The following is a 1,153,433-nucleotide window of genomic DNA, read 5'->3' as shown; positions in this document are numbered from 1 at the left end:
GCTGAGGTCATGGGGTCAACCAACAGATTCAGTATGTAGAGTAAATTGAGTGATTGCCAGCTTCTCCAGGAGTTTTCCCAGGAAAGGGGTGATTGATATTGGGCAATAGTTTGCCGGAATGGACAGGTCAGCAGAGGATTTTTTGAGCAGAGGGTACACAAGGGAGTGCTTGACAGCAGAGGAGAAAACTCCAGTGGTGTAAGAGAGGTTGGAGAAGTCGGCCAAGGCTGGAGCGAGAGTGTCAATATTGTCTTTCTTGGTTTTGGAGGGGCAGGGGTCCACCTGTTTGGAGGAGGCTTTCATAGACCGGACTAGGTTAGAGACATCATTGGGTGTGACAGTGGAGAGGGAGGAGAGAAGAGGGGGAGGGGAGAGACAGCCAAGGGGGGCCCAAGAGATGTTGGTGCAGGGGGGGCATTAGAGAGAAAGGACAGGATGTCCTTTGTTGTGGTGGTGAATTGTGCGGCCAGGGCTAAGCAAAGGGCATGGGTAGGCACAGTAGAGGATGCGGCTGCTGTAAGGTTGGCCAGTTCCTTGCAGACTTTGAAGAGTTCGGCCATGTTGTTAGATGCCGCAGAGATGCAGGCTTGAAAGTAGACTCTTTTCCTGGAGCGGATGCAGAGTCTATATTGCCTTTGAAGAAGGCGGCAGGCCAGTTTGTCCGAGGGTGCATCTGAAGATCCCCATTTCCGTTCTGCTGCTCTAGACTTGCGTTTAAGGGCAGCCAGATTGAGGTTGTACAAAGAGTTGCACTTTTTGGCAGGATCCAGTCGGACCCTCATGATGGGGGCAAGAATGTTGGAGTTGGAACGATGAAAGTTGGAGAGGGCTGTGTCAAGGTGGGACTCAGCCGCAGGAGTAGAAGGAGGGGAGTATGTGGAGGCAAAGGCAGCCACTGACACTCTTTTCATGGATCGGATCACCTTGAAGGCAGGAGATGCTGTAGGGTGTGCCATTGCTAAAGGAGAAGTGAGAAGAGAGAAGAGAATGATCAGTCCATGAGAGTGAGGTAGTGAGAGGAATAGAGGGTGGGATGTCTGTGGAGATGAAAGCATCCAAGATGTGGGCAGCAGTGTGCGTTGGGCCAGAGGATAGAATGGAAAGAGAAAGGTTGTGAAAAAGTCCTGAGGAGTCTGGAGAGTCGAGATGGATGTAAAGATCCCACAGCAGGAGGAGTTGGAAAGAAGAGGAGAGGAGAGAAGAGGCCAGGTCAGACCATTCTGAGAAGAAGAGGGTGGACTGGCCCTGTGGCCGATAGAAGGTGGCCAGAGTAAGAGAGGTAAAAGGGGAGGGAGAAAGCCTATAGACTAGGCTTTCAAAGGGGGAATAGACCTGCATGGGAATAATGGAAACAGGCATCCACAAAGGAAAGATCAGGGCTACTCTACCTCCTGGCCCGTTGGGTCTGGGCATGGAGAGGATCTTGTAGCCTTCAGGGAGCAGTGTGTCCTTAAACCATGTCTCAGTAAGAGCAAGAATATCAAGGTCCAAGAGTTCAAGGAGGTGGCAGATGTCAGAAGAGTGCTTGACTGCAGAACGAGAGTTTAGTGCGGCAACATGGAGCAGGTTGCCACTTTTGAAAGACTTACGGGGGTGCAGGGGACAGAGGTCCCCCCTGTAAGCAGTAAGAGTGCATGAGAGATAGAAGTAGGAGGAGGCACAGAAGGCAAGGATGTCAAGGGAGTCAGTGAGGAGGATGCGGGCAAAGGAGCCAGGAAAAAGGAAGATGCCAAGGGAGCCAGTGTGGGAGGAGAAGTAGGAGGCAAGAGGGCTCTAGATGTGGGGGCAGTGGTTGGCCAGGGTAGCAAGGTGGAAGAGGCTGACGAGGTAGTCAGTGTAGTGGGAGTAGGCAAGGGAGCCTGTATATTTGAAAGTGACAGGGGGTAGTTGTGAGGGAGGTGGTGAGGTTAGTAGGGGGCAAGGAAGCCAAGGTGGACATAGATGACAAGGAAGCCATGGCGGAAGTATAGGCAGGTGGCAAGGGAGCCCGTGAAGAGGAAAGAGGAAAATTGATAAGGCTAGGAAGGAGCCTCTCAAAAAGTAAGAGGTTGGGTTGAAGCCCTTGTACTGGTATGGTACCGTTGCCGTAGACATTTAGGATGGCCCTGGAGGTGGAAGAGGAGCAAGCGGGTGCCACCATTTATGTCTGAGGGATAGTAAGGAGAGATCAAAACAGCCATATGGGGAGTGCATAGGTCGGGAGAAGGAACGACAAAGAGGATGTCGGTGAGAACTGATGTAGGTGTCAGCAATGGGAAGGCCTGGATTAGAAGCAAGTATGTACTTCTTGAGTTTCTTCCTGACAGATTTAGTGAGAGCTGAAGGATAGGAGATGGAGAAACAGTTAGAGTAGATGGGGAAGATAGAAATTGCCATAGTGAGGGGCACAGGATGTGGTGCACTTAACCAGGCAGAGCAAATGAGGTACGTGAGAAGAGGTAGGGAAGAAGTGAGCAAGCGCACAGGAAGACACAGACTTAGGATAGGGAGGAGACAATGGGAGACAATGGGAGATGACGTGATAGTAGACCAGAGAACAGAGAGGGTAGATTTGTCAACACATTTTCATGAAAAGCAGTATGTTAGCACAGCTAAAAACGATTTTAAACAGCAGCAAGACAATCAGGATGTGCACAGAGCTACATTCATTTTTAAACAGAAGCAAGACAATCAGGATGTGCACACAGCTAAATTAGATTTTAAACAACAGCAAGACAATCAGGATGTGCACACAGCAAAAATCGATTTTTAACAGCAGCAAGACAAACAAGATGTGCACGCAGGTAAATTCGATTTTAAAACAGAAGCAAAAAAATCAGGAGGTGCACACAGCTAAATTCACTTTTAAACAGCAGCAAGACAATCAGGATGTGCACGCAGCTAAATTTGATTTTAAAACAGCAGCAAGATAATCAGGATGTGAACGCAACTAAATTCAATTTTAAACAGCAGCAAGACAATCAGGATGTGCACACAGCGAACAAGGATTTTAAACAGCAGCAAAACAATCCGGATGTGCTCACAGCTAAATTCGGTTTAAACAGCAGCAAGACAATCAGGATGTTCACCCAGCAAAAAATGATTTTAAACAGCAGCAATACAATCAAGATGTGCACACAGCAAAAAACGATTTTAAACAGCAGCAAGACAATCAGAATGTGCACACAGCTAAATTCGATTTTAAACAGCAGCCAGACAATCAGGCTGTGAACACAGAAAAATTCGATTTTAAAACAGCAGAAAGACAATCAGGATGTGCACACAGCTAAATTCAATTTTAAACAGTGGCAAGACAATCAGGATGTGCACACAGCAAAACATTATTTTTATTTTAAACAACAGCCAGACAATCAGGATTTGCACACAGCTAAATTTGATTTTAAACCGGAGCAAGACATTGAGTATGTGCACACAGCAAAATTCGATTTTAAAACAGCAGAAAGACAATCAGGATTGCACATAGCTAAATTCGATTTTAAACAGCAGCAAGACAATCAGGATGTACACACAGCAAAACATTATTTTAAACAACAGCCAGACAATCAGGATGTGCACACAGCTAAGTTCGATTTTAAACAGGAGCAAGGCACTGAGTATGTGCACACAGCAAAATTTGATTTTAAAACAGCAGAAAGACAATCAGAATGTGCACACAGCAAACAAAGATTTTAAACAAACAACAGCAAGACAATCAGGATGTGCACACAGTTAAATTAGATTTTAAACAACAGCAAGACAATCAGGATGTGCACACAGTTAAATTAGATTTTAAACAACAGCAAGACAATCAGGATGTGCACGCAGCTAAATTTGATTTTAAAACAGCAGCAAGACAAAAAGGATGTGACCGCAACTAAATTAGATTTTAAACAGCAGCAAGCCAATCAGGATGTGCACACAGCAAACATTATTTTAATCAACAGGAAGACAAACATGCCCACACAGCTAAACGTGGTTTTAAAACAGCAGCAAGACAATCAGGATGTGCACACAGCAAACAACGATTTTAAACAACAGCAAGAAAACCAGGATGTCCACACAGCTAAATTTGATTTTAAAACAGCAGCAAGACAATCAGAATGTGCACACAGCTAAATTAGATTTTAAACAACAGCAAGACAATCAGGATGTGCACACAGAAAACAATTATTTTAAAGAGCAGCAAAACAATCAGGATGTGCACACAGCAAAAACGATTTTAAACAGCAGCAAGACCATCAGAATGTGCACACAGCTAAATTCGATTTTAAACAGCGGCAAGACAATCAGGATGTGCACACAGCAAAACATTATTTTAAACAACAGCCAGATAATCAGGATGTGCACACAGCTAAATTCGATTTTAAACAGGAGCAAGACATTGAGTATGTGCACACAGCAAAATTCGATTTTAAAACAGCAGAAAGACAATCAGGATGTGCACACAGCAAACAACGATTTTAAACAACAGCAAGACAACCAGGATGTCCACACAGCTAAACTTGATTTTAAAACAGCAGCAAGACAATCAGTATGTGCACACAGCTACATTAAATTTTAAACAGAAGCAAGGCAATCAGGATGTGCACACAGCTAAATTAGATTTTAAACAACATCAAGACAATCAGGATGTGCACGCAGCTAAATTTGATTTTAAAACAGCAGCAAGAAAACTAGGATGTGCACGCAGCTAAATTCACTTTTAAACAGCAGCAAGACAATCAGGATGTGCACACGGCAAACAACTATTTTAAACAGCAGCAAGACAATCAGGATGTGCACACAGAAAACAATTATTTTAAAGAGCAGCAAAACAATCAGGATGTGCACACAGCAAAAACGATTTTAAACAGCAGCAAGACAATCAGGATGTGCACACAGCAAAAACCGATTTTAAAACAGCAGCAAGACAATCAGGATGTGCACACAGCTAAATTCAATTTTAAACAGGAGCAAGACATTGAGTATGTGCCCACAGCAAAATTCGATTTTAAAACAGAAGAAAGACAATCAGGATGTGCACACAGCTAAATTCGATTTTAAACAGCGGCAAGACAATCAGGATGTGTACACAGCAAAACATTATTTTAGACAACAGCCAGACAATCAGGATGTGCACACAGCAAACAACGATTTTAAACAACAGCAAGAAAACCAGGATGTCCACACAGCTAAATTTGATTTTAAAACAGCAGCTAGACAATCAGAATGTGCACACAGCTACATTCAATTTTAAACAGAAGCAAGACAATCAGGATGTGCACACAGCTAAATTAGATTTTAAACAACAGCAAGACAATCGGGATGTGCACACAGAAAACAATTATTTTAAAGAGCAGCAAAACAATCAGGATGTGCACACAGCAAAAACGATTTTAAACAGCAGCAAGACCATCAGAATGTGCACACAGCTAAATTCAATTTTAAACAGCGGCAAGACAATCAGGATGTGCACACAGCAAAACATTATTTTAAACAACAGCCAGACAATCAGGATGTGCACACAGCAAAATTCGATTTTAAAACAGCAGAAAGACAATCAGGATGTGCACACAGCAAACAACGATTTTAAACAACAGCAAGACAACCAGGATGTCCACACAGCTAAACTTGATTTTAAAACAGCAGCAAGACAATCAGTATGTGCACACAGCTACATTAAATTTTAAACAGAAGCAAGACAATCAGGATGTGCACACAGCTAAATTAGATTTTAAACAACATCAAGACAATCAGGATGTGCACGCAGCTAAATTTGATTTTAAAACAGCAGCAAGAAAACTAGGATGTGCACGCAGCTAAATTCACTTTTAAACAGCAGCAAGACAATCAGGATGTGCACACGGCAAAAAACTATTTTAAACAGCAGCAAGACAATCAGGATGTGCACACAGAAAACAATTATTTTAAAGAGCAGCAAAACAATCAGGATGTGCACACAGCAAAAACGATTTTAAACAGCAGCAAGACAATCAGGATGTGCACACAGCAAAAACCGATTTTAAAACAGCAGCAAGACAATCAGGCTGTGCACACAGCTAAATTCAATTTTAAACAGGAGCAAGACATTGAGTATGTGCCCACAGCAAAATTTGATTTTAAAACAGCAGCTAGACAATCAGAATGTGCACACAGCTACATTCAATTTTAAACAGAAGCAAGACAATCAGGATGTGCACACAGCTAAATTAGATTTTAAACAACAGCAAGACAATCGGGATGTGCACACAGAAAACAATTATTTTAAAGAGCAGCAAAACAATCAGGATGTGCACACAGCAAAAACGATTTTAAACAGCAGCAAGACCATCAGAATGTGCACACAGCTAAATTCAATTTTAAACAGCGGCAAGACAATCAGGATGTGCACACAGCAAAACATTATTTTAAACAACAGCCAGACAATCAGGATGTGCACACAGCTAAATTCGATTTTAAACAGGAGCAAGACATTGAGTATGTGCACACAGCAAAATTCGATTTTAAAACAGCAGAAAGACAATCAGGATGTGCACACAGCAAACAACGATTTTAAACAACAGCAAGACAACCAGGATGTCCACACAGCTAAACTTGATTTTAAAACAGCAGCAAGGCAATCAGTATGTGCACACAGCTACATTAAATTTTAAACAGAAGCAAGACAATCAGGATGTGCACACAGCTAAATTAGATTTTAAACAACATCAAGACAATCAGGATGTGCACGCAGCTAAATTCACTTTTAAACAGCAGCAAGACAATCAGGATGTGCACACGGCAAAAAACTATTTTAAACAGCAGCAAGACAATCAGGATGTGCACACAGAAAACAATTATTTTAAAGAGCAGCAAGACAATCAGGATGTGCACACAGCAAAAACCGATTTTAAAACAGCAGCAAGACAATCAGGCTGTGCACACAGCTAAATTCAATTTTAAACAGGAGCAAGACATTGAGTATGTGCCCACAGCAAAATTCGATTTTAAAACAGAAGAAAGACAATCAGGATGTGCACGCAGCTAAATTCGATTTTAAACAGCGGCAAGACAATCAGGATGTGCACACAGAAAAACATTATTTTAGACAACAGCCAGACAATCAGGATGTGCACACAGCAAACAACGATTTTAAACAACAGCAAGAAAACCAGGATGTCCACACAGCTAAATTTAATTTTAAAACAGCAGCAAGACAATCAGAATGTGCACACAGCTACATTCAATTTTAAACAGAAGCAAGACAATCAGGATGTGCACACAGCTAAATTAGATTTTAAACAACAGCAAGACAATCGGGATGTGCACACAGAAAACAATTATTTTAAAGAGCAGCAAAACAATCAGGATGTGCACACAGCAAAAACGATTTTAAACAGCAGCAAGACCATCAGAATGTGCACACAGCTAAATTCAATTTTAAACAGCGGCAAGACAATCAGGATGTGCACACAGCAAAACATTATTTTAATCAACAGCCAGACAATCAGGATGTGTACACAGCTAAATTCGATTTTAAACAGGAGCAAGACATTGAGTATGTGCACACAGCAAAATTCGATTTTAAAACAGCAGAAAGACAATCAGGATGTGCACACAGCAAACAACGATTTTAAACAACAGCAAGACAAACAGGATGTCCACACAGCTAAACTTGATTTTAAAACAGCAGCAAGACAATCAGTATGTGCACACAGCTACATTAAATTTTAAACAGAAGCAAGACAATCAGGATGTGCACACAGCTAAATTAGATTTTAAACAACATCAAGACAATCAGGATGTGCACGCAGCTAAATTCACTTTTAAACAGCAGCAAGACAATCAGGATGTGCACACGGCAAAACACTATTTTAAACAGCAGCAAGACAATCAGGATGTGCACACAGAAAACAATTATTTTAAAGACCAGCAAAACAATCAGGATGTGCACACAGCAAAAACGATTTTAAACAGCAGCAAGACAATCAGGATGTGCACACAGCAAAAACCGATTTTAAAACAGCAGCAAGACAATCAGGCTGTGCACACAGCTAAATTCAATTTTAAACAGGAGCAAGACATTGAGTATGTGCCCACAGCAAAATTCGATTTTAAAACAGAAGAAAGACAATCAGGATGTGCACACAGCTAAATTCGATTTTAAACAGCGGCAAGACAATCAGGATGTGCACACAGCAAAACATTAATTTAAACAACAGCCAGACAATCAGGATGTGCACACAGCAAACAACGATTTTAAACAACAGCAAGAAAACCAGGATGTCCACACAGCTAAATTTGATTTTAAAACAGCAGCAAGACAATCAGAATGTGCACACAGCTACATTCAATTTTAAACAGAAGCAAGACAATCAGGATGTGCACACAGCTAAATTAGATTTTAAACAACAGCAAGACAATCGGGATGTGCACACAGAAAACAATTATTTTAAAGAGCAGCAAAACAATCAGGATGTGCACACAGCAAAAACGATTTTAAACAGCAGCAAGACCATCAGAATGTGCACACAGCTAAATTCAATTTTAAACAGCGGCAAGACAATCAGGATGTGCACACAGCAAAACATTATTTTAAACAACAGCCAGACAATCAGGATGTGCACACAGCTAAATTCGATTTTAAACAGGAGCAAGACATTGAGTATGTGCACACAGCAAAATTCGATTTTAAAACAGCAGAAAGACAATCAGGATGTGCACATAGCAAACAACGATTTTATACAACAGCAAGACAGCCAGGATGTGCACGCAGCTAAATTTGATTTTAAAACAGCAGCAAGAAAACTAGGATGTGCACGCAGCTAAATTCACTTTTAAACAGCAGCAAGACAATCAGGATGTGCACACGGCAAAAAACTATTTTAAACAGCAGCAAGACAATCAGGATGTGCACGCAGCTAAATTTGATTTTAGAACAGCAGCAAGACAATCAGGATGTGACCGCAACTAAATTCGATTTTAAACAGCAGCAAGACAATCAGGGTGTGCGCACAGCGAACAACGATTTTAAACAGCAGCAAAACAATCCGGATGTGCAGACAGCTAAATTCAATTTTAAAACAGCAGAAAGACAATCAGGATGTGCACACAGAAAAACATTATTTTAAACAACAGCAAGACACACATGTCCACACAGCTAAACATGATTTTAAAACAGCAGCAAGACAATCAGGATGTGCACACAGCTAAATTCGATTTTAAACAGCAGCCAGACAATCAGGATGTTCACACAGCAAAACATTATTTTAAACAGCAGCAAGACAACTAGGATGTGCACACAGCTAAATTCGATTTTAAACAGCAGCCAGACAATCAGGAGGTGTACACAGCTAAATTTGATTTTAAACAGCAGCAAGACATTGAGGATGTGCACACAGCTAAATTCGATTTTAAACAGCAGCAAGACAATCAGGATGTGCACACAGCTAAAAACGATTTTAAACGTCAGCCAGACAATCAGGATGTGCACATAGCAAAATATTATTTTAAACAACAGCAAGGCAATCAGGATGTGCACGCAGCTAAATTTGATTTTGATAAAAAGCAGCAAGACAATCAGGGTGTGCACGCAACTAAATTCGATAAAAAAAAGCAGCAAGACAATCAGGATGAGCACACAGCGAACAGCGATTTTAAACAGCAGCAAGACAATAAGGATGTTCACACAGCAAAACATGATTTTAAACAGCAGCAAGACAACCAGGATGTTCACACAGCAAAAATATGATTTTAAACAGCAGCAAGATAATCAGGATGTGCACACAGCTAAATACGATTTTAAACAGCAGCAAGACAATCAGGATATGCACACAGCTAAAAACAATTTTAAACAGCAGCAAGACAACCAGGATGTGCACGCAGCTAAATTCGATAAAAAAATACAGCAAGACAATCAGGATGTGCACACAGCGAACAGCGATTTTAAATGTCAGCAAGATAATCAGGATGTGTACGCAGCAAAAAATGGTTTTAAACAGCAGCAAGACAATCAGGATGTGTACACAGCTAAATTCGATTTTAAACAGCAGCCAGACAATCAGAATGTGCACACAGCTAAATTCGATTTTAAACAGCAGCCAGACAATCAGGATGTGCACACAGCTAAAAACTAGTTTAAACAGCAGCAAGACAATCAGGATGTGCACGCAGCTAAATTTGATTTTAGAACAGCAGCAAGACAATCAGGATATGACCGCAACTAAATTCGATTTTAAACAGCAGCAAGACAATCAGGGTGTGCACACAGCGGACAACGATTTTAAACAGCAGCAAAACAATCTGGATGTGCAGACAGCTAAATTCGATTTTAAACAGCAGCAAAACAATCAGGATGTTCACACAGCAAAATTCAATTTCAAAACAGCAGAAAGACAATCAGGATGTGCACACAGCTAAATTAGATTTTAAACAGCAGCAAGACAATCAGATGTGCACACAGAAAAACATTATTTTAAACAACAGCAAGACAAACATGTCCACACAGCTAAACACGATTTTAAAACAGCAGCAAGACAATCAGTATGTGCACACAGCTACATTAAATTTTAAACAGAAGCAAGACAATCAGGATGTGCACACAGCTACATTAAATTTTAAACAGAAGCAAGACAATCAGGATGTGCACACAGCTAAATTAGATTTTAAACAACATCAAGACAATCAGGATGTGCACACAGCAAAACATTATTTTAAACAACAGCCAGACAAACATGTCCACACAGCTAAACACGATTTTAAAACAGCAGCAAGACAATCAGGATGTGCACACCGCAAACAACGATTTTAAACAACAGCAAGACAATCAGGATGTGCACACAGCAAAAAATGATTTTAAACAACAGCAAGACTACCAGGATGTCCACACAGCTAAACTTGATTTTAAAACAGAAGCAAGGCAACCAGGATGTGCACACAGCTAAATTAGATTTTAAACAACAGCAAGACAATCAGGATGTGCACAAAGCAAAAATGATTTTAAACAGCAGCAAGACCATCAGAATGTGCACACAGCTAAACTCTAAACGTGATTTTAAAACAGCAGCAAGACAATCAGGATGTGCACACAGCAAAAAACTATTTTAAACAACAGCAAGACAACCAGGATGTCCACACTGCGATACTTGATTTTAAAACAGCATCAAGACAACCAGGATGATATATTCTATTAAACAAATTCAGCTAAATTCGATTTTAAAAAAATGCAGCAAGACAATCAGGATGTGCAGACAGCTACCTTTGATTTTAAAACAGCAGCAAGACAACCAGGATGTGCACACATCTACATTTGATTTTAAAAGAGCAGCAAGAAAATAAGGATATGCACGCAGCTAAATTCACTTTTAAACAGCAGCAAGACAATTAGGATATGCACATGGCAAAAAACAATTTTAAACAGCAGCAAGACAATCAGGATGTGCACGCTGCTAAATTTGGTTTTAAAACAGCAGCAAGACAATCAGGATGTGAACGCAGCGAAATTCGTTTTTGAACAGCAGCAAGACAATCAGGATGTGCACACAGCAAACAACGATGTTAAACAGCAGCAAGACAATCCAGATGTGCACACAACAAAATTTGATTTTAAACATCAGCAATACAATCAGGATATGCGCACAGCAAAAAACGATTTTTAATAGCAATCGGGATGTGCACACAGCTAAATTCGATTTTAAACAGTGGCAAGACAATCAGGATGTGCACACAGCAAAACATTATTTTAAACAACAGCAAGACAAACAGGATATCCACACAGCTAAATGTGATTTTAAAACAGCAGCAAGACAATCAGGATGTGCACACAGCAGAAACAATTTTAAACAACAGCAAGACAATCAGGGTGTGCACACAGCAAAACATGATTTTAAACAACAGCAAGACAACCAGGATGTGCATGCAGCTAAATTCGATTTTAAAAAAGCAGCAAGACAATCAGGATGTGCACCCAGCGAACAGCGATTTTAAACAGCAGCAAGACAATCAGGATGTGCACACAGCAAAAAACAATTTTAAACGGCAGCCGACAACCAGGATGTGCACACAGCAAAACATTATTTTAAACAACAGCAAGACAACCTGGATGTCCACACAGCTAATCTTGATTTTAAAACAGTAGCAAGACAATCCGGATGTGCACACGGCTACATTCGATTAAAAAAAGCAGCAAGACAATCAGGATGTGCACACAGGAAACAGCGATTTTAAACAGCAGCAAGACAATCTGGATGTGCACAGAGCTAAATTCGATTTTAAACAGCAGCAAGACAATAAGGATGTTCACACAGCTAAATTCGATTTTAAACAGCAGCCAGACAATCAGGATGTTCACACAGCAAAACATTATTTTAAACAGCAGCAAGACAACTAGGATGTGCACACAGCTAAATTCGATTTTAAACAGCAGCCAGACAATCAGGATGTGTACACAGGTAAATTTGATTTTAAACAGCAGCAAGACATTGAGGATGTGCACACAGCTAAATTCTATTTTAAACAGCAGCAAGACAATCAGGATGTGCACACAGCTAAAAACGATTTTAAACGTCAGCCAGACAATCAGGATGTGCACACAGCAAAACATTATTTGAAAAAACAGCCAGACAATCAGGATGTGCACGCAGCTAAATTTGATTTTGATAAAAAGCAGCAAGACAATCAGGGTGTGCACGCAACTAAATTTGATTAAAAAAAGCAGCAAGACAATCAGGATGAGCACACAGCAAAACATGATTTTAAACAGCAGCAAGATAATCAGGATGTGCACGCTGCTAAATACGATTTTAAACAGCAGCAAGACAATCAGGATGTGCACGCAGCTAAATTCGATAAAAAAATACAGCAAGACAATCAGGATGTGCACACAGCGAACAGCGATTTTAAACGTCAGCAAGATAATCAGGATGTGTACACAGCAACAAATGGTTTTAAACAGCAGCAAGACAATCAGGATGTGCACACAGCTAAATTTAAACAGCAGCCAGACAATCAGGATGTGCACACAGCTAAAAATGATTTTAAACGGCAGCCAGACAATCAGGAGGTGCACACAGCAAAACATTATTTTAAACAACAGCAAGGCAACCAGGATGTCCACACAGCTAAACTTGATTTTGATAAAAAGCAGCAAGACAATCAGGGTGTGCACGCAATTAAATTCGATTAAAAAAAGCAGCAAGACAATCAGGATGTGCACGCAGCTAAATTTGATTTTGATAAAAAGCAGCAAGACAATCAGGGTGTGCACGCAATTAAATTCGATTAAAAAAAGCAGCAAGACAATCAGGATGAGCACACAGCGAACAGCGATTTTAAACAGCAGCAAGACAATAAGGATGTTCACACAGCAAAACATGATTTTAAACAGCAGCAAGACAACCAGGATGTGAACGCAGCTAAATTCGATAAAAAAATACAGCAAGACAATCAGGATGTGCACACAGCGAACAGCGATTTTAAACGTCAGCAAGATAATCAGGATGTGTACACAGCAAAAAATGGTTTTAAACAGCAGCAAGAGAATCAGGATGTGCACACAGCTAAATTCGATTTTAAACAGCAGCCAGACAATCTTGATGTGCACACAGCTAAAAATGATTTTAAACGGCAGCCAGACAATCAGGAGGTGCACACAGCAAAACATTATTTTAAACAACAGCAAGGCAACCAGGATGTCCACACAGCTAAACTTGATTATAAAACAGCAGCAAGACAATCAGGATGTGCACACACCAAAAAATGATTTTAAACAGCAGCAAGACAACCAGGATGTGCACGCTGCTAAATTCGATAAAAAAAAAAGCAAGACAATCAGAATGTGCACACAGCTACATTTGATTTTAAAACAGCAGCAAGACAACCAAGATGTGCACGTATCTAAATTTGATTTGAAAAAAGCAGCAAGACAATCAGGATGTGCACACAGAAAAAAATTATTTTAAACAGTAGCAAGACAATCAAGATATGCACACAACAAAATTCGATTTTTAAACAGCAGCAAGAAAATCAGTTTGTGCACACAGCTAAATTCGATTTTCTTTCAAAGTCAAACAGGTATAGCAGCACAACAGTACAGTACAGTACAGGGGTTATAGGTAGTGGAGGTGAAAGTCCAGGAAGGAAGTGGATGTCAAGGTTTGGTGATTAGAAACAAAAGAGAGAACAGACAGTGCCTTCTGAAGATAGTTTATAGAGATTGTCAGGAGAGGCACACAGTCCAGAGGATGATGCAGGGAGCAAAGAAATAGGCCACTGACTGATGGTGACTGAGGGTGCGATCACATAGCCCAAGAGTGCCTGGATAAGTAGCCCAAGAGCGCCAGGATAAGTAGATCAGCATCCAGGTACATAATGAGGGTTGGCAAAGTATTGGGGCCCACAACGCCCAGCTAGGACCAGACAGGAGCCTTAGGAGTGGAGCCTTGGGAGGCGGGCCGGCATACGTCTGCCAGCTAGTCATGATTTGCCATTTCAGGAAAGCAAGGCCTAATCGGTGAGAGTCCTTCTCAGGACCCAGGCACTCCATTGCCTACTGGAACACGGCGGCCATGATGGAAGGGGACAAATAAAGCAGCTCACAGTGTAGGTAAGATCACTGTGCACCCAAAAATATGGTGCACATGTTTCTTTCATAAATACATATTTTTGATTTTCTTTTCTTGTTTCAAATTAATTTAACATATTAAGGGTTAAGGAGGTGCATCTGCGCCGCTTGCTCTGGAAGATAATGAGCCCATAAAAGCCCCAACGGCTTACCTTCTTTTACTTGACTGCTGGGGATGAGCTCCTTGCCTCTTGGAAGCAGGAGAGGCCCGTGCTGGTCGGATGCCTTGTAACCAACATGAGGTTTGGTTGCTCCGTGTATCATGGGTCTTCATATTGTGGATTCATTAGAAGGGTGTTTTGGCAATCATGGCAAAGGCTGAAAATGCCTGTCAGCAGGCAGGGAACATGTTTCGCAAGTTTTTCAACGAGGTGGCTGCGGTCAGTTTGCAGATGGCTCAAGTTTTTGAGGGTGAAGGGAAGATATGATCCCTGGTAAACAGGAGAGCTCATTGTTGTAAGGGATAGGCATCTTATGAGCTCTCAGGGGTATTTGGAACAGGTGGCTTCTCTTAGGACACTTCCCGAGGTTAGCAGTAATACATTTCAGAAGAGCGATTGTGTTGTCGGAGGGTGGGCAGAACTCATGTGAATAGGAAAGGTCAATAGTCATAGAAATTGGACACCAGACAGGTTTGGGCAATGCGATTAGCAAACACAAATAGGTCAAAAGGGAATTTACGTGTCTTTCTCTCATCTTCATGTGCTTAGGTATTTTTAGGTCAGTGTGCGTCATTAATAGGAATTCTGTTGTTGAGTAACAAAGAGGCAAGGCTGACACCAAACATGGAGAGGTTTTGGGAAGGGGTGTGTTGAAAATGTAAACCTTGTAATAATATGTTGTTCGAGGACTGTATTATCATGTCTGTGTCCCATGAACTGTGTGGGTTTCAGATTTCTCTGTGCAGGGCAACCAATAATGTTTGGGGGGATGCCTTTGTGACAGTATCTGGGGGAGTGTATTAACTGTTGCAAACTGTATATAATATGTGCTCTTTGTGTGGTTCTGGGAGACCAGGGTTAGTGTGATTGTAGTAATGTGGAACTTTTTAGTGGATATCAGCCAAACGACCCACGCGACCAGATTGATTTGATGAGGTTTTGTAAAACCTAATGTCGTATTGGTGTGAGGAACTACAGAGACATTGAGTTCCTCTACTCCGTTGAAGAACTTGATTTGAAATGAGTTACTCACACACCTCTTATTGTGCCATACTTATTTAGTTGACACACAGTTCATGTTGTTTCAAAGTAAGTAAAAAATAATTCTCTGATATAATAGTAGGTGTTCATTTGTGATTGTGGCCCCTTGTGATAACATGTGTTTCGACACCTCTGTGTCCTTTTCAAATCAGGGAAAGTCTGTAAATTTGTTAAACATAATAAATGCAAAGCAAAAAAGTGTGCCATTAAATGCACATTTCAGATGCTAGAAGCGTGAGAATAATGCATGCGCATACCGTTTTAATTAAACCATTCACTGCACGCCACGAGCGCAATGCAATATAGGTACATTAACTCATAGAATTTTGACCTTTCGGATGTCAGGCATAGGCGTATAATATTTACACAGCACTAATTTTCCAAATCAGTATGGAGCATTCAGTACTGAGAACTAGCAGATTATAACATCTGGGGAGAAAGATGTATGTTAGATCATTAAGTACCAGCATATGCATGGCTATTAACTAACTCAATCAAAAAAGGGTTACTGATTATGCATTATGACTATTCATATATAGGAGGGATTTAATCCCAGGACAACCGACGAAAAACACAGTGAAATGCTAAGCTGCAAAGCTAATTTAGGACTTTGAAAAGACGGTAAGACACCATTGTCATCATGGCAAGACTAAATGTATGGATGTTCCAGAAAGGCAGGCCAGACTTATATATGGAGAAATATGCACAAATTACTTTTTGGTTGAAATATAAGATATGTTTATCAATAACTTCAATGTATAGTTGAAAATACTGGCTTTTACATTTTGGTAGCCAGTTCACCTAGGATGACATAATACCTTACTACCCCAGCCAGTTAAAACAACTTATGCTCAGTACACAGGACTTTTTGAATCTTAAAAAGAAACTAAAATTGGAAACTAAAATGTTTTGTCCTTTTTACCCCTTTTCACCCTTTATCTTCCTGTCTCCCACCCCCTTTTCGCACAACCTTTTCTTAACCTCCCCGATCCCCTCTCCCTCAATCTCTGTCACAAACATGATTCCTCATTTGGATATGTATGCATTTATTACTGTAATGTCCAATTGCAAATGATTTGGTATGTGTTCTTGAAACATGTCGGTATATGTTTGCTTTCCTTGAATCCATACCACACTGTTATGGCACACTTTTTTCCTTTGCGTTTATTATGTTTAACCAATTTACAGACTTGCCCTGATTTGAAAACGACACAGAGGTGTCAAAACACGCGTTATCACAAAGGGCCACAATCACAAATAAACACCTACCACCTACTATTACATCAGAGAATGATTTTTTACTTATTTTGAAACAACATGAACTTAGTGTCAACTAAATAAGTATGGCGCAGTAAGCGGTGTGTGAGTAACTCATTTCAAATCAGGGTTAGTGTGACTGTTAGATGTCATCTATGCCCCCTCTCGGCCGTGTATACAATAAAACAGCTTTATGGACAAAAGGTTCACCTATTAATTCTAGAAGTGGTCCTAATTTGGGTAAAGGGGTGGAGCTAAATGTCCACGCCTACAATTTGACGAGCCAAGTAGGAGTCTTAGGCTCTAAGAAAATATTGGGAGTCTCCTGTGCATCCAGCTTGACTGTGTTCCTTCTCTAGAGGGACTGGCTTGTGTACGAAAAATAAGTAGTTTGTAGGCACCAAGAGATCTGTCTGGTCCCCGAGGTGGAAGTTCCTCAGCCCAGCTGTGAAGAAGAACTCATTGGGGGAGCACCAGTTCCGAGCGTTTTGAGGATTTGACGTCCACGTAAGTGCATCTTTGTCAGGTAATCCAAGTGGGGTGCAATAGGAGGAAAAGGAAGCAGGTTTTTTTTTAGGTAGGGCATGAAATGTGTTTGTGGGATTAGAAGGGACTAAGCCGGTTGAAGAGTGACTGTGTTTAGGAAGAGTATGAATCATTTTATGTTGTTACATTTCTATTATTATCTAGTGTGCTATTTTAGAGGTGTAGTCCTTCGGCGCAGTGTGTTACTAGTGGGGATAGTCTCGATACCCTTCAGGTTGCTTGTCTGGTTGGCTGGAGCCCTCACTTTAGAGTGAGGTGGCATCTTATGGTAAGATCACCGGTAGATACCTTTCGGAGGCATATCTTGGTAAGTCCTTATTTGTGCTAATTGCGCGGGCGGAACCCGCACCTCAAGTTTCTTGGTTAGTCTAATGTAGTGTAGGTCTCCTCTGATAGTTTCGGGGAAGAATGGTGTGTAGTAGAAAGGGCCATACTAGTGAAAAGAGGAAGAGATACAGCGGTGTTTTAGTGGAAAACATTGCACTCCTTCTATGCTCGAGTGAAGGTGAAACCTCAAAGTATTGGAAAGGATTTGGGCCGGCTTGTTTAGATAAGATGTTGCATTTTGTGCGCAGTTGACAAATAATAGTTATTGAAGTGGTTTTGATAAAGAAGTGAGTATGGAAAGTGAATGTGGAGAAAAATCTTTTAGGGGATAGGAAAGGTATTTTTGGGTAGGAATTTTTGTATTGACGAGTTGAGGTATTCTTTAATATTGGGATATTGGGATTTTGTCGAAACATGGAAACTCCATTGAATCATATATGTCAAGAGCTCCCCAGACATAAAATAAACATTTTGAAATATCATCAGAAATGGTTGAGGAAAACGAAGGGCAATATGTCTAAACCGCGGTCTATTGAGGGGTCCTATGATAAGGATATATAGGACAATCTGCACACTTTATTAGGGAGCAAACACTAGGGGTCGAAATTGAACAATACACTGAATATCTTGGAGCTATGGAGGTAATATGAGAGTGGTGGGAAGGCCCAGAAGGTCATGGCTAAGGAGGTAGAGACTAGGATGGGAGGTGTAGGATTTGTTTCTGCACTACCCCATATGTGTGCTATCCTTTGTCACTAGGGTATACAAATTCAGAGTTTGAACCTCCATATTCTCCAGTGACTACTATGGTGGTTACGAGACCTTCAACGGTAACACCTCCGTCGGCACCAATTTCCGAGAGACAGGAGTATTAGGGAAACAGAAGGGTAATGCCTTCTTTAGTAAAGGTTGTTGGTGGGCCTCGAATGGAAGAGGAAAGAAGAAAAGTCTATCTTAAGGATAAATCAGCGTTAACCTTGGGACTAGAAGAGCCAGTCTGAGAGAGGGTTGTAAGGAGTAGAAGTGAAGGAGAGTAAGCGAGGGGAGGATTGCCCCAGTTGCAGGATAGAGTATAGATTACAGAGTAGTGGAAAGACAAGAACGACAGAATCAGGAAGAAGGGGCAAGGTTAGTAGAGAGCGAAGTACAACAGGATAGAAGTAAAAAACAGGAAGACGAGAACAGGGGAACACAGGAGGCGGAGGAAGGAAGATGGAGACATGGTCAGATTCTATTACCACTCGATAAATAGATAGATAAATCTGTCATAAACAGAGTAAGTGTGGACTTGGAAAAAGAAAGCACTGCTATCGATGTGGAATTAGAATGAAGGGGAAGAGAGGCGGCTTGCTACGGCAGCCCTGAGGGTGTGGACATCCCCACAAAAGGATCCGGGGATGTGATAGAAGGGACAGAAGAAGAAGAGGAGGATGACTGGGAGACAGACAACGAGCAAGGAGGACAGGAAGCTACTAATGTGCACACAGCTACATTAAATTTTAAACAGAAGCAAGACAATCAGGATGTGCACACAGCTAAATTAGATTTTAAACAACATCAAGACAATCAGGATGTGCACGCAGCTAAATTTGATTTTAAAACAGCAGCAAGAAAACTAGGATGTGCACGCAGCTAAATTCACTTTTAAACAGCAGCAAGACAATCAGGATGTGCACACGGCAAAAAACTATTTTAAACAGCAGCAAGACAATCAGGATGTGACCGCAACTAAATTCGATTTTAAACAGCAGCAAGACAATCAGGGTGTGCACACAGCGAACAACGATTTTAAACAGCAGCAAAACAATCCGGATGTGCAGACAGCTAAATTCGATTTTAAACAGCAGCAAGACAATCAGGATGTGCACGCAGCTAAATTTGATTTTAGAACAGCAGCAAGACAATCAGGATGTGACCGCAACTAAATTCGATTTTAAACAGCAGCAAGACAATCAGGGTGTGCACACAGCGAACAACGATTTTAAACAGCAGCAAAACAATCTGGATGTGCAGACAGCTAAATTCGATTTTAAACAGCAGCAAGACAATCAGGGTGTGCACACAGCGAACAACGATTTTAAACAGCAGCAAAACAATCCGGATGTGCAGACAGCTAAATTCAATTTTAAACAGCAGCAAAACAATTAGGATGTTCACACAGCAAAATTCAATTTTAAAACAGCAGAAAGACAATCAGATGTGCACACAGAAAAACATTATTTTAAACAACAGCAAGACAAACATGTCCACACAGCTAAACATGATTTTAAAACAGCAGCAAGACAATCAGGATGTCCACACAGCAAACAACAATTTTAAACAACAGCAAGACAATAAGGATGTTCACACAGCTAAATTCGATTTTAAACAGCAGCCAGACAATCAGGATGTTCACACAGCAAAACATTATTTTAAACAGCAGCAAGACAACTAGGATGTGCACACAGCTAAATTCGATTTTAAACAGCAGCCAGACAATCAGGATGTGTACACAGCTAAATTTGATTTTAAACAGCAGCAAGACATTGAGGATGTGCACACAGCTAAATTCGATTTTAAACAGCAGCAAGACAATCAGGATGTGCACACAGCTAAAAACGATTTCAAACGTCAGCCAGACAATCAGGATGTGCACACAGCAAAACATTATTTTAAACAACAGCAAGGAAATCAGGATGTGCACGCAGCTAAATTTGATTTTGATAAAAAGCAGCAAGACAATCAGGGTGTGCACGCAACTAAATTCGATTAAAAAAAGCAGCAAGACAATCAGGATTAGCACACAGCGAACAGCGATTTTAAACAGCAGCAAGACAATAAGGATGTTCACACAGCAAAACATGATTTTAAACAGCAGCAAGACAACCAGGATGTTCACACAGCAAAAACATGATTTTAAACAGCAGCAAGATAATCAGGATGTGCACACAGCTAAATTCTATTTTAAACAGCAGCAAGACTATCAGGATGTTCACACAGCTAAAAATAATTTTAAACAGCAGCAAGACAATCAGGATGTGCACACAGCGAACAGCGATTTTAAACGTCAGCAAGATAATCAGGATGTGTACACAGCAAAAAATGGTTTTAAACAGCAGCAAGACAATCCGGATGTGCACACAGCTAAATTCGATTTTAAACAGCAGCCAGACAATCAGGATGTGCACACAGCTAAATTCGATTTTAAACAGCAGCCAGACAATCAGGATGTGCACACAGCTAAAAACTATTTTAAACAGCAGCAAGACAATCCGGATGTTCACGCAACTAAATTCGATTCTAAACAGCAGCAAGACAATCAGGGTGTGCATACAGCGAACAACGATTTTAAACAGCAGCAAAACAAGCCGGATGTGCAGACAGCTAAATTCGATTTTAAACAGCAGCAAAACAATCAGGATGTTCACACAGCAAAATTCAATTTTAAAACAGCAGAAAGACAATCAGGATGTGCACACAGCTAAATTAGATTTTAAACAGCAGCAAGACAATCAGATGTGCACACAGAAAAACATTATTTTAAACAACAGCAAGACAAACATGTCCACACAGCTAAACATGATTTTAAAACAGCAGCAAGACAATCAGGATGTGCACACAGCAAAAAACGATTTTAAACAACAGCAAGACTACCAGGATGTACACACAGCTAAACTTGATTTTAAAACAGCAGCAAGACAATCACGATGTGCACACAGCTACATTCAAATTTAAACAGAAGCAAGGCAACCAAGCTGTGCACACAGCTAAATTAGATTTTAAACAACAGCAAGACAATCAGGATGTGCACACAGAAAAAATTGATTTTAAAGAGCAGCAAGACAATCAGGATGTGCACACAGCTAAATTCGATTTTAAACAGCAGCCAGACAATCAGGATGTGCACACAGCTAAATTCGATTTTAAACAGCAGCCAGACAATCAGGATGTGCACACAGCTAAAAACTATTTTAAACAGCAGCAAGACAATCAGGATGTTCACGCAACTAAATTCGATTCTAAACAGCAGCAAGACAATCAGGGTGTGCATACAGCGAACAACGATTTTAAACAGCAGCAAAACAAGCCGGATGTGCAGACAGCTAAATTCGATTTTAAACAGCAGCAAAACAATCAGGATGTTCACACAGCAAAATTCAATTTTAAAACAGCAGAAAGACAATCAGGATGTGCACACAGCTAAATTAGATTTTAAACAGCAGCAAGACAATCAGATGTGCACACAGAAAAACATTATTTTAAACAACAGCAAGACAAACATGTCCACACAGCTAAACATGATTTTAAAACAGCAGCAAGACAATCAGGATGTGCACACAGCAAAAAACGATTTTAAACAACAGCAAGACTACCAGGATGTACACACAGCTAAACTTGATTTTAAAACAGCAGCAAGACAATCACGATGTGCACACAGCTACATTCAAATTTAAACAGAAGCAAGGCAACCAAGCTGTGCACACAGCTAAATTAGATTTTAAACAACAGCAAGACAATCAGGATGTGCACACAGAAAAAATTGATTTTAAAGAGCAGCAAGACAATCAGGATGTGCACAAAGCAAAAACGATTTTAAACAGCAGCAAGACCATCAGAATGTGCACACAGCTAAACTCTAAACGTGATTTTAAAACAGCAGCAAGACAATCAGGATGTGCACACAGCAAAAAACTATTTTAAACAACAGCAAGACAACCAGGATGTCCACACTGCGAAACTTGATTTTAAAACAGCATCAAGACAACCAGGATGATAAATTCTATTAAAAAAATTCAGCTAAATTCGATTTAAAAAAAATGCAGCAAGACAATCAGGATGTGCAGACAGCTACCTTTGATTTTGAAACAGCAGCAAGACAACCAGGATGTGCACACATCTACATTTGATTTTAAAAGAGCAGCAAGAAAATAAGGATGTGTACGCAGCTAAATTTGATTTTAGAACAGCAGCAAGACAATCAGGATGTGACCGCAACTAAATTCGATTTTAAACAGCAGCAAAACAATCCGGATGTGCAGACAGCTAAATTCGATTTTAAACAGCAGCAAGACAATCAGGATGTGCACGCAGCTAAATTTGATTTTAGAACAGCAGCAAGACAATCAGGATGTGACCGCAACTAAATTCGATTTTAAACAGCAGCAAGACAATCAGGATATGCACACGGCAAAAAACAATTTTAAACAGCAGCAAGACAATCCAGATGTGCACACAGCAAAATTCGATTTTAAACAGCAGCAAGACAATCCAGATGTGCACACAACAAAATTTGATTTTAAACAGCAGCAATACAATCAGGATATGCGCACAGCAAAAAAGGATTTTAAACAACAATCGGGATGTGCACACAGCTAAATTCGATTTTAAACAGTGGCAAGACAATCAGGATGTGCACACAGCAGAAACAATTTTAAACAACAGCAAGACAATCAGGGTGTGCACACAGCTAAAATTGATTTTAAAACAGCAGCAAGACAACCAGGATGTGCAGACAGCTAAATTTGATTTTTTAAAAAGCAGCAAGACAATCAGGATGTGCACACAGCTACATTCAAATTTAAACAGAAGCAAGGCAACCAGGATTTGCACAAAGCAAAAACGATTTTAAACAGCAGCAAGACAATCAGGATGTGCACACAGCAAAAAACTATTTTAAACAACAGCAAGACAACCAGGATGTCCACACTGCGAAACTTGATTTTAAAACAGCATCAAGACAACCAGGATGATAAATTCTATTAAAGAAATTCAGCTAAATTTGATTTTTTAAAAAGCAGCAAGACAATCAGGATGTGCACCCAGCGAACGGCGATTTTAAACAGCAGCAAGACAACCAGGATGTGCACACAGCAAAACATTATTTTAAACAACAGCAAGACAACCTGGATGTCCACCCAGCTAATCTTGATTTTAAAACAGTAGCAAGACAATCCGGATGTGCACACGGCTACATTTGATTAAAAAAAGCAGCAAGACAATCAGGATGTGCACACAGGAAACAGCGATTTTAAACAGCAGCAAGACAATCTGGATGTGCACAGAGCTAAATTCGATTTTAAACAGCAGCAAGACAATAAGGATGTTCACACAGCTAAATTCGATTTTAAACAGCAGCCAGACAATCAGGATGTGTACACAGCTAAATTTGATTTTAAACAGCAGCAAGACATTGAGGATGTGCACACAGCTAAATTCGATTTTACACAGCAGCAAGACAATCAGGATGTGTACACAGCTAAAACGATTTTAAACGTCAGCCAGACAATCAGGATGTGCACACAGCAAAACATTATTTTAAACAACAGCAAGGCAATCAGGATGTGCACGCAGCTAAATTTGATATTGATAAAAAGCAGCAAGACAATCAGGGTGTGCACGCAACTAAATTCGATTAAAAAAAGCAGCAAGACAATCAGGATGAGCACACAGCGAACAGCGATTTTAAACAGCAGCAAGACAATAAGGATGTTCACACAGCGAAAACATGATTTTAAACAGCAGCAAGACAATCAGGATGTGCACACAGCTAAATACGATTTTAAACAGCAGCAAGACAATCAGGATGTGCACACAGCTAAAAACAATTTTAAACAGCAGCAAGACAACCAGGATGTGCATGCAGCTAAAAACAATTTTAAACAGCAGCAAGACAACCAGGATGTGCACGCAGCTAAATTTGATAAAAAAATACAGCAAGACAATCAGGATGTGCACACAGCAAACAGCGATTTTAAACGTCAGCAAGATAATCAGGATGTGTACACAGCAAAACATGGTTTTAAACAGCAGCAAGACAATCAGGATGTGCACACAGCTAAATTCGATTTTAAACAGCAGCCAGACAATCAGGATGTGCACACAGCTAAAAATGATTTTAAACGGCAGCCAGACAATCAGGAGGTGCACACAGCAAAACATTATTTTAAACAACAGCAAGGCAACCAGGATGTCCACACAGCTAAACTTGATTTTAAAAAAGCAGCAAGACAATCAGGATGTGCACACACCAAAAAATGATTTTAAACATCAGCAAGACAACCAGGATGTGCACGCTGCTAAATTCGATAAAAAAAAGCAAGACAATCAGGATGTGCACACAGCTACATTTGATTTTAAAACAGCAGCAAGACAACCAAGATGTGCACGCATCTAAATTTGATTTGAAAAAAGCATCAAGACAATCAGGATGTGCACACAGAAAAAAATTATTTTAAACAATAGCAAGACAATCAAGATATGCACACAACAAAATTCGATTTTTAAACAGCAGCAAGAAAATCAGGTTGTGCACACAGCTAAATTCGATATTTTTTCAAAGTCAAACAGGTATAGCAGCACAACAGTACAGAACAGTACAGGGGTTATAGGTAGTGGAGGTGAAAGTCCAGGAAGGAAGTGGATGTCGAGGTTTGGTGATTAGAAACAAAAGAGAGAACAGACAGTGCCTTCTGAAGATAGTTTATAGAGATTGTCAGGAGAGGCACCACAAAGTCCAGAGGATGATGCAGGGAGCAAAGAAATAGGCCACTGACTGATGGTGACTGAGGGTGCGATCACACAGCCCAAGAGCGCCTGGATAAGTAGCCCAAGAGCGCCTGGATAAGTAGATCAGCATCCAGGTACATAATGAGGGTTGGCAAAGTATTGGGGCCCACAACGCCGAGCCAGGACCGGACAGGAGCCTTAGGAGTGGAGCCTTGGGAGGCGGGCTGGCATACGTCTGCCGGCTAGTCATAATTTGCCATTTCAGGAAAGCAAGGCCTAATCGGTGAGAGTCCTTCTCAGGACCCAGGCACTCCAGTGCCTACTGGAACACGGCGGCCATGATGGAAGGGGACAAATAAAGCAGCTCACAGTGTAGGTAAGATCACTGTGCACCCAAAAATATGGTGCACAGGTTTCTTTCATAAATACATATTTTTGATTTTCTTTTCTTGTTTCAAATTAATTTAACATATTAAGGGTTAAAGAGGTGCATCTGCGCCGCTTGGTCTGGAAGATAATGAGCCCATAAAAGCCCCAACGGCTTACCTTCTTTTACTTGACTGCTGGGGATGAGCTCCCTGCTTCTTGGAAGCAGGAGAGGCCCGTGCTGGTCGGATGCCTTGTAACCAACATGAGGGTTGGTTGCTCCGTGTATCATTGGTCTTCATATTGTGGATTCATTAGAAGGGTGTTTTGGCAATCATGGCAAAGGCTGAAAATGCCTGTCAGCAGGCAGGGAACATGTTTCGCAAGTTTTTCAACGAGGTGGCTGCGGTCAGTTTGCAGATGGCTCAAGTTTTTGAGGGTGAAGGGAAGATATGATCCCTGGTAAGCAGGAGAGCTCATTGTTGTAAGGGATAGGCATCTTATGAGCTCTCAGGGGTATTTGGAACAGGTGGCTTCTCTTAGGACACTTCCCGAGGTTAGCAGTAATACATTTCAGAAGAGCGATTGTGTTGTCGGAGGGTGGGCAGAACTCATGTGAATAGGAAAGGTCAATAGTCATAGAAATTGGACACCAGACAGGTTTGGGCAATGCGATTAGCAAACACAAATAGGTCAAAAGGGAATTTACGTGTCTTTCTCTCATCTTCATGTGCTTAGGTATTTTTAGGGTAGGTCAGTGTGCGTCATTAATAGGAATTCTGTTGTTGAGTAACAAAGAGGCAAGGCTGACACCAAACATGGAGAGGTTTTGGGAAGGGGTGTGTTGAAAATGTAAACCTTGTAATGATATGTTGTTCGGGGACTGTATTATCATGTCTGTGTCCCATGAACTGTGTGGGTTTCAGATTTCTCTGTACAGGGCAACCAATAATGTTTGGGGGGATGCCTTTGTGACAGTATCTGGGGGAGTGTATTAACTGTTGCAAACTGTATATAAAATGTGCTCTTTGTGTGGTTCTGGGAGACCAGGGTTAGTGTGATTGTAGTAATGTGGAACTTTTTAGTGGATATCAGCCAAACGACCCACGCGACCAGATTGATTTGATGAGGTTTTGTAAAACCTAATGTCGTATTGGTGTGAGGAACTACAGAGACATTGAGTTCCTCTACTCCGTTGAAGAACTTGATTTGAAATGAGTTACTCACACACCTCTTATTGTGCCATACTTATTTAGTTGACACACAGTTCATGTTGTTTCAAAGTAAGTAAAAAATAATTCTCTGATATAATAGTAGGTGTTCATTTGTGATTGTGGCCCCTTGTGATAACATGTGTTTCGACACCTCTGTGTCCTTTTCAAATCAGGGAAAGTCTGTAAATTTGTTAAACATAATAAATGCAAAGCAAAAAAGTGTGCCATTAAATGCACATTTCAGATGCTAGAAGCGTGAGAATAATGCATGCGCATACCGTTTTAATTAAACCATTCACTGCACGCCACGAGCGCAATGCAATATAGGTACATTAACTCATAGAATTTTGACCTTTCGGATGTCAGGCATAGGCGTATAATATTTACACAGCGCTAATTTTCCAAATCAGTATGGAGCATTCAGTACTGAGCAGATTATAACATCTGGGGAGAAAGATGTATGTTAGATCATTAAGTACCAGCATATGCATGGCTATTAACTAACTCAATCAAAAAAGGGTTACTGATTATGCATTATGACTATTCATATATAGGGGGGATTTAATCCCAGGACAACCGACGAAAAACACAGTGAAATGCTAAGCTGCAAAGCTAATTTAGGACTTTGAAAAGACGGTAAGACACCATTGTCATCATGGCAAGACTAAATGTATGGATGTTCCAGAAAGGCAGGCCAGACTTATATATGGAGAAATATGCACAAATTACTTTTTGGTTGAAATATAAGATATGTTTATCAATAACTTCAATGTATAGTTGAAAATACTGGCTTTTACATTTTGGTAGCCAGTTCACCTAGGATGACATAATACCTTACTACCCCAGCCAGTTAAAACAACTTATGCTCAGTACACAGGACTTTTTGAATCTTAAAAAGAAGCTAAAATTGGAAACTAAAATGTTTTGTCCTTTTTACCCCTTTTCACCCTTTATCTTCCTGTCTCCCACCCCCTTTTCGCACAACCTTTTCTTAACTTCCCCGATCCCCTCTCCCTCAATCTCTGTCACAAACATGATTCCTCATTTGGATATGTATGCATTTATTACTGTAATGTACAATTGCAAATGATTTGGTATGTGTTCTTGAAACATGTCCGTATATGTTTGCTTTCCTTGAATCCATACCACACTGTTATGGCACACTTTTTTCCTTTGCATTTATTATGTTTAACCAATTTACAGACTTGCCCTGATTTGAAAACGACACAGAGGTGTCAAAACACGCGTTATCACAAAGGGCCACAATCACAAATAAACACCTACCACCTACTATTACATCAGAGAATGATTTTTTACTTATTTTGAAACAACATGAACTTAGTGTCAACTAAATAAGTATGGCGCAGTAAGCGGTGTGTGAGTAACTCATTTCAAATCAGGGTTAGTGTGACTGTTAGATGTCATCTATGCCCCCTCTCGGCCGTGTATACAATAAAACAGCTTTATGGACAAAAGGTTCACCTATTAATTCTAGAAGTGGTCCTAATTTGGGTAAAGGGGTGGAGCTAAATGTCCACGCCTACAATTTGACGAGCCAAGTAGGAGTCTTAGGCTCTAAGAAAATATTAGGAGTCTCCTGTGCATCCAGCTTGACTGTGTTCCTTCTCTAGAGGGACTGGCTTGTGTGCGAAAAATAAGTAGTTTGTAGGCACCAAGAGATCTGTCTGGTCCCCGCGGTGGAAGTTCCACAGCCCAGCTGTGAAGAAGAACTCATTGGGGGAGCACCAGTTCCGAGCGCTTTGAGGATTTGACGTCCATGTAAGTGCATCTTTGTCAGGTAATCCAAGTGGGGTGCAATAGGAGGAAAAGGAAGCAGGTTTTTTTTAGGTAGGGCATGAAATGTGTTTGTGGGATTAGAAGGGACTAAGCCGGTTGAAGAGTGAATGTGTTTAGGAAGAGTATGAATCATTTTATGTTGTTACATTTCTATTATTATCTAGTGTGCTATTTTAGAGGTGTAGTCCTTCGGCGCAGTGTGTTACTAGTGGGGATAGTCTCAATACCCTTCAGGTTGCTTGTCTGGTTGGCTGGAGCCCTCACTTTAGAGTGAGGTGGCATCTTATGGTAAGATCACCGGTAGATACCTTTCGGAGGCATATCTTGGTAAGTCCTTATTTGTGCTAATTGCGCTGGCGGAACCCGCACCTCGAGTTTCTTGGTTAGTCTAATGTAGTGTAGGTCTCCTCTGATAGTTTCGGGGAAGAATGGTGTGTAGTAGAAAGGGCCATACTAGTGAAAAGAGGAAGAGATACAGCAGTGTTTTAGTGGAAAACATTGCACTCCTTCTATGCTCGAGTGAAGGTGAAACCTCAAAGTATTGGAAAGGATTTGGGCCGGCTTGTTTTGATAAGATGTTGCATTTTGTGCGCAGTTGACAAATAATAGTTATTGAAGTGGTTTTGATAAAGAAGTGAGTATGGAAAGTGAATTTGGAGAAAAATCTTTTAGGGATAGGAAAGGTATTTTTGGGTAGGAATTTTTGTATTGACGAGTTGAGCTATTCTTTAATATTGGGATATTGGGATTTTGTCGAAACATGGAAACTCCATTGAATCATATATGTCAAGAGCTCCCCAGACATAAAATAAACATTTTGAAATATCATCAGAAATGGTTGAGGAAAACGAAGGGCAATATATCTAAACCGCGGTCTATTGAGGGGTCCTATGATAAGGATATATAGGACAATCTGCACACTTTATTAGGGAGCAAACACTAGGGGTCGAAATTGAACAATAGACTGAATATCATGGAGCTATGGAGTTAATATGAGAGGGGTGGGAAGGCCCAGAAGGTCATGGCTATGGAGGAAGAGACGAGGATGGGAGGTGTAGGATTTGTTTCTGCACTACCCCATATGTGTGCTATCCTTTGTCTCTAGGGTATACAAATTCAGAGTTTGAACCTCCATATTCTCCAGTGACTACTATGGTGGTTACGAGACCTTCAACGGTAACACCTCCGTCGGCACCAATTTCCGAGAGACAGGAGTATTAGGGAAACAGAAGGGTAATGCCTTCTTTAGTAAAGGTTGTTGGTGGGCCTCGAATGGAAGAGGAAAGAAGAAAAGTCTATCTTAAGGATAAATCAGCATTAACCTTGGGACTAGAAGAGCCAGTGTGAGAGAGGGTTGTAAGGAGTAGAAGTGAAGGAGAGTAAGCGAGGGGAGAATTGCCCCAGTTGCAGGATAGAGTATAGATTACAGAGTAGTGGAAAGACAAGAACGACAGAATCGGGAAGAAGGGGCAAGGCTAGTAGAGAGCAAAGTACAACAGGATAGAAGTAAAAAACAGGAAGACGAGAACAGGGGAACACAGGAGGCGAAGGAAGGAAGATGGAGACATGGTCAGATTCTATTACCACTCGATAAATAGATAGATAAATCTGTCATAAACAGAGTAAGTGTGGACTTGGAAAAAGAAAGCACTGCTATCGATGTGGAATTAGAATGAAGGGGAAGAGAGGCGGCTTGCTACGGCAGCCCTGAGGGTGTGGTCATCCCCACAAAAGGATCCGGGGATGTGATAGAAGGGACAGAAGAAGAAGAGGAGGATGACTGGGAGACAGACAACGAGCAAGGAGGACAGGAAGCTGCGTCCTCCCACTCTAGCAAGGACTCTGCAAAGTACGCCATGGGGTCTTCGAAAGTGGCATGGAACCCACATGGCTGTAGGGCGAGGGTTAGGAAAGATAGGGGAAGCCCTAGTAAAGGCAGAAGTGACTCAATAACTTAATGATGACGATTCTTTCGCTTACAGCAGGGACGGGGAAGTGGATTTATGCTCTAGGAAAACAAACTGTTGGTGTCATGTTGGCAATTGGGGACATGAAAAACCTTTTCACTGCCTTGATGGGGGAATTGGCAGACGAGTTGTGGAAGAAAGCAGAATATCCGGGAATTCAATTAGACATGAACACCCATGATGGAGCGGCTTTCAATAATTACAGGACACAAGTTTGGGGAGCACTGAGGATAATGTATCCTGATACGCCTGACATAATTTCAATTTTGGCAAAAACAATGAAGTTAGATGAGGGTCCCATTGCCCACACAGTTGATTCAGGAGATGAGGAGGGCAGAGACGGGAGAAGCATGGGACAAAAATGTGGCACATTTTTTATATATGTTGAAAAAGTGACTTCCTAAAGAAGTACAGTATGACCTAGACAAGGTCATAGGGATAGAGGCGAAGTGTTGACAGGAGATACAGGCACACACTGTGAATTTTTGTAAGAGGTAAAAGGAAAAGGAAAAGGAGAGTACAGACCAGGCACAAAAGGCTGAAGCCAAGCTGGTCCAGAAAAAATGAACAAAGATTTGTTTAGAGGGAGCAATGATAACGAGCCCCATAGAGGGACAGCAGGGACAAATAGACTCTGGAATGGGACAAGCATGGACGGATGGGTATGTACCTAGACCATGATTGATGAGAGGATTTCCACTGGGTAGGGGAGGATTTCTGCCAGGCGTCAGGTCATTAAGCGTGTTTGGAGGAATGGGAGCCTTATTCAATGTGCCTATGCAAGGGGGTATGGAGAAATGTATGGAGTGCAGTGTTGGGTGTGTGAAAGAGTGGGGCATGCGTTGCAGGATTGTCAGTTGACTACAGTATTTTAATGCAGGTCACCTCCAGCTGAATACCTAAATATCACCCTATCCCACCTTACTGACAAGGGAGCCAGTGAGCAGGGTGCAGGCAAGGGAGCCATGAAAGTGGAAGATGGTAATGGAGCCAGTCTGGTCGGGGACATAGGAGGCAAGAGGGCTCTAGATGCAGCAGCAGTTGGTGGACAGGACAGCAGGGTGGAAGAGGCTGACGAGGTTGTCAGTGTAGTGACAGTAAGCAAGGGAGCCTGTATAGTTGAAAGTGACATGGGGGTAGTTGTGAGGGAGGTGGTGAGGCTATTATGGGGCAAGGTAGCCAAGGTGGGCATAGATGGCAAGGGAGCTTGGATGGCCATATAGGCAGATGGCAAGGGAGCCCATGAACAGGAAAGTTGATAAGGCGAGGAAGGAGCCTCTCAAAAAGTAAGAGGTTGGGTTGAGGCTCTTGTACTAGGATGGGACCGTTTCGGTAGACATTTATGATGGCCATGGAGGTGGAAGAGGAGGCACGAAGGCCACCAAGAGGGTTCCACCATTTGTGTGTCAGGAAGAGTAAGGAGAGAACAAGGCGGCCATATGGGGAGTCCATAGGTCGTGAGAAGGAACGACAAAGAGGATATCAGTGAGAGTCTCTCTGGCGGAATCACTGACATAGGTGTCAGTGATGGGGAGGCCTGGATTGGAGGCAAGTATGTTCTTCTTGAGTTTCTTCCTGCCAGAGGTAGTGAAAGCAGAAGGATAGGAGATGGAGAAACAGTTAGAGTAGATGGGGAAGATAGAAAGTGCCATAGTGAGGGGCACAGGGTGTGGTGCACTTAACCAGGCAGAGAAAATCAGGTACGTGAGAGGAGGTAGGCAAGAAGGGAGCAAGCGCACAGGGAGAAACAGACAGGATAGGGAGGAGACAATGGTAGATGACTAGGGTATAGGAACAGAAAGCAGACCAGACAGAGAAAAGATGGGGTAGACTTGTCAACACATTCTCATGAAAAGTAGGATGTTACCAAAGCTAAAAACTATTTTAAACAGCAGCAAGACAATCCGGATGTTCACACAGCTAAATTTGATTTTAAACCACAGCATAACAATCAGGATGTGCACACAGCAAAAAACGATTTTAAACAACAGCAAGACAATCGGGATGTGTACATAGCAAAATTCAATTTTAAACAGCAGCAAGACAATCAGGATGTGCACACAGCTACAAAATATTTTAAACAGCAGCAAGACAATCAGGATGTGCTCACAGCTAAATTCGATTTTAAACAGCAGCAAGACAATCAGGATGTTCACACAGCAAAAAAATATTTTAAACAACAGCAAGTCAATCAGGCTGTGCACACAGCAAAAAATTATTTGAAACAGCAGAAAGACAACAAGGAGGTGCACACAGCTAAATTCGATTTTGAAAAAAGCAGCAAGACAATCAGGATGTTAGCACAGCTAAATTCGATTTTAAAACAACAGCAAGACAATCAGAATGTGCACACAGCTAAATTTGATTTTAAACAGCAGCAAGACAATCAGCATGTTCACACAGCAAAAAACGATTTTAAACAACAGCAAGTCAATCAAGATGTGCACACAGCAAAAGACGAGTTCAAATAGCAGAAAGACAACCAGGATGTGAACACAGCTAAATTCGATTTGAAAAAAGCAGCAAGACAATCAGGATGTTAGCACAGCTAAATTCAATTTTAAACAACAGCAAGACAATCAAGATGTGCACACAGCAAAAAACGATTTTAAACAGCAGGAAGACAATCAGGATGTGCACACAGCTAAAACGATTTTAAAGAACAGCAAGACAATAAGGATGTGCACGCAGCAAACAATGATTTTAAACAGCAGCAAGACAACCAGGATGTGCACACAGATACATTCGATTTATAATAGCAGCAAGACAATCAGGATGTACAAACAGCAAAAATGACTTTAGACAGCAGCAAGACAATCAGGATGTGCTCACAGCTAAATTTGATTTTAAACAGAAGACAATCAGGATGTTCACACAACTAAATTTGGTTTTCGTTCAAGGTCAAACAGGTATGAGGCGCACAACAGGACAGGGGTGTAGGCAGTGGAGGTGAAAGTACAGGAAGGAAGTGGATGTTAAGATTTGGTGATTAGAAACAAAAGAGAGAACAGACAGTGCCTTCTGAAGATAGTTTATAGAGATTGTCAGGAGAGGCACAAAGTCCAGAGGATTATGCAGGGAGAAAAGAAATAGGTCACACTTACGTGATGGCTGAGGGTGGGATCACATAGCCCAAGAGCGCCTGGACAAGAAGATCAGTGTCCAGTTGCATAATGAGGTTGGCAAAGTATTGGGGCCCACAACGCCCAGCCAGGACCGGACAGGAGCCTTACGAGTGGGGCCTTGGGAGGCGGGCTGGCATTCGCCTGCCGGCTAGTTCTGATTGGCCATTTCAGGAAAGCAAGGCCCAATCAGTGAGAGTCCTTCTCAGGGCCAAGGTACTCTAGTGCCTACTGGAACAAGGTGACCATGATGGAAGGGGCAAAGAAAGCAGCCCACAGTGTAGTCAAGATCATCTGGCACCCAAAAACGCAATGCACATGTTTCTTTCCAAAATAAATATTTTCGTTTTTCTTTTCTCAAATTAATTTAACATGTGGAGGGTGGAAAGAGGAAGGAGGTGCATCTGCACCGCTGGCTCTGGGAAGATAATGAGCCCAAAAAAGTCCCACAGGTTTACCTTCTTTTTCTTGCCTGCTGGTGTCGAGCCCCCTGCCTCGTGGACGGGAGACGAGTGATTGCGAGAGACGCGGGGCACACAAGACTTTGTAGGAGGGATTTAAATCGTGATGTACGTAGCACAATAACAAGACTGAAGATTACGTATGACGCACAAGGTCATTGCCCTGATTTGAAAAAGGCAAAGTTTATGCCGAAACACATGTTATCACAAAGAGCCACCCAAAACATAATATTCGAATAAAAACTAAGCAAGTTTTCAGCATTACTCAGTACTAAGGATCTTTATTTTTGGCGCATGGATATGTGTGAGGACAACTCAATTTCATGTTTGGAGGAAGCCTTTGTAACGGTATCTGAGGGAGTGCATTAACTGTTGCAAACTGTATATAATATGTGTTCTTTGTGTGGTTCAGGGAGACCAGGGTTAGTGTGACTGTTAGATGTCCTCTAAGCCCCCTCCCGGCCGTTTATACAATAAACCTGCTTTATGGACAAAAAGCACACTAACTAATTCTAGAGATGGGCCTAAGTTGGGTAAAAGGGCGGAGATAAACATCCACATCTACAATTTGATGAGCAAGGTAGAAGCCTCAGGCTTTCGGAAATTTATGGGGGTTTCCTGTTCGTCCAGCTTGACTGTAGTCCTTCTCTGCAGGGACTGGCTTGTGCACGAAAAATAAGTTGTTTGCAGGTACCAAGAGACCTGTCTGGTCCCCGAGGTGGGAGTTCTGCAGCCCAGCTGTGAAGCAAAACCAATTGGGGGAGCACCAGCTCAGAGCACTTCGAGGTTTTGATGTCCACATAAGTGCATCTTTGTCAGGTAAACCAAGTGGGGTGTAATAAGAGAAAAAGGGAAAAGGTTTTTTTAGTTAGGGCAAGAAATGTGTTTGTGGGATTTGAAGGGTCTAAGCAGGTTGAAGAGTGAATGTGTTTTGTAAGTGTATGAATCCTTTAATGTTGTTAAATTTATATTATCTAGTTTGTTATTTTAGAGGTGTAGTCCTTCAGCGCAGTGTGTTTATTGTGGATATAGGGCCTCATTTCGACCCTGGCGTTAACCAATGGCGCTATTAGCGTCATGGTTAACGCCGGTAACTAACCGAATCCGCCATGGTGAACTGGGGAATTACCGCCCCATTCCAGGGTTGGCGGGCGGTAATTCCCCATTTACCATTGGCCCTTCCCCATTCCCATTTTTGCCCCATAGGGCTCATTGGGAATGGGGAAGGTGGTAATTACGGTACCGCAAATTGCGGTACCATAATTACCTTCAAGGTCCCTTTGCGGGTCCCTACCTTACCGGCTGGTACAGACCAGCCGTTAAGGTTGGGAGCCGCAAAGGGACCTCATAGTAAGGCGTTAAGGGGTTTACGGAGCCACAACCTTTTACGTCGCCATTAACCCCTTACCGCCTGGCTCGTAATGAGGCCCATAGTCTCGATACCATTCAGGTTGCTTGTCTGGTTGGCTGGAGCCCTCACTTTAGAGTGAAGTGGCATCTTATGGTAAGACCAACTGTGGATACCTTTTGGAGGCATATTTTGGTAAGGCCTTACTTGTACTAATTACGTGGGCGGACCCAGCACCTCGAGTTTCTTGTTTAGTCTAACGTAGTGTGGGTCTCCTTTGGTAGTTTCGTGGAAGAAGGCTCGGTAATAGAAAGGGCCATACTAGTGAAAAGAGAAAGAGATACATCTTTCTTGTAGTGGAAAACATTGCTCTCCTTCTATGCTCGAGTGAAGGTGAAATCTCAAAGGAATGGAAAGGATTTGGGCGGGCGTATTTTGATAAGATGTTGTATTTTGAGCGCTGTTGACGAATACATAGTTATTGAAGCGGTTATGATAAAGAAGTGAGTACGGAGCGTGAGTCTGGGGAACATCTTTTATGGGACAGAAAGGGAATTTTTGGGTAGTCATTTATGTATTGACGGGTTGGGGCTTTCGTTAATAATATCAGGATTTGGAGGATTTATGTTGAAACATGGAAACTCCATTGAATCATTTATATCAAGTGCTCCCTGGACATAAAATAAATATTTGGAAATATCATTGGGAATGGTTGAGGGGAAACAAAGGGCAAGATGTCTAAACCGTGGCCTAGTGAGGGGTCCTATGATAAGGATATATAGAAAAATCTGCGTACTTAGGGACCAAACATAAGGTGTTGAAATTGGACAATAGACTGAATATCTTGAAGCTATGGAGGTTATATGAGAGGGGTGGGAAGGACCAGAAGGTTATGGCTATGGAAGAAGGGACGAGGAAGGAAGGTATAGGAATTATTTCTGCACCACCGCATATGGGTGCTTTCCATTGTCACCCACACAAGGGGAAACAAATCTAGAGTTTGAACCTCCATATTCTCCAGTGACTACTCTGGTGGTTACGAGACGGTCATGGGTAACACCTTCGTTGGCACCAATTTTTGAGAGACAGCAGTATGAGGGACGCAGAAGCGTAATGTCTTCTTTAGTAAAGGTTGCTGGTAGGCCCTGAATGGAAGTGGAAAGAAGAAAAGTCTATCTTAAGGATAAATCAGCGTTAACCTTGGGACTAGAAGAGACATTGTGAGAGGGTTGTAAGGAGTAGGCGTGAAGGAGAGTCAGCGAGGGGAGAATTGTCCCCCGGTTCCAGCATAGAGGATAGATTATGGAGAGTAGTGGAAAGGCACGAATGACAGAATTGGGTAGAAGAGGCAAGGTTAGTAGAGAGCGAAGTGGCATGGGTACAACCGGATAGAAGTAAAAAGCAGGAAGACGAGAAGAGGGAAACACAGGAGGCAAAGGAAGGAAGATGGACACATGGTCAGATTCTAGTATGGCTAGATAAATCTGTCATAAAGAGAGTAAGTGTGGACATGGAAAAAGAAAGCACTGCTATAGATGTAGAATTAGAACAAAGGGGGAGAGAGGCAGATTGCTACAGCAGCCCTGAGGGTGTGGTCATCCCCAGAAAGGATCAGGGGATGTGATAGAAGGGACAGAGGAGGAAGAGGGGGATGACTGGGAGACAGACAACGAGCATGGAGTACAGGAAGCTATGCCTCCCGCTCTAGTAAGGACTCTGTAAAGTACGCCAAAGGATCTTCAAATGCGCTGTGGAGCCCGCATGGCTGTAGGGAGAGGGTGAGGACAGATAGGGGAAGCCCTAGTAAAGGCAGAAGTGACTCAATACTCACTACTCCAGAGGGTCAGGGGAGGGTGTATTCTGTCCCGTGGTCACACATGGGGCCTCATTGCGAGTCCGGCCGTAGCTGTGCTAGAACCAGCAGGCTGCCGCCGGACCCATAATACCATTCCGCCTCCATGATTGCCGGAATCAATGGGGTATTACAAATCCGGTGACCCGGTAATTCCGGAGGCGGAATTCTGTAAATCTCCATTCCCATGGAGTCCTATAGGACTCCATGGGGATGGGGACCATGGAAACTATGGTTTCGTCTATGACAGAGCCGGTGTTTCCATGTCCCCCTGCAGGCGGTGGTGTTAATCTTGCCAGGTCAGACCGGGCGGGAGTGACACCTCCTGCCTGCAGGACTCTGAATCAGCCGGTCCAGAAAGAACGGTGGCAGCGGTTTCACCACCACTGTTCTTTCCGGACCGGCAGGGATGTAATGAGGCCCATGGACCGGAATAACTTAATGACAATGCTTCCTTCACTCACTGCAGGGGCAGGCAAGTGGATTTATGCTTTAGAAAAACAAACTGTCTGTGTCATGTTGGCAATTGGGGACATGAAAAACCTTTTCACTGGCTTGATGGTGGAACAGGCAGACGAGTTGTGGAAGAAAGCGGGATATCTGGGAATTCAATTAGACACTAACACCCACGATGGAGCAGCTTTCAATAATTATAGTGCACAAGTTTGGGGAGCACTGAGGATAATGTATCCTGATACGCCAGACATAAATTCCATTTTGGCAAAAACAATGAAGTTAGATGAGGATCCCACCGCCCACATTCAGTTGATTCAGGAGATGTGGAGGGCAGAGGCGGGAGAAGCATGGAACAAAAATGTGGCAATTTTTATCATATGTTGAAAATGGGACTTCCTAAAGAAGTACAGTATGACTTAGACAAGGTCGATAGGGATAGAGGCAAAGAGTTGACAGGAGAAACAAGAGCACATTGTGCATTTTTGTAAGAGGTGACAGGAAAAGGAAAAGAAGTGTACGGACTAGGCACAAAAGGCTGAGGCCAAGCAGGTCCTGAAAAAACTAGAGAAGATTTGTTTAGAGTGGGCAATGATAACCAGCCCCATAGAGGGACAGCAGGGGCATTTGGGACAACAAGGACAAATAGTCTCTGGAATGGGACAAGCATGGATGGACCAGTATGTACCTGGACCATGATCAACAATAGGATTTCCATGGGGTAGGGGAGGATTTCTGTGAGGCGTCAGGTTATTCAGCGAGTTTGGAGGAATGGGGCTCCGGTTCAATGGGCCTATGGGAGAGGAGTATGGAGGGGGCTATGGAGGAATGTATGGAGTGCAGTGTTGGGTTTGTGGAAAAATGCAGTATGTGTCGCGGGATTGTCAAAGTCGACCACAGTATTTTAACGCAGGTCCCCTCCAGATGAATACCCAAATATCACCCTATGCCCCGAACTCTGTGCCACTGCAGCAAGTCTAGGTTGTTCAGAATATGGGTGCTGGAATGACACAGACTCATGCACCGATCATGACAGCCCAGGCGCCAGTACAGGCTTGGGAGAAGAATCCTCTACCGAATGGGACAGTTACCCATTATACTGGAGCAAGTGTAGTCAGAGGAGATCCTTTTTCGAACCATGGTGCTCAAATGTATCAGGAATAGGCCAGCCCACAGGAATCTCTGACCTGTCCAATTCTATTGGTTATTACAGATCCGGAAGGGGATCCCCAGATAGGTGTAAAGGTAGGCAAGCAGCCATTCTCTTTCATGGTCGACACAGGTGCCACAAAATCCTGTATTAAAGAAGGTGGATTTTCCCTGTCAAGCAAAACAATGGACACACAGGGATTTTCTGGGACTGTTTTATCAGTTCCATACACTGAAGATTTGCGTATCAAGGTAGGTAATCAAACTTTGTAATCTGCTCCCTTGTTATACTGCATAGATACTCTGGGAAACCTTTTGGGAAGGGTACTCCTGAGCAAGCTTAATATGTTGATCATTTTTTCAAAGGACGACATAGTGTTCTCAACTCCAGGAGTGGACCCATTAAGAGAAGCAGCACTTTTCCCCACGTATTGCAGCAACAGTGCAATTAGGGGGGTGCCAATATATTCTGCATTATTCCTGCATGGAGTAATGTGAGAAACCGGATGGTACTCTCCCAAGTAAACACAGAGAATCCCTTATTCACTTGGCCAGGGAAGGTTTGGGGTTCTCAGATCCCAACTCTGGGGGTGGACAACCGAGGAAGGATCACCTGTGTAGTGGAGCCCGGGGTTGTGCTCACAGGAATACCCCAGGTGAGATTCAGCATTATGCTGAGGAAGAAGATGAGGAGGACGAAGTCCCTGGGATTTTGTAAGCTGTATCACATCTAACTCCCTTCCACCCAATGAATCTCCCATGCATAAATCCAATGACCCCTCCATATATGGTGAATCCCCATAGAACCCAAACCCTGTTGCACTCGGAAACTACATCTCCCAGAATCCCTGTTTTCTCGTGTCCTAGCTGAATACTTCCATTCATTCTTCTCCACATCCCTCTGATTGTTATTTCACAACCTCCCAGTCTACTTTGATAAAACACCACTGTTCCCCCTGTTCATTTCACAAACTCTACCAATCTCACCCTTCTGAGTTTACCAGACCCCCTAGGGCAAGGGATATAATTTCTTATGACAACATTTCCCCATCCTGCTTAGCAGGATACGTAAAAACTCTACCCCCCCCCTCTTTCCGACACAAACACTTTCTAACATCATGAATAAAAATGGACTAACACCAAAGCTGTGTACCTGACATGTCCCGATCACAAGGGTCAGGCAGAGTCAGGCAATTGATAATAACCACACACACCTGATGGCCCTTCTCCTTCCCCACATGGATAATAGGTGGAGCACGAGAGCACACTACGAGTAAGGCAGACGGCACAAAGGGTCAGGTATTCCAGGACAGCAGTTCAAGAGGAGGAGAAAGGTGGCTAGAACCAAAAGGACAACACGGAAAGATATGCCCTTGCCCTTTTCAACCCAGACCCAGAAAGCTTCTCTGAAAGGAATCATAAAACCAGGAATAACAGCCAACGTGTGGTGTAGCAGATGTCAATGGTGCAGGGAGCCCTCCTACACTGCTAACAGTGATATCATCCTTGACTCCAGAGACAAGAAACGCCAAACAGTTCATCACAGCCGGTGAGTCGGAGGGAAAACTGATAGTAAAGCAAACTAGGTTGAGGGAAGGTTGCAAATGGCAACATAAGGTGAATTAAAGAACAAAAACAGAGTCTATTACAGAACTGTTAAAAACACAGGGAAAGACCAGCTGCAGAGTGGTCTGGTGCCACGTGGGTGTACAATTGAAAGACTCTGCTTGGTCCCCTTTTGCTAAAACTACAAATACCAGAGGGCCCTAGGAGAGCCTGTCATAAGAGGTCAAAGTGGTCATACAAGGGTCAAGAAAAAAACACCTTGTAAATTCGAAAGTCTTTGACCCCAACCAAAAGGAAAGTGTTATGCTCACCTGGTATCCACGGGGGCGTCACACGATACTGGATGGAGGTCTAAGCGCTATCCCGGGCCCCTCTCTGCTTGGTTATGTGCCAGACATTGGGTAGCGCCTATAACAGGAGAATGGAGGGTTAAGATACTGGTTCTGTGATGGGTAGACTCCCACCTCCCTCTGGTCCAAATCCCCTCCCTTGGGGTTATTGTGCGTTGAACTCTCCGTAGTGCGTCTCTGTGCACGGGTGTGTGGTTGGTGCGGGCGTTCCGTGGACCTAGTTGCTTCACTGGTCCGTGTACCCTTATGTCGGGTCCAGACCAGCTGTGACTCCGACTCTGCTTGCTGTCTTCCAGGTGAGTTATAATGTCTTTTCTGTCTTTATTCTGTCGCTTTCTTTCCCTCTTTTTTCTCTGTCTTCTCGGCGTCTTGCTCGACTACGCTGTTCCCTAACAATGTCTCTTTTTGTTTTCACAGGGATGGTTGCGATCTCAGAGTTGCCATGCTGATTACGAAGACCACGGTGAGTTATTGATGCGCGGAGCGCTGCACTGTTTATTGGTGTTAATTGCTAACCTGTGTTCTCTTCCCTTTATACAGGTTGAGGTGATGTTCTGGAGTGATGAGCGATCGAAGCGCTGCTTGCCCAGGTAAGTGCTTTGTTAATGCTGACCTTGTTCCTTCTCCCTTGCAGGTTGCGGTGAAACCCGGAGATGGGCGAGGTAAGAGAAGCGCAGGGTGCTGCCAGGACTCGCTGCTTGCCCAGGTGAGAATTGTTATTAATGCTGTCCTTGTTTCTTTACCTTTGCAGGTTGTGGCGAACAAAAAAAGGGAGGTGGTACTGGTTCATGAATACTGCATATTTTCTTGGGTCCTCTGTAAAATGTTCCAGTGGAGCCAAAGGAACTGCCCCAGGGAGGACCACCTGCACTGGATTGACGGATGCGGCTGGAACCGACTGAATACTTCCTTGCAACGGAGCCTGCCCAGCCTGTGTTTGGGGCAATTGTCCGGCTATTTCTTGGATGCGGTCCTTGGTGACAATCAACTCCCTCCTAAGGGCGTTGGTTTCTTGCCGGGCGGAGTGCACCTCGGCCCGTAATTCACCCAGTAACTGGGCTAGTTGGTCAATCTCTGATGTTTCCATGATGCCCAGGTGGATGTTTTAATTGAGGTTTTTTTGTGTTCTGTTATGCTCCCCTGGTATACACGGGGGCGCCACATGATACTGGATGGAGGTCTAAGCGCTATACCGAAACCCTCTCTGCTTGGTTATGTGCCAGACGTTGGGTAGCACTTATAACAGGAGAATGGGGGGTTAAGATACTGGTTCTGTAATGGGTGGACTCCCACCTCCCTCTGGTCCAAATCCCCTCCCTTGGGGTTATTGCTCACCTTAGGTTTATGTGCGTTGAACTCTCTGTCCTGCATCTCTGTGCAGGAGCGTGTGGCTGGTGCGGGCGTTCTGTGGACCTAGTTGCTTCACTGGTCCGTGTGCCCTTATGTCGAGTCCAGACCGGCTGTGACTCCTACTCTGCTTGCTGTCTTCCTCTTCCAGGTGAGTTATAACGTCTTTTCCGTCTTTATCCTGTCTCTTTCTTTCCCTCCATTTTCTCTGTCTTCTCAGCGTCATGCTCCACTACGCTGTTCCCTAACAATGGCTGTTTTTGTTTTCACAGGGATGGTTGCAATCTCGGAGTTGCCGCGCCGATGGCGAAGACAACAGTGAGATATTGATGCGCGGAGGGCTGTGCTATTTATTGGTGTTAATTGCTAACCTGTGTTCTCGTCTCTTTGTACAGGTTGCGGTGATGTTCTGGAGTGATGAGCGATCGAAGCGCTGCTTGCCTAGGTAAGTGCTTTGTTAATGCTGACCTTGTTCCTTCTCTCTTGCAGGTTGCGGTGAAACCCAGAGATGGGCGATGTAAGAGAAGCGCAGGGTGCTGCCAGGACTCGCTGCTTGCCCAGGTGAGAATTGCTAATAATGCAGAAAGCCTGGCTGGGGGCTTTAAAAGAAAGCCTGACTGGCGGCTTTAAGGAAAAGCCTGATTGGGGGCTAAAATCCAGACTTGAGTAAAGTAAATAAAACCTAAGGCAAGTGTGAACACGGCTGAGGGATTCCTGCGAAATAGGGTGGTTAGTAACAGGCAGAGAACATTGAAGTATGTGAAGCCTGAATGGGGGCTGAGACACCGACTTAAGTAGGAAAAGAACCTAAGGGGTGTAGCGAATAAAGGCAAGTGTGAACCCAACAGAGGGATGCCAAAAGAAAGCTAGGGGGAAGGAACCCCGCTTTTCTAATGAGATGAGAAGATCATGAACTGTGTTACAATGACAAGCAAGATCCCGAGCGAGGGATCTTTACAGTGAAATGATGGTCTGAGCCCAACCGAGGGAGGCCATCGTAACCACGAGGAAAGCTAAGGGAAGTAAATCCTACACTGTGATAATGCAAAGTGAACTGTGTGGCTGGCAAGTGTGAACCCGGCTGAGGGATGCCGACAAAACGGGGTGACACACAACAACCCCAGAAGCATTGTGTTGACAAGAGTGAACCCAGCTGAGGGATGTCGACAGTGAAAGATTATTTTAAAAGACATTGCAACTCCTGAATACTACAGGTGAAATTATTAGGAGTAAAGAAGCCGTAGTGAACCCGACGGAGGGAGCCTAACATGTATCCTGGTTGAGGGGGATCCTGGGGTGAAGAGTCATCAACCATCATAAAAGATTATGAAGAGGAACTTTTTGTTTTGGTATTTTGATACATCAGGTTCTCGGGGCAAGAGACTGTGTAAAGAGACTTGACCACCAAAGATCCTGATATCGCTGAGAAGAACAGTAGCCTTGTGCTAGAAAAGCCCAGTTGTGTGCTGTGCTCAAGAGGCCTGCCTTGTCCCGAGCTAAAAACGTGGGGAAGGGAGATCTCACTATACCATCCTCACTTATCATTTTTGTGAACACTTCTTTCTTTTCTTGTGAACACTATCCCACACTATTTTTGTAATTGAGCTTTAAGGACTGGCAATAGTTTTTTTTTTAGTATAGGCCCTTTTTATTTGACGCAACACCACTAGGACTGCCTTATTATTATTTGATGGTCGAAGCTTGCTCCCATCTTAGATTTTGGTTTAGATTAGGTGTTTTTCTCACCCATATATACAGTTTAATAAACACCATTGAACTGTGATTACTTTCGTCTGTCTTTACTGTTGCCACCATGAGTTCCTTACGGTAATGACACTGTTAAGTTGGGTACCTGGAAAAAGAGATCGGACATGGCAGATACACCTAGAATTTTTGTTCTGGCCTGCCGTGTCACAGGAAATAGGGCCAGAGACTATCGTTACCATTCTTCTAGAAGCCGTGGTTGTGAAGAAGCACAGGGTGGTTCTTTCAGGCACCGGTGAGGAAGGCGGTGAATGGCTCACAGTGTTGTGTATTGATCCAACCTCATCATTGAGAGACGTGTCCAATGAGCAATTGTTCGAAGCTGCGGAATACGCAGAACAAATGGTCTTTGAGATTGGGATGTCTTGGTGGTGCAAAGGGAGGTACCACGGACTATGCTCATTGTGAGAAAAATATCGCCATATTGGAAGGAGGATTTGGATATTGACCAGCAATCCCTATGATGTGGGGTTATTGAAAAGTGCAGGGGCAGTGCAAATAAAATTAAAACCAGGAGCAATTTTACCAAGGGTTAGGCAATACCCCATGTCTAAAGAGGCAGATGAAGGGATTTCTTAGACCATTATGGCGTTGTTGAAGAAAGGCATTATACAACCTTCTGTGTCCCTATGTAGCATGGCCATTTACCGTGTGAAGAAGGCAAAGGGGTCTAGTTGGATGATGGTTCAGGATTTGCGGCCTCCGAACAACATTGTTGAAGCAGAATTTTCAGTGGTACCAAATACTGCTACCATTCGCTGTAACGTCCCTGGTGGGTTGACCCACTTCACAGTTATTGATTTGAAAAATGCCCTTTTCTCAGTTCCTTTGCCCCCCGATTCCCAGTACCTCACAGCATTTACGTATTGTGGACAGAGATTTGACCACACAAGGTTACTGCGGGGGTACTGTGAATCTCCAACTGTTTTTAACAGAGTCATTCAGATGGATTTGGGGAACTTACAAATGTCCAGCACTGACGATTTAGAGGAACAGTGTCAAGGAGACTCAGTCAGGCTCCTCCCCCTGCTTGCAGAGAAGGGGGACAAAGTGGACAAAGAAAGACTGCAATATTGTCAAACAGAAGTAGTGTATTTGGGACAGTTAGTATCATCTGCAGGGAGAAGGGTAATGCCTGAGAGAACCACCACAGTTCAGAACACGCTTCAACCAACTACAGTAAAACAGATGCAACCATTTTTTGGGGATCTGTAACTATTGTAGGTTTCGTCTTTTTGACTATTCTAGTTACACGAGGACCCTGCTGCAAGCTCTCAAGGAAGCACAGAAAGAGAGGAGTCCAATCCAGTCGTCAGATGAAATCAGAACTTGTTTTCGGGAGCTGAAGACTGCGATCAGTAATGCTCCAGTTTTGGTGACGCCGGATTACCAAAAGCCATTTTATTCTTTTTCTGCATACATATGGGAAGGTAACGACAGTTGTCCTAACACAGAAAACATTGTTGGGTCACAAACCCGTGGCCTATTATATTGGGTTGTTAGACTCAGTTATACAGGGTCAGTTTCCGTGTGAGCAATCTCTTGCGGCAGCAGCCTTTGCAATCCAAAAGTCTTTGAACATCATTCTGGGCTGCCTGTTGACACTGTCCATGGAGCATGCAGTTTTTGCAATTTTGGAGAAATCGAAAACAACTTTGAATACTCAGGGAGTTGGAGGGTACGAGGGTATTTTGTCAAATGCTTCCGTATGACCACTGAGGTGTCATGTAGTAAGCCCAGGGACTTTTTTGGCTGACCCAGAGCAGCCTGGCGATGATGTTCATGATTGTGTGACCTATGAGGGAGATGAGGGAAAAAATACAAGTGTTAAAGAATATGCTTTAGAGTCAGGAGGAACACCAATTGATCAGGACACTGATGAGAGACATACAGGAGCAACAGTAGTAAGTCTTGTGGGTGGTGAGTACCGGGTGGATTTGGAGAAGTGATTTCCATCACATTACTCTGCACAAACAGCCAAAATGGTGGCGCGTATTGTGGTGCTAGAAATGAGTAAGGGGAAGGCAGTCACTATCTACTCTGACTCTGCATATGTTACCACAACAATACATTCTGGGTTATCTAGATGGCAGAGAAGAGGGTTTTGAAGATCTGATGGGGTGCCTGTCCAGCATGCTGCACTGCTGTCATGATTAATCAACACATTAACATTGCCTGTGGAGGTAGGGGTTGTTAAATGCACTGCACTGCGCATACTAGAAAACCTGCCTTGTAGCACTTGGTAACGATGCTGCGGACCGATCGGCAAAGGCTGCAACTTATTTGTGCCTCCCAAATATCCCAAACATTGAAATTATGTCCCAACAGGCATTGCCTTCCATTGGCATTGTTTTGTTTGTGAAATAAGCCTGGAAAGGATCACCACCTTAGTCCCCATGAGGTGGTGACGGGTCGTAGAATACTTATACCTCTCTCACCCGCTCACATAGGTACTGATGCACATAAATCAGCAAAATTTATGGGAAATTTATTTGGGCTCTATCTTAAGGCTTTAACCAAGAGTGTTAGAATTGTGTCCTCACAGGTTACTGCATCTCATCAGCAAAACAAGATTGAAGGCGGCGTGGGACCAAATAAGCATCAGGAGGATGTCTCGGGAGGATAGCTCAGCGGCAACATGCTCGCCTTGGAAGCAAGATGACACGGACCAACACGGTTTCGATCCCTGAGTCCATGCTTAGACACCTCTGGGTATTAAGCGCGTTATAAATAACCTATCATATCATATCATATCATATCATATCATATCATATCATAGCATCTGTTGTTACTCCCTGGGGAGAGGGTCTTCGTTCACTTTTTTTTCTGTCGCTGGAATGACCATCAATTCCACAGACCCCATAGGGTCATCTTCTCTACTTCTATGGCTGTGAAAGTGGAGGGCATTAAAGCGTGGGTGCATCTCCACGATTTACGGAGGGACCCCCACTGACACCTGAAGAACAGCAGTCTACTAATAATTAAAGTTAAGTGTAATCTAAGGAATCACAGTTTGTTCCAGCTGACAAGGGGGAGCAGAGCATACGAAATCTGAGAATTCTTTTAAAAGATTGTCTCAAAATTTAGAATTGTTTTAGTTGGAGAATTGTTTTCAAAAAAATGGTCTGAAAATGTATAATTGTTTTAGTAGGAATTGGTTGTATAAGGATTATTTAGGACTTTTTTGTTTTTCATGACAAACCGGACAAATGAAATTGACAATGTTTTCAGCAATTTATAGAGTTCTTTTATTTTTTATTTTTGGGTCATATGTGTTGCACAAGAAATGTGAACGGGGGAGGAAATATTGGGTTATTTGGGGGTGTCTAGTCAAATGGCCGAAAATAAAAGATCGAATGACCATTTGATCGACAGTCAAATGGTCGGAAAAAAATAGGTCGAATTTTTTATTTATTTATTTATATATATTTTTTTTTGTTTTGGTTGGTTAAAAAATCTTTTAATAAAGAAAACAGGGGAGTGGGGGGAACACCCCATAAAAAAAGAATCGACCCTTTTTTTTCGACCATTTGACTGTCGATCAAATGGCATTCGATCCTTTGGTTTTCGACCAAATGACTGGTAACCTTATTTGGGTACAATGACACACTATCAGAAACTCAGCAAAGTTTCGTAATTGATTTTGCATCTGATAATTCTGATGGGACTTCAGAAATTGTAAATGACGCACACAGTTTTGCAGCTGATAACGTTTGGTACCAGCACATGAAGAGAGTGGGAAGAGAGAGAGTAACTGAATCATGTTACATTTGCTCCCTTATTCCCCATGCCTTTGGTGTCCCTTGATTATTTATTCCTAATGAAGTAGAAGTGGCAGGTGCACGTTGTCTAGTGCACCTAGCCCTATGCAGGGTTCGAGGGCAGTTTCAGGGGCAATCTGTAACAGCTTCTGTACTTCCGATTGATGAAGAATGTTCTATTTCAAATGGGGAAGATCACAAAGATGCTCGTTGTACACAAAGAGTCCAGCTTAACCTTGCAGGTCTCATTATTGTGAACAACAAATGGGAGTAAAGGGTAATGATTTGCAAGGCTGGAGGGATGGTGGGATTCTCTGAAGAAGGGATGGCACAAACTAATTTGGCATGTGGAAAAATGTGGAGAAAATATGTGAATTTTTGTTGACATGGCTCAAGGAGCCTGAGAAACCTGTTAAAATCTGGTTACTTACATGTTCTTTCTGTGTTTTAAGGGTGATGGCACGGTGCCTGTGGGCACAAATCAAAACTGCAGCACTACCCTGCATAGTCCTGATTTGGTTGAAGGTATGGCGGCGATTCTCGATTTATTCTGGTCATGTGGGCCCTTTTTGTACAAACAATAAACTCCGGCCTGGAACGGTGTATGCAGCGTTACCACTTTGTACATGCCCGTCCACGTGGTTCTGCAGAGCCACCTGACACTGACTTTTGTGCCCCCTTTGTCCCCTGTACCCCTTGCATCCCTTGTGTCATCGGACATGGACAATCTGCAGACTTTGCGGGTCTCTTTAGAAACTGACTTTCTGAGGAGATTGAAAAAATCCAACTATCTGTCAGCAGCATATTTTGAGGCTCTAAGGAACATTCCTGATCGTTTTCAACAGTTTAGCCATACTGAAACTTTTTTCTCCTCTCAATTGGCCCCAGGCATGCGATCCTCTGTTAATGCAAAAGGGCTTCAAAGAACCCATTATCAGTAACTATTATTTGTCAATTCCTCTGTGTTAGCGTTCAATGCCATCAAAGAAGAACTTAGAGCTTTGCATCTTGTAGCCCTGCACAATCGCTATATTTTGGACCTCCTAACAACTATGGAGGGTGGGGTGTGCCATACATTGGGCACAACTTGCTGCACATATGTGCTTCCTAATGACTTGGATAAGGGAACTTTGGTTTAAACAATTACTGAACTGCAAAATATGAAGGGAGTCATGGGGAGAGAGGCAGGAATTACTGATGATACTTTTTTGGACACTCTTTTCTTGTGGATGCCATTGTGGATGAACATAATTTTAAAAGTACTTTCACCTGTTTTCACCTGTTTTGATTTTTTCTCTAGTACTCTTTTGTTCTTGTCAGTTATGGCTTCGATGGTGCCTAGGAGTACTGTCATGTTTCTTGTAACCCTGCCTAAGGATAGGTATAGGACCAATTCTCTTCACATGGGCACTCAAACCGATTTTGGAATGATTGAAGGGGGTTTCTGCCCTTCCCCAAGGTTGGAGTGAATGTGTAGAACAATGGGTAGATTGCAGAACTAATGATGAGTCAAATTGGGGTTGTCTAGCGGAGGATTATGAGAAAAACGGTTGTGAAGAATTGTTCCAAGATAGTGAGATTGATTAATTGGAAATTAGTTTGCTACTTAATGTATTAAATAAAGGGGGAAATGTTGGGAAATTGGAAAAGTTCAAATGTCACGTGCCAGACCACTGACTGGGTGTGGACACATCATCATCGTCATTTCTGTCACTTTCGCAAATTGCTACAAAAATTACAATATTCATAATAAATGGGTTACATTTGACTACTCTGTGTTATTTTGTGTAGAGGCGATACATTTGTAGATTAGCATGCGCACAGAAACCTAACGATGAAACGTTGTCACACAGAGGGTCCCTCCCCACTCAGGTGAAGTAGGTGATCAATATGTACACGTGGAGTTTAGGTGTATGAATGGAGGTCACGAGAGGAGCTCACAATAGGTATAAAAATGCACACATAATGGTATACATGCATGGGAAGTATTTTTCTAATTTAGTAAAATATATGAAATATATGAGGTGTGGTTGCTCGGTGTATCATGGGTCTTTGTATTGTGGATGGATTAATTAAAAGGGTGTTTTCGCAATCATGGCAAGGCTGAAAAGGCCTGTCAGCTGTCAGGGAACAGGTTTTGTAAGTTGGTCAACGGGGAGGCTGCAGTCATTCTGCAGATGGCTCAAGTGCTGGAGGGCGAAGGGAAGATATATGATATCTGGTAAACAGGAGAGCTGATTGTTGTAAGGGATAGGCATCTTGTGAACTCGCAGGGGTATTTGGAACAGGTGATTTCTCCCAGGACATGTGCAGAGATAACTCATAATACATTTCAGGAGAGCGATTGTGTTGTTATATAGTGGGCGGAACTCATGTGAATAGGAAAGGTCAGTAGTCATAAAAATCAGCACTGGACAGCTTTGGGCAATGCGATTAGCAAACACGAATAAGTCAAATGGGAATCTACATGTCTTTCTCTCGTCTTCATGTACTTAAGCATTTTTAGGGTAGGTCTGTGTGCATCATTAATAGGAATTCTGTTGTTCAGTAACGTTTTTAGGGGATTCTGTTATAATGTCTGTGTCCAATGAACTGTGTTGGTTTTGCATTTGTCTGTAGAGGGCAACCAATCATGTTTGGGGGATGCCTTTGTAATGCTATCTGGGGGAGTGTATTAACTGTTGTAAACTGTATATAATATGTGTTCTTTATGTGGTTCAGGGAGACCAGGGTTAGTGTGACTGTTAGATGTCATCTAAGCCCCCTCCCAGCCATTTGTACAATAAACTTGCTTTATGGACAAAAGGCACACTTACTAATTCTAGAGCTGGGCCTAATTTTGGTAAAGGGGCGGAGCTAAAGGTCCACGCCTACACCTTGCATTTTCTCACTTCAATTAATTCAGAATAGTTGGTCTTGGTGGTGAATTCTTCTCCTAAATATTTATAACTATGGACAGGCTCTACTGTATTTCCATCTATGACCAAGGTAGGGATGGACACTCGTTTACTTGAAAAATGCATTACGTTGGTTTTTGCAAAATTCAAGATGAGGTCATGATCCATAGCATATTTTTGAAGCACTTCCATAGCTCTTTTATGGCCAGAAAAAGTGTGATTTGATATTATGAGATCGTCTGAGTAAGAGAGGCAGGAAACTACAGTTTCCATAATCTTTCCATAATCTTAGGCAGGCAGGTGTGCACCGATTCTAGTGCTTTGAGTAATTCTGATAAATATGTATTAAATAACAATGGGACAAGTGAGCACCCTTGTTTTACCCCTCGATTTGTTCTCACCGGCGCAGATACCAAGCCCCTATTGTCCAGCGTAATTTGCACTGTAGTATTCTCATGTAAGCCCATAGTAGCCAGCGGAAAATCCTTTGGGCAGCCCAACTGATTCATTTTGGCCCAGAGCTTACCCCTGTTAACAGTATCAAAAGCAGCCCGGAAGTCTATCATGGCCACATAGAGGCCTAGTTGGTCTCTACTCTGAGCCGCTTTGGTAAGTGCATCAAATAGCCAGTGACAGTGGGCAGTGCCTGAACCAGCACGGAAACCCATTTGAAAATTACTCAATATACTGTTTGAATCTGCCCATTTTGTTAATCTATCCAATATTAAAGATGCAACATTTTTTCCGTTTGTTTCTAGCATAGCTAACAACCTACAAATCTCTGGTCATGTTCTAGGTCCCTTCTTATGGACTGGTACACGATGGAACCACGCCACGACGTGGGAATCCGCCCTTCATGGCTGTAGAGGAGGTCTCAAATAAAGTCTGCACTCCAACCGCCCATTTCGAAGTACCAGGAACGTTCACAGCGAAATGTGTGACGTATGATGAGCAAATAAACCAGCAGAGAGCCACAGTGAGGCTCTGTCCAGTACCTATCAGAAGAACAGCATCTATTGAAGTACCAGTACCAAGTAAACCATGGACAGTAAGGTATCCATTGAGGAAACCCTATCAACAAATGAAACAAAATGAAGATCGTTTAAGTACAGTCCCTGAAGAGACGAAAAAGGTCTTAATGGAAGACGAATGGTGACGTCACGAGAACCCGGGCTGACTCACATATAGAAGAAATGATGACCAGAGAATGACGCAAAGAGACGAAACACCATGAACAAGGATATCGTGAACTTAAAGTATAAGAGTGATGTCAAATGTAAAAAGCTTAAGCTGTAAGCATGGAAAAGATATTTGACCAGTTTACACTCTTACATATGCTTGGAACCGCAAGAAAGCTAAGAAAATCGTGCTGCTTGCTATGCTTAGTAGTAAGATAGCGCTGCATGCGCCACTATACATAATCTACCTCAAAAAGAAGCAGGTTATATAAGTGTATTTTCACTTTGCACAAGAAGCAGAATCAACTCAAGGTTACTAAAGGCTACAGGAGAAAAAGCTTCATATTTAGCAAAAACGAGAAGAGACGGCTTAAATGAAACTCCGCAGAGGCAACTCGTGCCAGGAGAGCCAAGGTCATACCAATAGAAGAACCGAACAGTAGCTACATTTAATTGAAACTAAGAACAGAATATCCTGCCTCTAAAAGGTTGAGATAAGAAGATGAAGGCAGGTGGTTGGTGAAACGAGAATCAAGTACACAAATTGATGGAAAAGAGGCAATTTCACTGTGTCCGAATCACATGACCAGCCGAGCAAAAAGAAGCGAAGGCTCACACCTACGCATGGCACCATGCCAGGCGAAGATATCAGAACTTTTCCAGACAGAAGATGCAGTCTCGAGACCAGCCACAGTGAAATAATTGACACATGGCTACTAAAGTGATGATTGATTGTAACAATAATTGGAGGAAGGTCGGGTAACTAAGGGGCACCCCGCACCTGGCCGACCATTCTCCGTGCTGCTAAGCAAAGTGGAAAAGTATGCATGGGATTGGTGCCAACCCAATCACAATGGACCAAATAATCTAGGGTCCTATAGTTAGTAGAACCAATGGGACGTCGTACTTTTGGGGACGTCTGCAGTAATAATTTTTGAAGGAAGGGCTTAGAACCCCAGCTGACAGTATTTACCCAATCCCCTCACTCCGCTACCATATACAGATATAGTACCTATATTAAAGTTACCTTTCCCGAACCAATAGAATTGCATGTCAACTTTTGAGTGTTACACGTCAATGATGACGAGTTTTCAGTATAAATGCTATGATTTTTGTGAAGATCGTTGGAGTTGAAGCGAGAAGGAAGATCGCGCCATTTCTGATATTCATAACTCCCTGTTTTTTGTACTTGTCAATAAACAGACTCCCTTTGCCAAACCGTTGAGTTGTCCTTATTGAATGGTGTTGAAGTATAAATCTGCACCCCCATCCTTCTCAGGGGTGCTGCTATCTTGTCTTAAAGTGCTTCTGAGCAAACCCCGACTCTATGGGCTGGTTGGGGGTCTCGGAGCACATGGCATACCTTACAAAATAGGCAGCATAGGACTTTGTCCCAGAATGTCATGTTATTTTTTGTGATGACATTGGGGAGTCCATTAGGGCCTGGAGCTCTAGAATCCTTTAGGCTGCCTATTTTCAACATAATTTCTTCAAGTGAAAAACTCAGAACACATTTTTCTCCTGGCCATGGGGAATTGTCATTGGAACTAGCGGGGTCGTCATAGAAAATGTTACTAATCTCTGTCAGCCATTCTTGTTCCCCAATTGTGCAATATGGGCTTAGAATTAAACGTGCTCAGCAGTTTCTAGAGCTTACGTGACCCCCTGGTGCCCCAAATAGAAACTAGGTATTGCCATTGTTCGTTTCTACCAGACAATACCCAGTCCTTTACCCATCTTCAATATCCGGTTTTAGCCACACGGGAAGCACCACTAGCCTCTGAGGGAGTAATATTTCTTTGATCTCTCTTAGTTCTCGCCTCAGGGACCTTTTCGATTCACAAATGGCTTTATCATAGCAGTATTTCTTGTTATTAGTAGTAAGCAAGGTGTCATTACCTTTTTGTACCACCAACATTGAGGATACATGTTGGGATTTAAATGCACTCTAGTTCCTGTTTGGGCTAAGTGGTGTGGTCATTTCCTAATAATAATAATTCCAACAGAAAGCAGGTAGAGTTGTTGTTTTGGGTTCCAAATTCCATGATTAGGTGGAGTAGTCCTCATTACGAGTTGGGCGGTATTCCGGAGGTAAATCTGCTGGAATACTGCCCACTGGAATTACCATTACTGCCATTTAGTCTGGCTGATTTACCGCCAGATTACAAGTGGTGGTGGCAGTGTTAGTCCCCATTAATTTGAAGTCCATAGGACTCCCTTGGGAATTTTGGCGGAATTACTGCAGCAGTAATTCCGCCAAATTTGCAAATTTTCTTGGTGGAAAGTGGGAGGATTTACCTCCAGCATCATGCAGGAGGTAAATCCCCCACTCCAGGGCCATACTCGTAGTATGGCGGAGCGGGAAAAGTGGTCGTAATTCCATTACCAACAGCTTTTTGTACCGTTTTTTGTCCCGCACCGCCATACTCGTAATGAGCCCCAGGGCCACATTACGAGGTTGGCGGTAACCCCATAACACTGTTTCTACCGCTTGACTTCCCAGTGCCACCAGACATTACAAGTTCTGGCAGCCCGGGAAGAAAGCTGGCAGAAAATGTTAGTCCCCATTCCTGTGGAGTACCAGAATGTTGCTAACGGTGACAATAGGTCATGTCCACTCTGCTTTCTGGGGCCATTGCACCCGGCAGGTCAGACCTTCCGGGTGCAGAGGCCCCAGAAAGCAGAGTTACGGGCCTCATTACGACCCTGGCGGTAAGGGGTTTACGCCAGCGTTAGCTGCGCCGACCCCTTACCGCCAATTACGAGGTCCCTTAGCGCCATGGCGCTTTTAACACCTGCTTTTAGCAGGTGTTAAAATCCATGGCGCTAAGGGACCATGGAGTTAATTACGCCACCGTAATTTACGGTGGCGTAATTAACGCCTTCCCCACTCCCATTATGCCCTATGGGGCAAAAATGGGAATGGGGAAGGGTAAATGGGGATTGGGGACTTACCGCCCCGCCAAGGTCGGAATGGGGCGGTAAGTCCGCCAACCACCATGGCGTAAACGTAGTTTACGCCATGGTGGTAAAGTCACGGCCCAGGCGGTAACTTACCGCCTGGGTCGTAATGAGGCCCGTAGTCTGCCGGTCCGCAAAGGGTGCCGGTACGTTGCTACCGGCACCCTTATTTCCGTACCGACAGACTTGTAATGAGGCCCAAAGACTCTTTTCTAAGTAGAGGAGTTGATTAATAGCATGCATGCTGTTCCCTCCCAGACTTGATTTGTTCTACAGTCGATGTCTGTCCTCTGATTGTTTTGTTTGCACTCTGAGGACTGCAGGTGTGTAGCATGTTACAAATAATAAAGTAAAGAAGAAATCTCAAAACAATAGTAATATTGACCATTTATATATTGGATACCACAGCCTGAATCGCCTGGCTCACTCAAGGAACCGCCACATTTGGTGAACTTTCTTGTGCAAGTGACTTTGCACTGCAGAAGATCGGCCTAATCCACACGAAAAGCAGGATGCAAACAGTACTTTTGCAGTGCAAAGTTACTCTGCTCCACTCTGTGAATTAGGCCCGGTGCAAAGTGTATTTTTACAGTGCAAAGTTACTCTGCTCCACTCTGTGAATTAGGCCCGGTGCAAAGTGTATTTTTACAGTGCAAAGTTACTCTGCTCCACTCTGTGAATTAGGCCCGGTGCAAAGTGTATTTTTACAGTGCAAAGTTACTCTGCTCCACTCTGTGAATTAGGCCCGGTGCAAAGTGTATTTTTACAGTGCAAAGTTACTCTGCTCCACTCTGTGAATTAGGCCCGGTGCAAAGTGTATTTTTACAGTGCAAAGTTACTATGCTCCACTCTGTGAATTAGGCCCGGTGCAAAGTGTATTTTTACAGTGCAAAGTTACTATGCTCCACTCTGTGAATTAGGCCTGGTGCAAAGTCTATTTTTGCAGTGCAAAGTCACTTTGCTCCGTGCTAAAGGTTCTGTGGATTAGGCCCAGAGTGCTTTATCCCACCATCCTCTCTGGGTCCCTTCTTTATATATTAAACATCACATTTGAGTCATGATGCTCTCCATGCAAATACATTGACACCCTGATTCATGGAATTATTTGTGCCTAAAACGCACATTTGCACGCTTTTCTTCCCGAAAATCCCCATACCTCAAACAGGGATTTTCGGGCAGAAAGGCGCGCAAATGTGCATTTTAGGCGCAAATAATTCCATGAATCAGGCTGTAAATAAATTATCTCTTTCAAAGGATACTGGCACATGAATTAGAATTGGATGTTAGAGGCATGATATAAATCACCAATAATAAAAATAATAAATGTATCCGTATTTGCAAATTCGCACATACTGTACTCTTTGATGTCTATGTCCCCGTTAATTTAGTTTGTACCCCCGAGCGTTAGGTCACGCCAGGACATATTTGCTTTTTACATTTAAACTTACATCCACACCCTCCTGTGCACAATGCGAAACCACCCACGCGAATGGACACATGGGACATTAATAATTTTGGGTAAAACTAACATCAAACACCTGCGGAAGACCTGTTCCTCCAAATCATAGAGCAGACATGGAAATCTCGGGGCTGAAAATTGGCATTTTAGTTCTGAAAACCACCATTATTCCCCATCTATGTGACTAAAAGTTAGCTGGTTGCAGTTTTTAAATTTCAACTAGTCCTGATGTAGCTGAGCAATGTATTTCGCTTTATATGTATGGTCCCCCTCCACCACTGTGGGTCTGGGTGTGAGCGGGTTCCCCGCAAACCTGATGACTACAGCTACCAGAAGTCCTTGCAGCAGAGTCAACACTGATTGACAACCCCTGCACTGGCTGTGAGCTGCAAGCAAAGACTGCCTCCCTGACGATGTAAAGAGCACAGAAACCGGTAGAAGGAGAACATCAGTGGCTGAGTAGGCTAACTGTGCAGGGAAGCAGAGTGTGCCCCTTCCTTTCTATACTGTTAATATATATTTATAAATAGGAAAGTCCATTTGAGCCTAGCCACATATTCCACAAAGCCACCTAGTAGCCATTGCTGGAAGTTCACATCCAGTTCTGAGCCATAACATCAAGGCATTGCCTCAGGCCCAGTTGCTAGACAATCCTGGCTACGCCTCTGTTAGTAGCAGCTGTGGTGCCTGTCTATTTTGGCATGAAGCAAACAGAGGGGGCCCAGATCCATGTGTTGAAGAAACTTGCAGTTGAGTGAGCCATCACTCTTGAATGATGAAATGGTTTCGACTGTTTTTTCCCGCCAAAGGGATACCGAACGGATCAAATCGCACTTGCTCTACATGTTTCTACTTACTTACCCATTATTTTGAATCAATGCAAGAAAAGGGAGCTCTCAAACGTCTTGATTACGAGTTTAGCGGTACTATCTAGTTTAATACCAGCTAGCACATTTACTATTACCGCATGAGGCTAAAATCTGGTAACCAGAAAGCGTCCACATTATTCCACAGACTCTTCAGCCATTCCCCATTTTGGAGTCCCATAGCACTCCGTGAGCATCAAAAATTGCTGCATGCGGTAATTACAGCACGTGGTAATACTTTTGTATGGCAGTAATTACCGGCACACAAAAGCAGGTGCAAACATGAATTGCAGGACCGGAACTCGAATTAAACGGAGTGGTAAAGCACTCAGTATTCTAAAATACCAGGAGACTGATTTACAGAGCATTTTTCGATGCAGTTTTAAAACACTTCTGTGAGTCAGGCTTTAGATGTTTAATCACTACAAGCAAACTTATAATCAGTTTATTAATTAATTTCAGCTAAGGCAATACTGGCATAATGTTACTCCACTTTTGCACTGTGAGAGGCAGGACTTTGTTTAAGGCAATATCTGTTTCCTTTGTGCCATGCATACAGACATTAGAATGTTTTCTTCATTCCCCAGTTAAAAAGTCTTTGGGCCTCATTCCGAGTACGGCGCTAACCAATGGCGCTATTTACGCCTTGGTTGACGCCGTACCGGGAACGGCAGCGCCTTGGTGGATGGCGGAATCACCGGCCCATTCCAAGGTTGGCGGGGCGGTAATTCCCCATTCACCAAGGCTCTTCCCCATTCCCAAATGAGCCCCCATACGGCTCAATGGGAATGGGGAAGATGCAAATAACGGTGACGGTTCATCACGGTCACCGTTATTGGCTTGGAGGCCCATTTGCGCCCTCGACTTTAACACCTGCTCAAAGCAGGCGTTAAGGGCGAGGGCGCAGAGGGAACTCGGAGTATGGCGGTAAGGGAATACCGCCACCGGTCTTGTTACCGGTGGCCGCTATCCCTTACCGCCATACTCGGAATGAGGCCCTTTGTTTATGTGGTTTATGGCAAAACATGCATGCCCCATTCTGCATTACACAAGCAGCAAAAATGGGTGCTGAGTGCATTTGCTCAATTTTTCACGTCGGTCCCAGACAGCACCAGCATAAAGCAGGAGGGCTCCATGGGGATCCATTGTACATACTGGGGGTAATTCCGAGGTTGGAGGTAAGGGATAAACGATGCCGGTAAAGGATTACCGGCATCGCTTACCGCTCCGGGCTATTCCGACCAGCCAAACCGCTATTAACGGCACCGTAAATAACAATGCCTCTAAGAGCGGCATGGGTGCGGGAACGCGGGCCATCATACTGGCAATAGCGGCATGCCGTAAAGTGGAGGATATCAAAAGTGAAGCGGACATGCAAATACCGGCATCATGAAGGCGCTAAAAGTGGATTCCGGCATGCTGTAAATACCGGCATCTCTCACCAAACGTAAAATGCCATGTGCAGTGTTCCCACCTGCCACAGGTGCACACCATCAGCGCAGGTAGAGGCAAAGAAGTCTGGGCCTGAAAAAAAGGAGCACATCCACACAACACACCTCTTTCCACACCAAGATCAATCCAATAGTAGTATCAACAGTGCAGCTGGAGGACATGCATACATTGCAACACCTGCAACAATACCAACACCAACAGCAGGCACCACAGAGGAGACGCAGCAGGAGAAGGAGAGTGAGACAGTCCCAGCATGCCCCACCAGTGCAGCCAGCGTAACCACGCATGCAACCCCCAATCCCAAACATCAGAGCCAGTCCCTCCAACCCAACCCCGGAGCACAACCACACCCTGTACCGTCTGAACCGGGACACCATCAACACCATCATGGACATTATACACGATTGTCAGCCTCATAGAAATACGCACCGCCATCCCCCCTCTACTGAAGGTAGTGTCGGTGCTCCACTACCTTTCCACAGCCACCTACCAGCACACAGTGGGGCACATGCATGGCATATCACCACCCTTATTCACTCGCATCCTGAAGCAAGTGCTGGATGCCCTCCTCAAGCACACAACGGAATACATATCCCCAGCACAGACTCCGCAGGAGATTCTTGAAACAAAAGGTGGCCTCCATGCCATGGAGATGGTTTATCACAATCGCAAGCAATACCACTCCAAACAGGTGCAGATGGAAAACAAAAAGATGTGGATTATCGCATTCGAGGTCTGTGCGCTAGTATTCACTGTTTGTGTTGATACTAGAGAAATTGAAGTGTGAGCTGCACTACCACCTGCGCCAGCCAGTCCACCCTGGCTGGTACCAGAAAATATGTACAAGAAGGGAGTTGAGGTGGAGATGCGCTAAACACCATATGAATAAGGAGCACTAATTATAAAATTGATGCTTTAATTGTTGCAGAAACAGCCGACACGTGTTTCGACACGCAGGTCGTTTTCAAGGCTGAGTAGTCACATGCAACATTTGATTTATCATATTATTCATGACAGAAAAGAGGATACAAAAGATTGTAACAATCACATTGAATTTGAAAAAAGTAAATACAGACCATATCACATAAAGTTAAAAAATAGTAGTGACATATAGCAAAAAAATAGTGACATATAGCAAATATCATAATATTATATGAATAAGAATCATTGGCATACCGTAAACCATGGTTGGAGGGTGGAGTAAACAGAAGCAAACGGTAGTTGAAAATAATGAAACAAAAACAGAAAATATACAGTAAGAAACATGCTTAAACATTTGAGGAATACATCCTTCCTTAAATGGAAGAACAAAAGAAACACATAAAAAAGGGGATTTCCTTAACCTATGCGCTACAATACCGGAGCCCCCAATCAAGCATGGTGTGCACACATCACCCATGCAAATAATGAAATTGTGAACTAATCGGCACCAAAAGTTAAAGGACACACGTTGAGTAGAAACCAATAGCTAATGCAAAAGATACAAGATCAAAGTAATAAATTGAGCTTACCACAAGAACACAGAGTATATCGGAGAAATCAATAAATGGGAAATCCCTGTGTAGAACAAGCATCAATGTCAGATGGACAACTCGAAACAAAGGATTACTGATAATTGTAAGAAAATACAAGATATAGCCCAAAATATTCGAGTCTAGTGATGGCCGTAACCAATATATAACCTGAAAACCAATCAATAGAATATCTAAGTACTTCAGCCAGATAGTATGGAATCAAATCACTGACTATTCAGCAGCAAAAGGTCAAACTCACTCGTTGGATCGAGCAGTCACAGTTATAGAGGAATTCCCCAGAGCAGTCATCTGTCATCTGCAAGCAGGATCATCACACATTGTTGTGCCCGATATCCCGGATCAACCACAGGAATGCTGCATGTCACCATGTCAAAAATCAGCGCAGAATGCCTAGCATTGCAGAGCCTACTGCCAACGCTCCCCATCAGGAAATTGTTACGCTCACCTGGTATCCACAGGGATGCCACCCAGCTGGGTTACTCGCTGGTATGCTTCTCAGCTGTGCCCTGATGTGGTCTGCGTGGAAGGTTCTGCCTGAAAATACAGGAGGACTGTGTTCAAGACTGACCGACTGGGGTAAGTATCCTCCCTCCACCCCCGTATGCTTTCAGTCCCTCTGGCGCCCTCTCCTCACCCTGTGATAGAATTAGGCGTGCTCTCCGTCCTGCCTTCTTTGCAGGGGCGCGTTGTCTTTCATGGGCAAGTGCGGTCCAGTTACTTCACTGATGCTGGCCCGTTTGATATTGTTCAGGTAGGTCTTATTGCTGTTCTTTAGTTTTGTTGCTATCCTGCATGCCTTTCTTTGTTTAAAATGTCTCTTTTTTCTCCCTTAGGTATGCAGAGCTTCAGCGCGACAAACTGGCTTGGTTGAGCCCCGCTGGTAAATGATGGCGCATTAAGAGCGCTATGATGCAGTATGTAAGCGCTATGCGCAGCGCTGCAAAGTCTTGCCTTTGCTAACCTGAGTTTTCCTTCCTTGCAGGTCACGGTGTTCTTCAGCGCGAGTGGATTGTCCGGAGTGGTGCCAGCCAAGAGGCAACCAGCCAGGTAAGCCTTTTGAGCAGTTTGTAATTTGTAAATGTCTCTATCTTCCTCTATCAGGTCGTTCTGTCCGGGAGGCGTGCAGATTGGAGGAAGCTGTTCTCAGTAGCTGCGAGTGTTTAAAGATGAAGACTGCAGGTAAGATGCTGCTGCTAATGATGTTCCTTTTGTCTCCTTGCAGGTTCTGCTTCTCCAAGGTTCGAGGGAATAGCTGGACACAGTGAGCGTCACGTTGCAAGCTGCAAAGTAACACGAAGCATGTTCTGCTGTCAGGGTGTGGTTTATATAGCCCAGGTAAAGTAGTACCAGGGAAAGTAGCTCCAGGCCTGCCACACCCAAAACACTAAACCGCATAGCTTGGTTCTTAGGAACCAAACTATGTGGATGCCTCCATGTTGGCTGACAATACAATAAAGTAGTTCCCAAGCACATTGTTGTTCATGGTGTATGAGCCTGGTGCCATAGGCGCCAGGACTGGCCCCATGAGGGCTTTTGAAGAGGATGCCAGGCTCTAGAGGCCCGAGTACTGACTCCACCTTGCCAATGGGTTTGCCAGAGGGGGTTTTGGGCAAGGGTCGTGACAGCACTCCCCGCTAAGGCCCTTCCCATGGTGTTCCTTCTGTCTGGCCCAGGTTTGGTTGGGAAGTTCCGATGGAATTTCCTGATTAGACGTGATACGTGGATATTCTCACTGGGCTCCCAGGATCTATCTTGTGGTCCAAATCCTTTCCAATCGACGAGATAATATAGCTTGGTCCTAGAGTATTTAGAGTCCAAGATATCTTTGACTTCGAATTCTGGTTCTCCGTCAACAAGTATGGGTTTAGGTGGTGTCCCAATCCGTGTGCCGGGTTGCATTGGTTTCAGGAGGGACACATGGAATACTGGGTGGATGTGTAGATTAGGTGGTAAATCCAGTTTCACGGCTACTGGGTTGATAATTTCCTTAATGGTATAGGGTCCTAAGAATCTGGGATGAAAGGTCCGGGTTCCCTTGATGGGTACGAATTTAGCGGCTAACCAAACTTTGTCTCCTACTTGATAATCAGGCGCCTTTTTCTGGTGTTGGTCGGCAAATCTCTTTTGTTTTTCTATGGCATGAATAAGGTGTTCCTTTGCCCTTTTGAAAGCCTGAGTAATTGTTGTGTGTAGAGTCTTTACCGCTGGCATTTCCAAGCTGGCTGGAAGGTCTAGTTCAGAGGTACGTGGATGTCTGCCATGAAGGTTATAGAAGGGTGTTTGTCCCGTGCTTGAATGCAAAGAATTGTTATATGCATATTCAGCTATCCATAATAGGTCTTTCCAATTCCTTTGTTCGTGGTGCAGCATGCACCATAAATACTGCTCGAGTGTCTGATTCGTTCTCTCGGTTTGGCCGTCCGTTTGGGGATGGTGACTGATAGATAGCCAAAAGTCGATCTGCGCCATTGCACAGCATTTTTTCCAGCAGTTTGAAACAAACTGGCTGCCTCGATCAGAGACCAGAACCGAAGGGAAGCCATGTAGCTTAACCACGCCCTCCAGGAACACTTTTGCCAAAGTGGCTGTGTCTGGGAGGCCTTTGAGAGGAATAAAATGGGCCATCTTCGAGAATAAGTGCACAACTACAAGGATGGTGTTGAACCCTTGGCTTGGAGGTAGATCAGTAATGAAGTCAAGGGAAAGAGTGTACCATGGAGCTGGAGGAATGTCCAATGGTTGCAGGAGACCAGATGGTTTTTGTTTCTGTGATTTATTTTGTGCACAGACACCGCAGGACTGAATATACTGAATGATGTCCTTACGTCAGGTAGGCCACCAAAAGTTCTCTTTCACCTTAGCTAGGGTTTTGGCGATCCCAGGGTGCCCTTCGATCAGTGAATCATGATAGTTTGAAATAATATGCTGTTGTAATTCCTTCTTGGGTACTAAAAAAGGGTAGGTGGTCTTTGATGGTATATTGTTCTCCTTGAGTTTGCCATGCGAGGTAGGCATCAGGATTCATTGTCCGTTGGATTTCTTTTCGTAGTTTTGCTTGTGTTAAGGCTGTAGTGATACCCAAGAGTTTGTCTTCAGGTATAATAGGTACTGGGTCTGGAGTTGTACATACTATTTCATCTATGCCCATGCGAGATAAGGCATCAGCCTTTCCGTTTCTGACTCCTGGTGGAAATGTGATTACATAATCATATTTGGTGAAGAAAAGGGCCCACCGTAATTGGCGCGAGGATTGGGCCTTGGCTGATTTGAGATATTGCAGGTTTCGGTGGTCTGTGATGACTGTAATGGTGTGTCTCGCCCCCAGAAGGTAGTGCCTCCAGGCTTTAAAGGCGGATTTGATAGCCAGGAGTTCCTTGTCCGTGATGGCATAATCAATCTCTGGAGGTGAGAACTTTTTTGACCAGAAGGCCACAGGATGTGGCTGGCAGGTATCCGGGTCTCTCTGTGAAAGGACAGCCCCCATTGCGAGACTGGACGCATTAGTTAAACAACATAAGGGAGGTCTGGATAGGATGTCGCAGGATTGGAGCAGACGTAAACCTTTGTTTAAGTTCTTGAAAGGCTTCTTCTGCTTCTTCGGTCCAAGCAAACTTTTTATTGTTTTTTTCATAATAGTACTGTGATTGGGTGCACAACCTGAGACAAGTCTGGGATGAACCGGCGGTAGAAGTTTGCAAAGCCCAGCATGCTTTGTACCCCTTTCAGAGACGTTGGTGAAGGCCATTTCAGAATGGCATCTACCTTGTGCACGTCCATTCTGATGCCTCCTGGAGTAAGGATAAAACCAAGAAATTCTACTTCGGTGACGTGAAAAAAGTATTTTTCAAGCTTTGCAAACGAGCGATGTGGACGGAGCTTGGTGAGGACTGAACGAACGTGCCTGACATGATCTTGTTCCGAGGCTGAGTACACTAAGATGTCGTCTATGTACACTAAAGCGCACACATCAATTAACTCCCTTAAGACGTCATTCATGAAATATTGAAATGCAGCAGGAGCGTTGCATAACCCGAAGGGCATGACTTGATATTCAAACAAGCCGTTCTTGGTACGGAAGGTGGTTTTCCATTCATCTCCTTTTCTGACTCGGACCAGGTGGTACGCTCCTCTAAGGTCCAATTTGGTATAAATCTGGGCATCTTTAACTTGGTCTAACATCTCAGGGATCAGTGCCAAGGGGTAGCGGTTCTTCACTGTGCTCTGGTTCAATGCGCGGCAGTCAATACAAGTTCTCAAGTCTCCTTCCTTTTTTGGTACGAAGAACAAAGGACTGGCTGCGGGGGACTTCGAAGGACGGATAAATCCGTTTGCAAGGTACTGGTCTAAATAGGATTTCAAATGAAGGTTTTCTGGTTCTGTGAGAGCGTAGATCCTGCCGCAAGGGATTTGTGCACCAGGAACAGGGTCGATCTGACAGTCATAGGGCCTGTGCGGCGGCAATGTATTGGCTTGGTCCTTTCGGAAAACATCCTGGAAATCATGGTATTCACTTGGCAAGGTATTAGTTGCTCCCAGGGTTGATACTGTCGCTCCGGGAGTCATGTGGATACAGATGTCAGGTTTCTCCTCTTGGTAATAGCAGGCAGGGGAGTAGTCACTGGGGAAGGTTAATTTTCGTGCCCGCCACTCTATCAAAGGGTTGTGAGCAACCAACCATGGCATCCCTAGTATTAGCCTGAACTGAGATGCCTTGATGAGATCGAATGAAATAGACTCCCGATTTCCGTCCTGACACAGCAAGGTTACCCTGGCTGTGCACTGGGTTACTGGTCCGGAAACGATTTCTGTCCCATCCACGGTGGTTACCTTGTCCATAGTTGGCTTAGAACACAAAGGAAGCCCCATCTCTGCTGCCAGTTCTTGATCAATATAATTTCCAACTGCTCCGCTATCGATGTATGCTTCAACGGCATGCATTCTTGACGACTGTTGGTGGTTAATTAAGATCACTGGTATTGCAAAGTGCGAGGTCAGCAACTCTTTCTTCTCACTCGACAAACTGACCTCTACGTTTTTCGAGCTTGGTAGTTTCCCGATTCCTTAGCTTCATCCTTCTCTGTGGCCCCGACTGTTCTTCTTGGGGGTTTTACTGGACAGTCCTTCAGGAAATGTCCTGGTTTCCCACAATACAAACAAAGCTGTTGTTGTCTTCTTTTGTCCTGCTCTTGTTTTGTTAATGGAGGCCGTATCCCTCCAATCTGCATGGGTTCTACAGCATTTTCAGGTACACGGGTTGCGTTTTCCCTTGGTCGAACATACACGGTCCGAGGGTCCGTCTTAGACCGGTCTGCCTTTCGGTCTTGCAACCGGTGGTCTAGCTGCACGACCAGATTTATGAATTCTGCACAGTCTCCGGGTGGATCAACCACCTGGGCTAAGACATCCTTTAATTCGCCTCGTAAGCCTCGATGGAATAACGTGGTTCTGTTGTTTTCTAGCCACCTAGCTTCGGAAACCAGTCTGTTGAAGGTAGCAATGTACGTTAACAAGTCCTGATTCCCCTGTCGGAGGGACAAGAGTTCATTGTCTACTGCTTGTTCCTGGGTATGGCGAGCAAAACATTTTTCCATTTTTCTCTTGAACCCCCCAAAGTCATGTAATAGAGGATCGTCATGGGTTACCAACGGCACTGACCAATCTGCTGCACTACCACTCAGGTATGATAAGACAAAAGCTACCCGAGCTTGGTCATTTGGAAATGCTCCAGGCCTACAAAGAAAATGAAGGCGGCACTGATTGATGAATGCAGCATACTTCCGTGGGTCGCCTGAGAACCTTTCTGGTGCTGCCAGGGGCACTGTTCCAGGTAACGTGATCTGTACTGGAGTGGGTGTTATGGCGGGGTTTTGCATCGTTGGATTGCTTCCAGGTAGAGGCGTCTGTCCTGCCTATGATTGCAAGTATTGCCTGCTAATCTCTTCAGTGCGTTCTTTGGTCACTATTAGGTCTCTCCGGAGGGCATTAGTGTCTTGTCGGGCAGAATGAACCTCAGCACAACGCTCTCCTAGTAATTGGGCCAATTGGTCCATTTCTGATGTCTCCATGCTGCCCAGGTGGATTTGTTATGGTAGGCTTTGTGTTCTGTTACGCTCACCTGGTATCCACAGGGACGCCACCCAGCTGGGTTACTCGCTGGTATGCTTCTCAGCTTTGCCCTGATGTGGTCTGCGGGGAAGGTTCTGCCTGAAAATACAGGAGGACTGTGTTCAAGACTGACCGACTGGGGTAAGTATCCTCCCTCCACCCCCGTATGCTTTCAGTCCCTCTTACGCCCTCTCCTCACCCTGTGATAGAATTAGGAGTGCTCTCCGTCCTGCCTTCTTCGCAGAGGCGCGTTGTCTTTCATGAGCGCGTACGGTCCAGTTACTTCACTGACGCTGGCCTGTTTGATATTGTTCAGGTAAGTCTTATTGCTGTTCTTTAGTTTTGTTGCTATCCTGCATGCCTTTCTTTGTTTAAAATGTCTCTTTTTCTCCCTTAGGTATGCAGAGCTTCAGCGCGGCGAACGGGCTTGGTTGAGCCCCGCTGGTAAATGATGGCGCATTAAGAGCGCTATGATACGGTATGTAAGCGCTATGCACAGCGCTGCGAAGTCTTGCCTTTGCTAACCTGTGTTTTCCTTCCTTGTAGGTCGCGGTGTTCTTCAGCGCCAGTGGAATGTCCAGAGTGGTGCCAGCCGAGAGGCGACCAGCCAGGTAAGCCTTTTTAGCAGTTCGTAATTTGTAAATGTCTCTATCTTCCTCTTTCAGGTCGTTCTGTCCGGGAGGCGTGCAGATTCGAGGAAGCTGTTTTCAGTACCTGCGTGTGTTTTATGTTCTGTTTGTCTCCTTGCAGGTTCTGCTTCTCCGAGTTTGGAGGGAATAGTTGGACACGGTGAGCGTCACGTTGCAAGCTGCTGCAAAGTAACACGAAGCATGTTCTGCTGTCAGGGTGTGGTTTATATAGCCCAGGTAAAGTAGTACCAGGGAAAGTATTTCCAGGCCTGCCACACCCAAAACACTAGACCGCATAGCTTGGTTCTTAGGAACCAAACTATGTGGATGCCTCCATGTTGGCTGACAATACAATAAAGTAGTTCCCAAGCACATTGTTGTTCATGGTGTATGAGCCTGGCACCATAGGCACCAGGACTGGCCCCATGAGGGCTTTTGAAGAGGATGCCAGGCTCTAGAGGCCCGAGTCCTGACTCCACCTGGCCAATGGGTTTGCCATAGGGGGTTTTGGGCGAGGGTCGTGACAGAAATCCTACAGAACACAACACATCACTAAAATGATCTAAACACAGCTGTATGCGTGCACAATGCATGAGCTACAAGATGGCAGAGCACACCGTGTATCATCTTGAAGATGCAACCCACACCATTATCCCATGGCACAGGACACATTGAGGGCCTAAAAATGGCGTGCATACAACCAGGGACCTGTGCATGTGACCAACGATAATCTGCCGGCATGTGTGACTAGTACAGCTGTCCATCATCAATCGACTGACATATAGCTTGTTATGCCTCCCATGCAGGTGACAGTGCCTATCCCTTGATGCCGTGACTCATCACCCCTGTCCGAAACACACAGAACAGGCATGAGGAGGAAGGACTACAATCGATCCTACACCCGTACCCGTGTGATCATTGAGCAGACCTTTGGCCTGTTGAAGGCATGGTTTCACTGCCTTAGCCCCTCAGGTGGGCCACTCCTCTACAGGCATGAGAAGGTGGCCAAGATCATCATGGCATGTGTCATGCTGCATGTGTATCCAACGCAACGTGCCCCTGCCCCCTGACATTGAACTGAAACCACCTGGTGATGATCAACACGATGAAGATGAAGTGGCTGCACATCATTGTGGTGCCGATGCACAGGAGGGACGTGCTGTGCGTCAGTCAGTGATTGCACAATATTACTGACACACATGCCTGCAGAGGGTGACATGATATTTTGACACTACTGGGTGGGTACATGCACACTATGCACTGTATATGAATAAATGACACATGCGCAATGATGAATGTCCACTCAGGTCTTGCTTTTGACACAACCGGTGTATTAAATTTAACAATGAAAACGAGTGCAATAACCCTCCACTACCCTCACTCCCTGACCCTCCCCCCACAACTCCCCCACAAAACCTCACCCCTGCCCCCACAACTCCCCCACACACCCTTGCCCCCCTCCCACTCACCCCACAACTCCCCCACACAACCTCACCCCTCTCCTCCTCCCCCAAATCCCCCACACACCCTCACCCTCCTCCCCCCACAACTCCCCCACACATGTTCCATCAAGTCTCTAATGCCTACATCAGGCTGCCCAGACTATTGATTAGCACTCCCAGGACCTGATGGCGGCATGTCTGGTTGGCGCATGGTTGGCGCATGGTGCGTGATGACCTGCGGAGCAGGCTCGTCTGGGTAGAGCTAGACGAGGATGGTGTGCCCGCCTGCTCGAATTGGGTTGCCGGACGCCTTGACTCCATGGCATCGGCTATGCGGCTTAGTACCTGGCGCAGGGCGGATACCTCCTCGCAGAGGTGGCTAGTGTTCTCCGCAAATATTTTGCCCATGGAGGTGGTGTTGTCCGAGATGGTCCTGCCTAGAGAGGCGATGTTCTCCCGCCACTCCTGCCTAGCCTGTGCGTTGTCCTCAACGAACTGCCGCACAATGGCAGTCAGCTGCTCAGCACACTGCGGCCCTGCGGATGCACCTGTGGAGGTCGACGGTTCCTGGGTGTCTTGCTCGGTCTCACTACTCGCCACTATCGGACTAAAGGGCCCTTCAATTAGCTCCCACCTAGACTGCTCCGGGGTGGTGGCATGGTCTGTCTCAAGGGATGAGATTTGGGGGGATGCCTGTGGACTGGGTGTGCAGGACAGTTCTGAGGAATCGTCCTCAATGGGCACCCATACATCATCCCGTGCCGCCTCCACAGCCTGGGGTGCTGTGGCTGCCATCTCCCAAGCCAAACTTGACTCCTCCGAGTGTGGTGCCTCGGCTGATTCTTCTGGCTGACCAATGGGTGTTTGCGATTCCGCCTCTACGGCCCTTTGCAGTACCGGTGCACTGGCAACCTGGGGTGTCTTCACGTGCATGGCGGCCCTTGGATTGGCCCTTCGAGATGGACGGCCGGTTGGCCTCATCCCGGGACCTCTTCCGGGGTGTGGTTTTCGCAGGGGTTGGTTCCTGGGCATCGCTGTCATGGTCAGAGCCTGTGGGGGTCGAAGAGAGGGACGGCATGAGTGATGTTTTGATAGGCATCATACATACATTTGTACAATTGATCATCCACACAATCCAGGGTAATAGGCATTTGAGTTTGGATGATCACATTGTTTGATACATGGGTGGGTTATGCACGCAAACTTCGGGGTCACTCATGTTGGCCAAGACCTTTGCTATGTGACATGCATATTTGTTGGGGCCTGCACGCTGTGTGACTTATGGCATTTATATTTTGTGTGGTATGTGTCAGGTACGGCATTCCCTTGCTGCAGGCATCTGCATGTATCTGTGATGTGTCCGGCTACTTTGCTGGGAGTGTGTGTGTGTGTTGGGCCATGGCTTGCCTCTTTGGACGGACATATTTGTTGACTTTCATCAGACTCTGCATTACAGTGTTTTCCGATGTTGTGGCGCCACACTCCATGTCACCGACACCTTCGATCCCCTCCATGCCAATCATGCTGGCGCAGATGTCCTCCCATGGACAGCTGGATGGGGGAGCTGGCACCTCCGCCTGTTGCCATTGCCTGGATCCTGTTGACAGAGAGTATGTTCCTTACTTTGAGCCGCAAGTCGTCCCAGCGCTTCCGGGAGTCTTTTGTGGTGCCTGGGGTGTTTCGGACTGCACTCACTTTCTGCGCCACAAGTGCCCAGATCTCTTTTTTCTTTAGGATGGCCTCCCTCTTCATGCTGTTGGCGAAAACAATCTCAGCATGTTCCTGCAGTGTCCCGGCTAGCATCTCCGACTCGTCCTCGTTGAAGCACTCCTTGCGCTGGCGGACAGATCCCTTCTTAAGGGCCTTGGGCATTGTGGTGTGTTGGATGATGGTTTTCAAACAAACACCAGACTCCCACAGGTCCTGTGTGCTGAAGATGGCAATGGATTGTGTTCTTAAAGATGGCCGCCGTGCTCCTTCCTGTTCCTGTGCGATGACGCTACTTCCGGTTCCGCTTATTTACGGTGACCGCTATTAGCGGTCACAGCTAATGCCGCATTGGTTCATGCCGGTAGTGCTATCTGCGCTATGCATGATGACGCTAAGGTCATTTTTCGTGCCTTTAACGGCATGGCAGTAATGCTCTTACCAGCATGGCGCAAAGCTTGTGCCTGCGAAGTCGTAATAGCCCTCTATTAGCGGGCTATTGACTACACGGACACGCTATTTGCGCCATGCCGATAAGGGCAGTTACTTACCTCCAACCTCGGAATGACCCCCACTGTCTGCATGCTCGCATCCCCACATGCAAGCATGCCGGGCAGGGTTTACGTGTAACTATGACGCTACTTGGCATGGGAGGATGTCAAGCAGCGCTCACAATTCAAAGTAAACGCTGCCTGGCATGCCATCGTGCCAAGAAGCGTTTACTCACTTTGCCCTGCACTTTTGCAATCCACTGTTGTGCAAATGATAAAAATTTGGTGACGTGGAGCCTCCTAAGTGTATGTCAACACGTAAAGGTTCCCTACCAACAAATTACTCATTTGAATAAAAATAGCACCACAGTGGCTTTGTTGCTATTGGGCCTCATCATGAGCTCGGTAGTGCAGTAAAACTCTGGTGAAATTCTGTTGTCGCCAAATCTTTTGGCGTCAATTGAATGACTGCCATTTTTACCGCACTGACAAATTCTGGAGGTAAAACCTTCGCCGTAATGCCAAAAAGCAGTGGAATTACGGCAGACACAATTAATGCTCCAAGTAATCCCGCAGTTATCCCCACAGCTTCCTACGACCTACAGAAATGGGGACATGTAACCTGTTGCATGTCACCTCTCCTGGGAGCATGGTAGCTCCCAGGTTGTTGTAATGGATCACGTGGCAGTAGCCTTGTGACCAACTCAATAAAAGACACAAGCTGCTCCCGGCTCGTCAGTCCCACAAGGAGCTGACTCCGGTGTCTTCATTGTTGCACCATGCTGGTTCTGCACCGCGTGCGTCAGGCCCAATGGAGGGGCCTCGCATCGGGACGGTGCCCCTGCTGGGCAACGCCGTCCCACCTTCAGGTATCGGTAGTGTGAGCACGGCTGCATTGGCTACCCCGGCCTGGGTGCACCCAGAGCCGGGGCTGTCGTGTACTGGATGACCCCAGCCACGTGGGTTGCTCCGGTGCTCCGGAGTGAGTGAGGTGATCCCCATCCCCACTCTATTGTCTGCTGCATAACTGCAGCACAGAGGATCAGCGTCGGGTGCTCCCGGCACTCACAGTGGCCCGCCCGGTGATCTGGACCGGGCCCCATAACAATAGCGACGAGGATGATGAGCCCCCGGTCCCCCAGTGTGCAAAGTTCGCTATTGGCCGCACGAAAATGGAAGCGGCGCCGCGTGAAGAGGGGCTCCTGCCCCCCCTGCCACCAAGAGAGGAGCTGTCTGCCCCTCCCCACCCCGTATAGAGGAGGCCGCATGCATGTGGGAGGCTGCATCGGCGCGTGAGCTGCTGCCCCCTCCCCCACCGTGGAGGCAGCCTCGGCTGCAACGCTGGCAGTGGCGGTGCTGGGCCACCCCACCCCATGAGGAGGACCATTGCCCCGTTGCTCCTGCAGCATGGATACCCTGAGCGGCTGTCTGCCGTGTGAAGGAGGGGTGGAGGGGTAGGTCTGGGGTAACACTGGCGTCCTTTGACAGTCTGCACTGCCACCACTGAAGGGCTAGGCCGATGTGGCCCCTGGTTCCCCCAGGTGCAGCTTTACCGGCCCGGGGACTCTGAACTGTCTAGCAGAGAGATCACGAACAGTGAAACTGGCATCCTGCGGACCTGCGAGTGATGAGTGGACCCGGAATCATGAGTATTAAGGCTGGGAGCCCGTAGATCGGAGCGGGCTCAGCCAGAGTACTGTGTGTAAATGTGTTCCTATAGTGATGGGGTCCCAAGGGGGGTCGACGGGGGACCGTGGTGGTACAAGATCCGCCCACCCAGAATAATAAAGGGTGTGCCTGTATATGGAGTTTCAATGGGTCACCAGTAGCCCACCAACCCTGTACGTCGCCCTGATGTAGCTGGGGCCCTTGAGTGGGTGACTAGAAGTTGGAGGTATAGTCCCAGTAGTTTTGTATATAGTGTGGGGTGATGTTGATTTTGTTTGTTGTTATGAAAAAGGAGGAGTATTGCATGTCACCCCTCCTGGGAGCATGGTAGCTCCCAGGATGTTGTAAAGGATCACGTGGCAGTAGCCACGTGACCAACTCAATAAAAGACACAAGCCGCTCCCGGCTCGTCAGTCCCAAAAGGAGCTGACTCCGGTGTCTTCATTGTTGCACCATGCTGGTTCTGCACCGCGTGCGTCAGGCCCAATGGAGGGGCCTCGCATCGGGACGGTGCCCCTGCTGGGCAACGCCGTCCCACCTTCAGGTATCGGTAGTGTGAGCACGGCTGCATGGGCTACCCCGGCCTGGGTGCACCCAGAGCCGGGGCTGTCGTGTACTGGATGACCCCAGCCACATGGGTTGCTCCGGTGCTCCGGAGTGAGTGGGGTGATCCCCATCCCCACTCCGTTGTCTGCTGCATAACTGCAGCACAGAGGATCAGCGTCGGGTGCTCCCGGCACTCACAGTGGCCCGCCCAGTGATCTGGACGGGGTCCCATAACAATAGCGACGAGGATGATGAGCCCCCGTGCCCCCAGTGTGCAAAGTTCGCTATCGGCCGCACGAAAATGGAAGCGGCGCCGCGTGAAGAGGGGCTGCTGCCCCCCCTGCCACCAAGAGAGGAGCTGTCTGCCCCTCCCCACCCCCGTATAGAGGAGGCCGCATGCATGTGGGAGGCTGCATCGGCGCGTGAGCTGCTGCCCCCTCCCCCACCGTGGAGGCAGCCTCGGCTGCAACGCTAGCAGTGGCGGTGCTGGGCCACCCCACCCTGTGAGGAGGACCATTGCCCCGTGGCTCCTGCAGCATGGATACCCTGAGCGGCTGTCTGCCGTGTGAAGGAGGGGTGGAGGGGTAGGTCTGGGGTAACACTGGCGTCCTTTGACAGTCTGTACCGCCACCACTGAAGGGCTAGGCCGATGTGGCCCCTGGTTCCCCCAGGTGCAGCTTTACCGGCCCGGGGACTCCGAACTGTCTGGCAGAGAGATCACGAACAGTGAAACTGGCATCCTGCGGACCTGCGAGTGATGAGTGGACCCGGAATCATGAGTATTAAGGCTGGGAGCCCGCAGATCGGAGCGGGCTCAGCCAGAGTACTGTGTGTAAATGTGTTCCTGTAGTGATGGGGTCCAAAGAGGGGTCGACGGGGGACCGTGGTGGTACAAGATCCGCCCACCCAGAATAATAAAGGGTGTGCCTTTATATGGAGTTTCAATGGGTCACCAGTAGCCCACCAACCCTGTACGTCACCCTGATGTAGCCGGGGCCCTTGAGTGGGTGACTAGAAGTTGGAGGTATAGTCCCAGTAGTTTTGTATATAGTGTGGGGTGATGTTGATTTTGTTTGTTGTTATGAAAAAGGAGGAGTGTTGCATGTCACCCCTCCTGGGAGCATGGTAGCTCCCAGGATGTTGTAATGCATTACATGGCAGTAGCCACGTGACCAACTTAATAAAAGACACGAGCCGCTTCCGGCCGTCAGTCCCACAAGGAGCTGACTCCGGTGTCTTCATTGTTGCACCATGCTGGTGCTGCACCGTGTGCGTCAGGCCCAATGGAGGGGCCTCGCACCGGGACGTTGCTCCTGCTGGGCAACGCCTGTCGGCCGTGTGAGCATGGCTGCATGGGCTACCCCGGCCTGGGTGCCTCCAGAGCCGGGGCTGTCGTGTGCTGGGTGGCTCCAGCCACGTGGGTTTCTCCGGTGCGAGTGGGGTGATCCCCACTCGTTGTCTGCTGCGTGACCGCAGCACAGAGGATCAGTGTTGGGTGCTTCCGGCACTCACATGGGCCCGCCCGGTGATCTGGATGGGGCCCCATAACATAACCCAGCTTTACTGCCCCACATAACCCAGCAGTCCTCCCGCTTGATTGAGTGGCGGTCTTGCCACACATTCTGTGGAAATACCGTGTAATTACCACCAAGCCCGTAACGAGGCCCGTTGTGTATAACACGTACCCTACCAGTGCCTTCCGCGGCCCACCCCCGCCCCCTGTCCCTGTGCAGGCCGCATTGTGGGAACCACTCCGCCCGGCGCTCGAGTGCTGCCGTCTCGCCCAGAAGAATGCGGCCCAGCTCAACAAAGCTCCTGTGTGGGCCGGCATGAAGGGCCGGGCTGCTGGGAGCTGCGCCGGCTCCTTGGTGTGTCCAAGCGAGTGATTGAAAGCAGGTTAATCCCAGGACTGGGGACGTGAATGGAAAGGAATGCGCTCCGTAAATTGCTCACCGAGCACGATAAATGGGCTTCTCACGCCCAGGCTCCAGGGGCCTGCAGCCGCCGTCAGCATGTGTGCAATCGAAGCATTTCGGGCAAATAGAAAGTACACACTTTTTGACGCAATTCAGAACTACTTTGAAAAACGTCCAGTCTTTCGAACTGTGAGCTACCGTGGATGTTTGCTCAATTCCTGAGCATTGCTATTCGGTTTGCTCTTGTATGGAAATGACAGCTTAATGGCCATTTTAAAAACGTCTGATTTAAAGGACCTGCCTGCGAGAACATGTGCTTTACATCAATGAAAAAAGTATTGTTGTCAAACACGATATGCAAATGGCCTGTTATGATATAGCTTGTTTGATCAATTTCTTATTAAGCCTTCCATTTTGAGATGATATCAGAGGATTATGTCAGTAATGTGATTTGCCAAGGATCACACAGTGCTGCCAAGTGAGGAAGTCAGGATTAAAGAGCCCATCTATCCAGGATCCACAGCCAATGACCCTCCTTACATTGACATGCTCCGTGTATTTCTCTTTTTCCATTTTTATTTGTAAAGATGAATAATATCCAATATCCGGCGCCTCCATTGCCACGAAGGTCTGGAACTGTTATCTCTGCAGATGTTTTTGACTCCAACTCCCATCGGACCTAGCCAACATAGCCAATGGTGAGGGATCATGGGAGTCATAGTCCAAAATGTCTGTAAAGCCACAGGTTGCAGACCCAGGGACTACGAGCACGTGAACAGAAATTAGCACAATAAGGAACAGAGGAATGAGCACTGATTGCAGTTTCTGAAATTTTTATGAAAAATATTGGCTTTTGCAGCAATTTTCAATATGGAAGAAATTAAATCGAGGAATCCAGGGAGGTTCTCTTCACCAAATAGAAAGTCCAGAATCTTAGACAATAAGAGCCTCATTCGGAGACTACATAGATGGATCATGGATTCACTTCATGCGTGTGGTGGACACCCCAGGAACCCGGGATCCAGTGAGTCAGGGGAGAATTCCAGGTGGCGCACATTGCACCCACGCGCCCCTCCCTCTGTTAGCTTGGGGAATTACCCAGCCGGCTTGGATACCCCACTAGAGGCCCCGTAATCAGGCAGTGAATTTGTCACATATCCCCCCCTCTTCGGTCCTACCCTCCTGTGGATCCGCTATTGGGTAACAACTCCGGTCGTCCAGCTTTGTCTGAAATCGTGATCTCTATGTACAACCGAAAAGAAAGCGGGCTGGGGGCAAGGAACCACTCTGAGGATAGGGTCTGTGTTCCTGAAAAGCCACGTGAAAGGGGCACGATTTATCTATTGTAGGCCTGTAAGATCTTACTTTTTGGCTTTGATGTATTTCTTTTTTTTTATTCATGCTGCCCTCCTGGATTCCTTAAAAACATGTTTTAATCATTGTATTTATACATTTCAAAACAAGAACAGAAAATAATTAATTGATCCAAGCATTCGATACAATCAAAAATAAAACATTGCAATAAAAACACTCAATACCATCCACAGAATATACTTAATATATCAGTTAATTACCTAGTATAATATATGGAATATAACATATCTTAATCCTATTCAAAACACACTTGTCCCTGTTTTCAACCCGACACAAAAGACAAGACAACAAGACCACACACAAAATAAGAGAGGAAGTAAAGAAACAGAAAGAAAAGGAGACAGCATGACATCACACACAAGAGTACATATATTTGCACAATGCATAGACAGACCCAGCTAATACATTGGTTCCTTTCACCAGCTGAAACCATATATGATACGATATGGCATTTATAACGCGCCTATACACAAGGATTTCAAGGCGCAACCACGTCTCATGGTGTGCAGTAATAAAATTGCTGCAAAAATGTCGCCTGAGCAAAAAATTGCAGCAAAAATGCAGTGGTTTGACCCGGTAAAGGTGTACCCCATTATACCATTTAAGAGATGCGGGGGTTGCAGGAGTGTCGCCCGCTCCCCTTAAATGGTATAATGGGTCTGGGGGTTGCGGGGGTGTACCCTGCAACCTTTACATGGATTGCGGTGGCAAAACCACAGCTTTTTCTGCCGCAATTTGTTGTGTAAACAGCCATTTTTGCCTGGATTTTAACACATGGAACCCTTCTCACATGCCATATAGACTATTAAAAGGTGTCCATAGTTCTAAATATCTTTCTTCTCAATTCCGCCTTTGAAATAAGACCTTCTCAAAGTCTGACAATATCTCGGAACATCATACACCCAACTCTCCACCCGTGGCTTCTTTCTCGTCTTCCACAACTTCAAAATCTGTTTTGTTGCTAGTACTTTGTCACTCTGCCCCTACTTCCTAACAATACCTCACCTTCCCTTAACTTTCCCCAAGACTCAACAATGAAAGGGTCCATAGGCATATGTTGATACCATACGCGGCCATGATGCAAATATTGCACATCCATTTGGTTCATCCACTATTGGCTTAGGCAACATGAGCAACCTTTGCAATAGTAGAGATTCAAGGTCCCTAATTCTACCTATTTCTACATTTTTCAGACCAAACATATGTTGTAAATCCTCAAAGGCTATCATTCGCCCATCTCTAAGCATATCTCCTACTTCCAAAATGCCTTTCGAGTTCCAACTCTGCCATTCTAATGTTCTATTGGCTATTTGAATTTCAGGATTATGCCAAAGAGAAGACTAATAATGCAGATACACATCTTCACCAAAGCTAGAAAACCATAAGGCAAGCACTTCTCTGCTCACATTGGAAGTGGGCGATTTTGCGATTAGCATTTGGCATTGTTCCCATTGAGTATATATTGCTCAGTTTGAATGGGTGAAGTCTATCCCTTTCAATTGTCAACCACATCGGTTTGTGGTTACCTCCAGATGACAAAAAATATTTGCTGCTTTCTTTAGTATGAATCCTCTATGATACTTTTCAAGATCTGGGTAACCAAAACCCCCCTCTTGCACACTACGTAGCATTATGAATTTAGGAATTTTCCCCTTTTTCTTCTTGCCTGTAAGGAAGGCATGGTATCAACAGTAAGACAGACACAAGTGACCACAGATCAAGGGTGGTTATTGAACTTCAAAAAGGGTTTGAAAAAACGCCTATCTAATCCTAAATCTACAAATGGGAGCAAGCTACGACCATCAAATAATAAAAACGCAGTCCTTGTAGTGTCTTGTCAAAAAGAAAGGTTATATATTAATAAGACCTATTGCCAATCCCTACCTCTAAATACAAATAGTGTGGGAAATAATGTTACGAAAAAGAAATAAATGTTCACAAAATTATATGTCAGCATGTTCAGGCCATTGGACAAGGCGTTACTGTCATGCCACAAGGCGGGTGGCGCTTGTGGAGCCGCTGGCGGAGCGGGAGATGATCGTCTTCCCGTCGCGCTGTGACTGTCTACCCGTCATGATCTTTCTATCACTGGTCTAGTTGGTGCACGTAGGTGCGGCACGGAATATTTACTCCACTTCTTCCGCGTTGCGGATGCGTTGCGGATGCGTTGCAACGCTTCCGGTTACTCCGCTTGTTGCTATCGCTTCCTGTGTTTCCTATCCAGCCCGCCGACTTTGTTTTCAGTGCCTTTTCTCTTGTTCCTGCTTTGTTCGGTTCATCTACACTTGTTTTCCTTTATTGACCTTTCTTCCTTTCCTTTCTTCTTGCCTTACCTCTCTTCCTGTCTTTTCTCCCTGTCCTCTTCCTTTTTCGGCCTTCGCTCACGTTAGAATCTTCTTTCTACTTCTCGTGGGTTTTCTTTTCTCTGTTACTGCTCACACGTGTACCAGATCCCGGCCTGCCTATTGGATTGCATTAATCTGCACATTCTACTTGCTGGTTGCCTGCTACCCCGTGTACTGGGTCTAAGTTGCCTCTCTGACTTCACCCCTCCAGGATCTTAACCGCCATCTCTCCTTGGATTGATTTCTCCTTGCCCTGCATTTGTCACAAGAGTGTTCCGCCTGCGCATCTCTCCAGCTGACACCAAGGTCTCGCAGAGTTTTTTGTGCCTTTGGGCTTTTTCCCCTCTCGGCGCTCCCGGGGGGGGCCTTGGTCACCTCATCTGGTGGCACGGCGGCTCCCTTCCGTGGGCGTCCTTATCTCCACAAAAAAAGGAGAGTACCAGAAGAAAGGAGAGAAGGGTTCCAGGAAAGAGGACGATGGTGAGGAGCTAGGGGAGGGAGGAGATTCGGAGTCCACTTTGTCCGACGAGGATATCACTGATTCAGGTGACAGTTACACTTGAGCTTATCACAGTCTCTGTCTGCTCCAGCACGAGGATACAGTTCAATCATTAGCATCAGGGCCTTCTGTGCCCAAATCTCTTTTCCTTTCAAAGTCTCTTCATTCAGAGGGTCTGATGCGATAAACAAACAAAACGTTATTTTCTTCCTTTACCAGATTATCACAAGTACTCAAGTTCCTAGGCGATTCGCTATTCACCTCGGATCCCCCTCAGCCGGTCTCAGATCCATTCATCACAATGTTCGTACATTTTTTATGCATCTAATTCCTCATAAGGTATTCTTTCTCGGGTGACTCATGGTTCACCCCGGATTCCTCTCAGTCGGGCTCAGATCCCGGATCCCCCTCAGTCAGGCTCAGATCTTGGATTCCCCCTCGGTCGGGCTCACATTTTTTTTAACACAATGTTCATAACTTTACACAAACTTGCTTTAACCAATAGGAATTTATCTGATCTCCAACTGCCGGGCTCAGACCAACTTTCTATACGATTTCATCAACTATCGAAGACTTATGAATGTGCACATGGTTTTTGCTTGACCTGTTGCAGGACCACTTCGATTTCACAATTCTTTATCACTCTTAACATTTGCCACCTTTCAGCTGGATACCTAACAGAGACATTCAAATGAGCACCCACGTGGTACCGGACCGCTCTGTTTACGATATCAATCATTCATCCGCTGATTAATTATGCTTGCGTCGCTTGCCACATATGCTTCATACACTGCTCTCTTCAGTTTTCATTATACAATGTTGCCAATTGAAATGTTGGCTTCAACACAGACCGGTCTGGTATCAGTCTCCTGTAAGGAACTTTTGGTGGCAACAGTAAAGACAGACACAAGTGTTCACAATTTAAAGGTGTTTATTAAACTGTATAGGTAGGTTGGAAAAATGCCTAATCTAAACCTAAATCTAAGATGGGAGCAAGCGATGACCATCAAATAATATTAAGGCAGACCAAGTGGCGTCTTGTCAAATAAAAGGGCCTATATTAAAAAAAAACAATTGCCAATTCTTACAACTAAAAACAAAAAGAGTGTGGGATAGTGTTCACAAGAAAGAAAGAAGTGTCACAAATGATAAGTCAGGTTGTTATAGCCAGGGGGCTCCCTTTCCAATGTTCCTGAGCGTAGTACACTCTCGAGCTTTCCCTGCACGAGGCTACAGTTCCGTTCTCAGGTATCAGGATCTTTGGTGGTTAAGTTTTTTTTCCACAAAAAGTCTCTTGCCTCCGAGAATCTGATGGGTTCAACATAACAAAACAAAAATGTCCTTTCTGTAAGTACAGTGGGTGGTGGCTTTTCACCCCTGGATCCTCCTCTTCTGGACTCAGATCCCTCTCAAATAGCAGCCTCCCTCTGTCGGGTTCACTATGGCTTTTACTCACAAGATTTCTCTTTTTGCATTCACAAATCTTAATGCCTTTTTAAACAATCCAGTGTGGACATCCCCCCGTCGGGTTCACTCTTGTCAACACAATGTTCATTGGGGCATCATGCTTCGCCCCGTTCTGTCGGCATTCCTCAGTCGGGTTCACACTTGCCAAACACACAGTTCCTTCTCCTTTTCTCACTATGCAGGGTTTGTCTCCCTTAGCTTCCCAATTACGAGTCGGTCAAAGACTTTCGACTGTACAGGGGGTTTCACTAGACACCTGTATGACGACTTTGACCTTTTCCTAGAGTCTTCTGCTATTGGTAGTTTCAACAATAGATGAATCAATCAGAGTCTATCGAGTGAGCACCCACGTGGTGCCGGACCCGTGTGCAGATGGTTTTCCCCTTAATTTTCCATTTGCACCTTTCGTTCAACAAAGTTCGGTTTCTTATCGGTCCTCCCTTCAACTCATTGTGATGAACCCCTTGGCTTTTCTTATCTCTGGAGTCAAGGATGGTACACAGTAGCAAGCGTCTCTCCCTGCCCTGATTTTGAGTGTAGGCTCTGTGTACCATTGACATCTGCTGCAAACCACACTGGCTATTGTTCGCGGTCTTATGATTCCTTTCATGGAGGCTTCTTGGGTCTGGGTCGAAAAGGGCAAGGTCACTTCTCTCCTTGTCGCCCCTTCAGTTCTCGATGCTTTTCTCCTCCTCTTGAACCCTGGGATAGCTGTCTCTTTGTGCGGTTTGCCTTGCTCATAGTGTGCTCTCGTGCTCCACCTTTTATCCCTGTGGAGAAGGGAAAGGGCTGTCAGGTGTGTGTGTGGTTCTGGTCAATTGCCTGACTTTGCCTGACCCTTGTATTGGGACATGCCAGGTAAATGGCTCTATTATTAGTCTGTTGTCTTTCGTGGTGTACGAAAGTGTTTGTGTCAGACAAGGGGGGGTAGAGTGTCTGAGTATCCTATGTTATAGGATGGGGAAAAGGTGTTATAAGAAGGGGGATACTGCGTCTCAACCATCAGTGTCCCACCTACACTCCCTGAGGACCCCTCATCCAGGTGATCCTCCTGCACTGGTCCACCCCCAGGAACTGGATCCAATAACAATGGCCATGTCCTGGCCACCTGGATGACAGATCCCAGTGGACTAGTCTGGGAGACACCTTCAGGTTTCCCACATACCCTTCCGCCAAATGCGATGTAGCCACATATGTTTCACAGGGGAACCGGGAAAGAAAATCTACATTTCCCTGGTCTTTTCCTTTTCGGTGTGCCACAGTGAAACAATAGTGTTGTAGGTCTAGAAACCATTGCATGACATGAGGGTTGGAGGCTTTGCGGTAGCTAATCCAAACTAGGAGTGAGTGATCTGTAATGAGTGTGAACTTTCATTCTAATAGATAGTATCTAAGATGTATAATGGCCCACTTGATGGCCAGGGCCTTAGTTCCAACAAGGAGTAATTTATTTCATGTGGGAAAAGCTTGCGACTATTAAATAATTTGGGGTGTTTCAATCCATCACAAACCTGGGACAGGACGGCTCCTAACACTGTAAGAGAGGCATCTTTCTGTAAAACAAACTCCTTAGAGAAGTCGACTACCTTCAGGATTGGGTTCTGGCAGAGTCTGTTTCAAGGTGTTATAGCATATCTCATCGTCGTCATTCCAAAACAGTTTCTGGGGTTCGGCATTCTTAAATTTATCTGTGAGCCGGGCTGTTTTGTCGGAAAAGTTGGGAATAAATCTATGGTAATATCCTATTAACCCAAGAAAAGCTTTAAGATCTCTTTTGGTCTTGGGGGGGTAGGTGTATGTGAGAGGGCTTTTACCTTCTCATGTCGGGGCTGTACATTCCCATTACCTACAAAGAAGCCAAGGTATTTTATGGATGACTCGTCCAATCTGCACTTAGCTGGATTAGCAGTTAGGCCAGCGTTTCTGAGGACTTTCATGGTGGTATAAAAATGGAAGAGATGATCATCCCAAGTCTTACTATAAATGACGATATTGTCAATATAAGCTCCACAGAAATCGGAATCAGGTTGTAGAATTTGATCCATGAGGCGTTGGAAAGTGGCGCTCTGGGAGACACAGGGTTTTATCTTTTGGCTCTGCGTGCCTGTAATGTTATTGTCGTCACGCAAATGGGAGGTACGGGTTATTGGGTTCTTGTCCCCAGTTACTCTCACTTTCTCCCACCTCTGTTGGTACTCCTTACTTGTAGGCGGATGCGTCCGCGGTGGTCCGTCCTCTCCCTCTTCAAACGGTGTCCTGCAGGCTCCTGAATCTGAAGCTCTGTCGCCACAGTGTCTGCGTCTCTTGTCGGGCATACGGGCCCTTCAGCCAGTGCCGGATATCTTCGATGCAGGGCTCGCAGAGTCTTTCTCCCGGGTTCCTTTCCTTCAGGTACGCGTGCCCTCCTCTTGGGCTCCTCTTCCTCGGGGCTCGCGGGTCTTCTTCCTGGTCTCTTCTGCTGGGCTCCTCTGTGCCAGGGCTTACGGGTCCTTCTCCTGGCCTGCCCTCCGTTCCACCTTTCCTGCAGGGTGTGCGAGCCCTCTGTTCTTGCAGGGCACACGGGCACACCACCACTGCTGGGCACACAGGCCACTGTTATTGCCGGGCACACAGGCCTACCGACACTGCTGGGCACACGGGCCCTTCCGCACTGTGGGCACATGGGCCCCGGGATGCTGCTGGGCACACAGGCCCTCCTCCTCTGCTGCTGGGGGCACGGACCCCTCCTCACTGCGGGCACACGGGCCCTCGGTTGCTGCTGGGCACACGGGCCCATCGTTACTGCTGGGCACTCGGGCCCTCTGCTGGGCTCACAGGCCCTCCTTCGTTGCTGGGCACACGGGCCCCACTGCACTGTGGGCGCACATGCCCTCGGATACTGCTGGGCACGTCCAGGGCTGCTGCGTGTCGCTCCACCAGGCGCGCTGCTCCTCTGCAGTCGCCTTTGGGTCTGCTCCACCTTTCCCTTCCGTCTGTAGGGCTCCCAGCATCCGTTCCCCTCTGCTGGGCAGACGGTCCGGCGGCAACCTCTCTTCATGCTGCTGGACTCGTCGCCGCGGGCCCCCTCTGCTGCGGTCGCATGACTGCGTCACTCCTTTGGGGCAAACGTTACCTGATTCTTCATGTTCCTGCTGGGCTTCTTGAGATCGTGGCCCTCCTTTGCTCTGCAGGGTCCAATGACCCTCCTCTGCCGCAGGCAGCCTTGCCTGCTCCTTGTGGCGGCTTCTGCTGGGCACACAGCCCGTCCTGCTGGGTGTCCCTCACCCTTCCATGTCGGCTGCCATACGACGTGGGGCCTCATCTACCTCGTCGCCAGTTGTTAGCCCCCTTCATGGGGCCACTTCCCGCATACCAAATGATTACACAGGAGCCATTGTGCACTCCAACCTTCCCTTTATTCCTCCGTATCCTTACTGCCCTTTTCCCTTCCCTTGCTCCTCCCCTTCTCCCGCTTCCCGCTCCCTCCCCTAGTCTTCAGTTTCCCTCTTAAAGGGGCTCTGTCCTTTTTCCACTTACAACACTGAGACCCTCGCTTTGCTCGGGCCTAGCTTGGCTCAGGCTGGCTGGCTGTAGCCGCCCATACCCCTCCACCCTCCCCTCTTCCTGAAGGTGAAAGCCATATTCATGAAGCAAGTGCTGGCATTTTGGAGTGGTCAGTGGTCCTATAGATACTCACCCCGCAAGTTGCGCTGGAGATTTCTGAGTTCACACAGGAATTTGCAAAGGACCCCAAATGTCTGAGCTGGAACAGTGTGTTCTCATGCACTGTTCGTTATGTTTCTATTACCGTTCAGAGTCCTGATCTCTTAAAGGGACAATGTTGCTAACATGGTGCTTCATGAAAATGAGGGAATGCTTGATACTAGGGTCCCAGAGCTTTTGGAAATGAACAGGTGGCTTAAGTCAGGGTGCTCTGTAATGTTTCCTTAACGGGTCATCGTAATTGTGGGTGTCTCTGTGAATGTCTCCTGCCCCATTACGGGTGAGAGTGACCAGGCAATTTTCCCCACTCCACCCCTGGCCTATCATCCCCAGGCTTGCTTCCTTGGTTGCCCCGTTGGAAGTCCCCAGAATCAGGCAGGGAATTTGGCACAGGAGGTTTGAAGTCTTTTTCTGGATATAAAAATGCACAAAAAGCACATAACCAATAAAGTATTTTTTAGTGCTCCATGCGCGGCAGTGCTTGCACAGTGCATGCGCTTGGACCAATGCAGCTGTGAAAGCTGCCAGCATTCATGCATGTCTTCTGCCTGGGGTGCTAGGAGAGTGCTGCCAGCACACAGTATGCTAGCCTGTGTGGCTGCATTGGCAAAAGCGCATGCGCAGTACCAAGCTTCCATAATCCACCGCCGTCCCTGCTGTTGCTCTTTAATGCTTAATAGAACAGGGTTTTGACCCCAGCAGACGGGCCCCCACACCCTTCAACATTACCAAATATAAGCCCACAGTGTTGCCCCTCGGAGACAGACTCCCAGTTTCAGAAGAGCTATTTTTCATGCTAATCCTTTGTTATTCATTGCACGCACTTACTGGGAACTGGACTATCCCCTTGAGTATAAACCCTTCCCTAAATCCACAAGCCCATTCCATTTCAGGTCATAAATCTGAAACATCCCTTTTTTGAACCAGCTTTCCGTGCATGGACAGCCCTTTTCCATAATAAAATAAAGAATTATGACACAATAAATGTAAGCCTATCAGGGTCAAGGTGACTGCAACTTTTGAAGTTTTCAGCCAATTTCTAATTAGTGTCAGAGTAGTTTATGGCGCTTTGAGCCTGGAAATACAACGTCTTGTTTGTCTTATTGTTTTCGTCCCATTTCTACAAGAGCAGAAGGTGTCTCGTCCGCTAGTCCCCGGGATCTGTCATCCAGGTGGCCAGGACATGGCCATCGCTTTTTGATCAAGTTCCTGGGGGTGGACCAGTGCAGGAGAATCACCTGGGTGAGAGGTTTTCGGGGAGTGGGAGTGGGACACTGCATGGGGAGACACGGTATCCCCTTCTGTAACACCTTTACCCCATCCTACCAGGTAGGATATTTTGGAACTCTAATCCCTCCTTTACAACACAAACACTTTCTCATGGACAGCCCGCTATGAGAGAAAACAAACTAACACCCGAGCAGTATACCTGACGTGTCCCAATACAATGGTCAGGTGAGGTCATCACACACACACCTGACTTCCATTACACTTCCCCACCTGGATAAAAGCCGGAGCACGAGAGCACACTCTAAGCGATGCAAAGCACACGAGGAAACAGCAGTTTCGAGACGGCAGCTGAACAAGAGAGGAAAGCTGGTGAAATCAAAGGGGATCGCTTGGAGGGAAAGTCCCTTGACCTTTTTCGAGAAGGAACTGTTACTTTCAGAGATCTCGAGAATAGAAAGTGTAAGACCAGAAAACCAAGCTGAAGAACCGACATTGTGTGTCGGAAATACCCGGGGCCCTCCTGTGTCAATAATCAAGGCGGGGAGAATCACCAGATGCCATGAAACCGTCCTTGGCTCCAAGAACAAAGTAGCATCGGTGAAGTCAACACATCCGGTGAGTTGGGGAGACTGGTACAAGACCGGTCTGTGTTGAAGCCAAGGTTGCAAGCAGCAACATTGTATGGTGAGCGGGTGTGAGAGACTCAAGTGAAGCTGAACTAATGATGAGTGATTGAACTTTAAAGCAAGCTGCAATACCTTTGACAGAGTGGTCCGGCACCGTGTGGGTGCTCAATGGAAGGTCTCTGTAAGGTATCCAGCTGAGAAGTGACAAAGGCAGGTAAAGTTGGTGTGTGTGTGTGTATGTGTGTGTGTGTGTGTGTGTGTTTGTGTGTTTGAGTTCGTTTGTTATGCAGTCCTTTTCTAGGGCTGGGAGTCTAAAATGTTTCTCCTGTTTTTTATGTGGTGAGGGTATTTCTCCCCTTTACTTCAATGGGGGTATAGCTTGTATGATACATTCTTTCTGTGGGGTTATAGATGTAGGGAAACGCAGTGTGGGAAAGCAGAGGAGTCCTCTGAGTGTGTCTGGTTGTTGCTCAAGAGAGAGCTGTTCTTCTATTCATCACCCTGGGTGTTAATCGGAAGAGAGGGGAGAGTCACCCATAATTGTTCTCTTCAGGCTGGGGAATATATTTGTGAGGGCTGATAAGGGTTTGTCCATGGTCTTCCTGCACTTAAATCAGTAATTGTGTTTCCCAGATATGTTCTGAGTTTTTCCTCTCTGAGGGAGAATTCTGGAAGATGTAGTCCTTGTTTGTTTGTTCCTTCCAAATGCCCTGGAAACCTGTTCTTGGTATACATTTATAAGGGTCCTTTCTGGCATGGAGGATCTTGTGAGATGGCTGTCGGGCCCTTATGACATTTATTGGGAAGTCACTGTCTCACATTAAATGCAGAGAGGTTGAATTAGTCGGCGAACTCAGGGTAAAACCTGATGAATATCCATAACTACATCCAAGACAGAAACATTTACGATGTGTTCCTGTGCAAGTATTATGAGGGAATGGATTCTTAGGATTCAGAAAAAATATATTCTGTAAATATTGTTTTATCCTCTATAGTTGATTTTATCGCATATCCTACCTACTCTCAACCCTGTTGTCCTGTTAGGTAGACTTTAATCTTCATTTGGCCTCTTTGCTCATTGCCACTACTTTCCTCTCTATTCTTGATTCTCATTTTCTCCTACCCCTTTCTACTCCCCCATCACATATTTCTGGCTCCTCCTTGGATTTTATCTTTATCTCAACTTTTACTGCCTCTCCTGTTCTAGCTCTTCCTGTCTACCTTTCTGATCATTACATACTTTCCACGTCATTGCTTCCACTTATTTCTGGTCATTCAGCTTCTCCCTCTCTTGGTCCCTTTCTCTCCCGTCGCGATCTACACAACTTTAATTCTTCAATATTTAACACTACATCTACTTCGGCACTTTCTACTCCTCTTTCCTTTTCAGCTCTTAATGCCATTGAGGCAGCATCTCTCATGTCCTCATCCCTCATCACTTCTCTTAATCGACTCTACCCTCTCTCTCCCTTCAGTCCCACTCGTAAACCCTCCCAACCTTGGACTTCTCCCCACCTACGTACTATGCACCGTTTTCTTTGTCATCTTGAAAGGCGTTGGCTGAAGACCAAGTCCACACCTGATCGTTCCTCCTATTTCTCTAACCATATTTTTTATGATACTTGTCTTCGCTCTGCTAAACGTCTTAATTTTTGGGATCTACTACAAACTCAGACTACTCACACTTCTTTTCTTCAAATGTTACTTCTCTTCGTCATGACATTGAAGCATCTAACCCACCCCAACGGTCCCCCACTACTCCTGCTCTTATTCCTCATGCCACCATCAGTCACTTTACTCCTGTTTCTAACTCTGATGTTTTTCTCTTACTTGCTATAGCTCATCTCACTGCCTCCCCTACCGACCGTATTTCTTCTACATAAATCCCTATGGTCTGCCCTTTTCTTGTACCTTATCTTGTCTCCTTATTCAATATCTGTCGCTCTATCTGTACTTTTCCCACATCATTTAAGCACACTTCCATTATTCCAATTTTGAAGAAACCCACTGCCGATCCTTTGCTTGTTTCAAGTTTCCGCCCTATCTCTTTATTGCCCTATCTCTCCAAACTTCTAGAAAGGCTCGTCTATTCTCAGATCTCCACCTTTGTTTCTGACTCTTCTATTCTCCCAAAATATCAGTCTGGTTTCTGTCCTTTTTATTCCACTGAAACTGTTGTCCTTCCGGTGTTGAACGCTCTCCTCTCGCCGCGATGCTCTAAACACTCATCCTTTCTTATTCTTCTAGATCTTTTGGTGGCATTCGACATGGTTGATCCCTCTTTACTCTTAGCTTCACTTTCATCTTTTGGTCTCTCAGGTCCTGTTCTGTTTTGGTTTCACTCAGGGGCGTTGTTAGGGGGGGGCTGAGGTGGCTATAGCCCCGGGTCTTTTGCTTGTAGCCCCGGATAGAAGCTCAGGGGCTACAACCCAAAGGATATAGCTAGCCCTGAATCCTGAAGACCTAGCAACACCCATGGTTTCACTCTTATCTCTCTAATAGAACATTCTCGGTCTCTTGGGCGCGCAAGTCTTCTGAATCATTCTCGCTTGCCCACGGTGCGCCCCAAGGATCAGTTCTGGGCCCTTTTCTATTCTCGCTCTACACGTCTCATCCTATTTCTTTCCTTCTCCTCTTTCTCTCCTGAAATTCACCTTCATCTTTCTGCTTGCCTGGTCGCAATCAAATCCTGGATGCCCTTCCATTATCTCTCTCTCAATGCTGCAAAGACAGAGGTACTGTTTTTTCCTACCAACAATCTTTCTCCTCATTTTACACCTTCTTTTATATATTTTCCACCAGCCAAGCTTCCAATTTCACCTACAGCTCATAATCTTGGTCTCTACTTTATACTAATCTCTCGTTTTCTCACCACATTTCATTAACTGCCCGTTCTTGTCATTTTCACCACTATAATATCTGTAAGGCTCGTCTTACTTTTCAGGCATCTAAACTTCTAATGTCTTCTTTAATTTGTTCTCGACTTTTCTATGGCTCCTCTGCCCTATTTGGCCTCCCGAACTCTCATCTTGCCCCACTTAAATCAGTTTTCAACTCTTCTATTCGTCTTTTGTGTCTTCTCTCATCACAGGATTCTATTAATGCATCTCTTGCAACACTTGGTTGGTTATCTTTTCATTCACAAATTATATTTACTTTTGTTTGTCTTGTATTTAAATCTCTCCATGGTCTTGATCCAAGCTATCTTGCTGCACTAATATCTTTTTATATCCCTGCACGCTCCCTTTGATCTTCTTCTCACTTTTTACTTTTGACTCTTCGTCCCCCCCGTTTGCACAGTCTCTTTTCGCTCCTTTGAGCTTCTTGCTCCTCTTCACTGGAATATTCGTCCGCTTTCTCTTTGCGCCATCTCTACTTATTCTTTGTTTTTCGTAGTTCTCAGAAATCCCATCTACTTCAAAAACTTTTGAGTGATTGTTTTCTGGATTTTATTGTTTATACATTTACTTTACAACCGTTTATATCCTGTGTACAGAGCTTTGGTTTAAGGGGCTGAATAAAATATAAATAAAATACAAATACAAATACAAATTTGAAATGTTATATATCATAATGTATTTTTGAAAGTAACAGACCAATCCTACTATAGCTTCAGACGCAAAACCCGCGACTGGCTACGATCTAACGACCACTACGACTAACCCACTGACACTAGCCTCTGAACCTTCTCCTCCACTTGATTGTACTTCTGTACCTGACTTCTGACTGTACTTAATTTATGTATGTTTGTACCCTACCCTGCCTTTCTCTACCATGTATCTAAGCTGTAGGTATCCTTTATATTCTGTTGCGCCCAGTGACCTAAGGGTTCGGTGCGCCCTACAAATTAATAAACAAACAAACAAACAATATTTAAATGACCAGTGTACTGGGGCTCCCTTGTCTAGACCGTAATAGTATCTACCACACTGTTAGAGGTAAAATACTCACATGGGACTGCTACTGCCTCAAGATTTATGTCTGGTCCTCAGTTGATGATGGTAATTGATCAATTAGCGTCAACCTGGGGTAGGGGACTTTGTTGCATGTGCTATGGGAAAACATGTTCTGTTGCATGCTGGGCAACAGGAAGCGAGGACAAGAATGTACCATCATAGTGTAGGTGATCTATGATTCCACTGCCCTTCGTTGCTCAAAGAGTTGGATAGTCATTCGTCACTTTTGTGGGAGACCCCAACAAAGAACAGGCCAACATGCTAGTATTTATCTTTAATGTTTATTTCAGAATTAATATATATCAAAAACGTGCAATGATAATTAAAGAATACAATCAATAGTTTTAATACATGACAATTGGACACACAGATAATTTATTTCGGTTTGTACAATACATTGCTAAACATATCACAGACTTGGGGACGCAGGTGGTTGTTGTTTTCTGTTGCTTAGTCCAGGCTCAGCTGCGTCATAACTTGGATTTGTTATCATTTACTTTCCTGCTATGACCATTCAACTCAATTATTGGGGTTTCACAGGCCCTGTGGTTGCTGCTGTGTCTCTACCTGGTGCTGCATCTTTCCTCCCTCACTGAATGTGTCAGATGTCTTATGCAGGGGTGATCAACTGGATCCTTGTCCGCTTTGATTTGGTTCCAGTCCACACAAGATCTGCACCAGGTCCTGTAGCTTTAGGCCTGCGCCGTATTATGGAGGATGTCCTCTCCATTCCAAAACATTCCTCGATGATGATGTAGTGCTGCGGGATAGGGTGCAGGGCTCTTGTGGACAGCATGAACTTTCCGGTTTTAGTTACACACTGTTTGATTCATGGGGAGCACGGTGCTGATCTGGGGAGAATGCTGCAGTTCGCCACTTGATGTGTCCTCCTGCCACAGACCCACAGGTGTTGGGCTTTCTATGGACCCAACAGATTACTTGCATCAGCACTCTGCTGCTGTGCCCTAGCCAAGGAGGTGGACAACAGAGGTATGCTCAATGTTATCGATGCTCGATGTTGTCGAGTCCTGAGAACTGCTTTTCGCCACCTCGGTCCCTTTGTTTTGGGCAGTTGGGCGTTGCAACATTATCTGCACTTGCGCTCTTCCTACCCTTCAGCAGGCCTTCCGTGCTGCTCCTCTCCGACTTCTCCTTTTGAGGAGATCGAAGAGCAAAGTGAGAGTAGAAGAAGGAGGAGGAGATGTTCTGACGGAAGCAACGCTGTTGGAGGAAAGGTTTTCTAATGGTATTTATCTGGAGCAGGCCAAGGGCTTTCAGCAGGGCGCGTCTGACAGAAGGTTAGCCTCATTGGTGACTTCATTTAGTCCTCGTCATGCTGAGTTTTGTTTTCGTAATGTTTCTTGGCTCTTTAGCTAGGATAGAATCCAGTGGGTCGGAAAGTGACAGGAAAAGGTCTTGCAAATTCTGTGCCACACTCAAATCGCTACGTCTGAGGAATTCCACAAATGTACAATGTCTGAAGCAGTCTTCCCACCTCTCCAACTCACTAAGACGCAAACATAGTTCAGTTCTTAGGCAACAATCTTTTTCGACAACTGAAGCAAGCCCACCACTCCTTGTCACCTGCATAGCCACACACCTAGTTCTGACCTGCCAAAGCTCTCACTCTGCGCCATTTTGTTTCGACCCACCATTTTGTACACACTGTTTACATTAGGGATTTTTTTCATCTAACCCTACTAGTATCCTCGCTTGACACCCACTCGCCTCACACTCATTTAACACACACAGCTCTCTCTGCAGCTGCACTTCTATGACATGTATTAGAGCCTGGACCACATGTGCCTTGATGCACTCCTCTCAGAGGCAATGCCCTAACTGTGATGTTGTTTTCATGCTATCTTCTTTTGCTAGGTTATGTCATGTCATGCTTACGGGCTAAGCTATTTTGGTAATGGTCTGAAATGACAATTTCAATTGCACGGGGCCCCATTCAAGGAAGCTTAACAACCCAACCCCAAACAAACCTTGCACAATTATTCCAGGTCCCATTCGTGGTCACGGGTAACCTCACTCTAATGGTCTGGTACATGACAATCTCACTCCCTCCTTCTGGGATGAGAAACAAGCTCTGATGTAACAATATATTTCCTTTGTTTAAATTAGACACCAAAAAAAGGTAGCTGGCTTCCCATTCTTAATACAAGGAAAATACACCTGTAACATTATTGCCAAGAGTTATCAGAATACATCAAAATCTCAAATTTGATATATTCTGTCTAAATCTGTCTCTGAAAAATTGCATTGCAACCCCATTTGCAATACCTAGTTGACACAAAAACCCACCTTTCTATAAGTGAGTTGACGTTTATTCAGAATAAGGCTGCCTAACACTACAGGTAAAACAAAATCACAGCACTATTTCAATGTAGATGTCTTTTGAACATTTTTTGGAAAAGGAAAGGTACATCACGTTTGAAATGTCGCGACTGCAACAAAATAGTGAAGGAATCAACAAGTCGTTGACCTACAGGTTTCAGGCATTCACGTAACGCAATTTGGCCTCATTTCGAGTGTGTCGGTCCAGAAACAAGGGTGCCAGTAAGCTTACCGGACTGCAACACTACGAGTCTGCCTGCCAGGGCCATCGCGCCCGCCAGGTCTGACCTGCCGGACGCAGCAGCCCTAGTAGGCAGACTTTTCACGGACGCACTGGCAACGTTAGCAACGGTGCCGGTGCTGCCGTCTCCCCACTCCCAGAGAGTCCTATGCAACTCTATGGGAAAGGGGAGTTACAAAATCCGGTGTGCTGACTTCCTGGATTCGGTGTTACAGGGTTACAGTCAACCTCGGCCCAATACCTTGGGCCTCATTACGAGTTTGTGAGTGCAGGTGAACATGGTGTTAATCTAGCAGTTATTCTGGTACTGCCACTTCACCTCCTACTTTTCAGAGGTGAAGTGTTGGATATACCTCCAGCATACAGCTAGAGGCAAATCCTCCTCTTTACCTCCGCAAATAATCACAGATGTACAGCAGCAGAATTACCCAGGGCATTAATTCCGTTCCATTAAGCAGAGACCTGCTCCATATTACATTCTTACAGCGATGCACTACCTTTACATTTTCTTTGAGGGTATTAACATACTTACTTTCAAACTCCTTCAAGTGGACACCAGGCTGCAGGATTCTTCACAGGATGGTCACTCTATTGGCTCCCTCTGGCAAATCTCTCCACCCTGCCTGGAGATAGCTCCTTTCTGTCATTCGATTGCCACATGGCATCCATGATATACTTCCTGGAGCGCTGTCTTTCTGCTCTTGGTGTTGCACAAATCTCTCTCTTCTCTGCATAGAGTTGGGACTTTTAGAAGGAGGAAGCCCTCCCCGTCTTTGGTTATTTATGATGCAATTACTTTCTATTAGTTCTCTATATTGATTGTATGTTCAGACTGCGTGACTGTGCCACAGAATGTTCCCTTCTATGCATGATTGGGTAGGAGCATGAGAATCGTTTGAGGGTGGGAGGATTCCTGAAATTTCTGCCTCCCATATTCTGAAGAAGAGATGGGGGGGTCATTATAAGTCTGCCGGTAGGTAACCTGCCGGTAATTCCAGCGGGATACCAGCAAACTGACCTACCTTTTCCACTGCCTGATATCCCAGTATTATTACCGGGATATTACATGCGACGGAAAGGGCGGCAAATCGAGGGGATTGCATGCATTACCGGCACTGGTAATACATGCATTCTTTTACCAGTTGGGGCCTGATTTACCTCCAGCTCTTGGTGGGGGGGGGGGTAAACCATTTACCCTCACCGGCAAACCTCTAATTTAGCAGTGTGGTAAAAGTTACGGTACCGGGTTTACCATCACTTTTACCGGCACTTTTACTGCACTGCCAAAACCCCAATAAATGTGTTCCCTTTCATCCCTCCTCTCAGCAAAATAACATTCCAAAGAGAGTAATTATGAATGTGTTCATATATAGCATTTATAACAGATCCACCTCCTTTACAAGAACAGCATCAGACTTTTCAGAGTGAGGTGTTTCCCCAGATGTGCCTTAGATTTGACTAGGATAAGCATCAGGAAAAGTTCTCAATGCTAAAATATGGATGCACCACTGAAAAAAACATACTTTGAAGATACGTTTTATACATTCCTTATTAATAAAATTCCCTTTTAACCCTACATTGTAGATGTCTCAGAGCCTCAGAGTAGGCGAAGAGCATTCATTTGATGTTCTCACAAGTAAATAAGACGCACTTTACATTGTTGCTACCTTGGAATAATGGCAGGATACATATTTGAGATTCTTGTCACTGGAGATGACACGTTTGAGTTTTCGGTATTTTGTAATGATATCTGATTTACTGTCTGGTTTCTGAGAGATTGTACAGCTTGCCTTTCGCACCTGCGCATACAGCTAATCTTCTTAGTAGAGACATTGAATCAGACTTCCCTGACCTTTTCCAAGATAGTGGTGTGTGCCTGGTTAAAATAGCAGCATCCATTCCGTTCAGCAGAATATCTTCTTTTAAAAGGCTGTGTTGCCATTTCCAAGGATCATGCACCAAGGCTTCACGCAGAATTCCCTTTTGAGCAATCGGATTGCTCTGTCCAATATCGGTAAGTACATATTCCGAATGAAGGCTTTCTCCTACTGCCTCGGTCACCCGGGGGGGGCTTTGCTTTCTGATTCTGCCTCAGTAGGGATTAAGTCTCTGTGCATTCACCAGTCCACGTTCCATGTGCACAGCTCTCAGCTGCATGAGGTTTCATGCTGAGGGACATCAACAGTCTATCCATTAACGTTTTCGTCCCTACTTCCTTTGCATGCTGTGGTCTCAGGCTTCTACCCGGGGTCATCGAGGCGCACGACCATCGTGCCCTCTACATCTATGAGGTTAACCTCCCCAACCCTTGGGCTGTACATGGTGTTGTATGATTGTGCTACTTTTTACCATAACGAACACAATTGCTTTGGCCTGTACGACCGTGGCTGCAAGGGCCAGGCCTCCCCCTTTGTGCCTTGCCGTGAGCTCTTACTCCCACAATCTTACACCCTATCACTTAGATAACTGCCTGCCATACTCGAGCCTTCACTTGCCTCCGACAACCTCTGCAGCACCCGTCCTGCCCATAAATCGGGTCTACACCATGTATCGGCTTGCTTTGGGCCCCTGATGCACAGTGCCTCATCTGCTGCCCCCCTCTCGCTGCCTCCTCCTGCCTGCGTCTCAAACCTTTGCCATTGCAGGCTGGTAGCCTCTCCTCTGTCTGGACAATCTTCTACCTCCAGGGCCCTCTGCCCCTGCCACCGGATCCTCTAACTCTCGGCATTTGCTGCCCATCAACTAGCCATTGGACTTGATTCCTGCTCCGAGATACTTCCCACTGGCGTGTCTTCTCCCCAATCACTCCCATGTTTTATGCCTCATTTGTCTGCTCTCGTAAACACCAAATTGATGCTCTGTATGCTTTGACTGTTTGCTGCTTGAAACTTAAATCCTGCTGTGCTTTAAACCTGTGGATTGATTGGTTTGTGCTGCGTCTTGGTGCATTGCAGGAAAATTGAATCTAGATGTGCCTTTAAACCGGCACCTTGACTGTTTTGTGCTGCATTTTAGTGCTTGCTTGAACATTTTATCTAGATGTGCCTTAGACCTGTGGACTGTTTGTTTTCTGCCGCATTTTAGCACTCACCAAGTCTGGGTACTCAAAATGCTTCTACCCTACACATATCTTGTTTAAAGCGCCTCCTGCTTCTGTGCCTGTCTGCAAGGCCACCTAGTGAGTTCATTTGTGCACTGTGTAGCTCCTCCTTTTGTCTCTCTCACTCCCCCAATCACTCACATGGCCCTCTCTATCTCCCCTACCTATTCTAACTGCTCATTTATCACCTATCCTACCTCTCTCATGAAGTTTGGAAGAAATAATCTTAAAAGAGACCTCCTTGCATATAATCCAGGCCTACCTATTGCAGACACCTACATCAGTGCTACTTTCAAGCAGACTATTACCGACATCCTCTTTTCTGTTCCCTCCCCTGACCTATTGACCCCTCACCTGGTCTCAACTCTCGCCCCGTTCTCCTCCTCACCCATTAATGGTGGCACTAGATGGGAAGTACTCTTGGCATACTTCTCATCCTCTAAGAGCATCATTAATGTATATCACAATGGAAATATCATGGCCCAAGGGTCGCAACCTACTCTTCTCCTGCTTGACCGGTGCCTGCCATCTCTCATTAACTTTCTCCTTTCTCCTGCTGCTCCTCCTTCCTGCTCTACTCCAACCTCTCCACCACCACCAGGGGAGTACCATGACCCTTTACCCTCCCCGGAAAACTTTCGAAAGTGGGAATCAGCTTCACTTAGCTACCCTGAACACTCGTTCTGCTGTCAAACATTACTCAGACATCTGCCTCCTTCTTGAAGACTTTGAACTCAACATCCTCACCCTTACCGAGACATGTTTCAATGCCAGCTCTGTCACTGCTCTTGACACTCTCCTCCCCGAGGGCTAAAAACTCCTCTCCAAGCCCAGATCCAACCGCAATGGAGGTGGAATGGCCCTGATCTTCCCTGAGTGGGTCCTTGCTTCTATCATACCTACTCAATCCGACTCCTCTTTCGAATGCCTTGCCTGCAGGCTCAGGGTCTCTCCTACTATCTCACTCACCTTTGCTACCATCTACAGGCCCCCCGGCTCTATCTTCCCTTCTTCTCTAAATGGGCAGACCTCACCTCCTACCTCTTGACCTCTTGCTCCAAACCCCTCCTCCTTGGGGACTTCAATATCCACCTTGACTCTCCTGACTCAGCCACCTTACTGTTCCGTGACCTCCGTGACTCTCTCTCTCTCTCCCTATCCTTCCTTGCGGTCCGTCCCACTCAGCCGGAGTGGGACGGACCGCAAGGTCCGACTCACGCCGGGTACTAATAAGGGAAATGAGAAGTCATCCTTTGCTGAAGTGAGATAGTCCAAGACTCAAATCTCGTAGCTAAACCCAGCCAAGTCAGTATATTTGGTTTGTGGTTTGCAGACAATGTTTCTGTCGTGTTGACAAATGGAATGAGCAACGAGCCAGTGTGCATGACATGCTCAGAAGGATTGTATGCTTCTAGTATTAAGCATTATTTGCGGCAGGAACCCACCCTTGTGTTATGTGCTTGGACACCAGGTAGCCCATGCCCAGCATTTTGGCTTTGCCCCAGTGTGAGCGACCCCCTAACCCCTCGATTTCTCACCCCACTTCAATCCCTGGTACTATAAAAATGTACCACAGAGAGATCCTCTGTTTGGGGAAGGCAATACGCCGGCTGGATGTGGGAGAGTCGTCCTGTAAAGCCGAGGAGATACTGTTTGATTGAGGATGCCCGGTTTAACAGTACTCATGAAGGTACACCAGAAGGCTCTTGTAGGAGGAAGAAAACACACCCTAGCATTGTGGAATCAACCAGAGGTAGAAGGACTGTGAGAGATGCTTGTCCTTATATCCTATCACACAGAGAGAGGACAGAAAAGCCGATGTAATACCCTGAAAGTACCCACCATAAAAATAAGACCAACTAGGGGATTCAGTGAGCTACAGACATAGTTCAGTAGGAAGAGTGAAAGTGCAGTAGGCCCATCTCATTCACCTGAGTGGTGGCCTGGCACTGTGATCCTAAAGAGCAGAGGACAACACGGATGTGTGTGCTTGACAACCCCTGCAGCCTGCAGAGCACCGCCAAGTCTGCAAGTGCAGTTTTCAGCAGCATACGGCGGAACAGCGATGATGGTAAAGAGTGTCCCACAACTGCAGCGGTGATTCTAAAATATGCTGTGTGGACATGTGAGGGGTCAGTCTTGGGTATTCCAATTGCTTTTCCAATTGGTGCCAGAGTGGAGGTTTGGGGCCTTACAGAGTGCATGCTTCGGAGGGCACGCTGAGGGCTGTACTAGGCTTGATGTTCCGGGCTGGTGTACTGGTTCTAGAGGATGAGTTGGGTGAGGCTACCGCTAGTCCCAGGAAAGAGGGTGTTTGGGGACTAGAGCAGAAATTAGTGAGTGTCTGGCTGGATGAATAGAGTCATACTTATATGTTCTGCCCAACTTTCAATGAACCCTGCCTCTAATTGACTGGAACATTTGTGGGTTTGCCGTAACAACACTTTGTTGATGTCCCAATTGGCACAGACACGTGGCCTTGGCATTTGTTATCCCTTTACGGATCCCAGGAGGTGGCTGTCAGCAGGGAGAGACATGTTGTAATGTGTAGTTCACAGATTCCTCCCTTCACATTTAAGGGAGTTCTTGTTGCTGTTAGGGAGCAAACGAGCATTAAGGCCCCTGGCTCTGATACAGTTCCAGCAGCCCTCTTTAAATATCCTGAGGAACTTTGGACAGTGATGTTACCCAGGGCACTAAATGATGTTCTTGAAACCTTGGCTATTACAGTGTTTGACGATCTGAAAAATGGCATGAGTGATTCCCTGGAAAATGACGGCCCTATATCTTTGATGCCACCGCTAAGATCTTCTGGATGGTACGTTGATCCCAGATGCAGGTGCGGCTTGATGAGGGTCAGTGGTGCCCAGACAAGGTTTAGATCAGGTGTGGGCACCGTTCACCACAGTTTCTGGCTTTCTTTCTCTCAACTTTATATATTGAATGGTCATATCGAGCACAGTCAATAACAGTGACCTAGTCACGGCAATAGGCATATCACATCAGGACGCTTGCATAATAATTACAGAAGGGGTTATAATTGAGCAGCATCTGGGTGTCCAATACTCTGCGTATCCGAATTAGTTCCAGTTAAGTATATTCTGAACGGAGCCCAAATGTCTTTAGGTCAGCATGCGGAGGACACCGACAAAAAAAATGTCTCTTCACATTCATTTGCATAAGACATTTCCGGAAGCCAGTCTTCGACACCGGGGGCTTTCTTAGTTATCCAGCATGTTAGAATGCACCTTTTCGTACCTACACAAGCAACATTGAAAAATCTTATAGTGGTCTCTGAGGTTTTTCCGATATCCCCAAATAGATGCCTGAGTGGGGTGAGGGAAGGCAGACTATCTACCGTATCGTCTATCACCTCGGCTACTCTTTTCCAGAATTCCATCACCAGGGGGCATAACCAGTACATGTGGAAGGCATCAGCCTGTGGAGACCTGCACTTCAAACATTTGCCCGTATGTCCTGGGGTGAATTTAGCCATTTTGGCAGGCATATAATCTAGCTGGTTTAGTATCTTGAATTGGATCAGGCGCAACTTGGCATTCAGGGATGCAGTCTTAGCTGGCAGTATTTACTCCATTTCTCATCCACTATTGAGTGCCCCATTTGCTTTTCCCAAACCCCCTTAATGGCATTGCGTGGGTACATATGTGATTGTATCACCTTGTATAACCTGGACACCCCACAACGTGCATCGTTCTTAGACACCAAGCTATCAATGCAGCTATGAGTTTCCGGTTCTGCTGGAAATGTAGGCCATCAAAAAGCTGCTTGCATGCGATGGTAATGCAGGGCCCTCAATTGGGCACCCTCTAGAGTATTGACGAATTCGGTCTGGGATACGAATTGCCCATTCGGGTACATGTCACCTATTTTCATTTGTCCTAAGGGGTCTCAGGCTATTTGTAACATTTTATCATGCGTGTGGGAAATGCCCGGGTATTTCCATAGTGGAACCTCCCGACTATAGGGAGTGTCCACCCCGATCATCCCAAAGATTCTGGCCCAAGCATGAACGGTTGTACTCACGGGGTCAAAGGCACACAAGTCCCTGTATCGTTCGCCAAATATGACTGACTGGAGCTCTGTAGGATATGCACCATATCTCTCCATGGGAATATGCGTAGTTATATCTCTAGCCTTGTGTCAAGAAATACAATTCAAAGTCTGGCGCTGCTAGTCCCCCATATTCATAAGGTTCTGTTCATATCGGCCAGCTTATTCTCTCCACCCGAGACCCCCCAGACAAACGTGGAGGCCAGCGACTTCAATTTATTAAAAAACTCTCGTCCAGGCCATAATGGGACATTACCGAAGAAATACAATAGCTTCGGGAGAACCATAATCTTCAATAAAGCAACCCGCCATATAGTGAAATAGGGAGCTTTGCCCATAGTAACAATTTGGTGGCCAGTTGGTGCAGGTAGGAGTCATAGTTGTCAACATATAATGCTTGCCGGCTGCTCAACAGCACAATTCCCAGATACCTGTAGCGTACCGTGACGCCCTGGGACCGACGGCTGAATAGTGGATGGCGTGAGGGGAAACAGTTCTGACTTTGTACTGTTTATTTTATAACCAGAAAAACGCAAAAAATCATGTATATCCTTCATTATCGGAGCAAGGTTATGTTCAGGGTCTCGTACATAGAACAGTTTGTCATCTGCGTATAAGAAGATTATTTGGGGTGGACCATAGATTCTTACTCCCTTGTGCCCGTCTATCTTTCTCACTAGCGCTGCCATAGGTTCAATAGTAAGTGCAAATGACAGAGGGGACAGGGGGCAGCTCTGCCTAGTGCCTCTGCCCAACATGAATAGCACTGAAAATGTCTGATTAGTGAGGACCCTTGCCCATGGGGCAATAATTGGATACAGCGCAAGAAGTATGGACCGACTACAAACTTGCGTAGAACAGAAAATAGATAGCGCCATGAAACAGAATCAAAAGCCTTTTCATCAACTCGGGGTGGCTAACACTGCACGAGCTTGAGGATTCACCTGGGCCATCACGCAAAACAAACGGTGCAGATTTACAGCTGTGTACCTCGCAGGTATAAAACCCGACTGGTCAGGATGCACCAAGTGGGACATGGCCAGCAGTAATCTTGTGGCAAGCACTTTTGCAAAGATTTGTGCATCTGTATTAATCAGGGGCAGTGGTCTGTAGGAGGCCACGTCCTGGGGAGGTCGGTGCGGTTTGAGCAGTACTGTAATAAGGGCCTCTCGCATAGACTGTGGGAGGATCCTTAGTTTCATGGCCTCTTCCCATACCATTGGTAGCCTGGGGCCAATTCCTGCTGGAATTCCTTATAAAGTTCTATCCCCAACCTGTTGGACCCAGGCGCTTTCCCCGCAGCCAATGCTTTTAAGGCACCAACGATTTCTTCTACTGCAATGGACTGTTCCAGGGCAAGTGGCATCTCAGTCGTCAGTGCTGGCAGTTCTATCGTCGATAAATATCTGGACAGGTCATGCTCTGTAACCATATCATGATTAGAATATAGATCAGCGTAAAAATTCATGAATGTTTCATTAATGACTTTCTCGCTTATTAACACCGTATTATTTGGTAATGTGATGCTGTTGTTTCTTCGTTTTCACCATATTGGCCAGCAATCTGCCAGCCTTGTCTCCCTCACCATATTTCCTTGCTCTTGTGGGGACGGCATATGTAAGACCTCCCTGTCTGCCAAACTGTGAAACTCGCCCAGTGATATCTCTATACGTGCCAGCACACCCTCCTCCCGTGATCCACTGCATTCATTCTCCAGTTCCCTGAGCTGGGCTTCCACCTGCCCCAGTTCCTGCCTAATTGCCTTAAGTGGTCCATAGGTCTTGGCCATAATGATACCTCTTATCCACACTTTGAATGTCTCCCACAGTGTTGAGTGTGTACGTACAGAGCCTTTATTTACAGTGAAGAATTCAGCAATTTCAATATGGAGAGAGTCAGTTACCCCGGCTTCCTTAAGAAGCGAGGATGGCATTCTCCATCGTGGGGTCCGCACAGTGCAGTCCACAATCTCAAGGTTCAGGGAGACTGGGGAATGATCAGAGAAGGTGCGTGAAGTATAGTGCAATCTCGGGCCATACTGACCACCTGCGAGTGCAGCAGCCAAAAATCTATACGGGACTCTGAATCGTGAACGGAGGAATAGAATGTGAATTCTTTTACTTTCGTCAAATCTGTTGCAAGAAAGTTATATCCTGGTCATGCTGGTTCACTTTATCCTCCGTTACACCAATTCCTGCTTTCGTCTCGTTTATCCTGCCACGCTCCTTATCCAGTTTCGATTCAAGAGAACCAATTGTTGCGACTATTTGACATTAATTGACAAAAAGCCAGCTTGGACCATTGGCAGCAAGTGGTCTTCCCTAGTGGTGTCCGCTGATGTCGTTGGCGCATCACTGCAGGACTGTATCGTTGTACCAACCGGTGGGGACTGCGAGCTGGTGAAGGAGTCCATCCGTCCTTTCTTCTTTGCCCCCGCAACCTTCGTCATCCTGTCCAGGTCTTTAAATGAAACCTCACACCCGCAGCTATTTGGATGTCACTGTATGGCTTCTCCGTATTCAAAGTGCATTCAGGATCTTGGCCAGGAGTGGTTGTCTTCTGCTCCGGTCGTTTTTGCACCACTAGCCCTCATGTGGTTCCGCAGTCTGTTCCAGCAGGAGCCGGGCTATTCAAGGCAGTACTGGCAGAACCTGCATCATTGTCTGGATAACTTGCCTTCTGCACTCCGGGGCTACACCCGTCCCTCCCTTATCTTAGACAGAACAATCAGTGCGTCAGGGGCATAAATGGAGCAGTGAGGCGCAAGCAGCTGCTCCCCTGCAGCACAGTCAGTGATGGGACGCCTCAACACTGTCCGAGCACTCCACACTTATTATTTGATAGTAGTGTCTGTATTATTATACAAAGTATAGGCTGCTCTTACTCCTTCCACCGGACCAGTGGTATGATCCCTTAGAGAGTGTCACTTACTGCAGGGCGCGCTTGTGGGCGCCGTTAAATGCTGGTTGCTGACCCATGTTTGAATGAGTGTGTCAGGTTGCAGGGAGTACTAGTTGTCAGCAGCACTCGGAGAGAACACTGGATATGTTTATATCTCCTTTATGCCTTCTGGTCTATTATCAGCCTCCGATAGAGGTGATAGTCCCTTATTGCGGCAAAATGGGGTTGCTAACCCTTCACTGTCAGAGACGGCTTTATCTTGAATATGCTACGGAGATACGATGTATTAGGCCACCTGATTGTTGTTTGCCTCAATGTGGCATTATACAGAGTGCGGCTCTGTTTCCTTATATCTCTCACAGTGTTGTTTACCTGTGGTTGGGCGTTCGCTCCACCTTATAGTTGCTGCTTCCGGGTAACGACTCTCTATGAAGCTGCACTCTCTTGCCCCTCGATCCGGAGATCAGCGCCTAGGAGAGAATTTCATGGCTGAGGGACAGGACAGGCTGCAGTTATATCCCTCACCAAGGTTCAGTACACAATCTTGCCTGCGCGTTACGAATGACCATACGCGCCTTCGTTCTCCACCTCGTGGGAAAGTCCGGATCAGTAGATTGTTGCCGCACTCAGAGGGTATCAGGCTGGGCCCCCTCCTCTTCGGCTGCTGTGTGGGCGGGTTGATGAAGCTGTGCCGCGTCGCTCCTCACGGCATCCCCCCCCCCACAGTAACTAAAAGCGGCATTCGATTCCATGGCCAGGGACCTACTAAGGGTGGCATTAAGTGGAGAAGACATGGAAGAAGGATACGTTACAGTCTCAGATTCTCTCCATGAAGGAAGTGCAACTGGGGAAAGATTTAGTCAACATGGGGTGTTCCGAGAGACACTCAATGCCAAGGTTGGTGCTACATGGGGTGGTGCTATGGAGGCCACCCTATTTGGCCTCACCCTGAATCATCTACAGGCTGGATGTGCAGAGTGAAGGCAGCCAGGGTGTCCCTGGTCTTATGATCACTGAGAATGCTGTGCTATTGGCGCCAATAGAGAAGGCAATGCGTACGCTTCTGGCTGCCTTTTGGTCTATTGTTAAATTAAGAAACTTATAGGCAATGGTAATAAAACCAAGCTGATGCTAGCAGGGAAGTAGGGTAAATCCAGCGTGTGTTTTGAGGTGAAGCCTGAATCCTTTGATGTAGGCAGCCCTTTCCATGACTTAGTTCAATATGATGTTAGCACATGGAACCCAGGTGGATATGAGTGCAGCAGCTGGGAGAGGGGCCAGATTTCACATAAGGCGTGATGGCAGTGTCCCTGTCCTTGGAGGTCTATCAGAAGAAGGCGGCCCCAGGGGGCAGCTATGGTGCAGAGTTCTGGATCATGCTCGGTACTGGGGAGCGCGTCTTCTGAAAGTCTTTACAGGTCACGGTTGTCCAATTCAAGGCCTCGAGGGCCGTATTTATGTTGAATTTTCAGGATACCCCTCATTAAAATTCATGAGATAAATGTGCTTACACTGATTCTAAATGTATGCAGATTTTTCCTCATGAATATTAATGATGGATATCCTAAAAACCTGCCAGGTTTCCGTCTCACGAGGCCTGGAGTTGGACAGCCCTGTTTTAGATTAAGCCCTGGGACCCCACTTGTCCCTGTGCACCTTGGAATTGGCCTCAATTTGGCTCCAGTTGTTTACTGATTGAGGCTGCGATTGAAACGCAGAGCAGGAGTGTATCAGGAAACATTGAATGGTATGCTATTAATGGGAGCTCATATAAGTATCCCCAGGCTACAACAGGCTAAACAATGTACTTCCACGTTGGGGTGAGAGATCTTGGCATAATTACAACAGACTCAGTGAAGGTTGTGAAGTAAATATTCTGGGAATTAAGGAAACCCATGTTGTTAGGCAACCCCCAGCAGTCTGCCATTCTATCGTGGTACCTCGGAATGAAGCAGGGGTAGCGGGGTCAGGGGGCGGTGGGTGGAGGGGGTGTAAAGATGTTTGGCTGTGGGCTTCCTGGGGGAGGCCATTAGACTGGTTTTGCAATCAAGGTGCGTCTTCTCTTGTTGAGTTACTGTTATAAAGAGGTAAAGGCACCCCCACACACACCCTCCATGAGCCTCTTGATGGTATAGCCCAGGTAGCTTTATTATGCATATGTACAGTTACTCTTGAGGTATGTACATAGGAGACGCACTTTACCACACTGCATCAACAACAAACAAACAACACATAAACAGCACCTACAGCACACAAGGTCTCGCCTCGTCTGTTACGTGCGCCAAAAGCTCAGCGCACGGTGTATACCGAACTGAAGCCGCCAACAGCACACCACTTCTCCCACTCTCCTACCCCCCCTCCAGCCGACTAACCAACCGTTGGTGACGGTGCTCTGTATAAATACCTTTTAACATTAACGACTGACCAGCCGTTCCTGTTTACTCCAGGTCAGGCCCCCAGCCTGACACATTCAGAACGCTGACGCACACAACACTCTTGAACATTCTCCAGAGCTGTCAGTTACACTCATGCATCAACATTCCATTGGCATACATGGACGGCCAGCAAGACAAGGCAACATTTACCCTGTCACAACAATTACCTAAGGCAGAAGTGGGCAAATGACAACAAAGGTCACTGATTGTCAGAACAGAAAGAGCCCACTGAAGCGTTCGGAGGCGCAGGAAGCACTAGCCCTTGCTCAAGACTGATGACATGCAAACTTCCAGGCAGGCAATATATATATATAGGCTCTTCTTCAGAACATGTGGGGAATGTAGAGACAGTTGTCTTCCTATCTATTGTCTGCCTGGCAAGAGGTGAGCAGATTTCATGGAATGTGCCCTGACTACTAATGAGCTCAGATCAGAGGATTCTAGTGCAGGAGCCTAGGTCTATGCCAATGATTTATATGAATTGGGAATATATGCATTGTAGCAGTCTTTCTATCTGTTGTAGTGGGTATTTGTTCCTTGTATTCATTATTCAATAACATTGTATTCATGGTCATTCTATATTGGTTCTATTTATGTTTACCATGGTTATGACCATGTGCTAAGCAATACGTATGCGTTCACGTTCTTGCAGAAAGATGTACCAGACAAGCACTTGATAAGTCACATGTTATACATGCTGTGCTGATGGTGCAGGGCATCTAGTGACAAATACAATTGGCCAATTGGGTGGGAAAGAGATACTGAACTAACTACAGGGATGCCTATGTGTGGATATAGCCGGGAGGAAAAAGGAAAAAAAACACAATGCAAGTTTATGGCTCTAATCTAAATGAGAATGAAGATTCCCCCTGCTAATAGCGCAGGGAGCTCTTGATTCTATTAAAGACAAGGTGGTGAGCTTTAAGCTTTCATCTTCTTTATTTTCTACTCTCCAGCAGTTTCAACAAATATAACTTTGTAAACTTTCAATTTAATTTTTTTTTTTTAAACAAACTTCAAATCCCATCAATCCTGTAGTCCCCTAGTCTCTGGCCATGTGACCTAGTCCTTCCTGTTCCTCTGTACTTCCTCTTCTTTGACTGCTTGAACTGTCGTCTCTCTTTAACTGTGCACCCAACTGCTGTACTTGTACTGAACTTCCTACTTTGTGCTGTCTGATTTCTCACATACGAACTTGCGAGTCTGTTCCAGGTGACCTGATCTGAGTAGGTCTTTCAGCTGTTCTTTTGCTCATCCCCTAAAGTCAATAAGAAACAAAATTGTATATGTTAGGGCGGGAATACACACCCTATTCTAGAAGAATAGCCATAATAATTATCAACAGTACTTCACATCGTTTATTTCATCATTGCATTCATTGGCTCTCATTACGACCCTGGCGGAAAGTGACTGACCGGACCGCCACAGCGTAAATAGCGTTTCCGCCATTGCACGAAGGAGCAAAGTGCGGCCCATTCCGACCCATCGGGCACGAGCACCACGCCATGGCGGAAGTGCAAAGTCCGCGATGGCGGAAATGACCCCAAAACGGCCCACACCGCCGCCGTACGGCGCCCTAGGTGCAATACCGCCACCCCTCTTAGCGGTCACCGCAGTGTGCGCCTACCGGAAAGTACGGTGACCGGAAATATACGGAAACGGAAGCAAAAACATGGGCCCGGAACGGGAAACATCCCGCCGTACACCTATAAAACCACTAAAACCACACAACCACTAAAATCACTACCCTGAAACACACCCCAACCCGTCATCCACCCTAGCGAAACCAAGAAAAATGGGAAAAGTAGCGAAGAAAGCGTGCGACCGCAAGCGGCAGGTCCACTTCTCCCGTGAGGAACTCACCGTGCTAACAGAGACCCTCCAGGAGAATGCTGCCGTCGTCTTCTCCACGCAAATGACCAGAACGGCACTTGCAAACAAGAAGGCCATATGGGCTCTGGTGGCACAGCGGGTAAGTGCGGTGGGGACCGCACCCCGCACCCCACAGCAATGCCGCAAGCGATGGGACGACCTGCGGATACGCGTCCGCAGCATACTCTCTGCCAACCGCAACATTGCCACAGCCACCGGGGGAGGTCCTGAATCACCCATCAAGTTGACCCCCTGGGAAGAAATCTGTGCCTCCACCATCGGAATGGAGAGCATAGAGGGAGTCGGAGGGATGGAGAAAGGAGTGCAGACATCCGAAGATTCAGGTAGGTGGGCCAAATAAAACAATGCCAAATCCACACAGTCCATCCATGTGAAGTACCATGCGTCCACATAGTGCAACAGAAACACATGTCCAGGAGAACGTCCACACACATCGGCCTGATAGCGCACGTTAAAACCCACAATAAATACATAAATAATTAAAAACCCCTAAAACACGCACTACACGTGCAGCAGGCACACCCTAACTGCAGGCTGCCAAACAACTGCACCCTCACTCCACACACAAATGAAAGCACCTCCAAGGCCCCGACCCAAATCACCCTCAGGTACCACCCCAATGCATGTGATACAATGCCATTCCAATTCCCACAGACCCATCAATAACCCTCGCCCTCCTTTACTCCACCACAGGGTCCGATCCAAACGACGAGCTTCAGGACACCCCTACCAGCACACCTGCAAAGAGGGCCAAGACCAACGGCCAGAGACCCTCCACCTCAGCTGCACGCATCAAGACACGGCAGCAGCACAAATCAGGTGGCAGCACAGAGGAGGGAACATCAACAGGCACCCCAGCAGCCAGCATGCCCACACCACCACCACCACAGGTCCCCCCAATGGATGCCACAGAAGGCACTGCCTCTGGTGGCAGCAGCACCATAGGTGACACCCCATTGATGGCAGCATGCTCGGACACAGAAAACGGGGATGTCGAAGTCAGATCCATCCATGACCTGTCCCAATCCCCCTGTCTGTCCCATCCCGTACAACATGAGGATACCACGCAGGGGCACCCACAAGACGACGACTGGCCATCCCCCACAAGCCCTGTGGCAAGGCAACATGAGGACAACAGCCCCTCTGTGACACCCCCGCAAATGGCCATGGCCCAGCAGAGGCAACAGTCCCTAGACCAGTTAATCGTGCAACAGCAGCAACTGGCCACGCTCCTCAAGGACCATGCCGATGAATGTGGGGGCACTAAGGCAGACATAGAAACATCAACTGAGACACTTAGGGCAGAAATGGAGAGAGGTACAGAGACGCTAAGGGCACAAATGGAGAGTAGCACCGAGAGCCTGAGAGTCCAAATGGAGAGTAGCACCGAGAGCCTGAGAGTCCAAATGGAGAGAAGCACCGAGAGCCTGAGGGGGGAACTGCATGCGACGTCCAAAGACGTATGTGCCGAACTTGCCGCAGTGCGCCGTGTGCTCACTGAGCTCTCGCAAACCCTTAGGGACATGCATGGACGTGAGCAGGCAGACACATCATCCGTTGCAAGTTCCGTCCAGGGCAGCCCCCAACGTAGATCTGGGAGGAACCTGCGCTCCACAGGCAGGGGTGCCCCTGATACCCGCAGAGGGGGCTTGCAATAGCGACAGCCCACTGACAATGAGCATCTTTGGACACTGGTGTTCGGGGGGGAGGTAGGAGGGTGGAGGGGGTGTGTTGGGCTCACTTGGGTGGCGGGTCGATAGGGTGTTCAACATGATATCACATATGCCATAAACAGTGCACGATCAACCAATGAGATGTGTGGACATTGATCTTTGTGTACTAGGCCATCATAGGCGTACAGTCCATATTGTGCATGTCCCAGACACACACAGTGCCACGAGTCCCGTGTCCATGTATCAGCCACCAGGCGTGAGTGCTAGAAGCATGCATCAATGAGATGCTGACGAATGTCACGGGCCTCCGATGCCTCGCAGACTCCATGAGGTGCTGCCACATCCCCACCCTCATCATGACCATCATCAGGTGCTTGCAGTTCTGCGTCAGGGGGCATGGGCACATTTCTACGTACGCACATGTTGTGGAGCATGACACATGCAATGACCATCTTTGCAACCTTCTCATGGCGGTACAGGAGTGCCCCGCCAGACCTGCTGAGGCAGCGGAAACGAGTCTTCAGTAGGCCGAATGCCTGTTCAATGACTACACGGGTACGAGAGTGGGCATGGTTGTAGTCCTCCTCATGCTGGTCCCGTGGGTTCCGGACTGGTGTGAGGAGCCATCTCTTCAGTGGATATCCAGCATCACCTGTATGTGGACGAGAAACGTATGATGTGGAATGCCATTGCTACGTACGCACACCCCCCCCCTTCCTGCCAGGTCATTGCCAAATCACATACCCCACGTCATCATGCATGTAATGAGACTCACCGAGTAGCCAGGATCTGTTCCCTGCGTGTCGCTCCATGTAGCGTGGTATTGTAGAGTTCCTCAAGACCATAGAATCATGGGTTGATCCAGGGAATCGGGCACAACAATGTGTAATGATCCTGTTGGAGTCACACACCATTTGTACATTCAGGGAATGAAATTGTTTTCGGTTGCGGTACTGGGCCTCCATGGCATGTGGGACGACCAATTCCACATGGGTGCAGTCGATGGCACCAATGCAACCCGGTATGCCGGCAAGTGCATGGAATCCCACTTTTGTGTTGGTAATTTCCTGCTCCGAGCGTGGTAGAGAGATGTAGTCGTCTGCGTGCTGCAGGAGGGCATCGAGCACTTGAAATAGTGTCCGTGAGAACAGTGGCTGAGAAATGCCATGCAACTGTCCGACTGTGTGCTGGTAGGTGCCTGTGGCCAGGAAGTGGAGTACAGACACCACCTTCAGTAGGGGTGGGATGGCGGTTGGGCTATCTATCATGCTGACAAGGTCAGCCTGTGTCATGTCCACAATGGCGGCTATGGTGTCCCGGTCCAGACGGTAGAGGGTGTGGATCTGCTCATCAGTGAGGTTGAACGGAGGTGCTCGGAGGCGTGGGATTGCGGGCTGCCTGCGTGGTGGTAGTGGCTGTGCTGGCGGCCCTTGCTGGCCCTGCCTTGGCCTCCTCCTCCTCCTGCGTCTCCTCCGTGCGGCCGGTTGTAGTTGGTGTTCGTCTTCTTCTTGGAGTTGGAGTACTTGCAGTGCTATCAGGTCCCCCAGGGCCAACATCGCGAGTCCTGCCGGTAGCATTTCGGTGTGGTTGTGGGAGGAGACTGGCTGTGCAATTTATGTGTTTTCAGGCTGTATGGCCTCCACCTGTGGTGATTAATTCCACCTGTGCAAACTGCTCTCCCCTTTGGCCGAGCACGTCCCGCGCACAACGCTGCAATTCGGGGAATGGCATCTTGCTATTGCAATCATGTATTTGTACCCGATGGCCGTGTAAGATTGGTTGATATGTTCATTCTGCTGTGGTCCCATTGTTTCACATACTATCTGTGCAGTCGCGAACAGACTTGTGAAGGGTCAGTGGTACGTAGTACTCGAGTAACGGTGGGCCCTCATGCATCACTGTACCGAGTTGCAACGACGGGCGGGGCGTCCCATTTGTGGGTGAAGGCAGTTGCCATTTTCACACACAGCCGCACTCGATGGAATAATTAGTGATTTCAAACGGCCACAGATGCCTCTTCGACGTGATGTTGCAAATGAGGAATTCGAAGGGCGGCGCTTTCGGTTTTCAGCTAGCGGCGAGGAAATGCCCACAGGTCTGACTGCAAATATAACGTACTATTGTTCAATGTCCTTGAGACAGGGGCCATGGCGAGGATGCAATGATTGATATGAATAGTTTGGGATGCGCAATAGCGAAGTGGACGATGAGGCCGGACGTTCCCAAATACATGTTACTTCACTACACTGGAATTACGGGCTGGGGCACTGTGGATTTTGCAGGCTGCATAACGCACAGACTCAATGGATATTTCTAATGTTATGTGAGTAAATATTCAGGCGTTTTAATCCCGGGATGAGGGAATGATGAATGGATGCATGGGCAGGTGATTTGATACAGAGTTTGCCATGTACAGGGCTTCTTGGGATCTATCCGCCTCCCCTGCGCTATGTGATGCAGGGCTGCCATAGTGGGACCATCGTCTATCTGGCCTTGTTGTGCCCTCCCTGTCTCGACGCGCCCTCAGACACTTGTGTCCATGCACGTTACCAATCCCATCTGATGGATTCTGTTTTGACAGACGCATGCACAGGTACACTCGTTTGTGATGGTGTTTACACCTCGATATAGATAGTTATGAGTCGCAAGTGGTTTTTGGGTGGTGATGAACCTTTGGAGTGGGCTAGCATGCATATGGCTGTGGATTTAGTGTGATCATTGAAGTGAGTTGTTCGAATGTAGTTCTGATGGCCATTCTGTTCTTTTTCTTTTCTTTTGGTTGACAGGTATCTCCTCCCCTTTTGCCACTGCCATCTGTATGCCACTCCTGCAGATGGGTTTTACTCCCGACACCTGCTGCTTCGTGTTAATCAGTGGAGCAGCATTACGATCTTATGGGACGATCGCCAATGGGCCACATGCCCTTACGCAGTACTGGTGGCTCGGAGCAACATTTCGGCCTTTCAGCTGGACTAGTGCCTCCCCATTGGGACGGCCCTGCGGTTCTGTGCGCTTCCATGTTGCCTTTTCGTACGTGAATGTGGCTCTGTGTACCATGAGGGAACAGGGCGTCACACAAGTAGTGGCTGGTCATTTCTTGCGGATGCAGCCCACAATGGTGAAAAGTGTTTTGGAGTTCATGGCCTGATGGCTGTATGGGCTTGGTGATTTTGATGTGCATTAAATTTCTATTCTGATTTGGCCCGTGTAGCGTTTTTCTTTGCAAGTGATGTGGCATATGCCTATTTGGGGGGCGATGTATTGTGAGGAGATCTGCATTGGGTTCCAGCTTCGGAGTTTAGTTGCGTGGTACTGTACTGGGCGCGTTTGCCTACGAAGCCCGTGAGGTCAGGGATGGGGGCTGCCAATATGACAGTTTGAATGTTGTCATGCTCAGGGGCGGGGGATTGGGTTTTGTGTAACAGATGCCGGTCAGCCAGGTGGACTGGTGGAATGATGTGATTCTCAGAATATTGCTGGTCACAGGTGCCTGTGTTTGCGTGCGTTTCTTGGTGGGGGACTGTGGTCATGTCCATTGGGATGGCTTCTGTATTCGTGCCATCTGTGCCCTGCAGCTCCCATTGGCCCCTGTTGTGTTTCTTTTGTTCGTTGGCATGCATGGGTGACTTGTACATTTCAATGGTTGCATTGTGACTTCATTGCACCTACGGGGAGTTGTACTTTGTGGGCAGGGAGCGGTGTACAGGCACTCAGTGGGGCCGTTTACGGTTGATTCGCGATGCCGTACTTCTCACCATGGCGGAATGGTACATTCCGCCATGCTTGATGGCGTTAGGTACATGTCCGCTAGGGTCGGAATTGGCGTACCCTTGCGCCATGGTGGTGTTTGCGGTTTGGCATGGCGCGCGCGCGCGTGCTTGGTGCAGTTAGCGTTGGCGTTCACTACGGTGTCGCTAATGGCTTCGTACTTTGCGGTGACGGGTCATAGTCGCACCGAGCGCTATTCGATGGCGGTATTGCATTTCCGCCATCGTTTTCCGAATTCCGCCAGGGTCGTAATGAGGGCCATTGTGTCTTCGGGACGGGAATTTAATGCTCGCCTCCTCGTCTTTAATAGAATCAAGAGCTCCCTGCGCTATTAGCAGGGGGAATCTTCATTCTATGTCAAGACGAGGCGAGCATTATGCTTGTTCAAAGCTTCTTACTACTACTCCTGCCATTGCATTAATAGGTCGGTAGTAAAACGTTCTGAATGTCGTATCGCTAGCCCAGTCTGCGGCTTTCATGATGTCTTGTAATGTTGCGCCTAGTCCTGGTGCTTTCGAGGCCATCGCTCCTCTAACTGAATGTGCCCCGAATCTTGTCATGTCTACGCCTGCTAAACTCATGATGTTTCTGACCCACCGTGCTATGGTGGCTGTTGCTACTCCTCTGTGTGGCTTTCTGCGCGCAATTAATAACTGAGTTGTCCCTGCCGGTCTTAGTTCGGCTGTTTTATTTTCATATTCCTTTATACATGCCGCTACGCACCATTTTGGGTGCTGTTGCATGTACAGGTACGTGATAGTACTAGAGTCAGTTTTAGTTCTTCTAGTTAAGCTGAACGTCACGCTTTCCGGTCCGTACTTTCTCCTATTCACTTCTAAGACTCTCACATCTGCTACTCTCCTGCATGACACCATGCATAATAGCATGGCCAGTTTTTCGGACAGCTGTCCTAGGGACAGATACTTGTTATCGGGCCAGTCCGCAAATAGTTTCAATACTACTGCTACGTCCCATAAAGATTCATATCTCGGCTGCAGTGGTTTCCTGAATCTTATTCCTCTGAGTAGTCGTATTACCGCTACGTTCTCTCCCACCCGTACTCCCTCCACGGGTAGGGGACCTGCAGAGATCGCAGATCTGTATACCCCTATTGTTCTGTATGCCTTGCCGTCTTGGAGGAGTTTCGCTAGGAAATTCAAGATCTCAACTAGAGGGGCAGAAACGGGATGAATATTTCTTCTTCTGCACCACGTCGACCACTTGTTCCAAGCTGCGTCGTAGCTCCTTCGAGTTGATGGAGCCCATGACAGGGCGATGAGGCTTGCAGCTTGTGACGAAATGCCCGGGAGATTCCAGCGTCTCCTGCTATCCTGCATGCCATCAATGGCAGTGTCCCCTTCACTCTCAGAGGGTGAGATGACCCAGCTGGGTCCGTGAGGAGGCGTTCTCCTAGGGGCAAAATTCTCGGGTAATCTACCAGTAGTTCCATGAGTGCTGGGAACCATACTTGAGATTTCCAGATCGGAGCCACTACTATCAGGTTCGCTGTCTCTCTGCGTACCTTTGCTAGTACTCGGCTCATCATTATGAATGGGGGAAAAGCATAACGTGTCTACTCCCTCCAGTCTTGTAGGAAAGCGTCCACTCTGGCTGCCACTGGGTCCAATCTCCAACTGAAGAACCTCTCTTTCTGAGCGTTCAGCCTGGACACAAACAGATCTGTGTATATTGGGCCCCAGATGTTTTCTAGTTTCTGAAAAATCATCCGGTCCAGCATCCAGTCGCTAGAGTCTGAGAGATGTCTGGAGTTCCAGTCCGCTACTACATTCAAAGAACCTGGCAAGTATTCGGCTACCACCGAGATCCCTGATTCTAGGCAGGAATGCCAGAAATCCTTGGCTATTTCCTCCAGTAATTTGGATCTTGTTCCTCCTAAATGGTTGATGTATTTGACTGCCGAAATGTTGTCAATTTTTAGTAGAATACAGGAGTTCACTTTCCCTTTCGTAAATGCCCTGATCGCAAAGGGTCCAGCTAGTAACTCCAGGCAGTTTATGTGTAATTGAAGTTCCGATGCGTTCCATCTCCCCCCTGTCTGGAGATCCCCGCAACGGGCTACCCAGACTGCTCTGCTGGCATCTGATTCTATTATCAGGTCTGGGCGGTCGCCGAAGATGGCTCTCCTGTTCCAGGCCTTCATGTTCGCTAACCACCATTCCAACTCTGTTCTGGACTCTTGATCTAAGAGTGCCAGTTGGTGGTAGTGTAGGCCTTGTTGAAGATGTCGTATCCTCAGCCTCTGAAGGGCTCGGTAGTGTAATGGTCCTGGGAAAATCGCTTGTATTGATGCCGCTAGCAAGCCTACTACTCTTGCTATGGTGCGGAGTGATAAGCTCGTTTTGCTGAGACATGCTCTTATTTCTCTCTTTATGTCTCTGATCTTTTTGTTTGGGAGTTCCAATGTCGCCGACTTGGTGTTTATAACAAACCCCAGGAATTCTATCCTCCTCGCCTGAGTCATCTCCGACTTCTCCCGGTTCATTAGGAAACCTAACGAGGTTAAGAGGTATACTACCCAGTCGGTCTGGTAGGCTAGGGTCTCTCTGCTGTCGGCCATCAATAGGATGTCGTCTAGATATATAATCATGCAAATTCCTTTTCCTCTGATCGCTGCGGCTACAGGCTTCATCACTTTCGTGAATGCCCATGGCGCCGAGGAGAGCCCGAATGGCATTGTTGCGAACTGCCATAATTGCCCATCCCAGTCGAATGCTAGGAATGGACGGAAATCCCTCTGTACAGGAATCGTAAGATAAGCGTCTTTCAAGTGTATCCTCGCCAGCCAATCGTTCTGTCTGAGCGTATCTCTGAGCTGGTGGATTCCTTCCATTTTGAAGTGGTTGTAGGCCATCCAGCTGTTCATGTGTCTTAGATTTATCACTGGTCTCACTTTGTCTTTTCGGTGAACCAGGAACATGTTGCTCACAAATCTTGGCGGCGTTATGCATGGTTCGATCGCCTGTTTCTCTGCTAGGCTTCGCAATTCTGTGTCTAGCAGCTCTTTCTCGGTCAGTGTTGTGACTACGGGGCGCGGCGCTTGGTCCTGAACGGGAGTCTCTGTGAATTCTATACACATGCCTTTCACTGTTTGAAGGACCCAAGCATCGCTGGAAAGCGAGCGCCTGTTTTCCCAGAATATAGCTGTCCTCCCCCCTACTGGCAGATATGTAAAATTTCTCACCTGTGGAGAAGTTTTGTCCTCTTCCCTGTCCTCTGCCTCGTCTTCCTCTAGGGAAGCAGCCTCTTGGGGGAAAAAGGGTATCAGGCTGCCTGGATTCCCAGTATTGGTTTCTGTTGTTCTGAGGCCTTCTAGATGCTTGGTATCGACTGATCGAGCGACCTATGTAGCGACCGGTCCCGCCAAAAACTCTCCCTGGGAAAATCTTCTTCATCGAAGCCTGTGCTTTCTCCAGGGAGGTGTAGGTCCCTACGAACCTCCCCATCTCCTTACCAAATGTCTCTCCGAACAATAGTCCCTGAGCTGCCTCGCCGGCTTCATATGACGACAGGTCTCCTAGTTTACGGTCAATTTTCAAAAGGAGACCTCTCCTGCGCTCCGATGAAATCACGCAGTTTGCGTGTCCTAGTATACATACAGCCCGTTGGGCCCAGTTCGCTAGGACTCCTGGGTCTACCTCCTCGTCTGTATCTCTGGCTCGTTTGGCTAGGTCCATTATCTTAGCTAGAGGACCTGCTAGGTCGAGGAGTTTTTCTTGGCAATTTCTCCAGGAGCGATCTATGCCGTTCCTAGGGTCTCTGTTCGATTTGGAGACGAACGACAACATTTTAGGGTCCAATTCCGGGGCTTCCGCGACCTTGCCTGGCAGGTCTGGTCTTGGACATTCAGCCCTCAGTCTTTGTCTGACCTCTTTTTCGAGAGCTTTCCTCAATCTCTGCGTCATGTATTTCGCCACTCTCAGCGATGGTACCCACTCCGAGGATCTCGGATTTCTGATATCTTCCGGGTGGAACATATCCGCCGTTTCGTCTTCTTCCAGGTGGTGGAGTTTTCGTTGCCTTTTCTTAGACGGAGGCTGGCTCCCCTCATACCCTTCATTATCTGCATCCGCTTGAGTGGATGTGGGGGATATCGGCGGTTCCTCGTCTGGGAAGCCTTCTGGGGGTTCCTCCTCTGTACAACCCATATTCTCTTCCCCTGGCCAGGGGGTCCGGAGGCTCGGCACCTGAGAATCTTTCATGAACGCTTCCTTTAGTCTGAGGAACGCGTCCGTAGCCTCTGGGGCTCCTGAATCCGCCCCTGTCGGTTGGCCCATGGGGTCAGAAGAGTCTTTGCTCTTCTGGGCCCTGTTACACCCCTTAGGGTCGTTAAACGTTGCCCTTGTGGACGCGCTTTCTTCTTGCTTGGTGCGTTCTTCCTTCTGGCTCAGGAATAGCTCTATGGTATCTAGCCTTTCTTGTAAAGGCTGCACTTCTTGGACCACGGCCTCTGTCAGTGAATCTCCCAGCACTTCTTTGAAGCTATAGGCTAGGTCTTCTTGGTAGACTGCCTCCTGCTCCTCTTCGCTCCACTCGTAGTTTGACATTGTGCTGACCGGTGCCTGAATAAATACCCGTCTTAGTCTTAGGCGGAGGCTGGCTCCCCTCGTACCCTTCATTATCTGCATCCGCTTGAGTGGATGTGGGGGATATCGGCGGTTCCTCGTCTGGGAAGCCTTCTGGGGGTTCCTCCTCTGTACAACCCATATTGTCTTCCCCTGGCTAGGGGGTCCGGAGGCTCGGCACCTGAGAATCTTTCATGAACGCTTCCTTTAGTCTGAGGAACGCGTCTGTAGCCTCTGGGGCTCCTGAATCCACCCCTGTCGGTGGCCCGTGGGGTCAGAAGAGTCTTTGCTCTTCTGGGCCCTGTTACACCCCTTAGGGTTGTTAAACGTTGCCCTTGTGGACGCGCTTTCTTCTTGCTTGGTGCGTTCTTCCTTCTGGCTCAGGAATAACTCTATGGTATCTAGCCTTTCTTGTAAAGGCCACACTTCTTGGACCACGGCCTCTGTCAGTGAATCTCCCAGCACTTCTTTGAAGCTATAGGCTAGGTCTTCTTGGTAGACTGCTTCCTGCTCCTCTTCGCTCCACTCGTAGTTTGACATTGTGCTGGCCGGTGCCTGAATCAATACCTGTCTAGTTGTAGTGGCGCGTCCACTGATTCACTTTGCTCGAGGCTGCACCTTCCTTATAGAGCATGTATGTTTGCAGATATATCTTTCACATTCTGACTGGTAATACTCTATAATTGTGTGGCTCTGCTGTCTAAAGCCCCGCCCCCGCGCAGGAGGCGTTCGTTGCTGAGCGCTCCTATTGGCATATTCGTTGCACGTGGCCGCCTTCGTGAGAGGTGGGGGGTCGTTCCTCTGCTCGGCCCGCGTGAAGTCTCCCGCCTGCGTAGAGCTCCACCCTTCCAAGGGTGAGGGCTGCGTGCTCGCGCTCTGCTAGGGGGTTCGGCTGGCCACTGAGGTGTTGTGCATTACGACACGGGGCCTCCAAATCTCTCTTTAAATACTAAATCACTAACACTTGCGTGCTCTACTATACATGTTTATTCTAACATTGTCTACGGTGTACAATTCCATATACGTTAATTGCATAAAACACGTTCTGTTAAGCGAATATTACGAAGCTAAGACAAACTGGTACTTATCTTGTGGAGAGCAAGAAAAGAAGAGGAAGTACAGAGGAACAGGAAGGACTATGTCACATGGCCAGAGACTAGGGGACTACAGGATTGATGGGATATGAAGAAGATGAAAGCTTAATGCTCGCCTCCGTCTTGACATAGAATTGGACTGGCTTACAAGACATCGAGCGCTTGGGACAGGGCTCCACATAAGATTTTTAAGTGGTAGTTGTGAATGATTGCCATCTGGTGAGGGGGAAATAGCCAGATCTTTTTGATTTGTATTACATAAAAAAAGATGTGGGATATTCTGTTTGTGAATGGGGAGTGTGCTGCTCATTCCCCATTTTGTACAGCTTCATGCTAAAAGCATAGTGCAAAAATGTGCCCTTTCTGCACCAGTCTCCTCCTGGCAACTGCAGCACTTGCTCTCCAGTGGCACAGGGCAGGTTCAGTGGTCACATGTGCATTCCTCACAGCTGTTGTGACCCACAGTCACTGCAGACAGAGGTTGTATTTAACTTCTGCCCCTCTAAGCCAAAATATAATAATTGTTGTTCATATTCATTTGGTGGAAGGGTAAACTCTAAAGATAAGCTATACCTGGTTATGGTGTAGTGATTGATAAGAGCACACAACGCTTAAAGTCACAACAATTGAAATCATCCATGTGTCGTCCATATGAGCCAAGACCATCTATAATGGGGCAATGTGTATTAACGGCAGCCTGGAGGTCTGTACTGCTCCCATTGAGATTATAGCCAGGATTCTGCCCTCCTTTCATGTCCAGGAGGAAGGTAACAACTCCCCTCAGCAAAGGAGGTCTCACCAGGAGATCTCCTGGAACCTTGATTTCAAAGGGGAACTCACATTATAAAGGCCAGTCTCACCCCAGAGTGCTGCACACCAAAGGACCTTTGAAGTTGCAGGCATAGGAAGGCGCTGAAGTTAGAGTAGCCAGAGAAGGAACTGGAAAAAGGGTTCCACCATCTTGTTTCTCTGTGGGGCGCTCTCCCTTTCCTCCCCCTTCCATTTCCTGTAGAACAAGGCACTCTGGGTATGATGCAAGGAGGCCAGGGTCACTTGTTACAGTGACAGAGATTGGACGCCTTACAGAAGACTTGCTTTGGTTCAATCCCCTGGGACCATTAACCTTTATAAAGAAGGGGCCTTGCACTCCTTCCTGGATTCTTTCCTGGACACCACGAAAAAAGGCATCTTTGGAACCCTGTTGTTGTTGAGAGCAGTCCTGCGAACCAAGACCTCAACGCCTGCTTGCACTGGATGCAGGCTCCTGCTGACTGGAGATGAAGGATGCTCTCGACATGTCTGCAATGCTCCCTGGAGATGGAGTGCAAGAGAAGGGTGTATGTTGTTCCTGGAGACCATGGATCGGGCCTCTAAGCAACCCAGAAGTCGAGGAGCAGCTCTGGGCCCTGATTCCCACATTGAACCACATGTGAGCAACACCGACCCAGGCCTAGCCTGCCTGCGCCAGGCTTCTTTTTGCCTCGTTCCGATGCTGCTTGGAGCGCATGGTGTGTCGGATCCAGTCACCCAGCTCACCAACCCAACTCTGTGTGCACATGTGCATAGGTAGGTTTGTTTCAATTATAGTCTTTTTACCAGTTATTCTTTATTTGTAAGACTGTTCATTTGTTATCAAGAGTGAGATCATCTTTTCATTGTACATTAACCCCTTGAGTGCCAAGAACGAGTATGCTCGTCTTTTTTGCACAGACTTGCATAATAGCCTGGCACTATAATTCAATACACATTTTGAGAAATCACTGAGTTGGTGCAGTGTTGCCTCAGGAAGCTCTGAGAACCCTGGTTCAATGCTGTAAAGCTCCCCAAAACAAGAATATGGTACAGTGAACCCGAATCTGTCCGCTTGGTCTGGTTTCTGGGACTGAAGTCACTTTTAAGCCCCCTTTCTCTTTCTTTTTCTGAAACAACATATCATTTTGTACATTGACATTGGTGCAATTTACTGCCTGCACACCCATGCTCAGGTACCTGTGTCATATTGTGCCTGTCTGCATGTTCTGATTTTCTTACAAGGGTGGTTGTTGCTTGTGTTTTCTAGTTAGTTATTTGCATTTTTGATTGTTTCATTAAAGTAATGTATATTTGTATAGAACCTTGATTGTACATTCTTTTATCTTGGAGTATTTGCACTATTACTGTTTGGGATGCCACTGTTAACACCTCACACCCCTCCTGAGAGTAGAGCCTGCACTCGGCCCATGCTACCTCAAAAGGCGATGGAGATGTATCTTGAAGACGTTGTCTATTTCATGTTTGGGGTCACTGTTGGTTTTGTAGTAGTGTAGGGCTGTGTAGGTAATTTAGCCACTACCCATCGCTGTATTCCTTTTGCACCGGTATTCATTTCATCACAGTAGTATTGTATTGTGCTTTGAAGTAGGGAGTAAAATTATTTTTAGGGAGTAAAAAGGTAATAACTATTGCCAATGGGGGTGCTTTGTAGGCAGGTAAACATATATCTTAACAATAAAATGCATCTTTCCTTGTAATCAATACTTGTTTGCACCTAGTAACTCATGTCAATTAAAATATGCATTTTTACCTAAAGGATCCCCCTTAGAACAGGCATTAATAATTTTATAGCTCTTTCCTGTGGTACGGCTCTGCTGGCACCACTGATCTGAATATATCCATGGCAATGCATGGATGCAAGCAGGAGGCGTGGGGGGTGGCGGATCCCTGAGTGTCTGTTTCTTATTTTTTCGAGGGGACTATTTGCCTGTTTTAGGGAGTAACATTGTCTGGAACACCACTTATCTGAAGGGTTGGCTAATAAACATGAAGCACTTTAACAATACTGATATGATATGATATGGCATTTATAACGCGCCTATACACAAGTGTTTCAAGGCGCGACAAGGCAAGGGAAGGGGAATAGAGGGAGGACAGACAACAATCCTACTAGGCCAGGTGTCATTCAGATCACGCAAGTGCAAGGGAAGGGGGAGGAGGGAAAGTGCAGTACATGGGATAAAAGAATAAATAAATAATAAGTAAAGTATGGCCAGCTGGTGTCAAGTGCAAGGGTAAGTGCAGATATCAGGTGTCAAGTGCTGTAGGTAGTGGGACTGTAGGGATACAGAAACAGTCCCCAAGTGCGGGGGTTGCCAGGAAGGCAATGCAGGTGGGCGACTGGCAGGGGAGTGGATCTGAGCCAGAGATCAGAGGGTGGCCAGGTAACCAGTGCAGTTTCAGTTACTGCCAGGAAGTCAGTAGGGGAGAGGAGTAGAGAAAAAGCAGAAGCAAAGAAAAGGATTTTGAGGTGCTTCCGGAACCGAGATGATTCTCCTCAAGTTTCAGGGGGGCAGGGAGGCTGTTCCACCGGAGAGGCCCCAGCCGAAGAAATAGATCTACCAACAACTCATTGCTTGAAAAAGCGACAGACCCTGAGGGTGTTGGAGGCGGATGAGCGAAGAGCTCGAGAAGGAAGATATTTAGGAAGAGAGAGTTGAAGGTATTGAGGCCCCAGGCCCCAGAAGGCCTTGTGGACAATGCAGAGGGTTTTGAACTTAATCCTCGCAGGCACTGGGAGCCAGTGCAGAGATTTCAGTCCTGGAGAGATACGATCCCTGGGCTGGAGGCCACGGGCAAGTGTCGCAGTCCAGTTCTGGATGAGTTGCAGAGGGCAGAGAGTAGAAGCAGGCAGATGCGAGGAAAGTCTACAAAGATATCCGAGAACCTCAGTGGTGCTGTTTGCAAGAGCCGCGAGAAGCTGAAACCGTGAAGTGCCGCTGATCTGAAGTTTGCCCATTGCTGCCGCTGACCTTCAATTCATAGTGCAGGAGTCCCCAGATGTCCTCCCTCTTGTCCCCACGACTGAGGTTCGGGAACACAGGATCTGCAGACCTACAACTGGAACAGAAGCAAGCTGGAACCAATTTCTTCAAACCAAAGGTACTGTAAAACTAAGGGGTTGCTTACCTCTTGTTGTGTAGCCTTGCTAGCTCTCAGTCAATGATTGGGGAACCCCAACAGTGATGCCCCACTGTGCCCTTACAAATTGCTGTCACTGTGCACCTATATATGCAACAGAATGAACAATGGTGCAGTAGGGCTATGAAGCCTGGAACAGGGAGGCTATTGTAGGACCTCAAGTAAGTTACCATGCAACACATGGGCTGTCCATAGCGTAGCTACCCAATGTAATCGCTGAATGTATACATGCCCCAATGATGATCACTGGATCATTCCGCCTTCCACTGCATTATCTAACTATATGTATTTGCATTGTGTATTGTCTGATAATCAATAAAGACAATTGAAAGAAAAAGTATTTTGATTTTTAAAAAATGATATTATGGCAAGAAGATGGCAGACAAAAGGTTTCAGAATAGATGATGAAATAGCCTATATAGTACTGTCAATGTGGACAGTAGGACTGGCCGTGAAGGCTGACCAGTTTAAGCGTAGAGAATGTCTTATCTTGACCAAAAGGTTATAAATGTATAAATGGGCACTCACAATCAATCAAGAGTGCTAGGATAATGGTGTCCATTATGGTTTGGTTCACATCCCTGCTTGCATTCTAGCTCTCGGGCTTCTGGTGGTGCCCATTCCAAGCTGCCAGAGCAAAGGTGGCTTAGAAAACAGAGACTGCATTTAAATAAAGAGGTCTCGCTCACCTTGATGAGGTGTAGAACGTCTATTTATATAGCCAACATGTGTTGTGCGCACTCAGGCACTTTCTGAAGGCCTATTCGTTTGTATATTTTTTCCGTAAAGAATGTGGTTTCACCCACTAACCTCAAATACTAGACATTAACAAAATCCTTCTTTACCTATAATTCTGTGTAAGAACATAGCGCATATGAAACAAAGGTTCGCAAAATAAATCTCAAATGTGTCGACTTAGACATATGAATTAAAGTAAATGTGATACAAATGCATAGAGGAAAAGGTGAAAAAGTGACCGGATTAGAGGACATAGAAGAAAGACTCAGCAAAAGACAAGCGGTTATCACACCCTGCTATTATTGTCCTTTCACTGTTATTCGTAATGGGGGACTTGCAGTGGGTATTATGGAGGCAGGTGCGGCTCACCACATAAGTTCTCTCAGATTTTCCTTGGCTGGATGGGGTCACCTGAGCTTGACATGAACATGGCAAGAGGTTTTTAGAAACAATTTTGAAAACTTAAACTCACTGTTTATTACAGAGCCTTGAAAATATAAAAGGGAGCGAGTGGCCCGTGAAGTATGAAAACATATATCTCCTCCGTCCTCTTCTGCGTGTTGCCAAAAATAAAGTGTGTGCTTCAGTAAGTAACAGGGAACAGACTGCATCCTGTTTTCATTAAGCCCTTAAACCTTTGTTATAGAGGGAATGTTTCCATTTAAAAGGTTTGACCCTGTCCAAAGAGAGGACGGGGACACAAAATCATATTCAGGTACTTTGAGTGTGAACAGAGTATGTTGTCAGCGGGGGTATCCTGCGGTGTCAGTGGCTATTATGAGTATATGCAGAACTCTATTGCCGCTAAACGATTCCAATTCTGATGGTGGAGGAAACTTTTGGGGATAGTACTTAGGATTTTTATTAGCCGAGAGGCAAAGATAAGTACTCCTCAAGATATTCTCCAGATGGATCAAGAAATATGTAGCGGGGAAAAGTTCTGTAGCTTCTGGGTGACATGTGCTCAGGACAGGAAGCAGGAGTGGGGATTATGAAAATCCCAGCTGATGGGCGGTGCATGTCTGGACTGGTTGAAATAAACTTCAATATACTGCCCTCAGTATGTATGATACTGTTGGAGCCCACCTGCAGTTATCAGCTTGTTCAGCGAAACGAATGATAAGATAACTTTAACTTTAACTTTCCAGTCCTCCCATGGCCCTGCGCTATGGGACCTCGCCATACACGCTACCGGTGTTTGCGTTCCTATGTAGCTCTCAGTCTCCTTCGAGCACTAAGAATGCATCGAAAACAGAAGCGATTAAAAATAAAACTGAACATAGAAGAATTAGGCAAAGTAATGTCAGCCTCATTACAAGTGTGTCGGTGTTCCTCCGGTAATTCCGGCGGGATACCGGCAAACGCTAATACTGTTACCGGCACTTGTCCGCCGGTATTACCGGCAGATTCCAAGTGCAGGTTTAAATGGTAAAACCCCATTCCATGGAGGCCCATAAGACTTTATGTGGGATTTTCTAGGAATTACCGGCAACGATATTACTGTGTTGGTAATACTGGCAGTTTTTTGCCAGTCTGGGTCAGATATACCTCCAGCACCTAGCTGGAGGTATTTCCTCCATCCCTACCGGTAGTTGATGGGTCTGGTAAAAGATCTGGTAAACATTATTACTGACACTTCTACCATGTACCAGCCAACTTATAATGAGACCTTATAGGTTTCTTAAGAGAAAGCATGAATGAATCTTGGAGAACATTCTTAGGAAAAACACATAAGATATTTGTAAAATATCTTCCTACAGGAACGTATGCATATTATTAGAAATTAGCATTTCTCTAATACTTGATAAAGTCGTTTTTGGAATCTCACAGCGCTTCAAATTACATGGATTTCTAATTCACAATGTAATGATACTCCTTTTATCGCTGTCAGAAGAGTGAAAGGCTGAGAGGGTCCTACTAGGTTTCAAACCTGGGACCTGAAGAATGAACAAAGATTTCAGCAGCTAACACTCAACTCACTGGGCTGTCTAACTGGCTCTACTTATATGCTGGAATGCATGGCTCCGTGGTGAGGCCTTTCGCTTTCATGTAGGAAGGGATATAGGTGTACACATGGATTTTACCAGGCATCCATACATACACTATATGAGTTTGTGCACACGAAAAGTAGTCAACCGGGATCTGAATGGCTTCTCCTGCATGAATTCATTTTTGGAACTCTTGGGCTACAACCAGGGACGTCATTTCACCAAAATGCCAGGGGTAGCATAAGTGGCATCATATGACCCTTGACCCCCCTGATGACATCACAGGAAGTGATATCATTTGACCCCACCCCAAAATGACATCGCTTGAAGCGATGGAACACAACCTTTCCCCCCTTGACAAAACAGGAAGTGGCATCGCATAGCATTGTTCCGAAGTACACGATAAATATGATTACGATACCACTGTAATGTGATATACATTTCATAGAAGAATGAATTACCACATGTATAATTAATATCACTGTGTATAGGGCCATATTACCAAATTACTGTGAATGCAAGCAGACGTCCAAGGCCAAATGATAATGATGTGTTATTATTTAGCACTTACGCTTAAGCTCTTTATATAGAACAAATATACATACAATATCACCCAACCTGTGTTGGTACTCTTTTATGGACCTCAGAAGGATGAAAGGCTGAGTTAGCCTTGCCAGGATTCGTACCTGCAGATCACACACACATCGCAGCAGCAATCGCTCAACCTACTGAGCTATCTTACCAGCTATAGTAAAACGAGCAATTACATATCTCAATGTTGTCAAAGTCATAAAGCAAATGACACTCTGCAGCGGCTACCAATATGTAAGCTTATCTAAGCTTCTGGAGCGTCTCGTCTATTCTCAGACTCCTTCCTTTGTTAACGACTTATCGCTCCTTCCACACTTTCAATCATGGTTTCGTCCTCACTCTACTGAGACCGCTTTAATGTGGGTACTCCATTCTCTTCTGTCTGCTCGTCACTCTAAACACTCTTCTTTTCTTATTCTTCTTGATGTATCTGCCGCTTTCGACGTCATTGACCACTCTTTGCTCTTGGGCCCTCTTTTCTCTTTTGGTTTTAGGGGTTCTTTTCTTTTATGGTTTTCCTCTTATCTATCCAATGGAACCTTTTACGTTTCGTGCGGTGGAAAGACCTCCTCACCGTGTCCTCTTGAGCACGGTGTACCCCCAGGTTCAGTCTTGGGTCTGTTTCTTTTTTCACTCTATACTTCTCTTCTGGTTCTTGTGATCTCCTCCTTTGGAATCTCTCATCACTTTTACTCCGACGATACACAACGTTTTCTATCTTTCTCTTCTTTCACACCTGCAATCCACTCCACTATTACTTCTTGTCTTTCAGCCATTAAATCTGGGATAGCTTTGCACTTCCTTACTCTTAACGCTGGGAAAACTGAGGTCTTATTTTTCCCTGCCAATTCATTTTCTCTACCTCCCTCTATCTCTTTTCCACCATCAACTCTTTCTATTTCCCCCACTGCTCGTAATCTTAGTCTCTATTTTGATTCTAATCTTTCCTTCACCTATCACATTTCTTTACCTTCCCGTTCTTGTCATTTTCACTTTCACAACCTTCGCAAAGTCTGTTCCTCTCTCACTTTTCATGCAACTAAATTGCTTATCTCTTCTCAGATTTTTCCTCGACTCTTTTACTGTTCTGTTACGCTCTTTGGTCTCTCTTCCTCTCGCCTTGCTCCTCTGAAAGCTATTTATCATTCTTCTATTCGTGTACTTTGCCTTCTCTCCATTTCAACTTCACTTGCATCCCCTGGATGGCTGCTTTTTCAGTCCCAACTTAAATTTCATTTTCTCTGTTTGGTTTTTAAATCTCTGGCTTGCTCCAGACTATCTTGCTGTTCTGCTCTCCTTTTATGTTCCTTCTGGCTCTCTTCATTATTCTTGTCTTTTTAAGTTGACGGTTCCCCGTCCGCCCTGTGCCCAATCTCATTTTCGCTCTTTTGAACTTCTTGCTCCTCTCCATCCATTGGAATCTTCTTCCGTTATCTCTTCGATCTATTACTGTTTATTCTTTTTTCCATGTTCCTTTGCAAGGTCACCCACTTCACTGTCCATGATTGTTTGCTCTCTGACTTGATATTTGAATTATTTTATTCCAACAATTTTATACCGTTGTTTCTATACTATGTACAGCGCTTTGGATAAAAGCGCTTTATAAGAATTAATAAAATATAAAATACGATAAAATGGTTACTGAGATTTAACAGCAGGCCAGTTCATCTGCAGGCCCGGAGCAAAGTTTGCCAAATGTCAAGCCTGCGTGGATCAACTTGTTAGGCTTCAGAGGTTGGCAAAATACACACCATTGGGGGGGGCGGTTTATAACTGTGTATTAAAGTATTTAGAGTAGGGCATCCTTCCCATGGACATAGGAAAGAGACACATTACAACAAAGCATTCATTGTGGCACAATGAAATCAAGGGCCACATGATGTGCTATGGTCACACATTTCTACACTGTACAAAAGCTTTTAGGCACAAGGATGTTGTCAAGTGACCGAGGACTCCGAAATGGAATGTCCTGTGATGTTCATAACAGGGACAGATGTAGAAAGAAAATGCTATAACTGCAACTTGCAAAAAGCAAAATACATATGCAGGCTAATTCATAGAATCCAGCGCACAAGTAGCGCACGCGGCTGGCGCACAGCGTGCGCCTGCGATAGTCTGCGCCAGGCACGTGCGCTAAAACAGATTTCCGCGCACAGCGTATTCATGGATTTCAAGCTCCCAAAACAGCCGTGGCGCAGAGAATCGCAGCGAGCCTGCAGCAGCGCCAGTAACGCCCCCAAGAACGCCCTCGCGCACGGAAAAGCCATCAAAAGCGCTAAATCATCGCTAAGGGCTGCGCTAACCCCGGACCACTTCACAGGGCAGGCAAACAAGGAAAGCAAAGCGGGCAATCTCCAAATCAGGAGTACGCGGGAAGTACTACACGCGACTAGGCAGGGAACGTGAATCACAGGGGTACGCGGGAATCATCACACGCGAACAGGCAGGGTGCGTGTATTACAGGGGTAGCGGGAAGTTCAACACGCGATGGGCCAGGGAACGTGTATTACAGGGGTACGCGTGAAGTAGAACACGCGATAGGCCAGGGAACGTGCATCACAGGGGTACGCGGGAATCATCACACGCGAACAGCCAGGGTGCGTGTATTACAGGGGTAGCGGGAAGTTCAACACGCGATGGGCCAGGGAACGTGTATTACAGGGGGACGCGTGAAGTAGAACACGCGATAGGCCAGGGAACGTGCATCACAGGGGTACGCGGGAATTATCACACGCGAACAGCCAGGGTGCGTGTATTACAGGGGTAGCGGGAAGTTCAACACGCGATGGGCCAGGGAACGTGTATTACAGGAGGACGCGTGAAGTAGAACACGCGATAGGCCAGGGAACGTGAATCACAGGGGTACGCGGGAATCATCACACGCGAACAGGCAGGGTGCGTGTATTACAGGGGTAGCGGGAAGTTCAACACGCGATGGGCCAGGGAACGTGTATTACAGGGGGACGCGTGAAGTAGAACACGCGATAGGCCAGGGAACGTACATCACAGGGGTCCGCGGGAATCATCACACGCGAACAGGCAGGGTGCGTGTATTACAGGGGTAGCGGGAAGTTCAACACGCGATTGGCCAGGGTACGTGTATCACAGGGGTGCGTGGGAATCATCACATGCGAATAGGCTGGGTGGGCCCCCACAGGTGTACCCTGTACACCCTCCCCGGCCCCTGCAGGCAGCCCACAAAACAGTGGACTACCCTGCACACCTGATCATGTCCCCCTGCACCCCCATCCACCAGGGGCACCCTCCACCAGGCCCCCACCCATGTCTCCCACCACCCCCAACCCCCATCCACCAGGGGCACCCTCCACCAGGCCCCCACCACCCCCACCCACCAGCACTGTGGGGCACGTGGCCAGCAGGCAGTCAGGCAGCAGCCGATGGCAGGTGGGAGCGTGCTCAGGGTTCTTGGGGACTTAAATTTTGCCTCCTGGCCAGGAGCGTGGTCTTTCGTGTTAGAACGCGTGGACAGCCTGATAGGGAGTGAATGTGCACCTGAAAACCCCCCACTCATCGCGCGAAAACCCGTCACCAGCATATGTGCGTCAATAGTTACCTGCACGTGCAGTGTCAAAGCGTGTGATTGGTGAAAAGTGAGGGACACGCAGGAGTGTCGAAGCGCGTGATTGGTGAAAAAGGATCCACATGCAGGATTGACAAAGCGTGTGATTGGTGAAAACTGAGCTACACGCTGGAGTGTCGAAGCGCGTGATTGGTGAAAAAGGATCCACATGCAGGAGTGACAAAGCGTGTGATTGGTGAAAAGATACCTACACGCAGGAGTGCCAAAGCGTGTGATTGGTGAAAATGGGCCAAGCACGTACACGCCGTAAGTGACGATGTACGTGTGGGCCTGTATAAAAGGTAGTGTTGAACACCATTTCCTTGTACGTGCTTTTCGTGGAGAGCGAGTGGGTGAATTCGGTACTTCTTGTCGTTTCACACGCGATTTACTTCACGGCGTTTCCAGTTCGTACTCCCTGTTACCTCTGACAGCTCTTTTCTCTTTTTCCTCTTGTACTGGTTTTCCTGGGCCTGTTCCCTCAAACAGTGTCCCCTTCTACAGTTGACCTGTCTCCTCAGACAGCGTACACCTCTTCTTTTGGCGGGGGTGTTGCCAACCAAAAGTGCTATTTTTTCACGCTCTTTTACCTGGCAGACGGTGAGTCACGCACGTATCTAACATCTGTGCTTGCCCCGTGTGTAGCCTACCCCTTCAGAGGTCAATCTAGGCCGCGTGTGACACGCATACGTTCATTGTGTTACTGGATGCCACAGCGTAGTGCAGGGTTTTCCATCAGCACACGTGGTCTAGGAGGGGTATTGTGCACTTTCCTTTACTTTTCTGGGGTGCCTGTGCGTTGCGTGACCCGTCATCTTTCCCCAGGGGTGTCATATAGCCTTGCCACTGCACTAGGGTACGAATACCATCTGGTACCCAACCCCTTTGACACCCAATTGCCCAGGACAATTGTGCACACCCACTCCCATACGCACAATACCATCAGTGCCATGGTTGGGAGGCGTGCAAGCCGTAAGGGTGGCAAAGGTGGCCGAGCCACACGTGGTGGCCGTGGAGGATCCAACAGGGGACGTGGTTGTGACTTGCAGGGCGCCCCTGTTCCCCCCAGTCTGGAGGAACAGTCAGGGACACCCATGCCCCCCCCCCCCCCCCCCCCCCCCGTTGAGAGTCATGTGGCTGATACCAACCCTGATCAGCCCATGTCGGACCAGGCCATTGTGGCACCAGACCTGTCCGAGGGTGATTCCATCGCTGACATCCAGGTCAGCAGGTCCACTGTACGTGCACCGGTGCACATTGGTGTCATCAGGGCACGCGCATCTATGCCAGATAGGTCATCTGCTGGCCCCCGTAGCCAGGGTGTGGCTCAATCCACCCCACCTCTCATACACCCTGCCAAGACTGTGTCGGTCCTAGTTCATGCACCTCAGATCAGGCCTGACCCCATCCCACTACCCCCAATGCCTGCACCTACTCCCATGCTGAGTGGGCAATCACACACACCCAGTACAGAGTCCACCACGGCTCCTGCCCCTAGTGTCCACAGCGGCGTAGGACACTCTGGATCCCCACCCCCTTCCAAGCGCAAGAGGAAGAGTGCACGTCCGGCACAGGCTGATGCCCCAGACACGGCTGCACAGTCCGGCCCATCAAGGAAGCCAAGCTTCACAGACGCCGAACTTAATGCACTTGTTCAGTATGTGTCAGATCATGATAGGGAAATGGTCATCGTTGCAGGGTCCAAGACCACACATGCCAGACGCCAGGCACACTGGCAGACCATTGCTGACAGAATAAGTGCCCTTGGAGTAGTGAGGCGCACAGCTAGTGATTGCCAGAAGCGCTGGAATGACCTTAAGCGCAGGGCAAAGGATAAGCTGGCCTCAAGTCATGCCGCAACCTTGGTGACTGGAGGTGGGTCCCCAGCACAGGATATAGAACTCACACCACACGAGTCTGTAGCTGGATCCTACGTCACCGAGGGACAACTCCAAGGTGTGGGAGACCTCCCTGATTACGAGGCATCATCCGGTGAGTGCACATGCATGTGTGTATCATCCCTGTGCATGTTGTGTGTGTGAAGCATTCATGTTGGGTGCCTGTCAAGGGGGTGTGTGGCAGAGTTGATAGTGGCACCCATGTGCCTCATCCAGTATGTTCAGTGCAACACCATCTGGCCACAGCACTATCCCTACTGGCAACAGTGCACATATGGGCCAACACCATGGAAGTTGCCCTTGATTAGTAATTTTGTCACTACATTGTTGCTCATACTCCCCTGTCTATTCATCTGATGACTTACATACCATTCCTCTCCTTTCCCCCAGCCATTCAAGTATCATCTTCACATGCCTGACATGCAATGATACCACATGCTAATGCGTCCTCTGTATATATATGCCTACCAACATGCAGTCATAATGTGGATGTAGCCTTGAGATCCACCTCCTTCCTGGGTCCTTTGGTACCGTCTGGTTTCGAGCCCCATTCCCTCACACTCCATGCTGCTCTTCATGGTTCATCTTCCATGACTTCTACAGTTCAGACCATCGTGCCCTACGCACGACACCTGCTTGCCAAAAGTCAAATGAGGGCAGCCTGCCCTCCAATGCGACCCACCCTATTGCTGACCAGTGCATCTGAGCCTACTCTAAGCTAACTCTCACTGACATCTGCTCATACATGCCTTTGCCTGTCCCATAGACCCTTCACATGGTCCCTGTCCTCTCTCCTTGCTCCTCTTCCACCATCATAGGTGGGACCCGTTGGGGTGTACTCCTGGCCTCCTTCCAATCCTCAGATACCACTAATGATGTGCATGGTAATGGGAGCGTCTCAGTCCAAGGCCCTTAGGCCAACCTCAATCTCCTTGAGAAATGCTACCCACATCTCATCAACTTCCTTACCTCTCCTGCTGTCCCCCCTCCTCTCTCCTCATCAATCCTGCACTGCCTCCCTGCACCCTCCCATGAACCTTCTCCGCCTCCCACTCCAACTCCTACACATGCGGCACCTCTGATCTCTAGCACTCCCCGTAAGTCCTACAAGGCTGTCAACCTCCTCCACAATTACACTCCTTTCACTGCGGCTGCATCAGGCATTCCTCCGATAACTGTCACTTACATGAGGTTATGCACCTTGACATCCTTGGTCTCATGGAAACATGTCAGACGGCCAGCTCTGTCTGCATCCTTGACCCTCTCCTTGGCCCGCCACCACTGTGCAGGGGGTGTGTGCCCTTGGCTTCCCTGAGGGTATTCCTGCCACTGTCACACCTACTTAGACCTACTCCACTCTGGAATGGCTTGTGTGAGGTTACTGTCCACCACACCTTGACATTCCAAACAGTGCGTACTGTGTCTGGGAAAACTGGTCAAATGTACTACTTCCTTTCTGAGTGTCCTCACCTCTCCTCCTCACTCATGTCCCCAGACACAGAATTCCTCATCCTTGGTGCGGTACGCATCCACCTGCATGCCTGTTGACGCCCCCACGTGACCTTTCTGTGACCTCAGCAACTCCCTCTCACCCTCTAGACTCCCGTCTGTCCCTACTCATTCTGCAGGGCACACTCTTGATGCTCTGATCTCATCTGACTTTCCCCTCTCCGTCCATCTCTGCACTCCTCTCTCCTGGAGTGATCACATTCTCCTCTCCTCCCAGCTCACCCTCAACACCCCACAGGCAAAGCCACCCTCACCACTGTCACACACCTTCTTTGTATTCCGACCCATGAAGTGTGTGTCAGTCGAGGCTCATGCTGCCAAAATGTCCCCCCCATCCAGCTCCCCCTTAGGCTCACTCCCATCCTGACAGGGCCCACTCCATGCTCCACTCCATGTCAGGTACACTGGATGTCTTAGCCACGGTCATGACCACCTGTCTGAAGCCCCATGCCAATGCAGAGTCCTGGCATGACTCGGATCTTGGGAACCCAAACCACAGGTGCCGGGTGGCAGAGAGGGAATGTCCTGCATCACGGCCATCCTCTGGCAAACTGGCCTGCCACATGCTCCAAAGGCAATAGCGCCTCACCCTTCTCACCAAGATGAGATCCCCAATCCAAGGGCACATATCTGCGGCATGTGACAACTCTGCAGGACACATAGAAATCTGAAAGGACCTTGCCGAGCCAGAGGCAGTGTGTACCTCCCCTGTCCCCTCCGAGCCCACAGCACAGCATGATTGTCTCTGTACCCCTATAGGCCACCCCCCCAGCACTTGTCTGCGCCTAACACCATCTGCCCTTGACGTCAAGTCCTACTTACCTTGTACAGCACTTCCAGCCGCCACTCCCCCTTGCACTTCATTGTGCCACCCACCCCTGCACTTGCGTGACATGAATGACACCAGCACCAGTAGTATTGTTGACTGGCATCCCCTTCTGCCCCACCACCCCTCAGTGCTCCGCTGCACCTACAAACATTACTTGACCGGTGCTTCACGAATGCAAAATTATTCCGTTACAGGTGTTGGGGAGGTGGAATCACAATGTTTACTGCATTATGTTGATCTAGACAAGGCACTGTGCATCGTTGCCAATTTGGACTAGCAGATCCATGTACAACATGTATACTAATTGATGTGACGATGCAATGTCAGGACCAGAGTGGTTGAAATCCAAAAAAGTAGCCCTCCTCTCCCTCCTCACTTGGTGGCTATGTCACATGCCATGTGTGTGATGGCATGTGCCTTTGACATGGCAATCACCGCCCAATGTGTGATGGCAGTGCTAGGCATCAAGGTGAGCAGGCGTTGCTGTCCAATCAGTACATAGTATGCCCTGAGCCTCCCCTACAGACCCAGTGATGGTGAATGCATAGGAGGACTCCCAGTCATGTAGGACATGTGTCGTAGGACTACTGCCTATGTTGTTCATCAGCCCTTGTTGCATGCCATGGTGCTAATGCCTGTTTCCATTTTTCTCTTTCATGTCTTTGCAGGGGACGAAGCACTTGTTGATGCTGGGGATGTGGTGGTGGAGCCGTCCCAGGAGGGCAACCCGGGCCGACCTACCACAAGTGAGGGACGTGGTGTGTTTGTGGGTGAAAACCCACAAGTGCTGCAGGCCGTGCTGTCGAGGGGTGTCTCTGGGGGTTCCTCCCCCGAGCAGTATTCAGGTGTAGACTCGGAGGATGACACCTATGTGCAGTCGCAGGTGAGTGTTCTTGGGAGAGAATCTCCTCTGTCCGACCCACCTGCAGCCAGGCCATTGGCCTCAATGGGGATGTCAGTGTCGGCAGATCAGCCTCCGGTGGTTACGGATGCAGGGCCACACCACCCAATCTCTGATCCTGTTCCTGGGGCTGCAGATCAGAGAGGGAATGCAGTCCTGCAGCCTGAGGCCTTGCCGGCACAGCAAGGCGCAGTCCGCCTTGCCCCAGGCAGGTGTGGTGCCCGTCAACGTGGTGGCCGTATGCCACCTGGCAATACCGTATGGGAGCAATCCATCTACGGTATGGCCACCCAACAGGCAGCATCATCCGAGATGATTGCACAGGCCATGGATAGGGTGGCCACTTCCATTGTCCCCCCAGAAAGGCTGATGGAGCGACTGGAGCAGGCTACAGAGTCCATCTGCCAGGCACACAGGGAGGATATGTTGGCGTCCAACATGGACAGGCGGGCGGCACTGGCGACTCTGGGGGAATCACTTTCCATGGAGTCCCAGCGCCACAGGGAAGCCCTGAGGGAAGAACTCCGTCACCTCAGGTCGACCCTGTTAGAGCTTGAGGCTTCATCCCATAGAAGGACAGAGGAGCAGCTGGAGCGTCTGACACGGACGCTCTCGGCCGAGATGCAGGCAACTCGTGCGGAGGTCAGGTCATCCCGGGAGTTACTGCATGGGGACCTCCGCATGATTATTACCCAGAACCAGAACTACCAGACCCGCCTGCTTGCAGCCATGGAGGAGCAAACTCGTGCTTTGCGTGGGCTGCCTCCCATTGTCACACCATCATCTGAGGCAGCTCCCCCACCTCCAGAGTCAGCTGCAGGGTCTGGGCAGAGCCATAGCGACTCATCTCCCACAACAGAGTAGCCGTGTGGGCCACGAGCCTATGGGGTGTTTTCCTTTCCCATGATCCACACAGGTGGATTGTGGCGTGCATCCTGTCCTCGGACCTCATAGGTGGCCCCCCCCCCCCCGCCGGCCCTTTCATGGCCATTTTTTCTCTTTTTCATTTTTATTTTGCAAGAGTGTTGCCTTGTGTGGGTACCTGGGCATACACTGTATTGTGGCTGGGCACATGCAGGCTTGTCCTGAGTTTGGTTTCGATGCTTGGGTAGCAGACATCCACACCCCTCCTGCTTCCCTTTCCATGGGCTTGCAAAGGGTGTGCCCAAGTGACAGCAAATTACACGGTGACATTGGACTCCCATGAGCTGTTGGCCAGTCCATAGTCAATACTGTGTAGACATTCATAGTGTTCATTGTTGTTGCACCTAACTATGCATGATGGTATGATATGTGCCTCTACTTACATATGTTGCTCATGTTTTGCAGGTATTTAACACAGATCTTCACAAGGGCATACTCTCTGGAGTCACACTACATGTCGGTAGATGTGCACTGACACTTTTGCATGGCGCCATCACTGTACACCTGGACGGTGAGGACATACCAGCAGATTCAGGTAATGAGACTACCATTGATTACAAGCAATGTGTCTTGTTTGGGTGGGCTTCAGGGTGGGTTGGTGTGTAATTTGATAGAAATTACTCTTACACAGGTGTGTAGTAGTGGGCCCAGGGCGGTTAGCTGCTCAAGTGCGGCTATGTTCCATTTTGGGCACTGCTATTTGTGACACTGGTGTCATGTTGTGATGGCCAGTTTGTTTGCTGTCACATACCATGACATGGTGTCCTCAGTGGCGGGACTGTGAAGGGAGTGGGTGACATGGCAATGTTGTCATGTAGTGAATCGCCTGTGGCAATGCATTTTAGATTGATGGAGTTGTGTCTTTGCATTGTGATGCATAGCTGGTGTATGTGTAGCTAGGGGTGCACACATATTGACACTTCCATGTTAACAATCTCAGGCTGATGTGTATCTGACAGTTCATTGTCAAGTAATTTGCAGACATTGTCAGGTAGAGTCATCATTGATTGTCAGATGGCATGTGCCAGAGCAGTGTGCACTAGCCAGCACTGTGATTCCTAGGTGAAGAAGTTGGCCACCAGTTGCGTACGGGCTGCCTCCCCCCGTGCCCTTTCCCCTCCCATGCGCAGCGGGCGTGCATGTGGTTGTGGATGTGGGGGCACCACCATGTCCACGGGCAGGCCCCGGCGTGTTGCAACGTTGTGCAGGACACATGCTGCCACTATGATCCTGCACACTATTCGGGGAGCATATAACAGCTGCCCGCCAGAACGGTCAAGGGAGCGAAAGCGTGACTTCAGCACTCCGAATGTGCGCTCCACTATGCCCCGTGTAGCAATGTGGGCTGTGTTGTACCTTACCTGGGGTGGCGTGGTGGGGTTCCGGATTGGGGTCATCATGTGGGGGCTGATAGGGTAGGCACTGTCCCCTGCGGAGGTGGTGATGGGTATCATTAGTGGTGTTGTGTCATGACCCAGTATCTGACATGCATGCATGTGGAGTGGCATTCATGCTCACCAAGCAGCCATGTATCTCCATGCTGGCCAGCCTCTAGGTCCCGGCATAGGGTAGACATTCTGTAGATGAAGCTGTCGTGGGTGGACCCTGGATAGTTGGCATATACTGATGTGATGATTCCCTTGCCATTGCATGCAACTTGGACGTTGATGGAATGCCAGTGCTTGCGGTTTCTATAGATGTGCTCTGTTGCCCTGGGAGGACGTAGAGCCACATGTGTGCAGTCAATAGCACCAAGCACTTTGGGGATTTGAGCCACACCATAGAATTCCTGGGTGCACGTCCGCCTTTCTGCATGAGTCCTGGGGAGATATATGTGCCTGCGGACTGAGGGCCGTGCAGTGATGATGTTCAAGACCTGGTGTAGGCAGCGTGACTGCGTGGCCTGTGACACACCACCCACTATGGCACTTGTCCGCTGAAAGGATCCAGTGGCCAAGAAGTGCAGTACATTCAGGACCTTCTGCAGGGGGCTGAGTGCTTGGGAGCACAGGGTGGGTGATGTGAGGTCATCCTCCCACTCACTGACCAGGTCCAGTATGATGTGTGCTGGAAACCTGTACCTCCCATACACCTGGTCATCAGGCATCCCGAATAGGCTGGTTCTGGGTGTGAATATTCTGGCCCTGACTCTCCTCCTCATCCTCCTTTGGTAGCCCACTGCCACTGCTGCTAGGAACGGTATGTTCATCCTGGCATCTGGCTTGTTTATTGAAAAGTGCGCAAATTAATGCCTTGCGCGTGTAGTAGGCAGCGTGTGAGCCTCGCACCCCTGGAATCGAGTTCCCACTCCAATCGCGTGTATATATTCCCACGCTGCAGGCATACAGGTGCGCTGACGTACTTGCCTGTGTAAGGGGCCGCGCGGCCCTGAAATACACGTACATAGGCCAATGGCGTGTACGCGCACTTTTGGCCAATTACACGCGATGAAATACACGTACATAGGCCAATGGCGTGTACGCGCACTTTTGGCCAATTACACGCGATTACACTCAGACGTGCAGGATTTCCACGTGTGCTCCGTCTTCACGTGCTGAGTGGGGAACGCCCGTGCGGATCACGTCAGACGCGCTCACGCGATGAGGGACTCTGGTCCAATAGAATCGCGTATGCGTGCTGACGCACTTACGCGCTAAGGGCCTTTCCTCGGATTTCACGCTGACGTGCAGGAATTTCACGTGCCAAATCACTCCGTATCAAGCTGGCCACCCGAATACACACGGAACACCACGCTCCTGCCCCGAAGGCCGAGTTACTGCCCCCCAAGTGCCCTGAGCAGCCTCCCACGTGCTATCTGCTGCTGCCTGCCTGCCTGCCTGCCTGCTGCCACCGTGCCCTGCCATTTGGTGCCTGCACATCAGCCATCTGCAGGGGTCCAGTTGCTGTGTCCACCCCTGCTGGAACTGAAGACTCCCAACTGGGATTACATCGCTCCACAGCCCAGCCCCAGGACCCAGTTGCCCACCCACACCTGCCTCTGGGGTTGCCATGTCGGGCACTTCTACATCTGGCACCAGTGGCAACCCCAGGCCAGAGGGGCAGAGGGGCACCAGCTTCACTGCCACCGAAGTTGGTGTCCTGGTGGAGCATGTCCTGGGGCAGTATGATGCCCTCTTTGGATCGTCCCGCGCCAGCAAGGAAGGACGGGAGAGGATCTGGGCCGACTGTGTGGTTGCCATCAACGCGGAGGGGGTGGCAACCCGCAACGTCTTGAAGATCAAGAAGCGCTGGGAGGACTTGAGGTCCAGGACCCTTGTGAAGGCCCGGCGCCTCGTGGAGGGGGGCCGGGGCCACATGAGTACCATCCAGAAGAGGGTCCTGGAACGCGTACGCCCAGCGCTCCACGCCCAGATCCTTGAGAGGGAGACCCGTCTGGAGTTGAGCGGTAAGTGTCCAAGCATCACTGTGTGAGACAGGGCATGTTGCGGTGAGCTGGTTCTATGATACTTGCCTGTATGTGTGCCATGTGCCATATATGCATGTATGTGTGCTGGGACATCATGGTACTGCCTGTGCGACCAGTGATGTGTGACCCACATGGTTGTTGCATGTGTAGAAATGCGGCATGGGGAGCACTATGCAGATTTGGGACATGAGAGCATGGCAGTCTCTGTACCTGGACATGGATGGGGGTGAGGATGGGTGCTGATGCCAGGTACATATATGGTAGCCATGTCTGTGTGCCTGACCTGCATGTCTGTGACTTGTGCATGCCATGGATGCATGACTCATGTGTGTGACAATGCACAGATTCAGTGACGCACCCACCTTACCCTTGTTTTGCCTGTGTTTGGTGTGATTGTGGCCAGATGGATGTGACTGAGGTGTAGTGTGTGCATGTGATATGCATGAGCCATGATGCATGTGAGTTACATTTCATTGAATGTTTCAATAGTCATTTGGACATGCATGGAAATGTGCATGGCATGCACCATGCCTGTTACTGTGTGTGTTTCGCCTGCACTGACCCATGTGTTGTGGAGGGACATGATGGAAGTGTACTTTGACAGGGGTGCTCATCTGCTATTGCTTCCTGTCTAGGGGACCATTGTACAGTAGCCTGATGCTTGTGTTCTTTGTCTCCCTCTACACAGCGGCTAGTGAAGAAGAGGGCGGAGACGGCGCTGTGGAGCAAGGCGGCGGGGATGCCCCCACGGCTGCAGCGGAAGGGGTGGGTGAGCCCCCACAGGGGCCTGCTACGGCGGGAGACGGTGAGGAGCCATCCAGGTTGGTGGTTTGCACAGAGGAGGAGGAGGCCGACACTGGTGCACACATGGGGCCTGGTGGGAGCATCCCTGCTGGTGCAAGTGGTGCAGTCCAGGGCCTGGGGCAGGAGGCAGCACAGGTCACCGTGGAGGGGCCTGTGCATGTCGCTGTCCCTGACCCTGTGAGTGCACCACCATGCACCAGCAGGGATGCCCCGTCCCAGGCCCGTCCGCAGGTAGAGGGGATGTCCATGTCAACTGACTCCCCTCCACCTGCGGCCGTGGGAACCCCTGGCCGCGTGGAGCAGGTCCTGATTGGGGTCGCGATGCGCACGGCTGTGATTCGTGATGCCGTGCGTGCTTCCCGGGAGGAGCACGCACGTCATCACGAAGTGCACCGTGCCGACGTGGCCCAATTGGGATCGGCCATGTTCGGGGGGTTCCTGCATGTGTTGGCCAATCTGACGGCCCTCTCCTCCTCTGTGCAGGCTATCCACCAGTCGTTCTCCTTGCCGTCTTCCGGCCCAGATGCCACCATGGCCCCCTGTGGACCTGCCCCAACCAATGCAGCCAGCTCGGTGGGGATCCCATCCCTGCCGCAGTTGGGAGTCGGAGGTCCAGCAGGGGTGGACGACACAGCAAGTGGACCCCAGCAGATGGAAGATGTGCCGGCATCATCGGGCAGGGCACGTGCACGACGGCGTCGGTGGTTACCATCAGCCTGGATGCCGTCGTGCTGGCAGAGGCAGTGGCGTCGCAGGCAGCAGCGGGCTCGACGTGGGAGGCATCATGGCTCAGGGCCATCAAGATCGGAGGGGCAGGCATCGGCCGGAGGGCAGGGCAACCCTGGCATGGCGGTGTGTTCCGTGTGGGAGGAGTTTGGCCAGCGGATAGATGCGGAGCGGCAGCGGGCGGAAGAGGAGCGGCTCGCCATGGCCAGGGCGGAGATCTCCATGCATCAGGCATTGAGGCGGGCTGCGTGCCTCGAGGAGGCTCGCAGGGAATTTGGAGAGCACATGGGGTTGTCCCTGCGAGACCTCGGGGCCAGGACTGAGTCCCGCCTCCAGGACATAGACATGGAGTTCGAGGATGCCCTGGCCAACATCACCAAGTGAGCCGCAGGACTAGCCCGCTGCCTCTGTATATAGTTTTTTAGTTAGTTAGTGCTAGGTTTCCTTTATTTTAAATTTTTTTTTGGACCGCTTGGACAATGGCCACTTCTTTGTACATATTTTTTTAGATAGTTAGTATTAGGTTTAATTAGTGCTGTTGGGCTCATGGACCCTTGAACAATCCTGTAAATATAGTTATATTTTTTGGTGAGATAATTTATTTTTACTTTCATATTGGTCACACCATGACGTAATGGTTTATGTTTCATTTCATTCTACTTGTGTTTACTTTGGACAAAATCGATTCTTTTTTCTATCCTTTGTTTTTTGGTTTCTCATTTTTGTTCCCGGACATGGACCTTTTATTTGCTTTCCCAGATAGTTGTCAGAGTTAACTTTATTTTTATTTTTTAATACATTTTTATTTTATCTTACACTTGTGTCATTTTTTCTTTGATTTCTTACATGCCATGATATGGGTTTTGACATTGACTTGCACCCATTGTGTATGTGTGTGTGGCGGACATGTGTTCTTTTGCTTAGTTGCCTTTGGGGTTGTGTCATGTGATTGCATTCACTATGTGGGTGCATGCAATCCTTGCCTGGGTGTTTGTGCTGGGTATGCTGGTCATTACTGCCATTATTGTGTATCGTCAGGACCAGGGGCCAGGGGGACATGGGTGGGGGCCTGGTGGAGGGTGCCCCAGGTGGATGGGGGGTTGGGGTGGTGGGAGACATGGCTTGCTCATGGGTGGGGTCCTGCTGGCAGGTTGCCCACAGTGCTGGGGGTGGGGGTGGTGGGAGACATGGGTTGCCCATGGGTGGGGGCCTGCTGGCAGGTTGGCCACTGTGCTGGGGGTGGGGGTGGTGGGAGACATGGGTTGCCCATGGGTGGGGGCCTGCTGGCAGGTTGGCCACTGTGCTGGGGGTGGGGGTGGTGGGAGACATGGGTTGGCCATGGGTGGGGGCCTGCTGGCAGGTTGGCCACTGTGCTGGGGGTGGGGGTGGTGGGAGACATGGGTTGCCCATGGGTGGGGGCCTGCTGGCAGGTTGGCCACTGTGCTGGGGGTGGGGGTGGTGGGAGACATGGGTTGGCCATGGGTGGGGGCCTGCTGGCAGGTTGGCCACTGTGCTGGGGGTGGGGGTGGTGGGAGACATGAGCAGGTGTGCAGGGTAGTTCCCTGTGGTGTGTGCTGCCTGCAGGGGCCGTGGAGGGTGTACAGGTAATGCCTGGGAGCACACAGCCAAATCGCGTGTGCAACTTCCCGCGCACCCCTCGATTCCACGTTCCCTGCCATATCGCGTGTGGGACTTCCCGCGCGCCCCTGAAATCCACGTACCCGGCCATTTCGCGTGTGCAACTTCCCGCGCACCCCTCGATTCCACGTTCCCTGCCATATCGCGTGTGGGACTTCCCGCGCGCCCCTGAAATCCACGTACCCGGCCATTTCGCGTGTGCAACTTCCCGCGCAGCCCTCGATTCCACGTTCCCTGCCATATCGCGTGTGGGACTTCCCGCGCGCCCCTGAAATCCACGTACCCGGCCATTTCGCGTGTGCAACTTCCCGCGCAGCCCTCGATTCCACGTTCCCTGCCATATCGCGTGTGGGACTTCCCGCGCGCCCCTGAAATCCACGTACCCGGCCATTTCGCGTGTGCAACTTCCCGCGCACCCCTCGATTCCACGTTCCCTGCCATATCGCGTGTGCAACTTCCCGCGCACCCCTCGATTCCACGTTCCCTGCCATATCGCGTGTGCAACTTCCCGCGCACCCCTCGATTCCACGTTCCCTGCCATATCGCGTGTGGGACTTCCCGCGCACCCCTCGATTCCACGTTCCCTGCCATATCGCGTGTGGGACTTCCCGCGCGCCCCTCGATTCCACGTTCCCTGCCATATCGCGTGTGGGACTTCCCGCGCGCCCCTGAAATCCACGTACCCGGCCATTTCGCGTGTGCAACTTCCCGCGCACCCCTCGATTCCACGTTCCCTGCCATATCGCGTGTGCAACTTCCCGCGCACCCCTCGATTCCACGTTCCCTGCCATATCGCGTGTGGGACTTCCCGCGCACCCCTCGATTCCACGTTCCCTGCCATATCGCGTGTGGGACTTCCCGCGCACCCCTCGATTCCACGTTCCCTGCCATATCGCGTGTGGGACTTCCCGCGCGCCCCTCGATTCCACGTTCCCTGCCATATCGCGTGTGGGACTTCCCGCGCGCCCCTGAAATCCACGTACCCGGCCATTTCGCGTGTGCAACTTCCCGCGCACCCCTCGATTCCACGTTCCCTGCCATATCGCGTGTGCAACTTCCCGCGCACCCCTCGATTCCACGTTCCCTGCCATATCGCGTGTGCAACTTCCCGCGCACCCCTCGATTCCACGTTCCCTGCCATATCGCGTGTGGGACTTCCCGCGCGCCCCTCGATTCCACGTTCCCTGCCATATCGCGTGTGGGACTTCCCGCGCGCCCCTGAAATCCACGTACCCGGCCATTTCGCGTGTGCAACTTCCCGCGCACCCCTCGATTCCACGTTCCCTGCCATATCGCGTGTGCAACTTCCCGCGCACCCCTCGATTCCACGTTCCCTGCCATATCGCGTGTGGGACTTCCCGCGCGCCCCTGAAATCCACGTACCCGGCCATTTCGCGTGTGCAACTTCCCGCGCACCCCTCGATTCCACGTTCCCTGCCATATCGCGTGTGGGACTTCCCGCGCGCCCCTGAAATCCACGTACCCGGCCATTTCGCGTGTGCAACTTCCCGCGCACCCCTCGATTCCACGTTCCCTGCCATATCGCGTGTGGGACTTCCCGCGCGCCCCTGAAATCCACGTACCCGGCCATTTCGCGTGTGCAACTTCCCGCGCACCCCTCGATTCCACGTTCCCTGCCATATCGCGTGTGGGACTTCCCGCGCGCCCCTGAAATCCACGTACCCGGCCATTTCGCGTGTGCAACTTCCCGCGCACCCCTCGATTCCACGTTCCCTGCCATATCGCGTGTGGGACTTACCGCGCACCCCGGTATGCACGCACACGTTTATTTTTTCTCTCTGCGCGTGTCTGTGTTTGTGGGTACCCCTTTGTACGTCATTTGTCCAGGAGGGCAACAGTATTGTACATTGGTTATGTCTGTATATAGGTGCTATTTGTTGGCGCGCCTTTTAGCGCACATTTCTTGCAGGCGCAGACACGCTACCGCCTGCTTTCTTGTGGCGGTCGTGTTTGTGCCTGTTTGTGCCTGTGCGCTGCTTTGAGCGTGCGCTTTTTTGCCCTATTCTATTCCATGAATACGTGTTGTATGCGAGCGTGTGGGCGTTCCGCGCACTTGCCTCCTGAACTTTCCCCGTGCCGCCCACATTCTTCCCCATTCCGAGTGTTGTGCCCCATTTTATTCCCCATTCCGAGTGTCCCGCCCTGTGTTCCGCCTACTTTAGAGCTGTGCGCTGCGCTCGGAGTGATGGCGCAGTGGCCGTGGCGCACGACGTTGGTTGACCTGTGCGCCGGCCTGCGCCGCGCGCTTTTTCGGCGCACGTCCTCTGCTTTTCTTGCGCACGGACTTCCATGAATCGACGTGCGCTGGTTTCCCTGCGCTTTGCGCTGATTTTCGGCGCAGCGCACGTATTGGCCCCTCTGCGCCGGGATTTTCGGCGCACATTTATTCCATGAATCGGCCTGATGGTTTGTTTCTGCATTGTGAATTTGAAGTGGTTAAGAACAGACTAAATCTGACAAAAGCAGTGACTCACCCCCTGAAGTGTGCCTAAAATAAACATTTAATGAGTCTAGCAATTATTGTAAAGAATTCCAGAAAGACTATTTGTTATTCCTATTCTTCCAAAGTGTTACAGTTGTGGAACCCCCTGTTTTTTTTAAGAGGCCTGAACTAGAAAGCCAGTTACTCCACAAACAAAGAGCCACATGGTGCTGGCCACAGCCCAGGAGCTTCCATATAATAAAAAACAAATAAGATTTTTAGGGATAGCAAGAGAGACCACACGGGTAGTAAGGGAGAGCTGGGGGGTCGCTCCAGCGACCCCTGGCGACCCGCAAATGACATCCCTGACTACAACCCCTGTGATCGTTCACCACTGACTAAGCTGGCTGGGCTGATAGAAGCTGAAGTCCAAAACATCTGTGGGGTGCATAGGGGTAATAACCGAGAGATAAATGTCTGTTGCTATTTGGTTTGCGTGGTTGCGCTTCTCTGCCAGTACACATGACAAGCCTATTCCCTCTTCCCTACACAGAGTGGATTTCTTTGAGGAAACAATACACTTTACAGAATTAATGAAATTGTTAAACTACCACCATACAAAAAAGATATTTAGACACAAAATTAATCTGGAGCAGAACTATGTCAAACAACACTTTGACTGTAAACTATGAGTATTGTCACTCATAGCAAGAGGAAGGTCACCTCATTTAACAGGTTAAACCCCGACAGGCATTGATTTTATTTTTTTAAAGAGTAGTTTGTGATTATTAAAGAGGAAAACTTGCTATGCTATTATTCGGATGGTGTAATAGTGTTTGTATTTTTCACAAATAAATATATTTTTGGTCTGAGAAAGTGCAGCAGTCGTGAATCATGTGCACATGCAGGTTTGTTTTGGTTACAGTCATTTACCAAATATTAATTATTTGTAAAACTGATAATTTGTTCTCAAAAGTTATGTTACATCATCCAATATTTAAACTGTACCTATAACCACCAAAGTGGTCTTACTGTGGCTGACTTTGTCCGAAGGGTAGCATATGGTGACCCTTCCAGTGTGTCGCCAGACCTCAATCTGTGGAAAGGAAGGGGAGTTTTGGGGTGGAGGCGATAGGAAAGAGAAACTAGAGAAACGAATGAGCAAAATAAAATTGGGATGAGCAGAAGGGGATATGGTTGTCCAAGTTGGGATGCGTGTTTCTCAAATGTGATAAGTTATTAGTAAGCATGAGCGTAGGACTCAGGAGAGTATAGATTGCATTATGGCTGAGTTTTATTGTGATGGCAATACACTCGATGTAGTCAGATGGTGTGTGGTTGCGCGTTGGACGTGAGAAATGCTCAAGCAGGCCCTAGAAGCGTGGAGGCTTTCACCAGATTATTTTGTAAGAAACAATTCCTATGTCCAAAGAGAGAGCACTGGGTCCGCGAAACCAGATGACAGAAGCGCCAAGAGTTGGACATGTACAAATGTATGCTTGGGGAGAACATAGGGTAATTGGTAGGGGAGGTGCAGAGGAGACATGATGGACTTGTGTTCAGTATCATTAGGTTCTGTAAAGTATGTGTTAGGTATAATTCATTGTAACTTAATAACTTAATAAAATAAAATTCATGATAAAATAGCTCAAGTGACAGGGAAGGCAATTATAGTCTTAAGCAGAACTTTTTGGGGCCCCTTGCAGGATGGACTCCAACACACAATAGGTACCCAAAAGCAGCATCCTCCAGATCAGACAGAGAACAACCGGAGGTCGAGGAGCCTTTTCACGAATGCGCATTCCACATCCAAATGACGACAGCATCTATCAGCTACTCCTTTAGGGCAGCCCATGTTTACTCTTTGCACTACCTGATTAATTTAGTCAACCTCACCAGCAAGAGGAGAGGAAGTATCGCCCTCATAGACACGATTACCTCTACAATGACATTACACTCCACCAGCCTCCCAATTAGGAATCCTGCCTGCATTCTTCGTCACGGTTACCACAAGGATATTATACTTGACTGGGCCCCAGGCTTGTGATGACACAAAGCCTGTGTTCGGCTCAGCCGTGTTCAGACTGGTTAGCCTGTCCCAGTTAATGGTGAGCCTGGGCATGTTGAAAGGCATGTCCAAGAACACACCAGCAGTAAAGCCCTTACACTTACTTCACTAGGTCCCCAATAACATTTGGGATGGGTTGCATGTCAGAAATCCAAATGTGCCAAGCTTGCAAACGTTCCCTGAAAAGTGAGCAAAATAGCCTCATCCTCAGCAGCAGTCAGGCTTTTGAGCCTTTCAGAGGGTCATGGTGAGCCAAGGCATGTGGAGACCACGCCCAAGCAACACAGCAGGCAAGGCCCTTCTGATTGCTCCACTAAGCCACGAACAGCCACAAATTGGCAGGATCTATAGACAAGAAATATGGGCACTTTTAACTGAGGGTGAGATTTCAACCACGGCTTCCCTGGGAGCAGAGGACTCAGTCCAGTACTTTCTATAGATCCCTGAGGTCTGCTAGGATCGTTATGGGAATGGCTATGGTCGTGTGTGTGGCAGGCATCGTCTCTTAGGCTGAGGCTGGGAGTTTAGGGAGTTAATTTACATAATCCCACCTTTGATCATCAAGCTCACTCTGGGCTGCAGCCCCTGTATCCTGTTAATTAGAGGGCATCATTTGAATGTTAGGCCAAAACAGGAGTGTAGGGTCCAGTTAAAAGATTAGATTGCCAGGCCTACCTTCTGTTCCTTTTTAGTGTTTTTTTGCTCTTTTTATTTTGCGTGTTTAGGGGAGTGCCAGCTGCTGCTTTATGGCTGCTTCTAGGCACTTAGTACATTACAAATGTAAAGCAAAACATTATAATGAAACCTCAACATAATATAACATGAAATAAGCAGCTAGCATAAAAGGAAACTGACATCATATTCTTCCCACCTCTTGAAATGACAGACATTATCCAGATTTGTTTTTAATACAATGCTTAATAATGCAAGAAGAACATTCACTAGATGCCTGAGGTTTTACTTTAAAGATAAAAGCACTAGTTGAAAGAACAAACGAAAAGCGGTGATATTGTGCTACCATTGCTAGGCCAATCATCGGAGAGCGTCTGGACTGCTGTGTGAGTCTCTTGCAAGGCATTGGTAAAAACGAAATGGCTGCCTGCAGGTTACCCAAAACAACGCAGCCTGCATGGCAGAAGGCTTGCAGAGATGTGATCAGGTCTCTAAGGCAAGGAGGGCCTTGCACTGGCTACCAGTGGAGAGTAGCATTACCTACCGTACTCTATGCATTACGCATAAGCGCCTTTATGGCACCATCCCCAAGTATCTGGCCATGGGCGTAATTATAGGGGGGATGGGGTGTTTTGTCCCCCCCAACTTTTGTGTCATGCTCTATTGTCCCCCCATCTTTTGGCCCGCATTTGTGACCTGCGCCAGCTGCTGAGTAGAAGCAGAAAACGAAACTCGGTTGAGCTGAGTTTCATTTTCTGCTTCTTGCGTGTGCACTGCAGCGCCGTGTGGGCCGGGTCTTCTTCTTCTTCTTAATTATCGAAAGCGTGGGCGGACCCACGCAGGCGCTTCCCCATCCTATAGGATGATGTGCACCGTACCCACTAATTATTATTTGGCTCCATTTAAGCTCACAACTCCTCCCACCTCCCCGTCAGTTTGCTTTCCTATAGTAACACATACTATACGATATTTCATTGGCTGTTGTCAGCCAATGAAATTTGTTATAGTGGGGTGGGTGAGGGTGATGATGACGGGCACGCTGCTGCTGCGCGCATGCATGCCCGTGGGTGGCAACCTTCTGGGGTTTTCGAGCTCGGACTAGGCACCCTGGTACCTGAGAGGCACGTGCACGCACATCACAGTTTCCCACTACCGTGACAGTCGATTCACAAAGGAAAGCAGCAGGTCAGAGGGGAACGCCTTTCCTTTGAGACTGTAAACTGCTTCTCGGATACCAAAGAGGGAGGCATTCTCCATAGAAATGCAGGGATTTTGGTTGTTTTAAAACATAGTGACTATAAGAATTTGCTGTGCGTTAGGAACAGTTGAACTTTGCTTTGAGGTATTTATAGATGGGATCTTTATAGGCTCTGAAACCATGGGTGGTAAAGAAAAGTGTAAAGACCGCTTGTGATGCCGCAATGACCATGAACATAATGTATCAGGCACATTGCCAGTAATTCACAAACAATTCACAAACACCTGTGTAACAGATATAACCAGCTGCCTACAGGTATTGGAAACTACAACCCCACTTACAGCGAGCACTTTGAGTAAACATTAAGCATATTTCATCCCAGCCTTTTCCTCCTCTCTTAAATAGCGCCTTCCCAGCCAGGCACAGAGAAGTGAGCGTTGCCATTCTTTTCAGTACAAAATGCTGCTCGGCAATATATAAATATACATATCCACCTAGAAGGAAACGTTAGTCACCCCCAATAACGCTTTATAAGAAAACATGTGCTGAAATATTTCATGCTGCTCATTACATTCTCGTATGTCATTACTTGCAAATAATAATCTCATGAAAATTAAGCCTATCAGGGAAAAAACGTAAACACTTGTAGCTGACGCACCAACAAGAATCAATACAGGAACAATCCCCCAAAAAATGCCTGATGCAGTTGATGTAAACAAACGATGGATGAGAAGTTAATTGTAGAACACCCAATGGCTGCTCATTATCTGACCTAGTCACATACAGCATCAGTGCTACATACCTCTCGGGCAACATTTCTTGTTAATAGCATCATCCTCATTACGCATGTAGTGCAAACCAGTATCCATGTCAGTCGGCACAGGAAACAAACGGCAAAGGAAACACAACTAGTATTTTCCTTCATATTTTCCCTCGACTTTCTGCCGGTGATTGCATAGATTCCTGTCATCATTTTAATATGGAAGAAACAGTTGTTTTACTTTCAGGCCCTCCTCATACAGCACAACGTTGGGGAACAGCCCCTTTCCCCTGTGGCCCTTCCGCGTATGTCATAACGTTGGGCCACATATGTTCAACCTTTCCTCAAACTGTTTAAGTCTCGGAGAAAGGAAACATCACAGTGCTCAGTTCAAATGGATAAGAACGCACAGAGTCACCATGTTCTTAGGTTCACCGACACATTTGCCGCTGTGCTGCTACGTCATCATAATGACTATAGCTGGCAAGCTGTACAGGGCTCAGGCATGACGACTGTATTAACGGTAGGGACAAGAAAAAGAGAAATAAGTGGGCACCACACGGTAAATATTATTAAATACGTCTTCAGTCCGTATTTGTATTTTAAATTTATAGCAAAGAGATATCTAAACACTTGCGGGAGCAGGCTGAGAAGGGTCTGGAGTCACCCTGACCCAAAGAAACAAGTGAGGCAATAGACTAGATGGGAAACCTAGTCACACAACCGCTCTCCGTTTATACCCAGTATTCGAAAAAACAATTCCAACTATTTGGAATTGTTTTTTCGAATATAATTACCCAGACTGGGTATAAACGGAGAGCGGTTGTGTGACTAGGTTTCCCATCTAGTCTATTACCTCACTCGACTGTATTAACGGTCACAGTTTTGGCTTGTGTATATACGTTTTAGGCATTTGCCAGGCACTGCTATTAGATGACCCGGTACTCGCACCTTTTTGCGACCTTTGTCCGACCATAAGAACATTTTTAAATCTGTATGAGTCTTGCAAGTAGTGGGTTTGCGAGGAATAATTGAAAAACCACAGCTTGTTTGCCTTGTTGGAACTGAGAGTGGGCCATTGCATCTTAAAGAGTTCCAACTTGAATGGGACTGACATTGCAGAAATGACTATTTAATTAGAGCAAATTGTCTTGCTGTCCTTTAACTCTAATTTTCTTGCTTAAGTATTCTAGTGGCTGCTTTGGGACATGGACTAAATGCATCAAAGGTCTTTTAATTGTCTAAACAAGCCAGCCGCTGCCTAGCGCCACCAGATGGCAACTCAATGTCACTTGGCACCTTGATTAGGAAAGTAGAGTTCATTGTCTGTTACTGTGCAGACAGTAATCCATGGCAAATCAGTGCAGTGATATGTGTGCAGCAATGATTTGTGCGCTGCACAAGTCACCACCCCACTGGTTAATGGCGCCTATGTGGTGCTCCTTATGTAACAGCACAGATACCTGTTTTTGTCTAATGTGCCCAATGTCCATACAAGAGCACACTGGAATGTTTTGTGCATATGATTCTGACGAGAATGCTATACTGTGCCCACACTTAAACACATAAAGCAAAGAAGTTGCCTCAAATTGTAAATCCACTAGGCCAAACACCCTTTCTATAATGCAGTACCATGATTTTCGCTAGCTGCAGGCCAGCACTAATAAGAGATGCTAATGCCAGCTCTGTTAGATAAAGCATGGTCCTGCTCTTTTTTGCCGAAATAACCCCTGAGGCCTGTGTAATAGTGAGGAGGTAGCAGCTGAGGAACTGTGGACCCTTTACCATGCATTAGAAGCCAGTTTTGTGTAAAACGCTTCATCAGCTTACTACTGGTCAGGCTAAAGTTTGAAAAAGCTACAGTCCTTTCTGTGTAGCCTTTCTGTGCATTGTTTATTGGGTCTCTCTTGTGCAGTATCCTGTTTGTTTTTTATTTATAGCGCGCGCCAGACCCGAGGGTATCAGGGGGCAGAAAAGGCAGGAAAATTCTCAGCTTGGTTACAGTGCTGTCTTGGTTGCAATCCTGCTCCCTTCCGCCCGCTTGCAGGCCCTCTTTAGGTAGAGGGGGAGCAGGCTTTTTTACTGTTGTCAGTGCAGTGAATTCTAAGGACCAACTGTGGTGTTATAAGTTTCAGAAGACTGGCATGTCTTTAGAATTTTATTTTAAAGATACCCATCAGCCTTATGAAAGTTATAACGGAGCACGTCGGCAATGGACTCTTGTCGTGTAGTACTTTAGTCTTCTCCCTCAGTGCCAAGGTCTGCCCACTCCACCCGCCCCTTTTTTTCAGTTGTCATGATGTCTCCCCCAACATTTTCAGCAAAGTTACTCCACTGTATCTGGCCAGTAGACTCTCCCGGCTGCCTTCTCGGAGAGTCCTCCGCTTCAATAACGCCTCAGCTGCAAACCCCCAGATCCTACACACAGGTCTTTCCTGCACTCTGCGCCCAGATGCTGGAATGCCTCACCCCCTGATTTAAGAGCCTGTGCCGGCTTCTCCACATTCAAATGGAACCTAAAAACTACACTCTTGTAATAATCTCACATGCTTACTTCTGACCCCCTGATTTAGTCCACCCACTATGTTCTATACGTACGGCTTTTTTGTGTGCGCGTCATGTCCAGGGCTATAATGCCTCCGGCCCTCGTGCATGCGCTTTACCAATAAAATAAATAAATAAAAGTAATACCTTCTATTACTACTTGTGCACAGTGCTACATTCTTCCCAACCTAGGAACATACGCCCATGAGCACTATCTTGCTTGATTGAAATCTCACATTTGTAAACTCAGTATGGAAAGCAAGCTATACATCTCGGGCAACAGCATTGCATAGTGAAGCCACTACCACAAGGTGAACGGAAGCCTGAAACACCACTGAAGCATAGAGAGAAACACCATGCCACAGCTTGGTCTATCTGTTTGCACCCCAATCATTCTCAAAGCATACTTCTGGGCCTCCAGACTGAGTGAGAAGTACCCATCCTAAAGCTTGCATAATATGGGCATGCTGGCAACACTATGTACTATCCAAGAATGGCTGGCATGTCTATCGCTGAACTTCAGATACCAACTCTTGCACTTGCTCAATCTGGATATCATCAGACTGGATCAGTCTCAGGCCGGATAGGAAAAAGCTTCTCCAAAAGAGGAAGGTGCCACTCCAAGAGGTCCAGAAGGCGGCGGGCACGCCTTACAAACCTCCAGCGCGCCAGGCCCTGCCAACACCAGCACGCCACCAACCCCCACCTCCCAGTTCCGCCAGTTTGTTTCGCTGTGGAGGTTGTCGCACAACAAGTGTTTAGAGAGGACAGCTTGCAGGGCCTTGCGAAGGAGGGAGAGCAAGGAATAGGAGTTCAGTAATCCTCATGAAGATAGTTTTGTTCACACTAAAGCGTCCGCCTCTCCCTCCTTCCCAACTGGCTGGGAAACCAGACTGCGCAGACCCACGTACTGGGTGGAGAAAACAGCATATGGCCGGCCAGAGTTTAAGCAAAAAAGTTGTGCAGGAACTGTCGGCCAAAGGAAACCTCTTTGCTTGAAGAAACAGCCAAAGGATAGCAGTTCAAATCATGAGGAGGGACCCAGGTGGTCGCTTTGCAGATATATGCAATGGGATCATGTGCGTGGAAGGCAAATGATGCTGCTCACCACCACGTGAGAACACTCATCATGTTGACTTTGCTCTTAATGCCAGAAAAACATATGATGTTCTATAGGGAAACATGTCCTTGGTGGCTGCACAAATCCCCTAGCCCCATGTAATGACACTCATGTTCACTTTGCCCTTATCACCAATACCAATACAAAATGAAGAGTGTTCTTGCAAAGTAGTGGGAGAACATTTTTTGCAGCCAGCAATAACATATTTTCTGCCTGTGGCAGAAGATGGATTCTGGCATTAAGGTCAATGGCAACAGGAGTATGTTCTTGCATGGAGATATTGGCATGTATTGGTATATGCAAAACAAAATAGGTGTTGGCTGTAAGGTTTGGAATTGATCCTAACCTCTGTCATTGCTCTTGGCTACACTAACACCATCGTTCTTCAGCATGCCGAGCCATTACAGAATTGAAAAGACGATATGCAAATTAGGCTTGGTCCCACCCTAAAAGGGGCATTCAATCCCGAACTGCGAGGACACATCCCTTCTGTACAAGACCACGAGAATCTCCAGACATGTTTTGGCCTATCTTGGTAGAGCCAGCATGAACATGTTTTCTTATGGTATCATTACTGTACATAATATTACTGGGTTGCTGGTACATTTGAGAGTCAGGGGACAGGCACAGTCCCCTTGTTTCTATGCTAGGTAAAAGATATCAGCTTTGATTAAAACATCTGCCACCTAGTGCTGTGTGTGGCATGCCTCTGTGGCAGCATGGTCATCATGTGCCTTGTGCATGCATGGTAGTCCAGGCCAGCCCAGAGTGTGGGGTGGCCCATGGTTTGATGACAAGCTGGGGGAGGCCCTCAGCATAGCTCACAGGGAGGCCCCAACATAGTGTGTTGTGCCACTGGTTGTGATGGTCAAGGTAGGAGATAATTAGGTCAGGTTTCAGTTTTCGTTTGGTGCTGGTGGGGAAAGTTGAGGGGCACAGAGATGCTGAATTGGATGAAGGTCAGATGATGAAGAATCAATTAAGTGAGCAGCAAAAAACCACAAAAAATAACAAAAACCCAACCCCCACCGCCGAATCAGAAAAAAGACACCAACGTTGAAAAGTGCAAAGAAAAAACCAACCCAGCACCCCCAGCACCCCTCCCAAATAAAGGAAAACTCCATAGCTTTGAATCCCATGACACGTCTCTCGGCAAAACATAGGAAATACATCAAACAGGAAGAAGCCAGAATCACATCCCCAACAAAACCAAACCTAACAAAAGACATAGCCCTTGCCTCACCCAACCAAAAGTGCATATAGTAAAAGCAGGAACCACAAAAGCGTATAGAACATACATCACATACAAATTGAAAAGAGTTACAACCCCTCCTTAAGAACCACTGTCCACACAAGCTTCCCCATTCCACCCAGAAGGACCAAATTGTGTAAATAAACCACCAGCCCCATAATCGCCCCAAATCCCACTGCAAAGTATTTTGTTTTTTTTTACTCTCTTAGACTTTTTTTTAGCATGTCTGACATTGGAGGGTCTCGTCTTTTGGTCTCTTCTTGGAATGTCAATGGATTGAATAACCCTGTCAAACGATAGAAGATTTTGAACAGTTTAGAAGATATGCAATGTGATGTTTATTCTTTACAGGAAACTCACCTTTTGTTGGATGACGTTGGGGTGTTGCGTAGGAGATGGTTGGGTGATATTGCTATTTCCTGCTATTCCTCAAAGAGTAGGGGTTTGTGATTCTGTTACGTAGGGGCTCTCCTATTAGGGTTCTAAAAACCAGTTGTGATTGGGAGGGTAGGGCCGTGGCTCTTCTGGCGGAAGTTCAAGGTGTTCGACATGTGTTGTGCAATGTTTATGCTCCCTCAGTGGACGATGGCTCTTTCTTTGGGAATGTGTCACAATTATTACTTGATTTGAACTCCCCCAATATCATTCTTGGTGGTGATTTTAATCTGGTTGATGATCCTTCAGTGGACTGTACTGGGCGTAATACCATTCAGAGAAAAGATTCTCATTTTTGCTCGTTTCGGACGTTGGTTGGGGATTTCGATCTGAAGGATTGTTGGAACTTGCAACATCCTCACTCCAAGGAGTATACATTTTTTTCTGGGTCTCACAATTCATACTCAAGGATTGATATGTTTTTTACAGCTGGTAGGGCGACTGCAAATCTTTTGAGTAGTCGGATAGGTTGCATTGCTCTCACGGACCATGCACCCATATTTCTGAATTAGTGTTTGGATTTTGAATACTGTAGGACCTTTCCATGGAGGATGAACACCTCAATTCTTCAAGATGAGGCTATTTTGGACAAAATCAGAATGGAAGCTGAATGCTTTGTGAAAGAGAATTGTTCCGATGAGCTTGGTAAAAGTATTACTTGGGAGGCCTTCAAATGTACGATGAGTGGTATTGCTTTGGGCAAGAGGAAGAAACTGGCGAAGGCACGGTTGGAGACTGAGACCCATATTGCTGAGGTGATGAATGGTTTGTTGCGTGACCCAGATGATGCTGATAAGAGAAGGGAGTTGAAGAAGTTGAAAAAAGACTTGAATGGCATTTTGAGTGCTAGAGCTGAAAAGGATTTGTATAGGATCAAATGTGCCTGCTTTGAGAAGGGAGAAAAGTTTGACAGATGGCTCGCCTACAGGTTACGGCAACAAGCTTCAGGCTTCAAGCAACAGGCTTCGGAAGGGGCTATTACTTCTATTAAAGATGTGAATGGAGTAGTCACTTTTGATCCGTGTGTGATTAATACTGTTTTCAGGGATTTCTACATAAACCTGTATGAGAATCAATCTGGTATTACTGGTTGCAGTGATTGCTTCTGTGATAATTTAGGATTTCAGATGTGGAGATGTCTGGTTTGGGTCGGTCAGTGACGCTGGATGAGATTAGGACTGCTATTACCTGCTTGAATTCTGGGAAAACGCTGGGGCCTGATGGCTTACCAGCTGAATTTTATAAGATTCTTCCTGAAGCGGCTTTGGGTCTTTTGAGGGATATGTATATTGAGTCTAAGGAGGTGGGTTTGCTTCCAAAATTGACCAATCATGCTACTATTTCTGTATTTCTGAAAAAAGGAAAGGATAGTCTCTTACCTTCTAGTTATCGACCGACAAGTTTGATGAATACTGATAACAAGATCCTGGCTAAAATACTTGCTTTACGCATTGAGGATCTGATTCAAAGACTTATTCACACGGATCAGTCTGGTTTTGTCAAAAATCGTAGAGCATCTAGTAATAGTCGGAATCTTCTGCTGACCATGTCGCAGGCCCAGACTTTGGATGATGACGTGGCTGTGTTTTCTCTCGATGCTGAGAAAGCATTTGATCATGTTAACTGGCAATATATGTTTGCAGTACTGAGGGCAATGAATTTGGGTGATGAGTACATTTCCTGGGTTTCCCTTCTGTATGCTTGTCCCACGGCAGATGTTAGGACGAATGGCTTGTTGTCTGGTACTTTCAGTCTTTGGAGGGGCACCAGACAAGGATGTCCGCTTTCACCTTTACTTTTTGTACTGGCCATTGAACCACTCGCTAGTGCTTAACGGGGTGATTTGTGCTTGAAAGGTGTGTCTTTCCATGGGATTGAGCAGAAAATATGGTTTTATGCAGATGACCTTTTATTAGTTTTTTGAGATATGGGGACTTCTTTGCCATCTTTATTGAACATCCTGGATCGTTTCCATACGGTGGCTGGATATAATATAAACTGGTCAAAGCCTGAGGTTTTGCCAATCACGGGGAGTTGTACCTAGTCACTGGTGACTGGGTATGGATTTCAATGGTGTCTACGCAAAATGAAATACTTGGGGATTTGGTTGACTCCAGAAGTGAGTGATATGGTGGAGGTGAACTTGGGAGAGGTCTGTCGTGAGTTGAAGTCATCTACGCAAAGATGGTCTGTCTTGCGTTTATCGTTATAGGGCAAGGTGAATGCCTTGAAGATGGTTGCGGCCCCAAAACTCAACTATGTTTTGAGTATGCTCCCTTTGAAGGTCAGTGCATATTACTGGAAATTGATTGATGCGACACTACAATCCTTCCATTGGGATGGGAAGCCTCCTATACTAAAATTGTGGAAGTTGCAGTTACCTGTTGAGAGAGGGGGGCTCGGGGTCCCCAATATTAGGGTGTATCATCTTGCCTTCTCTTGCCAGTTTTTGCTTCCTTTTCTGGTTGATTCTCCGAGTGCTTGGGCAGTGGCAGAAGCAAGCTCATTGGGCTCTCTTGCCCCGCGAGCTGTACTTACGACGGTTAACAGGCGTCGAAGGAGATTTCATTTGACTGAAATTCTGAGGGATGTGTGGAAAGACTTTCATGAGATGTGTGGTTCAATTCCTTTGAAATCACCTTTGGCCTCGATTTGGCTTAATAAAACTATCACAGAGGGTGGCTGACCTATATTATGGCCGGAATGGTTTGTTTGTGGGGTTCACTGGATTAGTGATGTCCATAAAGATGGGAAGTGGGTTGATTTTGATGTGCTATGCGCAAATTTCACTATTGAGAACCTTTCAGTTGCAGACTACAGGAAATTGAAGAGATGCATTGGTGAGATTGAGGGGAATGAGTCTGTGAGCTTGGATTTTTTTACAGTGGGCAATCAGTCTATTGTGAGCAAAGTGTATCGCCGAATTGCAGCTAACTACAAATGGAACATTGGTCTGATGGATGAGTGGAGTAGACAGCTTGGTTGCGAGATCACTGTGGATTTGTGGCTTGAGATGTGTGGAAATGTGAAGCTTTGTTCAATTAGTTTGTGTGAGCGTTCTAGGCAAATTAAAATTCTCAACCGGGTTTATTGGTGCCCGTAGAGGCTCAAGGGCAGAGGTATGTCTGATTCCGATGTGTGTTGGTGTTGTGATGTGGAGATTGGCACTCTTGAACATTTATTATGGGATTGTGCCCGGGTCAGAGGTTGTTGGCAGGAGGTTTGCACTATGTGTTTACAGGTCTTGAATCGCAGTATTGATTTGGATTTCAGGACAATGGTTTGGGGCAGTGGTTTTGGACTCGTCTTACTTGAGGATTTATCCATGTCTGAGAAAAAGTTCTTGTTTAGTGGTGTGTCAATTGCCAAGAAAACGATCTTAAGGGGTTGGAAGTCCAGGGTTGCTCCGAACTCAGATGCTTGGGTTGATGAGATGGTTTCTTTGGCGGCGATTGAAAAAATGATTTACAGATGACAAGGAAAAGTACACTTACATGCTAAGGTCTGGGGGATGTTTTTGAATATGTATTAGGGTATTTTTTTTTTCACTCTCTTCTTCTCTTCGTCACCTGCAGTTAATGTTAGTCTTCTTTCGATACAATGTTGGGTGACTGCAATATTTTGACTGATTTATATGTTCTTGTGTTGTAAAATGTTAATAAAGTATTTTAAAAAATAAAATTAAGTGAGCAGCGGCATTGAGAGAGGAGGAAAGGAAGAAGAGGTCAAGCGAATTGTGGAGGTTGTTGAGGCTGACCGTAGAGTGGCCAGAGTGGAGTCTAGCTGTATATTATTGATCATCAGACCAACACTACTTTCTGTTGTGGGAAGTGGGAGGAATTAGCAAATTCTGTACTCAGGCCTGCCAGGGTAGCAGTGTCATAAGGGGACACCTATTTTCCAAAAAGAGCCATCACATAGACCATGGGATGATGGGAGTCAAAGTGGACAATGAGGAAGGAGGATTGATTACCAATGGATTGGGCATTCCAGAGTCCGAGCGTGGGCTGGGTAGGAGTGGAAGGGACTGGGGAGTAATTAAAGGTCCAATTCTGAGAGAGATGGGTGGGGTCGATGAGGTTAGAGTGGGTCGGTGAGGGGGACTAGGGAGAGAACATGGTGTTGTTTTAAGAGGAACAGGGAGGATGAGGATCAGAAATAAAGGGCAAGGGAGTGGTGGAACTGTTTGTGGGACAGAGTGGAGTCTCCGGACGAACGAAAGAGAGAGAGTTGCCAGGAGTGCTTGGAAGGGAGTTGGTATGTGTGGGGGTGTCAGGCCTGAGGGTGCACATGGGGTTGTTGCTTGCAGTGTCAGGTGGGAAAAGTAGGTAGTGGGAACAGCTCTGTGGACCCCAAACCCTAACAGGCCCAAATAGGGCAAAGAGGGCAAAACAAGGGATACCCTTAACCTGGGGATAGCCAAATGACGCCCGCACAAAAGCCAGATAGCAGACGCGCAGTTGCCATTAGAGCAGATCATGTGGAGAGTCAGTGGCAATAAATAGAGCAGAATCCATGGATTTTGAAGATTCAAAAGAGTCTGACAGAGGAAAGTCATCGGAATTATAAGATGATCGTATCTGAATGATGGCTGGAGATGCGAGGATCTGCTAAAGACGATCCAGTCTCGGGCTCGACAAGAAAGTGTCCATTTATAAAAGAACACAACACAAAGACAGTTGTATCTGGGGGGAGGGTGAAAAGTGGGCAACACTACGCGCACGTGCATGCGCGCCTGTGTGTATGTAATTTTAGGGAGCAGGAAAGTAATTCCAATGGGTTTTTTTTTAGACAAGCAATAATGTGTATTCTTTACTCAAGGACACATATATTTTTTAAACCCATGCTTCTTTTCACTTATTAAATGAAACGATGCATGTTTATCTTAAGATTACCCACAAATCGTGCAGTAATAACATTAAAGTCCCTTCCTGTGGTGCACCTCTGATTGTACCACTGACCTAACTTATCAGTGAAGCTGTGTTGGCTGAAGCAGGGGGAAAAGTCCCATCTGTCTCTTGAATAATTTTACTCTGTACTCTATTGGGAGTATTTGCCTGTTTTTAGGGTGGAAGCGTAAGACAAAAGAGGGTGAGGGGTGCATTTAGACTCTGTGAAATAAATTAAAGAAAAGGGCAATGAAAAAAAAAAATGATCCCGACCAAATTATCTGAATCCCATGTTACACGCCTTCCACACATGTTTGACATGACTATTTAGTTTATCTTAAGGAAAGTTCACAGAACAAACACAACGTCACATCATGTTTTCAAATGGCCACACCAAGTGCAATCCTATTACAGTGACAGACCTCATAACATGGATACAAAGTGTTACATTATACAAGTAATAGACTCTTCACATAAAATAAAGAATCCCAAGGTCATACTATTGATCAAAAGTCGTGAAGGGAATATCGAGAACGTCCCATGAAATCATGTTCCAATGGGCTCATTCTTCAAATAAATACATTCTCCCTTATGAATCATCAGTATAGGCTGGATTGAAAATGGCGCGTCTGCATATGTTTCGACACAAACACAATGGCCGCTTTCAGGCTCCTCACCATCTTCTTCAGGCTGACCAGTTAAACAGGATTCCCAGAACTGTGGGGGAATCGCTGTCCGAAAATAAAATATCTTATCCAAAACCAATATTACAGATAATGTAAAATAAACTAAAACCTGGGTTTAAAAACTGGGTAATGCGGAAGTGACTAACCACATTTCATAGACTCGGGCGCATGAGTGTAGTGTCCCGGTAGCACATGATTGAACGGGAGGGGTCATGGTAGAATCCAATACTATTGCCCTATACAGAGAGTCTGCAACCTTTGGCTGTGCAGATGTTTTGGACTACAACTACCATCAGCCCTAGCCAGCAAGGTCAATAGTGAAAGATCATGAGAGTCGTAGTCCAAAAACATCTCGAGAGCCCCAAATACATTGTGTGGAACTGTTAAATAGAAAGGGGCCAGATGACTAAAGCCTCCAAAGAATGTGTTAAAACCTGCTGGCAAGGTTGCATGAGTTTAAAAGGAAAACTGCTATTTACAAATGAGCACTATCCATCGCTTGACCTAACGAGGTGCTCCCATAATGCAAATTCTCCCCTGAGTGATGTTGGTAAATACTTTTGCAGTCATATGGGTTGGAATCCACCCCTAGCACCTTCGAGTGTACTGGACGGTCAGCACTTATCTGTAGGATAACCTAAATATTCTGGGCAGGAGTACCTTGGGTGCTGGTTCTCTGGGGTACAGAAGCACCTGTGCAAGACTTTGGCCCCTTTACGCATGTTTGGCGATTTACTTGCCTTCAAATGCTATGCTATGAATTCCTGGGGAGGGTGTGGGAGACTGCGGGGGACTCCCCCCCCCCACATATATTTGCAGCCAAATGTAAAAAAAAGAAAAAAGAAATCGAAAAAAAACGAATTCGGCAAAATAAACTCGACCACATCACATAGAACCGACCAGAGCAAGGTGAAAGAGGTGTTTGGATGTTATATCGGGTTGCAGCCAACATCACTAGCTTACAGGCAAAAATGGTATACAATGGGCAGGCAGGTCTACCAACAATAACGAAAATATAACCTGAGGCCAAAAACAACACATTTTTTATAGTCAAATTTTGAAAAGGTTTTTTTCAATTTTTAGCACTTTATTTGGTTTAATAAGGCAGGGGGAGACCCGCACAGCCCCTCCCCCACACTCTCCACCCTCTTTATATGCCCTTACCAAACCCCCTATTTATTTGTTAAAAGTGCAGAAAAATACCAAAGAATTCGACCAGAAAATGTCTTGTTTTCGGGCCTCCGTTTTTTTGCATTCGTTTTTTGGGGGGATTGCCACCACTATCCAGTGCATGAAAAAATACTTTGGGACCATGAAGGAGAATTTTGTTTTATTCAGATTTAAAAAGCAGGCCGTTGCCATGGTAACGGTCTCCAGTATGCTCTCAAGCATCTGAAAGTGAAAGTGTTTGGGGGGGGGGGGTTGGGCGTTTGGTTAGGGAAGAAGAGGTGAAAAATAAAAGGGGTTCTGCTTAACTGCTGGTGCATGTAGAACCAGCAGCAACTGGCATCTGTGTGGGTGCATTTGCTATGTGGTTATGGAAATGTTCACCAGAAACATTTGGTTTCCAGATGGGAGACCACAAGTGTTTGATTTGTCAGGGTGCTTTGGCCCGTGGATAAGGTTTGCAAGTTGATGTGAGAGATGTAGAGTTGTGAGTGTTTCAGTAGATGGAGGGGATTTTGTCTAGCCATTTGTGTTGGCGCGGTTGGTGGTGGTTGAGTCTGAGGTTGTTAATGGGTTGGGTTCTTTCTCGCAGGTGCTATGTTTATTTTGATGCATTAGGGCCTTACTTATTGGTCTTGGCTATGGGGAAGTTGAATTCACACCTAATATGAAAAAACAAAGTCAGCGGTCCACTGCCCCGGGGACCCTGGATCCTTTCAAGCGACGAGGCAACTGCCTTAGGACTTGGTTCTGGAGACTTGGCCTTGTCGCCTTTGGGCCAGGAGATAATCATGCTTGTGCCAGGCACCTGGAGGATGGGGACTTCTCTCGTACCCTTGTACCCTTGTCTTGCAAGGAGGCCTGAGTACCTTCCTTACCACTTACTTAGACTCACTCAAGGCTCTTGCAGGAAACGCGGGCCTCAGGTAGAGAAGCGGGGAACTGGGAGGGCCTGTCTATAGACATGGTTGGTAAAGGGTGAGAGGCCTGCATGCTCATGCCCTATGTGGCCTAGTACCTTGCTTACTCAAATTGCTGGCATTGTACCCACTACCCCATTCTACCTCTTCCCCTGCTGCTGTCTAAAGCACTCTGATGGCAGCATTATACAAGCAAACAGAATCAGAGGCAATCAGCGTTGGGCATGGAAGGACCCGCACTAAGACTGGACCTCTACACTTCTGCTATGCCATACCCAAGAACAGTAAGGGAGACCCTAACATGCACCCACCCTCTGGCACTCGGTCCCGGTATTGGCTCAATTTCACAAAGCTCTCAAAACACAGCTTTTCCAACAACATGTAACCAAGGATTAACCACAATGGACGCACATACCGACGCACAGACCTCAACTCACAGTGCTGCGCTACTGTTCAGAGATGCCATCCCAAAACTGGCTGCCCACACTCTGTGCAGCGCTCCACTGCTCTCGAGCTTGGTCCCCAATGCTGGCTACCCACACTATGTACAGCGCTCCACTGCTCTCCAGCTAGCTCCCAAATGCTGGCTGCCCACACTCTGTGCAGAGCTCCACTGCTCTCAAAATAGGTCCCCAATGCTGGCTAGCCACACTCTGTGCAGCGCTCCACTGCTCTCAAGATAGGTCCCCAATGCTGGCTGCCCACACTCTGTGCAGCGCTCCACTGCTCTCAAGCTAGGTCCCAGATGCTGGCTGTCCACACTTTGTGCAGCGCTCCACTGCTCTCCATCTAGCTCCCAAATGCTGGCTGCCCACACTCTGTGCAGCGCTCCACTGCTCTCAAGCTAGGTCCCAGATGCTGGCAGTCCACACTCTGTGCAGCGCTCCACTGCTCTCCAGCTAGGTCCCAAATGCTGGCTGCCCACACTCTGTACAGCGCTCCACTGCTCTCCAGCTAGCTCCCTAATGCCGGCTGCCCACACTCTGTGCAGCGCTCCACTGCTCTCAAGCTAGGTCCCCAATGCCGGCTACCCACACTCTGTACAGCGCTCCACTGCTCTCCAGCTAGCTCCCAAATGCCGGCTGCCCACACTCTGTGCAGTGCTCCACTGCTCTCAAGCTAGGTCCCCAATGCCGGCTACCCACACTCTGTACAGCGCTCCACTGCTCTCCATCTAGCTCCCAAATGCTGGCTGCCCACACTCTGTGCAGCGCTCCACTGCTCTCAAGCTTGGTCCCCAATGCTGGCTACCCACACTCTGTACAGTGCTCCACTGCTCTCAAGCTAGGTCTTCGCTTTAAACAATAAAATAAATACAGAATAAAGTATGCCTTTCCTATAACGCCTGGTTGCAGCCCCTTTGTACAGTGCTCTGTTGCTTTCCAGCTGGAGTGGTACTTTATAAACCCTATACATACATGTGCTCTCCCACATGCAGTGCACAGAAAGGTATGCAATCTCAGCAGCGCAGCAGCCATGCATAATAGTGGCTGCTGGCGGTCGTTACTGGCGGGACCTCTGTGTATTAAAGTGTTATTTCCATAGAGATGTCAAAAACTGGAAACAAGGACCCCGAATTGATGGGGAGAGAGGTGGCAGAAATAAAAGAAAAGAAAAAAGAAAAAATGAGTGGCAAAAGCAATGGAAAGAGGAATGGAAAAGCATAGGAAAGGAAAACAAGGAAAGGAAAAAAGAAAATGGAAAGGAAAGGGCAGAGGAAAAGGGAATGGAAAAGCAAAGGAAAGGGAAACAAGGAAAGGAAAAAAGAAAATGGAAAGGAAAGGGCAGAGGAAAAGGGAATGGGAAAGGAAAGGAAAGGAAAGGAAATGAAAGGAAAGGAAAAAAGAAATTGGAAAGGAAAGGTCAAAGGAAAAGGGAATGTAAAAGCAAAGGAAAGGGGAAATGAAAGGAAACAGGAAAAGGAAAGCAAAGGGCAAAGGCAAGGGAAAAGGAAAGGAAACAAGAAAATGTAAAGGAAAGAAAAATGCAAAAAGGGAAGGGAAAGGGGAAAGGGTGAAGGAAAGGGCAAATGAAAGAAAAAAGCAAAGGAAATAGCAAGGAAAAAGAAAAAGGAAAGGCGAAAGGGGAAAGGAAATGAAAGGAAAGGAAAGGAAATGAAAGGAAAAAAGAAAATGGAAAGGAAAGGGCAGAGGAAAAGGGAATGTAGAGCCAAAGGAAATGGGAAATGAAAGGAAACAGGAAAAAGAAAGCAAAGGCAGGGGGAAAGGAAAGGAAAAAAGAAAATGTAAAGGAAAGAAAAATGCAAAAAGGAAAGGTAATGTCAAATTAAAGGGAAGGGGAAAGGGTGAAGGAAAGGGCAAACGAAAGAAAAAAGCAAAGGAAATAGCAAGGGAAAGGAAAAAGGAAAGGCAAAAGGGGAAAGGAAAGGACAAAAGAAAGGGAAAGGGAACGAGGAAAGGAGAGGAGCAGGGAGTATAGGAGAGAAGGAAAGGAAAGAGGAATAGAAAAAGAAATGGAAAAGCAAAGGAAATGCCAAAGGAGAGGAAAAAGGGAAAAAGAAAAGGGAAAAAGGGAAAATCGAAGAGGGAAAAGGAAAAGGAAAAGGAAAAAAGAAAATGGAAAGGAAAAAGCAAAAAGGAAATGTAATGTCAAATGAAAGGGAAAAGGGAAAGGGAAAGGGGCAACGGAAAGGGTGAAGGGAATGGGAAAGGGCAAAGAAAGGAAAAAGGGAAGGAAATTGCCAAGGAAGGGGAAAGGAAAAAGGAAAGGACAAAGGGAATGAGAAAGGGCAAAGGAAAGACGAAAGGAAAGGAGAGGCGAGGACAGGAAAGGCTCTTCTATGCCAGTCCTCTGAATAAAATATGAGGTGTTAATTACATCTGATGGATTGGCATACTCATGGGTAGCTTACTGTATATTAGAAATAAGTGGAGAACTAAAGCGATTTGCGGCAGCACAAGTCGCTGTAGGACCTCAGGGTGAAAGCTTCCAGGAGTGGAGGAGACTTGGTTTTTGAATACTGGCAAAGGTTCCGATTTAAAAAAACGAGCCAAGCCGGGGACAATGGGACATTCCCTGCCAGTTTCCCTAGAAACCGGTCCTTGAAAACATCCAAAATTCTAGACACTACCGAAAGCCAGCCTGGGCATGGTGGTGGTGAACACTGAGCATGCCGGGCTCAAAGACGCCTCAGTGACCTGGGGAGGGGGGAACAAAAGGGCAGTAACTTCCTCCTGTGACCCCTCTTGTGGGGGTCACCAGAGGAAGTTACAGTGACTGAAAGAAATGCCAGCCCTGTGGCTCACTGGCACTTCTGTTAGCTTGCCTGGCTCGAAAATGGCGGGGCGCATCTCTCCTGTCGTGGCTGCGGCCGCGGCAGGATAATGTGTCCTGCCAATGTTGTGGTAGGACCGGGGGACCCGGCAGGGTCCCGGCTCAGCCTTACTTTTTGGAGACTGCCACGGCCCAGCCCCGGCTGGTGCTGGCCCACTTTAAGCATTGCTCCCAAGGTTCCTTTCTAGCTCCTCCTCGGCCCTCATACACCTTCAGAACAGTGATGGGGAGGATGATGAGACCTGAAAAACACTACCCCAGCACCTGGCCAATGCCATAGGGACTCACAAAACGCCTTAACACTATTCCCCCAAACCACTGCAGTCCTTTCACCACATTTGGTGAAAGGACATTTCAGCGCATTTTTCTGCAATATTTTTGTAGGGGGTGTCAAGGCTAGCAGAATAGGGGGTATAGGCAATGCTGTTCAATGGGCCGGATCTTGCCGGGTCTGAGATCCCGCATCATATGTCACCCCGGATCTCGGACCTGGCCTGCCTCAGCCCAGAACGGGACATTTTACAGCGGGACACCTTCCCGTTCTACACCCTCATTGACAAGAGGGTGCCGAAAGGGGAAAAGGTGTCCCGCTGGCAGGACAATAATGAGTTTCTGAGCAGGAGCACGCTATTCCTGCTCAGCACCCTCATTGTCCTGGCAGCCATGGCTGGCCCGAGGCGTGGGCTGTCTGTGCGGCTGACAAAGGCACCATACAGAGGCATATTTTTTAACGCTTAGCACCAGTGATATGCCAAAATATATGCCCTCCTCCAGGACAATTAAACATACTCCGCCAAACCAATTAAAATGATCTGCCTTATTTTCACACGCTCATATTAATCACACCAAAAAGCGCTCATTTTAGGTCGAACGTAACACTTTCCTCACATTATAAATGAAGCATGTCTTTGTCAAACATTGAAACACAAACAGGTAACCTTGTCACACATTACATTTTGTTATGAGTCTTCAAGTCTTGAAAGCACATTTTCGAAATCAACAGGCCATTGTTTTGCTTTCTGCTGAATTGCATTCTGGTATTTGGAGTCTTTCATTCAAGGTGGCCGCATATAATGCCACAATTGAACACTTTTGCCCGTCATATTTCTTTAAGGACTTGTATATTTGTGCGAGTACTTGCTGAGAGGGCAAGTGAGTCGTGAATATTTGCCCAAGATGTGGCAAGAGAGTTTACAATCCTGGAGACTGGAGCGGATCGTGGTCATATGCTGCTTTTCAGGGCACAAGGAAAGGATACATGTGGGTGGACAGTGTCGCTTTTTTTCAGTGGGCGTAGACGCAACACCTCTTGGGTGTTTTTGAGGCTGGCAAGCTTGCTCAGGTGTTTGGCTACCAGGATTTCACCCAGGTTGTCATGCTCCCAGTGTTGACGCTTACCCACAAGACGCATAAAAGTGTCATCAGAGCACGTCTCATGTTTGGATTTTGGTTTCAAGGGAATATTGCACTATAGATTGCTGGGCTTAAAAGATGAGCACCAGAGGCGTTGCTAGAGGGAGGCTGAGGGGGATATAGCCCCAGGTCTTTTGGTTGTAGCCCTGGATAGAAGCTCATGGGCTACAGCCAAAAGGCTAGCTCACCCGAGACCTAACGGTGCTGACATTAGCATAGCCACAGATCTTTTCCAGACCTAGTAATACCCCCTGATGAGCACCTTTCAAACTTTGCTAGCGGAGTTATTGGAAAATCTCAACAGGTTATTTTCCTGCTCTTGATTTTTTTTTTCAATGCTCTTTTGTCTTGTACACTTTCTTCTAAGGGGTAAGGTTAATTGAACTAAACGTGTATATATGTCTTTAAGATATGTTCACTTACTGTGCGTATTCATGGGTGCCAGCTTTTGATTTTCGCTATGGGGGCACAAGTTCCCACACCGAGTGAAGTGAGAGAGCCGTACTCATCCCCAGGTCAAAACAACAGATTTTACAGCACATGTTGCCACAGTGAGAGGCAGGCAAACAGCGTTCACCAAACTTGCCACAGAATCTGCCAATATGCTAAAATGTGAAGGGGTTACTTTGCACAGAGGGCATTAGAATGGCAGGTATGAGGGGGCGGCTCTCACCCACAAAATAAAACACAAAATGCAATGAAATGTTTCTGTGCAGTGGGATGTGACAGAACCCTTGTGACGTCCGACAGTTTTGAAAAGGTACCTCTTTGTCATGCTAATCTGGGGGTTTTCACAGCTGAAAGCCCCCACAAATCACCAAATTAGCCTCCAAAGCCTGTGTGACCTTTTTCCAAGCAATTAGTCACAAAACAACCCCTTGCTACTTTTTTAATATGACAAATTTTTCAGTTTGGGATACTAGGTGGCGCTAAAGCACCAGCTATACGCCGAAACTATTGTGTGGTATATGGAGTACAAAAAGGAGGAAGATGGCATGTAAAGAGGGATACACAGCTTGTGGGTTTTGTATTTTTATTCACCCACCCACTGATTTCCCATGCCCTCTATTCTGAGAGAATTAGCAAACCCAGCTCCAGCTAGCTCCCCGACTCGTTCTGGCAAAGCTTGGTGCACCACTATCCAAGACGGCCTCGCCAACAAAATTGTCACTCTACGCAATAAAATACAGGAGAAAAAAGCACAATTAGCCACCAAACTCTCATCACCAGTTACCATGGTGAACACAGCCCCACTTATTCCCCACCTCCCACCACTCTTCACCTTCTCCCAACTGAATGTTCTGGAAAAAATGCAATACTTGAACCCTCCAACTGTAAGGGAGTCACCGACCCGGCACTCATTGTTAATCTCTGCACCACCACGTTGATGGCCATTATTATGGAATTTGTTAATGTCTCCTTCGCAGCCAATGTGGTCCCAATCAGCATCAAAGCATCCTAGGTCACCCCGCTCATAAAGATTTCATCACTTGACCCCCACCCATCCCACCAACTACCGCCCCATGACCACCGTCCCTTTCCTGCTTAACATTCTGGACCGAATAGCCTACTCCCAAGTCCAATGGTATCTCGAACACCACCACATATTGGGAGCTAGACAACCCGGTTTCTACCCCAAACACAGCTCGAAGACAGCCCTACTTGATCTCAAAATCAGACTAGATAACATCAGGGATTCAGGTAGCCTGGCCATTCTCTGTTTTCTCGACCTTTCTGCAGCGTTTGACCTTCTGGACCATGATGCTCTATGTCAGCACATCAGCGTGCACTTCCATTTCGCACCAGGTGCAGCCACCTGTTCAAATCTTTCCTAAGTGACTGCACCTCGAGAGTCTTCATCCGAGACTCTGCAGCTGATCCTATCTCGGTCTCACTTGGCATCCCCGAAGGGTCGTGTCTATCACCCACCATCTGCAATATTTATACCAAACCCTTGTTTGACCATCTTGGCGCCCTTGGTATCACCTACACCAATGTTGCTGATGACACGCAGATCCTCATCCCTATCACAGGGAACCACTTTGATGATACGATCACCATAAACAGGTTTTATAGAACTATCCAGAGCTGGGTGGCCACTCATAACCTTTCCCTGAACAATGATAAAACAGAGCTGCCACTGTGGGCTCCCACCACCGCCTCAAAAACCTTGACATGACGTTCTCATAATTTCCCATTGACGGCACTGTTATACCCGTCCTGAAACATGTAAACACTCTGGGTGTCCACATGGATGCAGAATTAGCCATGACAAAAAAATGAATGCCTTGGCCTCCTCCACGGCCTACACCTCCAAGTTCATTTCCCTAATTAGACAATTTCTCTCTCCCCACAATTGCCTCACGCTCGCTAGAGCCACCACTATCAGTAAACTGGACTACTGTAACATACTCCTCACAACTACCCTGTCCAAGCTCCAGTTTCTTCAAAATAAAGCCCTGCCCACGACACTGGCCCTTCGTCGCTCAGACCACATCTCTGCAACCAGGCGTGATGTCCACTGGTTACCCATCAGAGCCCGCATTGAATTTACAACACTATCCATTGCACACCGCTGTATTTACAAAGAAGCCCCGCTCTATCTCAACAATAGCATTGCCCGGAAACAAAATGTGCGCTCTCTGCGAACATTCACCAGCCTCACGATGCCCACTCCGCGACTCACAAGTAACAGAGTAAGAGGCAGAAGCTTCTGTGTCACAGCACCCTCTCTTTGGAACTCGCTACCACTTAACATCAGGAACGAGCGCTCCTACCCAATGTCGCGGGAGGATAGCCCAGTGGCAAAGTACTCGCCTTGGAAGCAAGACGGCACGAAGCAACACAGGTTTGTGCTTAGATACCTCTGGGTATTTAAGCGCGTTATAAATATGCAACTAAAACAACAACAAAAAATTCTGTAACAGCGCCTCGAGGGCTGTGTGAGCGCTTTAAAAATGCAAATAAATCATTAAATAAATCTTCAAAAAACGTGTGAAAACCTTGCTGTTCAACATATATGATTAATGTCTATTACTTTCATGTCCATTGGCTGTATCCACACCCACTGTATTCTACTGTACAAATGCTGTGATAGCTTTGGGCTTAGGTGTTGCACAAATGTGATAAATAAATACATAAAAATGAAATCATGTTAACCCCTATGGCCATTCCCACACATTGCCTGCCCCTCCTCACCCAAAACACTCTTCTGAGATCTCTTTGACCTGGCTCTATCAAGCAGTAACATCAACGTTTGTTTCATGAATGGCATGTAGTCATTTCAAAGCAGCCTTCTGAGGAGAGTTGATGGCGCAATTGAAGTTGTAAATGTGCCAATGGTGTAGTAAAAATGTCTTTACCAAGTGTGCCTTCAGCCACTTCATTTCCAAGCTGTATGTTTCCTAGCACCTTGAGTCCTGTAAAAATCAGGCATTTGAAAACCCGACAGTTTTCCTTTTGTATGTTATGTTATGTTGATTTACACTGGGCACCGCTACCACCCAAGGGAGGGTCTGGGTATAAGGCATTTGCCAGGCTTTCTATCGCATGCCCAGACATTCCCACCATTTTCCAGCTGTTGCCATTTTACGTGCAGATATTCCCATTATGGCAGGGATTAGCAAGGATTTATATATGTGTCCCTTTGGCTTGGTATATATTTTTACCAAGCAGAGCTGAAAAGAAATGTGGTCACAGACAAGGGCATTGACTGCAGGACGGACTCATCCCCGCTTCAGCACTTAACTGAAGTGTGTCTGTCTCCTCGGGCAAATCATTTCTCGTCCAGTGCCTTCTCTGCAAAAATGTCAGAACACTTGTAGAAAATAGAATGATGGTGTTACCAGAGTGTTTGTCCATTTATAATAATAACAGTGGCCATTCAAAAGCACGTCAGCGAGTTGGCTGTCTTATGGCAGTACATTCTTGTAATATAACCTCCCATGATGCACTAGACTATCAAAGACTTGTGTCACTCGCTGTGACGTCATGTTGTGATTTGCTACTCCTGGTGATCTTAAAAATACAAATTCGGGGGCCCGGCCCGGCCCAGCACATCTTTTGCTGCAAAGGACCATGCAAATCCTAAAACCCCTGGCAACGTGCCCTACTTCCTGCATGCCGGCGGGTGCCCACAGACTGCAGACATGCCCAGAAGTGTCTGGCAAAGCCCTGGCAACGTCGCCTCGCCTCCTTGCCTCCAATACAGCAGAATCGCTGGAATCGTTTCCCAGGGCTTGGTTTACGGCGGAAATTCCGGACATGCCCCGCGGGTCTGACCTTTGTGTGACCCGGAGATAAAAGGCTGTGAGTACTGTATACAGACTGCAGACAGGCAGTTTAAGGTCACAGGTAGACCGGGCTGCTTAGGACAGAATCCAGCTGCCAAACGCTGGGCCTGGCAGCAGAGGCCCAGGGTGGGAAACATCAAGTCACCTAGGGTCAGATGCAGGATAAGCATTCTGTTTAATGACAATTTAAAATTGAAAAATGTGCCTTTGGAAAAAACATAATTTTTTTTTATTGTTTAAAGTTGGAGGAAAATCTTGCGTTTTCACGAACAGCAGACCCTTGGCGTGATGTGCCTTTGACGGTGGGTTAACAGTCCTGTGGAAAATTAGTCCATGTCATAATGCCATACATGCCAACATGCCCCATTCCGGAGATGCTATTCCAGTCCTTGGTTTTACTTTTCATTCTGGGACTTGCAGTCCTGGGATAAAAAGGAGGGCGCCCAGATTGCAGTTTTTACTGCTTTTACCCATAACTACAGACAGAAATCAGTGATTTGTTGCAGTATTAATGTGCAAAAAGTGGAAAAGTGGAAATCCACCCGCCTGATTACGACTGCCGGGGCAGTAATAACGTGCCGGCATCACCGCATAGCAGCACGTTACCACACCGGCACACTCTAAGTTTGCCGGTAGGTTGGTGGATTTACCTCCAGCCCTGAGCTGGAGGTAAATCCACCACACAACAGGCAACAAACTGCCGGTATTACCGGCAAATCCTCCCATGGATCCCCCCCATGGAATGGGGATTTACCCGCGTTTCCGCCACTTGGAATCTGCCAGTAATTGCCGGCATACAAAGTGGTGGAAACGGTATTACAGTTTGCCGTTACCCTGCCTTTGTCAATTAGGCGTTCCAGGCAATAACGGTGCAAAGTATCACAACGGAGACGGAGACGCTAAAAAAAGTGATTGCTCTCAGAAATGGTTTAAAGGGCTGCAGAGATGTTTATCAAGTCAGCATAAGGAGCAGCTGTTTGTTTTTAAGGTGAAAATGGATTGTGGCTTGATGTGCAAGAAACCAGCTCTGTCAGCATCCCGCTAAAGGCATCAAAGCGCTACTTTTTGTTTTATTTTATTTTCATTTGGTTTTTACAAACCTTTAAAATCTTCAAAGCAATTTTAAATTACAGAACTGAAATAAAAAACATTTACTAAAATACACCCAGATACTCATACACAAAACAGAACAATTGAGGATAGTAATTCATCCCACGGTGTCTTGCTTTTCTACACGTATAACCATTGCTTCTAAAAAAAAAGTTAGTGGAACTTTTTACAATTTGAATAAATGCAGAAAAGCACCAGTTGCAATTTTTATTACATACAAAATATAAGTGTGGATAAATACAGATAAAATTGGTAAAACGATAAATATGGATAAACCCAGAAAGAAATGTTGATCAAATAAATACCATTAATAAGTTAATTAAGGCTCCCTGTTTTCAGTTTCTACTGATTTCTACACATAAATACAGACAGAAATCAATCTGCTTTCTGTCTGTATTGATAAAAAGGGAGAAAAAAAAGAAAAGCAGGTCTTTTGCTTGTTACCTATGCTGTCAATCATGCATCCCAGGCCCAACGCATCGCAGACTGGCAACACCGGGAATGTAATGGCATTAAAGCACTTCAAATTGCTGACAGCATATATTTTAAGTCAGTAGCAATCGCAGGAGCAACCACCTGTTGTTACAAGGCATTTGCATCACGCCTAATGCCATTGGTATGGCCTCAAAGCGCTAGGCGGCTAACGCTCTTGGAGGACTGCAGTCCGAGGTGTGAGAATTGAAAGGAGGATATTTTAATGCGTGTGTGCATTTTAGCCAGCATGAAGGTAGCGAGGGGTGGCAAAGTCCCTGCTAAGGACTCATGGAGATCTGGCATGTGGTGGGTGCTGTGATAGACTGTCAGGAGGGTAGGCGAGTAAAGGAGGCTGATTCCGTGCCCAGTTGATGTGCGATATGAAGCTGAATAGGGAATCGTTGCAGATGTATGTGGGTTGGTGGCTGTGCCCCGGGAGTGATACGGCTATGTTCCATTTAGATGGAGTGCTAGATGTACCAGAGAGTCAGGCTGATATCCAGTTGTGATGAGGATATGCAGAACATATCATACAGATCGACTGGAATCCTTTCTGTGCTGGATTGATGATGTCTTCTTGTCTCCTCAAGTGACTCATAGATGTCCCCACCTACCAGTCTAGGTTGATAGTTCACTCAGGTGGTGGACTAGGTCAATCAAGATGTAGAGGGGAAGAGCCAGGTCTTAAGTGCCTTCCGGAAAGTGTTAAGTTGTGTTAAGTTGTGTGTCCCGAGGACGGGGCGTACCTGTATCTCCAGAAGTCTTGCGTGCCGAGGTAGCCAGGTCGTGGTAGAGGTAGACACGTAGCTGATGAAGTCTTCGCAAATGAAGAGTAGCGACGCAAAGAACCAACCCCGGACCCGTCCTGTAATACAGGATTGAACTGGGGCCGGCTCCTGACGCCACGAATGACGCTTCCCAATATTAACGTGGCGTCAGAACAGTGCAAGCACTGACTGGGAAGGTCGTAGATGTTTCTGGCAGGTACCGGCAAGTATCCCAAGCAGCTATCCAGGATAGTGAAAGTACAAAAGTAGCCAGTACAGGTAAGCTGGGAGTCCAAGGTGCCAATGCAGGAGAGCCGGGGAAGCAGACCAGGACCACAGGAGACTCAGCAGGAAGTGGGCAACTCAGGCAAGGACGGAAGCAGGAGGAGACCAGGACCACAGGAGACTCAGCAGGAAGTGGGCAACTCAGGCAAGGACGGAAGCAGGAGGATTCCCCAGGGAGGTAGACCAGAGTACACAAGAAGACAGGTAAAGGAAGGGAAAGGGGAGCCAGACAAGGGTAGGGGCAGGAAGGACACAGCCCAGGCACAAGATCAGGACCCAAGAACCTCAGAACCAGGGAGCGAAGCGGAAGGGAACCAACCGCGTTGAGACGCGATGGGAAAACAATTCGGATCGCTTAAGTAGCGGTCCTGTGTGAAAACGAGGCTTGAACCGCGCTGCAATGCGCATGCGCGAATGGATGTCGCCTCGCGAACGAGGTTTGGAACGCAAACACGTTCGAACAGCTGCGTGAACGACAACCGTGCCCCACACGGGCCAGGACAGAGCAAATCCGCCGGGGAAATGTGCCCGGGGCGGCGCGTCGTCTCCACAATCTGAGACGTGGGTACAGCCGCCAGGAACCAGCACGCCCCCCAGAGCCCCGCCGCCCAGTACAGGTAGGTGTCCTAACACTATGCTCCCCACCAGAAAGACCCGGAGCACCCGGTATCCAGGGATTCCTACGAAAAAATTCCCGTAGTAGACGGGGGGCATGAATGTTCACACAAGGTTCCCAAGTCCGATCACAAGCAGGGTAACCCTTCCAGTCCACCAAAAATTGAAGCCTACCCCGGAAGAAACGGGAGTCACAAATCTCCTGCACCTCAAATTCCGGAGTGCCTCCCACATCAATGGCCGTGGGTCGAGAATGGGAACGACCGTACGGATCAGACCGAAACGGTTTAAAGAGAGACACATGGAAGACGGGGTGAATCCGCCAAGACTGCGGCAAATCCAACTTGAATGCCACAGAGGAGATTCGTCTGATCACCCGGAAAGGTCCCAGAAAACGGGGTGCTAATTTAGTCGGGAGATTGTGTACTGGTAGATTCTTAGAAGAGAGCCATACCATGTCCCCAACCTGGAAAGCTGGCTCACTACTCCTTCTCCTATCAGCCTGTGCCTTCATACTTTCACATGCCTTGGCGAGAGCTCCCGTGGCCTGGATCTGATTCTTCTGGATGTCAGCAACCATCTGATCCGCGGAAGGAACTGTACTGGAAGGAACAGGATGAAATGGAATCAACCTGAGATGAAGACCCGAGGAACAATAGAAAGGACTCATTCCAGTGGCTGAGTGTTTAGAGTTGTTATAAGCCACCTCAGCCAGATCCAGATGTTTTGCCCAGTTGGATTGAGAAGCATTGGAAAAACAGCGTAAGTATTGCTCCAAAGTCTGATTTGTCCGCTCAGTCAGGCCATTGGATTGTGGATGATAGCCGGAACTGAGAGCACGCTGGACACCCAAGTGACGGCAAAGTTGCTTCCAAAAGGCAGAAATGAACTGAGATCCACGGTCTGAAATAATCTTCTCAGGAAGCCCATGTAAGCGATAAACAGAATGTAAAAAGGCCTGAGCCATACTACCGGCTGAAGGTACCTTCCGAAATGGAATGAAATGGGCTAGCTTAGAAAAACAATCGATGACCACCATGATGCATGTATATTCTTCCGAGGGAGGGAGGTCCACAATAAAATCGGTGGCAATAGTATGCCAAGGATATGGTGCTCTCTCGGTGGGTTGGAGAAGTCCAATAGGTTTCTTTCGTGGAATCTTGACCTGGGCACACACTGGGCAACATTCCACATATTCTCTTGTCTGCCTAGCCCATCCTGGCCACCAAAATTGGCGAGAAATCAGTTCCTGAGTGGATCGAATGCCGCGATGTCCCCCAATCTTAGAATCGTGTAATGCTTGCAGGACGGCAGTCCGAAGTACCTCAGTGGGGAGGTATAACCGATTGTGAAAGAAGAGTAGGCCACCGTTCTCCCTAATTGAAGGGTGTTGGAGAAGTAAGGAATACTTGGGATCCTTTTGAGTGTCCTGTAGGATGGTATCCAAGCATTGAGATATAACCAACAAGAAGTGTTTAGAAGGAAGTAATTGTTGAGCTCGATGATCTAGTTCAACGTTGTTCTCCAGGGAGCAAGAAAGAGTGTCAGCCTTCGAATTGCGTGACTGAGGGATGTAGGAAATCGTGAAATCAAATTGGGAAAAGAACAAGGCCCAACGAGCCAAACGAGAAGTACGACACTGTAAGGAGCGTAGATACTGTAGGTTCCGGTGATCAGTGCGTACTTCCACTGAGAATCTTCCCCCCAGAAGATGGTGACGCCATTCCTCAAATGCAACCTTTATGGCCAATAGCTCCTTTTCAATGATTGCATAATTTCTTTCGCTGGATGTTAACTTCCGGGAATAATAGGCAACAGGAACCTCCAACCCTGTCTGTGGATCGTCTTGAAGAAGGACAGCCCCAACAGCAAAATCGGAAGCATCTGCCTCCACGATGAATGGCCTGTTCTCATCAGGATGATGTAAAATCGGGGAAGTACTGTATGCCTCCTTCAGTTTCTTGAAAGCACTGGTTGCTGTTGCAGTCCATCTGAACGGAGTCTTGTTGCTGGTCAAATCTGACAAAGGCGCGGTTACTTCCGAATAGGCAGGTATGAAACGCCGGTAAAAATTGGCGAATCCTAAGAAACGCTGAAGAGATTTCAAGTCGGAAGGTTGTCTCCACTCCTGAATCGCCCGTACCTTGGCAGGATCCATGTGTATTCCGGATTCACTAATAACATATCCAAGAAATTCGATGCTACTCTGATGAAAGTGACATTTCTCAGCTTTGGCATATAAGTGATTGTGATGTAACCGACCAAGAACCTCCTTCACATGACGTGGATGTTCCTCTTTCTCTTTGGAGAATATCAAAATATCATCGAGGTATACCCATACGGATACACCAATCAAATCCGAGAAAATGTCGTCCATTAGACGTTGAAAAACGACTGGAGCGTTGCACAGACCAAACGGCATTACACGATACTCAAAATGCCCTGCTGGGGTCTTAAAGGCCGTCTTCCATTCGTCGCCCGGCTTGATACGTACTAAATGGTATGCCCCTCGGAGATCCAACTTAGAAAATATACGGGCATTCCGCAAAGACTCCATAATGTTGCGTATCAAGGGCAACGGATATCGATCCTTTCGTGTGATGTCGTTTAATTGCCTATAGTCCACACAAGGCCGTAAAGTGCCCTCCTTCTTTTTCACAAAGAACAAAGGGAATCCCGCAGGTGACTTAGAAGGTGTTATATAACCTTTCTGAAGACAGTCATCCAAGTATTCTTGCAGGACCTCTCTCTCGTGAGGTGATAAGGAATACAATTTGCCATGAGGAATTACTGCATCGGGTAGTAGTTCTATGGCACAATCAAAGTCTCTGTGAGGTGGCAAAGGAATGGTACCAGGTTCAGAAAATACCTCATGGTAATCGTTGTAGTCGGAGGGTACCGAAGACAAGGTACACACGTGGAACGGTCCTGATCCTTCTGTCTGAGTGGCAATAGTGGAAGATCCGGTACTAGGTCCGAAGGTGTTACACTACCGACTACATCGATTGGAAGCGAAGGTCAGGTTACGGGAAGCCCAATCAATAATGGGGTTATGATGTAATAGCCACGGCAACCCCAGAATTATCGGGTATGAGGGTGATTTAATCACATCAAGAGAAATCAGTTCGTGGTGTTCAGCTATCTGTAACTGTAGTATTCCGGTATGTTGGCGAACCGGACCGGAGGCCAAAGGGGTTCCATCAATTACCTCCACCAGGGTAGCACGATCCTTATCAAGCAGAGGTATCCCGTTCTTCTTGGAAAATTCAAAGTCCACATAATTACCTGAGGCTCCACAATCCAGAAGACCCAATACAATCACTGATTTGCTATGCCAGGTAACCCGGATCTGAAGAGCCATAAGGGCCACCGGAGTCATGGGTGGATGGGTCGTCACAGGAATGGGAAGGACTGAAGAGATCGAAGGGCCTGTCACTGCCTTCCTCCGTTGCGACAGGCCTCTTAGTTTTCCGCCTTCTTGATTGGTCGCAATGGACAAGCACTGAGAAAATGTCCGGCAGTACCACAATACAAACAAAGACGGAGACTTCTCCTGCGTCTTTTCTCAGCCTCCGATAATGGTCCTCTGAGTGCTCCTAGCTGCATCGTTTCTAAACCCATCTCCGAACCGACAGGTGCGCCTCCAGCCTGAGGAAGTGGTCGGGGAAGGAACCTCTCTAACCCACGTCTCTCACCTCTTCGTTCGGCCAGGCGATGATCAATACGTAGGACCTGCTCCTGGAGTAACGGCAGAGTCTCAGGTTCGGGTATGTGAAGTAACTCATCCTTGTATTCTTCTCTTAGGCCGCGTCTGAACAGAGTCTTTTGCGTTACTTCGGGCCATTGAGAGTCCGTAGCCAATTGACGGAACCGACTTATATAAGTGATAATATCACTGGGTCCTTGTTTTAAATCCATCAACTGATTCTGTGCCGTAACAGCCAAATTGGGAGACTGAAATACCTCCAAAAATGCTTTCTCAAATGCCACAAAATCATTAAGAATGGGACTGTTAGCCGATACCAAGGGAGAAGCCCAAGCCAAAGCACTTCCTGTTAGATTTCCCAAGATGTAGCCAATCTTAGCCTTTTCTTGTGTGAAATGTGATGCCCGGAACAAAAAATGTATTCTGCAATGGTTGCAGAATTCTGCCACACGCCTAGGATCACCATCAAACTTCATGGGTGCGGTAGAAGCCATTGGTGTCTCCGCATGTGGAATAACAGGGGTTCCTTGCATGACCATCTGGCGGAGATTGAGATTCTCCTGACGTAATACCGCCATTTCTGCTCTTAAGGCTCTGACTTCGTCATGGATCTCCTGGGATTCTTCCATCTCCGTCTCAGAACTGGGGATAAGGCGTCTCAATCTGTTAAGTTGTGTGTCCCGAGGACGGGGCGTACCTGTATCTCCAGAAGTCTTGCGTGCCGAGGTAGCCAGGTCGTGGTAGAGGTAGACACGTAGCTGATGAAGTCTTCGCAAATGAAGAGTAGCGACGCAAAGAACCAACCCCGGACCTGTCCTGTAATACAGGATTGAACTGGGGCCGGCTCCTGACGCCACGAATGACGCTTCCCAATATTAACGTGGCGTCAGAACAGTGCAAGCACTGACTGGGAAGGTCGTAGATGTTTCTGGCAGGTACCGGCAAGTATCCCAAGCAGCTATCCAGGATAGTGAAAGTACAAAAGTAGCCAGTACAGGTAAGCTGGGAGTCCAAGGTGCCAATGCAGGAGAGCCGGGGAAGCAGACCAGGACCACAGGAGACTCAGCAGGAAGTGGGCAACTCAGGCAAGGACGGAAGCAGGAGGAGACCAGGACCACAGGAGACTCAGCAGGAAGTGGGCAACTCAGGCAAGGACGGAAGCAGGAGGATTCCCCAGGGAGGTAGACCAGAGTACACAAGAAGACAGGTAAAGGAAGGGAAAGGGGAGCCAGACAAGGGTAGGGGCAGGAAGGACACAGCCCAGGCACAGGATCAGGACCCAAGAACCTCAGAACCAGGGAGCGAAGCGGAAGGGAACCAACCGCGTTGAGACGCGATGGGAAAACAATTCGGATCGCTTAAGTAGCGGTCCTGTGTGAAAACGAGGCTTGAACCGCGCTGCAATGCGCATGCGCGAATGGATGTCGCCTCGCGAACGAGGTTTGGAACGCAAACACGTTCGAACAGCTGCGTGAACGACAACCGTGCCCCACACGGGCCAGGACAGAGCAAATCCACCGGGGAAATGTGCCCGGGGCGACGCGTCGTCTCCACAATCTGAGACGTGGGTACAGCCGCCAGGAACCAGCACGCCCCCCAGAACCCCGCCGCCCAGTACAGGTAGGTGTCCTAACAGAAAGCAAGCTTATCTTCTGTCCTGCAGATGCTAAATGGAATTGAACAGATGGTGGGAGTTTGGACGGAGAAAGAGGATCGCCCTATTCTTGTCGATTTAGCGATTGTGTAAATGAGGAGGAGAGCTGTGCCTGATCTCAGGTTCCTGATGGGCCTGTGGGATGTGAGCTTGTGTTGTAGATATTCTGGACCTGTGTTGTGCAGTGCTTGGTGGGTGATGCACATTGCCGTGAAGGTGGATCAGCGCCTGATCGGCAGCCAGAGAAGGACACAGAGGTCAGGTGTGATATGGTCACTGCAGCCTAGGGTAGGAAGGAGTTTTGCTGCAGTGTTTTGAACCTGTTGGAGACAGAGTTTTCTAAGTTGTGATTTAGGAGCGCCCAGTTATAGGGAGTTAGCATAGTCTAGGCGTGAGAGTACAATAGCAGTGATCATGGCCACTGTGTATTGGAAGTTCAGGTGACACAAAACAACAGTGAGATTCACAATGAAATCCTACAAAACTATCCATGCGAAAGAAGATGCAGAGTAGTGGCACAAAACAGCGAGATTCAAAATGTAAGTATACACGATGCAGAGTGGTGGCACAAAAGAGCGAGATTCAAAGTGTAGGCCTACAGCACTATCCATGTGGGAAAACATGCAGAGTGGTGGCACAAAACAACAGCAAAATTCAAAGTGTAGGCCTACAGCACTATCCATGTGGGAAAACATGCAGAGTAGTGGCACAAAACAGCGAGATTCAAAATGTAAGTACACACGATGCAGAGTGGTGGCACAAAACAACAGCAAGATTCAAAGTGTAGGCCTACAGCACTATCCATGTGGGAAAACATGCAGAGTGGTGGCACAAAACAACAGCAAGATTCAAAGTGTAGGCCTACAGCACTATCCATGTGGGAAAACATGCAGAGTAGTGGCACAAAACAGCGAGATTCAAAATGTAAATATACACGATGCAGAGTGGTGGCACAAAACAGCGAGATTCAAAATGTAAGTATACACGATGCAGAGTGGTGGCACAAAACAACAGAAAGATTCAAAGTGTAGGCCTACAGCACTATCCATGTGGGAAAACATGCAGAGTGGTGGCACAAAACATCAGCAAGATTCAAGGTGTAGGCCTACAGCACTTTCCATGTGGGAAAACATGCAGAGTAGTGGCACAAAACAGCGAGATTCAAAATGTAAGTATACACGATGCAGAGTGGTGGCACAAAACAGCGAGATTCAAAATGTAAGTATACACGATGCAGAGTGGTGGCACAAAACAACAGCAAGATTCAAAGTGTAGGCCTACAGCACTATCCATGTGGGAAAACATGCAGAGTGGTGGCACAAAACAACAGCAAGATTCAAAGTGTAGGCCTACAGCACTATCCATGTGGGAAAACATGCAGAGTGGTGGCACAAAACAACAGCAAGATTCAAAGTGTAGGCCTACAGCACTATCCATGTGGGAAAACATGCAGAGTGGTGGCACAAAACAACAGCAAGATTCAAAGTGTAGGCCTACAGCACTATCCATGTGGGAAAACATGCAGAGTAGTGGCACAAAACAGCGAGATTCAAAATGTAAGTATACACGATGCAGAGTGGTGGCACAAAACAGCGAGATTCAAAATGTAAGTATACACGATGCAGAGTGGTGGCACAAAACAACAGCAAGATTCAAAGTGTAGGCCTACGGCACTATCCATGTGGGAAAACATGCAGAGTGGTGGCACAAAACAACAGCAAGATTCAAAGTGTAGGCCTACAGCACTATCCATGTGGGAAAACATGCAGAGTAGTGGCACAAAACAGCGAGATTCAAAATGTAAGTATACACGATGCAGAGTGGTGGCACAAAACAGCGAGATTCAAAATGTAAGTATACACGATGCAGAGTGGTGGCACAAAACAACAGCAAGATTCAAAGTGTAGGCCTACAGCACTATCCATGTGGGAAAACATGCAGAGTGGTGGCACAAAACAACAGCAAGATTCAAAGTGTAGGCCTACAGCACTATCCATGTGGGAAAACATGCAGAGTGGTGGCACAAAACAACAGCAAGATTCAAAGTGTAGGCCTACAGCACTATCCATGTGGGAAAACATGCAGAGTGGTGGCACAAAACAACAGCAAGATTCAAAGTGTAGGCCTACAGCACTATCCATGTGGGAAAACATGCAGAGTAGTGGCACAAAACAGCGAGATTCAAAACGTAAGTATACACGATGCAGAGTGGTGGCACAAAACAACAGCAAGATTCAAAGTGTAGGCCTACAGCACTATCCATGTGGGAAAACATGCAGAGTGGTGGCACAAAACAACAGCAAGATTCAAATTGTAGGCCTACAGCACTATCCATGTGGGAAAACATGCAGAGTGGTGGCACAAAACAACAGCAAGATTCAAAGTGTAGGCCTACAGCACTATCCATGTGGGAAAACATGCAGAGTAGTGGCACAAAACAGCGAGATTCAAAATGTAAGTATACACGATGCAGAGTGGTGGCACAAAACAGCGAGATTCAAAATGTAAGTATACACGATGCAGAGTGGTGGCACAAAACAACAGCAAGATTCAAAGTGTAGGCCTACAGCACTATCCATGTGGGAAAACATGCAGAGTGGTGGCACAAAACAGCGAGATTCAAAATGTAAGTATACACGATGCAGAGTGGTGGCACAAAACAACAGCAAGATTCAAAGTGTAGGCCTACAGCACTATCCATGTGGGAAAACATGCAGAGTGGTGGCACAAAACAACAGCAAGATTCAAAGTGTAGGCCTACAGCACTAACCATGTGGGAAAACATGCAGAGTGGTGGCACAAAACAACAGCAAGATTCAAAGTGTAGGCCTACAGCACTATCCATGTGGGAAAACATGCAGAGTGGTGGCACAAAACAACAGCAAGATTCAAAGTGTAGGCCTACAGCACTATCCATGTGGGAAAACATGCAGAGTGGTGGCACAAAACAACAGCAAGATTCAAAGTGTAGGCCTACAGCACTATCCATGTGGGAAAACATGCAGAGTAGTGGCACAAAACAGCGAGATTCAAAATGTAAGTATACACGATGCAGAGTGGTGGCACAAAACAGCGAGATTCAAAATGTAAGTATACACGATGCAGAGTGGTGGCACAAAACAACAGCAAGATTCAAAGTGTAGGCCTACAGCACTATCCATGTGGGAAAACATGCAGAGTGGTGGCACAAAACAACAGCAAGATTCAAAGTGTAGGCCTACAGCACTATCCATGTGGGAAAACATGCAGAGTAGTGGCACAAAACAGCGAGATTCAAAATGTAAGTATACACGATGCAGAGTGGTGGCACAAAACAGCGAGATTCAAAATGTAAGTATACACGATGCAGAGTGGTGGCACAAAACAACAGCAAGATTCAAAGTGTAGGCCTACAGCACTATCCATGTGGGAAAACATGCAGAGTGGTGGCACAAAACAGCGAGATTCAAAATGTAAGTATACACGATGCAGAGTGGTGGCACAAAACAGCAAGATTCAAAATGTAAGTATACACGATGCAGAGTGGTGGCACAAAACAACAGCAAGATTCAAAGTGTAGGCCTACAGCACTATCCATGTGGGAGAACATGCAGAGTGGTGGCACAAAACAGCGAGATTCAAAATGTAAGTATACAAGATGCAGAGTGGTGGCACAAAACAGCGAGATTCAAAATGTAAGTATACACGATGCAGAGGGTGGCACAAAACAGCGAGATTCAAAATGTAAGTATACACGATGCAGAGTGGTGGCACAAAACAACAGCAAGATTCAAAGTGTAGGCCTACAGCACTATCCATGTGGGAAAACATGCAGAGTGGTGGCACAAAACAACAGCAAGATTCAAAGTGTAGGCCTACAGCACTACTAAAATACATAAACGTCCTCTCCTACCATATTGCTGCAACAGATGGAATTTGAGGCTTGGCGTTGGCAGGGACGTCCATGGTGAACAGGTAAACTGGTATCGACAGTGCCCAAGGGAGGTGCCCTTTGCTGAGCTGCCTGCAAGTGTCCGAAACAGTTCAGCCCAAGCCAGATCTATTTACTAAGCATCAGCGACTTAAGCAAGGTCTAGCGTACATTCTGTTTACCTGAAACGTAGTGATTGGCAGAGGCGTGACCAGGACTGTCTAACAAGTGGGGCCTAAAGCTAATGTAGTTGGGCCCACCGCAGTGACACTAACATCTGTAAATGCCCACACAGTGCTGCTGAGCGGGCATTTACAGGTTTTGGGTGGGCCGTGCCCGCTCAGGCCCTACCCTGTCTACCACTCTGGTGATTGGTATCAAGGACTAGTGCTATCTGTTCCTTTCTCAACCTCCCGCACTACTCTTCCCAATGCCTTAAAAAGTACTTGGTCTGATATCTGCAGTTTTCAGCCGCCCATAGTTTCTGGCTGGCTAGTTCAATGTATACGAAAGATGTCCATGCACGTTATTCACTCTATTACTCTTACCTGTCCATGGCCTTCAGACCCCACCTGGTGTAGGGACCTCAGTCCAGGCCCCTTCAATCACAATCCCAAATCACCTCACTATAACCTGACAACTTACACTATGGAAAACGGTTTATAGTCATAATGTCGACAAAAAAATGTCGACAGACAAAAATGTCGAAAAAATAATGTCGAAAATAATAATGTCGACATTCTATACTTTTAATGTAAAAAGTCATAATGTCGAAAAAAAAATGTCGACATTTTTTTTTCGACAATATGACTATAAACCCTTAACACTATCAACACCTCACCCAACACCCTCCTGCAACCCCCCCACACCCCACACCACCACCCTCCCACCCCTCATATGCAACACATTCTAATTATTTATATATTTATTTATTTATTTTTTCAATAAATAAATAACCAACAAAAAGTATCATTTACTATGGGGGGGTCCCCCCCCCAACCCCCCCTCACCCAACACCCCCCTGCCACCCCACCACACCCCCTAACCACCCTCTCACCCCTCATACTCAACAGAATCTAATTATTTATTTATTTATTTATTTATTTTTTCAATAAATAAATAACCAAAAAGAGTCTAATTTACTATGGGGGGGTCCCCCCCCCAACCCCCCCCCTCACCCAACACCCCCCTGACACCCCCCCACACCCCCCCCAACCACCCTCTCACCCTCATTCCCAACACATAGTAATTATATATTTATTTATTTATTTATTATTCAATAAATAAATAAACAAATAAATAAAAAGAATATCATTTACTATGGGGATGTCCCCCCCAACCCCTCTCACCCAATACCCCCTGCCACCCCCCACCCCTCATACTCAACACATACAACACAACAATAAATATATATTTATTTATTTATACAACATTTCGAAAAAATGTCGACATTAATGTAAAATGTCGACATTTTTGTATGTCGACATTATTGATTTTCGACATTAATTTGTCGACATTTTGACTGTCGACATTATTGTTGTCGACATTATGACTGCACACCATGGAAAACATCCATCTGACATTTCTTTCCTGTATGGCTGCATGTGTGTTTTAATGCTTTTTTTCATTCGAATACATGCAGAAAAATACTGGCTGCAAATTATCATTTTATATAATGAAAAATAAATGCGGATGGATACAGAAAAAAGGCCAACGAATAAATAGGTATAAATATAGAAGAAATGGTAAAAAAAATAAATACCATCAAAACGGGAGCCTTCGTTATAATATGGAAATCCAGGACCACAAGTTGCAGAATGCAAATTTAAAACCAGGACTGGACCAGCATCTCCTGAAGGGAATAGGGAATGTTGGCATATACGTAATATAATGGGCCTCATTACGAGCTTGACGGTAGCCGTGCCTGTATGGCAGGCACGGCTACCGCCATGCTCGCCTCCGGCACTGCCTCCCGCGATTGGGCAATAGCCGGCCCATTACGAGATGAGTGGGCCGGTAATTGCCCATTCGCGGGAGGCGGTAATGCCGGCCTCCCGATCCCCATTCTGCCCCATAGAGCAGAATGAGGGTGGGGAGCATGGTTGCACCAGCACCATTGCTAACGGTGCCGGTGCATTCACCAGTTCTGCTCGCGGGTGCTGCACAGCCCGCCAGGTAAGACCTGTCAGGAACCTGCAAGCAGAACTCGGAATGTGGCGGCCCGGTATGAAGGGTGCTGATGCCTTACCGGCACTGTTCATACCGTGGCCGCCACAGTTATAATGAGGCCCAATGGAATGAAATGTAAGAACAGGCATTCCGAAACATGGAGGTGATATGCAGCACTTGTCTACCGCGTTAAGTGCGGGCCTGCGAGAACCGTTCTACCAAGTGCGGATAAAGCGCATTGCTTGTAAGATGTATAGAAGAGCGGGCGATATCCCTCCCGGGTGACGTTCCATGTAATTCCATAATGTTGCACTCCTGTGCATGCGCAGAACAAGACTTTGGTGGCTCTGCACTGTGGAATCGGTTGAAAAGCTGGTGATATTGTGTGTGTTCTACAGCATAAAGCAAGGTGGGTTGCGATGGCGTGCTGGCCTGACCTTGTTGCAACTGAGTGCCGTATAGTAAAGGGTTACAGTAGCAGGACGCAATAATATGGATACATTTAGAGGGAAAGACTACCAAAGGTACAGTTAGTAGGATAAGGTGAGGGGGTAACATTTCTGATTCTTAGGGAATATTCAAGCACCTAACCTTATGTTGATTTGAAAATTCTAATCCCAAAGTCACAATAAGCATGCATTCTTGGAATAACACGCTGAAAAGCAGAGCAAAAGCTTCTGTGCATGATCGAATATTAGGCCTCATCACCAGTTTGGCCTGATCCCTTAAATGCAGCGGTAACGGCATTACTGCTGCATTTAAGGGCTGTCCAAATCACAATTTGGGCAGAAAATGGCATTTTTACCTCCAGCTCTTTGCTGATGTTCGAAATGACCCAATGGGGAATGGGGATTTACCGCCCCCCTTGCAACTCGTGATCCAACGCAAATTGCACCGGACCGAGTTGCAGTAGCGAAATTAGTATTGGGCAGTATCCACGATATTACCGCTGGGATACCGCCAAACTCGTGATGAGGCCCATTGTATTTTAGGAACACTGGACTCAACAAATAATTTCCAACCTCTGAGTATTAACTCCAGTCTGACGTAAAATGTAATAATCCTTCCTTTCGTTCTACATGACAATTACATGGTTGACCAGAGCCGCCATGTTTCTACTTCCAGGTTCTAACCCACCAGTGGTACCACCTTTAAATGTACAGGATATATTAATTTCCTGAATGTGGATAGCTCAACGGGTTATGGCCTTAAATCAGACATGAAGCCAACCTGCACTAAACAAGCCCTTCATCATTCCATTGGCAATGGCAAGAGTTTGGGCTTTTGTGTCGGCATGGGAAAGGCACTTACCATGCATTGCCGCAGTGGTATTGACTTGCCATTGATGGTAGCAGCTGCAGAATGGTGCAAGCACCTGGCCATCTAATAGCAGTGGCAGGCACATACCTCATACTTACACACATGCCAAAACTGTTGGCTTTGGCTGTGCTTGTTTTTTAAAGGAATTCAAGGTCGTGGTGTTGAGCGACACAGGTGGGCAGTGGACGCTGCCCAACAACATGTAACACGCAATGCTACGTCCTCGCTTCCGAGCCTTTAAGAACCGTGGATCGGACCCTCTGCGGCAAAGTCCTAGCAGGATAAAACCCCAGTGTTGAGTGATGCAGCTGTGCAGGAGATGATGCCCAATGACAGGTAGCACGCAACGGTATGCCCACGCTTCTGAGCCTTGAAGAACCGTGGATCGAACCCTCTGCAGCATAGCCCACACAGGACAAGGCAGCAGTGTTGAGCGACGCAGGTGTTTGGCAGCGATGGCATTGCAGTGCAGAGTTTGAGCACAGACGACCTCACCCTCATCTGCGGCCGCAAGGTAAGAAGGAGCGGGGAGGGAAAGTAGCATTGCTACAATCCACGCAACCCCCTGACCTTGTGTGTCTGTTCCCTTCTTTTGCTTGCACACAGGTTGTTCCCCCTGCAACTGTTCCACGCTTCACCCGCCCACGCATTTGCTCTTCTCCCTTTCCTTCGCTCACTCCCTTCGCAACTTAGGCCCCGCTCCACCTGCCTTGCGTACCAAGTGCGTCCCTCGCAACGTGTTCCAGTCCCCCCTGTCTTCGCATCACGTGCATTCCCATGTAACCTGTCCCCGCTCCCCCGGGCCTAGCGCACCACCCTAAGCGGTGCTCGCCACGCACCGTCCCCTGGTTCCTCAATTTAGCGCATCCCTCTCTGCATTGCTCCCCACAGAACTTGTCCCCGTACCCTGGCCTAGGGCATCCCTCTGTGCGTTGCTCCCCACGTAACTTGTCCCCGCTCCTCCGGCCTTGCGCTTCCGTCTCGGCGCTGCTCCCCATGCACCTGCCCCCGCTCCCCCGGCCTTGTGCATCCTTCTCAGTGCAGCTCCCCACGCAACTGCCACAGCTTCCCTGGCCAAGTGCATCCCTCTCTGCGTTGCTCCCCACGTAACTTGTAACTGCCCCCTGCCTTGCACATCCTTCTCAGTGTTACTTCCCACGAAACCCAAGCCCAGTTCCCTCCTCTCCTTCCTCTTCAGGCTCCCCTGCGCTACTTCCAGTGTATTGGTCCCTGCCTGTGTCTCACTTCCTATGCCCGTGCGTAGCATTGTATTGTCATTCCACTGTATTGTATTCACTAGTGTATACTACTATATGTACACATTCACTATGTGTACACTACTATATACTGCTGGAAACACTCTTGAGCCTGTGACCTGTGCAGCAGCAGCCTTCATTTTTACTCGTTCTCTATCTGAAAAACGAGCCGCCTGAGGCTCCTGCAGCCACGGACTTTCTACACGCTTCCTGGAGGAGGCGTGTCCTACATCACGTGACTGTATCACGTGACTCGACAACATTTGAAAGGCCGGAGGCTACCACCCTTGTGGCTGTAAGCCCGGTGGAAATAAGTCCATTGGCTGTTATACGGCTGTTGTGCGCTGGTGGCGCGTAAGTGGGTGGGAGACTGCGGAGGCAACCGCCTCTTTGATCCCAGCCCGTGGCAAGCCCTGTCTGCACCGGGACCCGCATTGACGCTCCAGCATCCCGGAGGACCAACTTCAGTTTAGCACCACCCAGCACCAAATGACGCTAACAGCTGAAGGACCACAGACTAGAAAGAAAACTCTCCAACACCGTCGCATGCTCAACCCTTGGACAGGGATGAATTCAACAACCAGCACAAAGGTAAGCAAAACTGCTGGCCGAGTTCTGCTTGCATCTCTTACCCTACCAGCTGCTATATCCGTAGACCACTTGGAACAGCCCTCTGTCTGTCAACTACTTAACACAAGTCAAGCGGCATTGAGTCACGAATGCACAACCGAAGATCAACCCTCCAGGCGCTCTTGTTCCAAAGACCTCGTCTCAAATACCAACTTAGTCACTGCCACTGCAGTAAATCTACTTGTGAAGCAGACTCATCAGGGAACGCACGGGCAACTAGTACATTCATTGAGTCAAGAGCCTCTTGGCGCCATTAGCAACGATGTTCTAGAAATCCCCGCGCCGGCTACTTCTCCTCCCGTCCCTGCTGCCATTCTACTGCCTCTGCAACTAACCAACAACAGGAGCGAAGATACGCCAGCTCAGCCTGCCAGTGCTCATCTTGTTGCGATAGCGCATCACAAGCTGAGCTTGGCTACAGCCACTGAATACTTAACCTCGGACACGATTTGTGATCCTCTGATCCATCTAGCTCCTACAGCGCCTGACGCATCAGTATTCCAACCCCAGCAGCACTTTATGGTGAGCGACGACGAACTTTTAAATTTGCCAAACGTTGAGGTAGCGACTCGCTCTTCATCCTGCACACACGCTGTGAATTTAACTGACTTATCTATACAGGAGAAATCTATGACAACGGTCTCTATAAAAAACCAGCTTCAAACTCTACACCCCTCAAGACCTGCACCCAGCCCTTTTATCTCCTTGCCCTCATCCAACGTGGCAGCTATACCTGCTAAACGCTCATCAGAGCACCCGGGCCAAGGAAACTGTAGTAGCTATGCATGCCAAGCCCCTGAAGATCCAGCAACGCTGAGACCTCCGAATGGACTTCACCCAACCTCGTCCGCTCCAGTAACAACACAAAAGCCATCCGGCTTGGAGTGTAGTTCGCTCGCTAGAGCAAGACGCTTACAACGAATTGCAGAATTAAAGGCAAACCTTCAACAACTGTCACCATTACAAGACCAACAAACTGCCCAAGTAAGCACTCCATTCTCTACAAACAAGTCTTCCCATGGCGAAACTTTACAATCTACTCTACCTCGAACTTTGTCACCTATTAATTCGAAGTTTCATCTGGATTGTTCCATTTCATCTTCAATTGAACAAGACGCCACCTCAGCAAATACTTTGCACGCAAGCATTCTATCCGAAGCCATTACGCAAATCCACAACAACGTCCTTGCGGCATCTGCTGTTGCGTTGGCGCCCTTTACCAAACTATATGAAACTCTACAAACCCAAATATCTGACCAAGGTGCAATGATTCAGAATCTGGTAAAACAAGTAGACAAATTCGATCACTTTACAGGCTTTCTCCAAACGCAAATGGAGAAAAACGCTGACCAGACAACAAGATGGCAAGAACGGCTCGGCGATTTGGCCGCCAGACACCACTGTCAAAACGACACACTTACAGAAGGCCTGCTAGACGCAGTGAAATGGATGAGGAAAAACGTCAACTCGAACTCCACACTGCATACAACATCATCGTGTTTAAAATGTTCCTCTACGGCCTCAAAGGATCTCAGATATCAGCCCGACGAGCCAATCCTTGTGACAACCAATGCACACGCCCCTTTAAAAACTGACGTCTCTGTCGTTGCTCCAACTCCACTGGCGCAACTTACGCACGAACAACAGAGCGATCAACTAAGAAACACTTGTCTTACAAACCCTCAAGGAAAAGGCGCCTCTCTCCTGACGAGTCGTGCAGCAAACCCTGCGGAATCACTTGCTCCAGTGAGCTTTCAACCTTCCTCATTTAACATTTTTAGCGCTTCTGCTAAAACAATTACTATAGCGAATTCAATTAAGAAAAGCCTAACTACCGATAAACAGAAACGTTCTGAAGGTGGTCAAAAGGAATCCCAACAAAAAAAAAAAAAAGTCAGAATGTAAAAAAATTCATAAGAACTCTGACCACCCCGAAAAAAACTGGTTTGTTCGAACGCAAAAATGATCATCAACAACCAACTTCTTCACAAATTCAAGCGCCGGCCCGGCAAAAAGAACAGAACAAAGTCATGTCTAAACAAACAGCAAAACGACGACGCATAGACTCGATTACTGAGAGTCCGGTTCATTCAGCAAATGAATCTTTTGTAGACCTATGTGATCTCTCTACATATTTAACTGGAAGTGAAATAAACAATTTTTCCTCTTATGAAGCCACGCCAGTAAAGGTCGCCAACAACCTGGCGCCGAAACAAACTTCAGTGAACGAAAAGCTGCATAATCAACGTCCTTGCGAAATTCCAAAAAAGCATCCCCCAAACGTTGGAAAGACTTTGCCTTTATCTGTCAGCCAAAGACTAAATCCAAAGCTAACAACAAACCAGAGAAAAATTGATTTACACTTTCACTCTAGAGTCCATAGTGACACGTCAAAACTTGCAGCAACCCCATGGAAACTCCGCCTTCAAAACATTCTATCTGACGAACACGAATTAAACTTAAATAGAGCTAACGTTCTAAAACTGTTCGCTTGTGTTCCTCAACTTCGGTCCATAAAGACTGATGACATCAAAATCGTTGAATATGCAACAGAAAAATCTACTGACCAAGTGATCTTACATATAACCTCGTGCTCTGCAAAAAACATCTTACTGCAAGCTGCCGAAGAGTTACTAGCCTTTGGTTTTGACATTACCTTGGAACCAGATCTGATAAACCAAACTAAAATCCCGATCAGGAAGAACAACGTAAAGAAACCTGAAAGAAACATCAGTCGAACGCCCCTACGGAAATCACTATCGCTTCCATTTAGATCTCGACAAGAGTTGGTTTTCAAAACAAGAAACGACGGAGGCAGACAAGAAGTCAGCAGAAGAAACGATCAAAACCAATGACAATGATCGACACAGACACTCCTCTGTCTGATCTCATGGAACACCCGCGGTTTTATGCATCTGTTCAACGATTCTGTAGAACCCCCAGATGAGGTTTTCATGATCTGCCTCCAAGAAACATGGCTCCGCGAAGCACCAACCAAAGATGGATTCAGTATCTTTTTGAACCCTGCGAAAAAAAACTCTAAAGGCCGTCCTTTCTCAGGACTACTAACTATGGTTAAAATCTACAACTGGATGACCCCAATTGTTACAATAAATCCGAACCCCTTTGTGCAAGGAACGATTATCCGATATGACACGAAAACTCCAAAGACCTACAGCCATTTACTTGCAATCAACAGCTATTGGAACCCAGCAAAGATCTCCACTACAAACTTTATTGATTCAGTCACAACCCTAATTGACGATGCCTTTCTTAATTTTACTGACCTATCGGTAATTATATGCGGTGACTTGAACTGTAGCTGGTTTCAATTCAACCCTCATAACATGGAGAACAACCCCATACCTGAAATCGAAGTATGTGAACGAGGCAAACTATGGTCTCGAGCACTTGCCTCACGAAATTGTCAAATGGTCAACGGAAACACAAAGGGCGATCAACCATGCAGCACAACCTGGAAGCGACTCCAATGCAGGAAAACACTGGACTATATTTGGGCCTCTCGAAATATATTCGAAAGGGTGGAATCACTCGAGGTAATTCCGAAGGCCGCTAGTGACCACGATATGTTATGTTTAGTATTACAGCACGAGACTCCCTTTCTGGTTGAGACTTACGACTTACCTCTATCGATAAATGCTGCTGGAAATCGGCTTAAAACCAATGGCCCGAAAATCCTGAAACTAGTCTCCGACCTTGATGACTCTAACAACGTCGAATATGTTCCCCTGCTGGCCGCGTTCTTACCAAAACACTCAAATTCAAGAATCTATGGCAACATTACAAAACATCTTTACAGCAACAAAATAGCTGCAGCAAAAAAATCATTAAGGAAAGATATTCGGCTGATAAGAAAGTCAAAACACGATCTAAACGACCTACAAAAAGAGATAAAAACGCGTCGCCAGGCCTACAGAAACTGGCTTAAATCTCACTCTGTGATTATCGAACAAGACAGAGCCGAAATCATGTTAAAACTAATAATCACTAAAAATTCTCGCGACATATGGGCTATACTAAACAAAGGAACCACAAAAACTAACCCAAACATGTCAAATGAAATTTCCAGCGCAAAGTGGGTCGATTATTTTACAAAGGTATATGAACAGCCGCTTCAAGACACCCAAGATCTTATCACTGCCACTTCTGAAGCCTGGGAAATAACACCTTCACAGGAAGACCTAGAATTAGCAATTGGAAACCTAAAGAATTCAAGTGCTGCTGGCCCAGACCACATCTCCAAAATTACATTAAAAAAACATAAACATCAATGGGCCAAATTTATGGAAACTTTATTTCGACAAATTTCAAAATCTAGAAAAACGCCTGCATCATGGGCCAAGGCCATAGTTGTCCCAATCTACAAGAAAGGCAGTCGAGATGAGCCCTCAAACTATCGGCCCATTGCCCTACTAGACACGATGGGGAAAATATTCGGATTGTTTCTTCGCTTGAAACTGACGGCCTGGGCTACCAAAGAAAAACAAACAGATTGTCGACAAACAGGTTTTGTCGAACAAGTTGGTGTTGATGTAAATCTCACCCTGTTATCCATTTTAAAACTAGAAGCCCTAAAAGCGAAAAAAAAAATCTTTTTTGCATTTGTTGACCTCAGACAAGCGTTTGATGCAATAAATCGCAGCAAACTTTGGTCTAAATTACGAGGGTGGAACTGCCCAGCACAACTTCTTGACCCCCTCATAGCGTTGCATACTAATACAACAATACAAGTGAAGGTGAACTCTCAAGGTACACTCACAGAGCCGATTCCAACGCATAAAGGGGTCAAGCAAGGCTGTCCCCTTGCTGCCGAACTATTCAAACTCTTTATCTCTGATTTACCGCACTGGCTTGAAACTGTCCATTGTTTCTCTCCAAAAATAAATGGATCCTCTATTAAATGTCTTGTATATGCCGACGACATTGTACTGATCGACCTAACCCAGATTGGCCTACAACATCTATTACTTAGTTTGAACATGTACTTAGAGGCCAACGACCTGCAACTAAATACAGACAAAACAAAGATCATGTGTATTGGAAAAAGTCTATCGAGGAAAGACAAAAACTTTAACTGGGTAATCGAAAAAGCAGAACTAAAAATCGTATCATCTATAAGATACCTGGGCATCCTGGTTAACAATTCCATCTGCGAATCTGCATGGACAAGCGATCTCTTAGAAAGAGCAGACAAATTAGGTCGCCAAGGAGCCAAAATCAACAAAGACTTTGGGAAATTCTCAACAGCTCCACTACTAACATTTTATTCGCAAAAATTTATCCCCACCATAACTTTTGGCGGGGCGACAGGCTGGAACATCGATCATTCTCTGTGGCAACAACTCGAAGGGAGGTTTTGGAGACGAGCTTTGAGTCTTCCAAAACACATTTCGACTGTAGCTCTGAGATACGAACTGACGCAGAACTCTCTCTACATGACAATACTATGGCAATCCCTATCATTTATGAGGAAAACACTACTTGGTTCACAAATTCCAGCTTATGGAATTTTTGCAAAGGAGTCTGAATATTCACAATCAAACGTATTTCAAACATGGAAGTGTAAAATAAAAACCATCATGGAAGCCGCCAACATCTCTATAGACGAGCTGATCAATCGACCTCAGCACGCAAAAAGAAAACTCGAAACCTGGGATTGGATATCAACTTATGAGCTTCGTGCAACTCGGAAAACCACCCTCCCAGACTTGACGAGTATGTTGAAACTACACTCCCCTCCGATGTATCTTACAACATGTCCATCTCGCTACCACAGGAATCAATTCCTGAAATTTAGACTGAATGTTCTGAACACCAGAGAATCATTATGTCAACGTCGATCTAAAGTCACTCCCTCAGATAAATGCCGGTTTTGCAACTCAGGTGAAGTGGAATCATTAAAACATCTAATAACATCATGCACAGAGCTGACCATTACTCGAGAACTACATCTGCACTCCTACAAACCCATCTTTTATGACCCAGACGAGTGGTGGGAAACAGTTGCAGCCGGCCAAAACATCAAACTCACATGCAGTATAATAAACTTCCTAGACGCAATCCTGAACACCGATCAAATCTGAGGTCAAGAGACAAGAGTTCATTATGCGTGAAGAAAAAGGATAAAGAAATAAAGGAAGCGGAAATGACAACATCAACTTAAGCTTTAATTGGCACACAACAGCTAAAAGGAGACACTCTTGTAACAAAAGTTTGATACATGTATTAAACTGTAGTTTTACAAATAAAAAAAAAAAAAATATATGTACATTCCACTGCATTGTCTGCATTTCCTCTTACTTCCAGGTTCCTTTCAGGTTCCTTGGACTACCAGTGTTTGTGTATTTTGTTTTGTTGGGTTTCTTTTTATATTGCTACGTACTTCATCGCTTGCATTTCTCCCCCCCACCCAGGTCCCCTATGACTACCAGCTTTGTATTCTGTACTGTACTTGCATTCTCACGCCTTTGAGTTCCATTGCGGTGTACTTTTTTTTGCTTGCACTTTTCTGGTTTCTCCACTCACATTAGGATCCTGCAAGGCTCCAGTGTTCTTGTTCTGTGGCGTACTTACTTTCTGGCCCTCTTTTGAGTGTGTCTCCCCATGTGCCTCCCTACTGTTTGCCCCCAATGTGTGACCCCCTCGCCCCTCCTGCTTGAGCTGCCCCTCCTTGCCCCCTTACTCTCTGCCCGCACCCTTTATGGTGAACTCTATTTGATTTGATTTGATTTTATATTGTTTTGTAGCATGCTGGTAACTCTACAAGCATCAAGGCGTGATTAGCATAAGTACTCACAGAATAGAAGACTCCAACAAAGCAAGGGAGAAGATCCTGATAGAAATGAGACAACTTTATGTTAATTTATTCAAATAGATATGTTTCTAAAAAGCAAAAGATTGTTTTCTAAGTGTAATTCTATCTGTCTCCCCTATCTTCTCTAACTGCTATTTTATCGACTATCTTATCCTTCTCACTAATTCTAGTGGGAAGAAGCAAAAAAGGGACATCCTGGTCTCCAACCCAGGCCTCCCTATCGCTGATACCTACTCCAGTGCTTCCTCCAGACAGATATCTTTGTCATTGCCTCTCCAGGCCAATGGACCCTCCCCCACATGGTCTCTGTTCTCTCTCCTTTTTCCTCCTTTCCCATTAACGGTGGCACCCGGTGGGAGGCCCTCCTGGCCCCCTTCCACTCCTCCAAGACCATCATTAATGTCTACTTAAATGGTATCGTCTTGGTCAGGGCTCTCAGGCCAATCTCCTCCTTTTTGATAGATGCTTCTTGCGTCTTATCAACTTCCTTCCTTCTCCTGCTACTCCTATCTACCTTTCTCTGGCTCATCTGCCGCCTCCTTCCCCCGCCACCTCTCTGACACCCACTGCTGCTTCTTTGGCCGCTCTGCTACCTTCTTCCTCCACCACCTCTCTGGTACTCTCTGTTGCTTTTCTGGCTGCTCTGCCTTCTCCTCCCTCTGCCACCTCTCTGGCAACCTTCCCTGCTTATCTGGCCGCTATGCCTTCTCCTCCCTCCGCCAGCTCTCCGGCACTCTCTTCTTCCTCTCTGAATACCCTGCCAGCTCTTCCTTCCTCCTCTTCACATTCTCGGGTACCTCTAACACTTCCGCAGGGCGTATCTCATGCCTGTACCCCTCCATGAAAGTCTTGCAAAGGTGGAAATCTGTTCCACGTCGCTGCTCTTAACTCTTGCTCCACTGTCAAACATTCCTTGGACATCTGCCGTATCCTGGAAGAGCTTGATTTGGATGTACTCGGTCTCACAGAGACTTGGTTCACGGCCAGCTCTGTCACAGGGTTTGACACTCTCCTCCCTGATGCTACAAGATCCTCTCTGAACCCAGAACCAACCCTCCTGGCAGGGGAGTAGCCCTGATCTTCCTGCAGTGGATCCCTGCTTCTGTCATTCCTATGCAGGCCTACTCCTCCTTTGAATGCTTGGTCTGCAGGGTCTCTTTCTCTTGTGGCCTCTCTCTCGTGTGTCAGTGGAGGCTTTTCTCTGCTGCTTTCTCTTCTCCTCCTACACCTTTGGCTGACTCACACTCTGCCCTTTCCAACATTCATCTCTCTATCTCTAACACTCTTAATGTCCTTGACCCTGTCATGAACATTCGTTTGAAACCTGCATCCAAGTACAACTCTTGGTACAATTACAACCTTGCCACCCATAAGCGCAAGTGCAGGGTGGCTGAGACGATATGGAGGGCGTCAAGTGTATCCTCTGACAAACTGGCCTTCCGCCTGCTCCAAAGGCAATACAGACTCTCTGTCTTCTCTAAGAAGAGAGCCTACATCCAAGCCTGCGTCTCAGCAGCCCCTAACAACTCGGCCGAACTTTACTAAATCTGCAAGGAGATGGCCAATCCTGCTGTAGTCTCTACCTCTCCTGTTCCCTCCCAGGCCCTTTGCACAGGTTTGGCATCTCATTTTACCATTAAAACTCAGGACATCCTGTCCACTGTCTCTTCCTCTACCCCCTCTTCCTCTCCCTCTACCATTCCAGGCCGCTCTCCGGCCGTGTCTCCTCTTCCTTTCTCCACCTTCCCCCTGTTCACTCCCGACGATGTTTCTAGACAAGTCTGATCTATGAAAGTCTTGTCAAAGCAGGTGCTCCACTGCTCCTCCAGAACCATTAAGGGCCACATCGACATCCTTTCTGCAATCACTCTTTTGCCACTGGAGCCTTCCCCTCCACCCTTAAGCACTCCCTTGTGCACCTCACTTCTTAAGAAGCCCTCTACCTATCCTTCCTCTCTGGCAAAGTATCGCCTGATCTCCACTCCTTTCCTGGGCAAACTCCTGAAACAGCTGGCCCTCTCCCAGCTTAATCTACATACTGAATCTGTTGGTTGTCTCCAAGACCACCAGTCTGGCTTCAGAGCAGCCAGAAGCACGTAAAATGCTCTCCTGGACACCTCTGAAGACTTGCTCTCCAATCTTGACTTTAACCTTCCTTCTGTCCTCATTCTCCTTGATCGACCCTCTGCTTTTGACACAGCCAACTACGCCATTGTGCTCAATCATCACTGTGATAACCTGGGTATCTCTGGTCAGGCCCTTGCCTATTTGACCTCCTTCCTCACCGATCGACCCTCCCAGGTCCAACTTGGGTATTTCCTCTATCTATCTCTCTCTCTACTTTTGGTGTTCCCCAGGGTTCTAACCCCTGGCTCTTTAATCACTACCCCACCTCTGGCCCACTGCATCTCTACCGTCTGCTCTAACTTTCAGAGTTATGTGGATGACACCCAGCTCTCCTTCAGGCTCCCCTCAGTCAGTGGTCGAAGTGTACGAAAAGAAGTAGTGGAACTATGTTCCCTACTGGCCAGCAGAGCTCCCCACAAACCCCATTGATGCACCCCCTCCCATGCACAATACAAACCCCAAAACTCATGCACCTGATGTTTAAGGGAAAATCCAGTGCAGTGCACTGAAAGTGCAAGTTTCAATGTGTTCCTACACCTTTATTTTAAAACAAAACCGTTCCGGAATGGTTTCTTTTTAAAATAAAAGTATAGGAACGGTAAAACCTATTTAAAAGAAGTATAGGAGCACCGCTCCCGACCGCTCCCGCCCACTTCGACCACTGTCCTCAGTGTCTTCTCCTTCTCTCATACCTGAATGTCTTCCCGCAATTCAGGAATTGTGTGGCTCCAACGTTCTCGGCCTTAATACCAGTAAGACGGAGATCCTCCTCGTTGTGACACCTGCTCCCGCCTTCCCTCTCTCACTCTGGCCGCCCATCCTGGGACCTCTACGTGCTCCTTCCTGTAAGGCCAAGAACGTTGGTGTCATCTTCGACTCCACCCTCTCCTTCTCTCCTCACATCTCTGACGTCTCTAAAAAGTCACGTCACACTATCAGCTGCACCTCCTCAGAGGTATTCTTCTTTTTCTCACTTTCCATCAGAAGCTCTCGGTCTCCAGAGCCCTGGTCCTCTCTAGGCTGGACTACTGCAACAACCTCTTCTTAAATCTGCCTGCCTCCACTCTCTACCCTTTACAACTAATCCAGAACAGGACTTCAAGACTTGTCCTTGGCCTCAAGCCCAGGGATCGTATCTCACCAGCCCTGAAATCTCTCCACTGGCTCCCCGTGGCTGCGAGGATCAAGTTCAAGACCCTGTGCATCATCCACAAGGCTTTCTGGGGGCGGGGACCACACTACAATAAACTTTCTCTTCCTAAGCATCTTCCTTCTTGAGCCCTTCGCTCATCCACCTCCAACTCTTTGAGGGTCAGACGATTTTCAAGGCATAGAGTGGGGGTAGCTCTCTGACTTCGGAACAGCTGTCCTGCCTCTCTCAAACTTGAGCAGGACCATCTAAGGTTCCGGAAGCAGGTCATGACCTTCCTTTTCACTTCCGCTTTCTCTCTCTCTCTCCCTTGCTGATGTCCCTGTCTGCTGCGCCTACTAGTTACCTGGCCTCCCACTGAACTGACGGGACCAGGCTCCTGCATGACCAGTGTCCCTTGCACTGTCTCTGGGCCTCCAAACGACTTAAGGGACTGTATCTGCAACCCTACAGTCCCCTGACTCTCTGCACTTATGAGCCACCTACCAGCAGCACTTACCAGTTACTTGCACTCTCCGCTCCCCCACTCCCCTTGCACTTCTCCCCCTCTAACCTCCCGCACTTGCGTGATCTGAATGACACAAGGCCTAGTAAGATCTTTGTTTTGTCCTCCTTCTGTCCTCCCTTCCTTGTCTCACCGCGCCTAGAAACCCTTGTGTATAAATGACTTATCATATCAATCATATCATTGAAAGACTTGCCAAGTGCATATAAATTGAGTGGTAGAAGGCAGACCTGGTTACAATATTTGTATTACTCCAGTAGCAGGTTCACAACTCCAGTTAAGTCAATAACTCTCCAAAGACTGCTTTGAAAGAATATTGTCCGGAACTTAAGTTTGATGGTAAGGCTTGAATACAGATAGCTCAGAGAGTTCCCATGAGAAGGTGTTTTGGGGCTAAGAGAGGTAGGAACTGGCTGGGAATGGCCATAGGGATTAGTATGGCCATGGTCAGTCAATGGGTGGGCAAATAACCAAACACCTGCAGGCTATGTGTCCCTCCTCATATGCTATTCCTCCCTATCTGTACTCTTATGCAATCGTTTTCGGCTTATAGGTGTTGCAAGCGTCACTAAAAAAACAAACTAAAAATGGAGTACCACTAAATTGGATAACAACACTAATTCGAGTGCCTGGAAGCGGGAGGCATCCAGTATAAAGCGCTATAATAACGTGATTGTATTGTTATGGTTCCTTTCACTTGTAGAGGCTTCCGTATGACATGGATTTATAACTTGTACATACCACAGAAGGAAATATTTTTGCCTCGCCCAGTCCTTAATTATCCAATAATTCTCCCTCATGCTCTGCCCATGTGAGCTGTTCTTAGTGGGCGAAGGGGATGACAACATTGGTAAATCCCAGACTTCTACTGGATTTCCCAGGTGGTTGCACCCACCAAGCATGTCTGCATTGACCTGAGGAGCCAGAACATTTCAGCCAGCAAGGCTGAAATACATGTCTGGGGTTGCTGTTGGTACTCCATGTTCAAAGGAGGTTTGCCTGGCATTTCGGTGCTGGACTGCCATTGTGGGCGGGACAAAGACTGATATGCAAATGGTTATTCCTCCTTTGTAAAAAGTACAGTGAGCAAAAAGCGATGGCTGCAGGCTCTCAAAATGGGGAAAAACCACAGAACAGGTTCTCATGCCATGTTCTTTCTAGAGAAGGGCGCCTTCTACCTTTTTTTGCATTTTTGCAAGGAAGTTGGGGATGGTCACTTTAGGTTACCTGGAGGAACCCAGACCTGGACGCGTTGCTCACTATGCCCAGAGAGTACAGCTCCACCTATCTGATGAGGCCCAACAAGGCTGAACAACGTGTCTGGGGTTGCTGTTGGCACTCTTGTTCAAAGGAGGTTTGCCTGGCATTACTGCGCTGCTCTGCCATTGTGGACGGGAGAAAGACTGATCCGCAAATAGATAGTCCTCCTTTGTGAAAAGTACAGGGGGCAAAAAGCAATGGCTGCGGGCTCTCAAAATGGGGAAAAACCACAGAACAGGTTCTCATGCCATGTTCTTTCTAGAAAGGGGCGCATACTACCTTTTTTGCATTTGAGCGAGAACATTAGGTAAAATGGAGACTAGTTTTTCAATTTGCAGAGGGATAAAAGATTGTTTGTAGGCATAGAGCACAAAATTAACTTTTGCCTGGACAGACACAGGACGCAATATAACTTCTAAGCACATGGCGCAACCTGGAATCTCAAGCCATCAGCACTTGGTTGCCCCTTGAGTGATTCCCCTCCCTCTGTTTGGGACAAGGATAATCGTGCCGGCTGACCATGGTCCTAGCTGTGTTCCATGTAGATATGGCATTGGCAAAAGGTAAGACCATGTTTTCTTCTAAGTGTAGTTCTCTGCAATGGGTGCGGAAATAGTTCCTGGTGAGGTAAGATCCAGTGATGGCTTATCGCTTGAATATCTCAAACATCCACAATTTGTGACAACCATCTTTGGGTAGGGGGGTATCTGATGAGTCCTTTGATGGTACATCACTAGATAGACAATATGAGGATAGCTCAGGGGCAACGTGCTCGCCTTGGAAGCAATACCTCATGGAGCATCACGGGTTCGATCCCTGGGTGTGCAGCTTACAAACCTTTGGGTATTAATCGCGTTATAAATAACCTTTCAATTTCAATTCTATGGCCCTACATCGACATGCAGCTTTTTGAAATAATTTGTTTCGACAAAATTATTTGGAAAAAAACTCATTGAATTTTATTTTTTTATTTTTCGGGGGTTTCTATTTGGGGGGTTCCCCCCCCCAAAAAAACCTTTTCCTATATTATACACCCTACCCGACCCCCCTCTCCATACCCCTACCCGCTATATATTTCAATACGTCTTTTCGAAATAATTTAATGGAAAAATGTATTTAAAAAAAACTGTTGGGGGAGAATCAACGCGATACCGACAACATACAGCTAAGGGGCCAAAGGAACCCCCTGACTCCCCTTTTTGGTTGCAGGAAGGGGCATTATGGTCCCAGTGCCAAAGTGGGCCACAGCAGCCATGAAATGACTACAAGATGATCGAATCTATCTCAACAGACCTGGCCCGCGGCAAAGCGATATTGATGCAGTCAAAATGGTGTCTTAAACCCAGAAAACCCACGCACGTGCCTTTCCTTAAATTAATTGTAAGCACGTTTGAAATGCAAAGAAAAGTGTGGAGCGCCAGTCGATTTTTAAAATGACACAAGATACGAGTTGTAAGGCCTTTCATTGGAGTAACTGAAGGCACTATGCAGCGATGGCACAATGCATTAGCTTTCAAAGTATCACAGAATTAATTCATCATCAGATGGTGGGAGTGAAATGAGGCGCCATCTTAAAAAGAAGGCTGTAGGTCTCAGAAAGCGAATACATTGTTCCATCTCTGCACAGTTGGTCCAATAAAAAACCTGCATCCTGTGCAACTAAATCCGACCCAACCATACCCTGATCTGCTGTCGGGGACACTGCACCAAAGCACCTTTGTGAGGGAGGCGTGGTCTTGTAATCATCAACCCATGCCTGAGTGTGAAGATTTCCCCCAAAAGGTCGGATTTCATGGAAAAGCTCTTCTTTCTAATTATGCCACGTGACCAGGAAGTGGGACTAGTCCTGGAATCTTATTATCCCATTGACTAGGTGCAGGACAAAAGGTGACCACCTGTCAGAGTAGGATGTGACTGTAGCAGATGTTAAAGCCTCTAGCCTTGCCTGGTATTACAGCTTCAGGGGAAAGTGCTAGTTCTTTGTTACCTCGTTAGTCAATCTTTAACCCCCTGTTGGCTGAGCAAGCATTATGCATATATCTAGCACTTGGATCGCCTGTGAAATGTAGCACTGCTCCTTGTACATAGATGGAACCCAGGAAGTAGAGATTGTTGTTTGTAAAGCTAACCCAGTTCTCATCTCACACGCCGCACCTTCACAACTTAGCGGAAGGCACGGGCGCGCTCCACACACCCTGCACTCACGTATAACACAAACACTACTGCACAACACTCAGCCATAAGAATGATGCTACTTTTAATGACAATTCAAACTGTATCTTCCCACATAACTCTCTTTCTGCTTAAGCACAATCCACTCCTTTAGTCCATAGTATACCTCAGCGGTGCACATACACACTCCATGAACACATGGGTGACTCGCAGGGCTTGGACACCCGCGCCTGACTTTAATGGCTGAAATGCAAACACGAATAATAGCACCTCCCAAATTCTCCCAAATATTTGGACTCCGGTCCTTCTGAGACATTCAAACAAAAGCGCATTTGGGCCATAATTATGGTGAAAGGCACTATAACAAATTACAAAATGAATGAAGTAGGACCAAACGAAGCATGCGTATAAAAAAGCAATACGCCATTGAGAAAGAGGTATTTGAGAACCAGAACTGTGTTTCTGCATCCAGAGAATCCACATCAGGGTGGGGGATAGGCCTACCTCCGCGGCGTTCTCATAATACTGCGCTACTGCAAACACTGACATCTAAAATAGGTTGCCCTGCATCTGGAAAATCTGCAAAAAAGGACGTGCAGCTTTGCTGGGTTGAACCTCCTTAGATGCATGTTAAAAAGCACATTGCAGTTAAAATGAGTACCGAAATGCAAGAAATGCAGAAATGCAGTTCTAAAATAATCCTTTAAAACACCATACACAGGGCCTCATCACGAGTTGGGTGGTAGCCTTTAAATGCGCCTGTAACAGTGTTCCTGCCACATTTACCACGTAGTAATTGCACCAAAAATTCCGCATTGGGTCCAATGGACCCAACGGGGAATGCGGAGTAATGTTAAGCACCCAAACCATGAACCAGCAATAATACTGCCAGACGGGTGGCCCTTAACGCAAATAAAGTTGTGCAGTATCCCAGTTGGGATACCACCAAACTCGTGATGAGGGCCAGGGTTGGACTGGGACAGGAAATAGGCCCAGACACCCAAAAAAAAGTAGCCCACCCCTCGCCTCAAAAAAAAGTGGCCCACCCCTTGTCTCACGACCCTTGACCTCTGATGACATCACCAGGAGTGATATCATTTGACCCCACCCCAAAGTGACATCCCGGGAAGCGATGAAACACAACCTTTCACCCCTTGACAAAACAGGAAGTGGCATCAAATAGCTTTGTTCTTAGGTACACTACGAAAAATATGGTTATGATTTCACTAATGTAATATACATTTCATACAAGAATGGATCACCATATGTATCATTAATATGTGTGTATAGATCCACATTGTCAAATTACTGTGAATGCAAGCAGAGGTCCAAGGCCAAATGATAATATGTTATTGTATAGCACTTACGCTTAAGCGCTTTTTTATAGAACAAATATGCATACAATATCACCCAACTTGTGTTGGGACTCATTTATCGACCTAAGAAGGATAAAAGGCTGAGATGGCCTTGCTGGGATTCCAACCTGCAGATCACACACACATCGCAGCAGAGAGCGCTCAACCCACTGAGCTATCATATCGGCTATAGTAAAATGAGCAATTATTCTGTAGTGGATACCATTAAACTGGTAACTAAGATTTAATAGCAGACCAGTTAAGTTCATCTGCAGGTCTGGTGCAAAGTTGGCTGCATGTCAAGCCTGCATGCATCTACTTTCAGGCTTCAGAGGTTGGCAAAATAGGGAAAGCAGCGCACTAACAGGACATCCCATACTCTGAGCACTCGTTACCTCATACATGCAAACAAACATCCTGAACAGCATGCCAGGGAGATGGGAAAGATAGACACATTACAACAAAGCATTCATTGTGGCACAATGAAGTCAATGGCCATTTGATGTGCTATGGTCAAATATTTCTACACTGTACAGAAGCTTTTAGGCACAAGGATTTTGTCAAGTGACCAAGGAAACTGAGATGGAATGTCTTGTGATGATCGTAACAGAGACAAGGGCAGAAAAAAACATGTTATTACTGCAAAATACATAGTCAGAAATGGATGCTTATTCTACTCTAAAATTGGTCATTTATCAATAATATCACTTATACATATTTATCACTAACACAACAGCACAGCCACTCCAGGGGCGCGGCCGGCGGTAGCCCAGGCCCCTCAACTTTGCATTCTGCAAATCAATCATCAAATCAAGGTAACATGTGTTAACTTGCTTTGATGAATTAAGCTGTTGCAGGTGTTTTACTTTCTTCAAAATAATCATTTTTTTCGAATTTTATTTTTCCCACAAACCGGCCCAGGCGTGGGGAAACCGGCCCCCACTCCCCAGGGATGATTTAGGCCCAGCCACAGGCCGAGAGGAAAATCCGACCCTGGCTGCATACTTTTTCTGTCAAATCCCCTGGGACCAGATTATCAAAACTGTGCCCTTGTGCAAAAAATAGTGCAAACGAATTTAGCTCAAATTTTGCTGCTTTGATGATACAGAATAATGCAAACACGTTTAGACCCCTTCCCCTCTGTATGATCTAGAAACGCTTTCACTAGCGCAAAAAATAAGCAGCCTGTTTTATTTACTGTATTTGCTGTGTGAAATGAAATGTCATGCAGTGAACACATTTGTTTTTATTTTATGTAGCAAACAGTACAACAGTCTGATCATGTTTGCCTTAGTACAAGAGTCTTCAAATAATATGACTTGTGAAAAACCTGTTTGCCTCTTCCTGTATAATCGAAATATTTGCTCGACTTTTAGTATTGGTGCAAGTGTCAAGTAATCTGGCTCCAGGAGCTGGTGTTTTGCGACAACGGATAGATATTTTCTTTATGTTAGAGGTAGTCTCCTTTCGTGCTCTCTCTTTGTATGTTTTGCTAAATAGCCGCAAAGTTATGGTGGGTTTTTAAATAAAGGGTTGAAAAAACCCTTTTACATGAAATATGAAAGAAAGTAGAATATTCCATTTAAGCCAAGTCACACTTTCCACAACAACACCCAGTAACCATTGTTGAAAGTTCACCACCAGTTCAGAGCCACATTGGCAAGGCGTTGTGGGTATGCAAATACTTTGCTGTAACATACAAAGCGAGAGTCAACTGCCTTCCAGTGATGAGGCGTCACACATTGCCTGGCTGCCTGGCTTCACTTAAAGCAAGCAGCACATATTAACCACTAACACAGTTCTCAACTTTGCAGTTGGTTTAAAGAATGGCTCCACAGAAGTGTGTTTCCTAAAACAAGCAGCCAGTGACAGGCTGCAAATTAGCGTTCATTTTGCTGCTTGAATAACACGGAATGGAGGAAATAGGTTGCCCCTCATTTGTTTTATCCAAGAATGCTTTCACTAGAGCAGAAACGAAGCAGACAGTTTTATTGACTCTGTTTGATGCATAACATGAAAAGACACATAGGGCCTAATTCATGGGACTTTTAGAGTAGTGCAGAGACTCTGCACTGCCAACAAACACCCTGATTCACAGAGCGGTGCAAAATACACGTTGCACCGCTCTGTGAATCGGGGTGTATGTTGGCAGTGCAAAGTCCCTTTGCACCGTGCTAAAAGTTACATGACTTAATCCCATAGTAACCACATTCATGTTTGTGTTATGCAGCAAACATAACAGTGTAATTCCTTTTTGCCATAGTGCAAACATGTTCAGATAAGATGGATTGTGACAAACCACTTTGTACCGTTAACTATTAATTAAATATTTGTTCTATTTTATCACTGGTGCAATTGTCCATATCAAGCTAGTAACTGCAAATCCTAACAGCATACTCTTTCTGCCCTTGGTATTTCTGCCGAGAAGGTGCACAGCGGGTACCCTGCGTGGCAGGCGTGAAAGTACGTTTGTGTGACTTGGACACAAGGCCACTCAGATGTGGACCACAACGACCTCCTCATTTCACACAGGCCACCAGACCAAGCCCTATATGGCTAAGCGTGAATATTTCTCATGACCACCCTGGGTTGCAATCACACCACAGGCTGTGATATGAAAGGGTGTGTAAACCTGTGGAAACGTGCAGAGCTGTTAGTCCCTGTGCCCTGTGGACACACATATGCCCATATGCTCAAGAATGTACACGGTCAGAATGCAGAAAACGAAAAGAGGAAATTAATAGAAGTGCTCATGCCAAACATGAACGTTTGTATTCTGAAAGGAAGAGACCACAGGCACAGGAAACTGAGACGCATGGCGGCCACACTTCAAACCCATCTTCTTTGTAAACTGGTGGCTTGTTCAAGTCAGTGGTCGAAGTGGGCGGAAGTGGGCGGAAGTGGGCGGAAGCGGGCGGAAGCGGTGCTCCTTTACTTTATTAAATTCATTTGACTGTTCTCATTCTTTTATTGTAAAAATAACCCATTCCGGACTGGTTTTGTTTTAAAATAAAAGTGTAGGAAGATGTTGAAACTTGCACTTCAGTGCACTGCAGCGAATGTTCCCTTAAACAGCTGGCACATTTGTTTAGGGGCTTGTATGGTGGGTGGGAAGGGGCGTGGCGATGGGGTTTTTGGGGAGCGGGGACAGGGCAGCAGGGAACATAGTTCCACCATGGACCTGATTCACAAAAAAGTCTGCACTGATCCCGCAAAGTCCCCATGCCAAAATCAACTATGTGCTGCACTACACGCAAAATTTCAAATTGTGCGGTACGTGTATTCATGTAATCCAAACCGCAAAGCAAGCTGAGCTGCAAAGAAAACCAACCTGTGCGAGGAATGCCCACAACACGCCCCCGTGCAAACTAAAAACATAGCCATAGACCAACCTTAGCACAAACCTGTGTCCACCCCTAACCCACCCTACAGCACCCCTGCAAAAACACACAAACCCCCTCGTAAGTGAAGGCTGCACCCCTGTGAAAACACACAAGCACCCTCGTAAGTCAAGCCTGCACCCCTCTGCTAAAACGCGCCAGCCCCCTAGTAAGTAAAGGCTGCACTCCTGCGAACACGCGTGAGTTCCTTCATAAGTCAAGGCTGCACCTCTGCAAAAATGCGTGAGCCCCCTCGCAAGTCAAGTCTGCACTCCTGCGAAAAGCTGCATGCTCCCTCGTAAATCAAGGCTGCACTCCTGCGAAACCGCAACAGCTCCCTCGTAGGTCAAGGCTGCATGCCTGCGAAACATGCGCTCCCTCGTAAGTCAAAGCTGCACAGCTGCGAAACTGTGTGAGTACCCTCGTAAGTCAAGACTGCACCCCTGTGAAACCGCAGGAGCAACCTCGTAGGTCAAGGCTGCAGCCCTGCAAAACCACGCAAGCACTCTCGTAAGTCAAGGCTGCACCCCTGCGGAACCACCCATGCTACGACGTTAATAAGGGCTGCACCTGCCGCAAACTGCCCCCCGACTCCCAAGGCATCCAAACTACCAGCATATACCACTGCTGCACACCAACCCCCTGAAGCCCAGACACCACCCACCAGTCCCCTCGCCTCTGACATCACACAAGCCCCCCTCACCTCTGACACTACATCAACCAGCCCCCACATGCCCAGATACCACCCACCTGCCCCCTCACCTCTGACACTACACCAGCCAGTACCCACAAGCCCAGATACCACCCCCCACCTCTGACACCACACGAGCCAGCTCCCACAAGCCCTGATACCACCCATCAGCCCCCTCACCTCTGACACTACACCAGCCATCCCCCACAAGCCCCAATACCACCCACAAGTCCCCCTCACCTCTGACACCACACCAGCCATCCCCCACAAGCCCAGACACCACCCACCAGTCCCCTCACCTCTGACACTACACCAGGCAGCCCCCTCAAGCCCAGACACCACCCACCAGCCCCCTCACCTCCAACAATACATCAGGCATCCCCCTCAAGCCCAGACACCATCCACCAGACCTCCACACCTCTGCCACTACACCAGCCAGGCGCCTCAAGCAAGACACCAACCACCAGCCCCCCACACCTCTGACACTGCACCAGCCAGCCCCCTCAAGCCCTGATACCGGTTTATAGTCATAATACCGAACTTGTAAATCTCGAAAAAAAAAATCTCGAAAAAAAGGCCGAAAAAAAAAATATCGAATTTTTTTTTATGACGTTTTTTTCTATTTTTTTTTATTTTAACCCTTTTTTTTACTTACCTGACCCAAAAAATACATATATAAAAAAAAAAAAAAATCGATATTTTTTTTTTCGGCCTTTTTTTTCGAGATTTTTGTTATTCGAGATTTTTTTTCAGCCTTTTGATCGACCACCCCTGATACCACCCACCAGCCCCCGCACCTCTGACATCACACAAGCCCCTCTCACCTCTGACACTACATCAACCAGCACCCACAAGCCCAGATACCACCCACCCCCCACCTCTGACACCACACCAGCCAGCCCACACAAGCCCTGATACCACCTATCAGCCCCCTCACCTCTGACAGTACACCAGCCATCCCCCACAATCCACAATACCACCCACAAGTCCTCCTCACCTCTGACGCCACACCAGGCAGCCCCCTCAAGCCCAGACACCACCCACCAGCCCCCTCACCTCCAACACTACATCAGGCATCCCCCTCAAGCCCAGACACCATCCACCAGACCTCCACACCTCTGCCACTACACCACACCAGCCAGGCGCCTCAAGCCCAGACACCAACCACCAGCCCCCCACACCTCCAACACTGCACTAGCCAGCCCCCTCAAGCCCTGATACAACCCACCAGTCCCCCTCACCTCCAGCACCACACCAGCCAGCCCCCACAAGAACAGATTCCACCTACCAGCCCCCCTCACTTACGACACTACACCAGGCATCCCCCTCAAGACAAGATACCCCCCTGCAGCATCCCACACCTCTGACACTACACCAGCCAGCCCCCTCAAGCCCAGACACCACCCACTAACCCCCACAACTCTGACACTACACCAGCCAGCCCCCTCAAGCCCCCTCAAGCCCAGACAGCACCCACCTGCCCCCTACACCTCCGGCACTTCACCAGCCAGCCCCCTTAAGCCCAGACACCACCCACCTGTCCCCACACCTCAGACACTACTCCAGGCAACCCACTGACAGTCTGCTACCCTACCAGTCCAATGTATAGCTGAAACTCAGCTGAACCTCTGTGATCTGTCTCCACCATGAAGCAAACCTCCAACATGTCCACCACCAACATGACCAACTGGAAGCACTGAAGAGCAATCCAGGACTGGAGCATCTCCTGTCACTCCCAGGCCGACCTGGATCTGCAGCACCTCAACTGGACATTACAATATTGCACCAACAACACTGTGGCCATGCCATCCACATGTGACATGTGAATGCCATGCAAAGTGGCATGTGCATATTGGCCATGGGTCATTGCAAAGGCATCAAAGCACAGCAACTGAATGTGTGTTGAGGACAGAAGCACACAGAATCAAACATTGGCCAGATCCATGAATAATGACTAGGCACATTACAGCCTGAGCATAAGTAGGCAGGTGGTAGAGATGGCCAAGTCCTTTTCAGGGACGACAACATGACTGGCCTGTGCATGGGTGATGAGAGGTCAGTCAGAGAGTGCATGACTCAGTGAGACAGGAAATGTGTGCTGCCACACAGAAACAGCAAACATGGAACACAACTGCATTCCAGTGGCAGAGGTGGAGCATGACATGAGAGCAGGCAGTGTGTGACTGCACATGCTGGTGGGCGTGTGAGCATGACATGGGAGTGACACAGCAATGAAGCCCACCTCCCATTGCAGCACACAAAAATGCAAAATACACACTACAGTGAATAGAGTGTGGGCACATACACAATCCCAAGCATGTGCAAAGGGGATACATGAACAACAGTGGAACTGAAATAAAAACAATGCAAAAGCGTGCACATACACATGAACAGGTGGCAATGATATGATTTGATATGGCATTTATAACGTGACTATACACAAATGTTTCAAGGCGCGATGTGGCAAGGGAGGGAGAACAGCGGGAAGACAGAGACAGCGATCCCACTAGGCCAAGTGTCATTCAGATCGCACAAGTGCAGGGGAAGATGAAAGTGTGGTGGCGGAGGAGGGAGACAGTGCAGTACATGGGGTAATAGAATAAATAAAAAATAAGAGAAGTAGGGCCAGCCAGTGGCAAGTGCAAGGGTAAGTGCAGACATCAGGTGTCATCGCTCTACAATGAGAGTCAACCAAAAAATACATAACACATCCACACATCACTGCACCATACCCATATGTTCATCATCACACCCACACACCAACACGCACACACACACAAACACAACAGAAGCCTCTACGACAAGTACACTGGCACGCTGATACCAAACATGTAGTGATGCTGCACACGTAATGAAAAATGAAATTCATCAAGTGCAGCTTGCATTCGTCTGATGGCCTCACCCCCACATGTCAGGCACATGTGCATCCCTCCACACGCAAACATCACAGCATCAACATGGCAAACACAGGCACGCCACAATACACATTACCTGCAATGAAGAGATGAACTGAACAAAATGTAAACAATCAAATGCGCTGACAGACAATTGAACTGCATGAAGCCTGGAATGTACTCATAGAAAAGCTGTATTGAATAATACTATATGCACGAAAAATAGGGAAGGAATGTTCCAGAGGTCCGTAGAAAAAGAAGAAAACAGAAATTAACCCTATTCCTAAACAACTATATACATGAAAAACTGGGAAGGAATGTTCAAGAAGTACGGGCAAAAGAAAAAAAATATAAATGAAACCTATACCTAAAGAACTATATACAAAGGCAGGGGGCTAGTCCTCCTCACCAATTTCAGACAACCTGTCGACCAGGGCTGATTTACAGGCCACGTCCTCCTCCCTCCGACGGAACTCTATTGTTGCCTGGAGTGCTTGCAGGGTGGACAATAACTGATGTTCTGCATCCCATGCCGACCTGCAAGTCATCTCCAGGATGGAAGCCCACCTCTGTGTCCGACGCAGCGCCCTCTGAGCCTGGCCACCATCACATGCACCTGCACCTGCCTTGCCCGCTGCCTCTCTGCAAGCAGCTGCCTCTCATATTGCCGGGACATGGAAGAAATGGCTGTCAAGGTCCCCCTATGGTCCTCCTGTCTCATTGTTGCCACTTGCCTCATCGAGGTGGTTTTCCCTCTGACAGTCTGCTGCCTAATATTTGCCACCTGCTGACACCATGCCCAGTGCACGCTCTGTCGGTACGCCCTCCGACGTGATTACATTTGTTTGGGGCGTATGGCACCTGCACTGCTCCGAGGTGCTTGCTGACCTCCGTTGCCTGTGTCTTTGTCAGTGCCTGCGTAGGCATGGTGACCACCTCAGCTGACATAGCTGGGACTCCCACCGGGTGGGTACGTTAGCTCCACCAGACGGGCGTTGGTGGTGGGACTGGTGCACAGGTGGCCATGCTGATATGTGGCCTCGAAGGCACCCTGGAGGACGGCTTGTGCACAGAGGAGGAAGCCGAGGAGGGGGTTACAGCAGTGAACAGTCCACAGAGCCCTCCAGAGAACTGGGCCAGAAAGGATATGAGACAGAACAGCTCATTCTGATGATGGAACAGCATACCACGAGTAGCCTGCCCATCACCACGAATGAATGCGGTCCACCTCATGAGGCCGGCCAGCAGGGGCAGCACTTGATCCCTGAGGGACACATCAGCTGGTAAGGGGATGATGGTCTTGGTGGAGGCATCCTGGAAAGTGCACACTGCTGCATCCGATGGCCCCTGGATAGGACTTTGAACAGGCACCTCCACATACGGGTTGCAGCATGAACACCCACCTCGACACCCCCACCTGACCTCATGGACTGGGCTGCATCGGCCACCTCCTCCGCCTCCACATCCCCCAACCTGGATGACTCCAGGGTGTCTTGACCGAATTAATTAATGTATGTATTTTTTTGTAATGCACCAACATGCCCATATGCCTCAGAACGCAACATAAAACAATTAAACCAACAACACAGAAAAGGAAGTGTGAGACACTGAAGGTGTCTCACCTGTTAGTCCCCAGGGATCTGTCATGCAGGTGGCCAGGACATTGCCATCGCTTTTGGATCCAGTTCCTGGGGGTTGACCAGTGGGGAAGGATCACCTGGATGAGGGGCCCTTGGGAGTGGAAGTGGGACACTGGAGGGTGAGACATGGTATCCCCTTCCCAATAACACCTTTTCCTCATCCTACCATGTAGATACTAGGAATTCAGCCCCCTTTTTTCAACACAAACTCTTTCTCACAGACAGTTCACGGTGAGCGGCAATGGACTAACACCACACCCATATACCTGACATGTCGCAGGCAAGGTCAGGCAATTACCTGACTTCCATCATGATTCCCCACACGGATAAAAGGCGTAGAACGACAGCACACTCTGAGGGAGGCTAACCGCACGAGGAAACAGCAGTTCCAAGATTGCAGTTTAGTACAAAGAGAAAGAAGGCGAGTCGTAAGGAGGGAAGTACCTCTGACCTCTAAAGACCGTTACTTTCATGAGCCTTGGAAAGTAAGAAACCAAAGACCAGGAACTAAGGCTGATCAAACATTCAAATTGTGTCGGAGGTACTCGGGGCTCTCCCGTGTCGATTATCCAGGCAGGGAGAAGTGATTGCTGCCGTGGTACTGTCCTTGGCTCCTACAACAAAGTGGCATCAGAGAAGATAGCACAGCCGTTGAGTCGGAGAGACTGATAGCAAACCAGCTTGTGTTTTGAACCATGGTTGCAAGTGGCAACATTGTACAAAGAGAACAGTGTGAAAGGCATTTGCTAAGAGTGACGCAGAGATAATTTGATCTTTGCAATTGAAATTTGGGAGGCGAGCAAAAGATACCATACACAGAGTGGTCCGCCGCGACGTGGGTGCTTATTCAAAAGTCTCTGTTAGGTATCCAACTGATGCTGAGTGTGAGGAAAAATGAATATTGAGATCGAAGTGATCATGCAACAGGTCAAGCTAAATCCGTGCACATTTGAAAGTCTTCGATAGTTTAAAGTGCATCACAATTGGTCCGAACCTGGCTGAGGGAGACTAATCGAGTGAAAGAGAGGGATCTCAGCCCGGCTGAGGTGGATCCGGGGTGAACCGTGTGTCACCCGAGAAAGAATTATCTGAACATACATGTAAAGGGAACTGAGCTCGACTGAGAGGGATCCAATGTTGAACTTTCATTGTGTAAAGGGATCTGAGCCCAGCTGAGAGAGCGTGAACACCCAGAATTGAATACTGAGAAGAGGAAAATAACATTTTTGTGTTGTTTTGTGTAACAGGCTCTCTGAGTCAAGAGACTTGCGTAAAGCGAAGAAACTTGAACTCAGAAGGTCTTGAACTGCGTACATGGAACCCCAAGTCCTCGTGCTCCAGAAGCCAGAGTGTGTGCTTTGCTCGAATGAACCACCTTGCCCCGTGCTGAAAACATGGGGAAGGGAAGTCAACAACCCGAACATCCTGAATTATCATTTTGTGAACGCTTCTTTCTTTTTCATGAACATCCCCCGCATTGTTTGTACATTAGTAGTAAGGGTTGGCTATCGTTTATTTTAGTATAAGCCCTTTTAATTTGACAAGACTCCACTAGGACTACATTATTATTATTTGATGATCATAGCTTGCTCCCATCTGTAGATTTAGTTTTAGATAGGCGTTTATCTCACCTTTGTGAAAGTTCAATTAACACCCTTCAACTGTGGTCACTTGTGTCTGTCTTACTGTTGATACCATGCCTTCCTTACAGAAGTAAAACACAGAATCCATAAGTAATAAAATAATTAAGCAGAAAAATCAACAACTATCCTCACCTCCAATGAGACTCTTGATAGATCATTGCAGATGGCCAAATAAGATGGCAGGTTACTAGTACCGCAACCCACCAGTATGCACTCCCTGATGGCCTGGGTGCCCCATTGATTGATCTTAATTATATGAATGAACTTCAAGTCTCTCAGTCTCACAACACCTGGCCCAGTCGGTTGGTGTAACCATGCCTGAATCTTATACCTCAGGGCCTCTATATGTTCATAACCCACTGAGGCCTCCACATTGGTAATAATAAAATGTTTGCAGTCCATGACAATCTTCTTCAGGTCATCAGCAATTGAGGGCATACACGTGTTACCAATGCGTACATTTCTGGGGAGACAATACTTAGAGGTAATGATATTTTGTTGAGGATTCTGTACAGGGGCATGATCAGCTTCTTCTTCCCCAGTCCCCCGATGTAGCAAAGATGGTTGAGTATGATTTCCAACTGTAATGGAAGTATGAGGGGCCGGAACCTGCGGAAAGGGCAGTCTATTTAACTGTTCCATAGAGTTTTTATACGCGGGCGGCTTGGTGTTTTCCAGCTCAGCAGTTGTTTGGCGAAGGTTATCCCTAACGCTCCCAACAGCGACATTCTTCCCACCTGCTGCAGACTGATTTATTCCCACAGGGGGGGATACAGCAGAGGGTACATTGGGATGTTTGCATAGTCTGGCTTATGTCTGTTTGAGAAATCTGGTCCTGTAGGTTGATCCCATTGGCAGAATGTATCTGCTTTCGTGGGCTGATGTTGCGCTGCCAGGTTATTCATCACGTCTATCCAATAGCAGAATTCTGTGAAATGTTTGCACGAATGAAGCTCTTCAATTAACCTATCCTTGATTGGCTACTATTGTGAGTCGCTGCTGGGATCAAATTGACAAGTTTGTTTGCCATTTCCGTCCAATGGACTGGGAGAGGATTGCATAGAAGGTTCTTCAATAGCTGCACGTGTAGTTTCCAGTGTTAGTTCATCAGAGTCTAAATCATCTAATTTGGCTTTAGTCGTACCAATGGTAGTCAGAACTAACATGGTAGTCTCCCCCGTTGATGGCCCCTGTGTGGCATCACCCTGTCCCACCACTGCTGAGGAGTCCCCTGCCACCTTCACCTCCTGGGACTTACCCTCAGCAGCCACGCCTGATGGTTCTGGCGCTACCTCAACCGCATTGCTCCCCCAAGATGAGCCGTCACAGGGGAGTGACTGAGGCACTGCGCCTTGGTCTGGTGGAATGGTCCCTGCTTCCACCCTCCACAGCAACGCTTCCGCCCTCTTCTCCAGCTGCAGCGAGTACGGGAAAGGAGACACAGAACACTGCCATCAGTGTACAGTGTCAACGCCTGTGTGGCATACACAACATTTACAGTAACATTAAGTGGCCATGGTACAACCAGCAACATACACACTCACACACATGGACATGCAATTCCCATTAAAACAGACACAACAATCCAGGGTCAATGATGACCACAGTCATGACACATTCACATGTAAACACAGCACAAAGAGGGCAGTGCGCTGACACATACCAAGAGACATGACATGGCACAATGGCAAAGGAAACGTGACCCAACTGCAACCTGCTGCGTTGTTACGGGAGACATGGCACAGGGGCACTGGGGTGGCCAGGGAGTCAACTGATAGGTTGGACAAACACAAACTGCATGCAAGCACAGATGGGCCGGGGTACTGATGTGTACACATAGGTGGCAAGACACACAGTGGAATGTTTGCTCACAGTAGACACTCATGATTGCACCACTCACAGCATGGCCATACTAACACCTGCTTGGGCATCTGTCCACACAATCACTTCATACAACATGGCTGCCTGGCAGCCTGAACTGTGAGCATACAACACATACATGCATCAATTGCAGAGGCACACGTGAGTATGGCATTGCCCCAAGCACATACACATGGCATGCACACACATCAACTCAGAGTACTGTGGGCTACATTGACCTACTGAACAGAATTTCGCCAAAACCAAGCTACATTTGCGCAGAAACAGCAAAATGGTTGCGCTGGCTCCTGTGGGCACCATGGCCTTAAAACTGTGTTTTGCAGCAACAAAAAGATGCCTGCACCGTCTTGCCAAGCATACATTGGGCAGGATGGAACAAGGGGACACACTGAGGGAGCGTGCCAGTGTGTTCTGACATATACAGATGGAATAAAGTGAAAAAGCAGCGTTGCCTTGCTGCAAGCCCAAAATCCCCATTAAAAAGGAAACTTTTTCACCTTTAAAAATGCTGCTCTGACGCTATTTCCATCTGTTTTTCCTTAAACCACTGTGATTGATAAGGCCCTGCCATACCCAGTATATCTCATTGTGCTTCAGCAAAACCAGGCATGATTTCTGAATGACAGGCCCTGTCAAATCAACTCTGAGAAAAATCAACAAAGAGCTTCACTTTTCCTGCACGGAAAACGTGTTCATTTCTTTACAATGTATCAAAGCTCAGTAGTTCAAAGAAACTCCAGCTATCTGAGCCATGTCAATTTCAATACATATGTGCTTCAAACAAAACACCTTCATGCCAGAAAATAACTATAGCTGCAAGACAGTGTGGGAATCCAGAGGGAGATGCAAAACCGAATTTAAAAGGAAATGCCAGCTTTTCACCACACATGTAAAATGGGCTTTGCAAACGCAAGGAGAAAGGCCCGATTTAAAATTAAACTGTTGAATGAAAGCCTCCCATTATCTAGCAATGTGAAGGGGTTTGTTGCTGGGAAAAATACACACATGGGTTATTTTATTCAACTGGTTTGTTTAATTCCGGACCAAATATAAGAAAGTAAAACAGTTAAACCATATTGGCTGGATTTTGCAAGTTCCAAAAGAAAAATAGGTTTCTGCTTGAGGGGGAGGATACCAACTCCAGGGCCTCTCTCAGCAGATACTAACACCCCAGCAATAATTATTAGGTTGGACAGAATCTAGTCTAGGCTGAACCCACTGACAAAGGAACTTCCAGGACAATTACATGTGAAAAGAAAGTTACAATTCCTTGTGATTTCTACAGGACGCTTCAAGGGAATCTCCATAAGGACCCTGCCCCTGAAGGGGGGTAGCCTTGGAAGGCATGCCCATACATGGAGAACAATACTGACATTTGCTTCCAAAGACTATTTATGAATAAAAATGTAAAGACTTTTATCTCTGCTTCAAGACTTTGTAAAAAGGTGAAAATCTCGCAGGCTAAAAGTGATTTTGTGGTTTATAATTTGAGACATTGTAGAATTCACCGATACCTTGGGGACAGAAATGGCAAAGAATTGGGGATTATAAGAAAAGTATCCATGATGCCAAGGCGATTATTTATACTTACATCCCTTATGTCAATCCACACATGTGTATAAAGTTTTGGAATTTTAGGCCGAGGCGTTCATAATCAAAATTACCAAAAAGTAGTAGAAGGGTGAAACAATGTCTCACAGATTTCAGAGTTGGAGTGCTATGCTCTACACAAAATATGTAACCTGTGTATATAATTTGCTAAGAGATGTCAACTGTATAAATGTACCATTTGTGGCAAAATCAGATTTTGGCTAAAATAACTGTGGGAGGTTTTTGAACATTGTAAACTCACACCATAAATCTCCCCTCCTGCTTTGAAATCCAACCAGTTGAGAGCGAGGCGGAGATCAGCACCCCTGGCCCATCCCGTCAGTAAGAGGTGTGCTTACCTAAGCCTGCCCAGCCATATACTGGGATGATGTCACTGTGCATTATAAATAAGAGTGCCTGACAAGACACAGACACACACAGAGTCTTCCTGATTTTCCTGCACCAGCGTTCCTGTTTCCTTCATCCTGCTGAGTCCAGATTCCAACTACAAGGCCAAAGCATTGTTGACCCTACTCCAGGGCCCACTGCAAAACCCAAGCAGTGCTGATCCTACTCCCAGTAAGGCCATTGATCCAGAATCAAGCCACTAATCTCCCATTAAAAAGGGGAAAGCTGTGGTATTCTTTGGGAAGCATCCTGAACCAGCCTGGCTCGCTGCCCATTAACTGGTTGCCCACTAACTGCATCCAGAGGTACCTGTGCCATCCAGTGACCAAAATTACCATTCGGTGACCCGACCCTGCCATCTGTCTTTGCCCAGCTGTCCTTGGTCAGGCGTGTTGCTGTGTCATGACCCGAACCTGTTGACGGTCCAAAAATCCCAAAACTAAAGTGGACTGTAAGTATAATCCCTACCCCATATAGATCCATAGTCTGCTTTGTCTTGCATTTATCCGTATCCCACTCTCTAAGCCATAGTATCCCTATCCTGGTAACTTGTTAAAACTGTCAGAATTCTCTGTGATCTTGCCCTTGATCTCTAAGTGTTAGCACCAATTTTCTCTTCATTTCTGTCTTGCATAGATCATAAATCCTTAGCGATATTGTGTTTAAGTAAATGAATTTTCCCTAAAGAAAAGGGGTACACTGCGTGAAGGGTTACAACTGCAGCGTAACTTTTATATTCACGGGTGGCGTTCCTCTTTTCTTAGCCATTAAATCTAGTGTAAGGAAAATTTGCCTTTCACTTTTAAAAACCGATTTCTCTTTTTCACTGCTATATTTTCCTAAAAACAAACCTCACACTACGTTCCAAATCTCTCTCAATTCACCAGCTAGAGACCTATTTTCACCTCTATATTGTACCTGTTACATATACCTATTCCCCAGCCCAAAACCCGCACTCCAAATCAGAATATTTCACCCATTTTTATTAAAAATCGTTTCAGTAAATTTACACAGAAATTGAAAGGAAATGCAACTTTTACACATGTCATTTTGCTGCAACATGTTCTAAATTTCCACTCATTTTTCAATTGTATGCTCTTTGTAATCCATTGCTGGTGTTGCTGGTGATTGTTAGTGTCTATGCATGGTTGCTTTAGTGAGAAATTATATTTTACCTTACATTTTTAACCGCACATTAATTAATTATTTGTCCATTTCCGAGGTCATTTCATAACATTGCAAGGGGTTTAAAATCAGTTTTCCAGTCTTATTTGGTGAGGGAAGGTCGGATTTGGATTCCGTTTTCTGCATCTTGTTCCTGATTACCTGCTGTATCTTTCTATCCATTCAGAATTCAACTATTTGGGGGTTGTGGGAACATTGCAGGGGGAAATCCTAACTCGGGTGCTATCTTTCTTAAATTAAAAAGTGCTCCTATTCCTTGGTGTTTTGTATATATTCCACTAGACGGTTAAACCAAGTGCATTGCTTACATTCTCACTGTATTTATCACCCCATTGGTGATTGCTACCCCATATTAAAAATGGTATGATTTATTTTGAATTTTAAAATAAATAAATATTGCATTTTACCAACCAGCCCGGTTCATGGTCCATAGTGACCCGGGGTATTTGAAAAGGGGGTGTGATACGAGTGGTGTACCATCTCAAATTGAATCTGCATAAAATAAGGAGAAAAGCATCTCAGTAGTGCGCTACATACTAGGCCGAGACCAAGGTGTGTGTCGCCTGATTGAAATCCTTAACAGTACACATGCAGCGGCATGACATATCACATCAATGTCCCCAAAATGTCAATGCCACAACTTGACACCGCCAAACATCCATACGCACGTGTCTCCTCGAGATGTTGATGGTGGATAGCCACACATTGCAATGGTCCACACAACATCATGTCCATCATGCATGCCCCTCACACGGGCACCACATCCTCATCTGGAAACCTTGCTGTCCAAGCACGTCTAACCATCAAGTGACATTGCATGGGCACAGTTTGCACATGTCAGGGGCCAGGCAGGGCAGAGGGGGCTAAACAAGCCAAAAAAAGAACTGAATAGTGCTACCACAAGGATGGGATGCACCACACAGCAGCAGCAGCAAGTAGGCAGGCTCAGGCACAGCTACAGACTATTGCTTTGCCCTCTTTGCAAGGATAAATACTGGGGAACCCATCGAACTACAGCTCCCAGAGACTACAGAACTACAAAACGGCAGACATCTTGAGTGTACACCGCTGATAGAACATGCACAGCCCCAGCACTGGGCTTGTGCTCGAGAGCTTCACCCGACAAGACCTGCTGTGCTGAGCTCCCGAGAACGGGGCACGTATGAGGGGCCCTGCCCCACCGGAACAGATCACTGGCCCCTCGCTGCATTACAGATAACTGTGGGGAAGCAGCAGAAAAGCCAAACAGCGCGCCACAGAGCCGCAAGCACCAGAGCACGGATCACGAGCAGGGGCAAGCCTCCACCGGATAACCCTGGCCCCGGCTCAGTGTGCAGATAAGAGTCACCCACGTAGCGCGATTGCATTAGAGACGCATTAGAGCGGGGAACCCCAGCAGGGGCCACAACCTCCCTGGCCGGATACACTAGACCCTGCTCTGAGTGCAGATAAGTTGGGCGCACGTCAGTCCCTGCATGCTAACCCATACCCTGACTAATCTGCACCTAGATCAGCGCTTGGAACGAAAATGCTTGTTTGGCGCTACGAAAAGCGCCCTGACCCTAACCAAAGGACGGCACTGCATGAATGGTCCCTCATAACAATGGCACCCCTTTGTGTTACTAACCACGCCATCCACTTTAGCCTAAAGCGTTCGCTGGGTTCAGTGAACGCCCCATCAGCTATGCACTAATGTGGTGACCAAGGGCTTTTTGTATATTCTCTCACTCGCCTCTCTTTTGCAGCCCCTCCACTGTGTTGAGGACCCAGACAGCATGTAGGAGACAACTAAGGACACTCCACAAAGCTACTTTTTCTTTCTTGTTTACTCGCCATACTCTGCCATATCATGTCAAGCAAAGTGCTACTGTGAGTTAAGCAAAGTGCTAAGGTCATTGCTGTTTTGGAGGGAAATTTGAAAACCGCCTGTGAAGCAACAGTTGGTAGTTATCCTGGTTTGATGTGAGTGCGAGGGTGAATGCAAAGGGCCGGTCAGCTGGGCAGATAGCACAGTGAGTAGAGCGCTCGCTTTGACATCCATGCAGAGCCTGCCGATGCATGTTCGAATCCCGGTGGGTTCAAACCCAGTCTTTCATCCTTCTGAGGTCGATAAATGAGCACCACACACCGTGGGTAATAATAAGCAGCGCTCAGTTGCCTGAGGGTTTATAGCGCTTTATAAATGCAAATTAATAATATTATTATTATTAAGTGCATGAGTGTGAGAGGAGAGGCAACAGCCTCAACAGGAAACACAGAAGCTGAGGAGCAGTACTTACCTTAACCTTTCCCTACCCATCCACACCCTCTCCCTAAACCTCCACCCGGTTTTCCTAAAACGCCCTTCCCATCCAACCAATGACACCCTAACCCTCCTTTCCTGCTGGGGTTGCGAAGACCTATGTTTACTAACAATCGCAGGTCCCAAAAACATAGTGGGGGCAAGAGGCTTGTGCTCCCCCTGCGCAGGGCAACATGGATTGTGTCAGCGCAACTGTACAACTACACACACTGCAAATACCAGCACATGTCCAATCAACAGATGTCACTTCACACATGGGGAGCATTGTCTGGGGGCTGCATACCACTGTAGATCACTGAGACACACATGCTGCATACATACGCATGGAACTACAAACATGCAGGCCCATCCACAATACACATGCACTGAACAGCAGTGCACCACATTGCTACACACCAGAAGCTTCCAGATGCCGTTTCCACTCGCAAATCTGCAGATAAAGCTCTGGGTAGAACCTCGCCAGGACACGCATGTTGGTGTTGGAAAACTTGCACCTGCCAGCACAGTGCAACTCCATGGCTGTGCCGGCCTTCAGGGCACGCAATGCCTTAGTGTGGGTCCTGGATTTGAGATCCTCCCATCGCTTATGGTCGCTCTTGTGGCAGTGGACTGCCACACCCTCTGCATTGATGGCAGCCGTTATGTCCTCCCAGATCTGTTTTCCTCCTTCATTCCCCTGTTGCTTTGTTGGGTCAATGAGGCATCATAGTTCTCTAGGACCTTATCCACCAGGATGCCAACTTCCCTGGAGCTGAAGTTGGCAGCCTTTTGCCTCGCTGCCATGGGGGTGCTGCTCTGTTCAGAGGATGATGGTGCAGACATGGCATCCCCCAAGGCAGGTGTGGGTGGGCAAAATGGCCCTGGAGATGGGCTGTGGAGCAGTGGTGGTGGAATGGAGAGGTGGGAGTCTGACATGGCAGCTGAGGTGGTCACAGGGCCGGACACAGGAGCATAGGCAATGGCAGGTCAGCAGGCATTCGCAACACAGTGCAAGTGGGCAGCAGGCACTCACAGTGGGCAGACAGCAGCAGATGGCAAGGTGAGAGGCATCACAGGGCAGGAGAAAACAGCAAAACTGGCATAGAGGCAGGAGAGGGGATTCTGCCGGGTAGAGCTACGAAGGCAGCCGAAAAACGAGTGAAGGCCCTTGGCACGTAAGTTACATGACATGCGCTGCAGGCAGCGTGCCTATGCAGCTCACAGCATTGGTGGGGATATTTAGGAGTTTGGATGTGTGACACTGGTTGTGCGTGCAAAGGAACGAAGATGGACAAGTATCGTTTACACGTATTTGGGGGTGCTTTGCAATCTGTTCCTTTCAGGGAACACATACCATATTTTTCTTTTTGGCGGGTGCCTCTGCGCATACGCGCATGTATTTTTGTGCATTTTGTGGCCTATGTTGTGTCGCATACACAATTCTTGGTTTTGGGGTCCCTCTGCATATCGTGCACTGCTTTTTCCAACTTTCAGAAGCATTCCAGGTATCGTAGGTTTAGGGGTGCTTCTGCATATGGCATATCAGATTTTTGCTTCTGGAGTACATTATAGCCTTGCTGGACCACATATCTACATCGAACAGCATATAGACTGTCCCTTTACTCATATTGCCCAGAACAATCCCTTGGTGTACCTTCCATTACACCGTAACATCTCCAACATGAGAGGAAAGGCCCCAAGAGGAAAAGAGAGCAGAGTGGGTCTGGGTTCGGGGACGTGGAGAGGACACACCAGCCACAGCCCCAGGAGGGCGCAGTGGGTCTCAGCCCACAGGCGACCCGACACCTGGACATCGACGTGGTCAAAGCCAGACAGCTGAAGCAGTGCCACCTAGGGCCACTAGGGCCAAGAAGGGACGCCCTGCAGAGCAGGAAGAGGCTCCAACCCAAGACACGGCACATGAGACGGGCCACCAGAGGAAGAGGAGCTTCACAGATGAGGAGCTCCAGATCCTCATTGACTATGTGACCTAACACCATCGTGAGATGTTCCTGTATGTGGGTAGCATGTTCACATCTGCACATCAATTGGTGAATTGGTGGCGTGTCAGTGACCTCATCAACACCGTAGGTCTGGAGATGCACACGTTTGACCAGATGCAGAAACGGTGGAATGATCTCATGCGCAGGACCAAGCACAAGCTCAGTGCCATCCTTGCCTCTGCACTGGCCAATGGACGGGGGCCAGTAGAGGAGGAGGAGTGGACTCCAATCGAAGAGGCCACAAGTCAACTCATCAGCATTGAGCAAGTGCAAAGCGAAGGAGACCCTGGAGGATATATCTGGTGCGTGGCATTTTGCACAAAGTTCACATGGACGATCATGGTTGATCTACCCATATTTGTGTAGCTGTACAGCTGGCTGCAGTTGTCAGCCATCCTTGGCAATGCATGTTTGCTAACATGTACACTTCTGTCACATGGCCTGCGTTAATTGATTTTCCTGTGTGGCACATTTCAGCTTGACTTTTCACATCACTATCTGCTGGACCACATAGCCGTGCCAGTACTTGCATGCAGGATTTGCTTGTGTGACACATATGCAAATTGCAATTGTCCCTGAGGTTCACGCTGGCAGGCACAAATCACCCACAGGGCACACCTCTGTGTCACGCCAAACAATGCCACATCCACATGTTTCGTTCATTGCCACAGTTTTGGTGTCTGTCTTATTTCATTGTACATCAAGTACATGTGATACACATCGACCACACACATAATTTGCTTCAGTGTTTTATGTTTGTATTGTCACATGCCAATCACGGGATACTTCATCAGGATGCATATCCGAACTTCCAGCCATGACATTATGTGGTGTGACTAGCCTGTTGGGGAATCAGTGCACACAGACCACTGCTCTGTATAGCAGGCCTTGTGCATATGCAACTTTACTTGTGTAATGCAAGTGGCATCATAGGTGACCAGTGCAAGTCTTGTCGGCTTTGAGAGAGTCTCTACTGGACTTCTCTTTGATAATCCTCACCGCATCATTTTGTATTACTTGCAATGCCTGAGTATTTTTTTTAGATGCCCTTGTTAAGAACGCATTACCATAGTCCAACCTGGAGAGGATCGTAGCGTGAGCAACTGAAGAACAGTTGGTTTCAGAGAGAAAAGGGCCTAGATTCTTGAGTAAACGCAGTAGCAGATGCAGTTTTTAATAATTTGGTTAATATGGTGGTCAGAGTCTAAGGTGAAGTTGAGATGAAAGCCTAATGTTTTAATGTTCCTTGATACTTGAATCTGACAGTCTTTGATGGGAAAAGACACATATCTATAAAGTCAAGTTTTGAAAAGGCATGGGCCGTGCCAAAGATTTACAACTCGGTTTTCTTGTTGTTGAGGCTCATCCAATGTTGGTTAATCCATGTTTCAATGTGATTATAGATAGTTTGTAGAGAGGCGGAATCCTGATCATAGTCTCCTGACAACTCTGCAAAGTGCGTGTCGTCGGTGTAATTTGTGAAAAACACATTAAGGTCGACCAAGAGATCACACAGTGGTTTAAGGTACAGGTTGAACAGCAGAGGAGAGATGCATGCTCCCTGGGGAACTCTGCATGCTATGGGGGATGAGGGCGAGGTGTCGTTATTCCAACAGACTCTGGAGGTCCTGTGCTAGAGGAAGGACTGAGTCCACTCCATTGCGTTGTTACTGGGTGGACCAATTTCATTGAGACTGCGAAGCAACCCGTCATGGTCTAAGGGATCAAACGCTACTGATAAGTCAAAAAGGACGAGCAGACCAGCTTTCCCTTTGTCCGAGATCTGATTCATATGTGAATGCAGGTCGATAAGTCCTGTCTCAGTGCTGTATGATGGACGAAAGCCTGATTGTCTGATATGAAGAATGTTATTAGCCTCGATGAAAGATTGGAGTTGTGAGGTTGCACATTTATCCAAGATTTTCAAAAGGAAGTTACAATTTGTGATGGGACATAGATTGTATACGTCTTTAGGGTCCAACCCGGGTTTCTTAATTAAAGGTGTAACAGTCACTTTTCTTATTAAGACATAGGGGGTCATTACGAGTATGGAGGTAGCTATGGTGCTATTAACGCCATGGCTACCCCCAGTCCGGGTTCCTTGAATGAGAAATTACCAGGGCATTCCAACCTTGGAGGACCCAGTAATTCCTCATTCAAAATGCCCATCTTCATTCGAGCCCCCATAGGGCTCAATGGGAATGGGGAGGGAGCTAATAACGGGCCTGTTGTTAGCTCGCTGGTCCTTTAGCGGCTCCCACTAAGGGCGCCTGGTAAAACCAGCCACCCTTAGCGGGACCCACTAAAGGACCTCGTAATGCGGCGGCAAGGGGTTAACGGCACCCATACCGACACCGTTAACCCCTTATCACCAACCTCAGAATGAGGCCCCATAGGCATGGTTACAGAGAAAGGAAGAGTTCACAAATCTAACACAAAAAGGGACATAAATGACTCTGTGTTGTAAAATGAGATTCGGGGAATCACATTTTCCAAACATTAAGAGGGACGCAGAAAAGCTAGCGTGTTTAGCATGTCTGTGGTGGTGACAGGAGTAAAGCAGAATATGGCAGGTGTCTCCTTTTGAGCAAGGTCACAAGGAGTGATTATCATAGTAGGATTTCGGTCTTATCCCTATTTAGGCAGAGGTGATTTACCGCCATCCAGGCCTGAATGGTGGAGAAAGCCATACTGAGGGCCTTGGAGTCTTTTACATAGTTTCCTGTCAGAGGGAGAAGGACCTGGGTGTCATCGGCATAGTTGCTATAGGCTATGCTGATGGAGTTCAAACTGTCAAAAAGCAGTCTTGTGAAGCACATATTGTAATGTGTAGGGAAGATAAAGGAGCTTTGTGGGACCCTGCAGGGATGGGGGTGGAGGGCTGTAATCGTGTTCTCTGCAAACACTCTCATAACTCTACCTTCAAGGAATGAGCCAATCCATGAGGTTGCTTCCTGAGAGAAGTGGGCAGAGATAGTGAGATGGTGGCAGAGGATTTTGTGATCCACTAGGTCAAAAGCAGCCAATAGGGGCAGAAAGAGGAGCAGGGCAGGCTTGACCCCATCCCTGATCTCATCCATCTGTGTTTTTAAGTCCAGCAGCTCTGATTCCGTGCCATGGCCGGGCGGAATCCGGATTGGAATAGGCCTAGTATGTGGTTGATTTCTAGGAACTGTTGGACCGGCAAGTAAGCAGCTCTGTCAAGGATTTTCAGCCGGTAAGAAACTGTTGTGATGGGCCTATGGTTATTGAGCACCGTAGGATCTAGCAAGGGTTTTTTCAGTAGGGGAAGTACCCACGCTTCCTTGAGGCTAGCTGGGGTTCATCCCGAGGCAAAGGAGGCATTGATAAAGGCTGTGGTGAAAGGTGTGAGGATTACAGAGCAGTCCTTGGTGATGATCCTGGCAGGCCATATATCCCCTTTGCATTTTGGGGGTTTGAGGTTTTTTTGGATGGAGAGAACTTCGTGTTCCGAGACTTCCTTGAAGGACAACCTCAGGAGATCTGGGGTGGCTGTCTCATTGGTGCTGGCTGTATTTGTGTGGAGGGGAGTGTGCAGGTTGTTCTGATTGGTGTGGATTCTTTTTATTTAGTAGGTCCATTTGGCTGAGCATGGCGATTTGGGTATTTGTGCACCAGTCTTCATCCTTGGTGAGGGTCTCAGTGGTAGCAGATGGGGTCTCTAGTTCCCTGAAGATGGTGAAGATTTCCCTTCAATCTGACTTAGCATTGGATATTCTCTGATTAAAGCATGTGAATTTTGCCAGCATAATCGCCTGTTTGTACGCTTTTGCTACCTTGGCGAACTCTATTCCCGTGGAGTCTGAAGTTGTTTTTTTGCCAAGCAGATTGGGCAAACTGTTTTCTGTTTCTGAGTTCTAGTAACTCTGGGTTGAACCAAGCATTGGAGTGTCTGACGGGTGTCACTGTGCGAGCTGTCAGGGGGAGCAATGGTATCCACTGCATTTGTTAGGGTGGAGGTTTAGAGCTCTACAAGGATATTGGGATGTCCGATGCATGGGTGTCCTGCCATGTTGTGTGTGACTGCCCTTTGATGCACATGTGCATGTTTGTCAGGACACACATGACTCCAAATGTCAATCTCTGTTCATGTGCAGGTGATGATGCAGCGGGTTCAGAGGAGGAGGAGGAAGAAGAGGAGTCGGTACGTCAGTCCTCCAGTCTAGGCCATGGTGTACTGCACTACGAAAATCCACAGGTGCAACAGGCCATGATCAGCCATGCCCCGGCCTCTTCAGATTCATCTGACTCTGTTGATTCGGATGCAGGTCCAGACATGGAGTACTCGCTGAGGGAGAAGGTGAGCGCCCCCACGGGCAGGTCATATTGGGCTGTTGGTTTTGCGGAAGTGCAACTGGATACACAAGGCCAGTCAGTGGCGGGCGCCACATCCGCGGTGGTTACGGCTACAAGGCCACCGCGCCATGAGTTGGTGTCAGGTTCTGTGGCTGATGTCCAGCAGAGGGTTGCAGACCTGCAGCCAATGACAGAGGCACCCGAGCAACGGGCTTGGTCCCATGCTTCACACCGCCGTGGTCCCCGCACATGTGGTGGACGTGTACAGGCTGGAGAGACAGTGTGGGAGCCGCAAATGTTGAGTAACGCCATCCGGAAAAGCAATTTGTTGGATAGAATTGCAGAGGGCATCAATCAACTGGCCAAGAACGTGTCCCCACTAGCGGCATGCGCAAGGGCTGCAGATCATGCGGTCCTCAAGCCACTCCCACACACTGGTGTGGTGGCCAACATCAAGGGCAGACGGGCTGATCTGAGGTGTCTGCAGGAGTCCCTGCATGTAGATGCTAGGGCACCGAGAGAGGCCCTAAGGTGTGAGCTGTTGGCATCTCGTAGAACGAGTCACCGTCAAATGGATAGCTTGAGGACTGCACTGCGTGAGGAACTCTCAGCCACAAGGATACTTCTCCATGAGGAAATGGATGCCCTGAGGCAGACGCTGTTGCAGCAACTCGATGCATAACGAGTGAGTGCACATACAGACTGCAGAGAAGGAGCTAAGTACCTACACCTCAATCACCTCGCCCATCTTGCCTATATGTTGGGAACCAGAGTGTGAGACACGCTCGGTACCAGTAAAAATACTGATACCAAGGAGAATCCTAGAAGCAAGGTTCCCATTAAGGAAACCATACCTGCATATGAGACAGTATGATGGCCATTTGAATTAAATCCTGGAAGAGGCAGGACCTATGAATGGCCAAGACGAATGTTGACGTCACACAGAGCAGAGCTGACGTACATAGAAGAGATGCACAGACTAGAGAATGCAGATATTCTATAAGGCATCGAGAAAGTATTGGAGATAAGTGGCATTTTGGGATCAAGATGAAGAAACATATGTTTCAGAACTGATGAAGATGTTAAGTCAGTTTACACGTGTACAGATGCAAAGAAACGCAAGCAGACAAAGTATTCTTGAGGCTAGCTAAGTAGTGAATAGATATTGCGGTATGCACCAACATATATATATATATATGCGAGTAAAGAATGGATGTCTGCACTACGTGTTATAGCAGTGCTGAGCAAAAGAAGGCAGGCATCTATTCCAGTATGTTGCAGTTAGAAAACAAGTGAATTACAAAGTGAATCTCAGAAAGGCGAGGCTGGATGAGCCAAGAAGCCATGGCTGTATCAGGCTGGAGTGAGCAGACATTGGATACAAATCGTGTGAAAGAACATAGCTCCTGTTCAGGAAGCATGAACAAATCAAGGAAGACGTCGGAGGTCTATTGGAAAATAGTATTTTTAATACATGAGAGGCTTGATTTTGTGGTCTTCAGTCACATGGAGGGATGAAGTTGGACGAACATGATGGTCACACCTACGCATGTGGGCATAGCGTGCCTTCACTCCCCTGAATTCTTCAGAGCAAAGAACACTCCCAAGGACAAGTTCAAAGCCCTAATTGACAGCAGACCACTGAGGTAATGATGGTTGACTATATCAATTGATGGGAAGCTATGGTTGAAGAGTAGCTCACTAGCACCTGGAAACCCAGTCTGCGTGCTGCTAACGTAAGTGGAAAAGTACTGACGGAGGTTAGAGTGCCAATCAATGGTAGGGGACCGCATGATTAAGTGTCCTATAGTTTGTGTAGTCAATGGGACGTTGTATATTTAGTAACGTTCATAGTTACCTGTTTTAGGGGAGGGCTTAGTTGTCCTAACTGCTGTTAAGAAACCTATCACATTATGGATTGTATACTTAGATGTTCCCCTAGACCCTTTAACACTTGCCACTAGGTTTTTGTAGTCTGCTACGTAGGATGACATTAGTAATATGTAGGTTGACGTCACCTATGACGATTTTTTGCCATAAAAATGCTTTTTTTCAAGATGCATTGAGAGATCTTACGCTGAGATGTCCGTTGATGTCTGTTGTGCTCCCTGTTTTAGATAATTGATATTATTCTTTTGCCAACTACCTGAGTCATTTCGATTATGGATGTTTGAGTAACTTCTGCATCCCCATCCATCTCAAGGGTATTTCTACCTCATCTTAGATGGCTGCAAGACCCCAGTTCACGTGGTAGCAGAGATAAGATGGTTAGATACCCATTGAGATGAGTAAACTTTCGGGTCCCGGAAATATCGCACAACCTCTTCCATTTGGCTGAAAGGACATGAAGCTCCCTGTAAATAGCGCTTTTAGTTAAACGCAAGTCTTGCAAGCCCGGTCAGCTGGGTCCCCTGTTTTCAGTCAGAAACCCTTCCCAGCGTCTACAGAAAGCTGAGTGGATGGAAAGTTGAAGAGGCTACTGAGGAGGCGTACGATCCCGAGAGTCGGAAGTCGGAAGTCAAAAACCGAATGGTGAGTAAAACTGAGTGAGGTGGCAAAAGTGTGAATGGGCAGTGGGTGAAGAACATGATAAGGGAAAAATGAGTAAAGGAGGGTCGCTGGGATAAAGTAACTTGAGAACGATGAGTATTGAATATTAAGTAAATTGACTTGAGGGGAGGCCAAGCAATTAAGCGGTATCATGAGGAGAGGCCACGATAAAGGATATGCCCAGGTTACCTGCGTTTTATAGAACGGAACAGAAGAAGTCACACCTAGAGCCCTATTTACGGGTGACGTAGACTATGAACTCTGTTAAAGACGAGTTTAAAGAGGGCAACTTACATCCCATATCGGGGTATTTTTAGGGGCAAGACAGGATTTAAAGAGAAGACTGTGAGATATATGTGCCGGTCGAGTCCATCTGTCTGTTCATTTTATGTGATTATATATGGTGAAAAAACAATAGAGGAATTGATAGACGTGAAAAAGAAAAACACGAGAATTGTGAAGTAATTATTTATTTGCTCTTATTGAACTGATGATGTTTATTGAAAAAATATATTAAAGTAAAAAACGTAATATAGAGGATTTGGAGCCTGCAACGATTGGTGCACGCTCATATTGTTTTGTTTTTCTGAAACGTATTTTTGAATTTGCAAAGAGTAAAGGTGAGTATTGACAGTCAAGAGTGACATGTCAAAATGGAGGATATTACTCCGCTTATACACCTCGGCAAGCAGCTACCCAAGCATGCACCCAAGCTTAGAAAGTACAGTGCAGAGTGGGTTGAGGGCACAGCAGACAAAAATGTTCATGACATGGCCACAAGGGGGATCACTATCGAAGGCAGTTCTGCAGCATATGATGACATATTTGCATGCTGCATATACAGGAAAAAGATTAGAAAAGCGACTAGCGAGCTTAGAGCTCTGGAAGATGTATCAGGATGTATCAGGAGGAGAGAGAGGAGCCGCCTCTTGTATACTGGATACTTAATGTATGCAAAGAGATTAAAAAGGAGAAAAAGAGAAGACTGATGAGTTAGCGCTTATACAGAACGAATGGATGGGTGGTCAGATTTTGCTCAAACTTGATGGTAAGAGCCTTTATTTATGTATTTATTTATTTATATTTATATAGCGCGCAGACATCTCAGGGGCATTGAGCCATTGTTACTTGTAAGAGCTTAGTTACAGAGGTACAGGAATGGTAGCAGTCGTTGATACATTATAAATACAACAGACATAATTCTATCATTACAGCTTATGCAATTGGTCATTACATTCCAGCTTATGCAATGGGTCATATGTATAGTATTCATGCTGATACAAAGGACCTTATGTGAAGAGGATGGTTTTCATAGATTTACGGAAAGCGATGAGGGAGGCCTCACCTGGAGGCATCGAGGATGTAAGGCAAAGGGAAGATCGAGATGAGCAAGACAAAAGGATAAAAAGAGGAAAGATTGAAAGACGATGGGACGAAAAGAAAGGATAGACAAAGACAGGAACAATTGTATCAGGAGGAGCAATTGAGAAAGCAGGAAAGAGCAGAGGAGCAGAGAAAATATGACACCAGACAGAGGGCAATCGAAGAACGAGAAAGAGTAGAAAGGAAAAGAATGGAGGAAGAAGATCAGAAATGAAGGTATAAAAGAATGCAAAGACGTAAAGATGAGGAAATACGAAGGCCAAATGAGAGAAGAGACATGAAGAGAAAAGAGGAAGCAAGGGTAAGAAAGGAAGCAAGAAAGCGAAGAGAATTTGACGATGAGTTAGAATGAAAGAGAAGGCAGAGGGCACACAATATGGATCGTATGGAAAAGGACGTAATGGATCCTAATCCAGTAGTGTCATGGGAAGATATAGAATAGTTCTTCCCAGCACATGAGCCAATATTAGGTCCGTCTAGAGCAAATCTAGAGGACAAGTTTGACTCAAGAAGCATTGGGTCTATCATGATATGACGACTAAGAAAGTCCTGCAAGGGAAGGGTAAAAATGATCAACTCAAGAGTATGCAGCTGTACGACAAAGAGGGAGCCTCATGTAGTTTTAAGCCAAAAGAGCTGTCTTTAGACTGACTCTGAATAGAGACGAAGAGTAGAGAAGTCACACAAGTTGGGGACAGGATATGTCAGACGAGGATAGAGCAACCTTCCGTTGGAAAGAGGAAGGCGACGCATGCGGCCCTGAAGGGTGTTTTTCAATGGATAAGGAAGTAAGATGGTCGGATATAGACCTACCCAAATCTCGGACGTCAGAATCATTGACGCTGCTAGACTGACCTAAAGAGCGATCCCATGGTCAGGGGGGGATTTGCCACTGTATGTAAGCAGGCTAAGGTCACTGCCAGGTAGAAGGCGGAGCGTAACCATTGTTCCTGCGTTGGATAGACAGACGATGGGTGACAATGCGAGTTTGGGATTTCACCGTTTCCTTTGTTAGAAAAGGGAAGAGCAAGGCCACAGTATATACCTTGGCCACAAATTGATAAGGACAATTTAAGGTGCAAACTCCTGAGTTTAACTTCTGACGCTGGGAAATGGCTACATGAGTCAGAGAAAATAACAGGAGGAAACATGTTAGCTATAGGGGACATTAAAGGTCTCCTGATTGCTATCCTTGTGGAGAGGGCTGATGATGTTTGTTCAAGAGCAGGGTATTCTAGTGTTACAACAGTGAACACTGCTCATGCTAAATAACTGTAGGGTGGCAGTCTGGAAAGCGCTTAGGGTACTGTATCTGGACACGTCAGATATGGTAGCTATAATGGTGAAAAAGATGCAGGAAGGGGAGGATCTGCTTGTTTACATTCAAAGTTTTCAAGAGCAGTGGACCTTGGAGACACGGGAGGCTTAGGGAAAATCTATACCTGTATTTTATCATATATTGTGCTAAGGGCTGCCAGATGCAGTGCAGAAGCAGCTCAAGAAATTGGTGGGCATGGAAGCGAAGCTGTGGTCAGAAATACAGCTGACCATTGTGCATTATTGCAGGCTTTTGCAAGAGAAGAATCGAAAGAAAGATGATGTTAGGAAAGGTGAAAAGGCAAAGCTAGTGCAGAAAAAACTATCCAAGTACGCCATTGAAGGGGCAATGCTGACTAGTGGAGACTGGTCAGATTCACAGCAAGCAGCAAACATGCCACAGGTGAATAACCAAAGGAAGTTTGATCTAAATAATAGTGGATTTTCACAACGGGGAAGGGGAGGCTTTCGAGGTACGGGCTTCCAGAATAATCAGGGAGGCTACCAGAATAATTAGGGAGACTTCCAGAATAACCAAGGTGGGTTTCAAAACACACAGAAGGATAGTCAATGCATGCAGGAGGGGCACATTAGAAGGCCTCCACCTATATGCTGGGCATGTGGTATGTCAGGGCACCTCTTCAGCCAGTATCTTGGGATATCATATATGTCTCTTGTGTAATAACTAGCTCCTTTATTTGCTCTTTTTCATATTCCTTCAGGGAGTTCCTCCCTTAGGTTGCCATTGCTTCGCGGATACATTCGGGACGGTTTTCTCAACGGGTATCTTCTTTCAAACACACTCTGCGGTATTGGCACAACTGCTGGTGTCAAACACGGCACAATCTCAGGTCTCCAACATATGGGAGGTAGGGGGCAGGGTTTCCTGCAGAGGCATGCAGCTGCTCCTCTACACGACATGGTATTGTACCATATGCAAATAGCCAGCACTATCTCGCCATCATCAACCCAATCCTTAAACAATTCTGCATCTGTTACCTCTCTCAAGGGTACTGTTGGATCAATAGACAATACTGTCTGAATCGGTGACAACTACCACAATCTTCTTTTCTGACACCACCACTCCCTTGCAAATCTAGTGAAATTATTCCACCTGCCACAAGCTCTGGGGACACAACGGGTATAGACATAAAATCAGATGGTACCCTCCGACACACTTTTCCAACCTCGGGCACTGCTTCAAGCAAAACTGTAATCCTGGACACAAACATGTCGGGGTGAACAGAAATGCCGTGAATCACCACTTCCCCACCTCTGGCATGTATTATCATCATTGCTCTCAGGGCACACATCCGGGGCTAGCACATCCTATTCCACAATCTGTAAAGGAGATGGTCATATTAGGTTTGGTCAAGAGATTACGCCCTAACAAATTTACTGGTGAGGTTTCCGAATATAATAAGGGTGCACGCACCAACTTGCCTCCTATTTTTTTGATGGGTCAGTCTTCTGTAAAAGGAACCATTGCAACAGCCCCAGAGAAGCCCTGCACGTCAAGAATGTCACCTGATAACAGGAAGTTTCCTTCACTAATACATGATTTAGTGACCTGCGTGTCAACCATAACGATGAATTGCTTGTTTCCTATCTCAGTGCCATCCAAGGGTTCCTCACCTGGGTGGATAGACATGGACAGAACAGGGCGTACAAGAGCATTCTGTGGGCTGTCCTAGTCTGGATATGTGTTTGTACCCCGGAGCGTAACAGGGTTGCCTCCCACGACACCTACTCCTCAATAGGTATGCACTGTCCCATTAGGAACAGCATTGCTTCTGGGCATTTGGGCACTATATGATTGGCCTGGCGGTGCAGCTTGTGTTGTGTTGCTGGACGGGGCAAGGTGTTGTGGTGGCAGATGGGCATAAGCCTGGTGTAGCCCATATAGTACTGACGTGGGTATTGGGGGTGCCAGAAAGTGTTGCTGTTGTGGTACTGGGCCTACAGGAGTGTACTGATTGTATCACGCTCCCATCCTGCTTTGAACTCTCTTACAAAATGACCCATCTTTCTGCATCCCCAACACTGAACTGGTCCCGCTCCCCCCTTGGCCCTATTCCTCCAAATCCACCTCTGCCTCCCCCCCCGCCTTGAAACCCTCCTCTCCCCCTCTGCTGACCCCCTTGGTACCACTCTGGGTGCTGTGACTGAGACCCACCATTCCATTGCCCTCTGCCTGGCCAAAATGCTGCTATTCTTGTGTCCGTTCACACTGCTGCCTGCATGGCTGAGTCTGTTTGAGTTACTGCCGTGATTGCCCCTTCAACTGTTATTCTTGCTAGTTTCTTCTGTACTAGTTTCGCTTTCTCAGCCTGCAACCCTTGTGTTGTTTCCTTCTCTCTTACTTTGATCCGGTTACAGTGATGTATAATTATAGTCTGTATTTCCGCCCAACCTTTCAACTCAATGCCCACAATCTTATCAAGAGCTTTCTGAACTTCCTGGGGCAATCCCCTTTTAATAACAAAATAGAAAAGTGGAGCTGACCGGTCCCACTGTTCGCCCGTCTCTGCTCTCCACATCTACTGTACTTTCAAAATGTATTGGGAGGCGTCTTCATCATCCCCCATTGTATACTGCCTTATGGACTGCAAATCCAGTGTATCTGGAAAGCCCACCGAAGTGCAGCCCACACCTGCGCTCTGATGTTGTTGAGGTACGCCCCGTCATGCACATCATTAATCTTAACTCCTGGGTATCCAGTCTTAACCAAAACGTCCTCTACCTGATCCCCCACAAATGCTACATGCAAACTTTTTTTTATCTCCCACTGCCAATGGGATGCCACCTGTTTGTTTTTCGATCGCACATATCTGCTCTCCTGCAGTTAAGGGCAGAATAGTTTTAATAGGGTTTTTTTGTTCCTCTGAGTCCAAGGTACATACTGCGTTTTCCCAGGGCCTTTGTGAAATAATGGCAACTGTGTACCCACTCCCCTTCTCCACTTCTTGTCGTCACTTACCTTTTTCCTTGCCAGCGCTTGCCACCGCTGCCCACCAAAATCTGTTCTTCAACTGCGGATCCCACAAGCTGTCTAACCGCGAGGTTATTGTATGCACCTCTTTGTCATCTTCTAATTCATCCATTGTGTCCCAGTCTTCCTCCCACAACACTTGTAACATCCTGCTGGGTGTGGAGGAAAAGGTTCCTCTTCAGATACTACTGATTTAACTACAGTTCAGGCTGGGCCATCATCACACTGGGATTTACACTCATCATTGTCCTCTATGTCCCCCACCATCTTCCATAATTCTAAAATCTCTTTCCTCCTTTGAAGCTTTTTACCATTATATTTAGCTGCCAGAAAGGTATACATGTGTTCCAATAGCCCTCTGTGGTTCGTACCCCACTCAGGCCATGGGCGAAACATACGCCCCTGTATCCCCGCCACCCACTGCTTGTGATATTTCTCAATTGTATCCTTATACAATGGCAATGCACTGCACATGTACTCTAACGGTGTAACTACCCCCATGTTAACAAACCAAATATATAAAAGTGTCACATTATATACAAAATAAGTCTGTCATAAGCATTCCTATCGGTTCTTCGCCCCCTCTACCCTGTCGCCCCCTACGAACACTCCTGTTGCTTTCACCCACTCCATGCATGCATACACACTCTTCTCACACACACACCCCACCCATACTACTCCTCCCGCAGGCCCTCCCTTGGCCCACTCCCACTACACAATACAAGTTAAAAACACTAAAACAATAAGCTAAAACAATAAACTAAAATAACAACCACTACTTCACCATATTCCCACACCCAAACTATATTGGGCACAGGAATTTGAGCCCTCTAATTATACAGAGCCAACACTTCTGTATTATTTTATCTTTTTTCAAAATATGCCACCATCTTCTTCCCTACCTCAGAAAGGATTCCACTGCTCCATGTCTCTTCTTATATATGTATAATAATAAAATATATATATAACCGTCACGTGGTCTTCACACCATTACACCAAACTTTTTCTCACCCCCTCTTCTTCAGCACTCACAACCCCACACACTTTTCTCTCAATTCCCCCAATTTCTTTCTCAGCGTCCTCCACCATTGTTTTCACCTGCAAGATGTGTACTTACATCTGTGTGTTCACCCCTATATTAAAGCGTCCCAGTAACAGCCTGCACAATCCTAGGATCTGTGCCCCGCTCCAAAGAGCGGACAGGAATTCTGTCAAAACAGCTCCTTTAGACCAAGTTGCGCGCTTGGGACTGGTGGTCGTTGCAGGTGGGTGCAGCCCCTCCAGATGTGCGACCTGGAATCCTCTGTCTCTGTGGGAAATCTGGGATCATGTCAGGGGCACCACATTTGTTGAATAACCCCTCAATGCTCACACCAGAAGAAATGCAACCCACTAGGGAAAAAGGCCCAGCACACCTCTTGCAAGGAGAACAAGGTATAACCTCACAGAAACACAAGTATGTGCCAACAAAGAACTCTGCTGCCACGGAGCGCTCTGAGAAACGCAGCATAAGCAATGTGTAATAAAGGTACATAACATCATGAGTGACGTTCATTACATAGGTTACAAATCTATGTAGCTGTTTGGTGTGACCCTATACACGTATAGCCTGCTCCATATGGGATGTCAGGCGATTGGTACCAGCATCTTCTGTCCATCTTCTTCCACGTGTGGATCTTACTCTTCCATCATCGGTGACAAAGGCTCAAATTGACAGTCTACATATACAATCCATTATTTTTCATAGCTCTACCGTGCACCTGGTTCCAAGGACATGAGCGAGGTGGATACTTTCGAGGTTGTGATAACTTCTTCATAACTACGTCAACCCCTGGTCCCAGACAGGCCGGCACCTCCACAACTTTCCCACACACAGTCCTAAATGTGTAACCTTCTCCCCTGGCACCTCGCAGCCCAAATCACATGATCCAACAGTGGGGGAAGCCTGGGGTCTTGGGCTGGTCAGTGCACTCAAATTCTTATGTCCTTGACTCGGTGTCCCTGGGCGCTATAACTTAGAAATCTGGACTGGCGAAGGCCTGAAGCCCTCACCCTCTTTCTCGTGGGATAGCTCTTCACAGATCGACGGCAGCCCTCTCTTGGCCTTGCAGAGCACACTCCTTCTGAGTTACATGCACTAATGATATGAGACAATGGAGAACTGTGTGTCTTCGATTGAATCATCCTTTGGCAGGGTTGCCTGGGCTGCAAACATGGGATTCCCATACATCCTGTTAACCCTTGGGACAGAATTAAGCATACTGGCATAGCAGTGGCACTAGGCCTCCATTTGGCATCTTCTAAAATGGCGTCTTACTGCATACGTGATGTTAATACCAAAATTCACTATATTTCCGCTACAATCCAGCTTCTACAGGGGACACCCCTTCCATATTCCCAGTTCCCCGAAAACATCTCCTTCTGCAATTACCTCGTCCGAAATCTCTTAGGGGCATGGGGCTTTTGCCCCTGCTCCCCAACACCAGTTTGGTGGTATAAGTACTACTAATATCGACAAACAGAATTACTTTTACCACTGGTGGTAACATTAGCGTCTGAGCCCAATTATGAGATTGTGTTTTTCCCCATCGGACTTCATTGGGGAGAGGGAGCATTGCCCATATATGAACAACACTTGCACCATTACTGCCCAGTTTTGTGGTGGTACTACTGCTATGCACATTCAGGCGGTTTTGATTTGATTTGATTTTTGCATTTGTATCACGCACATGACGCACCAAACTGTATAGCGGCGCAGATGATATACCAAATTCACAAATTCAAGAATAACAGAACCAAGCCCCAAGGGAGAGCAAATAGATAAAAAATGTAAGTAGGCTACCTGAACAAAAATGTTTTGAGGACCCTATGAAATTGATACAATGGCCTCATTACAAGTTTGCCGGTACAGTAACAACAGTACCGGTAAGCTTGCCAGTACCGTTGTTACTGTACCTGCAAACTACGAGTTCTGCTCGCGGGTGCCTTTTCGCCTGCTAGGTCTGACCTGGCGGGCGGAACGGCACCCACGAGAAGAGCATGTTGAATACACCGGCACCATTCCGAATGGTGCCGGTGCATCCGGCCTCCCCATTCCCATTGAGCCCTATACGGCTCAATGGGAATGGGGAGCATATTTTACCGGTGCCCGGGAATGGCCAATTACCGGGTCCGGCAGGGCCGTAATGACCCGGTAATTGTCAATTCCCGGGTGCCGGAAAAACTCACAAGTTCGTCGGCAGCCTGCCGGTTATACCGGCAAGGCTACCGCCAAACTTGTAATGACTTTGGGGTCCTTATCTCAATTGGAAGCAAATTCCACAACTTTGGTGCAAAAACAGCAAATCTTCGATCTCCTCTTGTTGTGTGCACTGATGAATAAGAAATCGACAGGAGAATACAGCCTCTGGATCGCAAATCTCTTGTGGGTTGATAAGGTTGAAGCAGTTAACTCAGATTGGCTGGAGCAAGCCCATTCAAACATTTGAAAACAAGACAAGTCATCTTAAATCTGATGCGGTCCTCCACCGTCAGCCAGTGCAAAACACAGCGAGATGGAGACACATGGGCAGTTTTGCCCAGTTTGCAAATCAACCTGACTGCCGCATACCGGGCCCTCTGAAGTCTGTGAATTTGCTTGGACAGAATGCCCATCAGCTGGCTGTTGCAATAGTCCAGGTGAGCATTTGTCAGAGCCCCCACTACTGAAGCATGATCCTCCTCAGGTATAGAGCAGAGTACCTGCCTAAGGAGTCTCATAATATGGCGTACTGCCTGGACCTTTGCTCCAACCTGGCAGTCACTGGTAAGGTTGTCCTGCCATACGCAGCCCAAATTCTTGACCTTAGAAACAAACTTTACGTTTGTACCTAAAAGAGTTGGGACGAATAGTTTTTTCGCAGCAATGAGAAGATGTTTTGGACCAAATAAAATCAGTTCAGTTTTACCTGCATTTAATTGCAGCTGATTGCAGCATATCCAGTGATCGACTTCATCCAAGCACTGCCTTAACTTACCAAATGCCTCATCAAGGTTAACAAACCTGATGAAGATCTGGGTATTGTCAGCGTAGGTATGAAAACTCACTCCATGTCATCTCAAGATCTCTAGGAGAGAGTGCATATATAGGTTATAAAATAGGGGTGCAAGTGATAATCCCTGTGGGATACCACAATTCAATCCCATCGAGTCTAAGAGAAATTCACCTAATCTCACCTGCTGATGACGATCCAGCAGGAATGATCTAAACCAATCAATGGCATGCTTGGAAACCCTTCACATGGCCTGATCTTAAAGAATTAGGTGTTTCAACGTATCAAAGGCTGCGGACCGTTCCAGCATCACCTAAAGGGAAAGATCGCCCCGGTCCATTGCCGCCAGTAGCTCATTCTGAACAGACAGGAGGGCAGTCTCTGTTCCATGTCTTAGTCTAAAGCCAGACTGGAATGTATCCAACAGTGACTCCTGCTCTGCAGATTTCTGCAATTGACCAGTAACCACTTTTTCCAGACTTTTTTCCTGCCAAGAAACGCCTGCTATCGGTCTGTAGTTCTGGACAATCTCTTAGTCCAAGGTAATTTTTTTCAATAGAAGAGTAATTATACACTGTTTCAAAGTATAGGGAACTATCCCTTGTGTCAGAGATGTATTAATACACCTGGTCATGAAGCTAGTCAGGTCCAGGGATAGGTGCTTTGCTACATAAGCAGGGCGAGGAAAAAGAGAGTCGTTTGTTGGTTTAAGAGCCTCCAATAACCGATGTACTTCTTTTTCTGGTACTGAGCGAAAATAAAAAACAGGCAAAGTGCTCTGTTCCTGATGGTTAGTTAATTCCCCTGAGGATTGTACAATTGGCAGTTCAAGTGAGACCATGTTGACAGTTTGAGTTTTAACAACGATATCACTCTTGATCTGTTCAATTTTGTCAATAAAAAAAGAATTCAAGATGTTTGCCTGCACAAGACGAGGTTCAATCGAGGTGACCCTGCAACTAGCATTACAACATTTTGAGACAATGGAATGAAGTTCCCTGGGCAAATTGTTGGCAGTCTTTAATTTTATACAGAGATAGTCTCTCTTGGCCTGAAAAATTGCTGACTTATAGTTAAATAGGGCGCTCTTGGACCCGTTTAAATTCTCTAATGTTTGTTTATCAAGCCATTTTCAGAGGAATTAGATTCTGCGTAAACCAAGGTTTAGATATCCTTGATTTCTGCGGTTTTAGAGGGGCCGTTTTAGTACACACTGCATCCATAATCGGATGACCTCCAGCAAGACATTCCTCACAAGATAGCAGGGGATCAATAGGAGCAAGCGCTTCTCTGATTTCGCTGCCAGTGATTCTGTCTATATCCCTAATTTTCCAAGAATATGTAACTGATTTATGCCCAAAACTAAGAGAGTTAAGAACAAAGTGTTTGGGAAGAGAGATGGAAGCCTATCCAACACTGAGTGGTGATGACTGGTGGAAGAAAATGCTGGAAGGAGAAGATAAAAAACTGATTTTTGCATTGGCATTCTTCCTAGAGGAGATTAACCTGTTATTGGATTAAATAAAAATGTAAAATTAACCAATCAATATCTTGAAAACTGGGAGAAAGACATGGAGACCCTAAAGGATACATCTGAATTCATAAAAAGCAGAAGCATTGTCTTGTAAGCGAACCTTATTGAGCCTGGCACATGTTAAGGGATAAATCAAGAAACATCTATTTTATTTTCATTTTAACTGGATATTAAATTTTTTGACTATGCTTATGAATATTTCTTATTCTTGCTTTTTATTAATTTTTCTTTCTCTTTTTCCCTCTTTTCTCTCCTCATTTTTGTTTTTTTCTATGTGGATTCGATTGTTATTGTTTTTTAAAAAGTTTGTAATAAACTGAATTTTAATAAATAAATAAATAAATAAGTAGCTGATTTGTCTTTGACATTGGCATTGTGTCCCTTAGGCAGGGTCAGTGAAAAGAATTTAGCAAAGTGGTCGGGCCAATGAATTGGCATGGTCTGCTTCCAGGAGGCATAAATACCACCTGTCAACAGAACATCCAAACAATGCCCTTTTATATGGGATGGTTGAGTGCCTAGTGAGTGTAGGCCATGGACGTCCAAGATTTCCCATAGCTCCTTAGAATCTGGTTTTACAGGGCCATCTAACCATATGTTCCAGTCCCCTGACAACAATACTTCTTTATATTTACTCCAATGAGTAGTGTATATTTACTCCCATGAGTAGTTAAAAAAAGAATCCAGATTCTCCAGAACTTGTTTGCATGGGCCAGGTGGCCTATAGCATAAAATAAGATGGATAGCGGCTCTAGAGGACAAATTAAGTTATAAATGCCCAGCCTGGGTATCATCCCCTCAATCAAAGGTATTTAGATGTGATATTAGTAGGGCAGTTTTATGTATAACTGCTATACCACCCCCTCTCCTACCAATTCTGTTAATATGTTTTATCAAATAATCCTCCGGAACTAGCTCATGAAATGAACTCTGGGAGGCTTTGGTAAAGCATGTTTCAGTAATTTATAAAATATCTAAATCATATTGTTCAATAAACTCTGCTATTGCTGTAGCATGGGTGCCCGCTGACCTTGCATTAATGAGTGCGGCTTTAAAAACCACATTATCCTCGTCAATCAATGTCTGGGTTTCAATCCTATGCGTGCCAATGTTCAGTTCCCTAGTTTTATCCAGGGTTTGTAAAGAAATACCGCCATGCACGTTATTCCGCTTCTTCAGTGAGCTAGCATCATAGATAAACCCCCCATTGATTTTATCGCTATATCAATCAGCTTTCAATTTGAAATTCACAAAAAACCAACAGGCAAATATAAATCCGGCAGCATCTCCTGCCGACCGGTAACCCGGGCAGACACGGGCAAAAAGAGGCTGACGCGGGCCAGTTGTAGCCTGTGGCACGCCCCGATGCCGTGAAACGGGTATGCGTCACGAGAGGATCTCGGTAGATGTAGCAAACCAAATCCAAAAAGAAATGTAACAGGTACGTTTGTAACAAAGTAGCACCGCAACAAGGGCAAAAACAAGATAAAAACAGTGAATGCGATGAGTTTACAAACCTATACACAGCCCAGTAGGTCCCACCGATCTGCTTCTCAGAATGTATTGGAAATACCCCGTTACCAAAGAGCGCGCTAAGGCAGCCGCCGACCCTTCTTACGTTTAGCTCCATCTCTCTGGAATGCTCTGCCGGCCAACTTTACCTGAAATGACCAATCATACTCGTATCCATAAGGACTTGAAAATTAAAATTTGTGTTTTCATGTTTTTCTCCCATGTGGCCTTTCCTGCCCCCATGATTTCCTCTAGCGCCTTGACGCCCTTAGTTTGTGCTGTATAAATACCCCATACACACTTACATATAATTATGTTTCTGTTTCCTTTTCTATTCTAAGATATATATTTTTGTAATGATGTGATTTAAGTGCAATATTTTGTTTTTTAAAAGTTGATTCAATTCAGCTAAATCAATCAAAAACATGTTTAAAAAAAATTATGTGGATCAGTAAAACAGGCACTATCGATTGTACTGCATGTTTTTAGCTCTACCGCCGAATTCGTAGTGAGGCCCCCTGGCGCTATCATTGGTTTACACTGCACTTTGGACAGTGAGGGTGGGGGGTGGGCGGTGTGTTAACATGCCTTACACAGCTCACACACACCTCGCAGGGTTGGGGCCCACGCATTGCAATGCATATCCGGCAAGAGACAAATCTATCCGGCCTTATTGCTTGACACTCAGGGAACATATTGTTTCAGCATTGGAAACAGTGAAACGTGATCATGTTCAGTGTAACTCTAACAGCCATCCAAAATTAAACCATATGTGGGCAGGCCTCCCTCGCTGGCGTAATGTGTTTTTAAAACAAAGACCGGTTCTACGCCATGGGAAATGCATACATAGCTGCACAGGGAGAGCACACTAAATATTAAACATCTTTCATTTTCTATACCCTCTTTTCTCCCTCCATGTGCTAATTATATTTTATAAACAAGGCTTTAAAAAAACATACTGAAGTATCTCTTCTCTGTTTCGTGTGCACCAGGAGATTATGTAGAAAAGGGGAGAGAGAAGTGAGAAGAAAAAGGACGATTCGGTTAAGTGGGATAACTCCACTAGAACACCACTACATTTTGAAGGTAGTCTGATGTATTTTGCTGGTCTGGGTGGTTATTTGGTTGTTGCTGCGTGGACTATAGTTTGGATAGTTGGGTGATTGTTTGGTTTAATGGTTTGGGTGTGGGTGACTGATTGGGTGGGTAGAGTGTTGGTTGACTGGTTCAGTCAGGTAATCCACCCGTCAGTTGGTTGGTTGGGTGTTCACTTGATTGTTTGATTAGTAGTTTGTGGTTTTGGGTAAGTTGATTGGTTGGGGGTTAGTTGATTAGTCACTTGCTTAAGTGGTTGGTTAGTTTAGTTGGGTTGTTTAGTTGGTTTATTTGTCAGTTATTTGGTTGAATGGTTGATCTAGTCTGTTGGGTGTTTGGATTGATTAGTCTGTTGGTTGAGTGGATTGGTTGTTGTGTCTTGTGCAGTTGGTTGGGCAAGTGACTGACATTGACCTAGACTCATGCTCTGTTGGCTGGTTGATTAGCTTGTTGATTGCATGGTTAACTGGTCATTTGGTTGGGTTTTTTGGTTGGTGATAATAAAGTGATTGATTTAGGTTGGGTGAGTGAAGGAGCTTTACTTGGACTCATGCTCTGTTGGCTGGTTGATTAGCTTGTTGATTACATGGTTTACTGGTCATTTGGTTGGGTTTGTTGGTTGGTGTTTATAGAGCTATAGATTGGTTGGCAAGGCACCCTATTAATACTCCTAAGGATTACAGTGAACCAAGTTATGTGGTCAAGTTTTTAGGCTTGGTGGTTTAGCAAAAGAGACTGGTGTGTTTCAGCAGCTCAAGGGTGTGTGTTGATTAATCAATTTACATTAGCATATCTGCTTCTTATTTGAGGATATCTTGTTGGACTTTTGCCAGAAGACATGAACAGTAATGACAATATGCCACTGGCTTCCAAAAGTAAATCTCTTTTGATGATCACAGGCCAGTAATGCAAAGATTTGCAGAGAATTTGTGGCCCTCATTACAAGTCAGGCGGTGGACCATGGTGCTACTAGCACCATGGTCCATGCCGGATCCCGCCATGGTGGATGGTGGAATTACCGCCCCATTCCAAGGTGAGTGGGGCGGTAATTCCCCATTCACCATTTGCCCTTCCCCATTCCCATTTTTGCTCCATAGGGCATAATGGGGATGGGGAAGGCGCTAATTACGGCACCGTAAATTACGGTGCCGTAATTAGCACCAAGGTCACTTAGCGCCTTGGACTTTAACGCCTGCAAAAAGCAGGCGTTAAAGTGTGAATCAGGCGTTAAGGGTTAACGGCGCCGACAGCGCCGTTAAACCCTTAACGCCTGACTTGTAATGAGGGCCGGGCCTGTGTGTCCATTAAGGAACCAACTCACTTTTTGATGGTGTCTCCAAGTGGGGTATGTCCTTGCATGTTCGTGATGATGGGAATGAACTCTGCTCCTGACACATGGCACGCGGGAATAAACTTTCTCTGACTACTGCCCGGGGACTATCAGCAGGGTTTCCAATGAACTACGACGCAGAAGGGGAAACTCAATGTTTGAAGGTAAAGCAGTGCTACACACCAAACGCAAGGCAAAGGTTGGTGTGTGCAACACAGTCCCTTCTAGGAGGGCCTTGGGGAGGAAATGGGGGTACTCTTGTGAGCCTGGCGAAGGCAGCTGCACTATTATGTAACCCCTGGAGGTGGAATATGGACGACCACCCCCCAAGTGTCCACCCTGCCACGCCTCTCCTTTTGTACCACAAGCCCTGCAGTCCCTCTGCTAAAGTAGATATCCCCTCCTATAATGCCAGGAGATGTTACTTATGTCACACCTTTATGTTGTCCCATAACTACGTCCCTGTCTATATGGAATGCGCTCTGATGCCTGCGGGCTGCAGCGCTATACAAACGCACAAATACATAAATAAATAAATGTGTTGTTCAGGAAGAGGAAAGATACAGGCCCAGGCTTGGGGGAGTGGCAGAGGTCCAAAATGCAAGTCGTCTCAGAGTGGGGGTGTATTGATGTAGGATACTGTGTGGGCAGCGACCCTAAACCTCTTCCTGAGCGCTGTCCATGAATTCACTCGCAGAGCTGGGGAGGCCTGCCACTTGTGGCCCAAAGCCCAGATCATTCCAAGAAACAGGGGGTTGTGAATGAGCGGGACACATGCATGCAGTGTGCTGGAGACATTGGGGTAAGGAAACCGTCAATGGTGGCATAGAGAGCTAGCTGGATCAACCACCCAACTGCTTTGTTGGTTTTGCCTGACCCTAAGATGGCAGCCAGCACTTGTATACCCTCAGCCCATGTGTGCACCATCAATCAAACAATTAGAGCTCCTGGGCAATTAGGGATCCTAATGAGGGAAGGGAAAAACATGCACAGAAAGTCAGACCAACAAGCAGCAGTCAATTTGACAACACGCAAGTAAAAAATAAAGAACTCAACCTTTCTTTGACATATTGCCCAGTTTGAATCCAGTATAAATGGAGGCAATAACAGATAGGCTTTGAGAGAGTTAAGATATTGGGCCTCATTACAAGGTGGGCGGTAAGGGATTACCGGCACCGGTAAGGGCACCGGTGCCGGTAATCCCTTACCGCCCTACTACGAGTTCCCTTTGCGTGTTCTTCCTTAATGCCTGGTTTTACCAGGCGTTAAGGACGGGACCCGCAAAGGGATACCGGGGTCAATAACGGTACCACAATTTGCGATACCGTTATTGCCGCCTTCCCATTGAGCCCTATGGGGTCTCAAATGGGAATGGAGAATGGCTCTGGTGAATGGGGTATTACCGGTCCCGCCGACCTCGGAATGGACCGGTAATTGCTCCATCCACCAGACCGGAGTTGGAACCATTTTGGAGGTAGCCAACCTCGTAATGAGGCCCATTGTTCCAGAAAGCCAATATGTCTACATAGAGAGAGAGTAGCAGGGGGGAATCTAGGTCCAATCATCACTTAAAAAAGAGCGATGTTGGGGAGTGCTGCCTGATAAAGACTGCTGTGCGGGGTGCTCTTTCTCTTTGCCTGTGGTTATACTCAGCCCCCCGTCCCCAGCAAACCTCACCCGATCCCTTTGCTCCCCCACACTCTTACTCCCTACCTAGCTCCCTGACTGATCGTGTCTGCATGCAGCCCACAGCCCTGAATTATGACCTACTGTGCGTCAGCCTACATGCAACTCATGTGCATCGCACTTCAGCGCTGCCTACAGGGGTGTAGCTAGGTCTGGAAAAGATCTGGGGCTACGCTAACATCTGGACTGTTGGGAATCGGGGCTAGCTAGCCTTTTGGTTGTAGCCCCTGATCTTCTATCAAAGGCTCCAACCAAAAAACCTGGGGCTATAGCCCCCCAACTCTCCCGAGCGACATCTGGAGAACAAGCCGCAGGCTTGGCCAGCCAAGCCATTCCCTGAGGGAGAGACGACATAAAGGAGTTCTTGGTGCAAGGATCCTACAGGGGGCTTTAATCCAGTGCCTAGAAAGGGAGAGTAGCCACTGAGCCCACTGGGGGCCATAAATCCAGACCCAGCATAGAACCCGAAACCTGTGAATGAGAAACCTAGAACTGGAGAACAGGTTCAAGTCTACAGAGGGCCAATAGGAGCCTAAGATGGGCTTGCATGTGCCACGGAGAGTGAAGAGCCTGTGGTGAACACGTGGCCAGAAAGAATACTCACAAGCCTGCAGTTGGCTCCTGACCAGGAAGGAAAGGCTTGGTTGACTGGTGAGAAAAACAGATTGGGGTTGAAAGCCAGCGATCCAAATGTTCAATGGAGAAAAGACTGAAGATTATTTTTCCGAAATAATCTTCGGTCTTTTCACCCCTGAACATTTACAACTTGTCCCACGCCCCCACCACACCCACACCCCCACACCCCTACTTACCTTGTGTCCCTGCAACGCCTGTTCCCTTTCACTTCCATGATCGGAAACCGGCGCCAGGGTCCTTTTTATTTTTTTTATTTTTTTCAGCAGGACAGCTGTGGGGGACACCCCCGCAACTCCTGCTCACAATATAGTGAGCAAGGGTGTGGAAGACAACCCAGCAGCCCTTTTTTTTTTCTTTTCTTTGGGCTGGCTGCGGAGGACACCCCCGCAACCCCCACTCACTATATTGTGAGTGATTGTGAGCAGGAGTTTCGCCTTGTTGCTTGCATGAATCTTGAAAGTGCTAATTGAGAAGTGCATCATTCATGTTTTTTATATAGACACTAACGAGGGTAGTCATGGTGTGGCACGCCCCGTTTATTACGTGTGCACGGAGAGGAGTTGCATCACTCTGCTGCGTGTGTGCCCTTAAAGGGGCAGGCACCACAGTAGTGTCCGCCGTGCGCTCACCAGGAACCACCTGACCACCTCCCCCGACTGCTTTAATGTATTCCAGTTTTAGTTGCTGGGTAAAGCTGCCTGTTGAGAGTCAGTGGATGCTTCACTGCTCCTGGAGAGGACAACCTTTCCCCAGAGCTGGTTCCTGTTTATCTAAGTGTAAAGTAGTCTTGTTGAGCACACTTCTGCCATTTTTGTGGCCTTTTGGCACGTGGTTCTGGAACAAAAAGGATGAGATGGGGGAGGGGCTTTTGGGGTGTGGGTCAGTAAAATCCGGAAGTTCCTGTGTCCCTTGTGTGGGTATGATTTGTGGTGGTGACAATTGAACATCTGTTTATAGAGGACAGATCCCAATATTCTTGAGGTGCCAGGACCGGGTTACCCGGGGAACCACGGGTCTTGTAGAAGGAGGTGAGTGGTATGTGATAGAGCAAAATATGTTCCCATCTGTGCAGGCAGGTATGAGTGACTTTGTGGTTGTTTATCGAGCAGTAATTATTTAATTTGATATATTTGTATTTCTAAACTAGCAATTTGTTCAGTGTTTAAGGAGGGGAGGGCAATCATGTCCAATATGGAAGTTGGGGGAGGGGTATTGGGGGCTTGGTACAACTCTTCATAGTGTCTTGCAAATTCTTCTGCAATTTCCGCGTCTTGTACAAGCGGGTCAGCTTTATCAGTTGTAATTGTTCTTACTTGACTATGGCCCTCATCTCTGCGCTCCAACCACGCCAGCATCTTCCCCGCTTTGTCCCCTGTTTAATAGATTTTGGCCCGCATCGCACCATGGGCCTGTTTGGCATTGTCTAATGCTACGTTTTGGAGTTTCTTTTGGGCCAGGACTAGGGATCTGTGCGTATAAGGGCAGTCTCGTGTCAAATGAGCCTCTTCTGCTTGTCTAACTTGCATCTTTGCCTCTTCCATTGATTTTAGGTGTGCTTTCTTTTGCGCCGAGGTCCAGGAGATGATCTCTCCCCGGATCACCGGTTTGTACGCTTCCCAGAGTGTTATGGGGCTGTCTACTGACCCTGCATTCAGTTCAAAGTATGCTTTACTAGACACTTGCAGGCATTCTATCAGCTTCAGAGAGCCCAGAAAATAACTATTCAGTCTCCACATCGGCAGAGGCATTGGTTTGGAGGTTTCAATGAGCATGAAAAGGGGAAGAGTGATATGATATGCCTCTTGGGAGAAACTCTGTGCCTGTGTTGCTGTGTGTACCACCGGTGCAGGTAACGCCAAGCGTGTTCTGCTGCTTGGGTGTGGTTTAAATAGCCCAGGTAAAGTAGTTCAGGCCAAGTAGTTCCAGGCCCAGCCACACCCAAAAAACTAGGCTGCATGGCTTGGTTCTAAAGAACTGAGCGGTGTAATAGGCCTCCATTTTGGATTAAGGTCCAAAACTGGTGTTGCTTTATTCCTGATAATGAGCCTGGCGCCAAAGGCGCCAGGACTGACTCCATGTATGTTTCTGATGGAGTTTTAAGGCCCTTGAGGCCAGTGTGAAGGGCCTTAGCCCCACTGCTGCCAGGGGGCTGTTATACCTGAGAGTGTCAGGGGCATGGATCATGACAGTTCTGCCCATTTCCATGCTTCCTTCGGGTCGGTAAAGTGGACTGTTGTGCCTTTGTGGTAGATTTTGAGCTGGGCCGGGAATAGGAGGCTGCATTTGACTTTAAGTCTGTTGAGTTGCCTCTTAAGCTGGTGGAACGATTGTCTGGCTTTCTGTGCATCCCGTGTATAGTCGGGGAAGAAGGCAATCTTGGAGCCGTTGTAGGTTAGCGTACCCTTAGGTCATGCTCTTTGTAACAGCGCATCTCGGTCCCTGTAGTTGAGGAGTTTCGCTATTACGGCACGTGGTGGCGCGCCAGGGATAGGCTTGCCCGTGGAAAAGAATCTGGAGATGGAGTCTGGTTCGAACATGTCCATGATCCATTGCTCCAGAAAGAGCTCCATGCTTGGGCCCTCAGCATTCTCCGGCAGGCCTAGAATTCTTACGCTGGTACATCTGGAGCGTCCTTCTCCCTCGTCGACCCTGTCTTCCATCATTTTCAGTTTTGATTTAACGCCCTTCAGCTGTTGACGCAAGCCTTGTATCTCGTCCTCTGCATCTGAGATACATTGTTCAGCCTCCCCTGCGCGAGATGTCCGTTTCTGGAGGCACGTGAATATGCTTTTGAAGCCATGACATCCTTCAAAGACAGTGTGTTATACATGTCGACAGTGGCAGTGTCAGGTTCATCTCGACTCAGCGTGGGTTGCGTCGTAAACTGGTCAATTTTGCTTTGTAAGGTGTGTTTCTTTTGTTTGTCCTTTCCCATGATAAGTAAGAGTTCCAGGAACACCATCTATTTTGTCATGGTTCATGGTCGTGAATTGTGTGAATTTTAGGTGGTAATCCTGGGTCGTGGCGTGCCAATAATATGATGTCTCTCACTGTGATGTTCCAGCAGAAATTGTACATGTGGTTACTGCTGCTGTGTATCTGATTTTGATAATCCTTGCGTTCTCTTATGGGGATAGTCAGCTTTAGCACCCTTCACTTCCTCCCCTTTGCGTGGGGTAGACTACAATGAACGGCATGGGGTTCAGCTGTGGCAACACCCGTGTCACCAACCCGTCCGCACCGGTCGTGATTCCTTTGCGCTAATCTTTCCTTAGCGCTGGTCTCAGTGAAGTATGTTGCCGGCGATTACAGTTTCAATCGGGTTTGCTCCTCTACGTTACGTACAGTGCTAACGGGTGCCTCAGATGTACTGGCGGTTCACGGGAGACCGGGATACCTGTATTCCTTGCTACTTCCTCTGTCCCCAGACGTCTGAATACCCCATGGTTATCGTTCCCCTGTGGTCCATGTCGATGGTGCAGGAATATACTGGTGGTTATGTTATGATCACTACATCAAGGTGTTGACAATGTTGAGAGGTCCAACGACCGTGCACACACTCCATCGGAGAAAATGGTCAGCTATGTAACGCAAGTGTTTCATGCCCTCACCAGCACTGGGTTTACATGTGATACGCCATACTTTCAGGCTTGTAGATCCAGTGTCTCTGGTCCGACAGTTGTGTCTGCTTCTGTATTTTATGGCTTTCACTCCGGACTGGGCGACACAGCAGCACGTCGGCAGTGCTCTTCTTGCCTCGCCCTTAAGTCAGGTTTATGTAATTATCGCAGGGCGGTCGGACCGTCTCTCCCTCGGAGTGGCCGCATCTGCAACGGTCTCTGCTCAGAGCAGATCAGGGATCCTGGCTTCCATGCCGGGCGAGAGAGATTTTCGGTTCAGGGACTCGCTGTGACCCATCCCTTCTTTCCGGGTGCGGGTTGGTTGTGAAGCGTTACGCTCCGGGTCACCGCTCATACGGGGCTGGGAGTTCCGGATGTTCTCCAAGGGCCCCCTCTGGGTTCCAACTTGTTCCTCACTTGCGCTCTATATAGATTCACCCCCGCGTTCACCAGGGATTGCAGTCCGGGGGACAGTCACGCTCACGCTGGTTCTCTGAGCCCGCAGGTTCAATCGTTCCTGGGCCGGTAGTCGGTCTCTGGGTGTTTAGGCATTACGCAGATTCACGGTAGCATCTGGCCAGGGGTACACACCGTCTGGGCATTTGCTCCTTGGTACAAACGTGGACCTCCGCCCCATATCAGCTCACCGCCTGCTGCAGCTCGTCTGTGGCGTTTGCCGATAGCCTCATCCGCGGGGGCACATGGTGGCCATCTTGGATGCGGCAGTCTGCCCTGGCTCCAGTTTCACCCGCTTCAACCTCCGGGCCGACAGGCGCTTTCAGTCGAAAAGGACATCGAATTGTACCCCACGCTTTCCACTATCAGCTCGACAACTTGCATATTAGATACTATACAGGGATCAGGCTGGATGTTTCAGGATTATTTGGTGGCCTACTGAGCTGAGTGGATTCACGTCCACATTGTCTTGCAGTCGGCCACGCCCCAGCACCAAACTTAGTTCAACCATTCAAGATCACGTCTAGAATCATATCACAGAATTCCATAGAGTTTCATTGAGTAGCACTAAAGTTACACGTCCTCCAAAAACTGCTTTTCACCAACCCTTAATGCAAAATATGTATGGATGCCCCTAAACATCTGAGATGTTCGCGAACATTAGAGAGCTGTTTCTGAACTGTTTGCGGAAATCAGAGATGAAAAACCCACATGTTTTGGTATTTTGTGGCCATGTCCCATCGCATCCTCATCACCCCTCAGCTACTCAGAGATTGTTTCATTACTTTGACAAGTGAAATGTTGTGTTCGCGGACAACTGTCCGTGACCTAACATGGTGAATGTTTCCAACAAATATGACACACCTCATGCTTTTCACCATCCAATCAGCAGGCATGTCCGATGTCGGCGGACAACATGCCGCCCACTGGACCAATAGGAGGCCTGTCCGTGGACCGAACAGGGAAGTAGGTCCGCGGACCGAACCCAGATATCACTACCTTTTTCGCTACTTTTTGCCTGTTTAATAAAAAATGACTTGATGGATTTACATCAAATTTACAAAACCATGCTTTCGGGACCAAGCTGCCACTACTGCCACAATTTGGTGAAAATCTCTACAGTGGTTAGGGCTGTAGGCGTGAGCAAAAACATTTTTCCATTGCGTCTATGGGAAAAAACACAAATTTAGGGACCTCTCCCTATAAGTTTAGCCCCCCTCCACGAAACTCAGACTCATTCTAACAGGGCCATATACTCTTTCTGCATAGTTTCATGAGGATTCTTCCAGGGGGGGGGCAAAGTTATAAGCCTCCCAAAAAGTGCTCTTCCTATGGGTTGCGCAACTTAACTATAACTACGCGGTCGCTACCGCAGGCAGTGTAATAAATATTAAATACATATGCAATTTAGTTTTTGCCCACATAGCATTTCAAATGGACAGAGTAAAAGGAATTCAGCAAACCACAGTGCCCTTTTCATATTGAACAGACATTTAAAGTGTAGACTTTCATTTTTCCAGGGGTTTCCTTTGGGAAAGCAAGTAGGAACCTTGTTGAACATTCTCATGAGATCTCCACTCGATGGCCGTGTGCTGGCTTAGGACAGAACAGAAATGTTCTGTTTTTTTTTTATATACCACTTGCCACCATAGTTCTTCCCATTTTATCGTGCTATGCACAGCACATTTTAGTATTACATGAGTGGCTCGCTCCAGTACAATTGGGAATGGGATGATGCAGTGCAGCATTGGGTTTGATACACCAGTCAGGCCAACTCACCCATTCATCCTCCTATGTCAATATATTGAGCAGTACAATTGTGTAATAATAGTGCTGCTATTATTAAAGGATTTAGGATCTCAGTACAGAGCAATATTGTGGCAAAGTCCCCTGCCCATACCTGGGGGTGGTGAAAGGGGTGATCACAGATGTTGGGGTCCTCCTGGACTACTCCACCTCTACCAATGGCCTTAGCAGGGGATTGTCACAGAAGATAAACACACCAGATGCTTTTCCCTTTAAGAAATGCTTATGTGATGAACCAGCGCTTTGCTGTTGATCAAAATAGTCCCATTCAAATGAGGAAAGCCAAGCCGTAGAAACTAGCTGTGACTCTCGACGACACCTCTGGATGAAAGTTAAGCTTGACCGGCACATTTCACGCACAGCAATACCAGAAGCACAAGTCTGAAAACCAAGATGATGGCGGATCCCAGAGAAGGCGCAGTCCGCAGCGCTGTGCAGCACAGCGTCTCTTAAATCCCTTCCACACCAATCCACACGCTGCACCAATTAGCTTACAGAAATGTAACCCTTCCTCGTGAGACAGCTTCAGGGGAGGAGCTGGGCTTGACAAAAGATGCCGGCTTTCTGGGAGTAGTGTGGGCTAAGTGGGTTGGGGAGGACACAGAGGAGGTGACGAGAAATAGAGGGAGGTGGTAAAGTCAGAAGAGGTTGAGGTGGAACAGAAAAGGGAGGTTGTTGGGGAAAGGTAAGGAGAAGGAGGATAGGACTGTATAGCAGAGGGTGGAGGAGAGATTGGAGTAAGTGAGAGGTTTGGAAGGAAACATTGAAATGTGAGAGGAGGTAGAAAGAAATATAGAAGGAAGATATATAGATAGGAGAGGCAGCAGATACGAAGGAAACGTCAAGAGTAGGTTGGAGGAAACAATGGAGAGAGGAAGAAGACAAGATAGAAACATCAGGAGAAGAACCACTTATGGAGAGGTTGTGATCCAGAGCAGGCCATGCCAATCCTTGGAACGGGTGAGTCTGGGAAGGGTGGAGGTCTGAGCTTGCGGTGGATCATTGAGCAGTTCTCTGTGGTGAAACAAGTTGGGGAGAAGAGGATAGGAGATGCAAGAAAGATCCTCATAGCTATGGAAATGTGGTGACCGTTCATGGAGAAAAATGAGGACGGGGCACTAGGGAACATTACCAGAACTCTGAGACAGGAAGATGGTGTTAGAGTAGATGTAAATCCTCAAAACTCACTCTTGGTGAAAGTTCTTGGCCTTTCCTCCTACTACCAGACCCCACATTATTCCCTTTCCTAGGCCTAATGTGAAGTCCCTGAAGAGGGGACTGCCAGAAGCAAATGTGTACCGAGGACCAGAGACAGTAAACTAAGCGTACAAGAAGCAAGTTTGGGGGACACTTAAAACAATCAAGATTCTGAGTGACTGTGATCTGAACCTATACACAGGGACGGAACCGTTGGGAGATTTGCAATAGAAATGACGTTAACTAGTCTGAGCAAGAAGAAACCAATCTTCTGTTGTCACTCCAATTTTACAGAGAATTTGGTCCCTAATTAATTAATCTTTTATTATGCGCCTAGTACTGGAGATCCGTCTCTAAGCATGGGACCAGGATTCGGACCTGTGTTGTCTTGCTTCCAACACAATCGCGTTGCTACTGAGCTATCCTCGCGGCCCTTGTTAATCCTGCCTCTTGTTAATCCCTTTCGGCTCTGTGACATGTGATGTTAGAAGTGAGACTTACGGTTCTTGACAAAGAAGCAGTTCCATGCCCTCAGCCTCCCCGGATAAAGGTCATGAGGGTCTGCAGAAGGGAAACCCTCACTTTTAAGGCAACCCCAGGCTCCCCAGACTACGGTTTGTATAGCAAAGAAATGGTTGACAGTCCACCAGTCAACTGAGCCCTAATCACCACCACTTTTAGACTCAGTCACCTAAGTGGACCTCTGCGCAGATTGCAATAAAATCTAGGTTGGCGATGAAGTATGGCCTAGATGTCGGACTTCAGCAGTGGATGAAGATGACCACTGGGTGATTAGGGTCCTACTCTTCAATCATGGCACCTCCATCCTTGCCGTACAGGAAGGAGATCCAGTGGTCCAGTTGATCTTCAAACATTTGTCAAGTCACCCTTAGTTAAAGGTGCAGAACTATGGCACAGCTTTAGGGGAGGGAAAGGGTTTGAGCCCCCCATCTCAAGTTGGATCTAAGGGCGAAAGGCAAATAAAACACAGACTCCCTTCCCATTCCCCTTAGTCCAGAGTTAGCAATAACACAGTGAAATGACCTGCCCCTCAGATACACCTTTGACTAAACAATTTTGGGGTAATAAGCGTGGGGTAAGATGGGACTGTCTGGAGAAACAATGCTTGCTCTGTTGGGCTGAGAACAATGTGAAGCGGGGTGTTCAGACTCATTATTGTCACCCCCATTTAGGAAGACCGTACTGGAGTTACCCTATTCTACCCTTCTGATCCTTCTGCAAACCGGCAACTCTTAATCAGTGGAAACACAGAGCTCCTTAAGAATCCTACTGACTTTATAACATTACGAAAGGTCTGAAGATGGGCTTTGGAAGGGCCAGTGCTTGTACTGCCGGCATGCTAGATGGATGGGGGAGGTCTTTACCCCCAAGAGTAATCTGCAGTGCATCACTGTGATCACCCTCCGCCATGTGATGTGGACCAATGTGGGGTGACCAGGAGATAATTTACAAGCCACAACTGAAGATCCACATGAAAAGCCCCACCCAGGGGGAAGAGGAACACATTATAAACATGCCTATCCCCAGCTGTTCATTGTGGTTTGTTGAAGGTTGTTGCAAGCAGTGGAACAGTGTTACTGTGCTATAAGACAAGCGCGTAAGAGGTGTTGGGGGAGGAAGTGGGAGCATGTGAGGAAGCGCCGGAACCAACAGACAAGGTGGTGGCAGTATCTGAGGAGGAAGCGGTCATATCTGAGGAGGAAGTGGTAACAACTCAGGAGAAGAAGGTACCAATTAAGGGGATGTGGTGGCTGGCAAAAAGAGCAACAGCCCAATGGAGATAAAATGGTGGCAAGAACCGCTGGTATAAGAGATTTAATTCTTGACTGAAAGACATTGAATAATTGATGAAAAAGGTCAGAATAAAGTTCCCAGAAACATGCAATGCCACTGGGAGATGAGACATTATCATACAAAATGTGAGAGGTCGGAATTTGGTTTATCCTTTAACCATTTTGGTAGATTTATATATATATCAATAAAAACTTGTGAAAAATCCCTCCTGATCAAGTCTTTTGTGCATTCCAGATAGGCCTTCTGATAAACTCTATTAGCACATGGTGCAAGGGGCACAGTCAATCAGGTTCTGCGGATCGCGGGTGGAAACCTGTAATCTCAGCCTGCGTTCCATGGAACGCACAGGCTACCTCCCCTGCTGCAGGCCGCCATCTTTCCCCCTATTCTCCCAGTAACTTTTTTTTTAAACCCAACCCCCCTCCTCACTTACCTGACTGTTGCAGCGACAGCGCCACCTGCGGCTGTCACAGCAGCAGCTTCCCTTTTCCAGCCACCATGGTCGTAGAAGACAGAGCCCCACTTCTAGAACCATGGCAGCCATCTTGGTAAAGTATTATCCTTCGTTCAACGGGACGCGCATGGCATCCTCTTGAGTCAAGGAAAATTCTTTCTTTTTTTTTAGCACCATGGGTTACCGCTTTGGAAACCTGGGGTGCTAATGGCGTTAATCCCCCGTTCCAAGGGCTGGAATGGGAGTAACGGCCCAGTACCATCGTTACACGCCCTTGCGACAACTTGGGCTGCCTGGTTGTTACCCCCCATTTGAGCCCTTGGAACAGGAGATTAATGCCATATTCTTGACTTGACAAAGAGCAAATGACACATTCCCCTTCTGTCGCAGGATCTGCAAAAGACAACCTTGCAAACCCCAACTGGTCTCTTTCAGTTCACTGTCCTATACTTTGGTCTTCACAACGTGCCCTTAACATTTCAAAGGGTTATCAAGCAGATTTTTCAACCCCACCAGGAGTATGCAGGCGGTGTACTCTAACGATATGTTCATCTGCGTTAAGTCATGGGAACAATGTAGGCCCCATTTATATTTTGAAGAAAGTTTGGAGACCCTCCACAATCTATGTACCTCACAGTGTTCACATTAGATTGTAGTCTTTATTGATGAGTCGGAAACTTGATTTAATAATGTGTCACAGGTGTATTTATTAGTGTAGCCAAAACGTGTTTTGACCCTCAGGGGTCTTACTCAAGGCTAAGCAGTTTTAGTTAATTGACTCGCCCAAATACGTCTGTTGCCCAACAGTGATGTGGTTACAGGATTCAAAGGAGAACACAATATATTAATGTGACATTACATGTTGTTTGTTATGTGACAATTATTGCGTGATGGATGAATATGGTAAACATGACACAAAGCAATGTAATAATGGAACATTATATGTTGGTCAGTGAGTAGTCCGACAAAAATGAGGCATGGCGGACCAGATTTAGGGAGAAATAGGGAGAAATGGGGGGAGAGAGGAGGCCCTTAGAATGAGGCAAATGTGGCACCCATGCATGTGAGCACAGGAGAGGCCAATATCTAAATGGAAGACCAGTTTTACTGGGGTAAGATAGTGTGTAGGTCCTAGTAGTAGTGCACAAGAGGATGGCCCCAAAATCCCCACCTATGTAAGGGATACCATGCACATTTTACAGATCCTGCAGGATCGGATTCGGCAAGAAAACTATCTACTGGTCACGCTCGATGTCCAAACTCTGTCTACATCTATAGATAATTTGTTAGCTTTAGGGGCAATGGACTTTACCTATGCCAATGAGTCCGTTTCTTTTTCCACTCATTTGGAGAGGTTGAAAGAATTGTTATGTTTCTCACTCTCGAAAAATGTGTTTCTCTTCACTGGCATGTTTTACAGACAAAAAAGGGTGTTGCCATGGGAGCAACATACGCCCCTCTATAGCCAATCTCTTTATGAATATCTGAGTAGGTTCACACACTATCGGACGACAGGTTTAACAGTATGATTGTGGAATGGCACCGATATCATGATTTGGTCAGGCATCAGAGAGGAATTTAGCGAGTACAATACTTAACCCAACTCTAGCAAGTATGGGATCTACTTGACATCCAAGTGTAGCAAAACGACTATAGACTTTCCTGATCTTCGTTTCACTGTCAAACCCTCTCCTGGTATTTCCTTGCCACCTCCTCTCTCTCCTAAATGCCTTCAACAACATCCTCCTGGTGTTTCCTTGAGGAGAGGAAGGAGGTGGGAAGGAAACACCAGGTGAGGGTTAGAGTAGTCATTGCGGGGGAGGGAGAAAGTGGGAAGGAAACACCAGGAGGGTGTTGGTAAAGGCATTGAGGAGAGATAGGAGGTGGGAAGGAAACACCAGGAGAGGGTTAGATAAGTCATTGCGGGGGAGGGAGAAAGTGGGAAGGAAACACCAGGAGGGTGTTGGTAAAGGCATTGAGGAGAGGAAGGAGGTGTAAAGGAAACACCAGGAGGATGTTGGTGAAGGCAATTAGGAGAGAGAGGAGATGGGAAGGAAATACCAGGAGAGGGTGTGAGAAGGTATTGAGGAGAGGAAGGAGGTGGGAAGGAAATACCAGGAGGATGTTGGTGAAGGCATTTAGGACAGAGAGGAGGTTGGAAGGAAAACCAAGAGAGGGTGTGAGAAGGCATTGAGGAGAGGAAGGAGGTGGGAAGGAAACACCAGGAGGATGTTATTTAAGGCATTCAGGAGAGAGAGGAGGTGGGAAGGAATCACCAAGAGAGGGTGTGAGAAGGCATTGAGGGGAGGGAGGGGGTGTAAAGGATACACCAGGAGGATGTTGGTGAAGGCATTTAGGAGAGAGAGGAGGTGGGAAGGAAATACCAGGAGAGGGTGTGAGAAGGCATTGAGGAGAGGAAGGAGGTGGGAAGGAAAGACCAGGAGGATGTTGTTTAAGGCATTCAGTTGAGAGAGGAGGTGGGAAGGAATCACCAAGAGAGGGTGTGAGAAGGCATTGAGGGGAGGAAGGGTGTAAAGGAAACACCAGGAGGATGTTGGTGAAGGCATTTAGGAGAGAGAGGAGGTATTAAGGAAATACCAGGAGAGGGTGTGAGAAGGCATTGAGGAGAGGAAGGAGATGGGAAGGAAACACCGGGAGGCTGTTGGTGAAGGCATTTAGAGGAGAGAGGAGATGGGAAGGAAATACCAGAAGAGGGTGTGAGAAGGCATTGAGGAGAGGAAGGGGGTGGGAAGGAAACACCAGGAGGATGTTGTTGAAAACATTTAGGAGAGAGAGGAGGTGGGAAGAAAATACCAGGAGAGGGTGTGAGAAGGCATTGAGGGGAGGGAGGAGGTGTAAAGGAAACACCAGCAGGATGCTGGTGAAGGCATTTAGGAGAGAGAGGAGGTAGGAAGGAAATACCAGGAGAGGGTGTGAGAAGGCTTTGAGGAGAGGAAGGAGGTGGATAGGAAACACCAGGAGGATGTTGGTGAAGGCATTTAAGAGAGAGAGGAGGTGGGAAGGAAATACCAGGAGAGGGTGTGAGAAGGCATTGGGGATAGGAAGGAGGTGGGAAGGAAACACCAGGAGGATGTTGGTGAAGGCATTTAGGAGAGGGAGGAGATGGGAAGGAAATACCAGGAGAGGGTGTGAAAAGCCATTGAGGAGAGGAAGGAGGTGGATAGGAAACACCAGGAGGATGTTGGTGAAGGCATTTAGGAGAGAGAGGAGGTGGGAAGGAAATACCAGGAGAGGGTGTGAGAAGGCATTGGGGAGAGGAAGGAGGTGGGAAGGAAACACCAGGAGGATGTTGGTGAAGGCATTTAGGAGAGAGAGGAGATGGGAAGGAAATACCAGAAGAAGGTGAGAGAAGGCATTGAGGAGAGGAAAGTGGTTGAAATGAAACAGCAGGGTATTGGAGAAGGTATAGAGGGGAGAGAGCAGGTCGGAAAGGAAACTCCCTCCCCTCAATGCCTTCTCACACTCTCTCCTGGTATTTCCTTGCCACCTCCTCTCTCTCCTAAATGCCTTCAACAACATCCTCCTGGTGTTTCCTTGAGGAAAGGAAGGAGGTGGGAAGGAAACATCAGGTGAGGGTTAGAGAAGTCATTGCGGGGGAGGGAGAAAGTGGGAAGGAAACACCAGGAGGGTGTTATTAAAGGCATTGAGGAGAGATAGGAGGTGGGAAGGAAACACCAGGAGAGGGTTAGATAAGTCATTGCGGGGGAGGGAGAAAGTGGGAAGGAAACACCAGGAGGGTGTTGGTAAAGGCATTGAGGAGAAGAAGGAGGTGTAAAGGAAACACCAGGAGGATGTTGGTGAAGGCAATTAGGAGAGAGAGGAGATGGGAAGGAAATAACCAGGAGAGGGTGTGAGAAGGTATTGAGGAGAGGAAGGAGGTGGGAAGGAAATACCAGGAGGATGTTGGTGAAGGCATTTAGGAGAGAGAGGAGGTTGGAAGGAAAACCAAGAGAGGATGTGAGAAGGCATTGAGGGGAAGGAGGAGGTGTACATGATACACCAGGAGGATGTTGGTGAAGGCATTTAGGAGAGAGAGGAGGTGGGAAGGAAATACCAGGAGAGGGTGTGAGAAGGCATTGAGGAGAGGAGGGAGGTGGGAAGGAAAGACCAGGAGGATGTTGTTTAATGCATTCAGGAGAGAGAGGAGGTGGGAAGGAATCACCAAGAGAGGGTGTGAGAAGGCATTGAATGGGAGGAAGGGTGTAAAGGAAACACCAGGAGGATGTTGGTGAAGGCATTTAGGAGAGAGAGGAGGTGGGAAGGAAATACCAGAAGAGGGTGTGAGAAGGCATTGAGGAGAGGAAGGAGGTGGGAAGGAAACACCAGGAGGATGTTGTTTAAGACATTGAGGAGAAGAAGGAGGTGGGAAGGAAACACCAGGAGGATGTTGTTTAAGGCATTTAGGAGAGAGAGGGGGTATGAAGGAAATACCAGGAGAGGGTGTGAGAAGGCATTGAGGATAGGAAGGAGATGGGAAGGAAACACCAGGAGGATGTTTGTGAAGTCATTTAGAGGAGAGAGGAAGTGGAAAGGAAATACCAGAAGAGGGTGTGAGAAGGCATTGAGGAGAGGAAGGGGGTGGGAAGGAAACACCAGGAGGGTGTTGTTGAAAACATTTAGGAGAGAGAGGAGGTGGGAAGGAAATACCAGGAGAGGGTGTGAGAAGGCATTGAGGAGAGGAAGGAGGTGGATAGGAAACACCAGGAGGATGTTGGTGAAGGCATTTAGGAGAGAGAGGAGGTGGGAAGGAAATACCAGGAGAGGGTGTGAGAAGGTATTGAGGAGAGGAAGGAGGTGGGAAGGAAATACCAGGAGGATGTTGGTTAAGGCATTTAGGAGAGAGAGGAGGTTGGAAGGAAAACCAAGAGAGGGTGTGAGAAGGCATTGAGGAGAGGAAGGAGGTGGGAAGGAAACACCAGGAGGATGTTATTTAAGGCATTCAGGAGAGAGAGGAGGTGGGAAGGAATCACCAAGAGAGGGTGTGAGAAGGCATTGAGGGGAGGGAGGGGGTGTAAAGGATACACCAGGAGGATGTTGGTGAAGGCATTTAGGAGAGAGAGGAGGTGGGAAGGAAATACCAGGAGAGGGTGTGAGAAGGCATTGAGGAGAGGAAGGAGGTGGGAAGGAACGACCAGGAGGATGTTGTTTAAGGCATTCAGGTGAGAGAGGAGGTGGGAAGGAATCACCAAGAGAGGGTGTGAGAAGGCATTGTGGGGAGGAAGGGTGTAAAGGAAACACCAGGAGGATGTTGGTGAAGGCATTTAGGAGAGAGAGGAGGTATTAAGGAAATACCAGGAGAGGGTGTGAGAAGGCATTGAGGAGAGGAAGGAGATGGGAAGGAAACACCGGGAGGCTGTTGGTGAAGGCATTTAGAGGAGAGAGGAGGTGGGAAGGAAATACCAGAAGAGGGTGTGAGAAGGCATTGAGGAGAGGAAGGGGGTGGGAAGGAAACACCAGGAGGATGTTGTTGAAAACATTTAGGAGAGAGAGGAGGTGGGAAGAAAATACCAGGAGAGGGTGTGAGAAGGCATTGAGGGGAGGGAGGAGGTGTAAAGGAAACACCAGCAGGATGCTGGTGAAGGCATTTAGGAGAGAGAGGAGGTAGGAAGGAAATACCAGGAGAGGGTGTGAGAAGGCTTTGAGGAGAGGAAGGAGGTGGATAGGAAACACCAGGAGGATGTTGGTGAAGGCATTTAAGAGAGAGAGGAGGTGGGAAGGAAATACCAGGAGAGGGTGTGAGAAGGCATTGGGGAGAGGAAGGAGGTGGGAAGGAAACACCAGGAGGATGTTGGTGAAGGCATTTAGGAGAGAGAGGAGATGGGAAGGAAATACCAGGAGAGGGTGTGAGAAGACATTGAGGAGAGGAAGGAGGTGGATAGGAAACACCAGGAGGATGTTGGTGAAGGCATTTAGGAGAGAGAGGAGGTGGGAAGGAAATACCAGGAGAGGGTGTGAGAAGGCATTGGGGAGAGGAAGGAGGTGGGAAGGAAACACCAGGAGGATGTTGGTGAAGGCATTTAGGAGAGAGGGGAGATGGGAAGGAAATACCAGAAGAAGGTGAGAGAAGGCATTGAGGAGAGGAAAGTGGTTGAAATGAAACACCAGCAGGGTATTGGAGAAGGTATAGAGGGGAGAGAGCAGGTCGGAAAGGAAACTCCCTCCCCTCAATGCCTTCTCACACTCTCTCCTGGTATTTCCTTGCCACCTCCTCTCTCTCCTAAATGCCTTCAACAACATCCTCCTGGTGTTTCCTTGAGGAAAGGAAGGAGGTGGGAAGGAAACACCAGGTGAGGGTTAGAGAAGTCATTGCGGGGGAGGGAGAAAGTGGGAAGGAAACACCAGGAGGGTGTTGGTAAAGGCATTGAGGAGAGATAGGAGGTGGGAAGGAAACACCAGGAGAGGGTTAGATAAGTCATTGCGGGGGAGGGAGAAAGTGGGAAGGAAACACCAGGAGGGTGTTGGTAAAGGCATTGAGGAGAAGAAGGAGGTGTAAAGGAAACACCAGGAGGATGTTGGTGAAGGCAATTAGGAGAGAGAGGAGATGGGAAGGAAATACCAGGAGAGGGTGTGAGAAGGTATTGAGGAGAGGAAGGAGGTGGGAAGGAAATACCAGGAGGATGTTGGTGAAGGCATTTAGGAGAGAGAGGAGGTTGGAAGGAAAACCAAGAGAGGGTGTGAGAAGGCATTGAGGAGTGGAAGGAGGTGGGAAGGAAACACCAGGAGGATGTTATTTAAGGCATTCAGGAGAGAGAGGAGTTGGGAAGGAATCACCAAGAGAGGGTGTGAGAAGGCATTGAGGGGAAGGAGGCGGTGTACATGATACACCAGGAGGATGTTGGTGAAGGCATTTAGGAGAGAGAGGAGGTGGGAAGGAAATACCAGGAGAGGGTGTGAGAAGGCATTGAATGGGAGGAAGGGTGTAAAGGAAACACCAGGAGGATGTTGGTGAAGGCATTTAGGAGAGAGGGGAGGTGGGAAGGAAATACCAGAAGAGGGTGTGAGAAGGCATTGAGGAGAGGAAGGAGGTGGGAAGGAAACACCAGGAGGATGTTGTTCAAGACATTGAGGAGAAGAAGGAGGTGGGAAGGAAACACCAGGAGGATGTTGTTTAAGGCATTTAGGAGAGAGAGGAGGTATGAAGGAAATACCAGGAGAGGGTGTGAGAAGGCATTGAGGATAGGAAGGAGATGGGAAGGAAACACCAGGAGGATGTTTGTGAAGGCATTTAGAGGAGAGAGGAGGTGGGAAGGAAATACCAGAAGAGGGTGTGAGAAGGCATTGAGGAGAGGAAGAGGGTGGGAAGGAAACACAAGGAGGATGTTGTTGAAAACATTTAGGAGAGAGAGGAGGTGGGAAGGAAATACCAGGAGAGGGTGTGAGAAGGCATTGAGGAGAGGAAGGAGGTGGATAGGAAACACCAGGAGGATGTTGGTGAAGGCATTTAGGAGAGAGAGGAGGTGGGAAGGAAATACCAGGAGAGGGTGTGAGAAGGCATTGGGGAGAGGAAGGAGGTGGGAAGGAAACACCAGGAGGATGTAGGTGAAGGCATTTAGGAGGGAGAGGAGATGGGAAGGAAATACCAGGAGAGGGTGTGAGAAGGTATTGAGGAGAGGAAGGAGGTGGGAAGGAAATACCAGGAGGATGTTGGTGAAGGCATTTAGGAGAAAGAGGAGGTGGGAAGGAAATACCAGGAGAGAGTGTGAGAAGGCATTGAGGAGAGGAAGGAGGTGGGAAGGAAACACCAGGAGGATGATATTTAAGGCATTCAGGAGAGAGAGGAGGTGGGAAGGAATCACCAAGAGAGGGTGTGAGAAGGCATTGAGGGGAAGGAGGAGGTGTACATGATACACCAGGAGGATGTTGGTGAAGGCATTTAGGAGAGAGAGGAGGTGGGAAGGAAATACCAGGAGAGGGTGTGAGAAGGCATTGAGGAGAGGAAGGAGGTGGGAAGGAAAGACCAGGAGGATGTTGTTTAAGGCATTCAGGAGAGAGAGGAGGTGGGAAGGAATCACCAAGAGAGGGTGTGAGAAGGCATTGAATCGGAGGAAGGGTGTAAAGGAAACAGCAGGAGGATGTTGGTGAAGGCATTTAGGAGAGAGAGGAGGTGGGAAGGAAATACCAGAAGAGGGTGTGAGAAGGCATTGAGGAGAGGAAGGAGGTGGGAAGGAAACACCAGGAGGATGTTGTTTAAGACATTGAGGAGAAGAAGGAGGTGGGAAGGAAACACCAGGAGGATGTTGTTTAAGGCATTTAGGAGAGAGAGGAGGTATGAAGGAAATACCAGGAGAGGGTGTGAGAAGGCATTGAGGAGAGGAAGGGGGTGGGAAGGAAACACCAGGAGGATGTTGTTGAAAACATTTAGGAGAGAGAGGAGGTGGGAAGGAAATACCAGGAGAGGGTGTGAGAAGGCATTGAGGAGAGGAAGGAGGTGGATAGGAAACACCAGGAGGATGTTGGTGAAGGCATTTAGGAGAGAGAGGAGGTGGGAAGGAAATACCAGGAGAGGGTGTGAGAAGGTATTGAGGAGAGGAAGGAGGTGGGAAGGAAATACCAGGAGGATGTTGGTGAAGGCATTTAGGAGAGAGAGGAGGTTGGAAGGAAAACCAAGAGAGGGTGTGAGAAGGCATTGAGGAGAGGAAGGAGGTGGGAAGGAAACACCAGGAGGATGTTATTTAAGGCATTCAGGAGAGAGAGGAGGTGGGAAGGAATCACCAAGAGAGGGTGTGAGAAGGCATTGAGGGGAGGGAGGGGGTGTAAAGGATACACCAGGAGGATGTTGGTGAAGGCATTTAGGAGAGAGAGGAGGTGGGAAGGAAATACCAGGAGAGGGTGTGAGAAGGCATTGAGGAGAGGAAGGAGGTGGGAAGGAAAGACCAGGAGGATGTTGTTTAAGGCATTCAGGTGAGAGAGGAGGTGGGAAGGAATCACCAAGAGAGGGTGTGAGAAGGCATTGAGGGGAGGAAGGGTGTAAAGGAAACACCAGGAGGATGTTGGTGAAGGCATTTAGGAGAGAGAGGAGGTATTAAGGAAATACCAGGAGAGGGTGTGAGAAGGCATTGAGGAGAGGAAGGAGATGGGAAGGAAACACCGGGAGGCTGTTGGTGAAGGCATTTAGAGGAGAGAGGAGGTGGGAAGGAAATACCAGAAGAGGGTGTGAGAAGGCATTGAGGAGAGGAAGGGGGTGGGAAGGAAACACCAGGAGGATGTTGTTGAAAACATTTAGGAGAGAGAGGAGGTGGGAAGAAAATACCAGGAGAGGGTGTGAGAAGGCATTGAGGGGAGGGAGGAGGTGTAAAGGAAACACCAGCAGGATGTTGGTGAAGGCATTTAGGAGAGAGAGGAGATGGGAAGGAAATACCAGGAGAGGGTGTGAGAAGCCATTGAGGAGAGGAAGGAGGTGGATAGGAAACACCAGGAGGATGTTGGTGAAGGCATTTAGGAGAGAGAGGAGGTGGGAAGGAAATACCAGGAGAGGGTGTGAGAAGGCATTGGGGAGAGGAAGGAGGTGGGAAGGAAACACCAGGAGGATGTTGGTGAAGGCATTTAGGAGAGAGAGGAGATTGGAAGGAAATACCAGGAGAGGGTGTGAGAAGCCATTGAGGAGAGGAAGGAGGTGGATAGGAAACACCAGGAGGATGTTGGTGAAGGCATTTAAGAGAGAGAGGGGTTGGGAAGGAAATACCAGGAGAGGGTGTGAGAAGGCATTGGGGAGAGGAAGGAGGTGGGAAGGAAACACCAGGAGGATGTTGGTGAAGGCATTTAGGAGAGAGAGGAGGTGGGAAGGAAATACCAGGAGAGGGTGTGAGAAGGCATTGGGGAGAGGAAGGAGGTGGGAAGGAAACACCAGGAGGATGTTGGTGAAGGCATTTAGGAGAGAGAGGAGATGGGAAGGAAATACCAGAAGAAGGTGAGAGAAGGCATTGAGGAGAGGAAAGTGGTTGAAATGAAACACCAGCAGGGTATTGGAGAAGGTATAGAGGGGAGAGAGCAGGTCGGAAAGGAAACTCCCTCCCCTCAATGCCTTCTCACACTCTCTCCTGGTATTTCCTTGCCACCTCCTCTCTCTCCTAAATGCCTTCAACAACATCCTCCTGGTGTTTCCTTGAGGAAAGGAAGGAGGTGGGAAGGAAACATCAGGTGAGGGTTAGAGAAGTCATTGCGGGGGAGGGAGAAAGTGGGAAGGAAACACCAGGAGGGTGTTATTAAAGGCATTGAGGAGAGATAGGAGGTGGGAAGGAAACACCAGGAGAGGGTTAGATAAGTCATTGCGGGGGAGGGAGAAAGTGGGAAGGAAACACCAGGAGGGTGTTGGTAAAGGCATTGAGGAGAAGAAGGAGGTGTAAAGGAAACACCAGGAGGATGTTGGTGAAGGCAATTAGGAGAGAGAGGAGATGGGAAGGAAATACCAGGTGAGGGTTAGAGAAGTCATTGCGGGGGAGGGAGAAAGTGGGAAGGAAACACCAGGAGGGTGTTGGTAAAGGCATTGAGGAGAGATAGGAGGTGGGAAGGAAACACCAGGAGAGGGTTAGATAAGTCATTGCGGGGGAGGGAGAAAGTGGGAAGGAAACACCAGGAGGGTGTTGGTAAAGGCATTGAGGAGAAGAAGGAGGTGTAAAGGAAACACCAGGAGGATGTTGGTGAAGGCAATTAGGAGAGAGAGGAGATGGGAAGGAAATACTAGGAGAGGGTGTGAGAAGGTATTGAGGAGAGGAAGGAGGTGGGAAGGAAATACCAGGAGGATGTTGGTGAAGGCATTTAGGAGAGAGAGGAGGTTGGAAGGAAAACCAAGAGAGGGTGTGAGAAGGCATTGAGGAGTGGAAGGAGGTGGGAAGGAAACACCAGGAGGATGTTATTTAAGGCATTCAGGAGAGAGAGGAGGTGGGAAGGAATCACCAAGAGAGGGTGTGAGAAGGCATTGAGGGGAAGGAGGAGGTGTACATGATACACCAGGAGAATGTTGGTGAAGGCATTTAGGAGAGAGAGGAGGTGGGAAGGAAATACCAGGAGAGGGTGTGAGAAGGCATTGAGGAGAGGAAGGAGGTGGGAAGGAAAGACCAGGAGGATGTTGTTTAAGGCATTCAAGAGAGAGAGGAGGTGGGAAGGAATCACCAAGAGAGGGTGTGAGAAGGCATTGAATGGGAGGAAGGGTGTAAAGGAAACACCAGGAGGATGTTGGTGACGGCATTTAGGAGAGAGAGGAGGTGGGAAGGAAATACCAGAAGAGGGTGTGAGAAGGCATTGAGGAGAGGAAGGAGGTGGGAAGGAAACACCAGGAGGATGTTGTTTAAGACATTGAGGAGAAGAAGGAGGTGGGAAGGAAACACCAGGAGGATATTGTTTAAGGGATTTAGGAGAGAGAAGAGGTATGAAGGAAATACCAGGAGAGGGTGTGAGAAGGCATTGAGGATAGGAAGGAGATGGGAAGGAAACACCAGGAGGATGTTTGTGAAGGCATTTAGAGGAGAGAGGAGGTGGGAAGGAAATACCAGAAGAGGGTGTGAGAAGGCATTGAGGAGAGGAAGGGGGTGGGAAGGAAACACCAGGAGGATGTTGTTGAAAACATTTAGGAGAGAGAGGAGGTGGGAAGGAAATACCAGGAGAGGGTGTGAGAAGGCATTGAGGAGAGGAAGGAGGTGGATAGGAAACACCAGGAGGATGTTGGTGAAGGCATTTAGGAGAGAGAGGAGGTGGGAAGGAAATACCAGGAGAGGGTGTGAGAAGGCATTGGGGAGAGGAAGGAGGTGGGAAGGAAACACCAGGAGGATGTAGGTGAAGGCATTTAGGAGGGAGAGGAGATGGGAAGGAAATACCAGGAGAGGGTGTGAGAAGGTATTGAGGAGAGGAAGGAGGTGGAAAGGAAATACCAGGAGGATGTTGGTGAAGGCATTTAGGAGAGAGAGGAGGTGGGAAGGAAATACCAGGAGAGAGTGTGAGAAGGCATTGAGGAGAGGAAGGAGGTGGGAAGGAAACACCAGGAGGATGATATTTAAGGCATTCAGGAGAGAGAGGAGGTGGGAAGGAATCACCAAGAGAGGGTGTGAGAAGGCATTGAGGGGAAGGAGGAGGTGTACATGATACACCAGGAGGATGTTGGTGAAGGCATTTAGGAGAGAGAGGAGGTGGGAAGGAAATACCAGGAGAGGGTGTGAGAAGGCATTGAGGAGAGGAAGGAGGTGGGAAGGAAAGACCAGGAGGATGTTGTTTAAGGCATTCAGGAGAGAGAGGAGGTGGGAAGGAATCACCAAGAGAGGGTGTGAGAAGGCATTGAGGGGAGGAAGGGTGTAAAGGAAACACCAGGAGGATGTTGGTGAAGGCATTTAGTAGAGAGAGGAGGTGGGAAGGAAATACCAGAAGAGGGTGTGAGAAGGCATTGAGGAGAGGAAGGAGGTGGGAACGAAACACCAGGAGGATGTTGTTTAAGACATTGAGGAGAAGAAGGCGGTGGGAAGGAAACACCAGGAGGATGTTGTTTAAGGCATTATGGAGAGAGAGGAGGTATGAAGGAAATACCAGGAGAGGGTGTGAGAAGGCATTGAGGATAGGAAGGAGATGGGAAGGAAACACCAGGAGGATGTTTGTGAAGGCATTTAGAGGAGAGAGGAGGTGGGAATGAAATACCAGAAGAGGGTGTGAGAAGGCATTGAGGAGAGGAAGGGGGTGGGAAGGAAACAGCAGGAGGATGTTGTTGAAAACATTTAGGAGAGAGAGGAGGTGGGAAGGAAATACCAGGAGAGGGTGTGAGAAGGCATTGAGGATAGGAAGGAGGTGGATAGGAAACATCAGGAGGATGTTGGTGAAGGCATTTAGGAGAGAGAGGAGGTGGGAAGGAAATACCAGGAGAGGGTGTGAGAAGGCATTGGGGAGAGGAAGGAGGTGGGAAGGAAACACCAGGAGGATGTAGGTGAAGGCATTTAGGAGGGAGAGGAGATGGGAAGGAAATACCAGGAGAGGGTGTGAGAAGGTATTGAGGAGAGGAAGGAGGTGGGAAGGAAATACCAGGAGGATGTTGGTGAAGGCATTTAGGAGAGAGAGGAGGTGGGAAGGAAATACCAGGAGAGAGTGTGAGAAGGCATTGAGGAGAGGAAGGAGGTGGGAAGGAAACACCAGGAGGATGTTATTTAAGGCATTCAGGAGAGAGAGGAGGTGGGAAGGAATCACCAAGAGAGGGTGTGGGAAGGCATTGAGGGGAGGGAGGGGGTGTAAAGGATACACCAGGAGGATGTGGGTGAAGGCATTTAGGAGAGAGAGGAGGTGGGAAGGAAATACCAGGAGAGGGTGTGAGAAGGTGTTGAGGAGAGGAAGGAGGTGGGAAGGAAACACCAGGAGGATGTTGTTTAAGACATTGAGGAGAAGAAGGAGGTGGGAAGGAAACACCAGGAGGATGTTGTTTAAGGCATTTAGGAGAGAGAGGAGGTATGAAGGAAATACCAGTAGAGGGTTTGAGAAGGCATTGAGGAGAGGAAGGAGATGGGATGGAAACACCGGGAGGATGTTGATGAAGGCATTTAGGAGAGAGAGGAGGTGGGAAGGAAATACCCGGAGAGGGTGTAAGAAGGCATTGAGGAGAGGAAGGAGGTGGGAAGGAAACACCAGGAGGATGTTGGTGAAGGCATTTAGGAGAGAGAGGAGGTGGGAAGGAAATACCAGGAGAGGGTGTGAGAAGGCATTGAGGAGAGGAAGGAGCTGGGAAGGAAACACCAAGGGGATGTTGTTTAAGACATTGAAGAGAAGAAGGAGGTGGGAAGGAAACACCAGGAGGATGTTGTTTAAGGTATTTAGGAGAGAGAGGAGGTATGAAGGAAATACCAGTAGAGGGTGTGAGAAGGCATTGAGGAGAGGAAGGAGGTGGGAAGGAAACACCAGGAGGATGTTATTTAAGGCATTCAGGAGAGAGAGGAGGTGGGAAGGAATCACCAAGAGAGGGTGTGAGAAGGCATTGAGGGGAAGGAGGAGGTGTACATGATACACCAGGAGGATGTTGGTGAAGGCATTTAGGAGAGAGGAGGTGGGAAGGAAATACCAGGAGAGGGTGTGAGAAGCCATTGAGGAGAGGAAGGAGGTGGGAAGGAAAGACCAGGGGGATGTTGGTGAAGGCATTTAGGAGAGAGAGGAGGTGGGAAGGAAATACCAGGAGAGAGTGTGAGAAGGCATTGAGGAGAGGAAGGAGGTGGGAAGGAAACACCAGGAGGATGTTATTTAAGGCATTCAGGAGAGAGAGGAGGTGGGAGGGAATCACCCGGAGAGGGTGTGAGAAGGCATTGAGGGGAGGGAGGAGGTGTAAAGGAAACACCAGGAGGGTGTTGTTTAAGGCATTGGGGAGAGAGGAGGTGGGAAGCAAACACTAGGAGGATGTTGGTGAAGGCATTTAGGAGAGATAGGAGGTGGGAAGGAAATACCAGGAGAGGGTGTGAGAAGGCATTGAGGAGAGGAAGGAGGTGGGAAGGAAAAACCAGGAGGATGTTGGTGAAGGCATGTAGGAGAGAGAGGAGGTGGGAAGGAAATACCAGGAGAGGGTCTGAGAAGGCATTGAGAAGAGGAAGGAGGTGGGAAGGAAACCCCAGGAGGATGTTTAAGACATTGAGCAGAGGAAGGAGGTGGAAAGGAAACACCAGGAGGATGTTTGTGAAGGCATTTAGGAGAGAGAGGAGGTGGGAAGGAAATACCAAGAGAGGGTGTGAGAAGGCATTGAGGAGAGGAAGGCGGTGGGAAGGAAACACTAGGAGGATGTTGTTTAAGGCATTGAGGAGTGAGAGAAGGTGGGAAGGAATCACCCGGAGAGGGTGTGAGAAGGCATTGAGGGGAGGGAGGAGGTGTAAAGGATACAACACCAGGAGGGTGTTGTTTAAGGCATTGGGGAGAGAGAGGAGGGGGGAAGGAAACACCAGGAGGATGTTATTTAAGGCATTCAGGAGAGAGAGGAGGTGGGAAGGAATCACCAAGAGAGGGTGTGGGAAGGAAATACCAGGAGAGGATACACCATTGTAAAGGATACACCAGGAGGATGTTGGTGAAGGCATTTAGGAGAGAGAGGAGGTGGGAAGGAAATACCAGGAGAGAGTGTGAGAAGGCGTTGAGGAGAGGAAGGAGGTGGGAAGGAAACACCAGGTGGATGTTGGTGAAGGCATTTAGGAGAGAGGGAGGAGGTGGGAAGGAAATACCAGGAGAGAGTGTGAGAAGGTATTGAGGAGAGGAAGGAGGTGGGAAGGAAATACCTGTAACGCTCACCTGATTCCCACGGAGGCGCTGGTCTTGGCAGGAAGTGTCTGTGACTCGAAAAGTGATGTGCAGGACTCGATTGGCTTCTGGGGTCGAACCTCTTCGCACTGTGTGTCGAACTCGTAGGGTGAGGTTTCTGCAGGTGAAAGAATATGGGGGTTAATGGTCTGGGTTGTTGAATGTCCCTCTCTCTTCTCTCTGTAGAGCCCCCCAGGTCAACGTGCTCACCTTAGATAGGTGAATGCTGGACTCTCCATCTGCGTCTGGTGCAGGGTGCCGTTGCCAGTTCCTTCACTGGTGAAACATACGCCTCTTGAACTCAGAGGATCGTTACCGTCGTTAACTGCACGAGCGGTGAGTTTCCAGACACATTTTTAGTCTTTATAGTCTTTAGGTGCGTGGCACGTTAATATTGAACAGGACTCTGTATAATGCTTTTCCCTTTTGTCTTGCAGGATGCTTGAGATCGAAGATGGAGTGAGCACCTTGAAATGCGTAAGTAAATGCAAGCGCTCTAACTGTCTTTTTCCCTTGCAGCTTAATTCGTGCTGAAGAGACACCGGAGTATTTGCAGGCGTTCTATTGCAACGAGCGCGATGGGCATAAGTAAATACCTGTCTAATGTCTCTTCTTTTGTCTTTCAAAAGTTGGGTTGCAGCGCTGGAGTCCGCGGAATGCCCGTAAGTAATAACAATGCTTTTGTCTTCACAGGCGGCGAAGCAGCGTGAAGAAATCCGGAATTCGCAGAGTGCCGGTAAGTAATAACAATGCATTTGTCTTCACAGGCGGAGGTGCAGCGTGAAGAAATGGCCGCAGCCGATGGATCGGTGAGTAAGCACTGCGAGTAAGGCTTGCCTTGCTAACCTGTTGTTTCTTGTCTTTGCAGGTGCTGCTGTTGACTGGATACAGGAATGGTAAATATAATTCTTGCAGGTTCAGGATCGAAAGAAGAAAGGCTGGAACAGACTCGGTGAGCGTTCTGCTGCAGATGCAGAGTAACGCGAAGCACGTTTCATCTATCGGGTGTGGTTTAAATAGCCTTGGAGTGATGAGGCGTCTTCCTCCATGGCCCCGCCTAGGTAAAAAAAGAGTTCCAGTTCCAGAAGAGTTCCAGTGCTGTATCCAGGGAGTGGAGCTTGCCCCACCCAGGTAAGAAAGTAGTTCCTGTTCACAGAGGACTTCTAAGTGGCTGGTAAGTAAGCAGCATGGTCGCAGGTAAGTCCACCCAAGCATCTTCACACATATTATGAGCCCGGCGCTTCCAGTGGCAGGACCGATGGTTTTGATGAGCCTGGTGCCACCGGCGCCAGGACAAGGTCCAAAAGGTCCCAGTGGGGACCGGCTGATGCCTAGGATTAGGGTTAGGGGCCTGCTTCCAAGGACGTTGGGCTGGTCCTGGCTCCTTGGAAGCAGTGATCATGACAGCACCCCCCCTCAAGGCCCCTCCTAAGCTTGTCTTCTCCGGGGGTTTTGGCTTGTCGGGGTGATTCAGATGGAATTTCTTGACCAGACGAGGTGCGTGGACATATTCTGAGGGTTCCCAAGACCTTTCCTGGGGGCCGTATCCTTTCCAATCAACCAGATAATATAACTTAGATTTAGAGATTTTGGAGCCTAGGATGTTCTTTACTTCGAATTCAAGTTCTCCATCTACCAAAACAGGTTCTGGGAGTTCAGTCAATCGGGTTTCTGGTTGTACTGGTTTTAATAAGGAGACATGGAATACTGGATGTATTTTCATATGCGCAGGTAATTCCAATTTGACAGCCACCGGATTAACTATGGTAGAGATGAGATAGGTTCCAAGTTATCTCGGGATGAAGGTGCAGGGGTCCTTTTAGAGGCAGATGCTTAGTGGATAACCAGACCTGATCTCCTACTGCGTAGTGAGGGGCCTCTTTACGGTGTCGATCTGCTCCTTTCTTGAATTGAGCTTTAGCTCTTTGCAGATGGACAGTGGCTTCCTTAAAAGGACGGGTTATCTCCGAGTGCAAGTGATCCACAGCAGGTGTTTCGAATTCTTGGGGAGGATCCAGGTTAGAGGTTCTAGGATGGTGTCCATATAATAGGAAGAAGGGAGTCTTCCCGGTTTCAGAATGAGTCAAATTGTTGTAAGCGTATTCAGCGATCCAAAGAATATTCTTCCAAGAGTTTTCAGTTTGTTGGAGCATGCAACGTAGATATTGCTCTAGAGTCTGATTTGTCCTCTCGGTTTGTCCGTCAGTTTGGGGATGGTGACTGGTTGAAAGTCTTACATCAATTTGGGCTAGACGACAGCAACTTCGCCAAAAGTGGGAGATGAATTGACTTCCCCTATCAGAGACTAAAACCGAGGGAAAACCGTGTAACCAAACAATGTTTTCTAAGAATTCTCGGGCCAATACTGAAGCTGAAGGTAGGCCCTTCAGGGGAATAAAGTGAGCCATCTTGGAGAATAGATCCACGACTACTAGAATGGTATTATACCCTGAGCATGGAGGTAAATCTGTGATGAAATCCATGAACAGGGTATGCCATGGACAGGGAGGAATGTCTAGAGGGTGTAATAGGCCGGCTGGTTTCTCCTTCTGACTTTTATTCTGGGCACACACACCGCAGGAGATTACAAAGTCTCTAATATCCTTCTTCCATGATGGCCACCAGAAATGTCTTTTGATCTTTTCCATGGTTTTGGTAATGCCAGGGTGACCCTCCATCAGGGAGTCGTGATAACAGGAGATTACTTGTTTTTGTATTTTCTCACAGGGCAAGTACAATCGTCCTCGGAAATATGGTAGGTCTTGATCCACTGAGAATTATTTTCCCTTTAATTGCCAGTCCTGCAAATCGGCCGGAGTTAGGAGTGATTTGACTGTAGTCTTGATGTCTTCAAAGGATTGAGCGTTAACCAAACCCAAAATCCTTTGTTCTGGGATTATGGGTATTGGTTCTGGATTGGTCAAATGTTCATCTACTCCCATCCGGGAGAGGGCATCTGCTTTTCCGTTTTACTGCCTGGTTGATAAGTAATTATAAAGTCAAACTCAGCCAGAAACAAAGCCCAGCGAAGCTGTCTGGAAGACTGAGCTTTGGCCGTCTTCAGATATTGTAAATTGCGGTGATCAGTCATTACGGTGACTGTGTGTCTGGCTCCCAAAAGATAATGCCGCCAGGCTTTAAAGGCCAATCTGATAGCTAAAAGTTCCTTGTCTGTAATTGAATAGTTGATCTCGGGAGCCGAGAATTTTCAGGACCAAAAGGCTACAGGGTGTAATTGGTGTGTGACCGGATCTCTTTGTGATAAAACTGCCCCCATAGCAAGACTAAAAGCATCCGTTTCCACGATGTAGGGGAGTTCTGGGCGAGGATGTTTTAGAACAGGTGCAGAAATGAATTTAGCTTTTAAGTCCTGAAAAGCTTGTTCTGCTTCAGTAGACCACTCAAAACGTTTGTTCTTCTTTAACAGAGTGGTGATGGGCTGGACTATCCGAGAGAATTCAGGAATGAATCTGCGGTAAAAGTTAGCGAAGCCTAACATGCTTTGAACTCCTTTTACAGAGGTTGGTGATGGCCACTTGATGATTGCAACGACTTTCTTTGAATCCATATGGACTCCGTTAGGTGACAATATGAATCCCAGGAACTCAACTTCAGTTAGGTTGAAAACGCATTTTTCAAGCTTAGCAAAAAGGTTATGTTGACGCAATCTCTCGAGAACCTTTTTAACGTGTCTCTGATGTTCCTCTTCAGATGATGAATAGACAAGGATGTCATCAATGTAGACAACAACACACACATCTATGAGTTCTCTAAGGACATTGTTCATAAAATACTGGAAAGCGGCAGGAGCGTTACAAAGTCCAAAGGGTATCACTTGATATTCGAATAGCCCATACTTGGTGCGGAAGGCCGTCTTCCATTCATCGCCCTCTTTTATTCGTACCAAGTGGTAGGCTCCTCTGAGATCCAACTTTGTATATATACATGCGTCTTTGACTTGGTCCAGGAGTTCAGGGATCAAAGGTAACGGGTATCTGTTTTTAACGGTGATTTGATTCAGGGCGCGGTAATCTATACAAGTCCTAAGGTCTCCTTCCTTTTTCGGAACGAAGAACAAAGCCGATGAAGCTGGAGATCTTGAAGGACGGATAAACCTGTTAGCTAGGTATTGGTCCAGATATTGTCTGAGGTGAAGATTCTCTGGCTCGGTGAGGGCATAAATCCTACTGCAAGGAGGAGTTGTTCCGGGTATCAGATCTATTTGACAGTCGTAAGACCTATGAGGAGGCAGGGTGTTAGCTAAATCCTTCCGAAAGACATCTTGGAATTCCTGGTATTCGGGAGGTAATTTGGGAACCTCAGAAGAGATTGCAGCCAGTGAAACATCAGGCCGAGGATAACAAGTGATAAAACATTCTGGAAACTGAACCGTCTTTGCTCGCCAATCAATCTGAGGATTGTGCTTCTCTAACCAAGGGATTCCAAGAATGATCTGGAACTGAGGGGCCTTGATCACATCGAACACGATTTTCTCCCGGTGTCCATCTTGGCTCACTAGCGTCACTTCTTGGGTGGCGTGCGTTACCGGTCCGGAGGCTATCTCCGTGCCATCCACTGTAGTAATGACGTTTTTTACTGCCTTAGGGACAAGGGGTAGATTCATCCTTGATACCATTTCACGGTCCACATAATTACCGATTGCTCCGCTGTCGATGTAAGCTTCAATTGCATGCAAACGATCCGGACGTTCAGGACTAATGAGGACCATGGGCACCACGAAATGCGAGGTCACGGGACAGATCTTAACGCTCGGCAAGAGGACCTCTACACTTGCCGGGCTAGGTCGTTTCCCTGCTCAGAACTTGAGGTACTGGAATCTGCGGCTCCTACAGCCTTCTTAGCTGGTTTCACTGGACAGTCTCGAAGAAAGTGCCCTAAGTTCCCGCAATAGAGGCATAATTGCAGCTGTCTTCTTCTTTCCCGCACATTTTGGGTTAAAGGACCTTTCATGCCCCCTATTTGCATGGGTTCCACAGTGTCAGCTCCCTTAGTAGAGGTCTGTGGTTTAGAAAACACTCGGGTATCGAATTTAGAACGATCAGCCTTCCTGTTCTGTAATCTGTGGTCCAATTGGACAACTAAGTCAATATAGTCTGAGCAATCTTGTGGAGGGTTCACAACTTGAGCTAACACATCCTTGAGCTCTCCATGCAGGCCTCTGTAGAAAAGCGTTATTCTCGTATCCTCGGGCTATTGCGTTTCCACTATAAGTCTGTTGAATGAGGCTATATAAATCAAGAGGTCTTGATTACCCTGTCGTAATGAAAGAAGTTCATTGTCCAAGGCCTGCCCTTGTGCATGTCTTGCGAACAGTTTCTCCATGCTGGACTGGAAGGCCTGGAAATCATGTAAAACCGGATCATCCTGGGTGACTAAAGGGATCGACCAATCTGCTGGGCTGCCACTGAGATAAGAAAGCACGAAAGCCACCTTGGTCTGGTCTGTTGGGAATGCGGCTGGTTGACATAAGAAGTGTAGGCGGCACTGGTTGATGAACACTGCAAATTTCTTTGGGTCACCAGAAAAGCGTTTGGGCGGAGCCAAGGGCACATTACCGGGTAGATTGATTTGCACTGGATTTAAAGATGATGCAGAAGGATAACTTCCTCCTGGAGCGGGCAGAGGTGTCTGTCCTGCCTGCGTTTGTAGCAATTGCCTAGCGAGGTCCTCTGTTCGCTCCTTGGAAATTATCAGTTCTCTTCTTAGAGAGTTTGTTTCCTGACGAGCTGCATGTACTTCTGCTCTTAATTCCCCGAGCAACTGGGCTAATTCATCTGTGTCTGAGGTTTCCATTGCGCCTGGGTAGGAGTTTTGCGGTGGGCTTCGAGTTCTGTAACGCTCACCTGATTCCCACGGAGGCGCTGGTCTTGGCAGGAAGGTGTCTGTGACTCGAAAAGTGATATGCAGGACTCGATTGGCTTCTGGGGTCGAACCTCTTCGCACTGTGTGTCGAACTCGTAGGGTGAGGTTTCTGTAGGTGAAAGAATATAGGGGTTAATGGTCTGGGTTGTTGAATGTCCCTCTCTCTCTCTCTCTGTAGAGCCCCCCAGGTCAACGTGCTCACCTTAGATAGGTGAATGCTGGACTCTCCATCTGCGTCTGGTGCAGGGTGCCGTTGCCAGTTCCTTCACTGGTGAAACATACGCCTCTTGAACTCAGAGGATCGTTACCGTCGTTAACTGCACGAGCGGTGAGTTTCCAGACACCTTTTTAGTCTTTATAGTCTTTAGGTGCGTGGCACGTTAATATTGAACAGGACTCTGTATAATACTTTTCCCTTTTGTCTTGCAGGATGCTTGAGATGGAAGATGGAGTGAGCACCTTGAAATGCGTAAGTAAATGCAAGCGCTCTAACTGTCTTTTTCCCTTGCAGCTTAATTTGTGCTGAAGAGACGCCGGAGTATTTGCAGGCATTCTATTGCGAGGAGCGCGATGGGCGTAAGTAAATACCTGTCTAATGTCTCTTCTTTTGTCTTTCAGAAGTTGGGTTGCAGCGCCGGAGTCCGCGGAATGCCCGTAAGTAATAACAATGCTTTTGTCTTCACAGGCGGCGATGCAGCGTGAAGAAATCCGGAATTCGCGGAGTGCCGGTAAGTAATAACAATGCTTTTGTCTTCACAGGCGGAGGTGCAGCGTGAAGAAAAGGCTGCAGCCGATGGATCGGTGAGTAAGCACTGCGAGTAAGGCTTGCCTTGCTAACCTGTTGTTTCTTGTCTTTGCAGGTGCTGCTGTTGACTGGATACAGGAATGGTAAGTATAATTCTTGCAGGTTCAGGATCGAAAGAAGAAAGGCTGGAACAGACTCGGTGAGCGTTCTGCTGCAGATGCAGAATAACGCGAAGCACGTTTCATCTATCGGGTGTGGTTTAAATAGCCTTGGAGTGATGAGGCGTCTTCCTCCACGGCCCCGCCTAGGTAAAAAAAGAGTTCCAGTTCCAGAAGAGTTCCAGTGCTGTATCCAGGGAGTGGATCTTGCCCCACCCAGGTAAGAAAGTAGTTCCTGTTCACAGAGGACTTCTAAGTAGGTGGGAAGGAAACACCAGGAGGATGTTGTATAAGGCATTCAGGAGAGAGAGGAGGTGGGAAGGAATAACCAAGAGAGGGTGTGAGAAGGCATTAGGGGAGGGAGGAGGTGTAAAGGAAACACCAGCAGGATGCTGGTGAAGGCATTTAGGAGAGAGAGGAGGTAGGAAGGAAATACCAGGAGAGGGTGTGAGAAGGCATTGAGGAGAGGAAGGAGGTGGGAAGGAAACACCAGGAGGATGTTGTTTAAGACATTGAGGAGAGAGCGGAGGTGGGAAGGAAACACCAGGAGGATGTTGTTTAAGGCATTCAGGAGAGAGAGGAGGTGGGAAGGAATCACCAAGAGAGGGTTTGAGAAGGCATTGAGGGGAGGGAGGAGGTGTAAAGGAAACACCAGCAGGATGCTGGTGAAGGCATTTAGGAGAGAGAGGAGGTAGGAAGGAAATACCAGGAGAGGGTGTGAAAAGGCATTGAGGAGAGGAAGGAGGTGGGAAGGAAACACCAGGAGGATGTGTGTGAAGGCACTTTGGAGAGAGAGGAGGTGGGAAGGAAACACCAGGAGGATGTTATTTAAGGCATTGAGGAGAGGAAGGAGGTGGGAAGGAAACACCAGGAGGATGTTGTTTAAGGCAATGAGGAGAGAGAGGAGGTGGGAAGGAATCACCTGGAGAGGGTGTGAGAAGGCATTGAGGGGAGGGAGGAGGTGTAAAGGAAACACCAGGAGGATGTTGTTTAAGGCATTGGGGAGAGAGAGGAGGTGGGAAGGAAACACCAGGAGGATGTTGGTGAAGGCATTTAGGAGAGATAGGAGGTGGGAAGGAAATACCAGGAGAGGGTGTGATAAGGCATTGAGGAGAGGAAGGCGGTGGGAAGGAAACACCAGGAGGATGTTGGTGAAGGCATTTAGGAGAGAGAGGGGGTGGAAAGGAAATACCAGGAGAGGGTGTGAGAAGGCATTGAGAAGAGGAAGGAGATGGGAAGGAAACCCAAGGAGGATGTTGTTTAAGACATTGAGGAGAGGAAGGAGGTGGGAAGGAAACACCAGGAGGATGTTGTTTAAGGCACTAAGGAGAGAGAGTAGGTGGGAAGGAATCACCCGGAGAGGGTGTGAGAAGGCATTGAGGGGAGGGAGGAAGTGTAAAGGAAACAGCAGGAGGATGTTGTTTAGGCATTGGGGAGAGAGAGGAGGTGGTAAGGAAACACCAGGAGTATGTTGGTGAAGGCATTTAGGAGAGAGAGAAGGTGGGAAGGAAATACCAGGAGAGGGTGTGAGAAGGCATTGAGAAGAGGAAGGAGGTGGGAAGGAAACACCAGGAGGATGTTGTTAAGGCATTGAGGAGAGAGAGGAGGTGGGAAGGAATCACCCGGAGAGGGTGTGAGAAGGCATTGAGGGGAGGGAGGAGGTGTAAAGGAAACAGCAGGAGGATGTTGTTTAAGGCATTGGGGAGAGAGAGGAGGTGGTAAGGAAACACCAGGAGGATGTTGGTGAAGGCATTTAGGAGAGAGAGAAGGTGGGAAGGAGTCACCCGGAGAGGGTGTGAGAAGGCAATGAGGGGAGGGAGAAGGTGTAAAGGAAACACCAGGAGGATGTTGTTTAAGGCATTGGGGAGAAAGAGGAGATGGGAAGGAAACACCAGGAGAGGGTGTGAGAAGGCATTGAGGAGAGGAAGGAGGTGGGAATGAAACACCAGGAGGATGTTGGTGAAGGCATTTAGGAGAGAGAGGAGGTGGGAAGGAAATACCAGGAGAGGGTGTGAGAAGGCATTGAGGAGAGGAAGGAGGTGGGAAGTAAACACCAGGAGGATGTTGTCTAAGACATTGAGGAGAGAGAGGAGGCGGGAAGGAAACACCCGGAGGATGTGTTTAAGGCATTCAGGAGAGAGAGGAGGGGGGAAGGAATCACCAAGAGAGGGTGTGAGAAGGCATTGAGGAGAGGAAGGAGGTGGGAAGGAAACACCAGGAGGATTTTGGTGAAGGCATTGAGGAGAGGAAGAAGGTGGGAAGGAAACACCAGGAGGATGTTGGTGAAGGCATTTAGGAGAGAGAGAAGGTGGGAAGGAATCACCCGGAGAGGGTGTGAGAAGGCATTGAGAAGAGGAAGGAGGTGGGAAGGAAACCCCAGGAGGATGTTGTTTAAGACATTGAGCAGAGGAAGGAGGTGGGAAGGAAACACCAGGAGGATGTTGGTGAAGGGATTTAGGAGAGAGAGGAGGTGCGAAGGAAATACCAGGAGAGGGTGTGAGAAGGCATTGGGGAGAGGAAGGAGGTGGAAAGGAAACACCAGGAGGATGTAGGTGAAGGCATTTAGGAGAGAGAGGAGATGGGAAGGAAATACCAGGAGAGGGTGTGAGAAGGTATTGAGGAGAGGAAGGAGGTGGGAAGGAAATACCAGGAGGATGTTGGTGAAGGCATTTAGGAGAGAGAGGAGGTGGGAAGGAAATACCAGGAGAGAGTGTGAGAAGGCATTGAGGAGAGGAAGGAGGTGGGAAGGAAACACCAGTAGGATGTTATTTAAGGCATTCAGGAGAGAGAGGAGGTGGGAAGGAATCACCAAGAGAGGGTGTGGGAAGGCATTGAGGGGAGTGAGGGGGTGTAAAGGATACACCAGGAGGATGTTGGTGAAGGCATTTAGGAGAGAGAGGAGGTGGGAAGGAAATGCCAGGAGAGGGTGTGAGAAGGCGTTGAGGAGAGGAAGGAGGTGGGAAGGAAACACCAGGAGGATGTTGGTGAAGGCATTTAGGAGAGAGAGGAGATGGGAAGGAAATACCAGGAGAGGGTGTGAGAAGGTATTGAGGAGAGGAAGGCGGTGGGAAGGAAACACCAGGAGGATGTTGGTGAAGGCATTTAGGAGAGAGAGGGGGTGGAAAGGAAATACCAGGAGAGGGTGTGAGAAGGCATTGAGAAGAGGAAGGAGATGGGAAGGAAACCCAAGGAGGATGTTGTTTAAGACATTGAGGAGAGGAAGGAGGTGGGAAGGAAACACCAGGAGGATGTTGTTTAAGGCACTAAGGAGAGAGAGTAGGTGGGAAGGAATCACCCGGAGAGGGTGTGAGAAGGCATTGAGGGGAGGGAGGAAGTGTAAAGGAAACAGCAGGAGGATGTTGTTTAGGCATTGGGGAGAGAGAGGAGGTGGTAAGGAAACACCAGGAGTATGTTGGTGAAGGCATTTAGGAGAGAGAGAAGGTGGGAAGGAAATACCAGGAGAGGGTGTGAGAAGGCATTGAGAAGAGGAAGGAGGTGGGAAGGAAACACCAGGAGGATGTTGTTAAGGCATTGAGGAGAGAGGAGGTGGGAAGGAATCACCCGGAGAGGGTGTGAGAAGGCATTGAGGGGAGGGAGGAGGTGTAAAGGAAACAGCAGGAGGATGTTGTTTAAGGCATTGGGGAGAGAGAGGAGGTGGTAAGGAAACACCAGGAGGATGTTGGTGAAGGCATTTAGGAGAGAGAGAAGGTGGGAAGGAGTCACCCGGAGAGGGTGTGAGAAGGCATTGAGGGGAGGGAGAAGGTGTAAAGGAAACACCAGGAGGATGTTGTTTAAGGCATTGGGGAGAAAGAGGAGATGGGAAGGAAACACCAGGAGAGGGTGTGAGAAGGCATTGAGGAGAGGAAGGAGGTGGGAATGAAACACCAGGAGGATGTTGGTGAAGGCATTTAGGAGAGAGAGGAGGTGGGAAGGAAATACCAGGAGAGGGTGTGAGAAGGCATTGAGGAGAGGAAGGAGGTGGGAAGTAAACACCAGGAGGATGTTGTCTAAGACATTGAGGAGAGAGAGGAGGCGGGAAGGAAACACCCGGAGGATGTGTTTAAGGCATTCAGGAGAGAGAGGAGGGGGGAAGGAATCACCAAGAGAGGGTGTGAGAAGGCATTGAGGAGAGGAAGGAGGTGGGAAGGAAACACCAGGAGGATTTTGGTGAAGGCATTGAGGAGAGGAAGAAGGTGGGAAGGAAACACCAGGAGGATGTTGGTGAAGGCATTTAGGAGAGAGAGAAGGTGGGAAGGAATCACCCGGAGAGGGTGTGAGAAGGCATTGAGAAGAGGAAGGAGGTGGGAAGGAAACCCCAGGAGGATGTTGTTTAAGACATTGAGCAGAGGAAGGAGGTGGGAAGGAAACACCAGGAGGATGTTGGTGAAGGGATTTAGGAGAGAGAGGAGGTGCGAAGGAAATACCAGGAGAGGGTGTGAGAAGGCATTGGGGTGAGGAAGGAGGTGGAAAGGAAACACCAGGAGGATGTAGGTGAAGGCATTTAGGAGAGAGAGGAGATGGGAAGGAAATACCAGGAGAGGGTGTGAGAAGGTATTGAGGAGAGGAAGGAGGTGGGAAGGAAATACCAGGAGGATGTTGGTGAAGGCATTTAGGAGAGAGAGGAGGTGGGAAGGAAATACCAGGAGAGAGTGTGAGAAGGCATTGAGGAGAGGAAGGAGGTGGGAAGGAAACACCAGTAGGATGTTATTTAAGGCATTCAGGAGAGAGAGGAGGTGGGAAGGAATCACCAAGAGAGGGTGTGGGAAGGCATTGAGGGGAGGGAGGGGGTGTAAAGGATACACCAGGAGGATGTTGGTGAAGGCATTTAGGAGAGAGAGGAGGTGGGAAGGAAATACCAGGAGAGGGTGTGAGAAGGCGTTGAGGAGAGGAAGGAGGTGGGAAGGAAACACCAGGAGGATGTTGGTGAAGGCATTTAGGAGAGAGAGGAGATGGGAAGGAAATACCAGGAGAGGGTGTGAGAAGGTATTGAGGAGAGGAAGGAGGTGGGAAGGAAATACCAGGAGGATGTTGGTGAAGGCATTTAGGAGAGAGAGGAGGTGGGAAGGAAATACCAGGAGAGGGTGTGAGAAGGCATTGAGGAGAGGAAGGAGGTGGGAAGGAAACACCAGGAGGATGTTATTTAAGGCATTCAGGAGAGAGAGGAGGTGGGAAGGAATCACCAAGAGAGGGTGTGAGAAGACGTTGAGGGGAGGGAGGGGGTGTAAAGGATACACCAGGAGGATGTTGGTGAAGGCATTTAGGAGAGAGAGGAGGTGGGAAGGAAATACCAGGAGAGGGTGTGAGAAGGCGTTGAGGAGAGGAAGGAGGTGGGAAGGAAACACCAGGAGGATGTTGGTGAAGGCATTTAGGAGAGAGAAGAGGTGGAAAGGAAATACCAGGAGAGGGTGTGAGAAGGCATTGAGGGGAGGGAGGAGGTGTAAAGGAAACACCAGCAGGATGCCGGTGAAGGCATTTAGGAGAGAGAGAAGGTAGGAAGGAAATACCAGGAGAGGGTGTGAGAAGGCATTGGGGAGAGGAAGGAGGTGGGAAGGAAACACCAGGGGGTTGTAGGTGAAGGCATTTAGGAGAGAGAGGAGATGGGAAGGAAATACCAGGAGAGGGTGTGAGAAGGTATTGAGGAGAGGAAGGAGGTGGGAAGGAAATACCAGGAGGATGTTGGTGAAGGCATTTAGGAGAGAGAGGATGTGGGAAGGAAATACCAGGAGAGAGTGTGAGAAGGCATTGAGGAGAGGAAGGAGGTGGGAAGGAAACACCAGGAGGATGTTATTTAAGGCATTCAGGAGAGAGAGGAGGTGGGAAGGAATCACCAAGAGAGGGTGTGGGAAGGCATTGAGGGGAGGGAGGGGGTGTAAAGGATACACCAGGAGGATGTTGGTGAAGGCATTTAGGAGAAGGAGGAGGTGGGAAGGAAATACCAGGAGAGGGTGTGAGAAGACGTTGAGGAGAGGAAGGAGGTGGGAAGGAAACACCAGGAGGATGTTGGTGAAGGCATTTAGGAGAGAGAGGAGATGGGAAGGAAATACCAGGAGAGGGTGTGAGAAGGTATTGAGGAGAGGAAGGAGGTGGGAAGGAAATACCAGGAGGATGTTGGTGAAGGCATTTAGGAGAGAGAGGAGGTGGGAAGGAAATACCAGGAGAGGGTGTGAGAAGGCATTGAGGAGAGGAAGGAGGTGGGAAGGAAACACCAGGAGGATGTTATTTAAGGCATTCAGGAGAGAGAGGAGGTGAGAAGGAATCACCAAGAGAGGGTGTGAGAAGGCATTGAGGGGAGGGAGGGGGTGTAAAGGATACACCAGGAGGATGTTGGTGAAGGCATTTAGGAGAGAGGAGGTGGGAAGGAAATACCAGGAGAGGGTGTGAGAAGGCGTTGAGGAGAGGAAGGAGGTGGGAAGGAAACACCAGGAGGATGTTGGTGAAGGCATTTAGGAGAGAGAGGAGGTGGCAAGGAAATACCAGGAGAGGGTGTGAGAAGGCATTGAGGGGAGGGAGGAGGTGTAAAGGAAACACCATGAGGATGTTGTTTAAGGCATTCAGGAGAGAGAGGAGGTGGGAAGGAATCACCATGAGAGGGTGTGAGAAGGCATTGAGGGGAGGAAGGGTGTAAATGAAACACCAGCAGGATGTTGGTGAAGGCATTTAGGAGAGAGAGGAGGTGGGAAGGAAATACCAGGAGAGGGTGTGAGAAGGCATTGAGGAGAGGAAGGAGGTGGGAATGAAACACCAGGAGGATGTTGGTGAAGGCATTTAGGAGAGAGAGGAGGTGGGAAGGAAATACCAGGAGAGGGTGTGAGAAGGCATTGAGGAGAGGAAGGAGGTGGGAAGTAAACACCAGGAGGATGTTGTCTAAGACATTGAGGAGAGAGAGGAGGCGGGAAGGAAACACCCGGAGGATGTGTTTAAGGCATTCAGGAGAGAGAGGAGGGGGGAAGGAATCACCAAGAGAGGGTGTGAGAAGGCATTGAGGAGAGGAAGGAGGTGGGAAGGAAACACCAGGAGGATTTTGGTGAAGGCATTGAGGAGAGGAAGAAGGTGGGAAGGAAACACCAGGAGGATGTTGGTGAAGGCATTTAGGAGAGAGAGAAGGTGGGAAGGAATCACCCGGAGAGGGTGTGAGAAGGCATTGAGAAGAGGAAGGAGGTGGGAAGGAAACCCCAGGAGGATGTTGTTTAAGACATTGAGCAGAGGAAGGAGGTGGGAAGGAAACACCAGGAGGATGTTGGTGAAGGGATTTAGGAGAGAGAGGAGGTGCGAAGGAAATACCAGGAGAGGGTGTGAGAAGGCATTGGGGTGAGGAAGGAGGTGGAAAGGAAACACCAGGAGGATGTAGCTGAAGGCATTTAGGAGAGAGAGGAGATGGGAAGGAAATACCAGGAGAGGGTGTGAGAAGGTATTGAGGAGAGGAAGGAGGTGGGAAGGAAATACCAGGAGGATGTTGGTGAAGGCATTTAGGAGAGAGAGGAGGTGGGAAGGAAATACCAGGAGAGAGTGTGAGAAGGCATTGAGGAGAGGAAGGAGGTGGGAAGGAAACACCAGTAGGATGTTATTTAAGGCATTCAGGAGAGAGAGGAGGTGGGAAGGAATCACCAAGAGAGGGTGTGGGAAGGCATTGAGGGGAGGGAGGGGGTGTAAAGGATACACCAGGAGGATGTTGGTGAAGGCATTTAGGAGAGAGAGGAGGTGGGAAGGAAATACCAGGAGAGGGTGTGAGAAGGCGTTGAGGAGAGGAAGGAGGTGGGAAGGAAACACCAGGAGGATGTTGGTGAAGGCATTTAGGAGAGAGAGGAGATGGGAAGGAAATACCAGGAGAGGGTGTGAGAAGGTATTGAGGAGAGGAAGGAGGTGGGAAGGAAATACCAGGAGGATGTTGGTGAAGGCATTTAGGAGAGAGAGGAGGTGGGAAGGAAATACCAGGAGAGGGTGTGAGAAGGCATTGAGGAGAGGAAGGAGGTGGGAAGGAAACACCAGGAGGATGTTATTTAAGGCATTCAGGAGAGAGAGGAGGTGGGAAGGAATCACCAAGAGAGGGTGTGAGAAGACGTTGAGGGGAGGGAGGGGGTGTAAAGGATACACCAGGAGGATGTTGGTGAAGGCATTTAGGAGAGAGAGGAGGTGGGAAGGAAATACCAGGAGAGGGTGTGAGAAGGCGTTGAGGAGAGGAAGGAGGTGGGAAGGAAACACCAGGAGGATGTTGGTGAAGGCATTTAGGAGAGAGAAGAGGTGGAAAGGAAATACCAGGAGAGGGTGTGAGAAGGCATTGAGGGGAGGGAGGAGGTGTAAAGGAAACACCAGCAGGATGCCGGTGAAGGCATTTAGGAGAGAGAGAAGGTAGGAAGGAAATACCAGGAGAGGGTGTGAGAAGGCATTGGGGAGAGGAAGGAGGTGGGAAGGAAACACCAGGGGGATGTAGGTGAAGGCATTTAGGAGAGAGAGGAGATGGGAAGGAAATACCAGGAGAGGGTGTGAGAAGGTATTGAGGAGAGGAAGGAGGTGGGAAGGAAATACCAGGAGGATGTTGGTGAAGGCATTTAGGAGAGAGAGGATGTGGGAAGGAAATACCAGGAGAGAGTGTGAGAAGGCATTGAGGAGAGGAAGGAGGTGGGAAGGAAACACCAGGAGGATGTTATTTAAGGCATTCAGGAGAGAGAGGAGGTGGGAAGGAATCACCAAGAGAGGGTGTGGGAAGGCATTGAGGGGAGGGAGGGGGTGTAAAGGATACACCAGGAGGATGTTGGTGAAGGCATTTAGGAGAAGGAGGAGGTGGGAAGGAAATACCAGGAGAGGGTGTGAGAAGACGTTGAGGAGAGGAAGGAGGTGGGAAGGAAACACCAGGAGGATGTTGGTGAAGGCATTTAGGAGAGAGAGGAGATGGGAAGGAAATACCAGGAGAGGGTGTGAGAAGGTATTGAGGAGAGGAAGGAGGTGGGAAGGAAATACCAGGAGGATGTTGGTGAAGGCATTTAGGAGAGAGAGGAGGTGGGAAGGAAATACCAGGAGAGGGTGTGAGAAGGCATTGAGGAGAGGAAGGAGGTGGGAAGGAAACACCAGGAGGATGTTATTTAAGGCATTCAGGAGAGAGAGGAGGTGAGAAGGAATCACCAAGAGAGGGTGTGAGAAGGCATTGAGGGGAGGGAGGGGGTGTAAAGGATACACCAGGAGGATGTTGGTGAAGGCATTTAGGAGAGAGGAGGTGGGAAGGAAATACCAGGAGAGGGTGTGAGAAGGCGTTGAGGAGAGGAAGGAGGTGGGAAGGAAACACCAGGAGGATGTTGGTGAAGGCATTTAGGAGAGAGAGGAGGTGGCAAGGAAATACCAGGAGAGGGTGTGAGAAGGCATTGAGGGGAGGGAGGAGGTGTAAAGGAAACACCATGAGGATGTTGTTTAAGGCATTCAGGAGAGAGAGGAGGTGGGAAGGAATCACCATGAGAGGGTGTGAGAAGGCATTGAGGGGAGGAAGGGTGTAAATGAAACACCAGCAGGATGTTGGTGAAGGCATTTAGGAGAGAGAGGAGGTGGGAAGGAAATACCAGGAGAGGGTGTGAGAAGGCATTGAGGAGAGGAAGGAGGTGGGAATGAAACACCAGGAGGATGTTGGTGAAGGCATTTAGGAGAGAGAGGAGGTGGGAAGGAAATACCAGGAGAGGGTGGGAGAAGGCATTGAGGAGAGGAAGGAGGTGGGAAGTAAACACCAGGAGGATGTTGTCTAAGACATTGAGGAGAGAGAGGAGGCGGGAAGGAAACACCCGGAGGATGTGTTTAAGGCATTCAGGAGAGAGAGGAGGGGGGAAGGAATCACCAAGAGAGGGTGTGAGAAGGCATTGAGGAGAGGAAGGAGGTGGGAAGGAAACACCAGGAGGATTTTGGTGAAGGCATTGAGGAGAGGAAGAAGGTGGGAAGGAAACACCAGGAGGATGTTGGTGAAGGCATTTAGGAGAGAGAGAAGGTGGGAAGGAATCACCCGGAGAGGGTGTGAGAAGGCATTGAGAAGAGGAAGGAGGTGGGAAGGAAACCCCAGGAGGATGTTGTTTAAGACATTGAGCAGAGGAAGGAGGTGGGAAGGAAACACCAGGAGGATGTTGGTGAAGGGATTTAGGAGAGAGAGGAGGTGCGAAGGAAATACCAGGAGAGGGTGTGAGAAGGCATTGGGGTGAGGAAGGAGGTGGAAAGGAAACACCAGGAGGATGTAGGTGAAGGCATTTAGGAGAGAGAGGAGATGGGAAGGAAATACCAGGAGAGGGTGTGAGAAGGTATTGAGGAGAGGAAGGAGGTGGGAAGGAAATACCAGGAGGATGTTGGTGAAGGCATTTAGGAGAGAGAGGAGGTGGGAAGGAAATACCAGGAGAGAGTGTGAGAAGGCATTGAGGAGAGGAAGGAGGTGGGAAGGAAACACCAGTAGGATGTTATTTAAGGCATTCAGGAGAGAGAGGAGGTGGGAAGGAATCACCAAGAGAGGGTGTGGGAAGGCATTGAGGGGAGGGAGTGGGTGTAAAGGATACACCAGGAGGATGTTGGTGAAGGCATTTAGGAGAGAGAGGAGGTGGGAAGGAAATACCAGGAGAGGGTGTGAGAAGGCGTTGAGGAGAGGAAGGAGGTGGGAAGGAAACACCAGGAGGATGTTGGTGAAGGCATTTAGGAGAGAGAGGAGATGGGAAGGAAATACCAGGAGAGGGTGTGAGAAGGTATTGAGGAGAGGAAGGAGGTGGGAAGGAAATACCAGGAGGATGTTGGTGAAGGCATTTAGGAGAGAGAGGAGGTGGGAAGGAAATACCAGGAGAGGGTGTGAGAAGGCATTGAGGAGAGGAAGGAGGTGGGAAGGAAACACCAGGAGGATGTTATTTAAGGCATTCAGGAGAGAGAGGAGGTGGGAAGGAATCACCAAGAGAGGGTGTGAGAAGACGTTGAGGGGAGGGAGGGGGTGTAAAGGATACACCAGGAGGATGTTGGTGAAGGCATTTAGGAGAGAGAGGAGGTGGGAAGGAAATACCAGGAGAGGGTGTGAGAAGGCGTTGAGGAGAGGAAGGAGGTGGGAAGGAAACACCAGGAGGATGTTGGTGAAGGCATTTAGGAGAGAGAAGAGGTGGAAAGGAAATACCAGGAGAGGGTGTGAGAAGGCATTGAGGGGAGGGAGGAGGTGTAAAGGAAACACCAGCAGGATGCCGGTGAAGGCATTTAGGAGAGAGAGAAGGTAGGAAGGAAATACCAGGAGAGGGTGTGAGAAGGCATTGGGGAGAGGAAGGAGGTGGGAAGGAAACACCAGGGGGATGTAGGTGAAGGCATTTAGGAGAGAGAGGAGATGGGAAGGAAATACCAGGAGAGGGTGTGAGAAGGTATTGAGGAGAGGAAGGAGGTGGGAAGGAAATACCAGGAGGATGTTGGTGAAGGCATTTAGGAGAGAGAGGATGTGGGAAGGAAATACCAGGAGAGAGTGTGAGAAGGCATTGAGGAGAGGAAGGAGGTGGGAAGGAAACACCAGGAGGATGTTATTTAAGGCATTCAGGAGAGAGAGGAGGTGGGAAGGAATCACCAAGAGAGGGTGTGGGAAGGCATTGAGGGGAGGGAGGGGGTGTAAAGGATACACCAGGAGGATGTTGGTGAAGGCATTTAGGAGAAGGAGGAGGTGGGAAGGAATCACCATGAGAGGGTGTGAGAAGGCATTGAGGGGAGGAAGGGTGTAAATGAAACACCAGCAGGATGTTGGTGAAGGCATTTAGGAGAGAGAGGAGGTGGGAAGGAAATACCAGGAGAGGGTGTGAGAAGGCATTGAGGAGAGGAGGGAGGTGGGAAGGAAACACCAGGAGGATGTTGTTTAAGACATTGAGGAGAAGAAGGAGGTGGGAAGGAAACACCAGGAGGATGTTGTTTAAGGCATTTGGGAGAGAGAGGAGGAATGAATGAAATACCAGGAGAGGGTGTGAGACGGCATTGAGGAGAGGAAGGAAATGGGAAGGAAACACTGGGAGGATGTTGGTGAAGGCATTTAGGAGAGAGAGGAGGTGGGAAGGAAATACCAGGAGAGGGTGTGAGAAGGCATTGAGGAGAGGAAGGAGGTGGGAAGTAAACACCAGGAGTATGTTGTTTAAGGCATTCAGGAGAGAGAGGAGGTGGGAAGGAATCACCAAGAGAGGGTGTGAGAAGGCTTTGAGGGGGGGAAGGGTGTAAAGGAAACACCAGGAGGATGTTGGTGAAGGCATTTAGGAGAGAGAGGAGGTGGGAAGGAAATACCAGGAGAGGGTGTGAGAAGGCATTGAGGAGAGGAAGGAGGTCGGAAGGAAACACCAGGAGGATGTTGGTGAAGGCATTTAGGAGAGAGAGGAGGTGGGAAGGAAATACCAGGAGAGGGTGTGAGAAGGCATTGAGGAGAGGAAGGAGGTGGGAAGGAAACACCAGGAGGATGTTGTTTAAGACATTGAGGAGAGGAAGGAGGCGGGAAGGAAACACCAGGAGGATGTTGTTTAAGGCATTTAGGAGAGATAGGAGGTATGAAGGAAATACCAGGAGAGGCTGTGAGAAGGCATTGATGAGAGGAAGGAGATGGGAAGGAAACACCAGGAGGATGTTGGTGAAGGCATTTAGGGGAGAGAGGAGGTGGGAAGGATATACCAGGAGAGAGTGTGAGAAGGCATTGAGGGGAGGGAGGAGGTGTAAAGGAAACACCAGCAGGATGCTGGTGAAGGCATTTAGGAGAGAGAGGAGGTAGGAAGGAAATACCAGGAGAGGGTGTGAGAAAGCAGTAAGGAGAGGAAGGAGGTGGGAAGGAAACACCAGGAGGATGTTGGTGAAGGCATTTAGAAGAGAGAGGAGGTGGGAAGTAAATACCAGGAGAGGGTGTGAGAAGGCATGTAGGAGAGGAAGGAGGTGGGAAGGAAACACATGGAGGATGTTGTTTAAGACATTGGGGAGAGAGAGGAGGTGGGAAGGAAACAACAGGAGGATGTTGTTTAAGGCATTGAGGAGAGGAAGGAGGTGGGAAGGAAACACCAGGAGGATGTTGTTTAAGGCATTCAGGAGAGAGAGGAGGTGGGAAGGAATCACCAAGTGAGGGTGTGAGAAGGTATTGAGGGGAGGGAGGAGTTGGGAAGGAAACGCCAGGAGGATGTTGTTTAAGACATTGAGGAGAGAGAGGGGGTGGGAAGGAAACACCAGGAGGATACTGTTTAAGGCATTGAGGAGAGGAAGGAGGAGGGAAGGAAACACCAGGAGGATGTTGGTGAAGGAATTTAGTAGAGAGAGGAGGTGGGAAGGAAATACCAGGAGAGGGTGTGAGAAGGCATTGAGGAGAGGAAGGAGGTGGGAAGGAAACACCAGGAGGGTTGGTGAAGGCATTTAGGAGAGAGAGGAGGTGGGAAGGAAATACCAAGAGAGGGTGTGAGAAGGCATTGAGAAGAGGAAGGAGGTGGGAAGGAAACACCAGGAGGATGTTGTTTAAGACAATGAGGAGAGGAAGGAGGTGGGAAGGAAACACCAGGTGGATGTTGTTTAAGGCACTGAGGAGAGAGAGGAGGTGGGAAGGAATCACCCAGAGAGAGTGTGCGAAGGCATGGAGGGGAGGGAGGAGGTGTAAAGGAAACACCAGGAGGATGTTGTTTAAGGCATTGAGGAGAGAGAGGAGGTGGGAAGGAATCACCCGGAGAGGGGGTGAGAAGGCATTGAGGGGAGGGAGAAGGAGTAAAGGAAACACCAGGAGGATGTTGTTTAAGGCATTGGGGAGAGAGAGGAGGTGGGAAGGAAACACCAGGAGGATGTTGTTTAAGGCATTGGGGAGAGAGAGGAGGTGGTAAGGAAACACCAGGAGGATGTTGGTGAAGGCATTTAGGAGAGAGAGGAGGTGGGAAGGAAATACCAGGAGAGGGTGTGAGAAGACATTGAGGAGAGGAAGGAGGTGGGAAGGAAACACCAGGAGGATGTTGGTGAAGGCATTTAGGAGAGGGAGGAGGTGGGAAGGAAATACCAGGAGAGGGTGTGAGAAGGCATTGAGGAGAGGAAGGAGGTGGGAAGGAAACACCAGGAAGATGTTATTTAAGGCATTCAGGAGAGAGAGGAGGTGGGAAGGAATCACCAAGAGAGGGTGTGAGAAGGCATTGAGGGGAGGGAGGGGGTGTAAAGGATACACCAGGAGGAAGTTGGTGAAGGCATTTAGGAGAGAGGAGGTGGGAAGGAAATACCAGGAGAGGGTGTGAGAAGGCGTTGAGGAGAGGAAGGAGGTGGGAAGGAAACACCAGGAGGATGTTGGTGAAGGCATTTAGGAGAGAGAGGAGGTGGCAAGGAAATACCAGGAGAGGGTGTGAGAAGGCATTGAGGGGAGGGAGGAGGTGTAAAGGAAACACCAGGAGGATGTTGTTTAAGGCATTCAGGAGAGAGAGGAGGTGGGAAGGAATCACCATGAGAGGGTGTGAGAAGGCATTGAGGGGAGGAAGGGTGTAAAGGAAACACCAGCAGGATGTTGGTGAAGGCATTTAGGAGAGAGAGGAGGTGGGAAGGAAATACCAGGAGAGGGTGTGAGAAGGCATTGAGGAGAGGAGGGAGGTGGGAAGGAAACACCAGGAGGATGTTGTTTAAGACATTGAGGAGAAGAAGGAGGTGGGAAGGAAACACCAGGAGGATGTTGTTTAAGGCATTTAGGAGAGAGAGGAGGTATGAAGTAAATACCAGGAGAGGGTGTGAGACGGCATTGAGGAGAGGAAGGAAATGGGAAGGAAACACTGGGAGGATGTTGGTGAAGGCATTTAGGAGAGAGAGGAGGTGGGAAGGAAATACCAGGAGAGGGTGTGAGAAGGCATTGAGGAGAGGAAGGAGGTGGGAAGGAAACACCAGGAGGATGTTGGTGAAGGCATTTAGGAGAGAGAGGAGGTGGCAAGGAAATACCAGGAGAGGGTGTGAGAAGGCATTGAGGGGAGGGAGGAGGTGTAAAGGAAACACCAGGAGGATGTTGTTTAAGGCATTCAGGAGAGAGAGGAGGTGGGAAGGAATCACCATGAGAGGGTGTGAGAAGGCATTGAGGGGAGGAAGGGTGTAAAGGAAACACCAGCAGGATGTTGGTGAAGGCATTTAGGAGAGAGAGGAGGTGGGAAGGAAATACCAGGAGAGGGTGTGAGAAGGCATTGAGGAGAGGAGGGAGGTGGGAAGGAAACACCAGGAGGATGTTGTTTAAGACATTGAGGAGAAGAAGGAGGTGGGAAGGAAACACCAGGAGGATGTTGTTTAAGGCATTTAGGAGAGAGAGGAGGTATGAAAGAAATACCAGGAGAGGGTGTGAGACGGCATTGAGGAGAGGAAGGAAATGGGAAGGAAACACTGGGAGGATGTTGGTGAAGGAATTTAGGAGAGAGAGGAGGTGGGAAGGAAATACCAGGAGAGGGTGTGAGAAGACATTGAGGAGAGGAAGGAGGTGGGAAGGAAACACCAGGAGTATGTTGTTTAAAACATTGAGGAGAGGAAGGAGATGGGAAGGAAACACCAGGAGGATGTTGGTGAAGGCATTTAGGAGAGAGAGGAGGCGGCAAGGAAATACCAGGAGAGGGTGTGAGAAGGCATTGAGGAGAGGAAGGAGGTGGGAAGGAAACACCAGGAGGATGTTGTTTAAGACACTGAGGAGAGGAAGGAGGCGGGAAGGAAACACCAGGAGGATGTTGTTTAAGGCATTTAGGAGAGAGAGGAGGCATGAAGGAAATACCAGGAGAGGGTGTGAGAAGGCATTGATGAGAGGAAGGAGATGGGAAGGAAACACCAGGAGGATGTTCGTGAAGGCATTTAGGGGACAGAGGAAGTGGGAAGGAAATACCAGGAGAGCGTGTGAGAAGGCATTGAGGAGAGGAAGGAGGTGGGAAGGAAACACCAGGAGGATGTTGTTTAAGACATTGAGGAGAGGAAGGAGGCGGGAAGGAAACACCAGGAGGATGTTGTTTAAGGCATTTAGGAGAGAGAGGAGGTATGAAGGAAATACCAGGAGAGGGTGTGAGAAGGCATTGATGAGAGGAAGGAGATGGGAAGGAAACACCAGGAGGATGTTCGTGAAGGCATTTAGGGGAGAGAGGAGGTGGGAAGGAAATACCAGGAGAGGGTGTGAGAAGGCATTGAGGAGAGGACGGAGGTGGGAAGGAAACACCAGGAGGATGTTGTTGAAAGCATTTAGGAGAGAGAGGAGGTGGGAAGGAAATACCAGGAGAGAGTGTGAGAAGGCATTGAGGGGAGGGAGGAGGTGTAAAGGAAACACCAGCAGGATGCTGGTGAAGGCATTTAGGAGAGAGAGGAGGTAGGAAGGAAATACCAGGAGAGGGTGTGAGAAAGAATTAAGGAGAGGAAGGAGGTGGGAAGGAAACACCAGGAAGATGTTGGTTAAGGCATTTAGGAGAGAGAGGAGGTGGGAAGTAAATACCAGGACAGGATGTGAGAAGGCATGTAGGAGAGGAAGGAGGTGGGAAGGTAACACATGGAGGATGTTGTTTAAGACATTGTGGAGAGAGAAGAGGTGGGAAGGAAACAACAGGAGGATGTTGTTTAAGGCATTGAGGAGAGGAAGGGGGTGGGAAGGAAACACCAGAAGGATGTTGGTGAAGGCATTTAGGAGAGAGAGGAGGTGGGAAGGAAACACCAGGAGAGGGTGTGAGAAGGCATTTAGGAGAGGAAGGAGGTGGGAATGAAACACCAGGAGGATGTTGTTGAAAGCATTTAGGAGAGAGAGGAGGTGGGAAGGAAATACCAGGAGAGAGTGTGAGAAGGCATTGAGGGGAGGGAGGAGGTGTAAAGGAAACAACAGCAGGATGCTGGTGAAGGCATTTAGGAGAGAGGGGAGGTAGGAAGGAAATACCAGGAGAGGGTGTGAGAAAGCATTGAGGAGAGGAAGGAGGCGCGAAGGAAACACCAGGAGAATGTTGTTTAAGACATTGAGGAGAGAGAGGAGGTGGGAAGGATACACCAGGAGGATGTTGTTTAAGGCATTGAGGAGAGGAAGGAGGTGGGAAGGAAACACCAGGAGGATGTTGTTTAAGGCATTCAGGAGAGAGAGGAGATGGGAAGGAATCACCAAGAGAGGGTGTGAGAAGGCATTGAGGAGAGGAAGGAGGTGGGAAGGAAACACCAGGAGGATGTGGGTGAAGGCATTGAGGAGAGGAAGGAGGTGGGAAGGAAACACCAGGAGGATGTTGGTGAAGGCATTTAGGAGAGAGAGAAGGTGGGAAGGAATCACCCGGAGAGGGTGTGAGAAGGCACTGAGGGGAGGGAGAAGGTGTAAAGGAAACACCAGGAGGATGTTGTTTAAGGCTTTGGGGAGAGAGAGGAGGTGGGAAGGAAACACCAGGAGGATGTTGGTGAAGGCATTTAGGAGAGAAAGGAGGTGGGAAGGAAATACCAGGAGAGGGTGTGAGAAGGCATTGAGGAGAGGAAGAAGGTGGGAAGGAAAGACCAGGAGGATGTTGGCGAAGGCATTTAGGGGAGAGAGGAGGTGGCAAGGAAATACCAGGAGGGGGTGTGAGAAGGCCTTGAGGGGAGGGAGGAGGTGGGAAGAAAACACCAGGAGGATGTTGTTTAAGGTTTAGGGGAGAGAGGAGGTGGCAAGGAAATACCAGGAGAGGGTGTGAGAAGGCCTTGAGGGGAGAGAGGAGGTGGCAAGGAAATACCAGGAGAGGGTGTGAGAAGGCATTTAGGGGAGGGAGGAGGTGTAAAGGAAACACCAGGAGGATGTTGTTTAAGGCATTCAGGAGAGAGAGTAGGTGGGAAGGAATCACCAAGAGAGGGTGTGAGAAGGCATTGACGGGAGGAAGGGTGTAAAGGAAACCACAGTAGGATGTTGGTGAAGGCATTTTGGAGAGAGAGGAGGTGGGAAGGAAATACCAGGAGAGGGTGTGAGAAGGCATTGAGGAGAGGAAGGAGGTGGGAAGGAAACACCGGGAGGATGTTGTTTAAGACATTTAGGAGAGAGGGGAGGTATGAAGGAAATACCAGGAGAGGGTGTGAGAAGGCATTGAGGAGAGGAAGGAAATGGGAAGGAAACACTGGGAGGATGTTGGTGAAGGCATTTAGGTTAGAGAGGAGATGGGAAGGAAATACCAGGAGAGGGTGTGAGAAGGCATTGAGGAGAGGAGGAAGGTGGGAAGGAAACACCAGGAGTATGTTGTTTAAGACATTGAGGAGAGGAAGGAGATGGGAAGGAAACACCAGGGGGATGTTGGTGAAGGCATTTAGGAGAGAGAGGAGGTGGCAAGGAAATACCAGGAGAGGATGTGAGAAGGCATTGAGGGGACGGAGGAGGTGTAAAGGAAACACCAGGAGGATGTTGTTTAAGGCATTCAGGAGAGAGAGGAGGTGGGAAGGAATCACCAAGAGAGGGTGTGAGACGGCTTTGAGGGGGGAAGGGTTAAAGGAAACACAAGGAGGATGTTGGTGAAGGCATTTAGGAGAGAGAGGAGGTGGGAAGGAAATACCAGGAGAGGGTGTGAGAAGGCACTGAGGAGAGGAAGGAGGTTGGAAGGAAACTCCAGGAGGATGTTGGTGAAGGCATTTAGGAGAGAGAGGAGGTGGGAAGGAAATACCAGGAGAGGGTGTGAGAAGGCATTGAGGAGAGGAAGGAGGTGGGAAGGAAACACCAGGAGGATGTTGTTTAAGACATTGAGGAGAGGAAGGAGGCAGGAAGGAAACACCAGGAGGATGTTGTTTAAGGCATTTAGGAGAGAGAGGAGGTATGAAGGAAATACCAGGAGAGGGTGTGAGAAGGCATTGATGAGAGGAAGGAGATGGGAAGGAAACATCAGGAGGATGTTCGTGAAGGCATTTAGGGGAGAGAGGAGGTGGGAAGGAAATACCAGGAGAGGGTGTGAGAAGGCATTGAGGAGAGGAAGGAGGTGGGAAGGAAACACCAGGAGGATGTTGTTGAAAGCATTTAGGAGAGAGAGGAGGTGGGAAGGAAATACCAGCAGAGAGTGTGAGAAGGCATTGAGGGGAGGGAGGAGGTGTAAAGGAAACACCAGCAGGATGCTGGTGAAGGCATTTAGGAGAGAGAGAAGGTAGGAAGGAAATACCAGGAGAGGGTGTGAGAAAGCATTAAGGAGAGGAAGGAGGTGGGAAGGAAACACCAGGAGGATGTTGGTTAAGGCATTTAGGAGAGAGAGGAGGTGGGAAGTAAATACCAGGGCAGGGTGGGAGAAGGCATGTAGGAGAGGAAGGAGGTGGGAAGGAAACACATGGAGGATGTTGTTTAAGACATTAGGGAGAGAGAGGGGGTGGGAAGGAAAAAACAGGAGGATGTTGTTTAAGGCATTGAGGAGAGGAAGGAGGTGGGAAGGAAACACCAGGAGGATGTTGTTTAAGGCATTCAGGAGAGAGAGGAGGTGGGAAGGAATCACCAAGAGAGGGTGTGAGAAGGTATTGAGGGGAGGGAGGAGGTGGGAAGGAAACACCAGGAGGATGTTGTTTAAGACATTGAGGAGGGGGTGGGAAGGAAACACCAGGAGGATATTGTTTAAGGCATTGAGGAGAGGAAGGAGGTGGGAAGGAAACACCAGATGGATGTTGGTGAAGGCATTTAGGAGAGAGAGGAGGTGGGAAAGAAATACCAGGAGAGGGTGTGAGAAGGCATTGAGGAGAGGAAGGAGGTGGGAAGGAAACACCAGGAGGATGTTGTTTAAGACATTGAGGAGAGAGAGGAGGTGGGAAGAAACCACCAGGAGGATGTTGTTTAAGGCATTGAGGAGAGGAAGGAGGTGGGAAGGAAACACCAGGAGGATGTTGTTTAAGGCATTCAGGAGAGAGAGGAGGTGGGAAGGAATCACCAAGAGAGGGTGTGAGAAGGCATTGAGGAGAGGAAGGAGGTGGGAAGGAAACACCAGGAGGATGTGGGTGAAGGCATTGAGGAGAGGAAGGAGGTGGGAAGGAAACACCAGGAGGATGTTGGTGAAGGCATTTAGGAGAGAAAGGAGGTGGGAAGGAAATACCAGGAGAGGGTGTGAGAAGGCATTGAGGAGAGGAAGAAGGTGGGAAGGAAAGACAAGGAGGATGTTGGTGAAGGCATTTAGGGGAGAGGGGAGGTGGCAAGGAAATACCAGGAGAGGGTGTGAGAAGGCCTTGAGGGGAGGGAGGAGGTGGGAAGGGAACACCAGGAGGATGTTGTTTAAGACATTGAAGAGAAGAAGGAGGTGGGAAGGAAACACCAGGAGGATGTTGTTTAAGGCATTTAGGAGAGAGAGGAGGTATGAAGGAAATACCAGTAGAGGGTGTGAGAAGGCATTGAGGAGAGGAAGGAGATGGGAAGGAAACACCGGGAGGATGTTGTTTAAGGCATTCAGGAGAGAGAGGAGATGGGAAGGAATCACCAAGAGAGGGTGTGAGAAGGCATTGAGGAGAGGAAGGAGGTGGAAAGGAAACACCAGGAGGATGTGGGTGAAGGCATTGAGGAGAGGAAGGAGGTGGGAAGGAAACACCAGGAGGATGTTGGTGAAGGCATTTAGGAGAGAGAGAAGGTGGGAAGGAATCACCCGGAGAGGGTGTGAGAAGGCACTGAGGGGAGGGAGAAGGTGTAAAGGAAACACCAGGAGGATGTTGTTTAAGGCTTTGGGGAGAGAGAGGAGGTGGGAAGGAAACACCAGGAGGATGTTGGTGAAGGCATTTAGGAGAGAAAGGAGGTGGGAAAGAAATACCAGGAGAGGGTGTGAGAAGGCATTGAGGAGAGGAAGAAGGTGGGAAGGAAAGACCAGGAGGATGTTGGCGAAGGCATTTAGGGGAGAGAGGAGGTGGCAAGGAAATACCAGGAGGGGGTGTGAGAAGGCCTTGAGGGGAGGGAGGAGGTGGGAAGAAAACACCAGGAGGATGTTGTTTAAGGCATTTAGGGGAGAGAGGAGGTGGCAAGGAAATACCAGGAGAGGGTGTGAGAAGGCCTTGAGGGGAGAGAGGAGGTGGCAAGGAAATACCAGGAGAGGGTGTGAGAAGGCATTTAGGGGAGGGAGGAGGTGTAAAGGAAACACCAGGAGGATGTTGTTTAAGGCATTCAGGAGAGAGAGTAGGTGGGAAGGAATCACCAAGAGAGGGTGTGAATAGGCATTGACGGGAGGAAGGGTGTAAAGGAAACCACAGTAGGATGTTGGTGAAGGCATTTTGGAGAGAGAGGAGGTGGGAAGGAAATACCAGGAGAGGGTGTGAGAAGGCATTGAGGAGAGGAAGGAGGTGGGAAGGAAAAACCGGAAGGATGTTGTTTAAGACATTTAGGAGAGAGGGGAGGTATGAAGGAAATACCAGGAGAGGGTGTGAGAAGGCATTGAGGAGAGGAAGGAAATGGGAAGGAAACACCCGGAGGGTGTTGGTGAAGGCATTTAGGTTAGAGAGGAGATGGGAAGGAAATACCAGGAGAGGGTGTGAGAAGGCATTGAGGAGAGGAGGAAGGTGGGAAGGAAACACCAGGAGTATGTTGTTTAAGACATTGAGGAGAGGAAGGAGATGGGAAGGAAACACTAGGGGGATGTTGGTGAAGGCATTTAGGAGAGAGAGGAGGTGGCAAGGAAATACCAGGAGAGGATGTGAGAAGGCATTGAGGGGAGGGAGGAGGTGTAAAGGAAACACCAGGAGGATGTTGTTTAAGGCATTCAGGAGAGAGAGGAGGTGGGAAGGAATCACCAAGAGAGGGTGTGAGAAGGCTTTGAGGGGGGAAGGGTTAAAGGAAACACCAGGAGGATGTTGGTGAAGGCATTTAGGAGAGAGAGGAGGTGGGAAGGAAATACCAGGAGAGGGTGTGAGAAGGCACTGAGGAGAGGAAGGAGGTTGGAAGGAAACTCCAGGAGGATGTTGGTGAAGGCATTTAGGAGAGAGAGGAGGTGGGAAGGAAATACCAGGAGAGGGTGTGAGAAGGCATTGAGGAGAGGAAGGAGGTGGGAAGGAAACACCAGGAGGATGTTGTTTAAGACATTGAGGAGAGGAAGGAGGCAGGAAGGAAACACCAGGAGGATGTTGTTTAAGGCATTTAGGAGAGAGAGGAGGTATGAAGGAAATACCAGGAGAGGGTGTGAGAAGGCATTGATGAGAGGAAGGAGATGGGAAGGAAACATCAGGAGGATGTTCGTGAAGGCATTTAGGGGAGAGAGGAGGTGGGAAGGAAATACCAGGAGAGGGTGTGAGAAGGCATTGAGGAGAGGAAGGAGGTGGGAAGGAAACACCAGGAGGATGTTGTTGAAAGCATTTAGGAGAGAGAGGAGGTGGGAAGGAAATACCAGCAGAGAGTGTGAGAAGGCATTGAGGGGAGGGAGGAGGTGTAAAGGAAACACCAGCAGGATGCTGGTGAAGGCATTTAGGAGAGAGAGGAGGTAGGAAGGAAATACCAGGAGAGGGTTTGAGAAAGCATTAAGGAGAGGAAGGAGGTGGGAAGGAAACACCAGGAGGATGTTGGTTAAGGCATTTAGGAGAGAGAGGAGGTGGGAAGTAAATACCAGGACAGGGTGTGAGAAGGCATGTAGGAGAGGAAGGAGGTGGGAAGGAAACACATGGAGGATGTTGTTTAAGACATTAGGGAGAGAGAGGAGGTGGGAAGGAAAAAACAGGAGGATGTTGTTTAAGGCATTGAGGAGAGGAAGGAGGTGGGAAGGAAACACCAGGAGGATGTTGTTTAAGGCATTCAGGAGAGAGAGGAGGTGGGAAGGAATCACCAAGAGAGGGTGTGAGAAGGTATTGAGGGGAGGGAGGAGGTGGGAAGGAAACACCAGGAGGATGTTGTTTAAGACATTGAGGAGGGGGTGGGAAGGAAACACCAGGAGGATATTGTTTAAGGCATTGAGGAGAGGAAGGAGGTGGGAAGGAAACACCAGATGGATGTTGGTGAAGGCATTTAGGAGAGAGAGGAGGTGGGAAGGAAATACCAGGAGAGGGTGTGAGAAGGCATTGAGGAGAGGAAGGAGGTGGGAAGGAAACACCAGGAGGATATTGTTTAAGACATTGAGGAGAGAGAGGAGGTGGGAAGGAAACACCAGGAGGATGTTGTTTAAGGCATTGAGGAGAGGAAGGAGGTGGGAAGGGAACACCAGGAGGATGTTGTTTAAGGCATTCAGGAGAGAGAGGAGGTGGGAAGGAATCACCAAGAGAGGGTGTGAGAAGGCATTGAGGAGAGGAAGGAGGTGGGAAGGAAACACCAGGAGGATGTGGGTGAAGGCATTGAGGAGAGGAAGGAGGTGGGAAGGAAACACCAGGAGGATGTTGGTGAAGGCATTTAGGAGAGAAAGGAGGTGGGAAGGAAATACCAGGAGAGGGTGTGAGAAGGCATTGAGGAGAGGAAGAAGGTGGGAAGGAAAGACCAGGAGGATGTTGGTGAAGGCATTTAGGGGAGAGGGGAGGTGGCAAGGAAATACCAGGAGAGGGTGTGAGAAGGCCTTGAGGGGAGGGAGGAGGTGGGAAGGGAACACCAGGAGGATGTTGTTTAAGACATTGAAGAGAAGAAGGAGGTGGGAAGGAAACACCAGGAGGATGTTGTTTAAGGCATTTAGGAGAGAGAGGAGGTATGAAGGAAATACCAGTAGAGGGTGTGAGAAGGCATTGAGGAGAGGAAGGAGATGGGAAGGAAACACCGGGAGGATGTTGATTAAGGCATTTAGGAAAGAGAGGAGGTGGGAAGGAAATACCAGGAGAGGGTGTGAGAAGGCATTGAGGAGAGGAAGGAGGTGGGAAGGAAACACCAGGAGGATGTTGGTGAAGGCATTTAGGAGAGAGAGGAGGTGGGAAGGAAATACCAGGAGAGGGTGTGAGAAGGCATTGAGGAGAGGAAGGAGGTGGGAAGGAAACACCAGGAGGATGTTGTTTAAGACATTGAGGAGAGAGCGGAGGTGGGAAGGAAACACCAGGAGTATGTTGTTTAAGGCATTAAGGAGAGGAAGGAGGTGGGAAGGAAACACCAGGAGGATGTTGTTTCAGGCATTCAGGAGAGAGAAGAGGTGGGAAGGAATCACCAAGAGAGGGTGTGAGAAGGCATTGAGGGGAGGGAGGAGGTGTAAAGGAAACACCAGGTGGATGTTGGTGAAGGCATTTAGGAGAGAGAGTAGGTGGGAAGGAAATACCAGGAGAGGGTGTGGGAAGGCATTGAGGAGAGGAAGGAGGCGGGAAGGAAACACCAGGAGTATGTTGTTTAAGACATTGAGGAGAGAGAGGGGGTGGGAAGGAAACACCAGGAGGATATTGTTTAAGGCATTGAGGAGAGGAAGGAGGTGTAAAGGAAACACCAGATGGATGTTGGTGAAGGCATTTAGGAGAGAGAGGTGGTGGGAAGGAAATACCAGGAGAGGGTGTGAGATGGCATTGAGGAGAGAAAAGAGGTGGGAAGGAAACACCAGGACGATTGGTGAAGGCATTTAGGAGAGAGAGGAGGTGGGAAGGAAATACCAAGAGAGGGTGTGAGAAGGAATTGAGAAGAGGAAGGAAGTGGGAAGGAAACACCAGGAGGATGTTGTTTAAGACAATGAGGAGAGACAGGAGGTGGGAAGGAATCACCCGGAGAGGGTGTGAGAAGGCATTGAGGGGAGTGAGGAGGTGTAAAGGAAACACCAGGAGGATGTTGTTTAAGGCATTGAGGAGAGAGAGGAGGTGGGAAGGAATCACCCTGAGAGGGTGTGAGAAGGCATTGAGGGGAGGGAGAAGGTGTAAAGGAAACACCAGGAGGATGTTGTTTAAGGCATTGGGGAGAGAGAGGAGTTGGGAAGGAAAAACCAGGAGGATGTTGTTTAAGGCATTGGGGAGAGAGAGGAGGTGGTAAGGAAACACCAGGAGGATGTTGGTGAAGGCATTTGGGAGAGAGAGGAGGTGGGAAGGAAATACCAGGAGAGGGTGTGAGAAGGCATTGAGGAGAGGAAGGAGGTGGGAAGGAAACACCAGGAGGATGTTGGTGATGGCATTTAGGAGAGAGAGGAGGTGGGAAGGAAATACCAGGAGAGGGTGTGAGAAGGAATTGGGGAGAGGAAGGAGGTGGGAAGGAAACACCAGGAGGATGTTGTTGAAAACATTTAGGAGAGAGAGGAGGTGGGAAGGACATACCAGGAGAGGGTGTGAGAAGGCATTGAGGGGAGGGAGGAGGTGTAAAGGAAACACCAGCAGGATGCTGGTGAAGGCATTTAGGAGAGAGAGGATGTAGGAAGGAAATACCAAGAGAGGGTGTGAGAAGGCATTGAGGAGAGGAAGGAGGTGGGAAGGAAACACCAGGAGGATGTTGGTGAAGGCATTTAGGAGAGAGAGGAGGTGGGAAGGAAATACCAGGAGAGGGTGTGAGAAGGCATTGAGGAGAGGAAGGAGGTGGGAAGGAAACACCAGGAGGATGTTGTTTAAGACATTGAGGAGAGAGCGGAGGTGGGAAGGAAACACCAGGAGTATGTTGTTTAAGGCATTAAGGAGATGAAGGAGGTGGGAAGGAAACACCAGGAGGATGTTGTTTATGGCATTCAGGAGAAAGAGGAGGTGGGAAGGAATCACCAAGAGAGGGTGTGAGAAGGCATTGAGGGGAGGGAGAAGGTGTAAAGGAAACACCAGGTGGATGATGGTGAAGGCATTTAGGAGAGAGAGTAGGTGGGAAGGAAATACCAGGAGAGGGTGTGAGAAGGCATTGAGGAGAGGAAGGAGGTGGGAAGGAAACACCAGGAGGATGTTGGTGAAGGCACTTAGGAGAGAGAGGAGGTGGGAAGGAAATACCAGGAGAGGGTGTTGGAAGGCATTGAGGAGAGGAAGGAGGTGTGAAGGAAACACCAGGAGGATATTGTTTAAGACATTTAGGAGAGAGAGGAGGTGGGAAGGAAACTCCAGGAGGATGTTATTTAAGGCATTGAGGAGAGGAAGGAGGTGGGAAGGAAACACCAGGAGGATGTTGTTTAAGACATTGAGGAGAGAGTGGGGGTGGAAAGGAAACACCAGGAGGATATTGCTTAAGGCATTGAGGAGAGGAAGGAGGTGGGAAGGAAACACCAGATGGATGTTGGTGAAGGCGTTTAGGAGAGAGAGGAGGTGGGAAGGAAATCCCAGGAGAGGGTGTGAGAAGGCATTGAGAAGAGGAAGGAGGTGGGAAGGAAACACCAGGAGGATGTTGTTTAAGACAATGAGGAGAGGAAGGAGGTGGGAAGGAAACACCAGGTGGATGTTGTTTAAGGCACTGAGGAGAGAGAGGAGGTGGGAAGGATTCACCCGGAGAGGGTGTGAGAAGGCATTGAGGGGAGGGAGGAGGTGTAAAGGAAACACCAGGAGGATGTTGTTTAAGGCATTGAGGAGAGAGAGGAGGTGGGAAGGAATCACCCGAAGTGGGTGTGAGAAGGCATTGAGGGGAGGGAGAAGGTGTAAAGGAAACACCAGGAGGATGTTGTTTAAGGCATTGGGGAGAGAGAGGAGGTGGTTAGGAAACACCAGGAGGATGTTGTTTAAGGCATTGGGGAGAGAGAGGAGGCGGTAAGGAAACACCAGGAGGATGTTGGTGAAGGCATTTAGGAGAGAGAGGAGGTGGGAAGGAAATACCAGGAGAGGGTGTGAGAAGGCATTGAGGAGAGGAAGGAGGTGGGAAGGAAACACCATGAGGATGTTGGTGAAGGCATTTAGGAGAGAGAGGAGGTGGGAAGGAAATACCAGGAGAGGGTGTGAGAAGGAATTGAGGAGAGGAAGGAGGTGGGAAGGAAACACCAGGAGGATGTTGTTTAAGACATTTGGGAGAGAGAGGAGGTGGGAAGGAAACACCAGGAGGATGTTGTTTAAGGCATTGAGGAGAGGAAGGAGGTGGGAGGGAAACACCAGGAGGATGTTGTTTAAGGCATTCAGGAGAGAGAGGAGGTGGGAAGGAATTACCAAGAGAGGGTGTGAGAAGGCATTGAGAGGAGGAGGAAGGAGGTGGGATGGAAACACCAGGAGGATGTTGGTGAAGGCATGTAGGAGAGAGAGGAGGTGGCAGGGAAATACCAGGAGAGGATGTGAGAAGGCATTGAGGGGAGGGAGGAGGTGTAAAGGAAACACCAGGAGGATGTTGTTTAAGGCATTCAGGAGAGAGAGGAGGTTGGAAGGAATCACCAAGAGAGGGTATTAGAAGGCTTTGAGGGGGGAAGGGTGTAAAGGAAACATCAGGAGGATGTTGGTGAAGGCATTTAGGAGAGAGAGGAGGTGGGAAGGAAATACCAGGAGAGGGTGTAAGAAGGCATTGAGGAGAGGAAGGAGGTTGGAAGGAAACTCCAGGAGGATGTTGGTGAAGGCATTTAGAAGAGAGAGGAGGTGGGAAGGAAATACCAGGAGAGGGTGTGAGAAGGCATTGAGGAGAGGAAGGAGGTGGGAAGGAAACACCAGGAGGATGTTGTTTAAGACATTGAGGAGAGGAAGGAGGCGGGAAGGAAACACCAGGAGGATGTTGTTTAAGGCATTTAGGAGAGAGAGGAGGTATGAAGGAAATACCAGGAGAGGGTGTGAGAACGCATTGATGAGAGGAAGGAGATGGGAAGGAAACACCAGGAGGATGTTCGTGAAGGCATTTAGGGGAGAGAGGAGGTGGGAAGGAAATACCAGGAGGGGGTGTGAGAAGGCATTGAGGAGAGGAAGGAGGTGGGAAGGAAACACCAGGAGGATGTTGTTGAAAGCATTTAGGAGTGAGAGGAGGTGGGAAGGAAATACCAGGAGAGAGTGTGAGAAGACATTGATGGGAGGGAGGAGGTGTAAAGGAAACACCAGCAGGATGCTGGTGAAGGCATTTAGGAGAGAGAGGAGGTAGGAAGGAAATACCAGGAGAGGGTGTGAGAAAGCATTAAGGAGAGGAAGGAGGTGGGAAGGAAACACCAGGAGGATGTTGGTTAAGGCATTTCGGAGAGAGAGGATGTGGGAAGTAAATACCAGGACAGGGTGTGAGAAGGCATGTAGGAGAGGAAGGAGGTGGGAAGGAAACACATGGAAGATGTTGTTTAAGACATTGGGGAGAGAGAGGGGGTGGGAAGGAAACAACAGGAGGATGTTGTTTAAGGCATTGAGGAGAGGAAGGAGGTGGGAAGGAAACACCAGGGGGATGTTGTTTAAGGCATTCAGGAGAGAGAGGTGGGAAGGAATCATCAAGAGAGGGTGTGAGAAGGTATTGAGGGGAGGGAGGAGGTGGGAAGGAAACACCAGGAGGATGTTGTTTAAGACATTGAGGAGAGAGAGGGGGTGGGAAGGAAACACCAGGAGGATATTGTTTAAGGCATTGAGGAGAGGAAGGAGGTGGGAAGGAAACACCAGATGGATGTTGGTGAAGGCATTTAGGAGAGAGAGGAGGTGGGAAGGAAATACCAGGAGAGGGTGTGAGAAGGCATTGAGGAGAGGAAGGAGGTGGGAATGAAACACCAGGAGGATGTTGTTGAAAGCATTTAGGAGAGAGAGGAGGTGGGAAGGAAATACCAGGAGAGAGTGTGAGAAGGCATTGAGGGGAGGGAGGAGGTGTAAAGGAAACACCAGCAGGATGCTGGTGAAGGCATTTAGGAGAGAGAGGAGGTAGGAAGGAAATACCAGGAGAGGGTGTGAGAAAGCATTAAGGAGAGGAAGGAGGTGGGAAGGAAACACCAGGAGGATGTTGGTTAAGGCATTTAGGAGAGAGAGGAGGTGGGAAGTAAATACCAGGACAGGGTGTGAGAAGGCATTGAGGAGAGGAAGGAGGTGGGAATGAAACACCAGGAGGATGTTGTTGAAAGCATTTAGGAGAGAGAGGAGGTGGGAAGGAAATACCAGGAGAGAGTGTGAGAAGGCACTGAGGGGAGGGAGAAGGTGTAAAGGAAACACCAGGAGGATTTTGTTTAAGGCTTTGGGGAGAGAGAGGAGGTGGGAAGGAAACACCAGGAGGATGTTGGTTAAGGCATTTCGGAGAGAGAGGATGTGGGAAGTAAATACCAGGACAGGGTGTGAGAAGGCATGTAGGAGAGGAAGGAGGTGGGAAGGAAACACATGGAAGATGTTGTTTAAGACATTGAGGAGAGAGAGGGGGTGGGAAGGAAACACCAGGAGGATATTGTTTAAGGCATTGAGGAGAGGAAGGAGGTGGGAAGGAAACACCAGATGGATGTTGGTGAAGGCATTTAGGAGAGAGAGGAGGTGGGAAGGAAATACCAGGAGAGGGTGTGAGAAGGCATTGAGGAGAGGAAGGAGGTGGGAATGAAACACCAGGAGGATGTTGTTGAAAGCATTTAGGAGAGAGAGGAGGTGGGAAGGAAATACCAGGAGAGAGTGTGAGAAGGCATTGAGGGGAGGGAGGAGGTGTAAAGGAAACACCAGCAGGATGCTGGTGAAGGCATTTAGGAGAGAGAGGAGGTAGGAAGGAAATACCAGGAGAGGGTGTGAGAAAGCATTAAGGAGAGGAAGGAGGTGGGAAGGAAACACCAGGAGGATGTTGGTTAAGGCATTTAGGAGAGAGAGGAGGTGGGAAGTAAATACCAGGACAGGGTGTGAGAAGGCATGTAGGAGAGGAAGGAGGTGGGAAGGAAACACATGGAGGATGTTGTTTAAGACATTGGGGAGAGAGAGGAGGTGGGAAGGAAACAACAGGAGGATGTTGTTTAAGGCATTGAGGAGAGGAAGGCGGTGGGAAGGAAACACCAGGAGGATGTTGTTTAAGGCATTCAGGAGAGAGAGGAGGTGGGAAGGAATCACCAAGAGAGGGTGTGAGAAGGTATTGAGGGGAGGGAGGAGGTGGGAAGGAAACACCAGGAGGATGTTGTTTAAGACATTGAGGAGAGAGAGGGGGTGGGAAGGAAACACCAGGAGGATATTGTTTAAGGCATTGAGGAGAGGAAGGAGGTGGGAAGGAAACACCAGGAGGATGTTGGTGAAGGCATTTAGGAGAGAGAGGAGGTGGGAAGGAAATACCAGGAGAGGGGGTGAGAAGGCATTGAGAAGAGGAAGGAGGTGGGAAGGAAACACCAGGAGGATGTTGTTTAAGGCATTCAGGAGAGAGAGGATGTGGGAAGGAATCAATAAGAAAGGGTCTGAGGAGGCATTGAGGGGAGGGAGAGGGTGTAAGGAAACACCAGGAGGATGTTGGTGAAGGCATTTAGGAGAGAGAGGAGGTGGGAAGGAAATACCAGTAGAGGATGTGAGAAGGCATTGAGGAGAGGAAGGAGGTTGGAAGGAAACACCAGGAGGGTGTTGGTGAAGGCATTTAGGAGAGAGGGGAGGTGGGAAGGAAATACCAGGAGAGGGTGTGAGAAGGCATTGATGAGATGAAGGAGGTGGGAAGGAAACACCAGGAGGATGTTGTTTAAGGCATTGAGGAGAAGAAGGAGGTGGGAAGGAAACACCATGAGGATGTTGTTTAAGGCATTTAGGAGAGAGAGGAGGTATGAAGGAAATACCAGGAGAGGGTGTGAGAAGGCATTGAGGAGAGGAAGGAGATGGGAAGGAAACACCAGGAGGATGTTGTTGAAAGCATTTAGGAGAGAGAGGAGGTGGGAAGGAAATACCAGGAGAGGGTGTGAGAAGGCATTCAGGAGAGGAAGGAGGTGGGAAGGAAACACCAGGAGGATGTTGTTTAAGACATTGAGGAGAGAGAGGAGGTGGGAAGGAAATACCAGGAGGATGTTGTTTAAGGCATTGAGGAGAGGAAGGAGGTGGGAAGGAAACACCAGGAGGATGTTGTTTAAGGCATTGAGGAGAGAGAGGAGGTGGGAAGGAATCACCCGGAGAAGGTGTGAAAGGCATTGAGGGGAGGGAGGAGGTGTAACGGAAACACCAGGAGGATGTTGTTTAAGGCATTGGGGAGAGAGAGGAGGTGGGAAGGAAACACCAGGAGGATGTTGGTTAAGGCATTTAGGAGAGAGAGGAGGTGGGAAGGAAATAGCAGGAGAGGGTGTGAGAAGGCATTCAAGAGAGGAAGGCGGTGGGAAGGAAACACCAGGAGGATGTTGTTTAAGGCATTGAGGAGAGAGAGGAGGTGGGAAGGAATCACCCGGAGAGGGTGTGAGAAGGCATTGAGGAGAGGAAGGAGGTGGGAAGGAAACACCAGGAGGATGTTGTTTAAGACATTGAGGAGAGGAAGGAGGTGGGAAGGAAACACCAGGAGGATGTTGGTGAAGGCATTTAGGAGAGTGAGGAGGTGGGAAGGAAATACCAGGAGAGGGTGTGAGAGGGCATTGAGGAGAGGAAGGAGGTGGGAAGGAAACACCAGGAGGATGTTGGTGAAGGCATTTAGGAGAGAGAGGAGGTGGGAAGGAAACTCCAGGAGGATGTTGTTTAAGACATTGAGGAGAGGAAGGAGGTGGGAAGGAAACACCAGGAGGATGTTGTTTAAGGCATTCAGGAGAGAGAGGAGGTGGGAAGGAATCACCAAGCAAAGGTGTGAGAAGGCATTGAGCAGAGGAAGGAGGTGGGAAGGAAACACCAGGAGGATGTTGGTGAAGGCATTTAGGAGAGAGAGGAGGTGTGAAGGAAATACCAGGAGAGGGTGTGTGAAGGCATTGAGGAGAGGAAGGAGGTGGGAAGGAAACACCAGGAGGATGTTGTTTAAGACATTGAGGAGAGTGAGGAGGTAGGAAGGAAACACCAGGAGGATGTTGTTTAAGGCATTCAGGAGAGAGAGGATGTGGGAAGGAATCACCAAGAAAGGGTCTGAGAAGGCATTGAGGGGAGGGAGAGGGTGTAAAGGAAACACCAGGAGGATGTTGGTGAAGGCATTTAGGAGAGAGAGGAGGTGGGAAGGAAATACCAGTAGAGGATGTGAGAAGGCATTGAGGAGAGGAAGGAGGTGGGAAGGAAACACCAGGAGGATGTTGGTGTAGGCATTTAGGAGAGAGAGGAGGTGGGAAGGAAATACCAGGAGAGGGGGTGAGAAGGCATTGAGAAGAGGAAGGAGGTGGGAAGGAAACACCAGGAGGATGTTGTTTAAGGCATTCAGGAGGGAGAGGATGTGGGAAAGAATCAATAAGAAAGGGTCTGAGAAGGCATTGAGGGGAGGGAGAGGGTGTAAAGGAAACACCAGGAGGATGTTGGTGAAGGCATTTAGGAGAGAGAGGAGGTGGGAAGGAAATACCAGTAGAGGATGTGAGAAGGCATTGAGGAGAGGAAGGAGGTTGGAAGGAAACACCAGGAGGGTGTTGGTGAAGGCATTTAGGAGAGAGAGGAGGTGGGAAGGAAATACCAGGAGAGGGTGTGAGAAGGCATTGATGAGAGGAAGGAGGTGGGAAGGAAACACCAGGAGGATGTTGTTTAAGGCATTGAGGAGTAGAAGGAGGTGGGAAGGAAACACCAGGAGGATGTTGTTTTTAAGGCATTTAGGAGAGAGAGGAGGTATGAAGGAAATACCAGGAGAGGGTGTGGAAGGCATTGAGGAGAGGAAGGAGATGGGAAGGAAACACTGAGAGGATGTTGGTGAAGGCATTTAGGAGAGAGAGGAGGTGGGAAGGAAATACCAGGAGAGGGTGTGAGAAGGGATTGAGGAGAGGAAGGAGATGGGAAGGAAACACCAGGAGGATGTTGGTGAAGGCATTTAGGAGAGAGAGGAGGTGGGAAGGAAATACCAGGAGAGGGTGCGAGAAGGCATTGAGAAGCAGAATGAGGTGGGAAGGAAACACCAGGAGGATGTTTTTGAAAGCATTTCGGAGAGAGAGGAGGTGGGAAGGAAATACCAGGAGAGGGTGTGAGAAGGCATTGAGGGGAGGGAGGAGGTGTAAAGGAAACACCAGGAGGATGTTGGTGAAGGCATTTAGGAGAGAGAGTGGCTAGGAAGGAAATACCAGGAGAGGGAGTGGGAAGGCATTGAGGAGAGGAGGGAGGTGGGAAGGAAACATCAGGAGGATGTTGTTTAAGACATTGAGCAGAGATAGGAGGTGGGAAGGAAACACCAGGAGGATGTTGTTTAAGGCATTGAGGAGAGGAAGGAGATGGGAAGGAAACACCAGCAGGATGTTGTTTAAGGCATTCAGGAGAGAGAGGGAGTGGGAAGGAATCACCAAGGGAGGGTGTGAGAAGGCATTGAGGGGAGGGAGGAGGTGTAAAGGAAACACCAGGTGGATGTTGGTGAAGGCATTTAGGAGAGAGAGTAGGTGGGAAGGAAATACCAGGAGAGGGTGTGGGAAGGCATTGAGGAGAGGAAGGAGGTGGGAAGGAAACACCAGGAGTATGTTGTTTAAGACATTGAGGAGAGAGAGGGGGTGGGAAGGAAACACCAGGAGGATATTGTTTAAGGCATTGAGGAGAGAAAGGAGGTGTAAAGGAAACACCAGATGGATGTTGGTGAAGGCATTTAGGAGAGAGAGGTGGTGGGAAGGAAATACCAGGAGAGGGTGTGAGATGGCATTGAGGAGAGAAAAGAGGTGGGAAGGAAACACCATGACGATTGGTGAAGGCATTTAGGAGAGAGAGGAGGTGGGAAGGAAATACCAAGAGAGGGTGTGAGAAGGAATTGAGAAGAGGAAGGAAGTGGGAAGGAAACACCAGGAGGATGTTGTTTAAGACAATGAGGAGAGACAGGAGGTGGGAAGGAATCACCCGGAGAGGGTGTGAGAAGGCATTGAGGGGAGTGAGGAGGTGTAAAGGAAACACCAGGAGGATGTTGTTTAAGGCATTGAGGAGAGAGAGGAGGTGGGAAGGAATCACCCTGAGAGGGTGTGAGAAGGCATTGAGGGGAGGGAGAAGGTGTAAAGGAAACACCAGGAGGATGTTGTTTAAGGCATTGGGGAGAGAGAGGAGTTGGGAAGGAAAAACCAGGAGGATGTTGTTTAAGGCATTGGGGAGAGAGAGGAGGTGGTAAGGAAACACCAGGAGGATGTTGGTGAAGGCATTTGGGAGAGAGAGGAGGTGGGAAGGAAATACCAGGAGAGGGTGTGAGAAGGCATTGAGGAGAGGAAGGAGGTGGGAAGGAAACACCAGGAGGATGTTGGTGATGGCATTTAGGAGAGAGAGGAGGTGGGAAGGAAATACCAGGAGAGGGTGTGAGAAGGAATTGGGGAGAGGAAGGAGGGGGAAGGAAACACCAGGAGGATGTTGTTGAAAACATTTAGGAGAGAGAGGAGGTGGGAAGGAAATACCAGGAGAGGGTGTGAGAAGGCATTGAGGGGAGGGAGGAGGTGTAAAGGAAACACCAGCAGGATGCTGGTGAAGGCATTTAGGAGAGAGAGGAGGTAGGAAGGAAATACCAAGAGAGGGTGTGAGAAGGCATTGAGGAGAGGAAGGAGGTGGGAAGGAAACACCAGGAGGATGTTGGTGAAGGCATTTAGGAGAGAGAGGAGGTGGGAAGGAAATACCAGGAGAGGGTGTGAGAAGGCATTGAGGAGAGGAAGGAGGTGGGAAGGAAACACCAGGAGGATGTTGTTTAAGACATTGAGGAGAGAGCGGAGGTGCGAAGGAAACACCAGGAGTATGTTGTTTAAGGCATTAAGGAGAGGAAGGAGGTGGGAAGGAAACACCAGGAGGATGTTGTTTATGGCATTCAGGAGAATGAGGAGGTGGGAAGGAATCACCAAGAGAGGGTGTGAGAAGGCATTGAGGGGAGGGAGAAGGTGTAAAGGAAACACCAGGTGGATGATGGTGAAGGCATTTAGGAGAGAGAGTAGGTGGGAAGGAAATACCAGGAGAGGGTGTGAGAAGGCATTGAGGAGAGGAAGGAGGTGGGAAGGAAACACCAGGAGGATGTTGGTGAAGGCATTAAGGAGAGGAAGGAGGTGGGAAGGAAACACCAGGAGGATGTTGTTTATGGCATTCAGGAGAATGAGGAGGTGGGAAGGAATCACCAAGAGAGGGTGTGAGAAGGCATTAAGGGGAGGGAGAAGGTGTAAAGGAAACACCAGGAGGATGTTGTTTATGGCATTCAGGAGAATGAGGAGGTGGGAAGGAATCACCAAGAGAGGGTGTGAGAAGGCATTGAGGGGAGGGAGAAGGTGTAAAGGAAACACCAGGTGGATGATGGTGAAGGCATTTAGGAGAGAGAGTAGGTGGGAAGGAAATACCAGGAGAGGGTGTTGGAAGGCATTGAGGAGAGGAAGGAGGTGTGAAGGAAACACCAGGAGGATATTGTTTAAGACATTTAGGAGAGAGAGGAGGTGGGAAGGAAACACCAGGAGGATGTTATTTAAGGCACTGAGGAGAGGAAGGAGGTGGGAAGGAAACACCAGGAGGATGTTGTTTAAGACATTGAGGAGAGAGTGGGGGTGGAAAGGAAACACCAGGAGGATATTGCTTAAGGCATTGAGGAGAGGAAGGAGGTGGGAAGGAAACACCAGATGGATGTTGGTGAAGGCGTTTAGGAGAGAGAGGAGGTGGGAAGGAAATACCAGGAGAGGGTGTGAGAAGGCATTGAGAAGAGGAAGGAGGTGGGAAGGAAACACCAGGAGGATGTTGTTTAAGACAATGAGGAGAGGAAGGAGGTGGGAAGGAAACACCAGGTGGATGTTGTTTAAGGCACTGAGGAGAGAGAGGAGGTGGGAAGGAATCACCCGGAGAGGGTGTGAGAAGGCATTGAGGGGAGGGAGGAGGTGTAAAGGAAACACCAGGAGGATGTTGTTTAAGGCATTGAGGAGAGAGAGGAGGTGGGAAGGAATCACCCGAAGTGGGTGTGAGAAGGCATTGAGGGGAGGGAGAAGGTGTAAAGGAAACACCAGGAGGATGTTGTTTACGGCATTGGGGAGAGAGAGGAGGTGGGAAGGAAACACCAGGAGGATGTTGTTTAAGGCATTGGGGAGAGAGAGGAGGCGGTAAGGAAACACCAGGAGGATGTTGGTGAAGGCATTTAGGAGAGAGAGGAGGTGGGAAGGAAATACCAGGAGAGGGTGTGAGAAGGCATTGAGGAGAGGAAGGAGGTGGGAAGGAAACACCATGAGGATGTTGGTGAAGGCATTTAGGAGAGAGAGGAGGTGGGAAGGAAATACCAGGAGAGGGTGTGAGAAGGAATTGAGGAGAGGAAGGAGGTGGGAAGGAAACACCAGGAGGATGTTGTTTAAGACATTTGGGAGAGAGAGGAGGTGGGAAGGAAACACCAGGAGGATGTTGTTTAAGGCATTGAGGAGAGGAAGGAGGTGGGAGGGAAACACCAGGAGGATGTTGTTTAAGGCATTCAGGGGAGAGAGGAGGTGGGAAGGAATTACCAAGAGAGGGTGTGAGAAGGCATTGAGAGGAGGAGGAAGGAGGTGGGATGGAAACACCAGGAGGATGTTGGTGAAGGCATGTAGGAGAGAGAGGAGGTGGCAGGGAAATACCAGGAGAGGATGTGAGAAGGCATTGAGGGGAGGGAGGAGGTGTAAAGGAAACACCAGGAGGATGTTGTTTAAGGCATTCAGGAGAGAGAGGAGGTTGGAAGGAATCACCAAGAGAGGGTATTAGAAGGCTTTGAGGGGGAAGGGTGTAAAGGAAACACCAGGAGGATGTTGGTGAAGGCATTTAGGAGAGAGAGGAGGTGGGAAGGAAATACCAGGAGAGGGTGTGAGAAGGCATTGAGGAGAGGAAGGAGGTTGGAAGGAAACTCCAGGAGGATGTTGGTGAAGGCATTTAGAAGAGATAGGAGGTGGGAAGGAAATACCAGTAGAGGGTGTGTGAAGGCATTGAGGAGAGGAAGGAGGTGGGAAGGAAACACCAGGAGGATGTTGTTTAAGACATTGAGGAGAGGAAGGAGGCGGGAAGGAAACATCAGGAGGATGTTGTTTAAGGCATTTAGGAGAGAGAGGAGGTATGAAGGAAATACCAGGAGAGGGTGTGAGAACGCATTGATGAGAGGAAGGAGATGGGAAGGAAACACCAGGAGGATGTTCGTGAAGGCATTTAGGGGAGAGAGGAGGTGGGAAGGCAATACCAGGAGAGGGTGTGAGAAGGCATTGAGGAGAGGAAGGAGGTGGGAAGGAAACACCAGGAGGATGTTGTTGAAAGCATTTAGGAGTGAGAGGAGGTGGGAAGGAAATACCAGGAGAGAGTGTGAGAAGACATTGAGGGGAGGGAGGAGGTGTAAAGGAAACACCAGCAGGATGCTGGTGAAGGCATTTAGGAGAGAGAGGAGGTAGGAAGGAAATACCAGGAGAGGGTGTGAGAAAGCATTAAGGAGAGGAAGGAGGTGGGAAGGAAACACCAGGAGGATGTTGGTTAAGGCATTTCGGAGAGAGAGGATGTGGGAAGTAAATACCAGGACAGGGTGTGAGAAGGCATGTAGGAGAGGAAGGAGGTGGGAAGGAAACACATGGAAGATGTTGTTTAAGACATTGGGGAGAGAGAGGGGGTGGGAAGGAAACAACAGGAGGATGTTGTTTAAGGCATTGAGGAGAGGAAGGAGGTGGGAAGGAAACACCAGGAGGATGTTGTTTAAGGCATTCAGGAGAGAGAGGTGGGAAGGAATCATCAAGAGAGGGTGTGAGAAGGTATTGAGGGGAGGGAGGAGGTGGGAAGGAAACACCAGGAGGATGTTGTTTAAGACATTGAGGAGAGAGAGGGGGTGGGAAGGAAACACCAGGAGGATATTGTTTAAGGCATTGAGGAGAGGAAGGAGGTGGGAAGGAAACACCAGATGGATGTTGGTGAAGGCATTTAGGAGAGAGAGGAGGTGGGAAGGAAATACCAGGAGAGGGTGTGAGAAGGCATTGAGGAGAGGAAGGAGGTGGGAATGAAACACCAGGAGGATGTTGTTGAAAGCATTTAGGAGAGAGAGGAGGTGGGAAGGAAATACCAGGAGAGAGTGTGAGAAGGCATTGAGGGGAGGGAGGAGGTGTAAAGGAAACACCAGCAGGATGCTGGTGAAGGCATTTAGGAGAGAGAGGAGGTAGGAAGGAAATACCAGGAGAGGGTGTGAGAAAGCATTAAGGAGAGGAAGGAGGTGGGAAGGAAACACCAGGAGGATGTTGGTTAAGGCATTTAGGAGAGAGAGGAGGTGGGAAGTAAATACCAGGACAGGGTGTGAGAAGGCATTGAGGAGAGGAAGGAGGTGGGAATGAAACACCAGGAGGATGTTGTTGAAAGCATTTAGGAGAGAGAGGAGGTGGGAAGGAAATACCAGGAGAGAGTGTGAGAAGGCACTGAGGGGAGGGAGAAGGTGTAAAGGAAACACCAGGAGGATTTTGTTTAAGGCTTTGGGGAGAGAGAGGAGGTGGGAAGGAAACACCAGGAGGATGTTGGTTAAGGCATTTCGGAGAGAGAGGATGTGGGAAGTAAATACCAGGACAGGGTGTGAGAAGGCATGTAGGAGAGGAAGGAGGTGGGAAGGAAACACATGGAAGATGTTGTTTAAGACATTGAGGAGAGAGAGGGGGTGGGAAGGAAACACCAGGAGGATATTGTTTAAGGCATTGAGGAGAGGAAGGAGGTGGGAAGGAAACACCAGATGGATGTTGGTGAAGGCATTTAGGAGAGAGAGGAGGTGGGAAGGAAATACCAGGAGAGGGTGTGAGAAGGCATTGAGGAGAGGAAGGAGGTGGGAATGAAACACCAGGAGGATGTTGTTGAAAGCATTTAGGAGAGAGAGGAGGTGGGAAGGAAATACCAGGAGAGAGTGTGAGAAGGCATTGAGGGGAGGGAGGAGGTGTAAAGGAAACACCAGCAGGATGCTGGTGAAGGCATTTAGGAGAGAGAGGAGGTAGGAAGGAAATACCAGGAGAGGGTGTGAGAAAGCATTAAGGAGAGGAAGGAGGTGGGAAGGAAACACCAGGAGGATGTTGGTTAAGGCATTTAGGAGAGAGAGGAGGTGGGAAGTAAATACCAGGACAGGGTGTGAGAAGGCATGTAGGAGAGGAAGGAGGTGGGAAGGAAACACATGGAGGATGTTGTTTAAGACATTGGGGAGAGAGAGGAGGTGGGAAGGAAACAACAGGAGGATGTTGTTTAAGGCATTGAGGAGAGGAAGGTGGTGGGAAGGAAACACCAGGAGGATGTTGTTTAAGGCATTCAGGAGAGAGAGGAGGTGGGAAGGAATCACCAAGAGAGGGTGTGAGAAGGTATTGAGGGGAGGGAGGAGGTGGGAAGGAAACACCAGGAGGATGTTGTTTAAGACATTGAGGAGAGAGAGGGGGTGGGAAGGAAACACCAGGAGGATATTGTTTAAGGCATTGAGGAGAGGAAGGAGGTGGGAAGGAAACACCAGGAGGATGTTGGTGAAGGCATTTAGGAGAGAGAGGAGGTGGGAAGGAAATACCAGGAGAGGGGGTGAGAAGGCATTGAGAAGAGGAAGGAGGTGGGAAGGAAACACCAGGAGGATGTTGTTTAAGGCATTCAGGAGAGAGAGGATGTGGGAAGGAATCAATAAGAAAGGGTCTGAGAAGGCATTGAGGGGAGGGAGAGGGTGTAAGGAAACACCAGGAGGATGTTGGTGAAGGCATTTAGGAGAGAGAGGAGGTTGGAAGGAAATACCAGTAGAGGATGTGAGAAGGCATTGAGGAGAGGAAGGAGGTTGGAAGGAAACACCAGGAGGGTGTTGGTGAAGGCATTTAGGAGAGAGAGGAGGTGGGAAGGAAATACCAGGAGAGGGTGTGAGAAGGCATTGATGAGATGAAGGAGGTGGGAAGGAAACACCAGGAGGATGTTGTTTAAGGCATTGAGGAGAAGAAGGAGGTGGGAAGGAAACACCATGAGGATGTTGTTTAAGGCATTTAGGAGAGAGAGGAGGTATGAAGGAAATACCAGGAGAGGGTGTGAGAAGGCATTGAGGAGAGGAAGGAGATGGGAAGGAAACACCAGGAGGATGTTGTTGAAAGCATTTAGGAGAGAGAGGAGGTGGGAAGGAAATACCAGGAGAGGGTGTGAGAAGGCATTCAGGAGAGGAAGGAGGTGGGAAGGAAACACCAGGAGGATGTTGTTTAAGACATTGAGGAGAGAGAGGAGGTGGGAAGGAAATACCAGGAGGATGTTGTTTAAGGCATTGAGGAGAGGAAGGAGGTGGGAAGGAAACACCAGGAGGATGTTGTTTAAGGCATTGAGGAGAGAGAGGAGGTGGGAAGGAATCACCCGGAGAAGGTGTGAAAGGCATTGAGGGGAGGGAGGAGGTGTAACGGAAACACCAGGAGGATGTTGTTTAAGGCATTGGGGAGAGAGAGGAGGTGGGAAGGAAACACCAGGAGGATGTTGGTTAAGGCATTTAGGAGAGAGAGGAGGTGGGAAGGAAATAGCAGGAGAGGGTGTGAGAAGGCATTCAGGAGAGGAAGGCGGTGGGAAGGAAACACCAGGAGGATGTTGTTTAAGGCATTGAGGAGAGAGAGGAGGTGGGAAGGAATCACCCGGAGAGGGTGTGAGAAGGCATTGAGGAGAGGAAGGAGGTGGGAAGGAAACACCAGGAGGATGTTGTTTAAGACATTGAGGAGAGGAAGGAGGTGGGAAGGAAACACCAGGAGGATGTTGGTGAAGGCATTTAGGAGAGTGAGGAGGTGGGAAGGAAATACCAGGAGAGGGTGTGAGAGGGCATTGAGGAGAGGAAGGAGGTGGGAAGGAAACACCAGGAGGATGTTGGTGAAGGCATTTAGGAGAGAGAGGAGGTGGGAAGGAAACTCCAGGAGGATGTTGTTTAAGACATTGAGGAGAGGAAGGAGGTGGGAAGGAAACACAAGGAGGATGTTGTTTAAGGCATTCAGGAGAGAGAGGAGGTGGGAAGGAATCACCAAGCAAAGGTGTGACAAGGCATTGAGCAGAGGAAGGAGGTGGGAAGGAAACACCAGGAGGATGTTGGTGAAGGCATTTAGGAGAGAGAGGAGGTGTGAAGGAAATACCAGGAGAGGGTGTGTGAAGGCATTGAGGAGAGGAAGGAGGTGGGAAGGAAACACCAGGAGGATGTTGTTTAAGACATTGAGGAGAGTGAGGAGGTAGGAAGGAAACACCAGGAGGATGTTGTTTAAGGCATTCAGGAGAGAGAGGATGTGGGAAGGAATCACCAAGAAAGGGTCTGAGAAGGCATTGAGGGGAGGGAGAGGGTGTAAAGGAAACACCAGGAGGATGTTGGTGAAGGCATTTAGGAGAGAGAGGAGGTGGGAAGGAAATACCAGTAGAGGATGTGAGAAGGCATTGAGGAGAGGAAGGAGGTGGGAAGGAAACACCAGGAGGATGTTGGTGTAGGCATTTAGGAGAGAGAGGAGGTGGGAAGGAAATACCAGGAGAGGGGGTGAGAAGGCATTGAGAAGAGGAAGGAGGTGGGAAGGAAACACCAGGAGGATGTTGTTTAAGGCATTCAGGAGGGAGAGGATGTGGCAAAGAATCAATAAGAAAGGGTCTGAGAAGGCATTGAGGGGAGGGAGAGGGTGTAAAGGAAACACCATGAGGATGTTGGTGAAGGCATTTAGGAGAGAGAGGAGGTGGGAAGGAAATACCAGTAGAGGATGTGAGAAGGCATTGAGGAGAGGAAGGAGGTTGGAAGGAAACACCAGGAGGGTGTTGGTGAAGGCATTTAGGAGAGAGAGGAGGTGGGAAGGAAATACCAGGAGAGGGTGTGAGAAGGCATTGATGAGAGGAAGGAGGTGGGAAGGAAACACCAGGAGGATGTTGTTTAAGGCATTGAGGAGAAGAAGGAGGTGGGAAGGAAACACCAGGAGGATGTTGTTTTTAAGGCATTTAGGAGAGAGAGGAGGTATGAAGGAAATACCAGGAGAGGGTGTGGAAGGCATTGAGGAGAGGAAGGAGATGGGAAGGAAACACCGAGAGGATGTTGGTGAAGGCATTTAGGAGAGAGAGGAGGTGGGAAGGAAATACCAGGAGAGGGTGTGAGAAGGGATTGAGGAGAGGAAGGAGATGGGAAGGAAACACCAGGAGGATGTTGGTGAAGGCATTTAGGAGAGAGAGGAGGTGGGAAGGAAATACCAGGAGAGGGTGCGAGAAGGCATTGAGAAGCAGAATGAGGTGGGAAGGAAACACCAGGAGGATGTTTTTGAAAGCATTTCGGAGAGAGAGGAGGTGGGAAGGAAATACCAGGAGAGGGTGTGAGAAGGCATTGAGGGGAGGGAGGAGGTGTAAAGGAAACACCAGGAGGATGTTGGTGAAGGCATTTAGGAGAGAGAGTGGCTAGGAAGGAAATACCAGGAGAGGGAGTGGGAAGGCATTGAGGAGAGGAGGGAGGTGGGAAGGAAACATCAGGAGGATGTTGTTTAAGACATTGAGCAGAGATAGGAGGTGGGAAGGAAACACCAGGAGGATGTTGTTTAAGGCATGGAGGAGAGGAAGGAGATGGGAAGGAAACACCAGCAGGATGTTGTTTAAGGCATTCAGGAGAGAGAGGGAGTGGGAAGGAATCACCAAGGGAGGGTGTGAGAAGGCATTGAGGGGAGGGAGGAGGTGTAAAGGAAACACCAGGAGGATGTTGTTTAATGCATTGAGGAGAGAGGGGAGGTGGGAAGGAAATACCAGGAGGGTGTTGTTTAAGGCATTGAGGAGAGGAAGGAGGTGGGAAGGAAACACCAGCAGGATGTTGTTTAAGGCATTCAGGAGAGAGAGGAGGTGGGAAGGAATCACCAAGCGAAGGTGTGAGAAGGCATTGAGGAGAGGAAGGAGGTGGGAAGGAAACACCAGGAGGATGTTGATGAAGGCATTTAGGAGAGAGAGGAGGTGGGAAGGAAATACCAGGAGAGGGTGCGAGAAGGCATTGAGGAGCAGAATGAGGTGGGAAGGAAACACCAGGAGGATGTTGTTGAAAGCATTTAGGAGAGAGAGGAGGTGGGAAGGAAATACCAGGAGAGGGTGTGAGAAGGCATTGAGGGGAGGGAGGAAGTGTAAAGGAAACACCAGGAGGATATTGGTGAAGGCATTTAGGAGAGAGAGAGGGGGTAGGAAGGAAATACCAGGAGAGGGTGTGAGAAGGCATTGAGGAGAGGAGGGAGGTGGGAAGGAAACACCAGGAGGATATTGTTTAAAACATGGAGCAGAGAGAGGAGGTGGGAAGGAAACACCAGGAGGATGTTGTTTAAGGCATTGAGGAGAGGAAGGAGGTGGGAAGGAAACACCAGGAGGATGTTGTTTAAGGCATTCAGGAGAGAGAGGGGGTGGGAAGGAATCACCAAGAGAGGGTGTGAGAGGGCATTGAGGGGAGGGAGGAGGTGTAAATGAAACACCATGAGGATGTTGTTTAATGCATTGAGGAGAGAGGGGAGGTGGGAAGGAAACACCAGGAGGATGTTGTTTAAGGCATTGAGTAGAGGAAGGAGGCGGGAAGGAAACACCAGCAGGATGTTGTTTAAGGCATTGAGGAGGGAAGGAGGTGGGAAGGAAACACCAGGAGGATGTTGGTGAAGGCATTTAGGTGAGAGAGGAGGTGGCAAGGAAATACCAGGAGGATGTTGTTTAAGGCATTCGGGAGAGAGAGGAGGTGGGAAGGAATCACCAAGAGAGGGTGTGAGAAGGCATTGAGGGGATGGAGGGGGTGTAAAGGAAGCACCAGGAGGATGTTGGTGAAGGCATTTAAGAGAGAGAGGAGGTGGGAAGGAAATACCAGGAGAGGGTGTGAGATGGCATTGAGGAGAGGAAGGAGGTGGGAAGGAAACACCAGGAGTTTTTTGTTTAAGACATTGAAGAGAGGAAGGAGATGGGAAGGAAACACCAGGAGGATGTTGGTGAAGGCATTTAGGAGAGAGAGGAGGTGGCAAGGAAATACCAGGAGGATGTTGTTTAAGGCATTCGGGAGAGAGAGGAGGTGGGAAGGAATCACCAAGAGAGGGTGTGAGAAGGCATTGAGGGGATGGAGGGGGTGTAAAGGAAGCACCAGGAGGATGTTGGTGAAGGCATTTAGGAGAGAGAGGAGGTGGGAAGGAAATACCAGGAGAGGGTGTGAGATGGCATTGAGGAGAGGAAGGAGGTGGGAAGGAAACACCAGGAGGATGTTGTTTAAGATATTGAGGACAAGAAGGAGGTGGGAAGGAAACAGCAGGAGGATGTTGTTTAAGGCATTTAGGAGAGAGAGGAGGTATGAAGGAAATACCAGGAGAAGGTGTGAGAAGGCATTGAGGAGAGGAAAGAGAAGGGAAGGAAACACCGGGAGGATGTTGGTGAAGGCATTTAGGAGAGAGAGGAGGTGGGAAGGAAATACCAGGAGAGAGTGTGAGAAGGCATTGAGGAGAGGAAGGAGGTGGGAAGGAAACACCAGGAAGATGTTGTTGAAAACATTTAGGAGAGAGAGGAGGTGGGAATGAAATACCAGGAGAGGGTGTGAGAAGGCATTGAGGGGAGGGAGGAGGTGTAAAGGAAACACCAGCAGGATGCTGGTGAAGGCATTTAGGAGAGAGAGGAGGTAGGAAGGAAATACCAGGAGAGGGTGTGAGAAGGCATTGAGGAGAGGAAGGAGGTGGGAAGGAAACACCAGGAGGATGTTGGTGAAGGCATTTAGGAGAGAGTGGAGGTGTTGAAGGAAATACCAGGAGAGGGTGTGAGAAGGCATTGAGAAGAGGAAGGAGGTGTGAAGGAAACACCAGGAGGATGCTGTTTAAGACAATGAGGAGAGAGCGGAGGTGGGAAGGAAACACCAGGAGCATGTTGTTTAAGGCATTGAGGAGGGGAAGGAGGTGGGAAGGAAACACCAGGAGGATGTTGTTTAAGGCATTCAGGAGAGAGAGGAGGTGGGAAGGAATCACCAAGATAGAGTGTGAGAAGGCATTGAGGGGAGGGAGGAGGTGTAAAGGAAACACCAGGTGGATGTTGGTGAAGGCATTTAGGAGAGAGAGGAGTGGGAAGGAAACACCAGGAGGATGTTATTTAAGGCATTGAGGGGAGGAAGGAGGTGGGAAGGAAACACCAGGAGGATGTTGTTTAAGGCAATGAGGAGAGAGAGGAGGTGGGAAGGCATCACCCGGAGATGCTGTGAGAAGGCATTGAGGGGAGGGAGGAGGTGTAAAGGAAACACCAGGAGGATGTTGTTTAAGGCATTGGGGAGAGAGAGGAGGTGGGAAGGAAACACCAGGAGGATGTTGGTGAAGGCATGTAGGAGAGATAGGAGGTGGGAAGGAAATACCAGGAGAGGGTGTGAGAAGGCATTGATGAGAGGAAGGAGGTGGGAAGGAAACGCCAGGAGGATGTTGGTGAAGGCATTTAGGAGAGAGAGGAGGTGGGATGGAAATACCAGGAGAGGGTGTGAGAAGGCATTGAGAAGAGGAAGGAGGTGGGAAGGAAACCCCAGGAGGATGTTGTTTAAGACATTGAGGAGAGGAAGGAGGTGGGAAGGAAACACCAGGAGGATGTTGTTTAAGGCAATAAGGAGAGAGAGGAGGTGGGAAGGAATCACCCGGAGAGGGTGTGAGAAGGCATTGAGGGGAGGGAGGAGGTGTAAAGGAAACAGCAGGAGGATGTTGTTTAAGGCATTGGGGAGAGAGAGGAGGTGGTAAGGAAACACCAGGAGGATGTTGGTGAAGGCATTTAGGAGAGAGGAGAGGTGGGAAGGAAATGCCAAGAGAGGGTGTGAGAAGGCATTGAGGAGAGGAAGGCGGTGGGAAGGAAACACTAGGAGGATGTTGTTTAAGGCATTGAGGAGAGAGAGGAGGTGGGAAGGAATCACCCGGAGAGGGTGTGAGAAGGCATTGAGGGGAGGGAGGAGGTTTAAAGGAAACACCAGGAGGGTGTTGTTTAAGGCATTGGGGAGAGAGAGGAGGTGGGAAGGAAACACCAGGAGGTTGTTGGTGAAGGCATTTAGGAGAGAGAGAAGGTGGGAAGGAAATACCAGGAGGGGGTGTGAGAAGGCATTGAGGAGAGGAAGGAGGTGGGAAGGAAACGCCAGGAGGATGTTGGTGAAGGCATTTAGGAGAGAGAGGAGGTGGGAAGGAAATACCAGGAGAGGGTGTGAGAAGGCATTGAGTAGGGGAAGGAGATGGGAAGGAAACCCGAGGAGGATGTTGTTTAAGATATTGAGGAGAGGAAGGTGGTGGGAAGGAAACACCAGGAGGAGGTTGTTTAAGGGACTAAGGAGAGAGAGGAGGTGGGAAGGAATCACCCGGAGAGGGTGTGAGAAGGCATTGAGAAGAGGGAGGAGGTGGGAAGGAAACACTAGGAGGATGTTGTTTAAGGCATTGAGGAGAGAGAGGAGGTGGGAAGGAATCACCCGGAGAGTGTGTGCGAAGGCATTGAGGGGAGGGAGGAGGTGTAAAGGAAACAGCAGGAGGATGTTGTTTAAGGCATTGGGGAGAGAGAGGAGGTGGTAAGGAAACACCAGGAGGATGTTGGTGAATGCATTTAGGAGAGAGAGAAGGTGGGAAGGAATCACCCGGAGGGGGTGTGAGAAGGCATTGAGGGGAGGGAGAAGGTGTAAAGGAAACACCAGGAGGATGTTGGTGAAGGCATTTAGGGGAGAAAGGAGGTCGGAAGGAAATACCAGGAGAGGGTGTGAGAAGGCATTGAGGAGAGGAAGGAGGTGGGAATGAAACACCAGGAGGATGTTGGTGAAGGAATTTAGGAGAGAGAGGAGGTGGGAAGGAAATACCAGGAAAGGGTGTGAGAAGGCATTGAGGAGAGGAAGGAGGTGGGAAGGAAACACCAGGAGGATGTTGTTTAAGACATTGAGGAGAGAAAGGAGGTGGGAAGGAAACACCAGGAGGATGTTGTTTAAGGCATTGAGGAGAGGAAGGAGGTGGGAAGGAAACACCAGGAGGATGTTGTTTAAGGCATTCAGGAGAGAGAGGAGGTGGGAAGGAATCACCAATAGAGGGTGTGAGAAGGCATTGAGGAGAGGAAGGAGGTGGGAAGGAAACACCAGGAGGATGTTCGTATAGGCATTGAGGAGAGGACGGAGGTGGGAAGGAAACACCAGGAGGATGTTGGTGAAGGCATTTAGGAGAGAGAGAAGGTGGGAAGGAATCACCAGGGGAGGGTGTGAGAAGGCATTTAGGGGAGGGAGAAGGTGTAAAGGAAACACCAGGGGGGTGTTGTTTAAGGCAATGGGGAGAGAGAGGAGGTGGGAAGGAAACACCAGGAGGATGTTGGTGAAGGCATTTAGGAGAGAAAGGAGGTGGGAAGGAAATACCAGAAGAGGGTGTGAGAAGGCATTGAGGAGAGGAAGGAGTTGGGAATGAAACACCAGGAGGATGTTGGTGAAGGCATTTAATAGAGAGAGGAGGTGGGAAGGAAATACCAGGAGAGGGTGTGAGAAGGCATTGAGGAGAGGAAGGAGGTGGGAAGGAAACACCAGGAGGATGTTGTTTAAGACATTGAGGAGAGAGAGGAGGTGGGAAGGAAACACCAGGAGGATGTTGTTTAAGGTATTGAGGAGAGGAGGGAGGTGGGAAGGAAGCACCAGGAGGATATTGTTTAAGGCATTCAGGAGAGAGAGGAGGTGGGAAGGAATCACCAAGAGAGGGTGTGAGAAGGCATTGAGGAGAGGAAGGATGTGGGAAGGAAACACCAGGAGGATGTTGGTGAAGGCATTGACGAGAGGAAGGAGGTGGGAAGGAAACACCAGGAGGATGTTGGTGAAGGCATTTAGGAGAGAAAGGAGGTGGGAAGGAATCACACGGAGAGGGTGTGAGAAGTCATTGAGGGGAGGGAGAAGGTGTAAAGGAAACACCAGGAGGATGTTGTTTAAGGCATTGGGGAGAGAGAGGAGGTGGGAAGGAAACACCAGGAGGATGTTGGTGAAGGCATTTAGGAGAGAAAGGAGGTGGGAAGGAAATACCAGGAGAGGGTGTGAGAAGGCACTGAGGAGAGGAAGGAGGTGGGAATGAAACACCGGGAGGATGTTGGTGAAGGCATTTAGGAAAGAGAGGAGGTGGGAAGGAAATACCAGGAGAGGGTGTGAGAAGGCATTGAGGAGAGGAAGGAGGTGGGAAGGAAACACCAGGAGGATGTTGTTTAAGACATTGAGGAGAGAGAGGAGGTGGGGAGGAAACACCAGGAGGATGTTGTTTAAGGCATTGAGGAGAGAAAGGTGGTGGGAAGGAAACACCAGGAGGAGGTTGTTTAAGGAATTCAGGAGAGAGAGGAGGTGGGAAGGAATCACCAAGAGAGGGTGTGAGAAGGCATTGAGGAGAGGAAGGAGGTGGGAAGGAAACACCAGGAGGATGTTGGTGAAGGAATTTAGGAGAGAGAGGAGGTGGGAAGGAAATACCAGGAGAGGGTGTGAGAGGACATTGAGGAGAGGAAGGAGGTGGGAAGGAAACACCAGGAGGATGTTGTTTAAGGCATTGAGGAGAGAGAGGAGGTGGGAGGGAATCACCCGGAGAGGGTGTGAGAAGGCATTGAGGGGAGGGAGAAGGTGTAAAGGAAACACCAGGAGGATGTTGTTTAAGGCATTTAGGAGAGAGAGGAGGTGGGAAGGAAATACCAGGAGAGGGTGTGAGAAGGCATTGAGGAGAGGAAGGAGGTGGGAAGGAAACGCCAGGAGGATGTCGGTGAAGGCATTTAGGAGAGAGAGGAGATGGGAAGGAAATACCAGGAGAGGGTGTGAGAAGGCATTGAGAAGGAGAAGGAGATGGGAAGGAAACACCAGGAGGATGTTGTTTAAGGCATTCAGGAGAGAGAGGAGGTGGGAAGGAATCACCAAGCGAAGGTGTGAGAAGGCATTGAGGAGAGGAAGAAGGTGGGAAGGAAACACCAGGAGGATGTTGGTGAAGGCATTCAGGAGAGAGAGGAGGTGGGAAGGAATCACCAAGCGAAGGTGTGAGAAGGCATTGAGGAGAGGAAGAAGGTGGGAAGGAAACACCAGGAGGATGTTGGTGAAGGCATTCAGGAGAGAGAGGAGGTGGGAAGGAATCACCAATAGAGGGTGTGAGAAGGCATTGAGGAGAGGAAGGAGGTGGGAAGGAAACACCAGGAGGATGTTCGTGAAGGCATTGAGGAGAGGATGGAGGTGGGAAGGAAACACCAGGAGGATGTTGGTGAAGGCATTTAGGAGAGAGAGGAGGTGGCAAGGAAATACCAGGAGAGGGTGTGAGAAGGCATTGAGGGGAGGGAGGAGGTGTAAAGGAAACAGCAGGAGGATGTTGTTTAAGGCATTGGGGAGAGAGAGGAGGTGGTAAGGAAACACCAGGAGGATGTTGGTGAAGGCATTTAGGAGAGAGGAGAGGTGGGAAGGAAATGCCAAGAGAGGGTGTGAGAAGGCATTGAGGAGAGGAAGGCGGTGGGAAGGAAACACTAGGAGGATGTTGTTTAAGGCATTGAGGAGAGAGAGGAGGTGGGAAGGAATCACCCGGAGAGGGTGTGAGAAGGCATTGAGGGGAGGGAGGAGGTTTAAAGGAAACACCAGGAGGGTGTTGTTTAAGGCATTGGGGAGTGAGAGGAGGTGGGAAGGAAACACCAGGAGGATGTTGGTGAAGGCATTTAGGAGAGAGAGAAGGTGGGAAGGAAATACCAGGAGGGGGTGTGAGAAGGCATTGAGGAGAGGAAGGAGGTGGGAAGGAAACGCCAGGAGGATGTTGGTGAAGGCATTTAGGAGAGAGAGGAGGTGGGAAGGAAATACCAGGAGAGGGTGTGAGAAGGCATTGAGTAGGGGAAGGAGATGGGAAGGAAACCCCAGGAGGATGTTGTTTAAGACATTGAGGAGAGGAAGGTGGTGGGAAGGAAACACCAGGAGGATGTTGTTTAAGGGACTAAGGAGAGAGAGGAGGTGGGAAGGAATCACCCGGAGAGGGTGTGAGAAGGCATTGAGAAGAGGGAGGAGGTGGGAAGGAAACACTAGGAGGATGTTGTTTAAGGCATTGAGGAGAGAGAGGAGGTGGGAAGGAATCACCCGGAGAGTGTGTGCGAAGGCATTGAGGGGAGGGAAGAGGTGTAAAGGAAACAGCAGGAGGATGTTGGTGAATGCATTTAGGAGAGAGAGAAGGTGGGAAGGAATCACCCGGAGGATGTTGGTGAAGGCATTCAGGAGAGAGAGGAGGTGGGAAGGAATTACCAATAGAGGGTGTGAGAAGGCATTGAGGAGAGGAAGGAGGTGGGAAGGAAACACCAGGAGGATGTTCGTGAAGGCATTGAGGAGAGGATGGAGGTGGGAAGGAAACACCAGGAGGATGTTGGTGAAGGCATTTAGGAGAGAGAGAAGGTGGGAAGGAATCACCCGGAGAGGGTGTGAGAAGGCATTTAGGGGAGGGAGAAGGTGTAAAGGAAACACCAGGGGGGTGTTGTTTAAGGCATTGGGGAGAGAGAGGAGGTGGGAAGGAAACACCAGGAGGATGTTGGTGAAGACATTTAGGAGAGAAAGGAGGTGGGAAGGAAATACCAGGAGGATGTTGTTTAAGACATTGAGGAGAGAGAGGAGGTGGGAAGGAAACACCAGGAGGATGTTGTTTAAGACATTGAGGAGAGAGAGGAGGTGGGAAGGAAACACCAGGAGGATGTTGTTTAAGGCATTGAGGAGAGGAAGGAGATGGGAAGGAAACACCAGGAGGATGTTGTTTAAGGCATTCAGGAGAGAGAGGAGGTGGGAAGGAATCACCAAGCGAAGGTGTGAGAAGGCATTGAGGAGAGGAAGAAGGTGGGAAGGAAACACCAGGAGGATGTTGGTGAAGGTATTCAGGAGAGAGAGGAGGTGGGTAGGAATCACCAATAGAGGGTGTGAGAAGGCATTGAGGAGAGGAAGGAGGTGGGAAGGAAACACCAGGAGGATGTTCGTGAAGGCATTGAGGAGAGGATGGAGGTGGGAAGGAAACACCAGGAGGATGTTGGTGAAGGCATTTAGGAGAGAGAGAAGGTGGGAAGGAATCACCCGGAGAGGGTGTGAGAAGGCATTTAGGGGAGGGAGAAGGTGTAAAGGAAACACCAGGGGGTGTTGTTTAAGGCATTGGGGAGAGAGAGAGGAGGTGGGAAGGAAACACCAGGAGGATGTTGGTGAAGACATTTAGGAGAGAAAGGAGGTGGGGAGGAAATACCAGGAGGATGTTGTTTAAGACATTGAGGAGAGAGAGGAGGTGGGAAGGAAACACCAGGAGGATGTTGTTTAAGGCATTGAGGAGAGGAAGGAGGTGGGAAGGAAACACCAGGAGGATATTGTTTAAGGCATTCAGGAGAGAGAGGAGGTGGGAAGGAATCACCAAGAGAGGGTGTGAGAAGGCATTGAGGAGAGGAAGGAGGTGGGAAGGAAACACCAGGAGGATGTTGGTGAAGGCATTGAGGAGAGGAAGGAGGTGGGAAGGAAACACCAGGAGGATGTTGGTGAAGGCATTTAGGAGAGAGAGAAGGTGGGAAGGAATCACACGCAGAGGGTGTGAGATGTCATTGAGGGGAGGGAGAAGGTGTAAAGGAAACACCAGGAGGATGTTGGTGAAGGCATTTAGGGGAGAGAGGAGGTGGGAAGGAATCACCAAGAGAGGGTGTGAGAAGGCATTGAGGGGAGGGAGGGGGTGTAAAGGAAACACCAGGAGGATGTTGGTGAAGGCATTTAGGAGAGAGAGGAGGTGGGAAGGAAATACCAGGAGAGGGTGCGAGAAGGCATTGAGGAGAGGAAGGAGGTGGGAAGGAAACACCAGGAGGATGTTGTTGAAAACATTTAGGAGAGAGAGGAGGTGGGAAGGAAATACCAGGAGAGGGTGTGAGAAGGCATTGAGGGGACGGAGGAGGTGTAAAGGAAACACCAGCAAGATGCTGGTGAAGGCATTTAGGAGAGAGAGGAGGTAGGAAGGAAATACCAGGAGAGGGTGTGAGAAGGCATTGAGGAGAGGAAGGAGGTGGGAAGGAAACACCAGGAGGATGTTGGTGAAGGCATTTAGGAGAGAGAGGAGGTGGGAAGGAAATACCAGGAGGGGGTGTGAGAAGGCATTGAGGAGAGGAAGGAGGTGGGAAGGAAACACCAGGAGGATGTTGTTTAAGACATTGAGGAGAGAGTGGAGGTGGGAAGGAAACACCAGGAGTATGTTGTTTAAGGCATTGAGGAGAGGAAGGAGGTGGGAAGGCAACACCAGGAGGATGTTGTTTAAGGCATTCAGGAGAGAGAGGAGGTGGGAAGGAATCACCAAGAGAGGGTGTGAGAAGGCATTCAGGGGAGGGAGGAGGTGGGAAGGAAACACCAGGAGGATGTTGTTTAAGGCACTAAGGAGAGAGAGGAGGTGGGAAGGAATCACCCAGAGAGGGTGTGAGAAGGCATTGAGGGGAGGGAGGAGGTGTAAAGGAAACAGCAGGAGGATGTTGTTTAAGGCATTGGGGAGAGATAGGGGGTGGTAAGGAAACACCAGGAGGATGTTGCTGAAGGCATTTAGGAGAGAGAGGAGGTGGGAAGGAAATACCAAGAGAGGGGGTGAGAAGGCATTGAGGAGAGGAAGGCGGTGGGAAGGAAACACTAGGAGGATGTTGTTTAAGGCATTGAGGAGAGAGAGGAGGTGGGAAGGAATCATCCGGAGAGGGTGTGAGAAGGCATTGAGGGGAGGGAGGAGGTGTAAAGGAAAGACCAGGAGGGTGTTGTTTAAGGCATTGGGGAGAGAGAGGAGGTGGGAAGGAAACACCAGGAGGATGTTGGTGAAGGCATTTAGGAGAGAGAGGAGGTGGGAAGGAAATACCAGGAGAGGGTGTGAGAGAGCATTGAGGAGAGGAAGGGGGTGGGAAGGAAACGCCAGGAGGATGTTGGTGAAGGCATTTAGGAGAGAGAGGAGATGGGAAGGAAATACCAGGAGAGGGTGTGAGAAGGCATTGAGGGGAGGGAGAAGGTGTAAAGGAAACACCAGGAGGATGTTGTTTAAGGCATTGGGGAGAGAGAGGAGGTGGGAAGGAAACACCAGGAGGATGTTGGTGAAGGCATTTAGGAGAGAAAGGAGGTGGGAAGGAAATACCAGGAGAGGGTGTGAGAAGGCACTGAGGAGAGGAAGGAGGTGGGAATGAAACACCGGGAGGATGTTGGTGAAGGCATTTAGGAAAGAGAGGAGGTGGGAAGGAAATACCAGGAGAGGGTGTGAGAAGGCATTGAGGAGAGGAAGGAGGTGGGAAGGAAACACCAGGAGGATGTTGTTTAAGACATTGAGGAGAGAGAGGAGGTGGGGAGGAAACACCAGGAGGATGTTTTTTAAGGCATTGAGGAGAGGAAGGTGGTGGGAAGGAAACACCAGGAGGAGGTTGTTTAAGGAATTCAGGAGAGAGAGGAGGTGGGAAGGAATCACCAAGAGAGGGTGTGAGAAGGCATTGAGGAGAGGAAGGAGGTGGGAAGGAAACACCAGGAGGATGTTGGTGAAGGAAGTTAGGAGAGAGAGGAGGTGGGAAGGAAATACCAGGAGAGGGTGTGAGAGGACATTGAGGAGAGGAAGGAGGTGGGAAGGAAACACCAGGAGGATGTTGTTTAAGGCATTGAGGAGAGAGAGGAGGTGGGAGGGAATCACCCGGAGAGGGTGTGAGAAGGCATTGAGGGGAGGGAGAAGGTGTAAAGGAAACACCAGGAGGATGTTGTTTAAGGCATTTAGGAGAGAGAGGAGGTGGGAAGGAAATACCAGGAGAGGGTGTGAGAAGGCATTGAGGAGAGGAAGGAGGTGGGAAGGAAACGCCAGGAGGATGTCGGTGAAGGCATTTAGGAGAGAGAGGAGATGGGAAGGAAATACCAGGAGAGGGTGTGAGAAGGCATTGAGAAGGAGAAGGAGATGGGAAGGAAACACCAGGAGGATGTTGTTTAAGGCATTCAGGAGAGAGAGGAGGTGGGAAGGAATCACCAAGCGAAGGTGTGAGAAGGCATTTAGGAGAGGAAGAAGGTGGGAAGGAAACACCAGGAGGATGTTGGTGAAGGCATTCAGGAGAGAGAGGAGGTGGGAAGGAATCACCAAGCGAAGGTGTGAGAAGGCATTGAGGAGAGGAAGAAGGTGGGAAGGAAACACCAGGAGGATGTTGGTGAAGGCATTCAGGAGAGAGAGGAGGTGGGAAGGAATCACCAATAGAGGGTGTGAGAAGGCATTGAGGAGAGGAAGGAGGTGGGAAGGAAACACCAGGAGGATGTTCGTGAAGGCATTGAGGAGAGGATGGAGGTGGGAAGGAAACACCAGGAGGATGTTGGTGAAGGCATTTAGGAGAGAGAGGAGGTGGCAAGGAAATACCAGGAGAGGGTGTGAGAAGGCATTGAGGGGAGGGAGGAGGTGTAAAGGAAACAGCAGGAGGATGTTGTTTAAGGCATTGGGGAGAGAGAGGAGGTGGTAAGGAAACACCAGGAGGATGTTGGTGAAGGCATTTAGGAGAGAGGAGAGGTGGGAAGGAAATGCCAAGAGAGGGTGTGAGAAGGCATTGAGGAGAGGAAGGCGGTGGGAAGGAAACACTAGGAGGATGTTGTTTAAGGCATTGAGGAGAGAGAGGAGGTGGGAAGGAATCACCCGGAGAGGGTGTGAGAAGGCATTGAGGGGAGGGAGGAGGTTTAAAGGAAACACCAGGAGGGTGTTGTTTAAGGCATTGGGGAGTGAGAGGAGGTGGGAAGGAAACACCAGGAGGATGTTGGTGAAGGCATTTAGGAGAGAGAGAAGGTGGGAAGGAAATACCAGGAGGGGGTGTGAGAAGGCATTGAGGAGAGGAAGGAGGTGGGAAGGAAACGCCAGGAGGATGTTGGTGAAGGCATTTAGGAGAGAGAGGAGGTGGGAAGGAAATACCAGGAGAGGGTGTGAGAAGGCATTGAGTAGGGGAAGGAGATGGGAAGGAAACCCCAGGAGGATGTTGTTTAAGACATTGAGGAGAGGAAGGTGGTGGGAAGGAAACACCAGGAGGATGTTGTTTAAGGGACTAAGGAGAGAGAGGAGGTGGGAAGGAATCACCCGGAGAGGGTGTGAGAAGGCATTGAGAAGAGGGAGGAGGTGGGAAGGAAACACTAGGAGGATGTTGTTTAAGGCATTGAGGAGAGAGAGGAGGTGGGAAGGAATCACCCGGAGAGTGTGTGCGAAGGCATTGAGGGGAGGGAAGAGGTGTAAAGGAAACAGCAGGAGGATGTTGGTGAATGCATTTAGGAGAGAGAGAAGGTGGGAAGGAATCACCCGGAGGATGTTGGTGAAGGCATTCAGGAGAGAGAGGAGGTGGGAAGGAATTACCAATAGAGGGTGTGAGAAGGCATTGAGGAGAGGAAGGAGGTGGGAAGGAAACACCAGGAGGATGTTCGTGAAGGCATTGAGGAGAGGATGGAGGTGGGAAGGAAACACCAGGAGGATGTTGGTGAAGGCATTTAGGAGAGAGAGAAGGTGGGAAGGAATCACCCGGAGAGGGTGTGAGAAGGCATTTAGGGGAGGGAGAAGGTGTAAAGGAAACACCAGGGGGGTGTTGTTTAAGGCATTGGGGAGAGAGAGGAGGTGGGAAGGAAACACCAGGAGGATGTTGGTGAAGACATTTAGGAGAGAAAGGAGGTGGGAAGGAAATACCAGGAGGATGTTGTTTAAGACATTGAGGAGAGAGAGGAGGTGGGAAGGAAACACCAGGAGGATGTTGTTTAAGACATTGAGGAGAGAGAGGAGGTGGGAAGGAAACACCAGGAGGATGTTGTTTAAGGCATTGAGGAGAGGAAGGAGATGGGAAGGAAACACCAGGAGGATGTTGTTTAAGGCATTCAGGAGAGAGAGGAGGTGGGAAGGAATCACCAAGCGAAGGTGTGAGAAGGCATTGAGGAGAGGAAGAAGGTGGGAAGGAAACACCAGGAGGATGTTGGTGAAGGTATTCAGGAGAGAGAGGAGGTGGGTAGGAATCACCAATAGAGGGTGTGAGAAGGCATTGAGGAGAGGAAGGAGGTGGGAAGGAAACACCAGGAGGATGTTCGTGAAGGCATTGAGGAGAGGATGGAGGTGGGAAGGAAACACCAGGAGGATGTTGGTGAAGGCATTTAGGAGAGAGAGAAGGTGGGAAGGAATCACCCGGAGAGGGTGTGAGAAGGCATTTAGGGGAGGGAGAAGGTGTAAAGGAAACACCAGGGGGTGTTGTTTAAGGCATTGGGGAGAGAGAGAGGAGGTGGGAAGGAAACACCAGGAGGATGTTGGTGAAGACATTTAGGAGAGAAAGGAGGTGGGGAGGAAATACCAGGAGGATGTTGTTTAAGACATTGAGGAGAGAGAGGAGGTGGGAAGGAAACACCAGGAGGATGTTGTTTAAGGCATTGAGGAGAGGAAGGAGGTGGGAAGGAAACACCAGGAGGATATTGTTTAAGGCATTCAGGAGAGAGAGGAGGTGGGAAGGAATCACCAAGAGAGGGTGTGAGAAGGCATTGAGGAGAGGAAGGAGGTGGGAAGGAAACACCAGGAGGATGTTGGTGAAGGCATTGAGGAGAGGAAGGAGGTGGGAAGGAAACACCAGGAGGATGTTGGTGAAGGCATTTAGGAGAGAGAGAAGGTGGGAAGGAATCACACGCAGAGGGTGTGAGATGTCATTGAGGGGAGGGAGAAGGTGTAAAGGAAACACCAGGAGGATGTTGGTGAAGGCATTTAGGGGAGAGAGGAGGTGGGAAGGAATCACCAAGAGAGGGTGTGAGAAGGCATTGAGGGGAGGGAGGGGGTGTAAAGGAAACACCAGGAGGATGTTGGTGAAGGCATTTAGGAGAGAGAGGAGGTGGGAAGGAAATACCAGGAGAGGGTGCGAGAAGGCATTGAGGAGAGGAAGGAGGTGGGAAGGAAACACCAGGAGGATGTTGTTGAAAACATTTAGGAGAGAGAGGAGGTGGGAAGGAAATACCAGGAGAGGGTGTGAGAAGGCATTGAGGGGACGGAGGAGGTGTAAAGGAAACACCAGCAAGATGCTGGTGAAGGCATTTAGGAGAGAGAGGAGGTAGGAAGGAAATACCAGGAGAGGGTGTGAGAAGGCATTGAGGAGAGGAAGGAGGTGGGAAGGAAACACCAGGAGGATGTTGGTGAAGGCATTTAGGAGAGAGAGGAGGTGGGAAGGAAATACCAAGAGGGGGTGTGAGAAGGCATTGAGGAGAGGAAGGAGGTGGGAAGGAAACACCAGGAGGATGTTGTTTAAGACATTGAGGAGAGAGTGGAGGTGGGAAGGAAACACCAGGAGTATGTTGTTTAAGGCATTGAGGAGAGGAAGGAGGTGGGAAGGCAACACCAGGAGGATGTTGTTTAAGGCATTCAGGAGAGAGAGGAGGTGGGAAGGAATCACCAAGAGAGGGTGTGAGAAGGCATTCAGGGGAGGGAGGAGGTGGGAAGGAAACACCAGGAGGATGTTGTTTAAGGCACTAAGGAGAGAGAGGAGGTGGGAAGGAATCACCCAGAGAGGGTGTGAGAAGGCATTGAGGGGAGGGAGGAGGTGTAAAGGAAACAGCAGGAGGATGTTGTTTAAGGCATTGGGGAGAGATAGGGGGTGGTAAGGAAACACCAGGAGGATGTTGCTGAAGGCATTTAGGAGAGAGAGGAGGTGGGAAGGAAATACCAAGAGAGGGGGTGAGAAGGCATTGAGGAGAGGAAGGCGGTGGGAAGGAAACACTAGGAGGATGTTGTTTAAGGCATTGAGGAGAGAGAGGAGGTGGGAAGGAATCATCCGGAGAGGGTGTGAGAAGGCATTGAGGGGAGGGAGGAGGTGTAAAGGAAAGACCAGGAGGGTGTTGTTTAAGGCATTGGGGAGAGAGAGGAGGTGGGAAGGAAACACCAGGAGGATGTTGGTGAAGGCATTTAGGAGAGAGAGGAGGTGGGAAGGAAATACCAGGAGAGGGTGTGAGAGAGCATTGAGGAGAGGAAGGGGTTGGGAAGGAAACGCCAGGAGGATGTTGGTGAAGGCATTTAGGAGAGAGAGGAGATGGGAAGGAAATACCAGGAGAGGGTGTGAGAAGGCATTGAGGGGAGGGAGAAGGTGTAAAGGAAACACCAGGAGGATGTTGTTTAAGGCATTGGGGAGAGAGAGGAGGTGGGAAGGAAACACCAGGAGGATGTTGGTGAAGGCATTTAGGAGAGAAAGGAGGTGGGAAGGAAATACCAGGAGAGGGTGTGAGAAGGCACTGAGGAGAGGAAGGAGGTGGGAATGAAACACCGGGAGGATGTTGGTGAAGGCATTTAGGAAAGAGAGGAGGTGGGAAGGAAATACCAGGAGAGGGTGTGAGAAGGCATTGAGGAGAGGAAGGAGGTGGGAAGGAAACACCAGGAGGATGTTGTTTAAGACATTGAGGAGAGAGAGGAGGTGGGGAGGAAACACCAGGAGGATGTTTTTTAAGGCATTGAGGAGAGGAAGGTGGTGGGAAGGAAACACCAGGAGGAGGTTGTTTAAGGAATTCAGGAGAGAGAGGAGGTGGGAAGGAATCACCAAGAGAGGGTGTGAGAAGGCATTGAGGAGAGGAAGGAGGTGGGAAGGAAACACCAGGAGGATGTTGGTGAAGGAAGTTAGGAGAGAGAGGAGGTGGGAAGGAAATACCAGGAGAGGGTGTGAGAGGACATTGAGGAGAGGAAGGAGGTGGGAAGGAAACACCAGGAGGATGTTGTTTAAGGCATTGAGGAGAGAGAGGAGGTGGGAGGGAATCACCCGGAGAGGGTGTGAGAAGGCATTGAGGGGAGGGAGAAGGTGTAAAGGAAACACCAGGAGGATGTTGTTTAAGGCATTTAGGAGAGAGAGGAGGTGGGAAGGAAATACCAGGAGAGGGTGTGAGAAGGCATTGAGGAGAGGAAGGAGGTGGGAAGGAAACGCCAGGAGGATGTCGGTGAAGGCATTTAGGAGAGAGAGGAGATGGGAAGGAAATACCAGGAGAGGGTGTGAGAAGGCATTGAGAAGGAGAAGGGGATGGGAAGGAAACACCAGGAGGATGTTGTTTAAGGCATTCAGGAGAGAGAGGAGGTGGGAAGGAATCACCAAGCGAAGGTGTGAGAAGGCATTGAGGAGAGGAAGAAGGTGGGAAGGAAACACCAGGAGGATGTTGGTGAAGGCATTCAGGAGAGAGAGGAGGTGGGAAGGAATCACCAATAGAGGGTGTGAGAAGGCATTGAGGAGAGAAAGGAGGTGGGAAGGAAACACCAGGAGGATGTTCGTGAAGGCATTGAGGAGAGGATGGAGGTGGGAAGGAAACACCAGGAGGATGTTGGTGAAGGCATTTAGGAGAGAGAGAAGGTGGGAAGGAATCACCCGGAGAGGGTGTGAGAAGGCATTTAGGGGAGGGAGAAGGTGTAAAGGAAACACCAGGGGGGTGTTGTTTAAGGCATTGGGGAGAGAGAGGAGGTGGGAAGGAAACACCAGGAGGATGTTGGTGAAGACATTTAGGAGAGAAAGGAGGTGGGAAGGAAATACCAGGAGGATGTTGTTTAAGACATTGAGGAGAGAGAGGAGGTGGGAAGGAAACACCAGGAGGATGTTTTTTAAGACATTGAGGAGAGAGAGGAGGAGGGAAGGAAACACCAGGAGGATGTTGTTTAAGGCATTGAGGAATAAAGGAGATGGGAAGGAAACACCAGGAGGATGTTGTTTAAGGCATTCAGGAGAGAGAGGAGGTGGGAAGGAATCACCAAGCGAAGGTGTGAGAAGGCATTGAGGAGAGGAAGAAGGTGGGAAGGAAACACAAGGAGGATGTTGGTGAAGGCATTCAGGAGAGAGAGGAGGTGGGAAGGAATCACCAATAGAGGGTGTGAGAAGGCATTGAGGAGAGGAAGGAGGTGGGAAGGAAACACCAGGAGGATGTTCGTGAAGGCATTGAGGAGAGGATGGAGGTGGGAAGGAAACACCAGGAGGATGTTGGTGAAGGCATTTAGGAGAGAGAGGAGGTGGCAAGGAAATACCAGGAGAGGGTGTGAGAAGGCATTGAGGGGAGGGAGGAGGTGTAAAGGAAACAGCAGGAGGATGTTGTTTAAGGCATTGGGGAGAGAGAGGAGGTGGTAAGGAAACACCAGGAGGATGTTGGTGAAGGCATTTAGGAGAGAGGAGAGGTGGGAAGGAAATGCCAAGAGAGGGTGTGAGAAGGCATTGAGGAGAGGAAGGCGGTGGGAAGGAAACACTAGGAGGATGTTGTTTAAGGCATTGAGGAGAGAGAGGAGGTGGGAAGGAATCACCCGGAGAGGGTGTGTGAAGGCATTGAGGGGAGGGAGGAGGTTTAAAGGAAACACCAGGAGGGTGTTGTTTAAGGCATTGGGGAGTGAGAGAAGGTGGGAAGGAAACACCAGGAGGATGTTGGTGAAGGCATTTAGGAGAGAGAGAAGGTGGGAAGGAAATACCAGGAGGGGGTGTGAGAAGGCATTGAGGAGAGGAAGGAGGTGGGAAGGAAACGCCAGGAGGATGTTGGTGAAGGCATTTAGGAGAGAGAGGAGATGGGAAGGAAATACCAGGAGAGGGTGTGAGAAGGCATTGAGTAGGGGAAGGAGATGGGAAGGAAACCCCAGGAGGATGTTGTTTAAGACATTGAGGAGAGGAAGGTGGTGGGAAGGAAACACCAGGAGGATGTTGTTTAAGGGACTAAGGAGAGAGAGGAGGTGGGAAGGAATCACCCGGAGAGGGTGTGAGAAGGCATTGAGAAGAGGGAGAAGGTGGGAAGGAAACACTAGGAGGATGTTGTTTAAGGCATTGAGGAGAGAGAGGAGGTGTGAAGGAATCACCCGGAGAGTGTGTGCGAAGGCATTGAGGGGAGGGAAGAGGTGTAAAGGAAACAGCAGGAGGATGTTGGTGAATGCATTTAGGAGAGAGAGAAGGTGGGAAGGAATCACCCGGAGAGGGTGTGAGAAGGCATTGAGGGGAGGGAGAAGGTGTAAAGGAAACACCAGGAGGATGTTGGTGAAGGCATTTAGGGGAGAAAGGAGGTCGGAAGGAAATACCAGGAGAGGGTGTGAGAAGGCATTGAGGAGAGGAAGGAGGTGGGAATGAAACACCAGGAGGATGTTGGTGAAGGCATTTAGGAGAGAGAGGAGGTGGGAAGGAAATACCAGGAAAGGGTGTGAGAAGGCATTGAGGAGAGGAAGGAGGTGGGAAGGAAACACCAGGAGGATGTTGTTTAAGACATTGAGGAGAGAAAGGAGGTGGGAAGGAAACACCAGGAGGATGTTGTTTAAGGCATTGAGGAGAGGAAGGAGGTGGGAAGGAAACACCAGGAGGATGTTGTTTAAGGCATTCAGGAGAGAGAGGAGGTGGGAAGGAATCACCAATAGAGGGTGTGAGAAGGCATTGAGGAGAGGAAGGAGGTGGGAAGGAAACACCAGGAGGATGTTCGTATAGGCATTGAGGAGAGGACGGAGGTGGGAAGGAAACACCAGGAGGATGTTGGTGAAGGCATTTAGGAGAGAGAGAAGGTGGGAAGGAATCACCAGGAGAGGGTGTGAGAAGGCATTTAGGGGAGGGAGAAGGTGTAAAGGAAACACCAGGGGGGTGTTGTTTAAGGCATTGGGGAGAGAGAGGAGGTGGGAAGGAAACACCAGGAGGATGTTGGTGAAGGCATTTAGGAGAGAAAGGAGGTGGGAAGGAAATACCAGAAGAGGGTGTGAGAAGGCATTGAGGAGAGGAAGGAGGTGGGAATGAAACACCAGGAGGATGTTGGTGAAGGCATTTAATAGAGAGAGGAGGTGGGAAGGAAATACCAGGAGAGGGTGTGAGAAGGCATTGAGGAGAGGAAGGAGGCGGGAAGGAAACACCAGGAGGATGTTGTTTAAGACATTGAGGAGAGAGAGGAGGTGGGAAGGAAACACCAGGAGGATGTTGTTTAAGGCATTGAGGAGAGGAGGGAGGTGGGAAGGAAGCACCAGGAGGATATTGTTTAAGGCATTCAGGGGAGAGAGGAGGTGGGAAGGAATCACCAAGAGAGGGTGTGAGAAGGCATTGAGGAGAGGAAGGAGGTGGGAAGGAAACACCAGGAGGATGTTGGTGAAGGCATTGAGGAGAGGAAGGAGGTGGGAAGGAAACACCAGGAGGATGTTGGTGAAGGCATTTAGGAGAGAAAGGAGGTGGGAAGGAATCACACGGAGAGGGTGTGAGAAGTCATTGAGGGGAGGGAGAAGGTGTAAAGGAAACACCAGGAGGATGTTGTTTAAGGCATTGGGGAGAGAGAGGAGGTGGGAAGGAAACACCAGGAGGATGTTGGTGAAGGCATTTAGGAGAGAAAGGAGGTGGGAAGGAAATACCAGGAGAGGGTGTGAGAAGGCACTGAGGAGAGGAAGGAGGTGGGAATGAAACACCGGGAGGATGTTGGTGAAGGCATTTAGGAAAGAGAGGAGGTGGGAAGGAAATACCAGGAGAGGGTGTGAGAAGGCATTGAGGAGAGGAAGGAGGTGGGAAGGAAACACCAGGAGGATGTTGTTTAAGACATTGAGGAGAGAGAGGAGGTGGGGAGGAAACACCAGGAGGATGTTGTTTAAGGCATTGAGGAGAGGAAGGTGGTGGGAAGGAAACACCAGGAGGAGGTTGTTTAAGGAATTCAGGAGAGAGAGGAGGTGGGAAGGAATCACCAAGAGAGGGTGTGAGAAGGCATTGAGGAGAGGAAGGAGGTGGGAAGGAAACACCAGGAGGATGTTGGTGAAGGAATTTAGGAGAGAGAGGAGGTGGGAAGGAAATACCAGGAGAACGTGTGAGAGGACATTGAGGAGAGGAAGGAGGTGGGAAGGAAACACCAGGAGGATGTTGTTTAAGGCATTGAGGAGAGAGAGGAGGTGGGAGGGAATCACCCGGAGAGGGTGTGAGAAGGCATTGAGGGGAGGGAGAAGGTGTAAAGGAAGCACCAGGAGGATGTTGTTTAAGGCATTTAGGAGAGAGAGGAGGTGGGAAGGAAATACCAGGAGAGGGTGTGAGAAGGCATTGAGGAGAGGAAGGAGGTGGGAAGGAAACGCCAGGAGGATGTCGGTGAAGGCATTTAGGAGAGAGAGGAGATGGGAAGGAAATACCAGGAGAGGGTGTGAGAAGGCATTGAGAAGAGGAAGGAGATGGGAAGGAAACACCAGGAGGATGTTGTTTAAGGCATTCAGGAGAGAGAGGAGGTGGGAAGGAATCACCAAGCGAAGGTGTGAGAAGGCATTGAGGAGAGGAAGAAGGTGGGAAGGAAACACCAGGAGGATGTTGGTGAAGGCATTCAGGAGAGAGAGGAGGTGGGAAGGAATCACCAATAGAGGGTGTGAGAAGGCATTGAGGAGAGGAAGGAGGTGGGAAGGAAACACCAGGAGGATGTTCGTGAAGGCATTGAGGAGAGGATGGAGGTGGGAAGGAAACACCAGGAGGATGTTGGTGAAGGCATTTAGGAGAGAGAGAAGGTGGGAAGGAATTACCCGGAGAGGGTGTGAGAAGGCATTTAGGGGAGGGAGAAGGTGTAAAGGAAACACCAGGGGGGTGTTGTTTAAGGCATTGGGGAGCGAGAGGAGGTGGGAAGGAAACACCAGGAGGATGTTGGTGAAGACATTTAGGAGAGAAAGGAGGTGGGAAGGAAATACCAGGAGGATGTTGTTTAAGACATTGAGGAGAGAGAGGAGGTGGGAAGGAAACACCAGGAGGATGTTGTTTAAGACATTGAGGAGAGAGAGGAGGTGGGAAGGAAACACCAGGAGGATGTTGTTTAAGGCATTGAGGAGAGGAAGGAGATGGGAAGGAAACACCAGGAGGATGTTGTTTAAGGCATTCAGGAGAGAGAGGAGGTGGGAAGGAATCACCAAGCGAAGGTGTGAGAAGGCATTGAGGAGAGGAAGAAGGTGGGAAGGAAACACCAGGAGGATGTTGTTTAAGGCATTCAGGAGAGAGAGGAGGTGGGAAGGAATCACCAAGCGAAGGTGTGAGAAGGCATTGAGGAGAGAGAGGAGGTGGGGAGGAAACACCAGGAGGATGTTGTTTAAGGCATTGAGGAGAGGAAGGTGGTGGGAAGGAAACACCAGGAGGAGGTTGTTTAAGGAATTCAGGAGAGAGAGGAGGTGGGAAGGAATCACCAAGAGAGGGTGTGAGAAGGCATTGAGGAGAGGAAGGAGGTGGGAAGGAAACACCAGGAGGATGTTGGTGAAGGAATTTAGGAGAGAGAGGAGGTGGGAAGGAAATACCAGGAGAACGTGTGAGAGGACATTGAGGAGAGGAAGGAGGTGGGAAGGAAACACCAGGAGGATGTTGTTTAAGGCATTGAGGAGAGAGAGGAGGTGGGAGGGAATCACCCGGAGAGGGTGTGAGAAGGCATTGAGGGGAGGGAGAAGGTGTAAAGGAAGCACCAGGAGGATGTTGTTTAAGGCATTTAGGAGAGAGAGGAGGTGGGAAGGAAATACCAGGAGAGGGTGTGAGAAGGCATTGAGGAGAGGAAGGAGGTGGGAAGGAAACGCCAGGAGGATGTCGGTGAAGGCATTTAGGAGAGAGAGGAGATGGGAAGGAAATACCAGGAGAGGGTGTGAGAAGGCATTGAGAAGAGGAAGGAGATGGGAAGGAAACACCAGGAGGATGTTGTTTAAGGCATTCAGGAGAGAGAGGAGGTGGGAAGGAATCACCAAGCGAAGGTGTGAGAAGGCATTGAGGAGAGGAAGAAGGTGGGAAGGAAACACCAGGAGGATGTTGGTGAAGGCATTCAGGAGAGAGAGGAGGTGGGAAGGAATCACCAATAGAGGGTGTGAGAAGGCATTGAGGAGAGGAAGGAGGTGGGAAGGAAACACCAGGAGGATGTTCGTGAAGGCATTGAGGAGAGGATGGAGGTGGGAAGGAAACACCAGGAGGATGTTGGTGAAGGCATTTAGGAGAGAGAGAAGGTGGGAAGGAATTACCCGGAGAGGGTGTGAGAAGGCATTTAGGGGAGGGAGAAGGTGTAAAGGAAACACCAGGGGGGTGTTGTTTAAGGCATTGGGGAGCGAGAGGAGGTGGGAAGGAAACACCAGGAGGATGTTGGTGAAGACATTTAGGAGAGAAAGGAGGTGGGAAGGAAATACCAGGAGGATGTTGTTTAAGACATTGAGGAGAGAGAGGAGGTGGGAAGGAAACACCAGGAGGATGTTGTTTAAGACATTGAGGAGAGAGAGGAGGTGGGAAGGAAACACCAGGAGGATGTTGTTTAAGGCATTGAGGAGAGGAAGGAGATGGGAAGGAAACACCAGGAGGATGTTGTTTAAGGCATTCAGGAGAGAGAGGAGGTGGGAAGGAATCACCAAGCGAAGGTGTGAGAAGGCATTGAGGAGAGGAAGAAGGTGGGAAGGAAACACCAGGAGGATGTTGGTGAAGGTATTCAGGAGAGAGAGGAGGTGGGTAGGAATCACCAATAGAGGGTGTGAGAAGGCATTGAGGAGAGGAAGGAGGTGGGAAGGAAACACCAGGAGGATGTTCGTGAAGGCATTGAGGAGAGGATGGAGGTGGGAAGGAAACACCAGGAGGATGTTGGTGAAGGCATTTAGGAGAGAGAGAAGGTGGGAAGGAATCACCCGGAGAGGGTGTGAGAAGGCATTTAGGGGAGGGAGAAGGTGTAAAGGAAACACCAGGGGGTGTTGTTTAAGGCATTGGGGAGAGAGAGGAGGTGGGAAGGAAACACCAGGAGGATGTTGGTGAAGACATTTAGGAGAGAAAGGAGGTGGGAAGGAAATACCAGGAGGATGTTGTTTAAGACATTGAGGAGAGAGAGGAGGTGGGAAGGAAACACCAGGAGGATGTTGTTTAAGGCATTGAGGAGAGGAAGGAGGTGGGAAGGAAACACCAGGAGGATATTGTTTAAGGCATTCAGGAGAGAGAGGAGGTGGGAAGGAAACACCAGGAGGATGTTGTTTAAGGCATTCAGGAGAGGAAGGAGGTGGGAAGGAAACACCAGGAGGATATTGTTTAAGGCATTCAGGAGAGAGAGGAGGTGGGAAGGAATCACCAAGAGAGGGTGTGAGAAGGCATTGAGGAGAGGAAGGAGGTGGGAAGGAAACACCAGGAGGATGTTGGTGAAGGCATTGAGGAGAGGAAGGAGGTGGGAAGGAAACACCAGGAGGATGTTGGTGAAGGCATTTAGGAGAGAGAGAAGGTGGGAAGGAATCACACGCAGAGGGTGTGAGATGTCATTGAGGGGAGGGAGAAGGTGTAAAGGAAACACCAGGAGGATGTTGGTGAAGGCATTTAGGAGAGAGAGGAGGTGGGAAGGAAATACCAGGAGAGGGTGCGAGAAGGCATTGAGGAGAGGAAGGAGGTGGGAAGGAAACACCAGGAGGATGTTGTTGAAAACATTTAGGAGAGAGAGGAGGTGGGAAGGAAATACCAGGAGAGGGTGTGAGAAGGCATTGAGGGGACGGAGGAGGTGTAAAGGAAACACCAGCAAGATGCTGGTGAAGGCATTTAGGAGAGAGAGGAGGTAGGAAGGAAATACCAGGAGAGGGTGTGAGAAGGCATTGAGGAGAGGAAGGAGGTGGGAAGGAAACACCAGGAGGATGTTGGTGAAGGCATTTAGGAGAGAGAGGAGGTGGGAAGGAAATACCAGGAGAGGGTGTGAGAAGGCATTGAGGAGAGGAAGGAGGTGGGAAGGAAACACCAGGAGGATGTTGTTTAAGACATTGAGGAGAGAGTGGAGGTGGGAAGGAAACACCAGGAGTATGTTGTTTAAGGCATTGAGGAGAGGAAGGAGGTGGGAAGGCAACACCAGGAGGATGTTGTTTAAGGCATTCAGGAGAGAGAGGAGGTGGGAAGGAATCACCAAGAGAGGGTGTGAGAAGGCATTCAGGGGAGGGAGGAGGTGGGAAGGAAACACCAGGAGGATGTTGTTTAAGGCACTAAGGAGAGAGAGGAGGTGGGAAGGAATCGCCCAGAGAGGGTGTGAGAAGGCATTGAGGGGAGGGAGGAGGTGTAAAGGAAACAGCAGGAGGATGTTGTTTAAGGCATTGGGGAGAGATAGGGGGTGGTAAGGAAACACCAGGAGGATGTTGCTGAAGGCATTTAGGAGAGAGAGGAGGTGGGAAGGAAATACCAAGAGAGGGGGTGAGAAGGCATTGAGGAGAGGAAGGCGGTGGGAAGGAAACACTAGGAGGATGTTGTTTAAGGCATTGAGGAGAGAGAGGAGGTGGGAAGGAATCATCCGGAGAGGGTGTGAGAAGGCATTGAGTGGAGGGAGGAAGTGTAAAGGAAAGACCAGGAGGGTGTTGTTTAAGGCATTGGGGAGAGAGAGGAGGTGGGAAGGAAACACCAGGAGGATGTTGGTGAAGGCATTTAGGAGAGAGAGGAGGTGGGAAGGAAATACCAGGAGAGGGTGTGAGAGAGCATTGAGGAGAGGATGGAGGTGGGAAGGAAACCCAGGAGGATGTTGGTGAAGGCATTTAGGAGAGAGAGGAGATGGGAAGGAAATACCAGGAGAGGGTGTGAGAAGGCATTGAGAAGAGGAAGGAGATGGGAAGGAAACCCCAGGAGGATGTTGTTTAAGACATTGAGGATAGAGAGGAGGTGGGAAGGAAACACCAGGAGGATGTTGTTTAAGGCATTGAGGAGAGGAAGGAGATGGGAAGGAAACACCCGGAGAGGGTGTGAGAAGGCATTGAGGGGAGGGAGGAGGTGTAAAGGAAACAGCAGGAGGATGTTGTTTAAGGCATTGGGGAGAGAGAGGAGGTGGTAAGGAAACACCAGGAGTATGTTGGTGAAGGCATTTAGGAGAGAGAGAAGGTGGGAAGGAAATACCAGGAGAGGGTGTGAGAAGGCATTGAGAAGAGGAAGGAGGTGGGAAGGAAACACCAGGAGGATGTTGTTTAAGGCATTGAGGAGAGAGAGGAGGTGGGAAGGAATCACCCGGAGAGGGTGTGAGAAGGCATTGAGGGGAGGGAGGAGGTGTAAAGGAAACAGCAGGAGGATGTTGTTTAAGGCATTGGGGAGAGAGAGGAGGTGGGAAGGAAACACCAGCAGGATGTTGTTTAAGGCATTGAGGAGAGGAAGGAGGTGGGAAGGAAACTCCAGGAGGATGTTGTTTAAGGCATTCAGGAGAGAGAGGAGGTGGGAAGGAATCACCAAGAGAGGGTGTGAGAAGACATTGAGGAGAGGAAGGAGGTGGGAAGGAAACACCAGGAGGATGTTGGTGAAGGCATTGAGGAGAGGAAGGAGGTGGGAAGGAAACACCAGGAGGATGTTGGTGAAGGCATTTAGGAGAGAGAGAAGGTGGGAAGGAAATACCAGGAGACGGTGTGAGAAGGCATTGAGGAGAGGAAGGAGGTGGGAAGGAAACGCCAGGAGGATGTTGGTGAAGGCATTTAGGAGAGAGAGGAGGTGGGAAGGAAATACCAGGAGAGGGTGTGAGAAGGCATTGAGGAGAGGAAGGAGGCGGGAAGGAAACACCAGGAGTATGTTGTTTAAGACATTGAGGAGAGGAAGGAGATGGGAAGGAAACACCAGGAGGATGTTGGTGAAGGCATTTAGGAGAGAGAGGAGGTGGGAAGGAAATACCAGGAGGATGTTGTTGAAAGCATTTCGGAGAGAGAGGAGGTGGGAAGGAAATACCAGGAGAGGGCGTGAGAAGGCATTGAGGGGAGGGAGGAGGTGTAAAGGAAACACCAGGAGGATGTTGGTGAAGGCATTTAGGAGAGAGAGGGGGTAGGAAGGAAATACCAGGAGAGGTAGTAAGAAGGCATTGAGGAGAGGAGGGAGGTGGGAAGGAAACACCAGGAGGATGTTGTTTAAGACATTGAGCCGAGAGAGGAGGTGGGAAGGAAACACCAGGAGGATGTTGTTTAAGGCATTGAGGAGAGGAAGGAGGTGGGAAGGAAACACCAGGAGGATGTTGTTTAAGGCATTCAGGAGAGAGAGGGGGTGGGAAGGAATCACCAAAAGAGGGTGTGAGAAGGCATTGAGGGGAGGGAGGAGGTGTAAAGGAAACACCAGGAGGATGTTGTTTAATGCATTGAGGAGAGAGGGGAGGTGGGAAGGAAACGCCCGGAGGATGTTGGTGAAGGCATTTAGGAGAGAGAGAAGGTGGGAGGGAATCACCCGGAGAGGGTGGGAGAAGGCATTGAGGGGAGGGAGAAGGTGTAAAGGAAACACCAGGAGGATGTTGTTTAAGGCATTGGGAAGAAAGAGGAGGTGGGAAGGAAACAATAGGAGGATGTTGGTGAAGGCCTTTAGGAGAGAATGGAGGTGGGAAGGAAATACCAGGAGAGGGTGTGAGAAGTCATTGAGGAGAGGAAGGAGGTGGGAATGAGACACCAGGAGGATGTTGGTGAAGGCATTTAGGAGAGAGAGGAGGTGGGAAGGAAATACCAGGAGAGGGTGTGAGAAGGCATTGAGGAGAGGAAGGAGGTGGGAAGGAAACACCAGGAGGATGTTGGTTAGAACATTGAGGAGAGAGAGGAGGTGGGAAGGAAACACCAGGAGGATGTTGTTTAAGGCATTGAAGAGAGGAAGGAGGTGGGAAGGAAACTCCAGGAGGATGTTGTTTAAGGCATTCAGGAGAGAGAGGAGGTGGGAAGGAATCACCAACAGAGGGTGTGAGAAGGCATTGAGGAGAGGAAGGAGGTGGGAAGGAAACACCAGGAGGATGTTGATGAAGGCATTGAGGAGAGGAAGGAGGTGGGAAGGAAACACCAGGAGGATGTTGGTGAAGGCATTTAGGAGAGAGAGAAGGTGGGAAGGAAATACCAGGAGAGGGTGTGAGAAGGCATTGAGGAGAGGGAGGAGGTGGGAAGGAAACGCCAGGAGGATGTTGTTTAAGACATTCAGGAGAGGAAGGAGATGGGAAGGAAACACCAGGAGGATGTTGGTGAAGGCATTTAGGAGAGAGAGGAGGTGGGAAGGAAATACCAGGAGAGGGTGCGAGAAGGCATTGAGAAGCAGACTGAGGTGGGAAGGAAACACCAGGAGGATGTTGTTGAAAGCATTTCGGAGAGAGGGGAGGTGGGAAGGAAATACCAGGACAGGGTGTGAGAAGGCATTGAGGGGAGGGAGGAGGTCTAAAGGAAACACCAGGAGGATGTTGGTGAAGGCATTTGGGAGAGAGAGGGGGTAGGAAGGAAATACCAGGAGAGGGAGTAAGAAGGCATTGAGGAGAGGAGGGAGGTGGGAAGGAAACACCAGGAGGACGATGTTTAAGACATTGAGCAGAGAGAGGAGGTGGGAAGGAAACACCAGGAGGATGTTGTTTAAGGCATTGAGGAAAGGAAGGAGGTGGGAAGGAAACACCAGGAGGATGTTGTTTAAGGCATTCAGGAGAGAGAGGGGGTGGGAAGGAATCACCAAGAGAGGGTGTGAGAAGGCATTGAGGGGAGGGAGGAGGTGTAAAGGAAACACCAGGAGGATGTTGTTTAATGCATTGAGGAGAGAGGGGAGGTGGGAAGGGAATACCAGGAGGATGTTGTTTAAGGCATTGAGGAGAGGAGGGAGGTAGGAAGGAAACACCAGCAGGATGTTGTTTAAGGCATTCAGGAGAGAGAGGAGATGGGAAGGAATCACCAAGCTAAGGTGTGAGAAGGCATTGAGGAGAGGAAGGAGGTGGGAAGGAAACACCAGGAGGATGTTGGTGAAGGCATTTAGGAGAGAGAGGAGGTGTGAAGGAAATACCAGGAGAGGGTGTGTGAAGGCATTGAGGAGAGGAAGGAGGTGGGAAGGAAACACCAGGAGGATGTTGTTTAAGACATTGAGGAGAGAGAAGAGGTGGGAAGGAAACACCAGGAGGATGTTGTTTAAGGCATAGAGGAGAGGAAGGAGGTGGGAAGGAATCACCAGGAGGATGTTGTTTAAGGCATTTAGGAGAGAGAGGAGGTGGGAAGGCAATACCAGAAGAGGGTGTGAGAAGGCATTGAGGAGAGGAAGGAGATGGGAAGGAAACACCAGGAGGATGTTGGTGAAGGCATTTAGGAGAGAGAGGAGGTGGGAAGGAAATACCAGGAGAGGGTGCGAGAAGGCATTGAGAAGCAGAATGAGGTGGGAAGGAAACACCAGGAGGATGTTGTTGAAAGCATTTCGGAGAGAGAGGAGGTGGGAAGGAAATACCAGGAGAGGGTGTGAGAAGGCATTGAGGGGAGGGAGGAGGTATAAAGGAATGACCAGGAGGATGTTGGTGAAGGCATTTAGGAGAGAGAGGGGGTAGGAAGGAAATACCAGGAGAGGGAGTGAGAAGGCATTGAGGAGAGGAGGGAGGTGGGAAGGAAACACCAGGAGGATGTTATTTAAGACATTGAGCAGAGAGAGTAGGTGGGAAGGAAACACCAGGAGGATGTTGTTTAAGGCATTGAGGAGAGAGAGGGGGTGGGAAGGAATCACCAAGAGAGGGTGTGAGAAGGCATTAAGGGGATGGAGGAGGTGTAAAGGAAACACCATGAGGATGTTGTTTAATGCATTGAGGAGAGAGGGGAGGTGGGAAGGAAATACCAGGAGGATGTTGTTTAAGGCATTGAGGAGAGGAAGGAGGTGGGAAGGAAACACCAGCAGGATGTTGTTTAAGGCATTCAGGAGAGAGAGGAGGTGGGAAGGAATCACCAAGCGAAGGTGTGAGAAGGCATTTAGGAGAGGAAGGAGGTGGGAAGGAAACACCAGGAGGATGTTGGTGAAGGCATTTAGGAGAGAGAGGAGGTGTGAAGGAAATACCAGAAGAGGGTGTGTGAAGGCATTGAGGAGAGGAAGGAGGTGGGAAGGAAACACCAGGAGGATGTTGTTTAAGACATTGAGGAGAGAGAGGAGGTGGGAAGGAAACACCAGGAGGATGTTGTTTAAAGCATTGCGGAGAGGAAGGAGGTGGGAAGGAAACACCAGGAGGATGTTGTTTAAGGCATTTTGGAGAGAGAGGAGGTGGGAAGGAAATACCTGGAGAGGGTGTGAGAAGGCATTGAGGAGAGGAAGGAGATGGGAAGGAAACACCAGGAGGATGTTGGTGAAGGCATTTAGGAGAGAGAGGAGGTGGGAAGGAAATACCAGGAGAGGGTGTGAGAAGGCATTGAGGAGAGGAAGGAGGTGGGAAGGAAACACCAGGAGTATGTTGTTTAAGACATTCAGGAGAGGAAGGAGATGGGAAGGAAACACCAGGAGGATGTTGGTGAAGGCATTTAGGAGAGAGAGGAGGTGGGAAGGAAATACCAGGAGAGGGTGCGAGAAGGCATTGAGAAGCAGAATGAGGTGGGAAGGAAACACCAGGAGGATGTTGTTGAAAGCATTTCGGAGAGAGGGGAGGTGGGAAGGAAATACCAGGAGAGGGTGTGAGAAGGCATTGAGGGGAGGGAGGAGGTCTAAAGGAAACACCAGGAGGATGTTGGTGAAGGCATTTAGGAGAGAGAAGGGGTAGGAAGGAAATACCAGGAGAGGGAGTAAGAAGGCATTGAGGAGAGGAGGGAGGTGGGAAGGAAACACCAGGAGGACGATGTTTAAGACATTGAGCAGAGAGAGGAGGTGGGAAGGAAACACCAGGAGGATGTTGTTTAAGGCATTGAGGAAAGGAAGGAGGTGGGAAGGAAACACCAGGAGGATGTTGTTTAAGGCATTCAGGAGAGAGAGGGGGTGGGAATGAATCACCAAGAGAGGGTGTGAGAAGGCATTGAGGGGCAGGAGGAGGTGTAAAGGAAACACCAGGAGGATGTTGTTTAATGCATTGAGGAGAGAGGGGAGGTGGGAAGGAAATACCAGGAGGATGTTGTTTAAGGCATTGAGTAGAGGAAGGAGGTAGGAAGGAAACACCGGCAGGATGTTGTTTAAGGCATTCAGGAGAGGGAGGAGATGGGAAGGAATCACCAGCTAAGGTGTGAGAAGGCATTGAGGAGAGGAAGGAGGTGGGAAGGAAACACCAGGAGGATGTTGGTGAAGGCATTTAGGAGAGAGAGGAGGTGTGAAGGAAATACCAGGAGAGGGTGTGTGAAGGCATTGAGGAGAGGAAGGAGGTGGGAAGGAAACACCAGGAGGATGTTGTTTAAGACATTGAGGAGAGAGAAGAGGTGGGAAGGAAACACCAGGAGGATGTTGTTTAAGGCATAGAGGAGAGGAAGGAAATGGGAAGGAAACACCAGGAGGATGTTGTTCAAGGCATTTAGGAGAGAGAGGAGGTGGGAAGGCAATACCAGAAGAGGGTGTGAGAAGGCATTGAGGAGAGGAAGGAGATGGGAAGGAAACACCAGGAGGATGTTGGTGAAGGCATTTAGGAGAGAGAGGAGGTGGGAAGGAAATACCAGGAGAGGGTGCGAGAAGGCATTGAGAAGCAGAATGAGGTGGGAAGGAAACACCAGGAGGATGTTGTTGAAAGCATTTCGGAGAGAGAGGAGGTGGGAAGGAAATACCAGGAGAGGGTGTGAGAAGGCATTGAGGGGAGGGAGGGGGTATAAAGGAATGACCAGGAGGATGTTGGTGAAGGCATTTAGGAGAGAGAGGGGGTAGGAAGGAAATACCAGGAGAGGGAGTGAGAAGGCATTGAGGAGAGGAGGGAGGTGGGAAGGAAACACCAGGAGGATGTTGTTTAAGACCTTGAGCAGAGAGAGGAGGTGGGAAGGAAACACCAGGAGGATGTTGTTTAAGGCATTGAGGAGAGAGAGGGGGTGGGAAGGAATCACCAAGAGAGGGTGTGAGAAGGCATTGAGGGGATGGAGGAGGTGTAAAGGAAACACCATGAGGATGTTGTTTAATGCACTGAGGAGAGAGGGGAGGTGGGAAGGAAATACCAGGAGGATGTTGTTTAAGGCATTGAGGAGAGGAAGGAGGTGGGAAGGAAACACCAGCAGGATGTTGTTTAAGGCATTCAGGAGAGAGAGGAGGTGGGAAGGAATCACCAAGCGAAGGTGTGAGAAGGCATTGAGGAGAGGAAGGAGGTGGGAAGGAAACACCAGGAGGATGTTGGTGAAGGCATTTAGGAGAGAGAGGAGGTGTGAAGGAAATACCAGAAGAGGGTGTGTGAAGGCATTGAGGAGAGGAAGGAGGTGGGAAGGAAACACCAGGAGGATGTTGTTTAAGACATTGAGGAGAGAGAGGAGGTGGGAAGGAAACACCAGGAGGATGTTGTTTAAAGCATTGAGGAGAGGAAGGAGGTGGGAAGGAAACACCAGGAGGATGTTGTTTAAGGCATTTAGGAGAGAGAGGAGGTGGGAAGGAAATACCAGGAGAGGGTGTGAGAAGGCATTGAGGAGAGGAAGGAGATGGGAAGGAAACACCAGGAGGATGTTGGTGAAGGCATTTAGGAGAAAGAGGAGGTGGGAAGGAAATACCAGGAGAGGGTGCGAGAAGGCATTGAGGAGCAGAATGAGGTGGGAAGGAAACACCAGGAGGATGTTGTTGAAAGCATTTAGGAGAGAGAGGAGGTGGGAAGGAAATACCAGGAGAGGGTGTGAGAAGGCATTTAGGGGAGGCATGAAGTGTAAAGGAAACACCAGGAGGATGTTGGTGAAGGCATTTAGGAGAGAGAGAGGGGGTAGGAAGGAAATACCAGGAGAGGGTGTGAGAAGGCATTGAGGAGAGGAGGGAGGTGGGAAGGAAACACCAGGAGGATGTTGTTTAAGACATTGAGCAGAGAGAGGAGGTGGGAAGGAAACACCAGGAGAATGTTGTTTAAGGCATTGAGGAGAGGAAGGAGGTGGAAAGGAAACACCAGGAGGCTGTTGTTTAAGGCATTCAGGAGAGAGAGGGGGTGGGAAGGAATCACCAAGATAGGGTGTGAGAAGGCATTGAGGGGAGGGAGGAGGTGTAAAGGAAACACCAGGAGGATGTTGTTTAATGCATTCAGGAGAGAGAGGAGGTGGGATGCAAACACCATGAGAGGGTTAGAGAAGGCATTGCAGAGGGAGAAAGTGGGAAGGAAACACCAGACGGGTGTTGAAGGCATTTAGGAGAGATAGGAGGTGGGAATAAAATACCAGGAGTGGGTGTGAGAAGGCATTGAGGGGAGGGAGGGGTGGAAAGGAAACACCAGGAGGATGTTGGTGATATAGAATAGAATGAAGAGGTTAGAAGTAAACATCCTTATTCATTTGGACAAACAGAATCGTGGTGGAACTCCTAGGGTTTTGGTCTTGGCTACCATGCCCTCACTTCTGCACTTGACCAGGCCTAATGAGTGGTTTAATGTTGGGCCCGGAGATCCCGGAAGAGGTGCCACACAAATCCAGCAGAGGACAAGAGACGGTGAACCAAGGAGACGAGAAGGAAGTGCTGGGGACTCTTAAAACCTCTTGGTATATGAGTAACTGTGATTCGCCTAATAGAAGACTTGAACTATTTTAATCAAGAGCAAGCCGTCCTGCCGCTGTCACTGAAGTTTTGCATTACATGTTTCCTGGTTTGGCCCAACCCTGTAAAAGGCCCTAATAAGACTGTGTTGCAAGGTAACTTCTGAGCCTGTCCCCAGCTTACTCACACTGTGTAAATCACCAAATAATAATTATTATAACCCAGTTCAACGGGAATAAATGGATCCACCTTCGAAGTATGAAAGGCTGAACTGGCCCTGTTGGGATTCAAATGTGTGACTGCAGGTTGAACAGACATCTCAGCAGTGAGCACTTACCTGACTGAGCTATCTGATCAGAAAAGCACAACGGAATTGGATAGGATGTTAATAGGAATCCAATATGATACTTCCTCAACTAAGAGCAGTCAGTCAGGAATGACATGTCTCACGAGGATGCACTCACCATTACACAGATGTTGCCAACCCGATCCGTTGGCTGTTGCCGGATGATGTGTTCCCTTGGGGCAAATTTCTGCAAACCTTTGGCTCTCCAGATGTTTTGGACTTCAAATCCCATCAGCTCTAGGCAGCATAATCAATGGTGAGGGATCATGGGGAGGTGTCATGATGCCTACCCCCAGGCATCCGGATTGTCGGGGGGGGATTCTGCCGGGGTCGGCCGGGCCGTCCGCAGACCTCCGGGCAGGGAGGCCCCAACTCCTCCCGTGTATATCTCGGATCGAGACAGAGTATGAGGCACACACAAGGAGCAAGGCAACTTCTGCCGTTTATTATGCAAACGGCAGGGATGGGTCAAGGAGCGTACGCGTTCGTCCTGACACACACACAATAGTGGGGCTCGCAGGCCCTTTTTACTACATTATGACGCGCTACTTGCGTCATTCCAAAAAGTTACCAAAAGAACCTATCGCCACTCTTGATTGGTTGCTCGAGTGGTGGGGTTAGTATAGTACGCATATAGAGAATGATATTAGTGGTTAAGATGTAGTCAGGTGGTATATCTGGGTTGTCCCTACAATTAGATACATAAGAATTGTTACATGAAGACCCCTGAGGATTGGCTAACGTTACTGACGTCTGAGATAAGAACCTCATGTTCTGATTGGTGCATCCGTGAGCTCCCCAGCCTGGGACCACCGTTGTTCCCAGCACACGGTGCACCTGTGGTTGCAACAGTGTTTCAATATGGGTACGTGCAGGCAATGTGAGGATTTATTCATAGGTGGGAGACTGACCGTTCCCACTGTAGCAGGTGTCCATTGAGCCTTTCAAGTGTGTCGGCCTGCGTCTCGTAGCGAGGTACCCAGACGCCTTTTCTCTCCTGGGTTTTGGCATCTCGTCAGGTTCGGCTTGGTCACGTGGGGAGGGACCGTGTTTGAGGCATAATTCTGCACAATTAATATTGTTTTTCCACTGTATGTCTGGTTTAATTTGCAGATATGATTTTAACATTGGTACGTGGAGTGCGAGGTTGCAACATCGTGCCTTTGAAGATTTGTTTCTTGACTGTGGGTTTGCAACATTACGACCTTGGCTGGTTGCTCCACTGGGTTCTTTCTGCAGGCTCAGCAACCTGACTTTTGCTTTGTTAATGTCCACGGGAACTCTTGCTTGAGGCCTACTTGGGCCTGGTGCACGAGTAATCCATTTAGTGCATGGATGCTTTAGGTTATAGTGGCATACAGTTTCATGGCCAGTATCGTGTTTCCATTATATCTCTCATGATGGTAACGGGTTTCAAGAGAAGCGTGAGCAAACGTTATAAATGAGCTCATGGTGCGTCTTGCGTTTCTGCATTCTGAAAGCCTATGTAAAAATAATAAAGATGCACGTCCGTGAATAAGCCTGTCGCCTACGTCAGAGCACTGAGTATGTTCTTCGTGTAGATTGGTGTGGAAATGTTCAGCGTGTATAATAGTTCAGCGGTGCTTCCCGTTATCTAGGTCGTCATGGCATCTCTAACGATGTGTAGATTTCAGTCTAGTTGGTCCGTGCCGCAGGTGTCGGCATGGCCAGTGCGGGCTGTTGGGCAGGCAGATGGACACATCCGTATGTTTCTGTACCAGGGTATTTGGTCATCTGGTAAATGGGCAAACTCTTCTCGTGGCGGGTGTCTGGGCCGCGACCCTCTAGGCCAAGCGCGAGAGGTGAAGGACGGGAGTCTGGTTTTCCATTCTCCCACTTCAGTCCCCCCTCTGGTCGACTTGTCGACCACAAACATATCCTTCTCGTTATCTCCTCTTACTCTCCATATCTTGGTTATCCCTCCGAGATGTCCATAATGGTTTACGTGATCTTCAAATGACCAATACATGTATTCGCATGTTCCTCCAGGAGTACAGTACACCCATCTTCCTATGTAGCTCCTAGGGTTCCTTGGGTTCTCGATCTTCACTGATGGTGGGTCTAGATGATTGGCGATGATTTGGGTGCGCAACTTCTCCCTTTCGTGTATTATCACACCTGTGTGCTGGCCGTCATCCGCTGGCATCAAGGGGTGCATTCCCACCATTTCCAGCAACTCATCAGTTGAGCGCGCCTTCCGGGCTTTCCAAAATCTAATTATTATCAGTGCAGCTCCAGCCAAAATAGCACATCCCACTATTATTTTCAGTCCATCTGACAGCCAAGATGGCATCCATGACCATAATAGTGAAAACCAGCTTTTATCCTTGTTTACGCCGTTACTTTCGTCCATCATTTTGGAGTGCATCTGGGCCAATTGTGAAACTGCTTCTGTTAGTGTACCATTGTCGGCATCGTTGGCAGGTATGAACGTGCAGCATGATTGTCCTATCTTTGCACAAACTCCTCCTTCCATTGCTGTGAGAAGGTCCAATACATATCTGTTCTGTAGTGCTACCATCCTTACAGCTCGCAGCTCCTCTTTAATTGCGTTAAACCCATTTACTGTCGAATTTATGGTCATCATTAGTTCCCATCTGGTTATTTGCAGCCATTTTGCGTTTGCGTATGCCTGCAGTCCCGGATGTATTATTGAGGAGAAGAACATTGCTGCTCTGCTGAATAGTCTGTGTTCTGGCGGTATTGATGTTAGTTCCGTTTCCGACCTTCCCCACAGATAATTTCCTGTTAATGGCTCTCCTTGTCTTTTTCTCCTGTTTAGGACAGTATCATTGCTGTTGGTCCTGTTTTCTTGCTCCTTCTGGAGTGGTGCAGATCTCTTTCTTCTCCTGTCTCCTTCATCCATTTTCGGAAATTTCGCCACATCGACATGCTTCTTAGGTACCACTAGTGATGGTACATTTACGTGTACCATTGTGCACACACCACTCCACAGGGGAGGCAGTGTATGATATGCCTTTTCTCCACAGGCCCAATAATGGTCCATTATTACTGCTGTTCCCGCTCCCCCCTCAGGTAACTCCATCACACTTGCACAATTGGTGTTATATCCCACGTCCACCTCTCCTTTATGCTGGTAACATACTTTGGGCGCAGTCAATGGTAATATAGTTATCGGGTCTTCATCTTCTTCTACCCACGTGAGCATTGGTACATACTTGATCCATGTCGTCCAACATCGATGATTGTGTGTCTCGATGGTTGAGATAGTTTCTTTTGTTACCATGTTGCTGCCAACCACTCCTATCTCCCAGCTGGTACCCAGGAACACCTTTCCTGTTATCGTCAGTAATGGCCTCTCCCAGCATCCTTGTTTACCCGGAACTTCCGTGGCGTACCAATCACATGGTAGATACTGCAGTGTTACCTTCTTTGTTTCTCCTTTTTCAGGGCCACTTGTTATGTATCTGAATGCTTCAGCATGTAAACTGGTCTTGTGATAACTCAGATAGGTCTTGAGGAAGTTGTTTTCATATGGGTATGAGTCTCGTGTTTTCCATGTCATGTGCACTACTGTTCCTTGGAATCTTCCTTTCGTTTGGAACAGGGCCAAATATATTATGCACTGTGCTGTTTTTTCATCTATTTCTGTGGCAACAAATGTTCGTGAAGCGCTCATGGCGTATGGTATTAATGAGCAAACGTAACAGCTATCCTCAGTTGTCTGCTTACCAATGCGGGTCATGTGCTGGTACCATATGTTGTTTGTGACGTGTGCTGAATCTTGTACATAATTATCAATACCTTTATTGTCTGAGTATGTGCTGCGTTTAACTTTATTTCGCTTTTGTTCATTGTTACTGTTACCACCTGACGTAACACCTGTTGCAGCAGGGAGGTGGGGTACATTAGGTTTGGGTGCAGCAAAAAAACTCATAGCATAGCTGTACTGCCATACAGAGGCAGCCAAAACTCCGGTGATCATAAAAATCCCTATTATTTTTATTACATATGCTAACCTCACCGGCATTTTTGCTCTTACCTTGCTGCAGTCCTGGCAGCGTATTCTTGCGACGTTAAAGTTGCCCGCCTAAAAATTCTCAAAAAGTGCTTGTTATTAAATGTTAGTTTTGTTTCATTAAGCTCTCCCTATCAAATAGTCATTCAGTGCCCAGGTGAAGAGTTGCTCCCACGCTACTCTAAGTGATCGGTCTCTCAAGACCGGCAAGTATGGGCGGAGGTGGGGCATGTAATTTTCTATGGCCAGGAGGAAGGCCGTGTAGTATACACGTACCCTTTTCTTTTTTAAGTATGTTGGCCTTTTTATTTCGTATACAAATTGGTGTGACAATTCTTCTGGGTAACTATCGTCTGGCAGCACCATCTACGCCTGCACACTGAATTTGTTAGATAACTTTTCTTAACAATACAATATTACGCAGCTCCTGTATGTGCGAGAGAAAAAGAGAACATTCACGTGTTTACATGTGTATTGGTGCAAGCGAAGTCCTTAGTTTTTATTACAATTGTATTTAGTAGTCAATGGGGGGGGGGTTTGCTCAGATGGCGGGAGCAGTTTTACTCTTTGAACGTGTGACCATGGGGTGGGCAGTGTGGGGATCACCCCCTTCTTCGTCCGTTATTCTCTCCGAGGGAACAATTGGGTCGTTGTCTGTGGTTGTGTTTTCTTCCGCTGCCGGGGATGTTGTTGGCGTTTTTCCAATGGACCTGTCGTTGGCGCTGGGGCGGGTCTGCAGTTTGTAAATTTTTACATCATGCAGGTGGTTCCACGCACGCTTATCCTTTAGTTTTACTGCTCTTGTTGATACGTCCTCTACTAAATGGGGGCCAGTGAACCTCTGCTGGTTCCACTTTCTATTAAAATTTCGAAGTAGTACGTGGTCACCTTTGGCAAGTTGGCACAAGTTCTCCTTTCCCAATTCTGTATTTTCGTCTATTTCTTGGTTGCTGGTGGACCCGCCCCGTGTGCGCTCGAGCTGTTGAGACACAAACACAACGCTAGTAATCAAAGAAGACACATATTGATACATTTCATCACCTAACACATTCGCAGAACTTTCTTGGTCGGTGAATGCCCTTGACGTTGGTGTTAGGGGAAGGCGCATTTGGCGTCCAGTAACCACCTCGTGTGGGGTGAGGTGGTGGTCGGACCCTGGCCTGTTTCTAAGTTCGAACAGTGCTAACGGAAGGCAATACAACCAACTTTTCTTTGTTGTTTGCTGTATTTTAGCAATTGCCTCCTTCAGTAGGCCATTCAGGCGTTCACATACACCATTAGCCTGTGGGTGGTACGCACATGCAAATTTGTGTTTAATGTTCAGTAGGGATGTGATATGCTGGAACATTTCATTTGCGAAATGGGGTCCGTTGTCTGATCTTAACACCTCGCACACTCCCCACCTGGGGAATACCTCCCTTACTATAAATTTGGCTGCTCTAAACGCATCAGGGTGTGAACAGGGCCCTGCTTCGATCCACCTAGAAAATGGGCATACTACTACTATCATGTATCTATTGCCTTGACAAATGTTGATCATATCAACATAGTCAATGTGGAGGTGCCGAAAAGGTCCTTCTGGTCGGGGTATGGTACCTCTTATCACCTTTAAAGTATGACCGGCCGTGAACTGTTGACATGTAAGGCAATTGCTGATAAAATTTGACACATGGGATGTTAACTCGGGACAGAACCAATCTTCTCTAATTCGTGCTGCTATTATTTCTTTGCCTGTATGGGCAGGGTGATGTAATTGGTTCAAGGCGGTATTTAACAATGCCAATGGTATTACAACTTTCCCAGTGCCACCCTGGCGCCATAGTGCGTCGGTTGGTGACATTGTGCATCCTCTTTTCACCCATACTTCTTTTTCGGCCATTGGTGCAGCCGCTTGTAACTCCATAATCTGGGTGGCTGGGAGATGGGTGTACCCTTCTTTTATTAACATCTCCCTCGCTATTCCCCTCCCTCTCCCTCTCTGTGAGTCTGTGGGGTTCCATATCTCACCAAAATATGCAGCATATTTTGCATGTGCGTCTGCTGCTGCATTTCCTTTTGATATATAGTCTTCTCCATTGGTGTGTGCGGTGCATTTTACTAGGGCTAGTTCTTGGGGATCGTTTATTACTTCAATTAGTTCAGCCAACAAGAGGGCATGTTGTACTGGAGTGCCGTCAGCTCTCCTAAACCCTCTTCTTCTCCACTTTGATAGCCCTGAGTGGACAGTGGATGTAACATATGCACTGTCGGAATATATAGTAACTTTTTTATCAAAACTTTCCTTTAGTGCCAATATGAGTGCAACCAGTTCCGCCGCTTGAGCAGAGTAATGCTGTGGTAATTGTACACACTTAATAGCCACACACACTGGCGCTTCCATCATTTGTACTACTGCTGCCCCAGTCCTCCTTATCCCGTCTCCTTGATCAATAGTTGATGACCCATCAATAAACAAAAGCTCACCTCCCTCTAGTGCGTTTTCTTCAACTTTCCTAGTACATGAGTACATCTCAGTTACTTGGGTGCAGTCGTGGGCGTAATCTCCCTCTTCAATTACTTCTGCTAGGAACCTTGCAGGGTTAACCGTGCTACATCTAACAATTGCCAGTTCAGCTTTGGACAAAATAATCTCATAACCTGTTGCCCTCTGTGTCGTCAGTGTGGACTTAGGTTTATTCAATATCGCAAATAGTGCATGTTCTACAAATAGTGTAGTTGGACACCCCATAGTTATTGATGATGCTTTTTCTACTGCAAATGCAGCTGCAGCAAGACCTTGTTCGCAAGAGAATTGTCCTAACATTATTGGATCTAAGTGACCGCTGTAAAATGCTACTGGTTTATAGCCCATGCTAGTCTTTTGGGCCAATACTGCTTTCATTACTGCTGAGTCGCAATGTGAAAATATAAAAAATCGTCGCTCATAGTCTGGGGATGCTAGTACTGGAGCAGTTGATATTGCTTCTTTTAATTCATCAAATGCCTCCTTCATTTCCATAGTCCATCCCAACTTTTTCTCCCCTTTATTTGCTTCCTTCAAACCCTCAAGCAGGGGTCCTATGTAAGAACTGTAATCAAATACCCATGCTCTACAGTAGTTGCACAGTCCCAGAAATTGCTGCAGTTCTCTTACAGTCTGTGGCACGGGAGTGCCTGATATTGCCTGTGCTCTTTGTGGTGCAATCCTTCTTCCATGTTGTGATATCAGTTGGCCAATGTAAAGTACCTGTTCCTGACAGTATTGTATCTTTTCCATGTCTACCTTGTACCCCTTTTCAGCCAATATCGTCAACATTTTTAATGAGTCCTCTCTACATTTATCTTCATTTGTACTGCAAATTATCATGTCATCCACATACTGTAACACTGTGCTTTCCAACTCAACGTTACCCAAATCCATCTGTATTACCCTATTGAAAATTGAAGGTGATTCACAATATCCCTGTGGTAATCTGGTATGTTTCCACTTCCTATTTCGGTAAGTGAAGCTTGTCAAGTCTTGTGAGTCTGGGTGTAATGGTATTGAGAAAAAAGCATTTTTAAGGTCAATCACTGTAAACCGTGATGCTTCTGCTGGAATGCCACACAAAATTGTGGCCGGGTTTGCTGTTACTGGATACTCTGCTTCTACTATGTTGTTCAACGGTCTGAGGTCCTGTATGAACCGCCAAGACCCTCCTTTAGCCTTGCGCACCGGGTACACAGCTGTGTTGCATGGGGATTCTGAGGGGACCAATATGCCATTGTTTATAAGGGCTGTTATGGTTTCGTATATGCCCTCATCTGCCTCTCTTGACAATGGGTATTGTTTCACTCTTGGTAGTATGGCACCCTTTTTTAATTTTATCCTTACACCCCCTATGCTTTTAATGCATCCTACATCATAAGGGCTAATAGTCCATAATGATTTTGGCACCTTTGACATATCTTCTTTAAAAAATGGGACTGGTGTGCCAGCGGGTGCCTCAAGTGCCATTGCAATTTTCTGTGCCACTTGTTTGTGAGCCACTGTTAGCCACATTTCTACACTCATCATGAACACCATTTCATTTTCCTCCTTTTCTTCTGAAAACAACTCTTCATCTGACACCTGGGTCAGCCTACATCCTTCTGCTAGTGCTATCACCGCCCTCCATGCTCTCCCTTCTTTATCTTGGGCGTGCACAGCAACATAATCAGCTGTTGCAATAATGCTCTCAATGTCCACTGCAAGGACCTTCCCTTCCAGTTCATTAGCTGGTGTTTCTGGTCGGAATAGATAGGCTGCTGGTCTCCTCCATATTTTCCCTCCTATCCCTGGCATCCATGCAAATGCCATGTCTGTTCCGTACTGGAATAGCTCGCCGTCTACCGGCTCCGCCCTGATCGCTATCTGTCCACAGTATGCTTGCAAAATCTGTCGTGCTGCAAGCATGTTAATCCCTGGAGTAGAGCAAATTATGCCATCCTCTGTAAAGGAGATCGTCATATTTAATCTGTTCATTATGTCCCTCCCCAGTATGTTTACTGGTGAGGCACTATAATACAAAAGTGGTACTGACAGATCGTAATCTCCAATAGATAGCGGAACGTTATCAGTAAATGGAACCAACCCTTTAGCCCCAGAAAACCCTTGTGTGTTCATGGCTTCGCCTGACATCTTAAACTTACCTTCCCTTATGCAAGACCGGGTTGCCCCGGTGTCAACAAGGAATGATAATTTTTTGTCACCTATCGTTACCTCTATGCGTGGCTCCTCCGCACTATTAGGTGTTACTGACAGGATGGGACACACCAAGGCCGTCTGTGGGCTGTCCTATTGGGGGTACAATGACTGGCCATTCCCTGTGTAAGGGTTGTGTCCCAACACCGTCACCCCACCCAATTGCGTTCGTTCAGGTTGTGGTGGTGGTTGTATTAACGCTGCACCAGTTACTTGTGGCAGGTATTGTTTTATTTGTTGTTGTGGTAGGGAATAGTGTTGGTCACTCCCTTGTGGTGACATCTGCTGTGGTTGTATGCCCTGCTGTTCTTGTGATGTCCTATGTTGTGCTTGTTCGTTCCATGCTGGTGTTCCTGGCCTGACCCTGCATGTACGTGACATGTGTCCTAATAGTCCGCAGCTCCAACACACGGGTGGTTCCCTGTTTTGCCATGGGAAGTTCCCTGTGTTGTCCTGGTATACTGGTTGCCCTGTCTGGTAGTTATTTCTGAGTCCCCCAGCCTGTTGTTGGGTATTATATCCGTATCCTCTTCCCCTCATAAACCCTCCTCTCCCTCTATTATAATTATAATACCCAGCTCCTTGCATTGGGTACCCTCCTCCCATGTTCTGTGCGTGTGATTGCAGAGGCAGCACTTGCTCTATTACCTCTTGTGGAGGCGCTATTTGAGCTGGATTTTGTGCAGCCACTACTTGCGTTGGGCTTTGGGCCATTGGTGTTGGCGCAGTTATTAGTGCCCCTTCCATGGTATATTTAGTAAGTTTTTTCTGTACTAATTTGGCCTCTTCTGTTTTCCTGTCCTCTTCCTTTTGTTTCATTTTTCCTTGCCATGTTCTACAGTGATGTACTATAGTCAGTTGTATTTCCGGCCATGGTTTTGCTTCCATCCCCACTACTTTCTTTAATTGTCTCTGAACTCCTTCTGGGAGCCCTTGTACTAGTATATGATAAAATATGGCTGGTGTTTTGTCCCATTGTTCTCTAGTTTCCATGCGCCACTTCTCTTGAATATCCTGGATATAATCAACAGGATCCTCGTTCTCACCCATCTTACGGGAAGTAATGGCTCCTATGTCTGATGTGTCTGGGTACTGCACTCTTAGTGCCTGCCATAGCGCATGTCTGCAGTTTGCAAATGGTGCCCCATCATGCGATGTGTTTGTTATTGTTACCCCATGGAATCCCGCTCTTTTCCAAATGTCATCCGCTCTATCCCCTAATATTGATATTAACAGGCCCTTAACATCTCCCACTGCTAGTTTCTGTCCTGCGGTGTGTTTTTCCATTTCATATATCCATTTACCCGCACCTCCACTTAATGATGGGAGCCTACATTTTATGTTTTCCTTATCCGTATGTTTCCAAGGTACATACTGTGGTCTAACCCCTCCTCTCTCCAGCAGTGGCATTACATTCTGTCTTGTGTCATCCTTTATGCTCCATGATGTTAACTCTTCACACCCCTCCTCTTCCCCCATTCCTTTTACTACTTCAAATCCTTCCTTACTACCTCTTCTCCTACCTCCCTCTTCTTCCTTTCCCCTTTTTTCATCCTTTCCTGTGTTCAACATTTGCACGTCTGTTTGCCTGTCTTGCCTGCGACTAGGGAGGTCCCTAAGCCGACATGCATAAGGTGTAACTTCGTCCATGAAGGGTGCGAGCTTTATTCTGTGCAGAGAGCGTGCAGTTGTTGAACATGTGGGGTGTGGCGTTAGAGAGCGTGATGGTGATGTGGGTGGCGTGTGTTGGTTGGTGAGCGTCGGTGGCGTGTGTTCGTTAGTTTGTGTTTCTCCCATTCTTTTCACTTCCTCCTTACTTCTCTCCAGCTCCTCCCATCTTCTACTCACCCATGGCGAATCTATGTTTGTTCTAGTGAGGTATAGCTTATCTAAGCTTTCCCTTTCACTCTTCCTTCCATCCTCACTACAAAAATCATTCATAAATTGCGCCCCCCACTCTGCCTTTTTTCCTTTTATTGTTACAGTTTTTAAGTCTATTAGGTCTCCCTCTTCCTTTCCGTTGTTACCAACTGTTCCCCTTAGTGCTGACGTTGTTGCTACCTCTCTATTTTTATATACTTCTCCCCATCTTTCACTCTCCCTCTTACTCTCTTCTCTCTCCCCTTCACTCTTCTCCTCCATCTCCCTACTATTTTCCTCTCTTTTCCTTTTTAATTCCTCCATTACTTCGTTGCTCATCTGTTCCAATATCCTTTCATCCTCTCTCCTCCTTTCCCATTTCACCCTTTCTCTTTCTACTATACTCTCTATTACCTTCCCCTCTTCATATTTTTTAGCTGTCTCTGATATTATCCTCCTCCTCCATATTTCCATTTCTTTTTCATTTTCTTCTTCTTCCTTCTTCTTCTCCCTCATCACTACTCTTGATACCCTTTCTGCTGCTGCTTTTACCCTTACAGCTTCCCTCTTTCTCTCCTCACTTTGCTCCCTTAATTTTTCCAATTCGTCCTTACCTTCTTTCCTTTTCCTCACTCTCTCTCTTTCCTCCCCCTCAAGTTGTTTTATCAGTTCATTCTGCTCATCCCTTAGTTTAGCTAATCTTTCCTCCAAAATCTCTTCCTTCTGCCGTAGCAGCTCCTCTCCCCTCATTTCACTCTCTCTTTCACTATCCTCGTTTGTTCTCTTTACCGCCTCCCTTTCCTCTCCAGTTAGTGATCCTCGTAATTTCAACAATATCTGTGCAGCTACCCACTCATCGTTTCCTATCTCTACAGTCTGCTCTTCTCTCCTCCCGTCCCCCATTGGTATCTTTCCATGAGCCACATATGGTGGAGGGCTGTATGCCGGGTTTGAGTATCCTTCAGCCGCCCTTAACTGTCCTTTTATTTCTCCTAATTCTCTTAAAGGGTACAACCCTCCTCCCTCTGTTTTCACTCCCGGTGTTAAGGGTATCTCATTGCTCGGTTCCTGTTTTATGTCAGCTAATTTATCAACCTTTCCTCCACCCAGTTTTTCATTCCCCATATTCTTTGTTCCTTCACTCTCCTTTTCCCCATCCGTTCCTTCTTTCTTAATCTCCTTTTCTTCCGGTGTTTCCCCCATAGTGAACATTCCATTTGGTCCTGGTCTAGACCCCTGGAACATCCTCCATAAGTTAAACACCTCCACATGGTTTGCCAACTTCTTCCCCTTGTATGTATTGTGCAGATGGTTTAATAGTGAATGTTGGGCATATGGGTCAAAGCTACCATTAGGCGGCCATGGTGTCAACATTTTGTTGTCCGTCCCCTGGGTCCACTCTATGCTGTACTTAATTAACTTCTCCCTATGTGGTGGCAGTGTGGTGCATATATGTTGTAGTGGGGTAGTGAGGGTATTCCCCCACCCTCCCAACCCTCTCCCGTATGACATACTAGCGCACCCTTTCTTACCCTTCCCCTTGCTACCAGTTTGCAACATACAACCTTTTATTGCTTACCTTGCCCCGCAAGTGTGGGGACTTACGACAATCCTTTGACAAATTATGCAATGATAATAATCACAAAAAAAAAAAAAAAAATTATAAAACAAATATATTTATGATGTTATATTATATTCCTTCCCCTACGGCCCCCTGCGGCCGAAGCGCACGCAGCCCCCTGCAGCTGCGTACCCCTTACGACGATCTTACACAGTCGTCCTTTTTCCCCGTTCTCCTCCCACCTTTACACTTGCCGTGGCCGGCGTTCTCCGTGCGCAGCCACGCCCCCTTCCCCTTCTCCTCTTTGATCCACTCGTTTATCGTTTATCTCCGTGTCCGCTCCTTTATCATGTTTCTCTTCCCCACCAATGTCAAACCCAAAGCTTCTTGTGTTCACGATATCTTACTAAATCCCTACTGGTGACGTCACCTATTTCTTCGAACTACTGGTATATTCGTGTTATGTTCTTTAAATTCAAAATACACTTGCAATCTACCCCGCTAACCCTACAGCTGTCTTCCTGTCTCTCCTGGAACAAGGTAATCTCATCAATACTATAACCGGACTGCGCACGCTGCGTCGCCTCGCGTGTGATACGCCCCTCAACAGGAGGGCTTAACCAGCCAATTATCTTCCGTTTTGGGCAACTACGTAACTAGCCACCGCCCACAGGGAAACGTCATCTACCTATCGAGTTTCTTGCTCGAACAATAGGGAACCTCATCTACCTATCGAGTTTCTTGCTCGAACAATAGGGAACCTCATCTACTCATTGAATGATAAATGTCAAATCGTAGGAAACCACACACACCCACCCTCACACGTAGTCGCGATTTAGGCCAATCAGTGTCTTTCGAGCGGCTGCACGTGATGTTTTCGTGCCCCGCCCCCCTCTTTCGCGTAACGTTAGCCGCCTTCTCTCGCACTCAATTCACTACCATTCATTCCATTATCATCACTCAATTAAACCTTCACCCCACCTTTTTACAATACCTCCCTCCTCCCTTATTTACTTCCGCCCCCTCCCTCACAATTTCGCATTGCTTGTTGTGCGTGTCATGCTCACCAAGTTCCCTCGATGCAGGGCCGCTCGACTGCGTGCACCCCTCCAAGCGGCTCGCCACCTCCCCTCGTCTGGACCACGTCTGGACACTCGCCGACCGCGGGCGGGATACTTCTCAACCGGCTCCCGAGGGCCAATATCCGGATTGCGCTGTCCGGTCCTCTCGCAGCTCCGCGATGGTCCTGTAGTCCTCAGAAGGGGGCAACGGCAGAGGGGGCCGCGCTGTCGGGCCTCCCCGCAACGGGAGTGCCTGGAAAAATAAAAAATAAAAGTCGATCTTAAACAGATCTCAGCAGTGCCTCCAACTTGTCGGGGGGGGATTCTGCCGGGGTCGGCCGGGCCGTCCGCAGACCTCCGGGCAGGGAGGCCCCAACTCCTCCCGTGTATATCTCGGATCGAGACAGAGTATGAGGCACACACAAGGAGCAAGGCAACTTCTGCCGTTTATTATGCAAACGGCAGGGATGGGTCAAGGAGCGTACGCGTTCGTCCTGACACACACACAATAGTGGGGCTCGCAGGCCCTTTTTACTACATTATGACGCGCTACTTGCGTCATTCCAAAAAGTTACCAAAAGAACCTATCGCCACTCTTGATTGGTTGCTCGAGTGGTGGGGTTAGTATAGTACGCATATAGAGAATGATATTAGTGGTTAAGATGTAGTCAGGTGGTATATCTGGGTTGTCCCTACAATTAGATACATAAGAATTGTTACATGAAGACCCCTGAGGATTGGCTAACGTTACTGACGTCTGAGATAAGAACCTCATGTTCTGATTGGTGCATCCGTGAGCTCCCCAGCCTGGGACCACCGTTGTTCCCAGCACACGGTGCACCTGTGGTTGCAACAGTGTTTCAATATGGGTACGTGCAGGCAATGTGAGGATTTATTCATAGGTGGGAGACTGACCGTTCCCACTGTAGCAGGTGTCCATTGAGCCTTTCAAGTGTGTCGGCCTGCGTCTCGTAGCGAGGTACCCAGACGCCTTTTCTCTCCTGGGTTTTGGCATCTCGTCAGGTTCGGCTTGGTCACGTGGGGAGGGACCGTGTTTGAGGCATAATTCTGCACAATTAATATTGTTTTTCCACTGTATGTCTGGTTTAATTTGCAGATATGATTTTAACATTGGTACGTGGAGTGCGAGGTTGCAACATCGTGCCTTTGAAGATTTGTTTCTTGACTGTGGGTTTGCAACATTACGACCTTGGCTGGTTGCTCCACTGGGTTCTTTCTGCAGGCTCAGCAACCTGACTTTTGCTTTGTTAATGTCCACGGGAACTCTTGCTTGAGGCCTACTTGGGCCTGGTGCACGAGTAATCCATTTAGTGCATGGATGCTTTAGGTTATAGTGGCATACAGTTTCATGGCCAGTATCGTGTTTCCATTATATCTCTCATGATGGTAACGGGTTTCAAGAGAAGCGTGAGCAAACGTTATAAATGAGCTCATGGTGCGTCTTGCGTTTCTGCATTCTGAAAGCCTATGTAAAAATAATAAAGATGCACGTCCGTGAATAAGCCTGTCGCCTACGTCAGAGCACTGAGTATGTTCTTCGTGTAGATTGGTGTGGAAATGTTCAGCGTGTATAATAGTTCAGCGGTGCTTCCCGTTATCTAGGTCGTCATGGCATCTCTAACGATGTGTAGATTTCAGTCTAGTTGGTCCGTGCCGCAGGTGTCGGCATGGCCAGTGCGGGCTGTTGGGCAGGCAGATGGACACATCCGTATGTTTCTGTACCAGGGTATTTGGTCATCTGGTAAATGGGCAAACTCTTCTCGTGGCGGGTGTCTGGGCCGCGACCCTCTAGGCCAAGCGCGAGAGGTGAAGGACGGGAGTCTGGTTTTCCATTCTCCCACTTCAGGATCAAGCCCATCAGCCCCGGGAGCAGGCATCTAGACATTTAATAAAACCTCAGCAGCCCCGGCTAGGGGCTATCTAGGTTCAGTCCTGGCGCCATAGGCGCCAGGCTCATAGTAGGAATCAGTCCTGGCGCCTAAGGCGCCAGGCTCATAGTCATTACTTACCTCAGGCAGACCATGCTGCAAATGACTACAATCCAACATGAAGCCTGAAAGGGACTATTTTTCTACAGGGACTCTTTTTTACTCGGGTGTGGTTCTAGGGACTTCTTACCTGGGACTACTTTGCAGGCTATTTAAACCACGCCCCACCAGCAACACACGCTTCGCGTTATTCTGCATCCAGCAGCGTAACACTCAGCGTGCCTGCAGCCTGCATCCAGTCTTCTGCCACGCCCGCCTCGAATCCGGAGCTCCTAAAACAAAGAGGAAAGTAAGGGACAAGGTCAGAAAACGAACTTATTTCTATTCCACACCTGATTCTGGATCTATCTTGTCTCCAGACCTGTAAAGAACATCATTTCAGCACGCGCCGCACCTCCAGCTGCAGCGCCGCGCCATACTCACCAGTCTTCACAGCATCCTTCGGGTCGGCGCTGCCTCCATCATTTCTTCGCTGAACTTCGGCACCTAGGAGACAAAAGAAAACCACAAGGTGAGCCGAGGGAACCGACAAATATAATTCTTACCACCATAGACTTACCTGATTTACCACCAGAGGCATCCTTTTGTGACTCTCCATATTTTCACGTGCCGCATCTGTAAAGAGAGACAAAACAACAAGTTTTCCTCGTGCAACATTTACCGGACAGCGCCGGGTAATACAGACTCTTACCTGAGCGCCACCAGCTGCCACAAGAGCATCTTTTCATGAGCCAGCTGCAAGACAAGAAAGGAAGGGGCGAACAAGAGTGAATATCGGACAAATTGAACTCTATGAACTTAATACTTACTGGTCCTCACCAGGAACCTCAGAGTCAATACTCTCCGGAACTCTCCCGAGCCTTCAAACCAGTGAAGTAACTGGAATGGACGCGCCCCTGCAAATCCACGCAGGATGGAGAGCTCATCTTTCAGGAATATAAGGTGAGATTGCTGTGAGGGCATTTCAGAGGTGATTAGTTGGGGAGGACTGTGGGGGTGCCATCACTTGAATCCACAAGTGGCTAAATCCATCTCTCCACTTGCAGGAGAATATTTCTACGGGTTAAGCAGACAAGATTAGGAGGGCAGATCCAGTCAGTCATCGCTGCACTACGCATCACGTGGGTGGAGACCGCAGCCGCCCGGGTCTGACCGACGCCCCTGTGGGAGCCAGGTGAGCGTAACAGGAGGGCAGTCCAAATTATCTAGACAGCCACAGGTTGCAGACTCCTGCACTAGGAGCTCCTAGAAAATGTTCTATGATTGTTGCATCTGAATCCTAGAATAGACTTTTCTCACACCAACCTACCAAGAATCATACAAGAATCACTGGGAAACGTGTATGGGTGGCTCCCAAAAACAGGATCCCACCTTGACAGATCAAGACAAACAATATTGGCATTGCATTCAACTATTTCTGTACATGCAAATGAAATCGCAAAATACTATTAAAACATTTATTTTTAAATCCTCACATCTTGAAAAGGACAAAACATAGCCAATGCTTAGAATGCAGTTTTATTGAGTATTAGAAGATAACATAGAAAGTTTTATCTGTAAATATAATTTTATTTGTATATATGTATATATATATATATATTATACACTTTGCTTCCCAATTTCATAAGTAAAATAGTCTATAACCCCACAACATAACATATGGCCGATGGAAGATCATGCGTGTGCTTGAGAATTGAGGACCATGAAATGGGATTTTGGCTTCTCACGCTGCCCTTCCAGCAGACGGAGCCAGTTATAGGTCACTTCGTGGTACATCCATGCTGGGCAAAAAAAAAGGCGAAATCCCCTGCACAGAAACTAATGGTAGCACCGTCGGCACCCTCTAAGTAACAAAAAACGAAATCCTCACAGTGCTGAAGAAAATGGGCCTCATTACACGGTAGGCGGAGGACCAAGGTGCTATTAGCACCTTGGTCCATGCCGGTAAAGTACCGGCACCGCCTTGGTGGAAACCTATTCCAAGGTTGGCGGGGAGGTAATTCCCCTTTCCCCCATTGCCCTTCCCCATTCCCATTTTTGTCCCATAGGGCTCTATGGGGAAGGCGCTAATTACGGTGCCGCAAATTGCGGTACCGTAATTAGCACCCTGGTCCCTTTGCGGGTTGGTTTTTAACGCCTGCAAAAAGCAGGCGTTAAAGTCTCCAACCCGCAAAGGGACCTCGTAGTAAGGCGGTAAGGGTTAACGGTCTCCGGTACCATTAACAGTGACCGTTAACCCTTACCGCCGTCCGTGTAATGAGGTCCAATGTCTCTAAAAGGAATGGGTTCTATCCGTATCTAGTTATTGCATCGAATTAAAAAGCATTGAATGCCTTGCCATCGAAATAAATGCACTGAATGCATTTTTTTAAGGTAAAGGGTTTATTTTAGTTATAATTGGTTTCAAAGGTTTAAAAAAGGGGGCCTGGGGTGCAACCCCCCATTAAAAAAAAATTTAATGCTTTTTTTTAGATGCATTTTTTTGGATGGCAAGGAATTCGATGCTTTTTAATTCGATGCAATGACTATAAACCGGTTCTATCACTTCAAATAGAATGTTTGAAAAAATACAGATTTAGATGTTATAACTGAGGGCATTGTAGGACCAAAACCATGAAGCATTGTCCTTATGTCACTGTTTTGTGAGCAAAATGCCTAGATCCAAAAGACAGTTAAAAAATCAGACTCTTTTTCAATGGATTTTCCAAACTCAAGCTACCACGGTGGTGTTAAATGCGAATAAATTTGGATTCAAGGCGCCCGCTAAGTGTTCCTTTCTTTAAATGTTGATTGTATACTGCTTCTGCTTTCTGTCCATCCAGTGGTAATAATCCCTAGTGTTCTAACCCTCAAGTCCTAAGGACGAGCGTGCTCATCCTATTTGCACAGAATTACATAGAGCTCAGCATTTAGTCAGTATACTTTTCCCTAAATAATCAATAACACTATTTAGAGGGAAACCCCAGCCAGAGACGTTGCTGGGGTGGAGGGGGGGGTTATGGGGTTATAGCCCTGGGTCTTTTGGTTGTAGCCCTGGATAGAATCTCAGGTTCTACAACCAAAAGGCTAGCTAGCCCTGAGACCTGACAATCCCAACATTAGTGCAGCCCCGGATCTTTTCCAGACCTAGCAACACCCCTGACCAACAACCCCGTACCTCATGGCACCTCCCCCGAATCTTTTGTTTAAAGGGCAAAGGTCTCAGGGTGGACACATTTTTAGCCCCAAAGAGTCGACACTGACCTCTTTTGGCCCGACTGACAGCATAAGCGGGGTCCCCCTATCCAGAGACAACCCCACCAGCAGAGGAGATGCAAATTGAAGATGACATGGCAGACGCAGTGCCCGGCTGGAATGCGCCTCTGGCGTTAGGGGCAGGCATCGCCTCTGTAGGACATCGACATTATAGTATCCCAGACCGGATTAAGGAGTCATTGAGCCTGTGAATTCCGAGCACATATCAGGCACAGCATCACATATTATTAACCCTGAGTATGATCCTTGCAAATAACACTATGTGGAAAGAGCCAGCATCCCTCGCCTCCATCCTCCTCATGAGATGAGTAGGAAACAAAAGGGCGCCTTGGGAAGACCCCTATGAGCACCATTCTCAGGGTATGTGCTGTGATCATGATTGGCTATTTGTAACACGCCTACTACCCGGAGATTTCTCAGCGCGGACCCGGGGATCGAACCTATGTTGCTCAGTGTCGTCTTGCTTCCAAGGCGAGCGCGTTGCCCATGAGCTATCCTGTCCAACACAAAGTGCAGTGCTGCGCAAGACACAGGTAGTGGGCGGCCCTGAGCAGAAAACCAGGTTTGGAATTAGTGTGAGTCCTCCATCACTTGGAATCGAACTGCGTTTCCATTGGTCCAACATCAGGCTGCGTAGCACATACAGAACCGCTGAGATTGTAAAATGAAGATTCTATTAAGGGCAGGCGGCGAGATCAGGTGGTAGTAAATGAAACTATTAAGGCCTCTATCACTATGGCAGGCACCAACATGGCATACAAGCCAAAGAATCTCTTTCCCTGTGTGCAGGGGAGCGCGGGAGTACGCACTTGCGGAGAGGGGCGAGTACAGTGACTGACCCAACAATATGGAAAGCAATAATGTGTGTATGACTTAAAATGGCGGGATTAATTTTATTTGCCACAGGGAGGTTTTCTCCAGCTGTTCCTGCATGGGAGTCTTCGGGTGGCAAGTCTGCAGTTTTGTGTAGCAATGTGTCTGGGACTGCGTCCACTTCGGAGCCATCCATTTGGATTAGATGGCGGGGTGCTCGCCCTGTGCTCTGCAGCATAGAAGGATTTGCTTGACTCTGGGTGGTGCCTGATGAGTGTGGTTGAGGCTCCTGGATTAGTGTTCAGAGACTCATTGAATTTTACAAAAGTGCAGGAAGGAAAGAACCAGAAGACAGACCTTCTCTGTCTACGCTCCAAAACTCTGGAACCTCCTTCCTGTCAACATAAGACTCGTCCCATCACTTCTACCGTTCAGGAAGGAGCTCAAGACCTTCCTCCTTAAAGAATGGCTCCTCCTTAACACCTAGGGCCACACACCCTGCACCCCCTACCTGAGACGCAGTGATCTTCTACCCACTGTCTTCCCCCATGCTGCCAATTGTCCATCCTCCCTCGTTAGCTCCCGCTACTTTTTTCTCGGATTCCCTCACTGTGTTCTTCCGCCTATGATTGTAAAGTGCTCTGTTGCTTCCCGAATCTAGGTCCACGCTCAATAAATACCCTAATCATAATAATACATCATTTGAAGTTAAGGCGGGGGGTCCTGCACTCAGACTCCTGCCTTGAACCTGAACGGGCTGCAATACATTCACGCGGCTGTCTTGGGCTTCCGGGCCAGTTTGATTTTAGCACAGTCAACAACAGTTATGGCTCAGCGTGCGACTGAGCGTGTATGGAATTGTAGGACGCAGTGCATCTACCCTGGAACTGCTCAATTCTTTGCTGCATGGTGGTTAAGTCTATCGTCCGAGGGTGAGTTTTAGCGTAAGTCCACCTGGGTTCAGTTTGGTGTAGGCACAGCCGCCTGTTGCGGAGGACCTGTCTCTTTAAGACAGCCCTCCTGATAGCGCGTCACGAAAGGAAGTGACACAGGGGAGGACGGACGTTGGAGGGAGGAGCAGGGGAAGTTAGTTACTGGTTTGTAAAAGAATAAAGAAGACGTATCTCCTTAAGCTGGTGTCTGTCCTCCTTTTCATGCGGCCTTGCCCGCTAACACCGCCTACCCTGTCCCCCGCCAGAGCGTCAATTCCACTATTTTGTTTGCTGCACTTTCAGCACTGCTTAGGCTTGCATCTGTCAAACATATTATCATTTGAGTCCTACCATTTGCAAGTCCCCATTTGCTTGAGGGAAGGGACGCTAGTTGCATCCGCTGAAGGACTGTTGGTGCAGGACGTGGGATACGTCGTGCACCGCCCTCAATTGCAGACACCAACCTGTCTGTCTAGTACCATCAGCGCAAGCTGGTTGTGCTTACAGCCAGTCTGAAAAACTGCAGCCTGAGAAAATTTGCAGCAGAGGTGCAGCCCCGACCCCCACTCCCCCCCCCCCCTCCCCCGGCGCACATACACCAACAGGAAGTGACGTTTCCTAGGCGAGTGAGGTCTGAATAAGGGGTGACAAGACTTTATTTGTGCTTTTCCTTTATGAGGATTTCAGCTGGGCAAAGTACAGGCCTGGGAGAGCACTTTTGGGGCCCTGCATTCAAGCATGGATTGAACACACGGAGTACTCATTCACCAGTGAAGCTGTGCACCTGTGCTGCCGTAGCTGCATAGATACCCCTCACGTGTACACATATATGTGTATCTGCCCTGCCCTGCAACGTGTTTCTAGCCAGTTGCTTATCAGGCAGCCTGCGCCCTCCATCCAGGCAGTGGATGTTGGGAACCGGAGGAGGCCCCCAGACTGGTGATTTGGATGGAAAGTGTGGGACACCTGAAAAGGAATGACGCGACAGCAATACCACCATGCTGAAAATGGGAGAAAAAACAGCCCAGGAAAAACGTCTACACGTCAAGGTCAGAACACAGCGTGTAAAAGGGATCACACTACAAGAGTGTTTATGGAACTTGGCGGTGTATAGTCTACAGACATGTAGTCTGGAGTCAGGGGAAACGCTGAAAGTTTAAATATTTACAACACCATGTATGGCGAAGTCAGGAAACTATAGTAAGAGCCAGCGGTCAAACTAGCGGCGAGGATGGGATCTCCTTTAGAAGGGTGTCCGCTGAAGTCCCACAATGCATTGCCATGTAAGCAACGAGTCATGTGTTGACGTCCGTCCAGGGCTAGGTGGTCGCGGAGACCCTGTTTTACCTCAAGCAAAGACATCTTCCAGAATCTACAACCCAAGCAAGCGTCAAGGCTCTAAAAATACTCCAATGGTGGTAGAGTGGGGTGTGTTTTAATGCTTATGGCAATTCCAACAGAAGTCCAACCCCCAACTTTCGGCGATCCAAAGCAAGGTGGCCATCGGATGTGTCTGTCTGGCAAACGCAGCACACCGGAAGTTGGAGTTTATCAAATTAATGCGCAGCACTGAGTGATGCAGTCATGCCAAGCGTACCCTGAGGAACAAAATCCATTGGGAAACAATAGAGTAAGTGCAGTTAACCTCGATAACGCCTGTTACAGCGCTTAGAAGCACGAAGAATCCCTGATGGAGTGCTATATAAAATACGTGATATTACTAAATGAAAAATAAACTTCTAAACTCTCCAAATGTGTGTGCTAGGATTTCTGATGCAGGCTTCAACGTATTGGCACCGGAGGACACCTCAGGGGCAACGTGCTCGTCTTGGAAGCAAGACGACGTGTAGCAACAGAGGTTCGATTCCCGCGTTAAGCGCGTTATAAATAAACCATTACAATAAGATAGCAGGTACTAACTTTCATGGGAAATGTACAATGTTGGACTATTAAAGCATCACGGATGCAGGCGAAAATATGAATTCTCATCCAGCGCTGATTTTTTGGTGCCCGCTATTCCACGATTTTTACCATTAAAGCTATAAATAATTTTATGTTTGGGCCTTGTTCAGCAACATCGCAGGGTGTAAACATGGCATATTTTTCAAGGGCTACATGAGAGACTCGTGTAGGTATGACCTGCACCCCTTCAATGAAAGCTAGAGATTTGCCTTCAACACACGTCAGTGGGGACAGCTTGATTCTTTGCGGGCTGACGTCACACGCATGCATTCCAGAGAGGAGGTGACCTGTTGCAAAATGGCCGACCTCATCATGTGAGATCGAAAAGGAATGGGCCCGGGCGCAGACAGGAACGATGTTAAGGAGCAATAGAAAGACCGAAGTTCAAAAGGTGCCTCATTGACCTCAGAAAAGACCGGGAAGGAAAAACAGGATTGGGGATGGCCCAGAGAACGGAACTGACCGTCAAGCTTATCCCTCGGAATGGTTAACTGAAAAGAAACCGCTCACTACATGCCAACATTTTGGAGCACCTAGAAGGGAGGTTTTCTCCCTGAAAGCTGGAGAGTTGAATGTACCTATATGACTGCATTGGTGTTAGAACATTTAAAGGAGGGAGAAAATAAAACATAGCAAGCTGGCATGTGCTCCGCATCACGACCATAAAGGACAACTCCAGCTAACAATCTCACTTCATAGCAGGGGTCTGCAACCTTTGGCTCATTGGCTGTTTTGGACTACAACTCCCATCAGCCCTGGCCAGTACAGACAATGGCAATGGATCATGAGACTAGTCATAGCCCAAAACATCTGGAGAGCCATAGGTAGCAGACCTCTGCTTTAAAGGCTGCATTGTCCTTCTTTTCAGTGACTTAGTGGCGAGTGCCCAATACGGAGATTATATTAATTGAGGCTGGACTCTCTGTGCTGCAGAGGGTTTTCTGACATTGAGGCAGTCATTTCTAGCACAGTATAATAGAAACACCGATACAGGCTCACAGCCCCTCCCTGACACACTGGCAGAATTATTCTGCACACGGCTATGGCAGCCGGCCGTCGGGCAGTCCCGGAGGTTATCCAAATGATCTGCACCTTGTTGATGCGGACTGAGGGTTCTATGCCAGCATGCAGTGACGTCCAGGGAGAAACCTGGCCACGTCTCTTTCCTGAGGGTCACTGTATGAGTGCAGATCCGCTTCATAGTCTGCTGAGCATTACCTCCACGTCCACTCTTCCTCGTCACAGTACTTACTTCATGAGGCACCTGCCTCCGACACAGGACCTTCTTCTATTTCTTTAAATCTCTATAACTCCTCCCCCACATCCATGTCACTCAGTTTTAATTTTTCCTGCCTCTGGCAGGTTGGACTTTTTCTTCCCGGTGCGGGGCACCAGGGAGCACCGATTGCTGGCCCCCTGGGGGGGCTGTGTGGCGGGGCCCTCGGCTCCCTCAGGTGCGGCGCTGCTCCTGGGCCCCCTGCGGGGCTTGGGGTCACAGTTGAGCTGGATTGCCTCGCTCGGTTCTTTGCTGGGCTCCGGACCGCAGCGTGAGCATTGTGTCCCGGGTCCTGCACGGCCCCGGGAAGGTAAGGAGAGGGGAGGACTGGGCTTGATGTTTTTCCCCTCTCCTCCTGTTTTGGCCGTCTTGATTCGACTTGGCAGTATGGGCTAGCCTTCCCTTTTGTTGTGAGGCCTCTCTGCTTCTTGTCGTGGGGTGACAGTGGCAGAGAGTCTTTGGGAGTGCGGGGGCTCTGTTCTGTCGCAGGCATGTCACATACCACCCGCTCCTCAGACACACACAGCACAGGATGCACCGGATGTTAGCTGCATTATCTGGGGGAAGGTAAGGAGAGGGGAGGACTGTGCTTGATATTTTTCCCCTCTCCTGCTGGTATGGCCATCTTGACTCCTTCAACATGCCGTTTTCCTCGTGCCTTGTGTGCACATCTTTATTGGAAATGATGGCAAGCACTTGGCAGTATGGGCTAAGCCTTCCTTTTTGTTGTGAGGCCTCTCTGCTTCTTGTCGTGGGGTGACTATGACAGAGTATTTGAAAGTGCAGGGGCTCTGTTCTGTCGCAGGCATGTCACATACCACCCGCTCCTCAGAGACACACGGCCCAGGATGCACCGGATGTTAGCTGCATTATCTGGGGGAAGGTAAGGAGAGGGGAGGACTGTGCTTGATGTTTTCCCCTCTCTTGCTAGTATGGCCATCTTGACTCCTTCGAAAGGCCGTTACCTCGTGCTCTGTGTACACATCTTTATTGGAAATGATGGCAAGCACTTGGCAGTATGGGATAGCCTTCCCTTTTTGTTGTGAGGCCTCTCTGCTTCTTGTCGTGGGGTGACTATGACAGAGTATTTGAAAGTGTGGGGGCTCTGTACTGTCACAGGCATGTCACATACCACCCGCTCCTCAGACACACACAGCCCAGGATGCACCGGATGTTGGCTGCATTCCTTGCGTGCTGCCTGTGAATACGGCGCAGATTTGGACACGTCTGCAAGCGGCCGGAAGAGTACCGGCCTGGCATAGTCTACACTTCGGGTTCGAGTATCAGCGGTGCTGACTCGGTCCTTCAACCTTCCTAGACCGACGCATTGGAACGATCTAGAGCATGGGGCTACCAGCTACTGGATACAGGGCTCAAGCCACCTCTCAGTCATGTGGGGTGTTAGTGGTGTGTTTGGGTCTGTGCTAGCTATGGACGCAGACTCCTTGTCCTGTCCTCTTCCTCTAAACTGCGCGAGAGAAAGTCGAAGGAGTTGATTTGCTTTTCCCTTGTCCGGCATGGGATTATGGAAAATGCATCATGGAAGTAACGGCCATGCAGGGGGTTCCCAGTGTCTCTTCTTTTAGGGCCTAGGTCCTCTGGTGCCGACATGTTGCTTTCACGCCTCCTCTCAGACTTGTGGGAAGTGATAGGGCACATGGTGGCACATGTCTGTGCTTAGAGGGGTTCTCAGAGCCCCTGGTGCCGGTGGAGGGGGATGTCACTTCAGTGGGTTTTCCAGTATAGGCATACCTCAGGTAGGGGGTTGCCTTTGATGTTGGCTATCCGGGATGGATTGCTTTGCCCCGCTTTGTGACAGTGCTCTGCCTTTTTGACGCCAGCCTGGTGGCTCCTCTGTCAGCTGAGGGGGCCATAGTCTGCTGGACTTCTGGGCTGTCCAGTATCTTCCTTTTGATAGGTCAGATCTTTTTGTGGGCTGACAAGCATGCTGTTATATTGTGGCGCAGGCCTGTTTCAACGTCCTGTGATTTCCCTCTGGTGCAAGTGCAGTGACTGGCGGTTTTCCCTGGCTCCTCGTCTCTATCTTCTCGGAGGTGTATGGGACCGGTGGGGTTCGGCTTCCTGGGTAATGGGCTCCTTCTGGAGGGGGTATCAGTTGCCGTTCCTGTCTCCTCCTGTCCAGGTTTGCATGGTTAGGACTTTGGTACCCAGCTCACGGTCCAAGTAGTTGGCCATGGGATCCGTTCTCTCCGAACGGTTGTTGTGGGTTACCGTTTTGCCCGTTCCTCTCCCTGTTTAGGGTCAAGTTTTCTACTTGCGGGTGTTCCTGGTCCCTATGCCTTCTAGGATGTGTCACCTGCTTATGGGTCTCAAGACCCTGCACTGCTTGTCCGGACGTCTGGGGAGAGCGTACTCTGGATGTTGTGCAGGGGGGGCGCTTGCTGGCTGTTCTGGGCTGGGTTCTCAGAAGGCAGTATGTCTCGGCTCGCCTGTTGCTGAAGTTACGGGGCACGTGGCGTCTTGCAAGTTTTTCAGTTCCTTGAGCCCGTCTTCGGTTACGTCTCCTGGTGTCTTATACTCTCTCCCACTGGCTCCCGACATCTCAGCTTTCGTAGTTTTGTTTTCAGTGTCCCCAGAGCTGCGAGTGTCCCTGCTATGGTGGCGGGGGCTTCAGGTCTACAGGCTGAGGTGTGCATGGTCCTTCCTCCTGTGGCCTCTCCTACTACCAACACCAGCAGAAAGGGTCTACATTGGGGGTCCTCTCAGCTCAAGGGTTGTGAGATCTGGGGAGAGCCGGCGATCATCCAATTGGCAAGAGTTGTGCCATTGTCCAAGCTCTGGTGTACTTCGAGGAGTTGCTGGACGGTCGGCGGTTTTTGGTCCGATCGGACAATACGACGGCCTTGGCATATGTCAACTGCAAAAGGGGTTCCGGCCACTCCTTGAATGCTCTGGCAGCGCTGATAGGCACCTGGGAGGACTCTCATCTGGTGGCCTCACGTATCAGAAGGGTGGACAATGTTCAAGCGGATCTTCTCAGACGCCGGTTTTCACTCCTCTGCGGAACTGGTCCTGTTGGCCCAGGTCTTTGCGGTGACCTGTGTCAGATTAGGATCCCTGGTTCTAGACCTGTTTGCATCCCCGGCCTCAGCAGAAGTTCCCCTCTTCTGCTCTAGGTTTCAGGCTGAGGGGATTGGGGGATGGACGCCCTCTCTGTACAGTGGCCTTGGGGTTTTCCTTTATGCCTTTCCGCCTATTCCCCTTCTGCCCCGGGTGGTTTGGCGCATCAGAGTGTCCAGGGTGACTGTGTTGTTGTTAGCTCCGTTCTGGTCCCGCCGGAGTTGGCTCCCCTCTCTGTTGGAGCTTCGGTCCTAGGAACCTTGGCTGGTTCCGAGGTGGCCGTGTCCCCTTCAAGGGGATCTGCGGTTGGAATTCCACCAGATGCAATGGGCGGTGTGGCTATTGCTCATTCTAGGTTGATATCTCAGGGGTTCTCAGATCCTGTAGTTGGGTCCAAATGGATGCTCTTAGACCCTCCACTCTGAAGGTGTTAGGCAGACACTGGGGCCATTTCCGAGACTGGTATGGGCAGTCTGGGATCCCTCCCCTGCGTTCTGGCCTCTGCTATCCTTCAGTTCCTCCAGGAGGGGTTTTGACAGGGGCCTGGCAGTTTTTCCAGGCTTCGCTCTCAGTAGGCCTCCATGAAATTACTTTTGGGGGACTCTGACGGTCACTTGGATGGGGAGGTGTTGGTGGGGAAATTGATCCAGGGTTTTTCTTCTTCCCGTCCTTGTGCTGATAAAGGGTTTTCCTCTTGGGATCTCCCTCTTGTATTACGGTTCCTTCACGGGCCTCCTTTTGAGCCCATTTCCGAGATTGATATCAAACATCTTACACTGAAATCTGCTTTTCTTATTGCCCTCACTTCTGCCCGTATGGCTTGGGGAGATTGGGGCTCTCTTATGTCACGCTCCTTTCCTGAGGGTGCTGCCAGACTCGGTGGTGCCGGGGTGTGGTCCGATGTTTCTCCCTTCAGTTGTCTCTCGGTTTTCACACCTCTCAGGGTCTGGTTCTCCCTGACTTCTTTGATGATCCAAGAACGCCTGAGGGGGTGGCTCGGCTTAACATTGATGTCCGACGGGACGCGTTGGAGTATTTGGCTTGGTTTGCTTTTTCCACCAATCTGATAGTCTTCTGATTGCTTGTGGTCCGGCTGGGGCTGGGCATAACGCATCTGTGGTTTCCATTTTCCGGTGGTTCCGGGTTGTGATCTCTAGGGCCTATGTGGCTTCTGGCCTGCCTGTGCCTGCGCACAATCGGGGGCGGTCTGCCAGGGGTTTGGCGGCTTCCTGGGCCGATGCAAGGAGGGTTTTTCTCTGCAAGAGATTTGTATGGCTGCCGCCTTGGCTGGTCTAGGCATTTTCATCAACCGCTATGGGTTGAGTTTTTCCCCACTCGAGGGTTGGTTCCTTCGTGGTTGGAGTTTTGTCTGTGGGGATGTGATTTAAGAGTTATTGTGGGTGTGTTTAGCTGCACTGTTTTTGGCTCTGTGTCTCATTGGGACCTTTTCCCCGTTGCTGCTTTGGTATACCTCATGAAGTAAGTACTGGGACGAGGAAGAGTGGACGTGGAGGTAATGCTCTGATTACTTACCGGTAATCTTCATTACTCCTAGTCCTACTCTTCCTCGTCACAGTACTGACGACCCTCCTCACCCTCCCTCCGGGGAAGGTCCCATGCTCCGGCTTGGTAATATGAAACTGAGTGACATGGATGTGGGGGAGGAGTTATAGAGATTTAAAGAAATAGAAGAAGGTCCTGTGTCGGAGGCAGGTGCCTCATGAAGTAAGTACTGTGACGAGGAAGAGTAGGACTAGGAGTAATGAAGATTACCGGTAAGTAATCAGAGCATGCTCAATACCTGGAGCATGCCTGCGGTGGGACGAAGCAAAAGCGAATCCCGTTGCGTCTGTCGCTCACCGGCTACCGGCCACATCAGCACTACACCGCCATTGGTGTGTCCAGACTCTATTGACTGGGGTGGCCCAGGTGGGCCACTGACCTATGCGCGCACACACATATAATGATCATAGATTAGGATAGTGGGGTGGCCAATCAGATTCCAGGGGTAGCACGTGCCACCTCAGCCTACTCCCTGGACACGCCACTGTACGCTGCACCTTGATGTCTTAAAATAGGCATTTATGAGACTCCTTTTGACTTCAAAAAGCGTTATTCCAGGGGTCTGTGCTGGGCAAGTGGTATCACAGTTTTTCCCCGGGGCCTACTGCATATGATGGCGCTACTGTCAGCAGACTTATCATGAATTTATGGTATGCGGCTATGCGTGTGGTGTTCTCAAAAGATCACAGGCTTTCTGCAGTCAAGCGGCATATCGCATGCGGCCCACTCGTACATGCAAGACTAGGTGGTTTCAGAGAAAAAACAGGGATAGGCTTTTTCCCCTTTTTTCCCCTGGATCAACATATCTGGGAGCAGTGATGCCAATGCATGTAATGGGGAGTGGCCTGCGAGTCCTCAACTCACTCCTAACATGTTAATTTAGGAAACCCCGCCCCAAATCTCCCCGACAGCCTCAAGCTCCATGTTTGGAAGACTTTTCAAAGTGAAGTATCTCTTACCCAGGACCCAAAAGGAAATTCCAGTTGTGGTCATGGTAGACACACTCCTGTCAAGGGCAACCAGAGGATAACTAAGAATCCCTGATGGGAGGTATCACCAGTCGTAGACTATAGTCAAGGTGGGATTGGCGCATCGTTCCCCTATGTGCTTTTATGAGCTGAATGATCAAATATAATTATTTCATTTCTTGGTCAAGGCATTGATTTCCTTAGGTAATGATCTGAACTGGCCTGATGGTTTATGGTCGAAAGCAAACCCGGTCTAACTGATGATTCCGGTATCAAGGTGAATGATTCTGAAATGCTTTCAGTAAATAATAAACCAGATTAGAGGTGAGAGGTGACTAGAAAATACTAGTTGACATCATTACACAGCTCCTTCTACAACTCCTTTTTCTCTGGAGTGGTGGCACTGCTTGCTTCCGCGTCACTGGTCTGGTCCTTGGGTACGAAGGAGAGAGACGCTGAGTTTATACAGTATCGTTTGCCCGTTGGGCGCGGTCCATCATCGAAGATATGCCCCAGGTGAGCTCCACACTGCAAGAAGATAAAAGACGCTCTTGATGAACAGGTAATACTTTTTGAGCGAAGAAGCAGTAAACCAACAACACCACAAAGTCATATTTATGGCTCATTTCAAAGCAGATGCCAACATAGTTACTGGGCGAAGCACCATGGGAGTTGTAGTCCATAACATCTGGAGAGCCACAGAATGATCAACCCTCTTCTGAACTGAGGGACTCAGTACCCTCACTTGAAGACAAGGCAGAGTAATGGGAGCCCCTGCACATGCCAATGCATTCCTCTTTGCAGCCGTTAAATTGTACATATGTATCAAATCAATGAAAACATTTGTTATATAAAGGTTGAAACTGTTACTGAAAAAAAGCAGTTGAGGAATGCAAACCATGAATGAGGCTCAAAACCATAAGCTAACTATTTAACATGACCAATGGCATCCTAGGTAACATTACATGTGACATCAACGCTACTAATTCCAACAGACATCTATCAGGCGATCACAGGACAAGGTGTTTGCTGGCAGGCACACACACATGTGCATACAACTTCATTGGGTCATGTCTTGAGCTATACATGCAGCTAAACAGATGGAGTGGATACAACTGATAGACCAGATGGAACGAATAGAGCGGATGGAACAAACCAAGTGGATAGAACAGATGGAGTGGATAGAACAGACAGAGTGGAGGGAACGGATGGTGTGGATGGAGTGGATGGATCAGATGGAGTGGATGGATGGGATGGAGTGGATGGATCGGATGGTGCAGATCGAACGGTTGTAGTGGATGGAATGTGTGGAGTGGATAGAATGCATGGAATGGATGGAACGCATGGAGTTGATGGAACGGATGAAATGGATAGAGTGGATGGAACGGATAGAGTGGATGGAACGGATAGAGTGGATGGAACAGTTGGAGTGCATGGAACGGTTGGAGTGCATGGTACGGATGAAGTACATGGAACGGATGATGTGCATGTAACGGATAGAACGGAGGGAGTGCATAGAACAGAGTGAGTGCATGGAACAGATAGAGTGCATGGAACGGATAGAGTGCATGTAACCAATGAAGTGGATAGAACCGATAAAATGGATGGCACGGATGGAGTGGATGGAACAGATGGAGTGGATGAAACGGATGGAGCGGATAGAACTAATGAAGTGAGTAAAACACATCGAACAGATCGAACGAATAAAAATGATGGAACAGATGGAGAACACTAAACATATGGGAAGGATGAAATGGATCAACAGCTTGGATGGAGTAGTTTATGTAGATGAAGGATCGAATGATGCAATGAATGGAAAGACTAGTAAACTAAATGACGAACCAGATGAAATGTAGGAACAGACGGAACTGAATGAACGGACAGAGTGAATAAAACAGATAGAATTGATGGTACGGAGGAGTGCTCGATTTCAATCGTCTTACTGAAAACCACCATATCACCACACCGCGCTTACTCTCTCCTATACACCACCACTCAACTAGAACACAGTGATACTATGACACGTTCGGCCTAGCTGTTCTCATACTAACACCCGCCACATACTCCTCATCATCCTAACTAAACACAGCTAGCTGAGCACACACCGCCAGCCTAGGCGTCTCCTCAGGCATAACACAGCCAGAAATCAGTCTGGGTATCAACCCACCAGAATGAACACATATTCCTGACCTCCCAACCACCACACTTACCGCTAAGAAGCAGCTATCATGCAAGTGCCACACCAGCTGCGCACATATCCGGTGCACCCACGCACCTTATGACTCTCTCTCTCTCTCTAATGACTTGAACTATGGTTCCCGAGGGCGTTCAACATACCAGCGCTTTGAGATCATACGAATGATACATAAGGCGCTATATAAATGCAAAGTAACATAACATAAACCAACCGCACTGTCTTGGGCTGTACAATTGGCTTCCCACACCATGCTTTCTTATATATACGCTTGGCTAACCAGACAATAAAGTCTTGGTCTATACAGTTGCCGAACCAGAATGCTCTGTCTTGGACTATACACTTGCCTAACCCATTCACACTGCCCTGGGCTGTACCCTCACCTAGCCAGGAAGCACTGCCTTGGGCTGTACACTTGCCTTAGCAGATAGCACTTGCTTGGGCTGTACGCTCGCCTTAGCAGATAGCACTGTCCTGGGCTGAACACTCACCTAACCAGATAGCAGTGCCTTGAGTTGTACGCTCGCCTAACCAGATAGCACTGTCTTGGGCTGTACACTCGTCTAACCATATAGCAGAGCCTTGGGCTGTACACTCGCCTAAGCAGACAGCACTGTATTGGGCTGTGCCCTCGACGAACCAGACAGCACTGTATTGGGCTGTACACTCTCCTAACCAGACAGCACTGTCTTGGTCTGTGCACTCGCCTAACCAGACAGCCCTGTCTTATTCTGTATACTCGACTTCACAGACTACGCCTTCTTGGGATATACGCTTGGCTAACCAGACAACAATGTCTTGGTCTATACAGTTACCAAACCAGAATACTTTATCTTGGACCATACACTCGTCCAACCCAAACACACTCTCTTGGGCTGTACACTCGCCTAACCAGACAGCACTGTTGTGGATTATGCACGTGCCTAACCCAATCACACTGCCTTGGGCTGTACACACACCTAACCAGACAGAACTGTCTTGTAGTGTGCACTTGCCTAACCCAATCACACTGTCTTGGGCTGTACACACGCCTAACCAGACAGCACTGTCTTGGGCTGTACACACTCGCCTAAGAAGATAGCACTGTCCTGGGCTGTACACTCGCCTAACAAGGCAGCACTGTCCTGGGCTGTACACTCACCTAACCAGGCAGCACTGTCTTGGGCTGTACACTCGCCTAACATAATCACGCTGTCTTGGGCTGTACACTCGCCTAACCAGATAGCACTGTCTTGGGCTGTACACTCGCCCAATCAGGCAGCACTGTCTTGGGCTGTACACTCTCGCCTAACCAGATAGCACTGTTTTGGGCTGTACACTCGCCTAACCAGGCAGCACTGCCTTGGGCTGTACACTCGCCTAACATAATCATGCTGACTTGGGCTGTACACTCGCCTAACCAGAGAGCACTGTCTTGGGCTGTACACTCGCCTAAGCAGATAGCACTGTCTTGGGCTGTACACTCTCGCCTAACCAGATAGCACTGTTTTGGGCTGTACACTCGCCTAACCAGGCAGCACTGCCTTGGGCTGTACACTCGCCTAACATAATCATGCTGACTTGGGCTGTACACTCGCCTAACCAGAGAGCACTGTCTTGGGCTGTACACTCGCCTAACCAGATAGCACTGTTTTGGGCTGTACACTCGCCTAACCAGGCAGCACTGCCTTGGGCTGTACACTCGCCTAACCAGAGAGCACTGTCTTGGGCTGTACACTCGCCTAAGCAGATAGCACTGTCTTGGACTGTACACTCGCCTAACCAGGCAGCACCGTCTTGGGCTGTACACTCGCCTAACCAGAGAGCACTGTCTTGGGCTGTACACTCGCCTAAGCAGATAGCACCGTCTTGGGCTGTACACTCGCCTAACCAGGCAGCACCGTCTTGCACTGTACACTCGCCTAGCCAGACTGCCTTTTCTGGGGCTCCACACTGGACGGTAGCCGGGGTTCCAGTTTTGGTAACTACCCTACTTTCTTGGCATTGTTTAGCCAGATGCTTGTTCACACGGATGTGGAGTCCTCTGCTCAAGAGGACTTGAGTGACTTCAGCGGGGGTCAACATAGATGTTGCCCTACTAAGTTCGGGAAGTCAGCTGCTAAGACCATATATGTCATTTATTGAAGAAAGAATTTGAGAAACGGTTTTTATAGGGGAAACGTGGGGTAAGAGAGCTTTTTCAGCCCTTGGCAAGGATTTCCTTGCTGGCCCCACGTTGGGTCATCCAGATTCTTAGAAATGTTTGTTTGCATTGAAATAGATGCTTCTCACAGGCTGGTAGATACGTTTGGGATGATGATAAAGCACAACACCCAATTCATTATAATTCCTCTGAGCGGAATGAGGCAGTGGCTGAACGGTCATGAAGGACGCTGCCACTGAGCAGAGGCTGCCACTGAGCAGAGGCTGCCACTGAGCAGAGGCTGCCACTGAACGGAGGCATTGAACATTGAGTGATTGATTTTCCCTTCCCATAGTCAGGCTGATCATCATGATTTTGACGCACTCTACGATATCAGATTAGCGGTGCAGCACCGTTGTCATACTATTTTGCCCAGTAGGGTTTCTTCATTGCTTGTCTATCGGAGACAGGCCATATCCGCACAGATGCTTTTCCAGGGAGATCTCTGAACTGGTGACTAAAGCAGTCAGACCAAATATTCTTTCCTCTAATTGGAGGGTGGGTCTTCTTCCCTGTACTTGACGCTGGATCGACATCAGCAGTACACGCAGACAAACATTTTACAAAGAAATAATTATTTTTCTCTGAGGTTATGTTTTTTTGTGTGCTGAAGTGTACCAAGGAGACAAGGCAACCACAGAGTAGGTCCCAGGTTCCTTCTGGTGGGCACACTTGGGCGGTAGGTGTTCACAAGTATGTGCGTTCTGCTATATTTGTGCTCCGAGCCAGTCTCGTTGTCAATGGCCTACGGCTAGTAAGACCCTTCGAGGTAAGGTGGGAGCCCCAACAGATCCTGGTGTGACTATGGAATTGCCAGGGTTGTTGAGCGACGATGGTGACATTAGATGCCTTTTCCGAGGTCACCCTCCTTATACCTTTCGAGAAGTTACCTAATCCTGTCAAATTGAATGATTTCGGGGATCCTTTCCAGCACTCTGGTCCTCCTGCTAAGAGACTATATGATAGAAGTTGCCAGTAGACTTTGCCAGCTATTTGAGATTTATAAGGTGTAGAGTAGGCACTCTCCTCTGGCTTTCAATTTCAAACCAGTGGCTATAGGGAGAGGGAGAGCCAATCACAGCAGCTATCGGTATATGGTTTTAGAACGGTTTGCATGATTTCCATTGACGGGCGTTTGCCGACCTATTGTTTCACGGTGTGGTCCCTGCTTCCGATTGGTTTTTGCGGTAACTGCAGCGTGTCCGCTCATTAGTTTTGAAACGCCTGCACAATCCCACAAGGAAGCGAATAGAAAAGCTTACGCATCGCGAAGCATTGCTCCAGACGAGCTCTATAGGTTACACGATTTGATTGTTCTCATGGTCCCTTCCAGTCTATGCTTTAGTCATGAAGTAAGGTCTTCAGTTCTTTGGGGCTTTTGTGGTGGAGTGCAGTATTAATCCGGTAGCATTTGGTCTTTATTTGCCTCCTAATAATAGGGTTGTTTCTGAGCTTCATGAGTCTCCATGGAAACCTCTTGAGGCTCATTCCTTTCAATGGAGTTTAGTTTCCCCCAATGTCAATATCTTTGGACGACCTCGAGGAAGCTCTGGAAAGCTCACATTTCTCAGGATCACCTGCACAGGAGGAGATATCTTGCTTCTTCAGCGATTAGTTAGGCCTCTGGTCCTGCTCAGGACAGCTCAGGTATCAGGGCGTCACAGTACGTTCTGGCTCAGAGATCGTCAGCAGTTGTGTGGCATTTAGGACATGGGGGTTTCTCCTTAACTGGCCAGAAGTGTTGCGGCTAGTGTGCTGTGCGATTGTTACGCTTGGTGGCTGACTGCGTTTCAGGCTACACATTTCTAGTTTGTGAGAAAGGTTCCTCTCCAAGATGTCTTCCACATTTTTCCACAGCTCCAGGATGATGCACCCACTCTAGCGTGGCTGAAGTTGCAGACCGCCATCTGCCTGTCATTGGCTTGTGCGTAGTGCTTAGGGCCGGCGAGATTAGAGGTGCATCTGGTCATCTTGCGATGCCTAATTGAGGTCACTCAAACATCACGGAATGCCCCTTTGCCTGCTCCAGATATTTCTAGGGATTTTATGGCGAGAAGAGGTAGCATCCTATCGAAGATTTTCAGTCCTTTGCTCAATTCTTATAAAGTTGGACTTCAGGGAAAGGCTTTTCACCGGGAAACAGTTTCCTGTTGATTATCAATGATCTCCTACATTCACTGTACACGCTTAGGCCCATTTCTAGCCAATGGTACTTCATTTATCCACAAGTGATTTAAGTCAGCAAATATATCGTCCTAGAGGTGTCAGATGCTTTATTAATTATGAACTGACTTGGAGTGAGCGGATCATCCTGTTTAGAAGAGTCGGATTGGATGACCAATCTGCTTTTTCCATGCAAAAGTCAAGGTCTCCCAGAGAAAATACACATGGCGGGATCCCATTTGTTCCATCACAGGAGAGTCCGGCCTGTGACAGGACCGTTCTATAATGGAATCGACTTTTCACTGACTGAACTGACTGGTTAGAAGACCCTGTTAAGCCAATCACCTCCGTGGAGCCCCAGGAAGTGATTTTGCCCACTCCTACCCGTCACCTCACTGGGATGCAAGAAATACAACATGACCATTCTGTTGCAACAGTTCTGAAAATGGTGGTACTGATGACGTAATGACATGTCCACGCAGACCATAGTCTTGTCTGCATGTAGCCTTTAATGAGAATAAGCCAACCAGATGGAGGCTTCCTGCGGCAAAACCATCATATTGATCTGCTTTGTCCACCAGAGGACTGCAAAATAATCAACAGAGTTGAAGAGCGGAGAAACGATCAAAACAATCAGGCGTTGATCCCATCGCCATTCATCGATTGCCTACGGTCATCCAATACATCAACCAGGACTAGCCCAGTACCAAATGCTGTGCAAAAGCTCGCTCGAGAACCATGCAAGAAGTGGTTATCGTCAAAGAATTTGCAGGCCCCTCTCCAAAAGGTTTCCTGGAAAGGAGGGAATCTTGATGGGTTGGTGGCTGGCTGGAGCCACTGGGCCCTGAATAGGCTTTTTCAGAGAGGAACAACAACATCCTATTTTTTGGGCTTTGGAGTCAGAGGCTCTGCTGAGTAGAGTATTTAAGCAAGATGTGTGGTGTACATTCCTTAATTAGCATGGGAAATGCGGGATCCTTCGAAACACAACAACATAGTGGTTTAAACTATGCCAAGGTCTGTGCCAGTGCTTGAAGAACGACAGAGTCATGGGTCAATCCGAGGTGGACAAGCCCGGCAGGTTTCACGAGTTAGCTAAATAGCAACTTCTAGGAGATAAGGGACCAGTCCGATTTAATCAGAATAGGACACTTTTTGTGCCCCCCAAAAAGTCATTCCTATTCCTCTGGGTCATTATTTCCAATGCAAGGTCACTCAGATTTAAGAGTTGCTGCCTTTGCTTTGTGTATCATGTGAGAGAGACATTCGACAGACTGCTTTTTCATGTTGGGCTGAGGATGAAGAGGAAATATTTCCAGGCAACAGCCCACACCAATAGTTAAAGGGTTGCAGAACAATCCAAGAGGAGATTGGACAGGGAGAACATGCCAGGTCAGGATGGGGAAGCGTTGATTTTCATGGGCTTCCACCATTACAAGGGAACAGCAACTGCCAACTCTATTGTGATTGATTGATTCATGCATGAGCACGACACCCTGAGGGGTCTCGTGGGGACCAGTGTTTCTGTTGTCAGCGGATTATTTATTTATTTATTACATTTATTACACGCCCAGACCCTCGGGTATCACGGCGTAGTTACAGACATCTTTGGCATTAATCTTAGGCATATTCACTTACATATGTGCAATTAGGCACGGTTGCAGAATAAGACACTAAATCATAGATAATTACTGGTCATAGCAAAAGACAATACATACATCTGAAAAAACAGTACATATATGACAGAGAACAGATTTATTTACAGTGATCAGCTCAGGCTACCAGTAGGTATGTTGCTTATTCACCATAAAGCATATGCAGGATCTATGGTGGCTGATTTTTGGTTACTAGAATTGATTGAATAACCAGGTTTTTTAAATCCCAAGAGGGTTACCTCTTTTTTGAGATCAAGTGGGAGAGAGTTCCAGTGTTTGGGGGCCATGACTTGGAAGCTGCTTCCTCCTGCTCTGGAGGATTTGTAGCGCGGTATCTCAAGGAGTGAATTGTTATTGGATCTGAGCGCCCTACTGGCGTTTTTTTTTTCTTGATAGTGTTGTTCACATAGATAGGGGCTTTGTTGGCGAGGCACTTGTGTATGAGACATATATGATTCAGAACTGTTCACATATGAACATGGTCATCCCTGCGCCATCTATGAATTGCCTCCAAGCTTTGTGTGTCTAGGGTCTGTCCATCAATCATGATCACTAGGTCTGTGGTCTCCATCCCTTTTGACAAGCAACCAAAGCTGTTCATGGTCAGAAGTGCTTACCCTAGATTGTGGTCCATCTCCAAAGAACCCAACATCTAAAACCTAACCCTTCTAATGTACCAATTAACCAATTGCCCTTTTCCACCTGAAGATGAAGTGAATTGATTTGCGAGCAGGTTGTACACATCTTATGCAGTGCATGGCCGAGCAGGGAGATCTGCCATCAGAGTAGAGAAATGCACATTCTGTTCACGCGGATGAGCCTATTTGCATACCCACAATCCTTTGCACAATTACAGCAACGGGTGCTTTCCTTCCAACATGAATGAGAACATTTCTTCATTAGTTCACTGTACACATGTAAATGGGTCTTTTTCCACCGAACACTGTTGAGGTCATTTCAATGTACAATTCATTACAATTCTGCTGTTATTGTTAGGGGAGGGCCCGTTGAACACGCGTGGACCTGCACCAAGCAGGCACGTGTAACTCAACAGGAAAACCTGCTCTGTCCCATATGTGTGCATGGTGTCTGCTTTCTCGGTGTTGCCTGCATGGGATTCTCCGGTGTTGCTGGGATGCACATGTGTCAAGGTGGAAGGTCATTTCAGCCACACGATAGTCCAAGGAACAGCGCTATTCTGAGCGAATGTTGCTAATCCCGGTCATCCATGGGTTTACATTTCAATCCCAAGTGTGTGGCAAACCTCCATATGTTGAAAGAGGGGCTGCATTTCATGACCGCCTTTCTGGTGGGATTGGGCCACCTGAGAGCAGCCAATTAGCTGCACATCACCTAACACATATCTTTGCTCAATCAAGAGAGAGAAAAAGTGAGGGCCTCGCTAATGACCAATCAGGCGGCGATTAAGCATGCATGTCAACACAGTGCGCTTATGTGCCCCAATTCACACGCATTCTGGCTGAATTGAAAAGGATGTTTTCTAAGGATTAGATCAGCAGGGAAAGTGATTGCACCTGACTGTGACAACCCCAGGCAGGGTTGTGAATGAATGCAGAAGGTGGGAGGTACTGGGAGTGTGTGGATGAAGTGGGCAGCACCATGAATGATGTGTCTAGAAGGTGGAAGGTACTGGGAGTGTGTGGATGAAGTGGGCAGCACCATGAATGTGTCTAGGAGGTGGAAGGTACTGGGAGTGTATGGATGAAGTGGGCAGCACCATGAACGTGTCTAGGAGGTGGAAGGTACTGGGAGTGTGTGGATGAAGTGGGCAGCACCATGAATGTGTCTAGGAGGTGGGAGATACTGGGAGTGTATGGATGAAGTGGGCAGCACCATGAATGTGTCTAGAAGGTGGAAGGTACTGGGACTGTGTGGATGAAGTGGGCAGCACCATGAATGTGTCTAGGAGGTGGGAGATACTGGGAGTGTATGGATGAAGTGGGCAGTACCATGAATGATGTGTCTAGAAGGTGGAAGGTACTGGGAGTGTGTGGATGAAGTGGGCAGCACCATGAATGTGTCTAGGAGGTGGAAGGTACTGGGAGTGTATGGATGAAGTGGGCAGCACCATGAATGTGTCTAGGAGGTGGAAGGTACTGGGAGTGTGTGGATGAAGTGGGCAGCACCATGAATGTGTCTAGGAGGTGGGAGATACTGGGAGTGTATGGATGAAGTGGGCAGCACCATGAATGTGTCTAGAAGGTGGAAGGTACTGGGAGTGTGTGGATGAAGTGGGCAGCACCATGAATGTGTCTAGGAGGTGGAAGGTACTGGGAGTGTATGGATGAAGTGGGCAGCACCATGAATGTGTCTAGGAGGTGGAAGGTACTGGGAGTGTGTGGATGAAGTGGGCAGCACCATGAATGTGTCTAGGAGGTGGAAGGTACTGGGAGTGTATGGATGAAGTGGGCAGCACCATGAATGTTTCTAGGAGGTGGTAGGTACTGGGAGCACCATGAATGTGTCTAGGAGGTGGGAGATACTGGGAGTGTACGGATGAAGTGGGCAGCACCATGAATGTTTCTAGGAGGTGGTAGGTACTGGGAGCACCATGAATGTGTCTAGGAGGTGGGAGATACGGGAGTGTACGGATGAAGTGGGCAGCACCATGAATGTGTCTAGGAGGTGGAAGGTACTGGGACTGTGTGGATGAAGTGGGGAGCACCATGAATGTTTCTAGGAGGTGGTAGGTACTGGGAGCACCATGAATGTGTCTAGGAGGTGGGAGATACTGGGAGTGTATGGATGAAGTGGGCAGCACCATGAATGTGTCTAGGAGGTGGAAGGTACTGGGAGTGTATGGATGAAGTGAGCAGCACCATGAATGTGTCTAGGAGGTGGAAGGTACTGGGAGTGTGTAGATGAAGTGGGCAGCACCATGAATGTTTCTAGGAGGTGGTAGGTACTGGGAGCACCATGAATGTGTCTAGGAGGTGGAAGTGACTGGGATTGTGTGGATGAAAATGGCAGCACCAGGAATGTGTTTAGGAGGTGGAAGGTACTGGGAGTGTGTGGATGAAGTGGGCAGCACCATGAATGTGTCTGGGAGGTGGGAGGTACTGGGAGTGTGTGGATGAAGTGGGCAGCACCATAAATTAGTCTAGGATGTGGAAGGTACTGGGAGTGTGTGGATGAAGTGGGCAGCACCAGGAATGTGTCTACGAGGGGGGAGGGACTGGGATTGCGTGAATGAAGCCGGCAAGACTGTGAATGAGTCTGGGGGACTGGGAATGTGTGGATGAAGCCGGCAGGAGCGTGAATGTGTCTGGACATTGGAATGGACCGAGAGCGTGCGATAGAAGCAGATAGGACTGGGGATGTACCTGTGAAGTGGGAGAGACTGGGAACGTGTGCAGGGCGTGTGTAGGGACTGTTTATGTCCTTGACGAGAGAGACTGGGACTGAGAGTTGAAGCGGGTACGACTTTGTGTATGTCTGGGACATGAGAGGGACCAAGAATATGTGGATGAAATGGACAGGAGTGTGAATGTGTCAGGGTGATGGCATGGACTATGCACGTGGAATGGAAGCAGGTATAACTGTGATTGTGTCCCAGAATTGGCATGGTCTGGGAGTGTATGTAGGAAGCGGGCTGGGAATGTGAGAGGGACTGGCAATGCATGTTGGAAGTGGACAGGAGTGTGAATGTGTCAGGGTGATGGCATGGACTATGCACGTGGAATGGAAGCAGGTATAACTGTGATTGTGTCCCAGAATTGGCATGGTCTGGGAGTGTATGTAGGAAGCGGGCAGGGCTGGGAATGTGTCAGGGAGGTCAGAGGGACTGACAATGCATGTTAGAAGTGGGCAGGATTGTGAATGTAGTGCAGGGGGCTGGGAATCTGAGAGTCTCAGGAATGGCTGTGAGTGCCTGGGTGGCGGGAGGGGTTGGCGCGACTGGGATTGTGTTTAGGAGGGCTATTAATATATGAGAAGCTGGTGCGACTAGAGATGTGGAGGGGGTAAGCAAGACTGAATATGGGTGGGAAATGGACTGGACTGCAAATGTGTGGAAGACCTGCGAGTGGGAGTGGGAAAAGGGATAACTGGAACGGGTGGGCGAGCTGGGCAGGATTGTGAATGTGGCGTAGCAGGGCACTAGGAGAAGTGCCAAGTGTTGCCATGGCCTACTTCTATGTGTTAGAGCAAGAAAGCTATGTGGCCACGAGGTGGCTCAGTGGTGGACGTTTGAGGCCTGCCCAAAGAACCAATGAGTGTTGGTCTTTAGTGCAGGTTAAATAAACCGAGTAACATTTACCCATCAATTCTCCTGGGCTCAGATTACACTGACGTGCTACAAAGGGAACACGTGAACCTCGAAGAGAGAAAAGGTACGTGCAATGGCACAGCAACACAGCAACCACTGTTGACAGGTGCATGGCATGGCATTATTAGCTTAAGCTTGGAAGTGGTGGGTGCATGGACGCTGGTGTATTGTGGCAAGTACTGCTTCGGGTATCCCGTCTCTCCCCCCAATCCAGCAGCAAGTTCAAGTTCAGAGGGGAGTTCAACGCAACCTCAATATCCCTCCAAACATAGCTGTTGAGTTGCTTTCTGAAGTTTCTAAGCAATTTAGACAGAAAAAGCACAACATTTGGGCGATTTATATCAAGATATCCACAAATTCACAATTTTCGGTCAGTAAATGCTTGTATGTGTGCATTTGTACACATGCGAGGCCTTTGCAGCGCGGGTCTTTACCGCAAAGCAAAGGGGGTGCAGATAAACTGGGGCTCTGGAGGCGGGTGGGGAGCGGGCATTTATATGATGGGGGCAATGAAGAATAACGCAGAAGGTACCGGACGAGGTGGGATCCGTTGCTCGACTAACTCAGGCCAGCGTGGGATTGATGGACGAGACATTGGGATACAGGGGGGACTCCCCTTCCTGAGAGTGTGAGGCAGGGGATGGCGGTTTATGGGGGCAGGAGTGCAACAAAACCTACATTTCGTGGTGCGAACTGCTTTTACGCGGGGCCACTTTAGAAACTGCGTGGGGCAAACCTAGAGGCTCTGCCCCCTCTTATCTACCACAAGGGTTGTCTGGCGGGGAGCCCATATATCCTATCCCCCTTTCCCCACCCATCCCTCTCCTATCAACCACCACACACCCCCACCTGCCAGAATCAGCTCCTCGGTCCAGCATTACACATAAGCGCACACATATATATATACACACACACACACACACACTACACATTCACTCCCTCATTGAAATATCCCATTACTCGCTCAATTACATGCGCAGCCGGCCCCCCATATATCATACACTCATTCATACCCACTCATTCACACATATATTACATACACACTCCTTGCACACATGCATACATACATAATGAGCTATTGCAGAGTGTTTCTGGTCTTCGGCGCTATTGTGTCACTTCTGTGAAGGAGCAAGCAGTCTTTCAACACTTTTTACTTTTTACTAAGGAGGAGGAGCTTTCTGCACAAAGACTGATTCAACGCGGAGTGTTCACAGAGTCATTTGCAGAGTCTTTCTGATCTTTGGTGTTTCTGTGGCACTACTGTGAAGGAGGAAACAGTCTTTCAACACTTTTTACTAAGGTGGAGGAGCTTTCTGCACAAAGACTCAGGCTCAACGCGGAACATTCACGGAGTCATTTGAAGAGTCTTCCTGGTCTTTGGCGTCTTCGGCGAGTGAGGTGAGGAAGCGACGGTAGATTTTGCTTTCGCCATCGGCAGGGTAAGAGACATTGAGAGTCTTCAATCTACATACGCATATATTTCTTAAGTTCAAGCTCGAGCGGCTTCGATTACATAAGAGAAAACGTGACTTAGCCTATACGCACCCCTACTCCTAGTACATTTGACTGCACTCGTTTTACTGACACTTGGAATTCGGGAAGACCATTTTTGGGTGACTGTTGGGCAGCACTTTCACTCTCATCCATTGCTTCTGAAGCACTTTGAGCCTGCAGAGTATTTGGCATTGACAAGTGTTTGGGTGACTGTTGGGTTGGACATACCATCCTGCCCTTTGAACCGGCACACACTGTAAGAACAGACAGACATTTGTCACTTGCGCACTTCGTGTCAAGTGGCACTGCATGTTGGACTGCTGGAGGGCTGTTCATGTTCCGGCTTGCTTCACAGGTGCTCTGTGTGAACAGCCTCTGTCGCACAGTGACTGCTTTTTGGATCATGGTCAATACCTACGTAAACACAAACCAAGTACTATTCTTAACGTGAGACATATACATTGAAAGAGTGAGTGTCACCCCTCATCAAAAGAACCAAAAGAAGTACGTTTTACTTCTATACTAATTCTTCACCTCAGTCTTCATGTAAAACTTAAGAAGCACCTTAATGAAAGATGATTTGAGAGCTACGGTATTGGAATCCTCAAGAGATATGCACATTTTGCAAAATAACACACTCAAATCAACTCCCCCACTTTCTACAGTAGCCAACCTGAGTCGAGCAAGTTTTCCTTCTCATCTGGGAATGACCACTCCCTTCCATGGAGAGAATAGTGAACTTGGTATACGAGAAATCTCTCCCATTCCGAGACAATTAATCAAAGAAATCACTGCTAAAGACTTAGAATATACTATCTCGATGACTACCATGAAAAAGACAATCTCCAATCTAACCGTAAGCAGACATCATACCTGGAGTCTCGACATAACAAATAACTCACTATGTAACACCGGATTACTACAACAGTGCAGAGCCACTTATAATATGACAATAAATCCCTCAATACAAATAGAAGTAGACAAAGTAATTTTACAGAAATGGGCAGTGATCCTTGTGAGCGTTTGATATGCTCGCTGACACTGGAAATTAACCGTTAACACCACCGAACGTTCAGTCTGTACCCCTGAGTAAGAGCACACATTTGAGAGAAAGCTCTAAGAGATCAAATCCTAGGTATACCCTCTCTCAATGCCAAACTACAGCAGAGAAATCACACAAATCTCCCTTAAAGGCATTGACCTTTGTACTTAATTCCTTAGTCAACGTGTTTTACTCCTTGAAAAAAGAAGTGAACACATACTCAGGAATTCTCACCTATATAAACATTTTATTTTGTGAGGACCTCACAAAATTAAATGTTTATATTGGTGAGAATAGTAGAGAAATCTTCAATTAAGGTCAAAATGGCCTTGATTGCTGTAGTAGACATTAATCAGAATCAGCCCTCTTATTTGTTCTCCACATTTAACAGAACATATTACAACAAGGATAGGATGCCTTGAATATCAAACCTCAAGCACTTAATGTCACTAGCAGAGGTATTTTCAATTGCTATCACTAAACCTCCTGATGGTCTTCCCCCATTTGGAGAGGTGGCAAGTTTGCTTGCTATGGATAAACCATCCATATATATGTTTTGCACCATCCATGTCTCTTGAAGAAAGATCAGGTCATGAGTTTTAAAGATGCGATTGATCATTTCAGAATCTTTGTAAGGTGAGGGGCCTCTTGAGTTCCAGCTAAATATGTGCAAGTCCTCATTAACATTAAGCTTTTGCAGCACTTCAGTTAAGATTTCTGGAAGTAAAGTCCAGATTTGAGATTTTTCTTTGAACAAATTATTAAATCACCTTATTCTTGGAGGTGATCTTAATGCCTACTGCTTGGGCACTGCTAGACATAGACCAAAATCCAGAGTCAATCGCTATAATGGTGACTTATTGGAGAGCTTATTTAATGTTTGGAATTTGTTAATTTTGAATGGGAACATAAGTACTGATTTGACACCTGCCTCAACATGGAAAAATAGGAAAGCAGAATCAATAATTGACTACATAATAGTATCGCAGGAATTATTCCATCACTGTACACAGTTTAGAGTGGTTGATATGAAATATAATGACCACCTCTCGATCCAGGCTCCCCCATCCCTCATTTGCTCACACAACATAAATCAAAATCATAAGAAACATCAAGTCTCTGCACAAAGCAATCGTGCAGTAATCTTTCCTAAGCAAGGAAAACACTTACATTTTAAATTGGGTTAGATAGTAAACACAGGTCTTGCCTTGAATGCAAAAGACTTTGTTCTCAAGGTAGCTATGTCGAATTCGTATGGGAACTTAATCCCCCCCAAACAAAAAAACATCAAAATGCCAAGCCCCACTTGCATAGCTTTGATCCAATACCACATATGAAAAAAATGAACTAAATAAAAATCTGTGTATGCTTAAGCTGGTAGGGTTAGATGAAAATACTCCAGAAGGAAAAAAGAAAGTGCTACGCAATGGATACCATCATTGGTGCTGCACCCACAAAATATCCGGTAACATCAAGAATGGTCAAATCATGCTCCAAGCCTTATTACCTATGCAATTGAGAAATGTATGGTTATTAATCAATGGTCAAAACACAACCCAGAACTCGTTGCATACAACTACAATTGCTGGAGATATATGGGTGGAATTCTTCACAGAGACCAATATCATTCCAAGTCAAGATCTAACAATCGGCATAAAAGCAATTATATGGTCTCTGACGATATCAATTGAAGAAACAGAGAATCTTATCAAATTTTCTAGATCCATAGCCTCTGGCTCCAACCGGCTGACTAATGCAATTTTAAAAGCAGACCTGATCACATGGTCTAAGATTCTTTACTGCCTTTTTCAAGATGTCCTACAAACTTCAATCATACTTGATTCTTGGCATCATGCCATCATCATTCCTATCCATAAAAAAGGCGATAGAATGGACCCCTCAAACTACCGACCTATAGCCCTACTTGACTGTGATAGTAAAATCTTTGCAGGTCTAGTCTTAAAAGATCTTGGAATATGGGCTAATAGTGTATACAATTCTCGCCAAACAATAAACCGGATTCCGGAAAGGCCTTTCTACTACATTTAATGGCTTAATTACTACTTACTACATACTATTAAAGACCAAAGCATGCACTACAAACTTAAGCCTGCATATGTAGCTCTTATAGATCTAACTAAAGCTTTTGACTTAGTCAATAGAGCCAAACTCTGGGCAAAATTAAGGAAATTGGGGATTCCTGAAGGATGACTTGCCATCCTAATAGCCCTCTATCAACACACCTCAATTCAGGTGAGATTAAATTTAAGTGGTGAATTATCTTCAGATATTCCCACCACCTATGGTGTGAGACAGGGATGCATCTTAGCTGCCTTCCTTTTTAATTTATATCTCGCAGATTTTGCAAATGTCCTGCTTAAATACATGCGTGCATGCCCTAAAATAGGAAAAGGCTGCGTTATCTCCTTAGCCGTTCACTTCTTAGTCTCTGCCGATGACATTGCCATGATCAGGCTTCAACATCTCATAAAAGCAACATAACAAAATGCTGATATAAATGAATTAAAAATGTATCTGAGTAAATCGAACATCCTGATTCTAGGATCAATATTGAAGCAGAAAAAATTACCCAAATGGTGCATGAACAACTGTACCCTACCAGTATTAAGTAAGATAAAGTAACTCGGATTCAATCTGAGAACAACTTAAATCTTTAAAATACCTGACTCAGGAATTAGAAAGCAAGATCATACAATATGTATGTCAGTTGAAAAAACATCCTTTTGTAGATTTTCAATTACACCATTGCTAAGATTTTATAAAGGAAAGGCAATACCTGCAATTTTGTTTGGGATGGAACTCAATCCTGTCACGGTTTTAGAACACGTCACACTCCAGCCAGGGCTCCTTCCCCTGACATTGAATGTTGCGCACAATAAAAACGCTTTTTTATTTTGAATAACCCACATGTTCTTTTATTTGAGTAGGCCTCCAGCCTGTCTCACACCCACCTTTACAAACACCCTGTGTCACAATGAACTAGGAACACGATATTTATTAATTTATTATTTAATGAAAAAAAAACAAAATCAAACAATTTGACAACAGCCACCAATGTTGTGGCAATACACATGCAATTATTCCTACAAAACACTGGGTTCAAAAATCCAAACACAATTCTCATAAATCTTTAATGGCAAACAGGAAAAATAGTTTTAAAGCATGTGATCACACTAACGTTAAGGACTCCCCCTGAAACACTCACCCCCAAACATCAGCTAACTGAATTCTCTTTGGATGGAAGGCAGTGGCAAGGAGTAAGGATAAAGAATACAGCCTACCACCCCAAAATGGGAGGCCAGAAAAGAAAGTGAAAACCTGTTTTAGGAGCAAAACTGCAGAATCGGATTTTGATTATTATGGACACGGCTACGGGACAGAATGCAATGACATTCGTGTTGCTACACTTGAGGAGATAGCGAAGCTTATAGACTACTAATCAGTACACCAGGGCAACGTGGAAACAAGGTGGAAAATTGATTTTGGGGAAGAAAGCAAATGGAAAAGGAAAATACACACGGCAATGGAATTTCGTTTTTACAATTTGTGATGACAGGCAGCTAAGGAATGGGATTAGCTTTCAAAATCGGAAATCATTTCTTAAGGACAAGGATGAAGGCACACAACAGGTAAGATACTAGACCAAAGGGATTGCTCTTAATGGGACTATGGTTCGGGTTTTCCAATGGGACTGATGCAAATTAGGAATATGTAGGGAATGCACACAATACACAGACAAAATCGGTTTTCAGTGACAAGGACCAATTCTGTTGACTATATTTTAAAGACAATAGTTATTAAAGAAAGACACTAGGCACAAGGGGGTTAATTTCGAATTTTAACCAACTTACACCGTGAGTTTACTTATAGGGGAATTCATTGATTTGCTTCAAAATACGCAAAGGATTTACACAGACAATGGAGAAATGTATCACAGAGAATAGGCTAACATACTCAGGCTAAACACATTCTTCCATGGGAAGGTGAATGAATTATACTGGCAATTTGGGAACTTTCAATGGGATTTTCTATGGGATTTTCAATGGGGTTATGTTGCAACAAGGAAAGGGGTATGCAATTTGTGACTGGGGTTGTTTGCTACTTACAAAGTAAGCCTTGCTTTTGGATTCTGGACAGTCAGCTGGATCACAGGACCCTCTGGACAGCTATGCAAGGGGTCTGGTCTCTGCACTCTCCTGGATGGGATTCTGGACAACCAGGCTGGATCTCAGGACTCTATGCACTCTCCTGGATGGGATCAGCTAGGCAAGGGTCTGGTCTTTGCACTCTCTTGGATGGGATCAGCTACCTCCGTCCTCTTTCTCCTGTCTTCCTGGATTCTTGTGTGTGTGTCTGATCCTGTGTCTAGCACAGTCCCCTCTTATATAGCTCAAAGTACATCACTAATTTTACACTCTAGCAGAGTACTCTACCCCCAGGATTGAACCGTCTATCGTTCCTCTCTCCGACCTCTGGCCTTATTGGTTCAGGGGACAGAGCATCATTTGTCTGTTTGGTCATTTATGACAGTTCTTTGTTTCTCAGGTCCACTTTTGAGCAAAACTGAGTTATGCATCATAACTTCAAACTTATACTAGCCACCACCATAAGAAGTAGATAGGTGGTTTCAGTGGGCCACAGGGAATTAGACAGTCTGATCGCCAACTCTGTGTGAGGTAGCATAGCCCTTTCGCACATTTTCGCCCTTTTCATGAAATGCATAACAGTTATACTTCTGCAAATAATTCAACATATTCATAACCTCATTTCCTATCTGTCCACCAATTTTACTCTTTGTCCCATTTATACATCAGCCAGAAACAAGTCTTTACTGGCCATTTCAGTCCACAAAGTGCTAGGAAAATGTAACAGCGGCCTGGAAATTGCATTTAAAAATAGCATGGAATGACATTTTTTTCTTATTCTGAGTGCTGGGAAAAATGCCTAAAATGAATCACTATTTTAATGTCAATTTTGAGGATCTTTCACATATGGGGGTGGTGCTTCATTCCCCATGGCAAACTGTCTCCGCCTGGTTCAGCTTGCAACAAAAGACTTTTATTGCCCCTTTGAAGTTTGTCAGTTTGTCCTTCAGAGTGGGTGCTGGAGGAACTCGCACTTCTTGGTCAAGCATTTGCCCGTCTGGCTTTCTTTGTCCACTCTGCTAGTACTGCCTGTTAGTCTGTCAGAACTTGTAATTATCACGTCCTCAGCCACCTCATATGTTATTGTAGAATAGTTCACTTATAAGTGTGACTTCCAAGGGAAGGCAAGACTTCCAATTACGTTTTTCCTGCCTGAGTCAAACTGGTTTTACTGGTAGGTCTGAGCCTCTGCCAAGTTGATTGAAGTCTTGTGGGGAAAAAATATAATATACATGGCTTTGCCAGCTCCCCACCCCCAACATATTAATTGACAATTCTGTGCAAGCAAAGCTACCCTTTCACAGTGGCTTTTAAAAGTGATTTTACTTTTTCCTATTTTACACGAGTGCAAGCCGTATTTCATCCAATGTTTGAAATGCAGTTCTGTAAGTCAGGGTATTCTTTAGATTTCTCCTTCTTGAATGGGTTTGCATTTGTAGTTGATCCATAGACATGGGGGGTAGACCCTCTGCACAAGGTTCTTTTGATTTTTCCACAGAAGAAAACGCCAAGCCGTTTTTCATTCATTTGCAGTGTTTCAGAGGACTGCCGTTCGCATGAAAGGGAAAACAAAGCTGTGTCGGGTTGCAATGTGAAATCCTTGCCCCTCATGTGAATGAACAGTAAGACAAGGCTGTTTTCGGGTGTATTGCCTAACCTTTTGGCATTCAGATGGAATAAAGCACGCAGGGCTGTTTTTTCAATGCAGCGCATAACTTTCAGATGAAAGAAAAAAAACAAACGCTGCCGTCCTGAATGCAGTGCACAACTTTGGTATTCAGATGACAGTACAGCATTATTAGAGCCATTTTTCAATGCAACGCATAACTTGGTGGTTCAGATGAAAGTAAAGCAAACGCAGGGCCGTCTTGAATACAGTACACAACTTTGGTATTCAGATAACAGAACAGCAAATGTAGAGCCATTTTTCAATGCAGTGTTCAACTGCTTCCCACACATGTGCCAGGGAACAAAGCACAGCCGTTTTTAGTGGCACTGTTTAATGTAGTTTTTCAGGTGACAGAGATTTCTGTTAGGGCCTGTGAATGCACACCACAATCCCATCGCTTGACAATTTAATTGGTCCATTCTCGAAGTGCCGTTTGTGGAAAAAAAACCTGTCACTCCCAACAGCCCGTCTCAGATATGAATTAGGCCTACATTCTTTACAATCACAATTTGATTGGAAAGTATTACTTCAATATAGAGCTATTATAAACCCATGTACAAATTCACTGTATGAAGATATACGAGACCACACAAATTCACAAAAAAGTCACTGGGCCTCATTACGACCCATGCCGGTAACTTACCGACTCCGCCATGGCGGAATGGGGGATTACCACCCCATTCCGAGGTTGGTGGGGCGGTAATTCCCCATGCCACTAATTGCGGCACCGTAAATTACTGCTAAAAGCAGGCGTTAAAGTGCAACCTGCAAAGGGACCTCGTAATCAGGCGTTAAGGGTTTAACGGCGCTGACACCTTTTACGGCGCCGTTAACCCCTTAACGCCCGGGTCATAAGGAGGCCCACTACCTTTCAAAATTACAGCAACATGCTGAACATATCCTTAATAAATGTGGAACAACCTATGAGGTTCTCGTTGCAAATCCGGACAAAGTAAAATAGGCCTTAATGAGAACAGACTGGATTACAACTAGGGCTTCATTCTGTGATCTTAAAAAAACCAGAAACGTTGCCGTTTGTGAAAAACCTAGTAAATATGTTTTGCCATACCTAAGGAGATTTCCAGACCCAAAGTGGCGTGCCGAATACCAGTGCTTCCACTTCAATCTGGTAAAAATGAAAGAAACACTAAGAATATGGCAAAACGTAGATCCGAAAGGAAGGAGAATGTGATCTATGTGGTGAAGGTTTAATCCAGCACATCAGGCCTCTCCTGATAACCTGTTCAGCCACGCAACCAGCTCGCCAGAAATATTTCTCCAAACGTGTCCATGATAACGATTGGCTAGAAACTCATGCTTTTTAGCACAGACTTTCAGCGGGTAAGGAGATCTCCTTAGCTATAGAATTGTTAAAATTATTGAATGAATTACATCTCATTGAAATTCCCTTGTACAAAGAAAGACAACTCGAACCGTATGAGTAATTGTCAAATTGATACATTTTAGTTTCATACCTACACATATTTCTTTATTCTTTTAAAATGAAATGTATTGAATGAAATGATAAATACACTATTTGTTATTTTTAGGGCATTTGTTGTAAATTTTGAGAAAACTGTGTAAAAAGTCTTTACATGACTAATGACAATACAAAATAAATAAAAATAAATAAATAATGAGCTAACATGCAACACCCTTTCACACTGCTAGATTGAGAAATGGCTTCCCTCGCCGCTCTCCATAACAAAAGCAAGTGCAAACATCAGCACCCTCCCCTCTCAGGGCTGGACTGGGAACTAAAAGAGGCCCTGGAAATAATTACTGGGGACCAAAAGAGGCCCTGGAAATAAAGTTCAAAGTGGCCCTATATGACACATTTTCAGCAAACCCAATGCTTTTCCTATGAGAAAATTTGGAAATACCACAGAAAAGAGGCCCAGGGTGCAGAGGCCCACCGGGAAATCTCCAGAGTTCCCTAAAGGCCAGTCCACCCCTGCCTCGGATGTGAAAGAACACATAACATTGTTATATGTGTGCTTGCACCTGTGGAGAGGGGTTTGATATGTGTATTGAATTTTTGCACATATGGATGGAAGTCTTTCCTGAAACTAGCAGCTTTAAAGTTTTGCTACGATTGTGCAAATAAATGTTTCTGCACGAACACAGTAACACTTTAAAGCCCACGGTTTTGGGAAAGGCTTGTCTACCCTCTCTGAGTAACAAAAAGCCCCGCCCCCTCAGCTCAAATTTTGGGGCGGGGGGCTGAAGCCCGGGCAGCTTCATGGCGTTGCGCGCCTGTACGGGTCAACCCCCTTTGAAGAACGTAGGATGGGGCTGGCAGCGAGTTCAGAGGTATTTGCTGTCATTCATTAATTTTGTCTTTTATTATAGCGCCTCTCACCATAATTATGGTCCCAACACGCTTTGAGTGTAAGACCATTGCAGTAAATACTTGCGGAGCAAAGGCATGCAACAGTACAGTCATATGTATTTAACTACATACAGAGAGACATAATGGTTACCAGAGGAGTTTGACATTAAATATTTTTGTGGACGATTACAAGGGTCTTGGCACTTATATTTTCAGGAGCCCGCATGAACATGATGAATTCACAATATCACAGTATGGAAAACACAACCCTTGTCCCATTTCATGACCCAAGCTCTCCGCCAATCCAACTGCTGCACCTCTGCACTCCCTCAAACACATCCTGCACCTAATCAGCTATGCTGTACCATGCTGGCTCTGCACACCCTCAGCCAATCAGCTATGCTGTACCATGCTGGCTCTGCACACCCTCAGCCAATCAGCTATGCTGTACCATGCTCGCCTAGCACACCCTCACCCAATCAGCTATGCTGGACCATGCTGGCTCTGCACACTCTCAGCCAATCAGCTATGCTCTACCATGCTAGCTCAGCACACCCTCAGCCAATCAAATATGCTGTACCATGCTGGTTCTGCACACCCTCAGCCAAACCCTTAATCACCGTCCTTCGCAGTCCTTCACTAACTCACACTCTACAGCTACGCTGTAAAAGGCTTGATATGCGGCCCGTCACACTCTAAGCCACACTCGGACCTAGAGCCGAGCTCTTTACACCCACGTCACACTCAACGACGTCTCTCTCCAAGAGCCCTCTGCTTCTGCACATCCTCAGCCAATCACTTTGCACCCCACCAGCCAATCACTTTGCACACCGCCAGCCAATCACTGGGCATCTCCTCAGCTACTTCTGTGGTGCATCCTCAGCCACTCCCCTAAAAGGCTGGCAAATGCTCCCAACACAAAATAGTAAGTGAACATACTCAGCCAAAGACCGCCTCGGAGTATGTTTGGCTCAGTGGTGCCACAGAAAGGAGCTCTCCAAGTATTCCCACCTGCCCGGAAGAGGAGCGTTCAAGTAAAAATGCATCTTCTAATGTGCATGACTTAGGAGTAACGGGGTATGAATTATAAAAATATATCTATGATATTGGTAACATATGTTTTCCTCATCTGAAAAATATCTAGATTGGCAATTAAAATTACTTATTTAATCCCTAAAAATAACATTGTGCTTTCCCACTTCAAAATCGTATCTGGAGCCCTGCCCTCGTTCATGCCTGAAATATCAGTGGCTCTGTACTCTATCAGTCACCCTCTGCTAGCCTTCAGCAATGCGCAATTGAACGCTGCGCACCTGTAGCCACGCACTGCACACAGCCCGGCCAACCCGTGCATGCTCAAACATATCCCGGCACACCTGCAACCACACACCGAAAAGCTGAGGCACACTCTCGCCCACATTGGGACTTCTAGGGAACGACAGTCATTCTACACACCCTCATTCCAGTGGTCGAAGTGAGTGGGAACGGTCAAGAGCGGTGCTCCACTACTTTTACTTTTTACTGCTAACAGCTCCACTACTTTTTGCAACTATTTTCACCATTCCGCCACTGCTCTGTATGAAGTTAAAGCACACTTCTCCACTTTACCACCTGATAGCAGTTACAATGAAATCTATTTCAACTCAGTTGGCTGTCAACTTGCATGACTGCAACCCTTGAAAAATGTGTTGCAGGTTTCTTCTTTCATTCCTACTCTGTCCCCCGCCAGACTCACCGTTCCACAACTTTTTTTGGTACACTTCTATCACTGTCTCATTCACATACTGAAGATGCTGTACCACCCTAACCCTCCCCCACACACAAGGCACACCCTCAGCCTTGCCCTGTGCATCCAGAGTCATAAGCGGCACATCTCGTGCCATGCCCCCATACACCCTGCTATGTTTTGTAAACCCCTTGCTACTCTCTGCCCACACGTGTCCCATGGTTCCATGTGCTGGGGTTCAGGGGTGTGTGGCCATATTCACAGCCTCTGTATCCTTGGGTTCGAGACCTGCTTCTTCAGAAGAACTCTGCTTGTCAGAAGTGAGGTGCATCAGTGCTAGTGTCACAGGTTGCAGGGTGCAGGCTGTTGATGTTTCGGGGTCTTTCTTGGGTATATCTGTAGATCAGCGGTATTCAAACTGTGGTGCGCGACCCCCCAGGGGTCCGTGGGTGCATCTCTGGGGGGCCCTGAGAGCTCAGCATGAAATATAAAAAATAAAAAAAAGATGTATTTATTTATTTCTTTATTTAGATTAGAAGACATGGGCAGGGGTGGATCACATGGTCGGGCCGTAGCATGAAACTGTCTCAGGCAACAATGAAAAAGTGGCCCGCAGTTGTAAATGGATATTCATTCCTTTAGTCACAGACTGGGCCTCATTACAACTATGGCGGTACGGTAACACCGGAGCCGGTAAGCTACCGGCACTGTTGCTACCATACCACCATAGTAAGAGTTGTGCTCGCAGGTGCCTGACAGCCCACCAGGTCTGACCTGGCAGGCCGTGCGGCACACGCGAGCACAGCTCGTCGGATGCACCGGCACCGTTATTAACGGTGCCGGTGCATCCGAGCTCCCCATTCCCATTCCCATTGAAGCCAGACCAGACCTCAATGGGAATGGGCACAGAACATTTACCTGAATCAGTGAGATGTCTCTAGATGCACAGCTTCTGCACACATTGGAAGTCCAATGTGCACAGAGCATTTACCTGAATCAGTGAGATGTCTCTAGATGCACAACTTCTGCACACATTGGAAGGTCAATGGGCACAGAGCATTTACCTGAATCACTGAGATGGCTCTAGATACACAACTTCTGCACACATTGGAAGGTCAATGGGCACAGAGCATTTACCCGAATCAGTGAGATGTCTCTGGATGTGCAACCTTTGCACACATTGGATGGTCAATGGGCATGGAGCATTTACCTAAATCAGTGAGATGTCTCTGGATGTGCAACCTCTGCACACATTGGATGGTCAATGGGCACAGAGCATTTACTTGAATCAGTGAGATGTCTCTAGATGCGCAACCTCTGCACACATTGGATGGTCAATGGGCACAGAGCATTTACCTGAATCAGTGAGATGTCTCTGGATGTGCAACCTCTGCACACATTGGATGGTCAATGGGCACACAGCATTTACTTGAATCAGTGATCAGTGAGATGTCTCTGGATACGCAACCTCTGCAATCACTGGATGGTGTGAGAAACCGAAAGGTGTCTCACCGACTAGTCCCTGCAGGATCTGTAATCCAGGTGGCCAGGACACGGCCATCGATTTTGGATCCAGTTCTTGGGGGTGGACCAGTGCGGGAGGATCACCTGGATGAGGGGTCTTCGGGAGTGAAAGTGGGGCACCGGGTGGTGAGACGCGGTATCCCCTTCCCTGTAACACCTTTACCCCATCCTACCAGGTAAGATATTGATATTGATATTTTATTTCTATCGCGCTCATACACAAGTTTTTCAGAGTGCGACAAGGGAAGGGGAACAGGGGGAACAAAACAGCGATCTTACTAGGCCCAGTGACATTGAGAACGCACAAGTGCATGGGAGAGGGGGAGGGGAAAAGTGCATGGAAGGGGGGAGAAGTGGAAAGTGCGAAGCAGAGGAGAAACAGATAAATAACAATAAATAAATAATAACGGCAACAAACAGAGGTAGTGCAGCCAGCAATTTGCAAGTGCTAGGTTTAAGGCAGCAGACAGGGTAGGTCTGATAAGTGCAGGAAGAAAAAGGGGGGGCTGTATGGGTACAGATACAGACCCCAGTGCAAGGGGTGGCCCGGAGGCAGTGCGGGAGGGTGGCAAGGTTAGCAGGTACCTGGACCCGGAGGACAGAGAGTGGCCAGGTGCACGGTGCCAAGAGAGAACAGACCAGCAGGGGAGAGGGGAAGCGAAGGCAGAACAAAAGAGGGAGGTCTTGAGGTGCTTCCAGAACCGGAGATAGTTCTCCTCAAGTTTTAGAGTGGCAGGGAGGCTGTTCCAGAGGGAGGCCCCAGCTGAAGACAGAGATCTACCCCGAGCTCATTTCTTTAAAAGATGAGTGACCCTGAGGGAGATAGAGGTAGAGGAGAGAAGAGCTCGAGAGGGGAGGTATTTGCGGAGGGATAGCTGAAGGTATTTTGGACCCAGGCCCCAGAAAGCCTTGTGGACAATGCAGAGGGTTTTGAATTTAATCCTTGCATCCACTGGGAGCCAATCGAGAGATTTCAGAGCTGGAAAGATACGATCCCAGGGCTTGAGGCCAAGGACAAGTCTCGCAGTCCTGTTCTGCATTAGTTAAAATAAAATAATAATTTCACATTTATATAGCGCTACAAACCCTCAGGTATCTGAGCACTGCTTATTATTACCCACGCTGTGTGGTGCTCATTTATCGACCTCGGAAGGATGAAAGGCTGAGTTTGGCCCTGCTGGGATTCAAACCTACGTTAGCAAGCTCTACACGGATGTCAAAGTGAGCGCTCTTCTCGCTGTGCCACTTGACCGGCTGCAGTTGCAGATGGTGGAGAGCAGAGGCAGGTAGATTTAGAAAGAAGCTGTTACAATAGTGCAACCTAGTGAGAACCAGAGCTTGGGATACCACGAGCTTCTGGGGCAAGGAGAGGAAAGGCAGAGTACCTCTGAGGAGGTGCAATAGGAAGTTTGACTTTTTAGGGACCTCAGAGTTGTAGGCGGAGAAGAAAAGGGTGGAGTCAAAGATGACCCGAGGTTCTTAGCCTCGCAGGTGGGGGTAGGAGGAAGGCCAAGGGAGGCCAGCCAGAGAGTGAGGGGAAAGGATGGTGAAGGTGTGCCGATGAGGAGGATCTCAGTCTTGCTGGCATTCAGACAAAGATCATTGGTGGCACACCAATCTTGAATGGCAGTTAGGCAATAAGAGATGAGAGAGGGAGAGGAGGTGGCCGAGGAACGCAACCTCCTCCCCCTTTCCCGTCACAAACTCTTTCTCACGAACAGTTCAGCGTGAGTGACAACTGACTAACACCAGAACTGTATACATGACATGTTCCAATACATTTCTTTAAAAATTAGTATTAGGTTAAAAAAAAGTTGTTGCTGGGAGGACAAAAAAAAGCCTCAGCGCCATAGGTGATTATTGGTACCACCTTCATTCTGTAGAATTGTATTAGAGGGCACAAGGTACATTTCCAGATTTCCTTCTTTATGATCCTGGCCTGGGAATCTAGAACCTTCATCTTGCTCTTTAAAATTGCCATTCTTGGAGCATCCGTGAGACTGTTGTTAACACACATCCCCAAGTAGGTCATTAAGCTACATGCGGTCGCTTTATACCAATCATGTACCACGAGGCGTTATTCGTTCCTTTAGGCCCCCTGATTCCAAGACCAAGATGCAGGATTTTTCATTGTTAATCTTCAACCCATTTTCATGGATATAGGCCTGCAAAGCGTTCAGTTGTCTTTGTAATCCGGCCTCGGTCTGATCAATAAGAACCAGGTCGTCTGCGTAGAGAAGCCTATCCAAGCGGGAGCCTGCTATTTTTGGTGGAAAACCTCTTACGCTCATTCCTGCCTTGTTAATATGAGATATAAACAGGTTGAGGAGAGCAGGGGCTAAAGCACACCCCTGCTTGAAGCCCTTCATGGTTGGAATTGGGTTAGACAACAAGCACTTGCCATCCAATTTTACTTGCAACAAGGTCTCGGAGTAGAGATCTTTGATGGCTTCTAGCAGATCTTCCGGACACTTCTATTCCTCCAATTTAACCCATAGTTTATTATGGTTTATTGTGTCAAAGGCATGGGCAAGGTCTATAAGGGCTAGGTAGATCTTAGTGCCTTTCTTCTCTTTTGTCCGATTTTCCAGAATGTTTAACAAGAACACATTAAGAGCCGTGCCCACTGCTTTCACGAAGCCAGATTATCTGATGTCATAGTGCCGCCCTTCCAAGCTCCAATTCGTGAGACCTTGTATTATTAGGGCCGCAGAAATCCTTTCCGCCACATCCAACCGGCCTATAGTTGGATGGCATAGCCCTGTCGCCCTTTTTGAAAATGGGGACTATGATAAGTTTTCCATGAGACAGGTACCTTCTTGACTTTCTTGATATGAACAAGAAGGACCCACATAAATGATGCCCACAGCTCTGGATTCCTTTTAAGCATAGCATTAGCCATCCCATCAGGACCAGAGACCTGGAGTTGTTAGCTTTGTTGATGATGCGCAGGATACCCTCCCTAGTTGTATTGAAGGTCCACCCCCCACTCACCCGGGAGCATCTTTTTCCCAAAATGGGGTCTGCCGACTGAAACAGTGTCGCAAAGTGATCTTCCCAGTCGCTGGCCGATACGGCATTAAGGATAAGCGCCTCATGTTGAGAATTGACACCATTCATCCACTCCCAAATCTGGGACGTGTTTTTAGCCTAAATGTTCTTTAACATATTTTCAGCATCTCACTGCATGAGCACATGGATATGCGGAAAAACCCAATTACAATATGTCTGCTTTAATTTCCTGCAGCTCGCTAGTGCTTCCAACGGGCCCTCTTTTTTTAGCCCCCTCACTTTAGATTTTAGGCATTTCTTCTTGTCGGCAACTATTTTGTCAAAGCTGTACACAGGTGTAAATAATCGTCTTGAGCTTCCTTTTTATGTTCAGCAACGTCCCACATCAGTTGGCAGTAATCTCTAATGGGCTCCCCGGATAGGGATTGGTCCTTTCACACTTCATTTTCCAATCTCTTAGTCAAGAGATCAATACTTGCTGCCTTGAAAACAAGTCGATTTCTCCCCATAGTTACATTCATGGGTGTAGAGTAGTAATCGTAACTTCTTGTATCTTGTGCCAGGCACATCAGTTGCAACATCCTATGATCACTCTGGCTTGTTGGTATAACCGTTAACTGTTGCAAATGGCCCAGCATGTTATCAGAGGCAAAGAAGTAGTCTAGAGTTTTCCCGTCCCAGCCCTTGCCCCAAGTGGAACCCGACAGAATTTCACCCTATGTACTTCCATTGAGCATGTGGATGTTCCTTAGCAGCAGATCTTCACGCCACCGAAGACCGCTTAGTTCGGCTTCCGTTCCTGTCGGCGTAACACCTTCAATCAATTGTTTCTGTTTATCAAAACAGTGCAAATTTAAATCTCAGCAAATTATGATGTAAGGATCTAACCAGGTTTCCAATGCCTCATCCACCAGGTCCATCATAACTTCCAAAAACTGAGCACACTCATGGACAGAGGAGCTCCAATATAAATTGACCAGAATCAGTTATCCCAAGGAGGAAGACCTACATCCACTCAGCTCCACCGTGAGCAGCTGAATACAGGGATTAATATTCACAGCCAACAAAACCTCCAAGTTCAAGTTCTGCTTAACCACAACGAGCAGGCCAGCCATGGGCCTCCTTTCTCTCCTTTCATAGCAGGATTAAAGTGAACAGTTGAGCCTTCGAAGATAGGGGCCCTCCTCAACCACATCTCATGGAGACATAGAATGCCATAGCCACCGAAGTCAATCTCTCCACGGCTAAACAGATGTTTAAAGCCTTGCGTGTTCCAACTTCCCATCACTATCTTCTTAGGCTCCTCTTTCTGTGGCTGTTATGCACTGTTAGTTTTAGAAGCCAATACCCCTGCCAACCAGCTCCAATTTTCATCCTCAGAAAATCAACTTTCAAATTTTCCAGTGAGGTTCCATCATTGGTCAATGCGATCGTAAGCAACAGCTCTTCAGGCTTAATATCTTCATCCAAGTAGTTCACCTGGGTAGACTCTGCATCGAGTCAGCAAAGTTTGTTCTTATGCAATGTTTTCACATTATAATTGCCCCTTCTAGGATTTTCTGTATTCCCCCCAGGGGCTATCAAGCTTCCCACCCCCTCTCTGATGGTTAATTCCCGTAGGTCAAGCCCATCCTCAGAAGTCTTGGTGCTTCGTCCAAGAGTTGAAGTTTGATCAATCTTGAAGGCAAATGGAGAAACACCCATTCCAAATGATCTTCTTCAGGAAAATCATTGGTATTCAAGTCATAAGTGGTCATCGCTTTTAAGTTCGGTAAATGGTGTAGCAGCTTCAGGACATTTGCCCTTTCCAATATTAATCCATCGTTTATATGAAGCAGCCTTTCCACAAGCAAGGTAAACCCTTCACAAAGTTTTGGAGTTGTTTCGCTGCTTTTATTTTGATGCCGTGCTTCCAGGAGATTCCTTTTGTTTGGTGCTTCTTTTCTTGGAATTTCATCTACCTGCGTAAGTGATCTTCTCCATTCCTCCAAGGTTTTAACAATAGGGGTCACATTTTTGGGGAGTTCCAAATCCCCCTTCTGCTTTTAGTCCTTAAAGGATACATAGTGATTTGTCGTTATTCTGACAGGTAATAGTTCTCTCATAATCTATCATGCGGACTGCAGGCACACATCTGTTCAGAGCTGCTCAAGGGATTTGCTTTCTTCTGTACTATCTCCTCTTCGTGATCATTCCTTTGCAAAGGGCCTCCCCATCTTCAATTTTGGGGCTTCTGGGCACTTTAGTAAACTGCGCATGACCATCCATCCTGGTTGAAAACCCTGTGACATCTTTCAGTACGGGGCCGGGGGTCCCCATAGAGCTGATGTTTATGTCCTCCGATTCCTCATTATCAGATACAGAATATGTTGATAAATTCATGAGGGCTTCAATAGAATCTGAACTGCCAGGTAGTGAAGACTCAATGTCGTCTTCAGGGTGGCATAATTTAACCACCTTGAAGGACAGACAGGGAGGTATAGATCTCATGGTTGAAGTCTTGCCACTATCAACTGCCTCGGGCGGTAGCGATGCATTTGTAACGAGGATTTGCAAGTGTTAGATCTTGGTTTTGGCAGAGGTTCATATTCTTGGGTTTGTTCCTCAGTTGAACCTTTGTTTTTGGTGGATTCCTAGACACTTTCAACTTAGCTTCAGTCCCATCAGCAATCATAGCAAGTGACTCACCCAGCCCTTGATTTCTTGCTTCTGGTGCCCTTGCAAACAGATCGTAGGTCTTTGTCTTTTTGGAGGGTGCATTGGGACCAGGTAGAGGAGCCTGTTCGGGGAGCACCTCTTCAGGCTCCAACATGATTGAAATGGACTCCCCTTCTAGTCTATCGTCACTGTCGTCTTGGATCGTGACAGTCGTGACAGTCATTTCAATCGTGACAGTCACAGATTTCTGTAGATGTAAAATCATATATCGCCTCCAGATCATTCTGAAAGGTTGCATCAAGATTGCACCCAAGGGGCACCTGGGTACAATCACTAGATGCACTAGAGATTACAGCTTTGTTCACAGGGGCAATTTTTAATGCTAGTTGGTCCTCAGGTGCAGCCATAAGGCCTTCTCAATTTTTATTCCTGTGAGCTTCATGCAATTGTGCCATAGGTGTTGATAGCCGTTCCAGTTTATCTTTTGCTTGGATGATAGGGTCCAAAATGCTATGCAGAAGATTTGCAGTCTGGGCCGAGTGCTTGTCCAGACTATTTTGAATAGCCATAATAAAACCTTCCATGAAGATGATTTTAGAATGTAGCATCGCGAGCACCATGGTGTTTTCCTTCATTTCGTTGCTCACAGCCTCATATAAATTCACGAACGGTGCCATGGTGGAGGATATACCCACTATCAAGTTAGTGTACAACCGTGAGGATGATTTGTGAATAGTATTTTGTGTCATCCACAACTTCAGACATCTTTACAGGACCCGGCCCGGACCCAAATGACCTATGCAATTTCTCCTCCCTACAGAGGACGCAGCTCTCACCTCCAATGGCGGAACACAAACAAGGATGCTTATTATTTTTCCGGGGTGAGGTGCAAGCACATCCAGAGGTGTTATCCGTTCCTTGCCCAAGCGTAGAAGAGCCATTATTTGCTTCCTGATAGCCCATTCCTTCCATAGACTCCTCCAGAGGGCAAGTCTCCTCGCTAGTTCTTTTTCTAGTAACGGTCGAAGGTGTATCGCCCTCCACATACATCAAGGTAGCATCTTTGATGCAAAGTTTACGTTTATTCTCGTGGGGTTTCTGCAATCACTGGATGGTCAATGGGTACAGAGCATTTACTTGAAATAGTGAGATGTCTCTGAGTGAGAAATCTCTGCAGTCACTGGATGGTCAATGGGGACAGAAATATCTGCAATCACTGGGTGGTCAAGGGGCACCAAGCATTTACTTGAAATAGTGAGATGTCTCTGAGTGAGAAACTTCTGCAGTCACCCGATGGTCAATGGGCACAGAGCATTTACATGAATCAGTGAGATGTCTCTCGATGCACAACTTCTGCACACGCTTGATGGCCAATGGGCACAGAGCATTTACTTTAATCAGTGATGTCTCTGGGCGAGCAATCTCTCCAATCTTTGGATGGTCCATGGGCACCGAGCATTTACGAGAATAAATCAACAGATATTTGTGTTTGCAAGTCTCTCCTTGAGCCATTCGGCTCAGCCTGCAAGGCAATGAAGCCATCTTCGGTGATGTTGAACCTTTTGGCTTCTTTATTGATCTCGAGTGTTAGCGTTTCATCTGAGGTGTATTGGCACTCCGAGCTTCAAAGATGTGCTTCAAAACGAATGCACATTCTAGATGGTCCATGTTGTCTTGCTTCCAGGCATCGGCAATGTGGCTTCTTTGGCATCTTCCTGGATTTCCTTCCTCCTGAGTTTGGAGCCAATGTGGATCTTTCTGTCTCTTGATAATATGTTCAGTGGTTGGAATGAGGTCAAGTGAGTTGGAATATGTTTGCTTACTTTTGGTGATAATCTCACTCAAAAACCAGGCTCTTTGTACCAGGTGTTGATATTTTCTCAATTAGCAAAATTCTGAAATGAGAAGGTGATCAGAGGTAGGAAGGAGTTGAAAGCCCATCTTCTCACCAAGTCAAACTCTTCATTATCAGGTCATAGCCACCACCCGGATATCGCACCACTCTACCTGAGTTTGATCGGAGCGATTTATAGGTAAAAAAGATGGGAGGGGTTAAATAAGGCACATTTGCATATAAAGGTCTAATGCGGAGCACGGTCAGCCCTTAAATTACTGAAAACTGGCTAGAAAGTATGCGCTTGGAGCAATGGAGATTACCTGTAAATCAAAAAAGCATTACTTGGATATCACTTTAATAATATGAATATTAACCCGTTTTCAAGTATGGAAAAACGCAACATATTAAGAAGAGACTGATGAAATAACAAAATATTGTGTAACATTAAACTGGCTATTTTTGTGTAGACCTGGACATGTTATTTTCACGCTTGTCTTCAATGCCCAAATAAAGGGGGAGCTGTTTCCTGGAGGCAAGCTTCTGGCTCCTCACTACTCAGGGGGTAAGCCAGGTGGAATACTGAAAGGAGTTTGCTGTTGGAGAAAATAAGGCAGGGTATCTGGTAATTTCATCTAAAGCATTACCATCGAATGCCATTCCATCAACAAAATAGCATCGAAAAAATATGCACCGAATGCATGTTTTTTCAAGGTAAAGAGTTTAGTGTTATTTATAATGGGTTTTAAATGGTAAAAAACAGTGGGGTTGGAGTTACCACCCATATTTAAAAAAAAAATGAAAAACATGCATTCAATGGTAATTTATTCGATGCATTTTTTTAGATGGAATGGTCGTTCGATGGTAAAAATTCGATGGAATGACCATAAACACTAAGGCAGATAATGTATAACTGGATGAGGCATTGAGTGCAGAAGGCAACTCATGAGTCTAACTGGCATGAGTCTACAAAGATAGAAGAGTTGCGAGACTCGCCATCCTGGGTGCTTTTACACAAAGCACCAATCAATGGTGGAAGTAGGGATTGTGGAATAACCCCTCCATCACAGAACAGGAACCACACCCACCACTGTGGCTATTAGAGCTGTAACAACCAGAAACATGCCTATCTTGTTGAAACCGAAAAGTCCTCTTTCTTCTTCAAGGAACCCTCCTACAGCATAACCGGCCCCAAATCTTGCATGAGGTCCTGAGGCTACTTGCTTGACCAAACTCCCTCAGGCACTCTGCTGTAACCCTTGAACCCTAGCGTGATACTGACCCCATCATCCCATGCTGATCGCGACCAGAAGCGTAGACAGGGTAGGGCCTGAGGGGGCAAGGCCCACCCAAAATCTGTAAAGGCCCGATCTGCAGCGCTGTGTGGGCATTTACAGATGTGAATGTCACTGCGGCCGGCCCAACTACATTAGCTTCAGGCCCAACTTGTTACACAATCCTGGCTACGCCTCTGATCGTGACAACCGCAGATGCAATAATGGCCCAACAAGACTGGAGGCCCTGCTGGTGCCAATGCAAAGGATCGACATTATTATTTTATTTACAGTGCTCCACTTACGTTTTCAGCATGCACATATCCACGTAGGTGAATGCTATCTTTGTACGGCTATTGTTTTTTTTATTTCTGCCCCTTTCTTTGTCCCACTTAGTTCATAGTCACATAAACTGGCGCACCACTTGTCCTTATCTGTGTCCTATTGTACAGGCACGCTTCCTGGGAATGCCTCCACCACTTGCTCTCATCTTTGTGCTATTGTACAGGCACCCTTCGTGGGAATGCCTCCACCACTTGTCCTTATCTGTGTCCTATTGTACAGGCACGCTTCCTGGGAATGCCTCCACCACTTGCTCTCATCTTTGTGCTGTTGTACAGGCACCCTTCGTGGGAATGCCTCCACCACTTGCTCTCATCTTTGTGCTGTTGTACAGGCACCCTTCTTGGGAATGCATCCACCACTTGCTCTCATCTTTGTGCTGTTATACAGGCACCCTTCTTGGGAATGCATCCACCACTTGCTCTCATCTTTGTGCTGTTGTACAGGCACGCTTCCTGGGAATGCCTCCACCACTTGCTCTCATCTTTGTGCTATTGTACAGACACCCTTCGTGGGAATGCCTCCACCACTTGCTCTCATCTTTGTGCTAGTGTAGAGGCACTCTTCCTGGGAATGCCTCTCCCACTTGTTCTCATCTATGTGCTGTTGTACAGGCACCCTTCGTGGGATTGCATCCACCACTTGCTCTCATCTTTGTGCTGTTGTACAGACACCCTTCGTGGGAATGCCTCCACCACTTGCTCTCATCTTTGTGCTATTGTACAGGCACCCTACGTGGGAATGCCTCCACACTTGCTCTCATCTTTGTGCTATTGTACAGGCACCCTTCGTGGGAATGCCTCCATTACTTGCTCTCATCTTTGTGCTATTGTACAGGCACCCTTCGTGGACAGCGCCTCGCCCATCTGTAAATGTGTTACTGCAAGTCATTTCTGATCAAAATTAACATCCCTGTTTCTTCAAATAAATACAAAGACACACAACATTGAAAAATTGTAAATAAGGAAGATGCAGCGTCCTGTTCTGGGTTGATATAAACACACATGACACCAATTATGCGTTCTATATATTCTGGGAAAGAAGCAGGCTTTTCATCTGTGCTTTAATCCTATTGGAAGACAATTTTGATCTAAACGGATAAACCTCTGACTGGTTTTGAGGGCCTTTTAATCGCACTGTTAAGTCTGTGCGCGCTGCGAACTGACCTGACTACAGCTCGTCTCCACCCTATGCATTCCATAGGCGAAGTCATCAGTTAAGGTAATGGTATCCGAACTGATTACATCATAGAAGGACGGCCAACCTAGAAAAGTAGACAAAAACAAGAATGACTTCTTCTGCAATGAATATAGAGGAATTATTATTTTTGAAGCTGTAACAAACTCTACAAAACATAATAAATCAGATCAATTCCAAACTTTTAACAGCTATCTCTCAGGATCGTATCCTCCTTGCTAAGTATGGCAAATGTTCCCTATCTCCGGCAGTAACATTCTGGAAAATGAAAGTCATTCTAGCCGTATTATATAGATTGGAAACAGGGTCCCTAATTCCCTCTGTCACTTTTGACAAGTGGGAAGCCAAATTTTGGCGGAATGTCTTACATCTCCCTCAATGCATACCAATCTCGAGGTTACAATTCGACCTGGGCATTACTTCGTTGTCTGCCATTTATAATTGGAAACAATGTGCTTTCTTGAGAAAGTGCCTTATATCAACGCATACAGCCACTTTGCTCAAGATGCTTTCAAATTATACGTTCAGCAACATTTATTTCTCGAAAATGGCTGCTTTCAGCTTATAAGATCTTGGCACATGCAGATGTTAAAATCGATCTTCTAATATCCTGACAAAGCAAAACAATTTGTTTTTCAAATGTCTTAGATTGATAATCAACAGAAATGCCTCACATATAGGCATGCAATTAGTCAACGATTATCCGCCAAAATCAAGAGGAAACATGGAAAAATATTTGTCTAAAGCGCCATCTTCACAGTATAGACAATCAATTCTACGTTTTCGTTCTCATATATGGAAAACAAAAGATATTTTGTGTACAAGAAAACTTCTTTTGCCTGAACAAAATACTTGTCGTTTTTGTCAAATTTCTGGAATTTCTGAAACCTTGAAACATCTTATTTCACAATGTCCTTTGTTATGTACTAAAAGACAACTGCATTTCAACAAGCATTGCACTACATCTTCCCTGTGTGATCCAAGTGAATGTTGGGCTATCATTTTTGGATCTTCTTCATTGGGACTTCAGATTGCAACTGTTAATTTTTTGCTTTCCTTGCAATTGGATTCTGTCGAATAATCACAAATACAGTTTGTGTTGTTTTAAGAAGTTTCCAACAAGGGTGTTTGAGTTGTGAACTTTTTTTTAGTTTGTTTTATTGTGTTCATTTGGTTTATACTTTGTGGAACGTAACACTTTTATGTATGTGATTTTATTGTCTTGTATGTCATTAGTGTTTCTCCGTGTTGTATAAAATGACGGAAGATGTATATAATGTTGTACATATCAGAAATTATTATTTTCTTAAATGTCTATTGGAACGTTTATTGTTTATTGAAAAGTTGATCATTTCAACTAAATCAATAACAAAAATAGAGAAATTTAAGAAAAATAGAGGTTAAATTGTTTACAGACTTTCTGACCAATACCAGATGCACTGAGCACAAGTTATGCCACTTGTGGAATATGGGATTGAGCAAAGAGTTTTCACCCTAGTCCATATTCAATGAACAGGTTTTCAATGGGGTGATAGAAAACAGAGCAAATAGGGCATGCTCCAAATATAGCTAGGCCCAGTGCTTTAAGTGGGATGTGAAATCGGTGGGCTCTAATAACATACAAGGCATGGCCTAAGGAGGTAGCTGCCTGCCCAAAACAACGCATCACGAGGCCCTGAAATCACCTATGAGAAAGGGGTAGGGACAAAGAGTACCAATGTAGGTTCGTGGCTGCTTTGCATAAAATCAAACAGCTTGTTAGGAGCAGAATAATAGCCACCGTTTTTACATATTTGGCAAAGATGTCTGTGATAATGATTATAATATGAAACCCTTCTGAGGAGTTGGAGTTGGTCTCATTTCATTTGTGCAAACACTTGTGTAACTTCAAACCAGAAACTATATATGTTAATTGATATAGACTCGGCAGAGGACGACTTATTTCCCTTGAGTCTCCTGACAGACTCCTGGAAAGCGCACAGTAGGGATCGCTGTGGGCGCCCATTCGTAGGGGAGACTACCAGTGCACTGCCCAAGCCTGCCCCCTATTTTAACCAAGGCAAGAAAACTGTGCACACAAACTGATTTTTCCTTTTGTTTTAAAAATTAAGGTTTTCCACTTTTTTTCCAAGTGTGAAAGACGGGACTTTGTTTGGGGCAAAATCGTTATCTTGTTATGTCACCCAGTGTATATATAGCAAAGGTCAGACGAATTCAGTATAGCCTCAGTGCAAAAAACTCGATTTGATGAAGGAAGAGAATACATTGAATGCAGGCCCCTTTATCTGTAGATCAATACACTTGAGACCAGCAGACAAATACTGGTCCTCATTGAGAGCAACTCGAGCTGGGTTGGGAGTCGCATGTTAAGAAGGCACAACCTACTCACACAATACTGGTGCACCTATTGTGTTCACAAACCTGGGCACAAGGATTTTTAAAGTGGATCTCTGGAAGGCTCAAAGACACACTCATGTCAGTGTAGAGCAATCTTGAAATGCAAGGTTTAAAACTAAAACATTTCTGTTGATTTGCAGGTCGATAAATGAGTACCAATTTCGGTTTGGTGATATTGTATGTAAATATGTGCTCTGTAAAGCGCTTTGGATTAATGCGCTATATAAATAACACATCATTATCATCACAGGGAAGGAATGCTCTCTCCCACGCGCCTCTGCAGTCTAATGGAGAACAGCACTCAGGAGCGTCTATAATTCAAAGGCTGGGGCAGGTGACAGGTCCTGAAGGAAGCATTGCCACTGCAAGGTCCAGCTCCAGGGAAGAGCCTCATTAGAAGCAAAGAAATATGGCAAAGAAAGCATCTTCAAAGAGCCCCGTACACCGCAAGGTTCATGCGGGGATTAAAATTACTCGAACCCCAGATTAGGAAACCTGGCCTTTCCCAGGAAAGGGGTCTGGGAAGCCCCTCTAAATTCCCACTCTACAAAGCGACTTGCTGCTCGGCCACCATTAAAAAGATACATGAGCGCTCAGGAATTCAGTGCCCAGTTCTGAAGCATTTTATAACCAAAGGAAACAGGCCCCCCATGAGGATATGAGGGGTTATCGCCCCCTGTCCAATACATCAGGTTTAATAACTCGCTCTGCATTCTTACTGCTTAAGGGGCATTACTGTACAAACTCATTGTGCGCAACGCCGCATGAACTGAGCCAGTGGCTTAAATGGGGGTTAATCACGCGGACAGCGGGCTATATGGGCCAGTCAGCTCGAGTTTAACAAGGCCTGTGGCCCTGTTACCAGCTGGTACAGGGCGCCGTCCCACTGACCATTGCCATAGTACTGAGACTTCCTGGCGTTCAAGCCAAAATAAGGGGCCTCTTCACTTTTGGGAAACTTCTTTCTGCTCTGAGTAGTTATTCAAAATGACAAACATGGCCGCCATTGAAAACAGACCAAGGGCACTTTCTAAAAAGAGAGCGCCTCCTTCTATTTACAGGGTAACAACATTGCTGCAAAAGAGGAACAATCAGAAGAGATGGCAGAAAGGTTCCCTGCTTTAGGTAAGAATACTTAGTGACAAAAAGCTCAGAATGTAGGCTTCTATCAGCAAATGCAGCCCATGCTCCGAGCTTTCTGATTCTATGGCAATACTGGAGGCGAGCATCATGCTTCAACTTTTTTATTTACTACTCCTCAGCAGTTTCAACCAAACAATAAACCAATAACAAAACTGAAAGCAAGCCTCTATAGGCTTTCTTCTTTTGAACTACAATCCCCCTAATCTTGTAGTCCATCTCCTTCCATGCTCAGCTATGTCCACTTCCTGTCCCTGAGCTCCTCCTCTTCTTTTACTGCTCTTCAAGCAGATAAGTACTATTTCTGATCATCTCTGTATATGATATAATAAGCTAGAGTTAGTTTAGCAGAGTTTAATGAGATATGCCAGCGCAGCGCAGAGAAACCAAGCATAATGCCCTGAGGACAGATAGCTTTTGATTTTAATTGATTTTAATAGTTTTAACTACGAGCGCAGTGGTCACACACATCCCGAATTGCACTAGAGTGGAATGTTCTGCAAGTATTAGCCATTCGCGCAGATCACACCCCACGGTGCCGTCACCCCTTGCCGTATGACCGGCACTCCAGTGGGATCCTGAGGCCGCTGCTACAGCGGCGAGGGAGCGCCAAGGCCCCCCGCCCCCGCCGTTGGGTAAGCGGGGCCGCCTCCGGCACGCGATTGGCAAGCTCCTCTGGCCCCCTCCTTTGTAGAGGTGGAGCTAGCCCCCAGCGTACGAACGCCAAGGTGCTCCGGCCCCCTCCTTTGCGGAGCCGGAGTCCAGCACTAGCTTCCGCGTCGCATAATTCCAGCGACGCAGAACAGAGTGCATCGCGAGCAGTGAGCAGTGGGGCACAGAAGCTCCAGAACACACGACGCAGGCTAGCCAGCCTGATTCAAAGACACAGAGCCCTTGCCTGCAGAGGGTATATGAAGAAAAGGAGCCTATAACAGGCAATCTAAATAAAACAGTCCGGTGCAGCCACTTAAAAAATAAATAAATAAATAATAATAATAAAATATATACATAGACATTCATATTTGAGTACAATACAGAAAGAATTGGAAGTGAGCAAGAAGTTCTCACCAGTAGCACCTAATAGTGAAAGGGGCGTGCTCTGACACCTGTGACAGGTATACCAGGCACACAGCAACCTCCTAAGATGTCTGAATTTGGGTGGAGCGAAGAGGAGCAGTCATTAGACTTGGCTGCCAGCATCAAGGAGGTGCTGAGAAACTCACTGATAGATGCTGTGGCTCGCGGGGTGAAACCCCAACAAGACAGGCTGGGGACCTTGGAAGCAATGCTACACCAACCCACTGATAGCACCACTGAACCCTCAGAAGCAGGCTCTAAGGGGTGTACTTAGGCCCGAAAGAGGAAAGCCTCTTGCGACTCCCAGGGCCCTTCGGATGGGGCAAAAGAGAAGGACCCGGAGGTAGTCGACGCCTTCACAAAGCCCCCCGAGAAGCATATTTGCAGCATCAGACAGTGCCGAACCTCACGACCCCCACTCCAGGGGAAGAAGAATATGGAGAGGAAAACCCGGGCTCGGAAGAAGAGCCAGTTGAAGGGGTCCTCCCCTCTCAAGATGAGGAGGAGATAGGAGAGGATGAGGAAGTGAAGCCCAGCAGAGGAAAGAGAATCCGCAAAGAGAAACACCTTGGGGAGGTGGATCAAGATATGTTCGATCCGGACAGCATCCGGAACCCGAGGTCATCGGACTGGCAACCATCACCAAGGGTGGCACAGTACATGGCCATAAGGCTAAGGAAAGCTCTCGACAAAGAGGTCAGACAGCGCCTCCGAGCAGAATGCCCGAGACCAGACCTTCCGGGTAAAGTAGCCAAAACACCAGAGCTAGACCCCAAGATGCTTACATTTGTATCTAAGGCAAGCAAGGACCCCTGCAAAGGTATAGACAGATCTTGGAGGAGCTGTCAAGAGAAAGTACTTTACCTAGCTGGTCCACTCGCAAAAATCATGGACCTGGCGGAAAGAGCCAGAGATACGGGGGAAGAAGTAGACCCTGACACACTGGCAGGCTGGGCTCAAAGAGCAGTATGCCTGCTAGGCAATGCTAACTGCGCCATCGCCTCCAAATGAAGAAGGGGCTATTACTGAAGATCGATGCCAAGCTCAGTGACCTCGCGTCATACGAGGCAGGAGAAGTGTCTCAAGGACTCATTTTCAGAGTGACTTTGGGAAAAGAAATGGGCCGTTTTGTTGGAACCTACACTTCCCTGGAGAAGGCGCAGGCCTCCATCCGCAAGATCTTCCCTAAACGGGTTTTTGCCGGGACCATTCGCCACAGGGGTTGTTTGGCTGGTCGAAACCAGGGAAATAGAAGACCCCCAAATCCCAGAGCCCAATACTGGGAGAACAGGCAGCAGGATGCCTTCTTCCCAACCAGAGGGCATTTCCAGAGGGGACGCAGAGGAAGAGGATCCCGTCGAGGACAAGGATTCACACAAGGTGAGAACAGTTCATTATCCACTAGTAGGGGGGAGAACTGGTATGTTCTGGAGAAACAGGCGTGTGCTTTCCAGCGATGGCTGGGTGTCACAAACGGTCCTAGGTATGCACCTAGAATTCGTGGAGACACCCGTACAAGAGCGCAAGCCACACCGACAGCGATTAGAGCGCGTAGAGCAGAAACTGCTAGACCACGAGATATATCAGCTGGCAAGAAAGAACGCCATAACGAGAAACCCGAGAGACCCCAGCTTCATAAGCAATATGTTTCTAGTGCACATTAAAGAGAAGGTGCGCCCAGTCATAAACTTGAAGGAACTGAACGGTTGGGTAGTTTACCATCATTTCAAAATGGATGGCACCCACCAACTCCGAGACTGTCTCAGAGAGGGGGATTGGTTGACGAGGCTAGATCTGAAGGATGCTAACCTAACGGTCCCGGTGGCAGAGGAGTTCAGAACCTTCCTAGCTTTTCGCTGGAAGGAGCAGTCTTGGCGATTCAAGACCATGCCCTTTGAACTTGCATCGGCTCCTTGGGCCTTTACCAAGCTAATGAAGCCAGTAGCGACAGCGATAAGGGAAAAAGGCTTAAGGTTGATCATTTATCTACACAACCTTCTGCTGTTGGCCGAGGACTGAGAAACCCTCGTATATCAGATGAGATGGGTACAGGACCTGTTGGCATCCCTAGGATTCCTAGTCAACGTGGAGAAGTCAGACACAGAAGCAGCACAGAGGCTGGACTTCCTAGGCTTCATCCTGGACACCAGCAAAGCCACGCTGGAACTACAAGCCCGGAAAATATGTGACATCAAGAGGCAAATAAGAGGGTGCCTACAGAAACAAGTAGTCTCACTCAGGACATTGGCAAGACTAGTGGGGCTTCTAGCAGCTTCCATTCAAGGCATATTTCCCGGACCCTTACACCATTGCGCGCTGCAAAGGCTGAAAATAAGACACCTGCAGCAAGGCTTGAGGTATCATCAGTCAGTACCTTTGGATCAAGAATTCATAACAGAACTGGAATGGTGGTTGAAGAATATGGATGCCTGGAATGGGCGAGCCATTTTCGGAGATGGCTGAACATAGAATCCGATGCCAGCCGCTTAGGCTGGGGCGCAAGATGCGGAGACCTGCAGACAGAGGGGAAATGGAGCGAGGAGGAACTCTGCCTCCACATAAACTGTCTGGAGCTGCTGGAAGGGTCTTTCGCGATCAGAGCCTTCATAAAGGGAAAGATGAGATTGTGCGTGTTGCTGAAGATGGACAACATATCGGCAGTGCGATATATAAACCACCTAGGTGGCACCAGATCCAAGCTGCTGGCAGAACTAGCGAAGGATTTCTGGCATTTTTGCCTGCAATCAGAAACATCAGTGACGGCAGAGTACCTCCCCAGGACACAGAACGTAGTAGCGGATTGGAACTTGCGCTACCTCACAGACTCCAGCGATTGGAAGCTGGATCAGTAGTGTTTCAGAAGATGAACAAGAAATGGGGCACGCTCCACATAGACCTATATGCATCCCGGCTGAACGCCCAGACAGCAGCATACTTCAGCTGGAGGCTGGACCCGGGTGCACGAGGTACAGATGCGTTCCTACAAGAATGGAGTGGCGGCCCACACTAAGCTTTTCCCCCATTCATGATGCTGAGCAGAGTACTAGTGAAGTGTCAGAGGGAGAAAGCAGAGCTGCTGTTGATAGCACCTCTGTGGAAATCTCAAGTGTGGTTTCCAACTCTTATGGAGTTAGCAGTAGATCTCCTGAGAGTGCTCCCAGAAGGAGAACACCTGCTCACGGACCCAGTTGTGTCATATCATCCTCTGAGAGTGAGAGGGTCACTCCTGCTCATCGCATGCAGGATATCAGGAGAAGCTGGGCACTGCCAGGCATTTCGACGCAGGCTGCTCAGCTCATTGCGGAGTCCTGGGCTCCGTCCACTAGAAGGAGCTACGACACGGCTTGGGCCTAGTGGACTACCTGGTGCAAAGGGAGAGGTGTTCATCCCATTTGTGCACCTGTAGTGATGATACTGAATTTCTTGGCACAATTGTTGCAAGACGGACGAGCTTTCCGCACAATAGGAGTGTACAGGCCCGCGATATCGGCAGGGCACCTGCCAATCGAGGGAGTACCAGCGGGGGAACATCCAGCAGTGGTTAGACTCATTCGAGGGGCCAGATTTAAGATGCCTCCGGAACCTTCATATAAGACAGTCTGGGGCGTATCAGTTGTACTTAAACTGTTAGAGAGTTGGCCTGGAGACAGATACTTATCCCTTAAACAATTGTCAGGGAAAGTAGCAATGCTTTTGTGCCTAATCTCTTGCAAATGCATATCAGACGTGAGAGCGCTAGAAGGGGATAGGAGGTCTTTTGGCCCAGAAGGTGTGTGGCAAGCTGCGTCAAGGTGTATGAAAACAGGACAGCTGAACACAGAGCAGCCAGTACCACGCAATTGCTCAAAACGCGTAGGAAACCTTTTCAAGGCCTATCCACAGCTACCATTGCTAGATGGGTTAAGGAAATTATGCAGGCTGCAGGCATTGATGTAGGAAAGTACGGAGTGCACTCAGTACGAGGAGCTATGGCATCTAAAGCTTTTACGACAGAAGTGTTGCTTAGAGATATTATATTAGCAGCAGACTGGACGAATGATCGCACGTTTAAAGAGTTTTATTTTAAGCTGACCGAAAGTTTAGCGGTCGCGGTTTTGGGAAGCTTTGAACAAGCATAATGCTCACCTCCAGTCTTGCCATAGAATGAAGATTACCCCTGCTAACTGCGCAGGGAGTATTAATTCTATTAAAGACTAGGAGGTGAGTATTACATTCGCACCCAGGTTATCAATGTGTATATCGTATTTGTATATCATGCCTTGATAATACTGTATATGAGATGCACAATAGATGGACGCCACCCTGAATTTTCAGTTTTGTATTATTCCTAGGGGAATAACAGAAGAACAATTGAGATAGGAGGTTAGCTGCTATAGTCGCTTGGAGTCGAGGAAGGTCAACAGTCGATTTGGAGTGATGTTAGTCTTCTCCCAGTTGGCAGGACATTGTGTGGAGTTTAAAGAGTGACAGTTCAGAGGGAGTAAAATAGAGGAGGAGCTCAGGGACAGGAAGTGGACATAGCTGAGCATGGAAGGAGATGGACTACAGAGACTATGGGGATTGTAGTTCAAAAGAAGAAAGCCTATAGAGACTCGCTTTCAGTTTTGTTATTGGTTTATTGATTTGTTGAAACTGCTGAGGAGTAGTAAATAAAGCAGTTGAAGCTTAATGCTCGCCTCCTTGTCTTTAATAGAATTAATACTCCCTGCGCATTTAGCAGGGATAATCTTCATTGGGCACTAGGCAAGAGTCAGGTGCTCATTTGGTGATAACAGGTGTGCCAGCGGAAAGTACTGTCTGGTAGCTGCCCACCGGTCAAGTTTCTAGACCCGCCTCTGTGGCTGTTATCATAATTAGGACCCCTGGCAGGTGAATAGTCACTATTTACTAGTTACTAGGAATGGATGTACCTGGGAAATGACAGTGACCTCTCTTATGTAAACCACTGTGCGTGCCGAGTGTCTATGATATGATGTCCATTTTCAGTTTTCATGGCATCTGATTTGAAAGCAGGAGGCAGAATCCAGGATCAGAAAGTGAATGGTTTGGGGGGATATATACGCTGCCGAAGATTAATTATGCCAGCATTGCTATGACACCAGAGATTGAGTGCATACAAAATAGTGTGTACCGACTAAATGCTCTGATTACTTACTGATAATCTTTACTACCCCTAGCCCTCCTCTTCCTCGTCACAGTATTTAGTTGTGCAGTAACCTCTTTTCACTTTTTACTATTGTTTTTCTGCATGCCAATCCCTGATAGTATAACATACCAAGCATACACCAGTTACTGACCACTCCTATGGTCCATTCCATGCATGCCGGACTGGAGAGGTGGCAATGTAAGTACTGTGACGAGGAAGAGCAAGGTTAGAAGTAATTAAGATTACCAGTAAGTAATCCAAGCATCATTTCCATGTCCCTTTTCCTCATTCCAAGACTTACGTTTGGGAAATACCAACTCCAGAAAGGATCGGCCATTAAAAATATACACGCGGAAGACCAAATGCCATACACACCCACCAACACCCATTTATTGTGACCGAAATTCATTGTAGAGTTCCATAAAAAATAAACACGCAGAACCGCCAAATGACATGCACACCCACCAACACCCATTTATTGTGACCGAAATTCAGTGTAGAGTTCCATAAAAAATAAACACACGGAACAGCCAAATTCCATGCACACCCACCCCATTTATTGTAACCGTTCCATAAAAAATCAACACCTGGAACAGCCAAATGCCATGCACACCCACACCCACCAACACCAATGTATTGTGACTGATATTCAATGTGGAGTTACATTAAAAATAAACACGTGGAAGACCAAATGCCATGCACACCCACCAACACCCATTTATTGTAACCGACATTCAGTCTGGAGTTCCATAACAAAAAAACACGTGGAACAGCCAAATGCCATGCACACCCACCAACACCCATTTATTGTAACCGACATTCAGTGTAGAGTTCCATAAAAAATCAACAGTGGAACAGCCAAATGCCATGCACACCCACACCCACCAACACCAATGTATTGTGACCGACATTCAATGTGGAGTTCCATTAAAAATAAACACGCGGAAGACCAAATGCCATGCACACCCACCAACACCCATTTATTGTAACCAACATTCAGTCTGGCGTTCCATAACAAAAAATACGTGGAACAGCCAAATGCCATGCACACCCACCCCATTTATTGTAACCGTTCCATAAAAAATCAACACGTGGAACAGCCAAATGCCATGCACACCCACACCCACCAACACCAATGTATTGAGACTGACATTCAATGTGGAGTTACATTAAATATAAACACGTGGAAGACCAAATGCCATGCACACCCACCACACCCGTTTATTGTAACCGACATTCAGTCTGGAGTTCCATAACAAAAAAACACGTGGAACAGCCAAATGCCATGCACACCCACCAACACCCATTTATTGTAACCAACATTCAGTGTAGAGTTCCATAACAAAAAACACGTGGAACAGCCAAATGCCATGCACACCGACACCCACCAACACCAATATATTGTGACCGGCATTCAGTGTGGAGTTCCATAAAAAATAAACATGCGGAACAGCCAAATGCCATGCACACCCACACCCATCAACACCAATGTATTGTGACTGACAATCAGTGTAGAGCTCAACGCAGACTGGCACTCAAAACCAACCGAATTCTGATGTGCAAATTCCATCTATAGTGCCTAATACACATGTTAAGATTTGCCTACGTGGCTGCCCTGCAAATGTCCTGGATGGAGCCCCCCTGTGCCACAGCTCAGGAAGCAGCCATTGCTATTGTGCAGGGGTCTGCAACCTTTGGCTCTGCGGCTGTTTTGGACTACAACTGCCATCATCCCTAACCAGCATAATCTATAACCAAATATGATATGATATGATATGATAGGTCGTTTATAACGTGCTTAATACCCAGATGTTTCTAAGTGTGGACCCAGGGATGGAATCTGTGGTGCTCTGTGTCGTCTTGTTTCCAAGGGGAGCATGTTGCCCCTGAGGTATCCTCCTGAGACAAATACCATGGGAATTGTAGTGCAAAACATCTGGAGACCCAAAGGTTGCAGTGTCGTGCTCTAGTGGATCACCCTTGAATACTTGGAGGAAAAGGCGTTCAACCAGAGATTAGGCCATGGCATTGATGTCGCTGAACCATCTGCGAATGGCCTGTATAGTAACTTTTCTCCCCGGACTGGCATCCGCAAACGTCAAAAAAAGGCTGTCCGATCGTCAAAAGCCCTTAGATTTGTGAGGATGTATAAGTACTGGCCTTCTCACATCCAAATAAATTCATGCAATCTCTTCTGAAGACACAGGGATCGGAAAACAAGGAGGAAAGGATTATTTTCTGCTATGAATGGAATGGAGCAGTGACTTCAGGAAGAACAGTGTATCCTCCTGAACAACCAGATAGGCAGCCTTACACAACAGTGGCCCAATCTCTCCCAAATTCCTGGCAAAGGTGATAGCAACAGAAACGCTGTGCTGGGGGTCAGAAACGTCAACGAAACATATTCAATAGGGTCAACAGAAGCAGCTTGCAGAACCCTTAAGACTAATGGAGGATCGCAAGGGGGGGATCCCAGTTGCTGCCACTGATCTAGTGAGAGAGAAACTCTTTAGGAGGGGAGACGGGCCACTAGTCGATTCACATCCTCTGTGCACCCCTACACCCATACCCCCAAAGGAGGCCTGAAAGATCAGATGGCTGCAAAAACTGTAAGCACATCCAGGATCCCACAGCCCCTGGCTAGAACATCCCTCTTGGTAGACCAATTCTGGAAGCTCTTCCAATCTCTATCATAGTTCTTAAGCGTGGAGGAGCGCTTAAGAATATGATCGTTTATTTATATCGCGCCCACACACAAGTGTCTCAAGGCGCGACGAGGCAAGGGAGGGATATGGAGAGGACAAAACAGTGATCATACTAGGCCCAGTGACATTGAGAACGCACAAGTGCAGGGGAGAGGGAAGGGGGAAAGTGCAAGGGGCAAAGTTATCACTTCAGACTGCTTTAGCTAAATCCTCATTTGGGTGAAGTTTCTGCTTCTCAATTTCTAGGCACCCACATGGCTGTTTTGTAACATTCTCCTCCTCTCTGAACCCTTGGATGGGATAAGGGCAGCTCAGGATTGGAAGCCCTCGCTAGATCCAGGATCCGGGGGAACCAGGAGTTGCGCAGCCAAATAGCAGCAATTGGAATGGCCTCTGCTGGAAAATTCTGGACCTTCAAAGTCACCCTCTGGATCATTGGAATTGAAGGGAAGGCATACAACAGCCCCCTCGGTCACAACAACCACTTCCCAAGCCCCCTGGCAAGGGAAGCGAGTACAGAACGTTGGAGTCTTGGCCTTTTCTAGTGAGGCAAAGACAAACTGGTTCGGGTATCCCAAACCTCTGGCACAGCTCGAGCAAAATCTTTGGCAGGAGCTCCCTGGAGGCCGGTGGAAGCGACCTGGTTAACCGGTGTGCTTCCAGAATGTTGTTTCCCCTTATGTGAACAGGCCTTAACTCCAGTATATTCTGCTCTGCCCAAGACCCCAACTCCAGAGCGAGCTAATGCAGGCATCTGGAATGAGTTCCCCCCTGTCTGTGCAGGTACGCCAGGGCAGTAGCATTACCCAGTCACTGCCTTTCCCTGAAGAGTTGGAGCAAAACCCACAGGGCCTTCAGAGAGGCAGCCAGCCCCCTCCAGCTGGAAGAATGATGGACCATGTAGATCTTGTACCTTTCCTGATGTCTCTGCCTCACTACTATTGCTCCCCAATCTACTTCGCTGGCATCGGTAATAACGATGGTCTACAAGGGCCTCTGAAGAGGTTGCTGATGCGAAGCCACCATTCCAAATTCCTTCGGAGACATTCTGACACGGAGAACTGCCTCTGGGTTCTGGGAGTCCGCCTTGCATTTCTTATGCATGTGGGAATACAGCAGCCTCGTGTGTAGTTGTGCACATGGTACCTGCAATATGCAGGAAGCCATGTACTCCAATACCTGTAGGAAATTTGTGGTGGACCTGATACCGGGCTCGAAGTGTACTGAGGGCGGAGAGTCGAGTGCACACTCTGCTTTTTGGAAGAACCTTCCTTCCTGCCTGCTCTGAGGAAGGGAGCCCCGATGGATTGAAGATCCATCGATGGGAGAAGCTGTGATGTTTCCTAATTGATCAAGAAGCCTATAGACTCAAGAGTGCTGGAAGTCGTACGCGTGTCTTGCTGCAATTGTTACTGACATGATGCCATGTGGAGCCAATCGTCCAGGTAAGGAAGCACATGAATGGTTGCTGCTGGCTCCACGCTACTACCGGCTCCAGGACCTTGGTGAAGACCCTTAGAGCCGGCTTCAAGAGAGACCACTGGAGGGTTCCATGCCATTTCAACAAATTAAATTACTTCTTTGTAATTTACTTAGTTGCTGTTCCTTCGAAAATATATCCCCCCCATTTCTTCTTCCACCTCACTACCACTCCCACCCCAAACCCTTCCCCACCATCCTTTTACACCTTACCCCACAAATACATATACAATTCAAAGTATTATCCACGAGGTAAATGACATCGAAGTAATTTATATCGAAGTAAATTACATCGAAGTAATTTATATCGAAGTAATTTACTTTGTGGAAACAACAGGAGATCAATTGGAGAAAGACTGGAGAGCATTGAATTGGAAGTTATCCTGCCAAATGGCAAACCATAGAAATTGTCAATGGTTCTTCCAGCTCAGGATTTGAAAGTAGGCATCCCTCAGGCCCAGTAATGCCAGATAATCCCCCCCACCCTGAATGATCGGAGTAACCCACTGAAGACATTCCACCATTAGCTCTTTAAGACGATGAAATGATTCAGCCTCTTCCAATCCACAATGGTTCTGACTTTCTCGTTCGGCTTTGGCACCATGAACACAATTGAGTAAAACCCTTTGCCCACTTGGCTCATGGGAACCCCCCAAATGGCCCCTTTCTGGCAAAGCTGTAGGACTGCCTGAAGCATAGCCTTCCTCTTCTGGTGATCCCTGGGCACAGGGGCAGGAATAATCTGTGATTGGCGCAGAATTCCAGCTGATATCCCCCACTGAATTAACCTGTTGACCCCAGGCATCCACGGAGTCATGGGCAACTTCTTCTGGAACCTTTGCAGCCGTCGCCCAACTGGCCTGGCATCTGCCACGCTTAGTCTTTTGTGGTGCTGGCGCTTTATTATATCTTTGTTGCCATCTCTGCCCCCAAGCCACCGTGTTGGGAAAAAATATTGTTGTGACTTATTTTCTCTTTTCGGTGGGTAAGATGGTCTGGGCTTGGCATATGTGTTCTTTAGCTTTTCAGCCTGTTTATCCGTCTTGAATGCAGGGTGTACTTTATATTCTAATGTATTCCCCAAAAACATTTGGCCTTCAAAGGGAATTCTCATGGCCGTAGATTTCTGATGGGAGTCTTTTTACCAGTCCTTACTGTGTTACAACCTTCACCCTGCCACGGCGAACCTCATGACCATGGCAGAGGCCTTACCTCCGTCATAAGAGAGATCATGCAATCCACCCAGGGCAGTCGCCGCCATGTATGAGGAGTAGGTCATACAGAAGGCTAGGTGGGTTTCTCCATAGACCATTTTTATGGCTACATACACTTTGTTATCTGTGCTGCCGCCGATAGCTTCCTCTGGAGTATGTACGTCGTGCTCACCAGACTAGGCAGGATAGGGCCCACTTATAGGGTTTCTGGAATCTATGGGTATTCTCTGGGCAGAGGATAGAGTTTGGCCATAAAACTAGGGGCCACCATCTTCTCAGGATGCCTCCACTCACTCCAGATCTCTTCCTTCACCTCTGGCATCAGTGGAAGCCCAGTCTTCATAACCAGCTGAAATTGAGGGGAAGCTGCTCGAGTACCTTATCTGTGATTGGAGGGAGAGTTTGATCTGGGAACCCCGTATAACTGCCACCTGTATAAGGACAAAGCAGCAGCATCTTTATCCAAATGCTTCCCCTTTTTTTTCAGTTTCTAGGGACGAGACAAACTCCTGGGAAGACTCAGATGATGAAGATGTACTCGAGGAAAATGATGAGGAAGATGGAGCCGTCTTGCCCTTTTTCTTATAACCCTCTTGTTTCATTTTCTTTTCATAACTGCCATCTGATTTTCTCATACATTTCATGCATCTTTCAGGAGAAGAGGATTGGTCCTCTTCTAAATTCTTTTTTTGACATGTTTTTTTATTGTGTCATAGTTCAAATGAACTTTTCACAAATCGTATATCAAAACAATTAAGAGAAATAGAGACAAAACATACAAACATCAATGATACAATTTCAAATTAAAATTATTAAAAAGAGAAAATTACAAAGATAACAGTGGCAAAAGCAAATAGAATATTCTTTTTAACTTAATTCCACAATGATACATAAAAGATCTCATATATGTTAAGACAAAAAGAAGCCAAAAAAAGGAATCACAGTGCATTTATAGCTCAACTAATAGCTTCACGTTTTCTTCGAATTCCCTAAGGCGAAGATTCGCCACCTTGCATATCTGGGTAATTGCAATTATTAAGCTCCTATTCCATCCTGCTAGACATCTCAACCAAAAAGTTCCACTGGCAATGTAGGGCAAATCATATTCCTATTTTGCAAAATATTTCTCATATATAGGGCTCATACTTTTGCAGCAAGTAAGCACGTGTCTGATTGTTTCCACCTCTGTTTCATCACAGCACAGTCTTCAAAACCTCCTTTGAACAGGTATTCTTGACCAGACTCCCCGTACATCCAGAACATTAAGACGATTAAGCCTCATGTCCAGAAATATTTTCCGGTTTACCTCGGAGGACATCAACTTTAGATAGCACTGTGGTTTCTTATAGAGGAATGGTAGTTTAGCAAATGCACATAGGGAGCTAAATTCAGCAACCCTGTCATTACAACTGGCCCAATCCCACTTTTCCAGGGAATTTTTCAGGGCCTTCAATACCACCCACTCACCATGTTGCCATTTTGGGGAGAACGCAATTCTTGTTTTTACTTATCCCCATGCTGCCAAGCACACGTGACACAAGAACCGGGTCTGCCGGGCCCTAGAAATACACCGCCTAGACCGCCATTAACGGCGCACACTCCCAAATGGCTGACGCCACCAGCGTTGCCATGCTAACCAGTCTACAAGCTTTATGTCACTTACCTTCACCCAGGCCGATGCACAGGGCTATCTCTGTCTGTAACATGGTGCCCTCCATTGCTCAGAAGCATAGCACTGTCACAGCTGTACCTAGCAAGTCCCACACCAGAGATGCAGCCCGCTGACGGCAGAATCAGTGCACCCTTGCTCAGCAGAGACGCTGAGAGCATCCCATCCTCTGGCTTCAGCCAGGGGTGGACTGGTCTATAGGGAAGTCTGGAGATTGCCCGGTAGGCCTCTGCACCCTGGGCCTCTTTTGTGTGGTAACCCATTTTATTTCCACATTTTCTCATAGGAAAAGGATTGTACTTGCTGAAAATGTGTAATATCAGGCACTTTGCCATTTATTTCCAAGGCCTATTTTGGTTCTCATTCCAACCCAGGCATCATCCCCCCGTGACCCAGCTCAGGCAGGAGACTTTAAGTGAGGATGCAGATTCATTGCACTTACCTGCCCAGCAGGGAGGGTGTCCCATTAAAGAATGCAGCCCGGCGTCTTCCAGGGACACTGCCAAATGAAGACATGTTAAACACGGTGGCATGTCAAGATGCTGGGGGTATTGTACTCCGAGCAGAGAGGAAGGACATGCAGAACAATAATACTAAAAAGCGAAATGGGGTTCCTGCAGGAGAGGCGGTTAACCTCACGCGTAAGTACTGGGACGAGGAAGAGGGGCATCGAGGTAATGACAATAAAGCCACAGAGAGCCAACGCCGATGAACGCAGAGAAAGAAGGCTTGTACCAGTAGCTTCAGTGTCTGTTCCCTACATTGTGACTGGGCGTGCTGCAGCGGCAGGGTGCGACTGGTGGTTTGCGCTGATACGTTTCCTTCCGTTGCTTCGACTGGCATTGCACGGTGCGTCCTTGCATTCATAAAACTTGAGCACTAAATGCAAGCTCTTCTGCTACGTCATGCTAAGTTCAAGTCACATGACCGCCTATGCAAAGAGCCCGCCATAAATATGGCTGCTGTGGCCCTTTCATAAAGGAAATGACAAACTTAAACTGTTCCTGCTGCTTTAAATTTGAATTGCTTGTATCAGCATAGCATTTTATTTCTAATAGTCCTTACATACAAGCCTTCTGATTACAGCTTTTCTTGACCAAAATTCATTAGACGGTTAAATATGGCGAATGTATCACTGAACCAACCCTAAGACAATTAAAATTTGCATCAAAAACAGAAATCATCCATTTTGATTTCTCCATAGCCCATCTGCTCTTCAGTTTGCCTAACCCCCCGTCCCTGGGTTCTCTTCTCTCTCTAGCTCACCCTAAAATCTTGGGGTGATTTTTGATGGCCTCTGCTAGGGAACATTTCACTTACTGATAATTTAGCTCTATATTCGTGGACCTCCCAAACCTTTTGCTTTTGTTACAGCCGCCTGTCCTGACCTTTGCCAGTGGAGAACAGCCTTCAGCTGCACTCCACTGGGCTTTCCCTCATCGTTCTGGGGAAAATGTTACGTTCTGCTGTCTGTCCGTACTGAGGAACTATGTTTCTCTTAGTGTTTCGACTTCTTTGCCACTTTTGGCACCTGTATTTCATTGCGTAAAGTACATTACTGTACCGTGCAATGGGGTCCTTGCCTTTTCGGGCCCTAGACATCCACTAAGGATTTTATGGTAACTGGACAATGTGCCTATGAGTAGACAGACTAGTGGCAACAGAAGCCTTTTCATGTATTTAAACAATATTTTACCGAGCCATATTGCGCTTTCCACGTTTGGCTCATGACTGTGGCTAGTGTCGTTCATGGGCGTGCCACAAGGACTTTTGTCATCTCCTTTGGCCTTCCTCCTGCTCTTTGTGACCAGGGAAACCCTTATTTGGACATGCATTTGCCTGCGAAAGCTGCTTCTTTTCACTGGCTATTGCAGGTCACATCTGTAAATACCCAGGAAGTGGTCTGGGCCTGTCTGGTCCCAATCCACACTACTAGTGCCAGGATGTCTGGTGTGCACGAGGGCATGAGAGTCACAGTGATCCCTGATTGGACCACTCCTGCTGTGCACGAGTGGGGCAGACCTCCTCATTGGCCAGCTGGGTGCGAGCACTCACTGGACTTGTGGATATGAGGAGGGGTCCTGAATGCAGACCCGCAGATCAGCAACAGGTCCGAATCGACCTGCATACAGAGGCAAGTATCCAGAAGAGCCGAGCAGACCCACGGCTATCCAGAACAGCGCAGAAGAAGTTGAGCTCCCTGAGCCTACTGTTGTCCCGGTAGAGCCCTGCTTTACACTGGATCCCTGAAGACCTGCAAAGATGCTCTAACCCCTTGGAGTAGTGGGGCCAACACTCTCAATGTCTCCTTGTTGCCCTACAAAACAGCCTTATTGGAAGTGTCCCTGGGCCATCCAGTGGACTGTCCAGCCTGAACTTTGTCACCTGTGTCGGAGCGTTGTCCAAACGAGTTTTGCCTTGAGCTTTGGGAGAATTCTAGCTTGCACTGCAAAGCACCTTCCTGCTAAATTTCGTTGCTCCGGTAGCTTTGGGCCGCGAGAGAGAAGCATGCGTCAGACCATGAGAGTTGGGTGCCCTTGCGTCACTGTGTGACCGTGACGGTCACTGCGGCTACTTTACAGCCTTTCTTCAAGTGTCCTGAGACCAGCTGCATCGGTGCTTTCCCTTGTCCTGCAACTGAGATGAGAGATACAGTTCCTTGTGTAAACCCGACCTGCATCTGCAGACGCCACACATGTATACTTTCAAGCTCAAACAAGGGTGGGGAATCGTTATCAAGGCGACCCTCTCCAGACCTGCCAATTCTGGACCCGGAGAGAGCTATATGACAGGGAGTACTGTAACCACTCACTGGTGGCCCCTAGATAATCCATTGCATCTTTACGGACAAAGGATCTCTTGTGGTCCTGGTCTTGGTGTTACGCTCACCTGGTATCCACGGGGACGCCACCCAGCCAGTTGGTCGTTGGTGCTCTTTTCAATGATTCCCTGGAGCAGTTCTCGGAGGAATTCCGCCTGGAAATGAAGAGTATGGTCCTCATTACACGGTAGGCGGTAGGGGTTTACCGGTACCGGTATTTTACCGGTACCGGTAAATCCTTACTGCCTTACTACGAGGTCCCTTTGCGGGTTGGGGAATTTAACGCCTGCTTTTTGCAGGCGTTAAAAACCAACCCGCAAAGGGACCCAGGGAGCTAATTACGGTACCGCAATTTGCAGTGCCGTAATTAGCACCTTCCCCTTTCCCATTATGCCCTATGGGGCAAAAATGGGAATGGGGAAGGGCAATGGGGGAAGGGGGAATTATCGCCCCGCCAACCTTGGATTGGGGCGGTAATTCCCCTTTCCACCAAGGCGGTGCCGGTATTTTACCGGCATGAACCATGGCGCTAATTGTGCCATGGTTCTCTGCCTACCGTGTAATGAGGCCCTATGTTTAGGACTGGACAGCCAAGGTAAGCCTTCCCACCTCCCTTGTGATTTCAGCCCCTCCAGGTTCTCTTCTCACCTTGTTATCGAAGTTGGTGGGCTCTCCGTCCTGCTTTCTGGGCAGGGGCGTGTTGTCTTTCATGGGCGCATGCGGTCCAGTTACTTCACTGACAGCGGCCCAAGTAATGTCTTTCAGGTAGGTCTTATTGCGGTTTATGGAGTTGTTATTCTTGCATGCCTTTTCTATGTTCGATAATGTCTCTTTTCTATCTCCCTTTGGTGCGTGGAGCATCTGCTTGATGAACTGGGTAGGCTGGTTCTCGCCGGTAAATGATGGCGCACAATAGCACTATGATGCGGTAAGTAGGCGCTTTGCGCAGTGCAGCGATGTCTTGTCTTCACTGATCTGTATTTTCTCTTTTTGTAGGTTGCGGTGTGCCCCCAGCGCGGATGGAGTTCCGGAGCTATACCGGTCGAAACAACCACCAGCCAGTTAAGTCTCTAAGCAATTTGTGGTTGAAATGTCTCTACTACCTTCTTTAATGATGTCTTTCTTCCTTTTTCAGGTCCTTCGATCCGGGTGGCGAACCATCCACACGGAGCTGCCAAGGAGCTGTGAACAGTGAAGGATGGAGATTGCAGGTAAGATTCTGCTGCTAACGATGTTCTTTGTTGTTTTCTGCAGGTCCAGATCTTGCCAGGCTCGTGAGAAGCTGGACACGGTGAGCGTCACGTTGCTAGTAGCAAAGTAACGTAAAGCGTGTTGTCTTGTTCGGGTGTGGTTTAAATAGTCTCTGCAAAGTAGTCCAGGTCAAGTAGTCCCTAGCCCACCACACCCAAAAGACTATACCGCATAGCTTGGTTCTAGGAATCAAGCTATGTGGATGCCTCCATGTTGGCTGAAAGCCTGAATAAAGTAGTTCCTTTAGCTGATGTCTTTGCTGTTTATGAGCCCGGCCTCAAAGGCGCCAGGACTGGCCCCAAGAAGGTCTGTGAAGTGGATGCCAGGCCTTTTTAGTGATCCGAAGTCTGTTTCCACCTGGCCAATGGGCTTGCCAGTGGGGATCAGGGCTGAGGGTCATGACAGCACTCCCCCCCAAAGCCCCTCCCATGGTGTGTCTCCTGTCTGGTCCAGGTTTAGTTGGGAAGTTCCGATGAAACTTCCTGATCGGATGTGGTGCATGGATGTTCTCACTGGGCTCCCAGGATCTCTCTTGGGGTCCAAATCCCTTCCAGTCGACGAGATAATATAAATTGGCTCTAGAATATTTAGAGTCCAGGATGCCTTTGACTTCGAATTCTGGTGCTCCATCAATAAGTATGGGTTTAGGTGGTGTCATGACTCGTGTACCAGGTTGCATTGGTTTTAAGAGGGACACATGGAATACCGGATGGATTTGTGAATTAGGTGGTAAATCCAATTTGACGGCTGCTGGGTTGATAATTGCTTTGTTGGTATAGGGTCCTAAATATCAAGGATGGAAGGTCCGGGTCCCTTTGATGGGTACATATTTGGCAGCTAACCAAACCTTGTCTCCCACCTGATAGTCTGGGGCCTTTTTCCGATGCTGGTCGGTGAAGTGCTTTTGTTTTTCTTTAGCATGAATAAGATGTTCCTTGGCCTTTATGAACGCCTGAGTGATGGTTGTGTGAAGAGTCTTTACTGAAGGCATTTCCAAGCTGGCAGGAAGGTCGAGTTCTGAGGTACGTGGATGTCTGCCATACAGGGTGTAATAACAAGCCATATTTGGTATGGAAAGCGGTTTTCCACTCATCTCCGCTTCTGACCCGGACCAGGTAGTATGCTCCCCGAAGGTCTAATTTGGTATAAATCTGGACATCTTTGTCTTGGTCTAGCATTTCCGGGATAAGGGGGAAGAGGTAGCGGTTCTTCATGGTCATCTGGTTTATTGCGCGGTAATCAATAAAGGTCCTCAAGTCCCCTTCTTTTTTCGGTATGAAGAACAAAGGACTGGCTGCCGGGGACTTAGATGGGCGGATAAATCCGTTTGCAAGGTACTGGTCCAAGTAGGATTTCAGGTGAAGATTTTCTAGTTCGGTGAGAGCGTAGATCCTGCCGCAAGGGATTTGTGCCGCAGGAATAAAGTCAATTTGACAATCATAAAGCCTAGGTGGCAGCAATGTGTAAGCCTGGTCTTTTTGGAATACGTCCTGAAAGTCATGATATTCATCTGGCAAAGTATTAGTTAATCCTAGGGTAGATGCTACAGTATTGGGAGTCTTGGAGATACAGGAGTCGGCTTCCGGTTCTGGAGAGTAGCACGCCATGGAGCAGTTGCCGGAGAAGGTTAATTTCCGTGCCCGCCAGTCTATCAAAGGGTTGTGAGCAACCAACAATGGTATCCCTAGTGTTAACAGGAACTGAGGTGCCTTAATGAGATAGAACGAAATACACTCCTGATGTCCATCCTGGCACAGCAAGGTTACTGCAGCTGTGCACGGGGTTACTGGTCCGGAGGCAATTTCTGTCCCATCCACGGTAGTCACCTTGTCCCTGGTAGGCTTAGAACGCAAAGGGAGCCCCATCTATGCTGCCAACTCTAGATCTATATAATTCCCAACTGCTCCGCTGTCGATGTACGCTTCTACGGAATGCATCTTTGACGTTTGTTGGTGGTTTATTAAGAACACGGGTATTGCAAAGTGTGAGGTCAGTGGCTCTTTCTTATCACTCGACAAACTGACCTCTACGGTTGCCGAGCTTGGTAGTTTTCCGATTCCTTAACTTCATCCTTTTCTGGGGTCCGACTGTCCTCTTTTGGGGTTTTACTGGGCAGTCTTTCAGGAAATGTCCTGGTTTTCCACAATACAAACAGAGTTGCTGTTGTCTTCTTTTATCCCGCTCTTGTTTTGTTAGTGGAGGTCGTATCCCTCCGATCTGCATGGGTTCTACTGCGTTGTCTGGCACCCGTGGTGCATTGTCTCTAGACCGAACATAAACTACTCGAGAGTCCGCTTTGGACCGGTCCGCTTTTCGGTCCTGCAACTGATGGTCCAGCTGCACTGCCAGATTTATGAATTCGGTACAGTCTCTGGGGGGATCAACTACCTGGGCCAAGACGTCCTTTAATTCGCCACGTAAGCCTTGATGGAATAACATGGTTCTTTTGTTTTCTGGCCACCTAGCTTCAGCAACCAGTCTATTGAAGGTAGCAATGTATGTTAACAAGTCCTGGTCCCCCTGCCGGAGGGATAAGAGTGTGTTATCCACTGCTTGTTCCTGGGTATGGTGAGCAAACAGTTTTTCAATTTCTCTCTAGAACCCCCCATAGTCCTGTAACAAAGGATCATTATGGGTCACTAATGGCACCAACCAATCTGCTGCGCTTCCACTCAAGTATGATAGGACGAAAGCTACCCGGGCTTGGTCATTTGGAAACGCCCCAGGGCGACAAAGGAAATGAAGGCGACACTGTTTTATGAATGCTGCATACTTCTGTGGGTTGCCCGAAAACCTTTCTGGTGGTGCCAGGGGAACTGTTCCAGGCAGCGTGATCTGTACTGGTGTGGGGGTATTAGATGGTGGTGATTTCCCCCAGGCAGAGGAGTCTGACCTGCCTGCGATTGCAAGAACTGTCTGCCGATCTCCTCAGTGCGATCCTTGGTCACTATTAGGTCTCTTCGGAGTGCATTAGTCTCTTGTCGGGCTGAATGAACCTCGGCACGCAGGTCCCCCAACAATTGGGCCAATTGGTCGATTTCCGATGTCTCCATGGCGCCCAGGTGGATTATTTATGTGAGTCTTCACGTTCTCTTACGCTCACCTGGTATCCACGGGCACGCCACCCAGCCAGTTGGTCGTTGGTGCCCTTTTTAATGATTCCCTGGTGCGGTTAACGGAGGAATTCCGCCTGGAAATGAAGACTATGTTTAGGACTGGACAGCCAAGGTAAGCCTTCCCACCTCCCTTGTGATTTTAGCCCCTCCGGGTTCTCTTCTGACCTTGTTATCGAAGTTGGTGGGCTCTCTGTCCTACTTTCTGGGCAGGGGCGTGTTGTCTTTCGTGGGCGCGTGCGGTCCAGTTACTTCACTGACAGTGGCCCAAGTAATGTCTTTCAGGTAGGTCTTATTGTGGTTTATGGAGTTGTTATTCTTGCATGCCTTTTCTCTGTTCGATAATGTCTCTTTTTTATCTCCCTTTGGTGCATGGAACGTCCGCTTGGCGAACTGGGTAGGCTGGTTCTCACTGGTAAATGATGGTACACAATAGCGAGGAAAGAGGTCAGCCAGCCCAGTGCCGGAAGGAAGACTAGTGAGAGAGAGGGAGTCACAGAGGACCCGGAACAGAAAGGTGGATGATTCAAAAGAGTCGAGGTGGATGTTAAAGTCACCAAGGAGGGGGAGTTTGGAAGAAGAGGTAAAAAGAGATGAGGCAAGGTTGGCCCATTCAGAGAGGAAGAGAAAGGGCCAGGGGGTCTGTATATAGTGGCGAGGGTGAGAGCCAAAGTGGGGGAGGCTCCCATCCTACAGAAGAGGCATTCAAAAGAGGAGTGGGATTGAGAAGGAATGATGGAAGCAGGGACCCACTCAGGGAAGATCAGGGCCATTCCACCTCCAGTCCTGTTGGGTCTGGGTTTGGAGAGGGTTTTGTAGTCCTCAGGAAGGAGAGTTTCAAGAGCAGTGACTGAGGTGGCATTGAACCACGTCTTGGTAAGTGAGGATGTCTAAATCAAGGTCTTCGAGAAGGAGACAGATGTCAGAGGATTGTTTCATAGCAGAGCGAGCATTCAGAGGAGCTAAGTGAAGCTGGTTGACACCTTTGATGTTTTTCCAAGGGGGGGTTCAGGGGCATGGTACTCCCATTGGTGGTGGTGGAGAAGTGAGGGGAGGGGAAGAAGGGGTGGCAGCAAAAGGAGGAAGTTTATGAGAGAAGGCAAGAGTGGGTCGACAAGGAGAAGCGAAGGTTGAGAACCTTGATAGTACCATTGTGATAGACATTAATGATGCACCTAGAGGATGAGAAGTATTCAAGACCTAGTGCCACCATTAATAGGTGAGAAGGAGAAAGGAGAAAGAGTGGAGACCAGATTGGGGGGATCAATAGATCAGGAGAAAGGACAGTGAAGAGGATGTCCGTGAAAGTCTGTCTGTAAGTGATGTTGACATAGGTGTCAGCGGTGGGAAGGCTCAGCTTTTTCTTCCAGACTTCATAAGAGAGGTAGGATAAGTGATAGAATAGCAGTTGGAATAGATAGGAGGTATGGAGCAGGCCATGAGAATTGAGGGGGAAAGAGAGATAGGCAAGGGAGCTTCACAGTGCACAGGAACTCACCAAGTGGCCTAGCAGCCAGGCAAGCACAGCGGAGGAGGTGTGCAAAGGAAGACAGTCAGTGCACAGATTAAAAAACCCTCGTAGATTCAAATTTTACCATAAGGCACAAATACAGAACAAAATGAAGGCTGCAGTGATTTCAAAAGCATACCTAGATTTGGAGTTGCCAAAAGCGGTAATATGGTACAGAAATTGGGGGGTGCAAAGTATGAAATAACACCTACATTTGGTTTTTGCCAAAAAGCACAGATACAGAACAAAATGGAAGATGCAGCAATTTAAAAACCACACCTAGAATTGATCTAGCCAAACAACACTAAAACAGCCCAAAATGGAAGATGCAGCAATTTAAAAAGCACACCTAGATTTGATTTTGCCAAAAAGCACTAAAAGGAGGAAATATGGGGTTGGCACTAGCAGACAGCAGAAGCAGGCTATATGTGAAATGTACCGCAGATACACATGCCAAATGGGAAGAAGGTACAGTTTTCATTCAGGCTTTAGGCAAGGGAGGCAGGATTCAGCAGGCAACCGGATGGAGGGTTGTGGTCCAGGAGCAGGTGATCCGGTGTGCTTACCGGTGTGAAGCAGCGGTGCATTTTTCATGGTCCCGAAATGCAGGAAAACAGTAAGATTGAACTATGTGTGATGTGGGCTGGGGGAAACGTCCAGGGGGGGTGGCATTGCGGGGGCTCCCTCCAGCTCCGGACAGGTCCAGACAGGGGCCTACGTGGTGGGCATTGGAGAGGCGGCCGGCTCAGCATGCCGGCCCCCTGATTGGGCTTAAGGCTGCTCTTGATGTCCAATCAGAGCAAAGACAGGCCGGGCTGGAGAGGCAGCCTGTTGTAGAATATTGGTACCGCCATATTGGAGCAGGAATCAGAACACACGAGCAACGCAGAGCAACACATCATTAACTAAAAGTTACCTTCTGCATGTCAACCTCATTAAAAAGATCTAAATTATTTTAAGTAAATATAAAATTCACTTTCAGTTTGATATTCACTCTAAGCCCTTGGCAATTTTTTAAATGTATTTTAACAAGGAGATTTTAAATATGAAAATGAACAAAAAGGGACACTCCTTGTGAAAGGAAGTGGTCCAATCTGTAAAAACCGAGGCTGCCCCCCACCAGCCACCTGCTTCCTCCTCTCTCATGAACAAAAAAGTGAAATATCCAAAATGTTTGCAATTATCTTAAAAGAGAAATCCCAATGAATGAGAGTCTTCCTCCCACGCTACACTTTTTCAGTTTAGGAAAGAACTGAAGACCAGGTTCTGCCAACAACACCTTGGTGTAACTGATATTCCGGTTATCTTGTGCACAACGACATCCGTATATTGTACTGTCATAATTACTACTAATGTTTACTTGATGAATTGTTAAATTCTTGCTACCAATGTTGTGCCACATGACTTACAGTGTTCCGTGGCTCCTGATAAAAAATATATAGAATGTGGCTTTAAAAAGTGGCAGTCACTTACTTGGCTGTTTGGCATTAACGGAACTAGCACCATTTTTACTGCACTATCAAATTTAGAATTGCACCTTGAAGTGTTGATATGGTAGGTTATTTATAATACGCTTAATACCAGGAGGTTTTTCCAGCATGAACCCGGGGATTGAACCCGTGTTGCTCCATGACGTCTTACTACCGAGGCGAGCACGTTGCCCCTGAGCTATCCTCCCGAGACTAATCCCATTACCGCTCATAATCCCATGGTATTTGCACAGGATGTGGTGGCGGTAACGGTAGTGCGTTTGGTGGTAATTCAGCAGATTTATTGCCGAATTACCACCAGACTAATAATAACACTCATAATAATGATAATAACATTAAATATAATAATAAACTGATAGACATGAAGCTGTAATGTTCCTAGTGGAAAAAGCAACACTGAAAAAGAGACCTGCGTTGTGCAACCCTGGTGACCTACACTTCTACATGTATACTGCCCTTCTAACACCTGTGATCCCATGGTATTCTCTCAGGACGGACGGGCGGTAGAATAGACCTACGTTGTGCAACCCAGCTGCCCTACACTTCTACATGTATACTGCCCTTCCAACACCTGTGATCCCATGTCATTCACACAGAATGGAGTGGCGTTAAAATAGACCTACGTTGTGCAAACCTGGTGATTTACACTTCTAAATATACACTGCCCTTCCAACACTTGTATTGCCATGGAATTCGCACAGGATGGACTGGCGGTAAAATACACCTACGTTGTGCAACCCTGGTGACCTACACTTCTACCTGTATACTACCCTTCCAACACCTGTAATCCCATGGTATTCTCACAGGATGGACTGGCGGTAAACCAGACCTACTTTGTGCAACCCTGGTGACCTACACGTCGACATATATACTGCCTTTCCAACACTTGTAATACCATGGTATTCTCACAGGACGGTGTGGCAGTAAAATAGACCTGCATTGTGCAACCCTGGTGACCTACACTTCTACATGTATACTTCCTTTCCAACACTGGTAATGCCATGGTATTCTCACAGGATAGAGTGGCGGTAAAATAGACCTACGTTGTGCAACCCTGGTGACCTACACTTCTACATGTATACTGCCCTTCCAAAACCTGTAATCCCATGGTATTCTCTCAGGACGGACGGGCGGTAGAATAGACCTACGTTGTGCAACCCAGGTGACCTACACTTCTACATGTATACTGCTCTTCCAACACTTGTAATCTCATGGTATTCTCACAGGATAGAGTGGCGGTAAAATAGACCTGCGTTGTGCAACCCTGGTGACCTACACTTTGACATACATATTGCCTTTCCAACACCTGTAATCCCATGGTATTCTCACACGGCGGAGTGGCGGCACAATAGACCTAGGTTATGCAACCCTGGTGGCCTACACTTCTAAATGTATACTGCCCTTCCAACACCTGTAATCCCATGGTATTGTCACAGGACGGAATGGCGGTAAAATAGACCTACATTGTGCAACCCTGGTGACCTACACTTCTACATTTATACTGCCCTTCCAACACCTGTAATCCCATGGTATTCTCAGAGGACGGAGTGGCGGTAAAATACACCTACATTGTGCAACCCTGGTGGCCTACACTTCTACATGTATACTGCCCTTCCAACACCTGTAATCCCATGGTATTGTCACAGGACGGAGTGGCAGTAAAATACACCTACGGTGTGCGACTCAGGTGACCTACACTTCTACATGTATACTGCCCTTCCAACACCTGTAATTCCATGGTATTCTCACAGGATGGACTGGCGGTAAAATAGACCTACGTTGTGCAACCCTGGTGACCTACACTTCTACATATACACTGCCCTTCGAACACTTGTATTCCCATGGTATTGTCACAGGACAGAGTGGCGGTAAAATAGAGCTACATTGTGCGACCCAGCTGCCCTACACTTCTACATGTATACTGCCCTTCCAACACCTGTAATCCCATGGAATTCTCACAGGACAGAGTGGCGGTAAAATAGACCTACGTTGTGCAACCCAGGTGGCCTACACTTCTACAGGTATACTGCCCTTCCAACACCTGTAATCCCATGGTATTCTCACAGAACAGAGTGGCGGTAAAATAGACCTATGTTGTGCAACCTAGCTGCCCTACACTTCTACATGTATACTGCCTTTCCAACAATTGTAATCCCATGGTATTTTCACAGGACAGAGTGGCGGTAAAATAGACCTACGTTGTGCAACCCTGGTGACCTACACTTCGGCATGTATACTGCCCTTCCAACACCTGTAATACCATGGTATTCACAAAGGACGGAGTGGCAGTAAAATAGACCTACGTTGTGCAAACCAGGTGGCCTACACTTCTACATGTATACTGCCCTTCCAACACTTGTAATCCCATGGTATTCTCCAACACCTGTTATCCCATGGTATTCTCACAGGGCGGAGTGGAGGTAAAATAGACCTATGTTGTGCAACCTAGCTACCTAGCTACCCTACACTTCTACATGTATACTACCTTCCAACACCTGTAATCCCATGGTATTCTCACCTGACGGAGTGGCGGTAAAATAGACGTACGTGGCGCAGCCCTGGTGGCATACACTTATACATGTATACTGCCCTTCCAACACCCGTAATCCCATGGTATTCTCCAACACCTGTAATCCCATGGTATTCTCCAACACCTGTAATCCCATGGTATTCTCATAGGACGGAGTGGCAGTAAAATAGACCTATGTTGTGCAACCTAGCTGCCCTACACTTCTACATGTATATTGCCCTTCCAACACCCGTAATCCCATGATATTCACACAGGATGGAGTGGCAGTAAAATAGACCTATGTTGTGCAACCTAGCTGCCCTACACTTCTACATGTATACTGCCCTTCCAACACCTGTAATCCCATGGTATTCTCATAGGATGGAGTGACGGTAAAATAGACCTATGTTGTGCAACCTAGCTGCCCTACACTTCTACATGTATACTGCCCTTCCAACACCTGTAATCCCATGGTATTCTCACAGGATAGAGTGGCAGTAAAATAGACCTACGTGGTGCAGCCCTGGTGGCCTACACTTCTACATGTATACTGCCCTTCCAACACCTGTAATCCCATAGTATTCTCACAGGACGGAGTGGTGGTAAAATAGACCTATGTTGTGCAACCTAGCTGCCCTACACTTCTACATTTATACTGCCCTTCCAACACCTGTAATCCCATGGTATTCTCACAGGATGGAGTGGCGGTAAAATAGACCTACGTCGTGCAGCCCTGGTGGCCTACACTTCTACATGTATACTGCCCTTCCAACACCTGTAATCCCATGGTATTCTCACAGGATAGAGTTGCGGTAAAATAGACCTACGTCGTGCAGCCCTGGTGGCCTACACTTCTACATGTATACTGCCCTTCCAACACCTGTAATCCCATGGTATTCTCACAGGATGAAGTAGCGGTAAAATAGACCTATGTGTTGCAGCCCTGGTGCCCTACACTTCTACATGTATACTGCCCTTCCAACACCTGTAATCCCATGGTATTCTCACAGGATGGAGTGGCGGTAAAATAGACCTATGTGGTGCAGCCCTGGTGGCCTACACTTCTACCTGTATACTGCCCTTCCAACACCTGTAATCCCATGGTATTCTCAAAGGATGGAGTGGCGGTAAAATAGACCTATGTGGTGCAGCCTAACTGCCCTACACTTCTACATGTATACTGCCCTTCCAGCACCTGTAATCCCATGGTATTCTCACAGGATGGAGTGGCGGTAAAATAGACCTATGTTTTGCAGCCTAACTGCCCTACACTTCTACACATATACTGCCCTTCCAACACCTGTAATCCCATGGTATTCTCACAGGATGGAGTGGCGGTAAAATAGACCTATGTGGTGCAGCCCTGGTGGCCTACACTTCTACCTGTATACTGCCCTTCCAACACCTGTAATCCCATGGTATTCTCACAGGATGGAGTGGCGGTAAAATAGACCTATGTGGTGCAGCCCTGGTGGCCTACACTTCTACCTGTATACTGCCCTTCCAACACCTGTAGTCCCATGGTATTCTCACAGGATGGAGTGGCGGTAAAATAGACCTATGTGGTGCAGCCTAACTGCCCTACACTTCTACATGTATACTGCCCTTCCAACACCTGTAATCCCATGGTATTCTCACAGGATGGAGTGGCGGTAAAATAGACCTATGTGTTGCAGCCTAACTGCCCTACACTTCTACATGTATACTGCCCTTCCAACACCTGTAATCCCATGGTATTCTCACAGGATGGAGTGGCGGTAAAATAGACCTATGTGGTGCAGCCCTGGTGGCCTACACTTCTACCTGTATACTGCCCTTCCAACACCTGTAATCCCATGGTATTCTCACAGGATGGAGTGGCGGTAAAATAGACCTATGTGGTGCAGCCCTGGTGGCCTACACTTCTACCTGTATACTGCCCTTCCAACACCTGTAATCCCATAGTATTCTCACAGGACGGAGTGGTGGTAAAATAGACCTATGTTGTGCAACCTAGCTGCCCTACACTTCTACATTTATACTGCCCTTCCAACACCTGTAATCCCATGGTATTCTCACAGGATGGAGTGGCGGTAAAATAGACCTAGGTGGTGCAGCCCTGGTGGCATACACTTCTACATGTATACTGCCCTTCCAACACCTGTAATCCCATGGTATTCTCACAGGATGGAGTGGCGGTAAAATAGACCTATGTGGTGCAGCCCTGGTGGCCAACACTTCTACCTGTATACTGCCCTTCCAACACCTGTAATCCCATGGTATTCTCACAGGATGGAGTGGCGGTAAAATAGACCTATGTGGTGCAGCCCTGGTGGCCTACACTTCTACCTGTATACTGCCCTTCCAACACCTGTAATCCCATGGTATTCTCACAGGATGGAGTGGCGGTAAAATAGACCTATGTGGTGCAGCCCTGGTGGCCTACACTTCTACATGTATACTGCCCTTCCAACACCTGTAATCCCATGGTATTCTCACAGGATGGAGTGGCGGTAAAATAGACCTATGTGGTGCAGCCCTGGTGGCCTACACTTCTACATGTATACTGCCCTTCCAACACCTGTAATCCCATGGTATTCTCACAGGATGGAGTGGCGGTAAAATAGACCTATGTGGTGCAGCCCTGGTGGCCTACACTTCTACATGTATACTGCCCTTCCAACACCTGTAATCCCATGGTATTCTCACAGGATGGAGTGGCGGTAAAATAGACCTATGTGGTGCAGCCCTGGTGGCCTACACTTCTACATTTATACTGCCCTTCCAACACCTGTAATCCCATGGTATTCTCACAGGATGGAGTGGCGTTAAAATAGACCTATGTGGTGCAGCCCTGGTGGCCTACACTTCTACATGTATACTGCCCTTCCAACACCTGTAATCCCATGGTATTCTCACAGGATGGAGTGGCGGTAAAATAGACCTATGTGGTGCAGCCCTGGTGGCCTACACTTCTACATGTCTTATATTCATGTATTTTAGGAATTTGTAAAACAAGAACTTTCTTCCAATCCTCAAGCACCTGGCACAATGGTTTGGGAGTGAAGGAGAATTAATTGAGAAAAAGCCTGTATTTAAATAGTTTGTGGATGATTGAAGCTCACGCTGAGGAAGAAAAGGGGTTATTCCATGGGAGTGAGTTTGGCGAGTTCCATTGAGCGCTTTATGGAAAAAGGACAAGCTTCTTGGATTTGCACCCCTGGTTGGCTGGCAGCCGCGACAGGTATTGCATAACGGGGCAGATGTTTTCTTGTGCCAACATTTGGAAGGATTTGCAGGGTTGAAGGAGTGCCTTCTAGCAGGGGAGTAGTAATGCAATTGTACGGGTGATTAGAGATTGGGTGATGTCTCAGACCCTAGGTCTACCATTGGAAGGAAGGTCTTTTTCCACAAGAAAATGTGCAGGCAATGCGTTAATGTTAAAGGATGTTTGTACGGCGCATTATCACCATCGCAGTGGCCCCCTGGCGCTCTGGCAGCTCTGAAAAGGGAAACGCGGTGTGGGGGGGGGGGGAGGGGTGAGTTAGTGGGCAAAAAGCTGGAGAAGTGCTAGAGAGCAGTGATGGGCTGTTGGCAGCCTCAGCTTGGTGGGTCCGTTGGCTGGGCTTGGGGTGTTTTGTGTCCAAATAGTTCATTTTATAGCACATTTGTCCCATTGTAGGGATTGAAAAGTAGTTAAACATAACACAAACCGGCACATAACAATAATAATAATTTCGCATTTATATAGCGCTACGAACCCTCAGGGGTGCTGACTATTATTACCCACGGTGTGTGGTGCTCATTTATCGAGCTCGGAAAGATGAAAGGCTGAGTTTGGCCCTGCCGAGACTCGAACCTGCTTCGGTGGGCTCTCGCTGTGCCACTTGACCGACTATATGACATTCGTTAAGGGTGAAGTATAACACACTGAAAGCCTTATAAGAACTTATTTTCTGAAAAGACGTGGGGAATGAGGAGAGATAGAAGATGTCGGGCTGCTTAGGGGAGAGGGTAAACGCAGAAACTCAGGTATCCACACAAAAGATGTCCAGGGTGCAGAGACCTACCAGGAAATCTCCAGAGTTCCCTATAGGCCAGTCCAGCCCTGCCCATGGTGCAGGGGCTTACCAGGAAACCTCCACAGTTCCCTATAGGCCACTCCAGCCCATGGTGCAGGGGCATACCAGGAAACCTCCAGAGTTCCCAGTAGGCCAGTCCAGCCCTGCCCATGGTGCAGTGGCCTGCCAGGAAACCTCCAGAGTTCCATATAGGCAAGTCCAGCCCTGTCCATGGTGCAGGGGCCTACCAGGAAACCTCCAGAGTTCCCTGTAGGCCAGTCCAGCCCTGCCCATGGTGCAGGGGCATATCAGGAAATCTCCAGAGTTCCGTATAGAGCAACCCACCCCTGCCCAGGGTGCAGAGGCCTACCAGGAAATCTCCAGAATTCCTTATAGGCCTGTCCAGCCCTGCCCATGGTGCAGGGGCCTACTAGGACATCTCCAGAGTTCCCTATAGAGCAGCCCACCCCTGCCCAGTGTGCAGAGACCTACTAGGAAATCTCCAGAGTTCTCTGTAGGCCAGTCCAGCCCTGTCCATGGTGCAGGGGCTTACCAGGAAACCTCCAGAGTTCCCTATAGGCCACTCCAGCCCATGGTGCAGGGGCATACCAGGAAACCTCCAGAGTTCCCAGTAGGCCAGTCCAGCCCTGCCCATGGTGCAGTGGCCTGCCAGGAAACCTCCAGAGTTCCATATAGGCAAGTCCAGCCCTGTCCATGGTGCAGGGGCCTACCAGGAAACCTCCAGAGTTCCCTGTAGGCCAGTCCAGCCCTGCCCATGGTGCAGGGGCATATCAGGAAATCTCCAGAGTTCTGTATAGAGCAACCCACCCCTGCCCAGGGTGCAGAGGCCTACCAGGAAATCTCCAGAATTCCCTATAGGCCTGTCCAGCCCTGCCCATGGTGCAGGGGCCTACTAGGACATCTCCAGAGTTCCCTATAGAGCAGCCCACCCCTGCCAGGTGTGCAGAGACCTACTAGGAAATCTCCAGAGTTCCCTGTAGGCCAGTCCAGCCCTGTCCATGGTGCAGGGGCCTACCAGGAAACCTCCAGAGTTCCCTATAGGCCACTCCAGCCCATGGTGCAGGGGCATACCAGGAAACCTCCAGAGTTCCCAGTAGGCCAGTCCAGCCCTGCCCATGGTGCAGTGGCCTGCCAGGAAACCTCCAGAGTTCCATATAGGCAAGTCCAGCCCTGTCCATGGTGCAGGGGCCTACCAGGAAACCTCCAGAGTTCCCTGTAGGCCAGTCCAGCCCTGCCCATGGTGCAGGGGCATATCAGGAAATCTCCAGAGTTCCGTATAGAGCAACCCACCCCTGCCCAGGGTGCAGAGGCCTACCAGGAAATCTCCAGAATTCCCTATAGGCCTGTCCAGCCCTGCCCATGGTGCAGGGGCCTACTAGGACATCTCCAGAGTTCCCTATAGAGCAGCCCACCCCTGCCCAGTGTGCAGAGACCTACTAGGAAATCTCCAGAGTTCCCTGTAGGCCAGTCCAGCCCTGCCCATGGTGCAGGGGCATATCAGGAAATCTCCAGAGTTCCCTATAGAGCAACTCACCCCTGCCCAGGGTGCAGAGGCCTACCAGGAAATCTCCAGAGTTCCCTATAGGCCTATCCAGCCCTGCCCATGGTACAGGGGCCTACTAGGACATCTCCAGAGTTCCCTATAGAGCAGCCCACCCCTGCCCATTGTGCAGAGACCTACTAGGAAATCTCCAGAGTTCCCTGTAGGCCAGTCTAGCCCTGCCCATGGTGCAGGGGCATATCAGGAGATCTCCAGAGTTCCCTATAGAGCAACCCACCCCTGCCCAGGGTGCAGTGGCCTACCAGGAAATCCCCAGGATTCCCTATAGGCCAGTCCAGCCCTGTCCATGGTGCAGGGGCCTATCAGGAAATCTCCAGAGTTCCCTATAGGCCAGTCCAGCCCTGCCCATGGTGCAGGGGCCTAGCAGGAAATCTCCAGCGTTCCCTATAAGCCAGTCCACCAAGAGTGGCCGGTTTGGATGAGTGCTTCGAGCAAGAGATTGGGGATGTCACCTAGAGTTCTTAGCTCTTTTGATTGGCTGGTTTAAACACTTTTGGCTAACAAAGCTTTACGAGAACCATATTTTCGCCGGGAAATCAAAATACAGATTAATACAACATCCCTACAAATAGCGAGACATAAGATTAAAATGCACACAAGCTAAAGGAGAGGAGAGGAGAGGAAAACAATGAACAACTCCTTTTCTAGGGATGATGTTTTCATGAAGTCCAGCGGGACAGGGCTCTGGGGACTTAGTCAGCCTCTTAGCGGTATTTTCCTGGTCCGCCTTGCTATCAATCCGAGCTTCTTATGTGAGACGAATCATTTGCATACTCAGTTTACATTGAGGCATTTGTTGCACTAGTGATTAACTGGATTTTGTAGAACGGATGCTCTTGTTGTAAAAAGCTGCCTCTTAATTAACAATGTTATGGGCCACTTTTTTGGTTGAGAACATGTCAGGGTCCTATATAACTAACATGCAACATCTAGTGTGCAGGTGGAGACCAGGTTTGAGGGATCTGTGCTGTAGGACTTCTGTTTTAGCAATAGTTAGCAAGAGTTGATTTGAATTCATCCAGGATTGGATCTGATTGAGGGTTGAAGAGTTGTGGTTGAGCGGTTGAGTGCCCTTCGCCTGAGAACCCAATGTAGCAAATAGCATTTGCCCACCATTGGCATAAACGTGAAAGCTGGTTCCAGATCATCTCTAAATGTTCTCAAGAACATTGTGAGGCTGCGCGTCCACCACACCGTCTTGCAAAATCTATGTTTGAGGGTTTTATACAGAAGCAATTAGTACTCAGTCATCCTTGGGTGTGCAGGAAGCGGTTCAGAACTTCTAGACAATCCTCATTGTTCTCCTGTGAGTTGGGGGCTGGGGTGGCCAACATCAGCCTGCAAGCGGCAGCTGGCGAGGACACAAATTGGCTGGGCTATGCAGCCGTTATAGAGGATTGGTTGGAAAGCAGATCCTCGAGTCGCTTGCGTGTGATCGCTGTGGATAGCGCCATTGGCTGTTTCACTTACAACCATTAAGTTAATGGGAAGGCATCAAGTCGCTATAAAGCACCAGAGTTTTTACCATTGATGCAAAGTAGCAGCATGCTGTGGCCAACTTTCTTTAAATCTACTGAAGCGTCAAGAAGGATAGGGCAAAGGCTTTCTACTTACAGTGATACATTTCAAGGATCACACTATGATACTGGCTTTGGGCTGCATATGGTTCTGCTGGTCTCTTTGTGTGCATGTGTGAAATAGAGTGTGCTTGGTGCATTTGTGTGCCTATTAGGATTCTCCTCATTGGTGTGCTGGAGGATATCTTGAGTGTGCTCCCATCTGCATGCATGCACTTCACGGTCAGTATGCACTCCATGGTCCCTTTGGTGCTGGTTCTCCTTGGCTTAGGTTCCATCCCAGCAGATCTGAGTCTTACCAGACCTGGTTTGGTGTTTGTGGTGGGGGCTGTGGCAGGCTTGTTCACTCGCTTTGGCTGCAGGATGGAGAGCTTTGCAGCACCGTCCACATTGTGCCAAAAGTTCTGATCGCTGGTAGTGGCGTTTTTAACCATCACAGATGTGTGACTTCAACCTTGAAGAGTTATTTGTACGAGGATCTAGTCCCATGGATGCTGTTGATGCACCCAAAATGGACTCACTCAGACTGTTCATACTCAAAAAGACGAAATGGAAATGAGGTTCATGTGAAATTGCGTTTTCACTACCGGTAAATTAATTCAGGGAGAGTAAAAAAATTATATTTTTCTATATTTACTAGCATTAACCCATTTACTTTATCGTGTTTGAAATAAGACTATCAACAAATAAAAAATGTGCACATTCTGAAGAAGGCTGCGCGTACATTTTGTAAAAGATTAACCGAAACAATTCGACTTCTGCCATGAATTATATGTGAAAGTCATATTTTCATTGGAAGCCATACACTGGGGGTCATTACAAGGTTGGCGGTAGGGGTTTAACGGGGCCGGTAGTGCTGCCAGCCCGATTAAACCTCTACCGCCACATTACGAGGTTTGCTTGCGGGACTCGTTAAGGATGCCATGTGGCCTTAGCGGGTCCCGCGAGCAGTCCAGCATGCTAACAACGGGCCCGTTATTAACACACCCGTTGTTCGCATGCTCCCCATTCCCATTGAGCCCTATGGGGGTTCAAATGGGAATGGGGATGGTCTGGGTTCCCTGAATGGGGAAATACCGGGCCCTCCAAGGTTGGAATGGCCCGGTACTTCCCCATTCAGGGAACCCAGACCCGGTACCCGGTAAGGGGGTAGCCATGCCGCTAATAGCGGCATGGATACCTCCAAACTTATAATGACCCCCACTGTCACTAAATATCGATGATTTATAGGTCTATTTGTGTTTTTTATTTTTGTACTTTTCCAGAAGTCTTTGACATTGGCCCTCATTACAAGTTTGCCGGTCTGGAAACAATGGTGCCAGTAAGGTTACCAGACTGGCAAACTACGAGTCTGCAGAGCGGGTGCCCGCAGACTTTCACGGAAGCACCGGCACAGCTGGTGCTTCCGTCATCCCGACTCAATGGGAATGGGGAATAACATTTACTGGGCATTCGCGGAACGCCGGGGTATCGTAATCCCCCAGTGATTTTGGGAAGTCAAGCAGTGGTAAATCATTACAGGTCTGGCGGCTACCTGCCGGTTTTACCGGCACGGTTTCCGTCGGACCTGGAATGAGGGCCAATGACTTTATTTTTTTGTTCTTCATGGTTTGGTTGATGGAGAGTGGTTTTTACTTTTTATTACGTTTGTTTTTGGAGGACATGTTTTGGGACTTTCTTCATGAGTGTACAATTGAAATGTACAATTAACTCTGAATGTAATATACTTGTATATTTCTAAAGTATTGATCCCTACTGTGGTTCGGATTTAGGCCACATCTCCCTTTCAAATGATTATATAGAATGTTTATAATAGCTTTCATTTTTCTATTTACCCCAGGAACTTCCTACCTGCTCTTTATATTGACCCTGGGCCCTGTTGTGGGTTAAATTGCTTTTCCTGTATGCTGGGATGGCTGGCCTATCCTAACTTTGCACACTCAGATCAAAGAGCAGGTGTCATGCATGTTAGAATTTTCATTTTTCAGTTTTATTGTCTTCAATGTAGTGCAGTGACGCAATTTGGCTCTGTTGTTCCTTTTGGATTTACGGCACAAAAACCCAGACTCGCTTCAAAGTGGAAGTGTAAAAGGTCGCTTTAATGTGACAGGCCAAGGCTCACAAATAAACGCTAACCTGGCCCCTGGCCTTACAGACTAAAATTAACCGCTTTAACAATTTGCCAAAACATTAAATAAATAAATAACTCTTTATGCCCCCAACAATAAATAAATAATTAACCACAACTACCTCCCTACCTAGCCCCAGGCCCTTACAATCCCCTTACCATCTACTCAAACCTTCGTTCCTGCTTTTTGGCATCATCTCCCCGGGGCCATGCCTCTCCATCTTCAAGACCTGCTCCCCTCTCTGCACCCCCGGGGTAGCCCATTTGTGCAAACAGCACCACACTCATCCTATACCCACGCTATTCCCCCCATTGCTTGCCCCCCCCTCATCCAAAGGGGCCATGCCGCCCAGCAGCAGAAAAAACCCTCCCCTGAGGTGATATTTTCTGCCCCACCCCTGAATAGCATACTACCTCCAACTCTTCACCATGTCCTGTAATAACAACGCAAATCCAACAGGTAGTAGCTGTTTCCAAAAACCAACAGGTGAACCTTATCTTCCCTAAGAACTTCAAAGTTCTCATATGCAATCTCCTTATGCTCCAAAACTCGCACTGCTGCCAAACATCAAAACTTGATCATTTCCCTGTTAATCTGCTTACTCGTTCGCTCTACCGCGCCCTCACTTACCGCACCTCGCCAAACTCTCCTCGGTAACAACTTAGTCCATATCAGACTTACCTTAGGCCATATTTCCCTAAGCCATGCCAGATCCCTTTTCATCTTCTTCAACAGAGCTACTCCCTTATCCCGCACCAAATCATTCTCCCAGCATGAATGATCAACCTGTCCGGGACCCTAAAACGCTCCTTCATCCCTGCCAGCATGGGCAGCAGTTGGTCCCAGCGCAACCCCCCCGAATCCTAACCACCTCACGATCCCTACTTCATAGCTGCAACCCAACTGCATGCCAAAAACCCTCTTCTCTGCCTCTCTACCCGCCCATTTCACGATTGAGTGCCCGACGATCCAGATCTGCCGCATCTGCCCCGGCCTCCTCGCTGTCTCTGAAAAAGAAATCATATTGTCACCTCACCATCCTAAACTCCCTTTCCCCCCACCACAAACCCGCTGCCCCCCACTCAACCAGTCCCTTTTCCCAGCTCCCTAATATATCCCTTATACTTCCCAGACCTCCACCAGCCCAAGCTCTTAACTTCGTCCTCCGATAATCCCAAGCGGTTACCCTCAGAAGCCACACCCATTCTGAATGAATGCATCCCAAATTCCTCTGGTTTCTCCCCCACTACCTCCAACGCCTTCCTCAGTACCCCCAACACCTGCGCTGCCGACACCCTTGACCCCCCTTCATGCCGGAAGACCATCCCCGACCTCCCTCCAGAGAGCTCCTTCCATGCCAAACCTGCCCTTACCGGGCACAGCTCTTTACTTCCCCACCCCAGAGACACCCAGCAGCCCCGTCCCCACTGGTCCGTCTTTGACCTCCCGATCCTAATATCCACCCCCAAATCCGAGAAATGGACATCCTCCCACTGAAACTCACCCGCTCCCTTTTTAATTCCCACAAGCTCCGATACTCGGAAGGCCCCGAAAAACAACCACGTAAAGCAGACTTGAAACATAACTCCCTCCCAGGCCGACCAGCAAACTTCTTCCAAAGCCCTGCACAGGCTGACCAACAGGGTCGCCGATAGCGGTCGTCTGCTATCCTTCTCCTTCCCCCTTTCCATCGCCCATCCTTATAACATCCTACTCGCCATCTCCCCGCCACTAAGTGGGAATCCCCAAAACCATTTGCCATAGAAAGCTATTCCAGCTGATTTCCCAGCTATAGTCGCCTTCGACCAACCCTTATCCGTACACCATAACAGAAAATTGACCACATCATCCAGTCTGCGTTCCTCAGCATCCTCCCTACCCTTCCAGCTATGCGCCCCCCCTTTATGAATTCTTCCCACGCCGTCCTGTAAACTGCCCTAGACTCCGGGGCCAGAGAGCCCTCTACTAACGACAAAGCTCTCAACTTCCTAGCTTCCACAGCTCCTCCGGGATCCGCTGCCCAATCTGGTCTGCTCCAGGTGCCAATCCACGGAATCTCTGCCATTGAAAACGAGATAATGCATCAGCGATGCCATTATCCTTACCCGGCACGTATGTTGCCCTGAACAGCACATTCCATTCCATGCATCGCAACACAAACTCCCTCATCAGCCTCGCCACCCTCTGGCCCCTTGCCGACTGCCTGTTGACAACATTGACCACCCACTCGTTGACCACATTAAAATTCACCTTCTTGTTGGAAAACTCCCTGCCCCACAGTTCCAACGCCACCAACAAAGGAAAGAACTCAAGGAATCCTATACTTCTTCCCTCTTCCAACCACCGCGGCGGCCACCTCTCCGCGGACCATCTGCCTTGCCAGAAGACTCCGAAACCACCCGCACCTGCTGCATCCGAAAATATCTGCACCTCCCAACTTACAGGATCCCCCTGAAGCCACATGGACACCCCGTTAAAATCTTCCAGGAAATGCAACCAAATCCTACAATCCTCCCGCACCGCCCCTGAGACCCTCACCCGATGATGTGGGCATTTAGCTCCCACCATGGCCCGCGACATGTTCCTACAAAAAGTACGGCCCGGAGCCACCACCCTACATGCAAAATTCAAATGCCCTACCAACCGCTGCATTTCCAGCAATGTCATCTTCCGTGCCACCACCACTTTCTCCAGCAGACCCACTAAACGACTCACCTTGTCGTGCGGCAAGCATGATGTCATGGACCTGGAATCCAGCTCAATCCCCAAAAAGGTCAAAACCACAGCCAGCCCTTCCGTTTTATCTTCCGCCAAAGGCACCCCAAATTCCTGCATCAATGCCTGAAAAGACTTCAGCATGTTCCTGCACTCTGATTCATCCTCCGCCCCGCCGATGAATAAAAAATCATCCAGATAGTGCAAAAGCCCCTGCGCACCTGAACTAAACATAAAATCACACTGCAAGAATGAACTAAAATGTTCAGACAACGCACAGGATATTGCACACGCCATCGGTAGAGCCTTGTCCACGTAAATGTGATCTTCAAATTGCATTCCCAGCAACCAAAAATCCTCTGGGTGCACTGGCAGCAACCTGAACGCTGCCTTGATGTCACACTTGGCCAAAAATGCTCCGCAACCCACCTTCCTTATCAACTCCACTGCCTGATCCACGCTCGCATATGACACCCCACAATCCTCCGGGGCAATAAAATCATTGACAGACAAGCCCTCTGGCCAAGATAAATGATGAATCAGCCTGATTTCCCCCAGCGCCTTCTTGGGCACTACCCCCAACGGCGATATCACCAAATCGCCCGGCAGATCTACAAATGGACCTACTATCCTCCCCACCTCCATTTCCTTGAGCAACTTCGCCCTAACCACCTCCCCATTCTCTTTGGCTGATTTCAAATTTTCCGCCCATCTACGCCCCCTCGGCCATTGGTACTCCAGTCTGAATCCCTCCCGAAAACCGACTCCCAGGATCTCTGCCCCTTCCCTGTCTGAATAAAAATTGAGCCACCTCTCCAGAACTTCAACTTTAACCGGAGTAAAAGCTTTTCCCCACAACCCCTTTACCGGTTCCCTGCCCCCACCCTCGATCCCCTTGCTGAAAGCCCTGTGTAACCGGGTGCCGACCTGCACATCTGGTGCACTCGTGTCTGAACCTGCACGCTGTCCTCGTGCAGCCCTCCTTATTGAAGCCCCAACACACTGCCAACTGTTGTCCCCTGCCTCCTCCCCCTGCCCCTTCGTGGGCGGGGTGACCAAAAAAGGGCCGGTAAGGCACAGGTAAGCTACTCGCCGTGTGCACCGTCGGCGCAGGCCTTGTCGGCGCCATCCATTGTAGCCAGAGGTCCATATCTATCTCCCCCATACCGCCTGGCTGTCTTCCGCCAGTCTCGCCCTAAATTCCTCGTCGTATCGCACCCACGCGAATCCTCCAAAGCTCATAAAAGCCTTCCTAATCACATCCATATACCTCCACAGTGCTACACACCTCTCTGGAAATTTTCGCAATACACTCTGGCATATATGATAAACGCCGACGTCCAATTCTCTATAGTCACAGGTACTTTCGGGCGCAACACTAACTCCCTCTCCTCTTCCTTGGAGCCCTCCTTGGTTCTGACCTTCTGACCTCCCTGTGTAATAGCTTGAAAATGTCCACAAATTCACCCGCCCAGATCTTTTCCTTTGTAGATGCCATCAAGTGCGCTCCCAATGGCTTAGTGATACCCATATAGGGTAACTTCTTTTCTTTTCCTTTACCCTCTCCATCCTTTTCCTTTGTTACCTGAACCTCAGTTGCCCCGGGCTCAGTCGCCCTGTCAGTCTGGACCTCCACCGAAGACACTTTCTTCTCCTCACCCACAGCTCCCACAATCTGCATGCCCACCTCTCTCATTACCCCTTGCACCAACACCCCTTCCCCGTTTGCCCCCAACCTTCCATCCCTCCTTCGCCATGCCGCGGACCATTCCCTCTCCTGCTCACCTCTCTCTGCCCCGCTGCTACCCGTCTGCAGTCTTGCCTCAACTCCAACGCTCCGCATATCCCTCCTCAATGGGCTCCGCCTGCGAGAAGAACACATGTCAACCCTCTCCCAATAATTGCCCAGACCCCACCATTGCCGAACACCTTGCCCTTCGTCATCCCCTTCACTCCTTAACCCAAAGCCTCTTTCCCTCCTCTTAGCCTCACCAAACTCCGCCTCCAACCATTGCCCCACATACTCTTCGACCCCTTCATCATCCCCCACGCCATACCAGGGCCGTTGCGAGCACATGCTCGGGCCAGGCAGCTGCTCCTCTTCTGAACTCAGGGCGCGCCCGCCGCTCCTTCTCGTTCTCTGCAGGGCCGTGGCAACCCCTGCTTGATCTTCTCTTCTTGGGCGAGGGGTCCTCACCTCTACCCATTGCTCCTCCTTGCTAGGGGCCTGTTAGATCTCTCTGCCCTTCCAGTCTGTTAGCTGGGAAAGAAAGCACGGCGTCGCCAGTTGCTCACCGGCGCATCCACGATCAAAGACTTCAGCGCAAAACTAAGGTGTATCCTAGCAGTCGAGTACTTCACTTACCCCGGATGCAGGGCGGTGCCTGGAAGGTAGCCTGGCAATGCTGGCGTCCTCTACACTACAGGAGCACTCGTCCTGCTGTGACGGTATCACGCAAACCAAGTCACGTGATACAGTCTTCATAAAATCCTCCCTGTACAATCACTGGCGCTTCTGAACTTTCTTCGGTGGCGTTTCGGATTTGATTCCTGTTTCCTGATCATAGTTTTTCCTGGTCCTCCCGGTTTTGTTTTCGGACTGCTTTGGTTGCTCTTTGGGATTTGCCTTTTGATCTGGTTGCCTTCCTCCTCTTGACCACGGACTGTCCCTGATTTTGCCTTGGATTCTGAATTGGTCTGCACTGCCCACTCCCTGCTCGACATTGGCCTGACATTGGATATTGCCTTGGATACTGATTTGGTCTGCTTTGCTCGCTCCCTGCACGACATTGGATTGTTATTGGACTTTGCCTTGGATTGCTTCCACACTGCTACCTCACCTTGAAAGATTTTGGCTTCGTTTTGGTTTTTGAACCTCCTTGCTTTCGTCCCTCACAAGTACATGGACTAGAGACTTCCAAAGGTGTACGTTGTGGGTTGTTTGCTTGTCTTCTGCCTCGCGACTGAGGTTTGCTACGAACTTCCTCTGCCCCTCCGGACCCTTGTTACCACTGGACAGGAGTCCAACACGGTAAGACTATGAGAGTAATTGGGGACTCCTAGTTATTCTGTTGATGCTTATTGATAAGTGACTCATTGCCGTATTCTTTGCTTAGACTGCAGGTGTCAGCATTACCAGCCAGTTAACTTTCTTACCTGAGTTAGCAGGTTAGTAGTATTCCGTGTATGCTATTTTGTATTGGCTTTATTGTCTATGCAAAGTCTGATACTTGCCTTGTTTGCAGCTGATGGTGTGTCCTCCTGTATACCGTGTCTACACTTCTACGGCGTCTGGGTCATCGGTCTCCTGTCTTTCCAGTAATAGACCATTCTGGTTGTTATTTCTAATAGCCAGACAGGTACATTATTTGGAAGACTTCGTCATCTACACGACGAGGCAAGTCGCTCCATTTCAAGTGCTCCCTTGGTCTGACAGATTCAGAAGCCTTTAATATGGATGCGAACGAGACCTTGACCACTATTTTGCAATTAGTGGCCGACCTTCGTAATGATATGACTGCTGCCCATTCCGTCACCCAACGACGGATCGATGAGCTACAAGCGGGTATGCAATCCCCAGGTGCACAACTACCACCGTCTGACATGGCATCTGGGTCAGGTGTAGGACCACCGGCACCAGGGGCTGGGCCAGTGTACATGACGGCACAGTTCCCATTGGCGCCCCCAGAACGATTCAACGGAGATCCTAAATCCTACAGGACCTTTTTGAATCAATGCAGGTTGCATTTCCTCTGTAGACCTGCTTCCTTTCCTGACTCTACGACTAAGGCCGCCTTTTTGCTGTCCCATTTGGGTGGTACAGCGGCCGCCTGGGCTAACCCATTGCTAGAGGATGGCAGTCATTTGCTGTACAATTGTGACGCCTTGATAGATGCAATGAGTCGTGTGTTTGATACACGATATGCTACTCAAGCTACAGATCTAGAGTTATTGGGCCTCAAGCAAGGGGAGATGCCTCTTCTTGCATATTTGGCCAAGTTTAATCAACTGGTGGCAGAGACCGGATGGCCTGAAGATAAGAAGGCATCCCTGTTTTACAAAGGCCTTTCGGAACCCCTGAAAGATACCCTGGCCACTGTTCCGGTTGTGCCAAATACCTTCCCTGAACTTCTTGATTTGGTGTTACAAATCGATTCAAGACGAGCGGAAAGAAAAGGGGAAAAATGAACTGTTCCTCCCACGTCCTTTTCACCCCTCGCTCCTACGCCTAGTCCTTCGGAACCTATGCAAATAGGTGTATTACGGGGACCTCTCTCCGCTGAGACGAGAGAACACAGGCGGAAGAACGGATTGTGTTTCTATTGCAGGGCCTCAGATCATCTTTTGCGTGTTTGTCCCAAGAAACCAGCTAAGAAGCAGGGAAACGCCAAAGCTCGGCAGTAGAAGGGGTCCAGCTGCCGGGCATTTCTTCCATGGACTCTAATTCTTCCACCCCTTATTACCTCTCGGCTACCCTCTCTTCTGACACAGGTGGTCTAAAAGAGGTCTTGGCCGTCCTAGACTCGGGGGCTACCGGCTGTTATATGGACGAAAATTATGCTCGAGAGTTGGGATTGCCTATTATGATTAAACCTTTTCCTGAAACCGTGAGTGCTGTTGATGGGTCTTCATTGGTTTCAGGTCCCGTAACAGAGTGTACAGCCACGTTGATAATGACCACTAGCTCTGGGCATAATGAAAATATAACTTTTGATCTCATTGCGGCTCCACAGCTTAAGTGCATATTGGGACTGTCTTGGTTACGGTTACATAACCCCGTAATTGACTGGCAATCGGGGGAGGTGATGTTCCTTTCTGATCATTGCGAAAACAACTGCTTGGAAAGTACTCCCGACACATCGAAACCTAGTCGCGCCTTGCTTGATACCGCTTCCATTGTGGGAGCTGTTATCAACACAGTTTTACCAAAAGAATATCAAGAATACAAGGACGTTTTTGATTCAGTTGCAGCAGACATTCTGCCACCCCACAGGACTTATGATTGTCCAATAGAACTGGTACCTGGGGCAAAGATACCATCCGGGCGAATATACTCTTTGACACCCAAAGCAGATTTAATCCTAAAGCACTATATTGAGAAATCCTTGGAAACTGGTTTCATTCGCCCATCAAAGTCCCCGGCAGCCTCTCCCTTATTTTTTGTCCCCAAAAGGGAGGGGGACCTACACCCTTGTATTGATTATCGGGCTCTGAATGCGGTTACCTTAAGAAATCAATATCCACACCCGCTGATCTCTGTCTTATTGGATCAACTCGGAAGTTCAGGGTATTCACTAAACTGGACTTGCGTGGGGCATATAACCTAGTGAGAATTTGAAAGGGAGATGAATGGAAGACATCGTTCAAAACCAAATATGGGCTTTTTGAGTATTGCGTGATGCCTTTTGGGCTGTGCAACGCCCCGGCTACCTTTCAGTATTTCATCAATGAAGTGTTCCATGATATGCTGGACCGTTATCTGGATGACATTTTGATCTATTCACCCTCTCTGGAAACACACATTTCACATGTAACCAGTGCATTGCAGCGATTAAGAGAAAACCACTTAATCGCCAAATTGGAAAAATGCATATTTCATGTACAGGGGGTGGAGTTCCTAGGTTACAACATTACCAACCATGGGGTGCAAATGAGTCCCTCTAAGGTATCAGCAGTGTTGCAATGGCCGACCCCTGTGACCTTGAAAGAGCTTCAGTCCTTTCTGGGGTTCTCTAACTTCTACCGACGCTTCATTAAGGATTTCTCAACCATTGCTGCCCCCCTCACGGTTTTGACCAGTTCCAAAAAGCCTTTTCGCTGGAATGGGGAAGCTCAAAAGGCGTTTGAAAGTCTTAAGACCGCATTTACTACTGCACCTGTACTCCAGCACCCCAATCCGGCAAGGCCTTACATTGTGGAAGCAGATGCCTCAGGTATTTCTCTTGGAGCGATACTGTCGCAATTATGCCCCGAGACAAACGGTCTTCACCCGGTTGCATATCACTCCAGGAAACTCACCTCATATGAAAGGAATTACACTATCACAGAACGAGAGTTGTTGGCAGTAAGAGATGCTTTCATGGTATGGAGGCACCATTTGCAGGGTACCTCAGAACCTGTCCAGGTTTTTACCGACCACAGAAATCTGCTTGCACTCCAGTCCGTTAAGTGTACTACAGCTCGGCCTGCTCGCTGGCACAAGTTTTTCTCAATGTTTAATTTCACTATCTCGTATCGCCCAGGAGCCCTCCATTCTAAAGCTGATGCACTTTCTCGTAACCATGGTAGTCCTGAGCCCAGTCACATGGATTGGGTTCCACTTTTACCTAACCAGGTGGTATGTAGGTGTACCCTCCAACCGTTCTTTATAGACAAGCTTCGAGATTGGGTGGAGACATCTCCCACGGAAATATCCACTCTGGGGCTGGAGATAGTGCAGTCCCTCCCTTATAAAGATGGGAAGGTCTATCTACCCGATATTCTTACTAGATAACAGGCGATGCAATGGTGCCACGATTCGTCTATTGCCGCCCATTCGGGTATCCGGAAGACTCTGGATTTACTAAAACGTTGGTGTTGGTGGCCATGTATGGCAAAAGATGTTGCAGACCATTTGTCAACCTGTGTGGTTTGCGCCCAGTGCAAATCCCTTCATGGCAAACCAGTAGGCTTGTTACGGCCTATGCCCATACCCGAACTGCCATGGACCATGATTTCCATGGACTTTGTTGTGGAACTACCGCTGGTGGAAGGCTATGACACGATATGGGTTATCATTGACTATCTCACGAAGATGGCCTTGTTCGTTCCTTGCAAAGGAATCCCTACAGCTCCTATTCTGGCGAGCCTGTTTCTGAAGCATGTATTCAGGCCCTTTGGTCTTCCATCAATCATCATTACTGATCGGGGTTCACAATTCACTTCTCTCTTTTGGCAAGCGTTAACCTCTACCCTAGGTATTGATGGTAGATACTCCAGTGCATATCACCCACAAACCGATGGGCAGACTGAACGAGTAAAAGCGACTATGGAGCAATACCTACGCTGCCTTATCAGTCAGCTTCAAGGTTCTTGGGTCTCGCTTCTGTCCTTTGCTGAATACCCCTATAATGATTCTATGCATACTGCGACAGGTGTTTCTCCGTTCTTTGCTATGTATGGAATGAATCCTAGAGCCCTTCCTATACAGTTCGAGCTTCCACTGAATAACCCTGCAGCTCTGGCTTGTGTGAGGGATTTGTCTGAAACACGCAGAAAAGTTCGACAACATTTACTCCAAGCTCAAGCAAAAATGAAAGAAACGGCGGACACTCATAGGTCTCCAGCTCCAAAATACAAAATAGGTACCAAGGTGTGGTTGTCTACGCGTAACCTGCGAATACCAGGTCGCAAAGCTCTAACACCTAAATTTGAAGGGCCGTACGTCATTTCGGAAGTCATTAATCCGGTGGCTATCCGGTTGAAACTCCCGTCTACCTGGAAAATCCATCCGGTGTTTCATGTTTCTCTTGTTAAACCTTGCCATCCTTCTACCAGGCTTCCATCTCGCCCGCTTCTTATTAGAGTTCATGGTTCAGATGAATATGAAGTGAACGCTATTTTGGGCACACGTATACGCAGAGGTAGACGGTTTTACCTGGTGGATTGGAAGGGGTACGGTCCGGAAGATCGTACCTGGGAACCGGCGTGTAATATACATGTTCCAGCTCTAGTGTCCCAGTTCTGGTCTGCCCGAAGGGTGAGGGCCTCTTTGGGGGAGGATACTGTTAGATCTCTCTGTCCTTCCAGTCTGTTAGCTGGGAAAGAAAGCACAGCGTCGCCAGTTGCTCACCGGCGCATCCGTGATCAAAGACTTCAGCGCAAAACTAAGGTGTATCCTAGCAGTCGAGTACTTCACTTACCCCGGATGCAGCGCGGTGCCTGGAAGGTAGCCTGGCAACGCTGGCGTCCTCTACACTACAGGAGCACTCGTCCTGCTGTGACGGTATCACGCAAACCAAGTCACGTGATACAGTCTTCATAAGCTCCTCCCTGTACAATCACCGGCGCTTCTGAACTTTCTTCGGTGGCGTTTCGGATTTGATTCCTGTTTCCTGATCATAATTTTTCCTGGTCCTCCCGGTTTTGACTTCGGACTGCTTTGGTTGCTCTTTGGGATTTGCCTTTTGATCTGGTTGCCTTCCTCCTCTTGACCACGGACTGTCCCTGATTTTGCCTTGGATTCTGAATTGGTCTGCACTGCCCGCTCCCTGCTCGACATTGGCCTGACATTGGATATTGCCTTGGATACTGATTTGGTCTGCTTTGCTCGCTCCCTGCACGACATTGAATTGTTATTGGACTTTGCCTTGGATTGCTTCCACGCTGCTACCTCACCTTGAAAGATTTTGGCTTCGTTTTGGTTTTCGAACTTCCTTGCTTTCGTCCCTCACAAGTACACGGACTAGAGACTTCCAAAGGTGTACGTTGTGGGTTGTTTGCTTGTCTTCTGCCTCGCGACTGAGGTTTGCTACGAACTTCCTCTGCCCCTCCGGACCCTTGTTACCACTGGACAGGAGTCCAACACGGTAAGACTATGAGAGTAATTAGGGACTCCTAGTTATTCTGTTGATGCTTATTGATAAGTGACTCATTGCCGTATTCTTTGCTTAGACTGCAGGTGTCAGCATTACCAGCCGGTTAACTTTCTTACCTGAGTTAGCAGGTTAGTGGTATTCCGTGTATGCTGTTTTGTATTGGCTTTATTGTCTATGCAAAGTCTGATACTTGCCTTGTTTGTATCTGGTGGTGTGTCCTCCTGTATACCGTGTCTACACTTCTACGGCGCCTGGGTCATCGGTCTCCTGTCTTTCCAGTAATAGACCATTCTGGTTGTTATTTCTAATAGCCAGACAGGTACATTATTTGGAAGACTTCGTCATCTACACGACGAGGCAAGTCGCTCCATTTCAAGTGCTCCCTTGGTCTGACAGGGCCGTGCTGCGCCCGCTAGGCTGCTCCCTGATAACCTGTAGAGGGGCCGTTCTTAAGCCCTCTCCTGGCCGCTCCTGCAGAACCGTGGGGGCCACCCCAAGCCCTCCAACCGATGCCCTCCTCACTGGGGAGGTCGTTCTACACCTCTCCCTCCTTCTACCTCTGGCACTCTTCTGCAAATACTTACCGCCCCCACCTCTCCGCCCTAACGTACCCCCTGCCCCTCAGCACCCCTACTCTCTTCCTCCCCCCTGGCAGCACCCCTGTACACATTCCCCTCTCTTCCTTCCTCTCCTGCAACCTCCTCCCCCAAAACCCTCCCCAATCCATTCCCCACTACCCTGGTCCTCTTTGATGCCCTCCTAGCGATATCCCTCCTGCTACGCCTACCCCCCACCTCCCAGGCCCCACCTTTTCCCGCCGCAGGGCTGCATGCGACGACTGCCACCAGCGCCCCGTCTGCCGCCGCTTGCCGCTGAGGCCTTCCCCGTCCCCATCACCCCCGCCAGTAACCTCCGCCACTGCCCCCTCCAACTGTGTTTTGGAGGCCCTGCTGATAATCGCAAGGGCCTCCCTCAATGCCTTGGCATCAACCAGCCCTTTTTTGCTTGCCCCGCAGCCCCCCATCCTGCCATCCTTCACGCAACACGTGCCAACCTACGATTGCTAGCACCGCCCCTGGAGCCCCCTTTTCTTCAGCCTCTTGCCCCACCAACTGCTGCCTAGATCCTCTATCACAGCCCCCAGCCCAGCGAATGCCCAAGGCTACCCCAAATCTTGCACCCCCCTTTCGCACCCAACATACTGTTGTCCCCCCACCCTGTGTATTAACTATGGGCTGTCCCCAATTTGTCTCTACTACTCCTTCTCGTCCCTCCTTTCTTTCTTTTTTTTTTATAAGCCCTCCCACCCTCTACTAATCCCTTTATAATCCTATTTTTTTTTATTTTTTTTTTTATTTTTACCTATCTATCCTACCCCTTAAATTGCCCCCTTTCCCCACTACCCGCCACTTGGGCCCCGAGAGGCAGCTATGCCCCTCCAAAAACCTAGGCCATCCCAACCCTCTCTCCCTACCCCACCTTCAGAAACCTCACACCCCCTGCTCTGATCACACCACACTCACGTACGCTCTTCCCCTAACGCGGCCCCTTTAAGGCGCACGCTTCAAGCCCGGCCCCTCCCTGCTGCAGCCTCTCTCGGCGAGCGCCGGCCACACAAGCTCGAGCACTCGCCGGCCTGCGACAGCCTTCCCCCCTGCCCCAACCGCTAACCGGCCGCACATCACCACACGGCAGAGGCCCACCCAACACCAGCGACGACCAGGCCTCGCACCAGGTAAGGAGTGGGTACCTTATCTACGGTACCCCTGCTATTCCCTATTCCCCCTTTTTAATATATTATATCTTTTATATATATATATATTTTTTTTTTCTTTTCCCGCCCCTAAGCCCAACACTCGCTCAACCCCACCACCTCCGACTCAGCTATCCCTCCCTGCTCACCTCCGCTACCCAGTATGCCCCGAGGCAAGGAAAGCTCGAGAGCGGGAGACCCTGACAAAAAACTTGCCCTTAACGGTCTCCCGCTCTCGAACATTCCCATTCCCTTAAATACCCACCCCTCCCCTGCGGCGCTATGCGCAGGCCAGCTCGCTGGCCTGTGCAGCGCCCAAAACCTCCCTGTGGGGAAACGCTGCGGGTTCCCCCCCGGTGCCCCCCTTCGGACAAGATGCAGCCACACCTGGACTATGTCAGCCTCGCAGTCATCAGTCTATACTCTTCTTACTATAGCCTTATAGACCGATGGAGGGGTCATTATCATGGCATAATGACCCGCCACCAAGTTATGGCCCAAGGAGAAGCCAGGGGCCACATGTTGGGGAGAGAACATTATCCCAAGCGACAATGAGCCCCTCCCAAGGTCTATAAGGCCATTAGCATATGGTGGTAGTGCCAAAAAATGTTATCGAGTTTTCGTGGGGATGTAAAAAATGTTACTTTAAGAGAAAATGAAGTAGACAAATTGAGTTAGAAAACTAAATGTAGTTTAATTCAGTAGTATTTGAACAGCGTGGTTGTCTTGATAAGTTCAGCATGTTAATTGTAATAAACATGAGCAGGCATTAGGTGTCCTGTAAAAGTAAACGGTTTCGCCATAAGAAAGTGAAAGCATTTTCCAATGGTTTGGCTTTCTCTTTCGTGTGTTGAACAACGTGCTGCAGCAAAAAATGGTCCTCGCAGAGAGGCAGTGGGCCGGCGCCTGGCTTGCTGGTAACACCATGGTATTATGACCCCGTCGTTCCAGGAAGTCAGGCGCTGGTAATTGTAAATCCCCATTCCCATTTGAGTCCCAATGGGAATGGGGACCATGGAAGCACCGGCACCGTTAATAATGGTGCTTCTGTGAAGATCTGCGGGCGGGTGCCGTTGCAGGGTCGTACTGTGCCAGTCGGGTAACAACTGTGCCGGTATACTTACCGCCACCGTTGTTACCAGACCGGCATAGTCGTAATGAGGCCCAGTGTCTTGTTCAAAAGAATCTTTCCTGGAAATCACATTGTGGTTTCCTTCCATGTCTCAAGGAGGGGTCCCAGTTTAATGCATCGCCCGGTTTTCACTGGGAAATCTAGTAATTACTTCAAAACCCGGGGGCAGGAAGTCTGTAGCTCTTTTTCTGATAAGGAAATATTCAAGTCAATATGTGCATGTCGTGTCACGAAAACATCATGATTTGTTATAAATAAATACATTTGTTGTTAAAAGAGCTACAGAATTCTTGCCCCCAGGTTTAGAAGTAATTACTATTGTTGTTTCCCTGCCTGTTTCTGAAGGCAAAATGTTCAGAATGCAGTAGTTATTGACTATACTCTAAGCATTCTGATTGGCTGAGAGGAAGTCAATAACACTCTCCATGTGCTAGCATGCCAGCCTTGCCAAGAGTAGCATAGATTAATTCCAAAACGGCCCTGCACAGCTCCCCATTGGAGTAAATGTGGTGACTCGCTTTGGGGGTCTATTTATATGAAGGCCCTTGTTTTAGCTAATGTGCTGCGCGCTTCTTCTTCTTCTTCTTACTGATAGATTTTTATCCATCAGTGGTGATTTTTGGATACTGAGGCTTGAGCCTCATTACTCCATCTTCTCGGGTTGAGTATGTAGTCGGGGGGTTGTATTCTTCTTGGTCTGTGTGTTCTTGTCACAGTAGGGATGATGTGCCACTGGTGTTTATTTCAATGTTTGGTGGAACCACTCTGCTTGCTTAGGGTGCTCTCCACCTTACCTCGGAACCTACCCAGAGTTCTTTCCTCCTGTTTTGCATGAAGTGTACCTGCATCTTGCGTCCAGTTGAGTGCTTCTAAAGCCACGTTGCTCGGCGTTCTCACGTCCAGTTGAGTGCTTCTAAAGCCACGTTGCTCGGGGTTCTCACGTGTGCTCCACAGACTCACCCTCCTCCACCCCCCAAGGGCAAATTCATCAGTCTGGACTTGAGCATTTCAATTCTGTTATTGTCCTCTCCTCTCGCATTCTGTGTGCTTTTAAAAGGCGGTGCCGGGCCTGTAATCCCCCCACTCCCATTAGTTTCACACTGGGCTTACATAAATAAACTTGATGTTGAAATAATGGGCTACGGGTGAGAAGTTCCTGTAAATACTCGGAGAATAAAGGCGCAAGTCCCCAGAGCACAGATAACGCACAGGCCTCTGCGTCTCCCAGGTTGGCACCGAAGGGCCTTCGCTCAATTAATCTTCCCACGTTTTAAAAACAAAGTGAGATCCGGTTATGATCCCCTCGGCGGTCTGCCGCGGATTGTAAATTGTATACAGTGTCAGAATGTGGGTAATGGTATTTAAATAGTGGCGTGGCTGGAATCCATCGGGATCAAAGCACTGCCCGCGCGCGCGCCTCTGATGTTCTGGTCCACGGGGTGAAAGTAGTGCACGTGACTCGCACTTCCGTGCACATGTCTGGGGGAAAGGCAGTGAAATTGACCTAAAGTTGCGTTTTGTTTTGGGAAAGCAATTTCTAATGCACATTTCACGGTGCAACATGTGCACTCACCACCAGCAATTGGCTAGTGATAATTGACTCTTGGCGAGTAAGAAATGGTGTGCTGTGTATTCATGTAGAATTGAGGTGGTGAGGGAATGTTTACGGCTGGCTAGTAGCTTGCCAATACCCATTTTTTTGCCCTGCTTATTTCCTCTGGGTTGTCTAATAAAATGCAAAACATCTTGTCCTGACATGATTTATGTATATAGAATGTGTTTGCAGATATGGGTAGGGGAGCCAATGTCACACTCAGCTGCTTTTGGGTTCTAAAAATTAAGTTGGCTGTGTGCTTACTTCCCACCACCTCCTAGTCTAACCTTTCAAGCTAGCGGCCCACTAGAGGCGGGGCTAGACAGGCTGATACCCACATGGGCGTAGGACATGGAGGAGACAGGGGGGACAAAATCCCCCAACAATTTTAGGCGGGTGGGATATAATGCCATTTATCCCCCCCACAATCAGAAGCAAGGCGAGGAGCAGGGTTTTAATTTAAGCAAGGCTGCCTGTGTTAACTTAAAATTAGGGCTGGAGCTGGACACGGTATGAGCGAATGTACGCTCGGCTCCGCTCATACAGTGTTTCTTCCTCAGAGACAGTCACACTGGCTGGCTGTATGTGGCTGGCTGCCTGGTGCACAGGTCCGGACTGTGCACATAATTGTTTTCCATCTGCTCGCGCTCCTGTGGTTTTTCTGCTTCTGACCACAACAGTTCCCACCTCTTTGACTGGATCAAATTCCAGGCATTTTGCTTAGTGGGCAGGCTGGAGGTGGCACCTAAACCAAAAGCAGTCCAGTCATTGATGGTGAAATAAATGATTTTTTATGGCGCCCAGACAACTTAGCTCGTACTGAAGTGGGAGAATGGAAAACCAGACTCCCGTCCTTCACCTCTCGCGCTTGGCCTAGAGGGTCGCGGCCCAGACACCCGCCACGAGAAGAGTTTGCCCATTTACCAGATGACCAAATACCCTGGTACAGAAACATACGGATGTGTCCATCTGCCTGCCCAACAGCCCGCACTGGCCATGCCGACACCTGCGGCACGGACCAACTAGACTGAAATCTACACATCGTTAGAGATGCCATGACGACCTAGATAACGGGAAGCACCGCTGAACTATTATACACGCTGAACATTTCCACACCAATCTACACGAAGAACATACTCAGTGCTCTGACGTAGGCGACAGGCTTATTCACGGACGTGCATCTTTATTATTTTTACATAGGCTTTCAGAATGCAGAAACGCAAGACGCACCATGAGCTCATTTATAACGCTTGCTCACGCTTCTCTTGAAACCCGTTACCATCATGAGAGATATAATGGAAACACGATACTGGCCATGAAACTGTATGCCACTATAACCTAAAGCATCCATGCACTAAATGGATTACTCGTGCACCAGGCCCAAGTAGGCCTCAAGCAAGAGTTCCCGTGGACATTAACAAAGCAAAAGTCAGGTTGCTGAGCCTGCAGAAAGAACCCAGTGGAGCAACCAGCCAAGGTCGTAATGTTGCAAACCCACAGTCAAGAAACAAATCTTCAAAGGCACGATGTTGCAACCTCGCACTCCACGTACCAATGTTAAAATCATATCTGCAAATTAAACCAGACATACAGTGGAAAAACAATATTAATTGTGCAGAATTATGCCTCAAACACGGTCCCTCCCCACGTGACCAAGCCGAACCTGACGAGATGCCAAAACCCAGGAGAGAAAAGGCGTCTGGGTACCTCGCTACGAGACGCAGGCCGACACACTTGAAAGGCTCAATGGACACCTGCTACAGTGGGAACGGTCAGTCTCCCACCTATGAATAAATCCTCACATTGCCTGCACGTACCCATATTGAAACACTGTTGCAACCACAGGTGCACCGTGTGCTGGGAACAACGGTGGTCCCAGGCTGGGGAGCTCACGGATGCACCAATCAGAACATGAGGTTCTTATCTCAGACGTCAGTAACGTTAGCCAATCCTCAGGGGTCTTCATGTAACAATTCTTATGTATCTAATTGTAGGGACAACCCAGATATACCACCTGACTACATCTTAACCACTAATATCATTCTCTATATGCGTACTATACTAACCCCACCACTCGAGCAACCAATCAAGAGTGGCGATAGGTTCTTTTGGTAACTTTTTGGAATGACGCAAGTAGCGCGTCATAATGTAGTAAAAAGGGCCTGCGAGCCCCACTATTGTGTGTGTGTCAGGACGAACGCGTACGCTCCTTGACCCATCCCTGCCGTTTGCATAATAAACGACAGAAGTTGCCTTGCTCCTTGTGTGTGCCTCATACTCTGTCTCGATCCGAGATATACACGGGAGGAGTTGGGGCCTCCCTGCCCGGAGGTCTGCGGACGGCCCGGCCGACCCCGGCAGAATCCCCCCCGACAAGTTGGAGGCACTGCTGAGATCTGTTTAAGATCGACTTTTATTTTTTATTTTTCCAGGCACTCCCGTTGCGGGGAGGCCCGGCGGCGCGGCCCCCTCTGCCGTTGCCCCCTTCTGAGGACTACAGGACCATCGCGGAGCTGCGAGAGGACCGGACAGCGCAATCCGGATATTGGCCCTCGGGAGCCGGTTGAGAAGTATCCCGCCCGCGGTCGGCGAGTGTCCAGACGTGGTCCAGACGAGGGGAGGTGGCGAGCCGCTTGGAGGGGTGCACGCAGTCGAGCGGCCCTGCATCGAGGGAACTTGGTGAGCATGACACGCACAACAAGCAATGCGAAATTGTGAGGGAGGGGGCGGAAGTAAATAAGGGAGGAGGGAGGTATTGTAAAAAGGTGGGGTGAAGGTTTAATTGAGTGATGATAATGGAATGAATGGTAGTGAATTGAGTGCGAGAGAAGGCGGCTAACGTTACGCGAAAGAGGGGGGCAGGGCACGAGAACAACACGTGCAGACGCTCGCAACAAAAAGCTAACGTTACGCGAAAGAGGGGGGCGGGGCACGAAAACATCACGTGCAGCCGCTCGAAAGACACTGATTGGCCTAAATCGCGACTACGTGTGAGGGTGGGTGTGTGTGGTTTCCTACGATTTGACATTTATCATTCAATGAGTAGATGAGGTTCCCTATTGTTCGAGCAAGAAACTCGATAGGTAGATGAGGTTCCCTATTGTTCGAGCAAGAAACTCGATAGGTAGATGACGTTTCCCTGTGGGCGGTGGCTAGTTACGTAGTTGCCCAAAACGGAAGATAATTGGCTGGTTAAGCCCTCCTGTTGAGGGGCGTATCACACGCGAGGCGACGCAGCGTGCGCAGTCCGGTTATAGTATTGATGAGATTACCTTGTTCCAGGAGAGACAGGAAGACAGCTGTAGGGTTAGCGGGGTAGATTGCAAGTGTATTTTGAATTTAAAGAACATAACACGAATATACCAGTAGTTCGAAGAAATAGGTGACGTCACCAGTAGGGATTTAGTAAGATATCGTGAACACAAGAAGCTTTGGGTTTGACATTGGTGGGGAAGAGAAACATGATAAAGGAGCGGACACGGAGATAAACGATAAACGAGTGGATCAAAGAGGAGAAGGGGAAGGGGGCGTGGCTGCGCACGGAGAACGCCGGCCACGGCAAGTGTAAAGGTGGGAGGAGAACGGGGAAAAAGGACGACTGTGTAAGATCGTCGTAAGGGGTACGCAGCTGCAGGGGGCTGCGTGCGCTTCGGCCGCAGGGGGCCGTAGGGGAAGGAATATAATATAACATCATAAATATATTTGTTTTATAATTTTTTTTTTTTTTGTGATTATTATCATTGCATAATTTGTCAAAGGATTGTCGTAAGTCCCCACACTTGCGGGGCAAGGTAAGCAATAAAAGGTTGTATGTTGCAAACTGGTAGCAAGGGGAAGGGTAAGAAAGGGTGCGCTAGTATGTCATACGGGAGAGGGTTGGGAGGGTGGGGGAATACCCTCACTACCCCACTACAACATATATGCACCACACTGCCACCACATAGGGAGAAGTTAATTAAGTACAGCATAGAGTGGACCCAGGGGACGGACAACAAAATGTTGACACCATGGCCGCCTAATGGTAGCTTTGACCCATATGCCCAACATTCACTATTAAACCATCTGCACAATACATACAAGGGGAAGAAGTTGGCAAACCATGTGGAGGTGTTTAACTTATGGAGGATGTTCCAGGGGTCTAGACCAGGACCAAATGGAATGTTCACTATGGGGGAAACACCGGAAGAAAAGGAGATTAAGAAAGAAGGAACGGATGGGGAAAAGGAGAGTGAAGGAACAAAGAATATGGGGAATGAAAAACTGGGTGGAGGAAAGGTTGATAAATTAGCTGACATAAAACAGGAACCGAGCAATGAGATACCCTTAACACCGGGAGTGAAAACAGAGGGGGGAGGGTTGTACCCTTTAAGAGAATTAGGAGAAATAAAAGGACAGTTAAGGGCGGCTGAAGGATACTCAAACCCGGCATACAGCCCTCCACCATATGTGGCTCATGGAAAGATACCAATGGGGGACGGGAGGAGAGAAGAGCAGACTGTAGAGATAGGAAACGATGAGTGGGTAGCTGCACAGATATTGTTGAAATTACGAGGATCACTAACTGGAGAGGAAAGGGAGGCGGTAAAGAGAACAAACGAGGATAGTGAAAGAGAGAGTGAAATGAGGGGAGAGGAGCTGCTACGGCAGAAGGAAGAGATTTTGGAGGAAAGATTAGCTAAACTAAGGGATGAGCAGAATGAACTGATAAAACAACTTGAGGGGGAGGAAAGAGAGAGAGTGAGGAAAAGGAAAGAAGGTAAGGACGAATTGGAAAAATTAAGGGAGCAAAGTGAGGAGAGAAAGAGGGAAGCTGTAAGGGTAAAAGCAGCAGCAGAAAGGGTATCAAGAGTAGTGATGAGGGAGAAGAAGAAGGAAGAAGAAGAAAATGAAAAAGAAATGGAAATATGGAGGAGGAGGATAATATCAGAGACAGCTAAAAAATATGAAGAGGGGAAGGTAATAGAGAGTATAGTAGAAAGAGAAAGGGTGAAATGGGAAAGGAGGAGAGAGGATGAAAGGATATTGGAACAGATGAGCAACGAAGTAATGGAGGAATTAAAAAGGAAAAGAGAGGAAAATAGTAGGGAGATGGAGGAGAGGAGTGAAGGGGAGAGAGAAGAGAGTAAGAGGGAGAGTGAAAGATGGGGAGAAGTATATAAAAATAGAGAGGTAGCAACAACGTCAGCACTAAGGGGAACAGGTGGTAACAACGGAAAGGAAGAGGGAGACCTAATAGACTTAAAAACTGTAACAATAAAAGGAAAAAAGGCAGAGTGGGGGGCGCAATTTATGAATGATTTTTGTAGTGAGGATGGAAGGAAGAGTGAAAGGGAAAGCTTAGATAAGCTATACCTCACTAGAACAAACATAGATTCGCCATGGGTGAGTAGAAGATGGGAGGAGCTGGAGAGAAGTAAGGAGGAAGTGAAAAGAATGGGAGAAACACAAACTAACGAACACACGCCACCGACGCTCACCAACCAACACACGCCACCCACATCACCATCACGCTCTCTAACGCCACACCCCACATGTTCAACAACTGCACGCTCTCTGCACAGAATAAAGCTCGCACCCTTCATGGACGAAGTTACACCTTATGCATGTCGGCTTAGGGACCTCCCTAGTCGCAGGCAAGACAGGCAAACAGACGTGCCAATATTGAACACAGGAAAGGATGAAAAAAGGGGAAAGGAAGAAGAGGGAGGTAGGAGAAGAGGTAGTAAGGAAGGATTTGAAGTAGTAAAAGGAATGGGGGAAGAGGAGGGGTGTGAAGAGTTAACATCATGGAGCATAAAGGATGACACAAGACAGAATGTAATGCCACTGCTGGAGAGAGGAGGGGTTAGACCACAATATGTACCTTGGAAACATACGGATAAGGAAAACATAAAATGTAGGCTCCCATCATTAAGTGGAGGTGCGGGTAAATGGATATATGAAATGGAAAAACACACCGCAGGACAGAAACTAGCAGTGGGAGATGTTAAGGGCCTGTTAATATCAATATTAGGGGATAGAGCGGATGACATTTGGAAAAGAGCGGGATTCCATGGGGTAACAATAACAAACACATCGCATGATGGAGCACCATTTGCAAACTGCAGACATGCGCTATGGCAGGCACTAAGAGTGCAGTACCCAGACACATCAGACATAGGAGCCATTACTTCCCGTAAGATGGGTGAGAACGAGGATCCTGTTGATTATATCCAGGATATTCAAGAGAAGTGGCGCATGGAAACTAGAGAACAATGGGACAAAACACCAGCCATATTTTATCATATACTAGTACAAGGGCTCCCAGAAGGAGTTCAGAGACAATTAAAGAAAGTAGTGGGGATGGAAGCAAAACCATGGCCGGAAATACAACTGACTATAGTACATCACTGTAGAACATGGCAAGGAAAAATGAAACAAAAGGAAGAGGACAGGAAAACAGAAGAGGCCAAATTAGTACAGAAAAAACTTACTAAATATACCATGGAAGGGGCACTAATAACTGCGCCAACACCAATGGCCCAAAGCCCAACGCAAGTAGTGGCTGCACAAAATCCAGCTCAAATAGCGCCTCCACAAGAGGTAATAGAGCAAGTGCTGCCTCTGCAATCACACGCACAGAACATGGGAGGAGGGTACCCAATGCAAGGAGCTGGGTATTATAATTATAATAGAGGGAGAGGAGGGTTTATGAGGGGAAGAGGATACGGATATAATACCCAACAACAGGCTGGGGGACTCAGAAATAACTACCAGACAGGGCAACCAGTATACCAGGACAACACAGGGAACTTCCCATGGCAAAACAGGGAACCACCCGTGTGTTGGAGCTGCGGACTATTAGGACACATGTCACGTACATGCAGGGTCAGGCCAGGAACACCAGCATGGAACGAACAAGCACAACATAGGACATCACAAGAACAGCAGGGCATACAACCACAGCAGATGTCACCACAAGGGAGTGACCAACACTATTCCCTACCACAACAACAAATAAAACAATACCTGCCACAAGTAACTGGTGCAGCGTTAATACAACCACCACCACAACCTGAACGAACGCAATTGGGTGGGGTGACGGTGTTGGGGCACAACCCTTACACAGGGAATGGCCAGTCATTGTACCCCCAATAGGACAGCCCACAGACGGCCTTGGTGTGTCCCATCCTGTCAATAACACCTAATAGTGCGGAGGAGCCACGCATAGAGGTAACGATAGGTGACAAAAAATTATCATTCCTTGTTGACACCGGGGCAACCCGGTCTTGCATAAGGGAAGGTAAGTTTAAGATGTCAGGCGAAGCCATGAACACACAAGGGTTTTCTGGGGCTAAAGGGTTGGTTCCATTTACTGATAACGTTCCGCTATCTATTGGAGATTACGATCTGTCAGTACCACTTTTGTATTATAGTGCCTCACCAGTAAACATACTGGGGAGGGACATAATGAACAGATTAAATATGACGATCTCCTTTACAGAGGATGGCATAATTTGCTCTACTCCAGGGATTAACATGCTTGCAGCACGACAGATTTTGCAAGCATACTGTGGACAGATAGCGATCAGGGCGGAGCCGGTAGACGGCGAGCTATTCCAGTACGGAACAGACATGGCATTTGCATGGATGCCAGGGATAGGAGGGAAAATATGGAGGAGACCAGCAGCCTATCTATTCCGACCAGAAACACCAGCTAATGAACTGGAAGGGAAGGTCCTTGCAGTGGACATTGAGAGCATTATTGCAACAGCTGATTATGTTGCTGTGCACGCCCAAGATAAAGAAGGGAGAGCATGGAGGGCGGTGATAGCACTAGCAGAAGGATGTAGGCTGACCCAGGTGTCAGATGAAGAGTTGTTTTCAGAAGAAAAGGAGGAAAATGAAATGGTGTTCATGATGAGTGTAGAAATGTGGCTAACAGTGGCTCACAAACAAGTGGCACAGAAAATTGCAATGGCACTTGAGGCACCCGCTGGCACACCAGTCCCATTTTTTAAAGAAGATATGTCAAAGGTGCCAAAATCATTATGGACTATTAGCCCTTATGATGTAGGATGCATTAAAAGCATAGGGGGTGTAAGGATAAAATTAAAAAAGGGTGCCATACTACCAAGAGTGAAACAATACCCATTGTCAAGAGAGGCAGATGAGGGCATATACGAAACCATAACAGCCCTTATAAACAATGGCATATTGGTCCCCTCAGAATCCCCATGCAACACAGCTGTGTACCCGGTGCGCAAGGCTAAAGGAGGGTCTTGGCGGTTCATACAGGACCTCAGACCGTTGAACAACATAGTAGAAGCAGAGTATCCAGTAACAGCAAACCCGGCCACAATTTTGTGTGGCATTCCAGCAGAAGCATCACGGTTTACAGTGATTGACCTTAAAAATGCTTTTTTCTCAATACCATTACACCCAGACTCACAAGACTTGACAAGCTTCACTTACCGAAATAGGAAGTGGAAACATACCAGATTACCACAGGGATATTGTGAATCACCTTCAATTTTCAATAGGGTAATACAGATGGATTTGGGTAACGTTGAGTTGGAAAGCACAGTGTTACAGTATGTGGATGACATAATAATTTGCAGTACAAATGAAGATAAATGTAGAGAGGACTCATTAAAAATGTTGACGATATTGGCTGAAAAGGGGTACAAGGTAGACATGGAAAAGATACAATACTGTCAGGAACAGGTACTTTACATTGGCCAACTGATATCACAATATGGAAGAAGGATTGCACCACAAAGAGCACAGGCAATATCAGGCACTCCCGTGCCACAGACTGTAAGAGAACTGCAGCAATTTCTGGGACTGTGCAACTACTGTAGAGCATGGGTATTTGATTACAGCTCTTACATAGGACCCCTGCTTGAGGGTTTGAAGGAAGCAAATAAAGGGGAGAAAAAGTTGGGATGGACTATGGAAATGAAGGAGGCATTTGATGAATTAAAAGAAGCAATATCAACTGCTCCAGTACTAGCATCCCCAGACTATGAGCGACGATTTTTTATATTTTCACATTGCGACTCAGCAGTAATGAAAGCAGTATTGGCCCAAAAGACTAGCATGGGCTATAAACCAGTAGCATTTTACAGCGGTCACTTAGATCCAATAATGTTAGGACAATTCTCTTGCGAACAAGGTCTTGCTGCAGCTGCATTTGCAGTAGAAAAAGCATCATCAATAACTATGGGGTGTCCAACTACACTATTTGTAGAACATGCACTATTTGCGATATTGAATAAACCTAAGTCCACACTGACGACACAGAGGGCAACAGGTTATGAGATTATTTTGTCCAAAGCTGAACTGGCAATTGTTAGATGTAGCACGGTTAACCCTGCAAGGTTCCTAGCAGAAGTAATTGAAGAGGGAGATTACGCCCACGACTGCACCCAAGTAACTGAGATGTACTCATGTACTAGGAAAGTTGAAGAAAACGCACTAGAGGGAGGTGAGCTTTTGTTTATTGATGGGTCATCAACTATTGATCAAGGAGACGGGATAAGGAGGACTGGGGCAGCAGTAGTACAAATGATGGAAGCGCCAGTGTGTGTGGCTATTAAGTGTGTACAATTACCACAGCATTACTCTGCTCAAGCGGCGGAACTGGTTGCACTCATATTGGCACTAAAGGAAAGTTTTGATAAAAAAGTTACTATATATTCCGACAGTGCATATGTTACATCCACTGTCCACTCAGGGCTATCAAAGTGGAGAAGAAGAGGGTTTAGGAGAGCTGACGGCACTCCAGTACAACATGCCCTCTTGTTGGCTGAACTAATTGAAGTAATAAACGATCCCCAAGAACTAGCCCTAGTAAAATGCACAGCACACACCAATGGAGAAGACTATATATCAAAAGGAAATGCAGCAGCAGACGCACATGCAAAATATGCTGCATATTTTGGTGAGATATGGAACCCCACAGACTCACAGAGAGGGAGAGGGAGGGGAATAGCGAGGGAGATGTTAATAAAAGAAGGGTACACCCATCTCCCAGCCACCCAGATTATGGAGTTACAAGCGGCTGCACCAATGGCCGAAAAAGAAGTATGGGTGAAAAGAGGATGCACAATGTCACCAACCGACGCACTATGGCGCCAGGGTGGCACTGGGAAAGTTGTAATACCATTGGCATTGTTAAATACCGCCTTGAACCAATTACATCACCCTGCCCATACAGGCAAAGAAATAATAGCAGCACGAATTAGAGAAGATTGGTTCTGTCCCGAGTTAACATCCCATGTGTCAAATTTTATCAGCAATTGCCTTACATGTCAACAGTTCACGGCCGGTCATACTTTAAAGGTGATAAGAGGTACCATACCCCGACCAGAAGGACCTTTTCGGCACCTCCACATTGACTATGTTGATATGATCAACATTTGTCAAGGCAATAGATACATGATAGTAGTAGTATGCCCATTTTCTAGGTGGATCGAAGCAGGGCCCTGTTCACACCCTGATGCGTTTAGAGCAGCCAAATTTATAGTAAGGGAGGTATTCCCCAGGTGGGGAGTGTGCGAGGTGTTAAGATCAGACAACGGACCCCATTTCGCAAATGAAATGTTCCAGCATATCACATCCCTACTGAACATTAAACACAAATTTGCATGTGCGTACCACCCACAGGCCAATGGTGTATGTGAACGCCTGAATGGCCTATTGAAGGAGGCAATTGCTAAAATACAGCAAACAACAAAGAAAAGTTGGTTGTATTGCCTTCCGTTAGCACTGTTCGAACTTAGAAACAGGCCAGGGTCCGACCACCACCTCACCCCACACGAGGTGGTTACTGGACGCCAAATGCGCCTTCCCCTAACACCAACGTCAAGGGCATTCACCGACCAAGAAAGTTCTGCGAATGTGTTAGGTGATGAAATGTATCAATATGTGTCTTCTTTGATTACTAGCGTTGTGTTTGTGTCTCAACAGCTCGAGCGCACACGGGGCGGGTCCACCAGCAACCAAGAAATAGACGAAAATACAGAATTGGGAAAGGAGAACTTGTGCCAACTTGCCAAAGGTGACCACGTACTACTTCGAAATTTTAATAGAAAGTGGAACCAGCAGAGGTTCACTGGCCCCCATTTAGTAGAGGACGTATCAACAAGAGCAGTAAAACTAAAGGATAAGCGTGCGTGGAACCACCTGCATGATGTAAAAATCTACAAACTGCAGACCCGCCCCAGCGCCAACGACAGGTCCATTGGAAAAACGCCAACAACATCCCCGGCAGCGGAAGAAAACACAACCACAGACAACGACCCAATTGTTCCCTCGGAGAGAATAACGGACGAAGAAGGGGGTGATCCCCACACTGCCCACCCCATGGTCACACGTTCAAAGAGTAAAACTGCTCCCGCCATCTGAGCAAACCCCCCCCCCATTGACTACTAAATACAATTGTAATAAAAACTAAGGACTTCGCTTGCACCAATACACATGTAAACACGTGAATGTTCTCTTTTTCTCTCGCACATACAGGAGCTGCGTAATATTGTATTGTTAAGAAAAGTTATCTAACAAATTCAGTGTGCAGGCGTAGATGGTGCTGCCAGACGATAGTTACCCAGAAGAATTGTCACACCAATTTGTATACGAAATAAAAAGGCCAACATACTTAAAAAAGAAAAGGGTACGTGTATACTACACGGCCTTCCTCCTGGCCATAGAAAATTACATGCCCCACCTCCGCCCATACTTGCCGGTCTTGAGAGACCGATCACTTAGAGTAGCGTGGGAGCAACTCTTCACCTGGGCACTGAATGACTATTTGATAGGGAGAGCTTAATGAAACAAAACTAACATTTAATAACAAGCACTTTTTGAGAATTTTTAGGCGGGCAACTTTAACGTCGCAAGAATACGCTGCCAGGACTGCAGCAAGGTAAGAGCAAAAATGTCGGTGAGGTTAGCATATGTAATAAAAATAATAGGGATTTTTATGATCACCGGAGTTTTGGCTGCCTCTGTATGGCAGTACAGCTATGCTATGAGTTTTTTTGCTGCACCCAAACCTAATGTACCCCACCTCCCTGCTGCAACAGGTGTTACGTCAGGTGGTAACAGTAACAATGAACAAAAGCGAAATAAAGTTAAACGCAGCACATACTCAGACAATAAAGGTATTGATAATTATGTACAAGATTCAGCACACGTCACAAACAACATATGGTACCAGCACATGACCCGCATTGGTAAGCAGACAACTGAGGATAGCTGTTACGTTTGCTCATTAATACCATACGCCATGAGCGCTTCACGAACATTTGTTGCCACAGAAATAGATGAAAAAACAGCACAGTGCATAATATATTTGGCCCTGTTCCAAACGAAAGGAAGATTCCAAGGAACAGTAGTGCACATGACATGGAAAACACGAGACTCATACCCATATGAAAACAACTTCCTCAAGACCTATCTGAGTTATCACAAGACCAGTTTACATGCTGAAGCATTCAGATACATAACAAGTGGCCCTGAAAAAGGAGAAACAAAGAAGGTAACACTGCAGTATCTACCATGTGATTGGTACGCCACGGAAGTTCCGGGTAAACAAGGATGCTGGGAGAGGCCATTACTGACGATAACAGGAAAGGTGTTCCTGGGTACCAGCTGGGAGATAGGAGTGGTTGGCAGCAACATGGTAACAAAAGAAACTATCTCAACCATCGAGACACACAATCATCGATGTTGGACGACATGGATCAAGTATGTACCAATGCTCACGTGGGTAGAAGAAGATGAAGACCCGATAACTATATTACCATTGACTGCGCCCAAAGTATGTTACCAGCATAAAGGAGAGGTGGACGTGGGATATAACACCAATTGTGCAAGTGTGATGGAGTTACCTGAGGGGGGAGCGGGAACAGCAGTAATAATGGACCATTATTGGGCCTGTGGAGAAAAGGCATATCATACACTGCCTCCCCTGTGGAGTGGTGTGTGCACAATGGTACACGTCAATGTACCATCACTAGTGGTACCTAAGAAGCATGTCGATGTGGCGAAATTTCCGAAAATGGATGAAGGAGACAGGAGAAGAAAGAGATCTGCACCACTCCAGAAGGAGCAAGAAAACAGGACCAACAGCAATGATACTGTCCTAAACAGGAGAAAAAGACAAGGAGAGCCATTAACAGGAAATTATCTGTGGGGAAGGTCGGAAACGGAACTAACATCAATACCGCCAGAACACAGACTATTCAGCAGAGCAGCAATGTTCTTCTCCTCAATAATACATCCGGGACTGCAGGCATACGCAAACGCAAAATGGCTGCAAATAACCAGATGGGAACTAATGATGACCATAAATTCGACAGTAAATGGGTTTAACGCAATTAAAGAGGAGCTGCGAGCTGTAAGGATGGTAGCACTACAGAACAGATATGTATTGGACCTTCTCACAGCAATGGAAGGAGGAGTTTGTGCAAAGATAGGACAATCATGCTGCACGTTCATACCTGCCAACGATGCCGACAATGGTACACTAACAGAAGCAGTTTCACAATTGGCCCAGATGCACTCCAAAATGATGGACGAAAGTAACGGCGTAAACAAGGATAAAAGCTGGTTTTCACTATTATGGTCATGGATGCCATCTTGGCTGTCAGATGGACTGAAAATAATAGTGGGATGTGCTATTTTGGCTGGAGCTGCACTGATAATAATTAGATTTTGGAAAGCCCGGAAGGCGCGCTCAACTGATGAGTTGCTGGAAATGGTGGGAATGCACCCCTTGATGCCAGCGGATGACGGCCAGCACACAGGTGTGATAATACACGAAAGGGAGAAGTTGCGCACCCAAATCATCGCCAATCATCTAGACCCACCATCAGTGAAGATCGAGAACCCAAGGAACCCTAGGAGCTACATAGGAAGATGGGTGTACTGTACTCCTGGAGGAACATGCGAATACATGTATTGGTCATTTGAAGATCACGTAAACCATTATGGACATCTCGGAGGGATAACCAAGATATGGAGAGTAAGAGGAGATAACGAGAAGGATATGTTTGTGGTCGACAAGTCGACCAGAGGGGGGACTGAAGTGGGAGAATGGAAAACCAGACTCCCGTCCTTCACCTCTCGCGCTTGGCCTAGAGGGTCGCGGCCCAGACACCCGCCACGAGAAGAGTTTGCCCATTTACCAGATGACCAAATACCCTGGTACAGAAACATACGGATGTGTCCATCTGCCTGCCCAACAGCCCGCACTGGCCATGCCGACACCTGCGGCACGGACCAACTAGACTGAAATCTACACATCGTTAGAGATGCCATGACGACCTAGATAACGGGAAGCACCGCTGAACTATTATACACGCTGAACATTTCCACACCAATCTACACGAAGAACATACTCAGTGCTCTGACGTAGGCGACAGGCTTATTCACGGACGTGCATCTTTATTATTTTTACATAGGCTTTCAGAATGCAGAAACGCAAGACGCACCATGAGCTCATTTATAACGCTTGCTCACGCTTCTCTTGAAACCCGTTACCATCATGAGAGATATAATGGAAACACGATACTGGCCATGAAACTGTATGCCACTATAACCTAAAGCATCCATGCACTAAATGGATTACTCGTGCACCAGGCCCAAGTAGGCCTCAAGCAAGAGTTCCCGTGGACATTAACAAAGCAAAAGTCAGGTTGCTGAGCCTGCAGAAAGAACCCAGTGGAGCAACCAGCCAAGGTCGTAATGTTGCAAACCCACAGTCAAGAAACAAATCTTCAAAGGCACGATGTTGCAACCTCGCACTCCACGTACCAATGTTAAAATCATATCTGCAAATTAAACCAGACATACAGTGGAAAAACAATATTAATTGTGCAGAATTATGCCTCAAACACGGTCCCTCCCCACGTGACCAAGCCGAACCTGACGAGATGCCAAAACCCAGGAGAGAAAAGGCGTCTGGGTACCTCGCTACGAGACGCAGGCCGACACACTTGAAAGGCTCAATGGACACCTGCTACAGTGGGAACGGTCAGTCTCCCACCTATGAATAAATCCTCACATTGCCTGCACGTACCCATATTGAAACACTGTTGCAACCACAGGTGCACCGTGTGCTGGGAACAACGGTGGTCCCAGGCTGGGGAGCTCACGGATGCACCAATCAGAACATGAGGTTCTTATCTCAGACGTCAGTAACGTTAGCCAATCCTCAGGGGTCTTCATGTAACAATTCTTATGTATCTAATTGTAGGGACAACCCAGATATACCACCTGACTACATCTTAACCACTAATATCATTCTCTATATGCGTACTATACTAACCCCACCACTCGAGCAACCAATCAAGAGTGGCGATAGGTTCTTTTGGTAACTTTTTGGAATGACGCAAGTAGCGCGTCATAATGTAGTAAAAAGGGCCTGCGAGCCCCACTATTGTGTGTGTGTCAGGACGAACGCGTACGCTCCTTGACCCATCCCTGCCGTTTGCATAATAAACGACAGAAGTTGCCTTGCTCCTTGTGTGTGCCTCATACTCTGTCTCGATCCGAGATATACACGGGAGGAGTTGGGGCCTCCCTGCCCGGAGGTCTGCGGACGGCCCGGCCGACCCCGGCAGAATCCCCCCCGACAGTAGTTTTGAAAGTATGAACCATTACTGTTGAAATTGCATTTAAACAACTTTTTATCCAGCTTCAGTCTACCTCTAGATTGACAATGTGTGAAATCCCTAACTCTTATATCATGTTGATGTCCTTTTGATGCTGCATGCTTTAAGAGAGACTTTATACAGACTGATCATAATAATAATAATAATTTACATTTTTATAGTGCTACGAACCCTCAGGCATTTGAGCGCCACGGTGTGTGGTGCTCATTTATCGACCTCGGAAGGATGAAAGGCTGAGTTTGGCCCTGCCTGCATTCGAAAACCTGCGTCGGCAGGCTCTGCATGGATGTTAATGTTAAAGGATATTTCTACTGTGCACTATCTCCACCAAAGTGGTCCCCTGGCGCTCTGGCGGCTCTAAAAAAAAAGAGGGACGGAGGTGGGGGTGAGATAGTGGGAATAAGCAGGAAAAGTGCAAGAGAGCAGTGATGTGCTGTTGGCAGCCTCAGCCCAGTGGGTCAGTTGGCTGGGCTTGGGGTGTTTTACGGTCGGTAGTCATCGTGTGCGAGTCTATGGGGGTCATTACAAGTTTGGCGGTAAGGGTTTAACGGCGTCGGTAAAGGTGCCAGGAGCCGTCAACCTCTTACCGCCGCATTACGGGGTCCTTTAGCGGGTCCCGCTAAGGACGCCAGGTTTTACCAGGTGCCCTTCGCGGGACCCGCTAAAGGACCAGCATGCTAACAACGGGCCTGTTATTAACGGGCCCGTTGTAAGCATGTTCCCCATTCCCATTGGGCCCTATGGGGGCTCGAATCTGAATGGGGATGTGTTCCCTGAATGGGGAAATACCGGGTCCTCCAAGGTTGGAATGACCCGGTATTTCCCCATTCAGGGAACCCAGACCCGGTATGCAGTATGGGGGTAGCCAAGCCACAAATAGCAGCATGGCTACCTTCAATCTTGTAATGACCCCCTATGTGTGGTTTGTTTTGTTGTTGCAGTGTAGTGAAGTTAATGCGGATTGCTGCGTTTTAGGCTTGTGGTTGTGTTTGGTTAGAGATTGAGCGGTGTATGCAGAGGGATGAAATTGTTAGTGGATTGGTTAATTGGCATTACTGTCATTGCAATTATGTCTAGGTGTGATGCTTGCTATCATTCACTAGCGTGGGACTTTCTAATCTTCAATTTCCTATCTAGATGTGAGGCAGGCTAGTGATCACGATTCCATCTAAGTGTGGCACTTGGTAACATTCACAGTTTCATTTAAGTGTGGCAGATGCTAACATTCACATTTCTATCTAGATAAGATGCAGGCTAAAATTCAGAATTACATCTAAGTGTGGCACATGTTAACATTCATACTCTTATCTAGATGTGACGCAAGCTAAAGCCGTCGGCAGGCTCTGCATGGATGTCAAAGCGAGCGCTTATGCTATCTGACTGGCGTTTTGCTTAATGGGCAGGCTGGAGGTCATACCTATACCTTAAGCAGTCCAGGACTTGAGGGTCAAATATATTATTTTTTTATGGAGCGCAGACAACTGTGCTCGTAGTTTTGGAAGTTTGAACCATTACAGTTGCAATTGCATTCAAACAACTTTATCATAGTACCTGATCATTGTGAGGCAAGCTAAGCAACATTATTAATAATTCATTTTGGGCTAGTATTTGAGTTCAGTGTACACTCACTGCGTTTTGTTAAGTTTTAGCCTGAAGATGCCTTTCAGCAGGTGCATTTGTTTTATCTGCCAGGGCCACTCTGCTGGCGAGCGGCCGTCCATTACCATCACAATGCTTTCCTGGCAGCAGTGGCCAGAAGCGATGGGCTTGCAATTACAGGTGCATCTTTCACACTTGGGGAAACTGCTGTGTTTCCAAACATAAATTGCACTCGTCACTGGGGCGGCCACTAACTTCCAGCTGGAACGTCGGGGATTCCACCTATCGACATCTGCACGCCCAAGCATTAGGTAGGATGATACCTTGGGTGAATAGGCTTCTTTGGTAACCTTTGAGGCCTGGTGAGCCTCATCACTGGTGTGATTGCATAATGAGGGACTCTAGACGCATCTTTTGGAAATAATGACATGGCCCATTTTCCTGGAAGATCACAACTGGGTGATACCTTTGTTTGTACCCAAGAAGAACAGATTTGTTAACATTGAGTGGACACTAGAGGGGATTGGAGAGTTCTCCAAATTAATTGTTGAGAGACGATGGACAGATAGGGAAAAGGTCTGTGTGTCTCTGTGCAGGGGCTCTTCTCCATGGGGACAGTATCTTTACAAGCTTTTATAACTCCTTTTATATAGCCATTTTTTAATGCTTTTCCATGACCAACAAATCTGGTGTAATTAACTAACGGTGTGGTGTGATCACTATGTGTTCATATGGGGCAAAGGATATCAATGGAAGGTAAATCCTGCATTCAATGTTTGCAACCAAATATTAATAAATACAGTGTAGTATTGCTGCATATGCTTTATATATCTTTTACTTTTTGGGATGTTTTTTGCCCTTCTCTTTTATCTGTGGTGACAATGCAGGAAACACAGAAAAGGCGGCCAGGCTCCGGCGAATTGGTCAACTCACACGTATGTGATCAGGAATGGATTCTTTATATGTCCTGGGGATGACTGCGCCATGAAAACCACCTTTAATGTCCAGCCGAAACTCCAGTCGATATTTTACTAGTTTAAACTCCAGTTGGATAACAATTTGGACGTTTGGACATACAACGTTTGTGGGAAATTATTGTATCGAAATTATAGAGTGATACATTCCATGATTGAAAATCACTGGTTCATTGAAGGTAACAAAAATTATTTGGCGCTCAAGGTCTAATGGTGTGACCTCATTCTTTTGAATGAATTGTTCTTATTGCGAGTTTTGCACAGTATGTAAGTAGTTGTATGGGAATTAATGTTTTTGATGTGGATGAGTTAGAATTGTTGATCATTGTCTGTGTGTTGACATGATTGATATGTGTTGTTATATCATAAATTGAGCTATGCATATTCTTTTAAATGATATGAAATGTTGCGCACATTGTTTTTGTGTGCTCTTATGTACTTTATAAAATAAAATAAAGAATTGTGACAAATTATCGAAGTTGATCTTTATAAAGAGAGATTGTTTTTTGGCACAGTAAAACTATTGAATGCAATAAGAGTTTGCATATGCCTTTTGTATATCTACATGTTGTGATGCATATTTCAGACCAGTCATTAACGCTGCATTGCCTGGTTAACATCATTGTTTATCTGCTCCTGGACGGCCCACATGGGCTGAATGGTGCGTCACCGTGCCCGGCTGTCGATGCACACGAAACAAGTGCTGCTCCTTCACTGCAGCGACCGATGTCCTGACCCGGCATGATGCATATTATTAGAAGCACTTTGGCTTTTAGTGCTACGATCAAAATGAAACCATCTGCATCATCGATGCAGATTGTGTTTAATGTTCGGTCCTGATTATGAGCTAGAGAAATTGTAAAGGCAATGTATGTGCAGTGATGTATAGTAGCGCATTTGGTTCTGCGGCTGCTGCCTGGTGGAGCTTTTTGATATATATGCTCGTCGCTCACGTTACAAAGTGTCATGCTGATGCTGCACTCGTAGCAACTTACTAGCAAGTGCAATTTTGGTAAAAACTGGCGAGCAGAGCTTGCTCTTTTTGCAAATGAACTACCAACCAGTGGGGCTTGGGACGGGAACACAGTCTACAAGTCCACAAGGTGTCCCATGTACCCCCCAGATTTGATGTGTCTCCTATGCCACTGGGCACCCTGGGAAAAAAATTCTATACACCCCAATGTGGGACCCAGAACGTGGTTGTATACCACCCTGAGTGGGCACCAGCCCATAGAACAGGTTATTTGCCACGTTCCTTCTAAGACGAGAGGCTCCCGTATTTTTGTATGTATTGAAAAACCTGAGGTTTAACCCTGGGTTAATACGGGTAATGCAGACGTGGACCCTTGGCTCACTGTGCTTGGAGAGGCAGAGCTTCACTTCACTGATGCGGCCCAACAGGTCTGAAACATGTGTCTGCGATGCTGGTGGGATTCTTGTTCAGAATAGAATTGTCTAGCATCACTCCTCCGTGAAATGTACCAAGAGCTAAAACGTGGTTGCAAACCCTGCGAAGGTCTGGTGGAGGTTTCCCAGTGTCTTTGCGACATGTTTTAAATTAATTTTGGGGCTAAGCGGGGTGGGGGGAAAGGAGGAGCCACAGTCGTTGACTACCAGACAGCTCAGAGCATGTGATTGTACCAGTAGGTACAGTCCGCGAGTGTCGTATTCTGATTGGCCAATGCACCCGCCCCATTGCTAACTAAGGGTTATTGCAGAAGGCATGGTTTAGGGAAAAATAGCATCCTGAATTGCCCGCAACTGATGTGACTAGCGCTTATAACACCGTGTCACAGGCGAAGGTGGCAAGAGCCCAGAAAAGAAATCAAACACCTTCAAACATGGCTTCCATATAAACAAGATTTTACTGTGCATATATGGAGGCCATTCCAAGAGAGTAAGGCACCTTAGGGGATGACAATGCACCAATCTGGAAAGGAGGATACACCTCAGAGAAGACTACACGCCAAGGCAGAAGGAAGGAGAGACGCATGGAAAAGATAACGAGTGGGCAGGTATGGTGGCGTGCAAGTGCGGGAGAGGAAGGGGCAAGGGTGAGGATGGCACACTGGAGCAGGAAAGCCAGAAGTTGCACTGTTGTCAGAATTAAGAACATGTGGTTAATTCCAGACTTCATGTTAGGCATTCTGTTTGGCTAAGTCACAGGTGCTAATTTAACCATAGTTTTTGCCAGAACAGCTACATTGACCTTTAGCACCCAGGACCGGCAGGCACTGCAGCCAGTCAGCTTGCTGGGATTATGGGTTGAATCCCACCATCCAAGCCCACGTTGCGAGCAAGCTGAGAACTGCAAGTGCCCGTCCCGTCATCTTGACTCCACCTCCACTTCCTTGTTTCTTCTGGCGGCTCTGCCATGGGGCTGTCCCGGGCCACAATGGAAATGGAAGATGGTCTCCACATGGAGCCCCGCCTTCGATTTGCGTGGCGGCCATGTTAGGTAGGAATTTGTTTGAAGGAATAGGGTGCGCGCTGCCCCGTTCATTTAAAAAAAATGGATTGTCATCAGTACCCCAGATTAAAAACTTCACTCTAGCCTATAACCTGGGCGCTGGGCTGTTACCGCCCGAAGCAGCCCTTCGGCCACGGCGTTATGGTTCTGTTATATGCTGCAGACCAAGTTATAAACCCAAGCGGCACAGGGTCTTTAAGCTACTAGGTCTGTTGCCACATGTCTGGGGGCTACATTTTGACTACTGGAAAAGTTGTATTTTGCACTATAATTGTAACAGGTAGTAGTCCAAACCAGCACCCAACAAAGACAACACCAGGGAACCAGGGCTGCCATGAAATTGAAGAGTGGGCCCCAAAACGAGCCATGCCAATGAGCGCGGGATCATGGTGGCCAAGAGAAGGGACGCACCGTCACCAAACGTCAATTAAGTGCTGTGGTAGAAGTGTACCGTAAAAAGTAGTGGACCTGTGGTCTCGGCTGGGAAGAGGGTAGGTGAAGCATAGTGCAACATGTGGCAAGGTCTTGCAGCCGAGGCTTTGCACTTGTCTAAGTGACTAGTAACTAAGGCTCCTATTACAACTTTACAATTCCACAGGGACATAAATGGACAAATCCCCTGTATAGAATGGTGATTATGGTCGTAACAATTGAGCAATGGTAAACAGAAGAAAATAAAAGTAGTGGAACACCGTTCCCGACCGTTCCCGCTCACTTCGATCACTGATTAAGTGCCAAAAAAAAGTCGATACGTTGGAGGCGCGTCTGCCCCTGATATTGTTTGCAGTGTGTCATATTATTGGTAGTTACGGTCTGCATTCTGATCAATCCCATTGGCTTGCGCGCAACTGCCGGGCGCTTAATGGGGTTTTGAAATGCTCAAGGCCTCACTTGGATCGTGCAATGTTAATGTTACTTCACAAATAATATATCATTTCCGTCCGTTGTCATGTTAAGAATTGCCTCATATTTGGAGAGATGTCAGCTCTGTGCATAGCCCCTTCCACACCCTAAACACTGCCCCCGTTACTTGTTAGTTCATGTTTGAACTTTTACATCCTAAAGGTTCTCTCCTTATACCAGGAACCTCTAATTAGGGCTGTTTTTCTAGTTTACTTAAAAGCCTCCTTTCATCCATTAATATATCTGCGATATGGCAAAATTAACGAGCCTTTTATAAATCAAAGCGTAACAGCAGTACAAGTCAAACACACGTTATACAAAGAATACACAAATGCAAAGACTATTATCTTCCAGATAGAGTTATGGCAGATCCTGAAACATCCATCAAATTAAATTGGACAAGTGGAACGCCTTGCATAGTTTCGCAGGCGCGCCGAGGTTCCCATTGCTGTTGCCCCAGGCCAGGTCAGGGGGCATGGAAAAGAGGAGCGGCCATCTCAAAATATGTGCATGAAGAAGAAAGGAACAAAAGTACACACATGTCTCGCCGATATCAGCTGCGGATACTTCGCAGGCGGCGCAAAAACATTCCTGGCCGCAATTAAAACATGCGGAGAAGCGGGTTACGAAGATTACGGGCCAATCAAGGCAGGACCACGCCTGGGCCAAAAGCCAGAGGGTCTTGGAGTAAGAAAAGGTAACCATGAATGGGAGCTACGGAAACCCCACTTCTACATGTTAAAGTGTTGAAAAGCAGAAGTGATCATGTAATGCAAGGCAGAGAAGTCGGGCCCTCGCTCTGTCTGTGAACCGCTTAGCGCCATCATTGCCAGAGCCACTGTGGGTTTGAGAATGGAATACTTTAAGTCCCTTCTTGATGGACGATCAGAATCTTCTATTCATCAACTTCAGATGTTACAGAACTCCACGGCTAAGATTGTCACCAACACTCCTAGATATGCCATGTTGTCCCTGCCCTCCGATATGCCCATGTTTCCCCTGCCCTGTGATATGCCCACGTTTCCCCTGCCCTCCGATATGCCCATGCTTCCCCTGCCTTCCGATATGCCATGTTGTCCCTGCCCTCCGATATGCCCATGTTTCCCCTGCCCTATGATATGCCCATGTTTCCTCGGCCCCACAATATGCCCATGCCTGCCGTCCGATATGCCATGTTTCTTTCCCTGTCCTACGATATGCCCATGTTTTCCCGCCCTCCGATATGCCATATTTTCCCAGTCCTCCGATATGCCATGTTTCCCCTGTCCTCTGATATCCCATGTTTTCCCTGCCCTCAGATATGCCCATGTTTTCCCTGCCCTCCGATATGCCCATTTTCACCTGCCCTCTGATATGCCCATGTTTCCCCTGCCTTCCGATATGCCCATGATTCTGCTGCCCTCTGATATACCCATTTTTCCCCTACCCTCCGCTTTGCCATGTTTTCCCTGCCCTCAGATATGCCCATGTTTTCCCTGTCCTCCGATATGCCCATGTTTCCCCCGCCCTCCGATATGCCATATTTTCCCAGTCCTCCGATATGCCATGTTTCCCCTGTCCTCTGATATGCCATGTTTTCCCTGCCCTCAGATATGCCCATGTTTTCCCTGCCCTCCGATATGCCCATTTTCACCTGCCCTCTGATATGCCCATGTTTCCCCTGCCTTCCGATATGCCCATAATTCTGCTGCCCTCTGATATACCCATGTTTCCCCTACCCTCCGCTTTGCCATGTTTTCCCTGCCCTCAGATATGCCCATGTTTTCCCTGTCCTCCGATATGCCCATGCTTCCCCTGCCCTCAGATATGCCCATGTTTTCCTTGTCCTCCGATATGCCCATGTTTTCCCTGCTCTCGGATATGCCCATGATTCCGCTGCCCTTCGTTATGCCATGTTTTCCCTGTCCTTCAATATGCCCATGTTTCTCCTGCCCTCCGATATGCCCATGCTTCCCCTGCCCTCCGATATGCCATGTTTTCCCTGTCTTCCGATATGCCCATGTTTCCCCTGCCCGCCAATATGCCATGTTTTCCCTGCCTTTAGATATGCCCATGTTTCCACTGCCCTCCCGTATGCCCATGTTTCCCCTGCCCCCCAGTATGCCCATGTTTCCCCTGTCCTTCAATAAGCCATGTTTCTCCACCCTCCGATATGCCCATGTTTCCCCTGCCCTCTGATATGCCCCTGTTTCTCCTGTCCTCTGATATGCCATGTTTTCCCTGTCCACTGATATGCCCATGTTTCCCCTGTCCTCCGATATGCCCATGTTTTCCCGGTTTTTCAAAAACTGCACTGGCTGCCTGTAAAGAGCATACTCTCATTCAAACTGCTCACTCTGCCCACAAAGCTCTTTTTGGCTCTGCTCCATATGATCTTAAACATCGATTGAAGTGTCACGTGTCCTCTCGGCCCCAGAGATCTTCCACTCGTAACACTTTGGGTATCCATTATGACAAACGGTCTAGGGCATTCGGTAGATCCAGTGCGATCCTGGCGGCCAAACTCTGAAACTCTCCCTACAGAGATCTCCACAATTGATAATAACCTGTACATTTAATTAAAAAAAGCAGAAAATGTACTTCTCCGAGTATGTCCCCTCCGCGCTTCCTCCTTTAAAAAAAAGTTTTGTTGGGTTGCGCACTTGGAAGCTTTCGGGTAGATGTGCCTCGCACTGTTCAAATAGAAATAGAATATTAAAATTCAAAAGGTGCTATATATCTAGACGTTAACCGTGGCATATGTTCTACTTTCCTTAGGGGTTGGTCTCAACTCATGGTGCACATACATGGGGCAATAATCAGGCTTCAAACACACAACTCATTTGTATACATGAAGTTGAACCCCCAGGCCCCACACGACCCGTTGTTTCCGCCATACTACACTGTAGTTTGGTTAACTGTGCACGTATGGTTGTCTGTTTTGTTGCACTCGTATGCACCATGGATATACAATAACGTACACATGTAAGGTTGTATATACATATGTGTTTATGTATTTGTGCACATATTGTTAATCATGTTAATGCTTCCTTGACTCACCAAGACCTTTGTGTTGTATTTGCTGTATTTTGTTCCTTGTATTTTGCTCCTACTGCAATCACTGCTCTATGTATTGCTACCTTTGCACTGCAACTAAGTTTTAAGATTTCATTGCGCCTGTCTACCCTAGGGCTTGGTGCGCATTACCAAATAAATAAATAAACAAACAAACAAACAAACTCTAATGTTATTAACATTTTCTGATGATGCTGTTTCTTTTTGCCTTACTTTAGTTTCCCTGTATGTGCCTCTGATTTGTATGCATTGTGGGTCTTCATATGTGTTGTTTGTACTAGCACAAGTGTGCAGTAAGTCTTGCATTTTTAGCTAGTTATTACATGTTACACATTACTCAAAACTCTGATAAGGTAGCATTCGTTATTTTACTATCCAAAATTACAAAATTATAAATATTATACTTCTATGGTGCATGCTGCAGCCATTGCCTATGTGTGTATTTCATTAGGTTCCTGTATGTTTAGATGAGTACATTCTTTAATGGATTAAGTAGTTCATGATAGGTCTTCCGATCACCCCTGACATCTTGTTATCCACATTATAAACACAACCCCTTGTAGGGACTTTTCATCAAAATTAATTGCCCATGTGATGTCATCAGTGATATCATCTTTGATATCCTGGGTGTTCGTCTTAGCAGTACACGGTGGTGGCACGAGTCATGGTTGCTTAGCTTACCGTAATTGGCAAATTTCTGAGATTTTACGGTTTTACTTGTAACTATAACGTCCCTTTAACAAAAAATGTTCTGTGAATTTTATAGGTTTTTGTTAGTGCAACTTAACCATAACGTCCCTTAACAAAGTTTTTTCAGTGAATTTCATGGGTTTTTACCAGTGCATGCTATTTTCCTACAACTTACTAATATCATACTTACCCCAACATAGCAACATTTCTGTCCAATGTACAAAGTGTCACCTTAAAACCCTGCCATTTCCCACCTTCTAGCATCATTATTAACACTTCTATATGTTTTTTGCAACTTTTTATACTGTGTTTGGGTCCGTCGATGCCCACAAATGTCTGACGTCATCGCAGACCTTTCGGACAGTTCACGTGACCATGAGCTCGTTCGTGGCATGATAACGTGTCTGCGAACGCGTCCGCTTTTCGCAATCGAGTCTATGCTTCAACGACAATTTGGATCTGCATTTTCTACTGATCTAGGAACTTTCAAGCTCAAAATTGACCCTACACAACAAAAAAAGCGCATTACTTCCAAAGACAATGAAGAGGACCAAGAAGATGCGGTAAAAGAAGTGCCTTCCTCTAGCACCCTGGAAGAATCATGGGTGGGGCAGTTCTTTACCACTGTTGGGAATGTACCAAAGGGTAAAGCTAGCAAAGTGAAATGCACTGAGTGCAACAGTCACGGACTACCTGGACAATACACCTCCGGGACCACCTCCACGTGCCTCCACACCAGATCCAACCACCGCAATGCTCTCAGAAAGGTTGTTACTTTCTTGGCAAGTAATAGGCTGTCTTCCTCCACCTCATCTTCCTCAGCCAATACTGTACCTACTTCTGTGGGACACAAAATCCCACCAGCTACCTCGCAAGCGATAAAATAGGTTGTTGATCCATATCTTTCAAAGACAACAGTCCTATGTATATACTGCAACACACCACTCTGCAGGGGGAAGCAATTTCGAGGTGCTTTTGAAGGTGTAATCAGGGAGCATGAGAAATATTGCCTCCTACCGTAGAAGTAATACATGTGCAACATCTTCTCCTGTTCAGCTGCCCCTCCATATTAGTGCTTGTTGCCTTTTTCCTCATTTCCCTCCCAACCTTACTTTCTATTCTCTCATGCAAAAAAAATAAAAAATACTAAAACAACTAAAGAAAGGTTCCGTTAGGAACCACCTTTCACAAGTTCAACAATAGACCTAAAAAAGGAATCTTATAGACTCCATCTACTTTACATTCCTCAGTAAAGTACATAGACTCAATAAGATTTCCCAACAATACCATTAGCATTTTGTGTTATGCTAATGGTAATAATGTGGCGTTCATCACCCGTTCCAGGCACTGGAACGGAGCATAACGGCCCGGCATCCCAAGTTATCGGGCCAAGCAAAGTGAGGGCGGATAACGAGGGCTCTGGATCTTTATCCCCCGTTTCATACCCTCCAATGGGCTATGAAGGACATTAGCACCCCGGGTTCCAAAAGCGGCAACCCAGGGTGCTAAAAAAAAGATTTTTCTTCCTACACCAGGACGCCACAGGCATACCGCCGTAGGAAGGAAAATCCTTTTCCAAGATGGCCAGCATGGAAAGAAAAGGCAGGACTCTGTACAGAGCCCCTCTTCCCTTTCCATGGCAGCCTGCAGAAGGCAAACAGAGAACCCTATGACCAAATTACCACAATCACATTTTTTTCCCTTTCAAAACTATCCCACTTTCGAATAACTTTACCACATAGTGGCATGGCCACTGTAATCCCCTTTGTTGTCCCTCGAGGTCATGGCCAGTAGCCAGATTGTCCAGGTCAGGCTATACCTCAGTCACCAAAGGTATATCACTATTTTTTGTACCTACATTATGACACTTGTCATCAAATAAAACACAGGCACATTTGCAAAACCATGCTTTAAGGTCCTTGCCAATGCTCCTTAGAAGAGTTTGCTGGAAATCTGCCTATGTTTTATTTTTTCAAAAGTGTCAAAATGTATGTACATACAATAATCATATAACTTAGCTCCCACTTGGCGAAATCCATTCAGGCTTTACGCAAACATTCAAGGTTGGGTCTATAATCTTTCTGAACACCTTTGTCCACATTCGTCAAACAGCAACAAAGTTATAAACCATCTAAAAACGTTGAGACCCCCTCTAATTTTGCCCCTCTTGACAAAATCCCACCAAACTTTACAAATACATGTATATCTAGATCTTAAATCTTTTTGCAAAATTTTGTGTAGATTCGTCAAATGGCACCACATTTATAAGCCTTTACAATATTTTGCCCCACTCTAATTTTGCTCCCTCTTGACAGAATCCCACCAAACTTTGCAGAAACATTTATTTCTAGATTTAAAATCGTTTTGCGAACATTTGTGCAGTTTCGTAAAATTGCACCACATTTATGAGCCTTTACAATATTTTGGGACATCCCTCTAATTGTTTTCCTTCTTGACAAAACAGCTCCACACTTTCCAAAACCATTCAGAATCAGGTCTAGAATAAAATTCCAAAATTTCATGCAGTTTCATTGAATGGCGCCAAAGTTAAAAGCATTGCAAAAACAGTTTTTCACCAATCCAGTAATGCAGAAATAAACATAGATGTCCCCAAACATCTGAGGTGTTCGCGGACATCACAGGACTGTACCCAAACATCTGGACTGTTCGCGGACTTTGGGGATGAAAAACACCCGTTTTTTGGCTTCTTACGGCCATATCCTATCCCATCATCATTACCCCACCTCCGCAGAGATTGTTTGATGAGTTTGATAAGTGCAATGATTTGTTTTTCCATAGGTTTTTACTGCGATGTTCGCGGACACCAGCGGATGTCCGCGAATCCAACATGGCGGGCGTTTCCAAAAATCTGACGCACGTCATGCTTTTCACCATTCAATCAGTGGGCGCGTCCGATGTCCATGAATATCACGTCGCCCTCTTGGCCAATCGGACGCCCGTCCGCGGACCGAACAGGGAAGTGAGTCAGCGGACCAAACCCAGGCATCACAATTCATTTTTTACCTACTTTTAAGCCGTTTATAAAAAACTACTGGATGGATTTACACCAAATTTACAAAAGTACGCTTTCAGGACCCAGCCTCCGCTCCTGCTGCAAATTTGGTAAAAATCCATCCAGCAGTTTAGGCTGCAGATGTGAGCAAACATTTTTTTCCCAATATGTCTATGGAAAAAACAGAAATTTTGGGACCCCCCTACAACTTTGCCCCCCCGGCGAAACCTCACCAAACTTCCTAGAAAAATTCTGATGGGACCATATACTTTTTTTGCAAAGTTTGGTAAGGATTCGTCCAGGGGGCAAAGTTATAAGCCACCCAAAAAGTGCTCTTCCTGTGGGTTGAGCAATTTAACCATAACTACAGGGCCACTACCACAGGCCCTGTAATGTATCTATATTGCACAACATGGCCATTTGCATGGTCTCCACCTAGTTTTCATAAACTTGTTAATGCATATACTCTGCTCCAACCTTTTCTTCTTTTTTGGACATTTCTTTTTCCTCTAAAAAGCCACATACATTTGTATTAGTGCAACAAGGGGTACGCAATATGTGTGCCTGCGAAGCAAAAAGTGCGCAATCCGCACTGGAATCCACCGCCGCATGTTTAGCGAAATCAGCATTACTGTACCGCCACCTGGCATGATGTTTTGTTCCCATGTTAGTTCCGTGTAGCACGCTGAGAAGCTTCGCACAGGTCTTTTTTTTCTGTCCATGCTAGTTTCATGCAATGTCATGGGAAATGTTTCACCTTTTTTCCGATTCATTTTAGGTTTGCGCAGCATCACAAGAAACTTTGTGAAGGTTGTTTTTTGGTCTGTGGTATTTCGTAAAGCGGCACGAGAAACTTTGCGCAAGTCTTTTTCGTTCATTGGTAGTTTTGTGCAGCGGCATGAGAAATTGCACATTTTAAAAAAAACTGCTAGGTTGGCGCAGCGGCATGAGAATCTTCACGCAGCTTTTTCTTCGATTTGTAGTAGGTTCGCACAGCAGCAGTCCCCCTGCAACACTCACCCCCAAGCATCAGCTAATCTAATTCCTTTGGATGGAAGGCAGTGTCAAGGAGTAAGGATAGAGAGAGAAAAGTCGAATTTGGAGTAAAGCCCACCACCCCAAGATGGGAAGCCAGAAAAGAAAATGAAAACCCGTTTTAGGAGCAAAATGGCAGAATTGGATTTTGCTTATTGTTCGCACGGCTGCTCAAAACCGCGGTGGACAGAATGAAGAGGAAATTTGTGTTGCTACACTGGATGAGATAAGGAATCTTAAAGACTACTAATCAGGACACAGAACATCGTGGAATGAGGTAGAAAAATTGATTTTTGGGGAGAAGCATATGCAAAAGGAAAACACAAACGGCAAATGGAAATTCGTTTTGCGTGGGTTTTGCAATGACAGGTAGCTAAGATAAGGGGTTTAGCTTTCAAAATCAGAAATCGCTTTTAAGGACAAGAACAGAGGCACATAACAGATAGGATTCTAACAGAAAGGGATTGCTCTCAATGGGACTATGGTTTGGGTTTTTTAATGGGACAGGTGCAAATTAGGAATTCGTAGGAATGCACATAATACACAGACACATTTGTTTTTCAAAGTCAGAGACTAATTCTGTTGACTATAGTTATTATTAAAGAAATACACTGGACACAAGGGGATTAATTTCGAATTTTGACCAACTCGTACCGTGAATTTCAATGGGGAATTAATTGATTTATTTCAAAATAATGCTACGGGTTTATACAGACAACTGAGAGATTTATCAAAGCAATACGCTAACATGCACAGGCTAATACAGATTCTGCTATGGAAAGGTGAAGGAATTATACTGGCAATTCAGGACTTTCAATGGGATTTTCAATGGGTTTTCTATGGGATTTATGTTACGAAAGGAGAGGTTTATGCAATTTGGGACTGGGGTTGTTTGCTGCTCACAAAGTAAGCCTTGGTTTGAGATTCTGGAAAGTCCGCTGGATGTCAGGACCCTCGGCACAGCTAGGCAAGGGGTCTGGCCTCTGCACTCTCCTGGATGGGATGATTCTGGAGAGCCAGGCTGGATATCGGGATTCTCTGGACAGCCAGGCAAGGGTCTGGTCTCTGCACTCTCTTGGATGGGATCAGCTAGGCAAGGGTCTGGTATCTGCACTCTCTTGGAAGGGTTCAGCTAGGCATGGGTCTGGTCTCTGCACTCTCTTGGATGGGATCAGCTGCCTCCTCTCCATCCTCTTTCTCCTGTCTCCCTGGATTCTTGTGTGGCCCTCTGTCTAGTACAGTCCTCCCTTATATAGCCCAAATGACATCATTTATTTTACAATCTGGGTGATGTACCCTAGAATTATTCCTACCCAGGGATAGGACAGTCTATCATTCCTCCCTCCGCCTTCTGGTGTCATTGGTTCAAGGGGAGAGAGCATCATCAGTCTGTTTGTCATTTATGACAGTTCTTTGTTTCTCCAGTCAACTTTTTAGCAAAATTGAGTTATGTATTATAACTCCCAACTTATACTAGACACCGCCATAAGAAATAGGCCGTTTCAGGGGGTCATGTGGAATTAGACAAGCCGATTGCCGACTCGGTGTGAGGTAGCATGGCCCCTTGGCACCTTTTTGTCCCTTTTCATGAAATGCATAATAGATATCACTCTGCAAATGATTAATCATGTCCATAATGTATATCTCCATCTTTCCACCAACTGTCATATTTGTCCCATTTTCAAATCAGCCCGAAACAAGTCTTGACTGGTCATTTCAGTTCACAAGGTCCCATAAACATGCACTTAGTCTCTAAAATTCCACCTGGAAATTACATGGAAAAATATCATTAAATTAAATTATCTCTTATTCTGAGGGCTGGGGAAAAATGCCAAAATGCATAAACCCTTTAATGTCAATCTGGTGGACCGGTCATGTGTGGGAGAGTGTGTCTCCTCCCCCACAGCCAACTGTCTCCCCCTGGCACAGCTTGCAACAAAAGCTTTTCATTGCACCCTTTGAAGCTTGTCAGTTTGTCCTTGGGAGCGGGTGCTGGAGGAACTCTCACCTCTTGGTCAAGTACTAGCCACACTTGTTTTCTTTGTCTTTCCTGCCAGTACTGCCTTCTTTCTAGTCTGGCAGAGCTGAGGATCATCACGCCCTCTGCTATATCACATGTAATTGCGGAATGGTTCACTTCTTGGTGTGACTTCCAGTAAGAGGCCAGGCTTTCAATTGAGTTTTGTGTCTGAGCCCAAAAACTGGTTTTACTAGTATTCTGAGTCTTTTTCCAAGACTGCAATCTTGTGGGGACAAACATAATGTACAAACATAATGCACATAATGTAATGAACCCCACACCCACATATATTCACTGACATTTCTGTGCAAGCAAAAGCTACCATTTCACGTTTGCTTTTAAATGTCATTTTTCCTTATTTACCTTCATACGTGTGCAAGCCGTATTTTTCATCTGATTTTAGAAATGCGGTTCTGTAGGTCATGTATTAATTTGATTTGGCCTTTTGAGTGGGTCTGCATTTGCAGGTGATCCATTGACACAAAGGGGTAGTGCACATGGTTCTTAGATATGATATGAAATTAAAAGGAAAAGCCAAGCCGTTTATTGTCTCCATTTGCAGTGTTTTGATCGCTGCAGTTTTTCATTAAAGGGAAAATAAAAGCTGTGTTGGGTTGCATTTCAATGAAATCCTTGCCCCTCATGTGAATTAACAGTCAGACAAGAGTGTTTTGGATGTAGTGCATATTTTATGACATTCAGAGGGAATAAAGCAGACACAGGGCCATTCTTCAATGCAGTGCATACTTCTTGTAATGCAGATGAAAAAGAAGCGAACATTCAGATGAATTACAGCAAACGCGGGGCCATTCTTCAATGCAGTACATCACTTCTGATGATGCAGATGAAAGTGAAGCAAACACAGAGTTCAAATGCTTGCCACACATGTGCCAGGGAACAAAGCACAGCCGTTTTTGGTGGCAATGTTTAATGCAGTTTTTCAGGTGACAGTGACTTCTGTTAGGGCCTGTAAATGCACCCCACACATTCAGCCAGGTAAATGGGGGAGCAATTTTGCATGAATAGCATCCAGCATGGCGCTGGTTGAATGAGGTTACAGAGGATCTCGGTAGGCTGTAAAAGGTGCATATATCAAAGCACAGGACATTGTTCAGGGGGATTGAAGTAGAGTAAAGGGGAAGACTTAGGAGTAGGCTCGGCCAGTAGCCTAGTTTGCTGAGTACTGAGATAAAGATTAGAGTTTTTGATATGTGATCTGTGACATGCAGGTGTATCTTCCTTACGCTGAGGAGATTAATTCTGGCTGCAGTGGCCATGGCTGTGATGAACGTAGAGAGTTTAAGGGCCTTACCAAAGAGAATGCCATGTGTGATGGAGTAAGGAGGGAAGGAGATGGGAGAGTGGAGTTCACAGTGGAGGAAGGGAGAAACATAACTTTGGTCTTGGAGGGGTTCAACATCAAGCAGCATTGAGCTATAAAGTGATGGATGGCAGTATGGCAGCTGGTGATGCCTTCCTGGGTCTATGCCGATCTGGCTATCCACCGATCTGTAGCTGATGATCTGTCTATTTATTCATTGATCTTTGGACAGTGGTCTAGACACCAATCTTTAGAGGTAAATCTGTCTATGTATACATTGATCTTTAGATGTTGATCTATCTATCCATTATTCTTTAGATGTTGATCTGTCTATCCATTGATCTTTAGATGTTGATCTGTCTATCCATTATTCTTTAGATGTTGATCTGTCTAGCTATCCATCAATCTTTAGATGTTGATCTGTCTATCCATTGATCTTTAGATGTTGATCTGTCTATCCATTGATCTTTAGATGTTGATCTGTCTATCCATTGATCTTTAGATGTTGACCTATCTATCCACAGATCTATAGACATTGATCTTTCTATCAGTCCAGGACCTTTAGACATTGATGTTTATTTCTCTATCAATCTTTAGGCAGCAGTCCATGTAACCAACTATCTTCAGACATTGGTTTTTCCATCAACCAATCTCCAGACGTTGGTGTGTGTGTGTGTGTTAGTTTGTCTCTCTCTCTCTTTCATCACTTGATCCCTTCATCCCTTGATCCCTAGCTCTCATTCTCTACATACAGAAACCTACTAATTCATCTTTGGACTGGACTGTATCTACCTCTCCATCCATCTCTGGGGGCCGTCGCTCTTCTCTCTTACTTTCAATTGATATCTAGACCTTTATTTGTCTATGTACCTATCTATAAATTTATCTCAATACTTTGGACTGTCTATCTACATACATTTTCATCAGTCTCTAACCTTGATCTTTCTTCCTTGTCTATCTATTGATATCTAGATTTCTCATTATTGACCCGTATTTCCACTGATCTCTCGGCCTTAGTCTATCCATCTATCTATCTAGCCTTCGGTATGTCTATCTAAATATTGATCTAGTAATAAGCTAACCTTGACCTGTATGTCTACCCATATATAAGCTAGAAGAAATACTCAGAAAGGTGTACAATTATTACAATATTAAAATTAAATGAATTCATAAACTCTACTCAAACTGCCAATATTTGTAAAAGATGTATGTTGGCCCAAACCAACTTGAAGAATAAGCTTGCTCATAATTAAAATGGTAACCACACATTTGGTACATATATATTCATATTTTGTAACACGTTATTAACCATAACACACACAATCAGCAGCAGCACTACAAACAATTAATTGGGACTGCAAACCTCATTTTCATGTTTGTGGGGCGGGGGGCGTCCCATAAGTTATAGTGGCTCAACATTACCGGTCTGTACTGGAGGTTGCCATCTTGTACTAGTCATTTTTGGTTGTGACAGTTCCATCGGGTGGGCGTAAGTTGTATGTGGCTGGAAATTATGTGCGTAACTGGTCACAAAATTTATTGAGGCCATGAATCTAGCAAACACCAAGTTTTCTACACGTTTCTGGGGGACAGTGAATATGGCTACAGGTGGTCCAAGATGGCATAAAGGCCATCCTATAACAGCATTGCAGGCAACTAATTGCCTTTTATTTTTCTCTCTCTGCACCAGGAAGACAACCCAGCTGTACGAAACAAAACTCATACAATGTGTTGGCCTAACGCAGGGGTCTGCAACGTTTAGCTCTCCAGATTTCTGGGGCTATGTCTCCCATGATCCCTCACCATTGGCTATGCTTGTTAGGGCTGATGGGCATTGTAGTCTAAAATATCTGCAGAACCAATGGTTGAAGACCAACGGTCTATCATTTACATCAGAGAGCTGCCTTTGAAAACCTTAGGGAACCAGTAATGATAATAAATTACAGTTTTTTAGAAAAGCGATGGGGAGGTGATTGCAAACAGTAAAAACAATGATATCTTTCTACTTGCTGACAAAATCCCCCATCCCCTTTCCTTAATTCAAAGGAATCACTTTTATGCTTTCAAAGACAGGACAAGGACATTCCCAGAAGCAGGATGCAGTGGGACAGACTCTATTAACTATTAGTCTATAAACTCAGCATCACTCCGTTGTTCCAGCATAACTGGTGCAGAGCATGGGAGCTTCACTGGCCACAGGTTCAAGGAATGGCTTGTGCACCTGCCTTCTCCGAGAACCTGTTTGTGATGTTGGTCTTTCAAATTCCTTAAAATGGAAGTGTTGGACTTGCGCTGGGCAGTAGTCAGTGGGGTATTATCGGGCTGGGAGGTCTTTTCTGGTTGGTTCTTCCTGCTCTCCTTGCTTTGGGAATACAGTTGCTACCCTTTTATGCTGCAGCGTATTCTGGTCCACTGTCTTGCTTGGATATTCTTCGTTGCTCTTCGAGTTGGCCTTGGGTTACTTTCATTAATTAGTTCATCTTTTATAACGCGCTTAATACCAGAGACCAATCTCTAAGTGCCGGACCAGGATTCAAACCTATGTTGCTCTGCGTTGTCTTTCTTCCAAGACAAACATGTTGCCCCTGAGCTAGCCTCACTCTCTAACTTTCTTAGCTGATCCTTTCCTGGGACGCCTCTGATTCTCTGGTGATCCGCGGGGTTGGACTGTTCGGTTAAGCCAAGAGCCCAAGCACTGAGATAAGCGTGTTGGAGGGTCTGGTTTTGCGTCTATCCATAACGCCTGGCTTGTTGGTCTGGGTGAAGGATGTCACTCCACTGCCCCCTCACCCCGTTAGTTTCTTGGAAGGGGTTGCTTGTGACTCTCCTTTGGATGGCCACTGCACGTGCTGTTCAGGGGAGAGGTTGTTCCTTTTAAGTCCAATCATGTGCCTGTGCGGTAGTTGTATCTTTCGTAAACTTCATAGAGTATGTACTGTGATGAGGAAGAGAGCACATGGAGACAATGACCTTATTGCTTGGCGGAAATCTTCATTACTCCTAGCCCTATATTTCCTCATCGTAGTACTGATGCCTGCCTCTCCCTCCCCAGTAGTAAGATCGTCCCAGTTCCTTTTGTATACTCAGGAGGATTATGGGACGGGCCAGGTGCTTTATAACCTGGACAATGAGGAGGGGTGACCAAGGTAAAAAGAATAATTTCTGGTCAAGGGCACTAAGTACTGTGACGAGGAAGAACAGGGCTAGGTTTAATGAAGATTACCGGGAGGAAATCAGGGCATGAAATCACCAAATGCATCCTATGGCTGGGAAAAAGGCTTCCTGCAACCCTCATAAACCGCCCTCCGCCACACAAATCTGCTTCAAATGCAGCTCATATGTGATATTTGATGTCTGAGTCCAAGCAACAGCACAATCGGCTTTACGTGACTCTAATCATATATCATAGCTCTCAACTTTTTTTGTCAGCAAGGCGGGTGAAAACACCCGATTTTCTTTTTGGTGGGTGAGAGGCCCATAGAAGTGAATGGGCGTATGAAGGACTTGGCGGGTGATTCATCTGCTTTCAAGGCGGGTGACACCCGCCAAAAGCGGGCGAGTTGAGAGCTATGCATATATTCGTTGCTCAAAAAACATGAACGCAAATGTATCAATTTCTGGGTAACATGAGAATCAGTCCAGAAATTATGAGGCATGTGCCATAGCTCTCAACTCACCCGCTTTTGGCGGCTGTCACCCGCCTTGTAAAGGGCTGACTCACCCGCCAAGCCTCCTGCACGCCCATTCATTCCAATGGGCGTCTCACCCGCCAAAAACAAAATCGGGTGATTTCACCCGCCTTTGTGACACAAATGGTTGAGAGCTATGCATGTGCTAAGATCTTAAACACATTTGTAAAACTGCACAACCTTCAAAACATCAAAATTGGGTCCTGTGCCAGCATCACGCACGTTCTTGTGATTTCCCTGCCCCCCCCTGAGGCGAGACTCAGCAAGACCCGCTCACCCTTTGTCCATCTCCCAAGCCTATTGAAACCCACCCTCTTGGGGCACGCTTGAACTATCCTAGCTCTGGCAAAGAGCATACCATGCATTTCTCAACAAAAAAAAAGACTTGCAGTGCCTCAGACCCAAACAAGAGAAGCTAGTGTTCGGTGACCTTTCGCACTACCACTTTAGTCTCTTGTGTGCTGCGGCTGGCCTTCCTGTTCCTGATAGGCGAGGCCTGGGAATGTGACCCTTGACCTGCGAGGTGCTGCACCAGCAGAAAGGGATGAAGGCGGAAGCGGCTTCCCTGAGAGTAGCAGCGGGGAGAGAGACAGAAGCAGAAGAGAGTGGGCGTGACCGGAAACGAAGATTTCCCAGACCCGGACATCAAAGTTACCGCATGCCCAGTCTGAATGTGTCCATTTTACACACACACACATACAGAGTATGTATATATAATGTTTAACTCCACCTTGAAAGCTCAGTTTGTCAAAAAAGTGATTTCCTCATCTAAAGGGGAATTCAACATTGTTTTTATTTTTTGGTAGTACATTTATGCAGGGGAAATCACTGCAGCCAAACGCCCCTCCACCCCCAAGGTTTTTATTACCCTAACCACCGCACCCCCCCCCCCCCACATACATTTGCAGTAAAAGTATTTGGAAAAAAAATGGATTTTGCCTGCCCTTCATGGAATATATTACCCTAACCGGCCAGCTCCCACATACATCCACGGAAAAATGGGTTGAATCCAGAAGTGGATGATTTCTCCCTCGATGGAAAAACCTGCAATGGAATCTACCTATCCCTCAAATGTGGCCACATCAGAAAACTAATGCCACATTTTTGCAACGTCTGATGAATGTGTTTGTGTTGGAAAATAGGTTGTTTCAAAATATATCTTTTTTAATGGGGGTTTCTATAGAAGCGGAAAAAACCTGCGTGATGGAAAAATCTCAAGATTTTCTGCTTACATTTCCCTTCTTTTAACATGCACCCAGGTCTTACAGGCAACATGTGCAGGCAATACCAAGGTTGCGCATAGGACAATAGAATTTGCACGTAGTTTTAAAAATGGCAAAATCGAGCTCTATTTGGACCAGTGTAGCACACAATGACGGACACATCCAGTCACCAATAGCTTTTATTCGGGCATGTGCGCAACCGGCTTAAAAACACATACATGCAGAAGTTTAAAGTGTGATAGAGCGACACCCTCTAATTGTTACACGATCGCTCCCTGTTAGAGCGTACTGCGATCTCACATCCACACATGCACTCCTCCTACACGTGGTGATACCAGGGAGTACCAACACGCTAAATAAGAGCCGAACCTCGGTGCACGAGCCAGAGAGCGCCGGGCAGAGAGTGTTGCTGGCTTTTTGCCCCTTATATACCACAGCGCCGCGCTATTTCAATATAGAAGGTGTGTCTTCGGCTGCATGAGTTCCCCCAGGCCGCTGTCTGGTCAGGGAACACCACTGGTGTATCGTAGTTACTTGGTGGTCATTCTCCACAAAGCTTGATCCTAGAGAAGGTAGGGCACAACAACTGGTGACGAGGGTGGGATGGCAGACTCAGGTGAAGACAATGACCCACTGAAAGCACACTCCCCTACACCAGGTGCACTGACCTAACGGTCATTGGCCACACCCCCATCCATTCATTTGACACGCCAGAGGCGCCGTCTGCCATGGTACCCAAGTGGGCTCTCTGAGTGGAAAGAGTTGAGCTATATTTTGACAGCACCCAAGTCTTTGAAGTAGATTCATTCATTCAGTTTGTCATTTGTTATAGCGCCTTTCACCTTAATTATGGTCCCAACGCACTTTTGGTTGAAGGGCCTTAGAGGGACCGGAGTCCAAAAATTTGGGAGAATTTGGGAGGTGCTATTATGCGTGTGTTCATTTTAGCCATTAAAGTTATGCAAGGGTGTCCATGACCGTGCTATGCACCCATGTCTAAATGGTTTGTTTATGGGCGCATCAGAGGTATACTATGGACTATAGGGGAGGATTGTGTTTAATGAGATAGAGAGTTATGTGGGAAAGAGTTGAGCTATATTTTGACACCACCCAAGTCTTTGTAGTAAATTCATTCATTCATTTTGTCATTTGTTATAGCGCCTTTCACCCTTCATTATGGTCCCAAAGCGATTTTGGTTGAATGGCCTCGGAGGGACCGGAGTCTAAAAATGTGGGAGAATTTGGGAGGTGCTATTATGCGTGTGCGCATTCCAGCCATTATTGTTATGTGATGGTGTCCAAGACCATGCTAGTCATCCATGTCTAAATGGTGTGTATGGGCAAAGCACAGGTATACTATGGACTATAGGGGGGATTGTGTTTAAGGAGATAGAGAGTTATGTGGGAAGCTACAGTTCAAATGTTTGTCATTAAAAGTAGCTTTATTCTTACAGCAGAGGTGATGTGCAATAGTGTTTGTGTTATATGTGAGTGCAGGGTGTGTGGAGTACGTACGTTGTGAAGGTGCGGTGTGCGAGATGAGCATTGGCTTAGCTGTACAAACCGCAATGCTACTTCCTGGGTTCCATCTATGTACAAGGAGCAGTGCCACGTTTCACAGGCGATCTAAGTGCTAGATGAATGCATAATACTCACCCTCTGAGCGGTTGTTAGAGGGAGAGATTGCCATCCCAAATTCCTTCTAGTGCTAAACAAGGTTGCTATTTCATGATTACATGCAGCGGCATAGCCCACTTTCCTGTGCTTTAGAGTTACATGCAGTGCCAAACACTATTGGATATTTTGGATTTTTCTGAGTTGGTATGTAGGCACACCTAGGTAGAGGGAGTTACAGTAGTAGTAGAGACTCTATGGGGATAGGCTACAGAGGTGAAAGGTGCACGATCGGGAGACTGCATTGCTGTGACTGGAGAGGGTCAGGTCTGAGCTAAAAGTGCATCCTGGGTTTTTGACAGAGCGGGATGCAGTGGGTGTGGGTCCTAATGAATATATGGGATGGATCGGGGAAGGAGAGCTGTTTTGTAGCATATTAGGATTTCGTTTTTTCCAGGGTTGAGGAGCAGGTGATTGTTCGTCATCCGAGGTCAATGTCTGAGAGGCAGGATGCTAGGTCTGGGCGGGGTGAGGAGGGGGGTTGGGAATCTTGAGGGTGAGCTGAGTGTAGTCAGCATAGTTGTAACAGGTGATATTGTGGGAGAGGGTAAGTCTGGGGAGGGGAGAAAGGTAGAGGTTGAAGATGAGGGGAAGAGGGAGGCTCCCTGGGGGACTCCGTTGGGGCCTGGGCAGGGACAGAGGAGAAAAGATGGAGAGAGACGATTTGGGAGCAGATGGAGAGGAAAGAGGAGATGAATCTGATGGGTGAGTCCCTTATGCCAAGGTCAAAGTGTCTGTGATGATGGAGTGGTTAATCTTTTCGAAGGCTGCTGAGAGGTCAAGGAGGATGAGAGCAGCGCAGCCCTCAGAGAGTGCTGTTCTTTTCAGGTCGTCACAGATGGAGACCATGGAGGATTCAGTTCTATGGAGGGGTCTGAAGTCAGACTGGGCAGGGTCAAGAATGCTGTGGGCCTCAGTGAAGATGGTGAGCTGTAAGTACATCTTGCGATCTAGTAATTTGGCTATGAAGCAGTTGTTGGAGATGGGGCGGTAATTGGAGAGGAGGAGGGGGTCAAGAGAGGGCTTTTTTAGTAGTGTTTTGACGTGAGAGGTTTTATATGCTTGTGGGAAGCTAAGAACAAATCAGCCCTTGTATTCTACGCTGACCCAGGAGTCCAGAAGATTCTCAAAGCGCTAAATGCCACTGACAGGTCATACAGGGAGACCAAGAGGACTCAGCAGACTATCTCAGCCCTCAAGCCAATGCTGATTTCGAGCATTTTCAGTTATGGCAAGAGAGACAGACCACTCTTGAACCTATTGACGCTTTTCATGCTTGTTTTTGCCACCTGGCATCAATCTGCACCCTTGTAGATGAGAATGAGGTGAGGGCCCAATTGATCGAAGGGTGTCACTCCAACAAGCTCTGCTGGCAAATATTAAGGGAGCCTGGGCTAACTCTACAGTGCATCCTTGAGTCACCCCAGGCCCCATAAACTCAAAGGTTATGTGACTACCGTGGAGGACTACTACCATACAAGGGCCGTTGTCCTGCTTGCGGGATCTATGTGATCCAACTGCGGCTGATTTTGCTGCGGCTGGAAAGTTTGCATGATTAAGGTGCGAACCTCCAAAGGTTTACGCCTTTCTCATGCGAACACACGTACATACCCACACCACCACTCACACCCACAGCACACCCATGACACACCCCCCACCCACACCCTCAACACACCCCCACCCACACCCCCAACATAAACAAACCCCACTTACCTTTTTCTTCACGCTGAGTCCCTGCGGCGGCAGTTCCCTTTCACTTCCGTGATCGGGAACCGGCGCAGCAGGGTCCTTTTCTTTTTTTTCTTTTACGGGGCTGCAGGGGTTTCCCCAGCTCATTATACTGTAAAGTATAGTGAGTGGGGTGTTGCAGGGGACACCCCCGCAGCCCCTGTTTTTTTCTTTATTTTTTTTCGCGGGTGTTCTTCGGGGGTGTCGCCCACAACCCCCCCGCTCACTATACCACACAGTATATTGAGCGGGGTGTTGCGGGGTCACCCCTGCAGCCCCCGCAGTCTTTATTTTAATTTTTTTACTTACCTGCAATGCTACCACCAAAGGTTCGAACTTTTGGGGTTCGACCCTTTGGTGGTGGCATTTTTAGAACTTTTTGTTCATGCGACCGTTTAAATACAGTCTTTTTGTACAATACCTGCTTGCGGAGCAGAATGCGCCAACTGTGGCCGAATTGGACACTTTGCCACAGTATGAAAGTCAGGAAATTTCATACCACCACACATGGAAGCAATAGCGAGCCCGGACCACGATGACTCAGATGATGAGCATGATGTGTTCATGATCTCTACCCTGTGCCACCAACCAAGTAAGAGCAAATGATGGGAAATCCCATGCCTGTGCTTATTGACACGGGGGCATCAGTGAATGAAATGAGCTTGTATTAGATCCCTCTACTGAAACTGCGCCTTGTACTGCGAGAAACCAAATTGTGCCTTTTTGTGAAGGGCAGCGATGCACAGATTCTTCTGCAAGCAGCAGCCTGCGTTAAATTTCAACATGACAACGTGATATTTGATGGAAAGATTTATATCACTAAGGCTGACACAGCAACTCTGCTGAGCTGTAACACTGCAGAGGATATTGAACTAGTTAAGTTCGCCTTCGGAGAACATGTTGAGGATATTGGAGACCTTCTAGACGAGTTAAAACAAGAGTCTGAAGGCATTGGATGCCTACGCACTCATTAAATATGCCTCCAAATTGACAAAAAAATCCAACCCATAGCTCTCAAGCAAAGGCATATTCATTTCCACCTGCGCTCTAAAGTTACAGGAGGAGCTAAAAAAGCTGGAGAAGGCAGGTATTATAGGGAGAGCACAGGACCCCACTCTGTGGGTATCAGTGATAGTCGTAGCGCGGAAGCCAAAGCACCAAGCAAGCCCACATCTGTGTGGATATGCAATTACCAAATAAAGTTGTGAAGAGGGGGAGACCTCTAACACCCACACTCAATGATTTGCAAGCACACATTCAAAGTACTCAATTCTTTTCAAAATTGAATCTAAGCCCAGGCTCGTACCAAACTCTTTTGGCATGCAGAGTTGAGGTACATCACTACCTTCTCCTCCCACATAGGCTTGCACTGCTACAAGCAACTGAATTTTGGTGTGTTGTCGGCAGCCGACGTCTTTCAGAACACTATCTGTGGAGTCAATGGCAGGGATTCCAGGAGTTGTGAATGTCTGCAATGACAATTTGTGAGCACTTCCTCACGCTCAACAAGGAGGGATGTGAGTTCCTCATAGACCGCGTGGAATTATTTGGGTTTGTTTTTCACAAGGTGGGAGTGTCTTCAGACCCAAAAAGGTGAAGGACATCAAGTCGGCGCCTGCACCAAAGAATCGGTCTGAAATGCACGGTTTTCTCATAATAGTCAGTTATTGTGGAAGACGTATCCCACATTTTGCCACTCTGAGCGGTTGAAGTGCCTCATGCTGAACCGCGTGAGTGGGGCAGGCCACAACAGGGCGCTTTTGAAGCCACTAAGAAAGGCTAGCTAAAGACAACGCCATCTTGTACTTAGACCCTCAAAGGCCGACCAAATTAATTGTAGACTTCTGCCCATATCATCTGGGAGCTGTATGGACCCAATGGACACAAATATCTTACCGATTGCGTTTCCCAGTCGTGCTCTGACATCCCCTGTACATCACGTTATAATTATCGCCTCATAAACTTGTTTTTACTAAACAACGTGTGACTGAATTTAATTTGATATTAACAATTATCAATGAACATAATTGTTTGTTATACTTGGTGTGAAGGGGACGCGAGTGTTCCACAGCCTGTGGCCATCGGTTTGTTTACTCCTGGGTCTCTACAAATGACAGAATTGCTTTTATTTCTTATTAAAAGCACGGACTGTCCTTTATTTTTAAAGAGTCTTGGTTCCCCCCACATTCCAACTAAACTTCCTGTGAACCCCCCGCCCCCGTGGGCCGGCCCCACAGTATGACGACCACTGCACTACACCAATACCTCCTAAATATTAGCTAGTTAAATAATCCCTCCAAAAAATGAATGAGAAAATCCCAAGGCCAAAAACATTGAATTTTAAAAATCAAATGAATGCAGGATTTTCACACTTTTTTAAACAAATATATGTGGGGTGGGGTAAATTATGTTATTTTGCATTTATATAGCGCCTTATATACCATTGGTATGGTCTGAAAGTGCTGGTAGGTTGAACGCCCAGATAAAATAAAAGCAAAAAAAGCTTTTTTTCGAAATTCGAATTTTCAAAATTTGACATTTTGAGCCTCCGGATTTTAGTTCAACGTAGAACCAGGTAGTTACATCAAAGAATAGTTTAAGTGAGTCCTGCGTGAGCTTTTTCAGTGAGTTTTACGTCTTTTCTGAGAATATTCTATGATGTCATAACGTCCCATCTCTTACATTGGGGCCTGCCTTTCGTGCATATGATCCGGCTGCGCATAGGTTATGGGCATGTACTGTGTGCACCCCCGTCAGATCCCCTAAATATGGCCTTCAGTCCTTGGCTATGAGCCTGACTCTATGCATGTTTTGAAAGACAGAGAAAATAGACTATGGCCGGCCGTGCACTGTGTGTACTATGCAGCTGTTTCAATTGTGGCCCACACTCTTTTGCTGTATAAACTGCAGGAATCGAAATTAAGGTTGGATAAGCAGGAGCAAAACACAGCCCCTGTGTACCTAGCAGTAGCCAGTCACCAGGAGCTACCACTGGGGAACTAGGAACTTGTACATCACGTTTCGCAAAGTTAACTTCCACATAAGATGCAAACTTATCATTTTGCCCATTTATTTATAACCCCTTATGCTTTAAATGTCTTATAGATGTGTCCTAATGTTTATTTATAGATTGTCCCACATGCACAGACTTAAACTCAAATAGATGACAGAGCCACGCAAGTGTTGGCTGCCAATGCCAGTGCTCCACCTGACCTCATCCCATGCGAGTGCCTCAAGGGTCGTGCGTATTCCCCAACCCCCAAAGTATATGCACCAAACCCCTCTTCGACCTGCTTGACTCCACTGGCATATCCTTCACCAACTATGCTGATGACAACCAAATTCTCCTCCCCTTGTCTGGCAACTACTCAGACGACGTGCACGCCCTACACCAAGTGTACTCGACAATTCAGGCCTGGATGGCCACTCACCACCTCTGTATGAACCATGAAAAGACAACAATCTTTTTGGCGTTCAACATTGATTCCTCCAAATCCCAGTAGCCTCCTCAGTAAACTCCCTAGGAGTGTACCTTGACGCCACCCTATCACTCCCACGTCAGGTGAATGCCATCGCCTCTTCTGTCGCCCACTCTATTTGTATTTATTTGTATTTATTGATTTATAAAGCGCCTTGCACCAAAGCGTATCAATGCCACTAGATCTTTCCTCACCAAGAAAAGCTGCCTCACCATCACCCGAGCAATCACTGGGGCAAAGCTAGACTACTGCAACGCCCTATTTGCTGGCGGTATTACCCCCAAAAATTGTTTTAAAAAAGCTGAATGCGTGTTTTGTACGCATTCGGCATGGTTAAAAAGACCAAAGTCCATAATTACGAACAAGGGCAGAATGGGTTACGGGCAGTGGTCGAAGTGAGCGGGAGCGGTCGGGAGCAGTGCTCCTCTACTTTTTTAAATTACGTTTTACAGCTCCTATACTTTTATTTTAAAATGAAACCGTTCCGGAATGGTTTCGTTTTGAAATAATAGTGTAGGAAGACGTTGCAGCTTGCACTTTCAGTGCACTGCACTGAACGTTCCCTTAAATAGCAGGTGCAAGAGTTTGGGGGTTTGTATTGTGTGTGGGAGGGAGCGTGGTGATGGGGTTTGTGGGGAGTGGGTGCAGGCCAGCAGGGAACATAGTTCCACTACTTCTTTTCGTACACCTCGACCCCTGGTTACGGGGGAGTCCCCTACTCCCCAAGTTTGATTGGCTGCTGGTGTTGCAGGGGTGTCTCCCGCATATTTTAAATGTATAACGGGGGACAAACAACCAAAATCCCAAAAACTTGAGTTACAAAATGCGCACAAGTGGGCTTCACAATTTTGTAATTCAAGCTTTTGGGATTCAGTATTAAAACGTAAATCCTTTGCTGGCACCTCGCAACACAACATTAAAAAGAGGCAGGTGATCCAGAACACCGCCATCAGGGTGCCCTCAGCATAGCCAAAAGAGATCACATCTCTGGGCCAGGAAAGAGGCGCATTGGCTACCAATGCGTGAACGCATAATTTCCAAGACCGTGTCTATTGCACGCAGATGCCTCTCCAGCACAGCCCCGGCCTATCTCTCACAGAAGATCATCACCAGGGCCCAATCAGACAGGCCCCTGAGATCAGCATGCACCAACAGAGTTAGGCCGCCTAATTTCAAAATGGCCAAAGCCGGAGGGGCAAGTTTGCCCACCTTTGCCGCTAGACAAAGGAATGCACTCCCGCCGAGTGCATTAAGAGCAGAACAACCGTTCTGGGTGTTCAGGAGAACACTGAAAACCTGGCTGCTTAATTAACGCTGCCGTCAAGGCCTCGCCCCTAATGTCTACCCATTCTTTTCTCTGTCTCTCTCTCTCTCTCTCCTCTTTGCTCTCTCTCCTAATTTCTACTCCTGTTCTATCTTCACCTAAGAATTTGCCTAACTGGTTGCAACAGCGCCTTGATGCCTGCTTTATAAATGAATAAATAGATGTGTTTGTTCAGCATCAGTTGTCCTGGGGAGGCAGAAGTAGCTCCTGGTAGCTGTTGGTGTCAAGCTAGCCAGGTTTTTCTAGGCTGCAAGCAGGAGCTACATTGCTCACAGCTCCCCTAACTTTGTCCCTTGCACTGTGTTTCATTTCATGCACTCTTTACCTCTCGCATACATCAGATATGCCCCCACAATCTCGGCATGCACTGTCACTTTCAAACATGTTTTTGACTCTCGAAAACAACAATTTTGACCTGCAGAATTTGGTAGTAATAACCATGATAATTATAATGATGTTTTATCTAGCGCCTTATGATGGGTTCCTCATGCTTTTAAGTGCTGTAATAGTAGCTGTCACCAGCTCCACGGGTGGCACTGCTAGGAGTGGCCTCCATGTTCTCCAGGCTGGCCACAGATGTTGGAGGTGAGCGGTTAACTTGCTGAGCGATCTTACCTGCTCTGGCTGCAAACCATGGTTTTTTTATGTGTGGGTGTGTGGCACCCAGGTATACCAAATGTGGTCAGGAGTCTTCGGCTACAGACCGTGTTTACTGCCTGTGTACCACTCACATCCGTCAGACACTGCCCAAGGCCATTGCCTGTGTACCCTGTTTTCTCCATTCATCCCTAGCAAAGACCAGGCGGTCAATCTTTTCATTTGTGAATTCAACAAGAGTTTTTTATTTGACAAGTCTAGTTTGGGTTTTTTAATACTTTTAGACCTTTACATATGGTATGTTGTAGATTGATAGTACACGGTAATCCATACAGGAGGTTCTTCATATTGGTTGTCTGGAGCCAGACACAGTGGGCCTCATTACACGGAAGGCGGTAAACCATGGTGCTATTAGCACCATGGTTGCCGCCGGTACCATACCGGTACCAACATGGAGGAAAGGGGAATTACCACCCCATTACAAGGTTGGCGGGGCGGTAATTCCCCCTTCCTCCATGGCCCTTCCCCATTCCCATTTTTGCCCCATAGGGCATAATGGGAATGGGGAAGGAGCTAATTACGGTACCGCAAATTGCGGTACCGTAATTAGCACCAAGGTCCCTTTGCGGGTCCCAACTTTAACGGCTGGTCTACACCAGCCGTTAAGGTCGGGTCCCGCAAAGGAACCACGTAGTAAGATGGTAAGGGTTTACCGGTACCGGTGCCCTTAGGGGTACCGGTAAACCCTTACCACCTACCGTGTAATGAGGCCCAGTGACTTTGCTGACAAGGTAAACAATTCTGAACATCACTCTACACGTTTCGGTTGACAATGGGTGCCTTTCTTCAGGTGCGGATCAGCTACACAAATTAATATACACGGGACACACATTTAAAAATCCATTCTATGGTAGAATATTGCACATTTACCAATTGTCTAGATGTACTGTTTAACAGTATACGCGGCAGCGCCCATGGGACTAGATTCAATGGCAAATGTCCTAGAAGTCAAGGTTGTGACACTGGAGAAGTAGCTGTGTGCTTGCAAATGCATAGCTCTGCAGTTCTTATGCCGCTTGCTAGTGTGTGAATTATTGAATCTACTGTGCGACTAATAGCCGAGGGTTATCGGGGGATCCAGACTTTCCTGAACTGTGGTTTGGTGCAAGGTTTAAAGCTCACCACGCTGAGGACATGGGGGCATTCACATCTCAAATGAATTAAACCATCTAGTAAAATTCTAGGAGTTAAATATAGCCTCCACAAAAGAAAACTGTAATAGAAATTGACAATTTGAGAAATTTAGAAGAGTAAAATGGCGTTGTTTGCTGCTAGTCAACTAAATTCTAGAAATTTGGAGATGGTGAAGATTTCGATGATGAATAATGTGTCCAGATTGATCCTCTGGGGTGCGGATTTATGGCCTCCTCCCTTTTTCAAAGGCTGACAAAAGCCACAAACAAACTGCATGTGTGATTCGTGAACATGCACATGTGATGCCAGTAACCAGTGACGTCACATTTGTTGTCCTGTTTAGGGTTTTCTTTTCCGTTCCTCTTGTTTTTTCACATAACCTGATCAGCCGGGGAACTATGTCATATCGATCACATCTCCTGAATGTTTACATAGTGACCTGGCGCAGTAGATCTTCTTGCCAGCGTGTTGATATTGTATGATTTCACAGTAAACCTATGCGCGGTGCCCAGAATTCAGCCCCTATGGGCCTCTTGAGAGTATGGCAGTATATACCGCCAAATGGAATTACTGTTAGACCATGTGGTAAGAGGAAGGGTGCGCATGATTCAGAGTCAGGCAGACCCTCCACGTATTCCCTTTTGTGAAGTCCATTAGGACTCCATTATGGACTGCATATTACCGCATGCGCTAATGGTTTTGTGAGCCAGGGGATGTGTGGTAAAAGTGGCAATGAACCTCTCAATGCGGTGCATTTGTGGGGCACAGGTTATCGGGGCAGTAGGGCCTGAGGAGGCAGAAAGAGGTATTGGAAAGAAGGACACTGGGCACTCAATGAGGAGAATCGAAAGCCAGAGACTTGATTGGGGAAGAGAGCATGATGGCAGGGCGTGTCAGACACGTTTCACGTGTGCGTCACACATGTCTTGTGGATGTCTCACTCAGTCCGTAAATGTCACACATATCCCACCTGTATGTCAAATTCATGTCAGAAGCCTGACCTAGGCAAGCAATGCCTGTAATGTTTTAGGACATAGGAGCCCCCCTTTTAAATGATTCAGGAGTTCCTTTTGCATAATTGAAGAGCAGGTATTTTCCCCACGTGAAATTATGCGAAACGTTTTCCTGTCTAGATCAAAACTAAATTAGACATATTTAAGACACAGGGAGTCATTCAATGTTCCTCAGTGTGGAAACAAATGCCAGTAAAATTGCTGGTAATTCCGGCAGGAGCATTTTTACCATACCGGGGAAACACAAGTTTGCCGGTGGGGGCCACGGATCTACCGCCTTGCCTGACCTGCCAGTAGATCAGGCCCACAACGGGAAATAAAATGCTACAATTACCCCCATGAAATGAGGGTTACCGGCATTCCCGCCACCTGTAATATCCCAGTAATACCAGGATATCAGTCCGTGGGAATGCTATTTCCGTTTTGGTGGTATCCCGCCAAAGTTACCGCCGGGATACCAACAAGCTCGGAATGAGGGCCAAAGCACCTGGAGCTGAAGAAAGAGGGATACAACAGTAAAAAGACAATTACACCAAAGACAAACTTATTTTCCTAAATATGCAAAATAATCATTAACTTTTTGCGTTCACATGGGCCACTAGGATGAAGGTGGGGTCAGCAAAAATTAATTCTGTCCAGGGATGTCCAACATTGGTGTGCGGGGTATGGTTGCTTTTTGATATTAGTTTGAAGCCCCACTACGAAAGAAATGTTGATATTCAGGGAAACAATGTCAATGATGTGTGGAGTATTTATACAAACCTCTCAACAAAACTGTTTTTTTTTGTGGTAACGGCTCCACCAGGCCGAGTTAACAGACCAGAGCAAGGCCAGGGCCTTTAACTAGTGTTGGCGGCACCATAACCGGTTGTGACAGCCCATCGCCATCGCCACTATTTGCCCACAGCTGCTACGCCATTTTATTTTTGATAAACAGGGTTCTTGCAGTGGCGAAAAGCAAAAGATTGTTAAGAGGCTAAGAGGCGGAGAGCGATGTCGGTGAAAACAACATGGCAGCAAGTACATATGTTATGTTATGGAGTCCTGTACCGCGCACTACTGTCCCTTACATGGTCTCGATACTGAGTGGCAATGACCCGCCAGCCTGGGGTAACCATTATCGAGGGCAGTGGTGCCATTATCAGCGAGTACAGCGCCACCCCAAGTCTCTAGTGCCATCTTTATTTATTTCATTTTTTTTGTAACGTGCTGGGACCAAGGCCCGAAGGCAAGGAAGCGCAGACAGGACACACAACAAATAACAAAAAAGGAGGGAGTCATCAAGCATTATCATCTTGACATAAGATCTGTGGAGTCATTTGCCTTTTGCCTTTTTAGTAAAGAATTGCATGCAAAGAGCTTAACAAGAAATATAAAAACAGCAAAAATATCTGCCATTTAAAAAGAAATGGAGCTCTACAGAGAGTCTCTTTTCTATGTTCATGGTGGCTAGACAGAGGAAGAGGGGACACGGAAACAAAAGTAAGGGCCAGTAAACAAGCCAGCAAGGTACATTTTGTATCATTTCTTTTTCAAAAGGGCAAAGCGGGAAGAGAAGTGGATGGAGGCAGCCAACATCTTGCTTCGAATGCGGGCTTGTACGTTCAGGTGCAGCCTGCGTTCCAAGCAATCTGACTCGTTGCAGCTCCCACATCAGGAGCTAAAGTTCAGCATTGTACAGGAGGGCTACGGAAAAATACATCCAAGCGTATGCATTGGACCTGTGCTATTTTGCATTTTTTTTTGTTTTCAAGCCACGTGTATTTTATTTATTTGTTTATTTATTGGATATTCATAAGGCACTTATACAACAAGAAAGTGTTTCAAAGCACCACAAGGCACAAGGCATAAGGGAAGGAACAAGAGAGCAAATAAACAATTGAAATAACAATGAATAAATAGAAAGGAACAGCGGTCCTACTAGGCCTTGTGACAGTCGGAGCATGCAAGTGCAGTGAAAAGAAAAGGTGTGGTGGGGGTAAGTTTTTTATTGTCCCCCAGTGGAGGAAGTGCCAGAGGTGCCTGTTGAGGAGGCAATAGGTAAGTGCATGGGTGGAGACATCCCAGGAAAGAGGGCGGTCTACCGCCCAACAGGTAAGTGCAGGGCGGAGGCAAACAACCCGACAGCCGGTTGTGGGCCCAGAGGGCAGTGCAGGCGGAGGGTGCTGGGGGCTTTTGAGCAGACAGCCAGGACCCTATTGGACTCTTGATGGACCAAGCCACCAATCTCACTGCCAGAGGGGGTGGTTAGCACGGGAGGGGGAGAGGGAAGGAGGAGGAGAAGAGAAAGGTCTTGAGTTGTTTGCGGAACTTGAGGTGGTCCAGTTCAAGACAGAGAGAGTGAGGGAGACTGTACCCTGGGAGTGAGCCAGCTGAGGCAAGAGATCTGCCCCCCAGCACTCTGCTTGGAAAAGCGTTTGATCAGCAGAGATTTGGAACAAGATGATCAAAGGGATCTTGAAGGAGAGTATTTAGTAAGAGAACTGCAGGTAGCGTGGTCCCAGGCTCCAGACAGCCTTGTGGATAATGCAACAGGTCTTGAATTTGATCCTTGCTCTGGAGCTGGTCCCTCAGCCCTTGGAAGTCTGTCTTCATATTTTATGTATTTATTAACGACTATGTTATCCTGTTTTGGGCAGCAAAAGATATTTTGCTGCCACATCTGAGCCTTTTAAAAGCAAGCCAAATTGCCCCCATCATAGGTGCGGTGAACCCCCCCTAATCCATCTCCAGGCTATTATTATAATATATTTTTATAGCACAAACCTAGGTTAGGAGCAGCAAAGCACTGTACCGGTCATAGAACAAAACACTGGTTGCGAGAATTGAACAAGTCATCAAGTAAACCTTAGTAGTGTTTATGCTGAGCTCGAGAGACGTTAGGAGAATCCTGCTGCATCGCACACACCAGTATTGAAGGTCCTGAGAATATTTTCCCCATAGATGCAGGTGCAGTGGGAAGTGCCTGGAAATGTTGTTCGTTTTCGCTCCTCCCACTGCTCGTTTGTTGCCTCCTGGCATGGATAAAGTTTGCAGGAGAAAGTAATCTGTGAAAGGCGGAGTCCGGAGCTGAGTCCAGTCTGCCTCCAGTCTTTGCTGTTTTCGGAGTGAGCAGTCACAGTGAGGATCTGCACTACGAGCTCAGTCCTCTTTCTACCTTCATTGGCATCTTGTTTAAAACATCCTCCAGCACGCGGAGCGCGGCGCGGTGTCCGGAGCTGAGTCCAGTCTGCCTCCAGTCTTTGCTGTTTTCGGAGTGAGCAGTCACGGTGAGGAGCTGCACTACGAGCTCAGTCCTCTTTCTACCTTCATTGGCATCTTGTTTAAAACACCCTCCAGCGCAAGGAGCATGGCGCGGAGTCCAGAGCGGAGTCCAGTCTGCCTCCAGTCTTTGCTGTTTTCGGAGTGAGCAGTCACGGTGAGGAGCTGCACTACAAGCTCAGTCCTCTTTCTACCTTCATTGGCATCTTGTTTAAAACACCCTCCAGTGCGCAGAGCGCGGGGCGGAGTCCGGAGCTGAGTCCAGTCTGCCTCCAGTCCGCCTTCATCGCCGAAGAAGACATTTACAACGTAAGGCATAGCACTGTCGGATCACTGGTAAGAGGAAAATATGGTTACTGATGTTTGGCCGCAGACGCGGCAAACAACTCTAAACGCCCGAACTCAGGGCAAGCTCTCATTTGCAGCCGATGCCGCTATTTCAACACTTGGTACGAACACTGTTACTCCCTCTTCCCTTACCCCTCATTCCACATTCCCTCTGTTGCCTCCCCCGCCCTGCCCGTCTGCTGCTGAAGACATTTCTTGCTCTCCCTCCCTTACCTCCCCTCTCTCCCTTTCCACTCTTTCCAATCCGGTCCAACCTACTGCCGCAAGTCCTCCTCGCTGTCTTCCATGACCTTCTGTGGCGAGCATGAGCGGGGTTGATTTGAACGCTGCCTCAGTCGATGTGAATTCTGTTGAGGTGTTGCCGGTTGATGTTCCGGTTGAAGCCCAAACACTGCAGTCCTGGAATGCCCAACCTCATGTTCTCTTGCCTAAAATAACCGGAAATGTTGCTGCCAGCAAAATGGCCATTCAATCAGAAAGTCACCCGGCATTGGTTGCGACTAAAAATCTGAATCAGCTGCCGTCCCAGGCACATAGAGATGAAACTGACAGAGCTATACAGACTATGTTGCCCGACTCTTTGCCCCAGGTTCCCCAGACTAATATGTCGGGTGGTGTGGGCAGTGAGATAGTTGGAGTTGTGTCCCTACATACAGCCCCATTTGACTTCGATCAAAATACAGCGGCATCCATGGCAAATGGTCATCACCTACCTGGGCCACCCGCGATGGTTGAAATTAACACTGCCTCCTTTTTATCTGCGTTTGATGTAACAGACACTGAACTCCTGGACCTAAAACTACCAAATGGATCAGGGAACCAAACAAATTTCTCCTTTGTCCCGCCTCTAAACAGTGACACTTTATACTGCCTTGCGGACAGTAGAGTTGCTGCTGGGATTACGGTGTCCCAAATCGAGTCAGATGCATGTGGAAGAGACGTTTTACGTCAGCTCGCCTCCCTTCCACCATTGCCCCCATTGCCTTCCCCTCTGACGGGCCCTTCTACGACAAACCATAAAAAAAGTCTTGGAGCAGACTTAGCAGGGCGTGAAGCGCGGCTAACGGAGAGGCTGACTGCGGATTAACAAGCAGTAAAAACAAACTAAAACACAGCTTTTCTACGGCTCCACAGAATGCATCACTTCCAACAAGAATGCTGTTGACAAACAGCGAGAAAGGAATGAAGTTCGTTCAAGATCCAAAAGGCACGCTTAAATCTTCGACAAGTACACCGTACTGGAAGGATCCTCAGAATATCCAAAATACGGATATTACTCTAAAAAGAAAATCACAATCGAGCTCTTCAAAGGAACCGACTGAAAACCTGCGATTCCACTGCAGTACTAAAGCACCTCATCAAGCTCATCAAGCTATAAGAAACGAATGGTGCTCTAGCAGACATGATGAATCGTCGACTCTAGAACCTGAGCCTATTAATCACTCTAAAGAGAATTTATCGGTTGCAGCTGGAATTCAAATCCATAACAATGTCCTGGCGGCAACATCATAAGCCTTGATTCCTTTCATCAAACTCATTGAACAAGTAAACGAGACTGTGAAAGATCAAAATGCCTTGCTCCATAATCTGACAAACAAAGTCTCCTCTTTGGAACAAAACAATGTCCATCTAATGTCCAGAGTCAAACGAGAAGCAGAGATTTCATTTCAATGGCAAAACCGCCTTGGAGATATTGCTATGAAGGACCATACAGACAAAAACGATCAAATGGAAGCGATCTTAGAAATCATGAAGTGGTGTCGCCACTCATTCTCCAGAAGTAAGACAGACATGGAATGTCCCTCCAAAGTGAGACCCTACATCGTCCAGAGAAATTAAATGCAAAAACAAGGCCAAAGGTAGATCAATGTGGTTCAAATAACATCTCTACGCACATAATTGCCCCAGACAAGAACTTAGAGACACCGCTACTTGATAAGGCAAATAGTGAAATTACTGTGCCTGCTGAACCACAATTGACCTCTACATTAGAAAACCAGCTTAACAGTATTTCTGCAAATAAACCACACAAAGGTTCCAGAGCATGCCAATGTAATATCAACTCACTTGAAGCGGTAACGGTGGAAGCTCAATCCTCAAACCACGCTTCTGTACCGGCTTCCAAAGGAACCGTTACTTCTTTTAACATCTTCACTGGATCCGCAAAACAGTTTGTTCCGTCGATCACATCCAAACTAGGTGAAAAAAACACAAAAGCTCCAGCCAAAAAACAAACAGCAAACAAGCAGAAAAGTAAAACGAGCAATGACAGAAATAAAACAAAACAGTTTGTGAGGAATCTCTCTACTCCTCAAAAGTTGGGTCTTTTTTCACGCAATCCATCACACGCTCAACAGGACGATAATGAGTGTGTGCCTGCTGGAAAGTCTGTGCCGAAAGAAACACCTAAAACAAGTGTGGTGGACCCTCCTAATCCGAATAAAAGACGAAGATTAGAATCTGACATTGGCTCAAAGAAAATGGATGTAAGTGTTAGCGACTTAAGTGATTTGATCTGTCCACTTATTCATTTGAGTCTGACGAATTGCAACAGTCTATACAAGAAGAAGAACCTTGCTGCCTGGTCATGAAACCTCCTCAAGGCCCGAGAAAAATCCACCAAGCTGAAATACCCAATGAAGGAGAAAGAAAGAAGACTCGCTTGACTGCAAACCATAATTGCTCAAACGAGACCTCACAAACCCACAATCGAAAGGATGACAATGTTGCGGCTCAACAAAAAAAACTGACCTCCCTAAAACTAAATCCTAAAATGACGGCAGCCCAATGGCAAAAGCAAAAGCAATTGAATACTAAAGGAATTGTGTCCGTGAAACCTATACTGGAACAAAAACTCTGGAGAACAAGGCTCGAGAATATTTTCCCAGACGCAAATGAAGTTAACTTAAATCACAGAAATGTAATGCAATTGTTACACAACTTTCCATCACTAAGAACGATAACGTCTAACGACATAGCCATTGTGGAATACATCAATGAAGACTCCCTAGATATGGTCTATCTGTACATCACTTCCCAGGCAGTGGAAAACACTTTGCTTGCTGCAAAAGACAAGCTGTTGTCATACGGATTCGATCTGACAATAGAAACAAAACATCGAAGAGAAGGAAACAGAAACGTTGTATCAGTTGATGGGGAGCAAACCCATGAACAATGTTGTGAGGCGTTAAGGAAACAATTTAACATCCAAGAAAGAACAGCCGAAAACCGAAATGTCTCCTCTGAACCTCCCTCACAGACTCGTTCGAACAGAACTTAGCCATTGCAAACTAAGGAGGATGGAAATGGCCTTATATCATGGAATACTAGAGGCTTCCGGCGCTTGTTCCAGGATTTTGACATCTCGATGAAAAAGAACTTTGCAGTATGTCTCCAGGAAACATGGTTGCGGGAGGCGCCTCATAGAGAAAGATATTCAATCATATTAAATCCGGCTGGGAAAAATCAGTTTGGTCGACCATTCTCTGGTCTCCTGACCATGATAAACAACGCCTCAGGTTGGGAGATCATAAAATCGTTTTCTCCAAACTTGTTTGTGCAAGGAACAATCCTTCAAAACAGTCAGATATCAAACGTACCATTCCAACATTTATTACTTCTCAATACCTATTGGAATTCAGCCATGATATCCTCATCCCCTTTCATTCAATCGATAACAAAACTGATTGATGATAACATGGAATTGTGGTCTGACCTACAAGTGATTCTATGTGGAGACTTGAATTTCTCGTGGTTTGATGAGAATCTGATAATGAAAAAATTCAAGCATCAAGCCTACTCTATCTGTAGAGGCTACCAATTTTACTCAGCTATGACTGCCAGAAACTGCCACATGCTTAACGGTCAAACCAAAGGGGATCGATCGTCCTACGAATACCACATGGCAGCGTGATGGCACAAGAAAAATAGTTGACTATATTTGGGCATCAAATACCATGTTAAATGAAATCTCACAGCTGAAGGTCTTGAAATCACTAAGCAGTGACCACAATCCACTCGAACTTACTCTAAAGGCATATCCGCCCAGAAATGCAGAGATTTTCAATCAGCCAATTGAGGTGAATCAAAGAGGCAATAGATTAAAAATAAATAGCAAGCAATTGCGGACCTTAAACGAAATTATAACTTCAGAGGAGACAGCCTTATGCGACAAACTAAACTACACTGCCCTGTTAGTGGATTTCCAAATCAAATTCAAACATCCAAATGGTTGCACCTATCGAAAGAAATATGAATTCAGTACACTGGTGTCTCTAAAAAAAAAACAACTCTACCGTGATCTGAGGAAACTAAATAAAGAGTCAGATCCAAATAAATTGTTGTAAAGGAAACATCTAAAGACACAATATCGAAACTGGCTGAAATGCTTCAAAACGATGAGAGACCAGGAACGAGGAGATCGAATGCTGAAGCTTATTATCTGTCATCAAACAAAGGGCCTAAGGAACATCATAAACAACAAAACAATATTCCAACAGGCGAAGATCCATCATGGAATCTCTAAGGCTATTTAGGAACAGCATTTTGTTAAAGTCTTTGGGAGCAACGTAAATCAGTTGAGAGATGAAAGACTCGATGAAGTCCAGTCTTGGAACGTAATCGAATCAAAAGAAGATATATCAATAGCAATTCGACATCTAAAAAACTTGCGAACCGCCGGACCTGATGGCCTTTCCAATGTCACATTAAAAGTAAACAACGAGCATTGGACAACCTTCATTTACCATCTATTCCTAACAATTGCTACAACAAAAATGATCCCTAAATCTTGCAACTCGGCCATCATGGTTCCTATTTTTAAGAAGGGTAGCCGCGACGATCCAGCCAACTATCGACCAATTACCCTTTTAGACATCCTGGGGAAGATATTTGCGTCTTTTCTACAACAGAAGCTGTCAAAGTGGGCCATGTGTTCCGGTCACTTCGATATACGTCAGACAGGTTTTACCAAAGGCGTAGGAACAGAAGTGAACCTAACTATACTAAACCTGCTGAAATTAAATGCTTTACAGCAAGGCAAAAATCTTTGTATTGCCTTTATTGATATGAAACAAGCCTTTGACTCATTAGATCGAACAAAATTGTGGCAAAAACTGACAAACTGGTCGTGTCCGCCTGAACTATTGCAGCCGATAATGGCTCTCCACAAAGATACTTCAGTCAGAGTGCGAATCAATGAAGCCGGCGAGCTGACTGATAATATAAGAGTCAAGCAGGGATGCCCTTTAGCTGCCCTGTTATTCAAATTATTCATATCCGACATATCTGAAGCTTTTACACAGACACGCTGTTTTCCCCCAAGGATAGACAACAACAGCATTAGCTGGACAATATATGCGGACGATATTGTCCTAATGGATGCAACACCGATTGGACTTCAGAGACTCTTATACGCATTGGAAAGCTATTTATCTGACAATTCACTGCAAATCAATGTAGAAAAAACAAAGGTCATGTCGATCGGAACTGCATCCAAAAGACTAATTAAGAGCTTTACATGGAAACTTGATGCATTACAGATTCAACTTGTACCATCCATTTGATACTTGGGCATTGTTTATAACACCTCAATAAGAGAACATGAGAACATGATTGGATCTGCGACCTTAAACAACGCATGCTGACCTTTGCATTACAAGGAGCTAAGCTACACGCTGAATATGGGAATTTCACTTAAAAACCCGTACTAACCTTTTATATACAAAAGGTTATTCCCTCAATCACGTTTGGAGCCGAGGCCGGATGGAACTTAGATTATCATATGTGGCCAACCCTTGAGGGTCTATTCTGGAGACGTATCCTCAAACTACCAAAGGGCGTCTCAATGATTTCTATAAGATATGAACTTGGACTCGAATCCATGCATAACATAGTTGTCTGGAAATCATTGGCCATGCTACGAAAGATGTCACTAAAGGACCAGGCTCCGGCCTACAAAATTTTTGTTTTGCAAATATAGTCCATCAACAACACTGTAGCATAATGCAAAATTGGTCTAGCAGCCTAAAATTGATTTTGGATACTGCAGATATAACGTGGGAAACCTTGATAGCCACACCTCAAATTGCGAAACAAAAACTAAGAAAATGGAATTGGATACAGAACTTAGAACAAAGAAATCTGCTATCTACATCGATCGACTTAGGTCCTCTAACAAATTGTCTAGATCGCTTAGCCAGATATTTACAAATATTTCCCTCCAGGAAACACCGTAACCAATTTCTGAGACTGCGGTTGAACGCACACACAACCAAGGAGATCTTATGGAGACGAAAAGTCCCCAATATTGAGAATAATCTCTGTAGGTTCTGTGAAATTACAGTTGAATCGGTAAAACACCTGGTCACTGAATGCCCTAAAATCAAGGAACATCGAACTTGCTATCTGGGCTCTTTTGCTCCAGTTGACGAGGACATGGACAAATGGTGGTATTATATACTATCTGGATTAAACATGTCATTGACATGTGCAGTTTGTGAATTTGTGGAAAATATTCTGAGCGAGGACCAGCTATAATCAGAAAGATTTCCATTATTGAAAGATTGTATTTCTTTCTTTTGTGCTGTCTTTTTTGTTCTCTTGTTTTTTTGTTTTTTTGTGGATTCATGTTTACTTATATGAAAGTAGGATTGTTTATTGTTTACTGTAATTAAAGTTTATTTGTAAACTAATTGTTACAATTAAAAAAAAAGTTGTGTTTATCACAGTACAATCGAAGGTGTGCAAAAGACAGCTGGAATCTTGTGTGCAAACGATAGCTGGAATCTAGTGTGCAGAAGACAGCTGGAATCTAGTGTGCAGAAGACAGCTGGAATCTTGTGTGAAAACGATAGCTGGAATCTAGTGGTTACCCCAAGGTGGTGTTGGAAGAGCCAGGTCTTCAGTTCTTTTTTTGCTTTTTTTTTAACTCTTTATTTCTCATTTTCAACAAGTTACAATACACAACAGAATTAACATCCTAGGTCATTGAATTGCAAAATACATAACAGTGGAAAACAAAATAAAACAGAATTCCAAACCATAACTCTGTATTCCACCATATGAAACTGAAGACTAACCTAAAACAAAGCCAGATGTATCAAACAAATGACAACACACGAGAAGGACCACACAGAACAACCACATAGACAACACAAACGCCCTCCCCATATATTAATGTTAATAAACGAATGCACTACACTCCAGAACCTAATCTAGCACCATCCATAAAGGTCAATAAAGCTCCCCCACATTTCTTCATAAACTGAAGGACACTTGGAGCAGTCTGAATTGCCACTGGGATGGCGTTAAAGAGGACCGGAGCTTAGCATGCAGGGGTGGCTTGTCCATAATGGGTGGGGGTCGCTGACCCACCAGAACCCCCAACCATTATGGAGGAGCTGCGCTTAAACTGTCAAAGGGAAATGTGGTTTCCCTTTTACAGTTCTGTTCCCCAGTGCCCATGCCCAATGTACCATGCAAGGCTGGGGGCGCTTTGGCTCCCCAGACTTGCATGGATCATTGAGAAACTATACTGGGAACCTGCATGTTTGAATGGGTGTGGAGAGCGCTTCTGCGGTTCCCCGCACATTAAAACGGATCAGGGTGTTGATTCAAAAGCACTCCGGCTCCTGCGTGCTTGTACTGGAACCAGGAAGCACTTTTTGCTTCCTGGCTCCTGATCGTGAAGTGGGAGATGGAGTGCTTTCAGAGAGGCCTCGTGGTGAGAAGCATCATAACCCGGGCATAAGGTAAAAATGTATTTAAAGTTTGTTTGTGTATGTATGTGTGTATGCTTGTGTAATGAGTGAGTGTATGATGATGGGTGCACATGTGAATTTGTGAGTTCATGGTATATGTGTAAACGTGTGAAGGGGTGATTGAATCATTTATGAATGAGTCTGCTTGTGTTTGTTGAGCTGGCCTCCCAGGTCAATAATTTTGACTGGGGGAGGGGTGAGTGGTACGGAAAGTGTGGTATTTTCCTCTGGGCAAAGTCATGCCTGCTTTGCTTTCTCATAGATGCCCATTGAGCATCTATGAGAAAGCAAAGCAAGCATGACAAGTGTTATTACATAACATGGCTAGACTGGCATTTTGGTGCAGCCAGTCTAGCCATTTTTTCCTGTAGAGCGACATTTTCTACTGGGCATCGTTCACAAACCAAGCATGTGAATGCTCTGATGCCTCCGGGCTTGCTTCGCTATACAAATAAACAATACAGTACAAGTATGATAAGTGCTATTACTTGGCTATAACAGCCTTTTGGTGCAGCCAGTCTAGCCATTTCTTACTGTGGCATGATTTATTTTATTGGACAAGCAAGCATGATAAGAATTATTATGTGGCTAGCCTGGCATTTTGGTGTAGCCAGTCTATCTGTTTGGCATGGCATTTGTACTGGGCATCCATAATAAAGCAAACATGATAAGTGCTACTACATGGCTAAGCTGTCGTTTTGGCATTTTGGTGCAACCAGTTTGGTCATGCTTTCATATTTTTAATGGAGGAGTATGATCTTGAGTGGAGGTACTGCCACTGCCATATATTGGAAGAGTCAGCTGGGCGTGGTTTTATACTGGAATATATTGTGGGCAAAGGCATCATGGATTTGCATTGGGAAATGCTCCTGTGAACTGTCGGTGACTAGCATCTGTTGGACTTTGTCATGAGTTACTCTAAAAAAACAATTGCAAACTGTCTGGCTTTTTACCCAATTTGTCACTTAAAGTATGCTCTAAAATGTACCATTTAACCCATTATTTAAAAAATAATTCTTTGGGAGACCCCAGTTTACTCCCCTCGGTTGGCTCAGGCTCCCTCGCTATTCTCTGTCCCTAAGCCATATTGCTAGGAAATATTTACTCACCTCCAATTAAAAAATTTGCTAGCCACCACTGTTAGCATGAGAGGTACTGTTTCCTAGTTTTCTTCTTTCAAGCCAGTCTACTTTCCTGTCTAGAGATGGTGTTACTGTGAAATGAAAGGTGTGCCTCCCAGATTGGTAATCAGGTAGGCTGGCGTACTAGCGGTGGTTACTCTATATGTGAGGCATGCGGTTTTGAAGCATATTCTAGCCAGGATGGGGAGTCCGTGTTATTCGTGCAAGGTAGGGTGACGCCATCAAATTTCCTAAAGCCGGTGATGAGGAAAGCCGCATAATGGTGGGCCACTTTGAGAGAGCCCAAGAGAGCACCTGGGAACCCAGCAAAGGAGGGTGTTACTCAGTTGATATGCAAGGTCACTGGGACCTGCACCACCATCTGGAAGTCCTGGGGCAGCTTGATCGTGCGGAGTAGAGAGATCTGATACCAAGCCGGTTGAGCCTTTTTTTGGATATGTTGTTTAAAGGATAGATTGTTGTTCACAATGAAGGCAAGGGATTTTGCTGAGTGGGTGAAGTGTGGGTAGAACCCGTCTAAGCACATTTCGTCCAGTCCAGCCACCTTTGAGAGGGTTCCTGATTGGATGAGTGTCCCAGTATTATGAATTCGGTCTTGACAGGCTTAAGGTTTAAATAGCCACTTGCCATCCATATTTGAATAGTTTCAAGGCATGAGGGAAGTTGGACTGGAACTCTGAGGGACTGCACAGGTGCCAGGGTTCACCTGGACAGCCTGTGTCTACCAGACAGTTAAGATGTGACCGATTTAGGGATGGTGCAAGAAAAGCCCATCCTGTGGGCAAGGTGGGTGAGTTGTGTGTGTGATGGTCGACCATTTTGAATACAGACAAGAGGTCCAGGAGGACTAGCAAGCACAATTCCCATATATCGACAATTTCAAGGGAATCGTCGACCACCTGGATGCTGGATCTTTCAGTGCTGCCGTTGGGGTAATCCCAGAGCAGAGTTGTTGGATTTTTGTAAGTAGTTGATTAGCAAATACCTTCTCGTTGACTTCGCCAATAAATGGGTGGCTTGTAATAGGACGATAGTTTACTAGGTCCTCCGGGTTAAAAGTAGGATTTTTCAGGAGTGGGAATATAAACCCTGTCTTTAGGACATTTGGGGTGGTAGCTTCACTGAGGGAAGTAGTTGACTATCCTAAGGCTACTGGCACTGGCGTAGTGGGGCCCCCACAGCCCCTGTGGTGTGCCACAGATACAACAAAAAAAAGAACCAGGAGTGGAGTAGCATTTCCCAAATGGAATGGGAATGTTGGCATGTATGGACGTGCACGGGGTACTCACTGCTCTCACGTTTCTCCATGCTATGTCTGGGAAAGTCATTCATGCTTGCATTTTCTTCTTGGAAACCTGTAGGCCAACATTTAAGATGTACATACAAAACTACAAATCCCAGAATTCAAATGGAAAAAATACAACAGGATGATCTGCGCACCTCTGGCAAGGAGAAACTTCAGAGCTGTGAGATACAGAAGCAGTAATCTAGGCTAGCTTCAGTGAAGAAATGTGAAAAGGCTGGCCTGGTGCTCTGCTAACAAGTCCCAGCATGGAATGGGAAAAACCAGGACCGGCTCGAGGTGTCACACATGGAACTGCGAAACTTGGCAACTTTCTCGGTTGTCCAAAGAATGTGCTCCGACTGGGAGTGGCAGACGTGAATATGGTCCACCAGGGTTGCCTGGGGAGCCTTGGGATCAACTGAGACAAGTCAGCAAATTGTGTCATTTTCATGCCAGCTTGTAAGGCTTACAGAGAAACCCAAAGAGGATAGTCAAAAATAGCATTAAAGCATTTAATGAATTACCAGTGGTGTCCAACTCCAGCCCTGGAGGGGCGCAATCATACCAGGTTTTCAGGATAACCATTGACTGTGCTTCACAAGAGGAGTCCAAAACCATGTCATGTTCTGTGCACTTAGCATTCAGTGCTAACTTTCATGTTACTTCTATCTTAGGTTTGTGGTTTGAAATGTATAGCTCTAAGATGTGCGCCTGACTTATTAAAGCATTGAAACACATTTTAAAACCCACATTAAATTAAAATTCTCGAAATGCCACACCTGAAAATGCACACTTTATAACCTTCCTGAGTGCACCAGGCCCTTCACTGTACATTTAAAGTTCATGGAATTGCAAGACTGCCGTTTTGATGGACATTTGATAATCTGCATTAAAATAAAATAAAAAATATGCTTAAGCCAGTACTGAGTAGAACCTCTGACACTACCCTGATCCAGAGGCGTAGCCAGATTGACTAACAAGTGGGGCCTGAAGCTAATCTATTTGGGCCCCGCCGCAGTCAAATTAACATCTGTAAATGCCCACACATTGCTGCTGAGTGGGCATTTACAGATTTTGGTTGGGCCTTGCCCGCTCAGGCCCTACCCTGTCTATGCCTCTGCCCTGATCGCAATTGGATGTTGACAGGGATATTTCTTATTTTCTTCTGGGCCTGAAACAAAGAAATGGGTTTTGGTATCCAGTGAAAATGTTGCCAACAAAAATGTAGCCAGTGAATAAATCGTGGTAAAAATACCTCTGCAGTTAAAAAAAAAGTCACCAAGCAAAAAGTAGTCAAAAAATACAGCTGGAAATAAGCCAAAGATTCAGTACAGAAGGGGTTCAGTGGCCTTGTAATTGCCTGATCTGGGGGTTAGGATATGGGTTAGGGTAATGATAGGGGCTAGGGTTAGAGTAAAGCTTTTGGTTAGAAGTAGGGAGAGGGTGGCTGTGGGCGGGCTGGTGATGTTGGTGTTTGGTTAGTGCTCAGGGTAGATTAAGTGTCAGGGTAAGTGTTAGGGTACGGGCTATGGTAGCAAGGCCAGGGACGTCATTTCACCAAAATGCCAGGGTAGCGGAGTGACATCACACAACCCTTAACACCCTTATGACATCCCAGGAAGTGATGTCATTTGACCCCACCCGAAGTGATATTGCGGGAAGCGATGGAACATGACCTTTCACCCATTGACAAAACAGGATGTGGCATCACATAGCATTGAACACTACGATAAATATGGTTACGATATCACTATAATGTTATGTACATTTCATACAAGAATGGATCGCCATATGTATCGTTAAGATCAGTGTGTATAGGTCCATATTACCAAATTACTGTGAATGCAAGCAGACGTCCATGACCAAATGATAATGATGTGTTATTATATAGCACTTATGCTTAAGCACTTTATATAGAAAAAATATGCACCCAATATCACCCAACCTGTGTTGGGAATCATTTATCGACCTCAGAAGGATGAAAGGCTGAGTTGAGGTGTTTAAGAACAGACTAAATCAGTGACTCACTCCCTGAAGTGTTCCTGAAATAAACCTTTAATGAGTAGCAATTATTGTATAGAATTCCAGAAAGACACATTATTTGATATTCCTATTCTTTCTTATTTAGGGTCATAGCTGAAAGTGTTAGACTTGTGGCACTCCTGTTCTTATATTTCTTCTTTTTTTTAAGGGACCTGAACGAGAAAGCCAGCCACTCCAGAAGTAAAGGGCCAAAAGGTGCTGGCCACAGCCCAGGAGCTTGCTTTACAAAATACAAAAAAAGGATTTTTTTTTCTTTTTTTATTAGAGGTCGCAAGGGAGACCACAGAGGGCGCAAGGGAGACCACAGAGGTCGCAACCTCTGGCGACCCCTAAATGACGTCCCTAGCAAGGGCTAATTGAGTAACGGTTTGGGGAAGTGTTAAAGAAAGGGGTAGTGAGGTGGGCGAGGGCATGTGATGTTGGCGTAGGATAGGAGTTAGGATGCGTTTTAGAGTTGTGGTTAGGGTAAGGCTAAGGCTAGCATTAGCGCAAGGGTTTGGGTTAGGGCAAGGGCTATGCAATTATTGGTGAGCTGGTGATGGGGTTGCAGTTAGGTTTGCTCTTCTTATTCTGTTTATTTGGTGTTTTGTATGGAGTCACTTGCAAATTAAATGCTTTAGCACACTGAAGGGTGAGTGCTAGGTAAGGGTTCGGGGTAGAATAAGGGTTATAACTCGAGTTAGGGCAAGGTTTAGGAATGGAGCTAGGGTGATTATGGGGGTTGTATGAGAGGTTTGGGTCATTGTTATGGGTATATCCTTGTACTTTTGTTTGTTTAAAAACAGCCCTTTTGACGACTTTATTAATGGCAACATGTACACACTTTGCATTGCATGACTACATTGCTCTGACTACTTTTTCACATGGCTGTATTTTCCTAGGGACATTTTCACATAGAACCTAGGTTTTGGCTAAGAGAATAAGTGGGACGCATAGAACATTTTTAAAAGTAAATAAATAAAAAATATCTTATTTAGTAGCTCACAAATGGAACATGCATAAGAAAGATCCCTGTGATCCAAAAGTTTACGTGGTGCAATCCAAGGCGATGCTGGGCACGGGGCACAATGGGACACTAGCAGAGATGGATATTGACACTCTAGTAATGTATTGAAATGATAGAGGACTGATCAAAGATGGCGACACATACAATAGTAATGGGAGGTGGCCACCTAGTGGAAATGCATAAACTAAACAAGCTCTGGCAAAGCCCACAGTTTGGGCTTTGATTAAAAAAAATAGATGCCTTTGGCTGCAAAGTGTCCAACCCCCCACCCCTCCACCCAGGTCTCAGGTACAGGGAATAGGAAAGCGGCCTAGATGGTCATATGAACAGTGCCAAGGAAGAGGAGTATAGCATCCCTGAACTCCCCTGGTCCTATTTAATCCTGACCACCCGCCCAGCCCCCACGCCGGCTCCCCAGGCTTGATGCATTTTAGGGTGCACAGTCTGCTGCATGCCAGATGTGATTCCTATGAGAATATTGTGCTTCTGTAGGTTTGGTGCTAAAGGACCACCTTAGAACAAAAACTAATGGTAATGCTGAAGGCTCTCCTGCAAAGTAAAATAAAGTAGCTTCACTCACTAGGTAGTACTAAAGCACCACCCATGTTCCAAAACGAATGGTTATGTTACAGCACCCACCTATGAGCCAAAACTAGGTAGCCTCACGATGTAGGCCTACTGTGCCACCAGTACGCCACAAATAAACAGTAGCGCTAAAGTACCACATGTGATCCAAAGTTAAATGGGCCTAAAGACACCTGTGGGCTTTTTGAGCTGAGATAGTATGTGAACACTAAACCCCTCAGCCCAACCAGTGATTATGGCTAACAAGCCATGGTGTTGTGCTCCAAACACTCCGACAGCCGCTGAACGCTACTACTGCCACAGTCACTACGCGAACCAAACTCCAAACGCTCTGATTGGCTCATTCCATGACCAGACACCATCTTAGATACAAACCAAAACAGTGCAAATTGGTAAGCATTTAAACAATGATTTCTACCATTGGAAAATCTCCTTGAGTTATGTCAAGCAGCAGTTCCGCCCCTTCTACCCCAAAAATAACAATTCTGAAACATTATAATAGCTTTTCCGTCGGGGAAACACAAACATTGGAATGCAGAAAGGGCCCCTTGTGAAAAGGTTGAATCAAAATTGGGGCTTGTTCCTGCGTTGAGCCGACAAGTGCACTATGAGGAGACACCAACTGGTACCCATTAATACGTCTTCTGGCAAGCAGTCCCCACTTACCGGAGCTGGAGTCAAACTTTGTTTCAGACCTGCAAGGCAACAACAGTACATGCAACGTATTATTAAAAACGAAGTCTCTTACAATACGAATATTTCCCTGGCGACAACGTAACTTATCAAGCATGTTCTTCGACAATCATAATTCGTAATCTATCTGATATTCTGCAGGGTTAGTTGACCTGTTCATCTTCGGATGCTTTGGACTTCAACTGCTATGATCCTTCACCAATGAATGTGCTGGGTGGGAATGATGGGGTTTGTAGTCCATACATCTGGAGAGCTGCGGGTTACCTCACTTAGGCTAAGGGAGTTACGTAGGCCACGTAAGGGCAGTGTTGCCAACTTGGTGACTTTCTCGCTATATTTAACAAGAAATCACGGCCCCCTAGCGACTTTGTACTTAGACAGCGGCTAGCGAGAAATCTATCTGCTTTTTTCTAAAAGTTTGGAGACTTACACTTTTTTCCATTGGCTTGGAGACTTGCATCGTTTACGCAAGTTTCCAAACCAGTAGAAAACAGTGTAAGTCTCTAAAGCAATAGAAGTATCGTTACGTGTTTATATTTATTATGTGGCAGAAACATAAAGCATATCTTTTCAGATTCTACAAGTTGGCGCAACATTTAGAGATGTTAATGGACATTTTGTGATAACATTTGAATTTTACACGTTTTTACCTTTTTCCGGCAATTTATAAAGAAGATACATATAGTTATTACAATTTCTGATAGGTATTTACTTCTGGCTATGACATATCGACAGACATGCTGTACTGCACTTATGCATTATGTTGTGTACTGCCATATGTAGGTCATCAGACCACTCCCACACGTACAATTAGGCAGCCAGCTGGCTGAAAAATGGAATGAGAGGCTGTAACAACCGTGCCCTCAGCAATCACCCATCATGCACATGGCCGATTATGCAAATTAGGTGAATGACGTCATTTAGCTACTTCTAGCAACTTTTAGGACAGCCAATAGCTACTTTCCTTACTGAGGAGTTGGCAACACTGCGTAAGAGTCGGGAGATGGGCGTTTGCTGGCATCTATTTATTAGGTGGTTTTTGTAAATCGTGTTCCAGTCCCTGACAAACACTTCAATATTACACCTATACAAATATAACTCATGTTATATAGAGGGAAATAAAGCAAGGACAATAGGGCTATGATAATTTGGTGGACAGTGCCGTAAAAGGGACAGTTTTTGTCATAGGTCACATGCCCGCTTGTCAGACGCCTTTTCGCACGGGTTAAGTAAGGCAAAGAGCTGGTGAGAGAAATTATGATGAACAATTAGCATCCGGAGATGGGGGAGCAACCAATCAGGCTTCTCGGATCGTGGGCTGAATCCCACGTTCCGAGCAACCGGACAGCTGCTTCACCCTTCTTCCTTCAGGCCACCAATGGAAATGGAAGAGAGGTTCCGCTTGGAGCCCCGTCTTACAGCTCTGTGGCAGGCCATCTTGAGTCCGTTTTTTGTATGCATGAATGGGACACCGCGAGGCGTCCCGTTCATTCATACAAACAACATTGCTGTCAACGCCTCAGGTTACCGGATTGGCATCCTGGGGTGCTAATAGCAATAATACCCGATCCAGGGGAACTCATCGGTGTACCTTGGGCCCCGGCTCGTTATCACCAGATCTGGCCCGACGGATCGGGCATTATTGCTAAAATGTGTGATAGTGGAGTGCAGTGAGGTGCCTCATGGCCACCACCCAAACAAGCATGGCCTGGCCATGGGTGAAAGATATCCTAAATACTTATATTTCTCACACCAGATTATGGTGGTCAATGGCTTAATTATTCCCCAGAGTGCTTTTCGACAACAACAGGTATTTGAGCATTCTAGTGAAACAATGGCCTGCCTGCAAAAAGTGCAAAACGCGGCTGCTCGCTTCCCGACGAGGATGGGGAAACGTGAGCGTATTTCAACAGGTAATAGAACCCCTACACTGACTGCTTCGTCAGGAAGGAGCGCTGTGTACGCCCCTGTGCCGGGTACTTAAGCCGTCCGTTATGCTGCTACATCTCACTACTCCAGCTAATCCGGGTGCTTTATAAAACAGCAGCCAACAAGAAGACCTTTACTCTCCTCGCCAGAGTGGCTTGCCATCTCCATTGCCAGATTTAAGGCAAAGGGCCCAGTGGGCAAAAATGACAGAAGGCCCAAGGTGGGCGGGTCATGGAGGCAGAGCCTAGAGTGGGCAGAGTTGCAGAATGATGAACTTTATGAATAAAAGTACATTTGTTTTACAATTTTCTGGGTTTTTGTGGGGTCCGACTCTAGCTAGAGGCAGCGTGGCCCCTTGCCAGGCTTTGCTGTCAATGGTGGTAATATTGAATGATCAAGCTTGAAGCTAATGTTGGAAATTATAGGGTTCAAGGCAATTGGCAATACCATGGGCAATGGGAAAGGACATTACAGGAGGTGATGTTGCAAGACAATTTCTACAGCATCCTTAACCCTTTTGTGCATGTCCCTTGTGTTCTTACCCCACACACTTGAAATGTCATTGACCATCACAGACTTAAAGGATTTCAACTTTTAATTTCAAAACATACCAGGGGTTACTTTTTCTGTGGGTGTTGCTTGTGGCACTTGAAAGACCCCTCAACTCCAACCCACCACCTCTATATCTCCTCCAGCTCAACAGGGCCCTACTGCAGGGCAATGCATTAATATGGAGAGGGAATAAGAGCAAGATGGTGAGGAAGTAAAGTAGAGAAGGAGCAGGGAACATGAACACTGATGGGAAGGGAGAGTGGAGAATGAAGGAAGGCAGAAGCTTGAGTGAGAGGTTGAGAGTGAGGGACGGCAGGAGATAAGGAGATTGAAGGGAGCCAGGTGAGGGCAAAGGGGTGAATGGGTGCAAAGAATGAACAAAGGCAAGAAAATGGAGCAATAGTTTTTCAGGCATAAGACTGAGGGGAAATGCAGGGTAAAGAGGATTAAAGGGAGGGGAAAAAGAGAGCGGGGGTTCAGGAGTGTAAGAAGAATGGGGAATAATGGAGGCCTAAAGAGTCAGGAAGAAATTAGGGAGGTCAGGAGAAACGAGAAGGGAGGAAAGTGAGTAAAGAATGGGGAGTGGAGTTGGAGCAATGAAAAGGCAAATTATGTGACGTGGGTAAATGAGGGAGGGTAAAATGGAGTGAAGGATGCACCTGTGACTAGTAAAAGGTCTATTCTCGGAAAAGCCCTTGTGCGCATGGGAGTAGTGGGTATAATCCCTAGTTCCCCCGTTGGACAGTCTTGATGCGTCTACCGTCTCCGTTTCCTTAAGGATCCTAGCTTGGGATAAAGCTTGGATGTAGTCTGTTCTAGTTGGGGGAGAGTTTTGTCCACTAGAGGATCAGGGACCAGGTTGAAATCTCTGCCTACGATGAGGAATCCCTCCATAAAAGCAAGGACAACCGGGACCAGGTCAGATACGAACTTGTCCTGGGCGGTGTTAGGGCAGTACACAGCCACAATGGTGATGGGGCGTTCTACGACCAGCCCCTTCACCAGAAGATATCTACCTCCGGGGTCTTTCCTAGATGGGATTCTTGTTAGAGGGACCTTCTCACTCAGTAGGATTGCTACTCCCCTTTTTTTCTCCCCCTATGCAGCAAAAAATTTCTTTTTTGTATCTTTTAAATCTAATACGCTTTTTATCGACTTGCAGCAGGTGAGTCTCCTGTAGGATTAAAATATCCCCCGCCAGTAGACCAAGCTTGTGGTCCACAGACCTGCGTTTCCCCGGGGAGTTAAGGCCCTGGACATTCCATGTGAGAGTTTTGATTTCACTCTCGTCATCTGGCCCCATGAGGTTCCATAACGGGTTTGGCTCTGGGTGCTCCCTTGATGGGCTCTGTGTGTACTGTCAGGATGTCATTGCCCTGGATATGTGACCCTAAAATGCCTGTGGATGTCAGTGTGTTGCTTCCTTTGGCCATTTGAGAGCATGGAAGAGAACTTCTAGCCCTCTCAGTTCTCCTCGCTACTCCCTCCCAACCCTTTCCCCCTACTCCCCATTCCCATGAACCAGTAGGAAAGAACCCATCCTACCTAACAGGGTAACTGGTGGTGCTCTGGCACGGAGCTAGTATGGCCAACTGGGCCCAACGTGAAACCACAAAACATGATGACAACTCGTAATCAGCGTAAAGAGTAGAATGTGAACACGACCTTTCTTTGATTTGTTCCCCCACTTCCAACAGGGGCCTCTTCAGCCCTCCCTCCCCAGTCCCCGGCATCCTTCGCCTCTACCTCAATGACATGCATTTCAACAACATATGCAGATGTTGAGTTAGGGGCTTCCGGGGAAGATCCACTGACCTTGGTTGCTCGAACAGTACTTAGGCAGATCAGTCTGGTTTAGGCGTTTTCCAGGGAGGACCGCGGATCCTACGCCGTCTGCTGACTCTTGTCCATGTCAACCCCACCTGCTTCTTAGAGGGGTCTTGGGCGGCGCCCTCTGTGTCGGACTCCCCACTTCCCCCGCCGATGCCCACAAACTTTTCAGCTTCTCTCAGGGAGTGGATCTGATTTTGGGCTCCCTCCCAGATGAATTTACAGATTTTGGAAAGCCGCAGCAGAACGGAATCTTTCTTTCGCGTAGCCATTCTGTCAGTAGCTTGAGGGTTTTCCGTTTTTGAAGGGTGGAGTTTGCTTGATCTTGGTAAAGTTGGATCATGGAGTCTCTGAATGTGATTTGGTGCATTGACCTGGCCTCTCTCATGATCTCTTCCTTTACTCTGTAAAAATGAACCTTGGCGAGAACGTCTGGTGGAGATGAGGCTGATTGTCTCGGGACTGTTCTGTGCACACGGTTTAGCTCCAGCAGGGCATCGTCTGGGAGTGTTATTATGAATCTAAATAGGTCTGATACATAGCTCTACAGGTTTGAGTCCAAGACAGAAGTTGGAATTGCCCGGAGGCGGATCTTATTACGCCTCAACCTGTTTTCTGCGCCATCCTGTTTTGCCTCCAGCAGTTCACATCTCGCCTCCAGGGCTGCCATCCTGTCCTGCCCTTTCTCCCATTCAAATCTTTGGTCACACAACTCATTCTCAATTTCAGCTGTTCGACTCTCTACAGCTACCACTCTCTTGTCGAGGGAGTTAATCTTCTTCGTAACTTCTTCAGTTCCTTTCTAGATCTCCTTCGTTAGGGCAGCAAGCAGGTCTTTTAAATCTGATTTCATGGCTGATTGCGCTGGATCTGAAGAAGCAGGGTCAGGGCTGGAACTCGCTATTGGCTCAGCTGTGGAGTCCCCCTTCTTTGACTTTTCCTGGGACGGCGCCGCTCATAAGCATTGCAATATCCGCCTGCTTGGTTGCTATGCCGCTTTTTGCCATTGTGATCTGATGTTTTTTGCTGAGAATGAGCTGAAAGTGGCTCGTCTAGTCGCACCACCGATGCCAGGGGGACTGCAGAGTCGCTATTCGTGAGATTGCTTAGCTGTTCGGGCCATTGGCTCCTCACTCTGTTGTCTTTTCGGGAGAGGTACCGTAGCAGAGGATTGCTATCCCTTGGTGTGGTCTGAGTTCCTTTCAGTAGATCGAAGGGGATATGCATTTGATGCAACTGCTGGCGGTAGGTTCCTCCTTTGTGCCTGGGAAGGGGTTGCTACCTCAGTAAGCCATTGTGTCAGGCTTCCCTCTGTTGGTGTAGGGCTGGGGTGCTCCTATGGAAGGCTGCTGCATGGTACCCGGATGGTCCCAGCTAAGGCGCGGCTGTTTGGGGGTTCCACTACCCCCAGTGATTCATTGAGAGACAGGATGGGGAGGCGGTACTTGGTGAGGTTGCTTAGGATATAGGAATCCACAGGATCCCGCAGCGTTTGAATTTTGTTGGATCTCCCTCAGTCCAAGTCTATGGGGGAGTATTTGGTGTGGGCGCTCTCTCCACAGCTCCCAATCCGCCCAAATGACTATTGCAGTGTGGCACGCTGCAAGGGGAAGATTAGGACGCTATATCTGTACCTTCTGCCACCTTAGTACTCCTCATGCCTCAACTCCTCCGACCAGGAACTCAGGCTCGTACTGCTAAAGCCCCCAGGGGGCTCTGTGCCTCGGGCTGCCCTCACCGTTCTCGGCCCTCCCACCACCTGTATCCGTTGCTTCTCATTGTTCCACCCGCGTTCGCCAGTGGGTTGCTGATGATCTGATCTCACTGCGTTACAGCAGCGGCGGGTCCCCAGCTCCGTTTGATGTGGGTGGGGGTTGCATTCCAGGGGGGGATATTGGGTGCCGAGCGACGCGGAAGACAGCCGTCAGCACACCTGCAGTTGCGGCCTCCACGCCTATGCTGGATGGGGCTCTGCACCCCCAGCGGCGTGCGGGAGGCCCGCCGGAGCGCGGTCCAGCCCCGGAGACAGGCAGCGCCAAACATCTGTGTTGGCAGTTTGAGGACCGCTACTGCGAGCAAGCTCAAGACTTGGACTGTCAACGCCGGCGATAAGGGAGGATGCTGGGGGAAGTTCACAACACAGCCCTGGTGCTCCACTGCGATCAGAATGGCTAGTCACCGCTGTCATGTACGAGTTGATATGGTTGTAGGCTGGTGGGCCCACATTAGGCTCCTTCGGCTGCTCTTATGTGGTGGCTCCTCCTCCATACGGATAGCTGAGAGCTCCAGAGTGTAGCGGGCGCCATTTTCCTTGTGCTTTCCGCACCGGGCTTGAGGAATACAAATTCAATTTTCTCTGTGATTACGGCGCTCCTCTGCTGCGTTTTACTGGTGAAACCTGCCCCTCTCATTCCTCATGCCATCTTTTCAGTTTACTAGGGTTAACGGCCTTAGGAGTCGGCGTTGCTTCGCTTATTACTTGGTGCAAGCCAGGAGCTTCTAGGGAGACATGCCACTCGCGGCAGCTCCAAGACACGCCCCCCGAAAACATCAACTTTCATGCTAAATGTTATTTCTTGATCTAGGGACCTGCGTCAGTTATTCCAAACTTGTTTTGTGTGAATTAGGCGAGTTGCATGTGATGTAAGTGAACGTTGTGTGAAGTCGCAGACACAATTGGCTTTCAGTTAATGATAGGATTCATCACACTACCAGCTGCACCTCCTTAGAGGTATTCTTCCTTTCCTCTCCTTCCCCCAGAAGCTCACTGTCTCCAGAGCCCTGGTCCTCTCTAAGCTGGACTACTGTAACAGCCTCTATCTAAATCTGCCTGCCTCCACTCTCCGCCCTCTGCAACTTATCCAGAACAGGACTGCACGACTTGTCCTTGGCCTCAAGCCCAGGGATCGTATCTCTCCAGGACTGAAATCTCTGCACTGGCTCCCAGTGGCTGCGAGGATTAAGTTTAAAACCCTCTGCATTGTACACAAGTCCTTCTGGGGTCTGGGGCCGCAATACCTTCAACTCTCTCTTCCTAAATATCTTCCTTCTCGAGCTCTTCACTCATCTGCCTCCAACTCACTCAGGGTCAGTCGCTTCTCCAAGCAACGAGCTGGTGGCAGATCACTCTCTTCTGCAGGTGCCTCCTCTCTGGAACAGCCTTCCTGCCTCCCTGAAACTCGAGGAGAACCATCTCGGGTTCCGGAAACACCTCAAAACCTTCCTCTTTGCTTCTGATTTCTCTCCTCCCCTCCCCTCCCCTCCTGAATTCCTGACTGAAATTGCACTGGCTACCTGGCCACCCTTTCTGATCTCCGGCCCAGGCCCATCAATTGCCCACCTGCACTGCCTCCCTGGCAACTCTTGCACTTGGGGACCGTTGTCTGTATCCCTACAGTCCCCCTACAAGCACTTATGTCTGCACTTCCTTGCACTTGCCACTAGCTGGCTGTTTTATTTGTCTTATTTATCTTATTTATTCCACTTTCCCATGTACTGCACTTTCCCCTCTCCCTTCCCCCCGCACACTTTTCCTTTCCCCCCTTCCCTTGCACTTGCGCGATCTGAATGACACCTGGCCTAGTAGGATCGTTGTCTGTCCTCCTTCTGTCCCCCCTCTTGCCTCATCGCGCCTTGAAACACTTGTGTATAGGCGCGTTATAAATGCTATATCATATCATATCTCATTGTATCCCTTGCTCACAAATGCCTAAACAACTCTGCTCCCAAATACTTAATGGAGAAAATTGTCAGTAATACCTCAACACGCCCCGTGCGGACATCAAACTCTTTCTGTCCAAGAGTGCCCAGATTTAAGCTGGAAAAAGTAGGGGGCAGCAGTTTTCCTGTAATGGCTGCCCAGCTTTGGAACTCGCTACCTACCTCCCTAAGAGCTGACCTGTATTTCGGTAGTTTTAGAAAACACACAAAAAATTGGCTCATTGCTAATGATTCATAACCATCTCTAGATAATCTTGCGCTGGTCCTTCTGCTGTATACACTGTTCGTATCCAGGTAAGCTGCCTATCCATTAACTGTAGGTAGATTACTGTTTATGCCTTTGTGTAAATTGTGTAATTTTCGTCTGTATCCTATATGTAACTTGTAAAATGAAAATTACCTGCATAATGCGCCCTGATACCTCTGGGTTTGGAGCGCTATGCAAATAAATAAACAAACAACTCGCCTGCACTTCACTTTTCTCCCTGTTTGACAAATGGGGATTTGCGGGCAGAATGGCAGGGAAATCCCCGTTTTAGACGCAAATAATTCCATGAATCAGGGCCAATGGGTCTAAATGGCATTGCGTGGGTGGAATTAAACATTTTCGAGCTTAGTTTAATTGAGAATACCGCGAATTCAAGTACACGGCCATAGAACGCCCGAGACATTGGCCCACTGCAGTGCCCCAAACTTCCACCAGAGGCAGAACCCGCTTTCCTTTGAAATAGCCTCAAAGCACTCAAAGACTTCTCTATTGCCAATCAGTGTCAATCGCACGAGGAACGGCACCCCTTCGTTAACTTAATGCCGGGACTGAGAAGATCACACAAATACCGCAGAACCAGCTGCCAGATTAAAATTAGCATCTGAAGCTAACACGGAGAGAAACAGTTAAAAATTTCAATTGTAATGTAAATTGGTCTTGCATAGTGCACCTATGCCATTTTTTCATAGTTGCCAATATGACCGATTAGAATCTGTAGATGCTTGTCCAGTCCTGGGACTTGTAGTTCTGCTTTCCCTATTACACAACTCACTACAAGTCCCAGAATGCAACAGAAAAAACAAGGACTGGATATGTGCCTATAGATTGGAATGGATCATGTTGGCAACTGTGCTTTCGCATCACTGCCGCGCATGGCTCATTAAGGAAAGTGGAGAGGTTGGAGTATTAGTGGGACAGGAGTCAGGGGGGTGGGTGGGATCCGGAAGAATTGATGAGGATGAGTGCAGGCCGGAAGTACCTGGAAGTGGTGGTATGGTGTTACGTGGCTTGAGGCTGCGACAATTGGGTGTGTGTTTTATCTGGAAAGGGAGAGCCAAAGATCTAATATAAGACAGCGCTGCAAGGTATCTGGTCATTGCATCGAATGCCTTTCCATCTAAAAAATTGCATTAAAAAAAGAATTGAATGCATGTTTTTTGACGGTAAATGGTTTAATTTGAATGGTTTTTAAATGGTAAAAAAAGCGGTTTGGGGGTCTCCATTAAAGAAAAGTTTTTTTAAATGCATTCGATGCTATTTTTTTCGATGCATTTTTTTCGATGGAATGGTCTGTCAATGGTAGGAATTCGATGGAATGACTATAAACTGCGCTGCAAGACTGTTGGCTGCTGGTTTGGGGAGGTTGTGATCACAAAATGCCATTTTTGGCATAGCTCGTTCAAAGTGAGTATGATAGTGGGTGGGCATAATACTGTCCTTCGCGTGTGTGGGGTGTGTCTGTGGGTGTAGTTTGAAGCTCTCCGGATGTTTTGGACTATGACTCCCATGTTCTATGCTGACATTGACTATGCTGGCTAGGCTGATGGGAGTCGTAGTCCAAACCATATGGAGCACAGCTAGACAAGGGGTTGCGTGGCCCCGGTTTAGGTGCTACGAGATGGAGCGACGAGTCGGTCATTTTGGGGGGAAAAGGGGACTGGGATTCGGGAAGACTCCTATTGTTGAGTTTAGTCCTAAACTGAACAGTTTGAGTTCCAGTGTGTCGAAATCTCAAAGCCTGACCAGAACCAGTTTTCCCAAATTGTCAAACCAAATATTACTGAGGCGGCCACTGGAGAGGAGGTGGTACACAGTGGAAACATCACGCTGGGGCACAGCAAGAAGGATCAAAAAGTGAACACAGCAGTGGCGTGTCCAGACTCTTGACTCTGGTGGCCCAAGTGGGGCACTGGCCTATGCAGGGGTGGCATGAAGTACGACCGCGCGCAAACACACACACACACACATAATGTTCGTTTAGGAACATGGGGTGGCATCAGGGGTGGCTAATCAGATTCCAGGTGTAGCACGTCCCACCCTAGGCCTCTCCCTAGTCAAGGAGCGTGATGGGATGTGCAAATGTCCCAGCAGGGGCTGGGGCCTGTGCACAGAAGGTGTGCATTCGCAAACCCTTAGTTATGCACCCAACACCCTCTCCCGCCTTGGTGTGGGTGAAGGGATGGAGCCTGCCCTGCAGCCAGGTGGGCTTTGATGAGCATCGCCAGTGAAGGGCCTCAAAGTAGGGTGACCAGACGTCAGGGTTTCGCCGGCACTGTCCCGGAATTGGGTGCTCTGTCCCACTTTCTCAAGATTATGTTCCCATTGGAAACTGAAGTGGTCCCGGTTTTTGGTAGTAGATCTTCATAGCTGGCAGGCAGGAATGCACAATCTTGCACAGACAAAATGCTGCATTTTACAACTTAAGATAGTGTAAGTTTGTGATAAATTAGTGATTAGGTCTCGGGAGGATAGCTCAGTGGCAACGTGCTCGCCTTGGAAGCAAGACGACACAGAGCATCACAGATTCGATCCCTGCGTCTGCGCTTAGAAACCTCTGGGTATTAAGCATGTTATAAATAACCTATCATATCATAAATTATGTGTTTATTTGAACAGTAACACTTAACCCCTTCTCCTCCAACCGCTACTGAAGTGTAGTGCCTTGACAGCCACTTTCAAGAGTTAGTCCTACTTTTATGATAGTTACCCTGCCGCGGTTGTTTTCTTACCTCAAAGGGCCTGTCATTTGCAATGTATTTATTTCATGTTCACCCCTCACTAAGGTAGAAAAGCAAAAGAAACAAGCATTGGCAATGCCAACTGCCTGGGCTTTTATGTAGGCAGGCATTTATTTGTAAACCGGTCCCCGGGGGCGGGGTTATGGTACACTGCGCATTAACACCATTGCAAATGTATTTGCTTTGACACTAATGCAATTGTGCAAACGTTGTTGCACGTGCACAAATTGCATTTGCGCATGCGCAGTGATCACACCCGATTTAGAAAGTCTTAACACGCGCGGGGCGGCATCCATACAACATTGTATTATTTTCAGAGCAATGTCAATTTTGTGAATTAATTAAATAAACCTACTAATAAACCTACTAATTTTAAAACAATGCATGCAGATTTCTACCCACTACCTCAGAACCTTTTTTTAATAACCTATGCACGGAATCTTTAATGCTAAATTGTCATCAGCTAAAACTGATATTCAGTTTAGCACCCTAAAATGAATGAAGGTTCAGTCATCTTTGCCAGGCTTGTAATTACTCGCATGTGCTGGAGTTTAACAGGCTAGCCTGGGGGTGTTTTGGAGCAGCAGTTGTGCAATTGAGTGCACGCGAATGGCCCATCTCTGGAGCCCAACACGTGTTCAGGGTCATTCTAAAGTGCTGTCGCCCTGAATCAAAGGCTTGGCCAGGAGCGCATGCGCCCAGCAACCGGCGTACTCCATAGCAGGAAGGGCGGCGGCGCCCGTGTGGGAACGCTGGGTCCCCCATTCAGTGCAGCACCCGCTGGAAGTCTTGATGCCTTTGAAGGTCCCAATTGAACGGTGGGAAAAGCCTAGCCTTGTAATTACTCTCGCGATGCCGTGAGGCGGAAGTAACGCCGTGACTGGGCCGATCTGTGCAAGCTGCCGCGAGGCCGCATTGTCCACCTCGGCCGCCATCCAATTAGTGGGCCATGCTCCAGTCTGACTCACACCGCACAGTGACAGCCAACGCCATGCCCAGTCAGGACTGCCAGCAGCCTACACAAGATCTGACCAGCGGGGCACCGGGCAGAACAACGAACGGGCCTACCAGGGAACGCCCATTACCACATACCACTTACTTCTCCCCTTCCTTTAAACCACTCCATGCTTTGGGTGCAGCACTTTTTTTAAGGCAAGGGTGAGCAGTTATATTCGCGCTGATGGATGGGCGGGCAAGCATGAAACAATGAGATCACCATTACGGGTCAGAAGCATCTCAGACTGTGCAGGTCTACGGAACAAGAGGGCTGGGAACACACTATCCAACACAACAGTTGGAGCTCAGTCTGGTAAAGGAATCCAATCCCTTTCGCCGGAGATTGAAAATGATCCTCTTCAACGAATGCTCTTTACAGCCATGCCTCTCCGAAATAGTACTCGCCCTGCGTCTATTCCACGTGCCAACGCTGATCACCTGTCGCGTCTTTTTTGTTGTTGTTTCCTGTGTTTGTGTTTGTGCGCCCTGATGCCTGTGGCCTTCTGCGCCCTACAAATAAATAAATAAATAACATTGAAAGCGGCCACATTGGCCAAATGAAGGCTGGACGAGGCGGAGCCCTACAGGAAAATCAACATATATATTTGGATCACATTGCCAGTCAAGCATCAGATTGCCCTCCTTACCCAGCGTACAGTAGCCTCGGCTGAAAACGTGATTTCTGTTTTTGCCATTATACTTCGGCAACCTTGGCATGTCGTTCCTTTCTCCACCAGAAATGGACATGTCAGAGGAATAGTTGTACCCAGATTTGTTCTTGGCGAGGTCTCCCCAGTGCGAGAATGTGAGACTTTGTATGGTTATAAACTGGACTACAGACATTAATCTATGCAAAACCGTTGTCTGATTTGGGTCATCTCACAGCGGCATTCTTTTCACTCTCTACCCATTGCCCTCTCTATTCTTTCTGCCCCCTGTGCATGCAATGGCCTGTTTCTTTTTGTCTCCCTGTCTTTCTCTACACAGGAGAGGCACCCTTACCCGCCCTCCATCCTTTAAAAAAAAATGCTACGTTAAAGTTTCTGCATAAAGAATGCCACGGTAAAATGACCAAGCATCACTGTTACCTTCACTTAATATCCCCTATGGGAACAGCACTTCATTGGCGTAACGGCATAAAATATGGCTCCACCATAACACAGATACATGTATTTATTATTTTATTTATTGGATATTTATAATGCGCCTATACAGCAAATGGTGTTTCATGCTGCAACAAGACAAAGAGGGGGGTGGAGGGGAACAGGCATGAAAAATAACAATAATAAGTCCTTCTCAGCCTTGTGACATTCGGATCGTGCAAGTGCAGCAACAAGAAGTGCAGGGGAGTGGGTAGGTGGGGGGAAGTGCCGGTCAGAGAGGAATGAGCTAATGCTAAGGAGGGAAAGGAAGTGGAGAGCGTGCAAGTGCTGGGGACGAGGGGTAAGGCAGAAGGGTGGAGAGAAGGCCCCTGAGCTAGGTGAGTGCTAAAGGAAGGCCAGGTGAACAAGTGTCAGGGGAAAGCAGAGAGTGCAGAGGAAAGAAGGTCCACATGCTAAGTGCAAGGATGGGGCTGGATGGGCTCAAAAATGGGGCAGGCCCAGCCAGGCTAGTGCAGGTGAAGGGAGCTTGCTAGGGTAAGTGCAGGTAAGGGGGAGGGTCAGGGAGACCAAAGAGCTGGGGTAGACTTGACGAGGAGGGCCTGGTGCCCTGTGTAAATTAGAAGGAACCAGGCGGGACATTTGCAGTAGAGGGGGAGAGGGAAGGAGGAAGCGAAAAGAAGGGTCTTGCGAAGCTTCCCGGAATTTAAGGATATAGGCTCAAGTGTGAGAGGGGCAAGGAGACCATTCCAGAGGGAGGGTCCTGCGGAAGAGAGAGAGATCCGCCCCCCACTCTCTGCTTGGAAAAGCATCTAATCTGCAGAGTTGGAGCTAGAAGACCGAAGGGCTCTAGCAGGGATGTATTTAGGGGGGGAGAGTTGGATGTAGCAGGATCCCAAGCCCCAGAAAGCCTTGTGGATGATGCAGAGGGTGTTGAACTTGATCCTCGCAGCAACTGGGAGCCAGTGGAGAGATTGTAGGGCTGGGGAGAGGCAGTCTCTCGGCTTGAGGCCAAGGATAGGTCTTGCAGTCCTATTATGGATTAGTTGAAGGGGGAGAAGGGAAGATTTAGGCAGATTGAGGAAGAGGCGGTTGCAGTAGTTCAGCCAAGAGAGGACCAGAGCGCTGGAGACATTGAGTTTCTGGGGGAAGGTGTGAAAAGGGAGGATGCCTCTGAGGCGGTGCAATTTGAAGTTGGCCTTCTTGGCAAGGTCCGAGATGTGAGGAGAGAAGGAGAGAGACCAGTCGAAGATGACACCAAGGCTTTTTGCCTCACAAGAGGGTAAGGGGAGGGGACCTATGGAGGGCAGCCAGAGAGCAGGAGGGAATGAGGGAGCAGGGATCCCAATGAGAAGGATCTCTGTCTTACTGACATTAAGGCTGAGATCGTTAGCAGCACACCCTGCATCAATAGCAGTCAGGAATGAGAAAGGAAGAAGAGGAGGCATTGGATGGAAGCTTGAAGGAGAGCTGTGTGCTGTCTGCATAACATTGGAAGTGAGGAGAGAAGGTGGAGATAAAATGGGCTAAAGGGGCAAGGTAGATGTTGAAGAGCCACGGCAAGAGGATAGAGTCCTGAGGGACCCGCAGGTGGAGAGTGTGAAGGGGGAGAGAAAAGGGACCTGTTGAACCTGGGATGGTATTTTATTACCCCTCAGCAAAGACATGACAATGGGGCGTGCCTCCTGTTTTACCACTGTCATAGTATGTAGCGCAAATGCCAGCATGGAGTTCCTCCTCTCCCGGGGATGGGAGGTGGCAGATTGTTCACCTGGAAGTATGAGTACTTTAGTGGCCGCCTCTATCACCCCAGCCACCATAGTCAAGGGATCAAGGGAGTTGTAGATCAAAACATCTGGTGATCCGCAGGTTGCCGACCTATCACAACACACACACATGCCCTATACAGACTCCTCAGCTGCCCAACAACCACAGTACCAGAAAAAGAAACACCCAGCTGAGGATATTATTTGTGGAAGCGCAGTAAAGCCACTGCCAGATCCATCAATAAGAGGCAGATTACTGTGCGGTGAAACCAAGGGGCAAATTACCATGTACCATTTATCTGAATGTACTTAGGATATGGAGTTGAGACAGGAAACAAGTACATAGTTACATGCAGTAATCGAGACAGACTGCAGAAAAAGAAATATGAGAAACCCATTTTTGTGTTCTGTGAGAAACCTGACAGTGTTCTCCCACCTACACTCCCGGGATCCTCTAGTAAGGTGGCCATGGAAGGCCCATTGCTTTTGGATGCTGGCCCTGGGGGTGGATAATCAAGGGAGGATCACCTGAATGGAGGGTTTCGTGTCCCCTTTGTCTCTAGGGTTCCCTGCTTCCCGATCTGCTGAAGCACAGAAGCGCACCAAATGAGGGACATGAAGACGGAGTGAAATGTGTGCGTCTTTATTATCTTTCTCCCCTACACTACTGTGATTGTGACAAAACCCCTGTTATGCATGCGCGGGAGCGTGCCTCCCTATTGATATGATATGCCATTTATAACGCTCCTATACACAAGTGTTTATAGAATTGGTATAATTCTGCGTGACAAGGCTCCTTGTCATGATCCCTTCACCGTGTCCTTGCTGGACACGACATCTTCTCCTCTTGGGCAAAACAAAAAACATCACTCACAGTTTGTTTCATATTTCCTCAATCAGTCTCACAGGCCTTGTGATGCATCACTTTGGCGTTCCATGCATCTCCACTGCAGGTCCAGACTCCATTGTGCCTGCCCCATCCTCTCTTGACCTTTCTTGACTGTTTTCTTCGTCACTCTCCTCTTCATTATGCTCCGTCCCTCCCTCACGGTAAAGCTTAAAGTGTGACACATTTCGTGTGATCATCCTTCCAGGAGATCAGACAGTCACCATGGATCCCTAGATCTGCGTAATGACTAGATGAGCAAGATCAAACTTTGGCTCCAACTTCCGCTCTTGTTTCTGACACACAATAACTTTGTCCCCTGTTTGAATTGTTGAGGGCTTGGCCTTCCGTTTTTCATCAGCATATCTTTTCATCTCCCATTTCTTGACGGCATCTTCGATCTGCAGCATCATGAGGTAATTTTCCTGAGACTCTTTGTCAAGTTTAAGAACTTCCTCCCCCTCCTCCTCACCTGGTTCCTCAGAGGTATACTCTATTGGGATGGTCTTGGTCTTCTTTCGTTCCTTCCGTGAAGTGGGGGTATCTCTATTGGGTGTCCTGATCTTCTTTTCGTGCAGGTAGGGTCTGGCCCCTCCGGAGGCCACCTTGGCAGAGAAGGAACCCTAACCGCGGGGACCCCCGGGGGGCCAGCCCTAATCAGGGAAAAAGCACAAAGGCGGAAAACACCCTGTAAATTCAGATGGGTTCAGTTGGCTGTAATTCACTTCCTTGATGACCTGAAGGCAGCCGGTGTAGGTAGAATTCAAGGGAATGTTTGTTTGAGGCTATATAAATCCTTGGAGTAAGGGCAGGAGTTTGATGAATAGCTGGAAAAGGAGGGTACACAAAAAATAGAAAGGAGTCAAAGAAAAACCCAATAGTGAAGGTGACAAGGGAATAGTGAGAAACAGTCAGAGCTTGTAATAAGTACCGAACAAGGAGCAATAAGGTAGGCCGACAGGAAGATGCTTACGGAGCGGGAGACCGCTCAGTAAACGAAATTGAGGAGCCGGGACCGGCTGCAGAAAATAGCAAGGGCGTAGTAAAGGCAGCCCTAGCAAAGTACAAGGCAGGAAGACAGAAAACCTGGAAGAGTGGACAAACAAACTTAGGAAGGAACCTGACAGAACAGGATGATGCGAGGAAGTAGAAAAGTAGGCCGTAAGAAACCAAAAACAATACAGGTAAGTCTGGAGGCAGCAAGGATAGCAACGGATAAGGACTAGGGAGAGGCAGGCAAAGGGGGCTACAAAAGGTAGAAGGGAAGTAGATGTTCCGACAAGACGGACCAGGAAGGCCGAAAAGGAAAAAGAAGGGAAGAGGCAAAGAGAAATTCACAGACAAAGTTTCCTCACGAACCGTAGCGTTGGTAAACAGATACAACGCGTAGGTCGGTGGGAGGAATCAGCATATAAGGACTCGTCCGCCATCTTGGGTGAGGACTGAAACGCGCGTACGGCAATCAATGCCTCCAGTGTTTCCAGACCCTCCAATCCGAGTTCCTGACAATATGCCCCCTTCTTCTCGGAGATCCCCTGGGTTTGCCCGGATGAAGTCGGTGGAATCGTTGTACTAACTGTGGGGCATGGACATGGCTCACTGGTTCCCAAGTCCGCTCTTCTACTGGATAACCCTTCCAGTGGACCAGATAGTACAGTCGTCCTTTGTGGTATCTGGAATCCACTAAATGGGATACTTCATATTCGTCGGGAACAGGAAACACTTGAGTACGCCCTCTGAATAGGGGTCTCTTGAAAGGGTCCTCATTATGTTCTTTCAAAAGGGAGATGTGGAAGACTGGGTGCACCCTTTTGAGATATTCCGGTAGCCTGAGCTTGAATGCCACAGGGTTTATCTGTTGTAAAATTGGAAATGGCCCAAGGAAGCGCGAGGAGAATTTGCCTTTATGAACCCATCTCGGCAGGAATCTGGTGGATAACCAGACCAACTGCCCTATCTTCCATGCAGGATTGCCACTCCGTCCCTTGTCTGCCCATTTCTTTTGAGAATGTTGACTTGCTTGATGAGCTTCTTTGGCCAATCTGTGTACCTCTAGTAGGTCCTGTAGAACTCCATCAAGAGCTGGGATCTTGGTAGAAGGAGGACTAAGCCAGGGTAAGTGTTGGGGATGATACCCATATGTACAATAGAAGGGACTCATCTGGATCGAGGTATGCAGGGTGTTATTATAGGCAAATTCTGCTTGAGGGAGAAAGCGATACCATTCTTCTTGTTGAGGACTGCAAAAGCATCGGAGATATTGTTCAAGGCTGGCGTTTAACCTTTCTGTTTGTCCATTGCTGTGCGGGTGATACCCTGAAGAGAGAGCCTAGTGAATACCCAGAATTTGGCAGAGAGAGGTCCAAAATTTGGATGTGAATTGGGGGCCTCTGTCCGACACGATGGTTCTGGGTAAACCATGTAGACGGACAATGTCCTGGAGAAAGGTTGCTGCCATCTCGGAGGCAGACGGTATCTGTTTGAAGGCAGAAAAATGGGCCAATTTGCTGAATGAGTCTATGGTCACCATGATGACTGTCATGCCATAGGATGAAGGGAGGGCTACTATAAAATCAGTGGATATGTGCTCCCAAGGGCGGTTTGGTAAGGAATGCTGCTGCAACAATCCTAGGGGTCTTCCAGTTCGGTATTTGTTAGAGGCACTGACTGAACAAGTAGAAACGTACTGGTTTACATCCCTTCTTAAGGTTGGCCACCAAAAACCTCTCTGTAGGAGGTCATATGTCTTCCTTATACCTGAGTGTCCTGTTAAAGGTGTATCATGACACCAAGACAATATCTGTACCTGTAGCTTCTTGGTCGGAATATAGAGTGCACCTTCATAGTAGTACAATCCGTCCTTGTCTTGGCTCACTTTAGATGGAAACTCCGTGCACATCTGATACTGTGGTACCAGATCTTGTAGAAAGGAAACCGTAGATGCCAACACAGTAAGGTTTGGGAAAATAAGCTCATGTCCCTTATAGGAACCAGATTCTTCTCCCAGGCTTCTTGACAAGGCATCAGCCTTCTTATTCTCTGTTCCTGGTATGTATGTAATAACGAAATCATACTGTAAAAAGAAATATGCCCATCTGGCATGTCTGGCGTTGGAACATTCCATCTGCTGCAAAACCCGAAGGTTGCGATGATCCGTTTGAATGGTAAATTGATGGTTAGCTCCCTGTAGTAGATGTCTCCACTCTTGACAGGCCAATTTAATCGCCAAAAGCTCCTTCTCGATAACAGAATAGTTGTGTTTGCTACAGGTAAGTGTCTTAGAATAATATGCTACAGGGTGTTCATATCCATCTTCCTGCTCTTGAAGTAGGACTGCCCCTACTGCTCCTGAAGAGGCATCCGTCTCCAGAATGTACGGTCTGGTCTGATCAGGTTGGACCAGGATGGGTGCGGTAGAAAAGCATTTCTTTAGAAATTGGAGCGCCCTTTGGGGTTCATCGCCAAAAATGAACTTAACACCCTTCTTCAATAAAGAGGTCAGAGGTAACACCTTGTTGGAGAAATTGGGGAGTAACCTCCGATAAAAATTGGCCAATCCTAAGAAGCTTTGCAGCTCCTTGATGTTAACTGGATTCTTCCACTCAGTAATGGCCCTTACCTTGTTAGCATCCATTTCGATACCTTCCTTGGACAAAATGAATCCCAAGTAGGACACAGAAGTAGATTCAAAAATGCATTTCTCTGGTTTAACCAGCAACTGATGGGATTGAAGACGCCGTAGGACCTGTTTGACCAATGATCTGTGATCTGAAAGAGTCTTGGAGAAGACAAGAATATCATCTAGATACACTACCACAGATACAAATAGCATATCCGAAAAAACCTTGTCCATGTACCTTTGGAAGACTGCTGGAGCATTTACTAGGCCAAACGGCATCACTCTATACTCAAAGAGTCCAAAAGGGGTACGGAACGCTGTCTTCCATTCGTCCCCCTGTCTTATTCTCAGAAGGTGATAAGCTCCTCTTAAGTCAAGCTTTGTAAAGTATTCCGCTCCTTGAACCGCCTCCAGGATATCTCGAATCAAGGGCATGGGGTATCTATCCCGGATGGTGACCTTGTTCAAGCCCCGGTAATCTATACAAGGGCGTAGTTCAGCCGAGTCTTTCTTAGGAATGAAGAACAATGAAGCTCCACAAGCAGACTTAGACTCTTGGATGAGTCCGTTCTGTATGTTTGCGTCAAGGTAATCCCTTAATGCCTTCCTCTCCGGTAACGACAGTGGATACATCCTCCCAAAGGGAACCACTGCATCTGGTGTTAGGTCAATGCAGTAGTCCTCCGCTCTATGCGGTGGGAGTTGTCGGGGTATGGTATCCAGGAATACCTCAGAGAATTCCTGATAGTGGAGAGGAACAGAGGCAACTGTGATCCGTTCTGGGATTCTGCTTATGGAAGACTCAGGGTTCTTTGAGAACAAAGGTAATTCAAAACAGTGAGATTTACAAAACTTGGAGTTGAAGTGTACCTTGTTGGCGGTCCAATCAATGTGAGGATTGTGCTTCCGTAACCATGGAATACCGATAACCAAAGGAAAATGGGCTGCTCGGATCTGATCGAAGACCAGAAATTCCTCGTGGTGGTTTAACTTCATTCTCAAGGGGATTGTCTCCTTAGTTATCGGCCCAGACGACAAGGGTCTACCATCAACCCCTTTCACTGGGATAGGTGTGGCCTTGGTTCTAGTGGATACAAGATGTTCCGCTGCCCACTTGTAGTCTATAAAGTTCCCTGCTGCTCCACAGTCAAGCATAGCTAATACTTCAGTGGGACTGGCCTCTGTCAGCCAAAGGTGGACTCGGAACACCATCAAACTGCTATCCTCCGGAGTGTCTACTGCTCTTGTATGGTTGCAAGGGTGTTTGAGACTTCCCCCGAAACTTCCCTTGCTGTATCGGGGGTTGAAGTTTCCCTGTCTTCTAGGAGGTACTTCAGGACAATCTCTTAATAAGTGCTTTGAAGAGCCGCAATACATACACAACCCAGAGTCTCTTCTTCTCTTTCTCTCTTCCTGCGTTAACGGTCCTCGGGTTGTTCCAATCTGCAGAGGTTCATCCGGGGGATGAGAAGACCTGGTGGGAGGATTAGATGAGGGTAGAGGGGTTGGTCGAGAAGTGCCTCGGCTTCTTCTTCTTTCGGATCGTCTTTCCTTCAAACGAAACTCTATCTGAAGAGACAATGTAACAAGGTCCTGAAAAGACGCAGGTCGGGCTACCCGGGCTAGCTCATCCTTGATCTCTTCATGAAGGCTGCGTCGATAAATGGTTTGCTGGGCGGAATCCGGCCAAACCGCCTTGGCTGCCAGTCTCTGGAAACGGGAGAGATAGGTCTGGACATCAGTGTTTCCTTGTTCGACATCTAAGATTGCTTCTAAAGAAGAGTAAAATACCTCCGGTCTGTCGAATCGTTCCTTAAACACCTCCGTAAAACGATCGTAGTCGTCCAAAATTGGTTCATTTCTGGTGACAAATGGTGTAGCCCATGAAAGTGCATTTCCCATTAGATTGGCTATGATAAACCCAACCTTTGATCGAGCAGTCTCGTAGGTGTGGCTACGAAAGGCAAAATATACCTTGCACGCATCGAGGAATTCCTTCATTCCTCCGGGGTGCCCATCATACTTGCCAAAGGATAAAGGCATTGTAGGCAAGTCTCCGTGGTCGTCACGATGCATTACAACCTGTTGTCGGAGGGCGATATTTTCAGTTCTCAAGGCCTGGACCTCCATCGTTAGATTCTGCATGGCTGCCACTAGTTCCTGATACTGTTCCAATGATGCCATGGTGGATTCTGGGCGTTGTATGCTGTCAGGTTTAAGAACTTCCTGCCCATCCTCCTCACCTGGCTCCTCAGAGGTATACTCTATTGGGATGGTCACGGTCTTCTTTCGTTCCTTCCGTGAAGTAGGGGTATCTCTCTTGGGTGTCCTGATCTTCTTTTCGTGCAGGTAGGGTCTGGCCCCTCCAGAGGCCACCTTGGCAGAGAAGGAACCCTAACCGCGGGGACCCCCGGGGGGCCAGCCCTAATCAGGGAAAAAGCACAAAGGCGGAAAAAACCCTGTAAGTTCAGATGGGTTCAGTTGGCTGTAATTCACTTCCTTGATGACCTGAAGGCAGCCGGTGTAGGTAGAATTCAAGGGAATGTTTGTTTGAGGCTATATAAATCCTTGGAGTAAGGGCAGGAGTTTGATGAATAGCTGGAAAAGGAGGGTACACAACAAATAGAAAGGAGTCGAAGAAAAACCCGATAGTGAAGGTGACAAGGGAATAGTGAGAAACAGTCAGAGATTGTAGTAAGTACCGAACAAGGAGCAATAAGGTCGGCCGACAGGAAGATACTTACGGAGCGGGAGACCGCTCAGTAAACGAAATTGAGGAGCCGGCACCGGCTGCAGAAAATAGCAAGGGCGTAGTAAAGGCAGCCCTAGCAAAGTACAAGGCAGGAAGACAGAAAACCTGGAAGAGTGGACAAACAAATTTAGGAAGGAACCTGACAGAACGGGAGGATGCAAGGAAGTAGAAAAGTAGGAAGTAAGAAACCAAAAACAATACAGGTAAGTCTGGAGGCAGCAAGGAGAGCAACGGATAAGGACTAGGGAGAGGCAGGCAAAGGGGGCTACAAAAGGTAGAAGGGAAGTAGACGTTCCGACGAGACGGACCAGGAAGGCCGAAAAGGAAAAAGAAGGGAAGTGGCAAAGAGAAATTCACGGACGAAGTTTCCTCACGAACCGTAGCGTTGGTAAACAGATACAACGCGTAGGTCGGTGGGAGGAGTCAGCATATAAGGACTCGTCCGCCATCTTGGGTGAGGACTGAAACGCGCGTACGGCAATCAATGCCTCCAGCGTTTCCAGACCCTCCAATCCGAGTTCCTGACACTCTTCTCTGTGTGGAAGTCTCATTTTTACTTTCCTTTGGAATACAAGCTCTGATGGGCACCTTCCTGTCGTTCCATGCAGTGAGTTCCTGTAATCCCTAAGCATATTGCATACTACCTGATCAACGACATCTAACTCAGCTAATTTTGTTGAAGTTCTTTCTTGAGGCTCCCCATACATTTATCAATAATACCGTTGGTTTGCGGACATAACAGTGTGATCTTTCCATTAAATATGCCCATGTGGCTCATTAATCGTGCAAACTCCAGACTGCTGAATGGCGTTCAATTGACTGACTTTCGTATTTCTGGAATGCCCTATGCCAAGACGATGGTGTCTAATTCAGGGATGACGGTGCTGGCAGTCGTGGACGAGATCCTTTGTATAGGAAAGAAACGAGAGAATTCATCCATCACCACCATCCAAACGGTCCGAAGAAGTCAGCCGCCACATGGGTCAGGGAGCCTCTGGCATTTTTGACATCTTGAGTGGTTCCTGGTTGTTAGGTTTTGATGTACATTGACACAGGTGACACATGTTTACCATGGTTTCCACCATTAAGTAAATCCCTGGGAACCACATGGTATCTCTTATTTGTCTCTTAGTGGCCACTATGCCTCAATGACCTTTGTGTGCTAAATCCACTACTTGCTGGCAGAGATCAGTGGGTAGGACTAAGGCCCTCTGCAGTCGTTAATAGCTTGTCCTTCACTTGTCCGAACAGTTGCATTTCTTGTTTGAAAACCTCTTGGTTTTCACATGCATACTCTAGATAACTATCTCTCCATCTTCGAGACGCTAGGAGGTCTTTTACTTTTTCTAGCACTCTGTCACTCATGGTACAGTCTCTCACCATACTTGTCGTAAGTGGCTTTGTAGGTCCTTGTTGAACGAGGAAATTGATGTACTCCTCTGCCATGGGCGGGTCCCGTTCTTGCTTACGCATGGGTGCTGAGACATGAAATCCGCCAGCTTGTACTCCTTTCCTGCCTTATGGATGATTGTGAAGTTGAAGTCCTGCAACCTTAACCCCCACCTCTCAATTCTAGGATGCATTTTGCATAGAGGGTTTCCGTAGATAGTGACCAGGGATTGGTGATCAGTAACAACTGTGAATGGTTTTCCCAGCAAGAACATCTGAAAATGTTCACACGCCCAGACAACCGCTAGCCCCTCCTTTTCCAGCTGTGAGTATTTTATTTCTACGTCTATTACACTCTTGGAGGTATAGGCGACAATGGCACTTGGGCTTTCTCTTTCTAATCTGTGTTGCTCCAGGACGCCACCCTGGCCTACCGGGCTGGCATCCACCATTAATTCGGTGCACTTAGTAGGGTCAAAATAGGCCATGCATTCTGCCGATCCAATGCTTCTTTTGATGTGTGTATACACCTCTTCACAGGATCGGTCCCATTGAAACTCCTTCCCTTGCTTGGTGAGCTCTCTTATTGGTGCACTGATAGTGGCAAGGTATTTCAGGTATCTACTGCAATAGCTGGCCATACCCAGAAATGGCCTCACCTCACTCATGTCCTGTGGGGGCGAAATGTCTGCGATCACCGTTACATTTTCAGGATCAGGGCTCAATCCATCTTGGGAGAACACATGTCCAAAGAACCTAAGGTGTTCCTTGTGAAATGCACACTTTTCTGTATTTAGTGTTAGCCCCACCTTGGATAGAGCCAGACACACCTGATGCAGTGCTCGATCGTGTTGTTCAACATCCACACCAAAGACTAAAATGTCATTGCTGTTATTGAAACAGTTTTTTATATGTCGAATTACTCTCTTGATGCTCTCCTGAAAGGTTTCGGCAGCCGACGATATCCTGAAGCTTAGTCGTTTGTAACAAAATAAGCTTTTGTGAGTTGCGAATGTTGTTACATACCATGACTGTTCATCCATTTGAATTTGGTGGTATCCTTTATATAGATCAAGTTTGGTGAATATTTTGGCTGATCATGTCATCCAAATGCATGCCAGGATGTTGTTCCAGTTGAAATGCTTTTGAACCCACCTAGGGCCCTCTAAGACGACATAGCATTTCTTAGAGATAGATGGGGATGCAGAATTCACTCAAACATCAATAATCAAACCGACTCAGGAAGTTGGCAAAACTTAGTCTGTTTTATTTGCAATTATCTAAAAGAAGGAGTTAGAACGGACATCAACGGACGTTCGCTCGCTCGTTTTCTCTCGGCGCATATTATAAAAAACACAACTCTTACAGTCAAAACTCATCATAAGTGACGTCACACTACGTGGCAAACTACAAAAACCTACTTGGGGATGTGATAGGTTTACAGGGAACATATAGGTATATGTTCCATACTGACGGAGGAAGTGATTGGGTCTCTGTTAGGTGGGCAACTAAGCCCATCCCAAGTGCAAGTCATCTTCCGTGCCACTTTATTACTTGACACTCTATTGGTTACACAACTATAGGGCTCTTTGATACATGGCCCTCTACCATTGGTTTGGCACCCTTGTTCCCTTCTGGAATATTTCACACGCTAGCAGCACGCAGGCTACCACTCCAGGTGCAGGGAGGGTCGGAGTGATAATGCCTCCCCCCCGCAATTAGCCCAACATCTATCATCACTCTTGCAGTCTGCCAGTCAATTAAGGCTTTTGAACTTGGCCTCGCAGAAGCTCTCTGTGCCTGGGAATAAAAGGGAGTATTTTCTTAGTTTTCGGTGTAGCTCGACCCAATGCCTATTTTGATCTGACCATGTGACTGGAGACTGAGTTTCTGAGCTCTTTTCTGTATTTAATTCTATTAAATGATGAACTTTTGACGCCTTCAATGTTTTTCCATTCCATCTCAAACAAAAGTTTGTTTCTTTCTCACGTTTATCTAACTACTGAATGGACAACCAGGCTCACGGTGGCCTCATCTTCTTGGTGCTGGGCCAGCCAAGCCTTTCTTGAACTCTCCTTCGCCATCAGTTATTTTCCAACTGTGCCACACTGAAAACTCTCTTCAATCACAGGGTTTCAGGCCCTGCTAAAGTGCATCATGGAATATCCAGGGTCTGTACATTCCTATGTACATACATTGGCGCATCGCCGCAAACTGTTCACCACGTAGCCAGCCTTAAGATCACTTTGTCTACTTGCATTACTGCGTCTGTACAAGTGTAAACTGATTTACATTTTCTTCAGCGTTTCTGTAGCATAAGCATCTTCATCTCGAGCCCAAAATGTTGCTCATCTTTGACACCTCTTCTTCAGATCTTACAGAATGTTTATGTTCTTTTACTTCTTGCATCTTTTCTGGGTGTCAGCTCTGCTTTGCATGACATCACCAGTCTTCTCTTTCACTCATTTTCACACTTCTTCCGGGACTTTGTCCAAAAGATCATTACTTCTTCGTGAATGCATATATGGTTTTCTCAATGGATACCTTGTTTCCAGGATTCTCTGCGGTATAGGCATCCTCACTGGTACTGCACGTGATGCAATTCATGGCTTCCAACATATAGGCAACATGGAGGCGGAGCTTTTGGTGAGGGTACTTAACTCCACCTCTACACTTTGTTGGCTTGGCACATGTCCACACACAGACACATTTTGTCAACAATCCTAGCTTGGGCACTGCCACCACAAGCCAGACCCACAGGGTGGGGCCACAGGCAGGTTCAATGGTGTCCTCATTCAACAGGCATTTAATCTCTCCACTTGTGATTGTAAATGAATGGGTATCTGTCGAGGGTGTTGCGCCACTGGAGAGACAGGCCCATCTATGTGAAGAGTGACTTGGTCTCCTTTCAGGCATCCAATGCCTTTAAATAGTTCCGGAAAATGTTGCACCACTTTGACCCCCTGTTGCATGGTGTACATCAAAGCTGTGATTTTCATTTCAAGGGCTGTTGGTCTGCCTAACAGATTGCTTCCTGGCACTTTTCCCTGAAGGACACGCAACTCTGTCATGGCTTGTCGCCCTTTGTAGCTCAGTCGCATTGAGAATGTTCCATGGTTTCGAACTGGTCCCCTGGAAGCTCAATGAAAGAACTTCAACTCTGATGGCAGATGTGTCATTTTGCAAAATTCTGATATGCACATGATTTTCAATGTGGCCCCCGTGTCGATGACAAACTTTTGGCGGGGTGTTGATCTACTTGGATGTCAATATCTCCTTCTGGGGCGGTCACCACATCATTCATCGTGTATGCGTATTCATTGTGGCTTCTTTCCTGGGGTTGTGGGGGTGATGGTGATCACACAGTGACTTTCCGGATGTGGCTTACCACATCTCTCCTCGCATTGACGTCTCTTCTGGGTCTTAAAGAACGCATATTGTGTTCCGGTCTGGTTCCGCTGTTGCTGCTTCCTTGCGTCCGGCTCTGTGGCGCATTGCAGACTCTCGCCATATGATTTTCCCTTGCATGTGTCCAAATGCAGGGCATCGTGTGCCTTCCTTGTGTGGAAATGGTAGGCCACACCTATAGCATTTTCCGGTCATGCCATACTTTCTTGACGGGACGTTGCCAAGATTGTTGCCACTTCTGCCTTCACTGATGTGATATGCTTGCTCTTTTACCTATCCTTTACTTGTCTCTATCTGTGTGGCCTTGGATTCTGCTCTCGCTTCTGTCCGCATCATTTGCAGAATGGTGGCACGGGGAAGAGGTTCACAGAGTAAATTCTTCCTGAACATGGACGATAGGCGCCCTCGATAATTCTCAATCTAATGGTTCCTCATTTGAGAAATTGTGAAAGTCACAGTGAGCCACCAATTTGTATAGTCGAGTTGCGAACAAATCCATGGACTCACCTGTCATTTGGCAGGTATTATTGAACGTGGTCCACATTGAGCTGTGGGTCAAAATAAGTGCTTAGGGCCATCTTGAGCCCCTCGTTTGTCTTTACCTCTTCGTCTGGGAAGGTATGGAGGAGATCCTCAACTTCGTCTCCCACTAAGTTGATGAGCAACCTCCTAGCAAACTTGTCTGGAGCCTTTTCATCATAATTCTCTATGTAGCTCTCGAATCTTCGCAGTCATCTCTCCCATCGCTGTCCCAGGGCTTGCTGATCTCCCATGTCAAAGGGGCCTGGTCGGCAAAACGCAGCTGCTCTGTGCCCTTCCCCATCAGATACCTCATCTACCTCATCTCTGATGCTCTCTCGCTTCACTTACAGACATGTTGGCAGCCGTCAGTCACTCTCCAGTCTTGTAACTCAAGAAGATATGGTGTTCACCACTGATATTTCTGGGGGAGGAGATGGGCTGGACATCCCATCCTCGTTGCCTGATTTCATGTCCCTTTGTATCTCGGGTTGCTGATACCCGAGCTGCTGATTCGCTGAAGCATGCCAGCACGAGGGACATGGAGATGGAGTGAAAATCGTCTATCTTTATTATCTTTCTCCCCTACACTGCTGCAATCACGGAAAAATCCCTGTTGTGTATGTGTGAGAGCCTGCAACCCTATTGTTTTAATTCTGCAAGACGAGGCTCCTCGTTACGCTCCCTTAACCTTGTCCTTGCTGGACACGACAGAGGGTCACTGGGTAGTGTAGATTTCCCATAGGAATAACATTGGGCGTGTAAGGGAAACTGGCTGTAGAAAGAACTTAAGTTGTCCCATTGATAGAGTCAGGCATTGATAGTGACCAATGTGGAGGCTCCAGGTCCACATGGGACCAATGTACAGGATACAGGCCTGCTAGTGAGCAATATGCAGGCTACAGGCCCACAAGTGACCATTGTGCAGTATACTGGCCCACAAGTGACCAATGTGCAGAATACAGGCTCACAAGTGACCAATGTGCAGGATACAGTCCTCCAAGTGACCAATATGCAGGATACAGGCTCACAAGGGACCAATATGCAGGATACAGGCCCACAAGTGACCATTGTGCAGTATACTGGCCCACAAGTGACCAATGTGCAGAATACAGGCTCACAAGTACCAATGTGCAGGATACAGCCCTCCAAGTGACCAATATGCAGGATGCAGGCCTGTTAGTGACCAATATGCAGGATACAGGCCCTCTAGTCACCAATATGCAGTATACAGGACTGCTAGTGGCCAATGAGCAGTGTACAGGCCCACTAGTGGGCAATACACAGTATATAGGCCCTGCTAGTGACCAATATGCAGTATAGAGGCCAGCTAGGGACCTATATGCAGGATAAAGGCCAGCTCTGGACCAATGTGCAGTCTACATGCCCACAAGTGACCAAAATGCAGGATACAGGCCCACAAGTGACCAACATGCAGGACACAGGCCCACAAGTGACCAATATGCAGGCCACAGGCCCACAAGTGACCAATATGCAGGACACAGGCCCACTAGTGGCCAATATGCAGGACACAGGCCCACAAGTGGCCAATATGCAGGACACAGGCCCAGAAGTGGCCAATATGCAGGACACAGGCCCAGAAGTGGCCAATATGCAGGACACAGGCCCAGAAGTGGCCAATATGCAGGACACAGGCCCACTAGTGGCCAATATGCAGGACACAGGCCCACAAGTGGCCAATATGCAGGACACAGGCCCACAAGTGGCCAATATGCAGGACACAGGCCCAGAAGTGGCCAATATGCAGGACACAGGCCCACACGTGGCCAATATGCAGGACACAGGCCAATTCTCAGGATACAGATGCACTGGAATGACAAAAGTCATGCCACAAAAGATAGCTTTTTCAACACTTTATTTTTGTTAGCTTCAGGTTTGGATTGTGCCTATGGGAACAAGGGTTTTACCTGCAACGAAGAAGGGGTGCCCCATCTCAGAACTGTCCAAGCAAAAGGTGCCAGGAAAGGTGGAATTCTAGTGCTCGGGGTGATTGGACTTCTTAAGGGAACCGTCCTCTCCAGGGGTCTGCGGTCATTCGCTGGCTCTCCCGGAATGACCCCTGCCAGGCTTTTCAATACTGTTAAAATGGGAATGGCCTACAGAAGGCAGGATCTTCTCTGCAACAGGAAAGGGTGTTACAACAGAGGAACCATTTTAGCAAAAGGTGGCAGGAAGGATGAAATATTTAGCTGTCAGGATTCTTCTTGTATTCTCTCCAATGGGAACACTGTTCTCTCTCTGGATCCATTGCGTAATCAGCCTCGGGGACCTAGCGATCAGCTTGCTTCTTTGCCCAAATCACAGTCACACAGTCATAGCGTTCAGCTCGCTTCTTTGCAGTCACAGAAATAAAGCGCCCACATTACAGTCACTGGTATTTGGCGCCCAACTCATGTTTTATGCCCAACTCAGAGTCACAGCAATTTAGCGCCAATCTGACTTCTTTAGGCCAAATGACAGGTACGGGATTATAGCGCCTGGTTTTCTTCTTTTCCTACATTACAGTGACAGGACTATTGTGCGTGGCTTGCTATTTGTAATCCACCCATGGTTATAGTGCCTGGCTAACGTCTTCATGCTGCAAGGGATATGGTATCCCACTCAGCGTTCAGAGATGTAGCGCCTAACTCACTCAAGGACAGACCGCCCAGATCACTCTTCAGCAGTTCCCAGATCTGCTGTGGGAAGTTCAGGTTTTCTGGCCCTGTCGACTTCTCAGTAGGTTTAATTCCCGCGGCTTGGTTAGGCTTCCAAGCCTCTCTATGTCCTTCCACTATTTCAGTGCTGCCAGACCCTTAATCTCTACCAGGTTTCAGACTAATCTCTCAGGCGTCTAACCTTTCCTGTTTCCTCACTCCCTGCTGACTGCTTCCTCAGCACTAGTATGCCCCTGCTTCAAATAGGCCTTCCTCGTCGTGGCCAGATCTACCAACAACTCTGATTGGGTTGGCTCGGGTTTGCCACCTCTGAAGCCTCCCTTTTGGGTTTACGGCGGGTGTAAATTTACGCTTGAATCAAGGCGACCAGGAAGCGGTGGCGGCTGACTGGCAGGGTAAGGAGCGGCCCAGGGGTGTGGGTATGTTGGGTTTGCATGATGGGCTAGGGGACCAAGTAGTGGGAGGATAAGGGGCGGGACCTTGCAGAAGACCAAGGATTGATTGAGTGTCCACTTACCCAAGAGAAGGGAGATGGGCTGGGGAACAAGAGACCCGTGAAAAGTGTTTTTCCGCAGCGCCAAGGCAGACCCAGGAAACCGGGGCTTTGGCAAAAATGGCTTACAGGGAAATACCATGGAAGCCATTGGAAGACTGGAGATGGTTAGATAGGTAGATTTGGAGGAGACCAAGTCTGCAAGAGGTTGGGAGACATTCACATTCTGCCGTCTGCCAAACGTCACTATAGACCCCAGATTAACTCTCCAGAGGGGTTGTAGGATGAAGCAATTCAGTCATGAAACAAGGGTTCTTCTTTTGCGGAATAAGCACAGGTGAATACCTTTGTGGCATTGGAGTCAGGTATTCCAGAACCCCCTTTCTTTTTTTAAGAACTGCACATTCCCGGTTGAACCATCGGTTAGCTTTGCGGGGGTGGCTGGGTGCTTGAGTTTATTTTGAATCACTGGAGCAAGGGTGACCAGGATTCTTCTGATTTTCCGCGGAGGCTAGACGGCAGGGATTCTGGTGAATCCATGCCTAATTTGGGGCTCTTGAAGATTTACACAAACAGAGAAAGTGTCACACATCGCACGGGTCTAACAGCAAAATCTGCCTGAGGTGCCGGGCGAGATTTAGCGGACCTAACCGCGACTGACGGCTCGGTCAAACCTAAGCAGTGGGGAGGGTAGCCAGGACTATGGATGAATAGACGAATGAGGTGTACACAAAGTGTCCCCTGTGTGATCTCCTGAGTGGGTGGGGCCAGAGAGTCAGACACAACGACGAACGCCAGGCGGTTTCTATTAGAGGCGCAATCTAGCCAAATGTTGAAGCGGCCCGGCACGAGCAACATAGCAGATGTGGCTTGAAGGCTGACAATGAAGCCAGTTCATTCCTCGCGGAAGAAGGCTAGTTCATCCGGAGGGCGGACGAATGAGGCCAAAATAAAGCTAGTCCTAGGGTCAGTAGCACATTTGCAGATTAAAGATTTAAAAGTGGGTATACGAAAAACTGTGATAGGGGGGAGGGAAAAATCCGAGTATCTGCTGCTCCCGTTTGGTTAATCCTTTCAGAAACCAGCCTCCTGTATCCGTCCGGAAGCAGCGTCAACCAACATCATGTCATTATCATCAAAGCAGGATTCTGATCATGGCAAGAAGTCTATCTCCGGCTCTTCCTTAAGGCGGCTCATCTTGACCGCCTGCTTATGAGCGACCAGGCATTAAGTGCAGCAATGTTCTAGTTGTCTCCAATTTTTCGTCATCTAGTAGGGGAAGGATTGGAAACCGGGAGAGGGGCAACCCTCATAGTGGGCAGGGATAGGGGAAAAAATGGTAGATGAAACCATGAGTGGGGGATGCAGTGAGCACGGGGACAGGGTTATAGAGATATACAGATTTGTATGGCTACCCTGTACCACCATAAGAGCATTCTTCTCGATCAGACGTCTGCGACCTTTGGTTCTCCAGATGTGTTGGACTACAACTCCCATCGGCCCAAGCCACAATTGGCAATGTTGAGGAACCATGGGAGCCATGGTCCAAAACATCTGGTGACATGCAGGTTGTACATACCGGTTATAGATGGTAACTACCTGTTTTGGGAAATGCAGGGAGTTCTTTTGAATGCTCCCCCTTCCCCCTCCCCACTTATTTTGCTGTACCCAGCAGGGGAGAGTTCATTGCACATATTCCTCCAGGGGAGGAAAGATAGCTCAGGGGCAACGCGTTTGTTTTGGAAGCATGACCACTCGGCGCAACACAGGTTCGAATCTCAATCCCGCGCTTGGAAGCCACTCGTTAGTATTAAGCGCATTATAAATTAACAATTATAACAATACAGAGTTTCCACCAGAGAGGGTCATAGAAATAAACGAGGGTGTCTGTGATCATCTCCGTAGAAGAAACGTTCATCTTAAAGCTGAGAAGAACAAAACAAGGGTTACATCAGAGTACTCGTTTTTAATTGGTTTGTTCCTAAATAAGAGGAAGTAGCTGGGAAGGTGACGATTAAGCAGTAAGAGAAGATGTCCGAAGGTAAGGTAAGAGGGCCAGAGCCTAGGGGCCGGGAGGCTACATAGTGAGTGCCCAGATAAGGCCTCATGTAATGGCTACATAGGTGAATGACGGCCAGAGCTATAGACAGAGCGGAAGGAGGGACAGCGGTGTGGGAGAAAACAAGGAGGTAATAGGCAAAGGGGTGGCACTTTCCAGGTGAGGCGGATCGGTAAAAGTGGTGCAAAACACTGCATGGAGGGGACCGTGTGCACAAAAGGGCACTCGGAGGGGGTGCCCTCAATGCAATTATACTGGAGGTATATTGTACCATTGTATATCCTTGTACAGCAATGTAACCAAGCTGAAAACATTCTTGATGCCTGATACCCTCGGGTCTGGTGCATATTATAAATAATAAACAGAAAGAGCATTACCCAAATAGTGATACTAGCGGCCGTAATGAAGAGCAGCCGCGCAGTGCTGCACAGAGCAGTTGAGAGAAAAGCTAAGGAAAAGAGGGATAGGGAGGAGTGGGATAAGGTGGAGGGGGGACTAGATGGGCAGATGGAAGAACGGTCTAAGGGGAAAAGAGAGGAGAGGGGACAAGGTCGGTGGGGAGGAAAATGGTGTGAAGATGGGAGATTGTGCAGTGGTTAAGGGTGAGCACAGGATGGGGGAAGGAAGTGGTTAGGAGGAGAGAGGTGAAGAGAGGAGGAAGGACAAGGGGTGGAGAGAGAGAAGGAAGGAAGAGTGGAAAAGGCCTATTATCATCTGACACCAGCACCATAGCAGGGGGTTAATGATGGGACATGGGAGATGTCCAGAAGGGTGGTGGGAGCAGTGGGGGTGGAGAGTGTTAGGAAGAAGGGACTTATATTGGGCAAAGGAACAGCTTCTCCTGATATAATTCATAATTGACCAAAGTTGGCCAATGGGGTGCCAGCGATCCACGTTGTAGTTTGTGGGGGTTGGGAGGAAACAGCATTTCTTGATCTCCATGCCACCAAATTAAACAATTGGTACCTTGTCCAGAATGGATAGGACATGCTCTCCATCCGTCTCAAAGAGCCCGCGTTTTACACGGTGGGACTAGAGCTTTACCGCTCCTTTGGCATATCAGCTGTGGACAGCCTTTCCCGCCCAACTCACCGAAGAGTCTAGGGAAGAAGGTAGATAGCCAGATCTCCCGATTGATATGGAAGTCAGAGTGATCTACATGTCAAAGAAGAATGGGTCTGAATCACGACCAAATCCCTGCACGACTGCGATGTTGAAAGCGGTGACTTCCTCTCGCTCATCGTATGTTTCAATGGAAAATGAGGTCACTTCAAAAAATACTACTTTCAAGCAATTAATTTGAATGTTAGCAGCTGACACTGATTCAAATGGGACTCAGCTGCATGGATGAAACAATGTTTCTGTGGCGCCTTATTTTGGGGTCCTCTCCCATTGAGGGACACAAGAGCTTGTATGAGTTATCCAACTGATTTGTCAGCTTTCTAAGCAGTGCTTCTGTGATTCCCACTCGTGGCCAAACTATTATGCCAGAATTAACCTGCAAAAAACATTGAGGTAGCAGTTGAAGCACACATTTCACAGATTGGGTGGCCACAGAGCAGGGGAGTCATTTCACCAAAATGCCAGGGGTAGCGGAAGTGACATCACACACCCCTTGACCTCCGATGACATCACAGGAAGTAAAGCCATCTGACCGCACCCTCAAGTGACATCACGGGAAGTGATGGCACACGACCTTCAGTTGCATCTAACACCCGGGTTTCCACCTAGAACATTCAAGCACAAACTATCACATCCTACTCATTCACCCAGCAGTCACTCACTCATACACCTTCTCTTACATCCACTCTCACTGCATTCTCTACACAGGCACACATCCACCCACCCACCTACCCAGACAATTCAAACACACGCACTATCTCATTTCATCTCATTTACCGACCACTCACTGACCCATATCCCGCACATACATCTGACACGCACTTCACACATGCAAAATACCCATCACATTTTTTTTTAAAGCCTTCTTATCTGTTTTTCCAGCTTTGGTCTCTCACTCCAGGCCACCCTTGGCTCCTCCTTGCTGCTCACAAACATGAACCAGAAAGCTGGGAGCGCTTCCTGGTTCCTGTATATGAGCCGCGCGGAAGCCGGAGGAGAAGGGGTTGGAGCTGAATGTGGCATGTGACAGGTGCCACATGTCATGGTCAGCACACCCTACTGAGCACTTCCTTCTCGCGCTGCAAGCCCCGTCCAAGCCTTCACCCTGATGAGTGAGGGATGGGCTGACCCCCCTCTCCCCTGCTCAGGCCTGGTGTGGCAGGGCCCCCGCTAGTCCAGTGTACAGGAGCTTCTATTTAAAACAAAAAAAATCATATATATATTTTTGTTTAACACAGGGGTAGCATGGGAGACCACAGGGCTCGCGGATGCAACCCCTGGAATCCCCGAAATGACGTCCCTGCCAAAGAGTAAAAACAAACCTTTCTATTTTTTTGCCCGACTTCACAATGATTTCACACACGGTGGTGCCTAACAACCTAATGGGGTTCCGGTGGGTCCCACTCCGGTTTAAATATCTCTGCATAATGATCGCCAGCGCACATCACTCGCTATAGACTGACAATCACAAGGTTTACTTGAACTGTCTTGCCACTAAACTGCAGTTATGGGCTGGGCTCCCAATGTCAATGTACGGGCAGTTATCCATATTGAAAATGATTGATGGTCCAAAACTGCTGTACTATTTTAGCAATGTTCCTGTATGGCCAGGGTGCATGTTATTTTACTAAATTGTCGTCCTTAGTGGTGGAATTTGTATGGGAGCACGGGTGGCAAGGGTGATCTGGGAGAGACTTGTTGAACCTTATGCACAGGGGGGCTGGCTGCGCCAGACTCTGAATTATATTATATGGGTGCACAAGCGCAGTTCGCTGACCACTGGTACTCTCCTGACTCGGGGCGGTGCTCCTGTCCCTAGAAAGATACGGTGCAGTACCCACGGATCTCAGACCAGTCATTTTTAGCGACTGATAAGTGGAGTCCTGCACCTTTGGGCCAGTCCGCACACCAGTGAATGCGTGGGCGAGGCTATCACGACGGCTGGAGGTAATAGGGCTGTATAGCGGTGCGGTCTCCCAGTGGAACTTCCCTAGGCACCCCCCCACATATGATGCTGATATGCAGGCGTCCTGGGACACTAATAGGCAGACGGTCCTTGGGGACTTTTATCCCGGAGGGAGGTTTATCATGTTGGAAGATTTCATTGCAAAACTAAGAAACAGCCCCATTAAAATTCTACAAAATGACCGGATGAGGGTGGCGACTTTACACAGGTGGCCATCATTACCGCAGGAACCTGATACCCACGCCTGTGTAGACGCTGTGGTGTCAGGAGGTGATACCAGGAGACCGGTCCCCAGAATTTAGAAGTTGGTTCAGGCTAGTCAAAGCTCCAAGAACATGGCACTGGCAAAGTGGGACCGGGATTTGGGCACAGAGTTACAGGATGTCCAGTGGCATAAATATTGTTTACTAACTAGAGAAGTCTCGATGAATACAAGATTCTGACTAATACAATTCAAAAATTCAAAATGTTGAATCCGCTTGACTAGACCCCACCTGGGCTCTCTAGGTTTTCCCTGGGTGTGAAGAATGAATATAGATGTTTCGCACGTCTTGTAGATAAGCTTTCTTTAACTATTTGAAATCATGTTTTGTTACCAACAACTTTTGTATAATAAACTTTGAAAAAAGAAAAAAATACAATGTACTATAAGCCGCACTAGACCCGCTATAGTCTTGAATTGTAGGTAACTGGACTTCCACGTTGATTGTGAGTTTTGAATAATTAATTGATTAATATTGAATTAAATCCACCTGCCTGTCTGTAAAAATACTTTGTAACTACCAAGGCTTGCCCTGTTTATCTATCTATTATCTATTAATCTATCTTTCCTTTCAACATGATAGGCTATCAACTGTTCTGTTCTGTACTGTACCGTGATACTTTGATTGCACTGGCCTTACCCAACCCATGGGCTTTAAAACAAAAGTGTAGTAAATTGGTGCGTTACAAAACAAAACAAGCATTGCAATGCCAACCTTTTGGGCTTTTGTGTAGGCATGGGAAAGGCACTTGCCAGGCACAGCTGTAGCGGTATTAACTACCCATTGTTGGTAGCAGGTGCAAAATGGTTCGAGGACCTGGGCATCTAACAGCAGTGCCTGGCAAAAGCTTAAAATGTATGAACAAGTAAAAATGGTTGGCTTTGCCAATGAGTGTTTTAAACAAGGACAGGTAGAGTGTTTATAAATTGAGTGGCTGAAGGCAGACCTGGTAAGACATTTTTATTTCACCAGTAGCACTTTTACAGCTCCAATAAAGGGGGTAATTCATAGAAATTCACGCACAGTGTGCGCGTGCGAATCTCTGCGCCAGCCACATGCGCTAAAATCCATTTCTGCGCACAGCGTATTCATGGATTGTAGCTACCAAAACCAGCCGTGGTGCACAGTGGCGCAGCGACCCTGCAGCAGCGCCAGTTACGCCCCCAAGAATGCCCCTCGCGCAGGGAAAAGCCATCAAAATCCCCAATCTAGCGCAAAGGGCTGCGCTAGCCCTGTACGAGCACGGCAAGCGGGGAATGTGTATTACTGGGGTTCACGGGAAGTTACACACGCGATAGACCCTGTGCGAGTGGGATACGTGTATTACTGGGATTCGGGGGAAGTCTCACACGCGATTGGAGCAGGGTACGTGTATTTCAGGGGTGCGTGGGAAGTTTCACACGCGATTGGCCCTGTGCGAGTGGGGTACGTGTATTACTGGGGTTCGTGGGAAGTCTCACACGCAATTGGGGCAGGGTACGTGTATTTCGGGGGTTCGCAGGAAGTTTCACACACGATTGGCCCTGTGCGAGTGGGGTACGTGTATTACTGGGGTTCGCGGGAAGTCTCACACGCGATTGGAACGGGTACGTGTATTCCTGGGGTGCGCGGGAAGTTTCACACGCGATTGGCCCTGTGCAAGTGAGGTACGTGTATAACTGGGGTTCGCGGGAAGTCTCACACGCGATTGGAGCCGGGTACGTGAATTCCTGGGGTGCGCAGGAAGTTTCACATGCGATTGGCCCTGTGCGAGTGGGGTACGTGTATAACTGGGGTTCGCGGGAAGTCTCACACGCGATTGGAGCCAGGTACGTGCATTCCTGGGGTGCGCGGGAAGTTTCACACGCGATTTTGCTGTCAGAGCGGGGTACGTGAATTTCGGGGGTGCGCGGGGAGTCCTACACGTGAATTGGCAGTGTGGGTCCTCCCAGGTGTTCCCTCTACACCCTCCACGGCCCCTGCAGGCAGCCCACACCACAGGGGACTACCCTGCACCCCTGGTCATGTCCCGCAGGCAGCCCATCCACCATGGGCATGCCCCCCAGCCAAGCCACATGTCACCTTGCACTACTGATCACCAACTCATGTCCCCTTGCACCCCCACCCCCCAGCACTGAGGGGCACTTGCCAGCAGGCCCCCACTCATGTCCCCCTGCACCCCCACCCCCAGCACTGACGGGCACCTGCCAGCAGGCCCCCACTGATGTCCCCCTGCACCCCCACCCCCCAGCACTGAGGGGCACCTGCCAGCAGGCCCCCACTCATGTCCCCTTGCACCCCCACCCCCCAGCACTGAGGGGTACCTGCCAGCAGGCCCCCACTCATGTCCCCCTGCACCTCCACCCCCCAGCACTGAGGGGCACCTGCCAGCAGGCCCCCACTTATGTGCCCCTGCATCCCCACCCCCCCAGCACTGTGGGGCACCTGCCAGCAGGCCCCCACTCATGTCTCACTCATGTCCCCTTGCACCCCCACCCCCAGCACTGAGGGGCACCTGCCAGCAGGCCCCCACTCATGTCCCCCTGAACCCCCACCCCCCAGCACTGAGAGGCACCTGCCAGCAGGCCCCCACTCATGTCCCCCTGCACCCCCACCCCCCGCACTGAGGGGCACCTGCCAGCAGGCCCCCACTCATGTCCCCTTGCACCCCCACCCCCAGCACTGAGGGGCACCTGCCAGCAGGCCCCCACTCATGTCCCACTGCACCCCCACCCCCCAGCACTGAGGGGCACCTGCCAGCAGGCCCCCACTCATGTCCCACTCATGTCCCCCTGCACCCCCACCCCCCAGCAGTGAAATGACGATCTCATGACACAAACCAAAAGTCAACTATGTACATCAACACATGTCCGTCACACACATACACTGGTTGGCATTGCTTGTGTAAACCCACATATTCACATGCATCAGCCCAATGAGCGAATCCCACACATGGAACTAAAAAATGAAAATGTATTATGTACATAAAATCAAAAATGAAATGAAAGCATACCAAAATATGAAGCATGAAATGAAAAGCATGTGAAAAAGATGATAGAATGAAAATGATAACCAATCCAAAATAATTAGAAAGAAAAACAGTCCAAAGTCGCCCTTCAACAACGCAAATCCAAAGGAAATGTAAAAAAAAATCTCCATTGCTTCATGTTCATAATTAAAAAAAAAGAGAAATCAATCCATAGTCCAACTATTTACAATCCATTGTCCGGAAAAAATAAATCCATTGCTCCATGTCCATAATGGAAAAAAAAAATATGAATACATGATGAAACTATATACAATCCATTGTCCAAGGATGTAAAGGGTCCATGATCCCAACCAAACAAATGAAACCTACCTAACAAACTACCTAAAAATATAACTATATACAAATTTGTGTGGCATTGTCCATTGACCACAAATAAAAGGAAAACAAAAAGGAAACTTAACTCTAAAAACTATTTACAGGGGCAGCGGGCTAGTCCGACGGCTCACTTTTGGATGTCCCGGGCCAGGGCATCATCGAACTCCTGCTCAATGTCCTGGAGGCGGTCCTCTTCCATGGCCCGAGGGTTTGCAGGGACGACGACATGTTCTCCTCCAACTCCCTGCGAATTGCCTCGAGGCACTCGGCCCGCCTCAGGGCCCTCCGCATGGAGTTCTCCACCCTGACCATCGTGAGCCGTGCCTCTTCTGCCCACTGCTGCTCTGCATCTATAGCATGGCCTAACCGCTGCCACACGGAAGACACTTCCAGTCCTGGGTCCTCCTGCCCTCTGGCCGATGCCTGCCCTTCCGATGTCGAAGGCCCCGAGCCATGATGGCTCCCACCTTGTTGCTGCTGCTGCTGTGCCTCTGCCTGTGCCCTGGCTTTTGCTGCCTGCACTTCCTCCTCCGGGTGGGGTGCAGTTGTTGAGGTGGCCACCCCTGCTGGACGTCCGACTCCCGACTGTGGCAGGAATGTGTCCTCCACCAGCATGGCCGCAGGGTCAGAGGCTGCTCCACAGGGTACCAAGGTGATACATGGGTGGAAAGATGGCATGGAGGACGACTGGCGTGTAGGGGGTTCAGGTGAGGAGGGGGTCGCAAGGAGGTCTAGCACACGGAGGAATCCAGCACTGGTGACCCGTCCTAGCAGGTCAACGCAGTCAAAGAGGCACCCGAGATGACGTGCAGTCTCTTCACGAAAAGACTGCACATCACCTTGCATGCCCCGTTGATGCAACGCTATCCCGGCCAGGACAGGCTCAACACGGTCCCGGATAGCCACGTCCGCAGGGAGAGGAAGGCCAGTTGTTGTGCGCTCATCCCCTCCCTGAAAACGGGTCTGGATGTAGGCATCCCTGCTGGTGCCAGATGATGCAGTGACAGGATCAGGGACAGGATTGCACACAGGCACCTCCGCGGCGGCCTGTGCTGCCTCCTAGCCCTGGTCCTGCACTGCACCACTAGCACCAGTGGAATCCCCACCTCCAGACCCCATGTGTGTCCCTTCCACGGCCTCCTCCTCCACCAAACCCCCCACCAACCTGGATGACTCCATGCCCTCTTCCTCCGTCGGACCCTGTAGGGTCTCAGCTGCCCCTTCTGCTGCCGAGGTGTCCACCTCCAACCTCCGCCTATTGGACCTACCCTCGGCAGCTGCGGCCTGGGACGCGGCACCAGACTCCTCACTCCCCGACGAGATGACAATCTGGGAGGGGAGCCGGGCCTTGCGTCTCCGGCTGGTGGGACGATCCCTGCCGCTGTGCTCCACAGCACCCTATGCGCCCTCTTCTTCAGTTGACGCTGCAGACAGGGAGAGATAAAACACAGGCATCAGGGCACTGTACAATGGACTGATACACACATGAGTGGCAATGTTTAACTTCAGACACGGCATCACACTCCATGACACAAATGTCATTTTAACTCACACACATGAACATTTCAACAACAATATTGCACCAGGCAACACCATCCATACACATACAACAGCATGAACAGCCAAAGGTGAGCCTGACATCACATGAAACACAAGGAGTGCACTAGACATGCACACACGCCACCACACTTACATGCATGTCTACATTTCCTCCAACTGTTGCAGTGATGAGATCGCCATACATGTCACATCTGCCATTCATCCTTCTACATATCAGTGTCACATGCATCCATGTTGCATCACAGTTGCACACTTGTCAGATACACATACATGCACATGTACACAGTGCAGATACATGCATTATGAACCGCCATCCATGCCACAACCATGCCAATGTACATAAACAGAAATTCAAACATGTGTGCTCCCACACCTGCATTTGCCCAGCATGCTTACCAACACATACACCATGAATGTGTCTCACAACTGAGAGGACTCACATGTGGCAGCCTCACGCCCATGTTCATACACATCCCTACATGGCCCTACATAAACACATGTGCAACCTGCACACTACTGGCACACCACGACACGCACAGCGTACTATCAACATGCATGTACACTTACCGCTCGACTCCAGACGGGTCTGCCTCTCAAGGATCTGGACGTAGAGCGCTGGGCATATGCGTTCCAGGACCCTCATTTGATGGTTCAACAGCTGGCCCCGGCGCCAGTGGCGTCACCAGGAATCAAATTTAGCAGGGGCACAGAGGGGGCCAAAGACAAAAGTAGGGGGGCACAGACAAAAGTAAGGGGAGAACATGGTCACTGCTCATCTTAGGTGGGGGGGCACATGGGGGGGCACAGGGTTTCACAGGGGGGGGCCTGGCACTCCCAGACCTCCCCCTAGCGACACCACTGCCCGGCCCCCCTTGGCATCCGCTGCCTTAGCGAGGCGCCGGGCCTTGTTCAGGGTCCTGGACCTGAAGTCCTCCCAGCGCTTCTTGACATGATGTAAGTCGCGGACTGCCACCCCCTCCGCGTTGATGGCAGTTACGATGTCCATCCAGATCCTGGTCCGTCCTTCATTGTCGGCGCGTGAACTTCCAAAGAGGGCATCATACTGCCGCAGGACTTGCTCCACCAGGACACCAACTTCGGTGGCAGTGAAGCTGGTGGCCCTCTGCCTCTCTGGCTGGAGGTTGCCAGTGCTGCCAGATGGTGTTGTGCTGGACATGGCAACCCCAGAGGCAGGAGTGGGTGGGCAACTGGGTCCTGGGGCTGGGCTGTGGAGCGATGGAATCCCAGTCGGGAGTCTTCGGTTCCAGCAGGGGTGGTCACAGCAACTACACCCCTGGCTGACGTGCAGGCAGCAAATGGCAGGGCACGTGGGCAGCAGGCAGTCAGGCAGCAGCAGATGGCAGGTGGGAGCGTGCTCGGGGTTCTGGGGGGCATTAATTCGGCCTTCTGGGCAGGAGCGTGGTCTTCCGTGTGTTTTCGCGTGGCCAGCTTGATACGGAGTGATTTGGCACGTGAAAAAATTGCACGTCAGCGTGTAATTCGAGGAAAGGGCCTTAGCGCGTAAGCGCATCAGCACACGCATGCGATTTCATTGGACCAAAGGCCCCTAGCGCGTAAGTTAAATTACGTACGCGGGCGTTTCCCTCATAGCACGTGATGACAGAGCACACGTGGAAAAACTGCACGTCCGAATGTCATCGTGTGTAATTGGAGGAAAGCGCCCGCTTACAGGCGTATCTGATGTGTACGTGTGGGCCGGTTTTAAAGCTACGTGTAGGACACCATTTCCTTGTACATGCTTTTCGTGGAGAGCGAGTGGGTGAAATCTGTACTTCTTGTTGGTTCACACGCGATTACTTCACAGCGTTTCTAGTTCGTACTCCCTGTTACCTCTAACAGCTCTTTTCTGATTTTTTGTTGGGCCTGTTTCCTCAAACAGAGTTCACTTCTCCTTTTGTCCTGTCTCCTCAGACAGCGTACAATTCTTCTTTTGGCGGGGGTGTTGCCACCGCGCACACGCGCGTATTTTTCACGTTCTTTTTCCAGGCAGACGGTGAGTTCCACACGTACTTAGCAACTGTGCTTGTCCCGTATGTCGCGTTCCCCTTCAGAGGTCATTGTAGGCTGCGTGTATTACGCGCACGCTTATTTTTGTGTTTCTGGGTGCCACAGCATAGTGCAGGTTCATTTTTTCACGCACGTGGTCTACGAGGGGTTGCGTGCACGTTAATTTTTGATTTTGGGCTGCCTGTGCGTTGCGTGACCCGTCATCTTCCCCCAGGGGTCACAGACAGCCTTGTTAGAGCACTAGGGTACAAATTCCATCTAGTATCCTACCCCTTTCACCCCCAATTGCCCAGGACAATATTTCACTGCAACTCCTATACGCACAACAACATCAGTGCCATGGTTGGGAGGCGACCAAGCGGTAAGGCAGGCAAAGGTGGCCGACCTTCGAAAGATGGGCGTGGTGGGCGCGGTAGGGGGTCGTGGCCGGGATTTGCAGGGTGCCCCTATACCCCTATGTGTGGAGGAACAATCAGGGACACCCATGCCCCCCCCATAGTTGAGGGAAACGTGGCTGACACCATCCCAGCTCAGCCCCTGTTGGACCAGCCCATTGTGGCACCTGACCTGGAACAGGATGACTCCCTGGCTGACGTGTGGTGGTGCAAGTTGTTGTCACCAAACCACGTGGATCTGGGGCAGCTATGTCATCTGCTGCCCCAAGTATGCAGGGTGGGGAGGCTGCAGGGGCAGCTTCAGCTCCATCCGCCCCAGCTCTGACTCTCCCAGCCAGGACAGTGTCAGTCCAGATCCATCAAACTGACGTTCCCCCTGCCAACATTACCCTGCAACCAATGCCTGCATCAAGACCTATGTTCATTGTGCATTCCCACACTCCACCTTTAAAGAAGAGGAAGAAGGGTGCTCTGGCACGACAGGCTGAGACCCCAGACACGGCTACACACTCCGGCACGTCAAGGAAGCCTTGCTTTAATGAGGCGGAACTTGATGCAATTGTGTCCTATGTGTCGGCACATAGCCACAAAATGCTGGTGACTGCAGGGTCCAAGACCACAACTGGTCAACGTAAGGCACACTGGCAGATCATCGCCGACCGCATAAGTGCCCTTGGATTTGTGAGGCGCTCAGCTGATGATTGCTACAAGCGGTGGAATGACCTGAAACGCAGAGCAAAGAACAAGCTGGCCTCAAATCATGCCGCAACTCTGGTGACTGGCGGTGGGTCTCCACAAGAGGACAACAAACTCACTGAACATGAGGCTGTTGCTGGGGCCTTCGTCACAGAGGAACAGATCCAAGGTGTGGGAGAACTACCTGATTATGATGCATTGTCCGGTGAGCGCCCATGCATGGGTGTGTAATGCATGTGTATGTTGTTTGGGTGACAGGTTCTGATTGAGTGCCAGATGAGGGTGTGTGTGCCCGAGTGGTATGGGTCACCCATGTGCTTCATCCAGAACATTCAGCGGCCTTGGATTTGGGTGTGACAGTATCCCTTCTGCCCACAGTAGTAATTTAGCGCAACATTACGGCAGTTGCCCTTGAAGTGGCATCTTGCAACAACATTGCTTGTATTTTTCAGTGTTCGTTCAGGCTGATTGTTTCAATTCTCCCACTTTTGTTACGCATTCCTCAGCCCTATTGTCACATTTGTGACATGCTTCTGTCATTGATGAACCCCACATTGGCCCACATGTGTTACCTTGTTAGGTGAATGATTTGACCATTCAGGCTGATTGAGTATTGGCCTGATCACATACATTTTTGGGGCGTGTTTGAATGTGGAACATGATAGTTGTTTCCTGTCATGTTGAAGTGCACAACCATTGATGTGTACATCGGCCTGCAATCACTGTATTTTTGTACACTGGATGTGTTGCAGTGTGTGGCACATGCCTATTTTGTCACACTATGTAGCATTTTACATCTCATCATGTCCATCTCACATGGATGGCTGACAGTATTCATTCACTGAAATATGGATGTACTTGTTGAATGTACCATGGCTATGGTACATGCCATCTGTGTGAGGGCATGTGTCATGTATGTGTGTTGGACATGCCACTCACAGGCCAATGTGTGATGGCAGTGCTACCCAGCATGCAGCAAATGTGTTGCTCTTCCATCTTGGTGTCATCAGTGTCTGCCTTTTGCCTCCCCTTCAAACTCAGTGACAGTGCATGCATGGGAGGGTTATAGTCATGTGGGCCATGTGTAAATCACGTACTGGTTCTGTAGCTTGTCAGGCCTATGTGTGTGTTATGGTGCTAATGCCTGTTTCCATTGATTGTCTTTCATGTTTTTGCAGGGGAGGACACACTTGATGCTGTTGAGGTTGAGGAGATGGTGCAGACCCTGGAGGGATTTCAGGCACGACCGGGCACCAGTGGGGGACGTGGTGTGGTGGTGGGTGAGAACCCAATCTTGCTGCAGACCATTCTGTCCAGGGGTGTCTCTGGGTGCACCTCCCCAGACCTCTATTCAGGTGCCGATTCGTATGATGAGACCTATGTGCCGTCGCAGGTAAGTGTTTCTGGCAGGGATTCTGTTCTGTCCAACCCACCTGCACCAGGGGTAGAACCCTCTATGGGGATGTCAGTGTTGGTAAGTCCGCCTTTGGCAGTTACGGATGCAGGGTCACACTCCACAACATCTGATCCTGTTCCTGGGCCAGCAGATCAGAGGGGGAATGCAGTCCTGCAGCCTCAGGCAGTGCCGGCACAGCAAGGCGCAAATTGCCTTGCCCCAAACAGGTGTGGTGCCCGCCGACGCGGTGGCCGTACGCCACCAGGCAATACCGCATGGGAACAATCCATTTACGGTACGGCAACCCAACAGGCAGCATCAGTTGAGATGATGGCTCAAGCAATGGAGAGGGTGGCCACTTCCATTGCCCCCCCTGAAAGACAAATGGAGCAACTACAGCATGCAACAGACTCAATTTGCCAATCACACAGGGAGGACATGTTGGCGTCCAACAGGGACAGACGGGCGGCACTGGAGACTCTACGCCAATCGATATCAATAGAGTCCCAGGCCCACAGGGAAGCCCTGAGGGTAGAACTCATCACCTCAGGGAGACTCTTGTTGACCTTGAGGCTTCCACTAACTTGAGGACAGAACAGCAGCTGGAGCGGCTCACACGTTCGCTCTCAGCTGAGATGCAAGCAACTCGGGAGGAGATCCGGGCATCACGTCAGGTGGTGCATGGGGATCTCCGCACTATAATCCTCCAGAACGAGACCTTCCACACCCGCATGCTTGTTGCCATGGAGGACCATACCAGGGCTTTGCGTGGGCTGCCTCCCATAGCACCACCACCTCCTGTGGCAGCAGCAGAGGGTGATGAGAGCGACAGCAGCAGTTCTCCCACATTGGCATAGCCGTGCAGGCCATTAGCCCATGGAGGTGTTTTTTTTCCCAACATCCACACAGGTGGCTGTTGGTGCGCACCCTGTCCTCAGACCTCCTGGGTGGCCTCCCCATCCCCCTCGGCCCCCACATGGCCATTTTTGATTTTTGATTTTTTTTTACAGTGTGTTGCCTTGTGTGGCTCCCGTGGGCATCCACTGTATTCCGGCTGGGCACATGCAGGCTTGTCCTGAGTTTGGGTTAGATGCTTGGGTTCGTGAGACACACACCCCTCCTGCTTCCCGTTTGCATGGGCTTGCAAAGGGTGTGCCCAAGTGACAGTGACTTACACAGTGACCTTGAACTCCCATGAGCTTGTGGATATTGTTGTTGTATTGTACACTGCATGGTGTATTGATATGTGCTTGTGCATCCATGTCTTCCTCCTAATTTGCAGGTTCATTCCTCATGTCTTCACAAGGCCGTCTACTTTGGAGATGGAGTTCATGTTGTAAGCAGTGCACTTACACATTTGCGTGGCAGCAGCACTGTACAGTTGGAAGTGGTCGATGTGCTGCCATAATCAGGTTGTAAGACTACCACTACTTTAACTTAGTACTGTCATGTTTATGCTATGTTTGAGGTTGTGTAGCTGCATTGTATTGTTGGTAAGTATTTGGTCATGTGTGTTGTTAGTTCTACATTACTGGGAGCATATTGTGTGTGGCCAGTTTCCATTAGGGACACTGTACTTTGTGACACTTGTGTCATGTTTTGGGGATTGCTTTGTTTTCTCTCACATAGCATGACATGCCATGGTGTGTTGGGTGGCGGTGCTGGGGAGGGGTTCGGTGACATGGCACTGTTGTCATGTTGTATTTTGCAAGGGGGTAATGAATTTAGCAGCATAGAAGTGTGTCTTTTGATGACACAGCATTGGTGGTGTTTGTGTAGGTAGGGATGCACACAATGTAACACTTCCAGGTGACCAATCTCAGGCTGGTATGGTTGTGACAGTTGACTGTCCCTTATGTCATCATCATTGATTGTCAGATGGTATGTGCCAGGGCTGTGTGCACTCCACAGGGGTGTGATTTTAGGTGAAGTAATTAGCCACCAGCTGCGTACGGGCTGCCTCACCCCGTGCCCTTTCCCCTCCCATGCGCAGCAGGCGTGCATGTGGTTGGGGATGTGGGGGCACCACCATGTCCACGGGCAGGCCCCGGCATGTTGCAACGTTGTGCAGGACACATGCTGCCACTATGATCCTGCACACTACTGGGGGAGCGTATAACAGCTGCCCGCCAGAACGGTCAAGGGAGCGAAAGCGTGACTTGAGCACTCCGAATGTGCGCTCCACTATGCCCCGGGTTGCAATGTGGGCTGTGTTGTATCTTACCTCGGGTGGTGTGGTGGGGTTCCGAATTGGCATCATCATGTGGGTGCTCAGAGGGTAGGCACTGTATCCTGGGGAGGTGGTGATGGGTATCATTAGTGGGGTTGTGACATTACTCAGTATCTGACATGCATGCATGTGCTGTGGCATTTATACTCACCGATCAGCCATGTATCGCCATGCCGCCCAGCTTCTAGGTCCCGGTTTAGGGTTGACATTCTGTAAATAAAACTGTCGTGGGTGGACCCTGGATAGTTGGCATATACTGAGGTGATGATTCCCTTGGCATCACATACTACCTGGACGTTGATGGAATGCCAGTGCTTGCGGTTTCTATAGATGTGCTCTGATGCCCTGGGGGGACATAGAGCCACATGGGTGCAATCAATGGCACCTAGGATTTTGGGGAATTGTGCCACCTCGTAGAAATCCTGGACGGCAGCCTGCCTTTCTGCAGGTGTTCTGGGCAGGTATATGTGCCTGCGGACTGATGGGCGTGCAGTCATGATGGCCAAGACCTGATGTAGGCAGCGTGACTGGGTGGCCTGTGACACCCCCCCCCACTATAGCACTTGTTAGCTGAAATGATCCAGTGGCCAAGGAGTGCAGTACATTGAGGACCTTCTCCAGGGGGCTGAGTGCTTGGGAGCACAGGGTGGGTGATGTGAGGTCATCCTCCCACTCACTCACCAGGTCGAGTATTATGTGAGGTGGAAACCTGTACCTCCCATACACCTGGTCATCAGGCATCCCAAAAAGGCTGGTTCTGGGTGTGCAAATTCTGGGCCTGACTATCCTCCTCCTCCTCCTGCGGTATCCCACGACCACTGCTGCTAGGAACGGTATTTTCATCCTGGTGTCTGAGCTTGTTTGTTGTTTGCGCGCACTTTTATGCTGCGCGGGTCCACATACGCCTGCTTCCTGCTGGCGTACGTGTTTACGGATTAGCGTGTCTTTTTTGGCGCACACGTTAGCCCGTTCGAATCCATGAATACGTGTTTTGAACGTGCGTGTGGGCGTTCCGCGCATTTGCCTCCTGTACTTCCCCGTGACGCCCACATTTTCACGCATTTTTCCCCATTCCGCGTGTCACGCCTTCTGTTCCTCCTACTTTTGTTGTGTGCGCCGCACTATGTGCGATTTCGCTGTGCGCGTAGCGCACGCTGTTTGGAGACGTGTGCGCCAGCGTGCGCCAGGCAGAATTTTGGCGCACATCCTGGGATTTACACGCGCACAGACTTCCATGAATCGCTGTGCGTGGGTTTCGCTGCGATTTTCGCACTGGCACTGCGATTCGCACGCTTTCGCACGCTTGTGCTGAAAATTTCAGCGCACATTAATACCATGAATCGGCCTGTAAGTCGTTAACCCGCAGAAGACTGCTCTGAGCAAACACTGGCAGGCACTTTGAATGCAAAGCCTTATGGTAAGGCTTGATTAAAGCTAGCCCAAAGAGTTCCCTCAAGGAAGTGTTTTGGGCTGGCAGAGGCAGGAATGGGTGGCAATGGTCATAGGGATAATCATGGCCATGGGCAGGCAATGGGTGGGCACATCGCCAATCACCTACAAGCTGTGTGTCCCTCCGCACATGTCATTCCTCCCTATCTGTACTCCAATGCAATGGTTTCGGCTTATAGGTATCTCAAGCGACACCTAATAGCCCAAACTGAACATTTCATATAAAACAGAGATTGTCCTGCCACCTTCACAGAAATTGCTTGTCCATGGGTGCCTTGTGCGCTACATTTTAACATAAAGCCGAAAGGTGCTGATTAGACCTACCTGGGGTTGGGGGCAGGATGCACAGTGGGGGGCAGAGGATGCAGCAGGCAGAAAACATGAATTACCAGATAAGTGTCAAGAGAATTGGACGCCACCAAGTGGAAGAAGTCTTGGAATCATGTAGGGGCTGCCAGGGGGGGTCCAGTGGTGCCTGCACCCTCAATGCTGCCCATACCTATACTCACACGTATCGACTGCCCTGGGTAGTCAGTAACCATTCAATGCTTTGGGCATCCTGGCTTTGCATTGATGTGTTACACTTGTTTCGTGAATGCAGGACCAGTTCATACATCTGGCCCAATCTCTCTTTAAGCCAGAAATGAAATAACCTGGGCATTTGTCCATACTTAGACCAACATACTTGCTCATTCCAATTGCCCAGCTTGTTACCCCGCTATAAAAAAGGTGCAGAATGAGGCATTCTTTCTTTTGTTGGCATAAAAGGCTGCAGATTTATTTTCACAACATTGCTAATAACTACAAAATTCTAAACACTGCAAACCAAACTTTGTGAAAATAGTTCTGAAGGTGCGGCGACCAAACCTTGCTTTCCCCTTTCCCAACCAAGTCCACTGTAGGGCAAAACTCCCCCAACCATTCTTTTCCGAACCCCACCTGCCCTTGCAGGTGTTCCTGGGCTGAGAGTACCCTTTTGTCGGGGGAAGCCGAGCTCTCATCGATACCTCCAGCACCCTTGCTGCTTAGGCCTCAAGGAGGCGCTTCTCGCGAGAAGAGCGAAAAATCTCTTCCCGCTTGTGCCAATGGTCGCCAAAACACCGCCTTGCCGCTCTGCGACAGCAACAACAAAGCCTTGCAAATCCACCGACGTTATGCAGGGTGGGTGGGGGGAAAACAAAAACTGGTGCCTCCTTCCTTGATCGTCGTCCGGCGTCCCTGTACTGCAATTCTCCAGCAGTCAGCTACCCATTGGCTTATAAGCCCCCAGGCACGCCCCTTTTCATTGTTAACTTTTGCGGGCCTTCTTGCCCGTTTGGTGGACTGCCAGCCCCTCTTGCCTTTTCCGGGCTTGACCCAACTACTCCCCCTTACCCAGGGGAGAGGAAGGAGGATGCTGCCCCGTTATTTGGATGCCTCCTCCAGCTCTGCTATGTCGTCATCGCCAGACATGGCCTTGAACCAGCACAAGGATGGATTTGCCTGGATAAGAAATCTGCCAAAATAAGTCTCTGCAGTGGACAGTTATCCCCAGCACTCTGAGACACTCAGAGTTTAGAATATCTCTGCTCTAGTTTATCTGTGGATTGGTTCAAGCACATTAAAGTGTGATTCATATTAGATGATAACAGTCACAGCAGTGATTGGTGAATTAGGTCTGTCTGTGGCAGGGCAAGTAAAAGGTGTGAATGTTGGCTGATTAATAGAGGGAGAGGTGCGCAAAGCTCCATGCTGTATGAAGCAATGTCTTCAAACAGGGGATTTTGTTTCAATCTTGATAGTACAGTTGAACAACCCAGAGGAGACTGTTTTAAGTTTAAATCATGTTGTGTGCTGGCAATTGTAGGCTTCCCTTCAGGGTGGTGAAAATAAAGCCACAAGCGTACTCTTATTCAACATGTTAATATAATAATCTGCATATTGTCAGGTTGATTAATAATGTGATTTGTACATTCATTAAATCATCTCTCAATGCATAGTGTTATTTTTGCACTGTGTTTTTTTTTCTCTCTTTTTACAGGCACATAACTTGCCCGCCAGGACCCCAAATCTAACCCTGCCCTCATTGCTCTGGCAACCCCACGACCCCACCCTGGAGATGGATTCCCACAGTAAACTGTTCCCAAATCCAGCACTGCTTTAAACCCATTATTTTGCTTAACATTGTTGCTTTGCATCCTCGTCCATCGCTTATGATTCTGCTTCGTTGAGGTGTCACCATGTGTGTGTTTCATTTGACGGGTGTGTTACATTATAGGGCGCTCTGGTGCACCTTCCTGCCATGTTCGCCATGCATACCACGCTAAATAAATAAATGCATTTGCTACAATATGCCATGTTGCCTAAAAACAAGGCTTGCACTCTTAAGAGACGCGTGGCAAACGGAAGCAGCTGCAGTGCATCCGGGATGATCCCCCAACTGGGGTAGCACTGTGGCCCATTCATTGATGGAGCAGAAAGGGGGTGGCAGACTTCTGTGTGCCCCTGCCAAGAAAGCCATCTCTGGAGCACGGTGGCCCCCATTGCCACAGCTGCTTCACGGTCTCCTGTAATCGAAGTGTGAGGCGGGCTATGCCGCAGCGGGGCCATCTGCCGCTACCAACTGCCGGCGCGGTGAGTCACTGAGCCAGCTGCACCACTTACGCGTGCCTTTCCACAGCCATGCCCCCACATGAGGCGTTGCTGGCAGCCCCTAACCTAGGTTTTCAAGACCCTGGAATGCCAGTGGCATGCTTCCACTCTGCAACAAGTAGCGATGGTTACAGCAGCGTCGATTCCACATAGCTGACATCAATCCTGGAATGCTGGCAAGTGCGTTATCCGACACAGTATTGCATGGCCAAGCATAAACAGATATTGGCCCTCATTACGACCCTGGCGTTAACCGATGGTGCTATTAGCACCATGGTTAACGCTGGTAATTTACTGGATCCGCCATGGTGACATGGGGAATTACCGCCCCATTCCAAGGTTGGCGGGGCGGTAATTCCCCATTTACCATTGGCCCTTCCCCATTCCCATTTTTGCCCCATAGGACTCAATGGCAATGGGGAAGGCGGTAATTACGGTACCGCAAAATGCAGTAACGTAATCACCTTCAAGGTCCCTTTGCGGGTCCTTACCTTAACGGCTGGTACAGACCAGCCATTAAGGTCGGGACCCGCAAAGGGGCCTCGTAATCAGGCATTAAGGGATTACCGGTACCCTTACCGGTACCGGTAATCCCTTAACACCAGGGTCGTAATGAGGGCCATTGTGTTTACAAAGGAATATTGATTATGTTACTGAGAAATGTGCAGAACTCCAAGAGAATCACATGGCTGATCTTTAAAACGGTTCTGTGTCATTTCATCGAGGACATTTGGTCGAATTCAAATCCATCGAATGTTCTATTTTCTTTTAAGCCATCTGGCTGCAAATATATGAAGGGGGAGACTCCCCACAGCTCCCACTTGCCCCCTCCATCTTAATTATTACCCTTACCCACCCCTCACATATATTTGCGGTCAAATTCGGCCAAACAAATTTGATGGCTTTGGCTTTGACCAAATCTCCTGCGACGAAACCCCCCCATCCCTTTAAAAACACTTAACTAAGAGAGTTGGCGGAGCCCAAAATGATTCCTTATGGGAATGTAGGACAAACATACCTTAAGCGCACTTTAAAACCGTAGTGCGCTGGTGTCCTTGCAGGTGCCTTCTCCCACGATTATCGCTACTGCAACGGGATCGATGGCTGGTCCTCACCTAGAACACGTCGCAAGCACCAATAAAGTGCAGAACTGTGAGCCCTGCCTCGTCTGTGGTGGTTCCATGTGTTAAAATCGCAGCAAAAATGGCTGTTTACACAAAAAACTGTGGCAAAAAGGCTGCGGTTTTGCCACCGCCGCCATCCATGTAAAGAATGTGGGGGACACCCCTGTAACCGCCAGACCCATTATACCATTTAAGGGGAGCAGGGGACACCCCCGCAACCAGAGGCGTCGCTAGGGGGGCCTTGGGGGGCCGTAGCCCCGGACCCTTTGGTTGTAGCTCCGGATGGAGATCAGAGGGCTACAAAGGCTAGCCCTGAACATGCCGGCCCTCCACGCACATAAATCCGAGTTACAAAATACACAGACTCGGCACAGGTAGATTCAGGCAGTAACGTTCGTGAATAAGATAGATCCGATTTAATTTATTTAATCAATAAATTAAATGGGAACAGCACGAACGAAACGCGATCGTTGCTACCTCTTCCGGGCCTGCAGACTGCATCTAACTATGCCGTCCATGGCTGCGCTTGCGCATAGTGGGGGGGGCACCGCTCAGGCCTCAAGCACACGTGCCCATGCTCTCTCGCATACGCAGCAGCAGTTGTGAGAGACACCTGTGCCTTGCCGACCCAGTGCTTTCTGCGAGTGAGCTGCAGGCTGGTGTGGCCCACCCAGCCCCCGTGTGAAAAATTACATTTTGCAGAGCTGGCCCGGGCCACATTTACACGTGCTGCTTTGCTTATGCAATTGCTACAAGTAGGTCCTATTTATATTATATATCTTTGCCCATTTAATATAAAGCGTAGAGCCTTCATTCCATTTCCTATGCAGACATTTATAGGCAATTGAAATCATGATGCAGGGGCTAGTACTTGCATGGCAGCAGGGGGGGTGATTGGAGATGGGTTACACTCTCACAGCACTCGTTAAGTGTGTGGTTTCAGTCAGACGTGTAGAGAATTAACTGTGTTTAACCTTCGAGCTGCACTGTCCAGATGAATAGCAAAAGAAAATGTTAGTCTTGTTGCACTGCACGCCCATCCCCACACTCAGGCTTACCTGTCGTTAAGAGTGGGGTGGGGGTGAGTGGTACGGACAAGACCACCAGGCCTTGCCAGCCCCTGCCGCAGCGACGCCATGGTCTGTTTCCCACCTCCCAGAGGGAGCCCTTTCTTCTGCCTCTGCAGCCCAAAAATCCAAACAAAAGCATTTCCAGGCTGGCGAAATGTGTGGGTGCCGAAGCGAGGGGTGCTGAAGGAGAGAGGGGTGCCTCAGCTCTCACATGGCTTTTAAAATCCTGGCCCAGAACTTGCCAACCAGGAGTTGCTTTTTGAGCAAGCTATACAATATAAGCACAGATACAAAGTCAGAAAGTAAATTGCCGTATTTTCAAAGGAGGAAACGGAGCCTTTCACAGGACCAGAGTTTGTCCCTGTCCCTGACTATCAAAAAATCTGGTGCTATGTATCCTTAGCAGCGCTGAGATAGTCCCCGGGCGTCAACTCCATTCTCAAGTAGCAGTAACCAGAATTACTGTGAAATTCCGATTCATGTTAGAAGGGCGGGGAATATAAGAATATATACAAAAAATGGCCCCGATTCGGCAGGGGAATAACATACAGCCTGTGTCAGTACCAAAAAACATGGGAGGCAGCGTAAAGAAACCCAAAAAAAGTTAGAAAAATTAAATATATAAAACAACACAGTGAAAAAGCGTGCACGTTATCTAAATAGGCAAAAGCAAAGAGAAAAATAAAAATAAATCCTTGGGCGCCATCATAATGGGGGATGCCGGAATGCCCGGCCAGGCAGCATCCCCCACCGAGGTGGGTTACCCAAGCAAGACTAAAGAAGAAACATATAGAAATATACATCAAAATAGTGTTGCCAACTTTCTAACACCATTTTGCGGGTCACTTTCCCACACAGCGATGATATCAGGGCATCATTCATCTTTGGTCTGCACCCCAATTGCTATTTAAGCTGTTCCTGAACGCTCTACGGCTGAATTCCAATGCTAATGGTTTGTACTTGGCAGGTGAGGCTCACGTTTTAGCTGTTAATGGCAGCACCCAAAGAGTCCCAGTTTAACTGTGAACATGACCATCACAAACAAACCCAAGACCAAAGCATTGACATTCAAATTAAGCCGGGGTCACAGAGTTAGAAGAGAGATGAGGTTGGGGATCCCTGCAAGGACAGAGGGGAGGAAATGGTGATGGCAGAATTGTGTCTGCAACCCCAAGCAAGACCCAGCAGTGACATAAGCAGAGAAACAGAAACTACTTAAAGGCACATTGGAAAGCAGGCTGCACACACGCATTGCCTGAATCTGCAGAGCTATATCCAATAGGGAAAGGGGAATAACGCGTAAAACGTAAAATTGCAATTGGTACACAATTAGCAAACACGCATAATAGTGTATTCAAATTTCAAAGATGAACCTGTTAGGTTCCGCTTAGTGGACAGTTTCTTTTGTGTTGCCAAGTATTGCTGTAGTGTTGTATGCGCAAATGCTCACATCATTTCCTAGGTAAGGCCATTGCACACCCGGGTACTCAAACCGTTTTGGCAGCTATTGCCATAGTGTGCCCATGAATAGTCATGATTTACAGTGAATTGCCGTGATATGGTCAGATCCCCAAACTCTGGAACATTGTTTCTTGCAAATAATGAGAGGCTCTCTGGGGAGATTGCAAAGGATCTCAGAGGGAATGGGGGTGCAATTGACGGAGCATTGAGGTCTGACCTGCTTTCACCCCTCCGCCTCCCATTATAAAGGTCTCTATTTCTGCACTGGGGCTCATGCCCCTTCCCTTCACTGTCCATCTCTCTTGGACCAAGCTGTGTATTTGGAGGCAGGTGTACGTTACACTGGTTCTTTATATTAGGAGATAAAATTAGCAAAAAGTGCAAAGGCTACCAAGGCTCAAAGACAATGAAGTGCTGCTCAGTCAGACTTACATGCAATTAAGGCAGCTCAGTGGGTCAGGCACTGGCTCAGCTATGCTTGCAGGTGGTAGTCACGTGCACAAGCCTCAGCCCTTTCTCCTCCTCAAGTGAATAAGGGGATGATCATAACATTGAGCAGTTAATACCATGAACACCCTATTTAGCAACGAGTGGAATAGGGGACACAGGCCATACAACGAAATGGGATTATGACTGGTAGCCCATATGAGCTAGCTTCTAGGTGCATGCTTTCTCCCAAGACAACCCACATTCCTGCTGCCCTCATCTACATGGAAGTCCTAGGGACTGAACAAAGGAGGTGTGAGTTGTGCATCAGTTGTAGGTTGTCAAACATTGTTTCTTGCAAATGCGCTTTATTGGTGGAGATATTATGCCGTTTGTTTGTGACTCAGACCCGTAGTGTTGTGTTATGCTGGCTGACACAAAGCTTGGCGCAGATTGTGCAACATGTCACAGCTGACGCGCGGCCGGGTTAGGCAGATTTACAGGTTCACACCCCAGACGGAAGATGTATAGTTCAGTAGCTGTAGTTGGGCATTCAAACGTAGTGCGAGCTTCCCCCAACACCCCAACATGAAGAATGTACTCCTTTTCCTGCTTTGTTGCTTTTAGAGAGGAAGGATTAGGACTCCCTTGGATTGCAGCATAAGCAATGCAAGAGCCCGGCCTCGTATAGTCTATGTCTTTGTGGGTGAGTGAGCGCTACTTTTTATTGCGGGTGGTACAGGTTCTAGCATAAGTGTGCAATGCTTGTCTTTTCAGACTGACTTTGGACACCTCGACCCCTTTGTCTGGTGTGAAATATAGCAATCCTCCTGATGTTTTTCATGTAGGAACATTTCAGGTGCTGCATGTAAATTCTGCCTTCCTCCATGGCTAACCTCCCTCACAGAATCGTGAGTGGGGCTTTAAATTTGTTTAATGACATCCAGGTGCGTATTATGCATGTTCTTCTTCGTCCATTCGTTCAGGAGCAAAAAAATAAAATACTTTAAACCATTTGTGTGCATAGCGTTACCAATTTTGAAAAGGAATTTTGGAAATATTAAGGTGATCTCTCACCCGTGTATCTCCAATGTGATGTCATTTGCATGGTCTCCACTCCAGGCACTCTACAGTATAGAGGATCCATGCCTTATATGAGAAAGCATGTTGACATATGCAAAGTGGAAACCATGCAGCGCCTATCAGGTCTAAGTAATATTGTTCGATGTGTTACCTCTCCCTCTTAAAACATAGTGCTCTGCTTTTGTTTGTATGAGCTGCATAGTATGCATGCAATATTAACACATGAAAGCGCAACGCTGCACCTCCATTCGTATGATATAGTTATGTGACATCCAGACTTGCAGTGGGCTCTAGCCCCGGATCTTTCACCAACCTAGCAACGCCCCTGACCGCAACCCCCACTCCCCTTAATTGGTATAATGCGGTACACCTTTACCAGCTCAAACAACGGCATTTTGGCTGCAATTTTATTACGGCATAACTCTGTGGCCTGAAACGGACTAATTGCAGGATTGCTGTGACTTCAGTGGCTGCCCGTACACAGGGATGATGCGCGGTCTGGAAAAGATCCGGGGCTACACTAATATCGGGACTGACGAGACTCGGGGCGAGCTAGCCTTCTGGTTGTAGCCCCTGAGCTTCTATCTGGGGTTCAACCAAAAGAACCAGGGTACAGCCCCAGTAGCCCGCCCTTAGCGAACGCTGCCCGTGAATGGAGGTATCCCCCCTCAGGAGTGTCTGCAACATTTTACCTCACTGTACCTTTCATAAAGGCGAAATATCCATTTGCATATCAGTCGGGTCCCACCCACAAGGACAGTCCAGCAGTCAAATGCTAAGCAATTCGTCTCTGAACAAGAAAGAGTACCATCGGCAACCCCAGACACGTGTTTCAGCCTTGCTGGGCCTCCTCAGTGAGATGTGGACCCTTTGATAACTGCGCTTTGAGAGACTCTTCTTCATCTCCCTGATGAGGCCCAACAAGGCCGAAACACCTGTCTGGTGTTGCCAATGGTACCTCTTGTTCAGAGGAGAATGGCCTAGCATTTCGTTGCAGGACTGCCCTTGTGGGTGGGACCCGACTGATATGCAAATAGATATTTCTCCTCTGTGAAATGTACAGTGAGCTAAAATGGTTGTAGACCCTCCTAAATGGGAACAACCCCATAGAACAGGTTATTTGAGGTATGTTCATTCTCAGTGTAGGTGCGCCCCCATTTTTGTAAATACGCATCCAAACTGCTATTCCTGCAACAACAGACGGCTGTACATCTACAACACAATCCTTGGTTCCCTCCATTGGGCTGTAAATGACCAGCCAGGTGTTCTTAATCTCCTTCCTTGTGGCTTCTGGGCAGCTCTTTCACGCCACCTAGGGAAGCGACACAGTTATGGGACATGGGTGACGCGTCAGGGCCAATGCTAGTTCTAGCTCCTGGGTGGCTTGAACTAGACTTAACTAGCAGCGGCACTGATGCGTCACCTGTCGTCCGCAACCATGTCGCTTTGTCATGTCAACGTATGCATTGTAGATTTCCATTCTTTTAAGAATGAGGAGCTTCTGGAATGTTCAGGAATGACCATTGAGGTTCCAAAAGAGGGCGCCATCAAGACCTCTTCCTGACTACAGACTCTTCTCCGAATCCAATGAACGGTCCAGTCAATGATGCCTCCAATGTCCCCACAATTGAAATGATTAATGCTGGGCTTCCTATCAAAGGGCGTATTTCTTTCTGGGATTTGTAGTTTTCATATTCCCATTACCTCTGTGGGCCTACGATTCCCAGGAGGCACGGTGCTGTTGGGCAGAAAGCCAGGACAGGATAAATAGGCCACACATGGTATTGAGGCATGCAGAAACACTGGGCTTACATGGCGCCCAGGTTTCAGAAACCCCTCTGTATACCTGAAGTCAGGGTTCTAGTCCCGATATGGCCCTGGAAGAGTCCCCTTAGTTCCCCTAACTGGCAGGGGTGTGAAATTGGCTTAATGCCAGTATTTAGCAATATATAGATATCAATGATGCCAGGGCACGACTTTTCTAGTCTCGGAATTTGCTTTGATAAATCATCCATGCCAGGCACTTCAGTGCAAACTGTTTCATTGAAATTAACAGACAATTCCCAGAATGAATTAGTTGAATAAAGTCTGAAAGTGAAAAGCGTGCTCTCAGTGGTAGGGTATGATCTGGTCACCCCGATTGTGCAACACACCTTTTCCCAATCAGAGAGTGTGTTTGTTGCGCAACCGCAGTTAGTGGTGGGATGGCTCCATGAAGGAGACCCAAGCAATGCGCGCGCCGTGATAGTTGCATTACTCAATGGGTGCAAGAAGCTGCAGAGACGCGCCCTTTACTTACTTAAAAAGGGGTGTTCCACACACTACACACTTGTAGGTTCCTTCCGCCGTCTCGTGTGTGTATTCTCCGGCAAAGGCGCTGCAAACAAAAAGAAGTGGGTTACAAATCCATCCTGGGCGCCATTTCCTTCCAAATGTGGACCTCCTTTGGCATACATGCCAAGGTGCCCGGTGCCATCTAAGGGATTCTAGTCCCTTCCTATCTTTCTTGGCATCATTTGCTGTGTACCTTTTCTACCTCGCTGAAGACAGTTGCCTCTAAACCTACCCGCCAGCCAGTCAGTCTCCCCCAACGCTCTGTCCTTGGGCCTCCTCTTTCAGACCTCTGACCACCCTGCCTTCGATGCCTCTCTCCTGACCTGTTTCCTCCCCCGCCCCCCTTCTTAAGGCAGGCAATCTTTGGGTCCTCTTTGGCGTCAATCTCAATGTTTACACTCCGTTGCTACCACAGCTGCTGCCAAAAGTAAGCTCCTTACTATCACACAACTCTACTCTCTCCTCACCTACCATTCCCGCTAAGGGCCTGTTCCTACCCCTGGTACTCAGTCACCGCGTTGGCCTTCTCTTTTGCCTCCCTCCTCCTGACTTCGCCACACATCGCCTCTAACCTCCCCCGCTCTTCTCCCACTTGCCCACTTCCCAACATGTTATCCCTACAGGGCGGCTCTCCGTGTGAAATCAGTCCATTTCCCATTGCTCGTGCTTTCCTTCCAATCCAGACCTGGACTAGCTGCCCACTTGCCCAAGTCACTGAAACGAACTCCTGCCACTGCTCCCCGCACCTTCTGCTGTGGCATCCTTCTTCATCTGGCCGTTCCCCGGCCACCCTGCTCATCCAGTCCTTCTCTATCCCTGCCCCTCTGCTGGACTTAACTACCCCCCACACATCAACACCAACACTACCTTCCATGCACAGAGGAGCTGGGAAGATGTAACTGCGAAATATCAGCACATCACTCTCCTTCCGTTACCTCCCTGTCTCTGGCAATATCAGCACATCGCTCCCCTTCCTTTACCTCCCTGTCTCTGGCAATAGCAACACACCGCTCTCCTTCCTTCACCTCCCTGTCTCTGGCAATGTCAGCACATCGCTCCCCTTCCTTTACCTCCCTGTCTCTGGCAATATCAGCACATCGCTCCCCTTCCTTTACCTCCCTGCCTCTGGCAATAGCAACACACCACTCTCCTTCCTTCACCTCCCTGTCTCTGGCAATGTCAGCACATCACTCCCCTTCCTTTACCTCCCTGTCTCTTGCAATATCAGCACAGCGCTCTCCTTCCTTTACCTCCCTGTCTCTGGCAATATCAGCACATCACGTTCCTTCGTTTACCTCCCTGTCTCTGGCAATATCAGCACACCACTCTCCTTCCTTTACCTTCCTGTCTCTTGCAATATCAGCACATCACTCTCCTTCCTTCACCTCCCTGTCTCTGACAATATCAGCACATCACTCTCCTTCCTTTCCCTCCCTATCTCTGGCAATATCAGCACATCACTCTCCTTCCTTTCCCTCCCTATCTCTGGCAATATCAGCACATCACTCTCCTTCCTGCCTCTGGCCTCTGGCAATATCAGCACATCACTCTCCTTCTTTCACCTCCCTGTCTCTGGCAATATCAGCAGATCATTCTCCTTCCTTCACCTCCCTGTCTCTGGCAATATCAGCACATCACTTTCCTTCGTTTACCTCCCGATCTCTGGCAATATCAGCCGATCACTCTCCTTCCTTCACCTCCCTATCTCTGGTAATATCAGCAGATCACTCTCCTTCCTTCACCTCCCCGTCTCTGGCAATATCAGCACATCACTCTCCTTCCTTTACCTTCCAGGCTCTGGCAATATCAGCACATCACTCTCCTTCCTTTACCTCCCTGTCTCTGGCAATATCAGAACTTCACTCTCCTTCCTTCATCTCCCTGTCTCTGTCAGTATCAGCAGATCACTCTCCTTCCTTTACCTCCCTGTCTCTGTCAATATCCTGTCTCTGGCAATATCAGCAGATCACTCTCCTTCCTTAACCTCCCTGTCTCTGTCAATATCAGCACATCATTCTCCTTCCTTTACCTCCCTTGTCTCTGGCAATATTAGCACATTACTCTCCTTCCTTTACCTCCCCTGTCTCTGTCACAGGGGTGTGGAATTCTTTTTTTTATCAAGTAGATTTAAGGGACAAGAGGTTAGACAAATCTACTGCTCCTTTAAAAAATTCTTCTTGTCAAATTGATTAAATTTGCACACAGACACAACATGCTATTTTATATTTGCTGTGAAATATGTCAACTATACTGGGCAGATAGTTAAATACAATATAACAATGCGAAGTCTATCGTCATTAAATGGGTGATTTGGTGGCAGGGAACTGTTACGTTTTGAAATACACATAGGCAGCACCCTGCCGCCAAATTATTGTCATTTGCACGTCGTAGTACAAAAGTGCAGATCAAAAGGCAGCGTACACAAGTGTGCGCCCCCTTTTGACCTGCACCATGGCACTCTGCCGTGCAAAGTGAGCAAATGCTGTCTTGCCAGGCAGCATTTATTTTTAATTGTGAGTGCTGCTTGCCATGCTGTGCTCAATATTACAATTAAACGCTGCACGCCATGCTCGCATGTCAGGCAATATTTAATTTTCATTGTGAACACTGCTTACCACGCACGTATCGTAAGCAGTTTTCGCAATTAGAAATAAACGCTATCCGACAAGAGAGCATGTCGGACAGCATTTATTTGTTATTGAAAATGCTGCCTGTCAGGCAAGCATGGCAGGCAGCATTTACAATGGATCCCTATGGAGTCTGCCTGCTTCATGCTGGTACATAAAGCTGTCAGATCCAATGGGGATCTCCAGCATTTGCGTCGGCAGGAAAATCCATGCTGGTACAAATGCATGGAAATGTGGTGTGGCATGAATGGAATGCGTTAAAGCCTTCTTTTATGCTTTCCATTCACACAACGCCATGATCCATAATGAGCTCCAGCATGCTTAACCGGAACTAAAACTTGGTCTATTGAAGTGTATGGCTTTATACTTTAAAAAAAAGGAGGGCTTAGCATGGGTAAAATAAATGTATGTATGACTTTGACGCACAATTAAGTAGTTACCCAAAGAAATGTGCTCAGTTGTTTCAGGGCTCGGTGCGCTATATAAATAAAATACAATACAATACAATTATGGTATGCTAACGAAAACAGAAACAATAATTTGTTTTTACCAAATCTATCAAAACAACAAAATCAAGTTTCTAGCACATCCTTGCAGTCGTCTGTAGTTTGAGGATACTAGGCGCTTTATTCTTGCCTCACTTTGGTGGGTGTGGAGGCGTGAGCAAGAGGTGCATTGAACTTCAAGATTTTGATCCTTAGTGGTAAAACTGAAAACGTGAAACTAACGTCTTGCAGCTGAGAAGAATAGAAGGATGGGGTCTGCACAAAGATGAAAGACGCTTTGCACGATTACCGCTATTCTTGCACAGTGTTGAAGCATGTCACTACTTAGAATCATGTGCATTTAATTGAAAAACTAGGGTGAATGAACTCTCTAAGCAAATGATAGCCCACTCACAAGCACAACAATATAATTGTGTATGCGTCGCCCCTTGAATAATCTACTCACTGCCAATAATGCCAAGGCATGGATGGCACCCCATGGTCTATGCCTGAATGATGACAAAACAGAACTTATGATTACGGGGACCATGACTAATATCAACAAACTCAGCCACAAATACACCTCCTTTGATATATACTGCAACACGATCAAGGTTGCCAAGGAGTTAAAAACCTTAGGTTTCTACCTGGATTCCAGCCTTACATTGGCAAAACAGGTGAATGCAATGGCATCTTCCACAGTTTACACATGTAAGCTGATTAGGTCGGCTAGACCCTTCCTCTCAACAAGTAGCTGTACTACGTTGGCTAGAGCACTTGTGTTGTCCAAATTAGACTTCTGTAATGCCCTATACCTTGGCTCCAATAAATACATCACTAGGAAAATTCAAACCTTGAAAAACAACGCCTTGAGAGCAGCTATAGGAATAGCCAAAAAAGAACATATCTCGGTGGTAAGGAGGCAGTCTAACTGGCTCTCCACTGTTGATAAAATCAGGCTAAAAACTGCTTCATTAACTTTCAAGTGTCTAAACAACGCGGCACCCCGCTACTTGGTAGACAGAATCAACAGAAAACCTACTCTCCGACCCACCAGAGCTGCCTGCACTAACTGCTTGACAGTCAAAGCTGCCCAACTCTGGAACTCCCCTGCCCCCTCTCTAAGGGGGGACCAAACTTATTCTAACCTCAGACTTAACATTATCAACTGGTTCAAAGAAAACAATCATTAACACTAGCATGACCCTATGGATCTTGACTACCTTTTGTATATATGTAGTTTACCCACGCCCCCACAGATGTACTGTATATAGTTACCTCACTACTGTAATATACTGTCACCTATGACCATGTATTTGATAACTTAAATCTTGTAACATATCTACTGTATACTTTTCTGCCTGTCATTACTATCTACTCTACTTTACACTGTATTTTGTATGGCATTTTGTAACTTTGTAAGCTGAAAATATCCTTCCGCTGTGATGCCCTCGGGTCTGGTGCGCGTTATAAATAAATAAACAAACAAACAAAAAGTTGTGGCAAGTCTAGGCCTATTCTTATGGTCTTGCCACTCTGCACCCAACCTACATTCATCGTTAAACCTTGGCTTGCTTAGCTAAAGCCATGACTCCCAGTATTAAAACAGCCCCACTGAAAGTCCTTCGCATTGCCAGAACTTTATACCAGGTCTTGGTGTTAAAACAGGCCCATGTGGCCATCCAAGAACAGCTTTTAGTCCAATGCATGGCAATGGAATTCAGGTCAGCCATCACCCAGTTGCTGGTGCCACGCCGCTGAGTCGCCAACACACATTAGATAGCCGTGAAGCTGCCAAGTGAAAAATAGCTCAAAGCGAGACTTGTAAAAGCCCCCAAAAAACGTGACAGTCTTTACCTTTTGTCTGCCCCACTTGGCCATGGGGCAACATGTTTATGAAATCCTCCTGTCCCTGAGAACGAAGAACTTGTCCTGGGAAAGGGGCTGTAGGAATTCTGCACCCCTGCTGGCACCATTGCAAATAGCACCAGTCTCTCTGCAGCCATTCAGCCGCCTCTCCTTTCCCTGGTTTATATGCCATGCGTTGCCCGCCATCAACTGGTCACGTGCTCACTCCCCCCCTCTATTGTAAGGCACTCGCTGCAGGATTGCCCTGAATACGGCTATACGTGTTCCTTGTCAGAACAGCATTTTCTCTAAATACATAGATATTTATGTTCTGGATCTATAAGGGGGGCCCCGGGGAGTTTTTTGGCGCTGCACACGGCCAGCGAGTGGCCGTGGGAGGCAGAGTGCCTCCCGGGGTATTTAAGGGGCTCAGGGAAGGTTCGGGAGCCAGGCGACGGTTAGGACTTGAAGATTGTCTGGTCGCCTGCTCCCGAGCCTTCCCTGTGTAGTTGGGCCTAGGAGAGTGAGGGGTAGAGCAGGTGAGGTGGGGGATTGGCGAGGGTAGTGGTGGTATAGTGGGCGGTCAGTTTAGCTGTGTTAATTTATTAAAAAAAAAAAAAAGAAATAATATTAATAGCATTACTAGGTGTATACTGTGGGGAAGGGTTTATTTTGGGGGTGCCGTAAATAAGACACCCCCTGCGACTTACCGCAACTCCGGGTCCGCGTCGTGGTGAGGGTTTTTTTTTGTGTCGGATCGAGGGCGCGGGGTGCCGGGGGCGTGCGGGGGGAAGTTGGGAGAAGAGCATCCATGCTCCGTTCGCTCGCCGGCGGGGGGCGGGGTGTGGGAAACATCAGGCTTCCATCGAATAGGCATCCGCTCGGGAGCGGGTGGGGGAAGGAGCAGTTTCTTTCGATACGGGATCTGTGGTCCCGTGTTGTGCAAGCAGGGAGAGGGGAACGGTGAGTGCGGTGTCTGTCGTAGGACAGTGGGGGCAGAGCGCGCCCATTTAAAGGGGCCTCTGCTATTTTGTGGGCCTGGGGTGCGGTGGCGCTCAATAGCCGCCAGGGGGCAGTGTGTCAGGGAAGAAAATAGTACCGGATACTGGTTAGGTTGATTTTTGTGGGATTTTTTCTCTAGAGGGCGGCAATTAGCTCCTGGGCAGGGGGATACAAGGGATAGGGCAGTATTTTGGGGGTATTTAGTGGGGGCAATATATAAAAAAAAAAAAAAAAGAATAATAATAAAAATTTAGTTAGAAGCTATCAGTTTCAATTTTAAGATTTCCCCGGGTAGTTTGGCTCGGTGGCTTAGTTTTGCTAAGTCATTTTTCAAGGGGTATATATATATATATATTTGTGGTGCGCAAACAATTTATTAGTAGTGCACGATGGTGGGCCAAGGAGCCAACAGGAAGGGGTTGGTTGATGCCAAGGCTCTTAAGGAGGCCTTGGCAATAATTAGTAGGGCATCTAGGGCCCAATTGCAAGGGGCAGTTGGGGAGGTCACTGGGGGAGAGGGCAATAGAGAGGGGGAGGTAAGGGGGGGGAGGCCACAGCGCAGAGCGGCGGCAGACGGTGCGCTGGCGGCGGTGGTAGCTTGCACCCCTACGGCAGGGAGAGGGGAGATTTGGGAATCATGGGGCAGGAAGATGAGGAGGGAGATAGACAAGAGGGCGGATGGGGGTTTAAGGAGGTCGGGGGAGCAGCCAGGGAGGGAGGAAGGGTATGATAGCTCTAGGGAAGAGGGGAACGCTCGAGAGGGTAGGGACCTAGGGAACACCAGTGGGGGCAGGGGTGGGGCGCAGGCGGGGGTGTCAGGGCAGAGGGTAAGAGGGGGTAAATACCTGCAGAAGAGCGCAGGTGGGAAAAGGAGGGAGAGGTCCCCGTCAATTGAGGAGGGTAGGGCGGGGCGCGGAACGGCCCCCCCGGATAGGAGGAGTGGGGGTGGAGGGCGCTGCGCAGCCCCCGCTGTACAGATGGAGGTTGAGGGTTTCGGTACGGCCCCTCCTCGGTCAACGCTAGGTGAGCCTAGAGGGCGCAGCACAGCCCCTAGCAGCGAGGATTTCAGGGTGGAGGTCGGAACGCCTCGCCCAAGAGAAGAGGACCAGGCAGAGGCTCCCACAACCCCGCCGAGAAGACGTCAGGGGAGTGGCGGGGCGGACGCCCCGGGCTCGCCAGAAGATCAGCAAATCATCTCGGGCAGGAGCTCGCATCCTCAATGGTATTTAAGGGGTGATGAAGTTGGTTGGGAGGAATACGGGGGGCAATGGGAATTTGAAGATTACAGGGCGGAAAGGGAAAGGGTGGAGGAGAGAAGAAGTTCAAGGTGTGATAGGGAAAGGGAAGTACGGGGGGGTCGGGGTGAAAGGGGTCAAGGGAATTATTGGCGGGTGATTGTGCTGACATGTTTTGTCCCCGCAGCAGGAGCCCTCTAAGAATGGAGAGGAGGAGCACCGCTGTGGATGCCAGGCCGCAGGTGGCAGGCGTGGAAAGAGGTGAGCGGGAAAGGGAATGGTCATCTGCATGGCAGAGAGGGGGTGCAAATAGGTGGGTGGGGGATGACCGGGGTGGTTTTCAAGGTGTGATGAAGGATTGGGGTGCAGGCCATTGGAGCCGAAGGGATTGAGAAGAGCATTTGCTCAGTGGAGGTCCAAACGGACAAAGTGGTGGAGCCATTGGGGCTCGAGGTGCAGGCGGGTAAAGATAAAGAGGTGGAAGTAAAAGGAAAGGAGAAGAAATTGCCATACATGGGGATAACAAAACCATTGGGGGCACATTTGATGGCGGCGACCAGGGAGAAGATACAGGCAGGTGAATTTGTAGATGTCTTCAAATTGCTACATAGGGAGGTGAGAGCGAAAGAGGGGTCTAAGGAGGAAGAGAGGGAACTGGCTTCACGCCCGAGGGTCCCGGTGACCATAGAGAATTGGACGTCGGCGTTTATCATTTATGCCAGTGTGTATTGCGAAAAATTCCCGGAGCGTTGCGTGGCCCTGCTTAAATATATGGACGTAATAAGGAAGGCTTTTACGAGCTTTGGGGGCTTTGCCTGGGTAAGGTATGATGAGGAATTTAGAGCGAGAATGGCAGAGGATAGTCAGGCGGTCTGGGGGGAGATAGATATGGATCTTTGGCTGCAATGGATGGCCCCAACGAGGCCTGCCCCGACATTACATACGGCGAGTGGGCTGCCAGTGCCTTTCCGGCCCTTTCTTGGTCGCCCCGCCCATGAGGGGGTGGGGGGAGGAGGCAGGGGCCAGTCCTCAGCAGCGTGTTGGGGGTACAATAAGGATAGCTGCGCAAGAGCCATGTGCAGGTTCAAGCACGAGTGTAGTAAGTGCGGGGGAAAACACCCTCTCACGCAGTGTTTCCAACAAGGAGACAGGGGGAGGGGAAGAGGTGCAGGAAAAGGGGTTGGGGGGAAAAGCTTTTACTCCAATTAAAGTGGGGGTGTTGGAAAAATGGTTGCAATTTTATCCAGATAGGGAAGGGGCTAAGATTTTGAGTGAGGGTTTCGGGCAGGGGTTCAGATTAGGTTACCAGGGTCCAAGGGTACGGCGGTGGGAAGAAAATTTGAAGTCGGCGAGAGAGAATGAGGAGGTGGTAAGGCAAAAATTGAGCAAGGAAATAGCGGCTGGAAGGATGGTGGGTCCATTTGATGACGTACCGGGTGACTTAGTGATATCTCCGTTGGGGGAGGTGCCCAAGAAAGCCCCGGGGGAGTTCAGACTGATTCATCATTTGTCATGGCCGGAGGGTATGTCGGTTAATGATTTCATTGCCCCGGAAGAATGTGGGGATGTGTATGCGAGTGTAGACCAGGCGGTTGAGCTAGTAAGGAAGGAAGGGCGAGGGGCCTTCATGGCCAAGTGCGATATCAAGGCGGCGTTTAGATTATTGCCAGTGCACCCAGAGGATTTTTGGTTGTTAGGTTTGCAGTTTTAGGACCGTATTTACATAGACAAAGCATTGCCTATGGGGTGCGCAATCTCCTGTGCGTTGTTTGAACGATTTAGCTCTTTTTTACAGTGGGTCTTCTCATTCAGCTCAGGGTGGGAGAGTGTGTTGCACTATTTGGATGACTTTCTGTTCATTAGCGGGGCAAAAAGGGAGGAGGATTGCAAAGGAATGCTAAAGTTGTTTCAAGACTTGATGGAGGAGCTGGGGGTACCATTAGCCGAAGATAAAACGGAAGGGCCGGCAGTGGTGTTAACATTCCTGGGAATTGAGTTGGATTGAGTGGCCATGACCTCACGCTTGCCGCACGACAAGGTGAGCAAATTGGTGGTACTGCTGGAAAAAGCGGTGGGGGGCCAAGAAAATGATGCTGGTGGAGATGCAGAGATTGGTTGGGCATCTGAATTTTGCTTGTAAGGTGGTGGCCCCGGGGAGGACGTTTTGCAGGAACATGGCGAGGGCCATGACGGGAGCGAAGTGCCCACATCACCGGATAACAGTATCGGGGGCAGTGAGGGAGGATTGCAGGATTTGGTTGCGTTTTTTGGAGAGTTTCAATGGAACGTCAATGTGGTTGCAGGGAGACCCAGTGACATGGGAAGTTCAGATTCTCTCGGATGCAGCGGGGGCCGGTGGTTTTGGAGTGTTTTGGGGGGGAAAATGGTGTGCCGAAAAGTGGCCAGAGGAATGGTTGAAGGAAGGGAGGAGCATAGCATTTCTGGAATTTTTTCCATTACTAGTAGCATTGGAGTTGTGGGGGAAGGAGTTGCGAAATAAGAAGGTGAATTTCAATGTAGACAACGAATGTGTGGTCCATGTGGTGAACAGGCAGTCAGCGAGGGATCAGAGGGTGGCAAGGCTGATGAGAGAGTTTGTCCTGCGTTGCATGGATTGGAATGTGGTGTTTAAGGCAACACATGTGCCAGGGAAGGATAATGGCATCGCTGATGCATTATCTCGTTTTCAATGGCAGAGATTCCGTGGATTGGCTCCAGAGGCAGATCAGGAGGGGCAGCAGATTCCGGAGGAGCTGTGGAAGATAGGAAGCTGAGAGCGCTTGCACTGGTGGAGGGTTCATTGGCCGCGGCATCTAAGAAGTCATACCGGATGGCCTGGGAGGATTTTATTAGAGGAGGAGCTTGTAGTTGGAGGGGTAGATGGGATGCGGAAGAGCGGAGGAGGGACGATGTTATGAATTTCCTGCTGAGGTGCATGGACAGGGGCTGGTCAAGGGCAACGATAACAGGAAAGCTAGCGGGGATTTCCTTTTACGGGAAATGGTTCTGGGGTTTTCAACCAAGTGGGGGGGAGATGGCGAGTAGGATGTTGGAAGGATGGGAAAGGGAGAGTAAGAGGGACAAGGATAAGAGGAGGCCGATATCGGCTGAATTGCTGCAGAGGTTGATTGAGGTTTTGGGGGGAGTTTGCTGGTCGGTATGGGAAGGGGAACTGTTTGCGGCTTGTTTTACATGGTTATTTTTTGGGGCCTTCAGGGTTTCTGAGTTGGTCGGGGGACAAGGGGGGGTAGGGGGGGCGCAGTGGGAAGATGTGCAAATTACAGAGGAAGGTTTAGACATCAAGATTAAAAGGTCCAAGACGGATCAGAAGGGAAGGGGCTCTCGGGTCATGCTGGGTCGAGGGAGCGAGGCTCTATGCCCAGTTCAGGCGGGTAAGGTGTGGAAGGAGCGCTGTGGGGTTAACTCAGGTTTGGTTTTTCAGCATTCGGATGGATCGCCGGTTACAGCGGCACAGGTGCTGGGGGTATTGCGTAAGGCGTTGGGCAGGGTAGGAGAAAAGGGGGCGGAGTTTGGGACTCATTCTTTTAGGATGGGCGCAGCATCTGAGGGTAGCAGACTGGGTTTTTCGGAAGAAAAGGTAAAAAGCTTGGGGCGTGGGAGGTCGGGAAAATACAAGGGTTACGTTAGGGATTTTGGGAAAGGGGATTGTTGAAGGAAGATGGTGGAGGACCTGGAGGGCAAGTTGTGTTGTTCTGTAATACGTTGACTTGTCAGTAATTTGTTGTAATTTCTGTTTCAGATGCTGCGCGAAGGAAGGGGGAGTTGGCGCAAGTTTGGATTGTTGGACATTCAATTGTGAAGTGGGCTGGCAAAGAGGCGGAGAAAAGGGTGTTTGGAAGGCAATTGGGGTGCAGTTATAAGGAAGTGGTGGTGAGGTGGCACGGTTTGGGGGGCCTGCGGTGGGATCAGCTGCTGCCCATATTGGCAGGAATGAGGGAACGCTATGGAGTTCCTCGGGTGGTGATGCTGCATGCTGGGGAGAATGACCTGGTTAGGGATACGGGGGTGGCCCTGCTGAGGAAAATGAAGAGGGACTTGGGGTGGATTAGGGATATGTGGCCTCAAGCGGTGGTGGTGTGGACTAAGTTGATGCCGAGAAGAGTGTGAGGGGAGCAAGAAATGAGGGAGCAATAGAGCGGGCCAGGAAGGGGATAAACAGGGAAATGGAGAAATTTTGTGCGTCAGTGGCGGTAAGGGAAATAAAGAAATAACATATGAGGGGTTTCTTATCTTTAGAGAGGATGGGGTACACTTGTCCATGTATGGTAATAGTCACTACCTGGCGGACTTGGGTTCTTGGCTGGGAGACTGGGTGAAAAGTTTGAGGTAGAAAATGGGGTGGGGGGTTGGGCAGAAAGAACTCCTCGGGGGAGGGTTTTTCTGGTTCCGGGGGCATGGCCCCTTTTGATGTGGGGGGAGGGAAGCACAATGGGGGAATGACACGGGAAAGGAGGGGGTGGCGCTGTTTGCACAAGCAGGTCACCCCGGGGGATCAGGTATTGAGCCTGGAGGGGCATGGCCCCTGGGGAGAAAGCGGGACGCCTGGAAAAGGGGCAAGGATACGGTAGGATCCAAGGGATCATTAGGGAGGAAATTGGTTATTTAATTATTTAATTGTTGGGGGGAAAATGAAAATGTTTAAGTTATTTAATTGATTGTTCAAATAGCTATTTAGCTTGTTAGGCCATGGAGCCAGTTAAGCGTTTTGATTGTAAGCTTTGACCTGTCATATTAAAGCGACCTTTTCCACTTTTAAATGAGTCTGGGTTTTTGTGCAGTATGCCAAAAGGGGGGCCCCGGGGGGAACGCGAAGCGTTTCCCCCCGGGGAGTTTTTTGGCGCTGCACACGGCCAGCGAGTGGCCGTGGGAGGCAGAGTGCCTCCCGGGGTATTTAAGGGGCTCAGGGAAGGTTCGGGAGCCAGGCGACGGTTAGGACTTGAAGATTGTCCCGCCCTCCCACCCCTTCATTTTGGGTTTTAGGCCATAGGCCTGTTTGAAGCCGGGAGAGGGCCAGGGTACATTTTATGGGGGGTTTGTTGCTAGAGGTAGGGGTGGTAGTTTTGTGTGACAGGTCAGGGCATCGTGAACGGTGTTGTAATATTGTTGCTGATGTGGCAGGTCAGGCTGGCTGCAGGTCACAGGAAGGGGGAGTTTGGTGTAGAGGGGAGTTTAACGGGGTTTGAAGTGGGGCGGGGCGCCGGGGGCATGGCCCCTTTTGATGTGGGGGGAGGGAAGCACAATGGGGGAATGACACGGGAAAGGAGGGCGTGGCGCTGTTTGCACAAGCAGGTCACCCCGGGGGATCAGGTATTGAGCCTGGAGGGGCATGGCCCCTGGGGAGAAAGCGGGACGCCTGGAAAAGGGGCAAGGATACGGTAGGATCCAAGGGATCATTAGGGAGGAAATTGATTATTTAATTATTTAATTGTTGGGGGGAAAATGAAAATGTTTAAGTTATTTAATTGATTGTTCAAATAGCTATTTAGCTTGTTAGGCCATGGAGCCAGTTAAGGGTTTTGATTGTAAGCTTTGACCTGTCATATTAAAGCAACCTTTTCCACTTTTAAATGAGTCTGGGTTTTTGTGCAGTATGCCAAAATGGGGGACTGCATGACTACAAGTCCCAGATTGCAAAATAAAATAAAACAGGGATCATCATCTCCCGAATGGAATGGGGCATGTTGACATATGTTTTGGTGAAAACACCCCTCAGGTCTAACCTGTAGGATCATGGCCAAGCTGGAACCCCAAAAGCAAGAGAGGGCCCGAACAGAAGCGCACCCCTATGAACTAGCGGCCCCATGTCATGAGCTTCAACCTAAGTCAGGTCCGGCTTGTCACCCAACCACACTTTCTGGTACTTGTAGTTGTACTTTTTCCATTATAGATCCAAGAAGCGATTGATTTTGGGGGACCAGCCCACCCTGGCTATATCCCAATATACTACATCTCTTAAACATTGTTAAAACATTGGCCAATAGACCCTACAGCGCCTACGTCATCTGGGTCAACCTTATATCCAGTCCTGTAATTGCAACCACGTGGACTTCGCATGCTGGGACTTGTAGTTTTTTTTTTTTTTTTTTTTTTAAACCTCGGCATACAAGTGCCAGTTTACAAAGAATATTTGTCATCAAAGCCCGGGCTAGATAAAGGTGACACAGGTCACATGTGGCCAGCTGGCAGCTTTGCGCCTTTCCGGATATCTGACGGCATTATATATTTTGGGGTATTGGGGGAGGAGTGGCGGTGGAATTTCTTTTGCTCCTCTCAACCGAATGAGTGTATGTTAAAAAGGAAACAGTCGTCCAGGATTTCCAGCTGTGAGACCCGTTATTTTTTCTGGTTTCAAACGAATATTACCGCTTTAGAGGAATTTGTCCTAAGTTAACAACCCCCAAGGCTAGGGGTCACCTGCCTAATTCATTTCAGCTGTCCTAAACCTCCGCTCCCACCTCCCCCCAAAATCTGGCGCTGCTCCACAGCTTGGTTTTATTATCTCTTGAGTGTGTTTTTTTTTTTTATGAGCCGTGTTGCTTTTTCTTTTTTTGTGAACAGGATTTTTAAGAATGACCTAATGTTTGGTTGCTTTTGTGTATTAATTCCCTCCAAGGCAGCAGCGAGTGATGTGGGTGGACAGGCACGTGGGTCCCACTGCCAAGTCTCGTGCGTGTGTGTGCGCGGGCGTGCGTGCGCGCGCGCTCGCGTTCAGTAAACAGTGCAGTGTGTCAGCAGGCAGCGCAGAGCGCGCCCTGCTAGCCTGGGCCCCATGTGTGGTACACAGGCAGCCCCTCAGTTCATGAATGGGAGCAGCCAATTACATCATTTGGAAGCGAGCTAAGGCAGGGCCAGGTGCCAACTAAGCGAGCTCCCGGCTCTCAGGAAGGAGGCCGGGTGGCTGGGCCTTGGCAAGCGGCCCTCCCGCTGGAGTCAGCTGAGGAACACTTTATTTAACTTAAAAACAGTCCTGGGCTTCAGCAGCACCTCCCCCCTCGCCCCCCCCCAGCCCCCTCTCGCTTCCAAGGACGAAAGCCATGTGAGGGCACTTATTCGGCATTTTTGACATTCCAGCCGCAAATGAGGCCGTAAAGGCGTCCCCCACATGCGCTTCAAAGGGGAAATTCGAGCAGGGCCTGAAAGGAAGCTGAATTATGCGGTTTCCCTCTCCGCGGCCAAGGCGGCCCTGCTTACAATGGGCACTTTCAGTGCGGGGGCCGCCTGGCACTGGGGTCCTTCTCCTCATGGTTCTGTTTACTGGGAAGGCCACCCCTTGCCCCCACCTCCCCCCAAACACGGCTCGTACTTCCACACAGATCTGTAGTAAAGTGGAAACAGGCAGTAAACACACAACCTGGAGGGTTTTACGAGACCTTCAACGCCACGTTTTGTAAACTTTGTATTGGGTTAAAAAAAAAAAAGAGCGCGCATTTTTAACAGTCGGGTTTTGCACACGGCCTACCTGGTAAAAGTGGAGCAAAATTATTTTGCACTATACATAAGGAATGGGGCAAACTGGTCTACCTTAAACATAGCTACATTGCTCACATTTACAAAGTCAAGCAAACGAGTGCTTCCGGGTTACCAGAGGTCAACATGACCAGCCTCCCTGCTCACCATTGAGGTCCCTGTGCCTGCCTTTTATTATTATTATTATTATTTTTGCATTTATTGAGCGCAGACCTGGCTTCGAAAAAGCAACGGAGCGCTTTACAGAGGTATATACCAATGCAGATACATAACGAAGCACTTTACAGAGGTAACACCAGAACAAATATACTGGGGCGGGGGGTATTGGATACAGAGGGACACAAGGGAGGGGTACAGCTGTACCGTGTGGCGGGTAGGAGAGGGGCGGCCCGTGTCTAGCGAGCCAGCTGGCACGAGGGGCGACTCAATGGCCTAGGTGTTGAGGCGGAGAGACTCCTTGAAGATGTGGGTCTTGAGTTCTTTTCTGAATTGTAGGAGCGTGGGGGTGAGTCTGATGCTGACGGGGAGGGGAGGAGGTTCCATACTCTCGGGGCGTATGCAGAGACGCTTGTTTTCGGGTCCTTTCCTTTTGCAGCAGCGTCCTTTGCCGTCCTGGTGCCCTCGGCTCTTAGGCACATTTTCTCCCATGGTTCTTATCAGCAGTAGGGTTCAGCCATGGGGGTCCTTCACACAAACCCCTCCCCGCCCTGCAGGATGCATTCATCTCACACTTGCGACACACTTTTAAATGGCAGCATCTTGCCATAATGGTCAGCGCCAATTCATTGGTAACCATTGGTCTCGGGAGGATAGCTCAGGCACAACGTACGCGCCTTGGAAGCAAGACGACACGGAGCACCAGAGGTTCGATCCCCAGGTCCGCGCTTAGAAACCTCTGGGTATTAAGCGCGTTATAAATAACCTATCATATCATATAACCCAGTGATATTTAAGGGACACCCTGATGTGCAATGGTAGTACCCTGGCATACTATGGTAACCCCTGGCATATCTAGCAGCCCAATGGTTAATTTCTATCTGGATCAGGAATTGTGATGCGTTGTTCGAAGGCACAATAACTGAGATGGGCCTTATATTTTCGACCACCGGTTTAAAAACTGGGTTATTTCTTCTTCCACAGGATTTTACCTATCTTATGGCAGCTATTTCTGTCCCCAGGGCACATTTCAAGCACTGGTCCTACCTCAAAATGCTAACAGTAGGGGCTTGGTTACCAGCTGTCCGCTGGTCATCAGACGAAGAGACAACGTTGCCATGAGACAGAGCCCTCAACTGAAGCAGGTCTAAGTGCAAAGACGCCCTTGGATTGAGTGCACTCCTACAAATGTTAAATTTATAAATAAGCAAGGATGATTAGTGAATTATTGGTGCTTCCCTATGTTTCTGTCATAGCATCTTGAGATGAGACTCCACACTTCCTGAAGTTTTGCAAAACGTACCCGGCCAAATGCCCCTGGCTACGACTAGTGGATATGCACACACGTCTCAATCAAAGTGCTTAGCACTTCGTAGACAGGGCAAGTCCAGAGCAGGCAAGGCCCACCCGAAAGCTGTAAATGCCCACGCAGCAGTGCTGTGTGGGCATTTGCAGATGTTAATGTCACTGCTGTGGGCCCAACTACATTAGCTTCAGGCCCCACTTGTTAGACAATCCTGGCTATGCCTCTGGCACTTCATGCAGCTGCCAGTACTGCACTTCTGGGATAGCATTGAAGAGACGTCCCTGGACTTAAAGCATCGCTGGCTGGGGGTGGAGGGAGAAAGGGAGAGGGAGGGGGGCCGAGGGGGAAAAGGAGGGTGAGGGGGGAGAGGGGCTCACCCTGACTCTAGTTGCCTGGTCCTGGAACCTGCCCATCAGATTCTGGGACCAAGCGCTTGGGTGTCGAAGAGGCTTGGCTAACAAGGTTTGATTATTGAAGCCTGGCCGCTTACAACATCAAAAGACAACACATCACCAATGCAACCAATCAAGGATCAAGTGGATATGGAAGGAGCCAACTGTGGCAAAAGGGGGGCTAATTAAACTAATAAAAACATGCATCCAACAAGCTAATAGGCTGGTCTCATGGATGAGAATGGGAATACTGGCCAGCAGCCTGCGAGGTGCTGTGTACTTTTTTTCCACTTTTCTCAAAGGCGAACCTCCCAGGATGATTTCTCTGGCCTAAGACTGGGCTGCTACTGAATTTCAGACAAAGGCATTGTGACGAAAAACTACTGCTCCGCAGAAGTACAGGCATGGATAGTGGCTAAACCGGCTAGTTAGTACCACAGTACTACAAAACCAGCAGTGATCCCCATCATAACAGTGACCCAGGCCCAACCGAGAGATGTACCACCTTCACCTTGTGTGGTAATGTGGGCCCAGGACAGGGTATACTCTTAGGGCGGGTGTGACGTGATCACCTTGAATGCGTCTTGAAAAACATTGCGTATAGTCGCATTATAAATATCCAATACATTATAAATACCCAATAAATAGAAAATAAAACAGTAACCACTCAAGCAGCAATAGTACAAAGGTCCCAAAATAAAAGAATGGACAATCCAGCTTCAATGTAAATGCAAATAAATAACTAGAAAACACAAGCAAGAGCCCGCCTTGTGCAACTTGGGCAGAATAGCATTCTGGGAACTTGAGCAGGAATGATCAGGCAAGCAATTGCAGCCATGACACTTTAAAGGATATGTCTTTTCAAGGAAAAGGTGAAAAGGGGGAGGCGTTATATTCCTCACAGGAGATCAAAGGAGGGCAGCATACTGGCTATTGTCTCACTGGGAGCAGTGCAGACAGGTAGGCTGCCGTGAATAGCTGTTCTGGACTCACAGGATTGACACTTGTGTGATATCAAATTGGCGTGGCTTTAATAATGTGCTCTTATCAGCCACTATACCATAGCCAGGAATCGCATATTCTTAGAGATTACCCTGCCACCAGACACACAAGTGCAACAATTATTAAAGTTTGGATCCGAGGTTTGGAAGTTAAATACAGGCCCTGCAGTGACTTTGGCTCACAGCCGCTGTGCAGATTGTCCATGTGACCTTTGAACCTGCCCTGTGTCACTGGGGAGCAGGTGCTGTAGTTGTCAGGAGATTGGTTCAGCAAGGGCACATGCATGCACTGTGCTTTTGCCAGGGAACTTTTTAAAGGCAGGTCTAATTAGCAGGCTAAACTTTCAGGAACAGAATTACATGCATTATTGTATTTATTTTATAAAAAATGAAATAAGCTAAGGCTGTTTCACTCTCACAAGTATCCATCTTGAAGCCTAGCTTGCAAGCTAACTGTTTACGCAAGCTCCCTATATCCAGCTTAAAGCCTAGCTTGCAAACACCCTGTATGCAGTGTGAAGACTGGCTTGATAGCTCCCTGTATCCAGTGTGAAGGCTGGCTTGCAAGCTCCCGTATCCAGCTTGAAGCTTTGCTTGCAAACTCCCTTTATTCAGCTTGAAGCCTGGCTTGCAAACTTCCTGTATCCAGCTTGAATCCTGGCTTTCAAGCTCCCTTTAATCAGCTTGAAGCCTGAATTCCAAGCTCCCTCTTTCTTGTCTGAAGCCTGGCTTGCAAGCTCTCTGTATTCCAATTGCAACCAGGCTTGGAAGCTCCCTGTTTCCAGCTTGAAGCTGTGCTTGCAAATTTCATGCTTTCAGCTCAGAGCCTGGTTTGACCAGCTTCTGGTTTCCAGCTTGAAGCCTGCCTTGCAGATTTCTTTTGTGGTGGCGTTCCCTGTTTGTTCCCCAGGCTCCAATGCAGCTCCATGTTCATGTGTTCAGTTTGTAGATATTCTATTTCCTGTTGCTATTACAAATACTGGTGCTCCAGGTACTGTGAAAGCATTCTGTTTTACCCTCTATTTACCATCGATTGGTATCACTTTCTAGTGTTGTTTCATGCACCTGTGTTAGGGCCCAAATCTAGCCTAAGGCTCCCACTTTGTTAGTCTTAGTTCTAGAGTAAGCTATGGATCTATTGTTTAAACTTGTTCCCGGATTGTTTGGACCTTTGCTTCTCATGCCATTTGCTCCCTCTCTAGTGTTTTTAAAGGCCTGGTTTCGTTTCCATTGCCCCAGTCACTGACTCTAAGATCCAGAATAGGTTTTCCTAAACTCCGGTTATACATTGTCTTTCAGCCTTCCCCTGCATCAAGATGCCCTTTTCAATCTTTGTTCAGTTTGTGTTCCCGCGTGATTTGTCTCTGCTTCAGTGCGCTAGCTATCTTTTGCAAAGTGCGCTTTACAGCGCTTTGCACACACAGAAACAGCCTGAGCTCCATTTACACATAGAGATGACGGGTCATTATGTTTGGGTAAACGGCTGCAGTATGACATAGTGATCGCTCTCTGGAAGGTCAAGATTAGTTACATTCACACCAACAACTAACCTTAATTTCTTCTATGGGGGTTTGTGTTACATACATGTATTTATTTGAAGAACAGGGATGACAATTTCAATCAGAAATTAGTATGGTATTGTTTGTTTGTAAAGCGCCTATACACAAAGCAAGTGTTTCAAAGCGCTCAAGGATGGAGGGAACAAGGGGAAAAAACAACAGTCATTCAGAGCCCTTACATTTCTGAACGATACAAGTCTACACTAAGCAGAGTAAGTGCATGGCACAAGTGCATAAGTACAGTCAACATTGTAGGTCACAGCAAATTCTGCAGTTTCTCCAAGTGGATTGAGGCACGACAATGGGAGGAGGGGAGACAAGGGAAAATCAGGTAGATGATCTTTTGGGCATGGTGCATTCAGATCATGCAAGTGCGCAGACAGGTGCAGGGTAGGGTGGACAATACCAGGGGGGGTGAGGGTAGGGCAAGTGAGCCGAGTCAGTCATAGCTGGGGTAAGTGCTGAGAGATGCCACTCCCATGGGTCAATTGACCAAGTGCAATAACCATGAGGCAAGTGCAAGGCCCGGAGGCAAGTGCAAGAGGACTGGTGAGGTTGCCAGGGACCTGTGAGACTCTGAGGTACACCAGGTGGCCAGTCAGTGGGCTGTGCGGAAAAGGAGGGCGAGAGGGATAGAGGGATAGAGCAGAGAGAGAGAGGTTAGCAGGGAAGAGGGAGAGAGAAGGAACAGTAGAAGAGGAATGTCTTAAGTAGTTTCGGAATTTAAGGAGATCCAGCTCAAGATGGAGGGTGGCAGGGAGGCTATTCCAGAGGGAGGCCCCTGCAGAGGATATAAATCCCTCCAAATCTCTGCTTGGAGAACCAGCTCACTTGGGGAATGTTGCAGGTAGATGAGTGGAGGGCCTGGGAAGGACAGTATTTAGGTAGGCATCGTTGTAGATAGGCAGGTCCCAGGCCCCAGAAAGCCTTGTGGACAATGCAGAGGGTCTTGAAGTTGCAGCCACAGGGAGCCAGTGGAGGGATTTCAAAGCCGGAAGGATGCGGTCCCTGGGTTTTAGGCCAAGGATAAGTCTCACGGTTCTGTTCTGGATGAGTTACAGAAGGCACAGAGCAGAGGCAGAGCGTTTGAGAAAGAGGCTATTGCAGTAGTCCAGCCTTGAGAGAATTAGAGCTCTGGAGACAGTGAGCCGCTGGGGGAAGGTGAGAAAAGGAAGAGTACCTCTAAGGAGGTGCAGCTGGTGGTTGGACTTTTTAGAGATGTCCGAGATGTGAGTGGAGAAGGAGAGCGTGGAGTCGAAGATGACCCCAAGGTTTTTGCCACGCAGGTGGGTTCAGGGCCAAGGGAGGCCGGCTAGAGTGAGAGTGGGAAGGAGGCAGCACGAGTCCCAATGCAAACAATCTCAGTCTTACTGGCATTGAGGCAGAGGTCGTTTGCACCACACCATGACTGAATTACAGACAGATATGAGTGAGATAGGGAGGTGGCTGAGCATAGCCTGAAGGAGAGTTGCATGTCAATGGCATAAGACTGGAAGTTAGAGATGAAAGTGGCAATCACACCTGCCTGGGCAGCCTTGTAGACATTGAAGAACCAGGGGGATAGGTTGGAACCCTGGGGAACGCCACAGGTTGAAAGAGTGATAGTAGAGAAAGGACCCAAGTTCCACCTGGGATGGGCAGTCGGAAAGGAAAGAGGTTAACAACGCCAGAGCCTGACCTGTGATTCTCAGTGTGTCATGGAGACGTGCAATCAGGATGTTGTGGTTTACCTTGTCAAAGGCAGAGGAGAGGTCAAGAAGAAAGATTACAGAGGGAGCATTAGTGTTGAGATTTGAGAGCAGGTTTTCACGGGTGTTCAGAAGAGCAGTTACCGTGCCTCTGGATGCTCTTAAGCCAGACTGGTGGTCATGGAAGCAACCAGCAGATTCAGTGTGGAGGGTAAGCTGAGAGATAGCCAACTTCTCCAGGGTTTTGCCCGGGTGTGCCCAGGAAAGGAGTGATAGATATAGGGCAGTAGTTTTCCAAAATGGAGGGGTCGGCAGAGGGTTTCTTAAGTAGAGGGTGCACAAGGGAGTGCTTAAAACAAGTTGGGAAGACTCCAGTGGCAAAAGAAAGATTGCAGAGGTCAGCTAAGACTGGAACAAGAGAGTCAATGTTGTCCTTAATGGTTTTGGAAGGGGAGGGGTCCACTTGTTTGGATCAAGCCTACATAGAACAGACTTATCTGGTGACCTCATCAGGTGTGATGCGAGTGAGAGAAGAGAGAAGTGGTGGAGGGGCAAAGGCAGGCTCCAGAGGTGTTGGCATATGATGTGGTGTGGAAGAGAGAGACGAAAGGATGTATTTGGGTTTTTGCAGTGAAGTGTGCATCCAGGGCCAAGCAAAGGTCCTGGGTGGGTGTGACAGAAGAGGCTGCTGCAGGATTGGCCAATTCCTTACAGGCTTTGAAAAGTTTGTCCGTGTTGGTTGATTCCGCGGAGATGCAGGCTTGAATAAAGACTCTTTTCTTGGAGGCCAGTTTGTCACAGGGTCCGGCTGTGGAATTCCATTTCCGCTCAGCTGCCCTACACTTGCGTTTAAGGGCAGCCAGATTGGAGTCGTACCAAGAGTTGCACTTTTTGGAAGGCTTCAGTCGGACACTCATGACAGGGGCAAGAGTATCAAGAGTGTAGGAGATAAAGAGATTGAGGTTAGCAATGGCTGTGTCAGGGTGAGAGTCAGCCGCACGTATAGGAGGCGTACAGTATGTCGAGGCAAAGGCAGCTTCTGTCACTCTTATCATGGGTATGGTGACTTTGAAACCGAGTGGCCGTGCCAGGTGTGCAAATGCAAGAGGAGAGCTTCAAGTGTGAAGAGAGTGGTCCGTCCAAGAGAGAGAAGTAGTGAGAGGGATAGAGAGAGGAATGTCAGTAGAGATGAGAGCATTCATAGTGTGGCCCACTGTGTGTGTGGGGCCAGAGGGTAAGATGGAGACGGAAAGAGAATTGCATAGGTTGCGGAAAGGTTCTGAGGAGTCAGGAGAGTCCAGATGGATGTTGAAATCACCCAGCTGGAGGAGTTGGGAGGAGGAGGAAAGTAGAAAGGAGGCCAGGTCAGCCCATTCTGAGAGGAAGAGAGTGGACTGTCCTGGTGGGCGATAGGTGGCCAGAAGGAGAGAAGATTTAGGAGAGAGTAGGAGCCTGCAGACTAGGCACTCGAAGGAGGAGTAGGCCTGAGTACAGATGATGGACACATATATCCATTCTGGGAAGATCAGCGCCACACCCCCTCCTGTCCTTTTAGGGCCTGGGCACAGAGAGGATCTTGTATCCTTCAGGGAGGAGTGTGTCAAAGCTTGCGACAGAGGTTTCATTAAACCATGTCTCTGTGATGGTGAGCACATCACGATCCATGCGTTCTAGGAGGTTGAAGATGTCAGACGAGTGTTTGACAGCAGAGAGAGAGTTAAGCGTGGCACTATGGAGCAGCTAGCCATCTTTGAAGGTCTCCCACGGGGGTGGGGGCGAGTGGACGGTGGTCCCACTCGTTGGTGGCAATAGAGCCAGAGGGATAATAGTGGGTGGCGGAGGCGCCAAGGCCGACAAGGGACCCGGGACAGTGAGGAAAGGCAGGGGAGCCTGTGCAGAGGAGGAGGTAGGCGCTGCCTGCAAGGGAGCCAGTGTAGAGGAGGGCACAGCGGGCAAAGGAGCCTGTGCAGAGGGAGAGTTAAGGTTTGAGAGGTGAGGTAGGAGCCTGTCAAAGAGAAGAATGTTGGGTTGAGGACCCTGAACCATGATGGTTCCATTCTGATAGGCTTTTATGATGACCCTGGAAATGGTGAAGAGGTCAAGGAGAACCTCCCACCAGGTGCCACCATTAATGGGAGAAGAGGTGATAGGAAAGAGAAAGGCTCGGGTCCATAGGTCGGGTGAGGTAACGACAAAGAGGATGTCTGTAAGAGTCTCTCTGGCGGAAGCCGAGACATAGATGTCTGCAATTTTGAAGGCCTGCGTTGGAGCCCAGTATGTCCTTCTTAAGTTTCTTCTGGCCAGATTTAGTGATAGGAGAGGGATAGGAAATAGGAAATAGAGAAGCAGTTAGAAAAGATAGGAGGCATAGATAGTGACATAGCTAGCTGCAGTGGTGAGGAGGACATTTACCAGGCTGATGTGCTGAGGCACAAGGAGGGGGGTGGGGAAAACACGAGGGATGGGGCACAGACGGGAGGGGCGCAGGCACTCAATACAAGGTCGGACGTGCAGGATGTGTAATGCAGGATGTACTCAGAGCAAACGCTTTTTTAAAAAAAAGAGAAGGTAGTGAGTGACAGTTGTGCACCCTGCTAAATTTGATTTGAGCCAAAAGCAGAAAAAACACTATGCAGCATGTGCGCACAGCCAAGTTCGATTTTAGCCAAAATCAGAAAAAACACAATGCAGCATGTGCACACAGCCAAGTTTGATTTTAGCCAAAAGCAGAAAAAACACAATGCAGAATGTGTACACAGCCAATTTCGACTTTAACCAGAATCAGAATAAACACAATGCAGCATGTGCAAACAGCCAAGTTTGATTTTTTCAAGAGTTATTATGAGCGGATGTACAGGTGAGGTGGAGTGGAGGGTGGAATAGTCAAAGCTGTGGAGGAAGAGAGAGTCTGCCTATGGTTGTGGTGGCTGACCTTTAGGGGAATAGGAGCTTGTCAACTGGAATTCAATGTACCCAGAAGGCATGGTTTTGCTGCTGAGCCTCCATATTTTCATGTATATAAGTGCAAAATAACATAACAAAATAACATAACATGTTTGGTGAGGGGGGACAGTGGGAACACGGACACGGCCAGGCGATGGACAGGAGCAGACAGGGGCCTTAGTAGTGGGCCGGCATCCCCGATAGGCTGGGATGTGAGGAGGGATAGCCAATCACAACGGCTCTCATGCAAGAACACAAAGCACTCCAGTGATCGTGTGCAGGTTGGCCATATTTGAATGGTCGAGGGTCAGAAGAATTACAATGTGCCTCATGCAGATGTCGCAGGCACTCCGGGATACAGATGGAACACAATTGGATTAACACAACTCTAATGAGAGTAGTGCAAACAAGCGATGATAGCGCTCGCCACAAGACAGTGCACAGCCCAAGTGGGATTACCGGATGATGTTGGTACTTCTCCTGAAGTCACATGGGATCAGCCACATTGTCGAGCAGCTTCGCACTGCAGCGCCGTTGATCTTGATGTTGCGTGGAAGTGAGCCAGCGACATCAGAAATTAGTAGTAGATGGGGCCCCCTTTCCTCGTCAAGTACATTTGACAGGTGGGAATGCCCTCTTTGTGTCTTTAGTCCCATCCCCCTTTGATATGCTTCTGATATGAATTTTAATATGAAACATATTTGATATCAAAAAGATATCCAAATGTTATCAAATGTGTATTTATATAGGAAGTTTGATATGTTTTGATATCAAAAGGGTATCATTTATATCAGTTTGATATAAAGTTTATGTTAAAATGATTGTAATATACAGTTAATAGTAAAATGTGTTTAATATGGGAGAGCGCAGGAGCGGTGTTGCTTGGTCGAGGGCATATTGAGTTGTGAGGAGTTAGCCGGCAAGTGTGAGGTGTTGGCGACGCTTTGATGACGCAGGAGTGCATTGTGGCCTTGATGGTATGACGTCCTGATGTTATATAAAGATGGCCTTTGATAAGCCTTTGAATAATTTTATATCAACTTTATATTATTTCTATTTTTAATATAAAAACAAAACAAAAAATGTGCTATCAAAAATGTTGGTTTGATATAAAAAATGTTTGATATCAAAAACAAAATTTTATATAAAAATGTTTAAAACATTTGATATCAAAATCTTTTGGATATCAAACATTTTTGATATCGGATTGTTTATATCAAAATAATATCAGAATTTTTTATATCAAATAAAAAAATATGAAAATGTAAAGAATTGTATATCAAAATGTAAAAATGTAGATAAAAAATGTATATCAAAATGAAAAACAATTTTTATATAAAAATGTTTTCAATTCTTTATATCGAAATGAAAACATTTCTATATCAAACTATTTTGATATAAGAATGTTACACACATTTTATATCAACATTAACAATATTGATATCGAAATAATACCAATTTGTATATCAAAATTACAATAAAAATCATACGACTTATTAAAATATCAAAATTCCATTTTTTATATCAAATTATTTTTATATCACCATTACATTTTTTCAACTCAAAATGTTTTGATATCAAAATGATATCGGAAGGACACGCAAGTGTTGTGAACATATTATGCCAAAAGCTGCACTATGTTTTTTAAAAAAACTGCAGAGTTAAAGGGCATGTGAGTGAATGTATAGTTTATAATATATAACAAAATGAAAAGTGAAGATCTAATTCCAGGGCTACAAAAAAAAGAAACACAAAAAACACGCACGCAAAATGCTGGGGCACTGAATTCTACCATTCTCCCTGTTGTGCAGAAAGCAGAGTTCCAGCAACATAGCTGCAGCTTGCCTTTATGAAAATGCAGCGGCAGGATAGAGAATTCACAGATGATGACACACACACGAGGCCGCAGCTCTGACTCAACTATTTTGGTGTCTGTGTGTATTAGAAATGATATGAAGCCACATCAGAACGATGCAACCTTGCAGGGAAGCCCCGAGTCTATTGTAATCATGTGCCACCAAGTGCCTGGTGTGACTAAACTGTTTTGCATGGCCCCATTGGTTGTAAAGGAAGCATAGCCCCAAGGCACCTGTAATCTTTAGCTGGCATGTGACTGCTGTGCGTAAAGGACATGTGAATGACCCATTGTATTCTAAATTCCCTGTGACTTTTCAAAGGCCACCAGCAGCCTGTACTGGGAATAGGGCGGATGGGTGGTGTTCTGCTGGGGTTGGGGGGGGTTGGATATGGTATGAGTGGTTATTTATAATGCACCTAATACCCAGAGGTTTCTAAGCGCGGACCCGGGGATCGAACCTGTGGTGCTCTATTTCATTTTGCTTCCAAGGCGAGCACATTGCCCCTGAGCTATCCTCCCGAGACTATCCTCCCGAGACATGTCTTTAAAACCCATGCTTTGGAAGCCTGCCAGAACATCACTGTGGATTTTGTGACATTTGCACGCTCCGGCTGGAACTGAAGACTCCGGGACATCTAAAGTCCGGTGACGAAAGAGGCATTCTACCTTTTAAAAGTGATTTGATTCACTGCATTTACTGCAAGCTTGTAAATAAATAACGGTGTTTTAAAAGTGTAAAATATTTAAACGAGATGTGAAAACTATTTTAAAAGTGTATCTTCTAGAATCTAGCCCTTTGTATTTTTATTTAGCAGTGCAAAAAGAGCTTTTAAAACAAAATGTGTGTATTCTGAAGCTGCAGGCAAGATTAACTGCCAGCCTGAATTTTTATTTATTTAAGTTAAAGTGTGCCTGGAAATGGAAAACATTTCTCTGGAAGCTGACTGGCGCAATAAGGTCATTTTGTAATCCGCATTTAATGTTCTTTTGTTGGAGAGGGTATTAGACATGTATAAGTATTTAGAAAGTGCACAACACTTTTGGTTCTAGGAAAAACAGCTGTGCACACACGCTAGAGGGGTTTTGTGTGGTGTGGTTTTAATTGTGGACCCGTGACAAAGCGAATAGGTGTGGTGAGCTCTGATTAAAGTAACCACAGTGACAAAAGGAAAATGATACACATGCACCTACGGTCTGAACCTGTTTGCACACGCTTAAAAGAAAAAGACATTGACAAAGTGTTGTAGCCAAGATTCATTATATATAATATATATATATATATATATATATATATATATATATATATATGGATTGACATTTTCATTTTCAGGACCCTGTGTTTGGTTGTTATATGGTTGTGCGTGTACAGGGGTGTTCGGAAAACATGAGAAGGCTGAATTAGAGGGTTAGCATTTTTAAACATGTAAGAGTTGCACTGTGGGTTTATTCAATGTGTGCCAGGAATTGAGAATATAATATAATTTATAATATGGTGCTGCTGCCAATGTGGCACAGATCACACATTGACAAAGTCTTGTAGCTGAGATTCTAAGAGTGTGAAATGCGTAACTTTGTCCTGTGTGTCCATACATGCTGTGTTGTGCAAATAAACACATACCAAGCTATTTTCTCTTGGCCATGTCTTTGATTTTCGTGGGATTCTGCGACCCACAGTGCGGTTTGCCTGCCCAGTGGTGGGTTTTGTGTTTCTTTTGATATATATATATGTGTGTTTTGTTGTTATATGGGTTTAATATGTTGATGCTGACTCTATGTTTTTATGTTTTTTACAAAAATGGCTCTTAACAATTGGATGTTGCAACAGGGTGCTTCTGAAGAATCAGCCTGAAGCGGTGGACAACTCTGGGATGTTGGAATGGAGCAGCCTGTTGTTTCTGGATCAACAAACCTTGGATGTTCTAACGACCCAGGACATGGTCTAATGTTTTTGTTACAGCAGCAAGGGCTCATGGATTTGTGTGCCCCACCACCACAGATGCCACCGGGGCTGCTTGGTTCTGGAGTTTTTGTAATGCCGTCCGGAATGTCCAGGGGCCTAAGTATTGATCAAAAAGTCTCCAAGGTGCAGGGTGTTTTGTGTGGCTCAGCAGATTCTGAATGTTTTGAGAGCACAAGGATGGGTTTGCCTGTCTCTACCGGATAGCTTGCGGGCTCTGGGATGGGACCTGTTTTGCACGGATCAACAGCTTTCGAATGTTTCAATGACCCATGGATAGGGTCCAACAGTGCTGTTACAATGGTAAAATCCAATGGATCTGGGGGGCATATGCTGCAGAGTTCTTTTGTGAATTTATCAACTGGCCTGCCCAAATCATGAATGTTTTAAATGCCCCAAGGATGGGTGGCACAATGTTTTTGGTGCATCCAAGGGGCCCAGGTATCGTCTGGGGTCTCGACACCTGGAGTTGTTCTTTTCTGTTTTTGAGTCATCCAGAGGGGCCCAAGGAATGTCTGGGGGACCCCAAAATGTGGAGTTGTTCTTTTTGTTTTTAATTTATCCAAAGAGGCATGAGCAATGTCTGGGGGACCCGAAATCTGGAGTTGTTCTTTTTTGTTTTTGATTCATCCAGAGAGGCCCGAGGAATGTCTGGGGGGGCCGAAATGTGGAGTTCTTTTTTATCTTGTTTTTGATTCATCCAAGTAGCCTGTGTAGTGTCTGGGGGGCCCCAAAGCGTGGAGTTCTTTTGATTCATCCAGAGGGACATTAGGCCCCAACGAGCAGAGTTGTTATTTTATTTTTGAAAACATGTGTCATGACACTGCTAACAAATGCCAACCCAATGTTTTCTACAGGTGTGATCAGTGTTTGTTTATAGGTGTGATGGATTGCTACATGCTGAATGATTTATTATAACTTCTAAAGCTATGTTGTGTGTGTGATATATACTACATGTGTTTTATACAGTTTTCAAGATGTATACTGCATCATGTTTTTTATTTACAGCTTTTTTATTTACAATTCAGTGTAAGGTTCCACGTAGGGCTTAAACAGTAAATAGAAATGTGCATATATAGTAATGTTTGTTTTTATCAACTTTTAGAAGGTTGAAATGCTAGCCATCCACAGTGATTTAAACTCGCCCGAGAAGCTCTCCCTTAGATACCTGTACATGTTTTGTTAATGCTCAAATATTTGTCTCTATGAACATTCTAAAGACCTGTAGAGTCCTGTTCGCTATTAACACAGCAGCTAAGCGTGTTGAATTGTTTTGAAGCGTATTTTGCTAAAATAGCCAAGAGTGACATTTAGATGGCTCGGTGTAGAAATGAAGACTAATCTAGAGTGTTAAAGTATACATCTTTTTAGCACTGTCTGTAGGGTAACAGGCAAGATAAATGCCTGGTACTTTGAGGCCTTTTCATTTGTGAAACACTGTTTTTGTGGCTGAAGCTCATGAGACAGAACAAATTAAACGGTTAAAATGTACAACTTGTAGTTCCTTGTCGATAGGAAAAATGTGATTTATGGCAGGTTCTGGTGTGTTTAGCAAAATAGAGTCACAGTGTGGTTGTGGTGTAACTTTACTGCTGAAGGGGCTGTCACACTCTTTATCGTTTATTTTCAATATTGTCGGCTATTGTCTGTGAATATACTTATGTAGAGCTATGCAGTTATTAAACAGCTATTTTTGTTAACAGACGTTGGCAGCAACTCATGGAATGATCACATTTTAAACCTGATAATGTTGTCTCACATCATAGCATTTGACGACTTATTTCTAAGTGTTTTATTACAGAGGCATCATACAAAAGCAACTGGGCTAGAGGCTAATAATAAAATGTAAAAATGCATTCGTTGCTGTGACTGCCGATCTTTGGGTAAGAGTCAAAATTTGTTTTGCGGGTGGTGATTCTATGTATAAGACCAGTCGGGGCATGCATCGAGTTAACACACAGCATAGCTCAAACAGACCCCCAACAGAATGGGGAAAAGTCGTAAAAATCAGATGTGGAAGCCCAATTTAAAACAAAATTATAAAAAGCTACTGAGCATTGTGTACAGTTTAAAACTCTACTGTAAAAAGAAGCAGATTTTACAATCTATGGTTCAGAGCACTTTTGAAAATGCAGAAGGGGCTGTTTTGACGCTAATAGAGCAAATAGGTGGTGATAGTAGCGCCTTAGCGAAACGAGGCTTGTGAATTAGCTATGGGGTTGGAGGCAGATATTACGATAGACGATGGTCTGGTTGGTCAATACAACACCATCATTATAGGAGGGTCTTATAATGCATTTCATGAAACATTCATAGAGACACAGCTCGCTACAGCGCATGACACAGCCCCTGCTGTTGAACACAATGCACCAGCAATCAGTGCTTTTTCAGCCGACTGTTTAACCGATACTCCACAAACATTCGCATGACCTAATATATACAGATCTCCATCCGCACCTGATCCGGAAAATATCCCAAATATTAAACATATCAGAGAACCCCTGCAAAGATATGACTAGTAACTAGTGAGCCCTCACAAACCGCTCAAGAACAATTTCACAGTGCCCAGTGCTCAAGGGGATCGAGTAAAAATAAAAACACAACTGCTAACAAACCCATTGATACAGATGGGCTAATTGTTTAAAGCGGAGGTGGCTAGCTGTTTCGACAGCATTCTAAAAAAGGAGACAAAACTTAAAATGGTTTAAATCTCAGGCTCAGAGGTGCCGCCTATTTAAAATATTTTAAAAAAACACGACTGGTTATATCCAGACGCAATCGAGCTAGTTTGCTGCAGATATCAACCCCCAGATGCCGGATTCACCGGTTTATTTGGAAAGGGTGCAAACTTATCAGAGAAGTTATAAAACAATTTCGGCTGTGGAACATTACGAGGAATTTAGATTTGTGAACCTGGATCACTTACACTCCTTGGGGCACGGGATAGTGGTCAAAACAGATGCTGTGGAAACTTTAGTCCGGCAAATATTGGAAACTGTTGGGTCCAATGATTTGGTGCAAATAAGAATGGGGGCTGATGGTTTAAACAGACTCTTGTTTACAAGGCCACTCACATTGTGATACTTTTTGCGTTTTTCCATTTTTGGAAAATATACAAAGACTTTTGCAGAGTAAGACTGAGATTGTGTGTTTTGCGCTGCTGAAAATCTTGGGGCTGGTTGTCAGGCCCCGTTACGGCTGTGATTATATGCCTCTCAGTAAAATTCTGCACAGCCACATCATAAAATCCAAATGCAGAGGGCTGCTAATTTTTTGTCACAGACCCCTAAATCTCTGGCATCTAGTCCCTTAGGTTTAATCGAGCCGCGAAGCATAACAGACGCCACCATATGTGCGAAGGCACTGCAAGTGCACACAGAGTTCGGACTCCCACTTTGAAACACATTGTGTATAGGCGCTATATAAATAAACTATCATATCATATCATATCACACTGGTAGGTTTTGGACAACTGAATCGTTTTGAGGAGTATTTTAATAGACCCATCCAGATACTCTATTTTAACAAGGGTGTGTGGCGGTATTCTTTTATATGTTTTACATCCTGACCACCATTTCTACACTGTATTGAATATAAAAGGTTTTCTAGGGTCTAAACACCTCTGTCAGCATTGTCATGACATTTCCAAAAACAAACGTAGACACAGTTGCAAATACCACTGTCGCTTGTGTCTAGGAGAAGAATGTCAAACACTGAAGGAAAAACCTGCAAAATGCCCTCTGTGTCACGCGTTCGCGAGGTCTCAAGCCTGTCTAGACACACACATTCAAAAATCAGCACTGGGGCAGACATGTGCGAACCACGCATTGATTGTCCACTGTGTCAAAACTGTCTTCCCGAGAGTCACAACTGTGTTGGAATGATTTGTAGCGTGTGCAAAGTTTCCATTATCAACACGGCTGAACATCTGTGCTACATGATAGACAGCAGACCGCAAAATAAAACCGAGAACTACAGTATATACGACATGGAGGCCCGTCAAGAAAATATATAAAACACCAACCAAACTATATCTATGTCAGGCATAAAACAGGGGATAGTTATTGGGAATTTACAGAGGACGCTGTGTGGCTACCTTTATCAACACCGTTGTAACGAGCAAATTCACGGGATATACCTTCCTAGACCATAATTCCAAAGGATATGATTTATACTTTGTGTTGAGATTGCTAGTTCGGGAAACATTTTAGATGAAACTTATCACCCAAGGTGCTAAACTAATGGCCATCTTTGTGGTGCCTATACAAATATGCTTTATTGATTCATTGAACTTTTTGCCCATGAAACTCAGCAAGCTTCCAAAAGATTTTAGCTTTCCCGGTTCAAAGGGTTTCTTTCCCCATCCTTTTAACACAGCTGCTAACCAAAACTTCATTGGCCCATTCCAACCCCCGGATCAATATGGGGTTCAATACATGATGCCTAGCGAGAAAGACTAGTTTATGTCCTGGTATAAGGCCAATAAACAAGGCGTGTTTGACATTCGCCGAGAGTCAAGGGCCTACTGTAAAGAATATGTGAACATTTTAAGACAGGCTTGTAATTTGTTTAGGGACGGCATCATTCAAATGACTCATCGTGAAACACCTATAAGGGGTGGAGTACATGTGTCATACATAGACACTTTTCAAAATATCACGCTTGCTAGTTGTTGTATGCAGATCTACAGACAACTATATCTAAAACCAAAAACAATTGCGCTGTTGCCCCAAGATTAGTATCACGGCCGGCAAAAACGTTATTCCACACCAGCTATCCAATGGCTCTTATACATCCCAAAAACAGAGAACATCTCCATACAGCACCCCCTAACTGGCGCTGGTGAAAAACACTACGGCCAGTATTGGTTGGACGGTTATGCAGTGGTTCAAGGAGTGGAAACAGCCAATGAATTTAACGGCTGCTTTTATCACAGCTGTCCCGATTGCTACCCCACCAGGGGTTTCCACACTTTAACGGGCACTACTTATGAACAGCTGTATAGACACCCTCTGTTGAATCAAATGTTTCTGGCCAGTTAGAGAGTTCGCGTTGTCACTATCTGGGAACACGAGAGGCACGCAATGGTGCAAAACAATCCTGTTGTGTGCCGTTTTCGTAAAGAAATGAATCTACCAGAACCCTTAATCCCCAGATATGCGCTATATGGTGGCCGCACAAATGCTTTAAAGCTACACCACTGAGTCTCAGAGGGTGAGCAAATACACTATCTAGATTTTACCAGTCTATACCATCTATAAATAACGAAAAGCTCTACCCTGTGGGGCACTCCGAGATCGTCTGTAACAATTTTGGCAATATAGACCAATATTTTGGTCTAATTAGATGCAAGGTCTATCCACCCCGGGGCCTCTACATACCTGTGTTACCCTATAGATGCAACAGCAAACTAATGTTTCCGCTTTGCAGCACATGCGTCGGGACAAAACAGGCCTGTTGCGAACACACGGATGGACAAGGTGAAAATGTTGGCTTTGCCAATTCTTGTTTTAAACAGGACTCCAGTGGCTTTGCCTATGCTTGTTTTTAACAGGACTTCAGTGAAGAACACGCAGAATGCTTAAATCGAATGGCTGAAGGCAGGTCTGGTAAGGCATTTTTATTACACCAGTAGGGTGCTTACAACTCCAGTTAAGCCATTAACTCTCAGAAGACTGCTTTGAGCAAACACTGGCAGGCACATCAAGCTCAAAGTGTGATGGTAAGATTTCCCAAGAGGAGGTGTTTGGGGCAGGCAGAGGCAGGCATGGGTGGGGATGGCCATAGGGATCAGCATGGCAATGGGCAGGCAATTGTTGGGCAAATAACCAAACACCTACATGCTGTGTGTCCCTTCTCAGATGCCATTCCTCCCCATCTGTACTGCAATGCAAATAGTTTTGGTTTATAGGTCTTGCAAGTGACATCTAATAGCCCAAACTAAAAAACCTGGGGCTGCATTAGAATCTGATGGGGTCTCTCACAGCCGTGAACCTGGTGTTTCTACTGGCTGTCCAATTTTGGAATGTGAAAATCAACATATGTTGATGCTGAACAATGCTGCTGGGAACAGCGAGAGACCTTGAAGTATCAGACTTTTCACAAGCTGATTTAAAATGCGGTGTACCCCCATATTTTTAAGAAATATTTCTGGAGGGACCTCCTCGTCGAGCCTTGGAAAAGTTTTTCTTCTCTAGGAAGCGGTTGGAAGTCCCAAGCATTGCAGTAAAACCCTAGCAGTGGGAAAAACACTAGTTCTCCTCATCTTTATTAGGTAAGCACCAAACATTGATATGATATGGTAGGTTATTTATAAAGCACTTAATACTCAGGGGTTTCTAAGCGCGGACCCGGGGATCGAACCTTTGTTGCTCCGTGTCGTCTTGCTGCCAAGGCGAGCACATTGCCGCTGAGCTATCCTCCAGAGACATTGCGAAACATCCGTTTGTTACCTTCTTATACTACAGCAGGGGTCTTCACCCTTTGGCTCTCCAGGTGGTTTGGACTTCAGCTACCATCAGCCCCTAGCCAGCATAGTCAATGGTGAAGACTCATTGGAGTCATGGGCCTCATTACAAGGTCCCCAGTCCGGAATAAGTGCTGGTAAAGTTGCCAGTAATGCCGGCACTGGCATGTATTCCAGACTGGGGAAACCCAGGTTTGCCAGTAGGGGCAGTGATCTACTAACAGGCCTGACCTACCGGTAGATCAGGCCCCCATTGGCAAATAAATACCAGAACCACTGGATACTACCAGTACCAGTAATTCTGGCAATCCAACCCCATGGAGTCCTAGAATTGGAACTTACTGTGGGTTCTGCTGCACGCAATATCCCGGTAATACCGGACTATCGGGCGGCAGAAATGGTAAGGCAGGTGTGCCGGTATCCTGCCGGTAATTCCAACGGGATACACGCAAACCTGTAATGAGGGCCTAAAACATCTGGAGTTGCAGACCCCTGGCTAGAGCAAACATTTATATCCTGGTTCATGTTCTGCCCAGGTGAGTGGCAACACGATGTCCACGTAGAAGGATGACTGATGGACAGGGTCGGATTGGCCCCTCGGCCTTTCATCTTTCTTAGGTCGATAAATGAGTACCAATACTGGTTGGGTGGTATTGTATGCATATTTGTTCTATAAAAAAGAGCTTAAGCGCAAGTACTATACAATAACATGTTATCATTTGGGCTTGGGCGTCTGCTTGGATTCACAGTAATTTAGTGTACTTAGGAACATTTGATGCCACTTCCTGTTTGTCAAGGGGTGAAATGAGATCACTTCCAGTGATGTCATCAGAGTGCAGGGGTCGTGAGGCAAGGGGTGGGCCACTTTTTTGAGGCGAGGGGTGGGCTACTTTTTTGGGTGACCGAGCCTATTTCTTGTCCCAGGTCGACCCTGCTGATGGAGCCCTACCAGCGACCTGGGCTAGAACATTCTGTACAGGGAATGCAGACTGGTGGCTGGCAGGGAGGTGGAGCAGCTGGACTAATGAACTCTACTGGTCTACTCCTCATCTGGACTGCGTGGTCATTGATACAAACCTCACCAGGAAGTCGATGCTACATAATGGCCGCCAAGCATCGTATATGAAATCAATTTGTTCAACAGGAAGGCAGCAGCTCCCAGAATGCATTAGGAGGTTAAATGAAAGCCCAGGACTGGAAATGTGGTTCCAATCACATGGTTTCCTGGTCACTCATATCCGCACAATGAGGCAACTGCACGACGAAGCGTGTGGAGTTGTGCAGGGTGATTGGCAGCGAGGATAGAATTCTGCAATGAAAGGGCTCCCCCGATTGAGCCTTACCTTTCGGTTCCTTTCTCCTGAGTGACATGGTACTGCAGGGGCGTCAGCCGCTTCCGCAGTTCCTGCTGTGTGAAGACCACCTTGCAGCTCTTTTTACTTCTGCATGTGCCTGTGAAGGGAAAGGAAATGGGAGAAGGGGGTGTTATTTTAATTTTTAAGCCAAATTGGTCACCTTAGCTAGCTGCCAAAAACACAACACCCACAATTAACTTGCTGGTCCCCAGCCCCAGCCCTCAAATTGTCCAGCTCTTCAAACTCAACGTTTTCAAAAGAAGGGGACTTAGAGATCAGGTGACCGGGACTTAGAGATTAGGTGACCGGGAATTAGAGATCAGGTGACTGGGACTTAGAGATCAGGTGACCGGGATTTAGAGATCAGGTTACTGGGACTTAGAGATCAGTTGACTGGGACTTAGAGATCAGGTGACCAGGAATTAGAGATCAGGTGACTGGGACTTAGAGATCAGGTGACTGGGACTTAGAGATCAGGTGACCGGGAATTAGAGATCAGGTGATTGGGACTTAGAGATCAGGTGACCGGGACTTAGAGATCAGGTTACTGGGACTTGGAGATCAGGTGACTGGGACTTAGACATCAGGTGACCGGGAATTAGAGATCAGGTGACTGGGATTTAGAGATAAGGTGACCGGACCTAGAGATCAGGATACTGGGACTTAGGGATCAGGTGACTGGGATTTAGAGATCAGGTGACCGGGAAGTAGCGATCAGGTGACCAGGATTTAGCGATCAGGTGACCGTACCAAAGCAGAGACCAAGTGCCGCAGCCCAGGCCTTGGATGTTACCACACAAATCTTTGTGCAAACATTAAGAGAAAGGTGTCTCTTTATCAACAGATTATATTTTCAATTCAAATGTGAATCTCAAGGCACGTAGAGGTAAAGATGGGTATATGATAAAGTAGACCCCTGATGTGAACCGGGGTTACAACATCAGGGTAAGGGGACACCCTTGCCCTGAGTTGTACAGCTGAAGCACAGATGTTATAGACCTAGTCAGGTGTGTCCATCTATATATTGTTTATTTGTCCTGAAACTGAATTGGAAACCTGTTTCATAATTGTTGGTAATTGTTGGTACAGTCCAGGCTCCCCCTAGGCTTTACATGGTTTATGCCTGTTGGCATGGGCTGCTCAAGCCCAGACTATTAAAAACCAACATGATGGAACGTCAAAGTATGGGAGAAGCCGTTGCCGAGGACATTTCGTTCAGACCCTCCTACCGGGAGGGCCTGTCCTGACTTCATGACTGCCCCACTACTGCGGCTCTCCAGGTTACTAAAGACCTGTTGATGCTGCCACTGTCAGCCGTTGTCTTCTGCCTTGTACTATGGGCATTGGGGAATCCAAACTGGTGACTGGAACTTAGAGATCAGGTGACCGGGAATTAGAGATCAGGTGACCGGGACTTAGAGATCAGGTTACTGGGACTTAGAGATCAGGTGACTGGAACTTAGAGATCAGGTGACCAGGAATTAGAGATCAGGTGACTGGGACTTAGAGATCAGGTGACTGGGACTTAGAGATCAGGTGACTGGGAATTAGAGATCAGGTGATTGGGACTTAGAGATCAGGTGACCGGGACTTAGTCTAGACACCAGTCTGTGTTGACCTGGCCCCCCCACCCCAGGGTAGGAAATGAGCCGGGAATAAGATTGTCCTGGGACCCAGAGCTAGTCCCCGAAACCTACTAGGCTGTTTCCGAGCAGAGCTTGCACCGGCGAGCAGCCAGCATGTCAGAAGACTCTGACCCTCATTACAGTTTTGCCGGTATCCCGCCGGTAATTCTGGCGGGATACCAGCAAACCCGCCTTACTGTTTTTGCTGCCCGATAACCCATAACGAATGGCAGAGATGCCGGTAACTTACCATTCCATGGAGTCCGCAGGACTCCATGGATGGGATTGATGGAATTACCAGCACCGGTATTACCAGTGCTGGTGATTCCAGCATTTATATGCTGAACCTTGAATTTTTCTCAATCCCTGACATCAATCAAGATCCCCCTGGCCGAGCATGGAGCACAGCGAGAAATGCATGTTTCCCTGCTCTGTGAGGAGAAAGTAGGACCAGGCTTTACGTGGGCCGGGGCTAGGTGGGGTCGAAGCCCCGACATCTCTGAGATGGACTCCTAAACTAGGGCCCTGCCGAGGCTCACCCCAACTAGCCCCAGCCACACCGACCTCTCAGGCAGCCATTTAGCCAAGCAATGCACGGTTGGTTACAAGGCTGCCTGCATTTGTCAGCATTTCGGATTCGAAAAGGCCTTTTCTTTTTTCGAATTCGAAATGCTGACACCTGCAGGAAGCCATGTAACCGAGCAGCGCCACGCGTTACCACCTGCTGCGTGATGTCTTTATATTCAGAAATAGGAGGTGGGCTGGGTTGGCCAGCCTCTCCTTTTGTTTCTGAGTAAAGAGCTAACATGGAGCAGGCAGCCCATTAACCCAGCAGGCATTTCTTTTACCACGGCTCCTTGAATGCAAGGGCTGGGTGTGGCTCTTTTTGGGGGCTCCTGTTGGGGGTATTGCCTAAGCGCTCCTACTGAGGCCACGCTTCCTAACTAGAGCCCACCCTCAGATATCCACCACACTTAAAGCACTGACCAGGACCCTCTCAAGCCCCATCTAATTTTGATGCAGGTGAAGAGGGCTTCAATCAGCATGCATTGCCAAGATGCAGAACCCATAGTATTAATAATAGTGAGTAATAATCGTAATAGTAGTAAGTAATGATCCCACAGCCCATTCCGATTATTTCTTGGACAGGGCGGTAAAAGGCACCGGATCCCAGAAGCTCCCTAAACTCTTGTGCCTTCTTACCACACTGACTAAGAAAGAATTAAAGTTTCCCTGAGTGGCCCAGAAACACTGTCACAAACCCGGTCCACTCCCGGAAACTCTGCGGATCATTTCCATCAAGACCATGGGGTGTGTCCCCATGCACGGTAGCCGGGGCGACTGCTGCGCACGGGTTCCAGCTGACCCGGGTAGGTTTGCAGGATTTATGGCCATTGCATCAAATATTTACCATCCAGGGACCATTGCATCGAAACATTTGCATCAAATTTTTTTAATCAAATGTGTTTTTTTTCTTCATTTTATTAATGTGGGGGGTACCCCAATCCTCTGTTTTTTACCCTTTAAAACCCATTAAAATGATTTTAAACCATTTACCTTTAAAAAAACATGCATTCGATGCATATTTTTTCAATGCAAACGCCTCGATGGAAAGGCATGCGATGGTAATGCATTCGATGTAAAGACCAGAAACCGTTTGCAAGGTTCCCGAATAGATCTTTCCTTACGTTTCGGAAGCACGAATGGTGAAGTGACCTTTCTCCAGCTGAAACCTGATTAGACCCTATGCTGCATTCCAAAAGAAACAGCACAAAAGGGGTGTGGTGTGGAAAATGTGGGTGGAGGATCCAAACCCAAGCGGAAGTAACCGTAGGCAATGGTGAGGGTTGAACGATTAGCATCCAAAGAAGCCGCCAAGGTCAGGGTTTTTCCATAGTTTCCAACACAGAACATGCACGTGCCAGAGGCATAGTCAGGGTAGGGCCTGAGCGGTCAAGGACCACCCACCCAAATGCTGTAAATGCCCACTCAGTAGCGCTGTGTGGGCATTTACAGATGTCAATGTCACTGCGATGGTCCCAACTGCATTAGCTTCAGGCCCCACTTGTTAGACAATCCTAGCTATGCCTCTGGGGCATGACCGTGCTCCCTCACTCAGCCCCCATAGGCTGGAAAAGTAATATATTCATGGCTCACCCAGGGACTGGCACAGGTTGTCCAGGCATCTGATGTGATTAGCTGTTACTATGTGTTTTCCTTGAGCATTGAGTGTGCCATGTTTGTAGCTATCCCAGCCTTTGGAAGGAACAGAGATACTAGCAATCTTCTTAGGTACGAGGGGGGAACAGAGGACGTTCCAAAAGGACTTCGTACCCAGGCTTGACAGAGGTCGGATGCAGAAAGTAGTCCCTCTCAACCCTCCCGCGGGTCCCACGCAAGAACGTATCAGCCCCCTCCTGTAGTAACGGGCCACCATGAAGGAGCGCAAACCCTACTCCTTCTCAATGCGATGCAGGAGATGTCCTGGGAAGACGAGGTGCGCTTAAGGTGCTTCCCCGTGTGAATGTGATTATAGAAACAGTAGTTAGAGGAATAAGAAAATAATAAAAGACAAGTTTGTTTATTTTTCAACATTACTGGTTGTTATGTAACCACTCAAGGAACAGTTGCTAAAGTTTGATCTGAAACAGATATTTCTTGATCAATCAAGTTGGCAAAGAAAATGAGACGGCTATCAGTAAAACAAAGCGCAGCACAGCAAGGTCATATAACCCACCCAACCCTTGGTTGAGGCACCATCAAAAGTACTATAAGATAAAATAAGAGTATCAGGGGAGGAGAAAGGAGATTCAGTGTGATCAGGGACTTAGAGGTGTGGTAGGAAATAACCAGTGCAGGAGGAGAAAGGCGATTCAGTGACAATGATCCAGGACTTAGAGGCGTGGTAGGAAATAACCAGTGCAGGAGGAGAAAGGCGATTCAGTGACAATGATCCGGGACTTAGAGGCGTGGTAGGAAATAACCAGTGCGGGAGGAGAAAGGCGATTCAGTGACAATGATCAGGGACTTAGAGGTGTGGTAGGAAATAACCAGTGCAGGAGGAGAAAGGCGATTCAGTGACAATGATCCGGGACTTAGAGGCGTGGTAGGAAATAACCAGTGCGGGAGGAGAAAGGCGATTCAGTGACAATGATCAGGGACTTAGAGGTGTGGTAAGAAATAACCAGTGCGGGAGGAGAAAGGAGATTCAGTGTGATCAGGGACTTAGAGGTGTGGTAGGAAATAACCAGTGCAGGAGGAGAAAGGCGATTCAGTGACAATGATCCAGGACTTAGAGGCGTGGTAGGAAATAACCAGTGCAGGAGGAGAAAGGCGATTCAGTGACAATGATAAGGGACTTAGAGGTGTGGTAGGAAATAACCAGTGCGGGAGGAGAAAGGCGATTCAGTGACAATGATCAGGGACTTAGAGGTGTGGTAGGAAATAACCAGTGCAGGAGGAGAAAGGCGATTCAGTGACAATGATCAGGGACTTAGAGGTGTGGTAGGAAATAACCAGTGCAGGAGGAGAAAGGCAATTCAGTGACAATGATCCAGGACTTAGAGGCGTGGTAGGAAATAACCAGTGCGGGAGGAGAAAGGCGATTCAGTGACAATGATCAGGGACTTAGAGGCGTGGTAGGAAATAACCAGTGCGAGAGGAGAAAGGCGATTCAGTGACAATGATCAGGGACTTAGAGGTGTGGTAGGAAATAACCAGTGCAGGAGGAGAAAGGCGATTCAGTGACAATGATCCAGGACTTAGAGGCGTGGTAGGAAATAACCAGTGCGGGAGGAGAAAGGCGATTCAGTGACAATGATCAGGGACTTAGAGGCGTGGTAGGAAATAACCAGTGCGAGAGGAGAAAGGCGATTCAGTGACAATGATCAGGGACTTAGAGGTGTGGTAGGAAATAACCAGTGCGGGAGGAGAAAGGCGATTCAGTGACAATGATCAGGGACTTAGAGGCGTGGTAGGAAATAACCAGTGCGAGAGGAGAAAGGCGATTCAGTGACAATGATCAGGGACTTAGAGGTGTGGTAGGAAATAACCGGTGCGGGAGGAGAAAGGCGATTCAGTGACAATGATCAGGGACTTAGAGGTGTGGTAGGAAATAACCAGTGTGGGAGGAGAAAGGCGATTCAGTGACAATGATCCAGGACTTAGAGGCGTGGTAGGAAATAACCAGTGTGGGAGGAGAAAGGCGATTCAGTGACAATAATCAGGGACTTAGAGGTGTGGTAGGAAATAACCAGTGCAGGAGGAGAAAGGAGATTCAGTGACAATGATCAGGGACTTAGAGGCGTGGTAGGAAATAACCAGTGCAGGAGGAGAAAGGCGATTCAGTGACAATGATCCAGGACTTAGAGGCGTGGTAGGAAATAACCAGTGCGGGAGGAGAAAGGCGATTCAGTGACAATGATCAGGGACTTAGAGGTGTGGTAGGAAATAACCAGTACGGGAGGAGAAAGGAGATTCAGTGACAATGATCAGGGACTTAGAGGTGTGGTAGGAAATAACCGTTGCAGGAGGAGAAAGGAGATTCAGTGACAATGATCAAGGACTTAGAGGTGTGGTAGGAAATAACCAGTGCGGGAGGAGAAAGGCGATTCAGTGTCAATGATCCAGGACTTAGAGGCGTGGTAGGAAATAACCAGTGCAGGAGGAGAAAGGCGATTCAGTGACAATGATCAGGGACTTAGAGGTGTGGTAGGAAATAACCAGTGCAGGAGGAGAAATGCGATTCAGTGACAATGATCAGGGACGTAGAGGTGTGGTAGGAAATAACCAGTGCGGGAGGAGAAAGGCGATTCAGTGACAATGATCAGGGACTTAGAGGTGTGGTAAGAAATAACCAGTGCGAGAAGAGAAAGGAGATTCAGTGACAATGATCAGGGACTTAGAGGTGTGGTAGGAAATAACCAGTGCAGGAGGAGAAAGGCGATTCAGTGACAATGATCCAGGACTTAGAGGCGTGGTAGGAAATAACCAGTGCGAGAGGAGAAAGGAGATTCAGTGACAATGATCAGGGACGTAGAGGTGTGGTAGGAAATAACCAGTGAGGGAGGAGAAAGGAGATTCAGTGACAATGATCAGGGACTTAGAGGTGTGGTAGGAAATTACCAGTGCTCAGTGACAATGATCAGGGACTTAGAGATGTAGTAGGAAATAACCAGTGCGAGAGGAGAAAGGAGATTCAGTGACAATGATCCGGGACTTAGAGGCGTGGTAGGAAATAACCAGTGCAGGAGGAGAAAGGCGATTCAGTGACAATGATCCGGGACTTAGAGGCGTGGTAGGAAATAACCAGTGCGGGAGGAGAAAGGCGATTCAGTGACAATGATCAGGGACGTAGAGGTGTGGTAGGAAATAACCAGTGTGGGAGGAGAAAGGCGATTCAGTGACAATGATAAGGGACTTAGAGGTGTGGTAAGAAATAACCAGTGCGAGAGGAGAAAGGAGATTCAGTGACAATGATCAGGGACTAAATAACCAGTGCGAGAAGAGAAAGGAGATTCAGTGACAATGATCAGGGACTTAGAGGTGTGGTAGGAAATAACAAGTGCTCAGTGACAATGATCAGGGACTTAGAGGTGTGGTAGGAAATAACCAGTGCAGGAGGAGAAAGGCGATTCAGTGACAATGATCAGGAACTTAGAGGTGTTGTAGGAAATAACCAGTGCAGGAGGAGAAAGGAGATTCAGTGACAATGATCAGGGACGTAGAGGTGTGGTAGGAAATAACCAGTGCGGGAGGAGAAAGGAGATTCAGTGACAATGATCAGGGACTTAGAGGTGTGGTAGGAAATAACCAGTGCTCAGTGACAATGATCAGGGACTTAGAGGTGTGGTAGGAAATAACCAGTGCGAGAGGAGAAAGGAGATTCAGTGACAATGATCCGGGACTTAGAGGCGTGGTAGGAAATAACCAGTGCAGGAGGAGAAAGGCGATTCAGGGACAATGATCCGGGACTTAGAGGCGTGGTAGGAAATAACCAGTGCGGGAGGAGAAAGGCGATTCAGTGACAATGATCAGGGACGTAGAGGTGTGGTAGGAAATAACCAGTGTGGGAGGAGAAAGGCGATTCAGTGACAATGATAAGGGACTTAGAGGTGTGGTAAGAAATAACCAGTGCGAGAGGAGAAAGGAGATTCAGTGACAATGATCAGGGACTTAGAGGTGTGGTAAGAAATAACCAGTGCGAGAAGAGAAAGGAGATTCAGTGACAATGATCAGGGACTTAGAGGTGTGGTAGGAAATAACCAGTGCTCAGTGACAATGATCAGGGACTTAGAGGTGTGGTAGAAAATAACCAGTGCAGGAGGAGAAAGGCGATTCAGTGACAATGATCGGGAACTTAGAGGTGTTGTAGGAAATAACCAGTGCAGGAGGAGAAAGGAGATTCAGTGACAATGATCAGGGACTTAGAGGCGTGGTAGGAAATAACCAGTGCGGGAGGAGAAAGGCGATTCAGTGACAATGATCAGGAACTTAGAGGTGTGGTAGGAAATAACCAGTGCAGGAGGAGAAAGGAGATTCAGTGACAATGATAAGGGACATAGAGGTGTGGTAGGAAATAACCAGTGCGAGAGGAGAAAGGAGATTCAGTGACAATGATCCGGGACTTAGAGGCGTGGTAGGAAATAACCAGTGCAGGAGGAGAAAGGAGATTCAGTGATGATGATCAGGGACTTCAAGGCATAGTAGGAAATAACCAGTGCGGGAGGAGAAAAGAGATTCATTGATAATAATTAAGGACTTAGAGGTGTGGTAGGAAATGACCAGAGCGGGGGCAGGTGGGGTTTCGGGGGGAGGAGGTTCAGTGACAATGATGAGCAACTTAGAAGCATGGTAGGGAATGACCAGAGCTGGAGGAGAAATCAGATTCAGTGATAATGATCCGGGTCTTAGAGGTAAGGTAACAAATGACATCAATGCAGTGGCTCTCGGGACAATGGTCCAAAGCGAAGGTGCCATTCCCAAAGAGTAGTGATAAACGGTTGTAGTGAAGAATACATAACTGTGTAACTGCTCATTGGCAGAACAGGTGTAGTGAATAGCAAATTACGTATAAAGGTCCCGGAAATGACCCCGTGTTGTGTCGTCAGCATCCCATTCTATTAGAGTGGCTCTGAGAGATAGCAATATGTTTGTCACCCAAGGAGGGCACGCGTCAGTGCTGCAAGCAGTGAGAATGTTTATCTTTGACACAATACATAGGGCGTTGGTAGGAATGTCCAAATGAGACAAGTGACACAGGCATTTCTTACAAACTAAAGAGACATTTCTTTTTTGAATAGAGAAACTGAGTATGCCATATGAATTTAAAGATAAGATAGGGGGACAATGTTTTAAAGAAAACTAAACTTTACTTTGCAAGGTAGCAGGAGTGACTCCTGCACACATGATGGCTAGAAAAGTCACACAGTATGTTTCTGTACTTGTACTGTTAAAGAGGCAGCCAGGCTTGTGATAAGAGTCCTTCACAGCTGGTTTTTGCTGACCTGTGCCTGCTTTCATGTTTCCCTAATAAAGACCTCCTTATGATTTAGAAGCACGAAGGCTGGATTCCATACGATAGTGCACACAAGGGAAGAGGGACAATTATGTTTTCCAAACCCATGTGGAAATAGAGAAGGGCAATAGTGGGGGGTCCCCAGATTACAATCTAATGAAGCCGAGGTAAGGCTGGTGAAAGATGGATTTCTGCTAGCCCTTGTCTTGGGGGATTTCCCCCCAAAAAACGTGCATGATATGGTATGATATGATAGGTTATTTATAATTCGCTTAATACCCAGAGGTTGTAAGCGTGGACTCGGGGCTCGGACCTGTGTTGCTCTGTCTCGTCTTGCTTCGAAGGCGAGTACGTTGCCCCTGAGCTATCCTCCCAAGGATGTGCTAACAGGCAGGAATTACAGGAGCCATACGGTACCATATTCAGCCACTTGGGCTGCAAAAGTAATCAACTGATGGCTCACCTGGGGTTGAGCTTGATCGTGCATCCGGTGTGATTCTCTCTCAGAATCTCTTCCTGCTCGGAGACTAATGACCTATCGCTCCTTGATCATGGATTGTGTTGTGTTTGCTGCTATCCCAGAAGATGGGAGGTGCAGGGTTTATTAGAATCCTCTCGGGGGCCAGGTCACTGGAGACAGTCCCAAGGACCAATGAGCCCGGGCTGGACACAGGGTGGACACAGGAAGACCTCTGTCCCCACCTTCCTGTTCCACCCACAGGTCATGCTCCTACTGTAACAGGGTGGGACAAGGAGACTCCTGTGTTAGAGCGTTCTAAGGTTGACATCCAAAAGTGAGATGATCTGAAATGGGGCTGCTGAAGGTCAATCAGGCTGGAGATCCACCAGTTCACAAGGTCCAAAGGTCCACATAAAATGGAAAAGTGCATAACTGAAGAAGTGGAAAAGGTCAGGGAAAATGCATCTATATATATATATATATATATATATATATATATATATATATATATATATATATATATATATATATATATATATATATTTTTTTTTTTTTTTTTTTTTAAATGTTAGAGAAAATAATGAAAAGGTGGTATTCAAGTAGAGAGAAAAGGGGGCATGAGGGGTTCTACGCAAGTAAAGAATATAGAACATTAACACTATCAAAACCAACAAACCGTCAACTTTCGATTTTTGTATGTTTTGTGCAAAAGAGACTCAGGACTTTATCTGAAGTGAGATGAGTATAATCTTAACTAGCAGCACTGAGTGTGAACACAAAGTGCACGTAGGACCCAATGCAATCCCAGAGTGTGTTCCACCACCCACTAAGTTAGCATCTCTTCATCCCTTCTTCAGCCCAATGGACTCAATGTGATGAGTGGACTACTCTATCACCTCATCACCAAGAAGGGCTTGAGTCCTCCCTGAGTAACACAAGGGCAGACTCTGGGAAGTCTGGTCAGTTCAGACACTCAAGGTCAATATCAAGTCTACATGAGCTCACCTCTGCAGCTGCATGCAATGAATGCAATTAAGAATTGAGATCCCCCTAGCAGCGGTCTCACGGAAAACACATCTTATCAGTGTTCTCTAATGTAACTCCGGCAGTGAAAAGTTCCTTTGAATACATTTGCTGGAGCAGTCGTTTCAAGCGTGTGATTAAATATTGTTAATTGCAAAACTCTCCTTCTCCATTCTGTCTGGATCTACAGAATTCAAAATGGCTGCCCTCCCTTGGCTGAATCCTTATGCTAAAATGGAGGCCTGGGTGTTCTTAAATCAACACACACTACATAACTGCATTATATTCAGAGATTTGAATTTCTCGCCCAATGGACGTCGACCTGAAAATTAAAATAATAGAAAACAGAGTAAGCTGTCCTTGGGAAGCACAACCTTTTGGAGTCTCGATTGAGGTCGTGTGACTTTTGTACAGAATGTCGACCATTGGACTTGAAACCAATACGCCATATTTAGCGCATCTGTATACGTTAATTTCCATAACATATCCCTATTCTACTGACGCAATGTCGCGCCTTAAGAACGTGGGCCGGATAAGCTAAACTAATACCGTGTACACTGCAGAGGGTGCAGTCTGGCATTACAGAATGTTCCACAAGAATCCCAATGCACGCCTTCTAGTGTTGCAGGCACGCACTGAACAAGCACTGTTCCTTTATCTGTCTTAGGGACTGTCCTCCTGCAAATGGGGGCACTGCATGTGTCCCCGGGCGTACAGTGTTATTAGTGAACCATGTGCACAGGCAAAGGTGTCCCAGGGGACCGCCCCCACTGTACTCACCCAGGGCAATTCCAGGAATCGCTGACAAGGGGTGGGTGCCCATGAACTGACCACAACCTCGCGTGTAGAAACCCTGGCCCACTACCAAAGCAAGGGGAGGGTGCCCATATATAAACACAGCCACATTGTCATGCACCTCAACTCACAAGCATTTGGTGGGTGTCGCCTTCCATAACCCTCATCTTCCCCACTAGGCTGCCAGCCACAAGCTTTCACCCCTGTCGAGATTGTCTCATATCTGTTTGTTGACTGTTAGACATTTCGTTTTTTGTTTGTGTGGTTGAAAATGTCAAGGGGCACGCAGGGCTAGCCTTAGCAGTGGCACCGCCCCGGACAGCAAAACAAAAATGTTGCGCGCCACGTGTGCCACTGGTCATGCAGGGGGGCAGCGCCATATTTTTTCAATTGACGCCGATGCGAACACAGCAGCGCCCTAGCGCGCTATTGTTATTAAATGTGCCCCGCTCCCGAGGGAGGGGCACATTTAATTTCAACAGGGCACCTGGCGCATCTTCTCCCACCAAGCCGGCTCAGGGTAGGACTTGAAAGACTCCCCCGAGGTCACGTGGGAGGGGCCTACTGCCCTAAGGCCGTCCCTGGTGGCAAGATACAAATCTCTGTCAAACAATGACTATAGACAGGTGACTTTGTCTCAGAGATTCTGTTGTTGGGCGTTTCTAGGCACTGTTAGAATTGTCGCACTTGTAATGTTCCGTTTAGAATGTAGAAAATACATCTACGATCCTATACTTTTTGAAAAACATGTATATAACCCTGGTAAAATAGCTCAGCAAGTTCATTACTGCTGCTGTGATCTTTGTGTGATCTGAAGGTTACAGGTTTGAATCCTGGGAAGGTCATCTCAGCCTTTCATCATTCTGAGGTCGATAAATGAGTAACAACCTCCGTTGGGTGATATTGTAAATATGTTCTATGTAAAGCGCTTAGGTGTAAGCACTATATTAAAAAGAAGACATCACATCATATAAGTATTGGCAGGTTGCTTTATTATGGCATTGGTGAACTTTGCAAGTAATCATTATAAACCAGAGTATTTGTATAGCGCTTGAAACCTAAAGGTTTGATGTGAGTGAGGTTTAGGGGCAGTGTCTTCATTTTGCACTCGAAAGATTTGTATTCACTTCCTGGGATGTCACAGGGTCAGGGATTAAAGGTCACATAATGTGCCTTTCGCTATTCAGGCCAGCTTTTACCCTCCAAGTAGTGGCTGTGAAAGGTTGAGGGCCTTGCATTTTCTCAGGTGATATGTGTCACGCCCCCAGTCTGAGTCAGGTGCTGCCGCTAACCTGCTTCCGCATACAGGAAGACCTGCACCTTTGTAATCCGCTACTTGCCCTTTTTCCGTGGATGAGGAGTAGTGGCGGATTCCGCTGTTTGCGCAGGCACGTGGTATAGTTCATCCATGCCTCATCCCAAACATTAAGTGAATCTTCCTACCAGTGTGGGCTTTTTCAGTCACTGTGTCTCTACTAGGGCTGAATTATCATCAGCTATGTTGATTTTCTGCTGAGTCTGTCCAGAGTGTATTTTATTCCCCTCTTTTGACTGATTAGTTTTGGCTATTAGGTGGCGCTGAACGAGCTACCTTTAAGCCAAAACTATTCTCATTAAAATAAGAGCATTAACATAAGAGCTTGAAATAGGGGCTTTGAATGCGGATCTCTAATGCTTCTCAATGCAGAGGACATATGACAATGGATGTGTGTAGTTTGGCCACGTGTACACACATTTAACAACCATCTTTAAGTCACATTTGTATGATTTTTCCCCCATTCCCACGCATCTTGCCTCAAACCACACCCCTTTTTGCTCTCCTCACCTGAATTTGTAATGTGTGCTGAATTTGTCAGCCATTTTTACTTCCAAAATGAGTGCCACCATGTGTTAATGTTACTTAAAAGTTATTTGACTTGATTGATGCTTTTAAAAATATTTACTGCATCTTTTAAGTTCTGTTACATATTTGAATATATTTGGTTTTCAAAATAAAGAAGTTGCTGTTAAAGATACGTGTTTTGTAAAACGGTTTTCAAATTGTCCATGTACTGATTTGTGGGTGGTAGATCGATTGTCTTGTGATGTAAACACGACCTGATTGGATGTGTGGTTAGTGATGTCAGCATAATGTGATTGTACCTGTCATCTGTGTTTGTTTCTACAAAAAAGCCATTTGGTTTCTATATTCAAAGTAAAGCTGTGTGTACGCCCTGTGTTCCTGTCTGACATCAGTCCTAGGATGCAGCCAGGCAGCCCCCCCAACACTGAGTCGCGAATCAGAGCTCCCTGCCACGATTTGCACTGCGTGTGCCAGTCACACCCACTAAACCAGGCCGGCGTCCTCACATGTGGGTGCTGTAGGAGTTGACAGCGCTACCTGACAGTGGGCCTCATCACGAGTTGAGCGGTAACGCCAGCGCTATTAGCTCCGGCGCTAATAGCCCTACCGCCAAACCCCCACCGGTAATAGCGCTACCGCTGCATTTAAGGGTTACCGCCAGACTCATGATGAGGCTCAGTGTATGTAGTGCAGACAGGGCTAACAACGTATGAGATAACCATTGCCATCTGAAAATCTGTGGGGGGTGCCATCTGAAAATCGGCGGTGGGGAGGTAGAGTGGGTGGGTGCCTGCAAGCATTTGCCCTGCGATCTGTCAAATGCTTGCCACATATCTGGAACCATATATGTGTGCAGTGCGATGAAGCCAGTGCCCTGAGTGCCGCACTCTGGGAGGTCTAGGGTTCACGGTGCGGTAGATTAGATCACGGAATGCATAGGTTTCTGGATGCACTTCGCCCTGTTGTGTTGCACCCCGGCGGTTGGAACGTTAAACCTTTGCTGTGCCTCCTGTAGTGGTCTAATGATGTTGCACACTCCGCCCTCTCTTTTGAACCCTGCTCCTCTGCTTGCATAAGTTACTTTTATGTAACCCCTGCACTGCATTTCTCTATTGGCTGCTGAACCTACATGCATGCATACACGCATTTTGCACCCCATGTTAGAAGCGTATGGAATAAGCGAGCCACCCACCCTCAAAACGATACAGTGGCCTGACTTTCTGGTCACAGTATGTGCCCAGGCTGGGAGAGCTCCCACGCACAGTGGGCAAGGCACACGAGACAGTGTATTGCACAAGAGAGCCCACTTTCGGTTTCTTACATTGCATGTTGGTTGTCTTCACACAGCCAGGGCTCCTCCCTGCTCACAGCCACCCGGCTGTTGATGATTGGTCGCCTGCATTAATTCACCAATGAAAAACCACACATGACAGGGGCCCCGCTCCCAGGCTCGCTTCCTGCGGTTCTCGTTCCCCGATAGCAATATCCAGAGAAATGGGACCCGAAGAAAAGTTGAATAACATCACAGCACCCACTCCTGCTCCACCTGCTCAATGCAACAGAGGCTGTTTGTTAAATTATGAGAACACTTCCATGAACCGGAAAGAGGGAAAGCAGTAGGATTCCTACCTTAAATCTTCCTCGTTTCGCGCGCAGGTGTGGCAACAGCTGATCCAGAATGCAAAGTGCCCTTGGCCTAGAAGCCAGGGCGGACAGGTTGGCGACTTGAGCCAGGGCATGGGACTACTCCACAGTCATGAGGTTTAAAGGCTGTACCGGATATTGATTGGCCGATGAACGGAACATCACATTTTCAGTGTGGGCTATTAAGTGTCGCCTCCGACACCTATACGCTGAGACTATTGCATTGGAGTACAGATAGGTAGGAATGACATATGAGGAGGGGGGACACAGAGTCTGGAGGTGTTTTTTGGTGATGTGCCCACCCATTGCCTGCCCATGGACATGTTAATCGCTACGGCCATTGCAGCGCATTCCTGCCTCTGCCCGCCCAAAACCCCTCCTCATGGGAACTCTTTGAGCTGGCTTTAATCAAGCCTTACCATCAGGCTTTACATTCAAAGTGCCTGCCAGTGTTTGTTCAAAGCAGTCTTCAGAGAGTTAATGATAATGAGAGTTAACTTAATGAGAGTTAACTTAATTGGAGTTTTAAACATGCTACTGGTGTAATACAAAAGTCTTACCACACCTGCATTGAGCCATTCATGTTACAAGCACTCTGAACGTCCTTCGCTGAAGTCCTGCGAAAAACAAGCATTGGCAAATCTGCTGACCACCTGTTTAAAACGAGCTTCAGCAAAACCAACATTTTTGGCTTGTGTATACGTTTTAAGCTTTTGCCAGGCACTGCTATTACATGTACTGGCACCATTTTGCACTTGCTACCAACAATGGGTAGTTAATATCACTATGGCTGTGCCTGCCAAGTGACGCTCCCACAGCTACACAAAAGCCCAAACTGTTGGCATTGCCAATGCTTGTTTTTTTTTACGCAGAGCAGTCTATACACCAAAGCCAATGCCCTAAACACATTACTACGCAGAGCAGTCTATACACCAAGGCCAATGCCCTAAACACATTACTGAAGCAGGGTGAACTACTAGTAGAGTAATACGTCGAAACAATATAATTCAATCAGAAACACAACTATTGAGGCTTCATACATTATCAGTGATTTAAAAGTGTCATCCTATACGTACGTAAAATCTGAATTTTTTTACTGAATGCCATTTCTTTTTCTATTTTTTTTAAACAGAATGGCTTTTCATAAAATGATGCTTGAATTCGGTCAGTGTTACACACAGCCTCTTTACACTCTGCGTTGTATTCTATGCATGGAACTTCCAGAATAAAAATACCACTTAAACAAACATCCCATGGAATTCCTTCTCAGCCAATCAGAGCAGAGGCATGTTTTTGCAACACTTTAGCTTGGAACAAAACGGAGGCTTTCATTCCAAGTACATTGTGCAAATCATGCAGCGACGAATTACAAAATGCTCAGTCGCTGAAAGGCGCAGAGGTGGAAGGGCTTATGCTCGGTGTTATGTGAAGGGGCGTTTATAGAGCTCTCATACAAGGGTACCGGGGACACCCAAATTGCCCTGACACCTCAGTAAAACAAACATGTCGTTTTTTACACAGACACACACACAGGTTTAACCCCTCCAAAAAAACGACTTGACAGCAGAATGCACAATTAATAACTAGATTTTATTTAGCGTGGGATCTATAAAAAAAATGTGGAAAGCAGAACGGGCCAGTAGATTTGCTTAAAATACGCCTGTATTATTTTAAAAATACATGTTGCGCAGGGTGAGTGGCAGTGTGTTATCTGACATGGGGAGTTACAGGAAAATAAATGCTGTATTATGCGTTATAAATAGTAAACGCAGAGTATTTCGGGACAGAAAAAAAAAGACCAAGAAAATGGCCGCCAGGAAAGGGAAAACGGAGTCCGTTTTCCCTTTCCATGGCAGCCATCGGCAGCGGACGCGCTGGGAACAGAAGTGTTCCCAGAGCATCTGTTCCCCAAAGACGACAGAGAAGAAGGTAACTGGGGTTGGGAGGGCGGGAGGGAGGGGAAAAAGAAGAAAAAAACGTACCTGGGTCCCCGGCGGGGGACGATGGAAGCCTCCAGCTGTCTGGAGGCTCGGAGCGGGGATGGCCCTGCGGGGAGCCTCCTCATTGATTGAGGGACAGCCACGCCCCCCGCCGGGTACAAAGGCATGGAATCCAGGGATTCCCGACTGGGCAATGCCCCGGCGAGGGCCAATCAGAATGGTCCTTTCATTCTGATTCGCCTTCGCCGGGTACTAATAGACTAGAAACACTGGTGAAATGATAATACATTTGACAAGTATGGTTTGGTTTTGTAGATTTGATGCTGCCTGTTGCCACTTGCCAAGTAGCAGTTATTGGCAGTTTCCAAACAGCCAGTAACAGCATGAATCACCAGCTCCCACATTCCCTCCTTGCCAGCCACAACACCTGCATCCACCAATACGCAGACGACACACAATTCTCCATGAAGTTCTCCTTAATCGAAGACATACACCAAATCAAAGCCTGCCTCGCCCTGATCCTGACCGTCCAATGCCTTCCTCAAACTGCCCCCCCCTCTCAGGTGGAATTCTTCCTCCTCGGCAACACCACCAAACACCCTCCCCTCGCCCCACGTCAAGTGCTGGTTGCACGCTGTGAACCTGAAGGCCTTCCCTATGCAGAAGACAGGTTGTGTCAAGTCTCTGGGATGCCACTAAGACAGCCGCCTCTCCTTCAAAACACACATTGGCAAGAACGCGCAGACACCATCACACCCACTATCCCTCCAGCAGAAAACCAAGCCCTTCCGATGGGGCACCAGCTTTAGATGCACGGCTTTGGTTCTCTGGGATTTCAAGCCCAACCATGAGGAAGTGGTAAGTTTCACCCTTGCTATTTGTTTCTTTTTCATGTCTTCTTTTCTTTTAATGTGGGGATCCCCCCTGCCCTTCTTTTCTCGCACTTACCCTCTTCCTTCGTCTATTCCCCCTCTACATATACGTATCTAATTTACGTCCACAATGAAACTTACCTCTTTCAAATTTAGGAGGATAAAACCACTGACTAGGCCTGGCTCTATCTCACCTAGTTGGAGAAAATGCCTGACCCACCAGCACCCTAGCACCTGTGAGATGTGCCCAGCACGCTGCTGCTCCAATCATCAACAGTCTCCGCCAATACAACCACGCAACGCCCATGTTCATCAAACTTCACTGGCAACACGTAAAGCATGAACCGCCTTCAAAACCAGCTGCATCGTGTACAAAGCCGTCGACATGCACACTCCCTCCAATTGAGGAAAGTCACCATCTCGCGTGGTCACCACACCACCCGAAGTCAGGAGCTGGCTAGACTAGAGCAGCAGAACACCATCTCGCGTGGTCATCACACCACCCGAAGTCAGGAGCTGGGTAGACTAGAGCAGCAGAACACCATCTCGCGTGGTCATCACACCACCCGAAGTCAGGAGCTGGAAGTCAGGAGCTGGCTAGACTAGAGCAGCAGAAATGCAAAAAAACAAGCAACCAGCAAGGACCCGTCCTTGATCTGTGCCCCCAGACAATGAGACCTCATCCCCATCAACACACTTGCCCCCACCCTCATACAATTCAGAAAAGAAATCAAGATCCTCCACTTTAGGAAGCACCTTCTGCACCGGCCAAAATCCACCCACCCCAGTATCCTTCCTGATGACCACCCTTTAGAGCCCACCCCGTTTCATCCCTCACCTCCTCTATACCCCACTATTTCCAGATGCCCTAAATGCTGTGCCAGAAATAAACGCTAGGGTGTAAGGACTGCAACCGCAGAATACATGGCAGCCGGCAATATCCGCAGAAAAGTCTATCCATTTCCTCATCACGGTCTAGTAGTGACATCACTGCTCACCTGTCACAAGAAGCAACCAAGATCAATACTGCAAGAACTCATCAGAGTGGCTAGGGGAGGCCAACATGGATCTATACGATTACTGTGACCCCCATCACTGCGACTAACTTTAAACCACAGATATATGCGGGGGGGAGACCCCTGCAGCACCCCCAAATTGCATTATATACCATTATACTCCCCTCCCCATATATATGTGGTGTGAAGGGGGTCAAAATAAAAATAAAAAGTCAACATTTTCGAAGGTTGCAGCGATGGAGGGGCAGTACTGGTCTAATTCCGGCCGAAATTACTTGCAGCGAAATTAAATTGCCAAAATTCACCTCCCGTATTGTTTTGGTGGTGGGGAAGATTTGCCTAATTTCTTTTCTTCCCTACATTTATTTTGGCCTTCATTTTCCCCCCATTTTTAGGAAAAAAGAAACGTGGAAAATACAACATTTTGGGCAAAAAGCTAAATTGGAGGAAAGAAGTGACATTTCAGACATCATATGACATGATTGGTTATCTATAATGCGCTTAATCCCCAGAGATTTCTAAACGAACCTGTGTAGTTAGTTCTGTGTCGTCTTGCTTCCAAGGCAAGCACGTTGCCCCTGAGCTATCCTCCCGAGCCTCAAGGGCAAACATCAGAAATGGCCAATTTCTCCCCATGGGCGAAGTGGGTGAAGGAGGCGAATTTTGCCCAGAAGGAATTCCAGGCAGTTCGCCCTCCCCTAACTGTGACATCTCAATGCCTTCTGCCTGAGGCAGCACAGAGCAGAATTCCAGCTATCACTGCAGCACTTCATTAAACCTCTGACCAGCTGTTCAGATCACTTTCATCTCCACCATTTTTGGTAGCATGTCTATTTTGTGCACAGGTGACGTTTAAAAACAGGAGAGCAAGAACGTATACGAATGTTGCCTTTTATCTTAAACCACAACACGTGTTTCAAATGCACTGTATTAAACTACTTAGACTCTGTTTTGGGGCTCATTCGTTTTATTTTGATCTGAACAGATGTCATCATGATCATATTAATTAACAACTGGAACATCTTGTGCAGTGAACAAGACAGCAAGCATTAAAGTGGGTGACATGGCAGCCATGTATTACATCGAATGACGCCCCCTAGCGTACATAAACAAAGGTCACGTCCCCTTTGAGTTTCATGATCTTATAAAGAGGCACTCAACCTTGACCCTCGTTCCTACACTTGCCACTTGGTAACTTGCAAACTCCTCATAATATATCACGCCTTGAAACACTTGTGTATAGGCGCGCTATAAATAAAATATCATATCATATCATATTGTAGTGGTCCAGAATGTATGTCTGTAACCCCTACAAATGTAGAGCACTTAGTTTCTTCCTGCAGGTATGGGGTACACAGGTTCTCATTTTACCGAACCAAATACTACGGAATAAAATGTTACCAGAAAAAAAATCCTTTTTTTTATTTTTTATTGGTGGGACCCCCCCAAGCCCTTGTTTATCTGCACTTATACCCCCCTGAACTATCCCCCACACCTTTTAACCCCTTACCCCCAGCTCCTATACATTTATTGTTAGGAATTTTTTTCGGTAACATTTAATTCATTATTTGTTTTTCTGTGACGTTGCTGGATACACGCAATAAATGGCCACAATAAAAAGAATACACATTCCCACAAAAAGTTTTCGCCAGTTCTCTCATCACCAATAGCAAAATGTTATCAGTTCAAACATGCCTGGTCGCAGTACTGCTAGCTAGACATACCCACTTAAATAACAAGCCCCTCGTTGGGGGTCCATTACTGCTTCCGGTAAAGGCCCCCGAGCCAGGGGTTTATTGTTATTAGTACTCCGGCTTGTTAGACCGGGGTCCTAATAGCTTCTTTTTTCAGTTGCCAGCTGCTCTGGCGTTGAGCAACTGAAAAAATAAAAGCAAAAAATAAATGGTTGTCATGGAATGGGGGATACGTATTCCCTTCTCCCGTTCCACGGCGGCCATTCGAGCATTGAATGCACCGCAGGGAACGGGATACGTAGTCCATTCTCCCGTTCCACGGCGGCCATTCGAGCATTGAATGCACCGCAGGGAACGGGATACGTAGTCCATTCTCCCCATCCACGGCGGCCATTCGAGCATTGAATGCGCCACAGGGAACGGGATACGTAGTCCATTCTCCCGTTCCACGGCGGCCATTCAAGCATTGTATGCGCCACAGGCAACGGCATACGTAGTCCCATCTCCCATTCCATGGCAGCCATTTGAGCCTTGCATGCGCCGCAGGGAACGGGATGCGTAGTCCCTTCTCCCGTTCCACAGCGGCCATTCGAGCTTTGAATGCGCCACGGGTAAGGCCTTTGTCGGGCTGGTAACAACTCAGTGAGGGCCAATGAGCTTGCTTTTACAAGCTCATTGCCCTTCGCCGGCTACTAATAACAAGATAATGCAAGTCTCTATTCCCGGTCACCTTCTTCTCCTTTCCTCTCCCCTTTTTCCCCTAATGATATAGAATTGGTTATTTGTAACGCGCTTAATACCAAAGAGGTTTCTAAGTGCAGACCCGGAATTCGAACCTGCGTTGCTCTGCGTCGTCCTTCTTCCAAGACGAACGCGTTGCCACTGAGCTATACTACCCGAGTCCCCTTGCTTTCCTCTACAGATTAGAGTCCGATTGCTACTGGCGGGGGCACAATTCCCCATTTTTCCAGACATGGGCCCTCATTACGAGCTTGGCGGCTGCCACCAAACCGGGCTCGTTTACCGGGTTCCTGCAATGAGGAATAACCGGGTCATTCCAACATTGGAGGTCCCGGTAATTCCTCCTTGCAGGAACCATTCCCCATTCCCATTTGAGCCCCCATAGGACTCAGTGGGAATGGGGAGGGAGGTAACAACGGGCAGATTACAGGTGTCCCGTTGTTACCTCCTTCTTCCCCTCGCGGGACCCGGAAAGCACGCCTGGTTTTGCCAGGTGTGCGACACGGGTCCCGCGATGGGAAGCTTGTAATCGGCCCTGACGGAATGAAGGCCCTGACAGCACCAGCCTTATAATGAGGCCCATGGTGTGACGCTGTAAAACCAATGCAGTGAATCCGGGGTGTGTGCCCCACTATTATTTAGTAGAGATCAATCAATCAATTATCCTTCCTTGGTTTGTTACCCTACTACACGCCGCAGAAAAAAGGCATCTCAACAGTTAACCTACAAGTGTAACACTGAACAAAATTTTAAAAGGTTCTTATTTTTCTTTGATTTTGTAAAATATTGATTAACATCTTTATCACAAACATCTCTACCAGCTGCAGGTGCCATGTATCAATTCTGAGACCTCATAATGCACAGCACATGTAGTGCCAGCTTCACAAGCTCAGTAGCAGTCCTTGTTACAATTCTTCAAATATCCAGAGTTAATTATGGCCAATGCTGTTAGATTAGCTTATGTTATAGGAGGTTTTGTGGCACGCAGTACTGCCATTTGTACGGCCCCTTGGCGCGCTGGCAGACCCGAACGATAGGGAGCAGTGTTTGGTTATTGTGTGAGGTAGCTTTTGTGCTATGTTGAATTGTGCAGTTCAGAAGTACCCGGGTACCGTGTTTCATGTTGAGATCACTTGAGATACCTGCACCCAGAGGGGGGCCTTGTGTGCCTGTAGCGCGTGGGCGGTTTCCCGTCATTGCATCGAATACAAACCATTGACAGACCACACCACTGAAAAAAATACATCGAAAAAAACATCTATTGCATTGTTTTCAATGGTAAAGGGTTTAGTTTGGTAAGAATGTGTTTTAATGGTTTAAAAAGGGGGATTGCGGGGGGAACCCCCATTTTAAAAAAATGCATTTGATGGATTTTTTTTAGATGCTTTTTTGTCAATGGTTTGGCTGTCGATGACATCACTAGGAACCGCGTGTGTGTATCCGTTGGGACTGTGATAGCACATTCTGATATGATGATATTATTTACAACACGCTTAATAACCAGAGGTTTCGAACCTGTGCTGCTCCGTGTCGTCTTGCTTCCAAGGCGAGCACGTTGCCACTGAGCTATCCTCCCGAGATGTTTCATGCTTGTTGGGAGAGGTGATCAGTTGCCAGGTGTGGGTGGCTTGGTTGGCATGTGCATTGCTTGTCGGAACATAGAATTGAGCATGTTAGCAAGGGGAGCAGTCTGTGGAGCCCTCAATGGGCATTTGGGGCTTCCGTCCAGTGTGGCCATGCCAAAGTCCTGGTATTGCTGCCCCTCGGAGAGTGTAATTGTGAGTCCTGAGGTGCCTGGAAGACAACATTGCCAGCTTCACATGCCCAGTAACAGGCCTTTCACTGTTCCCCCCTCCCTCTTACATTCCTCACTTGCAGAACCAGCCTCAATATTTGGGGGAATGCTTGAAGAACATGCATGAACTGGCATGGAAGGAACCAGAGGAATTGTCTTGGTTACTCGAGTGAGCGATATAGAGCCAAAGGAACCACATGAGACCTCAACAAAAAGGGCTCCTTTGCACAGTAACCTTCCAATTCCTTTTATAACAGGTGACCTCTCCCATCTTCCACCTCTGCACCTCTAACTCCGACCTCAACATCTGGCTCCACCTCAGCCCTGTTGCTCACTGCATCCCTTTCATGCGCCCCCAGCTCCATCTCTACCACTGTTCTCTCACTTCTTTTTCTACCTTTCGCAATGCTTTAAGTGGCATGCAAAATCGCGGGGTGGGTGGGTGGGTTGTTACTCTGTGATGTGGTGTGATCTAAAAGGGTGTGTGGCCTTACAGGCAGCAGGCAGCAGGCATCTTAGGTAGATGCAACCAACACCCCGGCCAGGCATCCCTTTGCAGCGATCACCAGCCTCTCATCAATGGTGCGAGGGTGATGATCCCTGCATCTCTTAGCTAAAGGGATGCCTGGCGGGGGTCAGTGCCACGCCTTTTCCTTCCAGGCATCCCTTTAACTAAGAGATGCAGCGATCACCCTCATAAGGGCTAAGGGGAGAGCAGTGGGCCTTTGCCACCTTCTACTGCCCGCCAAACGCATCATTATGGCTTCATTGTACTCAGGCTTGTTAGTGCCATTAGCTAAATGTGCCCTGGAAAGGGGCCGGCGAAGAAGCATTTGGGAGCCCCTAGTCCGGCTGCAGTCCTATATCCTTTGCCGTATGCGAGCTGCAGTGTCCAAGACTCATTTGATAGACTGGCAGGAGGGCAAACAAATTTGTCCAAATCACTCAACAATTGATTTGGCTAATTTGCCAGATTTGTGTAGGTACGAGAGTTATTTTGATAACTAACTGTATCACTTTCATGGCCTAGGATCCCTGTGCAACTACCTACCATGTAAAAACAGGCATATTTTAAGAGAAAACAAGAGCTGGTGAATACTCGGCTCAGGGGTGTTGCTAGGTCTGGAAAAGATCAGGGGCTAAGCAAATGTCGGGACTGGCAGGATTCGGGGCTAGCTATAGCCTTTCGGTTGTAGCCTCTAAGCTTCTATCCGGGGCTACAACCAAAAGACCCGGGTCTATAGCCCCCTCATCCCCCCCTAGCAACACTCAAAGTCCCAGAGCGGGAGTCCTTCTGGCTTTCGAAATAAAGGCGAGACCATTTCAAGGTGCCTGTTTTAAAGCAAAAGGCACTAGCGCCCCCTTGCGGCCAAAAGATAAAATAACTCCAACACAAGGGAGAGAGCAAGGAGAAAAGATCCGTAGCTTGGTAAAGAGAAAAACTACGATTCCCAGTCTTCATGGCTTCGTTCATGGACAGCCATTTTGTATTCAGCTTCTCTATATAAAGCGAGAGTTGTAGCCATCATTATGTTGTAGAGGAGCGAGGTGCCCTTTCCAGAGTGAGCATCTGGGTAGCCGTGAAGCCACCAAAGGCGAGAGTGGCTTGGTAGAGAGTTCCGGTGGGAGCAGAGAGCTCTGGAGAACTACAGGAGGGTAGTGCAAGGGTTTTGAGAACTTTCGAGAACCAGCAATAATCTGAGAACTTCTGGAAACATGTCGAGCTAAGAACTAAGGGCCTCATTACGAGTTTGGAGGTAGCCATGCCCTTAATAATTGCATGGCTACCCCCAAACCCGGGTCCGGGTTCCCTGAAAGGGGAAATACCAGGCCATTCCGACCTTGGAGGTCCCGGTATTTCCCCATTCAGGGAACCCGGACCCGGTCCATCCCCATACCCATTTGAGCCCCCATAGGGCTCAATGGGAATGGGGAGCATGCTAACAACGGTCCCGTTAATGACATGCTCGTTGTTAGCATGCTGGGCCGCTTGCAGGGCCCGCTAAGGACGTCTGGTAAAACCAGGCGTCCTGAGCGGGTCCCGCGAGCGGACCTCGTAATGGGGTGCTAAGGGGTTAACTGCTCCTGTACCTTTACCGGCGCCGTTAACCCCTTACCGCCCTCCTCGTAATGAGGCCCTAAGAGTGACTTTCAGCACCACGAGGTTCATGACTATGTCCATTTGATACCAACTCAAGCGTCTAAAATAGTGCGAGATGGAAAACAGGAACGAATAGGATTTTCAACAAGGAAACGGCTCCGAATGAAGAGTTTAAGATTATAACACTGTAATAAGGTCCTCAAAGACCAATGGAGATGACGGAAGCCGGGAGCACAGAGATTATCTGCAAATCTAAGCACCTCAGACACATTCTAAAACTCCAAACGTTCCACAATACATTAAAAGGTTCCCAAACCTCAGACGTAAGCCACAGCATGTGTTACCATAGCCTTATGGCACGACACGGTGAACCATACCTTTAAAGGCTCACACCAACATTTTTGGCCCAAATCATAACCATAAACCTCAATTTGGGGGCGAGGCATTACCGGTCAGTTAATGGCCCGGGAACCAAGTTACAGACCTAAACAATGTGAGGGCCTTAACGTGGGCTCTAGCGCCATAACCTGACAAACAATGCCCGCCCTCTCCCAGAGAGTGTTTTATATCTATTAGCATCTGGGATGCCTTCCTAATAGTGTTTTGTGTTAAATTGAGAAACAGCATGGTTGCTGTTACTCAACTTAAAACAGCTACAAACCAAAATGGGCGCCATGGAAGTAGGGAGACGGGAACAACATGCAGTCCCTTCTCTCTTTCCACAGCGGCCACTACCGTAGAGAGGACGGCCCGGGAGCAGGGAGTGTTTCAGGAATCGGGCATCTGAATAGATTGTATCCTGTGCACTCTTCTCAGATGCCTTATTTTATGTGAGTTAGCTACACAGTGTAACCGGAAAGCCAAGATTTCAGGTCCGGCTTGCCTCGGCAAGTTTTTTAAACTACACAGGTATCTGGTAAGTAGCATAATGACACATGCTATAATCGCCTAGAAAAGTTGCACTTTGCAGGGCATGCTTACTAAGGGTACTAATAACTACTAGCACATAGTAGTAATTATTGACCACCTCTCAGCCAATCAGAATGCAGTCAATAACTAATGGCACTGACCCCATCCAAGACATTGTAGATTTAGGAGCAGCCAGGGAAATCACAGATGCAATCAGGACAATTTCCAAGCAAGATTTCTTTCAGCAAGTCGCTCCTCCTCTTGAAAAACTTTTTTTTAACTGCACCTTCATTGTGGCGGGCAGAAACCTAATCTAAGGCACCAAAGTGAAAGAAAAGCGTTCACTTTAGTGTTGCACATAATGCGTGCTAAAACCGTTCTAGTTGAACAAAGTTTACAATGCAAATGCTTATTTTATAAAGGCAACCTATTTTTTTAAACGCTACAAACATAAACCACATTTAAAATAGTACCACTTGTGTACTTTACTCACTAGTAAACTAACATGTTTTAACTCACCACTACAACTCCAAAAACTGTTATTGGTAGTACCACTTTGTGCTTCTGGTAGCTTTATAGACTGCGGGAGAGGTCATTATTGCTTGGGATAATTAATGACCTGTCCCCCAAGTTATGGACCGAGGCGACCCCTAATTAGATCTCAAACTGCATTAATCACTATCATGCCACAGCACATGGGGAACAGCCATGCCCCGCGGGTGCACAGTTCAGAATTGATCAACAAAGCCCTCATAATTTAGGATGTTGCGGCAACCAAGGAGGAGGGTGAGAGAAGGGTTCAGGTAATTTAACAAATTGCTTTGGCCATTGTTGATAAAGGTGACCGCTGGTTTTATGCTCTTAAGTAGAGCTGTCCAACTCCAGGCCTCGAGGGCTGGGATCCTGACGGGTTTTCAGGATATCCCTCATTATTATTCATGAGGAAAAATGTGCATACATTTAGAATAATTGTATGCAAATTTCTCATGTATATTAATGAGGGCTATCCAGAAAACCCAACATGGATCTGGTCCTCGAGGCCTGGAGTTGGACAACCCTGCTCTAAAGAGAACATTAGTGCATCTGTGTCAATCTACCCATCCCAACCCAATGTCAAAGGAATATAAATCATAATAATATGAGATTTTATAGAAATGCAATCCAAAATATGGTACTTATAATGCTGAGGCCAAGAAGATAGCCGAGTGGGTTGAGCGCATGTAACCTGCAACTCACAGCAACATGGGATCGGCTACTTTCTTCCCAGGTTTGCAGGATTGGCTAATCTTTTCCTATGTCAGAAGTTGATCACATTAATGCTATTCAACTGGACAATACCAGCACGTTATTAAAGCACCAGGAGACAATTTAATTTGCGATGTGTGCTTTTATAAAAAGCTCAATATCATTAGGGCATATGCTGGATTTTGCCGGCGTTGATCAATACTGCTTTCGTTCGATCCGTCCCTATGCAGTGGAGCATACAACTGCACCTACACAAATAGGCTGAGCTACAGCATAAAGCACAGCAGGGCCATGGTTAGTTAGGAAGGCAGATGAGGTGGAGGGAGGGGTCAAGTGAGAAGCATGAAACTGGTTAAGGTGCTACTATTGGACCAATAGCTCTGCTACTACATCATAAACCGGTAAGATAGCTCAGTGGGTTGAATGCGCGCTGCTGTGATCTGAGCGTGATGTGCAGGTCGCAGGTTCGAATCCTGGCAACGCCAACTCAGCCTTTCATCCTTCCGAGGTCGATAAATGAGTTCCAATTTCGGTTGGGTGATATTGTTTGTAAATATGTGCTTTGTAAAGCGCTTTTGATTAAGGCGCTATATAAATAACACATCATTATAAATGGTTAATGCCTATGCTCCCGAGAAGTGCATGCAGCCAACCTGCAGGGCATAGGTTAAAATATGGGAGAGTTTCATTATCATCATTACTATTGTGTACTTATTGATCGCGGGCCTACCTTCCGGAAGCAACAGTGCCCTTTACAAATCATTGGGGGAATGGTACAGTGAAGGAAGAAGAGACACAAGGGGGCAGGGAGCTAACAACGGGGATGGGGAGCATGGGCGGTTTGGCAGCAAGGGATATCAAAGCAGCCGGGGGAGGAAATGGGGAGAGCAGATCACCCGGTCCCATGTTGTGTGGGGATTGGAGGGGTGACCTTTCATCCTTCTGCGATGAATAAAATGATCGGCCGAGAGATTGAACACTAAAGATTCAGTTTGCACAAATAAGCCTCGGGTATCATAATCCCTGGCTTTTCAAATGAATGATATAAATCAGATTTTCTATCATTGATGAAGGGTGTATACCCACAATGCACTGGATTATGACCATTTTCGTTTGTGTGCCCAAGGATTTATTTCCAATAATTATGTGTAGTCTTTGGAATAATGCTTGACGATTAATATATGAAGATTTAAACATGAAGATTAAATCCAATGAACACTGAGAAATTGTTTAGTATTCTTTGTTTGAGAAGATTGGACTGCTTATGAGTGTTAGTTCTGGGAAGGTCGTTTTCCAGTTTAGCTGTAAATAAAATGTGTGTCATTACACTGAGTGATAATAACAATTGTTATTGCAGCGCTTTGAGTTGGCGGTGCTTTATATAAGCACTCAGTTATGATAGCTATCATAGGGGCACAGTTGTGCCACTCACCTCTGGGAACCACTCACACAGCAAATGGGGCAGGGTGTTCTGACAGGCTCGATTTCATCTCTTAGGCCCTCCCAAAATCAGTCGGATCGATGACATCTAGCATCATAGGACAACTCCTGTGAGCTCGGCCGCAGAAAGTGTGATAGCACAGAAGACATTGGAAATAACATAGGGCTAGATCTTCTGAGCCCAGCATAACAAAAATAATTTATTTAGCAGAAATAAAACGCTATAGAAGGGGGATTAAAGCACAAAAAGAGTGTCTTTTTTAGATCACAAACAGATCATTATTCCCACAGAGAGGCAAGAGAAGACAAGAAAAGTGACGACCGAAGAAAAGATCAGACAGAAGGTACAAACAAGATCACAATTCAAAAGAATACAGAACAAAGTATTATGGATCAAACAATTATTACTTTGTCTGACAAAATACTAAATGAGTTAGAAACATCAGTGGGACTGACGAGGACTGACTTTTACTCCAAATGTCTAGTTAATACCAGTACATTTGTATGTTGACACATATACATTTTGTCAAAAATTGAAATAAATAAGTACTTCACAAATATGGAATACCAAAAAATCATTGAGGAAAGCATAGTAGCTTTCGAAGAATCTAGTCATTCGTTGACTGACTTAGAACACATAGAATTAATCACGTTACTGGAAGAGGTGAGCGATCCCAATATGAGGAAAATCATTCATGAATTATAGAACAGGGTGCTAGTCGAGGAAATTGCTTAGAGGTAAAATCTAAATGTATTCCAACTCAACCAAAAGACAATGCAATAGATCTATTTTTCAATTTAGTATCCAGTGACATTATGCATTTAGATGATAAAAGGAATCATTCCAAATCGTATATAAGACACAATTTAAATTTTGAAGATCATTCGACTTTAAAACAACTTCAGACACAAAGATTACAATACAACAAGCAGGTAAAGGTGGAAACATTGTAATCATAAAGAAATCAGATTACATATTAATGGGGAACAATTATCTACATAAAAGGTAAATATTATACAATGATTGAACATAATCCATGGATAAGTTTGAAACAAGAAGCTCAAAAAAGAATCACATTCAGGTATACAGAAGGTTTACTTAATAAGAAAGATTACACACATTTACAGGTCAAATGTCCAACAAAGCCCTTCATACACTTTCTACCAAAAATCCACAGAGAATTCACTAATGTACCTCTGAGGAGATCGATAGTTAAAGGAATAGGCTTAATACCGGGGATGATTTATGGATTTGCGGATCCTTTTCTGTACACAGTGGTGGCAAAACTGGTCTGATTTACAAGAGAAAGCACCTAAATGATTTACAATGGAAAAAAATGGCTGGTTGGTTACACTAGACGTGGTAGCTCTCTGCACGTCAATTGAACACGAAGCAGCGTTAAGGGTGATCGAATATTTATAGAACAAATAATCAGCCACCTATTTTGTAGAAAAATGTAGGACCTTAGACCTAGTAGATCTAGTATTAAAAAATATTTTTTTCAACTTTAATGATAACAATTATTAACAACTAAAGGGGGTGGCAATGGCCTCAAAATACTCTCCTTCAGTACGAACCTCTTCATGCATTACTTGGAAGAAACATATATTTTCAATATTAAATGAACAGTGTCATTGTATGGTGTTGTTATATAGAGATGATGGTTTATAGTGACATTTTTGAACGTCACATTTTCAAAATGCCATTTTTTCGACACAAAAATGGGGAAAAAATGTTGAATGTTTTTTTTTTATTTTATTTTTAAATTTTTTTTAATGGGGTGTTCCCTCCAACCTCCCGTTTTTTGTATTGACACTTTTTTTTACTAATGAAACAAAAATAAAACATATAAAATAAAAAAGAATACATTCTGAAATTTGTTTTTCAGCATTTTTGTTCCGAGATTTTGGCTTGTCGAAAATGTGTTTTCGAAAATTTAACTGGATACCATCCTTTTAATATGGGCAGGAACCGAATTTGAATTAAAACAATTCACTTCATCTTTGAATAATAATTCATGTGTTATTCAATTTACACTCAGATACAGCAAATCAAGAATCTGATTTCTAGACTTAGACATATCAATAATGGACAACAGTTTTTTTTATTGTATTTGGTTTAATAAAAAAAACGTTACAAAAACAGATAACATTGAAACAGAGTAAAAACATGTCTTCTGGAAACCTCAAAAATAGACACAAAAACGAGATTTTTTTCTTTTGTTTAAAATGCTATGAGAACATCCTAATATATTTCCAGAGCAGCATACACCATGTCTTCGTAGTAAAAAAACAAAATAATGTCACCTTAATAGTAGATGTGGTCCAATACTCAAGTGAAAACATTTAAAAAACACAGCTACACCCAAACCATCAGACGTATTTTCACTACGTAAACATCATCTCTACACGGTCTCAACATCACTCCAATTGATAGTCAAAAAATGTTTCCCCAAGTAAGCCATTCTCAAAACATTCAGTGCCGTCCAGTGTAATTATAAATGTTTGGTGGTTTCCACTATTTACTTATTCTTACAAAATCTACACATAGCATCTTCTGAAGCAATCTTGTACCGCCTCAAGAGCACTTCCTTAGTCGGTAACTGGTTCCAACGAAATCTTAAAAGAATATTTCTATAAAATAATTAGCAAATTGAATTAAAAATAAAGAGGTGGAACCTCTCTTCTTATGCACATGGGCAAAACTTCAACGAGGGTTATCCACAGAATTGATCGATTGTATTCACCACATTCCTATCAAAAAGCATATTTTTTACTTTCTGGATTCTGGATTGAGACCTCGGTATCCATGTGCAAGTCAGCTAATATAGTTTCACAGGTTTTTCTTACGTATGCAACATAGTTGGCAATGCTTCCCGAAGAAACGTTAAACTCCATATAAAATTTCATTTCTTCGTATAATGAGTCCTTCATTGGGGAACCCAAATTTCTGAACAATGACACCAGTCTCCATTGTACTCTTATACTCGGGGAGAGTAGTCCCAGCTCAAATCTTGTAGTTGCTAATGGGACTGCATTAGAAACCTTCAAAGCTCTTCTCCACATAACAATCCTCAAATTGATCCAACCATGTTGTAGCAACTTTGTAGCATAGTTCTGAACCATATGTAAGTTTCAGGACCACAACCCCCTCAAACAAATTGATTGTAGATTTAATTGAGAAAAAAGCACATTTTTAATCAATCCTAATCAATTGGTTAATTAATGCAGAGACCTTCTATATCAAAACATTGCAGATATTCCCATACACTGGCTGAGCAGTGATGTGAAAACCCAAATAGACCATACTGGGGGTATATCTAAGTACTCTATTTTCCAGGGACCATGCTGGCGTAGTCCGTTTCTTGCCTCTCGACAATGCTAAAATTCTGGTTTTAGTCGGATTAATCAGAAGGCCATTATCTTTTGCATAAACCCAACATTTAGTTAAGAGCCTCTGCAGCCCTACCCGTGTATTGTCCAAGAGCAGGAAATGATCTGCATAGGCATCCAGGGTATTCTAAATGATCCTGGAAAAGAACATATGAAAATAATACATTAAACACCCGCGAGCACACCCACGGAAGCGACAACCGTTTCCCCGAGCCCCGACCGCAACCTGGCCAGAAATCGGAAGAAAACCACAGGGGAAGGCGATGGAGAAAAGGGGCCCGTGCAACCACAAGATGTCGAACACAATGCGCTGGTGATGAAGAGGGGGAGCAGAGAGAGCCACTAGCGGAAGCAAATGAGAGAGGCGAGGAGGGTGCTCAAGCACTGCGATTTGTTCGAGGCAAGGGGCGCGACTCCTTACACTGACAGAAACAAGGCGACCGAGCACCCGACGGCCTGCGTGCTAAGGCCCAAACAAGCTGCATTGCACCGGAGCTGAGGAGTAGCAGATGTGGCACGACGAACCTGGAGGAAGGTACTCCGCACAGCAGTAGATCTGTGACAGAAGCCATCGGGTGGGGAAGAGGAGCACACTACAGAGAACCGGACAATGCACACCGGAGATGGCGGAGACCCCACAAGGCCCTCGCACTGGAGGTGTGCGCGCAACACTGCCCAGCATCCCCGGAATGAGGCATTGCAAAGGAGACGTCCGCAGGCTGAGCTGGATGGAGATCTGGCCTTAAAGGGACAAGACAGCTGCATACCCGAAGGTGAGGCGAGCACCCGGTGCCGCGGGGGCCAAAGAGAAACCGCTCAACAAGCATCAAGCAAGGCGGCGAAAACGCGAACCTGGAGCCACCCTCAAACCCCTACGCAGCAAGAGCTTTCCCACGCATCACACCAGCTGGGGCCTGAGGGCACAGGACCGGTCCGTGCCACCAGGCACCAGCACGTCAGCCAGCTGATCCGTTGCAATGGAGGTGGACAGCAAGCAACAGAAGCACCATGCTGACTCCGGACACGGAGCCGGCGAACGGAGAAGTGGGGCAACGAATGAGCCCGCAACCACCCCATGGAGACACGTGGTAGCTGGAGCAACACCCTGTTGACAAGGGGAGGGTGAAAGTGAGATACGGATCAAGCCTAGGATGAAGGCAACCGTGAGCTTCATTAAAAAACGCATGCAAAGAGGGGCGGTCTCAAGTAAACTCTACTTCTGTACACTTAAACTAAAAACCCTCATAGAGTGAGACTTGTGACACGAGGAAGCAACAATAGGGCAAAGGGGCAGCCCAGTGAATGGGCATTGAATAACCCTGAGGGATCCCTACACGGGAGGGACACTGCATAACCAATGTGGCATGCCACCCGGACTGCACCCACTGTAAACCAAGTGCGGGCAATGGTGGCAACAAGCCCTCACTAACAGGCCCATCTTAAGCACTTTTGGGGCGCTGGGCACGGACATCTTTGGGGCACCCCTCCACCAAACCAACGGAATTAAGGGATCAAGAAAACTGGTTGCGCCCCCAACCCTACCCGTCGCGTTCACAACCTATAGGTTGATATGCTGTCTAGCAGCATAACAAGCATGTTTACTCCCTTTAAGTCCCCTTTGCCTCTTGATACAGAATGATAAACAAGTAGCATTTGAAGACCAACATTAGCAGTCTACGAAGAGGTTACTGTTCTAGTACATACAGTATACTTTTTATCAATAACATACAGGAAGGTATGCAACCTGTAGTATTAATGCAGGACTGTATGTAAAAGGTAGATGTAACCGATAATAGACAGAGAACTCACATTAGCTGCCTCACAGAATGCAAAAGTGCTCATGCATGGATAAAGACCATGGGCCTCATTATGAGGTTGGCGGAATGGGTTTACCGGCACCGGTAATGGTCCTGGTGCCGGTAAACCCATTCCGCCCTATTACGAGGTTCCCTTGCGGGACCCGCACAGAACATCTGGTCAGACCAGATGTCCTTTGCAGGTCCCGCAAGAGGACCAAGGAGCTAATAACGGGCTTGTTATTAACGGGCTCGTTATTAACGGGCCTGTTATTAACGGGTCCGTTATTAGCTCCACCCCCATTCCCATTGAGCCCTATGGGGGCTCAAATGGGAATGGGGATTGGTTTTGTGAATGAGGAATTACCGGGTCCTCCAAGGTTGGAATGACCCGGTAATTCCTCATTCACAGAACCCGGACACGATTTTGGAGGCAGCCATGGCGCTAATAGCACCATGGCTACCTCCAAACTCGTAATGAGGCCCCATGAATTGGAAGAAAGGAGAACGCTACACATACCGCAGCATGGATAACGGAGGCAGATTAGAAGCTACCAGGAAGGAGTCTTTATCCAGACAGACTAAGATTAGAAGTGGGATATGGTTTTCAAATAGTGTTGCCATTAGATATCAAAGGAACCAATGCCTGTGGTGTGCGATATAAATATGCTCACTATTAACACGGTGAAACCATGAATACAGCTTTTATGAAGATCACACAATGAGAAGGAAATCGCTCTGAAGGGCTGACAATTTTGAAAGGTTTAGGGACTGGCAATATTGAGAGCTTAAGCAATCCAAGATTAAATGAGATGCCCACTATCACACATTGGTTACGGAGTGAAGGGGAGAAGCTGGGATGTGTGCCAACTCTGCAATTTCTGAATTTCAACACTTTCTTTTCCAGCTCTTACCATGAACTAAAACAATGTCATTTTATAAAAATCGGACTTGGAAAGTACACAAATCACATTACCAAACATGACAACTTTTAAATTAAATATTATAGAAGGGTGTTATGCAAAATGGGAATTATTCTAGCTTCATTCTCTCCATCATCAAGGGAATTGTATAAGAACCATCTTATCAATCGATGAAGTTTAACAAATTTAATCTAAGTTTGTCTTTTGTATTGTAAAGCTTTAAATACTTCCAAAACATTTTCATTTATAAACGTGCATAAAAACCTTAGACTTTACCAAAAAGCGAACCGTTATTTGTGTCAAAAAAGCAGACCTTAAAATATGCTTGCATGAGGCCTGCAAAATATGGTCCGCTCTCTTTTGTCTACCAACCCTTACACCCAAATGGCCTGCATAAGAAGAAAGATCCAGTAATGGGCTAAACGATAATAGCAGCATGCAAGATGGCAAACCTCACAGAAGACGGCACAGTAATGTAAGATATATTAGATGATTTGACCAGGATCACTGTATCGTCTGCTGGCAAATCCAGGATACAAACATGAACGCTTTTGTTCATAGTCTTGATTTTGTCATTCAACTCTTGGACTAACAGTTTATGCTATCATTGGAGGCGATTGCCCATGTTTTACATCACCCCATCTGAACAAACCAATTTCTAGACCTTCACCATACGGATGAAATATTAGTTTTTATAGCAACCACTACCTGGTTCAGCCACATTGCTTATAATAGAAGATGTTGGTCTGCAAAACCAAGGGGGTAATTCATAGAATTTCGCGCACAAGTGGCACACGCGGCTTGCGCACAGTGTGCGCGTGCGAATGTCTGCGCCAGCCGCGTGCGCTAAAATCCATTTCCGCGCACAGCGTATTCATGGATTTTAGCCTCCCAAACCAGCCATGGCACAGAGTGGCGCAGCGACCCTGCAGCAGTGCCAGTTACGCACCCAAGAACGCCCCTAGCGCAAGGAAAAGCCATCAAAATCCCCAATCCAGAGCAAAGGGCTGCGCTAACCCTGGACCAGTTTACAGGGCTGCCAAACAGCAAACGCCAAGCGGGGAACGGGTATTACTGGGGTTCGCGTGAAGTTTCACATCCGATAGGCCCTGTGCGAGTGGGGTACGTGGATAACTGGGTTTCGGTGAAGTCTCACACGCGATTTGAGCAGGGTATGTGTATTTTGGGGGTGCACGGGAAGTTTCACTTGCGATTGGCCCTGTGCGAGTGGGGTACGTGGATAACTGGGATCCGCGTGAAGTCTCAAACGCGATTTGAGCAGGGTACGTGTATTTCAGGGGTGCGCGGGAAGTTTGACACGCGATTGGGCCTGTGCGAGTGGGGTACGTGGATAACTGGGGTGCGCGGGAAGTCTCACACGCGATTTGAGCAGGATACGTGTATTTCGGGGGTGCGCGGGAAGTTTCACACGCGATTGGCCCTGTTTGAGTGGGGTACGTGTATTCCTGGGGTGCGCGGGAAGTTTCACACGCGATTTGAGCAGGGTACGTGTATTTCGGGGTACGCGGGAAGTTTCACACGCGATTGGCCCTGTGTGAGTCGGGTACGTGTATTCCTGGGGTGCGCGGGAAGTTTCACACGCGATTTGAGCAGGGTATGTGTATTTCGGGGGTACACGGGAAGTTTCACACGCGATTGGCCCTGTGCGAGTGGGGTATGTGTATTCCTGGGGTGCGTGGGAAGTTTCACACGCGATTTGAGCAGGGTACGTGTATTTCGGGGGTACGCGGGAAGTTTCACACACGATTGGCCCTGTGCGAGTGGGGTACGTGTATCCCTGGGGTGCGCGGTAAGTTTCACACGCGATTTTGCTGTCAGATAGGTGTACTGAATTTCGGGGGTGCGCGGGGAGTCCTACACGTGAATTGGCAGTGTGGGTCCTCCCAGGTGTTCCCTCTACACCCCCCACAGACCCTGCAGGCAAGCCCACACCACAGGGGACTACCCTGCACCCCTGGTCATGTCCCGCAGGCAGCCCATCTACCATGGGCATGACCCCCAGCCAAGCCACTTGTCAGCTTGCACTACTAATCACCCACTCACTCATGTCCCTTTGCACCCCCACGCCCCAGCAGTCAGGGGCACCTGCCAGCAGGCCCCCACTCATGTCCCCCTGCATCCTCACCCCCCCGCAGTCAGGGGCACCAGCCAGCAGGCCCCCACTCATGTCCCCCTGCACCCCCACCCCCCAGCAGTCACGGGCACCTGCCAGCAGGCCCCCACTCATGCCCCACTCATGTCCCTTTGCACCCCCACCCCCCAGCAGTCAGGGGCACCTGCCATCAGGCCCCCACTCATGTCCCACTCATGTCCCCCTGCACCCCCACACCCCAGCAGTCAGGGGCTCCTGCCATCAGGCCCCCACTCATGTCCCACTCATGTCCCCCTGCACCCCCACCCCCCAGAAGTCAGGGGCACCTGCCAGCCGGCCCCCACTCATGTCCCACTCATGTCCCCCTACACCCCCACCCCCCAGCAGTCAGGGGCACCTGCCAGCAGGCCCCCACTCATGTCCCACTCATGTCCCCCCCTACACGAAATAAAGATGCACAGTCATGGCCCACTTCTACACCAAAAAATACCACATCACGCCACCCCATTCTTGAGACGCAATGATTTCCCAATCCACCCCACACTGACATGCCTATCTCAAGACACAAACCAAAACTCAACTATGTACATCAACACATGTCCATCACACACATACACTGGTTGGCATTGCTAGTGTAAACCCACAATTTCACATGCATCAACCCAATGAGCAGATCCCACACATGGAACTAAAATATGAAAATGTATAATGTACATAAATAAATAAATGAAATGAAAGCATACCAAAACCTCCAAGGTTGGAATGACCCGGTAATTCCTCATTCACAGAACCCGGACACGATTTTGGAGGCAGCCATGGCGCTAATAGCACCATGGCTACCTCCAAACTCGTAATGAGGCCCCATGAATTGGAAGAAAGGAGAACGCTACACATACCGCGGCATGGATAGTGGAGGCAGATTAGAAGCTACCAGGAAGGAGTCTTTATCCAGACAGACTAAGATTAGAAGTGGGATATGGTTTTCAAATAGTGTTGCCATTAGATATCAAAGGAACCAATGCCTGTGGTGTGCGATATAAATATGCTCACTATTAACACGGTGAAACCATGAATACAGCTTTTATGAAGATCACACAATGAGAAGGAAATCGCTCTGAAGGGCTGACAATTTTGAAAGGTTTAGGGACTGGCAATATTGAGAGCTTAAGCAATCCAAGATTAAATGAGATGCCCACTATCACACATTGGTTACGGAGTGAAGGGGAGAAGCTGGGATGTGTGCCAACTCTGCAATTTCTGAATTTCAACACTTTCTTTTCCAGCTCTTACCATGAACTAAAACAATGTCATTTTATAAAAATCGGACTTGGAAAGTACACAAATCACATTACCAAACATGACAACTTTTAAATTAAATATTATAGAAGGGTGTTATGCAAAATGGGAATTATTCTAGCTTCATTCTCTCCATCATCAAGGGAATTGTATAAGAACCATCTTATCAATCGATGAAGTTTAACAAATTTAATCTAAGTTTGTCTTTTGTATTGTAAAGCTTTAAATACTTCCAAAACATTTTCATTTATAAACGTGCATAAAAACCTTAGACTTTACCAAAAAGCGAACCGTTATTTGTGTCAAAAAAGCAGACCTTAAAATATGCTTGCATGAGGCCTGCAAAATATGGTCCGCTCTCTTTTGTCTACCAACCCTTACACCCAAATGGCCTGCATAAGAAGAAAGATCCAGTAATGGGCTAAACGATAATAGCAGCATGCAAGATGGCAAACCTCACAGAAGACGGCACAGTAACGTAAGATATATTAGATGATTTGACCAGGATCACTGTATCGTCTGCTGGCAAATCCAGGATACAAACATGAACGCTTTTGTTCATAGTCTTGATTTTGTCATTCAACTCTTGGACTAACAGTTTATGCTATCATTGGAGGCGATTGCCCATGTTTTACATCACCCCATCTGAACAAACCAATTTCTAGACCTTCACCATACGGATGAAATATTAGTTTTTATAGCAACCACTACCTGGTTCAGCCACATTGCTTATAATAGAAGATGTTGGTCTGCAAAACCAAGGGGGTAATTCATAGAATTTCGCGCACAAGTGGCACACGCGGCTTGCGCACAGTGTGCGCGTGCGAATGTCTGCGCCAGCCGCGTGCGCTAAAATCCATTTCCGCGCACAGCGTATTCATGGATTTTAGCCTCCCAAACCAGCCATGGCACAGAGTGGCGCAGCGACCCTGCAGCAGTGCCAGTTACGCACCCAAGAACGCCCCTAGCGCAAGGAAAAGCCATCAAAATCCCCAATCCAGAGCAAAGGGCTGCGCTAACCCTGGACCAGTTTACAGGGCTGCCAAACAGCAAACGCCAAGCGGGGAACGGGTATTACTGGGGTTCGCGTGAAGTTTCACATCCGATAGGCCCTGTGCGAGTGGGGTACGTGGATAACTGGGTTTCGCGTGAAGTCTCACACGCGATTTGAGCAGGGTACGTGTATTTTGGGGGTGCACGGGAAGTTTCACTTGCGATTGGCCCTGTGCGAGTGGGGTACGTGGATAACTGGGATCCGCGTGAAGTCTCAAACGCGATTTGAGCAGGGTACGTGTATTTCAGGGGTGCGCGGGAAGTTTGACACGCGATTGGGCCTGTGCGAGTGGGGTACGTGGATAACTGGGGTGCGCGGGAAGTCTCACACGCGATTTGAGCAGGATACGTGTATTTCGGGGGTGCGCGGGAAGTTTCACACGCGATTGGCCCTGTTTGAGTGGGGTACGTGTATTCCTGGGGTGCGCGGGAAGTTTCACACGCGATTTGAGCAGGGTACGTGTATTTCGGGGGTACGCGGGAAGTTTCACACGCGATTGGCCCTGTGTGAGTCGGGTACGTGTATTCCTGGGGTGCGCGGGAAGATTCACACGCGATTTGAGCAGGGTATGTGTATTTCGGGGGTACGCGGGAAGTTTCACACGCGATTGGCCCTGTGCGAGTGGGGTATGTGTATTCCTGGGGTGCGTGGGAAGTTTCACACGCGATTTGAGCAGGGTACGTGTATTTCGGGGGTACGCGGGAAGTTTCACACACGATTGGCCCTGTGCGAGTGGGGTACGTGTATCCCTGGGGTGCGCGGTAAGTTTCACATGCGATTTTGCTGTCAGAGTGGTGTACTGAATTTCGGGGGTGCGCGGGGAGTCCTACACGTGAATTGGCAGTGTGGGTCCTCCCAGGTGTTCCCTCTACACCCCCCACAGCCCCTGCAGGCAAGCCCACACCACAGGGGACTACCCTGCACCCCTGGTCATGTCCCGCAGGCAGCCCATCTACCATGGGCATGACCCCCAGCCAAGCCACTTGTCAGCTTGCACTACTAATCACCCACTCACTCATGTCCCTTTGCACCCCCACGCCCCAGCAGTCAGGGGCACCTGCCAGCAGGCCCCCACTCATGTCCCCCTGCATCCTCACCCCCCCGCAGTCAGGGGCACCAGCCAGCAGGCCCCCACTCATGTCCCCCTGCACCCCCACCCCCCAGCAGTCACGGGCACCTGCCAGCAGGCCCCCACTCATGCCCCACTCATGTCCCTTTGCACCCCCACCCCCCAGCAGTCAGGGGCACCTGCCATCAGGCCCCCACTCATGTCCCACTCATGTCCCCCTGCACCCCCACACCCCAGCAGTCAGGGGCTCCTGCCATCAGGCCCCCACTCATGTCCCACTCATGTCCCCCTGCACCCCCACCCCCCAGAAGTCAGGGGCACCTGCCAGCCGGCCCCCACTCATGTCCCACTCATGTCCCCCTACACCCCCACCCCCCAGCAGTCAGGGGCACCTGCCAGCAGGCCCCCACTCATGTCCCCCCTACACGAAATAAAGATGCACAGTCATGGCCCACTTCTACACCAAAAAATACCACATCACGCCACCCCATTCTTGAGACGCAATGATTTCCCAATCCACCCCACACTGACATGCCTATCTCAAGACACAAACCAAAACTCAACTATGTACATCAACACATGTCCATCACACACATACACTGGTTGGCATTGCTAGTGTAAACCCACAATTTCACATGCATCAACCCAATGAGCAGATCCCACACATGGAACTAAAATATGAAAATGTATAATGTACATAAATAAATAAATGAAATGAAAGCATACCAAAACCTCCAAGGTTGGAATGACCCGGTAATTCCTCATTCACAGAACCCGGACACGATTTTGGAGGCAGCCATGGCGCTAATAGCACCATGGCTACCTCCAAACTCGTAATGAGGCCCCATGAATTGGAAGAAAGGAGAACGCTACACATACCGCGGCATGGATAGTGGAGGCAGATTAGAAGCTACCAGGAAGGAGTCTTTATCCAGACAGACTAAGATTAGAAGTGGGATATGGTTTTCAAATAGTGTTGCCATTAGATATCAAAGGAACCAATGCCTGTGGTGTGCGATATAAATATGCTCACTATTAACACGGTGAAACCATGAATACAGCTTTCATGAAGATCATACAATGAGAAGGAAATCGCTCTTAAGGGCTGACAATTTTGAAAGGTTTAGGGACTGGCAATATTGAGAGCTTAAGCAATCCAAGATTAAATGAGATGCCCACTATCACACATTGGTTACGGGATGAAGGGGAGAAGCTGGGATGAGTGCCAACTCTGCAATTTCTGCATTTCAACACTTTCTTTTCCAGTTCTTATCATGAACTAAAACAATTTCATTTTATAAAAATCGGACTTGGAAAGTACAGAAATCACATTACCAAACATGACAACTTTTAAATTAAATGTTATAGAAGGGTGTTATGCAAAATGGGAATTATTCTAGCTTCATTCTCTCCATCATCAAGGGAATTGTATAAGAACCATCTTATCAATCGATGAAGTTTAACAAATTTAATCTAAGTTTGTCTTTTGTATTGTGAAGCTTTAAATACTTCCAAAACATTTTCATTTATAAACGTGCATAAAAACCTTAGACTTTACCAAAAAGCGAACCGTTTTTTGTGTCAAAAAAGCAGACCTTAAAATATGCTTGCATGAGGCCTGCAAAATATGGTCCGCTCTCTTTTGTCTACCAACCCTTCCACCCAAATGGCCTGCATAAGAAGAAAGATCCAGTAATTGGCTAAATGATACCAGCAGCATGCAAGATGGCAAACCTCACAGAAGTCGGCACAGTAATGTAAGATATATTAGATGATTTGACCAGGATCACTGTATCGTCTGCTGGCAAATCCAGGATACAAACATGAACGCTTTTGTTCAAAGTCTTGATTTGCGAGCCGAGGTGAGAGCAGTCTGCAGCAGTCCTGTAGTTCGACCACATCGTTGTGCCAGGAAGTGGTTAATTAACCCAGTACACCGCGGAGCGGTGAGCGGAGCTGCGAGCCGAGGTGAGAGCAGTCTGCTGCAGTCCTGTAGTCTGACCACATCGTTGTGCCAGGAAGTGGTTAATTAGCCCAGTACACCGCGGAGCGGTGAGCGGAGCTGCGAGCCGAGGTGAGAGCAGTCTGCAGCAGTCCTGTAGTCCGACCACATCGTTGTGCCAGGAAGTGGTTAATTAGCCCAGTACACCGCGGAGCGGTGAGCGGAGCTGCGAGCCGAGGTGAGAGCAGTCTGCAGCAGTCCTGTAGTCCGACCACATCGTTGTGCCAGGAAGTGGTTAATTAGCCCAGTAGACCGCGGAGCGGTGAGCGGAGCTGCGAGCCGAGGTGTGAGCAGTCTGCAGCAGTCCGCTGCAGACGCAGAGTAAAAGCACGATGGAGCCTGAAGTGCGTCCTCCCACACCCCCAGTAGGACAGGTCAAGACGACCTACTGGGAGTCGGGGGAACGCGGAGAATCAACGTCTAAACCAACACAGAAAATGAGAGCACCGGAGGCTGCGGACGCGGGGGCTGTGGCCAAGAGAGCGGAAAAAGTAAGAACCCCCAGAGGTAAGCTTATAATGAAAACGCATCAGAGGCAAGCACAAACAAGCTTACCAGCTTTGTGGGCTGTGGCAAACGCGCCTGAAACTGTGAGTCCGAGTCCTCCCGTCAGATCCCCCCCTGCCCCTGCCGACGCAGCACCCGCAGAGTGCGGAGTGCGAGGAAATCAGCCGGTGGAGACAGAGACGGAGACGGAGGTGGAAGAAGTAGAGAGCCCCTGCCACGTCGGGCTGGGCGGGAGAGAGAAAAAGAACATACCTGACCCAGTTGTCATCCCAATCATCCGCGATGCAGCGGGGGCCCTAGCAACCGTCCTAGAGACGAGTGGTGGTGGCGTCAGGGTCGTCGGAGGACGACCGGCGTCACCACCTTTGCAGGGCTCCGGCTGTGGGGCGGGCGGTGAAGGGCGGAGTGAGGAGGTGGACGACGTCCGGAAGAGCCGGAGTTTGGAGGTGCCAGTGGGTAACCTGATCAACAACAACGTCGATGTAGCAGCCAGCGGGTGGACTCCCCTTACTTGTAACACCCCCTGTGAGAAATGCTTCAACCCCCCCGGCAGCCAAGCCCCAGTGGATGCAAATATGCAGATCCAAAATAACGTGGAGAAAGGATCAAAAAAGGCATCGCTTTCCCCCGTGGGAACAGCAAAAAATATGGACTGCCCTAAGAAAACGTTGAACATCAAGGCAATGATCCACTCAGACCATAAGAGCAAAGACACAGACCAGAGAAACACAACAGTAGTGTATAAAAATCAGGTAAAGGAACACAAGGAACCAGTTGAAATCAGTTCCGGTGAATCGTCCTCAGATAGAGATAGAGATAGTGATGAAGTCTTTGAAGAAGATAACAAACGAGGGGACGCACACAGAGTAAGCGACCAGGAGGACTCAACCAAGGAAACAGAGGACGAAAGTGCAAAAACCGGTGTAAATCAACAAAAAAAGAAAAAACTCAAATCTAAAAGAAACCAAACACCTCGGAAGGCACCCTCAACTCAAGAAAAAAAAAGGGGTACAAAAGACCAGACCATAAAAAGTAGAGAAGAAGGAAAGTGGTCTAAAAGAAAAAGACCATCAAAACTTCCGGCACCGCTACTATCCTGCCCCCTAAAAACATTCTTTACCCAACAGTTTAAACGCAAACTAACAGTGGACTCAGAGGTATCAGATGCAGAGATGCTTGAAATAGCAAAAGAAATCATGCCAGGATCAAAACTAAGAAAAACAGACGATACCCAAACCAAAATCGCCAAACAGATGGGGAAAAAACCAAACGGTGCAGCCTGCACAGAAAATAGCAATAAAAGAGAAACCAAAGCCCAGTCCAAGAGCGGGGAAGAGGATCACCCTCGGGAAAGACAAATAGAATCCTTCAATCCCAAGATCCCGTCGGACACTGAAACTTCAAACTCGGAGCCCAAAAAGAAGCAAAAAACCCCAATGACAAGCAAGGACGAAAGGACAAAGGCAACCGTAGAAGATCATATAGCAAGCCTGTCCTCGGAGGAAACCCATAGACCCGTGGACCTAACAGATGACAGTGAACAACGGCCTGTATGGACGAAGCCGCACTTGGTCACGGAACTACAAACAGCGGCCTTACCATCCACAAGGAACTGGGAACTCCAACGGACACCTCGGAAGCTACAGGCAGGGAGAACGTCAACAAGTCAGGACCCGACTTCACAAACAGAACACCGGGGCCCACACAGTATAGGTATGTCAAAAAGAGCTGAGAAAACCCAAATCTCACCTAAAAATCGCTGGCTAAGCGATATTGCCGCGGCCATGCACAAAGACACCTCAAACCAGAAACCGGACATGATAGCAACGATGTCGGCAATGTCAATTGTACTAGCGCCTTTCTGCAAACTATATGAAGCACTAAAAAATGAAATACAGGACAATACAGCAATCCTCGGAAATATGAGCGCAAAAATGGCCCATGTAGAAAGCTATATAACGGCCATAGAAACACAGAAAAATATCCAGGAAATAAACTGGGAAAGAAAATCGAGGCGCTTGAGCGAAAAATTGAACGTCTAGAACAACAAACTAGAAACCCTACACCACCTCAATGTTCAAACCTGGGAAAGCCTCTAGAACTCCAAACACAGAAGCTGCACAGTGGAACAACAGGCCCGGAAGCCCGAATCCAGAAAGTGCTCAGTGGGATAAAAGGCCCGGAAGACAGAACAGAAAAGATCCAGACAAACCTCTGTATAAACAAAAAAAAAGAAATAAGAGCGAGTGCATCCGGCAAACCCCCTGGAGTCACTAAACTACTACCAGGACAATTGGTCATAACTCTAAAAAAAGGAGAGGGGAAAACAGATGAGATCGTAACCCTGGATGATCCCTGCTCCCCGAAGAACACCACCCAAAGATCTCCACGAACAGTGGAAGAATTTATGACAGACTCGCCGCTAATGAATGTATCACAGTACCGGGAATCTACTGACCCGGATAACAGAAAACAAGACGTAACTTCCAACGTAACACCCAAAAAAACGAGGGAAGTAGAAATCATTAGTGAAGAAAAAGGACCCTCGTGTGAGGAAAAGGCCAAATGGGAAGAATCGAAACAAAAGGGCAAATCCGGAAAGAAGGGCGACGCAATCATGTCCACCGGCACGTATCTGAAAGCAAACATACCATCAAGACGGAAAGAGAGTGCGAGAGATAGAAGTAATCCGAGACTCCAATCTCCCATGGGAGAAAAGAGGAAACGACAAACAAGAGTTACACCCGCTTATTTAAACTCGAACAACAAGTTATCACAAAGGAGTACTTAATCTTAAACCGACCAACCATCCTTCAGATCATGAAAAAATCAAAAACCCTTAGGGACGTGAGGTCAAGAGACATCGAGTTGGTAGAGCCTTATCACAAGGGCAGGACGGCGAAAGCCTATTTACATGTAAAGGCTGAGAGCATCATCCACATGGACAAAGCAGTTTTTGAGGAAATGGCAGCAATGGGACTCCAGCTGACTGAAATGACAAAGACCAAACGAGAGGAGCAAGACTGGAAAATAACAAAACTCAAAAATTACAAAGTGCACTATCACTCAAAAACAGAAGATCTATACGCGCACAACCGATGGAACAAGACGAAAGACAAAGAAAATGCACATGAAGAAATCAAACAATACCGTAGAGACGACTCACGAGACCAGAGAGGGTCCTTGAACCACGCAGACCCAAACTCGCGCAAAAGAAGTAACGTGGACGATAATCGTCATCAACACGAAATTGGACCAAGCGGAAGGAGTGGAAAAGAAAATCGAACACTACAGCCAACTAGACATTCCATCGCAAAAGTGAATGACCAGAAGAGCCCCCAAAAAACACGGAACTTCAGACCGTCAAGAGGCCCGTGGGACTGGTTTACATCTACCTGGTCTAAGAAAACTATGAAATAGCAGCGAGCAGGGCCGGGCCTCGAAACAGTGAGAACAACGTCGACCATCGAGAAACGGGCCGACAAGGATCTTTTCATCCTCGGATCCTGGAACACCAGAGGACACAATCACCTAACTACGCCGGGAGATGTGAACTTGGGTTTCTTCGACATATTATGTCTACAAGAGACATGGCTGCTTGAGAAACCCACCTTGGATGGATTCTGCCTGGAAATCGCAGCAGCAACGAGGGGACCCCTAGGAAGACCATCATCTGGGCTGCTAACGGCGATAAAAAACGGCCTGGGTCTCGAAGTGCCGAAGAAATGGAGAGAATCTTATGAAATGTTAGTGACCCTTACCACATGGTCCCCATCCACCCAGAACGCCAAGAGGATAAAACGCAACATTTTGGCAATTATAAATTGCTACTGGAATCCCCAACAAACAACCGTAAAAGAGTTCTGCTCAACGATGAGTTCGACCATCGATCAACTATATGAAGAGTTTGATGAAATAGAGATAATGGTATGTGGGGACCTCAACGCAAAATGCAGCAAAGAAAATCAGGGATGGTGGACAGACGCAGCTTTGGAACGTGGGAAAGCCTGGATGGAAATAATCAGCTCGAGAAACCTACAAAATACAGCTGCCCTATTCCCCAGCCAATTGAACATTCCAACTTGGGAACGAGGGGCCTCTAAAGCGACGTTAGATTACATCTTCATCTCCGCGGCCATAGCAACAAACATAACAAGATTTGAAGTCATAAAAACGGATAATAGCGACCACAGCCTACTCACATGCACTTGGCATGGGTGGAAACCAAGGAAACCAGTCTACTCGGCCACGGTGGGAACGAACGCCCAGCAAACACGGCTATGTCTAACGGAAGCAAACCTCAAACAAATAAAATCGGTCTGGGAGGAAAAAACATCAGCTAACCAACTAAGCAAGAATAAAGAGAGACCAAATTATCTCACTCTGCTGCTGCCATACAAGAAACCGGCAGGAGCCAGAAGGACGCCCCAACCACACACGGCCCACGCATATAACAAAGAGCTGGTAGAACAAAGAAAACTAGGGCGCAAACTAAAAAGAAGGGCAAAAAACTCAAAAAAAGAACAAGACTGGCGGTAGTGGAAAACTGAAGTAAAAAGATATGCAAATTGGCGGAAAGAAACTAGAGCAGCGCAATACCAACTAGACGCTGAAGAAATGCTGAGAACACTGGCAACAAACAAATCTAGCAACTTCTGATCATTAATCAAAAAAAGCAGCCTTACATCGAACTCAGCTCCGATAAATGCTGTCCCAGAAGCGAAATGGATCGAGTACCGATCAAGGGAGTTTGAAGAACCCAAGGAATCAGTAGAACAGACTAAAACAACTGCAATCACGACCTGGGTATCCACCTCAAACCCGGAAGTTATCGAATTAAAAATCAGAAAATTTAAATCATCTAGAGCTCCAGGTCCAGATGGATTAACAAATACCACCCTCAAGCAATTTCCAAAAGAATGGGCAGAACTGATTGGAAGAATCTTCGAGGAATGCGAAAGAACGCAACAAATCCCAGAGTCCTGGCTAAAAGCAGTTATCGTCCCGATTCATAAGAAGGGTTGTCAGGAAGACCCAGTAAACTATAGACCAATCGCATTACTAGACATTATGGGAAAGATCTTCTCTTCGATCATTCTGGACCAGTGGAGGATTTGGGAAAAATCAGCAAAGTGTAAAGACACTCTGCAAACCGGCTTCCAAAAAAATGGATCAACAGCTATTAACACCTTGATAATTAACATCTTAAAAGCCAAAGTAAAAGAAGGAGCACCCAAGATCTATCTGGCGTTTGTTGACCTGTCAAAAGCTTTTGGCAAAATAGATAGAAACCTGTTATGGAAAAAATTGGAAGCCTGGGATTGTCCCAAATCAGTGCTCGACCCTCTAATCGCACTACACTCGCACACAACTGTAAGAGTGAAGCTAAATCAAGAGGGCACCTTATCGGACGAAATCCAGGTAAAAAGAGGAGTAAAACAGGGCTGCCCGTTTGCGCCAGCGCTCTTTATCGCCTTTCTTGGTGACCTGCAATATGCTGAAGAAAACATCAGAACATTTCCGCCAAAAATAGGGAAAACCACCATCCCCCGCCTACTATACGCTGATGACGTAATTTTGATCGACCAGACTAAGGTGGGACTGCAGAGGAAACTAACAAATCTCACAGAATACATTGCGACAAATCATCTAGAGATTAACAAAAATAAAACAAAAATCATGACACTTGAGAAAAAATCGAAAAAACCAACAAGAGCAGAGTCATGGCACTTAGATGACATCAAAATTGAAAAAGTCAAAGAGATCAGATATCTAGGGTTCGAACTAGACAACTCAAAAACTGATCAGGCAATGCAAGCAGCAATCTGGGACAAAGCGAAGAGACTGGTAGCGCAAATGAGAACACTGGATAGGAAATTTGGCAAATTTTCACTAAGCCCAGCAATTAATTTTTACAAATCGAAAGTTGTGCCGACGCTAATCTTTGGAACAGAGGCCTCACTTAGCATGCCTCAGACGATATGGAACAAAATAGAAGGTATGATCTGGAAAGCCGCCTTAGGGCTACCGAAATCAACGGCAATTGCGGCTATCAGAAGAGAGCTGGGACTGCTATCATTGGCATCGATAGCTGAGTTCAGTGCAATGAGACTATTCAGAAAAATCATCTTAGCCAACTACCTGCCATTATACGCTTCGATCAAAGAAGAACTGGAGTTCGGTAACTGCGCCGCCTTCAAAAAATGGGCCAAAATCTGAGAAGAAAATCTATCGGATATATCATGTACAGAAACAGATCTAAAAGAAAATCCGGATAAAATCAAACGCAAACTCGAAGAAAGGGACTGGATCATGACGTTGCAGGCAGCAGCTGACAACAAACTGTTACAACACCTGCCGCCCACGTTCAACAAACTGAAAGTGCCAATCAAGTATGTCAGCAAATTTCCAGAAAAGAAAAAAAGACTGCTGTTCATGAAAGCGAGACTCAAAATACTGCAGACAAAAGAAATACTCGCAATTCGAGGCATGGCGGAAAACCAAACCTGCCGACTATGTAAACACACGGAGAGCGTGGAAACGCTCAGGCACCTGGTGCTAACGTGTCCCTGCACCAAACAAAACAGAATCATTTATCTGCTACCACTGATTATGAACCCCCTGTTGGCCAAGGAAGACGATATTTGGAAAAGATTAATCTCTGGAGAATCCACACGGTGGACGGTGGCCATGGCGACCCTTGTTGAACTGGCTTTCACAAAGATCAACGAGACCATCCGTTAAATCAGGCAACTTTCTTGCAGCGAGCTTATTGGCCAAATCGCACGACGACCTCTTTTTTGGATGTCGCATCCCGCACTACCCACCTAGTGTTTGATCTGTGGAAAGCTTTTTTATAAAGAACCTGGAAAACCTTTTTAGAAGAACCTGAAAAGAAAAACTACTCAAAAACAAATTCTCAAGACTTCCTTTGATAAAATTACAGGTTCACCTGAAATATAAATCAAATAAATAAAAAAAAAAATAAAAAAATAGTCTTGATTTTGTCATTCAACTCTTGGACTAACAGTTTATGCCATCGTTGGAGGCGATTGCCTATGTTTTACATCACCCCATCTGAACAAACCAATTTCTAGACCTTCACCATACGGATGAAATATTAGTTTTTTTAGCAACCACTACCTGGTTCAGCCACATTGCTTATAATAGCAGATGTTGGTCTGCAAAACCAAGGGGGTAATTCATAGAATTTCGCGCACAAGTGGCGCACGCGTCTGGCGCACAGTGTGCGTGTGCGAATGTCTGCGCCAGCCGCGTGCACTAAAATCCATTTCCACGCGCAGCGTATTCATGGATTTTAGCCTCCCAAACCAGCCGTGGCACAGAGTGGTGCAGCGACCCTGCAGCAGTGCCAGTTACGCACCCAAGAACACCCCTAGCGCAAGGAAAAGCCATCAAAATCCCCAATCCAGCGCAAAGGTCTGCGCTAACCCTGGACCAGTTTACAGGGCTGCCAAACAGCAAACGCCAAGCGGGGAACGGGTATTACTGGGGTTTGCGTGAAGTTTCACATGCGATAGGCCCTGGGCGAGTGGGGTACGTGGATAACTGGATTTCGCGTGAAGTCTCACACACGATTTGAGCAGGGTACGTGTATTTTGGGGGTGCGTGGGAAGTTTCACATGCGATTGGCCCTGTGCGAGTGGGGTACGTGGATAACTGGGGTGCGCGTGAAGTCTCACACGCGATTTGAACAGGGTATGTGTATTTCAGGGGTGCGCGGGAAGTTTCACACGCCATTGGCCTTGTGCGAGTGGGGTACGTGGATAACTGGGGTGCGCAGGAAGTCTCACACGCGATTTGAGCAGGCTACATGTATTTCGGGGGTGCGCGGGAAGTTTCACACGCGATTGGCCCTGTGTGAGTGGGGTACGTGTATTCCTGGGGTGCGCGGGACGTTTCACACGCAATTTGAGCAGGGTACGTGTATTTCGGGGGTACGCGGGAAGTTTCACACGCAATTGGCCCTATGCGAGTGGGGTACGTGTATCCCTGGGGTGCGCGGTAAGTTTCACACGCGATTTTGCTGTCAGAGTGGTGTACTGAATTTCGGAGGTGAACGGGGAGTCCTACACGTGAATTGGCAGTGTGGGTCCTCCCAGGTGTTCCCTCTACACCCCCCACAGCCCCTGCAGGCAGCGCACACCACAGGGGACTACCCTGCACCCCTGGCCATGTCCCACAGGCAGCCCATCTACCATGGGCATGCCCCCCAGCCAAGCCACATATCAGCTTGCACTACTAATCACCCACTCACTCATGTCCCTTTGCACCCCCACCCCCCAGCAGTCAAGGGCACCTGCCAGCAGGCCCCCACTCATGTCCCCCTGCACCCCCATCCCCCAGCAGTCAGGGGCACCTGTCAGCAGGCCCCCACTCATGTCCCTTTGCACCCCCACACCCCCAGCAGTCAGGGACACCTGCCATCAGGCCCCCACTCATGTCCCCCTGCACCCCCACTCCCCAGCAGTCAGCGGCACCAGCCAGCAGGCCCCCACTCATGTCCCCCTGCACCCCCACCCCCCAGCAGTCAGGGGCACCTGCCAGCAGGCCCCCACTCGTGTCCCACTCATGTCCCTTTGCACCCCCACCCCCCAGCAGTCAGGGGCACCTGCCATTAGACCCCCACTCATGTCCCACTCATGTCCCCCTGGACCCCCACCCCCCAGCAGTCAGGGGCACCTGCCATCAGGCCCCCACTCATGTCCCACTCATGTCCCCCTGCACCCCCACCCCCCAGAAGTCAGGGGCACCTGCCAGCAGGCCCCCACTCATGTCCCACTCATGTCCCCCCCTACACGAAATAAAGATGCATAGTCATGGCCCACTTCTACACCAAAAAATACCACATCACGCCACCCCATTCTTGAGACGCAATGATTTCCCAATCCACCCCACACTGACATGCCTATCTCAAGACACAAACCAAAACTCAACTATGTACATCAACACATGTCCATCACACACATACACTGGTTGGCATTGCTAGTGTAAACCCACAATTTCACATGCATCAACCCAATGAGCAGATCCCACACATGGAACTAAAATATGAAAATGTATAATGTATATAAATAAATAAATCAAGGAAATGAAAGCATACCAAAATATCAAACATGAAATGAAAAGCATGTGAAAAAGATGAGTGAATGAAAATGATAAGCAATGCAAAAAAAATGAAAGAAAAACAGTCCAAACTCTACCTCCACCAACGCAAATCCAAAAAAAGGTAAAAAAAAGATATCCATTATTTTATGTTCATAATGATAAATAAAAATGTGAAATCAATCCATAGTCCAACTATTTACAATACATTGTCCTGAAAAGAAAACCATTACTGCATGTCCATAATGAAAAAAAAAATCCAAATGAATCCATGATGTAACTATATAGAATCCATTGTCCAAAATAAAAATCCATTAATCCATGTGCAAAAATCCCAAAAAATAAATAAATAAATCAATCCATTGTCCAACTATGTAAAGGGTCCATGAGCCCAACTAAACAAATGAAACCTACCTAAGAAACTACCTAAAAACATAACTATATACAAATGTGTGTGGCATTGTCCATTGACCACAAATAAAAGGAAAACGAAAAGGAAACCTAACTCTAAAAACTATTTACAATGGCAGCGGGCTAGTCCGACGGCTCACTTTTGGATGTCCCGGGCCAGGGCATCATCGAACTCCTGCTCAATGTCCTGGAGGCGGTCCTCTTCCATGGCTCGAGAGTTCGCAGGGACGACGACATGTTCTCCTCCAACTCGTGCGAATTGCCTCGAAGCACTCGGCCCGCCTCAGGGCCCTCTGCATGGAGTTCTCCGCCCTGACCATCGTGAGCCGTGCCTCTTCTGCCCGCTGCCGCTCCGCATCTATAGCATGGCCTAACCGCTGCCACACGGAAGACACTTCCAGTCCTGGGTCCTCCTGCCCTCTGGCCGATGCCTGCCCCTCCGATGATGAAGGCCCCGAGCCATCATGGCTCCCACCTTGTTGCTGCTGCTGCTGTGCCCTGGCTCTTGCTGCCTGCACATCCTCCTCCAGCTGGGGTGCAGTTGTTGATGTGGCCACCCCTGCTGGATGTCCAACTCCCAACTGTGGCAGGGATGTGTCCTCCACCAGCCTGGCCGCAGGGTCAGAGGCAGCTCCACAGGGTACCCAGGTGATACATGGGTGGGAAGATGGCATGGAGTACGACTGGCGCATAGGGGGTTCAGTTGAGGAGGGGGTCGGAACAAGGTCCAGCAAACAGAGGAATCCGGCCCTGGTGAGCTGTCCCAGTAGGTCAACGCGGTCAACGAGCCATTCGAGATGATGTGCAGTCTCCTCATGAAAAGACTGGAGTTCACCTCGCATGGCCCGGTGACGCAACGCCAACCCACCCAGGACAGGCCCAACCCGGTCCCGGATAGCCACAACTGCAGGGAGAGGAAGGCCAGTTGTTGTAAGCGGATCCCCTCCCTGAAAACGGGTCTGGACGTAGGAATCCCTGCTGGTGCGGGATGATGCAGTCACAGGATCGGGGACATGATTACACACAGGCACCTCCTCGGTGGCCTGTGCTGCCTCCTGTCCCTGCCCCTGCACTGCATCACTAGCACCAGTGGAATCCCCACCTCCAGACCCTGTGTCTGTCCCTTGCACGGCCTCCTCCTCCACCAAACCCCCCACCAACCTGGATGACTCCGTGCCATCTTCCTCCGCCTGACCCTGTGGGGTCTCAGCTGCCCCTTCTACTGCCGAGGAGTCCAACTCTGACTTCCGCCTCTTGGACCTTCCCTCGGCAGCTGCAGCCTGGGATGCAGCACCAGACTCTTCACTCCCCGACAAGACGACAACCTGGGAGGGGAGCCGGGCCTTGCGTCTCTGGCTGGCGGGATGATCCCTACTGCTGTGCTCCACAGCACCCTCTGCGCCCTCTTCTTCAGTTGATGCTGCAGACAGGGAGAGATAAAACACAGGCATCAGGGCACTGTACAATGGACACATACACACATGACAGTTGCACATGAGTGGCATTGTTTAACTACAGAGACAGCATCACACTCCATGACACACATGTCATTTTAACTCACACACATGAACATTTCAACAGCAATATTGCACCAGGCAGCACCATCCATACACATACAACAGCACGAACAGCCAAAGGTGAGCCTGACATAACATGAAACACAAGGAGTGCACTAGACATGCACACACGCCACCACACTTACATGCATGTCTACATCTCCTCCAACTGTTGCAGTGATGAGATCGCCATACATGTCACATCTGCCATTCATCCTTCTACATATCAGTGTCACGTGCATCCATGTTGCATCACAGTTGCACACTTTTCAGATACACATACATGCACATGTACACAGTGCAGATACATGCATTATGACCCACCATCCATGCCACAACCATGCCAATGTACATACACAGAAATTCAAACATGCGTGCTCCCACACCTGCATTTGCCCAGCATGCTTACCAACATATACACCAAGAATGTGTCTCACAACTGAGAGGACTCACATGTGGCAGCCTCACGCCCATGTTCATACACATCCCTACATGGCCCTACATAAACACATGTGCAACCTGCACACTACTGGCACACCACGACACGCACAGCGTACTATCATCATGCATGTACACTTACCGCTCGACTCCAGACGGGTCTGCCTCTCAAGGATCTGGACGTAGAGTGCTGGGCATATGCGTTCCAGGACCCTCATTTGATGGTTCGACAGCTGGCCCCAGCGCCCTTTGGCATCCGCTGCCTTAGCGAGGCGCTGGGCCTTGTTGAGGGTCCTGGACCTGAAGTCCTCCCAGCGCTTCTTGACTTGATGTAAGTCGCGGACTGCCACCCCCTCCGCGTTGATGGCAGTCACGATGTCCATCCAGATCCTGGTCCATCCTTCATTGTCGGCGCGCAAACCTCCAAAGAGGGCATCATACTGCCCCAGGACTTGCTCCACCAGGACACCAACTTCGGTGGCAGTGAAGCTGGTGGCCCTCTGCCTCTCTGGCTGGGGGTTGCCAGTGCTGCCAGATGGTGTTGTGCTGGACATGGCAACCCCAGAGGCAGGAGTGGGTGGACAACTGGGTCCTGGGGCTGGGCTGTGGAGCAATGGAATCCAAGTCGGGAGTCTTCGGTTCCATCAGGGGTGGTCACAGCAACTACACCCCTGGCTGATGTGCAGGCAGCGAATGGCAGGGCACGTGGGCAGCAGGCAGTCAGGCAGCAGCAGATGGCAGGTGGGAGTGTGCTCGGGGATCTGGGGGGCAGTAATTCGGCCTTCAGGACAGGAGCGTGGTCTTCTGTGTGTTTTCGCGTGGCCAACTTGATACGAAGTGATTTGACACGTGAAAAAATTGCACATCAGCGTGTAATTCGAGGAAAGGGCCTTAGCGCGTAAGCGTGTCAGCACACGCACGTGATTTCATTGGACCAATGGCCCTTAGGGCGTAAGCGCGTAAGTTACATTATGCGCACGGCCGTTTCCCTCATAGCACGTGATGACAGAGCACACGTGGAAAAACTGCACGTCCGAGTGTCATCGCATGTAAGTGGAGGAAAGAGTCCGCGTACACGCGTATCTGACGTGTACGTGTGGGCCGGTTTAAAAGCTACGTGTAGGACGCCATTTCCTTGTACGTTCTTTTCGTGGAGAGCGAGTGGGTGAAATCTGTACTTCTTGTCTGTTCACACGCGATTACTTCACAGCGTTTCTAGTTCGTACTCCCTGTTACCTCTGACAGCTCTTTTCTGATTTTTTGTTGAGCCTGTTTCCTCAGAGTTCACTTCTCCTTTTGTCCTGTCTCCTCAGACAGCATACAATTCTTCTTTTGGCGGGGGTGTTGCCAACGCGCACACGCGCGTATTTTTCACGTTTTTTACGGATGCAGGGTCACACTCCACAACATCTGATCCTGTTCCTGCGCCAGCAGATCAGAGGGGGAATGCAGTCCTGCAGCCTCAGGCAGTGCCGGCACAGCAAAGCGCAGATCGCCTTGCCCCAAACAGGTGTATTCCGGCTGGGCACATGCAGACTTGTCCTGAGTTTGTGTTAGATGCTTGGGTTCGTGAGACACACACCCCTCCTGCTTCCCGTTTCCATGGGCTTGCAAAGGGTGTGCCCAAGTGACAGTGAATTACACAGTGACGTTGGACTCCCATGAGCTGTGTGGGCAGTCTGTAGTCAATACTGTGTATACATTCCTAGTGCATATTGTTGTTGTATTGTACACTGCATGGTGTATTGATATGTGCTTGTGCATCCATGTCTTCCTCCTAATTTGCAGGTTCATTCCTCATGTCTTCACAAGGCCGTCTACCTTGGAGATGGAGTTAATTTTGTAAGCAGTGCACTTACACATTTGCGTGGCAGCAACACTGTACAGTTGGAAGGGGTCGATGTGCTGGCATAATCAGGTTGTAAGACTACCACTACTTTAACTTAGTACTGTCATGTTTTTGCTATGTTTGAGGTTGTGTAGCTGCATTGTATTGTTGGTAAGTATTTGGTCATGTGTGTTGTTAGTTCTACATTACTGGGAGCATATTGTGTGTGGCCAGTTTCCATTAGGGACACTGTACTTTGTGACACTTGTGTCAGGTTTTGGGGATTGCTTTGTTTGCTCTCACATAGCATGACATGCCATGGTGTGTTGGGTGGTGGTGCTGGGGAGGGGTTCGGTGACATGGCACTGTTGTCATGTTGTATTTTGTAAGGGGGTAATGAATTTAGCAGCATAGAAGTGTGTCTTTTGATGACACAGCATTGGTGGTGTTTGTGTAGGTAGGGATGCACACAATGTAACACTTCCAGGTGACCAATCTCAGGCTGGTATGGTTGTGACAGTTGACTGTCCCTTATGTCATCATCATTGATTGTCAGCTGGTATGTGCCAGGGCTGTGTGCACTCCACAGGGATGTGATTTTAGGTGAAGTAATTAGCCACCAGCTGCGTACGGGCTGCCTCACCCCGTGCCCTTTCCCCTCCCATGCGCAGGGAGGTGGGGGTACCACCATGTCCACCGGCAGGCCCCGGCGTGTTGCAACGTTGTGCAGGACACATGCTGCCACTATGATCCTGCACACTACTGGGGAAGCGTATAACAGCTGCCCGCCAGAACGGTCAAGGGAGCGAAAGTGTGACTTGAGCACTCCGAATGTGCGCTCCACTATGCCCCGGGTTGCAATGTGGGCTGTGTTGTATCTTACCTCGGGTGGTGTGGTGGGGTTCCGAATTGGCGTCATCATGTGGGTGCTCAGAGGGTAGGCACTGTCCCCTGGGGAGGTGGTGATGGGTATCATTAGTGGGGTTGTGACATTAATCAGTATCTGACATGCATGCATGTGCTGTGGCATTTATACTCACCGAGCAGCCATGTATCGCCATGCCGCTCAGCTTCTAGGTCCCGGTTTAGGGTTGACATTCTGTAAATAAAATTGTCGTGGGTGGACCCTGGATAGTTGGCATATACTGAGGTGATGATTCCCTTGGCATCACATACTACCTGGACGTTGATGGAATGCCAGTGCTTGCGGTTTCTATAGATGCGCTCTGATGCCCTGGGGGGACATAGAGCCACATGGGTGCAATCAATGGCACCTAGGACTTTGGGAATTGTGCCACCCCGTAGAAATCCTGGACGGCAGCCTGCCTTTCTGCAGGTGTTCTGGGCAGGTATATGTGCCTGCGGACTGATGGGAGTGAAGTCATGATGGCCAAGACCTGGTGTAGGCAGCGTGACTGCGTGGTGTGTGACACCCCCCCCCCACTATAGCACTTGTCCTCTGAAATGATCCAGTGGCCAAGAAGTGCAGTACAATCGCCGAACAATGTGTTATGGTTGGACTTATACCATAACACATTTTGAAACTGTATTCAATACAGGGGACACCATTTGGAAGCAAGAGGTAATTGAGAATGTGAGAATCCTCCATTGTTCGGCGATTAAGTTCACTGGTAGAGGCTAATGGTAGACACTGTTCTCCAACAGGTGACACCTGGAGTTCAGGAATAGTTTGAGCAGACTGAGGAGCCCAGTGCTCTCGAACATTTGGAATCCATTTCCGCGTAACCAGCACTACCTTCACCATATGGTTAGTGAAGGTCAGTACAGGTTCTACACAATCATTAAGGGCTGGTGTTCAGTATAATTTGTTTATGATGTCAATGACATACAAGAAATGAGGCTGGATTATGAGTGAATGTTCTATATATTGTAGGTAGCAAGAAACCATAAAAAGGGTGAATTTACCTTCCATCGGCACAAGAAAGACAGGAGTGCAGAGGTCCTCACCCATGATGTCTGTCCTGAAGAAGGTCAATTGAACATCTTCCACCATTGATGGCCCCATAGTGACCGAAACATATGTAGATGAGAAGAGTTTATATGCATTATCTTTGGACTTGTGTACAGACTGAGAATTCATTGTAGGCACTCATTTCTTGTAAATTTGAATAATAAGGGATAGGCAAATCATAATGTAGTGAGATCAAATGCATTAGCACCATGACTGTCTTATAATTAAATTTAAAGGGGAACTATGATATGTCCGAGATAAATAATAACATGTTGGTACATTGATCAATAAAGAAATTACAAATGTTAAAGTACATTAATCTGGAGTGAAAAAGATAAGGTGCACTGATAACAGGCATATAATTCGTAAATTGAACAATCATATAGCAAGCATTGTAAGGAAAAAAAACTCTGGATCTTTAATTGATAGTGTTAGTCTAGTAAATAAATGTAGACCGCATTCAAAGATGGTGCCTGAGATTGACAAAGCTGGGCGAAAGTCCACTTTCTATATTGGCAAAGAGGCTATAAATGCTGATTTCAAAATGGCGTCACTGCACACGGAACGCCGAATGCCATGTGTTTATCAGGACATAGCTGATGTGCAAGAAGGTGGGTAGCATTAGAAAAGTTTACCATATTATTCTGAGGCAAACAATGTATTGATGAGGAAGCACATGGTTTGTGCTTTGGTTTTTGCAGAATATGAATTAAGAATAGATATTCATAACAGAGGAGGAACAGGGTTTCTGAGGATAAATCTATTACTGAACAAGAAAAGGTAAGATTGATACACAAAATTGTTTAGGGTAATGGAGGGAATTATATTTAATTTGAACACAGGTTTATATGCCATATGCTTGTTCACATGCACCATGTCTTTTGCAGTTGCAGTAGATTCGATACTACAATAGGGTAAATATATCTTTGTATTATGAAGTACAGAGAGGATGGAACACATCTACTGTAGGAGAGGAACACAGGATTGAAACTCAGGTAGGAAATTGTAAATATTCAGCCTCAAGTAGTTGGAGTTTTTATTTTGGATGATAAATCAGGAATAGAGTGGATGGAACTGGTGAATGGGCTTAAAGATATGGGGAAAATGAAAAAAAAATATCTTTGAAAGAACCTTTTCACAAGATATTATTTTGTGGAATACATATTTCTATTTGCTTGGGAGAGATTGAAAACTGCATGAGTAGTGCATTTGCAGTAATGAGAAGATTAAATTATCAATAAGGTTAAGATTTGCTAAAATGGTGTTATTAATTTAGTACAATGAACCGACTAATTCAAGTCATTTTTTCTTTTTTTAACCTCTTCTTTTCTATGTGTACTGGATTGTGATGGATTGATTAATTGCTATGATAAGATTTATAACAGGATATTAATTGGAATTAGATGATAAATTAGGCCATGAAGAAGCTCATTAGTGGGAACAAGTTATTATAGGGACCACTAAGAGAAACACACTGTCGGCATGAGGCATGAATATAAATTGACTATATTGGAAATTGATTGACAAATAATATGATTGAATAAGGAGCAAGATTAAGTAATTGAGCAAACACGTGTGATGAGTTAGGTAGAAGACATGAACATAGATGGACACATTTGGAAATTGGATGACAATGAATGTTATGGATTATAATATTAAACTCAAATAATTAATTAACTGAAAATAATAAGCGATTTGAATTGAAATGTTACGTATAAAGGTCTACAGTCAGAAAGTAATTAAATATACATTATACATAACACATTGACAATAGGCTCTTTTTGTATTTGGCATGAATTGTGGAATTCTGGGAAATTAGCGCAATATTAGGATGTTATCTAGTTGATAAACCAATTACAGGACAACTTACCACGTTTTAACATCACAATTCATCTTAAAGGGGGTCAGCCTCCCATCTCCTTTTCTACTCCCTTTATTACCCTTCTCACCTGCCAACACTAATTATACCATAGCCATGTCCCTGTACTTCCCCCCCAAAATACTGCATTAAAAAGTGATAAGTCGTCCCTCTGACCGATGCGGGCAGCAGTCTGTGGCCAGATTGCTCAGTTACCAATCAATCTGTCTTCATAAAATGCGGCAACAAGCTGCAAAGTTTGCTTGCACACCCAGTGCCGTAACACGAAATCAGGACGTGCCCCAGCAAAATGTGATGGGATTCCAGAGAACACTGCCATTACTATCAGCGGCAAGTGGTATTTAGTGCAGACGTAAAATACAGCCCATTGCAGAAGTGGACCCTGTGCACCCTACTCTAGTTCACGTGTTTCATAAGAGGTCAGTAGTGTGCAACCTTTGGCTCTTCAGACGCTAAGGGCTACAAATCCCTTGATCCCTCACCACTGACTCTGCTGGCTTGGGCTCATGGGTGACGTAGTCCAAAACATCTAGAGAGACATAAGCTGCAGATCCCTGCTGTAACCGACCATTCTAGTCAACAATCCACCTTCAGCTGTCTCTCGGTGTGGCTGGAACTTCAGGAAACTCATAACTCTGATCCTGAAACCTCTGCCCCTACCTGGAGCCAAGCAGTTGAGATCTTTGGTTAGAAATACCCAAATGTCACAGACTGTGATCTACCAGAGAGCTTGAAAGTGCATGTGAAAAGCGGGGCATCGAGTTCCTGAACACTAAATAGTTCTTCTTCAGACATCCGAGAGGGCCAATGTACCAGTCCTATCCGCAAGCACGCAACATCAGGGCCATATCCTGCTCAACCAATCAGAATTCCTTCTGTCTCATCTGCTTATTCCAAGGGAGGCCTATCCCACGAGTGAGCAGGGATTGGGCCGGCAATTCTCCTGTCAATCCCCACTGTATAGTGACTGTCCCTAAATCTGGTGAACATTAAATTGACTGTTACCCCACAGTTTACTCTACCCTTACAACAAGGAGCTAAAAAACGCTTAACACTAAGAATACTGGACTTTTTATGATTTACCTTAACTTAAACTGTACATAAAGATTTACATACTGTGCACAAGTGCCACTTGCATAGTCTCTCGGCGCTCTGGCAGTTCTGTGAAAAAAATAATTAAGGAGGGGGAGGATAAGGTTAGTGGGAGGAACGGGAATAGAGCAAGGGTGCTGTGATGTGATGTGCTGTTGGCAGCTTCAGTTCAGTTGTACCGTTCGGATACATGGCCCCTTTGGCACACTCGATCTCTGCCTTGACCTCTGACTTTAGCAAAACAAAAGAGTTGATGGCGGGAAGGTTTAGAATAAATCTTGACCGCTGGCATTGCTCTGGGCAACCCTCCAGACCATCGTTCTTCGCCTGCCAAGCCATTACAAAAGGGGAAAAACCATATGCAAATCAGGCTTGGTCCCACCCCCAAAGGGGTAGTCCAGCCCGAACTGCTAGGTCACATCCCTTTTGCACGAGACCACAAGCATCCCCAGACATGTTTCAGCCTTGTTGGGCGTCATCAGTGAGGAGTAGCTTGGGTCTCTAGGCCCAGCAGGCAAGGGACCCACGTCTGGGCATACCCTTCCCACTCGGGGTGACAATAGCAAAACAAAAGAGTTGATGGCGGGAAGGTTTAGAATAAATCTTGACCGCTGGCATTGCTCTGGGCAACCCTCCAGACCATCGTTCTTCGCCTGCCAAGCCATTACAAAAGGGGAAAAACCATATGCAAATCAGGCTTGGTCCCACCCCCAAAGGGGTAGTCCAGCCCGAACTGCTAGGTCACATCCCTTTTGCACGAGACCACAAGCATCCCCAGACATGTTTCAGCCTTGTTGGGCGTCATCAGTGAGGAGTAGCTTGGGTCTCTAGGCCCAGCAGGCAAGGGACCCACGTCTGGGCATACCCTTCCCACTCGGGGTGACAATAGCAAAACAAAAGAGTTGATGGCGGGAAGGTTTAGAATAAATCTTGACCGCTGGCATTGCTCTGGGCAACCCTCCAGACCATCGTTCTTCGCCTGCCAAGCCATTACAAAAGGGGAAAAACCATATGCAAATCAGGCTTGGTCCCACCCCCAAAGGGGTAGTCCAGCCCGAACTGCTAGGTCACATCCCTTTTGCACGAGACCACAAGCATCCCCAGACATGTTTCAGCCTTGTTGGGCGTCATCAGTGAGGAGTAGCTTGGGTCTCTAGGCCCAGCAGGCAAGGGACCCACGTCTGGGCATACCCTTCCCACTCGGGGTGACAATAGCAAAACAAAAGAGTTGATGGCGGGAAGGTTTAGAATAAATCTTGACCGCTGGCATTGCTCTGGGCAACCCTCCAGACCATCGTTCTTCGCCTGCCAAGCCATTACAAAAGGGGAAAAACCATATGCAAATCAGGCTTGGTCCCACCCCCAAAGGGGTAGTCCAGCCCGAACTGCTAGGTCACATCCCTTTTGCACGAGACCACAAGCATCCCCAGACATGTTTCAGCCTTGTTGGGCGTCATCAGTGAGGAGTAGCTTGGGTCTCTAGGCCCAGCAGGCAAGGGACCCACGTCTGGGCATACCCTTCCCACTCGGGGTGACAATAGCAAAACAAAAGAGTTGATGGCGGGAAGGTTTAGAATAAATCTTGACCGCTGGCATTGCTCTGGGCAACCCTCCAGACCATCGTTCTTCGCCTGCCAAGCCATTACAAAAGGGGAAAAACCATATGCAAATCAGGCTTGGTCCCACCCCCAAAGGGGTAGTCCAGCCCGAACTGCTAGGTCACATCCCTTTTGCACGAGACCACAAGCATCCCCAGACATGTTTCAGCCTTGTTGGGCGTCATCAGTGAGGAGTAGCTTGGGTCTCTAGGCCCAGCAGGCAAGGGACCCACGTCTGGGCATACCCTTCCCACTCGGGGTGACAATAGCAAAACAAAAGAGTTGATGGCGGGAAGGTTTAGAATAAATCTTGACCGCTGGCATTGCTCTGGGCAACCCTCCAGACCATCGTTCTTCGCCTGCCAAGCCATTACAAAAGGGGAAAAACCATATGCAAATCAGGCTTGGTCCCACCCCCAAAGGGGTAGTCCAGCCCGAACTGCTAGGTCACATCCCTTTTGCACGAGACCACAAGCATCCCCAGACATGTTTCAGCCTTGTTGGGCGTCATCAGTGAGGAGTAGCTTGGGTCTCTAGGCCCAGCAGGCAAGGGACCCACGTCTGGGCATACCCTTCCCACTCGGGGTGACAATAGCAAGCACGCAACATCAGGGCCATATCCTGCTCAACCAATCAGAATTCCTCCTGTCTCATCTGCTTATTCCAAGGGAGGCCTATCCCACGAGTGAGCAGGGATTGGGCCGGCAATTCTCCTGTCAATCCCCACTGTATAGTGACTGTCCCTAAATCTGGTGAACATTAAATTGACTGTTACCCCACAGTTTACTCTACCCTTACAACAAGGAGCTAAAAAACGCTTAACACTAAGAATACTGGACTTTTTATGATTTACCTTAACTTAAACTGTACATAAAGATTTACATACTGTGCACAAGTGCCGCTTGCATAGTCTCTCGGCGCTCTGGCAGTTCTGTGAAAAAAATAATTAAGGAGGGGGAGGATAAGGTTAGTGGGAGGAACGGGAATAGAGCAAGGGTGCTGTGATGTGATGTGCTGTTGGCAGCTTCAGTTCAGTTGTACCGTTCGGATACATGGCCCCTTTGGCACACTCGATCTCTGCCTTGACCTCTGACTTTCACTGTTATGTAGATGACACAGGCTCTCTATTAGGCTACCGTCGGCCTCTTCCTCCTCCTCGCTCTTTCCGGACTGTCTGTCCGCAGTCCAGTCCTGGTGTGCTGCTAGCGATCTCTGCCTTAAGGCCAGCAAGACAGAGATTGGCCTCATTGGGACCCCTGCTCCCAATTTCCCACTCTCTCTTTGGTTGGCCTCCCAGAATGAAATGTTTCTCACAGCAATCAGTTTCTAGGATGACCTGGGGGCTTTGACTTCAAGCCCCAGCAAGCAATGTTTCTCATAGCAATCTGTTTCTAGGATGATTTAGGGGCTTTGACTTCAAGCCCCAACATGCAATGTTTCTCACATCAATCAGTTTCTAGGGTGATTTAGGGACTTTAACTTCAGGTCATTTCATGCAATGTTTCTCCATGCAATCAGTTTCTGGGGTGATTTAGGAGCTTTGACGTCAAGCCCCAGCATGCAATGATTCTCACAGCAATCAGTTTCTAGGATGACTTGGGGGCTTTGACTTCAAGTCCAAGCATGCAATGTTTCTCATAACAATCAGTTTCTAGGATGACGTAGGGCATTGACTTCAAGCCCCAGCATGCAATGCTTCTCACAGCGATCAGTTTCTAGGGTGACTTAGGGGCTTTGACTTCAAGCCCCAGCATGCAATGTTTCTCACAGCAATCAGTTTCTCGGATGAATTAGGGGCTTTGACTTCAAGCCCAAGCATGTAATGTTTCTCACAGCAATCAATTTCTAGGATGACTTAGGGGCTTTGACTTCAAGCCCAAGCATGCAATGTTTCTCACAGCAATCAGTTTCTAGGATGACTTAGGGGCTTTGACTTCAAGCCCAAGCATGCAATGTTTCTCACAGCAATCAGTTTCTAGGATGACTTAGGGGCTTTGACTTCAAGCCCAAGCATGCAATGTTTCTCACAGCAATCAGATTTGTGGATGACTTGGGGGATTGACTTCCAGCCCCAACATGCAATGGTTCTCGGTGTAATCAGTTTTCTGGATGACTTGAGGGCTTTGACTTCAAACCCCAGCATGCAACGTTTCTCGTAGTAATCAGTTTCTTGAATGACCTTGTACCTTTGACTGCAAGCCCCAGCATGCAACGTTTCTCGTAGTAACCAGTTTCTTTGATGGCCTTGTGTCTTTGACTGCCATCCCCAGCATGCAATCTTTCCCCTAGTACCCAGTTTCATGGCTGACCTTGGAGGCTTTGACTTCAAGCCCCAGCATGCAAAGTTCCTCATAGTAACCATTTTCTTGGATGGCCTTGTGCCTTTGACTGCAAGCCCCAGCATGCAATGTTCCTCATAGTAACCATTTTCTTGGATGGCCTTGTGCCTTTGACTGCAAGCCCCAGCATGCAACGTTTCTCGTAGTAACCAGTTTCTTTGATGGCCTTGTGTCTTTGACTGCCATCCCCACCTTGCAATCTTTCCCCTAGTACCCAGTTTCATGGCTGACCTTGGAGGCTTTGACTTCAAGCCCCAGCATGCAATGTTCCTCATAGTAACCAGTTTCTCGGATGTCATTGGGGCTTTGACTTTAAGCCCCAGCATCCAACGTTTCTCTTAGTTGCAGTTTCTTTAATGTCTCTGCGGACTAACAAAAGCTGTTTTGTTTCTTGAACTGTGCATGCTTTGAAATATTTGCCTTCTGAGTGCACTTACACCTTTTGGGGGGTCTGGGGATTTGGGGAGCTGATTATTTAGTACCAGGCCCTCTGAGCTGGGTGCTAAAAGCTGTACAGTCCTCGGTAGGAGATTATAATAAAAATCATAGAGATAAATAAATATATTTTAAAAATCTACAAAAGCGATAGCCCCATTGAGTTCTGCAAAAGCCATTTATTACACAAATCATGAATGCCAACCAATACTGGCTCAGCACCTTGATTAATCTACAGGCGTTAAATTATGTTTGCTATGAAAACAAATGTTGATTGCTTCTAGGGGCAAAGTCTGAAAGGTGTGTAGGACTATTGCGTTAACACAGAAGCAACTTTTGGGCGGGATGTCTAGCCTTCAAATATATATATATTTCTTAAATCAATACATTTAAAGTCTCATTTTGTTCAAAAAGAAAACAGGCTGTCATTTGTAAACCAGACAGAAGGGCCAGATTTTTTTTTTTAAATGATTATTTTTAAAGACCCCGCGTGATTATAACATGTGGCAATTAAGCGAGAATAATGGCAAGAACAATATTTGGGGGGCTAATTTATCTGTCATTTCATAAAGAAGGGATTTCTGTTCCAAAGCGAAGGCACACAGCTGCCCATCTGTAGGTCATTAAGCAGAACAGAAGCAAACTTCAAGCGGCTTTAAACTGCAGGGCATTGCATTGCAATTTCCCAACGCCAGAAACCTTGCTTCCTTGCTAAAGGGTGCTCATGAAGAGTAGATGTTTGAGAGCCATTCAAGCGCAGATGGTGACATTTGCTTCACCCTCCCCAGTGTTTCTTCATTTCAAGGTAAGCAAGAATACTTTGGTCACTATTGACTAACTATAGAAATGCAGGCAGGAGTAAAATGTTTCTTTTATCTGAAGAATATAAGAACATAAGGCAGAAATATACCTACCAGTGAATGGAGGGCGTCCTTATAGACTGAAACAGCCCCCAAAACAGATCCTTTCAAATATAAATCATTTTCTGCAATTATTCACTCTAAAGACCTATTTTCAAAGTGCACTTTAGGAAGCCAATAAGATTCGTTTCCCTTTTTTACATTTTTTTTAAATTATTTATTTACAATATATACATCACATAAAACAATTCTTAAAACAAGAACCGAGAATCATATTACAGCACAATATACATACATGCAGGAATAATAATTATAATTTTATTTTTAGAGGGTTTATATGTTGCTGTCTGAATTAGCCAATTTGTCCAACAGTTTTGCACGTGGGCGCATAATTAGAAGACAGTTTCCTACTTTGGGGTGTGCTTGCATTCAATGCATCTTTTAATTATCAGGTCAGTGCTGACGAGTTCCTAGCTAGCAAGCTGGGAGTACATTGGGGTGACCAGAGGACACCATGTCACCAGGACCCAAGACCTCCAGGCCTGTAAGGTGGTAGCAAGCCCATTCAACCGGTTAGTTCCAGAGGAAGTAATGGAGACTACATCACCTAGAATGCATTAGTTTGTCAAGTGAAAGTCCTGGCACAAGGATTAACAAAGGCGGCCACGTGTACCCCTAGTGCCTCTTGCAACACATGCAGGCTGTCGGCCCTGTGTACCCCATTATTAATGAAAACTGTCTGCCACTCCTGCACGAATGACGCAACCGCTGTGCTGGGTATTGTGCCACGTACATGCATGACGTTACAGCAGCGTACCATGCCACTAAATAGGACTTCCGGGGCGATAGAGGTCTAGTGTGGCATGGCGTCAAACTTCACTTGCCGCATGCAACAAGCACAGCGTTGGGGATTAGCGTGTCTTGGTTTTAATGAAACAGAAAACATTAGAAGGCATTGAATGGCGAAATACCAAAATCACCAAATAAGGTCTTGGCACTCGGGGGGGAAAACACATGTTGCTTTACCCGACACCATAAAGTTGCTTCAAGCTGACCAGAATGCGCGCATTTGGTAATACCAATGTGCGCCACCTGTAACGCAAACAGCAAAAGGACTCGCCGTAGTGACGCAAACTAGTGTCAAAGCGCAGGACGCCTTTGCTCCCTGTCATCACGCTCAGAGGAGGGTGGCAGAGCTCAAACAGCGTAAAGCCAAGAGAGGAGCACAGAGAGTGGTAGAAGCAGGAACCAAACACGCAGCTTCGGGGATGCGCGCACCTGTGCGCACCTGCGCGCATAGATAGATACTTTACCTAAGTCTAATGTTAATGAAGCAGAGTACAATAAAGATCTGTTTACAGCATTAACTGGTTTGAGTGTGCATGATTAACTTCATGGCGATGAGGATGGGATCAAGGTAAAGAAAAGGCAGGCGCGACACCCATCCGGAGGAAGAGTAGAATCCAAGTGTCAAGAGTGCATCAGACAAAGAAGAACAAGGAGAGATAACAAGAATGGCTCAGCATTCAGTAACCCACCAGTATTTATGCAAAATCCAGGTAGGCCAACCATCCCCTGCAACAATGGTTAAAGAAATGTAGTGTGTATATGAAGGCATCGGGCTCCAAGAACTGAGAAAAAATAAATGCAGCCATATTGACCAATGCTTTGGGGGTAGAAGGCCAGAGAATACTTCAGACGCTCCCAGTAGAAAGGGAAACTGATGGCGAGCAGGAGCAAGTGCAAGTGGATCTTGGTCACCTGGCCTAAGCCCCGCCCACCTGGTGCCTTCCTGGTTGCCGCTCTTTTTCCCCACTAAGCAAGCCCTACACACCTAGTACCGTCCTGGTTGCTGCTCTTTTTCCCCACTTAAGGAGCCCTCCAGCCTCTTCTCCTTTGCAGATGAGGAGCAGGTGCAAGTGGATCTAGGTCACCTGGCCTAAGCCCCGCCAACTTCGTGCCTTCCTGGTTGCAGCTCTTTTTCCCCACTTAGCAAGCCCCCGTCCAAGTGGTGCCTTCCTGGTTGCCGCTTTTTTTCCTCATTTAGCAATCCCCGGCCACCTGGTGCCTTCCTAGTTGCCGCTCTTTTTCCCTACTTAACAAGCCCTCCACCCTCTTTTCTTTTGCAGATGGGGAGCAGGTGCAAGTGATCTTGCTCACCTGGCCTAAGCCCCGCCCATCTGGTGCCTTCCTGGTTGCCGCCCTTTTTCCCCACTTAAGGAGCCCTCCAGCCTCTTTTCCTTTGCAGATGGGGAGCAGGTGCAGGTGGATCTTAGTCACCTGGCCTAGGCCCCGCCCATCTGGTGCCTTCCTGGTTGCTGCTCTTTTTCCCCTCTTACCAAGCCCCACCCACCTGGTGCCTTCCTGGTTGCCACTCTTTTTCCCTGATGAGCACCCAGCCTCTTTTCCTTTTCAGAAAGGGAGCAGGTGCAAGTGGATCTTGGTCACCTGGCCTAAGCTCTGCCCACCCGGTGCCATCCTGGTTGCCACTCTTTTTCCCCACTTAGCAAGCCCCGCCCACCTGGTGCCTTCCTGGTTGCCGCCCTTTTTCCCTACTTAAGGAGCCCTGCAGCCTCTTTTCCTTTGCAGATGGGGAGCAGGTGCAAGTGGATCTTGGTCACCAGGCCTAAGCCCCACCCACCTGGTGCCTTCCTGGTTGCCGCCCTTTTTCCCTACTTAAGGAGCCCTGCAGCCTCTTTTCCTTTGCAGATGGGGAGCAGGTGCAAGTGGATCTTGGTCACCTTGCCTAAGCCCCACCCACCTGGCTCCTTCCTGGCTGCCGCTCTTTTTCCCCACTTAGGAAGCCCCGCCCACCCGGTGCCTTCCTGGTTGCTGATCTTTTCCCTAAAGAGCCCCCCAGCCTCTTTTCCTTTGCAGATGGGGAGCAGGTGCAAGAGGATCTTGGTGAGCTGGCCTAAGCCCTACCCACCTTGCGTCTTCCTGGTTGCCGCTCTTTTTTCTCACTGAGCATGCCCCGCCCACCCAGTGACTTCCTGGTTGCCGCTCTTTTTCCCTAATCAAGGAGCCCTCCAGCCGCTTTTCCTTTGCCGATGGGGAGCAGGTGCAAGTGGATCTTGGTCACCTGGCCAAACCCCGCCCACCAGGTGCCTTCCTGGTTACCGCTCTTTTTCCCCACTTAAGGAGCCCTTCAGCCTTATTTCCTTTGCAGAAGGGGAGCAGGTGCTAGTGGATCTTGGTCACCTGTCCTAGGCCCTGCCCATCTGCTGCCTTCCTGGTTTGCCACTCTTTTTCCCCACTTAGCAAGCCCCGCCCACCTGGTGCCTTCCTAGTTGCCGCTCTTTTTCCCCACTTACGGAGCCCTCCAGCCTTTTTTCCTTTGCAGATGGGGAGCAGGTGCAAGTGGGTCTTGGTCACCTTGCCTAAGCCCCGCCCACCTGGGCGGTTCCTTCCTGGTTGCTGCTCTTTTTTCCCACTTAGCAAGCCCGACCCACATGGTGCCTTCCTAGTTGCCGCTCGTTTTCCCCACTTAAGGAGCCCTCCAGCCTTTTTTCCTTTGCAGATGGGGAGCAGGTCCAAGTGGATTTAGGTCACATGGCCTAAGCACCACCCACCTTCTTAGCCCTGCCTCTTTCTTTCTGCTCTTAACTCTTAGACCAAGGGTGTCTCTCGACCGGGTGTCTGAAGTGAAGGGCAGACATAGAAAAGGGCAATTCCTGTTTGGACCTGTTCGGACCAGGAGGATCCAGGGCCCGAACCCCTGTTCAGACAGCAGGTGCGCATGCACCAACATGTGTTTACTCCCTCTGTCCCCACAGGCCATCCCTACCCCTCTGGGCCCCCTGTGATGTTCCCTGGTGACCACCCTTCTCGCACACAGGTGTTGCCTGTTTTGCTTGATTCTTCTACCCTGCTCCCCCTCCCGCCAGCCTCCTTCTGCAGGAGTCTGTCCTGATACATTCTGGTTTCACCATCACCGTATTGTGGCCAATGCTGGATTTGACTTTTATGGACTTCAATGATTCACGGTGCGTCACCCTTTCTCATGGTGGCACTGAATCATGTTGTTCCCATTTTCATCTTGTATCCAGGCTTACAACATTACGAATTACTACTGACTTCTGCAATTGTTTTCGCTCTCCTCTCTTGCTTCTCCACTCTTTTTGACTGCTTACTCTCTGTTCTCTCTTCCTCTCCCTTTCTCCCTTTTCCTATCTCCTCCCCTCCTCCCCTTACTTTCTTCTATGCACTTACTCTATCACAATTGTCCCTGGACCTAGTATGATAGCAACCTCATCTGTCTCCTCCCCCCTCCCCTTACTTGTTTTGCCCTTCCACGCGCCCTCTCCAGCACTATCTGAAATGTCATCAGCCCTAGTACGATAGTCGCTTGTTTTGCTCCTCCCCTCCCTTTCTGCACCCCTCTCCCTCACCTTTTGTTTTCTCCGGCTCTAGCAGAAATGTCATCAGGCCTAGTACGATAGTCGCTTGTTTTGCTCCTCCCCTCCCGTTCTGCACCCCTCTCCCTCACCTTTTGTTTTCTCCGGCTCTAGCAGAAATGTCATCAGGCCTAGTACGATAGTTAATTTCACATCCTTATTGTTCATGGCCTGTAAGAATGTCATTGTATTTTCCCTTGTAACCACCCTTGCCTTGAAGTGCTTTGAAACACGTTGTGTATAGGCGCTATATAAATAAACTATCATATCATATCTTATCATGGATCGACATAGAGAGCCCTTACGAAGAAAAGCTAAAAGGGTTGAAGAAGAGGCTCGAGAACAGAGGTAACAAACTAAAGTACAGGTTGTACAACTATGGGAGAAAGCAAGGAGTGAATGAACCCGCGGATGACAGTTAGCGACAGATTGCCAATTTCAGGACACATTACACACCATGCTAAGGGATTCGTTCGTGGTGGGATGCAGGAGTTCGAAAATAAAAGAAAGGATGCTGGAATGCAAAACACGCACGTTAGAAGAAATCCTGAATAAAGCTCACAGTGTGGAAGAAAGTACAAAAACAAAATTCGGAGAAAGAAGTAAAGCAAATCAGCGAAATACGATGGAAGAGCAATAGACCGAGAAGAGAGACTATCAGAAACCAGAAGAACATGGGAATCCGAGAGAGTGCTACAAATGTGGCATGTGCAGACACGCAACAAAGACTGTCCCGCGCGAGGAAGAAAGTACGCAAGATGCCAAATGATAGGTCATTTTGCAAGAATGGCCAGGAACAAAACTGTGAAGCAAGTGAAGAGGGAAATGAGAGAAAGCGAAGAATCAGTAGAAAAAGAAAAACCCAAACTGGTCAAAATACTGAGTATGAATGCTACCGAGAAAAAAAGGAAGAAAGAAAAAATGTACTTTTAGGTGTGAGTAGGAGAAAAGCCCATTAGGATGATGGCTGACTCAGGAGCTGATCTCACAATCATGTCAGAAGAACAGTACGAGCAGTGGCGGAAGAGAGAAGTACCAGTACTAAAGAAATCCAGATCCAAACCAGGAGCAAAGAAACACAAATATTAGGCTACTTCAAGACAGAAATGCAGTTCAATGATAGGAAAACCAAAGGAAGGGTATACATCACAGATGTTGGCGATGCACTCCTGCGGTGGCTGAACCAAGCTGAAAGGGACATCCAGCTAGATCCAGACACCAACACCAAGTAATGTTGGTGACAAACGTGAGGGAGCCAGACATACTAGAATAGTATGTAGAGATATTTGATAACACAATGGGGACACTAAAGGGGTACATGCAGAAAATAAAATTAAGAGAAGGAACCACTCCAGTCAAGCAAAAGGTGAGGCCAGTGCCACTCACGGCAAGTGAATATTGGCAAGAGATGTGGAAAGAACTAGTGGTTTAAAACATATTTGAGACAGTAGAGGCTGCAGAATGGCTTAGTCAAATGGTAATAACAAGAAAGAACGGATCAGACAAGCTCAGAATGGGCATAGACTTAAGAGAGCTAAATTTTAACCAACAAAACCCACTCCAGAGGGCACATGGCTGGGCCAGCATGAGCCCATGGGGTCACAATGGCCATTTTAGGCCTGACTCACAGTTTTATTTTACAAACAAAGGAATGCCCAAAAACAAAATGGCTGAGAGCAGGATTTTAAAATACATGAGCATCCCAATGCCTACCAACAATGTATATTGGGCTACTACTGTGTAAATTGTCATACACCCACATTTAAAGCTGCTGCCAGCGTACTGCCTGAAAACTAATTTAGGCAGATAAAATCACACCAGAGCAAGACTGGGGTTATTTAAAAAAGCACTGATCTCCGGAACCTTACTGGCTACCATGGGACCATATAAGAAATAAAGGTTTGCAATGGCAGGGTGAGTTCACAGTGACTTCAGTAGTTCCTCTGAGCACAAGAAAAAGTGAAATAGCCTGAAAACCAAAGAGATAAAGCAAAAAGTTTAGGGGTCCCTAAAAAGAGGCAGAAAAACCTACAAAAGTAAAGCAATGGCCTTCTATAAATTGTTATATATGGCCTTATATAACAACTTCTAAAACTCACATTTTTCATTTTGACTATTAGATGGCACTGCCTATAAACTCCAACTACTAGCATGGGAAGGGAAGGTAGGAGAGAGTTGGGATTTGAGCAAAGACACACAGCCTTTTGTTGTTTGGTATTTTACCCACCCATTAACTGCTGTTGGACATGCTTGTTCCTAAACCCAGTCCTACCCACTACCTGCCCCTCCAAAGCCAAAACACATCCGCCTGGGATCTCTTTGAATTAGCCCTGTGCTTTTAAAGGGATGTCATTGTTATTTCTAAGCAGTATTCTGAAAAGTAATGGGTCTACTGCAGCTGCGAACCGGTGTATCATAGAAATGTCCTAAGAAAGCCTGCCTTCAACCACTTGTTTTATAACAATAAGCCTATTCCATGGCTACACAAAAATTATTACTGTTGGCTTTGCCAATGCTACTTAAATATCAAAGTAAGGCAGAGAACGTGGTAAGACCATTCTCTCCTCTCCTCCCACCTGGGTCCCTTGAGCCCTCCTACTGCACCCTCATAAACACTGCCAACCTCATTCAAGAACATCTGCCCGATGAAACGAGTGTCAGCTGATGCCTTTGCCTCTACCTTCGTCCCCCCTTGATCCACCACTGCAGACTCTTCCGTTGACTCTGCTCTCAGCATTTTCCACTCAGCCATCACCAATACACTTAACATCCTTGCCCCTGTAATGAGGATACCCTGAAACCTGCCTCTAAGCGTAACACCTGAAAGGACTCCAATCTTGCAACCCTGAAACAAAAGTGCAGAGCGGCGGAATGGAAGTGGAAAACCTCAGGTTCATCCTCTGACAAACTGGCCTGCCGCCTGCTCCAAAGGCATTACAGACTCTCTATCCGTGCCAAGAAAAGGCCCACATTCAGGCACGGGTATCTGGTGCATCCAATAACACAGCTGAACTTTTCTCCAAATCTGCAGGGAACTAGCCAACCCTTCTGCAGTCTCCTCCTCCCTCCCCTCTTCCGTTCCAGGCCCTCTGCAACGCACTTGCCACTCACTTTGCCACCAAAACTCAGGATGTCCTGAACGCCCCTGTTACGCACCCACCAAACCCACCCCACACACCCTTGCCTGCCTTGGCCACTCACCATCCTCCTTCCACCTTCTCCTCCTTCGCCCCTGTCACACTTGAAGAAGTTACCAGAGTTGTCCGCTCCATGAAGGTTTCTTCCAAACAGGTCTCCCCTGCTCATCCAGAATCATCAAGGACAACATTGCTTCTCTTGCCCCCACACTGGCTGACCTCTGCAACCCCTCTTTCACTGCTGCATCTTTCCGCTCCTCCCTCAAGCACTCCTTTGTGCACCCCCTACTGAAAAAAACCTTCAGCAGACCATACCTGTCTAGCCAACTACCACTGCATTTCAATCACCCCCTTCCTGGGGAAACTGTTGAAGAAGCTGGTCTCGCCCCAACTCAACTCTCACACTGAACTTGTCAGTGGTCTCCATGACCATCAGTCTGGATTCCGAGCATCCAGAGGCATGGAAACTGCTCTTCTGAACACCCGTGAAGAACAGCTTACATCGCTGGACTACAAATCCCCAGCTGTCCTCATCCTACTTGATCTCTCCTCTGCCTTTGACACTGTCAACCACTCCATCCTCATACAAAGACTCCACGATCCCCTTGGTGTCTCGGAATGGGCACTGAGTGGCTGACCTCTTTCCTAACGGACCGCTTTCCCAAGTCATCCATGGCACCTTCTCCTCTCCTACTGCCTTCTCCACCTGTGGTGTCCCCCAGAGTTCTATCCTCTCCCCCTGGCTCTTTAGCATCTACCTTGCTTGGCTGGCATACGTCATCTCCTCCTTCGGCCCCAACTTCCAATGTTATGCAGATGACACTCAACTCTTTTTCAGACTTCCTGCTGACTCACTCGCACCTTCCTTCATCCCTGACTGCCTATCTGTCATCCAGGCCTGGTACACTTCTAGTGATCTCTGCCTCAATGACAGCAAAACCAAGATCCTTCCAATTGGGACCCCTGCTCTATCCTTCTTCCCTTCTCTCTGGCCTCCCTCATGGGCTCTCCCCTGTTCCTTCTTCAGAGGCCAGAAGCCTTGAAGTCACCTTTGACTCCTCTCTCTCCTTCTTCCCTCACAATCAGGATATTGCTAAGAAGTCCCACTTTGAACTCTTCCTTCTCAAAGGAATTCTCCCTTTGCTCACTTTCCCCAGAAGCTGAATGTTTCCCAAGACCTAGTCTCAAGGCTGGCTTGACTATTGCAACAGCCTCCACCTGAATGATATGATATGATAGTTTATTTATATAGCGCCTATACACAATGTGTTTCAAAGTGCTTCAAGGCAAGGGAGGGAGCAAGGGAAAATACAATGACATTCTTACAGGCCATGAACAGTAAGGATGTGAAATTAACTATTGTACTCGGCCTGACGACATTTCAGATAGTGCAAGAGCTAAGACATAGATAAGGAAGGGAGGGGGAGAGTGGGAAGGAAATGGAAACAAACAGGCGACTACCTTACTAGGCCTGACGACATTTCTGGTAGAGCCGGAGAAAAACAAGACGTGAGGGAGAGCGGTGCAGAAAGGTAGGGGAGGAATAAAACAAGCGACTATCATACTAGGCCTGACGACATTTCAGATAGTGCTGCGGGGAGGGGGGGGTTTGGAGGTAAAAAACAGTATGGGGAGGGGGGAGGAGACAGACGAGGTTGCTATCATACTAGGTCCAGGGACAATTCTGATAGAGTAAGTGCATAGAAGAAAGTAAGGGGCGAGATAGGAACAGGGAGAAGGGAAAGGAGGAGAGAACAGAGTGTTAGCAGTCAAAAGAGTGGAGAAGCAAGAGGGGAGAGTGAATACAATTGCAGAAGTTAGTATCTACCATCTTCCACTCTGCGGCCCCTTCAGCTAATCCAGAATAGAGCAGCAAGACTTATCCTTGGTCTTAAGCACAGAGACCGCATCTCTACTGCCCTAAAAAAGTCTTCATTGTCTACTGCACAGATCAAATTCAAACTTTGCATCACCCACAAGGCTGTCTGGTGCCGCGGACCACATTATCTGCAAATCTTACTTACCAAATACCTCGGCACACCCTCCACCCTGGAGCACTTACCATACCTTGCACTTCACCTGTGTCCCACCCACGACCATGGACACCCCAGCACCTACCCCACAGCCCTCTTCCTTGCTGCACTTGCTCGTTCTGAATACTCACAAGTCACAGTAGGTTTTGTTTGTTCCTTCCCCTACTGTATTTATATTTGTGTTCTTAATGTATTTCAATCCCGTGTGCCCTCCCTGTTGCCCTGTGGGCGCTTTGAAAGAGAATTCATTTGCTGTATAATAATCGCCTAACAAGCAAATAATAAATAAATAAAATAAAATTGTATTGTTTTCATGAGCCTCTGTGATAATGTCACATTTACAAAGGTCGGTGACTAGCCAAACCAACACCTTTTTAACTGCTTGGCAATACCCTCAAACAAGGCGATGTAATATTTCAGCATACTGCTGATGGCAGGTCCTTCCACTATGGCTCATTGCTCATTGGGCACAAAATGGAGGGCCTTTTAGAATGTTTGTGTTCAGAATGGGACAGGCTTTTACTGCCCCACTGACCTTGGAGACCTGATAAGCGTGTCATCAAGATAGCCTCAAAGTTCTAACCCAAATACAGAGTCTTGGGGCTAACCAAAGATGTTATACTTTTGCTTAGATGTCCCTGCAATAGACACTCCAGATTTCGCCTCAATTAGGAGGAACCATTCCCATTTCATTTCCCTGAGGAGGAGCCAGAGAAAGGCTTGTCGATTATGCATCTGGGAGTGTCAGACCCATCTGTAGCCATATATAGCAGGGAATCATTAATCATATAGGGTTGGAAATGTAGCACTGCATTTATTAATACATGGACTGACAAGATGATCTGACAAACATGACTTACTCAGTAATCCTCTTTCTGTGACTTGTATCTGCTTATGGTCACATGCTTTGCATAGGCTGTCATCTAGTGTTTGTCTCGGAGTACATATTTATATTGAATGCAGTCAGATACTCTGGAGGAACATGCCACTCCATCGTCCTGTACACAGGCTTCAACTCACCCTGATCTACTCATTGTTGCCTTTGAGGAAGGAATGAGACAAAGCACTTCAAATCGGATCCCCCGACTCCACTTCTTGAGGGTAAAAGGATGCTAACATCCAGCAAAATGAGCAAGACATGATGTCCCACATTTGCACCCTCAAACACATACCCCAGGTGCTTGAACTAATCGGCCTCCATCCATGCTAGGGTCCGAACCCAGATTGTAGAAGAGGACGTGGGAGAACGTGGATATTGATGTGCTTCTAATGTTCCCTACAACTTTCCCATAATACACTATTTTGAGGAACCCCGCAGCATCTCTAAAATGGCTGGGATTACCCGTATCCGCGTTAGCAAGTCATCCTTCTTCAGGGCCGGACATTGTTGCTTTGTTACGCATAGCCCCCAGTGTCACTCCGGTTGCCCAAACCTGTGATGGGGCCAAGCGTCAACGTGGCTCCAGGTCGTTTGATCTGTGGTGGTGGGGTAAGGATTTTACAAAGTTGGACAGCTGCCAACTCAAGACGTGGGCATTCCCAATACACCCATTAGGAGTGTTCCACATACATGAGATAGAGTCTGCGTGACTGACCAGCACTAACACTTATTGATTGGACCAACGTAAAGAAATTAATGAGGCTAGGTTATTGCACAGCTCTTCCGAACAGGTTTGCAGTTTCTTTTGCATGTGGGCTGGGGCAGGGAGAGCATATCTTGCCATGGAAAGCATTTTTTGAGACTACCTTATCCTGGAAAGCATTTTTTAAGACTTAAGTGCCTTGTTGATCTATCTGCAAAAAAACCCAAAATCTTTAGCTTTAGAGGATCTTGCAGTAGTCTCTAAATACACAGTTGTGTCTTTCACAGTTTATGATATCTCCTTTTGGCAGCTTGTTTCGATTAAATGTAGAACAGTGCAAAATTACTTTGAGGTATTTCTTTCTGAATGGGGGCGACTTGCTCCACCCCCACTGAGGTCTACAAGAGGGGAAGCGTGCCCTCCTCTTCTGCCGTATTCTTCATCTCAGTGGTGACTTCTTTTTGTCAAGTTTGTTCCCATCAAGGTCATGCAACTCTATGCAAGCTCTCAAGGGCTTCTCTAGTGTACACGAAACACAAATCAGGGAACGCCACAGTCACAGCGCACCAAGACGCAGCACGAGAGGGATGGGGGAGCAGAAGGCAAAGAGAACCCAAACACGATGGAAGCTGACAGTGAAAGCAGCGGTGAACAGTAACCACAGCTCAGGACCAGACATCCGCTCACCCATACATTTCATTGCAAAGACTCCAGACTCTATCATTCCCGTCCCAGTTATCGTCCCTTTTGTATTGTGCCTTCTCCATCCCCAATTGGAACAGCATTGCCGCAATCCACATCTCAACCCTAGGGTTCTCCTCGCTTTTCCAGCAACACCAGATCTCAATGTTGGTGACTCCCGCTGCCTTGATGAAAAAAAGCCTGCAACACGTGTTGAGATTGTCCAGTAGGCCCTGAAAGTGTAACAAAAGCATTGCAGCATTCAGAGGCAGGTCACTATTCAGCAACTAGTCAATTTCCTCTGGCTGATCCATTCAGCATTGGGCAACACTCAGGCATGGTGCTGGATACCATTCTGGTTCTCCTAATATTTGTAGGATAGGCCCAGGAACCCGTCTACTGTTCCAACACTGGTCATTCTCAGACAGGCCCAAAGTAGTCATGCTGCCAGTAGCTTCTAAAAACAATGCACTGCAGTGTACACTCCAAACGTAGATTCAGGTCTGCCTTCTGGCAAGAAATACACAACAACTTCCATTGAGGATTTGCCAATTCCATTCTCACGAATTCAGATAAGAGTTGCCTCATGGAGTCTGATAGTGTCAGGATTAGAGCAAAGGCTCCAGTCGTTAACTGTATCCTACACCAAGGACGAGGTGAAGACTGGAGATCCCCCCCAAGGAGTCTGTTGAGTGTCGTGACCTGATAAAATGGCTCCAGTGGTCAACGGTATCCTATCCTCTCCTACCCTCCTGAACAGGGCTCTTCAACCTTTGGCTCACCAGATGTTTTGGACTACAACTCCCATGATCCCCCACCATCGACAATGCTGCTTAGGGCTGATGGAAGTTGTAGTACAAAACATCTGGAGAACCTCTGCTCTAGAAGGTTCTGAAGCTGTGAATACCCACCAACTCCAAATCTAAATGCACCATCCTCAGTCCCTTCCAAACATCAGCTGTATGCAAAGGCCCAGCTTCTATTCAGCGAAGTCAGTAAGTCTCAGGTTTCTACCGTCAGTTTCATCATTCATTTCCTTAAGACGACGCCAGGTCCCAACTGCGTACAGAGCACGGCCGGTAGAGAATGGACCAAACCTATCCACAGAGCTCAATGTCTCAGACATATGAGAGGCACAAACGTCTATATCTTGGGGCAGCCAACCAAGAGGGCAAGCTTCCCACTGTGTCAAGCAGTGCCTAAACTCCCGCAGGATCAACGTCCAAAGATAGTCCCACAGACGAAGCAGGTCAAATCCCCGCTCCTTGACCTTCCTAGGTAGCCAGTCCAAGAGCTATGCAGCTTCTCCACACCATAGGCGTGTCCAGGCAGTGGTTTGGGATGGCGCGTGCTACCCCTGGAATCTGGAATGTAAGCCTTTGTAGGATGAGAACAACGAATAGGCACAGAGGAACACCCGCTGGGAGGTATTAGCACGTGGTCCACTAAATTTGTCTGCCTATACATTCTGCACCCCACAGAGGTGTTCTGTGAAATGGCCCTCTACACCCATAGGTTTATCACAGCAGGGGGGTAGAAGGGTGTCCCGTTTCCTTGTATGATAAAAGGGCCATCACGTGGTCCATGTGGATCATTATAACGCCCCCACCCTCTGACTCTATAGCGAAAGGCCATCAGCACTGAAGAAGGATGCTTTTTATTTGTGAACTGCTGATGTGAAGCTGCAAGTGGCCTTGTTAATGTTATATTAATGTTAAAGGTATTTGTACCGCGCACCATCATCAGCGGAGTGGCCCCCAGGCACTCTGGCGGATCTGAAAAGGAGATGTGAATAAACAGGTGGGGGAGTGGGGGGTTAGTAGGGTGTAGTGGGAATAGGAAAGTGAGAGTTGTGATAGCCTGTTGGCAGCTTCAGTTCGGTTTGCACCGTTCGCTGAGCTTAAGTGCGGTATCCGGGTCGATGCGAATTCCCATGTGATGTTGTGCCGGGATATGTGTTGTTAGTCCGTTGTTGCAATGTGGTGAAGTGCGTGCGGATTGCTGTGCCGAGAGGTGGTTGTGTGAGGTTATGTGTGAGAGGTGTATGCAGAAAGGTGAGGTTTTAGAATTCGGGTAGCTGTTTTGTTTCCTTCACACCTCTTTCTCTTTATTTCTTCACCCAACATCTATGATCATCCTGTGTAATGAGGGCAGGCTAGAGTGGTAAATTCTGGAGAGCGGAGGTGGAGTTTGAGGAGTGTTGATGGAGTTATGTGTGGGTAGCTTGTGGGGATAGTGTACATGTTGAGCAGAGCAAGCACACTTATGGAATCTGGAATGGCAGTATTATTATTTGCGTTATTATTATTAATATAGGATTCATTGAGCATGGTGAAGGCAAGAAAGAAACAGGGGAATAGGGACCTAACAACAGGGGAGGGTGGGCATTTTGTCAGCAAGGAATCTACAAACAACCAGGGAAACTGGGGATCAGATCACCCAGTCTCAGGTAGGGTGTAGAGAGGAGGGTGTGTGGACCTAGGTGTTAGGCAGGTCCTAAATCAATAAGTCGCTTTAATGAAAAACGATAAAAGAAAACGATTTAGAAAGACCGCTCCGTGATGGTACGGAGCAGTCTTTCTAAATCGAACTTTCAGGCCCGTGCTGCACACGAGTGTGCGCAGGGGCTGACATCCACGCCAGGACCCGGAAGCGCCGTCGAGGGAGCCCAGGTGAGTGTGTGTTTGTGTGTGTGTTGTATGTTAGTTTATGTTTGGGTTGGGGGAGTCTTGGGTGGGGAGGGAGGCAGGGGGGCTGAGTGAGGGATTTTGGGGGGTGAAACGCCCCTTATTTCGATTTAATCATGACAGAGAGGAAGAGGGGTCAGGGGTTTGGGGGCGAGGGAATGATGTTTTTTCACTTTTTTAAAAATTGGTCTTTTTGTTCGCAACCTACAAAAAGCGAAATTATGGCGTAGCACCGTTAGGGAGGAGCATCCCTTGAAGAGGAGGGTCTTGAACTTATTCTTGAATTGCAGAAGGGAGGGGGTGAGTCTAATGTTGACTCCTTTCCTCCCTGCACTGGTGGAGTTCAAGTGTACATATGTCCTTACTTCTGGTGGATCGTGGGCCCCCCAGAGATGCTGCGTTTCTGAGTGAGGTAGTTTGGCCACTCTTGCAACGAGAGCCAGCGCAGTTCTGTGCGGGTCAGGGCGGTGTGGTCGAATTTGCAGAGCTGTCCTGCAGCATGCATGACACATCTCAGGAGTGCCAGGGTAGTCGCTGGAAGGCCTTCCAAAAGGGCATTGCCACCATCCAGGTGGGAGAGGACCAAGCCTAATGGAACAACTGCTTGACCAGTGGAAGCAGTTGGAGACAGGCATTGTGGTATCACATTGTCCACTTGTTGGAGCATCTAGATAAATTAGTTAATATTAATTGTTGCCTCCAGAAGTAATCATATGTGATACAGGTGGGTATATTTAACCCCTTTTTGTTGTATGATACTAGGAGTCACCCCAGCAGATCCCAGGCTCTTAGGTCGCTTTCCAACCGCCGTTCGTACAGAACTGTAACATTACAGTGACTAGTGAACCACACGGCACACACAATTGCAACACGCGGCACAAGTTACAAGACCTCGGTTCATCGTTATATGGAAACGAGGAGCTGGTAGGAACCCAGATAGCAGAACAAGAGCTGGAAGCCGCAGAGGAAATGGGTACAACGTATTTCATCCAGTCGCGCCCCCATGGGGCCTGGTCACGCGCAAAGACCAGACTTGCCAGCGGAGGGACTCAGTGGTCTGACAAGAGGACTGGTGCAGCCCTGCATCTCTGCCTACACTTGATGCAACAGCTGACCCTAAGGCAAGGAATCCTTTGCGCGGAGGTACACTGTATCGGTGAGGCACCCAATGCCATAGGCCGTAAGCCAAGATGCTGGAAATGAGCTGTTGGTGTGCTCGCTGTCCATTCTCACACACCAAAGCAACAGGTTTTGCCGGGAAATCTAAAAAGAAAGCACGCAGGAGTACGCTTGCTACGTAACTGATGTACCAGGGTCGCGCCAGCAGCCATGCGTGTTGGAGGGAACTCTACAGGTACCAGGGCAGAGGAGCAAGTTGCCATTGGGTGGGAGTGCCCTCTATTCTATAGGCAACAAACACTGAAAGCACATGATGCAGGGGTAGTTCCCATGACCCCCAACTTGGCTAGCACTTCACATAACAATATGCAATACTTTTGATTGACATGATAGCAAATAAACCCAGTATTGGACTTACTCATTGATGGGCTCAGTCGCACCACTGATGAGGAAATTGGATCGCTACCAAAGAGGTCATTTTCGTAACATTAGCCTCTCCTTGATTTCTAATTTCAGCATTCCCAGTTTTGGCAGAAAGACATTGGCATACCACTAAAATGTAATCATAGTCTCCATCTGAACCTGCGTGCCAAGAAAATTCCGATTTAAATTGCAATAACACTTACATCATATGGCTAATAAAGCTGAGGAAATTGTACGCATCCTACCATGGTCTGCGATCGCAATGTTCTACGGTATTCAAACCGGTGGGAGGACAGCGGAGGCGGACAGATGGAATCCACAGAGTCATAAGATCGTGCTGGTCTGCCCAGTTCCCAAACTACAGAATCCCCTGGAGAACCTTGCGGGTCTCCGGCTTTACCTTGACTGTTCCCCAACTCTTTGTGCGTCTAACTTGTTCTTCCTTCACCTAGCTGCACCACAACTCCCATCAGCCCTAGCGAGCATAGTGAATGATGAGGGATCATGGGAGTTGTAGGGCAAAACATCTAGCATGCATAGTTTGTACGTAGCTACTCTAGAGTGTTCTACGCGTCCGATGTTCACCTACTGGCAGAGGATTTAGCAGGTCTAGCGCTAAACCTAAACCCTCATACTTGCAGGTCTTACTTCAAGTCCATTTATTGGATTACACGCGGGGGGACTCACCTTGGGCTGTACATTAGACGGTACATGTGGCCAAGCGTACACAAATCGCTGTTACCAATTGGCTCTTTTATGGAAAATCAAACCCTATCCAACGCCCCCCCCCAAACATGGCTTTCGTCCAATCATTTGGTCGTCTTATCCGTTCATGAATTGTTCATTGCATTATCGATTATTGAATTAGGCATCAGCTTTTCTATATGAAATAACTTGGAAATTCGGTGCATATGGAAGTGCTTTTTTTTTAGCTATTAGATTTGGTTTCCGGTGTAGGCGCAAGAAAGTTACATTAGAGGAGCTTCCTTTTGGGGTCCTTTTGGGGTCAGAGTGATATCATATGATAAGTTATTTATAAAGCACTTAGCACCCAGAGGTTTCTAAGCGTAGACCGGGGGATCGAACCTGTGTTGCTCTGTGTCGTCTTGCTTCCACGGCGATCACGTTGCCCCTGAGCTATCCTCCCGAGACTTTAAGTGGCTTTAAGGGCCAAGGCTGCCGGCCTGCTAGGTTATGCACTGCCTGGAGGAGGTGAACAGGGTTTTTCCCAGAGCCGAGTATATATTGCCAAAACCCTTCTCGGCGGCCATGATCGCACAGTGAGGAAAGGGAACCCTTTTTTTAAATACCCAGCTGTCCCCCCTCTGTGAGGTGAGAGACATGATACCCCCTTTTTTCAGACCTGTTGGGAGACCGCTAATATGGACGCTGGTTTCAGTTTGTGGCAATGGTGCTCCATCTCTGCTGTCCCCTCAACCCCCCTCCTTGATCAGATGTATGGAATTATGGGGGGAGAAACAACCCCAAGCGTCACAGCCGCAAGGCCAATAACAAACATCTGCCTCATTTCAAAATGGCAGACAGGCCTTTTAAGGTCTCGGCCGCCAAAGCACGTAGACTAATGAGGTCTAATTACAAGCAGGGACAAATTGATTAGTTGCAGCTGCTACCAGTTAGTGAAGGAAAGAAAACAGACAATCAGGGAAACAACCAATCCCACACTGGGCCTAATGAAATCTCGAAGAACCACCAATTGAAATGTTAATGAGATTATCAGATTGCTCACACACACTATAAAATAGACCAGAGCTCTGCAGTAAAGGTCACAAACCAGGGAGAGGAGAACTGCTAGCTGGAAGGCAGGAGCAAGAGGGACGAAATGCGAATTATGAAATCTGCCCTCAGCAAACCCTTCATCACAACTGTCAGTTTCTGCAGAAGGGGTTGACCAGGGCCTAGACAAATATTGAGAAACTGCTCTGAAACTGCTCCACTAGGTCCACCTTGCCAGTGGTTTAGAATATCTGGCTACTTCAAATTTCAGAAGCATGAGCTCCTGTGGCCGACATTGCCAGAAGGTGAGAATATTTGGCTACTTCAAATATAAGAACCACGAGCTGCTGCAGTCGACATTGCCAGAAGGTGAGAATATCTGGCTACTTCAAATGTAAGAACCACAAGCCCCTATGGTCGACATTGCTAGAAGGTGAGAATACCTGGCTACTTCAAATGTAGGACCCACGAGCCACTGTGTTCGACATTACTAGAAGGTGAGAATACCTAGCTACTTCAAATGAAAGAACCACAAGTCCGTGCGGTCGACATTGCTAGAGCGTGAGAATATCCAGCTACTTTTAATCTAAGAACCACAAGCCCCTGCAGTTGACATTGCTAGAGGGTGAGAATATCCAGCTACTTAATATTTTAAAATCACAAGGTGCTGCGGTCGACATTGCTAGACGGTGAAAATATCCAGCTACTTAATATTTGAGAATCATGAGCTGCTGCGGTCGACATTGCTAGAGGGTGAGAATATCCAGCTGCTGCGGTCGACATTGCTAGAGGATGAGAATATCCAGCTACTTAATATTTGAGAATCACGAGCTTCTGCGGTCGACATGGCTAGAGGGTGAGAATATCCAGCACTTTAATATTTGATAATCACGAGCTGCTGTGGTCGACATTGCTAGAGGGTGAGAATATTCAGCACCTTAATATTTGAGAATCACGAACTGCTGCGGTCGACATTGCTAAAGGGTGAGAATATCCAGCTACTTAATATTTGAGAATCACGAACCCAGGAGGTCACCCTTGCAAGAGGGTGGGAATATTAGGCTCCTGTAAGCATCAGAATCATTGGCTGGACCAGGAGGGCCACCCATGACATAGAGGGCAAGAATATCACAGCCTGATCTATTACCCCAAGCAAGGGGGGGGAGAAGACTTCCTGGTAGGAAATTGACAAGAAAAGGCTGGGCACTATATCCCCAGGACTCTGATGACGAGAAGAAGCTGGACAATATATAACCCCCGAGGCTGTGAAGGATCTTCAGTCAGAAAGTCCTGGGGCAGCCCATACCTATAGTTAGGCCATTGGGACATCCTGCGTTGACCCCTCTGTACACCTTTTTATGAAAGATAACTTTATAATTTATGGTCCGTAGACACTAGGTATCATCCTCATCAGGATATCATATCATATGATTTGGCATTTATAACGCGCCTATACACAAGTGTTTCAAGGAGGCCGGTTGCATAATTTCCCGAGATTATTACATAATTGCACACGATCTAATGATATGATACGATAGGTTATTTACGCTTAATACCCAGAGGTTTCTAAGCCCGGACTCGGGGATCGAACCTGTGTGGCTCCGCGCGAGCACATTGCTGCTGAGCTATCCTCCTGAGAGATACATTTGTTTGTCTAATTTACGCTATATAAAAACTGTCAGTAAATAAATAAATAAATCCTGGAAAAGTTAAATAAAGTTGGTGAACTTTTGCATTGACTTTCGAGTTTTGTTGGTAAAAGTCCAGAGCTGCTATAGAGAGAACCATAATGAAGTACGATTACATTGGTTTTAAAAGGACATTTTCTTTCATTATTGAAAGCAGTTTATGGGTATTGAAAGCAATTTATGGATATTGATATGATAATGAAATGTTATATTCAGGTACATAAACTATCAGCACTTTTGATTCCAATTTATGCAAATTGATATTTTAGGCAATTAGTCAAGGGATTGTGCATGGATGTGTCTATTCATGAGGATTTCTAAACCTAGCTGGAAGGCAGAAGGGTGCTGCTCATAGGGGGCACAACCCAGGGGATACAGGCAGTGTACAGAGGCAGCATGCATAGCTGGAATGGGTAAGTGGAGTGGGGAAATGATACTTTCGTTTTAGCACCAATCTATCTGAAAAAAGTAGTGGATCGTCTGTGTATGCAGATATTTCTAGAACCCTTTGGAAGTGTGTGGGTATACCTGTGAAAAAACTGTAGAAAAAACTTCAGTTAAGAGTCTTAAGGTGATTTAACGCAGCAAAACCCTTGAAATTCAGCAGATGTGGAAGTGACGACAATCTTAACTCAGCGTCCCCCGTTACAAAGCCAATAAGCACATACATGATATAACAGAAATAATTCATAATGACATATACAATTACATCATGGGGACTTCTACAAGGGGGCGCCGAGTTAAGTTGGTCATCTCTACCAACATCAGCTACATTTCAAGGGTTTTACTGTGTTAAATCTGATCATCTTAAGTGCCTCTTAACTAATATTTGTTCATTGAATTTCAAGGTTTTTGTCAGACTATAGTTTCTTCATGGCCCTCGGCTGTGGCCATTGTTACACCAATACTTTTTCCTGAAGAACAATTGACAATTGCCTAGTAGATGTGATCTCTGCAGGTGTAAAATATTATTTTCCATTCCATATGCCTGCGATCATTTCACAGAATTAATTTTCGGTTCCTGCAGTAGAGTAGAAGTATGCAGAGTCAAGAGATATCAGAAAAAATGATTGAAAATGAAAGACTTCCCCATCTTCACAGGCACTCACCAAGTCTCACTACAAATGTCTTGGTGTCCCCCACTTTCCTCAATTGCTTTTTTCCTCCATGACCATCTCCCATTACCCCCTTTTACTCTTCAGTTTGTGTGATGCAGTTTCTTTTCTGATCTTGACTTGCCTGCAGTACTCTCAAGAGATTGGTGTTCCCCTGATAAGCTGAAAATGTTCTACCTGTAACTGGCTTCCAGCCTACCCTAACTCCACAACTTCCCATGGAGTCCTTTTTCCTCCTCCCCACCTCTAACCTGATTTTTCCTCCTCCAAATAGCATTTTGAGCACTTTTCATTTTCAGCTTCTCTGGGTATTATCATGGGAATCGTTCTCATTGAGCAAAATAAAATGGTGAATTTTCATTTCTGAAAAGTCTCCCAGCCCCGCTACTGCAAAGCACCATGGGAGATCTATAAAGGTTATTTGGCAGCGGGGCACTCTCTCCTCCATCAAATATTTAAAAAACACACAATGGATTTACCCCAAATCATCAAAGGGAATAACTGTGATGCTTTGTGGCCAGGTTTTTTTCTTTTTTGGTACTCTCTCCAGCAGTTTTCACGCTACAGCTGTTCAATCAATGTGCTTTATCTCTATGTAAAAATAAATGGAATTAGGCTGAAACAGTGTTTTTTTGATTTCTTAATCTTTTTAACTTTTAACACATTTTGCACAAAATGTCCTATTTGGCGGGCCTTGACAAATATGTTTGGGGAAATTTCTTCCAAATATATCTTATGAGTCAACGGTTCTTAGCAATAGCATTTTGGGAAAAGTCTATGTACACAGGTTTCACCTTAACTATAAGCCGGCTAATATATATAAACATACATATTTATGTTTGTCTGTGGCTACTGTAGTTGTTACACCGATAATTTGTTCCCAAAGACCCATTGCCCCCTGCTTAGTAGTTGTGATCTCTAAAGGTGTAAAATATTTTTCCCACTGCCTATTCCTGCAGTAATTTCCTCAGATAATTTCCGATCCCTGCTGTGGTGTATCATTGTGGCGATTCTTCAGTTAATAGAAAGCCAATGGTAGTACATTGTTGCAGTAATCCCTCAAGATTCCCCCAGTATTCTCCTGATAGGCCAAAAACACTACAAAATGAAAAAGTCTTCCCCATCCCCGAAGGCACTCACCATGTGCTCCCCTCCTCTTTTGTTGGTCCCCCCACTTCCCTCAATTCCCTTTTCCCTCTCTAACCATCACCCATTACCCCATATCACTCTTCGGTTCGTGGGACGCAGTTTCTTTTCCGGACGTGTCTTGCGGCATTGCTGCAGGAATCTGGTGAGATTCATCCGATATGCCAAAAAATGTCTAATTGTAACTTGCTGCACAGACCACCCCCAACACCTCAACTTCACATGGTGCCCTCTTTCCTCTTTCCCCATATCTAGACTGATGCCATGGGATCCTTTTTCCTGCTCCAAATATGTTTTGAGCACTTGCCATTTTCGGCTTCCCCCCGTATTATTGATTGGGGGAATCAGTTGCATGGGGCCAAAAAAAACGGCGACCTTTCATTTCTGAAAAGTCTCTCTACTGCAAAGCACCATGGGAGATATATAAAAGCTTTTGGGAACCAGAGGGCACCTTCTTCTCCGTCAAATATATTAATAAGTACTGGATAGTTTTATCCCGAACCAGTCAAGGAAATGAAGTCAAGCTTTGTGCCCAGGTTGTTTCTTATTTGGTCCAAATCTGCCCAATAGTTTTCCCACTACGGCTGTTCAAAAATGGCAGTTTTTCTCTATGGGAAAATGAATGCGAGTAGACTGAAAACATTTTATTTTTAATAACTTTACAGTGTGGCGGGGTTGTAACAAACATATTGTTGGGAAAATTTTATCTAAATACATTCTGTGAGTCACAATTTATTAGCAATAGAATTTTGGGAAAAGTCTATGTACACAGGTTTCACATTTACTATAGGGCAGCAACCACCATTCTATAATATATCACTAAAGTTATGGTGGGTTTAAAACAGCTTGAAAGAAAACTGCCACGTGAAATGCCAAAATAGAATATTCCAAATATTCCTTTTCAGCCAAGTCACACATTCCAAAACACCGCCTTTTAAAAATCACTGGATGTTCACCTCCAGTTCAGAGTCACATCAGCAAGGCATTGTGGGTATGCAAATTAGCCTGAATGCAAGGCTTTTGAACCAGGAAATTGTCTTTTTTTGGTGGGAGGGTGGTTGTGCACTCTGTGGCACTCCACCACTCTTGGGCACATTTTTTTTTTTTTAACCCAGCACACGATGCTCACAGGATAATGGATGGAAACTGAAAAGGTTAAGAACATGTTCTTAGTTTTTTTTTGCATTTGTACAGCGATAAAACATTTTACAAATCACAATAAAACTCAACAACATTCATTACCAGACAAGCTATCCCAACTAGAAAAAAACATAACCCTAGCATATTGAATTGTCAATCAGCAGTGTTTCCATCATTTCTGGGCCAAACCGAGGGTTTAGATACAATTCCCACCAAGTCCCGGACAATGAGATTAATTACATAGAACATACTGGTCTTCCAGTCTGCAATTCTTATATTTCACTGAGAAAGACCAAAAATAATACACTGATTAAACATTATATGACGCACACAGTGAACATTCATATAAAAGTACTGAAAACGAACCACCTGTCGCTTAAAAGCATAATAAGAACCACATTTAAAATGTACTTTTTAGTCTCACTCAGAGGCCAGAATGTGACGGATCCATGTTTAATAAAGAAAAAGGCAAACCGGTACCAAGAAATATAAACACAGAACCTGTGATACCGTGTTCATGTGTTATAGTTTTTGGGAACCTTTTCTTGTGCTCATTTGAATTGTGTGTAAAAAAATTAAAACTTGTCTGCCAAAGTCGCATTTTCTGCTCCAATAGACGGCTGCCCATCAAGGTTAACGTTACGTTGAAAAAATAAATATAATATTTCAATTAAATGAAAGTGGGCAATCTGTGTGATAATGAGAATAAAAAGGTGTTTTAATTTAGTGGGTCATGCAGGGTGCATTTATAGTCTGCTCCCAAGCATTGCAATAACAGGTGTTACTACGACACAGTTGAGTTCAGTATCGTTCACAGTATCGTTTACGGAGCACTGTTGAGTTCACTCAACCGTACCCTACAAGCTAGCAGTGTATGGTGCATGACACAAACAGAACGGCCATCAAAGAAAAAGCCTTGTGTGTAATATTGTTTGGGAGATTTTCTTTTTTGCCATATATTATCCTCTCTGTCCTGAGCCTCCCAGCGCGAGTGCGGAACTCTCTGTCCTGAGCCTCCCAGCGCGAGTGCGGAACTCTCTGTCCTGAGCCTCCCAGCGCTACTGCTGGACTCTCTGTCCTGAGCCTCCCAGCGCCACTGCTGGACTCTCTGTCCTGAGCCTCCCAGCGCCACTGCTGGACTCTCTGTCCTGAGCCTCCCAGCGCGAGTGCGGAACTCTCTGTCCTGAGCCTCCCAGCGCGAGTGTGGAACTCTCTGTCCTGAGCCTCCCAGCGCTACTGCTGGACTCTCTGCCCTGAGCCTCCCAGCGCGAGTGCGGAACTCTCTGTCCTGAGCCTCCCAGCGCGAGTGCGGAACTCTCTGTCCTGAGCCTCCCAGCGCTACTGCTGGACTCTCTGTCCTGAGCCTCCCAGCGCCACTGCTGGACTCTCTGTCCTGAGCCTCCCAGCGCCACTGCTGGACTCTCTGTCCTGAGCCTCCCAGCGCGAGTCCGGAACTCTCTGTCCTGAGCCTCCCAGCGCGAGTGTGGAACTCTCTGTCCTGAGCCTCCCAGCGCGAGTGCGGAACTCTCTGTCCTGAGCCTCCCAGCGCTACTGCTGGACTCTCTGTCCTGAGCCTCCCAGCGCTACTGCTGGACTCTCTGTCCTGAGCCTCCCAGCGCGAGTGCGGAACTCTCTGTCCTGAGCCTCCCAGCGCGAGTGCGGAACTCTCTGTCCTGAGCCTCCCAGCGCCACTGCTGGACTCTCTGTCCTGAGCCTCCCAGCGCGAGTGCGGAACTCTCTGTCCTGAGCCTCCCAGCGCTACTGCTGGACTCTCTGTCCTGAGCCTCCCAGCGCGAGTGCGGAACTCTCTGTCCTGAGCCTCCCAGCGCCACTGCTGGACTCTCTGTCCTGAGCCTCCCAGCGCCACTGCTGGACTCTCTGTCCTGAGCCTCCCAGTGCTACTGCTGGACTCTCTGTCCTGAGCCTCCCAGCGCGAGTGCGGAACTCTCTGTCCTGAGCCTCCCAGCGCCACTGCTGGACTCTCTGTCCTGAGCCTCCCAGCGCGAGTGCGGAACTCTCTGTCCTGAGCCTCCCAGCGCCACTGCTGGACTCTCTGTCCTGAGCCTCACAGCGCGAGTGCGGAACTCTCTGTCCTGAGCCTCCCAGCGCCACTGCTGGACTCTCTGTCCTGAGCCTCCCAGCGCGAGTGCGGAACTCTCTGTCCTGAGCCTCCCAGCGCGAGTGCGGAACTCTCTGTCCTGAGCCTCCCAGCGCGAGTGCTGGACTCTCTGTCCTGAGCCTCCCAGCACTACTGCTGGACTCTCTGTCCTGAGCCTCCCAGCACTACTGCTGGACTCTCTGTACTGAGCCTCCCAGCGCAAGTGCGGAACTCTCTGTCCTGAGCCTCCCAGCGCGAGTGCGGAACTCTCTGTCCTGAGCCTCCCAGCGCCACTGCTGAACTCTCTGTCCTGAGCCTCCCAGCGCGAGTGCGGAACTCTCTGTCCTGAGCCTCCCAGCGCCACTGCTGGACTCTCTGTCCTGAGCCTCCCAGCGCGAGTGCGGAACTCTCTGTCCTGAGCCTCCCAGCGCCACTGCTGGACTCTCTGTCCTGAGCCTCCCAGCGCGAGTGCGGAACTCTCTGTCCTGAGCCTCCCAGCGCCACTGCTGGACTCTCTGTCCTGAGCCTCCCAGCGCGAGTGCGGAACTCTCTGTCCTGAGCCTCCCAGCGCAAGTGCGGAACTCTCTGTCCTGAGCCTCCCAGCGCCACTGCTGGACTCTCTGTCCTGAGCCTCCCAGCGCGAGTGCGGAACTCTCTGTCCTGAGCCTCCCAGCGCTACTGCTGGACTCTCTGTCCTGAGCCTCCCAGCGCGAGTGCGGAACTCTCTGTCCTGAGCCTCCCAGCGCTACTGCTGGACTCTCTGTCCTGAGCCTCCCAGCGCGAGTGCGGAACTCTCTGTCCTGAGCCTCCCAGCGCGAGTGCGGAACTCTCTGTCCTGAGCCTCCCAGCGCTACTGCTGGACTCTCTGTCCTGAGCCTCCCAGCGCTACTGCTGGACTCTCTGTCCTGAGCCTCCCAGCGCGAGTGCGGAACTCTCTGTCCTGAGCCTCCCAGCGCGAGTGCGGAACTCTCTGTCCTGAGCCTCCCAGCGCCACTGCTGGACTCTCTGTCCTGATCCTCCCAGCGCGAGTGCGGAACTCTCTGTCCTGAGCCTCCCAGCGCTACTGCTGGACTCTCTGCCCTGAGCCTCCCAGCGCGAGTGCGGAACTCTCTGTCCTGAGCCTCCCAGCGCTACTGCTGGACTCTCGGTCCTGAGCCTCCCAGCGCGAGTGCGGAACTCTCTGTCCTGAGCCTCCCAGCGTGAGTGCGGAACTCTCTGTCCTGAGCCTCCCAGCGCGAGTGCGGAACTCTCTGTCCTGAGCCTCCCAGCGCCACTGCTGGACTCTCTGTCCTGAGCCTCCCAGCGCGAGTGCGGAACTCTCTGTCCTGAGCCTCCCAGCGCGAGTGCAGACCTCTCTGTCCTGAGCCTCCCAGCGCCACTGCTGGACTCTCTGTCCTGAGCCTCCCAGCGCGAGTGCGGAACTCTCTGTCCTGAGCCTCCCAGCGCGAGTGCGGAACTCTCTGTCCTGAGCCTCCCAGCGCGAGTGCGGACCTCTCTGTCCTGAGCCTCCCAGCGCCACTGCTGGACTCTCTGTCCTGAGCCTCCCAGCGCGAGTGCGGAACTCTCTGTCCTGAGCCTCCCAGCGCTACTGCTGGACTCTCTGTCCTGAGCCTCCCAGCGCGAATGCGGAACTCTCTGTCCTGAGCCTCCCAGTGCTCCTGCTGGACTCTCTGTCCTGAGCCTCCCAGCGCGAGTGCGGAACTCTCTGTCCTGAGCCTCCCAGCACTACTGCTGGACTCTCTGTCCTGAGCCTCCCAGCACGAGTGCGGAACTCTCTGTCCTGAGCCTCCCAGCGCGAGTGCGGAACTCTCTGTCCTGAGCCTCCCAGCACGAGTGCGGAACTCTCTGTCCTGAGCCTCCCAGCACGAGTGCGGAACTCTCTGTCCTGAGCCTCCCAGCGCGAGTGCGGAACTCTCTGTCCTGAGCCTCCCAGCGCGAGTGCGGAACTCTCTGTCCTGAGCCTCCCAGCGCGAGTGCTGAACTCTCTGTCCTGAGCCTCACAGCCCTAGTGCTGAACTCTCTGTCCTGAGTCTCCCAGCACTACTTCTGGACTCTCTGTCCTGAGCCTCCCATCACTACTGCTAGACTCTCTGTCCTGTGCCTCCCAGCACTACTGCTGGACTCTCTGTCCTCCAGCACTACTGCTGGACTCTCTGTCCTGAGCCTCCCTGCACTAGTAATGGACTCTCTGTCCTGAGTGTCCCAGTGCTTCTGCTGGACTCTCTGTCCTGTGCCTCACATCACTACTGCTGGACTCTCTGCCCTGTGCCTCACAGCACTACTGCTGGACTCTCTGTCCTGAGCCTCCCAGCACTACTGCTAGACTCTGTCCTGTGCCTCCCAGCACTACTGCTGGACCCTCTGTCCTGAGCCTCCCTGCACTAGTGCTGGAGTCTCTGTCCTGAGCCTCCCTGCACTAGTACTGTACTCTATGTCCGGAGTCTCCAAACACTACTTCTGAACTCTCTGTCCTGAGCCTCCCAGCACTACTGCTAGACTCTCTGCCCTGTGCCTCCCAGCACCACTGCTGGACTCTCTGTCCTGAGTCTCCCAGCACTACTGCTGGACTCTCTGTCCTGAGCCTCCCAGCACTGCTGCTGGATCTCTGTCCTGAGTCTCACAGCACTACTTCTGGACTTTCTGACCTGAGCCTCAAAGCACTAGTGCTGAACTCTCTGACCTGAGCCTAAAAGCACTAGTGCTGAACTCTCTGACCTGAGCCTCAAACCCCTAGTGCTGAACTCTCTGTCCTGTGCCTCACATCACTACTGCTGGACTCTCTGTCCTGTGCCTCACATCACTACTGCAGGACTCTCTATCCTGTGCCTCACAGCACTACTGCTGGACTCTCTGTCCTGAGCCTCCCAGCACTACTTCTGGACTCTCTGTCCTGAGTCTCCCAGCACTACTTCTGGACTCTCTGTCCTGAGCCTCCCAGCACTACTGCTAGACTCTCTGTGCTGTGCCTCCCAACACTACTGCTGGACTCTCTGTCCTGAGTCTCCCAGCACTAGTACTGAACTCTCTGTCCTGAGCCCCCAATGCTACTGCGGGACTCTCTGTCCCGAGCATCCCAGCGCTTCTGCTGGACTCTCTGTCCTGTGCCTCCCAGCACTACTGCTGGACACTCTGTCCTGAGCATCCCAGCGCTTCTGCTGGACTTTCTGTCCTTTGCCTCCCAACACTACTGCTGGACCCTCTGTCCTAAGCATACCAGCGCTACTGCTGAACTCTCTGTCCTTAGCCCCCCAGCACTACTGCTAGACTCTCTGTCCTGAGCCTCCCAGCGCTGCTGCTGGACTCTCGGTACTGAGCCTACCAGCACTACTGTTGGACTCTCTGTCCTGTGCCTCCCAGAACTACTGGCGGACTCTCTGTCCTGAGCCTCCCAGCACTACTGCTGGACTCTCTGTCCTGAGCATCCCAGCGCTTCTGCTGGACTCTCTGTCCTGTGCCTCCCAGCACTACTCCTGGACTCTGTCCTGAGCGTCCCAGCGCTTCTGCTGTACTTTCTGTCCTGTGCCTCCCAACACTACTGCTGGACCCTCTGTCCTGAGCGTACTAGCGCTTCTGCTGGACTCTCTATCCTGTGCCTCCCAGCACTACTGCTGGACTCTCTGTCCTTAGCCTCCCAGCGCTAGTGCGGAACTCTCTGTCCTGAGCGTGCCAGCGTTTCTGCTGGACTCTCTGTCCTGTGCCTCCCAGCATTACTGCTGGACTCTCTGTCCAGAGCTTCCCAGCGCTAGTGTTAAACTCTCTGTCCTGAGCTTCCCAGTACTACTGCTGGACTCTCTGTCCTGAGCTTCCCAGCGCTAGTGTTGAACTCTCTGTCCTGAGCTTCCCAGCGCTACTGCTGGACTCTCTGTCCTGAGCCTCCCAGCGCTACTGCTGGACTCTCTTTGCTGAGCCTCCCAGTGCTACTGCTGGCTCTCTGTCCTGTGCCTCCCAGCACTACTTCTGGACTCTCTGTCCTTAGCCTCCCAGCGCTAGTGCTGAACTCTCTGTCCTGAGCCCCCCACTGCTATTGCGGAACTCTCTGTCCTGAGCGTCCCAGCGCTTCTGCTGGACTCTCTGTCCTGTGCCTCCCAGCGCTACTGCTGGTCTCTCTGTCCTGTGCCTCCCATCAATATTGCTGGACTCTCTGACCTGAGCCTCAAAGCACTAGTGCTGAACTCTCTGACCTGAGCCTCAAAGCACTAGTGCTGAACTCTCTGTTCTGAGCCTCCCAGCACTACTGCTGGACTCGCTGTCCTGAGCCTCCCATCAATATTGCTGGACTCTCTGACCTGAGCCTCAAAGCACTAGTGCTGGCTCTCTGACCTGAGCCTCAAAGCACTAGTGCTGAACTCTCTGTTCTGAGCATACCAGCGCTCCTGCTGGACTCTCTGTCCTGTGCCTCCCAACACTACTGCTGGACTCTTTGTCCTGAGCGTCCCAGCGCTTCTGCTGGTCTCTATATCCTGTGCCTCCCAGCACTATTGCTGGACTCTCTGACCTGAGCCTCAAAGCACTAGTGCTGAACTCTCTGACCTGTGCCTCCCAGCACTACTGCTGGACTCTCTGTCCTTAGCCTCCCAGCGCTAGTGCGGAACTCTCTGTCCTGAACGTCCCAGCGTTTCTGCTGGACTCTCTGTCCTGTGCCTCCCAGCACTACTGCTGGACTCTCTGTCCTGAGCTTCCCGGCGCTAGTGTTGAACTCTCTGTTCTGAGCTTCCCAGCACTACTGCTGGGCTCTCTGCCCTGAGCTTCCCAGCGCTAGTGTTGAACACTCTGTCCTGAGCTTCCCAGCGCTACTGCTGGACTCTCTGTCCTGAGCCTCCCAGTGCTACTGCTGGACTCTCTTTCCTGAGCCTCCCAGTGCTACTGCTGGCTCTCTATCCTGTGCCTCCCAGCACTACTGCTGGACTCTCTCGTCCTTAGCCTCCCAGCCCTAGTACTGAACTCTCTGTCCTGAGCCCCCCATTGCTTTTGCTGGACTCTCTGTCCTGTGCCTCCCAGCGCTACTTCTGGACTCTCAGTCCTGAGCTTCCCAGCGCTAGTGTTGAACTCTCTGGCCTGAGCCTCAAAGCACTAGTGCTGAACTCTCTGTTCTGAGCCTCCCAGCACTACTGCTGGACTCGCTGTCCTGAGCCTTTCTGCACTAGTGCTGGACTCTCTGCCCTGAGCCTCTCTGCACTAGGACTGGACTCTCTGTCCTGAGCGTCCCAGTGCTTCTGCTGGACTCTCTGTCCTGTGCCTCACAACACTACTGCTGGACTCTCTGTCCTGAGTCTCCCAGCACTAATGCTGGACTCTCTGTCCTGAGCCTCCCAGCACTGCTGCTGGATCTTTGTCCTGAGTCTCCCAGCACTACTTCTGGACTCTCTGTCCTGAGCCTCCCAGCACTACTGCTAGACTCTCTGTCCTGTGCCTCCCAACACTACTGCTGGACTCTTTGTCCTGAGCGTCCCAGCGCTTCTGCTGGTCTCTATATCCTGTGCCTCCCAGCACTATTGCTGGACTCTCTGACCTGAGCCTCAAAGCACTAGTGCTGAACTCTCTGACCTGTGCCTCCCAGCACTACTGCTGGACTCTCTGTCCTTAGCCTCCCAGCGCTAGTGTGGAACTCTCTGTCCTGAGCGTCCCAGCGTTTCTGCTGGACTCTCTGTCCTGTGCCTCCCAGCACTACTGCTGGACTCTCTGCCCTGAGCTTCCCGGCGCTAGTGTTGAACTCTCTGTTCTGAGCTTCCCAGCACTCCTGCTGGACTCTCTGCCCTGAGCTTCCCAGCGCTAGTGTTGAACTCTCTGTCCTGAGCTTCCCAGCGCTACTGCTGGACTCTCTGTCCTGAGCCTCCCAGCGCTACTGCTGGACTCTCTTTCCTGAGCCTCCCAGTGCTACTGCTGGCTCTCTGTCCTGTGCCTCCCAGCACTACTGCTGGACTCTCTCGTCCTTAGCCTTCCCAGCCCTAGTACTGAACTCTCTGTCCTGAGCCCCCCATTGCTATTGCTGGACTCTCTGTCCTGTGCCTCCCAGCGCTACTTCTGGACTCTCAGTCCTGAGCTTCCCAGCGCTAGTGTTGAACTCTCTGGCCTGAGCCTCAAAGCACTAGTGCTGAACTCTCTGTTCTGAGCCTCCCAGCACTACTGCTGGACTCGCTGTCCTGAGCCTTCCTGCACTAGTGCTGGACTCTCTGTCCTGAGCCTCTCTGCACTAGGACTGGACTCTCTGTCCTGAACGTCCCAGTGCTTCTGCTGGACTCTCTGTCCTGTGCCTCACAACACTACTGCTGGACTCTCTGTCCTGAGTCTCCCAGCACTAATGCTGGACTCTCTGTCCTGAGCCTCCCAGCACTGCTGCTGGATCTTTGTCCTGAGTCTCTCAGCACTACTTCTGGACTCTCTGTCCTGAGCCTCCCAGCACTACTGCTGGACTCTCTGTCCTGAGTCTCCCAGCACTACTGCTGGACTCTCTGTCCTGAGCGTCCCAGCACTACTGCTGGACTCTCTATCCTGAGCCTCTCAGAGCTACTGCTGGACTCTCTGTCCTGGGCGTCCCAGCGCTTCTGCTGGTCTCTATGTCCTGTGCCTCCCAGCACTATTGCTGGACTCTCTGACCTGAGCCTCAAAGCACTAGTGCTGAACTCTCTGACCTGAGCCTCAAAGCACTAGTGCTGAACTCTCTGTTCTGAGCCTCCCAGCACTACTGCTGGACCCGCTGTCCTGAGCCTCCCTGCACTAGTGCTGGACTCTCTGTCCTGAGCCTCCCTGCACTAGGATTGGACTCTCTGTCCTGAGCGTACCAGCGCTTCTGCTGGATTCTCTGACCCGAGCCTCCCAGTGCTACTGCTGGCTCTCTGTCCTGTGATTCCCAGCACTACTGCTGGACTCTCTGTCCTTAGCCTCCCAGCGCTAGTGCTGAACTCTCTGTCCTGAGCCCCACAGTGCAATTGCAGGACTCTCTGTCCTGAGTGTCCCAGCACTTCTGCTGGACTCTCTGACCTGAGCCTCCCAGCACTACTGCTGGACACTCTGTCCTGAGCATCCCAGCGCTTCTGCTGGACTTTCTGTCCTTTGCCTCACAACACTACTGCTGGACCCTCTGTCCTGAGCATACCAGCGCTACTGCTGAACTCTCTGTCCTTAGCCCCCCAGCACTACTGCTAGACTCTCTGTCCTGAGCCTCCCAGCGCTGCTGCTGGACTCTCGGTACTGAGCCTACCAGCACTACTGTTGGACTCTCTGTCCTGTGCCTCCCAGAACTACTGGCGGACTCTCTGTCCTGAGCCTCCCAGCACTACTGCTGGACTCTCTGTCCTGAGCATCCCAGCGCTTCTGCTGGACTCTCTGTCCTGTGCCTCCCAGCACTACTCCTGGACTCTGTCCTGAGCGTCCCAGCGCTTCTGCTGGACTTTCTGTCCTGTGCCTCCCAACACTACTGCTGGACCCTCTGTCCTGAGCGTACCAGCGGTTCTGCTGGACTCTCTATCCTGTGCCTCCCAGCACTACTGCTGGACTCTCTGTCCTTAGCCTCCCAGCGCTAGTGCGGAACTCTCTGTCCTGAGCGTGCCAGCGTTTCTGCTGGACTCTCTGTCCTGTGCCTCCCAGCATTACTGCTGGACTCTCTGTCCAGAGCTTCCCAGCGCTAGTGTTGAACTCTCTGTCCTGAGCTTCCCAGTACTACTGCTGGACTCTCTGTCCTGAGATTCCCAGCGCTAGTGTTGAACTCTCTGTCCTGAGCTTCCCAGCGCTACTGCTGGACTCTCTGTCCTGAGCCTCCCAGCGCTACTGCTGGACTCTCTTTGCTGAGCCTCCCAGTGCTACTGCTGGCTCTCTGTCCTGTGCCTCCCAGCACTACTTCTGGACTCTCTGTCCTTAGCCTCCCAGCGCTAGTGCTGAACTCTCTGTCCTGAGCCCCCCACTGCTATTGCTGGACTCTCTGTCCTGAGCATCCCAGCTCTTCTGCTGGACTCTCTGTCCTGTGCCTCCCAGCGCTACTGCTGGACTCTAAGTCCTGAGCTTCCCAGCGCTAGTGTTGAACTCTCTGTCCTGAGACTCCCAGCACTACTGCTGGACTCTCTGTCCTGAGCCTACCAGCACTACTGCTGGACTCTCTGTCCTGAGCCTCCCAGCGCTAGTGCTGGACTCTCTGTCCTGGGCGTCCCAGCGCTTCTGCTGGTCTCTATGTCCTGGGCGTCCCAGCGCTTCTGCTGGTCTCTCTGTCCTGTGCCTCCCATCAATATTGCTGGACTCTCTGACCTGAGCCTCAAAGCACTAGTTCTGAACTCTCTGACCTGAGCCTCAAAGCACTAGTGCTGAACTCTCTGTTCTGAGCCTCCCAGCACTACTGCTGGACTCGCTGTCCTGAGCCTCCCATCAATATTGCTGGACTCTCTGACCTGAGCCTCAAAGCACTAGTGCTGGCTCTCTGACCTGAGCCTCAAAGCACTAGTGCTGAACTCTCTGTTCTGAGCCTCCCAGCACTACTGCTGGACTCGCGTCCTGAGCCTCCCTGCACTAGTGCTGGACTCTCTGTCCTGAGCCTCCCTGCACTAGGATTGGACTCTCTGTCCTGAGCATACCAGCGCTCCTGCTGGACTCTCTGTCCTGTGCCTCCCAACACTACTGCTGGACTCTTTGTCCTGAGCGTCCCAGCGCTTCTGCTGGTCTCTATATCCTGTGCCTCCCAGCACTATTGCTGGACTCTCTGACCTGAGCCTCAAAGCACTAGTGCTGAACTCTCTGACCTGTGCCTCCCAGCACTACTGCTGGACTCTCTGTCCTTAGCCTCCCAGCGCTAGTGCGGAACTCTCTGTCCTGAGCGTCCCAGCGTTTCTGCTGGACTCTCTGTCCTGTGCCTCCCAGCACTACTGCTGGACTCTCTGTCTTGAGCTTCCCGGCGCTAGTGTTGAACTCTCTGTTCTGAGCTTCCCAGCACTACTGCTGGACTCTCTGCCCTGAGCTTCCCAGCGCTAGTGTTGAACACTCTGTCCTGAGCTTCCCAGCGCTACTGCTGGACTCTCTGTCCTGAGCCTCCCAGCGCTACTGCTGGACTCTCTTTCCTGAGCCTCCCAGTTCTACTGCTGGCTCTCTGTCCTGTGCCTCCCAGCACTACTGCTGGACTCTCTCGTCCTTAGCCTCCCAGCCCTAGTACTGAACTCTCTGTCCTGAGCCCCCCATTGCTTTTGCTGGACTCTCTGTCCTGTGCCTCCCAGCGCTACTTCTAGACTCTCAGTCCTGAGCTTCCCAGCGCTAGTGTTGAACTCTCTGGCCTGAGCCTCAAAGCACTAGTGCTGAACTCTCTGTTCTGAGCCTCCCAGCACTACTGCTGGACTCGCTGTCCTGAGCCTTTCTGCACTAGTGCTGGACTCTCTGTCCTGAGCCTCTCTGCACTAGGACTGGACTCTCTGTCCTGAGCGTCCCAGTGCTTCTGCTGGACTCTCTGTCCTGTGCCTCACAACGCTACTGCTGGACTCTCTGTCCTGAGTCTCCCAGCACTAATGCTGGACTCTCTGTCCTGAGCCTCCCAGCACTGCTGCTGGATCTTTGTCCTGAGTCTCCCAGCACTACTTCTGGACTCTCTGTCCTGAGCCTCCCAGCACTACTGCTAGACTCTCTGTCCTGTGCCTCCCAACACTACTGCTGGACTCGTTGTCCTGAGCGTCCCAGCGCTTCTGCTGGTCTCTATATCCTGTGCCTCCCAGCACTTTTGCTGGACTCTCTGACCTGAGCCTCAAAGCACTAGTGCTGAACTCTCTGACCTGTGCCTCCCAGCACTACTGCTGGACTCTCTGTCCTTAGCCTCCCAGCGCTAGTGTGGAACTCTCTGTCCTGAGCGTCCCAGCGTTTCTGCTGGACTCTCTGTCCTGTGCCTCCCAGCACTACTGCTGGACTCTCTGCCCTGAGCTTCCCGGCGCTAGTGTTGAACTCTCTGTTCTGAGCTTCCCAGCACTCCTGCTGGACTCTCTGCCCTGAGCTTCCCAGCGCTAGTGTTGAACTCTCTGTCCTGAGCTTCCCAGCGCTACTGCTGGACTCTCTGTCCTGAGCCTCCCAGCGCTACTGCTGGACTCTCTTTCCTGAGCCTCCCAGTGCTACTGCTGGCTCTCTGTCCTGTGCCTCCCAGCACTACTGCTGGACTCTCTCGTCCTTAGCCTCCCAGCCCTAGTACTGAACTCTCTGTCCTGAGCCCCCCATTGCTATTGCTGGACTCTCTGTCCTGTGCCTCCCAGCGCTACTTCTGGACTCTCAGTCCTGAGCTTCCCAGCGCTAGTGTTGAACTCTCTGGCCTGAGCCTCAAAGCACTAGTGCTGAACTCTCTGTTCTGAGCCTCCCAGCACTACTGCTGGACTCGCTGTCCTGAACCTTCCTGCACTAGTGCTGGACTCTCTGTCCTGAGCCTCTCTGCACTAGGACTGGACTCTCTGTCCTAAACGTCCCAGTGCTTCTGCTGGACTCTCTGTCCTGTGCCTCACAACACTACTGCTGGACTCTCTGTCCTGAGTCTCCCAGCACTAATGCTGGACTCTCTGTCCTGAGCCTCCCAGCACTGCTGCTGGATCTTTGTCCTGAGTCTCCCAGCACTACTTCTGGACTCTCTGTCCTGAGCCTCCCAGCACTACTGCTGGACTCTCTGTCCTGAGTCTCCCAGCACTACTGCTGGACTCTCTGTCCTGAGTCTCCCAGCACTACTGCTGGACTCTCTGTCCTGAGCCTCTCAGAGCTACTGCTGGACTCTCTGTCCTGGGCGTCCCAGCGCTTCTGCTGGTCTCTATGTCCTGTGCCTCCCAGCACTATTGCTGGACTCTCTGACCTGAGCCTCAAAGCACTAGTGCTGAACTCTCTGACCTGAGCCTCAAAGCACTAGTGCTGAACTCTCTGTTCTGAGCCTCCCAGCACTACTGCTGGACCCGCTGTCCTGAGCCTCCCTGCACTAGTGCTGGACTCTCTGTCCTGAGCCTCCCTGCACTAGGATTGGACTCTCTGTCCTGAGCGTACCAGCGCTTCTGCTGGACTCTCTGACCCGAGCCTCCCAGTGCTACTGCTGGCTCTCTGTCCTGTGATTCCCAGCACTACTGCTGGACTCTCTGTCCTTAGCCTCCCAGCGCTAGTGCTGAACTCTCTGTCCTGAGCCCCACAGTGCAATTGCAGGACTCTCTGTCCTGAGTGTCCCAGCGCTTCTGCTGGACTCTCTGACCTGAGCCTCAAAGCACTAGTGCTGAACTCTCTGTTCTGAGCCTCCCAGCGCTAATGCTGGACTTGCTGTCCTGAGCCTCCCTGCACTAGTGCGGACCTCTCTGTCCTGGGCCCCCAGCGGCGCTACTTCTGGACTCTCTGTCCTGAGCGTCCCAGCGTTTCTGCTGGACTTTCTGTCCTGTGCCTCCCAACACTGCTGCTGGACTCTCTATCCTGAGCTTCCCAGCGCTACTGCTGGACTCTCTGTCCTGAGCCTCCCAGTGCTACTGCTGGCTCTCTGTCCTGTGCCTCCCAGCACTACTGCTGGACTCTCTGTCCTTAGCCTCCCAGCGCTAGTGCTGAACTCTCTGTCCTGAGCCCCCCATTGCTATTGCTGGACTCTCTGTCCTGAGCGTCCCAGCACTTCTGCTGGACTCTCTGTCCTGTGCCTCCCAGCGCTACTTCTGGACTCTCAGTCCTGAGCTTCCCAGTGCTAGTGTTGAACTCTCTGTCCTGAGCCTCAAAGCACTAGTGCTGAACTCTCTGTTCTGAGACTCCCAGCACTACTGCTGGACTCGCTGTCCTGAGCCTTCCTGCATTAGTGCTGGACTCTCTGTCCTGAGCCTCCCTGCACTAGGACTGGACTCTCTGTCCTGAGCGTCCCAGTGCTTCTGCTGGACTCTCTGTCCTGTGCCTCACAGCACTACTGCTGGACTCTCTGTCCTGAGTCTCACAGCACTACTGCTGGACTCTCTGTCTTTGTCCTGAGTCTCCCAGCACTACTGCAGGACTCTCTGTCCTGAGCCTGAGCCTCCCAGCACTACTGCTGGACTCTCTGTCCTGGGCCTCCCTACACTAGTGCTGGACTTAGTGTCCTGAGCGTCCCAGTGCTTCTGCTGGACTCTCTGTCCTGTGCCTCCCAGCGCTACTTCTGGACTCTCAGTCCTGAGCTTCCCAGTGCTAGTGTTGAACTCTCTGTCCTGAGCCTCAAAGCACTAGTGCTGAACTCTCTGTTCTGAGACTCCCAGCACTACTGCTGGACTCGCTGTCCTGAGCCTTCCTGCATTAGTGCTGGACTCTCTGTCCTGAGCCTCCCTGCACTAGGACTGGACTCTCTGTCCTGAGCGTCCCAGTGCTTCTGCTGGACTCTCTGTCCTGTGCCTCACAGCACTACTGCTGGACTCTCTGTCCTGAGTCTCACAGCACTACTGCTGGACTCTCTGTCCTGAGCCTCCCAGCACTGCTGCTGGATCTTTGTCCTGAGTCTCCCAGCACTACTGCAGGACTCTCTGTCCTGAGCCTGAGCCTTCCTGCATTAGTGCTGGACTCTCTGTCCTGAGCCTCCCTGCACTAGGACTGGACTCTCTGTCCTGAGCGTCCCAGTGCTTCTGCTGGACTCTCTGTCCTGTGCCTCACAGCACTACTGCTGGACTCTCTGTCCTGAGTCTCACAGCACTACTGCTGGGCTCTCTGTCCTGAGCCTCCCAGCACTACTGCTAGACTCTCTGGCCTGTGCCTTCCAGCACTACTGCAGGACACTCTGTCCTGAGCCTGAGCCTCCCAGCACTACTGCTGGACTCTCTGTCCTGGGCCTCCCTCCACTAGTGCTGGACTTAGTGTCCTGAGCGTCCCAGTGCTTCTGCTGGACTCTCTGTCCTGTGCCTCACAGCACTACTTCTGGACTCTCTGTCCTGAGCCTCTCAGCACTACTGCTAGACCCTCTGTCCTGAGCCTCCCAGCGCTCCTGCTTGACTCTCTGTCTTGAGCCTACCTGCACTACTGACTCTCTGTCCTGTGCCTCCTAGCACTACTGCCAGACTCTCTGTCCTGAGCCTCCCAGCAATACTGCTGGACTCTCTGTCCTGAGTCTCCCAGCACTAGTGCTGAACTCTCTGTCATGAGCCCCCCAACGCTACTGCGAGACTCTCTGTCCTGAGCATCCCAGCGCTTCTGCTGGACTACTGTCCTGAGCATCCCAGCACTCCTGCTGGACTCTCTGTCCTTAGCCTCCCAGCGCTAGTGCTGAACTCTGTCCTGGGCCCCCAGCGCTACTGCTGGACTCTCTGTCCTGAGCGTCCCAGTGCTTCTGCTGGACTTTCTGTCCTGTGCCTCCCAACACTACTGCTGGACTCTGTCCTGAGCTTCCCAGCGCTAGTGTTGAACTCTCTGTTCTGAGCCTCCCAGCACTACTGCTGTACCCTTGGTCCTTAGCGTACCAGCGCTACTGCTGGACTCTCTGTCCTGAGCCTGCCAGCGCTACTGCTGGACTCTTTGTCCTGGGCGTCCAGGCGCTTCTGTTGGTCTCTCTGTCCTGTGCCTCCCAGCACTACTGCTGGACTCTCTGACCTGAGCCTCAAAGCACTAGTGCTGAACTCTCTGACCTGAGCCTCAAAGCACTAGTGCTGAACTCTCTGACCTGAGCCTCAAAGCCCTAGTGTTGAACTCTCTGTCCTGAGCCTCCCAGCGCTACTGCTGGACTCTGTCCTGAGCCTCCCAGCGCTACTGCTGGACTCTCTGTCCTGAGCCTCCCAGCGCTACTGCTGGACTCTCTGTCCTGTGCCTCCCAGCGCCACTGCTGGACTCTCTGGGATTTTCTCGGACTCCAGAAATGAGTGAAACCCTTTTATGTCACACACCTCCTGAATGCTCTTTAGTTTTGGGAACACTGGACCCCTTCATACAAGCGTCCGGTTGAGGGTAGACCTTTTCGTAGATTTCTTTTTTGTTGGTCAGGTTAATATTGTCTCAACCCCCCCTTAAATCCCCTACCTCAATTATTCCCCTAAGCCTACGCCCCACATATATATGGAGCAAAATGCTTCTGTTGCTAAAAATGCAACAAATTCTCCTTCGACGAAATGTAATGCACAGTAATCTACCTATCCCATTATTTGCAGAGTTCCACAAGGCTAAAAACACTAAACCTTCTACCAGAATCATCATTCTAGGTGACTTTAACCTCGGCCTTCACAATAGGCTAGATCCGAATGCCACCATCATTCAAAGCACAATGGACGCCATAGGTCTTACTCAACACAAAGAACAAGCTACCCATGGCAAAGGCTGCACTTTAGACTGGCTTGCCGACCTAAATGTATCAACCAGCATTACACCCAACTCCCTGTGTCCCTGGTCGGGCCATAACATCATCACATTCACCATCCCTAGACAAACCCAAACTAAAACTGCACCGTACCTAACTCCAGCTACTCTTGCAAGCAACACTCCCAACATCAAATGTACAAACCTGCTCCCACTACTAGGCCCCATCACAGATGGCACTCAGTCCTTGGACAACCCATCAGCCATGGAAGATCTTTATAACTCCACTATCCTCCAAGCCCATTGATAAAATCGCCCCCTCAAACACTGCAAACCTAAAACTACAGCTCGCCTGAGCTCCTGGTTCACACCTGACCTCAAGAATCTTAGATCCAATAAACGTGTTGCTGAATCTCTCTGGAAAGCCTCACCATCCAAAAATAATAAAGACTTATTTATCTCCTGTGCCAAAAAATATAAACAAGCTATACTACTAGCAAAGAAAGCCACGCATAACGAGTGCATAGCAAATGCCAAATCTGGCAGTAAGGAACTATTCACCATCTTGAGGGAACATGAGTCTCCTACTAACTCGCCAGACACCTGTTAGAAAGATGAAACATGGTGCGCCAACATACAGCATGCACTTCTGGACAAAATAGAAATGCTCCAAACTAAAATTGCTAGCAATAAAGACAAGGTAACTATGCCAGTCACGAACACCGAACCTCCAACCTCAAATAATCCAATTCCCCCCCCATTCGAATTTAGGCCAGTCTTTACAACTGAGGTCATCAAAATCATCTCCAGTTTAAAACCTTCCAGATGTCAAGGTGACATTTGCGCTGCACCAGTAATCAAAGACTGTGTTACAGAACTGGCCCCATTCATTACCACTCTCATCAATTACTCCTTTTCACAAAGCACAATCCCCAAGAACCTGAAAGAAGCGTGGATCCTCCCGCTTCTAAACAAATCCTCCCTTGACGACAGCATCCCAACCAATTACTGTCCCATTACTACGGTCCCCTTCCTTTTAAAAATCCTGGACTGCGCCACCTACCTCCAGATACAGGAACATCGAGAAACTAACAATCTCTTGGGCCTATGCCAATCTGGCTTCAGACCTAGACACGGCACAGAAACAGCATTTCTCGACCTAAAAAACCAAATGGACACCATAATTGACAACAGAAACTTAGCCACACTACTTCTACTAGACCTCTCCGTGGCATTTGATTTAGTGAATCACAAAATATTGTGCCACCACCTGGACAGCGCAGCCCAATTCTCACCTAAAGCCATACATGGATAAATTCCTTCCTCTCGGAGCACACTATGAGAGTTTTCTTCAACCTAGCTAATGCCGCCCCAGCCCCCGTCCTCTGCGGCGTACCCCAAGGATCATGCGTCTCACCAAAGATTTACAATATTTTTACTAAGCCTTTATTTGACCGCCTAGATGCACGCAGAGTGTCCTATACAAACTATGCAGACTATACTTTCACCTATAACCATACGCAGATACTTCTGCATCTCTCGGGAGATTACAAAACAGACTCTACCACAACATATACCAACTGATCCAATCCTGGATGGCTCAACATGAACTTTGTCTAAACGATGACTAGACTACTTCTAGTCGGCACCCAAACACGCCTCAAAAAACTTGACCTCAAATACAAACACTTCATTATAGACGGAAATACCATCACCGTCTCCAAAGAAGTCAAAACACTGGGTCCTTAACCTTCTCCAGACAAGTCAACTCAACGATCTCATCAGCAGCTTACACTGCCAAGCTCATTAACGCTTGCAGACCCTACATATCCACCCACAGCTGCCTAGCCTTAGCAAGCGCCCTCATTCTGTCAAAACTCGACTACTGTAATTTTCTCTTGGCTGGCACAGTGACTAGCAGTATCAAAAAACCTCAGGTCACTGTGATGCTGGAAATGCATTGGAGGGACAGGGCCTCCATGTCTTTGTCCTGTACTCTTTTTATCATGTGTGCTCTGTGTTATTTTCTGCACAGGAATCCAGGTGGGACTCCTGGCAGTGCACCTCTTCCTCTTTTTGGTTTGGTGAACAGACCCCTGGGATACCCTTATGGCACCCATGAGTGGGGATACAACCTTGTACCCCTAGTGTATGTTTCCGGGCACCTGTATGCAGCCCACAGAGCAGGGAATGGGATGGTGGCAGCTGCATGCTGAATTTGACAGGTGCTCTGAGTATCCCCCATTTTGGGATACCCAGGCACTGCCATTGGAATCACCTGATTCCTGATAGAAGACAAGATGGCCCCTGTGGCCTCTTGCTTTCTATTGCCTGTTACCTTGTTTTCCCAAAGTCCTGGGAAGCACTGACTCTGTCCCTTCCCCTGACTGGCTGTTGGGTCAAAGTTCCATATATGGTATTGTGGGAAAGTCGATGCCAGACTGGCTGAAACCTTCCCAGTGACTGTATGTTGTGGGTCTCCCCTTGGGGTGGGACCTGGGTGAATGGAGTTTGTAACCAGTACGCACTTCATGTTATGGGTGTCTGGTTTCTGGTATGTGACACAAAGAATGAGACAGCCCTGCCCGAAACTGATATGAATACAGTATGGAGTGCTGAATGGCTGGGTGCTTGTCCCAATACACATTCCTTGTTGTGAGTGTCTGGAGGGAGGAGAATGGCCTGAATGCACCGTGAGCCTGATTGGCTGCCTGGCTGCATGAATGCCCTTCTGAATGATTGGTTGCCTGAGTGTGACCCAGCAGAGTGAATGAGAGACCAAACAGTATATCTGGGGACCTCTCACTGATGGAAATCGTTCAGAAGCTGAAGTTGGTACTTGATGCTTAACCTTGAAGCCCAATGGAAGAAGAAGAATTGTGGCTGCTGTCCTTCACCAATCTGAAAGCTGCTGTACCTTCAAGGAACTGATCCAAGAGAGGACCAGGCTAGGAGACCTCCCCCGAGCTACAAGGGACCATCGTGCACCAGCTAACCTTTGCCGAAGAGCCCTGGAAGTCAGTCCTCGAAAGGCTGCCGACCGGAGACGGAGACTGCCGCAGAGTCACGAAGCAAAGCACCCGGACATTGAAGTCCATTATCATCGACAATGATCGTCGTCGACTGGAGCAGCAACGCTCCATTAATTAAGAACACTTTGAACGAAGAACTCCCTCGCTCATCACCGATAACCACTTTGTCCCACTGGAGAAAGTCAAGGCCGCCGACACGACGAGGAGAATCCTCCGGTGGGTTTCCCGCCACCCGAAGACCACAAAGATGCTGATGACCTGATGCCTTTGCTGGTCCAAAGTTATTCAGTAACTCTTTGTGGCAACAAACTATTGTCGTCGAGGTGCACTGCACACCTCATCTTCACAGGATGTCCACGACTGATCATCGACAAGCCTTGCCAGGACCGAAGCTTCTGCCTCAACGCCTTTGTTCATCATTTCTTCGAGGAACCTCGATGATCCGTGGCTTCTACCTTAAATGGAGCCGCTCAAGAAGGATCAGTCGACGACCTGATGTCGAACTCTGCTATTCCAGGTACATTGGGGTGGTAGAACCTTTTTAGAAGGAAATAAGACTCTGATAAACAATCTATGGACTAGGCGTGTAAGATATCTTTATTTACAGTTGCCCAGGTGTGGGATCCTCACACAGAACTGTATCTAGTGGTAGGGGCCAGTATTCTGCCTATTGTTTTTACCAACCTGCTTTCCTCCTATGCCTATTGTTGGTTCACATTATTAACTGATTTGTCTGACATTTGAACTGAGTACAGTTGATGCATTTTAATGGAATCAAAGAATAATTGTGTTACCACATATAAACTGTGTATATTTACTATTTTAGATGATCTTGAGCACAAAGGCCCTCATTACAAGTCAGGCGGTGGACCATGGTGCTACTAGCACCATGGTCCATGCCGGATCCCGCCATGGTGGATGGCGGAATTACCTCCCCATTCCAAGGTGAGTGGGGCGGTAATTCCCCATTCACCATTTGCCCTTCCCCATTCCCATTTTTGCCCCATAGGGCATAATGGGGATGGGGAAGGCGCTAATTACGGCACCGTAAATTACGGTGCCGTAATTAGCACCAAGGTCGCTTAGCGCCTTGGACTTTAACGCCTGCAAAAAGCAGGCGTTAAAGTGTGAATCAGGCATTAAGGGTTAACGGCGCCAAGGGCGCCGTTAAACCCTTACCGCCTGACTTGTAATGAGGGCCAAAGTGTGTTATTGTGATTGTGTACATAACGTGAGCATTATTTATATAAAGAACTGTGTTTTTACTAACATAGGGTGTGGACATTCCTTTGTGGGTGCTTGGAGATTACACTGTACTTAGGAACCCGCCTGCATCACCTCCTGAGAGCTTAAACCTTGATTGCTCGACCACGATACCAAATAGAGAATCTTGGCTGGGGTGCTCTGTGCCTCTACGCTGCCATATAGAGAGCAGGAGTACAGATACCCCCCTCCAGTCTTTACAGTCACTCAAAACAACAACTTACGGGCGGCCCTAAATATACCAAGAAGAGAGCATATCTCTGAAACCAGATGTAAAGTGCACTGGCTACCGGTCCAGGACCCAATCAAATTCAAAACTATGGCAATCACCCAAAAATGCCTTACCAATACAGTGCCAAAATATCTCACAAACTTGCTCTCTCCAACCCAAACCACCAAGCCCACACACCCTGCCTCAGCCTTCCTTCTTACAGTTCCTAAATTCAAAAGAACCAAGGCTGGAGGACGCAGCTTCCCAGTTGTGGCAGCCAGGGACCGGAACGCCCTACCGCTAGCCATTAGGGTGGACCCCCCACGCCTCATTCTGCAGAAAACCTAAGGCATGGCTCCTCACATCCAACCTGTAGTCCACCTTCAGCGAGAGTATTCGCCAGACCCTGCTTCCTTTTCTTCAGTAACATCACTATACAATAACACTGGGGTCATTACGAGTTGGGCAGTAAGGGTTTACCGGCACCGGTAAGGATGCCAGTGAACCCTTACTGCCCTATTCCGAGGTCCCTTAGCGGGTCCCAGCAGAAACGGCTGGTCTTTCCAGCCGTTCTTTGCGGGATCCGTTAAGGGACCTTGGAGCTAATAACGGGCCCGCAATTTACGGGACCGCAATTTGTGTGCCCGTGATTAGCTCCTTCCCCACTCCCATTGAGCCCTAATAGGGTCCTAATAGGGCTCAAATGGGAATGGGGAATGGTTTACTGAATGGGGACTTACCGGGTCCGCATAGGTCGGAATGTCCCGGTAAGTCCCCATTCAGTGAGACCGGACCCGGACCTCGGTTTGGAGGCAGCCATGGCACTAATAGCGCCATGGCTACCTCCAAACTCGTAATGACCCCCACTGTATCTGTAAACATGCATGATTGATTAATGTATCTGTAAATACATTGGGAATAATACTATATCTGTAAATACTTCTGATTACTGTACCTGTAAATACTTAGGGTTGATTGCATTGGTAAATACCTATTATGGAAATAATTCTGTATCTGTAAATACTTTTGGTTCACTGCATTTGTAAATACCTACCGACTGTAGATACGTTCAATCTGGCTACTTGTCAACCTATGTCTAGCATTGTTGCCTGTGGCAGCACTTGTAAACTGCTTTTTTTTACCTGCTTTCCAGCGCCCAGATACCCATGCGTTAGGCACACTTTACAAACCTATATAAATAAAAATGTAAATGTTCGTTTGATCAAAATCTTAAATCTCTGAAAAGTCTTCACTGATTGCTTTGGAATTTTGACACAACGTTGCATTCGAATACGCACGTGTTTTTATATACCTACCATACATAGATGTCACACCTGTGACAGGTAAAAACATGCTTTTCTGAAAAACAGCGCCATCTATTGGACGTAATAGCAACACACGCTATACTAAATATTTTACAATTCCATTTCAATGTTTCCGAATTAGAATGGCTCAAATATGTGCAGAGGAAGCAGCAGAGCGACGTGCAGCCAGACTTCAGGATGCACGGTTGCGTGCACAGCGATCGCGTTCTGCAGCTTCAGATCTACTTCGTTCTCAACAGAATTAATGTGACAGGCTGAGAGTGGCTAAAAGACGTCAACGAGAAACAGCAGATCAGTGTCAAACACAACTCTGTGCTCAGCAATCACGCAATTAAAATCGCCTTGCATTCCGGTACAACCCAGCTGATGATTATAGTTTGAGCAGGCATGTTCTCATCGGCACTATGACTGAAGTGTGTCCTTATTGCAAGGCTCGAAATTTAATGGAGAAACTAAAGGAATGTGTTGCGCCACCGGGAATATTAAACTGCCTCAACTTGGAGAACCACCAGGGCCATTAAAAACTTTGCTTGCCGGATATACCGCTGAATCAAAGCATTTCCTATCTAACACCAGGAAATACAACTCATGCTTCCAAATGATGTCGTTCGGCGCAGAAATCGTAACAGCTCAATTCATGCCAACTTGCGTTTGCAATCACCATCAACAAAGCTCAAGACCAATCTTTACAATTGTGCGGTTTAGATCTAGACACGGATTGCTTCTCACATGGACAATTATATGTTGCGTGTTCTACAGTCGGCAAACCAGACAATCTCTATATCTGCACAGACAATGGAACAAAAAATATTGTATATCCACAAGCACTGTGAAATTAAACATATTAGAAACGTGCGCTTTCTCTTTTCTTTCTTTTCCATTTAACCAGACTGAGCCACAGCAACGCGTGCCTGGGGACAGCTAGTGCTAAATAAATAAATTAAATAAAAATGATTTTTATTATTATTATTAAATATTGCAGGACCAGGTGTTTTGATGGTAAACTCTTAGGCACTCAGATTCACAGAGTGGTCCCTATTCTAAAGGTAACCATGAAGTATTTAGATGCACGGCCTGGCGCACATAGCAGGGAGACTGCAGCCTCGCCTGTAAAATATCCTACAGCCAACAGGACGATAACCACGTGCACCCTGAATTCTTGAGTCTCCTTTCTGTACCCTACATTTTGTTGCCTCTTTAACCCTCACCACTCTACTGTGACTTGCTCTTCTCTGTGTTCCCCCCTCGATCTGTTCTCGCTCTTACCTTCTGGCACTCACCTCTGCACTTATCACGCATGCCATTTTGAGACTACATTGGTATCCCCAACACCATCACACTTTAAGGTTCTGATTGCCCTTTCGCTGATTTGAATCCTCCCAAGGCCTGTGAAGGATCAGCCGCCTCAATTCCATTCCCCTGCTTTGGAGGCGCTACAAAGCGGCTGGGTCTGGCGGTGGCATCCTACAAAAAATAATGAAATAGGCCATTTGGCAGCACAGAACCAGGAGCTAAACTAATGAGGAAGTTCACTGCTACCAAGCCCAACTCCAGAGACCAATTAGCAGATCACCGTAGTCACCTGGAGCAGATTTTACATTGGGCCCAATAGCGAATTGGCGTAAACCTAGAAAAATCAAATGATTGTCACCTCATACAGGTCAATCGAGGTGCGAAAACTACCTACCTCATGATAATATATTTGGGGTTGAAGGAAAGACCAGCAAGCCCACCTTCTTACCAGGAACTACTCCGAAGGATCTGTACTCTGGAAGGAGCGATGGAGGAGGCTGGCACGTACTGCCACCTGGTGCAAAGAACAAATGTCAAACATGAGCCTTTCTGCGTGCAATGTCGCCAATTTGGAGAACTCCAACAGATGGTCCAACCGTTGCAGGAGGAATTGGCAGCGCAAGAGCTTGGAAGAAACCCTACCCTGAACGAGGAGGAAGGGATTCACACATACATCAAGAGAAACTGAAGCTTAATAGGTTATCCCGACACAAGAACTAAGTGAATATCCACAACGTCAAAATTCTCCTCTTCAATCACAGGGATTCTGGAGTGACACTCCACTTTTTGTGTGACAGTGAACCGGACTACAACAGGGTCAGTGCCTGAGTTGCTGCCTTATTATGCATTATATTTCTGTTAATGTATACAACTTCTGTGTATGATTTTGAACCGGTCCTGAGGAATACCGTCGCTGGTCGAAACACGTGAAGGCTGTTGTATTTTTGTTATTACATAAAACACAATTTCCAAACAAAAGGAAAAACTTGGAATTTGATGAGTTATCAGCTCTGGAAATTATGTCACGAATGCAATTATGTTCAATGAGTAGAACATGTATTTTTAGCGCAGGTGGATAGAGGTCAACACCCACAGTTTTGTCTTTATTGTAGTTCACAAGTAACCGTTGTTTATAAAAACCTAGTATCGGAGAAACCATAATCACTCACCTCTGGAGTCACTGACCAGACTAAACCTAATTGGTGTTGGGGACGCCACCTGTAAGTAGCTGGGTAACCTCCAATTGAATATTAATTTCACTCAAGAAGTAACTGGGATCGACCAAGACTATAGTCTCTGGTGCTGGTCTGTCCACTTGTAATATCAATTATGACCTATATGATGGACATACAAATAACCAAACAGAAATAGAAATAAACAGATGTGCCACTGCAGATAGGAGTGAATTCTGGTACATGATGAGCCCTGGGGAGCAGATGCAAGCATGTGGCTGGACCGCAGTATGCCTGTACGCTGACTGCATGCTGCCCGTCAGGAGGCTTACCTGAGAAAGGAGATGGCACCACCTGATACTCATGAATGACCAGTAGAGGATGTGACTACCATCAAAGGCAGTAAGAACGCTATTTAAGCGCACTCTACTATCCTGATATCAGGGAAGACCGGCATTGATCCATCGCAGAAGGGGAGATCACGAGTCAAGGAAGCACCAACAAGGTGGGTCCTGGGAGTGTCTCTTTACCAGCCTATATCCCGGGTTAGAGTCTCAACCAGAGTCTTTAGCTCACCATCCTTTCACAGAAGAGGAATTTCCACTACATATCAGTCTTTGTCCTGCCCAAAGGCAGTCCAGCACCGAAATGCCAGGCAATTCTCTTCTGAACAAGAGTGCCAACAGCAACCCCAGACACGTGTTTTAGTCTGGTTGGGCCTCATCAGTGAGGTGGAGATGTGCCTCTCTAAGAGCAGTGAGCAAGGGCTCCACGTCTGGATTACCCTAGTAACTTAGGGTGAAAACCCAAAGCTACTTAACATGCACAAACAAGGTGAATCCTGGGAGTGTCTCTTTACCGGCCTATATCCCGGGTTAGAGTCTCAACCAGAGTCTTTAGCTCACCATCCTTTCACAGAAGAATCAAGGAAGCACCCAGAAAATATATCCTGCCTGGAAAGTTGTTGGTCCAAACAACCATCATCGGCAGTCAATAGAGTCAGAATCGAATAATCCAGTTTTGATTTGATTTATTAGAGTTGTAAAACGCATATCCCATGGGAACCGGGCCAGTAGACCTGCATCCAGACACATATTTTACTCAAGTGTACAGAAGGGAGGCTACAGTAAGTAAACAATTCATTGGCACATTTCTAGCAGAAGAGGAGCATGGGACCCGCAACAGAAAATCATTTGTTGCCTATTACTAAACACTGTGAACAGGACATAATAAATAGAGGTTTATTCATAGAGCATAAGGCTGTAGGCTGTAGGCGTGTAATATGGCTCCGTCTTTGAGGTCATTTAAACAGGGGTGAGACCACAAAGACCTTTGAATAAGAAATCCTCTAAAGCTCCAAGTTGTTCCTGATACTTTAACATACAGCTATCAATATAATATAAATGTCATATGCAATTCCATTCTTATGCTGACGATATGCAGCTATAAGTTAAATTATACGGTCCAGCTGGGAATAATCCAGGTTTACATCACCAATTACACATATCAACCAATTGTACTGCCAGGCGGATTGGAAGCAGTTCATTTCTATCATGAGATGCAATAGTGCAACGGTGTCTGATGAAACTCTCCAGCGCCCATTTTGACAGAAATTGAATTTTGGAAACACCCCTTCGGCCACACAAGAAACAAATCATCGGTGGCAGCTACTCGCAGAATGTGCCGGGGTATCTTCTATCCATGAGTGGGACACAGTAGCGGCTTAAGGTGGGGAACACCAGGTCAGACTTAGGAATGACACAGGATCCAGACGTCTAATGGCAGCTAAAGTGGAGGATGTCAGGGGTCATCTGGAAGAACCTGAACAAAGTGAAATAATCCAGGAATCCGAGAGCCTGTGTGCAGCCCTGATCATGGCAGTGCATGTGAATTACTACAGACGAAAAGCCGCACAGTTCCAGAACAGTATTTCCACCTGTAACCCCTGGATGGGGCAAAACTTTACACAGCCTAACCGGAAGCCGGTGCTCTTCCTTTCTGGATCTACCGAGTATATCTTGAGAATAGAAGACAGCGATCATTGTAGGGGTTTACTGAACTTTGGCTTAGAGTAAGTATTCGGCTGAATTCTGCTGGGGGGAAAAAGCAATTTGGCCTCTGCGAATATGTTGCCGTCTCATCCGAATACCATGCACCCACTCAGAGAGACAACTGTGGAATGCAGATTGCAAAAGAGAAAGAGACTTAAGATAGTCTGACAGCATTCCTGATTACATATCAGACTACACTGCATATGTTTGTGAATTGGAGAGGCGGAGTGGGGATATTTAGTGAGGTGGTTATGCCTGTTCCTATGGGAATGGCCTATGGATACACTTTAAAAGCCCACAGCAGGAAGTGGAGACCAGAAGGTCAGAGGTTGCCAGTTACATGTCAGGCAGAGGGATACACCCCCACGTAAGAGGCCTTTCAGAGGAAAGTCCTGTTGGTAAATCGTTCCAATTCCCCTGTGGCCACATCTGCCAGATGTAACGCAGGGAGATAGATAGGTGTGAGGACTCTGTTTGTATGGTGTATAGTCAGAGTGCTGTGTTCTGCTGGTGAACTTTGCAGAAGGGAATCGTACCAAAATGTCGCCCTCACAATTATGACGGCCGAAAATTGCAACTTTTTTTTGACCCCCCTTACACCACATATATTTGTGGGGGGGGTATAGAATATAATATTAATATGGGGAGGCTGTGGGGGGGGTCTCCCCCACATATATATGTGGTGTATAGGGGGTTTAAAAAAAAAGTCGCCAGTCGGCATTTTCGGCCGTCCCAATAATCACATAGATCCTGTAGAAGGTGGGGAGGATGTTTGGAAATCAGAAGATTCCCAACAAACGTGCTGCCTCTTCTTGGTCAATAGGGCGGGGGACGATTCTGTACCATGTCAGGCAGGGCCAGATGAGGCCGGCATTTCCCAACCAATATTGCCTCCTGGGAGGAGAATGTGCTTATTAGGAAATCTCTTGGAGATCGTTGCAGGCCATTCGTTCCCACCAGGAAAGGTGTGGGCGGGGACAGAAAGTGCCAGAGATCACTGTCTCTGCTTGTAATGTGGGGTGGAACGTTCAAGAGCGGCAGACCCTAGTGCCTTGCATCCTCAACTGTGGTGGGAAGGAAATGGGATAAGTGGACATGGATTGAGATTTGGTGAAATTGATCGACTAGCCAATAGGCAATTGCCTTCTTAGAGCTGATAGCTTGGGCACTTTCAGTCACATGACAGGCTTTCCTACGTGTGATCACCCATGCTCCAACAATATCAGCGTCTCTGTGAGAGTCCTCCCCTTCATTTGGACTATGGGGGGAGGGGCAAATAGTCAGTAGATGGAGTCCAATCAACTGGCATGTACTGTCGACTTGTTTCATGCACCAGAGATGTACTGTCGCCTTGTGTTCTGCTCAATCAGACAGAAGCCATTTCTACATTTCATTATGCGCTGCCAGGACCATTCGAACCTCAGTTTTCACATACGATACCTTGCAACTCAAAAGAGATTGCAATATATCTGCATCAGCAATATCGTGTTGTTCATTGCCACCAGACACTTTGTGCTTGTGAAGGTTTCCACCTTCAGTAGCACTGGTTTTGCATATCTAAGATCCTTCTGTACATTTGGTCCCTGCTTTTTTGTTCATTTTATGTTTAGTGGTTATTTGTAGTGAGCACTATACAGCAAACATTGTGTTTCAAGGTGCATCAAGACAAGAAGGGGGGAATGGGGAAGAGGAGAAGGTAAAAACAAGAACAGAAACGTTCTTAAAAGGTCTTGAAACATTCGGAACGTGCAAGTGCTGTAGCATGAGGGCAGGGCATGTGGGGTGCAGGAAGAGGAGGAGGAGGTGGAAACAAGGAAAAAAAGCGATCCTACTAGGCCGTGAAAGGATTCGGAACGTGCAAGTGCTAACATGAAATAAGGGGAGGAGGAAGGGAAGTGCAGGAGGGGAAAAGGATGGAAGTACAGACAAAAAAGGTCCTTACTAGACCTAGGCAATTCAGGTCGTACAAGTGCTAAATGTAGACGCAGTGAGAAGCAGGAAGGGGGGGAGGATAGGAACACAAACAGAATGAACAAGGCCATCAAGACACAGAACAGCTTCAAAGTAAAGAAACGATTACACACGGGAAATAGCGAAATAGGTAAGTAAAAAAGAAGAATGGAAAAGAACGGCTTGCATGTTCTCAGTAAAGATGGTATGTTGGTTAAAATGAAGAGAAATAAACAAAATATGGCATTTCAAATTTTAATAAAAGAAACCCATTTAAAAATATGTTTAAATTATTGGTTCAATACACCAACTAGTTGGCTTCATGTTCAGACAAATACTTGACAAACTATTTGGTATTCAGCCAAATTCTAAATATGCAATATGGTTCACCCGTCTTGTTGCCAATACTGGATTTGACTTTTAAGGCCTTCATTGATTCACAGTGCGTCACCCTATCTCAACTCTCATGCTGGACTTCCTTTGTATCTTGTACTCACAATGGCCCTGGACCATGCTGCTCCTGTCTTCATCTTGTATCCTGGCTTGCAACATTATGTGTTACTACTGACTTCTGCAATTGTATTTGCTCTCCCTTCTTGCTTCTCCACTCTTTTTGACTGCTTACGCTCTGTTCTCTCCTCCTCTCCCTTTCTCTATATCCTCCCCTGCTCCCCTTACTTTCCTCTATGCACTTAATCTATCAGAATTGTCCCTGGACCTAGTATAATAGCAACCTTGTCTGTCTCCTCCCCACTCCCCTTACTGGTTATTATCTCTCCAACCCCCCTTCCAGCACTATCTGAAATGTCATCAGGCCTAGTATAATAGTCGCTTGTTTTGTTCCTCCCCTACCTTTCTGCACCCCTCTCCCTCACCTTTTGTTTTTCTCCGGCTCTACCAGAAATGTCTGTCGTCAGGCCTAGTACAGTAGCCACCTGTCTGTTTCCATTTCCTTCCCACCCCTCCCTCCCTTCCTTACCTATGTCTTAGCTCTTGCACTATCGGAAATGTCGTCAGGCCGAGTACGATAGTTAATTTCACATCCTTACTGTTCATGGCCTGTAAGAATGTTATTGTATTTTCCCTTGTTCCCTCCCTTGCCTTGAAGCGCTTTGAAACACATTGTGTATAGGCGCTATATAAATAAAGGATCATATCATACCCTTGTTCACTCCAAGTTCCAAAGGTGTTAGAGTATGACAGATTTGGGTTGTTTGCCCATAACGGGATTTAGCGGCCGAAAAGACTGTAGCTAATTCGACCGTTATGGTCAAACAACCCAAAGCAAATGCATCTCCAAACATACCCCACAAATACCCACCGTCCCGCCACCACCCTCCCCCCTTTACTTACCTTTTGCCTTTGGAGGCACACCTCTTTGTGTGCCACCGACTCCCTGCAACACTGATTCCCTTCACTTACGTGCTTGGGAACCGGCGCTGCAGGGTCCTTTCCTTTTTATTTTATTTTTTATTTTTATTTTTTTACACAGGGGGTGTCCCCTATGCGGTGGACATACCTGCAACCCCTGAATCCGAAAATGCCAAACATGGGATGCGGGGGACGCCCCCGCAACCCCCACTCCTCCTGTTTGGTATTTTCCTATTCGTATGAATTGTACAGGCCTTTTTCAGCCTTCTGTACGAATGGATAGAGTCTTTTTGGACGTTTCCGATTATGACTCCCATTATCCTGTGACTATGCTGGGCAGGACTGATGGAAGTTGTAGTCCAAAACATCTGGCGAGCAGAAGATTTCAGACCCTATCCAAGAGGATGTTCTGAGAACCTGGTAGGGCCCAAGGATCAGGAGGAAAGAGGTGAGGAGTTTTCTAGGTTTATGTGGTTGCTATGGTTTGTGCCAAATGTCTCACATATTCCAAAACCTCTTGCAGACTTGACACAGAGATACGCTACTGTGTAAAAGAAGATGGAGAACTTCAAGGGGTCACCCCCGGTCATACATCAGATGGACTTTTCAGTGCACCCGCGCTTTCTGGACACTCATAATACCACTCCAGGAAGTTAAGATGTTGGTGTATGCCGATCGACCTTTCAATATGCACTTCAAGTGGATTCCATCCTGGAGGGTCTTGTAGCAGCACTTTACCAATAACTCCAAGGAAGACTAAAGCCGCTGCTTATGTTCCAGCTCTGGCCTGAATCTAGCAGAGAACTACCCAGTACACAAACTCCAGTTTGCAGCAGTGAAGGCATCTGTGCCAGACGTTCTTGTGCTACCTTTATGGAGCTCAATACACCATTAACTTTAAAAATAATCCTTTAACATACATAATTAAAGAAGCCAAACTGGATGCTACAGAGCACACGTGATTTGATTGGTTATTTATAACGCGCTTAATACCCAGAGGTTTCTAAGCACTGACCCAGGGATCGAACCTGTGGTGCTCTGTGTCATCTTGCTTCCAAGGTGAGCACGTTGCCCCTGAGCTATCCTCCTGTGGCATGTTGCTGTGTATGTTTATATCTTCAAACTGATATATTGGCCCGAATGAGGAATGTGGGCACTGATGCGCTTTCTCGTTGACCATTTTTAAGCAAAGGAGGCCTTCAAGTCGATTGGGCGGACATATACCCGGTAGGCGTGTGATTGTGCTGTGTCAACACTCCTATACCCACTCCTGATCCTGTGCGAGGCGTAGAAACCCAGGAGTGACGGCTGATGGAGCTCCAGAAGCCTACTCTAATGTTTTGCGCTTGAAGCCACCAGTGCTACACAACTTAACCGAAGTGGGCTGCACACCTCAAAGACTCAACAGTACATCCTGCTTCCTCCAGTCCGAAGCGGACGTGCATCACAACCCTCAGTTCTGAAAGGATGCAGAATTTCTCATTAGGAGCAAAGAAAACATTTGTGGTGAAGGTTGCAGTGCTGTACCAGGAAAGTCAGATCAGGCACTGGTTGGTCCCTTGTCTACTGCAGCCCCATCAGTACCATCCTGCAGTGTTAAATGATCAGTGTGGGCATCTACCAGCACTGATCACATCCACAGACATTTCTGTTGGCCTAGCTTCCCTGCTGGTCTGGACCATCAATGTAGATTCTGTGTAAAGGGCACCATGCATAAGACTGACAATAGATCCTCTTCCAATTTTTGACAACTGCAGAGTGAAGGGCATACGGATATAGTGTACATTAATTCCAGGACTGTGGTTATGGAATGTAAGGGAATAGAGAATATTATATTGGCCACCAATAATTATACCAGACATGCCCAAGCTCACACAACAAATGACCCTACAGCTACTACTGTGGACAACACATGTGAGCAATGTTTTCTGTTCATTAACGCTGGTCTGCATGATTGCATCTAGAGCAAGACTCAGATTTTGAATCGGGGATAATGCAAGAAATTATGAATCCCTCAATACTGAAGGAAACTTCTTTCATCCAATCATCCTCACATGAATGCACAGGTGAAAAGGATCAACTGGACTTTGCTGTACACATTAGTAAGTAAGTAAGTAGAAATCTTGTAAAGCACTACAAATCACCTCAGACGAGGCATCAAGGCGTAGGAATCAGATCTCAGTTGCGGGCTGGCAGTAAAGAGTCAAACTCTAGGGAACAGACAGGTCTTCAAGTGTCTCCTACAAATATAGTGGTCAGACCTGTCCCTAATTGTTAAGGGTAAATAGTTCCAGAGAGTCGAAGCCAGGACAGCAAAGGTGCAGCCGTCCCATCTATGTCTCTAGAATTGAGGAATGGTCAAGAGTTTACTGGAGGTGGAGAGAAGATGTCGTTCAGAAACATACTGAGTGAAATTGGTCCTTGTTATGGGTGAACCCATTTGGTAATATGCTTTATGTGTTAGGCACAAAGCTTTAAATTCCACTCTTTTAGCCACAGGAAGCCAATGCAAGGAGCAAAGGGAAGAGGAACGATGATCATATTTCCTAAAGTAGAAAATCCAACATACACCCGCATTTTGGATATGTTGTAATTTAGATCGAGATTTATTTGGGAGCCCCAGATAGGCAGCATTGCAGTTATCAAGACGACTGGAATAAAAGCATTCATAAACTGCACTTTCTGAGAAAGCGAGAAATAGCTCAAGAAGCTTGTCAGAGTTTTTAATTGAAAGAAGCAGCACTTTGCAAATGTGTCCGTCCAAGGACAATTCAGGGTCTAACCAGACTCCAAGATTACGTACTGAATAAGAAGGTTTTTGGGACAGGATCCCAGCATAGATGGCCAGAAATCCCACTTTCCCAAAGATTCTTGAGCGGATACCTTAATCTTATTTGGATTACAAACAAGTATTTCTGTTTTTGATCTTTTTAGTGGAAGGAAGTTCTTCGTCATCCATCTCTTCACTTCCTCGAGGCAGCTCTTCAATTGGTCACTCGGTTTGCTTTTCAATTACCCAAAAATAAAATTAGCTGGGTATCTTCGGAATACATGTTACAAATCATATTAAAGCTATGCACTAGCTCTGCCAAAGGAGTTATATATAGGTTGAAAAGAAGAGGGCTAACAGAGGATACCTGAGGGACCCCGCAGTGGACGTGTCACGACCCGTGTGCAACACCGCTCTCTTTGGCATCGTTGGAAGTTGCGGATTCATTCTGTACTTTCCTCTCCCAAGATGGCGGCCACCTGGGCACTGTGCAGTAGTTTCACACTCCATTTGTCAATGTCCTCGGACGTCATTGCGCCTCTCTCCTGGATACGGATTTAGACGCAGCCAACCAGAGTGTCGGTGCGTCGCTACTATTTACCAGATGCTCCCTAAGTACACTAACTAGGCTACTCTCTATCCACTCTATTTGAAATGAGTTTCTTCTCAACTTCCCTTAGACTTTCTTTCTCTTCTTTTCCCTTCTCAGAGGCCTTGCGCATCTCTACCAACGACTCTCGCTACAACCCAACCCATTCCCTAAAGTTTTCGGTAGTTCTCCCACCTGAATCACTCAGGTATTTTCCATTTCCCGCTTAGCAATCTTGTGCCGGTGGTCTGAGATTAGTCCTCTACCTCCCTCATTGTGTCTCTCAGCCTCCAATCAGGAATCCATATCCTAGGACAGACTATCTTAGGAACCAGGTCCACCACATCAGGAGAGAAGACATCACAAGGTGGACTCTCTCTCTTCCCGCCTCACAACAGTTTCTGCCTGCAGGGTTTTTCCCCCCCAGAGGATTTCCCTGGAGCTTCACATATTTCCATTTCTATTTCATTAGGAAGTGGAGTTTTTCAGAGTCTCAGGAAACACCATCAATTACCTCGCTTCTTGCTGAACATATAAGGTCAGTCATGTATTTAAACTTGTGTGAATTATAAGAGGACGTCTCTCATAGATGAGAAAAAGGCCCACTACTTGTTTGCGGTTACTTAGAAATGATTGAATCCACTCCCATGCCTTTCCCTGTAATCTGAGGTTGTAGAAACAGTTTCCAGAGGATGTTATGATCCATCGTAGGAACCTTATCTGTTGCAGGCAACGCTCATTGGAATGCGACACATGATGCCATTGGTCCATGCATATCACGACAGAAAAAATGCAACACGGTCCTCTCTTTGCCTGTGCAGAGATAGACGCCTCTCAATCGACCACTGTTTTGGTGTTACTCCAGCTGGTACAGAGCATGTAACCCACGTCAAACTGCAAAACTGCAGCAGGAGAAGAATGCCAGTGAAAATAAACGGCAACACAACCTGAAGTACAAGCCATACAGCCAAGGGACCACATGCCGATTCATAAATATAAATTCCTATTTTTTGTTAAAACACTCTCAGCGAGGAAGATGACCGATAACGCTAGGAAGGTTACGACAGTCCTAGGTAGCCTAGGTCCCTGCCCTAGTCTCTTTATCTTCTGCCCAGTCTAAGCCTATACATGTATGGTAGGAAACAGGGCCCTCTACCTCCTCTGGTTATTTCCCCTTGGCCTCCACATTTCATTACGCTGGATCCCCCATATTTGCCCGCATGGGTTCAACCGGCCATGCGTTTCACCCAGAAAGTACCCCACTGGTTCCCACGGATCACCCGACCATGTTGGGTCATCAGTTTTTCCAGCTCCAGGATGGCATCAGATGGGCCAAACCAGAGGGAATGTCCACACACAAGCGCCACCATTTCTGGCAGACCATCCCAAAACCCTCTTGGGACAGATCTTCAAAGTTCCTACCGCTAGCTGTGCCACCCAACACTAGAGACCATTCCCACACTCGTGCTGCCACCTGGCTCCCTCTGTCAAATCTCCCGCCACGAGAGACTCTTCCGCACTGGGATTATCTACATCTCCGGATGTTTCCAGGTTTCACCTGAATCCTGTAGCCTTCTCAGTGTTACCCACTGCACCTGCCGCTAAATGGAAGGAAGGCTCCACACAATCCAGCCCCGCGGCACAGCAGAGATGATACCGTGAGCACGCACACAAGGAAACCCCAAGACGCAGAATGTCATCATCACAATACTGACCCAGGTGTGCCTGAACTACAGTACTACCACATTGCCACGTAACAGTGGCGATTCATGACATCACTTCCCTCAAGTTTCTTTGTATTATAAATTCATGACCATCTGAGAATAGAAACAACAAAAACCTTTTTTCTTAGTTTTTTGTTGTTTCTCTTTCACCTGTGAGGCCAAAAACCTTGGGATCAACTTCGACTCCACTCTCTCCTTCTCCTCACACATTTCTGACATCTCAAAAAGTCTATCTATCAACTACACTTTCTCAGAGGCACTCTACCTTTTCTCACTTTCCCCCAGCAGCTCACTGTCTCCAGAGCCCTTGTTCTCTCTAGGCTGGACTACTGCAACAGCTTCTTCCTCAACCTCCCTTCTCTGCCGTGCGCCCTCTGCAACTCATGCAGAACAGAACCACAAGACACATCCTTCGCATCAAGCCCAAAGACCGCATATCTCTGGCACTGAAATCCCTCCACTGGCTCCCTGTGGCTGCACGGATCAAATACAAGACCCTCTGCATTGTCCACAAGACTTTCTGGGGCCTGGGACCTACTTACCTTCAACGTTGCGTTCCTAAATATTGCCCCACTCGAGCCCTCCGCTCTTCTACCTCCAACCTTCTGCGAGTGAGCAGGTTCTCCAAGCAGTGATTTGGAGGGAGAGCCCTTTCCTCAGCAGGCACCTCACGCTGGAACAGCCTCCCTGCCACCCTCTGTCTTGAGCCTGATATTCTTAAGTTCCGGAAACTCCTCAAGACCTTCCTCTTCTCCTCTTCCTTCTCTCTCCCCCTGCTAACCTAGCTTCTGCTCTTCCCTCTCTCCCTCCTTTCCATACAGCTCACTGACTGGCCGTCTGGTGTACCCCAGAGTCTCACAGGTCCCAGGCACCCCTGCCAGTCCTTCTGCACTTGCCTCAGGGCCCTACACCCCCCCCACCTCACTGCACTTGCATACATCCTGAGAGCATCTCTCTCTGCACTTTTCCAGTCTCGACCGACTGGGTGCACTTGGTCCCTGCCCCTCCCTAGTCCTGCCTGCACTTGCACTACAGCTCTGCCTGTAGACCGTTCTGTCCTTCCTTGTCTCACTCCTTAATGTGCACTTGAAAAAACAGCAGAATCGCCACCAGGCCTATTTGTTGTATCTTAACTGTTAAATGTACCATATTCACTTAATCTGCCTGTGCAGACCGTTATCGCTTCAGAAATTCAAGGGCTCGGAGTGACTATTGTTTTTTCCCCGTGTTCCCACCCTCCTTGAGCGCCTTGAAAGACTTGTCTGCGTATGGGCGCTTTATAAATAAACAATAAATACAAAAAAATACTAACTTCCCCCAACTGCCACTGTGCAGGGAGGTTGCCCTTTAAGGTAAACATCTAGAAAGAAAAGTCTTTGCACGTTGATTGCTTCCACATTCCAAAGAGATGACTGTCGTGCAGCATGGTGCCAGCGTCAGGAGGCCTGGCTTCAAGTTCATTCTTCCAGTTACGCTCGTCTTTATGACACACATATTAGCAGTGATCGAAGTGAGCGAGAACGGTCAGGAGCGGTGTTCCACTACTTTTATTTTTCTCTGTTTATCATTCCTCTACTTTTTATGCCAATACTCACCATTCTACATAGAGGATTTTTTCCATTCATGTCCCTGTGCAAGTGTGAATTTGTAATAGGAACCTTAGTTACTAGTCACTTAGTCTACTGCAATGGCCCGGCCGCAACACCATGTCACATTTGCACTATGCTTCTACCTACCCTCTCTCCTACTGAGACCACAGCTCCACTTCTTTTTTAGGTACACTTCTACCACTGCATGTTAGGCACCACCAGAGTCCTCAAAGTCCTCCCTGAGCCACTTGGGCGTGCAACACTTTTCAAGCGAACAGGTTATAATAGGGGCGAGTGCAGGTTTCCCACATGAAGCAAATTTTTTCTCAGTGTTTATAGTTGCTGCTCTTTCGAACTCTGAGTTCTATCCTCTTCTCCCTCCATTCTGGCAGTTTGTTTAGCATACTCATTCCCTGGTTGACGGGGTCAACACACTCCTAGCAGGGGTCCCAGCCATATGGTGGCACACCACACAATGGCACACTACATCGTCGGGTCAAACAAGCACAACCACATCTCCAACACCCTTCCCAGCTAGGATCCTGTTCAAGAATGCCTGTATCACCTACAAGCCTTGCCGGGCACGCCACCTTACTGCGCGTCTAAGTTAAACGCCTCCAGAGGATCGCGACATACATGCAGTAGCACCATTGCCGGACTAGAAGGGCCACAAGGAGAAAGCTGGGAAACAGCCATTCTCCTGCTATGCTTAGTCCTATGGAATTCCATCCCAGTATCAGTCCGGAGCACTACCTTCCTCCACCTGTTCCAAAAAGGGCTGAGAACCTGGCTATTTCAGTCACACTTTGACATCCCTACACCCTGAGGCTACTCACCAGCCATAGGGTGACTATCTGCAACTAAAATAGAGTGCTTGCCTGTTAATTGTTTGTGTACACACAGAGTAGTGCATTACAGTCTGTCCCTCAACACGCTGCCTTTCACCGTTACCTTAATGTTGTTTCTGAGCTAGGTTCTCGCTGTATATAAATATCATAAGTCAGGGTGCCCTTCAAACCTCTGTGACAAACTCTGGGGTATTCGAGGCACTGTTTTGGGTCATTTTTGTTGGAGTGGTGTCTCAAAGTCCTCCGACCCCCTCCAAGACACAAAGCTATGGAGTTTGTTCATTTAAGGTCTGTGTCTGAAACCTTTGGCTCGCCAGATGTTTTGGACTACAACTCCCATCAGCCCTAGCCAGCTTAGTCAATTGTGAGGGACCATGGGAGTCGTAGTCCAAAACATGTAGAGAGCCACAGGTTGCAGACCCCTGATAAGAGTTTATATTTACCCCATGCTCATAACCAGGAATGTCTATTTTTTTTGCTTTGACTGTTCACTCTTTAATCCTATAACCTTTGGCCGGTTTCGGCTCTACCTGGAGGAGTCCAGCTCAGCCTCCCCTCCCACCAACCCCATTCCTGCCTGGAGTTAAGGGGTGAAAAGAGAGCTGCACCGTGTGCATAACATGTGTACCTTGTGCCGCTGTGTCTGGGGTTGAATCGGTCATATTTATCCGAAAGACTTCACAGGTGTTTTATAAAGTGTCAGCGTTTCAAACAAATGAAATTCTCATGCAAATACATTTAACGCCGTGGTATGCAACCTTTGGCTCACCAGATGTTTTGGACTACAACTCCCATCAGCCCTAGCCAGCATAGCCAATGCGGAGGGATTAGTGGAGCCGTAGTTCAAAAAGAACTGGAAAGCCCCAGGTTTCAGACTGGAAAGCAGTGCTTCCCGTTGCAATGTTTACTGTTTTTGCACCAAGAGTTCTAAATAACCAAAAGGTCACTAAGAGAAAAAATCATATACATTTGCAGAATGAACTCTGGGGGTTACCAGAGGGCACTAGCAGCTCACACATGTGCTCATTTCAGCAGTTTTCAGCTTTGTTTCATGCCCAATACATAGTTGCCAATATGTTTCATTCCAATCTGTAGGTGCCTATCCAGTCCTGGTTGTTTCCTTTGCATTCTGGGACCTGCAGTTATGCTTTATTATAAAAACCCTGTCTACAACTCCCAGAATGCAAAGAAAAACCAGGACTGGATAAGCACCTACAGATTGTAATGGAACATGTTGGCAACTATGCACATGTCTGCACTGTATATTTTGTATTCTTATACTGCAAAGCTATGGGATTGTCTGAATCCTGCACAGCAGCGCTCTGCAAACTTTGGCTCTTCAGCTGTTTTGGACTACAACTCTCACCAATCCTTGCCAGCATAGTCAATGGCAAGGGCTCATGGGAGCTGCAGTCCAAAACATCAACGGAGATCCCTGCGGTACGGCAAAGGCACACAACCTGTTTTGAGGAAATGCAATGTTGGAACTTGACAATACTGGATACAAACCATAGAGTGCTTGGATTTCATGCTCAAAAACGTGTGGTGTAATCAGCCAAACCAGCATTCGGTGTCACGCGAAGCAAACTAAAGGAAGAGGGCCCAGGTGGCAACAGAAAACACAGCAAAGCAAAACGTGAAAGTTCAGCAAAACGTGGGCGGTCTGCCACTGAAAATGTACCCCAGTAGGCCTCAGCATTGCTCAAAAGTGTCAGATCCCCTCGGACCATTTGCACGGATAACAGTGTGCAACGGTATAGACAACCTAGATTTCATGTAGTTGACACTTGTATCGTGTGTAAACCCTGCTTTATGTGTGAAGTGCTTCTCTTGAAATCTTTGCAGGAAAGAGAAGTTTCTGGAAGCAAGAATGCGCACAATCTATCAGTTCGTGTGCGTTCATTGGGGAGGGAGTACAAGTGCTGTTCTGAATCGAGCCACATCCACGCAACTAGTTTATTCAACATGTCATGGTATATATACATTTTTGTAAGTGCGTTTTTTAAAATTTCTGCGGCGCCAACTAAGAGGATAGACCGCCATCTACTGGCCAGTTGATGTACAATTCACAGTTTTTACTTTAGGGTTTCATGAGCAAAGCAAACAAAAAGTGTACATTTTGAATTTAAAAAAAGAAGTTGAAACATAAATCATTATATTTTTATTACATGATAAGTGTTACATAGTAAAAGGTGTTTGCACGCATGCGCGAGCCTCGTTCTGGCTCAGGCATGCGCTAAACAAATAAACGAGGACCGAGACGGCAGTTGCTGCCGGGACCCCACAACGAGCAGACGTGTCAGTGAGTTTCTCCACTGTGTGCGTGTGCGCTGTGTGGGGCGGCCTGGGGTACCTCCTTGACCACAACATTGGCGACGAGGAAGTGCTGTGTATGTGTGCGAGACCCTCAACGCGTGGCACACGTCGGATGAGGTGTCTCCTCATACAACGCAGCTTCAGATCCTACGCGGCAAGTTGGAGGCCATTTTAGGATAACACATGTGACAGTTGCGGCCCGAGAGGGTGCTTGTGCGCTGTCCGTGTGCATCATTTGAAGAATTTTTGGAACTATCACGGCTGCCAGCCACACAGTGGTCGTGAGCATGATAATGTGAAGGTATTTTCCCACACGCCTTCCTACACAGACTGGTCCACGTGGCTGGGAAACTTCTACTAGGAGGAAAGGCAGCTCAGAGGCTGTTTTGACAACGTGATGAGCAGGAAACATTGCTGCATAAGACCCATCACCTCTGGAGAAGTGTCGCTAAGGTCAGTGGATAGTCTAGGGAGCTGTGGTAACACTGATTTGTGAAAAGGGTGTCCTGGAGGGTGTCGAAGTGCCAAATCAGTCATCAAACCAAGTGAGTGCGGTGCCCTACCATTATAAGAAGTGAAAGGCTTGCAGCCTCACACCATAGCGTCGGGTGCAAGTGCGGCCTGCAGGGATGGGTGACCAGGATGGAGCAGCCATCGCCCCAGCACAGATACCACGCCGATAGCAGGGCACGCTAGCGCCCATGCCAGAATTTGACACTTCAGGGCCCCCGTCCAAACTCGGGCCTAAATGATTACTTTGGGTCAAGAAACTTGAAATGTTTTTCAGAGCTACTGGTGAGACTGAGGACAATGCAAAAGTAGCAACTCTGTTAAATTCAGCAGGGACAGAAGTACACCGCATATTCGAGTCATTAAACTTGCAAGCAACCACCTATGCAGCTGTCAAACTAGCTCTGCAGAATCATTTCCTGCCCATGGTGAATATGGACTATGATAGATTCATTATGTGTGCAGAAAAGCAGCTGAGTGATGACTCCCTGGAGCAATTCTGCGCAAGACTAAGACAATTGGCCATCACCTGCCAATGGGAGAATGAGGAGGGCATGTGCGCAACCAAATCAAAGGTGCAGCTCCGGGAAAGTGAGGTAGCCAGGCCTGACATTAGAACAGATTTTAGACACTGGTCATGCCTATGAGCTTGCAGAAAGCAGGGGAGCAAGGATGGATGCGGCTGTCTGCCCGGGAAAGAGCGAGGAAGCTTTCGCAGTGGGAAGGACAACTCCTCCCAAGTCACGGTGGGGCCAAAATCAGACTTACAGCCCTCCCGTCCACAGTACTCCACAATCATGCAAATACTGTGGTTATGATCTACCACATGTGGGAGAGAGCCTGGCGAAAGCGAGGATGTGCGGCAGATGCTGCACGCCAGGCCATTATGCCAGGGTGTGCAGGGCAGCGGCTCCGGTGGCCACTTCCAGAGGACCAGCAAGAGTGAGCGGGGGAAATCCCAGGAGGTCCCAGAGTGTAGCAGCTGTAGAACAAGGCACACAAGAGCTTGACATAGCAGAGGAGGAAGATGATGAGGAGATATTCTTTATCTCCAACATAGCCACTGGTGCTAGGAAAAGGAGACAGCCTATGTGCATAGTAGGCATTGGTGGCACCCCAACGCCAGTCTTGATCGATACAGGAGCGTCTGTATGTGTTCTAACAACAGAACATTATCAGGCCCTCCCTGGCCCACCCGAGCTCGAAACATCCAAAGCGAAGATCTACACCTTTGGGGGTAGCACGCCCTTGTCCATACAAGGGGCCTTTGTGACGCCGGTCACCTATGGACAAAATATGATTAAGGCCAGATTCTTTGTGACCGATGTAAGCCCCCACTCCCTCTTGAGCTGCGCTGCCTCTGAGGCACTGGACATTGTAAATTTCACTATGTCGGTATACCAGTCCGATGTTGAACGCCTCCTAGATAGGTACGAGAACCTCTTCCGAGGGGTGGGTAAACTGAAGGCCGCATCAATAAGACTACACATCGATGAGACAGTGAGGCCCACTGATTGAAACACAGAATAATACCATTTCATCTAAGAGCCCAAGTTGAGAAGGAACTCCAGATGCTGATAGACATGGACATCATAGAAAGGGTTGAGCGCCCTACCCTGTGGGCATCCCCGATCGTGGAAGCACCAAAACCTAAGCAGCCCGGAGCAGTACGCATTTGCGTTGGCATGCGCCTACCCAACGCCGCCATAAAAAGAGAACGACACCTCACGCCAACGTTAGACGGCATCATAGGTGAGCTGCAAGGGGCAAAGGTATTCTCCAAATTGGACCTACGCTCAGGTTACCACCAACTAGAACTGCACCCAGAGTCACGCTATATTGCAACCTTCACTACACACGAAGGGTTGTACCAGTTCAAGAGATTGAGCTTTGGAGTATCGTCAGCGGCGGAGGGGTTTCAAAATGTCATCAGGGGAGCCTTAGCCGGACTGAAAGGAGTTATCAACATGAGTGACAACATCCTTGTCTCCACGTCCCCTGAGGCTAATCACATGAAGCGGCTGGAACAGGCACTGGATAGGTTAAACACCCTTGGTCTCACACTCCACAAAACAAAGTGTTAATTTTTCAAGGACTGTATCGAATTTTTGGCTTCATCTTCCACGCCGGGGGCATTTCACCAGATCCCAAAAAGGTGCGTGACATTCGCGATGCGGATGCTCCGGAATCGCCGGCGGAAGTTAGAAGTTTCTTGGGCATGGTAAATTATTGCGGCAGATTCAGTCGAGATCTGGCATCGTTATCTGAACCTCTAAGGGTGCTAACAAAGAATAATGTGGCATGGACGTGGACTCTGAGGGAGCAAAAAGCATTTACAGACATTAAGGCAGCGCTGTCAAACCAGGAAACGATGGTGTACTTCAACCCTGAAAAGGAGTCCGAAATTGTGGTGGACGCTAGTCCAGTTGGCTTGGGCGCCGTACTATTACAAGCCGACGCACAAGGGCACAAGCGCCCCATTGCCTACGCCAGCAAAGCCCTCTCTGAAACAGAAAGGATGTACTCTCAGATTGAGAGGGAGGCACTGGCGATATTGTGGGGGTGCCGACTATACATACTAGCAAACCGGTGGTGGTTATCACTGACCATAAACCACTAATCCCAATCATGGGAGGGGCCTCATCGAAACCGCCCCCGCAGATTACCTATCCCGACACCCCGGCATAAATCGCGATCTGGACCAGGTGGAGGTAGTGGAGAGCCAGGAAATGATACGCAGCATCGTAGAGGCTGCCATGCCGATAGCGTTGGCGCATCAAGACATTGTAACGGCGTCACACAGCGATGAGGTGTTCCGAGTCATACGGCCTGCCATTGGAAGTGGATAGTGGAAAGAAGTGCTTGTCAACAATTCCAGACGGGACACAGGGGCTCAGAGAGACATGCAAGCCTTATGGAAAGCCCGAAACGAGCTCTCGGTGTCGGAGGATCGACTCATTTTAGGGGCCGGCAAATAGTCATACCGAGATCCCTCGTAGTCAGGGTGCTGGAACTGGCACACATAGGGCATCAAGGTGCAGCAAAAACAAAGGCATGTCTGAGTCCCAAAGTGTGGTTCACTGATCTGGAGAGCAGAGTGGACGAGTTTGTACGAGGATGTGTCCCATGTCAAGTGGCGAGCCCTGCGGAGAGAGCGCCCCCGATTTGATCCATGGAGAGGAGTGAGCAGCCATGGGGCACTGTTCGTGCAGACTTTGGATCAACGGGAAGAGGCCTGTACTTCCTAGCTGTAGTCGGCCAATGGTCCAGATACCCAGAAGTGGAACTGGTGGAATCGACAGCCTGCAACCACACCATTTCGGCCCTGGAAAACATCTTTGCCACACATGGGTTCCCACTAGAACTGTGTTCGGACATTTCAAGGAAATGAATTTACAAAATACCTGGAAGAAAGAGGGATCAGACACCGGAAAGTAACCCCGCTCTGGCCAAGGGCCAATGGAGAAGCAGAGAGGTTTATGCAAACCCTAAACAAGATCTTCCACATCTCCTTAAATGGGGCAGGGGAGTTACGGCAGAACCTATTTGAGTTTTTGAGAGAATACAGGACAACCCCACACCAGTCCACAGGTGTCGCACCAGCAGAGGCCTTATTCAAACGCTGCCCGAGAGGGCTGATTCCAGAGGTGGAAGGAAGAACACCTGGGGTGATCGACGACGAACGCGTCCGGCAGGAGCGAAATGCCAGGAATGGAAGAGAGAGCGAGCGGAGGAACCTCCAGGAAAAGGACATCGTAGTGGGAGACACAGTGTTATAGTCAGGAATAGGCATCCCGAAGGGAAGATGTCCCTCACCTATGAACCACAGTCCCTCAGGGTAACACATGTGAGAGGGTCTATGGTGACGGCCGCCAACGGACGTGGGACGGTGACAAGAAACATGTCATATTTCAAGAAACTCGAGGCGAGCCCGCTGGCTGGCCCATCAGAGGCTCCCGAACAGTCCAGAGAGACCCCCGCCAATGGGAACACCAGACGGGGATGGGGGCCTGCCATCAGGAGAAATACCACTGCCGAACCCAGGGAGTAGCAGAAGGTATCCGATCAGAGAGGGGCGACAGCCCCCTGCTCGGTTTTGAGACTATGTCATGGACCTCAAAGGTTAAAGCGGGACGGAACAACGCTAGTTAACTCATGTAGAGTTGTTGTAATGTTATATTGTTCAATGTTTTCTTGTTTAAAGAAAAGGAGGGATGTTACGTAGTAAAAGGTGTTTGCATGCATGCGCGAGCCTCGTTCCGGCTCACGCATGCGCTAAACAAATAAACGAGGACCGAGACAGCAGTGGCCGCCGGGACCCCACAACGAGCAGACGTGTCAGTGAGTTTCTCTGCTGTGTGCGTGCGTGCTGTGTGGGGCGGCCTGGGGTACCTCCTTGACCACAACAATAAGTACACAAATACTTGGAATTAAAACTGAGTGGTTAAAAATCGAAAATAAACCCATGCCATTGTTTTATGAAATAGCCTCTTACATCTAACCTTACTGTATTTTTAAACCAACTTCTTCCGAAAGTCAGCGTGGGGTGCGTAATTCTCCGCCCTTAAACACCCCTATGACGCCCAGTAAGTCCCGTACCCTCGCCTAACTTACCCAAGAACGACTTTTGCTGGCTGCATCGCCACTCTTACTTCCTCATCAACTCTCTGCATGTTTATTTTTATAATTATTTTCTTTATTGTGCATTTTAAAATTGCAGATTTTGTGCTTTCTGGATGTGTTTGACTTTTGGAATTCTATATTTTGAGTATCTACCATATAGTCTATCGAATGGTGGACATTTACTTTTGCCCTCATGTGTTCCACTGTGCTGCCAATATTGCATCACTGAGCAAATAATTCAATGTAACTTTCACAAGCTAGAACCGAATGGTGGCCACTGTGCAGGGAAATTGTAGCGTTGCTTGTCGAATCTAGTTGAGAGAATGGAATGTTTTGCTTGGATGGATTATAAAGGCATTCTTGCATGGGGTTTTATCTTGTACATCATTTCTATGCACACCAAAGTCTACAATCTCTCATTTTATTCGTGTTATTCACATCTCAATTATAATATGCATCGGAGCCACTGCGTTTACTCATCACCAGGGGGCAGCATTTACGTTATTATCCACTTGAACACTTTCATTTTCGAGTCGGAGGACTCTGTGGGGAGCAACAGTCCTGCCAGGGAATCCCAGTCCTCACCAGATTCCATCCTCTCTGCACTTCTTGTTCACATGACGAAAACTCGTAGTCATTAAAGGCTGCTCGCTATCGATAACCACCAACACAAACTGGCTGTGCCCTTTTAGCACTGCTTATAAGTAGGGTGACCAAAAGTACCAGTTCTTCCGGGACCATCCTGCTATTTTACAGTTTAGGTCTATATGTTCGAAAAATAATTGACCTTTTCCTATTTGACCGCATTTTTATTTTTTGTTCAAAAATGCTTGGGGAGGCCCCCTGCCCCCTCCCGTTTCCCCCCCCCCATCTTAACCTATTCCCTTACCCCACATCTATATTTAATTAAAATTGACCACAATTCTCAAAGAATTTGAACAAAAACATTCGGTCAATTCGGAAAAGGTCAAATGGGCCACAATCAAGTTTGTTAATACCGTATTTTACCCTTGGTTCCGCCGTCCTAAGACTTTTTAATTTTTAAACCCCTTTCCTGGGATTTAAGGGATGGTAGGCTAATGTCCCGGCTGTTGCCAGTAATCCTTGAATAAATACTGCAATCGGGCCGCACATGGATCTTCATGATTGTGTTTGATTGTGTTTCACACCCTTCCTACACGGCTCTCCACTCCAAAGAGTTTTTAATAAACATGTACTTTGCGTGGTAAAGGCTGCCGACATAGAAGTAGGTCTACAGTTTCAGTGGAGTTCTGTGTCATTTTAGTCCTTCTTTTGTATTTATACTCGCTGAAAGGGCAGTCCTTCTTCTACGTCGGCAGCTCATCCCGGTTTCTAATTTGAAAAATCTGGTCGCCCAATTTATAAGCATATTTGGGGATCAGACCCAAGTCTTTCCCAGCTATAAATAGAAGTTAGAGGTCAATCTTAGACACCTGAATAGAATTCCCAATCACCTGGTCTGACCACGTCTTCACTTTTGTTTGCTATCTCTTTCAATACCAAATGACCTTCTCCACCATGTAAATAGCCAAAGAGCCATGGTGGAAATAAGCTAATTATGCTCTCCTTTGCTAAAAAAATCTTTGCTCTTAAACCCTACATAATAGAATGATTTAGGAATTTAAAAAAAAAATAGGGAAAAAAGCTATTTGCGCCAAAACATGTCACAACCTGGATTAGTTTGACACAAGTGGAAGTGAGATGTTCACATCGTTACGAAGAGCCAGCACTTTAATTCCTGACTAATTATAACATGAACCATGTGCGGTGTCTTGTAGAGGACAGCGATACATTATCTACTGGTTGGAACCACATGCCTGCTCATAAGTTTGCCCTTATGTGATGTCAAAGGTGACCACAAGACTCTTTTCACACAATGTTCAACATGCATACTGGAATCTCTTGTGTTTATATGAAGGTATGGATTAGAAAGATGGTTTTTGTGGTTGCGATTGTAATATGTTGCTTATGCAAAGGGAATGTACTGACAAGGACCTTGGCCTGAAACGCTGTTTAAACTTGCCTAGATTCAGAATAATTCTAGTATGGATAATTCTAGTGAATTTAGATGGCTTTAATTGGGGATCATTTTCGGCAGCAGACACACCCATTGCAAGGGCCCTCGGAATGCATCATGAAAACAAGCAGCACCCATTCAACCTGAGGGAAGCCCACAGGCTCGCAGGGCCACTGGCTGGCTCTTTGTCACCAAATGAAGCAAGTTGAATGCAGACATCAGTGTGATTTCCTCACCGACAAAACGAGGGGCAAAGAACAAGGGCAAGCGCTGAGCAGGGAGGAAACAGAAACAAAAAAAAACAGATCAATGGTTACAACTTCAACAAACTTGACAGGTGTGTGCATCAAAAAAGATGATGATTAAGCCAAGAAACAAATGCACGGTCAACTTACACTTACCATCATCATGCGCTCCTGCGCTCCCCCGCCCCCTTTCCATGCAACCCATCCCATTCATGTGTGCAGCTTTGCAAATGCTTTGCTATGGAGTATGCTAGAAACCAATGCATACTCAAAATGAGGGGGGGTCCCAAATCTCACTATAGGAATAGTGATATCCCTACCATTTTTTGGGGTGTAGATCTACAAAATCAGGAAAAAGTAGGTAGAGATTTAACAACAGTTCCGCCAGGCTTGTATCAAGGTTAGAAAAATATATCAATTTTATTCAAAAATAGTTTCTTCAAAACATTTTCACAATATAAAGTGCATACATCTTAAAAGTAATTATAAAACATTAGAATAGTGACAAAGTATCCTTATCGATATGGGTCTGGATAGCCATTTATATCAATCGATTGAAGGACAACCCCGGAGTACAAGTGTTCATTCCGATTTTAACAATTTCAGTTTGTTTCTAATCTAGATCTAATAGCACGTATTAGACACATGGGCTCAACATGTTTCTTTTCTCTCGATTACTGTGGAACATTCTTCAGAAGGAATTAAAAAAATGTGTCACTATGACTATCTTCAAGGTTAGACTTTTTCTTTCCCTAATGATAACTATTTCGGCTTGTATATGGAGGAACTGGTACAGTCAGTGGATATGGTCCTTCAGGGGTTTTCCGTATTAATGGGAAAAGCCGTTTTGGTTGATTAACAATTAATCCGACCTGGAGGTTGAAATCTGAAGGGTGTCAGGTCACTTGAGATTCGAAGGTTAAACGCTCGAGGCGTGTTTACAGTGGAATGTGGCGTGTAATACTAGTTTCATTACATCAGCTGTCCATTAGAGGGCCAAATGGGGCCTTTCAGTGTCTACAGAGTGTCAGGTTTTTGTGTGTTTAGTTGTGCCTTTGCTCGAGTGTGTATCAGCAGTCGACTATGTAGGGTTGAATATTAAATATTGGCCGTATTCGGGATTCGTGGTCGATTCGTGCTTTAGTCCGGCCTGGTACAGGCTTAAAGTTAGAGCTATCACTACATATTTTCCCCACCAAAATATCGCTGTATATATGGTCGTCTTGAACGGCCATAGGCGATATTTTTGAGGGGGATAATCTTTGGGGTTTTTGGGAGCGGGGGTGTCCGCCGCTCCTTTAAAAAAAATGCGGGGATTGTAGGGGTGCCCCCGCTGGTTTTATGCCTTAATATCACCGCAAAAATATGGCGATATTTTTGTATGGCGATAGTTTTGCGGGGATATTAACACATGGAACCAAGTTAACTTTGGCGGTATACGCTCGCGATGTAGAGTCTGTAATATGCCTCACGAAGTATAATTCTGGTCTTGTCCTTCAATCGATTGATTTAAACGGCTATCTAGACCCATATCGATAAGGATACTTTGTCACCAGACTATTGTTTTATGCACTTTATATTGTGAAAATGTTTTAAAGAAACTATGTTTGAATAAAATTGATCTATTTTTCTAACCTTGATACATGCCTGGCGGAACTGTTGTGAAAACTAGACCTACCGTCTCCTGATTTTGTGGAAACCAATTCATGGCAGACAGCTGTGCAGGGAAATGTCACTTGAGTAAACACCAGTTGACATTTTTATCTAATGTGTCATTTCTCTTTGTGGTGACTTGTCCATTGTGTTTTGCAACGCAATCAAAGGCCAAATATTTATTTATTTTGAAACAGAGAGAAGAAAAGTGTATCATGCATCCTTTTAAAGAGTCCAACATTGTGGGCACATTTGAATAAAAGCTTGTTGGTGGCAAACATGAAGGCGGCCCCTGGAAGAGCCGGGTGAAAGGAGAACAAAACAAAAGCAGAAATGGAAAAGAATCCACATGAAAAACCACAGCAGGAAGATGAAAGTAGAACAACAGTGCTTAAAGGCAGAAGGAGGGCCATTATCACAGGATAATGACCCGACCACAAGTTAAGGCCCAAGGCAAAGCACACAGTGGCAATAGCAAGACAGGAGTTTGTGTTGTGGTGCTGCAGTAGAAAAAAGTTACTTTAATAGTGGATAAAGTAAATACACAAAACGTGTTAGTAAATAGAATGTGGCTTTATTCGGTAATATTTAATACAAGGTTGTCTGTATATGGCGAGCATTTTAATTGTAAACTGGGGTCAGCATGAACTTGCAACATAGCCGTTTCTCTGTTCAAAAGTAGAAGCCTTGTTCCCATCGTGTAGCTTTGACCTCGCTGTGTTAAATTGCATTCTCTTTTGCAGAGAGCTCTTGCTGAGAAATTGCACTGCAATTCCTTGAATGCAGAGAAATACTTTCTGCCGTTTCCCGTCTACTTCTGAAGTCAAAATGCTTGGAGTGCACAGTCAATACCACCAGGTATTGACTGCATTGAGAGGCGCAAAGGAAGGCTAGACTCCGAAAGATGGAAAAACAGGAGAAGATCACTGTGGAAACCCCTTGCGTGGATGGCCTCCGCTGGAATGAGGCAAAAAAAGAAGGTGCCGTTCAGGCCCGGCTCCAGGAATTTTCATCTGGGTGGGCTAGGCTTGTGATCAGGGGGGCCCACATTCCAATGGGTGTGTGTCTAGGAGTACCCTAAATAAAGTGCTTGCGTTGATCCAGATTTCCCAGATCCGTGATCCAGCAAAAAAAATGGCTTCCCAGATCTTCAAAAATACATTTGCACCCCTCTGTAAAAAACTGAACATAGCAAAAGAGACGCAAGGAAAATAGTGTTGCAACTTCAATCTACCTATCTTCCCTTCCCATGTGCTCTCCCCTTTCTGTTATATCTGATCCTCCTTCACCTTTCACCGTCCAGTCACCTTCCTTCAGCTGCCCTAACCACCATTCCCATTTACCTCCCCTGCCACCTATTCACCCCAGCACCCAGCATGCCCTTCATGGACTGGCTTGGGAGAATTGAGGGTGATGCCGCCTCTGCCGCCGCCGCCTCCGCCTCCTCCTCCTCCTCCGAGAGTGCTGAGCAGTGAGGCCCCCAGTCTTTGTACCACTTTAGATGGTGTCCGACCAACAATACCTTCCTGAGCACTGTGGCTAACCCAGCAGGCCCTGGAGGAGTTGCTTGTGGTCCCTCCATCTTGTTGTGAAAGATAGACCCCCCACCCAGAATACTGAAGCAAGGAATTAGATTTTGTTTCCTACAAAATTACATTTTTTTCAAACTTCTTTAAATTTCAAGAACAGAACATACCATGTCCAATCAATACAGGTAGCCTTGTTGATCTTAACAATATTTTGAGCACAACAACATATCATCCAATAACATCCACATGTATACAATCCTCCCTTCACCCATCCATTCCACACCCTCCTCCCCCTCCTTTCCAACTTAACGCCTGATTTATTCCCATTCTGAATGTCTGCCATCGATGGTTCATGTCCAAAATTACATTTTCTGTTGCATTTTTGCAGCACATTTTAATTGAGTTGAGAGTGCAAGGGAGTGCTAGGGCTGCATCAGGAGGCAGACAATGCTGGTTGAGGGGTTTGCAGCCTCCTGGTATCGCTCCTGGTTGGGAGTGCCCCGTGTACATCATTGTCTGGTACATACTGGTTATACGCAATTGTCCATGATGACTCTTTGTTTGAGGTGTTTACTTTGATTTGCTATTGAATGACACAATTGTGTTCAATAAATGTGGCCTGGATATTTTCAAAGTTAGATTTGTTTGTGTCCTAATCGCTGTGCTGGCCATCTATTAAACCATGAGTGAGGCTTTTTTTGGAATAGCTTATAATGCGAACTGAATCACTTTTAGGGGCACTGATTTTTAACAGGTAAGGCATAGTGAAATTAAAAAATATGCCCAGTATCACACACTTTGGTCAAGTGGTAAAGCCATAATTTGAGCCATTCTGTAATTTAGATACTTGACCACACGTCTTTCGACCTCAAATTGATACAAGTATGTGTAGAAGTTTGGCTTTGAATACTTAAAATAATACTAAATCGTATAAAGATTACTTTTAAAAATGCACACGTCACATGATAAACCAACCTGACAATATATTCATCTTTGTAGAAACAAGTTGATGAAAAAATTAAGGGGGGCATTTTGTTTTGAATCCTAAATTGCACAGATTGAAATTCTCCTGTTTGCACTTTTTTGTAAAGGGGCCATTCATTAATTTTAATTGTTTCCACCAAGTACAGGAAAAGTAAAGAGTAAAACACAGACGAAAATCGCCGCTGCTCTTTACTTTACGACTACGTGTCTGGAAAAGTGTAAATCACTTCCACAATTAACGGTTGCGGGAGCCATCCACAATGGATTCCTTTGGACTCTGCCCGCTTTTTCCAGGTGTAAAAGACAGGCAGGTTCCATAGGAAGCTATTGGTTTTCCACCAACATAAAAATACAAGCTGGTGGAATGCCAATCTTAAGTCCGATCTGCTTTCCAACTTCACCTGTCAAATCATACAAAATCCTGCAGCTCATAAAAAGTGGAGCTACATGCTTTTAGCACCACTTTTTCCACTCCGCTTGACATGGAAAATGATCCCCTATGCCTTTAGCTTTATTTTCCCCATCCTGAATGTAAGCCTACAAGCTCCAGCATAGCAATTAATTAGAACTTACAATAAATATCATACAGACACAAAGTGAAATGAAATGCAAGACAAGGTGATTGTTTCACACAGCTTGTTCTGTATCCCCTTACTTACTAAGCACCCAACAATCACACTTAAATAGCTTCTTAAAACCATAAATGATTTTTTTTAAAGTGCCTCAGCAATGCTCACTGCCTTTTTACCTTTTCTTATCTCTAATCACTTCCTGTTGTAAATAATCTGCCTCAGACACGTTAAAAAGATAAGATCTCACTGGTAGGGCCTGATCAGCCCAGCTTTTTTATTTGAGGGGGGAGTGAGTAGAGCAGGGGGGGGATTGTCATTTGCCCCCTGTCCAAATGATAAATATACCTCTGATTGCACTCTTTAGAAAATATTGAAATACTGCTTTACTGCTTTTTAGTTATTAAAGATGTACACCTTTTATACTTTGCCTGCAACATTATAGAAAATGCTCTGCTTTTTTGTTATTTTACGGGTGTTCATGTTTCATTTCCGGCACTTCCTAAACACCCAGCACCCAGGATTTACATCATACCTTCCAAACAAATACCAAAACACACATGCCATATTCTGTTTGTATGCAAACTCTTTAAATGTGCTCAAACAGAAAGAGGTTATCAAGTCAGTACTTATCAGTTTCAATCATGAAACGTTCTGTTAGAGTAGACTAGGCTTCCAAACAAAGATACATTCTATTTAGGTCGGAGCCCCACTGGTAAGTATGCATGAGAAGATCTTAAACTGGTCAATACTTGCTAAGCTAGCCTTATCATTTTCAGGTAGGGCCTTGTTGGACCTGCACAGTGAGGTGCAGCTTGATTCCCTAGGCGTAGCAAGCAAGACACCCACATCTGGGCATATACACATTCACTTAGGGAGACAAACGGAAGCCAACATGCATTAGCAAAGTGAACAGCGCTGGCTTTTGACTAGGCATGGATAGGCATTTGCCAGGCACTGCCATAAGGGTACCACCTGGCTATAAAATGGGAACAGCTGGAAAATGGTGACAGGAACTGGGCATATGATGGCATTGCCTGGCAAATGTCTGCTAATACCTATACACAAGCCAAAACTTCTTTTTTAAGACAGCACTTCAGTGCAAGTCACAGAGGCATTGACAAATATATTGCTTATAAAATCAAATGGCTTAATACACACATTAAGAGAATTGTACTACACCAGGAGCTCATTTACAGAGGCAATTAAGTAATTAAACACTCACTCAAAAGAATGCTTAGACATAACAATGGCAGGCCCTATGCAGCAACACGTTTGGTGTTACTTTGTGATAGAGCTTACTCAAAGAGTTTAGAAAGGTTAGGTTTTGGTGGTCAGGCATTGACATAGCCATGACAGGTTGGTAGGTGGGTAAATGACCAGACAAACCCATAAAATGTGTGCTCATCCTCACATTTTATTGCCATCCTATCTGTGTTCCACAGCATGCATTCTGGTTGTACCTAATAGGTCAAAAGTCTCTGAATCAATTAGAACCACCGCCATTGCTCTGGCCAGCCTTCCATACCATTGTTTGCATATCAGCCTTGGTCCTGCCACTAATGTAAGAAGCCCTTCCCAAACTGCTAGACCACAGGGCCTAAATATGTATATTGTTGCTTGTGTTCCAGTGCAAATGGAACACGGCCTAGCAATTGAGATTGAACTGCACCTTTTGGTGGCAGCACCAAAAAGTAATTTGCTAATGGCTTGTCCCCTTCTCTAATCGCACAGACATACTACAGAATTATGGCACGGAATGTTGCGCAGAGAAACGGTAGTGGTAATGTTTAATTCAAAGCCTTGCAATTATCACTTGATTTTCTGCACTTTCCCCTCCAGAATTACATTTGTATTACTACCAACCTTATCTTTTCACTTATACACAAGTGTTAATGCAGCAGAATATATACTTTGAATGTAATTTGTAAGAGCCCCCAGTCAGATGATGAACCTTCTGCAGAAATGTGTCTTCAAGCAACTTTACCTGTCATTTATTGTTTGATATAGTTCACCCTTTTATTAAGCATGATGGGAAAAACCACTATATTCCCACAAACAATAAACATACTTTAAATTACAGAAACCGAAATTGTGATTTTAGGTTTGAGAAAATAGTTGTACGCAGCCTGCTTGAATAAATGTGCTACCTCACTTAGAGGTGTGAATGGTCTTCCATCTCCCTGGTCATTTATACTTTTATGACTGTGGGACATAAACCATTGTCTAGGGCAAGAAAACAAATCCTGGCCAGGCCTCCTGCAATTCAGCCTCTCAGAATGATGTCTCTGAGGTTGCTGCTGAATGTTTAGAGTGACATCCACCCCCCCAGCCCCCATTGCCTTGGTTACCAGTGGTGTACATCATCACTGACATGGCCGCCTTTCTAGGGGAGGACAGAGGCGTGCTTTGGGGCGGCCTGGCCCCCCTGGACCCCCTGCTGGAGCGGATCTGGTGCAATGCCTCACAACGAACCAGGTCGGCCAAGTAGTGGCATAAAGAATACAAATAGTAAAACAAAAGAAACCAAAATGTGTAATGTTGTTAGTGAAACGACAAGTTGTGATACAGTGATAGCACACACGTATCAAACCATTGAAGGCAACAAATGTTGAAATGCAAAAATCATGAACAATTTTACAAAATCTGTACTCAAGCTGAAGTGCAAGTTGAACAGTGTAAACCAACAAGATGTTTGTCTGTCGACCCGTATACAAGGGTTTCGGCCAGGGGGCCTATGATGGTTGACCGGCCCAGCCTTCGGCAGCACAAGGAGGACATTTGCTATGGCGGGTTCCCTCTAGTTGGTTGTCAAGATTTGCAATGTTCTGAAAGTGAAAAAGGGTGCAAGACATGTTTTAGTCCTAAATTAGTTTAGCCGGAGTGCAGGAAGACAAAATGGTGTGAAGAGTAGGACACTCACTGTCGTCTTCCATGTTCATGAAGGCCAAAGGGCGATACCCCAATTGAATGAACTGGATAGATTTTCTTCAAAGTGTGTCACATGTCTGGTACGGGGAAGGAAAGGAGGTGAAAGACGAGGACCCAGGGGCATGGCTGAGAGGAGGGTGTGGAGGGAAGACACTCTGGGGGAAGATTGGGAGAAACCATTAGACTTGCTGAATATTGAAACAAAGGCGATAACCTGGTGATTACAATGAGACGTACCCAACCTACGGGGACCCGAGGATGTTATGACGCGGGTGGAGAATGAATCTCAACAGTGATGCGTGTTCAGACTCATGTCCAAAAGTTTGCACAAGGTAAAGAATAAAGTTGTAAAAGTATGAGTTTGAAAAGAGATTGGTAGGCTCAGGGGGCGCGGTGCACCTCATGTTGCGCTTAAACAGACTTGCTAGATGCTACATCATTCAGGCACAGCAGGGCCTTATCCCACAGGTTTGGTGAGGAGTAGAAAAGAACGTGTGCCGAGTCTGCTCCGGCGCTGTAATGGGCACGTTCCAGGTATATTTCCGCTGGCGTGTGTCTACGAGTGAAGGAAAGTGTGGTGGCCTTGAATGGCACTCAGCACAGGCGGTGCTATGAGCTGCTTTATTCTGTTAAGCTACACAGACACAACTGCAGCATAAAGTGGTTGAAACCCAATATACACATTTGATTCTCAAAGAGGGATGCTGCTGCAGGTCATTGTCACTGGGGATGATATAGTGTGCTTGAATCAATGTGGCTCCTTGCAGGGGAGCTGTGGTGAGCGTCCCACTATCTTCCGTGGTTCCTGCTCCTGTGCGCCTCTTCTCGCGCCATGCGAGTGCATCCCCTGTGTGCGAGGCTACAGCTCTACACAAAGCTATAGACAGGAAAAGGGGACAGACTTCTCTGAGCTGGCAAACAACAGAGCCAATGGGTTGGCGTCCCAATGTGTGTGTGGGTCAGCCATATTGGAAGAGAGTCTTTGCGTGGGAGAGTTTGTGTGCAAAGTATTGCACAGAATGGATGTGTGTGAAGTACACTTGTTTGCGGATGAGAGTAAAGCAGAGGGGCAGTGTACAAAGGCCTTGGTGAGAACGACTGGGCATTTTAGTTTTGGAAATGGACAGCCATTAGTGTATTGTGGGAAAAATGTGTATGGATAGATTACAAAATAATAATAATAATTTAGCATTTATATAGCGCTACGAACACTCAGGTATCTGAGCACTGCTTATTATTACCCACGGTGTGCGGTGCTCATTTATCGACCTCGAAGGATGAAAGGCTGAGTATGGCCTTGCCGGGATTCGAACCTGTGTCAGCAGGCTCTGCACAGATGTCAAAGCGAGCGCTCGCTGTGCTATCAGACCGGCTTGAAAAATGAGTGTGTATCACAGTAAGCTCACCATAAGATTACAAAATGAGTGTGTATCACAGTAAGCTCACGGTATCACGTTGAATAAAATTTAAAAAAGTATTGTCAGATAAAGTAAATCGATCAAGGAAATAAGAATATCCATTCAATCGGTTTGTTCAGGCCTTTGGTGTGGATACATAGTATAAGGATCCATTTCTGTTCCAATTTGGCGAGGTAATTTATAGCCCTGTAATCATTCAAATCATGTTGTATGCCATCATTAATGAAGCATTTGAGCTCGTCTGCAATGTGACCCTGATCAACAATATGTTTTACTAACTGCGACTGCGTGTTGGGGGTTTCTGATGCGAGATCGGTGTTCCAGGGAGTTGATGCTGTCCGCGTAGTCATCCCTACGTACAACAGGTACCAGGGGCAGGAGATGATGTAAATAAAAAATGTTGGTTTGGCATGTGGTCAATGACATGTTGGTTTGGCATGTGGCATGCCATGTCATAGTCTCACGCTTGGAGGACTTAGTTTTGCTCGTAAACCTACTGGCAGCACAATGTCCACATGGGTAATGGCCAGTTGGGCGTATTGTTTGGTGGCTCAAGGATTCTTCAGTGGCCCTGGATGTGTTGTGTTTGATATGTTGAGCATGTAGGAGTCTCTGGCGAGAACTTGTGCGGGGGAAAGCAACTCCGCTGGCTAAAAAGTGTGTAAGGTAAATTGTGGGTGGCGTACTGTGCCGGTTTATCCAAAATCGGACCCAGTAGAAGCAATAGGAAGGGAACTGAGATTGATTTGGCGACACACTCTGGTAAATATCAGGAAAAGTCTGTTATATTTTAAGATGTTGACAGATAGTGAAAACACCCTGTTAAAGTCTTTGGCAACATGATAGTGCAAGATGCTCACAAGTCGAAAGTCCTTGAGGAGTTTGTTATGGTGTGTTTAGGGTTTAATAATAATAATTCGATATTCATATAGCAATTTCATCCAAATCACTTTACATAGCACATATTTACATACATTATTATTATTGCCCAATCGAAATTAGTACTCATTTATTGACCTCGGAAGAATGAATGTCTGAGCCGACCATACAGGGATTTGAACCTGCAACCTGCAGATCAAACACGAATCACGGCAACTTAACCCGCTGAGCCATTTTACCAGCTAACCACATTGGCTGGACAGAGGATCTCTCTGAAAGTTCTACTATTTTAAAAAGACAACAGAGCGAGCCCATAGGTGGGATAGAAGGTCCAATATTGAGTACTTAACAACTAAACAAACTTACATGGAATATACAATTGCAGACTTTCCGTTATTTGATGCCATTTACTTATGCACTGTGTGCGCCTGATCCCTCTTTGGGAAGTTTCATGATCAAGCTTAGATTAAGCCAATTACCTCTCTCGATGATCAAGCACGTATGTGCGTAGCCTGCAAGATGGAACTGGACACATCCCGACATCAGCTTACATAATGCCCGGCCCTACTGGACACTTACAACAACCATTCTTGCAAACACGTAAGCAAAAGTGCAAATGTCTCCCAAGATCACCCCAGTGTGTATGCAGGAAGGTCTGTTATTTCATCAAATGCCGCTGCCCTAGTACAGGATTACATTACACTGCACGCCGAGCCTTGGATAACTACACTGGCTGCTGGTGACTGAACAGATTCCCTTGAAGATCCATACGCTGCCCGCCGAGCCTTGGATAACTACACTGTCTGCTGGTGACTGACAGGATTCCCTTGACGATCCACACGCTCCATGTCGAGCCATGGATAACTACACTGGCTGCTGATGACTGAAAGGATTCCCTTGAAGATCCACACGCTGCACGCCGAGCCTTGGATAACTACACTGGCTGCTGGTGACTGAAAGGATTCCCCTTGAAGATCCATGCGCTGGATGCCGAGCCTCGGATAACTACACTGGCTGCTGGTGACTGAAAGGATTCCATTGAAGATTCATACGCTGCACGCCGAGCCTTGTATAACTACACTGGCTGCAGGTGACTGAAAGGATTCCCTTTAAGATCCATGCACTGCACGCCGAGCCTTGGATAACTGCACTGGCTGCTGGTGACCGAAAGGATTCCCTTGAAGATCGATACTCTGCATGCCGAGCCTTAACTACACTGGCTGCTGGTGACTGAAAGGATTCCCTTGAAGATCCATACGTTGCACGCCGAGCCTTGGATAACCACACTGGCTGCTGGTGACTGAAAGGATTCCCTTGAAGAACCATACGCTGCACACTGAGCCTTAACTACACTGGCCGCTGGTGATTGAAAGGATTCCCTTGAAGATCCATATGTTGCACGCCGAGCCTTGGATAACCACACTGGCTGCTGGTGACTGAAAGGATTCCCTTGAAGATCCATACGCTGTACACCGAGTCTTGGATAACTACACCCGATGCTGGTGACGGAAAGGATTCCCTTGAAGATCCATATGCTGCACACAGAGCCTTGGATAACTACACCGGATGCTGGTGATGGAAAGGATTCCCTTGATGATCCATGCACAGCACGCAGAGCCTTGGGTAAGTACTGGCTGCTGTTGACTGAAAGGATTCCCTTGAAGATCCATACGCCACACACTGAGCCTTGGATAACTACACTGGCTGCTGGTGACTGAAAGGATTCCCTTGAAGATCCATATGTTGCACGCCGAGCCTTGGATAACCACACAGGCTGCTGGTGACTGAAAGGATTCCCTTGAAGATCCATTCGCTGCACACCGAGCCTTGGATAACTACACCGGATGCTGGTGACGGAAAGGATTCCCTTGAAGATCCATACGCTGCACACCAAGCCTTGGATAACTACACTGGCTGCTGGTGACTGAAAGGATTCCCTTGAAGATCCATGCGCAGCACGCCGACCCTTGGATAACAACACTGGCTGCTGGTGACTGACAGGATTCCCTTGAAGATCCACACGCTCCATGTCGAGCCATGGATAACTACACTGGCTGCTGATGACTGAAAGGATTCCCTTGAAGATCCATACGCTGCACGCCGAGCCTTGCAAAGCAAGAGGTCCATTTTCATATATTATCAGTTCCTACGTCCTTTGCACTCAAGCCACTCCAATCTACTGATTCCACCCAGGTTTAATAGAATTGACACAGGACGATGCAACTCTACACAATAGGCAGCAAAACTGTTCCATACAGAACCTTGCAAGATAACTACTAATTCAGAAAAAAAGCATTCCTCTCCACACAAATCTAACCCGGCTTAATGCAATGACCTGTTGCCTCAGCTGTTCCACCGACTTATCTCCATTCAGACACTCAGCAGCAAGACGCCGCTGCAGTGGCGATAGAGTGTGCAGTAAACACCCATTAACATAACATGGCATTCATTTGGCTGGTCACTGCTCTGTGAAATGCTGCTGTCATCACAAAGGCATTGGGCCTGTTCACTGCATTAAGTCTACATGGAGCAAAAGAGCTAGAAATGGGAACATGGTGATAGAGACAGAGCGACAGGTAGAGCGATTGAGGTAGATACATATAGATGGAGATAGATAGTGCACTGGAGAAAGATAGAGCGATACAGATAAACAGAGAGTGAGGGCTAGAGATGGAGTGATAGAGATAGAGCAAAAGAGATGGATAGATAAAGAGGGATAGAGATAGAACCGATAAATATAGAGCGATGCAGATATACCGATAGAGAGTGAGTGCTAGAAATTGAGCAAAAAAGATGGATAGGCATCAATGCATAGAGATAGACCCATAAAGCTATAGCAATATAGATATACTGATTGAGAGTGAGGGGTAGAGATGGAGTGATAGAGATAGAGCAAAAGACATGAATAGATAAAGAGGGATAGAGATAGAACCGATAAATATAGAGTGATACAGATATACCGCTAGAGAGTGAGTGCTAGAGATACAGTGATAGAGATAGACCCATAAAGCTATAGCAATATAGGGGATCATTACGAGTTGGGCGGTAAGGGATACCGGGCACCGGTAAGGAGACCGGTTCCAGTAATCCCTTCCCGCCTGATTCCGAGATCCCTTGGAGGGAACCGGAAGAAACGTGTGGTCTGACCACACGTCCCTTACGGGTCCTGCTAAGGGACCAGGGTACTATTAATGGGCTTGCCATTCGCAAGTCCGTTATTAGCACCCTCCCCATTCCCATTGAGCCCTATGAGGGCTCAAATGGGAATGGGGAATGGTTTGTTCAATGGGGACTTACCGGTCCCGCCAGGGTCGGACTGCACCGGTAAGTCCCATTGAACAACACCATTGACGGACCCGGTATTGGAGGTAGCCATGGCGCAAATAGCGCCATGGCTACCTCCAATCTTGGAATGAGGTCCATAGATATACCGATTGAGAGTGAGGGCTAGAAATACAGTGATAGAGATAGAGCAAAAGAGATGGATAGGCATCAATGCATAGAGATAGACCCATAAAGTTATAGCAATATAGATATACCTATTGAGAGTGAGGGCTAGAGATAGAGCAAAAGAGATGGATAGATATAGAGGGATAGAGATAGAACGATAAATATAGAGTGATACAGATATACTGATAGAGTGAGTGCTAGTGATACAGTGATAGAGAGAGAGCAAAAGACATGAGGCCTCATTACGAGTACGGCGGTAACCGAGCCGGAAAAACCGGCAGGTTACCGCCGGACTTGTATTACCATTCCGCCTCCGTGATTCCCGGAATTACTGGGGCATTACGACCCCGGTGACCCAGGAATTCCGGAGGCGGAATTCTGTAAGTCCCCATTCCCATGGAGTCCCATAGGACTCCATGGGAGTGGGGAAGTGGAAACACCAGCACCATGTTGTAATGGTGCCGTTGTTTCCATGTCCGCCTGCAGACGGGTGGTGTCAAACCTGCCAGGTCATACCTGGCGGGAGTGACACCTCCCACCTGCAGGACTCAATCAGCCAGTCCGGAAAGAATGGTGGTGGCGGATTTACCACCACCGTTCTTTCCGGACCGGCTGACTCATAATGAGGCCCCATGGATAGATAAAGAGGGATAGAGATAGAACCGATAAATATAGAGCGATACAGATATACCGTTAGAGAGTGAGTGCTAAAGATACAGTGATAGAGATAGAGAAAAAGAGATGGATAGGCATCAATGCATAGAGATAGACCCATAAAGCTATAGCAATATAGATAAACCGATTGAGAGTGAGGGCTAGAGATGGAGTGATAGAGATAGAGCAAAAGAGATGGATAGATAAAGAGGGATAGAGATAGAACCAATAAATATAGAGCGATACAGATATACCGTTAGAGAGTGAGTGCTAAAGATACAGTGATAGAGATAGAGAAAAAGAGATGGATAGGCATCAATGCATAGAGATAGACCCATAAAGCTATAGCAATATAGATAAACCGATTGAGAGTGAGGGCTAGAGATGGAGTGATAGAGATAGAGCAAAAGAGATGGATAGATAAAGAGGGATAGAGATCGAACCGATAAATGTAGAGCGATACAGATGTACCGCTAGAGAGTGAGTGCTAGATATACAGTGATAGAGATAGAGCAAAAGAGATGGATAGGCATCAATGCATAGAGATACAACCATAAAGCTATAGCAATATAGATAAACCGATTGAGAGTGAGGGCTAGAGATGGAGTGATAGAGATAGAGCAAAAGAGATGGATAGATAAAGAGGGATAGAGATCGAACCGATAAATGTAGAGCGATACAGATGTACCGCTAGAGAGTGAGTGCTAGATATACAGTGATAGAGATAGAGCAAAAGAGATGGATAGGCATCAATGCATAGAGATACAACCATAAAGCTATAGTAATATATACATACCGATTGAGGATGAGGGCTAGAGATGGAGTGATACAGATAGAGCAAAAGAGATGGATAGATAAAGAGGGATAGAGATAGAAACGATAAATATAGAGCGATACAGATATACTGATAGAGAGTGAGTACTAGAGATAGAGTGCTAGAGAGAGAAAAGGAGATGGGTATGTATCAATGTATAGAGATAGAGCAGTAAAGCTAGAGCAGTATAGATATACTGATAGAGAGTGAGTGATAGAGGTAGAGCAAAAGAGATGGACAGATATAGCAGAATAGAGATAGAACCAATAAATATAGAGCAATGTAGATATACCGATAGAGAGTGAGTGCTAGAAATACAGTGATAGAGATAGAGCAAAAGAGATGGATAGGCATCAATGCATACAGATGGACCCATAAAGCTATAGCAATATAGATATAACGATTGAGAGTGAGGGCTAGAGATGGAGTGATAGAGATAGAGCAAAAGAGATGGATAGATAAAGAGGGATATAGATAGAAACAATAAATATAGAGCGATTCAGATATATCGATAGAGTGTGAGTGCAAGAGGTAGAGTGATAGAGATAGAGCAAAAGAGATGGCTATCTATAAATGGAGACAGAGGGATACAGATATAGGGTATTACCCATATTTACCAAATGACACTTTTGCTGAATTTGCCGCATTGTTTACCACAAACATGCAGAGGGTACGTTAGGATAAAGTATATAGAAGGGGGTTGGGGAGACTAAGGGCAGGGGTTCAGGGTTAAAATATAAATCCAAACACATATGTGAATATTAGCTTGCGCCACATCTAGACAGAAATGTGAATATTAGCGTGCGTCACATCTAGACAGATTTGTGTATACTAGCTTGCATCACATCTAGACAGAACTGTGAATATTAGCTTGCGTCAAATCTAGCTGAACTGTGCTAGTCAGCCATTCACCACATCTAGGTGAACTGCGTTAGTCAGCCATTTGTCACCTGTGGGCAAACTGTGTTGCTTAGCCATCACTCACTCACTTCATCTGGGTGAACTAATACTAACACTCAACCCCTCGCATACACCTCTCACATACTGCACTAAAGACACCCAGAACTCCTCAGCACAGCAAACCGCACGTACTTCACAACACCGCAACAAGACATTTCACACATAACCTTGCACAGCACCACACGACGCCCGCCGCCGAATCTCGCACTAGGCTCAGTGAACGGTCCATCCGAACTGAAGCGGCCAACAGCACATCACAGCTCCCTTTGCTCTTTTCCCACTCCTCCCACTAACCGTACCCTCTCCCCTCCTTATTTTTTCACAGAACCACCAGAGCGCAGACACACCAGGCAAGTGACACCTGTGCGCAGTATAAAAACCTTTAACATAACAATTTCGCCAACATCACGAAATGCACTCCCTGAGCTCCTAACCTGTAAATGCGCCATGAATACCCTGTCCCCAATTGTGGGCTAATGTACAGAAGATACAGCGTTACGGTGCATGGGGTTGCAGAGCAGGGTGGTTAGGTATCTACCCGTATGTTAACTAGTGAACTTAAGGCATTTTGTTTTTTTTTAACCTGACAGTCCCTGTGTGTGTGCATTTACAAAGAATGCCAAAGGTTTTGTAATGAGTCACCCTTGTTTTGAAGCAGCCCTGCTTCCACCATGTGATTTCAAGTATATGAAAAGTAGATAATATACATACAAAAAGACCACTTCTTTTGTAGTTCTTTAAAACCACTGAGTAGAATTACACCTCGCAAAAAAGCCAAGAGATTGTAAGAGGCTCTGAGCTCATGAAACACTTGGTGGAATTCCAATCAGCCAATTTTTGCTTGTGTGACACAAACTGAGCTGTACAAAGGTTTGAAGGGGAAACCCCCTTTTTCAGACCATCCGGGCAACGCCCCTGTTTAGCGTGGCAGCCTCTTTCGAAACAACTGTATAAACGAGCAAGACCCTATTTAGCAGCTTCAGTTCACATCCTCATACTAGTTAGAGAAAAGGTAGACCTATTGCCTTGGAGCACAGTTGGTATAGTTGCTAGAGTAGTTGTCATCAGCCATGGACAGTACGTTGCATTTCGAGGGGATTGGGTCCTCCGACGTATTCCATATCTATGACAGGTAATGTCCACAGCTGTGCTGCTTCGGAAAATCTTTGGCGTCTGCGTCCTGCGTCAATGACGTTGATGCGCCGTCCCCGAGGTCCTCCTCCGACGGCCGACATCACCCGATGTGATAAGTAGGACGCACGACGCCTATAGCCTCAGTTCTGTTTTTTCCGCGAACGTGTTCGCTTCGTGAATCTCGGTACGCCTCGACTCGTTGGAGTTGCTGCTTTCTTTCTCGGTTCGTTGAACCTGTTCGGTTGGTGTGAAGACCTGTTTATGGCGATGTCTTTCTCATCTTTGACCCCGCGTCCGGGCTTCAAGAACTGCGGGGACTGTGGGTCCAAGATGTCGGTCACGGACTCGCACGACGCCTGCCTCTGGTGCCTCGGGGAGGCCCACGATATGGACGACTGTGTCGACTGCCAGTCGCTCACTGCGAAGGCCTTGCAAGAACGCAGGAAGAAACTGTCGGTAGGTCGGGTGTCTAAGCCCCGGAAGTCGAGGTCTGCATGGCTTTCGACCGATGACTCGAGGGGTGACTCTCCGCATCGTCGTCGGAAGTCCGGTGGGTCTCCTTCCAGGAGTCGGTCTCGCCACTCCTCCGCCTCTTCTAGGCATTCCAGGAAGCGCCGGTATAGGTCGCCTTCCCCGTCCTCTTCCGAGGACTCTGCCCGTCGGCGGGTCGCTTATCCCTCCATGCAAGCGACACCGGAGGAATGGGCTTCCTTCGGGAAGCAGATGCTAGCGATTCTGGAATCGCAGGGCACCGGTCCGTCTGCGCCTCCGAGTGGGGTCGGTCGGCACCGGTCGAGAGACACCGCCCATACGCCTTCGGGCTCGGGTGGTCGGCACGGCTCGTGGGAGAGGTCCCGCTCGGACAAGGGTAGCCGTTCTCGCCATGCCCGTTCCAGGTCCCGGTCCTCGACGCGCTCGAGACCGCGTGATCCTGTGCCGTCTTCGAAGAAGACGTCGACGCCTGTGGCGCCAAGGTCATCGACAATTTCTCTCGAGGTTCCGTCTTCGAGGGGGTCGTCGACGCCGTCGGCGCCCAGGTTGTTGAGACACGCTCGGAGCTCTGGCTTCGAGGACTGTGTCGACGCCGCAGATGCTGGAGGCGTTGCAGATGACGCTGATTCACTCGACGTCAACGCCTTTTCTGTCGACGCCGGCGCCGACTCGCTCGGCGCCCTCGACGCCTTTCGAGGCGGTGGTGTCGGAGGGGCACTGTGGCACGGGGTTTGCCCCTAAAAAGGCTATGGCTAAGGTCCGGCACTGCTTTGGTCCGCAGAGGTCTTCCTCTCCCCGCCTGGAGTACATTTCAGAGGGTGATGAAGGCTCTGATGGCGGCCTGGTTCCGGTTACGGTTCCTGATGAACTTATCTCGGGCCATAGTCAGTTTGATGACCTGAGGCAGTCACTGCATGATGCCAGTTGACTGGACACCTCTCCGGAGGTGGAGTTTTGTCGGCCGGAGCCTGGCACTCATGCCGAATCGTCATATCGGCGCCTTATGTCTCGGGTTACCGAGTACTTGGGTTGGTCAGCTCCCCCAGGGGAGTTCGTTCAGGATGATCTCACGGACATCCTTGATCTCGGTCCACCCACTGACCCGGTTATGCCTTTTCATATGGCTTTGCAGAGAAGGGTGGCAGCGGCTTGGACTGCTCCGGAGAGTCTCCCGGCAGTGGGCAAGTCTTTGTCACGAAAATACCGCCCAGCCAGTAGCGACCCCTGCTACTTGTCTAGGCACCCCACCCCGGAGAGTTTGGTGGTGCAGGCGGCTACGGCCCCGGTAAAGCAGGCGTCGTATCCTACCATCCCTCCGGATAGGGACGACAAACGTTTTAACAGCTGGGCGAAGAAAGTGTTTTCTTCTGGGGGTATGGCGCTTCAGGCGGCCAACTCCATATGTGTCTTGTCTCGTTTCACACACACTCTGTGGAACTGTGTTGCATTAGCGGCTGGTCATATTCCCGAAGGGGACGAAGGGGATGGTTTCCTTGCTATGGTTCAGGATGGCAAGGATGCCATGTGTGAGGCAGTTCAGTCGGGTTTGGACTTGGCGGATTGTGTCAGCCGGTCCATGGCAGCGAGCACCGTAAAGCGCAGGTTTGCGTGGTTGAGGAAGTCTGGGTTCGCTCCTGATGTGCAGTCCCGGCTCCTCAACATGCCCTTTGACGGTGAACACCTTTTTGGCAGCAAGGCTGACGAGAGCCTTGAGAGGTTGCAGACCTCCAAAGCTGCAGTGAAGTCGTTGGGCGCTGCAGTTCGCCAACCTCCGCCTTTTCGTCCTAGGGGACAGCAATGGAGGGGAGGTTCCTTTCGCTATTACTCGTCCTTCAGTAAAGCGAGAGGAGCTAGCAGTCAAAGAGGCCATCGTAAGAGTGCCAGAGGTGGAAACAAAGGTACTCGAGGTGCCAAGGCCGCTCGGGCAGTTGCCTCTTTGCCCTCAGGCAACGCCGCAGCCGCTACCACTTAGTCATGAGGCCAGGCCCCATGATTCGCCGGTTGGGGAAAGGGTGGCGCTGCATCTTGTAGAGTGGCAAGCCATTACTTCGGATGTGTGGGTTCTGGAGATCATAACCCACGGCTACTGTCTTCCTTTTCGGTAGAGGCCTCACGACAATCCACCAGGGAACCTCTCTTTGAAGAGTCCGGATCCGCTCCTTGCGCAGGAAATTCTAGCCCTGCTGGAGAAAGGCGCCATAGAACTGGTGCCTGTAGCGGAGAGGAACAAGGGATGGTATTCCCCTTATTTTTTGATTTCAAAGAAAGACGGGTGATGTAGACCCATCATGGAATTGCGCGGTTTGAACAAACTCCTCAGGAAGGACAAGTTCAAGATGGTGACTCTTTCTCAAGTCCTCCAGGCCCTTCAACTTCAGGACTGGTTGGTGTCTCTCGACCTCAAGGATGCTTACTTCCATGTGCCGATCCATCCCAAGTACAAGAAGTACCTGAGGTTCGCGGTTGGCGACTTGCGCTTTCAGTTTCGGGTCCTGCCGTTCGAATTGACCTCCGCCCGAGGGTTTTCACCAAGCTCATGGTGGTGGTGGCAGCGCATCTCAGGAAAGGGGGTATTCACGTCTACCCCTACTTGAACAATTGGTTGATCAGGGGGAGCTCTCCCGAGCAAGTCCTGGATCTTCTGTCCGTCACCTGCCACTCCCTTCACAGGCTGGGCTTCTCCCTCAATTTAAAGAAGTCCCATTTGACACCAACGCAGCGGCTCCAGTACATCAGAGCAGTGCTCGACACGTCCCTGGGGCAGTTTTCCTCCTCAGGTGAGGGCTCTTCACATTCAGCAGATGGTGCACAAGTTTCAGTTTGCCCAGACTCTCCCAGCGTCCGAGTTCTTGAGACTGCTCGGCCTCATGGCATCCTGCATTCTTCTGGTGCCAGAGGCTCGTCTGCGGATGAGATCTTTGCAGTGGGCACTCAAGCTCCAGTGGTCTCAGTTCCTCCGGCAGGCTGTCGGACCCTGTTCAGGTGCCGCCCTCGGTAGCCCGGGACCTTCTGTGGTGGGGCGGTCGAGGGCAATCTGATGAAGGGTGCCCCATTTTGGCTGCCCTGGCCGGAGGTGACGATCGTGACGGACGCATCCCTCACGGGATGGGGAGCTCATGCCAACGAGCTGACAGTCAGCGGTCGTTGGTCTCTGTCGGAGTCCAGACTCCATATCAATCTGTTGGAGCTGAGGGCCGTCAGGCTAGCCCTGAAGGCTTTTCTGCCGACTGTGCGCGGGAAGAGTGTCCTGATTCTGACGGACAACACGGTGGCCATGCACTACCTCAACAAAAAGGGGGGGGCAGGGTCACTTCCGCTGTCCAGGGAGGCGATGCAGCTCGAGTTCTGGGCCATCCAGCAGGAAGTTTCGGTCTCGGCAGTTCATCTGGCCGGAGACAACGAGACGGCGGACGCTCTGAGCAGGCAGAGCACGATCTCTCACGAGTGGGAGCTGGCTCAGGAGATTCTCCTGGAGATCTTCGCCCTTTGGGGGACCCCTCAAGTGGATCTCTTCGCCTCCAGTGTCAACCGGAAGTGCGAAAGGTTTTGCTCTTGGGAATTTCCTCCAAAAGGAGCCTTAGGAGACGCGTTCGTGGTGGAGTGGTCAATCCCACTGCTGTACGCGTTTCCTCCAGTCCCCGTCATCCCACAAGTGTTGCGGAGGTTACGGAGGTTCGGTTCCCGGATGATCCTCATTGCTCCGGCATGGGCCCAGAGGACGTGGTACCCGGACCTTCTAGACTTGTCCATCTGCCCTCCACGTCGTCTTCCCTACCGAGACGATCTGCTCTCACAGGAGGGGGGTCAGGTTCTCCATCCAGAGGTCAGATCCCTCAATCTTCACGCTTGGCTTCTGAAAGGTTGAGGTATAAGGATTGGGACCTCCCTGAAGACGTGATGGAGGTGTTGCTCTCGGCCAGGCGGCCGGCAACTAAGTCTCTGTACCGTTGCCGTTGGAGAAAGTTCTGCGACTGGTGCAGAGTTCAGAATGTGGATCCTTTTGAATGCAACATTCCCATGGTTTTGTCTTTTTTGCTTTCTTTGGCCCACAGGGGCTTGCAAGTGGGGACCATTAAAGGTTACCTGGCGGCGCTGTCCATATTTAAGCGCTCGTCTGAAGAGTGTTCCTATTTTAAGATTCCTTTAATTTTGCAGTTTTTGAAAGGGCTCACTAATGTGTTCCCTCCATCACCTTTTTTGGTGCCAGGTTGGGATTTGAACCTTGTTCTTAAGTTTCTTATGGGTGCTCCGTTTGAGCCTTTACATTCTTGCCCTTTGAGGCTGTTAACTCTGAAAACTGTGTTTTTGGTTGCGGTTACTTCCGCTCGCAGAGTGAGTGAGTTACAGGCACTTTCAGTTAAGCCACCCTTCACTGTGTTTCACAAGGACAGGGTTGTCCTTAGAGTTCGTCCTTCTTTTCTTCTGAAGGTGGTTTCAGAATTTCATTTGAGCCAGAAGGTTGTTCTTCTGGCGTTCTATCCTCCTCCACATCCTGGTAAGGAAGAGGAGAGGCTCCATAGGCTTGATCCTAGGAGAGCGTTGAGCTTTTATATCTCGCGCATGTCCCGGGTCAGAGTGGACGATCAACTTTTCATTGGTCATGCTGGAAAGCGTTTGGGACAAGCTGTGACGAAACATTATTTTAGCTATCTCCGAGTGTTACCGCTTGGCGGGTAAGGACCCTCCGGCTGGCTTGCGCGCCCATTCTACCAGAGGAGTGGCTGCGTCTACTGCCCTGCAGAGGGGAGTTCCTATTCGTCACATCTGTGATGCAGCCACCTGGGCTTCAGTACATACTTTTGTACGTCACTATTCCCTCGATTCCATCAGAGGGCAAGATCTGGCCTTTGGCAAGGCAGTTCTCTATTCCGCAATTTGATTGGGCATGCTAAATTTGTATTCTAAATTCTTTCCCACATCCTTGCTTGGTACTGCTTTGGGAGTCTGTCATAGATATGGAATACATCGGAGGACCCGATCCCCTCGAAGAACAAGTTACTTTCTTACCTGGTAACGTTCTTTCGATGGGATGGTCCGACGACGTATTCCATATCGCTCCCTCCATGCCTTCCCCGCTGCAGAATTTCTTTTGCGATTGCGGCTTGCGTTCCGCAAGGCCTTGTGTGTCTGACTGGCAGAAAACTGGTGGCACACGTTCTGGGAAAAAACTATAACTGAGGCTATGGGCGTCATGCGTCCTACTTATCACATCGGGTGACGTCGGCCGTCGGAGGAGGTCCTCGGGGACGGCGCACCGACGTCATCGACGCAGGACGCAGACGCCAAAGTTTTTCCGAAGCAGCACAGCTGTGGACATTACCTGTCATAGATATGGAATACGTCGTCGGACCATCCCATCGAAAGAACGTTACCAGGTAAGAAAGTAACTTGTTCTTCTTTCAGGCAGAAAGCGAAGAGTGATTTCAGGGTTTATCAAGGGATATTTATTTATTTATTGGAATTTTTGTTCAGCGCTGGCCCTACCCAGAGAGTCTCAGAGCACCTTCCAAGGTTCAAAGGTTAAAACGGTGGGACGTGAAACAGGAGTTTCATGGGGAAATGGGTAGAATACTTGCAAATCCTCACGAAAGTATCAGCAGGAATAAGCGAAGGACACACAACTGATTCTCAAAAACTGAACCTCAAAAGCTGACCCTCACTCCCACGCCAGCAAAAAGCAAAGCCATCCAGGATTAATGCAAAGGTAAGCAAAGCCATCCAGGATTAACCCAAAGGTAAGCAAAAATAATGTGCCCTCCTTCCCCCAAGCCCCCGTTCTGAAAAGTGGCATACATGCCAATATGTAACCACGCTGGAAACCCCCATGTTTGATCAATTCACTTTTCAGAGATATGTGCTGCCTGGCCACCTTGATGGCAGTACACATGGGAACATGACACAATTTGTTGCTGTTTTAAGAACACATCAGCCTTAACCCTCGCTCTCGAGCCTCTTCACAGGTTTAGGGTTTGTTGTGAAACTCACGTGTTCTCAAGGCTCTCTCTCGCGCCAGGGTCTTTAATCTGCTGCTCTCCATATATTCCGGACTGCGACTCCCATAATCCCTGGCCATAGACTATGATAGCTATTGCTGATGGGAGTTGTAGTGCAAATCATCTGGAGAGCCAAAGGTTACAGGCACATGCCCAAGAGTCACAGATACAGGGTTGCAAAGTACTCATGAGCATGTTCTTCAGGGTTGGTGGGAGTCAACCATCTCTAGTCCCAATGTCTTCCCCAGTCATGTATCAGCACCATTAGGCTTGTATCACGCTGTTCTAAATAGAAAGGCAGCATCCCACCCCTTCACTTCTGGGTTTCTCATTGCTCCTGTGTGTTCCTCCTTGTTTCCTTCCCCTCACATTGGATCTCCTGACCTTAAGCCGGCCCTTCTGTTCCCTTGGGCTTCAGAGCATGATATCGTGCCACTAGACCGAAACGGGAAGGGATAAGAGGCCGGTCCGCCATCTTGGATTTCACTTCCACTCTGAAATGCAACAGGCAGGTTTCTGGAGTTTTGGGCCTGCAGCATGACTGAAGGTAAGGGGGAGAGTTTATCACTCTCCTTGGGTCTCCACCCATCAGTTCTGCTGGTTTCCCTCGGTGACGGGATAATAGATTTATTAAAAGTAGTTTGCATGCTCTTACCTTGGGAGGATAGCTCAGAGGCAAAGCAATCACCTTGGAAGCAAGATGATGTGGAGCAAAACAGGTTCGATCCCCGGGTCGGCGCTTAGAAACCTCTGGGTACTAAGCGCGTTATAAATAACCAATTATAATTACCACCTCCATGAGGTTTGTAGACATCAGTAGGGTACTTCTATTGCTCCATTAGCTGGAGGTAAGATTAATTAATTTAGCTGGGGTACTTCCATTAAGATGTAAAATCAAGTGTTAGGCAATCAAAGACACACACTAGTGTGAGTACCATTGAACTGGATGGGGTGAGTACCGTTGAGCTTGATGGGGGTGAGTATCATTAAGATGAATGGGGATGAGTACCATTTATTTGAATTTTATTTAATTGGATATTTGTAAGGCGCCTATTCAACAAATGGTGTTACAAGGCACTACACAGCAAAAAAAGGGGGTGGGGAGAAAGATAACAATAACGGTCCTACTAGGCCTTGTGACATTCCGATCGTGCAAGTGCAGTAATAAGAAGTGCGAGGGGGGGGTGAGTGCCGGCCAGCACGAACGAGAAGAGCTAGGGTCGAAAGGGAAGTGCAGGGTATAGAGGAAAGAGTGCAAATGAGAGGGGGGCGAGTGGGAAGTGCAACAGGGGCTAGGCAGGTGCTAAGGGGAGGCTAGGTGGGCTAGTGCCGAGGAATGCATGGGATGAGTTTCCACATGCTCAGTGCGAGGAAGGGGGAGAACTGGGCGGGGGGGTCTGGTGCCCTGTAGAACTCAGAGGGGACCAGGAAGCCAGTCACTGCAGCAGACTGGGGCATTAGCAGGGGAGTGGAAGAGGGAAGGAAGAACAGAAAATGAGGGTTTTGAGGAGCTTCCAGAACTTAAGGAGATCTGGCTCAAGCCTGAGAGGGGCAGGGAGACCATTCCAGAGGCAGGCTCCTGCGGAAGAGAGAGATATACCCCCTACTCTCTGCTTAGAGAAGCGTCTAATCTGCAGAGAGTTGGAGCTAGAAGGGCAAAGGTTTCTAGCAGGGAGGTATTTAGGGGGAGAGAGTTGGAGGTAGTGGTGTCACAGGCCCCAGAAAGCCTTGTGGATGATGCAGAGGGTCTTGAACTTGATCCTCAAAGCAACCAGAAGCCAGTGGAGAGATTTTAGGGCTGGAGAGATGCGGTCCCTGGGCTTGAGGCCAAGGATAAGTCTTTCTGTCCTATTCTGGATTAGTTGAAGGGGGCAGAGGAAGGATAAAGGAAGATTGATGAAGAGGCTGTTGCAGTAGTCCAGCCTAGAGAGGACCAGAGCTCTGGAGACATTGAGTTTCTGAGGGAAGGTGAGCAAAGGGAGAATGACTCTGAGGAGGTGCATCTGGTAGTGGGCCTTCTTGGCAAGGTCCTCGGTGTGAGGAGAGAAGCAGAGAGAAGAGTCAAAGATGACACCAAGATTTCTTTGCCTCACAAGAGGGGGGGGTAGGGGCACCATAGAGGGGGGCCAGGGGTAGGAGGAAAGGAGAGAGCAGGGGTCCCAATGAGAAGGATCTCAGTCTTACTGGCATTAAGGCAGAGATCATTGGCAGCACACCCTGCCTGAAAAGCAGTCAGAAAGTCAGGGATGAGATAGGAGGAAGAGGAGGCAGTGGAGGGGAGCTTGAAGGAGAGCTGTGTGTCATCTGCATAACACTGGAAGTGAGGAGAGAAGGAGGCAATCAGGTGGGCCAGAGGGGCAAGGTAGATGTTGAAGAGCCAAGGGAAGAGGATAGAGCCTTGAGGGACACCGGAGGTGGAGAGGGTGATAGGGGAGAGAAAAGGGCCCAGTTGAACCTGGGATGGTCAGTGAGAGGAAGGAGATCAACCAGTCCAGAGCCAGCCCTGTGATGCCAAGGGTGCCACAGACGATTTGTCAGAGTGGAATGATTGACTGTGTCAAAGGCAGAGGTAAGATCGAGAAGGATAAGAACGGATGGAGGGTTGGAATTAGGATTTGAGAGCGAGTTTTCATGGGTGTTCAGTAGAGCAGTTTCCGTGCCTCTGGCTGCTCTGAAGCCAGACTGGTGGTCGTGAAGACAACCAACAGATTCGGTGTGTTGGATCAGTTGGGAGATGACCAGCTTCTCGAGGAGTTTGCCCAGGAAGGGGGTAATGAAGATAGGGCAGCAGTTAGCCAGGCAGGATGGGTCGGGAATGGGCTTTTTTGAGGAGAGGATGCACAAGGGAGTGCTTGAGAGGTAGCGGGAAGGAGCCAGTGGCGAAGGAGTGATTACAGAAATCAGACAAGGCTGGCGCAAGGGAGGCAATGTTGTCTTTGATAGTTCTGGAGGAGCAGAGGAGCACCTGTTTGTAGGAGACTTTCATAGAAAGGACTTGTCTAGAGACCTCATTCGGTGCTATGGGCGAGAAAGGGGAGAGTAGGAGGGATGGGAGAGGGGGGCAAAGGGAGGCCTGGGAGCTGTGGAGGGAGGGGTCAGAGGAGTAGAGGAGATTGAGGACTGGGTGGCCTGAGTTTTGGTTAAGAAGTGGGAGGCCAGTGAAGTACATAAGGTCCGGGATGGCAGGAGAGCACTGGAGACTGCAGTAGGTCTGGAGAGTTCCTTGCAGATTTTAAAGAGTTTACCTGTATTAATAGCCCCAGAGATGAGGGCTTGGATATAGGCCCTCTTCTTCGAGAGGATGGAGAGTCTGTATTACCTTTGGAGCAGGCGGGAGGCCACTCTATCTGAGGATGTGCCTGATGCTCGCCACTTCCGCTCAGCAACTCTGCACTTGCGTTTCAGAGATGCGAGGCCAGAGTCATACCAGGTGTTGCGCTTGGAGTCAGGCTTCATGCGGATCCTCCTGACAGGGGTAAGAATGTATAGGGTGTTGGTGATAGAGAGGTGAAGATTAGCAAGGGCAGAGTCAGTGTGGGAGTCCGTGGCAGGAGTGGAGGTGGAATAAAAGTGGCAGCAAAAGCAGCAACTGACACTCGCTTCATCGGTCGAATGACCGAGAAGGAGACTGGCAGTGCAGGAAGAGGCTTAGCCGGGAGACGTAAGAGATCCAGGTGAGAGGACAGGAGAGCATGGTCAGACCAGGAGAGAGGTGCAGTGAGAAGGTTGCAGATGGGGATGTCTGCTGGGATGAGAACATCCAAGGAATGTTGGGCTGAGTGTGTCGGACCTGAGGGGAGAATGGTGAGGGGAAAATAAGTCACAGAGGCTGCAGAAGAGTCCAGAGGCCGAATCCGGAGAGTTGAGGTGAATATTGAAGTCTCTGAGGAGGAGAAGCTTGGAGGTGGAGGCAAGAAGGGAAGAGGTGAGGTTGGACCTCTCAAGTAAGATTTTCATATCAATGATACATCTTCCTGACCTGTGCCAACCACAGAACGTTTAGCTTTGACTAGGTAACTATGTTACCTGTCACTAGGTGAAAGGGAATCCTTTTCCCCTCTCACCTAGTCTTTTACTCTTTTATGGGTGACCTTTTTATGTCTCTCCATGGTGTATGGTTGAAGTTATAGTTTCCTACAACTTTTGGTCTTAGGCTGGGTTGCCCTATAGGCTCCTCTCTTAGTTTCTCTTTCATGTACTTGGGTGAACTACAGTTCCCAAGTAGTAAAGAGCAATTTTCATCCCCCTTTACATTTTATATAGTGTGCCAGCAAACCCCACCTTATGTGGAGTGCTGGGGGGATACAATGTATCCCCTTCCTTACTTGCCTGGTAACATTTTGTTACATGAATGTCTGGTGGCATTGGTTTTTCCCTTATGACGTCTAGTCTTTATTACTCACAGGCTGTTAATTTAGCCTCAGTAAGGCACAGAAAGGCCACCATTTTTCTAAAATGGTGGACTTGTTTTCTCGCCATTTCTTGTGTGCTTGCTGTTTCTTAGATTCTAGTTGGGAACGAACTGAGTTGCTCTTTTGTCTTTGGCAGGAATCCTCTGGATTCCCCGCCCAGGCTCCAGAGTGTCTGGAAAGGCAGGAAGTGAGGGAGGAGTCCAAAACTCTGCAAACCTTTGTCTTCCTCCTTGCCTGAAAGGGAAGAACTCCCAGTGGGGGGTTGGCAGTCCTGATTGGACAGCCAGACCGCCCCTTTCTGTAAAATTCGGGGAGAGAATGCAGAGGTTCTGCTGTAGTTCCTGATAAAAACTCTGAACCTGGAATCTGCCGACAAGTCGACCACTGGAACCAAATACAAAGAGGAAGATGAAGAAAATGTGATTCCTGCTGTTACCCTTCCTTCCAAGCGACCTGGGGACTCTGAAAAACAACGACCATGATCCAGAGCCTGGTGAGATCCACTAGACTCAAGAACACCTGCATTTTGCACCATCCCACAATGTGCTTTGACCTTGCAGGGCTGCAATATCCCAATACCCCAATACCCTGCGACCTCGAGCCATTGTGCGGTGCATGATGTTCCGAATTCCGAATCGAACTGAAAATTTGGTGGCATCCTGCTGGAACTCCGGAGACACGATTTAAGTGCTAAAAGTCCCCTCATGAGAGTGCTGGACCTCACAATCCACGAGAATATGATCAGCGATACTCAGCCTTCTTCCGGCTTCTGAAAAGGGCGCCAAAACCACAGAGCCACATCCAGCCATGGGGAAACCCTTGCCTGGAGCCTTCTCCATTGTTCCCTGCTGTAAATTCCCTTCCAAAGTTCTGTCTTCTGTCTTCATGACAAAGGAATCCATCTACCAGGTTTTTGGCTGCAGATCCTGAAGTCTTCTTGCTGAAACTCTCCTTTTGTGCTGTGGTACTGTTCTGGCTGGGGAATTGTACTTACCTTAAGCCTGTGGGATTTCTGTAAAGCGTTTGGGGTGTTTTCTGTGATTGGGAGTCCTCTCATCCAGTTCACCCTGCCCACTGCTGGAATCCTCCTAGGGTGTCTTCTCGGAAGTCCCTGGACCCTCAACTAACTTTAAAGTGAACTACTTACTTGTTAGACCAGTCTTGCACAGGAGCTCTGACATTTGCCTGCAATAGAACCCTATCTCACCCTGCCTACAACTGGCTCCTAGACCACTAGGGTCCCTCTTCTGCCTCAGAGAATTCATGTAATAGAATATGCCAGGGCTGGATAAGTATAGGATTATGTCTTGAAAAGTATAAATATTGTTGACAAGTACTTAGTTGTGATAGAGTTAGTTGGTAACTGTAACTCTGAGAGTGAGCAGTTACAAAAGAGTTCATATCATGAATGTGTGTGGTGCAATTCTGAAAAGTGTATTTAAGGTTATTTTACTCACCTGTGAATTTGTTGTGCCTCTTTCCCAAATGTAATATTGTTGGCTTCAATATTTCTTTCAGAGAATAGGTGTATACGTTCCCCAAATGGGCCTTGCTTCCCCTAACTTGCTGCACAGCCTGTTTAGAATAAGTCTGCCTTGGGTCTTCCCTGCCTGGAATAACAGTGAGGCATTCCTAAAGTGTAACATTGGGTTTTGCTTTCCCTGGTCGGTTTTATACAGTTGCTAAAACAGTATTAGGTCTATACAATCCTTTAAGTTGCTGATAGCTCCTTTAAAAGGTATATAGGTATTACTTACCTTGAGATAGCAGTGTGCCATCCTAAAATAAGATAAAGAGTTACTGCTTACCTCAGTCTGTGTTCCACTGATCTGAAAAGCAACTGTAATAGTATATTGCAGCATTAGGCTTTACCTGCCTAGTATAGCTGTGTGCCATTCTTGAAAGTTGTTCTTTAGGTGTAGCTGAACTTGGTCTGCCTGGTGCATCCTACATTAATGTAAATAGTTCTTGCTTGTCTTAGACCGTGTTTAACTGAGCTGAAAAGCAGCTGTAATTGTATATTACACAAAAAGGTCTTACTCACCTAGTATAACTGTGTGTTATCATAAATGTAGTTATAGGTATATACTGTTCCTTGAATGAGTGTCCACTATTCAGAAAAAAAGTATCCTGGTAACAGGGTTGGTTGATTATGTGATCCCTTGGCTGAGTGTCACTGCATAGCTGACAAGGTCTACTACCCTTGAATTACTGTAAAGTAATCTAAAAGTAACTAATGGTTTTACTCCCCATGAATAGGTGTGCCCTATACTAAATGCATATACTAAGCTCTGACTTACATACAAACACTTAGTGTTCTGAACAAGGTCTATACTTTCGTCTGTGTACTTCAAAGCATAGTGTTGTGCTTTTATAATTGTGATAGTACTTATTTACCCAAGATGTACCTTGGTCTACTTGTGTTTAAATAAACCCTTTATTTTTACAATACATAGTGATTCAGTGTTTCGTTGGACCATATGTGTACTACAATGTCTTTGTTCTGATTTTACAGCCCCCTCTCCCTTCTAAGATAAGCCTGACAGCTCTGTTTATGCTACATATGCTCAGATGGTAAAGACTTATACTAAGAGTGGAGTCTTGTACTGTCTCAGTTGTATGGTTTTCCTAAGCCCTTACTGGACTTCAGAAAAACTATCCTAACAGGACCATTCTGAGAGGGAGAGGGAGACCAGACTAGTGTTCCTATATGGTGGCGAGAGCCAACGATAGGGCTGGAGGGACACCAAGCCTGCAGACAAGGAATTTGAAGGAAGAGTAGGTCTGAATGGGAATGACAGTAGCAGGGACCCATTCAGGGAAGATCAAGGCCACTCTGCCTCCAGGCCGGTTAGGCTAGGGCTTAGAGAGTATCTTGTAGCCCTCATGGAGGAGTGTGTCAAAAGCAGTGACATAGCTGGCAGAGAACCACGTCTCAGTGAGAGCGCGAACATCAAGGTCAAAGTCTTCAAGAAGGAGACAGATATCCGAGGAGTGTCTAACAGCAGAGCGTGAGTTGAGGGTAGCTAAGTGGAAGGTCTTCAGAGGAGGGCTACAGAGATCTGGTACGGCATTCGGTGGTGGAGAAGGGGCAACAGGGGGGACAGACGGAGGAGAGGCAGGAGAAGGGAGGAAATTGATAAGAGAAGGGAGACGCCTATCAAGAAGGAGGAGGTTGGGCTGAGACCCTTGGCCATGACAGTGCCATTCTGATAGACATTAATGATGCACCTAGAAGATGAGAAGCATGCCAAGAGTACTTCCCATCTGGGTCCACCATTAATGGGTGATGAGGAGAAAGGGGAGAGAACAGAGACCATGTGGGGAGTCCATAGATCCGGAGAGGGAGCGACAAAGAGGATGTCTGTGACAGTCTGTCTGGAATAAGCATTGTTGTAGGTGTCAGTGATGGGCAGGCTTGGATTGGAGACCACATGATTTTTTTAAACTTTTCGTTCCAGGCTTCAAAAGAGAGGTAGGATAGGTGACAGGGTAGCAATTAGAGTAAATAAGAGGGTTTGAGAGCACCTTGGAGGGAAAGAGCAGAGAGATGGGAGAGGTGAAAGAGAGATAGAGAGAAACTGCACAATGCACGATGAATTCACCAGGCGGCTTAGCCGCAAAACAGTTGCAGACAAGTTAGGTGCACGACACGTCCCTGGTTGCCGAAAACAGGGTGATGCATTGCTCCAGCCACAAGAGGGGGAATGTCCCAAAGGCCAAGCATGAGAGTGGAGTGACCTGCAGCGCCTCTTGATGGTAAGGGATGCGAGGAAAGTGTCTTCAATCACCACTCAAAAGGCACTTCTTGTGTCAGGTGAACAAGAAAGGAAGTCAGTAGATTAGATGCTCATGAACTGTGCCTTCCAACAGCAGCTGGGACTCTGGCGGTTTCACAGAATTAAATACAACTGTCAGCTCAGCCACCACATCTTCAAGAAAGAAATAGGGCAATGGTGGACCCAAGGGATGGGGGTGAGTACCATTGAGCTGGATGGTAATAAAGGTAATGTGCTAAGAGTATATATTTTAAAAACACCGTTAGCAATAAGGTCAACCTAAAAAATATCAGACAAGGGGAAAGGGTTAATAGAAAGGGAGAGAAGAAATTGGGTATTTTGGGGAGTCGGGAATGGAAGAGACCCTACTTGTGGGGACCCAATGTGTAATGGACAAAGACACAATTTCCAAAAACCCTTGCCTAAAACCGCCAAATTTGATGGACATTATTGCCAAAGAGGTTTTGTAAAAAATAAAAAAGGCATTATCAAATGTTACCTCCTAGAACATTTTCTTATTTTTAGGAGGTCTGGTCAAACCTGGAAGCATATTTGAGATCTGCGTTTCTGGGCGAGATTGAGAATTGTGTGTGTCAACTTTCTTTGTAAGTCTCTGGTGTGGGTGTGTGCGTGCAAGCATGGGGCAGGTTCATTTAATAATGTATTATAAAGCAATGCACACTCCCCAGTGACACCATTCCAGAGTGCTAAGGTGAAGAGGGCTATGTGTGCGTTGAAATAGCCCTAAAATGACCTAACTACAGGCCGGAGTCAGTGGGGGAGATATGCCCCTCAGCAAAATGAACACATTTAGGCAGTTAAGCCTAGTAAGGCCTGAAAATGTTCCTTGCCACACATGAGGGGGAAGACCTCATGACACTTTTGAGAAAGTTCCAGAAAGGCTGAGACCATCTTGGAAAAAACTGCGGCATCCAGCGTGTAAATATGTGTGCAAACTTGCACTGCAGAATGGAGTTTTTCCCTATGATCAAAAGCAATGCCTTTAAAGTCCATTCCTTTGCATTCAAGAGATGCTCCTGAAAATGGGGGCAAAAGTATAATCAAGGAACTGTGCATGTGTGCATCATGAAAAGACATGATTCACAGACACCACGTGCAGTAATGTGAAACTGCCACAGAATGAAGCATCCCAGCTGGAACTTTCTGCAGCAAAATTGTAATTTCTGCTGTGGGCTCCTTAGGTGTGATACTGGCTGTGCCCAAGCCTGGTTGCCAAGCGGGTGGCTTCAGGAATGTTCTGCTTTCCCGGTTTTACGACCAAAAGCATTTTGGCCCATCATAAAATCTGCCGTAGCTTGCAATTAGCCCTTTGAAGCAAGAACAGCAACCCTCATGACATCTCAGCCCCACATGGCAGAGGGTTGGGGCACGATTAAAGAGGGGGTTAATGTCCCATTGCAAACAATGGGGAGATATGCTTTTCTTCATGTAATATCCACAATATCCATCCCAGAATATTCATGTGTGGATGTCTGGAAAGCTGTCCGCAAGCTGCATATGGTCTTCTTTTTCAATTTGTTGACCCCAAAAATTATAAGGAAAAAATTGATTGTGATTTCTGCGTAAATATGATGATCATAAAAATGTGAGAGAATGTGTAACAGGTGATAGGTTTTCTGCCCATCAAATGCCTGATTTTTCAGTAACATAGTTTGGGCAGAAACAAGGGAAAACTCTAGCTTAGCACCAATCGGTCCCACAGTCATCAAACAAGGGTGAGGTGACTGCCTGAATCTGAGATTTCTAGGTACAAAAGCCATATCCAAACCCCTGCCTGTGTTGTAGGATTGATGGTGTTTCCTTCCCTGACTGCTCAAATCACTCCTACATTCTCAGAGCCTACCGGCTTGTAGAGGGGGAGGGAACCCTTAACCACTGCCCAATCAGTTGTGCGAGGAGGATGACACAGCCGTGATGTAAGGGCTTATAAATAGGTCACTCCTCCTCAACTGAGGATTCTCTCTACAATATCTGAGGTGTGCAGCTGACTGAAAATCCAGAGCTGTCCTTGCAGAAAATTGGGCTAGTCTTGAAAGTGAAGCAGGGAGCTGGAGTAGCTGATTCGGAGGACAGAGTGAGACTTTGACTGACCCATTTGAGAGTCCCTGCAGTGAAGCCCTGGTGCCCTTGATGGCAATAAAGTCAATGTTCTCTGTAAGTATAGACCCCCAACCATAGATTAAACAAGTCCTATCTATTTAAGCACTACCCTAGAGTGTCCACATACGGAAATATCCTCTATTCTGTTTGTGAAATCTAGTCATTTTTCTATTGAAAAGTATTTTATTTGTCTGTGCATTGTGGTGACTCTCCCATTGGCAAGTACAGTGTTCATCTGTGCATTTAAGTCATTTTTCCTATGAAACAAAATCCTCCCTTGTTGACCTGTTGATTATAGTTCTCTTTCCCCTGAAAAGTCCCTTCTTTGTTTGCATAGTTAAGTTATTTTCCTGTGGAAGAATCCCTTGCCTGTCTGTGAACCTTTGCCACTTCCCAATTAAGAACTCCTAGTGTCTGTGTAGGTCCTTAGTATAGTTTGCTTAGTAAATCAATTAATTCCCCCATTGAAATTCACAGATCAAGATCGTTGCAATTCGAAACCAACCACCTTGTTCCCAGTGCTTTCATTAATTGTTATAGTCATTAAAGTGTTGCTTCAAAAGAACTATTCCCATTGTGAGCTAAAACCGAATGGGTCCGTAAATGGTGTGTTTAAAAACATATCCCCATTTACATCTATCATATTAAACCCAAACCGTTGTTCCAAATGTGAGAATCCCTTGCCTCCTGACATTTTCACTGAAAACTGTGGTTCCTATGCATTTCTCATTGTTGAAAGAATGTGTGTTATTTTCACCCCAATCTAATTAGGGTGATTCCCAATTTCGTTTTTCCAAAATTTTCTTTTCCTCCTTTAAAACGTGATTTTCCTAGAGTATTATCCTTTCTCTATCGTGCTCTGAGATCGGATTTGATATTGCCTTTCCTTCGTTTTTCATGGTTTTGAGCTTGCCTGTCATTTCCAGCTGCAGCAAAATTTAGTGAGATTTGCAATTTCATTTTTCTAAATCTTTCTTTTTACCTTTGAAAAATCGTTTTTCCTACTTTATCCTTCTTCCTCTTTCATACCCTGATCACGGATTATGTTAAAATTGGATTGCCCATGTGTGCTAGCTAGTCTGTGTTGAAGCCCTATTTGTTCTCTAGTGTAAGCAGCCCGAAGTACCCTTGTGTGCTGTCTATAGCAGTAGTATCAGATCATTGAAAACCTCTTTTTTCCATTGTCACAGGGCGCAGCACTTATCCCTTCTGCAATCAGTTGAGGAAAATTATTAAGCTTTACTTTCCACAACACAAAACTGGTGTGGTATTGAAGTATCTTTTAACCTAGTTATGTTCTAGAAGCCTGTGCATTGTGTTGCCACATCAGTGGCTGCTGTCTTATTTTTGTTCTGATTGAATATTAAAATAATACATTAATAAATTATTCATTGACAACACACCAGCCTGGTTCCTGGTCTATTGAGAAAAGGGGTGCTGGTGGAGGTTGGGTGCGAGACGGGGTGGAGGCCTCCTCAAAAGAATTTGGTATAATAATAAAAAGTGTTTTATTGTGCGCCACCATCATTGCAGGGGTAGAAGTTCCCAGACTTGCTTGGGCTGCATAATATCTCGTGACATATGCCAAGAATGGTGGCGGCCATTCAAGATAGTCACCTAAATGACCCAATATATTGAGGAGGAAGCAAACATTTAGCAAGGGACCATCTCAAGATGTGCAAATTGAAACAATGATAAGACATTGTGATGCAGTGGTGGGGCACTGAAAGCCTACACAGGCGGTCTTTGGATTTCCACTGCAGGGCAGCAGGCGTGTCAGAGACGAGAAGTGCGCAGATAGGGCGCATAGCGGGAAAGCCTTACCTGCCTGAACTGGAGGAATACGGTCTGAACACGCGTGTGTCTGGGGATTCTTTGCAGAGGGGTGGAGCTCTGAACTGCTGTGTTTCTTGTATTAGGTTGAGCGGATGTAGATCTGAGCGCAGTCCTCCGGTAGTTCATAATGCTGGAAAATCCTGGATAGGTACACCCAGCCGCGTAGCTGTGGTTGCATTAGTCTGCGTCTGTTGTCTGTGGTTATGTGTGTATCCGGGGGGCGTATGTATGTGTGCCTGTTTGTGTATGTATATATGTGGTGTGTGTGCATGTGTGTATGATAATCAAGTGCCTGGTACTCATTACTTTTGTGCGATGTGTGCCTATAGATGTGTTATGAAAGAGGAAATGATAATACTGGGCAACACCAAGTGTTGCTTCATCAAGGTATAGTTATCTTTGTGTAACTGCCCTGAACCTATTTGATAACCACATGTACACAGAGAATACACACCATGCATCCACACGCTTTCTTTATTTCAGAGCCATACTCTTGGTATAGTTTTAGCAAGAGGAATTACTTCAATGATATCATTCAAATTATAAAGTTTAATGTAATATGTCAAGCCTTTAATTCTTTAGTCATTGTATAAATGATGTTTTTGCCCTAGTGAACATGTGTTTCGACCCTGCCAGGTCCTTTTCAACTCTGTCTATTGGCAATTGGGTTAGTAACACTGTTTTTAGGAAGGCACAATTTTCACATGTCAAACAAAATGGGTCTGTAATTCTTGTTTGAACTTAACATTAATGTTGTGAATAGCCCATTGGTGTTATCGGTATCCCGTTGTTTTCACGATACCAATTACTTTGAAGCTACTTCGATAAACAGATAGTTGTGGTTTAAGGGATTGGAGGGGGCTTGGGGTAGTAGTGAAGGGAAGGGGCGGAAGATAAACACCAATTCACTATCCCCAGGACAAAATGGGTCTCTAGAGGAGACTGTAGATACTAGGTCTCTGGGCCCAGATTGTCGAACAGTTTCCCTCTGAACTTAAGGAAAACAAATTTGCTTTGAACATTCCAAGCAGGACGAAAAACGTATCTCTTTAAAAAAAAAAGGCCTTTCTGTTCTGACCTATGGGCTACTACCATCATGTGATTGGCTATTATACTTCTGTTATGAGGACACATTCCAACTGTGCCAGAATTCGATTTAGTTTGTTGTGTGCGCGCTTATAAATACCAAAATCAATCGAATCAATCAAGGGGGGGGATGGGTGGCCCATCAAAATGAAAGAATTCAAAATCAAAGTAACTATTCGACGTAAAATAAAATAAAATTTAGTAATTTGGGTCATTGAAATAACATGGAACCGTGGTAGCGATATCAATGATTGATCGTTGCGTCAGATATGTATATTGTCCTCCTTTTCTGTTCCTGCTGGTTTCAGCTTAACATTTGGCAAACGCATGCTGCATGTTGAACACGGCAGGGATGCCCTAACCAGACACACTGGATATATTTGATCTGAGAAAAGTATTTTATGGGGACGTTAAGTTGAAAGAGGCAGGAACGGAAGTATCACAATACATAAAGGATGACACTATACATATCTGAAGCAGTGATGAATCATTGATATCGATGCCACCAATGAGCTGCTATAAAGTTCAAACAAGAATTGCAGACTCATTTTGCATGACATGTGGGGATTGTAACTTGCTCAAATAAGTATTATTAACCCAATTGCCAATAAACAGCCTTGAAATGGACCTGGCAGGGTTGAAACACGTGTTGGATAGGGCACAGATATGATGTGACTAGGGTAAAGACATGGTTTATACACAGGGACTTGATTTGGGGGTTGCTGCCCCTGAGGTCTCCCTTGCTACCCCTTTACAAATGGAAGCTCCCTGGCTGTGGCCAGTACCATGCGGCTCTATTTTTATGGGGTTGCTTGATTTCTTGTTCAGGCCTCTTAAAAGCCAGGGGGTTCCACAAGTGTAACACTTTCAGCAGTGACCCTAAATCAGAAAGGATAGGAATAACAAATAATTTGTCTTTCTGGAATTCTATACAATAATTGCTGGACTCATTAAAGGGTTAGTTCAGGAACACTCCAGGGGCTGAGTCACAGATGTAATCTGTTCTTAAACACCTCAAATTAACAATGCAGACAAAAACTTTCAAAAAGCATTTAAAGTACAATAAGCATCCATTTTGGACTATGTATTTTGCTTTTCGTAAGTTATAGCATGTGTTTGTCTGCCGTTTTCTCTGTTATGATCATCACAAGACATTCCATCTCAGTGTCCTCTGTCACTTGACAAACTCCTTGTGCCTAAAACTTGTGTACAGTGTAGAAATGTTTGACAATAGCACATAAAGGGGTCTTGATTTCATTGTGCCACAATTAATGCTTTGTTGTAATGTGTCTATCTTTCCTATCGCTCTGGCATGCTGTTCAGGATGTTTGTTTGCATGTATGAGGTAACGAGTGCCCAGAGTAGGGGTATGCTGTGTGAGTGTGCTGCATTCACCGTACTAATCTACAGTCTTTGATACAGTGTTATGAACCCTCCCAATGGTATGTATTTTGCCAACCTCTGAAGCCTGAAAAGTAGATCCAGGCAGACTTGACATGTGGCCAACTTTGCACCAGACCTGCAGATGAACTGTCCCACTGTTAAATCTCAGTTACCAGTTTAATCGTATCCACTACAGAGTGTAATTTGCTTTCTGACTTTGAGAATGACGTCCCTGTTTATACAACGACTAAAGAGTTAAAGGCTTGAAGGTTACATTAAAGTTTACAGTTTGAATTATATCATTGAAGTAATTCCTTTTTGTAACATTATACCAAGAGTAGGGCTATGAACTAAAGCAAGCACGTGGATGGACAGCATATATTCTCTGTGTTCATATTGATGTGTTATGCCATTTCTATACTTGCGAGGATCTTGCCTTTAAGACTACACGTGAACCATTGTATTTCAGCCCCCATATTTTGGGTATAGATTCATTGTTGAAATACGAGTTAATGCTCACTTCCTGAATCCACATAGAAAAGAGTAGAAAATAAAACATAGGAAAGCAACACGCTCAACACACATCCGATGATTTTGTAGCTGACTCAATGCCTACTTGGGCTCTCTCTAATAGGTTGTGTCAAGTAGGTGCTCAACAATATAGCAAAAGTAATAAACAAGTTATCACTTTGGGTCCTCACTAGCAAAACAGATCCTCGCATTAACTGTGAGAACCCCAGTGAGGTCTCCACAAGTCTAGAAATGTCAGGGAGAGGGTTTGGTAGTCTGTATGTATGTATGTTGGTGTCTGTTTCTGTCCATGTGTGCCTGGGTCTGTGTGATGTGTGTCTTTAGATATTGAAATTGATGCGAGAATGTGTGCACCCTCCCCCAGCCAACAGGTGCAAAATAAACATACATCTGTGACATTAACTGTGTTTTAGGTAACATGCATAAAGAAGAATTATGAAGAATCATTTCCAGAAAACCTTGAAAGCATATTGGGTCCTATATAATGGAGCAAAGGCATAGTTTGCATCTCAAGTGGTAACATAATTTGCAGCACGCTACCAACGTAGGCCTTTCTCCAAAGGTAGCTCCTTCTTACTGGGTGATGTTCGATACCCATGTGCTAGCTACTTTTAGCTCCTGCTCATAAAATCTTAATTTGACCCCTGTGTCTGTACTTGTTTCTATGTGTCTGTTTTCCTGCATAGCATGTGTTTATGTCTGTTTTCCTGCATAGCATGTGTTTATGTCTGTTTGCCGTGTGTGTGTGTGTGTGTGTGTGTGTGTGTGTGTGTCGGCTTGCATAGCCAGTTTGTGTGTGTCTATTTGCCTGCATAACATGTGCTTGTGTGTCTATTTGCCTTCATAACATGTGTGGGGATTAATCAAAGCCCCCAAATAAATGAAACTGAAGGGCCACAGGAAGCACAGCCTGCCAGCTTTCATCAAAGAAAATAATAAAAACCTTGAAACAGAAACTGGGCCTATTAAGGCAGACTGTGGAGGTTTCTGCACGTAACACAAGGATGCGCTACATGAAAAGGCTTACCTGTCATTACAAAAGAAAAGCAGCCTTTTTAATTCACAGTGGCAGAAGAAATCCAAAGGGCACTTTCACATGAAAAGCAGGATTTTCAAACACTGACACCAAAATGACTTTTCATGGCCATTTACGGTTTAAAGCAAGACGAGAGAAAAACGTTCCCCAGCCAACATATAGATGTCAGGGAAAATACTTTGGGCCTGATTCACAGAGTATTTTCCAATGGGATTACACAATTATAAAATGCTTCTGTGAATCAGGCCCTTTGTGTTGACAAGATATAATGTATATTGTGCTTAACATGCAAAATACCAGCAAACACTTGAAAAGAAAAGCCCACTTTGTTTCCAGAAAAAAAGTTCCTGTAGGCCCAAGGCAGACCTTTTTGCTTGCTGTGGGGCAAATATCACAAAGGACTCCCCCACTGAAAGCCTGGCTGGCATTCCAGCTATTTACAACTGCAATAACATGTTGCTGCCAAGAGGTGTTGAAAACCGTCTTTCCACAGACTTGCTGTCTCAGATAGCTCATTTCTCTGCAGAGCAAATAGCTCTAGCTGGTGCATGACTAGAATGTGGGGAGCAGATTCTCTGGTTACAGGCTGGCCCAGAGAGGCAAATGGTGCTGGGGACAGGAGATTCCAATTTACATAACCTAAAGATCTCCTATTAATTTAAAAAGACTCTTGCCATCTGGGAAATTGTTCTCAGTAACCATAAATCATACTTCCTTCATTGATGTGTCATTCTTTAGGTCATTTCCATGTGATTTTGTTGAAATAAAATTCATCCACCTGTGCCTTATTGTCAATTGTAATGGAAAGCTAAAAGTTGTTCCTGACTGCTATGAACCTGTCCCGGATATAAGGGTTGGCGAACTGGTGGAGGGTAAAATTAGGTATTTGGAGAGTAAATTGCATGTTCATAATTATTTCGCTTTTTTGTGTAAATGGCAGAAAATTGCCATACGGCCATGCAACATGATGCACGAATGGCTGTCATTTTATTAAATTCCCCATGAGTTGCTGACGCGGAATGTATGTGTATTGTGGTGGTAACTAGAACATTATGAAGCTTTGCTACAAAACTAAGTTTTGCCAAAAATATTGACATAGAAACAAAAGGGGATTTCAAATGGAAGTGCCATAGGTCTGTTTGAGACTCTTAAACAAATCTGTAGAGATAGGCTGGATTTGGGAGGAGAGAGAAGGGCAACTAGCCAATCCTCATTGTGAGAACTTTTGCAGGGAACTGCCCAATGTTGTAAACTTGATGGTGTTATCACTGGTATATAAAGTGTATGCACTAGAGGAAAGAAAAAGAGCTGCTAAAATGACCATCAAGAGAGCGGCTAAAACATACCATCTGACAGCCACAAGGAAACACCAAAAGGAGATGTGGCTGAGATTGCATCTGGGTGGAGCTGTCCATTGCTGGGAAGGCCTAAAAGCTGCCTGGGTCCTATGGTGGAGAGCTGGGATCCATCCTTGAGAGTGGAACGCCAGACCCCTGCCCTGTCCTTCCAGAGGGCACTGATATGCAGTTGGCTTTCCTGAACTTTAAACAGAGGTTTTCAATGTAAGTAGACTTGCAACCCAAAGGAGGGAGAATCTGTTGCCCTTAAATCCTTTCCCTTTATAGTGGGCAGGGGGTGGGGAGGAATGTATAGATCTGTAGCCTATTTAACTAAAAATATTAATTTAATTAATTCTCCTTGGCAGAACACTGCCAGCTTTCCCAACACAGACCCTTTAAGTGAAGGGGGTCTGCAATCCAACATTCTCAAATACTCCAAATTTTTACCACCCAGCTTCTCCAACACAGGCCTTTAAGTGGAGGGGGTCTCAAATCCTAAATTCTCAAATCATCCCAATATTTACCAACCAGCTTCCCCAACACAGGCCTTTAATTGTAGGGGGTGGGGGGCTGAAATCCCAAATTCTTAAATCATCCTAATTTTTCTGTCCAACTTCCCCAACGCAGACCGAAGTAGGGGTGGGGTCTGAAAAATCCACTGCTAAATTGTCCTGTGTTTATTTACTGCTAGCCTTTTAAGCATGCAGGAATACCAGCATTGTACAGCATTGCAGATGTAAAGTGATGTTATTCAGGCACCAGTTGTTGATCATTTATTTTGAAATTTGTATTAAGTAAAATATTATGATTTGCGTTTTCCCAACCAAATTGTGAGAGTTATTTATGTAGAGAGAGGTTTATTGTGTTGTGCCACGGATGAACTGGTATGTGACATTTTAGTGTGATTTATATTATCTATTATCCAAATAAATACAAGTATATTTCCTGTACACCGGTCTGGTTCATGGCTTATTGGTAGCTCAAGGGGAGGGACCCAAGGGGTATGATACGCATCAGAAAAAGGGCTGAATAAAGAACTGACATTAAACCGTTTATTGTGTGGCACCTGGATTGGGGAGGGAAGGAACTCCCTGGGTTGAGGGAGGCCTCTCAATAAACCGTGTGTGTATATTTGACTGCATAGGATGTTTGTCTGCCTTCATAGCGTGCGTGTGGGTGTGTGAATGTGTCTCTATTTTTCTGCCCAGAGTGTGTGGGTGTGTGTCTGCCTGCATAGCACGTGTGCGCATGTGCCAATTTGTCAGCAAAGCGTGTGTGTGTCTATTTGCCTGCAAAGCTTGTGTGTCTATTTAACTGCACATCGTGTGTGTGTATAATTGCCTTTGTAACGTGTGTGTCTATTTGCCTGCATAGCCTGTGTGTGCATGTGACAATTTGGGCAACTCTGTGTGTGTCCATTTGCCTACACAGTGTGTGTATGTGTCTGCCTGCATAGCGCGTGATTGTCTATTTGCCTGCATAGCGTGTGGGGCAGGGGTCGAATGGCCTATAGGGAATTCTGGAGATTTCCCAGTAGGCCTCCGCACTGTGGGCCTCTTTTGTGTGGTAACCTATTTTATTTCCCAATGTTCTCATATGAATGGAGTTGGGCTTGCTGAAAATGTGTAAACTGGGGCCACTTTGAACATTATTTCCAGGACCTCTTTTGGTTCCCAGTCCACCCCTGCATGTGTGCACATGTGCCACTCTGCCGGCATACTGTGTGCAAGTGTGTGTGTGTATTTGTCGGCAAATCATGAATGTGTGCGTGTTTCAGCATGCACAGACGGCAGGAATGGAGTCATGTAAGCAAAAATGACATTTTCATAAGAGAAAGCAAGTGCTCTGGATGAGAGCAATAAAAGGTCAAGTGTATCTACAAAACTGAAAATAGGAAAGTCCATTTGAGCCAAGTCACACATTCCACAGCGCCACCTAGTAGCCAACGCAGGAAGCTCGCCCCTAGTTCTGACTGGCACAAATGGACTTTCTTATTTTCACATTCCAGGTGAAAGGTTTTTTTTTCAAACCTTTTTAAACCCACCATAACTTTCTTGGTGTTGAGAATACATAGCTGAAAGTGCAAGTAAAATAAAGCACGCTTGTTCTTAACCCTCTCCCCTGCCCCCCGAACCCCCTCCCGCACAGGAGGTGTGGGGGGAGGGGGGGATGCAGCGGCATTCCATTTCTCAAGCACGGCATGTTCCCAACTCGCTTCCCATTCAGTTTCCTAGCGCTCTGGTACCAGCCGGCCTGTGTGCCCAACCCTTGCAGGCATCTGGCTTGTGTCAAGGCCCTGAGAACCAGGCAGCAGCCAGGCAACAGGAAGCTATGATAGTGAGGTCACAGGAGGGGGTCAGGCATGGAACAAAGATGTATTCTGTCATTATAAACCCTGGGTGCCCCACGAGCATAGGCTCCATAGCATTCGCCAACAGGACAAGTTAGGATGGGATGTTCCTGCCACCTAGTGGTTGATGAAGGTTCTCGGTCTAACAGTAAATCCATGTTATATAATCAGTGAACAAAACTTGGGTTGAAAAGGGACGTTATTCTTAAAAATATTTACGAAATTGCAGTGTGAAATGTTGGTTAATGGGACATAATGTTTGAAGAGCAAGACAACCACACCTCACAATTTCGCCAGTGATATTTAAATGTTAAACGGAATTGGTCCCCAGGCACTCTGGCGGATCTGTAAACGATAAGGTGGGATGGGTTAGTAAGGTGAAGAGGGAGTAGGATAGTGAGAGGAGTGGCGTACTGTTGGCAGCTTCAGCTCGGTATACACCAGATACTGAGCTTTGGTGCAGGTATTGGATCCGTGTCAGTCCGCGTGTGCTGTTGCTTCGGCTTATGTGTTGTTGCAGTGTTGTGAAGTGCGTGTGGCTTGTGGTGCGAGAGATGGTTGTGTGAGTTTTTGAGTGAGATAAGTATGCAGAGTTTGAGGTTATATTGGTTAGTGGGTTACCTGACCTTTAGCATGCTATCAATCACAGTTTTCTAAAAGTGTGGTACTTGTTGGCCTTCACAGTCCTATCTAGAAGCAGTGCAGGCCAATGTTCAGAGTTCTATCTAGGTGTGGGCGTGCTAACATTCACAATCCTATCCAGGAGCGGCGCAGGCTGGTGTTCAGAGTTCTATCTAGGTTTGGGCGTGCTAACATTCACAATCCTATCCAGGAGCGGCGCAGGCTGGTGTTCAGAGTTCTATCTAGGTGTGGGCGTGCTAACATTCACAATCCTATCCAGGAGCGGCGCAGGCTGGTGTTCTCAGTTCTAAGTTTGGCACATGCTAACCTTCAATTTTCATCTGGGCGCTGGCATGCTATCCTTCAATCAAAAACCTATCTAGATGCGATGCTGGCTAATGTTCCCATTCTATCTAGATGCGACGCAGGCTAATGTCCACAACTCTATCTACTAAGTGTGGACATGCCAACACAACTTGGCCACCACCTCACACTGCTCCTAACGCATCCCGGCCGCTGATTGACATGGAACATTGGTCTTTCAAGATGGTCTCTCCAGTCCATTTGGGTTTTCCTTTGTGTCGGTCCTCAAATGAAATGAAAAGTGACATCCGCCAGGGCCTTGCTATGGACTTGGGTGTAATGGCAATGTGGGAAGGACAAGGCCATTCTTTGGAGTTTGGGCGCAGTGTTGAGTCGGAGTCAAATACCACCTGGGTCAATTATCTCACTAGGGCTGAGTGCCACTCGGGCACCAGGACGGGAACTTGGGGCAATATATCCAGGGCATTGTAGTATACACCTCCAGTGGGCCTGCAGGCAATTTGTCTGAGGGTCATTTTCAATTCTGAGATCACAGATTGTTCATGCTTCTGCCTATTGTATAGCCAATCCTTACTAATCTGTAAATAGCTTCTGATTCAGCCTGTGCATTATATGTTGTGTTTGTAAGATGGGCTACCAATGTAAAATATGTAAAAAAAATGTATTTTGTACCTCCCTGCAACTAAGTTCCCTGCAAGTAACAGCACCACGATGCCCATGGGCTGTTTGTGCGCTATACAAAGGTAAATAAATAAATAAAATAAATAAATAAATAAGAGCGAGGGATTTTTTTTTTTTTTTTTGTTTTTTTTTTGATGTTTTAGTTTTGTCTCAAACTTTTTCATCTTGTGGTTCGTGCGGAGTACGTGGATAGAAGAAGAGTCAGAATTGCAGTCTACATTTCTAGGATATCATTTTTCCTCCATTAATCTCGAGAATGCTGTGAAGGTAAAGGACAGCTGTGAAAATGTATTTGTTATTTTGTCCACTGAGAATCGCAGCCCATCTCTCATCTGTTGTCATTTGCTGCGAGGCCATGTCAAAGTAGGCCCCAAACTGCTTGCGGTGGTTGGCAAGAAAGGGACATTCCATGATCAAATGAAATATGGTTTCTGGTATCGTGGTGATTTCACAAAATCGACAGTGGTTCTGGTTTTTTGGAATTTGTCTAATGGATGCCAAGTACTCATTAGTTGGTAAAGTGTTCAGGCGGATTTTTAGAAAGGTCGATCTGATATTTGGATCAGGGAATGACAAGATGTATGGCTGTGGTTCATGTAATTTTCTGTTGTCCTTGTTGCATCGCAAAGTCCGTTTGTATGTATTTTTCTTTTCGATGGTTTGGATCCAATCATTTTGTAGAATTTTGGTTTTAGCGTGTTGAGGACGTTTCGTTAGGAGTTCTTCAGATATGTTTTCTTGTTCCATTTCATTGGTTATTGTTTTTTTCCAGGTTTGTAGTATTGTATTATTTAGAGCAGTTGAATTAGTTTTCAGAATTTGGGTTGCCGGGGTCTTGTCATCCGACAGTATTTTTCGGTATATGTCTAGTCTTTTCCATCGTACCATGGAGCCGATGGATTGAGTAGCTACTTCGTATCGAATTCTCGCCATGGGATACGATTGAGGAAGAGTTAAGATCCTGCGCCAGAATATTGCTTCAAATTTCACCCAGTCTACCTGGTCTGCGTTCATCATTGTTTCCGTTCCATAGGTAATGATGGGAGTGTATTTTTGTCTGTAGAACATGATGATGGGCTTAAATGAAAATTTTCCATATTTTCTGTGTAGGATGGAGCCCTGTCGTGCGAGTGCTTGAGCCTTTTGTTCTAGGTTGTCTGGCCAATCTCTTTCTGTCTTTGATTGATTGATCATGATGCCAAGATATTTAAATGTTGTGACATTTTCCAAACGTATTCCATTGATGCTGAAATCCGGTATTTTTTTTGCTTTTGGTTTAGGTTTTGTTAGAGCCATGGTTTTTGTTTTTGTGCTGTTAATTGTTAGCTCATTTTGATTCATGTAGGCACTTAGTGCTGTAAGAGAAATTTGGAGACCAAATGGTGTTTTGTCGAGCAAGACGATGTCGTCTGCATAGGACATAATGGGGACCGGTATTGAGTTTATTTTCGGAGGGTTTGTTTGAGTGTTGGAGAGGTATTGATCAATGTCTGATGTAAACAGGTTGTATAAGGTCGCTGCAAGGGGACATCCTTGTTTTAGACCATTCACTGTGTTGATAGGCTCCGTTGTCAGACCTTGTTTTGTGAGTCTGATTTTTATTGAAGTGTTTGAATAAAGTTGTATAATGGGTTCTAGGATATTCGGAGGGCAGTTCCATTTACTCAATTTAGCCCAAAGCTTTTGGCGAGGTATTGCATCAAAGGCCATCTTTAAGTCAATGAAGGCCGTGTAGATCATGGACTTGTTGTTTATTGCTTCGTGCTTAATTACGTGCAATAAAAGAAGATTGATGTTGGTTCCAACGTTACGTGTGAAGCCTGTTTGTCGCGGTGATAGGCGTCCAGTGGAAGTGGCCCATTCAGTGAGTTGCCTCAAGAGTGCCGTTGCAAAGATTTTTCCGAGTGGATCAAGCAAGGCAATCGGACGAAAGTTCTGAGGAAGGTCGCGTGGTCCTTGTTTATGGATCGGAACTATGGTGGCTGTTCTCCATGTAGTTGGAATTCTGTTGTGTGTGTTTATAATTTCCAAGATCTGTATCATGAATTCAGCCCATGCCTCAGGATCTTGTTTGAGGGCAGCATTGGAAAGACCATCAGGGCCCGGGGCTCTTGAGGGATTAAGGTTTTGGATCATGAGTAGTAGCTCTTCGTACATGATGACTACAGTCCAGTTTGTTTTGGGTTTGAGGTTGGAGTTTTCTTGAGATTGTTGTTCGTGTGCTGCATACATGGACGAGAAGTGGGTAATCCATGTTTGTTCTGTTACGTTAGCTACGAGCTTGTGTTGTTTTTGCTGGTTATCGTTCAGTAGGTTCCACAATTCTCTTGTATTATTTGTCTTGTAGGTTTTCATTATTGTTTCGGCATCTGTCTGGAGGAGGATTGCTTGTTGTGATTTCTTACCTTGTTATGGAAAAATCTAAAACATGATGAAGAAACTGCAGCTTGTGGACATGGCGGCGGCCCTTCATGGACAAGCCCGTCTGCGGCGGTCCTCCGCGTCTTCGGCGTTTGAGGCCGGTAAGCTCTGCCCTTCACGACTGAAGTCGCACAAACTAGTGAGCAATGGGGTATTTAAAATAACATGAGGCTCCTGGTCGAATTGCAAAGACTACAATGCCTCAATAAGGTGCAGAAGTATGTGCTTGACATGGGGTGGGGGGGTGGAAAGAGTAAACGACCATCGGAGGACGACCCTCTTATCACCACACCACCCAGGGGAACAAACAGCCTGCACGTGGTGTCATGAATCAAGGGCGGCGGTAGAACCAGAAGGGATGGGAGTTAATAGCCAGGAAGAACAAACTTTAAGCGCCAATGCCCCAGTAGACATCTCTAACTTCGGCAGAATCTCGTTTGTTGTTCCAGAAAGTGAGGCCGCCTTACCCCAAAGACCATCCTATCCTGAAATGAAAATAGGTCTCCTCAACACAAGATCCTTAAACAACCGTGCCCAATGCATTCATGATTACATCTTGGGGGCAGAACTAGATATCCTATGTCTGACAGAAACTTGGTTACAGGACCCTAGTGGACCAAACATTGATCTTGCAGTACCGCAAGGTTTTAACATCTTTTATAAGAACAGAGAACTAGGTCCAGGCAGAGGTGTAGCTATAGTTGCAAGAAACAACATACATCTTTTCCCCTCTCCCATTCATTGTCAGGGATGTGAAATCCTCCTGCTCAACCATACACCGACCAATAACCGCTCTAGTGACATTATTGTACTATATAGGCCACCATCGTTGAAATCAGATTTCACTGAAGAGATAGTGCAACTAGTAAACAGCTTGAAAGGACCTAATACAGGTACCGTGTTACTAGGTGACTTTAATAGATGGAGGGGTACCCCTAAAGACAAAGAAGCAGCGTCTATGGAAAAAGACCTGAATGCCATTGACTTTTCCGTGATTAACAGGGAATCCACAACCGCAAAAGGGAACCAATTAGATTGGGTATCATTATGCAACCTAGACACCTCTATGCAAAGGACCACTCCCTGTGTATGGTCGGACCATTATAAAGTGGAATTCGTAATATCTCTACAAAACGGGGCAGTTAAAAGAAAAAAGAAGCCCAAAAAAAGTCCACAGTAGAAACTTTAAAAAATATCACCCCTCACTTCTTGCCACAATGCATAGATAAAAGCACGACTTGCTCTTCCGACGGGGACCCATTCGATAGAATTGTGGAACTATATAACACTCAGGTTCTAGAAATGGCTGACAAAAAAGCCCCAGTGAAACAAAAACAGGTTAGAGCCAACGCGCAACATAATAACTTAGAGGGAAAAGAGGGAAATGGAAAGGAGATGGCATAAGACAAAGTGGAAGGATATAGAGAAACAATACAAAGAAAAGACTATTGAGGCAAAGAAACAGTTCTTTAACCAACAAATCTCAGCGGCCGCTGACTCAACTGGCAAACTTAATCAGATACTCAAATCAATAGAAAAACCCTCAGCACTATGCCCTCCTTTTCAACTCTCGCAGGATGACCGTGATAAGGTGCAGTGGGCGCCTTCAGCAATAAAACTCAAAAGGCTGGAGAAGAAATAAGCTCCATTCAAGTGGCCGCGCGTGATCAGGTGCGCACCATAACAACAGAAACTAGCCCAATTGTAAAGAACACATTTAAGTTCAGCGCGGTTTCCGGAGAGGATATGAAAACCCTTCTTTCCTCCATGCGACAAACAGCTTGCTCTGAGAACATCCTGACACCCCCAAGCTGATACTGGTGAATAAAGACATCTTTGCACCCATACTCACTAGAATGGTGAATGCATCTTTCAGAGACAGTAGAGTCCCTGCAGCCATTAAAACAGTGACGGTTACTCAGCTGGTCAAAACAAACAGTACAGTACCAGAAGGACCCATCCAATCTCCGCCCAATAACAAATTGTAAGTTTCTATTGAAGTTTTCTTGATAAGGCGGCAACCCTCCAATTGCAAGCATTTGTGGAGGCTAATGACCTTTTACATAAACAACAATCGAGTTTTAGGAAATCACATAGCGCGGAAACTGCTTTATTAGACCTTTAAACACATATGCTGGACATCTTGGATAAAGGTAATGCGGGCATGCTGGTACTCTTGGACCTATCCGCGGCCTTTGATTTGCTGGATCACCAACAACTTCAACGAGCCTTTGAACACTCTGGAAGTTGTTCTCAGGAAGCTACTGACTGAGTGACTTCCTTCTTAGCAGATCGTAGCTTCAAAATACACTGGGGTGACCAATTTTCCTGCCCTATATCCATCAATTGTGGTGTGCCCTAAGGGTCCAGCCTGTCCCCTCTATTGTTCACCTAGTACCTGCAGTGTTCCTGTACTCTCCTTGAAAACATGAGGGTGTATTTTACCAACTACGCACACGACATCCAACTGGTAGTTGAGCTGAGTGGCTGCTTTAACACCGACAATAGTAAGGTCTCCGACATCTACATCATCCTAGAGACCTGGATGAAGGCCAACTGGCTATGCTTAAATAGGAGCAAGACCGAACTGATGATCTTCGGCTGTCATCAAGCAAGGTCTACTCTTCGTTTAAGATTAGAGACTCTTATACCTCAGAGAAAGTAAAAACCCTGGGCATATACCTGGAAGCATCTCTGGGGGCTGAAGCACATGTTGCTTACCTAAATAAAAATTGCCAGTATTATCTGAGACGGCTTACATTTATCAGACCGTATAAGTGAAAAGAACTGTGCTACTATAGCCAGGGCAACTATTCTTTCTGGATTATGGCAATGCCCTTCTGTTAGGAGCTAGCAAAGGGTCTATAGCGCGCTGTCAGACTATACAATACAACGTAGTGAGGAAGGCTCTTCACTGGTTAGCATTAGAGGCCCGAATCACTTTTAAATCCATGACGACGGTACATCATTGCTTCAGCGGATTAGCCCCTGCCTACTTGAAAGACCAGATAACCCTCTACACCCCCGGTCGGGCCTTGAGATCTGAGGCTCAAGGACTTGTAGCATGCACAAATGTCAAAAGAGCAAACGGACGCAGACGTTCCTTCCCTGAAAGAGCGGCGCAGTCCTAGAACGAGGTTACTCCTGCTCTTTAAGACTTGAAACAAACTTCACGACTTTCATAAAGAAACTGAAAATAAGCTTAAGTAATAAGATAACATTATCTTCGTAAACTATCTGGTTGTCTCGTTCAGTATTTGTCGTCCCTGTCTTCATGTACGTGCCGGGATTCCTGTGGGTTTCGGTGCGATATACATACATTAAAAAGAAAATGGTGGGTAATACATGCATGTCAAGTGGTGAGGACACATCTGGGATGAAGGGATTGCATAGTCAGGACACATGGGGTTAGCAGTGGTGGGAAGACAAAATTGCCTTTCACCTAGTGTGCCAAAAATCCTTGCACCGGCCCTGGGACAGAGGATAATAGAGGAACTGTATCCCCTTTTGACTCAATAACTGGCGTATGGGGCGTGAGATGGCTTAGAGGTTAATACACCACGCTCATCGTCTGTGTGTATGTGTTTCCTCCATCGGATAGAATTCTGGGGCCAAGCAGAGCATCCCTGTTTGAGTAGCTAGGCCCTGGGAATGCTGATTCCATGTAAAATATCAGTCATTGGTAGCTCTTATTGATCACTTTATTTCCACTGGCAAGCCAGCAAGCCAGAAAGGGATCCATTTATTGCTTGACTCATGGCTTTGAAAAGAGAGGCATTCAAGAAAGAAAGACTATCTCCTGCCCCTGGCAAACACCTCTTCAACCACTTGTTATCCTTGTGTACACTCTTGGTCTTCCTATATTGGGGCCTGCGGCACGCTTCTGCTGCGGCGCGCTTCTGCCGCTGCAACGCTGCCGTTATTTCTATCTGTGCTTTTTATTGTAATTTGGTTTTCATCAAACCTTACACAAATAACAAAATAAAAAAGAGAACAAGAAGACAAGATAAAACAATATACAATCATGATCATATCACTTGTGTTAAAACAACCTTTCAAAAGCGATACGCAATGGGAATTGGTGAAACATTTTCACCCCACATCAACCTAGCCCAAAACAGGTTTACTGCTAATTCTGAAAGGAAATCCTCCTCATCTTGAAACAGCCTCGATGGAATCAGCTGTAAGTGGGGACAAACAGTAACCCAGTGTCTCAACGTTTCCAGACAGTCAGTCTGGTTACAGAAGCCGCAATGTGTAGACACTCCCAAGACCTCAAAGGAGTTCCAATGTTTCATCCGTTCTCTTACGGTTAGCTGTCTGATTTAATCTAAAACGCATACAAAGTGTCCATGCCTTACTACATGGAAAACATAAAAAATTCATGGGAATTGGGCATATTCCGTGTGCAGAGGATATGTCTGTGTTAGGTCAATGGTCAACGTCCAGTCACGTCTGAAAAGTTTAAATCGGACAGCGTATGGACGAATCGTTAATTCCTCCTCAGTGGAACCGAGGTCATGCAAAAGGGTCTGTGTCTTCTGTTTATACAAATGGATGGAATTAGACGAGGATTCCAGGACCATTTAGCTAAAATAGACATAAAGCGAATTTCCTGCTGGAAACATCATATTTTACCATAGTTTATAAGCTGTCTCCATAAGGCCCACCTCATGACGAATAATTGCGTTAGGCAAAGCATGAGAAAGACCAACCACCTCCTTCCAAACTTGACCCTGAAGGCTATTCAAATAATTACCTAGATCAATGAGAGACTTGTCGAGTCCCTATAACAAAACTGTCTCGATCTACATTTGGTAACACTTTAAGATTGGAAGAATAGAAAATATGCAGCAGGCATGATGAAACCGTTGATTTTCTAGAAAAGCACTTGAACTCCTGATGCCCCACTTGTGCTCCATGGCTTGCAAGTCCACGAGAACACAGAACAGTCTGCTCACTCCGCACGCTCTGCTATTCAAGCACTATATATGTCCTTCCCAATAATGGAAAGTGAAGGGAGACTGCCGTTCTGTGAACTCCAGAAGTGCTGAAACCAAGTTGCAACAGAGTATCCCACAGAACACTCTGCTCACTCTGCAAACTGCGCTATTCAAGCAGTAGATATGTCCTTGAGCACCGCCTTCCAATAATGGAAAGTTAAAAGAGCCTGCCGCTCCACGAACTCCAGAAGCACTGAAACCATGTTGCGACAGAGTATCCCACAGAACACTCTGCTCACTCCATACACTCTGCTATTCATGCAGTATATATGTCCTTGAGAACCTCCTTCCGATAAAGGAAAGTGAAGAGAGACTGCCGCTCTATGAACTCCAGAAGCGCTGAAACTGAATTGAAACAGAGTATCCCACAGAACGCTCTGCTCATATCAATTATACATGTTCTTGTTCCCGGGAGATCTCATAACCGTTGTATAGCATACCGACAATTTTAGAATTTGGTATGCTATACAACGTTTTATTTGTAGCATTAGAACACAAATGACATTACACCACAAAACTCATATCAATGCACGATAAGAGGGCATGGCTAACAGCCATGTAAGTTCACTGGAAGCTCCTGCGGATCCGTTAAAAGATAAGACTAAAACAGCCAAATAGAATCTGAAAACAATAGATTGCCAACAAGAAGAACGTCTGCAAACGTTGGGTGTAATCTGAGAGCCCGGGCGAGGAAAACAAGCAAGTTACGCCGAGAATGCATCTCATGGACTAAGTCAAGCAGAAAATGGCGGCATAATAGAACTGTGAAGAGACGGGGGACAGCCGCGGATGCAAGAGTACCCAGCATACCCCTCACAGCTCGACAAGTACTGCGGCGAGAGAAAGTTGCAAGTCGGGAGCCCCGGAGTTGCTGCCGACGTGTACAAGATACACGCCTGTAGACCCGGGGACCAGGAGGAGCCGTGGCAGGGAAGTAAAATTGCAGACCTGCAGGGAGCGGAGTCGGCAGCCATCACCGTGGGAGTGGTAGCAAGCAGAGGCAGGACCCTTGCGGGGTGATCCAGCCAACCCGGACCAGACTACCGAGGTAGCCGGCAAACGTATTGTAGCCGCAGCAGATCAAGATTTGAAAAGTACGAACAGCAACGGACATCGAAGGCTGCCAGCATTAGCAGGGAAAACAGAGACGAAATACACGACTCCAAGCTTTGGGCAGAAGCTGAGGAGCGAAGTCATCATTGAAGCGGTAAGGAGCAGGGGAGATGGGGAGAATCCCTCAACGCTACATAAGAAGCCAAGGCTGCCCACTACGCGCAGCGCCTAGTGCCCAAACACAAGGCAAGGAAGGTAATGCTGGGGTTGCGCTGATCCCTCCTGAACAGCGGCTTAGTGAAAACGCCCCCCCCTCTAATTAGCCCCAGGGGGGCGCAGGCCTGTGGAAGAGCCATCAGGCTCATTAACATAGCCTGGGGGGCTTGTGTGCATGGCAATACAGCAGCTCCCCATCTAGTACCCCCCATATAAGTAAGGGATACAAACGGATAGCCAGAATTTAATACACATGGTATCACACGTAGCAATGGGCCCATCGTGTCCATACTCATCACTGCACATATACACAGGCAGGGTAAAAGAGGGGATCACACGCAGCACTGGGCCCAGCATGCCCAGAGTCAGCACAGCACATTTAAACAGGGCAACCAAGCGGGATAGAGGCCCACCCTGGTACAAAAACAGAGGCCCTTGTGGAGGGATATACACAACCACAAAAAAGGAACTCAGTGGAAATAGTGCGCAGGCTCTGAAGGGCACACAATCAACACAGCACTTGTTGCCGAGAGGAAGGGGAGGACGCAGGACTACAGAGCCTGGCCACAATAATAGTTTGCTGACTAGAAGGGTGCAATCTCTTCTGTACAATTGCAAGGCAGATAACACTGAGCACATGCCCAGAGGCCCCAGCAAAAGCACAGTAAGTGGCGAAGGAGCAGCATGGATGGATCCAAGATAAGGCCAGCACTAATGGAGGTCTTGCGGCTTACAGAGACAATGGTATTCCAGCTCCATAAGCGGAGCAAGAGATTTACGGTTTGTGGCTAGAAAGGAGGAAAGGGGGGGCAGCTAGGAGAGGGAGGACTTGAAGGTCCGGAGACGGCAAAAATGAGAAGATGGTGACAAAAGACAACAAAACAACAATGAAGTCATTTTCAAGAGGACAGGCAAGCCCAATCGATGCTGGTAGCAGTGACAAAGAGGAGGGATCCACCTTACACCCTAGAGAATCAACGGACTCAGGCAACCAGCAGATCCTGAATGAAATTGCTGCACTACAGGTAACAGTGGAAGCCAAGATTGACGCAGTAGGAATTGATGTAGGCCTCTTGCGGCAAGATGTTAGAGCCTTGGCAGAACGCACAGGCAAATAGAGGAACAAGTCTGAGACAATACCACCGTAAGAGGGCAAACATCCAAAGACGTTGATATCCTGTAGCAGAAAGTGAAATTGCTAGAGGATAGAGCGGAAGATGCAGAGGGACGACGAGTCGGAACAACAACAGGATAGTGGGCCTGCCTGAGGGAATCGAGGGGTCAGACCCCACCACCTATGTTGAAAATGTGCTACTGAAGGAAATGGGGGTTGGGGACCTAACACAAGGGTTCACTATTGAGCAGGCCCATCGTTCCCTGACAAGAAGACCGCCACCAGGTGCTCCGCCCAGGTCCATCATTGCCAAGGGTCTAAATTACAAGGACAGGAAAAAGATCCTTGCCTTTTCCAGGATTGGGGGGACCATACAAAGATCCTCAGCAAAAACATCGATATTCCTAGATTACACCTTTCAGTTGCAAAAGAGGAGGGCCCAATTTATTTCGACAAAAGTCAGACTCAAAAAGGCGGGCTTAAAATATATGCTAATATACCCAGCTAAATTGAAGATCTTACGCAATGGCAAGGCCCTCTTCTTCGAGACACCATCTGAAGCGCAGGACTGGATGGATAGCGTGCAGATACCGGAAGCTGGAGAGCAATGACTGCAAACTTAGGCATGAGTCTGAGGATGCCAAGGAGATTAATGGGGTGAAGCTAGCTTTGCAAGGAACATATCACACAGCGAAGGTGACAAGATGCAAGCTAGCCAGGCGTTTGTCCCCACTAGGGCACACTGATGCTGCTGTTTGAGCTAAATATGTAGCAGGAGTGCGACAGTACAGTCACTGAAGCTTAGTAATGGGAACACAGTACTCAGACCCTTCAACTACCCCACACTGGTTTTATTTTCTAAGGGTACGGAATGGTGCCCGCCCGTTGGGCACCAGGACTCTAGTCGAGTGACTTGGTCTAATGGAGCAGAAGCGGGGAAATCTTAGCGTGCGTAGCATGACTGGACAGTTTCAGTGTCTTTTGTTGTTAGCTGGGGGGGGGGGTGGAGAGGTTCACACAGAGGGGAGGGAGGGAAGACTGGTATAGTTGTATGTAGACTACACACAATCCCGGGCAAAGTCCGAGGCAGGCCAGCGACCCCGCTAGAGCCCATGAAATGAATATATGATGGCTGAAGAAGTCAAATCATGACTTGGAATATCAGGGGTCTGAATAATTATATCAAACGACAGAGGGTGATCACGTGTCTAAGGAGGCATAAAGTGGGGATCGCTCTATTACAAGAGACACACTTAAATGAACAGAAACAAACAAAACTTGCTAGTGCAAGGGGCAAGGTGATGGTGGGATCCACATATTCATCGTAGGCTAGAGGAGTCCTTATTTGGGTCACCCCAGCTATCCCACTACAAGTACTGATTACTAAGATTGACAACGAAGGGAGGATGGCTAAAATACATGGTATGTTAGAGAACTGGGAGATATGCATAGTGAACACCTAAGCACCCATTTATGACGTCACTGTTTTTTTAAGTCACTATACGTGATAATCGGACCCTATAAAAATGAAGTCATGATGTGGGGTGGAGATTTCAATTGCACCCTAAATCCCATATTGGACAGGTCCGACACGAAGTACAAAATACCTGCTAAAGTCCTAGGTACCCTGTTGAATCATTATCAGTTAAGATATTTGGAGGTCACTACATAGAGATAACAGAGAATGCTCTCATTATTCAGCCCCACATAACGTTCACACAAGACTTGATTATCTGTTCACAGTGGAAGAACACGTGATGGAATTTACAGAGGCTGAATACCTAGCTAGGGTCCTGTTGGACCACGCCCCATTAACAACAAAATGGATGATATCCACCCCGAGACCGCCCATACCTACCTGGAGACTTAGGAGTGAAGCATTACTAGATAAGGCATTTAACAAACACATCAGGAAAAGCACAGTAGATTTCAGTGTAAAGCATGTAGGCACGATTTGCGAAACATACAAGGTGGTAATTAGACGAGAGATGATAGCCACAGCAAGGGGGGTCCAGAAGACCGTCACTAACGACCTGAAGGAGACGGAAAGTAAACTATTGGAAATTGAGAGGCATGTGGGTGCAGGGGAGGAGCATTTGGTGGAGGAAATCAGATTGAGGCAGGTACATCTAACACAATAGGATAGGTTCAACTACACAAAAAATATCTGGAAAGAAGTCACGCATAAGGAGATAAACCAGGGAGAATGCTTGCCTGGCTGTACAAAAACGGGAACAAGAGATCCCCAATATACTCCATCCAAACCGCAGAAGATAATGAGGTAAATACACAAGTAGGCATTAACAACGTTTTTTCAGAATATTATAAGAGTTTATACGCAGACCCTCAGATAAAGCGGGAGGGCGAATTGCAGGATTCAAGGATGCTTTGGATCTCATTACCCTGCCACACTTACACGAACAGCAAATGAATATGCTGGAAGAGCCCATAACCCCAGAGGAAGTCTTAGCCACAATAAGAACATTGACCTCGGGAAAGACCCCAGGCACAGATGGGCTTACAGGGAAATTTTATAAGGCATATGCCGACACATTGGTGCCACTCCTAGCCAGAGTATACAATGAAGCTTATGAATTGGGAATCCTCCCAGATAGTATGAGGGAGGCTATGGTAATTCCACTCCTCTTGCACACCACTCAATGAAGCCTGGACTGTGTTAGACCCTCTGTCTGCCATGGATTGAGAATTAAGATCATACGTAGCTGACGCCAACATTCCAATAACGAGTTATGCCCATGAGTTTTAGGAGCCAGCATGTTTTTAGATTTTCTTTTCTTCCTCAGGGCATTCCTTTCTTTATGTTGGATTCTACGAGAATTCAATAACACCGGGGAAGGAACCTGGAGAACCTCTGCCACTGCAGGAATGGACCGAGCTGGTGAATAAAGTTCAGGAGATGCACTTAGTCTCCAAACACATCGGAAGAGGGGAGTGGGACTCTTCGTTGTTAGAAGAGGTATTAACAGAACAGGCAAAATAATATCCCCTAGGTCTAAAGGCCCAACCTCTAGGAGATTACCATCAGTCCCTATAAAAAGTGGATGTACAACACAGCCTCTGTCCCTTTCTTTATGCATCTTTTGGAAATTCTTCTCCAACAAAGAAGGTTTTGATGCATTCATCATAACAATATCTTTGATATTATCATAGAGTCTAAAGAGGGACTCCAAAACAAGGTGCAATGGAGAAATGGAGCCAGGTCCCAGAGAATGCACTTAAGCAAGATTTCAGAATGTGGTTTTAAATGTATATTTATCGAGGTGAAAACATTCGTGGAGGGAGGACAGTACTTATTCGGATCGTCCAAGTCAGCACCTTGAGTGGAAAAAGGCACCGTATTTAAGATGCCTTCTGTCCTTTGATTGTGACACTTTGGGCAAACATTTCCCTCTTCCGTGGCATCAACCTCCTTGCACAATTTAACAAAAGATTCATCCAATATAGGAGAATTATCCAAAGATCTCAATGCAATAGGCCAAGGAAGACTGTGATTGGATTTCTCTTTCGGGAGGAGAGATGCCTTTATCATGGTCTTCTGAACACAAAACCTGTCGAAGCCAATTTAACAGCCTCCTGTATATTTACAGAGTGTGAATCATCCTGTAATCCTAAACAGGAGACCAACAGTGAGCCGCTGGTCAGCGTAAAGCCACATTCAAGGACAGACAAGGAGTGGCACATGAGACGGGGCACACAGTCACAGAATCCAAAACATTGGAAGAGTTAGAAGACGGCATATGCGCTGAGGGGGGTGGGCTGCCCTTGACTTACTGCAGAGTGTAGCAGGCATGAGGAAACCGTTGACTTTCCAGAAAAGCACCAGAACTCCTGATGCCCCACTTGTGCTCCATGTCTTGCAAGGCCACGAGAACACAGAACAGTCTGCTCACTTTGCACGCTCTGCTATTCAAGCACTATATATGTCCTTAAGCACCTCTTTCCAATAATGGAAAGTGAAGAGACTGTCGCTCCGTGAACTCCAGGGGTGTTGAAACCAAGTTGCAACAGAGTACCCCACAGAACACACTGCTCACTCCGCATGCTGCACTATTCAAGCAGTAGATATGACCTTGAGCACCGCCTTCCAATAATGGAGAGTGAAGAGAGACTGACGCTCCACGAACTCCAGAAGCGCTGAATCCATGTTGCGACAGAGTATCCCACAGAACACTCTGCTCACTCCACATGCTCCGCTATTCAAGCAGTATATATGGCCTTGAGAACCTCCTTCCAATAATGGAAAGTGAAGAGAGACTGCCGCTCCATGAACTCCATAAGCGCTGCTGAAACCGAGTTGCAACAGAGTATCCCACAGAACGCTCTGCTCATATCGATTATACATGTTCTTGTTCCCCGGAAGATCTCATAACCGCTGTATAGCATACCAACAATTTTAGATTTTGTTATGCTATACGTTTTATTTGTAGCATTAGAACACAAATGACATTACACCACAAAACTCATATCAATGCATGATAAGAGGGCATGGCTAACAGCCATCTAAGTTCACTGAAAGCTCCTGCGGATCCGTTAAAAGATAAGACTAAAACAGCCAAATAGAATTTGAAAACAGTAGATTGCCAACATGAACAACGTCTGCAAGCTTTCTGTGTAATCCGAGAGCCCGGACAAGGAAAACCAGTGAGATACGCCGAGAATGCCTCTCATGGACTAAGTCAAGCAGAAAATGGCGGCGGGCGACACGTTGGCTGGCTGGAGCTGAGATGCAGCCAGAATAGAACTGTGAAGAGACGGGGGACAGCCGCGGAAGCAAAAGCACCCAGCACATCTCTCACAGCTCGACAAGTACTACGGCGAGAGAAAGTTACAAGTCGGGAGCCCCGGAGTAGCTGCCGATGCGTAGAAGACACACGCCTGTAGACCCGGGGGCCAGGAGGAGCCGTGGTGGGGAAGTAAAATTGCAGACCTACGGGGAGCGAAGTCGGCGGTCATGACTGTGGGAACGGTAGCAAGCAGAGGCAGGAGACTTGCGGGGTGATCCGGCCAAGCCGGACCGGACTACTGAGGCAGCTGGAAAACGTACTGTAGCCGCAGCAGATCAAGATTGGAAAAGTACTTACAGCAACGGACATCGAAAGCTGCCAGCATTAGCAAGGAAAATGGAGACAAAATACACGACTCCAAGCTTTGGGCAGAAGCTGAGGAGTGAAGTCCTCGATGAAACGGTAAGGAGCAGGGGAGACGGGGAGAACCCCATAGCGCTACATAAGAAGTCAAGGCTGCCCACTACGCGCAGCGCCCGGGGCCCAAACACGAGGCAAGGAAGGTAACGCTGGGGTTGCGCTGATCCCTCCCAAACACCAGTTTAGTGAAAACGCCCCCCTCTAATGAGCCCCAGGGGGGGGCGCATGCCTGTGAAGAGCAGTCAGCCTCATGAACATAACCTGGGGGCTAGCGTGAATGGCAATACAGCCGCTCCCCATCTAGTACCCCCCCATAGGAGTAAGGGATACGGACGGATAGCCAGAATTGAATACAGCATGGTATCACACGCAGCAATGGGCCCATCGTGTCCATACTCATCACTGCACAGATAAACAGGGTAAAATAGTGGATCACATGCAGCGCTATGCCCAGCATGCCCAGAGTCAGCATAGCACATTTAAACAGGGCAAACAGGCGGGGCATAGGCCCACCCTGGTACAAAAACAGAGGCTCTTGTGGAGGGATATACACAACCACAAAAAAGGAATCAGCGCAGCACTTGTTGCCAAGAGAAAGAGGGGGACGATGTAGGACTACAAGAGCCTGGCCACAATAATAGTTTGCTGACTAGAAGGGTGCAATCTCTTCTGTACAATTGCAAGGCAGATAACACCAAGCACATGCTCAGATGCCCTAGCAAAAGCACAGTAAGCGGCGAAGGAGCAGCATAGATGGATCCAAGATAAGGCCAGCACTAATGGGGATATTGCGGCTTACGGAGACAATGGTATTCCAGCTCCCTACGTGGGGCAAGAGATCTACGGTTTGTGGCTAGAAAGGAGGAAAGGAGGGGCAGCTAGCAGAGGGCGGACTCTAAGGTCCGGAGATGGCAAAGGCAAAAAGTGAGAAGATGGCGACAAAAAGCAACAAATCAACGATGGAGTCATTTGCAAGAGGACAGGCAAGCCCAATCGATACTGGTAACAGTGACAAAGAGGGGGGATCCACCTTACACCCTAGAGAATCAACAGACTCAGAGAACCAGCAGATCCTGAATACAATTGCTGAACTACAGGCAACACCGGAAGCCAAGATTGACACAGTAGGAATTGATGTAGGCCTCCTGCGGTAAGATGTTAGAGCCTTGGCAGAACGCACAAGCAAATTAGAGGAACAGGTCAGAGAAAATACCACCGTAAAAGGGCAAATGTCCAAAGACGTTCATATCCTGCTGCAGAAAGTAAAATTGCTAGAGGATAGAGCTGAAGATGCGGAGGGACGAGCGAGTGAGGACAACAGGATAGTGGGCCTGCCTGAGGGAATGGAGGGGTCAGACCCCACCACCTATGTTGAAAATGTGCTACTGCAGGAAATAGGGGTTGGGGACCTAACACAAGGGTTCACTATTGAGCGGGTGCATCGTTCCCTGACCAGAAGACGGCCACCAGGTGCTCCGCCCAGGCCCATCATTGCCAAGGTTGTAAATTACAAGGACAGGGAAAAGATCCTTGCCTTTTCCAGGATTGGGGGGACCATACAAAGATCCTCAGCAAAAACATTGATATTCCCAGATTACACCTTTCAGGTGTAAAAGAGGAGGGCCCAATTTATTTCGACAAAAGTCAGACTCAAAAAGGCGGGCTTAAAATATATGCTAATATACCCAGCTAAATTGAAGATCTTACACAGTGGCAAGGCCCTCTTCTTCGAGACACCATCTGAAGCGCAGGACTGGATAGATAGCGTACAGATACCAAAAGCTGGAGAGCAATGACTGCAAACTTAGGCATGAGTCTGAGGATGCCAAGGAGATCAATGGGGTGAAGCTAGCTTTGCAAGGAACATATCACACAGCGAAGGTGACAAGATGCAAGCTAGCCAGGAGTTTGTCACCACTAGGGCACATTGATGCTGCTGTCTGAGCTAAATATGTAGCAGGAGTGCGACAGTACAGTCACTGAAGCTTAGTAGTGGGAACACAGTACTCAGACCCTTCAACTACCCCACACTGGTTTGTTTTTCTAAGGGTACAGATTAGTGCCCGCCTGTTAGGCACCAGGAGTCTAGGCGGGTGACTAGGTCTAATGGCGCAGAAGCGGGGAAGTCTTAGCGTGCGTAGCATGACTGGACAGTTTCAGTTTGAGTGTTTTTTGTTGTTAGGTGGGGGGAGAGGTTCACACAGAGGGGAGGGAGGGAAGCCTGGTATAGTTGTGTGTAGACTACACACGATCCCGGGCAAAGTTCGAGGCAGTTCAGCGACCCGCTAGAGCCCAAAACATTAATATATGATGGCTGAAGAAGTCAAATCATGACCTGGAATATCAGGGGTCTGGATAATTATGTCAAACGACAGAGAGTGATCATGTATCTAAGGAGGCATAAAGTGGGGAATCGTGCTATTACAAGAGACACACTTAAATGAACAGAAACAAACAAAACTTGCTAGTGCAAGGGGCAAGGTAATGGTGGGTTCCACATATTCATCGTATGCTAGAGGAGTCCTTATCTGGGTCACCCCAGCTATCCCACTACAAGTACTGATTACTAAGATTGACAACAAAGGTAGGAGGGCTATAATACATGGTATGTTGGAGAACCGGGAGATATGCATAGTGAACATCTAAGCACCCAATCATGATGCCTCTGCTTTTTTTAAAGTCACAATATGCGATACTCGGCCCGTTTAAAAATGGAGTCATGATGTGGGGTGGAGATTTCAATTGCACCCTAAATCCCATATTGGACAGGTCCGACACAAAGTACAAAATACCTGCTAAAGTCCTAAGTACCCTGTTGAATCATTTTCAGTTAAAAGATATTTGGAGGTCACTACATAGGGATAACAGCGAATACTCTCATTATTCAGCCCCACATAACGTTCACACAAGACTTGATTATCTGTTCACAGTGGAAGAACACGTGATGGAATTTACGCAATCTGAAAAACTTGCTAGGGTCCTATCGGACCATGCCCCACTATTAACAAAATGGATGATATCCACCCGAGACCGACCAAAGCTACCTGGAGGCTTAGGAGTGAAGCATTACTAGATAAGGCATTTAACGAACACATCAGGAAAAGCAGAGTAGATTTTATGAAAGTGAATGAGGTAAGTGTGAATGATGTAGGCACGATTTGGGAAGCATACAAGGTGGTATTTAGAGGAGAGATGATAGCCACAGCAGGGGGGGTCCAGAAAACCATCACCAATGACCTGAAGGAGACGGAAAGTAAACTATTGGAAATTGAGAGGCAGGTGGGTGCAGAGGAGGAACATTTGGAGGAGGAAATCAGATTGAGGCAGGTACGTCTAACACAATGGGATAGGCTGGGTAAGTTCAACTTTGCAAAATATCTGGAAAGAAGTCACGCATAAGGAGTTAAACCAGGAAGAATGCTTGCCTGGCTGTACAAACATGGGAACAAGAGATCCCCAATATACTCCATCCAAAAGCGCAGAAGATTATGAGGTAAATACGCAAGTAGGCATTAACAAAGTTTTTTCAGAATATTAAAAGAGTTTATATGCAGACCCCCAGATAGAGCGGGAGGGCGAATTGCAGGATGCTTTGGATCTCATTACCCTGCCACACTTACACGAACAGCAAATGAACATGCTGGAAGAGCTCATAACCCCAGAGGAAGTCTTAGCCACAATAAGAATATTGCCCCTGGGAAAGACCCCAGGCACAGATGGGCTACCAGGGGAGTTTTATAAGGCATATGCCGACACGTTGGCACCACCCCTAGCCAGAGGATACGACAAAGCAAATGAATTGGGAATCCTCCCACATAGTATGGGGGAGGCTATGATAATTCCGCTCATCAAACCAAACAAAATAGATACAGACTGTAGTTCCTACAGACCACTGTCGTTATTGAACCAGGACAGCAACATCCTTACAGCAATCCTAGCAGACAGGCTGAGGGAAGTAATACCCAAGATAGTAAATCAAGATCAACCGGGATATGTTCCGGGTAGGAATATTTCTGGGAACCTGAGACAGTTACATCATTTCATTAACAGCACTAGATACAGAGCATAGTACTGCGCTGTGACTTAATTAGATACAAACAAGGTGTTTGATTCTGTTCACTGGGACTGGTTGTATGCCACTATGATTAGGATGGGAATAGGTCTGCACTATATAAAGTGGGTGAAGCTAATATACACCAAGCCGGCAGCCAGGGTCAGGACGGGTACCGTGTTCTCGGACAAGTGGCAGCTGCAAAAGGGGACGAGACAGGGTTGCCCGCTGTCCCCAAAGTTATACATAATCGCAGCAGAGCCCATTGCGGCTCTCCTGAGACAGGAATATAGTGATGCCAGAAAATAAATAGATGGGATCAGGCACGTGATATCAATGTATGAAGATTACATGCTATTATACCTGAATAACCCCACAGAGAAGACGGACGGGGATTGGAATAAACAAGAGTAAATCATGTCTCTTTCTGCTAGCGAAATTGGCGACTCTTGAAGACGAAGAGCTGCCGGCTCTTCCCCTGCCGTGGAGTCGGAACTCCTTCAAATACCTAGGGCTGAACATATTACATGACCCAAAGCTAGAACATGAATCCAATACAATACAGACTAAAGAGGGCTTGGTTAAATCGATGGAATTTTGGGGCATGCTACCGCTGTCGATGGCAGGAAGAGCGGCATTATTAAAAATGGTAGCACTACCGAGGCTTATGCACTGTTTTGGGAATATCCCATACAATATTCACAAGAAATTCTGTCTAGAACTGGATAAAGTATAAAGTATGCAGGGGCTTCTTATGGCAGGGGGGAGCACAGGGTTGCAATCAATGTGTTGCAAAGGCCCTATGCACAAGGAGGGTTGAAGATCCCCAATTTTGAGCTGTACTTCCTTGCGTGCCAGTTACAGTATGTAGTGCAATGGATGGCAGATGACTCTACGGGGAAGACAACTCTCCTACAGCCAGCAATAAAAAGATTATATCTCAGAGACTTGATTTGGACTCCCCCATGGGAGTTGCACGTTCATCCACAGTTAGTGAAGTTGGGAATACAGATATGGGAGAGGACCTGCAGACCATGGGACTTAAGAGACGCAATATCACCACAGACCTTCCTTGGCGGAGGTACTGTCAGACACACAGGGATTTAGAGCAAGTGTACAAGCACACTGGGAGTCTTGCAGTATTGCTACGTTAGGGGATCTGAGGAATGAAAGTAGGTTGCTGCAATTTAAGAAACTTCAAGATTCCACAGGTATACACAAGGGTCAATTTCTACTACATAGCACTGTGCAGAGCACAATAAAGAGTAGGTGGCCATCTGTCAATGACGATACAATAGGCTGTGAAGACGTGGAAACAATCATAAATATCTCTGAGAGGGGGCACGCTATATCCAGAATATATGAGGTATGATAGATCGCAACTTGAGAGTTGAATTGAAGTGCAGGGGAGGATGGGAAAAGGAATTGGGGAAATCACTTGAAGACAAAGAGTGGAAAAGTATAGTCCTATCCCATAAGAAAGTCCCTAGAAACGCCAGGCTGCAGCGGCTTCAACTTTAACATTACACAAAGGGCATAACTAACGCCAGCTGCAATAGCAAAGTTCAAAGGTGCGGGTAATCAACCCTGTGCCAAATGTAAGGCAGAGAACGTAGGCATTATACACATGTTCTGGGAATGTCATAGGATACAGGAATTTTGGAGAAGCGTGGCAGAGTGGCCCCAGGAGGCATTAACCTTGACATCCAACCCCCTGAGGCATGTATGTTGGAACTCTTTAAGAGAAGAACTAAGCAGAAACCATGGTTAAGATTAAAGACCTACATAATGTATTGGCTAAACGTAGCATAGCCATGCAGAGGAAAGCCGCTAAGGGACAGAGTATTGATAGATGGTGGGAAGACCTGAGGAAATGGGCAACAGCAGAACCTGGGGTGTGGAAAAAGGCACTTGGAGAGCAGAAACAGGAAGTTGGAACAGACCTTCTGCAGTGGATTGCTCTGACGATAACATTGTTTCATCAAAGTAAGAGCGAAAAGGTAGTACAGAACACACAATACAGAGCTAAGGAGAGAGTATCGCAACAAAATGGGATATAAGGTTGGAAACTATACACAGGCAGAAACGGGTGGGAAGTTAAAGGGGGGACAATTTCACAGCAGCTTTATGGTATATGATTGTCGTTTCTCCCTTAAGGAAGAAGATTCAGAGTTATCTTCAAGACAGACCACAAGAAGTCACATGTGGTCAACGTGTAATAGAGTCTTTGTGATGTTTTCTATAGGGTGAAGTCCTGGCAAGGACACCTGGCAAGTTCCCATGCGCAGAATAAATATAGTAACTGGGGCATGGTAAGTGTGTAAAAAGCATAATAACATGCTTTTGAAACCTTTTTAGTAGCCCTACTATTTACACAAAATGTTAACCGCTACTTTTCTATTTCTCTTTTTTGTGTTTTCTCCTTCTCTCTATATATTTTTTCTCCCTCTTAGCATGAATAGTGCTATTTTCCTTCAAGTACTCAAAGAAAATTGACCCAAGAACTCAGAACTCTATACGAAAGCAGGGGTCGAAGGAGTCACAATTGTTTGGCATATACCTGGTCAGGAAAACATTAACACCAATCAGGACTCAAATGATAGAAGTGGAGTATTTTTAAGTTTTTAGTGGGATTTCGTTGGTTGCCCTGAAGAAGCCCTCACAATCTGAGCAAAAAACTGCTCCCATAGGACGAAACATGTTGGGCACAGAACACTGTGATTTATTAACAGTGTTATAAGAATTAAGCTATTTTGTATGGGTTACCTTTCAGTAGGAAGGAGTTAGATACTATATCCCAATGTTAGGGTCCTAAGGGTCCCGAGTTTGAGCAAAAGGGTTCCTTTATATTTATAAAACCAACGGTGGGTTTGCATTACAATTGTTTCGGTTAAATTGTGATACTATTGCGAAAATTTTTTACACGTTTAGCACTGTTTGGTATTGTAAGGTTGTTTCACCCCTAGTGGTAAGTGGTCCACTGAAGGTGCATCAACCACTTTAAAATATTGACTTGAGGTACAGGCAAAAGAAAATTTGAATGTGTTGTATGTTTGTTTATATAATATTATAAATGTTTTTTTAACCATATCAGGTTGTAAATAATTGTGTTTTAGAGATTTATACATACATATATATATATATATATATATACATATATATATATATGGGATACATTACTCACCGTAATCGTATTTCTGATGCTTGTATCTGCTTAGATTCACATGCTGTGCATAGGTCCGACATCCAGTGGTCACTGCGGAGTACTGCATTTTGTTTTTCGTAGTCGAAAAAGGGGACGTCGACAAGGCGTGTCTGTAACACTATCCCTATAGTGACCTGTGTTGTACCCACAATCCCTCACGCGTCGAGGTCCCTCTGTTTGTATCTTTCTGCCCTGAGGGAGCCTTCTAGACGTGAGTGAGTACAGAAAAGAGAGAAATATAGAAAAGGATGTCTATGTTCCTTCCATCCGAGCGGGGAGGAAGAGTGGGCGCATGTGAATCTAAGCAGATACAACCATCAGAAATGCTTTTACGGTAAGTAATGCATTGTCTTCTGATGTTTGTTAATCTGCTTGGAATCACATGCTGTGCATAGACTAGCGAGCAGTACCCGGAGTTGGCGGTGGGTTATGAGAAGGGACAGTAGAGAAAAGATGTCTTAATACTGCCTGTCCCACCTGGGAGTCAGATCTAGAGTGTGCATCTAGACAGTAGTGTTTTGTAAAGGTGTGCACAGAACTCCAGGTAGCCGCTTTGCAGATGGACTCAAGGGGAACATTTGCAATGAACGCTATGGAAGCCCCAGTGCCTCGAGTGGAATGTGCTCTTGGCTTGAAGGGTAGTTCTCTCTTAGCAAGAGTGTAACAGAGAGTGATGCATTGAACAATCCATCTAGATATAGTGGACTTTGAAACTGCATCTCCTTCTCTTCCTGCTGCCACTGAGACAAAGAACTGATTAGTCTTTCTCAGTGGTCTGGTTCTTTCCATGTAGAACATGACAGCTCTGCGTACATCTAGTGTATGCAGACTTTTTTCTCCCAAGCTGGAAGGGTTTTGAAAGAACGTTGGTAGTTCTATTGACTGGTTTACATGAAATTTCTAGATGAATTTTGGTGCAAACCTTGGGTGTGTGCGTAGAACCACCTTATTCTTGTGAACTGTTACGAAGGGGTCTAGTACAGAAAGAGCCTGTAGTTCACTTACTCTCCTAATGGAGGTGATAGCTATTAGGAAAGCAGTCTTAAGAGTGAGGTCTTTAAGAGTTGCCTTGTGCATGGGTTCGAAAGGAGGGCCCATGAGTCTAGAAAGTACCACATTTAAGTCCCATCCGGGAGCTGGGTTAGCTATCGGAGGGTGTATTCTCTTTACCCCCTCCATGAAGGCCTTGATAACTGGTATCTTCCACCACGACACTTTAAGTTGGGAAGTGGTGTATGCAGAAAGTGCCGCTAGGTGGACTTTAATGGAATTGAAGACTAGACCTGAATCCAGTAAATGGGTCAAGTACAGAACAATGTTAGTGGGAGAGCAGTCAACCGGGTTGATGCTCTTACCTCTACACCAGATGACAAATCTTTTCCACTTGCTAGAATAGCAGTGGCGAGTATTAGGTTTTCTGGCTTCCCTGAGGATGTCCATACATCTCTGCGGGAGTTGTAAATGTCCAAATTCTATGATCTCAGGAGCCAGGCTGCTAAGTTCATGGTCTGAGGGCATGGATGCAGTGTCCTGCCCTTGTCCTGTGACAGCATGTTGTACGGGCAGGGAAGTTTCACTGGGGGAGATAGGGACATCTCCATCAAGTGAGCGAACCATGGCTGCCGGGCCCACATTGGGGCCACTAGTATCATGGTAACCTGCTCCTGGTGCATCTTGTGCACCACTTTGTTGAGAAGGGGAGTCGGGGGAAAGGCGTAAACAAATTTCCCTGACCATTGAATCGACAGACCGTTCCCCTTGGACTGGTTCTGGGGGTACCTGGAGGCGTAACTTTGGCATTGTGAGTTCTCCAGAGTTGCGAACAGGTCTATTTCCGGGAACCCCCATTGCGTGAAGACGTCTAAGACGATGTCTTCGTGCAATTGCCATTCGTACTCTTCGGGCAGGGGGAAGTCTCTGCTGAGTTTGTCTGCTAGCAGATTGAGTTCCCCTGGTACATGTTGTGATAGTAGGAACATGTTGTGTTTGAGAGCCCACTTCCATATATTCTGGGACAGCTTGGACAGTCCTGGAGAGTGAGTGCCCCCTTGCTTGTTGAGGTAGTACATGGCTGTGGTGCTGTCTGTGAGGACCATCACTGTCTTTCCTTGTAGGTGTTCCTGAAAGGCTTTCAGTGCTTTGAACACCGCTAGTAGTTCCAGCAGGTTTATATGCTTGGATGCTAAGCTCGGAGTCCACGCTCCGTGAGCAATCTGATGGGATAGGTGAGCCCCCCATCCTGTAAGGGATGCGTCTGTGGTTAGAGTGGCTTCCACTGCGGGTGTGGCAAAAGTTTTCCCTAATAACAGGTTTTCTTTTGTCCACCACCGTAGCGAGAGAACCAAGGCCTGCAAGACCACCACTAGATCGTCCCATTGTCCGCTGGCCTGACACCACTGGCTGTAGAGCCACTCTTGCATTGGGCGCATGCGCAGGCGCGCGTGAGGTACCAAATAAATACATGACGCCATCATCCCTAGCAAGCGCATTGCTTTGCGTACCGTCACCTCTCGACCTGCCACATAATGGGGGATCTGAAACAGCATGTTTTGGACCCTCTCGTTGGAGGGGAAGACGAGGCCGTCCTTTGTTCGAATTAGAGCCCCTAGGAATTGTTGATTTGGCTGGGGTCTAAGCTGGACTTCTTTTCGTTGATGGAGAAGCCCAGTTGGGACAAAAGGTCTACGGTCTTTTGGTTATTGGCGAAGCATGTTTCGTAAGAATCCCCTGTTATGAGCCAGTCGTCGAGGTAAGGGTATACCGGGATGGATAACCTGCGCAGGTGGGCCGCTGCCACTGCCAGTACTTTCGTGAATACCCTTGGTGCAGATGCTATCCCGAAGGGTAGTACTCTGAACTGGTAGTGTTTGTTCTCTATCTTGAACCTGAGGTATTTTCTGTGCGCTGGCAACATTAAAATATGAAAGTATGCATCTTTCATGTCTAGTGTTGTCATGTAATCCCCTTGTGATAACAGTGGGATTACTTCCTACAAGGTCACCATACGAAACATTTGGGGTTTGACAAACTTGTTCGCTGGGCGCAGATCTAATACAGGGCGCATGGTTAAGTCCTTTTTGGGCACAAGGAAGTACACTGAATAAATACCTTCTGTTACCTGAGATAGGGGGACAGCCTCTATAGCCTCTTTTTTCAGTAGCTCTTCTATTTCTTGAAGAAGAATGGTGAGGTGTTCCGGTGTCATGCGTCGGTTCCGTGGGGGTCTGTACTTCGGGGAACCGTTGAATTCGATGCAGTATCCGTGGGCTATGGTGGATAATACCCAGCGGTCTGACGATATTCCCTCCCATGCTGAAAGGAACGATGTTAGCCGGCCCCCGACCGGTGATGCATGGGAGGGGACCCGAATCTTCGGGTCATTTGTTGGTATTGGGCGTGGAACCTTTGGGGCTGGAGCCGCGACCTCTTCCTTTGCCACGGCGTTGGCCTCTTTGACTGAACTGGGTGTTGTTACCCTGGTTAAAGGGCCAGTTGGTAGCAGAGTAAAATTGCTGTTGGTTTTGCTGCTGGCGTTGGCCACGAAAGGAGCGTCTATTGCCATAGCTGCGTCTGTTAGGGGGCCTAGAAATTTGGTCAAGAGTCTTGATGGTATCAAACTCTTTCTTCGCATGTTCTAGGGCCTCATCAACTGCTTTCCCAAACAGATGTGTTTGTTCTATGGGCTTATTTATCAGGGAAGCCTGGGTTTCCGGCTTAAATCCCGAATTGCACAGCCAGACATGGCGTTTGAGAAGTATTCCCTGAACCAGGGAATGGCCAGCCATCTCTGCGGCATCTAAGGAGTTCTTTACGATGCCCTGGTTTACAAGAGTTCCCTCTGAGATTATAGCTAACAGGCGTGAACGCAGGGGTTCTGGTGCGTCCTCTGCTTCGCTGCGCAGCTTGCTCCACTGTTCATCTGCGTAGCTAGCTAGTAGGGAATTATTTGCAATCCTAGTTGAGAAGGCGGCAGAGGGCGTGATTCTCTTCCCAAGTGCATAGAGCTTCTTGCCCTCTTTGTCAGGTGGTGCCTCACTAGTGGATAGTGGTACCCCCGCTCTTTTTCAAGTATTAGTAACTACGAGGGAGTCCGGAATAGAATGTCCTCTGATGTACAAAGGGTCAGAGGACGAAGGGCTGAAGAGCTTTTCTATCCGAGGGTTGACCCCTCTGACTAAGGCAGGATTGGAAAGGGAAGGAGTTATTCTTCTCTTTATAGAAGCCAGGAGCGGAATAGACTGACTAACGGGGGCTTTTTCTTTAATAACTTTCTCTACAAAGTCTATGTCAGGAAGAGTCTCCCCTGTGTCTATTTCAAAATGCGCTGCTGCCTTGCGCAATAGTGCATTAAGTGAAGGTTGGTCATCTATGGGAGAGGTGTTTCCAATAGGTGAATCCTTGGGAGGAGAAGGGTGAAAGACATCAGGGTCTGAGTGCACTGATGGGGATTGCCAAGGCTGCACTGATGGGGATTGCCAGGGCTGCGAGGTAGCTGTATCTTCTTCAAAAGCTCCTGCACTAGTGTAAGGATCTTCTTCAAACCCCTCTTCCTCATGTTCTTCCTCTCCACCCAAACACTCTTCATCTTCCTGGAGGTATTGCTCCTCTTCAGTGAGGTCATATACGTCTGTAGAAGGGGGAAACAGCCTAGGAATCTTGACCCCTAGGGTCATCCTGGGGCCATTCTCTTGGTCTTTTGGGTGTGGGTGGGGTTTTGGCTTCCCAAAAACCTTTCCATTTTCTCCATACAAGAATGGAGTCTTTCAAGGGTCTCATGAGGGACCCCTGAAAAGTCTAGAGGGGGGAAATCAGTGTCTTCACTTTCAAAACGCTTAGAACGCTCCCACAATGTCGAAGAAAGGTTTCCGTCGCCCTCTGAAAAGCCCTCCGGTAGTTCAGAAGTGCCATTAGATGAAGGGGGCGGTTCCTGGCTACTCTTGCGCTTTTTCGGCGTTTCCATAGCTTTTTGTGTGGTATTCGACGTTTGTTTCGTCGTCCGCTTACGTTTGTCTTCGAAAACAATTCTCGCCAGGCTCTCGACAACGAGTTTGTCAGTAGAGGGCTCAGGTGTCGACGTTGCCTGCGTTACGCGTTGTTCCTCGACGGCCGCTCTATGGAGCGTTACGTCGGATGATTTTGAGGTAGCGCCCGTGTTTGATGAAAGCCCAATCGCTGGTCGCGGCTGCGTTTGCGGGTGGGGCTTGAGACCCTTACGGTCTGAGGTAGACGCCGGAGTGCCCTGCGTCCCCTTCGGCGCTGATGGATCCTTCATCTTCGACGAAGAAGAGCCGTGGGTTGTGTGCTTAGGCCTATGGGGTCTATGTGCGTCCTTGTCGCCGGGGTGTTCATCCCCATAAGCAGGGCATGAGCCGAGCCCGTCGGGGCCGGGGGCGGACGTCAAGGAGCGCGAGCGCTCCTTCTGGGGGTTAATGACTTCCGTAACGGATGTCGAGTTATCACCCTCCTCGTCACTTTCTGTAACAGCGGCGGCGGGTGAGGAAACTGACTTCGACATAGCGTAGTCCGCCCACCTCTTAACTTTTCGTTCTTTAAGAGTTCTTAGTTTCAAGAGCTTACAGGCCGCGCAGCTGTCCTCCTTATGATCGAGGGGCAAGCAACGATTACAGAGCTTGTGTTTGTCCTTCCAAGTGTATTTGCCCCTACAGCGTGGGCAAAACTTAAAAGGTGTCCTCTCCATAGCTGAGGCAATAATAACTGGTGATAACAACCCCAAGGGAAAGATAGGGGAGAAAGAAAGACATTCTCAAAGAGAAGATAAAAGTTCGAACCCCCACTCTCCCTACTGTATGTTGGCCGGCGAGGCCAGGCCACGTGTTCGGCAGCGCCGAAGGATCTCCTCCGTCTCTTCCCCTCCGTCGAAAACTTGCTCGGCGGAGAAACAGCTTCACAGCTAACGTCGAGGGGAGGGATCTTTAACAATATAATAAGTATAATTAAGGACCGAGGTCCGTAGTAAGTATTTGCAATGTCTCTCTAGGAGCTCCGCGTAAGGCGACCAGAAGCTGGGCGGAAAAAAACAATCTGAGAGACCTCGACGCGTGAGGGATTGTGGGTACCACGCACGTCACTATAGGGATAGTGTTACAGACACGCCTTGTCGATGTCCCCTTTTTCGACTACAAAAAACAAAATGCAATACTCCGCAGTGACCACTGGATGTCGGACCTATGCACAGCATGTGATTCTAAGCAGATTAACAAACATCAGAAATACATATATAAAATAAAATATTTTTAAATTTATATGAGTTACCCAGTACCTATTTGGTCCATGGTCTGGATGACCTCTTGTTTTCGTAAGTGTAAAGAGGGAGAATTTAAGAGAGAAGGATCAAAGGGGAAACGACACATTGGTTCTTAGGTTTGGACTTTTTGGTTGTGCTAGGGCAGAACCTCTGTGTCCGTAAATAAGCCCATAGTCTCTCTTTTTTGTTGCTGTTGATATGATTATTTGTGTCACTGTATTGTAATTGTTACATGTTGCAAAAGAGTAAAGATATTTAAAAAAATGTTTACAAATAAATGCACGATAAATAATTCAAATTACAAAGAAATCTCCCAAAGACCACTTAAATCCATTCTAAAATGGCATTACATATATCATATGGAAAGAGCTGGGTGTAACTATTTCAAGTTCTTGTTCATAGGTTGTGATATTTAAATAGGTATTTTCAAGTCCTGCTGCCAGAATGGCCCCACTTGCACTGTGGGGGTGATAACGTGCTAGGGAATGTTGTCTGGGTTGGGATTACCGGGACGTCTGGAAGGACATAGGGTGGAATTCTCACATATTGTTTCTCTTAATTGCATGACACTAACATTTATCAGTATTCAGTTACAAACAATCACACTAAACAATGATTTCTGCAGTCTTCAATTCGTTTTTCATAAAAAATGAAGCTTTAATTATTTTGCGGACATTCATTAATGTCTCTCGCAGTCAGTTTCATCTTGTACGATTTTCTTAATTCTAAGGAACTGGCTGAATGGTAAACTCCTTATTGTGTTTGATGGGTGAAAGCGGAGTCTGTGGAGTAGGTAACTGCGGTCAGTGGTTTTCTGAAAAAGGGTGGTTTTCTAGTTGTACTTCTTTATGATTCACAAACAGCATGTATCCCCTTACTTGTATCCTTCACACTTGAGATAGAAAGGACATTTACACGCACGCATAAAAAAAAAACAATGGCGGCCATTTTTTGTATTTAATATGCTCCTCTGGACACAGAGATCCACACCCAATGGATCCTGTTGTCCAGAGACCGGCACGAGAATAACAAGGTAAGGTGCGCCTAAGAATTACAATTGAGATTCAACCACCTTTTGACCTTAATTTCACCCCAACTGTAAGATTGAGATTTTAGTAACCATATGTGAAAACTCATAAGTCCTTTTGCATGAAGGCTTCCCCACAGGACACGAGGAAGTGGCTGCTGTAATAGGAATACACCCTTAGAAGACCTAGAAACACAAGGTATCTTATGAACTATTATAACCCTATCCTTGGAAGCTAGAAACGCCCCAAATAAGATATAACAGCAAAATGTTTATTTTAAACTGTGGGTCACTGAAGACCAGCACCGGTCTAGAACATACACCAACAAATAGTCAAACAGCCCCAGACGGAGCAGATGAAGCAAATATAGGAAAGACAGACGCTAAGGCCGGTAATCCTCAAATATGCATATAATACCCAATGAGTGATATGAATACAATATCTCCAGGCACTGACGAAATGCATTTGGTTATTTTTCATAGAAATTGGTCCCTGAAGATGGTCTAGACGATCGAAATACATTGGACACCATGAAAATGCCTATGTCCGTAAAAGTACAATATTATACATGGCGTCACAATAATCTAAGAGTCTAAATCACAATGGGACATGCCCAAGTGAGGAATAACCATGTACACTTAGTGATGAAAAGCATTAGTCCTGTACATATTCCCATCTGGTGCTCGCTAAGAGAGGGGGGGGCAGTTAGTCTTCCCGTTAACTCTTAAATAGTACAAATGGGTCTAAAGACGTCTCCACCTATGATACCCTTTAATCAGATTGGGTATCAAGAAAAGTCAAAAAGGTGGCCCAGATATCTCCAGGTCTAGGGCACGCTGTGTTAATAGAACAATAATCGCATTCAACATCACAATACCATGTCATGGCCACCATCCATCACTCAAATGCAGGTGGAGTCGCACTTGTCTATTTCAGTAGGAAACATTGTTGTGCTAAAATCCTACCCGTAAAAAGTAGTTGCCTATAGGTTTTAGGCAACCCGGGCAGCCAGCCATACATGCAGCAAAGTAAATCACATGGCACACTATACCCCAACATATGCATAAAAGATGAGACCACCTTGTTCCAAAATGTAGAAATCTCCTGGCAGGACCAACGCATATGTATAAAGTTAGCTGGCTCTGCCCGACATCTGGGAGAGGTAGCGTCTCTGTTGGGGTTGAAGAGTGTGTGGAGGGATGGGGCAAGATATGCCCTATGCAGGGTACTGAACTGAATCATTTTGATCCTGGTATTCATCGCACATGACCTTGTGCATTTACAGAGTTTAGCCCACTGTTGATCACTAAGGATGGTACTTATATCCGCTTCCACCATTACCCTAGAAGCCTGCTCCTTCTTCTGAGCCTCTTGTTGGACCATGCAATAAACGGATGAGATAATATGACTACAACTGGCCGTATTGATAAGAAAATGTAATATTGGGGTGGTCAATGGTTCAATGCGAAAGACCGAGGACCAAGCTCGGAATGCTGCCCATACTCGGTGATACGGAAAAGTATATCGAAGCTCGCGACCAAATTTCACCTCAAACTGTTGCCTGAATACACGCCTGCCCCTCTGGGTAAAAGTCCAACATATGGCAAATTCCCAACACATGCCTTGCCCTTACAATGGACTTGTCGCAGGACGGCTTCAAGGACATGATCCTCCAGGCACTGAGCTCCAGAGCATAGGGGGTGGGAGGGTGAATTTGCAAGTGTTGTAGTATCCTCCTCCATGCATGCATGGTACAAGCTACAGAATCAAAGCGACACTTATCGCTAACCCGCATCGACACCAGAGTACCCTGAAGAGAGTATGGGTGAACTAAACACGTCTCGATTCGAACATGCATATAATATTTAGAGCCTGGTATCCAATAAGAGGCAAAGTGAAGTTGAGAAGCCAAAAATACAACTCAATATCTGGGTCACTCAGGTCTCCCCGATCATAGGTTTGAACAAGCGTATCCCACTTAACTCCAGGGGGTTTGCGGTGCATGTAACGCTAGACCCATATTCTTTATAGAACTCGGCTGTGATAACATCAGTACCCGGGGCGTTTGAAGAGGGAAACAACTTTACCACTGTCAGAATAGCTTCGGGCCGTGATAGGAGCAGTGAGAGCCTTGGTAGCGGTCTTGTCCAGTTTAGGCAGTGCCGTGTCAAGAAGGTAGCTGGACAGCAAGCCATTGTGAACCGGTCCACAAGACACAAAGTTGTTCGTAATTGGCTCAATTATGATAAGGGCTTTAGACTTAAAATGCAGGTTTGGCCAGCTATTGGCCAGGGAGTTGGGGTGACTCTGGAACCCTGGTAGTTGCTTGGTGTCTGTGCCTTAGTCACGTCACCTCCTGGGTATGGCGAGAAGGCCTCCGGTGATGGGTGGACCCTTTGTGTCTGGTAGGCTCTTGAGTGGGCCAGGCGCTTAGTTCTGCCTCTGGCCCTATGCGTCTCATGCACTGTTACCACCCCTGGAAATCTCAGGTAGGTATTCTCTAACCTACGTGGGTACTTGCAGATATAATCTCCCCTCATCTTCATGATGCCTATATGGCTCTACGGGTCATGCTGATGGCCTTATCCCGCACAACCCCCCACCCCCCCGAGCCCAAGCCTGCCTCGCTGCTCTCGCTTTCTGTTCCTGAGGATCTAGCTCTCTCATTGTGAGGATGTGAGGCTGGAGCGGGACACACGGACAGGGAAGCCCGCTATGCCGCGGGTGGACACGAAGCTGGGGGCGGGCGCCGGGAAGGTCTCCCTGTTGACGGGAGAGCCGCGGGCGGACACGACGCTGGGGGCGGGCGCCGAGAAGGTCTCCCTGTTGACGGGAGAGCCTTCGCAACGCCCCGCGACAGTGTCGGCATTTCGGCCGCGGCGCCGCGGGTGCTCACAGCTGCAGCGCCGCGTGTACCCGCGAAGACCGGGTTCGCTGTCGCTGCGGCTGGGAGACCCGCGAACGGAGGACACTTCGGCGACCTCCGGCGGCGAGCGGGGGCGAGGCTCGGGAACAAGAGGGCCCGGCTTGTGCCGACCGCTCGGCGTCGGAGGTGCGCCAGACAGATGGGTAAGAACCCATAAAGGGGAAACAACCAGAACCCCCTCCTCACCTGATGCAGCACAAACAGCGAACAGCGGCATGGGGCCTCAGTCAGGACGGGCCTCCAGGAGGCAATCCTCGAGGCGGACACCATATTGGGGGGGCGGGGCCAACAAAGAGGGAGTGGCTGAAGGCAGGGAGGGGAAGCCAGAACTAGGCAGCCAGACCAAAGGAGGAGGTGGGGAGGAGGCAGCACTTTTTATAGAGGGTGGGTGTCTAGAGTCCCCACCAATCAAACAAGGGGGGAGGGAAGTTAGTCCCTATTGGTCCTTTTTCCCTCCAAACACTAGGTATAAAAGGGACTGGCCTAATGGTGTTTTTGTTGCTTTTTGCAGGGAGAAGGAGAGGAGAGTGAGAGCAACTGGTGGGCCTATCCGGGTCCGTGAGAGTAGGAGAAACTTAAAGACAAGAGGAATTACTGGGGCCTTTCCCTCACTGTGAAGTAACTGTGGGGTCAACCTGGAGTCCAACTACCATAAGACATTGTGTAATAAAGGTCTACCAATCTCCACTTGGGCTACTGTCCTGATTTCCACACTCATCATCTGACAACTTTAGGGGGGGCAGTGCTCCAGGACTCACTTTACCACCTTCATTACTCTCTGTCTATCAGGCAAGAGCATCATGGCGGTGTCCCCCACCTGCCTAGTCTGTGGCCAATTAGCTCTCCTCTCGCTGATCCTGCTCAGTGTGACAACGTTCCCTGCCTGGCTCTGGGGGGTCAGGGATGGGGTGATCATGGACAGGGGTGTTGCTAGGTCTGGAAAGGATCCGGGGCTACTCTAATGTCAGGACTGTTGGGACTCAGGGCAAGCTACTTCTTTTGGGGCTAGCTCCTGAGCTTCTATGTGGGGCTACAACCAAAAGACACGGGGCTATAGCTCCATTGCCTCAGATCATGGGGTGCAGGACCTGAGGACACAGTGGGGAGGATCCTTAGTTTACCCGACACTTCACTAGAAGCATGGCAAGGACTTGCCACTGGGAACCTCCAATGAGTACTGTCCCTTTAAGGCACTGGAAAAGTGTACTCAAGTACTGATCCACTGGTGCCGGAACACGCACTGTGACCTACCCAGCTGGGGTTCCCAAGACTCTCCCAAATGATATATGATATGATATGATATGGCATTTGTAACGCGCCTATACACAGGTGTTTCAAGGCGCGACGAGGCAGGGAGGGGAGGAACAAGGGGAGACAGACAACGATCCTACTAGGCCAGGTGTCATTCAGATCGCGCAAGTGCAGGGGTGGGGGAGGGGGAAAAGTGCAAGGGGAAGGGGAGGGGGGAAAGTGCAGTACAAGGTAAGTGGCGTAAAGTAATAAATAAATAGGGCCAGCTGGTGGCAAGGGCAAGGTAGGTGCAAAACAAATGCTGGGAAAGGGGGGGGGGGGCTGTAGGGATACAGAGACAGTCCCGCAGTGCAGAGGGGTTCCAAGGCATCAGTGCAAGTGGAGAGTGGCTGGGCCCAGGACCGAGGCCGTTAAGAGTGGTCCAGTTGCAGAATCAGTGCAGTTTCAGTGAGGACTATTAGCTGTTCAGCAGGGGAGAGGGAGAGAGAAAGCAGAAGCAAAGAGGAAGGTTTTGAGGTGCTTCCGGAACCGGAGATGGTTCTCCTCAAGTTTCAGGGAGGCAGGAAGGCTGTTCCAGAGGGAGGCCCCTGCCGCGGAGAGAGATCTACCCCCAGCTCGTTGCTTCGAGAAGCGGCTGACCCTGAGGGAGTTGGAGGCGGATGAGCGAAGGGCTCGGGAAGGAAGATATTTGGGAAGAGAGAGTTGAAGGTATTTAGGACCCAGGCCCCAGAAGGCCTTGTGGACAATGCAGAGGGTTTTGAACTTTATCCTCGCAGCCACTGGGAGCCAGTGTAGAGATTTCAGTCCTGGAGAGATACGGTCCCTGGGCTTGAGGCCAAGGACAAGTCTCGCAGTTCTGTTCTGGATGAGTTGCAGAGGGCGGAGAGTGGAGGCAGGCAGATTAAGATAGAGGCTGTTACAGTAATCCAGCTTCGAGAGAACCAGGGCTCGGGAGACAGTGAGCTTCTGGGGGAAGGAAAGGAAGGGAAGAATACCTCTGAGGAGGTGCAGCTGGTAGTGTGACTTCCTAGCGACGTCAGAAATATGAGGAGAGAAGGAGAGTGTGGAGTCGAAGATGACCCCAAGGTTTTTTGCCTTGCAGGTAGGAGCAGGGAGGGGGCCAAGGGAGGCAGGCCAGAGAGCTGCAGGGAAGGAGGGAGTGGGTGTACCGATGAGTAGAATCTCAGTCTTACTGGCATTAAGGCAGAGGTCATTGGCGGCACACCATTCCTGGATAGCAGACAGACAGTCAGAGATGAGGGAAGGAGAGGGGGAGGCTGAGGGTAGCCTGAAAATGAGCTGGGTATCGTCCGCATAGCACTGGAAATTAGGGCAGAGAGCGGCGATGCGGTGGGCAAGGGGTGCCAGATACAGGTTGAACAGCCAGGGAGAGAGATTAGATCCCTGGGGGACACCACAGGTGGAGAAAAAGATGTCGGAGAGGAAGGACCCCAGTTGGACCTGGGAGGGTCGATTTGAAAGGAAAGAGGTCAGCCACGCCAGAGCCTGACCAGTGATACCCAGGTTTGCACGAAGACGGTTGAGCAGGATGGCATGGTTGACAGTGTCAAAGGCAGAGGAGAGATCGAGCAGAATGAGAACACACGGAGTGTTGGAATCAAGGTTCAAGAGCAGGTCTTCACGGATGTTCAGGAGAGCAGTTTCCGTGCTTCTGGCAGCTCTGAAGCCAGATTGATGGTCATGAAGACTACCAACAGATTCAGCATGGAGGTTAAGCTGGGAGATGGCCAGTTTCTCCAGGAGCTTGCCCAGGAAGGGAGTGATGGAGAAAGGGCAACAGTTAGCCGGGCAGGAGGGGTCGGAAGAGGGTTTCTTGAGAAGAGGGTGCACAAGGGAGTGCTTGAGGGGGGAAGGGAAAACTCCAGAGGCGAAGGAGTGGTTGCAAAAGTCAGCCAGGGAGTCGATGTGGTCCTTGATAGTTTTGGAGGAACAGGGGTGAACCTGTTTAGACGAGACTTTCATAGATCGGACTTGTCTGGAAACCTTGTCAGCAGAGAAAAGTGGAAAGGTAGAGAAAGAGGGAGGAGGGGTGACTGCAGAAGGGCCAGAGGAAGAGCCGGGAAGGGAGGGAGGGGGGTGAAAGGAGGAGAGCGAGGACAGGATGTCCCGAGTTTTAGAGATGAAGTGAGAGGCCAGTGCAGTGCAGAGGGCCTGGGAGGGGACAGGAGAGGTAGAGACTGCAACAGGGTTGGCCAGCTCCTTGCAGATTTTAAAGAGTTCGGCGGAGTTGTTAGATGCCGCAGAGATGCGGGCTTGGATAAGGGCTCTCTTCTTGGTGAGAACGGAGAGCCGGTACTGCCTTTGGAGCAGGCGGCAGGCCAGTTTGTCAGAGGATGAACATGAAGCACGCCATTTCCTCTCTGCAACCCTGCACTTGCGTTTTAGGGTGACGAGATCCGAGTCATACCAGGAGTTACATTTGGCCTTGGGCTTCAGGCGGATTCTCATGACGGGGGCAAGGATATCAAGAGTAGCAGATATAGCAGAGTGGAGCATAGAGAGGGCTTTGTCAGGGTGGGAGTCAGCCGAAGGGGCAGGGGGGGGGCGAGAAGGTAGCAGCGAAAGCCTCAACTGACACACGCTTCATGGGTCGGATGACCGAGAAGGTGGGTGGCAGTGAAGAGGGTGGCTTTGCCTGTGGGGTAGGGAGGGTGAGGTGGGAGGATAGGAGAAAGTGATCACTCCAGGAGAGAGGAGTGGAGAGAGGGACGGAGAGGGGAAGGTCAGAAGAGATCAGAGCATCAAGAGTGTGCCCAGCAGAGTGAGTAGGCCCAGACGGGAGAATAGAGAGTGAGAGAGAGTCGCAGAGGTCACGAAAGAGACAAGTGGGGGGACTGGAGGCTTCAAGGTGGATGTTGAAGTCGCCAAGAAGGAGGAGTTGAGTGGTTGAGGACAGGAGTGAGGAGGAGAGGTCAGCCCACTAAGAGAGGAAGGAGGAAATTTGACCAGGTGGCCGATAGATAGTAGCCACGGTGAGGGAATGGCTAGGAGAGAGAGAGAGTCGGCAGACAAGACATTCAAAAGAGGAGTAGGTCTGCGTAGGAGTGACAATGGCAGGAATCCACTCAGGGAAGATAAGGGCAACACCACCCCCTGCACGGTTAGGCCTGGGCATGGAGAGGATCTTGTAGCCGTCAGGTAGGAGTGTGTCAAAGCTGGTGGCAGAGCTGGCTGTGAACCATGTCTCAGTGAGACAGAGGACGTCGAGGTCCAGTTCCTCAAGAAGGTGACAGATATCAGAGGAGTGCTTGATGGCAGAGCGAGAATTTAGAGTGGCAATGTGGAGAAGGTTGCCATCCTTGAAGAACTTCCGGGGGGGGGGGGTACAGATCAGAGGTACGCCCTGCGGAGGTGTTGAAGAAGGAGGTGTAGAAGGAGCACGAGAGGGGGCAGGGAGGGAGGGTAGAGGCAGGGTAGCCAAGGACAGAGGAGGGGGAGAGCAGGAGAGGAAAGGAAGTTGATGAGGCGTGGGAAGCGTCTATCAAAGAGGTGAAGGTTGGCCTGAGGGCCTTGGACCAAGATGGTCCCATTAGCGTAGACATTAATGATGGCCTTAGAGGAGCGGAAGGGGGCCAAGAGGACATCCCAACGGGTGCCACCATTAATGGGAGAGGAGGAGAAAGGAGAGAGCACAGAGACCATATGAAGGGTCCATAGGTCAGGCGAAGGCACGAAAAAGAGGATGTCAGTGAGAGTTTCCTTAGAGCAGGCACTAGTGTAGGTGTCAGCGATAGGGAGGCCTGGGTTGGAGACCAGGATGTCCTTTTTAAACTTTTTCCTACCAGATTTAGTGAGGAGAGCAGGATAGTCAATGGAGAAGCAGTTAGAGAAGATAGGCGAGACAGAGAGCACCATGGAGTAGGAGGGAGGGGGGGGGGAGACAGACGAAACGAGAGCACGCAGACAGGAAGTGATCGGCAAGCACAGTTACCACAATTAAAGCAAACAAACAGTAAAGCGTATTAGGTACCGGGCCACCTAAGTTTGAGAATCCTGCGAGGGGAGAAAAAACACCCTAGTTTACCTCAACTGTGAATACAGTGAGGCAAGGCCCCATGCGGATGTAACCAGGAGTAGGAGGGGTGGGCCGGGGAACGGAGAACAGGTGGAACTGGCGCCTGGATTCCCCTGCGGACACCAGCAGACACACAGGGAGCCACACTGTAGGAGTCGCCCTTGGCCTGGGGCCCTTAGCCGCGGGGGCTGCCGGGCAGAGGGCTGCCCAGGAGGGGGGAGGTTATAGGCAGAGGGAGAGGAAGGGGGGTGTGGGCGGGCAGGGAGGGAGAGGAGGACCAGGAAGTGGGAGCAGGAGCAGGCCAAACACCGCGCTCAGAGCGCGAAAGCAATTATACAATATATATATTTTTTTTTTTCTTTTTTCAAAATCACTCACTGAGGCCCAGGCAGGGCTTCCCAGGCCTGCTGTTCCCCTCAGGCCACCGGCGACCGCTCTCCACGCTCAGCTGAAGAAAGAAGCGAGCGGGGGGGAACGGCCGTCGAGTAGGCCAGAGGGGAAGCAGGCACACAGCCAATCAGAGGGGGGGGTGGGCGGGCAGGGAGGCGGGGAGGGAGAGGAGGACCAGGAAGTGGGAGGGGGGAGCAGGAGCAGGCCAAACACCACGCTCAGAGCGCGAAAGCAATTATACAATATTTTTTTTTTTCAAAATCACTCACGGAGGCCCAGGCAGGGCTTCCCAGGCCTGCTGTTCCCCTCGGGCCACCGGAAACACACGCAAGCACAGGGACTTGCAAACCAAAGAGACTTGCAGGAAGTGCATCTCGGCTCCACAAAGCTCACTGTGTGCATGCACCAACAATAATTCCAAGATGGCACCGGGCACAGATATTGCCTTGGCGCAAATACCCCATAGAGAGGGGCCAGAGCCCACTCTGCAGTCAGAAGACCACTTAGGAATTCAAATAGATCCATGGCACAGAGCTAGAGCATATGCCACGCCATGGGAATGAGCTAGAACATGTAACACCCCACGGTCCAGAGCTAGAACATATGCCACTCCATGGCACAGAACTAGAACATATGGCACTCCATGGCACAGAGCTAGAACATATGCCACTGAGCTAGAACATATGCCACTCCATGGTACTGAGCTAGAACATATTACACCCCACGGTCCAGAGCTACAACATATGCCACTCCATGGCACAGAGCTAGAACATATGGCACTGAGCTAGAACATATGCCACTCCATGGTACATAGCTAGAACATATGCCACTCCATGGTACTGAGCTAGAACATATTACACCCCACGGTCCAGAGCTAGAACATATGCCACTCCATGGCACAGAGCTAGAACATATGGCACTCCATGGCACAGAGCTAGAACATATGCCACTCCATGGTACATAGCTACAACATATGCCACTCCATGGTACATAGCTACAACATATGCCACTCAAAGCCTGAACTAGAACATATTACACTCCATGGTCCCAAGCTAGAACATATGCCACTCCATGGTACATAGTTAGAACATATGCCACTCCATGGTACATAGTTAGAACATATGCCACTCCATGGTACTGAGCTAGAACATATTACACTCCATGGTACTGAGCTAGAACATATTACACTCCACAGTCCCGAGCTAGAACATATGCCACTCCATGGTACATAGCTACAACATGTGCCACTGCATGGTACTGAGCTAGAACATATTGCACTCCACGGTCCAGAGCTAGAACATATGCCACTACATGATACAGAGCTAGAACATATGCCACATAGCTAGAACATATGCCACTCCATGGTACTGAGCTAGAACATATTACACTCCACAGCCAGAGCTAGAACATATGCCATTACATGGTACAGATCTCGAGCAAGTGCCACTCCATGGTACAGAGCTAGAACATACGCTATTCCAAGGTACAGAGCTAGAACATATTACATTCCATGGTCGAGAGCTAGAACATATGCCATTCCATGGTCCAAAGCTAGAACTTATGCCACTCCATGGTACAGAACTAGAGCATATTTCCATCCATGGTACATAGCTAGAACATATGCCACTCCATGGCACATAGGAGCTAGAACATATTACACTCCATGGTCCAGAGCTAGAACATATGCCATTCCATGGTCCAAAGCTAGAACATATGCCACTCCATGGTACAGAACTAGAGCATATTTCCATCCATGGCACAGAACTAGAACATATTCCACTTTACAGCACAGAGCTAGAACATATGCCACTCCATGGTACATAGCTAGAACATATGCCACTCCATGGTACAGAACTAAAGCATATTTCCATCCATGGCACAGAACTAGAACATATTCCACTTTACAGCACAGAGCTAGAACATATGCCACTCCATGGTACATAGCTAGAACATATGCCACTCCATCACACAGAGCTAGAACATATTCCACTCAATCACACAGCTAGAACATATGCCACTCCATGGTACTGGGCTAGAACATCTGCCACTCAATCACACAGAGCTAGAACATATGCCACTCCATGGTACTGAGCTAGAACATATGCCACTCAATCACACAGAGCTAGAACATATGCCACTCCATGGTACTGAGCTAGAACATATGCCACTCAATCACACAGAGCTGGAACATATGCCACTCCATGGGACAGAGCTGGAACATATGCCACTCCATGGGACAGAGCTGGAACATATGCCAATCCATGGGATAGCGCTAGAAGAAACGCAAATCCATGCTAGTTGCCCCAGAGGGTTGTTGGCAACCTACACTAGAGGACAACGGCTGTGCTACACATTTATAACATTGCTAAGCCTCATCACTCATCAACGTACGGATAGATCACAACCCCGGACACAAGGATCTTCATCTCAATACCACACAAGCAAGCAGCGCTCCGGCTTTGAAAGACAGCCTCAATGGGTTGAACCGTGCTTCTGCTCCTCTGCAGATGAGACCAGAATGCTTCTGCAGCCATTTTTCATGCTGGCCTGAGCTGGTATTAGGTAAGAATTAGTGCAGTGCAACTGGTGTGGGACTACACAAGACTTATCTGCTTGGTATTTGATAACCCACATTTTAATATAGGCCTGTACAAAACAAGTTGGAACTGAGCAGCCAGGCTTATTTTAAGAGGGGTAATGTGAGCTGTAGAGCTATACCATTGAAATCATTTAGTACAAGTAGCCAAGTAGCACGTACACACTTAATGTTAAATATACATATTTATTTATAAAATACACAAGGTTTAAATAAGCATTCTTTATCTACTAAGCGTTATCTACTAGTAACATTCAAAGTTTGGATTCAGTTTTTCAAAGGGAATACACGTTGGTAAAGACTTTTCTTAGGCTAACACATGTTCCAGCGCATGGAGTGACTTCAGTAAAGGTCAGTATTGCACTTATTCTGGTTACCAATTCAGTTATTGAGTTTATAAAGTAAGGAAAGGACAGAATAAGACTGAGAACATACTTTCAACAGTTTGTAAAACAATTACAATCTCCTAAAGGGAGGCAGGTGAACTTTTATCCCAGCAATAATAGTGTTCACAATTAAAACCTATGAGGGAACAAGTACTGCCAAAGCCAGTAGGTTCAGAGGAGTGCCTTTAGGGAGTCAAGAAAGCCATAGTCAATGGAAAAAGTCAATAGTTCTGATGCACTTCTTCTCAGATATAGGGCCTCATTACGAGGTTGGATGTAGCCATGGTGCTATTAGCACCATGGCTGCCTCCAAACACGTGTCTGGGTCCGGGTAGTCGGAATGGGGATTTATCAGGTCATTCCAACCTTGGAGGACCTGGTAAGTCCCCATTCTGAAAACCATTCCCCATTCCCATTTGAGCCCCCATAGGGCTCAATGGGAATGGGGAATGAGCTAATAACGGGCCCGCTATTTGCGGGCCCGTTATTAGCTCCCTGGTCCCTTAGCGGCTCCTGCTAAGGGGGGCTGGTAAAACCAGCAGGCCTTAGTGGGACCCCGCTAAGGGACATCGGAATGCAGCGGTACGGGGTTAACGGCACCGGCATCCTTACCCGTGCCATTAACCCCTTACCGCCGGCCTCGTATTGAGGCCCATAGTCTTGAAAAAGTTAGTAAGTTCAGAAGAAATCACTAACTCCAGTGAGCTACTTTGTAGAGAGCACAAGCTGTCAGGCCAGTGCAGGAGAGTTGAGATCAACTCCAAAAAAGTACTTTGCAAGACAGGAAGCACAATTTATGCCTAAATGGTGAAAGCCCCAAGCCCCACAGTACCTCTTATTTGAAGAAAACTGTTCCAGCTGGATTCCTCCTTGCTACAGCTGGTCAGACCCTTGTCCCTGGACCTTGGTCATGGGGATGAAAGGGAGGATGTCTGGCGGGCTCCTGCAGCAGTACTCAGGAGAGGGACTCCTCAGCAATGGATTTCCTTTGTTTCAGTGACATTTCAGTGTTTTGGCACCTTTTCCTCGGTGTCAATAAAGAACGAAATCTCTGGTTGGACTTTCCATGCTCCCTCGGTCCTGGACTCTGGTGAGGGGACTCTGCATCAAGATTTCCTGCTTCGATCGGGTCCTCGGGATGCCCACGAAGATTTGGATTGATTCGGACTTCGCAAGAAGATGCACTCATCAATGGTCCCAGGACCCCTGGCATTGGGCTTTTACAGCTCTGGTAAGGCACAGCAAGATGGGGATTGAGCCAAATGGAAGCTTGTCTTGAGGCTAGTTGGTCCCATCAGCCTAGGGAAGGAAGACGCCTTGTACTGTCTTCCCAGGCAAAATAAAAACGGGGTCAGCACAGCTGCAGGGCTTCACCGGGCACTTTGCGGTGCAGGAGTGTGCTTCTGGCACTTCTTCACTATTTCCCATTCATTCACAGCCTATGCTGTCAATCACACAGCAGGGTGGCTGTCCTTTCAGGGCAGCCAGCCAGCCAATCAGGACTGGTTTCACTCAGGCACACCTATAGGCAAGGGACAGGGAAGTTTCAGGACCCTCCCTCACTTCCTGCCTTTCCAGACGCACTGGAGCCTGGGCGGCCTTCAGGGCTGAAGCCTGCCAAAGGAAAAATATACAAAGGGCTCAAACTGGTTTCAACTAACAGAGTAAAAGCCAAGAAGAAACCAACAAACAGAAAATGGTGAAAAAAAGAAGACAGGGGCCATTTTGCGAAAATGGTCACCCAAGGGTGCTGTACTGCAGCTGAGGATCTAGCCTACGGTTAAAATGCACACTGCCATTTAAAGTATGCAAGTGTAACAAATAATTTCACATAAGAAGTGGGACAGGAAATAAATAAGTAACCTCCCCCCCCCCGCACTCCAAATAGGGTGGTGTGTGCTGGTCCCACAAAGAGAAAGGTAAGTAAAACAGGGATCATCTTACTATTCTTGGGAAAGGAATTCCACCCAAGAAAATGTAATTAAACATTCAGAGAAGTCCAAGGGACACCTTAGTGGCACTGAACCTGGGGTGCTGCGTGTCACCATGCAAAAAGCAGATTCCTATGGAGTTTGTCAGACTCCATAAAACAGGAAAACACAAAAATCTTAGTCAGGAAAAATACATGAGAGAGTGAGAAAAAGGTCCCACTCACTGAGGAGGAGAAAATCACAAGCCCAAAGTCCAGCAAAAGATCTGGGGGTCTCTAAGGTTGAAGAGAATTAGCACAGGAATGAAAATTCTCCCTAACAGGCGGTCATCTCAAAAGAAATCAGAAATCTTGCACAAAACTCCTGGAGAAGGTTGCCACCTATTAGACAGCAGAAACTAAAAGTGGAAGACACTTCCTCTTACCTTGTCAACTACACATGCTCTTTTTGATCTGTAGGGAGGACTCTCAAAATGTTTCTTAAAGTGGACCTTACTATCTTTTCTTTAAAGCATAACATTATTTACACAAGCTTTCTTAGTAATGTATTAGTCACTATCATGTAATGTTTCATAAGAACATAATCTGTAGTTAGAAATTCAGAAGTTATTGGCTTCAAAGGTGTGGTCTAACATGGCGACATGTTAGTTCATAGACTGTTTATATTCCTTTTCAAATTTGTTCTGTATAGATAGGTCGCATCTTCCTGAGTTGTGCTTAGCCAAGAAAAACCATGCATCAGGTAAGTTTAAAGAGGAAACCCAGAATGAATACTGCGCCCAAGAATAAGTTGCAGGGCGATTTAATATTTACAAAAGGTGCCCTTCTTGATGACACGTGTTTAAAGCCTTTTTCAAATCAGGGCTACTCATTCCTTGAGGAAATTAAGCGCACGATCAAACGCGAAAAGACAGAGCCAACAGGGATTCAACCCAGATATTGAAGAACAGATACGTTATATAAAGTATTAGGGGCATTCAATACTACAAGTTTGTACTACTAACTCGGTTGAGTAGCCCTGATTTGAAAAAGGATTTAAGAAAGGCCGAAACACGTGTTATCAAGAAGGGCACCTTTTGTAAATATTAAATCACCCTGCATAATATGTAGTTAGTTTAATTATGCACTTTGTTAATGATTTACAAAAAGGCTTTGTAAAACCCATATTGTGTGTGTATGGTAAGGGTGAATATTAGTCAGTGTGCCTTCCCTTTGCTTGGTTAAAGTTGAGTGTGTGCTTGTAATAAGTGTACGAAAATGAGCTAACACATGGCACCGGTGCACGGCCATTTTGGAGATTCACTTCCAAATTGCAATGAAAGTCTATGGGCCTCATTCCGAGAATGGAGGTAGCCAGGGTGCTATTTGCGCCATGGCTGCCTCCAATACCGGGTCCGGCACCGGTCTGGTTCAATGGGGACTTACCGGTGCATTCCGACCCTGGAGGGACCGGTAAGTCCCCATTGAACAAACCATTCCCCATTCCCATTTGAGCCCCCATAGGGCTCAATGAGAATGAGGAAGGCGCTAATAACGGGCTCGCGAATAGCAGGCACGTTATTAGCGCCCTGGTCAGACCACACGTCCTTTACGGTTCCCGCTAAGGGACCTCGGATTTGGCCGGTAAGGGATTACCGGCACCGGTCTCCTTACCGGTGCCCGGTATCCCTTACCGCCCAACTTGTAAAGACCCCCTATGTTTCTGTGAGCGCAGTTAAAAGGCAGGCATGAATTCTGCAACGGTTGCAATATTATATTATGAAACAGAGAAGTTCATTATGAAGGATAGTTGTATTGTTTGCTCAAGGAGGACGAGCCGAGAAGAGAGTCGGAGATGTGCAGGTGCATTGATAAGGGGTGCTGGGAACGTGCGCGCGGGAGACAAGCTGGGTTTTTCCACTCCTGTCTGGATTTTTCCACTCTTGGCCTCCCATGCTTGCTGTCTGTCCTTCGGCAGGGGGCAGTTTGCAAACTATGAGGTGCGGGTATTTGTCCAACATAAGAAGAAAGGTATCCTGATGAGAAGACAGAGAATTGGAACCCCGGGTGATGAAGTCTCGCTGAGAAGGAGGGTGCTCTGCTCCAGACCCCTTTAGTACGTGTATTCTCTCTGCCTACCAGCCTTGGGACTGGGTAGTGTCGTCGTGGCTGAGATGAAGTTTTCTCCTACAACTGCACTAACTGTGATGTAGACCCTTTGTAAATATAATTGCTTATGTGTTTATGTATAACCAATTGCATTTAGCCCATAGTTATCTGTGTGCTTATGGATTATGAATAAAGGAGCCTGTAACAAGCACATTATATTTCAAACCTTGGTCTAAGTGTGCTTTATTACCTTCCTGAGTCCAAGAACCTTTGGTCCGTGTGATAGGGTGAGTACTTCTGACGTTATTACACGTGTCCGAAAAGCAAAACATAATGGCGCTGTGAGAAGGGTCTTTGTGCTGCAATTGATGCCAGAGACCAAATGGATCTGAAGCTTGGACACAGAAAGGCAATTTCTTTACGTTTGTGAAGTGTGCAAGTGTGTGTGAGGTATTGTTGTTAGGGACGCAAAACATTTATTGACACCATGAGTTCCCTATTTAGGAAAAAAAGTAAGCTCCGCAGGCAGAGATTATCCTGAAGTAACGATCGCAGGGTGGACAAAGAGTCCGTATGATAAACGGTCACAGAGTTGGGCATGTGGTGCAGGTTAAAGTGGGACCTGGGATACGGGTATAGGAGAGGCGAGTCCAGCTGAGGTGGTGGCTTGCTTGCAACAAGTACTTGAAGAAAAGGGAAAGGAGTGCTCAGCTTTGGGCAGACGAGGTTGGATTTTGTTGCATGTGTTCAGAAAAGTGCATCAGCAGAACATAGAATTGCAGGCGAGTGTCTTGAAATTGGAGAAGTAGCTGGCTGCTGAGAAACAGACTGCGTTAATGCAGCAGCTTCAGATGAAATTGCATCATGATAAGGTCAATAAATATCAAGCAGTAGCCGAACAAGCTGCTGTGAGAGTTGCCCAATACAAATATCGAAAGAGAAGAGGGAGAGTGAATACCCGCAAGGTGGCAATGGTGATTACCTCAGCTGGGGTTGATTGGGACCCTGACTAATGGGACGGCGATGTATTTAACAGTACTAGTTCAGGGAGTGGTTCGGATAGGGAGGTACCGTCCAAACCAGAGCCTGACAGAAAAGAGTTGACCACTAAACCAGTAATGCATAGGCGAGCTGTCCCACATCCGAATAATCCTAGAGGTCGTTTTTTACTGGATTTGACAACCTTGGAGGATTATTCTCAACAAGACGTTGGGGAAATAATTAACCGATTGAAACAGAGAGCTGGTGAGCCTCTGTTAACATGGATGGTCAGATTATTTGACGACGGAGGTACGGCAAGTCTTCTTGTAGATCCAACCGATTCTCCCAGGTTCCTGGCGTTGTCCCATGAAACCCATATTCAGGAGGTATTACGCGCAGGGCCACCTCCCAATGGTCAAGGGAGAGATTTGCAAGTGTCTTTATTACATTTAACTGCTCAAGGATGTAATCACAAGTATCCGATTACATCGGACTGGCATACCGATGAGAAGAAATGGTACACACAAAGAGGCAATCCAAAGACTTAGGGAGCATACCATGACAGAAGCCATCCATATTGAGGATCCAGAACATATCGGGGTAGTGGCATTGTCGGTCTCAGCACAAAACACAATCATTCGGACTGCTCCACCAGCATAAAAAAATGTCATTATGACCGTGCTGGTGGGGATGACCGGGAAATTAACAGATGATGTTGTGGATGCCATCAGACAGTTGGCAAACCTAGGGGAATGGGACAAGACGGAAGAAAGGCCCTGTTTTTGACGCTGCTATAATATGGAGTGCTGCCAGAAGATCTTGATGGAATTGAGACTCACTAGATGTATCGGCTGTATAAAAAGAGAGGGCTTGAAGGAAAAGAGCGGTATAAACAAGTGAAAAGGCAGGATGTGAACAAGCAAAGTGGGGTAAGATCCCTTCCGCGCCGCCTGAAGAGCAGATGAATGACGGCTACATGGGGATGCCTTCACCATATCAGCCAACCTATGCTGATTTAGGAAATGTTGTGAGTGCGATGGTGGAGACAGAGTCCAAATACACGCATTCAAAATACAAATACGGTGGCGTCTGCCCGGATTAAGGTAGACAACCTCATGTGAATGTGAAATTATTCTGGAAATCAGGAAATGCGCATGAGGTTCGAGCTTTGATTGATACTGGAGCAGAGGCCTCATTAATTAATGGGAATCCGACAAGATCGTTCAAGATTTTATGGCAGACATTTTACCATTAAGGGACTGGGAGGGAAAGAGACTCCCGCAGTCCAAACGAGAGTTGACATAAAAATTGGTAATTTAAAAAGGAATAAATAACAAGTGTTAATTGTTCCCATACCTGAATATATTATCTGTTTTGATATTTTGGAAGGATTGACTTCAGGACTTGGAGGTAAAGCGTATCAGTTCCGAGTGAGTGCTTTGACTTGTACCCCCGTCATTGTGGGATCATTGAAAATGCCCCCTGTGGAGGTTCCCTTAGCCACAAAGCAGGTATTAATGAAACAATATTGTATTCCTGTTGGGCAGAAGGAGATTTCAGACACCATTAAAGGATATGTTGAAGTAGGCGAGCTATGTCCTGCAACCACGGCTTGGAACAATCCAGTCTAGCCGGTTAAGAAGCCGGACGGAAGCTATAGGATGACTGTAGATTATCGTGACTTGAATAAGTACACTCTTCCGTTAATGCCTGCAGTTCCAGATGCGGTTACCTTGATCAAAAATTTGCACCGTACCGATTGCAGAAGAATATCGAGAGCAGTTTGCATTCTCTTGGAATGGGAGGCAATATACGTTTCAACGTTTGCCCATGGGGTACATGCATATTCCGACCATTTGTCACCGGCTGGTGGGCGGAACATTTGGACAAGATCCCGTGCAAACCTGATGTACAGATTTTGCACTACATTGATGACATTCTGATACAGGGAAAGGATGTGCAGAGTGTGTAGAGGCACCTAGACACCAGTATTGAGGGTTTGATAAAAGGATGTGAAATTAATGAGACAAAAAGCCAAGGTCCAGTGGAGACCGTGATTCTTCTGGAAATTCAGTGGCACAATGGGCATTGTGAGATGGTGCCTAAGGCTAAACAAAAGATCCTTGAGTTTATTACACCTGTGAATAAGAAACAAGCCCAACAGTTCAGAGGGTTGTTTGGGTTCTTGAGACAACATATACCACACTTGGGGCAGATTTTAGCACCTCTCCACAAAGTAACAAAGAACTGTTATTGGGAGGGAAAGAGACTCCCGCAATCCAAACGAGAGTTGACACAGAAAACTGGTGAGGCTACTCTGAAAGGGTGGCGTGAGTGTGTTTTGGATGCAGTTGTCATGCCTTCCCCCTGGAAGGTATGGAACCGCTGGAGGCTCCATTAGCTTGCCAACACGTTTTCCTCAAGTATTGGTTGAGCAGTCTACTTTATTTCAAGATGGCCGCTGCCACTATACCTTGTGTCAAGTGGATTCATCCGGGGCGTTGCAATCTTCAACTGTTTGTCAGTGAGATGCTAGTTTTCGCTTCCATTCCAGGAGCTAACGTTCCCTTTTCGTTGCTTCCTCTTTGATTCCATTTGACTTTTCTTCACAGCGTTCTTGTCCGCCGTGTGTTCTGCTTGCCATATCTCTCTCTAGTTCCTGTATTGCTTTCCCGATTTGTTCAATTTCTCTCTTTCCCTGACTGTGGGCTTCCCTTTCTCGTGTCTCGCCCCAGCGTTACTAGCGCTTCATTTCTCTCTCTCATTGCATACTGCATTTCTCTGTTCTGTCTTTTTATCTCAATCCTTACTGCTCTCCACCAACCGCTAGAGCCTCTTTCCCGGAGCCTTCACTATTTGAGGTCCGTTTATTTCAACCGGGAACCCTTCTGCATTGAAATCAGTTCCGGATCCTGTTTTCTTCAGAAGCCATCCATGAATCGCTTCGTCCACTTGATTGATGTTCTTAACTTGTCTCTGGATTCTCACTTCCTACGACCTCCAGGATACTCACAGGGTTTTTTCAGCCAGGAGGCTTTTTCCCCGTTTGTTAAGGGGCACGCTTCGAGGGAATCCTCGTTGCTGGATGTTTCCCATAACCCAACAACATGGCCTCCAGAGGAGAGCGCCCTTCCTTACATGAGAAGAATAAAGACAAGCAAGGAGAAGAAAAGAAGAAGGTTAGGAGAAAGAAGACAGAATCACAAGACAGCTCAACAGAAGATCAAGGTGAGGAGGAAGGGAGGGTGGAAGCGTCAGAGTCTGACAGCAGTGCAAGTGTTGAATAATAAACCAATGGCCAATGTTGAGACTCCATTGATGCATATGTTAACACCAGCCTTACAAATGAAGCCAAATAGAGCATTTGAAACATTGATGTACTGGGAAATATCAGCTGGAGTGCTAGCTCCTCATCGAGCACCACCAGAGTCTGTAGGGGTGGAGTTGCATGCGAGGGAAGAGATTAGACTTGAACCCAGAGGAATCAGTGTTATCAACACAGGAATTGGGATAAAAATTCCATCAGAACATATGGGATTAAATACCCCTAGATCAGGATTAGCATTGAGAGGAATCCAGATAGTGGGAGAGGTTGTTGATGCCGACTATCAAGGAGAGATAAAAGTAGTGGAGAGAACATGCTACCTATCCATAAAGGCGATAGGGTGGCGCAGAAAACTATTGTACCTGTAGAGTTGTCTATGGTAAAGAAGCGAGAGCCATCCACTGTGATAACTACGCGTGGGGATAAAGGTTTTGGCTTATCAGAAAGAAGGGTTCCGGGAGCGAAAGTTTGGGATGAGAAACCTAGTGGTCCGCCGGTTCCAGCAGATGCAGCAGGGGAGGACCAAGTTGTTCTTGTAATGGAACCAGGGAAGAAAAAATGGAATCATGTTCCCGCTGACAAATCTTGTTTTTTCTGAAATTATATTTTCCAAACCCTGTGTGTGATGTTTGCGCTTGTGGATTTGTGTGGAGTCCATTCGGGAGGGTCCGGGGACATGCGAGGAAATGTGGCAAATATCTCCATCTTGCAACTGAATTCAACTAACTGGATAATGGTAAAGGGGAAACTTTGCAGACCTCATTATTAACCCATACAGATTAGCAACCTATAAGGAAATGGCGGGAAAGGAACACGTCACAGTCAAGAAAGTGAACTTCACTGTTACAGCTTAGAGAGGTTTCTTAGTAGACCTCTTAGGGTGCACAAATTGCCACTTAGAATTTAAAGGACGCATGGCAATAATAAGAGCTGACTTTGAGGAATGAGCATCAGCAGTGCTGGCCAAGCCAAAATGAGAATAATACTGAAACCTGGCAGTGAAGAACAAGTTCTCTACATAGAAGAATCCCATTGGGAAGACCTATGTGACAAATACAGGGAATGTGTCCCCTTCATCCCAAGGGGAAGCCACTCCCTTTGGGACTAGGGAGGTTATCCCGCTAAGCTTAACAACCCCTAGGGGACAGGGCAAGCAGGATTGCACTGGGAGGTGGCCCCCCCTTTATGGACAGACAATCCCTAAATAGGGATGTTGGTTACATGGGAACTGAATTGTACAGGTCTTATCACATCCTTTCACAATGGCTCAGTGTTTCTGACCCTCCTCATACACCATCCACAATCCGGACTGAAGAATGGGTGATAAGCCCAACCCCTCATTGCCTGCAAGATAAAGATCCAACCAACCAACAGGAGACCACGAGAAAAGGAAAGAAGCTCCCGCAGCTTCATGCGAAAGACCTCCTTCTCGGAGGTGTGGCAGGAAGAGGATACCGTATGCTGGGCTTGGCAGGCCCAAATGAGGCTAAGCCTGCAGAACACTGACAGCCCTGCTGGAGGTGGAGCCGGAAAGGCCCAGCTAAAAATGTCACTGCGGAGCACAAACCATGCAACAAGCGAGGCAAGGACCATGCACTGCAGAGGAGCCAGAAGCCCTCAACAGAGAGTTGCAAGCTCCACCCTGTGCGTAGAACCCAGGAGACACTGAGCAACACTGAGGAGCACCGCAAGGATGAAAAAGGTATGCAGTGGCTCCAGGGAACCTTGGAGGCAAGGTGGGTGAGAGCAAGCAGACCCCAAGGCAGGGTTAGAGCAGGGAAACCCCAAGGCGGGGTAGGAGCAACATAACTCCCAGACTGTGTAAGAGCAACAAAACCCCAAGGCAGGATGAGAGCAGCAAAACCCTGAGCTGGAATGAGAGTCACAAAACCCCAAGGTGGGGTGAAAGCCATAAACCCTAAGTTGGGGGGAAAGCAAGCAGAACCTTAGCGGGGGCATCCTAATGCCATTCGCCTCCCCCCCCCACTGCACACCCACCACCCAACCATCCTGTAGCCCCGGTGTCGTGTAGGCCGGCACCTCCCCCCCAGCTGCTCCCCCTCCGTCCCCCACCCACCCTTTCTCCCGTGCCGGCCTTCCCTCCTCCCCTTCCCTGTGCAAGCAATAATAAGCGGAGACCAGTTGTACGATTGGAAGTGTTAATGCCACAGCAGCTTTATTTTGCATAAAGTCTTGGAGTTATCTTACATACGATCCGTAATTCACCACACCACAGGTTCTTCTACTCCGTGTGAGGTTACCTAGGGTCGCCCCCCCCTCCCCGTCGGCGTCGAGCGGACGCCTCTGGGGTACCCCGGCCCTGTCTATCTTCTCTCTACCCCGTGTTCATCTGTCGCTGATTGCCTCTTGCCCCCATCCATATCGTATAGTTCTCCTCTTAACTTTGGTCCATTGACCCAAAATGTATCTCTGTCCGCCCCCTCCCCTCTCTGCGTCCCCCAGGTCCCCTTCTATCTACCGCAGGCTGCCCCTTGGCGCCTTGCGACTGGCAAATTCCTATACAGACACCACCGACAGTGTCCCAATGCATCACATACATACACCGGGCCGGCCCCGACCTCCGGTGCCGACCCACCACTTTCTCCCTGCCTAAAAGGTCATCGTCCTGCGATGTCCATATGCACTAGTGTCCCATACTATTTAGACTCACCGTCCCACCTTCTTCTCTAGCACAGCCTCTACTCGAGGCCCTCATCCCCCAATTCCTTCCCCCCCCGGAGGGCTTCCCCTTGTATACCTTTGTTGTATTTTGAGCTTCGTTCTTTGATCCCCCCCCGGCCCTCTCTTTTGGGTTTGGAATGGTTTCCAAGACCCCTATCTCCCTCCCCTTTTTCCCAGGGCTTCCCCTGAGTCTAGTACTCCTGGGGCACCGTAAGATCTAATCTGTTTGCTGTGCATTTCCCTTATGGGCCTGACAGCGCTTTGCTACAGGGATCGCAATGTAACTCCGCCGGGCGACCTGCAAAGGAAGCAAAATCATTACAACACATTTCTTCATAAAGGGAGGGCGGGTGGGAAAAAGCTTCTTCTTGTACCTCACGTGGCGGGGGGCAGGAAACCGGAGGAAGAGATCGTTCCTGCGACGATCCTACCCTTTTGTAGGGTCTTCCCCCCCCCCGGCTTCCTGTTCCCCCCCCAGCCCCCCTCCCCCCAAACAATCCCCAGGTACCCCAGCCACTTCCGGGGCGGCCCCCTCCCCCCCCCCCCCGCGGCCGTGAGTTAACCCCTCCCCCCCGTGGGCCGCAAAGAAGCTGAGACTCAGGGGGGGGGGGAGTCTCTGGCCCGGCAACCCCCACTAAGGGGCGGCGCCTGCCATGCCGCGTCCCGCGGCGCATTCGCCCGCCGTAGCGGGGGCATCCTAATGCCATTCGCCTCCCCCCCCACTGCACACCCACCACCCAACCATCCTGTAGCCCCGGTGTCGTGTAGGCCGGCACCTCCCCCCCAGCTGCTCCCCCCCGGTCCCCCACCCACCCTTTCTCCCGTGCCGGCCTTCCCTCCTCCCCTTCCCTGTACAAGCAATAATAAGCGGAGACCAGTTGTACGATTGGAAGTGTTAATGCCACAGCAGCTTTATTTTGCATAAAGTCTTGGAGTTATCTTACATACGATCCGTAATTCACCACACCACAGGTTCTTCTACTCCGTGTGAGGTTACCTAGGGTCGCCTCCCCCACTCCCCGTCGGCGTCGAGCGGACGCCTCTGGGGTACCCCGGCCCTGTCTATCTTCTCTCTACCCCGTGTTCATCTGTCGCTGATTGCCTCTTGCCCCCATCCATATCGTATAGTTCTCCTCTTAACTTTGGTCCATTGACCCAAAATGTATCTCTGTCCGCCCACTCCCCTCTCTGCGTCCCCCAGGTCCCCTTCTATCTACGGCAGGCTGCCCCTTGGCGCCTTGCGACTGGCAAATTCCTATACAGACACCACCGACAGTGTCCCAATGCATCACATACATACACCGGGCCAGCCCCGACCTCCGGTGCCGACCCACCACTTTCTCCCTGCCTAAAAGGTCATCGTCCTGCGATGTCCATATGCACTAGTGTCCCATACTATTTAGACTCACCGTCCCACCTTCTTCTCTAGCACAGCCTCTACTCGAGGCCCTCATCCCCCAATTCCTTCCCCCCCCAGAGGGCTTCCCCTTGTATACCTTTGTTGTATTTTGAGCTTCGTTCTTTGATCCCCCCCCGGCCCTCTCTTTTGGGTTTGGAATGGTTTCCAAGACCCCTATCTCCCTCCCCTTTTTCCCAGGGCCTCCCCTGAGTCTAGTACTCCTGGGGCACCGTAAGATCTAATCTGTTGGCTGTGCATTCCCCTATGGGCCTGACAGCGCTTTGCTACAGGGATCGCAATGTAACTCCGCCGGGCGACCTGCAAAGGAAGCAAAATCATTACAACACATTTCTTCATAAAGGGAGGGCGGGTGGGAAAAAGCTTCTTCTTGTACCTCACGTGGCGGGGGGCAGGAAACCGGAGGAAGAGATCGTTCCTGCGACGATCCTACCCTTTTGTAGGGTCTTTCCCCCCCCGGCTTCCTGTTCCCCCTCCAGCCCCCCTCCCCCCAAACAATCCCCAGGTACCCCAGCCACTTCCGGGGCGGCCCCCTCCCCCTTGACCCCCCCCCGTGGCCGTGAGTTAACCCCTCCCCCCCGTGGGCCGCCAAGAAGCTGAGACTCGGGGGGGGGGGGGGAGTCTCTGGCCCGGTAACCCCCACTAAGGGGCGGCGCATGCCATGCCGTGTCCCGCGGCGCATTCGCCCGCCGTAGCGGGGGCATCCTAATGCCATTCGCCCCCCCCCCCCACTGCACACCCACCACCCAACCATCCTGTAGCCCCGGTGTCGTGTAGGCCGGCACCTCCCCCCCAGCTGCTCCCCCCCGGTCCCCCACCCACCCTTTCTCCCGTGCCGGCCTTCCCTCCTCCCCTTCCCTGTGCAAGCAATAATAAGCGGAGACCAGTTGTACGATTGGAAGTGTTAATGCCACAGCAGCTTTATTTTGCATAAAGTCTTGGAGTTATCTTACATACGATCCGTAATTCACCACACCACAGGTTCTTCTACTCCGTGTGAGGTTACCTAGGGTCGCCCCCCGTCCCCGTCGGCGTCGAGCGGACGCCTCTGGGGTACCCCGGCCCTGTCTATCTTCTCTCTACCCCGTGTTCATCTGTCGCTGATTGCCTCTTGCCCCCATCCATATCGTATAGTTCTCCTCTTAACTTTGGTCCATTGACCCAAAATGTATCTCTGTCCGCCCCCTCCCCTCTCTGCGTCCCCCAGGTCCCCTTCTATCTACCGCAGGCTGCCCCTTGGCGCCTTGCGACTGGCAAATTCCTATACAGACACCACCGACAGTGTCCCAATGCATCACATACATACACCGGGCCGGCCCCGACCTCCGGTGCCGACCCACCACTTTCTCCCTGCCTAAAAGGTCATCGTCCTGCGATGTCCATATGCACTAGTGTCCCATACTATTTAGACTCACCGTCCCACCTTCTTCTCTAGCACAGCCTCTACTCGAGGCCCTCATCCCCCAATTCCTTCCCCCCCCGGAGGGCTTCCCCTTGTATACCTTTGTTGTATTTTGAGCTTCGTTCTTTGATCCCCCCGGCCCTCTCTTTTGGGTTTGGAATGGTTTCCAAGACCCCTATCTCCCTCCCCTTTTTCCCAGGGCCTCCCCTGAGTCTAGTACTCCTGGGGCACCGTAAGATCTAATCTGTTGGCTGTGCATTCCCCTATGGGCCTGACAGCGCTTTGCTACAGGGATCGCAATGTAACTCCTCCAAGACTCTCTGCGGGCTGCCGGCGGCAGAGAGTTCCCCCATTTCCCCTTCCCGCATCTCCTACCCTCCCCTGTTGATCTCCTGCTCAACCCCGCCACCCCCCATGCGTCTTCCCCCCCTCATTACCCGTGCCCCCACCTTGGCCGCCCTTATGTGCAACCCACCTTCCTTAGCCCTTCTATCCATTCCAGGCATATCAGTGCTGTCCCCACTTCCGAAAGGTGTGTTCCGTCGGATTCAAAGTACCCGGGTACCTTTAAGGTTAACAAAGGATGTCTTATCCAAACCATTCCCCTGCTTTTCAAAAATCCCCCCATCCTCCCATTGGTCTTTCGCCTCGATTCCTCAATCGCCCCGTGTCGTGCAGCCCCCCTCCATACCATTCTGGGAATAATTTCCGACCACATGACTTCGGCCGCCTTGAATTCCCTGCCAATCCTGGTAAACAGGGCCCTTAACCGAGCGGATAAGTCCTTTCGTCCTCTTGTGACCAGATCGTTACCCCCCACGTGTATCAGCACGACGTCGTTTCCAGGGTGTCCCACAACTGGTCGCAGTGGAGGCCGGCCTTGCCCAACCACCGTATCTGTGTTTGCCGAAAACCCAGGTTACCATCCCTGTGTGCAATCCGTGCTCTTCCTGCCGCCCGTGTGACGAAGGAATGGCCCACGATCCACACCCGTGCCGCATCTGGGAGGCAACATTCATCCGATCACCCGGTGTGTCCCTCCTCCTGTTCCGCCGATACCCCCCCCCCCACCCCGTGCCGCCCGTCTTTACAGGCGTACATACACTTTGTATTTGTCGGAATCCCGCCGGCCCAGCCTCTTGACCGCACCCTCCCCCATACCTTCTCTACTGGCCGTGGTTGCCGCGCCTATACGGAACGAATGCGTGGAATATTGTGCCGGATTCTCCTCGGTTCTTTCTAAAGTGCTGGCCAGTACCCTCCGGAACTGAAACTGCGTGAGTGGTGTGCCATTAGCGTGTGTAAATAAGTACCCTGGTCCCTCCCTCCTTATCCCTAGGTACCCTTCCATGTTTATTTTACCGGACAAAATGCGTCTTGCCCCAGTCTCGCCAAGGCCAGGGAGCAGCCCCTGGCCCCTTCGTCGGTTTTTGATACCCTTATTTTTATGTATAGTACTTCATTCATGATGGAAATGTCCCCCATTAGCAGCGCCCTGTGTTCTCTATCGCCCTTAGCCGCGGCCACCAACTCGCTGACCCGTAACGCGCCGAAAAAAGCCGTGAAAAAAAAAAAAAACAGGCCTTGAACATGGTGAATCCTGCACCGCCCTGCGAAACTATACGATGCATTCTAATTTTTTATCCCGTTAATTTAATATACATCTTCCCCGCACCGCTGTTCAAACTGTTCACAAGCCCAAACCCTATGCAAAATTACACTCCTGCTCCCGATCCCTGCGCCATGATTTCCTAACTTCCACAGTACCAAGATGTGCATCTCTCGTTGCCCCCTTCGAGACAAGTAATTACGTTATGTAACAAAGGACCCCCGCCGTCCCTGGGCATTTCTCTGCCGAGTGCACCCCGTTCTCTCGCACCGCACTGTGGTCGAACGATCCATACACCTAGTACTGGCTAGAGTTTTCGTGGGCTACACCAATTGCGTCCCATTTCGGACATGCGGCAGCGCCGCTACCAGGCACCCATGCAAGTGCTTCCAAACGGCCTGGTGTACAGCCACGTGGTTTGAAAACATATACTTGCACAAATCCTATGTATTAAATGGACACGTTACCTACAACGCACTTCGTTATAAACCCTTTAACAGCACTAACGTATGCCTTTAGATTTTTAATATTGAAACCCACTTGGCCATCCTCCCACATGTTTAAATTCCATTTCCACAAATGACCCCGGCTGGATAAACAATTCGGCACCCGTGGCCATCTGAGTTAAACGTATCCTCAGCAATGCAAAGCCACCCTTTCCCGTGCAATCAATAGTAACAGGAGCATTGTAAGTAATACAACATATCCTGGGTCGAAACAACTGCCCCAAACCAGATAATACGGGTGGAAGTTGGTTCATGGGAGCCATGAACTGCCGAGGTGCATGCTTTTCCTGCACAAACCCACGCAACAATGGTGAGCCCATGCGACACGTTGGCCATCCCAGGGTAATTAACATGTAATTAACATGCACGTCTGTACCGTTGTGTTCATGGGGCAGGCGAAAGTTCCTAATCGAGAAACACAATTCAGCAAGTAGGCTAGCCAACGTCACTGGGTGCACACCAGCAGCAACCCGCCTTAATTAAGGAGACACTTCAACCAAGTACGAACGGGGGCAATACCACAATTACGCTTCCCAGGCAAAGGATAGTAACGGATGCTTCCCATAAAACGGTTCCCATTCAAATATCGTTCCTTGTAAGAGCACGGACCAGTATATATGCACCAATACATTCCCGTTGCTTCGTTTTTGACAAAACACCTTACACCTCTGTTAAACACAACTCATTGTGGCATCGCGGCCCCCCTGCCCTTGTGCCCAACTGTCTCCTTTTCCTGCGCGTGGCCAACCTAGGGCTTGCAAAAAATACCCTTAACGCACGTGAAACGCAAACTTCCAAACCGTAATACCATCATTACCCTGCACGTGGCAAAACCTAGGCACACCACGGCTAAAGAACCCTTCGAGTATGAGGAATGTTAACGTACCAACAAACCGGGTTGTTTTTCAGAGACCCGGGGGCGGTTGCTTTGCCAAAAACTGCCATAGTGCGTGGAAATTGCCCCTGCCACATATGCATTTGATATGCTGGCAAAGTAGTGAAAACCCCAAATAGAAACACGTTCACCGTCCCACGGTTTCATCCATTTAGTGAACGAACATGATACGAGAGAATGCAGCTTTCTGGAAGTTGGAGTGAAAATACCCATGTATTGCGCATGTCCAACAGCCTCGTAGGAAACCCCCCTTAGGTACACTAAGGTACAACAAAAGCACACTTAACACTACCGTAGCTTCCCAAACAGTAGAAATCGCGCCGACCCACCAATTGCGCTTTTCATGGCACCCAATGGCAGAACGCCCCATGCCGAGTCGAGAAACCCCAGTGTTCAACATCATTGCGCGCCGCAGCCAAATGGAACTAAATTAACCTATTTGTAGGCACCAAATTACACCTTTCGAACCCCTCTCTCCTACCCCAGTAACAAACATGCTGCGCAGCGGCCCCGAACAAATGTATGCATCCCTCCAAAATTACAACAACATGAAACATGGGCCCCGAGACTTTGCTCTACCAGTCCCTGCAGTGCAACTCGCTAATGTACAGGGCAATGAGAGATAAACTACCCCAGCCAAAAACACTTGCCCGAAAACACTCCGTCACTGTCGCAAAGCACCTCATACCAACACCATCTGTTTCAACAATGCCCGCTCCGGCCCTGAATCCAACGTGTGGCACGGGTGAGACGAGCAACAGGAGAATAAGCAAAACCACTTGACAAAGAACACTTGCATTCCCCATTTGCGGCGCTGCGGCCTTGATCAACACAACGCATGCCCCTATTAAGAAGCACCTGCAACCATTGGGAGCATACAACCGAGTGCAATCCTGTTTTAGCAACTAGCCTCGACAAAAGTATGCAGCCTGATCCGCTCATACGACCAATAAGCCGCATTTATTTTCCCCATGATAGGGGCCGCTTCTCCCAACATGCTCCCATAATTTTTTACTGCGGAATAAACAACCTCATGCCGCAGGCAGAAAAGGGGGCCAATTCCGAACCAGCACCACAGCAACGTGACTGAATTTGCTGTTTCCTTGGGCGCATGTGCCCCGTGCACCTTTGGGCGTTGCTAAGGTTGTGGTGCACTGTATGCCCGCTTAAGTTCCCCCACCTGGCGAGGGCGCATAAATTGGGGGGGTGGTGGGATTGTTGCTGGGTCTGCCCAGCTCTACGTGGAGGGATGGACACCGCATTAAAAGTTCAAAAGGCCGCATTGTACTGGCAATTTCGTCCACAAAACGTATGGTACGCATGGCCAACATCATCCCTTCTTCAGCCTTATCGGCGATGCTCTTTGTCCCCCGAAAACAAAATTGGAACCTGTTGCTCCTTTGCATTAACTAAGAAAACTCCGCTGGGTGTACAATTGTGCCCATCTAATGCCCCTAACCTTCCAAATAGAAAAGACCTTCCCTCATTCCTCTCGGGTGCAGACTGCCATGCCACAATATCACGCACAAAACATTCGACATTGATCTAAACCGCAAATATCAACGTGGCAAATTCATAAAAGCCTTTAAATTCTGCATTTCATCAAACGGCGCCTGCCGCATGGCGACGGCACAGGGAAACAAAGGAAAACACAACCCGCCCTGCCTGATAGATACCTGCCATAGAGAGGGAGAGTCCGCAGCAGGCTAGTCGCTGCTGCCTCCGAGAATCGGCCAAAGCCCCGTTCCCGAGCTTCGGACTTCTTGGGTTTGTCTCGGGACGCGGTGCCTGCCCCGATTCACCGCCGCGTCGCGCTCGCCCGCTGATGCGCCCAAGGTGCCTGTCATGCACCAAGCCAGCCATCCCTGTGCACCTCTCCCCCAACACTGGCCACCACTCGAACACACCTCCCCACCACCACCGGCCGCCCACAACAACCACTCCCCGCAACCCGGACCTGTCTATGTACCCTCCCACTCACCTGCAACTTTTCCGCGTTTCCCGAACCGACCCCCGGGGCAGGAACCTTCGCCAACAATGCCCGAACTCCTCCACTGGAACTGCTGGAAGCGGACGAAGCAATCGATGCTAGAACAGACGACGGCAGACGCTTCAGCTTCTTCAAAAAGCTTCTTCTTGTACCTCACGTGGCGGGGGGCAGGAAACCGGAGGAAGAGATTGTTCCTGCGACGATCCTACCCTTTTGTAGGGTCTTTCCCCCCCCCCCGCTCACAAAAAAAACCCCAAGGTGGGGTGAAAGCCATAAACCCTAAGTTGGGGGGAAAGCAAGCAGAACCTGAGGTGGGGAGAATGCAACCAGACCCCAAGGTGGGGTGGAAGCAGCTAGACTCCTAGGTGGGAAGAGAGAGATATGACCCCCAAGGTGGAGTAAAAGTAACCAGGGCCGGGGTGGGCTGAGAGAAATCACACACCAAGGTGTTGTGTGTGATCCGAGACCGCTGGCAGGGAATTACAACCGAAAGTAGCTGAATGGAGCAAACATCACGAGATACAGTCGTGGACAACATGAAGAAAACATGTCATGTGAGCTTAGGAACCAGGGAGTCCCTTAAGGGTGGAAAATGCCCGGCACTGAGAGAATGTATTTGCCAAAGAGACTATATAGAAACTGTTATGCAGCCCTAGAAGGGGGCGGTGGTAGAGACATTTTGGTGCCTTCTTATTGAACTGTGCAACGAAGCAATGAACCCTTTCTTTCTGATACAAAGACATAACAGTGGGTTGAGAACCAGCCACCATTCTATCATTTGGGTAAGAAGCCCTAATTGTACCTTTGTTTAAGTTAGGTTCTTTTTAGTGTGTCATGGTGAGGAGAGAGATCAAGTTCAGTTAGGTTTCTGGACGACGGACCAAGGTTAATATGTAGGACATACAGACGATCAAGCTTGGCTATTTTCCTTTAGCAAAGAGCTAAGCAACACAGGGACAGTTAGGTTATTTTTGGTGTTCAAATGCCTCCTTGTCTGTCTCCGGATTCTGACTCATAACACCTACAAGAGCAAGATAAGGATCGATATACAGGCAAGCTGGGCTGCAAAAAAACAATCTATGTTCACAATATTAAAGTGCCTCCAGAAGCAATCCTGTGAAGCATAAGGTATGTCAAGTACCTGCCACTACTGAAAAAGGAGTTTCTGCACAGATTACAAGATGGCCAGACCACAGAAGACGCTTCGGAGTGGTTAGGTCCTGTGGTACTTCTAAAAAGAAAACATTGTTTAACTAGCATTGCCTACGTGTTGACTTAAGAAGTCTCAAGAGATTGTCACAAAAAACAACCCTTTGCCAGGTATCGCTGAATAGGTGCTCCAAGATGCCAAAATATTTATAAAACTTAACATTAGAGATGTATACCATCAAATGAGACTTCAAAAATAATCCAAGCCTGAGCAGGAGAGCGATAAGGACTCGAGTCCTTGAGCTTTCCTGATGCCGCCATCAATATCCTGGGAAAATATCCCGATTCAATGGCGAAATACGGCGGAAATACACCTGCTGATAAGTGACTGTACAGAGAGTGTCAAGGTTAAAAGCGACCCGGGGAGTCTGACCCCGGCGATGATATTAGGCTCGGAATACTGCGCCTCACTGATGCGAAACATCCCGGCCAAAATGGCTGCCGACCACTGACTGAGTTTGGGGAGGACATCAGTGGGGCAGAGACTGCCCAAAATGGAATGCTGACAGAGACGGCGGCGCTCCGACCCTCGGACCTGCGCATGAGAGGGCCTACACACGCTCTTTGCCGTCCTGCTGAGGGAAGAGGTGTCGGTCTGCCTGATGATCGCGGCTCGTGAGTGCGGCACCACCAGCTGCGAGCACGAGAGAAGAACCGAGGAAGCTAGGCTGCAACTGACACCACCACAGCCGCTGAGGTGAAGACACCTAATGGAAGACCATGGCGACTCGTGGGCTGAGGGCTCGTAGCCGCCAGACCTGATCTCCCACGGAGGTTGCCGGAAGAAACAAACCCTGTCCAGAGCCTCAACGTGGTTCAAAATAGCACACCCCGCGGCATGCAAACCAGCGTGAACCCTGCAACACCTCCCTCAACCTCTGTGGGCCGGACGGTGCCAGTGTTGGACGTCGACGAAAGGCCATTGGGGCGAGGATCCGATCTGGCGGGATGAACCAGAGAACAGCGACCAAGGTGCCCTGAGGTAACACAGACTCCTGATAGCAAAACCGGTGAGTCAGTGACTGCGCCCGATCAGCAATAGTGGTTTTACATCGGCCCAAAACACAATCCATGATCATACGCTGCTAACACACATTGACAAGTCAGGAGCAAAGCAGTTGATGCACCGTTTTATTAAATGAACACACGTTGGGGAGTACTAGTCCACTGCTACGGAATATAAGGCGCAAACCCTCTCAATGCTGACCTGTCTAGCCACAGCTCCACATCTGAGACACCAGCAGCTGTGCTGATACTAGCGGAATAGGCACATCCCCACTGTAACGCACAGGGCTACTTTCACAGTTTCTTATCCGCTGGGCAGTGGGATTCCCACCTGACAAACCGGTGGAAGCACAATATAGGACAAAGAGAGGCAACCACGTGACACCCCGACGTTCCTGCTGCTCTGAGGCCCAGCAATCACACTGGTATCTCCTGTGGGCAGGCAGCCGCTGCTGAGAAGCATATATAACGCAGAGGGGCGTGCAAGGGGTCACCACCTAGGGAGAAGCAGTGGAAAACCAGATGGACCACCGTAACCGGCAAACCACTACTGCGGACGGCGTAGTCCAGCCAGGTCCGGCCACAACAAACAGTTACCTTGTGCTACGGCCCCTGTCCATCCACGCTGTCACCCATGCCCTGTGGTCAGTCAACACAGGCAAGGGTATGTGGCTGTGGATACCGAACAGATAACAACAACGCAACAATATCGCTGCAAGTGCGGACAACTTGGAAGTGGTGCACCAGAAACACTGTGAGGCGCATAGACTTGTGTTCCAAACAGTGGCATTCTTGAACAGGAGAAACCCATACTGTTACTGTGTGCAGACGGGCTGAATCACTTGCCTCTAATAGCGGACCCTTAGGATAAGGGCACGGGAAAGGCAGGAGCATTGGGCAAGACTTACTGCCTACGAAGAACTTCAAGGCCCCCCAGAAATTGCATGACATAGATCAGTCTGTCTGAGAGGCAGCACTAAACAGAACCTTGCCGCTCAGGAGCAGGGGGCTACTACTGCAGGACACCTTACAGGGGTTGCGGACCCATCGACCTGCACCTGCAGAACTCTCTAGCTCTACCACTCTGACCGATGTACGGTCCTCCAAACACTGGCGATACTCCTGCACCAAGGCGTCGGACGACACATCCTCCTGCCCAACGATATGAGCAAAGATAAGCCTAAGAAAGCATCGCTGCAAAGCAGGATGGACCAATACGCAATCCCTAGTACCCCTCTGCCGGCGGATTATGTACCGCACTCTGGAACCCCCACCACAGAGGACACCCTCTCATTGAAGGATGTGATGGCTGCCATAGCCAACTCCCGCTTCTCCATGCATAAGAAAATAGACAGCATTGCGGCAGAGGTTTCCTTTCTCTGCCATGACCTGCAGACGCTTACTTCACGTATGGGAGAGGTGGAACAATGTATCTCAGGGACGGAGGACAATATCAGGGGCATCACCCAACAGCTATCACAGGCACTGACCTGCCTGAAGACCCTAGAAGAGAGGGGTTGAGGAGGGAGAAGGCAGATTGCGCCATAATAATGTGCATATCCTCAAGCTCCAGGAGGGAGCGGAAGGACAGAGTATGGAGCTCTTCTTGGAGCAATGGTTGCTGGATCTCTTTGCACCTGAATCCTTCTCTAAATTCTTTTCCGTGGAAAGGGCTCACAGGATGCCATCTGGTAGACCCACGCCAGGAGCACCACCAAGTGAGACCCACGTAGACCCACGCCAGGAGCACCACCACGTAAGTGCTAAATTGCTTAACTACCGAGACAGGGACGCGCTTTTCCAGTTGGCCCGTGCGAAGGGCACGATTACTCACAATGGCTCCCGGATTGGTACTTTTCCGGACTACACCCGGGAGGTACAACATGCGAGACAGTCATTTAAACATCTGAACAGGCAAGTATCCCCCTTGACTGCGAAATATGGGTTACTGTTCCCGGCCCAACTTAAAATGTACCATAAAGGGACCACGGTACACTTCAACGACCCACAAGAAGCCTGGAAATGGGCAGAAAATCATATGGACGGCGACTGGGCGGCAGTACCAAGGGGCCGGGACGGAGATCCCGCCACCAGACAGACTGTGCCCCTCCCGAGACACTTCTGGAACTGCAAAGATGTGTCAACACGGAGCAAGCAATTGAACCTGATAGGCAACGACCTGGATGAAAACGACACAGTGATTTAGGAGACGCCCTTGCAGAACATGCCCTGCTTACATAGACGCACATGGTAGGCACAAACTGTACACTCTTTCGTAAAACAAACTACTGCACTGCGTTACATGCTGGATTTACTATGGGATCCTGCAGGGTTCTGATCTATCTGCACAAAAGACTCCCCCTCACACTAACATTGGTAGAACAAGATCCCAGAGGGAGGTTTGTGGTGATGCTAGGTACACTGGGGGAGGAAACCCTAGCCATATTGGCCGTCTATGCACCCCCGGCACTTGGGAGGGAGCTTATAGAAGACATAAAGGCGATATACACAAAACATCAGCCGGATTTATGGTTTCTTGGGGGCAATTTTAATGATGTAATGGACACAGTCAAAGACCGTACCCACACACGCGAACGTAACCTTAATACCCCCACTACACTGGCCACATTTGTGTCAGCCATGGGTCTTTACGATATTTGGAGACAGCTCCACCCTCACGGGCACGCCTATTCTTTCCACTCAGGGGCTCATGCTTCACTGTCTAGACTAGATTACTTTTTTCTTCCAGCACAAGAGATGTACTGGGTCTCCAGGGCGGAAATGCTGCCCTGGGGCATTTCGGATCATTCACCCATGTTAATAGAATTAAAAACAAATAGGCCTAATCCCCCCAGATCATGGAGACTGAATAGTTACTACCTTGCGTTCCCTGAATTTGTGGAACATCTACAACGGACAACCACGGAATACTTGGAAATTAACCACTTCATGATGAGGGACATAGATATGTTAGGGAAATTAAAAATGCACAACACATTCTGGTACAGCAGGACTCAGAAATAGTGGAGGCATTCGCAGACTATTATGCAACACTCTATAAGGGCCCAACCGATCTGTTAGAACCCTCAATACTGAATGACATTGAGATTCCTCAGCTGTCAGAGGCGCAACAGATCCAACTGGATAGAGACCTAACCGACTCTGAAATAGCGGATGCTATCGCTCAGCTGCACTCCAGGAAGACCCCGGGCCAAATGGCTTCCCGGTAGAAACCTGGAAGAGGTTGGGTGCGGAAACCATAGTAACCCCCCTCCGGAAGATGTTTCTTCATAGCAGAGACCAAGGGGTCCTCCCCCAGGATCAGCGAAGGGCTAGCATAGTGGTGATCCCGAAACCGAATAAACCCCCGGAACTCTGTGCCTCTGATAGGTCAATCTCCTTGATTAATGGGAAGGCCAAAATCCTGGCAAAGCTTCTTGCCACTAGATTGCAGGCAGTTCTGCCCTCGCTCATCCACCCCGATCAGTGCGGTTTTATGCCAGGTAAAGCCACATATATGAACATACGGTGACTCCACCTACTTCTGGAACAGGCTCCAGTCTTAGAAACTCCCTGTTAAGATGGATTTCTGAACTCTGACCTGGTTGGGCTGAGGTTCAGGAGGCCAGCCTAGTTTCTTGGAACAGGGTAACCTTCTGGACAAGCCAGACCAATCAAGGTAACTTGGCGGCGGTCAAGACTAGGTCTCAGGAGGGGTGAGGGTGACTGAAAGACCTCAATGAGCACACAGGTGTAGATATATTAAAAATACAAACACATTTATTTCAGAGTTTCAACACACAAATGAAATCACAGTAAAACTATTAAGCCAATACAATCCTATTTCAATACATAAATACAAGACCATTTGTGTCTAAAGGGTTAATGCACAAAATGGGTCCACAACCTAAAAGGGGAAGGAAACAGGCAGTGCAAACAGTCTTTAGTCCCTTCTGCATCCGACACACTCCTAAGAGGCAGTCCAATCCCTAAGAAGAGTGGAGCCTAATGCTCAAATGTGCATGCAATGCCAGCGAACACGGTAGTTCAAATGGGCAAAATGGGGTCTCTTCAAAGGTCTGTAGCAACTCAAGAAGGTGGGTGAGGCGATGAAGAATAGGTTCCCACTACTCAAGGAGGGTCTCCACTTGAGGGCAGAGTCGATTACAAGAGTTGGGAATAGTTCGCACTAGCAGTGGAAAGGAGAGGGGGCTCCGAGGGGCCACTTGTGCATAAAAATGGATGGCGGTTCTAGGGGCCACCAGTTAGGGTTGCGATTACTCACCGGCCCCAGCGCACTCCGGACCAAACTTCGGCAGTCGAGTCCACTTCGGTTGCAGGTTCAAGTGCGGCAATCTGGCGGCTCTGCAGCTTTCTGCGACGAAGATACAGCAATGACTCCCAAACGGGACAGTGGTGATTTCTCCACTCACGGTGGATGATCAGGCCAGATGCACTGCAGCAGGATTCAGGGGCAAGAGGTGCACAAATGCAACACACCTGCAAAGGTTGTCACCAGGGCTGGGCGACACGGTAACCGCATATACTCTGGGTCAGGCGCACTCGTCTCACTTCAGACCTGGGAACACCAAGTTGTCAATCTGGAAAAGTGAATACCCTTCATTTGAATGATGGACGTATCTTGATGGCCGAAGGCCAACCGTCTTATGCACAGAATTATAGAAATACAGACTGCTATGCTTGACGAACAAGCGGCCATTTTAAACGTAGTAAGAATCGCCATTTTGCTTGTTAACCATTGCTCATTGCTTTCTGTCTAAAACTGCTTTGCAGCTTGCAATTCTTGCGAATTCTGCTTACGCTGCTCAACTGTTAACATTGTTGTCTGAATATGAAAGGGCAAGGTCGCAGGACTGAGGAGTTCGTTGAAACTCCTCATGAGTAGCCCAGAAAGGAATATCCATGCTCCCTCTCTGTAGCCTTGAGGGAGAGCTGCAGGGCATTTAATCATTTCACAGCTGCCAGCCAGTCTCGTACTGTGGTAGAATATGTTAGAATAAAGCAGCTAAAGGCTTGAATTATGCTCTTCTTACGGCCCCCCTCACAAAACCCTTTAGAGCGTGTCGGCTCCCAGGACACAAATAGCACCTCATAGATAGCAAAGCTTGGAATGTGGCTCTTCCCCCGTGTGCAGCTTGCTTCCAAGAACAGAAGCACCGTGTTCTGTTCAACAACTAGAAGATGCCTCCGCATTTTCTAAATTACACATTGTTACTAGAATAGACATCGAAAGTGTCATAATTGTCATAATTGTCGGAAATGTCCATCATCACCCCGAGTTCAAAGAAACTTAATAAAAGGGGGGTGTTAAACATGACATAGCTGATTGTATGATATGCATTTTGTATATGTAACTGATGTACGTAATTCGCACTCTTGCGGCCCTCTAGGTCTAGAGAATACACGAAGCGGGGCGTGAGACCATAGTTGGCCAATTGGGACTATTTGTGCTTGCAATAAACCCCAGCATTGGGAATTTGAACCTCGTGTCAGGCGCATCCTTCTGTGTATGGTTATTGCCTTGTTTCCATATCGCGAGGGACCCCCAGGGGCCCCTTTCAAAGTGTACGAAATTCAGTGCGAGGGTGCCATGAACACAGCTAGTGATATACCAAGTTTCAAGGGCCTCCTCTAAACGGCGGCGGTATCAGGGCAAAGGGTCTGCGTAAGATGGTCAGCCCACTGGCTGGCCCAGGGGCACTTCCGAGAAGGCTTACTTGCAAGTTTTGATGAAGGTGCCGAGAATAGTTGGTCCCACTATTCCAATGGGTCGAAGCGTCTTCGCAGACCTTCTAGGACGACCAGATGCAGGGTGGTTCCACAGGACGATAGCGGGCTCATGGTGCCAAACCTTCCAGCGGTTTCTCGACTGTTTCTTAGTTTCAGGATACTTGGACCCTATCCTTTGTTCAGTGAGAACTCCAGAGATTGGTATGGGTGTTTGGGGCCTTCTCTTATCCAGAATCTCCTTTGTGCCAAAACGAATAGGACCCAATGGGGGATCTGCTCACATACAGGCATACCATATGTGGACCAATCATGGACCACGGTGGTCCGAGGCATTCACAGCACTCCATACTCTGTCACCCAGCATGTGTATTGGAACCAGATGTTCCAGCCCACAGCCTGGAGGCACACACACAAGGCATGCAGAAGCCCACAAAAGCTTGGCGTTTCGCGGGAGAATGCATGCCCAAATAAGGACTGAGCAGGGTCGGCTCAACCTGGGGAAGGTGAAGGGGCAAGATGGCCAAAGACGAGACAAAGAACCTCGTGGCATGGCCATTTTGGAGTCAGGCCACCTATTTGCGCCAAACGCGGTAATCGCGGTTTAACTGGCAGGAAATGATTAAAAATATACGAAATGATAAGCTGCCACCAGCCCCGTCCAAGGCACATATGCACTTCTCCTAAATAATTCTTCAAGAGTATCTAGGGCCTTTGGAAATGACCAATAGACACATGTGTACTGTACTGAAAGGTACATTGTACACTTGTTACATGTTGCAGAAAAGGTACAGCATTGGAAAGGACTAAGGGAAACAAAGTCTCCCAGTACTGACTGTCTTAAGGGCATGTCAGTTTCCCCATTAAAAGTGAGTGAGAAGCCCAGAGGAGTGCAGTAGAAGGCTGGGCTCCTCTGGTAAAGTCAGACTATGGTGTTAAACATCAGCAAAAAGTAGGCGGTACACAACTGGAGGGAAAATTACACATGAAATGGGAATCTTTCCTAACACTCTCCCCTCCCAGATCAAGGACAGGGAGAATTAATCCACCCCTGGATGAGTCTCATGTTCAGGTCGGTTAAACATTCTGGACAACCTATGGTGCTATGTTGGACACCTGGCCTATGCTCAATAGTGAAGTCAAGGCCTTGCAGACCACCTGAGCAACTTTGGATTCTGTCCCTTCATGTTCATTAGCGACTGTAAGGGCTTATGGTCAGTTTGCACAGTGAAGTGGGTCCCCATAGAGGTAGAGCCTCAGCTTCCTTAGGGCCCACACAACAGAGAGACATTATTTCTCTACTGTGGACCATCTGAGCTCTCTGTACTTAAGCTGGTGACTAATGAAGCCAATAGGGTGTTCCTTACCCTTCTCATCTACTTGTGATAGCTCAGCTTCTATCCCAGTGTCAGAGGCATCTGTCTGCACAATAAAAGGTCTTTTGTAATCCGAGGCCCTGAGAACAGGGGCCAGGCACAAAAAGTCTTTTAAGCTATTGAAGGCCTTCCCAAACTCTTCAGACCAAGTTACTTTCTTGGGTTTCTTAGGAGTGGTGAGAGCAGTCAGAGGGGTAGCTATGGTGCCATAGTCTGCCATGAAATTCCTGTAGTACCCAGTGAGTCCTAAAAAGGCTCTAACTTGGGTCTGAGTGGTGGGGGTAGGCCAGTCTTGTACTACTTGTACTTTATTAGGTAGAGGCTGTATCCTCCCTTCACCTACTTCATCTTCTAGGTAGACCACTGATCCTTGTCCAATCTGGCACTTACTGGCCTTTATGGTCAAGTGGTCCTGCTGACACAAAAGGTGTTTCACATGGTCTTCTCAGGTGGCACTGAAAACTGCTATATCATCCAGATATGCAAGACAGAATTAATTTAGTCCATTAAGCACATGATTCACAAACCTCTGGAAAGTGGCAGGGGCATTCTTCAACCCAAAAGGCATTACCCTGAACTGGTAAAGACCCTCTGGTGTTGAGAAAGCTGTCTTCTCCTTGGCATGTTCTGCAAGGGCTATTTGCCAATAGCCTGCAGTGAGGTCAAACGTGCTGAGGTACTTGGAGGCCCCCAAAGTATCCACCAGCTCATCTGATCTAGGCAGGGGTGAGCATCTGTCTTGGTGACAGCATTCAGAGCCCTGTAATCCACACAGAACCACAACTCAGAGGTACTTACTTTTGGAACCAAAACCACAGGGCTGGACCAAGGACTACTAGAGGGTTCAATCACTGCACGATCCAACATTTTGTTGACCTTTGTCTTAATGTAAGACCTTACTTTGTCTGACATTCTGTATACCCTATGTTTGGTAGGTACACTGTCTCCTGTGTCAATGTCATATTTGCACCAAGGTATCAAACCAGGGGACTGGGAGAATAAGGGGGAGAATTGACTCAGCAAACTTTTCCCCTCGGCTTGTTGATCAGCAGTCAGGTGAGGGGGCATTTGGACACCCTCAATAGAGCTGTCTGAAGGTCTGTCCTGGAACAAGTCAGGGAGAGGTTCTGACTCCTCTTCCTCAACATCCGAAGCCAGCAGCAGTGCAGCGATTTCAACTCTTGGGATGAAAGCCTTCAGCCTATTTACATGGAACACTTTTGGAGTCTGTCCAGAACTTCCAAGGTCCACTAAATAGTTAACCTCACCCAGTGATTCCGCCACTGTGTAAGGCCCTGAGCATTTGTCCTGTAAAGCTCTAGGCCTTATAGGATTCATGATCAGGACTTGCTGACCAGGGGTGAAGTTGATGAGGGAAGCCTTCTGGTCATACCAATGTTTCACCAGTGCTTGCCCTGCCTTCTGTTTCTCACTAGCCAGATCCATCAGGAGTACCATCCTTTTTCTGAGTCCTAGCACATAGTCTACTATATTGGTAGTAATGGGGGGAGTGGGCATCTCCCATCCCTCCTTGATTATGGATAAGGGTCGCCTCACGGGGTGACCAAACAGAAGCTCAAAGGGACTGAAGCCAACACTCTCCTGTGGTACCTCTCTGTTGGCAAACAGTAAGCATGGTAACAGAAGACCCCATTTTCTTCTTTGGGGTTCTTCCAGAGCCCCAATCATGCTTTTCAAGGTCCTGTTAGACCTTTGAACTAGACCATTGGTTTGTGGGTGATATGAAGATGAATTATAGGTGACCCCACATTCCTTACACATGGCCTGCATATACTTTGACATAAGGTTGCTGCCCCTATCAGATACAACGTCTTTAGGGAAGCCAACCCTAGTAAATATGCCAAGCAAAGCTTTTGCAGCTGACTGTCACAGGCTTCAATGGGATGGCCTCAGGATATGTGGTAGCATGGGCAACCAGTAACAGGATAAACCTCTTGCCTGAGGATGTTTGGGGTAAAGGGAACCAACAATGTTGATCCCTACCCTCTCAAATGGTGCCCCCATTACTGGGAGTGGTACCAGTGGAGCCTGGATTGTTGTGCCACTCTTACCAGGTAACTGGCAGGTGGCACAACTCCTGCCTGCAGTGACTTTATACTTGCACCCCATCTTGGGCCAGTAGAAATGCATGGAAAACCTTTGCTTGGTTCTCTTGATACCAAGGTGACCAGCAAGGGGCACTTCATGTGCCAGCTGCAGGAGGAAGGGTCTTACAGCAAGAGGAACCACCAACTTCTTATGGTCTCCTTCTGTAGACTCTGTAGGCTCACTGTAGAGGAGCCCACCTTCCCAATACATTCTATGCTTCCCAAGAGGTTCACCCTCAAGCTGGGAGCAGGCCTGTCTCCTTAGGCCTTCCAGAGATGGGCACTCGTGTTAGCCCTTACTGAATTCATCCCTATCAGAACCACCTTCTACTAACAAGTCTTTTAGTTCAGGATGGTCATTTGGATCAAATACTTCAGGTAACACCTCTACCTCGTCAGGTCCAGGTGTTTGACCAACTACCTCCACCTCTTGGTAGGTGAGTTAGGGGGAATGTTTTCTTTCCCGCTTTTGTCTTTTTTGACTCCTTTAGCCTTGGGCTTCCCCTTTGGTTTGGGCATGGCAGTGGTCTTGGCCAGGGATGCCCTTGTTTGAGACCTTGTGCAGGGTCTTTCTGCTGCATCTCCCACAAGCCCTAAGGCTCCGAGATCATTTTCCAGCAAGAACTTTCCTGGGACATCTCTCTGAATGCTCACTGGAATCCTGACTACTATACCATTTAAAGTAAGATCTACAGGTATAACTGGGAACTAGAGAGGTGGGCCATGAGCCAATTTAGTGGGCATCGGGGGAGCTCTGGCAACTTCCTCTGGGTCTACCAAGGTAGAACCCACTACAGTTCGACTGCACCCACTATCCCTAAGAGCAACCATTAATCAGCACACTGTCCTTAAAGGAGTGCTTGGTATATCAGGAATCCTAGCATAAGTCTCTGAGACTTTAGGCTCCCAGGAACCCATGGAAACTAAACCTACCTTAGAATCTACCCCACTGGGGAAGGCATCTGAGGAGAAGGAGGCCCCTGTAATCTCTTCTTCCTCATAGGAGGAGAAGGCCAGATTAGCAGAAGGGACAAGGGTTTGACCTTACATCGGGGATCCCCCTTCACATGGTCACTTGCTCCCCAAGCCACACAAGATCCACTGGGTCTGTTGACATAGGGAGGCTTACTGTAACCGGAGTTCTGTTTTGGAGGATAACCTCCACTACCCTGCGTGTTCTCTTGTGACTTACCCTTATTTTTCTTTTTGTGGCCTTTCTGGGAGGATGTTTTATCCGATCTCCCACCCTCTTTATCTTTGGACTTTTTCCCCTCCTCCTGCTTACCAGGATGAGTCTTGTCCTCATGGGACACTATGTGACACCCACAAATCTGCTGCAATGGTGTGACACCCACAAATCTGCTGCAATGGTCAGCTTCTTAGGATCGAACTCCTTTGAATCTACCAAATGCTGCTTAAGCTCAGGGGAACAAGATGCAAACATATGTTCAAGCAATGCAAGACATATTATACCCGCAAAGGTGGAGACCTTATAGCCTTCAACCCAGCCAGTCAAGTTTTTTAAAGAATCAGTCACATATGACACCCAAGTACTCCCTTCCTTCTTTCTTTACGTACTCTCTAAACCTTTTCAAGTATTGGGTAGGTGTCTTCCCAAACGTTAAAATGAGAGTTTGCTTCAACATTGCAAAATCTACTCTTTCAGCTTTTGACATCTCCATAATAGCACTGCAGCCAGAATGGGGTAGTCTGCAGAGCAACCATGCAATCTTATCAGCATTTACAACCTCTTGAACTTCACTTGTATACTCAAGTGCATTCAACCAGTCCATAATGTCATTCCTCTCATCATACACACTAAGCAGATCTTTAGCAAATCTTGGATGAGAGGAGGACCCAGACCCATGTCCAGACCCCCTGGATCCTGGTGAAACTTGAAGCTTGGCCAGTTCCAACTGGTGATCCCTGTCTTTCTATTTTTCTGCCTGTTCCATCTTCAGCTTAGCCATGTGAAATTCAAGCTCCTTCTGCTTAAACAGCAGCTCTTGCTTCTTGAATTCCAGCATGGCCTCAGCCTCAGAGCTTGCAGAGGAAACACTATATATAGCATCTTCCCTGTCATCATGGGCACCACTGTCGAGGGCAGCGACAGAACTGTCAGTTCTGCCAGTGGAAGCTGCTCCACCTCCTTCTGCACTCTCATCAGAGGCTATGGCACTGAGTTGCAACTCTTGCCATTCAATGATTTTCTGCATCATTTCCAATTGTGCACCTTGAGCAGGTAAACCTCTCTCAGAACAGATCTTTCTCAATGTTTCTGATCTAGAAGCATTTAAGGTTATGAAGGTACTTGTTTCCATTATATTAGATAGGTCTATGGCCTTTACAGTTATCACTACAAAGTCACTATGTGTCCTGGTTAGGAATAACTTGAAATGCCTTCACTAGGTGGCCACAACTTCATCTGGGGCCGAGTATCCTTTGATTGTGTGCATTGGGGTTATTTTGTCCGGAGGGGTAGGGTCCAGTATCTGGGTTGTTTTTTTGCTTGCATCAGATGTGTAGGTTTGTCTGTTTTTGTGTGTAGTGTGGCTGGCCCTTTTGATCGTGTTTGGTACTTGGGAGGTATGCGGAAGAGGAGCAAGGAGCACGGGTAGTTATTAGGTGGCAAACAGTGGCAAAGTTCACAGGACAGGTACCTTTCTACACAGTGGCAAGATTCAAGGGCAGCAGTACCCTATTCAGCCTGGTGGCTATACTCAAAAATGCAGCTGAATTTAAACACGGTGGGTATACACAAAAAAGCAACTAAATTCAATACAGTGGCAATACTCAGAAATGCAGTTAAGTTTGAGCACAGTGGCTGTACTCCAATATGCACCTACATTCAATACAGTGGCTATACTCAGATATGCAGCTACATTTTAACACACTGGCTCTACTCGAAATGCACTTAAATAGCAGAAGCAATTGTCCCCTCATCCAGAGAAGAGCTGAAGACCTGCTTGGGTTTAGCGTAGTGTTGTGTGAAATATGGACCATCTGCTCATTGATCAAGAGAGTGGTGTAATTAGAGCAGCAAGAGAGAGCTTTTCGAAGAGGTATAACATGCATGATAAATGCACCATGCTTAAAACCTTTTGATCCCAAGCGAGGGACCCCTATGTAACTGGATGGTAGCTCGTACAGTCTGAGAGCCACAGTAACGCCAAGGAGATAAAACTCTGAGCATATCGTAGCCTTTGCTTCAAAGATGCTTTCACAAACCAAACAGAATCATCTGTAATTGAACAAGAGATGGTTGCCTGCACCTGGGTAACTCAAAATCTCAGAACCTACATACAAGTTCCAACTACTTACAGATCACACACACCTTTTGTGCACTTGCTCAGTCCAGGTGACATGAAATGGTCAATCAAGAGATTGGCCAGACTGGCTTCAAAATTACAAGAATATACATTTCACATGCAACACCCACCTGGCGGTAAGAATAACCAAGCAGAAGGTATTTCCCACCCCAGCAGGTCAGTTCCTACAGCACGAGCATTTCACAGTCGTACCCACAGACGTGTTTTATTTATTTATTTATTTCTATAGCGCCGAAGCCCGCAGGCATCAGGGCACATTACATGAAGACAAGGACAACAGAAAAGTGACGGGACAGTAGAGTAAGATTACTGGTATGATTAGATTACATTACATGGACATTAGTATTTAAGCAGGTCCTTTATTTGAACAGCAGTGTCTTCGGTTTCTTCCTGACGGATAGGTAGTTAGACACTAGCCTTAGGCTGTTTGGGAGCTCGTTCCACGTAGATGCCGCTTTGGTAGGTAATGCTCGATTAATCGGAAGGCATGGAGATCAGCCATGGGAACCAATGCCACCCTGTTTAAAGTCCAACATTTTATCACCCGAGATTGGCCAGGTTGTTATCAAAAGCTCTACAACCATTCATTCATATAGCTCATGGTTTGCCGCCATGTCTAGTGTAGTGGTTCTATTTGTGGCCAAAGCTATACGCCAACAGCCATTGAGAAGACCCACCAAGCACATCTGGTCGCCACTCTAACCGAGACATGAGCATGGTAAGCGTATTGATAGTGGCAGGATGGACACCGGCGACCACAGACTAGACACACCAGGGCTTCTCGTTCAAATTATTTATTTTGGGAAAAATTGAAATTTTGACCTAATAGTTTATATAGAGTGTTGGGTTCTCGCCCCTATACCAGAGGCACTACCGCAACCGATTATTACCAGATTGCTAAATTACGTGACAATATTTTACTGGAGGTTAGGGATGTTGGACAAATTCAAAACACTTTTTCAGACTTCATCTTTGTAGTGCAAAAAGCTGGAAGGCAATTTGAACTGGCAAAGAATGCTACATGATAAAGTATGTTATGTTATGAGGCATTTCTACTGTGCCCTTCACCACCGTAGTGATCTTACTGTGCCTACACCTTCTCAGAGAACAGAGCGTATTTTGACCCTGCATGGGCGTAAGGGTGAAGGTTGCATCAGATGGACTAAAATAGGCAGGTAAGACCAGTAAAAATGGTAATAGGAAAGAGGTAGAGCAAAAGACTAACACATTCTGAGGGGAAAGACACAAGGGGAGAGGTGGGAGATATGGTTGTAGTTTTGTGGGTGTGTGCAAAATAACCAAAGGTAGTTATCAGTAAGACGTGAATAGAGGATTCTGGTATGTGCAGTTCAATTTACTGTGAAGACATATTGACATGTATTTTTAGATTTAAGCTATATTTATGGCATGGCATTTTGAGCGATATTCCAAGCCATGCATGCTTTAATGTGAGTACTAAGGTTTTCTAAACGCGAGCACTGCTTTGAAATGCATTTGAATTACATTCAGGCGAGCCGATGCGAAACAATTCACAATGCAAAACAGTGAATGAATTACGTTTAATTTGGTTTATTGGGATGTACGCCAATTTAAACTTTGTTATGGAACACTGTGTGAACAAAGTTATTGAGACGCACTCCAGACAGTCTGGGAAGAGTTCCAAGTGCCTCGATTAATTATGGTAAACAAAAACGATACGTTCTCATTAAATATAACAATCAGCTAAAGAACGACATTGTTTCGAGGCAAAGCCATAGCCAATATGGAGGAGAATGAAAATGTTGACAGTTTGAGGAAGTCCTCGGCAGCATTTTTCTCCTTATGTTAATTGATAGAGAGGGGCAGCGATCTCCGCAGCATTTTTCTGATGGTAATTGGTAGAGAGTAACAATGACCTCAGCAGCATTTTGCCCATGAAGCACATTAGTAGAAATTGACCTAAGCAGCAATTTGCTCCTTACTCAAATTATTAGAAAGTGAGCTACACAGTGGGCTGTGACTATAAAATGAGCTGGCTCTGGGAGAGAGGGAGCTGTTCAGACCTGAGGCTGGAAGATAAGAGGCAGGCCTGAAGCTGGAAGACGCCCAGGAGCTTCCTTCATGCAAACCAACGCAGAAGGGGGTTGGGGGGAATGTTCTTTCTTTCTTCTGTCTGGATTTTGAAGCCCCTGAAAATGCATTATTGGACTTTTGAGTCTCAGAAAGACTTTACTATCTGCTTCTTTGAGCAAACCTACTATTCTTTTAAGATTTTAAGAGGAACTATTTTTAACCGGCCAGGATGGGGAATATTCCTACCACTGAAACAACTCACCACCTATTCATGATGTGTTCTTGAATTGTGAAGACTACAGACGTCCGGGCATCCCACCTAGACAGCTCATTTTCCTACCTTTTAAGGATAGTAGTGAGTATGAGCACCATTTTTACCCATTATCGGCATATGCAGTGGGGAACCCTGACGGGTTTGGACTATTTGCATCTAGACATGCCTTTATGTCCTCATCTATATGTGGTCGAGAGTGTAAATACCATCTTTTGCACAGTCTGCGGTCTTACAGACTGATCAGAAAGCGCATTGCCTGCACTGTGCACAGAATCTTCTCTGTATGCTTTTGTAGGCATAACCCAGATGAGGTCTAGCATTTTTGATGTTCCATACCTTTTGCCAAAGTTGTTTTGACAATATTAGCTTGCCTTTAGAATCTCTGAATACGTTTGTTTGCCACAATTAAAGGTCCAAATTATTACCTTGTACTACATAGTCTGAATCAGACACAATTAAAGTGAACTTTAGTGGGTCTATTTGTCTATCTTTTGTTTGGGTATCCTGGTGTTCAAACTCATTTTTATGATTGAGTTGCCCTTTTACAGCAGCACAAGCAGCAGAATACTTGGAGCATACTTTAAGGACACAGAATAATGCCCAACTCCATGACAGGGGTGTCTCTCTTCCATGATGCGGAGAAAAGCATTTTCAATACTAATACCGCAGTGGTGTAACAAAACAACGCACTCTGAAGAACTTATCAAAGACGTAGTACTCTGGAGAGTGAAAAGAAAAGAGGAAAGATGCAAAAAACTGTATGATGTTTTTGATGTTACAGAAGGGGATTAAGTAAAGATCTGTCTCAACAACAAGAAAAATGGCACCATGTCCAAATATAGTTCTCCCAGGCAAGTACTAAAGAGAGGAAGCAATTAAGTACTTACCGACAATATTCGTGCTTTGGACATGGAGAGGGTAGCTTTGTATCAGAGGAGATGACAAGGTTGAGAGCGCATCGGCAGGTCATAAAACACACCATGGACCAACTCACTTCTGAGAAGCAAAACAGAATAAGAAAAACAAGAAATGCAGAATCGAATGGTGAGGACTCCGATTTATCTGGGGCAGGCATTGGCATGGGTAATGAATTGCCCATTGAGCAGGAAGCAGACACCAAACTGAACAGCGCCTGTACACCACAGGCAACTTCACCCCTCTCAAACGGCACAAGGTGGTCAAGGCCAGGACACAACCAAAGAGTTCCTAGAAGAACCCTGGGCTGTGAGGTGAATGTTTGATTGGTGGACTAGACACTAATGTTAAGAAAATGAAGTATCTGGCTATGGAAGCCGAAATATGCTCCCCAACGTCTCTTGCATGCAGCGTGAAGGAACAAGAGGCAGGCAGGAGGTTGATGAGAATGCTCAACATAAAGTGATGAGCAAACCTACACTGGAGGCTTGCTAACATGACAGATGATCTTAACTGCCCTGTGCACTATGTATTAAGAGCCTCGCCATGTATGCAGTAAATGGCGTTCATGCTGGCCATTTAGCAAAGACGAATGAGGAGGGTCACTGAACCCAATACATACACTTCTATTAGTTAACACACCAAAGACTGGTTGGTTTTACTCTATCACAATTTAATACACAACATAAATTGTCTTCAACTTAGAACATATTTCCAGGACACTCGTCAATTCACAGAAGGTATCTACATATGATACATTGGTGCTCACCCAAGACAAATACCTCGGATCACGGGATAACATGGTGACAAATGTACAAAATCATTAAAGTGTGCTTGACTACACAATTCTTAGCAGTGTATGAAGTGCATGTAGGGTTGTCGACAAAACATAATATTAATTGATGGCAACAAATACATTTGTTGCCATCAATTAATGATATTATATTTTGCCGACAAGCCTACATACACTTCCGACACACGTCTCTGTCCATTCTTTGACAGAGTTTACAGGACCCTCCCACCACAATTTGTTCCATCCTGATGAAGGCCGACATAACAGCAGCTACATAATACAGCTTCAAATGGCCGAAACAAAGTCGTGTTGACTTTTTTTAACTTCTGGTCCCAGTGTCTAATTCATACACTGCTAAGAATTGTGTAATCAAGCACACTTTAATGATTTTGTTCATTTGTCCCATGTTATCCTTCAAGGATTGAAGGGGATGTATATGTTTTGTATCATGATCCGAGATATTTGTCTTGGGTGAGCACCAAAGTATCATATGTAGATACCTTCTGTGAATTGACAAGTGTCCTGGAAACATGTTCTAAGTTGAATACAATTTATGTTGTGTATTGAATTTCAATTTCTCTGATAGAGTAAAACCAACCAGTCTTTGATGTGTTAGCTAATAGAAGTGTATGTATTGGGTTCAGTGACCCTGCTCATTCGTCTTTGCTAAATGTTAACCCACCTGGGTAGAGCAGGGCCGTAACCAGGAGCCCTTTTTGTTCTAATAGTCTTCATGCTGGCCATGCCTCCTGCAGGCTGCTGTGCTACATACACAGGGTTGTTGCAGGATGTCCTGTCTGCTCCAACGAGCACACAAAATGTGGCATTAGGTCAAAGAATATGATTGCATTACCCCCCCAAAAATCAATTCACCCAGCATTAGTACCTTTACTTCCAGGCCTTCCAGGTGAGAGCAAAAGTGCATATGAAGCACTAAATGCAAACATTTGACTTAAAAAATTGTGAAGCAAAATTTCAGAAATGGTGCTAAAAAAGTACACATTCAGCATTGTACACACGTGTGGCGTAAGAGCGTCTCATAAAAGAATGTCATAAGTGTGTGTGTCATAAAGGTATGTAGCGTTGGGTATACAATTGTTTGGTGTGTGTATGGCATGTGAGTATACGGGGTATAGATGTATGAGTGTTTGGGGTAAAGTCATATGAAATGCACATGTCCTATACATATGAAAACTCACATTAAAGTGAGGTTTGACAGATGTGACACTTTATACGTACAGGGGGCCTATAAGAGTGTTCGATCTCGTATCGGCTATACGTCTCATATACATATGAAAACTGACCTCAACGTCAGTCCTGACTTTGATGCGATGTGTCATGCGGACAGTAGTGTAAAGGCGCATCCCCAACACGGATGGGTATAGTGTGGGTATAAAGGATGCCCATTCATTCTTCGCCGGTGTGATATACAGGTCAACCTTAAAAAGCTCAGAATTGGCCAGCCGATTTATAAAGTTGGTTTTCAGTGTACCACATAATGATAAGATATAGGTGCATGCCAAAGGTGAGATAATATAAAATACACTTAAAACAAAATGTTTTGAAAAGATGAAGCTGTGCATGAACAATTCACTCATTTTCCTTGGGGGGTGGACACCGTCAACATGTACTGTATGAATTTTTCATGGGAAGTTTCAAACGTTAAAAAAATATATATTTTCTGAAACTCCATCTGCAATTCAACGTAACCATGCCATGCGCTAGCATTATACATATTACAGGGTTCGAAATTGTGGGGAGATAGTTCATGGTTGTAGCCTAGGAGCGCCTTGTTGGCTGTACAGCAAAAGCTACCAGGCGCTACATGTGTCTCTCCATGCCAAACCCATATACGTGACATTAACTCTATTGTTTGGGCATGTGTCTCAATGAGCATTAGGACACATCTTGAAGACATTTAAAGCATAGTGGGTTATATGTACAAAGGGAAACAAGTGAAAGTTTGCATCTCAGGTGGGAGTCAAATTTGTATCATAGTATAGAACAGCTCCTGGTTACCCACAGGTAGCTCCTGCTTTCTAGGTGATGCCGGCTACCCAAAGGTTGCTCTGTGCTACTGCTTGTCAAATCCTTATTTTGACCACTGTATTATTCTTTATTTTTCACCTTCCCAATACATTTTGTGCGAGTTTACATTGTGGCTATAATTTTGAATACTACTAACGTGGCGAGGTGATCAATATGGAATGATTTTCGGAATGTACGACATGAACTGAAATAAATCAGTATGGCGTTATAATTCTTCCCCATGTACTTAAAATGCATCAACTTTGAGGCACTTCATTAGTTACTTTCAGTGCATCCCCTCAGCAGTTACTTTGTCCCCCCTCAATTGTGACTGCCCTTTGCACCATACAGTACGGGAACGGCCATGTGCGCAGTATATGGCCATCATCCTGGCCATGCCCTGCCTGTATTATTCCCATGTCTGTAGGTCTCACAGGACTCATCTGCTCCATACAAGGTATAAAGACTGGAGGGGGTATCTGTACTTCTGTCGTCTATATGGTGGGGACAAAGGAACAGACCAACCCCAGCAGAGATTCTCTATATGGTAGAATGGGCGAGCAACCAAAACCTAACCTTCCAAGAAGTGATGAAGGCAGGTTCTTAAGTACAATGAGTCCCCAAGCCCCGACAAATGAATCTCCACAAACTATGTTAGGTGATAACACAGCTTCTTTATGTAAAATAAGATTCAGGAATCTATATACATTTAAATAATAACACTGTGCTTGTAAATACGTATTCAAAGAATGGCAAAAATATACACTCTATGGGGTACCACACAATACTTAAATCCAGTAATAGATGCACTAACTGCAGACAGTTTTAAATAGGCAAGTGAATTCTTAAGTGAGGTGTAGCAACATAGAATAGGGAAGAAATGCAGGTTAGTTGTGGACAGTGGCAGAATGCTTTCTTTAGACTAGATATACAATTCTGTGTGAAGATCCCCCCCCCACCTGGGCAATCTGTAATGGAAAGGTTAGGGAGTAACTTATCTTGTCTTTTACAGCCTAGTCCAATCATGTTTGATAACCTTCTGCTTTCTTTAAAAGTTTCTACCACCCCAAAGTAGCTGAGAGGCAACAGGTGAACAGGATCCAAGACGAATCTGGGACCCCTGGACGTCTCCTGAGGCTAGAAGATGCTCTTCCTCATCACAGTACCTTTGGTGACTTGGGAGGCAAAGTGGCAGAGTTTCTCAGTTTCTCAGTTTCACTCGGCGAATCTTTCTGAGGGTGGACCTCCCCATTGGAAGACTGAGCCACTGGGATGCTGAGTTCATGAGAAAAATTGAACCAAAGGCCTGTGAAGATGAAACTTGCTGTGTGCTCCTTAAAGGCTTGGCAGATGAGAGCAAGACCCCTGGGGCCCTTCGATGACTTCTGGCAGCAACGGTTGCATAGATCACTTTTGGTGTCGGGTTCGGAATATCAAGGTTTTCCACCATTTGGTTCTTCGGTGCTGCAGCCATAGACCGGCAGGTCTAAGCATGTCACGATAATCTATCCACTCGTCCTCACCTGAGCGGCGCCTCAAGGTTGTTGCCATGGTTTGGAACTTCTGCCTTAAGGTTAAGTTTACTTGCGTCTTCACAGTGACTTTCAGACTAACACCTTGAGGCACCAAGATGGTTTTCAGATTCTTTTACGTTCTTTTTTAATTATCCTGCCTACGAGTAGTTTGAGTGGTACTCTTCCAAGATGTTGGACGCTTTTCTTATATTAGTACTGGCCTCTGTATACTTACACGTTTACATTGCACTAATATAAGAAAAGCGCCCACCATCTTGGAAGGGTACCGCTCAAACTACTCCTCCTAGGCAGGATAATTCAAAAAGAAGAGCGTACAAGAATCTCAAAACCATCTCGCACAATATGTGCAGAAAGCTACCATTGCCAGGACCCACATATAATCCCTCATCTTAAGGAGCATTGAAACGGGCCAATACTATAGTATAACTATACCATGATAGCAGTACATAGGGCAACAATATGTATCAACACACTGAGGAAAACGGTATTGTACGAAATTACCAAATGTAAAGTCCGACCCCAAAAGTCTGACCATTTTTCTGCAGATATATATGTGGGGGGGGGGGTAAAGTTAATAATAATGTATAGGGGTAAGGTGGGGGCATGTGGGGGGTCTCCAGCCCTCACATATATTTGCTGTAAAAGGAGAAAAAAAGAAAAAAAAAATCGGACTTTTGCATTCGGTCATTTCATGCAGATCCGAGGAAAACTACACCACAATAGTGTAACGTTGTTATTAACCCTACTTGATATACTAAGCAGCAACCAAAGATGTTTCCATAGGAATGACAAATTATCTGGCTATGTCACAAATGGTACATACCCAACAAGGGTATTATTGAAGTACCTTATATATAATAAAGGCGGTGGTGACATTTCTCAGAATGTGCTACTGAAAAAAATGGCCCGGCTCCGACCTGGGTGCCCCTTCTGCAAGGCAGTCGGGACAACCAATGTCGAATGCGCCAGCAACAGAATAGACATTATAACGCACACACGGGGCGATATTGTGAAAAGTGGACAAAATGTCTAAATATCACCATGTAGCTCAGCTCATCTGTAAGTCCAGGTCTCAAGATTAACCGGCCACTGTCGTGAAAAGCGAATACATGGAAAGTCCAACTAAGACTATCCTTGGTCAGAAGTACAGCCACTGAAGGTATTCTCATATCAAACCATTTAAATCAAAGTCCATATTCATCCCATAGGGACCAATGAGGAAAGTAAGTTGATCTAATGTATCTCTGTTGTTGAGGGCACTGTAAGATATTGCCACCCTGAAACAGCAACGTGTTCCAATACAATGCAGTGGAGTTGAGCCACTGGGGATAAGGAGGTTACATTGTAGAAGAATTAGTCAAATACTAATTACTCATTTTTTATATCGAATTTGGCCCCAAATATATGTGGGGGCATGGGTAATCATGATACTAAAGATAGGAAAAGTGAGGGGAGATGCAGGGGGTTCTCCCCCTGCATATATTTTTGGCCAAATTGAATTAAAGAAAAAAATTATTGTATTCGATGAATTGTTTTCGATTTCATCACATAGAACCAAACCACGGTACGCGGTTTCTCTTGGAAGTGTACGTTAACAGGGGATTTCGGGTTCTTGCTCCGTATATGAGATTTATGTTTAGTCCATCTTAATTTCACACGTCTGGTGGGGAGTAGGGGTTTCACGGTATTAGTTTTATGGCGGTACGATAACCTTCTTGCCAAATGACGGTATATCATGGTTATCGCGGTATAGCAGGTGGAGTTAACTAATCTTAACAAATATTTTCTAAAAGGTCATAAATTGACAGATTTAGCATCACAAACAAAACCAGTCACCCAGGGCCAGAATTGGGCTTTTCAACATACTTTCCACTGAAATGCCTTGCTTCCACCAAACACAAACACACGTGTAGAGAGGAGGAGGGGGAGCCCTGCTGCAACTGGCAAAGCAAACTGAATAGCTTTACTTAAGTGGTCATTTAGGCTTTTTGCTTCCCCACTGGCTACTGGTGAAGATGAACATGTTGCCATCTTGATAACCTGCATGCCACCGATCAATGGAGGCTGATGGTAGTATACGCTTGTGCGCATATACACGCACAGACACACACACACACACACACACACACACACACACACAGACGCACTCTCTTTACGTTACAGCCTTTAGTTTACTTGCGGCCAAAAGGTGTTCAGTAATCACGGACATGTTACCCTTTGGTATGGCAGCAGGTAATATCCACAGAGATGAGTGAATTTTGCAGTGTGACTTATTATATGTAAATTCAATGATAGAACCAGGGAAATCCCCCATTGCCATATGTTTAGAGAACATTATCCATTATAAATATATAAACCCCAAAGCCGCCAACCCAAAGTAAACCCTTTTCCTTCTTGGCACTGTATCTATTCTTCCTATTGCTAACATATTGATTTTGTGTCAGGCACGTGTGGTTTATGGAATGGCATTAAAAACTGCTCCAAATGAAACTACTTGGCAGACGGCACATCCAACAGTGCAAGACCAAGACTGCGCAGCACTTGCTTACTGCAGCCTTTCCAAATCAGATTGAAAAGCACACTTTACGGTATGAACGGTATAACGGTATAAACAATGTGACGGTTATTATTGTTCAATTAAGTGGTTCACGGTATCATTAACGGTATACCGTAATACCGTTACATCCCTAGTGGGGAGTCCAACATAATATAGAGCACAAGGACAATGTAGAGCATACACCACGTTCACAGTCACATGTGATGAAACCTAGTAATTGAATCTGCTTCCCACTGTGGGGGCGCCTAATAGTAGGACCCTTAATCAGATTCTTACGGGCTAAGTCGGGTGGACTCCCCACTGCTATCTGCATGCACCAATATGTTGCAAATAGATTTGACACCAACAGCTACCAGGAGCTATGTTTGACTCTGCAAGCAAACTGGTGCCTTACAACACGCCTAAATGACTGTGGGCCTCATTACAAGTTTGCCAGTCCGGAAACAACGGTACCGGCAAACTATGAGTTCTGCGAGCGGGAGCTTTTCAGCCCGCCAGGTCAGGGAACAGCACCAGCTCGCAGACCGCGACGGATGCACCGGCACCATTTATGAATGGTGCCGGTACATCCGTCCTCCCCATTTGAGTCCAATGGGACTCAAATGGGAATGGGGAGTAATATTTTCCAGCACCCAGGAATGGGCAATACCGGGTCTGCTGGGGCTGTAATGCCCCGGTATGTGCCCATTCCCAGGTGCCGGTAAATTCATGACTCTGGTGGCAGCCGTGCTGATATTTACAGGCACGGCTACAGCCAGGGCCATAATGACCCCCCTTAACTCCATGTGTTAGGGACGAGACCCAATCTCGAAGACATTTAACGCATGATGCAGAGTTCAAAATTGCTAGGAGCTATTTAGCTCCTGGTTAAAGCCTGGGAGAGCCTTGTTTACCCGACACCAACTGCTACACATGGCTCCCCCAAGCCAACTGGTGCTACTTTAACTACACATTAAATCTGTGCATTTGAGAATGTGCATAAATTATCATTAGGGCACATCTAGAAGAGATTTAAAGAATAATATAGCCTTATAGACTAAGGAAGGGGTTATTACCTCGAGCCGTAATTTGAGGAACGGTCGCTATCCCACGCAATAAAGTCCCCTCCCGAGATCTATGAGGCAATTAACACATGGTGGCAGCAGCAATACATTACTTCGAGAGTGAGGAAATAGACAAATTGAGTTAGTAAATTAAACGCGTTTTTATTTTGTGGCCTTTAAATGTTGTCTTCATAAGTTAATCATTTTAATTGCAACTTGGCTGAGCTGGAACAGGTTTAACATGACCATGGATTAGGTGTCCTGTTAAAGTAAATGGTTTCTCTATAAGAAAGTGAACGCATTTTCCAATGTTTTCGCTTTCACTTCGTGTGTTAAATAGCATGTTGCAGCCAAAAAAGATCCCCCCCAGAGAGAAGTGTTTTGTTGACAAAACCTTGCCTAGAAATAGCATTGTTGCCTGGTCTGCTTCTTAAGACAGAATGTGGTCAGGAGATGCTTTTAGCTACTGCCCACAAACCCTTATTTTTTATTTGCATTTTTAAAGGGCTGTCCCGCGGGCAACGAGGCGCTGTTACAGGAATTGTTTTTTTCTTTAGTTGCGTAATTGTTTTGTCTTAGTTGCGTATTTATAACGTGCTTAAATACCCAGAGATTGCTAAGCACAGACCCGGGAATCGAACCTGTGTTACCTCGTGTCGTCTTGCTTCCAAGGCGAGCACGTTGCCGCTGAGCTATTCTCCGGGGACAACCTCTATCACAGAGTGGAGTGGCTTGGCTGTGATCACTGAGCTGAGTGGCATGCCACTAAGAGACCCAGCTAGAGTGGACCAGAAGTGCCATACGATTCCCACAAAGTGCCAACACATGGCCACCGTCATAACATCCCCCAGAAGGCCTTGGAGTGTCTACAACATGACATGAGGCAAGAACTCCTGTTCCTGAAATGACAGACTATGCCCAGAAAAGTACCATTACAGCCCATAAATGCGCTAGAGTGTGCCTGGGGTGGTTCAGCACATCCCCAGCACGCGCCTTCATGTGTGCGGCAAGCGTGATTTCATGGTGATTAATGTGTGATGTCATTAATGATTTTCTTATGGGTTAAGTCATGTGCTGGGCCATGGCGGAGGAGTTGAGGTTGCCTAGCTGGTGGATTTGAGATATTTATAGGTTTTAAGCAGGAATCAATGTCTTTTCGACTTTCTTTTACAATATAATTATTTTAGGTAATACTTTAACATCGTTGTTCAGAAGAAAACCTTAAAGTGTTTTAAGTAAACTTGTAATTATATATATATATATATTGACATATTTCAATTCCCAAACGAGCCTACCTCTGCGGTTCACCTGGGAAGTGTGTGAAGAAAACTGTCACTTTGAGTGCAGAATTTGGATATGGTGGTCTATTCAGAGAAATTAAATTGCCCATTGCTAGATGCGACCAGTCGGTTTCGTCTTTTACGTTGTATTCTGGCACTGCTAGCCTCATGGTTGTAACTATACTACACCAAGAGGAAAGAGTACATTTTGGGACATGTATTCCTGACTCAACGCTCTGACACACAAGCCTCCTGGGGGCAGAAAGTGGCCAACCGTCCTGTATTTAGCGGGACTGTCCCGATTTTGTAGACTGCGTCCTGCTTCCTGCACACCCTCTCAGGGACAGGGAAAAGCAGGGTCGGACCGGGGCATACAATTGTCTTGTGCACCAACAAAAAAGTGGCCCACAGTTGCAAATGGGAATTCATTCCTTTTGTGATGCTGTTTGAATAGTACCCAAGGGGGAGGTTTTTGATAACATGTGATACAAATTGTACATTTTAAAGAATATGTTATTCAGCAACACTGGTCCAAACTATTAGCCACATGGTGAAGTAACTCATCAAACTGGCCCACATTGGCCAATAAAGTGGCCCACTGACCAAAAAAACTGGCCCAAACTAGCCTTTTGCATTATTCGTTCGGCCATGGGCCTATTGCCCGATAGGCCAGTCCGAGCCTGGGGAAAAGTCCCATCTTACTTTGCTTCGGGCCTGCTCCAATGCTTTCCAGCTCCCCCACTTTCCTGTGAAAGTTGGAGCTCTGGGCCCTTGTGAGCAATTAGACACCGATGGGAAGGACTTGAAGAATTGTGATTGGTGGGCAATGAGAAATGGGAAGGCTGCATAATGCTGCCTGAAGTGATGACTGTGGTTTAAAGCACAAGCGAGATTTGTTTAGGATCACATTACTTTGGGTGAAATAAAGCTAGCGCCATACGGTTTTTGCTTAACATGTTTTTGGGGCGATTTATATAGTGCAAAGTTAGTTCATCATGAAAGTCTAGTTTATTATGTAGTGTGTGTTCTTTTCAAGGCATTTCTAAACCACGGCAGTCCAACTCCAGGCCTCGAGGGCCAGAAACATGCTGCACTTTCAGGTCACCCCTCATTAATATGCGTGAGACATTTCCATGCAATGATTCGAAATGCATGCACATTTGTTCTTAGGAATATTTATGTAAGATATCCTGAAAAACCCTCAGGTTTGTGGCCCTGTAGTATAAATAAAGTATTATTTAAGCACATGAAAACCAAACCTTAATGAGCATTTATATCAACTAAATCCAGAAAGACGTGTTGTGGTGTTGGATTTGCCGGTTTCGCCACTTCACCAAACTGCGTGATCCTGGGCCAATCATTTAATCAAACGGTCATATATATGGAGACCCTGCAAGTGATGAAGTTAACAGCTTATGTTATCATATTGTTGTCGTTTTAGTTGCTGCTATAAAAAAAAGCCTCACTCGTGTTTTACTGGAATATTTAATTGCTTCACATTTAATAGTGGGCATTCATTAACTTCACATCACAAAGTGTCGTGTCTCTCTGCTTACTCGTGGCTACTTCTTATAATGGCACTTCCCACGGTACCCACAAGTATCAAGACAGACGATTGCTCCTTGCATTGCCCTTTTCTGAAGAACTGCTCGCATCTCTCGACTACTCTCCAGATGTTCTCATTCTACTTGATCTCTCCTCTGCATTTGACACGGTCAACTACTTCATCCTCATAAAACGCCTCTACGATACCCTCGGTATCTCGGGGCGGGCACTGGACTGGCTGACCGCCTTCCTCAATGACTGTCCAGCCTAGGGTATTCTGTGCTCTTTCACCTCTCCCACCTCTATCTCCATCTGTGGCGTCCCCCAGGGCTCCAACCTTTCTCCCTGGCTCCTTAACATCTATCTTGCTCCGCTTGCTCACCTAATTTCCACGTTCTTCTCCCACTTCCAGTGTTATGCAGATGACACTACTTTTCCTCAAACTTGCCTCTGATCCTCTCCTTACTTCCTCCAACATTCCTGACTGCCCATCTGCCATCCAGTCCTGGTGTACCACCCTGATCTCTGCCTCAACGCCAGCAAAACGGAGATCCTGCCTATTGGGACTCCTGCCCTTCACTCTGGCCACCCTCTATGGACTCTCCCCCTTCTCCTTCATATGAAGCCAGAAACCTTGGAGTCATCTCCAACTTCTCTCTTTCCTTCCTCCCTCACATAAGCCAAGTCAAGTGGCACAGGGAGTAGAGCGCTTGCTTTGACATCCGTGCAGAGCTTGCTAACGCAGGTTCGAATCCCGGCGGGGCCAAACTCAGCCTTTTCACCCTTCCGAGGTCGATAAATGAGCACTACACACCGTGGGTAATAATAAGCAGCGCTCAGATACCTAAGGGTTCATAGCGCTATATAAATGCCAAATTATTATTATTATTACTCAGGACTTTGTTAAGAAGGCCCACTTTCAACTCCACCATCTCAAAGGAATCCTTCCTTTCCACACTTTCCCCCAGAAGCTTAATGTCTCTAGAGCTCTGGTTCTCTCTAGGCCAGTCTACTGCAACAGCCTCTTCCTTAATGTACCCTCTTCCTCTCGATGCCCCATTCAGCTTAATCAGAACAGGGCTGCAAGACTTATCCTTGTCCTCAAGCCCAGGGACCGTATCTCTCCAGCACTAAAATCTCTCCACTGGCTCCCGGTTGCTTCAAGGATCAAATTCAAATCCCTCTGCATCATCCAAAAGGCTTTCGGGGGCCGGGGACCACGCTATCTACAGTTGCCTCTCACCAAATACCAATACCAGACACTCTCCCTCCAGATCTTTACGTTCCTCTGGTGCCAACTCTTTGCGTGTCAAGCTCTTCTCCAAACAGCAAGCTGGTGGCCAATCTCTCTCCTCAGCTGGCTCCTTCTTCTGGAACAGTCTCCCCCTTCTTCTCCGTCTTGATCCGGATCTCCTCAAATTCCAGAAGCTCAAGACTTTCTTTTTCATCTCCTCCTTCCCAGTCTCCCTCCCTTGCTAAACCCCACAGTCATTGAGATTGGTGACCAGGGACCTTATGTGTCCCTCTGGGTGCCGACCCCCAGCCCCACAATCTCTTTCAGCCTCCTCCCAGCACTTGCCTTGGGGCGTCTCACAGGCCTGCACCTATTGATGGCAGTTGACCACTCTTACCAGTGATCTCCCTTGCAACTCACTCCCAAGCACTTCCCTCCATGAAGCTCCTAGCCCTGCCTCGTCCCTTCTCTCTCTCTGCACTTGCACTTTCTGAATGCGCACAAGGCCTAGTAGGACCACCTCTTTTTTATTCTATTTGCCTTTTTCTCCCATGTTCCCCCTCCCCATTGCCATGTAGGCGCTTTGAAACCCAATTTCTTGATGCATAAGCGCCTTAAAAATGCACAATAAATAAATAAATAAGCAAATTAGGTTTGCATGTGTTTTGCAACATGCATGATGGTCTAGCAGTTTCGTTATTTGTGTGTGCTGTGTGTGCATTAAAATGCCATCTGCCAAGAATGTTACCAATAATTTGATGAGGGTGCGGGGAAGATGGGTGCAAATGACAGCGCATGGGACCACACGCACTGCTGGAGCTTCTAACGAACCACTTTTTTTTTTTAAACTAACATTTTAGAGAACAAGATCCAATACAATAACAAAATATTTTAGCAAATGGCACAAATCGCAAAATACATAACAGTATAATTGAAGACCAAAATTGTCTAACGGTATGGACCTCCATAACGACCATAAAACAACAATTGCAAATACTAGAAAAGATTCATGACGCACAACCACAAAGACAAACATAGAAACACACATCCAAACAGTCCATCACCTCCCCCCACTCAAAGAACCGCACATCAAACCCGGAATCCACGCAGTCAACCATACAGGTCATTAAAAGGCCCCCAAATCCGACGATATCTCCCCTCCCGTTCTTGACCAATAAACATAACTATCATATTTCGACAAGACTTGGAAAACCACTTCTAAAGTGTCCCGGGAACCCATTTTTGTGAATTTGGCCACCCTATGTGGACATGTAGTGCTGCAACACTGGACGAGGCATTATAGCGCACTCTGCGTGGTGCAAGCTAACCTGCGAAACTCTCTCTGAACATGGAACGTGGCTCCAACTTGAACGTTCCATTTGGATGGCCCTGAACTCCAGGGTCGGACAGTGGCATAACATAGTGTCTGTCAGCTGTTGTAATGTAGCCTTGTCCTGCCACTGGCCTGGATGTTTGCTGTAGAATGTTGGTGCATGAATGCAGCTCAGGAGAAAGGGATGCATCCTGAATGTCTAGCATAAGGCCCACATCACAACATCAGCCACACATTAAAAAGTTGCCCATAGATGCAAAGGGGAATTTGTCCCTTTTGTGACCGTTTTGAGTAGTACTCAAGGGGACGGTTTTTTGATAAAATGCGATGCAAATTGTGCATTTTGAAGAACATTTTGTAACACTGGTCAAAACAACTAGCCGCATGGTGCATGGTGAAGTAACTTAGAGCAGCCCACATGGGCGAAAAAAGTGGCCCCCAAAACTCGCCCACACGAGAAATTTGTATTTTGGGGTCGGGCATTGCCCCCACAGGCCAATCCGAGCCTTCTGCACCCTCTATAAACATGTTGGAGGGACATGAGTACCATTGTGAAGCGCTCCCTCCAAATGTGGCTCCCTTGAGACAGCTGAGCCCCAGCAATCCCTTGCTGTGAGCACGCCCCCCCCCCCCCAGCAGGAGTTATCGGTGGTGGGGCGCGTACTTATTGTTGTCCTGTTGTCGTCTCTGGCAGGGGGAGGCCAGCTGTGGCCGCTCAGGTGACAGACATGGGATACGCACGCTGGGGGAGGGGCAGTAACTTGCAGGGCGCAGGCAGGCAGCCATGCAGGGAAGGAGGGGAGTGGGGGGGGGGGTCCCACAAACAGGAGTCCTTACCTGCTGCAGTGGCTGCTGCTCCTGCGAGGAAGAAGAGGCAGAGGGGGAGCAGAGAGGTGGGGCGCAGGCTCATGGGTAGAGGGGGGGGGGGGCAGGCGGCGCTGCTGCTGCTACTGCACGGCGCGGGGGGCATGACGGGAAATTCCTGGGAACTCATCACCAAATATGAGCACAGAAGGGAAGGTGCTGGCAGGGAAGGAGGGGCAGCGACAGGAGGCTGCCCAGCAACTTTCACGGGGAGGAGGGAAGCCGACACCGCTGCTACCGTGCCCACTGTCCTTGCCCCCCCCCCCAGGTGAGGAGCCCTCCCACAATATTAGTGCGTTTAAATGAGGGGTTCGGGGCTCGGTGTGCGCCCCTCACTTGCATTATTCATCCCAAAACGCGCACCACTCTGTTCCAAACCCGAAACCTTTTTTGGGAATTTTGTAGCCGTGCCATCTTGCCTGGCGCTGGCGAGATATGGTCGCGTCATACATGTAAACATGTACCGACAGCCAATAGGGTTGCTCTTCTGAGGGAGGGGCGGGGGTAGAGCTCCACATTAACTGGAGCGAAGAATATTCAAAAAAAGAGACAGTATGCATTTGTACTTACTTTTACAAAGCGTGCTAAGCCCTGAGGCTTCAAGGCGCTGGTAAATTTGTGTCAAGTTACAAAAGGCATTGATTACAGGTCTCATTGACCCCGACACAGTTGGAGTCGGGTAGATCCAGTCAGCGGCGCCCCAGACCCTTTTCATAGGGGTGGCATGATGATGAGGTCACTGGAAATCTTGGGGTGGTACCCCAAATCAAACACCTAAGAGGCAGGTGGGCCGGTGGGGCAGCGTTTTTATAAGGGTGGCTGCGGCCCCCCTTGGCCACCCGTTGGTGGCGCCTCTGGATCCAGTTGACTGAATAACAATGTTTTTAGCGCTTTCCGGAAGGTCCAGTAAGACTGTTCGGCCCGCAGGGAATTAGGGAGACGGTTGCAATGCTTGGCCGCCATGGCAGGGAAGCTGGACCCACCAGCTTTAGCCCATTTAAGTTTAAGCTGGGAGATGCCGTGGGTATACCCTTCCCTAGTGGGTCGGGACGACAGCGATTTAGCGAGTTTTTCGAGATCGGTAAGGTGGTGCAACATTGGCCAGGCATGTGTGCGTGAATGTCTTGAAGATAATTCGTTCACGAACCAGGAGCCAGTCGGAATCTTTTCTGTGATGATTTTTTGGGATATTCAGTGCGGCTCTGATCGCGTCGCTCTGAATAACTTACATTTTTCGAATGTTGTGTTCAGCTATGCCTGCGAAAAGGACGTTGCAATAGTCAAGCCTTGATCCTATAGTGGCATGGGTTATTGTGAGACAGCTGTCCCGGGAAAGAAACGGTCTGGAAGTGTTGATTCATTTGGTGGAACAGGCTGCGGACGAGGCTATAGCGTTGACTTTTCGTGCGAGAGAGTCGCATCCAGCGATACACCTAGAGTTTTTAACATAGGGTGAGACAGGGATCTGGATGCCATCGATGGAAAATGAGGCGTATTGGGGGCCGATTTTTATTTTTATTGTGGATGTTGGTCCCACCAAGAGTTACTCCGTTGTGTCGTCGTTCAAGCAGAGACAATGTGTTGCCATCCAAGCCTGGATGGCTAGGTAAACTGAGTTTAGGGAGGTGGAGTCGTCGAGGTAGTTGCCACTGAGAGGGGGTGGAAAAAGATTTCTGTGTCATCCGCATAGTTTGTATAAGATATTCCGATAGAGTCCAGGAGGGAAAATAGAGGAATCGTGACTATGTTATACAAAGTGTGGGATACACAAGAGCATGGGGGGCACACCGCAAGTGATAGGTGCTGGAGAGGCACTGGCGTTCTTAGCAAAAATTCTGAGCGATCCATCTCCTAAGAGGGAAGCAATCTAAGCTATGGCTTGTGGAGAGGTGCTGAACTAATATTTTATGTTCTACGAGATCAAACACTGCTGATAAGTGAAGGAGGCACAGCAGGGCAGGTTTGCCTTTGTCTCCGATTTCATCAATCTGGATTTTTAAGTCGAGTAATGCTGACTCCGTGCCACGGCTGGGTCGCAAGCCTGACTGACGCATCCCTAGGATGTGGTTAGCTTCCAAGTGTCGTTGGATTTGCAGATAAGCAGCTCGATCTAGAATTTTTACCAGGAAGGGGACTGTGGTGACGGGATAGGGATGGCCAGGTCTAATATGGGTCTCCTGATAAGGGGAGCACCAAAGCTTCCTTGAGGCCAGTGGGGACAATACCAGAGGAGGAGGCTTTGATGAAGGTAGTGATCAGAGGGACTAGTGGGTCTGCACAGTATTTGATCAGGCTGGCAGGGTAGGTGTCACCTTTGCAGCGGGAACATTTGAGGCCTTTGAGGATAGTTTTGACTTCCTCCTCAGTGAATTGGAATAGGGGAAGATTTTGTGATCGGGTTGGGGGGGAAGAGAATGCAGCTGTCTGTGGCACTTGCAAGGGGTCAATCATGGATTGTTTGGTGTCAATTTTAGTGAGCATGGAATTTTGGATATTTGAACACCACGCATCATCTTTTGTTATGGTGACCGGTGGGGAGGAGGGTGTCTCCAGTTCTCGCAGGATAGAGAAGATTTGACAGGTATTAGATTTAGAGTTGGCAATGAGAGCATTATAGTTGGTGGACTTGGCTGAGAGGATGGCTTTCTTGCAATGTTTAGCTGTTATGGTGAATACTAGTTTATTCTCATAATTTGGACTCTGCTGATTGCTAGTTGGGTCGGAGAATCTGGAGTTCAGGGGTGAACCACGAGTTTCGGTGCACAGATGATTTACTTTTGCGTGGCTCAAGAGAGGCGATGGTGTCAATAACATCTTATTTATTTATTGCATTTGGTTGCACGCCCAAACCGTTGGGTATCACGGCGTAGGTTACATACATCTTGGTGAGCTTATAAGGCTACATGTATCTTGGGTACATCTTAGATATATACATCTTGGGTGAATTTGGCCTCCAGTTCAGCTAGTGGGTAGGGGGAGATAGAAAATTGTGGTCAGAACAGGGGCATGGGCTGTTGGAATGGATAGACACCTGACAGTTGTGGTCAGCCACCCAGGAAACAGTCTTTGTTGTGCGTAGGGGTATTGATACATTGGGTGAAAGCTGGAACGTTGAGCGAATTGGCGAGTGAAGTTGCTGCTGGGGTATGGTGGTCATTATATCCAAGGTTGAATTGTACTAGAAGGATGGTTTTAGAGGACGGTTTGATGCATGTACTCAGTGTGTAAAAGGTTATCCTCAAAGATGACGGCTGGAACTGGGGGTCGGTCGATCGTGTGTATGGCAATGGCGTCCGAGTCAGAGAGTTTCAGTTTGGTCGACAAGATGTCACAATTGCCAGGCAGGGTGGAGTTGAGCACTCTGATGGGTAAGGAATCCCTTGCGAGGTGTGCTACTCCTCCTCCCCTTACATTTAGTCAGGCTGCATGGAAGGTAGTGTAACCAGCAGGCATGGCCATAGCGACTGCTGGGCCAGATGCTGAATGCAACCAGATTTCAGTAGTTGCTAGGATGTCAAGGTTTAAGGCGATCAGATCCTTAATGTCAAGGGCCTGTGCAGGAATGGATCTTGCATTGATGAGAGCACATTTTAGTGGCTGAGTGGGCACAGATTTCTTTTGGTGGCATGCCTGGACCTTAGAGGTGTGGTTCTGTTTCGGAGGTGGGCTTGTGGGGCTCGTTGTGGTGGTGCGTAGCCGTCCGCCTAGGTAAAGGTTTACGTGTAGCAGCGGTTTGATTACTTAGGCGCTGGTTTCTTATGGCTGTGGTTTGGAGATACGAGCGGAGCACATTAGGTGGGTGCGACTGTGGGAGGTAAAGTTCGTGGAAGCGTGAGTTGGTAAAGTGGGTGGCAGGCGTCTTTGAGTGGGAGTGCTCAGGCTGTGGGGGTTGTAGGAGTTTGTTGATCTGCCCTTAGAGGTGTGGTTCTGTTTCGGAGGTGGGCTTGTGGGGCTCGTTGTGGTGGTGCGTAGCCGTCCGCCTAGGTAAAGGTTTACGTGTAGCAGCGGTTTGATTACTTAGGCGCTGGTTTCTTATGGCTGTGGTTTGGAGATACGAGCGGAGCACATTAGGTGGGTGCGACTGTGGGAGGTAAAGTTCGTGGAAGCGTGAGTTGGTAAAGTGGGTGGCAGGCGTCTTTGAGTGGGAGTGCTCAGGCTGTGGGGGTTGTAGGAGTTTGTTGATCTGCAGGTAGGTAGGTCAGCTCAGATCCCGGGCTGGGGTGCAAAGTTAGGTGCTTGAGGTGCGATAGGAAGGAGGTTGGTTTGGGTAATGGGAGGTGCATGGGGGTGTATAGGGAGTGCAGCAACCGGTCAACAGCTTGCAAGGCATACAAATCAATGGGCTGTGTGCGCCTTCAGTGGGTGATAGGCATATTTACTCTGGAGGTAGCGGTAGGGGTTGCAGATAAGCAGTGATTGCCTACTTGGCAGAAGGAGTCGTCAAGGGGCTACTTTGCATACAAGAAGAACACATTTTACCTGGTTCCAGACTTTGGACGGAGTTTGCGGCAACTCTACCACAGGATCCTCATCAGAGGGTGATTTGGGCGAGCAGTGGCATAGGGAGCCGCCCGGAGCAAGGTCCAGCCAGGACCGGCCAAGACAGGCAATGATACCCTTAGGAGTGGCTACAGTGTAAAGTAGTTGAAACATCTTTTTGGGCTATAAAGGAGAGATGTTGCGTGTGAAACGATGGGAGCGAAAACCTTTTGTTTGCACATATCGACACAGCACCTAGTGCAGCAAATATAGCAGCTTCTAAGTGCAGATTAGTGCTCATGCATTAGTTTTGGCTATTATGTGGCGCTTTATAGGCCCATTAGAGTACAGCCAGGAAGAAATGGCATGTGAGGGACACAAAGCTGGACTGTGTTTTTTGGTCATTTGCCCACTCATTGACTGCCCACGTTAATCCCTCTGGCCATTCCCACCCACTTCCGGCCCATCTCCGCCCAAAACACATCCTCCTGGGATCTCATTGAGCTAGCTTTATCAAGCCTTTGGCTAGAAGTGCCTGCCGGTGTTTATATAAAAAGAAGTCTTCTGAGAGATGGCGACTTAATTTGGGCTGTAAAGGTGCTACTGGTGTAATAAAAATGTCTTAACCAGGTACGTCTTCAGCCACTCGATTTATAAGCACTATATGTGCCCATCAGTGAAGTCCTTTTAAAAACAAGCATTGGCAAAGGCAACAGTTTTGGCTTGTGTGTAGGTAATAGATATTTACCAGGCACTGCATTTATGTGCCAGGCAGAGGCGTTGCTAGGTGGAGGGGGGGGGGACATGGCAGGCTATAGCCCTGGGTATTTTGGTTGTTGTCCCGGATAGAAGCTATGGGGCTACAGCCAAAAGGCTAGCTAGCCCCGAGTCCCGACATTAACATAACCCCAGATCTTTTCCAGACCTAGCAACACCCATGGGGCCAGGATACTCACACCATTTTGCAGCTACCACCATTGATGGCTAGCTAATAGGACTACAGAAGTGCCTGGCAAATGCCTTTACCATGCCTACAAAACTGTTGGCATTACCAATGCTTGTTTATTTTGGTGCATCATGGCACGCTAGGATGAAATGAAACTATTGCTTCAAAACACAGGTAAAAGTGACGCAAATTGATGAATGAGTCCACCAACACCCTCAGCCTTCATGGTGCTAAGACAGCAGAATCATGACCCCGCAGCCCACCCCTTAAAGGCTACATTTAGAAAACTGCAAGTGTGAAAAACTGTCTTTCATTACTCAGAGTCCAAGTCTTCCTCGTCACCTTCCTTACATGGAAAGCATGCCAGCATTTTTCATCAGACAATGCTAGGTGTTCAACGGAAACCTTTCTTTTTAATTTTTCCCTAGAGGGCCCTCTGCCTCCTCCCCCCTCACCACCCCTTTCTCTGGGACCATCAGCTTGCACCTGCTAGCCCCACTCCGCCTGTAGTTATCCAAGCCCACAAACCGTGCAGCTCGTTTGGTCCGTTAACCAGGGTGGGGAAGCCGGGTAAATCGTGTCAACGAGGAAGAGTTGGACTTGGAGTAATGAAGATTGCCCCCTGTAATGAGGGAGTTGCACCCTCATCACCTTGCGTGAAAGTATACCCAAGCGTCTCAGACGAGCCACTGATTTTAGAGGAGAACACTCAAATGTTGCTACAAAACATATAAATAATTATTTGCACTCAATTGGCACAGAAGGTATCAGATTGTGAGATAGCAGTTAAGGAAGACCCCACATTGCACTCTGCTGACAGGGCTCCTCCAATAAAGGGCCAGCCACAGTCATCCGCTATCCTCAGGCTATGATGGGACATGAGAGGACGAGTTGAAGCCCTTGTAGCGCAGTACAGATGTCCAGTAAAGGGATGCCTCGAGCCTGCCACGCCCCTGGTGGATTCTCCCTGCACTATAGGGCATTGGAACCCAGGTCCCGGAGTATAGTGGTCTGACCCATTTGCTCAAGGTGGCTGACGAATGTTGGGCCGCCCGGGCCTGCTGCCCCAAAAGTCCCCGCACCGTTACACCAGAAGGAAGAGAGTTTCACGAAGACAGCCTCTCATTTGGGAGACGCCGGCCCCTTTGACACGACACTTGAATCATACCTCGATTTGAAGAAGTATCCCACAGAAAGAGATTAACCTCAGTACTACTCCTGGTTTGTTTTATCTGGGGGAGACCTAAGACGAGCTTTAGCATGCATGCAACAAGCCGAACCCGGCATTTTCGAGAACTTCGCCAGCATCCGTCACAGTTTTGCCATTCAACGGTCTACTTGCACAGCAGGATACGCACAGTGAGTGTGGCCTAGTAAGAATTAGAGAATGAGTATAAGGTTGGGTTGAATGCTGTATGTGGATTTTTAATTGGTGATGTATGTTAACAGAACACGTGTCATCGAATTAGATACAGAAGCACCAAATACAATTTGTGCCTCTGTCTATACACTGTCTCTGGATCAAAAAATTGTCGTTCCAACGTATGATTGTACTATTGGCAACAAATTGAATTTACTTGCTGTTTTTAAAAAACACTTGTTTTGTATGTCCACCAATAACATTTATATTTTTGTGAGACAAACCAAACTGACTGCATATTTAATTTAGGAAGTATAAGTCAGTATTGCTTCCAAATAGAGTGACAATCACTAGCTAGGGCACAGTGCAACGCCCGAAACCATCTTTTGCTTGCCAGCACAGTTGCGCTAGTTCAAGGTTTCCCAACCTTTTGAGAGGGTCCTGCTGGACGAGCAATAAAATTCACCTTCAAATCTCTTCTAGTGTTTTGTAAAAGCCCAGAAAGTCCCCACCAACGACGAGTCACACGTTCTAAAAGAAGCCAGTCTTTCTAGGTAACAAACGCAGCTCTACGCATGACCACTGTATGGAATAAGACCTCCTTTTCCAATGCTTCAGATGGTTGGACTATGGATGCGTCTGTTGCCTAGGTGGCAAAAAAAACAGCGGATTTCGTTGCATTCTCCTGGAGATCCAGCCTTTTCATAAACAGTATGTACACAGTAATTAGCAGCTGTAAAGCTCGAGGAGGATGGGATCAAAACCACATCTTTGGCATATACCAATAAAGGTATAAAGTGTTCCCAATTTTGGGGACATCGGACCTATCTGAAAAAGAGTTCTATAATCCATTAATATATAAAGAAAACAATAATGCTGCAAAGACACATCCTTGTTTTACACTGGAATTTACCTAAAAATACAATCTGCACCAACCATTCCCCCCACTCATCGCCCAGGTCCCAGTCCCCTGTTCAATATTAAAAGAATAATAAGGATAATCTATGAAGCTTTCCTCATGTAAGTATATAGTCCGATCAATGAAATATTTCAACCCATTGTCTAGCGAGTGCAGCGATATCTGCAGGAGTCGATGGTCTATCAAAACATATTAAGGGATCCATGAGCTTCGCCAAGGGAAATGAAGAAACTTCGGGAATAAATCTTCAATTTGATCTCAGCATGACCTTAATTAATGCTTAGCACCTTTCAAGTAAGGTTCATTAACACCCAATGACTGAATGTTTCCAACTCTTCCAGCTGATGTGAGGGCCACAAAGAAGGACTTTTTCCAAGTGACATACTTGACATCAGCCTTGTGCCTGACTGTTGCGTTTCGCTAGCACTGTATTAAATGCCCACAAAGGACATTTGTTTGATGGGGGGAAAAAACACCAGAAAGATCTTTAATGAAAATATTTTAGGAGTCTGTGTGACCAAAGAAGTGCGTTCAGGCTTCTGGGTCTATTGATAAATGGCTGCCAAGTGCACCTTAATGGGAGAAAACACTAAGCCATCTCTAGCCAGTTGAAGCACGCATGCAAGACGTTTCATTACTACAGTCAAAAAGAAAACTCCTGTGATAACAGCACCATACACAGAAACTCTTCCATTTACCAAAGTAACAAAGTTTAATGGAAGTGACTGCTGTTACTGCCAAAACATCTCTGTACGCCTGAGAAATATTCAAATGTCTGAACTAAGGAGCCATGCTTTGAGACTAGGATCAAGAGTCGTGGTGGAGAATCCTGCCTTGCCGCCCGTAAAACAAGTTTTCAGTTGGGCAAAGAGAACAAACACCGGTGTGCCTAAGATAGAGCGTTTGGAAGGTTTAACTTACTTACCTGTAACTCTTGTTCTCCAGCATGGGTCTTGCACTCATCTAGTGAATGTCTGTTGCACTATCAGAGTCCCTGTCGTCTTGTCAAATCGTCTACTTTTCTCGTCCCCCTCTGTCTCGTCTGGTTCACCCTGCCCTGTGTTCTTCCCTAGTGTTCTCCCTACCCCTTCCCACTCCCGTCCTCTTCTCTCCCCACCTACTCCATGGTGCTCTCCGTCTCTCCTAACTGCTTCTCTATCGACTATCCTGCTCTCCTCACAAAATCTTGTAGGACGAGATTTAAGGGGGACATCCTGGTCTCCAACCCAGGCCTCCCTATCGCCGACACCTATACCAGTCCTTCCTCCTGGCAAACTTTCACTGCCATCCTCTGTCGGTTCCTCGCCAGACATAGGGACTCTTCATATGGTCTCTGTGCTTTCTCCTTTCTCTTCTTCTCACATCAATGGTGGTGCCACTCCTCTAAGGTCAATATTAATGTCTACTCGAATAGTACTGTCTTGGTCCAAGGCCCTCAGACCAATCTACTCCTCTTTGATAGAGGCTTCCCATGCCTCATCACATTCCTTCCTTCTCCTGATGTCCCCTCTCTTCCCTCCAAGGCTTGCTCGCCTTCCCCTGCTGGCTGCTCCTTGGCTACCTTGCCCTCTCCTCCTTCCGCTTCTATACCTCCGCAGGGCATATTGCCACTCTAAACTCTCGCTCAGCTGTCAAACACTCCTCTGACATTTGCCGCCTCCTGGAGGAACTTGACCTCGAGGTCCTTGGTCTCACCGAGACATGGTTCACGGCCAGCCCTGTCACAAGCTTTGACACTCTCCTCCCTGATGGCTACAAGATCCTCTCCACGCCCAGATCCAACCATTCTGGAGGTGGGGTAGCCCCGTGTGTATTCCTGCCTCTGTCATTCCTATGCAGGACTACTCCTCTTTCGAATGCCTCGTCTACAGGCTCGCCCTCTCTCCTGGCCATTCCCTTACCGTGGCTACCATCTTTCATCCACCTGGTCAGTTCTCCTTCCTCCGAGTGGTCGGACCTCTCCTCTTCCCTCCTGGTCTCAACAAATCAACTTCTTCTTGGACACTTCAACATCCACCTTGATGCTTCCTGTCCTTCCACTGGACTCTTTTGTGACCTCTGCGACACTCCCACTCTCTCTATTCTCCCCTCTGGCCAGACTTACTCTGCAGCGCACACCCTGGATGTTCTGATCTCTTCAGACCTTCCCCTTTTGGTCCCTCTCACCACTCCTCTCTCCTGGAGTGATCACTTTCTCCTTTCCTCCCATCTCACCCTCGCTACCCCTCAGGCCAAGCCAACTTCAGCACTGCTACCTAGCTTCTCGGTTATCCAACCCATGAAGCGTGTGTCAGTTGAGGATTTTACCGCCACCTTCTCACCCCCTCCTCCACTGGCTGACTCACATCCTGACACAGCCCTTTCCATGCTCCACTCTGCTATATCTGATACTCTCGACATTCTTGTCCCTGTCATGAGGATCTGCTTGAAACCCAAAGCCAAGTGCAACTCTTGGCACAACTCAGACCTCGTCACCCTTAAACGCAAGTTAAGGGTGGCCGAGAGAAAATGGAGTGCTTCCGGTACATCCTCTGACAAACTGGCTTGCCGCCTGCTCCAAAGGCAATAGAGGCTCTCTCTCCGCCCCACATCCAAGCTCGCATCTCTGTGGCATCTAACAACTCAGTCGAACTCTTTAAAATCTGCAGGGAGCTGGCCAATCCTGCTGCAGTCTCTACCTCTCCTGTCCCCTCCCAGGTCCTCTGCACGGCCCTGGCTTCTCATTTCATCTCTAAAACTCAGGACATCCTGCCCTCTCTCTCTTCCTCTCCCCCTGCTCCCTCTACTCCCTGCTCTTCCACTGGCCCTTCCTCGGCCACCTCTCCCCCTCCTTCTCTGCCTTTCCCCTGTTCTCCTCCAACGAGGTTTCTAGACAAGTCTGATCTATGAAAGTCTCATCAAAACAGGTTCACCACTGTTCCTCCAAAACCATTAAGGATCACATCGACACCCTGGCTCTTGCGGATTTCTGCAACCACTCCTTCGCCACTGGAGTCTTCCCCTCTCCCCTGTAGTACTCCCTTGTGCACCCCGTTCTTAAGAAACCCTCTGCTGACCCTTCCTGCCCAGATAACTATCGTCCAATCTAAATCACTCCTTTCCTGGGAAAACTTCTGGAAAAGCTGGCCATCTCCCAGCTTAATCTTCACACTGAATCTGTTGGTTGTCTCCATGACCATCCGTCTGGCTTCAGAGGTGGCAGAAGCACGGAAACTGCTCTCCTGAACATCTGTGAAGACCTGCTCTCCAAACCTGATTCCAACACTGCCTCTGTCCTCATCTTAGTTGATCTCTCTTCTGCCTTTGACATGGTCAACCATGCCATCCTGCTCAACTGTCTCTGTGATAACCTGGGTATCACCGATCAGGCCCTGGCATGGCTGACCACCTTCCTGTCCGATCGGCACTCCCAGGTCCAACTTGGGTCCTTCCTCTCCTCTATCTCTACCTGTGGTGTTCCCCAGGGGTCTAACCTCTCTCCCTGGATGTCCAACCAATACCTGGCACTTTTTGCCCACTGCATTGCTTCTCTCTGCCCCAACTTTCAGTGCAATGCGGATGACACTCAACTCGTTTTCAGGCTCCTTTCTGCCACCTCTTCTTCTCTCATCTCTGAGTGTCTGTCCGGCATCCAGGAGTGGTGTACCGCCAATGATCTCTGCCGTAATGCCAGTAAGACCGAGATTATCCTCATCGGCACACCTGCTCCCGCCTTTCCTGTCACTCTCTGGCTGGCCTCACTTTGCCCTCTTCCTGCTCCCACCTGCGAAGCTAACATCCTCAGGGTCATCTTCGACTCCACACTTTCCTTCTCTCCTCACGTCTCTAAGAAGTCACACTGCCAGCTGCACCTCCTCAGAGGTATTCTTCCTTTCCTCTCCTTCCCCCAGAAGCTCACTGTCTCCAGTGCTCTGGTTCTTCCTAGGCTGGACTACTGCAACATCCTCTTTCTAAACCTGCCTGCCTCTACTTTCTGCCCTCTGCAACTCATCCAAAACAGGACTGCAAGACTTGTCCTTGGCCTCAAGCCCAGGGATTGTATCTCTCCAGGACTGAAATCTCTTCACTGGCTACCAGTGGCGGCGAGGATTAAGTTGAAAACCCTCTGCATTGTCCACAAGGCCTTCTGGGGCCTGAGACCTCAATACCTTCAACTCTCTTCCTAAAAATCTGCCCTCTCGAGCCCTTCGCTCATCCGCCTCCAACTCCCTCCGAGTCAATCATTTCTCCAAGCAGCGAGTTGGTAGTAGATCTCTTTCTTCTGCTGGGGCCTCCCTCTGGATTAGCTTCCCTGCCTCTCTGAAACTTCAGGAGAACCATCTCTGGTTCCAGAAGCACCTCAAGACACTCCTCTTTGCTTCCGCTTTCTCTCCTCCTCTCCCCTGCTGATCTCCTGGCTGAATCTGCACTGGTTACCTGGCTACCCTCTGATCTCGGGCCCAGGTCCCCTGCCCGCCAGTTGCACACCTGCACTGCCCCGTGGCAACCCTTGCACTTGGGGACTGTTTCTGTATCCCTACAGCCCCTACTTGCACTTGACTCCTGATGTCGGCACTTACCCTTGCACTTGCCACCAGCTGGCCGCACTTTAATTATCTTTATTTTACTGTTATCCTATGCACTGCACTGCCCACTCTCCTTTCCCCCTGCACTTGCACAATCACAATGTTACCTGGCCTAGTAGGATCGCTGTGTCTTCCCTCTGTTTCCCCCTCCTTTCACCTTGAAACACTGGTGTATAGGTGCGTTATAAATGCCATATCATATCAGCATGGGGTCTTGCATGGATTCACATGGTCATGAATACAATTACACAGCAGTACATATACACAACCACCGGAAGTGGCAAGGCTCAACAGAAGCAATACACTTAACCCTGTAACAGACTCACCTTAAACAAAAACAAACAGTGTGCGTAGCAACGCTTGGCTGACGCGGGACTTCTCCCTGGAATGCCTGTCGACACAGTAGAATCTCGTGAAGGTGTGGGTGGACTTCCACGTAGGCGCACTGCAGATGCCGAGCAGGGAAACCCCAGAGAGAAACGCTGTTGCTGTGATGGCTCTGCTGAAGCGGGCTCTCAACTGGCCTGGAAGAGGTCTGCTGGCGAGACGATGACAGTGCATGATGCAGCCGGAAAGCCACCTGGATATGGAAGCCTTAGACAGGGCCTTCCTGTGTCCCACAGGTACATAATTGCCTAACAGCTGAAACGTCTTCCGAAAAATCCTTCAAGCGTGCCACATAAAACTTCTAGGCACGAGCAATGTCTAGAAAATGCAGTACCGCTGGGCTCTCCTGACTTTGGCGCGGTGTGTGCGCATGTCCCCCTGAGCCGTTGAGGCGGGCTGCAGGTGAGGAGCTGGGGAGTACCCACATGCAGCGACACTTGGCGCCTGGTGGTCTGGGCCTGTACTGTCCCCAGCTTCTTTTCCCGTGACATCCCTGGTCTTCCCCTGGCGTTTCCACCACTGCATCCTGCTGCGCCCGCCCCGTGCACTCGACCTGCTGTGCGGGCCAATTTCTGCTTCTACCTGGCCTCACCTGATCGTTCAGTGCGCCGTCCACGTCCTCACTATAAACACCCACAAGTGGATTGTGCTTACACGTGGGATCCTTCCTTTGGCCTGGGGTCCTGAAACACTACTCCTCCTCATCGGCTGATCCGGATGGCTTGTGCCCCTGCATACATTCTTACCATATATTACTCTCCACGCCAACATTAAGCGCTGGGTTGTGCTAATTTTCTATAGCTGTGGTCAATTGTGAGTAGGCTGTGGTTGAAAGTGTGCATACTCATACGGCCCATACCATAATTTTCTTCATTTGTACTAGTGTGATCTGCTTCATTCCCACCTTTCTCCATCACGTATCTGATGACTGTTTCTGCCAAGCTACCATATCCATATCAGTGCTTCCACCTGTGCATTGACTGGCTGTCCCCCCAGCTGCTGTGTGACCCCTGTCCAGCTGGGTCTCCTTCCTTGACTCTGACCCTCCACTGTGGTAACTGGCTGCCGGTTGCTCTGGGCTTGTTCACTTTGCTGATTTCTATAAACAGACACCGTCTATCGGGGCAGCACCACACGCTTGGCCACATAGCTATGTCGAACAGATCACGTGGTGCCAACAAGGTGGGGGCCATGGACAAGTTCGCCAAGGTAGCGTCTCGACCAGAGTCGGCCACACATCCTCCAACCAGGAAGAACCTGATTCATGCCTGGACATACCAACTCCCGACCTCACGGCAATGATGGAATCCATGGCCAAGAACTTTCGCCTCCTTCCACGAAAAACTGGATAACATCAATGCGAATGTCGCTTCAAGTAAGTCTTAAATCAACCAGGCTGGCACCAGGATCACTGAGGAAGAGTCCTGAATTGGCACCAATGAGGATGGTCTGTGCACTCTTCAGGACACTGACACTTGTGACTTGAAGACCGTCAAGGCAAAATGTGATGATTTAGAGTCCAGATCACGCAGGAACAATGTACAGATTATTGGCCTCCCTGAAAATGCCCTCAAAAGCCGCATGGAACTGGCGGTCGAAAACCTGCTTAAAGAGCTGCTAGGTAACCCTGCCCTCCCTTTTCACCACGTCCCAAGCCTGGTGACTTCCTTAGGCCTGTCATCGTAAGGATCCTCAACTATAGGGATAGGGACCTCATTCTTCACCTGTCCCGTGAGAAGGGGGAGCTACGCCTCAGCTCCCAAATCATCAGGATCTACCCCGACTTTTCTGTGGGGGTGCAGCAGGAGAGGCATTCATTTCTTGGTGTGAAAAAACTGTTGAGGGAGCGGAATATTCCCTACGCTATACTGTTCCCTGACCGGCTCAAATTCACCTTTAGACAAAAGCTGTACTTTTTCACCGTCCCTGATGAAGCAGTGAAGTTCATTGAGTCACAGATACCTCTCCACAACCCAGCTGAGGATCTTATGGAGAATGACTGAGCCATGGCCCCACTATTTGCGCATCATTTATGTCTTAATAATTGATATCTGTTAGATTTTGGGTTGATAGTAGTATTTGACATACAAGCTCCTCACAATATATCAGCATGGTCTGTTGAGTCATGGAACATCTTGTTATCTGACCTGCAACCGGCCACCTCTGGGCTGATGCCCATCTTCTTTGCTGTGGCGGAACCACCTGTCAGACATTCACAATTGGACAGACCACGGCTATCAACATTCTAATGTCCACCCTGTACTGGCAAAATGAACCATGTTCTAGTGATGTACACCACCGACCCATGTACCATCCCTGGTACTTCATTACTCCTATTTGGTTGTATGCAAGGGTTTGTTGGGTGCTGGCCCCTGTTGGGCCGACAGTGCGCCCGGTCCCCATTGGGACTGGCCCACTGATGCCTGTTTTGGGATTTCTGTTGGGGAGTATGGGTGGAGGTGTGGGGGTATTTGGGGAAGTTGTATTGAAAATGGCAGAGGTGGTTCAGCATTTCACAGCGTGTTGGTGTCGCTATGGCAATGCTCCTTTCAGTAGATCTACTCTGGGTCGCACTGACTGGGATGTACCCAAGTTTGGCGGAATGTCCATAACTATAATGTCCTGGAATATCCGGGGGTTGAGTAATTATACCAAAACCCACGAAGTCATGGCTTACACTCAGAAACATGACGCCAAGATACTACTGCTGCAAGAAACCCATTCCCGAGGTCATTTGGTAACGAGTATTGCACCGTCTTGGGGCCCCAACAAGTAGTATACGACCTACTCCACACAGGCCAAAAGGTGTGCTAACATTGGTCCACAACTCTATGAAATTCACACTCCACAAGAGCTACACTTATCCCGAAGGTAGACATTTTTTTGTACTGCACAATAGTAAACAAGAAATGCCTCTTGGTGAATACTTATGGTCTCAATGTCGATACCTCAGATTTTGTGGATGCCATTGCCTCCATACTACTGAGCTATGTGGGGGTCCAGATCATTTGGGGGGGGCGGGGTGATATGAACCCGATATTAGACGCCAGCCCTGATAGAACCGGGCCGTCACCCAGAGCCTTGTCACGTGCAGCACGCAGGTTACATATGCATTGCACAACACTTGACATCCGAGATGCCTGCAGGACACTCCATCCCCAGCTGCGGGAATACGCTTACTACTCATCAGTTCACGATAGCTCCTCCAGGATCAATCTTTTTCTAGTGTCTGGTGGCTTGATGGGGAAGGTGGACAAAGCGCAGATATGCCCCCATCACTCTATCAGTGGACTTCGGAATGCCTATGCCCACATGTAGCACATGGCGTTTCAAATCCACCGCCCTCCTTGACATTGTATTCAAAGCTGACATACTGGCGGACATTGAGACATTCTTTATATGCAACTCTCTGCAGACTACTACAGCCAGTGTCCGCTGGGACGCCTTTAAAGCGTATATCAGAGTGATGTCCATATCCAGGGAGGCAGGAGTACTGAAAACCATAAGAAACTACCTCAGCCGGTCAGAATCCAAGCTAAGGGAACTGGAACTTGACTGCCCGACAGCAGCTGATCCTGCCAAGCTCGCACTGATCAGTGAGGAACTCAAGGTCTTTGAGGCGCACGCCATGAGGGAAGAGCACTACTTAAGTCGCCCACAAGCTGCACGGAAATATGGGGAAGGTGAAAGACCAGGTAAGACAATAGCTAAACTAACCAGAGTAGAATAGAGTCAGGCCCAGATCACGTCCATCAAGGATGCACATGGTGTTCCATAATGGTCAGACCAACAAATATTGGAGATCTTCACAGAGTTTTACACAGATCTGTACGCTTCACCCACGGAACATAGTGAACACCACATGAGAGAACTCCTAGACCAGATTCCAACGTCCTGCATCTCCTCCTCGACCAGGGACCAGTTAGAGTCCCTTATTCTGCTGCAAGAGATTGCCATATCAGACCTTCCGAAGGGTAGGACACCGGGCCCCAACAGGCTCACCACTGAATTCCACCAGGAACATATCGCCATTCTTGCTCATCACCACCAACACCACCGACTATCGCTTCATCAGCAACCACCTCATCGACTACCTAGTCAGCGACACAGTCAATGAAATCAGGAATTGTTCCATCGTTGACGAGAATTTCGACGGTGACTGTCTTCTCAACTTTCGCAACGCCAAGGTTATCTTTGCCTCCAAGGCCTCGTCCGCAATGACCATGACCTCGTTGGCGGTCGACAAGGCCCATGCCACCGACTAAAATGAGTGAGCCGCTGACCTGCCTCATGGAGGTCTGTCCTTCGATTACTTGTCCTTCAAAGACTCCTGCTTAGAAGGGTTCAGGGACTTCCCAGCAGAGAGCACCCACCAGCCGATAAGCTGACCATCGACCGACCCCTTTCCGAACTGGATCCCTCTGCTGCAGCAACCTTCAAGGGAGCAGACGGAGCATGGTGTTTCGCCTTCTTTTGGATCCCCTGAGAAGGAGCATATTCAAAGGACCTCTATCTCGTCTTAGGAGGAAGCATGTTCATGGGACCTGCCATTTGCTGGATGAGGCATGCCTGCCCCCGGAGGCTACATCAGAGGCCTTGTTCTGGTGGATCCAAGCCACTAACCTCTGGTGGCAATCCTTTGTGGTCTTTGATGAGAATCTATGGCAGATTTCACATCCGTCCGCGTCGTGATCTGGGTGAAGACACTTGAGGTGCCGATCCTCAAACATTTTATTCATGCCACAGGATTCGCTGTCACTGAAGAGACTATGACATGGTCAAAGGGAGATGTCGGCCCAAGCTTGTGTCATGATTCGATGTTTGTCCCTTCTGGACTACGTGGTCCATAAGACATTGCTACATTCCTTCCAAGGTACACCCAACATGGCCAATGCTAGTCCATGACTACCTCTCTAGTGTTTCCAGGAGTTCGCCAGTTCCTTGAAAAGAGACACGCCCCCGCGGCACTTTGCGCCTCAAAGCTAACTTCCCGAACTTTGGCAAGTGTGGTCGTACTTTTCCATGTGCTTAGTACTCTTCCCTTCCAGGTTCTGTTAAGCCCCCTCTTCTACCCTAGCTGTCTTATCAGTGCTCTCCTTTCTGGGGGTCTTGCCGCCCTTAGCGCTTATTCCTTACCCGCCTTTGTACTTGTCCTGGTTCATTCCTGGCTTCCTTCCTCCTGAGACTCTGCAAATTATTGCTCTTCCTCCCTGGATTTGAACGCATACTCACCTTGGTCAGATTTCACCTGCACGCTGGCGACGGAGGATACGCGACCATGTCTCTACAAGACCCGAGCTGTACGGAAGAAGGAAAAACCCCAGTCCAGGATAAACAGGTGATATTTCAGGCAAAGTGACAGTTTGAGACGCCAAGGATTGAATATAGATTCTACCATGGAAGCAGCCGTTCAAGACCTCATGAGAGGTATGCAAGAACTGACAACTCAAGTACAGAATTTAAAGGCCAAAAAAAGGCAGCATTGAAACAACTTGTGCTCTCCAGGGATTCGGCGTTCCAGGAAAGTGCCATAGTAGGGGGTATTATGGACAAATATGATGGAACCACCAAGGCATTGTGTTCCTTCCTCAACTCATGTTTAGTGCATATTACCTTCAAACCTTACTATTTCTCAACACCCAGAGCCAAGGTAGGATTTATAATCTCTCACCTTTCAGGAACGCCCTTAGTTAATGCAGGGGACCCACTCCTGGACAACTATGAAGGATTTGTAGATGCCTTTAAAACTATGTTTGATCGACCTGAACAGGTATACAGTGCCCAAGAGAAATTACTGGAGTTTCAACAAGGTTCTCAGGATATGTTGTCATACGTCACCCGTTTCAAACAATAGGCCAAGGAGGCTGACTGGGCTCCAGAAGCCTGTTTCACACTGTTTCGCTGTCGATTGAACGACGAAATCAAGGACGAACTCGCCGGGGTGGCCTTTCGATACTGGACTTTGTATATTTTGTGCATCTGACAAACACCTTGTAAGAATTTCCCAATAGCTCCTCCCAGGTATTAGGGAAACGCCAGCTCCCGATCTTGAACGGAGCCCAGCTTCGGGAGAAAGATTCTTGCTGTAAGTCTTCTCCAAGCAAACCCAGTCAACCCACAAACAGCCTGGTGATTCTTCAAGTGTCTGTCAATCACCAAAAATGAAATTTATTCCGTCCTGGCCCTGGTAGACTGCGGAGCAATGGGCATATTCCTTGACCATGATTGGGCTCTGAAACACCATATCCCCCCCCATATCCGGAAAGGCCAAAGACATCATCCAGGCAGTCGAAAGTATTGATGGAAATCCATTATCTTCAGGACCCATAACCCAAACAACCACGGAACTATTACTAACTATAAACAATCACCAAGAGATGTTACACTTCGACATTATAAAGGCTGCTCATTAACCAATGGTGCTAGGCATGCCTTGGCTTCAAAGACACAATCCATATATTAACTGGACAGCAGGTTCCTTGTTCTTAGGATCAGAATATTGTTTTTCACATTGTCTGTTTCAAGGGACACAACCCTCTTCCTCGGAATACCAGGAGACTAAGAAGTCGCCCATTAGTGTGTTTAATGTCACCCAGATACCTGATTGACCACAAAAGTGATGGGTGGAAGGTTTCAAATGAATCTAAACCACTGCCAATTGCTCTGGGCCAACCTTCCACACCACCGTTTCTTAGCCCGTCGGCGCCATTGCAAAAGGGGACCAGCCATGTGCAAATCAGTCAGCAGCTGCCGCCACCGAAGGTAGCAGCCCAGCCCGAACTGCTAGGCCAGGTCCCCTCTGCACAGAAAACCAAGCAACACCAGACATGTTTCGGCCTTGTTGGACTTCCTCAGTGAGGTGCAGCCTGGTTCCCTGTGGCGCAGCGAGCAAGGGACCCACGTCTGGGCATACCCTCTCTCACAAGGAGAAACAAACTGACCACAAAAGTGATGGGTGGAAGGTTTCGAATGAATCTAAACCACTGGCAATTGCTCTGGGCCAACCTTCCACACCACCGTTTTTTAGCCCGCCTGCGCCATTGCAAAAGAGGACCAGCCATGTGCAAATCAGTCAGCAGCTGCCGCCACCGAAGGTATCAGCCCAGCCCGAACTGCTAGGCCAGGTCCCCTCTGCACAGAGCCTTACCAACAATTCTCGGATGTGATCTCATCAGATATTGTTCAAGCATTGCCTCCCCACCGACCTGAAGACTGCACCATTGAAACCGACGACTCTGCAGTCATACCATTCGGAAGGATGTTCATACTTTCAGAACCTGAGAAGAGAGCCCTACGTGAATACTTGGACATTAATCTTTCCAATGGAACTATTCGCCCATCGAAATCCCCAGCAGGAGCGTCCTTATTCTTTGTGCCAAAGAAAGATACCAAGGAACTTCGACCCTGCCTGGACTACAGGGGGCTCAACCAATGCACACGAAAGGACCGTTACCCATTACTGCTCATCTCGGACATCCTGGAAAAAGTCAGCGGAGCTGTGATTTTTACCAAACTTGACCTTCGGAGCGCCTACCATCTGATCCGCATAAGACAAGGTGATGAGTGGAAAACTGCCTTCAGGACACCCTTTGGGCATTTCGAGTACTTGGTATCGCCATTCGGTTTATCTAATGCACCAGCAGTGTTTCAACGGTTCATGGACAGAGTATTCTCGGACATGCTGTTCCTCTGTCATCATTTATCTGGACGACGACATGATCTATTCCAAAAATCTCACAATACATCAAGAACATGTGTCTCTGGTCTTAAGATTACAAGAGAATAACCTAGTCGCCAAACCAGAGAAATGTATTTTTCATGTTCCTACTGTTCGCTATCTGGGATTTATCCTAGTTCCTCAAGGAATTGAAATGGATCCTGCCAAGGTCGACTCAATCCTCTTGTGGCCCAGGCCCACATCAGTAAAACACATACAGTCCTTCCTGGGACTTGCTAATTTTTATCAGAAATTCATTCCTACCTTTTCTGCTATTGTACAGCCCCTAGTTGCTTTACTAAAGAAAGACGTTCCTTTCAACTGGACAAAAGACCAAGAATCTGCCTTCCACGAGTTAAAACAAAGATTTACTCAAGGAACCATCCTGGCTCAACCTGACATTAACAAACCCTGCCTGGTGGAAACCGATGCCTCAGATTACGCCATAGGGGCTGTTTTAAAACAAGAAGATGAAAAAGAACATCCCATAGCCTATCTGTCTCGTACCCTAAATTCCAGTGAAACACATTACTCTGTGTTGGAGAAGGAATTGCTTGCCATCCGACAGGCTTTTACCGAATGGCGTCTTTTATTCTTGGGTGCCAAATATCTGATTCAAGTCCAGACTGATCACTGGAATTTGCAAGTTCTTCAGTCATTGGAGTGCAGGAACAGTCAGGCTTGCTGGGCCTTTTATTTTGCTCAATATCAGTTCCAGATAAACCATGTTCCAGGTGTAACTAACATTATTGCTGACGCTCTGTCCAGACGGCCTGACTATGAACCTGAGGAAACCTGTGTCCTTCCAAAGATGTTTCCCGATTCAATCTTTATTGCCCAGGCAAATTCTTTATTGGATAATATCCGCTCAGAAACACCTCTTTCAGATCTCTGGAAGGAATACCTTAAGACAAACAGATGGGTACTCTCGGCTAAAGACAGTTGCCTTTTTAAGGATAAGAACCTAGTGATACCTACACAAGAACTGAAATTCGAAGATAATAACCCTATGCCATGATACCGTCCATTCAGGGCACTGGGGTATGTCAGCAACTCTCAGACTCATTCAGAAGAACCTTTGGTGGCCCAGAATGGCCGAAGATATAAAGAAGTACATCCAAGCTTGCGCAGTCTGCAGTCAGAATAAGCATGACAATAAGAAACCAGCAAAACTTCCATACCAACCTGCCTTACCGGACCGATCTTGGGTGACTATTGCTACTGATTCCATCGTGGAGCTACCTCCTTCCAAGGGCTTCACGACCATAATGACCATCAACCTGTTTTCCCATATGGCCCATTTCACCTTGGAAAAGCTACCTTCAGCACAAGAAACGTCAGGAATTTTCATAACCCACATCTTTAGACTTCATGGCCTCCCTTCTAAAATCATTTCTGACCGGGGCCCTCAGTACATCTCCCAGTTCTGGAAATACCTATGCAAAATGTTAGGCATCCAACGCGCCTTGTCTTCAGGGCATCATCCTCAAAGTAATGGGATTACAGAACGAGTCAACCAAACACTCAAATATCTACGATGTTTTGCCTCCAAGGTACAGGATGATTGGTCTGTCTTGATTCCTGTGGCTGAATTTGCTTACAATAACTCAGACCATGCTGCCATTAAGACCAGCCCATTCTTTTGCTCCCAAGGATTTCATCCATCTGTCTTACCTACTGTTCTGCCTCACTCCACCCCGGTTCCATCAGTCGATTCCTGGATAGAGCATTTGGTCACAGTACACAAGGATGTGAAAGGACATTTGGAAAAGGCCAGGATGGATGTTAAATGATATGCTGATACCAGGAGAAGACCAGGTCCAAAATACGCCATCAGTGATAAGGTCTGACTCTCCTCCAGACGCTTACCTCGACATTTAAGGCCTAACAAGTTGGCTCCACGTTTCTATGGCCCCTTTTTGATAAAAGAAATCATCAACCCTGTAGCCTTCAGACTTCAATTACCCCACTCATGGAAAAGGATTCACCCTGTTTTTCACACATCCCTACTGAAACCTTATTCACAAAACACTAGGAGCTCTCCTCGACCTACCCCCGTGCTCAACAATGAACAAGTTGAATTTGAAGTCTCCAGGATTTGTGACTGCAGTTATAGAAGGGGTCGTCTACAATATATGGTGGTATGGAAAGGATATCCACCCAGTGAACGAACATAGAAACCTACGTCCAATATGAATGCCCCCCGCTTACTACGACTGTTCCACTTGACCCATCCAGGCAAACCGGGAGGATCGCAGTTTAAGAGGGGGCATGCTGTCATGATTTGACGTTTCAGTCCCTTCTGGACTACGTGGTCCATAAGACATTGCTACATTCCTTTCAAGGTACACCCAACATGGCCGACGCTAGTGCATGACTACTGCTCTAGTGTTTCCAGGAGTTCGCCAGTTCCTTGAAGAGACACGCCCCTGCGGACCTTCGCGTCTCAACGCTAACTTCCCAAACTTCGGCAAGTGTGGTCGTACTTTTCCTTGTGCTTAGTACTCTTCCCTTCCAGGTTCTGTTAATCCCCACTCTACCCTAGCTGTCTTATCAGTGCTCTCCTTATCGGGGGCCTTGCCGCCCTTAGCGCTTATTCCTTACCCCCCTTGTACTTGTCCTGGTTCATTCCTGGCTTCCTTCCTCCCGGCGCTCTGCGAATGATTGCACTTCCTCCCTGGATTTGAACGTATACTCACCTCGGTGGGATTTCACCTGCACGCTGGCGACGGAGGATACGCAACCGTGTCTCTACAAGACCCGAGCTGTCCGGAAGAAGGAAAAACCCCAGTCCAAGACGTTGAAGGATAAACAGGTGAGATTTCAGGCAAAGTGTGACAGCCTGGGCCCGAAGTCATAGAGAAGATCCAATGATGGAAAGGCGATCTTAGCCAAAAACAGGTCCCCACTGCCGGTAGTTATTGCGTAACAGTAGATTAAGAAGATTTTAGGCAAGTTTGTATGCAGTACCCTGTGGGAGACTGCAACAGCCTTGTCCTCTTGGCAATAGTTAACCCAACCTTTGGTATAAGCATGTACTACACAAGTAGGTAGAGTGGCTGAGCAGCCAGGCATACCGCAAGAGGGGTCAAGGTGATCTATAGGGTTATCACACAGATTCACAATGACAAGTATCCAAATAAGGATCAAGTTACTTACCTGTAACTGTTGTTCTCCAGCATGGGTCTGGCATGGATTCACATGCTCATGAATATTCCCCGTCGTCAGGCTGGGAATCCTCGGTAAAGAAAAAACCAGTATCAGTTTCGTTTCTGATCTGTCTTTCGTAGTAATAACCAATCACTGGTCTCTGCGTCATACTGACCACAGCCAATGACTGCCCTCTACCTAAGCACCGCCTCTGGCAGCCATCTTCAGATTTGGAAGCACGTGAAGTGGCAGTATGACCAAGTGAAGAGCCGCAGAGGGGTAGGCGGGAGGGTTCGCATGTGAATCCATGCCAGACCCATGCTGGAGAACAACAGTTACAGGTAAGTAACTTGTTCCTTCTCCAGCATGGGGTCTGGCATGGATTCACATGCTCATGAATAAAGAATACATAGCAGTACACACATGCACAACCACGGGAGGTGGCAAAGGCTCAACATTAAGCATTACATCAAACTCAACATTAAGCATCTTACCTCCTCACCAGGCTCACCTCAGGCGAACAGGTTGCGCAGCACTGCTTGGCCGACCCTGGACTCCTCCCTGGAATCCCGATCGACGCAGTAGAATTTTGTGAAGGTGTGCGTCAACCTCCACGTAGCAGCCCTGCATATGTCCAGCAGGGGCACACCAGAAAGGAACGCCGTGGTAGCTGCGATCGCTCTGGTGGAATGGGCTCTCGGACGGCCAGGCAGCGGTCGGTTTGCCAACCAATGACAGTACATGATACAGCCGGAGAGCCATCTGGAAATGGAAGCCTTCGAGAGAGCCTTCCCCTGATTGACAGGTCCAAAGTTCACAAAGAGTTGTGACGTCTTCCGAAAACACTTTGTGCGGTCCACGTAGAACTTCAGCGCTCTAGCCACATCCAGCGAGTGCAAAGTCCTCTCAGCCGGCGACGAAGGCGACGGGAAGAACACAGGCAACACCAAGGGTTCGTTGAGGTGGAAGTCCGACGGTACCTTGGGCATGAAGGAGGGGTGCGTCCTGAGCACTACCCTCGTGTCGTGAAAAGTCAAGTACGGGGCCTTGCAGGAAAGGGCCTGGATTTCTCCCACCCGTCGTGCGGAGGTGATGGCCACAAGAAACGCTGTTTTCCACGACAGAAACTTCAACGGGGCCGAGTGCAGAGGCTCAAACGGAGGTCCCATGAGCTTGGTCAGCACCACGTTGAGCTCCCACGCCGGGGCCGGAGCCTTCACCGGCGGGAACGATCTGAACAGTCCCTTCATGAACTCTTTCACCAGACGATGAGACCACAAGGACGTCCGGCCCGTGGTTCTGGTGTATCGGGAGATCGCAGCAAGATGAATCTTGATGGACGCGTGTGCCAGTGCAGCTTTGGCCAGCGTCACCAGGTACGGCAGTACCTGGGGAGCCGTAATCCGTAGAGGGTTAATCTTCTGTGCATGGCACCAGACAGAGAACCTCTTCCATTTGTGTCCGTAGCATTTAAGAGTCGAGGACGCTCTGGCCTTTGCAAGAACCTCTCTGCAGTCGGCCGGTATGTCGTATGCTCCAAACTCTAGCGCTGCAGGAGCCAGGCCTGCAAGTTCAGCGATTTCGGGTCGTGGTGGAGGATGGCGCCTCCTTCCCTGGAGAGTAGATCCGCGTCCACCGGCAGCTTGATTGGCGGGGACGCTGACAAGTCCAGAAGGTCCGGGAACCATATCTGCCTCAGCCATGCAGGTGCGACGAGGATCATCCTGCACCGTGACCTCTTGAGCTGGTTGACGAGCCGGATTAGCAGTGGCAAAGGAGGGAACGCGTAGAGGAACAGGCCCTTCCAGGGGAATGAGAAAGCATCGCCCATGCTCCTCGCCTGGGGAAACCTGCTGGCGAACCTCCGGCACTTGGAGTTCGTCGCCGTCGCGAACAGGTCGATCTGGGGTGTGCCCCACCGTCGGAAGAGGCGATCCACTAGATCCTGCCGTAGTTCCCACTCGTGGCACGAGCGCAGCTCCCTGCTGAGTGAGTCGGCGATGGTGTTTTTTTATCCCTGCCAGATGAAACGGCACCAGAAACATCCTTTGGGCGACGGCCCAATGCCACAGGTCCTGCGCCTCCTTGGACAGTGCTGGGGACCTGGTTCCGCCATGTTTCCTGATGTAAAACATGGTGGTGGTGTTGTCGGTGAAGATCCTCACCACCTTGCCCTTGAGGGACGGAAGGAAGGACCTGAGGGCCCAGAACACTGCACGGAGCTCCAGGACGTTGATATGGAGGGACTTCTCCGTCGGGAGCCAAAGGCCTCTCGCGTGCAGATTTTCGGTGTGCGCTCCCCACCCTTCCAGGGAGGCATCCGTGGTCACTGTCTCCTGATGGTCTGGGGTCTGGAAGTCCATGCCCGCCGTCAGATGCGCGCGGGTGCCCCACCACCGGACCGCTCGGCGGAAACTCTCGTCGAGTGTGATCCTCTCCTCGAAGCCGCCCGTCGTTTGGATCCAGCGCGCGTCCAGGAACTCCTGCAACGGGCGCATCCGGAGCCTGCACATGGGAATGAGGTAGATGCAAGACGACATCATTCCGAGGGACTTGATGGACCTCACCTTGGCCGCGTCGGAAACCAACATCCGCTGTACCTTGCCTAGGATGGACCTGGTCCTTTCCTCCGACGGGGAGGCCAGAAGGGACACTGTCGAGCTTCGCTCCCAGAAACAGTGCGTTTTGCGCAGGTACCAGGTGGGACTTGGCGTAGTTCACGGAGAATCCCAGGTCCGCGAGAAGTTGGACGGTCCTTGCCGTGTGCTCCACGGCGAGCTCCCTCGTCTTGGCTCAGATGAGCCAGTCGTCCAGGTAGGGGTAGACGTGGATCCCCTCGCGGCGCAGCTGCGCCGCCACCGGTGCAAGGCACTTGGTGAATACCCTGGGTGCCGACCGTAGTCCGAAGGGGAGGGCTTTGAACTGGTAGTGACGCCCTTGGACCACAAACCGGAGGAATTTTCGGTGCCCCTTTAGGATGGGAATATGGAAGTAGGCATCCTCCAAATCCAACGACGACAGGAAGTCTCCTTCCTCCAGCTGACCCAGGACGTGCTGGAGGGTGACCATCCGGAACTTCTGCGCCTTGATGAACTTGTTCAGACGTCGCAGGTCTAGGATGGGGCGCCATCCTCCCGTCTTCTTCTTCACGAGGAAGTATCTCGAGTAAACTCCAGAGCCCCGAAGCCTCTTTGGGACGAGTTCGATGGCGCCCTTCCTGAGCATCGCCTTTACCTCCAGGAGAAGCTGAGGGACGTGAAGCTCTTTCCTGGCCACGGGGGGGACGCGCGGGCACCTTCTTTGAAACTCGAGCGCGTGGCCCCGGGCTAAGGCGTCCAGCACCCAACGGTCGGTGGAGATGGACTCCCACACACTGACGAAGCTCGCCAGCCGGCCTCCCACCGGGGTGCTTCGGTGGGGGCCCGACCCCACGGCCGGTTCAATCCTGTTTCGACGAGGCTTTGCCGCCTTGACCTCCTTGGCGACGACGGCGGGGTCCGCCAGACTTGCCTCGTCCTCTGTAGGCCTCCTGAGACGACGAGCGGGCCTCTTGACGGTAGGTGGAGAAACCGCCGCCGGAACCTTTGGAGGCGCCCTTGCCTCCGCTGCTCCGAAAGGGCATCCGTCGTTGCTGCAGAACCCCAAGGGCCCGGGCCGTCTCAGTGTCCGCTTTAATGGCCTGAAGGGAATCGTCCACTGTTTTCCCAAACAGGTTGTTCCCATCGAACGGCATGTCCAGGACTCTGGTCTGTACGTCTTGACGGAAGTCCGTAGGCTTGAGCCATCCACGCCGCCTAAGGCACACGCCGTTGCCCAACTGGCGAAACCCAGTGTCAGCGATGTCCGTCGCAATAGTGATGGCGTGGTCCGACGCCACCTCACCTTCCTGTAGGATCTCCAGGGCATCCGCCCTCTTGTCGTCCGGTAGGAAGTCCAGCAGGGGAGCCAGTTTGTACCATAGCTCCCTGTCGTAGCGGGCCACGATAGCCAAGGCGTTGGCCGCTTTAATCGTCGTCGCTGCAGACGAGATGACCCTGCGTCCCATAGCGTCCAATTTCTTTCCCTCGCCGTCCGGTGGGGAAGTCGATGTGGAGGCCGCACCCCCTCCCCGCTTTCTTCCTGGCCGCCGCAGAGACGACGGAGTCCCGGGTAGGCTGCGCCCGGAGGCACAGGGGGGCCGCGTCCGGGACCCGGTACTTCTTCTCGTACCGGTCTCTTCTAACTGGCGTCGTGGAAGGGTTCTTGAGGAGGGCGAGGCCCTCATCCCAAATGTCGTCCAGTAGAGGCACCGCGAGGACCGTCTTCCTCTTGGCCTCGCGCCGTTGATAAAGGAATCCTTCCTTTTTCTTCTCCTCAGGGCAGAGTTGGAAAAGCTCGGATGCCCTGGCAATCATGGAGTGGAACGATCCAATCTCGTCGGGCGGAGAAGCCCTGGTGGGAGGTGACGACGGTAGATCCTCGTCGTATACCTCGTCGTCCGTACCCGTCGCTGCCGTGTCAGTCCCCGTATCATCCCCTCGGGTGGACGGGGAGGAGGGCTGGACGGGGCGCGACGGCTGAAAAGGAGGTGGAGGGTGAATCCTTCTTTTCTTGGGCGGGGGAACACCAGAAGGTCCCGGTTCAGGATCCCCCGACAGGAGAGGTTCCTCCGTCGGCAACGGTAGTCTCGTCCTTATCTCTGAGCATAAGGACTGTATAGCCAACAAAATGGCCGCCGAGTTGTCTTGCGGCGCTGGCAGAGGGGAATCCGACGGGCGATCAGGGGCCCCATCGGCACCCTCGACGATGTCGTTGTCACCTGCGTCGGGATCCATCCCGACGGGCCGGTCTTCTTCCACGCCAAGGCCGTGGCTTAAGACCTCGATCAGCTCTTCCTCCGAGGTTGAAGCCGAATCTACGACGACGCCCTGCCCCCCCTTTTTCTTCCCCGCCGGGGATTTCACGGGGGTCCTATCGATGGGCACAAAAGAGGACTCCCTCCGAGGTGGCAGGGAGACTCTGAGCCCCGAGGTCGCCACCACTGGTGTAGCCTCCACAGGCTGAGCCAGGGCCGCCGCGACAGTATCGATAGAGGGCTTGGCCGGATGGATTAAGGCCTTCACCACCTTAGGTGCGCTATCCTTGAGGGGGGGGACACTGCCTCGCTCCCCCTCCGATGGGGCCTTCGAGCTCGACCGGGGCCTCTCCAGGAGCTTCGCCGGGTGCTCGCCCTTCCTCTTACCCGACCCAGAGTGTTGGCTCGTGGCTGAAGGTGCCGGGGAGGGTGCGCCCTGCCTGGCGCCCGTAGAGCCCGACCGTTCGGCGCTCCCGGTGCCAGCGGACTTGCGGTGCTTGGCCTTGTGTTGGACCCCCGTCGTTCAGGATTCAGGACCAGGGTCCCGGTTCAGGATCCCCCGACAGGAGAGGTTCCTCCGTCGGCAACGGTAGTCTCGTCCTTATCTCTGAGCATAAGGACTGTATAGCCAACAAAATGGCCGCCGAGTTGTCTTGCGGCGCTGGCAGAGGGGAATCCGACGGGCGATCAGGGGCCCCGTCGGCACCCTCGACGATGTCGTTGTCACCTGCGTCGGGATCCATCCCGACGGGCCGGTCTTCTTCCACGCCAAGGCCGTGGCTTAAGACCTCGATCAGCTCTTCCTCCGAGGTTGAAGCCGAATCTACGACGACGCCCTGCCCCCCCTTTTTCTTCCCCGCCGGGGATTTCACGGGGGTCCTATCGATGGGCACAAAAGAGGACTCCCTCCGAGGTGGCAGGGAGACTCTGAGCCCCGAGGTCGCCACCACTGGTGTAGCCTCCACAGGCTGAGCCAGGGCCGCCGCGACAGTATCGATAGAGGGCTTGGCCGGATGGATTAAGGCCTTCACCACCTTAGGTGCGCTATCCTTGAGGGGGGGGGACACTGCCTCGCTCCCCCTCCGATGGGGCCTTCGAGCTCGACCGGGGCCTCTCCAGGAGCTTCGCCGGGTGCTCGCCCTTCCTCTTACCCGACCCAGAGCGTTGGCTCGTGGCTGAAGGTGCCGGGGAGGGTGCGCCCTGCCTGGCGCCCGTAGAGCCCGACCGTTCGGCGCTCCCGGTGCCAGCGGACTTGCGGTGCTTGGCCTTGTGTTGGACCCCCGTCGCCGGGGCGTCCTCAAAGGTCTTAGAAGACCGCTCGGATTTCTTCCTCTTCTTCTCGCCTGACGGGCTCTTCCCTTCCAGCCAGTTGGCGAGACGTTGATGGCGGTCCTTCATGGTCCGCTCCGACATATTGCCGCAAAACGCACAGTCCTTCTCCACGTGCGTCTTGTCCTCATGTAAGCAGTAGAGACAAAAGGAGTGTCCGTCCTCCTTAAAGACGTTCTGCAGCTGGCATCCAGGGCAGATCCTGAACAGCTTTCCGGGCGTCGAGCTTCCCTTCTCCTGGGCCATGTCCGGGCCTGAGAAGCTTCTGGAGTCCTCCAAAAGCGTAGCTCGACGAAATCTTCACCCTTGAGGGGCGCAGACGAATCCGACACGGGTCCCCGTTGATCGGATGGAGAGTCGGTGGAGCTTGAGGCTCTTTTGACCGAATAAACGAAGATTTTGAGAAAAAACGTGCAAAAATAGCACTAACGCTCGAGAGCAATAGCACGAGGATCCCAACACATGAACGTGCGGTAAAAATCTGAAGATGGCTGCCAGAGGCGGTGCTTAGGTAGAGGGCAGTCATTGGCTGTGGTCAGTATGACGCAGAGACCAGTGATTGGTTATTACTACGAAAGACAGATCAGAAACGAAACTGATACTGGTTTTTTCTTTACCGAGGATTCCCAGCCTGACGGGGAATATTCATGAGCATGTGAATCCATGCCAGACCCCATGCTGGAGAAACACTAACACTCCAGGTTTCTTGATTAAACAATTAGTAGAAGGGAGCAATATATATGTAAAACAAAAAGACTTCAAAATACACACTCTTTAGTTTCTCTAAATCAGCAAATGCCCATTTGGGATGGCACACGGATTCTTCCTACACCATGAGGTGACTTAAATTTCTAGGACACAGTGGACATTAATTTATCACTGGCACATTAAAGCCAGAGGCATTGCTAGGGTGACACTGAGAGGGCAATAGCCCTGGGTCTTTTGGTTGTAGACCCCGACAGAAGCTCAGGGGCTACAACCAAAAGACTATTGCTAGCCCAGAGTTCCACCAATCCCGACATTAGCTTAGCCCCTGATCTTTTCCAGATCTAACACCCCTGTCTAGAGCAATACTGAGGTTAGTGTCAAAAGAAGTAGTTGTGGAAATAAAACAATGGTTAACTAATATTCTTAAGAAGGTAAGTACTTTTTGAACCCTCCAATGCAAAGTAAATTAACCCTTTCCTGGGGTAAAGGCAAAGAACACAGTCAGAGGTAGGAAGAGTCTTTAAGAGAGCCGGGACAGTCAATGTTAGTTGATTAAAAGTCTGGGGGAGCTGAAGCACTTCTTGCAAGTAGGTAAAAAGTCTTGCACAATGTTTGAGAAGTTTTTGTATAAAAATGAAATCACTATAGGGCCACAAGCTGGGAGGCTTGTGAGGGGCAAAGCTGCAAGCAACTCTGCAAAGCAACCAAGACAAGTCTCAACTGAGAACTAGCAAGGCTACACAAGAGGTAAGTCCTCTTAATTTTTCAGTAACTTTGGTTAGAAGAAAAACTGCTTCAAGCTGGCTTCTGTTCCTGTGTAGGTCTGCAGATCCTGTGATCCTGGGGCTCAGTCGTGGGGACAAGAGTGAGGACACCTGGGGACTCCTGCACTACGAATGGAAAGTCGGCAGCAGCAATGGGCCAACTTCTGATCAGCGGCACTTCGCGGTTTCAGCTCCTCGCAGCTCTCGCACACAGCACCACCGCAGTTCTCGGATACCTTAATGGACTTTCCTCACATCTGGGGTCCAGCATTCTGTTGAGGTGGCTCAGGCTTGGTCAGTCCTGCTTCATGGGAGTCCACTGTATTTTCCTGGAGCTCGGGTCCGACTTAAAAGTGATGCACTCGATCTGGTGTTCTTCTCAGTAGTAATCGGTTCACGCAGCCAGCTCTTCCAAGTTCTTCTTTGGATTCATTCGTCCAGTGGTGGACTCTGCCTTCCAAGCCAAAAAGCCTCGCCTTTTATGCAGGTTTCTCCCATTCATTTGCACCCTAGCTGTCACTCACACAGCAGGGTGGCTGTCCTCCGAGGACAGCCAGCTGACCAATCACCTGTGGGTGCATTCCTGTAACCAAGGGGATTAAGCACAGGGAGTTTCGGGCACCTGCCTCACTTCCTGCCCCTTCCAGAAACGCTAGAGCCAGAGGCGTGCTTTACTAGTGAATCCCACCAAAGACAAAACGAACAAAGGGACCAAACCTGGTTTGGCACTCAGCGTAAATCTCAAGAAGGACTTTTCCAACAAAAAATGGCGAAAAAAGAAGACTCTGGCCATTTCTACAAAATGGGTACCAATGGGTGACTTACTGCAGCTGCAATTGCAGCCTGCGGTAAAAACACACAATGTTAGGAAAAAGTAAACCACTGCCACTAGCCATTAACTGTCAAAAGGGTAACATAAAAATGTTACATGAGAAACTAGACAAAGAGTATACTAAGTAACCCTTCCAGCACCCTATTGTAAGATATTGTGTGCTAGGTCTAGAAAGTTACAAAATGTAAGTAAAGTCAATTTCACTTCACTGCTCCTGGGAACTGTAGTTTCACCAAGAGAAGGTATTTAATCCTTTGGGAAATCTAAGACTTCCCTGTGCCACTGCACTGAAGGTGATGTGTGTCACAAGGTAAAGATTATGCCTATGGAGTTTGCAGACTCCAAAGTCAAAAGAAACACAGAGTCCAAATCACAGAAAAATATATGAGAGTGGGAAAAAGGTCTCACTCTCTCCAGGTTAGAAATGAAAAGTCCTAAAGTCCAGCAAAAATAGCTGGGGGGTCTCTAAGGTAGAAGGGAATTAGCACATTTCTGAGAATTCTCCCTAACAGAAGAGAAAAAAGAAAAACGATTGAAGGTATCCAAAAAACTAGCAAAAATCCACAAAATTCCAGGAGCAAAGCACAATGACTCCCAACACTAGAAACATGCAATACAAATCTGAAGATGGTCGCCAGAGGTGGAGCTTAGGAGGAGTGTCATTGGACAGGGGCTTTATGGCCCAAAGGGCAATGATGGGACAAGTAGTTTCCAGTCAAGCGAAAATGCTTCTTTTTTACCGAGGATTCCCAGCCCAACGATGGGGAATATTCATGAGCATGTCAATTCATGCAAGACCCCCATGCTGGAGAATCATTCCTTATTTCCCTGATTCAATCTGTTTTTGACCCTCAGTGTTGAGGGCTGGGTTTAGGGAGGTGGGAAGGCATACAGGAACTATTTTCCACATGGAACGGCAAAGGCTTCTCCCGAGCTGCCCTCTTAACATCTGCAGGCAAAATTCAAACTTTCTGTTCTCCTAAATTGCAAGCGGATCTATGTCCGGGGTTCCCCACAAACTGATAAAGTACACTTGATCCTGCTTTAGCTCCCATTGGACACACACTGAAAGGTCTCTGCCTAGATTATCCATCTTTGCATTCTGAAAACCGGGAAAATGAAAAGGATTCAGAACCTTCTGTGGATCTATGTAATCACTGTGCCGCCCGTAATGTCGACTTTCATTTTGCCGACTCCCATTAAGATGCGGTGCAGTGATCACAGATCACTGTGGCCAGCATCCCCCTACCCACCTCTACCCTTCCCACTTATCTTACCAGTGGCACACATTAGAAGTGTGCCGCCATCTCTCCCTTATCCCTGCGGCGTCAGTTCTCACCCACTAACGTAGGTCAAAACTGGCATCACAGGGTCCATTTTTGTTTTTCACTTCTTTTTAACTGTCTGCTACTTCCATCCAATGGAAGCGGGGGACACCCCACAACCCCCGCTGCCCCTAGTCGCAGTAATGGGAGGGGCAGGATTTTTTAACTGCGCAAATGTGCAGTTCTAGTACTGGGTGAAATGTTTTAGTTGCCATAATTGTAGGAGCCGCCTTCTGTCAGAGGGCCCATTTACGTACTCTGGCCTCGACTTAAAGCCTTCCTGAGCAAGTTCCTCCTTGCTTTCATATATAAGACATTGACGTAGTGTCCAAGTGTTACTTCCCTGTAACTGTATTTCTCCAGCATTGGTATCTTTCATAGATACGCTTGATTGAATATTCCCTGTCAGACTGGGAATCCCCAGTAATTTTAAAACCTTTCATAGAAAGCAATGTATATTGCTAATGATGCCTGAAAGGCGTTCACTTGTGTAGTCCCTGCACCTCATTTTGGTCTCTTTTGCCATTAACCAATGAGGTGACTGGGGTTAAGCTCCATCCCAGGCAGCCATCTTCAGATTTTCTGTCCTTATTTATTTTTATTGAGCATTTAGTAGGTGCCTACACAACAAAATTGTGTTTTTCCAGGCACCACAAGGCAAAGTAGGGAGGGAACAGGGGAGTAAATAATAGCGACTGTTAGACTGATGACTGACTGCCTCTGGAGCAGACACACCAGGAAGGAGCGCAGGCGCATTTGAATCTATGAAAGATATTAAAGCTGGAGAAATAGTTATAAGTAACAAAGACTTCTCCAGCATTGGATCGTTCATAGATTCACATGCTTGAATAATAGTACCTACAGAGAGTACCCTGAAAACATTGTGCATGCTTGAACATGAAAGGAAGGAGGGAAATGAACAATGGCTGCTCCTACCTCATGTTAACAATTGTTGCAGGACTGCTTGTCCGACAGCGGACTCCCATCCGGGGTCCTCTACCAGAAAAGTGCTTGGCGAACGTATGGAGCGTGCACCAGTTTTCCTTCACAGCCACTTCCACATAGAATGCCGCTGTAGTTGCCTTCCTTCTGACTGATTGGGTGGTACCTGGACGAGTAAGCAGGTTGCCCTTGATCATGTGGCAGTGGGTAATGCAGTTCACCACCCACCGGGCAAGGCCTTGTTTGGGGATGCTTTGGCCCTTGCGAGGGCCTGTAAATGAAACTATTCATCTGGAAGACGCGCAAAAATTAAGGACTCACAAGAGGTCTAGCGAGTGCAGGGAGCATTCAGCACTTGGAGGTATGATTGCCGAAAAATGTTGGCACTACAGGCATAACTGACACCACCTTGGGGATGAACTTCGGGTGCGGTTGAGGACTATCCAGTCCTTCAGGAAGACTGTGAACAGAGGATGCATGTATAAAGCTCGTTATGTATGCTTCTAGAGAGCAGCATTTGCGCCAGGGGATCTTGGCGCTGGACCATCAGGCACTAACCAGCGCAGACAGATAATAGAGTCTAAAACAGAGGAGTCTTTTGCAATCGATGGAAGGACAGATGGTCTTAAGTAGAATGCACTAGGAACGGAAGTGAGTTCCAGGCCTTGGCTGCGGCCACTGAGAGAGTCTGCCATCCTACATGAGAGCGCTTCACACAAGGGACCCGTATATTAAGGGCTGACAGAGCAGAGCACTCTAGGAGGAACATGGGGGCAAAACCTACCCTGGATATATTTGGTTCCTATTTTATAAAAGGCTCTGAACAATGCATAAAGATTGAAATATGATGCCCTTGTCAATAGGAAGCCAGTGCAGCTGGCAAAGACATGTGGGAGCCAAAGGGAGGATGTAACACCACCTCAGCCACCATATTGTGTAGCAGCTGAAGGCGGCCGATTATATATACAGGTTGTGCTAGATACAAAGTTACGGTAATCGGTGCTGCTCAAAACTAGGGAGGACACCACTGGAGTATGAAAATGAGCAGGGATGTAGGGAAAAATCTCAAAGAATCCGCAACTTGAAATGTCCGGTCTGGCAAACCGTCACAACCTGATCTTTCATTGCTAGAGAGGCAGAGAATTGTACGCCTATATCTTTCACCACTGCTACCGGGGAAGGGCCAAGGTCGGCCGGCCAGAAGTCAGGCTTCCACAAAAGAGAGGGATAGTGAGAGCCTACAACCAGAACCTCTGTTTTTTCACGTTCAACTTTAGCCAGTGGTTGGCCAGCCCCCTAGTCCTGCCGATGTGATCGCCAGTAGGAAGATGACTTTCCAAGACAGCAAGTTCAGTTATGGGGAAATGGCATATGAGGGACACAAAGCATGTAGGTGCTGTTTGGTTATTTGCACACCAATTGGCTTCCCATGGCCATGGTAATCCTATAGCCATTCCCACCCACTTCCTGACCCAGACACATCCTCCTGGGATCTCTGAGCTACCTTTCTTCAAGCATTACCATGAAGCTTTGTGCTCCAAGTGCCTACCGGTATTTTTTCAAAGCCGTCTTCTGAGTTACTGACTTAATTAGAGCTGTAAACGCACTGATTGTCCAAGAAAAATACCAACCAGGTTGGCGTTCAGTCACTCAATGTATAACCACCATGCGTGTCCTTCACTGAAGTCCTGTTAAAAACAAGCATTGACAAAGCCAACAATTATGGCTTGTGTAGAAGTATTAGGGGAATGCAGGATGACAGTAGGAATTTGGCAGGCACTACAAAATTTGCTTTGACGGGTCATAAAAAGGGTACAGACACCGATGACATCTCCAATAAGTTTATTGAACAAAAGGAATAAGGCCTATCTTTCCCTAATACTATGGGGTGTTCCCTACGTATATGAATAACTAAGGTGCTTGTCAGTCTTGAGGAAATGTCCAAATGGAAAAGTCTGCTGTCCAAAACTAACCTTAACTGACCCTACCACTAGTCTAACAAATAAAAGTCAGGAGAATGGCTCCCTAAATTGATGGTGTACTGGCCTTCCTTATAGAGTTCCTCAATGTCTAATTTTCATATAGTCTCAGGTCACCTTCTGTACCAATCTTTCAACTCGCTCACAAGGGTTTTGGCTTTCCCCCTTGCTTTGTGGACTGTTCTCCACATTCCTTTCTTGAACTTGTTTTAGTCCTTTGATCCAGGCTATTGGTCCTTGGTTATTCTTTTAAGTTATACTCTTAGGTAGGGCATCTTTGAGGTAATTAACGTTCCCCCTTATCTGTTGTCTCCTGTATACCTTTTATCTCATAAGCTTCTGCTGCCTTCACTTCATGGTGTTTCCTCTCTTCCCATGGTAGTGTGACCCTAGTTTTAGTGTACTGGCTGCTTTGTGGTTCTCCTCAGATTACAGTACAAATACATCGATTTTATATTTAGAGTTTTAACCATCTTACTGAGAAGAGGTACCTTCAATTTATAGTCAGGGTTTCCTCAATTTCACTGGGACAAGTTTCATGTAATTCATACCAAGCTCAACCCCACACCTCGTTGCCTGCCGTTCTCCCGGTTACCTCTATCCTTGCAGGGGAAATTATCCAGGGCCTGCAGTCACTCATGACTGTTTTCTTCCACTTTTGTTAACTTGCTCTTGCCGGCAGCCTTTTCTCATCCCACTCCACGTCCGGGCATTCTGTCTGCTACCTGGACGGGTTGTTGAACCCTCAACCAGGTGGTTGTCAGCTTTTTGATCGGCAGCCTGTCCACCACGGAGTCCCCATGGTCATATTAATGTTAAAGGACATTTGTACCGCACACTATCACCACCAGAGTGGTCCCCTGGCGCTCTGGCGGCTCTGAAAGAGGGGAGGTTGAGTTAGTGGGAGGAGGCAGGAAAAGTGCAAAAGAGCAGTGATGTGCTGTTGGCGGCCTCAGCCCGGTGGGTCCGTTGGCTGGGCCTGGGGTGTTTGCGGCCGGTAGTCATCGTGTAATGTTGTGCAAGACTATGCGTGTTTTTGTTTTGTTGTTGCAATGTAGTGAAGTTTGTGCGGTTTGTTGGGCTGTAGATTTTGGTTGTGTTTGGTTCGGAGTGTGAGAGGTGTATGCAGAAAGGGAAATTGTTAGTAGGGTTGGTTAGTTTGCGTCTCTATGCTGAATTCAGGCGCTCGGCTTGCGCAGTCTCCCCTGGTGCGGCTCTGTCCTGATCTGGGTCCGACTGGCATACAAGGTTCCTTACTCCTCTGGCCCCCACCTCTAACATGCTCTCTCATAGCTCGCCTTATCCTCCCTTTATACTCCTGTGGCCAGTGCACCTGCCAATGTCAACCTCTCAGGTAGAGTGGTGATTTCCAATAACTCGACAATTCCACACCACTGTGGTACCTAGCGGTAACTAAGGGACGGGCGAAAGTGTTGGTGGGATTGTCTGGGGGAGTTGGCTCAGTCTTCGTGCGTGCCGCCTGTGTTCCAGTCTATCCGGTGTCACCCGTCCAGGTGCCGTGGGAGCTACCCTCTCGGTCGGGGATGTCCGTGTCCTTTCCGGATTAGTCATCTTTTTTCCAGTTTCGGTTTCCAGATTTAGTTTGTGGTGTTGAAGAGCCAGGTTTTTAGTGATTTCCTGAATTTTAGGTGATCTTCAGTGTTTCTTATTTCTTTTGGGATGTTGTTCCAGGTTTTTGCAGCTAAGTGGTAGAAGGAGGTGCCTCCAAGTTTTTTCTTAAGGTATGGTTTGAGTTCCAGGCGGATTTCGTTGCTTGATCGGAGGGGTCTCGTTGGTTTGTAGACTTATTTTCTTTTGTAGGAATTCTGCTCCAGTCCACTGATTGCCCTGTGCGTTATGCACATTGTTTTGAAGGTGATGCAAAGTTTTACTGGGAGCCAGTGTAGTGTTTTTAGGGCTGGAGTGATGTGGTCTCTTCTGGATAGTTTGAGGAGTAGAAGGAATGGAATGTTTAAAGGTAACAAATGGGTTGGGTTGAAAGGAAAAAAATTGACGATAGAGACACTTATTTTTCAAAGGAAACTCATTCAGTTTTATATTACAGGCGGGGAGAAAGAGAACCCTATATATACCCGGAGAATTGGCGGCACTCGAACCTATGAGCAGAGAGAAGGGTCAAGGGACCTAACCAGATGCCCATACACAAATGTGTCTGCTGTGCAGTTTTGACAGTGGACAAACTCCTGTGAAAACTCCCATATCGTTGAATGGACTAAGTGGCCTATGCAGTGAAAATCCCAGGAACTTGCTGCAAAGCATGCCTAAAAAGAGGACAAATACGACCGGACAGACGATCTATGGAGTCCAAACCAAGATTATTCGGGTGGAAGAAATACACAATGAATAAAGAAGAGGGAAAATCAACGTGTAAAAATGCAAATGGGGACCCAGGAAATGTTATGTGATGGGAGCGATGGAACAAATGTGGAGTATAAACCACACGTGAATAAAGTGTGACAAACGGGCTGGTGGGTTACCTCAAAGCGTGACCTTCTTTCAAATTCTCATAGTGGCTGTAAAATTATCTGAGGCATATAGTTAGTTTAAAGTTAACTGGGTAATAGTGGTGGAATTTAGATAAAAGTAAACAAAGGTATTCTTTAGGGACACATACATGTTTAGACTAGGAGAATATAATGTGTTAGTACTGACATTGTAGAAATGTTGTAGGATACCTCCCATATAGGTGATTATATTTTTATAATATAAAAAGATTTAAAAAAAAAACAATCATGTCACCACCGGTACCTGGATTCCCCTCTCAGCCCTCCTCAACCTGCACACACTGGTTTTCCAGCATCTGTCTCATGTTCAGGGACGATCTGAGCGTGGTCTGCGACTCTGCTTGGCCCCACCTCCATCATGTGCTATGCATACACCTGGTGGCATATGATTTTCTCTTGTTCTGCTTCCGTCAGCATGTCCTCTTGCTTCAACATCCTCGTCGCGGCCCATTGGAGATTTTCTCTTAAAGCGACAGAGCCTCAAGGAAAATGACATACTTTATTCTGACCTTCAGCCAATGTTCTGAATGTGGTCGTGCTTAGCATATCAGATCATCCCATGTATGCAATCACAGGGAATGGCCTCAGTGGAACAGGAGCCTTTGTCCACTAAGAGGGGTGGGTGGGGGGGTTTCGGGAATCTCCCACAGTGAGGTCCCACTTGCCCACACCTCTAGGGAGGGTCTTGCAGAGCGGGCTCATCTCCCTACCCTTAAAGGGGGAGGCTCCTCCTTGTGGAGAAGGGACACATTTCCTCGATTCATCAAAATCACCAGGTACTCGCACAATTCTGCAGCTGCTACCCATCAATGGGCCCTTAATACCACTTCAACAATGTCTTGCAAATGTCTTTCCCATGCCTGCACAAGCAAAAATTGTTGGCAATGCCATTGCTTGTTTCCAAATGGTGCACAATACAAAGGCATTTCAAATTATTTTCGTCTGGACCTCCAGTGAGAAATTGATCACCTTTAACTAGCCTTGCCTCAACACAGCTCCATTTTCCAATTGGCAACGTCCACAGCAACTGATATTGCCTGGCCAGTCACGTTCTCTCCCTCGCAGAGCACAAATGTGTCTTCATCTTGTAAGAGTAATTCTTGAATAGGGCCTTTTTACAGCAGATATCCCAGTCATTCCTGTCCAAAATGAGGGATTTAGCCACATTGATGGTAGTAGCATTTTCGCTTCTACTCCAAAGGCGTCCAATGATTTGCCCACTAAATTGTGCGACTCCACACGGAGATGAAGGTTTGGCTAGACTGGTCTAGGTTGGGATGCAAGCCACTGGGGGCACCATCCGGTTCCTTATACTTATCCATTCTCTGTTCTCACCGGCACAGAGAAAAGGGTTACACCTCGCCACCCGACTATTCTCCCAAATGGGAAACTTTGGTATAGACATTACCTTTCTTATTTTTTCCTTTCACTGGTATAAAAAATCCTCCTTCTCGCCTTCATTGGGGGTTGAACATTCAGACAGCTTTAACCATAGCAGTATAGAAAGTACCCATTTCATCTGGTAGTACATCTCTTGAAGGGTTTCCCTCTGGTTCCCCATCAGCAGGATTGGAGTCATTGAATCCACCCAACGATGAATGAACCCACCATGCATCTTCGGGGTGTCTGAAGAAATCCCCATTTCCTCTCTAGGTATAACTCGTAGTATTTCCCGGACAGTCAAAGATGCTATAGATATTGGTCTTGGCAGTGACAGCAGAGGCTGCGGGTCCTGATACCATGGAGGTATGTCAGGATTCAAGGTTTTCAATTCAGTCACCCTAAGGCAGGAACATAAGGCTTGAGCGTCCACAAGCTCAGTTTCCTTCTCTTAGGAGAGTAAAGTAACATTAAAGGAGAGGTTTCACAGCCTGCTTTTTTTTGGTGCTGCTCTAATCGCTATCCAGGATGAGTTGGGAAAACTGAGTGTGGCAGAGGCCGCTAGCGTTTCTGACAAGTTTACAGTTGACTGTCATTGAAAGAACAGTCTATGAGATAGTTATTGAAGGCTTCTTTGCTGCCTGTGTCATTGATGAGGCTGGCTACTCGCTCATCGCCCAAAACAGACCCTCCAGAGGTGGCAGAGTGGCAATCCTCTACAAACCCCATTTCACCATCTCACTCGTTGAATCTCAGGCTTTCAACGCCTCCTGCGAATCCCTTCTGGCAAAAATCCTGCTATCATCGACATTCTCCCACATCTTCCTACTCATCTACAGACCCCCTGAATACAACAGACTTTTCGCCAACAACATCTGTGACTCAATAGCTACCATTCAGGTAAATCACCCATCTCTTACACTCCAATACCTTGTTTGATATGCCCAACAACCCCATGACCCCCCCCATCCACAGGTTGACAGCTTTGATGCACTCAACCTCTCCCAACATACCACTGGTCCAACCCACTCAGGTGGGCACACCCTCGATGCGATTTTCAACTCATATGACCTGGTTTATATATCCAGTCCTAAACCACTTATCTAGATGGACCACTTTTGTCATCCCTTTCTCTATCCACACACCGGCCCCATCTCCTACAGCTCCCCCTACCCCCACCCCCACTCTTGATCACAAATGCTGGAACAAGGTCAAGATACTCCCTGACCTATATGAAGAACTACTACTCTGCTCCCCTGCAACATTGCCCTGTGGAAGACCCTTAACCATCGATTCCTTTGACTCTTGGCCTAGTGAATCAGTAATTCCTCTGACCCCCTCGCACCCCGCAACCTCAGGCAAAGGATCGCCCCCCCCCAAATGGTTCATGCCCCACCTGGGGACTGTTAAACAAATAACTCTTGAACGCAAATGGCGAGCATCCAACATCCAAAACCTATCTCAACAGATCCATGTTCGCCCTCCACCACCGTAATTACAAATCCGAGATCCGAAAGGCTAAAAAAGCATATTACAATAAACAAATTCTGAACTGTGGCAGCAGCAGCAAAGAAATCCACAAGATCATCTCTGAATTCGTAAAAACCTACCTGCACCTCTGCCCAATCCACTCCCACACAATCGCGCTGCGACTCCATCTCGCTACATTTCTACAACACCACACGTGACAGGATGGCAACCCTTAACACAAAACTGTCCACGCTCACTCCCTACCCTACACCGACCCCTCCTGAGCCGATAGTCCTGACACCCACTTCACTGACATTCGACTCCTCCAAACCAATCTCCAGAGAAGAGTTCCTTGACCTATCGGCCATGAGACCCTCCGGGTCGCCTCTCGACCCCTGCCCCGCCTCTCTTCTGAAAGAAATATTCTCCTCTACCTGCGCAGGAGAACATGCAAAAGCCATACTAAACGACTCCCTCACCTCTGGCATCTTCCCTGAAGCCTTTAAAATAGTTACTGTAAAGCTACTTCTAAAAAAGGCATCCCTTGACCCCCTCGACCAAGAATTACAGACCAATCTCCAACACCAGATTTCTCGCAACACTCATTGACTGGACTGCATACTCCCAGCTCAACTGCTCTGTAGAATCCAACAAACTCCTCGACCCTGCACAATCATGCTTCAGACCGCGACATGGGAAAGAAACCACTCTGATCTCGATCTGGGATGATCTCAAGGTCACAGAAGACTCAGAGGGCTGCGAAGCACTGATTCTCCTTGATAGCTCTGCAGCCTTTGACACAGTTAATAATTCAATCCTGCTTGACTGCCTCCACTCCCTAGGAATCGAACTCGGCACTCAAATGGATTGCCTCTTTCCTCAGCAACAGGAAACAAATCGCCTTCCTCTCCCCTTCTGTCTCAACTGCTCGCCCAGTGAACACTGGAGTACCCCAAGGCGCATGCCTCTCTGCTCCCCTTTTTCAACCTTTATCAGACCACTCTACCGGGAATCATCCGCGAGCGCAACCTCTCATGTTACAACTACGCCAATGATACAAAATTATCCTAAGAATCCCCAAGAGAAACACTAACCCGCGTCCCGACCTTGAAGCCGGTCTGTGATATTGACCAATGGATGACAAGTAGCCACCTCCTTCTGAAACCTAACAAAACTGAAATCATGGTGTGCTGCAATACTGCCCTTCTCCCACACCCGCTCCCATGGCCCCCCCCTCCCTCGGCCCATCATCCCCTCCCTCCGATACAGTCAAAAACCTAGGCTGCACGATGGACCCATCAGATCAATGTTTCAAAATGCTGTCACTACCACCTCAAACTTCTGAGACACATTTTTCCATACCTCTCCTACCCCAACAGACTTGCGGCTGTTATGCCTATTGTTATGTCGAGACTGGACTATGCCAACTCCCTATAACTGGGAGCACCGGCATAACAACGCAAACTCCAAAGAGCCCAAAAAGCTGCCACCAAGCGCCTCCTCGCCCTGGCACACAGACCATGTCTCACCTGCTCTCCGCACCCTGCACTGGCTCCCAGTCACACAAAGGGCCACCCTCAAGATCCTATGCATTACCCACCGATCAGTGAACAAGACCGGCCCAACATACATACAAGAGAAGTTAAAACCCTACGTCCCATCTCACACCCTAAAATCAAGCACTGCCCTCTTTCTAGTGATTCCAAGCTCTAATTCTGTAAGGATCGGAGGATCCGCCTTCTCAACCTTAGCCCCAACTCTGTGGCACTCACTCTCCCCTCATATTCGACACACCCAAGACTACATGACCTTCCGCAAAGCTCTAAAAAACCTGTCTTTCCATAAAACCAACTAAGACCATCTAAGGCGACTGAGACCTGCAACCCGATGACAAATGTTCAATGAGATCCTGAGTAATGATGTCACTAAATGCGCCTATTAAGTCAGTAATAAGTTTACTCTGAACACAGCAATCGCAAACGCATACTTGAAGTCTGGAATGCTGAGCTCGTTGGATCAAAACTCCACCAAGACACTCCTCTCTCATCACTATGCTAGAGCACAGCTACACCCCCTCGATCAATTCAGCCTAGCTGCTCACATACGAACAATACTCCATGAAAAGCTCAACATTGTGATGTAACGCAGCTATACCCACGAAAATCGGCCTAGCTGCACACAAGCGTCCTACATAGGCCTAACGCAGCCAAAACCCAGTCTTGGTGACCTCCCTCAAGACGGCACACATTCAACAGTTATTAAATACCACCACACCTAAAGCTAGGATGCAGCTACCATCAGGCAATCGCATCAGCTTCGCACATAATTGGTGCACCCAAGCACCCTATGACACCCTACTCTCTCGACTGACTTGGACTACGGTCCTCGAGGGCGTTCAACCTACCAGCGCTTTGAGGTCATACCAATGATACAGAGCGCTATATAAATGTCAAGTAACATAACATGGTGTTTGTCTAGTTGACTATGCAGTCATCTGCTTCACAATGTGTTTTTGTCTAGTCCATGATGCAGTCTTCGTCGACGAGGGCCGTCTACTGTTCAGTCGCTTGGTGTGGCTTTGTTGAAGGGGATTGATAACATTCGATGGGGTGCCATGGTTTGGTGCAGTTTGACACAGATAATACATTTAGCATTTATATAGCGCTACGAACCCTCAGGTATCTGAGCGCTGCTTATTATTACCCACGGTGTGTGTATAGTAGATGGGTGTGGTTTCATCACTGAAGTAGTCGACAATGGTCTTTACAGTTGTAATGGAGCTGTAGTCGATGGGCTCCTCAAGAGAGCCGGAGCAGTCTCTGCAGATGGCAAAGTATCCTTTTTTTGTTCCTAGTGGAAGAATGACTACGTTGTGCTAGTCAGCGGTGCGTCCAGAGGTACGTGGAGCCCCTCCTGTCCACTGTGCTTTTACTGCACTTATGTGAGTGGGATTGATTTTCTGCTTTTGTACTGTTATTTTGGTCTTTCCTCAGACATCCATCTCTTGCGATTATGCAAATTGTTTTGTGACCTGTCACGCTAGAATTGAGATGATTAAAGTTAAAGGATATCAAACAAACTTAATTTTATCACTTGTGTTCCTTATAGAGGCTTGCAAAACAGGAATATGAATAATAAAACAAAGAAACATACATGGTTCTATATTGTAATAAACGTGTATTTACTGCCAAGAAAAAACAAATGTCATATGTATGATGGAGTTATAAATTAACATTAGACTCTGGATATTTTTTCTCTGGAGGTAAAGATGTTCACACTCCTACAGAACTTGGAAGGTAAACTAGATACCTGTCTTTAAGGGTTTTAGAACTGTCACAGTCCTCCGTAATATGAAGAGGGTGCAAACTGATACAATCCTCGTGTATCACACTCCAGGACATGAAGTCCACAAATTACACAGGCCCTGAAGAGGGATTATTTGGATCTCTGAGACATACCTCTAATAAATAGTTGGCCGAAATTAATCTGTTTTGTAGGGAAGGATATCCTTCTAAAGCTGGAGAATAGCCAGAGGATTCCATTCAGCATGCCCTGCGGTTAGAATCTGAACATGGCCTCCAGGGGTGGGGCAGAGCACTCACCGTCCCATTGGATGGGATCAAAAACAAAACAATGTAGATAAGACTACAAAATGTCTTGTTTTTCTTCAAAAAGGTAATCCACGATTCCCAGCACGACAGCTGAGACTATGCAAAACATGTGAGCCTATGTGAATCTATGACGTATCCCATGCTGGAGATTGAGGAATGATAAATAGAAGTGGGAGACATTCATGAAAAGTTACAATACAGTGGGAGAACAATAAATCAAGGTCAACTAACAAGCAGAACAAAATATGGGACAGTTACATGCTGTGAAGAATAAACTCGGTCAACAGTTAAACAGATACAGTGGGGAGCAATTAATTAAGGCCAATAGTTTAAGCACAATCAAGAACACTGCAGTGAAGAACAGTTTATCTAAGACTAGTGACCACATTGAGGGGGAACAATTAATGCAGTGGAGAACCTTTAATCTAAGGCACTCTGTGGGAAACAAAAGGCAGTCAAGGAGCAAAATACAATGGGGGAACAATTAACCCATGGTAACCACTAGCAAAATAGTGCCAAAAAATGTATGTAGTGAAGAACTATTAATCTAGGCTATTGCTGGGGAACAATGACGCCAAGGTAATCGAGGACAAAAACACATTGGAGAAACAATATAGAAACGCATTAATTGATGCCAGGGTTCGGTATCCTGCCTCTGCCCAGATGGTTGACTCCCATAATGCTTTACCCATTTGCTATTGAGGCTAGCGCTGATGGGAATTGCAGTCCCAAACATCTGGAGATCCAAATGTTGAAGAACGCCAATTTAAGGTTACATTGACATAAGAGCAAAAGAAGAAAACCAAATCCCTTTTAACAAAAGTACTTTGCAGGTGCCAGTCATCCAGGAAGAGGAAAATGTATACTGCCAGGTGCAGTTAAATGAGACAACCACGATCAACTTTGTTAAGGCTTTTGAGGTTAGACACACAGAGGGTCCCTTAAATAAGATTATGAAACCAAGAGGAACCGTGATGGGGAGCAGACTCAATCGAGTTGCAATCCAGTGGGACCCATATGGGAATGCTCTTGTATGGCAGTTTAGGTCCCAAGCACACATCCAATCCTGTTGCACGGAGGAGACTACCACCCCTGCACAATCAGTCACATTGCAATGCTTGTGTGCTGTGGTTGCAAAGGAGTGGATGGGGCTGTGTAGGGTTCAGGCAGTATGTACAGAGAACCACAGAGTTTGAGGCCAGGCCACTGATGTCAGGAACGCTGGTGGAACAGGAACCACAGCTGTCCTCAGGAAAAGGTAATGTAGAAAATGTTCAATCATGGACTCCCACTGCCTCCAATCATCTCTGCCACTGGTGGTAGGTAGAAGGTTGAGTAAAGTGAGCTCCAAATTATGCAGGCTCAAGAATACACCCCACAGACGCTGAGGCCTTTTTGAGCCGGAGATTGATCTCCCCTTTTTGGCTTGTGTCTGTGAAAAAGCCTTTAGGAGAGGTATGAAAAGGATGAATCCCTGTGAGGTTTGAGGCACCAATACCTCGATAGCCACTACTACAGCAACTTCAAGGGCCCACTATGGAGCTTCATTAATGTCTGCTGGTGCCAGAGTGAACACGCTCTATGTAGCATTACCTGGTGTCAAGGTGTCTGCCTGAGCAGCGCTTCACAGGAACAAACCCCTGTTAGGTCACCCTTTGATGCAAGCACAGGTTTTTGTCCATGTGGGCATCCTGTAGAGTTCCAGTAATCACCTTTTGAAATTCGGGAGCTCAATAGTTCCCTCCCATTTCAGTAATCCAACAAATATTTCACCTGACTGCACAGCTTGTGAAAACAAATTAATGTGCAGTTCCCTAGTTTCTAATCAAGGACCTCAATGAAAGACTGGCAGTATCTATGGAAAAAGGCACTTCTGTCATCTCAGCCTGGTCTGTAAAGCAGACAGTGCACATCACACAATGGCAAAGGGCTTAGAATGATCCAGAACATACAACTCTGGGCACAAGGAGGCGGTCTATGCTGGAAAATACTCTGTATAAAACTCAGCACCAGAAGGCTGTTTCCTGGGAGACGCATGCGGGAGGCCAAGAAAATAATTAGGAAGCAAGGAAAACGTGCAGCCGTCATGGGATGTTCCAGCCTTGACCGTTCAGAAAGACTGGGGGTTACATTTCTTTATTAGCATTGGGTAATATGATCTATGGAGAATTAGCCACTTCACTAGCACCTATGTGGAAGGATAACATTCCCCAAATGGTGTGACAGGCAGGCAATACTGACCGAAACGTAGGTGACCTTCAGGACAATTGGAAATAATGCAGATGCTCTTACCGACTGTTCAGGGATACCGGAAACTCATGCCTTTTGGTGCATTGATTCATGGTCTAGTATTTGAGCTTGAAGTTGAAGGCAAACCGTATCATAGGATGCCAAGGAATACAGTAGCAGGGTGGATTTTATTCGAGGTATTCTGGCAGTAGTTTTCTCTGATGTCAGAGTGGTTTATGTCCCTCTTTATAGCATGATTGGCAATAGTGGAAGAGGAGGATGCCTTCTGCGTGCTTTGTGATCTAGGAGAGCAGCTTTCTCAAGTAATTTAGCTTCAAGGAGGATTGTTAAGGGAAGGCTTTTTAGTTGGCCTGAATAAGTGGGACAGAGCCTGTATTCTTCAGATTTGTGGTAATTTTTGACTTTAGGTGTATAAAGACAGAACTTCTGCAGAGATGCGTTACACAGGTTGGTTATGACCGGGCGGAAGGTAGAGCACATGTTTCACCAAGAACATCGGGACTAGGATCAATGAGTTGTTGAAACTTTACTCTGAGTGACAACCTTCCAAATTAGGACTGAGAATGGTTGGAACATGAAGGTAATGTAGGTGTGTGAGTGAGGAGGTGTATTGTTTGGGTCTTGGGGGTTGGTGCACGGCCCATTTGACATCAAGGATTTTATAGAAAAAAAACTTGGAGAGGTAGTTTACGAGTTTCTGTGAGAGCTTGCTTTCAGCTGCATTAGGATAGTGGCCAATTAAGATTGTGAATCATTCAGAGTATTTTTTCCCTTTTCTGTATTAATCCAAGTTTGGAAAAAAACAAATTTTATAGGTTTGGGTACTGACTGACTTGTGTGCGTTTGCTATGAACCAGTCTTTAGGCAACAGATTCATGCCAAATTCTCAAAAGCTTCCTGTCAGCCCTTTCAGGGTCAACTGGTCCTCTTAAGCAATGTGTCATTTAATTTGAGATATTTTCCATCACTTTTTGAGAAGGCAGTCATGGTGCTTTGGTAATCGACAAGTGGTATTCCGATAAGCTATCTGGGGAAGGTGTTAACAGTCCGTGAAAAGTTAGTTGAAGATCGGGTGTCTCTCCCTTGTCATGATGTGTGATGGAGGGGTATGTCAGCATATTGGTGCTACCCAGGGTGGAAGAGTCAGGTCTGTTCTGCAGGAGTGTGTATGCGTTGGATGGCGAGGAATCGGTTGGTGCCAGAAGTATGCACAAGGGAGCACCTGCCCAGGGTAGCATACTTTCACATGCAACCCGGCATATTGCTGGGCAACAAACTGCAGTCCCATCCTCTTCCGCGGAAGGGAATCCCATCAATATGGAGGGAAGTGGACAGTCTATAAGAGTACAATAAAATTAAAATGATTGCATCTTATGAACATGGATGCCTATGCGTTGAAGTGAAAATTACAGTTCTGTTAATGCCTGCAGAAAAACCTTTTAGCCTAAATATATTTCCAGAAAGCCAGTTTAATTTCTCTAAAAACAATTCTTCAAATATGCAAAGAAATACATTTGCTACTTTAAGACCTACTAGCCCATGCAACAAACAGCCGCACAATCGCAGTAACTACAAAATAATCTCATCAGACATGTGTAAAAATCCCTTATAAACTTTTAATTAGAGTTTTTAACAGGACGAGTGACAAATCACAAACATCTGAAATCTCAAATGTCTAGGCATTATACACATTCCCATCTGTCTTGCAGACAGGGGTATTGGTCAAAAACAGGTTTAGGCAAAATGTGCTGAATAGTACATATTACAATATTCAATTTACAGTGTTTACATGAAATATATCGCACTAGCAAGGGAACATGGATGCATCTGCATTCAAAGGTGACCTTTGAAAGTGCCACCTATCCACTCTGGCAAAAAGTCAAAATAGGGCCACTGAATTCTGGTTAAGAAATCACGAGGATGCGCATTCAAATAGTTACTTTATACAGTATGTATCCACACTTCTTGATCGGACGTTTGACTAGAGCATTTCAAAATATTTATTCTGATTTTACCAAACCCATCACCTATTTAGTTAATAAAAATGGTGCCCACAAAAGGACAAAAAGGTAAGGCACAATGGGATTTTCCGTTGCAGAACCGTGTGCATCATGTTCACTTGAGCGGAAGAAAACGTGCATTAGTTGTGCAAGTTCATGCTGCAAGACAGACTGATCCTAGGCATAGTCTCAACATGGATTCAGTTGGAGGACCAGAGGCGGGACATTGAATAAATGGCCCTCGAAGGCTTCAGGCCAGTAAACAAAATAAGTGCTTCACCCCAGCGGTTATCATAGAAAAGTATTTCATCACCTTTAATCGCTTTAGCAACACTTTAATACTGTATGAACAAAGGTAACTCACTTTTAATTTAGCTCAGCATCCGTGACCCAAAATTGAAAGCAGCAGTATACATGTTTTGTTGGGGAAGAAATGCACACCTATAGCTGAACCTCAGAGTACTGTAGTCTACACTTGAATGAAATTATAAATAGAGTGGGAATACAACCGAATCCCAACGATACATATCATAGCCCTGGTCATTAAAATAAATACAACTTTTCACAACATTTCCAGTATCTGCCAATCGTTTTATTGCTCATATAAAGTTGAATCTATCACAACTGGCATCCAACATTACGCACAATCAGCCATACATTTTATATAAAACCTATAAAAAGATCTTTAAACCCATATCTAATACTTTTGACGGCATTTGGCTGTGTGACTCATGTGATGGTACAGATATTTCATTCATAGCTATGTACGTGTGTATATGTACACAGATCGCATGTGTGTATAAGTATTTTATGTACACAGATACACACCTCAACATTAGGTTATGAATAAACCGCAAGACAACCTTGCCACCATCAGCGTTTACCATGTATATACACACACACACACACACACACACCAAACCAGTTGAGATACATCTGCATTTGCCTCCTCACGATGCGACCACTGAAGCCAAATGTCCCAATATTTCAGCTATAACAAAATATCTACAGCAGCAGAAATTGAAACGGTTGACTGCAAAAAGCCACATTGAAGACTTTGGGATGTTGGGTGGTTAAAAAAGTAGTTTACCATAGGACTACGGGAAGTCTTCACTCTTTTGGATCATTATCAAAACACTTCTTGGTGCAAAAAATATACTCTCTGCATCTGAAAAAGCATAATTTAATGTTTCTCATGCAAAACATTAAACGCACTGGTAATGATGTAAGCTTCAAACATGAAGCAATTGTTCTAGAAGCTCTGTTACTGCTGCACTCGCCGAGTCCTCGTAGAATTGAAACATTTCTGCAAAGTCCAAACGACTGGTTTCGCACAATGAACAGGTTACGTACAAAAAGCGCTGTTTTCTTTCTTTTTGCAAAATAAAAGGAAGACGGCAGCAAATAGACATGTCCCCTGCTGCAAGTAAGTGTCTTAGCAGTGGAATCAATTACTTTCAGGATTTTCCCCGAGAGTTTGCTGTGCTTGTCCGAAGACGAAGGTGTGAGACAGAGTTCATATGCTTGTTTGATGGTTTTAGCGGCGTATTGCATGCTAGAGCAGGAGGAAAGCGGTGATGGTACCGATCGAGTCGCAGATATTTCACTGTGACCAACTTCCCTGTAATAAAAAAGGAAAACTAGAATTAGTTACAATGATAAACAGGATGAAAATATGCAAACAGACCCATTAATTTTAATCCAAGTACAGATGAGCAAATGATAAAAACGTAACATGGTCACTGACTTTCAGGTGAATGGTAGGATGTAACATTTTAAGTTGCAACCTACTAGCCAGTCATACAAAGCCACTCGACGCCTCAATTCAATACATACAGAAAAACATTTCTTACTAACCAAGGGTCAATTATCACTAGCAAGTGAGGCATGCAACGGGAATAGTTTCTTACCTGTAACTCCATTTCTCCAGCATTGGTATCTTTCGGGGATTCACAAGCTTAGAATATTCCCCTTCGTCAGACTGGGAACGCTCCGAACACTTATAAAGCCGTTTCTAATAGGAAAAAACTTCGACACTTGTGTCCTATCCACGTCGTTTTGGGCTGCTTACGCATGCCCCAATAGGACGTAGCGGTATAAATGCCCCGCCCCCGCGGCTCCCTTCAGATTTTAACCCCTCCAAAGTAGCATGGGGGAAACAACAAACATACATTGCATTCGGGGAAGGCTGGCGGGCGCATGTGAATCCATGAGATAGATATGACAATGCATTACTTACCGTAAAAGCATTTCTGATGGTCGTATCTGCTTAGATTCACATGCTGTGCATAGTCCGACATCCAGTGGTCACTGCGGAGTATTGCAATTTGTTTTTCGAAGTCGAAAAGGAGACGTCGACAAAGCGTGTCTAACACTATCCCTATAATGACGTGCAGTGTACCCACAATCCCTCACGCGTCGAGGTCCCTCTGTTTGTATTTTTTCTGCCCTGAGGGAGCTTATTAGATGTGAGTGAGTACAGAAAAGTGAGATATTGAAGAAAATCTATGTTCCTTCCATCCGAGCGGGGAGGAAGGGTGGGCGCATGTGAATCTAAGCAGATACAACCATCCGAAATGCTTTTACGGTAAGTAATGCAGGGTCTTCTGATGTTTGTTAATCTGCTTAGAATCACATGCTAGGCATAGACTAGCGAGCAGTACCCGGAGTTGGAGGTGCGTTGTGAGAAGGAACAGTAGAGAAAAGATACTGCTTCTCTCACCTGGGAATCAGATCTAGAGTGGGCGTCTAGACAGTAGTGTTTTGTAAAGGTGTGAACAGAACTCCAGGTTGCCGCTTTGCAAATGGACTCAAGAGGGACATTTGCAATGAAAGCTATGGAAGCCCTGGTGCCACGAGTGGAGTGTGCTCTTGGCTTGAAGGGTAGTTCTCTCTTAGCAAGAGAGAAACAGATCGTGATGCATTGTACAATCCATCTAGAAATAGTGGATTTCAAAACTGCGTCTCCACCGAGACAAAGAACTGATTAGTCTTTCTCAATGGTCTAGTTCTTTCCATATAAAACATCACTGCTCTGCAAACATCCAGTGTATGCAGGCTCTTCTCACCTAAGTTTGAAGGATTTTGAAAGAACGTTGGTAGTTCTATTGACTGGTTGACATGGAATTTAGAGATACATTTTGGTGCAAACCTAGGATGTGTGCGTAGAACCACCTTATCTTTGTGAACTGTAATAAAGGGGTGTAGTACAGAGAGCGCTTGTAGTTCACTTACTCTCCTAATGGAGGTGTTAGATATTAGAAAAGCAGTCTTAAGAGTGAGGTCTTTAAGTGCTGCTTTGTGCATGGGTTCAAAGGGAGACCCCATGAGCCTGGTTAGTACCACATTTAGGTCCCATCCGGGAGCAGGGTTAGCTATGGGAGGGTGTATCCTCTTCACTCCTTCCATAAAGGCTTTAATAACTGGGACTTTCCACCATGACACTAAGTTGGGAAGTGGTGTATGCAGAAAGTGCAGCTAAATGGACTTTAATAGAGTTAAACATCAAGCCTGAGTCTAGTAGGTGAGTCAGGTACAGACAATTTGTGTGGGAGAGCAGTCAACCGGGTTGATGCTCTTTCCCCTACACCAGATGACAAATCTTTTCCATTTGCTAGAATAACAGTGACGAGTGTTAGGCTTTCTAGCCTCCCTGAGAATGTCCATGCATCTCTGTAGGAGTTGTAAATGTCCAAATTCTATGATCTCAGGAGCCAGGCTGCTAAATTCATGGTCCGAGGGCATGGATGTAGTGTCCTGCCCTTGTCCTGTGACAGCATGTTGTACGGGCAGGGAAGTTTCACTGGCGGGGATAGGGACATCTCCATCAAGTGAGTGAACCAAGGTTATCTGGCCCACATAGGGGCCACCAGTATCATGGTAACTTGTTCCTGGTGCATCTTGTGCACTATCTTGTTGAGAAGGGGAGTCGCGTGGGGTGTTGGGGGGGGGGGTGAAGCGTAAACAAATTTCCCTGACCATGGTATCGATGGACCGTTCCCCTTGGATTGGTTCTGGGGTACCTGGAGGCGTAATCTTGGCATTGTGAGTTCTCCAGAGTTGCGAACAGGTCTATTTCTGGGAATCCCCCATTGTGTGAAGACGATGTCTTTGTGTAACCGCCATTCGTACTCTGAGGGCAGAGGGAAGTCTCTGCCGAGTTCCCCTGGTAGCAGATTGAGTTCCCCTGGTACATGTTGTGACAGTAGGAACCATGTGTTTGAGAGCCCACTTCCAGATGTTCTGGGACAGCTTGGACAGTCCTGGAGAGTGAGTGCCCCCCTGCTTGTTGAGGTAGTACATGGCTGTGGTGCTGTCCGTGAGGACCATCACGGACTTCCCTTGTAGGTGTGCCTGGAAGGCTTTCAGTGCCTTGAACAAAGCTAGTAGCTCCTGTATTTATGTGCTTGGATGCTACGCTCGGAGTCCAGACTCCGTGAGCAGTCTGATGGGATAGGTGAGCCCCCCCATCCTGTGAGGGATACGTCTGTGGTCAGAGTGGCTTCTACTGCGAGGGTGGCAAATGGTTTCCCTATTACCAGGTTTTCCTTCGACCACCATAGCGAGAGAACCAAGGCCTGCGAGACCACCATTAGATCGTCCCATTGTCCGCTGGCCTGACACCACTGGCTGTTGAGCCACTTTTGCCTTGGGCGCAAGCGCACGTGAGGTACCAAATAAATACATGACGCCATCATTCCTAGTAAGCGCATTGCTTTGCGTACTGTCACCTCTCGACCGGCCACATATTGAGGGATCTGAAACAGCATGTTTTGGACCCTCTCGTTGGAGGGGAAGACGAGGCCATCCTTTGTTCGAATTAGAGCCCCAAGGAATTGTTTGATCTGGCTGGGGTCTAAGCATGGTTAGGTCCTTTTTGGGTACAAGGAAGTACACTGAATAAATACCTTCCGTTACCTGGGATAGAGGCACGACCTCTATGGCTCCTTTTTCTAGTAGTTGGTCCACTTCTTGAAGGATGGCGAGGTGTTCCGGTGACAAGCGCCGTCCCCTCGGGGGTCTGTATGTAGGGGATCTGTTGAACTCTGACAGTACCCAGCGGTCTGATGTTATACCCTCCCATGCTGGAAGAAAGGATGTTAACCGGCCCCCGACCGGCGTAGCATGGGAGGGGACCCGAATCTTTGAGTCATTTGGTGTTGGTGGCTTGGGAACCTCTAGGGGTGGAACCCCGACCTCTTCACTTGCCACAACGTTGTCCACTGGTGCCTTGGTTAGAGGACCAGTTACCTTCAGAATATTGCTGCTGCTGTTGCTGGCGTTGGCCTCGAAAAAAACGCTTATTGCCATAACCACGTTTGTTGGGAGGCCTTGAAATTTGATCTAGTGTCTTGATAGTGTCAAATTCTTTCTTTGCTGTTTCTAAAGCCTCATCCACCGCTTTACCAAAGAGGTTTGCATCTTCTATAGGTTTGTTAATAAGAGATGCTTGCGTATCAGGTTTAAAGCCTGAATTATGTAGCCATACATGGCTTTTCAGCAGGATTCCTTGTACTAGGGAACGCCCGGCCATTTCTGCAGCATCCAGGGTATTCTTGATGATGCGTTGGTTGACTAAAGACCCTTCAGTCACCGTGGCTAGAAGGCGAGTATGTAGGGGTTCCGGTACGTCCTCAATGTCCTTACGTAGTTTGCTCCATTGTGCATCTGCGTAACTTGCCAGCAGGGAGTTATTGTTGGCAATTCTTGCAGAAAAGGCAGCTGAGGCTGTAATCCTCTGTCCTAGGGCATATCATTTTTTACCCTCCTTAACTGGTGGTGCCTCGCTCGTTGACAGCAGCACCTCTGCTCTCTTCCTGGTATTTGTCACCACTAAGGAGTCTGGTACAGAGTGGCCCCTGATTGTATAAAGGGTCCGATGGAGGACTAAACAATTTTTCTATCCTAGGGTTGACCCCTCTGATCAACGCAGGAGTGGATAGTGAAGGAATAATTCTCCTCCTTACTGAGGCGAGGAGGGGAGGGGAATGGTTTGGCTGACAGTGGGTTTCTCCTTAATGATTTTTTCAACAGAGTCGATGTCAGGAGAAGTTTCCCCGGTTTCGATCTCAAAATGCGCTGCTGCCTTACGTAGAAGTGCATTAAAGGTGGGTTGATCATCTATAGGCGATGTATTCCTAATAGGCGAGTCTTTTGGAGGGGACAGGTTTATGGCTTCAGGGTCTGAAAACACTGACGGGGATTGCCAGGGCTGTGAGGCCCCTTCTTCTGGGTCTTCTCCGAAGCCCCTATCACCCATATCAGGGTTGTCTTCAAAACCTTCCTCCTGTAGGTTTTCTTCCCCCTCATTGCCTAGGAATTAATCATCCTCCTGAAAGTGGGTGTCCTCTTCAGTGAGGTCATATAAATTTTCTTGGGGTGGATCAAACAGCCTGAGGTACTTGGCCCTGGGATCCTCCGGAGGTCCCTCTCTTGATCTCTTAAGTGTTGGAAGGTTCTGAGTCTCCATAAACCTGTCCATACAGAACTTGAGTCTCTCTAGGGTTTCGTGAGGTACTCTGGAACGGTCAGGGAGAGGAAAGGGAGGGCCTTCCGTTAGGAAACGCTTCAACCTATCCCATAACGTCGAAGAGAGGTCTCCTTCGCCTTCAGAAAAGCCTTCCGGTAGGCTAGGAGTCCCTCCCGACGGAGCGGGAGGTTCCTGCCTTCCTTCTGGTCTTTTCGGCGTCTCCAGGGCCTTATGAGCGGTAACAGATGTATCTTTCGTCGTCCGTCTTAGGCTATTGGTGGAAATTATCCTAGCCAGGCTCTCGACAACTAAGCTGTCTGTCGAGGGTACCTCCGGCTTTGCCGTTACAGGCGTTGCTTGCTCTACACCGACAGGCGCTCTCTGGCGGTGCGCGTCTGGCGGTTTAGTGGTAGCGCCCTTATCAGGGGTTAGCCCAGTCGCTGGTCGCATATGCGGTTGCGAGGGGGGCTTCAGACTCTTACGGTCTGAGGAGGCCGCCGGTAGGAACTGCATCGCCGTTGGCGCCAACGCCCTCTTCGACGAGGAAGAGCCATGGGTTATGTGTTTATGGGAGTGTTTTCTGTGTGCGTCCTTGTCGCCGGGGTGTTCATCCCCATAAGCAGGGCGTGAGCCGAGCTTGTCGGGGCTGGGGATGGACGAGGAGCGTGAACGCTCCTTAGAGAGGTCTACGACTTCCGAAACGGACGTCGTGTTGTCACATTCCTCATCACTTTCGGCGGCGGGTGATGAGTCAGACCTAGACATGGCGTAGGCCACCCACCTTTTGACCCTACGGTCTTTTAAAGTTTTCGGCTTAAGTAGCTGACAGGCCGCACAGCCGTCTTCTTTGTAGACGAGGGGCAAGAAATAGAAACACCGTTTATGCTCGTCTTTCCAGGTAAACTTGCCCTTACAACGCAGGCAAAACCTAAAGGGTGTCCTCTCCATAGCTGAGGAACAGATCAAATGTGACAACCCCGAGGGAAAAGGAGGGGAAAGGGAAAGGCATTCTCAAAGAGAAACAATGTCCCATAACCCCACTCTCCCTACTGTATTTGGCCGTCGAGGCCAGGCCACATGTTCGGCGAACAACCTCTTCCGTCGAAGGCACCGCCGTCGGAGCTCTTGATCAGCGGTGAACAGCTTCGCAGCTACGACAACGAAGGAGGGGTGAAGAAATGAATAATTAAGGGCGACCAAAGGTCAGGTAAAGTTTTTGCAATGTCTCTCGAGGTGCTCCGCGTATAGGCGACCAATATCTGGGCGGAAAAAAACAATGAGGGACCTCGACGCGTGAGTGATTGTGGGTACACTGCAAGTCACTATAGGGATAGTGTTAGACACGCCTTGTCGACGTCCCCTTTACGACTACGAAAAACAAAATGCAATACTCCGCAGTGACCACTGGATGTTGGACTATGCACAGCATGTGATTCTAAGCAGATTAACAAACATCAGAAATATATAGCCACTACCGGCTAGTTCAAAGAATGACCACAATAGTAATTACCATAACCACCTATCTATCTAGGTCATTCCCCTAAACAGGGTTTACCTCACTAAAACAGATGTCGCAATACTGATCTCCCCCATCTGCACATCGTCTGCATGCTGCCATTCGAGGCAATAATGGCGGGTAAACGTGTGCGGCACCGGCCAAAACGCCGCTTGGCAAATGTCCGTCAGCAGAATCCCTGCCCACAGCGCCGACGAAGTTGATCTCATGGAATGAGCTCTCGGACGTCCTAGCGGTTTTCCCGCCTTGGAGTGACAAAAAGCAATCTTCGATGAGACCCATCGAGCTAATCCCTGTTTTGAGATTGCCTTTCCTCTCGTCGACAGGCCATAAGCCACAAACAGTTGCTGCATAGTCCTGACTTGCTGAGTCCGATGAAGGTAAAATTTTAGTCTCTCTTCACGTCCAAAGTATGGAGGGCCTTTTCCGCAGCCGATGAAGGAGTCGCGAAAAAGGCAGGTAGAACAATTGACGAATGTTTATGATAAACAGTAGGGACTTTTGGAATAAAATGAGGATTAGTTGCCAGCACTATTTTGTCCTTAAAGAACCTCAAATACGGAGGATCTATGACCAATGCTTGTATCTTCGAGAGCCGTTAAGCTGACGTGATATCTATTAGAAAAGCCAACTTCCACGATAAAAACTTCATGGACGAGGAAGCCATCGGTTCAAAGGGAGCTTTCATTAACCAAGTTAAGACTCCATGTCGGTGGAAAGCGTTTAATCGGTGGAAAAGTACGGAATAAACCCTTCATGAAGTGCTTTATCAGCCTATCACTAAACAAGGGAGACTGCCTTCTCCGTGTGAATCTTGAAATGGCTGCTAGGTGTACCTTTATCGACGAAAAGGATAACCCTGGTCTTCGCCAAATGCAGCAAATATGGTAGAAGTCATTCCGGAGTTATATCCAGGGGCTGCAATCCCGGCTGACCTTGACACACCACACAGAATCTCCTCCACTTGCATGCATACGAAGTGTTCGTGGAAGGAGCCCGTGCGGCCTGCAGGATTCTCCAGCAATCCGGCGAAATACTCAGGGTACCAAACTCCGAGAAGTCAGGAGCCAAGCTGTGATGTTGAGACTGTCCAGGTCGTGGTGCCAACACTGTCCCTTTGTCACGGGACAGGCAGTTCGGGACTTTCCGAAATGGTATCGGCTGCACTATTGACAGTTGTAGAAGGTCGGAGAACCACGCTTGTTTCGGCCAATACGGAGCCACTAGGATCACTCGACACCTGTATCTGCGAATCAATTGCAGGGTCCTTCATATGAGAGGAAACGGGGGAAAGGCTTACAGAAACTTGTCCGTCCACAGGAAGGAGAATGCTTCCCCCAGCGAGGCCACCTGCTGGCGTACAGATCACACTTTTTGTTCTCCCTTGTTGCTATAAGATCCAGAGGCGGCTGCCCCCACTTCTTGAAGATCTTCGACAACTGAAGCCTGTCTAGCTCCCATTTGTGTATTTGGTCCATTTCCCTGCTGAGGGAATCCGCTTGCTCGTTCCTTACTCCAGGGAGATGGTGAGCTACGATGGTTATATTGTGCGTCAGAGCCCATAGCCATACTTTCTGGGCCTCAGTGGAAAGGGTTCTGGACCGAGTGCCTCCCTGCTTTCTCAAGTAAAACATTGTCGTGTTGTCCGTCAATATTCTCACTGCCGAGCCCTTTATGTGCGGTAGAAAGGCTTTCAGGGCCCAGCGCACTGCCCTCAACTCCAGTATGTTGATATGCAGGAGCGACTTTCTCGGCGACCACCGGCCTTGCGTTTGGAGAGTTCCCATATGTGCTCCCCAACCCGTCAGCGACGCTTCCGTCACTATGCTCATGCGGAACTCCGGTTCTTGCAGGGGTACTCCCCTGGATAGGGTCTGAAAGTCCTTCCACCATCGAAGAGCTCGTAGCAGCTCGTCGTCGACGACCAGTTTGTCCTATCAGAGTCCCTGGGTCTGGGTTCATCGGTCCGCCAGGAACTCTTGAATTGGCCTCATGAAAAGACGGCAGTTGTTCACCAAAGGGATGCACGACGCCATAGCGCCCAGTATCGACATATATCTCCTCACCGATACTTTGGTATTGATCGTCCACTGACTTGCCAGCTGGTTGAGTGTGTGGATTCTGTCGACGGATGGTCTTAGGGGTTTCGAACTGCGCACCTAAGAACACTAAGCTTCTCGACGGAGTCAACGAGGACTTCTCGAAGTTTACTGCAAATCCCAGCCATCGTAAAAGCTGCATGGTGGCCAGTAAACTTGCTTGAGTTGCCATAGGGGAGGATCCCCTCACCAACCAGTCGTCGAGATACGGGTATACGCGATGGCCTTGCTTTCTCAATCATGCTGCAACTGGAGCTAAACATTTTGTGAACGTCCTGGGGGAGGAGTTTAGTCCAAAAGGAAGCACTGTACTGGTAGTGAGTCCGCCCCACCTCAAACCTTAGGAACTCTGTGTCGTCGATGCATTGGAATGTGGAAGTGCGCGTCTTGAAGGTCCAGCGACGCCAGAAAGTCCCCTTCTTGAACAGATCGGATCATTTCCTGAAGTGTGAGCATCTTGAATTTTAGGTTTTTCAACGTTTCGTTGAAGTCTCGAAGGTCGAGGATGGGACGCCATTTTTCGTTGGGCTTTTTCACTACGAAGTATCGGGAATAAACACCTTGACCCCTCTGCGATGCAGGTACCAATTCTATAGCCCCTTTTTGTAGCATAAGCACAACCTCCTGTTTCAGCACGCTCAGGTGGGGTTGAGCCAAAAACGCTGGTGGAACATGCGGAGGGTTGCTTTTGAATTGCAGGGAATGCCCGAACTTTACAGTGTCCAACACCCACTGGTCTATGGTTATTTGATCCCATTCGTCGACACAATGCGATACCCTGCCCCCCAGGACGTTCTGATGCCCGTCATTGCTGGTCTTTGGCCTGCTTATCTTTCAATGACGAGTAGCCTGTCCTCTTCCTGGAGGCTTGGTAGTCTCAGCATCTTTTCGCAGTCTGAGAAGCCCGCCTGTAGCCCTGCGAGGAGTATGCCGGTCTATTGAACGCCCGGTCCCTTGATGTTGAGAATCAGGAGTTCCCTGATGCTCCTCCAAATGGGCAAAAAGAGCGAATTCCTTCCACTTTGGAGGGCACCCAAAGAACGTGCCGTGTCAGAGTCGTCCTTCATGCCCTTCAAGGCCTCGTCCACCTTTTCGCCGAACAGAAGGTCTCCCTCAAAAGGCATATCAAGCACCTTATATTGCACTGCGGGTCTAAGGTTGGTGCATTTAAGCCACGCCTGTCTCCCTAGGACCACCCTGTTGTTGACTTGCTTAAATCCCGATTCTGCAAGGTCCACCGCAATGTTTATAGAATGGTTTGAGGCCTCTTCCCCCTCTCGGACGAGTAACATCGCCGCCTTCTAGTGTTCTTCTGGTAGATGTTCTAGTATGGGTGCCAACCAGTGCCACATCTCTCTATCATACCTGGCCATTATAGCCAGAGAGTTGGCCGCCTTCACCGTCTTTGCACCCACCGACAACACCTTCTTGCCAAAGGCATCTTGTCTCCTGGCTTCGTTCTCCGGAGGAGTCGTGCATTTGTGCTGGGACCTTGCTTTTCTCGCCGCAGCCGCTGACACCACCGACTCTGGGGTTGGTTGGGAGGACAAACATTTGGGGGTGGATTCTGTAGCCTTACATTTCTTCTCCAGCCTACCTATTATTGCAGGCTCCGAGAAGGGATGACGCATTGTCTGTAAACCCTCGTGCCACACATGATCCAGGATGGGTACTGAGAACACCGACCTTCTCTTCCCCATATGGTCGAACAGAAAACCGTCTTTTTTCTCCTCCTCCTGGGCCAATCCGAACTCGGTACAAGCCTTGCTCATCATGGCATGGAAAGACCCAATGTCGTCCGGGGGCGACGGTTGAGTTGGGCTCCTAGGGGATTCGAACTCCGCCTCCGACTCCCAGGTTGGATCCCTAGAGGGGGATAACGAAATATCTGATATGGACCTTCTGTCTGATTCTGAGTCCAGCAGCTCTCCTTCCTCTGGGCGTGTACATGGGAGGCCCTTACGGGTCGGTATTGCCGCTGACCGATGGGAAGGAGCGGGTTCATCAACGTTCGATATCGTCGGAGCTGCCACTTGAGGTAACATCTCATCCAATTTCCTTAATGTCTGCAACGTGGATAGAACCTCCACTGATAGAACAGCCTGAGGGTTAAGTAGCGGGGTAGTAACCAGGATATTTGTCCCGCTGGAAAGAGTCAGCTTGCTAACCCCTTGTAACCCGAGCTCTTCAGGCCCAGCTACCTGCTCACACTCGTCCACGGAGGATATAGACAAGGCCGCCTCCTGCTGCAGCAAGGATTCCGGCAAAACCAGGTCGTACACTTCTGGTCGCCAGGCCTCTTGCGGGATCTCCGTCGACTAGGCTAAATTTCGGCCAGCCGTCGTCGTAGCCGCCACCTGCGGCATAATCGCAGATGAAACCAACTGCGTCATAGGTAGTGAGGGAGTCGACGACCGTCCTGTCGACGACTGTGGTATCTGCGCAACTCCTGGAGGCGTTCCCGCCTTTTTTGAACTTGACCTGTGTTTCTCAGACTCTCAACTCGAGGATGATCTATGATGATCACCTGAGGAGGATTTCGACCTCTTTCCTCTCCTTTTTCGACGATGAGGTTTTCTTCAGTGAGGATTCTCTTGCGGAATGGGTTTGCGCAGACCCCTTTTCCACAGGCCGTGGTTTCTTCACCAGAGGTTCAGCCGATGCTGAACGGCGCAATTCCCCCCCCCTTCCCCCAAGGACTTTGTTGTCATGGCCACGCTGCGCGTGGAGCCCACCGCCGAAGGTGGGTACGCACCCCCTCCGTCATTTAACCAGACCACCAACCGCCGACTTCAGTCTAAGTCTTCTGGGAGAAGCCCTTACATATGTCGCACTTGTCTGCCGAGTGGTGAGGGTGTAGACAATATATGCAGTCCATATGGTCATCCGCCTCATACACTTTCTTTAGCCCGCATGTAGCGCACGGGCGGAAAAGAGCTTTTCCAGACATTAGGAAACACCACAACGAACAACCTAGTGAAATTGTAGAAGACGCGAGGTGATCCCACTACTTTGGAAGACGGTTGAAATCTGAAGGGAGCCGCGGGGGCGGGGCATTTATACCGCTATGTCCTATTGGAGCATGCATAAGCAGCCCAAAACGACGTGGATAGGACAGAAAAGTGTCGATGTTTTTTCCTATGAAAAACGGCTTTATAAGTGTACCGAGGGTTCCCAGTCTGACGGGGAATATTCTAAGCATGTAAATCCATGAAAGATCCAATGCTGGAGAACCTCATTTTCTATCAAGAGTATCGTCATTTGTTTTTTGTTTTATTTTATTTATATAGCGCTCCAGACCTGGAGGGAAAAGGGTGCTTATGGACAGGTTACAGAAGCACAAAATATATAAAATTTGCAGTTATACATTTGTAAAGAATATGTACAGTATATACAGTTATTGTAATTGAACTTGCAGTTAAACATTTGTGAAATATGTACAGTATATACAGTTTGTAATGGACACTGTTATAGTTAACGTAAGGGCAGTGTCGTCGGGCATAGGAGACGGAAATGGTGGAATTAATTTTTCTTCCAGTAGCCATCCAATCACTTGTTTCCTGAAAGGATGAAAGGATTTGATCGATTTGATGTTCAGAGGCAGGGTATTCCACAGTTGAGAGGCAAGGACCGTGAAGTTAAAACCTCCAGCTCTTTTAGAGGTGAATCTGGGCACTGTAAGACAGAGTATTGGAGGATCTGGTAACTCTAGTAGCCGACTTCATGGTGAATTTGTTAGTGAGATAGGGAGGGGCTAGGTTGTTTAAGGCTTTTTAAGTGAGGCATAGGGTTTTTAGGTCAATTTATTGTTGTATAGAGAGCCATTTGCAGGATATTCTGGTGGCGGAAATGTGCTCTTGCCTAGGGATGTTTAATGCTGCTTGCAGCGCATTGTTTTGGAGTACCTGTAGTTTGTCGATTATAGATTGGTTAGCACCTAGGTAAAGGCTATTGCAATAGTCTAGCTTAGATTGTATGAGAGCCCTGGCCAGCATGAGGCAGCTATTGGTGGATAAGAAAGGTCTGCAGGCCCTAATTAGTTTCCCAGTGTAGGCAGTGGCTGAGGCGGTCACATTAACTTGTTTGGAGAGGTTGGTATTGGCGTCGAGATAAAAGCCGAGGGTTTTCACATTTTTAACAATGGGGATTGTATTACCATCGATGATGATGATGATGATGTTGTAGTTGGGGCTGTGTTTCTGTAGGTTATTAGGTGAGCCGACAAGGAGAAGCTCAGTCTTCTCATCATTCAAGCAGAGGCCGTGTGTGGCCATCCATGCCTGAATGATGGAGAAGATTGTTAATCCTGATGACGTCAACACTGTAGTTACCCGAGATGGTGAGGAGTATCTGGGTGTCATCTGCGTAGTTGGTGTAGGCGACACCCAGATGGTCCAGTTTGTCAAAGAGTGGCTTTGTAAAGATGTTATACAAAGTGGGGGAAACACAAGAGCCTTGTGGGACACCAAAGGTGATGGGGATGCGGTCTGCTGCTGCCGTGGATGAAAGAACCCTCAGTTCTGTTGGCCAAGAAATATTGTATCCACATGACAGCTGAAGAGAAGTGAGCTGCAGATGAGAGGTGGTTGCAGAGTATTTTATGGTCGACCAGGTCGAAGGCCGCTGAGAGGTCTAGAAGGAGTAGGATGGCGGCATTACCTTTGTCTTTAATGTCATCAATCTGACTTTTGAGGTCAACGAGGGCAGTTTCTTTTCCATGTTGAGGTCGAAAGCCAGATTGACGCATTCCTAGCAGTTGGTTGGTCTCTAAATAATCCTGAATTTGCAGGTAGGCAATCAAGGATTTTTAGCAAAAATTGAATCGTTGTGATGTGTCTGTAATTAGTGGGAATGGAATGGAATTAAAATCAAAGTAGCTGTGTATATATGCAGGATCAGACTTAAAATAAACCTTATTCCCAGATTGGAAAAGACATGGTTTAATTTTTCAAACATTAAGTAAAGCACATTTGGAATGTTCAAATACAATTTGAACCTCTGTAGTAGAAACTAAAATTTAAATTTAGTATAGCGTCTGGGGGTGCGGGAACGCCCCGCTGAGGCCCTGCATATTACATATTAGTCCACGGCATACTAGCAGTTAGGACGTATGGAGGAAAGGAGACTACAAGTACTCTAGTCACTACAGTGAGTAACATCCCCTTTACGCTATCCTTGTGGGCGATTCCACAAACAAGAACATAGGCTGGAGCTGTGACAACCCGCCTCATATCTAAGATGAAGCGAAAAGGTTCTTCAGTACTGCCTGACCAAACTCTGCATCGCGCCTGAAGCTGGTGTCCAGTGAGTAGTGCCTATAGAAGGCCGACGGAGTGGCCGAAGCAGCCGTTTGCTGATGACATCCCAAGAAGCAAGTCTCTGAAATACGACGGCTGTGGCCTTGGCTCTGACCGCATGGGCACGAATCCCTCTCAGGATTGGGTTTGCCCATAGCCGTGTACACCTCCGAAATGGCCTGAACCATCCAACAGGCGATGAAAGCCTGAGAGCCGGGGGGAGGAGCCCCCAAAAGTCGCAAACTATGCCTCGGACTTCATGAATGATTTTGTCTGAGATAAAACTTGAGAACCCTCATGAGGTCCACAGAATGTACAGCCCTCTCTGCCTACGACTGTGGGTTCGGTAAGAACACTGGTAGGCAGATCTCTCGAGTATGCAGAATGACCTTGTTGTTGTAAAACATGGCAAAGGGCTTGCACAAAGACAATGCCTGCAGCTCACTAACCCTGCAAGGAGAGCCACCAATGAAACCATTTTTGGCGTCCCAAGCGGATGTCCACAGAGGCCATTGGCTCGAAGGGCTTGCATTGCAAAGCTGCAAGAACCACATTGAGGGCCCAGACCGGATGCAGCCTGTGTACCGGAGGAAAAAGCTTAGACAACCCCTTAAAGTGTGTCTCAACTAACGGGTTGGCCACCGAAAGCTATTTTTAAACCCCAATGGGTGCCAAATATGTGCAGAAGTATCCACCTGAACTGCAGCGCGAGCCAGGTGTGTTAAAAAAGGTCCAGACTTTTGTTGCAAGCCCAACGGCAGAAACTAGTCCATTTGCTCTTGTACTGTGACCGAGTCGAGGGCCTCCTGGCCTGCTGAATGATGTCCCAGTTGTCATCCAAAAATTGAGCATGCTGAAGCCTCAGCTGATCAGGAACCAGACCGCCAGGGCTAGTTTGGCCAGGTCCGGATGTCCCACTGCCCCGTCATGCTGTGTCAGGATACCCCTTGTTGGGGATCAGAAGATGGACGGGATCCCAGGAGCACAACTGCAGCAGATCCAAAAACCAGGGCCTTGACGGCTGGTGGGGGAAATCAGGATGAGGTTACAGCCCACATTGCCCAGAAATTGCAGAGGGTCCAAGGGAGCAGAGGGGTGGGCGGGAAGGCATAACACCTGCGGACGTGCCCAAGATCTGGAGAGCGCCCCCCTGTGAACCCAGACCCAGACCTGCCCATGAGGCAAAATGGGGGCCACTTAGCATTCAGAGGAGATGCAAACAAGAACCCCCAGCGCTGGAACAAGGAGTCGATGTGCAACTCCCACTCATAGGTGTTGAACCCCAAGCAACTCAGCAAATCCGCTCTGCACTGCTGCACAAATACCCTCCGTCAGGGCCCGTTCCCAGATCGATTCAGCCTCCATGCAGAGGAGGGAGGGCGGGGGAACGGGTACCACCCTGCCTGTTCAGGTAAAAAAACAGTAGAATTGTGCGGCCTGACCAGAACCGACTTGTTCCTGATTAGGGGCAAAAAAGTACTTGAGTGCCAGGTCCACTGCCCTGAGCTCAAGCAGATTGATATGTAGGAGGGCTTCCATCCTGGACCATGCTTCATGAATCGCCTAGCTCTCCAGAGTAGCCATCCCAGTCCAAAAAGGAGGAGTCCGTCACCACCAGGGTAGGCTCTGGTCAGGTGAAGAGGGCTCCCACTGAAACATTGCCATCCATCAGTCACCAGCGAAGATTGGGCAGAAGGAGCAGCGGTATAGGGATCCTGTCTGACAGACCCCATCTCCCGATCTCAATTGGCCGCCAGGTGGAGCTGCCTCATCTTGAGGCGGGCATGCTGTACAGAGAGCATGCAGGAGGCCATTAGGCCCAGAATGTGCTGGAACCATCATGCTGAGGTGGTCATGTTGTCCAGAAAGTGTCCCACTGCCTTGCAGAGGGACAGAAGCCTCTCGGGCGTAAGAAACACCCTCTGAATTGTAGTGTTTCAACGCACCTCTACGAAGAGCAGTTCCTGCGATGGGCACAACTGTGACTTCCTCCGGTTGAGGGAAAACCCCAACTGATGAAGGATATTCACCAGTCTCTGGCAAGAGTGCAGCACCCCTTCGGGGTGACCTGCCATCACCAGCCAGTTACCCAATTAAGGTTATAGATGCTAGCCCTCTAAGCAGAGACGGACCGCCACTGCGTTCAACTTCGTGAAGACACGAGGGACAGCACCTTGTACTGAAAGTGGTACAACAATTGTGAACAGCAGAAACTTCTGGTGCGGTTGATATATGGGTACATGCAGGTACGCATCCTTTAGGTTCAGGAAACACATCCAGTCCCCTTCACACACAGACGCTATGTATGTGGCAGTCATCTTGAAGCGTTCCAGCAGTAAAGACAGATACAGAAATGACAGGTATAGGACTACCCTCAGGCCAGCCTGGTTGTTCTCGGGTACCACAAAAATCCTGTAATAGTAACCGAAGCCCCCCGTCTATATGAAAAAATAGTTCTATCGCCTGCATCTCCAAGAGCGAAAGGGCGTCCCGTAAAAGTGCCGGGGACCCGATCTGACGAAAAGGAGAGGATGGCAGAGGAAGACAGAAGCCCGTGGCGACTACTTCGAGGATCCACGGGTTGCTGAGAGACACTTCCAGGTGTCCTGGAACAGAGTCAAATGGCCCACCAAAGGCTAGCTGTGTTCCCGGACCTTGACGCCACTGCTTCTTGGTGGCAGCGGCACAGGAGGGGGCATGGAAAAACCCATGCAATGTCCTCCGCTGCTTCCTTCGGTTGTCACTGGGCGACCCGTCAAGGCCTCCGTGTACTGAGGTCTCAGAAACCCGTGAAGCCGGACAAAGCACCGAGTTTGAACTCAATCCTACCCTGGGACTGAGGGAAGGATGGAGTTTGAACTCAATCCTACCCTGGGACTGAGGGAAGGATTTCTGGCCTGGTTTTGTCAGGATGGCAACTTGAGTGGTTTTCTTCTTTCTCAACTCATCGATCGACGAATGAAAACGGTCCACGCCCTCAAAGGGCAGATCCAGGATCCGCTCCTGCACCTCGGATGATAGCTTGGTGGTTTACATCCACGCCATCCTTCTCATCTCGACCCCAAGGCACAGCTTTCTGCTGGCTGTGTCGATGTGGGAGACCTTAGACTCCATGAGGTCCTGGGCAATGGCCCAAGCATCTGCCAGACCGGCCTTGAAAGACGCCAGCTTGTCCGAAGGGAAGTCGGGCAGAAATTCCCTGAGCTCCTGCCACATGTTCTGGTTAGCTGCAGCTAAGAGGGTGTCGTCGTTGGCTTGCCGCCGATGTAGTCCTGAGTCCTGAGATGGAGGAAAATTGCTTTCCCAAGGACTCAAAGACAACTGAAGGTGGCTCCCATGGAGGAAGACAATGAAGATAATGGTTTAGAATACAAGGCCGCAGTCACCACAGAGAAATGGTGCTGCGGGTGGGCAGCAAGGAGGATTGGCTCCCTGTCCGTCAGTCTAAACCTGCTGTCCAACTTATTCATCTGGGCGCTGGCCCTGGGCTTCGCCCAGACCTTTCATGACACCTACAGGACATCCTTGTAGAGGGGAATGCCAGACCGGATCGTGGTGCGTTTGCCCAAGACCCCTGCTAGCATGACCAACTCCTGGGGGAAGTAGGGGGCTAAGGGGGTTGGGGTAAGAGGGACCCCCAAGAACTCTGCCAGGCCCTGAAGGCAGTAATGAAAGGCCTTAACTGATGCAGAGGGTTCATGGTCCTGGACGCCGTCGCATCGCCCCACCTCCCACCCTTTTTTTAACAGACTCTGGGGAATCTGGGCTTTGGGACACAGGTGCCGGTGGACCCCCTCCCCCCCAGGTCAGGAGCTGCAGACAGGTCCAACGGCTGTTGAGGGGGAGGCGATGCTCATACAGGAGGGAGGGGTACGTGGGGGTAAGAATGACCTGTGGGGCCTGGACCAGGGGAGGGGCCGGAACTGGATAAAGCAGGAGGATTAACTAGGAGGGGGCTGGGCCGGAACCACCTGCGGGATAACCTTCACAATATCCTTCAGGAGCCCCTTCATCTGAGGGGAACGCATGAGGAGGAGGAAGTGCTAGAAGAAGTGGTCCTCACAAGCGACCGGGTCCGAGGAGCCCGCCCCTCCGAGGCAGTGGGCCTCAAGTCCTGATCAAAGCACAAAGGCGCCTGGTGCGTGTAGCCACACAGCTCTGATGGGTAGCTGTATCCCAGAGGGGACAAAAAGTCTGCACCGTAGGATCAGCTGCCATTTCGCGAGGGAAGGGGGCTGGGATCATCTTGCCATGCCCATGCGATGGGTAAAAGCACTGGCTGGCACTGAGCCGGATTCAAGATGGCCGTCTGCCTGGCAGATTCCGCCACATGCCGCTCTGCCATTTTGAAGCCTTGTACCATGCCCTGGGCAGGAGGGCGCGAAGGCCCTGAGCCAAGAGAGGCCTCAGACATGGGACAATACAGCTTGCGTCATGCACCCGAAGCAGAGGTGTCGACCTCACAGATCACTCTGGTAGGCCCTGAGCCCTCAGCCTGATGGCTATCGGTCATAACACCCTGATTCACGACCTCAGAACGAATTCCGGTAGGCTGTGAGCCCTTGGCTCCTGTGCCGGTAGCCATGCTGGATCTAGCCGAGGACAGACTCTTTGAGGTGGCACTCGATCCCTTACCCCTTGGGGTAAGAAATGATGAGCCAGATTGTCCTACCGCGGACAGCATGGTAGGGCCGCTCAGCTTGGGAGCCAGTAGCATGGAAGGTCTCAGGACTGTCCCCAGACTTCCCAGAAGAGCCCCTAGGCCCCTCTGCTTGGGAGCTTGTAGTTTTAGAGGCCTCAGGCCTGCCAGAAACTGAATTTGAAGAACCCTGATCCATGGGAACCCTGGGTAAGGAGTCACTGCGTTGTGGAACTGCACTGAACAGAGGGCTTACCTTCTCTTGACGAATGGTCCTGGAGACGAAGTCCTTAAGGTGGGGCAGAGGAGAAGTGTGGAAGATCTACCTCCACTGAGACAACCGATTCTCCAATGCACTGTGACCGAGAGCACTGCAGGCCGAATTTGAGTCCCAGTGGTGGTCGTGCCCCAAACACCCAAGACAGAGTGCATGGGGGTCCGAGGCCGAAAAAGAACTGTCTCATGAGGCACATCTTAGTGAACCTCCTGTGGCCAACATACGCCGGGGGGGTCAGGCACCAAAGGGAAGTGAATTAAGAATTGAAAAAACTGGGAGCAAGCAGAAAGCTAATAAAGTCCCTGCGCTGGCTGCTAGGCCCGACACCATTTGTGCAGAAAATGGGACTGAGGTGAGGTGCCAGAGGGCAGAGCCTCGGCGAGGGGTCATTCCCACACCCTATACTAAATTTTATGGGGAAGCTCAATTTTTTGCTACCAAAAGGTTCCGGCACCGTCCTCACATTGGGGGACGCCCACAAGGATGGAGGAAAGGAGACAGGACGTACGAGTACAAGGCAATACATGCTGCCAATGACCAATAGAAACCAGCAATGACAATGTAAACAGTTTGGGCTTTTGTGTAGGCATGGGAAAGGCACTTGCCAAGCACTGCTCTAATGGCATTAACTAGCTATTGATGGCAGCAGGCAAAAAGTGGCACAAGTACCAAGGCATCTAATGGAGCCTGGCAAATGCCCAATACTTAAATAAACGCCATAGCTGTTGGCTTTGCCAATGAGATTGTTTTTAACAGGACTTCAGTGAAGGACAGCGTAGTGCTTATAAATCGAGTGGGCGAAGGCAGACTTGGATTAGACATTTTAATTATACCAGTGGCGTATGAATAGCTCCAATAAAGTCTCAGAAGACTACTTTGAAAAAACACTGGCAGGCACTTTGAGTGCCAAGTGTAATGGTAAGGCTTGATTAAAATGAGTTCAAAGAGTTCACACGAGGAGGCATTTTGGGCATAGAGGGGAAGGAACTGGGTGGGAATTGATATAGGGATTAGGAAGACCATGGGTAATCAATGCTGTAGGTAAGATTTTCATAGCAATAGTAAAACTTCCTGACGTGTGTCAACCCCAGAACTTTTTGCTTTTACTGGTGGATTATTTTTCCTTATACCTCTGAGTGGGAACCTTTTTCCACACACGCAGAATCTTACTTTTTTTTTGTGCGTCATTTTTAAGACTCTCCATTGTGTCTTTTAAAAGTTATCCTCCGACTACTTTTTGCAGATAAGTGCCTATTGTTGCTGGGTTGCCCTAGGGGCTCTCCTTTTAACTTTCTCTGGCTAACCTTGAGAACAGTTCAAGGGTAGAAAGGATCTTTGGATCCCTTTTACATTTAAGTGAGACCAGCACCCCAACCCACCTTATGTGGAGTGCTGGGGACATACTGAGTATCCCTTTTCTTTTTAAATTTAATATTTATGTTACAAGGACAAACTTACCTTCAATGGTTGGTGGCAGATAACCTTTTTATTATTTCGGTGCAACTTTACAGCAGGCTGTTTGCACAGCCCTGGCAAAGGCACCCATGGGTGATCATTTTACCAAAATGGCCTCCGTCTTGTTTTTTTCGCATTTATGTGTTCTTTGCCCTGACATCCAAGGTGGGACATTCCTTTGTGTGATTTTTATCTTCGGCGGGAGCCGTATGGACTCCCCGCCCACGCTTCAGAGCGAGGGAGGAGTCCAAAACTCTGCAGCCCTTTGTCTTCCAGCCGGAGTGCAAGATTCCAGTTCAAACTGGGAGGTTGGCTGTCCTGAAAGGATTGCCAGCCAACCCCATCCCACCAGATTGAAGGTTGCAAGGCTGTTTGACTGGGTTCCTGCATGAAAGTCAGATCCTGGAAGCCGAAGAGGTAGTCGACCACTGGAAACCAAACCTAAGAGGAAGATGAAGAATTTGTAGCCGAAATGATTTCCAGCAACCAGAGAGCCTGCTGTGTAACAAGAGCCTGCCGACACCCTTCCTTCCAATTGACCTTGGAACTCCAAATACGACAAGCCCGACCCAGAGTCTGGTGAGGTCCAGTAAACTCAAGACGACCTGCATTTTGAGCCATCCCACGCCATGCTGCAGCTTTGTGGCGCTGCAATACCCCCAATACTCCGGGACCTCGAGCCATTGTATGGTGCACGGTCTTCCAAATCTCGCTGAAACTTCGTGGGCTTCCTGCTGGATCTCCAAAAGCACGAATCCAGCCTGAAAAGTCCCCTCAGCCGAGTGCTGGACCTTGCAAATGACGAGAATCTGACCAGCGATATTCTGTCTTCTGTGCTCATGAAAAGGTATTACCCAAATTGACCTTTTACAATTGACCTTTTGTCGTAATTGACCTAATTATAGTGGTCCTAATTGACCTTCACAATTGACCTTTATATGTATTGGGTTGGCTTTGGATTATAAATATAAGGGGATTGGGTGGGGGATTGCGGGGGGTTGCCCCTCCATCTATGTGCTAATTGACCTTTTAAATTACGTCAATTAGTATACATCTCTTGAAAAAGGTGCCAAATCCACAGAGCTGCCTCCAGCCAAAAGGAAAACCTTGCCTAGAGCCTTCCCTGTGATCCTTGCTGCAAAAGTCCTCCCAGTGTCCTGTCTTCTGGATGAATGATTCAACAACCAGGTTTTTGGCTGCAGATCCTGAAGTTGCCCTGCTGCAAAATCTTTTGTGCTGAGGAACTGTGCTGACTTGAGTGTTTAGTTACCTTAAGTCTCTTGTGATTCCTGTGTAGTTTGGGGTGTTCTCTGTGATTGGGAGTCCTCTCGTCCGGTGCACCCAGGCCCCTGCTGGAATCCTCCTAGGGTATCTTCTGTGAAGCCCCTGGATCCTCAACTAACGCTAAAAGTGCTTGTTCTAACAGTCTTTCTTAGGAACTCTGACTTTTGCTACACAAGAACCTATCCTGACGTGCCTGTTGGACACTAGACCCTAGTGACCTCCCTTCTGCCACTGAGAACACTTATGCTCCAAGAATAAGGTAAAGACTTCTAAGGAGTGGGCCATTTGGCTAGAAGTGTTTAACGTGTTTAAACATTACTTACTTGCAAAACAAGTTGGTTGGTTACTAAAAGTGAACAGTTACAAAAGATATTACTTCGTTTAGAAATGTTCTACCATTCTGAAAAGTATATGTATATTCCTTAGAAACTGTTTCACCATTCTAACAAAGTAGATGTAAGGGTATATTACTCACCTGTGATTTGGTTGCGCCTCTTCCCAAAAGTAATGCTGTTGGTTTCACTACACTATTCCTGTTAAGATAAATGTAGGCATATCCCCAAACTGGGTCTTGCTTCCTCTGACTTGCTGTTAACCTGTCCAGAATAAGTCTGCATTAGGTTTTACCTACCTATAATAATTGAGTTATTCATAAAGTGTAACACTGGGTTTTGCTTTCCCTCTTCGGTTGTAGGTACACACAAAAACAGTATTCAGTTTATACTTGCCCTTAAGTTGCTTATAAATACTGTAAAAAGAGTATAGGTGTTACTTACCTGGAGTATAACTTTAATCCTAAAATAAGTTATTGCTTCCCTTAGTCTGAACTGAAAAGCAAATTTAACTGATTACACCCCAAGGTCTAACTCTCCAAGAAAAACTTATCCTGAATCAGTCAAAGGTTTATACTGTTCCTAGAATCTGTGTTCACTAGATCCGAAAAGTATATTGTCCAGTTGATATTACTATGTGATTTCATGCTGAGCGTTATAGTACAACTGATAGGGTCTACTACCCTGGTATTACTGAAAGTAGTCCAAAAGTAACCAAATAAGGTTATATGCTTTGGTATGTGGTAGCTTCAAGCATAGTGTGTTTTTCTAGGATGGGTTTATATGATCTGTGATACTTATTTCTCCCAAGATTTATCTGGGCCTACTTTTATTTAAATAAACCATTTGTACAATATATAGTGTTTCTTCGGATCATATGTATTACAATGTCTTTGAACTGACTCTACAGCCCTCTCTCCCTCCTAAAATAAGCCTGGCTGCTCTGTCTACGCTAGCCTGAACGTAGGTGGTACAGCCTTATACTAAGAGTGGAGTCTTGTACTGTCTCAGTTTAATGGATTTACTAATCCCTTAGATGGACTTCAGAAAAACTGTCCTAACAAATGGGTGGCAAATAACCAAACACCTACAAGCGTTGTGTCCCTCCTGATATTCCATTTCTCAAGCTGTACTCTGACGCAATAGTTTCGGCCACCTAATTGCCCAAACTAAAAATGAACTCCTGTCACTTAAATGCAGTGAAGCTGACCTGAAACAAGAAAGTCTGTAGAGATGGTCGGTTCAATAAATTTTTCTTTGAGGAACAAATCTATGCTATGTATGTTTACCTCTCCTCCGTCATCAACTCTTCAGGGAGTGGGGTAGGCTCTTTAATAAAGTAATGTTATCCATAATCCAGAACTATAATGGCAAGTAACCCTTTCTTCTCCAAGGTGAAACATTTCAAGTTGCAAGCTAATAGCCAGCCAAAAAAAGTCACTTGCCACCTCAATTCTATACATGCTGACAGCACACCATTGCTTACTCGCCAAGTGTCTATTATGACTAGCCACTGTCTAGTGTAAATATTGCGCCCGTGCCCCAGAATGGGAGCTTCATTAACTTTCATAAACACTTGATGATAAAAATGATGTGCCTGGTAACAAGGAGAAATCGAGACAAAGGAAAAGAAAATTGAAACATCTGTCCTTGGATAGGCTGCAAATGGAACCTAGCAGACCTGCTCAAGCATCCAAATCCAAAGACAAGCGTGTCTGGCAAAATGGTGGACAAACGTCCAGGTTGCTCACTTATAGACTTCAGAAACTGGAATATTGAAGAGAAGCTGTAGCTGCCTTCCTCCTTTGTTAATGATCTTTGGTTGTACCTCTATGTGACTTGTTAACGTCCTGGTAACATGCTGAAAGTTATTCAATGTAGTGTCTTGTACTCTCCAAATAGGTGTTGGGAACTGGCAGCTTTCAATTCTTGGGCTCAACTCCCTTCAGCTCTCGCTAGTATAGTCAATGGTGAAGGATCAAGGCAGCCGTAGGCCAAAATCTAGAGAGCAGCAGGTTGCCGATCCTTCCACGTTCATTATTCCCTTTCCTCCATGCTACTGGGATACAGTCTGAGGAGTGGAGCACAGTATTATATGCATCAGCATTACATTAAGTTTCAGTGCCAGAGCAGATGTGTAGGTACACATCGCACAAGGACTACCCCATTGCATGCTCCAGACCCCAACCCTCACCAGCCAGTTCTTTGATTAGTGCACAGATAATGTATTAGCTGGGAAGAATGGAGGGCCATAGTGAGGAAAAGGGACTATACAGTAGTCACCTCAGTGAGTACCTTTCACATACTATGCCTTCCTGATCAATAGGGTTCTTTACAATCTCGCACTAGGAGGCGGCAAGTGGGTGAGACAGTCCATGCACTAGACATTGAATTTCTCACAACTAAATCATTGCAAACTGGGAATCCAGTCCATAGGTGATGTTTATGGATTGCATGAATCATAGCTGCTTCACATATATCCCTCCAAGTTCTCTGAAAGGCCACAGATACTTCTTTAGCAATCCATCTCAGTCGATCCATCCAGGACCGAAAACTTACTAGAAGAACACAGTTTCTTATTACTGTCACGATAATGTAAATGTTTTGATGAAAACAAGATGCAGTTGAGACTTCAGGGTAGGGATGGGGGGGGGGGGGGGGGGGGAGAAATGTAGGCAGCCATATGCTCCGTTTAATATGGAATTCCATCACGATCTTTGGGAATGACATTCTATGGGGGCGGGTGGTAATATTATTCGAGCCATTCAAAAGCAAGCACGATTTGTAAAAAGGGCTCAAAGGGTTTGTATTTCAGAGATGATAGGACGGTGATCAAATACCCGAGGGTATAGCCTAGAGAGAACAAAGTGTGGAGAAAAATAATTACTGCTCAGTAATGCTCTCTGTTGGATAACCCCCCCCCCACCCACCTCCCACAGATTCCTCATCTATTCCAGCTCCAGAGCAGCTGATCTTCAGAAACCTTTCAGCAACCAGAGGGCGCAGCACAGCCAGTGTTCGAACAGCCCGCCGACACTATGCATCCTGTCCCAGACAATGATAGGGCGCTGGACTCCAAAACCTCAGTTCCATCCTTTACCTCTAGCACTCAGTTGCAGAGGAGCTGTAGAATTCATGAAGGTGTACCAGCTATACGCCAATAGGACAGGGAGGGAGATGAATCCGTGGGAGGAACATTCCTCAGAAAGGACATAAGTAATTTGTTCTGCCAAATAATTTCTTCCTCCCATTGATTCCTCATCTATTGCAGAGTCCCCTTGCATTATGTGAATCTGGAGGATGGAGGAGAGCTGGAGGACACAACCTAAACCAGAAAACACTGGTGGAACGCTCTGCTGAAGCATGTTTCCTGTCACGAAAGTGAATCCAGGTAGTAATATTTGACAACAATGTCCAGCGAAGCCCACATAGCCGCTTGGCACATGTCCAAGACAGGGGATACCCCAATTGTGCCAATTCCCTTCTGCCTTAGAGACCCTCAGCTCTTTTAACTGGACTTTATGACTTAATTTCTAACCTGGAGAGAGTGAGACCTTTGTCCCACTCATGTATTTTTCTGTGATTTGGACTATTTCTTTTGACTGGAGTCTGACAAACTAAATCAGGCATCATCTTTACATTGTGACACACCGCACCGTCAGTGCAGTGACACAGGGAAGTCCCTTAGATTTCCCAAAGGTTTAAATACCATCTCTTGGTGAAACTACTGTTTCCGAGAGCAGTGAAGTGAAATTGACTACTTACATTTTGTAAATTTCTAGACCCAGCACACACTATCTTACAATAGGGTGCTGGAGGGTTTATTTAGTATCCCCTTTGTCTAGTTTCTCATGTAACATTTTTATGTTACCCTTTCTACAATTAATGGCTGGTGGCAGTGGTTTACGCTTTACTACCATTGTGCGTTTCTACCGCGGGCTGCAATTGCAGCTGCAGTAAAGCACCCATGGGTGCCCATTTTGTCAAAATGGCCCGGTCTTTTTACACCATTTCTTGTTGGAAAGGTCCTTCTTGAGACTTACTCTGCACACCAAACCAGGTTTGGTCCCTTTGTTTCGTCTTTGGCGGTATTCACGGGTGAATCCCGCCTCTGGCTCCAGCGTGTCTAGCAGGGGCAGGAAGTGAGGGAGGTGCCCGAAACTTCCTGTGCTTAGTCTCCTTGGTTACAGGAATGCACCCAAGGGTGATTGGTTGGAGGGCTGTCCTTGGAGGACAGCCACCCTGATGTCTGATTGACAGCTAGGCTGCAAATGATTGGGAGAAACCTGCATAAAAGGCAAGGCTTTTTGGCTTGGAAGGCAGAGTCGACCAATGGACAAAGGAATGAAGAAGAACTTGGAAGAGATGCCTGCTGCAACTCCTGGACTGTTGGTTTGCCCGGTGAAGCCCTGCTGCTGCTCTGAAGCTCCAAATTCACCTCAACTAGAGAAGATCTGCAAAGGACGACTTCTCCTCTTGGGTTGGTGGGACCAATCTACCCCAAGACAAGCTCATTCAGAAATCCTCTCAGAGCTGGCTGTGCTTCCATTGCTGCTGCAGGAATCGAAGTGCCAGGTAGAGGAACACCAGACTTGAGTGTAAGTCGGACCAGAGCTCCAGGAAGATCCTCCGGACTCCTAAGAAGCAGGACTGACCAAGCCTGAGCCACCTCAAAAGAGTGCTCGACCCCAGATGCGAGGAAAGTCCAGAGTGGTATCTGAGAGACCACAGTGGAGCTATTGGCTATAGACGCGAGGGGCTGAAACTGCGAAGTGCCGCTGAATTGAAGTTTTCCCATTGCTGCCCCCAAACTTCCCATTATAGTGCAGGAGTCCCCCCCAGACATCCTCCCTCTTGTCCCCACGACTGAGGCCCAGGAACAACAGGATCTGCAGACCTATACAGGAACAGAAGCCAGCTGGAACAATTTCTTCAAACCAAAAGGTACTGTAAAACTAAGGGGACTTCCCTTGTGTTGTGTAGCCTCACTTGTTCTCAGTTGAGACTTGTCTTGGTTGCTTTTGCAGAGTTGCTTACAGCTATGCCCCTCACAAGCCTCCCAGCTTGTGGCCCTACAGTGATTCTTTATTTCTACAAAGAGTTCTAAAACATTGTGCAAGACTTTTACTTACCTGCAAGAAGTGCTTCAGCTCACCTAGACTTTTGCTCAATTAACATTGGCTGGCCTGGCTCCCTGAAAGACTCTTACCTCCGACTTTGTTTTACCTTTCCTCCAGGAGAGGGTGAATTTACTTTGCAGCGGGGGTTCAAAAGTAGTTACCTGCTTCAGAATATTTAACCTTCGTTTTAATTTCCAAACCCTTTTGACACCAACTCAGTATTGCTCTATATGTACCAGTGATATATTAATGTCCACAGTGTCCTAGGTCCGAAAGGGTGACCATCGTTGATGGAGAGAACCCAAGGCCCGGGCTGTCTCAGTGTCGGCCTTGATGGCCTGCAGTGACTCGTCCACTGCCTTGCCGAACAGGTTTTTCCCGTCGAAGGGCAAGTCCATTACCCTGGTCTGCACGTCCTGATGGAAATCGGTGGCCCTGAGCCAACCGCGCCCGCGAAGGCAAACGCTGTTGCCCATCTGGTGAAAGACGGCGTCGACGATGTCCATGGCCACAGTGATGGCGTGGTCCGAAGCCACCTCGCCTTCCTTCAGGATTTCAATGGCCTCTGCCCTCTTGTCATCTGGGAGGAAGTCTAGGAGGGGAGCGATCTTGAACAGCTCCCTGCCGTAGCGTGCCACGATCGTGAGGGCATTGGCCGCCTTGATAGTCTTCACTGCCGACCAGATAACCCATCGTCCCATGGCTTCCAGCTTCTTCCCCTTGCTGTCAGGTGGGGAAGTGGAAGTTGATGCCCTCGGCACTGCCGATTTCTTCTTGGCCGCAGCAGAGACCATCAAATCCGGGGACGGCTGTGCCCTGAGGCACATAGGAGCTGAGTCTCGGACCCAGTACTTTTTCTCGTACTGGTCCCTCTTTGCAGGGACCATGGATGGTTTCTTCAGCAGGGACAGGCCTTCGTCCCAGATGTCGTCCAGTAACGGAACTGAGATGATGGTCTTCCTCTTGGTCTCCCGTCGTTGGTAAAGGAAAACTTCCTTCTGCTCATCGGGGCAGAGCAGGAAAAGCTCCGATGCCCTGACGATCATGGCATGAAAGGAGTCAATTGCATCGGGAGGGGAGGCACGGGAAGGGGATGATGTGAGGACCGTCCCGTCACCACCGTCGTCGTCTTTGTCCGTCCCCGTCTCATCCCTCGGTGGAGGGGATGAGGTGAAGGATGGAAGGGAGGGGGAGAGGCTGGATTCACCTCTGCTTGCTCGGGCTCCCCGACGGTCCACGTCTTGCCGGATCATCATCTGGGGCTAAGGGCCACCTTGTCCTTATCTCCGTACACAGGGTCAGCAAAGCCATCAAGATCGCTCCTGAATTGTCCTGTGGCGGAGGCATCGGTTGCGAAGGGAGCGACGGCTGGGGCGCGCGGTCCTCCGTTTCCTCCACGGCCTGCGGCTCCTCGCCGGTTCCACCGTTGCTCTCCACGTCTGCCTCGTCGGGATCCCTCCTGTACGCCTCCAACTTCTTGTCCAGGATAACTTTGACGCCAGCTTGCTTATCCTCGGAATTGGTGTCTGTGTCTGTTATGGCTACCGTGCCCCCCCCCCTCTTTCTCATCCTCAATAGGCTCGAAAGATTATTCCCTCCGAGGTGGCAGGGAAACTAGGCCCGGAAGTCGTCTCCACTGGGGTAGCCTCCACAGGTTTCGCCAGGGCCGCCACGACTCCTTCAATCGAGGCCTTCGCCGGGTGAATCAGGGCCTTCACGACCTTGGGCGCGTCTGAGGCCTTCACCTTAGGGGGGGCGCGTCTGAGGCCTTCACCTTAGGGGGAGGGTCCCCGCCTTGTCCCCCCCTGGCTCTCAGTCGGGATCGACCGGGGCTTCTCCTGAAGCTTACCCGGGTTCTCCAACTTCCTTTTCCCCGAGCCAGAGCGTTGGCTCGTGGATGATGGCATCAGTGACATCACGCCCTGCCTGGCAGCCGAGGAGCCCGAACCAACGGAGCTCCCGGTGCCCGCGGACTCATGGGGCTTTGCCTTTTGTTGGGCTCCCGTCGCTGGAGCGCCCTCAAAAGGTCTAAGACCACTCTGACCTCTTCTCACCTGCTGCTGGGCTCTTCGCCTCCAGCCAGTCATTTATGCCGGTCCTTCATGGTCCAGACGGACATGTTCTTGCAGAACGCAGTCCTCCACGTGTGACGTGTAGGCAGTAGAGGCACCGGGAGTGCCCGTCCTCCTTAAAGACGTTCTGCAGTCCATATCCTGGGTAGTTCCTGAACAGTTTGGATCCAGTAGGAGTCGAATCTCCTTTGTCCTGGGCCATGTCCGAATCGGGGTAGGCCTCAAAGGTCTTCCGGAATCCTCCAAGAAATGTAATTCGACAAAAATCCGCCCTTGAGGGGTGTAGAAAATTCTGAAACTGGTCCCCGTTGATCGGAAGAATCAACGTTGGAGCTTGAGGCTCGAATTGACCGAAAAAATAAGAGTAAACTCTTCAAAAAAACGCAATACGCAGTAAAAGCTCGAGAGCTACAGCACGAGGACTCCCAACACTTGAACGTGCGGTAAAAATCTGAAGATGGCTGCCAGGGAGGGGGGCTTAGGTACAGGGCAGTCATTGGCTGGGGGCAGTATGACCCAGAGACCAGTGATTGGTTATTAGTAGAAAGACAGTTCAGAAACGAAACTGAAACAGAATTTTTTCTTTTACCTTTTACCGAGGATTCCCAGCCTGACAACGGGGAATATTCATGAGCATGTGAATCCATGCCAGACCCCATGCTGGAGAACTACATCAAGATGAACCGGGTGATGACTCATCTACGCCGCCATAAGGTGGATGTAGCCCTCCTACAGGAGATACATTTAACGCCAGAAAAACACAAAGTCCTTACCTCCAAATGGAGTGGTAGCCCAATAGGCTTGCCCTATCCAGCGTATGCTAGATGGGTACTAATATGGATCATCCAATGGTGCCCTTTCGTGTCCTTCAAACGGTGAGAGAAGAACGGCAGGCTAGCCTTGGTTCATGATTTCTTAGAGAAGCAGGTGTTGTGTTTCATCAACACTTATGCTCTGAATCATGATGCAGGAGGGCTTTTCCAGTCAAAATACCTCAAGGTGGGCCCTTATAGACACTGCGCCATGGTCCGGGGAGGGGATCTTAATTGTACATGTGATCCAAGGCTTGATAGGACAGACTCTAAATACATGCGCCCGGCCCCACTTTGGTCACAGCCTTTGATCTGGTAGATGTATGGTGTAGCCTCCACCTGCAGACCAGAGGATACTCCCATTATGCTGTGCCCCAGGATTTACATACTAGATTAGATTACATCTTCACAGGTGTGGAGTCAATGGGAGAAATTAGGCAAGCAGATTACAAAGCAAGGGTGTTGTCAGATCATATACTGTTGCTCATCACATGGCAGGTGTCCCCAACCCCCCACATCAGCTTGTATTCCGACGTGGATACTAAGGAGAGCGGCCCTGGGAGATAGCGCATTCAGGGAGCATCTTTGTGAGGGTATATTAGATTACTTCACACAACACAGGCAGTGTGCATCAGCCGGTATGTTATGGGAGGCATTTAAGTTAGTGATAAGGGGATTAGCAATATACAAAGCAGGCTGGATACAGGCCACAATAACGAAAGAGCTAGCAAGGGCAGAGGCCGTCCTAGAAGAAATTGAACAGCGAGAAGGGAAGCAAGGGCCCACACCATGGAATCTAATAGATTAAAACATGAATGCATTAAGCACTGGGATAGGCTAAGTAAACTAAGTTACTCGAAATATGGGGAGAAACACGCAGGAGACAAACCGAGCAGAATACTTGCTTGGCTGTACAAGAGCGATCGATCCACAGCATCACACGATAAGATCAGTTAGGGATAGCAACGAAATGCTGTGGTAACAAACAGATAAATGAACGTTTTTAAAAATACTATAAGGCTATGAATGATGACACCTTGGAAGTGCAGATAGCCGATACGGAAGAAGCCCTTGAGCAGATAGAGCTCCCCACCTTAGACACCAGAGCAATGGAATTATTGGAGGCACCCATAACCCCAGACGAGATGGTGACCACGATTAGGTAACTCCCTACAGGCAAAACGCCTGCCACTGGCGGACTGCCAAGCAAATTCTATAAGGAATATGTTAAGGAGATAGCACCTCCATTATTTGCTATGAGGCATTAAACCTAGAAATTCTCCTGTTATCATTAAGAGAATCAATCATTATACCCTCCTCAAACCTAACAAACCGGACATAAATCTGGGATCAAATAGGCCTCTATCATTACTTAATCAAGAAGGGAAGATTCTAACTGGCTTGCTAGCTAATAGATTGAAGGCCTCAACAGCCACATTAATACATCCGGACCAGACAGGCTACGTACCTGGGAGGAGCATCACAGGCAATCTGCGTAGGCTACATCACAATCGATTACACCAAGAACAGTACAGACCAGTATGCAGTGGCTGCATTAGATGCAGTCAAGGCTTTCGATTCGGTCAGATGGCCCTGGCTACTAGCCACACTAAGGAGGTTTGGGATAGGCCCCAACTATATTAAATGGGTCCAACTACTATACAGCCAGCTGGCAGCCAGAGTCAAAACAGGTAGCCAAATCTCAGAACAATGGGTCTTAAGAAAAGGGACAAGACAAGGATGTCCTTGCTCTCCCATGCTTTTTATCATGGCGCTGGAGCCTTTGGCTGCCTACCGCTGGAAAGAATATAAAGAAGTGGGAATTAATGTACACGGCACGTGGCACCCGATATCCCTATATGCTGATGGCATGTTGCTGTTACTAGAGGTGATAGAACAATACACAAAGCTCTTGGGCATCAGGGTGAGTACACAAAACTCTAGACTATTCGCGTTGGCAGGATGTGGGCATGAGTTGACGAGATTGCTGCTCTGTCCTCGATCAGGTGGGCGATAGATAAGTTCCGGTACCTAGGAGTGGATGTATATCATGACCCTAGAGAGGAACACACACACATTGAAAGTAAGTGGGATGACGAAATCCATGGACTTCTGGGCAAAACTTCCCCTTTCATTGATGGGAAGAACCTCTCTTGAAGATTGTAGCCCTACCAAGGCTTCTCCATTGCTTAACTAATATCCGTACCATATACCCAAGAGCTTTTTCAAACAACTGGATACACTATGTAGGGGTTTTCTGTGGCGCAATGGCAGATGTAGATTGGCCCTGTCCAAACAGCAAGGCACGTATGAACAAGGAGGTATACGATTACCAAACTTTGAGATGTACTATGTGGCCAGCCAGCTGCAATTTGTAGTAGGGTGGCTCGCAGTTGCGCCAACTCGGGACACCCTTCTGTTGCAGCCCATATGCAGCCCATTCTTTTTAAAAGAGGTGGTTTGGATACAGAATCCATGTTTGCATAACCTGTCCCTACTGCCAACGCTAGGGAAAAGCATGTGGCATAGAGCATGTAAACTGATGGGTATTGTCATGCCTTACACCCCCAGGTCACATTAGTGTCAGTGAGGGAAGATAGTCAGCAGCAGAGGTTGAAGGTGCAGAGGTACTGGGAGCCTGTCGGAGTAGCCACGATTGGAGACCTGTTGTATGAAGGCTAACTCCGGGACTTTGATGAGCTAGCCGCAGCAACGGGTTTGCACAGGGGCCAAACATTTAACACACGCTTCCCTGCTGAAGGGAATTAACCTAAGATGGCCATTACTTGGTGAAGAGTTTATAGAGAAGATGGGGATTGAACCAATATGACAATTTGGAAGGGGGGGGGGGCATGCCCGGTCCAGGATATGTGAACTAATGGTAGGCCAGCAGGCCGATGGGACCATTGGTATAAAACACAGCTGGGAGGAAGATCTCCATGAATCCTTTGCGGAGGGATTATGGGAGAGGGTGCTCTCGTATTACAAGGTGTCCCGGAGTGCGAAAACTGGAGCTAAAGAACGATGCTGCTCGAAATGTAAACTTATGTGTTCTGGGCATGGCCTAAGGTAGCAAAATACTGGAGTGAAGTGGCGCAGCTGTTGTCAAAGGCAAATGTAGCATTAAACGTGCACTCCCCCCATGGTTTGCTTGCTGGGTAACTTCCAGAGATCTCAGAAATTGAAGCATGTGAAACTCAAAGACCTAGGGTATGTACTGGCCAAACGCATAATAGCAATGGAGTGGAAAGCACAAGGTGGCCCGGATGCTAGACCGTGGTGGCGAGATCTGCAAAAGGACTATGCTAGATAGGTTGTTTGATGACACGCAGGAACATTCACAGAAAGATCCATTGGCTGAGGGATCAACAGCCGTTTGTGAATATGACCCTTAAACAAATGTGTGGCTCGTAATAGGTTTGACTTGTAGAGTTATAATAATGGATGTGGTAACCGAGCGGGGGAGGGGCAGATGGAGGGGAGGGGGCCTGAGCACGATCTATGGATGTACAATTATGTGATGTCTTGTATCGTGGCTTTAAGTTTCGAGTTAATACAATATATATTTTTTTAAGTATGACTTGAAGGTGAGCAAGATAGGAAGAGAATGGCAAAACATTGTCTAGAGAATAGTTGACTGTAACCACACCATTTTGCTTTGCCCAGTGACAAAACCTAGTCCACTCTCTTGTACTGCAACCTCGTAGAGGCCTTCCTTGCCCTGTGGATGTCAAATTGTCCACAGAAAGCTTAAGATGAGCTAAAGTTCTCAGAAACCAAGCGGCAAGGCTTAACGCCTGTGGGTTCGGGTGAAGAACAGCTCCTTGCGGTTGGGACAATGACAGTTCCCCCATTTGCAAAGTTAGAGGGCCCTGGCAGGCTAGTCTGCAGAGTTCGGAGAACCATGCCCGGGAGGGGCACAGCAGGATCAGCTTGCAGTTCTTGGACACACTGACCTTGCTGACCAACCTCTGCAACAGAGGTGTGAGGGGGGGGGGGGGGGGACTCATTACATGGACCAGTCCACTTGGAATGTGTCTCTTTTGCCCCCCCCCCTGCCCCCTCTAGCCAACCAATGATGCAAATCTGGCGTTTTGGAATTGCTGCTCATAGCAAACAGATCTAAGTCTGGCAGGGAACCCATCAAGGTAAGGCCAGCAAACCCCTTACTTGGCCCTTAAGGCCCTGGGTGGTCTGTGACCAGTTTCCAGCAACCCTGGCCTCCTGCAGCCATCTCAGTGCTCTCCCTGTACCCCCCTCCCAGCCCACGCCTCCAAAGCAGCCAATTGGTCTGTAAGGTAAGGTTTTCATAGCAATGATAAGCTTTCCTGACCTGTGTCAACCCCAAAACTTTGTTTTACTGGTGGATTATGTTTCACTATACCTCAATGAATGGGAACCATTTTCCACACTCTCAGAATCTTTTACTCTTTTTATGGGTGCCATTTCTAAGACTATCTATCCATAGTGTCTTTTTAATGTTATCCTCTTTGACAACTTTTGGCACATACTGCCTATTGATGGGTTGCCATGGGGGCACCCCTTTCAACTTTGAGGCTAACCTTGTGAGAACTACAGTTCCCAAGGGTAGAAAGGATCTTTGCATCCCTTTTACATTTTATTAGGTGAAACCAGCACACCCCACCTTGTGGAGTGCTGGGGAGATGCAATGTATCCCTGTAGTGGGAGCTTTCCTAAAGTCCCAATGGCGGTAAGACTTTAGTAGGCTATCCCATTGGTTTGTAGATCCTCAGCTCTCAGCATCAGTCTGCACTAGCTCAGGACCTTGATAGTGTGGCAGAGCAGCCAGGCTCATCGTAAGAGGAAGATGTGAGATGTAGGTATGTACTCTGAATCTTAGCTAGACAGGCACAGAAAAGAAGAAACTTGCACATATATTATATTTACACCAGAATTACTTTAAATACTTAAGACTGTAACATCAGTACACTTAGGAATACTAGATCATACACTTCAAAGGGCATTTTCACATTTGTGTTTGTTCGCGGTTACATTTGTAGAAACGTATTAGGAAAAGACAAGGTTATCGCATCATCAGTAATTGCACACTCATCCGGTTTTCAACAGGTTATACGGCGATGCATTTACTCTGCAAACACATAGAACAGTCACTTAAAGGGAGGAAAATAAGTAGTTAGTGCAACATGAGCTTAGTTCAAGGTTCTAGAGACTATTTCTTCGTTAAGTCCAAAAACACAAACCTAGCTAAAGGCAGTTGAGAGGGCATGAAGTCTTGGCAAACAGCGAATAATGAAGAGCTCCTGCGGATTTCTTCCAGTGTCAAAAGTTATTGAAATAGCAAGTTAACAACTAAGATCTGAGAGTGAGAAACTGATTCGTAAAGGGGACACAAGCAGCAGCTTGGGTCAGAGGGGGTTGGCCTGGACACCTATGTGCACACCAAGGCTCTGGAGTGACTTCTCGGAATCAGGTAAGCAATACCTTTTCTCCCCACAGTACTTGGAGTTTGAAGAAAGTGTTTGTGTTGACTCCTACACAGTGTGGCAGCTCTGGGCCGGACGTCCGGATTCATTGGTCAGGTGACGAAAGGCAGGACAATGGACGGTGTCTTCCAGCAGCAGTCTCGAGGAGGAACCTGTGGCATGACTCAGCAACATCTTGGTTCACTCTGCCGGTTTGGTGCCATTTCAGCAGCACCAACAAAGGACATTAATAGCCTGATAAATTCTCTTCGCTTCCTGCAGTCCCACACTCTGCGAATTTGATCGGATCTCTGGCTTGTCCTTACAGGCTCAGCACATATTTGGATGTATTCAGCTTTTCTACAGCGATGCACTCAAAATGGGCAGGTCTTCTGGTATTGGGGTTCCACAATTCTGTAAACTCCTAGGACCTCGGGAGATGGCTTGTTTCAAAGTTAGTCTTGGGACTGGTTGTTCCAACCAGCGAAACGGACGGTGTCCTCTTCGGAGCCCTTCTGTTGCCTAGAAAAAACAGGTTATCTCTACTGAGGTACTCTCCCTCGAATTTTTGTTTTGGGGGGGCCAGTGTCTCGGAACCAAAGGTACAACAAGAAAAAATAACATGTGTCACCACATTTAGTCCAATTAGCAATCAACTCAGACGGACTATTAAAAAGAACTGGCATATCCTAAAAACGCTGGATTTTGAACCAGTAACTCCCCGTTTCGCTTTTAAGCGACAAAAGAATGTAAGAGATCTAGTAGTTCACTCGTACCCTAAGAAAGAGAAAATAGCTACCCAGACCACCTTGTGGCAACTACCACCAGTAGTGGGACACTATAAATGCGGCAAGTGCGTTGCTTGTGCAACTACAACCAATTTCAAAGAAATCGACCTCAATGGAAAGAACTGGGTATTCCGCTCTTTCACCAACTGTGGATCATCATGGGTCATCTATGGAATTAAATGCCCATGTAATTTGATCTACATTGGTAAAACTAAAAGATGCATTAGACAACCAATTTGCGAACATAAATCTTGTCTGAAGAACAAAGTACCTAACAAACCGTTAGTTGCACATTATGAAACAAAAAAACAAACATACTGACATCTTATGGTTTGTGTTACAAACAATCCCGGCAACCGAAAGAGGAGGCAGTAGGGAAATGTTACTAAGCCTGGGTGAACAAAGATGGATCTATTCCTTGAACACAGCAAAAACAGGTTTGAACTCAGCGGTAGAGTGGAATTCCCTCATCTCCTTAAGATAGTTCAGTTTAGAATTTTAGAACTTGAGCAATTAAATAATACGCTGTAGCTTTAAAAGCCCAGTGGGCTATGCACATGTCACGTGAACGTTCCAGCTAGTTATAAAACAAGGAGAGTTGGATAGTTTCCAATACGACAGCCTAGACGCTTTCGTGAAGTCTCGCCGGACCCGGATGTAAACAGTAAGGTAAGCCCGACTCTCTAAAAAGCTTTGCTAAGCTTGTTAGCCTGCCGCCCCGCGTACCAAGGTAGACGCGGCCGATTATAATGGCAATATTACTACCGCCGTCGTTGTTAAATGTATGGGACTTCCTTCCCACTCGGCCGTGCGAATTTCTCAGGCGGGTCGTTTTTGGGGGAGACAGTGGTTTCAGATGATGGAGGCTTTTTGACTAAACCGCCCCCGTTTGTTTTGTTATGTTTCTCATAGGTTATCGGGGAAATGTATTGAGCTACTTTGACACGCACGTGTCCCGAGGGCTGTTCCCACCCTGTCGAGCTGTGTAGTATTTTGAAGATTTTGAAGCTTTTGAAGTACTCCCCGCGCACCGAATGGAATAAACTCTGTTACGGGCCAGCCATATTTAGCGGAAGGAAAGTCAGTCAGTGTGGGACTACGATTGTGTTGCTAGTTTTGCAAACATGCACATATGGGGAATACAAATGTAAGATATAAATGAAAAAATAAAAGAAAAAATGGAAAAAGTAAAAAAGTCTAAGAAAACAGTTTAATAAGGTGATGAAAGTATGAAACAATTTAGCAACATAGAGGATTAATTCTCCTGTGTACATAATGTAGAAAATATGGGACATAAACTAAGGGGTGTCATTCTGAGTAAGTATGACACCAGGAGTATGTTTGAGAGTGCTGTGTCTTAAACTAATATACATCAAATGAACATGTACTAAAAGAAAATTGGGTTCCTTATGTTAAATAGGTCTCCCACACAGCCAGGAAATAAGATAAACCGGAATTGATTCGTGACATCTGGGAAGCAGGAATTAAGACCTGCTACGACTAGGGGTCTCCTAGTATAAAGCTCAAGTCCAACCAGGATGTAAGTAAAGGCGTGTGTGATCGATAGATCTAAATTGATTGTGAACAACCTAAGATTATGAGAATATGGTAAATCGATTAAAGAATAAAGAAAATGTGTGTGTTTGGAATGGAACCATTGTTTTATCGTGTGATTAATGTATAAATGTATTCATGTTTGTTTTTAGAGTATCCTGTTACGGGGGATTTGAAATAGAGATGTCCAGCAACTAACAAGAAATTGTCTGTCCTGAAGAAGGCCTAAAAAGTATTGGTTGCAGAGACACTAGGGATAGTGTTTTATCTCCAAAAACGGCCGAAACATGTCGACACTTGACAATAGACTAGCTAAAGAATATAGTCTGGTATCTGTAAACTACTGAATTGTTCAGAGTGGTTTTTTCTATTAAGATAACAAAACCCCATATGAAACATTGTGTTTTTGAGAAGTGAGCGAGAAGATATATTGATGTACCACGATTAATGTGTGTTTCATTGATTTGTTTTTCTATCTCTCTCCCTTTTTAACTTTTCTAAAGTGATCTTAACACTTAATAAATTGATATGGACATATTGAAAAATGGTCATGTTTAGTGTGTATTAATTGAGTTGTATGGTTCCGTTCCTTCTGCACAAAATACGAGATGTTTTGTATAAATCTGGCTCACTTAATTTGAAGGTGAAAGCCAGGTTCACAATAAATCTGTAGATCACTTTGCCAGTACTGGTTGGACATAGAGTGGGGTAGTCAGTTTTTTTCTCAATTGTGTATTTTTCTGTTATAGAAAAAACAGGGCCAGGACAGCAGTGGTCGCTTCATAATGTTACAAAGGGGGTGCCGGCGTCTCTGATCGTTTTTCTTCTCTTCGGTTACTTCTGTTTCCAGTGGCCGACTTGCTTTACACTCCAGAAGCCTCACCTTTTATCTAGTTCCAGCACACACTGCTCTGCAAACTCTCAGCATTTTACAGAAATGGGCATTTGGCTGTCCAATCAGGACAGCTAGACCCCCAGTGGGAGCTGGTCCTATTCAGGCACTTTGGCAGACAAAGGACAGAGGGGTGGAAGACTCCTCCCCCACTTCCAGCCTGCCCAGACACTCTGGAGCCTAGGCAGGGATACCTACTGGTTCCCACCGAAGGCAAAACGCACACAGACCTCTCCCTCCCAGAATGGTAGAAAGGCTAACAAAGAACAACCACACTAGTAATGTTGAAAGAAGGGAGGCTCCAAGTTGGTATTTGGGTGCCCCTATTGTGCACTACCGGGGCTATGTACATAGCCTTCGGTGCAAAAAAATACACAATAGTTGGTAGAACACGCCCACTGCCACCAGCCATAGCTAGGTGATTGTTTATGTGACTAAGAAGTCACAGGAGCAGGGGGAAGAGGGATACGAAGTATCCCTTTAGCACACCACGGAAGGTGGTGCGTGCCAATCTCTCAGACTATAGAGGTTTGGGAGAGACACCAAGCATCTCTCCATCCTTAAGTAATTTAGGCTACTGTAGTTAACTTTAGGATATAGTAAAAATAGTCTTAAAGGAGGACCCAAAGGGTCCCCAGCAACACTGCCCATAAGCAGCTGTGTGCTGCAGTTGCAAAATACAGATGCCTTTAAGAGGTATGGAGCAGACAGACTCCATAGTACATGTATAATACAAAGAATAGAGTTCCAAAAAGACTGAATGAGTCGAAAAAGGCTCCACTCATTCAGGATTAAAAGAAAAAAGGACCAGAATTCCAGCAAAAAGTGCTGGGATCTCACTAGGAGGGGACGAAGCACAAGAATAATAAATCTCCCTAACAGTCCCCTTTCTCCTTTTAACTAACATTTATGTTACAGGGACAAGATTATGTTTAATGGCTGGTGGCAGTGAACAATTTAACTAATTCTGTGTTGTTTCGCCAATTCAGTGTTCCTTGTCATTTCATCCCCAGACCTCCAGGGCGGGAAAATTCGGAGTCAATTTTGTCTTCTGCTGGAATCCCGTGGATTTCCCGCTCAGGCTTCATAGTGTCTGAAGGCAGGAAGCAAGGGAGGAGTCCAAAACTCTGCAGCCCTTTCGTCTTCCAGCCTGACTGAGAATCCCCTTCAAACTGGGAGGCTGGCTGTGCTGTCCCCCCCCCCACCTTCCTCCCAAGTTTGAATGTTGCAAGGCTGTGTGATTGTCTGGGTTCGTGCATGAAAGTCTGATCCTGGAAGCTGACTAAGTAGTCGACCACGGGAACCAAAACCGAAGAGGATGATTAAGAAAACGCAACAGAGAAGATTTCCAGTGAACGGAGAGCCTGCTGTGTAATCGGAGCCTGCGGTTACCCTTCTTTCCAATCGACCTGGGGACTACCAAAACGACAACCCTGACCCAGAGCCTGATGAGACCCACTAGACTAAAGACCTGCATTTTGAGCCATCCCATGTCATGGTGCGATGTGGTGGGGCTGCAATACCCCAATATCCTGGTACCACGAGCCATTGTGCGGTGCACGGTCTTCAGAATTCCGAGTCTTGCTGAAACTTTGTGGGCATCCTGATGGACCTCCAGAGATGTGAATAGAGTCTGAAATGTGCCCTCACCAGAGTGCTGGACCTTGCAAATGACGAGTCTGCAACCAGCGTTATTCTGTCTTCTGTGCCCCTGAAAAGGCTCAAAATCCACAGAGCTGTAAAGAAACCCTTGCATGAAGCCTTCTGTGTCGATTGCTGCTGAAAAAGCCCATCCAGGGTCCTGTCCGTCATCCTGACAAGGAATGCAGTGCCTGGGTTTTTGGCTACAGATCTTGAAGTAGTCCTGATGCAAAATGTTCCTCTGTGCCGAGGTACTGTGCAGGCTTGGGTATTTACTTACCTTAAGTCTCTTGTGATTCCCGTGTAGTTTTGGGGTGTTGGCGGTGATTGGTAGGCCTCTCGTCCAATTCACCCAGGCCCACTTCTGTAATCATCCTAGGGTATCCTCTCTGAAGTCCTTGGACCATCAACTAACTCTAAAGTAGAATACTTACTTGTTTGAACAGTCTTCCACTAGAACTTGGCCTACAACTGAGTCCTATACCTTCTCTGGGAAATGGACAGTGAGCTAAAGACTTGCAGTCTCTCTCCCAGGGGCCATCCACCCAAGAAAAGGTCAATGTGCTGTGTTCGTGCTGTTAGAGAGACTCCCAGACCCCCCCTCCCTTTGTTTTGCATACATTAACTTTGGATCTCACCCTAAGTTACCAGGGCGATCCAGACATGGACCCCTTGCTCACTGCTCTTAGAGAGGCACAGCTCCACCACACTGATGATGCCCAACAAGGCTGAAACATGTGTATGGGGTTGCTGTTGGTACTCTTGTTCAGAGGAGAATTGCCTAGCATTTCGGTGCTGGACTGCCCCTTGGGAGGACAAAGACTGATATGCTGGGAAATGCCTTCTCTGTGAAAGGGACAGTGAGCTAAAGACTTGGTAGAGTCTCTCCCAGGGGCCATCCACCCAAGAACAAGTCAATGGGCTGTGTTTGTGCTGGTAGAGAGACTCCCAGACCTCACCTTTGTTTTGAGTCCTATATCGCCCTGCCTAGAGCTGCCTCCTAGATCACTAGGGTACCTCTTCTGCCTCAGAGAACGCATGTACTAGAATTGGGAAGGGCTGGATACTTTAAAGATCTGCCTTGAAAAGTAAAACAAGTGTTGACAAGTTTACTTGTAAATTAATAAGTTGGTAACTTTAAACTCAGAGTGAATAGTTACACAATGTTATTACTTACTTTCGATATGTTCTGCCATTCTGAAAAGTACATATATGATTTACTTAACTTGAATAAGCTGTGTGCCTTCTTAAATAAGTATTCTCAAAGTCTTACTTTCCTTAGAAACTCTCTCCCCATTCTAACAAAGTAGATTGGTTAATTTACCTGTGAATTGTGTCCCCCTCTTCCCAAAAGTAATGCTGTTGGTTTCACTTTATTATTCCTGTTAGGACAATTGTAGGAGTGTCCCCAATTGGGTCTTGCTTCCTCTGACTTGCTGTTAGCCTGTCCAGAATACGTCTGCCTAGGTCACACCTGCCTTTTAGGTTGCTGGTAGCTCCTTACAAAAGTATGACATGCATTACTTACCGCAATAGCATTTCTGATGAATGTATCTGCTTAAATTCAAATGCTGTGCATATAGTACAACATCTAGAGGTAATCGCAGAGTATTGCATCTTGTCGATCGAGGATCGAAAGGGGACGTTGACCTGGGCATGCTTGTAACACTATCCCTAACGGGACGTGCAGTGTACCCAAAATACCTCACTCGTCAAGGTCCCTCTGTTTTTTCTGCCGTAACAGAGCCTTATGACTATCGTGGGTGAGTACATAGAGAGAAAGTAGTAAGATGTCTACGTTCCTTCTACTCCGAGCAGGGAGGAAAGGTGGGCGCATGAAATATAAGCAGATACAATCATCAGAAGAACAAGTTACTTACCAACTGGTAACATTGTTTCGACTGGATGTTTCTCCAACGTATTCCTCATCTTAGATATATTGGTCCAGCTTTAGCTGCTTCGGAAATGTTTTCTCGGCAGAGGGCGCCGTGCGGCGATGTCGAGTCGAAGTCCCTCAAAGGCGATGTCATCGGGTATACAAGTAGCACGTGCAGCGCCCGTTGGCCTGTTTTTCCCCTCTTGCTCTGCTGTATAGATAGTGTAGGTAGCCAGGTGTCAGCCTTGCGAGAGTTGGAAGTGGTAATAACACCGGAAAATCTACAGAGGGGTAGGATTGGAGGGCGATGAGGAATAAGTTGAAGGAACATCCAGTCGAAAGAACGTTACCAGTTGGTAAATACCTTGTTCTTTGAATGGATTGTGTCCTCCAACGTATTCCTCATTTTAGATAGACTTCCAAAGCAGTATACACATTCTTTGGAGGAGGGAGTAGATTTTTAATATTATATAACTGAAAACAGCATTGTTTTACCAAAAGCAAGCTCTTTGGAGTGGGAAGCATCCAGACTATAGAATTTAGAAAAAGTGTGCAGCGATGACCAAGTTGGTGGTGCTTCACAAATAGATTGTATGGGAACACCTCTTTGAAGGGCTGTCGAAGAGGCTATGCCTCTGGTTGAATGGGCCCTCAAGCCTTCTGGTGGCCCTTTGCCCGCCAATATGTAGCATTCTGAAATGCAAAGCACAATCCAACGTGATAGGGTTTGTTTTGACACTGATTGACCCAACTTCTTTCCGGTGTAGCCAATGAAAAGTTGATTATCCACTCTAAGCTTGGAGAGCCTAGAAATGTAAAAGATTAGAGCTCTTCTCGGGTCCAGCCCGTGCAATCTTTCCTCCTCCTTGCTGGGATGAGGTAGAGGATAGAACACAGTCAAAATGATCTTCTCATTTAAATGGTAATCAAACACAACTTTAGGTAAGAACACTCTGCCCTTGTGAAACAGTATAGGGTGGCCCAGAAGACAGTGCCTGAAACTCACTCACTCTTTGTGCAGATGTTAAGCAACCAAGAAAACGGTTTTCAACGTTAGTAATCTTAAATGGCATGTGTGCAAAGGTTCAAAAGGGGCACACATCCAAAACTTTAGAACCAGATTAAGGTCCCAAACTGGGACTTGGAAAAAAGAGGGAGGAAACACATTGGTGAGTCCCTTTAAGAATTGTACTATCAAAGGAATTTTAAAATGGGAACAATCTTCTGTAGAGCGCTTGAAGATGGAAAGCGCTGCAAGATAACCTTTAATGGTCCCATCATTGAGACCTCTATGTGCCAATGATAAGAGGAAGGATAATACTTCTGGAATAGGACACAGAAAAGGAACAACATTCTTTTCACTTCACCAGTTGCAAAACCTCTTCCAGCGGCAACGGTACAAAGATTTTGTTGCTGGCCTTCTCGCCGAAAGCAACACCTCCATGACGTCATCTGGAAGGTCCCAATCCTTGTATCTCCGCTATTCAGATACCAAGCATGAAGGTTGAGAGTCCTGACCTCTGGATGGAGAACCTGGCCCTACTTTTGTGATTGAAGGTCTCCACTATGAAGAAGACTTAACAGAGGCCAGATTGACATATCTATAAGGTCTGGGTACCACGTTCTCCTGGCCCAATCCGAGGCAATTAGGATCATGTGATTTTTGAAGCTCCTTAGCCTCCTGATGACTTGAGGAATGACGGGGATCGGAGGGAACGCATATAGCAGTGGGAAGTACCACTCAACCACGAACGCGTCCCCTAGGGCTCCTCTTGGGGGAAATTCCCTTTAGCAATACCTTTCGCACTTCCGGTTGATTCCGGTCGTAAACAGGAATACTTGAGGGGTTCCCCAAAGGGTGACGATCTCTTGAAGGACTTCCTGAGCCAGTTCCCACTCGCAGGACACAGTACTCTGCCTGCTCAGAGCGTCCGCCGTCCTATTCTTCTCCACGGCTAGATGAACTGCTGATAATGAGATTCCTTCCTGAATTGCCTAATACCAGAGCTGCATTGCTTCTCTGCACAGAGGTAGTTACCCTACACCACCTCTTTTGTTTAGGTAATGCATGGCCACTGTGTTGTCCGTCATTATCAGGACATTTTTTCCCCTGACAGATGACAAAAGCCTTCAGCGCTAATCTGATTGCTCTCAGCTCTAAAAGGCTGATGTGTAGTTTGGGCTCCGAAGGAGACCAACGACTGCCGATTGTCAGATCGTTGGCATGAGCTCCCCACCCCTTCAGTGAGGCGTCCATCACTACTGTAAGCTCCGGCCATGGTTGCCAAAAAAGTTCTCCTTTTAGGATGTTCTCTGTGCAAGTCCACCACAGAAGATCCTGCCAAACCTTGCTTGGAATCTGAAGGAGATCCGTCATTTTTCCTGAGAATTGAGACCTCTGAGTCTTTAGAGCCCATTGAAGGGATCTCATCCTCAGGCGTGCTTCTGGCACTAGGAAAATGCAGGATGTCATGAGGCCAAGCAACCTCAAGAAGTCATAGGCCTGGAGATTTTGGGCATTTTGGAAACCATCTGAAGAATGTCTTGAGCCCTCGACTTGGGAGGCGAGCTCATTCCCAAGGATGTCTCTAGTACAGCCCCCTATGTACTGCAGCCGTTGGAAAGGTGTCATTTGTGACTTCTTGAAATTGAGTAAGCAGCCCAGTCTATGGAGGAAGTGGCAGGTGACTTTCAGATTATTCAGGGCTTGCTCAGCAAAACACGCCCTGATCAACCAATCGTCCAGATGGAGGTAGACATGAATCCCCCCTCTCCTGAGGTGCGCTGCCACCACTGCCATCAACTTGGTGAAGACCCTCGGGCGGAGGTCAACCTGAATGGTAGGGCTCGAAACTGATAATGCGAGTCGCCAACCGCAAGCCTCGGGTATTTCCTGTGCTTGAGATGGATTGGCACATGAAAATAAAGCATCCTGAAGGTCTAATGACACCAACCAATCCTGAAGTTGAAGGGCCTGAAGGATCTGAGAAAGAGTAACCATCTTGAACTTGACCTTCCTGAGGAGCTTGTTCAAGCCTCTTAAGTCCAAAATGGATCTCAGTCCTTTTTGGGGATCAAAAATTAGGAGTACCATCCCTTGTTCCTCTCCGCTACAGGTACTGGTTCTATAGCACCTTTCTCTAGCAGGGTTAAAACTTCCTGCTGTAGGAGCGGGTCTGGAAGCTTCAAAGTGTCTCCCCGGTGGATGCTTTGAGGTTGTGTTAGAAAAGGAAGGCAGTAATCCTGGACTATTATTTCTAGATTCCAAACATCTGAAGTAATGGCTTGCCATTCTTGCAAATGCTGCGACAGCCTGCCACCTACAGGTGCCTTGTTACGCAAGTCCTCAAAGTGGTTTTGTGGCGGTTGCTGCAGCTGCTGATGGCAAAGAGGCTGCAGCTGGGGCTGGCTTAGCACGTTAACCACAAGTGGTTTATCTCTGGCCTCTGATTGGCCATTCCCCTCGCCTTTCCATATGAGTAATACCGATAGGATCGTCCCCTTCAAGATTGTCCTGATGCACGAAAAGGCTGAGGTTGCCTAATAGCAGCTCCTAAAGATTTGGCTGCTGCTTTTGAGGTCTGCAACCTCTCAAGGCTCTCGTCAGCCTTGTTACGGAAAAGGTGAGACCCGTCAAAAGGCATATTCAAAAGACTGTTTTGCACGTCTGGTGTGACACCAGACTTTCGCAACCACGCAAATCTGCATATTACTGTGCTAGAGGCCATGGACCTGCTCACGCTATGTGCAGCGTCCAATCCAGACTGAAGGGATTCCTGCATGGCTTCCTTTCCATCTCCAACGATGGCTAGGAATCCTTCCCTTTCTGATATGTGCTCCGCTGCCATTGCAATGCACTCCCACAGAGTGTACGAAAATTTAGCCAAGGCACATGTGGAGTTGGCTGATTTTAATGCCATACTCCCAGCTGAAAATACCTTGCGTGCCCAACCATCCACACGCTTGTCGCCCTTATCCAGAGGGATGGAAGGGTACGCCACCTTATTAGAAGCTGTGGCTGCCTGGACCACCAGACTCTCAGGAGTAGGGTGTTTGGACAGATAGCTGGGGACGCTACAGGAAGGGTGGTATTAGTCCGGGGTCTCCCAATCTTTGGCCACCCTATTCTGTAAGGCTACATGGAATGGTAAAATCGGATATTCGGTGGGGCCATGATCCAATAGGTCAGTCAAATTATCCTAGATGAACTGAGTTGGTGGTCTAGCCCATCCTAAATGATCCACCACCCTTTGTCATCAGTTGTCTGTATGAGGGACTGGCATGTTCCCCTGGTTCTGGTCTACCAAAATCTGTCTCAGGTGATGTGTCAATTCCGCTTGCGTTATGCAAGGTTTCCACTAAATCCCTCATTCTGCTTTCCTCAGAAATTAGACATTTGGGGTGCCATACTCTAGGCCAAAAGGAACATCATCCTCCTCAGACCTTTCTTGCTCTTTAAAAAATGAAGTAAAGGATTTAAAATATTCCTTCCTTGCTAGAGGTTTATACATTTTTTCTGGAGGAGCCGTTACAGTGGAGGCTGAAGGTTTTGTAGTCTTTGCAGCTTTTTCTTTTGCTGCCATTTTGTCAGTCTCGGGCTGAACTGAAGCCTTTGAAACTTTTGGCACAAAGGATTCAGGGTCGGCGTCGACAAATGCGTCGATGACGTCGACGAAATAGTCATCGACAGAGCTGGCTTCGAGGGCATCGAGGCGCTCCTCAAAGGCTCGTCCTTCGAGGTGTGTCGGGTTCCAGACGGGGTCGATGACCTGAGCAGTCGACTCGAGCGATATTTATCACTCGGGATCCTGGAAGGTTCCCGATCTTTCCTCCATCAATCACCCGGGCTCGAGGGCATGCGAGTGTCGGAACGGTAACGCTCTCGGCCGTCTTCCGAGGAAGGCGCGGACCAAGGCTTAGCCTTTTCAAAAACCTCCATCATTTTAACTCTAAATGCTTCCCATTCTTCGGAGGAAGAATGTTTTGTGGGGCATTTCATTTTCTTGGGGGATTCGTCCGAAAGACGAGGTGGAAGGGGACCGGTGGCGTCTCTTTAGACTTTTTCTGGATTTCGACTCAACGCTTGAGGCTTTTCAGTCGGGTTTTCGACCTACCTGTAGTTTTCCCTTCCTCTCTCGCAAGGCTTTGCCTGTCACTGCCTGACACTTCGTATAGCCCTCCATGTTGTGGTTTTCGCCGAGGCACCACAGTCATTCTTGGTGCGGATCCGTGATACACATTTTGGAACCGCAGGTTTTACATTTCTTGAGCCACGAACGCATGGTAGTCTGGGTCGATGAGGACATCTCTAATATCTTCCTCACAATAACTGCATCGCAGAACTATCGAGGCGCGCCGAGTCTCTGAAGCAACACGTACTGCGGAAACGGAACTGAGGCCAACGCGCATGTTTCTTGTATACCCGATGACGTCACCCTCGACGGAGGCCTTCGAGGGACTTCGACTCGACATCGATGTACGGCGCCCTCTGCTGAGAAAAACTTTCCGAAGCAGCTAAAGCTGGACGAATATATCCAAGATGAGGAATACGTTGGAGGACACAATCCATTCGAAATGCTATTACGGTAAGTAATGCATGTCGTCTGATGCTTGTGAATCTGCTTAGAATCATATGCTGTGCATAGACTAGCGAGCAGTACCCAGAGTTGGTGGTGGGATGTGAGAAGGAACAGTAGTAAAGAGATGTCTTAGTACCACTTGTCCCATCTGAGAATCAGACCTATAGTGAGTATCTAGGCAGTAGTGTTTTGTGAAGGTGTGTATAGAACTCCAGGTTGCCGCTTTGCAAATTGATTTGAGAGGAACATTTGCAATGCATGCTATGGAAGCCCCAGTGCCTCGAGTAGAGTGCGCACTAGGCTTGAAGGGCAGATCTCTCTTGGCAAGAGTGTAGCATAGTTTGATGCAATTTACAATCCACTTTGAGATGGCCGATTTAGAGACAGGGTCCCCTTCACTACCATTCGCCACAAACGAAAAACTGATTTGTTTTTCTTAGTGGTTTTGTTTTTTCCAAGAATATATGACTGCCCTGTACACATCAAGTGTGTGTAGGCTTCTTTCTGCCACGTTACTGGGGTTCTGATAGACGGTGGGTAGTTCTATTGATTGGTTCACATGGAACTTTGAAATTAATTTAGGTGCAAGCCTTGGGTGAGTGAGCAGAACCACCTTGTCTTTGTGAATTGTGACAAATGGTCTTGAACTGAAAGGGCCTGTAATTCACTAGATCTTATTGAAGTGACTGTCACTAGGAGTCTTGTAAGTGAGCGCTTTAAGGCTAGCCTTATGCATAGGTTCAAAGGGAGATCACATTAGTCTAGTTAATACCACATTTTGGTCCCATCCGGGAGCTGGGTGATCACTGGGATCTTCCACCACAACACCTTTTTCTGGGACGTAGTATAAGCTGAAAGTGCAGCTAGGTGGACCTTCAGAGAATTAAAAAGACCAGAGTCAAGAAGGTGAGTCAGGTATAAGACAATGTGTCGGTGAGCAGTCTATGAGATTGATGCTCTTGGAAATGCACCAGATAACTAAGTACTTCTATTTATTGGAGTAGAAATGTCTGGTGTTAGGCTTTCTTGCTTCTCTAGGTATGTCCATGCATATCTGAGAAAGTTGGAGGAGCCCGTACTCTTGACTCCAGGAGCCAGGCCACTAAGTTGAGTTTGCAGGCATGGATGGAGTGTTTCTCCTCTGTCTTGTGATAGCATGTTGTATGGGCAAGGTAGTTTCATCGGAGGAGAGATTGACATTGCCATCAGATGGGAGAACCAAGGTTGACGGGCCCACATTGGTTTCGGACCATGTTATCTAGAGACCGTTCCCCTTGGAGCGGTTCTGGGGGTACCTGGAGGCGTCTGGGCGTTGTGCGTTCTTCAGAGGCTAACAGGTCGAACTCCGGGAAGCCCCATTCTGAGAAGAAGTTGGAAACAATGTCCTTTTGTAATCGCCATTCGTACTGTGTGGGTAGTGAGAAGTCTCTGCTAAGCATGTCTGCCAGAAGATTGAGCTCCCCTGGAACGTGTTGAGACAGGAACATCATCTTGTGTTTGAAAGCCCACTTCCATATGTTCCGAGACAGTTTGGATGCCCCTGGAGAGTGTGTGCCCCCCGGTTTGTTCAGGTAGTGCATGGCCGTGGTGATGTCCGTGAGGACTATTACTGTTTTCCCCTGTAGTTGTGTTTGAAAAGCCTTCAGGGCTTTGAACAATGCTAACTCCTCCAACAAGTTTATGTGGTTGGATACTACTGCTGGGCACCAAACGCTGGGCACCGTGTGATGGAGGTGAGCCCCCACCCAGTGAGAGATGCGTCTGTGGTGACTGTGGTTTCTACTGCAGGGGTGGTGAAGGTTTTCCCTCGACCGCCACTGCAGAGAATGAAGGCTGCCGAGAAGCACTAGATCGTCCTATTGTCCGCTGGCCTGACACCATTGGCTGTTGAGCCACTCTTGCATGGGGCGTCTGGAACTAAGTAAATGCAGGAGGCCATCATCCTTAACAGTCGCATGGCTTTGCGTACCATCACGTCGTGATTGGCTACATAGTGAGGGATCTGGAACAGCATGTTTTGAACCCCCCCCCGTTGGAGTGGAAGACGAGGCTGTCTTTGGTCTGAGTTAGAGCCCCTAGGAATTGTTTAGGACCTTGAACATGTAGTGTTTGTCCTACATCATGAACCTTGGGTACTTTCTGTGCACTGGCAGCATTGAAATATGAAAGTATGCATCTTTCATGTCCAATGTTGCCATGTAATCCCCCTGTCTTAGTAGAGTTATTATTTCCTGCAATGTTGTCATTCTGAACTTTTGAGGCTTGACATGTGTTTGCTGGGCGCAAGTCTACCACAGGGTGCATGGTGAGATCTTTTTTTGTGTACAAGGAAGTACACTGAATAAATACCCTAGTTTACCCGTAGAACGAGGAAGACTTCTATCGCGCCCTTTTCTTGCAGGATCTCCACCTCTTGCAGCAGGATCTTCAGGTGTTCTGGCGATAAGCGTCTGGACGTTGGTGATCGGTATCGAGGTGGTCGGCTGAATTCGCTACAGTAACCATGGGTGACAGTCTTGAGAACCCACTGATCTGTGGTGATTCTCTGTCATGCATGAAAGGTTATTCGTCCACCGACCGGGAAGGCATGGGAGGGGACCTGGATCGGCAAGTCATTTTTGTGTGGAGGCCGGGGAGCGTCTTGGGGTGGAGTTTCTAACCCTTCCTTTGCCACGGAGCTGCCCTCTTGATATTGGCCCGTGGCAGTTGCCCCTTGTCTGAAGGGCGATGGTGTATTCCCTGTTCTGTATTGATTGTGGGGGAACGTGGGAAGGATTACCCCCATAAGGAGCGGCGAAAGCTACCCCCTCGCTGCCGATAGGGTCTTTGTGTAATATGGTTCAGAGCCATTAAGGTTAGTTTCTTCAACTGGCTTCTTAATAAGGGATGCCTGTGTCTCGGGCTTAAAGTCCAAATTCTTGAGCCATTCCCTCTCTTGAGCAGGGTACCTTGGGCCAGTATTCGTTCCGCTGTTTCTGCAGCATCATTGTTTCAGCATCAGATAGTTTAAGAAGGGACCAGCCTCTCTTCTGAAACAATCGCCAGAAGGCGTGAACATGCCGGCTCTGGGCCTTTCGCAGGCCCTCCTGGAGCAAATTCCATTGGACATCGCTATAACTAGCCAGCAATGTGGTGTTAGTTTTCCTAGTGGAGTAAGCTACTGATTTTGTTATGCGCTTTCCCAGGGCATTTAACTTCTTGCAATCCTTGTCTGCAGGTGCCTCAGCCATAGACAAGGGTACTCCGGCTCTCTTCCTTGTAGTTGTGACTACTAGGGAGTTGGGAGTGGCATGTGCCCGGATATATAGCGCGTCTGTTTGAGAGGGGCAAAAAAGCTTTGACTCGTGGATTTACTGCTCTGGTTTGAGATGGAGTTAAGAAAGAGGGAGCGATTCGCCTTTTGATAGAATTCAATAGTCTTATTGCTTGACTTGTGGGTGTTTTTATCTTTAAAATGTCCTCCACCAAGTCGGTGTCTAGTACCGCCTCTCAAGTGGCAATCTGAAAGTGTTCAGCAACCTTTTTGAGAATAGCACTGAATGCCATCTGGCCATCAATATGTGAGGCTTGGCGGGGAGGAGGTAGGATCTATACACAGGGTGTCTGAATCTAGAGTAGTGGAATGTGACAGCCATGGTGCCTCACCTACTGGTTGTTCGTCACCAGAATCTGGACCCTGGTATGTCATCTCCTCAAATGGATTCTCTCCCTGATCATAGGGGTCCTGGTCCTGATGTATGTCCTCAGGTTCTGACAGGCCGCTAATGAGGGAAATGACTGGAAGTTCTTTGGCCAAAGTAGGCTAGGAGTCTTCCTCCCTTGGTCTCTTCGGGGTGACAAACCTGTCTGAAAATTCAACAAATTTAGAAAGCTTATCTCTTCATCCTTCAAACCTATCTCTGGTCCATAAGGATGAACCAGAGGGGTCTGTAGGGGGAAAGGGCTCCTTTTGAGGACTTGGGTCTCTAGGTGGTCGAAATTTGTAAGCCTGTGGACTTGGGTGTCTAGGCGGTCGAGATTTGTCAGCCAGTGTCTTAGACAGGGGCTGAGACCCATCTGAATATTCTTCTCGACGTGTCCTTTGTCTTATTTGCCACCGAGAGGATGTTAGCGAGACTCTCGCCTATCTGGGTATTACTTCGACAAGCCATATCGACAGGTGCGAGGAGGGCAGCCGATCATGGGTATCAGTGGTTTCCGTTAAAAGTTGTGACGTTCCTGTTGGAGTCTGGCCTTCCCAACAAGTCCGTCAAGGAGGCTTGGTGGGTTGTGTTTTTCTTTACGTGGTGTGGGTGTGTCCTTCTCACCAGGGTGTTGTCTCCCCATAGCAGAACCGGTGGCCTGCCTGCCGGGGACAGACACCACAGAACTTGCCTGTTCCACAGATAGGTCAATGGCCTCCTTATCGGAGCCATGGCCTGTCGCTTACATCCTTGTCACTCGAAGGCGCCTGTGCCAACGGGGGAGCTACTTTCGGCCTGCTGCATGGCGTAGGCCGCCCACCGCTTCGTCCACCGATCTTTTATAGTTTTCGGATGTAAAAGTTGGTACAACTTGCAGGACCTCTCATTGTGATAGAGGTAAACACTTATTACCCCTCTGGTGTGTGTCTTTCCATGGATATTTGCCGTTGCAAGAAGGGCAAAATTTAAAACGGAGTCCTGTCCATAGCTCATATTAAAAGCAACAGCGAAACCATAAGGGAAACGAGAAGGGAGAAGGAAATGCATTCTACAAAGAATCAAAATCCACTGGTCCCACTCTTACTGTATAGGCCTGGCCAGTGGGCTGTGGCCACGCAGTCGACAGAAGCACCAGCTGTCTTCAACGTTGGTTAAGGAGTAATGGTCGAAGAAATGACAAATATTAAAGGACCACCGGTCGTGGACAATGAAATATAAACTTAGAAATTTACAAGCTCTGCATAAGGCGACCAGCTAGCTGGGTAGAAAACAATCTGAGGGACCTAGACGCGTGAGGGATTTTGGGTACACTACACGGCACGTTAGGGATAGAGTTACAAGCACGCCCAAGTCGACGTCCCCTTTTGATCCTTGAATGACGAGATGCAATACTCTGCGATCACTACTAGATGTCGGACTATATGCACAGCATGCAATTCTAAGCAGATTCACAAGCATCAGAATAGGTTTTACTTAGTTGTGTGGCATCCAAAAATAATTGATTGCTTCCCTTAGTCTCAACTGAAAAGCAACTGTAATTGAATATTGATATATGATAGGTTATTTATAACGTGCTTAATACCCAGAGGTTTCTAAGCGCGGACCCAGGGATCAGACCTGTGTTGCTCCGTGTTGTCTTGCTTCCAAAGCAAGCACGTTGCCGCTGAGCTATCCTCCCGAGACTTTCCACAAAAAGGGTCTTACTAACCTGGTATAACTTATCCAAAACTTAAAAGGTTGATACTGTTCCTAGAATCTGTTTCACTAGATAAGAAAAGTATATTGTCCAGGTGAATTACTATGATTTCATGCTGAGCACCGCGGTACAACTGCTAGGGTCTACTACCCTGTATTACTGCAAGTAATACAAAAGAAACAATTGGTTCTAACTTCCCTAGAATTACTGTTAGGTGTTGCAAATTAGGTTATATGCTTTGGTCTGTGTACCTACAAGCATAGTGTGTTCATATAATGCATTTATATATAATGTCATAGTACTCATATACCCAAGATTTACCTTGGTCTGCTTGTATTTAAAATGAACCCTTTATTTTTTACAATACACACTGTCAGTGTTTCTTTGGATCATAAGTGTACTACAATTTCGTTGTACTGATTTTACAGCCCTCACCCCATCCTAAAATGAGCCTGGCTGCTCTGTCTACTGCACCCTGAACTCAGGTGGTACAGCCTTATACTAATAGTGGAGTCTTGTACTGTAAATGGTTTTGTTAAGACCTTAGCTGGTCTTCAGAAAAACTGTCCTACCATGGTCCATTTAAAAAAAGCAGGAAGCGCTCTATAACTAGTGGAGCTAGGGCAGCAGATGCCCTGGCAGCACTTGGCTAAGGGCAGCTCCAGAAGAAGCAGCTCCAATCCGCGTTTGCCCGTGTTCGCCTGTGAATCCTGTCGCAGTGAACCAGTAGCAACTGATGAGGTAAGTATGGCGTGGACAGGGAGTACAGCTATTATTCTTATTAGCCACTAGCTGTCCCCGGCCACGCGTTGCTGTGGCTCAGTCTGGTTAAATAGAAAAGAAAGAAAAGAAAGAAAAGAGAAAAGTGCACGTCTCTAATATGTTTCATTTCACAATGCTTGTGGGTAGTTTTTAATGGCTCTGGCGGTTCTCCAAGTTGAGGCAGTTTAATTTTCCCGGTGGCACAACACATTCCTTTAGTTTCTCCATTAAATTTCAGAGAATTGCAATAAGGACACACTTCAGTCATGGTGCCGATGAGAACATGTCGGCTCAAACTATAATCATCAGTTGGGTTGTACCGGAATGCAAGGCGATTGTAATCGCGTGATTGGAACCCATGGGGATAGTCATTGTTGCACACCAGAATATACAAAAGGGGAAGGGATATGGGCCACATTTAGTCAGAGCAGCCAGGGTAGGAAAGGAACTGCACCTAACTAACCATACTAAAAACTCACCCTTCTGCATACAAGATACTGGAGTAGAATCCTGTGCCTGTTCTCACTAGCCCTTTGTGGTTTACGCCTATGAGCACTAGAAGACTTGTCGGGCTGCCTGGATATCCTATCCTAGCAGCCCCTAAAGCTCCCAAACAAGCATTACCTGCTCTCTTGCCTACCCTGTGAATGATTGAAACCCATCACTGCTGGCTAGGTAAGCACCGCCAAGGACCTGGAAGTCTAGGTGCTGGTCTTTTTGGTGAGCTCATCTATGAGGAATGGAAAAGCCAATTTCTCTTGAAGGGAAGATCCAAGATTATATCTTGTACATCAGCAGTAAACCTGGTGGCATGCATCTAGGATATCTCCTTAAATGCATGCCAATGCAAATTCCCCTGCTAGCTGTGTCAATGTGCACCAGAGGTGATCCTAGGATCCTGCACAATGAGTTTGGTCTTGTAAAGGCCTGACTTTAAAGCTGCCTGCCTTTCCAGGAAAAAGATCCTGCATAAAGTCTCCAATCTCCCTCCAGAAGCGTCGATTGGCCGCCGATATCTCTTCTGCGTTAGACTGATGCAGATTCAAGGAGGCTTTGAGATAATCCTAAGAGTGACTCCAATGTTTTGTTCTCCTTACTAAATAAAGCTGCTGACTTCGAAGACAGACCAAATGAACCTGCTGTCACTGGCTTAGAGTATAGCGACACAGCCATAACTATTGCAGAGTCCACCAGAGGGTGGGATGCAAGCAGCGGGCCATCGCTGCCCAATTGCCTGCGACATGCATCAACTTTTTTGCCCAACACCTGGCACGAATGCCGTTTGTCCCAGAGATTCTTGGCTACCTCTAGGATGTCTTTCTGAAAAGGGACTCCAGACTCGGATGAGGTTTTGAGAGTCAGAACTTCCGCCAAGACGCCTGTCTCTGGTTGCTCCTGAGGGGGCAAGGCCCCCTTAAAAACTCTGTCAAGCCCTGCAAAATCTCCTGAAAGGCCTTAGTGGATGAATGGACCTCAGACTCTACTTCATCTGTGTCCTGTACCCGCCAGAGGATCTCAGCTGTTCCTGTGTGTCCTGACCCAGTGCAGGGTCCTTAGGCCCGCTGTGGAGCCTCTGGAGGAGGTGGTGGTGGTGGTGGTAGAGGCAGAGGCGGTTGATGTATGGGCACCCCGGGAACTGTGCGAGCAGGAGGACTGGAAGAACTTCCCTAATGAGGCCCCTCGAGGAGACGTCATTAATTGACCAAAGCTATCCAAAAGAAAATCTGTCCTCACATGCTGGGGAAGCCTGCCTTGAGCAATGTGTCCCGCCAGCTGCGGCCGTCGATGTTAAGTGTAGCCTCTGCCGTGCTCTGAGGGAGATAACTCCACAGAAGATTGCAGGCAGATTCCCCTACTCGCTGCCATTTTGTGACACAGCTTTCGCCGAGTTGGAATGAAGTGTACGGGGAAGCGGTGCCTGGCGCGTCACTCTCGAATGCCCTGTTGTACCTTTGGTACCAACACCGGTTTTCTAAGCGACAGAACTTGGTCCGGGAGACATGCCCTCTGCTCAAGAGCTAGTAGTTCCACGCAATAGTGAGCAGTCAGGCCAAGATATGGCCTCCGAACCTGCAGGCCTCTTGGACACCTGTCCGGTCAAAAAGCTTTTACGCCCCTTGGTACGAAGCCCAACAGGATCCTTGGAACCCTTGGTGCAAGCACCAGCAGCCACGTGTGTCTTAGGCCTAGTACCGGTACAAGGATCCTTTTGACCCCTCCCAGACGGAGAAATCCCAGGAAAGGAGTCCCCTTTCTGGGGTACCTTGGAAAAAGGAAACCCACTTAACTACTCTCAAGACGTGCGGTATGCACATTTGTTCATGTTCAGAGAGACCTGGAGAAGATCTCCCTCCACCTCACTAACCTGTTCCAACGAACGTGACGACAACTCAACCCACAAATCCCATCAATGGTTAGGGCCCAAACAATCCAGACAGATGCAGGGAAAAGGTGCGCCACACAACATGCACCAACTAAATCCAGAGGAACCAAACATGCGCCAGGGGACGCCGAAGGCCAGAGAAAGCTGAAAAATATTTGAAAGACCTATGAAAGGAAGTGTGAATCTAAAACATACGCTTCTGCAGTAAAGTTGTCTGCTGCGTGGAAAAAACAGACCAAGGGTGGCGTGGTTGATGTGCGTTTCAACCCATCTGCAGTGCAAAAGGCTCCAGTCCTGTCCCAGTACAGGGACTTCCCCACCCCCCAATACAGTATGGAGGAAAGGGAAGTATAATAGATACTTTCAGGATCTCACCAGTCGCGCTCTGAAACACTTGTGTATGAGCGCGATACAAATAATCATCAACATCAGTCTTGCAGAATTGGTGGCAACCAGTAAAATTACCTTTAGGTTGATCACTCTAAGAACATGAATACAAGGGCTCAAACAGAGCACCCATAAGGAATACAACTAATCATCTTTCTGAAGGCTGTATCTACTTAGAATCAAAGGCTTTGTATAGGATGCCATCTAGTGGTTGGTGTGGAGTATTATAGTGTTTTTTTCAGAATCAAAAAAGGGGCATTGTAACACTATCCCTGCTCTACGTGTACTACATTCCAATCCCATGCCTGAACCCCAAACTGGCGAGGTAGAAACTGCTAGCACAATCAATCCAGAAATTGAACAGCAGTGGGAATTGTTAAAGATCCTTGCTCATGGATCCTTTTGAAAACAGATAGCCTCCACGTACCCTTTACAGAGCTGATCTGCAGGGCCGTCTAGGTCAAAACATCCAAAAGGGACGCTAGGGGGCAGGTGAAAGGGTCCAGATCCCTCTCCCGGCACCAATCTGACATCTGGAGGCATAAACCTGGTGGTGGGCCTCAGCTGAGAGACGGATATCCAGGACGTTCTCTGGCAAGTCCACTCTTTGCATCTCAGCAGGAAACCATGAACACTCAGGCTGCTAAGGTTTGGATGAAGGACCTTCCCCTCAGACTGGAAGAGCAGATTAACTTCAGGCGGTGTCAGGAAGAGCTGCATGACATGACCCGCAACTCCAGGTACCAAGATCTCAGAGCCCAATCCAGAGCAATCAAAATCAACAATGACCAGAAAAGGTGCAGCCTCATGTGAAACAGTGAAGTGACAACGATTGGCTTAAAGCATAGTGGAGGCCGAACATCCAGTCAACAGTCAGTGTGTCCCCAGAACTCCCTGCTGAGAAAAGTCCCTGGAGAGGAACAACTCACTTTGTTCATACTGGAAGCAAAGAGGCCCACCCGAGGAGTCCTCCAGCAGATCTCTTCCAGTACTCCACTTATGATACAATATAAGTCATTTATAACAAGCATGTACACAAGCGTTTCTAGGTACGACGAGACAAGGGAGGGAAGACATAGGGAGGACAAGACAAACTATCTTCCTAAGCCTGGTGTCATTCATTCCGTGCAATTGTGAGAACGAGCAGTGCAAGGGGGAGGGGCAGAGGGAGTACAAGGGAGATGGGAAGTAGAAACAGGGCAGCAATGCTCTGAGTAAATGCACCCAGGGCAGCACAGCTCTGGGTAGTACAAGGCACTGCAGGGTTATGGTTACAGCCCCCAAGTGCGTGGTAGACCCGGAGGCAGTGCAAGGGTGACTGATCAAGAAAGAGCCTGGTACCCAATGAGACTGAGGGTTACCAAGCAACCAGTTGGTACAGCAGACAAGTAGGACGAGAGAGAGAGAGAAAAAGAGAGAGAGAGAGAGAGAGAGAGAGAGAGAGAGAGAGAGAGAAAGAGAGAAAGAGAGAAAGAGAGAAAGAGAGAAAGAGAGAGAGAGAGAGAGAGAGAGAGAGAGAGAAAGAGAGAAAGAGAGAAAGAGAGAAAGAGAGAAAGAGAGAAAGAGAGAAAGAGAGAAAGAGAGAAAGAGAGAGAAAGAGAGAAAGAGAGAGAAAGAGAGAGAAAGAGAGAGAAAGAGAGAGAAAGAGAGAGAAAGAGAAGTTTTCAGCTGCTCCCGGAACTTCAGGTGGTCTGGCCCAAGTTCGAGAGGGGCAGGGAGGCCATTCCAGAGGGAGGGAACCTGCCGAGGAGAGAGATCTACCCCCCCACTCTCTGCCTGGAGAGGCGTCAGAGTTGGAGGTAGCCGAGCAAAGGGCTTGAGAGGAAGTTATTTTGGATGAGCATGGGATTTAGTGCGGGCCCCGGCATGAGAAGGCCTTGTGGACAATGCAAAAGGTCTTGAACTTGATCCTTGCAGCCACCGGGAGCCAGTGGCGAGATTTCAGGGCTGGAGAGATATGGTCCCTAGGCTTGAGGCAAAGGATATGTCTTGCAGTCCGGTTCTGGATTAGTTGCGGGGAGTAGTGGAAGGCAGATTGAGAATGAGGCAGTTGTAATAGTCCAGACTAGAACTAGGGCTCTGGAGACAATGAATTCTGGGGGAAAGTGAGAAAGGGAAGAGTCCCTTTGAGGAGGTGCCGCTGGTAGTGGGACTTCTTGGCGATGCCAGAGATGTGAGGATAAAAGGAGAGAGTGGAGTCGAAGATGACACCAAGGTTTTTTGCCTCGCAGGAAGGTGAAGGAAGAGGGCCCAAGGTATGGTGGCCAGAGTGAGAGGGGAAAGCAGGGACAGGGGTCCCAATGAGAAGGATCTCTGTCTTACTGGCATTAAGGCAGTGATCGTTGGAGGCGCATCCAGGACCAAACTCATTGCTCTCAACTCTAGCAAGTTGATGTGCTCCTGCAAATCAGAAGGAGCCCATGTGATGCTGGAAATGCATCGGAGGGACAGGGCCACTGAATCCTTGTCCTTTATTGCTTTTTTATCATGTGTTCTGACTTGTTTTCCGTGCAGGAGTTCACGTGGGACTCCTGGCGGTGCAGCTCTTCCTGCATTTGTTTTGGTGAACAGACCCCTGTGATGCCCTTATGGCACCCATGGGTGCGAGTACGACCCTGTACTCCTAGTATATTTTTTTGGGCACCTGTGCGTGGCCCACAGAGCAGGGTACGGGCTGGTGGCAGCTCTGTGCTGTATTGATCGGACCCCTGAGCGTCCTCCATTTTGGGATGCCCAGACCCTGCCATTTGAATCAGTGGATTCCTGATAGGAAACAAGATGGCCTCTTCCTTTCTATCACCTGTTACCTTACTTTTCCCGAAGTCCCGGGAAGCCCCGACTCTGTCCCTTCCCCCTGACTGGCTCTTGGGTAAAAGTTCCATATATGGTGTTGTGTGGGACGTCCAGGCCAGACTGGCTGGAGCCTTCCCAATGACTATGTTGTGGGTACCCCCATGGAGTGGGACCTGGGTGAATAGTGTGTGTGACGAATACGCATTTCCTGTTGTGGGTATCTACATCTGGTGTTTGACACAAAGACTGAGACAGCCCTGCCCGAAACTGGTATCAATGCAGTGTGTAGTGTTGAATGGCGCGATACTTGTCCGAATCCACATTCCGTGTTGTGAGTGTCTAGATGGAGAAGAATGGCCTGAATACACCGTACGTCTGATTGGCTGACTGCCTGAATGCCCTTCTGAGTGATTGGTTGCCTGAGTGCGACTCGGTAGAGTGAATTGGAGATAAACAGTATATCTGGGGGCCTCTCACTGCTAGAATTCATTCAGAAGCTGAAGTTGATACTTACTCTCGAAGCAGAGCCGAAGGAAGGTGAACCGGTGTTCCCTTCCTTGCAATCTGAAAGCTGCTGCTTCTTCAAGAACTGATCCAAGAGAGTACCTGGTTAGGAGACCTCTCCCCGAGCTACGAGGGACCATCGTGCACCAGCTGATCTTTGCCAAAGCTCCCTGGTAGACAGACCTATGACAGGCTGCCGACCAGAGAAGGGGACCGCCGAGGAGGATTAAGAAAAGCACCGGACAGCCATCAACCGCCGGTGAAGGCGGTCGTCGACGGCCGGAGCCGCCATGCTCCCTTTGCCTAAGAACCTTTGATCCAAGGACTCCCTTGTTAATCACCATCTACTGCTTTCGTCCTGCCGGAGAAGGTCAAGGTCGATGACAGGAGAATCCACCAGTGGGTTTCCCGCCACCCGAATACCTCAGATGCCGACGAAGCTACTGAAGCCAGCGTCACGACTCGCTCGCCGACGCCAGACACCGACGACTCGACGCCCTTGCTGGGCCAAAGTTCTTCACTAACTTTGCGGCAAGGAACCATCGTCGTCAAGGTGCACCGCAGGGCCTCCCCTGTTGCAGGACGTTTTCGATAACTTGTCTACGAGCACCGCAAGGACTCAATGACAACATTCACCTGTTCTTCATATCTGAAGTTCGACGACCTGTGACTCCTGCTTGAAAGGGAGTGCACTCAAGAAGGGCCCGTCAATTCGATCAGTATTAGTGGTGCCACCTTTAACTGTATAGATTTACAATTTTAGAACTGTCGGAGCACAAAGTATTATCGTGATTGTGTATATAAACTTGAAAATTATATAAAGACTGTATTTTAACTAATACAGTGTGTGGACATTCCTTTGGGTGCATGGGGACTACACAGTACTTAAGAACCAGCCCGCATTACCCCCTGAGAAGAACAAGTTACTTATCATGTCTGGTAACGTTCTTTCGATGGGATGTTCCTCAGACATATTCCACATCTATGACAGGTAATGTCCACAGCTGTGCTGCTTCGGAAAATCTTTCGGCAGAGGGCGTCCTGCGCCGATCAGTTGTCCCTCGAGGGCCTGCGTCGAGGGTCGACATCACCGGATGTTATATATTGTAAGTGATTTCAATCCAGCACACACCCAAGTCAGTGCCTAGCATGTAATGCAAAACTGAAATCCTTATTTTTTTTGTCTAAAAGTTCTTTATTCTGAACAATATACCACCCATATCACGCCCCTCTCCTGGAACCCCCCCCGGACGCACTGAACCAGGAATCAAGCTGGTTTGCAAAGTTAAAATATTTATGTATTTACAATTTATCACAATGTCTTAATATCTACACACCAATCACAAATGGGGTGATAGAACACTGAATGACCTCTTTAATACACAAGTATTAAGTAGTGAGCCAAACAATTCAGCACAGAAAATAATACTTGTGTGTGGTTTCAGATCGGATAGCACTGTGGTTAAAGGTTCCCCCTGCACGCCCCTCAACCCCCCCAATAGATAATGTAAAGAGATAAGAGGAGAGAGCAGGTATTCAGGAATGGCAGAATTCAAACAGAATATCAATCCCACTTTCCCCCAGCAAACATAAGAGAAAAACGGAATTGACTGTCAAGCTGTCAGAATGGCTTTTTAAAGTCATCTTAGAATGTACTGGGCAAACACACCAAATATGGTCAAAATTGCTGACATTACTATAAATTCTTATGGGAGCCACTTTGAATAGTTGCACACAAGAGCAAGCAATGATTTAATACCAAGAAACAATTTGGAATCTTAAAAATCAAGCTGAAAGCAATCAAAAGCTGTTTTACATGTGTCAGAATTACCCCAAAAACGAAATTCGCGGCAAACTTTTTACTGTGCGATAATAGCGATAACGGGAGAACCGTAAGGATTTGGGATGCGATTTAAAGCTGTTGATGATAGCTACAAGCAGAAGTTGACATTTTGGTTCTAGCACAAAAACTGAGGAAGTTATGGACGTTGTAGTGGAGGTGGTTTTTTTCCAGATAGGCGCGAGAATGGAAAACAGGAATGCGCTTTTAAAATGACAAAAGGATTTCTTACACTAGAAGATGACTATGAACAAAACAAATGCCCCACAGGAACGCAGCCCCTTGATCAGAATGAGTGCTTGCAGAAGACTCGCCTTCTTCAGATGAGAAAAGATCAGCGCAGAGATCGTTTTAGCAATACTAGTACAGAGGAAGATAGGTTTGTATAGTGAGTTCAGACAATTCAAAAATACTCCTAACAATACAGTTCTGAATACAAGATAGGATGGGTTTAAGATAGGGATTAATTTAGCAAGGTACATATGCTAGTGACAGTTCTTTCTATAGATACTCATTAGATATGTTTTTAAACGGAACCATCAGGATTCTGGTCCGTCAAGATTCTGCTCAGAGGATGGGATCTGGTTCTAGGACAGACAGCTGGGCACATCAGATTGGATCTGCAATCAGCGAGGCGCTCTGGTCACAACACGGCACAGGACTGGACTTATCAGCCCTTCTTGGTTCTGATGATAATTCTTTCAGCAGGCAAGCAGTACAGCGTAGCCCAGCTGTATTTTGATGCTTCCCCTTATGTTTGTGGGGTTCTGGAATTTGAGGCCTACCTGAAAATGATTAAGCTATGCAATGGGTTTCTGCTTTGCCAAGTTTCTGGAGTCTGGAGCAATGAAGATGTAGAGTTCAGCAGCAGGGTGCTCCGCCAGCATCAGGATAGTGAGTGAATCTATCTTTTTGAGTGGTGAGCTGTCTTTATGCTATGATAAAGGGGGGGTGTGTGGGCTGGTTTATCCTAAGATCGCCCCTTTGCCAGGTTATTGGGTCAGAGTCTCCTCTCTGCCTTGATAGGAGAGAAACAGTGTCACCTTTATGGTGTGATTTTATGACACAGAGAATCCACCCCTAGCCCATTGAACATAAAATCTACTTTTGGCTCATACATATTTACACATGTGAAACCTCTATAACAATCGCATATACAGATTACATATTTTATATAGCAGCTATCCCTCAAAACACCGCAGCTGTGGGATCTTGTCTCGGCTTTTCACAGAATTTTGCCCTTTCCATCAGGAACACAATGTCCAATTTATAAGCAAATTTCTACAAGTGTGCGCCTTTAACATGGGCATAAGTGTATAAAGTTTCAGACTTCTAGCGAAAATACATTGTGTAAAATCATTTTCTGCCATTTCTTTCCAAAACATGTCACACGATTTTGCCGCCTCTTGAAACGTGCAGCTAAAATTTAAATTCACAAATGTTATTTTTATATTTTGTACAATTTTCACTGGCAAATTATAAGTCTTATGAAAATGTTGTGAAGGTTCAGCCACAGATGGTTGTTTTAGCTCCACCCCTTGGTCTCTCCCTGGAATCCAGAAGCAGTCTCCTCCCTGTGTGCTCTTGGCAGAGGCCATTTACGAAGGTCCTCACACCCCACATTTCCTTAGCAGCAGCTATTCATTGTTCCCTTTTGCCTCGGTAGACCAAGTTCTTTCCAAACCCTATAATTACTGCTTGGGTGTGATTTCCTGGGGGGGGAGGCCATCCTTCTGTGGAGAAACCTGATATTCCAGTTTGGTAGCCTTTAGCCAGGTTTGATTTAATTGTTAATTCTGTTGCATTTTCCCTTAGCTTAAAACAAACTTGTGATTTCAAAATCGCAGCTAGAATTCTGATTCAAGATTTTAAACCATAGGATCAAAACAATTACAAGATGGTTACTCTCAGTAACAGGCCTCAGATTGCAAACATTTGATTTCAGTTTATACATGTTTAAAGTGTAATCAGGCAGGCTCTTGACAGCTGCCATCTCAGCAGTCCACTGCTGCACAGAGATTTTTGAAATCCACAGACAGGCCACTTTTGCTGTGGAAATCCCTTTATGCTTTCAGATTTTCATGACCTTGCAAGTGAATTGTAGCACCCAGCAAGAATTTTGCAATCTCAGTAACAAAGAAAAAAAGGATTTGCGGCAAGATTTTGGGGTTTCATTTAGCAACACTGCTTTTTCCTTCTGTACTTTATTTTTACTTGTTGTGGAGCCCAGTGACATATTCCAGGAGCGAGATCTCTGTTCCACCACTAACAACATACGTGGCAGATTGGGCAGCCATCTTTTTGTGCTTTGCAAAGAGCGATTCAGAGGTTTTAGAGCGCACAAGGGTTTCACTGCCATTTTGTTATTTCTGGCACCCTCATAGCACAGTGCTGCAGCATAGCAGAGCAGAAGTGGGTTAAAACTTCCAACAATATAGGACGCACCGCGCCCGTAGCCTCAGTTATAGTTTTTTACCAGAACGTGTGGCACCAATCTCCTGCCAGTATGACTGCAGAAAGCCTTGCGGAAACTTAAGCTGCAATCGCATAAGAAATTCTTAGTAGAGGGGCAGCCTGGGAGGGCGATGTGGAATACGTCGGAGGAACATCCCATCGAAAGAACGTTACCAGACATGGTAAGTAACTTGTTCTTCGAGGGGAATGTGTCCTCTGACGTATTCCACATCTATGACAGACTCCCAAAGCAGTACCAACTTATGAAGGTGGAAAAGAATTTACAATTTAGAATTTTAGAATGCACAATCAAATGGCTGAATGAAGGACTGCCTTACCAAAAGCCAAATCCTGCCCATGGATGGAGTCCAAGGAATAGTGTCTCACAAAAGGTATGGACAGAGGCCCATGTGGCTGCTTTGCAAATAGGAACGCACCTCTGTAGAGCAGTGATGGTAGCCACACCCGTAGTAGTGAGCCGTAAGCCTATTGGAGGGTCCTTTCCCGCCAAACGGTAACACTCACATCGTCAAAATGATCCATCTGGACAAGGTCTGTTTTGTAACAGCCTGACCCAAACGCCTATCAGCTTAAACAAAGAGCTGATCGTCCACTCTGACCCGGGACATCCGTGAGAGAAACTCAAAGCTCTCCTAGGATCCAACCTATGGAGCCTCTCCTCTTCCTTACCAGGATGTGGAGGAGGATAAAACACTGGAAGAATCACCTTCTGGCTCGAATGAAACTCCAATATAACCTTCGGAAGAAAAGAAGGCCGCACCCGCAGGACAACTCTGTCCTTATGGAAAACAGTAAAGTGTGGCTTGGCAGAAAGTGTCTGCAACTCACTCACTCTGCGAGCGTAAATAACCGCACCCAAAAACAGTTTTAAAGGACAATAGTCGCAACGGACAAGAATGTAAGGGCTCAAACAGAGCTCCCATTAGGAACTTTAAAACCAAATTCAAATCCCATACCGGCACCTGGAAGGCGAAGGTGGAAACACATTAGTTAGCCCTTTTAGAAACAAAAATCAAAGGGATTTTAAAATATGAACATTCCTCAGACGAGCGCTTAAATATGGACAGCACCGCCATGTAACCCTTAAAGGTACCCATTTGCCGGCCCTTGTGGGCTAAAGAAAGCAAAAAAGAAAACCAAAAGGAAGGGAACATTGGTGCAGGGTACAGAATGTGGATCCTTTCCAGTCACAGAACTTTCTCCAACGGCAACGGCCTGCTGGCCGAAAGCAACACCTCCATCACTTCTTCGGGGAGGTCCCAATCCTTATACCTCAACCTTTCGGATACTAAGCATGAAGGCTGAGGGACTTGACCTTTGGATGGAGAACCCGACCCCCCTCCCACGAGAGCAGATCGTCTCAGTAGGGAAGATAGCGGGGAGGGCAGATGGATATGTCTAGAAGGTCCGGGTACCATGCTCTCCTGGCCCAAGCCGGAGCAATGAGGATCATCTGGGAACCAATCCTCTGCAACACTTGCGGAATGACGGGGACTGGAGGAAACACGTACAGCAGTGGGACGGACCACTCTACTACAATGCGTCCCCTAAGGCTCCTTGTGGAGGAAATTCCTGCGAGCAGAATCTTTTGTACTTCCGGTTGACACTGGTGGCAAAGAGATCCACTTGTGGGGGTTCTCCAAAGGGCGAAGATCTCCAACAGAACTTCCCGAGTCAGCACCCACTCGGGAGAGACCGTGCTCTGCTTGGTGAGAGCGTCCGCCGCCTGGTTTTACTCTCCGGTCAGATGAACTGATGAGATCGAAACTTCCTGCTGGATGGCCCAGAACCAGAGCTGCATCGCCTCCCTGCACAACGGGAGTGACCCTGCCCTCCCCCTTTTTTGTTGAGGTAGTGCATGGCCACCGTATTGTCCATCATAATCAGGACATTCTTCCCCTGCACAGACGGCAGAAAAGCTTTCAGGGCTAGTCTGACGGCCCTCAGCTCTAACAGATTGATGTGGTGTCTGGACTCAGACTGAGAGCAACGACCGCTGGCTGTCAACTCGTTGGCATTAGTGCCCCAACCTGTGAGGGATGCGTCCGTCACGATAGTCACCTCCGGCCATGGTTGCCAAAATGTTGGTCCCTTCATCGGCCCACCATAGAAGATCCTTGGCGACCGAGGTCTGAATCTGAACGGGATCCGACATCCTGCCGGATAACTGCGACCACTGCATCTTGAGAGCCCACTGCAGAGATCTCATCCGCAGCCTGGCCTCTGGCACCAGGAGAATGCAGGAAGCCATAAGGCCGAGCAACCTCAAGAATTCGAATGCTGCGAGACACTGGGCACGTTGGAACTTGTTCACCATCTGCAGAATGGGATGAGCCCTCACCTGGGGAGAGTAACACTGCCCCAGGGATGTGTCTAGCACTGCTCCGATTTAATGGAGCAGCTGAATAGGTGTCAAATGATATGATATGATAGGGCATTTGTAACGCGCCTATACTCAAGTGTTTCAAGGCGCGACAAGGCAGGGAGAGGGGAACATGGGGAGACAAACGATCCTACTAGGCCAGGTGTCATTCAGATCGCGCAAGTGCATGGGTAGGGGGGGACGGGAAAAGTGCAAGGGGGAAAGGGAGAGGGGAAAGTGCAGTACAAAGTGATTAGCAAAATACAAGATAAATAATAAGGGCCAGCTGGTGGCAAGTGCAGGATAAGTGCAGACAAGTGCTGGGAAGGGGGGGGATGTAGGGCTACAGAGACAGTCCCGTAGTGCAGGGGTCGCCAGGGAGGCAGTGCAGGGGAGAGTGGCTGGGCCAAGGCCCGAGATTGGCGAGTGGCCCAGTTGCTGATTCAGTACAGTTTCAGTGATTTAGCAGGGGAGAGGGGGAGAGAAAGCAGAAGCAAAGTGGAAGGTTTTGAGGTGCCTCCGGAACCGGAGATGGTTCTCCTCAAGTTTCAGGGAGGAAGGAAGGCTGTTCCAGAGGGAGGCCCCTGCTGCGGAGAGAGATCTCCCCCCAACACGTTGCTTGGAGAAGCGACTGACCCTGAGGGAGTTGGAGGCGGATGAGCGAAGATATTTAGGAAAAGAGAGTTGAAGGTATTTTGGCCCAAAGCCCCAGAAGGCCTTCTGGACAATGCAGAGGGTTTTGAACTTAATCCTCGCAGCCACAGGGAGCCAGTGTAGCCATTTCAGTCCTGGAGAGATACGTTCCCTGGGCTTGAGGCCAAGGACAAGTCTCGCAGTCCTGTTCTGGATGAGTTGCAGCAGGCGGAGAGTAGAGGCAGGCAGATTTAGATAGAGGCTGTTACAGTAGTCCAGCTTCGAGAGAACCAGGGCTCTGGAGACAGTGAGCTTCTGGGGGAAGGAGAGGAAAGGAAGGATACCTCTGAGGAGGTGCAGCTGGTAGTGTGACTTCTTAGAAACGTCAGAAATGTGAGGAGAGAAGGAGAGTGTGGAGTCGAAGATGACCAAGGTTTTTTGCCTTGCAGGTAGGAGCAGGAAGAGGGCCAAGAGAGGCCGGCCAGAGAGCTGCAGGGAAGGAGGGAGTGGGTGTGCCGATGAGTAGAATCTCAGTCTTACTGGCATTAAGGCAGAGGTTGTTGTCGGCACACCATTCCTGGATAGCAGAAAAACAGTCAGAGATGAGGGAAGGAGAAGAGGAGGCCGAGGGTAGCCTGAAAATGAGCTGGGTATCATCCGCATAGCACTGAAAGTTGGGGCAGAGAGCAGCGATGCGGTGGGCAAGAAGTGCCAGATACTGGTTGAACAGCCAGGGAGAGAGGTTAGGACCCTGGGGGACACCACAGGTAGAGAAAAAGATGTCAGAGAGGAAAGACCCCAGTTGGACCTGGGAGGGTCGATTTGAGAGGAAAGAGGTCAGCCAAGCCAGGGCCTGACCAGTGATATCCAGGTTATCACAGAGTTAAGCAGGATTATTGACAGTATCAAAGGCAGAAAATAGATCAAGCAAGATGAGAACACATGGAATGTTAGAGTCAAGGTTCGAGAGTAGATCCTCACGGATGTTCAGGAGAGCAGTTTCCGTGCTTCTGGCGGCTCTGAAGCCAGACTGATGGTCATGAAGGCTACCAACAGCTTCAGCGTGGAGATTAAGCTGGGAGATTGCCAGTTTCTCCAGGAGCTTGCCCAGGAAGGGAGCGATAGAGATTGGGCGATAGTTAGCTGGGCAGGAAGGGTCAGAGGAGGGTTTCTTAAGAAAGGGGTGCACAAGGGAGTGCTTAAGAGGGGATGGGAAGACTCCAGAGGCGAAAGAGTGATTGCAGAAGTCAGCAAGGGCAGGAGCCAAGGAGTCGATGTGGTCCTTGATAGTTTTGGAGGAACAGGGGTGGACCTGTTTTGACGAGACTTTCATAGATCGTACTTGCCTCGAAACCTCGTCAGCAGAAAAAAAGGGAAAGGCAGAGAAGGAGAGAGGAGGGGTGGCTGCAGAGGGGCCAGAGGACGGGCAGGGAATAGAGAGGGGGAGGTGATAGGAGGAGAGTGAGGACAGTTTCAGTTTTTGAAATGAAGTGGGAGGCCAGTGCCGTACAGAGGGCCTGGGAGGGGACAGGAGAGGTAGATACTGCAGCAGGATTGGCCAGCTCCTTGCAGATTTTAAAGAGTTCGGCCGAATTGTTAGATGCCGCAGTGATGCGGGCTTGGATAAGGGCTCTCTTCTTGGTGAGAACGGAGAGCCGGTATTGCCTTTGGAGCAGGCGACAGGCCAGTTTGTCAGAGGATGAACATGAAGCACGCCATTTCCTCTCTGCCACCCTGCACTTGCATTTAAGGGTGACGAGATCAGAGTCATACCAGGAGTTATATTTGGCTTTGGGCTTCAGGCGGATTCTCATGACAGGGGCAAGGATATCAAGAGTATCAGATATAGCAGAGTGGAGAGAGGAGAGGGCTGTGTCAGAATAGGAGTGAGCCGACGGGGGAGGATGTGGCGAGAAGGTGGCAGCGAAAGCCTCAACTGACACACGCTTCATGGGTCGGATGACCGAGAAGCAAGGTGGCAGTGATGAGGGTGGCTTTGCCTGTGGGGTAGGGAGGGTGAGGTGGGAAGAAAGGAGAAAGTGATCACTCCAGGAGAGAGGAGTGGAGAGAGGGACAGAGAGGGGAAGGTCAGAAGAGATCAGGGCATCTAGAGTGTGCCCTGCAGAATGGGTCGGCCCAGACGGGAGAATAGAGAGAGAGAGTCGCAGAGGTCGCAAAAGAGTCCAGAGGGGGGACAGGAGGCATCCAGGTGGATGTTGAAGTCACCAAGAATGAGGGGTTGAGTACAGGAGTGAGGAGGAGAGGTCCGCCCACTCGGAGAGGAAGGAGGAAATTTGACCAGGTGGTCGATCGACAGCCACGGTGAGGGAATGGCTAGGAGAGAGAGAGTGAGTCGGCAGACAAGACATTCGAAAGAGGAGTAGGTCTGCGTGGGAATAGCCGTGGCAGGAATCCACTAAGGGATGATAAGGGCCACACCCCCCCCCAGCATGGCTGGGCCTGGGCACAGAGAGGATCTTGTAGCCGTTGGGTAAGAGTGTGTCAAAGCTGGTGACAGAGCTGGCTGTGAACCATGTCTCAGTGAGACAGAGTACGTCAAGGTCCAGTTCCTCAAGAAGGTGTCAGATATCAGAGGAATGTTTGACGGCAGAGCGAGAGTTAAGAGTGGCAATGTGGAGAAGGTTGCCATCTTTAAAGGACTTCCGGGGAGGGGTACAGATCAGAGGTACGCCCTGCGGAGGTGAAGGAGCAAGGGAGGGGGCAGGGAGGGAGGGTAGAGGCAAGGTAGCCGAGGACAGAGAAGGGGGGACAGCAGGAGAGGGAAGGAAGTTGATGAGGCGCGGGAAGCGTCTGTCAAAGAGGTGAAGGTTGGCCTGAGGGCCTTGGACCAAGACGGTCCCATTAGCGTAGACATTAATGATGGCCTTAGAGGAGTGGAAGGAGGCCAAGAGGACATCCCAACGGGTGCCACCATTAATGGGAGAAGAGGAGAAAGGAGAGAGCACAGAGACCATATGAAGGGTCCATAGGTCAGGTGAAGGCACGAAAAAGAGGATGTCAGTGAGTTTCCTTAGATGAGGCACTGGTGTAGGTGTCAGCGATAGGGAGGCCTGGGTTGGAGACCAGGGTGTCCTTTTTAAACCTTTTCCTACCAGATTTAGTGAGGAGAGCAGGATAGTCAATGGAGAAGCAGTTAGAAAAAATAGGAGAGATAGAGAGCACCATGGGATAGGAGAGGGGGGGGGGGGGAAGGACAGGACAAGCGCAAGCAGACAGGAAGAGAGCGACAAGCCCTAGTTTACCACAAAAATCAGGACACAGTGAACACAGTAATGCTGAACAGGTACCCAGTGGAGAGGCCACCTAGGTTTGAAAATCCTGCGAGGGGAGAGAAAATCCCTAGTTTATCACTATTTGCAGGGCAAGTGAGGTCAGGGCACCATGCAAATGAAGTGAACAGGAGTAGGTGCGGCGGGCCGAGGGAGCAGGTGGAGCTCACAAGGTGGACCAGCGCCAGGCGACACCTGCAGACACAGTGGGAGCCGCAGCTGGAGGAGCCGCCCTTTGCCTGAGGGGCCCCTTGCCGTGGGGGCTGCCGGGCAGGGGGCTGCCCAGGGGGATCAGTATATGGGGGGTGGGGACTTCTTTAAATCGAGGGAGAAGCCCAGCTTGTGAAGGGAGTTGCAGGTGACTGACAGATGATCCAGTGCTTGCTCGGGAGAGCGCGCTCGGATCAAACAATCGTCCAGGTAGGGGTAGACGTGAATCCCCCCCCCTTTCCTGAGATACGCTGCCACCACCCCCATCAGCTAGGAGAAGACTCTCGGGGCGTGGGTAAATCCGAACGGCAGGACCCAAAACTGAAAATGAGAGTCGCCAACCACGAACCTCAGTTACTTCCTGTGCTTGGGATGAATCGGCACATGAAAGTAAGCATCCTTGAGGTCTAGAGACACCAACCAATCCTGAAGTTGAAGGGCCTGGAGGACTTGAGAAAGTTACCATCTTGAACTTGTCCTTCCTGAGGAGCTTGTTCAACCATTACAAGTCCATGATGGGTCTCAATCTCTAGTCTTTTTTCGGGATCAAAAAATAAGGGGAATACCATCCCTTGTTCCTCTCCGCTACAGGCACCAGTTCTATGGCGCCTTTCTCCAGCAGGGACAGGATTTCCTGCGCAAGGAGTGGATCCGGACGCTTCAAAGAGAGCTTCCCCGGTGGACTGTCGTGAGGCCTTTGCCGGAAGGGAAGGCAGTAGCTGTGAGTTATGATCTCCAGAACCCACACCGAAGTAATGGCCCGTCATTCTCCAAGATGCTGCGCAAGTCTGCCCCCAACCGGCGAACCATGGGACAAGGCCTCATGACTGAGCGGACGCGGCTGAGGCAGTGCGTGAGGGCCAAGAGGCAACTGCCCGAGCGGCTTGGCACCCCGAGTACCTTGCTTTCCTACGGTGGCCCCTTTGACTGCCAACTCCGCTCGATCTACCAAAGGAAGAGTAGTACCGAAAGGAACCTCCCCTCCACTGCTGTCCCCTAGGACGAAAAGGCAGAGGTTGACAAACTGCAGCGCTCAAAGACTTTGCTGCAGCTATGGAGGTCTGCAACCCCTCAAGGCTCTCGTCATGGGGAGCGGCGTCTCGATATATACTGCCCCTGATGTCATGTCCAGCACAGGGTCTAGAAAAGTGTTGGGTGGAACAGACACTGAGCCGAGCTGCACCCCCTTGGTGGCAGAAAATATTCCATAGATCAGCTGCGCTGGAGATTGAAAATAATATATTAGGAATCCATGGACTCATTAATATTCATAAACACTGGATAGACTAGTATGTGCAGCCCATAGAAAGAATTGGGAGGAGGGACAGAATGCAAAAGGCAGAAATATCAGGAGACCCAGAGAACCAAAAAGATGGGAGAATTCTGAACTAACAAGCAACTTGGCATCCTTAACTTTGCTCTACAAAAGCTCTGGGAAGTGGCCATCATACCACTACAAAATCAAACCAGTCTTCTACAAGAGCCTGCAGAAACCACTCATATGTGTAGCATTACTCGGGCAAATTTACAATTACAGTTATGGCACAATTAATTACAAGGCTTACCTTTTACAAATGCAGTGAAGGAAACCCTCAATTCAGTTAAAAACGGACAGAATAAACTTAAAATATTATTGTAGTTCGTAAACTTGTGAACAAAACACATTCTTTTCAATGGATAAATAAGAAGTCATTATTTTATTTATTTGTTGTGCATTTGTAAGGCGCTTAGACAGCAAGTAAATTGGGTTTCAAAGCGTCCACAGGGCAACAGGGCGGGAACAAGGGATGAAAAAGAATTGAAAACTGTGGAGGAAAAAGACGGACCTGTTAGACCTTGTGAGCATTCAGAACATGCAAGTGCAGAGAGGAGAAGCAGGAGTGGAAGGGAAGTGCTAGGAGGTGCCCATGCTCGAGTGAGCAGCAGATGTAAGTGCCCAGTGGAGGAAGTGCAAAGGAGAGGCCAGCTGCCAATAAATGGGTAATTCCAGGCCTACAGTGGCCAGTGGGTGCGAAGGCAAGTGCTGGGAGCGGGTGGAGGCTGAAGGTGATAGAGCGTGGCAGCCCAGGGCCCAGAAGGACACATACGGGCCCTGGTCACCAATCACAGCAACTGTGGGATTATCAGAGCAGGGAGGAAGGGAAGGAGAAGGTGAACAGGAAAGGCTTGAGGAGCTTCCTGAATTGGAAGAGATACAGCTCAAGAGGAAGGGGGTGGCTGTTCCGTAAGAGGGAGCGAGCTGAGGAAAGAAGTGCTTGACACACAGAGTTGGTACCAGAGGAACGTACAGATCTAGAGGGAGAGTTTTAGTAAGTTGCAGATCGCGTGGTCCCAGACAGCCTTTGGGATGATGTAGAGGGATTTGAATTTGATCCTTGCAGCAACCAGGAGCCAGTGGAGAGTTGTTTTGGGCTGGGAGATGGGGTGGGCTTGAGGCTAAGGGTAAGTCTTGCTGCCCTATTCAGGATTAGCAGGAGGGGTTGTAGAGAGAAAGAGGGTAGATTCAGGCAAAGGCTATTTCAGTAGTCTAGCCTAGAGAGACCAGAGCTCTGGAGAAATTGAGCTGGGCGAAAGTGAGAAAAGGGAGAATTCCTTGGAGAAGGAAGAGTTGAAAGTGGGCCTTCTTGGCAAAGTCCTGAATGCGGAAAAGGAGAGAGGTTGTTTCTGGCTTCAGCTGAAGGTGCTGGGGGAGGGCCCATAGAATATGGCCAGAGTGAGGGAGCAGGAGTCCAATGGGAAGGCATTGAAGCAGAGATCATTCGGCTATGGCAGATAGGCAGTCCAGAATGATCGAAGGAGAGGGTCAGAGGGAAGTTTTAAGAGTTGCGCGTCATCTGCGCAACACTGGAAGTTAGGGGAGAAGGTGGAAATGAGGTATGCTAGTGGAGCAAGATGTAGGGGGAGGAGAAGAGAAAGTGCCTAGAATAACCTGGGACAGACGTCACTGAGGAAGGTGGTCAGCCAGTCCAGTGTTCACTGTGAGTTACCCAGGGTATTGTGGGGCCATTTTATGAGGATGGAGTGGTTGACTGTCAAAAGCAGAGGCGAAATCAAGTAGAATAAGGACAGCTGGAGAGTTTATGAGAGAGCGCGCCAAGGACCACTACGGTGGTGAAAGTGCGTGGTACAAATGTCCTTTAACATTAACAGTTCCTCACGGGTGATCAGAAGTGTAGTTTCCGTGCCTCTGGATGCTCGGAACCCAGACTGATGGTCGTGGAGGGATCCAACAAGTTCAGTGTGTGAGCCAAGTTGGGGGAAGGACAGCTTCTCCAAGAGTTTCCCCGAGGAAGGAGGTGATAGATATAGGGCATTAATTGGCTGGACAAGTGGGGTCTGCTGAAGTTATTTTAAGGAGGGGGCACAAAGAGTGGTTGCAGTAATCAGCAAGTGCAGGGGCAAGGGAGCCAATACTGTCCTTCACGGTTCTGGAGGAGCAGGGGGAAATCTGTTTGGAGGAGACCTTCATGGAACTGACAACTCTGGTGACCTCATCGGGTGTGATGGGGGAGAAAGAGTGGGAGGCAAGGGGGTGAAGGGGAAGGGACGAGAGGGGCGCAATGCTGCTCAGGAGGCCCTGAGTTTTTGTCATAGAGTGTGTGGCCAATGTGTTGCAAAGGCCTTGGGAGGGATGGGCTGAGGCGGAGACTGCAGAAAAATTGGCTAGTTCCCTGCAAATTTTAAAGAGTTAAGCCGTGTTGTTGGATGCACCAGAGAGACAGGCCTGGATGTCGGCCCTTTTCATGGCACAAATGGAACATTTGTATTGTCTTTGGAGCAGGAGACAGGCCAGTTTGTTAGAGGGTGAGCCAGAGGTCTGCTACTTCCATTCTGCAGCCCTGCATTTGTGTTTCACGGCTGCAAGTTCAGAGTTGTACAAGGCGTTACAACTAGGAGGCAGTTTTCAGGCAGATCCTCATGACTCGGCAAGAATGTACAGAGTGTTAGTAATGGCCAGATGAAGATTGCTGAGAGTAGAGTCTGTGGTTGGAGAGATGGGGAGGGGGGGGTGAAGGAGGCTCAGACGAATGTTCGTGAACAAGGTTGGCAAGGCCAGAGGTGCGGTCAGAGAGCCGAGAGGACCCAGGTGGGAGGAGAGCGTTGTCTGACCAGAAGAGAGGGGTGATTAGTGGGGAGGAAAGTGAAAGATCAGAGCGGATGAGGGCATCAAGAGTGGGTCCAGCAGAGTGGGTTGGACCAGAAGGGAGAATGGAGGGGGAAAGCGAGGTGCAAAAGTTCACAGAATAGAGTGGATGCTGTGTTAGAGGAGTCTAGATGGATGTTGAAATCGCCCATGAGGAGTTTAGTGGTGGCTGAGAGGAGCCGAAGTCTGCTTATTCGGAGAGGAACAGGGTGGTAGAGCCAGTGGCCTGTAGAGAGTGGCAATGGCAATGGTCTGTGAGGAGGAGGGAGAGACGACCAGTTTGCATACAGGCTCTCAAAGGAAGAGTAAGGCTGGGTGGGTTTGAGGGAGAAAGGGACCCTTTGAGATGATTTTGTAGCCATCAGGGAGTCAGAACCAGTGACTGAGCTGGCATTTAACCACATCTCGGTAAGAGCAAGGATGCCGAGGTCAATGTCTTCAATGAGGCGGCATTAGTCGGCAGAGTGTTTGATGGCTGAGCGAGCGTTATGTGTCAAGATGGAGTTATCAACCTTTGAAGATTTTCCACAGGGGGCGCGGTACACCAGGCGGGGGCAGAGCGAATGGGAGTGGCAGAAGTGGGAAGAAAGTTGGAGGGATGGTAGATGCCGGTCAAAGGAGGTTGGGTTGAGGACCATGAACCAGGATAGTGCCAGTGTGATATACATTAATGAGATAATAAAGTCTGTAGATCTGGGGAGGAGACATACAAATACAATTGATATATTTAACAGAGTATTTTTTTGTATCAGTGGGTGTAGTTAAACCTTCAATTTAGTAATATTTTATGTTCTTGCAGACCAAAACCGTAAACACTTGATCAGAAAAGAAATATATTTACCATCGAACCACGATCCATGCAGTGCTTTAAATGCCTTTCCAGCATACTCTGGAGATAAACACTTCACATACACGCAGCCCTGTATGGAGATAGTCGATTAGTGCACGTTCAAAGGATACGTTTGAGAAAACAGACACTGTCCTGCACTTACCTCCCGAGAGCTTTTGTCTACGGCTATGTGAACAATTCCATCATTGTCGCTGCATTTCTCAAGGATTGCTTCTTGAATTGCGAGATGCCAATGATCTCCTATTTCCCTATGCAAAACAAAATCAAAACCTTTTATCTCAAAATGGGAGTGGTTTTTTTCACAATGCACATGTTACAACTATAACCACCACAAGCACTAAATTCTTTTTAGGGCGAAAAAAACGCTTTATTAATCAAGTCCATGTCGGGAAAAGTTACTAGTTCTAGCTCTCAATTATGGGAATCTTTAATACATTCCAAAACACTTGTCTATCCATCTGGGAGTTGTTTTAGCTAATTATACATTTTGTGGAAGCCTCTCCTGCTTAATTAACATTTTGCCAAACAAGTAGAACTTTAAGTAAATAACTTACTTCATCCCTTATTATCAAACACTGAACATAATGTTGGAGTTAGAATTTCATTCTCTGGTTTCCTTTAGATAACTATGGCACCAAAAAGACCTGGGGAGACCAAAGACTTATTTTTGCCAACAGTGAGTTTTTTTCCAAGCTTTATTTAAGGTTGCAACTCCTTTCTGATGTGCTGTCCCTTATTAGATCATAAGCATACTGTTAGGAGGGATTTTCGGAAACAGCACTGTAGTGTGGTGCTCAAAGCACAAACTAGCAGATAAGCAAGGGCTTGTCACAATTATTCTAACCAAACTGAGTGGAGTAGGCTAAGCAGTAATGCTTAGACATAGGAGATGTAACAAGTTACTTACTTGTAACTATTGTTCTCCAGCGTGGGTCTGGCATGGATTCACATGCTCATGAATATTCCCTGTCAGGCCGTGAATCCTTGGTAAAAGAAATGACAGTTTCACTTTCACTTACAAACTGTCTTTCTCCTATAAACGAATACCTGAGCTCTGGCCCATGTTGCCCCCACACAATGACTGCCCTCTCCCTAGGCCCCTCCTCTGGCAGCCATCTTCAGATTTGTTAGCACGTTAAGTGGCAGTATGACCAAGAAGAGCCGCAGAGGGGCAGGAGGGAGGGTTTGCATGTGAATCCATGCCATACCCATGCTGCAGAACAATAGTTACAGGTAGGTAACTTGTTCCTTTTCCAGAATGGTGTCTGACATGGATTCACATGCTCATGAATAAAGAATACATAGCAATACAACATTACACAACCAAAGGAGGGTCCATTTGATAATATCCCTGCAAGAATGTCGCCATACAAGAATGATGCCTTTTTTGAGGCAATATTAACACATGGAGCCTGTGGGGGACACCCCTGCAAACCCCACTTTTTTTAAAATAGAGCGGGGGACATCTTCCGCTCCCATTTACCCCATATATTATCCCCCTAAATGTTGCTTATGCAGTTTCCCGGCGACTATATGATTGGTGACATTATTTAAGGGGATAAGATTACCCGATACCCACAGGAGGTGGCAAGGCTCAACAGAAGCAAATACTCTTACTTCCAGAACAGGCTCATCTTCAAGAAAAAAGGTTGCGTACCACTGCTTGGCCGACCCTGGACTACTCTCTGGAATCCCCGTCGACGCAGTAGAATCTTGTGAAGGTGTGCGTGGACCTCCACGTAGCAGCCCTGGAGATGTCCAGCAGGGGCACACCAGACTGGATGCCTTGGACAATGCCCTCCCATGGTTCACAGGGCAAAAGTTCACGAAAGGTTGAGATGTCTTCCGTAAAAACCTAGCGAGTGCCACAGAACTTCTGAGCATGAGCCATATCCAGCGAGTGCAAGTCCTTTCAGCTGGCAAAGGTTTCGGAAAGAACACAGGCAACACCAAAGGCTCGCTGAGGTGGAATTCCGACAGAACCTTCGGCATGAAGGAGGGGTGCGTTCAACACCACCCTTGTGTCGTAAAAAGTCAGTTAAGGCTGTTTTCATGAAAGGGCCTGGATCGCACCCACTCTCCAGGAAGAGGTGATGGCCACAAGGAAACTAACTTTCCACGATAGGACCTTGAGAGGTTCCTGATGCATAGGCTCAAAGGGAGCCCCCCCCATGAGCTTTGTCAGTACCACATTGAGATCCCACACTGGTGCAGGAGCCATCACCAGCGGGAACAATCAAAATAGTCCCTTGAGGAACTCCTTGATGAGACGGTGGGACCAAAGAAGCCCGTCCGGGAGATCTGGTGCAGCGGGAGATCGCCCCCAGCTGCACTTTGATGGAGGCGTGCGCCAGTCCCGCCTTGCCCAGGGACAACAAGTATGGAAGAATCTGCGGGGCCGTGATCATCTTCGTCCAGCACCACATCGCAAAATGTTTCCACTTGTGCCTGTAGCACTTCAGAGTCTATGATGCTCAAGCCCAGGTAAGGACCTCCCTGCAGTCGTCCAGCAGCTGGTACCCACCGAACTTTAAGGCTGCAGGAGCCAGGCCTTCAAGTTCAGCAATCCTGTGCTGTGTTGTGGTGTTGGATTGCGTCTGTTCTCTTGCAGGCAGATCCGCGACCATTGGCAGTTAAACTGGCGGTGATGACGACAGACTGAGAAGGTCCGGTTACCAAATCTGCTTCAGCCACATCAAGGCGACGGGGATCATCTGCATCAGCCCCGTTTGAGTTGATGACTCGCAGCAGTAGCGGCGGCAACGGGGGAAATGCTTACAGGAACAGGTCTTCCCACGCAAAGGAGAACGCATACCCCCATGCTCTTCAGCTGGTGGAGCCTGCTGGCGAATCTCTGGCATTTGGAGTTTGTCGCCATCGCAAACAGATCGATCTGGGGTCTGCCCCACTTGAGGAAGAGGCTGTCCACTTGATCCTGCCGAAGCTCCCACTCATGGCAAGAGTTCTGGACTCCCGCGAGGTGAAAAGGAATGAGGAACATCCCCTGGGCGATGGCCCAGTGCCACAAGTCCTGCGCCTCTCTGGAGAGTGCTGGAGGACCCTCACCATCTTGCCCAAATCCCAGTGGGTGGGGGGAGGGAGCAATGGCTGTCCTGATTGGACATCCAGACCGCCCCTTGTTGTAAAATGCAGGGAGAGAATGCAAACGTTGTGCTGTGTGTAGTAAATACTGGGAAGCTGAAAACAAGTCAACCACTGGAACAGAAACCAAAGAGGATAATGAAGGAAAAGCTGCGGCAACTATTTCCAGCGACCGCCGAGCCTGCTATGTAACCGGAGCCTGCTGTAGCACTTCCGTCCAATCGACCTGGGGACTCCGAAAAAGACGATCCTGACCCAGAGCCTGGTGAGACCCACTAGACTCAAGAAGGCCTGCATTTTAAGCCATCCCACGCGTTGCTGCGACCTTGCATTGCTGCAGTACCCAGATACCCTGGGCCCTCAAGCCACTGTGCGGTGCACCGTTTCCCGAATTCCGAATCTCGCTGAAACTTTGTGGACTTCCTGGTGGATCTCCAGAGAGACGAATAGAGTCCGAAAAGTCCCCGTAACAGTGCTGGACCTTTGTAACGATGAGAATTCACCTGCAATTTTCGGTCGTCTTCTGTGTGTTAGGCAAAGTTTGAATGCAGTAGCCTCTGGAAACAGTACAAACAACTATGACTACAGGTATAGGCAACCCAACCTTTGCTATAAGCTTGTACTACACAGTTTTGGTAGCATGTTGAGCAGCCAGGCTCATCTCAAGAAGGGAAATGTGAGCTCTAGTGGAGTTGCACAAAGATTCACAGTTACAGGTATACAAATAAACCTTTACACACAAGGTTTCTTGCATAAACAATTTATCAGTTATAAAGCCTTCCTCATAGAGCCATAGCATAGTAACACAAATATACTTCCATACTGTACACAGAGTTTCTAAATCAGACAAGACCATTTTGGGATGGCCCACAGACACAACCTACACCCACAGGTGACTTCAGTAACACGGGTGCTGGGGACATTAATATCTTACTGTTGGCATGCAGAATACTCTTTAAAAAGTAAATAAAAGGCAAAGGTTATTAGAACACAAGAATTAACAAATATCCATAGGCAGGGCAAATACTTTCAGATAGCACTAGAAGAGTCATTGAATTCAATAGGCTAGGCCAAAGTCTTTGTATAGGATGTAGCACTTAAGGTAAGTAAATGGAAAAGTCTTTGCACAAGTTCTTGGGAGTCTTTGAGAAAAAGAAGAACCAAATGTAGGGCCACAAGCTGATTAGACTTGTGAGTTGCAGAAGTTACAAGCACTTCCATAGTAAGAGGTACGTTCTCTTAGGCTAGTTTTACAGTACCTTAGTAAAGAAGAAAAAGATGCAGCTGAAGCCCTCTGTTTCTGTGCAGCTCTGCAGATCTCACTGTTTCTGGGCATCAGTCGTGGGGACAAGAGGGAGGACGTCGGGGGACTCCTGCACTGTACTGGCACCGTCAAAGCTGGCAACCTGCAAACTTTACTTTTAGTGGCTGTTTTGCGTTTCAGCTCCTTGCGGTACAGCAAATTGCAATACGCATGGTTCCTGGCTGTCAAGGTGAACTTTCCTCACATCCGAGGTCCCGCACTCAACCGGGAGGTTGGGGGGGGGGGGGGGGACGGGGGAGGGGACGACATCTGGCTTTGTCAGTCCTGCTTTGTGGGAATCCGGAGGATCTTCCAAAAGCTTTAGGCCAGCATACAAGCAACGCAAACAATCTGGCGTCCCTCTCCCTGGCTCTACAGTTTCCTGCAGCAACTCTGAGTAAATTGAACCAGCTCGGAGATGGGTGTCCAGGTGGTTTACTTGGGAGTTGATTGGTCCCACCAACTCAAAGGGAGAAGTCATCCTTGCAGGGCTTCTCTGTCGATGCGAACTTGGCGATTCGGACCTGCAGCAGGGCTTCACCAGGCACACCAAAGGAGTTGCAGCAGCCGTCCTCTTCAAGCTCTTCTTCGGATCCTTCGTCCAGTGGTCGACTCTGCCTTCCAAGCCAAAAGACTCACCTTTTATTCAGTTCTCTCCCATTCATTCCAGCCTAGCGGTCACTGACCCAGCAGGGTGACTGTCCTTGTCTGACGGTCAGCCAGGCAGCCAGCCAATAACCACAGAGTGCATTTGGGTCTCCTAGGAGACTAAACACAGGGAGTTTTGGGCACCTACCTCACTTCCTGCCTACCACAGACACTCTGGAGCCAGAGGCGGGTTTCACTCCTGAAGTCCGCCAAAAGCGAATGAACAAAGAGCCCAAACCTGGTTTGGCGCGCAGAGAAAATCACGAGAAGGACCTTTCCACAAAGAAATGGCGAAAAAAGACGACCGGGGACCATTTTAACAAAGGAGGCTCAGGGTCCTTTTGAAAAACATGGCTCCCGCGATTTAACGTTACCGGAGCTGTGAACAATTTGCGGGGTAAATCATAGTCGTTCATTACAAAACCACTGCCACCAGCAATTCTGAGAGGAAAGGGTAACATACAAATGTTACATGAGCATTTAGACACAGGGGATACTAAGTAACTCCTCCAGCACTCTATTGGAAGATAGGGTGTGCTAGGTCTAGCAAGCACAATGCTAAGTAGGTTAGACTCCATACCCAAAAAGAAACAGGTAAAATTCACACAAAAATACGAGAGTGGGAAAAAAAGGTCACACTCTCCCCAGGTAAATAAATCAAGTCCTCATAATCCAGCAAAGCTGCTGGGGGTCTAAGGTGGAGGGAATTAGCACATTTTTGAGAATTCTCCCCAACACTGTGCTCTTTGAAAAGCCAGCAAATCCGCACAGCCGTATTGAGCTGCGAGAAAAACCTTCCCTAGAGCCTTCTCCATTGATCCCTGCTGAGGTTTGTTTTCAGTTACCATGAAAAGGAATCCACTGACCAGGTATTTGGCTGCAGATCCTGAAGTCGTCCTGCTGCAAAATAATATTCAATGCTGAGGTACTGTGTTGACTTGGGTATGTACTTACCTTAAGTCTCTTAGGATTTCTGTGTAGCTGTGGGGTGTTTTCTGTGATGGGGAGGTCTCTGATCCAGTGCACCCAGTTCCACTGCTAGAATCCTGCTAGGGTGTCTTCTGTCAAGCCCTTGGAACCTCTTCTTACTCTAAAAGTGAAATCTTCACCTGTTTGCAGTGTCTTCCTAAGCCCATCTGACATTTGCTTCTTAGAACCTATCCTGACACTGCCTGTTGGTCACTAGATCCTAGTAATCCCCTCCACCCCTTATGCCACTGAGAACGCTCATGCTCCAAGAATAAGGGAAAAACCTTTAGGGATTGGGACTTTTGCCTAGAAAAGAAAATATGTTTTTAAAAGTAAGATACTTGTAAAGGAGTTGGTTGTTAACTGTAACTCTAAGAGTGAACAGTTACAAAAGGTATTACTTACCTTGCATGTGTGATGCACTATTCTTAAAAGTAGAGTTAAAATCTTTCATTCCTTAAAAACCGTTTTGACATTCTAATAGAAAGTAGATGTGAAGGTATCTTACTCACCTGCAATCAGGTTGTGCCTCTTCCCAAAAGTAATGTGTTGGTTTCACCAGATTAGTCCCGTTAAGATAATGGTATGAGTGTCCCCCAACTGGGTCTTGCTTCCCCTGACTTGCTGCTAGCCTGTCCAGAATAAGTCTGTATCAGGTTGGTATCTACGTAGAATAACAGTCATTCAGTAAAGTGTAACATTAGGGTTTATTTTCCTTGTGAAAACAAGTATAACATTAGGGTTTACTGTCTCAGTCTGTGGTTCTAACTGTCCCTAATAAGTCATACATCAGTTACTTGTATAGCTGGGAAAGATCTAACCTGGACTCCTTGTGAGATCGAAAAAAGTATATGGGTTTTACTTACCTTGAGTTAGCTTTGTGCTATCAAAAAATAAAAGTTACAAGAGTTACTTCTTATCTCAATCTGTTTCATTGTTCTCAAAAGCACCTGTATTTGAATATTACACCCTGAGGTTTTACTCACCTAGTACAAGTTATCACAAAAGTAGTAATAGGTTTTTACTGTACCTGGAGTAAGTGTTCCACTATTCACAAAGGTATATTGTCCAGTTGACTGATTATGTGATTTGTACGGAGGGTCACTGTATAACTGGTAGGGTCTACTGCCCTGACATTACTGAATGAAATTGTGAAAGTAACCATTGGTTTTTACTCCCCAAGAAAAGGTGTGACTTATACTGAATGTGTATGAAAAGGTTTTGACTTCCCTAGAACTACTGTTGGGTGTTCCGAATAAGGTTTATGCTTTGGTTTGTGAACCCTCAAGCATAGCTTTGTGTTTTGATAATTGTGATTACATAGAATGTGTGGGTACTTATTTACCCATAGATTTATCTGGGCCTACCTGCATTGAAATAAATCATTTATTTTTACATACATATTGTTTGTTTCTCTTTGGACCATTTGTATTACAATTTCATTTGTACCGATTCTACAGCCCTCTCTCCCTCCTAAAATAAGCCTGGCTGCTCTGTCTATGCTACCCTGAACCCAGGTGGTACATCTTTATACTAAGAGTGGTGTCTTGTACTGCCTCAGTTGAATGGTTTTACTAAGCCCTTAGTTGGACTTCAGAAAAATGGTCCTAACAAAGTTAAATATGTAACTCTGCTGAATGCATCGATTTAAAAAAGCCACCAAGAGCCTGGAGAGCACCACATTTACTCCCAAAACAGAATACACATTGTCACTAGAGGGACCTCTCAGAGTAAAGCCCTCATGATGTTTCTCACTGGAGGATATGAGAAAATGGAATCCTCTGCTTTTTCCTTGCATCTTGAAACCATGGCCAGAAACACTTATGGGCAGAACATTGAAGACCTCAAGGCATCACCACTACGCCAGATGCAGAATCTCTTCCACTTGTGCAAGAAAGTCATGGCATTCGTATCAGCACTTGAACCGCTAAAACTTTCATCCATTGTTGGGGCAAACTCAAAGGGCTATTTTCTGGGACGATTAGCAAGGCTGAGGAACAATTTTTTGAGAACCTTTCCTTGTTTTTGCATGAGCAACGCTGGATGCGCAGAGAGGGGAATGTGGTGTTTTGGAACAGAAGACCCAATCAATCCCCATGAGGCACTAATACCAGAGCGGTCTAACCTACATCAGGGCCTTGAAGTTAATTATGCAGTCATCGGTTTCAGCTTCCATACCACTCTGACATTGCTAGGGGGGGTGGAGGGGGAGGGGTTGTGGGAGAGTACTGTGTATATAAATGCTCCAATTGATCAATCAACTTCCCCTTCCGACTCCTGGTGAGGGAATCGTGGGAAAAATCCATTGCATTTTGTGTGGGCAGTCTTCGCAAAAAAATTCTATTCTGGTGTACCCCAAAACTAGAACCACTAACTAGCTGAGGACTACTCCAGCTCCCACATAATATCAGTTCACCTGTGGCAACCTGTTTTCGCTTTCTATACTCTCTACAGGTGCTCAACCGCGGTTAGGAAAGATTTTTCTTTAGGGATGGAACTGCCATCACAATGCACATTCCATCCAGGGTATGTCTGTTGGCCAGGTGTGTGACAAGAGGCTGTCCATGACTGGACAGCCATAGCTAGCCTGAATTGTACAGAGCATTACCATTGGGGGCTTGTGGAAGCCCCAGTTTGAATTTGGGATAAAAGGAAGGTTTTCAGCCATTCTCCAGATTGTCGACTGGCACCAAGACCCAGAAGAAGGAGCAACATGCTATAGACTGCCGTTGAGGGTGACCAGCATTGCCAAAGCCAAGTTCTGGTGAAGCCTTGTCTGTCTTACAAGGATCCAAGAAGACCCTAGTCGATGATCTGCCCCCTGGACTTTTAGGACCATCCTGGGGGCTGCCAAACTACACACAAGGCCCTTCAGTGCATTGGTCACCGATCAGAGTTGGAGCTTGGGACTTTGCCAGCCATAGACCTGCGGCCTAAGGCAATCCCTCCTAATGCAGCTGCTTCCCTGAATGAAGAGGGGCCTTCTGGGGCAGTCTCTTCATCGCCACATGTCTACTGCCAACCCCTTCATTGTGATACATTTTGCTGCTGCCTGCCGGGTTCTGTGCGGGCACCTCATCATTGGTCCCGCTGTGGCTGATGTCCAGAGGTGCATAGACCGTCCTGCTAGAAGCTTTTTGGGAGTGTTCCATCTGAGCACGGAACCGTCTGGTCGGTCCTTCTGCTGATAAGAAAATTCGACAATGCATCTTCTGCCCCTAGACCCCCTCCACCCCCCCAACCACCGCCCTCCCGCAGCTGGACCACTGACAGAAATGGCCACCACGATTCAGAGTGCATTAAGGGTTGTCAACCAGCAAATTCAGGGTGCAAGCTTGCATACTTGTTTTCTCGTCCTCTCCCACCATAGGGAGTATGGACGAAAAGTCCACACCCCAACTCTCCCTTGCTTGGTCATGATCGATGGAGTGCTGGCCGAAGACCTCCATGCTCCCCTCAGGGTAACCCCTAGTGTGCTGGGATTGGGAGAGAAACTCCAACGGTTTACCTACCTTCAAACAGCTAAAGTGCGTTACATCTGGAACTGTACTTGCCAGTTTGTTTGGCATAGCTTGCCCTAAGTATCTTCTCAGAATTCATACTCCCTTCCCAGGTACTTGCCAGGGACAATGACTCCTTAAGAGCACTCTGGTAGGGAAGAACTGCTATTAATAGGGGCCTTCGCTTTCAAGGGCAAAGTAAATGGTGCAGTATTGTACTGCATTTTCATTTCACTTTACTGCTCATAGTTTCACCGGATTCAATATTTTTTTTATTTTTTAGCTTCTATTTTAATTGTAAAGTGTAGTTTTTTTAGCCATAGATCCATCCCTACAGATAAGGGGTGTAGCGGCCACTTTTACTCCCTAAAAATAGGCAAATACTCCAAAAGATTAAAATAGGGAGTGACAATACTCCCCAACAAAAAACTAGGAAAAAGACCCATATAATCTTGTCCCATTGCTTTCTCCCACAGAACTTCATGGATAAATTTGGACCAGTAGTGCACACAGTGCCACAGGAAGAATCTATTACTGTCTGATCGTAAGAAGTAAAGACGCATCTTTTAATATACTTGGATAACTAGGTGCAAACAAATAATGATTACAAATATGTCTGTTTCCCAGTAAAAACATTTTAACTACTCAAAATACTACCATTGGAAACTAGACTTGATTTTACTCCGTCCAAATAGCTGGTGCACTGGATAGATTGTACTTGAAATAGAATAGCATTTTATGTATCTGCTGGACCTATTTCAGTGCCCTTTTGCATACATGGTAATTAAACAGTTAGAGGATAGGAAACATTTCAGAACCGTAGCCAACATACTTTACTGTACATTATGGAATACATTACTCACCGTAATCGTATTTCTGGTGCTTGTATCTGCTTAGATTCACATGCTATGCATAGGCAGACATCTAGTGGAAGCTGCAGAGTATTACAGTTTTCGAAACTCGAAAATGGACATCGAAATCGGGCGTGCCAGTAAATATATAGTGTCATGTCCCCGTTAAAAGAACAAGTTACTTACCAAACTGGTAACGTTCTTTCGATGGGATGTTCCTCCGATGTATTCCTTATATTTGATATATCCTCTTCCGGAAATGTTCTCAGTAGAGGGTGCTGCACATCAACGTCCCTCGAATCGATGTCCCTCGACAGACTCCGTATCGACGCCGACAACATCAGGAGTATAAATAGTCACACGCAGCGTCCGTTGCTCAGTTCCGTTTTGACGTGTTTTGCTTTGCATCAATTGGTTAATAACATTGAAGGAGGATAGGCTGCAACTACAAGGGAAGTTTTACTGCGGGGATGGATGGGAGGGGGGATAAGGAATACGTCGGAGGAACATCCCATCGAAAGAACGTTACGAGTTTGGTAAGTAACTTGTTCTTCGAAGGGATTGTGTCCTCTGACGTATTCCTCATCTTTGATAGACGCCCATAGCAGTAGTATATAGAGGCGGGAGTAAAATGAAATGTTCCCCTTTGAAGATGCAGAGTGCAACACCGCTTTTCCAAAATTTCGTCTCCTGGCTAGAGGAGGCATCAAGACTGTAAAATTTAGTGAAAGTGTGTGCAGACGACCATGTGGCAGCCGCACATATGTCTAATTGGAACTTCTCTTTGGAGAGCTGAAGAGGCTGCAATACCCCTGGTTGAATGAGCCCTAAGATGTTGAGGGGGCTCTTTTCCTGCCAGTTTATAGCATTCAATAATGGTTAAAATAATCCCTCTTGAAATGGTTTGTTTTGTAATGGGCAAGCCTAGTTTGTGCCCTGCATACCCCACAAATAATTGGTCTGCTTTCCTGATCTTTGCAAGTGTACTAATGTAAACACTTAAGGCACGCCTTGGATCCAGCCCGTGTAATCTCTCTGCCTCTTTCCCTGGATGGGGAGGAGGATAGAACGAGGGTAAAGTTATTTTGTGAGTAATGTGGAAATCAGAGACCACCTTTGGGAGAAGATTGGGCTTCACTTGTAAAACAACCTTGTCTTTATGAAAGATTGCATGAGGAGGTTTGCAAGACAGAGCTTGTAATTCGCTCACTCTTCTGGCGGAAGTTAGAGCCACTAGAAAGACTGTTTTAAGAGTGAGAAATTTTAATGAACAGGAATGAAGTGGTTCAAAAGGAGTACCCATCAGAAACTTTAAGACTAGATTTAGGTCCCACAATGGAAATTGAAAAGGCGTTGGGGGATAAACATTAGTTAATCCTTTCAGAAATTGGATTACTAAGGGTAATTTGAAATATGAAGGCTCCTCAGCAGTACGCTTAAAGATAGACAGCGCTGCGATATAGCCCTTGATCGTACCAAGTTGGAGACCTGCATTTGCTAAGTAAAGCAAGAAAGATAACACCATCGGTGTACTGCATGAAAAGGGTTCAATATTCTTTTCACTAAACCAGCTGCAAAATGTGTTCCAACGACAGCGGTATAAAGTCTTTGTTGCTGGCCTTCTGGCTGAAAGCAACACCTCCATGACGTCATCCGGGAGATCCCAATCCTTGTATCTCAACCTTTCAGAAACCAGGCATGAAGGTGGAGGGTCCCATATCCGGATGGAGAACCTGACCTCCCTTCTGCGAGAGAAGATCCTCTCTTTGCGGATGACTAATTGGAGGCCAGATGGACATGTCTAGAAGATCCAGGTACCATGTTCTCCTGGCCCAATCCGGGGCAATTAGGATAATGTGTTTCTGGAATCTTCTCAACCTCCCGATCATTTGAGGAACGACATGGACTGGAGGAAACTCTTATGGAAGTGGATAATCCCAGTCCACTACGAACGCATCCCCTAGAGCTCCTCTCGGGGGAAATTCCCTTGAGCAATACTGATGGCACTTCCTGTTGATGCTGGTGGCGAACAGATCCACTTGAGGGGTTCCCCAAAGGGCAAAGATCTCTTGAAGGCCTTCCTGAGCTAGTTCCCACTCGTGAGAGACTGTGCTCTGCCTGCTCAGAGCGTCCGTCGAGTTCTTCTCTCCGGCTAGGTGAACTGCCGATAGAGAGATTCCTTCTTGAATTGCACAAAACCAAAGCTGCATTGCCTCTCTGCACAATGGCAGTGACCCTACGCCGCCTCTTTTGTTGAGGTAGTGCATGGCCACTGTGTTGTACGTCATTATCAGGACATTCTTTCCCTGTACTGATGGCAGAAAAGCTTTCGGCGCTAGTCTGAGCGCTCTCAGCGCCAATAGGTTGATGTGTAGTCTGGATTCCGATGGAGACCAACGACCGTTGATGGTCAAGTCGTTGGCATGGGCTCCCCACCCTGCGAGTGAAGCATCCGTGACTACTGTTACCTCCGGCCATGGTTGCCAAAACTCTTCTCCTTTTAAGATGTTCTCCCGACAGGCCCACCAATGAAGGTCTCGGGCTACTCTGTCCGGAACTAGTAGGCGATCTGACATTTTTCCTGAGAATTGTGACCACTGAGTCCTTAGCGCCCAGTGGAGGGATCTCATTCTCAGGCGAGCCTCTGGCACTAGGAAGATGCAGGATGCCATGAGACCGAGCAACCTCAAAAAAGCCGAAGGCTGGTAGATGTTGGGCATTTTGAAACCTGGCGTCCATCTGTAGAATATCTTGAGCCCTCACCTCTGGTGGCGAGGCTTTTCCCAGGGATGTGTCCAGGACTGCTCCAATGAACTTGAGCCTCTGTGATGGTATCATCTGTGACTTCTTTAAGTTGAGGGAGAAGCCCAGCTTGGGAAGGAAGTGGCAAACATAATCTAGATGGATCTGAGCTTGTTCCGGGGATACTGCGCTGATCAACCAGTCGTCCAGGTAGGGGTAGACGTGAATCCCTTCCCTCCTTAGACTTGCAGCCACAACCGACATTAGCTTGGTAAAGACCCTTGGGGCGGAGGTCAGCCCAAATGGCAGAACTCGAAATTGATAATGAGAGTTGCCAACTGCAAACCTAGAGTGTTTCCGGTGTTTGAGATGGATTGTCACATGGAAATAAGCATCCTGAAGGTCTAGAGATGCCAACCAGTCCTGAAGCTGGAGGGCCTGAAGGATCTGAGATGGGTCTCAATCCACCGTCCTTCTTTGGTACTAGAAAGTAGGGGAAATACCAACCCTTGTTCATCTCCGCTACAGGTACCGGTTCTATGGCACCTTTCTCTAGCAGGTCTAAAATCTCCTGCATAAGGAGCGGGTCTGGAAGTTTCAAAGAGTTGTTCCCTTGTGGATGACTGAGGAAAGTGTAGGAAAGGCAGGCAGTAACCTTGGGCAACTGTCTCCAATGCCCAAGCATCTGACGTAATAGCCTGCCATTCTGCCAGATGTTGAGTTAACCTGCCCCCTACTGGTGTCTTGTGAGGGGAGACCTCAGAGGGGTTTAGAAGCGGCTGACGCAGATGCTGAGGGTAAAGTAGCACCTGCTGATGCGGCTTTTGTACCTTTACCCCGTCCACCACGGGTAAATCGTCTCTGGCGCCTTTGAGCGGGCTGTCCTATGCCTTTTCCAAATGCGAAGTACAAAATGAAAGGACTTACCCCTCCAGGATGTACCTGAGGGGGGATTTGGAATTTGCCGGATTGCAGTCCCAAGGGATTTCGCTGCTGCTTTGGATGTTTGCAATTTCTCCACGCTGTCATCAGCCTTCTTTCCAAATAGAGAAGTGCCATCAAAGGGCATATTTAGAAGTCTGGCTTGCACATCTGGAGCAAATCCAGACTTCCGCAGCCATGCAAACCTGCAGATTGTGGTACTTGCCGCCATGGCCCTGCTGATTCTGTCAGCAGAGTCAATGCCTGTTTGAAGGGACCCACACATTGCATCCTTTCCATCCCCGATTAAGAATGCTTCACGTTCTTCTCCTTCTGGGAGACAGTCAGCCGCAGATGAAGCACACTCCCAAAGTGTGTGGCTGAATCTTGCTAGCGTACAAGTGGCGTTGATAGATTTAAGTGCCATACTACATGCCGAAGAGACTTTTTGACATGGCTTCAAATCTTTTATCATCTGTCTTGTGGAATGGTAGGGTATGCTGACTTACTGTTTGATGAAGTCGCTGTCTGCACTACTAAACTCTCTGGAGTTGGATGTTTGCTTAGATATTCAGGATCTGAAGCTGATAATCTGTATTTAGCAGAGTTTTTTATTTACTGCAGGGATAACTTCAGGAGCTTCCCAATTTGCAGATATTTTTCTTTGCAGTGCAGCATGAAAAAGGGACAATGGGATCCTCTTGGTGGTCCGTTATCTAGAATATCAGTAAGGTCGTCTTGCTGAAAAGAGGGTGCATGTGTACTCCCCCCAGTAAATTGTATTATTCTGGCCATAAGGGCCCTGTAAAGCATCTCAGCATGTTCACCAGGTTCTGGTCTAGAAAATTCTGCCTCCGGAGAGGTATCTATACCACCAGCCTCCTGAAGAGACTCATGTAGATCTTTCAACCTGTTTTCTTCAGAGATTAATTCCTCTGGAATAGGCACTGTTCTTTGCAGACCAAAAAGTATTTCATTGTCCGAGTCCTCCCCTTCCTCATATACAGATAAGGCTCTGAAGTAATCAGACCTTGGATAGGGAATGAAACCCATTTCTAGAGAGGAAGGAGCCAAATTTGTGGTTATTGCCTGTGAAAAAGTCGTAGTTGTCGAGGGAGCTTTCTCGAAGACGCTAAGCATTTTTTTGCGGAATTCCTCCCACTTAGCCGGAGAGCTATGTTTTGTGGGGCAGGTGACCCTTTCTGGGGAACTCAAGGAAGAGGGAGATCTAGTCTGCCTCTTAGAGTGTCTCGATCTCGAAGAGTGATGGGAAGCGTTTCGAGATCTCGACCGGGAATGTTTCTTCTGGTGGCGAGGAGACAAATGTCTCGGCCAAGGAAACTTTCGAAGGGGTAGAAGTTTTAACTGCCTTACCTCTTTCTAACTTCCCCATCCGCTCCTTCAAGGCTTTCGCCGTCAAGGACATGCAGTCCTCACACACTGAACACTGGTGCTCCGATCTCAGGCACCACAAACGGATCCTGTGAGGATCCGTTAGAGACATCTTTCCACAGTCTCTGCATTTTTTAAAACCGGATCGTGACGTTGATGGTTCGGATCCAGATGCCATGTAGAAAGTTAGATTTTTTGCGAATAATTAAGATTTTTTGAAGAAAGGAACCGAGCGTTATGTCTCAGAGGGTCAACGAAGCGCAGAAAAACGGAACTGAGCAACAGACGCTGCGCGTGACTATTTATACTCATGACGTCGGCGTCAATACGGAGGCTGTCAAGTGACACCCACTCGATGGACGTCGACGCGCAGTGCCCTCTACTGAGAAAAAATTTCTGGAAGAGGATCTATCAAAGATAAGAAATACGTCGGAGGACACAATCCCTTTGAATTAAAGTTACTCACTGTAGTGACTAGAGTACTCAGTCCCCTTCCCTCCATCCCTGTGAGCATCCCCCAACACAGGGATGGTACCGTAACCTTTTGCAGAGAAAAAATGACCTTCCCCTTTAAGTTTAGTATATCGCGTGGGTGCGCGGCCTCAGATGTGGAAACGTCCAGAGACCTATTCCTCCGGTGCCTCACCTCAGTCCCCTTTGAACAAAACAGGTGCTTAGATACCTGGCTAGTCATTATCTATAAGCAACTGGCATACTAACTGGGGACTGTGGGAGGGACATATGGAGGAAAGGGGACTAGGAGAACTCTACTCACTACAGTGATTAACTTTAGTCACTCATACGCCCCGTCCCCCTCCATCCTTGGGGGTGATTCCACTGAACAAGAACATAGGGTGGAGCTGTGACAACCGGTGTCATATCTAGGATGAAGTGAAAAGATTATTCAGAACGACCTGACCAAACTGCATCGCGCCTGGTGCTGGTGTCCAGCCAATAGTGTTTACAGAAGGCCGACCGAGTGGCCCAAGTTGCCACCCTACTGATGACATCCCAAGAAGCATGTCTCTGAAACGCGACGACCATGGCCTTAGCTCTGACCGCATGGGCATGCGCACACACCCCCTCCCACCCCAACCCCTAGTAACAGGTTTGCCCATGTGAGCCTCTGAAATGGCCTGGAGCATCTAACGGGAAATGGAGAGGTTGGACGTCAGAGCCGGGAGAGGAGCCCCCAAAAAAGTCACAAACAGTGCCTAAGAACTTCCTGAAGAATTTCTTCAGCGAGAGAAAACTCGAGAACCCTTTGGAGGTCCAAGGAATGTAGGGCCCCTCTCTGCCTCGACTGTGGGTTCAGGAAGAACATCGGCAGGAAGATCACTCGATTCAGAAGGAACAGACCACATTGGGCAAGAAGTTATGGTGAGTGTGCAAGCTCGCACGAAGAAAAGTCCTGCAGCTCACCAACTCTGCGCACAGAGGGGAGAGCCACCAATAAAACAGTCTTCAGTGTCACCAAAGGGATGTCCACAGAGGACAATTGTCTCAAAAGTCTTGCGTTGCTAAGCTGCAAGAACCACATTGAGGTCCCAGACCGGGTGCTGCCTATGCACCCGAGGAAAAAGTCTGGGCAACCCTTATGTTGTGCCTTAACCACCGGGTTTGGCTGCTGAAAACACATGCTCAGGCCAATTCTTGTAAGCCCCGATGGCCACCAAATAGATGCAGCAAGTATCCACCTGAACTCCAGAACAAGCCAGGTGCTCTGAAAAAGCCAGAACATCATCCAGGACAAGTGCCTGGGTCCAGAGTCTTGTTGTGAGCCCAAGGGGAGAACCTAGTGCATTTGCTTTTATTATAGGGACCGAGTTGAGGGCCTCCTGGCCTGCTGAATGATATTCTAGTTGTCATCTGAAATTTGAGCATGCTGAAACCTCAGCTGATCAGGAGCCAGGCCACCAGGGCCAGTTCGGCTAGATCCGGATGCTCCACTGCTCCACCCTGCTGCGTCAGGAAGTCCCTGCTGGGGATCGGAAGATGGATGGGACCCAGAAAGCACAACTGCAGCAGATCTGAAAACCAGGGTCTCGAAGGACAGTGGGGGGCAACCAGGATGAGGCTAGAGCCCACAGAAGCCCGGAACTTGCGCAGGGTTTGCTGGAGCAAAGGGGTGGGTGGGAACGATTAACACCTGCGGCCGTGCAAGTGGATCTGGAAGGTATCGCCCAGTGACACCCTGACCTGCCCATGAGGTAAACTGGGGGCACTTGACATTCAGGAGAGGCGAACAAGGCCAGGTCAGGGAACCCTAACGCTGGAACAGGGGAAACGAGGAGTGGTTACGCAACTCCCCCTCGTAGGCGTTACACCCCAAGACACTCAGCTGATCGTGTCTGCATTGCTGTCCCCCGGTAGGTGGACTGCATAAATCCAAATCCTCTCTGAGGGTCCATTCCCAGATCGAAACCACCTCCATGCAGAGGAGGGGGGGGAAAACTGGTGCCACCCTGCTTGTTCAGGTAGAACATGGTAGTAGAATTGTCCGTCCTGACCATAACTGACTCATCCGTAATTATAGGCATAAATGCCTTGCGGGCCAGGTCCACTGCCCTGGGCTCGAGCATATTGATATATAGGAAGACCTCTGTCCTGGACCATGCTCCATGAATCGTTTAGTGTCCAGAGTAGCTCAACCAGCCCGAAAGAGGAGTCAGTTGTCACCACCAGGATAGGCGCTCCGGTCGGGTTAAGATGAATCTCACTGTAACATTGCCGTCCATCAGCCACCAGCAAAGTTCCGCCAAAAGGAGCGGTGGTATTGGGATCCTGCCGAATGAGACCCCCGTCTCCTGATCCCAGTTGACCGCCAGGTGGAGCTGAAGGCGCCTCATCTTGAGACTGGCATGCTGTAGTCAGCACGCAGGAGGCCATCAGGCCCAGAATACGCTGGTACCACCATGCCGAGGTTGTCGAGTTGGCCAGAAAGTGCACCACGGCCTTACGGAGGGCCATAAGCCTCTCTGGAGTGGGGAACACCCACTGAACGGTAGTGTTACAAGGCAGCCCTAGGACAACCAGTTTCTGAGACAGGCATAACTGCGACTTCCTCCGGTTGAGGGAAAAATCCCAGTTGATGAAGGGTGTCTGCCTATATATGGCAGGAGTGCACCACCCCGTCAGGTGACCCCGCCCTGACCAACCAGTCATCCATATAAGGGTATAGATGAGGGTCCTCCAAGGGGAGAAGGCCTGCCACTGCATTCATGAAATTTGTGAAGATACAAGGGGTGGAGTTTAGGACTGAAGAGCAGCACTTTGTACTGGAAGTGGTAGGACAATCGTGAACAACAGAAACTTTTGATGAGGTTGGTATATGGGTACATGCAGGTACGCTTCCTTGAGGTCCAGCGAACAGATCCAGTCTCCTGCAAACAGTGATTTGGCTATGTGCACGGTAGTAATCATTTTGAAGCGTTCCAGCAGTAAAGAGATATAGAAATGACAAGTCAAGGACTACCCTCAGGCCAGTCTAGTTCTTGGGTACTGCAAAAATCTGTGAATAGTAACTGAAGCCCCCCCGTCTACAAGAGAAACCAGTTCTGTTGCCTGCATCTCCAAGAGCTAAAGTGTCCCCCGTAAATGAGCCGGGGACCCGATCTGACGGAGAGGAGATGGTAGAGGAAGAGGATGGCTGAAGCCCATGGAGACTATGTATAGGATCCACATGTTGCTGAAAAGACAATTCCAGGTATCCTGGAACATGCCAAACGGCACCCAAAGGCGAGTTGTGTTCCCAGACCCAGACCCAGACGTCACTGCTTCTTGGCGTCAGAGGCGGGGGGAGAGGAGGGGGAGCAGAAAAAACAGCACAACATCCTCTCCTGCTTCCTTCTGTTGTCGCTGGGCAACCCGCCAGTCCTCTGTGTACCCTCTCTGAAACCCTTGAAGCAAGAGAAGGTTTGGGTTTTGAATTCGCTCTTATCCTGGGAATGAGGGAAGGATTTCTGACCTGCCGTTGTCTGGATGGCCAAGGACTTGGCGGTTTGAGTGGAGGATTTCTTCTTGGTCAATTCTTAATCGGTGGATGAATGAAAAATGTTCATGCCTCTAATGGCCGATCTAGGATCCGCGCCTGCAGGTCAGATGAAAACTTGGTGGTGTGCATCCACGTCATGCTTCTCATCTCAACCCCAAGACACAGCCCTCTGCTGGCTATGTTGATGTGGGAGACTGAAGTTTCCATGAGGTCCCGCACAATGGCCTGGGAATCTGCCAGATCGGCCTTGAAGGAGGCTTGTTTGTCCAAAGGGAGGTCAGGCAGAAATTCCCTGAGCTCCAGCCACAGCTTCTGGCTAGCCGCGGCCAAGAGGGCATTCCAGGTTCAACTGCCACAGATGCATTCCTGAGATGGAATAACAGCGCTTTCCCTAGGACTCCTTGGCGAGGCAACTGGAGGTGGCTCCCTTGGAGGAAGACCACGATTTAGAATATGAGGAGACAGCGGTCACCACAGAGGAATGGGGCTGCGGGTGGGAGGCAAGGAGGATTGGCTCCCTGTCCGTCAGCCTTAACCTGCTTACCAACTTCTTGTTCATCTGGGCGTTGGCCCAGGGCTTCTCCCAGACATTCTGCACCACCTGCAGCACATCCGTATTGAGTGGAATGCCAGACCAGGTTGTGGGGAGTTTCCTCTGCAAGCACCCCAAGGGGAGGGGTGGGGGGGGGGTTTGTGGTACAGGAGGTGGTGGAGGGGTCAGCACGACTGGTAAGGCCTGAACTGGAGGAGGGACTGGCACCTGCAGAGGAGTCCCCAGGGGAGGGGGCCAAGGTAACGCTGTTGCGGGATAACCTTCCCAAAGTCCTTCGGGAGTCCCGTCATCCGAGAGGAATGCATGAGTAAGAGGAAGCGTTTGAAGCAGCGCTCCTCACTAGCCACCGGGTCCCTAGGAGCCCTGCCCTCCGAGGCAATGGGCTTCCGCTCCTGGTCAAAGCACTGAGGCACCTGCTGCGTGTAGCTGTAGGGTTGTGATGGGTAAATGTACCCCTACAGGGACCAAAACCCCACACCGTAGGGGTTGCGCCCAAAGCAGAGGCATCCACCTCAGAGAGCCCTTTGGTAAGTGCTCAGCCCTCAGATGGTCGCTAGTTAAAACTCCCTGGATGACTACCTCGGAGCGAGCACCGGTAGGCTGGGAGCCCTCGGCACCTGTGCTGGATCTAGCCGAGGAACGACTCTTGGAGGTGGCACTCGACAATCCCTTACCCCCTGCGGTAGAAGAAGAGGACGAGCCTGATTGGCCGTCCGATGACAACCTGGTAGGCCCGCGGGACCCCTCATCCTGGGAGCCTGGAAGGCATCAGGTCTTTCCCTGGACCACCCCAGACCCCACGGGTTGGGAGCCGGTGGCCTTAGAGGCCTAGGGCCTGCCAGAACCTGAATGCAAGGAACCCCAATCCGTGAGAACCGCGCTGTGGAGCCATGCTGAACAGAGATCCTAGCTTGTCTTGACGAGAGATCCCGGAGACAAAGTCCTTAAGGTGGAGTGGGGGACAAGTGTGGAAGATCTCGCTCCACCATGATATGATTTATTTATAACGCGCTTAATACCCAGAGGTTTCTAAGCGCGGACCCGGGGATTGAACCTTTGTTGCTCCGTGTTGTCTTTCTTCCAAGGCGAGCACCTTGCCGCCGAGGTATCCCCCTGTTCAACCGATTCTTCAATGCCCTGTGACCGAGAGCCCTGGAGGCCGCAAGTGTCCCAGCGGTGGTCGGGCCCAAACACTCAAGACAGAGTGCATGGAGGCCTGAGTACAAGGTGTCGCAAGAGGCACACCTTGTGAATCCTGCTGCCAACATGCGCCGGGGAGGTGAGGCACTAAAGGTAAGTGAAATAAGAATTGAAAAAACAAACAGGAAGGAAGCGATAAAAAGCTAAAAAGGTCTCTGTGCTGGCTGCCAGATCAGACACTGTCCGAGCGGCAAAAGAGACTGAGGTGAGGCACCGGCTAGCGGGGCTTTCCCAAGCCATAGGCCATGCCGCCACGCACCATACATAATGTATAGATCAAGCTTTTTTTTTTCGCTGCCAAAGGTTCTAGTACTGTCTCCATGTTGGGGGCTGCCCACAATGATAGAGGAAAGGGGACGGGGCGCATGAGTAGGTTTACAGTTGGCAAAATTTGCTACAGTTTAATAATCCATTTACAATGAGAAAAGGACATAACATGACTTTAAAAATGAAATTTATTTAAAAAAATCATCAGTAAGACCTAAAACTCGATTTTGGTTTAGAGCTCACTGAATCGCTTGTGGGTAAACGAAAATAATGTAGTTAACCTCAGTCACTTTAAGAGAGTTTCAGGCTAAATCAAAAGTTATCTACAAGTCAAGGAAAAATTAAGGCAAATCTTTGTTTTCCCCCACAGGTGGGGATTCCATGGCAACCAACCCAATGGTGGACTCCGGAGATGCCAATAACTAGAACCAGATGTCAGTTGAAGAAACAGAACCTTCAGAGGAAAATGCAGCAGAGCAAGATGACCCCCCCCAATGTAACTCAATGGAAAGAAGGCTGAGACTCCTTCAGAGAATCCAGTCTTCTAACAAGAGGGGTCCCTGAAGGTATCTAAAAATATCCCACCCCAGGAACCAGAGATAAATACGCACGTCAGCGGAGTCAGCGCCAGCATAGATTACATTTTTTTTTTAAATGGTAAGTACAGGCTTCTTTCCCTAGGTGCAGTTTACAGGATATGGTGTCTAGGTACTTGAACCCAGAGTTAGTGAAGAACCCCACAACAAGAAAGAACAAAGTGCCTTCGCATGACAGTGACTTTCAAGCCAGGAGTGAAGAATCCAGATAGGAAGCCTAAGGGAAGAGGGGACCCTTGAAGTTGGCTCCAAGCGGACAATGGAGGGTGGTGGCCCAGCAGAAAACTATCCCAGGACAGGAACAGCTGGAGGTACTCAGACGTCCCAAGCAGCAGATCAGACAAGGGCGGGTTTGTGTCACAACACTTTTGTGCAACAGTAGCAGCCCACAGACAAGAGGAAGATTCTTGTGGGAAAATGTAGGAAGACGCAGTAAACTGTCCAGAAAAAATGTTCAAGCATGCAGAAAGACCACCATCTTAAAAGTTTCAAAGGGTCAGATGACTAACCTCACTGGTTGGTCAGTTCGACGGCCACTCAGACTAGACCACCTCGGGACCAACACTGGTCTACACCTGTTCAAACCAATGTTAAGATAGAATTTCTAAATCAGCACATCGTGGGTGTTAGGCCAGTTTTTCTGAAGTCCAACTAAGGGCTTAGTAAAGCCATTCAACTGAGGCAGTACAAGACTCCACACTTAATATAAGGCTGTACCATCTGAGTTCGTGGTAGGGTAGACAGAGCAGCCAGGCTTATCTTAGGAAGGAGAGAGGGCTGTAGAATCAGTACAAGTGAAATTGTAATACAAATGATCCAAAGAAAAACTTGTATTGTAAAAATAAAGGATTTATTTAAATACAGGTAGGCCTGGATAAATCCAGGGGTAAGTAAGCACTAAAACATCATATGAAATCACAGTATAAAAACACTGTACTTGAAAGTGCACAGACCCAAGTATAGACCTTATTAGAGGTACCCAACGGTAGTTCTGGGGAAGTCAAAACCTTTTCATACACATTCAGTATAGGTCAAGCATATCCTTGGGGAGTAAAAGCCAATAGTTACTTTTTACAATTACATTCAGTAATGCAAGGGCAGTAGGCCCTTCCAGTTGTATAAGGATTCTCAGTTCAAATCACTTAGTCAACTGGCCAATATACTTTGTGAATAGTGGAACACTTATTCTAGGTGCAGTAAAAACAGGGAACCCCAGATTGAGGTAAGCAGTAACTTGTAACTTATTTTTGGGAAGCACACAGCTAACACAAGGTAAGTAAAACCCAATACTGTTTTTAACCTCACAATGAAGGGGAAAGTAAAACCCAATGTCACACTTTACTGAATGACTCCGTTATTCTAGGTAGGCAACAACCTAATACAGACTTATTCTGGACAGGCTAGCAGCAAGTCAGGGGAAGCAAGACCCAGTTGGGAGGACACTCATACAATTATCCTCAAGTGACTAATCTAGTGATACCAACACTTTACTTTTGGGAAGAGGCACAACCTAACCACAGGAGAGTAAAATACCTTCACATCTACTTTCTACTAGACTGGCAAAACAGTTGCTAAGTAAGAAGAAATGTTATCCATACTTTTAAGAATAGTGCATCACACATTCAAGATCAGTAAGACATTTTGTAACTGTTCACTCTTAACAAACTCTTTACAAGTAAGTAACTTTTAAACAGGTACTTTCTTTTCTAGGCAAAAGGCCCAATCCTTTTTAAGTCTTTCCCTTATTCTTGGAGCACGAGTGTTCTCAGTGGCAGAAGGGGGTGTCACTAGGACTAGTAACCAACAGGCAGTGTCAGAATAGGTTCTTTAGTAGCAAAAGTCAGAGTTCCTTAAGAAAACAGGGCAAACAGGTGAGTACTTTACTTTAGAGTTAGAAGAGGGTACAGGGGCTTCGCCGAAGACGGTTGTAGGTGAAAGGGTCAAATGAAAAGATTCGAAATACAATTGTTTCGAATCAAAAGGACCGAAAATAAATAAATAAAATCGAATGCATTTTTTTGGGGGGTCCCCCGCCAAAGCCCGGTTTTTGGCCACAAAGCACAATTTCTACCTATACCAAGCCCCCCCAACAAAAGAAAATCCATTTAAAAAAGGCATTTGATCATTTTTTCCTTTATCCTTTTGAGTCGAACGTATTGTATTCTACCCTTTTCATTCGACCCTTTGACTGGACACCGCAGAAGACACCCTAGCAGGATTCTAGCAATGGCACTGGGTGCACTGATGAGAGGCCTCCCCATCACAGAAAACAACCCACAGCTACACAAAAATCCTAACAGGCTTAAGGTAAGTATATACCAAAGCCAAAACTGCACCTTAGCATTGAAGAAGATTTTGCAGCAGGAGAACTTCAGTGTCTGCAGCCCAATACCCGGTCAGTGGATTCCTTGTTGTGGAGATTGAAAACAAGACCTCAGCAAGGACTACTTTGTAGCAGGGATTGGAGGAAGCTCTAGGCAAGATTTCCCTCGCATCTGAATGTGGTTCTGCGGATTTGGTGCCTTTTCAAGGAGCACACACGTAGACAGAAAATCGTGGTTTAATTCGTTGTTTTAAAGGTCCAGCACTCTGGTGAGGGGACTTTTCGGACTCTATTTGTGTCTCTGGAGATCCGCCAGGATGGCCACGAAGTTTCAGCGCGATTCAGAATTCGGAAGACCGTGCACTGCATGATGGCTTGAGGTCCCAGGGTATTGCAACAACGCAAGGTCGCAGCAATTCGAGGGATGGCTCAAAATCCAGGTCCTTGAGTCTAGTGGGTCTCACCAGGCTCGGGCTCGCAGTTTTTGGAGTCCCCCAGGTCAATTGGAAGGAAGGGCAACAGCAGGATCCGGTTACACAGCAGGCTCTCCGGTTGCTGGAAATCGCCAAGGATGTCAGGGGAAGGAACAAGAAACGACAAGAAACACTAAAATGGCGACAAAAGAAGATATGGGCCATTTTGGTAAAATGAGCACCCTTAGGTGCCTTTACTGCAGCTGTGAACAAGGCCCGCGGTAAAGGTGCACCAAATTAATACAAGGTATCACTGCCACCAGCCATTGAAGGTAAGCTTGTCACTAACAGAATTGTTAGTTTTAGTGTGAAAGGCGATACATTGCATCTCCCCAGCACTCCACAAAAGGTGGGGTGTGCTGGTTTCACAACACAATGTAAAAGGGATCAAAGATCCTTTCTACCCTTGGGAACTGTAGTTCCCTCAAGGTTAGCAAAAGAAAGTTAAAAGGGGAGCCTCTAGGGCAACCCAGCTGCAACACAGACTTGTTGCCAATAAGTTGTTAAAGAGGATAACTTTAAAAAGACACTATGGAGAGACACCCATAAAAAGAGTTAAAGATTAGGTGAGTGTGGAAAAAGGTTCCCACTTACTGAGGTAAGTATGGAAAAATATCCCACTAGTAAAGCAAAACGTTCTGGGTTGACCCAGGTCAGGAAGATTGACTAGTTCGGTGCAAATCTTACCCAACATGTGGGGGAGACACCGTTTAGCTAAAACCCAATCAGGGTAGGTGAACAAGCAGCCAAGGCTTAGTCTCAGGAAAAGTGTGGTGGTCAGGGCTACAAAGAGTCCACAAAGAGCAGCACTTAATTCAAGTTGGACAATAAGTATAGAAGAACAAGTTACTTCTTACTTGGTAATGTTGTTTCGACGGGATGTTCCTCCGATGTATTCCTTATCTTTGATAATATGTTTCCAGCTTGCTGGCCTCGGAAATTTTTTCTGTAGAGGACGCTGCGCGTCGACGTCCGCCGAGTCGATGTCCCTCGACGGCCACCGTATCGGCACCGACATCACCATGCCCATAAATAGCCACGCGCTGCGTCCGTTGCTCAGTTCCATTTTGTAGCATAAGAAAAGTCATGCCTGAATTGGTTAGTGACCTTGAAGGAGCGTAAGCTGCGACCACAAGGGAAGTTATCACTGTGGGGATGGTTGGGAGGGGCGATAAGGAATACGTCGGAGGAACATCCCGTCGAAAGAACGTTACCAGGTAAGAAGTAACTTGTTCTTCGAAGGGATTGTGTCCTCTGACGTATTCCTTATCTTTGATAGACTCCCATAGCAGTGGCATGTAATTGGAGGTGGGAGTGATAGTGTTATGTATCCCTTTAGGGATGGACTGAATGTAATACGGCCTTGCCAAATCTGGTCTCTTGAGCAGTGGAGGAATCCAGATTGTAAAATTTTGTGAATGTATGTGCGGACGACCATGTGGCAGCCGCACATATGTCCCGGACCGGTACCCCTCTTTGGAGAGCCGAAGAGGCTGCGATACCCCTGGTTGAATGAGCCTTGAGATTTTGGGGTGGCTCTTTCCCTGCTAGTCTATAACATTCCAGGATGGCTAAAATAATCCACCTGGAGATGGTTTGTTTTGTTATGGGTAGTCCCAACTTGTGACCTGAGTATCCTACAAACAGTTGGTCTGCTTGCCTGATCCTAGCCATTCTGCTGATGTAAAAGCTGAGAGCTCGCCTAGGGTCCAGCCTATGTAGCCTTTCCTCCTCTTTCCCCGGATGGGGAGGAGGGTACAACGAAGTCAAGGTAATTTTCTGAGTAATATGAAATTCAGAAACCACCTTTGGGAGGAAATTAGGCTTCACCTGTAGGACAACTTTGTCCTTGTGGAAGATTGTATGTGGGGGTTTACAGGAGAGAGCTTGTAGCTCACTCACCCTCCTAGCAGATGTTAGTGCTACCAATAGGACAGTTTTAAGTGTGAGAAATCTCAGCGCGCAAGAGTGAAGTGGTTCGAATGGAGTGCCCATTAAGAAGTTTAAGACAAAGTCCCATAAGGGAACCTGGAATGGTTTTGGAGGGTAAACATTAGTTAGTCCCTTGAGAAATTGTACCACTAGAGGAATTTTGAAATACGATGGTTACTCCGCAGTGCGCTTGAAGATAGAAAGCGCTGCAAGATAGCCTTTTACAGTGCCCACTTGAAGGCCCGAATTTGCCAAGTAGAGTAGAAATGATAACACCGTTGGTGTACCACATGAAAAAGGGTCGATATTATGTTCCCTACACCAGCTGCAAAATGTGTTCCAACGGCAGCGGTATAAAGACTTTGTTACTGGTCTTCTGGCCGAAAGCAACACCTCCATGACATCATCAGGGAGATCCCAATCCTTGTACCTCAACCTTTCAGAAGCCAAGCATGAAGGTTGAGGGTTCTGCTGTCTGGATAGAGAACCGCCAAGCGTGAAGGTTGAGGGTTCTGGTGTCTGGATGGAGAACCTGACCTCCCGTCTGCGAGAGAAGATTCTCTTTAAGTGGAAGACGGATTGGAGGACAGATGGACATATCTAGAAGGTCCAGGTACCACGTTCTCCTGGCCCAATCCGGGGCAATTAGGATCATGGTTTTCTGGAATCTTCTCAACCTCCTGATCATTTGAGGAATAACAGGGACTGGTGGGAACGCGTAAAGGAGTGGAAACTCCCAGTCCACTACGAACGCATCTCCTAGAGCTCCTCTCGGGGGAAATTCCCTTGAACAGAACAGATCGCACTTCCTGTTGGTGCTTGTGGCGAACAATTTCACCTGAGGGGGTTCCCCAAAGGGCGAAGATCTCTTGAAGGACTTCCTGAGCTAGCTCCAACTCGTGGGAGACTGCTCTGCCTGCTCAGAGCGTCCGCTGTCAAGTTCTTCTCTCCGGCTAGGTGGACTGCCGATCGAGAAATTCCTTCTTGGATTGCCCAAAACCAGAGCTGCATCGCCTCTCTGCACAGTGGCAGTGACCCTACGCCTCCTTTTGTTGAGGTAGTGCATGGCCACCGTGTTGTCCGTCATTATCAGGACATTTCTCCCCTGTACTGATGGCAGGAACGTTTTCAGCGCTAGTCTGATGGCTTTCAGCTCTAATAGGTTGATGTGTAGTCTGGACTGCGATGAGACCAACGACCGCTGATGGTCAAGTCGTTGGCATGGGCTCCCCACCCCGTGAGTGAGGCGTCTGTGACTACTGTTATCTCCGGCCATGGTTGCCAAAAGAGTTCTCCTTTCAAGATGTTCTCTGGATAGGCCCACCATTGCAGGTCGCGGGCTACCTTGTCCGGAATCCGGAGCAGATCTGTCATTCTCCCTGAGAATTGCGACCACTGACTTCTCAGTGCCCACTGAAGAGATCTCATTCTCAGGCGAGCCTCTGGCACAAGGAAGATGCAGGATGCCATGAGGCCTAGCAACCTCAAAAAGCCGAAGGCTGGGAGACGTTGGGCATTTTGAAACTTGGTGACCATCTGTAGAATATCTTGAGCCCTCACCTCTGGTGGCGAGGCTTTTCCCAGGGAGGTGTCCAAGACCGCTCCAATGAACTGGAGTCTCTGTGATGGTATCATCTGTGACTTCTTTGAATTGAGGGAGAAGCCCAGTCTGAAGGAAGTGGCAGACATAATCTAGCTGGGCCGGTTCCGAAGACTCGCCGCCACTACCGACATCAGCTTGGTGAAGACCTTCAGGGCGGAGGTCAGCCCAAATGGCAGAACTCGAAATTGATAATGAGTCGCCAATTGCGAACCTCAGGTATTTCCTGTGTTTGAGATGGATTGGCACATGGAAATAAGCATCCTGGAGGTCCAGAGATACCAGCCAGTCCTGGAGCTGGAGGGCTTGAAGGATCTGAGAGAGAGTTACCACCTTGAACTTGTCCTTCCTGAGGTACTTGTTCAATTCTGGTAAGTCCAGGATGGGTCTCAGTCCTCCGTCCTTCTTTGGTATGAGAAAGTAGGGGGAGTACCAGTTCTTGTTCCTGTCCACTACAGGTACCGGTTCTATGGCACCTTTCTCTAGCAGGTCTATAATTTCCTGCAAGAGGAGCTGATCTGGAAGTTTTAGAGAGCTGTTCCCCGGTAGATGACTGAGGAATGTGTAGAAAGGGTAGGCAGTAACATTGGGCAACTGTCTCCAATGCCCAAGCATCTGACGTTATAGCCTGCCATTCCGTCAGATGGTGAGTTAACCTGCCCCCTTACAGGTGTATTGTGTGGGAAGGCCTCAGAGTGGTTTGGGGGCGGCTGATGCAGATGCCGAAGGTAAAGAGGCACCTGCTGCGGTCTTAGTACTTTTGACCCGTCCACCTCAGGTGGATCTCCTTTGGCCTCTTTGAGCCGGCTGTCCTCTGCCTTTCCCGAATGCGGAATAATAGAGAAAGGACTTTCCTCTCCCAGAGGTTCCTGAGGGGCGAAAAAGGAGTTTGGCGGATAGCAGCTCCTAAAGATTTTGCTGCTGCTTTAGAAGTCTAACTTTTCTAGACTGTCATCAGCCTTTTTCCTGAATAATGAAGAGCCGTCAAAGGGCATTTCAAAAGTCTGGCCTGTACATCAGGGGCAAAGCCAGACTTTCGCAACCACGCATGCCTGCGGATTGTTGCACTTGCCGCCATGGCCCTGCTGATACTGTCAGCGGAATCAATGCCAGTTTGAAGTGATTTGCACATGGCATCTTTGCAATCTTTAATAATGTTAAGGAAGGCTTCCTTTTCCTCTCCTTCGGGTATGCAGTCAGCCGCTGATGAAGCACACTCCCATAGTGTGTGACTGAACCTGGCGAGCGTACAGGTGGCGTTGATGGACTTCAACGACATACTACAGGCAGATAAGACTTTCTTTGCCATAGAGTCGTACCTCTTGTCATCTCTATCCTGTGGGACAGTAGGGTAAGCGGTCCTACTGCTAGATGAAGTTGCCGCTTGAACCACCAGGCTCTCTGGGGTCGGTGTTTTGACAGGTATTCAGGGTCAGCAGCCGCTACCCTATACTTGGTTGACAATCTTTTATTGACCGCAGGGATAACTTCGGGAGTTTCCCAATTAGATGCAATTTTCCTTTGTAAGGCTGCATGGAAGGGGACCACCGGGTCCTCCTGTGGGCCTTTGTCCAATATATCTGTTAGGACATCCTGCTGGAAAACAGGTGAAGGCGCAGACCAACCCATAAACTCAATTATTCTTGCCATCAGGGTTCTATATGGTGTTTCGGCATGTTCCCCTGGGTCTGGCTTAACAAATTCCACTTCTGGGGCAGTGTCCAGCCCACTTGCCTCATGTAGTGACTCCTGTAGTTCCTTCAGCCTTCTTTCCTCAGAGGTGAAATCCTCTGCAGTAGGCAGTGTGGTCCTCTGTAACCCGAATGTTTCCTGGTCCGAATCTTCCCCTTCTTCATAAATTGAAGAAAGTCCAGGGTATTCTGACCTCTGAAATGGAGTAAAACCCATTTCTAAGGCAGAAGGAGCCAAACTTGTTATTGGACGAAAAAACGTTGATGTCGTCGACGCCGATGTAACAGGCTTCGAAAGCGCTGAAAACTGCGTCGAAAAAACTGGAAGGGGTCTTGAAGAACTCGAGACGATCGGGATCCTACTCAAGGGCATCGACGACAGTCTCGGCGTCGTGCCGGAGGCCCTGGAAATCACCGTTGGCTGTGGGGTGGCCTTGGTCCCCTTTCATCGGCGTCGACGATGGCGGCGAGTCGATCGACAACGGCGGAGGAATCTTCGACGACGGTGTCGAAGACGGTGCCTTCCTACCGGATGGCTCATGGTGCTCTCGGGTGGAATGTTTCGCCGGGTGCTGTGACTCAGCGTTTTGATTTTTTGGGTTTTTCACCCAGGGTATCACCCTCAGCTGTCTTCGAGGGGGTCGAGGCCGCGTTCTCGAAGACGCTTAACATTTTCTTTCTGAATTCCTCCCACTCAGCTTGAGAACTGTGTTTGGTGGGACAGGAGACTCTTTCTGGGGACACAGAAGACGAGGAATGGGACCTTCGACGTCTTTTTGAATGTCTTGATCTCGACGAATGGTGGGAGCTGCTTCGAGATCTAGAATGGGAATGTTTGACGGCGAGGAGACGAATGCCTTGACTCAGCCGACAAAACTTTCGAGGTGGTTTTGGCTGACTTGCCTCTCTCGAGCTTCCCCTTGCGCTCCTTCAAGGTTTTCGCCGTCATGGACATGCAGTCCTCACACTCCGAACAATGGTGCTCGGATCCCAAGCACCATAAGCAGATCCTGTGTGGATCCGTTATTGACATTTTTTTACCGCAGTCTCGACATTTCTTGAAGCCGGATCGCAGCATCGTCGGTTCTGATGAAGAAGCCATCGAGAACTATAAGGTATATTCAAGTAGAAATAGATAATTATCCTGACTGAACTGAGCAACGACGTTCCAAGGCCCCACGAAGCGCGGAAAAACAGAACTGAGCAACGGACGCAGCGCGTGGCTATTTATGGGCATGGTGACGTCGGCGCCGATACGGTGGCCGTCGAGGGACATCGACTCGGCGGACGTCGATGCGCAGCGCCCTCTACAGAAAAAATTTGAGGCCAGCAAGCTGGAAACGTATTATCAAAGATAAGGAATACGTCGGAGGACACAATCCCTTCGAAAAATAGTTTAGGCCTTTAAGTACACAAGAAGCATATCAAAATCACAAGTAATGTTAATCAAAAACAATATATACACACATTCACCATTAAGGAGAATAAAGAGGCATTTGTATTAGATACCAACGTTCAACAAGCGAGTACTCCGATGCAAGAAAAACAGTATGGTCAAAATCAGCACAGACCTAGTTTGCCTCTATCTTATGAAGTCGAACCCTAAGATCTATGAGGCCTTGTGCCCAAAAGTCACAAGTTTCAAACTAAGGTTTTGCCAGGGCAAGGTATTTCAGAAATGGTGCAATGTGTGGTGGTGGTCCTTTAGAAGAACAAGTTACTTACCAACTGTGAAGTTCTTTCGACTGGTTGTTTTCCCACGTATTCCTCCTCTTAGATATATCCTTACCTTCAGGTTTGCAGCTTCGGAAAATTCTCTCCACCAGAGAGCGCTCTGCTAGAGTCCGCGGCGCCGATGTCCCTCGGCGGTATCAGTCAACATCATCCGCAGTATAAATGGCAGCATAAATTGCTCGAGCCACGCCCGTTGGCCTCAGCTCTGTTTTTTTGTATGTTGTAGCCAATAATTGGTAGATAAGGCGTGTCCATTTGACCAAAAGCTCTAAAGGAACTTTTAGTGTAAAACCCGTAAACTGTACTGTGGGGTAGACTGGGTCGATGAGGAATATGTGGGAGGAATATCCAGTCGAAAGAACGTTACAGTTGGTAACTTGTTCTGCGAATGGATTGTGTCGTCCCACATACTCCTCATTTTAGGCTCCCAAAGCAGTTTGAATTGGAGGAGGGAGTACCATGAATATTAATCATGTACAGTGTGAAATAGTGATTTTGCTAAGAGACCTCTCCTTCCCCCCTGTGAAGAAGTCTAGGGAGTAGTGCTTTATAAATGTGTGCATGGATGACCAGGTGGCTGCTGCGCAAATATCTTGTACTGGGACACCCCTTTGAAGAGCTGTTGAAGTCGCCATGCCCCAGGTTGAATGAGCTCTCAGCCCACCTGGAGGATCTTTCCCAGCCAATCTATAACATTCAGTTATAGCTGAAATTATCCATCTGGACAATGTTTGTTTTGTCACTGCCAGTCCTAATTTACAGCCAACATATCCCACAAAAAGATGGACACACCGACAAAATTTAGCTCGATATATAGAAACTAAGAGCCCTCTTAGGGTCTAATCTGTGTAATCCTTCTTCCTTACTTGCTTGAGGAGGCGGAGGAGGATAATATGCAGGCAATTTTATCTTTTATGACAGGTGATAATCTGACACAATTTTCGGTAGAAAAGAGGGTTTGACCTTAAGAACAACTTTATCTTTGTGAAAGATGGCGTGAGGGGATTTGCTAAAAAGCACCTGCAACTCACTCACCCTGCGGGCTGAAGTAATTGCCACTAGCAGTATTGTTTTTAGACTAAGAAGCCTTAACAGGCAAGAATGCAATGGCTCAAATGGAATACGTGTGAGAAATTGCAACACTAAATTTAGATCTCACACAGGTACTTCAAAGGGTATTGGAGGAAACACATTAGTAAGCCCTTTTAAGAACTGTACAATTAAAAGGGATCTTAAAATAAGATTCCTCCTCTGGGGAGTGCTTAAAAATGGATAGCGCAGCCAAATAACCTTTTATCGTGCCAACTTGGACCCCCAAATTGGCCAAATGTAAAAGAATAACCAGGTTACTCACCGTAGTGACCACCTTACTCCTAGTCCATAGTGACCTTTCCTCCATACTTATGGGACATTCCTCCGTCCTGTGGGAAGGGAACAGAGCACTTTGAAAAAGCATCAAAAATGTTGCAAAAATGTTAGTCCTTCCTCTCTTTCTGCGCGGGGCACAGCACGCGGCCATAACCTCACCCTTCTCGGCTCCACGCATCGCCCATCAGTCCTTTTCAATCGCCAGGTCAGAGACCTTTAAGAAATAACAGAGGAACCTTATTAGAAGGGACGGCGGGCGGGCGTATGGAGGAAAGGGGACTATGGACTAGGAGTAAGGTGGTCACTACAGTGAGTAACCTGGTTATACGCCTATGTCCCATCCCCTTTCCTCCATACTTATGGGAGATTCCCAAGCACTCCTCACAGGAACTAAGGGTGGATGGAAAACCCCCTACTGAAAAAGGTTCTTCAGCACAGCCTAGCCACACTGAGCATCAGATCTGGAGCTCAGGTCTAGACAATAATGCTTATAAATTACTACAATAATGCTACATATTTCTGAAAGGCAAATGCCGCTGTCTTGCCCCGCCACAGGTGTGCATGAATACCTTTAGGCGGCTGCAGTGGTTGGACAGTGTAAGACTCCATAATACAGGCAGCGACCCATCTGGAGATAGTTGCCTTAGAGGCCTGCTTACCTTGTGGATTACCAAAGGTCACCAACAGTTGAGAAGAGCTCCTAAATTCAGAAGTTCTGTCCAGATAGAACTTAAGAGCCCTTCTAACATCCAAGCAGTGGGTTTGTCCGTAGGAGCACCTTATCCTTGTAAAAACCAAGAAGGGATGCTCCACCGACAAAGCCTGGAGCTCACTCACACGCCTCGCTGAGGTCACAGCAACCAAAAAGGACACCTTCCACGACAGGTGCTTGAGGTCCACCATGGCCATTGGATCGAAGGGTTTATGGCACAATGCCGTAAGGACCACATTTAGATCCCACGACGGGTGCGGATTACAAACCGGGGGATAAAGGCTTGTGAAACCTGTGAAATGTCTCTTAACCACTGGATTAGACAGTAAGAGCATTGGTCCGTAGACAAGTAGGCGGATACCGCCGAAAGATAAGTTCTGCATGACAGAACGTGAATTCCCGACTCTGCTAGGTGGGATACAAAGGACAGTACCGTGTCAATCGTAGCCGCCCTTAGGTCCAGTTGTTTGTGTTGACACCAATGACAGAACCTGAGCCATTTGCTTCTGTACTGAGACCTCGTCGAGGGTTTCCTGGCTGCCTGAATAATGCACATGTTATCCGCAGACAGGTTGAGATGTTCTAAAGACCTGAACTCAGGCACCATGCCACCAAGCTGAACGATTGTGGGGAGGGGTGCCACAGACGTTGATCCCCCTGGTGAAGAAGATCGGGACTCACCGGTAACCTGATCGGTGGATACACAGACAGGTGTTGAAGTTCTGAGAACCAAAACCTGCCCGGCCACCACGGGGCTATGAGTAGAAGAGAACAGTTCCATGTGTTCTTCAGCTTGCAAATTGTCCGATGAATCAGAGGCGGGAAAGCATAAGCCCTCATGTTGTGCCAAGAAATCCCGAGCGCATCCCCCAGAGAGGAGGCTCCCAGCCAGTTTCTGGGGCATACAGAGGAAGCTTCCTGTTTGCTGCTGTCGCGAAGAGGTCTACTTCTGGGGTGCCCCAATGCAGGAAAATCCATGAGAGGATCTCTGCCTTCAATTCCCACTCGTAGCGGACCATCGCCTGCCGACTGAGGGCATCTGCCGTGACATTCAGCTGGCCCGGAATGTGTACTGCAACTAGCCAGACATCATGACGAACCGCCCACTCCCAAATCTGGATGGACAGGTCCACGAGAGGGGGAGACTTGGTGCCCCCCTGCTTGTTGATGTAATACATTGACACCACATTGTCTGTGCGGATACGGACCACTTTGTTGGCAATGAACGGTCTGAACGCCTTGAGCACTAGGAAGATCGCCAGATGCTCCAGATGATTTAGGTGGAGGAGCTTGTCCGGAGGCGACCAAAGATCCGAGACCTAAAGAAGATCCAACGTCGCACCCCACCCTAGAAGGGAGTTCCTTGTGGCCGTTACCATAGGGGGTGGGCCCTGAAAACCCACCCCCACTGACAGGTTGCTGAGAGACGACCACTTTTGGTCCGCTCTCATGGAAGCCGCGCACCCCACCCTAGAAGGGTAAGAGTTCGTTGTGGCAGTTACCGCAGGGGGTGGGCCCTGAAAACCCACCCCCACCGACAGGTTGCTGAGAGACGACCACTTCAGGTCCACTCTCATGAAAGCCGGAATCCTTATCAACTTAGAGTCCAGATCCACAGCCTGACGCCAAGAACTCCGAAGAGCCATCTGAGTCTGCCTCATCTTGAGACGAGCAAGAGGAAGAGCCAATACGCATGAGGCCATGAGGTCCAGAAGCCTCTGGAACCACCAGGCCGACATGCTCTGACTGCGCAAAAATTGACACGTGGCCATCAGATCCGCCATTCTGTCCCCAGTCACGTAAACTCTGCAGTCGATCGTGTTCCAGCGAAAACCCAGGAAAATCAAGTCCTGAGAGACCGTCATGGAAGATTTCCTCCAGTTCACCGACAGCCCGAGGTTGAACAGGAGCTGGAGGAGAGACTGAAGATTGCACGTGGCTTTCAACGGGCAAGGGTTGCGTAAGAGCCACTCGTCCAAATACGGATACACATGGATACCCTGCAGACGAAGATAGGCCGCGATCACCGACATCTTCGTGAAGACATGCGACGCAGAGCTGAGGATAATAGGAAGCATTCGAAACTGGAAGTGCTCCTCCCCCACAAAGAAACCGATATCGCCTGTGTGGATTCCAGATCAGAATATGCATGTACACATCCTGAAGGACCACCACACTGAACCAATCGCCCATCTGCAAGGAGGACCGTATCTGGCAAGGTATGATCATCTTGAATTTCTCTTGGGGTAGGAAAAGATTGAACTGGGAAAGGTCTAGGATGGTGCGCAGGCCAGCCGGGTTGGGGCATCGTAAACAGCCGGGAGTAGAAGCCCTCCCCTCGCACCCCAAGGGGAACGGGTGCCACAGCTCTGAGGTCCAGCAGTTTCTGAACCTCGGATTTTAGGGAGGTTGATCCCGACTGCTGGAAAGGAGGGTTGAAGAGTGGGGTAGGGGGGTAAGGGTAAGCACAAGCCCGCCAGAGCGTCTGACAAGACCCACCTGTCCTCGGTGATGGTCTTCCACGCTTCCCAATGAGACGCAATGCGTCCTCCCACCGGGGATTCGTGCGAGAGCGGAGAACCCTCATTTGGCGGGTTTTTCGGTGGTGTTACCACCTGAACCTGAGGAGGAGGCTGAGGAGCGGGAGAAAAACCGGGTCTGTTGCTGCCTCTGGCAGGAATTACCCAGAGGGGTACCCACTCTGCAGGATTTCCGATCTAGAAACCCTCTGAAACCAGAGGAGGACCAGCTGTCATGATTCCTGCCCCTCATGTCCCCAGCCCTCCAAGATGTCAGGCTGGAGCCAAGCCACGATGACCTACATGGCCCTCAAGGGCCTCTCCATCCCTCCAAAGACCCACTTGGAGTCAGACTTGGCGCTTGTGGCACCAGACTCACTCACTCCCATAGGATAACATTGGAGATTGGACTGGTAGTGCATTGATGGGGACAAGATGGATGCCCCCCCACATATTTCGGTTCCCAGAACTGCATGTGCGGTCTAGTCTTTTGGGTGTGGTTCAGCCCAGAGGCACCTGGGATACCCAGAGACTATTTAAGCCACACCCAGGCTGATAAGAACAAGTTACTTACCAACTGTAACTTTCATTCGACTGGATGTTCCTCCCACGTATTCATCATCTTGTGATAATTCGCTGCATCGGAAAAAACATTTCGGCAGAGGGCGCTGTGCTCGAGGTTGTGGCGTTGAATGTCCCTCTGTACCGTGTCGACGTCACCGCCGGTATAAATGGTTCGAGCCGCGCCCGTTGGCTTCAGTTCTGTTTTTTCGAGGAAATACTCGTGCAACATATAGGCGTATGCTGTGACTGATAGGCCCATCGTGAGTTGAAATTGCAAGAAAGTATAAACTATACTGCGGGGTAGGTTGGGAGGGTCGATGAGGAATACGTGGGAGGAACATCCAGTCGAAAGAACGTTACAGTTGGTAAGTAACTTGTTCTTCGAATGGATTGTGTCCTCCCACGTATTCCTCATCTTGTGATAGGCTCCCATAGCAATGATCAATCTGGAGGCGGGAGTACTAGTTTTTGTTTTCATGTACAGAGTGAAGTACTGCTCTGGCAAATAAACCCTCATTTGAGGATGCGGTATCCAAACAGTAATGTTTGGTAAAAGTATGTATTGATGCCCATGTTGCAGCTGAGCAAATATCTTTTGCCGGGACTCCCCTTTTCAAAGCCGCAGAAGTGGCCATTCCCCTTGTGGAGTGAGCACGTAGCCCATCCGGTGGGTCTTTCCCCGCTAGTCTATAGCATTCCAATATAGCAATAATAATCCAGCGGGATATGGTTTGTTTGTTCACCGCTAAACCCAATTTACGACCTGTGTATCCCACAAAAAGCTGGTCATCTTGGCGTAATTTTGTCAATCTTGAAATGTAAAAGCTGAGGGCCCTTTTGGGGTTCAGCCTATGTAATCTCTCCTCTTTTCCCAAATGAGGAGGATAAAATGTTGGTAAAACAATTTTCTGCGACAAATGGAAGTCAGAAACTACTTTCGGTAAGAAAGATGGTTTAACTTTCAGAATGACTTTGTCCTTATAAAAAGTGGTATATGGAGGTTTACATGAGAGCCTGTAGTTCACTAACCCTACAGGCTGATGTTAATGCCACCAGGACAGTTTTTAATGTCAGAAGCCTCAATGGGCATGAGTGCAGAGGCTCAAATGGTACACATGTCAAGAATTTAAGAACTAGATTCAAATCCCAAGTTGGAACATGGAATGGTATTGGTGGATATACATTTGTAAGTCCTTTCAGGAATTGTATTATTAATGGTATTTGAAAATAAGAAACCTCTTCCGAGGTACTCTTAAAAATGGAAAGCGCAGCCAGGTATCCTTTGATTGTTCCTATCTGGAGCCCCAGATTGGCTAGATGTAACAGGAAAGAAAGCACCACTGGTGTGCCACATTGAAAAGGGTCCACATCTCTATCTTTGCACCAGTTACTGAACTTATTCCAACGACACCGGTACAAGGATTTTGTAGCTGGCCTTGTGGCCGAAAGAAAAATCTCCATAACGTCATCCGGAAGATCCCAATCCTTATATCTCAACCTCTCAGAAACCATGCATGAAGGTTGAGCGTGTTGACCTCTGGATGGAGAACCCGACCTTCCTCTTGCAAGAGAAGATCCTCTCTTTGTGGAAGGCGTACTGGAGGGCAGATGGACATGTACAGAAGGTCCGCGTACCACGTTCTCATGGCCCAATCTGGGGCAATTAGGATCATGGATTTCCTGAACTTTCTCAACCTCCTGATTACTTGAGGAATCACGGGGACTGGAGGAAACGCGTACAGCAGGGGAAAATCCCAATCCACTACGAACGCGTCTCCCAGAGCTCCTCTCGGAGGAAATTCCCTTGAGCAGTACTGATCGCACTTTTGGTTCACTGAGGTTGCGAACAGATCCACCTGAGGGGTTCCCCAAAGGGCGAAGATCTCCAGAAGGACTTCCTGAGCTAACTCCCACTTGTGGGAGACTGTGCTCTGCCTGCTCAGAGCGTCCGCAGCCACGTTCTGCTCTCCGGCTAGGTGAACTGCCGATAGAGCAATTCCTTCTCTTGTTGCCCAGAACCAGATCTGCATTGCCTCTCTGCACAGAGGTAGTGATCCTACGCCTCCTCTTTTGTTGAGGTAGTACATGGCCACTGTATTGTCCGTCATTATCAGGACATTCTTTACCTGTACGGGGGGCAGGAAGTCCTTCAGAGCCAGCCCGATTGCCCTCCGCTCCAAAAGGTTGATGTGTAGTTTGGACTCCGATGGAGACCAACGTCCACTGATTGTCATATCGTTGGTGTGTGCTGCCCCACCCCGTGAGTGAGGCGTCCGTCACTAAGGTTATCTCCGGCCAAGGTTGCCAAAAGGATTCTCCCTTGAGAATGTTGTCTTTGCAAGCCGACCATGATAGATCCTGAGCAACTGCGCTCGGGACTTGCAGAAGATCTGACATATTCCCCCGAGAACTGGGACCACTGAGTTCTGAGGGCCCAATGGAGAGATCTCATTCTCAATCTGGCTTCTGGCACCAGAAAAATGCAGGATGCCATGAGGCCAAGCAACCTCAGGAAATCGAAGACCGAAAGGTGCTGGGCTTTCTGGAATTTTGTTACCATCTACTGGATGTGGAGAGCTCTCCTCGGGCGGCAAGGTTTTGCCCAAGGAAGTGTCCAAGACTCCTCCGATAAACTGGAGTTTTTGGGATGGTATCATGTGGGACTTCTTGAAATTGAGGGAGAAGCCCAGGTTGTGGAGGAAGTGGCAGGTGATCGACAGGTATTCCTGAGCTTGTTCTGGGGAACGTGCCCTTATTAGCCAGTCGTCCAGATAGGGGTAGACGTGAATCCCCCCCCTCTCCTGAGACTCACTGCCACCAACTTGGTGAAAACCCTTGGAGCGGAGGTCAGCCGAATGACAGAACTCGAAACTGAAAGTGGGAACCGCCAACTGCAAAGCTCCGGTATTTTCTGTGCTTGGGATGGATCGGCACATGAAAATAAGCATCCTGAAGGTCCAATGATACCAACCAGTCTTGAAGCTGGAGAGCCTGAAGGATCTGAGAAAGGGTTACCACCTTGAACTTGTCCTTCCTGAGGAACTTGTTTAATTTTCTCAAGTCCAAGATGGGTCTCAATCCTCCGTCCTTTTTGGGGATGAGAAAGTAGGGCGAGTACCAGCCTTTGTTCCTCTCCGCTACAGGTACATGTTCTATTGCACCTTTCTCTAGCAGGGGCATAACTTCCTGCCAAAGGAGCGGGTCTGGAATCTTGGTCGAACTGGCTCCCGGTGGATGATCGTGAGGTCTTTTTAGGAAAGGAAGGCAGTAACCCTGAGCTACTGTTTCCAGTGCCTAAGCATCTGAAGTAATTCCCCGCCATTCTTTCAGATGCTGAGAGATCCTGCCTCCCACTGGTGTTCTGTAAGATAAGACCTGAGAGATTTGGAGGCGGCTGGGGGCATAGATGCCGTTCTTGAAGATGGCTTTGTCGTCTTTCCTCGTCCACCACGAGTGACATTTCTTTTGCCCCTTTGAAAGGCCTGTCCTCCTTCCTCTACTAACAGAGGAGTAGTAGCGAAAAGGACGACCCCTCCAGGAAGATGTGCCCGAATAGGGTCTCTGGGGCTGTCGCATAGAGGCACTAAGGGACTTTGCTGCCGCTTTCGAGGTCTGTAGTCTTTCTAGGCTCTCATCAGCCTTATTACCAAACAGCCTCGAGCCATCAAAGGGCATGTTGAGGAGCCTGTTCTGCACATCCGGTGCGAACCCAGACTTCCTCAACCACGCAAACCTCCATAGTACCGTGCTTGAAGCCAAGGATCTACTGATACCATCAGCAGTATCCAGTCCAGACTGGAGACATTCCCCCATTGCCTCCTTACCGTCATTGACTATATATTCAGGAAGCCTTCCGGAATATGTTATTCCCACAGGGTATGTGTGAACCTGGCCAGGGTACAGGTTACAGTGGTAGATTTTAAGGCCATGCTACCCGGAGTAAAAACCTTACGAGCCCAGGCATCAATCTTTTTATCCTCCCTGTCTGGAGGTATGGTTGGGTATGCTGTCTGCCTGGATGTATTAGCTGCCTGAACTACCAAGCTTTCTGGAGTAGGGTGTCTCCTGAGGTATTCTGGATCAGAAGACTAAATTCTGTACTTTTTTGGGAGATTGTTATCTATTGCAGCAATGCTATCTGGTTTCTCCCAGTTTCTCTCTACTGTTCTCTGTAATGCCCTATGAAAAGGAAGAATTTGATCTTTCCGAGGGCCTCTGACTATAATATCCGTCATGTCATCCTGTTCAAATGTAGGGGAAGCTCTTCCCCAACCCATATACTCAATCACCCTACTCATCAGATTCCTGTACCCTGAGTCCGCATGGTCTGCAGGATCAGGTGCAGCAAACTCCAATTCAGGTGATGTGTCCACACCACTGGCAGAATGTAGAGTTTCAGACAGGTCTCATTTTAGACTGAGGATCTACCAGTTCTTCTGGAACTTGGCTAGTTCCATATTTTACTCCATGGAGAGTGATTTCCTCTTCCTCTGAACAAGGTACCTCAAAAATGGAGGACATGGATTTTAAAAAGTTAGATCTTGGTAAAGGTGTAAACCTTCTCTCTTCCACCTCATAAGTTGTCATTGGAATCGGAGTTTTCTTCGAGGTGGTCATCGAAGGAATCGACACACTTGAGGAAGTCTTCGACAAAGGCATTGAAGATGAAGTAGGCTTCGACGTCTAAGTCGTAAGCGCCGATGGCGTCAATAAAGTTGTAACCGACTTCGATAATTTTAATTTTTTATGAGGGATCAGCGAGATGCTCGATCCTCGAGGGTCTCTCGACGATTTGTCGACTCGAGACTTAAGGGTACTATTCGGTTTGGCCGTTGTAGTTCCCGACTTCCCTGTGTAGTCTAAAAGAGCAACCGGTGTCTGACTTTTCTGCGGTTTCTTCGAGGGGGTCAAGGCCGCTTCTCGAAGACCTGCAACATTTTCTTCCTAAAGCTCTCCCATTTAGATGGGGAATCTGATCTAGTCAGGCATCGAACCAATTCAGATAACGAATCGGACGATGACGACGGAGATCTATGTCTCCTCTTGTGCTTTTTTGAGGAAGACGAAGAAGATCGTGTTGACCTGCTACAAGATCGGGATCTCTGCGAGTGCCTTTTACGGCGTTCCGATTCTTTAGAGTCGGATGATTTTTTATATTTTTTTGACAAGGCTTTCGAAGAGCCCTTCGATGCCTCCCTCCCCACCGCCAACTTACTTTTCCTCTCACAGAGATCCTTTTCAGTCATCGATTGACAAGAACCACAGTCGCCCGTTCGGTGGTCTGAGCCCAGACACCATAAACAAATACGATGGGAACGGTGATGGACATCTTCGATCAACAATCACTACACTTCTTAAAACCCGTCTTGGGAGTCGAAGCGGTCGAAGAAGACATGTTTTTGATAGAAAATACTGAAGCGCGCCGTTCACGAGTTGCGAAGCAATCGGAAAAAAGGAACTGAAACCAACGGGCGCGGCTCAAGCCATTTATACCAGCGGTGACGTCGACACGGTACGGAGCCCGTCGAGGGACATTCAACGCCACGAGCTCGAGCACAGCGCCCTCTGCCGAAAAAAATGTTCCGATGCAGCGAAGCTGGCGAAATGAATTATCACAAGATGAGGAATATGTGGGAGGACACAATCCATTCGAAACACGCTTTGTGTTTTCTGCACCTGCAGCTTGACACTCACCGTGTTCGGATCGGTCTCCAGTAGGCCTGCATCTTTCTTCTGCGCTCAGCTCCTGCAAGAACACCGTTAGGAACAGCCTTACCTTGCGGCGCTTCTGCCCATCAGTCATCGCTCCTTCTGTTCTGCGGGCATCTTCGGAGGTGTCATTCCCATCCTGGCACGCCGCTTCCTAAGGAAAAGGGAAAAGAACAGAAAAAAGGTATTAGTAAGCATTCTGCAAATCTTCGCTTATTTTTAAATACTGTACGAGCTTTAAACGCTTACCTGAATCCCAGCCACTCTGGGGGAACTCTGTCTCCAGAACTTCTCATCCATCTGCAAGAGGGAAAAGACACTCCAGGTTAGCGTGGAAACATCTAGAGGCACTGCATACCGCGCTTACCCACCGCATTTGTTCTTTATAACCGGCATACACGCTGAAAACGTTGCGACACCTAAAAGACAGAAAAATAACTCAGTTCAATGCAAATACGAAAGGGGTGCAGCGTGCCCTCACTCACCTTCAGCACTACTCATCTCCGCAGCACGCCGCCATCCCCGGACGCCGGCCATCATCTAAGGAAGGAAAGGAACAAAGTTAGAGAACTGTTCAAAAGACTCATACTTCCCTTTCGGACTCTTGCCAGTGAAGTAACTAGGCAGCAACGAGCCCGCATCAATCAACGCGCCCCTGCGCTGAAGGCAGGACGGAAAGCACACTATCCAAGAAAACAAGGTGAGCTGTGGATCAAAGGGAAGGGTTGGACCCCGGGGAAGAAGGGGTTCAAGCACAGAGACAATAGGGAGTTAAACTCTACCAATCCTGTGTTTCAGGCCCAGTCTCTAGTCGAATAGCCTCCAGGGAAGGGTCTGAGGTCGTAAGAGGTCAGAACAGGCTGAGTGACGCCCCTGTGGATATCAGGTGAGCGTTACACCGGCTTTGTAACAACGGTCTCTGGGTTATAAAAGGAGTTTTAACCAGGACGGAGAAAGACTTATCTTCTGGGTGCTGTCCTTCGTTTTGGTCAGCTCCACATCGTTGAGGAATGGAAAAGCTCCTTACCGTCAAACGGCAGGTCCAACACCTTGTCCTGCACCTACTTTGAGAACTTGGTGGCGTGCAACCAAGCCTGTTGAGAGGTATCAACTCCCAGCATAAGGCCCCGAGCCGAAGTGTCGACGTGATGAGCCGCGGCCGCCAGCAGATCCTGGGCCAAGACCCTGGCATCGGACAATCCCATCTTATAGTACTCCAGCTTCTCGACCGGAATGAATTCCTCGAACTCCGACAGACCTTTCCACATTTTCATATTCGCCCCCGCTAACACTAGTTCCTCATTGGCCTGCCGGAGCTGCAGGGCCGAGTTAGCAAAAATCTTCCTCCCAAGGGAGTCAAGGAGCTTGTCCTTCCCCAGGACCTGAGTAGCCTTCGTAGAAGAGGATGCTGCAGGCCTGGACTGTAAAGTGGCCGCAGCCACCACCGTGGAGGAGGTGGGCAGACAAGATGCTAGGGCCACCTCTTCTGAAGAATACAGCCTGTAGTGCGCGTCAATTTTCTTATTGACGTAAAGTCCAGAGTGTGGCTTCTCCCAGACTCTACAGACCTCGGCTAAAATGTCCTTCTGCAAGAACAGCCCGGTACGCTTCGAAGGAGATCAGGTGAACACCCCCAAAAGCGCACCCTCTTGTGGAGCTGGTGCCTCGGGCACTGGAACATCTAATAGACATCATATCCAGCACACAGCCGTGGAAAGCTTGAATAGAGCGGGGTTGGTCTTCGCTGTCCTGATCGCCCTGCGCATCATCCGACAGGTCAGGGTCTTGCTGAACTATGTCGGGCACCGCCTTGTCCACCGGGGACAACGGATGCAAGGGTGGAAGGTAGGGGGAGGCACCGTAGGCAAAGGCGGCGCCGGCGGAACCACCAGAGGCGCGGGTGGAGCCGGAGGCAGGCATATCTCCCTAAAAAGATCCTTGAAATACTCCCTCATAGGGTCGGTACGCATGAGCGTCTGAAATTTGCCAAAAAAGCGTCCTCCGGAGACGGCTTTGGCGCGGCCAGTGGAGGCCTCATGAAGAGAATTCCAGGGACGCAGAGGGGATGGTTGCCAAACAGTCCTATCCCCAGAACTGTCCACAAAAATCAAGGGTGCCGAACCCACAGGCAGCGAGATGTTGTGCGGAAGGGGCATCCGAGCGTTCCAGTCGTAAACTGGACAAAACAGATGCGCACAAGGAACCTTATGTTCACCCACAGAACCAATTCCTACACCCGAGGCCGATGGCGTAGTTTAGGGGAAGCGCCCAAAATGACCGCCGTGGTCATGACGGGAACGGCCACCATTTTGCCGTCACCTGAGGGGAACTGCGGCACGTGTGGAAGTGAGGCAGGAGTCTCCACCGGTGGATCAGGGGTCTTCATTTTAGCCTCTACACAAGGAACCTCGGCCGAGTCGGTACTATGTGGCCTGGAATGTTTCTGCGACATACAAATAGCCAAACTAACCTTCACAGGAAGGACCTCGGCACTGCTGGTAAAGGAGGAACTACCACTCCTTGCCCCCTCAACAGTTCTGACGTCGGCACAGTCAGAAAAAGCTTTCACTGATAAGGCCTTCTCAGGCCTCAGAAATGTTGGTTTCCTTAGCCTCTGTAGGAAGGGACCTCGGACCCAAGTCCGGTCGCAGCCTATCCACCACGGGCCTCGAACATGTGTTCGATAACACCAAGCACAGCCGAGGCCTCAGGGCACACCCCGGTACTTTTGAGGGAAGCCGACAGGCCTCAGAGCGAGCTCCAGTACCCCACGGCCCAGTAGAACTAGGTCTACAAGCAGCCCCCACAGGAGGGGCTTTGGGGCATACTCTAGTATCCACAGGCCACTTACTGAGACCCTCAGAGAAAACTCTGGTACACTTATTATGCCCCGAAGGCACCTCGGGGCAGGCCCCGGTGAGAACGGTCGACGCTCCTCCCGGACCGGGACGAACCCGGGAAGGTGTCTCCCGGCCGGGGTGCTCTGAAAAGTAAAGTACTTACCGGGCATTTCTTCTTTTCGTCGATGAAAGATTGAAAATACGAAGGAGGAGTACGCTGGAACACCTCCTCTCACCGCTCTAACCGACGTTGAAGTGCCCGGACCGAAAGGGAATCACAATAAAAACAGGAGTCCCAATGGTGATCCGGACCCAAACACTAAAAGAGGATGGGGATCCGCCCTCTCGAAGCGTCGATGACATGAGGAACAATCTGGAAAGTCTAGTTTAAACGACAGACTATTACGCGATCGCTAGCTAGAGACAGAGGAGGAAAAATGGAAGAAATTCTCCCGCAGATTCAAGTGCGTCGTTCCGGAACAAGCGGAGAAAAGGACTGATGGGCGATGCGCGGGGCATGGGGCAGAGCCGAGAAGGACAGGGTTACGGCCGTGTGCTGTGCCCCGCGCAGAAAGAGGCAGGACTAAAATGTTTGCAAAATGTAATGCTTTTTCAAAGTGCTCGGTCCCGTCCCACAGCACGAAGGAATGTACCATAAGTATGGAGGAAAGGGGACAGGACGTAGGAGTAAAGACAATATTGTAGGAATATTACATTGAAAAGGGTCCACATTCTCATCTCTGCACCAGTTACTGAACTTGTTCCAACACTGGTACAGAGATTTAGTTGCTGGCCATCTGGCTGAAAGCAAAATCTCCATTACATCATCCGGAAGGTCCCAATCCTTGTATCCCAGCCTCTCAGAAACCATGCATGAAGGCTGAGTGTCTTGACCTCTGGATGGAGAACCAGACCTTCCTCTCGCAAGAGAATGTCCTCTCTTTGTGGAAGGTATTGGTAGGCAGATGGACATGTCCAGAAGGTCCAGATACCACGTTCTCCTGGCCCAATCCGGGGCAATTAGGATCATGGATTTCCCAAATTTTAACCTCCTGATTACTTGAGGAATCATGGGGACTGGAGGAAACGCATAAAGGAGTGGAAATTCCCAGTGAATCACAAATGAGTCCTAGAGCTCCTCTTGGGGTAGATTCCCTTGAGCAGTACAGATCGCACTTCCGGTTGGCACTGGTCGCGAATAGATCCACTTGCACGGTTCATTAAAGGGCGAAGACCTCTTGAAGGACTTCCTGACCTAGTTCCAATTCGTGGAATACTGTTCTGCCTGCTCAGAACGTCCGCCACCATGCCGTGCTCTCCGGCTAGGTGAATTACTGTTAGAGAGATTCCTTCCTGTATTGCCCAGAACCAGTGCTGCATTGCCTCAGCACAGTGGTAGTGACCCTACACCACCTCTCTTGTTGAGGTAGTACATGACCACTCTGTTAGTCATTATCAGGACATTCTTTCCCCATACAGAGGGAAAAAAGCCTTTCAGCGCTAGTCTGATTGCCGTCAGCTCCAAAAGGTTGATGTGTAGTTTGGACTCCGATGGAGACCAATGACCGTTGATTGTCAGTTTGTTGGTGTGGGCTCCCAACCTTGTGCGTAAGGTGTCCGTCACTACCGTCATCTCCGGCCATGGTTGCCAAAAAGATTTCCCTTCGAGGATGTTCGTTGCAAGCCCACCATCACAGATCTTGTGCCACTCTGGTCGGGACTTGCAAAAGATCCGACATCTTCCCTGAAAATTGGGACCATTGCGTCCCGAGGGTACACTGTAGGAATCTTGCCCTCAATCTGGCCTCTGGCACCAGAAAATGCAGGATGCCATAAGACCGAGCAACCTTAGAAAATCGAATCCCGGTAGATTCTGGGCATTTTGGAATGTTGTTACTATCTGCAGAATGTCTTGAGCTCTCCCTTCGGGAGGCAAGGCTTTTCCCGAGAAAGTATCCAGAACTGCTCCGATAAATTGCAGTTTCTGTGATGGTATCATATTGGACTTATTGAAATTCAAAGAGAAGCCCAGTTTCTGTAGGAAGTGGCAGGTCTTGCTTAGATGTTCCTGGGCTTGTTCTGGAGAACGTGCCCCGATTATCCAATCGCCCAGGTAGGGGTAAACGTGAATTACCCCTCTCCTGAGATTCGCTGCCACTACCGCCATCGCCTTTTTGAAAACTCTCGGGGTGGAGGTCAACCCTAATGGCAGAACTGAAACTGATAGTGAGCGTTGCCAATCGCGAACCTCAGGTACTTTCTGTGCTCGATATGGATTGGCACATGAAAGTAAGCACCCTGAAGGTCCAATGATACCATCCAGTCCTGAAGTTGGAGAGCCTGAAGGATCTGAGAAAGGGTACCCATCTTGAACTTGTCCTTCCTGAGGAACTCGTTCAAGTTTCTAAAGTCCAAGATGGGTCTCAATACTGCGTCGTCCTTTGGAATGAGAAAGGATGGGAGTACCAACCCTTGTTCCTCTCCGCTACAGGTACATGTTCTATTGCACCTTTCTCTAGCAGGTTTAAATTTCCTGCAAAAGGAGCGGGTCTGGAATTTTTGCAGAGTTGAATCCCAGAGGATGATTGAGGTTTCTTCTGAAAGGGAAGACAGTAACCTTCGGATGCTGTTTCCAGTGCCCAAGCATCTGAAGTAATGCCCCACCATTCTTTCAGATGCCGAGAGATTCTGCCTCCCACCGGGGTCTTGTGTGTCAAAACCTCAGTGGCTTTGCGGCAACTGCAGTAGCGGCTGAGGGGACAGTTGCCGCTGCCGGGGGAGATCCAGCACCCTTTCCTTGCCCCTGAGGAAATTTCCTTTTTCCTCTTTGAATGGCCTGTCCCCTTCCTTTTCCGAATGAGGAATAAAATCGAAAGGGACGACCACTCCAGCAAGGTGAGCCTGTGTAGGGGCTTTGTTGAGGTTGTCATATTGCAGCACTAAGTGACTTCGCTGCCGCTATAGAGGTCTGCAGCTACTCCAAACTTTCACCTGCCTTGCTGCCGAACAACCTCAAGCCATCAAATGGCATATTGACAAGTCTGGCCTGCACATCTGTTGCAAAACCTGACTCTCAGCCATGCAAATCTGCCTAGCACAGCACCAGATGCCATGGACCTACTAACGCTGTCAGCAGTGTCCAAACCTGATAGGAGGCATTGCCCCATAGCCTCCTTTCCATCCTTAACTATGGCTAGGAAACTTTCTCGTTCCTCACCATCAGGGATGTGTTCAGCTGCCGTGGTCATACAGTCCCACAGGGGTGTATGTAAATCTTGAAAGGGTGCAAGTTACATTTGTAGATTGCAAAGCCATGCTACCCGAAGAAAAAAATCTTACGGGACCATACATCAATTTTTTTATCATCCCTGTCAGGGGGAATTATAGGGTATGCTGCATTCCTAGTAGACGTGGCCCCCTAAACCACTAGACTTTCAGGTGATGGCGGTTTCCTTAAATATTCAGGTTCTGAAGAGGGCCTTTATTTAGATGTGAATTTTTTATCTACTACAGGAGCCGATTCAGGGTTTTCCCATGCAGTATTCACCTTCCTTTGCAAAGCTATATGAAAAGAAAGGAACAAGTTACTTACCTGTAACTGTTGTTCTCCAGCATGGGTCTGGCATGGATTCACATGCTCATGAATATTCCCCGTCGTCAGGCTGGGAATCCTCGGTAAAGAAAAAACCAGTATCAGTTTCATTTCTGATCTGTCTTTCGTAGTAATAACCAATCACTGGTATCTGCGTCATACTGACCACAGCCAATGACTGCCCTCTACCTAAGCACCGCCTCTGGCAGCCATCTTCAGATTTGGAAGCACGTGAAGTGGCAGTATGACCAAGTGAAGAGCCGCAGAGGGGTAGGCGGGAGGGTTCGCATGTGAATCCATGCCAGACCCATGCTGGAGAACAACAGTTACAGGTAAGTAACTTGTTCCTTCTCCAGCATGGGGTCTGGCATGGATTCACATGCTCATGAATAAAGAATACATAGCAGTACACACATGCACAACCACGGGAGGTGGCAAAGGCTCAACATTAAGCATTACATCAAACTCAACATTAAGCATCTTACCTCCTCACCAGGCTCACCTCAGGCGAACAGGTTGCGCAGCACTGCTTGGCCGACCCTGGACTCCTCCCTGGAATCCCGATCGACGCAGTAGAATTTCGTGAAGGTGTGCATCGACCTCCACGTAGCAGCCCTGCATATGTCCAGCAGGGGCACACCAGAAAGGAACGCCGTGGTAGCTGCGATCGCTCTGGTAGAATGGGCTCTCGGACGGCCAGGCAGCGGTCGGTTTGCCAACCGATGACAGTACATGATACAGCCGGAGAGCCATCTGGAAATGGAAGCCTTCGAGAGAGCCTTCCCCTGATTGACAGGTCCAAAGTTCACAAAGAGTTGTGACGTCTTCCGAAAACACTTTGTGCGGTCCACGTAGAACTTCAGCGCTCTAGCCACATCCAGCGAGTGCAAAGTCCTCTCAGCCGGCGACGAAGGCGACGGGAAGGACACAGGCAACACCAAGGGTTCGTTGAGATGGAAGTCCGACGGTACCTTGGGCATGAAGGAGGGGTGCGTCCTGAGCACTACCCTCGTGTCGTGAAAAGTCAAGTACGGGGCCTTGCAGGAAAGGGCCTGGATCTCTCCCACCCGTCGTGCGGAGGTGATGGCCACAAGAAACGCTGTTTTCCACGACAGAAACTTCAACGGGGCCGAGAGCAGAGGCTCGAACGGAGGTCCCATGAGCTTGGTCAGCACCACGTTGAGCTCCCACGCCGGGGCCGGAGCCTTCACTGGCGGGAACGATCTGAACAGCCCCTTCATGAACTCTTTCACCAGACGATGAGACCACAAGGACGTCCGGCCCGTGGTTCTGGTGTATCGGGAGATCGCAGCAAGATGAATCTTGATGGACGCGTGTGCCAGTCCAGCTTTGGCCAGCGTCAGCAGGTACGGCAGTACCTGGGGAGCCGTAATCCGTAGAGGGTTAATCTTCTGTGCGTGGCACCAGACAGAGAACCTCTTCCATTTGTGTCCGTAGCATTTAAGAGTCGAGGACGCCCTGGCCTTTGCAAGAACCTCTCTGCAGTCGGCCGGTATGTCGTATCCTCCAAACTCTAGCGCTGCAGGAGCCAGGCCTGCAAGTTCAGCGATTTCGGGTCGTGGTGGAGGATGGCGCCTCCTTCCCTGGAGAGTAGATCCGCGTCCACCGGTAGCTTGATTGGCGGGGACGCTGACAAGTCCAGAAGGTCCGGGAACCATATCTGCCTCGGCCACGCAGGTGCGACGAGGATCATCCTGCACCGTGACCTCTTGAGCTGGTTGACGAGCCGGATTAGCAGTGGCAAAGGAGGGAACGCGTAGAGGAACAGGCCCTCCCAGGGGAACGAGAAAGCATCGCCCATGCTCCTCGCCTGGGGAAACCTGCTGGCGAACCTCCGGCACTGAGTTTGTCGCCGTCGCGAACAGGTCGATCTGGGGTGTGCCCCACCGTCGGAAGAGGCGATCCACTAGATCCTGCCGTAGTTCCCACTTGTGGCACGAGCGCAGCTCCCTGCTGAGTGAGTCGGCGATGGTGTTTTTTATCCCTGCCAGATGAAACGGCACCAGAAACATCCTTTGGGCGACGGCCCAATGCCACAGGTCCTGCGCCTCCTTGGACAGTGCTGGGGACCTAGTTCCGCCCTGTTACCTGATGTAAAACATGGTGGTGGTGTTGTCGGTGAAGATCCTCACCACCTTGCCCTTGAGGGACGGAAGGAAGGACCTGAGGGCCCAGAACACTGCACGGAGCTCCAGGACGTTGATATGGAGGGACTTCTCCGTCGGGAGCCAAAGGCCTCTCGCGTGCAGATTTTCGGTGTGCGCTCCCCACCCTTCCAGGGAGGCATCCGTGGTCACTGTCTCCTGGTGGTCTGGGGTCTGGAAGTCCATGCCCGCCGTCAGATGCGCGCGGATGCCCCACCACCGGACCGCTCGGCGGAAACTCTCGTCGAGTGTGATCCTCTCCTCGAAGCCGCCCGTCGTTTGGATCCAGCGCGCGTCCAGGAACTCCTGCAACGGGCGCATCCGGAGCCTGCACATGGGAATGAGGTAGATGCAAGAAGACATCATTCCGAGGAGGGACTTGATGGACCTCACCTTGGCCGTGTCGGAAACCAACATCCGCTGTACCTTGCCCAGGATGGACCTGGTCCTTTCCTCCGACGGGGAGGCCAGAAGGGACACTGTCGAGCTTCGCTCCCAGAAACAGTGCGTTTTGCGCGGGTACCAGGTGGGACTTGGCGTAGTTCACGGAGAATCCCAGGTCCGTGAGAAGTTGGACGGTCCTTGCCGTGTGATCCACAGCGAGCTCCCTCGTCTTGGCTCGGATGAGCCAGTCGTCCAGGTAGGGGTAGACGTGGATCCCCTCGCGGCGCAGCTGCGTCGCCACCGGTGCAAGGCACTTGGTGAATACCCTGGGTGCCGACCGTAGTCCGAAGGGGAGGGCTTTGAACTGGTAGTGACGCCCTTGGACCACAAACCTGAGGAATTTTCGGTGCCCCTTTAGGATGGGAATATGGAAGTAGGCATCCTCCAAATCCAACGACGACAGGAAGTCTCCTTCCTCCAGCTGACCCAGGACGTGCTGGAGGGTGACCATCCGGAACTTTTGCGCCTTGATGAACTTGTTCAGACGTCGCAGGTCCAGGATGGGGCGCCATCCCCCCCGTCTTCTTTTTCACGAGGAAGTATCTCGAGTAAACTCCGGAGCCCCGAAGCCTCTTTGGGACGAGTTCGATGGCGCCCTTCCTGAGCATCACCTTTACCTCCAGGAGAAGTTGAGGGACGTGAAGTTCTTTCCTGGCCACGGGGGGACGCGCGGACACCTTCTTTGAAACTCTAGCGCGTGGCCCCGGGCTAAGGCGTCCAGCACCCAACGGTCGGTGGAGATGGACTCCCACACACTGACGAAGCTCGCCAGCCGGCCTCCCACCGGGGTGCTTCGGTGGGGGCCCGACCCCACGGCCGGTTCAATCCTGTTTCGACGAGGCTTTGCCGCCTTGACCTCCTTGGTGACGACGGCGTGGTCCGCCAGACTTGCCTCGTCCTCTGTAGGCCTCCTGAGCCGACGAGCGGGCCGCTTGACGGTAGGTGGAGAAACCGCCGCCGGAACTTTTGGAGGCGCCCTTGCCTCCGCTGCTCCGAAAGGGCGTCCGTCGTTGTTGCAGAACTCCAAGGGCCCGGGCCGTCTCGGTGTCCGCTTTAATGGCCTGAAGGGAATCGTCCACTGTTTTCCCAAACAGATTGTTCCCATCTAAGGGCATGTCCAGGACTCTGGTCTGAACGTCTTGACGGAAGTCCGTAGCCTTGAGCCATCCACGCCGCCTAAGGCAAACGCCGTTGCCCAACTGGCGGAACCCAGTGTCGGCGATGTCCGTCGCAACGGTAATGGCGTGGTCCGAAGCCACCTCACCTTCCTGCAGGATCTCCAGGGCCTCTGCCCTCTTGTCGTCCGGCAAGAAGTCCAGCAGGGTGGCCAGTTTGTACCAGAGCTCCCTGTCGTAGCGGGCCACGATAGCCAAGGCGTTGGCCGCTTTAATCGTCGTCGCCGCAGACGAGATGACTCTGCGTCCCATAGCGTCCAATTTCTTTCCCTCGCCGTCCGGTGGGGAAGTCGATGTGGAGGCCGCACCCCCTCCGCTTTTTTCCTGGCTGCCGCGGAGACGACGGAGTCCGGGGTAGGCTGCGCCCGGAGGCACAGGGGGGCCGTGTCCGGGACCCGGTACTTCTTCTCGTACCGGTCTCTTCTAGCTGACGTTGTGGAAGGGTTCTTGAGGAGGGTGAGGCCCTCATCCCAAATGTCGTCCAATAGAGGCACTGAGAGGACCGTCTTCCTCTTGGCCTCGCGCCGCTGATAAAGGAAACCTTCCTTCTTCTTCTTCTCCTCAGGGCAGAGTTGGAAAAGCTCGGATGCCCTGGTGATCATGGAGTGGAACGATCCAATCTCGTCGGTCGGAGAAGCCCTGGTGGGAGGCGACAACGGTACATCCTCGTCGTATACCTAGTCGTCCGTACCCGTCGCTGCCGTGTCAGTCCCCGTATCATCCCCTCGGGTGGACGGGGAGGAGGGCTGGAAGGGGCGCGACGGCTGAAAAGGAGGCGGAGGGTGGATCCTTCTTTTCTTGGTAGGGGGAACACCAGAAGGTCCCGGCTCTGGGTCCCCCGACGGGAGAGGTTCCATCGGCAACGGTAGTCTCGTCCTTATCTCTGAGCACAAGGACTGTATAGCCAACAAAATGGCCGCCGAGTTGTCTCGCGGCGCTGGCAGAGGGGAATCAGACGGGCGATCAGGGGCCCCGTCGGTACCCTCGACGATGTCGTCGTCACCTGCGTCGGGATCCATCCCGACGGGCCGGTCTTCTTCCACGCCGAGGCCGTGGCTTAAGACTTCGACCAGCTCCTCCTCCGAGGTTGAGGCCGAATCTACGACGCCCTGCCCCCTCTTTTTCTTCCCCACGGGGGATTTCACGGGGGTCCTATCGATGGGCACAAAAGAGGACTCCCTCCGAGGTGGCAGGGAGACTCTGAGCCTCGAGGTCGCCACCACTGGTGTAGCCTCCACAGGCTGAGCCAGGGCCGCCGCGACAGTTTCGATAGAGGGCTTGGCCGGATGGATTAAGGCCTTCACCACCTTAGGTGCGCTCAACGCCTTATCCTTGAGGGGGGGGACACTGCCTCGCTCACCCTCCGCCTTCGAGCTCGACCGGGGCCTCTCCAGGAGCTTCGCCGGGTGCTCGGCCTTCCTCTTACCCGACCCAGAGCGTTGGCTCGTGGTTGATGGTGCCGGGGAGGGTGCGCCCTGCCTGGCGCCCGTAGAGCCCGACCGTTCGGCGCTCCCGGTGCCAGCGGACTCGCGGGGCTTGGCCTTATGTTGGACCCCCGTCGCCGGGGCGTCCTCAAAGGTCTTAGAAGACCGCTCGGCTTTCTTCCTCTTCTTCTCGCCGGACGGGCTCTTCCCTTCCAGCCAGTTGGCGAGACGTTGATGGCGGTCCTTCATGGTCCGCTCCGACATGTTGCCGCAAAACGCACAGTCCTTCTCCACGTGCGTCTTGTCCTCATGTAGGCAGTAAAGACAAAAAGAGTGTTCGTCCTCCTTGAAGACGTTCTGCAGCTGGCATCCAGGGCAGACCCTGAACAGCTTTCCGGGCGTCGAGCTACCCTTCTCCTGGGCCATGACCGGGCCTGAGAAACTTCTGGAGTCCTCCAAAAGCGTAGCTCGACGAAATCTTCACCCTTGAGGGGCGCAGACGAATCCGACACAGGTCCCCGTTGATCGGATGGAGAATCGGTGGAGCTTGAGGCTCTTTTGACCGAAAAAACAAAGTTTTTGAGAAAAAACGTGACAAAAATAGCACTAACGCTCGAGAGCAATAGCACGAGGATCCCAACACATGAACGTGCGGTAAAAATCTGAAGAAGGCTGCCAGAGGCAGTGCTTAGGTAGAGGGCAGTCATTGGCTGTGGTCAGTATGACGCAGATACCAGTGATTGGTTATTACTACGAAAGACCGATCAGAAACGAAACTGATACTGGTTTTTTCTTTACCGAGGATTCCCAGCCTGACGACGGGGAATATTCATGAGCATGTGAATCCATGCCAGACCCCATGCTGGAGAAGTATGGGGTCTTGTTAAGGTCCCCACGAAACGATGTCTGCCATTTCATTGTGTTGGTAAGTAGGGGAATTTCAGTTCTATCCCATAAATTCTGTTACCCTATTCATTAATCTCCTGTATCCTGCATCTGCATGATCAGCAGGGTCAGGTTTTTCAAACTCATACTCTGGAGATGGATGTGTCCAGACCACTTGCTGTCTGTAGGCACTCATATAGGTCTGCCATTTTTGAATGAGGGTCAATCAACTCCTCTGGAACTTCCTTTGTTCCAAACTTTACACCAGCCCGTGAAACATCTTCCTCTGAGGATTTTTCCTCATAAATGGAGGACATGGATTTGAAAAAATCCCGTCTATTTTCCGGATGAAAAATCTTCACCGGTGGCATAGACCTTGCCTTCGACACAGAAGTAGATTTAGTAATAGGAATAAACGAAGACGTCGACAAGGGCGTTGATGGAGTCAACGCTACTGGTCACAGCTTTGATACAATCGAAGGAGCCTTCGATACAGTCAAAGGAGTTATCGACGCCATCGAGGAGTACTCGACTTAGTCTTCGAGTGGCCTAACGACACCTTGGACTCAGAAGTCTTCGAAAGAGGCTTCGAGGAAGCCTTTGATTACTATTTTAATGGCGGATGAGTATCCAACGCTATTTTGTCAAGTATTGCCTCAGTTTTGTACACTGAGCAGAGAAATGGCTTTCACTAGACGTCTTTCAGGGGGTCTGGGCCGCAAATGTTTTTAATATTGAGGCTCTGAAGGCCTCCCACTTCAGGGAATCATGTTTAGAAGGGCAGGTGATACCCTCTTCTGACGTCGAAGAAGAGGGAGACCAGTGTCAAATTTTTTTGAAGAAGACTACTTCCTAGATCTACTCCTCTACCTTAATTTCTTCGATTTGTGATGTCTTTCACTAGACTCAGCCAAGCCTTTCTTCCTTCTTGAAGAAGACTTTGAGGACTCCTCCCCCACCGCCAGTTTACCTCTAACTTCCTATATAGCTTTATTGGTCATCACCTGATAGGAACCGCACTATCCGATGATCGGGACCGAGGCACCAGAGGCAATTTCGATGGGGATCTGTTATCGACATCTTCTTCCCGCATTTCTGACATTTCTTGAAGCCAGTTTTCGGCGTGGAAGGGTTCGACGACGAAAACATTAAAAAGAACTGAAGCACCGTTTTCTTGATACGAAGCGAAAGCTATCGGAAAACTGGTCTGAGGCCAATGGGCGCGGCTCAAGCCATTTATACTAAGGATAACGTGGACGCTCGACTGATACCGCCGAGGGACAGACACCAAGGACTCGAGCAGAGCGCCCTCTGGTGGAGAGAAACATTTTCTAAAGCAGCAAAGCTGAAGGTAAGGATATATCGAAGATGAGGAATACGTGGAGGACACAATCCATTCGAACCGTTCTTTAAAGTAAGATGAGTATTTACACCAGATCAGGCAAGTACCCCATCTCTATACTATTTGCAAGGTCAGCCCTAGGAAGGAATCCTTAGCCCAAGTTCGACGACCAACAGGTATGTTAATGTATCCCCCTTCCCCCCTGACTCAGATTCCTCCAGGTGACACTGCAGTTCTTTGGGGGCACAATCTTCTGTCCTGGGTTCGGGTGAAGGAAGCCTAGGGGGGTTGGGGTGCAGAGGTCACTTTTCAGGTCAGGCGCTGGCTGCGTTTCTCAACAGACGGTCCCAGTCAGCTTCAAGAAGACTACAAATGAAGTTAAAGACATCAGCAGTGCAGATACTATAGGACACCTCAAGTAGTGCAGAAAGATTGTTCCAGCGGTGGTCAACACAGTCAGGCGGTGGCAGGCGATCTTACAACAGTGAACAAAGAAGCAGTGTCAGCACTGCTTCCCTTGTGGTGCGATGACTGAAAATTTAAGGACAGACTACCTGAGGCATAAGCTGAAGATCTGGCAAGTCCCAAGGCTCTACTCAGAGTGACTGCTGAAGCAAGATAGCCCCAAAAGGGAGTTCAGTACAGCGGGTGGTCAGGGAACACTTTGGCAGGCTTCCAAGGCACGGATCCTCGAGGCATGGTTGAGACTGGTTGTAACCAATGGTCCAAGGGTCGAAGCACCAAGAAGGGTCTTCTGTTCTGAGGTCAAGCAGAGGACCAGGGCTTTGCCGGGAAAAATCACTGGAGTCAATGATAGTCAGCTGCAGGAGTCTTCCTCGGGTCGTCAGCAAGCTGGTGCTCTTTGTAGAAGTCTTGGTTCCAACAATGATCTTTTGAACACCTACAGGAGACCTCCTTTCATCCAAGATTCAGCCTGGGGGCAAGCCAAAGCCCACTTTTAAGATGGATTTCTAAAACCAACCCTGGTTGGACGTTTTTAGGAGAACACCCTAGTTATTAACACAGAGAGACAGTTAAGCCAAAACCCAATCAAAGTAGCAATGGAAAGCAGTCGAGAGGTGGCCCTCACGAGTGTTCGGATGTGGTCGGGGGCCTAATCAGTCCTCACAGAACACCACAGAGTAATTCAACATACGACAGTTATGGCCTTTAGAACACACTAAGATATTAGCAGGTAGTAATATCACACAATACCAACCAAAACAAAGACATTCACCAGTGGGTTCACTTACAATACATCACTAAATAACTAACCAGGTGAAACGGATAAGTACTCCGATGTAGGTAAAATTATTATAACCAGTCACGTACAATTCCTCGACTTAAGAAGCCCACCCCTAAGACGTGTGGGGCCTTGTGGCAAAAGTGTTCCAACACAAGGTTTTTCTCAGGAAGGTAATTTAATTTTATTGTTCATTTATAACGCGCTTAATAGCAGCGAGTGGTCTCCAAGCGTGGGATCGTGATTCAAGCCTGTGTTGCGACACGTTGTCTTGCTTCCAAGACAAATGCGTTGCCCCTGAGCTATCCTTCCTCTCCACAGGGATTCAATACATTTGTGCTGGTGAATCAAAACAGTTTCCAACTATTTAAAAGTTCAGCAACAATTTGTTAGAAGACAGATAAGTTCTTTCTTCCAGACCCAAGGTTAACCCAGGAGCAGAATACTTGACCCAGGTTCGACGACCAAAGATAAGAGGGAGTAAAAGGGTTTTGCAGACAATGTTATATGAAAGATCAGGGGGGGTGGGGGGGAGTTATACACAGGTATACTTACACCGACCACCCACTCCCCTCCAAGTGATTTACCCAAAGGTCAGTTCTCCTCAGGACACTTGAATGGATGGAGGAATGATAGTTCCAGCTACCATCACCGGAACAGCGACAATTCTGATGGAGCCCATGAGGGAGCTGGTCAGTTTAATGACACTTCGGAATGCTCAGAGGGGCTGGAACCTCGAGAAGACGTTGAGACTAGTTGGTCCCACTAGTCCAAGGACTGAAGCACTGATGAGGGTCTTCGGAGATCAGGAAGAGGAGCAGGACTTCCCCCAGGCCAATCCGAGGGGATGCTGGTCCACGGCAGAAGATGTCCACGGGCTGCTTTTCGAAGGATTCTTGGCTTCAACGTAGATCTGGCGAAGAGCTGCAGTAGGAATCCACTTATCTGATTTTCTGTTAATTTGCGTTGGTTAGATTCTCTTATTCTTTTTTTTTACCATGATGTATGTTTTTATACAAATTTTGTAAACTGTTTAATACTATTTTTTGTTTGCATTGCCTTATGTTAATATACTGTGTATTGAAACGTGTTAAGTCAAATTTTGGCTACTGCACTATAAATAAATTTTAAAAAAAAGGAATCCACTTATCTGAAAACGAAAGGAGACCAAGCCCAACAATGGTAAGGATCTGCACCAAACAGACAGACTGGGCAGCCAGCAAAGCAGGGGTGGTGGGGGGGGGGGGGGGGGGGACAGCTAAGAGCAGTTCCTTCCTGGGCAGCTGAGTACACCCTCGGACGCCTGACAAGAGCACTCAGCAGTGACAGGTAGGGTGGCACAGGCGGTGAGCACACCATTACAATGCTCGGGTAAAACCCTGCCACATCTATACTATTCTAATACCAGAGATCCTATTGTACCCGGCTATAAGTTTATAATTGCCACTACACTAACTTGTTATGTCACCTTAGCAACTCCTAGAAAAACAACCTCCTCCAGGGGCACCAAGGCCATTTCTCTAGTATTTCACAGCAAACTTTGGAGCTTGGCTGGAGCTGAATCCACATTTCAGTATAGGCAAGCCACCCATGTATGCATCAAGCAAATTGCACAGCCATCTCCTTAACATCGATGTTTTTCTACTGACAGATTCCTAGACACCACATATGCATCAAGGTAACCGCTCTCTCAAACACGGATGTTGCTCATCTTCCTTCTCCTCAGGCACAGTTAATGTGTCGACTCTAGACAACCTTTCAGGCATTGTTCGTCCTTGAACCCAGAGGCTCTCTTAGGCACTGCTGATGCTTAAATTCAGCTGCAGCCTCAGGACCCTGTGTCACTTACAATGGTGTTGAGTTTTACATCGGACCTTAACTCAGTGTTGTTCCTTTCAACTGCAGCTAAATCTCCTCCTACTCTTCAGACTACACCCTTTCCACCATGCCTTACACTGCCCACATTAGAGATGCAGAATGGCGTTCCAGAAATCTAATGGCCTTCCCTTCCACCCAATCCCCTCTGCTCCATCCCCACCCAGTCGCCACCTCTCTCATACACTCTGCCCTCTCCACCACACCCGCCCTCCATCCCTGCCAACCACCTCCACACACCCCATTCATACCTCACATCATCCAAGAACAGAGCTGCACGCTGGCGTACTACAATCCAGAATATTATCATCCCCATCTGCCACTCTCCTCTCACCACCCATGCCCTCTCCCAACCAAATCACATACCGTAAAGCCTGCAGGGGAGTACCTGTACTTCTAACCACTATATAGTTGGCGTAGAGGCACAGAACAACCCAGCCAAGGTTCTCCAATGGTAGCTATGGAATGAAGAGCAACCAAGGCGTAAACTCAACAGTTATAATGCAGGCTGGTTCTTCAGTGCGTTGAGTCCCCCAGCTCCCCACAAAGTTATGCCCCAAACACTAGCTTATGTGCTAACAGTTCTTTTATTAAGTAAAACAAAGTTCAGGTTATCCTATACCAATAAATAATTTTGTACTCAGACTACACTATATCACAATGGCAATAATATACACAACTATGTAGTATCAGAGTATACTTTGATGAAGTAAAAATGCATCAACTGAATGTTATTAAAAATATTAACCCTTTAAGTGCCACCGACGAGCCGGCTCGTCAATGGAAACCGGTCCAGGTTGCCGCCGACGAGCCGGCTCGTCGGTTTTGGCAATCTGCTTTGCGCTTCCTCCAACGGCAACGGTACAGTGCTTTTGTTGCGGGCCTTCTCCAATCCTTATATCTCAGCCTTTCAGATACCAAGCATGAAGGCTGAGAGACTTGACCTCTGGATGGAGAACTCGACCCCCCCGTCCCCTGAGAGCAGATTGCCTCGGTAGGGAAGACGAACCTCCGCAACACCTGCGGAATGACGGGGACTGGAGGGAACGTGTACAGCAGTGGAAAGGACCACTCCACTACGAAGGCGTCCCTAAAGGCTCCTCTTGGAGGAAATTCCTGCAAGCAGAATCTTTCGCACTTCCAGTTGACACTGGTGGCGAAGAGATCCACTTGTGGGGTTCCCCAAAGGGCGAAGATCTCCAAAAGAACTTCCTGAGCCAGCTCCCACTCGTGAGAGACTGTGCTCTGCCTGCTCAGAGTGTCCGCTGCTGCATTTTCGTCTCCGGCCAGATGAACTGCCGATATCGAAATTTCCTGCTGGATGGCCCAGAACCAGAGCTGCATCGCCTCCCTGCACAGTGGGGAATACCATCCCTTGTTCCGCTCCGCTACAGCTACCAGTTCTATGGCACCTTTCTCTAGCAGGGATAGGATTTCCTGTGCAAGAAGCGGATCGAGACGCTTCAAAGAGCTTCCCCGGTGGATTGTCATGAGGCCTCTGCCGGAAAGGAAGACCGTAGCCGTGGGCTATGATCTCCAGAACCCACACATCTGAAGTCATGGCATGCCATTCTACAAGATGCTGTGCCAGCCTTCCCCCCAACCGGCGAACCATGGGACATGGCCTCATGACTGAGTGGAAGCGGCTGCGGCTTTGGCACCTAGAGTACTCCTACGTTGGCCCCTTTGACTGGCAGCTCGCCTCGATCTACAAAGGAAGAGTAGTATCGAAAGTAATCTCCCCTCCATTGCTGTCGCCTATGCCGAAAAGGCGGAGGTTGACGCACTGCAGCGCTCAAGGACTTCGCTGCAGCTTTGGAGGTCTGCAACCTCTCAAAGCTCTCGTCAACCTTGCTGCCAAAAAGATGGACATCATCAAAGGGCACGTTGAGAAGCCGGGACTGTACATCAGGAGCAAACCCCAACTTCCGCAACCACGCAAACCTGCGCATCACGGTGCTCGCCGCCATGGACCAGCTCACACAGTCTGCCACGTCCAGACCAGACTGAACCGTTTCACACATGGCATCCTGAATGAGGGCAAGAAAACCATCCCATTCCTCCCCTTCAGGAATATATTAAGCCGCCAACACAATTCCACAGAGTGCGTGAATCTTGCAATGGCACAAACTGGGTTGGCTGCCTTTAAAGCCATACCCCCAGAAGAAAATACCTTTTTCGCCCAGCCATCAAAGCGTTTGTCGTCCCTATCAGGAGGGATTGTAGGGTACGCAGCCTGCTTTGCTGGGGCCGTAGCCACCTGCACCAAACTCTCCGGGGTAGGGTGTGTAGACAAGTAGCAGGGGTCACCACTGGCTGGGCAGTATTTTTTCGGCAACAACTTATTCACTGCCGAGAGACTCTCCGGTGCAGTCCAAGCCGCCGCCACCCTTCTTTGTAAGGCCATCTGAAATGGCAACACCAGGTCAGTGGGTGGACTGGGTCCAAGAGATCTGTCAGGTCATCCTGCAGAAAATCCACAGGTGAAGCAGACCACCCCAGACACTCAGTCACCCTCGACATGAGGCGCCTGTACGAGTAGTCAGCATGCGTATCAGGCTCAGGCCTGCCAAACTCAACCACCAGGGAGGTATCAAGACCACTAGCGTCGTGTAAAGATTGACGAAGGTCTTCCAATTGGCTATGACCAGACAACAGGTCATCAGGAACCTCAGGAAGCACCACCCCCTCTTCCTTAGACCCTTCCTCTACCTCTGAAATGTACTCCAAGGGTTGGAACAAGTCCACCCTGGGAGGAGGAACAGAGTATGGGTCAAACACAGCCCGCACAGACTTGCTGAGTGCCTTTCTCAGAGCTTCCACAGCTCTCCGGGGGACCTCCGGCAAGTTCTCATCAAAAGGCATTGAGGGCGCCGATGGGAGTGGCGTTGACGTCGACCGAGGTGCCAACGACTTCGACAACGTCTTCAAGGCCGGAGCCCCGAGCGTGTCCTTAGACGGTCTTGGCGCCGATGACTTCCTCGGAGCCTCCAGCAAGTCCCTCGACGGACATAGCACTGATGGCGTTGATGTCTTCTTCGAAGGCCTCACAGGCTCCAACGGTCTCGACGGCGCCGAGGATCGGAACCTGGAGCGGGCACGGTGGCGATCATCCTTGTCCGATGGCAACCGTCGCGGTCCCAGATGATCGCGCCGACCGCCTCAGTCCAAAGGCGTACGAGCAGTGACCCTAGCGCATTCCTTGCCGGCTTCTCTCGAAGACGCGGACGGAACAGTGCCCATGCGATTCGAAAATCAGCATCTGCGAGCAGAAATCCTCCCATTCGGCCGGCGACTAATGTTTCATGGGACAAACCACCCGCCATCTGGCGGAGTCCTCCGACGAGGACGGGGACGGGGAAGGCGTCCGGTGACAGCGCTTCCGTGAATGCCTCGAAGAGGCAGAGGAATGGCGGGACCCACTCCTGGAACGAGATGACGTGGAGAGTCACCCCTCGAATCATCGGTCTAAAGTCCAGCGGATTTCGACTTACGGGGCTTGGAAACCCTACCTACCGTCAGCTTCTTCGGCTCCCGCAAGGCTTTCGACTTCAACGACTGGCATTCATCGCAGTCATCAGTGGCGTGGCTCTCGCTAAGGAACCAGAAGCAGACGGCGTGCGGGTCCGTAAGAGATCTTGGAACCGCAGTCCTGACACTTCTTGAAGCCAGAGTTCGGGGTAGCAAAAGACAAAGACATATTTCACAAACAATAGAAGAACCGATTCAACATAGAGAACCGAGGCGCGCCGAGATTTCGAAGTGAACATGTTAGCGGAAAAAACGGAAGCAGCACAGCTGTGGTAATCAATGTCAAAGATGTGGAATACGTCGGAGAACACAATCCCCTCGAAAACAAATTCTCTGGCACTAGAATTCAGCTTCAAACTGCAACAAAGTTCTGTCAAGCTGGTCACATAGCAAATCTTTCGCACACTCCAAATCTCCTGACCACCCCCTGTACCCATCCACATGCCTTACCATCTTGGGTTGCCTAATGGAGCACGGCCAGGCCAACTAACCCCCATCTTGGCCTAATGCACACCTGCATTCTACTCAGTCCAACAGTCTACATACTTGGACTCCGGTCCTCAAGAACGTTCACCCATAAGCACGTTGAGGCCATACTAATGGGATAAAGGCACTATATAAATGACAAACTATTACTACTAAAGGTACAAATATATGGCTCAGATATAAAGGTGAAAGGCCTAGCCAATGTTCTAGGAAAAAAGCAGACATCTTCCCCTACTCGAAATGGCACAGAATGCCACAATGGCCTTCCCAGTGCTTTGAAGATAAATGGAGTATGCATCGAAAGGATATTATGATGTGTGCCCTTGATAATGGAGTAGAATCTGACTTTGGGTTTACATTTACATGCTTCCAAATGAGGTGAGTTTCTTCATGCCCATCAGGCATGCTCTGTCCTATCGGAACCCTTGTGCAAATTAAGTGTTTGACAGTTTAAATTCAATATAAAAGAATTGACACATGCAGACTATAGGAGTACTTACATTACTGGATCAAACATATTGCGAATCTTTAAACATGGCGTCAAGCTGTTTGGCGGAGAATTCCTTCTATCTAGATGAAAAGCTGAGATAAGCAAGCCTGTTAACGTATAATTGCAGCTTTTTGACAATAAAAAACATCAGCATTAATCACAAGTTACTTTTGATTTTCTTTAAGCAAAACTGTATAGTTACTTTTAACACCAATTGGGGTGAAAGGGTCACGCAAAGGGATTGAATATTTTAAGTAAGCAGATAAACGCAGCAATAGCTTCCAAAACTGAATTACTTTATCACAAGTGAGTTTAGAGACTACTGTACTTCAAGTCCACAGGCCCCTTTCTTCCATACTATAGGCGTGCCATGCCCAGGAAAGGGACAGGATCTGAGCAGGTTGATCAATACACATTTTGAAAGGAATGTAGTAGTGCCTAGCCTGACACTACTTGCCTTAAGACAAAGGCCGGTCCTTTTAGCAGCACGACAAAGGTGAACTCGGGGGAGGGCGATTAGGAGGAATGGGAATGAATGACTAGGATTATGTTAGTAACTACAGTAAATTTGCTTTACTCAGATATCCTGGCTCTTTCCACCATACCAATTTGAAACTGAAGAAGCTTTGCGAAAGGGAGGATGGCATTTCTACAGAAAACTAATTTAGGATGAAGGATTTTGCAAATTATTTTATGGGACTGTAAGGTCTCGAGTTTCGTGTAATGCATGGATGAGCAGTCTGATGTCTTTGTCCTGATGCTGCTTTAGGCATGCTGTTAGAATGGTGGTGCCTGTGCAAATGGGAGCTCAAGGAATGAGTGACGATGCATGAATGTTCTGCAAATGTCAACTGGTGCCTGTGCTGAGTTGAGTTGACCGAGGATGGACCAGTGGATGTGCTTTACAATGCAAGCACCTATGTATAATAAAGCTAATTTGTATTTATTGTTATATTTGTATAGTGCGCAAACAGCATCTGGGCATCGAGGCGCTGTTACTTGTGAGGCGCTTAGTTACATGTGCCCTAGAAATACAAGTTGGATACATACATTATAGGCAAGCAATATGAAACAGCATTGCATAGCTGTAGTAAATGGTGACAATTAACCCCTTATGTGCCAAGGGTGAGGTATCTCATTCTTGGGATTACCTCCCTGTTGCCTAGTCATGGATAAGTTTGAGTCTGGGTATACTCCAAAGGTTTTCACTGAGTCGGAGACTGGAATTTGATATCAATGGTGAAGTGGCTGAATTGAGTATTGAGATTCTTAAGTGTTTCAGTGGATCCTATCAGGAGAAGCTCATTCTTGTCACTGTTCAGGCAGTACGTTCAGAGCCATCCAGGCCTGTATGGTGGTGTAGATGGCATTGAGGGCTCTGGAATTAGAATCTTAGTCAGTCCAAGATGAGGAAGAGAGGTTGTGTAAAAATATTGTTAGAGGGTGGGCGAGATGCAGGACCCTTGTGGCACACTGTATAGGATGATGGTAGGTGAGGCGGAGGCTAGGTCAGAGAAGACTTGCATGGTCCTTCCTTGTAAGAAGGATGTGATCCAGGCGGTGGCATTAGGTGAGAAGAACAAGTTATTCTCTTACCTGGTAACCTTTTCGATGGGATGGTCCGACGATGTATTCCATATCTATGACAGTAATCACCACAGCTGTGCTGCTTCGGAAAATCTTTGGCGTCTGCGTCCTGAGTCGATGACGTCGATACGCCGCCCACGAGGACCTCCTCCGACGGCCGATGTCACTGGATGTTATAAGTAGGACGCCCGTAGCCTCAGTTGTAGTTTTTTTCCCCAGAACGTGTGCCACCAGTCTTCTGCCAGTCTGACACACAAAGCCTTGCGAAAACGTAAGCTACAATCGCATAAGAAATTCTGTAGCGGGCAAGGTAGTGAGGGAGCGATATGGAATACGTCGGACCATCCCATCGAAAGCATGTTACCAGGTAAGAGTAACTTGTTCTTCGAGGGGATCGAGTCCTCCGACGTATTCCATTTCTATGACAGACTCCCAAAGCAGTACCAATGCAAGGAGGTGGGAAAAGAATTTAGAAAACAGAAATTTTGCAGGCCCAATCAAATTGCAGAGTAAAGGACCGCCTTGCCAAAGGCCAGATCCTGCCCCCGGATGGAACCGAGGGAACAGTGAGTGACGTACAAAAGTATGTACCGAAGCCCAGGTGGCTGCATCACAGATGTTCCGAATAGGAACACCCCTCTGCAGGGCAGTAGAGGCAGCCCTACCCCTGGTAGAATGGGCCCATAAGCCGACCGGTGGGTCCTTACCCGCCCAGCGGTAACACTCGGAGATAGCCAAAATAATCCAGCAAGACAAAGTCGGTTTCGTCACAGCCTGTCCCAAACGCTTTCCAGCGTAACCAATGAAGAGTTGATCGTCCACTCTGACCCGGGACATGCGTGAAATATAAAAGCTTAACGCTACCCTAGGATCAAGCCTATGGAGCCTCTCCTCTTCCTTACCAGGATGTGGAGAATAAAATGCCAGAAGAACAACCTTCTGGCCTAAATGAAATTCTGACACCACCTTCGGAAGAAAAGAAGGACGAACTCCAAGGACAACCCTGTCCTTATGAAACACAGTGAAGGGTGGCTTAACTGAAAGTGCCTGTAACTCACTCTGCGAGCGGAAGTGACCGCAACTAAAAACACAGTTTTAAGAGTTAACAGTCTCAAAGGGCATGAATGCAAAGGCTCAAATGGAGCACCCATCAGAAACATGAGAACAAGGTTCAAATCCCAACCGGGCACCTGGAAAGGTGATGGAGGGAACACATTAGTGACCCCTTTCAGAAACTGAGAAATTAAAGGAATTTTAAAATAGGAACACACTTCAGACGACCGCTTAAATATGGACAGCGCCGCCAGGTAATCTTTAATGGTACCCACTTCAAGGCCCCTGTGGGCCAAAGAAAGCAAAAAAGACAGAACCATGGGAATTTCACATGCAAAAGGATCCACATTCTTAACCCTGCACCAGTCGCAGAACTTTCTCCAACGGCACAGGGACTTTGTTGCGGGCCTTCTGGACGAAAGCAACACCTCCATCACTTCTTCATGGAGGTCCTAATCCTGATACCTCAACCTTTCAGAAACCAAGTGTGAAGGTTGAGGGATCTGACCTCTGGATGGAGAACCTGACCCGCCTCCCATGAGAGCAGATCGTATCGGTAGGGAAGACGACGTGGAGGGCAGATGGACAATTCGAGAAGTTCCGGGTACCACGTCCTCCGGCCCACGCCGGAGCAATGAGGATCATCCGGGAACCGAACCTCCGCAGTACTTGCGGGATGACGGGGACTGGAGGAAACGTGTACAGCAGTGGGAATGACCACTCCACCACGAACGCGTCTCCTAAGGCTCCATTTGGAGGAAATTCCCACAAGCAGAACCTCTCGCACTTTTGGTTGACACTGGAGGCAAAAAGATCCACTTGAGGGGTCCCCAAAAGGGCGAAGATCTCCAGCAGAATCTCCTGAGCCAACTCCCACCCGTGAGAGATCGTGCTCTGCCTGCTCAGAGCGTCCGCCATCTCGTTTTCGTCTCCTGCCAGATGAACTGCCGAGATCGAAACTTCCTGCTGGATTGCCCAGAACCAGAGCTGCATCGCCTCCCGGCACAGAGCAAGTGACGCTCCCCTCCCCGCTTTTTGTTGAGGTAGTGCATGGCCACTGTGTTTTCCATCAGGATCAGGCCATTCTTTCCTCGCACAGTCGGTAGAAAAGCCTTCAGGGCTAGCCTGGCGGCCCTCAGCTCCAACAGACTGATATGGAGTCTGGACTCAGATCGAGACCAAGGACCGCCGACTGTCAACTCGTTGGCATGAGCTCCCCATCCTGTGAGGGATGCGTCCGTCACGATCATAACCTCCGGCCAGGGCAGCCAAAATGGAGCCCCCCCTCATCAGATTGCCTTCGTCGGCCCACCACAGAAGGTCCTGGGCGACCGAAGACGGCACCTGAACAGGGTCCGACATCCTGCCGGAAGACAGACCACTGGAGCTTGAGTGCCCATTGCAAAGATCTTATCCGAAACCGGGCCTCTGGCACCAGAAGAATGCAGGATGCCATGAGGCCGAGCAGTCTCAAGAACTCGAACGCTGGGAGAGTCTGGGCAAGTTGAAACTTGTGCACCATCTGCTGAATGTGATGAGCCCTCACCTGGGGAGGAAAACACTGCCCCAGGGACGTGTCGAGCACTGCTCCGATGTACTGGAGCCTCTGAGTTGGTGTCAAATGGGACTTCTTTAAGTTGCGGGAGAAGCCCAGCTTGTGGAGGGAGTGGCAGGTGACTGACAGATGATCCAGGACTTGCTCGGGAGAACGCACCCTGATCAACCAATCGTCCAGGTAGGGGTAGACGTGAATCCCCCCTTTCCTGAGGTGCGCTGCCACCACTGCCATGAGCTTGGTAAGGACCCTCGGGGTGGAGGTCAATCCGAACGGCAGGACCCGAAACAAAGTCCGAGTCGCCAACCGCGAACCTCAGGTACTTCTTATGCTTTGGATGGATCGGCACATGAAAATAAGCGTTCTTGAGGTCGAGAGACACCAACCAGTCCTGAAGTTGAAGGGCCTGGAGGACTTGAGAGTAACCATCTTGAACTTGTCCTTCCTGAGGAGTTTGTTCAAACCGCGCAAGTCCATGATGGGTCTCAATCCCCCGTCTTTCATGGAAATCAAAAAATAAGGGATATACCAACCCTTGTTCCTCTCCGCTACAGGCACCAGTTCTATGTCGCCTTTCTCCAGCGGGGACTGAATTTCCCGCGCAAGGAGCGGATCCGGACTCTTCAAAGAGATTCCCCGGTGGATTGTCTTGAGGCCTCTGCCGGAAAGGAAGACAGTAGCCGTGGGTTATGATTTCCAGAACCCACACATCTGAAGTAATGGCGCGCCACTCTGCAAGATGCTGCGCCAGCCTTCCCCCAACCGGCAAACCATGGGACATTGCCTCATGACTGAGCTGGAGCGGCTGCGGCGTTGCCTGAGGGCAAAGATGCAACAGCCCGAGTGGCCTTGGCACCTCGAGTACCTTGTTTTCCACCTCTAGCACTCCTACGGTGGCCCGTTTGACTGGCAGCTCCTCTCGCTTTACCAAAGGATGAGTAATAACGAAAGGAACCTCCCCTCCATTGCTGTCCCCTAGGACGAAAAGGCGGAGGTAGTCGAACTGCAGCGCCCAACGACTTCGCTGCAGCTTTTGAGGTCTGCAACCTCTCAAGGCTCTCGTCAGCCTGGCTGCCAAAAAGATGTTCCCCGTCAAAGGGCATGTTGAGGAGCCGGGCCTGCACATCAGGATCAAGCCCCAACTTCCGAAACCACGCAAACCTGCGTATCACGGTGCTCGCTGCCATGAACTGGCTGACGCAATCTGCCATGTTCAAACCCGACTGAACGGCCTCATACATGGCATCCTTGCCATCCTGAACCATGGCAAGGAAACCATCCCGTTCGTCCCCTTCGGGAATATGTTCAGCTGCCAAGGAAACAGTTCCACAGAGTGTGCGTGAAACATGACAAGGCACATATGGAGTTGGCCACCTGAAGCACCATACCCCCCCTGCAGAAAACACTTTCTCCGCCCAGCCGTCAAAACGCTTGTCGTCCCTATCAGGAGGGATGGTAGGGTACGACGCCTGCTTTGCCGGGGCCGTAGCCGCCTGCACCACCAAACTCTCCGGAGTAGGGTGCTTGGACAAGTAGCAGGGGTCGCTACTGGCTGGGCGGTATTTTTGCGGCAAAGACTTGCCCACTGCCGGGAGACTCTCTGGAGCAGTCCAAGCCGCCGCCGCCACCCTCCTCTGTAGAGCCATACGAAACGGCAGTACCGGGTCATTTGGTGGACCAATGTCGAGGATATCTGTATGGTCATCCTGAACAAACTCCCCCGGGGGAACAGACCATCCCAAGTACTCGGTGACCCTTGACATAAGGCGCCGGTACGAAGAATCGGCATGAGTGCCAGGATGAGGCCTACAAAACTCCACCTCCGGAGAGGTGTCCAGCCCACTAGCATCATGCAGGGACTGCCTCAGGTCCTCAAACTGGCTATGGCCCGAGAGAATCTCGTCTGGCACCGTGTCAGGCACCATGCCATCATCAGAACCCTCATCCACCTCTGAAATAAACTCCAGATGGCGGTAAGAAGGCACAGAACTTGAACCAAAGCCATGCTTGACCTTGGCCAGAGCTTTTCTAGAGGGTTCCACCGAGCCACGGGGTACCCCCGTCGACACAGCCCCGAAAGGTGCCGAGGACGTCGAGTGAATCGGCGTCGACAGTGCAGACAGTCCTCGAGGCCGGGGCCCCGATCGTGTCCCTCGATGGCAGGGACGCCGATGGCGTTGGCGACATCTTCGAAGGCAAGCCCTCGAAAAGAGTCAGTCGACGACCTCAGCGCCACCGGCGTCAACGTCTTCCGTGAAGACACCACAGGCTCTCACGGTCTCGAGCGCATCGAGGACCGGGACCTGGACCGGACATGCCGAGAATGATTCCCCTTGTCCGAGCGGGACCTCTCCTGCAAATCGTGATGACCACCCGAGCCCGAAGGTGTGTGAGCGGTGTCTCTCGGCGGATCACGACCGACCCCACTCGGAGGCGCGGACGGACCAGTGCCCTGCGATTTGAGAATCGCCAACATTTTCTTCCCGAAGGAAGCCCATTCCTCCTGCGTCACATGTTTGGTAGGGTAAGCGACCCGCCAACGGGCGGAGTCCTCGGATGAGGACTGGGAAGGTGACCGTGACTGCGCTTCCGGGAGTGCCTCAAAGAGGCAGGAGTGGCGAGACCGACTTGACTTCCGACGGCGACGCGGAGAGTCGCCCCTCGAGTCGTCCGTCGAAAGACCCGCAGACCTCGACTTCCGGGGCTTGGACACCTTACCTACCGATAATTTCTTCTTGCGCTCCCGCAAAGCTTTAGACGTGAGCCACTGGCAGTCGACACAGTCATCCGTGTCATGGGCCTCCCCGAGGCAGGCGTCGTGCGAGTCCATAACCGACATCTTGGGCCCACAGTCCCCGCACTTAAAGCCCGGACGTGGTGTGGAAGACGAGGTAGACATCTTCACGAAGAAATACTTCACAACCAGGTTAGAAGAACCGAGAAACAAACTCCAAAGAGTCAAGGCGTGCCGAGATTCCCGAAGCAAACACGTTCGCGGAAAAAACGGAACTGAGGCTACAGGCGTTGTGCGTCCTACTTATAACATCCAGTGACGTCAGCCGTCGGAGAAGGTCCTCGAGGGCGGCGTATCGACGTCATCGACGCAGGAGCCGAAGATTTTCCGAAGCAGCACAGCTGTGGTGATTACTGTCAGATATGGAATACGTCGGAGGACCCAATCCCCTCGAACTTGGCTGTTGAGGTCAGGTGGTGGCAGAGGACATTGTGATCAACGAGATCAAATGCCGCACAGAGGTCAAGGAGTAGGAGTAGAGCATGTTTACCAGAGTCCCTTGCGTCATCCATTTGATTCTTAAGGTTGAGTAGGGCTGTGTCAGTACTGTGACCAGGGCAGAACCCAGATTGATGCAGCCCTAGAAGTTTGTTCTTCGATGACTTGGTTGCACTTGTAAGTAAGCTGCATTGTCTAAAATGTTCAGTAGGAATGGGACAGTGGTTATGGGCCTGTAGTTGTTGGGTGACATGGGGTCCAAAGTGTTTTTTTTTTTTTTTTTTTTTTTAGAAGAGGGCAGACCCAGGCTTCCTTGAGGCAGGAGGAAATCTTCCCGGTGGAAAAGGATAAAGGCTGTGTAAGGCATGGGCGCGGGTGCTTATACAGTCCTTGATAATCAATGCAGTGCAGATGTCCCCTTTGCAGTTGGAGGGTTTGATGGATTTCATGATATTGATAGGTTCCTCAATTTCTTTGAAGGAGAACGTGGTGGTTGATACTATGGTTTGTGGTGTTTTTTGTGGAGTCCCGGGGTATGTGGGGTGTGGGAAGGGAATACATCCGTGCTTGTCGGGTCGTTTTTATTTGGAGGATGTAAAGTTTGTCGAGCAGGGCTCCTTGGATTCCATCGTCCCTGGGCCTTTCTTTGGTTATGTTCTGGGGGGGTGGGGGGGGGGGATGGTTGGGGTCTCCAGGTCCCTGAAGATAGAGATCTCTTTGGTGTCTGATTTAGCTTCCGAGATCCTAGTTTCGAATGAGGTGGTTTTGGCTCGGATGATGGCATTTGTGTATTCTTTAGAACAGTTTTGGAATTCTAGCTTAGCGGAGTGCGAGTCGGTGGCTTGCCATAGGGATAAGGTTGCCCATTCTTTTGACCGAAGTTCAAGGTCGTCAGCGGTGAACCAGGCATTGGTGTGGCTGGTGGGTTTATCTTTCCGGTGTTTGAGAGGGGCAATAGCGTCCACAGCTAGTTTGATAGCATTGTTGTAGGATTGTGCGAGAGTCTGAGTCGGTAGAGAAAGGGGGCCTGAAGGCCGGCATTAGTAGGTGGGGTAGTTTCCTTTCAGTAGTGAGCTGGCGAGAGCTTCTGGAGATTGCTTGAGGAAGTGATGGCGCGGGATGGTGTCTATTCCTTACGGTAGAGATGTCAAACTGGATGACATGGTGGTCAGACCATGGCGTAGGTGTGTTTCCGGTAATAGTGGGTGGGCAATTGTGTTGGGCTATCCAATCTAATGTGTGGCCTTGAGAGAGTAGGGTCAGTAATGGAGTTGCTGAACCCTAGAGTCTCGAGCGCTAAGAGTTTCCTACATGTGTGGAATTGCATCTGACACAGTAGATTTCTTTTTGAGTGAAAACCTCTCCATCTGCGAGTCCCCCCCAGCACTTTTTTCTGGACTCTTGTTCTTTTTTTAATCTAATTCCCTGAGTGAGAGGGAACCTTTTTCAACACTCAGTCTTTTACCCTTTACTTGTGAACCTTTTTTTGATCCCTTTTTGATACTTTAATGGAGTTAAGCTTTCCTTCATGTTTTCTGGCAGCTACCTTTTAATATTGCAGCACACAGCACTTTCTGTGCAGTGTTGCTGGAAGCTCCTGGAGCTTTCCTTTTTATTTTAACTGGGTTAACTACAGTTACCAGGACAGTCGGACACCCCATTGTCCCTCCTGTACTTTATTAGATCAACTCACATCACCTTATGTGGCATGCTGTGGGGAAAGATAGTCTTCATGTTCTCACTGTTACAATAACTTATTACTATTACAAGATCATCCGACAGGCTGGTGGCAGTGCACCTTTTTACACAACTTTTCGTGTACTTCTACGTCAGGCTGTCTTGGCAGCTGCAGTAGGGACAAAAGGATCACCATTTGCCTAAAATGGTGGCTGTACTTTAAGCCCTGTTCAGGATGACTTGTTCTTACTTGAGCCTTCTTCTACCTTCCTGGGTGGTTAAGGTCTTGGTGGGTCTTTTGTCTTAGGTGGGCTTCCCATGGAAAGCCCGCCAACGATCTGAGTGCCTGAAAGTGGAGAGGTAACCGAAACTCCCCTGGTCTTTGACCTGCAGTGTACCTGCCTGGAACCAGTGTCAACTGGGAGGTTGCCTGCCCTCCTGGACAGCTGAACCCCTAGATTTGCATTGAAGGCTTCAATGGCGATTGGGGCTCAGCCAGTTTTCTTGCATAAAATGCCAGGGTCCGGGAGCTGAAACTCAGCCGACCACTGGACTGAATATCCAAAGAGAAATTCAAAGGAGGACGTCCCAGCAACTTCCAAGTGACTGCCAGAGGCACTGAGATCCCGCTGAAGACCAGAAAACTAATTCCAAGCGACAGGGAGGATCTCTTGAAGAATACTTCCTCCTCTGGACTGGTAGGCCTAGCCAGTCTCAAGACCACCTGCATTTTGCACCATCCCACAGAGAGCTGTGACCCTCCGGGGCGGGAAACTCCCAATACCCTGGAACCTGTGCCATTCAACAGTGCAACTTTGTGTGAAGCGCGGATCCGGGTGAAACCTCGTGTGCATCCTTCTGGGCGTGCATTGACACTTTTCCACTCCTAGACGACCCTTCAGCTGAGTCGTGGACGGTAAAATGAAGTCTACCTGAGGACAACCATTGCTGACCCAAAGCCTGTGAAGGTCTCCGACGCACCAGTGCCACAGAGATCCCATGCTTGGTGTCCTATTGCTCGAGTGCATCTGTCTGCTCCGCCAAAGTTCCTTCTTCAGCCGTGAAATCTGAACCGGGGACAACTGTCTCCCCTTTTTGCACACCAACCTGCTGCACCAAGTTTTACATTGATATGGTACTGTCTCAAGCCTAGGTACTTAGCCTAGTCTTGCTGCATTGCTCAGGTGTTCTTGGGGGGCTGCAGTTAAGCGGCTACTTGCACCCACCCCCAGGGCACTGAGTCCCATTGGGGTGAACCCCCCCACTGGGCTCTGGAGTGCCAAAACTATTACTTAACTGAAAACCTGAAGAAACCTTCATACAGACTGCGCTGGCTGCTATTTGCATGCCTCTTTCCCCCTCAGCCATTGATCACTGGACCTCCACTGACCCGCTTCAGTCTGAGACTCATTAAGAATAGGGTTGGACTTTTGAAGATTGGTTGGGCAGTGGTTCCGATTTGATTGCTTTGCACTCTGAAGTAAACTGCACTGAGAATGGGTTTGTGTGGCTGGCTGGCATACCCCAGAGAAGACGCTGGTGGAGTGAGGCGAGAGGAGTTGTGCTGCTGCATATTGGCGTTGTCCAGTGCATTGCAGTGCAAATATCTCAGAAACCGTGTACCCTCGGGCCTTCAAACGTGGCATTTTTCCTCGTGTCGAGACCAATCCTACGTCCACACTGATGTTTTGCCGATTTCAGGTCACCGTCTCATGTAGCAAGGGGCTGAAATCCAGGGAAAGGTGGAGGGGGGGGGGGGGGGTGTGTGTGTGTGTGTGTGTGTGTGTGTGTGTGTGTGTGTGTGTGTGTGTGTGTGTGTGTGTGTGTGTGTGTGTGTGTGTGTGTTTCCAAAAAAGGACTTGTATAAACAATTTTTGGGATACATTACTTATCGTAATCTTATTTCTGATGCTTTTATCTGCTTAGATTCACATGCTCTGCATAGTACGACATGCCTGGGAGTATTACAAGATTTGTTTTCAAACAGACATCTTCAGGGCGTGTTGGTAATACTATCCATAGTGTGAATTGTACTGCACCCATAGTCCTTCATGCGTCAAAGTCCCTCAGATTGTTTGTTTCTGACATGAGTTTGAATGTGTGTAGCGCTAGTTTAAATGTAATAAAGCAGAAATAGTGATAGACCAGAAAACATCTATGCACCTTCGACTCCAGAAGGGGAGGAAGGGTGGGCGCATGTGAATCTAAGCAGATACAAACATCAGAAATATGATTATGGTGAGTAATGTATCACTTCTGAGGATTGTGGATCTGCTTAGATCACATGTTCTGCATGGATTAGCGAGCAGTATCTGGAGAAGATGGTATGTGAGAAGGTACAGCGGCAAATCTATGGTTTAGAACCGCTTGTCCCACCTGTGAATCTGCTTAAGAATTAGTGTCAATGCAATAATGCTGTGTGAAAGTGTGAATGGAACTCCATGTAGCTTTGCAAATGACATCTTTAGGGATGTGTGCAATGAAGGCTAAGGTAGGTCCGGTAGCTCTGGTAGAGTGAGCCCTGGGAGTGGAAGGTAAAACTCTTTTGGATAGGAAATAGCAGAGCTGAAGGCACTTGACTATCCATTTGGAGATTGAGTTTTTTGATGTGATCACCCTCTATCACAGGTACTATGAAAACAAAGAGTTGGTCTGTTTTTCTTAGAGATTTTGTTTAGTTCATATAGTACAAGACCGCCCTCCGTAAATCAGGTGTATGTAGGCTTCCGTTAGCTGAGTTGGATGGATTTTGAAAGAAGGTAGGACGTTCTATGGATTAATATGGAACTTTTAAATGCACTTTGGTGAAAACCTAGGGTGTGTTCTGAGGACAACTTTGTCCTTGTGGATTAAGAAGAAAGGGTTTTGTACGGGCAAAGCCTGTAGCTCACGGAATCATCTTATAGAGGTGATGGTTACTAGGATGCAGTTTTGCAAGTCAAATGTTTCAGGCTAGCCTTGTGCATAGCTAAGTATGGAAAGGGGCTAAGTAACCCCCCAGCACTCCACATACGATGGGGTGTTGGGGAGAATTCTCAGAAATGTGCTAATTCCCCTTCTACCTTAGAGACCACCAGCTCTTTTTGCTTGACTTTAGGACTTTTAATTTGTAACCTGGAGAGAGAGACCTTTTTCCCCACTCATGTATTTTTCTGTGATTTGGACCCTGTGTTCCTTTTGACTTTGGAGTCTGAAACTCCATAGGCACCATCTTTTACATTGTGTCACACACAGTGTGGCACAGGGAAATCTGTTAGATTTCCTGAGGTTTAAATACCTTCTCTTGATGAAACTACTGTTTCCAAGAGCAGTAAAGTGAAATTGACTTTACTTACATTTTTAACTTTGACCCAGCACACACTATCTTACAATAGGGTGCTGGAGGGGTTACTTAGTACCCCCCTTTGTCTAGTTTCTCATGTAACATTTTTATGTTACCCTTTCCTCGATGAATGGCTGGTGGCAGTGGTTTACTTTTAACTACCGTGGTGTGCTTTTACCGCTGGCTGTGTTCGCAGCTGCAGTAAAGCACCTAAGGGTGGCATTTGTCAAAATGGCCCCAGTCTTTTTTTGCCATTTCTTTGTAGAAATGTCCTTCTTGAGATTTTAAACTGCGCGCCAAACCAGGTTTGGTCCCTTTGTTTTGACTTTGGCGGAATTCACGAGTGAAGCCCGCCTCTGGCTCTAGGGTGTCTGGCGGGGGCAAGAAGAGAGGGAGGTGCCCAAAACTCCCTGTGCTTAGTCTCCTAGGAGATAGGAATGCACTGGTAGGTGATTTGCCGGCTGTCTATCCGGCAAGGAAACCACCCTGCTGGGTGACTGACAGCTAGGCTGGAATGAATAGGAGAACCTGCATAAAAGGAGAGGCTTTTTGGCTTGGAAGGCCACGGCGACCACTGTACGAAGGAATCCGAAGAAGAACTTTGAAGAAATGCCTGCTGCAACTCCTGGACCGTTGGTTTGCCTGGTGAAGCCCTGCTGCTGTGCTGAAGCTCCGCAATTCGCCTTGACTATGGAAGCCCTGCAAGGACGACTTCTCCCCTTGAGTTGGTGGGACCAATCAACTCCAAAGTAAGCCACCTGGACATACTCTCAGAGCTGGTTGAATTTCCACTGCAGTTGCTGCTGGAAACCGTAGAGCCAGGGAGAGGAACATTAGTTTCTGTACATTGCTTTTAAGTTGTCCAAGAGCTCTAGAAAGATCCTCCGGACTCCCAGGAAGCAAGACTGACGGAGCCGGAGCCACCTCAACAGAGTGCTGGACCCCAGATGCAAGAAAAGCCCACCTCGACAGCCAAGAGTCTGCAGTGTTTCTATTTGCTTAGACGCGAGGAGCAGAAACCGCAAAGTGCCACTGAATAGAAGTTGATCCTTTTCTGTGGCAGACCGTCTAGTTGCAGGAGTCCTCCAGACGTCCTCACCGTTGTTCCCACGGCTGAGGCACAGGAACACCGGATCTGCATGCTCAAGAAAAGTAGCCAGCCAAAGCCCTTTTCTTCGAACCAAAGGTACTGTACAGTCTAAGAGAACTGACCACATCTTGTGTAATCTCACTTTTTCTCAGTTGAGACTTGTCTTGGTTGCTCTTGTAGAGTTGCCATCAGCTTCTTTACCTCAGAAGCCTAATCAGCTTGTGGCCCTGCTTCGATTTCTTCTTTTCTACAAAGACTTCTAAAACATTGTGCAAGACTTTACTACCCTGCAGGAAGTGCTTCAACTCACCTAGACTTTTGGCCAATTGACTTTGGCCTAGCCTGTCTCCCTGAATGACTCTTCCTCCCTCAGACATTGTGTTTAGTCTTCCTTACAGGAAGGGATTAACTAACTTTGCATTGGGGGTTACCAAAAGCACTTACCTGCTTCAGAATATTTGTGTGATCTCTTGTTTTATTCTAATGATCAATTTCTTTGACATACTCCTGAGTATTACTCTAAATGGAACAGTGATATTTAATGTCCACAGTGTCCTGGTTATTTAAGTCACCTGAGGGTGTAGGAAGTGCATGTGTGCCATCCCAAATGGGTATTTACTGATTTAGAGAATCTCAGTGTGTATTTTGGAGTGTATTTGTGTGTTACTATGTTACTACCCCTTCTGAAGAAGGCTTACTCAAACTGACTTAAATTAATAATTGTTTAATCAAGAAACCTTGTGTGTAAGTTTATTTGAATATGTGTCACTGTGAATCTCTTTTCAACTCCCTTACAGCTCACATTGACCCCGCTTGAGATGAGCCTGGCTGCTCAACATGCTACCAACCTGTGTAGTACAGACTTATACCAAAGGTTAGGTTCCTATTGCCAGGAGCTCTTGGCCAACTTAAAAGCAACGCACACAAACTGGTGTTCCTTTCCCTGGCAGTGTAAATTCAAGCAGCTTCGAGAGGATATCCAGGTGGCTTACTTTGGAGTGGATTGGTCTCTTCCAAGTTCTTCCTCGGATTCCTTCGTCCAGAGGTAGACACTGCCTTCCAAGCCAAAAAGCCCCACCTTTTATGCAGGTTTCTCCCATTAATTCCAGCCTAGCTGTCAATCACACAGCAGGGTGGCCGTCCGTGCTGGACAGCCAGCTGGCCAATCATCTTTGGGTGCATTTCTGTAACCAAGGGGATAAAGCACAGTGAGTTTCGGGCACCTCCCTCACTTCCTGCCCCTGCCAGACATACTGGAGCCAGAGGCAGGCTTCACTCGTGAATCCCACCAAAGACAACATGAACAAAGGTACCAAACCTTAGAGTAAATCTCAAGAAGGACGTTTCCACAAAGAAATGGCGAAAAAAAGAAGACTGGGCCATTTTGACAAAATGGCCACCCATGGGTGCTTTACTGCAGCTGCGAACGCAGCCTGTGGTGAAAACTCCCAATGTTAAAGGTAAACCACTACCACCAGCCATTAATTGTAGAAAGAGTAACATCAAAATTTTAAATCAGAAACTAGACAAAAGGGTGATAGTAAGCAACCCCCTCCATCCTTCTATTGTAAGATAGTGTGTGCTGGGTCTAGAAGGTTAAGTAAAGTCAATTTCACTTTACTGCTCTTGGAAACAGTAGTTTATCCAGGAGGTGTTTAAACCTTTGGGAAATCTAAGAGACTTCCCTGTTTCACTGCACTGAAGATGCTGTGTGTCAATGCAAAGATAATACCTATGGAGTTTGTCAGACTCCAAAACCAAAAAGAAACTGTGGTAAATCACAGAAAAATACACAAGAGTGGGAAAAAGGTCTCACTCTCTCCAGGTTAAAAATTAAAAAGTCCTAGAGTCCAGCAGAAGTGCTGTGGGTTTCGAAGGAAGAGAGGAATTAACACATTTTTGAGAATTCTCCCCAACACTCTTCTCTCCCCCAAACCCCCAACCCGCCAGACTAAGGGACAGGAGTATTTAATACAACCATGGATGAATTTCCTTATCCGAGACGGTTGAACTTTCTGGAGAGACCATCAGCATTTTTGTGATTACACCATGACCAGTGTTCTATGGTAAAATAAAACCCCTGAAGCTGATCAATCTTAAATATTTTGGATTTTCCCCTTTCATCTGCATTAACCATCTCAAGGGTTGGTGGTCTTTAATTATTAAAGTAGATCCATACAAGTATGGTCTAAACTTCTTCAAAGACCACACATTGGCAAAACATTGATGTTCTATGGTTGCCCACCTTGTTTCAGGGTCCTTCATCAGTTTCCTACTGATGAAGCAGATAGGGTGTTCCCTGCCTTTCTCACCCAGCAGACTCAGAACTGCACCTATACCTGCATTGGAAGCATCAGTTCGTACAGTAAAGGATTGGTTGCAGTCAGGAGCTCTTAAGACTGGAACTTGACAAAGGGCTTTAAGTCCTTCAAATGTCTCAGTGCACTCCTCATTTGACCTGACCTTCTTGGGGAATTTGGGGGAGAAGACCACATTCAAGGGAGAAGCTATGGTTCCATAGTTCTCTATGAAGTTCCTATAGTAACCTGCAAGACATAGAAAGGCTCTCACTTGGGTTTGAGTAGTAGGGGTGGCCCAGTCTTACAGCTTGTACTTTGCTAGGCAATGACCTTATTACACCTCCTCCGACCTCATGTCCAAGGTAGACCACTTCACTCTGACCAATTTGACACTACTTGCCTTTATGGTCAGATGGGCCTGCTCAAGAGCCTGCAAAACATCTTAGGTGGTCAAGATGTTCTTAACAAGTAGGGCTGAACACTGCAATGTCATCCAAGTATGCCATGCAGAAGTGCTCCATCCCATTAAGAACATGATTCCCCATCCTTTGGTATGTAGCAGGTGCATTCTTTAGTCCAAAAGACATAACCTTAAACTGGTAGAGGCCTCCTCGGGTTGCAAATGCAGTTTTCCCCTTGGTATGGTCTGTCAGAGCTAGTTGCCAATAGCCTGAGGTTAGGTCAAATGTACTGAGGAACTTGGCTGAACCAAGTTTGTCCACCGTTCATCTGTCCTAGGTAAAGGATGGGCATCAGTCGTGGTGACTGCATTAAGAGCTCTCTAGTTTGCACAGAGGCTCAACTCCTTGGATCCTGCCTTTGGTAGTAGTACAACTTGACTAGCCCATGGGCTTGTAGATGGCTCCATTACCCAAAGATCAAGCATCTTCTTGGCCTCTTCCTTCATGTGGGTTCTTACATAGTCTGACATTCTGTAACTCCAGCTCTTAACAGGGAGGCAGTCACCAGTGAGTATATCATGCTGGCCACAGGGGGTCAAGCCTGGTGTTAGTGAAAACAGGGAGGCAAACTGATGCACTCCTCCTGTTGCAGAGTCAAATCAGAAGAGAAATGAACTCCCATCTTTCCCTCTAAAGGTTGTATCCCGAGGTCCGGTAGAGGCTCACTCCCTTCCTCCTCTTGATCAGAGGCTAGAAGCAGCTGTGGTCTAGAGACATAGGCCTTTAGGCGGTTGGTGTGAAAGACCCTGCAGGCCTCCTTGGGGTTGCCCAAGTCCACCAAATAATTGACCTCTCCAAGTTTGCCCACAACCTTGAAGTGTCCAATCCATTTGTCCTGTAAGGCCCTCTGCCTTGTAGGTACCATAACTAGAACTAGCTGGTATTTAGTAAACACAACCATAATGGCCTTCTGGTCATGGCAAAGCCTGACTTGCTTTCAAGTTATCTGAATCGTCTATCATGTGCGTCATTCTCCTTCGGAGACCTAACAAGCCAGTGACTCTCCCTGGCTTGTGGGAGGGAGCACTCTTCAACTCTTCCTTGATTAGGGCCAATGGACCTTTAACCGGATGACTATAGAGAAGCTCAAAGGGGCTGAAGCCAACCCCTTCTTGAGGGATTTCTCTATAAGCAAAGAGAAGGCATGGCAGTAGAAGGTCCCACTTTCTTCTTAGGGGTTCTTCTAAAGCACCCATCATGCTCTTCATCTTTCTATTAAACCTCTCCAACAACCCATTGGTTTGGAGACGGTAGGCTGTTGAGAACTTGTAGGTTACTCCAGTTTGTCCACATGGTCTGCATGTAGTGGGACATAAAATTGGTCCCCCTGTCGGAGATCACCTCCTTGGGAAAACCAACCCTGGTAAAAATACCAAGGAGGGTCTAGCCACTGCCTGAACAGTAACATTCCTCATAGGTATGGCTTCAGGATACCTGGTAGCAAGGTCTCCCACAAATAATATAAATCTGTTGCCTGAAGATATGGGAGGATCTAAGGGACCATCAACGTCAATCCCTACCCTCTCAAAATGTACTCCCACCATTGGGAGGGACACCAAGATTGCCACATTCTTGGCTCCACTCTTGCCAGAAGAGTGGCAAGTGTGACAGCTTCTACTGACTTGATATACATCAGACCCCATTTTAGGCCAGTAGAAATATAGAGACATCCTTTCCTTGGTCTTCTTAAAACTGAAGTGACCAGCTAAAAGAAGCTCATGGGCTAGCTGTAGAAACTGGGTTCTCACCTCCTGAGTCACTACAAGTCTTCTGAAGACCCCTGGGTAGACTCTATAGGCTCACTGTAAAGGAGACCATCCTCCCAGTAAAGCCTGTGCTTCCCTGGCTCTTACCCATCCAGCTGGGAAGCTGCCTGTTGGCCAAGTCCTTCAAGAGTAGGACACTCTTAGACCTCTGCTGAAGTCTGCCCTACAGGGGCCACCTTCTGCAAGCAAAGTCTGCAGCTTTAGGATCCAGATCTTCAACAGGGGGGAAGGGCTTCTTCAAGTTCTGTTTCACCAGTAACTGTTTCACTATCCTCTGGTTGGTCCTCCCACTCGTCCTAAACTGGTGGAGGGGTCGCAGGTGTGACCTTGCACTGTCTTCTCGGGGATGTCCTTGTTTTGTGCACAGGGGCGATACCTTTCTTTCTTCCTGTATCCTTGGGTTTCCCCTTTTGTCTTTCTTCCGGGAATCAGCAGGTTCTTCTTGTGGAAGGAGTTATAGATGCTTCTGTAACTTCCCATTGAGTCTCATTCAATGTTTGCTCTCTGACCAGTGTAGTCTGCTCCTGCTTCCTTTTACCGGGAGGCCTGGGGTGGCATGATAAAATGCCAAGAGCTTTTAAGTTACTCTCCAAAAGGACTCTCCCAGGCACCTCATTTTGTACACTGACAGGTATTCCAACAGTCATATTGTTGCACTGGATGAGAGCTGATAGTCTTGGAGCCATCTGGACAGGGCCTCCAGCAAGTTTAGTGGAGCCTTTGGGTGCCGTCGCAACATCCTCAGGGTTGAAAAAGGTTTTATCCACTACTGTAATGCTGGCCCCAGTGTCACTAATGGCAGGGGTCTCCTGACCATTCTCAAGTACACTGTCCTTGTAATATTCTTTGGAATTATCTGGAATAGAGTTACACACATCTACATTCTGCTGTTCCCACAGTCCCAGGGATACTAAAGAAACACTGGCTGAGACTCCAATTGGGTCTTCAGCCAATAGATGAAGGTTTCCACTTGCCATAATTACCTCTCCCTCTGGGATGAAGGCTAAGGAGGCAGTATGGACCCTGAAGGTTTACCCTTATATCTGGGATCTCCTGTCACATGGTCGGTTGCCCCACAAGCATAACATTTTCTGAATGTTTTGACAAACGGGGCTTCTGCTGACCTCCCTCTGGTTTAGCACCACAGGTTTCACTAGACTGATCCGGTTTCCCAAATGGCTTACGCTTCTTAGGTCTGTGACCCTCTTTTGGGTGGAAGGATTTAGAATTCTTTGTAATCTTTCTTGTGCTGCTTCCCCTCATCCTTTTTATGAGTAGCCTCAGAATCCTTCTGAGTGGCCTGTTGGCAACCCACAAGTCAGCAGCCTTTGCTAGCTTATCGGGATCAATCTCTTGAGTCAGTCAAATGCCGTCTCAGGTCAGGAAAGCAGGTATCAAAAATATATTCCAACAAAAACAAATTTTTCATTCCTTCAAAAAGGAGTTCACACTCCTCCCTTGCTTCCTGCCTCCATAGACACTCTGGAGCCTGGGCGAGGAGTCCACAGGACTCCAGCCGAAGATACAAATCACATGAATTTTTCACCCTGCATGTCAGGGGAAGGAACAAGAAAGGACAAGGAACACTGAAATGGCAAAAAACAAGACAGGGGCCATTTTGGTAAAATTAGCACCCATGGGTGCCTTTACCAGAGCTTTGCATAAAGCCTGCAGTAAATGTGCACCGAATTAATAAAAAGTTTCACTCCCACCAGCCATTAAAGGTAAGTTTATCCTTGTAACATAAATGTTATATTTAAAATGAGAAAGGGGATACTTAGTATCTCCCTAGCAATCCACATAAGGTGGGGTGTGTTGGTTTCACACAACAAAATGTAAAAGTGATCCAAACATCCTTTCTATCCTAAGGAACTGTAGTTCTCTCTGGGTTAGCCAGAGAAAGTTATAAGGGGAGCCCCTCGAGCAACCCAGCAACAATAGGCACTTACTGCCAAAAAGTTGTCAAAGAGGATAACTTTTAAAAGATACTATGAGAGCCTTAAACATGATACCCATAAAAAGAGTAAAAGATTCAGAGTGTGGAAAAGGTTCCCACACAGAGGTATAAGGAAAAATAATCCACCAGTAAAATCAAAACGTTCTGGCGCTGACACAGGTCAGGAAGATTTATCATTACTATGAAATTCTTACCCAACAGGGTAAGATGGCCGTATTCAGCCAGTCATCCAAAGGGACGACTGGCTAGCCAGTCGTCTTTTTGGCTCATAGTGCCGCATGGTTAGTACAACCATAATTTTATTGTAAGCGGCCCATCTTGCATTGAGAGGGTCGAGCATAATTGTAGTTTTGACATGCCCTTGCGCCTTTTGTTGTTCGAGACCCTTCTCCCCATTGGCTACCCCGTTACCAACCCCTGCCGCCCCCAACCCACCCAATGCCGTGTGATCGGCCCGCTACTGCAGGCAGAAATATCCCAGCGAGGGTCTAGGCCCTGTTGAAACCACCTACGCACCTTCTTTAGTTCCTGGTGCCACAGGGTGAGTATGAATGTAATTTTATTGTGTGCGGACCGTCTCGCATTGAGAGGGCCGAGAATAATTGTAGTTTTGGTGTGCCCTTGCGCCTTTTGCCTTTTCCTGCCCTCAAGACCGTTTTCCCTGTTGGCTTCCCTGTTACCCACCCCTGCCGCCCCCAGCCTACCACTGAGTGATTGGCCTGCTACTGCAGGCAGAAACATCCCAGCGAGGGTCTAGGGAGGCCATGCTGAAACTCCTTGTGCGCAGGTGTCTCAAACCTAGGTATTTAGCCTTTACTGTTGTGCCTCCAATTTAGGCCATCACCCTTGTTAAGCAACATTGTATGCAATACCCGGTGGGAGACGGCACCAGCCTGCACCTCTTGGCAATAGTTAACTCAACCTTTGATATGAGCATATACTACACAAGTTGGTAGAGTGACTGAACAGCCAGGCTGATCTCAAGAGGGGCCAATGTGAGCTTTAGGGTTATAACAAGATTCAGTGACAGATATTCAAATAAACACACTCAAGGTGTCTTGATCAAACAATTAATTTACCAGTCAGTTGAATAAGCCTTCTTTAGAAGGGAGCAAATATATTTAACAAAAAGAACAAGTTACTTTCTTACCTGGTAACGTTCTTTCGATGGGATGTCCGACGACGTATTCCATATCTATGACAGGTAATGTCCGCAGCACAGCTGCGGACATTACCTGTCATAGATATGGAATACGTCGGAGGACCCAATCCCCTCGAAATATACTTCACAACTACACAGTTTCAATAAATCTGTAGATACTCATTTGGGATGGCACACATACACTTCCTACACCCTCAGGTGACAAATACCTAGGACACCGTGGACATTGATATAATCACTGGCACATTTAGAGCAATACGGAGTTTGGCGTCAAAAGGAAAATGGCGAGGAAATAAAACAATGGTTAACAAATATTCTTAAGTAGGTAAGTACTTTTGAACCCCCAAGGCAAAGTAAATTAACCCTTTCCCAGCTACACAAGTTATGGAATGTGCGACTTTTGTTGAGGGATAGTTAAAGCACAACGTCAGAGGATAGAAGTGTCTTTCAGGGAGCCAGGACAGCCAATGTCAATTGAGCAAAGTCTAGGGGAGCTGAAGCACTTCTTGAAGGTAAGTTAAAAGTCTTGCACAATGTTTTAGAAGTCTTTGTAGAAAATTAAATCACTGTATGGCCACAAGATGAAAGGGGAAAAGCTGCAAGCAACTCTGCAGAAGCAACCAAGACAAGTCTCAACTGAGAGCTAGCCAGGCGACACAACAAGAGTTAGATACCCCTTAGTTTTACAATACCTTGGGTCTGAAGAAATTGGTTACAGCTAGCTTCTGTTCCTGTGTAGGTCCTGAGGCCCAAGAACAACAGTCGTGGGGTCAAGAGGGAGGACGTCTGGGGACTCCTGCACTACGAATTGAAGGTTGGCGGCAGCATTGGGAAATCTTCAGATCACCTGCACTTCGCGGTTTCAGCTTCTCGCAAATTGCACCACCGCCGGTCTCCGATACCTTATGGATTTCCTTGCATTTGGGGTCAAGCACTCCTGAGGTGGCTCAGTCTTGGTCAGTCCTGCTTCATGGGAGTCCGGAGGATCTTCCTGGAGCTCGGGTCTGACTTAAAGACGACACTCTATTCTGGTTTTCCTCTCCCTGGGTATTGGTTCCTGCAGCAATAGAAGAACATACCGCTCTGAGGGGATTTCCAGATGAGTTCGTCTTGGGGTCGATTGGTTCCACCAACCAAACGGGAGAAGTCATCCTTTGCAGGGCTTCTCTAGTTGAGGCAAAGTCAAGTCAAAACTTTAGCACTGCAGCAAGCTTCACTGGGCAAACCAACAGTCCAGGAGTTGCAGCAGGTGTCTCTTCCAGGTTCATCTTCAGATTCCTTCCTCCTTCGTGGTTGACTCTGCCTTCCAGGCCAAAAGCCTGGCCTCTTATGCAGGTATCTCCCATTCATTCGCAGCCTAGCTGTCAATCACAGAGTGGCTGTCCTCCGAGGACGGTGGGAGTGTGGGCACCGGGACACAGGGGTGCGGTGGATGACGACACTCTGGGTGATGAACCCTCGGCATCTGTAAAGGCCTTTCATGACCGCCTTCAGGGCCTTGCAGAGGAGCCCCGTCATCTGCAGTGAACGCATGAGGAGGAAGCGCTCTAAGAAGCGGTCCTCGCAAGCCGCCGGATTTCGAGGGGGCCGGCCCTCAGTGGCACTGGACCTCCGTTACTGATCGAAGCACTGAGGCGAATAGCCGCAAAGCTACGATGGGTAGATGTACCTACATGGAGACCAACCGCCTCTACTGTAAAGTCCGCCGCCAATTACGAAGGGAATGTGACTGGAACCTTCTTGCATGGCCCACGCAATGGGCGAGGGACCGGGTAGACCCTGATCCGAATCCAAGATGCCTGCCAATCTAGCAGGCTCAGCTGCATGCTTATCCACCATCTTGGGGCCTTGCGCCACGCCCTGGGCAGGAGGGCACACAGGCCCCGTACCATGTGCAGGCTCAGACATGGGAGGACACGCCATGGCCCTTGAACCAGAAGCATCAACCTCAGAGAAGGCTCCGGTAGGCCTCGAGCTCTCAGCCTGCTGCCGGTAGTCGAATCGCCCCGACTCATGACTTTGGAGGTGGCTCTGGTAGGTTGTGCGCCTTCAGCAACAGAGTCGGTAGTCATGCTGGATCGTGCTAAGCGCATGGTAGAGCTCCTGAGACCATCGGCTTGGGAACCACTGCTAGCCTTAGTGGCCTCGGGTCTGCCAACAGATTGCCCGGTAGAGCCCCGGGCCCCTCGGCTTGGGAGACAGTAGCCGTAGCAGCTGCAGGTCTTCCAGAACTAAAATCCAAGGTACCTTTGCACGTGGAAACCCATGGGAAGGAGTCTCCACGCTGAGGAGCTGTAGTAAACAAAGGGCCTACCTTACCTTGCCGTGGGTCCTGAGAGATCTCCCTGCAACGTGACAACCGATTGTTCAATACCCGGTGACCGAGAATGATGCAAGACGCGCGCACGCATCCCAGTGGTGGGCAGGCACCAAGCCTGCGAGACAGAGTGCATGGAGGTACTTGGCCAGGAACGGGCAGTTGCAAGAAGCCCATCTCCTGAATCCTTCTGCAGCCGACATGCGCCCGGAGAGGCAAGGCACCGAAGAGAGGTGAAGAGGATTGAAAAATAAAATGAAAGGCAAGCGGAAAAGTTAACAAGTCTCTGCGTCTAGCTCTCAGTGCCAACCGCGTCTGTAGAAAAAGGGACTGCGGTCAGGTGCCAGAGGGCAGAGACTTGAGGGGCGTTCCATGCCCAGGGCTGCGCCCCTACACATTGGACTAAATTTAAAGGTGACACTCAATTTTTCACAGTCAAAGGTTCTGGTATCGGTCCCATGTTGGGGGACACCCCACAAGTATGGAGGAAAGGGGACGGGAGGTTTGAGTAAGGCACAAGTTACTTACCTGTAACTGTTGTTCTCCAGCATGGGTCTGGCATGGATTCACATGCTCAGGAATATTCCCCGTCAGGCCGGGAATCCTCGGTATAGAAAAAAAATCAGTATCAGTTTCGTTTCTGATCTGTCTTTCTTAGTAGTAACCAATCACTGGTCTCTGGGTCATACTGCCTCCAGCCAATGACTGCCCTCCCCCTAAGCCCCGCCTCCGGCAGCCATCCTCAGATTTGGTAGCACGTAAAGTGGCAGTATGGCCAAGTGAAGAGCCGCAGAGGGGTAGGCAGGAGGGTTCGCATGTGAATCCATGCCAGACCTATGCTGGATAACAACAGTTACAGGTAAGTAACTTGTTTCTTCTCCAGCATGGGGTCTGGCATGGATTCACATGCTCATGAATAAAATAATACACAGCAATACACACATGCACAACCACGGGAGGTGGCAACAGGCTCAACATTAAGCAATACAACTCAACATCAAGAAACTCTTACCTCCTCACCAGGCTCACCTTAGGCGAACAGGTTGCGCAGCACTGCTTGGCCGACCCTGGACTCCTCCCTGGAGTCCCGATCGAAGCAGTAGAATCTTGTGAAGGTGTGCGTCGACCTCCACGTCGCAGCCCTGCAGATGTCCAGCAGGGGCAGACCAGACATCAAAGCCGTGGTAGCCGCGATTGCTCTGGTCGAATGGGCTCTCGGACGGCCAGGCAGCTGTCGGTTTGCCAACCGGTGACAGTGCATGATGCAGCCGGAGAGCCATCTGGAAATGGAAGTGTTCGAGAGCGCCTTCCCTTGATTCACAGTCCCAAAGTTCAAACAGTTGTGACGTCTTCCGAAAACTCTTCGTGCGGTCCACGTAGAACTTCAGCGCTCTATCTACATCCAGCAAGTGCAAAGTCCTCTCAGCCGGCGACAAAGGCGACGGGAAGAAAACTGGGAACACCAAGGGCTCGTTGAGGTGGAAGTCCGACGGCACCTTGGGCATAAAGGATGGGTGTGTCCTCAGCACCACCCTCGTGTCATGAAAAGCCAAGTATGGAGGCTTGCAAGATAGGGCCTGGATCTCTCCCACTCGTCGTGCGGAGGAGATGGCCACGAGGAAAGCTGTCTTCCATGACAGGAACTTCAAAGGCGCCGAATGCATAGGCCCGAATGGCTCCCCCCCCCCCCCCCCCCCCATCAGCTTGGTCAGCACCACATTAAGCTCCCACGCCAGGGCAGGAGCTTTCACCGGCGGGAATGATCGGAATAGTCCCTTCATGAATTCTTTCACCAGGCGATGAGAGCACAAGGACGCCCGTCCCGTCGTCCTGGTATATCGGGAGATTGCAGCCAGATGTATTTTGATGGAGGCGTGAGCCAGTCCAGCTTTGGCCAGCGACAGTAGGTACGGCAGTACTTGAGGGGCCGTAATCCGCAGAGGGTTAATCTGTGCACGGCACCAGACAGAGAACCTCTTCCATTTATGTCAGTAGCACTTGAGAGTTGAGGACACCCTGGCCTTTGCAAGAACCTCTCTGCAGTCGGCCGGGATGTCGTACCCTCCAAACTCTAGTGCTGCAGGAGCCAGGCCTGCAAGTTCAGCAACTCCGGGTTGTGGTGAAGAATGGCGCCTCCTTCTCTGGAGAGAAGGTCTGCGTCCATCGGCAGCTTGACTGGTGGGGACGTTGACGAGTCCAGAAGGTCCGGGAACCAGATCTGCCTCGGCCACGCCGGTGCGACGAGGATCATCCTGCAACGGGACCTCTTGAGCTGGTTGATGAGCCGGAGCAGCAACGGCAGCGGAGGGAACGCATAAAGAAATAGGCCGTCCCAGGGGAATGAGAAAGCATCGCCCATGCTCCTCAGCTGGGGGAACCTGCTGGCGAACCTCCGGCACATGGAATTCTTCGCCGTCGCAAAGAGATCGATTTGGGGTTCGCCCCATCGTCAGAGGAGTCGATCCACTTGATCCTGGCGTAGTTCCCACTCGTGGCACGAGCGCAGCTCCCCGCTGAGTGAGTCGGCGGTCGTGTTTTTTATTCCTGCCAGATGAAGAGGCACCAGAAACATCCCTTGGGCAACGGCCCAATGCCACAGATCCTGGGCTTTCTTGGACCTGGTTCCGCCCTGCTTCCGGATGTAGACCATTGTGGTGGTGTTTTCGGTGAAGATCCTCACCACCTTGCCCTTGAGGGACGGAAGAAAGGACCTTAGGGCCCAGAACACCGCGCGGAGCTCCAAGATGTTGATGTGGAGAGATTTCTCCTCCGGGAGCCAAAGGCCTCTCGCGTGAAGATCTCCGGAGTGTGCTCCCCAACCTTCCAGGGAGGCGTCCGTCGTCACCGTCACCTGGTGAGCTGGGGTCTGAAAGTCCGTGCCCGCCGACAGATGGGAGCGGGTACCCCACCACCGGATCGACTGACGGAACGTCTCGTTGAGAGGGATCCTGTCCTCGAAGCTGCCCGTCGACTGGATCAGCGGGCGTCGAGGAACTCTTGTAAGGGTCTCATCCGAAGCCTGCAAAGGCGCACCAGATAAATGCAGGAGGACATCATCCCGAGGAGGGACTTGATAGATCTTACCCTGGCCATGTCCATGGCCAGCAGACGCTGCACCTTGTCCAGAATGGTCCTGGTCCTTTCCTCCGATGGCGAGGCCAGCCGCACCACTGTGTCGAGCTTGGCTCCCAGAAACAGGGCGACTTGCGACGGAACCAGGTGGGATTTTGGAAAGTTGGAGAATCCCAGGTCCGTGAGCAGCTGGATGGTCTTCGCAGTGTGCTCCACGGCGAGCTCCCTTGTCCTTGCCCGGATGAGCCAGTCGTCCAAGTAGGGGTAGATGTGGATCCCCTGTAGGCGCAGCCGCGCCGCCACCGGTGTGAGGCACTTTGTGAACACCCTGGGTGCCGACTTCAATCCGAACGGGAGGGCCTTGAACTGGTAGTGCCACCCTTGGACCACGAACCTGAGGAACTTTCGGTGTCTTTTTAGAATGGGGATGTGGAAGTACACATCCTCCAAGTCCAACGACGACAGGAAATCGCCCTCCTCAAGCTGTCCCAGCACATGCTGGAGGGTGACCATACGGAACTTCTGTGCCTTGATGTACTTGTTCAGTCGTCGTAGGTCCAGGATGGGGCGCCATCCTCCTGTCTTTTTTATGAGGAAGTACCTTGAGTAAACTCCGGAGCCCTGAAGCCTCTTTGGGACGAGCTTGATGGCACCCTTCTTGAGCATCGCCCTTACTTCCAACAGTAGTTGAGGGATGTGATTTTCCTTCCTGGCCACGGGTGGAACGCGAGGGCACTTCTGAAACTCGAGGGCGTGCCCTTGGGCCAGGGCGTCCAGCACCCAACGGTCGGTGGAGATGGACTGCCACACGCTGATGAACCTCGCCAGCCGGCCTCCCACCGGGGTGCTTCGGCGGGGGCCCGACCCCACGGTCGGTTCAATCTTGTTTGGAGGCCGCCTTGCCTCCTTGACCTTGTCGACGACGATGGGCACCACCTGACTTGCCGCGTCCCCTGTAGGCTTCCTGGGACGAAGATCTTGCCGCTTGGCGGTAAGTGGAGGAGCCACTGCCGGATCCCTTGGAGGCACCTTGTCTGCCTCCGGAGCTCCGAAAGGACGGCCGTCGTTGGAGCACTCCCAGTGCCCGGGCAGTCTGTGTCTGTCTTGATGGCCTGAAGGGACTCATCAACCGCCTTCCCAAACAGGTTGTTCCCGTCGAAGGGCATGTCCAAAACCTTGGTTTGTATGTCCTGGCGGAAATCCGTGGCCTTGAGCCATCCTCGTCGTCTCAAGCAAACACCGTTGCCCAACTGACGGAAAACGGTGTCAGCGATGTCCGTTGCCACTGTGATGGCGTGGTCCGAAGCAATCTTCCCCCTCCTGTAGGATTTCAAGGGCCTCAGCCCTTTTGGTGTCCGGAAGGAAGTCTAACAGAGGGGCGATTTTGAACCACAACTCCGTCTTAGCGGGCAACGATAGCCAGGGCGCTGGCCGCCTTGATAGTCGTCGCTGCGGATGAGATGATCCGTCGTCCCATTGTGTCCAACTTCCTGCCCTCGTCGTCCGGCGGGAAAGTTGATGTCGAGGCCGATGACCCCCCCCCCAGCTTTCTTCTTTGCCGCCGCCGAGACGACCGAATCCGGGGTAGGTTGCGCCCTAAGGCACAAGGGGGCAGCGTCGGGGACCCGGTACTTCTTCTCGTACCGATCCCTCTTTGCCGGCGCCGTGGCAGGGTTCTTGAGGGTGAGCCCCTCATCCCAGATGTCATCAAGAAGCGGTACGGCGAGGACTGTCTTCCTTTTAGCCTGGCGCCGTTGGTAAATGAACCCTTCTTTCTTTTCTTCTGGGCAGAGCTAAAAAAGCTCGGATGCCCTGGAAATCATGGCATGAAAGGATCCAATCTCGTCGGGCGGGGACGCCCGAGCAGGGGGTGACGGGGGACACGTCCCGTCGTCGCCTCAGTCGTCATCTGTACCTGTCGTAGCCGTGTACGTGCCTGTATCATCCCGTGGGTAGTAGACCGGGGGGGAAGGCAGAGCAGGCCGCAGAGGTGGGAGTGGTGGCGTAGGATGCATCCTTCTCCTCTTATGCGGTGGACTCTCCGAAGGTCCTGGCTCCGGTTCCCCCGTCGGGTCTGGCTCAGGTACCTCTGTCGGGGCAAGGGGCAACCTTTTCCTTATCTCCGAGCATAAGGACTGAATCGCTGACAAAATGACCGCCGAGGTGTCCTGCAGCGCTGGAAACGACAGGCGCGAGGGCTCTTGAGGAGCCTTGTCGGCGACACCGTCGCTCTCGTCGTCGCCCTCGTCTGGATCCCTCCCGATGGGCTGGGCCTTTTCCACAACTTCGATGAGCTCTTCTTCAGAGGTCGTGTCCGTATCCACGATGGCCACCAGCCCCTCCCCCACCTTTTCCAATGAGCACTTCGTGGGGGTGTTCTCAATGGGCCTGAAAGAATCCCCCCTCTGCGGTGGCAGGGAGACTCTGGGTCCTGAGGTCGCCTCCACTGGTGTAGCCTCCACAGGCTGAGCCAGGGCCGCGGCGACATCCTCAATCGAGGTCTTAGCAGGGTGAATTAAGGCCATCGTCACCTTCTGGACGCCTGGGGCCTTCACCTTGGGGGAGGATCCGAGCCTCGCTCCCCCTCTGCCGGAGAATCTTCGAGATCGACCGGGGCCTCTCCAGAAGCTTCGCCGGGTTCTCGGACTTCCTCTTACCCGAGCCAGAGCGTTGGCTCGTGGTTGATGGCGCCGGGGAGGATGCGCCCTGCCTGGCAGCCAAGGAGCCCGAGCGTTCGGCGCTCCAGGTGCCCGTGGACTTGCGGTGCTTAGCCTTTTGTTGGGCCCCTGTCGCCGGGGCACCCTCACAGGTCTTAGACCGCTCAGACGACTTTCTCCTTCTCGCCCGACGGGCTCTTCCCTTCTAGCCAGTTGGCGAGACGGAGGTGGCGATCCTTCATGGTCCGCTCCGACATGTTCCCACAAAACGCACATTCCTTCTCCTTGTGAGTCTTGTCCTCATGGAGACAGAGGCATAATGAATGCTCGTCCTCCTTGAAAACATTCTAAAGCTGGCATCCAGGGCAGGTCCTGAACAGGTTCCCGGGCGTCGAGCTTCCTTTCTCCTGGGCCATGTCCGGGGTAGGCCTAGGAACTTCTGGAATCCTCCAAAAGCGTAACTCGATGAAATCTTCACCCTTGAGGGGCGTAGAAAACTCTGAAACGGATCCCTGTCGATCGGATGTAGAAACGGTGGAGCTTGAGGCTCTATTTAACCGAAAAATGAGAAAAATCTCCTGAAAAAGCGCGAAAACGCAGCAAAAGCTCGAGAGCTACAGCACGAGGACTCCCAATACTTGAACGTGCGGTAAAAATCTGAGGATGGCTGCCGGAGGCGGGGCTTAGGGAGAGGGCAGTCATTGGCTGGGGGCAGTATGACCCAGAGACCAGTGATTGGTTACTACTAAGAAAGACAGATCAGAAACAAAAAACTGATACTGATTTTTTTTCTATACCGAGGATTCCCAGCCTGGCGGGGAATATTCATGAGCATGTGAATCCATGCCAGACCCCATGCTGGAGAAGGCTGATGTCCGATAACCCAATTCTGCAAAGACGTTGCCTAAAATGCGTTCTTGCAGGCGCCCCTCGTGTTCTACTGGCAGTTGCAAGTCTCTGCTGAGCACGCCGGCCAGAAGATTGTGTACACGTGGAACATGCGATAGGAGGGAACATGTTGTGCTTGAGTGCCCATTTCCAAACACAGTTACAGTCCTAGAGATTGAGTGCCCCCCTGTTTGTTCAGGTAATACATGGCCGTGGTACTGTCTGGTAGGACTAGAACGGTCTTCTCCAGAAGGATCTCAGGGCTTTGAACACAGCCAGTAGCTCCAACAGGTTGATATGTTTGTTCGCTACCGATTGTGACCACATGCCGTGCGCAAAGGTGTGTTCCCCCAACCTGACAGGGATGCATCCGTGGTGAGAGTGGCTTCTACTGCAGGGGTGGTGATGGATTTTCCCTGCAGAGACTAAAACAAGGGTTGTCAAGACAACCACTAGGTCCCTCACTGATCGCTTGCCTGACACCATTGGCTCAAGAGCCTCTCCTGCATAGGACGCACACGCAGACGGGGGTGTGTAACTAGGAAGATGCAGGATGCCATCATGCCCAAAAGTCGCATGGCTTTCTGTATGGTTACCCAACTGGCTACAAACTAAGGGATCTGGAACAACATGTTTTTAACCCTATCGTCGAAGGGGAAGACTAGTTTGTCTTCTGTTCAAGTTAGGGCACCAAGAAACTGTTTGACTTGACTGGGGACCACACTTTATTTATTCTTGTTGACAGAGTACCCCAGGTTGAAAAGATCTACAGTCGTCTGGGTGTTCTTCAGACACGCCTGGTGCGAGTCTCCAGTTATGAGCCAGTTGTCAACATACGGGTACACTGGAATGGAGTGCCTGCGCAGGTGAGCTGTGCGACTGCCAGTACTTTGGTAAACACCCTCGGGGCTGAGGCAATGTCGAAGGGGAGTACTTTGAACCGATAGGGAGTGTTCTCCATCTTGAACCTGAGGTACTGTGCGCTGGAAACATTGAAACATGAAAGTATGCATCTTTCCTATCCAAAGTGGCCATGTAATCCCTTGCTTTAGCAGCTGAATTACTTGCTGCAGAGTTGTCATCCTGACCTTTTGAGGTTTGACATACTTGTTCGCAGGAGCAGATCTAAAACAGGGCACATGGTTAGATCCTTTTTGTGTACAAGGAAGTATATTTTTACCTGAAGATTTGAGACGACCTCGATCGCTCACTTCCAGTACGATGCAGAGATGTTCAGGCGACAGTCTTTGGCTTTCCAGTGGGTGGAGAAATTAGAAAGAATAGCCACCGCTGACTGGTCTGAGGGGATTCCCTCCCATGTGTGGGTTAAAGAGGTTAATCGTCACCCTACTGGTGAAACACGAGAGAGCACCTGAATCACAGTCATTTGCTGGCATGGGTAGCATTTGTTTGCCGCATTTCTCCCATACTCCTGCCATGCTGAAATCCCCATTGTTGAGGGGTTTTGAAAGTTGTAGGTTGTACCCTGGGCAGACTACCAGGGAGATCCTCCAGTTCCCTAGATCCACTGAGCTGAACGGGGAAAGGACTGGCTTTAAAAGGACCTGCGGGTATTAAAGACTGTTCAACAAAAGGCTTTTCTGAGATCCAATTCAGAGAAAGTTTTGTGCTCCTTCGCGGTTTCTAGAGCTACGTCCACTACTTTCCCGAAGAGGGCATAGTCCTCAGTTTATTATTGAGGGAGGCCTATGTTTCAGGCTTGAATCCAGAATTCTTAAGCCAGTCATTGTGCGTCAACAGGGTGCCTTCCGCTAGTACTCTAGCCGCAGTCTCTGCTGAGTCCAGGGCATTTTTCAAGGACAGGGGAACCCCGCATGTTTCTGGGTTGCGGTGACGACTAGGGAGTCTACGATGGAATGTTCTCAGATGTTTAGATCTGAAGGCACAAGCAAAATATTTTCTCAACCCATGGATTGACAGCCAGAATAAGTGAAGGTGCGAGCAAGGAGGGGGCAATGACAGATTTCAGAAGCGGTCTTGGTCAGTCCTGCTTCATGGGAGTCCGGAGGATCTTCCTGGAGCTCGGGTCTGACTTAAAGACGACACTCTATTCTGGTTTTCCTCTCCCTGGGTATTGGTTCCTGCAGCAATAGAAGAACATACCGCTCTGAGGGGATTTCCAGATGAGTTCGTCTTGGGGTCGATTGGTTCCACCAACCAAACGGGAGAAGTCATCCTTTGCAGGGCTTCTCTAGTTGAGGCAAAGTCAAGTCAAAACTTTAGCACTGCAGCAAGCTTCACTGGGCAAACCAACAGTCCAGGAGTTGCAGCAGGTGTCTCTTCCAGGTTCATCTTCAGATTCCTTCCTCCTTCGTGGTTGACTCTGCCTTCCAGGCCAAAAGCCTGGCCTCTTATGCAGGTATCTCCCATTCATTCGCAGCCTAGCTGTCAATCACAGAGTGGCTGTCCTCCGAGGACGGTGGGAGTGTGGGCACCGGGACACAGGGGTGCGGTGGATGACGACACTCTGGGTGATGAACCCTCGGCATCTGTAAAGGCCTTTCATGACCGCCTTCAGGGCCTTGCAGAGGAGCCCCGTCATCTGCAGTGAACGCATGAGGAGGAAGCGCTCTAAGAAGCGGTCCTCGCAAGCCGCCGGATTTCGAGGGGGCCGGCCCTCAGTGGCACTGGACCTCCGTTACTGATCGAAGCACTGAGGCGAATAGCCGCAAAGCTACGATGGGTAGATGTACCTACATGGAGACCAACCGCCTCTACTGTAAAGTCCGCCGCCAATTACGAAGGGAATGTGACTGGAACCTTCTTGCATGGCCCACGCAATGGGCGAGGGACCGGGTAGACCCTGATCCGAATCCAAGATGCCTGCCAATCTAGCAGGCTCAGCTGCATGCTTATCCACCATCTTGGGGCCTTGCGCCACGCCCTGGGCAGGAGGGCACACAGGCCCCGTACCATGTGCAGGCTCAGACATGGGAGGACACGCCATGGCCCTTGAACCAGAAGCATCAACCTCAGAGAAGGCTCCGGTAGGCCTCGAGCTCTCAGCCTGCTGCCGGTAGTCGAATCGCCCCGACTCATGACTTTGGAGGTGGCTCTGGTAGGTTGTGCGCCTTCAGCAACAGAGTCGGTAGTCATGCTGGATCGTGCTAAGCGCATGGTAGAGCTCCTGAGACCATCGGCTTGGGAACCACTGCTAGCCTTAGTGGCCTCGGGTCTGCCAACAGATTGCCCGGTAGAGCCCCGGGCCCCTCGGCTTGGGAGACAGTAGCCGTAGCAGCTGCAGGTCTTCCAGAACTAAAATCCAAGGTACCTTTGCACGTGGAAACCCATGGGAAGGAGTCTCCACGCTGAGGAGCTGTAGTAAACAAAGGGCCTACCTTACCTTGCCGTGGGTCCTGAGAGATCTCCCTGCAACGTGACAACCGATTGTTCAATACCCGGTGACCGAGAATGATGCAAGACGCGCGCACGCATCCCAGTGGTGGGCAGGCACCAAGCCTGCGAGACAGAGTGCATGGAGGTACTTGGCCAGGAACGGGCAGTTGCAAGAAGCCCATCTCCTGAATCCTTCTGCAGCCGACATGCGCCCGGAGAGGCAAGGCACCGAAGAGAGGTGAAGAGGATTGAAAAATAAAATGAAAGGCAAGCGGAAAAGTTAACAAGTCTCTGCGTCTAGCTCTCAGTGCCAACCGCGTCTGTAGAAAAAGGGACTGCGGTCAGGTGCCAGAGGGCAGAGACTTGAGGGGCGTTCCATGCCCAGGGCTGCGCCCCTACACATTGGACTAAATTTAAAGGTGACACTCAATTTTTCACAGTCAAAGGTTCTGGTATCGGTCCCATGTTGGGGGACACCCCACAAGTATGGAGGAAAGGGGACGGGAGGTTTGAGTAAGGCACAAGTTACTTACCTGTAACTGTTGTTCTCCAGCATGGGTCTGGCATGGATTCACATGCTCAGGAATATTCCCCGTCAGGCCGGGAATCCTCGGTATAGAAAAAAAATCAGTATCAGTTTCGTTTCTGATCTGTCTTTCTTAGTAGTAACCAATCACTGGTCTCTGGGTCATACTGCCTCCAGCCAATGACTGCCCTCCCCCTAAGCCCCGCCTCCGGCAGCCATCCTCAGATTTGGTAGCACGTAAAGTGGCAGTATGGCCAAGTGAAGAGCCGCAGAGGGGTAGGCAGGAGGGTTCGCATGTGAATCCATGCCAGACCTATGCTGGATAACAACAGTTACAGGTAAGTAACTTGTTTCTTCTCCAGCATGGGGTCTGGCATGGATTCACATGCTCATGAATAAAATAATACACAGCAATACACACATGCACAACCACGGGAGGTGGCAACAGGCTCAACATTAAGCAATACAACTCAACATCAAGAAACTCTTACCTCCTCACCAGGCTCACCTTAGGCGAACAGGTTGCGCAGCACTGCTTGGCCGACCCTGGACTCCTCCCTGGAGTCCCGATCGAAGCAGTAGAATCTTGTGAAGGTGTGCGTCGACCTCCACGTCGCAGCCCTGCAGATGTCCAGCAGGGGCAGACCAGACATCAAAGCCGTGGTAGCCGCGATTGCTCTGGTCGAATGGGCTCTCGGACGGCCAGGCAGCTGTCGGTTTGCCAACCGGTGACAGTGCATGATGCAGCCGGAGAGCCATCTGGAAATGGAAGTGTTCGAGAGCGCCTTCCCTTGATTCACAGTCCCAAAGTTCAAACAGTTGTGACGTCTTCCGAAAACTCTTCGTGCGGTCCACGTAGAACTTCAGCGCTCTATCTACATCCAGCAAGTGCAAAGTCCTCTCAGCCGGCGACAAAGGCGACGGGAAGAAAACTGGGAACACCAAGGGCTCGTTGAGGTGGAAGTCCGACGGCACCTTGGGCATAAAGGATGGGTGTGTCCTCAGCACCACCCTCGTGTCATGAAAAGCCAAGTATGGAGGCTTGCAAGATAGGGCCTGGATCTCTCCCACTCGTCGTGCGGAGGAGATGGCCACGAGGAAAGCTGTCTTCCATGACAGGAACTTCAAAGGCGCCGAATGCATAGGCCCGAATGGCTCCCCCCCCCCCCCCCCCCCCATCAGCTTGGTCAGCACCACATTAAGCTCCCACGCCAGGGCAGGAGCTTTCACCGGCGGGAATGATCGGAATAGTCCCTTCATGAATTCTTTCACCAGGCGATGAGAGCACAAGGACGCCCGTCCCGTCGTCCTGGTATATCGGGAGATTGCAGCCAGATGTATTTTGATGGAGGCGTGAGCCAGTCCAGCTTTGGCCAGCGACAGTAGGTACGGCAGTACTTGAGGGGCCGTAATCCGCAGAGGGTTAATCTGTGCACGGCACCAGACAGAGAACCTCTTCCATTTATGTCAGTAGCACTTGAGAGTTGAGGACACCCTGGCCTTTGCAAGAACCTCTCTGCAGTCGGCCGGGATGTCGTACCCTCCAAACTCTAGTGCTGCAGGAGCCAGGCCTGCAAGTTCAGCAACTCCGGGTTGTGGTGAAGAATGGCGCCTCCTTCTCTGGAGAGAAGGTCTGCGTCCATCGGCAGCTTGACTGGTGGGGACGTTGACGAGTCCAGAAGGTCCGGGAACCAGATCTGCCTCGGCCACGCCGGTGCGACGAGGATCATCCTGCAACGGGACCTCTTGAGCTGGTTGATGAGCCGGAGCAGCAACGGCAGCGGAGGGAACGCATAAAGAAATAGGCCGTCCCAGGGGAATGAGAAAGCATCGCCCATGCTCCTCAGCTGGGGGAACCTGCTGGCGAACCTCCGGCACATGGAATTCTTCGCCGTCGCAAAGAGATCGATTTGGGGTTCGCCCCATCGTCAGAGGAGTCGATCCACTTGATCCTGGCGTAGTTCCCACTCGTGGCACGAGCGCAGCTCCCCGCTGAGTGAGTCGGCGGTCGTGTTTTTTATTCCTGCCAGATGAAGAGGCACCAGAAACATCCCTTGGGCAACGGCCCAATGCCACAGATCCTGGGCTTTCTTGGACCTGGTTCCGCCCTGCTTCCGGATGTAGACCATTGTGGTGGTGTTTTCGGTGAAGATCCTCACCACCTTGCCCTTGAGGGACGGAAGAAAGGACCTTAGGGCCCAGAACACCGCGCGGAGCTCCAAGATGTTGATGTGGAGAGATTTCTCCTCCGGGAGCCAAAGGCCTCTCGCGTGAAGATCTCCGGAGTGTGCTCCCCAACCTTCCAGGGAGGCGTCCGTCGTCACCGTCACCTGGTGAGCTGGGGTCTGAAAGTCCGTGCCCGCCGACAGATGGGAGCGGGTACCCCACCACCGGATCGACTGACGGAACGTCTCGTTGAGAGGGATCCTGTCCTCGAAGCTGCCCGTCGACTGGATCAGCGGGCGTCGAGGAACTCTTGTAAGGGTCTCATCCGAAGCCTGCAAAGGCGCACCAGATAAATGCAGGAGGACATCATCCCGAGGAGGGACTTGATAGATCTTACCCTGGCCATGTCCATGGCCAGCAGACGCTGCACCTTGTCCAGAATGGTCCTGGTCCTTTCCTCCGATGGCGAGGCCAGCCGCACCACTGTGTCGAGCTTGGCTCCCAGAAACAGGGCGACTTGCGACGGAACCAGGTGGGATTTTGGAAAGTTGGAGAATCCCAGGTCCGTGAGCAGCTGGATGGTCTTCGCAGTGTGCTCCACGGCGAGCTCCCTTGTCCTTGCCCGGATGAGCCAGTCGTCCAAGTAGGGGTAGATGTGGATCCCCTGTAGGCGCAGCCGCGCCGCCACCGGTGTGAGGCACTTTGTGAACACCCTGGGTGCCGACTTCAATCCGAACGGGAGGGCCTTGAACTGGTAGTGCCACCCTTGGACCACGAACCTGAGGAACTTTCGGTGTCTTTTTAGAATGGGGATGTGGAAGTACACATCCTCCAAGTCCAACGACGACAGGAAATCGCCCTCCTCAAGCTGTCCCAGCACATGCTGGAGGGTGACCATACGGAACTTCTGTGCCTTGATGTACTTGTTCAGTCGTCGTAGGTCCAGGATGGGGCGCCATCCTCCTGTCTTTTTTATGAGGAAGTACCTTGAGTAAACTCCGGAGCCCTGAAGCCTCTTTGGGACGAGCTTGATGGCACCCTTCTTGAGCATCGCCCTTACTTCCAACAGTAGTTGAGGGATGTGATTTTCCTTCCTGGCCACGGGTGGAACGCGAGGGCACTTCTGAAACTCGAGGGCGTGCCCTTGGGCCAGGGCGTCCAGCACCCAACGGTCGGTGGAGATGGACTGCCACACGCTGATGAACCTCGCCAGCCGGCCTCCCACCGGGGTGCTTCGGCGGGGGCCCGACCCCACGGTCGGTTCAATCTTGTTTGGAGGCCGCCTTGCCTCCTTGACCTTGTCGACGACGATGGGCACCACCTGACTTGCCGCGTCCCCTGTAGGCTTCCTGGGACGAAGATCTTGCCGCTTGGCGGTAAGTGGAGGAGCCACTGCCGGATCCCTTGGAGGCACCTTGTCTGCCTCCGGAGCTCCGAAAGGACGGCCGTCGTTGGAGCACTCCCAGTGCCCGGGCAGTCTGTGTCTGTCTTGATGGCCTGAAGGGACTCATCAACCGCCTTCCCAAACAGGTTGTTCCCGTCGAAGGGCATGTCCAAAACCTTGGTTTGTATGTCCTGGCGGAAATCCGTGGCCTTGAGCCATCCTCGTCGTCTCAAGCAAACACCGTTGCCCAACTGACGGAAAACGGTGTCAGCGATGTCCGTTGCCACTGTGATGGCGTGGTCCGAAGCAATCTTCCCCCTCCTGTAGGATTTCAAGGGCCTCAGCCCTTTTGGTGTCCGGAAGGAAGTCTAACAGAGGGGCGATTTTGAACCACAACTCCGTCTTAGCGGGCAACGATAGCCAGGGCGCTGGCCGCCTTGATAGTCGTCGCTGCGGATGAGATGATCCGTCGTCCCATTGTGTCCAACTTCCTGCCCTCGTCGTCCGGCGGGAAAGTTGATGTCGAGGCCGATGACCCCCCCCCCCAGCTTTCTTCTTTGCCGCCGCCGAGACGACCGAATCCGGGGTAGGTTGCGCCCTAAGGCACAAGGGGGCAGCGTCGGGGACCCGGTACTTCTTCTCGTACCGATCCCTCTTTGCCGGCGCCGTGGCAGGGTTCTTGAGGGTGAGCCCCTCATCCCAGATGTCATCAAGAAGCGGTACGGCGAGGACTGTCTTCCTTTTAGCCTGGCGCCGTTGGTAAATGAACCCTTCTTTCTTTTCTTCTGGGCAGAGCTAAAAAAGCTCGGATGCCCTGGAAATCATGGCATGAAAGGATCCAATCTCGTCGGGCGGGGACGCCCGAGCAGGGGGTGACGGGGGACACGTCCCGTCGTCGCCTCAGTCGTCATCTGTACCTGTCGTAGCCGTGTACGTGCCTGTATCATCCCGTGGGTAGTAGACCGGGGGGGAAGGCAGAGCAGGCCGCAGAGGTGGGAGTGGTGGCGTAGGATGCATCCTTCTCCTCTTATGCGGTGGACTCTCCGAAGGTCCTGGCTCCGGTTCCCCCGTCGGGTCTGGCTCAGGTACCTCTGTCGGGGCAAGGGGCAACCTTTTCCTTATCTCCGAGCATAAGGACTGAATCGCTGACAAAATGACCGCCGAGGTGTCCTGCAGCGCTGGAAACAACAGGCGCGAGGGCTCTTGAGGAGCCTTGTCGGCGACACCGTCGCTCTCGTCGTCGCCCTCGTCTGGATCCCTCCCGATGGGCTGGGCCTTTTCCACAACTTCGATGAGCTCTTCTTCAGAGGTCGTGTCCGTATCCACGATGGCCACCAGCCCCTCCCCCACCTTTTCCAATGAGCACTTCGTGGGGGTGTTCTCAATGGGCCTGAAAGAATCCCCCCTCTGCGGTGGCAGGGAGACTCTGGGTCCTGAGGTCGCCTCCACTGGTGTAGCCTCCACAGGCTGAGCCAGGGCCGCGGCGACATCCTCAATCGAGGTCTTAGCAGGGTGAATTAAGGCCATCGTCACCTTCTGGACGCCTGGGGCCTTCACCTTGGGGGAGGATCCGAGCCTCGCTCCCCCTCTGCCGGAGAATCTTCGAGATCGACCGGGGCCTCTCCAGAAGCTTCGCCGGGTTCTCGGACTTCCTCTTACCCGAGCCAGAGCGTTGGCTCGTGGTTGATGGCGCCGGGGAGGATGCGCCCTGCCTGGCAGCCAAGGAGCCCGAGCGTTCGGCGCTCCAGGTGCCCGTGGACTTGCGGTGCTTAGCCTTTTGTTGGGCCCCTGTCGCCGGGGCACCCTCACAGGTCTTAGACCGCTCAGACGACTTTCTCCTTCTCGCCCGACGGGCTCTTCCCTTCTAGCCAGTTGGCGAGACGGAGGTGGCGATCCTTCATGGTCCGCTCCGACATGTTCCCACAAAACGCACATTCCTTCTCCTTGTGAGTCTTGTCCTCATGGAGACAGAGGCATAATGAATGCTCGTCCTCCTTGAAAACATTCTAAAGCTGGCATCCAGGGCAGGTCCTGAACAGGTTCCCGGGCGTCGAGCTTCCTTTCTCCTGGGCCATGTCCGGGGTAGGCCTAGGAACTTCTGGAATCCTCCAAAAGCGTAACTCGATGAAATCTTCACCCTTGAGGGGCGTAGAAAACTCTGAAACGGATCCCTGTCGATCGGATGTAGAAACGGTGGAGCTTGAGGCTCTATTTAACCGAAAAATGAGAAAAATCTCCTGAAAAAGCGCGAAAACGCAGCAAAAGCTCGAGAGCTACAGCACGAGGACTCCCAATACTTGAACGTGCGGTAAAAATCTGAGGATGGCTGCCGGAGGCGGGGCTTAGGGAGAGGGCAGTCATTGGCTGGGGGCAGTATGACCCAGAGACCAGTGATTGGTTACTACTAAGAAAGACAGATCAGAAACAAAAAACTGATACTGATTTTTTTTCTATACCGAGGATTCCCAGCCTGGCGGGGAATATTCATGAGCATGTGAATCCATGCCAGACCCCATGCTGGAGAAGGCTGATGTCCGATAACCCAATTCTGCAAAGACGTTGCCTAAAATGCGTTCTTGCAGGCGCCCCTCGTGTTCTACTGGCAGTTGCAAGTCTCTGCTGAGCACGCCGGCCAGAAGATTGTGTACACGTGGAACATGCGATAGGAGGGAACATGTTGTGCTTGAGTGCCCATTTCCAAACACAGTTACAGTCCTAGAGATTGAGTGCCCCCCTGTTTGTTCAGGTAATACATGGCCGTGGTACTGTCTGGTAGGACTAGAACGGTCTTCTCCAGAAGGATCTCAGGGCTTTGAACACAGCCAGTAGCTCCAACAGGTTGATATGTTTGTTCGCTACCGATTGTGACCACATGCCGTGCGCAAAGGTGTGTTCCCCCAACCTGACAGGGATGCATCCGTGGTGAGAGTGGCTTCTACTGCAGGGGTGGTGATGGATTTTCCCTGCAGAGACTAAAACAAGGGTTGTCAAGACAACCACTAGGTCCCTCACTGATCGCTTGCCTGACACCATTGGCTCAAGAGCCTCTCCTGCATAGGACGCACACGCAGACGGGGGTGTGTAACTAGGAAGATGCAGGATGCCATCATGCCCAAAAGTCGCATGGCTTTCTGTATGGTTACCCAACTGGCTACAAACTAAGGGATCTGGAACAACATGTTTTTAACCCTATCGTCGAAGGGGAAGACTAGTTTGTCTTCTGTTCAAGTTAGGGCACCAAGAAACTGTTTGACTTGACTGGGGACCACACTTTATTTATTCTTGTTGACAGAGTACCCCAGGTTGAAAAGATCTACAGTCGTCTGGGTGTTCTTCAGACACGCCTGGTGCGAGTCTCCAGTTATGAGCCAGTTGTCAACATACGGGTACACTGGAATGGAGTGCCTGCGCAGGTGAGCTGTGCGACTGCCAGTACTTTGGTAAACACCCTCGGGGCTGAGGCAATGTCGAAGGGGAGTACTTTGAACCGATAGGGAGTGTTCTCCATCTTGAACCTGAGGTACTGTGCGCTGGAAACATTGAAACATGAAAGTATGCATCTTTCCTATCCAAAGTGGCCATGTAATCCCTTGCTTTAGCAGCTGAATTACTTGCTGCAGAGTTGTCATCCTGACCTTTTGAGGTTTGACATACTTGTTCGCAGGAGCAGATCTAAAACAGGGCACATGGTTAGATCCTTTTTGTGTACAAGGAAGTATATTTTTACCTGAAGATTTGAGACGACCTCGATCGCTCACTTCCAGTACGATGCAGAGATGTTCAGGCGACAGTCTTTGGCTTTCCAGTGGGTGGAGAAATTAGAAAGAATAGCCACCGCTGACTGGTCTGAGGGGATTCCCTCCCATGTGTGGGTTAAAGAGTTTAATCGTCACCCTACTGGTGAAACACGAGAGAGCACCTGAATCACAGTCATTTGCTGGCATGGGTAGCATTTGTTTGCCGCATTTCTCCCATACTCCTGCCATGCTGAAATCCCCATTGTTGAGGGGTTTTGAAAGTTGTAGGTTGTACCCTGGGCAGACTACCAGGGAGATCCTCCAGTTCCCTAGATCCACTGAGCTGAACGGGGAAAGGACTGGCTTTAAAAGGACCTGCGGGTATTAAAGACTGTTCAACAAAAGGCTTTTCTGAGATCCAATTCAGAGAAAGTTTTGTGCTCCTTCGCGGTTTCTAGAGCTACGTCCACTACTTTCCCGAAGAGGGCATAGTCCTCAGTTTATTATTGAGGGAGGCCTATGTTTCAGGCTTGAATCCAGAATTCTTAAGCCAGTCATTGTGCGTCAACAGGGTGCCTTCCGCTAGTACTCTAGCCGCAGTCTCTGCTGAGTCCAGGGCATTTTTCAAGGACAGGGGAACCCCGCATGTTTCTGGGTTGCGGTGACGACTAGGGAGTCTACGATGGAATGTTCTCAGATGTTTAGATCTGAAGGCACAAGCAAAATATTTTCTCAACCCATGGATTGACAGCCAGAATAAGTGAAGGTGCGAGCAAGGAGGGGGCAATGACAGATTTCAGAAGCGGAAAGACCTGGCTGACGGGGACTTTCTCCTTGAGGATATACTCAACGAAATCTGCATCAGGCACTGTCTCCTGTGTCACAATTTTAAAGTGGTCCACTGCCTTCCTAAGGAGGGTGTTGAACAGCATCTGATCATTTATTGGGAAAGCCTCCCAGGGTTGAGAGATGGGAGCAGCGTCCCAGAATGTTATCCGGTTCAGCCTCATGGGCAGGGAAAGTGGGCCAATTTCCCTGGTCATCAGCAGGGGGCCAGGTATTTGGATCCTGGGAGCCATCATCTGGATCAGGGACATAATAGACAGTCTTGGTCATATTGGTCACCTTGAAAGATCAGGCAACCAATGTCTAGAAGAAGAGGAAGAATGAGCCTCAGGAGAGTTAAGCCTAGGGGACCTCCAAGGGCCTAGGACATTCACCCATAGGACTGGACCTTTAGCAAAGTCAATAAACTCAGATGAGGAAGAGGAGTCTTCTGGAAGAGGAAAAGCAGGCTCAGAAGGAGGAGAGTCCTTCTGTAAGGCCGGTGACAAGGGATGGGAGACTGGGGAGTACCCCAAAGGCACAGGGGAGGCCTTCCGGGAGCCAGTACCATGACTAGGGGCCGGGGAAAGGTTCTCCCAGAGGTTGGGGTGAGTTTTAATAAAGTAAGCGCATTTCGGCACATCTTTCGACACCTACAGAACGTGTCAAAACTTTAGGGACGGCGCCTTGTGAGACCGAAGTCTTGGAATTGTGCCGGCCGCTATGGCGGGGGCATAGCGTGCCCTGAACGGAAGGTTCAGTAGGCTGTGCCTAAACTTTCGACGGCACCGATGGCTTCTGTGACAAATCCGTTGAAAAGGCTGAGGGGTTGAGTGGTTGGCCGTAGGAATATAATGTGTGCATTTGTCGCAAGGGTGTTAATTACCCATTGCACTGCCGACGGCATGAGGGAGCCGGCCAACTGCAAGAGAACGTCTTCAGACTTTGAAACGGAGCCACGTCTGCTTATGGACTCCTTGTTCGAGGAGATGTCAGGAGTGTTACTCCAGGTCTGCATAGCGTAGGCCACCCACCGCTTTGTACGACGGTCCTTAAGCTTCTTAGGACCAAAGAATTAACATGCCTTTCAACACCATTCCTTGTGGTCAAGAAGGAGACCTTTACACTCTGAAGGTCCTTGCACGTTGCATTATGGGCAAAACTTAAAAGGAGTTCTCTCCACAATATTGGGGAAAGCAGCCAGACAAGAAGAGGAAGTGGAGTGAAAGAAAGGAAAAGGTACTCTCAGAGGAGTGTCCAGAGAAAAAGAGGGTCCCCACTGTCCGTACTGTAAAGCCAGGCCTAAAGTTCAATGCCGGGTCAACAGCTGTCGAGTTACTGGAGGCAGCAAAATATTGCAGAGCGGCAAAACCTTGAAAGCTGTGAAAGAGGTTCGAACAGTAGTCGAGAAAGTTTGCCGATGGATGTGCTGAAAGACGCAGGAATGGCAATATCTCAAGCTACAAGCTCTGCACAAAGTGACCAACCAGCAGGGCGCAAAAACACAATCTGGGGGATCTTAGTCACAAGTCACGGCTAGAGTTAGTCACGCCCATGTTGACGTTCCTTTTAGAAGATGCAATACTCCCAGACTAGACAGACTACCACTAGATGTCGGGCTATACGCTCAGCATGTGATTCTAAGCAGATTCAAAAGCGTCAGAAGTGAAAATACGCATCCTTCAGATCCAATGCTGCTAAGAATTCTCTATGGCTGCACAGCATAAGTCTATTGTCCAACAGTGGATCTCTAACGTAGTCCATGCCATTTTTGCAGTAGGGGCGATGCAAAGTTCCCCCCGGTCTGCCTGCAACCAATGCTAGACAAGTTGAAGGGTTGTCTGGGACTGTAAACAGTAAATCAGATGACAATTCCCGTAGTATAGACCCCGCTGGTTCGAGAACTACGACGAGATGACAATCGCAAGGCTTGTAATCGTCATAATTGGCATGCAACTCCATCAAACAAATTTGTACTGTCCTGAAGATGGCTGGTCCTTATTATTCCTGAGACTGTTAACAGATGAAACTTGAGTTGACAAGATTACAACTTCCTTAAGGATAAATTAAATACATTTATATCTAACTAGTAGGGGCTGAATGCTTTTGAAAGTTTGTTACATGGTACAGGCCTCTGGGGTAAAATAATTGTTCATGTTTCTTTATAATATTGCACTTTAGGCTAAATGTTTTGCCCTTTGTAAACTCTGTTTAGTCTGTTTTCGCATGCGTTTGTCCAATTTCAATATATTTCTATGAAATAAAATATTCTCAATTGCCACTATCAGACACCTTCTCTTTGAAATGGTTAGTTTAAATTGCTGGGGCCTTTTTTGTTGTTGCTAAGAAATCTCCCTCCTGTACCGCTTTTATGACTATCAGGATGATCATTTTGAATTTGTTTTTTGACAGACTTGAGGCCTCTTAGGTCTAGAATTGGCCTCCAAAATTTGTCTGGCTTTCGGAACATGAAGAACCTGGAATACGTCCCTTTGCCTTGCTGATGTCTTGGGATTATTTCGATGTCTTGCTTGATTAGCAGTTTTTCCACATCATTTTGTAGAATTCGTAAATGCGGTTGATGCTGTGCCGGAGTTGGATGAGGTGGTTTGTTCAGTACATGGCCCTTTTGGATTATGTCTATGACCCACTTGTCCGTAGAAATTTGCTTCCATTGTGGCAGGCGGTATTGCAGATTGCCTCCCACCTGTGCTTGTTGAGTTATTTTGGGGGCCTGAAAGCAGTGAAAGTCAGGTTTCCTTTTGTTGCCTTCTTGGTGCCGCGTTGCAGTCTTTTCGCTTATACGGATAGGACTTCATGTATACGGAACAAGTTACTTACCTGTAACTGTTGTTCTCCAGCATGGGTCTGGCATGGATTCACATGCTCATGAATATTCCCCGTCGTCAGGCTGGGAATCCTCGGTAAAGAAAAAAACCAGTATAAGTTTCGTTTCTGATCTGTCTTTCGTAGTAATAACCAATCACTGGTCTCTGCGTCATACTGACCACAGCCAATGACTGCCCTCTACCTAAGCACCGCCTCTGGCAGCCATCTTCAGATTTGGAAGCACGTGAAGTGGCAGTATGACCAAGTGAAGAGCCGCAGAGGGGTAGGCGGGAGGGTTCGCATGTGAATCCATGCCAGACCCATGCTGGAGAACAACAGTTACAGGTAAGTAACTTGTTCCTTCTCCGGCATGGGGTCTGGCATGGATTCACATGCTCATGAATAAAGAATACATAGCAGTACACACATGCACAACCACGGGAGATGGCAAAGGCTCAACATTAAGCATTACATCAAACTCAACATTAAGCATCTTACCTCCTCACCAGGCTCACCTCAGGCGAACAGGTTGCGCAGCACTGCTTGGCCGACCCTGGACTCCTCCCTGGAATCCCAATCAACGCAGTAGAATTTCGTGAAGGTGTGCGTCGACCTCCACGTAGCAGCCCTACATATGTCCAGCAGGGGCACACCAGAAAGGAACGCCGTGGTAGCTGCGATCGCTCTGGTGGAATGGGCTCTCGGACGGCCAGGCAGCGGTCGGTTTGCCAACCGATGACAGTACATGATACAGCCGGAGAGACATCTGGAAATGGAAGCCTTCGAGAGAGCCTTCCCCTGATTGACAGGTCCAAAGTTCACAAAGAGTTGTGACGTCTTCCGAAAACACTGTGCGGTCCACGTAGAACTTCAGCGCTCTAGCCACATCCAGCGAGTGCAAAGTCCTCTCAGCCGGCGACGAAGGCGACGGGAAGAACACGGGCAACACCAAGGGTTCGTTGAGATGGAAGTCCGACGGTACCTTGGGCATGAAGGAGGGGTGCGTCCTGAGCACTACCCTCGTGTCGTGAAAAGTCAAGTACGGGGCCTTGCAGGAAAGGGCCTGGATCTCTCCCACCCGTCGTGCGGAGGTGATGGCCACAAGAAACGCTGTTTTCCACGACAGAAACTTCAACGGGGCCGAGTGCAGAGGCTCGAACGGAGGTCCCATGAGCTTGGTCAGCACCACGTTGAGCTCCCACGCCGGGGCCGGAGCCTTCACCGGCGGGAACGATCTGAACAGTCCCTTCATGAACTCTTTCACCAGACGATGAGACCACAAGGACGTCCGGCCCGTGGTTCTGGTGTATCGGGAGATCGCAGCAAGATGAATCTTGATGGACGCGTGTGCCAGTCCAGCTTTGGCCAGCGTCAGCAGGTACGGCAGTACCTGGGGAGCCGTAATCCGTAGAGGGTTAATCTTCTGTGCGTGGCACCAGACAGAGAACCTCTTCCATTTGTGTCCGTAGCATTTAAGAGTCGAGGACGCCCTTGCCTTTGCAAGAACCTCTCTGCAGTCGGCCGGTATGTCGTATCCTCCAAACTCTAGCGCTGCAGGAGCCAGGCCTGCAAGTTCAGCGATTTCGGGTCGTGGTGGAGGATGGCGCCTCCTTCCCTGGAGAGTAGATCCGCGTCCACCGGCAGCTTGATTGGCGGGGATGCTGACAAGTCCAGAAGGTCCGGGAACCATACCTGCCTCGGCCACGCAGGTGCGACGAGGATCATCCTGCACTGTGACCTCTTGAGCTGGTTGACGAGCCGGATTAGCAGTGGCAAAGGAGGGAACGCGTAGAGGAACAGGCCCTCCCAGGGGAACGAGAAAGCATCGCCCATGCTCCTCGCCTGGGGAAACCTGCTGGCGAACCTCCGGCACTGAACAGGTCGATCTGGGGTGTGCCCCACCGTCGGAAGAGGCGATCCACTAGATCCTGCCATAGTTCCCACTCGTGGCACGAGCGCAGCTCCCTGCTGAGTGAGTCGGCGATGGTGTTTTTTATCCCTGCCAGATGAAACGGCACCAGAAACATCCTTTGGGCGACGGCCCAATGCCACAGGTCCTGCGCCTCCTTGGACAGTGCTGGGGACCTGGTTCCGCCCTGTTTCCTGATGTAAAACATGGTGGTGGTGTTGTCGGTGAAGATCCTCATCACCTTGCCCTTGGGGGACGGAAGGAAGGACCTGAGGGCCCAGAACACTGCACGGAGCTCCAGGACGTTGATATGGAGGGACTTCTCCGTCGGGAGCAAAAGGCCTCTCGCGTGCAGATTTTCGGTGTGCGCTCCCCACCCTTCCAGGGAGGCATCCGTGGTCACTGTCTCCTGGTGGTCTGGAAGTCCATGCCCGCCGTCAGATGCGCGCGGGTGCCCCACCACCGGACCGCTCGGCGGAAACTGTCGAGTGTGATCCTCTCCTCGAAGCTGCCCGTCGTTAGGATCCAGCGCGCGTCCAGGAACTCCTGCAACGGGCGCATCCGGAGCCTGCACATGGGAATGAGGTAGATGCAAGAAGACAGCATTTCGGGGAGGGACTTGATGGACCTTCACCTTGGCCGCGTCGGAAACCAACATCCGCTGTACCTTGCCCAGGATGGACCTGGTCCTTTCCTCCGACGGGGAGGCCAGAAGGGACACTGTGTCGAGCTTCGCTCCCAGAAACAGTGCGTTTTGCGCGGGTACCAGGTGGGACTTGGCGTAGTTCACGGAGAATCCCAGGTCCGTGAGAAGTTGGACGGTCCTTGCCGTGTGCTCCACGGCGAGCTCCCTCGTCTTGGCTCGGATGAGCCAGTCGTCCAGGTAGGGGTAGACGTGGATCCCCTCGCGGCGCAGCTGCGCCGCCACCGGTGCAAGGCACTTGGTGAATACCCTGGGTGCCGACCGTAGTCCGAAGGGGAGGGCTTTGAACTGGTAGTGACGCCCTTGGACCACAAACCTGAGGAATTTTCGGTGACCCTTTAGGATGGGAATATGGAAGTAGGCATCCTCCAAATCCAACGACGACAGGAAGTCTCCTTCCTCCAGCTGACCCAGGACATGCTGGAGGGTGACCATCCGTAACTTCTGCGCCTTGATGAACTTGTTCAGACGTCGCAGGTCTAGGATGGGGCGCCATCCTCCCGTCTTCTTCTTCACGAGGAAGTATCTCGAGTAAACTCCGGAGCCCCGAAGCCTCTTTGGGACGAGTTTGTTGGCGCCCTTCCTGAGCATCGCCTTTACCTCCAGGAGAAGCTGAGGGACGTGAAGCTCTTTCCTGGCCACGGGGGGGACGCGCGGGCACCTTCTTTGAAACTCGAGCGCGTGGCCCCGGGCTAAGGCGTCCAGCACCCAACGGTCGGTGGAGATGGACTCCCACACGCTGACGAAGCTCGCCAGCCGGCCTCCCACCGGGGTGCTTCGGTGGGGGCCCGACCCCACGGCCGGTTCAATCCTGTTTCGACGAGGCTTTGCCGCCTTGACCTCCTTGGCGACGACGGCGGGGTCCGCCAGACTTGCCTCATCCTCTGTAGGCCTCCTGAGACGACGAGCGGGCCGCTTGACGGTAGGTGGAGAAACCGCCGCCGGAACCTTTGGAGGCGCCCTTGCCTCCGCTGCTCCGAAAGGGCGTCCGTCGTTGCTGCAGAACCCCAAGGGCCCGGGCCGTCTCAGTGTCCGCTTTAATGGCCTGAAGGGAATCGTCCACTGTTTTCCCAAACAGGTTGTTCCCATCGAACGGCATGTCCAGGACTCTGGTCTGTACGTCTTGACGGAAGTCCGTAGCCTTGAGCCATCCACGCCGCCTAAGGCACACGCCGTTGCCCAACTGGCGAAACCCAGTGTCGGCGATGTCCGTCGCAATAGTGATGGCGTGGTCCGACGCCACCTCACCTTCCTGTAGGATCTCCAGGGCATCCGCCCTCTTGTCGTCCGGTAGGAAGTCCAGCAGGGGAGCCAGTTTGTACCATAGCTCCCTGTCGTAGCGGGCCACGATAGCCAAGGCGTTGGCCGCTTTAATCGTCGTCGCTGCAGACGAGATGACCCTGCGTCCCATAGTGTCCAATTTCTTTCCCTCGCCCTCCGGTGGGGAAGTTAATGTGGAGGCCGCACCCCCCCGCTTTCTTCCTGGCCGCCGCGGAGACGACGGAGTCCGGGGTAGGCTGCGCCCGGAGGCACAGGGGGGCCGCGTCCGGGACCCGGTATTTCTTCTCGTACCGGTCTCTTCTAGCTGGCGTCGTGGAAGGGTTCTTGAGGAGGGCGAGGCCCTCATCCCAAATGTCGTCCAGTAGAGGCACCGCGAGGACCGTCTTCCTCTTGGCCTCGCGCCGTTGATAAAGGAATCCTTCCTTTTTCTTCTCCTCAGGGCAGAGTTGGAAAAGCTCGGATGCCCTGGCGATCACGGAGTGGAACGATCGAATCTCGTCGGGCGGAGAAGCCCTGGTGGGAGGTGACGACGGTAGATCCTCGTCGTATACCTCGTCGTCCGTACCCGTCGCTGCCGTGTCAGTCCCCGTATCATCCCCTCGGGTGGACGGGGAGGAGGGCTGGACGGGGCGCGACGGCTGAAAAGGAGGTGGAGGGTGAATCCTTTTCTTGGGCGGGGGAACACCAGAAGGTCCCGGTTCAGGAAACCCCGACGGGAGAGGTTCCTCCGTCGGCAACGGTAGTCTTGTCCTTATCTCAGAGCATAAGGACTGTATAGCCAACAAAATGGCCGCCGAGTTGTCTTGCGGCGCTGGCAGAGGGGAATCCGACGGGCGATCAGGGGCCCCGTCGGCACCCTCGACGATGTCGTCACCTGCGTCGGGATCCATCCCGACGGGCCGGTCTTCTTCCACGCCAAGGCCGTGGCTTAAGACCTCGATCAGCTCTTCCTCCGAGGTTGAAGCCGAATCTACGACGACGCCCTGCCCCCCATTTTTCTTCCCCGCCGGGGATTTCACGGGGGTCCTATCGATGGGCACAAAAGAGGACTCCCTCCGAGGTGGCAGGGAGACTGAGCCCCGAGGTCGCCACCACTGGTGTAGCCTCCACAGGCTGAGCCAGGGCCGCCGCGACAGTTTCGATAGAGGGCTTGGCCGGATGGATTAAGGCCTTCACCACCTTAGGTGCGCTCACCGCCTTATCCTTGAGGGGGGGGGACACTGCCTCGCTCCCCCTCCGATGGGGCCTTCGAGCTCGACCGGGGCCTCTCCAGGAGCTTCGCCGGGTGCTCGCCCTTCCTCTTACCCGACCCAGAGCGTTGGCTCGTGGCTGCCGGGGAGGGTGCGCCCTGCCTGGCGCCCGTAGAGCCCGACCGTTCGGCGCTCCCGGTGCCAGCGGACTCGCGGAGCTTGGCCTTGTGTTGGACCCCCGTCGCCGGGGCGTCCTCAAAGGTCTTAGAAGAGCGCTCGAATTTCTTCCTCTTCTTCTCGCCTGACGGGCTCTTCCCTTCCAGCCAGTTGGCGAGACGTTGATGGCGGTCCTTCATGGTCCGCTCCGACATATTTCCGCAAAACGCACAGTCCTTCTCCACGTGCGTCTTGTCCTCATGTAAGCAGTAGAGACAAAAGGAGTGTTCGTCCTCCTTAAAGACGTTCTGCAGCTGGCATCCAGGGCAGACCCTGAACAGCTTTCCGGGCGTCGAGCTTCCCTTCTCCTGGGCCATGTCCGGGCCTGAGAAGCTTCTGGAGTCCTCCAAAAGCGTAGCTTGACGAAATCTTCACCCTTGAGGGGCGCAGACGAATCCGACACGGGTCCCCGTTGATCGGATGGAGAGTCGGTGGAGCTTGAGGCTCTTTTGACCGAAAAAAACGAAGTTTTTGAGAAAAAACGTGAAAAAATAGCACTAACGCTCGAGAGCAATAGCACGAGGATCCCAACACATGAACGTGCGGTAAAAATCTGAAGATGGCTGCCAGAGGCGGTGCTTAGGTAGAGGGCAGTCATTGGCTGTGGTCAGTATGACGCAGAGACCAGTGATTGGTTATTACTACGAAAGACAGATCAGAAACGAAACTGATACTGGTTTTTTTCTTTACCGAGGATTCCCAGCCTGACGACGGGGAATATTCATGAGCATGTGAATCCATGCCAGACCCCATGCTGGAGAAGTGAGTGTACAAAGCTAATCTTCGGTAGCATCCATTTCCTCTGCCAGTAGTTCAGCGTCCTGAGGCGCCTCGAAAATAAAGTGTGATGTACATTGATAGTGGTTATAGATCTTGCTGTGTCCGCATCAGTTTTTATTGCCTTTATGGCATCTATCTTGAGCCCAAAAAAGCTGTCTGTCCTCAAACGGCATGTCTAAAATATTGATTTGCAGGTCGTGCTGAAGTCGGTGCATTTTAACCATGCTTTTCGCTGTAGCAACACTCCACTGTTTTGTTTAAATCTTGTTTCTGCTAGAACAGCAATATTGATGGCATGATCAGATGCCTCTTCATGCAGGTAGTCTATGGCCTCTCTGCGTTTATCCTCTGGAAGATGTTCGAACAGTGGCGCCATCCTGTTCCACATTTTCCGGCCATGGTCTGGCGATTATCGCTAGGGAATTTGTCACCTTTACTGTAGGGGCCCGCGTAGCCAAACACATTGTGCTTTCTGCTGTCATCTGGTGGGCCAGCACATTTGGACCCTTGTGTGTTTGACTTTCACCCTGCCTCAACGGAGACCACACACTTGAGAGCAGGCTGAGATGTTTAGCATTTAGGCGACCTGTCTGGTGCCCTAAATTGCTTTTCCAGTCCTTTCAGTGCCGGTTTCGAAATGGCTTTTTCATGAGCAGTAAGCCGCCTTCCCACACAGGATCTAAAATAGGTGTTGACATCACTGCCATCCTCCTTTTATGCATGAAATCAAACAGGAAACAGTCACTTTCTGCTATGATGAGACAAGCCCAAATTCTTCACATTTACTCTGCATGATGGTGTGAAAATTACATGTTACTCACCGAAGTGACTAACGTTTTTCCTCCATACTGTATGGGTGTCCCTTGCTAGGGACGGGAAACGGAACCTTTTTCACCAGAAAAAATGGTCTTCCATTTCAAATTTAGATTAGCGCGGGGCGCGGCCCTGGGAGCATGCGCTCCCGACTCCGCCCACCGCTGCCACTCCATCCCCTTTGACGCATCCGCTATATTACAATTGGCTAATGACCGGTTTATTAAGGGCGAGGATGGTGGGACGCATGGAGGAAAGGGGACTATAGACTAGTAAGTTATTCACTACGGGAAAATGAAAATACTCCTAGGTCTGATTACAACTGAATGCAGCCCTGGGGAGGAAAGTTGCCCCTTGAAGAAAACAAGTTCATCAAAACTGCCTGGCCAAATGCTGTGACCGATCTGGCGCTGGCATCCAAGCAGTAGCGTATGCAAAAGGCCGATGGGGAAGCCAAAGTAGCCGCCTTGCTAATCGTCTGCCATGAAACGTGTTCTTGGAAGGCAACAGCTGTGGCCTTGGCTCTGATGGCGTGGGCGTGCATGTTTGCTGGTAAGGACCTGTGCTGCCCCTCATAAGCCTCCTTGATTGCCATTACCATCCACTTACCTATAGAATCCTTGGATGCCCGACAGCCTGGTTTTCACCCGCCAAATGTGACGAACAAGGCATCCGATTTATGGAACCTTTTTGTCCTCTCCACGTAAAATCTAGAGCACGCCTGACATCCAGACAGTGCAACACCTTTTGTGGCTCGTCCTTTGGATCGCCAAAGAATGTCGGAAGTGCCATCTCCTCGTTGAGGTGAAAAGATGAAACGACTTTTGGGAGAAATGAATGGTACATCCTTAGCACCACCTTATCCCGGTGAAATATGGTATACCGCTCTGAAGGCACTAGCGCCTGTATCTCACTGTTCCTGCAGGCTGAGGTAAGGCCAACAAGTAGAGCAGTTGTTATAGGAACCAGCCTGATGGCCGCTGACGCCATTTGCTCAAAAGGCTTATGGGAAGTGCGCCCAGCACCAAGTGAAGGTCCCAGACCGGATGTAGGCGCTGGATTGGGGAATTCAATCTGGTCTTGGATGAGAACAAGAGGTTATCTCCGGAATATTTGTAAA

The 1,153,433-nt window shown here is 48.0% G+C and overlaps 1 protein-coding gene across 4 annotated transcripts; it reads right to left on the bottom strand.

Moving 5' to 3' along the window:
- Positions 1-375,083: 375,083 nt before the first annotated feature.
- Positions 375,084-909,790, bottom strand: MSRB3 (methionine sulfoxide reductase B3). Of its 4 annotated transcripts, none has more exons than XM_069629754.1 (8): positions 909,690-909,788; positions 895,477-895,585; positions 772,589-772,622; positions 636,149-636,257; positions 600,760-600,837; positions 541,489-541,517; positions 420,081-420,178; positions 375,084-383,887 (listed from the first exon to the last, which is right to left on the bottom strand). In XM_069629754.1, the coding sequence occupies exons 2-8, from the start codon at positions 895,498-895,500 to the stop codon at positions 383,732-383,734; spliced, it is 528 nt and encodes a 175-aa protein (XP_069485855.1). In that variant the 5' UTR covers positions 895,501-895,585; positions 909,690-909,788; the 3' UTR covers positions 375,084-383,731. The 4 variants fall into 4 exon arrangements, with proteins under 4 accessions (XP_069485855.1, XP_069485853.1, XP_069485854.1 ...); XM_069629752.1 differs by having other exon boundaries at positions 772,496-772,622; positions 909,690-909,787; XM_069629753.1 differs by lacking the exon at positions 895,477-895,585 and having other exon boundaries at positions 772,496-772,622; positions 909,690-909,783.
- Between the last annotated feature and the right edge of the window lie 243,643 nt (positions 909,791-1,153,433).

This window comes from Ambystoma mexicanum, chromosome 12 (genome assembly GCF_040938575.1).
Source record: "Ambystoma mexicanum isolate Mex_15411 chromosome 12, UKY_AmexF1_1, whole genome shotgun sequence".
Lineage (NCBI taxonomy): Eukaryota > Metazoa > Chordata > Amphibia > Caudata > Ambystomatidae > Ambystoma > Ambystoma mexicanum.
This window is presented reverse-complemented; position numbering and strand designations above follow the sequence as displayed.

Coding starts and splice junctions, on each gene's coding strand:
- MSRB3 (XM_069629752.1), bottom strand. CDS start 895,500: ATGTCCAAAGCACGAATATTGTCG. Junction 600,838..636,148: donor CAGGAGAAAGGAACCGAAAG/GTAAGGCTCAAT, acceptor TTTTGTTTGCAG/CGCCTTTGCCGGAGAATACA. Junction 420,179..541,488: donor AAAGTTTGACTCCAGCTCCG/GTAAGTGGGGAC, acceptor CTACTTTTCTAG/GTTGGCCGTCCTTCTATGAT.